The 1117277-nt window shown below is 44.9% G+C and overlaps 18 protein-coding genes, 2 long non-coding RNA genes, 47 other non-coding genes and 1 pseudogene across 73 annotated transcripts; 30 read left to right on the top strand and 38 right to left on the bottom strand.

The window, feature by feature from the left end:
- Positions 1 to 7913: 7913 nt before the first annotated feature.
- On the bottom strand, positions 7914 to 10600 carry LOC144697642 (uncharacterized). Its single transcript, XM_078569672.1, has 2 exons — positions 10509 to 10600; positions 7914 to 9087 (listed from the first exon to the last, which is right to left on the bottom strand). Exon 2 carries the CDS (start codon positions 8773 to 8775, stop codon positions 8116 to 8118), a length of 660 nt encoding a protein of 219 aa, XP_078425798.1. The 5' UTR covers positions 8776 to 9087; positions 10509 to 10600; the 3' UTR covers positions 7914 to 8115.
- Positions 10601 to 21770: 11170 nt separating this feature from the next.
- Positions 21771 to 21844, bottom strand: trnan-auu (transfer RNA asparagine (anticodon AUU)). Its single transcript has one exon. It is a non-coding gene; the product is annotated as a tRNA-Asn (tRNA).
- Positions 21845 to 25337: 3493 nt separating this feature from the next.
- On the bottom strand, positions 25338 to 25410 carry trnak-cuu (transfer RNA lysine (anticodon CUU)). The gene has a single exon. It is a non-coding gene; the product is annotated as a tRNA-Lys (tRNA).
- A 21583-nt stretch (positions 25411 to 46993) lies between these two features.
- On the bottom strand, positions 46994 to 92016 carry LOC144698030 (uncharacterized). Its single transcript, XM_078569969.1, is given in 7 exon segments — positions 46994 to 47687; positions 47739 to 47944; positions 47947 to 48238; positions 49474 to 49528; positions 52886 to 53015; positions 71805 to 72765; positions 91678 to 92016. Coding segments are annotated over 7 exon segments (2532 nt in total). The 3' UTR covers positions 46994 to 47138.
- LOC144698289 (uncharacterized) lies at positions 52365 to 57631 on the bottom strand. The gene is made up of 2 exons (XR_013580478.1): positions 57494 to 57631; positions 52365 to 53238 (listed from the first exon to the last, which is right to left on the bottom strand). It is a non-coding gene; the product is annotated as an uncharacterized LOC144698289 (long non-coding RNA).
- LOC144698282 (uncharacterized) lies at positions 64847 to 68500 on the top strand. The gene is made up of 2 exons (XM_078570253.1): positions 64847 to 65001; positions 67550 to 68500. Exon 2 carries the CDS (start codon positions 67651 to 67653, stop codon positions 68350 to 68352), a length of 702 nt encoding a protein of 233 aa, XP_078426379.1. The 5' UTR covers positions 64847 to 65001; positions 67550 to 67650; the 3' UTR covers positions 68353 to 68500.
- trnat-agu (transfer RNA threonine (anticodon AGU)) lies at positions 78579 to 78651 on the bottom strand. Its single transcript has one exon. It is a non-coding gene; the product is annotated as a tRNA-Thr (tRNA).
- A 7776-nt stretch (positions 92017 to 99792) lies between the features above and the next one.
- On the bottom strand, positions 99793 to 99864 carry trnae-uuc (transfer RNA glutamic acid (anticodon UUC)). The gene has a single exon. It is a non-coding gene; the product is annotated as a tRNA-Glu (tRNA).
- A 3698-nt stretch (positions 99865 to 103562) lies between these two features.
- Positions 103563 to 103636, top strand: trnat-ugu (transfer RNA threonine (anticodon UGU)). The gene has a single exon. It is a non-coding gene; the product is annotated as a tRNA-Thr (tRNA).
- Positions 103637 to 155120: 51484 nt separating this feature from the next.
- On the top strand, positions 155121 to 236563 carry LOC144698553 (uncharacterized). Its single transcript, XM_078570487.1, is given in 3 exon segments — positions 155121 to 155947; positions 161324 to 161674; positions 235167 to 236563. Coding segments are annotated over 3 exon segments (1863 nt in total). The 3' UTR covers positions 235852 to 236563.
- LOC144698554 (uncharacterized) lies at positions 170857 to 178220 on the bottom strand. The gene is made up of 3 exons (XM_078570488.1): positions 178146 to 178220; positions 175011 to 175619; positions 170857 to 170895 (listed from the first exon to the last, which is right to left on the bottom strand). Exons 1-3 carry the CDS (start codon positions 178218 to 178220, stop codon positions 170857 to 170859), a joined length of 723 nt encoding a protein of 240 aa, XP_078426614.1.
- trnae-cuc (transfer RNA glutamic acid (anticodon CUC)) lies at positions 195807 to 195878 on the top strand. Its single transcript has one exon. It is a non-coding gene; the product is annotated as a tRNA-Glu (tRNA).
- On the top strand, positions 200680 to 200761 carry trnal-aag (transfer RNA leucine (anticodon AAG)). The gene has a single exon. It is a non-coding gene; the product is annotated as a tRNA-Leu (tRNA).
- trnal-aag (transfer RNA leucine (anticodon AAG)) lies at positions 209980 to 210061 on the bottom strand. Its single transcript has one exon. It is a non-coding gene; the product is annotated as a tRNA-Leu (tRNA).
- On the top strand, positions 215943 to 216024 carry trnas-uga (transfer RNA serine (anticodon UGA)). Its single transcript has one exon. It is a non-coding gene; the product is annotated as a tRNA-Ser (tRNA).
- trnai-uau (transfer RNA isoleucine (anticodon UAU)) lies at positions 222300 to 222394 on the bottom strand. The gene is made up of 2 exons: positions 222357 to 222394; positions 222300 to 222335 (listed from the first exon to the last, which is right to left on the bottom strand). It is a non-coding gene; the product is annotated as a tRNA-Ile (tRNA).
- trnat-ugu (transfer RNA threonine (anticodon UGU)) lies at positions 225527 to 225599 on the bottom strand. Its single transcript has one exon. It is a non-coding gene; the product is annotated as a tRNA-Thr (tRNA).
- A 2807-nt stretch (positions 236564 to 239370) lies between the features above and the next one.
- On the bottom strand, positions 239371 to 242725 carry LOC144698281 (uncharacterized). Of its 2 annotated transcripts, none has more exons than XM_078570252.1 (2): positions 242443 to 242725; positions 239371 to 240329 (listed from the first exon to the last, which is right to left on the bottom strand). In XM_078570252.1, the coding sequence occupies exon 2, from the start codon at positions 240218 to 240220 to the stop codon at positions 239519 to 239521; it is 702 nt and encodes a 233-aa protein (XP_078426378.1). In that variant the 5' UTR covers positions 240221 to 240329; positions 242443 to 242725; the 3' UTR covers positions 239371 to 239518. The 2 variants fall into 2 exon arrangements, with proteins under 2 accessions (XP_078426378.1, XP_078426377.1); XM_078570251.1 differs by having other exon boundaries at positions 242479 to 242725.
- An 8682-nt stretch (positions 242726 to 251407) lies between these two features.
- LOC144698552 (uncharacterized) lies at positions 251408 to 260172 on the top strand. Its single transcript, XM_078570486.1, has 4 exons — positions 251408 to 251542; positions 255118 to 256031; positions 258363 to 258527; positions 259098 to 260172. Exons 1-4 carry the CDS (start codon positions 251426 to 251428, stop codon positions 260149 to 260151), a joined length of 2250 nt encoding a protein of 749 aa, XP_078426612.1. The 5' UTR covers positions 251408 to 251425; the 3' UTR covers positions 260152 to 260172.
- Positions 260173 to 290235: 30063 nt separating this feature from the next.
- trnan-guu (transfer RNA asparagine (anticodon GUU)) lies at positions 290236 to 290309 on the bottom strand. Its single transcript has one exon. It is a non-coding gene; the product is annotated as a tRNA-Asn (tRNA).
- Positions 290310 to 295470: 5161 nt separating this feature from the next.
- On the bottom strand, positions 295471 to 295553 carry trnas-aga (transfer RNA serine (anticodon AGA)). The gene has a single exon. It is a non-coding gene; the product is annotated as a tRNA-Ser (tRNA).
- A 4954-nt stretch (positions 295554 to 300507) lies between these two features.
- On the top strand, positions 300508 to 300579 carry trnae-uuc (transfer RNA glutamic acid (anticodon UUC)). The gene has a single exon. It is a non-coding gene; the product is annotated as a tRNA-Glu (tRNA).
- Positions 300580 to 349416: 48837 nt separating this feature from the next.
- Positions 349417 to 349489, bottom strand: trnav-uac (transfer RNA valine (anticodon UAC)). Its single transcript has one exon. It is a non-coding gene; the product is annotated as a tRNA-Val (tRNA).
- Positions 349490 to 379077: 29588 nt separating this feature from the next.
- Positions 379078 to 381236, top strand: LOC144698551 (uncharacterized). Its single transcript, XM_078570485.1, has 2 exons — positions 379078 to 379106; positions 379886 to 381236. Exons 1-2 carry the CDS (start codon positions 379078 to 379080, stop codon positions 381153 to 381155), a joined length of 1299 nt encoding a protein of 432 aa, XP_078426611.1. The 3' UTR covers positions 381156 to 381236.
- Positions 381237 to 385773: 4537 nt separating this feature from the next.
- On the bottom strand, positions 385774 to 879580 carry LOC144698290 (uncharacterized). 6 transcript variants are annotated; one of them, XR_013580482.1, is made up of 3 exons: positions 398632 to 398688; positions 390518 to 390589; positions 385774 to 386454 (listed from the first exon to the last, which is right to left on the bottom strand). It is a non-coding gene; the product is annotated as an uncharacterized LOC144698290 (long non-coding RNA). The 6 variants fall into 6 exon arrangements; XR_013580481.1 differs by lacking the exons at positions 390518 to 390589; positions 398632 to 398688 and adding an exon at positions 879495 to 879580; XR_013580479.1 differs by lacking the exons at positions 390518 to 390589; positions 398632 to 398688 and adding an exon at positions 415915 to 416001.
- LOC144698550 (uncharacterized) lies at positions 398489 to 401178 on the top strand. Its single transcript, XM_078570484.1, has 3 exons — positions 398489 to 398889; positions 399473 to 400581; positions 401095 to 401178. The coding sequence occupies exons 2-3, from the start codon at positions 399835 to 399837 to the stop codon at positions 401176 to 401178; spliced, it is 831 nt and encodes a 276-aa protein (XP_078426610.1). The 5' UTR covers positions 398489 to 398889; positions 399473 to 399834.
- LOC144698270 (uncharacterized) lies at positions 401549 to 410801 on the bottom strand. The gene is made up of 2 exons (XM_078570243.1): positions 409659 to 410801; positions 401549 to 405893 (listed from the first exon to the last, which is right to left on the bottom strand). Exons 1-2 carry the CDS (start codon positions 410690 to 410692, stop codon positions 405731 to 405733), a joined length of 1197 nt encoding a protein of 398 aa, XP_078426369.1. The 5' UTR covers positions 410693 to 410801; the 3' UTR covers positions 401549 to 405730.
- LOC144698269 (uncharacterized) lies at positions 427512 to 430308 on the bottom strand. The gene is made up of 2 exons (XM_078570242.1): positions 430121 to 430308; positions 427512 to 428957 (listed from the first exon to the last, which is right to left on the bottom strand). The coding sequence occupies exon 2, from the start codon at positions 428894 to 428896 to the stop codon at positions 427643 to 427645; it is 1254 nt and encodes a 417-aa protein (XP_078426368.1). The 5' UTR covers positions 428897 to 428957; positions 430121 to 430308; the 3' UTR covers positions 427512 to 427642.
- LOC144698549 (uncharacterized) lies at positions 451889 to 478896 on the bottom strand. The gene is made up of 3 exons (XM_078570482.1): positions 478430 to 478896; positions 454073 to 455044; positions 451889 to 452177 (listed from the first exon to the last, which is right to left on the bottom strand). The coding sequence occupies exons 1-3, from the start codon at positions 478894 to 478896 to the stop codon at positions 451889 to 451891; spliced, it is 1728 nt and encodes a 575-aa protein (XP_078426608.1).
- trnan-guu (transfer RNA asparagine (anticodon GUU)) lies at positions 488773 to 488846 on the top strand. The gene has a single exon. It is a non-coding gene; the product is annotated as a tRNA-Asn (tRNA).
- Positions 502233 to 574023, top strand: LOC144698548 (uncharacterized). Its single transcript, XM_078570481.1, is given in 7 exon segments — positions 502233 to 502610; positions 502692 to 503131; positions 528808 to 529333; positions 565984 to 567050; positions 568716 to 568824; positions 573405 to 573629; positions 573693 to 574023. Coding segments are annotated over 7 exon segments (2970 nt in total). The 3' UTR covers positions 573918 to 574023.
- On the bottom strand, positions 543837 to 543908 carry trnae-uuc (transfer RNA glutamic acid (anticodon UUC)). Its single transcript has one exon. It is a non-coding gene; the product is annotated as a tRNA-Glu (tRNA).
- On the top strand, positions 547090 to 547171 carry trnas-gga (transfer RNA serine (anticodon GGA)). Its single transcript has one exon. It is a non-coding gene; the product is annotated as a tRNA-Ser (tRNA).
- trnan-guu (transfer RNA asparagine (anticodon GUU)) lies at positions 552333 to 552406 on the top strand. Its single transcript has one exon. It is a non-coding gene; the product is annotated as a tRNA-Asn (tRNA).
- Positions 607369 to 610700, top strand: LOC144698284 (uncharacterized). Its single transcript, XM_078570255.1, has 3 exons — positions 607369 to 607427; positions 607791 to 607881; positions 609440 to 610700. Exon 3 carries the CDS (start codon positions 609532 to 609534, stop codon positions 610183 to 610185), a length of 654 nt encoding a protein of 217 aa, XP_078426381.1. The 5' UTR covers positions 607369 to 607427; positions 607791 to 607881; positions 609440 to 609531; the 3' UTR covers positions 610186 to 610700.
- On the bottom strand, positions 621785 to 623041 carry LOC144698271 (uncharacterized; annotated as a pseudogene).
- Positions 633943 to 641584, bottom strand: LOC144698547 (uncharacterized). Its single transcript, XM_078570480.1, has 4 exons — positions 641502 to 641584; positions 640391 to 640444; positions 638080 to 638955; positions 633943 to 634198 (listed from the first exon to the last, which is right to left on the bottom strand). The coding sequence occupies exons 1-4, from the start codon at positions 641582 to 641584 to the stop codon at positions 633943 to 633945; spliced, it is 1269 nt and encodes a 422-aa protein (XP_078426606.1).
- On the top strand, positions 685757 to 685838 carry trnas-uga (transfer RNA serine (anticodon UGA)). The gene has a single exon. It is a non-coding gene; the product is annotated as a tRNA-Ser (tRNA).
- On the bottom strand, positions 696650 to 696723 carry trnan-guu (transfer RNA asparagine (anticodon GUU)). The gene has a single exon. It is a non-coding gene; the product is annotated as a tRNA-Asn (tRNA).
- On the bottom strand, positions 717791 to 717864 carry trnat-ugu (transfer RNA threonine (anticodon UGU)). The gene has a single exon. It is a non-coding gene; the product is annotated as a tRNA-Thr (tRNA).
- trnae-uuc (transfer RNA glutamic acid (anticodon UUC)) lies at positions 720267 to 720340 on the top strand. Its single transcript has one exon. It is a non-coding gene; the product is annotated as a tRNA-Glu (tRNA).
- trnan-guu (transfer RNA asparagine (anticodon GUU)) lies at positions 724152 to 724225 on the bottom strand. The gene has a single exon. It is a non-coding gene; the product is annotated as a tRNA-Asn (tRNA).
- trnal-aag (transfer RNA leucine (anticodon AAG)) lies at positions 726251 to 726332 on the top strand. The gene has a single exon. It is a non-coding gene; the product is annotated as a tRNA-Leu (tRNA).
- On the top strand, positions 732294 to 732366 carry trnav-uac (transfer RNA valine (anticodon UAC)). The gene has a single exon. It is a non-coding gene; the product is annotated as a tRNA-Val (tRNA).
- LOC144698260 (uncharacterized) lies at positions 758862 to 783925 on the top strand. Its single transcript, XM_078570237.1, is given in 4 exon segments — positions 758862 to 759809; positions 777321 to 778028; positions 783234 to 783273; positions 783776 to 783925. Coding segments are annotated over 4 exon segments (1809 nt in total). The 5' UTR covers positions 758862 to 758898.
- On the top strand, positions 812293 to 812364 carry trnae-uuc (transfer RNA glutamic acid (anticodon UUC)). The gene has a single exon. It is a non-coding gene; the product is annotated as a tRNA-Glu (tRNA).
- Positions 817670 to 817743, top strand: trnan-guu (transfer RNA asparagine (anticodon GUU)). Its single transcript has one exon. It is a non-coding gene; the product is annotated as a tRNA-Asn (tRNA).
- Positions 826318 to 826390, top strand: trnat-agu (transfer RNA threonine (anticodon AGU)). The gene has a single exon. It is a non-coding gene; the product is annotated as a tRNA-Thr (tRNA).
- trnaf-aaa (transfer RNA phenylalanine (anticodon AAA)) lies at positions 837622 to 837703 on the bottom strand. The gene has a single exon. It is a non-coding gene; the product is annotated as a tRNA-Phe (tRNA).
- trnae-uuc (transfer RNA glutamic acid (anticodon UUC)) lies at positions 843620 to 843691 on the bottom strand. Its single transcript has one exon. It is a non-coding gene; the product is annotated as a tRNA-Glu (tRNA).
- Positions 846088 to 846161, top strand: trnat-ugu (transfer RNA threonine (anticodon UGU)). The gene has a single exon. It is a non-coding gene; the product is annotated as a tRNA-Thr (tRNA).
- Positions 879581 to 918370: 38790 nt separating the features above from the next.
- trnan-guu (transfer RNA asparagine (anticodon GUU)) lies at positions 918371 to 918444 on the bottom strand. Its single transcript has one exon. It is a non-coding gene; the product is annotated as a tRNA-Asn (tRNA).
- A 5158-nt stretch (positions 918445 to 923602) lies between these two features.
- trnas-gga (transfer RNA serine (anticodon GGA)) lies at positions 923603 to 923684 on the bottom strand. The gene has a single exon. It is a non-coding gene; the product is annotated as a tRNA-Ser (tRNA).
- Positions 923685 to 970339: 46655 nt separating this feature from the next.
- Positions 970340 to 970412, bottom strand: trnat-cgu (transfer RNA threonine (anticodon CGU)). The gene has a single exon. It is a non-coding gene; the product is annotated as a tRNA-Thr (tRNA).
- A 1682-nt stretch (positions 970413 to 972094) lies between these two features.
- trnae-cuc (transfer RNA glutamic acid (anticodon CUC)) lies at positions 972095 to 972166 on the top strand. The gene has a single exon. It is a non-coding gene; the product is annotated as a tRNA-Glu (tRNA).
- Positions 972167 to 973338: 1172 nt separating this feature from the next.
- Positions 973339 to 973411, bottom strand: trnak-cuu (transfer RNA lysine (anticodon CUU)). Its single transcript has one exon. It is a non-coding gene; the product is annotated as a tRNA-Lys (tRNA).
- A 15000-nt stretch (positions 973412 to 988411) lies between these two features.
- On the top strand, positions 988412 to 1034265 carry LOC144698029 (uncharacterized). The gene is made up of 3 exons (XM_078569968.1): positions 988412 to 989130; positions 1024009 to 1024490; positions 1034198 to 1034265. Exons 1-3 carry the CDS (start codon positions 988412 to 988414, stop codon positions 1034263 to 1034265), a joined length of 1269 nt encoding a protein of 422 aa, XP_078426094.1.
- Positions 1001856 to 1001927, bottom strand: trnae-uuc (transfer RNA glutamic acid (anticodon UUC)). Its single transcript has one exon. It is a non-coding gene; the product is annotated as a tRNA-Glu (tRNA).
- trnas-aga (transfer RNA serine (anticodon AGA)) lies at positions 1004920 to 1005001 on the top strand. The gene has a single exon. It is a non-coding gene; the product is annotated as a tRNA-Ser (tRNA).
- Positions 1015062 to 1015134, bottom strand: trnai-uau (transfer RNA isoleucine (anticodon UAU)). Its single transcript has one exon. It is a non-coding gene; the product is annotated as a tRNA-Ile (tRNA).
- A 9721-nt stretch (positions 1034266 to 1043986) lies between the features above and the next one.
- Positions 1043987 to 1055079, top strand: LOC144698028 (uncharacterized). Its single transcript, XM_078569967.1, is given in 3 exon segments — positions 1043987 to 1044847; positions 1049311 to 1050254; positions 1054875 to 1055079. Coding segments are annotated over 3 exon segments (2010 nt in total).
- Positions 1055080 to 1074840: 19761 nt separating this feature from the next.
- trnak-cuu (transfer RNA lysine (anticodon CUU)) lies at positions 1074841 to 1074913 on the top strand. Its single transcript has one exon. It is a non-coding gene; the product is annotated as a tRNA-Lys (tRNA).
- A 9544-nt stretch (positions 1074914 to 1084457) lies between these two features.
- trnal-uag (transfer RNA leucine (anticodon UAG)) lies at positions 1084458 to 1084539 on the bottom strand. Its single transcript has one exon. It is a non-coding gene; the product is annotated as a tRNA-Leu (tRNA).
- Positions 1084540 to 1090373: 5834 nt separating this feature from the next.
- trnas-uga (transfer RNA serine (anticodon UGA)) lies at positions 1090374 to 1090456 on the top strand. The gene has a single exon. It is a non-coding gene; the product is annotated as a tRNA-Ser (tRNA).
- A 6412-nt stretch (positions 1090457 to 1096868) lies between these two features.
- On the bottom strand, positions 1096869 to 1096963 carry trnai-uau (transfer RNA isoleucine (anticodon UAU)). Its single transcript has 2 exons — positions 1096926 to 1096963; positions 1096869 to 1096904 (listed from the first exon to the last, which is right to left on the bottom strand). It is a non-coding gene; the product is annotated as a tRNA-Ile (tRNA).
- A 3114-nt stretch (positions 1096964 to 1100077) lies between these two features.
- Positions 1100078 to 1100150, bottom strand: trnat-ugu (transfer RNA threonine (anticodon UGU)). Its single transcript has one exon. It is a non-coding gene; the product is annotated as a tRNA-Thr (tRNA).
- Positions 1100151 to 1108747: 8597 nt separating this feature from the next.
- On the bottom strand, positions 1108748 to 1108821 carry trnan-guu (transfer RNA asparagine (anticodon GUU)). The gene has a single exon. It is a non-coding gene; the product is annotated as a tRNA-Asn (tRNA).
- Positions 1108822 to 1114141: 5320 nt separating this feature from the next.
- On the bottom strand, positions 1114142 to 1114213 carry trnae-uuc (transfer RNA glutamic acid (anticodon UUC)). Its single transcript has one exon. It is a non-coding gene; the product is annotated as a tRNA-Glu (tRNA).
- Between the last annotated feature and the right edge of the window lie 3064 nt (positions 1114214 to 1117277).

Below are 1117277 nucleotides of genomic sequence, written 5' to 3'. Positions count from 1 at the left end.
TAAACTGTCTCTGGTTTGAGTGAACCAGCTGATGTCTCTGTAGGTGGAATGACCTAGTGAATCCCTTCCTACACTCAGAGCAGGTGTACGGTCTCTCCGCAGTGTGATCTCGCTGGTGTGTCAGCGGGTCGAATGATCGAGTGAATCCCTTGCCACATTTTGAGCAGGTGAATGGTCTCTCCCCATTGTGAATTTGCTGGTGCGTCTGCAGCTTCGTTGAAGTAATGAATCCCATCCTACGCTCAGAGCAGGTGAACGGTCTCTCCCCGGTGTGAACTCTCTGGTGTGTCAGCAGGTTGGTTGAACTAATAAATCCCTTCCCACACTCGGAGCAGGTGAACGGTCTCTCCCCAGTGTGAACTCGCTGGTGTGTCAGCAGAGTGGATGACTGAGTAAATCCCTTCCCACACTCAGGGCAGGTGAATGGCTTCTCCCCAGTGTGAATGCGTCGATGAGTTTCCAGGTCAGACGGGTAATTGAATCCCTTCCCACAGTCCCCGCACTTACACGGTTTCTCCCTCAGCGTGAGCAGTGCTTTCTGCTTCCATGTTCAAAGGCCGATATTATTCAGGTCCTGATGAATCAAGTGACTCTCTCAGGTCTTGGTGTGAGTTTCCCGAGAGCAAATCCTCCCCTTCGAATACACTGTGAAATTGATTTAAAACAGAAAAAAGGGAGTGAGAGAGAACCCACAAAAACACAAAGGCAGGTTGTGAAATTGAGCTGAATGAATCTGGGAATTTGTGGGGCCGGCACTAGGAAAAAGTGACCATGAAAACTGCTGGATTGTCATAAAAACCCAACTGGTTCACTAATGTCCTTCAGGGAAGGGAACCTGCCACCCGGTCTGGACCTACACAAGATTTGGGCTTCTAGGGGAGGAGGGAGAAAGAGCGAGAGAGAAGTGAGGAATGCAGGAGAACCCTGACAGAATCTCCCAAACCCTCAACCTCCACCCCCTAGAAGGACCAGTGTAGCAGGTGTATGTGAACACCATCACCTCCAAGTTCCCCTCCAAGTCACACACCATCCTGACTTGTCTGACATCCAGCACTGGATGAGCAGAAAATTATTCCATTTAAATAATGGGAAGATTGAAGCCATTGTCTTCAGTCCCACTACAAACTGCACTCCCCAGACACTGACTCTGCACCTCTCGCTGACAATTGTCTGAGGCTGAACCAGACTGTTCACAACCATAGTGAAATATTTCACCCCAAAATGAACTTCCAACCACATATCCACATCATCACCAAGACCGCCTATTTCCACCTCAGTAACATCGCCCGACTCCACCCCAGTATTAGTTCATCTGCTGCTGACACCTTCGTCCATTTCTTTGTTCCCTCTAGACTAACTATCCTAACACACTCCCGGCCGGTCTTCCACATTCAACCTCCCTGTAATCTTGAGGTCATCCAAAACTCTGCTGCCCGTGTGCTTACTCGCGCCAAGTCTTGTTCACCCATCACTCCTGTGTTCACTGACCTACACAGGCTCAGAAAAATCTGTTGGAATTCTTTGAGGAGGTAATGAGTAGGTTAGACAAAGGAGAGCCAATGGATGTTCTCTACTTGGACTTCCAGAAGGCCTTTGACAAGGTGCCGCACGGGAGGCTGCTCAGTAAGATAAGAGCCCATGGTGTTAGAGGCAAGGTACTAGCATGGATAGAAGATTGGCTGTCTGGCAGGAAGCAGAGAGTGGGGATAAGGGGGTCCTTCTCAGGATGGCGGCCGGTGACTAGTGGAGTTCCGCAGGGGTCAGTGTTGGGACAGCCACTTTTCATTTTATACATTAATGATCTAGATGAAGGAACTGAGGGCATCCTGGCTAACTTTGCAGATGACACAAAGATGGGTGGAGGGACAGGTAGTATTGAGGAAGCAGGGAGGCTGCAGAAGGATTTGGACAGGTTAGGAGAATGGGCAAAGAAGTGGCAGATGGAATACAATGTGCGGAAGTGTGAGGTCATGCTCTTTGGTAGGAAGAATAGAGGCATAGACTATTTTCTCAATGGGGATAGAATTCAGAAATCTGGAGTGCAAAGGAACTTGGGGGTCCTAGTCCAGGATTCTCTTAAGGTTAACTTGCAGGTTGAGTCGGTAGTTAGGAAGGCAAATGCAATGTTGGCATTTATTTCGAGAGGACTAGAATATAAAAGCAGGGATGTGCTGCTGAGGGTTTATAAGGCTCTGGTCAGACCACATTTAGAATATTATGAGCAATTTTGGGCCCGGTATCTCAGGAAGGATGTGCTGGCCCTGGAGAGGGTCCAGAGGAGGTTCACGAGAACGATCCCAGGAATGAAAGGCTTACCATATGAGGAACGTTTGAGGACTCTGGGTCTATACTCGATGGAGTTTAGAAGGATGAGGGGGGGATCTGATTGAAACTTACAGAATGCTGAAAGGCCTGGATCGAGTGGATGTGGGGAAGATGTTTCCATTAGTAGGAGAGACTAGGACCCGAGGGCACAGCCTCAGAGTTAAGGGAAGACCTTTTAGAATAGAGATGAGGAGAACCTTCTTTAGCTAGAGAATGGTGAATCTATGGAATTCATTGCCACAGAAGGCCAGGTCATTGAGTGCATTTAAGAAAGATAGATAGGTCCTTGACTGGTAAGGGGATCAAAGGTTATGGGGAGAATGGGGTTGAAAAACTTATCAGCCATGATTGAATGGCGGAGCAGACTCGATGGGCCGAATGGCCTAATTTCTGTTCCTATGTCTTATGGCTCCAGGTTAAGGAGACCCTAAATTATAAAATTCTCATCCTTATTTTAAAGGCTGTGTTTGCTGCCGTTGTGCAAGCGCAGTTGTTCTGTTTTACTCTGTCTTCATAGGGTTAATCTCTCGTCCTCATCAGACTCAAGTCACCACTGCAGACTCACTGCGACGAAACTGAGACTGACCAGGTTACAGTGTCCATCAATCAGCCAATTCAGAACTCAGTCAACAGCAGAGAGCTTTGATTGTACAGTCCTAATCTCTAATGCTTTTTATAAACGCATACTGTTCTTTGAAATGTCTTGGAAAGTTTTATTACATTAAAGGTGCTATATAAACACAAATTGCTGTTGTTGATTTGGACATATATCACTGTTCCTTCATTGTCGCCGGGTGAATAACCTGTAACTCCTTACCGAGCAGCATTGTGGGAGTACCTTCACCACACGGACTGCAGCGGTTCAAGAAGGTCAAACATCATCTTCTCCACAGGCAACTGGGGATTGGCAATATTTGCTGGTCTTGTTAGTGAAAGGGCAGGGGAGTGGGACTAGCTGACTTGCTCTTGCAGAGCGCCAGCATCTGCACAATGGGATAAATGGCCTCCGTCTGTATTGTAATCATTCAATGCTTCTATGACTTGATGAGAAAGGACCTACACTGGAGGCCAGGGACCAACTTCTGTAACTGATACCCACCCTGATACAAACCGGCTCTTAATTGGTCTGTCTGTGTTTCTAGACTCGGTTCTGTGAGCAACACCTGCAATAAAATAATAGCAAAATGCTGCAGCTGCTGGAAATCTGAAATAAAAAGAGAAAATGCTAGAAATACTCAGCAGATCAGGCAGGATCTGTGGAGAGAAAGAAACAGAGTTAACATTTCAGGGTGTGCAGAATGGATTACAGGGAATAAAAATGGTGCAGAATTTGATGGTCAATATGAGCTCAGAAGTGGATTATAGCACAGGAAAAACAATTCCTGACTGTGAGAGATACTGTGGGAAGATAAAGCTGGTAAGACAGCAGCACATGGTCTGGGGATGGACAGTGGAGGAAACCTTATTTGGACACAATCAACACAAGTAACAGTTAAATGCCACACACAGCTAAAATGCACCCAGTATTAGAGACAGAGGAAGTTAGACAATGGCATATAGGTGATAGGGCGGGCAGTGGTGAAACAGAGCAAAAGATGGACATGGATTCAGATCCACAGTAAAGGAGCCACACTAGCCCCAGAGCGATGGAACCTCTAAAAGATAACAGAGCAGAGAACTAAAAGCTCCAAATTGTAGATGAATGGTCAAAAATATTCAACTCTGAAACAATTTCAGTTTTCAACTTTAAAATCTCCTGCTTGAACCTGTAGCTAGAAAAGATATCAGAAGCACTGGAGTCAGAGAAAAATCTCCCAGTTGAGGAAATACCCATGGAGCGGGGTCATGTCACCGTGTAATTGTCGATGTGTGATGATGTCACAGCGTAATTGTCGATGTGTGATGATGTCACACACACGAACACGGAACATCTGTGTCTGATCACCACACATTATGAAGGATGGGAGGGTCCTTGAGAGGGGGCAGAGGAGATTTATCAGAATGGGTCGAGGGATGAGGGATTTTAGTTGCAAGGTTAGGTTGGAGAAACTGGGATTCTTCTCCTTGGAGCAAAGTAGATTGAGGGAAGTTTTAACAAAAGGTGCACAAAATTATGAACGGTTTACATAAAGTAGTTAAAGAAAAGTTGTTCACAGTAGCAGATCGTGAAAGGATTATGGGTCACAGATTTAAGATTTTGGGTAAGATGTACAGGAGGGATGTGAGAAAGAAATGTTTGCACAGTGAATGGTCATGACCTGAAACTCAATGCTTACACTCAGAGGCCGATAGAATCCAGGTCCTGAATTTCTATCCTGGACTGAGTGTGGCAAGTTTGGGAATCGGTTTGTACAGAGCATTAAAAAAGGAGGATCCAGGTCCTGATCAATTGAGCGACTCTGTCAGATCTCAACCGTCTGTAAATCCTCTCCTTCTAACCCCCTGTAAAAGGAGTTTCCAAAATCCATCCCTGTCAGTCCAGGATAGAAATTCACATCTCCTCCTGATTCCTAGACCAGGATGATCGCGCATGCGCCCTGCTGCACATTGCCCCCTATAAAGATGGCGGCCGTTACCCGGGCCTGGCGAAGGGAGAAATCCAGACTTTTTTGGCCCGTTCTCTGCAAACACAAGACCGGTACCTTGTTATTTGGGGTCTGCGGCCTGCATTGTGTCTTTATGAAGCCTCCCTGCCCACTCCGCTGGCTCCATTCCTCCTCACACACCCACTAACTCTGTTAGTTTGCTCCGCTCGACATTCTCTCACCTGCTCTGAGCAGCTTTAGTCACAGACCAGCACTGCGCAAGCTCATGAAACGAGCCACACTGCGCATGCTCCAAGCACACACCGTAATACGCATGTGTATGGAGCTCCTGTTGTGAGGATAGGGCACATTCTGGCCCGTGTTGAAGGCTGGGTAATCAGGCTGCCATTGAGAGGTCGTTTTTTTGAATAGAAAATGATGTTTTGTGATCCGATGACGAACGAAGCCCAAGACCAATGTATAAAATTATTCAGTCAATTGGTATGACAAACAAATTGCATGGGTCCTCTGCCATAATACTGTCCCGGGTGTAAATAACTGCTTTAAAACCTCCTACATTTAGATGTGAACTCACTGGAGTCTCAGTAGGCGGTGTGAACAATTATTTTTTCTTCCCATACACAGAACATTTAAGCGCCGTCTTGTCAGTAAGAACGTCACAATTCAGCCGGTGAACAATCCTTTCACAATGTCATTTTACCCCTAAGTTCCAGGACCATTGCGCATGGATTTGGGAGTTAAGCATGATTTTAGAGACAGAAGAGTGGTCGGAGATTGGATGAGAATTGCAAGGATGTACTCGTGGGAGGGAGAGAAGCAGCAGAGGCAGCTGATCGGATTGTCTCAATCTGATTGACAAAGAAGCTCCATGAGCTCCTCACACCTGTTGGAGGTGTGGATGCAGGAGACAGGGGAGAGGGAGAGTCCGAAACAAGGACTAACTTGTGTTAGAGATGTTTTTAAAAATTCAACATCCTCTGTGTTTGACAGAATGTTGATTTATTTGATCTTTATCCAGAATATTAACCTTATAACTGGGCTGGTGTTTATTAACATCAGCTGAAACAGACCCCAATGGGTATAGTTCATTCTTGTACATTATTAACAGCAAAATCCAATCACTGTAGTTCGTTGTGAAGTTGTTGGTGTTTCAGCAGGTGGGATGACTGAATGCGTACCTTCCCACACTCGGTGCAGGTGTACAGCTTCTCCCCAGTGTGAGAGCGCTTGTGTAGAGAGAGGTGGGATGATTGCCTGAATCCAGTCCCATAAAGAAGGCATCTGAACGGTCTCTCATCAGTATGAATACATTGCTGGTGGATCAGTTCCTGAGAACTTGTAAAGCACTTCCCACAGTCTTGAAATTTAAAAGCTCTCTTTGATGTGCAATCAGGTTGGATAAATTAATGAATCTTTTTCCATACAGCGCAGATGAATGGCCTCTCCCCAGTTTGAACTCGTTGGTGTGTCTGCAGGTGGGATAACGGAGTGAATCCCTTCTGACACTTTAAGCAGTTAATGGCCTCTCCCCAGTGTGAACGCTCCGATGAGTTTCCAATTTCGATGGGTAAATGAATCCCTTCCCAGTGTCAACATTTGCACAACTGCTTTCAGTTGTGCCTGCATTTATGTTTTGAGCAGGCCAGATGATCGGCTGAAACCTCATCCGCATGCAGAACACTGTGAATGGTGCTTTCTTTTCCCATTTTCAAAATCCCACAATTCTCTGCGGCCCAGAAACCGCTCTGTCCAATAGAGACGCCCTCTGAAGAAGGCTCGAAACTGCTGTCGGGCATCGCCAGGGCCAGGGACATAAAAGTTCATTCACAAATGTTCCAAAAACAGATACATTATAATCACCAGGAAAGGCTAAACAGCCTGAAGCTCTTTTCTCTGGAAAAGAGAAGGCTGAGAGATGACCTGATAGAAATAGGATAAAGAATGGAGTTGGTAGCTCAGGAATGAAAACAATGGCTTCAATCTTCCCAAAATTTAATTGGAGAAAATTTCTGCACATCCACAAACAGTCTGAAAATTTAACAAAAGTGGAGAAGTGGAGAGAGGTGGTGGTGAGGTAGAACTGGGCACTGTCAGTCTACACGTGATAACTGACACTGTGTTTTCAGATGATGTCGCTGTGGGGAGAATGTTGATGAGAAATAAAAGGGAACCAAGGCTGGATCCTCTGGGGACACCAAAGGTAACTGTGGGAGTGGGAAGGGAAGACATTCCAAGCGATTCTCTGACTATGATTAGATAGAGAAGAATGGAACCAGGAGAGAGCAGCTCCACCCAGCTGGACGACAGTGGAGAAGTGTTGGAGCAGAATGGTGTGGTCAACCTTGTCAAAGGCTGCAGGCAGGTCGAGAAGGGATAGTTTACCTTTATCACAGTCACATAGGATGTCATTGATGGCTTTGATCTGAGCTGTTTCAGTGCAGTGGTGGGGCAGAAAGCTGATTGGAGAGATTCAGACAGGGAGTTCTGGGAAAGATGGAGACGGATTTGGGAGGTGTGAACACTTTTCAAGAGTTCAGAGAGGAACTGGGGATTGAAGATGGGTCAATACTTTGCAAGGACAGGAGAGTTAAGTCATTGTTTTTTGAGGAAAGTGTGATGATTTGAAGGAGAGAGGGATAGTACCAGAAGAGAGAGAACTGTGAACAATATCAGTGAACATGGGGAAGTTGGGGGATCAGCAGTTTAGTGGGAATAGGGTCGATGGAGCAGGAGGTGGGTCTCATGGACAAGATGACCACTGAGAGGGCAGGAAGGGAGATGGGGGAGAAGCTAATGAAAGATGTGGGTTCACGGCTTGGACAAGGTGAAACATTAAAGAGACAGTTTGTCCCGGTGGGCTAGTGGAAGGGAGGGAAGCAGCAGAGGCAGCTGATCGGATTGTCTCAATCTTAGTGACAAAGAAGCTCCATGAGCTGCTTACACTTGTTGTTACAGGTGAGGATGGAGGAGAGAAGGGAGAGGGAGCGCCCTTCCAGAGAAACTAACTTGTATTAGAGATATTAACAAGACTCAATATGCTATATTTAACACAAATATATTTTATTTGTCCTTATCCAGAATATTAGCCCCAATAACTGAGCTAGAGTTTATTAACATCAGCAGAAACAGACTACAATGAACAAGGTTCAGTCCTGGATGTGATTAACAGCAATGTCCTGTTTGTTATTTGTGAACTCGCTGGTGTCTCATCAGTTGGGATGACCAGGTGAATCCTTTCCCACACTCAGAGCAGCATCTCCTCAGTGTGAATTCGCTGGTGCTTCAGCAGGTCAGACGATACAGCGAATCCCTTCCCACATACAGGACAGATGAACGGCCTCTCTCCAGTATGAATTCGCTGATGTCTCAGCAAGTGGGATGACTGTGTGAAGCCCTTCCCACAGTGGGAGCAGGAGAACTGTCTCTCCCCAGTGTGAATTCGCTGGTGTCTCAACAGATCGGATAAATTAACGAATCCCTTCTCACACTTGGAGCAGATAAATGGTCTCTCCCCAGTGTGAACTCGCAGGTGTGTCAGCAGGTTGGATAAATGAGTGAATCGCTTCCCACACTCGGAGCAGGTAAACGGCCTCTCACCAGTGTGAACTCGCTGGTGTGTCAGCAGGTTGGATAACTGAGTGAATCCCTTCCCACACTCGGAGCAGGTAAATGGCCTCTCCCCAGTGTGAACTCTCTGGTGTGTCAGCAGGTAGGATAACTGAATGAATCCCTTCCCACACACGGAGCAGGTAAATGGCATCCTCACAGAGTGAATTCGCTGGTGCCTCAGCAGATTGGATGCCCGAGTGAATCCCTTTCCACACTCGGAGCAGGTGAATGGCCTCTCTTCAGTGTGAATGAGCTGGTGGCTCAGGAGGGTGGATGAATCAACAAATCCCTTCATACATACAGAACAAGTGAAAGGCCTCTCCCCAGTGTGAGTGCGCTGGTGAGTATCCAGCCTGGATGGATAATTGAATCCTTTCCCACAGTCTCCGCATTTCCATGGTTTCTCCCCACTGTAACTGCATTTACGTTTTGACAGGCCAGATGATCAGCTGAAGCCTCGTCCACACACAGAACACGTGTACGGTTTCTCCCCACGGTGAACGGTGCTTTTTCCGTCCATGTTCAAAATCCAATGAAATTCAATTTACGACTAATTGTGCGACACTGTTAGATTCTGATGAAACATTGGGTTTCCCAATTGAAAATTCTAGGGAAATAGTTTAAATAGACAAAAGTGAATGAGAGAGAAACCACAATAACACAAAAACAGGTTGTGACATTGAGTTGAATGAATCTGGTAATTTTTGGGGCCGGCATTAGGAAAAAGTGACCATGAAAACTGCTGGATGGTAATATAAACCCAACTGGCTCACTAATGTCCTTCAGGGAAGGGAACCTGCCAACTGGTCAGGGACTATACAAAACACCAGCATCTACTGGGGGAAATAGAGAGGGAGATGGGAGAGGCAGGGGGTGAAGGAAAGAGACTTTATGCATCTGCAATTCTACCAACATCTCCCAAACCCTCATCCTCCATCCCCTAGAAGGACCAGGGGAGATGTATGTGAACACCATCACCTCCAAGTTCCCCTCCAAGTCACACACCATCCTGACTTGTTTAACATCCAGTGTTGGATGAACAGAAATTTCCTCCATTTAAATATTGGGAAGATTGAAGCCATTGTCTTCAGTCCCTGCTACAAACTCCACTCCCTAACCATCAATGACATCCATCTCTCTGACAACTCTGAGGCTGAGCCAGACTGTTCACAATCTTAGTGTCATATTTCACCCTAAGCTGAGCTTCTGACTACATATCACTAAGACCGCCTATTTCCACCTCAGTAACTTTGCCAATAAAATAATAGCTGCTGGAAATCTGAAATAAAAAGAGAAAATGCTGGAAATACTCAGGTCAGGCAGTATCTGTGGAGCGAGAAACACAGTTAACATTTCAGGGGGCGCAGAATGAACTACAGGGAATAAAAATGATGCAGAATCTGATGATCAATATAAGCTCAGGAGTAGAAGAGAGATGGACTATATCGCAGGAAAAACAATTCCTGACTATGAAAGACATGGTGGGAAGCTATAGCTGGTAAGCCAGCAGCATATGGTCAGGGCAGCAGTTGGCAGAAGTAACCGTAAAATGCTAAACAGAGCTAAAATACACCCACTATTAGAGACAGAGGAAGTTAGACAACAGCAGAGAGGTGATCAGGGAGGGCATAGGTGAAACAGAGCAATGGATGGACACAGAATCAGATTCACAGTAAAGGAGTCACACCAGCCGCAGAGCTGTCGGACCTCACACAGATAACAGAGGACTAAAAGCTCCAAGTTGTAGATGAATTGTCAAAACTACTCACCTGTGAAACAATTTAACTCTTTTCAGCTTTATAAACTCCTGCCGGAGACGGTAGCTGGAAAGATATCAGAAGCACTGAAGTCAGAGAAAAATCTCCCAGTTGAGGAAATACCCAGGGAGCGGGGTGATGTCACCGTGTAATTATCGGTGTGTGCTGATGTCAGTGTAATTGTCGATGTGTGCTGATGTCAGTGTAATTCTCGATGTGTGATAAAAAATTTTACACAATGAGTGATAATGACCTGAAACTCATTACTTACTCTCAAAGGCTGATGAATCGAGTGAGCCTTTCAGATCTTGATCTGATGTTTGGTTTGAGTTTCCCGTCTGCGAATCATTCCCATGTGATATCCTATGAAAAGATTATAAAACAATCAATCACTGTCAGTCAAGAACAGAAATTGAGAAATATTTCTCTTGGTTTGAGTTGGCTGTGTGTAAATCCTCCCCTTCTAACCCCCTGTAAAAGGAGTTTCCAAAATCCATCCCTGTCAGTACAGGATAGAAATGCACAATATTGTCTCCTCTTGATACCTGGACCCAGGATGACCGCGCATGCGCATTGTTGCACAGCCGCGCCGCCGGCCCGAGCAGAGAGAGAGATCCAGTCATTTCCGGTCTGTTCGCTGCAAACGCGGGGCCTGTAGTTTCTTATTAAGGCTCTGCGGGCTGCACCAAGTGTTTATGAAACCTCCCTGCCCACTCCGCTGGCTCCATTCCTCCCCCAAACCCACTAACTCTGTTATTCTGCTCCAGTCGCCATTTTCTCATCCACTCTACGGCTCCAGTCACAGGACAGCACCGCGCATGCTCAGCTAAGAGCCCGCAATGCGCAGGTGCGAATCAGACTCCGCAGTGCGCATGCGTAAGACCCTAGCGCTCTGGATAGGGCACATTCTGTCCCGCATTGAATGCTGGGTGGGAGGACGTAATTACATATCCAATAAATTGTTACGATCCGATGGTAATTGCAGCTTTATGGTCAAGATTTAAATTATACAATCAATTGATACAATAAATTGCATCGGCCTCTACCATGCTTCTGTCCTGGGTGTAATTAACAACAAAACAAACCGCTACAGTTAGATGTGGATTGACTGGATTCTTCGCAGGTGAGGTGAAGAAGTGATTTCTCCTTCCATACACCAAACATTTAAACTCCGTCTTGTCAGTAAGAATGCGCCTATTGCGGAGCAAATCCTTTGAACTTTTATAGCTGGATTGTTCACTGGTGGCCAAACTGAGTAAATGCCTCCACACGCATGAAATCTCTGAATTTTCTCCATCAGATGTGACTGCTGCTGTGTCAACTAATCAGATGATCGAGTAAACCTTTTTCCATAATTAGCTGCTGAATGAAGTTTTCACAGTGTGACTTTACCTAGGCGTGTCCAGCACAGACTTGGATCTCTAATCCTCTGGCAATGGGCTCTACATTCTATTATGAAGAAAAAAAGGAAAGCGATGCTGTAAATCTGAAATAAAAACAGAACATTTTCGAATTATAAACAGGGCTGGTAGAGTCTGTGGAGAGACATAGTTTTCATTTCAGGTCTGTGACTGGTCAGTGGAATTGTACTGAATCAGTGCACAGATCTGAAAGTATAATTCTGGTTCTCAATCCACAGAAATTCCCAGATTTTCTGAGTATTTCCATCATTTTGTGCTTTTATCTCTGATTAAAGACGTTGCTTCTGAATTGGACATTGGATTTCCTGGTGACCAACTTTTATTTATTCTTGTCTATCCGCAAGTAGAAGCATCTTCCAAACCCTTTCAGAATATTAAAGGCTTCGATCATGTCATCCATCATCCTGTTTACTAGAGAAAACATGTTTAATCAATTCAATCGTTGTTGAATGTTAAAACTTTTCAGTTCTAACATCACTCCAGTAAATCTTTATTGTACCTACTCCAGTGCTTCTAGATTCATCTTATAATATGGAGACGGAGCTAATCTGAGTATCAAACTGATAATTGCCCCCAAATGCCTAAATTGGAAGGATCAGCAATGCAGTGGGAGAGAGGAACATGGTTCCAAGCTGTTATTCACCAACCTCTATTTCGGCCATTTTCCCATCAGCAGAACTTAAAATGAAATGAACACATCCAATAAAAAGATTTAGAAAGTTGGTGTTAGTTTTGTTTGTGACACATTCCCTCGGGTATTCAGTAAATGCTGCTCGGAGGTTAGGGACCGGGATATAATCTACCTGCGTTACCTTGAGCCTGTGTTCAGTGAATTGGGAGGTTTGGCCCGGGTTGGAGTATCTTGTGTTCCAGGGATGGGCAGTAACCCGCTCATTGAAGCTGCAGTCGCTGCTTTCTGCTGACAGCGGGTGATTGGAGAGTGCGGGGCTGGAATATTGCTGCTTTTCTGCTTTTCCCTGTCTCACTCACCGTGGAGCTGAGGAAGAGAGAATAACTGATGGGTTTGTTTGAATCCAATAATTCTATAGATTTCGGATGGGCTCGATGTCGGCCTAAATGTTTTTTTCATTATATTGCAGATTAATATTCGTGAACATTGACCAGGACACATGGCTGTGAGTTCAAGCGCCTCCTCATTTTTCTCAGTCGAAATATACAATCTAATATATTTTGCTGTACAACCTGTTACAGAGATTGTTATAGAAAAGAGGGAAAGGTTTGCTACAGCTATACAAAGCCCTGGTTAGATCACACCTGGAGCACTGTGAATAGATCTAGGAGCGGCATCTTTTAAGGATCAATATTTACCTTGAAAGTTTCAGAGGAGCCGCATTGATGAGGTTGGTGGGTTTTGGAAATTGGAAGTTGTCCATCCGCAGCTTGTGGCACTATTTCACCTCACTGTTCACTTCATGTTCATGTCTAATACACTCGATGCTGTTATTGGCTGAACGAGTCTTCTGTGTTTTAACTAAACATGCTATTATTTTGTAGGAAGAACGACGAGAGACAGTGTAAATTGCAGGGTTCTGGAGAAAGGTCAGGTAATGGCAATGCTAGGACGGGCAGAAGGCCCACTTTCCCTGCTGTAACCATTCTATGATTTTAAACAAATAATATTAGCATGTTAGCAAGTTCTGTAGTTGTGGCCCAGTGTTTAAGGTGAATGGGTTTAAAATCCATTGGGGCCTCCTGACGTTGGTTTGAATCTTGCTGACTGTGCTTCTCGTTATTTCTGCTTGACTGTAGAATTAATTCTCATTCAAATAGAAGAAAAACCATCCAAACAAATCCATTTCTGTGTCAGTCTTCTGCAAGTCTCCTGTCGGATATGAAACAAAAACTGAGCCAAGTTGGTGACATCTTGTTTTCTGGGCGTTTGTCTCTCCTTAGGCCTCTGTCACACTCGGTGTATCCGTCTGTGTGTGTTCCTCTGTATGTGCCAATGTGCTTCAGTTCCCCAAGGGGTTGAACACATTTTACCAGCCCAACTTCATTTACTTTAGTTGTGCAACTTCATTTTAAAATGTTACAAGGAAAAGCTCTCAGGGTAAAAGATGAAAGAGGAGTTTGTCTATTTCTCTGTATGTTAAACTGCAACAATTTATATTTATAAAGCGCCTTTAACCTAATGAAACATCACAAAGTGTTCCCCAGGATCATTATATAACAAAGTGTGACACCGAGTCACATATTCGGTCAGATGACTAACAGCTCTGTCAAAGGCCAAGAACTGTATTAATGGAGGAAGCTATCGATTTCATGTTCCAGATAACAGCAATGGTTCTTCTCGTTGGCTCATTGTGTTCAACCTGAACAGACCATTTGGTCAGAGAAATTTATCTCTGGTGAAAGGGATCGGGAATGAAAAAATGCCAAAATCAGCCTTCATGAGCCAAATTTCCAGCCCTGTTAGCAGCTTCCCTGATGGCCGACTGGTTAGGGTTCAGCACTTTCACTGCTGCACCTCAGGTTTGATACCCTGTCAGGAAATTGAGATTTACTGCCCTTGGGCGAACTGTTAAAACCAATGTTATTGTCTTCCTGGCTGAAAGCAACACAAAACATCTCTGTCAGAGTTAGGGGAGTGAGAGTTAAAGTTTCACATCAGAGCTGGAAATGTCACACGTGCAACAAGTCAAGAAGAGATCCAGAGGGTGTGAAAATGAAAGAGAAGGGCTGTGAGGGATTACAAAGCACTGACTATAGAGCTGGTGGTGCACAGCAGAATATTATTCCTGTATTACCCATGTTACTTGCAGCTCTAATTTCCTGATTTATTACAGTGCCCAACATTGCCACTGCAGTTTGGTGACCAATAAACAACTCACACCAATGCTTGTTGCCACTTGCCCGTTTCTTAGCTCCACCAAAATTGATTCGACATCTTGATCTTTCAATCTAAGACCCTCTCTCACGAAAGTACCGATCTTGTCGTTATTTACTGTGCGACCCCGCCTCCTTTCCCTTTTTGCCCATCCTTCCTAAATTACGAATACCCTTGAATATTCAGATCAATAACACTGCTCTTTGAAAGCAGCACTCAGGGCCGAATGGCCTCTTTATTTGCTGTACCTTTCTGTCATTTTGTGATTCCTAACACCCCGGTTGCATCTCTCTAAGTTATTCTGGCATTTCATAGCTCAATCTAGCGAGATGTACATCTTGCCCTTCTATCCAACACTTTGAATTCCAGACAGTAAACAGATTAGGAACTGAATTTGAAACCAGACTAGTACAACTGCAGATATGATCTGAACCATTCACTCAAGTTTCAAACTCGCAGTGTTTGCACTTGAGCATTTACCTTCTTGTATATCTACTGAACAAAATAAGCTCATTCCGATTCTTCACATTGAAAATCAGTTCAAAATAATTTCAAAGTTTAACAACATACACAAGAATGTGGATAATTGATACTGTGCACATTCCTATGATCAGTGTCTGGGACAATCAGGTCCTGTGAACCCTTTTCGTGTCTTACATTCCCATTCCCTGATTTCCAGGGAAAGATTGGGTTCATAAACTGGATGGGTGGGTAGTCCCTGGCTAGGTCAGTCCTCTTCCAGAGAGTATATAAGAGTTATTGCTGGGACAGCAGATTTTCGTCCCTACTGCCATTAGTGATGATCACAAGATTTTTTTATTGAAAACAAATTTCACCATTTGCCATGGTGAGATTTGATCCCTAGAATCCCAAACCAGTGAAAGTACCACTGTGCCACGGCCTCCTACCAAGGTAAACGCGTTTAGAATTTGATGTGTGTCAGTTACTTTCAGTGATGAATTTCTGCCGTGTGTTCCCTTGTCAGTTTCACAGGAGCCGCAGTGATGAGGTTAGTGGGTTTTGGAAATTGAAAGTTCTACATGAGCAGCTTGAACAGCGAGTCGAACAAGTGCCAGCTGAAATCGAATTGTACGGTTTGTGTGCGGTGTTTCATTTTAACAGGAAGGACGAGGAGAGACAGATTCAAAATAAATTGCTTTGAGGAAAAAGACGAGGGTTATGGAATGAGTTAAACTGCTCTTCCAGAGAGCCGACACGGACAAGAATGTTCTCCTTCTCTCCTGTAGCCACCCATGATTTTATACTAACAACATCACCCTGTGCATTGAGTCAGTCGTGGTGACTGACTGGTGAAGGTGATGGAGTCCAAATCCATTGGGGTTTCCCGTTCTCATTATTCCTGGTTTTAACTCTGTGTTTACAGAGTTAATTATCGGTTACATTGAATCAAGTCCATCCAAACACTGGGGCGTTTTCCTATTTCTGTTCATTCACGAAAATATTCACGAAACTTCTAGTCGGAAATGGAACAAAAACGGAGCCATGTTGGTGTCAGGCTTGCTTTCTGGGTGTTTGTCTCTCCTTAGAAACAAACCCTTGTCCTCTGTCACTCTCGGTGTATATGTCTGTGTCTGTTCCTCTGTGTGTGTCAATGTGGTTCAGTTCATCATTTTTACCATCCAAACATTGTTTACGATAGTTTTGTGGCTTCAGATTAAGATGGTCCAGAGAAAACAAAAGCGCTGATTTATAAGATGCAAGAGGACATTTATTTCTGTTTCTTTTTGGGTGGAGACTGTTCAGCTACTAAATGCCCGGATGTTACAAAGCGGAGGATGATTGAAGTTTTCACATGATCTTATGAAGTAGTTGAGAATGCCCGAGGGGCCGAATGGCCTATTCCTGATTATATTTTTCCCACACTCTAATTCAGAGCCGATGCCGGTCGAGGCAATGGTTGTTTCTGCTCTAAATGTGGTACTGAGTCGCCGAATGGGCTAAGATGCTGGCCGAGGCTTTCCTGCTTTGGGCTCCAGTCCCGCGGCTGTTAAACTTTGTTGTTTGAGACGCTTCCAAAAAATCCTCCATGCGGCCAGGGGACGGCTGATCTGTGCAGTGTTGCATTTTGTTTGGGAGAATGGGGAGAGGTGGTTGGGGCAATGGCACGGACTGAAAATCTTCTTTCTCTCTTACTCCCTGTATCCATTCTATTATTTTATACAAACAATAGCGAACTTTCACTAGGTATTGTGGCGAATTGGTTAAACTGATGGACTAGGAATCGGCTGGAGTTTTCTCACGCAGGTTTGACCCCTGTCGTTTATGCTTCTTATCATTCCTGATTTTAACTGACGGTCTGTGGAATGAATTATAGGTTAAATTGAATAAAAAACATCCAAATGCCCCGTGTTCCTTATTTCTGATCATCTGCAAACATTCACTAAATTCACAATTGGAAATGGAAGAGTAACTGACCACTCCTGGTCAACCAATCATAACTGCTCTTTGACAGCAGCACACCAGGGCCAAGTGCCTCTTTCTTTGCTGTAACTTTCTATAATTTTCCAACACACCATGGATTCTTTTCCCAGTCATTCTGCCATTTTATAACCCATTCTGTCGAAATGTACTTTGTTACCTTGTGTCCTGTCCTTCTGAAGTCAAGACCCGGAGTGAATTCAGTGATAAGTTTTCTTGTCATTTCTAACATGAGATTTGGAGCCAGACCAGTTGATTGAGTTTAAATGGTGCCAACCCTTCACTGCAGCTCATTATGTTTTTGAGTGGAGATGATTTCTGTTTGTTACGAAGTGCAGGATGATCTGATGAACTGACGGAGCAGGTTTGAGGTTCCAAATGATCTATTCTTACTCTGAAACAAGAACAAAAAATGCTGGAAAAACTCAGCAGGTCTGACAGCATCTGTGGAGAGAAAGACAGAGTTAACGTTTCGAGTCCGCATGACTCTTCTTCAGAACTAAAGGGAAGTAGGACTTCATATTTCTAATTCCCTTTAGCTCTGAAGAAGAGTCATACAGACTCGAAACGTTAATTCTGCCTTTCTCTCCACAGATGCTGTCAGACCTGCTGAGTTTTTCCAGCATTTTTTGCTTTTGTTTAAGATTTCCAGCATCCGCAGTATTTTGCCTATTCCTACTCTATTTGCTTTTATTCTATTTCAGTGCCAAAACTTGTGAAGGAAATGATTTGTAAATTTCGCCCAGCACGGCTGGGCGGGCAAAGGCGTTGGTTTAAGGTATTTATGGAGTCGTGAGTTCGTGCCCCACCGCTGCTAAACATTTAGCAGCCCCATTAGCACAAGCAGGTGCCACCTCATATTGAATGCACGGTGTTGAATTTTGACAGGAAGAACGAGGAGAGTTGCTGTGGGGAAAAGGTGGGGTGTGGAATTACAGTAGTTGAGTTGCTATTCCAGAGAGACAACATGCTGAATGACCGTCTGATGTAGCCATCTGTGACTTTATACAAACTGCAATGATGTCAGTGTCAGTCTTGTGTTGATGGCGGAGTGGTTAAGGGGATGGGGATGGAATTCTGTGGGATCTCCTCACAGAGGCACAGATCCTACCGGCTCCAGTTCTCATCATTCCTGATTTTAATAAGGTACCCGTGGAATTAATTATTGGCTAAACAGAATCAAAACCACGCAAACACTCCCGTGGTTTCTTCCTTCCATTCGTCTGTGTGAGTGTCAATGTGGTTCAGTTCCCCAAGGGATTGGACACATTTTTAACAGAACAAACTTCACTCACATTAGTTGTGCAAATTCAGATCAAAAAATATCAGGGTGAAAGTTGTAAGAGAAGCTTGTCTCCTTCTCTATATGCCTCATTACAACAACAGCTTACATTTAGATAGCGCCTTTAACGTAATGAAACCTCTAAAGATGGTTGACAGGATCATTATGTAACAGAGTCTGACACTGACACACAGAAGGAGATGTTAGGCCAGATGAACAAAAGCTTGGTCAAAGAGGTAGGTTTTAAGGAGAGTCTTAAAGGGGGAAAGTGAGGTAGAGGCAGAGAGGTTTAGCGAGGGAATTCCAGAGCTTGGGGCCTCGGTAACTGAAACCACGGTCACCAATGGTGGAGCGATTCTCATAGGGAATGTACATGAGGCCAGAATTAGAGGAGCACAGATATCTCAGAGACCTGTGGGGTTCGAGGAGATTACAGAGATAGGGAGGGTCGAGAACAAGGAGAGATTTGAACACAAGGCGAAGAAAGTTTGAAGTAAATGCATTCTTTGACTGGGAGCCAATGTAGGTCAGCGAGTAGAGGGTGATAGGGGAATGGGGCTTGCTGTGAGTGAAGACACGGGCAGCAGTTTTGGATGACCTCAATTTACGGAGGGGAGAATGTCCACTTACATTCCAGAACTGACATTCTGCTGGATCAGCACTGCCCTGTTTCCAAGACCAATATTGATCCTTTATAAGGTGCCGTTCCCAGGGCTACACACAGTCCTCCAGGTGTGATCTAACCAGGGCTTTGTTTAGCTGTAGCAAACCTTTCCCTCTTTTCTATAACAGCTTCTGTAACAGGTTGCACAACAAGGTGAATTACATTGTATATATCAACTGAGAAAAATGAGGAGGTGCTTGGTCAGAATAAACTTCATTTAAATATTCATGAGGAAATCAATTGCATAAATAAATATTTCTTTTTATCCCGAAGACAACATATGAATCCCCAGTTCAACTCTCCGTGTCATTGGGTCAGGGAAACTTTGTTAATTTTCACACACTGAGCGTGGACACTGCAGAAGCTCCTGCGCCTCTTTCAATATTGTTTTTCTTAACACAGAGTTTTCAAAAAGGAATTGGGTAATTATTTGAAATGGAAAAAAAAACTGCAGGGTTATGAAGGACGAGAATGATATTGGATCTAAGTGGATAGCTCTTTGAAGAAAGCACACAGACGATGGGTCGAATGGCCTCCTTATGAGCTGTGTCAGTTTACAATTAGATCAATTTCTCTGCAACATTCCAAAATGTCCCATCCCAGTTCTATTCCTGTAAAACAGGATCTTGCAGTGCAGCAGGTCTACAAAGTTTGAAATTCTATCCAAGTCCCTTTGGCTTTTTCTCGCACATTGTTTCTGTGGTGTAGCGGTCTCGGCAGCGATGTCCATATCCTATAAATGAACAAATAAACAAGTAGCGTTTATCACATTCACTTCAGATGTGCAAGGTCACCGGTTCGAAAGCTGGCAAAAATATTATCAAAACTGAATCATCTAATTGTGAGAAGTTGTACAATTCCTGTTTCTTGCTAAACAGTAGCCGAATACATTATCTCACAGCCATGTGACACTGGCACTTCACCAGGCTTTGAATGATTTTCTCCAAAAGGCACGGTTATGAGAAAGAGACAGAAAAAGAGACGAATTACAGTAAGATAGTTCGCACGTGTGTGAAGTGTTGAATGACCTGCTGATGTGCTCTGTCATTTTATGATTCTAATGTTAGATCAATTTCTCTGCCGCATGGCTATGTTTTTCAGCCGAATTGTACTTCCACAAAACAGGGCTCGGAAGTGCAGTAAGACTGCACGGCTTGATATTCTAAGTTGGTCCCTGTGGTTCTGCCCATTGTTTCTGTAGTTGCCAATTGGTTATCACGTACATGCAAAAGGCCCCCTGTCTGGAAATGGGTAGAAACATTATTGAAATTTACACATCCAAGTGTGAGGGAAAGTTCCATAATTCACATTTGTTGTTGAATATTAACTGAATATAGTATCTCGCCGCCACATTAAATCTGCCCTTCGCCAAGCTGCAAAAAGCGTTCTCAAAACCAGGAGTGGTGAAACTGACTAGGCACAAAAAAACTAGCAGTTCCTTTCCTCAACAACAGAAATTAATGAGTTTACAAATATAAATTCACAGTTACTTACTGACTGAAAGATGACTACCAGTGTGATCCAATGACTAGTGTCATCCTAAAGACAGATGCAACTGATATTGTGATTGAACACGAGCCATTGGGAGAGATGGTACAAAATTACTTTGTATCGCGCTTCCTCATGGATCTTCATTCTTTCATGAGCATCGTTAGCCAACATATTTGGACACCCCCAAATCCCCTTGAGCTGTGTAACTTGTTAAACCATTTCAGAGGGTAGTTGAGAATCAATCACATCACCGTGGTTCTGTTCAGACCAGATAAGGACGACCGATTGAATTCCCTAAAGGACTGGTCAATCACATGGGTTTGTATGGCAGTCAGTGATAGTTTCATGGTCATCATGACTGAGAAAATACTGAGGACATGTCAGATCAGAATAAACCTCTTTTGTAAGTTCACCGTGAAATGAATTGCATAAATAACTTATGTTTATGTCGAAAACTGCAGAAAGAACCCTAGTCCAAACCTTAATTTCATTGGTTAAGGGACATATTCATTGAGGCAAACTGCATGGATTCTGCAGAAACTCCTTCATCAAAAGGGAATTTGGCGATGGATGAAATGGGGAAAATTCTGATACATGGAAAGAGAGAAGGAAATTGGGGCTAATTGGCAAGATCTTTGTAAAAAAAAATGATATAAATAAAATGGGTAGAAGGTCCTCTTACTGCGCTGCGCCATTTGATGATGACATTGTTGATCAGTCTGTCTCCAGCATTCCTAATGAGAACAGCCGAACTCCATTTCTTCAAAACAAAGACCCAAAGTGCTGCTGCATGACGTCACAGTTTAACATTCCAGACAGCTCCATTGGGATCCAGGCAGAGAAATGTTCCTGTAGCGTTGTGGTTACCCTGCTAATTTTGCATGTGCAAGTTACTCCATTCGATGCTCGGGGAAAACATTATCACCCAGCTGTGTGGAAAAGTTGCATCGCTCCCATTCTTGTTTGTTGTTGAATATGAACTGAATGCTGGATCTTGCAGCCACATTAGATTCGCTCTTCACCATTTCTGAAGATAACATTCAGCAGAATATGAAGATGTTTCCACTGGTAGCGGGTGACTGGAGAGTGCGGGGCTGGAATATTGTTACTTGTTCCTGTCTCACTCACTGTGGAGCTGAGCAAGAGCGACTAATTGATGGGCTTGTTTCAATCCAATAGCCTCGTTGATCTGTATTGATTTTGATTGGGGTACATGATCGTCCATATTTTTTGTTATATCTGAAATGATAAACAAAGCTTGGTGTGGGAGCTCAGTCGGTGAGAGCCGAGCTTGAAACTTGGGGGTGAGGGATTTTCTTGTGATTTCAGGGGCCCAGAACAAACCAGAGCGTTAATGAGTAATAGTGGAGAGAAAACAGTTATAGCTTCGTCTCTGGGTGGTTTTGAACCACCAACCTTTCGGTTAATAGCTGAATGCGCTGACCAACTGTGCCACAGAGACTTAAGGGAAGGGCCTGTTCTCTGTAAGATATCCTAAACCAACGGCTCAGCGAGTGAAAGCTTCAGATTGCCGCTACCCAAATGATAATTATCCTTTCAGTTTTACTCTTCCCAAATAAAGGCTGGGACATTCATTGTGGATACATGGAAACAGTTTTATCCCACCCACTGCAGACACATCCATGTCACTGGGAACCAGTTCTCCTACAACCGGTGCCATCTCCCTTCGAGCCTTTCGATGTTTTGTCTGTTACTGAGTATTCTGCTGATCCCGAAGCCAATAATGCTAAAGGGGTTTCTCTGTTACACATCGAGTGGTTAGGATCTGGAGTGCACTCCCAGAGAGTGTGGGGGAGGCAGATTCAATCGCGGATTTCAAAAGCGAATTGGGCAGAAAATGCAGGTCTCCGGAGAAAAGGCGGGGGAGTGGGACCAGGTCAGTTAGTTTCCAGAAGAGCAAGAGGCCTCCCTTTTCAGACGGAGATGAGCAGATTTTCTTATTCTTTCAGAGGGTCGTTAGTCTGTGGAATTATTTTCCCCAGAAAGCAGTGGAGGCTGGGTCATTGAATTTATTCAAGGCAGAATTAGACAGACTTTTGATACACAAGTGAGTCAAGAGTTATAGGTGGGGGGGTAAGGTGGAGGCAGACAGGAAAGAGGAGTTGAGACCACAGCCTGATCAGCCATGATCTAATTGAATGGTGAAGCAGGCTCAAAGGGCTGAATGGCCAACTCCTGCTTCTGAGTCCTTTGTTCCTATGAGTCGGGCCGAATGGCCGCCATCTGTGGTGTAGTCTTGGCTCTGATTCTTTGACATTATGAGGCGCTTGAGGGGAAAATGGTCTATTTCTGCTCTTATTTGTTATGTTCTAATTCAGAGCCGACACCACCCAAGGCAATGGTTAGTATACTGTTGATGGTGGCAGTCTGGCTCGCTGTGTAAAGGGGATTGGTTTAGGTTTCGTTGCTTTCATGGGTTCGAATCCCCGTTTCAGCTGTTCTGTTCTTTCAATCACTTCACCTGAGCCTGGGCTTGTGGTTGTTGACGTATTAAGATGTCCCTCCTGGCAGGGTGAACCAGGAGAGATAGTAGGAATTGCAAAGTGACTGGGAATATATGGGGCTGAATGGCCTCTTTCCCTGTTATAACCTTTCTATGATTTTATATGAACGAGATTAAAATTGATGCAAGGTCTCTAATCTTGGCTGAGTGGTTAAGATTATGGATTTGAAATCCATTGCACTCTCCCCATGCAGGCTTGAATCCTGCCGACCTCGCTGCTCCTTCCTTTATGTGCCTCATTATTAAAATTAATTACTGATTAAATGGAATAAAGACCTTCCAATCACTCTCGGGTGGTTCTCCTGCTTCCCTTCCTCCTTTCTACATTTCTGTTCATCTGCAAGCATTCACCATAATCTCCAGTCTGAAATGGAACAATAATTAGACCTGTTGCTGACATCCTTATTTTTGGGTGTTTGTTTCTCCTCAGGCTTCTGTCACTCTCGGTGTATATGTCTGTGTGTGTTCCTTTGTGTGTATCAATGTGGTTCAGTTCCCCGAGGGGGTGAACACATTTTTACTATCACAAACTTCGTTCACATTAGTTGTGCAACTTCATATTAAAATGTTGCATAGAAAAATATCAGGATGAAAGATGCAAGAGGATTTTGTCTCACTCTATGCTTGGACTACAATAACAACTTACATTTATATAGCAGCTTTAACCTAATGAAACGTCACAAGGCGTTCCCAGGAGCATTATAGAACAAAGTGTAACACTGAGTCACATATTCGGTCAGGTGACTAAAAGCTCGGTCAAAGGGGGAGGCTTTAAGAATTGTCCTAAAGGAGGAAAGTATCGATTTCATGATCAAGCTAACAGCAATGGTTCATCTCATTGGTGAAGGCGTCACTTGTGTTAAACATGAACAGCCCATTTGGCAGGAAAAAGTTGTCTCTGGTGAAAGAGATCTGGAATGAAAAGAAATGTCAAAAGTAGCATCGATAAATCAAATTTCAAGCCTTATTGGTAGTTTCCCTGATGTCCAGTGACTGGGATTCACCGCTTTCATAGGGCCCACAGTGATTAGGGTTGAGGGTTTTGGAAATTGAAAGTTGCACATGAGCAGCTTGTGGGGCGATTTCACCTCAGTGTCGATGTCATGTTCCAGCTCACAGCGAATGTTGTTCTCGATGGCTGAAGAATTGGTTTGTGTTGAGCCTAAACATGCAGTTCTGTGGTAAAAGAGTCTGAAATTTTGAAAAAAGACAAAAGCAGCGTAGATAAGCTGCACCGAAAGAAGACTTGACAGCTTTCCTGGTGGTCTAGTGGTTAGGATTTTGCGCCTCAGGTAGGGTTTGATTCTCTGTTAGGGAATGAAGATTTATTGTCCTTGTGAAAAGGTTAAAAAACGAGTCTTGCGAAGGTATTGATTGAATATATTTAACAGCTTCACCAGATTCAGTTGAGTGAGAGTTCAATTTTTGCCCCAGAGTTCAAAATGTCACATTGTGGGCCAACACAGATGCGGAGTGAAGAAATGAAAGAAGGAGAAGAGAAGGGCTGGTTGCAGAGCACTGACCACAGGGACGTTGGTGCGAGACAAAATATGGGTGGGAGAATGAAAGATTTGCTGCCTCATGTTTGCACTGACACAAATGTTACTCCTGATCGATCAATCAATCAGAATTGCTTTTTGAAAGCGGCACACAGGACCGATTGACCTCTTTCTCTGTTGTAACTTTCTATAATTTTATGTTTTCCAACACCACGGCTGCTTCTCTCACAACCATTCTGACATGTTATAACCCACTCTAGCGAAATGTACTTTCTTAACTTATATTCGGCTCTTTTGAAACCAAAACACGGAGCAAATTCAGCGAGTTTTCTTGTAATTTCCAGCACAAGATTTGTCACGAGACTAAATGAGCGACACATTAATGGTGCCAATCCTTCACTGGAACTCACCACGTCCAAAGAGCACTGTTACTATCAGCCTGTTATGTACTTTCTTGCAATAAACCTGCTGAAGAATATAAGCTTATCACAGTTCTGCTTTCTTCCCATTGAAATCCAACCTGAAAATATGAACAATTTCAAAGCTGAACAACGTGCACAAGACTGGGAGGAGAGTGTAACTGTAGATAATCAGCACTGTGCACATTCCTGTAATCAGAATCTGGGAGAATCAGGAAGATGAGATCCTGGTGTTTCTTTATCCTGTGGTCTGCAAACTTTGTGTCTTACATTCCCATGAACTGACTGTGTCTGCATAAAGCAGCTAAATGACCCGAGAGCTGGACGGGCAGAGGGAGCTGGAGGAGAGGCAGGGACAGAAGCAGGAAGAAATGCGACAAGAAAGTGATTTGAATTTTATGTGTATTGGTTGCTTTCAGTGGTTAATGTCTGCCTTGTAAGTTTCACAGCTGCCGCAGGAATTCGGTTGGCGCTTTCCCTTCAAAGCAGCAAGATTTTTTTTAAAAGTCACAGCGGCCAACGTGGGGCTCGAACCCACAACCTTAAGATTAAGAGTCTCATGCTTTACCAACTAAGCTAGCCAGCATTTGAAAAAACAAAAAAAAAAACTCCATATGCCAACATACATGGAGCCAACTGTTGTTTTCCACCTGGAGCCTCAGCTTGTTCTGAATTTCAAAGTGTAGAAGGTAATCGAACTACAAAAGCCCAAAGGTTACAAAGCATTCCTCTCAATCATCAATAACATCATTCACATCTTCCACTTCTTAGCTGCACCTCCTTCCAAAAATTGCAAACTCCTCTTGCATCTTTCATCCTGATATTTTTCTCTGTAACATTTTAATATGAAGCTGCACAACTAATGTGAATAAAGTTTGTGATGGTAAAAATGTGTTCACCCCATCGGGAAACTGAACCACATTGACATACACAGAGGAACACACACAGACATATACACCGAGAGTGGCAGAGGGCAAGGGATTGTTTCTGAGGAGAGACAAACACCCAGAAAGCAAGCATGACAATCACATTTTTTTTCCTGTCCCAGCTGCAAGTTTCGTGAATGAACAGAAAGAGGAAAACGCCCGGAGTGTTTGGATGGATTTTATTATATTTAACCAATAGTTAACTCTGTAGACACACAGTTAAAACCAGGCATAATAACAAGCTGAAAAGACCAATGGATTTGGACTCAATGCCTTAACCACTCGGCCATGATGATAGGCCCTATGGTATAAAATTATAGATGGCGACAGCAGAGGAGGAGGACATTCAGCCTATGGTGTCCGGTACGGCCAATGGAAGAGGAATTCAGCGAATTTGACAACCAGCCTTTTCTCCACAGCAATTTACATCTGCATTGTCTCTCCTCGCTCTTCCTGTTTAAGTGAAACACCGCACACACCTTCTCCATCTTTAGGCTGGCATTTCTTCGACCAATGGGAGTTCTGAAAGTGCAATTTTGGTAACTGTAAGCTTCAAACCGACGCCTCCACAGAAAGTAGAAATATGATCTAGCACCTTAGACTGCTCAGCCACACTATCAAGATCAGACTGTTACTTCCCATCGCCTTGGCTGGTATTGATACTGAAATAGAACAGAAACAAAGCAGCAACAATACGTCATAAGGCCCCACAAGCCTCCTCCGTCACTTTATAAGATCGTGGCAGGTCCCCAGTCTCAACAACAATTTCCCACCCGATCCCGATAGCCCTTCATTCCCTTAGATTCCAAAAATCACGAGATTTTTTGGACAAAAACAAACTTCTGTGGATGCTGGAAATACGAAATAAAAACAGAAAATGCTGGAAAAACTCAGCGCTCTGGCAGCATCTGTTGGATCAGGAAACGGATTCAACGTTTAGAGTCCGTATGACCCTTCTTCAGAGATAAAGAGGATTTTTGGATGCTTTCCCTTCCATTGACCCGATAGTTCTGTAGACACCTGGTTGAAATCAGCAATACTGAGAACCTCAGTTGGTATGATTTGAATATACCCGGGGAAACCCCAACGGGTTTTGAACCCATCCATTTAACCACACAGCTACGATAATTGACCAAGGATCCAATGCTTTCCACTCAATCATCAATAACATCATTCACAGCTTTCCCTTCTCAGCTGCACCTCCTTCCAAACATTGTGATCCATTTTCCTCCGGATTTGTTCCTGGATTTAATATTTACCTGCTTTGTGTCCTCATTTTGAAATGGGATTCGCTTCAATATCCAACATAAGTTGAATTGCAAACATGATGGATAAACAATGGAAAACAAATCCCATGGTGCTCATTTTCAGATTCACAACAATCCGCTTTTCAATAAAATGAAAGAAGTTTTAGGGAAAAGATTTACAAAGTTGGGATGAGTTTTATTTGTGACTCACTCACTCGGGTATTCTGTAAATGCTGCTCGGAGGTTTAGTGACCAGGATATAATCTACCTGCGTTTTCCTGAGCCTATGCTCGGTAATTTGGGAGGTTTGGCCCAGGTTGGAGTATCTTGCGTCCCAGGGATGGGAAGTCGCCCGCTTAATTGAAGCTGCAATCGCTGCCTTCTGCTGGCAGCGGCTGATTGGAGAGTGCAGGGCCGGAATATTGCTGCTTTTCTGCTTTTCCCTGTCTCACTCACTGCAGCTGAGGACGAGAGAACAATTGATGGGTTTGTCTGAATCCAGTAACGTCGTAGGTTTCAAATGGAAATCTATTTGACAAGGGTACATGGTAGGTTAAATTGTTTTCTCATTATATTTGAAAAGAATATTCATGAAAAAAAACACTGTCAGTTTGGGAATCCATTGCATAAAAGAAGAGTTGGCAATGTTTGGCTAATAGTTTCTTTCAGCCAAAGTGCCAACTGTCATCCTGGAACTCTGTGATATTGAATGATGATGGGGAGAAAACAGAAAAGGCTTCGTCCCTGATAGTCTTAAAGCACCAGCCTTTCGGTTACCTTCCAAATTCCTACCAATCATACAACAGAGGCTCACACAATAAAAAGCTGCAAGATATCTTAAACTGACTCAGCGAGTTAAAGGTTCAGATTGTCAATACCAGAATCATAATTGTTCTCTATCAGTTTCACTCTTCGAAAAGAGCAGGTGGGACATTGATTATGGAAACATGGAAACAGTCTGATCCCACCCACTGCAGACACATCCATGTCACCAGGAACTAGCTGTCATACAACAGATTCTCACTTCGATCCTTTTGGTGTCTTGTCTGATATTGTCCTAAAGCCCATTTTAGGTTTCAATTCATGAACTGTCAGATCTGTGCACTGATGTCGTACAGTCCTGATGAAAGGTTACAGACCTGAAATAAAAGCTATGTTTTTCTCTCCAGTGACGCGACCAGACATGCTGAGAATTCCAGCATTTTCTGCCTTTTTTTTATTTCAGAAAGCCAGCATCTGCAGCATTTTGATTTTCTTTAACTAATTCGTGCTAAGAATGTGGAAGCCATAAGGTTTGAGATCCATATTTCAGCTGAAAATGAGTAAATAAAGTCACGTGCACAAGCTGAAAATGCAAATGGATTCGCTCCATTGTCCCAATTACTGACACAGTAACACAGTCACATCAGTCCGAGACCATCCAGGTATTTCACATGTGCAAAGAGATTTATTCAGTTTGCAAAGCAGTAAACACACCAACTTTAAAATTCAAAGGATTTAATCCACCATCAGAGCATTCCTGTTGGCAGGGTTTAAATGATTCACGTATGGTGAAAAATAATCCATCTGCTGAGACTCCATTGAGTTCGGATCTAACTGCAGGGTATTTGTCCTGCTCTTCATAACATCCAGGAGAGAATTAAGGTGGATCCCAGAGCATTTTAGTTGCTATATCAATTGAGTCGAAGACTTTTTATCTTGTCCCGATGGCACCCATTGTATTCTGATTACTGGGCTTCAGTTTCATTCTGCAACGTTACTGTTCAATGGCGGAGCGGTCACCCAGCATTCACTGCGGTAGAGAATGTGCCCTATCCTCATTACAGCAGCTCCCGCACATGCGCATTAAGGTGTGTGCTTGGAGCATGCGCAGTGCTGGTCTGTGACTGAAGCTGCTCAGAGCGAGTAGGAGAATGTCGAGTGGAGCAAACTAACAGAGTTAGTGGGTGTGTGAGGAGGAATGGAGCCAGCAGAGTGGGTAGAGAGGCTTCATAAAGACACAGTGCAGGCCGAAGACCCCAAATAACAAGGTACCGGTCTTGTGTTTGCAGAAAACGGACCGGAAAATTCTGGATTTCTCCCTTCGCCAGGCCCGGGGTAACGGCCGCCATCTTTATAGGGGGCAATGTGCATCAGGGCGCATGCGCGTTCATCCTGGTCCAGGTAGCAGGAGGAGAGAATATTGTGAATTTTTAAGATAAAAGCAAAATACTGTGGATGCTGGAAATCTAGAGCAAAAACAAAAATACCTGGAAAAACTCAGCAGGTCTGACAGCATCTGCAGAGAGGAACACAGTTAATGTTTCGATTCTGAATGACTCTTCATCAGAACTAAGGAAAAATAGAAAACAGGTGAAGTATAAGCTGGTTTGGGGTGGGTGGGACAGGTAGAGCTGGATAGAGACCCAGCGCTAGGTGGAGATAGCCAAAAGATGGCACAGCCAAAAGGTCAAAGAGGTGTTGGTGGTGGTGATACTAGCTAAGAAATGTGATAATGGCGACATGAAGGATAGAAAACAGGATGAGCAAGGGACAGATAGCCCTAGTGGGGGTGGGGTGGGGGTAAGGGCTAAAAGGTAGAAATAAAACAACACCTGCCCCTTTACTTCCCCCCTCCTCACTGTCCAAGGGCCCAAACAATCCTTTCAAGTGAAGCAGCATTTCACTTGCACTTCCCTCAATTTAGTCTCCTGCATTCGTTGCTTCCAATGCAGTTTCCTCTACATTGGAGAGGCCAAACGCAGACTGGGTGACTGCTTTGTGGAGCACCTTTGGTCTGTCTGCAGGCATGACCCAGACCTCCCTGTCGCTTGCCATTTCACATACCACCCTGCTCTCATGCCCACATGTCCGTCCTTGGCCTGCTGCATTGTTCCAGTGAAGCTCAACGCAAACTGGAGGAACAGCACCTCATCTTCCAACTAGGCACTTTACAGCCTTCCGGGCTGAATATTGAGTTCAACAGTTTTAGATCATGAACTCTTTCCTCCATCCCCACCCCCTTTCCGATCCCCCCACCTTTTTTTTCCAATAATTTATATAGATTTTTCCTTTCCCACCTATTTCCATTATTTTTAAATGTATTTCCATCCATTGTTTTATCTCTACCTTTTAGTCTATTTCAATCCCCACCCCCACTAGGGCTATCTGATCCTTGCTCGTCCTACTTTCCACCCTTAATGTCACCTATTAGCATTTTTCTTAGCTAATATCACCACCGTCAACACCTCTTTGTTCTTTTGTCTGTGACATCTTTTGGTTATCTCCACCTATCACTGGCCCTGTATCCAGCTCTACTTGTCCCCCCACCCCACCTTAAACCAGGTTATATTTCACCTCTTTTCTATTTTCCCTTAGTTCTGATGAAGAGTCATTCGGACTCGAAATGTTAACTGTTTTCCTCTCTGCAGATGCTGTCAGACCTGCTGAGTTTTTCCAGGTATTTTTTTTTTGTTGCGAACTTCTATCCTGGACTGACAGGGATGGATTTTTGAAACTCCTTTTACAGGGGGTTAGAAGGGGAGGATTTACACACAGCAAATTCAAACCAAGGGAAATGTTTGTCTCTTCTCAGTTTCTATCCTGCACTGACAATGATGGATTTTGTAATCTCCATTTACAGGATACTAGAAGATGAGATTTTGCAGGTGGGAAATTCAAACCAATCATCACATCAGAGTTTTCAAGAATCACTCGATTCATATTATCGGTCTCTGAGTCTAAGCATTGAGTTCCAGGTCATTACCGCTCACTGTGTAAAGTTTCTTCCTCATATCCCTCTCGTAGATCTTCCCAAACTCTTTAAACTGTCACCATAACCCTTTTACGATCAGTTAGTGAAAATAGCTTTTCTTTAACTACCTCATCTAAACCTCAGGACCTTCCCATCCTTCATACGTGTGGTTAATGTGCACAGACCCAGATGTTCTGTGTCCATGTCTTTGACATCATCACACATTGACAATTACATGGTGACATCACCCCGCTCCCCAGGTATTTCCTCAACTGGGAGATTTTTCTCTGACTCCAGTGCTTCTGATATCTCTCCAGCTGCAGGCTCCAGCAGGAGAGTTTAAAATTGAAAACTGTGAAATTGTTTCAGAGATGAGTATTTTCACCATTCAGCTACAACTTATAGCATAGCTTTTAGTTCTATGCTCTGTTATCTGTGAGAGGTTCCATGGCTCTGGAGCTGGTGTGACTCCTTTCCTGTGGATCTGAATCCATGTCCATCCATTGCTGTGTTTCACCTCTGCCCTCCCTGATCACCTCTCTGCCATTGTCTAACTTCCTCTGTCTCGAATAATCAGTGTATTTTAGCTCTGTTTAGGATTTTATTGTTACTCCTGCTGACCATGTCTAAATGAAGTTTCCACTGCTGCCCATCCCCTAACCATGTGCTGCTGTCTTCCCAGCTTTATCTTCCCACAGTACCTTCCACAGTCAGAAATTGTTCTTCCTGCGCTATCGTCAATTTCTCTTCCACTTCTGAACTTACAGTGAGCATCAAATTCTGCACATTTTTATCCCCTGTAATTCATTCTGCGAACCCTGAAATGTTAATTCTGTCTCTCTCCACAGATACCAGCGCCTATTGGTAATCCCCAGTTGCCTGTGGAGAAGATGATGTTTGACCTTCTTGAACCGCTGCAGTCCGTGTGGTGAAGGTGCTCCCACAATGCTGTTAGGTAAGGAGTTACAGGTTATTCACCCAGTAATGATAACTGAACTGTGATGTATGTCCAAATCGACAACAACAATTTGTGTTTATATCGCACCTTTAATGTTATATAGTTTACCAAGACATTTCACAGAAATATTGTAAAACAAGGTTTGACACGGAGCCACATGAGGCGATATTCGGGCAGGTGACCTATAGTTTGGTCAAAGAGGACGGTTTGAAGGAGCATCTTAAAGGATGAAAATGAAGTAGAGAGGCGGAGAGGTTTAGGGAGGAAATTCCAGAGCTTGGGCCTTGGAATATGACAGAATGGCAATCAGGGATGGAGCGAATAAAATCAGGAATTCAGAATTCGAGGAGCATGGATATCTTGGGGGGGGATTGTGAGGCTGGAGGAGGTTACAGAGATAGGAATGACCACAACCATGGGGGAAAACAAGGATGAGAATGTGAAAATTTAGGTGCTTCTTAAATGGGTGCCTTTAAATCATTTCTCTAATTTGTGAACGGCTGTGGGCCAAGCACTGATCCTTGGGGTACCCCACAGCTAACAGCCTGCCATCCTGAGAATGAGACGTTTATTCCGACTCTCTGTTTCCTGTCTGTTCACCAATTGTCAATCTATAACAGTATATTACCCCAATCCCATGCACTTGAATTCTTTTTATTGACATCCTGTGCTTTGTTCACTAACTTTCTCTCTCTGTCTCTCTCTCCCAGCGCCCCCTCTCTTTTTCTGTCCGTCTGTCACATAGAATTCTCCAGCCCAGCAGGTTGTGGATGCTCCATCATTGAATATATTTCCGGCTGAGATGGAGAGATTTTTGGTCTCTCAGTGAGTCAAGGGATATGGGGAGTGGGTGGGAAAGTGGAGTTGAAGCCCAAGATCAGCCACGATCGTATTGAATGGTGGAGCAGGCTCGACGGGGTGTTAGGACTTCTCTTGTTCCTATTTCGTCTGTTCTTATAGAGGCCAGAGTCTTGTGGAGGCCCAGACCGGGTGGCAGGTTCCCTTCCCTGAGGGACATTAGTGAACCAGTTGGGTTTTTATGACAATCCAGAAGTTTTCATGGTCACTTTTTCCTCATGCCGGCCCCACAAATTCCCAGATTCATTCAGCTCAATTTCACAACCTGCCTTTGTGTTTTTGTGGGTTCTCTCTCACTCCCTTTTTTCTGTTTTAAATCAATTTCACAGAGTATTAGAAGGGGAGGATTTGCAGTTGGGAAACTGAAACCAAACATCACATCAGGATCTGACGGAGTCGCCTAATTTATCGTAACCTGAATAACGTTGGAGGGATGGAGTCGGTGTTTGGGGAGTGGAGTTTGTAGTGGGAACTGAAGACAATGGCTTCAGCTTTCACAATATTTAAATGAAGGAAATTTCTGCTCACCCAGTATTGGGTGGTGTGTGACTTTGAAGAGAACTTTGAGGTGATGGTGTTCACACACACCTGCTACCCTGGTCCTTCTAGGTGGTGGAGGTTGATGGTTTGCAAGAACCTGATATATTTCTGTTCTATTTGTATATGTCAAGATATTCTCTCTCTTTCGCTTCTCTCTCGCCCTTCCTCTCACACTCGCACTCCTCCCACAGAGGCCAGAGTCTTGTGTAGGCCCAGACCGAGTGGCAGGTTCCCTTCTCTGAAGGACATAAGTGAAACAGTTGGGTTTTTACGACAATCCAGCAGTTTTCATGGTCACTTTTTCCTCGTGCCGGCCCCACAAATTCCCAGATTCATTCAGCTCAATTTCACAACCTGCCTTTGTGTTTTTGTGGGTTCTCTCTCACTCCCTTTTTTCTGTTTTAAATCAATTTCACAGGGTATTAGAAGGGGAGGATTTTCAGTTGGGAAACTGAAACCCAAACATCACATCAGGATCTGAACCTGAATATCATCGGATTTTGAACATGGAAGGAAAAAGCACCGTTCACAGTGGGGAGAAACCGTACACATGTTGTGTGTGTGGACGAGGCTTCAGCCGATCATCTGACCTGTCAAAACATAAATGCAGTCACAATGGAGAGAAGCCGTGGAAATGTGGGGAGTGTGAGAAGGGATTCACTCGTTCATCCAAACTCCTGAAACACCAGCGAGTTCACACTGGGAAGAGACCTTTTAAATGCACAGACTGTGGGAAGTGCTATAAAAGCTCCTGGGATCTGATGTCCCATCAACGCGTTCACACTGACGAGAGACCGTTCAGCTGCTCTCAGTGTGGGACTGGGTTCAGGTGGTCATCTGAACTCACTGCACACCAGCGCACTCACACTGGGGAGAGCCCGTTCACCTGCCCTCAGTGTGGGATGAGATTCACTGATTCCTCCACCCTGTTGACACACCAGCAAGTTCATGAGTAACGACAGTGATTGGATTTTGCTGTTAATCACATCCAGGACTGAACTGTTTTCAATGGGGTTTGTTTCTGCTGATGTTAGTAAACCCCAACTCAGTTATAAGCCTTAATGATCTGGCTAAAAATCAAATAATTCAGCTTTGTGTTGAATGTACACTTTGTTGAGTCTTTTTAATATCTCTAGCACAAGTTAGTTCCTTTTGAAGGGCTCTCCCTCTCCCCTGTCTCCTCCATCCTCACCTCCAACAACAAGTGTGAGGATCTCATGGAGCTTCTTTGTCACTAAGATTGGGACAATCTGATCAGCTGCCTCTGCTGCTTCCCTCCCTTCCACTAGCCCACCGGGACAAACTTTCTCTAAAGTTCCTTCCTTGTCCGAGCCCTGAACCCACATCTTTCTCCAGATTCTCTCCCATCTCCCCTCCTGCCCTCTCAGTGCTCATCTTGTCCATGAGACCCACCTCCTGCTCCTGAAGTTAAATAAATCAGCGTTGTATTAAACACACAGTATGTTGAACATTTTTAATATTTTTAACACAAGTCAGTTCCTTTTGAAGGGCTCACCCTCTCCCCTGTCTCCTCCATCCTCACCTTCAACAACAAATGTGAGGAGCTCATGGAGCTTCTTTGTCACTAAGATTGAGACAATCCGATCAGCTGCCTCTGCTGCTTCCCTCCCTTCCACTAACCGACCGGGACAAACTGTCTCTAAATTTCCCCTTGTCAGAGCCCTGAACTCACATTTTTCCCCAATTTCTTTCCCCTCATGCCCTCTCAGTGCTCATCTTGTCTTCTGCTGTATTGACCCCATTCTCATTAAACTACTGATCACCCAGCTTCCCTATCTCAGCTGATATTGTTAATGGCTCTCTCTCTTTTTCTTCTGGTACTGTCCCTCTCACCTTTAAATCCACTGTTATCACCTGAAAAAACACTTGACCCCACCACTCTAAAATTCCACCCCATCTCCAAACTCACTTTCCTCTGCAAAGTCCTTCGACTTCGTGTCCCCCAGAGACTTCAATCTCCATGACATCACATGTCCCCACCTGACCCCAGCTCATCTGCTGCTCAAACCCTCATCCCTGCCCTTGTTACCTTGAGACTTGATGATTCCAATACATTCCTGACCAGCTTCTCCCACCCCCACGCAGAAACATGAATCATCGAAAACTCTGCTGCCCGTGTGCTTTTTCACACCATGTCCTGTTCACCCATCACCCCTTGGCTCGCTGACATATATTGGCTCCTAGTCAAGCAATGCCTCAAGTTTAAAACTCACATCCTTGTTTTCAAATCCCTCTTGTCGCCTCGTCCCTCCCTACCCCTGTAACCTCCATCACTCAACCCTCAGAGATATATGTGCCCTTCTCATTCTGGCCTCTTGAACATCCCTGCTTTTAATTACTCCACCACTGTTGGCCATGCCTGGCATGAAGTTCTGAAATTCCCTCCCTGAACTTCTCCAGCTGTCTCTCCTGATTAAAGGTCCTTGTTAAAATCTGCCTCTCCAATGAAGGTTTTGTCCATTTTCTCTAATATGCTTTGTGACTTGATGTTAAATTTCTCTTCAGGATGCTTCTCTGAAGCACCTTGGGATGTTTTGTTACATTAAACCTGTTATATAAATACAAATTGTTACTGTTTACCTGTTTGTGCACAGTAAGATTCCACAAATAGCCATCAGACCATCAATCTTTTTTTCATATTAATTCATTCTTGGGATGTAGGCATTGCCGGCTGGGCCAGCGTTTATTGCCCATCCCAGTTGCCTTTGAGAAGGTGGTGATGAGCTGCCTTCTTGAACCGCTGCAGTCCGTGTGGTGTAGGTACACCTACAGTGCTGTTAGGGAGGGAGTTTCAGGATTTTGACCCAACAGTGAAGGAATTTCCAAGTCAGGATGGTGGGTAGCTTGGAAGGGAACTTCCAGGTGGTGGCGTTCACATGTATCTATTCTCCTTGTCCTTCTAGATGGTAGTGGTCATGGGTTTGGAAGATACCATCTAAGGGGGCTAGGTGAGTTCCTGAAGTGCATCTTGTAGATGGTATGCACTGCTGCTACTATGCATCATTGGTGGAGCGAGTGAATGTTTGTGGATGGGGTGCCAATCAGCAAGCTGATTTGTCCTAGATGGTGTCAAGCTTCTTGAGAGTTGTTGGAGTTGCACTCATCCAGGCAAGTGGGGAGTATTCCATCACACTCCTGACTTGTGGCTTGTAGATGGTGGACAGGTTTTGGGGAGTCAGGAGGTGAGTTACTCGTCACAGGATTCCTAGCCTATGACCTGCTCTTGTAGCCACAGTATTTTTATGGCTGGTCCAGTTCAGTTTCTGGTCAATGGAACCCCCGAGGATATTAATAGTGGGGAATTCAGTGATGGTAATGCCATTGATTGTCAAGGGGCGATGGTTGGATTCTCTCTTGTTGGGAGATGGTAATTGCCTGGCACTTGTGTGGTGTGGATGTTACTTGCCACTTGTCAGCACAAGCCTGGATATTGTCCAGGTCTTGCTGCATTTTGACATGGACTGCTTCAGGATCTGAGGAGTCACAAATGGTGCTGAACACTGTGCAATCATCAGTGAACATCACCACTTCTGACCTTATGTTGGAAGGAAGGTCATTGATGAAGCAGCTGAAGATGGTTGGGCTTAGGACACTACCCTGAGGAACTCCTGCACCTGGATGTCCTGGAGCTGAGATGACTGACCTCCAACAACTACAACATCTTCCTTTGTGCTAGGTATGACTCCAACCAGTGGAGAGTTTCCCCCGACTCCCATTGAATCTAGTTTTGCTCGGGCTCCTTGATGCCACACTCGGTCAAAGACTGCCTTGATATCAAACCAGCCACTCTCACCTCATCTCTGGAGTTCAGCTCTTTTTTCCATGTTGAACCAAGGCTGTAACGAGGTCAGGAGCTGAGTGGCCCCAGCGGAAACCAAACTGGGCGTCAGTGAGCAGGTTATTGCTAAGCAAGTGCTGCTTGATAGCACTATTGATGACCCCTTCCATCACTTTACTGATGATCGAAAGCAGACTGATGGGGCAGTAATTGGCCGGGTTGAATTTGTCCGGCTTTTTGTGTAGAGGACATACCTGGGCAATCTTCCACATAGCCGGGTAGATGCCAGTGTTGTAGCTGTATTGGAACAGCTTGGCTAGGGGTGCGGCCAGTTCTGGAGCACAAGTCTTCAGTACTAATACTGGAATATTGTCAGGGCCCATTGACTTTGCAGTGTCCAGCGCCTTCAGCCGTTTCTAGGTATCACGTGGAGTGAATCGAATTGGCTGAAGACTGGCAGCTGTGATGCTGGGAACCTCCGGAGGAGGCCGAGATGGACCGTCCGCTCAGCACTTCTGGCTGAAGGTTGTTGCAAATGGTTCAGCCTTATATTTTGCCCTCTTGTGCTGAGCTCCTCCATCATCGAGGATGGGGATAGTTTGGGAGCCTCATCATCCAATTAGTTGCTTAATTGTCCACCACTATTCACGACTGGATGTGGCAGGACTGTTGAGCTTAGATCCGTTGACTTTGGAGAAAGGAATGGAGTTGGTAGCTCAGCAATGAAAATAATGTCTTCAGTCTTGCCAATATTGAATTGGAAGAAATTTCTGCACATCCACCACTGGATATCAGACAAACAGTCTGATAATTTAACAAAAGTGGAGAAGTGGAGAGAGGTGGTGGTGAGGTAGAGCTGGGCACTGTCAGTGTATATGTGATAACTGACACTGTGTTTTCAGATGATGTTGCTGTGGGGAGCATGTTGATGAGAAATAGGAGGAGGCCAAGGCTGGATCCTTTGGGGACACCAGAGGTAACTGTGGGAGTGGGAAGGGAAGACATTCCAAGTGATTCTCTGACTATGGTTAGATAGAGAAGAATGGAACCAGGAGAGAGCAGCCCCACCCAGCTGGATGACAGTGGAGAGGTGTTGGAGCAGAATGCTGTGGTCAAGCTTGTCAAAGGCTGCAGACAGGTCGAGAAGGGATAGTTTCCCTTTGTCACAGTCACATAGGATGTAGTTGGTGGCTTTGATCAGAGCTGTTTCAGTCCAGTGGCAGGGCAGAAACCTGACTGGAGGGATTCAAACAGGGAGTTCTGGGAAAGCTGGGCACAGATTTGGGAGGTGACAACATGTTCAAGAAGTTTGGAGAGGAGAGGGAGGTTGGAGATTGGGCAATAGTTTGCAAGGATGATGTGGTCAAGGGTTTGATTTTTGAGACAAGCGTGATGATGGCAGATTTGAGGGAGAGATCAACAGTACGTGAAGAGAGAGAACTGGGCTAGTGGAAGGGAGGGAAGCAGCAGAGGCAGCTGATCGGATTGTCTCAATCTTAGTGACAAAGAAGCTCCATGAGCTCCTCACACTTGTTGGAAGTGAGGATGGAGGAGAGAGGGGAGAGGGAGAGACCTTCAAAAGGAACTAACTTGCATTAGAAATAGTAAAAAGATTCAACGCACTGTATTTAACACAAAGCTGATTTATTTTACTTCTGTCCAAAATATGAACCACTATATCTGTCCTGGAGCTTACCTACTTCAGCAGAAACATACCCCAATGAAGATGGTTCAGTCTTCGATGTGACTGACAGTAAAATCCCATCACTGTAGTGACCTGTGAACTCGCTGATGTCTGTGTAGGTTGGATGATTGAGTGAATCCTTTCCCACAATCAGAGCAGGTGAACGGCCTCTCCCCAGTGTGAACTCGCTGGTGGACAATGAGTTCAGATGATCGCCTGAATCCAGCCCCACACTGAGAGCACCTGAACGGTCTCTCATCACTGTGAACACGTTGATGTGTAATTAGGTTCCTGGAACTTTTACAGCACTTCCCACAGTCTGGGCATTTGAAAGATCTCTTTCCTGTGTGAACTCGCTGGTGTGTCAGAAGGCTGGATGACTGAATGAATCCCTTCCCACACTCGGAGCAGGTGAACGGTCTCTCCCCAGTGTGACTGCGCTGATGCTTAGTGAGGTCAGATGATCGCCTGAACCCAGTTTCGCAGTGACAGCACCTGAATGGTCTCTCGTCAGTGTGAACACGTTGATGGGACATCAGTTCTCCGGAACTTTTAAAGTACTTTACGCAGTCTGCACATTTAAAAGGTCTCTCGTCTGTGTGACTTAGCTGGTGTTTGAGCAGGTGGGATGACTGAGCGAATCCTTTGCCACACTCAGAGCAGGTGAACGGCCTTTCCCCAGTGTGACTGCGCCGATGAATTTCCAGCTCAGATGGACACGTGAATCCCTTCCCACAGTCCCCACATTTCCACGGTTTCTCCCCAGTGTGACTGCGCTTGTGTTTTGACAAAGCGAATGATCGGCTGAAGCCTCGTCCACACACAGAACACGTGTACAGTTTCTCCCCACTATGAATGGTGCTTTTTCCTTCCATGTTCAAAATCCGATCATATTCAGGTTACGATAAATTGGGTGACTCCATCAGATCCTGATGTGATGTTTGGTTTCAGTTTCCCGACTGCAAATCCTCCCCTTCTATTCGCCTCTGAAATTGATTTAAAATGAGAGTGAGAGAGAACCCACAATAACACAAAGGCAGGTTGTGAAATTGAGCTGAATGAATCTGGGAATTTGTGGGGCCGGCACTAGGAAAAAGTGACCATGAAAACTGCTGGATTGTCATAAAAACCCAACTGGTTCACTAATGTCCTTCAGGGAAGGGAAGCCGCTATTCACTCTGTGCCCACTCAAGACTCCTCCATAAATTTGAAAGTTGAGCCTGAACACCATGGTCTGTGTCATTTATATAGGTTCAGGAGAGCAGGAGTCCTCACAGCGACTCCTGGGGATCTCCACTATAAACTTTATTCCAGTCTGAAAAAATCCATTAACCACGACTTGCTGTTTCCTATACCCAGCCAGTTTTGTATCCATGTTGCTACTGTCCCTTTTATTCCATGAGCTAACTCTGCTCATGTCTGCTGTGCGGCACATTCTCTAATTCCATTCGGAAGTCCATGTACACCACATTAACAGCAGCATCCTCATCACCCACTCTGTTACCTCTCCAAATACCTTAAGCAAGTTTATTAAACACAATTTTCCCTTAACAATTCCATGCTGGTGTTCCTGACTTAACCCACATTTGCTCACATGACTATTAATTTTGTCCCGAGTTGAGAAGGGGTAACACATGCACATGGATAGAGGATTAGTTAGCTAACAGGAAGCAGAAGAGGGAAACTGGGTTTTTTTCAGGCTGGCAAGATGTGACGAGTGGAGTTCCACAGGGGCCTCAACTATTTACAATCTATATCAATGGCTTGGATGAAGGGACTGAATGTATGGTTGCTAAATTTGCTGATGACACAAAGATTGGCAGGAAAGTGAGTTGTGAAAAGGACCTAAGGAGCCTGCAAGGGGATAGAGATGATTAAGTGAGTAGGCAAAAATTTGGCAGATGGAGTATAACGTGGGGAAATGTGAACTTGTCCACTTTGGTAGGAAGCATAGAAAAACAGCATATTATATAAATGGAGAGAGATTGCAGAACTCTTAGATACAGAGGGATCTGGGTGTCCTGGTACATGAATCAGGAAATGTTAGTATTCAGGTACAGCAAGTGATTAGGAAGTCAAATGGTGTTGTTTTATTGCCAGGGAATGGAATATAAAAGTAGATGACTGAGTGAATCCCTTCCCACACTTGGAACAGGTGAATGGTCTCTCCCCAGTGTGAACTCGCTGATGTCTCAGCAAGTCAGATGACTGACTGAATCCCTTCCCACACTTGGAGCAGGTGCACTCCAGTGTGAGCACATTGGTCTTTAGTGAGTTGGTTTCATTGACAGGTTCCACAGTGAGAGCACCTGAAAGGTCTCACGTCAGTGTGAACACATTGATGGGACATCAGCTCCCCAGAACTTTTAAAGCACTTCCTGCAGTCTGGGCATTTAAAATATCTCTTGTTAATGTGAACTCATTGATGGGACTTCAGGTCTTTGGAACTTATATAGCACTTCCTGTAGTTTGGACAACTAAACGGTCTCTCTGCCCTGTGAACTCGCTGATGCTTCAGCAGATTGGATGAGAGACTGAGTTTCTTCCCACACTGGGAGTAGATGAATGGCCTCTCCCCAGTGTAAGTGCATCGATCTGCTTCCAGCTCAAACGGGTAATTGAATCCCTTCCCACAATCCCCACATTTCGATAGTTTCTCTCGGCTGTAACTGCAGATTTGTTTTGACAGGCCAGATGATCAGCTGAAGCCTCGTCCACACACAGAACATGTGTACCGTTTCTCCCCACTGTGAACAGTGCTTTTTCCTTCCATGTTCAAAATCTGATGATATTGAGGTTACGATAAATTGGGCGGCACTGTCAGAACCTGATGTGATGTTTGGTTTCAGTTTCCCAACTGCAAATCCTCCTCTTCTAATACCCTGTGGAATTGATTTAAAACAGAAAAAAGGGAGAGAGAGAGAACCCACAAAAACACCAAGGCAGGTTGTGAAATTGTGCTGAATGAATCTGGAAATTTTGGGCCGGCAAACTGCTGGATTGTCATAAAAACCCAACTGGTTCAAAAATGTCCTTCAGGGAAGGGAACCTGACACCCGGTCTGGGTGTACACAAGACTCTGGACCTTCTGGGAGGAGGGGAAGAGAGCAAGAATGAGAGAGGTGGTAGAGGCACCCGGTAAAGCAGGGGGATTTTATATTTCTAGAACTCAACCAGAACTTGGACAGAATCTTCCGAACCCTCAACCTCCACACACTAGAAGATCTAGGGTAGCAGGTGTATGTGAACACCGTCACCTCCAAGTTACACACTGTCCTGACTTGTCTGACATCCTGGATGAACAGAAATTTCCGCCATTTAAATATTGGGAAGACTTAAGCCATTGTCTTCAGTCCTCGCTACAAACTCCACTCCCTAGCCACCGACTCCATCTCACTCCCTGACAACTGTCTGAGACTGAACCAGACTGTTCACAGCCATGGTGAAATATTTCACCCCAAGATGAGCTTCCAACCACATATCCACATCATCACCAAGACCGCCTATTTCCACCTCAGTAACATCGCCCGACTCCAGTCCAGTCTCAACTCATCTGCTGCTGAAACTCTATTCCATTCCTTTGTAATCTCCTCCAGTCTCACAGTCCCCCCCAGATATCTTCACTTTCTCTAATCCGGATTGCTGACAATTCCTAACTCTTTTTTTGTCACAGCTGCTGCCCATTGCCCCCTAAAAGGATGGCGGACGCGCATGCGCACTGCTGCCCATTGCCACTATAACGTTGGCGTCCGCGCATGCGCACAAACGCGTCCCAAAAAGATGGAGGCCATCAATCGGATCTGATATCGTGACAGACGCCGCCGTCGCCAAAACGGAGCAAACGCAGGGTCGGAAGCTTCCTATTCGCGGTTTGAGGCCTGCAGTGTATATTTCTGAAGGCGTCCCACCCGCTCGCCGGTTCCAATCGCCTTCACCTGCCCGCTGGGTCGACTCTGCTTCTGCTCTCCTCCCTGATCCGACCCGACAGCGACTCTCCTCCCTGCACCGCAACTGCGCATGCTCCGCCCACAACATGGCACTGTGCATGCTCTGGCCACAGACTGGCGCCGCGCCTGCGCAATGATCTTCCGCAGTGAAGATAGAGCATATTCTGCCTATCTGTGAATGCTGGTTAACTGCAGCGCCATTAAACCATGACATTGTTAAAAACAAAATCATATTCCGAGCTCCGATTATGATTGGCGCCAACCATATATTATTATTATTTCAATTGATACAGCCAGCAAGTGCATGGGAGTGGTTCCTGCCACCTGGTCTGTGTCCCAACCTGAGGAGAGAGAGAGGGAGACGGGACAAGGTGAAGACGAAGGATTTGAGACATCAGCAACACAACCAGAATTTTTATGGAACTTCCAAACCCTAAGGTTTACGCCACGTAGAAGGAGAAAGATAGCAGATGCTGGGGAACACCCTTATCCCCATCTTTCCATCTCAGTCACACACATTGTCTTGTGCATATTCTCACTGCTCCTTTATCGCTGAGTGAAAATGGTGGATCTCAGGATTTTACGTCATGACCTTGTGGGAGCACCTTCACTAGACAGTGGGTCAAGGAGAAGGTGGCGCATCATTTCCTGCACAAAGACTAACTGGGGATGCGCAATATATTTAATAGACTTGCTACCAATGCCCACACACCAAGAATGAAAAGCCTGTACAGAAATATTTGTTTCTAAAACAAAACTCCTTTTATATTGGTTGGGGGGGGTCGGTGTTTGTTTACTAATTTTATATTTGATGCGTGAGGGCAGGTGTTTGGGGTCGTTTCTTCAACAAACTTATTTCCCAAGAATCTAACAGAAAATGTTTGAAATACTCAGCTGCTCAGGAAACAACTGTGGAGAGAGAGAAAGAGTCAACCTTTCAGGCCTTTGTTAGGGTTCAACTGGGGGGTACGGGGAAAGAGGGGGAGTGGGATGAACTGGGTTGGTCTTTGAGCTGGTACAGACTTGATAGGCTGAATAACCTCTGTCGGTCCTGTATTCTCGGATCCTGACACTGCTGGACCTTCCACAATCTCCTGTTTTCATGTGGTTCTTGCTGCTGCCGCTCACCCGCATGGGAGGCTGGTTTGTGTATCACTCCATTTACTGAGATTGTGTTAAACTAACTGCAGCTCCTCAACCAGCTTCCTCTTTCCTGATCAGACATCGGCTGCTTTTTTCTTTTCTAAGACCACTAACTGTCAAAGCAGTATATACTTGAAAAAAATTCTATTTATCTGCCACATGGAATCTGACTCATTTTCTCCTCTTCAATTAGTTTTTGGTTTCTCTCTCTTTTATTCTCTCTCTCTCTCGCTCTATCCATCTATCCCTTTAGCCTATCACTATGTTCCTCCCTCTATGCCATCCAACTCCAAAATCTCCCATAACTAACCAAGGGCTCTCTGTGGCCATTTCTACTTCCTGTACAGACACACTCTGACCACACCATTTCTTGCTCATTCACATTTCTGTTCATTTACAGACCCTCACTGACAAGTCACATTGCTGTTCTGTTACAGACTCTCCCTGACAAGTCGCATGAGCTGCTCAGTTACAGACTCTCCCTGACAAGTCGCATTGTTGTTTATTTACAGACCCACCCTGACAAATCACGTTGTTGTTCATTAACAGACCCACCCTGACAAGTCACATTGCTGTTGAGTTCCAAACCCTCCTTGACAATTCACATTGCTGTTCATTTACAAGTCCCTCACTGACAAGTCACATTGCTGTTCATTAACAGACTCTCCTTCAAACGTCACAATTTCTCCTCCATTTACAGATGTTCTCTGACTGGTTCCAATTTCTTCTCCATTTACAGGCGCTCCATAATCAGTCAAAAATTCCCCTTGATGTTTGTGAATGGGAACAGTTTAAAGGGAGTAGAGGGCCAGAACAGTAAAGAGATGGGTAAATCAGTAGATTTGAGAGTCCAGTGTCAATAATTTTAGTACCTTTTTAAGAAACACAAGCTGAGCAGATTCTCTGTCCTCTACCGTATATTATATTGATCCATCAATCAGAGTAAATATGCATGTCCCGTGTGTCCACAGTCACTTACACGAGGTCAGCCCGCTGGATGGAACCTCGGGCACTCTGAGCTTGATCTCCGGTGTCTCCAGTCCCGACTGCCCCCTTACATCAGTGTCCCCTCACTTTTATAACCTGTGGTGATGCAGCTCTGGCCCCTGAATCTTCTTTGGCTTCTCTGCTGCGTTTTGGCAGGAAGTGAGGAAAAGACAGCTGGAATTTCTCTAATCTATGATTTACAAGGAGACATTCCCTGGTTCCCAGCAGTTACTTTTCTTCAGGAATTTTCTCATTCTCCCTAAACTACCTTGCCCACTGTTAATTCTGTTATTTCTGATAGTTACACAATTATAGGCATAAACATCACACATTATAATCTGATCTATTCTGTTCCTCACTCTGGTTTCAGTTTATATTGTGGTTAATAACAGACAAACTCTGAACTTTTCCCTGATCTGATTCGAGTTTCCAAAGAGCTGATTCTGTGCAATGGAATGTCTTATCAGTGTTGCTGTGGTGACCTGTCTGCAGTGAACAGCCTATTTGAGTTTCTAATTCAGACTAAACTTCTCTATCCCATAACACACATTATATCAGAGAATTTACCTCAAAGTATTTTAGCCATGTTACAAGGGGTTCAGATACACAGATCTTTAAGTTTGAAGGGCAAGTTTAAAATGCTGTTTGAACCTGTTACTCCACTTTTCCTTATGAAATTAACTTGTAAATCATTGGTTAAGCTGCATTTAGAATATTGAGTCAAATCCTGGGCATCTTATAACAGGAATGATGTCAAGGCCATGGAGAGGGTGCAGGGGAGATTCACAGATGACACCATGGATGAGAGCCTCCAGCTAAAAAGGGATCCATTCGGCCCATTGTGCCTTTGACAGCTCTTTGGAAGAGCGATCTGAATAGTCACTCCCCTACTGATTCCCCGTGGCCTTGTCAATGTTTTCCTTCAAGCATTTCTCCAATTCCCTTTTGAAAGATACTGTTGAACCCGCTCCCACCAAACTTTCAGACAGTGTATTCCAGATGATAACAACTGACTGTGGAATGAAATGTTTTCTCATGGTGACCTGTCTGCTGTGAAGCTCCTGCTTGAGTTTCTAACTTAATTACAATTTCTCTTTCCCAGGTGGAGAGACTGGAGAAACTGGGGGTCTTTTCATTAGAACTAAGCAAGATGAGAGAAGATGTGAGAAAGGAGTTCAAAACTGGATCAAGGACATAATCCAAAATATTCCAGACGCTCCTTGTCCTTCAGGATCTGTGTCCAGGGGGAAACTGATGGTTTTATCTCATCATCATTGAGGTCAACAACTACTGTCAGACTCAAACACTCTCCAATCAAATACAGCACGGATTAGGTACAGAGTAAACCCATCAGCCTGTCCCCCGGATACAGATACCGAGGGACAGGGAGTATCCGGGACAATGACATTTCTCACTCAGTAAGGTAGAAATTGACCCTGTATCTCTCCCCATTAATCCTGAGCTCCACACAGCTTGAATCCTCCTCCTGTTTCCCTCCCTGTAACAGCACTGAGCTAAAGCCAGCCCATAATGAGCAGGGCTCAGGGAGAATGGTTACTAGGCACTGCAGAGATGTCATAAAGCAGCATCATTCAGCCCAGCTGGTCCTCTCCCTGTCCCTTTAAAGGTAGAAAACTGGGGCATCCTGTCTCCAAACACATCCCACCCTGTTCACACTGAGAATCCCAGGGTGGAGAACTGGGACATCCTGTCTCCAAACACATCCCACCCTGTTCACACTGAGAATCCCAGGGTGGAGAACTGGGACATCCTGTCTCCAAACACATCCCACCCTGTTCACACTGAGAATCCCAGTGTTTGGGAGATGACAGCAGGTTCGAACAGTGTGGAGAGGAGAGGGAGGTTGGAGATGAGGCAGTAAGGACGGTGGGGTGAAAGGTTTGTTTTTTGAGGAGGGGGTGATGATGGCAGATTTGAAGGAGAGAGGGACAGTACCTGGAGAGAAAGAACCATTAACAATCTGATTGAACATGGGGTAGTTGGGTGATCAGCAGTTTAGTGGGAATAGGGTCAATGGAGCAGGAGGTGGGTCTCATGGACAAGATGAGCACTAAGGTGGCATGAGGGGAAATGGGGGTGGGGAAACTAAAGAAAGATGTGGGTTCAGGGCTCAGACAAGGGGGGACTTTAAATACAGTTTGTCCTGGTGGGCTAGTGGAAGGGAGGGAAGCAGCAGAGGCAGCTGATCAGATTGTGTCAATCTTAGTGACAAAGAAGCTCCATGAGCTCCTCACACTTGTTGCTGGTGGTGAGGATGGAGGAGACAGGGGAGAGGGAGAGCACTTTAAAAGAAGCTAACTTGTGTGAGAGATAATAACAGTGAGCATTCAACAAAAAGCTGATTTATTTGATTTTTAGCCAGAATATTAACCCCTATATGTGAGTGGAGCTTATTAACTTCAGCAGAAACAGACTCCAATGAATATGATTCAGTTTTGGATGTGATTAACAGCAAAATCCATTCACTGCAGTTACTTGTGAACTCGCTGGTGTCTCAGCAGGTTTGATGACCGAGTGAATCCCTTCCCACACTGGGAGCAGGTGAATGGCCTCTCCCCAGTGTGAACTCGCTGGTGTCTCAGCAGGTTGGATAACTGAGTGAATCCTTTCCCACACTCAGAGCAGGTGAACGGCCTCTCCCCAGTGTGAATTCGCTGGTGTACAGTGAGTTCAGATGATGTCTTGAACCCAGTCCCACAGTGAGAGCACCTGAATGGTCGGTCGTCAGTGTGAACACGTTGATGGGACATCAGGTTCTTGGAACTTTTAAAACACTTCCCACAGTCTGGGCATTTAAAATGTCTCTCATCATTGTGAACATGTTGATGGGACATCAGTTCACCAGAATGTTTATAGCACTTCCCACAGTCTGGGCATTTAAAAGGTCTCTCATCAGTGTGAACTCGCTGGTGTATCAGCAGGTGAGATGACTGGGTGAATCCCTTCCCACACTCGGAGCAGGTGAACGGCCTCTCCCCAGTGTGAATTCGCTGGTGTAGAATGAGTTGAGATGATCGCCTGAATCCAGTCCCGCAGTGAGAGCACCTGAACGGTCTCTCGTCAGTGTGAACACGTTGATGGGACAACAGCTCTCCAGTACTTTTGTAGCACTTCCCACAGTCTTGACATTTAAAAGGTCTCTTCCCAGTGTGAACTCGCTGATGTGACAGCAACTCGGACAACTGAGTGAATCCCTTCCCACACTCGGAGCAGGTGAATGGCTTCTCCCCAGTGTGAACTCGATGATGCCTCATCAGGTTGGAAGATTGAGTGAATCCCTTCCACACTCAGAGCAGGTAAATGGCCTCTCTCCGGTGTGAAGTCGCTGGTGTCGCATCAGGGTGGATGACTGAGTGAATGTCTTTCCACACTGGGAGCAGGTGAACGGCCTCTCCCCAGTGTGAACTCGCTGGTGTACAATGAGGTCAGATGATTGCCTGAACCCAGTCCCACAGTGAGAGCACCTGAACGGTCTCTCATCGGTGTGAATACGTTGGTGGGACATCAGATCTCCAAAACTTTTATTGCACTTCTCACAGTCTGGGCATGTAAAAGGTCTCTCTCCAGTGTGAACTCACTAGTGCCTCAGCAGGTGGGATAACTAAGTGAATCCCTTCCCACAGGTGAAGCAGGGAAACGGTCTCTCCCCAGTCTGTCAGCGCCGATGGGTTTCCAGCTCAGAGGGGGATCTGAATCCCTTCCCACAGTCTCACATTTCTGTCCTTTGTCTCCGTTGTGATCATATTTATGTTTTGACAGATCAGATGATCGGCTGAAGCCACATCCACACACAGGACACGTGTATCATTTCCCCCCCACTGTGAACAGTACAACTTCTTTCCATGTTCAAAATCCGATGATATTCAGGTTGTGATAAATTGGGCGACTCCGTCAGATCCTGATGTGATGTTTGGTTTCAGTTTCCTGACTGCAAATCATCCCCTTCTAACACCCTGTGAAATTGATTTAAAACAGAAAAAAGGGAGTGAGAGAGAACCCACAAAAACACGAAGACAGGTTGTGAAATTGAGCAGAATGAATCTGGGAATTTGTGGGGCCGGCACGAGGAAAAAGTGACCATGAAAACTGCTGGATTGTCATAAAAAACCAACTGGTTCACTAATGTCCTTCAGGGAAGGGAACCTGCCACCCGGTTTGGGCTTACATAAGACTCTGGCCTCTATGACAGCACATAGATAGAGAGAGAGAGAGAGAGAGAGGTATCTAGGAGCAGCAGGGGGTGAAGGAGAAACATTTCATATTTCTACAACGCAACCAGAACTTTGACAGAATTTCCCAAACCCTCAACCTCCTCCCCCTAGAAGAACCAGGGTAGCAGGTGTATGTGAACACGATCAACTCTAAGTTCCCCTGAGAGTCACACACTGTCCTGACTTGTCTGATATCCAGTACTGGATGAGCAGACATTTCCTCCATTTAAATATTGAGAAGACTGATGCCATTGTCTTCAGCCCCCACTACAAACTCCACTCCCTAGACACCGACTCCATCCCTCTCCCAGATAACTGTCTGAGACTGAATCAGGCTGTTCACAATCATGGTGAAATATTTCACCCCAAGATGAGCTTCCAACCACATATCCACATCATCACCAAGACCGCCTATTTCCACCTCAGTAACATCGCCCGACTCCACCCCAGTCTCAGCTCATCTGCTGCTGAAACTCTCATCCATTCCTTTGTTACCTCTAGACTTAATTATCCTAACGCACTCCCGGCCGGCCTCCCACATTCAACCTCCCTGTAATTTTGAGGTCATTCAAAACTCTGCTGCCCGTGTGCTTACTCGCACCAAGTCTTGTTCACCCAGCTCCCCTGTGCTCAGTGACCCAGAAAGGTTCCTCGTTAGGAAGCAACTAAATTTTATATTTCTCATCCTTGTTTTCCTCCATGGTTGTGATCATCCCTATGTCTGTAATCTCCTCCAGCCACACACCCCTCCGAGATCTCTAAACTCATCTAATTCCAGCCTCTTGAGCATTCCTGATTTTAATCACTTCACCATTGGTGACTGTGCTTTCATTTGCCAAGGCCACAAGTTCTGGATTTTTGTCCTTGGACTTCTCCACCTCTCTTTCTCCCCTACAAATCATTCCTTAAAACCGACCTCTTTGACCAAGCTTTTGGTCACTTGCCCCAATATCTCCTTATGTGGCTCAATATCAAATGTTACTTTGTAACATTTCTGTGAAATGCCTTGTGAAGTTTTATTATGTTAAAGTCCCAGTATAAATACGAATTATTGTCACTGACTTGGACAGATACCGTTGTTCCACCTCATTAATAAGACATTGTAACTCAAAGCATGAAGCAGTTTGATGGACAAGTTGTTCTTATTCTGTCAATTAAGATTCCAAAAAGTTGACCCCAATAAAGATGGCCGCCGCGCATGCGCCCCGCCAGGCGTTGCCCCCAATAAAGATGGCGGCCATTAACCCTGGGCCTGAAAGTGGGAGAAACCTCGGCGTAAACGAAGGGGACGGTCCAAAGTTTACCATAAGTTCTTTCTCTGTGTTTGCCGTTTACACAACATGTTTACGAAGCCAACCCGCCCACCGGCCTGATCCATCGCTCCCTTCTCCCCACCATTTCATCCACTCACCGATTGCGAAACTAAGAAAGAAGCTTCCCTTCATCGCCATTACTCACACTGCGCATGCTTCACTCCCAGCCCGGCCCCGCCCCTCATTCACTCCGATTGGTCGGAGGACCAGCCACTCCCGCTCGGTCCCCCAGTCCCGCCCCCTCTTCCTATTGGTCCAGAGCTGCCGTCAATCAGCCGGGCATTGTGACGGTTTCAGATGGTGAGAGCGGCCACAGACTCAGCCTGACTTGCTGATTCTTGGCAGCATTTTCTGTTTGGGAATTAGAGCTAGAGATGGATGGTCAGTTCCCCTCTGTCCGGGGGGGATTCACACTCATTTCCCTAGTGCACTGATTATCACCTTTACTTTACATGAGAAAGTCCCCGGTTCAATCCCGGCTGGAAGCTTTGTGTTTACAATTGTTACTGAGGAGGAATTAACAGTGAGTTTAGTTTCATGTTGAACAGGGGGACAGTTATTGTCTCATTCTGTAAAAGCTCCTTCTTCACCTCTAAACAGGGAACGATAAATCAGAGAAAACTGATCCACTGTGACCCTGAAACAAGACACTGCAGATGCGGGAAATCCGAGCTCAAAACAGAAAATGTTGGAAACATTCAGCAGGTCAACAGCTTCTCTGGAGAGGGAAACAGAGAATGTTTCAGGTCGCTGGCATTTTATAGAAAATGGAAGAATTTGGAGATGTAATAGTTTACAAACAAGTACAGAGTCAGGGAAAAGAGACGAGGAAAGGACAAACGGTCTTGTGATGGGATGGAAGGCTGGAGTGATTAAATGAGAAAGGGGATGATACAACATTGGGTGATAATGAGACAAGTAAATAAACTAATGGGACAAGAGGAGAAACAAAAGACAGGTCCAGAGGAGGGATAAATGGCAACAGCAGAACCGACTGTCTGAAAAAAATGGGAGTGGTGGCAATGATCTGAAATTGTTGAAATGAAGCTTGAGTCTAGGAGGTTGTGAAGTGTCAAATAAAAGATGAGCTGCTGTTTCCCGAGCTTCCACTGAGCTTCATTGGAACAGTGCAGGAGGCTGAGGACAGAGAGTTCAGACCAAAAGTGATTCCTAGAATTAAAACAGTAAATGAGCAGAAGCTCAGGATCACAGTTGCAGACTGAATGGTGATGTTCCGCAAAACAGTCACCCAATCGGGAATTAGTCTCCTCAGCGTAGAGGAGATCACATTGTGAGCAGTGAAAACACAATACTGAATAGCAAGAAGTACAAGTAAATGACTGTGTCATCTGGAAAGTGTGTGGAAAATGCCCTCGAATGTGGGAAGGGAGAAGGTGACAATGAATCTGTTTCAATAAGTCTGTAACAGAGCAGTGCAGTGTCGTGCTGCTGTACCTTTCATTTTAAAGGGAATTTTCAGATATTTTTTCTCACCATGTGCTTGGGTTGTGGACGAGAATGTTTTCACTCTTCTCCATTGATCTTAAGAAAGACTTGGTCTGTAAGATACCGTCACTGTGAGACTGATAATGGATCATTTTTATATCTAAGTTCAGTGAGATCTGATCACTTACTGAGTGAGTCAATCTGTGAAATTGTAACTCAAATAGCCACAGTTACTGCAGGTGATTCTCTGGCTACAATGAGATTGATAAGAAAGGAATCAAGAGCGTGCAGTCCCACCCAGCTGGACACCAGTGGACAGGCATTGGAGGAGGAAGATTTGGTCAATGGTGTCAAAGACTGCAGACAGACAGAGAAAGAAATGAGGGAGAGTTTGGGTGATCAAGAGTTCAGTAGGAATAGGCTTGATGGAGCAGGAGGTGGGTCTCAAGGACAAGATGAGCACTGAGGGGAAATGGGAGAGAAACTAGATAAAGATGTGGGTTCAGGGCTCAGACAAAGGAAAGCTTTAGAGACAGTTTGTCCCAGTGAGCTAGTGGAAGGGAGGGAAGCAGCAGAGGCAGCTGATCGAATTGTCTCAATCTTAGTGACATAGAAGCTCCATGGGTTCCTCATACTTATTATTGGAGGTGAGGATGGAGGAGCGAGGGAGAGCACTTTGAAAGGAACTAACTTGTGTCAGAGATATTGAAAAGATTCATCACACTGTAAAACACCAAGCGGATTTATTTGAATTTTATCCAGAATATTAAAACCTATAACTGGGCTGGAGTTCATTAACATCAGCAAAAACAAACCCCAATGAATATGGTTCAGTCCTGGATGTGATGAACAGCAAAATCCCATCACTGTAGTTACTTGTGAAGTCGCTGGTGTGTTATCACGTGGGATAACTGACTGAAACTTTTCCCACACTCAGAGCAAGTGAATGGTTTCTCCCCAGTGTGAACTCCCTGGTGTGTCTGCAGGTTCGATGACCGATTAAATCCCTTCCCACATTCAAAGCAGGTGAACAGCCTCTCCCCAGTGTGAATTTGCTGGTGTTCAGTGAGTTGAGATGACCATATAAACCCAGTCCCACACTGAGAGCACCTGAACGGTCTCTCATCAGTGTGAACACGTTGATGGGACATCAGTTCCCCAGAACTTTTAAAGCCCTTCCCACAGTCCAGACATTTGAAAGGTCTCTCCCCTGTGTGAACTCGCTGGTGTCTCTGCAGGTTGGGTGACTGAGTGAATCCCTCCCCACACTCGGAGCTGGTGAACGGTCTCTCGCCAGTGTGAATGCGCCGATGAGTTTCCAGTTGAACTGGGTAATTAAATCCCTTCCCACAATCCCCACATCTTCTCTGCTTTGTGACTGCATTTATGTTCCGACAGGTCAAATAATCGGCTGAAGCCTCGTCCACACACAGGACATGTGTACAGTTTCTCCCCACTGTGAACGATTTTTCCTTCCATGTTCAAAATCCGATAATGTTCAGGTTACGATAAATTGGGCGACTCGACTCCGTCAGATCCTGATGTGATGTTTGGTTTCAGTTTCCCAACCACAAGTTCTCTCCTTCTGATACCCTGTGAAACTGATTTAAAACAGAAAAAAGGGAGTGAGAGAGAACCCACAGAAACACAAAGGCAGGTTGTGAAATTGAGCTGAATGAATCTGGGAATTTGTGGGGCCGGCACGAGGAAAAAGTGACCATGAAAACTGCTGGATTGTCATAAAAACCCAACTGGTTCACTAATGTCCTTCAGGGAAGGGAACCTGTCATGCTGTCTGGATCTATACAAACTCTGGCCTCTATTGGAGCAGAGAGAGAGAGATGTGAGATGCAGGTGATAAGCAAGATTTTGTATCACTGCAACTTGACCAGAACTTTGATAGAATCTCCCAAACCATCAAACTCTTCCAACGAGAAGGACCAGGGTAGCAGGTGTATGTGAACACCATCACTTCCAAGTTCCCCTCCAAGTCACACACCGTCCTGACTTGTCTGACATCCAGTAATGGATGGGGAGAAATTTCCTCCATTTAAAAATTGGGAAGACCAAAGTCATTGTCTTCATTTCCCGCGACAAACTCCACTCCCTATCCACCGACTCCATCCCTCTCCCTGACAACTGTCTGAGACTGAAACAGACTGTTCACAACCATGGTGAAATATTTCACCCCAAGATGAGCTTCCAAACAAAAATCCACATCTTCACCAAGACCACCTATTTCCACTCAGTAACATCGCTGACTCAGCCCCCGTCTCAGCTCATCTGCCTTTTGAGGATGAGAATTCCAAAGATTCACTACCCTCTGAGAGAGAAGCATTCCCCTCATCTCTGTCTTAAATCGGCGCCCCCTTATTTTTAAACAGTGACCCCTCGTTCTGAATTCTCCCACAAGAGGAAATTTCCTCGCCACAACGACCCTGTCAAAATCCCTCAGGATCTTAAAGGTTTGATTCAAGTCATATCTTTCCCTTCTAAACTTCAGTAATACAAGCCTAACCTGTCCAATCTTTCCACATAACACAATCTGCCCATTCCTGGTATTAGTCTAGTAACCTTTTTCTAAGCTGCATCTAACACATTTACATGTTTCCTGAAATAAGGAGACCAGTACTGTACACAGTTCTCCAGATGTGATCTCACCTGTGCCCTGTACAACTGAAGCATAACCACTCTACTTTTGTTCTCAATTCCCCTCACAATAAATATTAACATTCTATTAGCGTTCCTAATTACCCGTTGTACCTGCATACTAACCTTTTGTGATTCATGCACTAGGACACCCAGATCCCCCTGAATCTCAGAGCTCTGCAATCTCTCACTATTTAGATAATTTATTTTTTATTCTTCCTGCCAAGATGAACAATTTAACTTTTGCCCACATTATACTCCATTTGCCAGATCTTTGCCACTCACTTAACCTATTTATAACCCTTTGTAGCTTCCTTCTGTCCTCTTCACAACTCACTTTCCTACCTATCTTTGTGTCATCTGCAAATTTAGCCACCATTCCCTTGGTCCCTTCATCCAAGTCATTTATATAAACTGTAAAAAGTTGAGGCTCCAGCACTAATCCCAGTGGCACACCATTTGTTACATCCCACCAACCAGAAAAACACCCATTTTTGCCAACTCTCTGTTTCCTATTAGTGAGCCAATCATCTACCCATGCCAATATGTTATCCCCTACACCATGAACTTTTATTTTCCACAAGAACCTTTGATGTGGAACCTTATCAAATGCCTTCTGGAAATCTAAGTGCAGCACATCCAGCGATTCCCCTTTATCCACAGCACATGTGACTCCTTCAAAGCACTCCAATAAATTGGTTAAACATGATTTCCCTTACACAAAACCATATTGACTCTGCCTGATTACCTTTAACTTTTCTTCATGCTCTGCCACAATGTCTTTAATAATAGCTTCTAACATTTTGCCTACAACAGACATTAAGCTCGCTGGTCTGTAATTTCCTGCCTTCTGTCTCCCTCCCTTTTTGAATAAAGGAGTTGCATTTGCTAATTTCCAACCTAATGAAACCTCCCTGAGTCTAGGGAATTTTAATAAATTAAAACGAATGCATCAACTATGTCATTAGCCACTTCTTTTAAGACCCTAGGGTGAAGTCCATCAGGACCCAGGCACTTGTCAGCCCACAGCTTCAACAATTTGCTCAGTACTACTTCACTGGTGATTGTAATTTTCTTGAGTTCCTCCCTCCCTTCCAGGTCCTGATTTACAGCTATTTTTTGGGATGTTACTTTGATCTTATTTTCTGAAGACCGATGTAAATACCTGTTTAATTCATCTGCCAGCTCCTTGTTTTCCATTATTAATTTGCAGACTCACTTTCTATAGGACCAATGTTCACTTTCATAACTCTTTTCATTTTTCAGTGTCTATAGAACTTCTTTTTTAATCTTACGAACTTCCTTTATCTTTCTAGCTGGCTTTCACTCATACTCTAATTTTTCCATTGTTATTAATCCCTTCATCATCCTTTGCAGTTTTAAAATATTCTCACCAATCTTCTGACCTGCCATCCATCTTTGCGCAATTATATGATTTTCCTTTAAGTTTGATATTATCTTTAACTTTCTGAGTTAACTACACGTGAGGGTCGTCCTCTTGAAATTTTTATCTCTTGTTTGAATGTATCTATTTATTCTGTGTATTCTGAAATATCCCCTCAAATGTCTGCCACTGCATCTCCATTGGCCCATCCCCTTACCTAATTTTCCAGTTCACTTTCGCTAGCGCTATTGGAAAAACTTACCAGGTCAGGCAGTATCCGTGGAGAGTGAAACGAAGAGTTAATGTTTCAGGATGCGCAGAATGAATTACGGGGAATAAAGATGGTGCAAAATCTGATGCGCAATATAAGCTCAGAAGTGGAAGAGAAATGGACTATAGCACAGGAAAAACAATTCCTGACTATGAAAGAAACTGTGGGAAGATAAAGCTGGGAAGCCAGCAGCACATGGTCAGGGGATGGGCATCGGTGGACACTTCATTGAGACAGTCAGAAGGAGTCACAGTAAAATCCTAAACAGAGCTAAACTACACGCAGTATTAGAGACAGAGGAAGTTAGACAATGGTAGAGAGGTGATCAGGGAGGGCAGAGGTGAAACAGAGCAATGGATGAACATGGGTTCAGATCCACAGCAAAAGGACTTACACCAGCCCCAGAGCAATGGAACCTCTCACAGAAACAGAGCACAGAACTAAAATCTCGAAATTGTAGATGAATGGTACTCTGAAACAATTTCACCATTTTTAAATTTAAACTCTCCTGCTGGAACCTGCAGCTGGAAAGATATTATAAGTACTGGAGTCAGAGAAAAATCTCCCAGTTGAGGAAGTACCTGGAGAGCGGGGTGATGTCACAGTGTAATTGTCGATCTGTGATGATGTCACAGTGCAATTGTCGATGTGTGATGATGTCACAGACACAGAACCTCTGAGTCTGTGCAAACCAGTCATCACCACACGTTATGAAGGATGTGAGGGTCCTGAGGTTTATATGAGCCAGTTAAAGGCGGTTTCCATAAACTAATCGTAAAAAGATTCAGAGACACAGTTTAAAGATTTTGGGCAAGATCTACCGGAGAGATATGAGGAAGAAATTTTACACAGTGAGTGCTAATGACCTAGAACTTATTGCTTACACTCAGAGGCCGATAATATCCAGATCCTGATGAATCGAGTGATTCTATCAGACTTTGAGGTGATGTTTGGTTTGAGTTTCCCATCTGCAAAACCTCATCTTCTAGAATCCAATAAATACAGTACTCAAAATCCATTCCTGTCAGTCTAGGGTAGAAATTGAGAAAAAAAAACATTTCTCTTGGTTTGAGTTTGCTGTGTGTAAATCCTCCCCTTCTAACCTCCTGTAAAAGGAGTTTCCAAAAACTATCCCTGTCAGTCCAGGATAGAAATTCGCAACAAAAACGAAAATACCTGGAAAAACTCAGCAGGTCTGGCAGCATCTGCGGAGAGGAACACAGTTCACGTTTCGAGTCCGAAGGACCCTTCAACTGTTGAAGGGTCATTCGGACTCGAAACGTTAACTGTGTTCCTCTCCGCAGATGCTGCCAGACCTGCTGAATTTTTCCAGGCATTTTCGTTTTTGTTTTGGATTTCCAGCATCCGCAGTTTTTTGCTTTTATTATAGAAATGCGCAACATTCTCTCCTCCTGCTATCTGGACCAGGATAACCGCGCATGCGCACTACTGCACATTGCCCCCTATAAAGATGGCGGCCGTTACCCCGGGCCTGGCGAAGGGAGAAATCCAGGATTTTTCGGCCCGTTTTCTGCAAACACAAGACCGGTACCTTTTTATTTGGGGTCTGCGACCTGCACTGTGTCTTTATGAAGCTTTCCTGCCCACTCCGCTGGCTCCATTCCTCCTCACACACCCACTAACTCTGTTAGTTTGCTCCACTCGACATTTTCTATTACCCGCGCTGAGCAGCTTCAGTTACAGGCCAGCACTGCGCATGCTCGTGAATCGGATCGTAATGCGCATGCGCCAAAGGCTAGCCGATGAGCGCATGCGCGGTGAGCTCTAGTGAGGATAGGGCATATTCTTAGCCGCAGCGAATGCTGGGTGACCTCTCCGCCATTGAATGTCGATATGTAGAATCAAAATCTCTGTCCTCTGATCAGAATACGATGGGGCCATAGGGCCAACATATAAAATTGTTGAGTGAACTGATGCAGCGACCAAATTGCACTGACATCCGCAACAATTCTCTCCTGGATGTAACTATTAACAGCAGAACAAACTCTTACAGTTAGACTTGGCCTCACTAAAGTCTCAGCAGATGGGGTGAACTGATGATATTTCTTCAATATACATGGAATATTGAAACCGTGTCTTGCCAGTAGCAATGCTTCAATTGTGAATCAAGTCCTTTGAACTTTTAAAGCTGGTGTGTTAACTGGTGGGCTAACTGAATAAATCCTTTCACATGCATGAATTATCTGAATGGTCTCTCACTACTGAGACTGTGTTGCCGTCTCAGTAAATGAGTTGATAGGGTGAATCCCTTTCCATTTCCAGCTGGTGAACAATATGTTAACATTGTGAGTTTACCTATACAGTTTCAGCTCAGACATGGATCTTGGAGTCTACTGGTCATGGATTCCACATTCTTAACACAAATCATTTAAAGAAAATCAAAATACTGCAGATGCCGGCTATATGAAATGAAACAGAAAATGCTGGAATTTTCAGCAGATCTGATAGCGTCTGTGGAGAGAGAAACATTGTTTTTATTTCAGGTCTGCAACATTTCATCAGGACTGTGCTGCATCTGAACTGTTAATTATGGCTCTCAATCCAAAGATGCTGCCAGATGTGGTCAGGGAACTCAAGAAGAAAAAGGAAGTCCCTTTTGAGGAATCGAATCCGAGGAGAATGAAGGGTGAACTGTCCAACTGAACAGAGACAGTCAAGGCACCTTTCCCTTGTTTAAGATGCTGGAACATTGACTTGTTATCAGTGAAATTAACTGACCTGAGACATTGAAAGGATTCTCGTTACTCCGCATCAGGAATTCAAACCTAATATCGGCTTCAGGACAATCAGAATACTTGGTAACAGACAAGACACTGAAACGCTCGAAGGGAGACGGCACTGGGTGTAGGAGAGCTGGTTCCCGGTGACATGGATGTGTCTGCAGTGGGTAGGATCAGACTGTTTCCATGTATCCACAATGAATGTCCCCCTTTCGGTTAACAGCCGAACGTGCTGACCAATTGTGCCACAGAGACTAATGAAAGCATCATCGGCAATTCCTAACTTTAGCAAACTGCCTTCAGAATTAATTATCAGTTAAATGAAATAAAAGCCATTCAATCATTTCTGCGTTTCTTATTTCTGTTCGTTTGCAAACATTCACTAAATTTGCAATTTGAAATTGAACAATAATTGGCCAAGTTGGTGACATCCTCGTTTTCGAGGTGTTTGCCTCTCCTTTGCCCTCTGTCACTCTTGGTGTATGTGTTTGTGTGTGTTCCTCTCTCTATGTCAATGTGGTTCAGTTCCCCGAGGGGTTGAACACATTTTTCCCATCACATACTTTATTCACATTAGTTGTGCAGTTTCATATCAAAATGTCACAAAGAAAAATATCAGGATGGAAGATGCAGGAGGAGTTTGCAATGTTTGGAAGGAGGTGCAGCAAAAAAGTGGAAGATTCAGCGAGAAATTTTCTTCCCCTTTAACACGAGAGTTGGTACTAGATCTGGGAGATATTTGTGCTGGTGTAAACAGTAAAAGCTCCGCTATTATCTCTATATTTTGCCTTGCACCATCATCCCGACAGTTGGTGCTATGAAACCTAACACAACCCTTTCCTCATTCCATATCTTCACCTCTGTATTTGGTCTTGACGGATGATATTTCTGGCGCCGATGCCATACTCCACTGATTCTGGCAGAGCTTTTATGCGTTTTGAGGTTTTATTCAGCTAAATTTTAGCAATTTGCACGAGGGCAGTAAATTACCATTCCCTGACTCGGAATCGAACCCAGGCCGCAGTGGTGCAAATGCTGATTCCTGACCACCAGAGTTACAACCTAGCCTGATGCCTGTATCTTCTAGTTTCATTTCAGGCCTCTTTCACCAGAGGCACGTTTCTCCTACAAAATGACACGTTTATGTAAAACACAAATAACATTCATTGTCACACAGTTCAGGGTGACATTGGGTCCTTAAGCGACAAAAGAAAGAAAAGAAATTGCAACCTCCTGGTTAACCAACGATTTCTAACAGTAATGATTTTTTCTGAGGATCATTTTCAAATATAATTTATATTTTTAACAACTGATCAACCTTGTACCATTGCACATTTCAAATCTATGAAGTTATTGGATTCAAATAAACCCATTAATTATTCTCTCTTCCTCAGCTCTCCAGTGAGTGAGACAGCGAAAAGCAGCAATATCCGGGCCCGCACTCACCTGCTGCCAGTTTAAAAGTATGTTTACTTTGCTGAGTGTTTATTCTGTGAAATGATGAAGAGAGAACATAACATGGTTGTCGGATACTGCGTTCAGTTAATGTTCCACAGTAAACAGGAGCAATTCAACTACTTGACAACGTTTCTTCCCCGGATTCCAACCAGGGCACCTTTATTGTGTAAAGCGAACGTGATAACCACTACACCACAGAAACACAGCAGGAGACAGCACCCCATACCCCTGATTACAATGCAGTCCTGCAGTAGCACTTTGGGTCTTTGTTTTGAAGAAATAGATTTCAGCTGTTCTCATTAGGAATGCTGGAGACAGACTGATCAACAATGTCATCATCAAATGGCACAACATGTTGGAAAATCATTCGATCATCATATCTATCCAAACCCGGGTGCGCGGCAGTAAGAGCACTGAATCCTAACCACTAAACCGACCTGTGCCAGCTTCTGTTATGAAGAGGAACCAATTAGTCTCAATTTACTTTTCTTTTTTCATAAACATGATGCTTATCCACTTCAGGTAGTTGTCCAATTCACTTTCGAAGAAGCAGTTTCTGCAGAATCCATGCACAATTTGCCATAATTAAAATAGTTTCTCTGACCCCATGACATAATGAGTTGGACTTAGGTTCCTGATACTGGTTTTGATATAATTATTGCTTATTTACACAATTGATTTCATGTTGAATTTATATAAGACGTTTATTCTGATTCAGCATGTCCTTATTCTTTCTGAGTTTATATCGACATTCTCAATACGTTTCCTCTTCAACCTGCAAACCGAGTCTGTTACAGAATAGGGATAAAAACAAAAATACCTGGAAAAACTCAGCAGGTCTGGCAGCATTTGCGGAGAGAAACACAGTTAAAGTTTCGAGTCCGTATGACTCTTTATCAGAACTCAGGGATAAATAATTGTTACAGATTTTCCCTCTTCATAGAACAGGGATAAATGATTGTTACAGATATCCAAAGGTCCGGTTCGATCACATGCTTAAACAGATAGTTTAATTGGTTTAAAATAATTTAGATCTGGGAATGGAATGTTTTACAGGATAAGCATTTATCTTGGAAACAGGAAAGCGAGTCACTGTGCAATACAAATCCAATGGTGCTCATTTGGAGATTTGGTGAATGCTAGCAGATGTACGGGAATGAAGGAACATGGAAGTCAGACAGGAAAAACACATGGGAGAGTTTGGAAGGTTTTTGACTTCGTTTCATCAATAATTTATTCTGGAGGCACCGAAAGGGAAGTAAAGGGAGCAGCACAGTCGGCAGGATTCAAACCTATTTGGGAAGATTCCCAATGGGTTTCGAATCCAACCTTAACCACTCGGCCACAGCAATGAGCCTTCAAAGAGTATTAATGCTGTTCATATAAAATCTTGGGATGGCTACAGCAGAGGAAGAGGACATTCGGCCCGATTGATTCCAGATCACCCTGAAAATTATACTGCCTTGTTCTTCCGACCAAAATAAAGCACTGCAAACGTCAGTGCACGGAAACCAATCCTGACGTATTTGCTCAGGTGAGGAACCAGCTGAAGCTTTCAATGTTGGTTTTCTCAACTCTGAGTTTCCAAATGGGAATTGGACAATAGCTTCAAAGCGAAAAAAGAAACAGGGTTAAGAAGAAAGAGAAGGAAATTGAGATTAATTAGAAAGCTCTTTGTACACAAGGGACATAGACACGATGCGTGGATGTTGGTGGATGTGCGTTGTGCTATTTGATGATACTGTGCTGTGCCATTTGATGATGACATTGTTGATCAGTCTGTCTCCAGCATTCCTAATGAGAACAGCCGAATTCCATTTCTTCAAAACAAAGACCCAAAGTGCTGCTGCATGACGTCACCGTTTAACATTCCAGACAGCTCCATTGGGATCTTTACAGCGCAGGGTTTATAGAGGCGAGTGGGGTCATATTCGCTTCACATGTGATAGTGCAGCAGTTTGAAACCTGGCAAGAGCATTATCCAAGCGTGTTTATTTAAGTGTGAGTGGAAGTGCAATCAGATAGTTTAATTGGTTTAAAATAATTTAGATCTGGGAATGGAATGTCGTACAGGATAAGTATTTATCTTGGAAACAGGAAAGCGAGTCACTGTGCAACACAAATCCCATGGTGCTCATTTTGAGATTTACAACCTTTGTTGTAAATATAAATATCCTGCTGACTAGGATTTTTGCCTTTTGTGATTGTAACCGAATTAATTATCATTTCAAAAGAAGAAAACCCATCCAAATACACAAGTATTTTCTGATTTCCATTCAGGAAATTTGCTTTTGGAAATCGATCAAAAATTGAGTCAAGTTAGTGAAATCCATGCTTTATTCGCCCCTGTCTCCCCTTAGGCCTCTGTCATGCTTGGTGAATATATCTGTGCGTGTTCCTCTGCGATTGTCAATATGTTCAGTTCCCTGAGGGGTGAAAGCGTTTTTAAAATCACAAATTTTATTTACATTAGTTGTGCAACTTCATGTTAAAAAGTTGCAGAGCGAAGCAGCAGCGTAAAAGATAAAAGAGGAGATTGGCCCTTTCTATGTGTGTCTTACAACAACAACTTATATTTATAAAGCACGTTTAACGTAATGAAACGTCACAAGGTGTTCCTCGAGATCATTATATAATAAAGTGTGACCCCGAGCCACATATCCGGACTAAAAGCTCTGTCAAAGGTGGAAGCTTTAAGAACTATCTTAAACGGGGAAAGTATCGATTTCATGTTCCAGCTAACAGCAATGGTTCTTCTTATTGGTTAAGAAGTCACTTGTGTTCAACCTAAACAGACCATTTGGTCAGAGCAAGTACCCGGTGACAATGCGGGAACTGTTGCAGCCCAAGTACCCGGTGACAATGCGGAACTGTGTGACAATGAATACTGATGGAGGGAAAACAGTAACAACTTCACCTCTAACCTTTCGATAAACAGGCAAACACGCTGACGAATTGTGCCACAGAGACTTATAAAAGGTCAGACTACATGGTATCCCAACCAGGGTGAAGGTGAGTCAAATCTTCAGGTTGCCGCTACCCAGATGAATATCACTCTCTATCAGTTTTATTCTTTCAAAATAAAGGGTGGGCACTCATTGTGGATACATGGAAACAGTCTGATCCCACCCACTGCTGACACATCCATGTCACCGGGAACCAGCTCTCCTACAACCGATGCCGTCTTCCTTAAAGCCTTCCCATGTATTGTCTTTTACCAAATATTCTGATTGTCCTGAAGCCGATATTAGGTTTGAATTCCTGATGTGCAGTAACGAGAATCCTTTCAATGTCTCAGATCAGTTAATTTCACTGATAACATCAATGTTCCAACGTCTTAAAGAAGGGAAAGATGCCTTGACTGTCTCTGGTCAGTCGGGCATTTCACCCTTCATTTTCCTCGGATTCCATTCCTCAAAGGGATTTTCTTTATCTTCTTGAGTTCCCTGACTAATCCTGGCAGCATCTTTGGATTGAGAGGCAAAATTAACCGTTCGGATGCAGTGCAGTTCTGATGAAAGGTTACAGACCTGAAATGAAAAGTATGTTTCTCTCTCCACAGACGCTAACAGATTTGCTGAGAATTCCAATATTTTCTGTTTTTATTTGAGATAGCCAGCACCTGCAGTATATTAACTCCTTAGTGAAACATATAAGATCCTGAGGGGACTTGACAGGGTTAATGTGGAGAGGATGTTGCCTCTTGTGGGAGAATCTAGAACTAGGGATTGCTGTTTAAAAATAAGGGGTCACCCATTTAAACCGGAGCTGAAGCAAAGTTTTTTCTCTCTCAGAGGGCCGTGAGTCTTTGGAACTCCCTTCCTGAAAAGATTGTGGAAGCAAAGTCTTTGAATATTTTTAAAACAGAGGTGGATATATTCTTGGTAAGCAAAGGGGTGATACATTATTGGGGGCAGGCACGATATAGATTTCGGGTTACTTTCAGATCAGCCATGATCTTATTGAATGGCACAGCAGGCTTGAGGGGCCGAATGGCCCACTCCTGCTCCTTGCTGTTATGGACGAACCCATTACCAGCAGATTTCGAGATCTATGTCTGAGCTGAAAACATATAGGTAAATTCAAACTGTAAACAAACCATTCACCAGCTGGAAATGGAAAGGGATTCACTCATCATCTCTTTTACCAACACAGCAACACAGTCTCACTGGTGCGAGGCCATTCAGATACTTCATGAGTACAAAGGGCTTTATTCAATTTGCCCATGTGCTCATACTCCAACTTGAAAAGTTCAAAGAGTTTGATCCACAGTCAGGGCATTGCTACTGGCAAGAGGCATTTAATGTTCCATGTTTGGCAGCGAAAAAAAGGCACCAGCTCACCCCAACTGCTGAGACTCCAATGAGTTCAGGTCTAGATGTAGGGCTTTGTTCGGCTGTTCATTATGTCCAGGAGAGAATTATGGTGGAGACCAGACCAATTTGGTCACTGCATCGATTAATTCAAGAATTTTATATCTTGCCCCCTTGGCATCGTATTCTGATTACAGGACATATGTTTCAGTTGCATATTATCACCTTTGAATGGCGGGGTAGTCTCCCAGCATTCACGGCGGGGCAGAATGTGCCCTATCCTCATTACAGCAGCTCCCTGCACATGCGTATTACCCTGCGTGTGTGTGTGTGTGTGTGTGTGTGTGTGTGTGTTTAGAGCATGCGCAATACGTCTGTTTCACGAGCATGCGCAGTGCTGGTCTGTGAGTGAAACTGCTCAGAGCGGGTGAATGTCGAGTGGAGCAAACTAACAGAGTTAGTGGGTGTGTGAGAAGGAATGGAGCCAGCGGAGTGGGCAGGGAGGCTTCATAAAGACACAATGCAGATCGCAGACCCCAAATAACAAGGTACCGGTCTTGTGTTTGCAGAGAACGGGCCGAAAAATTCTGGAATTCTCCCTTCGCCAGGCCCGGGGTAACGGCCGCCATCTTTATAGGGGGCAATGTGCAGCAGGGCGCATGCGCGGTCATCCTGGCCCAGGTTGCAGGAGGAGAGAATATTGTGCATTTCTATCCTGGACTGACAGGGATGGATTTTGGAAATTCCTTTTACAGGGGAGAAGGGGAGGTTTTACACATAACAAACTCAAACCAAGAGAAACGTTTGGCCGTTCAGAATTTCTGTCCTGGACTGACAGTGATGGATCTTGTGAACTCTATTTACAGGATGTTAGAAGAGTGGAGACGAGAAACTCAAACCAAACATCACATCAAAATCTGAAAGTCACTTGATTCATCAGGACCTGAATATCATCAGCCTTTGAATGTAAGCATTGAGTTCCAGGTCACTGCCAGTCACCGGGTAAAAAATCTGTCCCTCACATCCCCCTTGTGGATCTTGCCTAAAATCTTAAATCTCTGTCCCTTAATCCTTTCATAATCAGCTAATGGGAAAAGCTTTCATTTAACTACACTACCCATACCTTTCATAATCTTGTACAACTCTATCAAATCTCCCCTCAATCTCTTTCACACCAAAGAGGAAAACCCCAGTTTCTCAAACCTAACCTTACAATTAAAATCCCTCATCCCTCGAACCATTCTGGCAAATCTGCTCTGCAGCCTCTCAAGGACCCTCCCATCCTTCATGAAGTGTGTTGATCACTGGTTTGCACAGACCCAGATGTTCTGTGTTTGTGTCTGTGACATCATCGCACATCGACAATTACACGGTGACATCACCCCGCTCCCTGGGTATTTCCTCAACTGGGAGATTTTTCTTTGACTTCAGTGTTTCTGATATCTTTCCAGCTGCAGGCTGCAACAGGGGAGTTTAAAGTTGGAACAAGTGAAATAGTTTCAGAGGTTAATATTTTTGAGTATTCATCTACAATGGAGACCTTTAATGCTGTGCTGTGTTATCTGTGAGAGTTCAATGGCTGGTGTCACTCCTCCACTGTGGATCTGAATCCATGTCCACCTATTGCCCTGTTTTACCTCTGCCCTTCCTGACCACCTCTCTGCCATTGTCTAAACTCCCCTGCCTCTCATACTGGGTGTGTTTTAACTACATTTCGTACTCTACTGTAACTTCTGCCAACTCTGTCTAAATGAGGTTTCCACTGCTGCCCACCCACTGAACAAGTGCTGCTGGCTTCCCAGCTTTATCTTCCCACAGTATCTTTCATAGTCAGGAATTGTTTTTCCTGTGCTATCGTCAATTTCTCTCCCACTCTGAGCTCATATTGACTATCACATACTGTCCACCCTGAAACGTTAATTAATTAATTCTATTGTGTGACAGAACCCTCCAAGGTGTTTCACAGGAGTGATAGAAAGCAACATTTGACACCAAGCCACATGAAGAGATATCAGGGCAGATGAAAAAAGGTTTACTAAAAGAGGTAGATTTTAAGGAGTATCTTAAAGGAGGAAAGAGAGGTTTACAGGGGAAATTCCAGAGCCTGTGGCGGTGGCAGCTGAAGGGGGAGACACCAAAGGTGGAGCAGTTAAAATCAGGAATGCTGATGAGGTCGGAATTAGAGAAGTGTAGATACCTTGGAGGGTTGTGAGGCTGGAGGAGATTACAGAGGTAGGGAAGGAAAGACCTTGCACGAATTTAAACTAAGGATGAGAAATTTAAAATTGAAGTTCTCCTTAACCCAGAGCCTTTGTAAGTCAGTGAGTACAGGGGTGATGGGTGAACAAGACTTGGTGCGAGTAAGCAGAGTTCTGGATTACAGGGGTGCTGAATGTGGGAGGCCAGCCAGGAGTTGAGTCTAGAGGGAACAAAGGAATTAGCAATTACATAAAGGGATATGGGGATAGTGTGGGGAAAAAGACATTGATCGGATTGAACGGTGGAGCAGGTTTGACGGGCTGAATGGCCTACTCCTATTCCTATCAACAGTCTGGTTCAGTCTCAGTCAGTCAGGGAGAGGGATGGAGTCAGTGTCTAGGGAGTGGATTTTTTAGCTAGGACTGAAGACAATGGCTTCAGTCTTCCCAGTAATTAAATGGAGGAACTTTCTGCTCATCAAATACTGGATGACAGACAAGTCAGGATGGTGTGTGACTTGCAGGGGAACTTGGAGGTGATGGTGTTCACATACATCTACCCTGGTCCTTCCGGGGGGTGGAGGTTGAGGTTTCTGGAAATTTTGTCAAATTCTTGTTGTGTTGTAGATATACCTTCACCCCCTGCCTCTCTCACCTCTCTCCACCCTTGTAGGCCAGAGTCTTGTGTAGGCCCAGACTGGGTGGCAGGTTCCCTTCCCTGAAGGACATTAGTGAACCAGTTGGGTTTTTATGACAATCCAGCAGTTTTCATGGTCACTTTTTCCTAGTGCCGGCCTCACAAATTCCCAGATTCACTCAGCTCAATTTCACAACCTGCCTTTGTGTTTTTGTGGGTTCTCTCTCACTCCCTTTTTTCTGTTTTAAATCAATTTCACAGAAGGGGAGGATTTATCATCAGGAAACTGAAACCAAACATCACTTCAGAATTTGATGGAGTCGCCCAATTTATCGTAACCTGAATATCATTGGATTTTAAACATGGAGGGAAAAAGCACCGTTCACAGTGGGGAGAAACCGTACACGTGCTCTGTGTGTGGACAAGGCTTCAGCCGATCATCTGACCTGTCAAAACATAAACGCAGTCACAACGGGGAGAAACCGTGGAAATGTGGAGACTGTGGGAAGGGATTTAATTACCCTTCCCTGCTGGAAATACATCGGCGCAGTCACACTAGAGAGAGGCCGTTCACCTGCTCCAAGTGTTGGAAGGGATTCACTCGGTTGTCCCACCTGTTGACTCACAAGCGAGTTCACACTGGGGAGAGACCTTTCACCTGCTCTGAGTGTGGGAAGGGATTTACGGATTCATCCAACCTGCTGACACACCAGCGAGTTCACACTGAGGAGAGACCTTTTAAATGTCCAGACTGTGGGAAGTGCTACATAAGTTCTGGGAATCTGCTGTCCCATCAACGTCTTCACACTGACGAGAGACCGTTCAGGTGCTCTCAGTGCGGGACTGGGTTCAGGTGGTCATCTCACCTCACTGAACACCAGCGCAGTCACACTGGGGAGAGGCCATTCACCTGCTCAGAATGTGGGAAGGAATTCACTCAGTCATCCCATCTGCTGACACACCAGCGAGTTCACACTGGGGAGAGACCGTTCACCTGCTCTAAGTGTGGGAAGGGATTCACTCAGTCATCCCACCTGCTGAGACACCAACGGGTTCACAAGTAACTACAGTGATTGGATGTTGTTGTGAAATTCCATCCAGGACTCACCATGTTCATTTGGGGCTGTTTCTGCTGATGTTAATAAACTACAGCCCAGTTATAGGGGTTGATATTCTGGATAAAAGTCAAATAAATCAGCTTTGTGTTCAACTCACCATGTGTCAAGTCTTTTTAAGATTTCTAACACAAGTTAGTTCCTTTTGAAGGGCTCTCCCTCTCCCCGTCTCCTCCATCGTCACCTCCAACAACAAGTGTGAGGAGTTCATGGAGCTTCTTTGTCACTAAGATTGGGACAATCCGATCATCTGCCTCTGCTGCTTCCCTCCCTTCCACTATCCCACCGGGACAAACTGTCTCTAAAGTTTCCTCTTGTCTGAGCCCTGAAACCACATCTTTCTCCAGTTTCTCTCCCATCTCCCCTCATTCTTCCTAAACAAAAGATAGAGACCTATTCCTATAATATTCAATGCATTTCTGAAGGTTTTATAAGGTTATTAGACAATGATTTCTTACAGATCTCCCCACCATGAAAAGGGAAAATCCTTATTGACTTCTCACAACTGATCTCTGACTAGCCTCACTATTTCTAAGCTCCGAGCTTGTTTTCCTAATTTCTTGATGACAAACCGTAGATAACATACTAAAGCTACTAGAATGATCAGAATCAGCAACACAAACCCTTGAGCTGCCACCAAGAATAAATGTCAAAACTTTTCGACTAAAATGTGATAACTATCGACTGAGATTCATCCTCCCCACCTGCTGATCATCTCTCTCAATTCGACATTTTTGGAATGTTGTAAATACATCTGGTTCAACAAAAGTTCATGCACGGTTTTTAAAGATTCTCCAGCTCTCTGTTCACCTGCATCCACCTTTTGGATATTTTCTAAATCCAGATTCAATTTCCCTCTTCACTTTAACTTTAATCTCTCTGATAGATACGAGTGTGTTTAATTCAATGCTGATTGTTTTATAGTTAGTTTCACTATGGAATATATGTTAATGTCTTGATGATTTAAAATGTCTCCTTCAATTTTCCACAATAATCACTTCATGTTGTTCTGTTGTCAAGTAGTTGAGCATGTCTGGGACCTGTTCTTCAGTGCAGGGTCACCATGCATTTCCACATGTTAATTATGTGGACATATCACATCTGCACACTCACACCAGTATCCCAATACCATGCTACATGTGCCAACCTATGCAAGTCGCCCTTGGCCTTTCAAGTGATCTTATCAAAATATCAATGGGGCGTCTGTCTGAAGATCTTTGCTGATCTAACCCTGCCTGGTTCTGATGCCTTGGATAGTGGCCAAACTGTCGAATTCAGTTTCTGTTAAATACAGAGGCAAGGACACAAACATCACCAAGAGAAATCTCTGTTTACTGGTCTCATCTTAAAAACTTTCCTGACTTTCACTTGAATGTACATGTACATCAGATTGAACTATTCCATTGAATTATACCCAGGTGAATTATTCCATTTCCCAACTGGTGGTGTGATTTTCTCTTTTATTCTAAATGCGTCATTCCATTAATTACCATTCTATCTCATTCAGGAAAACTGGAGGAACTTTATTGTCCCATTTAATACTTATAATGTGGTGTTTGTAGATCAGAGACAGAAGTACAGATACTTGCAATCAGATTGTAGATCATTCCCATATCTCCCATTCTCAGGCACTTCGTCCTGAATGATAACAAATGGGATGAAGCCAAATCTTTAAAAAGCAAAGCCTTTTGTTTACATTGTCACTGTGCTGTCAGTGGAAAGGGTTAACTTCTCAGCTTGTTAGCAAAGGGGCTGAAGAAACATTCTCAAATGTGCACACTTGTGTCAACTTTATGTAGCTTCATTTTCAGATCAAGGATAAAGCAAATCCTATTTTAATCTTTGATTTTCCAATTCTCTTAGTATTTTTCTCAGCTTGGAGAAGATCATGTCCACTGTAGATCTGCCAGCACAAGAAACCACACTGTGCTTCTGGATACACTCGGTCTGCAAGTAGATGGAGTCTTTTAAGCCTGACCCTAGTGAAGGACGTCCCTGTGATGCTGAGGAGTGAGATGTCCCTGTAGTTGTTGTAATCTCCTCTGTCACCTTTCTTTTTGTATATTGTGATCATTATTCAATCACACACGTGTCCTGTGGAAAGGATCCTACCTCCCAACAGAGAAGGAGGAGGTCATGAAGCTGTGACAGTAGATGGGACTTTCTGGGCTTGAGCAGTTCAGCTGGAATTCCATCCTTGCAGGGTGTCTTTCTGCTTGCTAAGCAATTAATGGCCTTTTTGAGCTCAAATGATGAGGGTCCTCATCCAACTCAACCATGACAGGAAACTGCAGGAGAGAGTCAAACAGAGACTGGGAGATGTCTGTCTGATGGGAGTACAGCTCACAGTTCAGTTCAACCCAGTGGGACATCTGTTTACTACTGTCGATGAGAACTTCACCATCTGCTGATTTCAGGGGGTAACTTTGGTGATGGTCAGACCAAGCGCCCTCCTGATCCCATCATACACAGCACGTAGATTTCCATTGTCACAGGCAGTTTGGGTTTCTTGACATGGGTTGATCCAGTGTTTATTTGCACAGTATCCCCCTGGCTTTTACACAACTGTCTCAGCTACTTTCAAGTTACGCAGTGCTCTAGCTGTTGGGTTTATGTTGTAATCGGGTAGGCTTTGCTTTTTGCTTCAATGACAGATTCATCTCTGCTGAGTAGGTCTCAAACCAGTCTTTGTTGTGGGTTCCACCTTTCCCAAATGTTGTTGCTGCTGTGTCAGAAATGATTGAACTCAGCGACTTCCAAGATTCAGCAATATCAATGTTGACTGATGAAGCTTTCATCGATGAGCCTATAAAATACTTCACTATTTTGTTTATCTTCCTTGATAATTTAATTACATAACGGAGGTGTCACTGTGAGTAATGTACAAGTCAGTAAGAATTGTCAGCAAGGATTAATCAGCACTTTCTAATTGGAGATGTTAATCAGTGGAACCTCTCAGACACTGAATTGTAGAGTTCGTGCCAAAGATAAATTTAGGATAAAGTAAAAGTTAATAATTTTATTATAAATGCGTTCCTGTCATGGGTTCTTGAATTAAGGGTAATATCACAGATGGTGCTTTTAAGAGATACACTGCAGTTCAGAAAATCAGTGACAGAAACAGAATATTAAACTCCAGCCAGTTATACGGCTGTTAACATCAGCAGGAACAAACCTAATTATTGTCAGACTATCAATCCTGGACATGATTAACAGAAGCAGTCACCACAGAATCCAACTCCACAGTCATTTACGAATTCACTGGTGAGTCCGCAGGTTGGAGGACCTTGTGAATCCCTTTCCACACACGGAGCAGGTGAATGGTCTCTCCTCAATGTGAACTCGCTGGTGTACAGTCAGCTTAGATGACTGTCTGAAACTCTTTCCACAGATATTTCAGCTGAATGGGCTCTTCTCAGTGTGAATTCGCTGGTGTGACTGAAGGCTGGATAACCAAGAAAATCCCTTCCCACACGCGGAGCAGGTGAATGGTCTCTCCCCAGTGTGAATTCGCTGGTGTCTCACCAGATCAAATGACTGAGCAAATTTTTTCCCACACACAGAACAGGTGAACGGCCTCTCCCCAGTGTGAGTGCGCTGGTGTACAGTGAGGGCAGAAGAATGCTTAAACCTCTTTCCACAGGAAGTGCAGCTGAACGGCTTCTCCTCAGTGTGAATTCGCTGGTGTTCAATGAGGACAGATGACTGTCTGAAACTCTTTCCACAGCTACTGCACTTGAATGGATTCTCCTCAGTATGAATTCGCTGGTGTAACTGGAGGCTGAATAATCGAGCAAATCCCTTCCCACAAACGGAGCAGATGAATGGTCTCTCCCCAGTGTGAGTACGTTGGTGTACAGCAAGTGTGGATGAATGCCCGAAACTCTTTCCACAGGAGGTGCAGCTGAAAGGCTTCTCCTCAGTATGAATTTGCTGGTGTGACCAAAGACTGGATGACCGAGTGAAACCCTCCCCACACACAGAGCAGGTGAACGGCTTTTCCCCAGTGTGAATTCGCTGGTGATTCAGCAGGCTGGCTGACTGAGTGAATCCCTTCCCACACATGGAGCAGGTGAACGGTCGCTCCCCAGTGTGAACTCGCTGGTGTGTAGTGAGGGTGGATGAATACCTGAACCTCGTCCCACAGTAAGTGCAGCTGAAGGGCCTCTCCTCAGTGTGAATTCTCTGGTGTAACATCGGGGAGGTTTTCTGAGTGAATCCCTTCCCACACTTGGAGCAGGTGAACGGCCTCTCCCCAGTGTGACTGCGTCGATGGTATTCCAGCCGGGATGGATAAATGAATCCTTTACCACAGTCCCCACATTTCCAAGGTTTTTCCATGGTGCCAATGTCTTTGTGTTCCTACAGTTGAGCCGATCAATTGCAACTTTGTCCACACACAGAACAGCTGACAGTTTCTGTCTGCTGTGAATGGTGTGATGTTTGTCCAGGCTGTGTAACTGGTTAAAGCTCCTTCCACAGTCAGTGTGCTGAAACACTCACTTTTGTATATGTGTCTCTATGCTTGTCCAGTCACATTTATGTTTCAATTTATTTTCTTGGAGACAAAACAGACGAACATTTTCCCTTCCACCTTCAAAGGTCGACGGTATTAAGGTTCTGGATAACAATTGACTCAACCAAGATGCTTAGTTTCAGTGCGCATCTCCAAATCCTTCCCTTCTAAGATCTGTAAAGAGAGTTAACAAAAGTAATCACTAAGTACAGCATAGGAGTTCAGAGCAGACAATTCTCATTTTTATTTTCTCATTTCCCAAAGCTGCTAATCCTCGGCCCAAACACTCTCCAATTTCCTGTGCTAAATTCCAAACCGATCATACCATCTCCCCCATATGTTTCCTCCACTCCCAGTTTCTCCTTCCATCTGCTCTGGTTCAGTTCAGTTCTCAAACCCCTGTGTCCAGAGTGAGAATAAAATCAATGAATGAATCACTTTTTCTCCTGTTCACTGGGACCCTGAAGCCCCGCCTACTCTCTTGTTTCACCAGGATAGCTGGGCATGCGCAAAGCTCGCTGCTGAAGCAAGATGGCGGCCATTAAACTGGGCCTGTTCGTGGTGAAAAGCCCCAGAGCTGCAGGTTCTTATTGGGAGTTTCCTGCCTCCAGCGGGTGTTTCTGAATCCTCCTCACCCACATCCTAGGGCTTCCGCACTGCTCTTGCTCCAGCTCAAAATGACTGGGGAGTGATTGGCGGCATCTCTGGCTCCAGCTCCGGCTTCTCTGGCTGCACTGGTGAGGTGCAAAGGAGATTCACTAGGATGTTGCCTGGGGTGGAGAGTTTCAGCAATGAAGAGAGACTGGATAGGTTAGGGTTGTTTTACTTACAAAATTGTGAGGGGCAGAGATAGGGTAGAAATGAAGAAGCATTTCCCCGTAGCAGAGGTGTCAATAACCAGGGGTCATCGATTTAAGGTAAGGGGCAGGAAGTTTAGAGGGCATTTGAGGAAATCTTTTCACCCGGAGGAGGTGGTTGGAGACTGGAACTCACTGCCTGAGGGGGTGGTAGAGGCAACAACATTTAAGAAGATTTAGATGAACACCTGAAACGCCACAGCTTACAGGGTTAGGGGCCAAGTGCTGGAAAATGGGATTAGAATAGATGGGGGCTTGCGGGCCGGCACAGACACGATGGGCCGAAGGGCTTGTTTCTCTGCTGTTTCTCTCTGTGACTGACCAATAGGAAGGGGGCGGGGCTGGAGGACCGAGCGGGAGCGGCTGGTCCTCCATCCAATCGGAGTGAATGAGGGGCGGGGCTGAGCCATCTGTGTCCGCGCATGCGCTCCGCCGCACACTGACCCTTATAAAGATGGCGGCCGTTGATCCCCGGGCCTGTCAGCGGGAAAACCCTGAGCAGCTGCCGCCGGTTCAAACCCGGACCCGGGATCTTCTTACTAGGGGTTTGGGGTCTACACCGGGTGTTTGTGATCCCTCCTGTCTAACCCAGCCGCCGGCTCCATCCCTCTCCGCTCACCCGGCAGCTTCTCACCCGATAAATAACCGCCGCCCCGCTCGGTGTAACCGCGGGACCGGCAGTTTCCTTTGGGGTTAAGGACTCCACTGGGTGTTTGAGAATCTTCCCCACCCACTCGGCCATCTCCATTCCTCCTACAGTCGGCCAATTCTCTCCGGTTGTGTAGCTGAGATAACCGCATCCCATTTGTTGCTCATCCAGACTGCGCATGCGCCAACATGACCTGCGCATGCTCCCTTCTCATCCCACCACCGCGCCTGCGCGGGAGCCTCTGTGGTGAAGATAGGGCACATTCTACACCGCAGCGAATGCTGGGTAGGAACACCGCCATGGAGAAAGCGAAATCTTAAATGGATAATTTAGTTTCCAACTCCGATTACCATTGCAGCCATGGAGATAATATACAGACTTATTAACTAATTTATTCCAGCAACCAATGCGCCTAAAACCTCCACCACAGTTCTGTTCTGGGAGTAACCAACAGCAGAACAAACCCCAACGGTTGCGTGTGAACCCATTGGAGTCTCAGCAGCTGAAGTGAACGTGTGATTTTAAAAAAATAATTGTACATATTGGCCCAATGGCTTCATTGTCTTCGGATCACAAAACATAATTTTCTATTCAACCACGTGACCTTTCAATGGCGGTGATCCTACCCAGCCTTCGCTGCGGGGTAGAATGTGCCCGATCCTCACTGCAAGATTTCCCTGCGCAGGCGCAGTACCGGACTCTGCCAGGAGCATGCACATTGCGGGGTGTAACTTGAGCTGAGCAACAGAATGTCGATGCGAGTGAATTGAGCCGGTGGGTGGAGAGGAATGAAGGGGCCGAGTGGCAAGGGAGCAACGGGGAGGCGAAGTGAGTGGGGAGGGCTAAAGGCGGCCGAGTGCTTGGGGTGGAATGGAGAGGCCGAGTGGTGGGGAGGAATGGCAGCGGCTGCGTGGATGTTGAGGCGTCACGAACACTTAGTGGAGCCCCAAAACTCTCAATAAGAAACTCCCGATCCCGGGGTTGCACCAAGTAGTGCGGCGGCTCTTTATTTGGGTGAGAAACTGTCCGGGGAGCGGGAAGGGATGAAGCCAGTGGCTGGGTTAGATAGAGTGTGTGGGGGAGGCAGATTCAGTTGTGGATTTCAAAAGGGAACTGGACTAAAACCTGCAGCATGTCCAGGGAAAGGGCAGGGGAATGGGAACAGGTGAGTTAGTTTCCAGAAGAGTAACAGGTCTCCCATTTCAGACGATGATGAAGAGGTTTTTTTTCTTTTCTTAGGGGGTCGTTAGTGTGAGGAATGTTACCCAGGAAACATTGGAGGCTGGGTCATTGAATTTATTCAAGGCAGAATTAAACAGATTTTTGATAGACAAGCGAGTCTAGGACTATGGGGGGCGGGGGGCGCGGGACGGAACGGACAGACAGGGAAGTGGAGTTGAGACCACAAGATCAGCCATGATCTTATTGAATGGCGGAGCAGGATCAAAGAGCTGAAAGGCCGATGTTCCTCTGACTCGGGCTGAATGGCCTCAAGATGTGGTGTTGCCTTGGCTCTGAGTTTTTGGAACAGTGAGGGGCTCGAGCGACAAAATGGGCTATTCCTGATGCTACTTGTTATGTTCTTATTCAGCACCAATACCACTCAAGGCAATGGTTACTAACATATTGCCAGCAGTAGAGTGTATGAGTGGCCAATTTAGGCTGCAGCTTCTATTGAGTTGATAAAAACAAAAAGCTAAAAGCTACTGCGGATGCTGGAAATCCAAAACAAAATAAAAACAGAATTACCTGGAAAAACTCAGCAAGTCTGGCAGCATCGGCGGAGAAGAAATCAGTCAACGTTTCGAGCCCTCATGGCCCTTCAGCAGAACTGAAGCATAGTTTCAACAAGGGAGAAATATAAATTGAGTTGTGTGTTTGAATCTCATTACTGCCAAAGTTTCAGTTGGTTCGTCCTTTCAGACGTTTCATCAAATTCCTTAGCATAGGCTCGGGTAATTTGATATATGACTTGGTTCGTCTTGGTAGGAAGAACAAGGGAGGCTGTAGGAATTTCAGGGTGACTGCGAATAGGCGGGACTGAATGCTCTCATTCTCTACTGTAACCATTCCATGATTTTACATGAACAACATTTACACCAGTGTAAGGTCTCCAGTCATGGCTGAGCGATTAAGCCGATGGATTCTAACTCCACTGGGATCTGCCCACACTGATTCGCATCCTGCCGATTGCACTGCTCAGTGTTCCTTCCTTCTGGTGCCTCCAGAATTAATTATTGGCTAAATGGAGTCAGAACCTTCCAAACACTCCCGTCTGTTTTTCCTGTTTCACTTCTGTGATCCTTCTTTTCTGTGCATCCATAAGCATTCACAGAATTTGCAGTCAGAATTGGAACAAAGCTGAGCTATTTAGTGGCATCCTTGCTTTCTGAGAGTTTGCCAGTCCTCAGGGACAAACCCGAGCCTGCTGTCACTCTCGGTGTATATGTCTGTGTGTGTTCATATGTGTGTGTCAATGTGATTCAGTTTACTGAGGGGGTGAACTCATTTTTACCATTGCAAATTTTATTCACTTGCATCATATATCATCATGGTAAATGGTACAAAGAATAACAACAGGTTTAAAAATTGCAAGAGGAGATTGACGCTTTCTGTATTTATTTAAGTGGAGACTGCTTATTGATTCAGTCCATATGTGACACAGCGGAGGAAGATTGAAATTTTCACTGAGCAACATTTGAACAGACAGTGGATTCCATCGGTGTAATAGTGTGTTCCAGTTCGGTATATGCAATCAGAGAATCAATTTCTATTCGTTGCTTTGAACCCAATCTTTCTAATAGGTTGGATGTTATGCACATGTTTCCTCCATTCTCTCGCTTTATTTGAACTGAATATTCATAAATCTATTTGTGTGGGAACTTACTGAATAACAGCAGAAGTGGCAAAGTTTGGGCAGGATTTCCTTGTAGCCAAAGGGCACAAAGCAGAACTATGTCAGTGATATAAGTAGACGCAGGAAGAGATGGATTCTAAATTGTCTTAAATCATTAAACCTTCAGTCGGAAGCTAATTTCGTTCAAAGAATATGCTATAGAAACACCCTAGTGGTTCAGATTCGGTGCTTTCACCGCCTGGGTTCCATTCCCTGTCTCGATGTTGTGCAAAATGTCGTAACTAGGACCCAATTTATGGTTTGGAAAAGAGTCGAATTAAACTTGAAACCTTCACTCTGTTTCTCCCTTCACATTTGCTGTCAGACCTCCTGAGAACTTCCAGCACTTTCTGTTTTTATTATAACATGAATTACTGACTTTATCATACACATGATCACAAGAAATAGGAGCAGGAGTAGACCACACGGCTCATCGAACCTACTCCATCATTCAACTCAATCATGGCTGATCTTGGGCTTCAACTCCATTATCCTGCCCGTTCCCCATATCCCTTAATTCCCTGAGAGAGCAAACCTCTGTCCATCCCAGCCTTAAATGTGTTCAATGATGGAGCATCCACAACCCTTTGGGTAGAGACTTCAAAGATTCACAACCCTTGGGGTGAAGTAATTTCTCCTCATCTCAGCCCTAAATTATCGGCCCTTTATCCTGAGACAGTGCCCCAGTGTTTTAGACTCCCTGAACAGTGGATACAATCTCTGTGTCCACCCTATCAAGCCCGCTCAGAATTTTGTAGGTTTCAATGAGATTGCCTTTCATTCTTCTAAACTCCAGAGAATAGAAGCCCAATTTATTCAGCCTCTCATCATAGGACAACCACTTCATCCCAGAGACCAATTTAGTGAACCTTCTCTGTACCGTCTCCACTGCCAGTATATCCTTTTATAAATGTGGAGATGAAAACAGCACACGGGATTCTAGATGCCGTCTCACCAAAACAGACTTCTTTATTCTTGCTTTATTACAATCCCCTTGCCATCGACCTTCCTTATTGCTTGCTGTACCTGCATGCTCACTTTCTCCGTTGCTTGCACAAGTCTCTCTGAACATCAGCACTTACAAATTTCAAAAGCATTCTGCTGTTCTAATTTTTAGTAACAAGGGAACTTATTCACACACCTGCCCACATTATATTCCATCTGCCATCTTGTTGGCCACTCACATAACCTTCTGATATCCTTTTACAGTGCTCGCCTCAAAAGTGACCTTGCCACCAAATTTCATACTGTGCATGCAGGCCCCAGTGAGAATTGAACTCACAACCCCTGGTTTACTAGACCAGTGCTCTAACCACTGAGCTATGGAGCCACTTGCCATATCTTATTCACAGTAAGTCTCCTAGTGGAACGAGGAACAGGACAACGTTCCCCATCGATGAGAGATGATAGACCTGGAAATGTCTGAGATGGAGAACAGATAATTAAAAGATGCGACATGAAAACGGCAAAATTTGATGTGCTTTCAGTGATGAATGTCTGCCGTGGTTATGTGAGAGATTTTACTGCTGCCTGTTTACACTGACACAAATATCACTCCTGACCAATCAATCTCCTTGAAAGCAGCGCGCCAGGCCGAATGGCCTCTTTCTTTGCTGGAGCTGCCTATAATGTTATTTTTTCCAAGCATCATTTCCCAGTCATTCCGACATTTTATTGAACGCTTGGGGGAATGTACTTTCTTACATTCTCGCTTTTGAAGTCAAGACACTGAGCAATTTCAAATTTTTTCATTAATTTCAGTACAGGATTTGGAACCAGACCAGTTGAACGACACTTTATTGGTGCGAATCCTTCACTGCAGCTCACCCATTAAAAACAGTGCCTGTCATTGCCCGAAGATGTCATTTATGATAAAATTCTGTCGGAGAAACTTATCTCTGGTGAAAGTATCCGAAAAAGGGCAAATGGGGCGGAGATAAAGCACGTTGCAAGAGTTATAGACAGCTTTCCTCGTGGTGTCCAGGTGAGGATTCGGCCCTTTCACCGCCGTGGCCCGGACTCGATTCTCGGACAGGCAATGAAAGTTTATTGATCTGGCACAAACTGTTAAAACAGGCCTGATTTACTTATTGATTGATATCCGAAAAACGCAATAGTTCCGCCCGAATCAGTGGAGCGAGAGTTGAAGTTTCACATCAGAGCTGCAAATATCACACGTGGAACAGCTTCGAGAAGAAATACAGTTCCTAATGTCCGCGGGGTATCAGTTTGGAGTATTTGTATTTACAAATCATACTCTCAATGTGTTAATTGCCTTAACCACTCAACCATATGGGCTCGGTGTCTGTCTGTTTAAATGTTGCTCAGTGAAAATTTCAATCGCCCTCCGCTTTGTAACATACGGACACTTAATAACTGAACAGTCTCCACTCAGAAATACAGAAAGAAAATTCCTCCTGAACCTTTTAAACCTGTTTTTCTTTTCTCTCTACGAATTTAATATGAAGCCACAAAACTAAGGTCAATAAAGTGTGGATCGGTAAAAATGAGGAACTGAAGCACATTGACACACACAGGAACACACACACACACATATAAACCGAGAGTGACAGAGGGCTAAGGAGAGACAAACACTCAGAAAGAAAGAATGTCACCAAACCGGCTCAGTTTTGTTCCATTTCCAAATGCAGATTTTGCAAATCCTTGCAGATGAAAGCGCGGGAGTTTTTGTTTGATTCCATTTATCCGATAACTAATCCTGTTGGCACCTGGTTAAAATCGGGAATAACGAGAACCGCAGTCAGCAAACCAACATTGGGGAAACCCCGATGGATGTCAGTACCATCGCCCTCAACATTCGTCCGCGACTAACAGCACTTCCTGAGGGAAAACATGTTCATATCAAATCAGAGATGACTATGAAGTAAGTCGTACGGCCCGTCGTGTCTGTGCTGGCTCTCAGGAAGAGCAACTAAACCAATTCCACTCACACGCCTTTCCTCCACACCAATTTCTATTTACATTGTCTCTCCTCGTTCACCCTGTCAAAATAAAGGACCACAACCCGCCCCAACCCCCACCCCCCGTATTAAACTGGACTTGTCTCTTGCTCACCCAAATGGAATTCCTAACGTGCCCAAAAGTGGGAAGCAACTGAAAATTTGGGAGCGGTGGGATTCGGAACCACTCCTCCAGAGACTGGAACCTGAATCCAGCTCTCCCGTTTGTAGAGCAAATGGAATTAGATTGTAGATATCAGCTCAGAAATAATAATGACCTGCTTGATCAGGGTAAAGTTCTTTTGTAATTCGATATGAAATCAATTGCATAAATAAATAATGTTTGTATCAAAAACTGTATAAGAAATCCCAGTCCAACTCTTCATGTCATTGGGTCAGGGAAACTTTGTTAACTAAGGCAAAATGTGCATGGATTCTGCAGAAATTCCTTCTTCAAGCGAGAAATGGACAATGATTGAAAGGGGGAAAACTCAGGTTTAAGGAAAGAGAGAAGTAATTTGAGACGAATTGGTTAGCTCTTTAAAAATAGCTGGCACAGATACGATGGGGTGAATGGCTTCACGTTGTAGTAAAAACAGGAAATGCTGGAAAAACTCAACAGGTTTGACAACACCTGTGGAGAGAGAAGCAGAGTTAATGCTTCGAGTCGGCTTGACTCTGAAGAAGAGACATACGGACTCGAAACATTAACTCAGCTTCTCTCCCCACAGATGTTGCCAGGCCTGCTGAGTTTTTGCCAGCACTTTCTGTTTTTATTTCAGATTTCCAGCGTCTACAATATTTTGCTTCCATCTTCGGGCCTCTTACTGCGCTGTGCCATTTGATGCTGACATTGTTGATCAGTCTGTCTCCAGCATTCCTAATGAGAACAGCCGAATTCCATTTCTTCAAAACAAAGACCCAAAGTGCTGCTGCATGACGTCACCGCTTAACATTCCAGACAGCTCCATTGGGATCTTTACAGCGCAGGGATTATAGTGATGAGTGGGGTCATATTCGCTTCACAGCTGATGGAGTTGCAGTTTGAAACCTGGTAAGAGCATTATCCAAGCTTGCTCATTTAAGTGTGAGTGAATGTTCAATAATTTACATTTGTTGCTTAAGATGAACACATGGGTTCGAATCCTGCCGCCTGAGGATTTATCATTTAAATAGGAGAAAACCCACCCAAACACACCCGTATTTTCTTGTTCATTTGTCAGCATTCAGGAGATGGCGTATTGGCATTGTCACTGGGCTAAAAATCCAGAGATAAAAGCAAAATACTGTGGATGCAGGAAATCTGAAATAAAAGCAGAAAATGCTGGAAAAATTCAGTATGTCTGGCAGCATCTCTGGAGAAAGAAACAGAATTAAGGTTTCTATTGCGTATGACTCTTCTTCAGAGTTCTTTGGGCAGCACACAGGACCGAATGGCCTCTTTCTTTGCTATAACTTTCTATAATCTTATGTTTCCCAACACCACGGTTACTTCTTTCACAGTCATTCTGCCATTTTATAATCCCTCTTGCGAGTGGGTTCAAAGGTTAACAATGTGCACAAGAATGGAAGGAGCCTGCGACTGTGGATAATCGGCACTGTGCACATTCCTGTACTCAGTATTTGGAAGAATCAGGAAGATGAGATCCCAGATTATCTTTACTATGTCATCTGCAAACTCATTCTTTCTAAAATCCTTGTGTCCCACATTCCCTAACCCTGCTTTCGAAGGGAAGCTTGGGTTCATGAACTGACTGTGTCTGCATCAAGCAGCTAATTGACCTGGGAGCTGGACGGGCAGAGGGAGCTGGAGGCGAGGCAGGGACAGAAGCAGAAACAGATGCGACATGAAAGTGTTTAGAATTTGATGTGTGTCAGTTGCTTTCAGTGATGAATGTCTGCCGTGTGTTCCCTTGTCAGTTTCACAGGAGCCGCAGTAATGATGTTGGTGGGTTTTGGAAATTGACAGTTACACATGAGCAGCTTGTGGGGCTATTTCACCTCACTGTCAATTCCATGTCCCAGCTCACAGCAACTGTTGTTGTCATTGACTGAAGAATTCAGTCCATTTAAAATGGAAACATTGTTAAAAGCAGCATCGATAAACCAAACTGATAAAAGCTTCACCGCTTCCCTGGTGGTCTAGCAGTCAGAATTCAGCGCTCTTATCGCCACTGCCTGGATTCAATTCCCGGTCAGGGAATTCAGATTATTGATCTTGTTAAAATGGGTATTAAGTACTTTTTGACTGAAAATATTTCGCAGCTCCACCAGAATCTTTGGGGTGACAGTTGAAGTTTTGCCTCCGAGGTGGAAATATCACACTTGGAACAGGTCGGGAAAAAAGATAAAGGCGGAGTGAATGAATGAATGAAAGGAGGACAAGAGAAGGGCTGGGTGCAAAGCACTGACCACAGAGATGGTGGCGCGAGGCAAAATATGGATGGGGGAAGGACGAATTTTGGTCCCTACTGGTTGCACTGACAAAGATATCACTCCTGATGGGTCAATCACAACTGGCCGTTAAACGCAGCACATCAGCTCATCGAGGCCGAATGGCCTCTTTCTATGCTGTAACTTTCTGTAATTTTATGTTTCCCAACAGCACGGGAGGTTCTTTCACAGTCATTCTGCCATTTTATAACCCGCTGTAGCGAGATGTACTTTCTAACCTTCCATTCGGCTCTTTTGAAACCAAAATATGGAGCAAATTCAGCGAGTTTTCTTCTCAGTTCTAGCACGAGATTTGTCACGAGACTTATTGAACAACACATTAATGGTGCCAATCTTTCACTGGAGCTCACCGTGTCCAAAGAGCACTTTTATCATCAGCCTGTTATGTACCTTCGTGCAGTACATCTGCTGAACAATATAAGCTTATCACAGCTCTGCTTTCTTCACTTTGAAATCCAGTGCAAAAATATGAACAATTTCAAAGCTTAACAACTTAGACAAGACTGGAAGGAGAGTGTAGCGGTGGATAATTAGCACTGTGCACATTCCTGTAATCAGTACCTGGGAGAATCAGGGGAATCATGGTGTCTCTTTGTCCTGTTATCTGTAAACTGATCACGTTGTGTTTTATGTTCACACGAACTGACTGAGATTGGTTAAGTAGCTCCTGGAAGAGCAGAGAGAGCTGGAGATGAGGCAGAAAGAGATGTGACGTGAAAGTGCTTAGAAACTTTTGTGCATCAAGTACTTTCAGTGGTGAATATCCGACATGTGTAAACTTCACAGGAACCGCAGTGATGAGCTTAGTGAATTATTTGGTTGAAAGAAGCTGTGCCCGCCGTGGGGCGAACCCAAGGCCCTGGCATTACCAGCCTTCGCTCTACCGACTGAGTTAGACACAAAGTTAAAACCGGGAATAATGCGAAGAGGGAAACCCCAATGGATATTGACTCCATTGCCTTAACCATTCGGCCACGACGACTGGCTCTATGCACAGGTTAGTGTCGTTGGTATAAAATCAAAGGCAGCTACAGCAGAGGAGGAGGACATTCGGCCCATTGTGTAAATTCTGGCTCATGGAAGAGGAATTTAGCTGATTCAAAAACCCCACCTTTTCTCCACAGCCATTTATATTTTTATTGTCTTTCCTCGTTCTTCCTGTTAAAGTGAAACACCGCATACACCTGCTTTAACTGTGAGCTGGCACTTTTTCGACCAATAGGGCAATTTCAGCAGCATTGGGGTTAGAAAACACGCCTCAACAAAGAGTGAGACCTTAAATCAGCACCTACGACCGCTCAGCTGCGATACCGAGCTCAGGATGCTACTGCCCATTTCTTTGTTTGGTATTTCTACTCAAATAGAACAGAATCAAAGCAGCAGCGACATGTCACAAGGCCCCACAAGACTCCTCCGTCACTCCAGAAGATCATGGCGGATCCCCAGTCCCAAGACCCGATCCCGAGAGCCCTTCATTCCCTTCCAAAAATCAAGAGAATTTTAGGATGTTTTTTCTTCCATTGATCGGAGAGCTCTGTGGACACCTGGTTCAAATCAGCAATAATGAGAAGCACAATCGATAAGACTTTGGAAACCCCAGTGGATTTTAAAAGCATCGTTTTCACCACTCAGACACGATGATTGACCAAGGATCCAATGCTTTCCACTCAATAATCATTAACATCATTCACAGCTTCCGCTTCTCAGCTGCACCTCCTTCCAAACATTGTGATCTATTTTCCTCAGGATTTGTTCCTGGATTTAATATTTACCTGCTTTGTTACCTTATTTTGAAATCAGATTCGCTTCAATATCCAACACAAATTGAATTGCAAACCTGACGGACAAACAATGGAAAACAACTCACTCGGTAACACAAATCGCATGGTGCTCATTTTCAGATTCCCAACAGTCAGATTTTCAATAAAATGAAGGAATTTTACATTGAAAACATTTAGAAAGTTTGTGTGACTTTTATTTGTGACACACTAACTCGGGTATTGTGTAAATGCTGCTCGGAGGTTTAGTGACCGGGATATAATCTACCTGCGTTTTCCTGAGCCTGTGCTCGTTGTATTGGGAGGTTTGGCCCGAGTTGGAGTATCTTGTGTCCCAGGGATGGGCAGTAACCCGCTGATTGAAGCTGCAGTCGCTGCTTTCTGCAGGAAGTGGGTGTGGAGAGTGCGGGGCTGGAATATTGCGGCTTTGCTGCTTTTCCCTGTCTCACTCACTGTGGAGCTGAGAAAGAAAGAATAATTGATGGGCTTGGTTGAATCCAATAACTTCATAAATTTCCAATGGGTTAGATATCGGTCCATGGTAGGGCTAATTGTTGTCTCATTAAATTTGAAATGAATATTCGAAAAAAGCTGTTTGCCTGGGAACTCACTTGGATAACAGTCGAACTGGCAACATTTCAGAAATCTTGTCTTTCAGCGGAAGTACCTAATGACAGCCTGGAACTGTGTGAGAATGAATGCCGATGGGGGGGAAACAGTGTAAGCTTCGGCCCTAGGTGGTCTTGAACCACCAACTTTTCAGTTAACAGCCAAACATGCTGACCAATTGCACCACAGAGACTGATGCAGATTTAACCTAGGGTGTTAGCGAGTTAAAGCTTCAGATTTCTGCTACCAGAATAACAATTGTTCTCTATCAGCTTACCTCTTCCAAGGTAAAGTTTGGGACCTTCATTATGGCTACATGGAAACAGTCTGATCCCACCCACTGCAGGCACATCCATGTCACCGGGAACCAGCTCTCCTTCAAGCCTTTGCGTGTCTTGTCTGTTCCCAAGTATTCTGATTGTCCCGAAGCCAATATTAGGTTTGAATTCCTGATGTGCAGAATCCTTTCAATGTCTCAGATAAGTTAATTTCACTAATAACATCAGAGTCAATGTTCAGATGCTTCACGTGTGCAAATAGCTTTATTCAGTTTGCCTACATGTCAGCATTCCAACTTTAAAAGTTCAACGGATTTGATCCATAATCAGAGCATTGCTACTGGCACAACACGGTTTAAATGTTCCATGTGTAGGGGGGAAAAAGGTCACTAGCTCGTCCCATCTCCTGAGACTGCACTGAGTTCAGATCTAATTGTAGGGGTTTGTTCTGCTGTTCATAACATCCAGGAGAGAATTGTGGTGGAGCCTGGAGCAATGTGGCCGTTGCATCAATTGATTTAACATTTTTATGTCTTGCCCCTATGGCACCGATCGTATTCTGATTGCAGGTAGAAGACATTCTACAATTTGGGCTTTCAATGGCGGGGCGCTCACCCAGGATTCACTGCGGGACAGAATGTGCCCTATCCTCAGAACAGAAATTCGCAGCGCATGCGCGTTTACGGGTATACTGGGGCATGCGCATTGCTGTCTCCTTCATGAGCATGCGCAGTGCTGGTCTGTGACTGCAGCTGCTCAGAGCGGGTGAAAAAGTCGAGCGGAGCCAACTAACAGAGTTAGTGGGTATATGAGGAGGAATGGAGCCAGCGGAGTGGACAGGGAGGCTTCATAAAGACACAGTGCAGGCCTCAGACCCCAAATAACAAGGTACCGGTCTTGTGTTTGCGGAGAACGGGCCGAAATAGTCTGGATTTCTCCCTTCGCCAGGCCCGGGGTTACGGCCGCCATCTTTATAGGGGGCAACGTGCATCAGGGCGCATGCGCGGTCATCCTGGTCCAAAAAGCAGGAGGAGAAAAAATTGTGAATTTCTATCCTGGACTGACAGGGATGGATTTTGGAAACTCCTTTTACAGGCACACAGCAAACTCAAACCAAGGGAAATGTTTGTCTCTTCTCAGTTTCTAATCTTGGACTTACAGTAGTGGATTTTAAATTCCTTTTACAGCAGGGCTGTAGAACTGAACCCAGCCAGAGCAGAGGGGGATAGAAAACTGGGAGAGGAAAGAAATGGTGGAGATTGCATGATGGGGCTGAATTTCTCATCACAGGAAGGAGAGTGTGTGGGACTGTGATTTACAGCTTGGGGTGGGGGAGGGGAGACGAGAGGAAGAAATATTCCCTAGCAAGTGGAATTGTCAATCATTAATTTCCAGGCTGGACTGACAATGATTACTTTTTTTAACTCCATTTACAGGGTCTTAGAAGGGAAGGATTTTCAGATGCCAAACATCATCAAATATTAAGATTTGTAGATTGGAAACGCAAACCAAACATCACATCAACATCTGATGAGTCACTCGATTCATCAGGACCTGAATATAATCGACCTTTGAATGTGGAAGGAGAAATGCTTGACTGTTCTTTCTGTGGGAAAAGATTTCAAACATTAGTGTGACTGGGAAAGCACCGAGACACACACACACCCGAGTGAGAGTGTTCCAGTGAACTCACTGCGGAAAGAGCTTTAACCAGTTACACAGCCTGAAAAATCATCGCACCATTCAAAGTGGGGAGAAACTGTACACGTGTTGTGTGTGTGGATGAGAAAATGTGAGAATGGTGTGAAGCTATTCAGTTATCCACCCCAGCTGGAAATTCATTGACACACTCACATTGGAGCCAGCACCATGGTGAAACCGTGGAAATGTGGGGAATGTGGGAAAGGATTCAATTATCCATCTCTGCTGAGAAGCCATCGACGTATTCACACTGGAGAGAAGCCGTTCACCTGCTCCGTGTGTGGCAAGGGATTTACTCAGTCATCCACTCTGCTGACACATCAGCGAGGTCACACTGGGGAGAGGCCCTTCAGCTGCACTTACTGTGGTAAGAGGTTCAGGTCTTCATCCCACCTGAGTGGACACCAGCGATTTCACACTGGGGAGAGGCCATTCGCCTGCTCTGTGTGTGTGGAAAGGGATTCACTGTGTCCTCCAACCTACTAAAACACCAGCAAATTCACACTGAGGAGAGGCCGTTCAGTTGCAATTCCTGCGGAAAGAGGTTCAGGCATTCCTCTGAACTCACTGCACACCAGCGGGTTCACACTGGAGAGAAACCATTCACCTGCTCTATGTGCGAGAAGGGATTCACTCAGTCAGCCAGCCTTAAGTCACACCAGCGAATTCACACTGGGGAGAAGCCATTCACCTGCTCTGTGTGTGCGAAGGGATTCACTCAGTCAGCCAGCCTTAAGTCACACCAGCAAGTTCACTCTGGGGAGAAGCCATTCAGCTGCACTTCCTGTGGAAAGAGATTCAGGTCTGCATCTAATCTTAAAGTACACAAGCGAGTTCACACTGGGGAGAGGCCATTCACCTGCACTGTGTGTGGGAAGGGATTCACTCAGTCAGCCAACCTGCTGTCACACCAGCGAATTCACAAGTGACTGCAGGGATTGGATTTTGCTGTTCCTGCTGCTGTTAGTCACATCCAGGACTGATAGTCAGATAGTATTAGCTTTGATTCTGCTGATATTAACTCCCCTATAACTGGCTGGAGTTTAATTTTCTGGATCTGTCACTGATTATCTGAGCTTCAGTGTCCCTTTTTAAAAGCACCATCTGTGATCTTTCCTCTTAATTTCAGAACTCTCAACAGGAACTCGATTACAATAAAATTAAGAATTTTTACTTCAATCCTAAATTTATCTTTGGAGCAAAGTCTACAATTCAGTGTCTGAGAGGATCCACTGATTAACATCTCCAATTAGAGAGTACTGATTAATCCTTGCTGACAATTCTTACTGACATGTACATTCCACACAGAGACACCTCCATGATGAAATTAATTTATCAAGGAACATAAACAAAACAGTAAAATATTTACAGGCACATCAGTAAAAGCTTCATCAGTCAACACTGATATTGCTGAATCTTGGAAGTCGCTGAGTTCAATAATTTCTGACACAGCAGCAGCAACATTTGGGAAAGGTGGAACCCACAACAAAGACTGGTTTGAGACCTACTTAGCAGAGATGAATCTGTCATTGAAGCAAAAAGCAAAGCCAACCCGATTACAACATAAACCCAACAGCTAGAACACTGTGTAACTTGAAAGTAGCTGAGACAGTCATGTAAAAAACAGGGAGATACTGTGTAAATAAACACTGGATCAGACCAGATCATGAAATCCAAACTGCCTGTGACAATGGAAATCCACATGCTGTGTATGATGGGATCAGGAGGGCGCTTGGTCCGACCATCACCAAATGGATGTTGAAGTTCTCACCCACAGAAGAAAACAGATGTCCCACTGGGTTGAAACTGCTGTGAGCTGTACTCCTGTCAGAAGGACATCTCCTAATCTCTGTTGACTCTCTCCTGCAGCTTCCTGTCATGGTTTAATTAGATGAGGAACACTCACCACTTGAGCTCGAAAAGGCCATTGATTGTTTAGCAAGCGGAAGGACACCCGGCAAGGATGGAATTCCAGCTGAACTGCTCAAGCCCAGAAAGTCCCATCTACTGTCACAGCTTCATGACCACCTCCTTCTCTGTTGGAAGGCAGGATCCATTCCACAGGACACGTGTGATTGAAGAATGATCACAATGTACAAAAAGAAAGGTGACAGAGGAGATTGCAACAACTACAGGGACATCTCACTCCTCAGCATCACAGGGACGTCCTTCACTAGTGTCAGGCTTAAAAGACTCCATCTACTTGCAGAGCGAGTGTATCCAGAAGCACAGTGCGGTTTCTGTGCTGGCAGATCTACAGTGGACATGATCTTCTCCATACGCCAGCTACAAGAGAAGTTTACAATTGGGATTGAATCTAAAATGCTGTCAGCTTCTGTGCTGAGAAAAGTGAAAGGTTATAATTACTGAGTGAAAGTAAACCTTTAAGTATGAATCACAATGAACTTGTACAATTGTAAAAGGCATCGAAAAGTTTGATTCCCTGAAGATAAGCTTCAGCCTTGAGGTTATGATCTGGAGCTCACAAGCTGTGGGAAGCTTCACCCTCTTTAACTCTTTTCAGTCTCAGAAGGTTGAAGCTCCTTTTGCCTGTGAAAGTGAACTTTTTCAGTTTTATTTTTCTTCAGTTTTATTACCGTCATTTGGAAAGAAAGAAGAAAAAAAACATTTGTGAAAAGCTGAGAAAAATACAAAGACAATTGGAAAAACAAAGATTGAAATGGGGTTTGGTTCATCCTTGATCTGAAAATGAAGTTACATAAAGTTGACACAAGTGTGCACATTTTGAGAATATTTCTTCAGCCCCTTTGCTAACAAGCTGAGAAGTTAACCCTTTCCACTGACAGCATGGTGACAATTTAAACAAAAGGCTTTGCTTTTTAGAGATTTGGATCATCCCATTTGTTGTCATCCAAGACAAAGTGTCTGAGAATGGGAGATATGGGAGTAATCTACAATCTGATTGCAAGTATCTGTACTTGTGTCTCTGATCTACAAACCATAATATGAGAGTATTAAATGGGACAGTAAAGTTCCTCGAGCGCTCCTGAATGAGATCGAATGGTAATTCATGGAATGACGTATTTAGAATAAAAGATAGAGAAAATCACACCACCAGTTGGGAAATGGAATAATTCACTTGGGTATAATTGAATGGAATAGTTCAAATTGATATACATGTACATTCTAGTGAAAGTCAGGAAAGTGTAGATGAGACCAGTAAACAGAGATTTCTCTTGGTGATGTTTGTGTCCTTGCCTCTGTATTTAAAAGAAACTGAATTTGATAGTCTGGCCACTATCAAGGCATCAGAACCAGGCAGGGGTAGGTCAGCAAAGATCTTCAGAAGACACCTCATTGATATTTTGATAAGATCACCTGAAAGACCAAGAGTGACTTGCATAGGTTGGCACATGCAGCATGGTATTGGGTTACAGCGTGCGTGTGCAGATGTGATATGTCACATGTGTAATTAACATGTGGAAATGCATGGTGACCCTGCACTGAAGAACAGGTCCCAGACATGCTCAGCTACTTGACAACAGAACATGAAGTGATTATTGTGGAAATTTGAATGAGACATTTTAAATCATCAAGACATTAACTCACACTCCATAGTGAAACTAACTATAAAACAATCAGCATTGAATTAAACACACTGGTACCTATCAGAGGGAGTAAATTTAAAGTGAAGAGGGAAATAGAATCTGGATTTAGAAAATATCCACAAGGTGGAGGCGGGTGAACAGAGAGATGGAGAATCTTTAAAGTCCGTACATGACCTTTTGTTTGAACCAGATGTATTTACAACATTCCAAAAATGTAGAATTGTGAGAGATGATCGGCAGGTGGGGAGAATGAATCTAAGTCGATAGTTATCACATTTTAGTCAAAAAGTTTTGACATTTACTCTTGGTGGCAGCTCAAGGGTTTGTGTTGCTGATTCTGATGATTCTAGTAGCTTTAGTATGTTATCTACAGTTCGTCATCAAGAAATTAGGAAAACAAGCTCGTAGCTCAAAAATAGTGAGGTTAGTCAGAAATCAGTTGTGAGAAATCAATAAGGATATTCCCTTCTCAAGGTGGGGAGGTCTGTGAGAAATCATTGTCTAATAACGTTATAAATTCTTCAGAAATGTATTGAATATTATAGGAAGAGCTCTCTATCTGATGAGGGGAGATGGGAGAGAAACTGGAGAAAGATGTGGGTTCAGGGCTCAGACAAGAGGAAACTTAAGAGACAGTTTGTCCTGGTGGGCTAGTGGAAGGGAGGGAAGCAGCAGAGGCAGCTGATCGGATTGTCCCAATCTTAGTGACAAAGAAGCTCCATGAACTCCTCACACTTATTGTTGGAGGTGAAGATGGAGGAGACAGGGGAGAGGGAAAGCCCTTCCAAAGGAACTAACTTGTGTTAGAGATATTAAAAAGACATGACATACGGTGAGTTAAACGCAAAGCTGATTTATTTGACTTTTATCCAGAATATCAACCCCTATAACTGGGCTGTAGTTTATTAACATCAGCAGAAACAGCCCCAAATGAACATGGTTAGTCCTGGTTGCAATTTCACAACAACATGCAATCACTGTAGTTACTTGTGAACCCGCTGGTGTCTCAGCAGGTGGGATGCCTGAGTGAATCCCTTCCCACACTTGGAGCAGGTGAATGGTCTCTCCCCAGTGTGAACTTGCTGGTGTGTCAGCAGGTGGGATGACTGAGTGAATCCCTTCCCACACTCGGAGCAGGTGAAAGGTCTCTCCCCAATGTGAACCCGTTGGTGTGTCAGCAGGTGGGATGACTGAGTGAATTCTTTCCCACATTCTGAGCAGGTGAATGGCCTCTCCCCAGTGTGACTGCGCTGGTGTTCAGTGAGGTGAGATGACCACCTGAACCCATTCCCGCACTGAGAGCACCTGTACGGTCTCTCGTCAGTGTGAAGACATTGATCGGACATCAGATTCCCAGAACTTATGTAGCACTTCCCACAGTCTGGGCATTTAAAAGGTCTCTCCTCAGTGTGAACTCGCTGGTTTGTCAGCAGGTTGGATGAATCCGTAAATCCCTTCCCACACTCAGAGCAGGTGAAAGGTCTCTCCCCAGTGTGAACTCGCTTGTGAGTCAACAGGTGGGACAACCGAGTGAATCCCTTCCAACACTCGGAGCAGGTGAACGGCCTCTGTCCAGTGTGACTGCGCTGATGTATTTCCAGCAGGGAAGGGTAATTGAATCCCTTCCCACAGTCCCCACATTTCCACGGTTTCTCCCCGTTGTGACTGTGCTTGTGTCTTGACAGGCCAGATGATTCGCTGAAGCCTCGTCCACACACACAACACATGTACGGTTTCTCCCCACGGTGAATGGTGCATTTTCCTTCCATGTTCAAAATCCAATGATATTCAGGTTACGATAGAATGGGCAACACCATCAAATTCTGAAGTGATGTTTGGTTTCAGTTTCCTGAATGAAAATCCTCCCGTTCTAATTCCCTGTGAAATTGATTTAAAACAGAACAAAGGGAGTGAGAGAGAACCCACAAAAACACAAAGGCAGGTTGTGAAACTGAGCTGAATGAATCTGGGAATTTGTGGGACCAGCACTAGGAAAAAGTGACCATGAAAACTGCCGGATTGTCATAAAAACCCAACTGGTTTACTAATGTCCTTCAGGGAAGGGAACCGGTCACCCGGTCTGGGCCTACACAAGACTCTGGCCTACAAGGGTGGAGAGAGGTGGGAGGGGCAGGGGGGTGAAGGGATATCAACAACACAACAAAAACTTTGACAAAATTTCCAGAAACCTCCACCCCCTGGAAGAACCAGGGTAGCATGTGACACACCATCACCTCCAAGTTCTCCTGCAAGTCACACACCATCCTGACTTGTCCGTCATCCAGTATTTGATGAGCAGAAAGTTCCTCCATTTAATTACTGGGAAGACTGAAGCCATTGTCTTCAGTCCCAGCTAAAACCTCCACTCCCTAGACACCGACTCCATCCCTCTCCCTGACTGACTGAGACTGAACCAGACTGTTGATAGGAATAGGAGTAGGCCATTCAGCCCATCGAACCTGCTCCACCGTTCAATCCGATCAATGTATTTTTCCCCACGCTATCCCCATATCCCTTTATGTAATTGCTAAGCCTGTCATCCATTCCTTTGTTCCCTCTACACTCAACTCCTGGCCAGCTTCCCACATTCAGCACCCCTGTAATCCAGGACTCTGCTTACTCGCACCAGGTCTTGTTCACCCGTCATCCCTGTACTCATTGACTTACAAAGGCTCTGGGTTAAGGAGAACCTCAATTTTAAATTTCTCATCCTTAGTTTAAATTCATGCAAGGTCTTTCCTTCCCTATCTCTGCAATCTCCTCCAGCCTCACAATCCTCCAAGATATCTACACTTCTCTAATTCCAACCTCATCAGCATTCCTGATTTTAACTGCTCCATCTTTGGTGTCTCCCCCTTCAGCTGCCAAGGCCAGAAGCTCTGGAATTTCCCCCCTAAACCTCTCTTTCCTCCTTTAAGAGAATCTTTAAAACCTTCCTCTTTTAGTAAACTTTTGTTCATCTGCCCTGATATCTCTTCATGCGGCTGTGTCAAATGTTGCTTTCTAACACTCCCGTGAAACACCTTGGAGCGTTCTGTCACACAATAGAATTAATTAATTAACGTTTCAGGGTGGACAGTATGTGATAGTCAATATAAGCTCAGAGCGGGAGAGAAATTGACTATAACACAGGAAAAACAATTCCTGACTATGAAAGATACTGTGGGAAGGTAAAGCTGGGAAGCCAGCAGCACATGGTCAGGGGGTGGGCAGCAGTGGAAACCTCGTTTAGACAGAGTCGGCAGAAGTTACAGTAGAGTACGAAACATAGTTAAAACACACCCTGTATTAGAGGCAGGGGAGGTTAGACAATGGCAGAGAGGTGATCAGGAAGGGCAGAGGTAAAACAGGGCAATAGGTGGACATGGATTCAGATCCACAGTAAAGGAACCACACCAGCCCCAGAACCATTGAACTCTCACAGATAACACAGCACAGCACTAAAGGTCTCAATTGTAGATGAATACTCAAAAATATTAACATCTGAAACTATTTCACTCGTTTCAACTTTAAACTCTCCTGCTGGAGCCTTCGACTGGAAACATAACAGAAGCATTGGAGTCAGAGAAAAATCTCCCAGTTGAGGAAATACCCGGGAAGCGGGGTGATGTCACCGTGTAATTGTTGATGTGTGATGATGTCACAGTGTAATTGTCGATATGTGATGATGTCACAGACACAAACACAGAACATCTGGGTCTGTACAAACCAGTGATCACCACACATTATGAAAGATGTGACTGTCCTTGAGAGGGGGCAGAGGAGATTTACCAGAATGGTTCGAGGGATGAGGGATTTTAGTTGTAAGATTAGGTTGGAGAAACTGGGGTTGTTCTCCTTGGAGCAAAGAAGATTGAGGGGAGGTTTGATAGAGGGGTACAAGATCATGAGTGGTTTACATAGGTAGTTAAAGAAAAGCTGTTCCCATTCGCTGATTGTAAAAGGATTACAGACACAGATTTAAGATTTGGGACAAGATCTACAGGGGAGATGTGAGGAAGACATTTCACACGTTGAGTGGTAATGACCTCGAACTCAAAGCTTACACTCCAAGTCTGATAATATCCAGGTCCTGATGAATTGAGTGATTCTGTCAGACTTTGATATGATGTTTCAATTGAGTTTCCTATCTGACAACACCCTTCCATTATCCTGTAAAAAAAAGTTATAAAATCCATCACTGTCAGTCCAGGGTAGAAATTGAGAACACACAAACATTCCTCCTGCTTTGAATTTGCTGTGTGTAAATCCTCTCCTAACCCCTGGTAAAAGGAGTTTCCAAAATCCATCACTGTCAGTCCAGGATAGAAATGCACAACATTCTCTCCTCCTTCTACCTGGACTAGGATGACCGCGCATGCGCCCTGCTGCATATTGCCCCCTATAAAGATGGCGGCCGTTACCCCGGGCCTGGCGAAGGGACAAATCCAGACTTTTTCGGCTCGTTCTCTGCAAACACAAAACCGCTGCCTTGTTATTTGGGGTCTGCGGCCTGCACTGTGTCTTTATGAAGCCTCCTTGCCCACTCCGCTGGCTCCATTCCTCCTCACACACCCTCTAACTCTGTTAATTTTCTCCGCTCCACATTCTCTAACCCGCTCTGAGCAGCTTCAGTCACAGACCAGCACTGCGCATGCTGATAAAAAGGACCGCAATGCGCATGCGCACAGAGCCTCTATTGTGAGGATAGGGCACATTCTGTCCCGCAGTGAATGCCGCGTGGCGGATCCGCCATTGAAAGTCCGAATTGTAGAATGTCTATATCCTGCAATCAGAATAGGATCGGTGCCATAGGGGCAAGACATCAAATTGTTAAATCAATTGATGCAACAGCCACATTGCTCCAGGCTCCACCACAATACTCTCCTGGATGTTATGAACAGCAGAACAAACCCCGACAGTTAGTTCTGAATTCAATGCAGTCTCAGGAGATTGGACGAGCTAGTGAATTTTTCCGCCTACACATGGAACATTTAAACAGTGTTTTGCCAGTAGCAATGCTCTGATTATGGACCAAATCCTTTGAACTTTTAAAGTTGGAATGTTGACATGTGGGCAAACTGAATAAAGCCCTTTGCACACCTGAAGCATCTGAATGGTCTCCCAACAGTGAGACTGTGTTGCTGTGTCAGTAAATGGGATGATGGAGCGAATACCTTTCCTTTTCTAACTGGTGAACAATCTGTTTACAGTGTTAGTTTACCTCTATGTTTTCAGCTCAGACATGGATCTCGAAATCTACTGCTGATGGGACCCACATTCTTAGCACTACAAAAGAACAAGGTGCAGGAGTAGGCCATTAGGCTCCTCAAGCCTGCTCCGTAATTCAATAAGATCATGGCTGATCTGATAGTAACCTGAAACCTGTATCCCACCTATCCCCGATAACCTATCACCCCCTTGCTTGCCAAGAATATATCCACCTCTGCCTTAAAAATATTCAAAGACTCTGCTTCCACAACCCTTTCAGGAAGAGAGTTCCAAAGACTCACGACCCTCTGAGGAAAAAGAAATTCGCCTCATCTCCGTTTTAAATGAGTGACCCCTTATTTTTAAACAGCTATCATAGTTCTAGATTCTTCCACAAGGGGTAACATCCACTCCACATCCGCCCTGTCAAGTACCCTCTGAACCTCATATGTTTCACTAATCAGGTAAAGAAAAGCAAAATACTGCAGATGCTGGCTATCTGAAATAAAAACAGAAAACACTGGAATTCTCAGCAGATCTGGTAGCATCTGTGGAGAGAGAAATATGGTTTTCATCAGAACGGCACTGCATTATGCCTCTCAATCCGAAGATGCTGCCAAATGTGGTCAGGGAACTCAGGAAGAAATTTTTTGAGGAATGGAATCCAAGGAGAATGAAGGGTGAACAGTGCGACTGACAAGAGACAGTCAAGGCACCTTCCCCTTCTTTAAGACGCTGGAACATTGACTCTGATGTTATCAGTGAAATTAACTGATCTGAGACATTGAAATGATTCTGCACATCAGGAATTCAAACCTAATATTGGCTTCAAGAAAACCAGAATACTTGGCAACAGACAAGACACGCAAAGGCTCGAAGGGAGACGGCACCGGTTGTAGGAGAGCTGGTTTCCGGTGACATGGATGTGCCTGCAGTGGGTGGGATCAGACTGTTTTCATGTATCCACAATGCACGTCCCAAACTTTATCTTGGAAAAGGTAAACTGATAGAGAACAATTGTCATTCTGGTAGCAGAAATCTGAAGCTTTAACTCGCTAACACCCTGGGTTAAATCCACATCAGTCTCTGTCGTGCAATTGGTCAGTGCGTTCGGCTGTTAACTGAAAGGTTGATGGTTTGAGACCACCCAGGGATGAAGCTTTCACTGTTTTCTCCCCATCGGCGTTCATCGTCACACAGTTCCAGGCCGTCATTAGGTACTTGCGCTGAAAGGAAAGATTTCCGAAATGTTGCCAGTTCCCCTGTTATCCAAGTGAGCTTCCAGGCAAACGGCTTTTTTCGAATATTCATTTCAAATGTAATGAGACAACAATTACCCCTACCATGTACCGATATCTAACCCATTGGAAATTTATGAAGTTATTGGATTCAAACAAGCCCATCAATTATTCTCTCTTTCTCAGCTCCACAGTGAGTGAGACAGGGAAAAGCAGAAAAGCAGCAATATTCCGGCCCCACACTCTCCAATCACGCACTACCAGAAGAAAGCGGCGACTGCAGCTTCAGTCAGCGGGTTACTGCCCATCCCTGGGACACAAGATACTCCAACCCGGTTCAAACCTCCCAATTCACCGAGCACAGGCTCAGGAAAACGCAGATAGATTATATCCTAGTCACTCAACCTCCAAGCAGCATTTACAGGACACCCGAGTTAGTGAGTCACAAATAAAAGTCACACAAACTTTCTAAATGTTTTCAATGTAAAATTCCTTCATTTTATTGAAAAGCTGACTGTTGTGAATCTGAAAATGAGCACCATGGGATTTATGTTACCGAGTGACTTGTTTTCCATTGTTTGTCCGTCAGGTTTGTAATGCAATTTGTGCTGGTTATTGAATCGAATCTCATTTCAAAATGAGGACACACAGCAGGTAAATATTAAATCCAGGAGCAAACCCTGAGGAAAACGTATTACAATGTTTGGAAGGAGGTGCAGCTGAGAAGAGGAAGCTGTGAGTGGTGTTATTGATGAATGAGTGAAAAGCATTGGATCCTTGGTCAATCATCGTGGCTGAGTGGTGAAAACGATGTTTTTAAAATCCACTGGGGTTTCCCCAGGTAAGTTCACATCTTATCAATTGTGCTTCTCATTATTGCTGATTTCAACCAGGTGTCCACAGAGCTCTCCGATCAATGGAAGAAAAAACATCCTAAAATTCTCCTGATTTTTGGACTCTTACGGGAATGAAGGGCGATCGGGATCGGGTGTTGTTGCTGGGGATCCGCCATGATCTTATGGAGTGATGGAGGAGGCTTGTGGGGCCTTATGACATGTCGCTGCTGCTTTGCTTCTGTTCTATTTGAGTAGAAATAATGGACAAAGCAATGGGCTGTAGCATCCTGCGCTCGGTATCGCAGCTGAGCGGTCGTAGGTGCTGACTTAAGGTCTCACTCTTTATTGATGCGTGGTTTATAACCCAAATGCTGCTGAAATTGCCCTATTGGTCGAAAAAGTGCCAGCTCACAGTTAAAGCAGGTGTTTGCGGGGTTTCACTTTAACAGGAGGAACGAGGAGAGACAATAAAAATATAAATGGCTGTAGAGAAAAGGCGGGGCTGTTGAATTAGCTGAATTCCTCTTCCATGAGCTAGAATTTTCACAATGGGCCGAATGTCCTCCTCCTCTGCTGCAGCGGCCTATGATTTTATACCAACAACACTAATCTGTGCATAGGGCCAGTCGTCGTGGCCGACTGGTTAAGGCGATGGAGTCAATATCCATTGGGGTTTCCCGCTTCTCATTATTCCTGTTTTTAACTTTGTGTCTAGCTCAGTCGGTAGAGCGAAGGCGCGTAATGCCAGGGCCTTGGGTTTGCTCCACGGCGGGCACAGCTTCTTTCAAACAAATAATTCCCCAACCTCATCACTGCGGTTCTTGTGAAATTTGCACATGACGGATATTCACCACTGAAAGCATTTGATGCACAAAAAATTCAAAGCACTTTCACGTCACATCTCTTTCTGCCTCATTTCCAGCTCTCTCTGCTCTTCCAGGAGCTACTTAACCAAACTCAGTCAGTTCGTGTGAACATAAAACACAACGTGATCAGTTTACAGATAACAGGGCAAAGAGACACCAGGAATTTCCTGATTCTCCCAGGTACTGATTACAGGAATGTGCACAGTGCGGATTATCCACCGCTACACTCTCCTTCCACTCTTGTGTACGTTGTTCAGCTTTGAAATTGTTCATATTTTCACACTGGATTTCAATGTGCAGAAAGCAGAGCTGTTATAAGCTTATATTGTTCAGCAGATGTACTGCAAGAAGGTACATAACAGGCTGATGGTAACAGTGCTCTTTGGACAGGGTGAGCTCCAGTGAAGGATTGGCACCATTAATGTGTCGTTCAATTAGTCTCGTGACAAATCTCGTGCTAGAAATGAGAAGAAAACTCGCTGAATTTGCTCCATATTTTGGTTTCAAAAGAGCCGAATGGAAGGTTAGAAAGTACATCTCGCTAGAGTGGGTTATAAAATGGCAGAATGACTGTGAAAGAAGCACCCGTGCTGTTGGGAAACATAAAATTATAGAAAGTTACAGCATAGAAAGAGGCCATTCGACCTCGATGAGCTGATGTGCTGCGTTTAAAGAGCAATTGTGATTGACCCATCAGGAGTGATATCTTTGTCAGTGCAAACAGTAGGGACCAAAATTTGTCCTTCCCCCACCCATATTTTGCCTCACGCCACCATCTCCGTGGTCAGTGCTTTGCACCCAGCCCTTCTCTTGTCCTCCTTTCATTCATTCATTCACTCTGTCTTTATCTTTGTTCCCGACCTGTTCCAAATGTGATAGTTCCAGCTCGGAGGCGAAACTTCAACTGTCACCCCAAAGATTCAGGTGGAGCTGCGAAATGTTTTCAATCAAAAAGTAGTTAATACCCATCTTAACAAGATCAAAAATCTCAATTCCCTGACCGGGAATCGAACCCAGGCCACAGCGGTGAAAGCGCCGAATCCTGACCACTAGACCACAAGGGAAGCTGTGACTCTTTTATCAGTTTGGTTTATCGACGCTGCTTTCAAACATGTTTCCATTTTAGATGGAACGAATTTTTCAGTCAACGACAACAACAGTTGCTGTGAGCAACATGAAATTGACAGTGAGGTGAAATAGTCCCACAAACTGCTCATGTGAAAATTTCAATTTCCAAAACCCACCAACATCATCCCTGCGGCTCCTGTGAAACTGATAAGGGAACACACGGCAGACATTCATCACTAAAAGCAACTGACACATCACATTCTAAACACTTTCATGTTGCATCTTTTTCTGCTTCTGTCTCTGCCTCGCCTCCAGCTCCCTCTGCCCGTCCAGCTCCCTGGTCAATTAGCTGCTCGATGCAGACACAGTCAGTTCATGAACCCAAGCTTCCCCTAAAAAGCAGGGTCAGGGAATGTGGGACCCAAGGATTTTAGAAAGAATGAGTTTGCAAATAACATAGTAAAGATAATCTGAGATCTCATCTTCCTGATTCTCCCAAATACTGATTACAGGAATGTGCACAGTGCTGATTATCTACAGTCGCAGGCTCCTTCCATTCTTGTGCACATTGTTAACCTTTGAATCCACTCGCAAGAGGGATTATAAAATAGCAGAATGACTGTGCAAGAAGTAACCGTGGTGTTGGGAAACATAAGATTATAGAAAGTGAAAGCAAAGAGAGAGGCCATTCGGTCCTGTGTGCTGCTCAAAGAACTCTGAAGAAGAGTCATACGCAATAGAAATATTAATTCTGCTTCTTTCTCCAGAAATGCTGCCAGACATACTGAATTTTTCCAGCATTTTCTGTTTTTATTTCAGTTTTCCCGCATTCACAGTATTTTGTCTCTGGATTTTTAGCCCAGTGACAATGCCACTACGCCACCGCCTGAATGCTGACAAATGAAAAGAAAATACGGGTGTGTTTAGGTGGGTTTTCTCTTATTTGAATGATAAATCCTCAGGCGGCAGGATTCGAACCCATGTGTTCATTTTCAACAACAAATGTAAATTATTGAACATCCATGCACACTGAAATGAATAAGTTTGGATAATGCTCTTGCCCAGCTTCAAACCGCTGCTCTGCCACATGTGAAATGACCGTGACCTCCACTGCCCTGTACAAACCCTGTGCTGTAAAGATCCCAATTGAGCTGTCTGGGATGTTAATCGGTGACGTCATGCAGCAGCACTTTAGGTCTTTGTTTTGAAGAAATGGAATTCGGCTGTTCTCATTAGGAATGCTGGAGACAGACTGATCAACAATGTCATCATCAAATGGCACAGCTCAGTAAGAGGCCCTAAGATGGAAGCAAAATACTGTAGATGCTGGAAATCTGAAATAAAAACAGAAACTGCTGGGAAAAACTCAGCAGGTCTGGCAACATATGTGGAGAGAAAAGCTGAGCTAACGTTCCGAGTCCGTATGCCTCTTCTTCAGAGTCATGCCGACACGAAGCATTAACTCTGCTTCTCTCTCCACAGGTGTTGTCAGACCTGTTGAGTTTTTCCAGCATTTCCTGTTTTTACTATAACGTGAAGCCCTTCACCCCATCGTATCTGTGCCAGCTATTTTTAAAGAGCTAACCAATTCGTCTCAAATTCCTTCTCTCTTTACTTAAACCTGAGTTTTCCCCTTTTCAATCATTGTCCATTTCTCACTTGAAGAAAGAGTTTCTGCAGAATCCATGCACAGTTTGCCTTAGTTAACAAAGTTTCTCTGACCCAATGACATGAAGAGTTGGACTAGGATTCCTCAGACAGTTTTCGATACAATCATTGTTTATTTATGCAATTGATTTCATATCGAATTACGAAAGAACTTTAGTCTGATCAGGCAGGTCATCATTATTTCTGAGCTGATATCTACAATCTAATTCCATTTTCTCTACAAACTGGAGAGCTGGATTCAGGTTCCAGTCTCTGGTGGAGTGGGTCCGAATCCTACCACTCCCAAATTTTCAGCTGCTTCCCCCTTTCGGGCACATTAGGAATTCCCTTTGGGTGAGCCAGACACAAGTCCAGTTTAATACGGGGAGTGGGACAGGTTGTGGTCCTTTATCTTGACAGGGTGAACGAGGAGAGACAATGTAAATAGAAATTGGTGTGGAGGAAAGGCGGGTGTGTGGAATTGGTTTAGTTGCTCTTCCTGAGAGCCAGCACAGACATGACGGGCCGAAAGACTTACTTAAGAGCCGTCTCTGATTTGATATGAACATTTTTTCCCTGAGCAAGTCCTGTTAGTTGCGGGCGAGTGTTGAGGGCGATGTTTCTGACATCCATCGGGGTTTCCCCAATGTTGGTTTGCTGACTGCGGTTCTCGTTGTTCCTGATTTTAACCAGGTGCCAACAGGATTAGTTATCGATTAAATAGAATCAAACAAAATCTCCCGCGCTTTCTCATTTCCATTCATCTGCAAGGATTTGTGAAATCCACAGACGGAAATGGAACAAAACTGAGCCGGTTTGGTGACATCCTTTCTTTCTGGCTGTTTGTCTCTCCTTAGCCCTCTGTCTCTCTCGGTTTATGTGTGTGTGTGTGTTCCTGTGTGTGTCAATGTGCTTCACTTCCTCATTTTTACCGATCCACACTTTATTCACCTTAGTTGTGTGGCTTCATATTCAAATCGTAGAGAGAAAATAAAAACAGGTTTAAAAGATTCAAGAGGAATTTTTTTTCTGTATTTTTGAGTGGAGATTATTCAGTTAATAAGTGTCCGAATGTTACAAAGCGGAGGGCGATTGAAATTTTCACTGAGCAACATTTAAACAGACACCGAGTCCTTGTGGTCGAGTGGTTAAGGCCATGGACACATCGAGAGAATGAATTTGTAAATACAAATTGTCCAAACTGATACTCCTCGGACATTTGGGACTGTCTTTCTTCTCGAAGCTGTTCCACGTGTGATATTTGCAGCTCTGACGTGAAACTTCAACTCTCACTCCACTGATTCGGGCGGAGCTGTTGTGCGTTTTCAGTCAATAAGTAAATGAGGCCTGTTTTAACAGTTTGTACCAGGTCAATAAACCTTCATTGCCTGGCCGGGAATCGAGTCCGGGCCACGGCGGTGAAAGGGCCGAATCCTCACCTCTAAATCACGAGGAAAGCTGTCTATAACTTTTGCAACGTGCTTTATCTGGGCCACATTTGCCATTTTTCAGATACTTTCACCAGAGGTGTTTTTAAGGGGTAGCTGCAGTGAAGGATTGGCACCAATACAGTGTCGTTCAATTGGTCTGGTTCCAAATCCTGCTCAGGAATTTAAGAAAAACTTTGAGTTTGCTCAGTGCCTTGACTTCAATGGCGAGAATGTAAGAAAGTACATTCCCCCAAGTGTGTAATAAAATGTCGGAGTGACTGGGAAATGATGCTGGGAAACATAAAATTATAGACAGTTACAGCAAAGAGGCCATTCGGCCTGGCGCGCTGCTTTCAAAGAGCAGTTGTGATTGATTGGTCAGGAGTGATATTTGTGTCAGTGTAAACAGTCGGCAGTAAAATCTCTCACATCACCGCAGCAGACATTCATCACTGAAAGCAACTGACACACGTCAAATTCTGCCGCTTTCATGTCGCATCTTTAACTTCCTGTTCTCCCTTTCAGGCATTTCCATGTCTGTCAAATATCATCCATGCGGAATGTTGTCCTGTTCCTCGTTCCACGAGGAGACTTACTGTGAGTGGGACAAAATAACTGGCTCCATAGCTCAGTGGTTTAGAGCACTGGTCTTGTAAACCAGGGGTCGTGAGTTCAATTCTCACTGGGGCCTGTGATTAATGTTTATGAAATTTGGTAACAAGATAACCTTTGAGCAGAACACTGTAAAAAGATAAAAGCTGGAAATCCAAAACAAAAAAAAACCTGGAAAAACTCCACAGGTCCGACAGCATCTGCGGAGAGGAATATAGTTAACGTTTCGAGTCCGTATGGCTCGTCAACAGAACCTGTTGTAAAGATATCAGAAGGTCATGTCAGTGGCCAACAAGATGGCAGGTGGATTATAATGTAGGCAGGTGCGATTATGTTCACTTGGTTATAAAAATGAGAATAACAGAATGCTTTTAAAATGTGAGAAATTTGTAAGTGCTGATGTTCAAAGAAACTTGGGTGTGCTTGTACAAGCAATGTGGAAAGTTAGCATGCAGGATCAGCATGTTGGCCTTTATTGCAAGGGGATTGGAGAGCAAGAATAAAGAAGTCTTGCTACAGGGTTTTGGTGAGATGGCATCTGGAATCCCGTGTGCTGTTTTCATCTCCACATTTATAAAAGAATAGACTTGCATTGGGGACGGTGCAGGGGAGGTTCACTAAATTGGTCTCTGGAATGAGCTGGTTGTCTTAAGATGAAAGGCTTTTATTCTCTGGAGTTTAGAAGAATGAAAGCCAATCTGATTGAAACCTGTAAAGTTCTGAGAGGGCTTGATAGGGTGGACACAGGGATTGTTTCCGCTGGTCAGGGAGTCGAAAACACTGTGGCTCAGTCTCAGGATAAAGGGTTGATAATTTCGGGCTGAGATGAAGAGAAATTACTTCATCCAAAGGGTTGTGAATCTTTGAATTCTCTACCCAGAGGGTTGTGGATGTTCCAACATTAAATACATTTAAGGCCGGGATGGACAGATGTTTGGTCTCTCGGGGAACTAAGGGATATGGGGAACGGGCAGGATAATGGAGTTGAAGCCCAAGATCAGCCATGATTGAATTGAATGATGGGATAAGCTCGATGAGCCCTGTGATCTACTCCTGCTCCTATTTCTTGTGATCATGTATATAATAAAGACAGTAATTCATGTTATAATAAAAACAGAAAGTATTGGAAGTTCTCAGCAGGTATGACAGCAAATGTGAAGGGATAAACAGAGTGAAGGTTTCGAGTCTAATTTGACACTTTTTCAGTCCATAAATTGGCTGCTAGTTACGACATTTTTCACAACATCAAGAGAGAATTGAACCCAGGCGGTGAAAGCACCGAGGCTGAACCACTAGAGAGTTAGTTTCCAACTGTAGGTTTAATGGTTTAAGAAAACCTAGGGTCAAATAGACTCGCTCTCTTCCTGCTTCTACTCATATTACCGACATAATTCTGCTTTGTGTCCTTTGGCGACAAGGAAATGTTGTCCAAACTTTGCCAGCCCTGCTGTTATTCGGTAAGTTCTCACAAAAGTATTGCGTGTCTCCAAATATTGCGTACAGTTCTGGAATCTGCATCATAGGAAGGGTGTGATTGCACTGGAGAGAGTGCAGAGGAGATTTACCAAGATGTTGCCTGGGCTGGAGAGTTTTAGTTATGAGGAGAGATTAGATAGGCTGGGTTTATTTTCCTTGGAGCAGAGGAGATTGAGCGGGGACATGATTGAGGTGTATAAAATTATGAGGGGCATAGATAGAGTAGACAGGAAGGAACATTTCCCCTTGGTGGAGGGATCAATAACCAGGGAGCATAGATTTAAGATAAGGGGAAGGAGGTTTAGCGGGGATGTGAGGAAGAATTATTTCACCCAGAGTTAAGTGGAAATCTGGAACTCACTGCCTGAAAGGGTGGTAGGGGCAGAAACCCTCATAACATTCAAAACGTATTTGAATGTGCACTTGCAATGCCATGGCATAGAAGGCTATGGGCCTAGTGCTGGAAAATGGGATTGGAACAGTTAGGTACTTTTTTGATGGCGCAGATTCGATGGGCTGAAGGGCCTCTTTCTGTGCTGTAGACCTCTATGACTCTATGACTAAATGGATTTATGAATATTCATTTCAAATAACGCGAGAAGCTGAAACAAACATGTGCATAACATACAACCTATTAGAAAGATTGGGTTCAAAGCAACGAATAGAAATTGACTGTCAAATTGCATATATAGAACTGGAACAGACCATCACAATGAATGAATCCACTGTCTGTTAAAATGTTGCTCAGTGAAAATTTCATTCATCCTCCGCTGTGTAACATACAGGCACTGAGTCAATAAGCAGTCTCCACTCAAATAAACACAAAGGGTCAATCTCCTCTTGCAACTTTTCAACCTATTGTTATTCTCTGTGCCATTTACCATGAAGATATATAACGGAAGTGAATAAAATTTGCGATGGTAAAAAATGTGTTCGCCCCTCGGGGAACTGAACCACATTGACACACACAGAAATATACAACGTGAGTGGTAGTGAACAAGGGTTTATCTCTAAGGACAGAAAAAGTCTCAGAACGCAAGAATGGCACAAATTAGTTCAGTTTTGTATCATTTCTGACTGCAAATTCCGTGAATGCTTATGGATCAACAGAAATGAAGCAACACGGAAGTGAAGCAGGAAAACCACACGGGAGTGTTTGGAAGGTGCTGATTCCATTTAACCAATAGTTCATTCTGGAGGCAGCAAAACGAAGGAACAGCGAGAAGTACAGTCAGCAGGACTCTAACCCACGTGGGGAGACCCCAATGGATTTTAACCCCATCCCTTTAACCACTCAGTCACGGCTGCAGGCCTTATACTAGCGTCATTGTTGTTCATGTAAAATCATGGAATGGTTTCAGCAGAGAATGAGGGAATTCAGACCCACCTATTCCCAGTCACCCTGCAATTACGACAGCGTCCCTTGTTCTACCTACCAAGACGAACTACATCATATGTCAAATGCCCCGAGCCTATTCTAAGGGATTTGATGAAACGTCTGCAAGACAAACCAACTGAAACTTTGGCAATGGTGGGATTAAAATCCATGACTTAATAGGAACTAGTGTTTAAATCCTGAGCCTGAGACCACTTGCATATGCTACTGCTGGCAATATGATAGTAACCATTGCATTGATTGGTAACGGTACTGAATTGGAACATAACAAATAGCAAAAGGAATAGACCATTTTGTCTTTCGAGCCACTCACTGTACCATAAAATCAGAGCCAAAAACAACATATAGAGACCATTCAGCCGGGTCAGAGGAACAGAGGCCATTCAGCCCTTTGACCCTGCTCAACCATTCGATAAGATCAAGGTTGATCTGGTTGTGGTCTCAACTCAACTTTCCTGTCTGTCTGTCCGTCCCCACCCCCACCCTCACCGCCCCCCATAACCCTTGACTCCCTTCTCTACCAGAAATCTGTCTAAATCAGCCTTGAATAAATTCAATGACCCAGCATCCACTGCTTTCTGGAGAAAATTCCTCAGACTAACGACCCTCTGAAAAAACAAAAAAAAAACTCTTCATCTGAGTCTGAAAAGGGAGGCCTCTTACTCTTCTGGAATTAACTGACCTGGCCCCTCTCCCCTACCTTTTCCCTGGACATGTTGCAGTATTTGGTCCAATTCCCTTTTGAATTCCGCTGCTGAATCTGCCATCCCCACATTCTCTATCTAACCCAGACGCCGGATCCATCCCTCCCAGGTCGCCATGTGGAAATGCATGTGACCCTGCACTGAAGAACAGGTTCCAGACATACTCAGCTACTTGACAACAGAACAACATGAAGTGATTATTATGGAAAATTGAATGAAACATTTTAAATCATCAAGACATTGACACACTCCATAGAGAAACTGGCTTTCAAACTATCAGGATAGAATTAAACACAACAGTACCTATCAGAGGGAGTAAAATTAAAGTGAAGAGGGAAACAGAATCTAGATTTAGAAAATATCCACAAGGTGGATGAAGGTGAATAGTGAGCTAGAGAATCTTTAAAGTCCGTGCATGAACTTCTGTTTGAACCAGATGTATTTACCACATGTCAATAATTTAAAATTGTGTGAGATGATCTGCAGGTGGGGAGGATGAATCTCAGTCGATAGTTATCACATTTAGTGGATAAAGTTTTCACATTTACTCTTGGTGGCAGCTCAAGGGTTTGTGTTGCTGATTCTGATCATTCTAGTAGCTTTAGTATGTTATCCATGGTTTGTCATAAAGAAATTAGGAAAACATGCTCGTAGCTTAGAAATCTTGAGGTTAGTCAGAAATCAGTTGTGAGAAATCAATAAGGATATTCCCTTCTCAAGGTGGTGAGATCTCTAAGAAACCACTGTCTAATAACCTTATAAAATCTTCAGAAGTGTATTAAATATTGTAGGAATGGCTCTCCCTCCCCCTCTCTCTCTCGCTTAGGAACAAAGATACCTGGCTTGACAAACATAGGACAACATATCCCAATGTTACCTCATAGGGATGGACTCGAGAGTTAGGGAACGGAATTTGTACTGGTGACTGAAAACAATGGCTTTGATCTTCCCAATTCTTAAAAGGGGCAAATTTCTGCTCATCCTGTACGGAATGTTGGATAAGCAGTTTGATAATTTAGTAACAGTGGAGGAATGGAGAGGGATGGTGGTGAGGTAGAGCTGGGTGTTGTCAGTGTCCATGTGAAAACTAACACGGTGCTTTTGGATGATGTCACCCAGTGGCAGCATGTAGATAAGAAATAGGAGGGGCCAAGGATAGATTCTTTTTTTAGGATGGATGATGACGGTGGATTTAAAGGTGAGAGGGACAGTACCAGAAGAGAGGGAAAAAATCATGAACAATATCAGCCAACATGGAGAAGTTGAATGGTCAGCAGTTCAGTGGGAATAGGGTCACTGGAGCAGAAGGCGAGTCTCAGGGACAAGATGAACACTGAAAGGCAATGAAGGGAAATAGGAAACTGGAGAAAGATCAGAGTTCAGAGCTCGGACATGGGGAATCTTTAGAGACAGTTGACCCGGTGAACTAGTGGGAGGGAGGGAAGCAGCAGAGGCAACTGATCGGATTGACTCAATCTTAGTGACAAATAAGCTACATGAGCTCCTCACACTTGCTGTTGGAGGTGAGAACAGAACAGGCAGGGGAGAGAGAGAGCACTTCAAAAGGAACTAACTTCTGTAGAGAAATGAAAAAGACTCAACACACTGTGTGTTTGCCACAAAGTTAGTTTATTTGAAATTTATCCAGAATTTTAACCCCTATAACTGGGTTGGAGTTTATTAACATCAGCAGAAACAGACCCCATAGCACATGGTTCAGTCCCAAATGTGATTAACAGCAAAATGCAATCACTGTAGTTACTTGTCAACTTGAGTTAATGTTTCGAGTCCATGTGACTCTTCTGAAGAAGAGTCTATGTGGACTCAAGAAGTAAACTTTGTTTTTCTGTTCACAGATGCTGCCAGACCTGCTGAGACTTTCTACACTTTGTTTTATTTCAGATTTCCAGCATCTGCAGTATTTTGTCTTTATACTTGTGAACTGGTTGTTATTTCTGCAAATGACTTGCCACACTCGGAACGTGAGAACAGCATCTCCCCAGTGTAAATTCACTGGTGTACAGTGAGGGCAGACGATTGACTGAACCTAGGCCCATTATGAGAGCACCTCAACTTTCGTCAGTCTGAACATGTTAATAAGGCATCAGTTGCCTGGAACATTTCTAGCACTTCCCGCAGTCCGGGCATTTAAAAGGCCTCATCAGTGTGAACTCACTAGTGTGTCTGCAGATGGGATAACTGAGTGAATCCCTTTCCACAGTTGGAGCAGTTGAATGGTCTCTCGTCAGTGTGAACATGTTGATGGGAACCAATGAACATTCTCCAATCTCACAATCCGCCGCTTCCGGCTTCTCTCCGGCACCAACCTCAAGCAAAGAGGGCAGGAGACTCCGAGCATGCGCCATCCACCCGGACAACCCGCGGCAGATAGAGCGGTTTCTGAGGCGCACGGGATTGTGGGTAATCAGACCGCCATTAGAGACCGCGTCTCAATTAATCTTTGCCTGAAACTGGGAAAGCAAGGGGAAGGTTCTGTTCACATAGGGATAGAAAATAAGAAAGATCAAGTTCCAACTCCTGCCATTCGGACTAGAGATGATAGGGGACTTAGGAGGATTTACACATGGGGGCAAATGGCATAGCCGAGAGTCTAAATGAATACTTTGCAACTGCCTTTACAAAGGAAGAAAATGCTACCCAGACCATGGTGAATGAGGAGGTGATTCAGATTCAGAAGTGTTTAAAATTGAATTCGAGGAATATTAGATAGGTTATCAACACTTAAAGTTGTGAAACAAAAACAGAACATTCTGGAAAAACTCAGCCTGTCTTACAGCTTCTGTGGAATGAAAAAATAAACAATTAATGTTTCGAGTCCGTATGACTTACTGTTTTGTTCTCCCTCCACAGATGCTGTTAGACCTACTGAGTTTTTCCAGCATTTTCTGCTTTTGTTTCAGAATTCCAACATCCGCAGTATTTTGCTTTTGCTTTAAAGTTGTGAAATCACCTGAGCCAAAGGAGATGCACCCAAGGATCCTGGGAGAAATAAGAATGAAATTTACAGAGGTGCTGGACATAATATTTGATTGTGCCTTAGTCTCAGGTGCCAAAGGGCTCGAAAATTGCAAACGTTACACCCTTGTTCCAGAATAGGTGTAAGGATAAGCCCAGCAACTGCAAGCCAATTACTTTAACTTCAGTGGTGAGACACTTCTAGAAACTATAATTTGGACGAAGTTAACAGTCACATGGACAAATGCACGTTAATAAAGGAAAAACAACATGGACTTCTTAAGAGAAAATCATGTTTAACTTCCTGGATAAAAACAAAAAACTATTGCGGATGCTGGAAATCCAAAACAAAAACAGAATTACCTGGAAAAACTCAGCAGGTCTGGCAGCATCGGCGGAGAAGAAAAGAGTTGACGTTTCGAGTCCTCATGACCCTTCAGCAGAACTGAGTAAAGTTAGGAGAGGGATGAAATATAATCTGGTTTAAGGAGGGGTGGGGGGGTGGGGGGGTGGGGGGGTGGGGGGGTGGGGGTGTCGGGGTTGTGGGGGAGAGAAGTTGGGGGTGAGGTGGTTGTAGGGACAAGCAAGCAGTGATAGGAGCAGATAATCAAAAAATGTCACAGACAAAAGGAACAAAGAGGTGTTGAAGGTGGTGATATTATCTAAGAAAATGTGCTAATTATGAATGGATGGCAGGACACTCAAGGTACAGCTCTAGTGGGGATGGGGTGGAAAGACTGACAGGGCATTACAGTTATAGATTTAAAAATAATTGAAATAGGTGGGAAAAGAAAAATCTATATAAATTATTGGAACAAACAAAAGGGAGGGGGAAGAAACGGAAAGGGGGTGGGGAAGGGGGAGCGAGTTTAAGATCTAAAGTTGTTGAATTCAATATTCAGCCCGGAAGGCTGTAAAGTGCCTAGTCGGAAGATGAGGTGCTATTCCTCCAGTTTGCGTTGGGCTTCACTGGAACAATGCAGCAAGCCAAGGACAGACATGTGGGCAAGAGAGCAGGGTGGAGTGTTAAAATGGCAAGCGACAGGGAGGTTTGGGTCTTTCTTGCAGACAGACCGCAGGTGTTCCGCAAAGCGGTCGCCCAGTTTGCGTTTGGTCTCTCCAATGTAGAGGAGACCGCATTGGGAGCAACGAATGCAGTAGACTAAGTTAGGGGAAATGCAAGTGGAATGCTGCTTCACTTGAAAGGAGTGTTTGGGCCCTTAAGCCAGTTTATATTTTACCCCTCTGCTAACTTTACTCAGTTCTGCTGAAGGGTCATGAGGACTCGAAACGTCAACTATTTTCTTCCCCGCTGATGCTGCCAGATCTGCTGAGTTTTTTACAGGTAATTCTGTTTTTGTTTTAACTTCCTGGAGTTTTTTGAAGAGGTAACAGAGAGGGTTGATGAGGCCAATGCTCTTGATGTGGTATACATGGACTTTCAAAAGCCATTTGGTACAGGGCTGCACAACTGCAAAGTTTTAGCTCATGGAATAAATAGGACAGTAGCCACATGGATACCGAATTGGCTCAGCGGATGGAAACAGAAAGTAGTTAATGGATGTTTTTCAGGCTGGTGGAAGGTTTGTAATGGTGTTCCCCAGGGGTCAGTGTTGGGACTCGGGCTTTTCCTGATATATATTAATGACCTAAATCTTGATGTAAAGGGAAAAATTTCAAAAAGTTTGCAGAGGATACAAAAGGGGTTGAAGGAGAAAGGGACCTAGGTGTATATGTCCATAAGTCATTGAATGTGGCAGGAGAGTGATTGAGAGAGTGACTAATAAAATATACAGTATCCTAGGTTTTATTAATAGGGGCATAGAGTAGAAGAGCAAGGAGGTCATGTATAAGTCAATCGCTTCGCCTCAGGTGGTTTATTGCATCCATTTCTGGGCACCACACTTCAGGAAGGCTGTGAAGGCATTGGAGAGGGTGCAGAAAAGATTCACAAGCTTGATTCCAGGGAAGAAGGACAGCTCATAAGAAGATAAGTTGGAGAAATTGGACTGTTTTCACTAGAGGAAAGAAGGCTGAGAGGATATTTGGCAGAGTTATTCAAAATCAAGTGGGGGCTGCACAGAGTAGATAAGGAGAAACTGTTCCCACTCATCAAAGGATTGAGAACAGGTGGGCATAGTTTTAAAGTGATCAGTAAAAGAATCAACAATGATATGAGAAAAATCCTTTCACGCAGTATCAGTTTCGGGTCTGGAATGCTTTGTGTGGGAGTGTGGTGAAGGCAGGTCCAATTGAAGCATTCAGGCAGGAATTATGCTGTTATTTGAAAAGGAAGAATATATCGGTTTATGGGGAAAAGGCAGAAGAATAGGACTGGTTGAGTTGCTCATTCAGAGAGCCAGTGCAGACACGATGGGCCAAATGGCCTCCTTCAGCACCAAACCAAATCTAAGTAGAAATTATTGGTTCATTCTGACAGTCAATCTCTATCAATATGTTTGTAACAGAGCAACATCCCATTGTTCTCCCAGCTTTACATTCTAACAGGAAGTGCCAGGTGTTTGTAGCGCTGTGATCTTGTGGTGTGGACAATGTTATTGTCCACACCACAAGATCACACATCAGTCTTGTGGAAAGGGTCTGATACATCCAGAGTGATATGGTCTGCAAAATACAATCTGTGTGAGTCATTGGAACATGATTGTGTAATAGTTCAATGAGATCTGACCACTCACTGAGTAAGTCCGTATAAGTGTAACATAGATACACACAGCTTGTGTCATAGTTCAGTGATATCTGACTACTTAATGAGTGAGTCTGGATGAGGGTGAGATTCTGCTAACATAGACATTACAAACTAAGAATGATAAGGTCCATCTCATACCATTTGCATCCTAAAATAATGGACCTGTTGGCAAATTCTTTGTAATGAATCTGTTTCAATAAGTCTGTCACAAACTAACACCCTGTTGTTCTGCTGTGCTTTATATTTTAATGGGCATTAGCAGACATTTTTATTGCTATGAGCTTGGGTGTTGGCTATGTCTTCACTCTTCTCTGTTGATCTGATCAAGAAGGGCTGCTGCAGAAAGAAGGACTTGGTCTGTCAGACGCGGTCACTGTGAAAGTGATAATGAAACATCTGTGTGTCAAAGTTCAGTGACACCTGATCACTTACCGAGTGTGAGTCAATGAAAATGTAACTCAAATAATCTCAGCTCCTGCAGCTGATTCTCTGGCTACAATGACATAGATAAGAAAGGATTCAGGAGCATGTAGTCCCACCCAGCTGGACACCAGTGGAGAGGCATTGGAGGAGGATGGTTCAGTCAATGGTGTCAAAGACCACAGACAGGCCAAGAAGGACAATGAGGGAGAATTTACCTTTGTCACATTCACAGAGGATGTAATTTTTGACTTTGATGAGAGCTGTTTCAATATTGTGGCAGGGGCAGTTTTCTTATTGGAGGGATTGAACCATGGAGTTTCATTAAAGATTGGCATGGATTTTGGAGGTGACCAGGACTTCGGAGAGAAAAGGGTGGAGAGAAATGGGGAGATAGTTTGCAAGGGCATTGGGGTCAAGGATTGGTTTTATTGAGGAGGGAGTGATGATGGCAGATTTGAAGGAGAGGGAAAGCCCTTCAAAGGATCTAATTGTGTTCGAGATATTAAAAAGACTTAACGCACTGTGTTTAACACAAAATCGATTTATTTGATTTTTATACAGAATATTAACCAGAATCACAGGGCTGGGGTTTATTAACATCAGCAGAAACACACTCCAATGAACATGTCCTGGATGTGATTAACAGCAAGATCCAATCACTGCAGTTACTTATGAAATCACTGGTGTTTCACCCGGTTAGCTGACCGAGTGTTGGAAGGGATTCACTCAGACCAGGTGAACAATCTCTCCCCAGTGTGAGCTCACTGGTGCATCAGCAGGTGGGATGACTGAGTGAATCCTTTCCCACACTTGGAGCATCTGAACGGCCACTCCCCAGTGTGAACTTGCTGGTGTACAGCGAGTTGAGAGGATCACCTAAACCCAGTCCCACAGTGAAAGCACCTAAGCGGTGTCTCATCAGTGTGAACCAGTTGATGGGACACCAGTTCCCCAGAACTTTTAAAGCACTTCTTGCAGTCTGGACATTTAAAAGGTCTCTCATCAGTGTGAATTTATTGATGTTCCTTTAGGTGGGATGATTGAGTAAATCTCTTCCCACACTCGGAGCAGCTGAACAACTTCTCCCCAGTGTGAACTCGCTGGTGTCTCACCAGGTTGTTTGAATGGGCGAATCTTTTCCCACACTCCACACAGCTGAATGACCTCCCGTCAGTGTGAGTTTGTTCATGTCTCAGCAGCTGGATAACTGAGTGAATCCCTTCCCACACTCTGTACAGGGGAACGGTCTCTCCCGAGTGTGAATTCGCTGGTGCCTCAGCAGGGTGGATAACTGAGTGAATTCCTTCCCACACTCTGTACAGGTGAACGGTCTCTCCCCAGTGTGAATTTGCTGGTGCCTCAGCAGGGTGGATAACTGAGTGAAACCTTTCCCACCTACAGGTGAATGGCCTCTCCCCAGTGTGGTCTCGCTGCTGTATGGTGAGTTCAGATAAACGCCTGAACCCAGTCCCACAGTGAGAGCACCTGAACGGTCTCTCGTCAGTGTGAACACATTGGTGTACCAGTGGGTTGGATCAATCAGTGAATCCCCTCTCACACTCGGAGCAGGAGAATGGCTTTTCCCCAGTGTGAACACACTGGTGTATCACCAGGCTGGATGACTGATTGAATCCTTTCCCACAAATGGAGCAAGTGAACCGTCGCACCCCCGTGTGAACTCTGGTGCCTCAGCAGGTTGGATGAATTAATGAATCCCTTCCTACACTCAGGGCAGGTGAACGGTCTCTCCCCAGTGTGACTGCGCCCATGTGTTTCCAGGTCAGATGGGTAATTGAATCCTTTTCCACAGTCTCCACATTTACATGGTTTCTCCCCATTGTAACTGCATTTATGTTCTGACAGGCCAGATGATTCGCTGAAGCCTCGTCCACACACAGAACATGTGTACGGTTTCTCCCCACTGTGAACGGTGCTTTTTCCTTCCATGTGCAAATTCCGATGATATTCAGGTTACAATAAATTGGGTGACTCCATCAGATCCTGATGTGATGTTTTATTTCGCTGTCCCAAATTAAAATCCTCCCCTTCTCATACCCTGTGGAATTGATTTAAAACAGAAAAAAGGGAGTGAGAGAGAACCCACAAAAACAGGTTGTGAAATTGAGCTGAATGAATCTGGGAATTTGTGGGGCCAGCACTGGGAAAAAGTAACCATGAAAACTGCTGGATTGTCACAAAAACTCAACTGGTTCACTAATGCCCTTCAGGGAAGGGAACCTGCCACCCAGTCTGGGCCTACACAAGACTCTAGACTCCATCAGAGTAAATAGAGAGAGAGTTGGGAGAGGCACTGGATAAAGCAGAGGGATAAACTCTAAATCTCCATCCCTAGAAGGACCAGGGTAGCAGGTGTATGTGAACACCATCACCTCCAAGTTCCCCTCCAAGTTACACACCGTCCTGACTTGTCTGACATCCAGAACTGGATTAACAGAAATTTCCTCCATTTAAATATTGGGGTGATTAAAGCCATTGTCTTCAGTCCTCGCTACAAAATCCACTCCATAGTCACTGGCTGTATCCCTCTACCTTGCTGGGTGATGGAGCGGAGCGGACCTCTGGGAAATAATCAGGAGATGAGAAGCGCCTATAAATACAGGCTGGGGATTCGTGTGAGGTCTCCCTTGCTAGAGGTGAGAGCAGAGTCGACTTGCAGGAGACAATGGGGAGCTGAGGAGCACCAATAAATACAGACCGGGGATTTGAATGAGCAGCGCCAATAAACACAGAATGGGGATTTAAGGGAGGACCGTCTTTAAACACAGACCGGGGATTTGAGTGAGGAGCATCTATGAATACAGTCTGGGGATCTGAGTGAAAAGCACCAATAATTACAGACCGGTGATATGAGTGAGGATCGCCAACAAATACAGGCCAGGGATTTCAGCGAGGAATGCCTATTAATACAGACTGGGGATTTGAGTGAGGAGTGCTTATAAATACAGACTGGGGATTTGAGTGAGGAGCGTCTATAAATACAGACTGGGGATTTGAGTGAGGAGTGTCGATAAATACAGATGGGGTTTGAGTGGGGAGCGTCTATAAATAGAGACTGGGGATTTGAGTGAGGAACGTCTATAAATACAGACCGGGGAATTGAGTGAGGAGCGACTATAAATACAGACCGAGGATTTGAGTGAGGAACATCTATAAATACAGCCTGGGGATTTGAGTGAGGAGCGCCCATAAATACAGACTGGGGGTTTGAGTGAGGAGCGCCTATAAATACAAACGGAGATTTGAGTGAGGAACATCTATAAATACAGACTGAGGATTTGAGTGAGGAGCGCATATGAATACAGACTGGGAATTTGAGTGAGGAGCGTCTATATATACAGACCGGGGATTTGAGTGAGGAATGTGTATAAATACAGACCGGGGATTTGGGAGAGGAGCGTCTTTAAATACAGACCGTAGATTTGAGTAAGGAATGTGTAAAAATACAGACGGGGTATTTGAGTGAGGAACGTCTATAAACACAGACTGGGGATTTGAATGAGGAGCGTCTACAAACACAGACCAGGGATTTGAGTGAGGAATGTCTATAAATACAGACTGGGTATTTGACTGAGGAACGTCTATATATACAGACCGGGGAATTGAGTGAGAAGCGTCTATAAATACAGACCAGGGATTTGAGTGAGGAGCATCTATAAATACAGATGGGGATTTGAGTGAGGAACGTCTATAAATACAGACCGGGGATTTGAGTGAGGAGCGTCTATAAATACAGACGGGGATTTGAGTGAGGAACGCCAATAAATACAGACTGGGGATTTGAGTGAGGAACGCCTATAAATACAAACGGAGATTTGAGTGAGGAACATCTATAAATACAGACTGAGGATTTGAGTGAGGAGCGCATATGAATACAGACTGGGAATTTGAGTGAGGAGCGTCTATATATACAGACCGGGGATTTGAGTGAGGAATGTGTAAAAATACAGACGGGGTATTTGAGTGAGGAACGTCTATAAACACAGACTGGGGATTTGAATGAGGAGCGTCTACAAACACAGACCAGGGATTTGAGTGAGAAATGTCTATAAATACAGACTGGGTATTTGACTGAGGAACGTCTATATATACAGACCGGGGATTTGAGTGAGGAGCGTCTATAAATACAGACCAGGGATTTGAGTGAGGAGCATCTATAAATACAGATGGGGATTTGAGTGAGGAACGTCTATAAATACAGACCGGGGATTTGAGTGAGGAGCGTCTATAAATACAGACGGGGATTTGAGTGAGGAACGCCTATAAATACAGACTGGGGATTTGAGTGAGGAACGCCTATAAATACAGACTGGGGATTTGAGTGAGGAATATGTATAAATACAGATGGGGTATTTGAGTGAGGAATGTTTATAAATACAGACTTGGGATTTAAGTGAGGAATGTGTATAATTACAGGCAGGGGATTTGAGTGAGGAACGTCTATAAATACAGACCGAGGATTTGAGTGAGGAATGTGTATAATTAAAGACCGGGGATTTGAGTGGGGCACGTCAATAAATACAGATGGGGATTTGAGTGATGAATGTGTATAATTACAGGCCAGGGAATTGAGAAAGGAAAGTCTATATATACAGAACGAGGATTTGAGCGACGAGCGTCTTTAATTACATACTGGTGATTTGAATGAGGAATGCCTATAAATACAGACTGGGGATTTGAGTGAGGAGTGCCTATAAATACAGACTGGTGATTTGAGTGAGGAGAGTCTATAAATACAGATGGGGATTTGAGTGAGGAACATCTATAAAGACAGGCCGGGGTTTTGAGGGAGGAACGCTATAAATACAGACTGGGGATTTGAGTGAGGAGCGTCCATAAGTACAGACTGGGGATTTGAGTAGGAAACGCCGATAAATACAGACTGGGGGTTTGGGTGAGGAGCGCCTATAAATACAGACTGGGGATTTGGGTGAGGAACATCTATAAATACAGACTGAGGATTTGAGTGAGGAGCGCATATGAATACAGACTGGGAATTTGAGTGAGGAGCGTCTATATATACAGACCGGGGATTTGAGTGAGGAATGTGTATAAATACAGACGGGGTATTTGAGTGAGGAATGTGTATGAATACAGACAGGGGATTTGCGTGAGGAACGTCTGTAAATAAAGACTGGGGATTTGAGTGAGGAATATCTATAAACACAGACCGGGAATTTGAGTGAGGAATGTCTATAAATACAGACTGGGGATTTGAGTGAGGAACACCAATAAATACAGGCCGGGGATTTGAGTGAAGAACGCCTATAAATACAGACCGGGGATATGAGTGAGGAGCGTCTATAAATACAGACGGGGATTTGAGTGAGGAACGCCTATAAATACAGACTGGGAATTTGAGTGAGGAACGTCTATAAATACAGACTGGGAATTTGAATGAGGAGCGTCTATATATACAGACTGGGAATTTGAGTGAGGAGCGACTATATATGCAGACTGGGGATTTGAGTGAGGAATGTGTACGATCACAGACCGGGGATTTGAGTGAGGAGCGTCTATAAACACAGACCGGGTATTTGAGTGAGGAACGTCTATAAATACAGACCGAGGATTTGAGTGAGGAGCGTCTATAAATAAGGACTGGGGATTTGTGTGAGCAACGTCCATGAATACAGACCGGGTATTTGAGTGAAGAACGCCTATAAATACAGACCGGGGATTTGAGTGAGGAGTGCCTATAAATACAGACCGGGTATTTGAGTGAAGAACGCCTATAAATGCAGGCCAGGGATTTGAGTGAGGAGTGCCGATAAATACAGACCGGGGATTTGAGTGAGAAGTGCCTATAAATACAGGCCGCGGATTTGAGTGAGGAGTGCCTATAAATACCGACTGGGGATTTGAGTGAGGAACATCTATAAATACAGACTGAGGATTTGAGTGAGGAGCGTCTATATATACAGCCCGGGGATTTGAGTGAGGAGTGTCTATAAATACAGACCGGGGATTTGAGAGAGAAACGTCTTTAAATACAGACCAGAGATTTGAGTAAGGAATGTGTAAAAATACAGACGGGGATTTGAGTGAGCAACGTCTATAAACACAGACTGGGGATTTGAATGAGGAGCGCGTATAAATACAGACAGGGGAATTGCGTGAGGAACGTCTGTAAATAAAGACTGGGGATTTGAGTGAGGAATATCTATAAAAACAGGCCGGGGATTTGAGTGAGGAACGCCAATAAATACAGGCCGGGGATTTGAGTGAAGAACGCCTATAAATACAGCCTGGGGATTTGAGTGAGGAGCATCTATAAATACAGACGAGGATTTGAGTGAGGAACGCCTATAAATACAGACTGGGGATTTGAGTGAGGAACGCCTATAAATACAGACTGGGAATTTGAGTGAGGAACGTCTATAAATACAGACTGGGAATTTGAGTGAGGAGCGTCTATATATACAGACCGGGGATTTGAGTGAGGAATATGTATAAATACAGACAGGGGATTTGAGTGAGGAACGTCTATAAATACAGACCGAGGATTTGAGTGAGGAATGTGTATAATTACAGATCGGGAATTTCAGTGGGGCACGTATATAAATACAGACTGGGGATTTGAGTGAGGAATGTGTATAATTACAGACCAGGGATATGAGTGAGGAAAGTCCATATATACAGACCGAGGATTTGAGTGAGGAGCGTCTATAAATACATACTGGGGATTTGAATGAGGAACAACTATAAATACAGACCGGGAATTTGAGTGAGGAGTGCCTATAAATACAGACCGGTGATTTGGGTGAGGAGTGTCTATAAATACAGATGGGGATTTGAGTGAGGAACATCTATAAATACAGGCAGGGGATTTGAGTGAGGAACATCTATAAATACAGAGCGGGGATTTGAGTGAGGAATGTCTATAAATACAGACCGAGGATTTGAGTGAGGAGCGTCTATAAATAAAGACTGGGGATTTGTGTGAGGAATGTCCATGAATACAGACCGGGGATTTGAGTGAGGATTGCCTATAAATACCGACCGGGGATTTGAGACAGGAACGTCTTTAAATACAGACCGGAGATTTGAGTAAGGAATGTGTAAAAATACAGACCGGGGATTTGAGTGAGGAACGTCTATAAACACAGACTGGGGATTTGAGTGAGGAACGTCTACAAATACAGACCGGGGATTTCAGTGAGGAGTGTCTATAAATACAGACCGGGGATTTGAGTGAGGAACGTCTATAAATACAGACCGGGGATTTGAGTGAGGAATGTGTACGATTACAGACCGGGGATTTGAGTGAGGAACGTCTATAAATACAGACCGGGGAATTGAGTGAGGAATGTCTATAAATACAGACCGAGGATTTGAGTGAGGAGCGTCTATAAATACAGACCGGGGATTTGAGTGAGGAACGTCTATAAATACAGACCGAGGATTTGAGTGAGGAGCGTCTATAAATACAGACTAGGGATTTGTGTGAGGAATGTCTATAAATCCAGACTGGGGAGTTGAGTGGGGAATGTCTACAAATACAGACTGGGGATTTGAGTGAGGAACATCTATAAATACAGAGCGGGGATTTGAATGAGGAATGTCTATAAATACAGACTTGGGGTTAAAGTGAGGAACATCTATAAATACAGACTTGGGATTTGAGTGAGGAATGTCTATAAATACAGACCGGGGATTTGAGTGAGGAGTGCCTATAAATACAGACTGGGGATTTGAGTGAGGAACGTCAATAAATACAGACCGCGGAATTGAGTGAGGAACATCTATAAATACAGGCCGTGGGTTTGAGTGAGGAACGCCTATAAATACAGCCTGGGAATTTGAGTGAGGAGCGGCCATAAATACAGACTGGGGATTTGAGTAAGGAACGCCTAAAAATACAGACTGGGGGTTTGAGTGAGGAGATCCTGTAAATACAGATGGGGTTTTGAGTGAGGAACATCTATAAATACAGGCTGGGGATTTGAGTGAGGAACATCTATAAATACAGACTGAGGACTTGAGTGAGGAGCGCATATGAATACAGACTGGGAATTTGAGTTAGGAGCATCTATATATACAGACCGGGGATTTAAGAGAGGAACGTCTTTAAATACAGACCGGAGATTTGAGTAAGGAATGTGTAAAAATACAGACGTGGTATTTGAGTGAGGAATGTGTATGAATACAGACGGGGTATTTGATTGAGGAATGTCTATAAATGCAGACCCGCGATGTGAGTGAGGAACGTCTATAAATACATAGTGAGGATTTGAGAGAGGAGCGCCCATAAATACAGACAGGGGATTTGAGTGAGGAATGTCTGTCAATAAAGACTGGGTATTTGACTGAGGAACGTCGATATATACAGACCGGGGATTTGAGTGAGGAGCGTCTATAAATACAGACCGGGATGTGAGTGAGGAATGCCTATAAATACAGACTGGGGATTTGAGTGAGGAATGACGATAAATACAGACAGGGGATTTGAGTGAGGAACATCTATAAATACAGACTGGGAATTTGAGTGAGGAGCGTCTATATATACAGACCGGGGATTTGAGTGAGGAATATGTATAAATACAGATGGGGTATTTAAGTGAGGAATGTTTATAAATACAGACTTGGGATTTGAGTGAGGAATGTGTATAATTACAGACAGGGGATTTGACTGAGGAAAGTCTATAAATACAGACCGAGGATTTGAGTGAGGAATGTGTATAATTATAAAACGAGGATTTGAGTGGGGCACGTGTATAAATACAGACCGGGGCTTTGAGTGAGGAATGTCTATAATTACAGACTGGGGATTTGAGGGAGGAACATATTTAAATACAGACTGAGGATTTGAGTGAGGAGCGCATATGAATACAGACTGGGAATTTGATTGAGGAACGTCTATATATACAGACCGGGGATTTGAGTGAGGAATGTGTATAAATAGAGACCGGGGATTTGAGAGAGGAACGTCTTTAAATACAGACCGGATATTTGAGTGAGGAGCGTCTATAAATACAGACAGGGATTTGAGTGAGGAACGCCAATAAATACAGGCCGGGGATTTGAGTGAAGAACGCCTATAAATACAGCCTGGGGATTTGAGTGAGGAGCGTCTATAAATACAGACGGGGCTTTGAGTGAGGAACGCCTATAAATACAGACTGGGGATTTGAGTGAGGAATGCCTATAAATACAGACCGAGGATTTGAGTGAGGAGCGTCTATAAATACAGACCGGGGATTTGAGTGAGGACCATCTATAAATACAGACTGGGAATTTGAGTGAGGAACGTCTATAAATACAAACTGGAAATTTGAGTGAGGAGCGTCTATATATACAGACCGGGGATTTGAGTGAGGAATGTGTATAAATACAGATGGGGTATTTGAGTGAGGAATGTTTATAAATACAGACTGGGAATTTGAGTGAGGAGCATCTATATATACAGACCGGGGATTTGAGTGAGGAGCGTCTTTAAATACAGACCGGAGATTTGAGTAAGGAATATGTAAAAATACAGACAGGGTATTTGAGTGAGGAATGTGTATAATTACAGACCGGGTATTTGAGTGAGGAACGTCTATAAATACAGACCGGGGATTTGAGTGAGGAACGTGTACAATGACAGACTGGGGATTTGAGTGAGGAACGTCTATAAATACAGACTGGGGATTCGAGTGAGGAACGTCTATAAATACAGACAGAGGATTTGAGTGAGGAACATCTATAAATACAGACTGAGGAGTTGAGTGAGGAGCGCATATGAATACAGACTGGGAATTTGAGTGAGGAGCATCTATATATACAGACCGGGGATTTGAGTGAGGAGCGTCTTTAAATACAGACCGGAGATTTGAGTAAGGAATATGTAAAAATACAGACAGGGTATTTGAGTGAGGAATGTGTATGAATACAGACCGGGGATTTGACTGAGGAACGTCTATATATACAGACTGGGAATTTGAGTGAAGAACGTCTATAAATACAAACTGGGAATTTGAGTGCGGAGCGTCTATAAATACAGACGGGGATTTGAGTGAGGAACGCCTATAAATACAGCCTGGGGATTTGAGTGTGGAGCGTCTATAAATACAGACTGGGGATTTGAGTGAGGAACGCCTATAAATACAGACTGGGAATTTGAGTGAGGAACGTCTATAAATACAAACTGGGAATTTGAGTGAGGAGCGTCTATATATACAGACCGGGGATTTGAGTGAGGAATGTGTATAATTACAGACCGGGGATTTGTGTGAGGAATGTCTATAAATACAGACTGGGGAATTGAGTGAGGAATGTCTATAAATACAGACTGGGGATTTGAGTGAGGAACATCTATAAATACAGAGCGGGTATTTGAGTGAGGAATGTCTATAAATACAGACTGGGGATTTGAGTGAGGAACGTCTATAAATACAGACTGGGGATTTGAGTGAGGAACGTCTATAAATACAGACTGGGGATTTGAGTGAGGAACGTCTATAAATACAGTCCGGGGATTTGAGTGAGGAACGTCTATAAATACAGACGGGGGATTTGAGTGAGGAACGTCTATAAATACAGACCGGGGATTTGAGTGAGGAGCGTCTATAAATACAGACCGGGAATTTGAGTGAGGAGCGTCTATATATACAGACCGGAGATTTGAGTGAGGAATGTGTATAATTACAGACCGGTGATTTGTGTGAGGAAAGTCTATAAATACAGACCGGGGATTTGAGTGAGGAAAGTCTATAAATACAGACCGGGGATTTGAGTGAGGAATGTCTATAAATACAGACCGGGGATTTGAGTGAGGAGTGTCTATAAATACAGACTAGAGGTTTGAGTGAGTAACGTCTATAAATACAGACGGGGGATTTGAGTGAGGAATGTCTATAAATACCGACTGGGGATTTGAGTGAGGAATGTGTATAATTACAGACCAGGGATATGAGTGAGGAAAGTCCATATATACAGACCGAGGATTTGAGCGAGGAGCGTCTATAAATACATACTGGGGATTTGAATGAGGAACGCCTATAAATACAGACCGGGGATTTGAGTGAGGAGTTCCTATAAATACAGGCCGGGGATTTGAGTGAGGAGTGTCTATAAATACGGCCGGGCTTTGAGTGAGGAGCACCTATAAATACAGACCGGGGATTTGAGTGAGGAATATGTATAAATACAGTCAGGGGATTAGAGTGAGGAACGTCTATAAATACAGACCGAGGATTTGAGTGAGGAAGGCGTATAATTACAGAACGGTGATTTGAGTGAGGAACGTCTATAAATACAGACCGGGGATTTGAGTGAGGAATGTGTACGATCTCAGGCCGGGGATTTGAGTGAGGAGCGTATATAAATACAGACCGGGTATTTGAGTGAGGAATGTCTATATATACAGACCGAGGATTTGAGTGAGGAGCGTCTATAAATAAAGACTGGGGATTTGTGTGAGGAATGTCCATGAATACAGACCGGGGATTTGAGTGAGGAGTGTCTATAAATACAGACTGGGGATTCGAGTGAGGATTGCCTATAAATACCGACTGGGGATTTGAGTGAGGAACATCTATAAATACAGACCGGGGATTTGAGTGAGGAATGTATATAAATACAGACCGGGGATTTGAGACAGGAATGTCTTTAAATACAGACCGGATATTTGAGTGAGGAGCGTCTATAAATACAGACAGGGATTTGAGTGAGGAACGCCAATAAATACAGGCCGGGGATTTGAGTGAAGAACGCCTATAAATACAGCCTGGGGATTTGAGTGAGGAGCGTCTATAAATACAGACGGGGCTTTGAGTGAGGAATGCCTATAAATACAGACTGGGGATTTGAGTGAGGAATGCCTATAAATACAGACCGAGGATTTGAGTGAGGAGCGTCTATAAATACAGACCGGGGAATTGAGTGAGGACCATCTATAAATACAGACTGGGAATTTGAGTGAGGAACGTCTATAAATACAAACTGGAAATTTGAGTGAGGAGCGTCTATATATACAGACAGAGGATTTGAGTGAGGACTGTGTATAAATACAGATGGGGTTTTGAGTGAGAAATGTTTATAAATACAGACTGGGGATTTGAGTGAGGAATGTGTATAATTACAGACCGGGGATTTGAATGAGGAACGTCTATAAATACAGACCGGGAATTTGAGTGAGGAACGTCTATAAATACAAACTGGAAATTTGAGTGAGGAACGTCTATAAATACAGACCGGGGATTTGAGTGAGGAATGTGTATAAATACAGATGGGGTATTTGAGTGAGAAATGTTTATAAATACAGACTGGGGATTTGAGTGAGGAATGTGTATAATTACAGACCGGGGATTTGAGTGAGGAATGCCTATAAATACAGACCGAGGATTTGAGTGAGGAGCGTCTATAAATACAGACCGGGGAATTGAGTGAGGACCATCTATAAATACAGACTGGGAATTTGAGTGAGGAACGTCTATAAATACAAACTGGAAATTTGAGTGAGGAGCGTCTATATATACAGACCGGGGATTTGAGTGAGGAATGTGTATAAATACAGATGGGGTATTTGAGTGAGGAATGTTTATAAATACAGACTGGGGATTTGAGTGAGGAATGTGTATAATTACAGACCGGGGATTTGAGTGAGGAACGTCTATAAATACAGACCGGGGATTTGAGTGAGGAATGTGTACAATGACAGACTGGGGATTTGAGTGAGGAACGTCTATAAATACAGACCGGGGATTCGAGTGAGGAACGTCTATAAATACAGACAGAGGATTTGAGTGAGGAACGTCTATAAAAAGAGACGGGGGATTTGAGTGAGGAGCGTCTATAAATACAGACCGGGGATTTGAGTGAGGAATGCCTATAAATACAGACCGAGGATTTGAGTGAGGACCATCTATAAATACAGACTGGGAATTTGAGTGATGAATGTCTATAAATACAAACTGGAAATTTGAGTGAGGAGCGTCTATATATTCAGACCGGGGATTTGAGTGAGGAATGTGTATAAATACAGATGGGGTATTTGAGTGAGAAATGTTTATAAATACAGACTGGGGATTTGAGTGAGGAATGTGTACAATGACAGACTGGGGATTTGAGTGAGGAACGTCTATAAATACAGACTGGGGATTCGAGTGAGGAGCGTCTATAAATACTGACTGGTGATTTGAGTGAGGAACATCTATAAATACTGAGGGGGGATTTGAGTGAGGAATGTCTATAAATACAGACCAGGGATTTGAGTGAGGAACGCCTATAAATACAGGCCGGGGATTTGAGTGAGGAATGTCTATAAATAGAGACCGGGGGTTTGAGTGAGGAACGTCTATAAGTACAGACGAGGGATTTGAGTGAGGAACGTATATAAATACAGACCGGGGATTTGAGTGAGGAATGTTTATAAATACAGACTGGTGGTTTGAGTGAGGAACATCTGTAAATACAGACTGGGGATTTGAGTGAGGAATGTCTATAAATACAGGCTGGGGATTTGAGTGAGGAATGTGTATAATTACAGACCAGGGATATGAGTGAGGAAAGTCCATATATACAGACCGAGGATTTGAGCGAGGAGCGTCTATAAATACATACTGGGGATTTGAATGAGGAACGCCTATAAATACAGACTGGGGATTTGAGTGAGGAACATCTATAAATACAGACCGGGCATTTGAGTGAGGAGTGCCTATAAATACAGACTGGGGATTTGAGTGAGGAACATCAATAAATACAGACCGCGGATTTGAGTGAGGAACATCTATAAATCCAGGCCGGGGATTTGAGTGAGGAACGCCTATAAATACAGCCTGGGGATTTGAGTGAGGAGCGTCCATAAATACAGATTGGGGATTTGAGTAAGGAATGCCTAAAAATACAGACTGGGGGTTTGAGTGAGGAGATCCTGTAAATACAGACGGGGTTTTGAGTGAGGAACATCTATAAATACAGGCTGGGGATTTGAGTGAGGAACATCTATAAATACAGACTGAGGACTTGAGTGAGGAGCGCATATGAATACAGACTGGGGATTTGAGTGAGGAATGTGTACAATGACAGACTGGGGATTTGAGTGAGGAACGTCTATAAATACAGACTGGGGATTCGAGTGAGGAGCGTCTATAAATACTGACTGGTGATTTGAGTGAGGAACATCTATAAATACTGAGGGGGGATTTGAGTGAGGAATGTCTATAAATACAGACCAGGGATTTGAGTGAGGAACGCCTATAAATACAGGCCGGGGATTTGAGTGAGGAATGTCTATAAATAGAGACCGGGGGTTTGAGTGAGGAACGTCTATAAGTACAGACGAGGGATTTGAGTGAGGAACGTATATAAATACAGACCGGGGATTTGAGTGAGGAATGTTTATAAATACAGACTGGTGGTTTGAGTGAGGAACATCTGTAAATACAGACTGGGGATTTGAGTGAGGAATGTCTATAAATACAGGCTGGGGATTTGAGTGAGGAATGTGTATAATTACAGACCAGGGATATGAGTGAGGAAAGTCCATATATACAGACCGAGGATTTGAGCGAGGAGCGTCTATAAATACATACTGGGGATTTGAATGAGGAACGCCTATAAATACAGACTGGGGATTTGAGTGAGGAACATCTATAAATACAGACCGGGCATTTGAGTGAGGAGTGCCTATAAATACAGACTGGGGATTTGAGTGAGGAACATCAATAAATACAGACCGCGGATTTGAGTGAGGAACATCTATAAATCCAGGCCGGGGATTTGAGTGAGGAACGCCTATAAATACAGCCTGGGGATTTGAGTGAGGAGCGTCCATAAATACAGATTGGGGATTTGAGTAAGGAATGCCTAAAAATACAGACTGGGGGTTTGAGTGAGGAGATCCTGTAAATACAGACGGGGTTTTGAGTGAGGAACATCTATAAATACAGGCTGGGGATTTGAGTGAGGAACATCTATAAATACAGACTGAGGACTTGAGTGAGGAGCGCATATGAATACAGACTGGGAATTTGAGTGAGGAATGTGTATAAATACAGACCGGGGATTTGAGAGAGGAACGTCTTTAAATACAGACCGGATATTTGAGTGAGGAGCGTCTATAAATACAGACGGGGATTTGAGTGAGGAACGCCAATAAATACAGGCCGGGCATTTGAGTGAAGAACGCCTATAAATACAGCATGGGGATTTGAGTGAGGAGCGTCTATAATACAGACGGGGATTTGAGTGAGGAACGCCTATAAATACAGACTGGGGATTTGAGTGAGGAACATCTATAAATACAGAGGGGGGATTTGAGTGAGGAATGTCTATAAATACTGACTGGGGATTTGAGTGAGGAATGTGTATAAATACAGATGGGGTATTTGAGTGAGGAATATTTATAAATACAGACCGGGGATTTGAGTGAGGAATGTGTATAATTACAGACCGGGGATTTGAGTGAGGAACGTCTATAAATACAGACCGGGGATTTGAGTGAGGAATGTGTAAAATGACAGACTGGGGATTTGAGTGAGGAACGTCTATAAATACAGACCGGGGATTCGAGTGAGGAATGTCTATAAATACAGACCGAGGATTTGAGTGAGGAACGTCTATAAAAAGAGACGGGGGATTTGAGTGAGGAGCGTCTATAAATACTGACTGGGGATTTGAGTGAGGAACATCTATAAATACAGAGGGGGGATTTGAGTGAGGAATGTCTATAAATACTGACTGGGGATTTGAGTGAGGAACATCTATAAATACAGATGGGGGATTTGAGCGAGGAGCGTCTATAAATACAGACGAGGGTTTGAGTGAGGAACGTATATAAATACAGACTGGGGATTTGAGTGAGGAATGTCTATAAATACAGACTGGGGGTTTGAGTGAGGAACGTCTATAAATACAGACTGGGGATTTGAGTGAGGAATGTCTATAAATACAGGCTGGGGATTTGAGTGAGGAATGTGTATAATTACAGACCAGGGATATGAGTGAGGAAAGTCCATATATACAGACCGAGGATTTGAGCGAGGAGCGTCTATAAATACATACTGGGGATTTGAATGAGGAATGCCTATAAATACAGACCGGGGATTTGAGTGAGGAGTGCCTATAAATACAGACTGGGGATTTGAGTGAGGAGCGTCCATAAATACAGACTGGGGATTTGAGTAAGAAACGGCGATAAATACAGACTGAGGATTTGAGTGAGGAGCGCATATGAATACAGACTGGGAATTTGAGTGAGGAGCATCTATATATACAGACCGGGGATTTGAGTGAGGAATGTGTATAAATACAGACCGGGGATTTGAGAGAGGAACGTCTTTAAATACAGACCGGAGATTTGAGTAAGGAATATGTAAAAATACAGACCAGGGATTTGAGTGAGGAATGTCTATAAACACAGACTGGGGATTTGAATGAGGAGCGCCTATAAATACAGACAGGGGATTTGCGTGAGGAACGTCTGTAAATAAAGACTGGGGATTTGAGTGAGGAATATCTATAAACACAGTCCGGGGATTGGAGTGATGAATGTCTATAAATACAGACTTGGTATTTGAGTGAGGAACGCCTATAAATACAGACGGGGATTTGAGTGAAGAATGTCTATAAATACAGACCGGGGATTTGAGTGAAGAACGTCTATAAATACAGACCGGGGATTTGAGTGAGGAATGCCTATAAATACAGACTGGGAATTTGAGTGAGGAGCCTCTATATATACAAACTGGGGATTTGAGTGAGGAATGTGTATAAATACAGACCGGGGATTTGAGTGAGGAACGTCTATAAATACAGACCGAGGATTTGGGTGAGGAATGTGTATAATTACAGACCGGTGATTTGAGTGAGGAACGTCAATAAATACAGACCGGGGATTTGAGTGAGGAATGTGTACGATCACAGACCGGGGATTTGAGTGAGGAGCGTCTATAAATAAAGACCGGGGATTTGTGTTAGGAATGTCCATGAATACAGACCGGGGATTTGAGTGAGGAGTGCCTATAAATACAGGCCGGGGATTTGAGTGAGGAACGTCTATAAATACCGACTGGGGATTTGAGTGAGGAACATCTATAAATACAGACTGAGGATTTGAGTGAGGAGCGCATATGAATATAGACTGGGAATTAGAGTGAGCAGCATCTATATATACAGACTGGGGATTTGAGTGAGGAATGGGTATAAATACAGACGGGGGATTTGAGACAGGAACGTCTTTAAATACAGATCGGAGATTTGAGTAAGGAATGTGTAAAAATACAGACGGGGTATTTGAGTGAGGAATGTCTATAAATACAGACCGGGGATTTTAGTGAGGAACGTCTATAAATACAGACCGGGGATTTGAGTGAGGAGTGTCTATAAACACAGACCGGGGATTTGAGTGAGGAATGTCTATAAATACAGACTGGGTATTTGACTGAGGAACGTCTATATATACAGACCGGGGATTTGAGTGAGGAGCGTCTATAAAAACAGACGGGGATTTGAGTGAGGAACGCCAATGAATACAGGCCGGGGATTTGAGAGAAGAATGCCTATAAATACAGCCTCGGGATTTGAGTGAGGAGCGTCCATAAATACAGACCGGGGATTTGAGTGAGGAGCGTCTATAAGTACAGACGGGGATTTGAGTGAGGAACGTCTATAAATACAGACCGGGGATTTGAGTGAGGAGTGCCTATAAATACAGACCGGGGATTTGAGTGAGGAGTGCCTATAAATACAGACTGGGGATTTGAGTGAGGAACGTCAATAAATACAGACCGCGGATTTGAGTGAGGAACATCTATAAATACAGGCCGGGTATTTGAGTGAGGAACGCCTATAAATACAGCCTGGGGGTTTTAGTGAGGAGCTCCTGTAAATACAGAAGAGGTTTTGAGTGTGAAACATCTATAAATACAGGCTGGGGATTTGAGTGAGGAGCGCATATGAATACAGACTGGGAATTTGAGTGAGGAGCGTCTATATATACAGACCGGGGATGTAAGAGAGGAACGTCTTTAAATACAGACCGGAGATTTGGGTAAGGAATGTGTAAAATAAAAAGATGGGATATTTGAGTGAGGAATGTGTATGAATACAGACCGGAGATGTGAGTGAGGAACGTCTATAAACACAGACTGGGGATTTGAATGAGGAGCCTCTATAAATACAGACCGGGGATGTGAGTGAGGAACGTCTATAAATACATAGTGAGGATATGAGAGAGGAGCGCCTATAAATACAGACAGGGGATTTGAGTGATGAACGTCTGTAAATAAAGACCGGGGATTTGAGTGAGGAGCGTCTATAAACAGAGACTGGGGATTTGAGTGAGGAATGTCTATAAATACAGACTGGGTATTTGACTGAGGAACGTCTATATATACAGACTGGGGATTTGAGTGAGGAGCGTCTATAAATACAGACGGGGATGTGAGTGAGGAGCGTCTATATATACAGACCGGGGATTTGAGTGAGGAATATGTATAAATACAGATGGGGGATTTGAGTGAGGAACGTCTATAAATACAGACCGAGAATTTGAGTGAGGAATGTGTATAATTACAGAACGAGGATTTGAGTGGGGCACGTCTATAAATACAGACCGAGGATTTGAGGGAGGAGCGTCTATAACTACATACTGGAGATTTGAGTGAGGAACGCCTGTAAATACAGACCGGGGATTTGAGTGAGGAGTGCCTATAAATACACACCGGGGATTTGAGTAAGGAGTGTCTATAAATACAGACTGGGGATTTGAGTGAGGAGCGTCCATATATACAGACTGGGGATTTGAGTAAGGGACGCCTATAAATACAGACTGGGGGTTTGAGTGAGGAGCGCCTATAAATACAGACAGGGATTTGAGTGAGGAATGCCTATAAATGCAGACCGGGGATTTGAGTGAGGAATGTCTATAAATACAGACTGGGGATTTGATTGAGGAACATCTATAAATACAGACTGAGGATTTGAGTGAGGAGTGCATAGGAATACAGACTGGGAATTTGAGTGAGGACCGTCTATATATACAGACCAGAGATTTGAGTGAGGAATGTCTATAAATACAGACCGGGGATTTGAGTTAGGAACATCTATAAACACAGACTGGCGATTTGACTGAGGAACGTCTATATATACAGACCGGATATTTGAGTGAGGAGCTTTTATAAATACAGACGGGGATTTGAGTGAGGAACGCCAATAAATACAGGCCGAGGATTTGAGTGAGGAACGCCTATAAATACAGACGGGGATTTGAGTGAGGAGCGTCTATAAATACAGACGGGCATTTGAGTGAGGAGCGTCTATAAATACAGACTGGATATTGAGTGAGGAACATCTATAAATACAGACTGGGAATTTGAGTGAGGAACGTCTATAAATACAAACTGGAAATTTGAGTGAGGAGCGTCTATATATACAGACTGGGGATTTGAATGAGGAGCATCTATAAATACAGACTGGGGATTGGAGTGAGGAATGTGTATAAATACAGATGGGGTATTTGAGTGAGGAATGTGTATAAATACAGACTGGGGATTTGAGTGAGGAATGTGTATAATTACAGACCGGGGATTTGAGTAAGGGACGCCTATAAATACAGACTGGGGGTTTGAGTGAGGAGCGTCTGTAAATACAGACTGGGGATTTGAGTGAGGAACATCTATAAATACAGAGCGGGGATTTGAGTGAGGAATGTCTATAAATACAGACGGGGATTTGAGTGAGGAACGCCTATAAATACAGACCGGGGATTTGAGTGAGGAGTGCCTATAAATACGGACTGGGGATTTGAGTGAGGAACGTCAATATATACAGACCGCGGATTTGAGTGAGGAACGTCTATAAATACAGGGCGGGGATTTGAGTGAGGAACGCCTATAAATACAGCCTGGGGATTTGAGTGAGGAGCGTCCATAAATACAGACTGGGGATTTGAGTAAGGAACGCCTAAAAATACAGACTGGGGGTTTGAGTGAGGAGCTCCTGTAAATACAGACGGGGTTTTGAGTGAGGAACATCTATAAATACAGGCTGGGGATTTGAGTGAGGAACATCTATAAATACAGACTGAGGATTTGAGTGAGGAACATCTATAAATACAGACTGAGGATTTGAGTGAGGAGCGCATATGAATACAGACCGGGAATTTGAGTGAGGAGTGTCTATGTATACAGACCGGGGATCTAAGAGAGGAACGTCTTTAAATACAGACCGGAGATTTGAGTAAGGAATGTGTAAAAATACAGACGGGGTATTTGAGTGAGGAATGTGTATGAATACAGACAGGGTATTTGATTGAGGAATGTCTATAAATGCAAACCGGGGATGTGAGTGAGGAACGTCTATAAACACAGACTGGGGATTTGAATGAGGAGCGTCTATAAATACAGACTGGGGATGTGAGTGAGGAACGTCTATAAATACATAGTGAGGGTTTGAGAGAGGAGCGCCTATAAATACAGAAAGGGGATTTGAGTGAGGAACGCCAATAAATACAGGCCGGGGATTTCAGTGAGGAGCGTCTATAAATACAGACTGGGGATTTGAGCGAGGAACGTCTATAAATACAGACTGGGAATTTGAGTGAGGAGCGTCTATATATACAGACCGGGGATTTGATTGAGGAATATGTATAAATACAGATGGGGTATTTAAGTGAGGAATGTTTATAAATACAGACTTGGGATTTGAGTGAGGAATGTGTATAATTACAGGACGAGGATTTGAGTGGGGCACGTCTATAAATACAGACCGGGGATTTGGGTGAGGAATATGTATAATTACAGACTGGAGATTTCAGTGAGGAACGTCTATATATACAGACCGAGGATTTGAGCGAGGAGCGTCTATAAATACATACTGGGGATTTGAGTGAGGAACGCCTGTAAATACACACCGGGGATTTGAGTGAGGAGTGCCAATAAATACAGACCGGGGATTTGAGTGAGGAATGTGTATAATTACAGACCGGGGATTTGAGTGAGGAGCGTCTATATATACAGACCGGGGATGTAAGAGAGGAACGTCTTTAAATACAGACCGGAGATTTGGGTAAGGAATGTGTAAAATAAAAAGATGGGGTATTTGAGTGAGGAATGTGTATGAATACAGACCGGAGATGTGAGTGAGGAACGTCTATAAACACAGACTGGGGATTTGAATGAGGAGCCTCTATAAATACAGACCGGGGATGTGAGTGAGGAACGTCTATAAATACATAGTGAGGATATGAGAGAGGAGAGCCTATAAATACAGACAGGGGATTTGAGTGATGAACGTCTGTAAATAAAGACCGGGGATTTGAGTGAGGAGCGTCTATAAACAGAGACTAGGGATTTGAGTGAGGAATGTCTATAAATACAGACTGGGTATTTGACTGAGGAACGTCTATATATACAGACCGGGGATTTGAGTGAGGAACGTCTATAAATACAGACGGGGATTTGTGTGAGGAACGCCAATAAATACAGGCCGGGGATTTCAGTGAGGAGCGTCTATAAATACAGACGGGGATGTGAATGAGGAGCGTCTATATATACAGACCGGGGATTTGAGTGAGGAATATGTATAAATACAGATGGGGTATTTAAGTGAGGAATGTTTATAAATACAGACTTGGGATTTGAGTGAGGAATGTGTATAATTACAGAACGAGGATTTGAGTGGGGCACGTCTATAAATACAGACCGGGGATTTGGGTGAGGAATATGTATAATTACAGACTGGAGATTTCAGTGAGGAACGTCTATATATACAGACCGAGGATTTGAGCGAGGAGCGTCTATAAATACATACTGGGGATTTGAGTGAGGAACGCCTGTAAATACACACCGGGGATTTGAGTGAGGAGTGCCAATAAATACAGACCGGGGATTTGAGTGAGGAATGTGTATAATTACAGACCGGGGATTTGAGTGAGGAGCGTCTATATATACAGACCGGGGATGTAAGAGAGGAACGTCTTTAAATACAGACCGGAGATTTGGGTAAGGAATGTGTAAAATAAAAAGATGGGGTATTTGAGTGAGGAATGTGTATGAATACAGACCAGAGATGTGAGTGAGGAACGTCTATAAACACAGACTGGGGATTTGAATGAGGAGCCTCTATAAATACAGACCGGGGATGTGAGTGAGGAACGTCTATAAATACATAGTGAGGATATGAGAGAGGAGCGCCTATAAATACAGACAGGGGATTTGAGTGATGAACGTCTGTAAATAAAGACCGGGGATTTGAGTGAGGAGCGTCTATAAACAGAGACTAGGGATTTGAGTGAGGAATGTCTATAAATACAGACTGGGTATTTGACTGAGGAATGTCTATATATACAGACCGGGGATTTGAGTGAGGAGCGTCTATAAATACAGACGGGGATTTGTGTGAGGAACGCCAATAAATACAGGCCGGGGATTTCAGTGAGGAGCGTCTATAAATACAGACGGGGATGTGAATGAGGAGCGTCTATATATACAGACCGGGGATTTGAGTGAGGAATATGTATAAATACAGATGGGGTATTTAAGTGAGGAATGTTTATAAATACAGACCGGGGATTTGAGTGAGGAACGTCTATAAATACAGACCGAGAATTTGAGTGAGGAATGTGTATAATTACAGAACGAGGATTTGAGTGGGGCACGTCTATAAATACAGACCGGGGATTTGAGTGAGCAATGTGTATAATTACAGACTGGGGATTTCAGTGAGGAACGTCTATATATACAGACCGAGGACTTGAGGGAGGAGCGTCTATAACTACATACTGGGGATTTGAGTGAGGAACGCCTGTAAATACATACCGGGGATTTGAGTGAGGAGTGCCTATAAATACACACCGGGGATTTGAGTAAGGAGTGTCTATAAATACAGACTGGGGATTTGAGTGAGGAACGCCTATAAATACATCCTGGGGATTTGAGTGAGGAGCGTCCATATATACAGACTGGGGATTTGAGTAAGGGACGCCTATAAATACAGACTGGGGGTTTGAGTGAGGAGCGCCTATAAATACAGACGGGGATTTGAGTGAGGAACGCCTATAAATACAGACCGGGGATTTGAGTGAGGAATGTCTATAAATACAGACTGGGGATTTGATTGAGGAACATCTATAAATACAGACTGAGGATTTGAGTGAGGAGTGCATAGGAATACAGACTGGGAATTTGAGTGAGGACCGTCTATATATACAGACCAGAGATTTGAGTGAGGAATGTCTATAAATACAGACCGGGGATTTGAGTGAGGAATGTCTATAAATACAGACTGGGGATTTGATTGAGGAACATCTATAAATACAGACTGAGGATTTGAGTGAGGAGTGCATAGGAATACAGACTGGGAATTTGAGTGAGGACCGTCTATATATACAGACCAGAGATTTGAGTGAGGAATGTCTATAAATACAGACCATGGATTTGAGTTAGGAACATCTATAAACACAGACTGGCGATTTGACTGAGGAACGTCTATATATACAGACCGGATATTTGAGTGAGGAGCTTCTATAAATACAGACGGGGATTTGAGTGAGGAACACCAATAAATACAGGCCGGGGATTTGAGTGAGGAACACCAATAAATACAGGCCGGGGATTTGAGTGAGGAACGCCTATAAATACAGACGGGGATTTGAGTGAGGAGCGTCTATAAATACAGACGGGGATTTGAGTGAGGAGCGTCTATAAATACAGACTGGATATTGAGTGAGGAACATCTATAAATACAGACTGGGAATTTGAGTGAGGAACGTCTATAAATACAAACTGGAAATTTGAGTGAGGAGCGTCTATATATACAGACTGGGGATTTGAGTGAGGAGCATCTATAAATACAGACTGGGGATTGGAGTGAGGAATGTGTATAAATACAGATGGGGTATTTGAGTGAGGAATGTTTATAAATACAAACTGGAAATTTGAGTGAGGAGCGTCTATATATACAGACCGGGGATTTGAGTGAGGAATGTGTAAAATGACAGACTGGGGATTTGAGTGAGGAACGTCTATAAATACAGACCGGGGATTCGAGTGAGGAATGTCTATAAATACAGACCGAGGATTTGAGTGAGGAACGTCTATAAAAAGAGACGGGGGATTTGAGTGAGGAGCGTCTATATATACAGACCGGGGATTTGAGTGAGGAATATGTATAAATACAGATGGGGTATTTAAGTGAGGAATGTTTATAAATACAGACTTGGGATTTGAGTGAGGAATGTGTATAATTACAGAACGAGGATTTGAGTGGGGCATGTCTATAAATACAGACCGGGGATTTGGGTGAGGAATATGTATAATTACAGACTGGAGATTTCAGTGAGGAACGTCTATATATACAGACCGAGGATTTGAGCGAGGAGCGTCTATAAATACATACTGGGGATTTGAGTGAGGAACGCCTGTAAATACACACCGGGGATTTGAGTGAGGAGTGCCAATAAATACAGACCGGGGATTTGAGTGAGGAATGTGTATAATTACAGACCGGGGATTTGAGTGAGGAGCGTCTATATATACAGACCGGGGATGTAAGAGAGGAACGTCTTTAAATACAGACCGGAGATTTGGGTAAGGAATGTGTAAAATAAAAAGATGGGGTATTTGAGTGAGGAATGTGTATGAATACAGACCAGAGATGTGAGTGAGGAACGTCTATAAACACAGACTGGGGATTTGAATGAGGAGCCTCTATAAATACAGACCGGGGATGTGAGTGAGGAACGTCTATAAATACATAGTGAGGATATGAGAGAGGAGCGCCTATAAATACAGACAGGGGATTTGAGTGATGAACGTCTGTAAATAAAGACCGGGGATTTGAGTGAGGAGCGTCTATAAACAGAGACTAGGGATTTGAGTGAGGAATGTCTATAAATACAGACTGGGTATTTGACTGAGGAACGTCTATATATACAGACCGGGGATTTGAGTGAGGAGCGTCTATAAATACAGACGGGGATTTGTGTGAGGAACGCCAATAAATACAGGCCGGGGATTTCAGTGAGGAGCGTCTATAAATACAGACGGGGATGTGAATGAGGAGCGTCTATATATACAGACCGGGGATTTGAGTGAGGAATATGTATAAATACAGATGGGGTATTTAAGTGAGGAATGTTTATAAATACAGACCGGGGATTTGAGTGAGGAACGTCTATAAATACAGACCGAGAATTTGAGTGAGGAATGTGTATAATTACAGAACGAGGATTTGAGTGGGGCACGTCTATAAATACAGACCGGGGATTTGAGTGAGCAATGTGTATAATTACAGACTGGGGATTTCAGTGAGGAACGTCTATATATACAGACCGAGGACTTGAGGGAGGAGCGTCTATAACTACATACTGGGGATTTGAGTGAGGAACGCCTGTAAATACATACCGGGGATTTGAGTGAGGAGTGCCTATAAATACACACCGGGGATTTGAGTAAGGAGTGTCTATAAATACAGACTGGGGATTTGAGTGAGGAACGCCTATAAATACATCCTGGGGATTTGAGTAAGGAGCGTCCATATATACAGACTGGGGATTTGAGTAAGGGACGCCTATAAATACAGACTGGGGGTTTGAGTGAGGAGCGCCTATAAATACAGACGGGGATTTGAGTGAGGAACGCCTATAAATACAGACCGGGGATTTGAGTGAGGAATGTCTATAAATACAGACTGGGGATTTGATTGAGGAACATCTATAAATACAGACTGAGGATTTGAGTGAGGAGTGCATAGGAATACAGACTGGGAATTTGAGTGAGGACCGTCTATATATACAGACCAGAGATTTGAGTGAGGAATGTCTATAAATACAGACCGGGGATTTGAGTGAGGAATGTCTATAAATACAGACTGGGGATTTGATTGAGGAACATCTATAAATACAGACTGAGGATTTGAGTGAGGAGTGCATAGGAATACAGACTGGGAATTTGAGTGAGGACCGTCTATATATACAGACCAGAGATTTGAGTGAGGAATGTCTATAAATACAGACCAGGGATTTGAGTTAGGAACATCTATAAACACAGACTGGCGATTTGACTGAGGAACGTCTATATATACAGACCGGATATTTGAGTGAGGAGCTTCTATAAATACAGACGGGGATTTGAGTGAGGAACACCAATAAATACAGGCCGGGGATTTGAGTGAGGAACACCAATAAATACAGGCCGGGGATTTGAGTGAGGAACGCCTATAAATACAGACGGGGATTTGAGTGAGGAGCGTCTATAAATACAGACGGGGATTTGAGTGAGGAGCGTCTATAAATACAGACTGGATATTGAGTGAGGAACATCTATAAATACAGACTGGGAATTTGAGTGAGGAACGTCTATAAATACAAACGGAAATTTGAGTGAGGAGCGTCTATATATACAGACTGGGGATTTGAGTGAGGAGCATCTATAAATACAGACTGGGGATTGGAGTGAGGAATGTGTATAAATACAGATGGGGTATTTGAGTGAGGAATGTTTATAAATACAGACTGGGGATTTGAGTGAGGAATGTGTATAATTACAGACCGGGGATTTGAGTAAGGGACGCCTATAAATACAGACTGGGGGTTTGAGTGAGGAGCGTCTGTAAATAAAGACTAGGGATTTGTGTGAGGAATGTCTATAAATGCAGACTGGGGATTTGAGTGAGGAACATCTATAAATACAGAGCGGGGATTTGAGTGAGGAACATCTATAAATACAGACTGGGGATTTGAGTGAGGAATGTCTATAAATACAGACGGGGATTTGAGTGAGGAACGCCTATAAATACAGACCGGGGATTTGAGTGAGGAGTGCCTATAAATACGGACCGGGGATTTGAGTGAGGAGTGCCTATAAATACAGACTGGGGATTTGAGTGAGGAACGTCAATAAATACAGACCGCGGATTTGAGTGAGGAACGTCTATAAATACAGGGCGGGGATTTGAGTGAGGAACGCCTATAAATACAGCCTGGGGATTTGAGTGAGGAGCGTCCATAAATACAGACTGGGGATTTGAGTAAGGAACGCCTAAAAATACAGACTGGGGGTTTGAGTGAGGAGCTCCTGTAAATACAGACGGGGTTTTGAGTGAGGAACATCTATAAATACAGGCTGGGGATTTGAGTGAGGAACATCTATAAATACAGACTGAGGATTTGAGTGAGGAACATCTATAAATACAGACTGAGGATTTGAGTGAGGAGCGCATATGAATACAGACTGGGAATTTGAGTGAGGAGTGTCTATATATACAGACCGGGGATCTAAGAGAGGAACGTCTTTAAATACAGACCGGAGATTTGAGTAAGGAATGTGTAAAAATACAGACGGGGTATTTGAGTGAGGAATGTGTATGAATACAGACAGGGTATTTGATTGAGGAATGTCTATAAATGCAAACCGGGGATGTGAGTGAGGAACGTCTATAAACACAGACTGGGGATTTGAATGAGGAGCGTCTATAAATACAGACCGGGGATGTGAGTGAGGAACGTCTATAAATACATAGTGAGGGTTTGAGAGAGGAGCGCCTATAAATACAGAAAGGGGATTTGAGTGAGGAACATCTGTAAATAAAGACCAGGGATTTGAGTGAGGAGCGTCTATAAACACAGACAGGGGATTTGAGTGAGGAATGTCTATAAATACAGTCTGGGTATTTGACTGAGGAACGTCTATATATACAGACCGGTGATTTGAGTGAGGAGCGTCTATAAATACAGACGGGGATTTGAGTGAGGAACGCCAATAAATACAGGCCGGGGATTTCAGTGAGGAGCGTCTATAAATACAGACTGGGGATTTGAGCGAGGAACGTCTATAAATACAGACTGGGAATTTGAGTGAGGAGCGTCTATATATACAGACCGGGGATTTGAGTGAGGAATATGTATAAATTACAGATGGGGTATTTAAGTGAGGAATGTTTATAAATACAGACTTGGGATTTGAGTGAGGAATGTGTATAATTACAGAACGAGGATTTGAGTGGGGCACGTCTATAAATACAGACCGGGGATTTGGGTGAGGAATATGTATAATTACAGACTGGAGATTTCAGTGAGGAACGTCTATATATACAGACCGAGGATTTGAGCGAGGAGCGTCTATAAATACATACTGGGGATTTGAGTGAGGAACGCCTGTAAATACACACCGGGGATTTGAGTGAGGAGTGCCTATAAATACAGACCGGGGATTTGAGTGAGGAATGTGTATAATTACAGACCGGGGATTTGAGTGAGGAACGTCTATAAATGCAGACCGAGGATTTGAGTGAGGAATGTGTATAATTACGGACCGGGGATTTGAGTGAGGAACGTCTATAAATACAGACCGGGGATTTGAGTGAGGAATGTGTATAAATACAGAGGGGGGATTTGAGTGAGGAATGTCTATAAATACAGACGGGGGATTTGAGTGAGGAACGTCTATTAATACAGACCGGGGGTTTGAGTGAGGAGCGCCTATAAATACAGACGGGGATTTGAGTGAGGAACGCCTATAAATCAGACCGGGGATTTGAGTGAGGAACATCTATAAATACCGACTGGGGATTTGAGTGAGGAACATCTATAAATACAGACTGAGGATTTGAGTGAGGAGCGCATATGAATACAGACTGGGAATTTGAGTGAGGAGCGTCTATATATACAGACCGGGGATTTGAGTGAGGAATGTGTATAAATACTGACCGGGGATTTGAGAGAGGAACATCTTTAAATACAGACCAGAGACTTGAGTAAGGAATGTGTAAAAATACAGACGGGTTATTTGAGTGAGGAATGTCTATAAATACAGACCGGGGATTTGAGTGAGGAACGTCTATAAACACAGACTGGGGATTTGTCTGAGGAACGTCTATATATACAGACCGGATATTTGAGTGAGGAGCGTCTATAAATACAGACGGGGATTTGAGTGAGGAACGCCAATAAATACAGGCCGGGGATTTGAGTGAGGAACGCCTAAAAATACAGACTGGGGATTTGAGTGAGGAATGTCTATAAATACAGACTGGGAATTTGAGTGAGGAGTGTCTATATATACAGACCGGGGATTTGAGTGAGGAATGTATATAAATACAGATGGGGTATTTGAGTAAGCAATGTTTATAAATACAGACCGGGGATTTGAGTGAGGAATGTGTATAATTACAGACCGGGGATTTGAGTGAGGAGCGTCTATATATATACAGACCGGGGATTTGAGTGAGGAATGTATATAAATACAGATGGGGTATTTGAGTGAGGAATGTTTATAAATACAGACCGGGGATTTGAGTGAGGAACTTCTATTAATACAGACCGGGGATTTGAGTGAGGAATGTCTATAAATACAGACGGGGGATTTGAGCGAGGATCGTCTATAAATACAGACTGGGGATTTGAGTGAGGAATGTCTATAAATACAGACCAGGGATTTCAGTGAGGAACATCTATAAATACAGACTGGGGATTTGAGTGAGGATGCATATAAATACAGACCGGGGATTTGAGTGAGGAACGCATATAAATACAGACCGGGGATTTGAGTGAGGAGCGCCTATAAATACAGACCGTGGATTTGAATGAGGAACGTCTATAAATACAGATGGGGGATTTGAGTGAGGAGCGTCTATAAATACAGACCAGGGATTTGAGTGAGGAGCGTCTATAAATACAGACCGGGGATTTGAGTGAGGAGCGTCTATAAATACAGACCGGGGATTTGAGTGAGGAGTGCCTATAAATACAGACTGGGGATTTGAGTGAGGAGCACCTATAAATACAGACGGGGATTTGAGTGAGGAACGTCTGTAAATACAGACCGGGGATTTGAGTGAGGAGCGTCTATAAATACAGAGTGAGGATTTGAATGAGGAGTGTGTATAAATACAGACGGGGTATTTGAGTGAGGAACATTTATATATACAGATGAAGGATTTGAGTGAGCAACGTCTATAAATACAGACCGGGGATTTGAGTGAGGAATGGGCTGTTTCACTTTTGCAGCTGCTGTGAGGCAGCAGGAGTGGGGGGAAAGAGGCAGCTGTGATGTCACAGGAAGCTGGTACGTTGATTGGTCGGTAAGTGTTCAGTCTAAGGGACAGTGTGTGAGAAACCAGCTTAGGACAGGCGAGTTCAGGTAGATCTATAAATAAAAATAACTTTACAATAATAAACCAAAATTTGAAAGCTTTAAAATTCAAATAAAACAACAAAGATTTTAAACAGGCAATAAAATAGAGTTACTTAAATAACATCTAATACACATACCTTGTAGTTAAGAAGCATATAATCTTTAGTTGTCAGTGGTACTAGCATTCAGTAAACACAGTAAATTGTAGCATACATAGGAAGAAAGTAATTAAAGTAAATTAACTAAATAACATAAATTAGAATGGTGGGACAGGGGTTATGTTGCAGCTGTGAGATGTGGGAGCTTTTGGATGCCAAGGCGATCCATGACAAACACGTCTGCAGGAAGTGTAAACAGCTTGAGGAATTCCGGATCAGGATTATTGATCTGGAAACCGAAATGCAGACACTGCGCAACATAAGGGATGTGGAGAAATACCTGGATATTTTGTTCCAGAAGACAATCACCTTAGAAGATGGTCATCTGTTTGATCAGCAGTGAGGGACAGGAGGATGTGACTGTCAGTGAGGCAGGTAATGGGACTGAGCAGGCAGTAGTGGAGGAGTCTCAGACTTTGCAAGTGTCAAACAGGTTTGAGGTGCTCACAACCTGTGTGGATGAAAGTGAAATGTGCAAGGTGGATGAGCTGGCTGGCCATGACACTGTGGTACAGGAAGCCATTCACGCAGGGGAGCAAAAAGGAATGTAGTGGTAGTAGGGGGTAGGATAGTGAGGGCATTGACACTGTTTTCTGCAGCAAAAAGTGAGAGTGCAGACGGCTGTGTTGCCTGCCCAGTGCCAGGGTTCAGGACATCTGCTCAGGGCTGGAGAGGGACTTGCAATGGGAGGGGGAGAATCCAGTTGTCGTGGTCCATGTATGTACCAATGACAAAGGTAGAACTAGGAAAGAGGTTCTGTAAAGTGAGTATGAGGAGCTAGGTACCAAATTATGTGGCAGAAACTCAAAGGTAATAATCTCTGGATTATTACCTGAGCCACGTGCAAATTGGCATCGGGCAAATAAGATTAGCGAGACCAATGCGTGGCTCAAAGATTGGTGTGGGAGAACTGGGTTCCGGTTTGTGGGGCACTGGTATCAGTGCTGGGGAGAGTGGGGGCTGTACCGTTGGGACGGTTTACACCTGAACCGTGCTGGGATGAGTGTCCTCGCAAATCGAATAACCAGGGAAGTAGAGAGGGCTTTAAACTAAATAAGAGCGGTGAGGGATCAAGCTTGGGTAGAGGTAGCAATTCAAGGTGTAGATTCAAGACAGGAAAGCAAAATACTAATATGAGAAATGATGGTCAGAGAATGAGAGGAAAGGACTGAGAGAAAAAACCTAAGACTAAATCAACAGTCAAGACTAGATGTTACAACGGTAACAAAAAGACAAGACTGAAGGCTCTCTATCTGAATGCACATAGCATTCAAAACAAAGTAAGTGAATTGATGACCCACACAGAAGTAAATAAATATGATCTGATAGTAATTATGGAGACGTGGCTGCAGGACAACTAAGATTGGGTCCTTAATATTGAGCGGTACATGACATTCAAGGAGAATAGGAAGCTGGGGAAAGGTGTAGGGGTAGCATTGTTAATCAAAGAGGGCATTGGTGCAATAGTTAGAGATGACCTTGGATCAGGAGATCAGGATGGAGAATCGGTTTGGGTGCAGATGAGGAATAGTAGGGGAAAAATAGTCATTAGTGGGAGTGGTTGATGGGCCCCTAACAGCAGCCATAGTGTAGGACAAAGTATTCAAGAGAAAATATTGTGTGCTTGTGATAAAGGGACGGCAATAATCATGGGTGATTTTAAGCTACACATTAACTGGAAAAATCAGATTGGCAGTAATAGCCTGGATGAGGAGTTCTTAGAATGCTTTTGAGATAGTTTCTTAAGCAGCATGTTCATGAGCCAATCAGAGAGCAGGTTATATTTGACTTGGTATTGTGTAATGTAACAGGATTAATTAATGACCTCAGCGAGCACAATGTGGTTGAATTTTACATCCAGTTTGAAAGGGAGAAGAGTGGGTCAAAGACTAGTATCTTAAACTTAAATAAGGGCAACTATGTGGGGATGAAAGCTGAGCTAGCCAAAGTGAACTGGGAAACTAGCCTAGAGGATAGATGAATAGAGAAGCAGTGGCAGACACTGAAGGGGATATTTCAAAGTATTCGGAATGAGTACATCCCGACCATAAAGAAAAATTATAAGGGGAGGAACCACCATCTGTGGTTAACTAAAGAATTTAAAGAAAGCATCAGCTTAAGGAAAAAGCAGACAACTCCGCAAAGATGAGCAGCAGGACAGATGCTTGGACAGAATATAAAGAACAGTTGAAAATGGCTAAAAGGTTAATCAGGAGAAAGAAATTAGAGTGTGAGAGGAAGTTTGCTAGAAATGTAAAAATGGATAGCAAGTGTTTCTACAGGTGCTTAAAAAGGAAAAGAGTGAGCAAAGTGAGTGTTGGTCCTCTAGAGGGTGACAGTGGGGAGTTAATAGTAGATAAGGAAATGGTGGAAGAAATGAATAATATTTTGCTTCTGTGTTCAATATAGAGGATACAGAAAACATTCCAGTAATAGCTGCAAATCAGAAGGTGACAGGAGAAAGGAACTTGGTGAAATTGAAATCACTAGGGAAATGGTACTGAGCAAATTGAAGGAGCTGCTGAGTCTCTGGGGCCCAATGAACTAAATCCTAGGGTCTTAAAAGAGGCGGCTAATGCGGTAGTCGGTGCACTGGTGTTAATTTTCCTAAATTCGCTCGATTCTGGAAAGGTTCTGTCAGATTGGAAAGCAGCAAATATAACCCCTCTATTCAAGAAGGGAGGGAGGCAGAAAACAGGAAACTATAGGCCAGTTAGCTTGACGTCTGTCATGGGGAAGTGATCAGAATCAATCATTAAGGAGGTTATAGCTGGGCACTTAGAAGAGCTCAAGGCAATCGGGAAGAGTCAGCATGGTTTTATGAAAGGAAAATCATGTTTAACCAATTGATTGGAGTTTTTTTGAAGGAGTAACATGCGCAATGGATAAAGGGGAGCTTGTAGACGTACTCTACTTGGATTTCCAGAAGGCATTTGAGAAGGTGCCACATCAAAGATTATTATGGAAATTAAAAGCGCATGGTGTAGGGGGTAACTTATTAGCATGGATAGGAGATTGGCTGGCTGGCAGAAAGCAGAGAGTATGTATAAATGGGTCTTTTCCTGATTGGCAGGATGTGATGAGTGGAGTCCCACAGGGGTCTGTGCTGGGGCCTCAACTTTTTATGATTTACATCAATGACGTAGATGAGGGGAGTGAAGACATAGTCGCTAAATTGGCAGATGGCACAAAGATAGCAAGGAAAGTATGTTGTGAAGAGGACATGAGGAGGTTGCAGATGGATGTAGATAGGTTGAATGAGTGGCCAAAGATCTGGCAAATGGAGTGAAATGTGGGAAAATGTGAGGTTGATCACTTTGGCAGGAAGAACAAAAAAGCAGAGTATTGCTTAAATGGAGAATGGCTGCTTAATTCTGAGGTGCAGAGGGACCTAGGTGTTCTAGTAAATGAGTCACAAAAAGTTTGTATGCAGGTACAGCAAGTAATTAATAAGGCTAATGGAATGCTGTCCTTTGTTACGAGAGGGGTTGAACATAAAAGTAAGGATGTTATGCTTCAGTTATACAGGACCGCACCTTGAATACTGTGTGCAGTTTTGGTCTCCTTATTTAAGGAAGGATATAAATGCATTGGAGGCGGTTCAAAGGATGTTCACTAGATTGATATCTGGAATGAGCGGGCTGTCTTATGAGGAAAGGTTGGACAGACTGGGCTTGTTTCCACTGGAGTTTAGAAGAGTGAGGGGTGATTTGATTGAAGTATACAAGATCCTGAATGGCCTTGACAAGGTGGATGTGGAAAGGATGTTTCCTCTTGTGGGTGAGTCCAGAACCAGGGGGCACCGTTTCAAAATTAGGGGGCCGCCCTTTTAGGACAGAGATGAGGATAATTTTTTTCTCTCAGAGGGATGTGCGAATGGGAACTCTCTGCCTCAGAAGGCGGTGGAGGCGCGATCATTGAATATTTTTAAGACACAGGTACATAGATTCTTGTTAGGCAAGGGAATCAAAGGTTATCGAGGTTAGATGGGAATGTGGAAATTCAAACACAAGAAGATCAGCCATGATCTTATTGAATGGCACAGCAAACTTGGGAGGCCAAATGGTCTGCTCCCATTCCTATTCCATATGTTCTTATGGTCGCCCTTCGTGTGAATTCGCTGGTGTATTCGCAAGTTGGATGACTGAGTGAATCCCTTCCCACATTCGGAGCAGGTGAACGGCCTTTCCCCACTGTGAATTCGCTGTTGTGTTCACAGGTTGGTTGAGGAAGTGAATCCCTTCCCACACTCAGAGCAGGTGAATGGCTTCTTCCCACTGTGAACTCGCTGGTGTCTCAGCAGCTCAGATGACTGAGTGAATCCCTTCCCACATTCAGAGCAAGTGAATGGTCTCTCCTCAGTGTGAATTCGCTGGTGTGTTCGCAGGTTGGCTGACAGAGTGAATCCCTTCCCTCACTCGGAGCAGGTGAACGGCCTCTCCCCAGTGTGACTGCGTCGATGGATTTCCAGCTGGGATGGGTAATTGAATCCTTTCCCACAGTCCTTTCATTTCCACGGTTTCTCCATGGTTCAAGTGTCCCTGTGTCTCTCCAGGTTTGATGATCAGTTGAATCCTTGTCCACACATAGAACACGTGTACAATTTCCCCCTGCTGTGAATGGTGTGATGTTATTTCAGGCTGTGTAACTGGTTAAAGCTCTTTCCACAGTCAGTTCACTGGAACACTCTCATTCGGGTGTGTGTGTGTCTCGGTGTTTTTCCAGTCACACTGATGTTTGAAATCTTTTCCCACAGAAAGAACAAACATTTCTCCTTCCACATTCAAAGACGATAATATTCAGGTCCTGATGAATCGAGTGACTGTCAGATCTTGATGTGATGTTTGGTTTGAATTCCCTCTCTGTAAATCCTCCCCTTCCGATACCCTGTAAAAGGAGTTTACAAAAGTGATCACTGTTAGAACAGGATAGAAATTCAGAGCAGACAATTCTCATTTCTATGGAACATTATTTCCTATCTTCTTCTCCCAAAGCTGCAAATCCCTTTCCCACACACTCTCCCTCCTCCCTGTGCTGAAGCCAAACAGAGTTTTGGATAATTCTTCCTGTATCTTTTTAACAAATTTGTCCAACTGAAGATAACAATATGTTTCATCATTCACTTCAGTCATTACTCGTGACAAGTCATTAATCTGAAACCCGCTGACCGATCAGACAGAATAGCAGACGTTAACCTTGTGTCCAAAACTCACAGTGTGGAGATTTAATGAGTGATTGTGAAGGTGGTTTCTCCAATCCTCCCAGGATTTCCTTCCTTCCCTCTCTCCCTCTCAAACTAAGTTAAACATGGGATCAGTCTCATGGTCCATTCTGGTTGCTGCTTCTCTTCCTGATGACTAATTAACTCCAATTAAACACAGAAGTCTGAAGACACTGTTTTCAGTCCCTGCTCCAATCTCCATTTCCCAGATACCAACTCCATCCCTCACTCTGGGAACAGTCTGAGATTAAACCAGTCTGTTCATAACCTCGGTGTTACATTTGATCTCAAGATCAGGTTCTGACCTCATATCTGTGCCGTCACTAAGATCGCCTCTGCAACATCACCCGCCCTCACCCCGTCTCAGTGCATCAGCTGCTGAAACCCTAATCACTGCTGTTGTTACCTCCAGTCTTGAACGACTATCCCAACACACTCCTAGCTGGTCTCCCACATTCTACTCTCCGTAAACCTGAAGCCATCCAAAGGTCTGCGGTCCACGTCTTCACTCGTAGCAAGTCCTGTTCCTCTTTCACCCATTTGCTTCCTGACCCGTCTTGGATCCCGGTCAAGCAACAGCTTGATTTTAAAATTCTCATCCTTGTTTTCAAATCCCTCCATTGCCTCGCCCCTCCCTATCTCTGTAATCTCCTCCAGCCCCACAACCCTCTGAGATATCTGCACTGTTCCAATTCTGATAGCTTGTACATTCTCCATTTTAATCGCTCCAGCATTAATGACCTTGCCTTAAGTTCCCTCGTTCCCAAATTCTGAAATTCTCTTCCTACACATCTCCCTCTGTCTACCACATTTTCCTCCTTTAAGACACTTGAGTATTGCTAAAAAAAGAGACATTCTGTTGAAACCTTTTCTCTTGCACTCATCAGGACAGACGCAAGAACATCAAATTTCAAAGATTATCAGGGCTCATAATGTGGCTCACTTATGCTTGCTAGAAGCTACATTTTTTCATACACAGGGAACTGTCCACTGCAGACAGAAGGTGCATGTCCAGGGATGGGGCCGTTTGTTGAATTAAACAAAAGCATGGAGGATGATTGCTCTTTGATGCATTCTCCATGGTAATGCATTGACCAATCAGAGCTGACTGGCCGACCAGTCAACACCGTTTCCTTGTGCAGCATAAGTTGTTATTCGCTGAGAAATTTGTTTTTTTTGCATCTGTCCAGAGGAGTGCAACATGAAATATCAGCAATATGTCTCCCTTTTTCAGCAATACTTAAATTCTGTGCTGCTGAGTGACTGTGGGTTTATAATTCTATTGCTGCTGATCTAAAACTCCTGGTGAACACACATTTTATGAATGTCTTCCTCGGGCTGTTGCTCATTGACCCCGTGAGGATGGCGGCCGCGCATGAGCTCTGTAGCACATTGACCCATCAAGATGGCCGCGCATGCGCCCATCCTCACATTGCCCCTATAAAGATGGCGGCGGTTAACTCGGGCCTTTCTCCCGCAGCTCCAAGCAATCCCGGGACCGGTGGCTTCTTATTGAGGGTTTGGGGCCGACACCGTGAGTTTATGAAGCTTCCAAAATCACCCGTCAGCCCTATCTCTGTTCACGTGTTCTGCATCCGCACTCGATGTTTGTTAAACCCGAATTTTAAATCCGCTCGCTCGAGATCACTTACCTCTCCACGGACTGCGCATGTTCCGACTCCAAATGATTGGCGGCAGCTCCGGACCAATAGGAAGAATGGGCGGGGTTGGATGACCGTGCGGGAGCAGCTGGTCCTCCAGTCAATCGGAGTGAGAGGGGCGGAGCCTGCTGGGAGTGGAGCATGCGCAGTGTGAGCGGGGGACCGGGACGAAGGGGGTGGATTTTTTCCCCCAATAATTGATATAGATTTTTCTTTTCCCACCTATTTCCATTATTTTTAAATGTATTTCCATCCATTGTTTTATCTCTACCTTTTAGCCTATTTCAATTCCTTCCCCCCACCCCCACTAGGGCTATCTGTACCTTGCTCGTCCTGCTTTCTACCCTTAATTAGCACATTCCTTAGATAATATCACCACCTTCAACACCTCTTTGTTCTTTTGTCTGTGACATCTTTTGCTTATCTCCACCTATCACTGGCCCTCTATCCAGCTCTACTTGTCCCACCCCCCCCCCCCTTAAACCAGCTTATATTTCACCTCTCTTCTATTTTTACTTAGTTCTGTTGAAGAGTCATATGGACTCAAGACGTTAACTGTGTTCCTCTCCGCAGATGCTGTCAGACCTGCTGAGTTTTTCCAGGTATTTTTGTTTTTGTTGCGGTGGAATTTAAAGTCCAGCGGGTGAGAAAGGGCCGAGTGCAGGAGAGGAATGGAGCCGGAGGGTGGACTGGGAGGGTTCACAAACCCCCGGTGTAGGACTCCAAACCCGGATTAGAAACTCCCGGAGCCCAGTTTATACCGAGTGTTTGGAAACTCCTTTTACAGGGGGTTAGAAGGGGAGGATTTACACACAGCAAACTCAAACCAAGAGAAATATTTGTCTCTTTGGACTGAACTGCTGAAACACATTGAATTCACACTGGCGAGAGGCTGTTCAGTTGCTCACAGTGTGGGAAGAGCTTCAGGACATCATCCCACCTGGGACACCACATTCACACTGACAACAGACCTTTTAAATGACCAGAGTGTGAGAAGTGCTTTAAAAGGTGTGGGGAATCTTGCGGTATGTTAGAATTTCTTTTTGCTTAAATCTATGCGAACGGAATTGTATACCCTGGCACGGCACTGGAATACGGTAAAAGGGAAAGACAATATTTTACCTTGAACATCTTCAATGTAAGTGTGAGCTGCTGTTAAATCAGGCTGTATAGGTAGAACCTAAAAACAAAAGGGGGCAATCACATTGTTGGGAGCATACTATAGACCCCCAAACAGTCAGGGAGCGATAGAAGGGCAGATATGTAGGCAAATCTCAGAAGTGTCAAAATAATAGAGTAATAATAGTCGGGGATTTCAACTTCCCCAATATTAACTTGGATAGACAAAGTGTGAAAACTTTGAGGGGGCTGAATTCTTCAAATGTATCCAGGAGAGATTTTTAAGCCAGCACATAGAAAGTCCTACAAGAGAGGTGCTGGACCTTCTTTTAGAGAACAAAGCTGGGCAAGTTGTAGAAGTGTCAGTGGGGAAGCAGTTCAGTAATAATGACCATAACTCCGTAAGATTTAATTAGTTACTGAAAAGGACGAAGATGGATCGAAAATAAGGGTTTTGAATTGGGGGAAGGCCAATTTCAATATGATAAGACAGGACCTGGCCAAAGTGGACTGGGAGCAGCTACTTGTAGGAAAATCAACATCAGAGCAGTGGGAGTCATTCAAAAAGGAAATAGTGTGCAGGACCAACATTTTCCCACAAAGGACCAACAAGTCCAGAGAAACCGGGATGTTGAGGAATTGACAGGATTAGATAAGGGGGGAGAAAAGGGAAGCTTATGGTACATACCGAGGGCTCAAAACAGCAGGAGCCCTTGATGGGTAGAGAAAGTGCAGGGGGTTACTTAAAAAAGAAATTAGGAAGGCGAAGAGGGGGCATGAAAAACACAGCTGGGTGAAATAAGTTAAAATCCAAAGGCATTTTATAAGTATATTCAGGGAAAGAGGATAACCAGGGAAAGATTAGGGCCCATCAGGGACCAAAATGGCAATCTGTGTGAGGAGCTGGAAGATGTAGAATAGGTTTTAAATGAGTACTTTGCATCTGGAGTAACTATACAGAAGGATGATGTAGATATAGATATCAGGGAAGGGGACTGTGATAGACTTGAACAAATGAGTATTGAGAGGGAGGAGGTATTAGCGGTTTTATTGGGCCTTAAAAGTGTATTAATCCCCAGGCCCAGATGAAATGTATCCCAGGTGCTGTGGGAGGCAAGGGAGGAGATTGCAGGGGCCCTGACATTAATTTTCAAATCCTCTCTGGTCACAAGAGAAGTACCAGAGGACCAGAGGACAGCTAATGTGGTACCATTATTAAAGAAGAATGGTAGGGATAAACCAGGGAGCTAATAGGCCAGCGAGTCCAACATCAGTGGTAGGGAAACCTTTGGAAATGTTCTGAGGGACAGAATTAATCCCCACGTTGAGAGGCAAGAACTAATCAAGGATAGTCAGCATGGCTTTGTCAGTGAGAGATCATGTCTAACAAATTTGATTGAATTTTTCGAGAAGGTGACGAGGTGTGTAGATGCGGGTAGTTCAATTGATATAGTCCACATGGAATTCTCTAAGGCTTTTGACAAGGTCTGGCATGGGAGACAGGCCCAGAAGGTAAGAGCCCATGTGATCCAGAACAATTTGGCAAATTGGATCCAGAATTAGCTCAGTGTCAGGAGGCAGAGGGTGATGGTCAAAGGTTGGTTTTGTGACTGGAAGCCTGTATCCAGGGGCATACTGCAGGGTTGGGTGCTGGATCCCTTCTTGTTTTTAGTGGACATTAATGATGTAGACATGAATGTAGGAGGTATGATCAGTAAGTTCACAGGTAACACAAAAAAATCACTAGTGTGGTAAATAGCGAGAAGGAAACCCTTAGACTACAGGACAATATAGATGGGCTGGTCAGATGGGCAGAACACTGGAAAATGGAATTTAATCCCAAAAAGTGTGAGGTGATGCATTTCGGGAGGGCTAACTAGGCAAGGGAGTATATGATGAATGGTAGGACCCGGGAAGTCGAGACCCTCGGTGTGCATGTCCATAGATCCTTGAACATAAGAACTAGGAGCAGGAGTGGGCAATTCAGCCCCTCGAGCCTGTCCCGCCATTCATTACGATCATGGCTGATCACATTTTGGCCTCAACTCCAATTTCCCTCCCTCACCCCATAACCTTTCAACCCATTACTAATTAAGTCCGTGTGGTGAAGGTGCTCGCGCAATGCTGTTAGGTAAGGAGCTACAGGTTATTCACCCAGTGATGAGGAAGGGACATTGTTGTTGTTGATTTGGAGAAATATCAATTTGTGTTTATATCACACATTTATTGTTATATAGTTTACCAAGACATTTCACAGAAATGTTAGAAACCAAGGAGATACTCGGGCAGGTGGCCAATAATTTGGTCAAAGAGGTCGGTCTGAAGGAATATTTTAAAGGATGCAAATGAGGTAGAGAGGCAGAGAGATTTAGGAAGGCAATTCTAGAGTCTTGGAAACTGACAGAATGGCAACCAGTGATGGAATTATTAAAATCAGTAATTCTCGAATTCGGGAAGAGCAGATATCTCGGGGGGGTATTGTGAGGCTGGAGGAGGTTACAGACATAGGAACGATCACAACCATGGAGGAAAACAAGGATGAGAATGTGAAAATTTAGGTGCTGCTTAAATGAGTGCCTTCAAATCATTTGTATAGTTTGTGAATGGCTGTGGGCCAAGCACTGATCCTTGCAGTATCCCACAAATAACTGCCTGTCATCCTGAGAATGAGACATTTATTCCGACTCTCTGTTTTCTGTCTGTTCACCAATTCTCAATCTATAACAGGATATTACCCCAATCCCATGCACATGAATTCTGTTTATTGACATCCTGTGCTTTGTTTAGTAACCTTCTCTCTCTGTCTCTCCCACTCCTCTCTCTTACTCTCTCTGTCACATTGAATTCTCCAGCCCAGCGAGTTCTGGATGCTCCATCATTGAATATATTTCCGGCTGAGATGGAGAGATTTTCGATCTCTCAGGGAGTCGAGGGATATGGGAAGTGGGTGGGAAAGTGGAGTTGAAACCCAAATTCAGCCACGATTGTATTGAATGGTGGAGCAGGCTCGATGGGGTGTTAGGACTTCTCTTGTTCCTATTTCGTATGTTCTTATGGAGGCCAGAGTCTTGTGTTGGCCCAGACCGGGTGGCAGGTTCCCTCCCCTGATGGACATTAGTGAACCAGTTGGGTTTTTATCACGATCCAGCAGTTTTCATGGTCACTTTTTCCCAGTTCCGGCCCCACAAATTCCCAGATTCATTCAGCTCAGTTTCACAACCTGCCTTTGTGTTTTTGTGGGTTCTCTCTCACTCCCCTTTTTCTGTTTTAAATAAATTCCACAGGGTATTAGAAGGGGAGGATTTGCAGTTGGGAAACTGAAACCAAACATCACATCCGGATTTGATGGAGTCGCCTAATTCATCTTAAACTGAGTATCTTCAGATTTTGAACATGGAAGAAAAAAGCACTGTTCAGAATGGGGAGACACGGTACACGTGTTCTGTGTGTGGACGAGGCTTCAGCCGATCATCTGACCTGACGGAGCATAAATGCAGTCACAATGGAGAGAAACCATGGAAATGTGGGGACTGTGGGAAGAGATTCAAATCCCCATTGGAACTGGGAACTCATTGGTGCACTCACACTGGGGAGAGACCATTCACTTGCTCTGAGCATGGGAAGGGATTCACTCAATTAGCCAACCTCATGGGACACCAGCGAGTTAACACAGATGAGAGACATTTTAAATGCCTACAGTGTGAGACGTGCTTCAAAAGTTCTGTGGAACTAAAGTCCCATCAACGTGTTCACGCTGATGAAAGAACGTTCAGGTGCTCTCACCGTGGGACTGGGTTCAGACGATCATCTGAACTCATGGCACACCAGCGAGTCCACACTGGAGAGAGACCGTTCACCTGTTCCAGGTGTGGGAAGGGATTCACTCAGTCATCCAGGCTGCTGCTGCACCAGAGAGTTCACACTGGAGAGAGGCCATTTACCTGCTCTGAATGTGGGAAGGGATTCAGTTGTTCATCCAACCGGCTAAGACACCAGAGAATTCACACTGGAGAGAGGCCATTTACCTGTTCCGAATGTGGGAAGGGATTCATTCAGTCATCCAACCTGCTGCTGCACCAGAGAGTTCACACTGGAGAGAGGCCATTTACCTGCTCCGAATGTGGGAAGGGATTCAGTCAGTCATCCGACCTGCTGCTGCACCAGAGAGGTCACACTGGAGAGAGGCCATTTACCTGCTCTGAATGTGGGAAGGGATTCAGTTGTTCATCCAACCGGCTAAGACACCAGAGAATTCACACTGGAGAGAGGCCATTTACCTGTTCCGAATGTGGGAAGGGATTCATTCAGTCATCCAACCTGCTGCTGCACCAGAGAGTTCACACTGGAGAGAGGCCATTTACCTGCTCCGAATGTGGGAAGGGATTCAGTCAGTCATCCATCCTGCTGAGACACCAGAGAGTTCACACTGGAGAGAGGCCATTTACCTGCTCTGAATGTGGGAAGGGATTCAGTCAGTCATCCAGCCTGCTGAGACACCAGCAAGTTCACAAGTTACTGTCGTGATGGGATTTTGCTCTTAATAACATTCAGGACTGAAATATGTTCATTATAGTGTCTTTCTGTAGACACTAATAAACTCCAGCCCACTTAGATAAAAGTCAAATAAATCAGCATTGTGTTAAACACAATGCGTTAAACCTTTTTACTATTTTTAACAAGTTAGTTCCTTTTTGATGTTAATAAACTCCAGCCCAGTTACAGATTCTGTATAAAATTGGAATAAATCAGCTTCGTGATGAATAGTTGAGTCGTTTTGATATTTCTAGCACAAGTTAGTTCCTTTTGAAGGGCTCTCCCTCTCCCCTGTCTCCTCCATCCTCACCTCCAACAACAAGTGTGAGGAGCTCATGGAGCTTCTTTGTCACTAAGATTGAGACATTCCTATCAGCTGCCTCTGCTGCTTCCCTCCCTTCCATTAGCCCACCGGGACAAACTATCTCTAAAGATCCCCCTTGTCCGAGCCTGAACTCGTGATTAAATGACAAAGGGGATGATGGTGCAAGGCAGCATTGGGTGATAATGAGACAAGGAAATCAACTAACGGGACAAGTGGAGAAACAACAGACAGGCCCAGAGGAGAGATAAATGGTAAAAGAAGAACCATTACCAGACCCTACTGTCAGAAAAAATGGGAGCAGTGGTTATGATTTGAAATTGTCAAAATGAATGTTGAGTCCAGAAGGATGTAAAGTGTCCAATGAAAGATGGGCTGCTGTTCCTCGAGCTTCCATTGAGCTTCATTGGAACAGTGCAGGAGGCCGAGGTCAGAGTGGGAGTGGGTGGAGATTAAACTGGTAAATGACCAGGACCTCAGGGTCACACTTGGAGACTGAAAGGCGATGTTCCACACAGCAGTTACCCAATTGGGAGTTAATCTCCTCAAAGTAGAGAAAACCGCACTGTGGTCAGTGAATAGACAATACTGAATAGCAAGAAGTACCAGTAAATCACTGTGCCCCTTGGAAAGTGTTTGGGGCCCTGGAATGTGGGAAGGGAGGAGGTGGACGGGTGCTGCTGCATCTGCTGTGCTTGAATGGAAATGATTCACACTGATGTTCATAAGAACACAAGAAATAGGAGCAGGGTTGGACCAAAAGGCCCCTTGAGCCTGCTCCACCATTAAATGTTCTTCCAGCTCAACCCAACTTTCCCATCCTATCACCATATCCCTTAGTGCCCAAATATTTATGGATTTCCATCTTGTCCAACATATCAAGATGGAGAACAACAGACTCAGTGCAACTATTAATCTGGGAAATGCACAAACAAGGTGCATGTGAATTACAAATTCACCTCTTCACTGCTTGGTAATCATGTTAAATGAGCTTTACACTGGCCCCATGCTGAAATCTAGTCATTCTCTGACAGGTATTCTTAATGGTATAATTAGCAAATTTAGAATGAAAAATACCCTCTGCCTCACTGTAAGGCTGAGAGACAACTTTGTAATTGATTCATCATGTCACAGACTGGCTCATTAGATCTGCTCATTTCATCTAATCTTATTTTCAGCTTGTGGGAGAATGGCTGAAACAGGGGATGGTGAATAACAGCTCGAAACCACATTCCCTCTCCCACTGCCAGAATGATCCTGACAACATACAGGAATTTGGGACAATGTGACTTTGATGCTCAGATTAGCTCTGCCTCCATATTATAGGAAGGAGCGAAGCACTGGGGATGGTGCAAAAATTATTTACTGGAATGATGCCAGAATTGGAAAATATGTCAAATTCACAAAGATTTAACAGATTGAAAAGTTTTCCTCTGGAAAAGAAAGTGAGGGATGACTTGACTAAGGCCTTTAAGATAATGAATGGGGTTGACAGGGTAGACAAGTGGAAGAGTTTTCCACTTGTAGATGGTTGAGAATAAATATACGTTAGGCATCAATAAATCTAATGCACAATTCATATGCAACTTCTTCAATCAGAGATAAAAGCAGAAAATCATGGAAATACTCTGCACATGCAGGAGAATTTGTGAATTGAGAAATAGAGTTGAGTTTTCAAGTCTGCTCACTGATGCAGTGCAGTTCTGATGGAAAGTCACAGCCCTGAAATTTAAATACATCTTTCACTCTCCACAGACACTGCCAGATCTGCTGAAAATTCCAATAGTTTGTTTTTTTATTTCAGATTTACAGCACCACCTTTCTCTAACTGTGGTTGAGAATGTAGAGCACATTGTTAGAAGGGTTTGAGATCCCAGTGTGAGCTGAAACTCATGTTGCAAAATCACACCATGAAATCACACCAGCTGAATGTGGAAATGGATTCACCTCGTTATTCCATTTTCTGACACAGCAGCACAGTCATACCTGTGGGAGACCATTCAGATACTTCATGTGTGCAACCCTTTGCTCACTGCCCAACTGCTAACACTCCAATTTGAGGTCAAAGGATTAGATCCACAATTGCTACATTCCAACTGACAAAACAGAGTTTCAGTAGTCAGAATATGGGAAGAAAAATCACTTGTCTGCGCCGCTGCTGAGACTCCAGTGAGTTCAGATCTAACTGTCAGGGTTTGTTCTGTTGTTAATTACACCCAGGACAGAACTATGGTGGAAGGGCCGTGCACTATGGTTGCCATATCAATATTAATAATTTTATTTATTGGCCCTATGGCGCCAATCATCATCGGATCATAAAACATAATTATCTTATCAGAAAAGGCTTTTCAATGGCGGTACGTTTACCCAGGATTCAGTGGGGGGCAGAATGTGCTCTATCCTCACGACAGGCGGTCGTCGCGCAGGCGCAGTAGCTGGCAGTGACTGGTACATGCGCATTGCGATCTCTGACTGGAGCATGCGCAGTACCATGTGTACCTGGAGCTGGTGGAAGACGCTGAGAAATGGCGAACACAGGCGAGTAAAAGGAGCCGGTGAGTGGGGGAGGGATGGAGGTGGCGGAGTGGGCGGGGAGGCTTCATGAAGATCCTGTGAAGGTCTGAAATCTTGAATATGAAGCTACCGATCCTGCGGTTACACCGAATGGAGAGGAGACAATTCTGACCCGCGTCTCCTCTCGGAGACAGGCCCGAGTTAACAACCGCCATCTTCACTGGGGCAATGTGCAGCAGGGCGCATGCGCGGCCATTCTGGTCCAGGTAGCAGGAGGAGAGGATGTTGTGTATTTCTATCCTGGACTGACAGGGATGGATTTTGGAAACTCCTTTTACAGGGGGTTAGAAGGGGAGGATTTACACACAACAAACTCAAACCAAGAGAAATGTTTGTCTCTTCTCAATTTCTATCTTGGACTGATGGTTAGTGTTTTTGTAAATTTCTGATACTGGATCTTAGATGTGGAGGGTTAACAGATGGGAAACTCAAATCAAACATCAATTCAGATCTGGCAGAGTCACTCGATTTGTGAGGACCTGAATATCATCGGCCTTTAAACCTGGAAGGTAAACAGTTGGCCTGTCTGTCTGTGGGCAAAGATTACTTGTAGGAGAAAGAATAATTAACTGGGGAAAGCCAACTTCAATAGGGTGAGAATGGATCTGACCCAGTAAAGTGGAATCAAAGGTTGGCAGGAGAAACTGTAATTGAGGAATGGGCTGCCTTAAAGAGGAAACAGATCAGACATAGTAATGACATATTCTTACAAATGAGGAAGGTGTGGCTAACATATCCACAGCTCACTAAATAAGAGAAGAGATTAAGATGAAGATGAATAAATCTGCCAACAGAGACATCAGGTGGCTAATACAACTGAGAGACAGGATAAAGAAAGAATATTCAGAGAGAAATTGGAAAAAGAAAGTAAGAGAAGCAAAGAGAGAGTATGAGAAGAGACTGGCAGCTAACATGGAAGGAAATCAAAACACTTTCTCTGGCTGATACCTAGTAACAGGCCGGTAAAAGGAGACAGGGGCTGGTTAGGGATTTAAACAAAGGTGATTTACCCATTGGGACAAGGGGTATGGATGAGGTATAAATGAATATTTGGCATCTGTCTTTACCAAAGATGATGCTGCACAGGTCATGGTTAAAGAGGAGGTAGTTCAAACACTTGTGATGTTTAATATTGATAAGGAGAAGGTATTATATAGGCTGTCTGATAAAGTTGACAAGGCACCAGGATTGGATGAGATGTATCCAAGGATACTGAGGGAATTCAGAGTGGAAATTGTGGAGGCACTGACCATATTATTCCAATCTTCTTCAGACCCATGAGTGGTGACAGAGAACAGGAGAATTGCAAATCATACACCTTTGTTCAAAAAGGGTGTAATGATAAGCCCAGCAACTACCAGACCAGTCAGTTTAACCTTGCGAGTGATAATTCTGGGCAAAATTAATAGTCACTTAAGCAAATGTGGGCTAATTCAGGAAAGTCAGCACAAGTTTGTTAAGGAAAAATCATGTTAAACTAACTTGCTTAAGGATTTTCAAGAGTTAACAGTGTGGTTGATGAGGGTAATGCTGTTAATGTGGTGTACATGGTCTTCCAAATGGCATTAGGTAAAGTGCCACATAACAAACTTGTGAGCAAAGTTATAGCTCATAGAACAAAATGGGCAGCAGCAACATGGGTACAAAATTAACTGAATGACAGGAAACAGAGAGTAATGATTTTTCAGAATGGAGGAAGGTTGAAAGTGGATTTCCCCAGGAGTCAGTGTTAGGACTCCTGCTCCTATGACCTAGACCTTAGTGTTCAGGCACAAGTTTGAAATTTATGGGCACAGACTGTGTAGAAGGTCCTTTCTCTGGTGGACCTTAGTGAACCAGTTGAGTTTTTGTGACAATCCAGCATCTTTCGTGGTCACTTTTTCCTCGTGCTGGCCCCACAAATTCCCAGATTCATTCAGCTCAGTTTCACAACCTGCCTTTGTGTTTTTGTGGGTTCTCTCTCACTCCCTTTTTCCGTTTTAAATCAATTCCACAGGATATTAGAAGGAGAGGATTTTCAGTCAGGAAACTGAAACCAAACATCACATCAGGATCTGATGGAGTTGCACAGTTTATCGTAGTCTGAATATCATCGGATTTTGAACATGGAAGGAAAAAGCATCGTTCACAGTGGGGAGAAACTATACACGTGTTGTGCGTGTGGACAAGGCTTCAGCCAATCATCTAATCTGGCAGGACATAAATGCAGTCCCAACAGGGAGAAACCGTGGAAATGTGGGGACTGTGGGAAGGGATTAAATTACATGGAAAGACATCGGTGCAGTCAAACAGCAGAGAGACCGTTCATCTGCTCCGAGTGTGGGAAGGGAATCATTCGTTCATCCTACCTACTGAAACACCAGCGAGTTCACACTGACGAGAGACCTTTTAAATGCTTGGACTATTGGAAGTACTACAAAAGTTCCTGGGAACTGATGTCCCAACAACGTGTTCACACTGACGAGAGACCATTCAGCTGCTCTCACTGTGGGACTGGGTTCAGGCGGTCATCTCATCTGACTGTGCACCAACGAATTCACACTGGGGAGAAGCCATTTATCTGTTCCAACTGTGGGAAGGGATTCACTCAGTCATCCATCCTGCTGAGACACCAGCATGGTCACACTGGAGAGAGGCATTTCACCTGTTCAGAATGTGGGAAGGGATTCACTGATTCATCCCATCTGTTGACTCACCAGAGAGTTCACAGTGAGGAGAGACCTTTTCAATGTCCAGACTGTGGGAAGTGCTATAAAAGTTCCGGGGACCTGGTGTCCCATCAACCTGTTCACACTGACGAGAGACCCTTCAGGTGCTCTCACTGTGGGACTGGGTTCAGGCGTTCAGCAAATCTTATTTCACACCAGCGAGTTCACACTGGGGAGAGACCGTTCACCTGCTTTGAGTGTGGGAAAGGATTCACTCAGTCATCCAACCTGCTGAGACACCAACAGGTTCACAAGTAACTACAGTGATTGAGTTTTGCAACTGAACCATGTTTCACTGGGGTCTGTTTCTGCTGATGTTAGTAAACTCCAGCCCAGTTATAGATGTTAATGTTCTGGATAAAAATAAAATCAATTAGCTTTCTATTAAATAGATGATGTTGAATCTTTTTACTATCCCTAAGACATTAGTTCCTTTTGAAGGGCTCTCCCTCTCCCCTGTCTCCTCCATCTTCACCTCCAACAACAAGTGTGAGGAGCTCATGGAGCTTCTTTGTCACTAAGATTGAGACAATCCGATCAGCTGCCTCTGCTGCTTTCTTCCCTTCCACTAGCCCACCGGGACAAACTTTCTCTAAAGATCCCCCATGTCCGAGTTCTGAACCCACATCTTTCTCCAGTTTCTCTCCCATCTCCCCTTCCTGCCCTCTCAGAGCTCACTTTGCCATGAGACCCACCTCCTGCTCCATCGACCCTATTCCCGCTAAACTGCTGATCACCCATTTTCCCCACGTTCACTGATATTAACGGTTCTCTCTCTCCTGGTACTGCCCATCTCTCCTTCAAATCTGCCATCATCACCTGTCCTCAATAAAACCAACACTTGACCCCACGATCCTATTAAACTCCCGCTCCAGCTCCAACCTCCTTTCGCTCTCCAAAGTCCTGATCACCTCCCAAATCCATGTCCACATTTCCCAGAACTCCATGTTTAAATCCCTCCAATAAGATCTCTGTCCCTGTCACGGTATCGAAATTGCTCTTCCCAAAGTCACCAATGACACCCGATGTGAATGTGACAGAGGAAAACTCCCTCATTGTCCTTCTCGGCCTGTCTGCAGCCTCTAACAACGTGAACCAAACCGTCCTCCTCCAACGCCTCTGCACTGGTGGCCAGCTGGGTGGGACATGATGAAACAATGTACAAACAATTCAAGGGCTGACTGACTTCACGAAATAACCGGGCAGACAGGGAATGTCACCGTTACAACAAGGAGAGTCTGTGGTTTCAGTGAATGAACCGACAGAAGGGTGTTGTGGAGAATCTAAGACACTCGACGTGAGTCAGCTGTGTGATGGAAAAGCAACATTAACGACAAATATGGGGATACAGGAGAGCTCCAAAGACATCTCATCGATACAAGTTTCTCCCGTATGTTTGGAGTATTTTGTAGACATTACAGCATTGATGATGATTACAGAATGAACCGTGTGCCCTTGTTTATAATTTCGATCCTGTACGTTCATGCCTATGTAGAAATGGTCTGCACCCATAGCTGGTTCCTCTGTTATTCCCCTCCCACCCCACACCACAAGTGCACTTCCTCTGACCTCCTTGCCTTTCTAGCTCCTTCTCACTGTCTCCCTTTCCATCAAAAATCAGCAAATTGTTAAAAAAATGAATGTAAAAATAATGTCTAACCTTGTAATCCCGACATTAGCAAGAAGTCCCCTTATGTCCCCTTATAAAGATCTGTCCATTCGAACATACCCTAATCCTTCTGTTAGTCCTAAATTAATTATGTCAGACAGGCTAAGCAGAATTACTAACTTGAAGCATCTATGCGTTAATGATGCATTCCCCCCTTTCAAGGGTTAGGACAGGTTAGGAAGAAGGTTCATATTGTCATCATTCAGAACAACCCAGATTACAAAGAAACTACTGATCTCAAAGACAACCTCTTGTAGTGTGTGTGGAGGGGGTGTGCTGACTCAGGTTTAAATGGATTAAATGATATATGTTTTCTATATTAGACAATCACATTAAAATCTGGAACTCAGATGGGGATATGGATTTGTGTTAGGTGGGAAGATCGGATCAGTGTATTACTCCAGGAAGCCTGAAGATCAGCGGGACAGTATTTCAGAACTGATTCCTGTGATAGCAGCAATCCCATTGCTGTCTGTGAAAAAGACCAATGGAAATATTTAAAGTGGAAACCATTGGCATGTTGGAGGATGATGTACAAAAGGAATTTGTGAACTACCTGAGGATAATAGTGAGGGGAAAGGAATGGATCTGGAAAGCAGCAGACACTTCATGTTGCTCCAGGAGAAGTGGGGCCTGGTTGTGTAGATGTCAGGTTTTACACAGCACACGGTCAGCCTGTGGTTTCACCCTGGATGAAGGATCTCCGAATCGTACCATTCACATCACTGGATGGGATTCTCAGGAGCCATGTTGTCTGCTTGGAGAGGAAGGTTTGTGTTATAGCTAATGAGAAGCAGCACAAACAACCACACACAGAGACCCACACACACATTCTCTGTCTGTCTCACACACACTCAGACAACCTCTCCACACCCACACACATTTACACACACTTCCACACTCAGGGACACACCCGCACTCATACAAACAGACACATGAGGACACATCCTGTCCTATAAGGTGAACAACAATGACCATAGTGAGTAATACTGGGGATAAAGTATTGGTGCCTATGAAGAACTACTGTTTTGGCACATTCAAGTCAACATCACCCTCCATAGCCTGTGAGCGGTTTTGAACATCCAATCTCACCCCTTTCTCTGAACATTAAATCTACATTGAACAAAATCTGGGACAGAGGCTACAACACAATTAGAACAATGAGCTGTCTATTGCCAGCTTTGTTGACAGTGGGAGGTTGTAAAATTTCAGAACAACATCCTGGATAATTACAGCCTCTAATTTCCTCTTGGAATGACTGAAAATGTCAACTCCTCTCATGTTGATGGTCTGTTTTATGAGAGAATTCTGTGACAGGTCACATGCAAAAATAATATAATGTTATTTTGACTCTGTATCCAATATTCCCCTGTGTTTGTTCATTACTGCCCCAATGTCCTGAGACATGTTCCTATGTTCAAAAGGAACTAATTTGTGTTAGCAATATTAAAAAAGACTCAATACACCATGTGTTTAACACAAATCTGATTCATCTGATTTTTATACAGAATATAAACCCCTATAACTGGGCTGGAGTTCATTAACATTAGCAGAAACAGACCCCAATGAACATGGTTCAGACCTGGATGTGATTCACAGCAAAATCCAATCACTTGTTAATTGTGAACTCGCTGGTGTTTCAGCAGGTTAGCAACTGAGTGAATCCCTTCCCACACTCAGAGCAGCTGAATGGCCTCTCTCCAGTGTGAATTCGCTGGTGTACAGTGAGTTGAGATGACCACCTGAACCCAGTCCCACAGTGAGAGCACCTGAACTGTCTCTCGTCAGTGTGAACATGTTGATGGGACATCAGTTCACTGGAATTTTAAAGCACTTCTCGCAGTCTGGGCATTTAAAAGGCCACTCGGCAGTGTGAATTTGTTGATGTGTCTGTAGGTGGGATGACTGAGTAAATCTCTTGCCACACTCGGAGCAGCTGAACAACTTCTCTCCAGTCTGAACCTGCTGGTGTCTCACAAGGTTGTTTGAATGGGTGAATCTTTTCCCACACATGGAGCAGCTGAATGGCCTCCCCTCAGTGTGAGTTTGTTCGTGTCTCAGCAGGCTGGATAACTGAGTGAATCCCTTCCCACACTCCGTACAGGTGAATGGCCTCTCCCCAGTGTGAATGTGCTGGTGTATGGTGAGTTCTGATAAATATATGCTTTCTTTACCACCTGATCCATCTGTCCTGCCACCTTCAGGGACCTGTGGACATGGACTCCGAGGTCTCTCACTTCCTCTACCCCTCCCAATATTCTCCTGTTTATTGTGTATTCTCCAGCTTTGTTTGCCCTCCCCAAATGCATTAGCATGAATTATCTTTCTGTTTTCCAGCTGATTTAAAGTTGCAGATTTTGCTCCAAAGGTTAAATTGGGATTGATATTCAAAGTTAACTATTTAACTGCAGCAACAACTTCAACTGGGAGTCAGTGAATTAAGAGGAAAGATCCCAGACAGCGGTTCTTCGAGGTACACTGCAGGCCCGACAGCTCAATCAGCTCCACTCTCAGCTCAGGAGAGCTCAACAACTCCACATTCTGTCCACAGGGGAGATCTCCTGGTGCAGTGGGACCAACATTCGTGCTTTAACTAACACCCCACCAAAAAAAAACTGGATTAATCAGTTAGTCTGATTGCTGTTTGTGGAATCTTACTGTGCACAAACTGGCTGTCATGAAACAGAAACAACTTGTATTTATATAATACCTTTAATGTAACAAAACGTGCCAAGATCCTTCACAGGACTTTCATAAAGAAACATTTGACATCGAGTCACATGGGTCGATATTAGGGTAAATAGACAGAACCTTGATTGGAGAGGCAGATATAAACAAGCCTCTTTAATCAGGAGAGAGAGGTGGAGGGGTTTAGGGAGGAAATTCCGGAACTTAGCACCGAGGCACGGCCACCGATGGTGGAGTAATTAAAATCAGGGATGCTAAAGAGTACAGAATGAGATAGGACACACCATCTCAGTGGGTGTGCGACTGGGAGTTAGAGATAGGGAGGGACGTGGCCATGCAGGGATTTGTTAACAAGGTTACGAATTTTAAAATTGAGGCATTGCTTGAACAGGTGCCAATTTAGGTCAATGACTACAGGGGTGAAGGGTGAAGGGGACTTGGCCTGATAAAGCTCACGGACAGCAGAGTTTGGATGACCTCATGTTTTTGTGTGGGGACGGGATGAATGTGAGGGGCCAGCTAGGAATGTATTGGGATTATCAAGTTTAAAGGTAACACGGACATGGATGAGGGTTTGAGCAGCAGATGAGCTGGGGTGAGGTGGAGACAGGCGACGTTATGGAGATTGAAATATCTGGTATTAGTGATGGTGTGGATATGTGGTCAGAAACTCATCTTGGGGTCAAATAAAAGACCTAGATTGTGAACAGTGTGTTTCAGCCTCAGACAGTTCCCAGGGAGAGGGATGGACTCGGTAGTTAGGGAATGGAATTTGTAGTGGTGACCGAAGACAATGGCTTTGGTCTTCCCAATTTTTAATTGGAGGAAATTTCTGCTCATCCAGTGCTGGATGTGGGATAAGCAGTTTGATAATTTAGTAACAGTGGAGGAATGGAGAGGGATGGTGGTGAGGTAGAGCTGGATGTTGTCAGTGTACATGTGAAAACTAACACGGTGCTTTTGGATGATGTTGTCTAGTGATGGCATGGAGATGAGAAATAGGAGTGGCCAAGGATAGATCCTTGGGGGACACCAAGTACAAGGACTTTGGAGAGGAAAGGGAGGTTGGAGATGGGGCGGTAGTTTGAAAAGATGGTCAGGTCAAGCGTTTATTTTTAGGATGGGTGATGATGATAGATTTGGTGATGAGAGGGACATTACCAGAAGAGAGAGAAACATTAACAATATCAGCTAACATGGGGAAGTTGGATAATCAGCAGTTTAGTGAGAATAAGGTCAAGGGAGCAGAGGGAGGGCCTCATGGACAAGATGAGCACTGAGAGGACATGAGGGGAGATGGGAGAGAAACTGGAGAAAGATGCGAGTTCAGGGCTCAGGCAAGAAGGAACCTTAGAGACAGTTTGGCCTAGTGGGAGAGTAGAAGGGAGGGAAGCAGCAGAGGCAGAGGCTTGTCTCAATCTTAGTAACAAAGAAGCTCCATGAGCTCCTCACACTTCTTGTTGGAGGTGACAGGGGAGAAGCAGAGTATTGGAGATATTAAAAAGATTCAACACACATTGTATTTCACACCAAGTTGATTTAATTGATTTGTATCAACAATATTAGCCTCTACAACAGGGCTGGAGTTTATTAACATCAGCAGAAACAGACCCCAATGAACATGGTTCTGTCCAGGATGTGATTAACTACAGTAATTGGATTTTGCTGTTACTTGTCAACTCGCTGGTGTCTCAGCTGCACAAATGACTGAGTGAATCACTTTCCACACACAGACCAGCTGACTGGTCTCTCCCCAGTGTGAACTCGGTGGTGTTTCAGTGGGTAGGTTCAATTAATGAATCCCTTCCTACAGTCAGGGCAAGTGAGCAGCCCCTTCCCCAGTGTGAATTCGCTGGTGTCTCAGCAGGTTGGATGACTGAGTGAATCCCTTCCCACACATGGAACAGGTGAACGGCCTCTCCCCGGTGTGACTGCGCTGATGTACAATGAGGTCAGATGATCGCCTGAACCCAGTCCTGCAGTGAGAGCACCTGAACGGTCTCTCGTCAGTGTGAACACGTTGATGCAAGATCAGGTCCTGGTAACTTTTATAGCACTTCCAGCAGACTGAGCATGTAAACTGTCTCTGGTCTGAGTAAACCAGCTGATGTCTCAGTAGGTGGGATGACCTAGTGAATCCCTTCCTACACTCAGAGCAGGTGTACGGCCTCTCCCCAGTGTGAACTCGCTGGTGTGTCAGCAGGTCGAATGATCGAGTGAATCCCTTGCCACATTTTGAGCAGGTGAATGGTCTCTCCCCATTGTGAATTTGCTGGTGTGTCTGCAGGATCGTTGAAGTAATGAATCCCATCCCACACACGGAGCAGGTGTACGGTCTCTCCCTAGTGTGAACTCTCTGGTGTGTCTGCAGGTTGGTTGAACTAATAAATCCCTTCCCACACTCGGAGCAGGTGTATGGTCTCTCCCCAGTGTGAACTCGCTGGTGTGCCAGCAGAGTGGATGACTGAGTAAATCCCTTCCCACACTTAGGGCAGGTGAATGGCTTCTCCCCAGTGTGAGTGCGTCGATGAGTTTCCAGGTCAGACGGGTAATTGAATCCCTTCCCACAGTCCCCGCACTACACGGTTTCTCCCCAGCGTGAGCAGCGCTTTCTGCTTCCATGTTCAAAGGCCGATAATATTCAGGTCCTGATGAATCAAGTGACTCTCTCAGGTCTTGGTGTGAGTTTCCTGACAGCAAATCCTCCCCTTCTAATACCCTGTGAAATTGATTTAAAACAGAAAAAAGGGAGTGAGAGAGAACCCACAAAAACACAAAGGCAGGTTGTGAAATTGAGCTGAATGAATCTGGGAATTTGTGGAGCCGGCACGAGGAAAAAGTGACCATGAAAACTGCTGGATTGTCTTAAAAACCCAACTGGTTCACTAATATCCTTCAGGGAAGGGAACCTGCCACCCAGTCTGGGCCTACACAAGATTCGGGCTTCTAGGGGAGGAGGGAGAAAAAGCGAGAGAGAAGTGAGAGATGCAGGAGAACTCTGAAAGAATCTCCCCAGCCCTCAACCTCCACCCACTAGAAGGGCCAGGGTAGCCGGTGTATGTGAACACCATCACCTCCAAGTTCCCCTTCAAGTCACACACCGTCCTGACTTGTCTGACATCCAGTACTGGATGAACAGAAATTTCCGCTATTTAAATATTGAGAAGAATGAAGCCAATGTCTTCAGCCCCCGTTACAAACTCCACTCCCGAGCCACCGACTCCATCCCTCTCCCTGACAACTGTCTGAGACTGAACCAGACTGTTCACAACCATGGTGAAATATTTCACCCCAAGATGAGCTTCCAACCACATATCCACATCATCACCAAGACCGCCTATTTCCACCTCAGTAACATCGCCCAACTCCACCCCAGTCTCAGCTCATCTGCTGCTGAAACTCTCATCCATTCCTCTGTTACCTCTAGACTGAACTATCCTAACACACTTCCAGCCAACCTCCCATATTCAACCTCCCTGTAATCTTGAGGTCATCCAAATCTCTGCTGCCCATGTGCTTACTCGCACCAAGTCTTGTTAACCCATCACCCCTGAGCTCACTGACCTACAAACGCTCCGGGTTAAGGAGAACCTAAATTATAAAATTCTCATCCTTATTTTAAAGGCTGTGTTTGCTGCCGTTGTGCAAGCGCAGTTGTGCTGTTTTATTCTGTCTTCATAGGGTTAATCTCTCCTCCTCCTCAGGCTCAGGTCACCACTGCAGACTCACCGTGAGGAAACGCAGACTGACCTGGTTACAGTGTCCATCAATCAGCCAATTCAGAACTCAGTCAACAGCAGAGAGCTTTGATTGTACAGTCCTAATCTCTAATGCTTTTTTTTAAATGCATGCTGTTCTTTGAAATGCCTTGGAAAGTTTTATTAAGTTAAAGGCACCATTTAAACACAAATTGTTGTTGTTGATTTGGACATATAGCACTGTTCCTTCATCACCACTGGGTGAATAACCTGTAACTCCTTACCTAACAGCATTGTGGGAGCACCTTCAACACATGGACTGCAGCGGTTCGAGAAGGTCATACATCATCTTCTCCACAGACAACTGGGGATAGGCAATATTTGCTGGTCTGGTTAGTGAAAGGGCAGGGGAGTGGGACTGGCTAATGTGCTCTTGCAGAGAGCCAGCATGGGCACAATGAGCTGAATGGCCTCCGTCTGTATTGTAATCATTCAGTGATTCAGTGACTGGTTGAGAAAGGACCTACAGTGGAGGCCAGGGACCAACTTCTGTAACCAACACCCACCCTGATACAAACCGGCTCTTAATTGGTCTGTCTGTGTTTCTAGACTCGGTTCTGCGAGCAACGCCTGCAATAAAATAATAGCAAAATACTGCAGCTGCTGGAAATCTGAAATAAAAAGAGAAAATGCTGGAAATACTCAGCAGGTCAGGCAATATCTGTGGAGCTAACATTTCAGGGTGTGCACAATGATTTAGGGCGAATAAAAATGGTGCAGAATTTGATGGTCAATATAAGCTCAGAAGTGGAAGAGAAATGGACTATAGCACAGGAAAAACAATTCCTGACTGTGAAAGATACTGTGGGAAGACAAAGCTGGTAAGACAGCTGGTCAGGGGATGGGTAGATGTGGAAACCTTGTTTGGACACAATCAGCAGAAGTAACAGTTAAGTGCCAAACACAGCTAAAGTGCATCCAGTATTAGAGACAGAGGAAGTTAGACAAAGGCAGAGAGGTGATCAGAGAGGGCAGAGGTGAAACAGAGCAAAAGATGGACATGGATTCAGATCCACAGTAAAGGAGCCACACTAGCCCCAGAGCGATGGAACCTCTAAAAGATAACAGAGGAGAGAACTAAAAGCTCCAAAATGTAGATGAATGGTCAAAAACACTCAACTCTGAAACAATTTCAGTTTTCAACTTTAAACTCTCCTGCAGGAGCCTGCAGCTAGAAAGATATCAGAAGCACTGGAGTCAGAGAAAAATCTCCCAGTTGAGGAAATACCCGGGGAGCGGGGTGATGTCACCGTGTAATTGTCGATGTGTGATGATGTCACTGTGTAATTGTCGATGTGTGATGATGTCACACACACGAACACAGAACATCTGGGTCTGTGCAAACCAGTGATCACCACACATTGTGAAGGATGGGAGGGTCCTTGAGAGGGGGCAGAGGAGATTTACCAGAATGGGTCGAGGGATGAGGGATTTTAGTTGCAAGGTTAGATTGGAGAAACTGGGATTGTTCTCCTTGGAGAAAAGTAGATGGAGGGAAGATTTAACAAAAGGTGCACAAAATTATGAAAGGTTTACGTAAAGTAGGTAAAGAAAAGGTGTTCACAGTAGCAGATCGTGAAAGGATTATGGGTCACAGATTTAAGATTTTGGGTAAAATGTACAGGAGGTATGTGAGAAAGAAATGTTTGCACAATGAGTGGTAATGACCTGGAACTCAATGCATACAGTCAGAGGCCGATAGAATCCAGGCCCTGAATTTCTATCCTGGACTGAGTATGGCAGGTTTGGGAAACGGTTTGTACAGAGCATTAAAAAAGGATGATCCAGGTCCTGATGAATTGAGTGACTCTGTCAGATCTCAACCGTCTGTAAATGTTCCCCTTCTAACCCCCTGTAAAAGGAGTTTCCAAAATCCATCCCTGTCAGTCCAGGATAGAAATGCACAACATTCTCTCCTCTTGCTAGCTGGACCAGGATGACCGCGCATGCGCCCTGCTGCACATTGCCCCCTATAAAGATGGCGGCCGTTACCCCGGGCCTGGCGAAGGGAGAAATCCAGAATTTTTCGGCCCGTTCTCTGCAAACACAAGACCGGTACCTTGTTCTTTGGGATGTACGGCCTGCACTGTGTCTTTATGAAGCCTCCCTGCCCACTCCGCCGGCTCCATTCCTCCTCACACACCCACTAACTCTGTTAGTTTGCTCCACTCGACATTCTCTCACCCGCACTGAGTGGCTTCCGTCACAGACCAGTACTGCGCAAGCTCATGAAATGGGCCGCACTGCGCATGCTCCAAGCACACACCCTAATACGCATGTGTAGGGAGCTGCTGTTGTGAGGATAGGGCACATTCTGGCCCCTGTTGAAGGCTGGGTAATCAGGCTGCCATTGAGAGGTCGTTTTTTTGAATAGAAAATTATGTTTTGTGATCCGATGACGAACGAAGCCCAAGACCAATATATAAAATTATTCAGTCAATTGGTATGACAAACAAAGTGCATGGGTCCTCTGCCATAAAACTGTCCTGGGTGTAAATAACTGCAGTAAAATCCCCTACATTTAGATGTGAACTCACTGGAGTCTCAGTAGACGGTGTGAACAATTATTGTTTCTTCTCATACACAGAACATTTAAGCGCCGTCTTGTCAGTAAGGACATCACAAATCAGCCGGTGAACAATCCTTTCACAATGTCATTTACCCCTAAGTTCCAGGACCATTGTACATGGATTTGGGAGTTAAGCATGATTTTGGAGACGGAAGAGTGGTCGGAGATTGGATGAGAATTGCAAGGATGTCGGGGTCAAGGATGTACTCGTGGGAGGGAGAGAAGCAGCAGAGGCAGCTGATCGGATTGTCTCAATCTGAGTGACAAAGAAGCTCCATGAGCTCCTCACACTTGTTGGAGGTGTTGATGCAGTAGACAGGGGAGAGGGAGAGTCCAAAACAAGGACTAACTTGTGTTAGAGATGTTTTTAAAAATTCAACATCCTCTGTGTTTGACAGAATGTTGATTTATTTGATCTTTGTCCAGAATATTAACCTTATAACTGGGCTGGAGTTTATTAACATCAGCTGAAACAGACCCCAATGGGTATAGTTCATTCTTGTATATTATTAACAGCAAAATCCAATCACTGTAGTTCGCTGTGAACTCGTTGGTGTCTCGGCAGGTGGGATGAATGAATGCGTATCTTCCCACACTCAGTGCAGGTGTACAGCCTCTCCCCAGCGAGAGAGCGCTTGTGTAGAGAGAGGTGGGATGATTGCCTGAACCCAGTCCCATAAAGAAGGCATCTGAACGGTCTCTCATCAGTATGAATACATTGCTGGTGGATCAGTTCCTGAGAACTTGTAAAGCACTTCCCACAGTCTTGAAATTTAAAAGCTCTCTTTGATGTGCAATCAGGTTGGATAAATTAATGAATCTCTTTCCACACAGCGCAGATGAATGGCCTCTCCCCAGTGAGAATTCGCTGGTGTGTCTGCAGGTGGGATAACGGAGTGAATCCCTTCTGACACTTTAAGCAGGTCAATGGCCTCTCCCCAGTGTGAATGCTCCGATGAGTTTCCAATTTCGATGGGTAAATGAATCCCTTCCCAGTGTCAACATTTGCACAACTGCTTTCAGTTGTGACTGCATTTATGTTTTGACCAGGCCAGATGATCGGCTGAAACCTCATCCACATGCAGAACACTGTGAATGGTGCGTTCTTTTCCCATTTTCAAAATCCCACAATTCTCTGCGGCCAAGAAACCGCTCTGTCCAATAGAGACGCCCTCTGAAGAAGGGTCATACAGACTGGAAACTGCTGTCAGGCGTCGCAAGGGCCAAGGGGAATAAAAATTCATTCACAAATGTTCCAAAAAGAGATACATTATAATCGCCAGGAAAGGCTAAACACCCTGAAGCTCTTTTCTCTGGAAAAGAGAAGGCTAAGAGATGACCTGATAGAAATAGGATAAAGAATGGAGTTGGAAGCTCAGGAATGAAAACAATGGCTTCTATCTTCCCAAAATTTAATTGGAGAAAATTTCTGCACATCCACAAACAGTCTGATAATTTAACAAAAGTGGAGAAGTGGAGAGAGGTGGTGGTGAGGTAGAGCTGGGCACTGTCAGTGTACACGTGATAACTGACACTGTGTTTTCAGATGATGTCGCTGTGGGGAGAATGTTGATGAGAAATAAAAGGAAGCCAAGGCTGGGTCCTCTGGGGACACCAGAGGTAACTGTGGGAGTGGGAAGGGAAGACATTCCAAGCGATTCTTTGACTATGATTAGATAGAGAAGAATGGAACCAGGAGAGAGCAGCCCCACCCAGCTGGACGACAGTGGAGAAGTGTTGGAGCATAATGGTGTGGTCAACCTTGTCAAAGGCTGCAGGCAGGTCGAGAAGAGATAGTTTACCTTTATCACAGTCACATAGGATGTCATTGGTGGCTTTGATCTGAGCTGTTTCAGTGCAGTTGCGGGGCAGAAAGCTGATTGGAGGGATTCAGACAGGGAGTTCTGGGAAAGATGGAGACGGATTTGGGAGGTGTGAACACTTTTCAAGAGTTCAGAGAGGAACTGGGGATTGAAGATGGGTCAATACTTTGCAAGGACAGTAGAGTTAAGTAATTGTTTTTTGAGGAAAGTGTGATGATTTGAAGGAGAGAGGGATAGTACCAGAAGAATGAGTACTGTGAACAATATCAGTGAACATGGGGAAGTTGGGGGATCAGCAGTTTAGTGGGAATAGGGTCGATGGAGCAGGAGGTGTGTCTCATGGACAAGATGACCACTGAGAGGGCAGGAAGGGAGATGGGGGAGAAGCTAATGAAAGATGTGGGTTCACGGCTTGGACAAGGTGGAACATTATAGAGGCAGTTTGTCCCAGTGGGCTAGTGGAAGGGAGGGAAGCAGCAGCGGCAGCTAATCGGATTGTCTCAATCTTAGTGACAAAGAAGCTCCATGAGCTCCTTACACTTGTTGTTAGAGGTGAGGATGGAGGAGAGAGGGGAGAGGGAGAGCCCTTCCAGAGAAACTAACTTGTGTTAGAGATAATAACAAGACTCAATATGCTATATTTAACACAAATATATTTTATTTGTCCTTATCCAGAATATTAGCCCCAATAACTGGGCTAGAGTTTATTAACATCAGCAGAAACAGACTACAATGAACAAGGTTCAGTCCTGGATGTGATTAACAGCAACATCCTGTTTGTTATTTGTGAACTCGCTGGTGTCTCATCAGTTGGGATGACCAGGTGAATCCCTTCCCACACTTGGAGCAGCTGAACGGCCTCTCCTCAGTGTGAATTCGCTGGTGCTTCAGGACGTCAGAGGACACAGTGAATCCCTTCCCACATACAGGACAGATGAACGGCCTCTCTCCAGTATGAATTCGCTGATGTCTCAGCAAGTGGGATGACTGTGTGAAGCCCTTCCCACAGTGGGAGCAGGTGAACTGTCTCTCCACAGTGTGAATTCGCTGGTGTCTCAACAGATCGGATAAATTAACGAATCCCTTCTCACACTCGGAGCAGATAAATGGTCTCTCCCCAGTGTGAACTCGCAGGTGTGTCAGCAGGTTGGATAACTGAGTGAATCGCTTCCCGCACTCGGAGCAGGTGAACGGCCTCTCTCCAGAGTGAACTCTCTGGTGTATCAGCAGGTTTGATGACTGAGTGAATCTCTTCCCACACTCGGAGCAGGTGAACGGTCTCTCCCCAGAGTGAACTCTCTGGTGTTTCAGCAGGGTGGATGACTGACTGAATCCCTTCCCACACTCGGAGCAGGTAAATGGTCTCTCACCAGTGTGAACTCGCTGGTGTGTCTGCAGGTTGGATAACTGAGTGAATGCCTTCCCACACTCGGAGCAGGTAAATGGCCTCTCCCCAGTGTGAACTCTCTGGTGTGTCAGCAGGTTGGATAACTGAATGAATCCCTTCCCACACTCGGAGCAGGTAAATGGCATCCCCCCAGAGTGAATTCGCTGGTGCCTCAGCAGGCTGGATGCCCAAGTGAATCCCTTTCCACACTCGGAGCAGGTGAACGGCCTCTCTTCAGTGTGAATGAGCTGGTGTCTCAGGAGGGTGGATGAATCAATAAATCCCTTCATACATACAGAACAAGTGAAAGGCCTCTCCCCAGTGTGTGTGCGCTGGTGAGTATCCAGCCTGGATGGATAATTGAATCCTTTTCCACAGTCTCCACATTTCCATGGTTTCTCCCCACTGTAACTGCATTTATGTTTTGACAGGCCAGATAATCGGCTGAAGCCTCGTCCACACAGAGAACACATGTACGGTTTCTCCCCACGGTGAACGGTGCTTTTTCCTTCCATGTTCAAAATCCGATGAAATTCAGGTTATGACTGATTGTGCGACACCGTTAGATTCTGATGAAACATTGGGTTTCCCAATTGAAAATCCTGGGGAAATAGTTTAAATAGACAAAAGTGAATGAGAGAGAAACCACAATATCACAAAAACAGGTTGTGAAATTGAGCTGAATGAATCTGGTAATTTGTGGGGCCAGTACCAGGAAAAAGTGACCATGAAAACTGCTGGATTGTTATAAAAACCCAACTGGTTCACTAATGTCTCTCAGGGAAGGGAACCTGCCAACTGGTCAGGGACTATACAAAACACCAGCATCTACTGGGGGAAATAGAGAGGGAGATGGGAGAGGCAGGGGGTGAAGGATAGGGGTTTTATGCATCTACAATTCTACCAACATCTCCCAAACCCTAACCCTCCATCCCCTAGAAGGACCAGGGTAGATGTATGTGAACACCATCACCTCCAAGTTCCCCTCCAAGTCACACACCATCCTGACTTGTTTAACATCCAGTGTTGGATGAACAGAAATTTCCTCCATTTAAATATTGGGAAGATTGAAGCCATTGTCTTCAGTCCCTGCTACAAACTCCACTCCCTAACCATCAATGCCATCCATCTCTCTGACAACTCTGAGGCTGAGCCAAACTGTTCACAATCTTAGTGTCATATTTCACCCTAAGCTGAGCTTCTGACTACATATCACTAAGACCATCTATTTCCACCTCAGTAACTTTGCCTGCCAATAAAATAATAGCAAAATACTGCAGCTGCTGGAAATCTGAAATAAAAAGAGAAAATGCTGGAAATACACAGCAGGTCAGGCAGTATCTGTGGAGAGAGAAACAGAGTTAACATTTCAGGGGTGCAGAATGAACTACAGGGAACAAAAATGATACAGAAGCTGATGATCAATATAAGCTCAGGGGTAGAAGAGAGATGCACTATATCGCAGGAAAAACAACTCCTGACTATGAAAGACATGGTGGGAAGCTATAGCTGGTAAGCCAGCAGCACATGGTCAGGGCAGCAGTTGGCAGAAGTAACCGTAAAATCCTAAACAGAGCTAAAATACACCCACTATTAGAGACAGAGAAAGTTAGACAACAGCAGAGAGGTGATCAGGGAGGGCAGAGGTGAAACAGAGCAATGGATAGACACAGAATCAGATCCACAGTAAAGGAGTCACACCAGCCGCAGAGCTGTCGGACCTCACACGGATAACAGAGGACTAAAAGCTCCAAATTGTAGATGAATTGTCAAAACTACTCACCTGTGAAACAATTTAACTCTTTTCAGCTTTGGAAACTCCTGCCGGAGAATGTAGCTGGAAAGATATCAGAAGCACTGAAGTCAGAGAAAAATCTCCCAGTTGAGGAAATACCCTGGGAGCGGGGTGATGTCACCGCGCAATTGTCGGCGTGTGCTGATGTCACAGTGTAATTATCGATGTGTGCTGATGTCACAGTGTAATTGTCGATGTGTGATGACATCACAGACATGGACACAGAACATCTGGGTTTGTGTAAACCACTGATCACAACACATTATGAAGGATGAGAGGGTCCTTAAGAGGGTGCAGAGGAGACTTACCAGAGTGGTTCAACGGGTGAAGGATTTTAGATTAGTTTGGAAAAACTGGTGTTGTTTTCCTTGGAGCAAAGTAGATTGAGGGGAAATTTGATAGAGGTATACAAGTTAATGATTGGTTTACATAAGGTAGTTAAAGAAAAGCTGTTCACATTATCTGATCATAAAAGGGTTATGGGACACAGATTTAAGTTAAGAAGCAAGATTTACAGGAGGGGTGTGAGCAAAAATTTTACACAATGAGTGATAATGACCTGAAACTCATTACTTACTCTCAAAGGTTGATGAATCGAGTGAGTCTGTCAGATCTTGATCTGATGTTTGGTTTGAGTTTCCCGTCTGCAAATCCTTCCCATGTGATATCCTATGAAAAGATTGCAAAACAATCAATCACTGTCAGTCCAGGACAGAAATTGAGAAATATTTCTCTTGGTTTGAGTTTGTTGTGTGTAAATCCTCCCCTTCTAAACCCCTGGAAAAGGAGTTTCCAAAATCCATCCCTGTCAGTCCAGGATATTCACAACATTCTGTCCTCCTGCTACCTGGACCAGGATGACCGCGCATGCGCTCTGCTGCACAGCCGCGTCCCCGGGCCGAGCAGAGGGAGACCCAGCCATATCCGGTCTGTTCGCTGCAAACGCGGGGCCTGTAGTTTCTGATTAAGGCTCTGCGGGCTGCACCAAGTGTTTATAAAACCTCCCTGCCCACTCCGCTGGCTCCATTCCTCCCGCACACCCACTAACTCTGTTATTTTGCTCCAGTCGCCATTTTCTCACCCACTCTGCCACTCGACTCACAGGACAGCACTGCGCATGCTCAGCCAAGAGCCCGCAATGCGCAGGTGCGAATCAGACACCGCCATGCGCATGCGTACGACCCTGGCGCTCTGGATAGGGCACATTCTGTCCCGCATTGAATGCTGGGTGGGAGGACGTAATTGCATATCCAATAAATTTTTATGATCCGATGGTAATTGCAGCTTTATGGTCAAGGTTTAAATTATACAATCAATTGATACGATAAATTGTATCGGCCTCTACCATGCTTCTATCCTGGGTGTAATTAACAACAAAACAAACCCCTACAGTTAGATGTGAATTCACTGGATTCTTCGCATTTGAAGTGAAGAAGTGATTTCTCCTTCCATACACCAAACATTTAAACTCCGTCTTGTCAGTAAGAATGCGCCTATTGCGGAGCAAATCCTTTGAACTTTTATAGCTGGATTGTTCACTGGTGGCCAAACTGAGTAAATGCCTTCACACGCAAGAAATCTCTAAATTTTCTCCATCAGATGTGACTGTTGCTGTGTCAACTAATCAGATGATCGAGTAAACCTTTTTCCATAATTAGCTGCTGAATGATGTTTTCACAGTGTGACTTTACCTAGGCGTGTCCAGCACAGACTTGGATTTCTAATCCTCTGGCAATGGGCTCTACATTCTCTTCTGAAGAAAAAAATGAAAGGCGATGCTGTAAATCTGAAATAAAAACAGAACTTCGAATTATAAACAGGTCTGGTAGCGTCTGAGGAGAGACATAGTTTAATTCCCATATTTTCTGAGTATTTCCATCATTTTCTGCTTTTATATTTGATTAAAGACGTTGCTTCTGAATTGGACATTGGATTTCCTGGTGACCAACTTTTATTTATTCTTGTCTATCCGTAAGTGGAAGCATCTTCCAAACCCTTTCGGAATATTAAAGGCTTCGATCAGGTCATGCCTCACCCTGTTTTCTAGAGAAAACCTGTTTAATCAATTCAATCTTTGTTGAATGTTAAAACTTTTCAGTTCTAACATCAATCCAGTAAATCTTTATTGTTGCCGGGTCTTAAGGAGTTGAGTTACAGGGAAAGATTAAACAGATTAGGACTTTATTCCTTGGAGCGTAGAAGAATGAGGGGAGATTTGATAGAAGTTAACAAAATTGTGAGGGGAAAAGGCAGAGTAGATGCGAGTAGGCTCTTTCCACTTAGATTAGGAGAAATAAACACGAGAGGACATGGCTTTAGGTTGAAAGGGGAAAGGTTTAGGGGGAACATTAGGGGGAACTTCTTCACTCAGAGAGTGGTTAGAGTGTGGAACGAGCTACCATCTGACCTGGTAAATGCGGGCTCACTCTTAAGTTTTAAGAATAAATTAGATAGATACATAGATGGGATAGGTCTGGAGGGCTATGGACTAGGTGCAGGTCAATGGGACTAGTGGAATAATATTTCTGCACAGACTAGAAGGGTCGAATGGCCTGTTTTCTGTGCTGTAGTGTTCTATGGTTCTACCTTCTCCAGTGCTAGATTCATCTTATAATATGGAGACGGAGCTAATCTGAGTATCAAACTGATAATTGCCCCCAAATACCTGTAAATTGGAAGGATCAGCATTGCAGTGGGCGAGAGGAACATGGTTCCAAGCTGTTATTCACCAACCTCTATTTCGGCCATTTTCCCATCTACAGAACTTAAAATGAAATGAACACACCCAATAAAAAGATTTAGAAAGTTGGTGTTACTTTTGTTCGTGACTCGTTCCCTCGGGTATTCAGTAAATGCTGCTCGGAGGTTAGGGACCGGGATATAATCTACCTGCGTTTCCTTGAGCCTGTGTTCGGTGAATTGGGAAGTTTGGCCCGGGTTGGAGTATCTTGTGTTCCAGGGATGGGCAGTAACCCGCTCATTCAAGCTGCAGTTGCTGCTTTCTGCTGGCAGCGGGTGATTGGAGAGTGCGGGGCCGGAATATTGCTGCTTTTCTGCTTTTCCCTGTCTCACTCACTGTGGAGCTGAGGAAGAGAGAATAATTGATGGGTTTGTTTGAATCCAATAATTCTATAGATTTCGAATGGGCTCGATGCCGGCCTAAATGTTTTTTTCATTATATTGCGGATTAATATTCGTGAACATTGACCAGGACACATGGCTGTGAGATCAAGCACCTCCTCGTTTTTCTCAGTCGAAATATACAATCTAATATCTTTTGCTGTACAACCTGTTACAGAGATTGTTATAGAAAAGAGGGAAAGGTTTGCTACAGCTATACAAAGCCCTGGTTAGATCACACCTGGAGGACTGTGTATAGTTCTGGGAGCGGCCCCTTTTAAGGATCAATATTTCCCTTGAAAGTTCCAGAGGAGCCGCATTGATGAGGTTGGTGGGTTTTGGAAATTGGAAGTTGTACATCCGCAGCTTGTGGCAGTATTTCACCTCACTGTTCACTTCATGTTCATGTCTAACACACTCGATGCTGTTATTGGCTGAACGAGACTTCTGTGTTTTAACTAAACATGCTATTATTTTGTAGGAAGAACGACGAGAGACTGTAAATTCCAGGGTTCTAGAGAAAAGGTCAGGTAATGGCAATGATAGGATGGGCAGAAGGCCCACTTTCCCTGCTGTAACCATTCTATGATTTTAAACAAATAATATTAGCATGTTAGCAAGTTCTGTAGTTGTGGCCCAGTGTTTAAGGTGAATGGGCTTAAAATCCATTGGGGCCTCCCGATGTAGGTTTGAATCTTGCTGACTGTTCTTCTCGTTATTTCTGCTTGTCTGTAGAATTAATTCTAATTCAAATAGAAGAAAAAACATCCAAACAAATCCATTTCTGTGTCAGTCTTCTGCAAGTCTCCAGTCGGATATGAAACAAAAACTGAGCCAAGTTGGTGACATCTTGTTTTATGGGCGTTTGTTTCTCCTTAGGCCTCTGTCACACTCGATGTATCCGTCTGTGTGTGTTCCTCTGTATGTGCCAATGTGCTTCAGTTCCCCAAGGGGTTGAACACATTTTACCAGCACAAACTTTATTTAATTTAGTTGTGCAACTTCATTTTAAAATGTTACAAGGAAAAACTCTCATGGTAAAAGGTGCAAGAGGAGTTTGTCTATTTCTCTGTCTGTTAAACTGCAACAACAATTTATATTTATAAAGCGCCTTTAACCTAATGAAACGCCACAAGGTGTTCCCCAGGATCATTATATAACAAAGTGTGACACCGAGTCACATATTCGGTCAGATGACTAACAGCTCTGTCAAAGGCGAAGAACTGTATTAAAGGAGGAAGCTATCGATTTCATGTTCCAGATAACAGCAATGGTTCTTCTCGTTGGCTCATAGTGTTCAACCTGAACAGACCATTTGGTCAGAGAAATTTATCTCTGGTGAAAGGAATCGGGAATGAAAAAATGCCAAAATCAGCCTTCATGAGCCAAATTTCCAGCCCTGTTAGCATCTTCCCTGATGGCCGACTGGTTAGGGTTCAGCACTTTCACTGCTGCACCTCAGGTTTGATTCCCTGTCAGGAAATTGAGATTTACTGCCCTTGGGCGAACTGTTAAAACCAATGTTATTGTCTTCCTGGCTGAAAGCAACACAGAACATCTCTGTCAGAGTTAGGGGAGTGAGAGTTAAAGTTTCACGTCAGAGCTGGAAATGTCACACGTGCAACAAGTCAAGAACAGATGCAGAGGGCGTGAAAATGAAAGAGAAGGGCTGTGATGGGTTACAAAGCACTGATTATAGAGCTGGTGGTGCACAGCAGAATATTATTCCTGTGTTACCCATGTTACTTGCAGATCTAATTTCCTGATTTATTACAGTGCCCAACATTACCACTGCAGTTTGGTGACCAATAAACAACTCGCACCAATGTTTGCTGCCTCTTGCTGTTTCTTAGCTCCACCAAAATTGATTCTACATCTTGATCCTTCAACCTATGACCCTCTCTCTTGAATGTATCGATCTTGTCGTTATTAACTGTGCGACTCCGCCTCCTTTCTCTTTTTGCCCATCCTTCCTAAATTACGAACACCCTCGAATATTCACATCAATCACACTGCTCTTTGAAAGCAGCACACAGGGCCGAATGGCCTCTTTATTTGCTGTAACTTTCTGTCATTTTGTGTTTCCTAACACCCCGGTTGCATCTCTCTAAGTTATTATGGCATTTCATAACTCAATCTAGCGAGATGTACATCTTGTCCTTTTATCCAACACTTTGAATTCCAGACACTAAACAGATTAGGAACTGAATTTGAAACCAGACTAGTACAACTGCAGAAATGATATGAACCATTCACTTGAGTTTCAAACACGCAGTGCCTGCACATGAGCATGTACCTTCTTGTATATCTACTGAACAAAATAAGCTCATTCCGATTCTTCACATTGAAAATCAGTTCAAAATAATTTCAAAGTTTAACAACATACACAAGAATGTGGATAATTGATATTGTGCACATTCCTATAATCAGTGTCTGGGACAATCAGGTCCTGTGAACCCTTCTCGTGTCTTACATTCCCATTCCCTGCTTTCCAGGGAAAGATTGGGTTCATAAACTGGATGGGTGGGTAGTCCCTGGCTAAGTCAGCCCTCTTCCAGAGAGTATATAAGAGTTATTGCTGGGACAGCAGATTTTCGTCCCTACTGCCATTAGTGATGATCACAAGATTTTTTATTGAAAACAAATTTCACCATTTGCCATGGTGAGATTTGATCCCCAGAATCCCAAACCAGTGAAAGTACCACTGTGCCACAGCCTCCTACAAAGGTAAACGCGTGTAGAATTTGATGTGTGTCAGTCACTTTCAGTGATGAATTTCTGCCGCGTGTTCCCTTGTCAGTTTCACAGAAGCCGCAGTGATGAGGTTAGTGGGTTTTGGAAATTGAAAGTTCTACATGAGCAGCTTGAACAGCGAGTCGAACAAGTGCCAGCTCAAATCGAATTGTACGGTTTGTGTGCGGTGTTTCATTTTAACAGGAAGGACGAGGAGAGACAGATTCAAGATAAATTGCTGTGAGGAAAAAGACGGGGGTTATGGAATGAGTTAAATTGCTCTTCCAGAGAGCCGGCACGGACAAGAATGTTCTCCTTCTCTGCTGTAGCCATCCATGATTTCATACTAACAACATCACCCTGTGCATTGAGTCAGTCGTGGTGACTGAGTAGCGAAGGCGATGGAGTCCAAATCCATTGGGGTTTCCCGCTTCTCATTATTCCTGGTTTTAACTCTGTGTTTACAGAGTTAATTATCGGTTAGATTGAATCAAGTCCATCCAAACACTCGGGCGTTTTCCTATTTCCGTTCATTCACGAAAATATTCACGAAACTTACAGTCAGAAGTGGAACAAAAACGGAGCCAGGTTGGTGTCAGGTTTGCTTTCTGGGTGTTTGTCTCTCCTTAGAAACAAACCCTTGTCCTCTGTCACTCTTGGTGTCGATGTCTGTGTGTGTTCCTGTGTGTGTGTCAATGTGGTTCAGTTCATCATTTTTACCACCCAAACATTGTTTACGATAGTTTTGTGGCTTCAGATTAAGATAGTCCAGAGAAAACAAAAGCGCTGTTTTAAAAGATGCAAGAGGACATTTCTTTCTGTTTCTTTTTGGGTGGAGACTGTTCAGCTACTAAATGCCCGGATGTTACAAAGCGGATAATGATTGAAGTTTTCACATGATCTTATGAAGTAGCTGAGAATAGGCCGAATGGCCTATTCCTGATCATATTTTTCCCACACTCTAATTCAGAGCCGATGCCGGTCAAGGCAATGGTTGTTTCTGCTCTAAATGTGGTACTGAGTCACCGAGTGGGCTAAGATGCTGGCCGAGGCTTTCCTGCTTTGGGCTCCAGTCCCGCGGCTGCTAAACTTTCCAGTGCTTTGTTGTTTGAGACGCTTCCAAAAAATCCTCCGTGCGGCCAGGGGACGGCTGACCTGTGAAGTGTTGCATTTTGGTTGGGGGAATGGGGAGAGGTGGTTGGGGCAATGGCACAGACTGAAAATCTTTTTTCTCTGTTACTCCCTGTCTCCATTCTATCATTTTATACAAACAATAGCGAACTTTCACTAGGTATTGTGGCGAATTGGTTAAACTGATGGACTGGAAATTGGCTGGAGTTTTCTCACGCAGGTTTGACCCCGGTTGTTTATGCTTCTTATCATTCCTGATTTTAACTGACGGTCTGTGGAATTAATTATCGGTTAAGTTGAATAAAAAACATCCAAATACCCCGTGTGTCTTATTTCTGATCATCTGCAAACATTCACTAAATTCGCAGTGTGAAATGGAAGAGTAATTGACCACTCCTGGTCAACCAATCACAGCTGCTCTTTGACAGCAGCACGCCAGGCCGAGTGGCCTCTTTCTTTGCTGTAACTTTCTATAATTTTATGTTTCCCAACACCACGGATGCACTTTCCCAGTCATTCTGCCATTTTATAACCAATTCTGTCGAAATGTACTTTGTTACTTTGTGTCCTGTCCTTCTGAAGTCAAGACCCGGAGTGAAATCAGTGATAAGTTTTCTTGTCATTTCTAACGGGAGATTTGGACCCAGACCAGTTGAATGAGAGTTTAAATGGTGCCAACCCTTCACTGTAGCTCGTTGTGTTTTTGAGTGGAGATGATTTCTGTTACAAAGTGCAGGATGATCTGATAAACTGACAGAGCAGGTTTGAGGTTCCGAATGATCTATTCCTACTCTGAAACAAAACCAAAAAATGCTGGAAAAACTCAGCAGGTCTGACAGCATCTGTGGAGAGAAAGACAGGGTTAACGTTTCGAGTCCACATGACTCTTCTTCAGAACTAAAGGGAAGTAGGACTTCATATTTCTACTTCCCTTTAGCTCTGAAGAAGAGTCATACGGATTCGAAACGTTAATTCTGTCTTTCTCTTCACAGATGCTGTCAGACCTGCTGAGTTTTTCCAGCATTTTTTGCTTTTGTTTAAGATTTCCAGCATCCGCAGTATTTTGCCTATTCCTAATCTATAGTTTTTGTTCTATTTCAGTGCCAAAACTTGTGAAGGAAGCGGTTCATAAATTTCGTCCAGCGAGGCTGAGCGAGCCAAGGCGCTGGCTTAAAGTATGCACGAAATCGTGAGTTCGCCTCCCACCGCTGCTCAACATTTAGCAGCCCCATTAGGACAAGCAGATGCCACCTCATATTGACAGAGAGAACGAGGAGAGTTGCTGTGGGGGAAAGGTCGGGTGTGGTACTACAGTAGTTGAGTTGCTCTTCCATAGAGACGACATGCTGAATGACCGTCTGATGTAGCCGTCTGTGATTTTATACAAACAGCAGTGACGTCATTATCGGCCCTGTGTTGAAGGCTGAGTGGATATGGGGATGGAATTGGAATCCTGTGGGGTCTCCTCACAGAGGTACAAATCCTACCGTCTCCAGTTCTCATCATTCCTGATTTTAATAAGGTGCCCATGGAATTAATTATTGGATAAACGGAATCAAAACGACGCAAACATTCCCGTGGTTTCTTCTTTCCGTTGGTCTGTGTGTGTCGATGTGGTTCAGTTCCCCGAGGGAATGGGCACATTTTTAACAGAACAAACTTTATTCACATTAGTTGTGCAACTTCAGATCAAAAAAATATCGGGGTGAAAGTTGGAAGAGGAGCTTGTCTCCTTCTCTATATGCCCCATTACAACAACAGCTTATATTTAGATAGCATCTTTAACGTAATAAAACCTCCAAAGGTGGTTGACATGATCATTATGTAACAGAGTCTGACACTGACACACATATTGAGATGTTGGGCCAGGTGAACAAAAGCTTGGTCAAAGAGATAGGTTTTACGGAGCGCCTTAAAGGAGGAAAGAGAGGTCGAGGTGGAGGGAGGGAATTCCAGAGCTTGGGGCCTCGGTAACTGAAACCTCGGTCACCAATGGTGGAGCGATTCTGATTGGGAACGTACAACAGGCCAGGATTAGAGGGGCACAGATATTTCAGAGGCTTCTGGGGTTCGAGGAGATCTCAGAGATAGGGAGGGGCGAGAACAACGGGAGATTTGAACACAAGGATACACAAAGTTTGAAGTAAATGCATTCTTTGACAGGGAACCAATGTAGGTCAACGAGTAGAGGGTGATAGGGGAATGGGACTTGCTGTGAGTGAAGACACGGACAGCAGTTTTGGATTACCTCAATTTACGGAGGGGAGAATGTCCACTTACATTCCAGAACTGACATTCTGCTGGATCAGCACTGCCCTGTTTCCAAGACCAATATTGATCCTTTATAAGGTGCCGTTCCCAGAACTATACACAATCCTCCAGGTGTGATCTAACCAGGGCTTTGTATAGCTGTAGCAAAACTTTCCCTCTTTTCTATAACAGCCTCTGTAACAGGCTGTACAATAAGGGGAATTACATTGTATATATCGACTGAGATGCTTGGTCAGAATAAACTTCATTTAAATATTGAATAGGAAATCAATTGCATAAATAAATATTCCTCTTCATTTCTAAGACAACATATGAATCCCCAGTCCAACTCTCCGTGTCATTGGGTCAGGGAAACTTTGTTAATTTTCACACACTGTGCATGGACACTGCAGAAGCTCCTTTCAATATTGTTTTCCTTAACTCAGAGTTTTCAAAAAGGAATTCATAATTATTTGACATGGAAAAAAAACCTGCAGGGTTCTGAAGGAAAAGAATGATATTGGAACTAAGTGGTTAGCTCTTTGAAGAAAGCACAAACCCGATGGGTCGAATGGCCTCCTAATGCGCTGTGTCAGTTTACAATTAGATCAATTTCTCTGCAGCATTCCAAAATGCCCCGCCCCAATTTTATACCTGTGAAACAGGATCTTGCAGTGCAGCAGGTCTACACAGTTTGAAATTCTATACAAGTCCCTTTGGCATTTTCTCGCAAATTGTTTCTGTGGTGCATCGCCAGCGATGCCCACGTCCCATAAATGAATAAAAATACAAATAGTAGTTATCACATTCGCTTCACATGCACAAGGTCACTGGTTCAAAAGCTGGTAGAGACATTATCAAAACTGAATCATCTAATTGCGGGAAGTTGCACAATTCCCGTTTGTTGCTAAACAATAACTGAATATATTATGTCACAGCCATGTATCATTGGCACTTCCCCAGGCTTTGAATGATTTTCTCCAAAAGGCACAGTTATGAGAAAGAGACAAAAATGAGACGAATTACAGTGAGATAGTTCGCACATGTGTGAAGTGTTGAATGACCTGCTGATGTGCTGTGACATTTTATGATTCTAATTTCAGATCAATTTCTCTGCCGCATGGCTATGTTTTTCAGCCAAACTGGACTTCCACAAACCAGGGTTCGGGCGTGCAGTAAGACTGCAGGGTTTGATATACTAAGTCACTCTCTGTGGTTCTGTCCATTGTTTCTGTAGTGTAGTGGTTATCAAGTACATGCAAAAGGCCCACTGTCTGGAAATGGGTAGAAACATTATCGAGATTTACACATCTAAGTGTGAGGGAAAGTTCCATAATTCACATTTGTTGCTGAATATTAACTGAATATAATATCTCGGCGCCACATTAAATTTGCCCTTCACCAACTTCAAAAAGCGTTCTCAAATTCAGGAGGGATGAAACTGACTAGGCACAAAAAAAATACCAGTTTCTTTAGTCAACAACAGAAATTAATGAGTTTACAAATGCAAATTCACAGTAACTTATTGACTGAAAGATGACTACCAGTGTGATCCAAAGACTAGCATTAACCTAAAGGCAGGCACAGCTGATACTGTGATTGAACACAAGGGAATGGGAGAGATGGTTCAAAATCACTTTTCATCGCTCCTCATCATGGATCTTCATTCTTTCATAGGCACAGCTGGCCAGCATTTGTTGCCCATCCAGAATTGTCCTTGAGCTGTGTAACTTGTTAAAGTATTTCGGAGGGTAGTTGAGAATCAACCACATCATTGTGGGACTGGAGTCACAGGCAGGTCAGACCAGTTAAGGACGACTGATTGAATTCCCTAAAGGACTGGTGAATGGGTTTGTATGGCAATCAACGATAGTTTCATGGTAATCATGAGTGACAAAATACTGAGGACATGTCCGATCAGAATAAACATCTTTTGTAAATTCAATATGAAATTAATTGCACAAATAACTAATGTTTATATCAAAAACTTCAGAAGGAACCCTAGTCCAACTCTTCATTTCATTGGGTAAGGGAAATGTTCATTAAGGCAAACTGCATGGATTCTGCAGAAACTCCTTCTTCAGAAGGGAATTTGGAAATGGTTGGAAGGGAGAAATTTCTGATTCATGGAAAGAGAGAAGGAAATTGGGACTAATTGGCAAGATCTTCGTAAAAGGCTGGTTATAAATAGAATGAGTGGAAGGTCCTCTTACTGCGCTGTGCCATTTGTCGATGACATTGTTGATCTGTCTGTCTCCAGCATTCCTAATGAGAACAGCCGAATTCCATTTCTTCAAAACAAAGACCCAAAGTGCTGCTGCATGACGTCACCGCTTAACATTGCAGACAGCTCCATTGGGATCCAGGCAGGGAAATGTTCCTGTAGCGTTGTGGTTACCCCACTCATTTCACATGTGCAAGTTACTCCATTCAGTGCTCGGGGAAACATTATCACCCAGCTGTGTGGAAAAGTTGTATCGCTCCCATTCCTGTTTGTTGTTGAATGTGAACTGAATGCTGGATCTTGCAGCCACATTAGATTCGCTCTTCAGCATTTCTGAAGATAACATTCAGCAAAATAAGAAGATGTTTCCGCTGGCAGCGGGTGATTGGAGAGTGCGGGGCTGGACTATTGCGACTTGTTCCTGTATCACTCACTGTGGAGCTGAGGAAGAGCGATTAATTGATGGGCTTGTTTCAATCAAATAGCCTCACAGATCTCTATTGATTTAGATGGGGGTTCACGATCGTTCATATTCTTTGTTATGTCCGAAATGAATATCCATAAACAGAGCTTGGTGTGGGAACTCAGTGGGTGACAGCCGAGTTTTCAACGTGGGGTGTGGGATGGATTTTCTTGTAGTTTCAGGGCCCCGAAACAAATCAGAGTGTTAATGAGTAATGATGGGGCGAAAAAAGTGCCAGCTTCGTCCCTGTGTGGTCTCGAACCACCAACCTTTCAAATAACAGCCAAACGCGCTGATTAATTGCACCACAGAGACTTAATAAAAGCACTTGCACTCTGTAAGATATCCTAAACCAATGGCTCAGTGAGAGAGAGCTTCAGATTGCCGCGACTGCAATGACAATTATTCCCTATCAGTTTTACTCTTCCCAAATAAAGGGTGGGACATTCATTGTGGGCACATGGAAAAAGTCTGATCCCACCCATTGCAGACACATCCATGTCACTGGGAACCAGCTCTCCTACAACCGGTGCCGTCTCCCTTCGAGCCTTTCGGTGTTTTGTCTGTCACTGAGTATTCTGCTTGTCCCGAAGCCGATAATTCTAAAGGGGTTTCTCTGTTACACAGCGAGTGGTTAGGATCTGCAATGCACTCCCTGAGCATGTGGGAGAGGCAGATTTCAAAAGAGAATTGGACAGAAAATGCAGGTCTCCGGGGAAAAGGCGGGGTAAAGGGACCAGGTGAGTTAGTTTCCAGAAGAGTAAGACTCAGAAACCAGCGGCTGTGATATTAACAAAGCGGGATGGAGAAAGACTCAGTTTGAGCGGTGACACTGCTGGAGGGATGGGGAGTTGGGGATCACCCATCAAAGCTTCAAAAAAACGGCGGGGCCCAGCATGGGGCTCGAACCCACGATGCTGAGATTAAGAGTCTCACGCTTTACCGGATAAACTAGCCGGGAATGCACAGTTATTATTCCCTATGCAAATATTCAGGGAGATCAATGTTCCTTCCTCCCTGGAGCCTCAGCTTGTTCTGAATTTCAAAGTGTAGAAGGTAATCGGCCTACAAAATCCCCAAGGTTACAATACATTCCTCTCAATCATCAGTAACATCATTCACATCTTCCACTTCTTAGCTGCACCTCCTTCCAAACATTGCAAACTCCTCTTGCATCTTTCATCCTGATATTTTTCTCTTTGACATTTTAATACGAAGCTGCACAATTGATGTGAGTCAAGTTTATGAAGTGAATATGTGTCCATCCCCTCGGGGAGCTGAACCGCATTGACACACACAGAGGAACACACACAGACACATACACCGAGAGTGACAGAGGCCTCAGGAGAGACAAACACCCAGAAAGCAAGGATGTCACCAACTTGGTCAATTATTGTTCCATTTCAGGGGCCAAATGTAGTGAATGTTTCCAGATGAACAATAGTAAGAAACACGGGGGTGTTTGGGTGGTTTTCTTTTTCATTTGACTGATAATTTATTCTCCAGACAGTTTGGGTCAGTCAGGAATGAGAAGAAGGGGAGTTGGCAGGATTCGAACCATGTGTAAAAATGCCTTAAGCACTCGGCCAGGACAATTGGGTAAAGGCTGCAAGTTGTTTGTTTAAAATAATAGAATGAATGCAGAGAGTTCCAGTGAAAGAAGGTCTTCCAGTCCGTGCCATTGCCCCACCTTTTCCCAGTCACCCTGGGATTTACACTGTCTCTCCTCATTCTTCCAACTGAAATACAACACTGCACAGCTCAGCTCAGCTGCCCCTTCACCCCACGGAGAATTACTTGGAAGCGCCTCAAATAACAAACCACCAGAAAGTTTGGCAGCGGTGGGACTGAAGCCCAAATCACCAGGGAGATCGAAACCTGAACCAGCGGCTGAGCCCACTCGGCCTCACTACCACATTCAGATTAGACACAAACATTGTCTTCACCAACATTGACACTGAATTAGAATATTAAAAAATATGATCAGGAATTGGCCATTCGAGCGTTCTCAGCTACTTAATAAGGTCACGTGAAAACTTCAATCATCACCCAGTAACATCCGAACGTTTAGTTGCTGAACAGTTTCCATTCAAAGAAAAGAGAGAGATGTTTTAAAACTGCTCTTTTTTTCCCTGTACCACCTTGACATGAAGCCACAGAACTAACATGGCCAATGTTTGGGTGGTGAAAATGGGAAACTGAACCACATTGACACACACAGAAAATCACAAATATGCACCTTGTTAAGATTTGAAATTGTGCTTATTTTCACACTGTCAATGTGCAGAAAGTGGAGCTGTGATCAGCTTATAGCTCAGAAGATGTACAGCAAGAATGTACATAACAGGCTGATGCTAACAGTGCCTGTTTGGACTCAGTGAGCTCCATCTGACGATTGAAAACATTTAGTTGCCGCTCAACGAGTCCGGTTCCAAATTCCCTGCCATAAATGAAAAGACAACTCGCTGAATTTGCTGAATGCCTTGAATTCAAAGCATCGTATGGAAGGTAAGAAAGTTCATCTTAACCGTGGTATTAGGAAAAATAAAATGACAGAAAGTTACAGCAAAGAAAAGAGGCCATTCGGCCCTGTGTGCTGCTTTCAAAGAGCAGTGTGATTGGTTGATCTGTATACTTTTAGGAAGAATGGACAAAAAGGAAATCGAGGCGGGGTCGCGCTGTTAATAAGGAACGAGATCGGTACATTAGTGACAGAGGATCTTAGATTGAAGGATCAATATGTGGAATTAGTTTGGGTGGAGCTAAGAAACAGCAAGAGGCAGCAAACATTGGTGGGAGTTGTTTATAGGCCACCAAACTGCAGTGGGAATGTTGAGCATGGGATAAATCAGGAAATTAGAGCTGCATGTGACATGGGTAATACAGGAATAATATTCTGCCTCGCACCACCAGCTCTATAGTCAGTGCTTTGCAACGTATCACAGCTCTTCTCTTTTATTTTCACTCTGTCACTCCGATTCTGGGTTTGTTCCCGAGTTTTGCCCTTCTGACATTTCCAGCTCTGATGTGAAACTTCCACTCTCACTCCACCAATTCTATCCGAGCTTTACAGTGTTATTTTCAACCAGCAAATCAATCACATTGATTTGAACAGCTCGCCCAGGAGGAATAAGTTTCAAATCCCTAACCAGGAAACGAACGCAGGCTGTACTGATAAAGTTACCACATTCTAACCACTAACCTAGCAGTTTTACACATGCAGGCTTCTTATGGCATTTTCCCTTTCCAGATCCCTTTTACCAGGGACAACTTTCTTTGACCAAGTGGTCTGTGTCGTTTGAACACAAGTGACGTCTTCAGCCAATGAGAAGAACTATTGCTGTTCGCTGGAACATGAAATCAATACTTTCCTCCTTTAGGACAGTTCTTAAAGCCTCCCCCTTTGACCGAGATTTTAGTCATCTGACCGAATATGTGGCTCAGTGTCACACGTTGTTATATAATGATCCTGGGCAACGTCTTGTGACGTTTCATGAGGTAAAAGGAGCTTTATAAATATATGTTGTTGTTGTAGTCCATACGTAGAAAAAGACAGACTCCTGTTGTCTCTTTCATCCTGACATTTTTCACTGTAACATTGTAATGTGAAGTTGCACCACGAATGTGAATACAGTTTATGCTCGTAAAAATGTGTTCACCCCCTCAGGGAACTGAACCACATTGACCCACACAGAGGAAAACAAACAGCTGTATACACCGAGACTGACAGAGGCCTAAGGAGAAACAAATGCCAGGATGAAATCATGTCACAAAATTAGCTCATTTTTTTTCCATTTCCGACTGGAGATTTGCAGAAGGCTGACAATGAATGGACATAAGAGATCACGGATGTGTTTGGATCACTTTTCCTCAATTCAAACGACAATTAGTTCTGCCTGTGTGCAGTTAAAGTCAGAAATAACAGGAAACGTAGTCAGCAGGATTCGAAGCTGCGTGGGGTAACCCCAATGGATTTCCAATCCATCGATTTAATCACTCAGCCACGACAGCAGAAGTTGCTCCTATGCCACTATTAGTTGTATGAAATCATAAAAGTTACAGCAGAGAAAGCGGTCTTTCTGCCCGTCTTGTCATGGCCATTACCTGGCCTTTCCCCCGGATCCCTGCAATTTATGCTGCCTCTCCTCGTTCTTCCCACCAAATTGGGAATGAAAGAGTGAGAATGATGTAACCTGGCCAATTACCGCCCCATCAGTCTACTCACCATCATCAGTAAGGTAATGGAAGGGGTCATCAAGCAGCACTGACTTAGCAATAACCTGCTCACTGATGTCCAGTTTGGGTTCTGCAAGGGCCACTCAGCTCCTGACCTCATTACAGCCTTGGTTCAAACATAGACAAAAGAGCTGAACTCCAAAGATGTGGTGAGAGTGAAGACAATGGACACCATCATGGGCAAAGCAGTCTGCTTGACTGGCACCACATCCACATTCATTCTCTTCATCACTGATGCGCAGTAGCAGCAGTGTGTACCATCTACAAGATTCACTGCAGGAATTCACCAAGGCTCCTGAGACAGCAGCGTCCAAACCTACGACCATTACCAGCTAGAAGGACAAGGGCAGCAGATAGATAGGAACACCACCACCTGGAAGTTCTCCTCCAAGTCACTCACCATCCTGACTAGGAAATATATCGTCGTTCCTTCATTGTCACTGGGTCAAAATCCTGGAACTACCTTCCTAACAGCACTGTGGGTATACCTACACCACATGGACTGCAGCGGTTCAAGAAGGCATGCCGCCTTCCCAAGGGCAATTAGGAATGGGAAATAAATTCTGGCCCAGACAGCGAAGCCCACATTATGTGAATGTATTTTTTAAAAGATCCAGGTTAGCCAGCAAATTATATTGTCTTGTTCCTCTGACTAAAGTAAAGCTCTGCAAACCTCATTACAGCCTTGGTTCAAACATAGACAAAAGAGCTGAACTCCAAAGATGTGGTGAGAGTGAAGACAATGGACACCATCATGGGCAAAGCAGTCTGCTTGACTGGCACCACATCCACATCAGTCCCGGAGCAAGTCTGACGTATTTTCTCAAGTGAGGAACCAGCTGAAACTTTCAATATTGGTTTTCTTAACACCGAGTTTCCAAACGGGAATTGTGCAATGGCTTGAAAGCGAAAAAAAAAACAGGATTAAGGAGGAAGAGAAGGAAATTGTCATTAATTATAAAGCTCTTTGTACAAAACTGACATGGAGACGATGGGTGGAAGATCCTCTTATAGTTCTGTGCCATTTGATGATGACATTGTTGACCAGTCTGTCTCCAGCATTCCTAATGAGAACAGCCGAATTCCATTTCTTCAAAACAAAGACCCAAAGTGCTGCTGCATGACGTCACCGCTTAACATTCCAGACAGCTCCATTGGGCTCTTTACAGCGCAGGGTTTATAGAGGCGAGTGGGGTCATATTCGCTTCACGTATGATGGTGCTGTGGTTTGAAACCTGGTAAGAGCATTATCCAGGCTTGTTTATTCAAGTGAGTGAAAGTTCGATAAGTTACGTTTGTTGTAAATATGAACACGACGGTTGGAATCCTGCGGATTAAAGTTTTCACCATTTGTGATTTTAACCAAATTAATTATCAGTTATTTAGAAGGAAACCCATCCAAATACGTCGGTATTTTCTTATTTCCATTCATTTGTCAGCATTCAAGAAATTTGCTTTCGGAAATGGAACAAACACTGAGCCAAGTTGATGACTTCCTTGCTTTCTTGGTGTGTGTCGCTCCTTAAGCCTCTGTCACTCTCGGTGTATATCTCTCTGTGTCTGTTCCTCTGTGATTGTCAGTGAGGTTCAGTTCCCTGAGGGGGTTAAAACTTTTTTAACGTCGCAAACTTGATTCACATTAGTTCAGGTTAAAATGTCGATGAGAAAAGTATCAGCGTGAAAGATAAAAGAGGAGATTAGCCCTTTCTAAATATATCCTACAACAGCAACAACTTGTATATATAAAGCGCCTTTCACCTGTTGGAACGTCACAAGGCGTTACCCAGGATCATTATATAACAAAGTGTGACACTGATCCACATGTTCGGTCAGATGACAAAAAGCTCGGTCAAAGGGGGAGGCTTTAAGAACTGTCTTAAAGGAGTAAAGTTAAGATTACATGTTCCAGCTTAACAGCAAAGGTTCTTCTCATTGGTGAAGAAGTCACTTGTATTCAACCGAAACAGACCATTCGGTCGGAGAAACTTGTCTCTGGTGAAGGAGATCAGGAATGAAAAAAAAAGTCAAAAGTTGCCTCCATAATCCAAATGTCAAGCCTTAGTGGTAGTTTCCCTGATGTCCAGTGACTCGGGATTGGCGATTCCTTTGGACCAACAGCGAATAGGGTGGAGGGTTTTGGAAATTGAAAGTTACGCATGTGCAGCTTGTGGGACTATTTCATCTCACTGTTGGTTTCATGCTCCAGATCACAGCAACCGTTGTTTTCATTGGCTGACGAAGTCGTTTATCTTGAACCTAAACAGGCAGTTTTGTGGTGAAAGAGATCGGAACTGAAAAACAATAGGCAAAAGCAGCAAAGAAAAGCCGAATCGAAAAAAGGAACTGCAGCTTCCCTGGTGGTCTAGTGGTTAGGATTCGGCGCTCTCACCGCCGCGACCCGGGTTCGATTCCCGGTCAGGGAATGTTGATTTATTGTATTTCTTGAAACGAGTCTTGATCACTCATTGAGTAGAAGCGTTTAAAAACCCCACCATATTCAGTGGAGTGAGAGTTTAAGTTTCGCCTCAGATCTGGAAGACATCACACTCGTGAGTGGTAGTGAAGGTAAGAGGAGAGGAAAAGGGCTGTTTGCAAGGCACTGACCATAGAAATGTTGGTGTGAGGCAAAATATGGGTGGGAGCAGTGCGAATTTTGCTGCCTACTGTTTGCATTGGCACAAGTATCACTCCTGATGTTGCCGGCTCCACTATTATCCAGTGAGCTCCCAGGCAAGCGGCTTTTTTTCGAATATTCATTTCAAATGTAATGGGAAAACAATTAGGCCTACCATGTACCGATATCCAACACAATGGAAATCTGTGAAGTTATTGGATTCAAACAAATCCATCAATTCTTCCCTCTTCCTCATTTCCAAAGTGAGTGAGACAGGGAAAAGAAGAAAAGCAGCAATATCCCGGCCCCGCACTCTCCAATCACACGCTGCCAGCAGAAAGCGGCGACTGCAGCTTCAGGCAGCGGGTTACTGCCCATCCCTGGGACACAAGATTCTCCAAACCCAAAATCTTTTAAACTCTTCTGATCAATGAGTGATCAACACTCGTTTCAAGATATACAATAAACCGATATCGACCTGACCGGGAATCGAACCCGGGCTGCGGCGGTGAGTGCGCCGAATCCTAACCACTAGACCACCAGGGTAGCCACGCCAACAGTTTTCGATTCGGCTTATCTACGCTGCTTTTGCCTATTGTTTTTCAGTTCAGATCTCTTTCACCACAAACCAATCACTACTGCTCTTTGAAAGCAGCCAGCCCGGCCGAATGGCCATTTTCTGTGCTGTGACTTTCTATAATTTTATGTTTCCCAACAGCACGGGTCATTCTGCCATTTTATAACCCACTCGAGCGAGATGCACTTTCTTACCTTGTATTCGGCTCTTTTGAAACCAAAACACGGAGCAAATTCAGTGAGTTTTCTTGTCATTTGCAGCACGAGATTTGTCGAGAGACTAAGTGAGCGACACATTAATGGTGCCAATCCTTCACTGGAGCTCACCGCGTCGAAAGAGCACTGTTATCATCAGCCTGTTATACACCTTCTTGCAGTACATCTACTGAACAAATATAAGCTTATCACAGCTCTGCTTTCTTCACATTGAAACCCAGTGTGAAAATCAGTTTCAAAAGCTGAACAACTGGGAGGAAAGTGATTGTGGATAATCGGCACTGTGCACCTTCCTGTAATCAGTATCTGGGAGAACCAGGAAGGTGAGATCCAGATGTCTCTTTACCCACGAGTTTTACCCATTCCAACGAACAGACTGTGTCTGCATCAAGCAGCTAGTTGACCAGGGAGCTGGGCGGGCAGAGGGATCTGGGGGCGAGACAGGGACAGAAGCAGGAAGAGATGCGACATGAAATTACTTTCAATTTGATGTGTGTCAGTTGCTTTCATTGATGAATTTCTGTCCTGTAAGTTTCACAGGAGCCGCAGTGATTAGTTGGTGTTTTTTTGAAGTAGTAAGATGTAAAAGTAAGAAGATAAAAGCAAATTACTGCAAATGATGGAAATCTGAAACAAAAACAGAAAATGCTGGAAAAACTCAGCAGCTGGAAGGAGAAACAGGGTCAACGTTCCCAGTCCGTACGACGCCCATTCAGATTTTTAAACAGCACCCAGCTTGGTGCTCGAGCCCACGACACTGAGCTTAAGAGTCACATGCTACACCAACTAAGTTATTGGGGGGAATGTGCGAAGCTGTTTCGTATCCCAACATGCATGGATGGTTTTGTTGCTTTCCACCTGATACCTCAGCTTGGTCGGAATTTTAAAGTGTGGAGCGTAATCGGCCGACAAAAGCCCCAAGGTTGCAATACATTCCCCTCAATCATCAATAACATCATTCACATCTTCCACTTCTTAGCTGCACCTCCTTCCAAATACTGTGATCCATTTTCCTCAGGATTTTCTCCTGTATTTAATACTTAACTGCTTTGTGTCCTCATTTTGAAATTATTGGCATCAACATCCAACACAAATTGAACTGCAAACCTGACGGACAAACAATGGAAAACAAGTCACTCGGTAACACAAATCCCATGGTGCTCATTTTCAGATTCACAACAGTCAGCTTTTCAATAAAATGAAGGAATTTTACAGTGAAAAGTTTAGAAAGTTGGTGTGACTTTTATTTGTGACTCACTAACTCGGGTATTCTGTAAATACTGCTCGGAGGTTTAGTGACCGGGATATAATCTACCTGCGTTTTCCTGAGCCTGTGCTCGGTGTATTGGGAGGTTTGGCCCGGGTTGGAGTATCTTGTGTTCCAGGGATGGGCGGTAACCCGTTGATTGAAGCTGCAGTCGCCGCTTTCTGCTGGCAGCGGGTGATTGGAGAGTGCAGGGCCGGAATATTGCTGCTTTTCTGCTTTTCCCTGTCTCACTCACTTTGGACATGTGGAAGAGGGAAGAATTGATGGATTTGTTTGAATCCAATAACATCATAGGTTTCCAGTATGTTGGATATCGGTACATGGTAGGTCTAAATGTTTTCTCATTACATTCGAAATGAATATTCGAAAAAAAGCCGCTTGCCTGGGAGCTCACTGGATAACAGCGGAGCCGGAAACATTTCTGGAGTTTTGACGTTCAGTTCAATGACCCAAAGAGAACCAGGAACTGTGTGACAATGAAGGCTAATGGGGAGAAAACAGTGACAGCTTCGTCCCTGGGTGGTTTCGAACCACCAACCTTTCGGTTAACAGCAGAACGCTCTAACCGATTGCGCCACAGAGACCGATAGAAACTTGACCAGCGTGTCAGCGAGTTAAAGCTGCAGATTGCTGCGAACGGAATGACAACTGTTCTCTATCAGTTTTACTCTTCCAAAACAAAGGTTGGGACATTAATTGTGGATACATGGAAACAGTCTGATCCCACCCACTGCAGACACATCCATGTCACCGGGAACCAGCTCTCCTACAACCGGAGCCGTCTCCCTTCGAGTCTTTCGGTGCCTTGACTGTTACCAAATATTCTGATTGTCCTGAAGCCGAAATTAGGTTTGAATTCCTGATGTGCAGTAACGAGAATCCTTTCAATGTCTCAGATCAGTTAATTTCACTGAGAACATCAGAGTCAATGTTCCAGCCCCTTAAAGAAGGGAAAGGTGCCTTGACTGTCTCTGGTCAGTCGGACAGTTCGCCCTTCATTCTCCTCTGATTCCGGTTCCCAAAGAATATCTGAAGATTCACAGAGCTGGAGACTGGGTTTCCTGTTTTGGTTCTTTCACCAGTTTCCCACCTGCCAACTGACAATATTTTCCAAAATCTCGTCTCAATCCTCCGCCTTGCATCATGTCCAGAGATCAGGAAATTCAGTTTTGTGGAGAGTTTATGGAGACCGGTATTGTCCTCTATGGAGCAAAGAAGGTTCAACGGAGATTTCATGGAGCTGGTCAAAATGATGAGGGTGGGGACAGTGAGGACGGGTGCTCTTCACTGACGGGGGTCAGTAACCAGAGGACTGGGAGTTAAGATAATTAAAGAAGGACAGACTTGCATTTTAATAGCGCTATTCCCGACCAGTGGTAGTCTCAAACCACTTTCCAGCCAATTAAGTACTTTTTTGAAATAAAAAACAGAAAATGTTGGAAAACTCAGCAGGTTTCTCTCTCCACAGATGCTGTCAGACCTGTTGAGTTTTTCCTGCATTTTCTGTTTTCCTTTCCAGGTTTCCGCAGTTTTGCTTTTATTAAAGTGGAGTGTTGTCATGCAGGGAACACAGCAACCAATCACCGCTCAGGAAACAGCCAAAACCAGGCACGTCACAATGAGCAGACCATGTGCTGTTGGTTGAGGGACAAACACTGACCAGGCCACGTGGCTGCAACGTGAACCCACAGATTTTGATAATGGCTCTGCCCAGTTTAAAACCAGAGACCGTTTCACGTGTTAGGTAAGCATGGAAATCAGTGCACCACAGAAACAGGAAACAGCACAAAGGCCCAATGGGCTTCATTCAAATGTTAAACTGTGACGTCATGCAGCAGCACTTTGGGTCTTTGTTTTGAAGAAATGGAATTCGGCTGTTCTCATTAGGAATGCTGGAGACAGACTGATCAACAATGTCATCATCAAATGGCACAACACAGTAAGAGGTCTTTCGGACAATCATATATCTGTCAGTTTTGTACAAAGAGATTTCTAGTTAATCTCAATTACTTTGCCTCTTTCCATAACCTTTTTTTTCTCCCTTTCAAGTCTTTGTCCAATTCCCTATTGAAAACTCTGAGTTACGAGAAACAATATTGAAAGAGGTGCAGGAACCTCTGCAGTGCCCATGCACAGTGTGTGAAAATTAACAAAGTTTCCCTGACCCAATGACATGAAGAGTTGGCTTTTGACACATAACATTTTTCAAAATTTTTAAAACAGTTGATGTCAAATCGAATTATTAAAAAAATGTTTATCCTGACCAATCATCTCCTCATTTTTCTCAGTCAATATTTACAATTTCATTACAGTTTATCGACATTTTTACCAACATTTCACGCACAGTCACACAGGAAAAAAGAAACATCATTTGAAACATCGAAATAACGAAACATTGAAGAAGGAAGTTAGCAGTAGCGATCATTTCTGTATGTTACAAAGTGCAGGATGATCTGATTAACTGGCGGAGTTCGTTCGAGTTTCCCAATAACCTATTCATGCTCCTTTGCTTCTGTTCTATTTCATTGGCAATACCAGGGAAGAGTGTTAAGGTAGCGTGGCCGAGCGGGCTAAGGCGCTGGATTAAGGCTCCAGTCTCTATGGAGGCGTGGGTTCGAATCCCACCGCTGCCAACCGTTTAAGTTATTTGCCTTTTAGGATCTGCAGCTCTCCAATTTGAACCAACAGATACCAACTCACATTAAATCCATCGGAGCGTGTGGTGTTTAACTTTGATAGGAGGAACGAGGAGAGAAGATATAAATATGAGTTGCTGTAGTAAAATGGCGGTGTGTGGGATTACAGTCGCTGAGCTGCTGTGGCACAGAGTCAACATGTGAACGACATGCTGAATGACCGCCTGATGTAGCCGCCTATGATTTTATACAAAATACATTCATGCAAATCTGGGTCTTGGGTTCGTGACTGAATTATTACGGTGACAGGTTTTGAATGCATTGGGATCTCCCCAGGTGGGCTGGAACCCTGACAGCTACGCTTCTTCTCATTCCTTAAATTTACAGTGTACCTGCACAATTAATTGTCGATTAAGTTGAATAAAAAACACCCAAAATCTCCAGCGTTCCCTAATTTCCATTCGTCTGCAAGCATTCACAAAATTTACAGCTAGGAATGGAACAAAAACGGAGCCAGGTTGGTGTCATTCTTGCTTTCTGGGTGTTTGTCTCTCCTTAGAGACAATCCCTCGCCCTCTGTCGCTCTCGGTGTATATGTCTGTGTGTGTTCCTCTGTGTGTGTCAATGTGGTTAAGTTCTCTATTTATACCGTCCAAACATTATTCTAATGAGCCTCCAGTTTCCTTGAATTGGTGAAAGGCTCTCTTTAAATGTAAGTCTTTATTTCTCTTCTTTCTTTCCATATGTCAATCTAAAGTTAACAATCATATGGAATGGTGAAGTGTATCTGTTCCTTTCAGTGTTTACCCCACTCTCTGTCTTTATCTGTCTCTCTTTGTCCCTGTATATCTCTTCCGCTCTCTTTCACTTTCTCAGTCTCTCTGTCTGTGTCCCTACCTCTGTTCATTCTTGTGCTCTTTGTTCCCTCCATTCTCTCGCTGTCTGTGTGCAGCCAAGATTCACTGGATTGATTCCTGAGTGACAGTGAACCTGCTGAGAGGCTGTTTTCCCCTGGCTGGAGCGTCTAGAACTGAGCTCACATTCTCCGGATAATGTCTCAGCCATATAGGACTGAGGTGAGGAGACATTTCTTCACTCAAAGGCTGGTAAATCTTTGGAATTCTGTAGCCTGGAGCTCTGTGGACCCTCGGTTGATGAGTATACTGAAGGCTGAGATGAATAAACTTTTGGACTTTAAGGGAATGAAGGGCAATCGGGATCAGATGGGAAATTGGTGTTGAGGTTGGGGATCTGACATGATTTTATGAAGGGGTAGTGGTGGCTCGAGGGGGCTTATGGCCAATTCCTGTTTCATTTTTGATGTTTTTAATGTTCCGTTTCAGTGAAAATACCATCAAGGCGACGGGAAACAGCAGGTTGAGAGAGGTAGCTTAGCCGAAGGGCCTCAGACACTTGATTCAGGTTCTATTATTTGTGAAACCGCTGGCAAAGTTGTAAGTGGTTCACCTGTGGGTCACTTTGAATGCTCTCTTCTAACGAAAAAGTGCCAACTCGAAGAGAAGGCGGGCGCGTATTGGGTTTCATTTTAACTGGGAGAAGGAGAAGAGGCAATACAAATATTAGTTGCTTATGTGAGAATGCGCGGCAGTGGAAGTAGTTGAGTTGTTCTTCTAGTCAGCCAGCACGGAGAAGATGGGCCGAATGCCCGCCTTCTCTGCTGCAGCCACCTTATATACCAGCAGTAATTAACCTGTCCATAGGGAAAGTTGCCGTGGCAGACTGGTTAAGGCGATGGAGTTCAAATCCATTGGGGTTTCCCGCTGCTCATTATTCCTGGTTTTAACTCTGTGTCTACAGAGTTAATCATCGGTTAGATTCAATCAAATCCATCCAAACACTAAAACATCCAAGAGGGTTTTCCTATTTCCGTTCATTCACGAAAACATTCACGAAACTTGTAGTCCTTGTGGAACAAAAACGGAGCCAGGTTGGTGACATTCTTGCTTTCTGGGTGTTTGTTTCTCCTTAGATACAAACCCTTGCCCTTTGTCACTCTCGGTGTGTGTCTGTGTGTATCCCTCTGTGTGTGTCAATATGCTTCAGTTCCCAGAGGGGTGAACAGGTTTTTACCATCACAAACTTTATTTACAATAGTTGTGCAGTTTCATAACAAAATGTTACAGAGAAAAATATCAGGATGGAAGATGCAGGAGGAGTTTACAATGTTTGGAAGAGGGTGCGGCTAAGAAGTGGAAGATTCAGTGAGAAGTTTACTCCTCATTTAACACGAGATTTGGAAGCAGATCTGGGAAATATTTGTGTCCATATAAACATTAAAATCTCGCCTCTTAACGATTTTGCCTTACACCACCATTTCTACAGTCAGTATTTTTCAGCCTATAACAACCCTTTTCTATCTTCACCTCTGTGTTTGTTCTCGACCCGTTGCGACAGGATAACATTTCAAACTCTGACTCTGATTCACGTAGGTAATCGACATTTCTTGCTTTTAGTCACGAGATTATTCAGTTTGCACGCGGTGAAAAGTTATCACTCCCTGATCGGGAATCAAACCCGGGACACAGCAGTGAAAATGTCGAATCTTGACCACCACACCACCAGGATAGCACTAAGAGGTCATACAACTTGACTTACCTATGTTACCTATGCCTTTTATTTTCATTTCCCACCCATTTCACCAGAGACACGTTTCAACGAACAGAAGAACATAAGAAATAGGAGCAGGAGTCAACAATCAAGCCTGCCCCGCCATTCAATAAGATGATGGCTGATCTGCCCCAGGCCTCAACTTCTCTTTTGTGCCAGCTCCTCATAGCCCCCAACTCCCCGATATTTCAAGAATCTATCTGCCTCCTCTTTAAATACGCTCAGTGATCTAGCCTCCACAACTCTCTGGGATAGAGAATTCCAAACATTTACTACCCTTTGAGAGAAGAAATTCCTTCGGATCTCAATTTTAAATGAGTGCCCCCTTATTCTGTAACGATGTCCCCTAGTTCTAGAATCTCCCACTAGAGGAAACATCTCTACATTAACCTGGCAAGCCCCCTCAGAATCTTATACGTTTCAGTAAGGTCACCCCTCATTCTTCTAAACTCGAATGAATAAAGGCTTAACCTGTTCTGCCGTTCTTGATAAGGCAACCTCTTCATCCCAAAAATATGCCTACTGAACCTCTTTTGAACTGCCTCCAATGCTAGTATATATTTTCTTAAATACGGGACCAAAACTGTACACAGTACTTCAGGTGCGGCCTCACCAACACCCTGCACAGTTGTAACAGGAATTCCCTCTTGTAAACTCAAGCCCCCGAGCAATACAGGCCAAAATTCCATTTGCCTTCTTAATTATTTGCTGCACCTGCATGCTAACTTTTTGTGTTTCATGCATGGGAACACCCAGATCCCTCTGTGCTGCACTTTTTTGGAGTCTCCCTCCATTTAAATAATAGTCTGTCTTTTGATTCTTCCTGCCAATGCATATGACCTCACACTTTTCTACATTAAACTCCATCTGCCAAGTTTTTGCCCACACATTCAACCTATCTATATCACCTTGCAGATTCCTTATGTCCTCATCACAACCTGTCCTCCCACCTATTTTTGTATCGTCAGCAAATTTGGACACATTACACTCTGCTCCCTCCTCCATGCCATTAATACGGATCATAAATAATTAAGGCACCAGGACTGATACATGTGGCACTCCACTAGTTACGTCTTTCCAACCTGAATAAGACCCATTAATCCCGACTCTGTCTTCTGTGTGTGAAATTGGGCTCTTTACATTGCAGGGTCTGTGTAGGGTAATAGAGATCACGGTCTCTCACACACGGAAAGTTTCCCCGCTACATTGCAGGGTTTGTGTAGGGTAATAGGGATCACGGTCTCTCACACACGGAAAGTTTCCCCGCTACATTGCAGGGTTTGTGTAGGGTAATAGGGATCACGGTCTCTCACACACGGAAAGTTTCCCCGCTACATTGCAGGGTTTGTGTAGGGTAATAGGGATCACGGTCTCTCACACACGGAAAGTTTCCCCACTCGAAAAGGGGTAGAAGGATTAACAGAATTAAACGTGAGGAAAGGTTGCATCATTCCCATTTGTTGTTAAATAGTAACTGGATGCATCATCTCAAAACAAAGTGATATTTATACTACTCCAGGTTTTGAATGATATTCTGAAAAATGCATGGCTCGGAAATTAGAGGGAAAGATGGGGGTGGATTTGCTGTAAGGTTGTTCGCACGTGTGTGAGGTGTTGAATGAGCTGCTGATGTGCTCTGTCAACTGATGATTCTAATGTTAGATCAATTTCTCTGTCGCGTGGCTAAGATTTTCAGCCGAATTGTACTTCCACAAAACAAGGTTCTGAAGTGCAATAAGACAGCACAGTTTGATATTCCAGGTCGGTCTGCAAGGAGCTGCGTGTAGCTTTTGTAGCCTAGTGGTTATCACATTTGCTTTACACGCCGAGAATTCCCTGAATCGAAACACATTGAAGAACAGTGGAACTGGCAGCATTTGTGGAAAGTATTCTTGCTGCCATTGACAACCCGGATCTGAGTGACACTGAATGTTGATGGGGGAAAAACATTAACGGCTTCATCTCCGAACCACCAAACTTTACAGTTAACAGCCGAACGCGCTGACCAATTGTGCTGCAGAGACTGATGCAACTTTCTGTGCTCTTTGTACAGGCACAGCCAAGTCTCTTTGAACATCAGCACAACTTTCTCACCTTTTGAAACATGTCCTGCTTTGTTGTTTTTAAAAATTATTCTTACGACCAAGTGAGTAGCTTCAGACTTTGCTGCATGTTTCTCCGTCTGGTATTTTGTTAGCCAGCCACTTATATATTACAGAAACAGGAAATGCTGGGAAAACTCAGCAGGTCTAACAGACTCGGTGAAGAGGGAAACAGAGTTAAAGTTTCGAGTCCCTATGACTCTTCTTCAGAGCTGAAGAGAAGCAGAAAGTGATGGAATTTATACTGCTGAAGCCGGGCAGGGAGAGTAGAGCAGGTGATGCTGGATAGAAGGTCAGCGATAGGTAGGAGCTAAGGGGAGATTGACAAAGGTGTCATGGACACAAGGCAAATGGGCTGTTAATGGTAGTGGTCAGGGCTGAAGAAGGTGCTGATAGTGGCATAAAAGTAAGAAAGCAGAATGTGTAAATAGCAGAACAAGGGTCAGCACTTTCTGAAAAAGCGACATGGAAGGAGTAACAGATGGCCCTTTGAGGGTGGGGTAGGGGGGAAGGGCGGTGCTTGGGGGAAAAAGAATAGAAAAGGGGTTTAAAAGGGGAGATGAAATAATGAATAAATGAATAAAAATAAGAAAATAAAAATACATTTTTATAAAAGGATTTTAAAAAGGGTCAAAATGGAGGAGAGAGTTCATGGTCTGAAGTTGTTGAACTCAATGTTAAGTCCGGAAGGCTGTAAAATGCGTAGTCAGAAGATGAGGTGCTGTTCCTCCAGTTTGCGTTGAGCTTCACTGGAACAATGCAGCAGGCCAAGGATGGACATATGGGCATGAGAGCAGGGTGGTGTGTTGAAATGGCAAGCGACAGGGAGGTCTGGGTAATGCTTGCGGACAGACCGAAGGTGTTCCGCAAAGCGGTCACCCAGTCTGCGTTTGGTCTCTCCAGTGTAGAGGAGACTGCATTGGGAGCAGTGAATGCAGTAGACTAAATTGAAGGAGATGCAAGTGAAGCGGTGCGTCACCTGAAAGGAGTGTTTGGGCCCTTGGAAGGTGAGGAGAGAGGCCCCTAAAGGGCCATCTGTCAGTTGCTCTACGTTGTTCTTTCATAGTGCTGATCCTTGTTCTGTATTCACACATTCTGCTTTCTTACCTTCATGTCACAATCGGCACCTTTTTTTTAGCCCTTTCCGCTACCATTAACATTCCCTTTGTCTTGTGCCCTGCCATCATTGTCAATCCCCCCTTAGCCCCCACCTATAGCTGATCTTCCCACTTGCTCCCTCCCACCCCCTCGGAAACAGTATAACTTTCATCCCATTTCTGCTTCTCTTCTGCTCTGAAGAAGAGTTACAATGACTGGAGACATTGACTCTGTTCCTCTCTCCACAGATGCTGTCAGATGCTGAACTTTCCCAGCATTTTCTGGTTTAATACAGATTTCCAGCATCCGCAGTATTTTAACTTAAAAGCAAAATGCTTCTCCGCAGCATTTTGTTTTTTCTTCTTATGCAGTCTCTCAAATTTCCATGTTATTTGGTATTTTCAGTTGAAGGATAACCATTGACCCCAGCAAAGATTGAACGCACAACTCCTGGTTTATAAGGCCAGTAATCTAAACGCTGAGCTATGGAGACACCTACTAGCTACAAACTACGGAAAATGGACCATATTCAGTAGAACGAGGTAGAGGTTGAAGTCCCGGGTGGATGACATTTGATAGACCTGGAAATGTCTGAGAGGGAGAACAGGGAGTTAAAAGATGCGACATGAAATCGGCAGAATTTGATATGTGTCAGTTACTTTCAGTGATGAACTTCTGCCGTGTGTCGCCTTGTCAGTCTCACAGGAGCTGCAGAGATGAGGTTGACGGCACCTGATTAAAATGAGGAATATTGGGAACTGTAGTCAGCAGGATTCAAACCTACAGGGGGAAACCCCAATGGATTTCAAATCCGTCACCTTAAACATTCAGCCACGACTAACAGCAGCTTTCGAGCTCAAATGTGTTATCAAATCAGAGATGGCTGCAAAATTAGTCACTCGGCCCATCGTGTCTGTGCTAGCTCTCTGGAAGAGCAACTCAACCAATTCCACACACCCCCCTTTCCCCCCAACAATTTATATTTGCATGGCCTCTCCGCGTTTTTCCAAACAAAATAAAAGAACAAAGATCAAAGAAAAGTACAGCACAGGAACAGGCCCTTCGGCCCTCCAAGCCTGCGCCGATCATATGGCCCGTCAACTAAAATATTTTGCACTCCCGGGGTCCGTATCCCTATATTCCCATCCTATTCATGTATTTGTCAAGCTGCCTCTTAAACACCACTATCGTACCTACTTCCACCACTTACTCTGGCAGCGAATTCCAGACACTCACTACCCTCTGCGTAAAAAACTTGCCCCGCACATCTCCTCTATAGTTTTCTCCTCTCACCTTAAATCTATGTCCCCCTAGTAATTGAGTCTTCCACCCTGGGAAAAAGCTTCTGACTATCTACTCTGTCCATGCCAAACATAATTTTGTAAACTTCTATCAATTCGCCCCTCAATCTCCATCGCTCTAGTGAGAACAATCCGAGTTTCTCCAACCTCTCCTCATAGCTAATAACCTCCAGATCAGGCAGCATCCTGATAAACCTCCTCTGCACCCTCCCCAACGCCTCCATATTCTTCTGGTAATGCGGCGACCAGAATTGCACGCAATATTCCAAGTGTGGCCTAACCAAGGTTCTATACAGCTGCAGCATGACTTCCCAGCTTTTATACTCAATACCCCTGCCAATGAAGGCAGTCATGCCATATGCCTTCCTGACTACCTTATCCACCGGCGTTGCCACTTTCAGTGACCTGTAGACCTGTACACCCAGATCCCTCTGCCAGTCGATGCACTTAAGGGTTCTGCCATTTACTGTATAATTCCTGCCTGTAGTAGACCTTCAACAATGCATTACCTCGCATTTGTCCGGAATAAAATCCATCTGCCATTTCTCCACCCAAGTGTCCAACCGATTTATATCCCGTTCTATCCATTGACAATCCTCTTCACTATCTGCAACTCCTCCAACCTTAGTGTCGTCTGCAAACTGACTAATTAGCCCAGTTATATTTTCCTCCAAATCATTTATGTATACTACAAACAGCAAAGGTCCCAGCACTGAACCCTGCGGAACTCCACTAGTCACAGCTCTCCATTCAGAAAAGCACCCTTCCACTGCTACCCTTTGTCTTCTATGACCAAGCCAATTCTGTATCCATCTTGCCAGCTCACCTCTGATCCCGTGCGACTTTAGCTTCTGTATCAGTCTGCCATGAGGGACCTTGTCAAAGGCCTTACTGAAATGCATATATATAACATCCACTGCCCTTCCATCGTCGATCATCTTTGTCACTTCCTCGAAAAACTCGATCAAGTTAGTGAGACACGACTTCCCCTTGACAAAACCATGCTGCCCCTCACTAACACGCCCATTTGCTTCCAAATGTAGTAAATCCTGTCACGAAGAATCTTCTCCAATAATTTCCCTACCACTGACGTTAGGCTCACCGGCCTGTAATTTCCTGGATTATCCCTGCTACCCTTCTTAAACAGTGGAACAACATTGGCCATTCTCCAGTCCTCTGGGACCTCATCCGTAGCTAGTGAGGATACAAAGATTTCTGTCAAGGCCCCAGCAATCTCCTCCCTTTCCTCCCTCAGTACTCTGGGGTTGATCCCATCTGGCCCTGGGGACTTATCCACCTTAATATTCTTCAAGACGCCTTACACCTCCTCTTTTTTGATCTCAACATGATCCAGGCTATCTACACACTCTTCCCTAGACAAATCGACCGCTAAGTCCTTCTCTTTGGTGAATACTGATGAGAAGTATTCATTTAGTATCTCTCCCATTTCTTCTGGCTCCACACACAGATTCCTACCTCTGTCCCTGAGTGGGCCTACCTTTTCCCTGTCTACCCTCTTGCTTTTTACATATGTATAAAAGGCCTTGGGATTTTCCTTAATCCTTGTTGCCAGTGACTTTTCATGACCCCTTTTAGCCATCCTGACTCCTTGCTTAAGTTTCTTCCTACTTTCTTTGTATTCTCCACGGGCTTCTTCTGTCCCCAGCCTTCTAGCCCTTACAAATGCTTCCCTTTTCTTTTTTACTAATCTAATAATTAACTCCATAGGCACCTTATCAAAATCAGGAATGATGAGAACTGAAGCTGGTAGGCTTTGGAAGTCTGTGAGGAGACCCCACAGGATTCCAACCCCATCCCCTTATCCACTCCACCGTGAACACAGGACCTGCACTGACGTCACTGCTGTTTGTATAAAATCATAAGCGGCTCCATCAGACGGTCATTCAGCATGTCGTTCACAAGCCGAATCTCTGGAAGAGCAACTCAACTACTATAATTCCACACCCTACCTTTTCCCCACAGCAACTCATTTTTTTCGTCTCTCCTCTTTCTTCTTGACAAAATGCAGCACAGGACTCTCAATTTTCGGTGGTGTGTGTTTGTCCAAATAGGGCTGCTAAATGTTTGACAGCGGTGGGATTCGAACCCACGCCTCCGTAGAGACTGGAGCCTTAATCCAGCGCCTTAGACCGCTCGGCCACGCTACCACATCGGTGCAAATTATTAATCATCTCCTTCATCGGCATTGCCACTGAAATAGATCAAAAGCAATGAAGAAGGAATTGATCATTCGGAACCTGGATCCAGCTCCGTCAGTTAATCAGATCATCCTGCACTTTGTAACAAACAGAAATCATCTTCACTCAAAAACACAATGAGCTGCAGTGAAGGGTTGGCACCATTTAAACTGTCATTCAACTGGTCTTGTTCCAAATCTCCTGCTAGAAATGGCAAGAAAACTTCTCACTGAATTCAATCCGGGGCTGACTTCAGAAGGACAGGACACAAGGTAGCAAACTACATTTCGATGGAATGGGTTATAAAATGGCAGAATGACTGGGAAAGAGCATCCGTGGTGTTGGGAAACATAAAATTATAGAAAGTTACAGGAAAGTAAAAGGCCATTCGCCTGGCGTGCGGCTGTCAAACAGCGGTTGTGATTGGTTGATCAAGAGTGGTCAATTACTCTTCCATTTCCAATTGCGAATTTAGTGAATGTTTGCAGATGAACGGGAGTAAGAAACACGGGGGTATTTGAATGGTTTTTATTCCAAATAACCGATAAGTAATTCTGCAGACCGTCAGTTAAAATCACTTGGCCACAACTATTTAGTGAAATCGAACTGTTGTTTGTATAAAATAATAGAATGCGTACAGGGAGTAAGAGAGAAAAAGGAATTTCAGTCCCTGCTATTAACCCAACTTCGACTGCCCCTCCCCATCCTCCCAACCAAAATGCAAAACTGCACAGGTCAGCCGGCCGCACGGAGCATTTTTAGGAAGTGTCTCAAAAGCAAACCGCCGGAAAGTTTAATAACCGCGGGAGTGGAGCCCAAATCACAGGAACCTCGACCAGCAGCTCAGTCCACTCGGCCACTCAACCACAGTCAGAGCAGAAACAACCATTACGTTGGCCGGCATTGGCACTGAATGAGAATATATAATCATCCTCCGTTTTGTCACGTCCGGGCATTTAGTAGCTGAACAGCCTGCACTCAAAAAGAAACAGAAATAAATGTCCTCTTGCATCATTTAAAACAACGCTTTTGTTTTCTCTGGACCATCTTAGTATGAAGCCGCAGGAATAAGGTGAATAATGTTTGGATGGTAAAAATGAGGAACTGAACCACACACAGAGGAACACACACAGACAAAGACACCGAGAGTGACAGAGGGCAAGCGATTGTTTCTAAGGAGAGACAAAACACCCAGAAAGCAAGCCTGACACCAACCTGGCTCCGTTTTTGTTCCATTTCCGAATGCAAGATTCGTGAATGTTTTCAGGAGTGAACGGAAATAGGAAAACTCCCGAGTTTCTGGATGGACTTGATTCAATGTAACCGATAATTAACTCTGTAGAAACAGAGTTTAAGCAGGAATAATGAAACGCGGAAAAACCCAATGGGTTTGGACTCCATCGCCTTAACCACTCGGCTATGGCGAACGGCCCTATGCACAAGTTAATATGTCGGTATAAAATTATAGATGACTACAGCAGACAAGTACATTCAGCCCATCATGTCCATGCCATCTCTCTGAAGAGCCATTTAACTAATTCCAAACATTCGCCTGTTCCCCACAGCAATTTATATTGATGCTGTCTCTCCTCACCCTTCCTGTTAAAATGAAACACCGCACACAAACCCTTACATTCAATCTGAACTGGCCCTTGTTCGACCTACTGTTCAAGCTGCTCATGTACAACTTTCAATTTCCAAAACCCACCAACCTCATCACTGCGGCTCCTGTGAAGCTGACAAGGGAACACAGGGCAGAAATTCATCACTGAAAGCAACTGACACACATCAAATTCCAAACACTGTCATGTCACATCTGTTTCTGCTTCTGTCCCTGCCTCATCTCCCAAGCTCCCAAGTCAATTAGTTGCTTGATTCAACACAGTCAGTCCATGAACTCAATATTTCCCTGGGAATCAGGGACAGGGAATGAAGACACGAGGCTTTGAGAAGGGAAAGGTTTACAGGTTCTCATTTTACTAATTGTCCGAGATGCTGATAACAGGAATGTGCAGTGTGAATTATCCACAGCCACATTCTCCTTCCAGTCTTGTGCACGTTGTTAAGCTTTGAAATTGTTCATATTTTCACATTGGATTTCACTATGAAGAAAGCGGAGCTGGGATGAGCTTATGTTGTTTAGCAGATATACTGCAAGAAGCAACACAACAGGTTCATTTTGAAGGGGTGAACGGTTGAGACTATTTAATTGCCGTTGAACGAGTCCGGTGTCAAATTCAGTGCTAGACATGACAAGAAAACCCGCTGAATTTGCTCATTGTCTTGAATTCAAAGCGTCGGATAGAAGGGCAGGGATAACATCTCGATGGATTGAGTTATAAAATGGCAGTAAAACTTAGAGAGATACAACTGGGGTGTTGGGAAACACAAAATGGCAGAAAGTTACAGCAAAGAAATTGGCCAATTGGCCATGTGTTCTGCTTTGACAGAGCAGTGTGATTGGTTGATCTGAATATTCAAGAGCAATCGTCATTTAAGAAGGATGGGCAAAAAGGAAAAGGAGGTGGGTTAGTGCTGTTAATAAGGGACCAGATCCGCACATTAGTGGGAGAGGATCTTAGATTGAAGAATAAGTTTGAGTGGAGCTAATAAACAGAAAGAGGCATCAAACATTAGTGGGAGTTGTTGATATGCCACCAAACTGTAGTGGAAATGTTGGGAATGGGATAAATAAGGAAATTAGAATTGAAGGTAACATGGGTAATACAGGAATAATATTCTGCCTCGCATCACCAGCTCTATAGTCAGTGCTTTGTAACCTATCACAGCCCTTCTCTTTTATTTTCACTTCCTCACTCCGACTCTCGATTTATTCTCGACTTGTTGCACGTGAGACATTTCAGTTCTGATGTGAAACTTCAACTCTCATTACCCTGAATCTGACAGAACTGTTCTGTGTTGTTTTCAGCCAGGAAGACAATAATGTTGGCTTTAGCAGTTCGCCCAAGAGCAGAAAATCTCAATTCTTTGACAGGGAATCAAACCTGGGGTGACGCAGTGAAAGTGCTGAACCCGAACCAGTCGGCCATCAGGAAGCTGCTGGAAATTTGGCTCAAGGAGGCTACTTTTGGAATTTTTTCTTTCCCGATCTCTTTCACCAGTCAACTTTCTCCAGCTAAATGGTCCGTTCAGGTTGAACACAAGTGGCTTCTTCAGCCAATGAGAAGAACCATTGCTGTTGGATGGAACATGAAATCGATACTTTTCTCCTTTAAGACAGTTCTTAAAGCCTCCCCCTTTGACAGAGCTTTTAGTCAGCTGACCGATTATGAGGCTCAGCGTCACACTTTGTTATATAATGACCATGGCCGGACGCCTTGTGACGTTTCAACAGGTTAAAGGCGCTTTCTAGATATAAGTTGTTGTTGTATGCTGTAGCATTATAAAAACTTGCCCTTTTAAGTGAGAGAAAAGCTGCCTTGTTCCTGTTTGTTGTTGGATATTAACTGAACGCAGTATCTTACAAGCGTCTTATTCTCGCTCTTCACCATTTCACAGAATAAACACTCAGCAAAGCGACTGAATCTTTCTGCTGGCAGCGGGTGATTGGAGAGTGCGGGGCCGGAATGTTGCTGCTTTTCTGCTTTTCCCTGTCTCACTCACTATGGAGCTGAGGAAGAGAGAATAAGTAATGGGGTTATTTGAATCCAATAGCTTCATAGATTTCGAATGTGTTATTTGTAGGTGCATGGTTGGTCAGTTGTTAAATTATATTTGAAATTAATATCCAGATAAAAATATCATTGCTGTTGGGACTCGTTGGGCACAGGAGAGTTGGATTTTTTTCTCATTGTCGCTTAAGAACCCAATAACAACCTGGGACTGTGTGATAATGCATATTGATTGTGTTTTATATAAACGTGTCATTTTGGGGAGAAACGTTTCTCTCATGAAAGAAGCCTGAAATTACAATAAAAGGCACAGTTAAAATGGATTAGCCAATGCGAATATAGTTTGTGATGGTAAAAATGTATTCAACTCCTCAGGGGACTGAACCACATTGACACACACAGAGGAACACACACAGACATATACACCGAGAGTAACAGAGGCCGAAGGAGAGACAAAGGCCCAGAAAGCAAGGATGTCCCCAAATTGACCAATTATCGTTCCATTTCAGACTGCAAATTTAGTGAATGTTTGCAACTGAAATAACGTTTAGTAACACGGATAAGAAGAATTATGATCCTGAATGGAGATGAACGGAAGTAAGAAGGAAGGGGTGTTTGGTTGGTTTTAATTTTATTTAGCCGATGATTAATTCTGCATAAAAACAAAAATTCTGCAGACAGTTTGCAATTTATTCTCGGGATGTGGGGTTCGCTGGCTGGGCCAGCATTTATTGCCCATCCCTAGTTGCCCTTGAGAAGGTGGTGCTGAGCTTCCTTCTTGAAATGCAACTGTCCATGTGGTGTAGGTACACCCAAAGTGCTTTTAGGAAGGGAGTTCCAGGATATTGAACCAGCGACAGTGAAGAAACAGCGCCATATTTTCAAGTCAGAATGGTGAGTGACTTGGAGGGGAAATTCCAGGTGGTAGTGTTCCCATCTATTTGCTGCCCTTGTCTTTCCAGGTAGTAATGGTTATGGGTTTGGAAGGTGCTGTCTAAGGAGGCTTGGTGATTTCGTGCACATGTGATAACCAGTTCACTACAGAACAATACCTGACAAAGCCAGAGGCACCTGCACCTCATGTTAAACTGTGAGGTCCTGCAGCAGCACTTTGGGTCCTTGCTTTACAGAAAAGAAATTCGGTTGCAGATTTATAAATGTTGTCGTCAAATTAACCTGATAATGTCATCATAAAATGGCAGACCGCTTGAGGAGACCATTCAATCATCATGTCATTATCAGCCTTTTACATTGTTCTTTCAATTAGACTCAATTTCCTTCCCTTTCTCCATAACTCTAATTTTTTTTCTTCCTTTCAAGTCATTGTCCAATTCCCTTTTGAAAACTCTGAGTTGAGAAAAACAAAACTGAAAGAAGTGCAGGAGCTTCTGCGGTGTCCATGCTCAGTGTGTGAAAATTAACAAAGTTTCCCTGACCCAATGTCACAGAGATGTGGGCTGGGGATTCCTATACAGCTTTCGAAACAATCAAGTTCATTTCAAATGGAATTTGAAAAGGAATTTTATTCTGATGAAGCATCTCCATATTTTTCTGATTCGATCTATACAATCTAATTCCCCTTGCTGTATACCCTGTAACAGAGGCTGTTATACTAAAGAGGGAAAGGTTTTCTACAGCTATGCAAAGCCCTGGTTAGATCACACCTGGAGGACTGTGTATAGTTCTGGGAACGGTACCTTATAAAGGATCAATATTTGCCTTGAAATGTTCAGAGGAGCCGCATTGATTAGGTTGGTGGGTTTTGGAAATTGGAAGCTGTACATCTGCAGCTTGTGGCACTATTTCACCTCACTGTTCACTTCATGTTCATATCTAACACACTCGATGCTGTTATTGGCTGAACACATCTTCTGTGTTTGAACTAAACGTGCTATTATTCGGCGCTCCCACTCCTGCCGCCCGGGTTTGGTCCTCATCTGGGAATGTTGTTTTCTTGTTGCTTTGTGAACTGTCACAATGAACTGTTCCTGGAGTCTCTTTCCCCTGGGATCTCCAAAACCCATCACTTCTCTTCCTCTTTCATTCTCACTCTTTCATTCCCAGTTTGGGAGGGAGAACGAGGAGGGACAATATAAATTGCAGGGTTACGGGGAAAAGGTCGCGTTGTGACAGTGACAGGGCGGGAAGAAGACCCTCTTGTCTCTGCTGCAACTATTCTATGATTTCGTATAAATAATACAGGCCTTCCGCCAAAGTCTTTAGTCGTGGCCGAGTGGTTAAGGCGATGGATTTGAAATCCATTAGGGTTACCCCGCACAGGTTCGAATCCTGCCGACTAAGTTTTCCGTTATTTCTGATTTTAACCATTGATCTCAGAAACAGTAAATGGAATCGACATTTTCACAACACCTGCAATAGCAAAGTTTGACCAGTGGATGGCAGTGAAACCGTGATTGCTCACATCACATATGAAGCAGGCGCTGTCTCAATTATTACTGCATTTGGCACTGTCTCTGTTCATATTAAATTAGACGCCGTTTCTGTTTCTATTACACTAGGACATGTCTCTGGTCATATTAGAGAAGGTCATCTCTCAGTTGTGACTATAATTGGCTCAGCCACAGTTGTTAATGTACTGGACGAGGGCCACAATACAGTTGGCACTATCTCAGTCATGACTGCACTGAAGCAGGTCTCGGCTAAAGTTACAATAAGCCATGCCCCAGTTGGCACTGCACTAGAGCTTATCTCTGGCTATTGAAAACTAGAACATGTTTTTAGTTGCATTTCACAAGACCCTGTCTCAGCTATTACTCCAGCAGAACCTGCCACGTGTCTATCAAACTGGACCCTGTCTCAGGTGATGCTGCACCAAAACATGCCTCCATTCATATCACACAATTCCCTGTTTCTGTTGTTATTGTCCTATACCATTATTCTCATTTCTGTACTTGTCCATGTCTCTGTTTGTATTAATCTCGTGTCTTTGGCGGTATTTACTTCACCAGACACTGTGTCAGTTTATATTACAAAGAGCCATGAATTATGTGAAGCTCCACTAGACCCTGTATTAGTTTTCTTATACTGGATCCGGTCTGTGTTAATACTACACTAGGCAGGTTCGTATTACACGAGATCCTGTCTCAATTATTACTGCAATCGGCACTGCCTCACTTATGTTCCACTAGATCACGGCACTGCTTATAACACACTGAATAATGCCTGCACTTATATTCCGCTAGACCATTTCAGAACAATTTACACTAGACTCTATATTAGCCTGTATCACATTCGACTTGTGCGTCTTTTCAATTAAAATGGATCCTGTCTTTGCAAAGACTTTGTCTTTCTACCTCCGTCTCTGCTTCTATTCCACTCTCCCTGTCTCTGTTTTTGCTCCACGAGATCAGATCTGTCTCTCTTACACTGGAGGCAATCTCGTTTTTATGGCCTTAGACTCTCTGGGAAACAATTACTCTATGCATTGTGCCTGTAATAACTGCCCTATTTAACTTGATGTTGATCCAGGCCCTGTATCAGTAACTACTGTACTAGCCCCGTCTCCGATATTGCAGCAGTAGACCCTGTCTATGTTAATATAGCACTCGTCCCCATCCCTGTTATTCGTGCACTAGGTCACGTCTTTGCTTAAGTAACATTAGATGCTTTCTCTATTATTACTGCACTAGTAATGTCCCTGCTCAAATTGCACTAGTCCCTGTCTCAGTAATTACCACACCAGGCTCTGTCTCTGTTGTTACCACACTATTCTATGCCTCTATAAGGTGGACGTTGTGTTACAAATGGGCCTCTGACTTTGGCCTAAAACTAGAGGTTTAGTTTGTTTGACTGTTTGTTCCGCGCAGCTCCTGATATTCATTTTCATTACAGCCAACAGAATTACATATGAGACATCGCCTGTTGTGTGTGTGTGTGTGTGAAAAAAAATCATGCTACATCATTCCACAAAGATTTACCTTCACCAGAATGTTTCAGTTTTGTTTATTTTCTCTTATTCAAACTGTAACTACAGATCATCTAATAACGCAAATAGTTATTGATAGTATATTCTGTTGTGTGGTCTTGTTAAAAATTCATGTCATGCCAACCATTTCTTTGGTAAGACAGGCACGTTTGTCACCACATTCATTGAATGTCTGTCATCTCTCTACCTGAGACAGCGTCTAACTCACTGAAACCTATTGCTCTCTCACTCTCTCTCTCTCTCTCTGTCTCTGAGAAATTGCCCATTCATTTAAATCTCCGGTATTCTAATAACGCTTTTTTGCAAAAATAAACTTAATAAAGAATAATTCCCGACATTAACCTGAGTGATAACCTTCAGCCCATCTCCACCCTCAGGGAATGTGTTAAATCCCAAAGTGTTCCTGCATTTTAATTGCAGATAGTTTAATATTGCAACTATTTATTGATAACTATTCACTTGTTTTCCATTGTTTATAAAGTGATGTCAGACTGACCATTTCGCTTCCAAGCATCGACTTTTCTGTTCCCAAAGATCATTTGGAAAATTATTATTTATTATTTCAACGGACGTGGGCGTCGTTCGCTAGTCCAACATTTTTATGCCCATCCCTAATTGCCCTTGAGAAGTTGGTGGTGAGCTGCCTTCTTGAACCGCTGCAGTCCATGTGGTATAGGTACACCCACAGTGCTGTTAGGATGGGAGCTCCAGGATTTTGACCCAGTGACAGTGCAGGAACGGCGATACATTTATAAGTCAGGATGGTGAGTGACTTGGAGGGGAACTCCCAGGCGGTGATGTTCCCATCTTTCTGCTGTCCTTGCCCTTCTAAATGGTAGTGGTCATGGGCTTGGAAGGTGCTGTCGAAGGAGTTTTGATGAGTTCCTGCATTGCATCTTGTAGATGGAACTCACTGATGCCACTGTGCATCATTGGTGGAGGGAATGAATGATGATGGTGGTAGGTGAGGTGGCAACAAGTGGGCTACTTTGTGTTGGATGGTGTCGAGCTTCTAGTGTGTTACTGGAGCCGCGCTCACCTAAGCGAGTGGAGAGTATTCCATCACACTCCTGACTTGAGCCTTGTAGGTGGTGGGCGAGTTTGGGGGTTCAAGAGGTGAATTACTCTCCGCAGCATTTTCAGCCTCTGATCTGCTCTTGTCGCCACAGTATTTACATTGCTGGTACAGTTCAGTTTCTGCTCAATGGTAACGCCCACAACGTTGATAGTCGGGGATTCAGTGATACTAATTCCTCTTTAAATGTCAAGGGGAAGTCGTTCGATTTTCTCCTGTTGGAAATGATCATTACCGGGCATTTGTGTGGCGCGAATGTAGCTTGATACTTATCAGCCCAAGCCTGTATGTTGTCCAGGTCTTGCTGCTTTTGGACATGGTCTGTTTCAGAATGTGTGGAATCATGACTGGTGCTGAACATTGTGTAATCATCAGCGAACAACCCCACTTCTGACCTGATGATGGAGGGAAGGACATTGATGAGGAAGCTGAAGATGCTTGGGCCTCGGAACACTGCCCTGAGGAACTCAGGGATTAGAATCACATCGAGAATGACGAGCATCTTATTGGAAAATTATCACTGCAGCATCTCACAGAAACTCCTCATATTTACCTATATGTGTGATGATGTACGCAAGCGACGGAAAAAATGATCCTGTACGTTTACCTGACATGATATTCACACACCTGAAATTATCCGATTTATTATTCCAATTGTTGGAAAGGATTGAAACTCTCGTTGTTCTGTTTCTACGGTTTTTAACTGTGAGCTTTACAAATTCCACCCCGACCGTTCTAATCATTTTTGGATTGGTTTGTCTGTCTAGTTAATTTGTATAATCTATGGAATCTTATCTGAAATGACTCAGGGTCTGGCGTAGCATAAAGAGATAAACGACCTGGTGCAATATAAAAAGAGATATGGGCTAGTGCATCAATAACAGAGGCGGGCTCTACTGTAACAGTAACTGAGATATCAGCTAGTGCAGTCATAATAGAGACATTACTTGTTCAGTATTAACAGAGACATTGATCTCGTGTAATATAAATAGAGATATGGGCTAGTGAATTAATAATAGAGACAGAATTTGCTGTAATATAGCTAGAAATATGGACCAATACAGTCATAACAGTAACTGGGGCTGGTACGTTATAAACATCGATATGGGCTACTTCAGTGATTGGAGAGGCAGGACCTGCTGTAACATAAACAGAGATATGGGTTTGTGCAGCGAGGACACTAACTGTCCCTGGATTTAATATACAAATGAGATATGGGCTAGTTTGGGGAGAAGAGGGAGAGGTCCTGATGATACATTCGAAGATGCAAGTCTTTGTATCAGCAAAATGGAAAATAAATGCTTTGTATTATAAAACATGAAGAGGTCTCATTGAAGCAACTAACAACAGCAGCGTCAACTTTAGCAATAAAAAATAAAAGTTCCGATTGAAAACTGACAGGCGCAAGGTTTCCACTAATAATAACGAAAGAAGTTTCTATTAGAAATTGAATGATAGGTGCCCCCTTAATGCACCATTGCAACGATTACACCTCAAGAAACAGGATGCCAGTGTCTATTGGCTCATGATACCACCTGAAAGATACTGGGTGACATTTTCCTCAGTGCTACAGAGCCACCCATGTCGTCAAGATGGGAATATTAATTTGAAATGCGGTTTTTCCGGCGTTAGAGCAAGATGGCATATTGGCGTGTCTGTGCGTGTTCGTGTGTGTGGTTATGTGTATGTGCATGTGTCTGTGTGTGTGTCTTTGTGCGTGTGTGCATTTTTGTATGTGTGCGTCTGTGTATCTGTCTGTTTTTTTGACTGTATGTATCTGTGTGTGCATGTATGTCTGCCTATATGTATCAGTGTGTGTCTGTAAATGTATTTATATGTGTATGTGTGTGAATGTGCATGTGCGTCTGTGTGCGTTTGTGTGTGTGTTTGTGTCAGCGTCTGTGTTTGTGTGTGTGTGTATGTATGTATATGTGTGTGTGTGTCTGTCTGTTTCTGTGGGTGTATGTGCGTGTGTGTGTGTGAGAGAGTGTGTATGTGTGTGAGAGAGAGTGTGTATGTGTGTGTCGCTGTGTGTCAGTGTGTGTGGTGTGTGCGTGTGTGTCTCTGTGTGTGCATGTGTGTGTTTGTTTTTGCATGTGTGCGTTTGTGTCCGTGTGTTTGTGCTCTTGTGTGTGTTTCTTTGTGTGTCTTTCTGTGTTTCTGTGTGTGTGAGCGTGCGTTTATATGTGTGTGTCTGTGTATGTGCGTGTGTTTGTGTGTGTGTATTTGTGCATGTGTGCCTGTATGTCTGTGTGCACCTGTGTACGTCTGTGTTTGTGTGTGCATGTGTGTGTGTATCTGTGTCTGCGCGTGCGTGTTTGTCTATCTGTATGTATTGATGCGTGCTTGTGTATGTGTTTATGTGTGTGTATGTGTGTGTGTGCAAATGTGTCTCTGTGTGTCTGGCTGTGTTCGTGTGTGTGTATGTGTGTGTTTGTGTGTGAAACACGTCATATTTTTTGCAAATGAATTTCACAATGATCTTCGTCATCCTTCCATTCATGAAAGATGACGGACACACATCAAACAAATCTATTTTAGATGGGTTGTCTCCATATGCTGCACAGTTTCTGATGGCTGAGGAGGTCAATCCTTGAGGGGCAGTTTCCATCACAAGTGCCTCACATGAAGCTAAAAGCGATGTTATGGGTTGTTGTTTCTAGTCTTGGCGCCTGTTGCCAAGCCGCTGTAGCAAATGGGCATCATGGTGATGCACAACAGCTCACAGGAAGTGCCGCCATCTTCCCCTGTAGTCATCGAGTGAAATTCATGTCTGATAATCGCTAATTAGGGCCTCCATGTCACGCTTGTGAGTGTCATACAAGCAGAGCTTTGGACGTCTCACTTGCCGCCTGGCCCTTAGCTATGTGACCACCTTCCATCCTGTAAACGGGCCCGAGCCATCCAACCTCCCTCTGTTTGATGAGCCGAACAGACTTGGGAGCTCTGTCTTTGAAAGGACTGCCGCTTCCTGATTGTGTCCCGCCAGGAGATTCCCAATAACCACCGCACACAGCGCAGATGGAAATTGTGGAGCTTCTTTTCTTGATAGCTGTAAGTCGTCCATGTTTCACAGCCAGACAAGGTACTGAGGACACAGGCCTAATACACCATCAGCTTGGTGCCAAAGGTCAGCTTGATGTTATGCGCGTTTCATGAGTCAGGTGATATCTGCTTTCCCCGTGCGTGTATCAGGAACTGCATCAAGGAGCAGACTGTCTGTCACCGTGGAACTTGGGGAGCAGGATTTACTGACCACTTCCAGCCGGATGTTATCTAGTGTGATCAGTGGTGGAAATGCAACACTTTAAACATGATTTTCTTAACGTTTTTAGTCAAATAGAACAAGTTAAAACCATGCAAGAGATGGTAAATGAGTCGCTGTTGATCTTCCTGTACAACAACTCTGTGTAACAGAATTTAATAAACTAGTACGGTGGTCGAGGATGCGCTTATGCTCTGTCATTGCAATGCTGCCGGCTGAAAACCGTGCCATTAATTCAAGAATCTCGGATCCAAATGTGGTTCCACATGTAGTAGCTCCAGTAAAACCTCTGCTCCAGGTGAGGCTCGAACTCACAACCTCGGCATAGCCCGCTGATCGCACTGCTCTATAAGTACCGCGCGCTAACCGATTGCGCCACTGGAGCGCCCGCTAGTGGCTGCATTTGATCTGGTTACATTTTTCACAGATCACTGGGGTCAGGCATGATTCCTTGGTGGCAGATTGGTCAATGTGATCTCAATAAATTTTAATGATACTATATGAACTGTATTATATTTTGAATGAAATAAAATGCCGACAATGGGCCAGGGAAACGTTGCTAATTTTCACACACTGAGCATGGACACTGCTGAAGGTCCTGCGCCTTTTTCAATATTGTTTTCCTTAACTCCGAGTTTTCAAAAGGGAATTGGACAAATATTTGAAATGGAAAAGCTGCTGGGTTATGAAGAAAGAGAAAGATATTGGGACTAACTGGGCATCTCTTTGTAAAAAGCTGACGAGGGCACGATGGGTCCTAATGAGCTGTGAACTTTCACGATTCCATTGCTCGATCAATTTCTCTCCGGTGTTCCTAAATATCCCAGCCCAATCCTATTTCTGCAAAGCATAATCCAGAAATACCGCATCACAACACAGTTTGAAATTCTATACAAGTCCCTCTGGCTAACTCGCCGCGCGGGGTTTCTGTTGTGTCAGCCATGATCTTATTGAATGGCGAAGCAGCATCAAAAAGCTGAATGGTCGATGTTCCTCTGACACGGTCTGAATGGCCTCAAGATTGTTACCTTGGCTCTGATTTTATAGAACTGTGAGGGGCTCGAGCGACAAAATGGTCTATTTCTGCTGCTACTTAAGTTCTTATTCAGCACCAATACCACTCAAGGCAATAATTACTATCATATTGCCAGCAGTAGTGCGTTTGAGTGTTTGCAAGGCTTTGAATTGAGACTGCAGCCTCGAACGAGTCGTGGATTTGAATCTCATCACTGCCAAAATTTGGTTCGTCTTTTCAGACGTTTCATCAAATCCCTTAGGATAGGATCAGGGCATTTGACACATGACGTGGTTCGTCTTGGTAGGAAGAACAAGGGAGGCTGTAGAAATTGCAGGATGAGTGGGAATTGGTGGGGCTGAATGCTCTCAGTCTCTGCTGTAACCATTCCATGGTTTTACATGAACAACATTTACACCAGAGTCCGGTCTCCAGTCATGGCTGAGTGATTAAGGCGATGGATTGGAACTCCACTGGGATCTGCCCCCGCACATTCGCGTCCTGCCGATTGCGCTGCTCAGTGTTCTGTCCTTTTGGAACCTCCAGGATTAATTATTGGCTAAATGGAGTCAGAACCTTCCGAACACTCCCGTCTGTTTTTCCTGTTTCACTTCTGTGTTCCTTCTTTCCTGTTCATCCATAAGCATTCACAGAATCTGCAGTCAGAATTTGAAACAAAGCTGAGTTAAATTGGTGACATCCTTGCTTTCTGAGAGTTTGCCTCTCCTCAGAGACAAAACCTAGCCCGCTGTGACTCTCGGTGCTTCTGTCTGTGTGTGTTCATGTGTTTGTGTCAATGTGGTTCAGTTCCCCGAGGGGTGAACACATTTTTACCATCTCAAAACTTTCTTCACTTGTATTATATATCTTCATGGTAAATGGTACAGAGAATAACTACAGGTGTAAAAGTTGCAAGAGGAGATTGACGCTTTCTGTGTTTATTTAAGTGGAGACCGCTTATTGAATCAGTGTCCATATGTGACACAGCGGAGGAAGATTGAAATTTTCACTGAGCAACATTTGAACAGACAGTGGATTCACTCGGTGTGATGGTGTGTTCCAGTTCAGAGAATCAATTTCTATTCGTTGCTTTGAGCCCAATCTTTCTAATAGGTTGGATGTTATGCACATGTTTGTTCCATTTTCTAGCTTTATTTGAAATGAATATTCATAAATCTATTTGTGTGGGGACTAACTGAATAACAGCAGAAGTGGCAAAGTTTGGACAAGATTTCCTTATAGCCAAAGGGCACAAAGCAGAACTATGTCGGTAATATAAGTAGAAGCAGGAAGAGAGGGAGTCTACATGACCCGAGGTGGTTTCAAACCATTAAACCTTCAGTTGGAAGCTAATTTCGTTCAAAAGGTATGCTATAGAAACACCCTAGTGGTTCAGATTCGGTGCTTCCACCGCCTGGGTTCCATTCCCTGTCTCGATGTTGTGCAAAATGTTGTAACTAGCACCCAATTTATGGTTTGGAGAAGAGTCACATTAAACTTGAAATCTTCACTCTGTTTCTCCCTTCACATTTGCCGTCAGACCTGCTGAGAACTTCCAGCACTTTCTGTTTTTGTTAAACATGAATTATTGTCTTTATCATGCATATGAACACAAGAAATCGGAGCAGGAGTAGATCACATGGCCCATCGAACTTGTTCCATCATTCAATTCAATCATGGCTGATCTTGGGCTTCAACTCCATTATCCTGCCTCTTCCCCATATCCCTTAATTCCCCAAGAGAGCAAAAACCTGTCCATCCCAGCCTTAAATGTATTCAGTGATGGAACATCTGAGTAGAGAATTCAAAGATTCACAACTCTTTGGGTGAAGTAATTTCTCCTCATCTCAGCCCTAAATTATCGGCCCTTTACCCTGAGACAGTGCCCCAGTGATTTAGACTCCCTGACCAGTGGAAACAATCTCTGTGTCCACCCTATCAAGCCCCCTCAGAATTTTGTAGGTTTCAATGAGATGCCTTTCATTCTTCTAAACTCCAGAGAATAGAAGCTCAATTTATTCAGCCTCTCATCATAGGACAACCACTTCATCCCAGAGACCAATTTAGTGAGCCTTCTCTGTACCGTCTCCACTGACAGTATTTCCTTTTATAAATGTGGACATGAAAACAGCACACGGGATTCTCGATGCCGTCTCACCAAAACCCTTCTTTAAAGACTTCTTTATTCTTGCTCTCCAATCCCCTTGTAATAAAGCCCAATATGCCATTGGGCTTCTTAATTTCTTGCTGCCCCTGAATGCGAACTTTCTACATTGTTTGTACAGGACACCCAGGTCACTTTGAACATCAGCACTTATAACTTTCTCACATTTTAAAAGCATTCTGCTGTTCTAATTTTTACAGCCAAGTGAACATATTCGCACCTGCCGACATTAAATTCCATCTGCCATCTTGTTGCCCACTCACATGACTTTCCAATACCTTTTTGTAGTGCTCTCCTCAAAGGTTACCTTGCCACCAAATTTCATAAATTTAAGCTACAGGCTCCAGTGAGAATTGAACCCACGACCGCTGGTTTACAAGACCAGTGCTCTTGCCACTGAGCTATGGAGCCACTTGCTGAGCTCTGCCCACAATAAGCCTCCTAGTAGAATGAGGAACAGGACAAATTTCTGCATGGATGATATTTGACAGACCTGGAAATGTCTGAGATAGAGAAGAGAGGATTAAAAGATGCGATATGAAAACGGCAGAATTTGATGTGTGTCTGTTGCTTTCAGTGATGAATGTCTGCCGTGGTAATGTGGTAATGATTTTACTGCCACATGTTTACACTGACACAAATATCACTCCTGACCAATCAATCGCAACTGCTCTTTGAAAGCAACGCGCCAGGCCGAATGGCCTCTTTCTTTTCTGTAACTGTATATCATTTTATGTTTCCCAGCATTTCCCAGTCATTCCGACATTTTATTACACTCTATGGGAAACTACATTCTTACATCCTCGCTTTTGAAGTCAAAGCACTGAGCAAACTCAAAGTTTTTCTTTAATTCCAGCACAGAATTTGGAACCAGACCAGTTGAACGACACTTTTTTGGTGCCAATCCTTCACTGCAGCTCACCCCTTAAAAACAGTGGCTGTCATTGCCCGAAGATATCGTTTATGATAAAATTCTGTAGCAGAAGCTTATCTCTGGTGAAAGTATCCGAAAAAGGGCAAATGCGGCGTAGATAAAGCATATTGCAAGGGTTATAGACAGCTTTCCTCTTAATTTATCGGTGAGGACTCGATTCCCGGCCAGGCAATGAGGGTTTATTGATCTGGTACAAACTGTTAAAACAGGCCTGATTTACTTATTGATTGAAAACCGAAACGCTCAACAGCTCCGCCCGAATCAGTGGAGTGAGAGTTGAAGTTTCACATCAGAGCTGCAAATGTCACATGTGGAACAGCTTCGAGAAGAAATCCAGTTCCTAATGTCCGAGGGATATCAGTTTGGACTTTTTGCATTTACACGTTCATTCGCTCGATGTGCCCATTGCCTTAACCACTCGACCATAAGGACTCGGTGTCTGTCTGTTTAAATGTTGCTCAGTGAAAATTTCAATCACCCTCCTCTTTGAAGCGTGCAGACACTTAGTAGCTGAATAGTCTCCACCCAAAAATACAGAAAGAAAATTCCTCCTGAACCTTTTAAGCCTGTTTTTATTTTCTCTGTACGATCTTAATATGAAGCCATAAAACTAAGGTGAATAAAGTGTGGATGGTGAAAATGAGGAACTGAACCACATTGACACACACAGCGGGACACTCACAGACATATACATCGACAGTGACAGAGGCCTAAGGAGAGACAAACACCCAGAAAGAAAGGATGTCACCTAACCGGCTCAGTTTTGTTCCATTTCCGTCTGCAGATTTCGCAAATCCTTGCAGATGAATGGAAATAAGAAAGCGCGGGAGTTTTTGTTTGATTCTATTTAGCCGATAATTAATCCTGTTGGCACCTGGTTAAAATCAGGAACAACGAGAACCGCAGTCAGCAAACCAACATTGGGAAAACCCCGATGGATGTCAGAAACATCGTCCTCAACTCTCGTCCACGACTAATCGCAATTCCTTGGGTAAAACATGTTCATGTTAAACCAGAGGCGGCTATAACGTAAGTCTTTCGGCCCGTCGTATCTGTGCTGGCTCTCAGGAAGAGCAACTAAACCAATTCCACACACCCGCCTTTCCCACACACCAATTTCTATTTACATTGTCTCTCCCCGTTCACCCTGTCAAGATAAAGGACCACAACCCGCCCCACTCCCCGTATTAAACTGGACTTTTTGTCTGGTTCACCCAAAGGGAATTCCTAACATGCCCGAAAGTGGGAAGCAGCTGAAAATTTGGGTGCGCTGGGATTCAGACCCACTCCTCCAGAGACTGGAACCTGAATCCAGCTCTCCAGTTTGTAGAGTAAATGGAGTTAGATTGTATATATCAGCTCAGAAATAATGATGACCAGCTTGATCAGGGTAAAGTTCTTTTGTAATTCGATATGAAATCAATTGCATAAATAAATAATGATTGTAGCGAAAACTGTATGAGGAATCCTAGTCCAACTCTTCATGTCATTGGGTCAGGGAAACTTGGTTACCTAAGGCAAACTGTGCATGGATTCTGCAGAAACTCCTTCTTCAAGCGAGAAATGGACAACGATTGAAAGGGGGAAAACTCAGGTTTAAGGAAAGGGAAAAGGAATTTGAGACGAATTGGTTAGGTCTTTAAAAATAGCTGGCACAAATACGATGGGGTGAAGGGCTTTTTGTTAAAGTAAAAACAGAAAATGCTAGAAAAACTCAGCAGGTCTGGCAACATCTATGGAGAGAGAAGCAGAGTTAATGTTTCGAGTCGGCCTGACTCTGAAGAAGAGACATACGGATTTGAAACGTTAACTCAGCTTCTCTTCCCACAGATGTTGCCAGACCTGATGAGTTTTTCCCAGCATTTTCTGTATTTACTTCAGATTTCCAGCGTCTACAATGTTTTGCTTCCATCTTAGGTCCTCTTACTGCGCTGTGCCATTTGATGGTGACATTGTTGATCAGTCTGTCTCCAGCATTCCTAATGAGAACAGCCGAATTTCATTTCTTCAAAACAAAGACCCAAAGTGCTGCTGCATGACGTCACAGCTTAACATTCCAGACAGCTCCATTGGGATCTTTACAGCGCAGGGTTTGTGCAGGGCAGTGGGGATCACGGTCATTTCACATGTGGCAGAGCAGCGGTTTGAAACTGGGCAAAAACATTATCCAAGCTTGCTCATTTAAGTGTGAGTGAATGTTCAATAATTTACATCTGTTGTTAAAAATGAACACAAGGGTTCGAATCCTGCCGCCTGAGGATTTATCATTTAAATAGGAAAAAACCCACCCAAACACATCCGTATTTTCTAATTCATTTGTCAGCATTCAGGAGATGGCGTATTGGCATTGTCACTGGGCTAGAAATCCAGAGATAAAAGCAAAATACTGTGAATGCGGGAAATGTGAAATAAAAACAGAAAATGCTGGAAAATTTCAGTCTGTCTGGCAGCATCTCTGGAGAAAGAAATAGAATTAATGTTTCGATTCAGCGTGACTCTTCTTCAGAGTTCTTTGAAAGCAGCACAAAGGACCGAATGGCCTCTTTCTTTGCTATAACTTTCTATAATCTGATGTTTCCCAACACCACGGTTACTTCTTTCACAGTCATTCTGCCATTTTATAATCCCTCTTGCGAGTGGGTTCAAAGGTTAACAATGTGCACAAGACTGGAAGGAGCCTGCGACTGTGGATAATCGGCACTGTGCACATTCCTGCTATCAGTATTTGGGAGAATCAGGAAGATGAGATCCCAGATTATCTTTACTATGTCATCTGCAAACTCATTCTTTCTAAAATCCTGGGTTCCCACATTCCCTGACCCTGCTTTCCATGGAAAGCTTGGGTTCATGAACTGACTGTGTCTGCATCAAGCAGCTAATTGGCCTGGGAGCTGGACGGGCAGAGGGAACTGGAGGCGAGGCAGGGACAGAAGCAGAAAGAGATGCGACATGAAAGTGTTTAGAATGTCATGTGTGTCAGTTACTTTCAGTGATGAATGTCTGCTCTGTGTTGCCTTGCCAGTTTCACAGGAGCCGCAGTAATGATGTTGGTGGGTTTAGGAAATTGACAGTTACACCTGAGCAGCTTGTGGGGCCATTTCACCTCACTGTCAATTCCATGTCCCAGCTCACAGCAACCGTTGTTGTCATTGACTGAAGAATTCATTCCATTTAAAATGGAAACATTGTTAAAAGCAGCGTCGATAAACCAAACTGATAAAAGCTTCACCGCTTCCCTGGTGGTCTCGTAGTCAGAATTCAGCGCTCTTATCGCCACTGCCTGGGTTCGGTTCCTGGTCAGGGAATTCAGATTTTTGATCTTGTTAAAATGGGTATTAAGAACTTTTTGATTGAAAACATTTCGCAGCTCCACCAGAATCTTTGGGGTGACAGTTGAAGTTTTGCCTCCGAGGTGGAAATATCACACTTGGAACAGGTCGGGAACAAAGATAAAGGCGGAGTGAATGAATGAAGGAAAAGAGGACAAGAGAAGGGCTGACCACCGAGATGGTGGCGCGAGGCAAAATATGGATGGGGGAAGGACGAATTTTGAACCCTACTGTTTGCACTGACAAAGATATCACTCCTGATGGGTCAATCACAACTGCTCTTTAAACGCAGCACATCAGCTCATCGATGCCGAATGGCCTCTTTCTATGCTGTAACTTTCTATAATTTGATGTTTCCCAACAGCACGGGTGCATCTTTCACAGTCATTCTGCCATTTTATAACACGCTCTAGCGAGATGTACTTTCTAACTTTCTATTCGGCTCTTTTGAAACCAAAATACGGAGCAAATTCAGTGAGTTTTCTTCTCATTTCCAGCGCGAGATTTGTCACGAGACTAATTGAGCGACACATTAATGGTGCCAATCCTTCCCTGGAGCTCACCCTGTCCAAAGAGCACTGTTACCATCAGCCTGTTCTGTACCTTCGTGCAGTACATCTGCTGAACAATATAAGCTTATCACAGCTCTGCTTTCTTCACATTGAAATCCAGTGTGAAAATATGAACAATTTCAAAGCTTAACAACGTACACAAGACTGGAAGGAGCGTGTAGCGGTGGATAATCGGCACTGTATACATACCTGTAATCAGTACCTGGGGGAATCAGGAAATTCCTGGTGTCTCTTTGCCCTGTTATCTGTAAACTGATCACGTTGTGTTTTATGTTCACACGAACTGACTGAGTTTGGTTAAGTAGCTCCTGGAAGAGCAGAGAGAGCTGGAAATGAGGCAGAAAGAGATGTGACGTGAAAGTGCTTTGAATTTTTTGTGCATCAAATGCTTTCAGTGGTGAATATCCATCATGTGCAAATTTCACAAGAACCGCAGTGATGAGGTTGGGGAATTATTTGTTTGAAAGAAGCTGTGCCCGCCGTGGAGCAAACCCAAGGCCCTGGCATTACGCGCCTTCGCTCTACCGACTGAGCTAGACACAAAGTTAAAACCAGGAATAATGAGAAGCGGGAAACCCCAATGGATATTGACTCCATCGCCTTAACCAGTCGGCCACGACGACTGGCTCTATGCACAGATTAGTGTTGTTGGTATAAAATCAGAGGCCGCTGCAGCAGAGGAGGAGGTTATTCGGCCCATTGTGAAAATTCTAGCTCATGGAAGAGGAATTCAGCTAATTCAACAGCCCCGCCTTTTCTCTACAGCCATTTATATTTTTATTGTCTCTCCTCGTTCCTCCTGTTAAAGTGAAACCCCGCAAACACCTGCTTTAACTGTGAGCTGGCACTTTTTCGACCAATAGGGCAATTTCAGCAGCATTTGGGTTATAAACCACGCATCAATAAAGAGTGAGACCTTAAGTCAGCACCTACGACCGCTCAGCTGCGATACCGAGCGCAGGATGCTACAGCCCATTGCTTTGTCCATTATTTCTACTCAAATAGAACAGAAGCAAAGCAGCAGCGATATGTCATAAGGCCCCACAAGCCTCCTCCATCACTCCATAAGATCATGGCGGATCCCCAGCAACAACACCCGATCCCGAGAGCCCTTCATTCCCGTAAGAGTCCAAAAATCAGGAGAATTTTAGGATGTTTTTTCTTCCATTGATCGGAGAGCTCTGTGGACACCTGGTTGAAATCAGCAATAATGAGAAGCACAATTGATAAGATGTGAACTTACCTGGGGAAACCCCAGTGGATTTTAAAAACATCGTTTTCACCACTCAGCCACGATGATTGACCAAGGATCCAATGCTTTTCACTCATTCATCAATAACACCACTCACAGCTTCCTCTTCTCAGCTGCACCTCCTTCCAAACATTGTAATCCGTTTTCCTCAGGGTTTGCTCCTGGATTTAATATTTACCTGCTGTGTGTCCTCATTTTGAAATGGGATTCGATTCAATATCCAGCACAAGTTGCATTACAAACCTGTCGGACTAACAATGGAAAACAAGTCACTCGGTAACACAAATCCCATGGTGCTCATTTTCAGATTCACAACAGTCAGCTTTTCAATAAAATGAAGGGATTTTACAATGAAAATATTTAGAAAGTTTGTGTGACTTTTCTTTGTGACTCACTAACTCGGGTATCCTGTAAATGCTGCTCGGAGGTTGAGTAACTGGGATGTAATCTACCTGCGTTTTCCTGAGCCTGTGCTCGGTGTATTGGGAGGTTTGACCCGGGTTGGAGTATCTTGCGTCCCAGGGATGGGCAGTAACCCGCTGACTGAAGCTGCAGTCGCTGCTTTCTGCTGGTAGCGGGTGATTGGAGAGTGCGGGGCCGGAATATTGCTGCTTTTCTGCTTTTCCCTGTCTCGCTCACTGTGGAGCTGAGGAAGAGAGAATAATTGATGGGCTTGTTTGAATCCAATAACTTCATAAATTTCCAAAGTGTTAGATATCGGTACATGGTAGGGCTAATTGTTGTCTCATTACATTTGAAATGAATATTCGAAAAAAGCCGTTTGCCTGTGAACTCACTCGGATAACAGTGGAACTGGCAACATTTCAGAAATGTTTCTTTCCAGCACAAGTACCTAATGACAGCCTGGAACTGTGTGACGATGAACGCTGATGGGGAGAAAACAGTGAAAGCTTCATCCCTGGGTGGTCTCAAACCACCAACCTTTCAGTTAACAGCCGAATGCGCTGACCAATTGCACGACAGAGACTGATGTGGATTTAACCCAGGGTGTTAGCGAGTTAAAGCTTCAGATTTCTGCTACCTGAATGACAATTGTTTTCTATCAGTTTACCTTTTCCAAGATAATGTTTGGGACATACATTATGGCTACATGGAAACAGTCTGATCCCACCCACTGCAGGCACATCCATGTTACCGGGAACCAGCTCTCCTACAACCGGTGCCGTCTCCCTTCGAGCCTTTGCGTGTCTTGTCTGTTACCAAGTATTCTGATTGTCTTGAAGCCAATATTAGGTTTGAATTCCTGATGTGCAGAATCCTTTCAATGTCTCAGATCAGTTAATTTCACTGATAACATCAGAGTCAATGTTCCAGCGTCTTAAAGAAGGGAAAGGTGCCTTGACTGTCTCTTGTCAGTCGGACAGTTCACATTCATTCGCCTTGGATTCCATTCCTCAAAAAATTTCTTCTTGAGTTCCCTGACCACATCTGGCAGCATCTTCGGATTGAGAGGCATAATGCAGTGCCGTTCTGATGAAAACCATGTTTCTCTCTCCACAGATGCTACCAGATCAGCTGAGAATTCCAGTGTTTTCTGTTTTTATTTCAGATAGCCAGCATCTGCAGTATTTTGCTTTTCTTTACCTGATTAGTGAAATATATGAGGTTCAGAGGGTACTTGACAGGGCGGATGTGGAGTGGATGTTACCCCTTGTGGAAGAATCTAGAACTAGAGATAGCTGTTCAAAAATAAGGGGTCACCCATTGAAAACGGAGATGAGGCGAATTTCTTTTTCCTCAGAGGGTCGTGAGTCTTTGGAACTCTCTTCCTGAAAGGGTTGTGGAAACAGAGTCTTTGAATATTTTTAAGGCAGAGGTGGATATATTCTTGGTAAGCAAGGGGGTGATAGGTTATCAGGGATAGGTGGGGTACAGGTTTCAGGTTACTATCAGATCATCCATGATCTTATTGCATGTCGGAGCAGGCTTGAGGGGCCTTATGGCCTATTCCTGCTCCTTGTACTTTTGTAGTGCTAAGAATGTGGATCCCATTAGCAGTAGATTTCGAGATCCATGTCTGAGCTGAAAATGTAGAGGTAAACTAACACTGTAAACAGATTGTTCACCAGCTGGAAAAGGAAAGGGATTCGCTCTATCATTCCATTTACTGACACAGCAACACAGTCTCACTGTTGGGAGACCATTCAGATGCTTCACGTGTGCAAATAGCTTTATTCAGTTTGCCCACATGTCAACATTCCAACTTTAAAAGTTCAAAGGACTGGATCCATAATCAGAGCATTGCTACTGGCAAAACAACGTTTAAATGTTCCATGTGTAGGCGGAAAAAGTCACTAGCTCGTCCCATCTCCTGAGGCTGCACTGAGTTCAGATCTAACTGTAGGGGTTTGTTCTGCTGTTCATAACATCCAGGAGAGAATTGTGGTGGAGCCTGGAGCAATGTGGCCGTTGCATCAATTGATTTAACAATTTTACGTCTTACCCCTATGGCACCGATCGTATTATGATTGCAGGATGAAGGCATTCTACAATTTGGTCTTTCAATGGCGGGACGCTCACCCAGCTTTCACTGCGGGACAGAATGTGCCCTATCCTCACAACAGAGTTCGCTGCGTATGCGCGTCTCTGAGTATACTGGGGCATGCGCATTGCTGTCTCTTTCATGAGCATGCGCAGTGCTGGTCTGTGACTGAAGCTGCTCAGAGTGGTTGAGATAAAGTCGAGCGGAGCAAACTAACAGAGTTAGTGGGTGTGTGAGGAGGAATGGAGCCAGCGGAGTGGACAGGGAGGCTTCATTAAGACACAGTGCAGGCCGCAGACCCCAAACAATAAGGTACCGGTCTTGTGTTTGCGTAGAACGGACCGAAAACATCTGGATTTCTCCCTTTGCCGCCATCTTTATAGGGGCAATGTGCAGCAGAGGTAACGGCCGCCATCTTTATAGGGGCAATGTGCAGCAGAGCGCATGCGCCGTCATGCTGGGCTAGGTAGCAGGAGGAGAGAATATTGTGCATTTCTATCCTGGACTGACAGGGATGGATTTTGGAAACTCCTTTTACAGGCACACAGCAAACTCAAACCAAGGGAAAAGTTTGTCTCTTCTCAGTTCCTAATCTTGGACTTACAGTAGTGGATTTTAAATTCCTTTTACAGCAGGGCTGTAGAACTGAACCCAGCCAGATCAGAGGGAGATGGAAAACTGGGAGAGGAAAGAAATGGTGGAGATTGCGTGATGGGTCTGCATTTCTCATCACAGGAAGGAGAGTGTGTGTGGGACTGTGATTTACAGCTTGGGGTGGGGGAGGGGAGACGAGAGGAAGAAAAATTCAGTAGCAAGTGGAATTGTCAATTATTAATTCCCACGCTGGACTGACAATGATTACTTTTTTTTAACTCCTTTTACAGGGTCTTAGAAGGGATGGATTTTCAGATGCCAAACATCATCAAATTTGTAAATCATCAAAATTGTAGATTAGCAACGCAAACCAAACATCACATCAACATCTGACTGAGTCACTCGATTCATCAGGACCTGAATATAATCGACCTTTGAATGTGGAAGAAGAAATGTTTGACTGTTCTTTCTATGGGAAAAGATTTCAAACATCAGCGTGACTGGAAAAGCGCCGAGACACATGGACACCCGAGTGAGAGTGTTCCAGTGAACTCACTGCGGAAAGAGCTTTAACCAGTTACACAGCCTGAAAAGTCATCGCACCATTCACAGTGGGGAGAAACTGTACATGTGTTCTGTGTGCGGATGAGAAAATGTGAGAACGGTGTGAAGCTATTCAGTTATCCATCCCAGCTGGAAATTCATTGACGCACTCACACTGGGGCCAGCACCATGGTGAAACCGTGGAAATGTGGGGACTGTGGGAAAGGATTCAATTATCTATCTCTGCTGAGAAGCCATTGACGTATTCACACTGGAGAGAAGCCATTCACCTGCTCCGTGTGTGGCAAGGGATTTACTCAGTCATCCACTCTGCTGACACATCAGCGAGGTCACACTGGGGAGAGGCCCTTCAGCTGCACTTACTGTGGTAAGAGGTTCAGGTCTTCATCCCACCTGAGTGGACACCAGCGATTTCACACTGGGGAGAGGCCATTCACCTGCTCCATGTGTGGAAAGGGATTCACTGTGTCCTCCAACCTACTAAAACACCAGCAAATTCACACTGAGGAGAGGCCGTTCAGCTGCAATTCCTGCGGAAAGAGGTTCAGGCATTCTTCCGACCTCACTGCACACCAGCGAGTTCACACTGGGGAGAAACCATTCATTTTCTCTGTGTGTGCAAAGGGATTCACTCAGTCAGCCAGCCTTCAGTCACACCAGCGAATTCACACTGGGGAGAAGCCATTCACCTGCTCTGTGTGTGCGAAGGGATTCACTCAGTCAGCCAGCCTTAAGTCACACCAGCAAGTTCACACTGGGGAGAAGCCATTCAGCTGCACTTCCTGTGGAAAAAGGTTCAGGTCTTCATCTAATCTTAAAGTACACAAGCGAGTTCACACTGGGGAGAGGCCATTCACCTGCATTGTGTGTGGGAAGGGATTCACTCAGTCAGCCAACCTGCTGTCACACCAGTGAATTCACAAGTGACTGCAGGGATTGGATTTTGCTGTTATTGCTGCTGTTAGTCACATCCAGGACTGATAGTCAGATAGTATTAGCTTTGATTCTGCTGATATTAACAACCCTATAACTGGCTGGAGTTTAATTTTCTGGATCTGTCACTGATTATCTGAGCTGCAGTGTCCCTTTTTAAAAGCACCATCTGTGAACTTTCCTCTTAATTTCAGAACTCTCAACAGGAACTCGATTACAATAAAATTATGATTTTTTACTTCAATCCTAAATTTATCTTTGGAGCAAAGTCTACAATTCAATGTCTGAGAGGTTCCACTGATTAACATCTCCAATTAGAGAGTACTGATTAATCCTTGCTGACAATTCTTACTGACTTGTACATTCCACACAGAGACACCTCCATGATGAAATTAATTTATCAAGGAACATAAACAAAACAGTAAAATATTTTACAGGCACATCAGTAAAAGCTTCATCAGTCAACACTGATATTGCTGAATCTTGGAAGGCGCTGAGTTCAATCATTTCTGACACAGCAGCAGCAATATTTGGGAAAGGTGGAACCCACAACAAAGACTGGTTTGAGACCTACTCAGCAGAGATGAATCTGTCATTGAAGCAAAAAGCAAAGCCTACCCGATTACAACATAAACCCAACAGCTAGAACACTGTGTAACTTGCAAGTAGCTGAGACAGTCGTGTAAAAGTCAGGGAGATACTGTGTAAAAAAAACACTGGATCAGCTCAGATCATTTAATCCAAACTGCCTGTGACAATGGAAATCTACGTGCTGTGTATGATGGGATCAGGAGGGCGCTTGGTCCGACCATCACCAAATGGATGTTGAAGTTCTCACCCACAGAAGAAAACAGATGTCCCACTGGGTTGAAACTGCTGTGAGCTGTACTGCTGTGAGAAGGACATCTCCCAGTCTCTGTTTGACTCTCTCCTGCAGCTTCCTGTCATGGTTGAATTGGATGAGGAACCCTCACCATTTGAGCTCGAAAAGGCCATTGATTGTTTAGCAAGCGGAAAGACACCCAGCAAGGATGGAATTCCAGCTGAACTGCTCCAACCCAGAAAGTCCCATCTACTGTCACAGCTTCATGACCACCTCCCTCTCTGTTGGGAGGTAGGATCCATTCTGCAGGACACGAATGATTGAAGAATGATCACAATATACAAAAAGAAAGGTGACAGAGGAGATTGTCACATTTACAGGGACATCTCACTCCTCAGCATCACAGGGACGTCCTTCACTAGGGTCAGGCTTAAAAGACTCCATCTACTTGCAGAGCGAGTGTATCCAGAAGCACAGTGCGGTTTCTGTGCTGGCAGATCTACAGTGGACATGATCTTCTCCATACGCCAGCTACAAGAGAAGTGAACAATTGGGATTGAATCTAAAATGCTGCCAGCTTCTGTGCTGAGAAAAGTGAAAGGTTATAATTACTGAGTGAAAGTAAACCTTAAGTATGAATCACAATGAACTTGTATCATTATAAAAGGCATCGAAAAGTTGGATTCCCTAAAGATTAGCTTCAGCCTTGAGGTTATGATCTGGAGCTCACAAGCTGTGGGAAGCGCCACCCTCTTTAACTCTTTTCAGTCCCAGAAGGTTGAAGCTCCTTTTGCTTGTGAAAGTGAACTTTTTCAGTTTTACTTTTCTTCATTATTATTACCGTCATTTGCAAAGGTGCCTGAAGAAAGAAGAAAATAATAACATTTTGGAAAAGCTGAGAAAAATATCAAGAGAATTGGAAAAACAAAGATTGAAATGGGGTTTGGTTCATGCTGGATCGGAAAATGAGGTTACATAAAGTTGACACAAGTGTGCACATTTGAGAATGTTTCTTCAGCCCCTTTGCTAACAAGCTGAGAAGTTAACCCTTTCCACTGACAGCCTGGTGACAATTTAAACAAAAAGCTTTGCTTTTTAGAGATTTGGCTTCATCCCATTTGTTATCATCCAAGACAAATTGTCTGAGAATGGGAGATATGGGAGTGATCTACAATCTGATTGCAAGTATCTGTACTTGTGTCTCTGATCTACAAACACCATAATATGAGAGTATTAAATGGGGCAGTAAAGTTCCTCGAGTGCTCCTGAATGAGATCGAATGGTAATTCATGGAATGACGTATTTAGAATAAAAGATAGAGAAAATCTCACCACCAATTGGGAAATGGAATAATTCACTTGGGTATAATTCAATAGAATAGTTCAAATTGATATACATGTACATTCTAGTGAAAGTCAGGAAAGTGTAGATGAGACCAGTAAACAGATTTCTCTTGGTGATGTTTGTGTCCTTGCCTCTGTATTTAAAAGAAACTGAATTTGATAATCTGGCCACTATCCAAGGCATCAGAACCAGGCAGGGGTAGATCAGCAAAGATCTTCAGACAGACACCCCATTGATATTTTGATAAGATCACCTGAAAGACCAAGAGTGACTTGCATAGGTTGGCACATGCCGCATGGTATGGGGATACGGTGTCTGTGTGCAGATGTGATATGTCACATGTGGTGTAATTAACATGTGGAAATGCATGGTGACCCTGCACTGAAGAACAGGTCCCAGACATGCTCAGCTACTTGACAACAGAACTTAAAGTGATTATTGTGTAAAATTGAATGAGACATTTTAAATCATCAGGACATTAACATATACTCCATAGTGAAACTAACTATAAAACAATCAGCATTGAATTAAACACACTGGTACCTATCAGAGGGAGTAATGTTAAAGTGAAGAGGGAAATAGAATCTGGAGTTAGAAAATATCCACAAGGTGGACGCGGGTGAACAGAGAGGTGGAGAATCTTTAAAGTCCGTGCATGAACTTTTGTTTGAACCAGATGTATTTACAACATTCCAGAAATGTAGAATTGAGAGAGATGATCGGCAGGTGGGGAGGATGAATCTAAGTCGATAGTTATCACATTTTAGTCGAAAAGTTTTGACATTTACTCTTGGTGGCAGCTCAAGTGTTTGTGATGCTGATTCTGATCATACTAGTAGCTTTAGTATGTTATCTACAGTTTGTCATCAAGAAATTAGGAAAACAAGCTCAGAGCTTAGAAATATTGAGGTTAGTCAGAAATCAGTTGTGAGAGATCAATAAGGATATTCCCTTCTCAAGCTGGGGAGGTCTGTAAGAAATCACTGTTGAATAACCTTATAAAATCTTCAGAAATGTATTGAATATTATAGGAATAGCTCTCTATCTTTTGCTTAGGAAGAATGAGGGGAGATGGGAGAGAAACTGGAGAAAGATGTGGGTTCAGGGCTCAGACAAGAGGAAACTTTAGAGACAGTTTGTCCCGGTGGGATAGTGGAAGGGAGGGAAGCAGCAGAGGCAGATGATCGGATTGTCCCAATCTTAGTGACAAAGAGGCTCCATGAACTCCTCACACTTATTGTTGGAGGTGAGGGTGGAGGAGACAGGGGAGAGGGAGAGCCCTTCCAAAGGAACTAACTTGTGTTAGAGATATTAAAAAGACTTGACACACGGTGAGTTGAACACAAAGCTGATTTATTTGACTTTTATCCAGAATATCAACCCCTATAACTGGGCTGTAGTTTAGTAACATCAGCAGAAACAGCCCCAAATGAACATGGTTTGTCCTGGATGGAATTTCACAACAACATCCAATCGCTGTAGTTACTTGTGAACCCGCTGGTGTCTCAGCAGGTGGGATGACTGAGTGAATCTCTTCCCACACTCAGAGCAGGTGAATGGTCTCTCCCCAGTGTGAACTCGCTGGTGTGTCAGCAGGTAGGATGACTGAGTGAATTCCTTCCCACATTCTGAGCAGGTGAATGGCCTCTCCCCAGTGTGACTGCGCTGGTGTTCAGTGAGGTGAGATGACCACCTGAACCCAGTCCCACACTGAGAGCACCTGAACGGTCTCTCGTCAGTGTGAACACGTTGATGGGACATCAGATTCCCAGAACTTATGTAGCACTTCCCACAGTCTGGACATTTAAAAGGTCTCTCCTCAGTGTGAACTCGCTGGTGTGTCAGCAGGTTGGATGAATCCGTAAATCCCTTCCCACACTCAGAGCAGGTGAAAGGTCTCTCCCCAGTGTGAACTCGCTTGTGAGTCAACAGGTGGGACAACCGAGTGAATCCCTTCCAACACTCGGAGCAGGAGAACGGCCTCTCTCCAGTGTGACTGCGCCGATGAATTTCCAGTAGGGAAGGGTAATTGAATCCCTTCCCACAGTCCCCACATTTCCATGGTTTCTCCCTGTTGTGACTGTGTTTATGTTTTGACAGGCCAGATGATCGGCTGAAGCCTCGTCCACACACAGAACACGTGTACGGTTTCTCCCCACGGAGAATGGTGTTTTTTCCTTCCATGTTCAAAATCCAATGATATTCAGGTTACAATAGAATGGCCGACTCCATCAAATTCTGAAGTGATGTTTGGTTTCAGTTTCCTGACTATAAATCCTCCCCTTCTAATACCCTGTGAAATTGATATAAAACAGAAAAAAGGGAGTGAGAGAGAACCCACAAAAACACAAAGGCAGGTTATGAAATTGAGCTGAATGAATCTGGGAATTTGTGGGGCCGGCACGAGGAAAAAGTGACCATGAAAACTGCTGGATTGTCATCAAAACCCAACTGGTTCACTAATGTCCTTCAGGAGAGGTAACCTGCCACCCAGTCTGGGCCTACACAAGACTCTGGCCCACAAGGGAGGAGAGGGAGAGAGGTGGGAGGGGCAGGGGGTGAAGGGATACCTACAACACAACAAAAACTTTGACAAAATTTCCAGAAACATCAACCTCCACCCCCTGGAAGGACCAGGGTAGATATATGTGACACACCATCACCTCCAAGTTCCCCTGCAAGTCACACATCGTCCTGACTTGTCTGACATCCAGTACTAAATGAGCAGAAAGTTCCTCCATTTAATTACTGGGAAGACTGAAGCCATTGTCTTCAGTCCCAGCTAAAACCTTCACTCCCTAGACACCGACTCCATCCCTCTCCCTGGGAACTGACTGAGACTGAACCAGACTGTTCATAGGAGTAGGCCATTCAGCCCATCAAACGTGCTCCACCGTTCAATCCGATCAATGTCTTTTTCCCCACACTGTCCCCAAATCCCTTTATGTAATTGTTAAGCCTGTCATCCATTCCTTTGTTCCCTCTAGACTCAACTCCTGGCCGGCCTCCCACATTCAGCACCCCTGTAATCCAGAACTCTGCTTACTCGCACCAAGTCTTGTTCACCCATCACCCCTGAACTCACTGACTTACAAAGGCTCTGGGTTAAGGAGAACCTAGATTTTAAATTTCTCATCCTTAGTTTAAATTTGTGCAAGGTCTTTCCTTCCCTATCTCTGTAATCTCCTCCAGGCTCACAATCCTCCAAGGTATCTACACTTCTCTAATTCCGACCTCATCAGCATTCCTGATTTTAACTGCTCCACCTTTGGTGTCTCCCCCTTCAGCTGCCAAGGCCACAAGCTCTGGAATTTCCCCCTAAACCTCTCCACTTCTCTTTCCTCCTTTAAGATACTCCTTAAAACCTACCTCTTTTAGTAGACCTTTGTTCATCTGCCCTGATATCTTTTCATGTGGCTTGTTGTCAGATGTTGCTTTCTAACACTCCTATGAAACATCTTAGAGCGTTCTATCACACAACAGAATTAATTAATTAATGTTTCAGGGTGGGCAGTATGTGATGGTCAATATAAGCTCAGAACGGAAGAGAAATTGACTGAAGCACAGGAAAAACAATTCCTGACTCTGAAAGATACTGTGGGAAGATAAAGCTGGGAAGCCAGCAGCACATGCTGAGGGAGTGGGCAGCAGTGGCAACCTCATTTAGACAGAGTTGGCAGAAGTTACAGTAGAATACTAAACATAGTTAAAACACACCCGGTAGTAGAGGCAGGATAAGTTAGACAATGGCAGAGAGGTGATGAGGAAGGGCACAGGTAAAACAGAGCAATAGGTGGACATGGATTCAGATCCACAGTAAAGGAGTCACACCAGCCCCAGAGCCATTGAAATCTCACAGATAACAGAGCACAACACTAAAGGTCTCAATTGTAGATGAATATTCAAAAATATTAACCTCTGAAACTATTTCACTCATTCCAACTTTTAACTCTCCTGCTGGAGCCTGCAACGGGAAAGATATCAGAAGCACTGGAGTCAGAGAAAAATTTCCCAGTTGAGGAAATACCCGGAGAGCGGGACGATATTACCGTGTCATTGTCGATGTGTGATGATGTCACACACATCTGGGTCTGTGCAAACCAGTGATCACCACACAATATGAAGGATGTGAGGGTCCTTGAGGGAGTGCAGAGTAGATTTGCCAGAATAGTTCGAGGGATAAGGGATTTTAATTGTTAGGTTAGGTTCGAGAAACTGGGGTTTTCCCCCTTGGTGTAAAGGAGATTGAGGGGAGATTTGATAGAAGTGTACAAGATTACAAAAGGTATGTATGGGGTAGTTAAATAAAATCTTTTCCCATTAGCTGATCATGAAAGGATTAAGAGATAGAGATTTAAGATTTTAGGCAAGATCCACAAGGAGGATGTGAGGAAGAGATTTTTTACCCGGTGACTGGTAGTGACCTGGAACTCAATGCTTACATTCAAAGGCTGGTGATATTAAGGTGCTGAGGAATCAAGTGACTTTCAGATGTTGATGTGTTGTTTGGTTTGAGTTTCTCGTTTCCCTCCTCTTCTAACATCCAGTAAATAGAGTACACATGATCCATCACTGTCAGTCCAGGACAGAAATTCTGAAAGGATTCTCTTGGTTTGAGTTTGCTGTGTGTAAATCCTCCCCTTCTAATCCCCTGTAAAAGGAGTTTCCAAAATCCATCCCTGTCAGTCCAGGATAGAAATTCACAACATTGTCTTCTCCTGCTACCTGAACCAAGATGACCGCGCATGCGCCCTGCTGCATATTGCCCCCTATAAAGATGGCGGCCGTTACCCCTTGCCTGGCGAAGGGAGAAATCCAGACTTTATCGGCCCATTTTCTGCAAACACAAGACTGGAACCTTGTTATTTAGGGTCTGCGGCTTGCACTGTATCTTCATGAAGCCTCCCTGCCCACTCCGCTGGCTCCATTCCTCCTCACACACCCACTAACTCTGTTAGTTTGCTCCACTCGACATTCTCTACTCTGAGCAGCTTCAGTCACAGACCAGTACTGCGCATGCTCATGAAGCAGACGCAATGCGCATGCTCTAAACACACACACACACACACACACACACACACACACACACACACACCGCAATGCGCATGTGTAAGAGCTGCTTTAATGCCGATAGGGCACATTCTGCCCCGCAGCGAATGCTGGGTGACCATCCCATCATTCAAAGGTGATAATGTGCAACAATAACATATGCCCTGTAAGCAGAATACGATGCCAAGGGGGCAAGATATAAAATTCTTGAATCAATCGATGCAGTGACCAAATTGGTCTGGTCTCCACCATAATTCTCTCCTGGATGTAATGAACAGCAGAACATAGCCCGACAGCTAGACCTCAACTCAGTGGAGTCCCAGCAGTTGGGGTGAGCTGGGGCCTTTTTTTCGCTCCCAAACATGGAACATTAAATGCCTCTTGCTAGTAGCAATGCCCTGACTGTGGATCAAACTCTTTGAACGTTTCAAGTTGGAGTGTTAACATGTGGGCAAACTGAATAAAGCCCTTTACACTCATGAAGTATCTGAATGGCCTCGCACCAGTGAGACTGTGTTTCTGTGTTGATAAAAGAGATGATGAGTGAATCCCTTTCCATTTCCAGCTGGTGAATGGTCTGTTTACAGTTTGAGTTTACCTATATGTTTTCAGCTCAGAGATGGATCTCGAAATCTATTGGTAATAGGTTCTTCCATAACAACAAGGAGCAGGAGGAGGCCATCCGGCCCCTCAAGCCTGCTCCGCCATTAAATAAGACCATGGCTGATCTGAAAGTAACCCGAAATCTGTATCGTGCCTACCCCCGATAATCTATCACCCCCTTGCTTACCAAGAATATATCCAGCTCCGTTTTAAAAATATTCAAAGACTTTGCTTCCACAATGTTTTCAGGAAGGGAGTTCCAAAGCCTCACGGCCCTCTGAGAGAGAAAAAAAACTTTGCTTCAGCTCCATTTTAAATCGGTGACCCTTTATTTTTAAACAGCAATCCCTAGTTCTAAATTCTCCCACAAGAGGCAACATCCTCTCCACATTAATCCTGTCAAGTCCCCTCAGGATCTTATATGTTTCACTAAGGAGTTAAAGCAAGGCAAAATACTGCAGATGCTGGCTATCTCAAATAAAAACAGAAAATACTGGAATTCTCAGCAAATCTGGTAGCGTCTGTGGAGAGATAAACATACTTTTCATTTCAGGACTGTAACCTTTCATCAGAACTGCACTGCATCCGAACTGTTAATTTTGCCTCTCAATCCAAATATGCTGCCAGGTGTAGTCAGGGAACTGAAGAAGAAAAAGAAAATCCCTTTGAGGAATGGAATCAGAGGAAAATGAAGGATGAAATGCCCGACTGACCAGAGACGGTCAAGGCATCTTTCCCTTCTTTAAGACGTTGGAACATTGACTCTGATGTTATCAGTGAAATTAACTGATCTGAGACATTGAAAGGATTCTCGTTACTGCACATCAGGAATTCAAACCTAATATCAGCTTCGGGACAATCAGAATTTGGTAACACACAATACACGGGAAGGCTTTAAGGGAGACGGCACCGGTTGTAGGAGAGCTGGTTCCCGTTGACATGGATGTGTCAGCAGTGGGTGGGATCAGACTGTTTCCATGTATCCACAATGAGTGCCCCACCCTTTATTTTGAAAGAATAAAACAGATAGAGAGTGATAGTCATCTGGGTAGCGGCAACCTGAAGATTTGACTCACCTTCACCCTGGTTGGGATACCTTGTAGGCTGATCTTTCATAAGTCTCTGTGGCGCAATTGGTCAACGTGTTTGCCTGTTTATCGAAAGGTTGGTGATTCAAGACCATCCAGAGGCGAAGTTGTTACTGTTTTCCCTCCATCTGTATTCATTATCACACAGTTCCGCATTGTCACCGGGTACTTGGGCTGCAAAATAATATCCCCAAAATGGTACCAGATCTACTGTTATCCAGTGAACTCCCACACAAAAAGCAAACACACAAACACATATAATGAGAAAAGATTTGAATCTACTAAATGCCTTCATCGAATACATTAGAAATCTAGGAAATTATTGGATTCAAAGAAAGCCATCAATTAATCTCTCTTCCTCAGCTCCACAGTGAGTGAGACAGGGAAAAGCAGAAAAGCAACCCGGGCCAAACCTCCCCATACACCGAGCACAGGCTCAGGGAAACGCAGGTAGATTATATCCCGATTACTAAACCTCCGAGTAGCATTTACAGAATACCCGAGTGAGAGAGTCACAAATAAAATCACACCAACTTTCTAAAGCTTTTCACTGTATTTGTTCTCAAGTGTAAGATTTGCAGCTGAGGCAATGCTTCAACCCTCACTCCACTGATTCCGGTGGGGCTGTTAAATGTTTCCAAGAAATCGTTTTAACAACTCCACAAGATCAATAAATCTTGATTCCCTGATTGGGAACGTCGAAGAGCGTTCAATCCTAACCACTAGACCACCATACAAGCTGTCCAATGCACTTTCGGTTTGGCTTATCTACAGCTTTTGCCCTTTTTTCCATTTCAGTTGAGGTTTAGGTTCAGCAAAAAACGACTTCTTCAGACAATGAAAACAACGGTTGCTGTGAGCTGGAACATGAAATTGACAGTGAGGAGAAATAGTCCCACAAGCTGCTCATGTGCAACTTTCAATTTCCAAAACCCTCCAACCTAAATGCTGTTGGTCCAATGAAAGTACCGAATCATAGCCACTGTGCCACGAGGGAAACTACCAATAAGGCTTGAAATTTGACTTATGGAGGCTGCTGTTGACATGTTATTTTTTCATCTCAGATCTTTTCCACCAGAGACAACTTGCTCCGACCAAATGGTCTGTTTAGGTTGAACACAGGTGACTTCTTCACCAATGAGAAGAACTATTGCTGTTAGCTGGAATATGAAATCGATACTTTCCTCCTTTAAGACAGTTCTTAAAGTCTCCCCCTTTGACCAAGCTTTTAATTATCTGACCGCATATGTGGCTCGGTGTCACACTTTGTTATATAATGATCTTGGGGAACGCCTTGTGAAGTTTCATTACGTTAAACGTGCTTTATAAATATAAATTGTTGTAAGGCACACATAGAAAGGCCCAATCTCCTCTTTTACCTTTTACGCTGCTGCTTCTCTCTGCAACTTTTGACCATGAAGTTGCACAACTAATGTAAATAAAATTTGTGATTTTAAAAACGCTTCCACCCCTCAGGGAACTGAACCACATTGATAATCACAGAGGCATACACACAGAGATATGCATCGATAGTGACAGAGGCCTAAGGGGAGACAGGGGCGCAGAAAGCAAGGATGTCACTAACTTGGCACAGTTTTTGTTGAATGGAAATCAGAAAATACGTGTGTATTTGGATGGGTTTTCTTCTATTGAAATTAAAATTAATTGGGTTAAAATAACAAAAGGTAAAAACCTTAGTCAGCAGGATGTTTATATTTACAACAAAGGTAAATGATTGCTCTTCCACTCACACTTAAATAAACACGCTTGGACAATGCTCTTGCCAGGTTTTAAACTGCTGCACTATCACATGTGAAGTGTCTATGACCCCCACTCGCCTCTATAAACCCTGCGCTGTAAAGATCCCAATGGAGCTGTCTGGAATGTTAAACGGTGACGTCATGCAGCAGCACTTTGGGTCTTTGTTTTGAAGAAATGGAATTCGGCTGTTCTCATTAGGAATGCTGGAGACAGACTGATCAACAATGTCATCATCAAATGGCACAGCGCAGTAAGAGGACCTTCCACCCATCGTGTCTATGTCAGTTTTGTACAAAGAGCTTTCTAATTAATCTCAATTTCCTTCTCTTTCTTCTTAACCCTGTTTTTTTTCGCTTTCAAGCCATTGTCCAATTCCCATTTGGAAACTCAGAGTTAAGAAAATCAATATTGAAAGCTTCAGCTGGTTCCTCACCTGAGCAAATATGTCAGGCTTGGTTTTCCGGGCACTGACGTTTGCAGTGCTTTATTTTGGTCGGAAGAACAAGGCAGTATAATTTTCAGGGTGATTTGGAATCAATCGGGCCGAATGTCCTCTTCCTCTGCTGTAGCCATCCCAAGATTTTATATGAACAACATTAATACTCATTGAAGGCTCATTGCTGTGGCCGAGTGGTTAAGGTTGGATTCGAAACCCATTGGGAATCTTCCCACGTAGGTTTAAATCCTGCCGACTGCACTGTTTCCTTTTCTTCCCTTTCGGTGTCTCCAGAATAAATTACTGATCAAATGAAGTCAAAAATCTTCCAAACTCTCCCGTGTGTTTTTCCTGCCTGACTTCCATGTTCCTTCATTCCTGTACATCTGCTAGCATTCACCAAATTTCAAAATGAGCACCATTGGATTTGTATTGCACAGTGACTCGCTTTCCTGTTTCCAAGATAAATAGTTATCCTGTATGACATTCCATTCCCAGATCTAAATTATTTTAAACCAGTTAAACTATCTGTTTAAGCATGTGATCAAACCGGACCTTTGGATATCTGTAACAATCATTTATCCCTGTTCTATGAAGAGGGACAATCTGAAACAATTATTTAACCCTGAGTTCTGATAAAGAGTCATACGGACTCGAAACGTTAACTGTGTTCCTCTCCGCAGATGCTGCCAGACCTGCTGAGTTTTTCCAGGTATGTTTGTTTTTATCCCTGTTCTGTAACAGACTCGGTTGGCAGGTTAAAGAGGAAACGTATTGAGAATGTCGATATAAACTCAGAAAGAATAAGGACATGCTGAATCAGAATAAACGTCTTTTATAAATTCAATATGAAATCAATTGTGTAAATAAGTAATAATTATAACAAAACCAGTATCAGGAACCTAAGTCCAACTCACCATGTTTTTGGATCAGAGAAACTATTTTAATTGAGGCAAACTGCATGGATTCTGCAGAAACTGCTTCTTCGGAAGTGAATTGGACAGCTATTGAAATAGATAAACATCATGTTTATGAAAACAAAGAAGTAAATTGAGACTAATTGGTTCCTCTTCACAACAGAAGCTGGCACGGGTCGGTTTAGTGGTTAGGATTCAGTGCTCTTCCCGTCGTGCCCCGGGTTTGGATAGATATGATGATCGAATGATTTTCCAACATGTTGTACCATTTGATGATGACATTGTTGATCAGTCTGTCTCCAGCATTCCTAATGAGAATAGCTGAAATCCCTTTCTTCAAATCAAAGACCCAAAGTGCTACTGCAGGACTGCATTGTAATCAGGGGTATGGGGTACTGTCTCCTGCTGTGTTTCTGTGGTGTAGTGGTTATCACATTCGCCTTGCACAATAAAGGCGCCCTGGTTGGAATCCGGGGCAGAAACGTTGTCAAGTGGTTGAGTTGTACCTGTTTACTGTGGAACATTAACTGAACACAGTATCCTACAACCACGTTATGTTCTCTCTTCATAATTTCACAGAATAAACACTGAGCAAAGTAAACGTACTTTTAAACTGGCAGCAGGTGAGTGCGGGCCCAGATATTGCTGCTTTTCCCTGTCTTACTCACTGGAGAGCTGAGGAAGAGAGAATAATTAATGGGTTTATTTGAATCCAATAACTTCATAGATTTGGAATGTGCAATGGTACATGGTTGATCATTTGTTAAATTATATTTGAAATTGATCCTCAGAAAAAATCATTACTGTTGGAACTCGCTGGGTAACAGGAGAGGTTGCAATTTCTTTTTTTCTTTTGTCGCTTAAGGACCCAATGTCACCCTGAACTGTGTGACAATGAATGTTGTTTGTATTTTACATAAACGTGTCATTTTGTGGGAGAAACGTCCCTCTGGTGAAAGAGGCCTGAAATGAAAATAGAAGATACAGGCATCTTCCCTGGTGGTCTAGTGGTCAGCATTTGGCACTTTCACCGCTGCCTGGGTTCGATTCCCGGTCAGGGAACAATGATTTATCGCCCTCGTGCAAATTGCTAAAAATTTAGCTGATTAAAACCTCAAAACGCATAAAAGCTCTGCCAGAATCAGTGGAGTATTGCATCAGTGTCGTTAATGTCATCCGTGCAACAGGTCAAAACCAAATACAGAGGTGAAGATATGGAATGAGGGAAGGGTTGTGATCGGTTGCATAGCACCAACTGTCGGGATGATGGTGTAAGGCAAAATATAGAGGTAATAGGGGAGCTTTCATTGTTTACACCGGCACAAATATCTCCCAGATCTGGTTCCAACTCTCGTGTTAAAGGAGAAGAAAACTTCTCGCTGAATCTTCCACTTTTTTAACTGCATCTTCCATCCTGATATTTTTCTTTGTGACATTTTGATATGAAACTGCACAACTAATGTGAATAAAGTTTGTGATGGGACAAATGTGTTCAACCCCTCGGGGAACTGAACTATATTGACATAGACAGAGGAACACACACAAACACATACACCGAGAGTGACAGAGGGCAAAGGAGAGGCAAACACCCCGAAAACAAGGATGTCACCAACTTGGCCAATTATTGTTCAATTTCATATTGCAAATTTAGTGAGTGTTTGCAAACGAACTGAAATAAGAAACGTGGAAATGATTGAATGATTTTTATTTCATTTAACTGATAATTAATTCTGAAGGCAGTTTGCTAAAGTTAGGAATTGCCAATAATGCTTTCATTAGTCTCTGTGGCGAAATTGGTCAGCGCGTTCGGCTGTTAACCGAAAGGGGGACATTCATTGTGGATACATGGAAACAGTCTGATCCTACCCACTGCAGACACATCCATATCACTGGGAACCAGCTCTCCTACACCCAGTGCCGTCTCCCTTCGAGCATTTCGGTGTCTTGTCTGTTACCAAGTATTCTGATTGTCCTGAAGCCGATATTAGGTTTGAATTCCTGATGTGCAGTAACGGGAATCCTTTCAATGTCTCAGATCAGTTAATTTCACTGATAACATTAGAGCCAATGTTCCAGCATCTTAAAGAAGGGAAAGGTGCCTTGCCTATCTCTGTTCAGTTGGACAGTTCACCCTTCATTCTCCTCGGATTCGATTCCTCAAAAGGGACTTCCTTTTTATTCTTGAGTTCCCTGACCACATCTGGCAGCATCTTTGGATTGAGAGGCAGAATTAACAGTTCAGATGCAGCGCAGTTCTGATGAAATGTTGCAGACCTGAAATAAAAACGATGTTTCTCTCTCCAGAGACGCTATCAGATCTGCTGAGAATTGCAGCATTTTCTGTTTCATTTCATATAGCCGGCATCTGCAGTATTTTGATTTTCTTTAAATGATTTGTGTTAAGAATGTGGAATCCATGATCAGTAGACTCCAAGATCCATGTCTGAGCTGAAACCGTATAAGTAAACTCACAATGTTAACATATTGTTCACCAGCTGGAAATGGAAAGGGATTCACCCTATCAACTCATTTACTGACACCGCAACACAGTCTCAGTGGTGAGAGACCATTCAGATACTTCATGCATGTGAAAGGATTTATTCAGTTAGCCCACAAGTTAACACTCCAGCTTTAAAAGTTCAAAGGATTTGATCCACAATTGAAGCATTGCTAATGGCAAGACACGGTTTAAATATTCCATGTATATTGAAGAAATATCATCAGTTCACCCCATCTGCTGAGACTTTAGTGAGTCCAGATCTAACTGTAAGAGTTTGTTCTGCTGTTACTAGTTACATCCAGGAGAGGATTGTTGCGGATGTCAGTGCAATTTGGTCGCTGCATCAGTTTACTCAACAATTTGAAATGTTGGCCCTATGGCCCCCATCGTATTCTGATCAGAGGACATAGATTTTGATTCTATATATCGACGTTCAATGGCGGAGCGGACACCCAGCATTCGCTGCGGCTCAGAATGTGCCCTATATTCACTAGAGAAGCTCGATGCGCATGCGTTCATCGACTAGTCTTTGGAGCATGCGCATTGCGGTCTGTTTCACGAGCATGCGCAGTGCTGGTCTGTGACTGAAGGTGCTGAGAGCGTGAGTGAATGTCGAATGGAGGAAACTAACAGAGTTAGTGGATGTGTGAGGAGGAATGGAGCCAGCGGAGTGGGCAGGGAGGCTTCATAAAGAGACAGTGCAGGCCACAGATCCCAAATAACAAGGTACCGGTCTTGTATTTGCAGAGAACAGGCCGATAAAAATCTGGATTTCTCCCTTCGCCAGGCCGGGGGTAACGGCCGCCATCTTTATAGGGGGCAATGTGCAGCAGGGCGCATGCGCGGTCATCCTGGTCCCGGTAGCAGGAGGAGAGAATGTTAATTTCTGTCCAGGACTGACAGGGATGGATTTTGGAAACTCCTTTTACAGGGGGTTAGAACGGGAGGATTTACACACAGCAAACTCAGACCAGGAGAAATGTTTCTCTTCTCAATTTCTACCCTAGACTGACAGGAATGGATTTTTAGTACTCCATGTATAGGATGTTAGAAGATGAGGTTTTGCAGATAGGAAATTCAAACCAAACATCACCTCAAAGTCTGATGGAATCACTCGATTCATCAGGACCTGGATATTATCAGCCTCTGAGTGTAAGCAATATGTTCTAGGTCATTAGCACTCACTGTGTAAAATTTCTTCCTCATATCTCTCCGGTAGATCTTGCCCAAAATCTTTAAACTGTGTCCTTGCATCATTTTACGATTAGTTTATGGAAACAGCCTTTAACTGGCTCATATAAACCTCAGGATCCTCACATCCTTCATAATGTGTGGTGATCACCGGTTTGCACAGACCCAGATGTTCTGTGTGTGTGTCTGTGACATCATCACACATCGACAATTACACGGTGACATCACCCCGCCCCCCGGGTATTTCCTCAACTAGGAGACTTTTCTCTGACTCCAGTGCTTATATCTTTCCAGCTGCAGGCTCCAGCAGGAGATTTTAAATTTAAAAATGGTGAAAATGTTTCAGAAGCGAGTATTTCAAAGTACCATTCATCCACAATTTCGAGTTTTTAGTTCTGAGCTCTGTTTCTGTGAGAGGTTCCATTGCTCTGGGGCTGGTGTGAGTCCTTTCCTGTGGATCTGAACCCATGACCATCCATTGCTCTGTTTCGCCTCTGCCCTCCCTGATCACCTCTCTACCATTGTCTAACTTCCTCTGTCTCTAATATTGTGTGTAGTTTAGCTGTGTTTAGGATTTTACTGTTAATCCTGCCGACTGTCTCAATGAGGTGTCCACCACTGCCCATTCACTGACCATGTGCTGCTGGCTTCCCAGCTTTATCTTCCCACAGTATCTTTCATAGTCAGGAATTGTTTTTCCTGTGCTATAGTCCATTTCTCTTCCACTTCTGAGCTTAGATGGCCCATCAGATTTTGCACCATCTTTATTCCCCATATTTCATTCTGCACACCCTGAAATGTTAACTCTTTGTTTCACTCTCCACAGATACTGCCTGACCTGCTAAGTTTTTCCAATAGCGCTAGCGGAAGTGAACTGGCAAATTAGGTAAGGGGATGGGCCAATGGAGATGCAGTGGCAGACATTTGAGGGGATATTTCAGAATACACAGAATAAATAGATACATTCAAACAAGAGAGAAAAGTTTCAAGGGGATGACCCTCACATGTAGTTAACTCAGAAAGTTAAAGATAATATCAAACTTAAAGGAAATTGCGCAAAGATGGATGGCAGATCAGAAGATTGGTGAGAATATTTTAAAACTGCAAAGGATGATGAAGGGATTTATAATGATGGGAAAATTAGAGTATGAGTGAAAGCCAGCTAGAAAGATAAAGGCAGATAGTAAGATAAGAAAAGAAGTTCTATAGACATTGAAAAATGAAAAGAGTTATGAAAGTGAGCATTGGTCCTATAGAAAGTGAGTCTGTAAATTAATAATGGAAAATAAGGAGCTGGCAGATGAATTAAACAGGTATTTACATTGGTCTTCAGAAAATAGGATCAAAGTAACATCCCAAAAAATAGGTGTAAATCGGGACCTGGAAGGGAGGGAGGAACTCAAGAAAATTACAATCACCAGTGAAGTGGTACTGAGCAAATTGTTGAAGCTGTGGGCTGACAAGTCCCCGGTTCCTGATGGACTTCATCATAGGGTCTTAAAAGAAGTGGCTAGTGACATAGTTGATGCATTGGTTTTAATTTATTAAAATTCCCTAGACTCAGGGAGGTTCCATTAGATTGGAAATTAGCAAATGTAACTCCTTTATTCAAAAAGGGAGGGAGACAGAAAGCAGGAAATTACAGACCAGTTAGCTTAATGTCTGTTGTAGGCAAAATGTTAGAAGCTATTATTAAAGACATTGTAGCAGAGCATGAAGAAAAATTAAAGGTAATCAGGCAGAGTCAATATGGTTTTGTGAAAGGGAAATCATGTTTAACCAATTTAATGGAGTTCTTTGGAGTCATGTGTGCTGTGGATGAAGGGGAATCGCTGGATGTGCTGCATGTAGATTTCCAGAAGGCATTTGATAAAGGTTCCACATCAAAGGTTATTGTGGAAAATAAAAGCTCATGGTGTAGTGGGTAACATATCGGCATGGGTAGAAGATTGGCTAGCTAACAGGAAACAGAGTTGGCATAAATGTGTGTTTTTCTGGTTGGTGAGATGTAATGAATGGTGTGCCACTGGGATTAGTACTGGAGCCTCAACTTTTTACAGTTTATATAAAGGACTTGGATGAAGGGACCAAGGGTATGGTTGCTAAATTTGCTGATGACACAAAGGTAGGAAATTAAGCTGTGAAGAGGACATGAGGCTACAAAGGGACATAGATAGGTTAAGTGAGTGGCAAAGATCTGGCAAATGGAGTGTAATGTGGGCAAATGTGGAATTGTTCATCTTGGCAGGCAGAATAAAAAAACATATCTAAATGGTGAGAGATTGCAGAGCTCTTGAGATTCAGGGGGATCTGGGTGTCCTAGTGCATGAATCACAAAAGGTTAGTATGCAGGTACAACGGGTAATTAGGAATGCTAATAGAATGTTATCCTTCATTGTGAGGGGAATTGAGAACAAAAGTACAGTGGTTATGCTTCAGTTGGACAGGGCACTGGTGAGACCACATCTGGAGAACTGTGTACAGTACTGGTCTCCTTATTTCAGGAAACATGTAAATGTGTTAGATGCTGCTTAGAAAAAGGTTACTAGACTAATACCAGGAATGGGCGGATTGTGTTATGAGGAAAGATTGGACAGGTTAAGCTTGTATCCACTGGAGTTTAGAAGGGGAAGATGTGACTTGATTCAAACCTTTAAGATCCTGAGGGGCCTTGACAGGATTGTTGTGGCGAGGAAATTTCCTCTTGAGGGAGAATTCAGAATGGGGGGGTCACTGATTAAAAATAAGGGGGCGCACATTTAGGACAGAGATAAGGGGACTGCTTTTCTCTTAGAGGGTAGTGAATCTTTGGAACTCTCATCCTCAAAAGGCAGATGAGCTGAGACGAGGGCTGAGTCGGCGATGTTACTGAGTGAAAATAGACGGTCTTGGTGAAGATGTGGATTTTTGTTTGGAAGCTCATCTTGGGGTGAAATATTTCACCATGGTTGTGAACAGTCTGGTTCAGTCTCAGACAGTTGTCAGGGAGAGGGATGGAGTCGGTGTCAAGGGAGTGGAGTTTGTAGCGGGGAATGAAGACAATGACTTTGGTCTTCACAATTTTTAAATGGAGGAAATTTCTCCTCATCCAGTACTGGAGGTCAGACAAGTCAGCTCGGTGTGTGACTTGGAGGGGAACTTGGAAGTGATGGTGTTCACATACGCCTGTTACACTGGCCCTTCTAGGTGGAGGAGTTTGATGGTTTGGGAGATTCTATCAAAAGTTCTGGTCGAGTTGCAGTGATACAAAATCTTGCTTGCCACCTGCATCTCCCATCTCTCTCTCTCTCTCTTTCTCTACTCCAATAGAGGCCAGAATTTTGTATAGACCCAGGAAGCATGACCGGTTCCCTTCCCTGAAGGACATTAGTGAACCAGTTGGGTTTTTATGACAATCCAGCAGTTTTCATGGTCACTTTTCCCTCGTGCCGGCCCCACAAATTCCCAGATTCATTCAGCTCAATTTCACAACCTGCCTTTGTGTTTTTATGGGTTCTCTCTCACTCCCTTTTTTTTGTTTCAAATCAATTTCACAGGGTATCAGAAGGAGAGAATTTGTGGTTGGGAAACTCAAACCAAACATCACATCAGGATCTGACAGAGTCGAGTTGCCCAATTTATCGGAACCTGAACATTATCAGATTTTGAACATGGAAGGAAAAAGCACCGTTCACAGTGGGGAGAAACTGTACACATGTCCGGTGTGTGGGCGAGGCTTCAGCCAATCATCTGACCTGTCGGAACATAAATGCCATCACAAAGCAGAGAAGCTGTGGAAATGTGGAGATTGTGGGAAGGGATTTAATTACCCAGTTCAGCTGGAAACTCATCGGCGCAGTCACACTGGGGAGAGACCGTTCACCTGCTCCGAGTGTGGGAAGGGATTCACTCGGTTATACCACCTGCTGACACACCAGCGAGTTCACACTGGGGAGAGGCCATTCACCTGCTCTGAGTGTGGGGAGGGATTCACTCAGTCACCCAACCTGCTGACACACCAGCGAGTTCACACAGGGGAGAGACCTTTCAAATGTCTGGACTGCGGGAAGAGCTTTAAAAGTTCTGGGGAACTGATGTCCCATCAACGTGTTCACACTGATGAGAGACCGTTCAGGTGCTCTCAGTGTGGAACTGGGTTTATACGATCATCTCAACTCACTGAACACCAGCGAATTCACACTGGGGAGTGGCTATTCACCTGCTTTGAATGTGGGAAGGGATTTAATCGGTCATCCAACCTGCTGACACACCAGTGGGTTGACACTGGAGAGAGACCATTCACATGCTCCAAGTGTGGGACAGGATTCACTCAGTTATCCACCCTGCTGAGACACCAACAAGTTCACACTGACAAGAGACCTTTTAAATGCCCAGACTGCAGGAAGCGTTATAAAAGTTCCGGGGACCTGCTGCTCTATCAACGTGTTCACATTGATGAGAGACCGTTCAGGTGCTCTCACTGTGGGACTGGGTTCAGGCGATCAAATGACCTCACTGACTACCAGCGAGTTCACACTAGGCAGAGGCCGTTCACCTGCTCCAAGTGTGGGAAGGGATTCACTCAGTCATCGAACTTGCAGACACACCAGCGAGTTCACACTGAGGAGAAACCATTCACTTGCTCTGAGTGTAGGAAAAGTTTCAGTCAGTTACCCCACCTGACAACACACCAGCGAGTTCACAAGTAACTACAGTGATGGGATTTTGCTGTTAATCACATCCAGGACTGAACTGTATTCATTGGGGTTTGTTTTCGCTGATGTTAATGAACTCCAGCCCAGTTATAGGTTTTAATATTCTGGATAAAATTCAAATCAATCCGCTTGGTGTTTAACACAGTGTGATGAATCTTTTCAATATCTCTGACACAAGTTAGTTCCTTTTGAGGAGCTCTCCCTCTCTCCTCCATCCTCACCTCCAACAATAAGTGTGAGGAGCTCATGGAGCTTCTTTGTCACTAAGATTGAAACAATCCGATCAGCTGCCTTTGTTGCTTCCCTCCCTTTCATTAACCCACTGGGACAAACTGTCTCTAAAGTTTCCCTTTGTCTGAGCCCTGAACCCACATCTTTATCCAGTTTCTCTCCCATTTCCCCTCAGTGCTCATCTTGTCCATGAAACCCACCTCCTACTCCATCGACCCTATTCCCACTAAACTGTTGATCACCCAAACTCTCCCTCATTTCTTTCTCGGCCTGTCCGCAGTCTTTGACACCATTGACCAAACCATCCTCCTCCATTGCCTCTCCACTGGTGTCCAGCTGGGTGGGACTGCACACTCCTGATTCCTTTCTTATCGATCTCATTGTAGCCAGAGAATCACCTGCAGTAATTGTGGCTATTTGAGTTACAATTTCACAGATTGACTCAGTAAGTGATCAGATCTCACTGAACTTAGATAGAAAAATGATCCATTATCAGTCTCACAGTGACCGTGTCTTACAGACCAAGTCTTTCTTACCACAGCAGCCCTCCTGGATAAGATCAACAGAGAAGAGTGAAATATTCTCATCCACAACCCAAGCACATAGTGAGAAAAAATATCTGAAAATTCCCTTTAAAATATAAGGTACAGCAGAACGACAGTGCACTGCTCTGTTACAGACTTATTGAAACAGATTCATTGTCACCTCCTCCCTTCCCACATTCCAGGGCATTTTCCACACACTTTCCAGATGACACAGTGATTTACTTGTACTTCTTGCTATTCAGTATTGTGTTTTCACTGCTCACAATGTGATCTCCTTTACACTGAGGAGACTAATTCCCGATTGGGTGACTGTTTTGTGGAACATCACCATTCAGTCTGCAATTGTGATCCTGAGCTTCTGCTCATTTACTATTTTAATTCTAGGAATCACTTTTGGTCTGAACTCTCTGTCCTCGGCCTCCTGCACTGTTCCAATGAAGCTCAGTGGAAGCTTGGGAAACAGCAGCTCATCTTTTATTAGACGTTTCACAACCTCCTAGACTCAAGCTTCATTTCAACAATTTCAGATCATTGCCACCACTCCCATTTTTCTCAGACAGTCGGTTCTGCTGTTACCATTTATCCCTCCTCTAGACCTGTCTTTTGTTTCTCCTCTTGTCCCATTAGTTTATTTACTTGTCTCATTATCACCCAATGTTGTATCATCATCCCCTTTCTCATTTAATCACTCCAGCCTTCCATCCTATCACAAGACCGTTTGTTCTTCCCTCTTCTTTTCCCTGACTCTGTACTTGTTTGTAAACTATTACATCTCTAAATTCTTCCATTTTCTATATAAAGCCAGCGACCTGAAACATTCACTCTGTTTCCCTCTCCACAGAAGCTGTTTGACCTGCTGAGAGTTTCCCACATTTTCTGTTTTGAGGTCGGATTTCCAGCATCTGCAGGATCTTGTTTCAGGGTCACAGTGGATCAGTTTTCTCTGAATTATCGTTCCCTGTTTAAAGGTGAAGAAGGGGATTTTAAAGAATGAGACAATAACTGTCCCCCTGTTCGACATGAAACTAAACTCACTGTTAATTCCTCCTCAGTAACAATTGTAAACACAAAGCTTCCAGCCGGGATTGAACCGGGGACTTTCTCATGTAAAGTAAAGGTGATAATCAGTGCACTAGGGAAATGAGTGTGAATCCCCCCCGGACAGAGGGGAACTGACCATCCATCTCTAGCTCTAATTCCCAAACAGAAAATGCTGCCAAGGATCAGCAAGTCAGGCTGAGTCTGTGGCCGCCCTCACCATCTGAAACCGTCACAATGCCCGGCTGATTGACGGCAGCTCTGGACCAATAGGAAGAGGGGGCGGGTCTGGAGGACCGAGCAGGAGCGGCTGGTCCTCCAGCCAATCGGAGTGAATGAGAGGCGGGGCTCGCGAGCTGACGCCCCGCTCAGGCGCAGTGTCGTTATACCTGAAGCCCGGGGAGTGCGGGAGCTGAAGGAGGAAGGAGGCGGGAAAGGGTGAGTGACAGCCGAGTACAGGAGAGAAATGGAGTCAGTGTGGACTCGAAAGCTTTATAAACACCCGGTGCAGGCCTCCGGACCCGAATTAGAAACTTCCGGTCTCGCGTTTGCGCCAAAACGACAACTGAGACTCTTCAGGTCTCAGGCCCGCGGTAACGGCCGCCATCGTTATAGGGGGCAATGTGCAGCAAGGCGCATGCGCGATCATCCTAGTCCAGGTAGCAGGAGGAGAGAATATTGTGTATTTCTGTCCTGGACTGACAGGGATGGATTTTGGAAACTCCTTTTCCAGGGGGTTAGAAGGGGAGGACTTACACACAGCAAACTCAAACCAGGAGTAATGTTTGTTTCTTCTGAATATTTAATCCTGAACCTACAGTGATGATTTTTTTTTTTACAGGATTTTTGAAGATCTGGAATTTGAGGCAGGAAACACCAACCAAATCTGACAGAGTCACTTTGTTCATCAGATCCTGAACATCAATGGATTTTGAACATGGAAGGAAAAAGCAGTGTTCACAGTGGGGAGAAACCGTATATGTGTTCTGTGTGTGGACAAGGCTTCAGCCAATCATCTGGCCTGTTGAGGCATAAGCACAGTCACAGCAGGGGGAAACCGTGGAAATGTGGGGACTGTGGGAAGGGATTCAGAACCCCTTCGGAGCTGGAAATTCATCAGCGCAGTCACACCGGGGAGAGGCCATTCACCTGCTCTGAGTGTGGGAAGCGATTCATTCACTCATCCACCCTGCTGACACACCAGCGAGTTCACACTGGGGAGAGGCTGTTCACCTGCTCCAAGTGTGGGAAAGGATTCACCCGATCATCCAACCTGCTGAGACACCAGCAAGTTCACACAGGGGAGACACCATTCACCTGCTCCAAATGTGGGAAGAGATTCACTCGGTCATCCACCCTGCTGCAACACCAGCGAGTTCATGCTGGAGAGAGGCCATTTACCTGCCCTGAGTGCGGAAAGGGATTCACTACCTCATCTATCTTGTCGAAACACCAGCGAGTTCATACTGGAGAGTTCGCCTGCCCTGAGTGTGGGAATGCATTCACTGATTCATCCACCCTACAGAAACACCAGCGAGTTCACACTGGGGAGAGACCTTTTCAATGTCCGGACTGCGAAATGTGCTTTAAGAGTTCCGGAGAGCTGATATCTCATCAACGTGTTCACACTGAGGAGAGACCGTTCAGGTGCTCTCTGTGTGGGACTGGGTTCAGGTGGTCATCTCAACTCACTGTGCACCAGCGAACTCACACTGGGGAGAGACCATTCTCCTGCTCTGAGTGTGGGAAGGGATTCACCCAGTCATTTAACCTGCTGAGACACCAGCGAGTTCACACTGCTGAGAGACCTTTTAAATGCCCAGACTGCGGAAATTGCTTTAAAAGTCCTAGGGAATTGATATCCCATCGACGTGTTCACACTGACGAGAGACCATTCAAGTGCTCTCAGTGTGGGGCTGGGTTCAGGCATTCATCTCACCTCACTGTACATCTGCGTACTCACACTGGGGAGAGACCATTCACCTGCTCCGAGTGTGGGAAGGGATTCACTCAGTCATCTCACCTGCTGACACACCAGCGAGTTTACAAGCAACAACAGTAATTGGATTTTGCTCTTACTCACATCCAGAACTGAACCCCATGTTCATTGGGTTCTGCTTCGGCTGATGTTAATAAACTCCAGCACAATTATAGGTGTTAATATTATGAATAAAAATGAAATAAATAAGTTTTGTGTTCAACAGACAGTGTTGAGCCTCTTTAATATCTCTAACACAAGTTAGTTCCTTTTGAAGGGCTCTCCCTCTCGCCTGTCTCCTCCACCCTCAACAACAAGTGTGAGGAGCTCATGGAGCTTCTTTGTCACTAAGATTGAGACAATCCGATCAGCTGCTTCTGCTGCTTCCCTCCCTTCCACTAGCCCACTGAGACAAACTGTCTCTTAACTCCCCCCTTGTCTGAGCCCTGAACCCACATCTTTCTCAATCCAGCCTCCACATACTCAGCAAGTTCAGACTGCAGAGAGAGGTTTAAATGCTTAGATGTATCAAGAGCTTTAAAAACCCACATTCACTGATGTTTCACCAGTGCATTCACTCCGGTTCCACTCCATTCACCTGCTCTCACTGCGGGTAGAGGTTCAGGTGATTGTCCATCCTGCTGCAACACCAGTGAGTTCACACTGGGGAGAGGTTATCCACCTGCTCCATGTGTGGGGAGGGATTCACTGATTCATCTAACCTGTTGGCACATCAGTGAGTTCACACTCATCAAAGATCTTTTAAACGTCTGGATTGTGGGAGGTGTTATAAAGGTTCTCTGGAGCTGACGTGCTATCAACATGTTCACACTGACAAGAGACCGTTCAGGTGCTCTCGCTGTGGGACTAGGTTCAGGTGATCATGTGAACTCAGTATCTACCAGTGCACTCACACTGGGGAGAGACTGTTCACCTGTTCCGTGTGTGGGAGAGATTCACTCAGTCATCCCACTTGACTACACATCAACCTGTTCATTCTGATAAGAAACCGTTTCAAAGTTCTGCCTGTGAAAGAGATTTTAAACCAAAGTAGATGCTCTGAAACACAAGCACATTCTAACTCACCATCACCATCCCTGAGTATGTCCTGTCCCAGATGCAGGACAAACCCAGTAGAGGTGGTGGCACAGTGATATACAGTCGGGAGGGAGTTTCCCTGGGAGTCCTTAACATTGACTCCGGACCCCATGGAGTCTCATGGCATCAGGTCAAACATAACCAAGGAGACTTCCTGCTGATTCCCATGTACTGCACTCCCTCAGCTGATGAATCAGTGCTCCACCATGTTGAACACCACTTGGAGGAAGCGCTGAGGGTGGCAAGGGCACAGAATGTACTCTGGGTGGGGGACTTCAATGTCTATCACCAAGAGTGGCTCGGTAGCCCCACTACACACTGAGCTGGGTGAGTCTGAAAGGACATAGCTGCTAGACTGGCTCTGCAGCTGGTGCTGAGTGAACCAACAAGAGGGAAAAGCATACATTGTCACCAACCTGCCCGCCGCAGAGGCATCTGTCCATGACAGTACTGTTAGGAGTGACAACCACACAGCCCTTGTGGAGATGAAGTCCCATCTTCACATTGAGGATACCCTCCATCGTGTTGTGTGGCACTATCACCATGCTAAATAGAATAGATTTCAAACAGACTGGGCAGCCATGAAGTGCTGTGGGCCATCAGCAGCAGCAGCAATGTACTGAATCACAATCTGTAACCTCATGTCCTGGCGTAACCCCCTCTCTAACATTGTCATACAGCCATGGAATCAACCCTGGTTCAATGAAGAGTGCAGGAGGGCATGCCAGGAGCAGCACCAAACATACCTAAAAATGAGGTGTCAAGCTGGTGAAGCTATAACACAGGACTACTTGCATGCCAAACAGCATAAGCAGCAAGTGATAAGCAAAGCTAGGCATCCCATGATCAATGGATCAGATCAAATCTTTGCAGTCCTATCACATCCAGAAAGGGGGCGTCAATAGTGCTATCAAGTGGCACTTGCTCAGCAATAACCTGCTCATTGACGCTCAGTTTGTGTTCCGCCAGGGCCACTCAGCTCCTGTCCTCATTACAGCCTTGGGTCAAACATGGAGAAAAGAGCTGAACTCCTGAGATGAGGTGAGAGTGACTGCCCTTGACATCAATGCAGCATTTGACCGAGTGTGGCATCAAAGAGCCCTAGCAAAACTGGAGTCAATGGTTTCAGGGGGAAAACTCTCCGCTGGTTGGAGTCATACCTAGCACAAAAGAAGATGTTGTAGTTGTTGGAGGTCAGTCATCTCAGCTCCAGGACATCACTGCAAGAGTTCCTCAGGGTAATGTCCTCAGCCCAACCATCTTCAGCTGCTTCATCAATGACCTTCCATCCATCATAAGGTCAGAAGTGGGGATGTTCGCTGATGATTGCACAATGTTCAGCACCATTCGTGACTCCTCAGATACTGAAGCAGTCCATGTCCAGATGCAACAAGACCTGGACAATATCCAGGCTTGGGCTGACAAGTGGCAAGTAACATTCATGCCAGACAAGTGCTAGGCAATGACCATCTCCAACAAGAGAGAATCCAACCATCGCCCCTTGATGTTCAATGGCATTACCATCACTGAATCCACCACTATCAATATTCTGGGGGTTACCATTGACCAGAGACTGATCTGGAATAGCCAAATAAATACTGTGGCTACAAGTCCAGGTCAGAGGCTAGGAATCCTGCTACAAGTAACTCACCAGTGAGTTCACACTGAGTTCATTCAGCCATTCAGCTGCACTTCCTGTAGACAGAGGCTCAGGTATTCAGGCAACCTCAAAGCCCACCAGCAAGTTCACACTGGAGAGAGGCCATTCACTTGCACTGTGTGTGAGAAGGGATTCCATTGGTTATCCAACGAGAGTCCAGCAAGTTCACAAGTGACTGCAGAAGTTAGATTCTGCTGTTATTGCTGGTCTTAATCACATGCAGGACTGATAGTCTGACTGTATTTGGTCTGTTTGTGTTGATGTTAGCAACCCTATAACTGGTTGGAGTTTAATACTCTGGGTATGTCATTGATTTTCAGGACTGCATTTTGTCCTTTTTTGAAAGCACCATCTGTGACCTCTCCCCTTAATTCAGGAATTCTCAACAGGAACTCAATTTCAATAAAATTATGGACTTGTAATTCAATCTTAAATTGATCTTTGGTGCAAACTCTACAATTTAGTGTCTGAGAGGTTCCACTGATTAACATCTCCAATTAGAAAGTGCTGATTAATCCTTTCTGACAATTCTTACTGACTTGCACATTCTTCACAGTGACATCTCCATTATAGAGACATATAGGAACAAAAGACTTAGGAGCAGGAGGGAGGCTATTCAGCCCTTCGGGTTTGTTTCAGCATTCAATTAGACCATGGCTGATCTGGTTGTGGTATCAACTCCACTTTCCTGTCTGTCCCCCATAACCCTTGACTCTGTTGTCTATCAATAATCTGTCTAACTCAGCTCTGAATACATTCAATGACCCAACCCCCACTGCTTTATGGAGAAAATAATTCTACATAACAATGACCCCTTGAGAGAACAACATTTCTTATCAACTCCGTCTTAAATGGTAGACCACATATTCTTAAACTGTGTCCGCTCGTTCTGTCTCTCACAAGTGGAATCATCCTCCTGCTATATACCCTATCAAATCCCCTCAGGATTTGAAGAAGAGTCATACGGAGTCGAAACGTTAACTGTGTCTTTATCTCCACAGATGCTGTCAGACCTGCTGAGATTTGGCAGCATTTTTTGTTTTGTCCCCTTAGGATCTTATCTGTTTCATTATGATCACCTCTCATTTTTCTAAACTCCAATGGGTGAAGTTCAAATTTTCTTCAGAAGATAAGCCCCTCATCCCAGGAATGAGTTGAGTGAACCTTCTCTGAACTGTTTCAATGCAATTATATCTGTTTCTAATAAAGAGACCACAGCTGTACACAATATTCCAGATGTGGTCTCACCAAGGCCCTGTACAGCTGCAGTAAAACTTACCTACTGTTATATTGCATTTTATATTGGTGAAATTTAATTTTCAAGGGACATAAACAAAATAGTCAAGTGTTTTATAGGCTCATCAATGGAAGCTTCATCAATCAATGTTGATATTGCTGAATCTTGGAAGGTGCTGAGTTCAATCATTTCTGACACAGCAGCAACAACATTTGGGAAAGGTGGAACCCACAACAAAGACTGGTTTGAGACCTACTTAGCAGAGATGAATCTGTCATTGAAGCAAAAAGCAAAGCCTACCTGATTACAACATAAACCCAACAGCTAGAACACTGTGTAAATTGAAATTAGTTGACACAGTTGTTTAAAACACAGGAAGATAATGTGCAAATAAACACTGGATCAGCCCAGATCATGAAATCCAAACTGCCTGTGACAATGGAAATCTACGTGCTGTGTATGATGGGATCAGGAGGGCGCTTGGTCCGACCATCACCAAAGTTGTCCCCCTGAAATCAGTAGATGTTGAAGTTCTCACCGACAGAATTAAACCGATGTCCCGCTGGGGTGAACACGACTGTGAGCTGTACACCTGTCGGACAGACATCTCCCAGTCTCCGTTTGACTCTCTCCTGCAGCTTCCTTTCATGGTTGAGTTGGACGAGGAACCATCATCACTTGAGCTTGATAAGGCCATTGATTCCTTAGCAAGTGGCAAGACACCCAGCAAGGATAGAATTCCAGCTGAACTGCTCAAACCCAGAAAGTCTCATCCACTGTCGCACATTCGTGACCTCCTCCTCCTCTATTGAAATTTCTTTCTCTTCTGCAGCTGATTTAAAGTTGCAGATTTTGATCCAAAGATTAAGTTGGGATTGATATTCAAAGTTAACTATTTTACTGCAGAAACAACTACAGCTGGGAGTCAGTGAATTAAGAGGCAAGATCCCAGACAGCGGTTCTTCAAGGTACACTGCAGGCCCGACAGCTCAATCAGCTCCACTCTCAGCTCAGGAGAGCTCAACAACTCATCATCCTGTCCACAGGGGAGATCTCCTGGTGCAGTGGGACCAACATTCGTGCTTTAACTAACACCACCAAAAAAACACTGGATTAATCAGTTAGTCTGATTGCTGTTTGTGGAAACTTACTGTGCACAAACTGGCTGTGGTGAAACAGAAACAACTTGGATTTATGTAATACCTTTTATGTAACAAAACGTGCCAAAGTGCTTCACAGGACTTTCATAAAGAAACATTTGACATCGACTGGCATGGGTCGATATTCAGGTCAATGGACAGAACCTTGATTGGAGAGGCAGATATTAACAAGTCTCTTTAATCAGGAGAGAGAGGTGGAGAGGTTTAGGGAGGAAATTCCGGAACTTTGCACCTAGGCACGGCCACCAATGGTGGAGTAATTAAAATCAGGGATGCTAAAGAGTACAGAATGAGATAGCACAGATATCTCAGTGGGTGTGTGACCGGAAGTTACATAGATTGGGAGGGACGATGCCATGGAGGGATTTGGAAACAAAGTTCCAAATTTTAAAATTGAGGCATTGCTTGAACAGGAGCCAATTGAGGTCAATAAGCACAGGGGTGATGAGTGAATGGAACTTGGTGTGAGAAAGCACATGGACAGCAGGGTTTTGGATGATCTCACATTTTCGTGTGGGTGTTGGGTGAATGCGAGGGGCCGGCCAGGAATGTATTGGAATTGTCAAGTCTAAAGGTAACACGGACATGGATGAGGGTTTGAACAGCAGATGAGCTGGGGGTGGGGTGGAGACAGGCGACGTTATGGAGATTGAAATATCTGGTGTTAGTGATGGTGCGGATATGTGGTCAGAAACTCATCTTGGGGTCAAATAAGACATCGAGATTGTGAACAGTGTGGTTCAACCTCAGACAGTTCCCCGGGAGAGGGATGGACTCGGTAGTTAGGGAACAGAATTTGTAGTGGTGACCGAAGACAATGGCTTTGGTCTTCCCAATTTTTAATTGGAGGAAATTTCTGCTCATCCAGCATTGGATACACGAAAATCAGTTTGATAATTTAGTAACAGTGGAGGAATGGAGAGGGATGGTGGTGAGGTAGAGCTGGGCGTTGTCAGTGTACATGTGAAAACTAACACGGTGCTTTTTGATGATGTCACTGAGTGGCAGCATGTAGATGAGAAATAGGAGGGGCCAAGGATAGGTCCTTGGGGGACACCAAGTACAAGGACTTTGGAGAGGAAAGGGAGGTTGGAGATGGGCCGGTAGTTTGAAAAGATGGTCAGGTCAAGAGTTTATTCTTAGGATGGGTGATGATGATAGATTTGATGATGAGAGGGATATTACCAGGAGAGAGAGAAACATTAACAATATCAGCTAACATGGGGAAATTGGATAATCAGCAGTTTAGTAAGCATAAGGTCAAGGGAGCAGAAGGAGGGCCTCATGGACAAGATGAGCACTGAGAGGACATGAGGGGAGATGGGAGAGAAACTGGAGAAAGATGTGGGTTCAGGGCTCAGACAAGAAGGAACCTTAGAGACAGTTTGTCCCGGTGGGCTAGTGGGAGGGAGGGAAGCAGCAGAGGCAGCTGATCGGATTGTCTCAATCTTAGTAACAAAGAAGCTCCATTAACTCCTCACACTTGTTGTTGGAGATGACAGGGGGTAAGCAGAGTATTGGAGATATTAAAAAGATTCAACATACCTTGTATTTCACACCATGTTGATTTAATTGATTTGTATGAACAATATTAGCCTCTATAACAGGGCTGGAGTTTATTAACATCAGCAGAAACAGAACCCAATGAACATGGTTCCATCCAGGATGTGATTAACTACAGTAATTGGATTTTGCTGTTACTTGTCAACTCGCTGGTGTCTCAGCAGCACAAATGACTGAGTGAATCACTTTCCACACACAGACCAGCTGACTGGTCTCTCCCCAGTGTGAACTCGGTGGGATTTCTGTGGGTAGGTTCTATTAATGAATCCCTTCCTACAGTCAGGGCAAGTGAGCAGCCCCTTCCCCAGTGTGAATTCGCTGGTGTCTCAGCAGGTTGGATGACTGAGTAAATCCCTTCCCACACATGGAACAGGTGAACGGTCTCTCCCCGGTGTGACTGCGCTGATGTACATTGAGGTCAGATGATCGCCTGAACCCAGTCCTGCAGTGAGAGCACCTGAATGGTCTGTCATCAGTGTGAACACGTTGATGTAAGATCAGGTCCTGGTGACTTTCATAGCACTTCCTGCAGACTGAACATGTCAACTGTCTCTGGTCTGAGTGAACCAGCTGATTTCTCAGTAGGTGGGATGACCTAGTGAATCCCTTCCTACACTCAGAGCAGGTGTACGGTCTCTCCCCAGTGTGAACTCGCTGGTGTGTCAGCAGGTCGAATGATCGAGTGAATCCCTTGCCACATTTTGAGCAGGTGAATGGTCTCTCCCCATTGTGAATTTGCTGGTGTGTATGCAGGATCATTGAAGTAATGACTCCCATCCCACACTCAGAGCAGGTGAATGGTCTCTCCCCGGTGTGAACTCTCTGGTGTGTCAGCAGGTTGGTTGAACTAATAAATCCCTTCCCACACTCGGAGCAGGTGAACGGTCTCTCCCCAGTGTGAACTCGCTGGTGTGTCAGCAGAGTGGATGACTGAGTAAATTACTTCCCACACTCAGGGCAGGTGAATGGCTTCTCCCCAGTGTGAGTGCGTTGATGAGTTTCCAGGTCAGACGGGTAATTGAGTCCCTTCCCACAGTCCCTGCACTTACACGGTTTCTCCCCAGCGTGAGCAGCGCTTTCTGCTTCCATGTTCAAAGGCTGATAATATTCAGGTCCTGATGAATCAAGTGACTCTCTCGGGTCTTGGTGTGAGTTTCCCAACAGCAAATCCTCCCCTTCTATTACCCTGTGAAACTGATTTAAAACAGAAAAAAGGTAGTGAGAGAGAACCCACAAAAACACAAAGGCAGGTTGTGAAATTGAGCTGAATGAATCTGGGAATTTGTGGGGCCAGCGCTAGGAAAAAGTGACCATGAAAACTGCTGGATTGTCATAAAAACACAACGGTTCACTAATGTCCTTCAGGAAAGGGAACCTGCCACCCAGTCTGGGCCTGCACAAGATTGGGGCTTCTAGGGCAGGAGGGAGAAAGAGCGAGAGAGAAGTGAGAGATGCAGGAGAACCCTGACAGAATCTCCCAAACCCTCAAGCTCCACCACCTAGAAGGACCAGGATAGCAGGTGTATGTGAACACCATCACCTCCAAGTTCCCCTCCAAGTCACACACCGTCCTGACTTGTCTGACATCCAGCACTGGATGAAAAGAAATTTCCTCCATTTAAACATTGGGAAGATTGAAGCCATTTTCTTCTGTCCCTGTTACAAACTCCACTCCTTAGACACCGACTCCATCCCTCTCCCTGACAACTGTCTGAGACTGAGCCAGAATGTTCACAACCATGGTGAAATATTTCACCCCAAGATGAGCTTCCAACCACATATCCACATCATCACCAAGATCGCCTATTTCCATCTCAGTAACATCGCCCGACTCCAGCCCAGTCTCAGCTCATCTGCTGCTGAAACTCTCATCCATTCCTTTGTTCCCTCTAGACTTAACTATTCAAACACATTCCTGGTCGCCTCCCATATTCAGCCTCCATGTAATCTTGATGTCATCCAAAACTCTGCTGCCCATGTGCTTACTCGCACAAAGTCTTTTTCACCCATCACTCCTGTGGTCACTGACCGACAACGGCTCCGGGTCAAGGAGAACCTAAATTATAAAAGTCTCATCCCTATTTTAAAGGCTGTGTTTGCTGCCGTTGTGCAAGCGCAGTTGTTCTGTTATTCTCTGTCTTCATAGGGTTAATCTCTCGTCCTCCTCAGACTCAAGTCACCACTGCAGACTCACCGCGACGAAACTCAGACTGACCTGGTTACAGTGTCCATCAATCAGCCAATTCAGAACTCAGTCAACAGCAGAGAGCTTTGATTGTACATTCCTAATCTCTAATGCTTTTTCTTTAAAACACATGCTGTTCTTTGAAATGTCTTGGAAAGTTTTATTCCGTTAAAGGTGCTATATAAACACAAATTCTTGTTGTTGATTTGGACACATGCCACTGTTCCTCCATCATAGCTGGGTGAATAACCTGTAACTCCTTATCTAACAGCATTGTGGGAGCACCTTCACCACACGGACTGCAGCGGTTCAAGAAGGTCAAACATCATCTTCTCCACAGACAACTGGGGATTTACAATATTTGCTGGTCTGGTTAGTGAAAGGGCAGGGGAGTGGGACTAGCTCACTTGCTCTTGCAGAGAGCCAGCATGGGCACGATGGGCTGAATGGCCTCCATCTGTATTGTAATCATTCAATGATTCTATGACTCGATGAGGAAGGACCTACACTGGAGGCCAGGGACCAACTTCTGTAACCAACACCCACTCTCATACAAACTGGCTCTTAATTGGTCCGTCTGTGTTTCTAGACTCGGTTCTGTGAGCAACGCCTGCAATAAAATAATAGCAAAATACTGCAGCTGCTGGAAATCTGAAATAAAAAGAGAAAATGCTGGAAATACTCAGCAGATCAGGCAGTATCTGTGGAGAGAAAGAAACAGAGTTAACATTTCAGGGTGTGCAGAATGGATTACAGGGAATAAAAATGGTGCAGAATTTGATGGTCAATATAAGCTCAGAAGTGGATTATAGCACAGGAAAAACAATTCCTGACTGTGAAAGATACTGTGGGAAGATGAAGCTGGTAAGACAGCAGCACATGGTCTGGGGATGGGTAGCTGTGGAAACCTTATTTGGACACAATCAACAGAAGTAACAGTTAAATGCCAAACACAGCTAAAATGCACCCAGTATTAGAGACAGAGGAAGTTAGACAATGGCAGATAGGTGATCAGGGAGGGCAGAGGTGAAACAGAGCAAAAGATGGACATGGATTCAGATCCACAGTAAAAGAGCCACACTAGCCCCAGAGCGATGGAACCTCTAAAAGATAACAGAGCAGAGAATTAAAAGCTCCAAATTGTAGATGAATGGTCAAAAATACTCAACTCTGAAACAATTTCAGTTTTCAACTTTAAACTCTCCTGCTGGATTCTGCAGCTAGAAAGATATCAGAAGCACTGGAGTCAGAGAAAAATCTCCCAGTTGAGGAAATACCCGGGGAGCGGGATGATATCACCATGTAATTGTCGATGTGTGATGATGTCACAGAGTAATTGTCGATGTGTGATGATGTCACAGACACAGAACATCTGGGTCTCTGCAAACCAGTGATCATCACACATTATTAAGGATGGGAGGGTCCTTGAGAGGGGGCGGAGGAGATTTATCAGAATGGGTCGAGGGATGAGGAATTTTAATTGCAAGGTTAGGTTGGACAAACTGGGATTGTTCTCCTTCGAGCAAAGTAGATTGAGGGAAGTTTTAACAAAAGGTGTACAAAATTATGAAATGGTAATTAAAGTAGTTAAAGAAAAGCTGTTCACAGTAGCAGATCATGAAAGGATTATGGGTCACAGATTTAAGATTTTGGGTAAGATATACAGGAGGGATGTGAGAAAGAAATGTTTGCACAGTGAGTGGTAATGACCTGGAACTCAATGCTTACACTCAGAGGCCAATAGAATCCAGGTCCTGAATTTCTATCCTGGACTGAGTATGGCAGGTTTGGGAAACGGTTCGTACAGAGCATTAAAAAAGGAGGATCCAGGTCCTGATGAATTGAGTGACTCTGTCAGATCTCAACCGTCTGTAAATGTTCCCCTTCTAACCCCCTGTAAAAGGAGTTTCCAAAATCCATCCCTGTCAGTCCAGGATACAAAATTCACAATATTCTCTCCTCCTGCTACCTGGACCAGGATGACCGCGCATGCGCCCTGCTGCACATTGCTCCCTATAAAGATGGCGGCCGTTACCCCGGGCCTGGCGAAGGGAGAAATCCAGACTTTTTCGACTCGTTCTCTGCAAACACAAGACCTGTACCTTGTTATTTGGGGTCTGCGGCCTGCACTGTGTCTTTATGAAGCCTCCCTGTCCACTCCGCTGGCTCCATTCCTCCTCACACACCCACTAACTCTGTTAGTTTGCTCCACTCCACATTCTCTCACCCGCTCTAAGCAGCTTCAGTCATAGACCAGTCATGCGCATGCTCATGAAACGGGCCGCTCTGCGCATGCTCCCAGCACACTCCCTAATACGCATGTGTAGGGAGCTCCTGTTGTGAGGATAGGGCACATTCTGGCCCCTGTTGAAGGCTGGGTAACCAGGCTGCCATTGAGAGGTCGTTTTTTGAATAGAAAATTATGTTTTGTGATCCGATGACGAACGAAGCCCAAGACCAAAATATAAAATTATTCAGTCAATTGGTATGACAAACAAAGTGCATGGGTACTCTGCCATAATACTGTCCCGGGTGTAAATAACTGCAGTAAAACTACCTACATTTAGATGTGAACTCACAGGAGTCTCAGTCGGCGGTGTGAAAAATTATTTTTTCTTCCCATACACAGAACATTTAAACTCCATCTTGTCAGTAAGAACGTGACAATTCAGCCGGTGAACAATCCTTTCACAATGTCATTTTACCCCTAAGTTCCAGGACCATTGTGCGTGGATTTGGGAGGTAAGCATGATTTTGGAGACGGAAGACTGGTCGGAGATTGGATGCGAATTGGGAGGGAGAGAAGCAGGAGAGGCAGCTGATCTCAATTGTCTCAAGATTCTCAAGATTGTCTCAATCTTAGTGACAAATAAGCTCCATGAGCTCCTCACACTTGTTGGAGGTGTGGATGCAGGAGACAAGGGACAGGGAGAGTCCGAAACAAGGACCAACTTGTGTTAGAGATGTTTTTAACAATTCAACATCCTCTGTGTTTGACAGAATGTTGATTTATTTGACCTTTATCCAGAATATTAAACAGACCCCAATGGGTATAGTTCATTCTTGTACATTATTAACAGCAAAATCCAATCACTGTAGTTCACTGTGAACTCGTTGATGTCTCGGCAGGTGGGATGACTGAATGCATATCTTCCCACACTCGGTGCAGGTGTATGGTCTCTCCCCAGTGTGAACTCGCTGGTGTGTCAGCAGAGTGGATGACTGAGTAAATCCCTTCCCACACTCAGGGCAGGCAAATGGCTTCTCCCCAGTGTGAGTGCGTCGATGAGTTTCCAGGTCAGACGGGTAATTGAATCCCTTCCCACAGTCCCCGTACTTACACGGTTTCTCCCCAGCAAATTGTTGTTGTTGATTTGGACATATAGCACTGTTCCTTCATCATCGCTGTGTGAATAACCTGTAACTCCTTACCTAACAGCATTGTGGGAGCACCTTCACCACACGGACTGCAGCGGTTCAAGAAGGTCAAACATCATCTTCTCCACAGGCAACTGGGGATTGGCAATATTTGCTGGTCTGGTTAGTGAAAGGGCAGGGGAGTGGGACTGGCTAATGTGTTCTTGCAGAGAGCCAGCATGGGCACAATGAGCTGAATGGCCTCCGTCTGTACTGTAATCATTCAGTGATTCTATGACTTGATGAGAAAGGACCTACACTGGAGGCCAGGGACCAACTTCTGTAACTGACACCCATCCTGATACAAACCAGCTCTTAATTGGTCCGTCTGTGTTTCTAGACTCAGTTCTGTGAGCAATGCCTGCAATAAAATAATAGCAAAATACTGCAGCTGCTGGAAATCTGAAATAAAAAGAGCAAATGCTGGAAATACTCAGCAGGTCAGGCAATGTCTGTGGAGTTAACATTTCAGGGCGTGCACAATGAATTAGGGGGAATAAAAATGGTGCAGAAGTTGATGGTCAATATAAGCTCAGAAGTGGAAGAGAAATGGACTATAGCACAGGAAAAACAATTCCTGACGGTGAAAGATACTGTGGGAAGATAAAGCTGGTAAGACAGCAGCACATGGTCAGGGGATGGGTAGCAGTGGAAACCTTATTTGGACAGAATCAGCAGAAGTAAAAGTTAAATGCCAAACGCAGCTAAAATGCACCCAGTATTAGAGACAGATGAAGGTAGACAATGGCAGAGAGGTGATCAGGGAGGGCAGAGGTGAAACAGAGCAAAAGATGGACATGGATTCAGATCCACAGTAAAGGAGCCACACTTGCCCCAGAGCGATAGAACCTCTACAAGATAACAGAGGAGAGAACTAAAAGCTCCAAAATGTAGATGAATGGTCAAAAACACTCAACTCTGAAACAATTTCAGTTTTCAACTTTAAAATCTCCTGCTGGAGCCTGCAGCTGGAAAGATATCAGAAGCACTGGAGTCAGAGAAAAATCTCCCAGTTGAGGAAATACCCGGGGAGCGGGGTGATGTCACCGTGTAATTGTCGATGTGTGATGATGTCACAGTGTAATTATCAATGTGTGATGATGTCACACACACGAACACAGAACATCTGGGTCTGTGCAAACCAGTGATCACCACACATTATGAAGGATGGGAGGATCCTTGAGAGGGGGCAGAGGAGATTTACCACAATGGGTCGAGGGATGAGGGATTTTAGTTTCAATGTTGGGTTGGAGAAACTGGGATTGTTCTCCTTGGAGCAAAGTAGATTGAGGGAAGGTTTAACAAAAGGTGCACAAAATTAAGAAAGGTTTACGTAAAGTAGGTAAATTGTTCACAGTAGCAGATCATGAAAGGATTATGGGTCACAGATTTAAGATTTTGGGTAAAATGTACAGGAGGGATGTGAGAAAGAAATGTTTGCACAGTGAGTGGTCATAACCTGGTGCTCAATGCTTACACTCAGAGGCCGATAGAATCCACGTCCTGAATTTCTATCCTGGACTGTGTGTGGCAGGTTTGGGAAACGGTTTGTACAGAGCATTAAAACAAGAGCCAGGTTCGTTGTGAACTCGTTGGTGTCTCGGCAGGTGGGATGACTGAATGCGTATCTTCCCACACTCGGTGCAGGTGTACAGCTTCTCCCCAGTGTGAGAGTGCTTGTGTAGAGAGAAGTGGGATGATTGCCTGAACCCAGTCCCATAAAGAAGGCATCTGAACGGTCTCTCTTCAGTATGAATACATTGCTGGTGGATCAGTTCCTGAGAACTTGTAAAGGACTTTCCACAGTCTTGAAATTTAAAAGCTCTCGTTGATGTGCAATCAGGTTGGATAAATTAATGAATCTCTTCCAACATAGCGCAGATGAATAGCCTCTCCCCAGTGTGTACTCGCTGGTGTGTCTGCAGTTGGGATAATGGAGTGAATCCCTTCTGACACTTTAAGCAGGTTAATGGCCTCCCCCCAGTGTGAATGCTCCGATGAGTTTCCAATTTCGATGGGTAAATGAATTCCTTCCCAGTGTCAACATTTGCACAATTGCTTTCAGTTGTGACTGCATTTATGTTTTGAGCAGGCCAGATGATTGGCTGAAACCTCATCCACACACAGAACACTGTGAATGGTGCTTTCTTCTCCCATTTTCAAAATCCCACAATTCTCTGCGGCCCAGAAACCACACTGACCAATAGAGACGCCCTCTGAAGAAGGGTCATACAGACTCGAAACTGCTGTCAGGCATCGCAAGGGCCAGGGACATAAAAGTTCATTCACAAATGTTCCAAAAACAGATACATTATAATTGCCAGGAAAGGCTAAACAGCCTGAAGCTCTTTTCTCTAGAAAAGAGAAGGCTGAGAGATGACCTGATAGAAATAGGATAAAGAATGGAGTTGGTAGCTCAGGAATGAAAACAATGGCTTCAATCTTCCCAAAATTTAATTGGAGAAAATTTCTGCACATCCACAGTCTGAAAATTTAACAAAAGTGGAGAAGTGGAGAGAGGTGGTGGTGAGGTAGAGCTGGGCACTGTCAGTGTACACTTGATAACTGACACTGTGTTTTCAGATGATGTCGTTGTGGGGAGAATGTTGCTGAGAAATAAATGGAAGCCAAGGCTGGATCCTCTGGGGACACCAGAGGTAACTGTGGGAGTGGGAAGGGAAGACATTCCAAGTGATTCTCTGACTATGATTAGATAGAGAAGAATGGAACCAGGAGAGAGCAGTCCCACCCAGCTGGACGACAATGGAGAGGTGTTGGAGCAGAATGGTGTGGTCAAGCTTGTCAAAGCAGGTCAAGAAGGGATAGTTTCCCTTTGCCACTGTCACATAGGATGTCATTGGTGGATTTGATCTGAGCTGTTTCAGTGCAGTGGTAGGACAGAAACCTGATTGGATGGATTCAAGCAGGGAGTTCTGGGAAAGATGGAGACGGATTTGGGAAGTGGGAACACTTTTCAGGAGTTGAGAGAGGAACTGGGGGTTGAAGATGGGTCAATACTTTGCAAGGACAGTAGAGTTAAGTAATTGTTTTTTGAAGAAAGGGTGATGATTTGAAGGAGAGAGGGATAGTACCAGAACGGAGAGAACTGTGAACAATATCAGTGAACATGGGGAAGTTGGGTAATCAGTAGTTTAGTGGGAATAGGGTCGATGGAGCAGGAGGTGGGTCTCATGGACAAGATGACCACTGAGAGGGCAGGAAGGGAGATGGAAGAGAAGCTAATGAAAGATGTGGGTTCACGGCTTGGACAAGGTGGAACATTATAGAGACAGTTTGTCCCGGTGGGCTAGTGGAAGGGAGGGAAGCAGCAGAGGCAGCTGATCGGATTGTCTCAATCTTAGTGACAAAGAAGCTCCATGAGCTCCTCACACTTGTTGTTAGAGGTGAGGATGGAGGGGAGAGGGAGAGCCCTTCCTGAGAAACTAACTTGTGTTAGAGATATTAACAAGACTCAATATGCTATATTTAACACAAATATATTTTATTTGTCCTTATCCAGAATATTAGCCCCAATAACTGGGCTAGAGTTTATTAACATCAGCAGAAACAGACTACAATGAACAAGGTTCAGTCCTGGATGTGATTAACAGCAACATCCTGTTCGTTATTTGTGAACTCGCTGGTGTCTCATCAGTTGGGATGACCAGGTGAATCCCTTCCCACACTAGGAGCAGCTGAATGGCCTCTCTCAGTGTGAATTCGCTGGTGCTTCAGGAGGTCAGAGGACACAGTGAATCCCTTCCCACATACAGGACAGATGTACGGCCTCTCTCCAGCATGAATTCACTGATGTCTCAGCAAGTGGGATGACTGTGTGAAGCCCTTCCCACAGTGGGAGCAGGTGAACTGTCTCTCCACAGTGTGAATTCGCTGGTGTCTCAACAGATCGGATAAATTAACGAATCCCTTCTCACACTCGGAGCAGATAAATGGTCTCTCCCCAGTGTGAACTCGCAGGTGTGTCAGCAGGTTGGATAACTGAGTGAATCGCTTCCCACACTCGGAGCAGGTGAACGGCCTCTCTCCACAGTGAACTCTCTGGTGTATCAGCAGGTTTGACGACCGAGTGAATCTCTTCCCACACTTGGAGCAGGTGAACGGTCTCTCCCCAGAGTGAACTCTCTGGTGTGTCAGCAGGTGGGATGAATGACTGAATCCCTTCCCACACTCGGAGCAGGTAAATGGCCTCTCACCAGTGTGAACTCGCTGGTGTGTCAGCAGGTTGGATAACTGAGTGAATGCCTTCCCACACTCGGAGCAAGTAAATGGCCTCTCGCCAGTGTGAACTCTCTGGTGTGTCAGCAGGTAGGATAACTGAATGAATCCCTTCCCACACTCGGAGCAGGTAAATGGCATCCCCCCAGAATGAATTCGCTGGTGCCTCAGCAGGCTGGATGGCCGAGTGAATCCCTTTCCACACTCGGAGCAGGTGAACGGCCTCTCTTCAGTGTGAATGAGCTGGTGTCTCAGGAGGGTGGATGAATCAATAAATCCCTTCATACATACAGAACAAGTGAAAGGCCTCTCCCCAGTGTGTGTGCGCTGGTGAGTATCCAGCCTGGATGGATAATTGAATCCTTTTCCACAGTCTCCACATTTCCATGGTTTCTCCACACTGTAACTGCATTTATGTTTTGACAGGCCAGATAATCGGCTGAAGCCTCGTCCACACAGAGAACACATGTACGGTTTCTCCCCACGGTGAACGGTGCTTTTTCCTTCCATGTTCAAAATCCGATGAAATTCAGGTTATGACTGATTGTGCGACACCGTTAGATTCTGATGAAACATTGGGTTTCCCAATTGAAAATCCTGGGGAAATAGTTTAAATAGACAAAAGTGAATGAGAGAGAAACCACAATAACACAAAAACAGGTTGTGAAATTGAGCTGAATGAATCTGGTAATTTGTGGGGCCAGTACCAGGAAAAAGTGACCATGAAAACTGCTGGATTGTTATAAAAACCCAACTGGTTCACTAATGTCTCTCAGGGAAGGGAACCTGCCAACTGGTCAGGGACTATACAAAACACCAGCATCTACTGGGGGAAATAGAGAGGGAGATGGGAGAGACAGGGGGTGAAGGAAAGGGATTTTATGCATCTACAATTCTACCAACATCTCCCAAACCCTAACCCTCCATCCCCGAGAAGGACCAGGGTAGATGTATGTGAACACCATCACCTCCAAGTTCCCCTCCAAGTCACACACCATCCTGACTTGTTTAACATCCAGTGTTGGATGAACAGAAATTTCCTCCATTTACATATTGGGAAGATTGAAGCCATTGTCTTCAATCCCTGCTACAAACTCCACTCCCTAACCATCAATGCCATCCATCTCTCTGACAACTTTGAGGCTGAGCCAGACTTTTCACAATCTTAGTGTCATATTTCACCCTCAGCTGAGCTTCTGACTACATATCACTAAGACCGCCTATTTCCACCTCAGTAACTTTGCCTGCCAATAAAATAATAGCAAAATACTGCAGATGCTGGAAATCTGAAATAAAAAGAGAAAATGCTGGAAATACTCAGCAGGTCAGGAAGTATCTGTGGAGAGAGAAACAGAGTTAACATTTCAGGGGTGCAGAATGAACGACGGAATAAAAATGATGCAGAATCTGATGATCAATATAAGCTCAGGGGTAGAAGAGAGATGGACTATATCGCAGGAAAAACAACTCCTGACTATGAAAGACATGGTGGGAAGCTATAGCTGGTAAGCCAGCAGCACATGGTCAGGGCAGCAGTTGGCAGAAGTAACCGTAAAATCCTAAACAGAGCTAAAATACACCCACTATTAGAGACAGAGGAAGTTAGACAACAGCAGAGAGGTGATCAGGGAGGGCAGAGGTGAAACAGAGCAATGGATGGACACAGAATCAGATCCACAGTAAAGGAGTCACACCAGCTGCAGAGCTGTCGGACCTCACACAGATAACAGAGGACTAAAAGCTCCAAATTGTAGATCAATTGTCAAAACTACTCACCTGTGAAACAATTTAACTCTTTTCAGCTTTGGAAACTCCTGCCGGAGACTGTAGCTGGAAAGATATCAGAAGCACTGAAGTCAGAGAAAAATCTCCCAGTTGAGGAAATACCCTGGCAGCGGGGTGATATCACCGCGCAATTGTTGGTGTGTGCTGATGTCACAGTGTAATTATCGATGTGTGCTGATGTCACAGTGCAATTATCGATGTGTGCTGATGTCACAGTGTAATTGTCGATGTGTGCTGACATCACAGACATGGACACAAAACATCTGGGTTTGTGTAAACCACTGATCACCACACATTATGAAGGATGTGAGGGTCCTTAAGAGGGTGCGCAGGAGACTTACCAGAGTAGTTCAACGGGTGAAGGATTTTAGATTAGTTTGGAAAAACTGGTGTTGTTCTCCTTGGAGCAAAGTAGATTGAGGGGAAATTTGATAGAGGTATACAAGTTTATGATTGGTTTACATGAGGTAGTTAAAGAAAAGCTGTTCACATTATCTGATCATAAAAGGGTTATGGGACACAGATTTAAGTTATGAAGCAAGATTTACAGGAGGGGTGTGAGCAAAAATTTTACACAATGAGTGATAATGACCTGAAACTCATTACTTACTCTCAAAGGCTGATGAATCGAGTGAGCCTTTCAGATCTTGATCTGATGTTTGGTTTGAGTTTCCCGTCTGCAAATCATTCCCGTGTGATATCCTACGAAAAGATTATAAAACAATCAATCACTGTCAGTCCAGGACAGAAATTGAGAAATATTTCTCTTGGTTTGAGTTTGTTGTGTGTAAATCCTCCCCTTCTAACCCCCTGTAAAAGGAGTTTCCAAAATCCATCCCTGTCAGTCCAGTTTAGAAATTCACAACATGCTCTCCACCTGCTACTGGACCGGGATAACCGCGCATGCGCCCTGCTGCACAGCCGCGCCCCCGGGCCGAGCAGAGGGAGAGGCCCAGCCATTATCGGTCTGTTCGCTGCAAACGCGGGACCGGTAGTTTCTTATTAAGGCTCTGCGGGCTGCACCAAGTGTTTATGAAACCTCCCTGCCCACTCCGCTGGCTCCATTCCTCCCCCAAACGCACTAACTCTGTTATTCTGCTCCAGTCGCCATTTTCTTACCCACTCTGCGGCTCCAGTCACAGGACAGCACTGCGCATGCTCAGCTAAGAGCCCCCAATGCGCAGGTGCGAATCAGACTCCGCACTGCTTTGGATAGGGCACATTCTGTCCCGCATTGAATGCTGGGTGGGAGGACGTAATTGCATATCAAATAAATTTTTCTGATCCGATGGTAATTCCAGCTTTCAGGTCAAGATATAAAATTATACAATAATATACAATAAAATTATACAATAAATTACATCGGCCTCTACCATACTTCTATCCTGGGTGTAATTAACAACAGAACAAACCCCTACAGTTAGATGTGGATTCACTCGATTCTTCGCAGGTGAGTTGAAGAAGTGATTTCTCCTTCCATACACCAAACATTTAAACTCCGTCTTGTCAGTAAGAATGCCCCTATTGCGGAGCAAATCCTTTGAACTTTTATAGCTGGATTGTTCACTGGTGGTCAAACTGAGTAAATGCCTTCACACGCATGAAATCTCTGAATTTTCACCATCAGATGTGACTGCTGCTGTGTCAACTAATCAGATGATCGAGTAAACCTTTTTCCATTATTAGCTGCTGAATTATGTTTTCACAATGTTACTTTACCTAGGCGTGTCCAGCACAGACTTGGATCTCTAATCCCCTGGCAATGGGCTCTACATTCTCTTCTGAAGAAAAAAAGGAAAGCGATGCTGTAAATCTGAAATAAAAACAGAACATTTTCGAATTCTAAACAGGGCTGGTAGCGTCTGTGGAGAGACATAGTTTTCATTTCAGGTCTGTGACTTGTCAGCGGAACGGTACAGAATCAGTGCACAGATCTGAAAGTATAATTCTGGTTCTCAATCCACAGAAATTCCCAGAATTTCTGAGTATTTCCATCATTTTCTGCTTTTATCTCTGATTAAAGACGTTGCTTCTGAATTGGACATTGGATTTCCTGGTGACCAACTTTTATTTATTCTTGTCTATCCGCAAGTAGAAGCATCTTCCAAACCCTTTCGGAATATTAAAGGCTTCGATCAGGTCATCCCTCACTCTGTTTTCTAGAGAAAACCTGTTTAATCAATTCAATCGTTGTTGAATGTTAAAAGTTTTCAGTTCTAACATCACTCCAGTAAATATTTATTGTACCTTCTCCAGTGCTTCTAGATTCATCCTATAATATGGAGACGGAGCTAATCTGAGTACCAAACTCATCATTGCCCCCAAATACCTGTAAATTGGAAGGATCAGCATTGCAGTGGGAGAGAGGAACATGGTTCCAACTGTTATTCACCAACCTCTATTTCGGCCATTTTCCCATCTGCAGAACTTAAAATGAAATGAACACATCCAATAAAAAGATTTAGAAAGTTGGTGTTACTTTTGTTTGTGACTCATTCCCTCGGGTATTCAGTAAATGCTGCTCGGAGGCTAGCGACCGGGATATAATTTACCTGCATTTCCTTGAGCCTGTGTTCAGTGAATTGGGAGATTTGGCCCGGGTTGGAGTGTCTTGAGTCCCAGGGATGGGCAGTAACCCGCTGATTGAAGCTGCAGTCGTTGCTTTCTGCTGGCAGCGGGTGATTGGAGAGTGCGGGGCCGGAATATTGCCGCTTTTCTGCTTTTCCCTGTCTCACTCACCGTAGAGCTGAGGAAGAGAGAATAATTGATGGGTTTGTTTGAATCCAATAATTCTATAGATTTCGAATGGGCTCGATGTAGGCCTAAATGTTTTATTCATTATATTGCAGGTTAATATTCGTGAACATTGACCAGGACACATGGCTGTGAGATCAAGCACCTCCTCATTTTTCTCAGTCGAAATATACAATCTAATTTCTCTTGCTGTACAACCTGTTACAGAGATTGTTATAGAAAAAAGGGAAAGGTTTGCTACAGCTATGCAAAGCCCTGGTTAGATCACACCTGTAGGACTGTGCATAGATCTGGGAGCGGCCCCTTTTAAGGATCAATATTTACCTTGAAAGTTTCAGAGGAGCTGCATTGATGAGGTTGGTGGGTTTTGGAAATTGGAAGTTGTACACCCGCAGCTTGTGGCAGTATTTCACCTCACTGTTCACTTCATGTTCATGTCTAACACACTCGATGCTGTTATTGGCTGAACGAGTCTTCTGTGTTTTAACTAGACATGCTATTATTTTGTAGGAAGAACGACGAGAGACAATGTAAATTGCAGGGTTCTGGAGAAAAGGTCGGGTAATGGCAATGATAGGACGGGCAGAAGGCCCACTTTCTCTGCTGTAACCATTCTATGATTTTAAACAAATAATATTAGCATGTTAGCAAGTTCTGTACTTGTGGCCCAGTGTTTAAGGTGAATGGGTTTAAAATCCATTGGGGCCTCTCGACGTAGGTTTGAATCTTGCTGACTGTTCTTCTCGCTATTTCTGCTTGCCTGTAGAATTAATTCTCATTCAAATAGAAGAAAAAACATCCAAACAAATCCATTTCTGTGTCAGTCTTCTGCAAGTCTCCAGTCGGATATGAAACAAAAACTGAGCCAAGTTGGTGACATCTTGTTTTCTGGGCGTTTGTTTCTCCTTAGGCCTCTGTCACACTCCATGTATCCGTCTGTGTGTGTTCCTCTGTATGTGCCAATGTGCTTCAGTTCCCCAAGGGGTTGAACACATTTTACCAGCACAAACTTTATTTACTTTCGTTGTGCAACTTCATTTTAAAATGTTACAAGGAAAAACTCTCAGAGTAAAAGATGCAAGAGGGGTTTGTCTATTTCTCTGTATGTTAAACTGCAACAATTTATATTTATAAAGCGCCGTTAACCTAATGAAACATCACAAGGTGTTCCCCAATATCATTATATAACAAAGTGTGACACCGAGTCACATATTCGGTCAGATGACTAACAGCTCTGTCAAAGGCGAAGAACTGTATTAAAGGAGGAAGCTATCGATTTCATGTTCCAGATAACAGTAATGGTTCTTCTCGTTGGCTCATTGTGTTCAACCTGAACAGACCATTTGGTCGGAGAAATTTATCTCTGGTGAAAGGGATAGGGAATGAACAAATGCCAAAATCAGCCTTCATGAGCCACATTTCCAGCCCTGTTAGCAGCTTCCCTGATGGCGGACTGGTTAGGGTTCAGCACTTTCACTGCTGCACCTTAGGTTTGATTCCCTGTCAGGAAATTGAGATTTACTGCCCTTGGGCGAACTGTTAAAACCAATGTTATTGTCTTCCTGGCTGAAAGCAACACAGAACATCTCTGTCAGAGTTAGGGGAGTGAGAGTTAAAGTTTCACATCAGAGCTGGAAATGTCACACGTGCAACAAGTCAAGAACAGATCCAGAGGGCGTGAAAATGAAAGAGAAGGGCTGTGATGGGTTACAAAGCACTGACTATAGAGCTGGTGGTGCACAGCAGGATATTATTCCTGTATTACCCATGTTACTTGCAGTTCTAATTTCCTGATTTATTACAGTGCCCAACATTACCACTGCAGTTTGGTGACCAATAAACAACTCGCACCAATGTTTGTTGCCTCTTGCCCGTTTCTTAGCTCCACCAAAATTGATTCGACATCTTGATCCTTCAGTCTAAGACCCTCTCTCATGATTGTACCGATCTTGTCGTTATTGACCCCGCCTCCTTTCCCTTTTTGCCCATCCTTACTAAATTACGAACACCCTTGAATATTCAGATCAATCACACTGCTCTTTGAAAGCAGGACACAGGGCCAAATGGCCTCTTTATTCGCTGTAACTTTCTGTCATTTTGTGTTTCCTAACACCCCGGTTGCATCTCTTTAAGTTATTCTGGCATTTCATAACTCAATCTAACGAGATGTACATCTTGCCCTTCTATCCAACACTTTGAATTCCAGACACTAAACAGATTAGGAATTGAATTTGAAACTAGACGAGTACAACTGCAGAAATGATCTGAACCATTCACTTGAGTTTCAAACACTCGGTGCTTCCACATGAGCATTTACCTTCTTGTATATCTACTGAACAAAATAAGCTTATTCCGATTCTTCACATTAAAAATCAATTCAAAATAATTTCAAAGTTTAACAACATACACAAGAATATGGATAATTGATACTGTGCACATTCCTATAATCAGTGTCTGGGACAATCAGGTCCTGTGAACCCTTCTCGTGTCTTACATTCCCATTCCCTGCTTTCCAGGGAAAGATTGGGTTCATAACCTGGATGGGTGGGTAGTCCCTGGCTAGGTCAGCCCTCTTCCAGAGAGTATGTAAGAGTTATTGCTGGGACAGCAGATTTTCGTCCCTACTGCCATTAGTGATGATCACAAGATTTTTTATTGAAAACAAATTTCACCATTTGCCATGGTGAGATTTGATCCCCAGAATCCCAAACCAGTGAAAGTACCACTGTGCCACAGCCTCCTACCAAGGTAAACGCGTTTAGAATTTCATGTGTGTCAGTTACTTTCAGTGATGAATTTCTGCCGTGTGTTCCCTTGTCAGTTTCACAGGAGCCGCAGTGATGTGGTTGGTGGGTTTTGGAAATTGAAAGTTTTACATGAGCAGCTTGACCAGCGAGTCGAACAATTATCAGCTCAAATCGAATTGTACGGATTGTGTGCTGTGTTTCATTTTAACAGGAAGGACGAGGAGAGACAGATTCAAGATAAATTGCAGTGAGGAAAAAGACGGGGGTTATGGAATGAGTTAAATTGCTCTTCCAGAGACCCGGCACGGACAAGAATGTTCTCCTTCTCTGCTGTAGCCACCCATGATTTCATAGTAACAACATCACCCTGTGCATTGAGTCAGTCGTGGTGACTGAGTGGTGAAGGCGATAGAGTCCAGATCCATTGGGGTTCCCCGCTTCTCATTATTCCTGGTTTTAACTCTGTGTTTACAGAGTTAATTATCTGTTACATTGAATCAAGTCCATCCAAACACTCGGGCGTTTTCTTATTTCTGTTCATTCACAAAAATATTCGCGAAACTTTCAGTTAGAAATGGAACAAAAACGGAGCCAGGTTGGTGTCATGTTTGCTTTCTGGGTGTTTGTCTCTCCTTAGAAACAATCGCTTGTCCTCTGTCACTGTCGGTGTAAATGTCTGTGTGTGTTCCTCTGTGTGTGTCAATGTGGTTCAGTTCCTCATTTTTACCATCCAAACATTATTTACGATAGTTTTGTGGCTTCAGATTAAGATGGTCCAGAGAAAACAAAAGCGCTGTTTTAAAAGATGCAAGAGGGCATTTCTTTCTGTTTCTCTTTGGGTGGAGACTGTTCAGCTACTAAATGTCCGGATGTTACAAAGCGGATGATGATTGAAGTTTTCACATGATCTTATTAAGTAGCTGAGAATGCCCGAGGGGCCGAATGGCCTATTCCTGATCATATTTTTCCCACACTCTAATTCAGAGCCGATGCCGGTCAAGGCAATGGTTGTTTCTGCTCTAAATGTGGTACTGAGTCGCCGATTGGGCTAAGATGCTGGCCGAGGCTTTCCTGCTTTGGGCTCCAGTCCTGCGGCTGTTAAACTTTCCGGCGGTTTGTTGTTTGAGACGCTTCCAAAAAATCCTCTGTGTGGCCAGGGGACGGCTGACCTGTGCAGTGTTGCATTTTGGTTGGGGGAATGGGGAGAGGTGGTTGGGGCAATGGCACGGACTGAAAATCTCTTTTATCTGTTACTCCCTGTCTCCATTCTATTATTTTATACAAACAATAGCGAACTTTCACTAAGTATTGTGGCGAATTGGTTAAACTGATGGACTGGAAATTGGCTGGAGTTTTCTCACGCAAGTTGGAGCCCTGTAGTTTATGCTTCTTATCATTCCTGATTTTAACTGACGGTCTGTAGAATTAGTTATCGGTTAAATTGAATATAAAACATCCAAATACCCCGTGATTCTTATTTTTGTTCATCTGCAAATATTCATCAAATTCACAGTCGGAAATGGAAGAGTAATTGACCACTCCTGATCAACCAATCACAACTGCTCTTTGACAGCAGCAGCCCAGGCCGAATGGCCTCTTTCTTAGCTGGAACTTCTCATAATTTTATGTTTCCCAACAGCACGGATGATCTTTCCCAGTCATTCTGCCATTTTATAACACATTTTTATCGAAATGTACTTTGTTACTTGGTGTCCTGTCCTTCTGAAGTCAAGACCCGGAGTGAATTCAGTGAGAAGTTTTCTTGTCATTTCCAGCAGGAGATTTGGAACCAGACCAGTTCATTGAGTTTAAATGGTCCCGACTCTTCACTGCAGCTCGTTGTATTTTTGAGTGGAGATGATTTTTGTTTGTTACGAAGTGCAGGATGATCTGATTAACTGACGGAGCAGATTTGAGGTTCCGAATGATCTATTCCTACTCTGAAACAAAACCAAAACATGCTGGAAAAACTCAGCAGGTCTGACTGCATCTGTGGAGAGAAAGACAGAGATAACGTTTCGAGTCTGTATGACTCTTCTTCAGAACTAAAGGGAAGTAAGACTTCATATTTCTACTTCCCTTTAGCTCTGAAGAAGAGTCATACAGACTCGAAACGTTAATCCTGCCTTTCTCTCCACAGATGCTGTCAGACCTGCTGAGTTTTTCCAGCATTTTTTGCTTTTGTTTAAGATTTCCAGCATCCGCAGTATTTTGCCTATTCCTAATCTATAGTTTTTGTTCTATTTCAGTGCCAAAACTTGTGAAGGAAACAGTTCATAAATTTCGCCCAGCGTGGCTGAGCGAGCTAAGGCGCTGGCTTAAAGTATGTATGAAGTCGTGAGTTTGCGTCCCACCGCTGCTCAACATTTAGCAGCACCATTAGCACAAGCAAGATGCCACCTCATATTGACAGGGAGAACGAGGAGAGTTGCTGTGGGGAAAAGGCGGGGTGTGGAATTACAGTAGTTGAGTTGCTCTTCCATAGAGACGACATGCTGAATGACCGTCTGATGTAGCCGTCTCTGATTTTATACAAACAGCAGTGACGTCATTATCGGCCCTGTGTTCAAGGCGTAGTAGATAAGGGGTTGGAGTTGGAATCCTGTGGGGTCTCCTCACAGAGTTACAAATCCTACCGTCTCCAGTTCTCATCATTCCTGATTTTAATAAAGTGCCCATGGAATTAATTATTGGATAAACGGAATCAAAACCACGCAAACACTCCCGTGGTTTGTTCTTTCCGTTCGTCTGTGTGTGTGTCAATGTGGTTCAGTTCCCCAAGGGAATGGACACATTTTTAACATAACAAACTTTATTCACATTAGTTGTGCAACTTCAAATCAAAAAAATATCAGGGTGAAAGTTGGAAGAGGAGCTTGTCTCCTTCTCTATATGCCCCATTACAACAACAGCTTAGATTTAGATAGCGTCTTTAATGTAATTAAACCTCCAAAGATGGTTGACAGGATCATTATTTAACAGAGTCTGACACTGTCACACATATTGAGATGTTGGGCCAGGTGAACAAAAGCTTGGTCAAAGAGATAGGTTTTACAGAGCATCTTAAAGGAGGAAAGAGAGGTCGAGGGAATTCCAGATTTTGGGGCCTCGGTAACTGAAACCTCGGTCACCAATGGTGGAGGGATTCTGATTGGGAACGTACAACAGGCCAGGATTAGAGGGGCACAGATATCTCAGAGACGTGTGGGGTTTGAGGAGATCTCAGAGATAGGGAGGGGCGAGAACAACGGGAGATTTGAACACAAGGATAAGAAAGTTTGAAGTAAATGCATTCTTTGACCGGGAACCAATGTAGGTCAACGAGTAGAGGGTGATAGGGGAATGGGACTTACTGTGAGTGAAGACACGGACAGCAGTTTTGGATGACCTCAATTTACGGAGGGGAGAATGTCCACTTACATTCCAGAACTGACATTCTGCTGGATCAGCACTGCCCCGTTTCCAAGGCCAATATTAATCCTTTATAAGGTGCCGTTCCCAGAACTATACACAGTCCTCCAGGTGTGATCTAACTAGGGCTTTGTTTAGCTGTAACAAACCTTTCCCTCTTTTCTATAACAGCCTCTGTAACAGGCTGTACAATAAGCAGCATTACATTGTATATATCGACTGAGATGTTTGGTCAGAATAAACTTCATTTAAATATTCAATAGGAAATCAATTGCATAAATAAATATTCCTCTTTATTTCGAACACAACATATGAATCCCCAATTCAACTCTGCGTGTCATTGGGTCAGGGAAACTTTGTTAATGTTCACACACTGAGCATGGACACTGCAGAAGCTCCTGCACCTCTTTCAATATTGTTTTTATTAACTTAGAGTTTTCAAAAAGGAATTCATAATTATTTGAAATGGAAAAAAAAAACCTGCAGGGTTATGAAGGAAGAGAATGATATTGGAGCTAAGTGGTTAGCTCTTTGAAGAAAGCACAAACCTGATGGGTCGAATGGCCTCCGAATGCGCGGTGTCAGTTTACAATTAGATCAATTTCTCTGCAGAATTCCAAAATGCCCCGCCCCAATTTTATACCTGTGAAACAGGATCTTGCAGTGCAGCAGGTCTACACAGTTTGAAATTCTATACAAGTCCCTTTGGCATTTTCTCGCGAATTGTTTCTGTGGTGCATGCGATGCCCAAGTCCCATAAATGAATAAAAATACAAATAGTGGTTATTACATTCGCTTCACATGCACAAGGTCACTGGTTCAAAAGCTGGCAGAGACATTATCAAAACTGAATCATCTAATTGTGAGAAGTTGCACAAGTCCTGTTTGTTGCTAAACAATAACTGAATACATTATCTCACAGCCATGTGTCATTGGCACTTCACCAGGCTTTGAATGATTTTCTCCAAAAGGCACAGTTATGAGAAAGAGACAAAAATGAGACGAATTACAGTGAGATAGTTCGCACATGTGTGAAGTGTTGAATGACCTGCTGATGTGCTCTGTCATTTTATGATTCTAATGTCAGATCAATTTCTCTGCCGCATGGCTATGTTTTTCAGCCGAATTGTACTTCCACAAAACCAGGGTTCGGAAATGCAGTAAGACTGCACGGTTTGATATTCTAAGTCAGTCCCTGTGGTTCTGTCCATTGTTTCTGTAGTGTAGTGGTTATCAAGTACATGCAAAAAGTCCCCTGTCTGGAAATGGGTAGAAACATTATCGAGATTTACACATCTAAGTGTGAGGGAAAGTTCCATAATTCACATTTGTTGCTGAATATTAACTGAATATAGTATCTTGCCACCACATTAAATTTGACATTCGCCAACTTCAAAAAGCATTCTCAAATTCAGGAGGGATGAAACTGACTAGGCACAAAGGAAATACCAGTTTCTTTAGTCAACAACAGGAATTAATGAGTTTACAAATGCAAATTCACAGTTACTTACTGACTGAAAGATGAGTACTTGTGTTAAACAAAGACTAGCATTACCCTAAAGGCAGGCGCAACTGATACTGTGATTGAACATGAGGGAGTGGGAGAGATGGTACAAAATCACTTTTCATCGCTCCTCATCATGGATCTTCATTCTTTCATGAGCATCGCTGGCCAACATTTGTCGCCCATCCCGAATTGCCCTTCAGCTCTGTAACTTGTTAAACCATTTCGGAGGGCCGTTAAGAATCAACCACATCACTGTGGGTCTGGAGTCACATGCAACTCAGACCAGGTAAGGACGACCGATTGAATTCCGTAAAGGACTGGTGAATCACATGGGTTTGTACGGCAATCAGTGATAGTTTCATGGTCATCATGACTGAGAAAATACTGAGGACATGTCCGAACAGAATAAACGTCTTTTGTAAATTCAATATGAAATTAATTGCACAAATAACTAATGTTTATATCAAAAACTTCAGAAGGAAGCATAGTCCAACTCTTCATTTCATTGGGTAAGGGAAATGTTCATTAAGGCAAACTGCATGGATTCTGCAGAAACTCCTTCTTCAAAAGGGAATTTGGAAATGATTGAAAGGGAGAAATTTCTGATTCATGGAAAAGGAGAAGGAAACTGGGACTAATAGGCAAGATCTTTGTAAAAGGCTGGGTACAAATAGAATGGGCGGAAGGTCCTCTTACTGCGCTGTGCCATTTGATGATGACATTGTTGATCAGTCTGTCTCCAGCATTCCTAATGAGAACAGCCGAATTCCATTTCTTCAAAACAAAGACCCAAAGTGATGCTGCATGACGTCACCGCTTAACATTCCAGACAGCTCCATTGGGATCCAGGCAGGGAAATGTTCCTGTAGCGTTGTGGTTACCCAGCTCATTTCGCATATGCAAGTTACTCCATTCAATGCTCGGGGAAACATTATCACCCAGCTGTCTGGAAAAGTTACATCGTTCCCATTCCTGTTTGTTGTTGAATGTGAACTGAATGCTGGATCTTGCAGCCACATAAGATTCGCTCCTCACCATTTCTGAAGTTAACATTCAGCAAAATAAGAAGATGTTTCCGCCGGCAGCGGGTGATTGGAGAGTGCGGGGCTGGAATATTGTTACTTGTTCCTGTCTCACTCACTGTGGAGCTGAGCAAGAGCGACGAATTGATGGGCTTGTTTCAATCCAATAGCCTCATAGATCTCTATTGATTTAGATGGGGGTGCACGATCGTTCATATTCTTTGTTATATCTGAAATGAATATCCATAAACAGAGCTTGGTGTGGGAACTCAGTGGGTGACAGCCGAGTTTTCAACGTGGGGGTGGGGGATTTTCTTGTAATTTCAGGGCCCCGAAACAAATCAGAGCGTTAATGAGTAATGATGGGGCGAAAAAAGTGCCAGCTTCGTCCCTGGGTGGTCTCGAACCACCAACCTTTCGGTTAACAGCCGAACGCGCTGACCAATTGCACCACAGAGACTTGATGGAGACGCTGGCACTCTGTAAGATATCCTAAACCAATGGCTCAGCGAGAGAAAGCTTCAGATTGCCGTGACTGCAATGACAATTATTCCCTATCAGTTTTACTCTTCCCAAATAAAGGGTGGGACATTCATTGTGGGCACATGGAAACAGTCTGATCCCACCCATTGCAGACACATCCATGTCACCGGGAACCAGATCTCCTACAACCGGTGCCGTCTTCCTTCGAGCCTCTTGGTGTTTTGTCTATTACTGAGTATTCTGATTGTCCCGAAGTCGATAATTCTAAAGGGGTTTCTCTGTTACGCAGCGAGTGGTTAGGATCTGGAATGCACCACTTGAGAGTGTGGGGGAGGCAGATTCAATCGCGGATTTCAAAAGAGAATTAGACAGAAAATGCAGGTCTCCAGGGACAAACGCAGGGGAGTGGGACCAGGTCAGTTAGCTTCCAGAAGAGCAAGAGGTCTCCCTTTTCAGACAGAGTTAAGGAGATTTTTTTACTCTCAGAGGGTCATTAGCCTGTGGACTTATTTTCATCAGAGGTTTGGCCATTGAATTTACACAAGGCAGATTTAGACAGATGTTTGATAGACAAGGGGGTCAAAGGTTATGGGGGGCAGGCAGGAAGGCGGACTTGAGACCACAACCAGAATTGCCATGACCTTAATGAATGGTGAAGCAGGGTCAAAGGGCTGAATGGCTTTCTCATGCCCCTGAGTCTTTTGTTCCTACGACCCGGGCTGAATGGCCTCCATCTGTGTGTAGCCTTATCTCTGATCCTCTGACACTATGAGGCGCTGGAGAGGCAAATGGTCAATTCCTGCTTCTATTTGTTATGTTCTATTTTGGAGCCGTTACCATCCAAGGAAATGGTTAGTTTACCTTTGATAGTGGGAGCGTGGCCGGCTGGGTTAAGGTGTTTTGTTTGGGCTCTTTCTCTTCCTGGGATCAAATCAAAGTTTCAGTTGATTTGTTCTTTCAGTCACTTCACCTGAGCATTGGCTCATGGTCGTCGATGTATTAAGATCTTCATCTTGGCAGGAAGAACAAGGAGACGCGGTATGAATTGCAGGGTGACTGTGGATATGTGGGGCCGAATTCCCTCTTTCTCTGTTGTAACCTTTCTGTGATTTCATATGAACAATATTGAAATTGATGTGAGATCAGTAATTGCGGATGAGTGGTTAAGACAATGGGTTTGAAATCTATTGGGCTCTCCCCATGTAGGTTTGAATCCTCGCTATCTGCTGCTCCTTATTTTAGATGAATCCAGAATTAAATTAATTGTTGGTGAAATGGAATAAAAACTTTCCAAACACTCCCATTTGTTTCGTTTGCTTCTGTTCCACATTTCTTCATTTCTGTTCATCTGCAAGCGTTCACCAAATCTGCCGTCTGAAATGGAACAATAATTGGAGAAGCTGGTGACATCTTAACTTTCTGGGTGTTTGTGGATCCTGAGGCCTCTGTCACTCTCGGTGTATGTGTCTGTGTGTGTTCCTCTGTGTGTGTCAATGTGGCTCAGTTCCCTGTGGTGATGAACACTTTTTTACCATCACAAACTTCATTCACATTATTCGTGCAACTTCATGTTAGAATGTTATGGTCCCCCGTCTTTTCCCCGGAGACCTGTATTTTCTGTCCAATTCTCTTTTGAAATCCGCGATTGAATCTGTCTCCCTCACACTCTCAGGCCGTGCATTCCAGATCGTAACCATTCACTCTGAAAAACAGAAACCCATTCAGAATTGTACACTTTATGTGATGTTGCCTCTCCTCATTCTTTCGACCAACATGAATCACATCCATACATTAAATTTCAGGTTCGCTTTAACAGTTTACACAAGGAATTCCTGTGCATTGTGACAGTTCACACAGCGGTAAGAAAAAAGTTAGCTCCTGATCAGGAGTTGGACCTGGGCTGCGGTGGTGAAAGCACCAAATCCGAAGCACGAAGCTCTCCGACTTCCAGTGAAGCCGAGGCTGTTTTCACTCAGAAGCCAGCGGCTGTGATATTAACAAAGCGGGATGGAGAAAGACTCAGTTTGAGCGGTGACACTGCTGGAGGGATGGGGAGTTGGGGATCACCCATCAAAGCTTTAAAAAAACGGCGTCGCCCGGCATGGGGCTCGAACCCACGATGCTGAGATTAAGAGTCTCCCGCTTTAGCGAGTAAACTAGCCGGGAATGCACAGTCAATGTTCCCTATGCAAAAATTCAAGGAGATCAATGTTCCTTCCTCCCTGGAGCCTCAGCTTGTTCTGAATTTCAAAGTGTGGAAGGTAATCGACCTACAAAAGCCCCAAGGTTACAATACATTCCTCTCAATCATCAATAACATCATTCACATCTTCCACTTCTTAGCTGCACCTCCTTCCAAACATTGCAAACTCTCTCTTGCATCTTTCATCCTGATATTTTTCTCTTTGACATTTTAATATGAAGCTGCATAATTAATGTGAATCAAGTTTATGAAGTGAATATGTGTCCATCCCCTCGGGGAACTGAACCGCATTGACACACACAGAGGAACACACACAGACACATACACCGAGAGTGACAGAGGCCTGAGGAGAGACAAACACCCAGAAAGCAAGGATGTCACCAACTTGGCCAATTATTGTTCCATTTCAGGGGCCAAATGTAGTGAATGTTTTCAGATGAACAAAAGTAAGAAACACGGGGGTGTTTGGGTGGTTTTCTTTTTCATTTGACGGATAATTTATTCTGCAGACATTTTGTGTCAGTCAGGAATGAGAAGAAGGGGAGTTGGCAGGATTCGAACCATGTGTAAAAATGCCTTCAGTACTCGGCCAGTACAACTGGGTAAAGGCTGCATGTTGTTTAAAATAATAGAATGAATACAGGGAGTTCCAGTGAAAGGAGGTCTTCCAGTCCGTGTCATTGTCCCACCTTTTCCCAGTCACCCTGGGATTTACACTGTCTCTCCTCATTCTTCCAAATGAAATACAACACTGCACAGCTCAGCTGCCACTTCAATGCATGGAGAATTTTTGGAAAGCGCCTCAAATAACCAACCACCAGAAAGTTTGACAGCGGTGGGAGTGAAGCCCGAATCACGAGAGAGATTGAAACCTGAACCAGCGGCTGATCCCGCTCAGCCTCACTACCACATTCAGATTAGACACAAACATTGTCTTCACCAACATTGACACTGAATTAGAATATAAAAAAATATGATCAGGAATTGGCCATTCGGCCCCTCGAGCGTTCTCAGCTACTTAATAAGGTCATGTGAAAACTTCAATCATCACCCAGTAACATCTGGACGTTTAGTTGCTGAACAGTCTCCACTCAAAGAAAAGAGAGAAATGTTTTAAAACTGCTCTTTTTTTCCCTGTACCAGCTTAACATGAAGCCACAGAACTAACATGGACAATGTTTGGGTGGTAAAAATGGGAAACTGAGCCACATTGACACACACAGAAAATCACAAATATGCACGTTGTTAAGATTTGAAATTGTGCTTATTTTCAAACTGTCTTTCAATGTGCAGAAAGTGGAGCTGTGATCAGCTTCTCGCTCAGAAGATGTACAGCAAGAATGTACATAACAGGCTTATGCTCACTGTGCCTGTTTGGACTCGGTGAGCTGCATCTGACGATTGCGAACATTTAGTTGCCGCTCAACAAGTCCGGTTCCAAATTCCCTGCCATAAATGAAAAGAAAACTCGCTGAATTTGCTGAATGTCTTGAATTCAAAGCATCATATGGAAGGTAAGAAAGTTTATCTTAACCGTGGTATTACGAAAAATAAAATGACAGAAAGTTACAGCATAGAAAAGAGGCCATTCGACCTTGTGTGCTGCTTTCAAAGAACAGTGTGATTGGTTGACTGAATACTTTTAGGAAGAATGGACAAAAAGGAAAACGAGGCGGGGTCGCGCTGTTAATAAGGAACGAGATCGGTACATTAGTGAGAGAGGGTCTTAGATTGAAGGATCAAGATGTGGAATTAGTTTGTGTGGAGCTAAGAAACAACAAGAGGCAGAAAACATTGGTGCGAGTTGTTTATAGGCCAATAAACTGTAGTGGTAATGTTGGGCTTGGGATAAATCAGGAAATTAGAGCTGCATCTGACGTGGGTAATACAGGAATAATATTATGCCTCGCATCACCAGCTCTATAGTCAGTGCTTGGTAACCTACCACAGTCCTTCTCTTTTATTTTCACTCCCTCACTCCGACTCTGGGTTTGTTCCCGAGTTTTGCCCTTGTGACATTTCCAGCTCTGATGTGAAACTTACACTCTCACCCCATCATTTCTAGCAGAGCTTTACAGTGTTATTTTCAACCAGCAAATCAATCACATTGATTTGAACAGCTCGCCCAGGAGGAATAAGTTTCAACTCCCTAACCAGGAATCGAACGCAGGCTGTACTGATAAAATTACCGCATTCTAACCACTAATCTAGCAGTTTGACACATGCAGGCTGCTTGTGGAATTTTCCCTTTCCAGATCCCTTTTACCAGGGACAAGTTTCTTTGACCAAATGGTCTGTGTCATTTGAACACAAGTGACGTCTTCAGCCAATGAGAAAAACCATTGCTGTTTGCTGGAACATGAAATCGATACTTTCCTCCTTTAAGACAGTTCTTAAAGCCTCCCCCTTTGACGGAGCTTTTAGTCATCTGACCGAATATGAGGCTCAGCGTTGTACTTTGTTATACAATGCTCCTGGGGAACGCCTTATGACGTTTCATTAGGTAAAAGGAGCTTTATAAATATAAGTTGTTGTTGTAGTCCATACATAGAAAGAGACAGACTCCTCTTGTCTCTTTCATCCTGATATTTTTCACTGTAACATTGTAATGTGAAGTTGCACAACTAATGTGAATCCAGTTTGTTCTCGTAAAAATGTGTTCACCTCCTCAGGGAACTGAACCACATTGACCCACACAAAGGAAAACAAACAGCGGTGTACACCGAGACTGACAGAGGCCGAAAGAGAGACAAATGCCAGGATGAAATCATATCACCTAATTGGCTCATTTTTTTTTCCATTTCCGGCTGGAGATTTGCAGAAGGCTGACAATCAATGGACATAAGAGATCACGGATATATTTGGATCACTTTTCCTCGATTCAAACGACAATTAGTTCTGTCTGTGCGTGGTTAAAATCAGAAATAACAGGAAACGTAGTCAGCAGGATTCGAACCTGCACAGAGTAACCCCAATGGATTTCTAATCCATCGCCTTAACCCACTCGGCCACGACTACAGAAGTTGCTCCTATTCCACTATTAGTTGTATGAAATCATAAAAGTTACAGCAGAGAAAGCAGTCTTTCTGCCCATCTTGTCATGGCCATTACCTGGCCTTTTCCACGGAACCCTGCAATTTATCCTGTCTCTCCTCGTTCTTCCCACCAAATTGGGAATGAAAAAGTGAGAATGATCTAACCTGGCCAATTACCGCCCCATCAGTCTACTCACCATCATCGGTAAAGTAATGGAAGGGGTCATCAACAGTGCTATCAAGCGGCACTGACTGAGCAACAACCTGCTCACTGATGTCCAGTTTGGGTTCCGCAAGTGCCACTCAGCTCCTGACCTCATTACAGTCTTGGTTCAAACATAGACAAAAGAGCTGAACTCCAAAGATGTGGTGAGAGTAACTGCCTTTGACATCAAGGCAGCATTTGATCGAGTGTGGCATCAAGGAGCCCTTGCAAAACTGGAGTCAATGGGAATCAGAGGAAAACTCCCCGCTTGTTGGAGTCATACCTAGCACAAAGGGAGATGGTTGTGGTTGTTGGAGGTCAGCCATCTTAGCTCCAGGACATCACTGCAGGAGTTCCTCAGGGTAGTGTTCTAGGCCCAACCATCTTCAGCTGCTTCACCAATGACCTTCCTTTCATCATAAGATCAGAAGTGGGCATGTTCGCTGATGATTGCACAATGTTCAGCGCCATACCCGACTCTTCAGATACTGAAGCAGTTCATGTCCAAATGCAGCAAGGCCTGGATAAATCCAGGCTTGGGCTGACAAGTAGCAAGTAACATTCACACCACACAAGTCTCAGGTAATGACCATCTCCAACACGAGAGAATCCAACCATCGCCCCTTGATGTTCAATGGCATTACCATCACAAATCCCGCACTATCAACACCCTTGGGGTTAACATTGACCCGGAACTGAACTGGACTAGCCGTACAAACACTGTGGCTCCAAGAGCAGGTCAGAGGCTAGGAGTCGTGCAACGAGTAAGTCACCTCCTGACTCCCCAAAGCCTGTCCACCATCTGCAAGGCACAAGTTCGGAGTGTGATGGAATGCTCCCTGCTTGCCTGGATGAGTGCAGCTCCCGCAACACTGAAGAAAATGGACACCATCCAGGGCAAAGCAGTCTGCTTGACTGGCACTACATCCATATTCACTCTCTTCACCACCAATGCGCAGTAGCAGCAGTGTGTACCATCTACAAGGTGCACTGCAGGAATTCACCAAGGCTCCATAGACAGCAGCGTCCAAACCCACGACCGTTGCCAGCTGGAAGAACAAGGGCAGCAGTTAGATGGGAACACCACCATCTGGAAGTTCCCCTCCAAGTCACTCACCATCCTGACTAGGAAATATATCGCCGTACTTTCACTGTCACTGGGTCAAAATCCTGGAACTCCCTTCCTAACAGCACTGTGGGTGTACCTACACCACATGGACTGTAGCGGTTCAAGAAGGCAGATCACCTTCCCAAGGGCAATTTGGGATGAGCAATAAATGTTGGCCCAGACAGTGAAGCCCACATCCCGTGAATGAATTTAAAAAATCATTCATGTTAGCCTGCAAATTATATTGCCTTGTTCTTCTGGCCAAAGTAAAGCTCTGCAAACGTCAGTGCCTGGAGCAAGTCTGACGTATTTGCTCAGGTGAGGAACCAGCTGAAGCTTTCAGTATTGGCTTTCTTGACTCCGAGTTTCCAAGTGGGAATTGAACAATGGCTTGAAAGTGAAAAAGAAACAGGGCTAAGGAGAAAGAGAAGGCAATTGTCGTTAATTATAAAGCTCTGTGTGCAAAACTGACAGAGACACCATGGGTGGAAGGTCCTCTTACTGAGCTGTGCCATTTGATGATAACATTGTTGATCAGTCTGTCTCCAGCATTCCTAATGAGAACAGCCGAATTCCATTTCTTCAAAACAAAGACCCAAAGTGCTGCTGCATGACGTCACAGTTTAACATTCCAGACAGCTCCATTGGGATCTTTACAGCACAGGGTTTGTGCAGGGCAGTGGGGATCATGGTCATTTCACATGTGATGGAGCTGCGGTTTGAAACCTGGCAAGAGCATTATCCAAACTTGTTTATTTGAGTGTGAGCGAAAGTTCGATAATGTATATTTGTTGTAAATATGAACACAAGGGTTGGAATCCTGCTGACTAAAGTTTTCACCATTTTTGATTTTAACAAAATTAATTATCAGTTGATTAGAAGGAAACCTATCCAAATACGTCGGTATTTTCTGATTCCCATTCATTTGTCAGCATTCAGGAAATTTGCTTTCGGAAATGGATCAAACACTGAGCCAAGTCGGTGACATCCTTGCTTTCTGGGTGTGTGTCTCTCCTTCGGCCTTTGTCACTCTCGGTGTATATCTCTGTGTTGGTTTCTCTGTGATTGTCAATGTGATTCAGTTCCCTGAGGGGGTGAAAAAGTTGTTAACGTCGCAAATTTGATTCACATGAGTTGTGCGAATTCATGTTAAAATGTTGCGGAGGAAAGCATCAGCGTGAAAGGTAAAACTGGAGACTGAACCTTTCTATATATATCCTACACAACAACAGCTTATATTTATAAAGCGCCTTTAACCTAATGAAAAGTCAAAAGGCGTTCCCCAAGAGCATTATATTACAAAGTGTCACACCGAGACACATATTCAGTCAGATGACTAAAAGCTCGGTCAAAGGGGGAGGCTTTAAGAACTGTCTTAATGGAGGAAAGTATCGATTTCATGTTCCAGCCATCAGCAATGGTTCTTCTCATTGGGGAAGAAGTCAATTGTGTTCAACCCAAACAGACCAATTAGTCGGAGAAAGTTGTCTCTGGTGAAAGAGATCGGGAATGAAAAAGAAAATGTCATGAGTTGCCTCCATAATGCAAATGTCAAGCCTTGTTGGTAGTTTCCCTGATGTCCAGTGACTGGGAATCGGCGCTTCCATTAGACCAACAGCGAATAGGGTGGAGAGTTTTGGAAATTGAAAGTTACACATGAGCAGCTTGTGGGACTATTTCACCTCACTGTCAATTTCATGTTCCAGCTCACAGCAACCGTTGTTTTTATTGGCTGACAAAGTCGTTTATCTTGAACCTGAACAGACAGTTTTGTGGTGAAAGAGATCTGAACTGAAAAGCAATAGGCAAAAGCAGCGTAGCCAAGCCAAATCGAAAATTATTGGTGCAGCTTCCCTGGTGGTCTAGTGGTTAGGATTCGGCTCTCTCAGCGCTGCGGCCCGCATTTGATTCCCGGTCAGGGAATGTCAATTTGTTGGAACGAATGTTGATTTTTCATTGATTGGAAACGTTTAAAAGCTCCACCAGAATCAGAGAAGTGAGAGTTTAAGTTTTGCCTCAGAGCTGGAAAACATCACACTTAGTTCAAGTGGAGAGAGGGAATGAAGGAAGAAGAGAGGAGAAGGGCTGGGTGCAAAACACTGACTGTAGAAATGTTGGTGTGAGGCAAAATATGGGTGGGAGAAGTACGAATTTTGCTGCCTACTGTTTGCACTGACACAAATTTTACTCCTGATGGATCAAACAATCACTACTAATCTTTGAAAGCAGCACGCCCGGCCGAATGACCTCTTTCTGCGCTGTAACTTTCTATAATTTTATGTTTCCCAACGGCACGGGTCATTCTGCCATTTTGTAACCCACTCGAGCGAGATGCGCTTTCTTACCTTGTATTCGGCTCTTTTGAAACCTAAACACGGAACAAATTCAGGGACTTTTCTTGTCATTTCCAGTGCGAGATTTGTCACAAGACTAATTGAGCGACACATTAATGGTGCCAATCCTTCCCTGGAGCTCACCGCGTCCAAAGAGCACTGTTACCATCAGCCTGTTACGTACCTTCTTGCAGTACATCTGCTGAACAATATAAGCTTATCACAGCTCAGCTTTCTTCACATGGAAACCCAGTGTGTAAATCTGTTTCAAAGCTGAACAACTGGGAGGAGTGTGACTGTGGATAATAGGCGCTGTGCACATTCCTGTAATCAGTATCTGGGAGAATCAGGAAGATGAGATCCAGGTGTCTCTTTACCCACGAGTTTTACCCATTCCCACGAATTCACTGTGTCTGCATGAAGCACCTAATTGACCTGGGGACTGGACGGGTAGAGGGAGCTGGAGGCGAGACAGGGACAGAAGCAGAATGAGATGTGACATGAAAGTGTTTTGAATTAGATGTGTGTCAGTTGCTTTCAGTGATGGATGACAGTCTTGTAAGTTTCACAGGAGCCGCAGTGATTAGTTGGTGTTTCTTTTTATTTCAAGCAGCAAGATTTTAAAAGTAAAAAGATATAAGTCTGAACCTTTCCATATATATCCTACAACAGCTTATATTTATAAAGCACCTTTAACCTAATGAAACGTCATAAGACGTTCCCCAGGAGCATTATATATCAAAGTGTGACACCGAGACACATATTCGGTCAGATGTCTAAAAGCTCGGTCAAAGGGGGAGGCTTTAAGAACTGTCTTAAAGGAGGAAAGTATCGATTTCATGTTCCAGCCATCAGCAATGGTTCATCTCTTTGGTGAAGAAGTCACTTGTGTTCAACCCAAACAGATCAATTGTTCGGAGAAAGTTGTCTCTGGTGAAAGAGATCGGGAATGAAAAAGAAAATGTCATAAATTGCCTCCATAATGCAATTGTCAATCCTTGTTGGTAGTTTCCCTGATGTCCAGTGACTGGGAATCGGCGCTGCCATTGGACCAACAGCGAATAGGGTGGAGGGTTTTGGAAATTGAAAGTTATACATGAGCAGCTTGTGGGGCTATTTCACCTCACTGTCAATTTCATATTCCAGCTCACAGCAACCGTTGTTTTCATTGGCTGAAGAAGTCGTTTATCTTGAACCTAAACAGGCAGTTTTGTGGTGAAAGAGATCTAAACTGAAAAACAACAGGCAAAAGCAGCGCAGATAAGCCAAATCAAAAACTTCTGGTGTAGATTCACTGGTGGTCTAGTGGTTAGGATTCGACGCTTTCACCGTCGCGGCCCGGGTTCGATTCCCGGTCAGGGAATGTCGAGTTACTGAATTTGTTGGAACAAGTGTTGATTTTTGATTGATTGGAAACGTTTAAAAGCTCCACCAGAATCAGAGAAGTGAGAGTTTCAGTTTTGCCTCAGAGCTGGATAACATCACACTTGGTTCAAGTGAAGTGAGGGAATGAAGGAAGAGGAAAAGTTGCAAAGCACTGAATGTAGAAATGTTGGTGTGAGGCAAAGTTTGGGTGGGAGAAGTACGAATTTTGCCGCCTACGGTTTACACCGGCACAAATATCACTCCTGATGGATCAAACAATCACTACTGCTCTTTGAAAGCAGCACGCCCGGCCGAATGGCCTCTTTCTGTGCTGTAACTTTCTATAATTTTATAGCAACAGCACGGGTCATTCTGCCATTTTATAACCCACTGGAGCGAGATGTACTTTCTTACCTTGTATTCGGCTCTTTTGAAACCAAAACACGGAACAAATTCAACGGGTTTTCTTGTCATTTCCAGCACGAGATTTGTCACGAGACTAATTGAGCGACACATTAATGGTGTCAATCCTTCACTGGAGCTCACCACGTCCAAAGAGCACTGTTATCATCAGCCTGTTATGTAACTTCTTGCAGTACATCTGCTGAACAATATAAGCTTATCACAGCTTTGCTTTCTTCACATTGAAACCCAGTGTGAAAATCAATTAAAAAGCTGAACAATTTGGAGGGGAGTGACTGTAGATAATCGGCACTGTGCACAAGAGGTGTCAGCTGTGGCTCAGTCCATAGCACCATCGCCTTTGAATCAGAGGGTTGTGGGTTCATGTCCCACTCCCGGAAACCAAAAACTGTGACTGTACTTGAAAGAGTTGCAATCTGTGACTATTGATAACTCGAAAGAGTTTCCTGTAATCAGTATCTGGGAGAATCAGGAAGATGAGATCCAGGTGTCTCTTTCCCCACGAGTTTTACCCATTCCCACGAATTCACTGTGTCTGCATGAAGCAGCTAATTGACCTGGGAGCTGGACGGGCAGAGGGAGCTGGGGGCGAGACAGAAGCAGAAAGAGATGCGACATGAAAGTACTTTGAATTTGACGTGTGTCAGTTGCTTTCAGTGATGAATGTCTGCCATGTAAGTTCACAGGAGCCGCAGTGATCAGTTGATGTTTTATTTAAGCAGCAAGATTTCAAATTAAAAAGATAAAAGCAAATTACTGTGAATGATGGAAATCTGAAGCAAAAACAGGATATGCTGGAAAAACTCAGCAGCTGAAGTGAGGGTCAATGTTTCCAGACAGTACGACTTTTATTCAGATTTTCAAAGTATTACAGCAACAGCGAGGAGTTCGAACCCATGACCCAGAGATTAACATTCTCATGCTCTGCCGACTAAGCTAGCTAGGAACATGAAACATTGTTTTGTATCCCAATATACATGGTTAAACCTGTTGCTTTCTACCTGATACCTCAGCTTGACCGGAATTTTAAAGTGTGGAACGTAATTGGCCTACAAATGCCCCAAAGTTGCAATGCATTCCCCTCAATCATCAATCACATCATTCACATCTTCTGCTTCTTAGCTGCACCTCCTTCCAAATACTGTGATCCATTTTCCTCAGGATTTTCTCCTGCATTTAATATTTAGCTACTTCGGATCCTCATTTTGAAATCAGAATCGCTTCAATATCCAACACAATTTGAATTGCAAACCTGACGGGAAAACAATGGAAAACAAGTCACTCAGTAACACAAATCCCATGGTGCTCATTTTCAGATTCACAACAGTCAGCTTTTCAATAAAATGAAGGAATTTTACAGTGAAAAGTTTAGAAAGTTGGTGTGACTTTTATTTGTGACTCACTCACTCGAGAATTCTGTAAATGCTGCTCGGAGGTTTAGTGACCGGGATATAATCTACCTGCGTTTTCCAGAGCCTGTGCTCGGTGTATTGGGAGGTTTGGCCCGGGTTGGAGTATATCGCATCCCAGGGATGGGCAGTAACCCGCTGATTGAAGCTGCAGTCGCCGCTTTCTGCTGGCAGCGGGTGATTGGAGTGTGCGGGGCCGGAATATTGCTGCTTTTCTGCTTTTCCCTGTCTCACTCACTGTGGAGTTGAGGAAGAGAGAATAATTGAGTGGTTCGTTCGATTCCAATAATTTCATGAATTTCTGATGGGTTAGACGAAGGTACATAGTGGGTCCAAATCTTTTCTCATTGTATTTGACAGAGAACGTAATTTTAAAAAGAAGCTGTTTTTGTGGGAGCTCACTGGACAACAGAAGTCCTGCCACCGTTTGGGGATATCTTGCAGCCCAAGTACCCAATGACAACCTGGAACTGTATGACAATGAATGCTGATGAGGGGAAAAAACAGTAAAAATCTTCACCCCCTGGGTGGTCTTGAATGACCAACCTTTCAGTTAACAGGCAAACACGCTGACCAGTTGCGCCACAGACACTTACACAAACCGAACTGATGAGGTATCCAAACCAGGGTGTCAGTGAGTCTAATCTTCAGATTGCCACAACCCAGATAGCTATCACGCTCTATCAGTTTTACTCTTCCAAAATAAAGGGTGGGAAATTCATTCCAGATACTTGGAAACAGTCTGATCCCACCCACTGCAGACGCATCCATGTCACCGGGAACGAGCTCTCTTACAACCGGTGCCATCTCCCTTCGAGCCTTTCATTGTCTTGTCTGATACCAAGTATTCTGATTGTCCTGAAGCCGATATTAGGTTTGAATTCCTGATATGCAGTAACGAGAATCCTTTCAATGTCTCAAATCAGTTAATTTCACTGATAAAATTAGAGTCAATGTTCCAGCGTCTTAAAGAAGGGAAAGGTGCCTTGACTGTCTCTGGTCAGTCGGGCAGTTCACCCTTCATTTGCATTGGATTCCATTCCTCAAAGGGGATTTTCATTTCCTTCTTGAGTTCCCTTACTACATCTGGCAACATCTTTGGATTGAGAGGCATTATGAACATTTCAGATGCAGTGCAGTTCTGATGAAAGGTTACAGACCTGAAATGAAAACCATGTCTCTCTCTCCACAGTCACTACCAGATCTGCTGAGAATTCCAGCATTTTCTGTTTTTATTTCAGATAACCAGCATCTGCAGTATTTTGATTTACTTTACCTGATCAGTGAAATATATTAGGTCCTCAGGGTACTTGACAGGGCGGATTTGGAGAGGATGTTACCTCTTATGAGAGAATCTAGAACTCGGAATGGCTGTTTAAAAACAAGGGGTCACCAATTTAAAATGGAGATGAGGCGATTTTTTTTCTCTCAGAGGGTCGTGAAACTTTGGAACTCTGTTCCTGAAAAGGCTGTGGAAGCAAAGTCTTTGAATATTATTAAGGCAGAGGTCAATATATCCTTGGGAAGCAAGAGAGTGATAGGTTATCAGTGATAGGTGGGATACAGATTTCAGGTGACTATCAGGTCAGCCATGATCTTATTAAATGGCGGAGTAGGCTTGAGGGGCCGAATGGCCTACTCCTCTTCCTTTTTCTAATGTAGTGCTAAGAATGTGGAACCCATTACCAGTTGATTTTGAGATCCATGTCTGAGCTGAAAATGTGTAGATAAACTCACACTGTAAACAGATTGTTCACCAGTTAAAATTGGAAAGGGATTCACTCTCATCCCATTTACTGACACAGCAACACAGTCTTGCTGGTGGGAGACCAGTCAGATACTTCACATGTGCAAAGGGCTTTATTCAGTTTGCCCACATGTTAACACTCCAACTTTAAAAGTTCAAAAAATTTGATCCACAATCAGAGCAGAGATGCTGGCAAGACACGGTTTAAATGTTCCATGTATCGGGGGAGATGTTACTAGCTCACCCCATCTGCTGAGACTACACTGAGTTCTTATCTAACTGTCGGGGTTTGTTCTGCATCCAGGCGAGAATTGCGGTGGACTCCGGAGCAATTTGGCCGCTGTATCATTGATTCAACAATTTTATGTCTTTCCCCTATGGCACTCATCGTATTCTTATTACCTTTGTCCTACAACGTGATCTTTCAATGGCGGATCGGCCACGCAGCATTCCCTGCGGGGCAGAATATGCCCTATCTTCACAACAGCAACGCCATACGCATGCGCAGTGCTGGGAGTGGTGAGGCATGCGCATTGCGGTCGGATCCATGAGCATGCGCAGTGCTGGTCTGTGACTGAAGATGCTCAGAGCGGGTGAGAGAATGTCGAGTGGAGCAAACTAACAGAGTTAGTGAGTGTGTGAGGAGGAATGGAGCCAGCGGAGTGGGCAGGGAGGCTTCATAACGACACAGTGCAGGCCGCAGACACGAAATAACAAGGTACCGGTCGTGTGTTTGCAGAGAACGGGCCGAAAAAGTCTGGATTTCTCCCTTCGCCAGGCCCAGGGTAACGGCCGCCATCTTTATAGGGGCAATGTGCAGCAGGGCGCATGCGCGGCCATCCTGTTCCAGGTAGCAGGAGGAGAGTATACTGTGAATTTCTATCCTGGACTGAGGGATGGATTTTGGAAACTCCTTTTACAGGGGGTTAGAAGGGGAGGATTTACACACAGCAAACTCAAACCAAGAGAAATGTTTGTTCTTTCTGAATTTCAATCCTGGATTGACCGTGATGGATTTTTTGAATTCCATTTACAGGATGTTAGAAGAGGAGGAATTCAAGGGATACTTGAGGGAAATGAGAAACTGAAACCAAACATCACGACAAAATCTGAAAGTCTCTTGATTCACCAGGACCTGAATGTAAGTATTGAGGTCATTTTCAGTTACTGGGTAAAAAATCTCTTCCTCACATTGTGGATCTTACCTAAAATCTTAAATCTCTGTCCCTTAATCCTTTCATAATCAGCTAATGGGAACAGCTTTTATTTAACTATCTTTCATAATCCTGTACACCTCTATCAAATCTCCCCTCAAGCTCCTTTACTCCGAGGAGAACAACCTCAGTTTCTTGAATTTAATCTCACAATTAAAATCCCTCATCCCTCGACCCATTCTGATAAATCTCCTCTGCCCCCTCTCAAGGACCCTCACATCCTTCATAATTTTTGGTGATCACTGGTTTGCACAGACCCAGATGTTCTGTGTCTGTGACATCATCGCACATCGACAGTTACACTGTGACATCATCACACATCGACAGTTACACTGTGACATCATCGCACATTGACAATTACATGGTGACATCACCCTGCTTCCTGGGTATTTCCTCAACTGGGAGATTTTTCTCTGACTCCAGTGTTTCTGCTATCTTTTCAGCTGCAGGCTCCAGCAGGAGAGTTTAAATTTGAAAATGGTGATATTGTTTCTGAGGTGAGTATTTTTCACCATCCGTCTACAATTTAGAGCTTTTAGTGCTGTGCTCTGTTTTCTGTGAGAGGTTCCAAATCTCTGGGGCTGGTGTGACTCCTTTACTGTGGATCTGAATCCATGTCCATCCATTGCTCTGTTTCACCTCTGCCCTCCCTGATCACCTCTCTACCATTGTCCACCTTCCTCTGTCTCTAATAATGGATCTATCTGAGTTATGTTTAGTATTTTATTGTTACTTCTGCTGACCGTGTCTCAATGAGGTTTCCACTGCTGCCCATCCCCTGACCATGTGCTGCTGGTTCCCAGCTTTATCTTCCCACAGTATCTTTCATAGTCAGGAATTGTTTTTCCTGCACTATAGTCCATTTCTATTCCACTTCTGAGCTTATATTGATCATCAAATTCTGCAGCATTTTTACTCGTGTAAATCATTCTGCAAACCCTGAAACATTTACTCTGTTTCCCTCTCCACAGATACCAGCAAATATTGCCAATCCCCAGTTACCTGTGGAGAAGATGATGTTTGACCTTCTTGAAACGCTGCAGTCCGTGTGGTGAAGGTGCTCCCACAATGCTGTTAGTTAAGGAGTTACAGGTTATTCACCCAGTGATGATGAAAGAACATTGATATATGTCCAAATCAACAACTTGTATTTATAGAGCACTTTTAATGTAAGATAATGTTCCAACGCATTTCACAGAAATGTTACAAAGCAAGGTTTGACACTGAGCCACATGAGGAGATATTAGGGCAGGTGACCAAGCGTTTGGTCAAAGAAGTGGGTTTTACAGAGTAAATTAAAGGAGGAAAAAGAGGTAGTGACTGGCGGAGGTTTAGGGAGTGAATTCCAGAGCTTGGAGCCTTGGAAAGTGACAGAATGGGCACGAATGTGGAACAATAGAAATCAGGAACACTCAGTAGGCCAAATTAGAGGAGCGCAGATATCTCCGAAGGTTGTGATGCTGGAGGAGATTCCAGCAATAGGGAGCAGCCATGCAGAAATTTTAAAATAAGGGGTAGAGTCGGGCGATGTTACTGAGGTGGAAATAGTCGGTCTTGGTGATGATGTGGATATGTGGTTGGAAGCTCATCTTGGGGTGAAATATTTCACCATGGTTGTGAACAGTCTGGTTCAGTCTCAGACAGTTGTCAGGGAGAGAGATGGAGTCGGTGTCTAGGGAGTGGAGTTTGTAGTGGGGACTGAAGACAATGGCTTCAATCTTCCCAATATTTAAATGGATGAAATTTCTGTTCATCCAGTTCTGGATGTCAGACAAGTCAGGAGGGTGTGTGACTTGGAGGGGAACTTGGAGGTGATGGTGTTCACATACACCTGCTACCCTGATCCTTCTCGGGGGTAGAGGTTGAAGGTTTGGGAGATTCTGTCAAAGTTCTGGTCTATTTATAGGTCTCTGAAAAGCCCTCTCCTCACCCCTGCCTCTCCCACTCCCCTCTCTGACTTTCTCTCTCTCTCCTTTTCTCCAGCCTAGCAGGCTGTGGATGCTCCATCATTGAATATATTTCAGGCTGAGGTGGGGAGATTTTTGGTGTCTCAGAGAGTCGAGGGATATGGGGAGTGGGCGGGAAAGTGGAGTTGAAGCCTAAGAGAAGCCACAATCATGTTGAATGACGGAGCAGTCTCGAAGGGCCATGTTGTCTCCTGCTGCCCCTAATACTTGTTTTATTTTTGACACCAGAGTCTTGTGTCGGCCCAGACCGGGTGGCAGGTTCCCTTCCCTGAAGGACATTAGCGAACCAGTTGGGTTTTTATGACAATCCAGCAGTTTTCATGGTCACTCTTTCCTCGTGCCGGCCCCAAAAATTCCCAGATTCATTCAGCTCAATTTCACAACCTGCCTTTGTGTTTTTGTGGGTTCTCTCTCATTCCCTTTTTTATGTTTTAAATCAATTCAACAGGGTGTTAGAAGGGGAGGATTTACAGTCGGGAAACTCAAACCAAACATCACATCTGGATCTGACAGAGTCGCCCAAGTTATCAAATCCTGAATATCATCGGATTTTGAACATGGAAGGAAAAAGCACCATTCACAGTGGGGAGAAAACATATACGTGTTCTGTGTGCGGACGAGGCTTCAGCCGATCATCAGGCCTGTCAAAACATAAATGCAGTGAGAATGGGGACAAACCATGGAAATGCGGAGACTGTGGGAAGGGTTTCAATTACCCGTCTGAACTGGAAACTCATCGGCACAGTCACACCGGAGAGAAACCATTCACCTGCTCCATGTGTGGGAAAGGATTCACTTGTTCATCCCATCTGCTGACACACCAGCGAGTTCACACTGGGGAGAAACCATTTACCTGCTCCGTGTGTGGGAAGGGATTCACTCAGCCATTCAACTTACTGAAACATGAGCGACTTCACACTGTGGAGAGACCGTTCACCTGCTCCACGTGTGGGAAAGGATTCACTCAGACATCTGACCTGCTGGCACACACACCAGCGAGTTCACACTGGGGAGAGACCATTCACCTGCTCAGTGTGTGGGGAGGGATTCACTCATTCAACTAACCTGCTGAAACACCAGCGAATTCACACTGGGGAGAGACCGTTCAAATGCTCAGACTGCGGGAAGTGCTATAAAAGCTCCGGGGAAATGATGTCCCATCAACGTGTTCACAGTGACGAGAAACCATTCAGGTGCTCTCAATGCGGGACTGGGTTCAGGTGGTCATCTCAACTCACTGCACATCAGCGAGTTCACAGCGGAGAGAGACCGTTCACCTACTCCGCGTGTGGGAAGGGATTCAGTCAGTTACCCAACCTGTTGACACACCAGCGAGTTCACACTGGAGAGAGACCATTCACTTGCTCCGAGTGTGAGAAGGTTATCCCACCTGCTGAGACACCAGCGAATTCACAAGTGACAACAGTGAATGGATTTTGCGGTTATTCACATCCTAGACTGAACCAAGTTGACTGGGATCTGTTTCTACTAATGTTAATAAACTCCAACCCAGTTATAGCCATTATTATTCTGAATAAAGTCAAATAAATCAGCTCTGTGTTAAACATACAAATTAGGTCCTTTTGAAGTGCTCTCCCTCTCTCCCCGTCTCCTCCATCCTCACCTCCAACAACAAGTGTGAGGAGCTCATGGAGCTTCTTTGGCACTAAGATTGAAACAATCTGATCAGCTGCCTCTGCTGCTTCCCTCCCTTCCACTAGCCCACCGGGACAAACTGTCTCTAAAGATCCCCCTTGTTTGAGCCCTGAAGCCACAGCTTTCTTTAGTTTCGCTCCCATTTCCTCTCATGCCACCTTAGTGCTCATCTTGTCCATGAGACCCACCTCCTGCTCCATTGACCCTATTCCCACTAAACTGCTGGTCACCCAACTTCCCCATGTTCGCTGAGATTGTCAATGTCTCTTCAGTTACTGTCCCTCTCTCCTTCAAATCTGACATCATCAAGCCCTCGTCAATAAACAAACCTTTGGCCTTGCCCTTACAAATTGCTGTCCCATCTCCAACCTCCCTTTCCTCTCCAAACTCCTCAAACATGTTCACACCTCCCAAATCCGTGCCCATCTTTCCCAGAACTCTATGTTTGAATCCCTCCAATCAGGTTTCTGCCCTGCCACTGTACTGAAACAGCACTGATCAAAGCGCCAATCACATCTTATGTGACTGGGACAAAGGGAAACTATCCCTTCTCTACCTGTCTGTAGCCTTTGACAGGGTTGACCACACCATTCTGCTCTAACACCTTTCCACTGTCGTCCAGCTGGGTGGGGCTGTTCTCTCCTGGTTTTATTCTTCTCTATCTAACCATCGTCAGCGAATCACTTGTAATGTCTTCCCTTCCCATAGTTATCTCTGGTGTCCCCAAAGGATCCAGCCTTGGCCTCTTATTTCTCATCAACATGTTCCCCACAGCGACATCTTCTGAAAACACAATGTCAGTTATCACATGTACACTGACAGTGCCCAGCTCTACCTCACCACCACCTCTCTCCACTTCTCCACTTTTATTAAATTATCAGATTGTTTGTCTGATATTCAATGGTGGATGTGCAGAAATTTCCTCCAATTAAATATTGGGAAGACCAAAGCCATTGTTTTCATTCCCTAGATACCAACTCGATTCCTCTCCCTGGCAACTGTCTGAGACTAAACCAGACGTTTTGCACAAGTGATGTCAGGTTTGACCCCGACATATGTTCTGACTCAGGTGTATGTGTCTTGGTGAGTTTCCAGTCAAATTATGATGTGAAAATTCCCCACAGACAGAACAGACAAACACTTCTCCTTCCATAATCAAAGGCTGGTCATTTATGAATTCAGTGATTCTATAAGATCTTGTCGAGATTTTTGGTTTGAGTTTCCCCATCTGAAAATCCTCTCCCTCTAATCCCCTGTAAACATAGTTTACAAAAGTCAACACTGTCAGTACAGGATAGAAATTCAGAACAGACAATTCTAGTTTCGATGGAATATTCTTTCTCCTTTCATTTCCCCCAAATCTATAAATCCCTGTCCCACACACTCCTCCCTCTCTCTGCTCATTGTTCCAGATTCAGTGCCCAGTCACCTGCTAATTCTTTTCCCCTCTCCAGATTCTCTCTTCCTGTCCTTAAAGTGGTGGCTCAGGCTGTGGGTCAATCCCACTCCTTCACTCTAATTCTAGCAAATAATTCAGCTAAAAACAAATGCTCTTTAATGACTTGATTCGTCGTTTTGAATGTTTGGAAAGCATTCCCTATTCCCAATTGTGGAGAACAGAAATTCTAGTGGCTAATTCAAAGCTTCCTTCTCCCCAGGTCTGTTCCAACAAGCAGTGTCTATCTGAGTTACATTGATACAGACTCACTCACTCAGTTAGTGGTCAGGTCTCACTGAACAGCAAGAACAGAGGCAATACAAGTGCAGAGGCACGAGTGATAATCTTCCAGCCTTCCTCAGACACAGAAGAGGTGCCAGAGGACTGGAGACCTGTGAATGTTACACCCTTGTTCAAAAAGGGATGTAAGGATAAAGCTGGCAACTACAGGCCAGTCATTTTGACCTCAGTGGCAGGGACACTTTTGAAACAATAAGTATGGGATAAAATCAATCATCACTTAGACAAGTGCAGGACAATTAAAGAAAGCCAGCATGGATTCATCAAGGAAAAAAATCATGTTTAACTAACTTGCTGGGGTGTTTTGAGGAGGTAGCAGAAAGGGTTAATAAGGGAAACGTTGATGTGTATATGGATTTTCAAAAGGCATTTGATACGGTGCCACACAAAAGACTTTTCAGCAAAATTCTCGGCCATGGAATAAAAGGGAAAGTAGGAACTTGGATAAGAAACTAGCCGAGTGAAAGGAACCAGAGAGTAGTGGTAAATGTTTGTTTTACAGATTGGAGGAAGGTTTGTAGTGGAATTGCTCAGGGGTCAGTGTTGGGACCCCTGCCCTTCCTGATATATATTAATCACCTAGTCTGTGGTGCGCAGGGCATGATTTCAAAATTTGCGGATGATACGAAGATTGGAAATGTTGTCAACTGTGATAGGGAAAGTCATGAACTTCAAAAGGACATAGACATGTTGGTGGATTGGGCAGACAAGTGGCAGATGAAGTTCAATGCAGAGAAGTGTGAGGTGATTTGTTTTGGCAGGAAATGTATGGTGAGATAGCATAAAATAAAGGGAGACCCTCTAAAGGAGGTGCAGAAACAGAGGGACCTCGGTGTGTACGTACTTAAGTCATTGAGGATGACAGGGAATGTTGAGAGAGCAGTTAATAAAGCATTTAGTATCTTAGACTTCATTAATATGGGTATTGAGTACAAGAGTAAGGAGGTCATGTTGAACTTGTAGAAGACACTTGTTAGGCTTCACCTGGAGTACTGTGTCCAGTTCTTGGCACCATACTTGAGGAAGGATGTGAAGGCTTTGGAGAGAATCCATAGGAGATTAACAAGAATGATTCCCGGGATGAAGAACTGTAGCAATGAGGATAGATTAGAGAGGTTAGGACTGTTTTCCTTGGAGAAAGGAAGGCTGAGAGGAGATTTAATAGACGTATTCAAGATCCTGAGGGGTGGGGACAGGGTAGTGAGAAAATGTTCGCACTCAAGAGAACATCAAGAACTGGAGGGCACAGATTCAAAATAATTGAAAAAAGGAGCAATTGTGATGTGAGGGGAAAAAAATCACCCAGAGGGTGGTTGGATTCTGGAACAAACTTCCTGAAAGGGTGGTGGAGACAGGTTCGATCGAGGTATTCAATAGGGAATTGGATTGTTACATGGAGAGAGAGAATGTGCAAGGTTACGGGGATAAGGCAGGGGAGTGGGACTAGGTGGAATGTTCTTTCAGCGAGTCAGTGCAGACTCAATGGACAAATTGGCCTCCTTCTACACTGTAAAGATAATGTGATACTGTGAAGAACAACAACAACTTCTATTTATATCAAGCTTTTAACATGGTAAAATGTCCCAAGGAATTTCACAGGAGCAGGACATATTAGGCCAGATGGCCAAAAGCTTGGTCAAAGAGGTTAGTTATAAGGAGTGTCTGAAAGGGGGAAAGTGAATGAGAAAGGTGAGAGGTTTAGGGAGAAAATTTCAGAGCTTAGGGTCCAGGCAGCTGAAGGCACGGCCACCAATGGTGGAGTGATTAAAATCAGGGATGAAGGACATCTGGTAATGGTGCTCCATGTATGTGGGCCCCATAGCCCAGGCTCAAGGCCCAAATCTGAACTTTGGGACATAGTTTGACCATCCCTGGTCTCAGAGAAAAACAATTCCCCAAAAAAACATCTTGTAGGATTTTTGTTTATTGATACCATAAAAAGTTTTGACCAGTTGAGTCCTCCTGTGCACTCGATGGAGATTGACATTAACATAATTAAAATTCTCTGTATTTCAGTGTCAGAACAATATGTTTTAGCAAAGATAAAAAAATATATAAATACTGAACAGAACAAACCTGGAGAAATAAACATCAGGTCAATCACCATTGGAAAGTGATAAGTTAGTGGTCACTGTTTCAGGTGGGATTCCTTCAGAATGAACACTTCCCACCACCAGCACCAACCCCCCTCCCCCATCCCCCTCCCTGTGAACTGAACATTCCTTCACCCACTCATCCACCCATTGCCCATCCACCCAATGGCTCCCAGCCTGGATTGACATTCAGCATGAACCCAGTGAGAGGGTGAGCTGGCCCACGGGATGTCAGAATGGACAAGAGCTGGAAGTGGTTCCAATGAATACATTTTCTGTGTCCTTGTTAAAAACAGGAAACTTAATATTTTGTCAAACCCCCATGTGCACACCCTTGGTGAATTAAAATTTCTCACCCAGGCCTTTCCTCTGGTTTCAACATGGTGCATCCTGTGTGGGTTCAGCAGAGGTAGAGACGGGCTGTTCGAGAGATGGGGGCAGAGTGTCAGGAGATGGGGGCAGAGTGTCGGGAGATGGGGCAGAGTGTCAGGAGATGGGGCAGAGTGTCGGGAGATGGGGGCAGCGTGTCAGGAGATGGGGGCAGAGTGTCGGGAGATGGGGCAGAGTGTCAGGAGATGGGGCAGAGTGTCGGGAGATGGGGCAGAGTGTCGGGAGATGGGGGCAGAGTGTCGGGAGACGGGGGCTGAGTGTCGGGAGATGGGGGCAGAGTGTCGGGAGATGGGGGCAGAGTGTCGGGAGATGGGGCAGTGTGTCGGGAGATGGGGCAGTGTGTCGGGAGACGGGGGCAGAGTGTCGGGAGACGGGGGCAGAGTGTCAGGAGATGGGGGCAGAGTGTCGGGAGATGGGGGGCAGAGTGTTGGGAGATGGGGCAGTGTGTCGGGAGATGGGGCAGAGTGTCGGGAGATGGGGCAGCATGTCGGGAGTTGGGAGATGGGGGCAGAGTGTCGGGAGATTGGCGCAGTGTGTCAATAGGTGGGGGCAGAGTGTCAGGAGATGGTGGTAGGGTGTTGGGAGATGGGGGCAGTGTGTCGAGAGGTGGGGGCAGAGTGTCAGGAGATGGGATATATACTGTACGTGTTGCTCAGCTTCATAATCCACATCTATCAGTAATGGACTTGCTGCCATCTCGAACAAAACTGTTTTCACCACTAAGGCTCCGCTGGTATTTAATAGTCTTCATGACATCATCGCACTGGGACTGGATGACATCATTGCACTGGGACTGGATGACATCATAAGAGTCCATTGTTTCTTAATGACCCACATCAATAACAAGAGGAAATATTAATAAACCTGAGCACATTATCTAGGCTGACACTCCAGGGTGACACTGAGGGACTGCTGCACTGTCAGAGACAGCATCCTTCACATGGAACTTGTGGAGGCTCTGGTCACAATCTTCCAATCCTCCTTATATAGTAGTGGTGTCAAAGAACTGATAGATTGTAAATGTTACACCCCTGTTCAAAAACACAGCTATTCTAGGACAATCAGCTTCATATCAGTTGTGGGGAAAGGCTGGAGACAATAATCTGGGAGAAAATCAATTGGCACTTGGAAAAGTATCGGTTATTTCCAGCATTTTCTGTTTTTAACACTGATACTTCCCTGGATCCCAAGGCTCTCTGGGAGTTGTGGGGAGCTGGGACGTATCCATGAGAGTAACCAAAGGTCTGAGAACTGAAAGAATCTAGAGTTAAGAGAGGAGAAAAGATCCAAAAATGGAGCCATTAGGAACAGGACATCAATCAGTCTTCTCTTATCCTGGAGAAATCAAGGACTCGACATTCTGAGAGTATGAAACAAAACTGATTTATTTAACAGACTTCAAGATATTAAACTTCAGCCCAGTTACAGGGATTATGAACAGCAATAGAAACAAACCAAAACTGTCAGAATGAACACAGTTCAGTTCCGCATGTGATTAACAGCAGCAATAACAGCAGAATCCAACCTCTGCAGACACTTGTGAACTCACTGCTGTCTGAGCAGGTGGGATGACTAAGTGAATCCCTTCCTACATTCGGAGAAGGTGAACAGCATCTCCCCATTGTGAACTCGCTAGTGCCTCAACAGGTTGGATAAATGAGTGAATCCCTTTCCACACTCCGAGCAGGTGAACAGCCTGTCTCCCATGTGAATTCACTGGCGTACACTGAGGTGGAATGAAGGCTGAATCTCTTTACACAGGAAGTGCAGCGGAATGGCCTCTCCTTGTGTGAATTCGCTGGTGTTTCAGCAGGGTGGATGACTGAGTGAATCCCTTCCCACACTGGGAGCAGGTGAATGGTCTCTCTGCAGTGTGAATTCGCTGGTGTGTCAGCAGGTGGGATGACTGAGTGAATCCCTTCCCACACTCGGAGCAGGTGAAAGGCCTCTCTCCAGTGTGAATTCGCTGGTGTACTTTGAGGTTCCATGAAGTCCTGAATCTCTTTTCACAGGAAGTTCAACTGAATGGCCTCTCCTCAGTGTGAACTCGCTGGTGTGTCAGCAGGTGGGATAACAGAGTGAATTTCTTCCCACACTCAAAGCAGGTGAATGGCCTATCTCCAGTGTGAACTCGCTGGTGTGTCAGCAGGTGGGATGACCGAGTGAATCCCTTCCCACACTCGGAGCAGGTGAAAGGCCTTTCTCCAGTGTGAATTCGCTGGTGTACTTTGAGGTTCCATGAAGTCCTGAATCTCTTTCCACAGGAAGTACAACTGAATGGCCTCTCCTCAGTGTGAATTCGCTGGTGTGTCAGCAGGTGGGATAACCGCTTGAATCCCTTCCCACACTCAGAGCAGGTGAACGGTCTCTCCCCAGTGTGACTGCGTCGATGGGTTTCCAGTTCGGATGGACGATTGAATCCTTTCTCACAGTCCTTACATTTCCACCGTTTCTCCATGGTCCAGGTGTCCCTGTGTCTCTCTAAGTTTGATGATCAGTTGAAGCCTCGTCCACACAGAGAACACGTGTACAGTTTCTCCCTGCTGTGAATGGTGTGATGTTATTTCAGGCTGTGTAACTGGTTAAAGCTCTTTCCACAGTCAGTTCACAGGGATACTCTCACTCGGGTGTGTGTGTGTCTCGGTGCTTTTCCAGTCACACTGATGTTTGAAATCTTTTCCCACAGACAGAACAGACAAACGTTTCTCCGTCCACATTCAAAGGTGATGATATTCAGGTCCTGATGAATCGAGTGACTGTGTCAGATCTTGATGTGATGTTTGGTTTGAGTTTCCTGCCTGAAAATCCTCCCCTTCTAATTATCTGTAAAAGGAGTTTACAAGATCCATCACTGTAAGAACAGGATAGAAATTCAGAACAGACAATTCTATGGAACATTTTTTCCTCTCTTGTTCCCCCAAAGCTGCAAATCCCCATCCCACACACTCTCCCTCCTCCCTGTGCTGAAATCCAAACAGAGTTTTGGACAATTCTTTCTGTATATTTTTAACAAATTTCTATAATTGGAGTTGACAATATGTCTGATCATTCACCTCAGTGATTACTCGTGACAAAACATTAATCTGAAACCCCCTGACCGACCAGACAGAATAGCAGATGTTAACCTTGTGTTCAAAACTAACTGTGTGGAGATTTAATGAGCGATTATGAAGGTGGTTTCTCCCAATGTCCCAGAGTTTCCTTCCTTCCTTCTCTCCCTCTCTAACTGAGTTAAACCTGGGATCAGTCTCATGGCCCATTCTGGTTCCTGCTTCTCTTCCTGATGACTAATTAACTCCAATTAAACACTGAGAAGACTGAAGACACTGTTTTCAGTCCCTGCTCCAATCTCCATTTCCCAGATACCAACTCCATCCCTTTCCCTGGGAACGGTCTGAGATTAAACCAGTCTGTTCACAACCTCGGTGTCACATTTGATCTCGAAATGAGCTGCTGACCTCATGTCTGTGCCATTACTAAGATCGCCTGTTTCCACCTCCGTAATATCACCCGACCCCACCCCTGTCTCAGGAGTGTCTCATCTGCTGCTGAAACCCTTATCACAGCCATTTTTACCTCCAGACTTGACCATTCCAACACACTCCTGGCTGGTCTCCCACATTCTGCCCTCCGTAACCTTGAAGACATCCATATTTTTGCTGTCTGTGTCTTCACTCACAGCTAGGCCCATTCCCTGACCTTCCTTGGCTCCCGTTCAAGGAGCGACTCGATTTTAAAAATCTCATCCTTGTTTTCAAATCCCCCAATGGCCTCCTCTCTGTGGCTCCTGCAGACCCACAACCCTCTATGATATCTGCACTGCTCTAATTCTAGCATTCCCTGTTTTAATTTCTCCACCATTCGTGTCCGTGCCTTCAGTTCCCTCGACCCCAAGCTCTGAGATTCTCTCCCTCTGTCTACCACACTTTCCCCCTTTAAGACAACTTAGTATTAATAAAAAAAGACATTCTGTCAAAACATTTTATCTTGTACTCATCAGGATAGAGGGAAGAATACCAAATTTCAAAAATTATCAGTCAGGCTTGTAATGTGTCTCACTTACACTTGCTAGAAGCTACATATGTTCATCCACAGGGACCTGGCCTCTGCAGGCAGAAGGAACAAGTCCAGGCACGGGGTCTTTTGTGGAATTAAACAAAAGCAGAGGGGATGACAGCTCCTGGCTGTATTGTCCATGGCAACAACCAATCAGAGCCGACGGGCCAACCAATCAGCACCCTTTTCTCGTGCAGTATAAATTGTGGTTCCCTTTGAAATTTGGGATTCTTGCGTCTGTCCTGGTGAGTGCAACAGGAAAAGCTTTGACAGCTTGTCTCTTTTTTCAGTAATAATCAAATTCTGTACAAACAAGTGACTATTTAAGTATTTTGGTCACCTCCTGTGTCTGAATGTTATACTTTATTTTATAATTTCCCTGTGAAGCTCACTGGGATGATTTATGATGTTAATAGAAGCTGTTGTTGTTTCTGACTGTTCCCCTGATCTCCTGTTTTACAACAACCCATTGATTTCACACCAAACTCTATCTCTGATTTATTGTCCCTCCTGCGGGTCATTCATCCGGGCCTGCAGCCTCTGTAAAGATGGCGCCCACGCATGCTCCCTGTTGGACATTGCCCGCTATAAAGATGGTGACCACACATGCGCTCTGCTGCTCCTTGCCCCCTATAAAGATGGTGACAGCACATGCGCTCTGCTGCTCCTTGCCCCTATAAAGATGGTGACCGCACATGCGCTCTGCTGCTTCCTGCCCCCTATAAAGATGGTGACCGCACATGCGCTCTGCTGCTCCTTGCCCTCTATAAAGATGGTGACCGCACATACGCTCTGCTGCTCCTTACCCCCTATAAAGATGGTGACCGCACATGCGCTCTGCTGCGCCTTGCCCTCTATAAAGATGGTGACCGCACATGCGCTCTGCTGCTCCTTGCCCCCTATAAAGTTGGCGGCCGTTAACTCGGGCCTACTTCCGGAGAAATTGCCTAATCTGTGTTTGGAAGGATGGTTCCTTATTGAGGGTTTAGGACAGAGACCGTAAATTCATAAAGCCTCCCAACTCACCCGCCAGCCCTATCTATGCTCACGGGCTTTTTTTCCAGCTCTCAGTCCGCACTCGCTCTTTGTAAATCCCGCATTTTAAATCGGCTCGCTCCAGTTCTCCTCACGCCTGATTTCACGCGCTACACATGCTCCAGCTGACAATGATTGACGGTAGCTCCGGACCAATAGGGACAGGGGGCGGGCCTGGAGGACCAGCGGGAGCGGCTGTTCCTCCGGCCAATCGGAGTGAATGAGGGGCGTGGCCGGGCTTGAATTGGAGCATGCGCAGCGCGGGTGGGGATCGGGATCAAGGCGGCCGGGTTGAAAGTCCAGCGGGTGAGAATGGGCCAAGTGCAGGAGAGGAATGGAGCCGGAGGGTGGACTGGGAGGATTCACAAACACCCGGTGTAGGACTCCAAACCCGGATTACAAACTCCCGGAGCCCAGTTTACACCGAGTGTTTGGAAACTCCTTTTACAGGGGGTTAGAAGGGGAGGATTTACACACAGAAAACTCCAACCCAGAGAAATGTTTGTCTCTTAATTTCTATCCTGGACTGACAGGGATGAATTTTTTATAATCTCCTTTGTACAGGGTTTTCAATGGGACGGATTTGGAGACGGGGAAATTCAAACCAAACTTCACATCAAAATCTAACAGAGTCATTCGATTCCTCAGGACCTGAATATCATCGGACTTTGATTGTGGAAGGAAAAAAGTTTGTCTGTTCTGTTTGTGGGAAAAGCACCAACATTTTCAAAATCCTGGTTAGACTGCACCTGAACCACTGTAATAAAAATAAAAAATGCTGGAAGTACTCAGCAGGCCTGGCAGCATCTGTGGAGAGAAACAGAGTTAATGTTTCGAGTCAACATGACCTTTCATCAGGACAGGAATACTGTGTTCAGTTCTGGGCATCACACTTTTGGAAGGATAGACTATATTGGCCTTAGAGGGAGAGCAGTGCAGATGTACCTGAATAACAACTGGACTCCAAGGGTTAAATTATGAGGAGTGGTCAAACAAATGCATCAGTGTAATTACAGCACAGAAAGAGGCCATTCAGCCCATTGAATCCATGCCAGTTTTCAGTAGAGCAGTCCAGTCTGTCTCATTGCCCCGCTGTGTCTTCAACCCCCTGCATATTTATTTCTCTTAAACGCTGGTCCAATTCAATTTTAAAGCATTGATCATGTCTGCTTCCAGCCTGCTCGTAGGCAGTGAGCTGCTCGTAGGCAGTGAGTTCTGGATCAGGTTCCAGCATCTTTTCAGGTAGAATGTTCCAGATCCTGACAACTCTTTGTTGGTGCAGAGACTGCTGAACTCGATGTTGAGTGTGGAAGGTTGTAAAGTGCCGAATTGAAAGATGAGCTGTTCCTCGAGCCCCCATTGAGCTTCACTGAAACAGTGCAGGAGGCCGAGGACAGAGAGGTCAGAGTGGGAGTGGGGCAGAGAATTAAAATGACAAGTGACCGGAAGCTCAGATTCAAGCTGACAGACTGAATGGAGGTAGTTCCACAAAGTGATCACCCAATCTGTGTTTGGTCTTCCCAATGTAGAGCAGATCACATCGTGAGCAGTGAATACAGTAACTAAACTGCAAGAAGTACAAATAAATCACTGTTTGGTTTCATCTTGCACAACCTTGAGAACAGCCCGAAGAGAGATACTTTACTTGAAGAATAAAGGTTAAAATATAATTACATTGTCTATCTCAGGGTGTAATCCAAGAACAACACCTTGTATTTACAGGAAGGGTTGTGGGGCTGGAGGAGGTTACAGAGATACTGAGGATCCAGTTGACATTGTCTATCTCACCAGTGTCAAATTCATTTTCCATGGTGGCTCTGATCCAATATCCTGACACTGGGCAAGGGCCACATTCAGCAGAATCCATAAAAATGGAACTAGATACAAATAAACTATATCAGTATTTACCGACACCTCGGTTTTATTTATTGTTCCTGATGCTCCCGGTACCCGGCATCTCTTCACTTGAACCATCATATCAACACTCGGGGCAAATGACTGGGCTGAGGCCTGTCTCAGATAAAAACACGAGGACCACTTGTCACCACAGAATCTGTCGCAGAAAAACGGAGTGAACACTCAGAACCCAGAGGTTTGTCTAGGAAGTCTTTATTAAAGTCGTGATATCACGGAGAGCCGAGTCACATACAATGGAGTGAATCAGTCTCTGCCTAACACCTCTTTACACACATAGATATAGCAAAAGGTTCGTGACAGAAACTTGGGCAATTACAATAGTTTCAAATGGGTTTCAAAAGATAGCGATCAGTGTTAATGGCTTAACGATTAGACAGGACAATGTCAATGGTTTAGCAAATAGACAGGACAATGTCAATGGTTTAGCAAATAGACAGGACAATGTCAATGGTTTAGCAAATAGACAGTGATAATTGGTTACATATCCTGGGCAATGCACACACACAATAGTTTTTTTCTCTTAGATTTTGCCACCGTATCTGACATCCAGAGCCCCTTAGTCTGGGAAGGTAGCACTGGCCCTTTGATTTGCTAATTTATGTGCTGGCTGCGTGACTGTTTGGGGACAGTCTACAGTAAATTACATTATACATGTATTTTAAGTTTATTTCTCTCACAAATATAGGTGTATTTTATTTCATTCACAATTATACGTGTATTTTATTTCATTCACAATTATACGTGTATTTTATTTCATTCACATTTGTACGTGTATTTTATTTCATTCACAATTATAAGTGTATTTTATTTCATTCCCAATTACACACGTATTTTATTCCTCCACAGTCCCTCCTTGTTAATCTTTTCTTTTAGATTAACACCAGTGAGGAATAATATCTTCATCATCATACGAGGGTTCATAACCATGAGGAAAAGGCCGGTCCCTGGCGGGGTAAACTTTCTCTCCCCACCAGTGGGCTTCGCTGGGGCCAGTGTGCATCATTTGGGGAATGATTGGGGCACCCCCTAATCCAGTGGAGACACTATTGATAATCTGGGAGCAGCAAATCCATAAAGTAACACACGCACAGCACCCTATTATACATGCTACGACTATCCCAATTAAAAAGTATAGCAACCAACTTCCCCAACCGGAAAACCAACCTAGTATTGTAGACCACTGAGAATCATTTTTATAAAAATCGCTCCAACTTTCCCCAGCCTTCTTTATTTCTTGTATCTTGTCCATGACATGCTTTCCCAAGTCAGTGATATTTTCAGAGACATCGGGGACATAAGTGCAGCACTCTGAGCCTATCATAGCACAAGTGCCACCTTTTTCAGCTAGAAGGAAGTCAAGGGCCATCCTGTTTTGTAATACGGTTAGGCGTAATGCTATCATTTCAGTGGTGCTGGCTGAGATCTGCTTCTGTGTTTTAATCAGAGCATCAGCCGTTGAATTAGCGACTTTTTCAAGCGCAGCTGCCAGGTTGATAATTTCACGTGAATTACGAGCTGATCCATAAGGGGGCAAAGCAATCATCCAGAATCGTTCAGATTCCGAGATGCCACGGCGATGTAGGCGCCGATGTGGGTGCATATCTGATTTACCTATATGGCGAAGATAGGGATTTAAGTATGCTAGGTAGCAACAGCCACTCCAGGTGGGAGTGGTTTTGTTCTTTTCCGAATTTCCTACAGACATATTAGAGGAAAAGGACAGCTGAGGCATCCCAGGCAACCAGGGGTAAGCTTTATCTCCACAAACCCAATATGTACCATTAAGAGGGTCTGGTGGATGTTCAGCACCGGCGGACTTTCGGACAGATAGGCCAAAGATGTATGATACTGTAGTATGACAGGAGCTTCGTCCCAGATCATAAGTGCTGAGTGTAAGGTTGGAACACCAGCAGGTGGCGTTTACCAGCTCAAGTGGGGATCTAATTCTAATCCCATGTTCTGTATAGTTCCACCCATTGGCAGGTGGAGAGCGACGGAACTAACCCCTAAACATATTGTGCTGCGGTGTTACAATATCAAAAGTTCGAACGTCAGCATACTCAGTGTCATTTAGAGGAACAGCACGCCAATTACCCGTCTCTCTCCCATGTTGGGGAGTCTGGGCACATATCCAACAGGCACCCTGACCTACCTCTCTAGCATAGGTGCGGCATAGAGACAAAAAGGTGTTTGGGTGAGGGTCCCTTGGGCATACTCTGCAGAATATAACAAAGCACAATATCCTATACATAATGCAAGTTAAATCACTTAGTAACAGTTGCTATACTGTCAGGGGACAATGTTTTTTACGGCGGGTGACATGGATCCAGTCTTCCTTCCCTTCAACCTTCAAAGCTGTCCGAGCTGTTGGCAACACGAGGTAGGGTCCTTTCCACCTAGGAGAAAGAGACTCTTTATTTAGATTTTTTACATACACTTGATCACCTGGCTGGAAGTCGTGTATAGGAGTATCTTCTGCGGTCACCTGACCCTTTCATTGTATTCAGCTGCAGTTTTGCATAGTGCTTAGGCGTAAGCCAAAGTCTGTTCATCATTCCAAACTAAGGCTAATTTTTCGGCACATACAGGAGGCTGGGCTCCAGTAGTCATAGGACGTCCCATAAGAGCTTCATGGGGCGTTATTCCAGTGGCTCTATTTTTTCTATTTCACATAGCATAAAGCACTACTGGGAGTGCTTCTGGCCACGGGAGTTTATTATCCTGACAAACTTTAGACAGGGCGTTTTTTAATTCCCCAGTTACCCTTTCTACCATCCCTGAGGACTGTGGCTGGTAGGGAATATGCAATCTCCACTGAAATCCCATAACCTGCACGAAGTCTTTTAGTATCTTTCCGGTAAAGTGAGTCCCTCGGTCACTATTTATTCCCATAGGTATTCCGTATCTAGGTATTATTTCTTTCCACAATTTTTTCACTACCGTTTGAGCATCATCTTTTCGTGTGGGGTAAGCTTCTACCCATCGGGTGAACATGTCTACTATCACTAACATATACTTATATCCCAAGGCCGGGGGCATATGTACAAAATCAATCTGTAAATTTTCGAAGGGTATCTTGGGCATCGGGAGGCGATCATACTTGGCTGCTGGCCCTTTGTTATTCTGCTGGCAAATTGAACAAGAGCGAGTGATTTTTTGTATGGTTGGGGTTATGCCTGGCGCAAACCATTGTTGTTTAATCGCATGTTGCATCCCTCCTTTGCATGTGCCTGTGCATGTACTAGGCGATACAGGGGCAGAAACAGACTTCGGGGACAGACCACCCGTCCATCCGGATGAAACCAAAATCCTTCCTTAGTACTGCATTGTGCCCGTTCCCATGTCCGCTTTTCCTGTTGAGTAGAGTTTTGTTGCGCTATCTGTAGTTCAGAAGACTCTAAAACAGGGATGGGAGGGTGGCTGGAGACGCGGAGAGCTTGCAGGAGAGGTACTTGTGCGGCAGCTACTCCTTTGGCTGCCTGGTCAGCGCGGGCATTTCCTTTGGAGACATCATCAGTTAAATTAGTGTGTGCTTCACATTTAATAATTGCCAGGCGCTTGGGCAATTGAATTGCTTCGAGGAGGTATAATACAAGTTGGGAATGCTTGATGGACTTTCCCGCTGATGTAATAAAACCCCGATTTTTCCATATCTGTCCGAAATCATGCACAACACCAAAGGCATAGCGGGAATCGGTGTAAATATTGGCTGCCTGATCACCGGCCAGGATGCAGGCTCGGGTGAGGGCAAAAAGTTCCGCTGCCTGCGCTGAAGTGCCAGGGGGCAATGCATAGGCTTCTACAGTGCGGTGCGGGTCCACGATGGCATAACCGGCGAGGAGTAAATAGTCTCTTGGTCGATGAGAAAAGCTGTCAGTGTAAAAGATAACATCCGGATCGAGCAGGGGGTCTATCCGCAGATCCACCCTGGGGGAAGTGGACTGTTCGACCACTGTGAGGCAGTCATGCTCCACATCAGTTGGGGGCTCCGGCACAAAGGTGGCAGGATTATTGCAGGCGATCGGCGGTAAGTATAATAGGGGTGTGGTAGCAAAATTACTTCGTATCCCATACATCGTGAGGCAGTAAGATGTTGTGTAGCGGCGGAGTTTAAAAGTAACATGACAGCATGGGGTACTCGCACCTGACAAGGGTGGTCGAGGACCAACGGTAAAGACTTTTCGAACATGGCAGCGGTGGCTGCGATGTCACGGAGACAAGCAGGCATTCCCAGTACTACAGCAGGGAGAGCCGTAGAGTAGTAAACAACGGACCTCCTTCCTCCTCCATGGTCCTGTATAAGCACTCCCGTGGAGATTCCTTCCTTCTCACAGACGTGCAACTGAAAAGGGCGCGCATAGTTAGGTAGCCCCAAAGCCGGGGCTGTTGTTACAGCTGTCTTGAGGGCTCGGAATGCTGACTCCCGTTCTGGAGTCCATTGAACGAGTGCGGGTGCTTCTTTCAGAGTAGCAGCACAGAGGACAGCATCATGCAGGCGATAATCGGGTATCCATTGTCGACAATAGCCAACCATGCCTAGAAAAGAAAGGACTTCCTTTTTAGTCTTCGGAGGGGGTATTCGTAGGATAGCCTGTACTCGATCAGGTCCTATTTGCCGAGTTCCAGCCTTCAAGGTGAATCCCAGGTACTGGACTTGTGACTGGCAGAACTGTAGTTTAGACCTCGATACCCTGTGGCCTCTTGTAGCTAAGAATTGGAGCAAAGTCACTGAGTCCTCTACACCATCCACCAGGGTAGGTGAGGCCACTAAAAGGTCACCTGCATATTGTATCAGGGTAGAGTTTCCATTCAGACAGCATTCTTCCAAATCACATTTCACAGCAGCTGCATACCCAGCGGGGCTCTCTGTATACCCTTCGGGAAACCGTGTCCAGGTATATTGTCGTCCTTTATATGTAAAAGCAAACAAATACTGGCTATCCAGGGCGGAGAGGGATAGAGAAGAATGCAGAACACAAGTCAACTACAGTGTAGACCGCAGCTTCAGACGGGATAGAGGATAGAATCACATTTACATCGGGCACCACCGGGGCTATGGGAATCACAATGTTATTTACAGCTCGCAAGTCCTGCACAAAACGCCATTCATCTGGCCGTCCAACTTTAGGTATAGGCAGTGTTGGTGTGTTACAGGTGCTGACAGTAGGCTTGAGAACCCCTTGTTGGAGCAGGGAGTCTATGACTGATGCGATGCCTGCCTCAGCTTCAGGGGTCAGTCGGTACTGTCGAACGCAGGGCAGCACAACATCTTTTCGTAGTATGACACGGTGGTCCGGGGCAGTGAGCACTCGGCCTACATGAGTATTCTGCAGGGCCCACAAATCGCTATTGATTATGTCCAAGGCTGGAGGGCCAATGAGGCTGGGCTGCTCAGGGGGCTGCTGCCGCTGAAATTCAGCAAGAGGGTCGATTAACTGACAGGAAATACCAGGGAGGTATATTCTACCCTCAGCAGGTCCAAACCACTCAAAAGATCAAATGCATTCAGAGGTAGAGGCCGACTGTAACCGTTTAATCATGGGACCGATGTGCTTTGCCAGGAAGGGAGGCCGAATAGCGAGTGTCAAGTGGGCATTGAATCAAGGTCCATACGGAACAGGGGCTGCTGCTCTGTGGTTAGGTGCACCGGGACCCCTATGCCCGCTTCCCCGAAATAAATGTAGCGGTCGGGGCTGACGGAGGTTAACTGTCCTGCAAGAGCATTGGCCTTTTGGCGATACTCAGGGTGATCTTTCATTGTAATCCACGCAGTACAGTGTAAGCGAGAGTAATACTGCACCACCTGTAACAGGCTTTTCAGAGTCCGAACAGGAGTTAAAAACGGCAGCTTATCAATTTCCTGCCAAAAGCGGCACATCTTCGCCGCATAAGGGTTACCCTCAAGTTGCCAGCAGTATAAGGTCGGTTCGGGCTCAGCTTCGGGGGTAAGCAGTAGGGACATTAGCTGATGGGTCTGGGGCGAGGGTACCTCCGTATACATGCCCTGAGGGGTACAGTAGATAGTGGCTCCTAATTTGCACAGGGTCTGGCGTCCTAGCAGGGGTAAGGGAGTGGTTGCTGATACTATCAATGTCTCCTCTACACGGTTGTCTTTTAATGATAAAACAACCCGTTTCGATAGGGTCTCTGATAAAGGAACCCCAGACACTCCCACAGTCACTACCCTGTTCTGACTAAGGGGCAATCCCAGGGAGGGGGGTACAGAGCACAGGGTAGTGCCAGTGTCCACCAAGGCTCGTAAATGTGTATCTCCTATTCTAAAGGTTACCATAGGTTGTGCTTCCGAGCCTTGGGAAAGTGATATAACCTCCCCTGGGCCCCGCTAATTTTGTGGATAAGGGTTATTATAAGTAAAGGAGGGAACCGCGGTTATCGGCTGCCTGTGTGGCATAGCAGGCTCCTTGGGGGGAGTAGATGGGCAGTCCCTGGCCCAGTGCCCTTTCTTACCGCATTTACGGCAAATGTCTTGGGATTTGTCCTGTCTCAGACCCCTAGCCTGTCCCTTACATCTGCCCTGTTCCTGACGATAGAATTGGGTCTTCTGTTGTTTGGGGTCCTCCCTGGGGCTAGCAAACAGTCCCTCACGGTCCATATTGACCAAGGTAGTGGTAATTTCGGACCAGCGCATAGTTTGCCAATTTAGATTTTGCATCTTAAAGGCCTGGGCTTGTTGGGTTCAACAGTTCAGCAGCGTTTGAATAGCCAAGGGCCCATTGCCCTCCAAGGGAACACCTGCACACTCTTCCCAGGTATTACTGAATCTGGCAATAAAATCAGGGGCCCCCTCATCTTTCCTCTGCAAACACCGAGTTACTTCCCCCAGGTCCCCATGTCTCTGTGCTGCCCCCATAATTGCAATACGTCCCCTCCATCGTAACCAATGCTCTAAACTTTCATTTCCCATGTCAGCTTGATCATCATCGGACCGCCAATCCCCATTTTCCCCAGGTGGCACCGGAATGTGGCCCAGGAGCTGCCATAAGCAAATTTTAATAAGGCTTGTAAGTCGCCTGGAAGGGGTGGATAAATTGCACACATTTGCTCCAACCAATTGAGGAAGGCTGCGGGACGCTTAATGGGGTTGGGTGCCTCGGCTACCATGGCGCGAGCCTCAGCTGGGGTCCAAGGTTTAAGTCCGGCCATGTCTCCAATCATTATTTTAGGGGCCTGAAATGCATGAGAGGCAGAGTCAGCTGCTATCTGTCTAGAGAGGCTTCGTGTGATGGCTCCATTTAGCCAAGTCACTTTCTTACTTTCACTATCAGATTCCGACCCCCTGAATCGGGAAGGGTGTTTACGCTTGTCGTCAGTTGGGACGGGATTTGATGGTCCCGGACCCGCTTCTGCCTCTGCTCCAGCTTCCGCACCTGGTCTCGCCACTCTATTAGACTGTCTCCAAGCCGCTACCATCTCTATTAGTTCTTCTGTCAGGGTATCAGGTAGAGGAGGCTGACAAGGGCTGTCAGAAACGGGCGACATGAGTCTGGGGAACTGGGGATAAGGCCCCAGTAGTCCGCAGTCAGTGGGATAAGGAGGAAGGGCAGAGGGGTTTTCAGGCTCTGGAGCGGGAGTTTTCTCCTTTAGGGTGGTATCAGGGTGGTATCAGAGACCCCTCGGTTGGTCGGGGTCTCATTATCAGAAGCCAAACCCTCCTCTTTACTCTTTTGTTTGGGGGGCTACCTCCATCCATTTTTCAAAACAACCCAGCATATAATTAAAATCCCAAGTAGGATCTCCGGCCCCATTCGCAACTCCATCCCACCAGGTCTGGATGAGGGGTATTTTAAAACTGCCGCCATACGGCCATTCCCCTTGTGTCCAGCCATATAAGTCACTACTAAAAGGCACCGCATACCTGTCCTCTCCCGTTTCTGTTATAACAACGTCGGCTGGCGACCCCGGAGGGACCAGCGGATCTCCTACCTTCTGCCGAGCCCTGGTTACCATTTTCATGTGTTCTTCCGTTCTCTTGCCCATCTTCAAAGTTCCTGATTTGGGTTCTGGCTTTGGTCTGTTTTTGAATTCCCGTGGAGCCGGAGATGCGGCAGATGCCTCTCTGCTGCCACGATTTCCCATTTTATCTGGAAAGGAAACACAATTAAACAACGCAGTGCGTTTTGTCTACCTATGCGTCCACCGGTATTTAAGAATTCCTCAACAATTCTTCCAAATCCTTGGATCTTTCAAATCTTTTCGGTCGGTAGCTACCCTTTTTCAAGCACTCCCCCTTTCAGCTAGGATGCTTGTTCATCCCCCTTTCACCTCTCCAACTTAAGAGGCCACCTCTCCAACTTAAGAGGTAGCTGGGACGCTGTTTAACTGCACTCCCCCTTTCAGCTAGGATGCAGTTCGTATTCTCACCAATTTAGGAGAGTCTCTCCCTTTCTCCGCGAGGGTTCTTTTTCAAAGATCCGACGGTCCAGGTTTTCAAATACCACTCCAACTTAAGAGGCCACTGGACTTCACTCGGATCCCATCCTCGTCGCCATCTGTCGCAGAAAAATGGAGTGAACACTCAGAACCCAGAGGTTTGTCTAGGAAGTCTTTATTAAAGTCGTGATTTTTTTTTTTGCAACAATATACTTTATTCATAAAATATCTTCAAACACATTCCAAACCATTTCAAAAACACCATTACAAAGGTACAATCAGGTTCAACTTTTACAACATTTATCACCAGGTGCATCAGAACAAACAATATTACAATCATTTGCAGACATTCATTTTGAGCTGTACAGCCCGAGGGGATTTAAACAGTTCCCAGTCCCTCGGTGCGCTGTGGCAGAAAGTTCTTAGGCAGCGACCCTTCCCCATTGTGCCTTTGCGGCGGCTGCCCCAAGCTTTAGTGTGTCCCTCAGCACGTAGTCCTGGACTTTGGAATGTGCCAGTCTGCAACACTCGGTCGGGGACAACTCTTTGCGCTGGAAGACCAACAAGTTTCGGGCAGACCAAAGAGCGTCTTTCGCCGAATTGATGATCCTCCAGCTGCAGTTGATGTTTGTCTCGGTGTGTGTCCCTGGGAACAGCCCGTAGAGCACAGAGTCCTGTGTCACAGAACTGCTCGGGATGAACCTCGACAGCAACCACTGCATCTCTCTCCAGACCTTCTTTGCAAAGGCACAATCTACAAGGAGGTGAACAACGGTCTCTTCCCCACCACAGCCACCTCGAGGGCAACATGCCGAAGGGGTGAGACTCCTGGCGTGTAGGAAGGATCTGACGGGGAGGTCCTTTCTCACCACCAGCCAAGCCACGTCTTGGTGCTTGTTGGAAAGTTCTGGCGATGAGGCATTCTGCCAGATGACTTTGACAGTCTGCTCGGGGAACCATCCCACAGGATCCACCCTCTCCTTTTCCCTCAGGGCCTCTAAGACGTTACGTGCTGACCACTGCCAGATGGACTTGTGGTCAAAGGGGTTTTTCTGCATAAATTTTTCCACGAGGGACAGGTGGTACGGCACGGTCCAACTACTTGGAGCGTTCCGCGGCAGCGTGGCGAGACCCATCCTTCGCAACACCGGGGACAGGTAGAACCTCAGCACGTGGTGACACTTGGTGTTTGCGTACTGAGGGTCTACGCACCGCTTGATGCAGCCACACACAAAGGCTATCAGTATGAGGGCGATGTTGGGCACGTTTTTTCCCCCTTTATCTAGAGGCTTGTACATCGCGTCCCTGCGGACACGATCCATTTTTGACCTCCAGATAAAGCGGAAGATGGCTCGAGTGATCGCCACCACGCAGGAGTGTGGAATGGTCCAGATCTGCGCCACGTACAGCAACAGCGAGAGTGCCTCACACCTGATGACCAGTTTCTTAACCGCAATGGAGAGGGAGCGTTGCTCCCACATGCCCAGTTTCCTTTTCACCATAGACACTCGCTCCTTCCAGTTTCTAACTCATGCTCTGGTCCCTGCGAACCATATCCCCAGCACCTTCAGGCCGTCAGCCCTGACAGTGAAGGGGACAAACTCCGCCCAGTTCACAGCTCAACCTACCAGCTTGCAGCTTCCTGCACCTTGACCCCGCCCGGCGCAGGTGTGGGACAGTCCAAGGTTAGTCCTTCGTGTTACCATGATAGTGGGGGAGGGGTGACCTCCTGCCTGTGCTGTGTCCCAAATGGTTCCATCCTCCCCTCCCCCAGGGCCCACTAAACACTGCATGCAGACGGCTGATGGACCTTGGGGATCCTCACTGACCTGCACAGGTACATTATGCTGCTCCCCACCCCCGATACACTCTGTAAACAAGTTGCTTTTCTTTTTATTTCTGCTGTCCCTTCGCGTAAACATCTTGTTTCATACAAGTTTTGTTTAAGAATTGTTCAATCTTGTCTAATTGCAGAGCTATGAGGCAAAGGCAGGGACGTGGCATTAGGTAAATTCTCCCTTCAGGGGCCTAATACAGACATGACTGGCTGAACGGCCTCCTTCTTTTGCTGCAACCATTCTATGATTCTCTGACTTGTCTCTATCCCGCTGCTCGATTCAACGTGAATCCTACCTTCTGCTTTTGTCCCTGGATCCCTGTTTAACCAAGTAATTATCTCTGCCCTCATTTGTTCCTTATTTCTTTGAGTCCTAGTTTTCCTTTCTTATTTCTCTCATTTTCTTCCCATTGCATTCAGACTGTTGTTATCGTGCCATTCACCTAATCTAGAAACAGCTTTTGTGTTTTTAATAGTCCCATTACCACTCCCTTTGACCTTCCATTATGAAGCCTTTTGTCAGTTAATCTCTCTCGCCCTGCAGCCTTTCATAGACCTTCCCTTCTGTTCCTCTTCCACCTTTCAATGGCTCACAGACCTAAAACGTTAATTCTGTTTCTCTCTCTACAGATTCTTCCAGACCTGCTGAGTGTTTCCAGTTTTTAATCTTTTCATTTCATGTTTTAAGCATTGCAGAATTGTTCGTTTCTCTATTCCAAGCACTCTACCTGACATTATTAATAATTCAATTCAGTTATTCATAAATTAATTTATCTGTACTTTATGTCTTGAAAACTGATTATTTATTGAGCTATTTATCAGTTATCAGTGTCTTTAAATGTTACAATTTCACAACTCCTCACGATTTCCCCACACTTCCTGGCACTAATATTAAATCCTTAGTAATCTTAAATGGAAGGGTCAGCCCAGCATTGACAGACCAGTCAGTTTAACCTCTTGTGTGGGAAAGCATTTAGAAGCGGCAATTCAGGTCAAAATTAGGTCACTTGTACAATTTGTTCAGGACAATCGTGTTGAACTAAATTTCTTGAGTTTTTGATAAGGCAACAGAGAATGTTGATGAGTGTAACACGGTTGATGTGCACATGAACTGCTAAATGGCATTTGATACAGTGCCAAGTAACAGACATGTCAGCAGAGTTAAAATCCATGGGGCAGAGGCAGCATTGGCTGTGTGACAGGCAACAACATGCATGGTGAACGGTTGCTTATTCAAATTGAGGAAAAGTATACAGTGGGATCACAAGGGGTCGGTGGTCAGACCACTGATTTCTTGATCTATATTAATGATCTAGACTTGTGTGTGCAGGGCTGCATTTCAAAATTTGAAAACAACACCAAATTTTCAAGTTGTGTTTACAGTGGGGAGGATGGTGATAAACCTCAAGAAGACACAGACAAGATGGTAGAATGGGCAGACAGGTGGCAGATAAAATTTCGTTCAGAGAGGTGTGAAGTGATTCATTTCGGTAGGAAGAACAAGGAGAGGCAATATAAAATAAAGGATACAATTGTAAAAGGAGCAGTGTAATCTGGGGCTATATGTGCACAAATCATTGAAGATGGCGGGGCAGGCTGAGAAATTAGTGAATAAAGCATGTGGAATCCTGGGCTTTATGAATACGGGAATAAAGTACAAAATCAACCAAGTTAGAATGAACCTGAATAAAACACTGCTTTGGACCCAACTGCAGCATTGTGTCCAATTCTGAGCTTTAGGAAGAATGTGAGAGTGTGGAGGAAAGATTCACGAGAGATCGGAACTTCAATTAGGCGAGGTGAAGTTGGTTTGTTATCCTTGGAAGGGGAAGCGTTCTCTTGCATCTTTTCTGGACCCTCTGTCTTCACTTCCTTCCGAAATTGTAGCCATTCAGTGGCGGTGATGTTAAAAACTTTCTTTCATGGAATGTGGGCCAGCATTTGTTGCCCTTGAAGCAAGTGCTTGCCACACCATTTCAGAGGGCTATTAAGAGTAACCACATTTCAATGTGGATCTGGAGTCACATGTAAGACCATGTAAGGACGGCAGATTTCCTCCCCAAAAGGACATTAGTGAACCAGGTGGGATTTTATGACAATCGACAATGGCTTAATCGTCGCCCTTATTGAGACTCGCTTTCAATTCTAGATTTAATAATTGATTTTAAATCCCGCCAGCTGCTGTGGTGGGATTTGAACCCCTGTCCCCAGAGCATCAAGATGGTTTTCTGGATTATTAGTCCAGTAACATTCCCACTGTGGCACCGTCTCCCCCAATATATATTTTTATTTATTTGTAGCCAACAGTTGAGTATTTGTCAGTATTTTGTTCCATGTGGTTTCTATTCTGAGTTTCAGACAGTTTCTGTGCCAAGTGGACGAGGTGTTTAAAGTTCATTCATTTGCCCCTTTTCCATCTCCAGGTCCGGGAAAGACACAGAGAATAATGTCCCCTCATTAAGTATCTATTGACGAGACTGAGATGGACAATTCCCGCTCCCCATCTTTCCGGTGGATAATGGATGTTCTGTTACATTCAGGTTTCTCTATCATTTCATCTCTAATTTTATCGAGTTTTTTAATTTTTATCCCCGAGACCCATACCCAGGGTAACGGCCGCCATCTTTTTTCAGTAAGTAGTAGGGCGCATGCGCGGCCATCCTGTTGCGGCAACAGTGAGTGGGCGGGGCCTCACGGTCCTGTTTCCCAACAGGGTCCTTGTGCCCGGTATATAAAAATTTTGATTCGGGGACAGGGTTTTAAGCAGCTTTACCCACTCCCAGGCTGCAGGTGATGTTTGCAGCCTAGAGGAGTCCATGGGCCATGTAAATGTTCAGAGTGAGAGGCTGCAGCCCCTATGGGGCTGATTCGCAGCCTTTGGTGACCCTTCAGCCCCACAATCCTAATCTCTGGTTGCCCAGTGTAGGAGGGGTGGGGAGAGGGGCTGCTGTAAGACAGCGAATCTTTTCCTGTAACTGTTCATGGGCCTGTTTAAAACAGGAATTTGTAGATCCAGGATGGGTGACACAAATGGGGGTGGTCACATTGGCTGCCGATCTCTCTTCTGTGGTCCTGTCCATGTCTGGGTGTCCCTGGAGAGGGAACATGCGGTGTCCACCGGTATGCTTGATACCTTCCACATCCAGTGGGCACCTCAGGGTACAGAGTGTCTCACAGGCACTGGAAACAACATTCTGGTTTAGTTAGGAAGGTTCCCTTTGCTTTTATTGTGACTTTGTTGCTGATTTGAACTTCTTTCTGTTTGATTGGACCATATGTTTGGGGAAAGAATGTTCCAAAGAAACTCGAACTGTCTGTTTTGAATTTCTATCCTGTACTTACGATGGAGATTTTTGTAAACTCCTTTTACCGGGTACAAGAGGGAGATGATTTGCAGATAGGAAACTAAAACCAAATATCACATCAAGATCTGACAGTGTCACTCGATTCACCAGGAAACAAAAAAAACATAGAAAATAGGAGCAAGAGTAGGCCATTCGGCCCTTCGAGCCTGCTCCGCCATTCATTATGATCATGGCCGATCATCCAACTCAATTGCCTGCTCTCGCTTTCTCCCCATATCCTTTGATCCCTTTCACCCCAAGAGCTATATCTAACTCGTTCTTGAAAACATACAATGTTTTGGCCTCAACTACTTTCTGTGGTAACGAATTCCACAGGCTCACCACTCTTAGGGTGAAGAAATTTCTCCTCATCTCAGTCCTAAATGGTCTACCCTGTATCCTCAGGCCATGACCCCTGGTTCTGGACTCCCCCACCATCGAGAACACTTCTTCCTGCATCTACCCTGTCTAGTCCTGATAGAATTTTCTCGGTTTCCATGAGATCCCTCCTCATTCTTCTGAACTCCAGTGAATATAATCCTAAACGACTCAATCTCTCCTCATATGTCAGTCCCGCCATCCAGGAATCAGTCTGGTAAACCTTCGCTGCACTCCTTCTATAGCAAGAAAATCCTTCCTCAGACAAGAAGACCAAAACTGCACATGATATTCCAGGTGTGGTCTCACCAAGGCCCTGTATAATTGCAGCAAGACACCCCTGCTCCTGTACTCGAATCCTCTCACTATGAAGGCCAACATACCATTTGCCTCCTTTGCCGCTTGCAGCACCTGCATGCTTACCTTCAGCAACTGGTGTATGAGGACACCCAGGTCTCGTTGCACATTCCCCTCTCTCAATTTATAACCACTCAGATAATAATCTGCCTTCCTGTTTTTGCTACCAAAGTGGATAACCTCACATTTTCCACATTATACTGCATCTGCCATGCATCTGCCCACTCACTCAGATTGTTCAAATCACACTGAAGCATCTCTGCATCCTCCTCACAGCTCACCCGCCCACCCAGCTTTGTGTCAGCTACAAATTTGGAGAAATTACATTTAATTCCCTCACCAAAATCATTAATATATATTGTGAAAGCTGGGTTCCCAGCACAGATCCCTGCGGTACCCCATCAGTAACTGCCTGCCATTCGGAAAAAGACCCGTTTATTCCTACTCTTTGTTTCCTGTCTGCCAATCAGTTTTCTATCCATCTCAATACACCATCCCCAATCCCATGTGCTCTAATTTTACACGCTAATCTCTTATGTGGGATTTTGTCGAAAGCTATCTGAAAGTCCAAAGAAACCACATCCGCTGGCTCCCCCTCATCAACTCTACGAGTTACATCGTCGAAAAATTCCAGTAGATTTGTCAAGCATGATTTCCCTTTCGTAAATCCATGTGGACTCTGTCCCATTCTGCCACTGTTTTCCAAGTGTTCAGCTATTGAATCTTTTATAATGGACTCTAGAATTTTCCCTACGACCGACATCAGGCTGACTGGTCTATAATTCCCGACATTGGACTGAATAACATTGATCTTTGACTGTGGAAGGAGAAATATTTGTCTGTTCTGTCTGTGGGAAAATATTTCAAACATCAGTGTGACTGGAAAAGCACCGAGACACACATACACCCGAGTGAAAGTGCTCCAGTGAACTGACTGTAGAAGGAGCTTTAACCTGTTACACCAACTGAAAAAAAACATTTCATCATTCACAGCAGGGAGAAGTGTTCTGTCTGTGGACAAGGATTCAACTGATCGTCCAACATGGAGAGACATGGGTCACCAACACCATGGAGAGACCACGGAAATGTGGGGACTGTGGGTTAGGATTCAGATCCCCATCTGAGCTGGAAACTCATCAGCGCAGTCACACTGGGGAGAGGCCTTTCATCTGCACTGACTGTGGGAAGGGATTCACTCAGATAAGTACCCTCACTTCACATCAACTTGTTCACTCTGACAAGAGACCTTTTAAATGTTCTGTGAAAATTGCTTTAATAGCAGAAAGATTCTGCTGACATATCAGCGACTTCACACTGGGCAGAAACCATTCAACTGCTCCAAGTGTGGGAAGAGATTGACTCAACTAACCCAGCTCACTTCACATCAACGTGTTCACTCTGAAAAGAGACCTTTTAAATATGCCGACTGTGTGAAAAGCTATAAAAGCAAAATGGATCTGCTGACACACCAGCGAGTTCACACTGGAGAAAGGCCATTGACCTGGTCCGTGTGTGGGAAAGGATTCATTCACCCATCCCTCCGGCTGAAACACCAGCGAGTTCACACTGGAGAGAGACTGTTCACCTGCTCCGTGTGTGGGAAGGGATTCAGTCATTCATCCACCCTGCAGACACACCACTGTATTCACAAGTGACTCCCAGGGTTGGACTCTGCTGTTATTGCTGCTGTTAATCATATCCAGGACTGAACCATGCTGTTTCCGACAGTTGGGGTTTGTTTCTGCTGATGTTAATAATCCCTGTAACTGAGCTGGAGTTTAAAATTTTGGATAAAGGTTAAATAAATCAGCTTTGTGCCAGACATTGTCGACATATTAGTCGAGGCATTGAACGTAAGAGCAGGGACGTTATGATGGAGCAGTATAAAGCATTAGTTAGGCCACATTTGGAGTATTCTGTGCAGTTCTGTTTGCCACACTACAGGAAGGACTTGAATGCACTGGAGAGGGTGCAGAGGAGATTCACTCAGGATGTTCCCTGGGCTGGAGCATTTCAGCTATGAAGAGAGACTAGATAGGCTGGGATTGTTTTCCTCAGAGCAGAGAAGGCTGAGGGGGGACCTGATAGAGGTGCACAAAATTATGAGGGGCATAGATAGGGTGGACAGGAAGACATTTTTCTCTTTAGTGGAGGGGTCAATACTGAGGGGGTATAGATTTAAGGTAAGGGGCAGAAGGTTTAGAGGGGATTTGAGGATTTTCTTTTCACCCAGAGGGCGGGGGCTATCTGGAACCAGCCAGCAAAGCTTACATCCCATGAATGAATTTTAAAAGAAAGACAACGCTTTCATCCTAGAAATCAACTGTGTGAACCTTCCCTGAAATGCTTCTAATACAACTCTATCCATCTCAAGATTATCCCATAACTATGTTATCATAAGGTGCGAATGGTATGAGCTGGAACTTGGTCTTTGTTATTTTTCAATCCATTTGCTAACAGAATCTCCCCCTTCCTTCCCCAGATTCGGACAATGATTAACTGAGACTTGGTCTCTAATGACGGCCTTAAAAGTGGATAAATCCCCAGGCCCAGGTGAAATGTGGAACTCAGTGCCTGAGGGGGTGGTAGAGGCAGGAACCCTCACAACATTTAAGAAGTATTTAGATGAACACTTGAAACACCACAGCTTACAGGGCTACGGGCCAAGTGCTGGAAAATGGATGAGAGGAGATGGGGTTTGATGATGACCACTGCAAGAATTCACCAAGGCTCCTTCAACAGCACCGTCCAAACCCATGACCACTACCATCTAGAAGGATAAGGGCAGCAGATAGATGGGAACACCACCACCTGGAAATTCCCCTCCAAGTTGCTCACCATCCTGATATGGAAACATTTCTTCACTGTCGTTGGGTCAAAATCCTGGAACTCCCTTCCTAACAGCACTGTGGGTAAACCTACACCACATGGACTGCAGTGGTTCAAGAAAGCAGCTCACCACCACTTTCTCAAGCGCAACTAGGGATGGGCAATAAATGCTAGCCCAGCCAGCGAAGCCCATATCCCATGAATGAATAAAAAAAACAGAACATGAGTGATTATTGTGGCCAGTAGAATGAAACAATGTTTTAAATTGTCAAGACATTAACACATATTCCATATAAAAATTGTCTCTCAAACATTCAGGAAAGAATTAAACACATTGAACATATCAAAGTGAGTTGAATTAATTTGAAGAAGGAAATAGAATCTGGATTTAGAAAATATCCATGAAGTGGGTGCAGGTGAACAGAGCTGGAGAATCTTTAAAGTCTGTGCATGAACTTTTGTTTGAACCAGATGTAATTACAACATGTCAATAATTTAGAATTGTGTAAGCTGATCAGCTGATAGGGAGGATGAATATAAGTCGATAGTTATCACATTTTAGTGGAAAAGATTTGACATTTATTCTTGGTGGCGGCTAAATGGTTTGTGTTGCTGATTCTGATCATTCTAGTAGCTTTAGTATGTTATCTAAGGTTTGTCATCAAGAAATTAGGAAAACAAGCTCGGAGCTTAGAAATAGTGAAGTTAGTCAGAAATCAGTTGTGAGAAGTCAATAAGGATATTCCCTACTCAAGGTGGGGAGATCTGTGAGAAATCACTGTCTAATTAACCTTATGAAATCTTCAGAAATTTATTGAACATTACAAGAATAGCTCTCTCTCTCTCTCTCTCCCTTGTTTAGGAAGAAAGATTCCTGGCTTGATAAACATAGGACAATGTATCCCTATGATAACTCATAGGGATGGTCTCAGTAGTTACAGGATGGAATTTGTAGTAGTGATTGAAGACAATGGCTTTGGTCTTTCCAATTTTTAATTGAGGAAATTTCTGCTCATCCAGTATTGGGTGTGGGATAAGCACTTTGATACAGTACCAGGGGAGAGAGAGAAAAAACTGTGAATAATATCAGCTGACATGGAGAAGTTGGGTGATCAGTAGTTCAGTGAGAGTGGGGTCAGTACAGCAGAAAGTGGGTCTCTTGGACAAGATGAGCAGTGAGAGGGCATGAGGGAGATGGGAGAGAAACTGGAGAAAGATGTGAGTTCAGGGTTCAGACAAGGGGGAATTTTAAAGGCAGTTTGTCCCAGTGGGTTAGTGGAAGGGAGGGAAGCAGCAGAGGCAGCTGATCGGATTGTCTCAATCTCAGTGACAAGAAAGCTCCATGGGCAGAATTTTGCCCTTGGTGTGCGGGCTCGGTGGGGGCGAGTGGGGCAGTCAGGAAGCTGACCGCTGCCTGCAATCAGGCCCGGAAGGCAATTTCATGCTGGAGGCCAATTAAGGCCTGCGCTGCGTGAAACGTGAGCAGCAGTGCTCAGCGCTGCCTGTGCGGGCGGGGGGAGGAGTGCAAGCTGGGCGAGTGTGACCTTTGTACATGCACGCGAGAGCGAGCTACATAATCTCCCTGAGGCAGAGAGCTGTCTCAGGGAGATGGATTGATTTGAAAAAGAAATTAAAGATTTTATACATGTTATGAAACATGTCCCCTCATGTCACTCTGTCACATGAGCAGGGACATGTTTTTAATTAATAAGATAAAAGCAAAATACTGCAGAGCAGTACTTCTTCAAGGTCGGCATTCCTGGAAGAGAAGTGGCAGTGAATTAAATACGATAAAAGCAAAATACTGCAAAATACTTTTGCAAAGAAGCAAAACTCGGTTTGTCTCTCCAGAGATGCTGTCAGATGTGCTAAGTTTTTCCAGCATTTTCTGTTTTTGTTTCATGTTTTTAATTCAAGTGTAAAATTTGATTTGTTTCAGGCGACCTCGTCCCGCCCGTGGATGAGGTTTCCTGAAAAAGGTAAAGGCCACTTGGCCTTTTCGCCCGCCCGTCAACCATTAGGTTCGATGGGCAGCGTAAATTTGAATTTAATTAACTTCTTAGTGGCCTTACAGGCTTCTCAATTGTCGGCGAAATATTGCAGGACTGCGCGATGACGTCGGGACACTCTCCCACCGAGCGTAATTTTCTGCCCCATGAGCTCCTCACACTTGTTGTTGGAGGTGAGGATGGAGGAGACGGGGGTGAGGAAGAGCCCTTCGAAAGGAACTAACTTGTGTTTGAGAGATTAAAAATTGATACACGCTGAGTTTAACACAAAGCTTATTTATTTGACTTTTATCCAGAATATTACTCCCGATAACTGACCTGGAGTTTCTTAACATCAGCAGAAAGAGACCCCCATGAACATGGTTCAGTCCTGGATGTGATTAACAGCAAAATCCAATCACTGTATTTACTTGTGAACTTGCTGGTGTCTCTACAGATGGTATAAGCGAGTGAATCCCTTCCCACACCCGGAGCAGATGAACGGCCTCTCCCCAGTGTGAACCCGCTGGTGTATCAGCAGATGGGAGGACTGAGTGAATCCCTTTCCACACTTGGAGCATATGAACGGTCTTTCCCCAGTGTGAATTCGCTGGTGTACAGTGAGTTGAGATGATCGCCTGAACCCAGTCCCACAGTGAGAGCACCTGAACGGTCTCTCGTCAGTGTGAACACGTTGATGACGAAGCAGCTCCCCAGAACTTTTATAGCACTTCCCACAGTCCTAGCATTTAAAAGGTCTCACGTCAGAGTGAACACGTTGATGGGACATCAGATTCCCAGGACTTTTATAGCATTTCCCACAGTATGGACATTGAAAAGGCCTCTCCCCAGTGTGAACTCGCTGGTGCATCAGTAGGTTGGATGAAGTCGTGAAACGCTTCCCACATTGGGAGCTGGTGAACGGTCTCTCCCCAGTGTGAATTCGCTGGTGTACAGTGAGTTGAGATGAACGTCTGAATCCAGTCCCACAGTGAGAGCACCTGAACGGTCTCTCGTCAATGTGAACATGTTGATGACACATCAGTTCCCCAGAACTTTTACAGCACTTCCCACAGTCTGAGCATTTAAAAGGTCTCTTGTCAGTGTGAACTCGCTGGTGGGTCTTCAGGCTGGATGACTGACTGAATCCTTTCCCACACTCGGAGCTGGTGAATGGCCTCTCCCCAGTGTGAGTGCACCGATGAGTTTCCAGCTCAAACGGGTATCTGAATCCCTTCCCACAATCCCCACATTTCTGTGGTTTCTCTCCACTGTGAACGGTGCCTTTTCCTTCCATGTTCAAAATCCGATGATATTCAGTTTACGATAAATTGTGCGACTCCGTCAGGTCCTGATGTGATGTTTGATTTCAGTTTCCCGACTGCAAATCCTCCTCTTCTAATACCCTGTGGAATTGATTTAAAACAGAACAAAGGGAGTGAGAGAGAACCCACAAAAACACAAAGGCAGGTTGTGAAATTGAGCTGAATGAATCTGGGAATTTGTGAGACCGGCACGAGGAAAAAGTGACCATTCAAACTGCTGGATTGTCATAAAAACCCAACTGGTTCACTAATGTCCTTCAGGGAAGGGAACCTGCCACCCAGTCTGGGTCTACACAAGGCTCTGGCCTACAAGGAAGCAGAGGGAGAGAGAGGTGGGAGAGGCAGGGGGTGAAGGGATATCTACAATACAACAAGAACTATGACAAAGTCTCCAGAAATCTCAACCTCCACCACCTAAAGGACCAGGGTAGCAGGTGTATGTGAACACCATCACCTCCAAGATCCCGTCCTAGTCACACACTATCCTGACTTGTCTGGATGAACAGAAATTTCCTCCATTTCAATATTAGGAAGACTGAAGTCATTGTCTTCAGTCCCCGCTACAAACTCCACTCCCTGACCACCGGCTCCATCCTTCTCCCTGACAACTGAGGCTGAACCAGGCTGTTCATAGGGACATAGGAGCAGGAGTAGGCCATTCAGCCCTTTGAGCCTGCTCCAACATTCAATCTGATCAAAATATTTTTCCCACACTATCCGCGTATCCCTGTATGTAATTGCTCAATCTGTCATCCATTCCTTTGTTCCCTCTAGACGTAACTATCCTAACGCACTCCCAGCTGGCCTCCCACATTCAGCCTCCCTGTAATCCAAAACTCTGCTCACTTGCACCAAGTCTTATTCACCCCTGTACTCACTGACTTACAAGAGCTCTGGGTTAAGGAGAACCTCAATTTCAAATTTCTCATTCTTGTTTTCAAATCCCTCCATGGTCTCTCCCTCCCTACCTCTGTAATCTCCTCCAGCCTCACAGCCCTTCGAGATATATTTGCTTCTCTAATTCCGACCTGCTCAGCATTCCTGATTTTAACTGCTCCACCTTTTGTGTCTCCCCCAGCAGCTGCCAAGGCCACAAGCTCTGGAATTTCCCGCCTAAACTTCTCCACCTCACTTTCCTCCTTAAAACCTACCTCTTTGAGTAAAACTTTGTTCATCTGCCCTGATATCTCTTCATGTGGCTCAGTGTCAAATGTTGTTTTCTAACACTCCTGTACATTTAATTACACAATAGAATGAATTAATTACCATTTCAGGTTGGGCAGAATTTGATGGTTAACATAGGCGCCAAAGTGAATGAGAAATGGACTACAGCTCAGGAAAAAACAATTCCTCAAAGGTACTGTGGGAAGATAAAGCTGGTGAGCCAGCAGCACATGGTCAGGGGATGGGCAGCAGTAGAAACCTCATTTAGACACAGTTGACAGAAGGAACATTAAAATCCTAAACATAATTAAAATACACTCATAATTAGAGACAGAGAAAGTTAGACAATGGCAGAGAGGTGATCAGGAAGGGCAGAGGTGAAACAGAGCAATAGATGGACTTGGATTCAGATCCACAGTAAAGGACTCGCACCAGTCCCAGAGACATGAAACCTCTCACAGATAACAGAGCACAGCACTAAAAGCTCTAAACTGTGGATGAATAGTCAAGAATACTCAACTCTGAAACAATTTCAGTTTTTAAATATAAACTCTCCTGCTGGAGCCTGCAGCTGGAAAGATATCAGAAGCACTGGAGTCAGAGAAAAATCTCCCAGTTGAGGAAATATCCAGGGAGCGGGATGATGTCACGGTGTAATTGTCGATGTGCGATGATGTCACAGTGTAATTGTCGATGTGTGATGATGTCACAGACATGGACACAGAACATCTGGGTCTGTGCAAACCAGTGATCACCACACATTATGAAGGATGGGAGGGTCCTTGAGAGGGTGCAGAGGAGATTTACCAGATTGGGTCGAGGGATGAGGGATTTTAGTTGTAAGGTTAGTTTGGAGAAACTGGTGTTGTTCTCCTTGGAGCAAAGTAAGTTGAGGGGAGATTTTATGGAGGTGCATAAGTTTATGATAGGTTGAGATAAGGTAGATAAAGATGTTCACATTAGTTGATCATAAAAGGATTACAGACACAGGTTTAAGATTTGAGGCAAGATCAACGAGGAAAGGAATTTACACAATGCTTACAGTCAGAGGCCAATAATATTCAGATCCTGATGAATCGAGTGACACTGTTAGATCTTGATGTGATGTTTGGTTTGAGCTTTCCGTTTGCAAATCCTTCCCATTTTACATCCTGTAAAAAGAGTATTAAAAAAATCCATCACTGTCAGCCCAGGATAGAAATTGCGAAGAGACAGACATTGGTTTGAGTTTACTGTATGTAAATCCTCTCCTTCTAACCCCCTGTAAATGGAGTTTCCAAAAACCATCCCTGTCAGTCCAGGATAGAAATTCACAACATTGTCTCCTCCTGCTCCTGGACCAGTATGGCCGCGCATGCGCCCTGCTGCACAGCCGCTCCCCCGGGCCGAGCAGAGGGATATTCAGCTATTTCCGGTCTGTTTGCTGAAACGCGGGACCGGTAGTTTCCTATTAAGCGTCTGGGGCCTGTACCAAGTGTTTATGAAGCCTCCTTGCGCACTCCGCTGGCTCCATTCCTCTCGCTCACCCACCCACAACTCTGTTATTCTGCTGCAGTCGCCGTTTTTTCACCCACTCGCTGCCGCTCTGCTCACAGGATAGCACTGCGCATGCTCAGACAGGAATCCACAATGCGCAGGTGCCAACCACACCCGCAATGCGCATGCTTATCTCTCTGGGGCTCTGGATAGAGCACATTCTCTCCCGCTGTGAATGCTAGGTGACAGATCCGCCATTAGAAGCCGATACTGTTGCATATAAAATTATTTTTGATGATCCGATGATGACTAAAGATTTAGGGTCAAGATATAAAATTATTAAATCAATTGAGGCAATAAAGTACACACGCCTCTACCATACTCCTGACCTGGGTGTAATTAACAGCAGAACAAACCCCTACAGTTAGATGTCAATTCACTGGATTCTTAGCAGGTGAGGTGAAGAAGTTATTTTTCTTTCCACACACTGAACATTTAAACTCCGTCTTGCCAGTAAGAATGTGCCTATTGCGGATTAAATCTTTTGAACTTTTAAAGCCTCTGGTGACTGGTGACCAAACTTTGCACACATGAACTACCAGAATTTTCTCCATCAGATGTGACTGCTGCTGTGTCAACTCATCAGATGATCGAGTAAATCATTTCCACATTCAGCTGGTGAATGATGTTTTCAGTGTAACTTTACCCAGGAGTGTGAAGCTCAGACTTGGATCTCAAATCCTTCTTGAAATGAGTTCTACATTCTCATCCAAGGAAAAGATGCTGTAAATCTGAAATAAAAACAGGACATTTTGGAATTCGAAACAGGCCAGGTAGCGTCAATGGAGAGACACATATTTTTCCTTTCAGGCCTGTGACTTTTCAGCAGAACTGTACTGAGTCAGTGCACAGACCTGAAAACATAACTCTGACTCTCAATCCAATGAAATTTCCAGATATGCCAAGTATTTCTATCATTTTCAGCCTTTCTCTCTGGTCAAAGACGTTGCTTCTGAAATGGACATTGGATTTATTGGTGACTAAGTTATATTGATTCTTGTCTGTCTGCAAGTGGAAACATCTTCCAAACACTTTTCTAACATTAACAGCTTCGATCAAGTCATCCCTCACCCTGTTTTCCAGAGAATCTGTTGAACCTTTTGAATCGTTCTTGAAAGTTATAACTTTTCAGTTCTGGCATCACTCCAGTAAATATTTCTTGCACCTTTAACAGGGCTTCTGGATAAACATAATGGTATGGAGATGGAGCGTCCCTTTCAAAATAGGCACTTTTATCATGAGCCTGTTGTGTACCTTCTTGCAGTACATCGACTGAACAACATAAACTCATCCCAGCTCCGCTTTCTTCACATTGAAATCCAGTGTGAAAATATTAACAGTTTCAAAGCTTAACAAGGTGCACAAGATTGGAAGGAGAGTCTGGCTGTGGATAATTGACACTGTGCACATTCCTGTAATCAGTATCTCGGACAATCAGGAAAATGAGCTCCTGTCAACCCATCCCGACTCAAAGCCTCGTGTCTTACATTCCCTGTCCCTGCTTACCAGGGAAAAATTAGGTTCGTGAACTGACTTTGCCTGCATCAAGCAATTAATTGACCTGGGAGTTTAACGGGCACATGGAGCTGGAGGCGAGGCAGGGATAGAAGCAGAAACAGCTGCAGCATGGAAGCGTTTAGAATTTGACGTGCGTCAGTTACTTTCAGTGATGAATGTCAGCCGTGTGTTCCGTTGTCAGTTTCACAGGAACCGCAGTGATGAGGTTGGTGTGTTTTGGAAATTGTAAGTTGTACATGAGCAGTTTGAACAGCAGGTCGAACACCTGCCAGCTCAAATTTTATTTAGGGGTATGTATGCGGTGTTTCATTTTTACAGGAAGGACGAGGAGGGACAGGATCGATATAAATTGCTGTGGGAAAAAGGTGGGATTATGAAATTAGTTAAATTGCTCTTCCAGAGAGCCGACACGGACACGATGGACCGAATTTACTCCTTTTCTGCTGTAGGCATTTATGATTCTATGCCAACAACATTAAACTGTGCAGAGGACCAGTCATCGTGGCCAAGTGGTTAAGGCGTTAGAGTCCAAATCCATTGGGGTTTTCCGCTTCCCATTTTCCCTGGTTTTAACTCGCTGTCTACAGAGTTAATTATCATTTAAATTGAATCTAATCCAACCAAACATTCGAGAGTTTTCATATTTCCGTTCATTAACGAAAACAGTCATGAAACTAGCACTGGAAAATAGAACAAAAACAGAACCAGGTTGGTGTCATTCTTGCTTCCCTAAAGGACATTAGTGAACCAGATGAGTTCTTATGACAATCGTTCCATGGTCACCGTTAGACTTTCAATTCTATGTGGGATTCCAACCCTGGCCCCCAATGGATTACCCTGATTACTCTGGATTACTAGCCCAGTGACAATACCACTAAGCCAGCACCTTCCTGAGTCTTCATTCTTTCTCAAAATAAAATTCAGCAAAATAATAATAGTTTTAAAAGAATGTTTCTTCTGGCAGCGGCTGATTGGAGAGTGTTGGGCTGGATAATTGCTGCATTTCCCTGTCTCACTCACTGTGGAGCTGAGGAAGAGAGAAAAATTGATGTGTTCGTTTGATCCAATAACTTCATAGATTTCTATTGGGCTAGATGGAGGTACATGATCGTTTATTTTCTTTAAAATGAATATTCAGAATATTCTTTGAAATGAAAGTTCAGAAATGAAGATTGTTGTGCGAACTCAGAGGGTAAAAGTCGAGCTTGCAATGTTGGGCGATATTTTCCTGTGGTTTCAGAGCCACAGAGCCAGCCAGACCTGTGTGGGAATGAATGTTGATGGGGAGAAAACGACGACGGATTTGCCCCTGGGTGGCCTCAAACCACCGATTTTTTTTCAGTTCTCAGCTGAATGCACTGATCAATTGTGCAACAGAGACTGATGAAAGTTGACTCTTCGAGATACCCTAAAGCAGGGGGTCAGTGAGTTAAAGCTTCAGATTGCTGCTACCAGAATGACAATTGTTCTCTATCAGTTTCATTCTCCCAAAATTAAATTTGGGACACTCATCGTGGATACATGGACACCTCCATCTCACCGGGAACCAGCTCTCCTACAACAGTTGCCGTCTCCCTTTGAAACTTTCAGTGTTTTGTCTGTTAACAAATATTCTGATTGTCCCGAAGCCAATAATTCTAAAGGGGTTTCTCTGTTACACAGCGAGTGGTTAGGATCTGGAATGCACTATCTGAGAGTGTGGGGGAGGCAGGTTCAATCGTGGATTTCAAGAGAGGATTGGACAGAAAATCCAGGTCTCCGGGGAAAAGGCGAGGGAGTTGGACCAGGCGAGTTAGTTTCCAGAAGAGTAAGAGGTCTCCCTTTTCAGACGGAGATGAGAAGTTTTTTTTTTCTCTCTCGGTGGGTTGTTAGTCTGTGGAATTATTTTTCCCAGAAAGCATTGGAGGCTGAGTCATTGAATTTATTCAAGGCAGACTTAGATAGATTTTTGATAGACAAGGGAGTCAAGGGTTATGGCGGACAGACAGGAAATTGGAGTTGAGCCCACAACAAGATCAGCCATGATCTTATTGAACAGCAGAACAGACTCAAAGGGCTGAATGGCCTATTCCTGCTCCTGTTCCTGAGCCCTATGTTGCTATGACACGGGCTGAATGGCCTCTATCTGTGGGGTAACTTTGAACCTGATATATGATACTATGAGGAGCTCGGGAGGTAAAATGGACTATCTTGGTTATGTTGGTTATGTTGTAATTCAGTGCAAACACCACTCAAGGCAATGGTTAGTGTGCATTGAGTGGAGATAGCATGGCCGAGCGGTCTCAGGGGGTTGGGTTTAGACTCCAGTCTCCTGTGTGTGTTGTCCTTTCAGTCACATCATCTCAGAATTGGCTCGAAGTCGGTGTCCTTTTAAGATCTTCATTTTGGTAGGAAGAACAAGGAGAGTCAGTGTAAATTGCAGGGTGACCGGGAAGATGTGGAGCCGAATGATCTCTGTCGCTGCTAGAACCGTTCGGGGATGTTATATGAGCAACATTAAAATCACCGTAAGGCCTGTAGTTGGGGCCAAGTGTTTAAAGTAATGGGCTTGAAATCCATTGGGGTCTCCCGAAGCAGGTTTGAGTCTGGCTGACTGCACATCTTCCTTTAGATGCCTCCAGGGTTAGTTATTGGTTAAATTGGATAAAAACCTTCCAACATTCCCGTGTACTTTACCTGCTTCCCTTCCGCGTTTCTTCATTTCCATTCATCTGCAAACATTTACTCAATTTGGAGTCTGGAAAGGAACAATAATTGGCCAAGTTGGTGTCGCCCTTGCTTTCTTGGTGTTTGCCTCTCCTTCGGTCTCTGTCGCTCTCAGTGTAAATGTCTATCTGTGATCCTCTGTTTATGTCAATGTGCTTCAGTTCCCCAAGGGGATGAACACATTTTTATCATCACAAGCTTTATTCACATGAGTTAAACTCAGAACAAGCTGAGACACCAAGTGGAAATCAGGATTTCTATCCCTGTATTTTGGAATATGAACGGCTTTAAATGCTAGTCGGGTTAGCTCAATCGATAGAGCATGAAACTCTAAATTCCGGGGCCATGTATTTGAGCCCCACGCTAGGCACCATTATTCCTGAAAACTTTGCAGCTTCCATGGGTGATAGCCAGCTCTCCATTGCTCCAGCAGTATCACCGCTCAAACTGAGTCTTTCTCCGTCCCACTTTGTGAAAAATCGATTTGGTTGTTTCTGAGTTAAAATTGCCCTCTGCTTCACTGGAAGTTGTGACTGTTCAGTGCTGAGGATTTGGCGCTTTCACTGGCAATTCCCGGTCAAGGAATTCCTTTTCCTTACCACTGTGTGAACTGTCACAATGAACAGAAATTCCTGATTAAATGAAACCAGGTTTGGCAGCGTCTGTGGAGTGAGAAACAGAGTTAATCTTCCAGCTGGATGATCTTTCATCAGAGCTGGAAAAGTCAGAGATGTAACAGGTGGAAAACAAGTCCAGAGGCGAAGGGGAGTGAAAGGACAAAACGGAAGGACTGTGATAGGTTACAAGGCCTGAGACAGAAACTGACGAAAGGGATGATAGTGCAAAATGTGGGTGGGAATGGGACAGATTTATCTTCCTGCTGTTCAAACTGGCAAAAATATCACTCTTGATCAACCAATCACAACTACCCTTTCAAAGTAACTTTCTATAATTGTTTCATTTCCATCCCCACTGCTGCTGCCTTCACAGTCATTCCATCATCGTCAACCCATTCCAGCAAAATCCACCTTCTTCCCTTGTGTTCAGCTCTTCTGACGTCATGGAACTGAGTAAATTCAGTGAGAATTTTTTTGTCATTTGACACAAGATTCGGAACCAGACCTGGGAGAGGTTTGTGTCGGTGTAAACAGTGAAATCTCCCCTATTACCGCTATATTTTGCCGTGAACCACCGTCTCTATAGTCAGTGATTTGCAGCCTGCCATGCGCTTCTCTCATTCCTTATCTTCACCTCTGTATTTGCTCGCGACCTGTTGAACGGGTGACATTTCAGGCTCTGATGCAATACTCCAGCTCCCACTCCACTGATTCAGGCGGAACTGATATGCGTTTTCAGTTTTCAATCAAGAAGTAATGCATATTTATATTAATCATTCTCATGACATTTATAAGCGCCGAACCCTAACCACTAGACCCCCAGATTTGCAGCTTTACAGCCCGGCTTATCCATGCTTTCTGTGCCTTTTATTTTCATTTCAAACCTCTTTCAACAGAGACACTTTTCTCCGACAAAATGACACGTTTCTCTAGAACACAACCGACTTCTTCAGCCAATGACAACAGCGATTGCTGTTAGCTGGAGCAGCATTCATTGTCTCACAGTCCCGGATTGTCATTGGATCATTAAACAACAAAAAAAGACAGATATCGCCAACTCTCCTGTTACCCGGCGAGTTCCAACAGATAAGGCGAAAAGCAAGTGCAATACGGCTGTGAGACACTGCATTCAGCTAATATTCAACAACAAGAAGGAGCAACGCAGCTTTTCCTGTTACTTAAATGTGAAAGTTGCGGTAAAGTTTCTGCCCGGTTTCGAACCGGGGACCTTTCGCGTGTAAGGCGAACGTGATAACCACTACACTACAGAAACTCCACTGATAAGTGCATCTGACTACAATGCAGTTCCGCAATAGCATTTTTGGGTCTTTGTTTTGAAGAAATGGAATTCGGCTGTTCTCATTAGGAATGCTGGAGACAGACTGATCAACAATGTCATCATCAAATGGCACAGCAGGTTGGATGGTCATTAGATCATCTCTTCTGTGCCAGCTTCTTTTTTAAAGAGGAACCAATTCGTCTCAATATAATTCTCTCTCTCCATAAGACTAATTTTTCTCTATTTCAAGTAACTGTCTAATTCACTTTTGAAGAAGGAGTTTCTGCAGAATCCATGCACAGTTTCCCTTAATTAACAAAGTTTTCCCGACCAAGTAACATGAAGATTTGGACTTGGGTTTCTTCCAGTCCCTCGAGGGGTGGATCCGAATCCCAGCGCTGCCACAGTTTAAGTCACATTGCCACTTTGGGGAACTTTAGGAATTCCCTTTCAGAGAATAAGAGGAGATTCTAGATTACTATAGGGCGGGTTGTGAACTTTATTTTGTTTGGAAAAACGCGGAGAGTCAACACAAATATAAATTGTTGTGGGGGGAAGGCAGGTGTGTGGAATTGGTTGAGTTGTTCTTCCAGAGATCCAGCACAGGCACGACGGGCCGAGTGACTTATTTTGCAGCCATTTCTGATTGGACAAGAACACATTTGAGCTCGAAAGCTGTTGTTAGTCGTGGCTGAATGTTTAAGGTGATGGATTTCAAATCCATTGGTCCCTCCCGCTGTAGGTTTGATTCCTGCTGACTACAGTTCTCATTCCTCATTTTAACCAGGTGTCACCAACCTCATCCCTGCGGCTCCTGTGAAACTGACAAGGCGACACGCGGCAGAAATTCATCACTGAAAGTAACTGACACACATCAAATTCTGCCGCTTTCATGTCGCATCTTTTAATTTCCTGTTCTCCCTCTCAGACATTTCCAGGTCTATCAAATGTCATCCATCTGGAACTTCAGCCTCCACCTCGTTTTACTGAATATGGTCGATTTTCCGTTAGCTCAAGTTAACAGGTGACTCCATAGCTCAGTGGTTACAGTACTTGTCTTGTAAGTCAGGGGGCGCGAGTTCAATCCTTTCAGGAACCTATGGGTAACCTTCAGCTGAGATGGCAAAATTATGTGGAAAGCTGAGAGACTGCAGAACAATATAGAAGAAGCAATTTAATAAGTTAAAATACTGTGGATGCTGGAAATCTGTATTAACAACAGAAAACGCTGGAAAAATTCACCATCTGACAGCATCTGTGGAGATAGAAACAGAGTCAATGTCTCGAGTCCTTGTGACTCTTCAGAGCGAAAGAGAAGCAGAAATGTGATGCAGTTTATACTGTTATACGAGGGGTTGGCTGGAGCAGGTGGGAAGGTCAGCGCTAGGTGGGGGCTCAGGAAGGGTTGACAAAGGAGTCAGGGACACAAGACAAAGGGAGTGTTAATGACAGCGGTAAGGGCGAAAAAAGATACTGATTGTGGCATAAAGGCAAGAAAGCAGAATGTGTGAAGAGCAGAACAAGGATCAGCACTTTGTGAAAGAACAACATAGAACAACTGACAGTTGGCTCTTTAGGGGCCTTCCTCCTTACTTTCCAAGGGCCAAAACACTCCTTTCAGGTGAAGCAGCGCTTCACTTGCACCCCCTTCAATTTGGTCCACTGCATTCGCTGCTCCCAATGCGGTCTCCTCTCCACTGGAGAGACCGAACGCAGACTGGGTGACCACTTTGTGGAACAACTTCGGTCTGTCTGCAAGTATGACCCAGACCTTCCTGTCGTTTACCATTTCAACACCCCACCCTAATCTCATGCCCTTCACTGGTATTATCATCGAAATAGAACAGAAGCAAAGGAGCAGGAATAGGTCATTGGGAAAATCGAACCAACTCCGCCAGTTAATCAGATTATCCTGCACTTTGTAACATACAGAAATCATCTCCACTGCTAACTTCATTATTTCAATGTTTCACTATTTCAGTGTTTCAAATGATGTGGTTTTTTCCCCTGTGGTGACTGTGCGTGTTTGCTCAATGAAATGTTGGTAAAAGGTATCGACTGAGGAAAATGAGGAGATGATTGATCAGAATAGACATTTGTTTTCTGAAAATTCGATTTGAAATCAACTATTTTAAAAATTTGAATAATTGTAAAAGAATTCAGAGTCCAACCCTCAATGAGTCAGGGAATCTTTGTTAATTTTCACACACTGAACATGGACACGGCAGCAGCTCCTGCACCTCTTTCAATATTGTTTCTCTTAACTCAGAGTTTCCAAAAGGGAATTGGACACGGACTTGAAAGGGAGAAAAAAATCATAGTTTTGGAAAGAGACAAAGAAATTGAGATTAACTCAAAAGCTCTTTGTGGAAAACTGACATCGATACTATGGGCCTCTTGTAGAGCTGTGCCTTTTGAGGATGACATTATTGGATCAGTCTGTCTCCCAACATTCCCAAAGAGAGCAGCCGAGTTCCATTTCTTCAAAATAAAGACTCAAAGTGTTGCTGCATGACGTGACCACTTAACATTTTAGTGAGGCCTATTGAGCTTTTCTCCTCTCCCTTGTTTCTGCAGGGCAGTGGTTATCATGTTTAGCTAACATGTGAAAAGTTGCCGTGTTCGAAACTGACCAGAACCATCATCAAAATTTGCAGATTGAAGTTTGTTGAAGAAAGCAGGATATGGTCATGTGTCCTGGTCACTGTTTATCCTTCAACCAAGATTATAAGCTCTGCGCATTGTAAAGTCCCTGGCTTTGGGTGTTTGTTGAGCAGAGATTGGCAGCCGTGTTCCCTGCATGAAAACAATGACTCTCCATCAGTAAGTACTTCAATAAAAGCAAAATACTGGAAATCTGAAATAAAAACATTAAATGCAGGTAGAACTCAGCAGGTCTGAGAGTGTCTGTGGAAAGCGAAACCTGCTGAGTTTCTCCAGTATTTTCTGTTTTAATTTCAAAAAGTGCTTAATTGGCTTGAAAGTGGTTTCAGACATCCGCTGGTCAGGAAAAGCGCTGTATAAATGCAAGTCTGTCTTTCCTTAACTATCTTTAAATCCCAGTCCTCTGGTTATTGACCCCCGTCAGTGGAAACAGTTTCTCCCTATCTGCTCCATCAAGCCGCCCGTCCCCACTGCCCCCACCCACATCATTTTGAACAGCTCCATGAAATCTCCACTTAAACGTCTTTGCTCTAAACAGAACAATCCCGGTCTCTATAATCTCTCCACAAAACTGAATTTCCTCATCCCTGGACATGATGCGCCTTGCATTGAGGGATTGAGGTGAGATTTTGGAAAGTATTGTCAGTTAGCAGGTGGGAAAATGTAGAAGGAACGAAAACAGAAAACCCAGTCTCCAGCTTTGTGAATCTTTAGAAGCTCTTTGGGAACCGGAATCAGAGGAGAATGAAGGGTGAACTGTCCGACTGACCAGAGACAGTCAAGGCACCTTTCCCTTCTTTAAGTCGCTGGAACATTGACTCTGATGTTATCAATGAAATTAACTGATCTGAGACATTGAAAGGATTTTCGTTACTGCACATCAGGAATTCAAACCTAATATCGGCTTCAGGACAATCAGTATACTTGGTAACAGTCAAGGCACCGAAAGGCTCGAAGGGAGACAGCTCCGGTTGTAGGAGAGCTGGTTCCCGGTGACAGGGATGTGTCTGCAGTGGGTGGGATCAGACTGTTTCCATGTATCCACAATGAATGTCCCAACCTTTATTTTGGAAGAGTAAAACTGATAGAGAACAATTGTCATTCCGTTCGCAGCAATCTGAAGCTTTAACTCGCTGACACGCTGGTTAGAGGCTCCATCGGTCTCTGTGGCGCAGTTGGTCAGCGCGTTCGGCTGTTAACCGAAAGGTTGGTGGTTCGCGACCAGGCAGGGGTGAAATTTCCTCTTTTTTTCAGCATTCATTGTCACTCAGTTCCCGGTTGTCATTGGCTACTTGAGCTGAATGTCAAGACCCCGGAAATGTTGCCGGCTCCACTATTATCCAGTGAGCTCCCAAGTAAGCGGCTTTTTTTCGAATATTCATTTCAAATATAATGAGAAAACATTTAGACCTACCATGCACTGATATCCAACACACTGGAAATTTATGAAGTTATTGGATTCAAACAAACCCATGAATTATTCCCTCTTCCTCAGCTCCACGGTGAGTGAGACAGGGAAAAGCAGCAAAGCAGCAATATTCCGGCCCCACACTCTCCAATCACCCGCTGCCAGCAGAAAGCGGCGACTGCAGCTTCAATCAGCGGGTTACTGCCCATCCCTGGGATGCAAGATACTCCAACCTGGACCAAACCTCCCAATACACCGAGCACAGACTCAGGAAAACGCTGGTACATTATATCCCAGTCACAAAACCTCGGAACGGCATTTACAGAATACCCGAGTGAGTAAGTCACAAATAAAAGTCACCCAAACTTTCTAAATCGTTTCACTGTCAAATTCCTTCATTTTATTGAAAAGCTGACTGTTGTGAATCTGAAAATGAGCACCGTGGGATTTGTGTTACCGAGTGACTTGTTTTCCACTGATTGTCCTTCAGGTTTGCAATTCAAATTGTGTTGGATATTGAAGCGGATCTGTTTTCAAAATGAGGTCACAAAGCGGCTAAATATTGAATCCAGGAACAAATCCTGAGGAAAATGGATCACAATGTTTGGAAGGAGGTGCATCTGAGAAGCGGAAGCTGTGAATGATGTTATTGATGATTGAGTGGAAAGCATTGGGGCCTTGGTCAATCATTGTGTCCGGGTGGTGAAAGCTATGCTGTTAAAATTCACTGGGGTTTCCCCAGGAAAGTTCCAATCTTACCGACTGTGCTTCTTATTATTGCTGATTTCAACCAGGTGTCCACAGAACTCTCGGATCAATGGAAGAAAAAACATCCAAAAATTCTCCTGATTTTTGGACTCTAAGGGAATGAAGGGCGATCGGGATCGGGTGGGAAATTGGTGTTGAGGTTGGGGATCCGCCATGATCTTATTAAGTGACGGAGGAGGCTTATGGGGCCTTATGACGTATTGTTGCTGCTTTGATTCTGTTCTATGTGAGTAGCAATGCTAGGCAAGGCGATGGGCAGTAATAATGAAGCTTGGTTTCAAATACCACTTCCACTGCTGCTGACATTGTCCTATTGGTCGGAAAAGTGGCAGCTCACAGTTAAATCAGGTGTGTGTGGTGTTTCACTTTAACAGTAATACTGAGAGACAATAAAATATAAATGGCTGTGGAGAAAAGGCGGGGTTGTTGAATTAGCTGTGCAACTTGTGCAGGACAGATATTCGCCTCCAGCTGTTTCTGCCCGTCCAGGTCAATTAGCTGCTTGATGCAAACGCAGTCAGATGGTGCGCACGTAAAACAGAACGTGATCGGTTTACAGATAGCAGCTTACAGAGACCCCAGGATCTTCCTGATTCGCCCAAGTACTGATTACAGGAATGTGCACAGTGCCGATTATCCACAATCACACTTCCCTTCCAGTCTTGTCTCCGTTGTTCAGCTTTGAAAATGCTCACATTTTCACGTTGGATTTCACTGTGAAGAAAGCAGAGCTGTGATAAACTTATATTGTTCAGCAGATGTACTGCAAGAAGTTACATAACAGGCAGATGATAACAGTGCTCTTTGGACGCGGTGAGCTCCAGTGAAGGATTGGCACCATTAATGTGTCGTTCAATTAGTCTCCTGACAAATTTCATGCTGGAAATGACAAGAAATCTCGCTGAATTTGCTATGTGTTTTGGTTTCAAATGAGCCGAATACAAGGTAAGAAAGTACATCTCGCTCGAGTGGGTTATAAAATGGAAGAATGACCCGTGCTGTTGGGAAACATAAAATTATAGAAAGTTGCAGCACAGAAAGAGGCCATTCGGCCGGGCGTGCTGCTGTCAAAGAGCAGTAGTGATTGGTTGATCCATCAGGGGTGATATTTATGTCAGAGCAAACAGTAGGCAGCAAAATTTGCCCTTCTCCCACCCATATTTTTCCTGGCGCCACCATCTCTGTGGTCAGTGATTTGCACCCTGCCCTTCTCTTCTCCTTCTTTCACTCCACTTCTGTCTCTGTTCTCGACTTGTCCAAATATGACATTTCCAACTCTGCGGTGAAACTTCAACTATCACCCCACTGATTCTGGTGGAGTTGTTAAATCGTTTCCATCAATAAGTAATTAATACTCATTTTAACAAGATAAAAAAATCTACATTCCCTGATTGGGAATCGAACCCAGGCTAATGCTGATAAAGTGCCGAATCCTGACCATCGGGGAAGCTATCATCTCAATTTCTCTGTTCCTTTCACCCACTCTAACCTGTCTCTCTCTGAACTTGCTGCACACCGTTCTCTCAGGTTCAACCCTGACATTGTCATCAAACCTGCTGACAAGGGTGGTGCTGTTGTTGCCTGGCGCACTGATCTCTACCTCGCAGAGGCTGAGCGTCAACTCGTAGACACTTCCTCCTACCTGCCCCTGGACCATGACACCACCACTGAACATCAAGCCATTGTTTCCAGGACTGTCACTGACCTCATCTCCTCTGGAGACGTTCCTTCCACAGCTTCCAACCTCATAGTCTCCCAACCTCGGACGGCCCGCTTATACCTCCTGCCCAAAATCCACAAACAGGACTGTCCCGGCAGACCGATCGTGTCAGCCAGTTCCTGCCCCATGGAACTCATTTCTTGCTATCTTGACTCCATTCTCTCTCCCCTTGTCCAGTCCCTTCCCACCTACATCCGTGATTCCTCTGACACCCTACATCATATCATCAATTTCTAGTTCCCTGGCCCCAACCGCCTCCTCTTCACCATGGACGTCAATCCCTCTACACCTCCATCCCCCACTGGGATGCTCTGAGGGCTCTCCGCTTCTTCCTTGAACAGAGGCCCGAAAAATGCCCATCCACCACTACTCTCCTCCGTCTGGCTGAACTTGTTCTCACACTGAGCCATTTCTCCTTAAACTCCTCTCACTTCCTCCAAATAAAAGGTGTGGCTATGGGTACCCGCATGGGCCCCGGCTATGCTTGTCTCTTTATGGGGTATGTGGAATATTCCTTGTTCCAGTCCTACTCCGGCCCCCCCCCCACACTCTTTCTCCGGTACATCGATGATTGCTTCGGTGCTGCTTCATGCTCTCGCCTGGACCTGGAAAAATTTATTAATTTTGCTTCCAATTTCCAACCCTCCATCATTTTCACATGATTCATTCCTGACACTTCCCTTCCCTGTCCTCCCTGTCTCAATTTCTGGTGATAGACTGTCCACCAATATTCATTACAAGTCTACCGACTCCCAGAGCTACCTTGACTACAGCTCCTCACACCCCGCTTCCTGTAAGGACTCCATCCCATTCTCTCAGTTCCTTTGCCTCCGTCGCATCTGTTCTGATGACGTTACCTTCAAAAACAGTTCCTCTGACATGTCCTCCTTCTTCCTTAATCGAGGTTTTCCACCCTCGGTCGTTGACAGGGCCCTCAACCGTATCCGGCCCATCCCCCGCGCATCCGCCCTCACATCTTCTTCTCCCTCCCAGGAACATGATAGGGTGCCCCTTGTCCTCACTTATCACCCCACCAGCCTCCGCATTCAAAGGATCATCCTCCGCCATTTCCACCAACTCCAGCATGATGTCACCACCAAACACATCTTCCCTTCACCCACCCCCTGGCGGCAATCTGCAGGGTTCGTTCCCTCCGTGACACCCTGGTCCACTCCTCCATCACCACCTACACCTCAACCCCCTCCCACGGCACCTTCCCATGCAACCGCAAAAGGTGCAACACCTGCCCCTTTACTTCCCCCCTCTTCACTGTCCAAGGGCCAAAATACTCCTTTCAAGTGAAGCAGCATTTCACTTGCACTTCCCTCAATTTATTCTACTGCATTTGATGCTCCCAATGCGGTTTCCTCTACATTGGAGAGATCAAACGCAGACTGTGTGACCGCTTTGCGGAACACCTTCGGTCTGTCTGCGAGCATGACCCAGACCTCCCTGTCGCTTGCTATTTCAACACCCCACCCTGCTCTCATGTCCACATGTCCGTCCTTGGCCTGCTGCACTGTTCCAGTGAAGCTCAACGCAAACTGAAGGAACAGCACCTCATCTTCCGACTCGGCACTTTACAGCCTTCTGGACTGAATATTGAGTTCAAAAACTTTAGATCATGAACTCTCTCCTCCACCCCCACCCCCTTTCCGATCCCCCTTTTTTCCCAACAATTTATATATTTTTTTCTTTTCCCACCTATTTCCATTATTTTTAAATGTATTTCCATCCATTGTTTTATCTCTACTTTTTCGCCTATTTCGATCTCTTCCCCCCCACCCCACCCCCACTAGGGCTATCTCTACCTTGCTCGTCCTGATTTCTACCCTTATTGTCACCTATTAGCACATTTCTTAGCTAATATCACCACCGTCATCATCTCTTTGTCCTTTTGTCTATGACATCTCTTCTTTGCCTCCGCCTATCACTGCCCTTCTATCCAGCTCAACCTGCCCCACCCCCCAATACCAGCTTATATTTCACCGCATTTCTCCATTTCCTTAGTTCTGAAGAAGAGTCACACGGACTCGAAACGTCAACTGTGCTCCTCTCCACAGATGCTGTCAGGCCTGCTGGGTTTTTCCAGGTATTTTTGCTTTTGTTTTAGATTTCCAGCATCCACAGTATTTTGCTTTTATCTGAGAGAGAGAAATCAATACGTTTCAGTGAGTTAGACGTTGTCTCAGATAGAGATATGACTGACATTAAGTGATTGTGGTGACAAACGTGCCCATCTTAGCAAAGAAATGTTTAGTATGACATGAATTTCTAAACAAGAGCACACAACAGAATATACTATCAATGAATATTTACGTTATTTGACGATCTGTAGTTACAGTTTGAAAATGAGTAAATAAAATAAAATGAAACATTCTGGTGAAGATACATCTTTTATCTTTGTGGAATGACGCAGCATGATTTCTTTTCACACCGACACACAGAACAGGTGATGTCTCATATGTAATACTTTTGGCTGTAATGAAACTGAACATTAGGAGCTGCGCGGAACAAACAGTCAAAATCTGTAGTTTTAGGCCAATGTCGGAGGACCATTTCTAACTCAACGCACAACTTATAAAAGAAGATTGCAAGAGTTTTTTTTACTTATATAAAGGGTAAGAGAGAAGCAAAAGTGGACATCAGGCCGCTGGAAAATGACGCTGGAGAAGTAGTAGTGGGGAACAAAAAAATGGCGGAGGAACTGAATAGGTACTTTGCGTCAGTCTTCACAGTGGAAAACAGGAATGACATCCCCAAAGTTCAAGAGGGGGGCAGAGGTGAGTATGGTGGCAGAGGTGAGTATGGTGGCCATTACCAAGGAGAAGGTGCTAGGAAAACTGAAAGGTCTGAAGGTGGATAAAGAACCTGGACCAGATGGATTACACCCCAGAGTTCTGAAGGAGATAGGTGAAGAGATAGTGGAGGCGTTAGTGGTGATCTTTCAGGAATCACTGGAGTCAGGGAGGGTGTCAGAGGACTGGAAAATATCTAATGTAACCCCCGTGTTTAAGAAGGGAGTGAGCCTAAAGATGGGAAATTACAGGCCAATTAGCCTGACCTCAGTCGTTGGTAAGATTTTAGAGTCCATTATTAAGGATGAGATTTCAGAATACTTGGAAGTGCATGGTAAAATCAGGCAAAATCAGCATGGTTTCATCAAGGGGAGGTCATGTCTGACAAATCTGTTAGAATTCTTTGAGGAGGTAATGAGTAGGTTAGACAAAGGAGAGCCAATGGATGTTATCTACTTGGACTTCCAGAAGGCCTTTGACAAGGTGCCGCACAGGAAGCTGCTCAGTAAGATAAGAGCCCATGGTGTTAGAGGCAAGGTACTACCATGGATAGAAGATTGGCTGTCTGGCAGGAGGCAGAGAGTGGGAATAAGGGGGTCCTTCTCAGGATGGCGGCCGGTGACTAGTGGAGTTCCACAGGGGTCAGTGTTGGGACCACAACTTTTCACTTAATACATTAATGATCTAGATGAAGGAACTGAGGGCATCCTGGCTAAGTTTGCAGATGATACAAAGATAGGTGGAGGGACAGGTAGTATTGAGGAGGCGGGGAGGCTGCAGAAGGATTTGGACAGGTTAGGAGAATGGGCAAAGAAGTGGCAGATGGAATGCAACGTGGGGAAGTGTGAGGTCATGCACTTTGGTAGGAAGAATAGAGGCATAGACTATTTTTTAAATGGGGAGAGAATTCAGAAATCTGGAGTGCAAGGGGACTTGGGAGTCCTAGTCCAGGATTCTCTTAAGGTTAACTTGCAGGTTGAGTCGGTAGTTAGGAAGGCAAATGCAATGTTGGCTTTTATTTCGAGAGGACTAGAATATAAAAGCAGGGATGTGTTGCTGAGGCTTCATAAGGCTCTGGTCAGACCATATTTAGAATATTGTGAGCAATTTTAGGCCCTGTATCTCAGGAAGGATGTGCTGGCCCTGGAGAGGGTCCAGAGGAGGTTCACGAGAATGATCCCAGGAATGAAAGGCTTAACACATGAGGAACGTTTGAGGACTCTGGGTCTATACTCGATGGAGTTTAGAAGGATGAGGGGGGATCTGATTGAAACTTACAGAATACTGAAAGGCCTGGATAAAGTGGACGTGGGGAAGATGTTTCCATTAGTAGGAGAGACTAGGGCCCGAGGGCACATCCTCAGAGTAAAGGGAAGACCTTTTAGAACAGAGATGAGGAGAAACTTCTTTAGCCAGAGAGTGGTGAATCTATGGAATTCATTGCCACAGAAGGCTGTGGAGGCCAGGTCATTGAGTGTATTTGAGACCGAGATAGATAGGTTCTTGATTGGTAAGGGGATCAAAGGTCATGGGGAGAAGGCGGGAGAATGGGGTTGAGAAACTTATCAGCCATGATTGAGTGGCGGAGCAGACTCGATGGGCCGAATGGCCTAATTTCTGCTCCCATGTCTTATGGTCTTATGAACTCTCTGGTGCATCAGCAGGTGGGATGACCGATTGAATCCATTCCCACAGTCCCCACATTTCCAGGTTTTGTCCCCACTCTGAATGGTGCTTTTTACTTCGATGTTCAAAATCCGAAGATATTCAGATTATGATAAATTGGGCGATTCCGTCAGATCCTGATGTGATGTTTGGTTTGAGTTCCTTGATTGCAAGTTCTTCCCTTCTCATACCCTGTGAAATTGGTTTAAAACAGAATAAAAGGAGAGAGAAAATCCACAAAAACACAAAGGCAGGTTGTGAAATTGAGCTGAATGAATCTGGTCATTGTGGGGCCGGCATTAGGAAAAAGTGACCATGAAAACTGCAGGATTGTCATAAAAACCAAACTGGTTCACTAATGTCCTTCAGGGAAGGGAACCTGCCACTCGGTCTGGGCCTACACAAGACTCTGGCCTCTATGGGAGGGGGGAGAGAGAGAGACAAAGAGAGAGAGAGAGAGAGTGAGCGAGTGAGAGAGTGGTCGGAGCAGGAGAGAGGAAATGAGAGGGATTTTATTTGCCTAAAACCCAACCAGAGCTTTGACGAAACCTCCACCTATAGCAGGGGTGGGGAGACCACGGACTGTGGGCTGGATCTGGCCCATTGCTCAATTTTATGCGGCCCGCAGCAAGAGTTATAAGAGTAAAATTCGCTCCGATGTTTTGCGTAGGGTCTGAACACAGCATCAGATCTCTCTATTGCCGAAATGACTTTGTTTTCTTGCTGTCTCAGTCTCTATTTTTAGTGAGATCTGTACAAACTCATCATGACAGCACGGCTGCTCGTTTGTCTCTGTAACTGACCACGATGCTGTGGGAAAACAATGAAATCCCGGGTGAACTTTCAGACAGTGTTAGACTTCTGGATTGGGAAACTCGCCGTCCAATTTCGACAAAAGGATGGCACCAGGAAAGCTGAGAAACATTATGTTTGGCTGTGGTTGCTGTTCTGTGGGAAGAGCTCCAAATCAGCAGATGGCAAGTTGACAATGCAGTTCTATGTACTAAAGCTCCAGCCACAATGTTAATTTTTCTGGGTGTGTGGTCCGCAACTGATTTTGTTTATGTGTGAATGGCCCGTGATAAGAAAAAGGATCCTCACCCCTGACCTGGAAGGACCAGGGTAGCAGGTGTATATGAACACCATTAGCTCCAAGTTCCCCTCCAAGTCACACACCGTCCTAACTTGTTTGACATCCAGTACTGGATGAGCAGAAATTTCCTCCATTTAAGTATTGGGAAGACTGAAGCCATTGTCTTCAGTCCCCACTACAAAGTGCAATCCAGAACCAACGATTCCATCCCTCTCCCTGGCAACCAGACTGTTCACAACCATGGTGAAATATTTTCCCCAAGATGAGCTTCCAGCCACAAACCCACATCATCACCAAGACCGCCTATTTCCACCTCAGTAATAAAAACAGAAATTGTTGGAAATACTCAGCAGGTCAGGCAGCATCTGTGAAGACAACAAGGGTTAATGTTTCAGGTTCTGATGAACCTTCCTCAGAACTGGGGAAAGATAGAAATGTAGTAGGTTTTGAGTCAATGAAAGGGGGATTGTGAGGGAAGAACAAAAGGGAAGGTCTGTGATCGGGTGGATCCACCTCAGTAACATCGCCCGGCTTTGCCTCTGCCTCACCTCAACCATTTCTGAAACTCTCATCCATTCCGTTGTTCCCTCCAGACGTGACTCTGCTGACACTTTCCTATCCGACCTCCCACATTCAAACTCCATAAACCTGAGATCATCCAAAACTTCACTCTCTGTATAACAGTTGTTTGAGCAGTGAAGGCCATTCGTCCCTTCCTGTCTGTGCCAGCTCTCCAAATGAGCAATTCACTTAGTGCCATTCCCTCACTTTCTCCGTGTAACCCTGCACATTCTTCCTTTTCAGGTATCATCCAATTTCCTCTTGAATACCTCAATTGAAGCTGCCTTCACCACACTCTCAGACAGCACATCTTAACCACTCGCTGTGTGAAAAAGTTTCTCCTCATGTCTACATTGATTCTTTTTTCTTAAATCAGTGCTCTCTCGTTCTCGAACCTTCTACCAATTGGAACAGTTTCTGCCTTTCCACTCTGTCCAGACCCCTCAGATTTGAAGATGTATTCAAAATCATAAGTAAGTCTCACTCCCCTATCACCACTCTGCTCATTGACCTGCACAGGCTCCCAGTGAAGCAACACTTCAATTTTAAAATTCTCATCCTTGTTTTCAAATCCCTCAACAGTTTCTCCCTCTGTTTTTCCAGTCCCTGCGATGATTGAAATCATTTCCCACAGGCAGAACAGACAAACCTTATTCCTTCCACATTCAAATGCTGATGATAGTCAGTTCCTGATAAACAGAGTGAATCTTTCAGTTCTTGATGTGTTTCTTGAATTGAGTTTCCTGTCTGCTAATCCGCACCTTCTCATACCCTGTGATAGAAATTTAGAATAGCCATCACTGTCAGTCCAGAATAGAAATTGAGAAGAGACAAACATTTCTCTTGGTTTGAATTTGCTGTGTGTAAATCGTTCCCTTCTAACCCCCTGTAAAAGGAGTTTCCAAACTCCATCCCTGTCAGTCCAGGATAGAAATGCACAACATCCTCTCCTCCTGCTCTCTGGACCAGAATGAGCGCGCATGCGCCCTGCTGCACAATGTCCTCCTATAAATGCGGAAATGTGAGGGGCGGAAGAGGCCCCGCAGCTGCCGCCGAATTCGCAGCAAACGTGGGACCTGTACATTCCTACTGTGGGTTTGGGGCCTCCACTGGGTGTTCATGAACCCGCCGCCTCCATTACCTTCCTCCAGTCGGTTATTTCTCACAAGTTGCGGAGCCGAGATGATCACAAACCCTGCACTATCCGCTGCGCATGCGCCATTCAAAGCAAACCAGGGCGCATGCGTAGCCTTTTCCTGTAGTACGGATAGGGCACATTCTGTGTCGCTCCGAATGCTGGGTAATAGTCCCGCCATGGAATAATGTTTTGTGATTTGATTGCGATGGAGCCATAGGGGCAGATGTAAAATGATTAAATCCTTTGATTTATAAACCAAAGTGTACACGCCCTGCACCATAGTTCTGTCCTGAATGTAATTACCAGCAGAACAAACCACTACCGTTAGATGTGAACTCACTGGAATCTCAGCAGATCGGGTGAACATTTGATTTTTTTCCCATACATGGAACATTTAAACAGCGTCTTGCCATTAAGAATGTGCTGATTATGGATGAAACGCTTTCAATTTTTAAAGATGGATTTTTTTAACATTGTTAAAGGGCAATAATGAACCAAATAGGTTTTTCTGGCAATGCTAGTTGCCATTGCTGACACTGACTGTCAATTACAAGCTTTGATTGATTCGTTGAATTTAAATTCCACCAGCTGTGATCCTGATTCCCAATCAGAAAATTCTGGAAATACTCAGTGGTCAGGCCGAGACTGTGGAAGAGAAAAATTTAACGGCTCAGGTCACTGAACTTCCAACTAAATTGGAAAATAAGTTAGAGATACAATAGATTTTAGGAAAGAACACAAACAGGGAATGGGAGAGGGGGAAAGAACAGAAGAAAAGGCTTGTGATTGGGTGAATACAGAAGAGATTAAATAACAGAAGGGATAAGGACACAAGGCAAAAGCTGTGGTAATGGAACGAGTAAATAAACAAAAGGTGGGAGAGCCATTCTGTACCTGTCGTCTATTTCTGCTCTGATTTGAAATGTGTTGCTTCTCTGTTGACCCATATGACTTCTGACCCACACTGAAAACTCTCAATCCTTCCCCACAATTACAGAGATTTTATTGAGCAAATACACACAAATCATGCAGGAAAAGTCTCAATTTTTAAACATCGAAATACCGAAACATAGAAATATTTACGACCCAGAAGGTGGTCGTTTGATCCATCGTGTCCATGTTGACAGAAAAAGAACAATCTGAAGAAGGGTCATTCTGACTCGAAACATTAACTCTGTTTCTCCCTCCACAGAGCTTTTACAGCATTTTCTGTTTTTATTTCAGATTTCCTGGATCCACAATATTTTGATTTTATATTATTATTATTATTTATGATATAAAAGAACAATCCAGTTCAATCTCACGTTCTAGCTCTTGGTCTGAAGCTGTGTAGGTTACATCAGCTCAAATCATTTTCCAAGTTTTCTTTTCTTTAATCCAGTGGGGGGGTTGCCAACAGCTCAGTCAGTGAGCTCGAGACCCCACACATCTGAGTGAAATAAATTGCTCGACAACTCCCCACTAATCCGTCCATTAATTTTGTTAAGTTGAATTGTTGGTTTTACTGTGACTCTGTTAGTAACACTTTCTCCTCTATGTTGGAAGGTTCTGACGTCAAATCCCAATACTCAGACTTGAGCACAACAATCAGTTAACCATCCAGCAGAGTACTGAGGGAATCCTGCACTGGCGGAGGTGTTTCCTTGGGATTTTAAACTGAGGTCCCCTCTGGCCGCTCAACTGAATTTAAAATACCCCATGTCACTATTTCACAAAGAGTCCCGTGTCCTGTCTAATATTTATCCCTCAATCAACATCTCAAGAACAGATTCTCTGCTCATTATGATGTTGCTGTCTGTGGGAGTTTGCTGCATTTCCTGCTTTACAACAGTGAATGCACTTCCAAAATATCTCATTGGCTGAAAAGCATTTTGGGATTCCAGTGGTGTGGGAAGGTGCTATTTAAATGTGAGGATTTCTTTCTTTCTAAATCTATGTCCCTGCTATTGATGTCTCTGCTCACGGAAATAGCTCCTTCTTATCCACTCTATCACCGCCCCTCATAATTTTTTCCACCTCAAATAAATCTCCCTTCAGCCTCCTCTGCTCCAAAAAAGTCAAACCCATACTATCCAACGTTTCCTCACAGCTCGTTTTGATGTGAATAAGGTTCAGGAGGAGTTCCCGAATACTCTCCCACAATCTTATGCATTAGATCATTCTCATGGTGCTCATTTTCAGATTGAGAACAGTCAGCTTTTCAGCCAAGTGAAGGAATTTTACAGTGAAAAGATTTAGAAAGTTTGTGTGACTTTTATTTGTGACTCACTCACTCGGTGTTCTGTAAATGCTGCTCGGAAGTTTAGTGACCGGGATATAATTTACCTGCATTATCCTGAGCCTGTGCTCGGTGTATTGTGAGGTTTAGCCCGGGTTGGAGTATCTTGTGTCCCAGGGATGCGCAGTAACCCGCTGACTGAAGCTGCTGAGCCGCTTTCTGCTGGCAGCGGGTGATTGGAGAGTGCGGGGCCGGAATATTGCTGCTTTTCTGCTTTTCCCTGTCTCACTCACTGTGGAGCTGAGGAAGAGGGAAGAATTGATGGGTTTGTCTGAATACAATAACTTCAGAGATTTCTAATGGCTTAGAGGTAGGTACATGGTAATTATAATTGTTTTCTCATTATATTTGAAATGAATGCGTTAAATAAAACTGTTTGTGCGGGAACTCACTGGATAACAGTCGAGCTGGGAACATTTGGGAGATATTTTCTTGCAGCCCATGAACCCATTAACAATCGGAATTGTGTGAAAATGAATGCTGACGGAGAGAAATCAATGAAAGCTCCCCCCCCACACCGGATGGTCTCAACTCACCAACCTTTCAGTTAACACTCAACGTGCTAAGCAATTGCACCACAGAGACTGATGGAAGTACACTTCTGCAAGATGTTCTAATCCAGGGGGTCAGCGAGTTAAACGTTCAGATTTAGTTGTGTCAATTGTTCTCTGTACAATAATGATTGTTCAAACTGTCTGTCTGAAGTCACTGCCCCGCTCAACATCTCCTGTACCACCCACATTTTCACTCTAGGGTCACACCAAGTCGGAGGCATTACAATGGGGTCTCACTGGGAAAAGGTTTGTGAAGTGGCGCTGTATTAATAGACTCAGCATCATTATATTTAACAAAAAACTGTTTTCTTTGACTTTTGACCACAACATTAACCCCAATATCTATCTGGAATTTATAAACATCAGAAGAAACAGACCCCAATGAACATGGTTCAGTCCTGGATGTGATTAGCTGCAAAATTCAATCACTGTTCTTACTCGTGAACTCGCTGGTGTTTCAAGAGGCTCGATGACTGAATGAATCGCTTCCCACACTCAGAGCAGGGGAATGGTCTCTCTCCACTGTGAATGCCCTGATGTACAGTGAGTTTAGATGCTTGCCTGAACCCAGTCCCACAGTGAGAGCACCCAAATGGTGCTCACTTGCGTTTGAACTCACTTGCGTGTCACCAAGGTGGATACCTGAGTGAATCCATTCCCACACTCAGAACAGGTGATTGGCCTCTCCCCAGTGTGAATGTGCCAACATGTTTCGAGCCTGGAAAGGGAACTAAATCCCTTCCTACCATCTCCACTTTACCACAGTTTCTCCCTGGTGCACGTGTTTCAATAGGTCAGACGATTGGCTGAAGCCTCGTCCACACACACAACACTCATGTGATTTCTCCCCACTGTGAACGGGGCATTTTCCTTCCATGTTCAAAATCCGATGATATTCAGGTCACGATAATTTGGGCGATTCCTTCAGATCCTGATGTGATGTTTGGTTTCAGTTTCCTGACTGCAAATCCTCCCCTTCTAACACCCTGTGAGATTGATTTAAAACAGAAAAAGGGAGTGAGAGAGAACCCACAAAAACACAAAGGCAGGTTGTGAAACTGAGCTGAATGAATCTTGGAATTTGTGGGGCCGGCACTAGGAAAAAGTGACCATGAAAACTGCCGGATTGTCATAAAAACCCAACTGGTTCACTGATGTCCTTCAGGGAAGGGAACCTGCCACCCAGTCTGGGCCTACATAAGACTGGTCTATGTGGGAAGAGAGAAAGAGAGAAAGAAAGAGAGAGGCGGAGGAGGGGGCATGAGAAATGGACTGTGCATATCTGTAACTCAACCAGCACGTTGACAGAATCAACCCAACTCACAGCCCACAGCACCCAGAATACAAGGGCAGCTGGTGCATGAGAAAACCATCACCTGCAGGACACACACCAGCGAGTTCACACTGGGGAGAGGCCATTCACCTGCTCCACATGTGAGAAGGGATTTAACTGATCATCCAAACTACGAGAAACCAATGAGTTCACAACTGACTGCAGGGGTTGGATTCTGCTGTTTTTGCTGCTGTTAATCACATCCAGGACTGAACCATCTTCATTCTGACAGTTGGGCTTTGTTTCTGATGGTGTTAATAATCCCTGTAACTGGGCTGGAGTTTAATATTCTGACAATCAGTTTGCTTCACTTTGGAACCTTCATTGTTCAAATTAATTATCTGTCTTCGGGCCGTTCTCATGGTTTTGAAAGATGAAACCAAACTGATTTATTTGTACTTCTTGCAGTTTAGTTACTGTATTCACTGCTCACGATGTGATCTGCTCTACATTGGGAAGACCAAACACAGATTGGGTGATCTTTGTGGAACAACCTCCGTTCAGTCTGTCAGCTTGACCCTGAGCTTCCGGTCACTTGTCATTTTAATTCTCCGCCCCACTCCCACTCTGACCTCTCTGTCCTTGGCCTCCTGCACTGTTCCAATGAAGCTCAATGGGAGCTCAGGGAATAGCAGCTCATCTTTCGATTCGGCTCTTTACAACCTTCCACACTCAACATCGAGTTCAGCAGTTTCTGCACCAACAGAGAGTTGTCAGGCTCTGGAACATTCTACCTGGAAAGGTGCTGGAACCTGATTCTATCAGGAATTTTAAAAGGGAGTTGACAGGGATTTGGGATTGAGGAACTTACAGGGTTACAAACAGAAAGTGGGTGTGTGGGGCTAAACATGACTGCTCTTTCAAAGAGACAGCACAAGCACAAAGGGCTGAATGGCCTCCTTCTGTGCTCTAAGTTTCTTTGATTCCAGGAGTTGGCCATTTAGCCCATCGAGCCTGTCTCACCATGCAATCAGGTCATGGCTGATCTGTAACCCTTTGTCTCATGTGCCTTAATTTACACCTTGGGTTAGCAAAGATCTATCAAAGTCAGATTGAAACTGAACATTGATCAAGCATAAACTGCCAATTCAGGAAGAGAATTCCAAACTTCTCCCAACTTTACCTGAAGAAGATTTTCCTAATCTCACTCCTGAAAGGTCTGGCTCTAATTTTTGGACTATGTTCCTCAGTTCTGGATTCCCCAATCAATGGAAATTGTTCCCCTCTATCTACCACACCATGTCCAATTAATATCATGAACACTTTGAAAAAATCCTCCTCAATCTTCTAAATTCCAGGGAAGACAACCCTCAAGGTGAGATGATGAATACTGGCAGAAGGAATAGGGAGAGGCAACAGATCCTTAATGGTACAGTCCCAAAGAGAGTGCAGGGACAGGAGGAACTGGGGGTTGATGTGCACAGACGTTTGGGGGTTACAGGGCAAATTGAGAGAGCAGTTATCAAAATATATGGGATCTTGGGCTTCATCCACAAATATGTGTACAAAATCAGGAAAATAAGATGACCCTTTATAAAGCTCTGGTTAGGTCACAACAAAAGTATTGCATCCAGTTCTGGTCTCCACACTTTGGGAAAGGGGTGAGGGTCCTTGAGAGGATACGGAGGAGATTTACCAGAATGGTTCCAGTAAAAAGGGAATTCGGTTACAAAGTGAGATTGGAGAAGCTGAAGTTGTTCTTCTTGGAGTTGCAGAGTTGAGGGGAAATTTGATAGAAGTGGACAAGATTGTGACAGGTTTAGACAAGGTGGACAAAGAAAAAATTGTTTTCATTAGGCGATGGTACAAAGATTAGGGGGACACAGATTGAAAGTTATGGCCAATAGATACAGGGCAAATGCATGGTGGAACTTTTTACACAGCAAGTGGTAATAACCCGGAACTCTCTGCCTATGAGGGGGGGAAGGAAGCAGAGATGATCAATGATTTAAAACGGAGATTGGATCGGCATTTGAGGGAAATAAACTTGCAGGGCTTTGGGGATACAGCAGGGGAATGTGACAGACTGGATTGCTCTACAGAAAGTCAGCATAAACCCAATGGGCTGTATGGCCTCTTCCTGTGCTGTAATTACAGTGGTTGAGATGCGATCTAAGCAGTATTTTGAATATATTCGTGCTTTTCCAGTCACACTGATACCTGAAATCTTTTCCCACAAACAGAACAGGCAAACGTTTTTCCTTCCACGGTCAAAGTCCGATAATATTCAGGTCCTGATGAATCGAGTGACTGTTAGATCTTGATGTGACGTTTGGTTTGAGTTTCCTCGTTTGTAAATCCTACCTATTTAGTATACTGTAAAATGGAGATTATAAAAAAATTCATCACTGTCAGTCCAGTAGAGAAACTGAGAAGAGACAAACATTTCTCTTGGTTTGAGTTTGCTGTGTGTAAATCCTCCCCTTCTAACCCCCGGAAAAGGAGTTTCCAAGCACTCGGTGAAAACTCGGCTCGGGGAGTTTCTAATCCGGCTTTGGAGTCCTACACTGGGGATCCTCCCAGTCCACCCTCCGGCTCCATTCCTCTCCTGCATTCGGCCCTTTCTTACCCGCTGGACTTTCAACCCAACCGTCTTCATCCTGGACAAGATCCTGGTACTGCGCATGCTTCGCCTCAGCTGGGCCCCGCCCCTTATACACTCCAATTGGTCGGAGGACCAGCCGATCTCGCTCGGCCTTCCTCTTCCGAAACAAAAACAGAATTACCTGGAAAAACTCAGCAGGTCTGGCAGCATCGGCAGAGAAGAAAAGAGTTGACTTTTCGAGTTCTCATGACCCTTCAACAGAACTGAGTAAAATTAGGAGAGGGATGAAATATAAGCTGGTTTAAGGTGTGGGGGTGGGGTGGGGGGAGAGAAGTAGGGGGTGGGGGGAGAGAAGTAGGGGGTGGGGGGAGAGAAGTAGGGGGTGGGGGGAGAGAAGTAGGGGGTGGGGGGAGAGAAGTAGGGGGGAGAGAAGTGGGGGGGAGAGAAGTAGGGGGGTGGGGGGAGAGAAGTAGGGGGGTTGGGGGAGAGAAGTAGGGGGGTGGGGGGAGAGAAGTAGGGGGGTGGGGGGAGAGAAGTAGAGGGGTGGGGGGAGAGAAGTAGAGGGGTGGGGGGGAGAAGTAGGGGGGTGGGGGGAAAGAAGTAGGGGGGTGGGGGGAGAGAAGTGGAGGGGGAGAGAAGTAGGGGAGGGGGAGAGAAGTAGGGGTTCGGGGGGAGAGAAATAGGGGTGGGGGGGGAGAGAAGTAGGGGTGGGGGGGAGAGAAGTGGGGGTGGGAGAGAAGTGGGGGGGTGGTGGTGTGGTTGTAGGGACAAGCAAGCAGTGATAGAAGCAGATAATCAAAAGATGTCACAGACAAACGAACAAAGAGGTGTTGAAGGTGGTGATATTTGTGAGGGGCAATGTCTAACGGAGCGCATGCGTGGGCGCCATCTTTACAGAGGCTGCAGGCCCGGATGAATGATCCGCGGGAAGGACAATAAATCAGAGATAGAGTTTGGTGTGAAATCAATGGGTTGTTGTAAAACAGGAGATCAGGGTAACAGTCAGAAACAACAACAACTTCTATTAACATCATAAATCATCCCAGTGAGCTTCACAGGGAAATTATAAAACAAAGTGTGACATCTAGACACAGAAGGAGATATCAGGGCAGGTGACCAGAAAACTTGGGCAAGGAGTTTTAAGGAGAGTCTTAAATAACTGCTTGGTTGTACAGAACTTGAGTATTACTGAAAAAAGAGACAAGCTGTCAAAGATTTTCGACTTGCACTCAGGACAGATGCAAGAATCCCAAATTTCAAAGGGAGCAACAATATTTCTGCATGAAAGAAGGGTGCTGATTGGTTGGCCAGTCAGTTCTGATTGTTCATTGCCATGGAGAATACAGCAGGGAGCTATTGTCGCCCGTGCTTTTGTTTAATTCAACAAAAGACCCTATACATGGACTTGTTGGTTCTGCCTGCAGAGGACAGGTCCCTGTGTATTAATATATGAAGCTCCCCGCTAGTGTAAGTGAGATACATTACGAACCCAACTGATAACTTTGAAATTTGGTGTTCTTGCATCTGTCCTGATGAGCACAAGATAGAAAATTTTGACGGAGTGTCTCTTTTTATTAATACTCAAATGTCTTGAAGGAGGAAAGTGTGGTAGACAGAGGGAGAGGTGAAAGGAGAGAATTTCAGAGCTTGGGGATGAGAGAACTGAAGGTATGGTGGAGCCAAGGCCAGAATTAGAGCAGTGCCGATATCCCAGAGGGTTGTGGGGTTGGAGGAGATTACAGAGCTAGTGAGGAATGAGGCCTTGGCGGTATTTGAAAAGAAGAATGAAAATTTTAAAACCAAGTTGCTACTTGACCGGGTGTCAAGGCAGGTCAGGAAGCAGATGGGTGTTAGAGGAAATGGCCTCACTGTGAGTGAAGACACAGGCAGCAGATATTTGGATGGCTTCAACTTTACAGAGGGTAAAATGTGGGAGACCAACCAGGAGTGTGTTGGAATAGTCGAGTCTGGAGGTAACAACAGCAGGGATGAGTGTTTCAGCAGCAGATTCACTGAGACAGAGTGAGCTCGGGTGATAATACAGGGGTAGAAACAGGCAATCTTAGTGATGGCACAGATATGAGGTCAGAAACTCATCTCGAGATCAAGTGTAACACCGAGGTTGTAAACAGAGTTGTTTAATCTCAGACTGTTCCCAGGGAGAGGGATGGAGTTGGTATCTGGGAAATGGAGATTGGAGCAGGGACTGAAAACAGTGTCTTCAGTCTTCTCAGTGTTTAATTGGGGTTAATTAGTCATCAGGAAGAGAAGCAGGAACTGGGATGAACAATGGAACTGATCTCAGGTTTAACTTAGAGACGGAGACAAAGGAGAGAAACCCTGGGAGATTTGGAGAAACCACCTTCATGATCACGCATTAAATCTCCACACAGTAAGTTTTGGACACAAGGTTAACGTCTGCTCTTCTGTATGGTCGGTCAGGGGGTTTCAGATTAATGTTTTGTCACGAGTAATCACTGAAGTGAATGGTCAAACATGTTATTTCCAGTTGTAGAAATTTGTTTAAAAAATACAGAAAGAATTGTCCAAAGCTGTTTGGTTTCAGCACAGGGAGGAGGGAGAGTGTGTGGGACGGGGATTTGCAGATTTGGGGGGAGACAGGAAAAAAATGGTCCATAGAAACTAGAATTGTCTGTTCTGAATTTCTATCCTGTACTGACAGTGATGACTTTTGTAAACTCCTTTTACAGGGTATCGGAAGGGGAGGACTTGAAGATGGGAAACTCAAACCAAACATCACATCAAGATCTGACAGAGTCACTTGATTCATCAGGACCTGAATATCACCGGCCTTTGAATGTGTAAGGAGAAATGTTTGTCTGTTCTGCCTGTGGGAAAAGATTTCAAACATCAGTGTGACTGGAAAAGCACCGAGACACACACACACCCGAGTGGGTGTTCCAGTGAACTGACTTCTCAGTTACACAGCCTGAAATAACATTGCACCGTTCACAGCGGGGAGAGACTGTACACGTGTTCTCTGTGTGGGTGAGGCTTCAACTGATCATCCAACCTGGAGAGACACAGAGACACTTGCACCATGGAGAAACCGTGGAAATGTGGGAACTGTAGGAAAGGATTCAATTGTCCTTCCCATCGACACAGTCACACTGGGGAGAGGCTGTTCACTTGCCCCGAGTGTGGGAAGGGATTCACTCAGTTATCCAGCCTACTGCAACACCAGCCAGTTCACACTGGAAAGAGGCCATTCACCTGTCCGGAATGTGGGAAAGGATTCACTCAATCATCCCAACTTCTAACACACCAGCGGTTACACACTGGAGAGAGACCATTCACCTGTTCTGAGTGTGGGAAGCGATTCACACAGTTAACCAGCCTACTGAGACACCAGCCAGTTCACACAGGAAAGAGACCGTTCACCTGCCCTGTATGTGGGAAAGGATTCACTGGGTCCTCTGACCTGCTGAAGCTGTATTTCCTGTGGAAAGAGATTCAGGTCTTCATCCAACCTGTTGAGACACCAGCGACTTCACACTGGAGAGAGGCCGTTCACCTGCTCCTTGTGTGGGAAGAACTTCACTTAGTTATCCAACCTTCTGACACATCAGAGGGTTCACTCTGGAGAGAGACAGTTCATCTGCACAATATGTGGGAAGGAATTCACTGGGTCCTCTGACCTACAGAAACATCACCAAATTCACATAAGGAGAGGCCGTTCAGCTGTACCTCCTGTGGAAAGAGATTCAGGGCTTCATTGAACCTCAATGCACACCAGCGAATTCACACTGGGGAGAGGCCATTCACCTGTTCCGAGTGTGGGAAGGGATTCTCTCATTTACCCACCCTGTTGAGACATGAGCGAGTTCACACTGGAGAGAGACCATTTATCTGCTCCAAGTGTGGGAAGGGATTCACCCAGTTATCCCACCTGCCGATACACCAGCGAGTTCACATGGGAGAGACACCATTTATCTGCTCCAAGTGTGGGAAGGGATTCACCCAGTTATCCCACCTGCTGATACACCAGCGAGTTCACATGGGAGAGAGACCATTCACCTGCTCCAAGTGTGGGAAGGGATTCACTTAGTTATCCAACCTCCAGTCACACCAGCGAGTTCACAAGCGACTGCAGGGGTTGGATTCTGCTGTTATGGTTGCTGTTAATCACATCCAGGACTGAACCATGCTCATTCTGACAGTTGGGGTTTGTTTCTGCTGATGTTAATAATCCCTGTAACTGGGCTGGAGTTTAATATTCTGGATCTATATCTGATTGTGTTCTCGGGGCTGCAGTGTCCCTTTAAGAACCGCGGTCTCTGATCTTACCCCATAATTCAGGAACTCTCATCAGAAATTAGTTTACAACAAGATTCTGAACTTTTACTTCAATCCTAAATTGATCTTTGGTACGAGCTCTACAATTCAGTGCCTGAGAGGTTCCACTGATTAACATCTCCAATTAGAAAGTGCTGATTAATCCTTGCTGACAATTCTTACTGACTTGCACATTACTCACAGTGACACCTCCATTATCCACCAGGAAGAAGGGGAATGGGAATTGGTGGAGAATCGAGAATTCCCAAATGTTACCCCTCCCGCCGGATACAGAAATCCCCTCGGCATGGGAATGGAGACAAGTTCAATCCAAGTAATGGACTGTAAGAAATCACTGTCTAATAACCCTATAAAATGTTCAGAAGTGTATGGAATATTAGAAGAATGGATCAGTCTCTCTGTTATGAAGAAAGCTTCCATAGCAGCTTGCTGGCTGACAAACACAGAACAAGCCTGTTATCTCTGCCAAGGACATGTCTCTAGCATCGGCCCTGAAAGGATTGGATCTCATGACCCATACATAAACCAACTGTCTGTGGAAAGGTTAAAACAGGCTCTTGAGAGCACAGAGATATTGACGTGATCCACACTGGCTTCAGCCCAACAGCCACACTCTGGCTCACACCAGTTAACCGTTCACAGGAGACTGTCACCACCAGCTACAGAGACCAGCACTCACTCTGTGTCATCCGTCCATTTGTTCTCTGGGACTGGTAAACTGTTCTCACCTGTCACGGGTCGTGTGTTTTCCTGTCTATTTAGCTTACACATCATATTTAAACTTTTGCTTCTCAGTGAACTACTTTCAAATCACTTATGAGCTCGACCCTGTTTTTTGGTAATCTGTGACTCCCGAACCTAAATCTTACCAGCCAGAATGAAGAGGGCACTTCTGGTCACCATATTATAGAAAAAGATATTGAGTCACTGGATAGGGCCCAGATGAGATTTATAATGATGATACCAGAAATGTGCAGGTAAACATATCAGGAAAGGATTGACAGACTTGGTCGCTTATCTCTTGAGAAAGTAAGGCTGAGGCTAATCGAGGTCTTTAAAATGATGAGAGATTTTGATCGAGTGGATACAGAGAGAACATTTCCTCTTGTGGGGAAGAGCATAATTAGAGACCATCAATATCAGATAGTCACCAAGAAATCCAATAAGGAATTCAGGAGAAAATTCTTCACCCAAAGAGTGGTGAGAAAGTGGAACTCGCTACTGGGAGTGGTTAAAGTGAATGGTATCGTGTTTGTTTAGTTAAAAGGCACAGTGCATGGAATTGTTTTTTTTTTTGGCAAAGGACAGGACCACGTGTGTAGCTTCTAACACGTGTAACTGAGCTACACTGAGAGTCTGACTGATAATCTTAAATTCTTTGTTGATGTAATTCTTAGCACAATCAGGATTGTTTAATAAGTGTTGTCCAATCATGAAATCACATCCGATATTACTTATGGAGAAGCTCGGCAAGCACAAGAGAGAGCCGAGAATAGATGGTTACAATGATAGATTGAGATTAGGAAAGATGGGAGGAGGCTCTAGTGGAGCATAAACACAAGCATGGATTGGCTGGGCTTGTCATGTATCCTATATAATTACATTCCTGAAGGCTCTGGTTCTAACTTTTAGATTGTACCACCTATTCCTCGACTGCCTAACCAGTGGAAATAATTTCTATTTACCCACAGTTCCCCTTAATATTCTCAATTCTCCTGTTACTGTCACTGTTAATCACATCCTGAACTGAACCATGTTCATTCTGACAGTTGGGGTTTATTTCTACAGATGTTAATAATCCCTGTAACTGGGCTGGAGTTTAATATCTTGATGTCTGTTAAATAAATCAGCTTTGTTTCAAGCACACAGTATGTCGAGTCCTTGATTTCTCCAGGATAAGAGGAGACTAATTGATGTCCTGTTACTGACTGCTCCATTTTTGGATCTTTTCTCCTTTCAGTTCTCAGATCTCTGGTTACCCTCATGGACAACTCCCAGCTCCCCTCACCTCCCAGAGAGCCTCTTGGGATCCAGGGAAGTCTCGGTATTAAAAACAGAAAATGCTGGAAATAACCAATACTTTTCCAAGTGCAAATTGATTTTGTCCTGGATTATTGGCTCCAGCCTTTCCCCACCACTGATGTGAAGCTGATTGTACTGGAATTGCTGTGTTTTTGAACAGGGGTGTAACATTTACAATCTGTCAGTCCTTTGACACCACTACAGTATAAGGAGGATTGGAAGATTGTGACCAGAGCCTCCACAAGTTCCCTGTGAAGGATGCTGTCTCTGTCAATGTCACCCTGGAGTGTCAGCCTAGATAATGTGCTCAGGTTTATTAATATTTCCTCCTGTTATTGATGTGAGTCATTAAGAAACAATGGACTCTTATGATGTCATCCAGTCCCAGTGCGATGATGTCATCCAGTCCCAGTGTGATGATGTCATGAAGACTATTCAATACCAGCGGAGCCTTAGTGGTGAAAACAGTTTTGTTCGAGATGGCAGCAAGTCCATTACTGATAGATCAGCAAATGGAATTAATGGGAAAGAAAGTGAGGCAGCTCATGAACATCAGGAATAGTGTTGTGAATTATGAAGGTGAACAACGTGTACAGTATACATGCCCCGTCTCCCGACGCATTGCCCCTGTCTTCCGACACGGTGTCCCCCAATCTTTAAATCCTTCCAGTTTGGTTGATAGATCACCGACCTGAAACATTCACTCGGTTTCCCTCTCTACAGAAGCTGTTTGAACTGCTGAGTGTTTCCAACATTTTCTGTTTTGAGGTCGGATTTCCAGCATCTGCAGTATCTTGTTTCAGGGTCACAGTAGATCAGTTTTCTCTGAATTATCGTTCCCTGTTTAAAGGTGAAGAAGGAGTTTTTAAAGAATGAGACAATAACTGTCACCCTGTTCGACATGAAACTAAACTCACTGTTAATGCCTCCTCAGTAACAATTGTAAACACAAAGCTTCCAGCCGGGATTGAACTGGGGACTTTCTCATGTTAAATAAACGTGATAATCAGTGAATTAGGGAAATGAGTGTGAATCCCCCCCAGACAAAGGGGATCTGACATAGAAAATAGGAGCAGGAGTAGGCCATTCGGCCCTTCGAGCCTGCTCCACCAATCATTATGATCATGGCTGATCATCCAACTCAACAGCTTGCTCCTGCTTTTTCCCCATATCCTTTGATCCCTTTTGTCCCAAGAGCTACATCTAACTCCTTGAAAACATACAATGTTTTGGCCTCAACTACTTTCTGTGGTAACGAATTCCACAGGCTCACCACCCTCTGGATGAAGAAATTTCTCCTCATCTCAGTCCTAAATGGTCTACCCTGTATCCTCAGACTGGTGACCCCTGGTTCTGGACTCCCCCACCATTGGGAACATCCTTCCTGCATCTACCCTGCATAGTCCTGTTAGAATTTTTAAGGTTTCTATGAGATCCCCCCTCATTCTTCTGAACTCCAGCGAATATAATCCTAATCAACTCAACCTCTCCTCATATGTCAGTCCCACCATCCCAGGAATCAGTCTGGTAAACCTTCGCTGAACTCCCTCTATAGAAAGTACATCCTTCCTCAGATAAGGAGACCAAAACTGCGCACAATATTCCAAGTGTGGTCTCACCAAGAGATAATTGCAGCAAGACACCCCTGCTCCTGTACTCGAATCCTCTCACTATGAAGGCCAACATACCATTTGCCTTCTTTACCACCTGCTGCGCCTGCATGCTTACCTTCAGCAGTTGGTGTACAAGGACACCCAGGTCTCGTTGCACATTCCCCTCTCTCAATTTATAGCCATTCAGATAATAATCTGCCTTCCTGTTTTTGCTACCAAAGTGGAGAACCTCACACTTATCCACATTATACTGCATCTGCCATGCATTTGCCCACTCACTCAGCTTGTCTAAATCACACTGAAGCATCTCTGCTCCCTCCTCACCGCTCACCTTCCCACCCAGCTTTGTGTCATCTGCAAATTTGGAGATTTTACATTTAGTTCCCTCATCTAAATCATTAATATATCTTGTGAATAACTGGGGTCCCAGCACCGATCCCTGTGGTACCCCACTAGTCACTGCCTGCCATTCAGAAAAAGACCCGTTTATTCCTACTCTTTGTTTCCTGTCTGCCAACCAGTTTTCTATCCATCTCAGTACACTACCTCCAATCCCACGCGCTTTAATTTTACACGGCAATCTCTTAGGTGGGACTTTGTTGAAAGCCTTCTGAAAGTCCAAATAAACCACATCCACTGGCTCCCCCTCCTCAGCTCTACTCATTGCATCCTCGAAAAATTCCAGTAGATTTGTCAAGCATGATTTCCCTTTCAGAAATCCATGCTGACTCTGTCTGATTCTGCCACTGCTTTCCACGTGCTCAGCTATTAAATCTTTTATAATGGACCCTAGAATTTTCCCCACTACCGACGTCAGTCTGACTGGTCTATAATTCCCTGTTTTCTCTCTGTCTCCCTTTTTAAATCCATCTCTAGCTCTAATTCCCAAACAGAAAATGCTGCCAAGAATCAGCAAGTCAGGCTGAGTCTGTGCCGCTCTCACCATTTGAAACCGTCACAATGCCCGGCTGATTGACGGCAGCTCCAGACCAATAGGAAGAGGAGGCGGAAACGGAGGACCGAGCGGGAGCGGCTGGTCCTCTAACCAATCGGAGTGAATGAGGGGCGGGACCGGGCTGGGAGTGAAGCATGCGCAGTGTGAGTAATGGCGATGGAGAGACGCTTCTCGGACCCGTAATCGGTAAGGAAGTAAATAGTTGGGCGGAGGGAGCGGTCGATTGGGCGCGTGGGTGGAGCGGATTGGCCAACTTGTTGTGCAATCAGAAAACCCCAAAATTGAACTTTGCGGTCGCCCGCTTGCACGGAACGGGGGCCGCAACCCCCATAAATCCGGCCCAGTTATCGGCCACCATCTTTATTGGGAGCAATGTGCAGCAGGGCGCATGCGGGGCCGCCATCTTTGTAGGGGGCAAGGTTTTGAATGAGTGGGAGGAGCCTGCTTCCCATTGTTCAGAATGGAGAAAATTTGTCCATCAAGTTGCAATACCCTTTGAGTCCCAATGTCTTATTGATGAGGCAGAGCGGCGACAGAGAAAGAAAGAAAAGGAAGCAAATCCTGCTTCCCGAATTCTGCTACCTCGTGGCACGTCCTGCCCCCTGTGTCCAAAGATCTGTGGGTCTTTTCAGTCCTATGAAGACCCAGGGCAGAAACCTGCGCCCCTGAGGAGACATCATCCTGTCTTTGTGTTTCTGTGGGTTCTCTCTCACTCCCTTTTTCCTGTTTTAAATCAATTTCACAGGGGATTAGAAGGGGAGCATTTGCAGTCGGAAAACTCAAACCAAACATCACAACAGGATCTGATAGAATCGCCCAATTTAACGAGTTCTGAATATCATCGGTTTATGGACATGGAAGGAAAAAGCACCGTTCACAGTGGGGAGAAACCGTACACATGCTCTGTGTGTGGACGAGGCTTCAGCCGATCATCAGACCCATCAAAACATAAATGCAGTCAAAATGGGGAGAAGTCATGGAAATGTGCAGATTGTAGGAAGGGATTCACTGATACAGTTCAGCTGGAAACTCAGCGGGACAGTCACACCAGAGAGAGGCTGTTCACCTGCTCAGATTGTGGGAAGAAATTTGTTAATTCATCCAACCTGCTTACACACCAACGAGTTCACACTGGGGAGAGACCGTTCACCTGCCCTGAGTGTGGGAAGGGATTCATTAATTCATCCAATCTGCTGAGGCAGCAGAGAGTTCACACGAGTGAGAGACTGTTCACTTGCTCCAAGTGTGGGAAAGGATTCACTCAGTCATCCAGCCTGGTGATACACCAGCGGGTTCACACTGCGGAAAAGCCATTCACCTGCTCCGAGTGTGGGAGGGGATTCACTGACTCATCCAACCTGCTGGCACACCAGCGTGTTCACACTGATGAGAGACCATTCAGGTGTTCTCACTGTGGGACTGGGTTCAGGCGAGCATCTGAACTCACCATACACCAGCACACTCACACTGGGGAGAGGCCATTCACCTGTACGGAGTGTGGGAAGGGATTCACTGATTCATCCACCCTGCTGAGGCACCAGCGAATTCACACTGGGGAGAGACCGTTCACCTGTACAGAGTGTGGGAAGGAATTCACTCAGTTATCCAGCCTGCTGAGACATGAACAAACTCACACTGAGGGGAGGCCATTCAGCTGCTCTGAGTGTGGGAAAGGATTCGCCCATTCGAACAACCTGGTGAGACACCAGCGAGTTCACACTGGGGAGAAGTTGTTCACCTGCTCTGAGTGTGGGAAGAGATTTACTCAGTCATCCCACCTACAGACACATCAACGAATTCACACTGATGAGAGACCGTTTAAATGCCTAGACTGTGGGAAGTGCTTTAAAAGTTCCGGGGAACTGATGTCCCATCAACTTGTTCATACTGATGAGAGACCATTCAGGTGCTCTCACTGCGGGGCTGGGTTCAGGCGATCATCTCAACTCATTTTACACCAGCGAACTCACACTGGAGAGAGGCCATTCACCTGCTCTGAGTGTGGGAAGGGATTCATTCAGTCATCCCACCTCCAGACACACAAGCACACTCACACAGGGGAGAGGCACTTCACCTGCACCACGTGTGGGAAGGGATTCACTCAGTCATCCCACCTGCTGACACACCAGCGAGTTCACACTGGGGAGAGGCCATTCACCTGCTGCAAGTGTGGGAAGGGATTTACTCAGTCTGCTAACCTGCTGAAACACCAGCGAGTTCACAAATAACTGCAGTGATTGGATTTTGCTGTTAATCACATCCAAACTGAGCCATGTTCATTTGGGCCTGTTTCTGCTGATGTTAATAAACTCCAGCCCTGTCATCATGGTTCTCACTCCGAATAAAAATTAAATTAATCAGTTTTGTGTTAAACACACTGTGTTGAGTCTCTTTAATATCTCAAACACATAATTACTTTGAAGGGCTCTCCCTCTCCTTCAAATCTGCCATCATCGCTCTCTCCTCAATAAAACCAACCCTTGACCCCAATGTCCTTGCAAACTACCTCTCCGTTTTTTTCCACCCTTCCCTCTCCCAAACCCTTGTCACCTTCCAAATCCATGCTCATCATTCTTGGAACTCCATGTTTTAATCCGTGCAATAATATTCCTGCCCCTGTCACAGTATCGAAACAGCTCTTCTCAAAGTCACAGGTTACATCTGATGTGAATGTGACAAAGGCAAACTCTCCCTCACAGTCCTTCTCGGCCTGTCCACAGTCTTTGACACCATTGACCAAACCATCCTCCTCCAATGCCTCTCCACTGGTGCCCTGCTGGGTTGGACTGCAAGCTCCTGATTCCTTTCTTATCAATCTCATTGTAACCAGAGAATCACCTACTGGAGCTGTGATTACCTGAGTTACATTTTCACAGACTGACTCACTCGGTAAGTGATCAGATGTCACTGAACTTTGATATAAAAATGTTCCATTTTCACTCTCACAGTGACCATATCTTACAGACCAAGCCCTTCTTTCCAGAGTAGCCCTTCTGGATAAGATCAACAGAGAAGAGTGAAGACGTTCCAGTCCACAACCCAAATTCATAGAGGTAAAAAATGTTTGCCAATTCATGTTAAAAAATAGAGCACAGCAGAACAATTTTGTGTTAATGTGTGACAGACTTTATTGAAACAGATTAATTACTGAACATTGGCCAACAGCTCCATTCTTGCAGGATGCAGATGGTAGGAGTTGGATATTAATCATCCTTATTTTGAAATCCCTATGTTAGCAGAAAATCACTAATTTATACAGACTCGCTCACTCAGTCAGTGATCAGAACTCACTGGACTGTGACAAGCCGTGTTTACCTGAGTTACATTTATACAGGTTCACTCACTCAGTAAGCGATCAGGTCTCACCGAACTATGACACAATCATATTCTAATCACTCTCACACAGACTGTATCATACAGACCAAGTTATTCTACCTACATCAGCTCTTCTGCACAAGATTGACAGAGAAGACTGACTATGTTATTGAGCACACAACAAGATCACAGTGCTACAAACATTTGGAACTTCTTGTTAGAATGTAAACTGGGAGAACAATGGCCTATTGGTCTCTTACAGACATAGAGATAGAGATTGACTGTCAGGATTAACCAACAATTTTTACCACATCACACAATTGGTATGATGCAGAAGGAGGCCATTTGGTTCATCGTGTTTGCACTGGCTCTCCCAAAGAGTAACTCACCTAGGCCCATTCTCCCACCTTACCCTTTACGTCCTCCCGTTTCTGATAACAGTCTCATTCCTTCCTGAATGCTTCAGTTGAACCTGCCTCCACCACACTCTCAACCTGTGCATTCCAAAATTTAATTGCAATGCTGCATAAGAAGTTTCTCCACATATCGCTTTTGCTTCTTTGAATAACTTCTTTAAATCTGTGCCCTCTCATTCTTGATCCTTTCACGTGTCAGAACAGTTTCTTCCTATAGACTCTGTCCAGACGCCTCATGATTCTGAATGCCTCCATCAACTTTCCTCTGAGCATCCTTTCTCTCATGCCACCATGCTAACCTTTCCAATCTATCTTCATAACTCAAGTTTCTCAACCCTGGAACCATTCACGTAAACCTCTTCTATACTCTCTCCAATGCCTTCACATCCTTCCTAAAGTTCAGTGCCGAGAACTGTAAGCAATAATCCAGCTGAGGTCTAACTAGTGTCTTATACAAGATCAGCATAACCTCCTTTCTCTTGTACTCTGTGCCCCTATTCATAAAATCCAGGATACTGTATCATTTATTAACCATTCTCTCAACCTGCCCTGCTATAATGACTTAGGCACATATACATACAGGTCCCTCAGCTTCTGCACCCCCCTTTAGAGTTGTAGCCCCTAATTTATACTGTCTTTTCCTGCCAAAACTTATCATCTCACATTTCTCTGGATTGAACTTCAGCTGCCACCTCTCCGCCCATTCCACCAACTTGTCTATGTACTTTTGAAGTTCTACAATATCCTCCCCACAGTTTGTGATTTTTCTGAGTTTTGTATTATCCACAGATTTTGATAAGTTGCCTTTACACCAAGATCTAGGTCATTAATGTATGGCAGGAAAAGCAATGGTCCCATAACCATACCGCTGTGGAACTCCATTACAAACCTTCCTCCACTGCAAAAAATATCCACTAACTGCTACTCTCTGTTGCCTGTTATGCAGCCAATTCCGTAACCATGTTTCTACTGTCCCTTTTGTAACCTGAGCTTTAACTTTTCTCACAAATCTTTTGTGCAGTACTTCAACAAATGCCTTTTGGAAGTCCATGTGCACCATAGTGGCAGCATTGCCCTCATGAATCTTCTCTGTTACCTCTTCAAGAAACTCCATCAAATTAGTTAAACATGATTTTCCTTTAAGAAATCCATGCTGGCTTTCCATAATCAACCTGCATTTGTCCATGTGATGATTAACTTTGTCAAGAATTATTGTTTCTAGGAGTTAACCTGATTGGTCTGTAGTCGCTGGGCATATCTTTACGCCCTTTTTTGATCAAGAGTGTAAAGTTTGCAATTTTTAGTCCTTGGGGACTACCCCTGAGTCTACGGAAGACTGAAAAATTATGTCCAGTGCCTCCGCAATTTCAACTCACATCTTGCAGTATCCATGGATGCATCACATCTGGTCCTGGCGACTTAACAACTTTAAATACAGATAAGATATTCAATACCTCCTCTTTCCCGATTTTAAGCCCATCTAGTGTCGGATTTACTTCGCATTTTTACCATGGTCTGGGTAGCATCTTCTTCCTTGCTAAAGACAGGTGCAAAGTATTCATTTAATACCTCAGCTATATGTCTGCCCCCTTGTGTAAATTCCCTTTTTGCCCCATATCAACCCTGGAGCTTTGGAGCTCGAACATGGTATTTATTATTCTTCAGCCCCTATGCTAACAGAAACCCCATCCTCTATTCCCCAGGTTCAGATAAAGATTAACTGAGACACTGTCTCTAATGGCGGCCTGATTACCCACAATCCGGTGCGCCTCAGAAACCACTCTATCTGCTGCGGGTTGTCCGGGTGAACGGCGCATGCTCAGAGTCTCCTGCTCTCTGCTTGAGGTTGGTGCCGGAGAGAAGCCGGAAGAGAGTGAAGAATGGTCATTGGTTCACATTCGGCTCTGGGACCGCCCTCGGGATTTGTAAACCCCGCCCCCCGACACTGACCTCTCACCTGACAGCTCACAAGCCCGGCTGATTGATGGCAGCTTCGGGCCAATAGGAAGAGGGGGTGGGGCAGGATAGGCGAGTAGGAGAGGCTGGTCCTCCAACCAATCGGAGTGAACGAGGGGCGGGGCTAATCCCGGATCTCCCTCATTGATTGAAACCTTGCATCATTCTGAAAGCTAATTTCTCTCAAACTCCAGAAGAAAACAGGACCTTTCTATTTGTGACTTTAAACAGATGAAACCCTGTGGGGGTGGAGTAGACATTTCAACATTTGTTACTGAAATGTGCGAACATGATGAAACAATGTACACACAATTCAAGGGCTGACTTCAAGGCATGAATGCAGACATGGAATGACACCATTAGAACAAGAAGGTTCCCTAGTTTCAATAAATGAACCGGCAGAAGGGTTTGGACAGTTTAGGGAGAAGGTTAATGCTGTTAATCATTCAGAACAATAGATGGAAACCAAGGCCAGTGAGAGAGGGACCCACCGCAGACAGGTCGAGAAAGACCAGAATGGAAAGTTTACCTTTGTCACAGTCATATAGCTTTCAAAATAACTGTTCTGGAATTGTGGCGGGGCAGAAACCTGATTGGAGATTCAAACCTGGAGTTCAGGGAAAGATGGACACGGATTTGAGAGATTACAAAACGTTTAAGTATTTTTCAAAGCAAAGTGAGGCAGGGAATGGGGCTGCAGCATGCAAAGATGGAGAAATGAAGAGTTTGTTATTTTAACAACAGTGGTAATGATGGAAGATTTAAAGGAGAGCGGGACAGTACTTGAAAAGAGAGAACTGTTGTGAATGTCAGTAGGCATGGGGAGGTCGTTTGGTCAATAGTTTAATGGGAATAGGGTCAATGGAGCAGGTGGTGAGAGAGCACTGAGAGGGCATGACGGGAGAGAAACTCATGAAAAATGTGTGTTCAGGGCTTGGGCAAGTGGGATCTTCAGACACAGTTTGTCCCGTTGGGCCAGTGGAAGGGATGGAAGCAGCAGTGGCAGCTGATCGGATTGTCTCAATCTTAGAAACAAAGAAGCTCCATGGGATCCTCACATTGTTCCTGGAGGTGAGGATGGAGGAGACAAGCGAGAGGGAGAGCCCTTCAAAAGGAACAAACTTGTGTTCAAGATATTAAAAAGACTCAACACACTGTGTTTAATGCAAAGCTGATTTATTTGAATTTTATCCAGAATCTATAACTGGGCTGGAGATTATTAACATCAGCAGAAACACACTCCAATGAATATGCTTCAGACAACAATATCATTAGGAACTAAATCCAACCCAAGCAGTTACTTGTGAACTCGCTGGTGTCTCAGCAGGTGGGATGACCGAATGAATCCCTTCCCACACTCAAAACAGATGAACGGCCACCCCTGACTTTGAACTCGCTGGTGTTTCAGTAGGTTGGATGAATCAGCAAATCCCTTTTTACACACAGTGCTGGTAGATAGCCTCTCTCCAGTGTGAACTCACTGGTGTGTCTGCAGATGGGATGACTGAGTGAATCCCTTCCTACACTCAGAGCAGGTGAACGGCCTCTCTCCAGTGTGAGTGCGCCGATGAATTTCCAGTTGGGATGGGTAATTGAATCCCTTCCCACAGTCCCCACATTTCCATGGATTCTCTCCAGTGTGACTGTGGCTGTGGTTCGACAGGTCATTTGATTGGCTGAAGCCTCGTCCACACACAGAGCATGTATACGGTTTCTCCCCACTGTGAACAAGGCTTTTAACTTCCATGTTCAAAATTCGATCATATTTGGGTTACGATAAATTGGGCGACACCGTCAGATCCTGATGTGATGTTGGGTTTGAGATTCTGGACTGCAAGCCCTGTGAAAGTAGTTTAAAACAGGTAAAAGGGAGTGAGAGAGAACCCACAAAAACACAAAGGCAGCTTATGAAGTTGAGCTGAATGAATCTGGTAATTTGTGGGACTGGCACGAGGAAAAAGTGACAATGAAAGCTTTCAGACCCAATGGATTCATTAATGCCTATTAGGAAAGGGAACCCACCGACTGGACAGGGCCAATACAAAACTCCAAAATCTAGGGGAGGAAAGAGAGGGAGATGGGAGAGCCAGGGCGTGGAGGAGAGGGATGTTACACATCTGCAACTCTACCAGAGCTTTGGCAGAATCTCCCAAACCCGCAACATCTACCAGCTAGAAGGACCAGGGTAGCAGGTGTCTGTAAATATAATCACCTCCAAGTCACAAACTGTCCTGACCTGATAGACATTCAATATTGGATGAACAGAAAATTCCTCCATTTAAATATCGGGAAGACTGAAGCCATTGTCTTCAGTCCCAGCTACAATCTCCACTCCCTAACCATCAATGCCATCCATCTCTCTGACATCTTTGAGACTGAACCAGACTATTCAACAATCAATTTTAGATCATGAACTCACTCTTCCATCCCCACCCCCTTTCCGATCCCTCTTATATTTTCCAATAATTTATATAGATTTTTCTTTTCCCACCTATTTCCATTATTTTGAAATGTATTTCCATCCATTGTTTTATCTCTACCTTTTAGCCTATTTCGATCCCTTCCCTTCACCCCACCCCCACTAGGGCTATCTGTACCTTGCTTGTCCTGCTTTCTACCCTTAATTAGCACATTCCTTAGATAATATCACCACCTTCAACACCTCTTTGTCCTTTTGTCTGTGACATCTTTTGGTTATCTCCACCTATCACTGGCCCTCTATCCAGCTCTACCTGTCCCACTCCGCATCCCCCCCCTCTCCCCCCCCCCCCCCCCCCCCACCTCACTGCCCCATTAAACCACCTTATATTTCACCTCTTTTCTATTTTTACTTAGTTCTGTTGAAGAGTCATACGGACTCGAAACGTTAACTGTGTTCCTCTGCGCAGATGCTGCCAGACCTGCTGAGTTTTTCCAGATATTTTTATTTTTGTTTCAGACTATTCACTATCTTGGTGTCATATTTCACCCCAAGCTGAGCCTCTAACTACATATCACCAAGACCGCCTGTTTGCACCTCAGTAACTTTGCCAAACTTCACACCTGCCTCAGCTTATCTGCTGCTGAAACTCATCCTTTCCTTTGTTCCCGCTAAACTGGACTATTACGAGCTACCCACATAAAGGTGGGGTCATTTAAAACTCCATTTCCCTTATCCTTACTCGCACTAAGACTTGTTCATCCAACCCCCCTGTTCTCACTGAGCTACATCGGCTTCTCGTTAGGCAGCTCCGCTATGTTCAAATTCTAATCCTTGTTCTCAAATCCTTCAGTGACCTCACCCTCACTATCTCTATAATATCCTCCAATCTACATCCCTCCCAGATATCTGGAGTCATTTAATTCAGGCCTTCTGAGGATCCCTGATTTCAATTGATCCACCATTAGTGACCAAACCTTCAGCTGCCCAGGCCATAAACTCTGAAATATTCTCATTGGACCTCTCTGCCTCCCTCTCATCCTTTAAGACGCTCCTTATAACCTACTTCTTTGACCAAGCCACTGATCATCTGCCCTGATGCCTGCTTATGTGACTTAGTGTTAAATATTGCAACATAATATTCCTGTGAAACATATTGGAAGGTTTTATTATATCCAGGGTGCTACATAAATACAACTTGTCCTTGATGATTTGGATATATATCATCGCTGAGTGGAAATCTTGTAACTCCTTACCAAACAGCATTGTGGGAGCACCTTCACCACAGTGACTGCAGCGGTTCAGGAAGAAGGCCCACCAACACCTGACCAACAGACAACTGGGGATTGACAATATCTGCTGCTCTTGTTACTGACGCCCAAATCCCAAGAATGGAGTTAACAAAAAACCTCGGTTGTTTCTCCGCACAGCTGCTGTCAGACCAGGTGAGTTTTTTTTCCAGCATTTTCTGTTTTGATTTCAAACTTCCAGCATCCCCAATATTTTGACTTTATCCGAATTGGTCTGCCTGTGTTTCTAAACTCAGTCCTATAAAACAATGAAACGAAAGCAAAACTCTGCAATGTTGGATCTGAAATGAAAATATAAAATACTTCAAATATCCAGCTCGTCAGGCAGCATAAGCCGATTAAGAAACAGAGCTAGGGGCTCAGGTCACTGACCTGCCTGCAGACTGCACGAAAACGCTCAGCAGCAGACGATGAGTAATGGCGGCCAAAGTTCCCACAATGCTATGGGCCCAGAAACCGCTCTATCTAAAAGTTGTTAATTTTCTTATCGAAGGTCGGTTGTCGCAATCTGCAGATGGCAACAATGGCGCAGTGAGAGGTAAGAAGGTGAAGAACTGCAGCAAATTAAAGGAATACTTAAACGGACTTGCAGACTACACGGAAAATGGAAAATTAAATTCAAAATAGTGAAATGAAGGCGGGTTGGGTCCCTGCTGATGGAGATAGACCGTATTCGATCCCGCGGTGCATTCAGGGTAGGATCAGCCGCCATTATTACAGGAGAATTAAGCCGCGTTTATGCACTTGCGCACCCATACCAATGCCGAAACTAACAAAATAACTCTGAAGAAGAGTCATACGGACACGAAACGTTAACTCTGTCTTTCTCTCCACAGATGCTGATAGACTTGCTGAGTTTTTCCAGCATTTTCTGCTTTTGTTGCCAAAACTAACAACCTCCCGGCATCCAAAATCACCGGGACCTGCAGCCTGGAACTGGGAGTTGGAGAAGCGGGAAGAATGAGGAGAAACAATATAATCCAACACTCACAACAACCTCCAATCCACCTCCATTCCCGGAATAGTGAGACAGGGTTCAGAAACACTCACCAACACGACTCCAGTGAAACATCCACGAGGAAAGGGGGAGCAGTGACTGCTCTGACATAGCCCCAGACCTCTCACTCAAATCCCCAACTCCGCCCAGTTCACAGCTCAACCTATCAGCTTGCAGCTTCCTGCACCTTGACCCCCGCTCGGCCCAGGTGTGGGACAGTCCCAGGTGAGTCGTTTGTGTCACCAGGAGAGTGGGGGAGGGGTGACCTCCCGCCCTGTGCTGTGTCCAAAATGGACTCTTCCTCCCCTCCCCCAGGGCCCTATAAACACTGCATGCAGACGGCTGATGAACTTTGGGGATCCTCACTAACCTGCACAGGTACATTATCCTGCACATCCCCTCCCCAACTCCCCCCCCCACCCCCCCACCCTCATTCACCATGTCAACAAGTTTATTTTCTTTCTTTCTGCTCCCCCTTTGCGTAAACATCTTGTTTCATACAAGTTTTGTTTAAGACTTGTTTAATCTTGTTTAGTTGCAGGGCTACGAGGCAAAGGCAGGGACGTGTCATTAGGTTAATTGTTCCTTCAGGGGGCTAACACAGACACGAACAACCGAGTGGCCCCCTTTGTGCTGCAACATTCTATGATTCTCTGATGTGTCTATTCCGCTGCTCCATTCCCAGTGATTCCCACCTTCTGCTATTGTCCCTGGCACCCAACGTTTAACCAAGTAATTCCTCCCCTTTCCCCTGCTCACCCTATGCTGTGTGTGTCAGACTTCCTCCGGACACCTCCCCCCACAACCACCCCTGCCCCTTTAACCATCAGCAGATTTCTGCTTGTCTGCTTTTAGTTTAAATTTACAGAATCGCAGGATTTAGCTTCAAACTCGCCTTCACTGACTGCAGCAAATCTGATAATGTTTGCTCCTCACACCAGGATAGTTTATTTTGTATAAAGTCAGACCAAAAATGCAGCTACTGTCCTCAAGCTTCTTCTTTTCATGCTCACACGACCCGAATATAAAACAGTGAACGTTCTCCCCCTAGACTGAATACAAAACGGTGAACATTCTCCCCCCAGACCCAAATATAAAGTAAAGTAGTGAGACTGGAGTGTCATGAGGCCCAGACATTTGTTGTCGATGTGGCAAATTAATTTGGGACAATCTCTACCTTTACAAACTCTCACAGTCTACAATCCCGTCATGAAACTGAGAATGCTGGAAATCCTCAGCAGATTTGCATCTGTGGACAGAGAAACAGAGTTAACGTGACAACTCTGTGACCTTTCATCTGAACTGCGCATGGGTAGAAATGTAACAGTTCATTACCAGATCAAAAGGAGGCACTTTACAGACTTGGAGAATCAAAATTGAGTTCAACAATTTTCTGTCATAATCTCTGCCCCCATTTTGTTTCTTGTTTCTTTTCGTCCTTGTTTTCCTTTCTCATTTCTCTTATTTTCTTTACTTTGCAATCAGACGGTTGTGATGGTGCAATTCACGCCTCATATCGACACATCTTTTGTCTTTTCACTTGTCCCATTACCACTCCCTTTGACCTTGCATCATGAAACCTAATCTATCTCGCCCTGCAGCCTTTCAGAGACCTTCCCTTCTGTTCTCCCCACCTCCCCGCTTTCACTTGCTCTTACACCTGAAACGTCAATTCTGTTTCTCTCTCCAGAGATTCTTCCAGACCTGCTGAGTGTTTTCAGTTTTTACTGTTTTCATTTCATATTTTAAGCATTCAGTACTGTTCGTTTCTCCATTCCAAGCACTCTGACTGACACTTATTAATAATTTAATTCATTTAATCATACTTTAGATTTTTACCAGTATTTTATGTCTTGAAATCTGATTAATTATTGAGCTATTTATCAGTGTCTTCAAATGTAGTTACAATTTCATCACTTCTCGCTTTTTCCTCACACTTCCTCTCACTAATATTAAATCCTTACTGATCTTAAATGGAAGGATCACCCCAGCACTGACAGATCAGTCAGTTTAACCTCGACGTGGGAAAGCATTTAGAAGCGGCAATTCAGGCCAAAATTAAGTTATTTGTACAATTGTGGGTTAATTAAAGCCAGCACGGATTGGTTCAGGACAAATCGTGTTGAACTAAATTGCTTGAGTTTTATTGATGAGGCAACAGAGAATGTTGATGAGGGTAACACAATTGATGTGCACATGAACTTCTAAAAGGCATTTGATACAGTACCAAGTAACAGGCTTGTCAATAAAGTTAAAGACCATGGGGCAGAGGCAGCATTGGCTGAGCGGCAGGAAACAACACGCATAGAGAATGATTGTTTTTTCAGATTGTGGAAAAGTAGACAGTGGGATCACAAGGAGTCAATTTTAAGACCACTGATTTCTTGATATATGTTAATGACCTAGACTTGTGTCTGCAGGGCAAAATTTCAAAATTTGAAAACGAAACCAAATTTTCAAGTTGTGTTCACAGTGAGGAGGATAGTGAGAAACTTTAAGAGGATATAGAGAAGATGGTGGAATGGGCAGACAAGTAGCAAATAAAATTTAATTCAGAGAGGTGTGAAATGATTCATTTTTGGAGGAAGAACGATCAGAGACAATAGAAAATAAAGGATACAAGTGTAAAATGGTGCAGGAGCAGTTGAACCTGGGGCTTTATGTGCACAAATCATTGAAGGTAACAGGGCAGGCTGAGAAAGCAGTGAATAAATCACGCAGAATCATGGGCTTTATGAATAGTGGAATTAAGTATAAAAACAACCAAGTTAGAATAAACTTCAAAAAAACACTGACTTGGCACCAGGCACAGGTTTGGGTCCTATTCTGACCACCTCACCACAGGAAGAATGTGACGCATTAGAGAGTATGCAGAAAAGATTCACGAGAGATGAGGGATTTCAATTAGTTTAGGTGAAGTTGGGTTTGTTTTCTTTGGAAGGGGAACCGTTGTCTTGCAGATTTTCTGGACCTTCTGTCTTCACTTCCTTCTGAAATTGTAGCCATTCAGTGGCGCGGGTGTTAAAAACTTTATTTCATGGCATTTGGGCAAGGCCAACATTTGCTGCCCATCCCCAACTGCCCTTGAAGCAAGTGGCTTGCCACACCACTTCAGAGGGCCATTCAGAGTCAAACACATTTCGGTGGATCTGGAGTTGCATGTAGGCCAGACCATGTAAGGATGGCAGATTTCCTTCTCTAAAAGGCATTAGTGAATTAGATGGTTTTTTTTTTAAATGATAACCGACAATGGTTTCATTGTCACCGTTACTGAGGCTAGCTTTAAATTCCAGATTTATTAATTGAATTTAACTTGGACCAGCTGCTGTGGTGGGATTTGAACCCAAGTCCCTAGAGTATTAGCAGGCCTTCTGGGTTACTGGTTTAGTGACATCGGCACGATGCCACCGCCCCACCCCGTCCCAATATATATATATATTTTTAAATTATTTTGTAAATAGTTTAATATTTGTCATTATTTTGTTTCATGTGGTTTCGAATGAGTTTCAAACCGTTCTGTGCCAAGTGGACGAGGTGTTTAAAGGTCATTCATTTCTCCCTTTGCATGTTAATGTTCATTAAAGACATGGAGAATAATTTTTTTTTTTTTGTAAAAATATACTTTATTCATAAAAAATCTTCAATCACATTCAAAACCATTTCAAAAACAACATTACAAGGGTACAATCCAGGTTAAACTTTTACAAAATGTATCACCAGGTGCATCAGTACAAACAATATTACAATCATTTACAGCCTTTCATTTTGATCTGTACAGCCCGAGGGGCTCTAAACAGTTCCCAGTCTCTCGGTGCGCTGTGGTAGAAAGGTCTTAGACAGCGACCCTTCCCCATTGCGCCTTTGCGGCAGCTGCCCCAAGCTTTAGTGCGTCCCTCAGCACGTAGTCCTGGACTTTGGATTGTGCCAGTCCGCAACAATCGGTCGGGGACAAATCTTTGTGCTGGAAGACCAACAAGTTTCGGGCAGACCAAAGCGCGTCTTTCACCGAGTTGATGATCCTCCAGCTGCAGTTGATGTTTGTCTCGGTGTGTGTCCCTGGGAACAGCCCGTAGAGCACAGAGTCCTGTGTCACAGAACTGCTCGGGATGAACCTCGACAGCAACCACTGCATCTCTCTCCAGACTTTCTTTGCAAAGGCACAATCCACAAGGAGGTGAACAACGGTCTCTTCCCCACCACAGCCACCTCGAGGGCATCGTGCAGAGGGGGTGAGACTCCTGGCGTGTAGGAAGGATCTGACGGGGAGGGCCTTTCTCACCACCAGCCAAGCTACGTCTTGGTGCTTGTTGGAAAGTTCTGGCGATGAGGCATTCTGCCAAATGACTTTGACAGTCTGCTCGGGGAACCATCCCACAGGGTCCACCCTCTCCTTATCCCTCAGGGCCTCTAGGACGTTACGTGCTGACCACTGCCTGATGGACTTGTGGTCAAAGGTGTTTTTCTGCATAAATTTTTCCACCAGGGACAGGTGGTACGGCACGGTCCAACTACTTGGAGCGTTCCGCGGCAGCGTGGCCAGACCCATCCTTCGCAACACCGGGGACAGGTAGAACCTCAGCACGTAGTGACACTTGGTGTTTGCGTACTGAGGGTCTACGCACCGCTTGATGCAGCCGCACACAAAGGTGGCCATCAGTATGAGGGCGATGTTGGGCACGTTTTTTCCCCCTTTATCTAGAGGCTTGTACATCGCGTCCCTGCAGACACGATCCATTTTCGACCTCCAGATAAAGCGGAAGATGGCTCGAGTGATCGCCATCGCGCAGGAGTGTGGAATGGGCCAGACCTGCGCCACGTACAGCAACAGCGAGAGTACCTCACACCTGATGACCAGGTTCTTACCCGCAATGGAGAGGGAGCGTCGCTCCCACATGCCCAGTTTCCTTTTCACCATAGCCACTCGCTCCTTCCAGTTTCTAACGCATGCCCCGGTCCCTCCGAACCATATCCCCAGCACCTTCAGGCCGTCAGCCCTGACAGTGAAGGGGACAAAGGATCGGTCAGCCCACTTCCCAAAGAACATGGCCTCGCTCTTCCCACGATTTACCTTGGCTCCCGAGGCCAGTTCGAACTGGTCGCAGACGTGCATCAGTCTGCGCACCGACAGCGGATCCGAGCAGAAGACGGCGACGTCGTCCATGTACAGGGAGGCTTTTACCTGAGTGCCTCCACTGCCTGGGATCGTCACTCCTCTTATGCCCGGATCCTTCCTGATGGACTCGGCAAAGGGTTCTATGCAGCACACAAAAAGGACAGGCGAGAGAGGGCAGCCCTGCCTGACTCCAGATTTAATCGGAAAGCTATCTGTTTCCCACCCATTGATTGAGACTGCGCTACTGATGTTAGTGTAGAGCAGTTGGATCCAATTTCGAATTCCCTCCCCAAAGCCCATTTTGGAGAGCACATCCCCCATGTAGGTGTGCGATATTCTGTCAAAGGCCTTCTCCTGATCCAAGCTGATGAGGCAGGTATCCACACCCCTGTCCTGTACATAGGCAATCGTATCCCTGAGCAGCGCCAGGCTGTCAGAGATCTTCCTGCCTGGCACAGAGCAGGTCTGGTCAGGGTGAATCACCAATTCCAGAGCGGATTTGACCCGGTTGGCGATGACCTTGGACAGAATCTTATAGTCCATATTCAACAGTGAAATGGGTCGCCAATTCCTAATTTCCTCCCTTTCCCCCTTGTGCTTGTAGATGAGGGTGATGATGCCTTTCCTCATGGATTCTGACATGCTGCCGGCCAGGAGCATACTCTCGTACACTTCTAGCAGGTCTGGGCCGATCAAGTCCCACAGAGCCGAATACAACTCCGCCGGCAGGCCGTCGCTTCCGGGGGTTTTACTCTTCTCGAAGGACTCGAGGGCCTTAGTCAGTTCGTCAGGAGTTAGCGGTTTGTCTAGGCTCTCCCGCGTACTGTGGTCTAGGACCTCCGTGATAGAGGACAGGAAGGACTGGGAGGCCGTGCTGTCCGTGGGCTTCACGTCATACAGTCCGGCATAAAAGGATTTGCTGATCCTCAGAATGTCGGACCGTGATGACTTTACTGAGCCGTCTTCTTCCTTCAGGCTGCTGATCACAGAGCGCTCTCTGTGTACCTTTTGGAAGAAGAAACGTGAGCACGTCTCCTCCTGCTCCACGGAGCGGACTCTGGAACGGAAGATGATCTTGGAGGCCTCCGAGGCAAAGTGCGAGGCTTGCTGGCCCTTCACCTCTTGGAGCTCCTCCTTGACATCGACCCCCATCGACCGCAGCCGGAGCAGATTCTGCATCTTTTCCTGGAGTCGGGACATTTCCCTCTGTTCCTTTCTAGCTTTCTGGGTGCCTTTGAGGATGAAAAACCTCTTGATGCTTCCCTTGATCACTTCCCACCAGTGTGTCAGGGACTCAAAGAGGGGTTTCACGGTTCTCCAACCTTTGTAATCCCTCTTGAGCTCCTCAATGTTCTCTGGGGTCAGCAGTTGCACATTTAGCTTCCATGCCCCCCTGCCCACCCTCAGGTCTTCCTCCAAGTGGCAGTCCGCCAGTAGGAGGCAGTGGTCAGAGAAGAACACCGGCTTGACCTCGGTGGATCTGACTGTGAATGCACGGGACACAAACAGGAAGTCTATCCTGGAACGAATGGACCCGTCTGGCCGCGACCAGGTGTATCTACGCTGCGCTCCGTCTGCAGGGTTGCTGAAGACGTCGTGCAGCTTGGCATCCTTAACTGTTTCCATCAGGGATCTGGACGTAGCGTCCAATCTGCTTCCGGCCCTGCCGGATCGTCCAGCCGCATCGATGATGCAGTTGAAGTCCCCGCCCAGAATGACCGGCCTGGAGGTCGCCAGCAGCAGTGGGAGCTGCTGAAAAACCTCCAGCCGCTCAGCCCCTTGTGCCGGGCCGTACACGTTAATTAACCGGAGTGGAGCGTTCTTGTACATTACGTCTGCTACCAGGAGTCGCCCGCCCACCACCTCCTTGACCTCGGAGACGGTGAAGTTGCCTCCCCGCAGCAGAATACCCAGGCCGGAGGAACGAGAGTCGTTTCCGCCCGACCAGATCGATGGCCCGTGGGACCACCATCGTGACCATTGCCTGTAGGAGCTGAGGTGCGGTATCGCACACTCCTGCAGAAACAACAGGTCAGCTTTGACCTTGGCAAGGTAGTCCAAGGTCGCAACACATCGCGTAGTAGATTTAATGCTACGCACATTTATCGATACAATCTTTAAACCCATATTAAAGCATTTATTCTCCTACCAAACCCACTGTCTCTGAGAGTCCCAGACCTTTAGTCTGCTCCTTCATACCCGTAGTGAGCTCAAATTCCTTCACTTTGGATGGGCTGAGGTAGATCTCCTTGGCCGTGTTCTGCTCCAGTGGCATCTGGAGGTTCACGTAGTGAGCGGATTTTGAGATGACCTTTGCTGGAGAAGCTTCTCCAAAACTCACCCCCTCTGGGGGGTTGCTGTTCCCGGCTTCCTGGAGCTGGGGTGCGATGATTGCCTCACTGCTCCCAGATTCCAGGGGCTGTGGTGCACTGGCCTCCTCAGGTTGCAGGCAAAGTTGGGGTGCGTTGGTCTCCTTGTTGTCTCCAATTTTCTGGAGCTCGGGTGTCTCGTCCTCCAACGCCCTGGAGCTTTGCCGCCTCTTCTGTCGGTGCCGCTCTGGCACTTCCTCATCCGAAGAGCTGCTGCCCTTGTCATCCGTGTCGGATGGGAGACGCCTCTTGCCGCTTCTCTGGGAAACGCCTTTGCTTCTTCTTCGCTCCCTCTTACTTTTCTTGTTCTTCACCGTCCGCCACTCCCCCTGCTGCTTTTCCACTGCTGCCTCCTCCTCCATTGATTCGCTGTCCTGAGGACTGGAAGGTTCAGGGGGTGGTGCTGTTGATTGTCTCTCTGTTGCCTCAATCTCTTTCTCCACCTTGTCTCTCTCTGTGTCCTCCTTTGTCCCGTTGAGCTCCCTGGGGGCCTTGGTGGTTGGAGTGACACGGAACATTTCTTCTGCTTCCCCGTGGTCGGCTTTGGCTGCCTGTGCGTAAGTACGGCAGCGTTTGGGGCAGGTCCTGTAGAGGTGACTTGCCTCGCCACACAGGTTGCAGCACTTGGCCTGTTTGCAGTCTTTTGTCTGGTGCCCTTCCTGTTTGCAGATCTTGCAGAGGGAGGCGCTGCAGTTGGCCGCCACATGACCAGCCTTGCCGCATGAGCGACAATGCTTGGGTTGCCCAGCGTAGACCAGGTAGCCACGGTTTCCCCCGATAGCGAAACTGGAAGGAGGGTGGAAAATGGCTCCCTTACCATCGGTCTTTAGCGTGACCTTAAACAGGCGTTTGCCTGTCCAGATCCCCAAGTCGTCTCGAATCTCGGTGCCGCTCCCCACCTTATCGAAGTACCTGGTGAGGAAGGTGACCACGTCGGCGACAGGGACGAAGGGGTTGTACACATGCACCATCACCTCACGTTCCCGTTGCAACGGCAGAGAAAAGTGCGGCTCCGCCGTCAGGATCTTCATCTCCGGCAGGTCTCTCTTCTCCTCGAACACCCTCAGGAGCCGGACGCAGTCTGCCACTTGCTTGAACGTGACGTCGAAATAACCACCTTTGCGGGAGTCGTGCAGGGTGAAGATCTCCGTAGCTTGGAAGCCGCACGCCTTCAACAGGATCCTCCTGGTGAAGAAGCCCCGATCCATAGGTGATCCTCCTTCGTCGCTGTGGTTCACCGTGACTCGGACGGTGATAGGTAACCCACGGTATGAATTCGGATTGCGATTGGTTTTCGCCCTTCCATCCCGACCTTGCCATGGCAGGACCATGGTGTCGCCCCTGCAACACTACACTTGATCTTAGCCAAGAGGCCGAGAAGCGATGGGAATAATGTCCTCCTCATTAAGTATCGATGGCACTTAAATGGCCAATTCCCACTTCCCTTCTATTGGGTGCATAGGTGGTCTACACATTCAGGTTACTGTATAATTTGATTGCTAATTTTATTGAGTGCCCCAAATTTCAATTTACTGCCCCAATCTCCACATCGTAGCACAAAATGACCATTTCTCATTGGGCAAGCAATGGCGATGCCTTTTCCCAGCATTCCACGCGATGGTGAAGTGACCTATCCAGACCGCTAGCGAGCGGTGCGCAGGCGCAATGCCGGACAGTGTTTGGAGCATGCGCAGTGTCAGTGATGGCGTTGGGGAGAGAAGCTCCTCGGTCTTCTCTGCAGCCGGTGAGGATGTGGATACGCGACGGGAGCAATGGAGCCGGCGGCTGGTCGGGAAGGTTTTTAAACACCCGGTGAAGGCCTCAAACCCAGAACAGAGACCTGCAAGTCCTGGGTTTGCAGCTCCGGAGCTTTTAACCGAGACTAGACCCAGATTAACGGCCGCCATCTTGTTTCAGAGGGGAGCAGGGCGCATGGGCGCAGGGCTTGATGACGAAATAGTAGGTGGGGCTTCAGCGTGCCTGTTCCCAACCGGGTCCAAGTGCCCGGAGAGTGCATAAGCTTGGGAAACAGGTTTTTCAGCAGCTTTACCCACTTTCAGGCTGCCGGTGATGTTTGAAGCGGAGAGGAGTTCATGGGCCTTTTATATATTCAGAATGAGAGGTTTCAGCCCCTGTAAAGTTACCTGAAGGGGATGATCCTTAACCTTTGGTGACACTGCTGTCCCATTCTTTGAATCTTTGTCTGACCAGTGTGGAGGGGGAGTGGGTAAGTCAGAGAATCTTCTCCTGAAACTGTTCATGGGCCAGGTTAAAACATGAATTTGCAGATCCAGGATGGGTGACACACACGGGGTTGGTCACACTGGCTGCCGACGTCTCTTCCATGGTCTTGTCCGTGCCCGCGTGTCCCTGGAGAGGGAACATGCGGTGTCCATCGGTACGCTTGATACCTCCCACAACCAGTGGGCACCTCAGGGTACAGAGTGTCTCACAGGCACTGGAAAAAACATTCTGCTTTAGTTCGGAAGGTTCCCTTTGCTTTTATTGGGACTTTGTTGCTGATTTGAGCTTCTTTTAGTTTGATTGGACCACATGTTTGGGGAAAGAATGTCCCAAAGATACTTGAATTGTCTGTTTTAAGTTTCTATCCTGTACTTACAGTGATGGTTTTTGTAAACTCCTTTTACAGGGGAGATGAGGGAGATGATTTGCAGACGGGAAACTCAAACCAAACATCACATCAAGATCTGACCGCGTCACTCGATTCATCAAGGCCTAAATATCATTGGACATTGACTGTGAAAGGAGATATATTTGTCTGTTCTGTCTGTGGGTAAAGATTTGAAACATCAGTGTGACTGGAAAAGCACCGAGACACACACACAGTGAGTGTGTTCCAGTGAACTGACTGTAGAAGGATCTTTAACCTGTTACACCACCTGAAACAAAGATTTCACCATGCACAGCAGGGAGAAACTGTGCAAGTGTACTGTGTGTGAACAAGAATTCAACTGATTATCCAACCTGGAGAGGCACAGGAACATCGACACCATGGAGAAACCGTGGAACTGCGGGGATTGTGGGAAGAGATTCAGTTCCCCTTCTGAGCTGGAAACTCATCGACGCATTCACACTGGGGAGAGACCGTTTATCTGTTGCGATTGTGGGAAGGGATTCGCTCGACTAACTAACCTCACTTCACATCAACTTGTTCATTCAGACATGAGACCTTTTAAATGTTGTGACTGTGAGAAGAGCTTTAAAAGCAAAAAGAATCTGCTAATACACCAGCGAGTTCACACTGGGGAGAGGCCATTCAGCTGCTTTGACTGTGGGAAGGGATTCGCTCAGTTATCCAACCTGCTGCGACACCAGAGAGTTCACACTGGAGAGAGGCCGTTCATCTGCTCCAAGTGTGGGAAGGGATTCACTCAGTTAAGTACCCTCACTTCACATCAACTTGTTCACTCTGACAAGAGACCTTTTAAATGTTCTGACTGTGAAAATTGCTTTAAAAGCAGAAATATTCTGTTGATACACCAGAGAATTCACACTGGGGAGAAACCATTCACTTGCTCCAAGTGTGGGAAGGGATTCACTCAACTAACCCAGCTCACTTCACATCAGCGTGTTCACTCTGAAAAGAGACCTTTTAGATGTTCTGACTGTGTGAAAAGCTATAAAAGCAAAGTGGATCTGCTGACACACCAGCGAGTTCACACTGGAGAAAGGCCATTCACGTGTTCCATGTGTGGGAAGGGGTTCATTCACCCATCCCTCCGGCTGAAACACCAGCGAGTTCACACTGGAGAGAGACCATTCACCTGCTCCGTGTGTGGGAAGGGATTCAGTCATTCATCCACCCTGCAGACACACCAGTGTATTTACAAGTGACTGCAGGGGTTGGATTCTGCTGTTAATCACATCTAGGACTGAACCATGTTCATTCTGACAGTTGGGGTTTGTTTTTGCTGATGTTAATAATCCCGGTAACTGGGCTGGAGTTTAATATTCTGGATAAAGGTTAAATAAATCAGCTTAGTGTCCAATACACAGTGCTCGAGTCTATGATTTCTCTAAGAACAGAGGAGACTGATTGATGTTCTTTTAATGACTTTTCTGGCCTTGGTCCTTCTCTCCTTTGTTAATGGAAGATGTGCATTTATATAGCACCTTTCACAGCTTCAGGATGTTCCAAAGTGCTTTACAGCCAGTGAAGTCTTTTTGAAGTGTAGTCCCTCTGTAATGTGGGAAATGCATGTCGGACCAGCCGTGAACTTGGTCCAAATCATGGAGCCCCTCATCTTGCAGGAAATCCACCCCAGCCACAAGGACGAGGTTCTGATGGCACCGCCCCGGGTGTCTCAATGGGATCCACGAGGTCGCTGGACATAACACGTCACCCAACAGTGATTAATCGCAAACAGCAGACCCCCAACAAGGGACTGTTGAGGAGTTTCCCCTCTCACAGACCAAAATGGGACTGGCGAAGAGTTCGTGTCTCATGGTTTTGATCCCTGGAAAAGCAAAAATAAGCCGTGCGAGGCCATGAAGACCCCGACACCAACAATAAACTGGTCCTGTGTGGGTCAAGACTCCGGATACAGGGTGACAGAGAAATGCAAACAACAAACTGGTCCTGTGTGGGTCAAGACTCCGGGTACAGGGTGACAGAGAAACACAAACAACAAACTGGTCCTGTGTGGGTCATGACTCCGGGTACAGGGTGACAGAGAAACACATACAACAAACTGGTCCTGTGTGGGTCAAGACTCCGGGTACAGGGTGACAGAGAAATGCAAACAACAAACTGGTCCTGTGTGGGTCAAGACTCCGGGTACAGAGTGACAGAGAAACACAAACAACAAACTGGTCCTGTGTGGGTCAAGACTCCGGGTACAGGGTGACAGAGAAACACTAACAACAAACTGGTCCTGTGTGGGTCAAGACTCCGGGTACAGGGTGACAGAGAAATGCAAACAACAAACTGGTCCTGTGTGGGTCAAGACTCCGGATACAGGGTGACAGAGAAATGCAAATGCCAATATGGATCGTCCAGCTCACCAACCACAACACCCGGGTGGAGACCTTCACAAGAAAGAGGGGAATTGAACAATCACAAGACCCCCCAGTACAAGCCAGAAAAACAGATTCTGGAAACTTAACCACACAAAACCCATCATTACTCTGTAATCACTGGGTGGGTGAAATATTTAAACCAGAGAGAGTCGGAGCCATAGAAAAGGAGTGTCTTAATCTGAATCAAACAATTATTCACCTTGCCAAATCATTTAAACCCACCATAATACCAGAAAAGTTCCCAAACAGAGGCTACAGCTTTTACCAGTGTGAAATAACAATGTACAAACCCAGACAGACTAGTGAAATTCAACAGAAAAATCACACAAAAAGACTTTTCTGATTATTCAATTTCAGATAGGCCACCTTCACCGCACAGATCAGATTGGATTCCTCCAGAGAATGAAATGAACACTGAAATATCTAACTTCATCAAAGCAACTCAGGAATAGAGAGAATCCCTGATGTAAACGGTAAACAAAACCTCATGAGGAGAGAAAGACAAGCGATCAGAGAATTAAAAGTCAATACAGATATTGTCATAAAACCAGCAGAAAAAGGCAGTAACATAGATATGGACAGACAACAAAACCTTATTGAAGCAAACAGACAGCTCAACAAGACAATTTCTGCACCAAGTGAACTAATTCCATGTATCAACAGAGACAAAAAGAAGTTAAGAACAGACTAACAGAACTTAAAGATTCCAACTACATGAATCGAAAACAGATGGAATACCTAAAGGGACAGCAGCCACAACCAAGGTATTTTACAAAATACATAAACACCTGGACACCTGATGGTATCATGAGAAATCCTCCAAATTTCAATCATTACAGGTTGTGGCAGTGAATCATACAGAATGGCAGAACACACTGATTCATTTTTGAACCCCGCCCCCTAGCTCAATATTACCCCAATTACATTAAGGATACTTACCGCTCAGAAAAATCCCTCACCGCACCCTCCCGACAGCACACTCTTCACAATGGAAATTGAGAGTTTGGAAAGCAACATAGAAACAGAGGGATTCCAGTCATCCAAAACATCGTGAATAAATTTCCACAATCTCATAGACCAGGCAAAGGCATAATCTGATTATTATATCTGGGACTAACAAAAAACAACTTTGAATTCAGATGGAGAATACAATCTTCAAATTAAAGATATAGCCACTCGCAAAAAATTTGCACACCCCTGCCCCTCCCCCCATGTTAATATATAAATGTGTGGGGGAATGGGAAGAGAGTGTTTTCAAAGAATGTTCCAAGCTACCATTATGTTATTACAGATTTCTAGATGATACGTGAGGAGTTTGGTCCCACACAGATACAGAACTGGAGGAATCTGTACAAACAATCACTATCTGACTATCAAAATCAAAGTTACAGCAATGTTAAGAAACGTGAACTTATCTGTCTCTCTGGGATGTTTTCTGGCTGGAGACTGAGGACTTGGAGTCCCAGCATTCCCTGTGAGTTCCAGCACGTGTCCAGAGTGGGACAGGCAGTGTGGGCTGAGGAGAAGAGATTGAACCATTTGGAGGTTTGCAGTTGTTGAGGCAATCTGAGTCAGAGCAGCTTTGAGGGATGTGAGAGGCTAGATTCTTGAATGTGGAGACCCTTGTGAGGGAGACAGAGTTTTGACGAGATTGTGTGACTTCCAGTGAACACTGACATCTGGGTGGGTTGCTGAGAAATCTGTGGGATCTGTCTTGGTTGTCTGCCATTTAGTGTGCTGTGCATTATGTTTGACCACAGTTGCCTGTTACTTCATATTTTTCTCATGTTAATTCTGAATGTTAGAGTATAAGATAGACATTGCCAATTGTTTTGCTTTTCTGACTTTGTATAATAAAGTTTAACTTGTTTGTTTAAAACTGTGGAAGCTTGTAATTTTATTCTCTTAGTACTTGAGATTTCAAATATTGTCTCCTTTAAACAAAAAGTTACTGGTCCCTAACCAGATTGAAACAATAAATACAGAAATAAAATGAATTTCTTAGACACCACAGAGTTCAAACTAACACAAGAAGATAACACAAAACACATTGGCAACAAAGGTTTTCTTCAAACCAACAGACACGCACACCCTACTACATACCAAAAGACGCCATGCTAAAGACACCTTCCATGGATTAGTGAATTCACAACTGCTGCAATTCCATGGTATTTGTACAGAACAGGTAGATTTAACAGTGTAGTCAATACCTTATTCACTGCGTTGTGGCAGAGGGGATATGCAAAAAGTTTCCTTAAACATATCAAATCCAATTTTTGGAAAGAATTAGACAACTCTCCAAGATTAAATAGATTAGGCCCCAAAAATACCACTTATTATGGGATATTGCAATAAGACCCTACATGTAAAGAAAGTAATTAAAAATAATTTTGAAAACTTAAATGAAGGAATCAACTCACTAAACCAATATAATAACAGCCTTTAGAAGGAATAAAAACCGAAAGGATCTTTATGTTAGCAGCAAGATGAGCACACAAACCACAACAAATTGTGGGAATAGAAACTGTATAACATTTAAGCACTTAAAAGTCCTGAAAACAAGACAAAAATTCAACACAGGGAAAACACCCCTTTAAACCACAGAATCAAAAATGTGAACAACAATGTTGTTTATGTAATCCGATGTAAACATTGCAAAATCTGATACATGGGAGAGACAAGGAACAGATTAAGAACTAGACTCACATCGTGACATTAGACGGAAGAAAGAACAGGAAGCCATCAACAAACATTTTATTGAATATGGACCGGACCCTTTTGAAATGACAAGACTGGAAACAAATCCACATTGGTTTACATTGCAAAGGAAGAGCAAAGAGGGACAGTGGATTCCAAATTTAGTAACAATGTTACCAAAAGGCTTAAATTAAAGAAAAAAAAGTGTTGATACAAGAAAACTGTTAATATTTTCATTAACTTGAATGATTCCCATTCTGGGAGGTTTGGTGAGATGGGAAAGAGCTATTCACACCTCCAGGGAAACCACTGTCAATGAGTTTACCCTTGTGGAAACGTGCCTTAGATTTCAGATGTTGTCACATATCTGGGTAGGTCCCTTTACAATTTACTTGAAGCCTTCTAGAAGCTTGGCAAATATTGCAGTTGTAAAAGGTCAGGTGACCTTTAGCAGCTATTTTTAAGGTTCCTTGCGCCCATTTAAAAGAAATATTAGCTTGTTTTTACAAAATCTACCACATCACAACTCTACATTCATGACAAGATTCCCCCTCTTCCATTCCTTTAAGTGGGTGACTTAAGCTCTGGCTCAATCTCACACTTTGCTCTAATTCTACCAAATAACACAGCTCACAACAACAGAACATCTTTCATGATTTTATTAGTCATTTTGAATGTTCCAGATGTGAATGTGATCGTGAGGCCAAGCAGTATATGGTACTGGAGTTAGGATCTTGTCTCTTTGGAGGTGTGGGTTTGAATCCCACCACTGCTAAAGTTTTGGGTGGTTTGATCTGCTAGGTTGTTCCAGAAAGTTCTTCATGTGGGCAAGGGGCAGCTGAGCTGTGCAGTGTTTCATTCTGGTCGGGAGAATGAGGAGAGACAGAGGCAGTAAATTACAGGTGACCAGGAAAGGGTGGGGGAAGGGCACAGACTGGACAGACCGAATACCATTTCTCTGTAACACTCCAGATCCATTCTATCATCCTTCCTGAGTAGTTGTGGCCGAGTAGTTCAGGCGATGGGTTTGAAATCCAGTGGGTTCTCCTCACGCAGGTTGGAAACCTGTCAACTCCTCTTCTCATCATTACTGATTATAACCAATCGGAGAATTAATTAGCAGTTAAATGGAATAAAAACCATCCAAATTCCCTGTGTTTCTTATTTCCATTCATCCCAAACGTTCATTAAATTTGCAGTCTGAAATGGAAGAATAATTGGCCAGGTGGGCGACATCCTTGCTTTCTGGGTGTTTGTCCCCTCTTCGGCCTCTGTCACTCTCGGTGTATGTGTCTGTGTGTGTTCCTCTGTGTGGGTCAACGCGGTTCAGTTCCCTGAGGGGGTGAACACAGTTTTAGCATCACAAATTTAATTCACATTAGTTGTGTAGCTTCATAATAAAATGTCACAGAGAAAAAAAATCAGGGTGAAATGTACAAGAGGAGTTTGTCTCTTTCTATGTCTGGACTACTACAACAACAACTTATATTTATATCGCAGTTCAACATAAACATCCCACAGGAGAATTATGTAACAAAATATGACACTGACCCACACAAGGAGACATTAGGTCAGATGGCCAAAAACTTGGTCAAAGAGGTAGCTTTTAAGGGTCTTGGAGGAAAGTGAGATCGAGGCGGAGAGGTTTAGGGAGGGAATTCGAGAGCTTGGGACCTTTGTAACTGAAACCATGGTCACCAATGGTGGAGCAATTCTGATTGGAAATGTACAAGGGGCCAGAATTAGAGGTGCAGAGATATCATGGGGTTTGAGAAGGACACAGAGAAAGGGAGGGCAAGGGCATGTAGGGATTTGAACACAAGGATGAGAATTTTAAAATAAAGACATTTCTTGACTCGGAGCCAATATGGGTCAGCAAGTACGTGGGAGATAGAGGATTGGTACTTGCCATGAGTTAAGACACGGGCAGCAGTTTTGGATGAACTCAATTTATGGAGGGTAGAAAATTAGGTCAAAAACCAACAAGCAGGACTTCAAATGTAGTCATCTTCAGATTATTCCCAGTGCCACATGCAAGTAAGTACAGAAATAGGAGGATAAGACAGATGAATGTGTGGCTGGAAAGATGATGCAGGAGGGAGGGCTTTAGATTCCTGGGACACTGGGCCTGGCTCTGGTGAAAATGGCACCTGTACAAGCCAGACGGGCTGCACCTGAACAGAGCTGGGACTGAGTTCGTTGCAGGGTGTTTTGCTAGTGCCACTGGGGCGGGGGCTTTAAACTAACTTGGCAGGGGTGTGGGAACCAGGAGAGAGCATTAGAGAGGAATACCAGGGTGCACAAAATATGGGGAGAGACCGATAGCATGAGAAAATAGAATCAACAGTTAATAGTTGGAGTCGGAGTAAGAGAGAAAGTCATAATGACTAAATCAGGGTTAGTGTGCATGTATGTGAATGCATGGAATATAGTAAATAAGATTGGGGAGTTACAAGCGCAGATTGCCATGTGGAAATATAATGTTGTGGCGATAACAGAAACCTGCCTCAAGGAAGGGCAGGACAGGGTGTTAAATATTCCCGGGTATAAGATGTTCAGAAAAGACAGAAAAGGTGGAAGGGTGGCAGTATTGGTTAAAGGGAGCATTGTAATGCTGGAGGAAGAGGATGTCCCAGAGGGTTCAAGAACAGAATCAATTTGGCTAGAGCTAAGGAACAAATAAGGTGCAATTACGTTCTTCGGTGTCTATAGACCACTGGGAAGCATGCAGAGGAACAAATCTTCATGGAAATACAGACATCATAGAGTAATTATAATGGGGGACTTTAATTACCCGAATGTAGACTGGGACAATGGTCGTGTCAAGGGTGGAGAGGGCCAAGAGTTCCTAGTGTGTGTTCAGGAGAATTTTCTACAGCAGGGTGTGTCCAGTCCAACAAGAAAGGATGCACTGTTGGGCCTGATTCTTGGAAATGAGGTGGGCCTGATTCTTGGAAATGAGGTGGGCCTGATTCTTGGAAATGTGGTGGGCCAAGTAGATCAAGTGTCAGTAGGGGAACATTTAGGAGGCAGTGATCATTGTATAGTAAGCTTTAGGATGATGTGAGAAAAGGACAATGTGCAATTCAGAGTAGGAATAATTAACTGGGGGAGGGCAGACTTCAATGAGGCAAGAACGGAGCTGGGTTGGATAGACTAGAACCAAAGGTTGGTGGGAAAAACTGCAGCTGAACAATGGGCTACCTTCAAAGAAGGAATGGTTCATGCACAGTCAAGGTATAATTCTTCCAAAGGGAAAGGTAGGGAAAACAAATCTAGAGCTGACTGGATGAAAAAGGAGATAGAAATCAAGATTAAGTAGAAAAAGTGTGCTTATGACAGGTGTCATGTAAAAAATACAATAGAGAACAAAGTTGAATACAGAAGGTTCAGAGGGGAGTTGAGAAAGCAAATAAGAGAAACAAAGAGGGGTCATGAGAGAAGACTGGTAGCCAAGACAAAGGGGAATCCCAAAGTCTCCAATTGAGACAAAAATAGTAAGAGGATGGTCAAAGGAAAATAGGACTGATCAGGGACTAAAAAGGGGATTTGCACAGGGAGGCAATAGGCATGGCTGAGGAGTTAAATGAATACTTTGCATCTGTCTTTACCAAGGAAGCAGATGCTACCAAGGGCACGGTGATAGAGGAGGAAACTTTGTCACTAAAATGATTCAAAATTGATAAGGAGGAAGTGTTGGATAAACTGTCAGTACTTAAGGTTGTCAAGGCACTGGGACCGGATGAGATGCAACCAAAGATATTGAAGGAAGTAAGAGTGGAAATTACAAGGGTATTGGTCATAATCTTTCAGTCTTCCCTAGGCTCAGAGAAGGTTCCAGCGGACTGGAGAATAGCAAACATTATGCATTTATTCAAAAAAGGTTGTAAGGATAAGCCCAGCAATTACAGACCAATCAGTTTAACTTCAGTGGTTGGGAAGCTTCTAGAGATAATTATATGGGATAGAATTAGCAGTCACATAGAAAAATGTGGGTTGATGAGGCAGAGCCAGCATGGATTTCAAAAGGGGAAATCATGTTTAACTAACTTGCTGGAGTTTTTTGAAGAGGTAACAGAGAGGGCTGATGAGGTTAATGCTGTTGATGTGGTGCGTATGGACTGTCAAAAGGCATTTGATACAGTGCCACACAACAGACTTGTAAGAAAACTAATTGCTCGTGGAATAAAAGGGACAGTGGCAACGTGGATACAAAATTGGATGAGTAATAGGAAACAGAGGGTAATGGCCAATGGATATTTTTAGGGCTTGAGGAAGGTTTGTAGCATCTGTGGCTTCTGTGCCGTAATAATTCTGTGATTCTGTGATTGACACATCACCTGTCCTGCCATCCTTAATGTGTTTTAAATAATTACTCAATTATATTAATCACCTATTTATAATGCTTTCTAATATATTTATTAACTTTACCTCCAATTTGAATACTATTTTAAACCTTAAGAATAGACTAGGCCTTAACCACACACCAGTTACTCACCAAACTTTCCCTGTGGTAGAGCAAGAACCAATTCCAACAGTGTGAGAAACATAAAAAAAGGAAATGAACATCTCCTCCCTTCACTTCACCAAACTCCCTCTCTCACCAAACTCCAAGTATGCATTCGTTTGCCTTAGCTGCTCTGAAGAGGCCTGTATTTATAGCCAACTAAACAGGGGCTAGAATAACCAGATTCAACCAATTAGCGAATTAACTACTCAGCTCTCACAACAGAGAGTGAATTTACCCTGTCTAAACTGCAAGAAAACAAGAACTTAGCCTGCTTACACAGCACTTTCATGTTTCTGCTAAGGGAGTAAATGTTATCGGGGATCGGCTCCTTGTGGAGTTGAAGCCACAATCAGATCAGCCACGATCTTATTGACTGGCTGAGCAGGCTCAAGGGGTCGAATGGCCTACTCCTGCTCTTAATTAATATGTTTAATACAGTACGTTTGATACAGAGCTGAGTTATTTGACTTATAATCACAATATGAACCCCGATAACTGGGCTTGAGTTTATTATCTGCAGAAACAGACCCCAGTGAACATGATTCAGTCCTGGATGTGATTGACAGTAAAATCCAATCACTGTAGTTACTTGTGAACTCGCTGGTGTGTCAGCAGGTGGGATGACTGAGTGAATCCCTTCCCACATTTGGAGCAGGTGAATGGTCTCTCTCCAGTGTGAATTCGCTGGTGCCTCAGCAGGGTGGATGAGATAGCGAATCCCTTCCCACACTTGGAGCAGGTGAACGGCCTCTCCCCAGTGTGAACTCGCTGATGTGTCAGCAGGTAGGATGACTGAGTGAATCCCTTCCCACACTCGGAGCAGGTGAACGGTTTCTCCCCCGTGTGAACGCGCTGGTGTGTCAGCAGATGGAATGACTGAGTGAATCTCTTCCCACACTCAGAACAGGTGAACGGCCTCTCCCCAGTGTGAACTCGCTGGTGTACAGTGAGGTTAGATGATCGCCTGAACCCAACCCCACAGTGAGAACACCTGAATGGTCTCTCATCAGTGTGAACACGTTGGTGGAACATCACTTCCCCAGAACTTTTAAAACACTTCCCACAGTCTGAGCATTTAAAAGGTCTCTCGTCAGTGTGAACTCGCTGATGGGACATCAGGTCTCTGGAGCTTTTACAGCACTTCCCGCAGTCTGGACATTTAAAAGGACTCTCCCCACTGTGAGTTCGCTGATGTTTCAGCAAGTGGGATGACTGAATGAATCTCTTTCCACAATCGGAGCAGGTGAACAGCCTCTGGCTAGTGTGAATTTCCAGGTGATTCCGCAGGTTGGATGAATCAATGAATCCCTTCACACACTCAGGGCAGGTGAACGGTCTCTCCCCAGTGTGAACTCGCTGGTGTGTCAGCAGGTGGGAGGAGGTAGTGAATCCCTTCCCACACTCAGGGCAGGTGAACGGTCTCTCCCCAGTGTGACTGCGCCGATGTCTCTCCAGGTCAGATGGGTAATTGAACCCTTTTCCACAGTCTCCACATTTCCATGGTTTCTCCCCATTGTAACTGCATTTATGTTCTGACAGGCCAGATGATCGGCTGAAGCCTCGTCCACACACAGAACACGTGTACGGTTTCTCCCCACTGTGAATGGTGCTTTTTCCTTCCATGTTCAAAATCCAACGACATTCAGGTTACGATAAATTGGGCGACTGCATCAGATCCTGATGTGATGTTTGGATTGAGTTTCCCGACTGCAAATCCTCGCCTTCTAACACCCTGTGGAATTGATTTAAAACAGAAAAAAGGGAGTGAGAGAGAACCCACAAAAACACAAAGGCAGGTTGTGAAATTGAGCTGAATGAATCAGGTAATTTGTGGGGCCGGCACAGGGAAAAGGGACTGTTAAAGCTGATGGATTGTCATAAAAACCCAACTTGTTCACTAAGGTCCTTCAGGGAAGGGAACCTGCCACCCAGTCTGGGTATAAGCAAAACCCTGGCTTCTATGGGAAGAGAGAAGGAGAGAGATAGAGATGGGAGAGGTACCAGGTAAAGCAGAGGGATTTTATATATCTGGAACTCGACCAGAACTTTGACAGAATTTCCCAAACCCTCAACCTCCTCCACCTAGAAGGACCAGGGTAGCAGGTGTATGTGAACATCATCACCTCCAATTTCCCCTCCAAGTCACACACCATCCTGACTTGTCTGACATCCAGTACTAAATGAGCCGAAATTTCCTGCATTTAAATATTGGGCAGATTGAAGCCATTGTCCTCAGTCCCCGCTACAAACTCCACTCCCTAGGCACCAGCTCCATCCCGCTCCCTGACAACTGTCTGAGACTGAACCAGACTGTTCACAAACATGGTGAAATATTTCACCCCAAGATGAGCTTCCAACCACATATCCACATCATCACCAAGACCACCTATTTCCACCTCAGTAACATCGCCCGACTCCAGCCCAGTCTCAGCTCATCTGCTGCTGAAACTCTCATCCATTCCTTTGTTACCTCGAGACTTAACTATCCTAACGCACTCCCGGCTGGTCTCCCACATTCAACCTCCCTGTAATCTTGAGGTCATCCAAAACTGTGCTGCCCGTGCGCTTACTCGCACCAAGTCTTGTTCACCCATCACCCCTGTGCTCACTGACCTACAAAGGGTTGGGGCTAAGGAGAACCTAAATTATAAACTTCTGATCCTTTCAAATCCCTCCATGGTCTCACCCCTCCCTATCTCTGTAATCTGCTCCAGCCTCACAACCCTCTGAGATATCTTCACTTCCTCAAATTCCATAATCCTGACTTGAAATTTTAATTGCTCCAGATTTGATCACAACTGCTGCACATTTCCCCTAAAAGGATGGCAGACACACGTGCACACTGCTGCACATCACCCCCAGCAGGGAGGAGGTGATGGATTAATGGCATTGTCACTACACGAGTAATCCAGAGGCCCAGGTTCGAATCCCACAGCAGATGTTGGAATTTGAATTTAATAAAAACCTAATTCAAAGTCTAATGATGACCATGAAACTATTGTTGTAAAATCCCATCTGGTTCGCTAATGCCCTTTAGGGAAGGAAATCTGTTGTCCTTACCTGGTCTGGCCTAGATGTGACTCCAGAGCCACAGCAATGTGGTTGACTCTGAAATGGCCAAGTGAGACACTCAATTGTATCAAACCACCACTGAGTCACAAAAAAGGAATGAAACTGGACAGACCAGCCAGCATCGACAACGGCAAATCTCAGCCCCTGTCGACCCTGCAAAGTCCTCCTTACTAACATCTGGGGGTGAGTGCCGAAAGAGCTGTCTCACAGACTAGTCATAAAACAGCCCAACGTAGTCATCCTCACGGAATCATATCTTACAGATAATGTCCCAGACTCCACCATCGCCATCCCTGGGTATGTCCTGTCCCACCGGCAGGTCAGATCCAGCAGAGTTGGCAGCACTGTGGTATACAGTCGGGAGGGAGTTGCCCTGGGGGTCCTCAGCATCGACTCCGGACCTGATGAAGTCTCACGGCATCAGGTCAAACACGGGCAAGGAAACCTCCCCTCGATTGCCACATACTGCCCTCCCTCAGCTGATGAATCAGTGCTCCTCCATGTTGAACACTACTTGGAGGAAGCACTGAATGTGGAAAGGACACAGAAAGTACTCTGGGTGAGGGACATCAATGTTCATCACCAAGAGTGGCTCGGTAGCACCACTACTGACCGAGCTGGCTGAGTCCTAAATAACATAGGCGGTGAGGGAACCAACAAGAGGGAAAAACATACTTGACCTCATCCTCCCCAACCTGCCTGTCACAGATACATCTGTCCATGACAGCATCAGTAGGAGTGACCAAGGCACAGTAGTTGTGGGGATGAAGTCCCTCCTTCACATTGAGGATACCCTCCATTGTGCTGTGTGGCACAACCACTGTGCAAAATGAGATAGGTTTCGAACAGATCTAGCAACTTAAAACTGGGCATCCAACAGGTGCTGTGGGCCATCAGTAGCAGCAGAATTGTACTCGAACATAATCTGTGACCACATGGCCCGGCATATCCCCCACTCGACCATTATCATCAAGCCAGTGGGTCAACCCTGGTTCAATGAAGAGTGCAGGAGGGCATGCCAGGAGCAGCACCAGGCACACCTAAAACTGAGGTGTCAACCTGGTGAAGCTACAACACAGGACGACTCGCAAGCCAAACAGCATAAGTAGCAAGTGATAGGCAGCGCTAAGTGATCCCACACCAATGGATCGGATCCAGTCGTGAATGGTGGTGGATAATTAAACAACTCACTCGAGGAGCAGGCTCCACAAATATACCTATCCTCAATGATGGAGGAGCTCAGCACATCAGTGCAAAAGATAAGACTGAAGCATTTGCTACAATCTTCAGCCAGAAGTGTCGAGTGAATGATCGATTCACAAATGCCAGTCTTCAGCCAATTCGATTCACTCCACGTGATATCAAGAAATGGCTTGAAGGCACTGGGTACTGCAAAGGTTATGGGCCCTGACAATATTCCGGCAATAGTACTGAAGACTTGTGCACTGGAACCTTCCGCACACCGAGCCAAGCTGTTCCAGCACAGCTACAACGTTGTCATCTACCCTACCTGGCTATGTGAAAAATTGCCCAGGGATGAGGAGAAACTTCTTTAGCCAGAGAGTGGTGAATCTATGGAATTCATTGCCACAGAAGGCTGTGGAGGCCAGGTCATTGAGTGTATTTAAGACGGAGATAGATAGGTTCTTGATTGGTAAGGGCATAAAAGGTTTCGGGGAGAAGGCGGGAGAATGGGGTTGAGAAACTTATCAACCATGATTGAATGGTGGAGCAGACTCGATGGGCCAAATGGCCTAATTTCTGCTCCTATGTCTTATGGTCTTCTAATTCTCTGTAAAAGGAGTTACAAAAGCCATCACTCTCAGGACAGGATAGAAACTCAGAATAAACAATTCTAGATACTATGGAACATTTTTCCTCTCTTGTTCCCCCAAAGCCTCTAATCCATGTCCCACACACTCTCCCTCCTCCCTGTGCTGAAATCTAGTGAGAGTTTTGGACAACTCTTTCAGTATCTTTTTAACAAATTAGTACAACTGGAGATAACAATATTTCTGATCATTCACTTCAGTCATTACTCGTGACAAGTCATTTATCTGAAACCCCCTGACTGACCATACAGAATAGCAGACGTTAACCTTGTGTTCAAAACTCACAGTGTGGAGATTTAATGAGTGATCGTGAAGATGGTTTCTCCAAACCTCCCAGGGTTTCCTTCCTTCCTTCTCTCCCTCTCCAAACCTCCCAGGGTTTCCTTCCTTCCTTCTCTCCCTCTCTAACTAAGTTAAACCTGGGATCAGTCTCACGGCCCATTCTGGTTCCTGCTTCTCTTCCTGATGACTAATTAACTCCAATTAAACACTGAGAAGGCTGAAGGCACTGTTTTCGGTCCCTGCTCCAATCTCCATTTCCCAGATACCAACTCCATCCCTCGCCCTGGGAACAGTCTGAGATTCAACCTGTCTGTCCACAACCACATTGTTACATTTGATCTCGAGATGAGTTTCTGACCTCATAACTGTGCGATCATCGTCTGTTTTCACCTCCGTAACATCACACGACCTCACCCTGTCTCCGTGCGTTTGCTGCTGAAACCCTCATCACTGCTGTTGTTACCTCCAAACTTTATTATTCCAACACACTCCTGGCTGTTCTCCCACATTCAATGCTCCGTAAACTTGGCACCATTGCTGTCGGTGTCTTCACTGGCAGCGAGGCCCATTGCCCTAACACCCTCTGCTTCCTGACCTGCCTTGGCTCCCAGTGAAGCAACAATTTGATTTTAAAATTCTCATCCTTGTTTTCAAATCCCTCCATGGCCATGCCCCTCCCTATCTCTGTAATCTCCTCCAGCCCCACAACCCTCTGAGATATCTGCACTGCTCTAACTCTGGTCTTGTACATTCCCTATTTTAAATGTTCCACCATTAGTGTCCATGCCTTCAGTTCCCTCGACCGCAAGCTCTGAAAATCTCTTCCTCCATCTCTCCATCTGTCTACCACACCTTCCTCCTTTAAGACACTTGAGTATTGATTAAAAAATAGACATTCTGTCAAAACTTTTTAATCTTGTACACAACAGGAAATCAAGAATACCAAATTTCAGTCAGTCAGCCTCGTAATGCGTCTCACTTCCCCTTGCTGGAAGCTACATATATTCATACACGAGGACCTGTCCTCTGCAGACAGAAGGAACATGTCCAGGCTTGGGGCCTTGGGTTGAATTAAACAAAAGCACGGTGGGGGGGGGGGGGGGGGGGGGGTGATCGCTCCCTGGTGTATTCTCCATGGCAACGCCTTAACCAATCAGAGCTGACTGGCCAAACCAATCATCACCCTTTCCTCGTGCAGCATAAATTGTCGTTCACTTTGAAATTTGGTTTTCTTGCATCTGTCCAGATGAGTGCAATGTATAAACCTTCAACAGCATGTCTCTTTTTTAAGCAATGCTTAAATTCTGTACGAATGAGTGACTATGGGTTTACAATTCTATTGTTGCTGATCTACAGGTCCCGGTGACCGCACATTTGATGAATGTCTCCCTCAGGCCGTGTTGTCAGCTTATACAAAATACGCATGCGCCCTGTAGTACATTACACACCCCTCCTTGGAATGGTGCGCGCATGCGCATTGCTGCACTTGCCGCTAGAAAGATGGCGGTCGCGCATGCGCCCATCACTAAATTGACCCTATAAAGATGGCGGCCGTTAATTCAGGCCTTTCCCCCGCACCGCCGAGCAAACGCGAGACCGAAGGCTCCTTATTGAGAGTTTGGGGCCGACACCGTGAGTTTATGAAGCTTCCCAACTCACCTGCCAGCCCTCTCTATGTTCACAGGTTTGTTTTCGGCACTGAGTCCGCATTCGGTCTTTCTAAAATCCGCATTTTAAATCCGCTCCCTCGAGCTGTCTACCCGTCTCACTCCACCGGCTGCGCATGCTCCAACGCAGTGATTGACGGCTTCATCGGACCAATAGGAAGGGGGAGGCGTGACGGGCGGTGCGAGAGAGGCTGGTCCTCCAACAATCGGAGTGAACGAGGGGGCGGAGCGAAGTGAGTGTGAAGCATGCGCAGTGTGTGTGTAGGAGCCGGGATGAAGGATTGAAAATGCAGTCACTGAGAAAGATCCGAGTGCAGGAGAGGAATGGTGCCGGGGGGTGGACTGGGAGGGTTCACAAACACCCGGTGTAGGACTCCAAACCCGGATTAGAAACTCTGTCTTTCTTTCCACAGATGCTGTCCGACCTGCTGAGTTTCTCCAGCATTTTTGTTTTTGTTTCAGATTTCCAGCATCCGCAGTATTTTGCCTTTATCTTAGAAACTCCCAGAGCCGAATTTACACCGTGTGTTTGGAAACACCTTTTAAGAAAGGGAGGATTTACACACAGCAAACTCAAACCAAGAGTTATGTCTGTCTCTTAATTTCTATCCTGGACTGACCTGCTGAAACACAGTGAATTCACACTGGGGAGAGGCTGTTCATCTGCTCACAGTGTGGTAAGATGTTCAGGATGTCATCCCACTTGCTGGGATACCAGCGCATTCACACTGATGAGAGACTTTTTTAATGCCCAGAGTGTGAGAAGTGCTTTAAAAGGTGTGGGAAACTGATACCCCATCAACGTGCCCACACTGACCAGAGATTATTCAGATGTTCTTACTGTGGGACTGGGTTCAGGCAGTCAAGGGACCTTATTCGACAGGTGCAGTCACACTAGGAAGAAACCATTCACCTGCCCAAAGTGTGGAAAGAGATTCACTCAGTTGCCCCATCTGCAGACACCAGTGAGTTCACACTGATGAGGCCTTTTAAAGTCACATGGACTCAAAACATTAACTCAAGTTGACAAGTAACTACAGTGATTGGATTTAGCTGTTAATCACATTTGGGACTGAACCATGTTCAATAGCCTGTTTCTGCTGATAATAAACTCCATCCCAGTTATGGGGTTAAAATTCTGGATAAAAGTCAAACAAATCAACTTTGTGTAAAACGCACTTGTGTGTCAAGTCTTTTTCATATCTCTACAGAAGTCATTTCCTTTTGAAATGCTCTCCCTCTCCACTGTCTGTTCCATTCTCACCTCCAACAGCAAGTGTGAGGAGCTCATGGAGCTTCTTTGTCACTAAGATTGAGTCAATCCGATCAGCTGCTTCCCTCCCTTCCCCTAGTCCACCGGGTCAACTGTCTCGAAAGCTCCCCCCATGTCTGAGCTCTGAACTCAGATCTTTCTCCAGTTTCCTATTTCCCTTCATAGCCCCTCAGTGCTCATCTTGCCCATGAGACTCGCCTTCTGCTCCAGTGATCCTATTTACACTGAATTGCTGACCATTCAACTTCTCCATGTTGGCTGATATTATTCATGTTTTTTTCTCTCTCTTCTGGTACTGTTCCTTACACCTTTAAATCCACTGTCATCATCCATCCTAAAAAAAGGATCTATCCTTGATCCCTCCTATTTCTCATCTACATGCTACCACGAGGTGACATCATCCAAAAGCACCATGTTAGTTTTCACATGGACACTGACAATGCCCAGCTCTACCTCACCACCATCCCTCTCCATTCCTCCACTGTTACTAAATTATCAAACTGCTTATCCTGCATCTAGTACTGGATGAGCAGAAATTTCCTCCTTTTAAGAATTGAGAAAATCAAAACCATTGTCTTCACTCACCAGTGCAAATTCCGTTCCCTAACTCCAGAGCCCATCCCTGAGGTAACATTGGGATGTGTTGTCCTATGTTTGTCAAGCCAGTAATCTTTGTTCCTGAGAGAGAGAGAGAGGAGAGGGGGGAGGGGGAGGAGAGCCATTCCTATAAAATTCAACACATTTCTGAAGATTTTATAAGGTGACAGTGATTTCTTACAGATCTCCCAACCTTGAGAAGGGAATATTCTTATTGACTTCTCGCAACTGATTTTTGGCTAACCTCACTGTTTCTAAGCTGTGAGCTTGTTTTCCTAATTTTTTGATGGCAAACCGTGGGTAACATACTAAAGCTACTAGAATGATCAGAATCAGCAACACAATTCCTTGAGCTGCCATCAAGAATAAATGCGATAACTATCGACTGAGATTCATCCTCCCCAACTGCTGATCATTTCTCACAATCTAAATTATTGACATGTCGTAAACACACCTGGTTCAAACAAAAGTTCATGCACGAACTTTAAAGATTCTCCAGCTCTCTGTTCACCTGCATCCACCTTGTGGATATTTTCTAAATTCAGATTCTATTGCCCCCTTCACTTTAATTTTACTCCTTCTGATCGGTACCAGTGTGTTTAATTCTATCCTGATAGTTCGAAAGTCAGTTCCTCTATGGAGTGTGTGTCAATGTCTTGATTTAAAATGTCTCATTCAATTTTCCACAATAATCACTTCATGTTGTTCTGTTGTTAAGTAGCTGAGTATGCCTGGGACCTGTTCTTCAGTGCAGGGTCACCATGCATTTCCACATGGCGATCTGGGAGGGATGGATCCGACGGCTGGGTTAGATAGAGAGTGTGGGGATGGCAGATTCAGTAGTGGAATTCAAAGGGGAATTAGACCAAAAGCTGCAGCATGTCCAGGGAAAAGGTGGGGGAGTGGGACCAGGTGAGTTATTTCCAGGAGAGTAAGAGGTCTCCCTTTTCAGACGGAGATGAGGAGATTTTTGTTTTGTTTTTTCAGAGGGCCGTTAGCCTGAGGAATTTTCCCCAGAAACAAGAGGAGGCTGGGTCATTGAATTTATTCAAGGCTGATTTGGACAGATTTTTGATAGACAAGGGATTCAAGGGTTATGGGGGTGGGAGGGCTATGAGAGCATTGGGGGGACAGACAGACAGACAGGAAAGTGGAGCTGAGACCACAACTAGATCAGCCTTGATCTGATTGAATGGTGGAGCAGGGTCAAAGGGCTGAATGGCCTAAGTTCCTCTGACCCGGCTGAATGGTCTCTATATGTTGTTTTTGGCTCTGATTTTATGGTACCGTATATATACCCACATTTTGCACCATCATCCCTTTAGTCAGTTTCTTTCTCATGCCTTGTAACCTATTACAGTCCTTCCCTTTTGTCCTTTCACTCCCCTCCCTCCGCCTCTGGACTTGTTTTCCACCTGTTACATCTCTGACTTTTCCAGCTCTGATGAAAGATTATCCAGCGGGAAGATTAACTCTGTTTCTCACTCCACAGACGCTGCCAGACCTGGTTTCATTTAATCAGGAATTCCTGTTCATTGTGTCAGTTCACATAGCGGGAAGGGAAACGTTTCCCCTGTACGGGAATTAAACCTAGGCTGCAGTGGTGAAAGCACCAAATGCTCAGAATTAAATACTCTGACTTCCAGTGAAGCAGAGAGCAGTTTTCACTCAGAAACCAGTGGCTGTGATATTAGCAAAGCGGGATGGAGAAATAATCAGTTTGAGTGGTGTTACTGCTGGAGGAATGGAGAGCTGGGGTTCACCCTTGAAAGTAGTTAAGTTTAAAAAGGGAATTTCACCGAGCATAGGTCGCGAACCCAACAGACCTGGACATAAAGAGCCTCAGACGCCGTCGACTGAACTAGCCAGGCATGTAAGAAGAGTGAAGTGTTCCACACCCCAACATCCATGGAGATCATTGTTGTTTTCGACCTCAGGCCTCAGCTTGTTCTGAATTTCAAAGTGTGGAAGGTAATCGACCTCCAAAAGCCCCAAGGTTGCAATGCATTCCTCTCAATCATCAATAACATCATTCACATTTTCGCTTCTTAGCTGCACCTCCTTCCAAACATTGCAAACTCCTCTTCCATCTTTCATCTTGATATTTTTCTCGGTCGCATTTTAACATGAAACTGCACAACTAATGCGAATAAAGTTTATGATGGTGAAAATGTGTTCAGCCTCTCGGGAAACTGAAGCACATTGACACACACACAGATATACACCGAGAGTGACAGAGGACGAAGGAGAGACAAACACCCAGAAAACAAGGATGTCACCAACTTGGCCAATTATTGTTCCATTTCAGACTACAAATTTAGTGAATGTTTGCAGGTGAATGGAAATAAGAAACACGGAAATGGTTGAATGGTTTTTATTTCATTTAACTGATAATTAATTGCGAAGGCAGTTTGCTGAAGTTAGGAGTTGATTCAGGCTGTGTCACAGGAAGAGAGGAATGAGGATCAGGAGGAGGCCATTCAGCCCTTTGAACCTGTTCCGCCATTCAGTAAGATCATGGCTGATCTGATTGTGGTCTCGAGGCCACTTTGCTGTCCTCTCCTCAATATTTGGAAAATATTGTCAGTTGGCAGCTGGGAAAATGGACTGGGAACCAAAACAGAAAACTCAGTCTCCAGCTTTGTGAAGTTTAGAAACTCTTTGGGAACCGGAATCAGGGGAGAATGAAGGGTGAACTGTCCGACTGACCAGAGACAGTCAAGGCACCTTTCCCTTCTTTAAGACGCTGGAACATTGACTCTGATGTTATCAGTGAAATTAACTGATTTGAGACATTGAAATGATTCTCGTTACTGAACATCAGGAATTCAAGCCTAATATCGGCTTCGGGACAATCAGAATACTTGGTAACAGACAAGACACCGAAAGGCTGGAAGGGAGATGGCTCCAGTTGTAGGAGAGCTGGTTCCCAGTGACATGGATGTGTCTGCAGTGGGTGGGATCAGACTGTTTCCATGTATCCACAGTGAATGCCCCACACTTTACTTTGGAAGAGTAAAACTGAAAGAGACCAATGGTCATTCCGGCAGCAGCAATCTGAAGCTTTAACTCGCTGATACCCTGGTTTAGGATACCTTTCAGGTGAAGCTTGTGTGAGTCTCCGTGGCGCAATTGGTCAGCGTGTTTGGCTGTTAATCGAAAGGTTGGTGGTTCGAGACCATCCAGGGGCGAACCTTTTACTGTTTTCTCCCCATCTGCCTTCATTGTTACTCAGTTCCGGGCTGTTATTGGCTACTTGAGCTGCAAAAAAACCCCACAAATGTTGCAAACTTTACCCTTACCCAGTGAGTTCCCACAGAAATGCTTTTGTTATGAGTGTTCATTTCAAACACAATAAAAGACAATGAACGACTATGTAATTACATCGAACTCATTAGAAACTTGTGAAGTTATTGGATTCAAACAAACCCATCAATTATTCTCTCTCCCTCAGCTCCACAGTGAGTGAGACAGGGAAAAGCAGAAAAGCAGCAATATTCCGGCCCCGCACTCTCCAATCACCCGCTGCCAGCAGAAGGATTTTCTCATTTTGCTGAATGTTTATTTTGTGAAATGGTGAAGAGGAAATATATGACTGTGAGATATTACATTCACTGAACATACAACTACAAACGCGAATGATGCAAAAAGTGCCAGCTCACTGTCAAAAAAGATGCCTGCCATGCTTAATTTTAACAGGAAGAATGTGGAGAGACAATATAAATATAAATTGCAGTGGAGAAAAGGCGGGGTTATCAAATTAGCTGAATTCCTTTGCCATCAGCCGGCAGGGACACGATGGGCCGAATATCATCCTCCTCTGCTGCAGACATTTATGATTTTTTACCATCGACATTAACCTATGGACAGGACCAGTTGCCGTGGCCGATTGGCTTAGGTGATGGAGCCCAAATCCATTGGGGCTTCTCGCTTCTCATTATTCCTGGTTTTAACTCTGTGTCTACAGCGTTAAATATTGGTTAAATTGAATAAAACCCATCCAAACACTCGGGAGTTTTCCTATTTCTGTTCATTCCCGAAAATATTCACGAAACCTGCGGTTGGAACTGGAATAAAACTTAGTGTTATGTTTGCTTTCTGGGTGTTTGTCTCTCGTTAAAGACAAGCCCGTGCCCTCTGTCACTCTCGGTGTATATGTCTGTGTGTGTTCCTCTGTGTGTGTAAATGTGGTTCAGTTCCCTGAGGAGTGAACACATTTTTACCATCACAAATTTTATTCACATTAATTGTGCAGCTTCACATTAAAATGTTGCAGAGAAAAAATATCAGGATGAACGATGCAGGAGAGAATTTGCAATGTTTGGAAGGAGGTGCAGCTAAGAAGTGGAAGATGTGAATGATGTTATTGATGATTGAGAGGAATGTATTGTAACCTTGGGGCTTTTGTAGGTCGATTACCTTCCACACTTTGAAATTCAGAACAAGCTGAGGCTCCAGGTGGAAAACAACTTTTGTCTCCATATGTGTTGGGATATGGGAGTTTTGTTCTCGCATTCCCGGTTAGCTCAGTCGATAGACCATGAAATGCTGAATTTCAGGGTCGTGGATTCGCGCCCCATGCTCAGTGCTGTAGTCATTTAAAATCTTGCTGCTTTCAAACAAAAAAAACCCTCATTCCGTGGAACTTACAAGGCCGACATTCACCACTGACACACATCAAATTCAAAGCACTTTCATGTCGCATCTCTTTCTGCTTCTGTCCCCACCTCGCCTCCAGCTCTCAGGTCAATTGGCTGCTTGATGCAGACACTGTCAGTTCGTGGGAATGTAAGAAACAAGGCGATGGGTTTGCAGGCAACAGGGTAAAGAGACATCAGGATCTCATCTTCCTGATTCTCCCAGGTACTGATTACAGGAATGTGCACAGTGCCGATTATCCACACTCACACTCTCCTTCCAGTCTTGTATACGTTGTCCAGCTTTGAAATTGTTCATATTTTCACAATGTGAAGAAAGCAGAGCTGTCATAAGCTTATATTGTTCAGCAGGTGCACTGCAAGAAGGTAGATAAAAGGCCCCACAAGCCTCCTCCGTCACTTAGTAAGATCATGGTGGATCTCCAGCCTCAACACCAATTTCCCACCCGATCCCAAGGCCCTTCATTCCCTGAGAGTCCAAAAATCAGGAGAATTTTTGGATAAAAGCTAAATACTGCGAATTCTGGAAATATGAAACCGAAACAGAAAATGCTGGAAACACTCAACAAGTCTTGTAGCACCTGTGGAGAAAGAAAGGGAGCTAATATCTCGAGTGCATATGACTTTTCTTCAGAGCAAATAAGGATTTTTGTTTGTCTTTTCTTCCATTGACCCAACAGTTAGTTCTGCGGACACATGGTTGAAATCAGCAATAATGTAAATCACAGAACTTACCTGATGAAACCCCAATGAATTTTAAAACCATCTACTTAACCACACGGCCATGATGTTAAAGAAGTACCCAATGCTGTCCATTCAATCAGCAATAACTTCATTCACAGCTTCCGCTTCTCAGCTCCACATCCTTCCAAACAGTATGATCCATGTTCCTCAGGATTAATTCCTGGATTTAATGTCCTCATTTTGAAATCAGATTCACTTCAATATCCAACACAAACTGAATTGCAAACCTGACGGACAAACAATGGAAAACAAGTCACCCAGTAACACAAATCCCATGGTGCTCATTTTCAGATTCACAACAGTCAGCTTTTCAATAAAATGAAGGAATTTTACAGTGAAAATATTGAGAAAGTTGGTGTGACTTATATTTGTGACTCACTCACTCGGGTATTCTGTAAATGCTGCTCGGAGGTTTGGTGACCGGGATATAATCTACCTGTGTTTTCCTGAGCCTGTGCTCGGTGTATAGGGAGGTTTGGTCCGGGTTGGAGTACCTTGCATCCCAGGGATGGACAGTAACCCGCTGATTGAAGCTGCAATCGCTGCTTTCTGCTGGCAGCAGGTGATTGGAGAGTGCGGGGCCGGAATATTGCTGCTTTTCCCTGTCTCACTCATTGTGAAGCTGAGGAAGGGAGAATAATTTATGTGTTTGTTTGGATCTAATAATTTCATAGATTTCCAATGGGTTAGGTTTCTGTACATAGTAGGACCAAATCGTTTCTTATTATATTTGAAAGAAGAAAATAATTTCAAAAAACTGTTTGTGTGGGAAGTCACAGGGTAACAGTAGATCTGGCACCGTTTTGGGGATACTATCTTGCAGCTCAAGTCCCCAATGACAGCCCAGAACTGTGTGACAATGAATGCTGATGGTGAGAATACAGTAAACACTTCACTCCAAGATGGTCACGAACCACCAACCATTCAATGAACAAGCAAACACACCAACCAATTGCCTACAGAGAGTGATACGGACTTAAATTTACAAGGTATCCTTGCTAGCGTGTCAGTGAATCGAATCTTCAGATGTCAATCATTCTCTATCAGTTTTATTCTTCCAAAATAAAGGGTTGCATTACATCTGCTGAAGAATATAAGCTTATGACAGCTCTGCTTTCTTCAAATTGAAATCCAATGTGAAAATATGAACAATTTCAAGGCTGAACAATGGACACAAGACTGGAAGGAGAGTGTGACTGGATAATTGACACAGTTGTCATAAAGCTATTAATGTATATAATATTGTTGGAAAAAAAGATACCAGGAGGTGAGGAAGGACTTATCTCCAGAGTAGAACCCAATGGGGACATGTTTATATTTGTACAAGCTCTCCCAAAGTTTGAGGAAAAAGATATTGAAGCATTCCATATTTCATTTGAGAAGGTAGCTAGACAAATGAAATGGCCACACGAGTACTGGACATTATCACTACAGCCTCAGTTGGTGGGTAGAGTGCATGAGGTATATGCTTTGGTGTCTGAAGGAGTATCAGTGAATTGTGATATGGTCAAAAGGCTATTTTGAATGCATTTGAGTTGGTTCCTGAAGCATATAGGCAGAAATTTAGTAATATGAGAAAATAGCCTAGGCAAACTGATATTGAGTTTGAGAGAGTAAAACAAAGTAATTTTGACCAGTGGATACAGGCATTAAAAATAGAGACAACATATGCAGATCTTCGAGATGTGATTCTTTTGGAAGAATTTAATGATTCAATTCCTTTGGTGGCGGGAACCCATGTGGAGGAACAAAGGGTTCAAACTGTAAGGCAAGCAGCAGAGATAGCTGATGATTATGAGTTAGTGCATAGAGCCAAACCTTTTTTTCTGAACCAGCTTCTACAGCCCTCTGTGGTAAAGAATTCCACAGATTAAAAATTTCCCATTGCTCTGGATTACCACTAATCTTTGCCACATTGTAATTTGTTTTCAATTTGGTACTATCCTTAACTTCCTTGGTTAACCACGGTTGGTTTAGCCCCTTCCTACAATCCTTCTTTCTCACTGGGATATATCTTAGCTGAGAGTCATGAACTATTTTCTTAAACGCTTGCCATTGTTCATGAACCGTCTTTTCTGCTAAGCTCCTTTCCCAGTTCACTCCAGCCAAATCTGCCCTCATTCCTTTGTAACTACCCTTATTTAAATTTAGCATAGTTGTTTCCAACCCAAGTTTCTCACTCTCAAACTGAATGCCAAATTCTACCATGTTATGGTCACTGTTTCCTAGGGGATCTTTTACTCTGAGATCATTTATTAAGCCTGCCTCATTACACATTACCAGATCCAAAATAGCCAGACTGCTGGTTGGATCCAATGTATCATTCTAGAAAACTGCCCCGATTTCATGCTATAAATTCTTGCTCGTAACTACCTCTGCCAATTTGATTGTCCCAATCTACATGAAGATTAAAGTCACCCATGATTAATATACTGCTTTTTTTTCATGCCCTCATTATCTCCTGATTTATTCTCTGTCCTACAGTGTAGCTACTGTTAGGGGGCCTATAAACTACTCCCACCAGTGTCTTCTTCCACTTGTTATTTCTCACCTCCACCCATATGGATTCTGCATCTTCCAATCCAAGATCATTCCTTGCTATTGTACTTATTCCACCTCATACCAACAAAGCTAACACACCATCCTTTCCTTCCTGCCTGTCCTTTCGAAAAGTCACATGCCCATGAATATTTAGTTCCCAGCTTTTATCTCTTTGTAACCACATCTCCATAATAGTTATAAGATCATACCATTAACCTCTATTTGTGCCGTTAATTCATTTATTTTGTTCCGAATACTATGTGCATTTAAGAGCCATTAATTTTGCATTTTTACCATTTTTCCCCCATGACTGTACTTGCTGCTGTTTTTTTCTGTTTGTACACTCTGTCCCTTCCTGTCAGACTCTGGTATCAATACCTAAAAAGCTTCCCTGCAATGCTGCCATATCCTTTTGCTATGTTAGCCTATGTACGCCCTCTCCAGAACCCTCTGCACCCCACCCCACCCCGCTCACCATCTAGTTTAAAGCCCTCTCTACAGACCTAGTTATTAAATTCACCAGGACACTGGTCCCAGCATGGTTCAAGTGAGCCTGCCCTACCGGAAGAGCTCCCTTCTACCCCAGTTCTGGTGCCAGTGCCCCATGAACTGAAACCCATTCCTCCCACACTAATCTCTGAGCCATGCATTTAACCCCTTGCCTTTATTTACCCTATGCCAGTTTGCCTGTGGCTCAGGTAGTATTACCAAAATCATTACCTTGGAGGTTCTGCTTTTTAATTTAGCTCCTAATTGTTCAAATTCTTTCAGCAGAACCTCCTTTCTAGTCCTATCAATGTCGTTGGTACCAATGTAGATTACAACAACTGGATCCCTCCGCTCCCACTCCAAGTTCCTCTCCAACCCTGTGGAGATGTCCTTAACCCTGGCACCCTTCGGCACTCCTGCTCACGGCTGCAGTGAACAGGATCTACCCCCCTAATTATACTGTCCCCTACCACTACTAACTTCCTATTTCACATTCCCCAATTGTATGGCTCCCTGTATCACGGTGCCATGGTCAGTTTGCTTATCCTCCCTGCTCTCGTGCACACAGTTTGCAAGAAACTAGTAACTTGTTTGACATTTGCAGGGACCGTAATTGTGTGTTGCAGTTTCACCAGGTTGACACCTCATTTTTAGACATGACTGGTGCTACTCCGGCCATGCTCTCCTGCACTCTTCGTTGAACCAGGGTTGATCCCCTGACTCGGTGGCAATGGCAGAGTGGAGGATATGCCGAGTGATGAGGTTACAGATCGCGGATGGGTACAATTCTGCTGCAGCTGATGGCCCACAGCATCTCATCATTGCCCAGTCTTGAGTTGCTACATCTGTTGGAAATCTATCCCATTTAGCACGGTGGTAGTGCCACACAACATGATGGAGGGTATCCTCAATGTGAAGAGGGACAGTATCAGAACAGAGAGAGAACCGTTAACAATATTGGCTGACATGGCGAAGTTGGGTGATCAGTATTTTTTTTCTTTGGACAAGCTGAGCACTGAGAGGATGTGAGGGAAAATGGGAGAGAAACTAGAGAAAAATGTGAGTTCAGGGCTCAGACAAGAGGTAACTATAGGGACAGATTGTCCAGGTGGGCTAGTGGAAGGGAGGGAAGCAGCTGATCAAATTGTCTCAATCTTAGTGATAAAGAGGCTCCATGAGCTCCTCACACTTGTTGTTGGAGGTGAGGATGGAAGAGACAGGGGAGAGGGAGAGACCTTCAAAAGGAACGAACTTGTATTAGAGATATGAAAAAGACTTGACACACAGTCTTTCACACAAAGCTGATTTATTTGACTTTTATCCAGAAAATAAACCCCTGTAACTGACCTGGAGTTTATTGACATCAGCAGAAAGAGGCCTCAATGAACGTGATTAACAGCAAAACCCAATCACTGTAGTTACTTGTGAACTCGCTGATGTCTCAGCAGGTGGGATGACCGAGTGAATCCCTTCCCACACTCGGAGCAGGTGAACGGTCTCTCCCCAGTGTGAACTCGCTGGTGTCTCATCAGGGTGGATGACTGAATGAATCGCTTCCCACACTCAGAGCAGGTGAACGGCCTCTCCCCAGAGTGAATTCGCTGGTGGTCAGTGAGGTGAGATGACCACCTGAACCCAGTCCCACACTGAGAGCACCTGAACGGTCTCTCGTCAGTGTGAACACGTTGATGGAGCATCAGATTCCCCGAACTTATATAGCACTTCCCACAGTCTGGACATTTAAAAGGTCTCTTGTCTGTGTGAACTCGCTGGTGTATCAGCAGGGTGGATGAGGTAGTGAAGCCTTTCCCACACTCAGAACAGATGAATGGCCTCTCCTCAGTGTGAAGTCGCCGGTGTCCAGTGAGATGAGATGATTGCCTGAACCCAGTCCCACAATGAGAGCATCTGAACGGTCTCTCGTCAGTGTGAACACGTTGATGGTACATCAGGTTCCTGGAACTTTTAAAACACTTCCCGCAGTCTGGGCATTTTAAAGGCCTCTCGTCAGTGTGAACTTGCTGGTGTCTCAGGAGGCTGGATGAATCAGTGAATCCCTTCCCACATTCGGAGCAGGTGAACGGCCTCTCCCCAGTGTGAACGTGCTGGTGTCTCAGCAGGTGGGATAACTGAGTGAATCCCTTCCCACACTCAGAGCAGGTGAACGGCCTCTCCCCACTGTGAACTCGTTGGTGGTCAGTGAGGTGAGATAACCACCTGAACCCAGTCCCGCACTGAGAGCACCTGAATGGTTTCTCATCACTGTGAACACGTTGATGGGACATCAGGTTCCCCGAACATTTATAACACTTCCCACAGTCTGGACATTTAAAAGGTCGCTCCCCAGTGTGAACCCGCTGGTGTTTCAGCAGGGTGGTTGAATCAGTGAATCCCTTCCCACACTCGGAGCAGGTGAATGGCCTCTCCCCAGTGTGAACTCGCTGGTGTGTCAGCAGGGTGTTTGAATCAGTGAATCCCTTCCCACACTCGGAGCAGGTGAATGGTCTCTCCCCAGTGTGGCTGCTTCGATGAGTTTCCAGCGCAGACAGGTAATTGAATCCTTTCCCACAATCCCCACATTTCCATGGTTTCTCCACAGTGTGAACGTTGCTTTGTCCTTCCACGTTGAAAATCCAATGATATTCAGGATACTTTAAGCTGGGTGACTCCATCAGATTCTGATGTGATGTTTGGTCTGAGATTCCCGACTGTAAATCCTCCCCTTCTTATCTCCTGCGAAATTGATTTAAAACAGAAAAAAGGGAGTGAGAAAGAACCCACAAAAACACAAAGGCAGGTTGTTAAATTGAGCTGAATGAATCTGGTAATTTATGGGACCGGCATGAGGAAAAAGTGACCATGAAACCTGTTGGATTGTCATAAAGACTCAACTGGTTCACTACTGTCCATGAAGGAAGGCATGTGGGCCCAGACAAGGCTCTGGCATCTACTGGATGAGAGAGGGAGAGAGAGAAAGATAGTGAGGTGTGAGTGGTAAGAAGTGGAGAGATATTTCATATTTTTACAACTCAACTAGAAATTTGGCAGAGCCACAAAAATTACAAATGTCCACCCTCTAGAAGGACCGGGGTAGCAGGTGTCTGTGAACACCATCACCTCCAAGTTCACCTCCAAGTCACAAACCATCCTGACTTGTCTGACATCCAGTTGATGTACAGAAATTTCCTTCATTTAAATATTGGGAAGATTGAAGCCATTGCCTTCAGTCCCTGCTACAAACTCCACTCCCTATCCACTGACTCCATTTCTCTCCCTGGCAACTGTCTGAGACTGAACCAGACTGTTCACAACCATGGTGAAATATTTCACCCCAAGATGAGCTTTCAACCACATATCCACATCATCACCAAGACCGCCTATTTCCACCTCAGTAACATCGCCCGACTCCACCCCAGTCTCAGCTCATCTGCTGCTGAAACTCTCATCCATTCCTTTGTTATCTCTAGACTTAACTATCCTAACACACTCCTGGCCGACCTCCCACTTTCCATCTTCCTGTAATCTTGAAGTCATCCAATTCTCTGCTGCCCGTGTGCTTATTCGCACCAAGTCTTGTTCACCCATTACCCCTGTGCTCAATGACCTACAAAGGCTTCGGATAAAGACGGAACTAAATTTCAAATTTCTCATCCTTTTAAATTACTCCATGGTCTTGCTCCTCCCTATCTCTGCAATCTCCTCCGGTCTCACAATCCTCGGAGATATCTTCACTTCCTCTAATTCCGTTTTCCTGACAAATCCCAATTTTCATTGCTCCACCTTTGGTCACAACCACTGCCCCCTATAAAAATGGCGGTCGCACATGCACACTGCAGCACATTGCCCCTATAATGATGGCGGCCGCACATGCGCACTACAGCACATTGTACACTCACAAGATGATGGCCGTGAATCAGGTTCTGCTGTCGGGATTAACGCCGCGGTCGCCAATTCGGTCCAAACGCGGGATCGGAAACTTAATATTCACAGTTTGAGGCCTGCAGTAGATGTTTATGAAGCCTCCCCGTCCACTTGTCGGCTCCCATTCGCCCTCACCCAGCCGCATACCTGACTTCTTCTGCTCTCCGGGCTGATGCAACACATCAGCCACTCTCCTCCCAGAACCGCTATTGCGCATGCTCCTGTCAGGGAAGGCAGTGCGCATGCTCCGTTCACAGCTTTGTGCTGCGCCTGCGCGGTGATCTACCTCAGCGAGGATGGAGCATATTCTGCCCCTCGGTGAATGCTGGGTAACCGAAGCGCCATTGTAGCTTTTATATTCACCCATGGGATGTGGGATTCGCTGGCTGGCCCATCCCTAGTTGCCCTTAACAATTGGTGGTGAGCTGTTTTCTTGAACCGCTGCATTCCACTATGATGTTGTTGAATACAAAATCATTTTCTGTGCTGTTCGGACATGATTAGAGCCTAAAATATGATTTTAATGTCAATTGACGCAGCCAGCAAGTGCACGGGAGGGGAACCTGCCACCTGGTCTGTGTGCCCACGTGAGGGAGATGCGACAGGGTGAAGACGAAGGATTTTATATATTAGCAACATAACCGGAACTTTGACAGAACCTCCCAAACCAAAGGTTTACACCACATAGAAGAGAGGCAGCAGAGGAACATCCTCATCCCCAAGTTTCCATCTCAATCACACACCATCCTGCCTTGGGTATATTCTCACTGCTTCTTCATTACTGAGTGAAAATGGTGGAACTCAGAAATTTACCTCATGGCCTTGTGGGAGCACCTTCACTAGACAGTGGGTTGAGAAGAAGGTTGTCCACCATTACCTTCTCAAACGACAACTGGGGATAGGCAATACACTTGCTACCAACACCCACACGCCAAGAGTGAAAAGCCTGTTGAAAAATATTTGTTTCTAAAACAATACTCTTTTTATACTGGATTTGGGGGCGGGGGAGTGAGGATGTTTATTTAGCAAACCATTTTCCCAGGGATCAAACAGGAAATGTTGGAAACTCTCAGCTGGTCAGGGAGCATTTCTGGAGAGAGAAAGTTAACATTTCAATCATTAGGCTTTGTCAGAGTTAACAACTGCCTTAAAATGAAAGACAGAGGACTGTTACACACACACACACACACACATTAAATCTTTCTTTCATTCAGAAATATTAATTCATAGAATACTTAATACAGTTATTTTCAGACTGGAAACTTAAACCTGCCGTTTAACCTTCAGTCAGGAACAAATCACAGTTTTACACCAATGTCTGATTTGACAAAAGCAAAAAAACTGCGGATGCTGGAAATCCAAAACAAAAATACCTGGAAAAACTCAGCAGGTCTGACAGCATCTGCGGAGAGGAATACAGTTAACGTTTCGAGTCCGAATGACTCTTCATCAGAACTAAGAAAAGATAGAAAAGAGGTGAAATACAAGCTGGTTTAAGGTGGGGCGGGGGGGTGGTGGTACAGCTGGGACTCCGTTCTCTCAGGTCCAACACTGACATTGTCACCAAACCTGCTGACAAGGGTGGTGCTGTTGTTGTCTGGCACACTGACCTCCACCTCGCAGAGGCTGAGCGTCAACTCGCAGACACTTCCTCTTACCTGCCCCTGGACCATGACACCACCTCTGAACATCAAGCCATTGTTTCTAGGACTGTCACTGACATCATCACCTCTGGAGATTTTCCTTCCACAGCTTCCAACCTCATAGTCTCCCAACCTTGGACAGCCTGCTTCTACCTCCTACCCAAAATCCACAAACAGGACTGTCCTGGCAGAGCGATCATGTCAGCCTGTTCCTTTTTGCTATCTTGACTCCATTCTCTCTCCCCTTGTCCAGACTCTTCCCACCTACATCCGCGATCCCACTGACACCCTACATCATATCAACAATTTCCAGTTCCCTGGCCCCAACCACCTCCTCTTCACCATGGGCGTCCAACCCCTCTACACCTCCATCCCCCACCAGGATGGTCTGAGGGCTCACCGCTTCTTTCTCGAACAGAGGCCTGAAAAATCCCCATCCATCACTACTCTCCTCCGTCTGGCTGAACTTGTTCTCTCACTGAACAATTTCTCCTTAAACTCCTCTCACTTCCTCCAAATAAAGGGTGTGGCTATGGGTACCCACATGGGCCCCAGTTATGCTTGTATCTTTATGGGGTATGTGGAGCATTCCTTGTTCCAGTCCTACTCAGGCCCCCTCCCACAACTCTTTCTCCAGTACATCGATGACTGCTTCAGTGCTGCTTCATGCTCTTGTCTGGACCTGGAAAAATTTATTAATTTTGCTGCCAATTTCCACCCCTCCATAATTTTCACATGGTTCACTTCTGACACTTCCCTTCCCTTCCTTGACACCTCTCTCTCAATTTCTGATGATAGACTGTCCACCAATATCCATTACAAGCCTACCGACTCCCACAGCTACCTCGACTACAGCTCCTCACACCCCGCTTCCTGTAAGGACTCCAACCCATTCTCTCAGTTCCATCGCTTCCGTCGCATCTGTTATATGATGCCACTTTCACAAACAGTTCCTCTGACATTTCTTCCTTCTTCCTTAACCGAGGTTTTCAACCAACGGTGGTTGACAGGGCGCTCAACTGTGTCCGGCCCATCTCCCACGCATCTGCCCTCACACCTTCCTCTCCCTCCCAGAACCATGATGGTGTTCCCCTTATCCTCACTTATCACCCCACCAGCCTTCGCATTCAAAGGATCATCCTCCACCATTTCCGCCAACTCCAGCAAGATGCCACCACCAAACACAACTTCCCTTCACCCCCAGGGCGGCATTCCGCAGGGATTGTTCCCTCTGGGACACCCTGGTCCACTCCTCCATCACCCCCTACAACTCAACCCCCTCCCACGGCACCTTCCCACACAACCGCAGAAGGTGCAACACCTGACCCTTTACTTCCCCCCTCCTCCCCGTCAAAGGGCCTAAACATTCCTTTCAAGTGAAGCAGCATTTCACTTGCACTTCCCTCAATTTAGTTTACTGCATTTGCTGCTCCCAATGCGGTTTCCTATACACTGGAGAGACCAAACGCAGACTGGGTGACCGCTTTGCGGAACACCTACTGTCTGTCCGCAAGCATGACCCAGACCTCCCTGTCGCTTGCCATTTCAACACACCACCCTGCTCTCATGCCCACATGCCCATCCTTGGCCTGCTGCAATGTTCCAGTGAAGCTCAATGCAAACTGAAGGAACAGCACCTCATCTTCTGACTAGGCACTTTACAGCCTTCCGGACTGAATATTGAGTTCAACAACTTTAGATCATGAACTCTATCCTCCATCCCCACCCCCTTTCCGATCCCCGCTTTTCCAATAATTTATATAGGTTTTTCTTTTCCCACCTATTTTCATTATTTTAAAATATATTTCTACCCATTGTTTTATCTCTATCTTTTAGCCTATTTCGATTCCTTCCCCCCACCCCACCCCTACTAGGGCTATCTGTACCTTGCTCGTCCTGCTTTCTACCCTTAATGTCATCATTAGCACATTTCTTAGCTAATATCACCATCGTCAACACCTCTTTGACCTTTTGTCTATGACATCTTTTGGTTATCTCCACCTATCACTGGCCCTCTATCCAGCTGTACCTGTCCCCCCCAACCTTAAACCAGCTTATATTTCACCTCTTTTCTATTTTTCCTTAGTTCTGATGAAGAGTCATTCGGACTCGAAACGTTAACTGTAATCCTCTCCGCAGATGCTGTCAGACCTGCTGAGCTTTTCCGGGTATTTTTGTTTCTGATTTGACAACACTTTTCCAGCATTCACTGTTGTTCTTCCTGACTCAAAACACAGCTCTAAAGGAATCTTCTGTATCATGTCTAGGAGATCTGAACCCTGGAACAGAGCGGCCAGGACAGATTTTATACACATCTTAGGGATTAACCCACACAGAGATCTTCCTGCCAGTGAAGAGAGACAAGAATGACCAAAATGTTGTTTGTCCCTCTCAATGTGATCCTGATCCAAACAGGTGAAGTTAGGTAAGTGTATAGATGGAATGTGAAATGGGCCATACCTACTACCCAAGGGACACTGATTTGTGTTCCAAACCTCATTTGTTTTTTAATAAGCTTCTGATAAAATGCTGAGGGAATGGAGTCTCAGTACTTGTTAAATAACCTGATGGAGCTTTTTGACAAGTTTAACAGGGAGAGAGGTTGAGGCCATTGCAGTTTGTGCTGTGTTTGCAGACATTGGATCAAGTACCATTTATTAAGTTTATTAGTAAACTTGACGCCCATCTGATCAAAACATCAGCAGTAGCATGGATACAAAGATATGTAAGTGATAGCAATCAAAGAGCTAGGGTGAATGGAATTTCCTTTGGAATGAAGTGAGATTTACAGTGCAGTTCCCAGGGTTCAGCACCAGGATCTCTGCTGTTTTTTGATAAAAATGACTGACTTATGTTACAAATGTGCATAAGCTTATTTTTGGTTTGGAAATTGTAATTTTTAAATGTAGGATAAATGAAAGAGCACCTGGCCTGAAGGGAAGGTAAACAGGTCTGGGGTAATTTCAGATCAAAGTGAGGTCCCATGTTATGTCCGTGAAGACAAAATGGGAGGTGTTAAAAGTTAAACAATGGAGGTCTCGGTAACTGTCTCTTGAGGAGATGGACTGTCTGTGAGGGTTTATATTATTAATAATTTCCCCCAGATCAGAGAAAGTTGAAGGCCACTGGTAACCAAGAGATGGTTTCAAAGTATCCATATACTTTTCAGATCAAAGAAGTGGTTTAAAGTTAAAGATAAATAATTTCCATTTATTTCTAAAGACAGGCCATGTGTATCATGTGATAATGGAAATGGGTTGAGAGGGGAAAGTTCACCATATTTCTGCAGTAAATGTCAGTCTGGGGGTCCATCTGTGTCCTCAGCAGCTTGTAGAAGCAGAGAGAGAATCTACCAGCAGCCTGAATAAGGAGCAGAGCACCATCAGGAACCAGGGGTGTTTCTGATTTGAAGACAATATGCAAGGATGTGAGTGAGGCCCATGCTCAGGCTGGACAAATCCAAATTCAGTTCTATGATGACAGGATTCTCCTCCAGAAGGAATGAGGTCAGTTACGGTCTGAGAATTGAGTGACGTGTTCAGTGCTGAGGTCATAATCCAGAGATACAGAGAGGGTTAGTGCAGGGTTTTTTTTTATTCCTTTAAGGAAAGGGTTAATCATATCAGCAACAGAGTTTTAAAATTCAGTTGAAATGACCTGATGGTGTTGATCTAATAACACTGACGATTTTACTTTAAATCATCATTTGTTTAACTTTTAACCTTTGTTAAAGAGGGAAGCATGACTCTAAAACTGTAATGTTGTAATATCTTCAAGTAATTCTCATTATAGAGCTCCATAGTCACAATAAGATGGTGACCCTGAAGATTTAAACTTAGATTGACTCTCACAGCACCAGCAGCTTCGAGCAGGACATCACCATTTGAAACTGAAACTTTTCAGTGAGAGAGTTTGAGAGCTTGTGAAATAATGATAAGGAAAGGATAACTTTGAGAAACAATATCTTTCTCATTAGAGTTTACAACAAGGGTAGTGGGGCCTGAATGTCTTTGATTCTGTAACAGACTCAGAATTAAATGTTTCACTTATAGAACAATGATTAAATGACAAGCGAGGAATGAGCAATAAGATAATGAAATAGGAAGTTCCATTGAATCCATTAGCCCAAAGATAAAACATTGTATTTGTGAAGAATTCAGTTTAATTCATTGAGTTATTCTAAAGTTAGAGAGTCTCTGCAGTTTCACTTATTTGGATGAGTTGTTAACTTTTGGATCACAATGTAGTATGAGAACAAGTTGAAGATCACATTAGCTGATGATCATATATTGAGGCAAGAGGGAGGTACATGAATTGTGCTGAGAGTTTGGATTTGAAGGGTCTGATCGATCTGAACACTGAGCTGGGGACGATATCATATTAAAGTCCGCAGTCACCATCACCCAGTGCGCGGTTTTACTAATATATACACTGAATAAACCTGTGAAGCCCTGACAGTAACAATTCAAGAACCTTCCTTAATGAGGAGTCGATGGAAGTGCAGAAGAAATATGGGCAGGAGTGGCCATTCAGCCCCTCGAGCTGGCTTCCTTTTTGTCTGTAAATTAATTCTCTCTCTCTCTCGGTACAATAACAGTTTAAAGGAGTAGACGATCAGAACAGTAAAAAGGTGGAAAATTCCAGCTTAAACGTTCTCTTCATGATCAGTGGGTTTGAGAGTCCAGTATCAGCAACTTTAATACTTTATTTAGAAATATAAGCTGAGCAGATTCTCTGTCCTCTACCGTATCTTATATTGATCCATAAATCAGAGTAAACATGCAAGTCCCGTGTGTCCACAGTCACTTACATGAGGTCAACCCGCTGAATGGAACCTCAGGCACCCTGAGTTTGATTTCCGGTGTCTCCAGTCCCGACTGCCCCCTTACATCAGTATCCCCTCACTTTTATACCCTGTAGTGATCCAGCTCTGGCCCCTGGCTCTTCTTTGTCTTCTCTGCTGGGTTTTGGCAGGAAGTGAAGAAAAGACAGCTGGAATTTCTCTAATCTGTGAATAACAAGGACACATTCCCTGGTTCCCAGCAGTTACTTTTCTTCTGGAATTTTCTCATTCTCCTTAAACTCCCCTGCCCACTGATATTTCTGTTAATTCTGATAGTTTCACTATTATAGGTATGAACATCACACATTATAATCTGATCTACTCTATTCCTCACTCTGGTTTCAGTTTATATTGTGGTTAATAACAGACAAACTCTGTCCTTTTCCCTGATCTGATTCGAGTTTCCAATGAGCTGAATCTGGGCAATGGAATGTCTTATCAGTGTTGCCATGGTGACCTGTCCGCAGTGAAGAGCCTGTTTGAGTTTCGAACTCAGACTAAACTTCTCTATCCCATAATACACATTATATCAAGCATTTTACCTCAATGTCTTTTAGCCATGTTACAAGGGGTTCAGGTACACAAATCTTTAAATGTGAAGGAAAAGTTTAAAATGCTGTTTGAACCTATTACTCCAATTTTCTCTGCAAAATTAATTTGTAAATCATTGATTAGGCTGCATTTAGAATATTGAGTCACATTCTCGCATCTTACAACAGGAATGATGTCAGGGCCATGGAGAGGGTGCAGGAGAGATTCACAGAGATGATACCATGGATGAGAAGATACAGTACAAAATGAGGCCATTCACCCCATCGTGCCTTTGCCAGCTCTTTGGATGAGCTATCTGAATAGTTCTCTCCCCTGCTGTTTCCCCATGGTTCTGTCAATGTTTTCTTTCAAGCATTTCTCCAATTCCCTTTTAAAATTACTGTTGAACCTGCACCCACCAAACTTTCAGACAGTGTATTCCAGATGATAACAACAGACTGTGGAATGAAATGTTTTCTCATGGTGACCTGTCTGCTGTGAAACTCCTGCTTAAGTTTCTAACTTAATTCAACTGTTTCCATTGAGGAGAGACTGGAGAAACTGGGGGGTCTTTACAATAGAACAAAGCAGGATGAGGGGAGATGTGAGCAAGGAGTTCAAAGCTGGGTCAAGGACATGGTCCAAAATATTACAGACACTCCTTGCCCTTCAGGATCTGTGTCCAGGGAAGAAGCTGATGGGTTTATCTCATCATCATCGAGGTGAACAATCATTGTCAGAATCAAACACTCTCCAGTCAAACACAGCACGGATTAGATACAGAGTAAACCCATCAGCCTGTCCCCCGGATACAGATACTGAGGGACAGGGAGTGTCCGGGACAATGACCTTTCTCACTCAGTAAGGTAGAAATTGATCCTGTATCTCTCCCCATTAATACTGAGCTCTACACAGCTCGAATCCTCCTCCTGTTTCCCTCCCTGTAACAGCACTGAGCTAAAGCCAGCACATAATGAGCAGGGCTCAGGGAGAATGGTTACTAGGCACTGCAGTGATGTCATAAAGCAGCGTCATTCAGCCCAGCTGGTCCTCTCTCTGTCCCTTTAAAGGTGGAAAACTGGGACATCCTGTCTCCAAACACATCCCACCCTGTTCACACTGAGAATTCTAGGGTGGAGAACTGGGACATCCGGTCTCCAAACACATCCCACCCTGTTCACACTGAGAATCCCAGGGTGGAGAACTGGGATATCCTGTCTCCAAACACATCCCACCCTGTTCACACTGAGAATCCCAGGGTGGGGAACTGGGACATCCTGTCTCCAAACACATCCCACCCTGTTCACACTGAGAATCCCGCTATTTGGGAAGTGACAGCATCTTCCAACAGTTTAGAGAGGAGAGGGATTTTGGAGATGGGGCAGTAGTTTGCAAAGGACAGTGGGTACAAACGTTTGTTTTTTTGAGGAAGGGGTGATGATTGGATATTTGGAGAGGGACAGTACCTTAGAGAACGAACCGTTAACAATATTAGTGAATACGGGGAAGTTGGGTGGTCAGTCATTCAGTGAGAGTGGGGTCAGTACAGCAGAAGGTGGGTCTCATGGACAAGATGAGCACTGAGAGGGCATGATGGGAGATGGAAGGGAAAATGAGGAAAGATGTGGGTTCAGGGCTCGGACAAGGGGGAATTTTAGAGACAGTTTGTCCTGGTGGGCTTGTGGGAGGGAGGGAAGCAGCAGAGGCAGCTGATCGGATTGTCTCAATCTTAATGACAAAGAAGCTCCATGAGCTCCTCACACTTGTTGTTGGAGGTGAGGATGGAGGAGACAGGGGAGAGGGAGAGCCCTTCAAAAGGAACTAACTTGTGTTGGAGATATTAAAAAGACTCGACACACGGTGTTTAAAACAAAGTTAATGTATTTGATTTTTGGCCAGAATATTAACAGCTATAACTGGGTTGGAGTTTATTAACATCAGTAGAAACAGACCCAAATGAACATGGTTCAGTCCTGGATGTGATTAACAGCAAAATCCATTCACTGTAGTTACTTGTGAACTCGCTGGTGTCTCAGCAGGGCAGATGACCGAGTGAATCGCTTCCCACACTCGCAGCAGGTAAACGGTCTCTCCCCAGTGTGAACCCGCTGGTGTCTCAACAGATGGGATGACGTAGTGAATTCCTTCCCACACTCCAAGCAGGTGAATGGTCTCTCCCCAGTGTGAACTCGCTGGTGTTTCAACAGGGTGGATGACTCAGTGAATCTGTTCCCACACTCGGAGCAGGTAAATGGTCTCTCTCCAGTGTGAACTCGCTGATGTTTCAGCAGGTCAGATGACTGAGTGAATCCCTTCCCACACTGCAAGCAGGTGAATGGCCTCTCCCCTGTGTGACTGCGCCGATGAGTTTCCAGGTCAGATGGGTAATTGAATCCCTTCCCACAGTCCCCACATTTCCACAGCTTCTCTCCAGTGTGACTGCGTTTATATTTTGACAGGCCAGATGATTGACAGAAGCCTCGTCCACACACACAACACGTGTACGGTTTCTCCCCACTGTGAACGGTGCCTTTTACTTCCATGTTCAAAATCCAATGATATTCTGATCCAAATGAATAGAATGCATCTGTCCGGTCTTATCTGATGTTTGGTTTGAGTTTCCCGACTGCAAATCCTCCCCTTCTGATACCCTGTGAAATTGATTTAAAACAGAAAAAAGGGAGTGAGAGAGAACCCACAAAAACACAAAGGCAGGTTGTGAAATTGAGCTGAATGAATCTGGTAATTTGTGGGGCTGGCACGAGGAAAAAGTGACCATGAAAACTGCTGGATTGTCATAAAAACCCAACTGGTTCACTAATGTCCTTCAGGGAAGGGAACCTGCCACTCGGTCTGGGCCTATACAAGACTCTGTGATCTGTGAGAAGAGATAGAGAGAGAGAACATGAGAGAAGGAGAGAGAGCAATGGAGGAAAACAAGCTGGACTTCATCCAACTGCAACTCAACAAGAATGTTGACAGATTCTGCCAAACCCACACTCCTCACCACCTGGAAGGACAAGAGCAGCTGGTACATGGGAAAACCATTATCTCCAAGACATAGACCAGGGAGTTCACACTGGGGAGAGGCCACTCACCTTCTCCGTGTATGAGAAGGGATTTAATTGGTAGTCCAACTGCTGAGAAACCAGCGAGTTCACAAGTGACAGCAGGGGTGGGATTCTGCTGTTTTTGCTGCTGTTAATCACATCCAGGACTGAACCATGTTCTTTCTGACAGTTTGGGTCTGTTTCTGCTGATGTTAATAATCCTTGTAACTGGGCTGAAGTTTAATATTCTGAAAATCAGTTTGCTTTACTTTATAACTTCAAATAAAGTATTCATTTCAGGCTATTTTTGAGATGAAACCAAGCAGCCGACATCTTTATTGGGGGAAATGTGCAGTAGGGCACATGCATGGTCATCCTTGCCCAGCGGGCAGGAAGAGAGATTGCTGTGAATTTCTAACTCTGTCAGATCTTGATGTGATTTTGGTTTGAGTTTCCCGTTTCTCAATTTTCCACTCCTTGGAACTCGTAAGAGAAATTTACAAAATCCATTACTATCAGTTCAGGATGGATATTGAGAAGAGGCAAACATTCCTCTTGGTTTGAGTTTGCTGTGTGTAAATCCTCCCCTTCTAACCCCCTGTAAGAGGAGTTTCCAAAATCCATCCCTGTCAGTCCAGGATAGAAATTCACAACATTCTCTCCTCCTGCTACCTGGACCAGGATGACCGCGCATGCGCCCTGTTGCACATTGCCCTGAGAAAGATAGCGGCCGTTACCCCGGGCCTGACTCCGAGCGGAGACTCGGGCCACAGTTTTTGTCGTCGTCCCGTTCGGTGCAACCGCGGGACTGGTCGCTTCATTTCGCAGTTTCGGGCCTTCGCTGGATGTTCATGAAGCCTCCCCGCCCATTCTGCTGCCTCCATTCCTCCCCACTCACCGGCTCCACTTACTCGCTCGTGTTCGTCATTTCTCAGCCCCTTCGAACAGCTCCAGGTACAGACCGCACTGCGCATGCTCCAGTCGGAGTCTGCAAGGCGCATGTTCCAACCAATGAGCGGTACCGCGCCTGCGCGAGGCGCTCGCAGTGAGGTTAGGGCACATCCTGCCTCCCTTTGAATGCTGGGTAAGTCCGCCGCCATTGAAAACCTCCTTTGTTAAATAGAAAATTATGATTTGTGATCCGATCACGAATGGAGCCACAGGGCCAAGATATAAAATTATTATAAAAGCAAAACCTGCGGGTGCTGGAAATCCAAAACTAAAAAACAAAAATACCTGGAAAAACTCAGCAGGTCTGACAGCATCTGCGGAGAGGAACACAGTTAACGTTTCGAGTCCGTATGACTCTTCAACAAAACTAAGGAAAAATATAACAATTAGTTCTGTTGAAGAGGCATCCGGACTCGAAATGTTAACTGTGTTCCTCTCTGCAGATGCTGTCAGACCTGCTGAGTTTTTCCAGGTATTTTTGTTTTTTTTATAAAATTATTAATTCAATTCAATATGACTCCACCATAATTCTCTCCTGGATGTAATGAACAGCAGAACAAACTCCTACAGTTAGATCTTAACTCACTGGAGCCTCAGCAGGCGGTGTGAACAAATGGCTTTTCTTCCCATGCACAGAACATTTAAACTCCATACTGCCAGCAATTCAGCCGGTGAATGATCTTTTCATGGTATGATTTTGCCCATAAGTTTCTAGCTCAGACTGGGATCTCAAGCTCTTTTGATCATGAGTTCTACATTCTTAACCGACTACAGTTGGAGAAAATCTGGTGCTGTAAATCTGAAATAAAAACAGAAAATGCTGGAATTTTCATCAGATCTGATAGTGTCTGTGGAGAGCTAAACATAGGCTATGACTGTACATCACAATTGCACTGCATCAGTGAACAGACTTGAAAAGTTAATACTGTTTCTCAATTCACAGATGCTCCTAGATGTGCCGAATGGTTCTAGCATTTTCTGCTTTATTTCTGGTTAATGATGTTGCTTATGAAATGGATATTAGATTTATTTGTGACTAACATGTTTATTCTCATTCATTCGCAAGTGGAAACATCTTCCACTTGTCTACCCTGTCAAACCTTCTCATTATCTTAAAGGCCTCAGTCAGGTCATCCCTCACTCATTTTCCTCAACAAAACCTTTTTTCAACCGGTTCAATCTCTGTGGATTGACATAACTTTCCAGTTCTGGCAAAATTCCAAAAAATCTTCCTCGCACCTTCCCCAGTGCTTCTCAATCAACCTGATCATATAGAGACAGAGCAAATCTGAGCATCAAAGCCACTCTTGCCCCAAATTCCTCTATGTTGGAAGGATCAGTATCTCAGTGGGAGGGAGGACTGTGGTTTCGAGCTGTTATTCACCATCCTCTATTTCATACAAACAAGGAGCAGGAGTCGGCCATTCAGCCCCTTGAGCCTGCTCTGCCATTCAATAAGATCATGGGTGATCTGATGGTAACCTGATGTTTGCATCACACCTACCGCTGATAACCAATCACCCCCCTGTTTACCAAGAATCTACCCACCTCTGCCTTAAAAATATTCAAAGGCTCTGCTTCCACCACCCTTTTGAGGAAGAGAGTTCCAAAGATTCACAATCACCTGAGTTAAAAAAAATCGCCTCATCTCTGTTTTAAATGGGCGACCCCTTATTTTTAAACACTGACCCCTAGTTATAGATTCTCCCATATGAAGAAACATCCTCTCCACATCCACCCTGTCAAGACCCCTCAGGATCTTATATGTTTCAATCAAGTCGCCTCTTAATCTTCTAAACTGCAGCGGATACAAGCCTAGTCTGTCCGACCTCTCCGCACAAGACATCCCCCCATTCCAGGTATTAGCTTGGTAAACCTTCTCTGAACTGCTTCCAACACGTTTACATCTTTCCTTAAATAAGGTGACCAATACTCTACACAGTAATCCAAATGTGGTCTCACTAGTGCACTAGAGCATAACCTCCCTACTTTTGAATTCAATTCCCCTCGCAATAGATAATAACATTCTGTTCTGTCACATATAAATATTTGTGTACATACACTCCCAGGTCACTCTGTTTAAAATTGTACCATTTAGTTTATTCTGCTTTTCCTCTTTCTTACTTCCAAAAAATATCATTGACTGTGAATCACTTTGGGATGTTCTGAGGGTGTGAAAGATGCTAAATGAACAGAAAAAATTTCTTTCTCTTCTGCAGCCGATTTAAAGTTGTAGATTTTGCTCCAAAGGTTAAATTGGGATCAATGTTCAAAGTTAACTATTTAACTGCAGCAACAACTTCAGCTGGGAGTCAGTGAATTAAGAGGAAAGATCCCAGACAGCGGTTCTTCAAGGCACACTGCAGGCCCGACAGCTCATTCAGCTCCACTCTCAGCTCAGGAGAGCTCAACAACTCCACATCCTGTCCACAGGGGAGTTCTCCTGGTGCAGTGGGACCAACATTCGTGCTTTTAACTAACACCACCAAAAAATACTAGATTAATCAGTTAGTCTGATTGCTGTTTATGGAATCTTACTGTGCACAAACTGGCTGTTATGAAACAGAAACAACTTGTATTTATATAATACCTTTAATGTAACAAAACGTGCCAAGGTACTTAACAGGACTTTCATAAAGAAACATTTGACATCGAGTGACATGGGTCGATATTAGGGTAAATGGACAGAACCTTGATTGGAGAGGCAGATATTAACAAGCATCTTTAATCAGGAGAGAGGGCAGGACGGGTTTCGGGAGGAAATTCCGGAACTTTGCACCTCGGCACGGCCACCAGTGATGAAGTAATTAAAATCAGGGATGCTAAAGAGTACGGGATGAGATAGCACAGATATCTCAGAGGGTTGTGCGACTGGATGTTACAGAGATAGGGAGGGACGTGGCCATGGAAGGATTTGTGAAAAAGGTTACGAATTTTAAAATTGAGGCATTGCTTGAACAGGAGCCAATTTAGGTCAATGGCTACAGGGGTGAAGGGTGAACAGGACTTGGCATGAGAAAGCACATGGGGAGCAGGGTTTTGGATGATCTCACGTTTCCGTGTGGGGGTGGGGTGAATGTGAGAGGCCGGCCAGGAATGTATTGGAATTGTCAAGTCTAAAGGTAACACGTACATGGATGAGGGTTTGAGCAGCAGATGAGCAGGGGGTGGGATGGGGACAGGTGACATTATGGAGATTGAAATATCTGGTGTTAGTGATGGTGTGGATATGTGGTTAGAAACTCATCTTGGGGTCAGATAAAAGACCGAGATTGTGAACAGTGTGGTTCAGCTGCAGACAGTTCCCCGGGAGAGGGATGGACTCAGTAGTTAGGGAACAGAATTTGTAGCGGTGACCGAAGACAATGGCTATGGTATTCCCAATTTTTAATTGGAGGAAATTTCTGCTCATCCAGTACTGGATTTGGGATAAGCAGTTTGATCATTTAGTAACAGTGGAGGAATGGAGAGGGATGGTGGTGAGGTAGAGCTGGGCAATGTCAGTGTACATGTGAAAACTTACACGGTGCTTTTGGATGATGTCACCGAGTGGCAGCATGTAGATGAGAAATAGGAGGGGCCAAGGATAGATCCTTGGGGGACACCAAGTACAAGGACCTTGGAGAAGAAATGGAAGTTGGAGATGGGGCAGTAGTTTGAAAAGATGGTCAGGTCAAGAGCTATTCTTAGGATGGGTGATGATGATAGATTTGATGATAAAAGGTACATTACCAGGAGAAAGAGAAACATTAACAATATCAGCGAACATGGGGAAGTTGGATAATCAGCAGTTTATTGAGAATAAGGTCAAGGGAGCAGAAGGAGGGCCTCATGGTCAAGATGAGCACTGAGAGGGTATGAGGGGAGATGGGAGAGAAACTGGAGAAAAATGTGGGTTCAGGGCTCAGACAAGAGGGAACTTTAGAGACAGTTTGGCCTAGTGGGTTATTGGGAGGGAGGGAAGCAGCAGAGGCAGCTGATCAGATTGTCTCAATCTTAGTGACAAAGAAGCTCCATGAGCTCCTCACACTTGTTGTTGGAGGTGAGGATGGAGATGACAGGGGAGAAGCAGAGTATTGGAGATATTAAAAAGATTCAACACACCTTGTATTTCACACCAAGTTGATTTAATTGATTTGTATCAACAATATTAGTCTCTATAACAGGGCTGGAGTTTATTAACATCAGCAGAAACAGAACCCAATAAACATGGTTCCAGCCAGGATGTGATTAACTACAGTGATTGGATTTTGCTGTTACTTGTCAACTCGCTGGTGTCTCAGCAGCACAAATGACTGAGTGAATCCCTTTCCACACACAGACCAGCTGACTGGTCTCTCCCCAGTGTGAACTCGGTGGTGTTAAGGTGGGTAGGTTCAATTAATGAATCCCTTCCTACAGTCAGGGCAAATGAGCAGCCCCTTCCCCAGTGTGAATTCACTGGTATCTCAGCAGGTTGGATGACTGAGTGAATCCCTTCCCACACATGGAACAGGTGAATGGCCTCTCCCCTGTGTGACTGCGCTGATGTACAATGAGGTCAGATGATCGCCTGAACCCAGTCCTGCAGTGAGAGCACCTGAATGGTCTCTCGTCAGTGTGAACACGTTGATGTAAGATCAGGTCCTGGTAACTTTTATAGCACTTCCCGCAGACTGAGCATGTAAACTGTCTCTGGTCTGAGTAAACCAGATGATGTCTCAGTAGGTGGGATGACCTAGTGAATCCCTTCCTACACTCAGAGCGGGTGTACGGTCTCTCCCCAGTGTGAACACGCTGGTGTGTCAGCAGGTCGAATGATCGAGTGAATCCCTTGCCACATTTTGAGCAGGTGAATGGTCTCTCTCCATTGTGAATTTGCTGGTGTGTCTGCAGGTTTGTTGAAGTAATGAATCCCATCCCACAGTCAGAGCAGGTGAATGGTCTCTCCCCAGTGTGAACTCTCTGGTGTGTCAGCAGAGTGCATGACTGAGTAAATCCCTTCCCACACTCAGGGCAGGTGAATGGCTTCTCCCCAGTGTGAGTGTGTCGGTGAGTTTCCAGGTCAGATGGGTAATTGAATCCCTTCCCACAGTCCCCGCACTTACACGGTTTCTCCCCAGTGTGAGCAGCACTTTCTGCTTCCATGTTCAAAGGCTGATAATATTCAGGTCCTGATGAATCAAGTGACTCTCTCAGGTCTTGGTGTGAGTTTCCCGACAGCAAACCTTCCCCTTCTATTACCCTGTGAAATTGATTTAAAACAGAAAAAAGGGAGTGAGAGAGAACCCACAAAAACACAAAGGCAGGTTGTGAAATTGAGCTAAATGAATCTGGGAATTTGTGGGGCTGGCACGAGTTAAAAGTGACCATGAAAACTGCTGGATTGTCAGAAAAACCCAACTGGTTCACTAATTTCCTTCAGGGAAGGGAACCTGTCACCCGGTCTGGGCCTACACAAGATTCCGCCTTCTAGGGGAGGAGGGAGAAAGAGTGAGAGAGATGCAGGAGAACCCTGACAGAATCTCCCAAACCCTCAACCTCCACCCCCTAGAAGGACCAGGATAGCAGGTGTATGTGAAGACCATCACCTCCAAGTTCCCCTCCAAGTCACACACCGTCCTGACTTGTCTGACATCCAGTACTGGATGAGCAGAAAATTACTCCATTTAAATAATGGGAAGATTGAAGCCATTGTCTTCAGTCCCCACTACAAACTGCACTCCCCACACACTGACTCTGCACCTCACGCTGACAACTGTCTGAGGCTGAAACAGACTGTTCACAACCATAGTGAAATATTTCACCCCAAGATGAGCTTCCAACCACATCATCACCAAGACCGCCTATTTCCACCTCAGTAACATCGCCCGACTCCACCCCAGTCTCAGCTCATCTGCTGCTGAAACTCTCATCCATTCCTTTGTTACCTCTAGACTTAACTATCCTAACACACTCCCGGCTGGCCTCCCACATTCACCCTCCCTGTAATCTTGAGGTCATCCAAAACTCTGCTGCCCGTGTGCTTACTCACACCAAGTCTTGTTCACCCATCACTCCTGTGTTCACTGATCTACACAGGCTCAGACAAATCTGTTAGACTTCTTCGAGGAGGTAACGAGTAGGTTAGACAAAGGAGAGCCAATGGATGTTATCTACTTGGACTTCCAGAAGGCCTTTGACAAGGTGCCGCACAGGAGGCTGCTCAGTAAGATAAGAGCCCATGGTGTTAGAGGCAAGGTACTAGCATGGATAGAAGATTGGCTGTCTGGCAGGAGGCAGAGAGTAGGGATAAGGGGGTCCTTCTCAGGATGGCAGCCGGTGACTGGTGGAGTTCCGCAGGGGTCAGTGTTGGGACCACAACTTTTCACTTTATACATTAATGATCTAGATGAAGGACACCCTGGCTAAGTTTGCAGATGATACAAAGATAGGTGGAGGGACAGGTAGTATTGAGGAAGTGGGGAGGCTGCAGAAGGATTTGGACAGGTTAGGAGAATGGGCAAAGAAGTGGCAGATGGAATACAACGTGGGGAAGTGTGAGGTCATGCACTTTGGTAGGAAGAATAGAGGCATAGACTATTTTCTAAATGGGGAGAGAATTCAGAAATCTGGAGTGCAAAGGGACTTGGGAGTCCTAGTCCAGGATTCTCTGAAGGTTAACTTGCAGGTTGAGTCGGTAGTTAGGAAGGCAAATGCAATGTTGGCATTTATTTCGAGAGGACTAGAATATAAAAGCAGGGATGTGCTGCTGAGGCTTTATAAGGCTCTGGTCAGACCACATTTAGAATATTATGAGCAATTTTGGGCCCGGTATCTCAGGAAGGATGTGCTGGCTCTGGAGAGGGTCCAGAGGAGGTTCACGAGAACGATCCCAGGAATGAAAGGCTTAACATATGAGGAACGTTTGAGGACTCTGGGTCTATACTCGATGGAGTTTAGAAGGATGAGGGGGGATCTGATTGAAACTGACAGAATACTGAAAGGCCTGGATAGAGTGGACGTGGGGAAGATGTTTCCATTAGTAGGAGAGACTAGGACCCGAGGGCACAGCCTCAGAGTAAAGGGAAGACCTTTTAGAACAGAGATGAGGAGAAACTTCTTTAGCCAGAGAGTGGTGAATCTATGGAATTCATTGCCACAGAAGGCTGTGGAGGCCAGGTCATTGAGTGTATTTAAGACCGAGATAGATAGGGTCTTGATTGGGAAGGGGATCAAAGGATACGGGGAGAAGGTGGGAGAATGGGGTTGAGAAACTTATCAGCCATGATTGAATGGCGGAGCAGACTCGATGGGCCGAATGGCCTAATTTCTGCTCCTATGTCTTATGGTCTTATGGCTCCGGGTTAAGGAGAAGCTAAATTATAAAATTCTCATCCTTATTTTAAAGGCTGTGTTTGCTGCCGTTGTGCAAGCGCAGTTGTTCTGTTTTACTCTGTCTTCATAGGGTTAATCTCTCGTCCTCCTCAGACTCAAGTCACCACTGCAGACTCACCGCGAGGAAACTCAGACTGACCTGGTTACAGTGTCCATCAACCAGCCAATTCAGAACTCAGTCAACAGCAGAGAGCTTTGACTGTACATTCCTAATCACTAATGCTTTTTATAAACGCATACTGTTCTTTGAAATGCCTTGGAAAGTTTTATTACGTTAAAGGTGTTATATAAACACAAAGTGCTGTTGTTGATTTGGACATATAGCACTGTTCCTTCATCATCGCTGGGTGAATAACCTGTAACTCCTTACCTAACAGCATTGTGGGAGCACCTTCACCACACAGACTGCAGCGGTGCAAGAAGGTCAAACATCATCTTCTCCACAGGCAACTGGGGATTGGCAATATTTGCTGGTTGTGTTAGTGAAAGGGCAGTGGAGTGGGACTAGCTGACTTGCTCTTGCAGAGAGCCAGCATGTGCACAATGTGCTAAATGGCCTCCATCTGTATTGTAATCATTCAATGATTCTATGACACGATGAGAAAGGACCTACACTGGAGGCCAGGGACCAACTTCTGTAACCAACACCCACCCTGATACAAACCGGCTCTTAATTGGTCCGTCTGTGTTTCTAGACTCGGTTCTGTGAGCAACACCTGCAATAAAATAATAGCAAAATACTGCAGCTGCTGGAAATCTGAAATAAAAAGAGAAAATGCTGGAAATACTTAGCAGATCAGGCAGTATCTGTGGAGAGAGAAACAGAGTTAACATTTCAGGGTGTGCAGAATGGATTACAGGGAATAAAAATGGTGCAGAATTTGATGGTCAATATAAGCTCAGAAGTGGAAGAGAAATGGATTATAGCACAGGAAAAACAATTCCTGACTGTGAAAGATACTGTGGGAAGATAAAGCTGGTAAGAAAGCAGCACATGGTCTGGGGATGGGCAGTAGAGGAAACCTTATTTGGACACAATCAGCAGAAGTAACAGTTAAATGCCAAACACAGCTAAAATGCACCCAGTATTAGAGACAGAGGGAGTTAGACAATGGCAGAAACGTGATCAGGGAGGGCAGAGGTGAAACAGAGCAAAAGATGGACATGGATTCAGATCCACAGTAAAGGAGTCACACCAGCCCCAGAGCGATGGAACCTCTAAAAGATAACAGAGCAGAGAACTAAAAGCTCCAAAATTGTAGATGAATGGTCAAAAATACTCAACTCTGAAACAATTTCAGTTTCCAAATTTAAAATCTCCTGCTGGATCCTGCAGCTGGAAAGATATCAGGAGCACCTGGAGTCAGAGAAAAATCTCCCAGTTGAGGAAATACCCGGGGAGCTGGGTGATGTCACCATGTAATTATCGATGTGTGATGATGTCACAGTGTAATTATCGATGTGTGATGATGTCACAGTGTAATTATCGATGTGTGATGATGTCACAGTGTAATTATCGATGTGTGATGATGTCACAGTGTAATTGTTGATGTGTGATGATGTCACAGTGTAATTGTCGATGTGTGATGATGTCACAGACACGGACACAGAACATTTGGATCTGTGCAAACCAGTGATCACCACATATTATGAAGGATGGGAGGGTCCTTGAGAGGGGGCAGAGGAGATTTACCAGAATGGGTCGAGGGATGAGGGATTTTAGTTGCAAGGTTAGGTTGGAGAAACTGGGATTGTTCTCCTTGGAGCAAAGTAGATTGAGGGAGGTTTTAACAAAAGGTGCACAAAATTATGAAAGGTTTACATAAAGTAGTTAAAGAAAAGCTGTTCACAGTAGCAGATTGTGAAAGGATTACGGGTCACAGATTTAAAATTTTGGGTAAGATATACAGGGGGATGTGAGAAAGAAATGTTTGCACAGTGAGTGGTAATGACCTGGAACTCAATGCTTACACTCAGAGGCCGATAGAATCCAGGCCCTGAATTTCTATCCTGGACTGAGTATGGCAGGTTTGGGAAACGGTTTGTACAGAGCATTAAAAAAGTAGGATCCAGGTCCTGATGAATTGAGTGACTCTGTCAGATCTCAACCGTCTGTGAATGTTCCTCTTCTAACCCCCTGTAAAAGGAGTTTCCAAAGTCCATCCCAATCAGTCCAGGATAGAAATTCACAACATTCTCTCCTCCTGCTACCTGGACCAGGATTACCGCGCATGCGCCCTGCTGCACGTTGTCCCCTATAAAGATGGCGGCCGTTACCCCGGGCCTGGAGAAGGGAGAAATCCAGACTTTTTCGGTCCGTTCTCCGCAAACACAAGACCGGTACCTTGTTATTTGGGGTCTGCGGACTGCACTGTGTCTTTATGAAGCGTCCCTGCCCACTCCGCTGGCTCCATTCCTCCTCACACACCCACTAACTCTGTTAGTTTGCTCCACTCTACATCCTCTCACCCACTCTGAGCAGCTCCAGTCACAGACCAGTACTGCGCATGCTCATGAAACGGGCCGCAGTGCGCATGCTCCAAGCACACACCCTAATACGCATGTGTAGGGAGCTCCTGTTGTGAGGAGAGGGCACATTCTGGCCCCTGTTGAAGGCTGGGTAACCAGGCTGCCATTGAGAGGTCGTTTTTTTGAATAGAAACTTATGTTTTGTGATCCGATGACGAACGAAGCCCAAGACCAAAATATAAAATTATTCAGTCAATTGGTATGACAAACAAAGTGCATGGGTACTCTGCCATAATACTGTCCCAGGTGTAAATAACTGCAGTAAAACCACCTACATTTAGATGTGAACTCACTGGAGTCTCAGTAGGCGGTGTGAACAATTATTTTTTCTTCCCATACACAGAACATTTAAACTCCATCTTGTCAGTAAGAACGTGACAATTCAGCCGGTGAACAATCCTTTCACAATGTCATTTTACCCCTAAGTTCCAGGACCATTGTGCGTGGATTTGGGAGATAAGCATGATTTTGGAGACGGAAGAGTTGTCGGAGATTGGATGCGAATTGCAAGGATGTCAGGGACAAGGATGTACTCATGGGAGGGAGAGAAGCAGGAGAGGCAGCTGATCTCAATTGTCTCAAGATTCTCAAGATTGTCTCAATCTTAGTGACAAATAAGCTCCATGAGCTCCTCACACTTGTTGGAGGTGTGGATGCAGGAGACAAGGGAGAGGGAAAGTCCGAAACAAGGACTAACTTGTGTTAGAGATGTTTTTAAAAATTCAACATCCTCTGTGTTTGACAGAATGTTGATTTATTTGACCTTTATCCAGAATATTAACCTTATAACTGGGCTGGAGTTTATTAACATCAGCTGAAACAGACCCCAATGGGTATAGTTCATTCTTGTACATTATTAATAGCAAAATCCAATGACTGTAGTTCACTGTGAACTCGTTGATGTCTCAGCAGGGGGGATGACTGAATGCATATCTTCCCACACTCGGTGCAGGTGTACAGCATCTCCCCAGTATGAGAGTGCTTGTGCAGAGAGAGGTGGGATGATTGCCTGAATCCAGTCCCATAAAGAAGGCATCTGAACGGTCTCTCATCCGTATGAATACATTGCTGGCGGATCAGTTCTTGAGAACTTGTAAAGCACTTCCCACAGTCTTGAAATTTAAAAGCTCTGATGTGCAATCAGGTTGGATAAATTAATGAATCTCTTTCCACACAGCACAGATGAATGGCCTCTCCCCAGTGAGAACTCGCTGGTGTGTCTGCAGGTGGGATAACGGAGTGAATCCCTTGACACTTTAAGCAGGTCAATGGCCTCTCCTCAGTGTGAACACTCTGATGAGTTTCCAATTTCGATGGGTAAATGAATCCCTTCCCAGTGTCAATATTTGCACAACTGCTTTCAGTTGTGACTGCATTTATGTTTTGACCAGGCCAGATGATCGGCTGAAACCTCATCCACATGCAGAACACTGTGAATGGTGCTTTCTTCTCCCATTTTCAAAATCACACAATTCTCTGCGGCCCAGAAACCACTCTGTCCAATAGAGACGCCCTCTGAAGAAGTGTCATACAAACTCGAAACTGCTGTCAGGCCTTGCAAGGGCCAAGGACATAAAAGTTCATTCACAAATGTTACAGGAACGGATAGGTTATAATCGCCAGGAAAGGCTAAACAGCCTGAAGCTCTTTTCTCTTAGAAAAGAGAAGGCTGAGAGATGACCTGATAGAAATAGGATAAAGAATGGAGTTGGTAGCTCAGGAATGAAAACAATGGCTTCAATCTTCCCAAAATTTAATTGAAAATTTCTGCACATCCACAAACGGTCTGATAATTTAACAAAAGTGGAGAAGTCGAGAGAGGTGTTGCTGAGGTAGAGCTGGGCACTGTCAGTGTCCATGTGATAACTGACACTGTGTTTTCAGATGATGTCGCTGTGGGGAGAATGTTGCTGAGAAATAAATGGAAGCCAAGGCTGGATCCTCTGGGGACACCAGAGGTAACTGTGGGAGTGGAAAGGGAAGACATTCCAAGTGATTCTCTGACTGTGATTAGAGAAGAATGGAACTAGGAGAGAACAGCCCCACCCATGGACGACAGTGGAGAGGTGTTGGAGCAGAATGGTGTGGTCAACCTTGTCAAAGCAGGTTGAGAAGGGATAGTTTCCCTTTGCCACTGTCACATAGGATGTCATTGGTGGCTTTGATCTGAGCTGTTTCAGTACAGTGGCAGGGGCAGAAACCTGACTGGAGGGATTCAAGCAAGGAGTTCTGGGAAAGATGGAGACGGATTTGGGAGGTGTGAACACTTTTCAGGAGTTCAGACGGGAACTGGGGGTTAAAGATGGGTCAATACTTTGCAAGGACAGTAGAGTTAAGTAATTGTTTTTTGAGGAAAGGGTGATGATTTGAAGGATAGAGGGATATTACCAGAAGAGAGAGAGGGATATTACCAGGAGAGAACCATGAACAATCTCAGTGAACATGGGGTAGTTGGGTAATCAGCAGTTTAGTGGGAATAGGGTCGATGGAGCAAGAGGTGTGTCTCATGGACAAAGTGAGCTCTGAGAGGGCATGAGAGGAGATGGGAAAGAAGCTAATGAAAGATGGGTTCACGGCTTGAACAAGGAGGAAAATTATAGAGACAGTTTGTCCCATTGGGTTAGTGGAAGGGAGGGAAGCAGCAAAGGCAGCTGATTGGATTGTCTCAATCTTAGTGACAAAGAAGCTCCATGAGCTCCTTACACTTGTTGTTAGAGGTGAGGATGGAGGAGGGAGGGGAGAGGGAGAGCCCTTCCAGAGAAACTAACTTGTGTTAGAGATATTAACAAGACTCAATATGTGATATTTAACACAAATATATATTATTTGTACTTATCCAGAATATTAGCCCCAATAACTGGGCTAGAGTTTATTAACATCAGCAGAAACAGACTCCAATGAACAAGGTTCAGTCCTGGATGTGATTAACAGCAGAATCCTGATTGTTATTTGTGAACTCGCTGGTGTCTCATCAGTTGGGATGACCAGGTGAATCCCTACCCACACTCGGAGCAGCTGAACGGCCTCTCCTCAGTGTGAATTCGCTGGTGCTTCAGGAGGTCAGAGGACACAGTGAGTCCCTTCTCACATACAGGGCAGATGAACGGCCTCTCTCCAGTATGAATTTGCTGATGTCTCAGCAAGTGGGATGACTGTGTGAAGCCCTTCCCACAGTGGGAGCAGGTGAACTGTCTCTCCCCAGTGTGAATTCGCTGGTCTCTCAACAGATCAGATAAATTAACAAATCGCTTCCCACACTCGGAGCAGGTAAATGGTCTCTCCCCAGTGTGAACTTGCAGGTGTGTCAGCAGGTTGGAATACTGAGTGAATCGCTTCCCGCACTTGGAGCAGGTGAACGGCCGCTCCCCAGAGTGAACTCTCTGGTGTATCAGCAGGTTTGATGACCGAGTGAATCTCTTCCCACACTCGGAGCAGGTGAATGGTCTCTCCCCAGAGTGAACTCTCTGGTGTGTCAGCAGGTGGGATGAATGACTGAATCCCTTCCCACACTCGGAGCAGGTAAATGGCCTCTCACCAGTGTGAACTCGCTGGTGTGTCAGCAGGTTGGATAACTGAGTGAATGCCTTCCCACACTCGGAGCAGGTAAATGGCCTCTCCCCAGTGTGAACTCTCTGGTGTGTCAGCAGGTAGGATAACTGAATGAATCCCTTCCCACACTCGGAGCAGGTGAATGGTCTCCCCCCAGAGTGAATTCGCTGGTGCCTCAGCAGGTTGGATGCCCGAGTGAATCCCTTTCCACACTCGGAGCAGGTGAACGGCCTCTCTTCAGAGTGAATGAGCTGGTGTCTCAGGAGGGTGGATGAATCAACAAACCCTTTCTCACATACAGAACAAGTGAAAGGCCTCTCCCCAGTGTGAGTGCGCTGGTGAGTATCCAGCCTGGATGGATAATTGAATCCTTTCCCACAGTCCCCACATTTCCATCGTTTCTCTCCAGTATGACTGTGCTTGTGTTTCGACAGGTCAGATAATCGGCTGAAACCTCGTTCACACACAGAACACGTGTACGGTTTCTCCCCACGGTGAAAAGCGGTTTTATCTTTCATGCTTAAAATGCGATGAAATTCAGGTTTTGACTAATTGTGCGACACCGTCAGATTCTGATGAAATGCTGGGTTTCCCGATTGAAAATCCTGGGGAAATAGTTTAAACAGACAAAAGTGAATGAGAGAGAACCCACAATAACACAAAAACAGGTTGTGAAATTGAAGTGAATGAACCTGGGAATTTGTGGGGCCAGTACCAGGAAAAAGTGACATGAAAACAGCTGGATTGTAATATAAACCCAACTGGTTCACTAATGTCCTTCAGGGAAGGGAACCCGCCAACTGGTCAGGTACTATACAAAACACCAGCATCTACTGGGGGAAATAGAGAGGGAGATGGGAGAGGCAGGGGGTGAAGGAAAGGGATTTTATGCATCTACAATTCTACCAACATCTCCCAAACCCTAACCCTCCATCCCCTAGAAGGACCAGGGTAGATGTATGTGAACACCATCACCTCCAAGTTCCCCTCCAAGTCACACACCATCCTGACTTGTTTAACATCCAGTGTTGGATGAACAGAAATTTCCTCCATTTAAATATTGGGAAGATTGAAGCCATTGTATTCAATCCCTGCTACAAACTCCACTCCCTAACCATCAATGCCATCCATCTCGCTGACAACTTTGAGGCTGAGCCAGACTTTTCACAATCTTAGTGTCACATTTCACCCTCAGCTGAGCTTCTGACTACATATTACTAAGACCGCCTATTTCCACCTCAGTAACTTTGCCTGCCCATAAAATATTAGCAAAATACTGCAGCTGCTGGAAATCTGAAATAAAAAGAGAAAATGCTGGAAATACTCAGCAGCTCAGGAAGTATCTGTGGAGAGAGAAACAGAGTTAACATTTCAGGGGTGCAGAATGAACGACGGAATAAAAATGATGCAGAATCTGATGATCAATATAAGCTCAGGGGTAGAAGAGAGATGGACTATATCGCAGGAAAAACAACTCCTGACTATGAAAGACATGGTGGGAAGCTATAGCTGGTAAGCCAGCAGCACATGGTCAGGGCAGCAGTTGGCAGAAGTAACCATAAAATGCTAAACAGAGCTAAAATACACCCACTATTAGAGACAGAGAAAGTTAGACAACAGCAGAGAGGTGATCAGGGAGGGCAGAGGTGAAACAGAGCAATGGATGGACACAGAATCAGATCCACAGTAAAGGAGTCACACCAGCCGCAGAGCTGTCGGACCTCACACAGATAACAGAGGACTAAAAGCTCCAAATTGTGGATGAATTGTCAAAACTACTCACCTGTGAAACAATTTAACTCTTTTCAGCTTTGGAAACTCCTGCCGGAGACTGTAGCTGGAAAGATATCAGAAGCACTGAAGTCAGAGAAAAATCTCCCAGTTGAGGAAATACCCTGGAGTGCGGTGATGTCACCGCGCAATTGTCAGTGTGTGCTGATGTCACAGTGTAATTATCGATGTGTGCTGATGTCACAGTGTAATTGTCGATGTGTGATGACATCACAGACATGGACACAGAACATCTGGGTTTGTGTAAACCACTGATCACCACACATTATGAAGGATGTGAGGGTCCTTAAGAGGGTGCGGAGGAGACTTATCAGAGTGGTTCAACGGGTGAAGGATTTTAGGTTAGTTTGGAAAAACTGGTGTTGTTCTCCTTGGAGCAAAGTAGACTGAGGGGAAATTTGATAGAGGTATACAAGTTAATGATTGGTTTACATGAGGTAGTTAAAGAAAAGCTGTTCACATTATCTGATCATAAAAGGGTTATGGGACACAGATTTAAGTTATGAAGCAAGATTTACAGGAGGGGTGTGAGCAAAAATTTTACACAATGAGTGATAATGACCTGAAACTCATTACTTACTTTCAAAGGTTGATGAATCCAGTGTGTCTGTCAGATCTTGATCTTATGTTTGTTTTCCCGTCTGCAAATCCTTCCCATGTGATATCCTATGAAAAGATTATAAAACAATCAATCACTGTCAGTCCAGGGCAGAAATTGAGAAATATTTCTCTTGGTTTGAGTCTGCTGTGTGTAAATCCTCCCCTTCTAACCCCCTGTAAAAGGAGTTTCCAAAATCCATCCCTGTCAGTCCAGGATATTCACAACATTGTTTCCTCCTGCTACCTGGACCAGGATGACCGCGCATGCGCCCTGCTGCACAGCCGCGCCCCCGGGCCAAGCAGAGGGAGAGGCCCAGTCATTTCCGGTCTGTTCGCTGCAAACGCGGGGCCTGTAGTTTCTTATTAAGGGTCTGCGGCCTGCACCAAGTGTTTATAAAATCTCCCTGCCCACTCCGCTGGCTCCATTCCTCCCGCCCACCCACTAACTCTGTTATTCTGCTCCAGTCGCCATTTTCTCACCCACTTTCTGCGGCTCCAGTCACAGGACAGAACTGCGCATGCTCAGCCAAGAGCCCGCAATGCGCAGGTGCGAATCAGACTCCTCAATGCGCATGCGTAAGACCATGGCGCTCCGGATAGGGCACATTCTGTCCCGCATTGAATGCTGGGTGGGAGGATATAATTAATTATCCAATATATTTTTATGATCCGATGGTAATTGCAGATTTATGGTCATGATTTAAATTATACAATTAATTGATACAATAAATTGCATCGGCCTCTACCATACTTTTGTCCTGGGTGTAATTAACAACAGTACAAACCCCTACAGTTAGATGTGAATTCACTGGATTCTTCGCAGGTGAGGTGAAGAAGTGATTTCTCCTTCCATACACCAAACATTTAAACTCCGTCTTGTCAGTAAGAATGCGCCTATTGCGGAGCAAATCCTTTGAACTTTTATAGCTGGATTGTTCACTGGTGGCAAAACTGAGTAAATGCCTTCCCATGCATGAAATCAGTCAATTTTCTCCATCAGATGTGACAGCTGCTGTGTCAACTAATCAGATGATCGAGTAAACCTTTTTCCATAATTAGCTGCTGAATGATGTTTTCACAGTGTGACTTTACCTAGGCGTGTCCAGCACAGACTTGGACCTCTAATGCTTCTGGCAATGGGCTCTACATTCTCTTCTGAAGAAAAAAGGAAAGGCGATGCTGTAAATCTGAAATAAAAACGGAACATTTTCGAATTCTAAACAGGTCTGGTAGCGTCTGTGGACAGCCATAGTTTTCATTTCAGGTCTGTGACTTGTCAGCGGAACTGTACAGGATCAGTGGAAAGACCTGAAAATATAATTCTGGTTCTCAATTTACAGAAATTCCCAGATTTTCTGAGTATTTCCATCATTTTCTGCTTTTATCTCTGGTTAAAGACGTTGCTTCTGAATTAGGCATTGGATTTCCTGGTGACCAACTTTTATTTATTCTCACCCATTCTAATCTGTCTCTCTGAACTTACTGCACTCCATTCTCTCAGGTCCATCCCCAACATTGTCATCAAACCCGCTGACAAGGGTGGTGCTGTTGTTGTCTGGCGCACTGACCTCTATCTCGCAGAGGCTGAGTGTCAACTCGCAGACACTTCCTCCTACCTCTCCCTGGACCATGACCCCACACTGAACATCAAGCCATTGTTTCCAGGACTGTCACTGACCTCATCTCCTCTGGAGATCTTCCTCCCACAGCTTCCAACCTGATAGTCGCCCAACCTCAGACAGCCCGCTTCTACCTCCTACCCAAAATCCATAAACAGAACTGTCCCGGTAGACCAATCGTGTCAGCCTGTTCCTGCCCATGGAACTCAGTTCTCGTTATTTTGACTCCCTTCTCTCTCCCCTTGTCCAGTCCCTTCCCACCTACATCCGTGATTCCTCTGACTCCTTACGTCACATCAACAATTTCCAGTTCCCTGGCCCCAACCGCTTCCTCTTCACCATGGACGACCAATCCCTCTACACCTCCATCCCCCACCAAGATGGTTTGAGGGCCCTTAGCTTCTTCCTTGAACAGAGGCCCGAACAATCCCCATCCACCACTACTCTCCTCCGTCTGGCTGAACTTGTTCTCACACTGAATAATTTCTCCTTTAACTCCTCTCACTTCCTCCAAATAAAAGGTGTGGCTATGGGTACCCGCATGGGCCCCAGCTATGCCTGTCTCTTTATGGGGTATGTGGAACATTCCTTGTTCCAGTCCTACTCCGGCCCCCTCCCACAACTCTTTCTCCAGTACATCGATGATTACTTCGGTGCGGCTTCATGCTCTCGTCTGGACTTGGAAAAATTTATTAATTTTGCTTCCAATCTCCACCCCTCCATCATTTTCACATGGTTCATCTGTGACACTTCCCTTCCCTTCCTTGACCTCTCTGTCTCAATTTCTGATGATAGACTGTCCATCAATATCCATTACAAGCCTACCGACTCCCACAGCTACCTCGACTACAGCTCCTCACACCCCGCTTCCTGTAAGGACTCCATCCCATTCTCTCAGTTCTTTCTCCTCCGTCGCATCTGTTCTGATGATGCTACCTTCAAAAACGGTTCCTCTGACATGTCCTCCTTCTTCCTTAACCGAGGTTTACCACCCACGGTCATTGACAGGGCCCTCAACCGTGTCCGGCCCATCTCCCGCGCATCCGCCCTCACGCCTTCTCCTCCCTCCCAGAAACATGATAGGGTCCCCCTTGTCCTCACTTATCACCCCACCAGCCTCCGCATTCAAAGGATGATCCTCCGCCATTTCCCCCAACTCCAGCATGATGCCACCACCAAACACATCTTCCCTTCACCCCCCCTGGTGGCATTCCGTAGGGATCGTTCCCTCCGGGGCACCCTGGTACACTCCTCCATCACCCCCTACTCCTCAACCCCCACCTATGGCACCTCCGCATGCCCACGCAGAAGATGCAACACCTGCCCCTTCACTTCCTCTCTCCTCACCGTCCAAGGGCCCAAACACTCCTTTCAAGTGAAGCAGCATTTCACTTGCATTTCCCCTAACTTAGTCTACTGCAGTCGTTGCTCCCAATGCGGTCTCCTCTACATTGGAGAGACCAAACGCAAACTGGGCGACCGCTTTGCAGAACACCTGCGGTCTTTCCGTAAGAAAGACCCAAACCTCCCTGTCGCTTGCCATTTTAACACTCCACCCTGCTCTCTTGCCCACATGTCTGTCCTTGGCTTGCTGCATTGTTCCAGTGAAGCCCAACGCAAACTGGAGGAACAGTACCTCATCTTCCGCGTAGGCACTTTACAGCCTTCCGGGCTGAATATTGAATTCAACAACTCTAGATCTTAAACTCCCTCCCCGAATCCCAACCCCGTTTCTTCGCCCTTCCTTTTGTTTTTTTCAATAATTTATATACATTTTTCTTTTCCCACCTATTTCCATTATTTTTAAATCTACAACTAATACCTTGTCAGTCTTTCCACCCCACCCCCACTAGCGCTGTACCTTGAGTGTCCTGCCATCCATTCTTAATTAGCACTTTTCTTAGATAATATCACCACCTTCAACACCTCTTTGATCCTTTTGTCTGTGACATCTTTTGATTATCTGCTCCTATCACTGCTTGCTTGTCCCTACAACCACCCCACCTTCAACTTCTCTCCCCCCGCCCCCCCACCTTAAACCAGCTTATATTTCACCCCTCTCCTAACTACACTCAGTTCTGTTGAAGGGTCGTGTGGACTTGAAACGTCAACTCTTTTCTTCTCCACCGATGCTGCCAGACCTGCTGAGACCCTCCGTCTCACCCTGGACGCCCTCAGCCTCCCTATAGACACCCTTATTCTCCCCCTCGAACACCCTCAGTCTTCCCCTGGACACCCTCTGTCACCCCCTCGAACACCCACACTCTCCCCCTGGTCCCCCTTAGTCTCCCCTCGGACTCCATTAGTCTCCCCCTGGTCACCCTCAGTCTCCCCCTGGACACCCTCAGTCTCTCAATGGACCACCTCTGACTCTCCCCTGGACACCCTTATTCTACCCCTGGACACCCTCAGTCTCCCCATGGACACCCTCATTCTCCCCCTCGAACACCCTCAGTCTCTCCCTGGACACCCTCAGTCTCTCCCTCGAACACCCTCAGTCTCCCCCTGGTCCCCCTTAGTCTCCCCTCGGACCCCTTCAGTCTCCCCCCGGAGCCCCTCAGTCTCCCCCAGGACCACTTCAGTCTACCCCTGCAACCCTCATTCTCCTCCTCGAACACGCTCAGTCTTCCCCTGGACAACCTCATTCTCCCCCTCGAACACCCTCGATCTCCCGCTGGACACCCTCAGTCTCTCCTCGGACCCCCTCAGTCTCCCACTGGACACCCTTAGTCTCTCCCCGGAACTCCTCAGTCCCCCAGTGGACACCCTTAGTCTCGCACAGGGCACCCTCGGTCTCCCCCTCGGACACCCTCAGTCCCCCCCTGGACACCCTCAGTCTCCCCTCGGACCTCCTCAGACTCCGATAGGACCCCCTCAGTCTCCCCCTGGACACCGTCAGTCTCCCCCTGGACACACTCAATCTCCCCCTGGACACCCTCAGTCTCCCCCTGGACCCCCCACAGTCTCCCCCTGGACACCCTCAGTCTCACCCTGGATACCCTCAGGTTCCCCCTGGACACCCTCAGTCTCCCCCTGGACCTCCACGGTCTCCCCCTGGACCCCCTCAGTCTCCCCCTGGACCCCCTAGGATGCCCCCTGGACACCCTCGGTCTCCCCCTGGACACCCGCGGTCTCCCCCTGGACTTCCTCAGTCTCCCACTGGACCCCCTCAGTCACTCCCTCGGACGCCCTTAGTCTCCCACTCAGACACCCTCGGTCTCACCCTGGACCCCCTCGGTCTCCCCCTCGGACATCCATGATCTCCCCGTGGACCCCCTCGGTCTCCCCTGGACCCCCTCAGTCTCCCCCTGGACCCCCTAGGACGCCCCCTGGACACCCTCAGTCTCCCCCTGGACACCGTCAGTCTCCCCCTGGACCACCTCATTCTCCCCGCCCGACCCCCTCAGTCTACCCCTTGACACCCTCAGTCTCCGACTGGACCCCCTCTGTCTCCCTCCTGGACACCCTCAGTCTCCCCCTGGACCCCCTCAATCTCCCCACGGACCCACTCGGTCTCCCACCGGACCCCCTCAGTCTACCCCTGGACACCCTCAGTCTCCCCCTGGACCCCTTCAGTCTCCCCCTGGACCCCCTAGGACGCCCCCTGGACCCCCTCGGTCTCCCCTTGGACACCCTCAGTCACCCGCTGGACCCCCTCGGTCTCCACCTGGACCCCCTCAGTCTCTCCTCGGACCCCCTCAATCTCCCCCTGGTCACCCTCGGTCTCCCCCCGGACACCTCAGTCACCCCGTCAGACACCCTCGGTCTCCCCCTGGACCCCCTCGGTCTCCCCTCGGAAACCCTCAGTCTCCCCTCGGACTCCCTTAGTCTCCCCATGGTCACCCACAGTCTCCCCCTCAAAAACCCTCAGTCTCCCCCTGGTCCCCCTAAGTCTCCCCTCGGACCCCTTCAGTCTCCCCCCAGAGCCCCTCTGTCTCTCCCTGGACCCCATCAGTCTCCCCCAGGACACGCTCAGTCTTCCCCTGGACACCCTTAGTCTCCCCCTGGACACCATTAGTCTCCCCCTGGTGACCCTCAGTCTCCCCCTGGACACCCTCAGTCACCCTCTGGACCCCCTCACTCTCCCCCTGGAACCCCTCAGTCTCCCCCCGGAACCCCCTCGGTCTCCCCTCGGACAACCTCGGATCCCCTCGGTCTCCCCCCAGACACCCGCGGTCTCCCCCGGACACCCTCGGTCTCCCCCAGGACACACTCGGTCTCCCCCTGTCCCACTCGGACTCCCCTCAGACCCCCTCGGTCTCCCCCCGGACCCCCACGGTCTCTCCCCGGACCCCCTCCGTCTCCCCCTGGAACCCCTCGGTCTCCCCTTGGACACCTTCAGTCTCACACTGGACACCCTCAGTCTCCCCCTGGTCACCCTCAGTCTCCCCCTGGTCACCCTCAGTCTCCCCATGGACACCCTCATTCTCCCCCTCGAACACCCTTAGTCTCCCCCTGGACACCCTCGGTCTCCCCTCGGACCCCCTCGGTCTCCCCCCGGACCCACTCGGTCTCCCACCGGACGCCCTAGGTCTCCCCCTGGACCCCCTCTGTCTCCCCCCGGACCCACTCTGTCTTCCCCTGGAAACTATCAGTCTCCCGCCGGACACCCTCAGTCTCCCCTCGGACCCCCAGAATCTCCCCACGTACACCATCGGTCTCCCCCCGGACACACTCGGTCTCCCCCCGGACACCCTCAGTCTCCCCCTGGACCCCCTCGGGCTCCCCTCGGATCCCCTCGGTCTCCCCAGGGACCCCCTCGGACTTCCCCCAGACCCCCTGAGTCTCCCCCCGGACACCCTCGGTCTCCCCTGGACACACTCGGTCTCCCCCTGGACCCACTCGGTCTCCACTGGGACACCCTCGGTCTCCCCCCGAACGCCCACGGTCTCCCACTGGAAACCCTCGGTCTCACCCTGAACACGCTCGATCTCCCCCTAGACCCCCTCTGTCTCCCCCTGGACACCCTTGGTCTGCCACTGAACACCCCTCAGTCTCCCCCCGGACCTCCGCAGTCTCCCCCTGGACACGCTCAGTCTCCCCATGGACAGCCTCCGTCTCCCCCTCGTACAGCCTTACTCTCCCCCTGGACCCCCTCGGTCTCCCCTTGGACCCTCTCGGTCTCCCCCTGGACACCCTCTGTCACCCCCTGGAGTCCATCGGTCTCCTTCTGGACACCCTCTGTCTCCCGCTGGACAGCCTCATTCTCCCCATGGACACCCTCAGTCTCCCCCTGGTTCCCCTTAGTCTCCCCTCGGACCCCTTCAGTCTCCCCCGGAGCCCCTCGGTCTCTCCCTGGACCCCATTAGTCTCCCCCCGGACACCCTCCATCTGCCCCTGGACCCCCTCAGTCTCCCCCCGGACCCCTTAGTCTCCCCATGGACCCCCTCGTTCTCCTCCTCGAACACTCTCAGTCTTCCCCTGGACACCCTCAGTCTCCCCCTCGAATACCCTCAGTCTCCCCCTGGACACCATTAGTCTCCCCCTGGTGACCCTCAGATTCCCCCAGGTGACCCTCAGTCTCCCCCTGGACTTCCTCGGTCTCCCCCTGGACTCCCTCAGTCTCCCCCCGGACCCCCTCCGTCTCCCCCAGGACCCCCTCTGTCTTCCCCTGGAAACTATCAGTCTCCCCCCGGACCACCTCGGTCTCCCCTCGGATCACCTCGGTCTCTCCCCTGGACACCCTCAGTCTCCCCGCGGGACCCTTCAGTCTCCCTATGGACCCCCTCATTCTCCCCCTCGAACACCCTCAGTCTCCGCCTGGACACCCTCAGTCTCCCCCTGGACCCCCTCGGTCTCCACCTGGACACCCTCATTCTCCCCCTCGAACACCCTCAGTCTCCCACTGGACCCCCTCAGTCTCCCCTGGACACCCTCAGTTTCCCCCTGGACCCCACAGTCTCCCCTCGGACACCCTTGGTCTCCCACTGGACCACCTCGGGCTCCCCCTGAACACCATCGGTCTCCTCCTGGAACCCCTCGGTCTCCCCACGGACCCTCTCGGTCTCCCCCTGGACACCCTCTGTCACTCCCTGGAGACTATCGGTCTCCTTCTGGACACCCTCTGTCTCCCGCTGGACAACTTCAGTCTCCCCCCGGACCCCCTCTGTATCCCCCCGGACACCATCCAGCTGCCCCGGCACCCCCTTAGTCTCCCCCCAGACCCCTTAGTCTCCCCATGGACCCCCTCGTTCTCGCCCTCGAATACCCTCAGTCTCACCCTGGTCCCCCTCAGTCTCCCCCTGGACACCATTTGTCTCCCCCTGGTGACCCTCAGTCTCCCCCTGGACCCCCTCGGTCTCCCCCTGGACCCCCTCCGTCTCCCCCCAGACCCCCTCTGTCTTCCCCTGGAAACTATCAGTCTCCCCCCGGACCACCTCGTTCTCCCCTCAGATCCCCTCAGTCTCACCCCTGGACACCCTCTGTCTCCCCCTGGACACCCTCAGTCTTCCCGCGGGCCCCTTCAGTCTCCCTATGGACCCCCTCATTCTAACCCTCGAACACCCTCAGTATCCCCCTGGACACCCTCATTCTCCCCCTCGAATACCCTCAGTCTCCGCCTGGACCCCCTCAGTCTCCCACTGGACACCCTCAGTCTCCCCCGGACCCCCTCATTCTCCCCCTGGACCGCTTCGGTCTCCCCCTGGACACCCTCAGTCTCTCGTGGGACCCCCTCAGTCTCCCCCTGGACACCCTTAGTCTCCCCCTGGACACCCTCAGTCGCTCCTCGGACCCCCTCAGTCTCCCCCTGGACACGCTCAGTCTCCCACTGGACACCCTCAGTCTCCCCTCGGACACCCTCGCTCTCCCCCTCGGACCCCCTCAGTCTCCCCCTGGTCACCCTCAGTCTCCCCCTGGACACCCTCAGTCTCCCCCTGGACACCCTCAGTATCCCACTGGACACCCTCGGTCTCCCCCTCGGACACCCTCGGTCTTCCCCCCGGACACCCTCAGACTCCGCTCGGACCCTCTCAGTCTCCCCCTGGACACCCTCAGTCTCACCCTGGACCCCCATCAGTCTCCCTCTGGACACCGTTAGTCTCCCCCTGGTCACCCTCAGTCTATCCCTGGAAGCCCTCATCTCCCCATGGACAACCTCAGTCTCCCCCTGGATCCCCTCTGTCACCCCACTGGACAACCTCAGTCTCCCACTGGAACACCTCGATCACCCCATGGACACACTCAGTCTCCCCTGGACCACCTCAGTTTCCCGCTGGAACCCCTCAGTCTCACCCTGGAACCCCTCAGTCTCCCCCGGTCCCCCTTGGTGCCCCCTCGGACTCCCTCAGTCTCCCCCGGACCCCCTCGGTCTCTCCGAGGACCCCATCAGTCTCCCCTCGGAGCCCCTCCATCTCCCCCTGGACCCCTTCAGTCTCCCCCCCGGACCCCTTCCTTCTCCACCTGGCCTACCTCGGTCCCCTCCTGGACCCCTTCAGTCTCCGCTGGACACCCTCATTCTCCGCCTCGAACACCCTCAGTCTCCCCCGGGCAATCCCATTCTCCCCCTCGAACATCCTCGGTCTCCCCCTGGACCCCCTCATTCTCCACCTCGAACACCCTCGGTCTCCCCCTGGAAACCCTCAGTCTCTCCTCGAACCCCCTCAGTCTCCCCCTGGACCCCCTCGGTCTCCCCCTGGACCCCCCACTCAGTCTCCCCCTGGACCCCCTCGGTCTCCCCCTGGACACCCTCATTCTCCCCCTAGACCCCCTCAGTCTCCACCTGGTCCCCCTCAGTCTCCCCCTGGACACCCTCGGTCTCCCCAGGGATCCCCTGGTTCTCCCCGTGGACCCCCTCAGTCTCCACCTGGACCCCATCAGTCTTCCCCCGGACCCGCTCAGTGTCCCCCCGGAACCCCTCAGTGGCCCCCTGGACGCATTTAGTCTCCGCCTGGACACCACTCAGTCTCCCCCTGCACCCGCTCAGTTTCCCTTCGGACCCCCTCAGTCTCCTCCTGGACCCCCCACAGTCTCCCCCTGGACTCCCTCTTTCTCCCCCTGGGCACCCTCAGTCTCCCCCTGGACCCCCTCAGTCTCCACCTGGACCCCCTCAGTCTCCCCTCGGACACTCTCAGTCTCCCCTCGGACCCACTCAGTCTCCCCCTGGACCCCCTCTGTATCCCCCTGGACATCCACAGTCTCCGCCTGGACCCCCCTCGGTCTCCCGCTGGACCCCCCTCAGTCTTCCCCTGGACACCCTCAGTCTCCCCCTAGACACCCTCAGTCTCACCCCGGACCCCCTCAGTCCCCCTTCGGATCCCCTGAGTCACCCCGCGGACCCCTTCGGTCTCCCCCAGGACCCCCTCCGTCTGCCCTCGGACACACTCAGTCTCCCCCCGAACCCCCTCAGTATCACACTGGACCCCCTCAGTCTCCCCTCGGACACCCTCAGTCTCCCCACGGACCCACTCAGTCTCCCCCTGGAACCCCTCTGTATCCCCCTGGACACCCTCGGTCTCTCCCTGGACACCCTCGGTCTCACCCTGGACACCCTCATTCTCCCCCTGGACGCCCTCAGACTCCCCATAGACCCCGTCAGTCTCCCCCCGGACCCCCTCAGTCCCGATTGGACACCCTCAGTCTCCCCTCTGACCCCATCAGTCTCCCCCTGAACATCCTCAGTCTCCCCGCGGATCCCCTCGGTCTCCTCCTGGACACCCTCAGTCTCCCCCCGGACACCCTCAGTCTCCCCCTGGACACCCTCAGTCTCCCCTTGGACACCCTCGGTCTCCCCCTGGACAACCTCATTCTCCCCATGGACACCCTCCGTCTCCCCCTCGAACAGCCTCAGTCTCCCTTCGGACCCCCTCTGTTGACACCTGGAATCCCATCAGTCTCCTCCCAGACCCCCTCACTCTCCCCCCAGACCCGCTCGGTCTCAACCTGGACCCCCTCAGTCTTCCCCAGGACCCCCTCAGTCTCCCGCCGGACCCCCTCCGTCTCCCACTGGACCCCCTCGGTCACCCCACGGACAGCCTCAGTCTCACCTCGGACCCCCTCGGTCTCCCCCGGACACCCTCATTCTCCACCTGCACCCCCTCAGTCTCCCCCTGGACACCCTTGGTCTCCCCCCGGATCCCCTGGTTCTCCCCATGGACCCCCTCGGTCTCCCACTGGACCCCCTCAGTCTCCCCTCGGACACCCTCAGTCTCCCCACGGACCCATTCAGTCTCCCCCTGGACCCCCTCTGTATCCCCCTGGACACCCTCGGTCTCTCCCTGGACACCCTCGGTCTCACCCTGGACACCCTCATTCTCCCCCTGGACGCCCTCAGACACCCATAGACCCCCTCAGTCTCCCCCCGGACCCCCTCAGTCCCCCTTGGACACCCTCAGTCTCCCCTCTGACCCCCTCAGTCTCCACCTAGACCCCATCAGTCTCCCCCTGGACACCCTCAGTCTCCCCGCGGATCCCCTCGGTCTCCTCCTGGACACCCTCAGTCTCCACCTGGACCCCCTCCGTCTCCCACTAGTCCCCCTTAGTCTCCCCCTGGACACCCTCAGTCTCCCCCTGGACACCCTCAGTCTCCCCCTGGACACCCTCAGTATCCCACTGGACACCCTCTGTCTCCCCCTCGGACACCCTCAATCTCCCCTCAGACCTCCTCAGACTCCGCTCGGACCCCCTCAGTATCACACTGGACCCCCTCAGTCTCCCCTCGGACACCCTCAGTCTCCCCCTGGACCCCCTCAGTCTCCCCTCGGACACCCTCAGTCTCCCCCCGGACCACCTCAGTCTCCCCTCGGATCCCATGAGTCTCCCCCCGGACCCCTTCGGTCTCCCCCCGGACCCCCTCAGTGTCCCCACTGACCCCCTCGGTCTCCCCACGGACACCCACGGTCTCCCCACAGACTCCCTCAGTCTCCCCCCGGACCTCCTCAGTCCCCCCCCGAACCCCCTCCATCTCCCCCCGGATCCCCTCTGTCTTCCCCTGGACACCCTCAGCATCCACCCGGACTCCCTCATTCTCCCTTGGACCCCCTGAGTCTCCTCCCGGACCCCTTCCGTCTCCCCCTGGACACCCTCCGTCTCCCCCTGGACTCCCTTGGTCTCCCCTCGGACCCCCTCGGTCTCCCCACGGATCCCCTCAGTCTCCCCCTGGACACCCTCCGTCTCCCCCTGGACTCCCTTGGTCTCCCCTCGGACCCCCTCAGTCTCCCCACAGACAACGTCATTCTCCACCTGGTCCCACTCAGTCTCCCCCTGGAACCCCACAGTCTCCCCCTGGACACCCTCCGTCTCCCCCTCGAACACCTCAGTCTCCCCTTGGTCCCCCTCGGTCTCCCCCCAGACCCCCTCGGTCTCCCCCCAGACCCCCTCAGTCTCCTCCTGGACACCCTTGGTCTCCCCCCGGACACCCTCAATATCCCCTGGGACCCCCTCAGTCTCCCCCTGGACCCCTTCAGTCTCCCCCTGGACCCCCTCAGTCTCCCCCTGGACCCCCTCAGTCTCCCCCTGGACCCCCTCGGTCTCCCCCGGACACCCTCAGTCTCCCCCTGGACACCCTCAGTCTCCCCTGGACACCCTTGGTCTCCCCATGGACACCCTCAGTCTCTCCTCGGACCCCCTCAGTCTCCCCCTGGACACCCTCGGTCTCCACCTCGGACCCCCTTAGTCTCCCCCTCAGACACCCTCGGTCTCCCCCTGGACCCCCTCGGTTTCTCCCTTGGACACCCTTGGTCTCCCCCTGGAGACCCTTGGTCTCCCCCTCGGACAGCTCAGTCTTACCCTGGACACCCTTAGTCTCCCCCTGGACACTCTTAGTCTCCCCCTGGTCACCCTCAGTCTCTCCCTGGACCCCCTCAGTCTCCCCCTGGACACCCTTAGCCTCCCCCTGGACACCCTTAGTCTCCCCTGGACCATCTCATTCTCCCCCCGGACCCCCTCAGTCTCCCCCTGGATACCCTCATTCTCCCCCTCGAACACCCTCAGTCTCCCCCTGGATACCCTCATTCTCCCCCTCGAACACCCTCAGTCTCCCCCTGGACCCCCTCTGTCTCCCCCCTGGACCCCCTCAGTCTCCCCCTGGACACCCTTAGCCTCCCCCTGGACACCCTTAGTCTCCCCCTGGACCATCTCATTCTCCCCCCGGACCCCCTCAGTCTCCCCCTGGATACCCTCATTCTCCCCCTCGAACACCCTCAGTCTCCCCCTGGATACCCTCATTCTCCCCCTCGAACACCCTCAGTCTCCCCCTGGACCCCCTCTGTCTCCCCCCTGGACACCCTCAGTCTGCCCCTGGACACCCTCAGTCTCCCCCTGGACACCCTCAGTCTCCCCCTCGAACACCCTCATTCTCACCCTGGACCCCCTTATTCTCCCCTCGGACTCCCTCAGTCCCTCCCGGACCCCCTCAGTCTCCCCCTGGACCCCCTTAGTCTCCCCCGGACTCCCTCGGTCTCTCCCTGGACCCCATCCGACTCCTCCCGGACCCCCTACATCTCCCCCTGTACCCCCTCAGTCTCCCCCCGCACCCCTTTCTTCTCCCCCTGGACCAACTGGGTCTCACCCTGGACCCCCTCAGTCCCCCCTGGACACCCTGTGATTTTGGGAGATTTTCCGATTGAAAACAGTGAGATAGTTTCAGAGTTGAGTATTTTTCACCATTCATCTACAATTTAGAGCTTTTAGTTTTATTCTCATCTCTGTAGCTCCTTTACTGTGGATCTGAATCCATGTCCATCTATTGCTCTGTTTCACCTCTGCCCTCCCTGATCACCTCTCTGCCATTGTCTAACTCCCTCTGTCTCTAATACTGGGTGTATTTTAATTATGTTTAGGATTTTACTGTTACTCCTGCTGACCGTGACTAAATGAAGTTTCCACTGCTGCCCATCCCCTGACCATGTGCTGCTGTCTTCCCAGCTTTACCTTCGCACAGTATCTCTCATAGTCAGGAATTGTTTTTCCTGTGCTACAGTCCATTTCTATTCCACTTCTGAGCTTATTTTGACCAACAAATTCTGCACCATTTTTATTCCCCCTAATTCATTCTGCACACCCTGAAATGTTAACTCCACAGATACTGCCTGATGTGCTGAGTATTTCCAGCATTTGCTCTATTGATTTCAGATTTCCAGCAGCTGCAGTATTTTGCTATTATTTTATTGCAGGCGTTGCTGACAGAACCGAGTCTAGAAACACAGACGGACCAATTAAGAGCTGGTTTGAATCAGGGTGGGTGTTGGTTACAGAAGTTGGTCCCTGGCCTCCAGTGTAGGTCCTTTCTCATCAAGTCACTGAATCACTGAATGATTACAATACAGACGGAGGCCATTCAGTCCATTGTGCCCATGCTGGCTCTCTGCAAGAGCAAATCAGTTAGTCCCTCCCCTGTCCTTTCACTAGCAAGACCAGCAAATATTGCCAATCCCCAGTTGCCTGTGGAGAAGATGATGTTTGACCTTCTTGAACCGCTGCAGTCCGTGTGTTGAAGCTGCTCCCACAATGCTGCTCGGTAAGGAGTTACAGGTTATTCACCCAGTGATGATGAAGGGGCAGTGATATATGTCCAAATCAACAACAACACTCTGTATTTACATTGCACATTTTGTGTAATAGGAAGCTCCAAAGTGATTGATAGGAATGTTATAAAGAAACATTCGACACTGAGCCACATAACAAGACATGAGTGCAGGTGAGCGAATGTTTAATCAAAAGGTTTTAAGGAGTATCCTAAAGGAGGAAAAAGGTATTGAGAGGTTTAGGGGGAAATTACAGAGCTTATGGGCTTGGCAGCTGAAGGTGGGGGCACTGAAGGTGGGACAATTAAAATCAGGAATGCCCAGGAGCCTGGAATTTGAGGAGCGCAGATATATTGAAGGGGTGTGAGACTGGAGGAGATTCCATAGATAGGGATTTGAAAATATGGAAGAGGAATTTAACATTTTGGTGTTTCTTAACCCTGAGTCTTTGGTGGTCAGTGAGCACAGGGGTGATGAGTGAACAAGACATGGTGTGAGTAAGCACACGGGTAGCAGAGTTTTGGATGACCTCAAGATTACAGGGAGGCTGAATGTGGGAGACCGGCCAGGAGTGCATTAGGATAGTTAAGTCTAGAGGGAACAAAGGAATGGATGAGAGTTTCAGCAGCAGATGAGCTGAGACTGGGCTGGAGTCAGGCGATGTTACTGAGGTGGAAATAGGCGGTCTTGGTGATGATGTGGATATGTGGTTGGAAGCTCATGTCAGGGTCAAATGTGACACAGATTTTTCAACAGACTGGCTCGGCCTCAGACAGTTGCAGGGAGCCAGTGGATCTAGAGTGGAGTTTGTAGCGGAGACGGAAGATAATGGCTTCACTCTTCCCAGTGTTTAAATGCAGGAAATGTTGTTCATCCAGTACTGAATGTCAGACAAGTCAACTTGGAGGTGATGATGTTCACATACATCTGCTACCCTGGTCCATGTAGGTGGTGGAGGTTGAGGGTTTGGGAGATTCTATGGAAGGTCTGGTCGAGTTGTAGAAATGTAAATCCCCTCTACTTCACCAAATCCAAAACAGTGTCATACGGATTCGAAACGTTAACTCTGTTTTTCTCTCAACAGATGCTGCCAGACCTGCAGAGATTTTCCAACACTTTTTGTTTTTATCCCTCTCCTTTTCATGCTGTCTCACTCATCTCTGTCTCTCTCTCCTCTCCCTCCCACCCCCAACGCCAACCCCTGTCTGTCTCTCTCTCCTCCTGTGGGGGGCACAGTCATCTATAGGCCCAGACTGGGTGGCAGGTTCCCTTCCCTGAGGGACATTAGTAAACCAGTTGGATTTTTATGACAATCCAGCAGTTTTCATGGTCACTTTTTCCTAGTGCCAAACCCACAAATTCCCAGATTCATTCAGCTCAATTTCACAACCTGCCTTTGTGTTTTTGTGGGTTTTCTCTCACTCCCTTTTTACTGTTTTAAATCAATTTCACAGGGTATTAGAAGGGGAGGACTTGCAGTCAGGAAACTCAAACCAAACATCACATCAGGATCTGACGGAGTCGCCCAATTTATCGTAACCTGAATATCATTGGATTTTGAACATGGAAGGAAAAAGCACCATTCACAGTGGGGAGAAACCGTACACGTGTTCTGTGTGTGGACGAGGCTTCGGCGAATCATCTGGCCTGTCGAGACACAAGCGCAGTCACAACCGGGAGAAACCTTGGAAATGTGAGGACTGTGGGAAACAATTCAAATCCCCATCAGAGCTGGAAACACATCGACGCACTCACACTGGGGAGAGACCATTCACTTGCCCCATGTGCAGGAAGGGATTCACTCAGTTATCCACCCTGTTGACACACAAGCGAGTTCACACTGGGGAGAGACCATTCACCTGCTCAAAGTGTGGGAAGGGATTCATTAATTCAGCGAACCTAATGACACATCAGTGAGTTCACACTGACGAGAGATCTTTTAAATGCCCAGACTGTGGGAAGTGCTATAAAAGTTCCCAGGAACTGATGTCGCATCAACGTGTTCACACTGATGAGAGACCGTTCAGGTGCTCTCACTGTGGGGCTGGGTTCAGGCAATCTTATCAACTCACTATACACAAGCACACTCACACTGGAGAGAGACCATTCACCTGCTCCGAGTGTGGGAAGGGATTCACTCAGTCATCCACACTGCTGGGACACTAGCGAATTCACACTAGGGTGAGGCCGTTCACCTGTTCCAAATGTGGAAAGGGATTCACTCAGTCATCCACACTGCTAACACACCAGTGAGTTCACACTGGTGTGAGGCCATTCACCTGCTCTGAGTGTGGGAAGAGATTCACTCAGTTATCCACACTACAGAGACACCTACGAGTTCACACTGGGGAGAGACCATTCACCTGCTCCATCTGTGGGAACAAATTCAGTCTGTCAGCCACACTGCACAGACACCAGCGAGTTCACACTGCGGGGGGAGACCGTTCACCTGCTTCGAATGTGGAAAGAAATTCACTCAGGCACCCAACCTGCTGATGCACCAGCGAATTCATGAGTAACGACAGTAAGTGGATTTTGCTGTTAATCACATCCAGGACTGAACCATGTTCATTGCTGTATGTTTCTGCTGATGTTAATAAACTCCAGATAGATATAAGGGTTAATGTTGTGGATAAAATGCAAATAAAACAGCTTTGTGTTAAACACAAAGTGCTGAGTCTATTAATACAGCATTTCCCAAACCTTTCCCAGTGAGGCCTCATTTTAATGACTCAGACTTGGTGTGACCTTAGAGTGAAAATCTGGGGGTTACAGGAGATGTTGAGTGGGGCAGGGGGAAGGAGGCTTCAGACAGACAGTTTGGACTGCATTATTGTGCAGACAGCACTTCAAGCAGCTAAATACTTGCTCTACTTAATATAATGTAATATAATATAATGTAAAGCCTACATTGTAAATTAGACTCATGTATAATTAATTCTTAATAATTCCCTTTATAACTCTCTATAATTCTTCACTAAATAAAATCTTGAAATTCCATTTCTGCGTGTACAAGATATTTCATATAAATGACTGCCAATTACACACACAAGCAGATTTTAATAGTCACTACAATAGGGTTTCAGTTATCGACAACAGAATCTATTGATGTGATATACAGCCAGAAAGGTGTTTTCTCCTCTACAAACATTTTATGGCTCATAAAACTTTTAATAATCCTGAAAATATGCTTTTTTAAAAACTGTATATGTAGATCTCTCAAATTTAGACTGATTTACACAAGCTTCAACCTATCTGCAGTCTTTAACAATGTTGATCACACCATTCTGCTCCAACACCTCTCCACTGTCGTCCAGCTTGGTGGGGATGTTCTCTCCTGGTTTCATTCTTCTCTTCCTAATCATAGCCAGAGAATTACTTGGAATGTCTTTCCTTCCCACTCCCACAGTTACCTCTGGTGTCCCCCAGAGGATCCAGCCTTAGCCTCCTCTTATTTCTCATCAACATGTTCCCCACAACGACATCATCTGAAAACACAGTGTCAGTTATCACATGGACACTGACAGTGCCCAGCTCTACCTCACCACCACTTCTCTCCACTTCTCCACTTTTGTTAAATTATCAGACTGTTTGTCTGATGTCCAGTGGTGAATGTGCAGAAATTTCCTCCAATTAAGTATTGGGAAGACTAAAGCCATTGTTTTCATTCCCGAGCTTCCAACTCCATTCCTCTTCCTCACAACTGTCTGAATGTAAACCTGACTTTTTGCACACGTGATGTCAGGTTTGACCCCGAGATGCGATTCCAACTCGTGTGTGTGTCCCAGTGATTTTCCAGTCACACTGATGATTTAAATATTTCCCCACAGACAGAACAGACAAACATTTTTCCTTCCATAATCAGAGGCTGATCATTTATGAATTCAGTGATTCTGTAAGATCTTGCAAGATTTTTGGTTTGAGTTTCCCATCTGAAAATCCTCTCCCTCTAATCCCATGTAAACACAGTTTACAAAAGCCATCAATGTCAGTACAGGACAGAAATTCGGAACAGACTATTCTAGTTTCTATGGATTATTCTTTCTCCTTTCATTCCCCCAAATCTATAAATCCCTGTCCCACACACTCCTCCCCCTCTCTGCTCATTGTTCCAGATTCAGTACCCAGTCTCCTATTAATTCTTTTCCCCTCTCCAGATTCTCTCTCTTCCTGTCCTTAAAGTGGTGAATCAGCCTGTGGGTCAATCCCACTCCTTCACTCTAATTCTACCAAATAATTCAGCTGAAAACAACAAATCATCTTTAATGACTTGATTCGTCATTTGGATGTTTGGAAAGAATCATCTTTTTTCCCAACTGTGGAGAACAGAAAATCCAGTGATTAATTCAGAGCTTCCTTCTCCCCAGGTCTGTTCCAACAAGCTGTGTCTATCTGAGTTACATTGATACAGACTCTCTCACTCAGTAAGTGATCAGATCTCACTGAACTATAACACAAGCTGTGTCTATCTGAGTTACATTCATACAGACTCAATAAGTGATCAGGTCTGACTGAATTACAATAACAAATGCAACAACTTACATTTATATCGAGTTTCTAACGTAATACATTGTCCCAAGAAGTTTCACAGAGGCATAAGGACATATTAGGTCAGATGACCAAATGCTTGGTCAAAGAGGTCAGTTATAAGGAGTGTCTGAAAGGGGGAAAGTGAATTAGAAAGGTGGAGGGGTTTAGGGTGGAAATTCCACACCTTAGGGTCCAGGCAGCTGAAGGCCCGGCCACCAGTGGTGGAGTGATTAAAACTGGGGATGAAGGACATCCGGTAATGGTGCTCCATGTATGTGGGCCCCATAGCCCAGGCTCAAAGCCTAAATCTGAACTTTGGGTAATAGTTTGACTGCCCCGGGTCTCAGAGAAAAACAATTCCCCAAATAAACATCTTGTAGGATCTTGGTTTATTGATACCATAAGAATTTTGGACCAGTTGAGTCCTCCTGTGTACTCGATATAGATTGATTTTAACAGAGTTAAAATCCTTTGTGTTTCAGTGTCAAAACAAGAACATGTTTTAGCAAAAACAAAAATATATAAATACTGAAATACTGAACAGAACAAACCTGGAGAAATACACAGGTCAATCACCATTGGAAAGTGATAAGTTAGTGGTCACTGTTTCAGGTGGGACTCCTTCAGAGTGAACACTTCCCACCACCAGCACCAACCTCCCTCCCCCATCCCCCTCCCTGTGAACTGAACATTCCTTCAGCCACTCATCCACCCATTGCACATCCACCCAATGGCTCCCAGCCTGGATTGACATTCAGCATGAACCCAGTGAGAGGGTGAGCTGGCCCACGGGATGTCAGAATGGACAAGAGCTGGAAGTGGTTCCAATCAATGCGTTTTAAGTTTCATTGTTAAAAACAGGAAACTTAATATTTTGTTAGACCCCCATGTGCACACCCTTGGTGAATTACAATTTCTCACCCAGTCCTTTCCTCTGGTTTCAACTTGGTGCATCCTGTGTGGGTTCAGCAGAGGTAGAGACAGGCTGCTCGGGAGATGGGGGCAGTGTGTCGGGAGATGGGGGCAGAGTGTCGGGAGATGGGGCAGCATGTCGGGAGATGGGGGCAGCGTGTCAGGAGATGGGGGCAGAGGGTCGGGAGATGGGGGCAGAGTGTCGGGAGATGGGGGCAGTGTGTTGGGAGATGGGGGCAGAGTGTCAGGAGATAGGAACAGAGTGTCGGGAGATGGGGCAGAGTGTCGGGAGATGGGGGCAGAGTGTCGGGAGATGGGGGCAGAGTGTCGGAAAATAGGAGCAGAGTGTCGGGAGATGGGGGCAGTGTGTCGGGAGATGAGGGCAGAGTGTCGGGAGATGGGGCAGAGTGTCGGGAGATGGGGGCAGAGTGTCGGGAGATGGGGCAGAGTGTCGGGAGATGGGGGCAGAGTGTCGGGAGATGGGGGCAGAGTGTCGGGAGATGGGGCAGCATGTCAGGAGATAGGAGCAGAGTGTCTGGAGATGGGGCAGACTGTCGGGAGATGGGGCAGAGTGTCGGGAGATGGGGGCAGAGTGTCAGGAGATGGGGCAGAGTGTCAGGAGATGGGGCAGAGTGTCGGGAGATGGGGGCAGAATGTCGGGAGATGGGGACATATACTGTACATGTTTCTCATCCTCATAATTTACAACACTATTCCTGATGTTCATCAGCTACCTCACTTTCTTTCCCATTCACTCCATTTGCTGATCTATCAGTAATGGACTTGCTGCCATCTCGAACAAAACTGTTCTCACCACTAAGGCTCCGCTGGTATTTAATAGTCTTCATGACATCATCGCACTGGGACTGGATGACATCATCGCACTGGGACTGGATGACATCATAAGAGTCCATTGTTTCTTAATGATCCACATCAATAACAAGAGGAAATATTAATAAACCTGAGCACATTATCTAGGCTGACACTCCAGGGTGACACTGAGGGACTGCTGCACTGTCAGAGACAGCATCCTTCACATGGAACTTGTAGAGGCTCTGGTCACAATCTTCCAATCCTCCTTATATAGTAGTGGTGTCAAAGGACTGACAGATTGTAAATGTTGCACCCCTGTTCAAAAATACAGCAATTCCAGGACAATCAGCTTCACATTAATGGTGGGGAAAGGCTGGAGACAATAATCCAGGACAAAATCAATTGGCATTTGGAAAAGTATTGGTTATTTCCAGCATTTTCTGTTTTTAACACTGATACTTCCCTGGATCCCAAGGCTCTCTGGGAGGTGTGGGGAGCTGGGATGTTTCCATGAGAGTAACCAAAGGTCTGAGAATTGAAAGAATCTCGAGTTAGAGAGGAGACCAGATCCAAAATTGGAGCAGTTGGCAACAGGACATCAATCAGTCTCCTCTTATCCTGGAGAAATCAAGGACTCGACATTCTGAGAGTTTGAAACAAAACTGATTTATTTAACAGACATCAAGATATTAAACTTCAGCCCAGTTACAGGGATTATTAACATCAATAGAAACAAACCACAACTGTCAGAATGAACATGGTGCAGTTCTGGATGTGATTAACAGCAGCAATAACAGCAGAATCCAACCTCTGCAGTCACTTGTGAACTCACTGCTGTCTGAGCAGGTGGGATGACCAAGTGAATCCCTTCCTACATTCGGAGAAGGTGAACAGCATCTCCCCAGTGTGAACTCGCCAGTGTCTCAACAGGTTGGATAAATGAGTGAATCCCTTTCCACATTCAGAGCAGTTGAACGGCCTGTCTCCAATGTGAATTCACTAATGTACACTGAGGTGGAATGAAGGTTGAATCTCTTTACACAGGAAGCGCAGCTGAACGGCCTCTCCTTGTGTGAATTCGCTGGTGTTTCAGCAGGGTGGATAACTGAGTGAATCCCCTCCCACACTGGGAGCAGGTGAATGGTCTCTCCCCAGTGTGAACTCGCTGGTGTCTCAGCAGGTTGGATGAGTGAGTGAATTTCTTCCCACACACAGAGCAGGTGAATGGTCTCTCTCCAGTGTGAATTCGCTGGTGTCTCAGCAGGCTTGATGACTGAGTGAATCCCTTCCCACACTTGGAGCAGGTGAAAGGCCTCTCTCCAGTGTGAATTCGCTGGTGTCGTTTGAGGTTCGATGAAATGCTGAATCTCTTTTCACAGGAAGTACAACTGAATAGCCTCTCCTCAGTGTGAATTCGCTGGTGCTTCAGCAGGTCAGAGGACCCAGTGAATCTTTTCCCACATACCGTGCAGATGAACGGCCGCTCCCCAGTGTGACTGCGTCGATGGATTTCCAGTTTGGATGGACAATTGAATCCTTTCTCACAGTCCTTACATTTCCATGGTTTCTCCATGGTCCAGGTGTCCCTGTGTCTCTCCAAGTTTGCTAATCAGTTGAAGCCTCGTCCACACAGAGAACATGTGTACAGTTTCTCCCCACTGTGAATGGTGTGATGTTATTTCAGGCTGTGTAACTGGTTAAAGCTCTTTCCAGTCAGTGCAGTGGGACACTCTCACTCGGGTGTGTGTGTGTGTCTCGGTGCTTTTCCAGTCACACTGATGTTTGAAATCTTTCCCTACAGACAGAACAGACAAACGTTTCTCCGTCCACATTCAAAGGTGATGATATTCAAGTCCTGATGAATCGAGTGACTGTGTCAGATCTTGATGTGATGTTTGGTTTGAGTTTCCTGCCTGAAAATCTTCCCCTTCTAATTATCTGTAAAAGGAGTTTATAAAAGTCATCACTGTAAGAACAGGATATAAATTCAGAGCAGACAATTCTAGTTTCTATGGAACATTTTTTCCTCTCTTGTTCCTCCAAAGCTGCAAATCCCCGTCCCACACACTCTCCCTCCTCCCTGTGCTGAAATCCAGACAGAGTTTTGGACAATTCTTTCTGTATCTTTTTAACAAATTTCTCCAACTGGAGTTGACAATATGTCTGATCATTCAGTTCAGTGATTACTCGAAACAAAACATTAATCTGATACCCCCTGACTGATCATACAGAATAGCAGATGTTAACCTTGTGTCCAAAACTTATTGTGTGGCGATTTAATGAGCGATTATGAAGGTGGTTTCTCCCAATGTCCCAGAGTTTCCTTCCTTCCTTCTCTCCCTCTCTAACTAAGTTAAACCTGGGATCAGTCTCATGGCCCATTCTGGTTCCTGCTTCTCTTCCTGATGACTAATTAACTCCAATTAAATACTGAGAAGACTGAAGACACTGTTTTCAGTCCCTGCTCCAATCTCCATTTCCCAGATACCAACTCCATCCCTCTCCCTGGGAACAGTCTGAGATTAAACCAGTCTGTTCACAACCTCGGTGTTACATTTCATCTCGAAATGAGCTGCTGACCTCATGTCTGTGCCATCACTAAGATCGCCTGTTTCCACCTCCGTAATATCACCTGACCTCACCCCTGTCTCAGGAGTGTCTCCTCTGCTGCTGAAACCCTTATCACGGCCATGTTTACCTCCAGACCGGACCATTCCAACACACTCCTGGCTGGTCTCCCACATTCTACCCTCTGTAACCTTGAAGACATCCATATTTTTGCTGTCTGTGTCTTCACTCACAGCTAGGCCCGTTCCCTGACCTTCCTTGGCTCCTGTTTAAGGAGCAACTCGATTTTAAAAATCTCATCCTTGTTTTCAAATCCCCCAATGGCCTCCTCTCTTCTCTGTGTGTCTCCTGCAGACCCACAACCCTCTATAATATCTGCACTGCTCTAATTCTAGCAGTCCCTGTTTTAATTGCTCCACCATTAGTGTCCGTGCCTTCAGTTCCCTCGACCCCAAGCTCTGAAATTCTCTCCCTTTGTCTACCACACTTTCCCCCTTTAAGACAATTGAGTATTAATAAAAAAAGACATTCTGTCAAAACATTTTATCTTGTACTCATCAGGATAGAGGGAAGAAAACCAAATTTCAAAAGTTATCAGTCAGGCTAGTAATGTGTCTCACGTACACTTGCTAGAAGCTACGTATGTTCATCCACAGGGACCTGTCCTCTGCAGGCAGAAGGAACAAGTCCAGGCAAGGGGTGTTTTGTGGAATTAAACAAAAGCAGAGGGGATTTCAGCTCCTGGCTGTATTGCCCATGGCAACAACCAATCAGAGCCGACGGGCCAACCAATCAGCACCCTTTTCTCGTGCAGTATAAATTGTGGTTCCCTTTGAAATTTGGGATTCTTGCGTCTGTCCTGGTGAGTGCAACAGGAAAAGCTTTGACAGCTTGTCTCTTTTTTCGTTAATAATCAAATTCTGTACAAACAAGCGACTAATTAAGTATTTTGGTCACCTCCTGTGTCTGAATGTTATACTTTATTTTATGATTTCCTGTGAAGCTCACTGGGATGATGTATGATGTTAATAGAAGTTGTTGTTGTTTCTGACTGTTACCCTGATCTCCTGTTTTACAACAACCCATTGATTTCACACCAAATCTCTGATTTATTGTCACTCCTGCGGGTCATTCATCCGGGTCTGCAACCTCTGTAAAGATGGCGCCCACGCATGCGCTCTGCTGTTCCTTGCCCCCTATAAAGATGGTGACCGAACAAGCACCCTGCTGCTCCTTGCCCCTATAAAGATGGTGACCGCACATGCGCTCTGCTGCTCCTTGCCCCCCTGTTGCACATTGCCCCCTATAAAGATGGTGACCGCACATGCGCTCTGCTGCTCCTTGCCCCCTATAAAGTTGGCGGCCGTTAACTCGGGCCTACTTCCGGAGAAATGGCCTAATCTGTGGTTGGAAGGATGGTTCCTTACTGAGGGTTTAGGACAGAGACCGTGAATTCATAAAGCCTCCCAACTCACCCGCCAGCCGTATCTATTCTCACGGGTATTTTTTTCCAGCTCTCAGTCCGCACTCGGTCATTGTAAACCCCGCATTTTAAATCCGCTCGCTACAGCTCTCGTCACGCCTGATTTCACGTCTACACATGCTCCAGCTTATAATGATTGACGGCAGCTCCGGACCAATAGGGACAGGGGGCGGGACTGGAGGACCAGCGGGACCGTCTGTTCTTCAGGCCAATCGGAGTGAATGAGGGGCGTGGCCGGGTTTGAATTGGAGCATGCGCAGCGCGGGTGGGAATCGGGATGAAGGCGGTCGGATTGAAAGTCCAGCGGGTGAGAAAGGGCCGAGTGCAGGAGAGGAGTGGAGCCGGAGGGTGGACTGGGAGGATTCACAAACACCCGCTGTAGGACTCCAAACCCGGATTACAAACTCCCGGAGCCCAGTTTACACCGACTGTTTGGAAACTGCTTTTACAGGGGGTTAGAAGGGGAGGATTTACACACAGCAAACTCAAACCCAGAGAAATAATTGTGTGGGAAAAGCACCAACATTTTCAAAATCCTGGTTAGACTGCACCTGAACCACTGTAATAAAAATAAAAAATGCTGGAAGTGCTCAGCAGGCCTGGCAGCATCTGTGGAGAGAAACAGAGTTAATGTTTCGAGTCAACATGACCTTTCATCAGGACAGGAATACTGTGTTCAGTTCTGGGCATCACACTTTAGGAAGGATATACTATATTGGTCTTAGTGGGAGAGCAGTGCAGATGTACCTGAATAACAACTGGACACCAAGGGTTAAATTATGAGGAGTGGTCAAACAAATGCATCAGAGTAATTACAGCACAGAAAGAGGCCATTCAGCCCATTGAGTCCATGCCAGCTCTCTGTAGAGCTGTCCAGTCTGTCTCATTGCCCCGCTGTGTCTTCAACCCCCTGCATGTTTATTTCTCTTAAATGCTGGTCCAATTTCATTTTAAAGCATTGATCATGTCTGCTTCCAGCCTGCTCGTAGGCAATGAGTTCTGGGTTATTACCACATGTTGTGTAAAATATTCCTCCCTGCATTTGCCCTGTATCTATTGCCCATAACCTTCAATATGTGTCCCCCTAATCTTTGTACCATCACCAGATGGAAACAACATTTTATTTGTCCACCTTATCTGAACCTGTCACTATCTTGTCCACCTCTATCCAATCTCCCCTCAACTCTGTAACTCCAAGAAGAACAACTTCAGCTTCTCCAATCTCACTTTGTAACCGAATTCCCTTTTTCCTGGAACCATTCTGGTAAATCTCCTCCGCAACCTCTCAAGGACCCTCACACCTTTCCTAAAGTGTGGAGACCCGAACTGGATGCAATACTCCTGTTGTGACCTAACCGGAGCTTTATAACGGGTCAGCTTATTTTCCCTGCGTTTATACACATGAAATCTGCTTATGAAGCCCACGATCTCATTTATTTTGCGAACTGTTCTATCAATATGTCCTTTCGCCTTCAAATGTGTATCCACATCAACCCCCAGTTCCCCCAGTCCCTACACACTCTTTAGGACTGTACCATTGAGTACCCTATTCATTCTGCCAATATTCATCATCTCACTGTGAGGTTTGTATTCCCTGGAATTTAGACGATTGAGGAGGACTTTCTCGAAGTTTTCACGATATAAATTGGAAATGGTGTGGTAGATAGAGGGGAACAATTTCCATTGGTTGGGGAATCCAGGACTGAGGAACATAGTCTAAAACTTAGAGCCAGACCTTTCAGGAGTGAGATTAGGAAAATCTTCTCCAGGTAAAGTTGGGAGAAGTTTGGAATTCTCTTCCTGAATTAGCAGTTCATGCTTGATCAATGTTCAGTTTCAATCTGGCGTTGATAGATCCTTCCTAACACAAGGTATAAATCAAGGGACAGGAGACAAAGGGTCACAGATCAGCCGTGATCTGATTGCATAGTGGGACAGACTCGAGGGGCTAAATGGCCAACTCCTAGAATCATTGAAACTGAGAGCACAGAAGGAGGCCATTCAACCCTTTGTGCTTGTGCTGCCTCTTTGAAAGAGCAGTTGTGTTTAGTCCCACACACCCACTTTCTATTTGTAACCCTGTAAGTTCCTCAATCCCAAATCCCTGTCAACTCCCTTTTAAAATTCCTGATAGAATCAGGTTCCAGCACCTTTCCAGGTAGAATGTTCCCGATCCTGACAACTGTCTGTTGATGCAGAAATTGCTGAACTCGATGTTGAGTCCGGAAGGTTGTAAAGTGCCGAATTGAAAGATGAACTGCTGTTCCTCGACCTCCCATTGAGCTTCATTGAAACACTGCAGGAGGCCAAGGACAGAGAAGTCAGAGTGGGAGAGGGGTGGAGAATTAAAATGAGAAGTGACCGGAAGCTCAGGGTCAAGCTGACAGACTGAACGGAGGTTGTTCCACAAAGTGATCACCCAATCTGTGTTTGGTCTTCCCAATGTAGAGCAGATCACATCATGAGCAGTGAATACAGGAACTAAACTGCAAGAAGTACAAATAAATCACTGTTTGGTTTCATCTTGCACAACCTTGAGAACAGCCTGAATGAAGATACTTTACTTGAAGAATAAAGGTTAAAATATAATTACATTGTCTATCTCAGGGTGTAATCCAAGAACAACACCTTGTATTTACAGGAAGGGTTGTGGGGCTGGAGGAGGTTACAGAGATACTGAGGATCCGGTTGACATTGTCTATCCCACTGGTGTCAAATTCATTTTCCATTGTGGCTCTGATCCAATATCCTGACACTGGGTGAGGGCCACATTCAGCAGAATTTATAAAAATGGAACTAGATACAAATAAACTATATCAGTATTTACTGACACCTCGATTTTATTTATTGTTCCTGCTGCTCCCGGTATCCGGCATCTCTTCGCTTGAACCATCATATCGACACTTGGGGCAAATGACTGGGCTGAGGCCTGACTCAGATAAAAACACGAGGACCACTTGTCACCACAGAATCATAGAAATTATAGCACAGAGGAGGCGATTCAGCCTATCATGTCTGTACTGGCTGAAAATGAGCAAACCAGTCCAATCCCGCTTCCCAGCTCTTGGTCCATAATCCTGTAGGTTACAGCACATCCAGTGTATATCCCAGTACTTTTTAAATCTGTGTATCTCTGCCTACACCACTCTTTCAGTCAGTGAGTTCCAAGACCCACCACCCTCTGGGTAAAAGCATTATTGAACTCCCCTCTAATCCTTCCACTAATTACTTTAAATCTCTATCCTCTTGGTTCTGACCTCTGTAAATGAAATAGGTCCTTCCTATCTGGGACCCTCATAATTTTTACACCTCAATTAAATCTCCCCTCTTCCTCCCCTGTCCCATAGAAAACAATCCCAGCCTCTCCAATCTTTCCTCAGAGTTAAAATTCTCCAGTCCTGCCAACATCTCGGTCAATCTCTTCTGCGCCTGCTCTAGTGTGATCACATCCTTCCTGTAATGTGCTGACTACAACTGGACTCAGTACTCTAGCTGTGCTCTAACTAGTGTTTTTTATAGTTCTAGAATAACCGCGCTCTCACCTTCCATTAACTTCAATGTGATAAAAACTGACACCTGGAATCTGTCAGCATTTGAAATATATTTACAAATGATTCAAGGGTTTCTTCCAGATGGGATCTTTCTCTGTTCTGTCTATTCGAGGTGTTAGATAACAGACTTTCTCATGGGAATATCGAGCTGGTATTTTGGGCCGTGGTGTGTTTACTCGTTCATCTTGTTGACTCTAAATGGTGAATCTTGTGGATTCAGACACCAGATAATCAAGCTCACAACAATAGATTGTCTCACGCTGACTTTATTAACAGCACCACAGTAATACAGACAGGGTATAGTTCCCCAATCCAGAGAACAGGGATAATGTTGGGGTAGACTCCTCATTGTTCGAGGGCCCAAACTGTAAATGATTTAATCATTTCCTGTGGGTCCTCTCCTGACTGAAGAGTTCGGTGTGGGATCAACCTGGACATCCACAGAACTGACCGTTCATATTATTGTTGGTGGTGCTTGGGTTAACTTCTGCAGCTGTGCCACCTCTGACATTCCTCTGGGCACGTCGGATGTTGAGTTTGGTGTAGATGGTCTTTGAAACACGCTGAACCAAATTTCAGTGCTTGCCTCCACATATACACTCATAGACGTTCAGAACACAGAAGAAGGCCATTCGGCCCATTGTGTCCACGCTGCTCACAAAGTTCTGACTAACTAATCCCATTATCCAGCGCTTGGCCCATGGCTCTGGAGGCTAAGGCAATGCAAGTGAGTAATTAAATACTTCTTAAATATTACAAGAATTTCTGACTCAACCACCCAATCATTTACACCCTTTCAGGCAGAGAGTTCTAGACTCCCACCACCCTCTGGGTGAAAAAACAATTCTCCTGAACTCCCCTCTTAGCCTTCTACCTCTTACCTTAAATCTGTGCCCCCCGGTTATTGACCCCTCTACTAATGGAAAAAGTGCCTTCCTATCCACCCAACTATGCCCCTCATAATCTTATACACCTCTATCAGGTCCCCTTCGCTGTTCTTGGGAAAACAGCCCCAGCCTATCCAATATTTCCTCATAGCTCAGATCCTCCAGCACGGGCAGTATCCTGGTAAATCTCCTCTGCACCCTCTCCAGTGCAATCACATCCTTCCTATAATGTAGTGACCAGAACTCGGCCGGTCGACTGCAGTGTTTTCCGAGGAGAGACGGTCTGCAATTCAGAAGTTTGTGAGGCTCTTTTTTAGGGTGTCCTTGTATCGGTTGTACTGACCACCTTGATGTTGTTTGCCCTGAGACAGTTCCCCATGGAAGATCAGCTTGGGAATTCTGTGATTGTCCATGTGGGAAACATGGCCTGGCCATCTGAGCTGAATTTTCTGGAGGGTAGTCTCCAAGCTGTTGAACCCAGCGTGTTGGAGAATCTCGTTTCTGATTTTTGTCCTGCCATCTAATTCTCAGGATGGACCTCGGGTGTCTTTGCTGGAAGTGTTCCAGAGCTTTGATGTGGCTCCAAGAGCAGACCCAGGATTCTGCTCCATACAGCAGGGTGGTCAGGACAATGGCCTGGTAAAGTTTGATTTTAGTTTTCAGTTTAATGCCATGCTGCTTCCAGACAGATAATACCATGGATTTAGACTAGATTGCACAGGAGGTCACGGGATATACAGCAGAGAACCAGGCCATTCAGTCCAATCAGTCCATGCTGGTGTTTACGCTCCACTCGAGCCTCCTCCCATTTTTTCTCAGCTAAATCTATCAATGTAATCATCTATTCCCTTCTTTCTCATAGAGCTATCCATTTCCCCCTGAAATGCACCTATTTTATTCACTTCCTGATGCAAATTCTATGCAATTCACCCCTGTCCCAAGAGGATGGATCTTTGGTCCAGTGGGCTAGTGGAAGGGAGGGAAGCAGCAGAGGCAGCTGATCAGATTGTCTCAATCTTAGTGACAAAGAAGCTCCATGAGCTCCTCACACTTGTTGTTGGAGGTGTGGATGGAGGAGACAGGGGAGAAGGAGAGTCTTTCAAAAGGAAATAACTTGTGTTAAAGGTACTAAAAAGACTCAATACACTGTATTTAACACACAGCACTTCAAAAATACAAATGGCCCCCTATAACTGGGCTGGAGTTTATGAAGATCAATAGAAACCGACTCCATTGAATATAGTTCAGTCCTGGATGTGATTATCAGCAAATCCCAATCACTGTAGTTACTTGTGAACGTGTTGGTGCCTCAGCAGGTTGGATGATCGAGTCAATCCCTTCCCACACTCCATACAGGTGAACGGTCTCTCCCCAGTGTGAATTCTTTGGTGTACCATAAGGTCAGATGACCATCTGAACCCAGTCCCACAGTGAGAGCACCTGAACGGTCTCTCGTCAGTGTGAACACGTTGATGGGACATCAGGTTCCCGGAACTTTTGAAGCACTTCCCGCAGTCTGGGCATTTAAAAGTTTTCTCCCCAGTGTGAACTCGCTGGTGTTTCAGCAGGATGGATGGATCAATGAATCCCTTACCACACTCGGAGCAGCTGAATGGTCTCTCCCCAGTTTGTATTCGCTGGTGTCTCTGCAGGCTGGATAACTGAGTGAATCTCTTCCCACACTCTGAGCAGGTGAAGGGTATTTCCCCAGTGTGAGTTTGTTGGTGTCTCAGCAGGTTAGATACACTGATGAATCCCTTCCCACACTCAGAGCAGTTGAAAGGCCTCTCCCCAGTGTGAATTCGCTGATGTGTCAGGAGGTGGTGTAACTGAGTGAAGCACTTCCCACACTCGGAGCAGGTGAACGGTCTCTCCCCATGGTGAATTCGTTGATGTGTCAGGAGGTGGTGTAACTGAGTGAATCCCTTCTCACACTCGGAGCAGGTGAATGGTCTCTCCCCGTTGTGAACTCGCTGCTGTCTCAGCAGGGTGGATAACTGAGTAAATCCCTTCCCGCACTCGGAGCAGGTGAACGGTCTCTCCCCAGTGTGACTGCATCGATGAGTTTCCAGGTCACGCTCCCACTATCAAAGGTAAACTAACCATTGCCTTGGGTGGTAACTGCTCCAAATTAGAACATAACAAACAGGAGCAGGGATTGACCATTTTGCACCTCGAGCACCTCATCGTGTCAGAGAATCAGAGCTAAGGGGAGGCCATTCAGCCCGGGTCATAGGAACAAAGGACTCAGGGGCAGGAGTAGGCCATTCAGCTCCTTGACCCTGCTTCACCATTCATTGAGGTCATGGCTGATCTGGTTGTGGCCTCAACTCCACTTTCCTGTCTGCCCCCCATAACCTTCGACCCCCTTGTCTATAAAAAATCTGTCTAATTCAGCCTTGTGTAAATTCAATGACCAAACCTCTGATGAAAATAAGTCCACAGGCTAATGACCCACTGAGGAAAAAAAATCTCCTTAACTCCATCGGAAAAGGGAGATCTCTTACTCTTCTGGAAACTAACTAACCTGCATTTCCCCGCGTTTTCCCCGGAGACCTGCATTTTCTGTCCAATTCTCCTTTGAAATCCGTGATTGAATCTGCCTCCCCCCCACACTCTCAGGTAGTGCATTCCAGATCCTAACCACTCGCTGTGTAACAGAGAAACCCCTTTAGAATTATTGGCTTCGGGACAATCATAATACTTGGTAACAGAAAAACACCGAGAGGCTCGAAGGGAGACGGCAACAGTTGTAGGGGAGCTGGTTCCTGGGGACATGGATGTGTCTGCAGTGGGTGGGATCAGACTGTTTCCATGTATTCACAATGAATGTCCCACCCTTTATTTGGGAAGAGTAAAACTGATAGGGAATAATTGTCATTGCTTTTCAGCAATCTGAAGCTTTCACTCGCTGAGCCATTGCTTTAGGATACCTTACAGAGCGCAGGTACTTTTATTAAGTCTCTGTGGCGCAATTGGTCAGCGCGTTCGGCTGTTAACTGAAAGGTTGGTGGTTCGAGACCACCCAGGGACGAAACTGCCACTGTTTTCTCCCCATCATCACTCATTAACGCTCTGCTTTGTTCTGGGGCCCTGAAACCACAAAAAAAATCCCCCAGCCTCACGTTGAAAACTCGGCTGTCGCCCATTGAGTTCCCACACCAAGCTCTGTTTATGGATATTCATTTCAGATATAACAAAGAATATGAACGATAATGTACCCCCATCTAAATCAATAGAGATCTATGAGGCTATTGGTTGAAACAAACACATCAATTAATCGCCTCTTCCTTAGCTCCACGGTGAGTGAGACAGGAAAAAGTAACAATATTCCAGCCCCACACTCTCCAATCACCCGCTGCCAGTGGAAACATCTTATTTTGCTGAATGTTATCTTCAGAAATGGTGAAGAGCGAATCTAATGTGGCTGCAAGATCCAGCATTCAGTTCACATTCAACAACAAACAGGAAGGGGACCGATACAACTTCTCCACACAACTGGGAGATAATGTTTTTCCCTTGCATTGAGATAACCACTGCACTACAGAAACAATGGGCAGAACCACAGGGACTGACTTAGAATATCAAACCGTGCAGTCTTACTGCGCTTCCAAACCCTGTTTTGTGGAAGTACAATTCGGCTGAAAAACATAACCATGCGGCAGAAAAAATGACCTGACATTAGAATCATAAAATGACAGAGCACATCAGCAGGTCATTCAACACTTCACACATGTGTGAACTATCTCACTGCAATTCGTCTCATTTATTTTCTCTTTCTCATAAACGTGCCTTTTGGAGAAATTTATTCAAAGCCTGGGGAAGTGCCAATGTCACATGGCTGTGAGATAATGTATTTGGCTATTATTTGCCAACAAGCGGGAATTGTGCAGCTTCTCATAATTAGATGATCCCGTTTTGATAATATTTTTGCCAGTTTTCGAGCTGGCGACCTTGCACATGTGAAGCGAATGTGATAATCACTATTTGTTTCTTTATTCATTTATGGGATGTGGGCATTGCTGGCTAGGTCACTACACCACAGAAACAATTTGTGAGAAAAAGTCAAAGGGACTTGTATTGAATTTCAAACTGTGTAGACCTGCTGCACTGCAAAATCCTGTTTTACAGGAATAGAACTGGGATGGGACATTTTGGAATGCTGCAGAGAAATTGATCTAATTGTAAACTGACACAGCTCATCGGGTGTGTGCTTTCTTCAAAGAGCTTTCCACTTAGTTCCAATATCATTCTCTTCCTTCTTAAAGCTGCAGGGTTTTTTTCCATTTCAAATAAGTACCCAATCCCCTTTTGAAAACTCTGAGTTAAGAAAACTAATGCTGAAGGAGGTGCAGGAGCTTCTGCAGTGTCCATGCTCAGTGTGTGAAAATTAACAAAGCTTCCCTGACTCAATGACACGGAGAGTTGGACTGGGGATTCATGTGTTGTCTTCGAAATAAAAATAAATATTTATTTGTGCAATTGACATCACATTGAATATTTGAAAGAAGTTCATTCTGACCAAGCATCTCCTCATTTTTCTCAGTCAATATATACAATCTAACTCCCCGTGCTAGACAACCTGTGACAGAGGCTGTTATAGAAAAGAGGGAAAGTTTTGCTGCAGCTATACAAACCCCTGGTTAGATCACACCTGGAGGACTGTGTATAGTTCTGGGAACCGCACCTTATAAAAGGATTAATATTGGTCTTGGAAACAGGGCAGTGCTGATCCAGCAGAATGCCAGTCCTGGAATGTAAGTGGACTTTCTCCCCTCCGTAAATTGAGGTCATCCAAAACTGCTGCCCGTGTCTTCACTCACAGGAAGTCCCATTCCCCTCTCACCCCTCTGCTCGCTGACCGACATTGGCTCCCGGTCAAATAATTTATCTACTTCAAAATTTCTTATCCTTGTGTTCAATTCCCTCCTTCCTCTCGCCCCTCACTATCTCTGTGATCTCCTCGAACCCCACAAGCCTCTGAGATGCCTGTGCTCCTTTAATTCTGGCCTCTTGTACATTCTGAATCAGAATCGCTCCATCATTGGTGACCGTGGTTTCATTTAACGAGGCTCTGGAATTCCCTCCCTAAACCTCTCCGCCTCTACCTCACTTTCCTCCTTTAAGACTCTTCTTAAAACCTTCCTCTTTGACCAAGCTTTTGGTCATCTGGCCTAACATCTCCTTATGTGTGTCAGTGTCAGGCTCTGTTAGATAATGACCCTGTGAACCATCTTTGGAGGTTTCATTGAAGGCGCTATCTAAATATAAGCTGTTGTTGTAATGGGGCACACAGAGAACGAGAAAAGTTCCTCTTGTACCTTTCACCCTGATAGTTTTTGATCTGAAGTTGCACAACTAAAGTGAATAAAGTTTGTTCTGTTAAAAATGTGTCCATTCCCTTGGGTACTGAACCACATTGACACACATAGACCAACGGAAAGAAGAAACCATGGGAGTGTTTGTCTGTTTTTGATGCCATTTATCCAATAATTAATTCCACTGGCATATTATCAAAATCAGTAATGATGAGAACTGGAGCCGGTAGGATTTGTACCTCTGTGAGGAGACCCCACAGGATTCCAGCCCCATCCCCTTATCCACTCCGCCGTGAACACAGGACCGATTCTGACATCATTGCTATTTGTATAAAGTCAGAGACGGATACATTAGACGGTCATTCACTTGTCGACCCTCTGGAAGAGCAACTCAGCAACTATAATTCCACATCCCGCCTTTACCAATATTTCTTTCGTCTCCTCGTTCTTCCTGTCAGAATACAACACCGCACACTCAACGTGACGTGATATCTGTTTGTCTATCTGGGGCTGCTAAATATTTGGCAGCGGTGAGACTAGAGCCTTAATCCAGCGGCTTAGACCACTCGGCCACGCTACCACATCGCTGAAGTTTGTTAATCATTTCCTTAACTGGTGTTGAAATAGAACAAAAGCAACAGAGCAGGAATTGACCATTCGGAATCTGGAGACAGCTCCATTAGTTAATCAGATCATCCTGCACTTTGTAACAAACAGAAATTATCTCCACTCAAAAGCACAATGAGCTGCAGTGAAGGGTTGGCACCATTTAAACTGTCATTCAACTGGTCTGGTTCCAAATCTCCTGCTGCAAATGACAAGAAAACTTCTCACTGAATTCATTCCGGGTCTTGACTTCAGGAGGACAGGACACAAGGTAATAAAGTACATTTCGATAGATGGGTTATAATATGGAAGAATAACCGGGAAAGAGCATCCGTGGTATTGGGGAACATAAAGTTATATAAAGTTACAGGAAAGAAAGAGGCCATTCGGCCTGGCGTGCTGCTGTCAAAGAGCAGTTGTGATTGGTTGATCAGGAGTGGTCAATTACTCTTCCATTTCCAATTGCGAATTTAGTGAATGTTTGCTGATAACATAAATAAGAAACAGGGGGTATTTGGATAGTTTTTATTCCAACTAACCGATAATTAATTCTGCAGACCGTCAGTTAAAATCATTTGGCAACAACTGCTTAGTGAAATTGATATGTTGTTTGTATAAAATAATAGAATGGATACAGGGAGTAACAGAGAAAAAAGACTTTCAGTCCCTGCCATTAACCCAACTTAGACTGACTCTCCCCATTCTCCCAACCAAAATGCAACACAGATCAGCCGTTCCTTGGCCGCGCAGAGGATTTTTTAGAAGCGTCTCAAAAACAAACCACCGGAAAGTTTAACAACCGCGGGAGTAGAGCCCAAATCACAGGAACCTCGACCAGCACCTCAGTCCATTCGGCCACTCAACCACAGTCAGAGCAGAAACAACCATCACCTTGACCGGCATTGGCACTGAATTAGAATATACAAACCTATGATCAGCAATAGGCCATTCGGCCCCTCGAGCATTCTCAGCTACTTAATAAGATCATGTGACAACTTCAATCATCCTCCGCTTTGTAACATGCAGCATTTAGCAGGTGAACACTCTCCGCTCAAAAATAAGCAGAAAGAAATATCCTCTTGCATCTTTGAAAACTGCTCTTTTTTTTCCATCTGGACCATCTTAATATGAAGCCGCAGAACTAAGGTGAATAATGTTTGGATGGTAAAAATGAGGTGATGAACCACATTGACACACACAGAGGAACACACACAGACATATACACAGAGAGTGACAGAGGACAAGGGTTTGTCTCTAAGGAGAGTCATACACCCAGAAAGCAAGCATCACACCAACCTGGCTCCGTATTTGTTCCATTTCCAACTGCAAATTTCGTGAATGAACAGAAATTGGAAAACTCCCGAGCGTTTGCATCAATTTGATTCAATGTATCCGATAATTAACTCTGTAGACACAGAGTTAAAACCAGGAATAATGAGAAGTGGGAAACCCCAATGGATTTGGGCTCCATCGCCTTAACCACTCGGCCATGATCACTGGCCCTATGCACAGGATGATGTTGTTAGTATAAAATCATAGATGCCTACAGCAGAGAAGGAGTACATTGGGCCCATCGTGTCCGTGCCGGCTCTGTGGGAGGGCAACTTAACGAATTCCATTATCCCACCTTTTTCCTCACAGCAATTTATATTGATTCTGTCAATCTGAGCTGGCACTTGTTCGACCCGCTGTTCAAGCTGCTCATGTACAACTTTCAATTTCCAAAACCCACCAACCTCATCACTGCAGCTCCTGTGAAACTGACAAGGTGACACAGCAGAAATTCAGCACTGATGAGAGAAGATCTAATTGAGGTATATAAGATGCTATAGGGGATAGACAAACTAGATGTGGAGTGGATGTTTCTCCTTTTGGGGCATTCTAGAACGAGAGGCCATAGTTTTAGGCAAAGGGGTGGTAGATTTAACTCAGAGATGAGGAGGAATTACTTTTCTCAAAGGGCCGTGAATCTGTGGAATTCACTACCTCAGAGTGCAATGGATGCCGGGACGCTGAATAAATTTGAGGAGGTAGACAGATTTTTAATTAGTAACAGGTTGAAAGGTTATGGGGAGAGGGCGGGAAATTGGAGTTGAGGCCTAAATGAGATCAGGCATGATCGTATTTAATGGCGGGGCAGGCTCGAGGGGCTGAATTTCCTACTCCTGCTCCTAGTTCTTATTTTCGTATGTAAGGTACATAACAGGCTGATGATAACAGTGCCTGTTTAAACAGTGAGAGACAGTGAAGGACTGGCACCGATAAAAGTGTCCTTCAACTAGCCTGGTTCCAAAATCTCATTCGAGAAATGACAAGAAAACACATTGAATTTGCTCTATGTCTTGACTTCAAACGAACAGGATACAAGGTAAAAAAATATATTTCGCTGGATTGGTTTATAAAATGGCAGAATGAGCGTGAAAAAACAACCGTGCTGTTGGGAAATATAAAATTATAGAATGTTATACTTCTCGGTTTGGCGTGCTGCTTTGAAATAGTGGCTGCGATTGTTTGAGCAGGAGTGATATTTCTGCCGGTTTGAACATCAAGCAGAAAAACTTATCCCTTTACCACCCACATTTAGCCTCGCAGCATCATCCCTTTAGTCAGTTTATTCCTTGTGCCTTGCATCCTATCACTGTCCATCAGTAACAGAAACGGAATGAGGATAACTGCAATTATTGGCTACAATCCGAAACTTCGGCTTGTTAATACCAGCTTTAGGGTATCTTGCAACTCACCTTGGTACATGTTCCTGTGGTGTAATTAGTTACTACATTTAAGAATTGCATGAGAGGTTGGTAGATCGAGAACAGCCATATTATGTTCTCTTTTGACACCCTTGCATATTGAGGCTGCACAGTTCCAGGCTTTTTTATGACACATAAACTGCCAGAAAATATTCCCTAAAATTTGCCAATGCTGCTGTTATCCATTAACTCTTCAGCTAAAAAATACCTTGTTTTTTCCCCCCAAATGGGACATGGAGAAAACTTGGTTGTGACGATTCAAACCCGCGTTCAAATTCAGAAATGAGGAAGTACAGCTTAGTTCATAGACCGAAGAATCTAAGGTTGTTCTTCTGAAGGCCGAGAAGGAAAAACAGGAATTGTGATTGCACTGATTAAAATCATGAAAGGTTCAGATAGAGAAATTAAAGAGAAACTGCTTCAAATGGATGAAGGGTCGATTACCAGATTGCACCGATTCAAGGTGAGTATCGGAAGTACCAGAGGCAATAAGGTGTTTTATTTAAAATTGAAATTGATTTATTGGAAATCACTGCCTAATGGGATGATGCAAACAGAATGAATTTCAGCCTTGAAAAGGGAAGACGAGAAGGAGGAAAATCTGCAGCATTGTGGGGAAAGGGTGCGGATGTGGGTCTGGTTGCACTGCCCTTGCAGACACAGTGGGTCAAACCGCCTTCTGTATGGGGAAAGGGTGGGGATGTGGGACTGGTTGCACAGCTCTTGCAGACACAGTGGGTCAAACCATCTCCTCCTGTAGGGGGAAAGGGTGGGGAAGTGGGACTGGTTGCTCTGCCCTTGTAGGCACAGTGGGTCAAACCATCTCCTCTTGTGCTTTCCTATGACTCCGCGATTTGACTCACTTCTGAAAAGTGGATCAAACCATTTCAGAAAGTTAGAGTCAATTCACTATTAAGCTCTCGGCATAAAATTCATCTCACTTTCATCCTTCATTCACTTTCAGCTGCCGAGGCTCCAAGTGATAGAATTCACTCCCTCAAACTCTCCACCTCTGACCACTCTCTCTCCACTCCTTTAATATGCTCCTTAAAACTTACCCTTTTTACCACGTTCCTGGCCACCCATCCTCATATCTCCTTCTGGGTGGGTCACGATCAAACTTTGGGAATGCTCCTGTGAAGTGCTTTGCAGTGTTTTATTGGATTAAATGGCAATCAGTGAAAATTGTTTTTCAGCTCCACACGGTGGGATTGGAGCTGAGGAGACAGAAAGGATGCAGCTCAGTCAGTGGCATTCTGCCTCGTGTGTGGAAGTACAGCGAGGGAGAGATACTTGAACATTTGGGCTCTATTCCTGAGTTGGATGAGTTGTTTTCTCCATGGAGACTATGAAATGTATTAGCAGAGTCAATGATTGAAGCAGAGACCAGGGCAACATAGAAGAAAATGTTAAAAAGGTGATGGGAAGACACGGGGAGAAAGAGCGTGGTAGATTAGCGGGTCTGTGAGATTAAGACTAATTCTGTTGGGGAATCTAAACATCGACTTGTTGGAGGTGACAGTCTGTTTCTGTTTGGTAATATTTCTGAAACTTTTGAATGTCAAAAACGCATCAATGGATAAATGGCAGCATGAAATATTGGGTACAATAGATGAAGCTTCACTAAGAAATTAACCTCCCACTATTGTGAGAAATTTATCATTCACATGGATTGGGACAGGCTTTGGTAAACTGAGACGTCATGGGAATGTGTTAATTATTAATATCACCCATGGTGATTCCAGGTTAAATTACCACCAGGAAATCAGTTACTTAGCGCATTTTTTCTTATTCTTATTTAATTTATTTTGCTTATTTATTGTTATTTATCAGTCACATGTAGGCCAGATCAGGTGAGGATGGCAAATTTCCTTCCCTAAAGGACATGAGTGATCAGATGTGTTTTTACGAAAACTGATGATAGTCTCATTGCTTGTGATTGCAGATTTATTAATTGAATTTAAATTCCACCAGCTGCCGTGATGGGATTTGAACCTGTGTCCTCAGAGCATGAGCCACCCTCTGGATTACTCGTACGGATGTCCCGGCTTTAGAAAGACAGCTCATCCTGAAAACAGCCCCAACTTTGCATTCAAAATAAGAAAACGAACACTAGGTGGTTAGTGCACCAATCATTATAAAACAGACCAGCATTTACCTTTACAAATATGCATAAAGCATTGGAGCCAGTGTCCATAAGTTACACGTCAAACGTCACACAACAAATGTCACATGTGTTAAAAAAAACAATTCCAGCTACTGACCTGGAGCCTGATATTTACAAACAGTTACAACTATCACCTTAGTTGGATTTCTCCATTTAGAGCAGTGATATTAAACTCAGAAGCCATCTTAACAGTTAAATGTTACAAATGTGCCGCAGACTTCAGAGGACACGTGCGCAATAATTAAGATTATCCAGTTAAGATGGGATGGAAGTCACTTCCATTTAATAAAATGTCTTCCTTTGGATTGTATGAAGTCTGCTTAGCACAAAAAAAAATCACCTGATTCTGAAAGGGGGTGAATATAAAGTTCGAGTTTGCTGATTTAAATTTGATTGCTTTCTTTGCTCGACTGGAGTCTTCAAAAGATGGGTTGGAAAACACAGGTGGAGCAGCGCACACAGGTTAAAAAATCAATGAAATAGACGCGTATTATATCAGCACATGAAAAAATATCATGTTTCAGTACCTTATAAGTAACATTTTGCTTTCATTTCTCCTCTTAATATATTTGAGCCAAGTTTAATTATTGGCTCTGAAAGGTTGTATCCTAATTACAACACTGTGGGTGTACCTACACCACAAGGACTACAGCCGTTCAAGAAGGCAGCTCACTACCACCTTCTCAAGGGCAAGTAGGGATTGGCAATAAATGCTGTCTCACATTCTGTGCATGGATACACAAAACAGAAAAAATACTAATCACAAATTGAAAACAAGCCTGGGATCAATTGAAATACAGATCTATAAAAATAATAATTGCAGAAGATGAATCTTGAAATTTAAAAGTAAAAAAACAAAGCTGGAAGCACTCAGCAAAATCAGCAGCTGGGGGTGCATGATTCATCAGAACTGCTCAGAACTCCAGTTCCCAACAATGTATCAACATGAAGCAGGAAACTCTCTCCTCCCTGCTCCCACTGCTCCTTACTGAGCCTGAACTGGGTACAATATGTCAACATGAAGCAGAAAACTCTCTTCTCTCTGCTCCCACTGCCCCTCACTGAGCCTGAACTGGGTACAATATATCAACATGAAGCAGAAAACTCTCTCCTCCCTGCTCCCACTCTCCCTCACTGAGTGTGAACTGGGTACAATGTGTCAACATGAAGCAGGAAACTCTCTTCTCTCTGCTCCCACTCCTCCTCACTGAGTCTGAACTGGGTACAATGTGTCAACATGAAGCAGGAAACTCTCTTCTCCCTGCTCTTACTCCCGTCACTGAGTGTGAACTGGGTACAATGTGTCAACATGAAGCAGAAAACTCTCTTCTCTCTGCTCCCACTCCTCCTCACTGAGTCTGAACTGGGTACAATATATCAACATGAAGCAGAAAACTCTCTCCTCCCTGCTCCCACTCTCCCTCACTGAGTGTGAACTGGGTACAATGTGTCAACATGAAGCAGGAAACTCTCTTCTCTCTGCTCCCACTCCTCCTCACTGAGTCTGAACTGGGTACAATGTGTCAACATGAAGCAGGAAACTCTCTTCTCCCTGCTCTTACTCCAGTCACTGAGTCTGAACTGGGTACAATGTGTCAACATGAAGCAGAAAACTCTCTTCTCTCTGCTCCCACTGCCCCTCACTGAGTCTGAACTGGGTATAATGCACAAGGAGCCATTACTGTGTCCAGAGTTTCCTAAAATTATTATTTATAAATAACGTTCAAAGTAGTGTTACTATTAGTTATGTTAGATGGGTTAACACAACCGTTTAAACTACCCTCTGGGAAGCTTGGACACGTGCTCCTTGTAGACAGGGCATCATTTCACTTCACAAGGTATCAGAGGGAGGATTAGCATACTCCCATCCCATCAGCATTTCCTTCTCATTTCAACATTCCAGCAGATAAATAATGTTTCAATCTGCTAATATAATTTTGGAAAATAAACTATAACTGTTAAACTCAATCCCAGACGAGAGTGTGCAATGCGCTGAAATCAACTCATTTTGCTCACCACAAGTGTGAACAGTTTGCGTTTGCTAGACCACCGCTTGTCTGGGGAAACTCCATTAGCTTTGCGCAGTGGCATTATTAGAATAAATAAGGTTTAACTGAGGTGTCACTTTAATAGTTGACACAGCAGCAGTCACATCTGATGGAGAAAACTCTGCGAAGGGATTTTCTCAGTTTGGCCACCTGTTAACAATCCAGCTTTAAAAGTTCAAAGGATTTAATTCGCAACAGTCACGTTCTGAATGACAAAGCAGAGTTTAAATGCTCGGCGTATGGAAGGAAAAATCACTTCTTCACCCGGACTGCTGAGAATCCAGTGAATTCACCTTGGACTGTTGGGGTTTGTTCTGTTGTTAATTACACCCAGGACAGAACTATGGAACTTTGTACTATGGCCCGTGTACTTTGACTGTTCTATTAATCGAATTAAAAATTTTAAATTTTCTCTCCAAGCGTCCGATCATCATCGCAACATGAAACATAATTTTACATGCAAGAATATCGCTCTCGAATGGCGGACCATTCACCCAGCATTCAGAGCGGTACAGAAGGTGTTCTACCCAGAACGCCAAGGCCTTGCGCATGCGCACAGCGAAGCGTAATTGGCACCCGCGCATTGCAGTCTCCTATCTGAGCATGCGCAGTGCTGTCCCGTGACCGGAGCCAGCGACGTGATGAGAAAATGCCGACTGCAGCAGAATAACAGAGTTAGTAGGTGGGCGGGAGGAATGGAGCCAGTGGAGTGGGCAGGGAGGTTTCATAAACACTTGGTACAGGCCGCAGAGCCTTAATATAAAACTACCGGTCCCGCATTTGCGGTGAACAGACCGGAAATGTCTGGGTCTCTCCCTCTGCTCGGCCCGGGGGCAGCGGCTGTGCAGCAGGACGCATGCGCGGTCATCCTCGTCCAGGTAGCAGGAGGAGAGAATATTGTGAATCCTGGACTGACAGGGATGGATTTTGGAAACTCCTGTTACAGTTAGAAGGGGAGGATTTACACAAAGCAAACGCAAACAAAGAGAAATATTTGTCTCTTCGCAATTTCTATCCTAGACTGACAGTGACAGAGTTTTTTAATAATCTCCTTTTTACAGGATGTTCAATGGGAAGGATTTGTAGACGGGAAACTCAAACCAAACATCACATCAAGAGCTGACAGAGTCACTTGATTCATCAGGACCTGAATATTATCGGCCTCTGAGTGTAAGCACTGAGTTCCGGATCACTCAATCACTCACTGTGTAAAGTTTTTTCCTCACATCCCCCTTATAGATCTTGCCTCAAATCTTAAGTCTGTATCCGTAAACCTTTTATGATCAACTAATGTGAACATCTTCATGTTTCTTATCTCAACCTATCATAAACTTATACATCTCCATCAAATCTCCCCTCAATCCACTTTACTCCAAGGAGAACAACCCCAGTTTCTCCAAACTAACCTTACAACTAAAATCCCTCATCCCTGACCCTGGTAAATCTCCTCTGCACTTTCTCAAGGACCCTCACGTCTTTCACAATGTGTGGTGATCACTGGTTTGCACAGACCCGGATGTTCTGTGTTCGTGTCTATGACATCATCACACATCGACAATTACACTGTGACATCATCACACACCGACAATTACACTGTGACATCACCCCGCTCCCCGGGTATTTCCTCAACTGGGAGATTTTTCTCTGACTCCAGTGCTTCTGATATCTTTCCAGCTGCGGGATCCAGCAGGAGATTTTAAATTTAAAAACTAATTATTTCAGAGTTGAGTATTTTTGACTATTCATCAACAGTTTAGGGCTTTTAGTGCTGTTCTCTGTTATCTATGAGAGATTTCACGGCTCTGGGGCTGGCGTGACTCCTTTACTGTGGATCTGAATCCATGTCCATCTATTGCTCTGTTTCATCCTCTGCTCTCCCTGATCACCTCTCTGCCATTGTCTAACTTTCTCTGTCCCTAATAATGGATGTATTTTAACTATGTTTAGGATTTTAATGTTCCTTCTGCCAAATGTGTCTAAATGAGGTTTCCACTGCTGCCCATCCCCTGACCATGTGCTGCTGGCTCCCCAGCTTTATCTTCCCACAGTATCTTTCAGGAGTTGTTTATCCTGCGCTATAGTCCATCTCTCTTCCACTTTAGTGCCTATGTTGACCATCAGATTCTGCCCACCCTAAAATGGTAATGAATTAATTCTATTGTGTAATGGAACGTACCAAGGTGTTTCACAGGAGTGTTAGAAAGAAACATTTGACACTGAGCCACCTGAAGAGATATCAGGGCAGATGCACAAAAATTCACTGAAAGAGGTAGGTTTTATGGATTATCTTAAAGGAGGAAAGTGAGGTAGAGAGGTTTAAGGGGGAAATTCCAGAGCTTGTGGCCTTGGCAACTGCTGGGGGAGACACAAAAGGTGGAGCAGTTAAAATCAGGAACACTGAGCAGGTCGGAATTAGAGAAGTGTAGATATCTCGGAGGGCTGTGAGGCTGGAGGAGATTACAGAGGTAGGGAGGGAGACACCATGGAGGGATTTGAAAACGAGGATGTGAAATTTCAAATTGAGGTCCTCCTTAACCCAGAGGCTTTGTAAGTCGGTTAATACAGGTGTGATGGGTGAACAAGGCTTGATGCGAGTAAGCAGAGTTTTGTATTACAGGGAGGCTGAATGTGGGAAGCCGGCCGGGTGTGTGTTCGGAGAGTTAAGTCTAGACGGAACAAAGGAATGGATGACAGGTTGAGCAATTACATACAGGGATATATGGAGGGTGTGGAAAAGGACTTTGATCAGATTGAATGTTGGAGCAGGCTCAACGGTCTGAATGGCCTATTCCTGCTCCTATGTCCCTATAAATGTCTGATTCAGCCTCAGGCAGTTGTCAGGGCGAGGGATGGAGCCAGTGGTCAGGGAGTGGAGTTTGTAGTGGGGATTGAAGACAATGGCTTCAGTCTTCCCAATATTGAAATGGAGGAAATTTCTGTTCATCCAGACGAGTCAGGATAGTGTGTGACTTTGAGGGGATCTTGGAGGTGATGGTGTTCACAAATAACCTGCTACCCTGGTCCTTTCGGTGGTGGAGGTTGAGGTTTCTGGAGACTTTGTCAAAGTTCTTGTTGTGTTGTAGGTATTCCTTCACCCGCTACCTCTCCCACCTCTCTCTCCCTCTCCTCCCTTGTGGGCCAGAGTCTTGTGTAGGCCCAGACTGGGTGGCAGGTTCCCTTCCCTGAAGGACATTAGTGAACCAGTTGGGTTTTTATGACAATCCAGCAGTTTTCATGGTCATTTTTTCCTAGTGCCGGCCCCACAAATTCCCAGATTCATTCAGCTCAATTTCACAACCTGCCTTTGTGTTTTTGTAGGTTCTCTCTCATTCCCTTTTTTCTGTTTTAAATCAGTTTCACAGGTTTTTGGAAGAGGAGGATTTGCAGTCGGGAAACTGAAACTTAACATCACATCAGCATCTGACGGTGTCGCCCAATTTACCGTAACATGAATATCATCGGATTTTGAACATGGAAGGAAAAGGCACCGCTCAGAGTGGGGAGAAACTGTGGAAATGTGGGGATTGTGGAATGGGATTCAGATTCTCATCTGAGCTGGAAACTCATCGCCGCAGTCACACTGGGGAGAGGCCATTCATCTGCTCCCAGTGTGGGAAAGGATTCAGTCAGTCATCCAGCCTGAAGACACACCAGCGAGTTCACACTGATAAGAGGCCTTTTAAATGCTCAGACTGTGGGAAGTGCTGTGAAAGTTCTGAGGAACTAATGTGCCATCAACGTGTTCACACTGATGAGAGATCGTTCAGGTGCTCTCACTGTGAGACTGGGTTCAGACGTTCATCTCATCTCACTGTACACCAGCGAATTCACACTGGAGAGAGGCCGTTCACCTGCTCCCAGTGTGGGAAAGGCTTCATTACCTCATCCAATCTACTGATACACCAGCGAGTGCACACTGGAGAGAGCCCTTTCCAATGCCCAGAGTGTGGAAAATGCTATAAATGTTCCGGGGAACTGATGTCCCATCAGCATGTTCACACTGATGAGAGACCGTTCAGGTGCTCTCACTGTGGGGCTGGGTTCAGGCGAGCATCTCAACTCACTGAACACCAGCGGTTTCACACTGGGGAGAGACCATTCACCTGCTCTGAGTGTGGGAAGGGATTCACCACCTCATTCAACCTGCTGAGACATCAGCGAGTTCACACTGACAAGCGACCCTTTAAATGCCCAGACTGCGGGAAATGCTATAAAAGTTCCGGGGAACTGATGTCCCATCAACGTGTTCACACTGACGAGAGTCCGTTCAGGTGCTCTCACTGCGGGACTGGGTTCAGGCGATCATCTCAACTCACTGTACACCAGCGAATTCACACTGGGGAGAGACCATTCACCTGCTCTGAGTGTGGGAAGGGATTCACTCAGTCATCCCATCTGCTGAGACACCAGCGAGTTCACACTGGGGAGAGGCTGTTCACCTGTTCCAGGTGTGGGAAGGGATTCACTCGCTTATACCATTTACAGAGACACCAGCAAGTTCACAAGTAACTACACTGATTGGATGTTGTTGTGAAATCACATCCAGGACTGAACCATGTTCATTGGAGTCTCTTTCTGCTGATGTTAATAAACTCCAGGTCAGATATCGGGAGCAATATCCTGGATAAAAGTCAAATAAATCAGCTTTGTGTTAAACTCACCGTGTATCAAGTGTTTTTAATCTCTCAAACACAAGTTAGTTCCTTTTGAAGGGCTCTTCCTCACCCCTGTCTCCTCCATCCTCACCTCCAACAACAAGTGGGAGGAGCTCCTGGGGCAGAAAATTACGCTGGGTGGGCGAGCGTCCCGACGTCATCGCGCAGTCCCGCAATATTTCACCAACAATTAAGAAGCCTGTAAGGCCACTAAGAAGTTAATTAAATTCAAATTTACGCTGCCCATCGAACCTAATGGTTGGCGGGCGGGCGAAAAGGCCAAGCGGCCTTTACCTTTTTCAGGAAACCTCATCCACGGGCGAGACGAGGTCACCTGAAGCAAATCAAATTTTACACTTGAATTAAAAACATGAAACAAAAACAGAAAATGCTGGAAAAACTTAGCAGGTCTGACAGCGTCTCTGGAGAGACAAACAGAGTTTTGTTTTTTTGCAAAAGTATTTTGCAGTCTTTTGCTTTTATCTTATTTAATTCACTGCCACTTCTCTTCCAGGAATGCCGACCTTGAAGAAGTACGGCCCTGCAGTATTTTGCTTTTATTTTATTAATTAAAAACATGTCCCTGATCATGTGACAGAGTTACATGAGGGGACATGTTTCATAACCTGTATAAAATTTTTAATTTCTTTTTCAAGTCAATCCATCTCCCTGAGACAGCTCTCTGCCTCAGGGAGATTATGTAGCTCGCTCTCGCGTGCATGCACAAAGGTCACACTCGCCCAGCTCGCACTCCACCCCCCGCCTGCACAGGCAGCGCTGAGCACTGCTGCTCATGTTTCACGCAGCGCAGGCCTTAATTGGCCCCCAGTATGAAATTGCCTTCCGGGCCCGATTGCAGGCAGCGGTCAGCTTCCCAACTGCCCCACTCGCCCCACCGAGCCCGCACGCCAAGGGCAAAATTCTGCCCATGGAGCTTCTTTGTCACTAAGATTGAGAAAATCCGATCAGCTGCCTCTGCTGCTTCCCTCCCTTCCACTAGCCCACCGGGACAAACTGTCTGAACCCTGAACCCACATTTTCTCCAGTTTATCTCCCATCTCCCCTCATGCCCTCTCAGTGCTCATCTTGTCCATGAGACTCACTTTCTGCTGTACTGACCCCACTCTCACTGATCTACTGATCACCCAACTTCTCCATGTTAGCTGATATTATTCACAGATTTGTCTCTCTCTTCTGGTACTGTCCCTCTCACCTTTTAATCCACCATCCTGACCCATCCTAAAAGCAGGATCTATCTTTGCCCCCTCCTATTTCCCATCTCCATGCTACCACTAGGTGACGTCATCCAAAAGAACCGTGTTACTTTACACATGTACACTGACAACCCCCAGCTCTACCTCACCACCATCCCTCTCCATTCCTCCACTGTTACTAAATTATCAAACTGCTTATCCCACATCCAGTACTGGATGAGCAGAAATTTCCTCCAATTAAAAATTGAAGACAAAAGCCATTGTCTTCAATCACCACTACAAATTCCATCCCATAACTACTGAGACCATCCTGATGAGTTATCATAAGGGTACGTTGTCCTATGTTTATCAACCCAGGAATCTTTCTTCCTATACAAGGAAGAGAGAGAGAGAGAACTATTTCTGTAATGTTCATTAAATTTCTGAAGATTTTATAAAGTTAATTAGACAGTTATTTCTCACAGATCTCTCCACCTTGAGAAGGGAATATCTTTACTGACTTCTCACAACTGATTTATGACTAACCTCACTATTTCTAAGCTACGAGCTTGTTTTCCTAATTTCTTGATAACAAACTGTAGATAACATACTAAAGCTACTAGAATGATCAGAATCAGCAACACAAACACTTGAGCTGCCACCAAGAATAAATGTCAAAACTTTTCCGCTAAAATGTGATAACTATCGACTTAGATTCATCCTCCCCATCTGCTGATCATCCCACACAATTCTAAATTATTGACATGTTGTAATTACATCTGGTTCAAACAAAAGTTTATGCACAGACTTTAAAGATTCTTCAGCTCTCTGTTAACCTACATCCTCTTCGTGGATATTTTCTAAATCTAGATTCTATTTCCTTCTTCAAATTAATTATACTCACTTTGATATGTTCAAGGTGTTTAATTCTTTCCTGAATGTTTGAGAGACAATTTTTATCTGGAATAGGTCTTACTGTATTGATAATTTAAAACATTGTTTTATTCTACTGGCCACAATAATCACTCATGCCCTGTTTTTTCTTCTTCATTCATGGGATATGGGCTTCGCTGGCTGGGCCAGCATTTATTGCCCACCGCTAGTTCCACTTGAGAAGGTGGTGATGAGCTGCCTTCTTGAACCACTGCAGTCCATGTGGTGTAGCTACACTCACAATGCTGTTAGGAAGGGACTTCTAGGATTTTGAACCAACGACAGTGAAGGAATGGCAATATATTTCCATTTCAGGATGATGAGTGACTTGGAGGGGAATTTCCAGATGGTGGTGTTCCCATCTATCTGCTGCCCTTATCCTTCTAGATGGTAGCGATCATGGGTTTGGATGGTGCTGTCGAAGGAGCCTTGGTGAATTCCTGCAGTGGTCGTCATCAAAGCCCAACTACTCTCATCCATTTTCCACCACTTGACCCGTAGCCCTGTAAGCTGTGGTGTTTCAAGTGTTCATCTAAATACTTCTTAACTGTTGTGAGGGTTCCTGCCTCTACCACTCCCTCAGGCACTGAGTTCCACATTTCACCTGGGCCTGGGGATTTGTCCACTTTTAAGGCCGCCATTAGAGACTGAATCTCAGTTAATCATTGTCTGAATCTGGGGATGGGAGGGGCAGATTCTGTTAGCAAATGGATTGAAAAATAAAAAAGACCAAGTTCCAGCTCATACCATTCGCACCTTATGATAACATAGTTATGGGTAATCTTGAGGATGGATAGAGTTGTATTAGAAGCATTTCAGGGAAGGTTCACTCAGTTGATTTCTGGGATGAAAGCGTTGTCTTTCTTTTAAAATTCATTCACGGGATGTAGGCTTCACCGGCAGGTTCCAGATAGACCCCACCCTCTGGGTGAAAAGAAAATCCTCAAATCCCCTCTAAACCTTCTGCCCCTTAACTTAAATCTATGCCCCCCTGAGTATTAACTCTCCACTAAAGAGAAAAATGTCTTCCTATCCGCCCTATCTATGCCCCTCATAATTTTGTACACCTCTATCAGGTACCCCCTCAGCCTTCTCTGCTCCAAGGAAAAGAACCCCAGCCTATCTAGTCTCTCTTCATAGCTGAAACTCTCCAGCCCAGGCAACATCCTGAGTGAATCTCCTCTGCACCCTCTCCATTGCAATCACATCCTTCCTATAGTGTGGCAAACAGAACTGCACAGAGTACTCCAAATGTGGGCTAACTAATGCTTTATACTGCTCCATCATAACATCCCTGCTCTTGCATTCAATGCCTCGACTAATATGTCGACAATGCTTGACACAAGGCTGATTGATTTAAGCTTTCTACAGGATATTAAACTCCAGCCCAGTGACAGGGATTATTAACATCAGCAGAAACAAACCCCAACTGTCGGAAAGAGCATGGTTCAGTCCTGGATGTGATTTGCAGCAATAATAACAGCGGAATCCAACCCCGGGAGTCACTTGTGAATACATTGGTCTGTCTGCAGGGTGGATTAATAACTGAATCCCTTCCCACACACGGAGCAGGTGAATGGCCTTTCTCCAGGGTGAACTCGCTGGTGTGTCAGCCGGAGGGGTTCCTTCCCACACACGGAGCAAGAGAAAGGCCTCTCTCCAGTGTGAACTTGCTAGTGTGTCAGCAAACCCATTTTGCTTTTATAGCTTTTCACACAGTCGGCACGTTTAAAAGGTTTCTTTTCAGAGTGAACACGTTGATGTGATGTGAACTGGGTTAGTTGAGTGAATTTCTTCCCACATTTGGAGCAGTTGAATGGTTTCTGCCCAGTGTGAACTTGCTGGTGTGTCAGCAGAATCTTTCTGCTTTTGAAGCACTTTTCACAGTCAGAACATTTAAAAGGTCTCTTGTCAGAGTGAACAAGTTGATGTGAAGTGAGGGTACTTATCTGAGTGAATCCCTTCCCACAGTCAGTGCAGGTTAATGGCCTCTTCCCAGTGTGAACTCGCTGGTGTATCAGCAGATTCCTTTTGCTTTTAAAGCTCTTCTCATAGTCGCAAAATTCAAAAGGTCTCATGTCTGAGCAAACAAGTTGATGTGAAGTGAGGTGGGTTCGGAGAGTGAATCCCTTCCCACACTCGGAGCAGATGAAAGGCCTCTCCCCAGTGTGAGTGCGCTGATGAGTTTCCAGCTCAGATGGGGATCTGAATCCTAACCCACAGTCCCCACATTTCCACGGTCTCTCCATGGTGTCAGTGTCCCCGTGTCTCTCCATATTGGACGATCAGTTGAATCCTTGTCCACACACAGAAGACTTGCACAGTTTCTCCCCGCTGTGAATGGTGAGATGTTTTTTTCAGGTAGTGTAACAGATTAAAGCTCTTTCCACAGTCAGTTCACTGGAACACTCTCACTCGGGCGTGTCTGTGTCTCGGTGCATTTCCAGTCACACTGACGTTTGAAATCTTTTCCCACAGACAGAAGAGACAAATATTTCTCCTTCCACAGTCAAAGATCAATGTTATTCAGGTCCAACGTCGGGAGTTATAGACCAGTCAGCCTGACGTCAGTCGTGCGGGAAATTCTAGAGTCCATTATAAAAGATTTAATAGCTTAGTACTTGGAAAAATAAAGTGGCAGAATGGGACAGAGTCAACGTGGATTTATGAAAGGGAAATCATGCTTGACAAATCTACTGGAATGTTTCGAGGATGAAACAAGTAGAGTTGATGAGGGGGAACCAGTGGATGTGGATTATTTGGACTTTCAGAAGGCTTTCGACAAAGTCCCACATAATAGATCAGCATGTAAAATTAGAGCACATAGGATTGGAGGTAGTGTATAGAGAGATATAGAAAACTGGTTGGCAGACAGGAAACAAAGAATAGGAATAAATGGGTCTTTTTCCAAATGGCAGGCAGGCAGTGACTAGTGGGGTAGCGCAGGGATAGGTTCTGGGACCCCAGTTTTTCACAATATATATCAATGATTTAGATGAGGGAATTAAATGTAATATCTCCAAATTTGCAGATGACACAAAGCTGGGTGGGAAGGTGAGAGGTGAGGAGGGAGCAGAGATGCTTCAGTGTGATTTAGACAAGCTGAGTGAGTAGGCAAATGCATGGCAGATGCAGTATAATTTGGATAAATATGAGGTTATCCACTTTGGTAGAAAAACAAGAAGGAATATTATTATCTGAATGGCTATAAATTGAGAGAGGGAAATGTGCAACGAGACCTGGGTGTCCTCGTACACCAGTTGCTGAAGGTAAGCATACAGGTGCAGCAGGCGGTAAAGGAGGCAAATGGTATGTTGGCCTTCATAGCGAAAGCATTCAAGCACAGGATTAGGGATGTCTTGCTGCAATTATACGGGGCCTTGGTGAGACCATACCTGGAATATTGTGTGCAGTTTTAGACTCCTTATCTGAGGTAGGATGTTCTTGCTATAGAGAGAGTGCAGCGAAGGTTTACCAGACTGATTCCTGGGATGGCAGGACTGACATTAGAGGAGAGATGGAGTTAGTTAGGATTAAATTCGCTGGAGTGCAGGAGAATGAGGTGGGATCTCATAGAAATCTATAAAATTCTCACAGGACAAGGCAGGGGAGATGCAGGAAGGATGTTCCCGATGGTGGGGGTGTCCAGAACCAGGGGTCACAGTCTGAGGATACGGGGGTAGACCATTTAGGACTGAGATGAGGAGAAATTTCTTCACCCAGAGAGTAGTGAGCCTGTGAAATTCGCTACCACAGGAAGTAGTTGAGGCCAAAACCTTGAATGTTTTCAAGAAGGAGTTAGATATAGCTCTTGGGGTGAAAGCGGGAGCAGGTTATTGAGTTGGATGATCAGCCATGATCATAATGAATGGTGGAGCAGGCTCGAAGGGCCGAATGGCCTGCTCCTGCTCCTATTTTCTATGTTTCCTGCTCAATCGAGTGACTCTGTCAGACCTTGATGTGATGTTTGGTTTGAGTTTCCTATCAGCAAATCATCTCCCTCTTGTACCCCGTAAAAGGAGTTTACAAAAAATATTCAATCTAAGTACAGGATAGAAATTCAAAGCAGAAAATTCGAGTTTCTTTGGTACATTCTTCACCCAAACATGTGGTCCAATCAAACTGAATGAAATTCAAATCAGCAACAAAGTCCCAGCAAAAGCAAAGGGAACCTTCCTAACTCAACCAGGATGTTGTTTCCAGTGTCTATGAGACACTCTGTACCCTGAGGTGCTCACCGGTTGTGGGAGGTATCAAGCGACCCGGTGGATACTGCATGTTCCCTCACCAGGCACACCCGGACACGGACAAGACCATGGAAGAGAGGTCGGCAGCCAATGTGACCAGACCCATCCTAGAAATCCCTGTGTTAAACAGGCCCATGAACAGTTACAGGAGAAGATTCTCTGATTTAACAAACCCACCCACCCCTTTACACTGGGCAGCCAGAGATTAGGATTGTGGGGCTGAAGTATCATCAGAGGTTGAGGATCAGCAACTCTCACCCTGAATATGTAAATGTCCCATGGACTCACTCACTGTTACATCCACAAGAAGGCCGCGCATGCGCCCTGCTTCCTGCTGAAACAGGATGGCGGCCGTTACCCTGGGTCTGGGTCTCGGGGAAAAAAATACATAAAAACTCAATAAAATTAGTGATCAAATTATAGAGAAACCTGAATGTAACAGAACATCCATTATCCACCGGAAAGATGGGGAGTGGGAATTGTCCATCTCAGTATCATCAATAGATACTTAATGAGGGGACATTATTCTCTGTGTCTTTCCCGGACCTGGAGATGGAAAAGGGGCAAATGAATGAACTTTAAACATCTCGTCCACTTGGCACAGAAACTGTCTGAAACTCAGAATAGAAACCACATGGAACAAAATACTGACAAATACTCAACTGTTGGCTACAAATAAATAAAAATATATATTGGGGGAGACGGTGCCACAGTGGGAATGTCACTGGACTAATAATCCAGAAAACCAGCTTAATGCTCTGGGGACAGGGGTTCAAATCCCACCACCGCAGCTGGTGGGATTAAAAATCAATTATTAAATCTGGAATTGAAAGCGAGTCTCAATAAGGGCGACGATTAAGCCATTGTCGATTGTCATAAAAACCCACCTGGTTCACTAATGTCCTTTCAGGAAGGAAATCTGCCGTCCTTACCTGGTCTTACATGTGACTCCAGAGCCACACCGAAATGTGGTTACTCTTGATAACCCTCTGAAATGTTGTGGCAAGCACTTGTTTCAAGGGCAACAAATGCTGGCCCACATTCCATGAAAGAAAGTTTTTAACATCACCGCCACTGAATGGCTACAATTTCGGAAGGAAGTGAAGACAGAGGGTCCAGAAAAGATGCAAGAAAACGGTTCCCCTTCCAAGGATAACAAACCAACTTCACTGAACCTAATTGAAGTTCCGATCTCTCGTGAATCTTTCCTCCAAAATCTCACATTCTTCCTAAAGCTCAGAATTGGACACAATACTACAGTTGGGTCCAAAGCGGTGTTTTTTATTCAGGTTTATTCTAACTTGGTTGATTTTGTACTTTATTCCCGTATTCATAAAGCCCAGGATTCCACTTGCTTTATTCACTGCTTTCTCAGCCTGCCCCTCCATCTTCAATGATTTGTGCACATAAAGCCCCAGATTAAACTGCTGCACCTTTTTACACTTGTATCCTTTATCTTATATTGCCTTTCCTTCCTACCGAAATGAATCACTTCACACCTCTCTGAATGAAATTTTATCTGCCACCTGTCTGCCCATTCCACCATCGTGTCTATGTCCTCTTGAGGTTAATCATCATCCTCCCCACTGTAAACACAACTTGAAAATTTGGTGTCGTTTGCAAATTTTGAAATGCAGCCCGGCACACACAAGTCTAAATCGATAATATATGTCAAGAAATCAGTGGTCTGACAACCGACATCTTGTGATCCCACTGTACACTGTTCCTCAATTTTAAAAAGCAACCGTTCACCATGCGTGTTGTTGCCTGTCACACAGCCAATGCTGCCTCTGCCCCATGGATTTTAACTCTGCTGACATGCCTGTTACTTGGCACTGTATCAAATGCCGTTTAGCAGTTCATGTGCACATCAACCGTGTTACCCTCATCAACATTCTCTGTTGCCTTATCAAAAACTCAAGAAATTTAGTTCAACACGATTGTCCTGAACAAATTGTACAAGTGACCTAATTTTGACCTGAATTGCCGCTTCTAAATGCTTTCCCACACAAGAGGTTAAACTGACTGGTCTGTCAATGCTGGGCTGACCCTTCCATTTAAGATTGCTTTGGATTTAATATTAGTGCCAGGAAGTGTGGGGAAATCATGAGGAGTTGTGAAATTGTAACATTTAAAGACACTGATAACTGATAAATAGCTCAATAAATAATCAGTTTTCAAGACATAAAATACAGATAAATTAATTTATGAATAACTGAATTGAATTATGAATAATGTCAGGTAGAGTGCTTGGAATGGAGAAACGAAAATTACTGCAATGCTTAAAATATGAAATGAAAAGATTAAAAACTGGAAACACTCAGCAGATCTGGAAGAATCTGTAGAGAGAGAAACAGAATTAACGATTCAGGTCTGTGAGCCATTGAAAGGTGGAAGAGGAACAGAAGGGAAGGTCTATGAAAGGCTGCAGGGCGAGAGAGATTAACTGACAAAAGGCTTCATAATGCAAGGTCAAAGGGAGTGGTAATGGGACTATTAAAAACACAAAAGCTGCTTCTAGATTAGGTGTGAATGGCACGATAACAACAATCTGAATGCAATGTGAAGAAAATGAGAGAAATAACAAAGGAAAACTAGGACTCAAAAGAAATAAGGAACAAATGAGGGCAGAGATAATTACTTTGTTAAACAGGGATCCAGGGACAAAAGTAGAAGGTGGGAATCACTTTGAATGGAGCAGCGGGATAGAGACAAGTCAGAGAATCATAGAATAGTTGCAGCAAAAGAAGGAGGCCATTCAGCCAGTCGTGTCTGTATTAGGCCCCTGAAGGGACAATTTACCTAATGCCGCGTCCCTGCCTTTGCCCCATAGCCCTGCAATTAAACAAGATTGAACAAGTCTTCAACAAAACTTGTATGAAACAAGATATTTCCGCGAAGGGACAGCAGAAAAAAAAAAGAAAAGCAACTTGTTTACAGAGTGTATCGGGGGTGGGGAGCAGCATAATATACCTGTGCAGGTCAGTGAGGATCCCCAAGGTCCATCAGCCGTCTGCATGCAGTGTTTAGTGGGCCCTGGGGGAGGGGAGGATGGAACCATTTGGGACACAGCACAGGCAGGAGGTCACCCCTCCCCCACTATCATGGTAACACGAAGGACTCACCTTAGACTGTCCCACACCTGGGCCGGGCGGGGTCAAGGTGCAGGAAGCTGCAAGCTGGTAGGTTGAGCTGTGAACTGGGCGGAGTTTGTCCCCTTCACTGTCAGGGCTGACGGCCTGAAGGTGCTGGGGATATGGTTCGCAGGGACCAGAGCATGCGTTAGAAACTGGAAGGAGCGAGTGTCTATGGTGAAAAGGAAACTGGGCATGTGGGAGCGACGCTCCCTCTCCATTGCGGGTAAGAACCTGGTCATCAGGTGTGAAGCACTCTCGCTGTTGCTGTACGTGGCGCAGGTCTGGCCCATTCCACACTCCTGCGTGGTGGCGATCACTCGAGCCATCTTCCGCTTTATCTGGAGGTCAAAAATGGATCGTGTCCGCAGGGACGCGATGTACAAGCCTCTAGATAAAGGGGGAAAAAACGTGCCCAACATCGCCCTCATACTGATAGCCTTTGTGTGTGGCTGCATCAAGCGGTGCGTAGACCCTCAGTACACAAACACCAAGTGTCACCACGTGCTGAGGTTCTACCTGTCCCCGGTGTTGCGAAGGATGGGTCTGGCCACGCTGCCGCGGAACGCTCCAAGTAGTTGGACCGTGCCGTACCACCTGTCCCTCGTGGAAAAATTTATGCAGAAAAACCCCTTTGACCACAAGTCCATCTGGCAGTGGTCAGCACGTAACGTCTTAGAGGCCCTGAGGGAAAAGGAGAGGGTGGATCCTGTGGGATGGTTCCCCGAGCAGACTGTCAAAGTCATCTGGCAGAATGCCTCATCGCCAGAACTTTCCAACAAGCACCAAGACGTGGCTTGGCTGGTGGTGAGAAAGGACCTCCCCGTCAGATCCTTCCTACACGCCAGGAGTCTCACCCCTTCGGCATGTTGCCCTCGAGGTGGCTGTGGTGGGGAAGAGACCGTTGTTCACCTCCTTGTGGATTGTGCCTTTGCAAAGAAGGTCTGGAGAGAGATGCAGTGGTTGCTGTCGAGGTTCATCCCGAGCAGTTCTGTGACACAGGACTCTGTGCTCTACGGGCTGTTCCCAGGGACACACACCGAGACAAACATCAACTGCAGCTGGAGGATCATCAATTCGGCGAAAGACGCTCTTTGGTCTGCCCGAAACTTGTTGGTCTTCCAGCGCAAAGAGTTGTCCCCGACCGAGTGTTGCAGACTGGCACATTCCAAAGTCCAGGACTACGTGCTGAGGGACGCACTAAAGCTTGGGGCAGCCGCCGCAAAGGCACAATGGGGAAGAGTCGCTGCCTAAGAACTTTCTGCCACAGCGCACCGAGGGACTGGGAACTGTTTAAATCCCCTCGGGCTGTACAGCTCAAAATGAATGTCTGCAAATGATTGTAATATTGTTTGTTCTGATGCACCTGGTGATACATGTTGTAAAAGTTGAACCTGACTGTACCTTTGTAATGGTGTTTTTGAAATGGTTTGGAATGTGGTTGAAGATATTTTATGAATAAAGTATATTGTTGCAAAAAAAAAAATCACGACTTTAATAAAGACTTCCTAGACAAACCTCTGGGTTCTGAGTGTTCACTCCGTTTTTCCGCAACAGATGGCGACGAGGATGGGATCCGACTGAAGTCCAGTGGCCTCTTAAGTTGGAGAGGTATTTGAAAACCTGGACCATCGGATCTTTGAAAAAGAATCCTCGCAGGGAAAGGGAGAGACTCTCCTAAATTGGTGAGAATACGAACTGCATCCTAGCAGAAAGGGGGAGTGCAGTTAAATAGCGTCCCAGCTACCTCTTAAGTTGGAGAGGTGGCCTCTTAAGTTGGAGAGGTGAAAGGGGGATGAACAAGCATCCTAGCTGAAAGGGGGAGTGCTTGAAAAGGGGTAGCTACCGACCGAAAAGATTTGAAAGACCCAAGGATTTGGAGGTATTGTTGAGGAATTCTTAAACACCGGTGGGCGCATGGGTAGGCAAAACGCAAGGCGCTGTTTAATTGTGTTTCCATTCCAGATAAAATGGGAAATCGTGGCAGCAGAGAGGCATCTGCCGCATCTCCGGCTCCACGGGAATTCAAAAACAGACCAAAGCCAGAACCCAAATCAGGAACTTTGAAGATGGGCAAGAGAACGGAAGAACACATGAAAATGGTAACCAGGGCTCGGCAGAAGGTAGGAGATCCGCTGGTCCCTCCGGGGTCGCCAGCCGACGTTGTTATAATAGAAACGGGAGTGGACAGGTACGCGGTGCCTTTTAGTAGTGACTTATATGGCTGGACACAAGGGGAATGGCCGTATGGCGGCAGTTTTAAAATACCCCTCATCCAGACCTGGTGGGATGGAGTTGCGAATGGGGCCGGAGATCCTACCTGGGATTTTAATTATATGCTGGGTTGTTTTGAAAAATGGATGGAGGTAGCCCCCCAAACAGAACAGTAAAGAGGAGGGTTTGGCTTCTGATAATGAGACCCCGACCAACCGAGGGGTCTCTGATACCACCCTGATACCACCCTAAAGGAGAAAACTCCCGCTCCAGAGCCTGAAAACCCCTCTGCCCCTCCTCCTTATCCCACTGACTGCGGACTACTGGGGCCTTATCCCCAGTTCCCTAGACTCATGTCGCCCGTTTCTGACAGCCCTTGTCAGCCTCCTCTACCTGATACCCTGACAGGAGAACTAATAGAGATGGTAGCGGCTTGGGGACAGTGTAATAAAGTAGCGAGACCGGGTGCGGAAGCTGGAGCAGAGGCAGAAGCGGGACTGGGACCATCAAATCCAGTCCCAACTGACGACAAGTGTAAACACCCTTCCCGATTCAGGGGGTCGGAATCTGATAGTGAAAGTAAGAAAGTGACTCAGCTAAATGGAGCCATCACACGAAGCCTCTCTAGACAGATAGCAGCTGACTCTGCCTCTCATGCATTTCAGGCCCCTAAAATAATGATTGGAGACATGGCCGGACTTAAACCTTGGACCCCAGCTGAGGCTCGCGCCATGGTAGCCGAGGCACCCAACCCCATTAAGCGTCCCGCAGCCTTCCTCAATTGGTTGGAGCAAACGTGTGCAATTTATCAACCCCTTCCAGGCGACTTACAAGCCTTATTAAAATTTGCTTATGGCAGCTCCTGGGCCACATTCCGGTGCCACCTGAGGAAAATGGGGATTGGCGGTCCGATGATGATCAAGCTGACACGGGAAATGAAAGTTTAGAGCATTGGTTACGAGGGAGGGGACGTATTGCAATTATGGGGGCAGCACAGAGACATGGGGACCTGGGGGAAGTAACTCGGTGTTTGTAGAGGAAAGATGAGGGCGCCCCTGATTTTATTGCCAGATTCAGTAATACCTGGGAAGAGTGTGCAGGTGTTCCCTTGGAGGGCAACGGGCCCTTGGCTATTCAGACGCTGTTGAACTGTATGCTGCCCCAACAAGCCCAGGCCTTTAAGATGCGAAATCTAAATTGGCAAACTATGCGCTGGTCCGAAATTACCACTACCTTGGTCAACATGGACCGTGAGGGACTGTTTGCTAGCCCCCGGGAGGGCCCCAAACAACAAAAAACCCAATTCTATCGTCAAGAATAGGGCAGATGTAAGGGACAGGCTAGGGGTCTGAGACAGGACAAATCCCAAGACATTTGCTGTAAATGCGGGAAGAAAGGGCATTGGGCCAGGGACTGCCCATCTACTCCCCCCAAGGAGCCTGCTCTGCCACACAGGCAGCCGATAACCGCGGCTCCCTCCTTTACTTATAATAACCCTTTTCCACAAAATTAGCGGGGCCCAGGGGAGGTTATGGTACAGGGAGCGGTTATATCACTTTCCCAAGACTCGGAAACACAACCTATGGTAACCCTTAGAATAGGAGATACACATTTACGAGCCTTGGTGGACACTGGCGCTACCCTGTCCTCTGTACCCCCCTCCCTGGGATTGCCCCTTAGTCAGAACAGGGTAGTGACTGTGGGAGTGTCTGGGGTTCCTTTATCATAGACCCTATCGAAACGGGTTGTTTTATCATTAAAAGACAACCGTGTAGAAGAGACATTGATAGTATCAGCAACCACTCCCTTACCCCTGCTAGGACGCCAGACCCTGTGCAAATTAGGAGCCACTATCTACTGTACCCCTCAGGGCATGTATACGGAGGTACCCTCGCCCCAGACCCATCAGCTAATGTCCCTACTGCTTACCCCCGAAGCTGAGCCCGAACCGACCTTATACTGCTGGCAACTTGAGGGTAACCCTTATGCGGCGAAGATGTGCCGCTTGTGGCAGGAAATTGATAAGCTGCCGTTTTTAACTCCTGTTCGGACTCTGAAAAGCCTGTTACAGGTGGTGCAGTATTACTCTCGCTTACACTGTACTGTGTGGATTACAATGAAAGATCACCCTGAGTATCGCCAAAAGGCCAATGCTCTTGCAGGACAGTTAACCTCCGTCAGCCCCGATCGCTACATTTATTTCGGGGAAGCGGGCATAGGGGTCCCGGTGCACCTAACCACAGAGCAGCAGCCCCTGTTCCGTATGGACCTTAATTCAAGCCCCACTTGACACTCACTATTCGGCCCCCTTCCTGGCAAAGCACATAGATCCCATGATTAAACGGTTACAGTCGGCCTCTACCTCTGAATGCATTGGATCTTTTGAGTGGTTTGGACCTGCTGAGGGTAGAATATACCTCCCTGGTATTTCCTGTCAGTTAATCGACCCTCTTGCTGAATTTCAGCGGCAGCAGCCCCCTGAGCAGCCCAGCCTCATTGGCCCTCCAGCCTTGGACATAATCACTAGCGATTTGTGGGCCCTGCACAGGACTCATGTAGGCCGAGTGCTCACTGCCCCGGACCACCGTGTCATACTACGAAAGGATGTTGTGCTGCCCTGCGTTCGACAGTACCGACTGACCCCTGAAGCTGAGGCAGACATCGCATCAGTCATAGACTCCCTGCTCCAACAAGGGGTTCTCAAGCCTACTGTCAGCATCTGGAACACACCAACACTGCCTATACCTAAAGTTGGACGGCCAGATGAATGGCATTTTGTGCAGGACTTGCGAGCTGTAAATAACATGGTGATTCCCATAGCCCCGGTGGTGCCCGATGTAAATGTGATTCTATCCTCTATCCCATGTGAAGCTGCGCTTTACACTATAGTTGACTTGTGTTCTGCATTCTTTTCCATCCCTCTCCACCCTGATAGCCAGTATTTGTTTGCTTTTACATATAAAGGACGACAATATACCTGGACACGGCTTCCCCAAGCTTATACAGAGAGCCCCACTTTGTATGCAGCTGCTGTGAAATGTGATTTGGAAGAATGCTGTCTGAATGGAAACTCTACCCTGATACAATATGCAGATGACCTTTTAGTGGCCTCACCTACCCTGGTGGACTGTGTAGAGGACTCAGTGACTTTGCTCCAATTCTTAGCTACAAGAGGCCACAGGGTATCGAGGTCTAAACTACAGTTCTGCCAGTCACAAGTCCAGTACCTGGGATTCACCTTGAAGGCTGGAACTCGGCAAATAGGACCTGAGCGAGTGCAGGCTATCCTACGAAAACCCCCTCCGAAGACTAAAAAGGAAGTCCTTTCTTCTCTAGGCATGGTTGGCTATTGTCGACAATGGATACCCGATTATCGCCTGCATGATGCTGTCCTCTGTGCTGCTACTCTGAAAGAAGCACCCGCACTCGTTCAATGGTCTCCAGAACGGGAGTCAGCATTCCGAGCCCTCAAGACAGCTGTAACAACAGCCCGGGCTTTGGGGCTACCTAACTATGTGCGCCCTTTTCAGTTGCACGTCTGTGAGAAGGAAGGAATCTCCACGGGAGTGCTTACAAAGTACCATGGACGAGGAAGGAGGTCAGTTGCTTACTACTCTACGGCTCTCCCTGCTGTAGTACTGGGAATGCCTGCCTGTCTCCGTGCCATAGCAGCCACCACTGTCATGGTCGAAAAGTCTTTACCGTTGGTTCTCGACCACCCTTGTCAGGTGCGAATACCCCATGCTGTCATGTTACTTTTAAACTCCGCCGCTACACAACATTTTATTGCCTCACGACGTACAGGATACGGAGTAATTTTGCTATCACACCCCAATTACACCTACTGCCGATCACCTGCAATTAATCCTGCCACCTTTGTGCCGGAGCCCTCAACTGATGCAGAGCATGGCTGCCTCACAGTGGTCGAACAGTCCACTTCCCCCAGGGTGGATCTGCGGATAGACCCCCTGCTCGATCCGGATGTTATCTTTTACACTGACAGCTCTTCTCATCGACCAAGAGACTATTTACTCCTCACCGGTTATGCCATCGTGGACCCGCACTGCACTGTGGAAGCCTATGCATTGCCCCCTGGCACTTCAGCGCAGGCAGCGGAACTTTTTGCCCTCACCCGAGCCTGCATCCTGGCCGGTGATCAGGCAGCCAATATTTACACCGATTCCCGCTATGCCTTTGGTGTTGTGCATGATTTCGGACAGATATGGAAAAATCGGGGTTTTATTACATCAGCGGGAAAGTCCATCAAGCATTCCCAACTTGTATTAAACCTCCTCGAAGCAATTCAATTGCCCAAGCACCTGGCAATTATTAAATGTGAAGCACACACTAATTTAACTGATGATGTCTCCAAAGGAAATGCCCGCGCTGACCAGGCAGCCAAAGGAGTAGCTGCCGCACAAGTACCTCTCCTGCAAGCTCTCCGCGTCTCCAGCCACCCTCCCATCCCTGTTTTAGAGTCTTCTGAACTACAGATAGCGCAACAAAACTCTACTCAACAGGAAAAGCGGACATGGGAACGGGCACAATGCAGTACTAAGGAAGGATTTTGGTTTCATCCGGATGGACGGGTGGTCCGTCCCCGAAGTCTGTTTTTGCCCCTGTATTGCCTAGTGCATGCACAGGCACACATGGGCAAAGGAGGGATGCAACATGCGATTAACCAACAATGGTTTGCGCCAGGCATAACCCCAACCATACAAAAAATCACTCGCTCTTGTTCAATTTGCCAGCAGAATAACAAAGGGCCAGCAGCCAAGTATGATCACCTCCCGATGCTCAAGATACCCTTCGAAAATTTACAGATTGATTTTGTACATATGCCCCCGGCCTTGGGATATAAGTATATGCTAGTGATAGTAGACATGTTCACCCGATGGGTAGAAGCTTATCCCACACGAAAAGATGATGCTCGAACGGTAGTGAAAATATTGTGGAAAGAAATAATACCTAGATACGGAATACCTATGGGAATAAATAGTGACCGAGGGACTCACTTTACCGGAGAGATAGTAAAAGACTTAGCGCAGGTTATGGGATTTCAGTGGGAATTGCATATTCCCTACCAGCCAAAGTCCTCAGGGATGGTAGAAAGGGTAAATGGGGAATTTAAAAACGCCCTGTCTAAAGTTTGTCAGGATAATAAACTTTCGTGGCCAGAAGCACTCCCAGTAGTGCTTTATGCTATGCGAAATAGAAACAATAGAGCCACTGGAATAACGCCCCATGAAGCTCTTATGGGACATCCTATGACTACTGGAGCCCAGCCCCCTGTATGTGCCGAAAAATTAGCCTTAGTTTGGAACGATGAACAGACTTTGGCTTACGCCCAAGCACTATGCAAAACTGCAGCTGAATTGCATGAGAGAGTAAGGTGGGCTCAGGTGACCGCAGAAGATACTCCTATACACAACTTCCAGCCAGGTGATCAAGTGTATGTAAAAAATCTAAATAAAGACTCTCTTTCTCCTAGGTGGAAAGGACCCGACCTCGTGTTGCTAACAGCTCGGTCAGCTTTGAAGGGAAGGAAGACTGGATCCATGTCACCCGCTGTAAAAAACATTGTCTGGCGACAGTATAGCAACTGTTACTAAGTGATTTAACTTGCATTATGTATAGGATATTGTTATTTGTTATATTCCGCAGAGTATGCCCAAGGGACCCTCACCCAAACACCTTTTTGTTTCTATGCCGCACCTATGCTAGAGAAGTAGGTCAGGGTGCCTGTAGGATATGTGCCCAGACTCCCCAACATGGGAGAGAGATGGGTAATTGGTGTGCTGTTCCTCTAAATGACGCTGAGTATGCTGACGTTCGAACTTTGGATATTGTAACACCGCAGCACAATATGTTTCGGGGTTGGTTCCGTCGCTCTCCACCTGCCAATGGGTGGAACTACACAGAACATGGGATTAGAATTAGACCCCCGTTAGAGCCGGTAAACGCCACCTGCTGGTGTTCCAGCCTTACACTGAGCACTTATGATCTGGGATGAAGCTCCTGTCATACTACAGTATCATACATCTTTGACCTATCTGTCCGAAAGCCCGCCGGTGCTGAACATCCACCAGACCCTCTTAATGGTACATATTGGCTTTGTGGAGATAAAGCTTACCCCTGGTTGCCTGGGATGCCTCAGCTGTCCTTTTTCTCTAACATGTCTGTAGGAAATTCGGAAAAGAACAAAACCACTCCCACCTGGAGTGGCTGTTGCTACCTAGCATACTTAAATCCCTATCTTCGCCATATAGGTAAATCAGATATGCACCCACATTGGCGCCTACATCGCCGTGGCATCTCGGAATCTGAACGATTCTGGATGATTGCTTTGCCCCCTTATGGATCAGCTCGTAATTTACGTGAAATTATCAACCTGGCAGCTGCGCTTGAAAAAGTCGCTAATTCAACGGCTGATGCTCTGATTAAAACACAGAAGCAGATCTCAGCCAGCACCACTGAAATGATAGCATTACGCCTAACCGTATTACAAAACAGGATGGCCCTTGACTTTCTTCTAGCTGAAAAAGGTGGCACTTGTGCTATGATAGGCTCAGAGTGCTGCACTTCAGTCCCCGATGTCTCTGAAAATATCACTGACTTTGGAAAGCATGTCATGGACAAGGTACAAGAAATAAAGAAGGCTGGGGAAAGTTCGAGCGATTTTTATAAAAAAGATTCTCAGTGGTCTACAATACTAGGTTGGTTTTCTGGTTGAGGAAGTTGGTTGCTATACTTTTTAATTGGGATAGTCGTAGCATGTATCATAGGGTGCTGTGCGTGTGTTACTTTACGGATTTGCTGCTCCCAGATTATCAATAGTGTCTCCACTGGATTAGGGGGTGCCCCAATCATTCCCCAAATGATGCACACTGGCCCCAGCGAAGCCCACTGGTGGGGAGAGAAAGTTTACCCCGCCAGGGACCGGCCTTTTCCTCATGGTTATGAACCCCCGTATGATGATGAAGATATTATTCCTCACTGGTGTTAATCTAAAAGAAAAGATTAACAAGGAGGGACAGTGGAGGAATAAAATATGTGTGTAATTGGGGATGAAATAAAATACACATATAATTGTGAATGAAATAAAATACACGTATAATTGTGAATGAAATAAAATACACATACAATTGTGAATGAAATAAAATACACCTATATTTGTGAGAGAAATAAACTTAAAATACATGTATAATGTAATTTACTGTAGACTGTCCCCAAACAGTCACGCAGCCAGCACATAAATTAGCAAATCAAAGGGCCAGTGCTACCTTCCCAGACTAAGGGGCTCCGGATGTCAGATACGGTGGCAAAATCTAAGAGAAAAAAACTATTGTGAGTGTGCATTGCCCAGGATATGTAACCAATTATCACTGTCTATTTGCTAAACCATTGACATTGTCCTGTCTATTTGCTAAACCATTGACATTGTCCTGTCTATTTGCTAAACCATTGACATTGTCCTGTCCATTTGCTAAACCATTGACATTGTCCTGTCCATTTGCTAAACCATTGACATTGTCCTGTCTATTTGCTAAACCATTGACATTGTCCTGTCTAATCGTGAAACCATTAACACTGATTGCTATTTTTTGAAACCATTTGAAACTATTGTAATTGCCCAAGTTTCTGTCACGAATCTTTTGCTTTATCTATGTGTGTAAAGAGGTGCTAGGCCTGCTGAGTTTTTCCAGGTAATTCTGTTTTTGTTAGGCAGAGACTGGTTCGCTCCGTTGTATGCAACTAGGCTCTCCGTGATATCACGACTTTAATAAAGACTTCCTAGACAAACCTCCAGGTTCTGAGTGTTCACTCCGTTTTTCTGCGACAGATTCTGTGGTGACAAGTGGTCCTCGTGTTTTTATCTGAGACAGGCCTCAGCCCAGTCATTTGCCCCGAGTGTTGATGTGATGGTTCAAGCGAAGAGATGCCGGGTACCGGGAGCAGCAGGAACAATAAATAAAACGAAGGTGTCAGTAAATACTGATATAGTTTATTTGTATCTAGTTCCATTTTTATAAATTCTGCTGAATGTGGCCCTCACCCAGTGTCAGGATATTGGATCAGAGCCACCATGGAAAATGAATTTGACACTGGTGAGATAGACAATGTCAACCGGATCCTCAGTATCTCTAACCTCCTCCAGCCCCACAACCCTTCCTGTAAATACAAGGTGGTGTTCTTGGATTACACCCTGAGATAGACAATGTAATTATATTTTAACCTTTATTCTTCAAGTAAAGTATCTCTCGTCGGGCTGTTCTCAAGGTTGCGCAAGATGAAACCAAACAGTGATTTATTTGTACTTCTTGCAGTTTAGTTACTGTATTCACTGCTCATGATGTGGTCTGCTCTACATTGGGAAGACCAAACACAGATTGGGTGATCACTTTGTGGAACAACCTCCGTTCAGTCTGTGAGCTTGACCCTGAGCTTCCGGTCACTTGTCATTTTAATTCTCCGCCCCACTCCCACTCTGACCTCTCTGTCCTTGGCCTCCTGCGGTGTTTCAATGAAGCTCAATGGGGACTCGAGGAACAGCAGCTCATCTTTCAATTCGGCACTTTACAACCTTCCACACTCAACATCGAGTTCAGCAGTTTCTGCACCAACAGTGAGTTGTCAGGATCTGGAACATTCTACCTGGAAAGGTGCTGGAACCTGATTCTATCAGGAATTTTAAAAGGGAGTTGACAGGGATTTGGGATTGAGGAACTTACAGGGTTACAAATAGAAAGTGGGTGTGTGGGACGAATACAACTGCTCTTTCAAAGAGACAGCACAAGCACAAAGGGTTGAATGGCCTCCTTCTGTGCTCTAAGTTTCGATGATTCTAGGAGTTGGCCATTTAGCCCCTCGAGTCTGTCCCACTATGCAATCAGATCACGGCTGATCTGTGACCCTTTGTCTCCTGTCCCTTGATTTATACCTTGTGTTAGGAAGGATCTATCAATGCCAGATTGAAACTGAACATTGATCAAGCATGAACTGCTAATTCAGGAAGAGAATTCCAAACTTCTCCCAACTTTTTCTGAAGAAGATTTTCCTAATCTCATCCCTGAAAGTTCTGGCTCTAAGTTTTAGACTATGTTCCTCAGTCCTGGATTCCCCAACCAATGGAAATTGTTCCCTTCTATCTACCACACCATGTCCAATTTATATCATGAAAACTTCGAGAAAATCCTCCCCAAACTTCTAAATTCCAGGGAATACAAACCTCGCCGTGAGATGATGAATATTGGCAGAATGAATAGGGTACTCAATGGTACAGTCCTAAAGGGTGTGTAGGGACTGGGGGACCTGGGGTTGATGTGCATACACATTTGAAGGCGAAAGGACATATTGAGAGAGCAGTACGCAAAATATATGAGATCGTGGGCTTCATAAGCAGATTTAATGTGTATAAACACAGGGAAAATAAGCTGACCCGTCATAAAGCTCTGGTTAGGTCACAACAGGAGTATTGCATCCAGTTCTGGTCTCCACACTTTAGGAAAGGGGTGAGGGTCCTTGAGAGGATGCGGAGGAGATTTACCAGAATGGTTCCAGGAAGAAGGGAATTCGGTTACAAAGTGAGATTGGAGAATCTGAAGTTGTTCTTCTTGGAGTTACAGAGTTGAGGGGAGATTGGATAGAGGTGAACAAGATTGTGACAGGTTAAGATAAGGTGGACAAAGAAAATGTTGTTTCCATCTGGTGATGGTACAAAGATTAGGGGGACACAGATTCAAGGTTATGGGCAAAAGATACAGGGCAAATGCAGGGAGGAATATTTTACACAACATGTGGTAATAACCCAGAACTCACTGCCTACGAGCAGGCTGGAAGCAGACATGATAAATGCTTTAAAATTAAATTGGACCAGCATTTAAGAGAAATAAACATGCAGGGGGTTGAAGACACAGCGGGGCAATGAGACAGACTGGACTGCTCTACAGAGAGCTGGCATTGACTCAGTGGGCTGAATGGCCTCTATCTGTGCTGTAATTACTCTGATGCATTTGTTTGACCACTCCTCATAATTTAACCCTTGGAGTTCAGTTGTTATTCAGGTACATCTGCACTGCTCTCCCACTAAGGCCAATATGTTCTATCCTTCCTAAAGTGTGATGCCCAGAACTGAACACAGTATTCCTGTCCTGATGAAATTTCATGTTGACTCGAAACATTAACTCTGTTTCTCTCCACAGATGCTGCCAGGCCTGCTGAGTACTTCCAGCATTATTTATTTTTATTACAGTGGTTCAGGTGCAGTCTAACCAGGATTTTGAAAATGTCGGTGCTTTTCCCACAAACAGAACAAACCTTTTTCCTTCCACAGTCAAAGTCCGATGATATTCAGGACCTGAGGAATCGAGTGACTCTGTTAGATCTTGATGTGAAGTTTGGTTTGAGTTTCCCATCTGCAAATCCGTCCCATTGAAAATCCTGTACAAAGGACATTATAAAAATCCATCCCTGTCAGTCCAGGATAGAAATTAAGAGACAAACATTTCTCTGGGTTGGAGTTTGCTGTGTGTAAATCCTCCCCTTCTAACCCCCTGGAAAAGGAGTTTCCAAACACTGGGTGTAAACTGGGCTCCGGGAGTTTGTAATCCGGGTTTGGAGTCCTACACCGGGTGTTTCCGAATCCTCCCAGTCCACCCTCCGGCTCCATTCATCTCCTGCACTCGGCCCTTTCTCACCCGCTGGACTTTCAACCCGGCCGCCTTGATCCCGATCCCCACCCGCGCTGCGCATGCTCGAATTCAAGCCCGGCCACGCCCCTCATTCACTCCGATTGGCCGGAGGAACAGCCGCTCCCGCTGGTCCTCCAGGCCCGCCCCCTGTCCCTATTGGTCCGGAGCTACCGTCAATCATTGTCAGCTGGAGCATGTGTAGCGCGTGAAATCAGGCGTGAGGAGAACTGGAGCGAGCGGATTTAAAATGCGGGATTTACAAAGACCGAGTGCGGACTGAGAGCTGGAAAAAAAGCCCGTGAGCATAGATAGGGCTGGCGGGTGAGTTGGGAGGCTTTATGAATTCACGGTCTCTGTCCTAAACCCTCAATAAGGAACCATCCTTCCAAACACAGATTAGGCAATTTCTCCGGAAGTAGGCCCGAGTTAACGGCCGCCAACTTTGTAGGGGGCAAGGAGCAGCAGAGCGCATGTGCGGTCACCATCTTTATAGAGGGCAAGGCGCAGCAGAGCGCATGTGCGGTCACCATCTTTATAGGGGCAAGGCGCAGCAGTGCGCATGTGCGGTCACCATCTTTATAGGGGGTAAGGAGCAGCAGAGCGTATGTGCGGTCACCATCTTTATAGAGGGCAAGGAGCAGCAGAGCGCATGTGCGGTCACCATCTTTATAGGGGCAGGAAGCAGCAGAGCGCATGTGCGGTCACCATCTTTATAGGGGGCAAGGAGCAGCAGAGCGCATGTGTGGTCACCATCTTTATAGCGGGCAATGTCCAACAGGGAGCATGCGTGGGCGCCATCTTTACAGAGGCTGCAGGCCCGGATGAATGACCCGCAGGAGGGACAATAAATCAGAGATAGAGTTTGGTGTGAAATCAATGGGTTGTTGTAAAACAGGAGATCAGGGTAACAGTCAGAAACAACAACAGCTTCTATTAACATCATAAATCATCCCAGTGAGCTTCACAGGGAAATTATAAAATAAAGTATAACATTCAGACACAGAAGGAGGTGACCAAAATACTTAAATAGTCGCTTGTTTGTACAGAATTTGATTATTACTGAAAAAAGAGACAAGCTGTCAAAGCTTTTCCTGTTGCACTCACCAGGACAGACGCAAGAATCCCAAATTTCAAAGGGAACCACAATTTATACTGCACGAGAAAAGGGTGCTGATTGGTTGGCCCGTTGGCTCTGATTGGTTGTTGCCATGGACAATACAGCCAGGAGCTGTAATCCCCTCTGCTTTTGTTTAATTCCACAAAAGACCCCGTGCCTGGACTTGTTCCTTCTGCCTGCAGAGGCCAGGTCCCTGTGGATGAACATATGTAGCTTCTAGCAAGTGTAAGTGAGACACATTACAAGCCTGACTGATAATTTTTGAAATTTGGTATTCTTCCCTCTATCCTGATGAGTACAAGATAAAATGTTTTGACAGAATGTCTTTTTTTATTAATACTAAGTTGTCTTAAAGGGGGAAAGTGTGGTAGACAGAGGGAGAGAATCTCAGAGCTTGGGGTCGAGGGAACTGAAGGCACGGACACGAATGGTGGAGAAATTAAAACAGGGAATGCTAGAATTAGAGCAGTGCAGATATCATAGAGGGTTGTGGGTCTGCAGGAGCCACAGAGAGGAGGCCATTGGGGGATTTGAAAACAAGGATGAGATTTTTAAAATCGAGTCGCTCCTTGAACGGGAGCCAAGGAAGGTCAGGGAATGGGCCTAGCTGTGAGTGAAGACACAGACAGCAAAAATATGGATGTCTTCAAGGTTACGGAGGGCAGAATGTGGGAGACCAGCCAGGAGTGTGTTGGAATGGTCAAGTCTGGAGGTAAAAATGGCTGTGATAAGGGTTTCAGCAGCAGATGAGACACTCCTGAGACAGGGGTGGGGTCGGGTGATATTACGGAGGTGGAAACAGGCGATCTTAGTAATGGCACAGACATGAGGTCAGCAGCTCATTTCGAGATCAAATGTGACACCGAGGTTGTGAACAGACTGGTTTAATCTCAGACCGTTCCCAGGGAAAGGGATGGAGTTGGTATCTGGGAAATGGAGATTGGAGCAGGGACTGAAAACAGTGTCTTCAGTCTTCTCAGTGTTTAATTGGAGTTAATTAGTCATCAGGAAGAGAAGCAGGAACCAGAATGGGCCATGAGACTGATCCCAGGTTTAACTCAGTTAGAGAGGGAGAGAAGGAAGGAAGGAAACTCTGGGACATTGGGAGAAACCACCTTCATAATCGCTCATTAAATCTCCACACAGTTAGTTTTGAACACAAGGTTAACATCTGCTATTCTGTCTGGTCGGTCAGGGGGTTTCAGATTAATGTTTTGTCACGAGTAATCACTGAGGTGAATGATCAGACATATTGTCAACTCCAATTATAGAAATTTGTTAAAAATATACAGAAAGAATTGTCCAAAACTCTGTTTGGATTTCAGCACAGGGAGGAGGGAGAGTGTGGGGGATGGGGATTTGCAGCTTTGGGGGAACAAGAGAGGAAAAAATGTTCCATAGAATTGTCTGTTCTGAATTTCTATCCTGTTCTTACAGTGATGGATCTTGTAAACTCCTTTTACAGATAATTAGAAGGGGAGGATTTTCAGGCAGGAAACTCAAACCAAACATCACATCAAGATCTGACACAGTCACTCGATTCATCAGGACCTGAATATCATCACCTTTGAATGTGGACGGAGAAACGTTTGTCTGTTCTGTCTGTGGGAAAAGATTTCAAACATCAGTGTGACTGGAAAAGCACCGAGACACACACACACCCGAGTGAGAGTATCCCTGTGAACTGACTGTGGAAAGAGCTTTAACCAGTTACACAGCCTGAAATAACATCACACCATTCACAGCAGGGAGAAACTGTACACGTGTTCTCTGTGTGGACGAGGCTTCAACTGATCATCAAACTTAGAGAGACACAGGGACACCTGGACCACGGAGAAACCGTGGAAATGTAAGGACTGTGAGAAAGGATTCAATCGTCCATCCGAACTGGAAACCCATCGACGCAGTTACACTGGGGAGAGACCGTTCACCTGCTCTGAGTGTGGGAAGGGATTCAAGCGGTTATCCCACCTGCTGACACACCAGCGAATTCACACTGAGGAGAGGCCATTCAGTTGTACTTCCTGTGGAAAGAGATTCAGGACTTCATGGAACCTCAAAGTACACCAGCGAATTCACACTGGAGAAAGGCCTTTCACCTGCTCCGAGTGTGGGAAGGGATTCACTCGGTCATCCCACCTGCTGACACACCAGCGAGTTCACACTGGAGATAGGCCATTCACCTGCTTTGAGTGTGGGAAGAAATTCACTCTGTTATCCCACCTGCTGACACACCAGCGAGTTCACACTGAGGAGAGGCCATTCAGTTGAACTTCCTGTGAAAAGAGATTCAGGACTTCATGGAACCTCAAAGTACACCAGCGAATTCACACTGGAGAGAGGCCTTTCACCTGCTCCGAGTGTGGGAAGGGATTCACTCAGTCATCCCACCTGCTGACACACCAGCGAATTCACACTGCAGAGAGACCATTCACCTGCTCCCAGTGTGGGAAGGGATTCACTCAGTCATCCACCCTGCTGAAACACCAGCGAATTCACACAAGGAGAGGCCATTCCGCTGCACTTCCTGTGTAAAGAGATTCAGCCTTCATTCCACCTCAGTGTACGCCAGTGAATTCACATGGGAGACAGGCTGTTCACCTGCTCGGAGTGTGGAAAGGGATTCACTCATTTATCCAACCTGTTGAGGCACTAGCGAGTTCACAATGGGGAGATGCTGTTCACCTTCTCCGAATGTAGGAAGGGATTCACTTAGTCATCCCACCTGCTCAGACAGCAGTGAGTTCACAAGTGTCTGCAGAGGTTGGATTCTGCTGTTATTGCTGCTGTTAATCACATGCGGAACTGAACTGTGTTCATTCTGACAGTTTTGGTTTGTTTCTATTGCTGTTCATAATCCCTGTAACTGGGCTGAAGTTTAATATCTTGAAGTCTGTTAAATAAATCAGTTTTGTTTCATACTCTCAGAATGTCGAGTCCTTGATTTCTCCAGGATAAGAGAAGACTGATTGATGTCCTGTTCCTAATGGCTCCATTTTTGGATCTTTTCTCCTCTCTTAACTCTAGATTCTTTCAGTTCTCAGACCTTTGGTTACTCTCATGGATACGTCCCAGCTCCCCACAACTCCCAGAGAGCCTTGGGATCCAGGGAAGTATCAGTGTTAAAAACAGAAAATGCTGGAAATAACCGATACTTTTCCAAGTGCCAATTGATTTTCTCCCAGATTATTGTCTCCAGCCTTTCCCCACAACTGATATGAAGCTGATTGTCCTAGAATAGCTGTGTTTTTGAACAGGGGTGTAACATTTACAATCTATCAGTTCTTTGACACCACTACTATATAAGGAGGATTGGAAGATTGTGACCAGAGCCTCCACAAGTTCCATGTGAAGGATGCTGTCTCTGACAGTGCAGCAGTCCCTCAGTGTCACCCTGGAGTGTCAGCCTAGATAATGTGCTCAGGTTTATTAATATTTCCTCTTGTTATTGATGTGGGTCATTAAGAAACAATGGACTCTTATGATGTCATCCAGTCCCAGTGCAATGATGTCATCCAGTCCCAGTGCGATGATGTCATGAAGACTATTAAATACCAGCGGAGCCTTAGTGGTGAAAACAGTTTTGTTCGAGATGGCAGCAAGTCCATTACTGATAGATGTGGATTATGAAGCTGAGCAACACGTACAGTATATATCCCATCTCCTGACACTCTGCCCCCACCTCTCGACACACTGCCCCCATCTCCCAACACCCTACCACCATCTCCTGACACTCTGCCCCCACCTATTGACACACTGCGCCAATCTCCCGACACTCTGCCCCCATCTCCCAACTCCCGACATGCTGCCCCATCTCCCGACACTCTGCCCCATCTCCCGACACACTGCCCCATCTCCCAACACTCTGCCCCCCATCTCCCGACACTCTGCCCCCATCTCCTGACACTCTGCCCCCGTCTCCCGACACTCTGCCCCCATCTCCCGACACACTGCCCCATCTCCCGACACTCTGCCCCCATCTCCCGACACTCTGCCCCCATCTCCCGACACTCAGCCCCCGTCTCCCGACACGCTGCCCCATCTCCTGACACTCTGCCCCATCTCCCGACACTCTGCCCCCATCTCCTGACACGCTGCCCCCATCTCCCGACACTCTGCCCCATCTCCTGACACTCTGCCCCATCTCCCGACACTCTGCCCCCATCTCCTGACACTCTGCCCCCATCTCTCGAGCAGCCCGTCTCTACCTCTGCTGAACCCACACAGGATGCACCATGTTGAAACCAGAGGAAAGGCCTGGGTGAGAAATTTTAATTCACCAAGGGTGTGCACATGGGGGTTTGACAAAATATTAAGTTTCCTGTTTTTAACAAGGACACAGAAAATGTATTGATTGGGACCACTTCCAGCTCTTGTCCATTCTGACATCCCGTGGGCCAGCTCACCCTCTCACTGGGTTCATGCTGAATGTCAATCCAGGCTGGGAGCCATTGGGTGGATGGGCAATGGGTGGATGAGTGGGTGAAGGAATGTTCAGTTCACAGGGAGGGGGATGGGGGAGGGGGGGTTGGTGCTGGTGGTGGGAAGTGTTCATTCTGAAGGAATCCCACCTGAAACAGTGACCACTAACTTATCACTTTCCAATGGTGATTGACCTGATGTTTATTTATCCAGGTTTGTTCTGTTCAGTATTTATATATTTTTTTATCTTTGCTAAAACATATTGTTCTGACACTGAAATACAGAGAATTTTAATTATGTTAATGTCAATCTCCATCGAGTGCACAGGAGGACTCAACTGGTCAAAACTTTTTATGGTATCAATAAACAAAAATCCTACAAGATGTTTTTTTGGGGAATTGTTTTTCTCTGAGACCAGGGATGGTCAAACTATGTCCCAAAGTTCAGATTTGGGCCTTGAGCCTGGGCTATGGGGCCCACATACATGGAGCACCATTACCAGATGTCCTTCATCCCCGATTTTAATCACTCCACCTTTGGTGGCCGTGCCTTCAGCTGCCTGGACCCTAAGCTCTGAAATTTTCTCCCTAAACCTCTCACCTTTCTCATTCACTTTCCCCCTTTCAGACACTCCTTATAACTAACCTCTTTGACCAAGCTTTTGGCCATCTGGCCTAATATGTCCTGCTCCTGTGAAATTCCTTGGGACATTTTACCATGTTAAAAGCTTGATATAAATAGAAGTTGTTGTTGTTCTTCACAGTATCACATTATCTTTACAGTGTAGAAGGAGGCCAATTTGTCCATTGAGTCTGCACTGACTCGCTGAAAGAACATTCCACCTAGTCCCACTCCCCTGCCTTATCCCCGTAACCTTGCACATTCTCTCTCTCCATGTAACAATCCAATTCCCTATTGAATACCTCGATCGAACCTGTCTCCACCACCCTTTCAGGAAGTTTGTTCCAGAATCCAACCACCCTCTGGGTGATTTTTTTCCCCTCACATCACAATTGCTCCTTTTTTCAATTATTTTGAATCTGTGCCCTCCAGTTCTTGATGTTCTCTTGAGTGCGAACATTTTCTCACTACCCTGTCCCCACCCCTCAGGATCTTGAATACGTCTATTAAATCTCCTCTCAGCCTTCCTTTCTCCAAGGAAAACAGTCCTAACCTCTCTAATCTATCCTCATTGCTACAGTTCTTCATCCCGGGAATCATTCTTGTTAATCTCCTATGGATTCTCTCCAAAGCCTTCACATCCTTCCTCAAGTATGGTGCCAAGAACTGGACACAGTACTCCAGGTGAAGCCTAACAAGTGTCTTCTACAAGTTCAACATGACCTCCTTACTCTTGTACTCAATACCCATATTAATGAAGTCTAAGATACTAAATGCTTTATTAACTGCTCTCTCAACATTCCCTGTCATCCTCAATGACTTAAGTACGTACACACCGAGGTCCCTCTGTTTCTGCACCTCCTTTAGAGGGTCTCCCTTTATTTTATGCTATCTCACCATACATTTCCTGCCAAAACAAATCACCTCACACTTCTCTGCATTGAACTTCATCTGCCACTTGTCTGCCCAATCCACCAACATGTCTATGTCCTTTTGAAGTTCATGACTTTCCCTATCACAGTTGACAACATTTCCAATCTTCGTATCATCCGCAAATTTTGAAATCATGCCCTGCGCACCACAGACTAGGTGATTAATATATATCAGGAAGGGCAGGGGTCCCAACACTGACCCCTGAGCAATTCCACTACAAACCTTCCTCCAATCTGTAAAACAAACATTTACCACTACTCTCTGGTTCCTTTCACTCGGCTAGTTTCTTATCCAAGTTCCTACTTTCCCTTTTATTCCATGGCCGAGAATTTTGCTGAAAAGTCTTTTGTGTGGCACCGTATCAAATGCCTTTTGAAAATCCATATACACATCAACGTTTCCCTTATTAACCCTTTCTGCTACCTCCTCAAAACACCCCAGCAAGTTAGTTAAACATGATTTTTTTCCTTGATGAATCCATGCTGGCTTTCTTTAATTGTCCTGCACTTGTCTAAGTGATGATTGATTTTATCCCATACTTATTGTTTCAAAAGTGTCCCTGCCACTGAGGTCAAAATGACTGGCCTGTAGTTGCCAGCTTTATCCTTACATCCCTTTTTGAACAAGGGTGTAACATTCACAGGTCTCCAGTCCTCTGGCACCTCTTCTGTGTCTGAGGAAGGCTGGAAGATTATCACTCGTGCCTCTGCACTTGTATTGCCTCTGTTCTTGCTGTTCAGTGAGACCTGACCACTAACTGAGTGAGTGAGTCTGTATCAATGTAACTCAGATAGACACTGCTTGTTGGAACAGACCTGGGGAGAAGGAAGCTTTGAATTAGCCACTAGAATTTCTGTTCTCCACAATTGGGAATAGGGAATGCTTTCCAAACATTCAAAACGACGAATCAAGTCATTAAAGAGCATTTGTTTTTAGCTGAATTATTTGCTAGAATTAGAGTGAAGGAGTGGGATTGACCCACAGCCTGAGCCACCACTTTAAGGACAGGAAGAGAGAATCTGGAGAGGGGAAAAGAATTAGCAGGTGACTGGGCACTGAATCTGGAACAATGAGCAGAGAGAGGGAGGAGTGTGTGGGACAGGGATTTATAGATTTGGGGGAAATGAAAGGAGAAAGAATATTCCATCGAAACTAGAATTGTCTGTTCTGAATTTCTATCCTGTACTGACAGTGTTGACTTTTGTAAACTGTGTTTACAGGGGATTAGAGGGAGAGGATTTTCAGATGGGGAAACTCAAACCAAAAATCTCGACAAGATCTTATAGAATCACTGAATTCATAAATGACCAGCCTTTGATTATGGAAGGAGAAGTGTTTGTCTGTTCTGTCTGTGGGGAATTTTCACATCATAATTTGACTGGAAACTCACCAAGACACATACACCTGAGTCAGAACATATGTCGGGGTCAAACCTGACATCACTTGTGCAAAAAGTCTGGTTTAGTCTCAGACAGTTGCCAGGGAGAGGAATCGAGTTGGTATCTAGGGAATGAAAACAATGGCTTTGGTCTTCCCAATATTTAATTGGAGGAAATTTCTGCACATCCACCATTGAATATCAGACAAACAATCTGATAATTTAATAAAAGTGGAGAAGTGGAGAGAGGCGGTGGTGAGGTAGAGCTGGGCACTGTCAGTGTACATGTGATAACTGACATTGTGTTTTCAGAAGATGTCGCTGTGGGGAACATGTTGATGAGAAATAAGAGGCCAAGGCTGGATCCTTTGGGGACACCAGAGATAACTATGGGAAGGGAAGACATTACAAGTGATTCGCTGACGATGGTTAGATAGAGAAGAATAAAACCAGGAGAGAACAGCCCCACCCAGCTGGACGACAGTGGAAAGGTGTTAGAGCAGAATGGTGTGGTCAACCCTGTCAAAGGCTACAGACAGGTAGAGAAGGGATAGTTTCCCTTTGTCCCAGTCACATAAGATGTCATTGGCGCTTTGATCAGTGCTGTTTCAGTACAGTGGCAGGGCAGAAACCTGATTGGAGGGATTCAAACATAGAGTTCTGGGAAAGATGGGCACGGATTTGGGAGGTGTGAACATGTTTGAGGAGTTTGGAGAGGAAAGGGAGGTTGGAGATGGGACAGCAATTTGTAAGGGCAAGGCCAAAGGTTTGTTTATTGACGAGGGCTTGATGATGTCAGATTTGAAGGAGAGAGGGACAGTAACTGAAGAGACATTGACAATCTCAGCGAACATGGGGAAGTTGGGTGACCAGCAGTTTAGTGGGAATAGGGTCAATGGAGCAGGAGGTGGGTCTCATGGACAAGATGAGCACTAAGGTGGCATGAGAGGAAATGGGAGCGAAACTAAAGAAAGCTGTGGCTTCAGGGCTCAAACAAGGGGGATCTTTAGAGACAGTTTGTCCCGGTGGGCTAGTGGAAGGGAGGGAAGCAGCAGAGGCAGCTGATCAGATTGTTTCAATCTTAGTGCCAAAGAAGCTCCATGAGCTCCTCACACTTGTTGTTGGAGGTGAGGATGGAGGAGACGGGGAGAGAGGGAGAGCACTTCAAAAGGACCTAATTTGTATGTTTAACACAGAGCTGATTTATTTGACTTTATTCAGAATAATAATGGCTATAACTGGGTTGGAGTTTATTAACATTAGTAGAAACAGATCCCAGTCAACTTGGTTCAGTCTAGGATGTGAATAACCGCAAAATCCATTCACTGTTGTCACTTGTGAATTCGCTGGTGTCTCAGCAGGTGGGATAACCTTCTCACACTCGGAGCAAGTGAATGGTCTCTCTCCAGTGTGAACTCGCTGGTGTGTCAACAGGTTGGGTAACTGACTGAATCCCTTCCCACACGCGGAGTAGGTGAACGGTCTCTCTCCAGTGTGAACTCGCTGGTGTGTCAACAGGTTGGGTAACTGACTGAATCCCTTCCCACACGCGGAGTAGGTGAACGGTCTCTCTCCGCTGTGAACTCGCTGATGTGCAGTGAGTTGAGATGACCACCTGAACCCAGTCCCGCATTGAGAGCACCTGAATGGTTTCTCGTCACTGTGAACACGTTGATGGGACATCATTTCCCCGGAGCTTTTATAGCACTTCCCGCAGTCTGAGCATTTGAACGGTCTCTCCCCAGTGTGAATTCGCTGGTGTTTCAGCAGGTTAGTTGAATGAGTGAATCCCTCCCCACACACTGAGCAGGTGAATGGTCTCTCCCCAGTGTGAACTCGCTGGTGTGTGTGCCAGCAGGTCAGATGTCTGAGTGAATCCTTTCCCACACGTGGAGCAGGTGAACGGTCTCTCCACAGTGTGAAGTCGCTCATGTTTCAGCAAGTTGAATGGCTGAGTGAATCCCTTCCCACACACGGAGCAGGTAAATGGTTTCTCCCCAGTGTGAACTCGCTGGTGTGTCAGCAGATGGGATGAACAAGTGAATCCTTTCCCACACATGGAGCAGGTGAATGGTTTCTCTCCGGTGTGACTGTGCCGATGAGTTTCCAGTTCAGACAGGTAATTGAAACCCTTCCCACAGTCTCCGCATTTCCATGGTTTGTCCCCATTCTCACTGCATTTATGTTTTGACAGGCCTGATGATCGGCTGAAGCCTCGTCCGCACACAGAACACGTATATGTTTTCTCCCCACTGTGAATGGTGCTTTTTCCTTCCATGTTCAAAATCCGATGATATTCAGGATTTGATAACTTGGGCGACTCCGTCAGATCCAGATGTGATGTTTGGTTTGAGTTTCCCGACTGTAAATCCTCCCCTTCTAACACCCTGTTGAATTGATTTAAAACATAAAAAAGGGAATGAGAGAGAACCCACAAAAACACAAAGGCAGGTTGTGAAATTGAGCTGAATGAATCTGGGAATTTTTGGGGCCGGCACGAGGAAAGAGTGACCATGAAAACTGCTGGATTGTCATAAAAACCCAACTGGTTCGCTAATGTCCTTCAGAGAAGGGAACCTGCCACCCGGTCTGGGCCGACACAAGACTCTGGTGTCAAAAATAAAACAAGTATTAGGGGCAGCAGGAGACAACATGGCCCTTTGAGACTGCTCCGTCATTCAACATGATTGTGGCTTCTCTTAGGCTTCAACTCCACTTTCCCGCCCACTCCCCATATCCCTCGACTCTCTGAGACACCAAAAATCTCCCCACCTCAGCCTGAAATATATTCAATGATGGAGCATCCACAGCCTGCTAGGCTGGAGAAAAGGAGAGAGAGAGAAAGTCAGAGAGGGGAGTGGGAGAGGCAGGGGTGAGGAGAGGGCTTTTCAGAGACCTATAAATAGACCAGAACTTTGACAGAATCTCCCAAACCTTCAACCTCTACCCCCGAGAAGGATCAGGGTAGCAGGTGTATGTGAACACCATCACCTCCAAGTTCCCCTCCAAGTCACACACCCTCCTGACTTGTCTGACATCCAGAACTGGATGAACAGAAATTTCATCCATTTAAATATTGGGAAGATTGAAGCCATTGTCTTCAGTCCCCACTACAAACTCCACTCCCTAGACACCGACTCCATCTCTCTCCCTGACAACTGTCTGAGACTGAACCAGACTGTTCACAACCATGGTGAAATATTTCACCCCAAGATGAGCTTCCAACCACATATCCACATCATCACCAAGACCGACTATTTCCACCTCAGTAACATCGCCCGACTCCACCCCTTATTTTAAAATTTCTGCATGGCTGCTCCCTATTGCTGGAATCTCCTCCAGCATCACAACCTTCGGAGATATCTGCGCTCCTCTAATTTGGCCTACTGAGTGTTCCTGATTTCTATTGTTCCACATTCGTGCCCATTCTGTCACTTTCCAAGGCTCCAAGCTCTGGAATTCACTCCCTAAACCTCCGCCAGTCACTACCTCTTTTTCCTCCTTTAATTTACTCTGTAAAACCCACTTCTTTGACCAAACGCTTGGTCACCTGCCCTAATATCTCCTCATGTGGCTCAGTGTCAAACCTTGCTTTGTAACATTTCTGTGAAATGCGTTGGAACATTATCTTACATTAAAAGTGCTCTATAAATACAAGTTGTTGATTTGGACATATATCAATGTTCTTTCATCATCACTGGGTGAATAACCTGTAACTCCTTACCTAACAGCATTGTGGGAGCACCTTCACCACACGGACTGCAGCGTTTCAAGAAGGTCAAACATCATCTTCTCCACAGGTAACTGGGGATTGGCAATATTTGCTGGTATCTGTGGAGAGGGAAACAGAGTAAATGTTTCAGGGTTTGCAGAATGATTTACACGAGTAAAAATGCTGCAGAATTTGATGATCAATATAAGCTCAGAAGTGGAATAGAAATGGACTATAGTGCAGGAAAAACAATTCCTGACTATGAAAGATACTGTGGGAAGATAAAGCTGGGAACCAGCAGCACATGGTCAGGGGATGGGCAGCAGTGGAAACCTCATTGAGACACGGTCAGCAGAAGTAACAATAAAATACTAAACATAACTCAGATAGATCCATTATTAGAGACAGAGGAAGGTGGACAATGGTAGAGAGGTGATCAGGGAGGGCAGAGGTGAAACAAAGCAATGGATGGACATGGATTCAGATCCACAGTAAAGGAGTCACACCAGCCCCAGAGATTTGGAACCTCTCACAGAAAACAGAGCACAGCACTAAAAGCTCTAAATTGTAGACGGATGGTGAAAAATACTCACCTCAGAAACAATATCACCATTTTCAAATTTAAACTCTCCTGCTGGAGCCTGCAGCTGAAAAGATAGCAGAAACACTGGAGTCAGAGAAAAATCTCCCAGTTGAGGAAATACCCAGGAAGCAGGGTGATGTCACCATGTAATTGTCAATGTGCGATGATGTCACAGTGTAACTGTCGATGTGTGATGATGTCACAGTGTAACTGTCGATGTGCGATGATGTCACAGACACAGAACATCTGGGTCTGTGCAAACCAGTGATCACCAAAAATTATGAAGGATGTGAGGGTCCTTGAGAGGGGGCAGAGGAGATTTATCAGAATGGGTCGAGGGATGAGGGATTTTAATTGTGAGATTAAATTCAAGAAACTGAGGTTGTTCTCCTCGGAGTAAAGGAGCTTGAGGGGAGATTTGATAGAGGTGTACAGGATTATGAAAGATAGTTAAATAAAAGCTGTTCCCATTAGCTGATTATGAAAGGATTAAGGGACAGAGATTTAAGATTTTAGGTAAGATCCACAATGTGAGGAAGAGATTTTTTACCCAGTAACTGAAAATGACCTCAATACTTACATTCAGGTCCTGGTGAATCAAGAGACTTTCAGATTTTGTCGTGATGTTTGGTTTCAGTTTCTCATTTCCCTCAAGTATCCCTTGAATTCCTCCTCTTCTAACATCCTGTAAATGGAATTCAAAAAATCCATCACGGTCAATCCAGGATTGAAATTCAGAAAGAACAAACGTTTCTCTTGGTCTGAGTTTGCTGTGTGTAAATCCTCCCCTTCTAACCCCCTGTAAAAGGAGTTTCCAAAATCCATCCCTCAGTCCAGGATAGAAATTCACAGTATACTCTCCTCCTGCTACCTGGAACAGGATGGCCGCGCATGCGCCCTGCTGCACATTGCCCCTATAAAGATGGCGGCCGTTACCCTGGGCCTGGCGAAGGGAGAAATCCAGACTTTTTCGGCCCGTTCTCTGCAAACACACGACCGGTACCTTGTTATTTCGTGTCTGCGGCCTGCACTGTGTCGTTATGAAGCCTCCCTGCCCACTCCGCTGGCTCCATTCCTCCTCACACACCCACTAACTCTGTTAGTTTGCTCCACTCGACATTCTCTCACCCGCTCTGAGCATCTTCAGTCACAGACCAGCACTGCGCATGCTCATGGATCCGACCGCAATGCGCATGCCTCACCACTCCCAGCACTGCGCATGCGTATGGCGTTGCTGTTGTGAAGATAGGGCATATTCTGCCCCGCAGGGAATGCTGCGTGGCCGATCCGCCATTGAAAGATCACGTTGTAGGACAAAGGTAATAAGAATACGATGAGTGCCATAGGGGAAAGACATAAAATTGTTGAATCAATGATACAGCGGCCAAATTGCTCCGGAGTCCACCGCAATTCTCGCCTGGATGCAGAACAAACCCCGACAGTTAGATAAGAACTCAGTGTAGTCTCAGCAGATGGGGTGAGCTAGTAACATCTCCCCCGATACATGGAACATTTAAACCGTGTCTTGCCAGCATCTCTGCTCTGATTGTGGATCAAATTTTTTGAACTTTTAAAGTTGGAGTGTTAACATGTGGGCAAACTGAATAAAGCCCTTTGCACATGTGAAGTATCTGACTGGTCTCCCACCAGCAAGACTGTGTTGCTGTGTCAGTAAATGGGATGAGAGTGAATCCCTTTCCAATTTTAACTGGTGAACAATCTGTTTACAGTGTGAGTTTATCTACACATTTTCAGCTCAGACATGGATCTCAAAATCAACTGGTAATGGGTTCCACATTCTTAGCACTACATTAGAAAAAGGAAGAGGAGTAGGCCATTCGGCCCCTCAAGCCTACTCCGCCATTTAATAAGATCATGGCTGACCTGATAGTCACCTGAAATCTGTATCCCACCTATCACTGATAACCTATCACTCTCTTGCTTCCCAAGGATATATTGACCTCTGCCTTAATAATATTCAAAGACTTTGCTTCCACAGCCTTTTCAGGAACAGAGTTCCAAAGTTTCACGACCCTCTGAGAGAAAAAAAATCGCCTCATCTCCATTTTAAATGGGTGACCCCTTGTTTTTAAACAGCCATTCCGAGTTCTAGATTCTCTCATAAGAGGTAACATCCTCTCCAAATCCGCCCTGTCAAGTACCCTGAGGACCTAATATATTTCACTGATCAGGTAAAGTAAATCAAAATACTGCAGATGCTGGTTATCTGAAATAAAAACAGAAAATGCTGGAATTCTCAGCAGATCTGGTAGTGACTGTGGAGAGAGAGACATGGTTTTCATTTCAGGTCTGTAACCTTTCATCAGAACTGCACTGCATCTGAAATGTTCATAATGCCTCTCAATCCAAAGATGTTGCCAGATGTAGTAAGGGAACTCAAGAAGGAAATGAAAATCCCCTTTGAGGAATGGAATCCAATGCAAATGAAGGGTGAACTGCCCGACTGACCAGAGACAGTCAAGGCACCTTTCCCTTCTTTAAGACGCTGGAACATTGACTCTAATTTTATCAGTGAAATTAACTGATTTGAGACATTGAAAGGATTCTCGTTACTGCATATCAGGAATTCAAACCTAATATCGGCTTCAGGACAATCAGAATACTTGGTATCAGACAAGACAATGAAAGGCTCGAAGGGAGATGGCACCGGTTGTAAGAGAGCTCGTTCCCGGTGACATGGATGCGTCTGCAGTGGGTGGGATCAGACTGTTTCCAAGTATCTGGAATGAATTTCCCACCCTTTATTTTGGAAGAGTAAAACTGATAGAGCGTGATAGCTATCTGGGTTGTGGCAATCTGAAGATTAGACTCACTGACACCCTGGTTTGGATACCTCATCAGTTCGGTTTGTGTAAGTGTCTGTGGCGCAACTGGTCAGCGTGTTTGCCTGTTAACTGAAAGGTTGGTCATTCAAGACCACCCAGGGGGTGAAGATTTTTACTGTTTTTTCCCCTCATCACCATTCATTGTCATACAGTTCCAGGTTGTCATTGGGTACTTGGGCTGCAAGATATCCCCAAACGGTGGCAGGACTTCTGTTGTCCAGTGAGCTCCCACAAAAACAGCTTCTTTTTAAAATTACGTTCTCTGTCAAATACAATGAGAAAAGATTTGGACCCACTATGTACCTTCGTCTAACCCATCAGAAATTCATGAAATTATTGGAATCGAACGAACCACTCAATTATTCTCTCTTCCTCAACTCCACAGTGAGTGAGACAGGGAAAAGCAGAAAAGCAGCAATATTCCGGCCCCGCACACTCCAATCACCCGCTGCCAGCAGAAAGCGGCGACTGCAGCTTCAATCAGCGGGTTACTGCCCATCCCTGGGATGCGATATACTCCAACCCGGGCCAAACCTCCCAATACACCGAGCACAGGCTCTGGAAAACGCAGGTAGATTATATCCCGGTCACTAAACCTCCGAGCAGCATTTACAGAATTCTCGAGTGAGTGAGTCACAAATAAAAGTCACACCAACTTTCTAAACTTTTCACTGTAAAATTTCTTCATTTTATTGAAAAGCTGACTGTTGTGAATCTGAAAATGAGCACCATGGGATTTGTGTTACTGAGTGACTTGTTTTCCATTGTTTTCCCGTCAGGTTTGCAATTCAAATTGTGTTGGATATTGAAGCGATTCTGATTTCAAAATGAGGATCCGAAGTAGCTAAATATTAAATGCAGGAGAAAATCCTGAGGAAAATGGATCACAGTATTTGGAAGGAGGTGCAGCTAAGAAGCAGAAGATGTGAATGATGTGATTGATGATTGAGGGGAATGCATTGCAACTTTGGGGCATTTGTAGGCCAATTACGTTCCACACTTTAAAATTCCGGTCAAGCTGAGGTATCAGGTAGAAAGCAACAGGTTTAACCATGTATATTGGGATACAAAACAATGTTTCATGTTCCTAGCTAGCTTAGTCGGCAGAGCATGAGAATGTTAATCTCTGGGTCATGGGTTCGAACTCCTCGCTGTTGCTGTAATACTTTGAAAATCTGAATAAAAGTCGTACTGTCTGGAAACATTGACCCTCACTTCAGCTGCTGAGTTTTTCCAGCATATCCTGTTTTTGCTTCAGATTTCCATCATTCACAGTAATTTGCTTTTATCTTTTTAATTTGAAATCTTGCTGCTTAAATAAAACATCAACTGATCACTGCGGCTCCTGTGAACTTACATGGCAGACATTCATCACTGAAAGCAACTGACACACGTCAAATTCAAAGTACTTTCATGTCGCATCTCTTTCTGCTTCTGTCTCGCCCCCAGCTCCCTCTGCCCGTCCAGCTCCCAGGTCAATTAGCTGCTTCATGCAGACACAGTGAATTCGTGGGAATGGGTAAAACTCGTGGGGAAAGAGACACCTGGATCTCATCTTCCTGATTCTCCCAGATACTGATTACAGGAAACTCTTTCGAGTTATCAATAGTCACAGATTGCAACTCTTTCAAGTACAGTCACAGTTTTTGGTTTCCGGGAGTGGGACATGAACCCACAACCCTCTGATTCAAAGGCGATGGTGCTATGGACTGAGCCACAGCTGACACCTCTTGTGCACAGTGCCGATTATCTACAGTCACTCCCCTCCAAATTGTTCAGCTTTTTAATTGATTTTCACACTGGGTTTCAATGTGAAGAAAGCAAAGCTGTGATAAGCTTATATTGTTCAGCAGATGTACTGCAAGAAGTTACATAACAGGCTGATGATAACAGTGCTCTTTGGACGTGGTGAGGTCCAGTGAAGGATTGACACCATTAATGTGTCGCTCAATTAGTCTCGTGACAAATCTCGTGCTGGAAATGACAAGAAAACCCGTTGAATTTGTTCCGTGTTTTGGTTTCAAAAGAGCCGAATACAAGGTAAGAAAGTACATCTCGCTCGAGTGGGTTATAAAATGGCAGAATGACCCGTGCTGTTGCTATAAAATTATAGAAAGTTACAGCACAGAAAGAGGCCATTCGGCCGGGCGTGCTGCTTTCAAAGAGCAGTAGTGATTGTTTGATCCATCAGGAGTGATATTTGTGCCGGTGTAAACCGTAGGCGGCAAAATTCGTACTTCTCCCACCCAAACTTTGCCTCACACCAACATTTCTACATTCAGTGCTTTGCAACTTTTCCTCTTCCTTCATTCCCTCACTTCACTTGAACCAAGTGTGATGTTATCCAGCTCTGAGGCAAAACTGAAACTCTCACTTCTCTGATTCTGGTGGAGCTTTTAAACGTTTCCAATCAATCAAAAATCAACACTTGTTCCAACAAATTCAGTAACTCGACATTCCCTGACCGGGAATCGAACCCGGGCCGCGACGGTGAAAGCGTCGAATCCTAACCACTAGACCACCAGTGAATCTACACCAGAAGTTTTTGATTTGGCTTATCTGCGCTGCTTTTGCCTGTTGTTTTTCAGTTTAGATCTCTTTCACCACAAAACTGCCTGTTTAGGTTCAAGATAAACGACTTCTTCAGCCAATGAAAACAACGGTTGCTGTGAGCTGGAATATGAAATTGACAGTGAGGTGAAATAGCCCCACAAGCTGCTCATGTATAACTTTCAATTTCCAAAACCCTCCACCCTATTCGCTGTTGGTCTAATGGAAGCGCCGATTCCCAGTCACTGGACATCAGGGAAACTACCAACAAGGCTTGATATTTGCATTATGGAGGCAACTCATGACATTTTCTTTTTCATTCCCGATCTCTTTCACCAGAGACAACTTTCTCCGACTAATTGGTCTGTTTGGGTTGAACACAATTGACTTCTTCCCCAATGAGAAGAACCATTGCTGATGGCTGGAACATGAAATCGATACTTTCCTCCATTAAGACAGTTCTTAAAGCCTCCCCCTTTGACCGAGCTTTTAGTCATCTGACTGAATATGTGTCTCGGTGTCACACTTTGTAATATAATGCTCTTGGGGAACGCCTTTTGACTTTTCATTAGGTTAAAGGCGCTTTATAAATATAAGCTGTTGTTGTGTAGGATATATATAGAAAGGTTCAGTCTCCAGTTTTACCTTTCACGCTGATGCTTTCCTCCGCAACATTTTAACATGAATTCGCACAACTCATGTGAATCAAATTTGCGACGTTAACAACTTTTTCACCCCCTCAGGGAACTGAATCACATTGACAATCACAGAGAAACCAACACAGAGATATACACCGAGAGTGACAAAGGCCGAAGGAGAGACACACACCCAGAAAGCAAGGATGTCACCGACTTGGCTCAGTGTTTGATCCATTTCCGAAAGCAAATTTCCTGAATGCTGACAAATGAATGGGAATCAGAAAATACCGACGTATTTGGATAGGTTTCCTTCTAATCAACTGATAATTAATTTTGTTAAAATCAAAAATGGTGAAAACTTTAGTCAGCAGGATTCCAACCCTTGTGTTCATATTTACAACAAATATACATTATCGAACTTTCGCTCACACTCAAATAAACAAGTTTGGATAATGCTCTTGCCAGGTTTCAAACCGCAGCTCCATCACATGTGAAATGACCATGATCCCCACTGCCCTGCACAAACCCTGTGCTGTAAAGATCCCAATGGAGCTGTCTGGAATGTTAAACTGTGACGTCATGCAGCAGCACTTTGGGTCTTTGTTTTGAAGAAATGGAATTCGGCTGTTCTCATTAGGAATGCTGGAGACAGACTGATCAACAATGTTATCATCAAATGGCACAGCTCAGTAAGAGGACCTTCCACCCATGGTGTCTCTGTCAGTTTTGCACACAGAGCTTTATAATTAACGACAATTGCCTTCTCTTTCTCCTTAGCCCTGTTTCTTTTTCACTTTCAAGCCATTGTTCAATTCCCACTTGGAAACTCGGAGTCAAGAAAGCCAATACTGAAAGCTTCAGCTGGTTCCTCACCTGAGCAAATACGTCAGACTTGCTCCAGGCACTGACGTTTGCAGAGCTTTACTTTGGCCAGAAGAACAAGGCAATATAATTTGCAGGCTAACATGAATGATTTTTTAAATTCATTCACGGGATGTGGGCTTCACTGTCTGGGCCAACATTTATTGCTCATCCCAAATTGCCCTTGGGAAGGTGATCTGCCTTCTTGAACCGCTACAGTCCATGTGGTGTAGGTACACCCACAGTGCTGTTAGGAAGGGAGTTCCAGGATTTTGACCCAGTGACAGTGAAAGTACGGCGATATATTTCCTAGTCAGGATGGTGAGTGACTTGGAGGGGAACTTCCAGATGGTGGTGTTCCCATCTAACTGCTGCCCTTGTTCTTCCAGCTGGCAACGGTCGTGGGTTTGGACGCTGCTGTCTATGGAGCCTTGGTGAATTCCTGCAGTGCACCTTGTAGATGGTACACACTGCTGCTACTGCGCATTGGTGGTGAAGAGAGTGAATATGGATGTAGTGCCAGTCAAGCAGACTGCTTTGCCCTGGATGGTGTCCATTTTCTTCAGTGTTGCGGGAGCTGCACTCATCCAGGCAAGCAGGGAGCATTCCATCACACTCCGAACTTGTGCCTTGTAGATGGTGGACAGGCTTTGGGGAGTCAGGAGGTGACTTACTCGTTGCACGACTCCTAGCCTCTGACCTGCTCTTGGAGCCACAGTGTTTGTACGGCTAGTCCAGTTCAGTTCCGGGTCAATGTTAACCCCAAGGGTGTTGATAGTGCGGGATTTGTGATGGTAATGCCATTGAACATCAAGGGGCGATGGTTGGATTCTCTCGTGTTGGAGATGGTCATTACCTGAGACTTGTGTGGTGTGAATGTTACTTGCTACTTGTCAGCCCAAGCCTGGATTTTATCCAGGCCTTGCTGCATTTGGACATGAACTGCTTCAGTATCTGAAGAGTCGGGTATGGCGCTGAACATTGTGCAATCATCAGCGAACATCCCCACTTCTGATCTTATGATGGAAGGAAGGTCATTGGTGAAGCAGCTGAAGATGGTTGGGCCTAGAACACTACCCTGAGGAATTCCTGCTGTGATGTCCTGGAGCTAAGATGGCTGACCTCCAACAACCACAACCATCTCCCTTTGTGCCAGGTATGACTCCAACAAGCGGGGAGTTTTTCTCTGATTCCCATTGACTCCAGTTTTGCTAGGGCTCCTTGATGCCACACTCGATCAAATGCTGCCTTGATGTCAAAGGCAGTTACTCTCACCACATCTTTGGAGTTCAGCTCTTTTGTCTATGTTTGAACCAAGACTGTAATGAGGTCAGGAGCTGAGTGGCACTTGCGGAACCCAAACTGGACATCAGTGAGCAGGTTGTTGCTAAGTCAGTGCCGCTTGATAGTACTGTTGATGACACCTTCCATTACTTTACTGATGATGGAGAGTAGACTGATGGGGCGGTAATTGGCCAGGTTAGATCATTCTCACTCTTTCATTCCCAGATTGGTGGAAGAACGAGGAGAGACAGGATAAATTGCAGGGTTCTGGGGAAAAGGCCAGGTAATGGCCATGACAAGACGGGCAGAAAGACCGCTATCTCTGCTGGAACTTTTATGATTTCATACAACTAATAGTGTTAGAGGAGAAATTTCTGTATTCGTGGCCGAGTGGTTAAGGCAATGGATTGGAAATCTATTGGGGTTACTCTGCGCAGGTTCGAATCCTGCTGACTATATTTCCTGTTATTTCTGACTTTAACTGCACACAGACAGAACTAATTGTCGTTTGAATTGAGGAAAAGTGATCCAAACACACCCATGATTTCTTATGTCCATTCATTGTCAGCCTTCTGCAAATCTTCAGTCGGAATTGGAAAAAAAAAAGAGCCAATTTGGTGACATGTTTTCATCCTGTCATTTGCCTCTCCTTAGGCCCCTGTCACTCTCGATGTATAATCTCTGTTTGTTCTTGTGTGTGGGTCAATGTGGTTTATTTCCCCGAGGGGGTGAACACATTTTTAGGAGCACAAACTGTATTCACATTCGTGGTGCAACTTCACATTACAATGTTACAGTGAAAAATATCAGGATGAAAGAGACAACAGGAGCCTGTCTCTTTCTATGTATGGACTACAACAACAACTTATATTTATAAAGCTCCTTTTCCCTAATGAAACGTCATAAGGCGTTCCCCAGGAGCATTGTATAACAAAGTACAACGCTGAGCCTCATATTCGGTCAGATGACTAAAAGCTCCGTCAAAGGGGGAGGCTTTAAGAACTGTCTTAAAGGAGGAAAGTATCGATTTCATGTTCCAGCTCTCAGCAATGGTTTTTCTCATTGGCTGAAGACATCACTTGTGTTCAAACGACACAGACAATTTGGTCAAAGAAACTTGTCCCTAGTAAAAGGGGTCTGGAAAGGGACAATTTCATAAGCAGCCTGCATGTGTCAAACTGCTGGGTTAGTGGTTAGAATACGGTAATTTTATCAGTACAGCCTGCGTTCGATTCTTCGTTAGGGATTTGAAACTTATTCCTCCTGGGTGAGCTGTTCAAATCAATGTGATTGATTTGCTTGTTAAAAATAACACTGTAAAGCTCTGCTAGAAATTATGGAGTTAGAGTGTAAGTTTCACATCAGAGCTGGAAATGTCACAAGGGCAAAACTCGGGAACAAACCCAGAGTCGGAGTGAGGGAGTGAAAATAAAAGAGAAGGACTGTGATAGGTTACAAAGTACTGACTATAGAGCTGGTGGTGCGAGGCAGAATATTATTCCTGTATTACCCATATCACATGCAGCTCTAATTTCCTGATTTATCCCATGCCCAACATTCCCACTACAGTTTAGTGGCCTATAAACAACTCGCACCAATGTTTGCTGCCTCTTGTTGTTTCTCAGCTTCACCCAAACTAATTCCACATCTTGATCCTTCAATCTAAGATCCTCTATCACTAATGTACCGATCTCGTTCCTTATTAAGAGCGCGACCCCGTCTCGTTTTCCTTTTTGTCCATTCTTCCTAAAAGTATTCAGATCAACCAATCACACTGTTCTTTGAAAGCAGCACACAGGGCCGAATGGCCTCTTTTCTTTGCTGTAACTTTCTGTCATTTTATTTTTCCTAAAACCACGGTTAAGATGAACTTTCTTACCTTCCATATGATGCTTTGAATTCAAGACATTCAGCAAATTCAGCGAGTTTTCTTATCATTTATGGCAGGGAATTTGGAACCGGACTTGTTGAACGGCAACTAAATGTTCTCAATCGTCAGATGCAGCTCACCGAGTTCAAACAGACACCGTGAGCATCAGCCTATAATAGACATTCTTGCTGTACATCTTCTGAGCTGTAAGCTGATCACAGCTCCACTTTCTGCACATTGAAAGACAGTGTGAAAATATGGACAATTTCAAATCTTAACAACATGCATGTGTGTGATTTTCTGTGTGTGTCCATGTGGTTCAGTTTCCCATTTTTACCACCCAAACATTGGCCATGTTAATTCTGTGGCTTCATGTTAAGGTGGTACAGGGAAAAAAAGAGCAGTTTTAAAACATTTCTCTCTTTTCTTTGAGTGGAAACTGTTCAGCAACTTTACGTCCGAATGTTACTGGGTGATGATTGAAGTTTTCACATGACCTTATTAAGTAGCTGAGAATGCCCGAGGGGCCGAATGGCCAATTCCTGATCATAATTTTTTATTTTGTAATTCAGTGTCAATGTTGGTGAAGATAATGTTTGTGTCTAATCTGAATGTGATAGTGAGGCCGAGTGGGCTCAGCCGCTGGTTCAGGTTCCGATCTCTCTGGTGATTTGGGCTTTACTCTCACCGCTGCCAAACTTTCTGGTGGTTGGTTATTTGAGGCGCTTTCCAAAAATTCTCCGTGCGGTGAAGGAACAGCTGAGCTGTGCCATGTTGTATTTCAGTTGGAAGAATGAGGAGAGACAGTGTAAATCCCAGGGTGACTGGGAAAAGGTGGGACAATGACACGGACTGGAAGACCTTCTTTCACTGGAACTCCCTGTATTCATTCTATTATTTTAAACAAACAACATGCAGCCTTTACCCAGTTGTCCTGGCCGAGTGCTGAAGGCATTTTTACACATGGTTCGAATCCTGCCAACTCCCCTTCTTCTCATTCCTGATTGACACAAACTGTCTGCAGAATAAATTATCCATCAAATGAAAAAGAAAACCACCCAAACATCCCCGTGTTTATTACTTTTGTTCATCTGAAAACATTCACTACATTTGGCCCCTGAAATGGAACAATAATTGACCAAGTTGGTGACATCCTTGTTTTCTGGGTGTTTGTCTCTCCTGAGGCCTCTGTCACTCTCGGTGTATGTGTCTGTGTGTTTTCCTCTGTGTGTGTCAATGTGGTTCAGTTCCCCGAGGGGATGGACACATATTCACTTCATAAACTTGACTCACATTAATTGTGCAGCTTGATATTAAAATGTCCAAGAGAAAAATATCAGGATGAAAGATGCAAGTGGAGTTTGCAATGTTTGGAAGGAGGTGCAGCTAAGAAGTGGAAGATGTGAATGATGTTATTGGTGATTGAGAGGAATGTATTGCAACCTTGGGGCTTTTGTAGGTCGATTACCTTCCACACTTTGAAATTCAGAACAATCTGAGGCTCCAGGAAGGAAGGAACATTGATCTCCCTGAATTTTTGCATAGGGAGCAATAACTGTGCATTCCCGGCTAGTTTACCCGGTAAAGCGTGAGACTCTTAAACTCAGCATCGTGGGTTCGAGCTGGACGCTGCCATTTTTTTAAAGCATTGATGGGTGATCCCCAACTCCCCATCCCTCCAGCAGTGTCACCGCTGAAACTGAGTCTCTCTCCATCCCGCTTTGTTAATATCACAGCCGCTGGTTTCTGAGTGAAAACAGCCTCGGCTTCACTGGAAGTTGGAGAGCTTCGTGCTTCGGACTTAATACTTTCACCGCCGCAGCCCAGGTTCAACTCCTGATCAGGAGCTAACTTTTTCCTTACCGCTGTGTGAACTGTCACAATGCACAGGAATTCCTCGTATAAACTGTTAAAGCGAACCTGAAACTTAATATATGGAAGTGTGAAGTGATTCTTGTTGGTCGGAAGAATGAAGAGAGGCAACATCACATAAAGTGTACCATTCTCAAGGGGCTTCTGTGTTACAGAGCGAGTGGTTAGATCTGGAATACACGGCCTGAGAATGTGAAGGAGACAGATTCAATCGCGGATTTCAAAAGAGAATTGGACAGAAAATGCAGTTCTCCGGGGAAAAGACGGGGGACCATAACATTCTAACATGAAGTTGCACGAATAATGTGAATGAAGTTTGTGATGGTAAAAAAGTGTTCATCCCCTCAGGGAACTGAGTCACATTGACACACACAGAGGAACACACACAGACACATACACCGAGAGTGACAGAGGCCTCAGGATCCACAAACACCCAGAAAGTTAGGATGTCACCAGCTTCTCCAATTATTGTTCCATTTCAGACTGCAGATTTGGTGAATGCTTGCAGATGAACGGAAATGAAGAAATGCGGAGGAGAAGCAGGAGAAACACACAGGAGTGTTGGGAAAGTTTTTGTTCCATTTCACCAACAATTAATTTAATTCTGGGTTCACCTAAAGTAAGGAGCAGCAGACAGCGAGAATTCAAACCTACATGGGGAGAGTCCAATAGATTTCAAACCCATTGTCTTAACCACTCATCCGCAATTACAGATCTCACATCAATTTCAAACTTGTTCATATGAAATCATAGAAAGGTTATAACAGAAAGAGGGAATTCGGCCCCATATATTCCCAGTTAGCCTGGAATTCATACTGCGTCTCCTTGTTCTTCCTGCCAAGATGAAGATCTTAATACATCGACGGCCGCGAGCCCATGCTCAGGTGAAGTGACTGAAAGAACAAATCAACTGAAATTTTGATTCATACCCACGAAGAGAACAGAGCCCAAACAAAACACCTTAACCCAGCCGGCCACGCTCCCACTATCAAAAGTAAACTAACCATTGCCTTGGGTGGTAACAGCTCCAAAATAGAACATAACAAACAGGAGTTGGGATTGACCATTTGCCTCTCCAGCGCCTCATAGTGTCAGAGAAGCAGAGCTAAGGCTACACACAGATGGAGGCCATTCAGACCGGGCGTAGGAACAAAAGACTCAGGGGAAGGAGAAGGCCATTCAGCCCTTTGACCCTGCTTCACCATTCATTCAGGTCACGGCAAATCTGGTTGTGGTCTCAACTCCGCCTTCCTGCCTGTCTCCCCATAACCTTTGACCCCCTTGTCTATCAAAAATCTGTCTAATTCTGCCTTGTGTAAATTCAATGACCAAACCTCTGATGAAAATAATTCCACGGGCTAATGACTCTCTGAGAGGAAAAAATCTCCTTAACTCCGTCTGAAAAGGGAGATCTCTTACTCTTCCGGAAACTAACTCACCTGGTACCACTCCCCCTCCTTTGTCCCTGGAGACCTGCATTTTCTGACCAATTCTCTTTTGAAATCCGTGATTGAATCTGCCTCCCCCACATACTGAGGCAGTGCATTCCAGACCCTAACCACTCGCTGTGTAACAGAGAAACCCCGTTAGAATTATTGGCTTCGGGACAAGCAGAATACTCAGTAACAGACAAAACACCGAAAGGCTCGAAGGGAGACGGCACCGGTTGTAGGAGAGCTGGTTCCCAGTGACATGGATGTGTCTGTAATGGGTGGGATCAGACTTTTTCCATGTGCCCACAATGAATGTCCCAACCATTATTTGGGAAGAGTTAAACTGATAGGGAATAATTGTCATTGCAGTCACGGCAATCTGAAGCTTTCTGTCACTGAGCCATTGGTTTAGGATATCTTACAGAGTGCCAGCTGCTTCATCAAGTCTCTGTGGCGCAATTGGTCAGCGCGTTCGGCTGTTAACCGAAAGGTTGGTGGTTCGAGACCACCCAGGGACGAAGCTGGCGCTTTTTTCTCCCCATCATTACTCATTAACGCTCTGATTTGTTTCGGGGCCCTGAAACTACAAGAAAATCCATCCCACTCCCCACGTTGAAAACTCGGCTGTCACCCACTGAGTTCCCACACCAAGCTCTGTTTATGGATATTCATTTCAGATATAACAAAGAATATGAACAATCCCGTGAACCCCCATCTAAATTAATAGAGATCTATGAGGCTGTTGGATTGAAACAAGCCCATCAATTCGTCGCTCTTGCTCAGCTCCACAGTGAGTGAGACAGGAACAAGTAACAACATTCCAGCCCCGCACTCTCCAATCACCCGCTGCCAGTGGAAACATCTTATTTTGCTGAATGTTATCTTCAGAAATGGTGAAGAGCGAATCTAATGTGGCTGCAAGATCCAGCATTCAGTTCATATTCAACAACAAACAGGAATGGGAGCGATGCAACTTTTCCACACAGCTGGGTGACAATGTTTCCCCGAGCATTGAATGGAGTAACTTGCAGAAGTGAAATGAGTGGGGTAACCACAACGCTAAAGGAACATTTCCCTGCCTGGATCCCAATGGAGCTGTCTGGAATGTTAAACGGTGACGTCATGCAGCAGCACTTTGGGTCTTTGTTTTGAAGAAATGGAATTCGGCTGTTCTCATTAGGAATGCTGGAGACAGACTGATCAACAATGTCATCATCAAATGGCACAGCGCAGCAAGAGGACCTTCCACCCATTCTATTTATAACCAGCCTTTTACAAAGATCTTGCCTATTAGTCCCAGTTTCCTTCTCCCTTTCCATGAATCAGAAATTTCTCCCTTTCAACCATGTCCAAATTCCCTTTTGAAGAAGGAGTTTCTGCAGAATCCATGCAGTTTGCCTTAATGAACATTTCCCTTCCCCAATGAAATGAAGAGTTGGACTTTGGTTCCTTCTGAAGTTTTTGATATAAACATTAGTTATTTGTGCAATTAATTTCATATTGAATTTACAAAAGACGTTTATTCTGATCGGACATGTCCTCAGTATTTTCTCAGTCATGATGACCATGAAACTATCATTGATTGCCATACAAACCCATGTGATTCACCAGTCCTTTAGGGAATTCAATCGGTCGTCCTTACCTGGTCTGAGTTGCATGTGACTCCAGACCCACAGTGATGTGGTTGATTCTTAACGGCCCTCCGAAATGGTTTAACAAGTTACAGAGCTGAAGGGCAATTCAGGATGGGCAACAAATGCTGGCCAGCGATGCTCATGAAAGAATGAAGATCCATGATGAGGAGCGATGAAAAGTGATTTTGAACCATCTCTCCCATTCCCTTGTGTTCAATCACAGTATCAGTTGTGCCTGCCTTTAGGGTAATGCTAGTCTTTGTTTAACACAAGTAGTCATCTTTCAGTCAGTAAGTAACTGTGAATTTGCATTTGTAAACTCATTAATTCCTGTTGTTGACTAAAGAAACTGGTATTTTTTTTGTGCCTAGTCAGTTTCATCCCTCCTGAATTTGAGAATGCTTTTTGAAGTTGGCGAAGGGCAAATTTAATGTGGTGGCAAGGAACTATATTCAGTTAATATTCAGCAACAAATGTGAATTATGGAACTTTCCCTCACACTTAGATGTGTAAATCTCGATAATGTTTCTACCCATTTCCAGACAGGGGACTTTTTGCATGTATTTGATAACCACTAAACTACAGAAACACTGGACAGAACTACAGAGAGTGACTTAGTATATCAAACCCTGCAGTCTTACTGCACTCCCGAACCCTGGTTTGTGGAAGTCCCGTTTGGCTGAAAAACATAGCCATGCGGCAGAGAAATTGATCTGAAATTAGAATCATAAAATGACAGAGCACATCAGCAGGTCATTCAACACTTCACACATGTGCGAACTATCTCACTGTAATTCGTCTCATTTTTGTCTCTTTCTCATAACTGCGCCTTTTGGAGAAAATCATTCAAAGCCTGGAGAAGTGCCAATGACACATCACTGTGAGATAATATATTCAGTTATTGTTTAGCAACAAACGGGAATTGTGCACTTCTCACAATTAGATGATTCAGTTTTGATAATGTCTCTGCCAGCTTTTGAACCAGTGACCTTGCGCATGTGAAGCGAATGTGATAACCACTATTTGTATTTTTATTCATTTATGGGACGTGGGCATCGCTGGCGATGCACCACAGAAACAATTTGCGAGAAAATGCCAAAGGAACTTGTATAGAATTTCAAACTGTGTAGACCTGCTGCACTGCAAGATCCTGTTCTACAGGAATAAAATTGGGGCGGGGCATTTTGGAATGCTGCAGAGAAATTGATCTAATTGTAAATTGACACAGCTCATTAGGAGGCTATTCGACCCATCGCGTTTGTGCTTTCTTCAAAGAGCTAACCACTTAGCTCCAATATCATTCTCTTCCTTCATAACCCTGCAGATTGTTTTTCCATTTCAAATAATTATGAATTCCTTTTTGAAAACTCTGAGTTAAGGAAAACAATATTGAAAGAGGTGCATGAGCTTCTGCAGTGTCCATGCCCAGTGTGTGAACATTAACAAAGTTTCCCTGACCCAATGACATGGAGAGTTGATTCATATGTTGTCTTCGAAATGAAGAGGAATATTTATTTATGCAATTGATTTCCTATTGGATATTTAAATGAAGTTTATTCTGACCAAGCATCTCAGTCGATATATACAATGTAATTCCCCTTATTGTACAGCCTGTTACAGAGGCTGTTATAGAAAAGAGGGAAAGGTTTGCTACAGCTAAACAAAGCCCTGGTTCGATCACACCTGTAGGACTGTGTATAGTTCTGGGAATGGCAGCTTATAAAGGATCAATATTGGTCTTGGAAACAGGGCAGTGCTGATCCAGCAGAATGTCAGTTCTGGAATGTAAGTGGACATTCTCCCCTCCGCAAACTGAGGTCATCCAAAACTGCTGTCCATGTCTTTAATCACAGCAAGTCCCATTCCCCTATCACCCTCTATTCGCTGACCTACATTGGCTCCCGGTCAAAGAATGCATTTACTTCAAACTTTCTTATCCTTGTGTTCAAATCTCCCATTGTTCTCGCCCCTCCCCATCTCTGAGATCTCCTCGAACCCCACACGTCTCTGAGATATCTGTGCCCCTCTAATCCTGGCCTCTTGTACGTTCCCAATCATAATCGCTCCACCATTGGTGACCGAGGTTTCGGTTACAGAGGCCCCAAGCTCTGGCATTCCCTCCCTCCACCTCGACCTCTTTTTCCTCCTTTAAGATTCTCCGTAAAACCTATCTCTCTGAACAAGCTTTTGTTCACCTGGCCCCACGGCTCCATGTGTGTGTCAATGTCAGACTCTGTTACATAATGATCCTGTCAACAATCTCTGGAGGTTTCATTACGTTAAAAGCGCTATCTAAATGTAACCTGTTGTTGTAATGGAGCATATAGAGAAGGAGGCAAGTTCCTCTTCCAACTTTCACCCTGATATGTTTTGATCTGAAGTTGCACAACTAATGTGAATAAAGTTTGTTCTGTTAAAAATGTGTCCATTCCCTTGGGGAACTGAACCACATTAACACTCACACAGACCAAGAGAAAGAAGAAACCACGGGAGTGTTTGCGTGGTATTGATTCCGTTTATCCAATAATTAATTCCATGGGCACCTGATTAAAATCAGGAATGATGAGAACTGGAGACGGTAGGATTTGTACCTCTGTGAGGAGACCCCACAGGATTCCAACTCCAACCCCTTATCCACTCCACCGTGAACACAGGACTGACACTGACATCACTGCTCTTTGTATAAAATCATAGACGGCTCCATCAGACGGTCATTCAGCATGTTCTCTCTCTCGAAGAGCAACTCAACTACTGTAATTCCACACCCCACCTTTTCCCCACAGCAACTCTCCTAGTTCTCCCTGTCAATATGAGGTGGCATCTTGCTTGTGCTAATGGGGCTGCTAAATGTTGAGCGGTGGTGGGACGCAAACTCACGACTTCGTACATACTTTAAGCCAACGGCTTAGCTCGCTCAGCCACGCTGGGCGAAATTTATGAAACGTTTCCTTCACAAGTTTCGGCACTGAAATAGAACAAAAGCAATAGAGTAGGAATAGGCAAAATACTGCAGATGCTGGAAATCTTAAACAAAAGCAAAAAATGCTGGAAAAACTCAGCAGGTCTGACAGCATCTGTGGAGAGAAAGGCAGAATTAATGTTTCGAGTCCGTATGACTCTTCTTCAGAGCTAAAGGGAAGTAGAAATATGAAGTCCTACTTCCCTTTAGTTCTGAAGAAGAGTCATGTGGACTCGAAACATTAACTCTGTCTTTCTCTCCACAGATGCTGTCAAACCTGCTGAGTTTTTCCAGCAAGTTTTGTTTTTGTTTCAGAGTAGGAATAGATCATTTGGAACCTCAAACCTGCTCCGTCAGTTAATCAGATCATCCTGCACTTAGTAACAAACAGAAATCATCTCCACTCAAAAGCACAATGAGCTGCAGTGAAGGGTCGGGACCATTTGAACTCAATGAACTGGTCTGGTTCCAAATCTCCTGCTGGAAATGACAAGAAAACTTCTCACTGAATTCACTCCGGGTCTTGATTTCAGAAGGACAGGACACAAGGTAACAAAGTACATTTCGATAAAATGCGTTATAAAATGGCAGAATGACTGGGAAAGAGCATCTGTGGTGTTGGAAAACATAAAATTATAGAAAGTTACAGCAAAGAAAGAGGCCATTCGGCCTGGTCTGCTGCTGTCAAAGAGCAGTTGTGATTGGTTGATCAGGAGTGGTCAATTACTCTTCCATTTCCGACTCCGAATTTAGTGAATGTTTGCAAATGAACAGAAATAAGAATCACGGGGTATTTGGATGCTTTATATTCAATTTAACCCATAACTAATTCTACAGACCGTCAATTAAAATCAGGAATGATAGGAAGCATAAACGACCGGGGTCAAACCTGCATGAGAAAACTCCAGCCGATTTCCAGTCCATCAGTTTAACTAATTCGCCACAATACTTAGCGAAAGTTCGCTATTGATTGTATAAAATAATAGAATGGAGACAGGGAGTAACAGAGAAATAAGATTTTCAGTCTGTGCCATTGCCCCAACCACCTCTCCCCATTCTCCCAACCAAAATGCAACACTGCACAGGTCAGCCGTCCCCTGGCCGCACAGAGGATTTTTTGGAAGCGTCACAAACAACAAACCGCCGGAAAGTTTAACAGCCGCGGGACTGGAGCCCAAAGCAGGAAAGCCTCGGCCAGCATCTTAGCCCACTCGGCGACTCAGTACCACATTTAGAGCAGAAGCAACCATTGCCTTGACCGGCATCGGCTCTGAATTAGAGTGTGGGAAAATATGATCAGGAATAGGCCATTCGGCCCCTCGAGCATTCTCAGCTACTTCATAAAATCACGTGAAAACTTCAATCACCCTCCGCTTTGTAACATCCGGGCATTTAGTAGCTGAACAGCCTCCACCCAAAAAGAAACAGAAATAAATGTCCTCTTGCATCTTTTAAAACAGCGCTTTTGTTTTCTCTGCACCATCTTAATCTGAAGCCACAAAACTATCGTAAACAATGTTTGGATGGTAAAAATGAGGAACTGAACCACATTGACACACACAGAGGAACAGACACAAACACTTACACCGAGAGTGACAGAGGACAAGGGTTTGTTTCTAAGGAGAGACAAACACCCAGAAAGCAAACCTGACACCAACCTGGCTCCCTTTTTGTTCCATTTCCGACTAGAAGTTTCGTGAATATTTGCGTGAATGAACAGAAATAGGAAAACGCCCGAGTGTTTGGATGGACTTGATTCAATGTAACCGATAATTAACTCTGTAAACACAGAGTTAAAACCAGGAATAATGAGAAGCGGGAAACCCCAATGGATTTGGACTCCATCATCTTCACCATTCAGTCACCACGACTGACTCAATGCACAGGGTGATGTTGCTAGTATGAAGTCATAGGTGGCTACAGCAGAGAAGGAGAACATTCGTGTCCCTCTGGAAGAGCAATTTAACTCATCCCATAATCCTCATCATTTTCCTCGCAGCAATTTATTTTGAATCTGTCTCTCCTCGTCCTTCCTGTTAAAATTAAACACCGCACACAAACCGTACAATTCGATTTGAGCTGGCACTTGTTCAACTCGTTGTTCAAGCTGCTCATGTAGAACTTTCAATTTCCAAAACCCACTAACCTCATCACTGCGGCTCCTGTGAAACTGACAAGGGAACACGCGGCAGAAATTCATCACTGAAAGTAACTGACACACATCAAATTCTAAACGCGTTTACCTTGGTAGGAGGCTGTGGCACAGTGGTATTTTCACTGGTTTGGGATTCTGGGGATCAAATCTCACCATGACAAATGGTGAAATTTGTTTTCAATAAAAAATCTTGTGATCATCACTAATGGCAGTAGGGACGAAAATCTGCTGTCCCAGCAATAACTCTTATATACTCTCTGGAAGAGGGCTGACCTAGCCAGAGACTACCCACCCATCCAGGTTATGAACCCAATCTTTCCCTGGAAAGCAGGGAATGGGAATGTCAGACACGAGAAGGGTTCACAGGACCTGATTGTCCCAGACACTGATTATAGGAATGTGCACAGTATCAATTATCCACATTCTTGTGTATGTTGTTAAACTTTGAAATTATTTTGAACTGATTTTCAATGTGAAGAATCGGAATGAGCTTATTTTGTTCAGTAGATAGACAAGAAGGTACATGCTTATGTGCAAGCACTGTGTGTTTGAAACTCAACTGAATGGTTCAGATCATTTCTGCAGTTGTACTAGTCTGGTTTCAAATTCAGTTCCTAATCTGTTTAGTGTCTGGAATTCAAAGTGTTGGATAGAAGGGCAAGATGTACATCTCGCTAGATTGAGTTATGAAATGCCAGAATAACTTAGAGAGATGCAACCGGGGTGTTAGGAAACACAAAATGACAGAAAGTTACAGCAAACAAAGAGGCCTTTCGGCCCTGTGTGCTGCTTTCAAAGAGCAGTGTGATTGATCTGAATATTCAAGGGTGTTCGTAATTTAGGAAGGATAGACAAAAAGGGAAAGGAGGCGGGATCGCACAGTTAATAATGACAAGATCGGTATATTCATGAGAGAGGGTCTTAGATTGAAGGATCAAGATGTCGAATCAATTTTGGTGGAGCTAAGAAACGGGCAAGAGGCAACAATCATTGGTGTGAGTTGTTTATTGGTCACCAAACTGCAGTGGTAATGTTGGGCACTGTAATAAATCAGGAAATTAGAGCTGCAAGTAACATGGGTAATACAGGAATAATATTCTGCTGTGCACCACCAGCTCTATAGTCAGTACATTGTAAGCCATCACAGCCCTTTCTCTTTCATTTTCACGCCCTCTGGATCTGTTCTTGACTTGTTGCACGTGTGACATTTCCAGCTCTGATGTGAAACTTTAACTCTCACTCCCCTAACTCTGACAGAGATGTTCTGTGTTGCTTTCAGCCAGGAAGACAATAACATTGGTTTTAAAAGTTCGCCCAAGGGCAGTAAATCTCAATTTCCTGACAGGGAATCAAACCTGAGGTGCAGCAGTGAAAGTGCTGAACCCTAACCAGTACGGCCATCAGGGAAGCTGCTAACAGGGCTGGAAATTTGCCTCACGAAGGCTGATTTTGGCATTTTTTCATTCCCGATTCCTTTCAACAGAGATAAATTTCTCTGACCAAATGATATGTTCAGGTTGAACACAATGAGCCAACGAGAAGAACCATTGCTGTTATCTGGAACATGAAATCGATAGTTTCCTCCTTTAAGACAGTTCTTAAAGCCTCCCCCGTTGACCGAGCTGTTAGTCATCTGACCGAATATGTGACTCGGTGTCACACTTTGTTATATAATGATCCTGGGGAACACCTTGTGACGTTTCATTAGGTTAAAGGTGCTTTATAAATATAAATTGCTGTTGCAGTTTAACATACAGAGAAATAGACAAACTCCTCTTGCATCTTTTACCCTGAGAGTTTTTCCTTGTAACATTTTAAAATGAAGTTGCACAACTAAATTAAATAAAGTTTGTGCTGGTAAAATGTGTTCAACCCCTTGGGGAACTGAAGCACATTGGCACATACAGAGGAACACACACAGACGGATACAGCGAGTGTGACAGAGGCCTAAGGAGAAACAAACGCCCAGAAAACAAGATGTCACCAACTTGGCTCAGTTTTTGTTTCATATCTGAGTGGAGACTTGCAGAAGACTGACACAGAAATGGATTTGTTTGGATGGTTTTTCTTCTATTTGAATGAGAATTAATTCTACAGTCAAGCAGAAATAACGAGAAGAACCGTCAGCAAGATTCAAACCTACGTCGGGAGGCCCCAATAGATTTTAAACCCATTCACCTTAAACACTGGGCCACAACCACAGAACTTGCTAACATGCTAATATTATTTGTTTAAAATCATAGAATGGTTACAGCAGGGAAAGTGGGCCTTCTGCCCGTCCTATCATTGCCATTACCCGACCTTTTCTCCAGAACCCTGCAATTTACACTGTCTCTCATCGTTCTTCCTACAAAATAATAGCATGTTTAGTTAAAACACAGAAGACTGGTTCAGCCAATAACAACATCGAGTGTGTTAGACATGAACATGAAGTGAACAGTGAGGTGAAATACTGCCACAAGCTGCGGATGTACAACTTCCAATTTCCAAAACCCACCAACCTCATCAATGCGGCTCCTCTGAAACTTTCAAGGTAAATATTGATCCTTAAAAGGGGCCGTTCCCAGATCTATGCACAGTGCTCCAGGTGTGATCTAACCAGGGCTTTGTATAGCTGTAGCAAACCTTTCCCTCTTTTCTATAACAATCTCTGTAACAGGTTGTACAGCAAGAGATGTTAGATTGTATATATCGACTGAGAAAAATGAGGAGGCGCTTGATCTCACAGCCATGTGTCCTGGTCAATGTTCACGCATATTAATCCGCAATATAATGAAAAAAACATTTAGGCCGGCATCGAGCCCATCCGAAATCTATAGAATTATTGGATTCAAACAAACCCATCAATTATTCTCTCTTCCTCAGCTCCACGGCGAGTGAGACAAGGAAAAGCAGAAAAGCAGCAATATTCCGGCCCCGCACTCTCCAATCACCCACTGCCAGCAGAAAGCAGCGACTGCAGCTTCAATGAGCGGGTTACTGCCCATCCCTGGGACACAAGACACTCCAACCAGGGCCAAACCTCCCAATTCACCGAACACAGGCTCAAGGAAACGCAGGTAGTTTATTTCCCGGTCCCTAACCTCCGAGCAGCATTTACTGAATACCCGAGGGAATGAGTCACAAACAAAAGTAACACCAACTTTCTAAATCTTTTTATTGGATGTGTTCATTTCATTTTAAGTTCTGCAGATGGGAAAATGGCCGAAATAGAGGTTGGTGAATAACAGCTTGGAACCATGTTCCTCTCTCCCACTGCAATGCTGATCCTTCCAATTTACAGGTATTTGGGGGCAATTATCAGTTTGATACTCAGATTAGCTCCGTCTCCATATTATAAGATGAATCTAGAAGAACTGGAGAAGGTAGAACCATAGAACCATAGAACACTACAGCACAGAAAACAGGCAATTCGGCCCTTCTAGTCTGTGTTGAAATATTATTCCGCTAGTCCCATTGACCTGCACCTAGTCCATAACCCTCCAGACCTATCCCATCCATGTATCTATCTAATTTATTCTTAAAATTTAAGAGTGAGCCCGCATTTACCACGTCAGATGGTAGCTAGTTCCACACTCTAAACACTCTCTGAGTGAAGAAGTTCCCCCTAATGTTCCCCCAAAACCTTTCCCCTTTCACCCTAAAGCCATGTCCTCTCGTGTTTATTTCTCCTAATCTAAGTGGAAAGAGCCTACTTGCATCTACTCTGTCTATACCCCTCACAATTTTGTAAACTTCTATCAAATCTCCCCTCATTCTTCTACGCTCCAAGGAATAAAGTCCTAATCTGTTTAATCTTTCCCTGTAACTCAACTCCTTAAGACCCGGCAACAATAAAGATTTACTGGATTGATGTTAGAACTGAAAAGTTTTAACATTCAACAATTATTGAATTGATTAAACAGGTTTTCTCTAGAAAACAGGGTGAGGGATGACCTGATCGAAGCCTTTAATATTCCAAAAGGGTTTGAAAGATGCTTCCACTTATGGAAAAACAAGAATAAATAAAAGTTCGTCACCAGGAAATCCAATGTCCAATTCAGAAGCAACGTCTTTAATCAAAGATAAAAGCAGAAAATGATGGAAATACTCAGAAAATCTGGGAATTTCTGTGGATTGAGAACCAGAATTATACTTTCAGATCTGTGCACTGATTCTGTACAGTTCCGCTGACAAATCACAGACCTGAACTGAAAACTATGTCTCTCCACAGACGCTACCAGACCTGTTTAGAATTCGAAGTTCTGTTTTTATTTCAGATTTACAGCATCGCCTTTCCTTTTTTTCTTCAGAAGAGAATGTAGAGCCCATTGCCAGAGGATTAGAAATCCAAGTCTGTGTTGGACACGCCTAGGTAAAGTCACACTGTGAAAACATCATTCAGTAGCTAATTATGGAAAAAGGTTTACCCGATCATCTGAATAGTTGACACAGCAGCTGTCACATCTGATGGTGAAAATTCAGAGATTTCATGCGTGTGAAGGCTTTTACTCAGTTTGGCCACCAGTGAACAATCCAGCTATAAAAGTTCAAAGGATTTGCTCCGCAAAAGGCGCATTCTTACTGACAAGACGGAGTTTAAATGTTTGGTGTATGGAAGGAGAAATCACTTCTTCACCTCAAATGCGAAGAATCCAGTGAATTCACATCTAACTGTAGGGGTTTGTTTTGTTGTTAATTACACCCAGGACAGAAGCATGGTAGAGGCCGATACAATTTATCGTATCAATTGATTGTATAATTTAAACCTTGACCATAAAGCTGCAATTACCATCGGATCATAAAAATTTATTGGATATGCAATTACGTCCTCCCACCCAGCATTCAATGCGGGACAGAATGAGCCCTATCCAGAGCGCCAGGGTCGTACGCATGTGCATTGCGGAGTCTGATTCGCACCTGCGCATTGCGGGCTCTTGGCTGAGCATGCGCAGTGCTGTCCTGTGAGTCGAGTGGCAGAGTGGGTGAGAAAATGGCGACTGGAGCAAAATAACAGAGTTAGTGGGTGTGCGGGAGGAATGGAGCCAGCGGAGTGGGCAGGGAGGTTTTATAAACACTTGGTGCAGCCCGCAGAGCCTTAATCAGAAACTACAGGCCCCGCGTTTGCAGCGAACAGACCGGATATGGCTGGGTCTCCCTCTGCTCGGCCCAGGGACGCGGCTGTGCAGCAGAGCGCATGCGCGGTCATCCTGGTCCAGGTAGCAGGAGGACAGAATGTTGTGAATATCCTGGACTGACAGGGATGGATTTTGGAAACTCCTTTTCCAGGGGGTTAGAAGGGGAGGATTTACACACAACAAACTCAAACCAAGAGAATTATTTCTCATTTTCTGTCCTGGACTGACAGTGATTGATTGTTTTGTAATCTTTTCATAGGATATCACATGGGAAGGATTTGCAGACGGGAAACTCAAACCAAACATCAGATCAAGATCTGACAGACTCACTCGATTCATCAACCTTTGAGAGTAAGTAATGAGTTTCAGGTCATTATCACTCATTGTGCAAAATTTTTGCTCACACCCCTCCTGTAAATCTTGCTTCTTAACTTAAATCTGTGTCCCATAACCCTTTTATGATCAGATAATGTGAACAGTTTTTCTTTAACTACCTCATGTAAACCAATCATTAACTTGTATACCTCTATCAAATTTCCCCTCAATCTACTTTGCTCCAAGGAGAACAACACCAGTTTTTCCAAACTAATCTAAAATCCTTCACCCGTTGAACCACTCTGGTAAGTCTCCTCTGCACCCTCTTAAGGACCCTCTCATCCTTCATAATGTGTTGTGATCAGTGGTTTACACAAACCCAGATGTTCTGTGTCCATGTCTGTGATGTCATCACACATTGACAATTACACTGTGACATCAGCACACACCGACAATTGCGCGGTGACATCACCCCGCTCCTAGGGTATTTCCTCAACTGGGAGATTTTTCTCTGACTTCAGTGCTTCTGATATCTTTCCAGCTACAGTCTCCGGCAGGAGTTTCCAAAGCTGAAAAGAGTTAAATGGTTTCACAGGTGAGTAGTTTTGACAATTCATCTACAATTTGGAGCTTTTAGTCTCTGTTATCCGTGTGAGGTCCGACAGCTCTGCGGCTGGTGTGACTCCTTTACTGTGGATCTGATTCTGTGTCTATCCATTGCTCTGTTTCACCTCTGCCCTCCCTGATCGCCTCTCTGCTGTTGTCTAACTTTCTCTGTCTCTAATAGTGGGTGTATTTTAGCTCTGTTTAGGATTTTACGGTTACTTCTGCCAACTGCTGCCCTGACCATGTGCTGCTGGCTTACCAGTTATAGCTTCCCACCATGTCTTTCATAGTCAGGAGTTGTTTTTCCTGCGATATAGTCCATCTCGCTTCTACCCCTGAGCTTATATTGATCATCAGCTTCTGTATCATTTTTGTTCCCTGTAGTTCATTCTGCACCCCTGAAATGTTAACTCTGTTTCTCTCTCCACAGATACTGCCTGACCTGCTGTGTATTTCCAGCATTTTCTCTTTTTATTTCAGATTTCCTGCAGCTGCAGTATTTTGCTATTATTTTATTTGGCAGGCAAAGTTACTGAGGTGGAAATAGGCGGTCTTAGTGATATGTAGTCAGAAGCTCAGCTTAGGGTGAAATATGACACTAAGGTTGTGAACAGTTTGGCTCAGCCTCAGAGTTGTCAGAGAGATGGATGGCATTGATGGTTAGGGAGTGGAGTTTGTAGCAGGGACTGAAGACAATGGCTTCAATCTTCCCAATATTTAAATGGAGGATATTTCTGTTCATCCAACACTGGATGTTAAACAAGTCAGGATGGTGTGTGACTTGGAGGGGAACTTGGAGGTGATGGTGTTCACATACATCTACCCTGGTCATTCTAGGGGATGGAGGTTGAGGGTTTGGGAGATGTTGGTAGAATTGCAGATGCATAAAATTCCTTTCCTTCACCCCCTGCCTCTCCCATCTCCCTCTCTATTTCCCCCAGTAGATGCTGGTGTTTTGTATAGTCCCTGACCAGTTGGCAGGTTTTTCTTCCCTGAAGGACATTAGTGAACCAGTTGGGTTTTTATAACAATCCAGCAGTTTTCATGGTCACTTTTTCCTGGTACTGGCCCCACAAATTACCAGATTCATTCACCTCAATGTCACAACCTGTTTTTGTGATATTGTGGTTTGTCTCTCATTCACTTTTGTCTATTTAAACTATTTCCCCAGGATTTTCAACTGGGAAACCCAATGTTTCATCAGAATCTAACGGTGTCGCACAATTAGTCGTAACCTGAATTTCATCGGATTTTGAACATGGAAGGAAAAAGCACCGTTCACCGTGGGGAGAAACCGTACATGTGTTCTGTGTGTGGACGAGGCTTCAGCCGATTATCTGGCCTGTCAAAACATAAATGCAGTTACAGTGGGGAGAAACCATGGAAATGTGGAGACTGTGGAAAAGGATTCAATTATCCATCCAGGCTGGTTACTCACCAGCGCACACACAGTGGGGAGAGGCCTTTCACTTGTTCTGTATGTATGAAGGGATTTATTGATTCATCCACCCTCCTGAGACACCAGCTCATTCACACTGAAGAGAGGCCGTTCACCTGCTCCGAGTGTGGAAAGGGATTCACTTGGGCATCCAGCCTGCTGAGGCACCAGCGAATTCACTCTGGGGGGATGCCATTTACCTGCTCCGAGTGTGGGAAGGGATTCATTCAGTTATCCAACCTGCTGACACACCAGAGAGTTCACACTGGGGAGAGGCCATTTACCTGCTCCGAGTGTGGGAAGGCATTCACTCAATTATCCAACCTGCAGACATACCAGCGAGTTCACACTGGTGAGAGGCCATTTACCTGCTCGGAGTGTGGGAAGGGATTCAGTCAGTCATCCACCCTGCTGAAACACCAGAGAGTTCACTCTGGGGAGAGACCGTTCACCTGCTCCGAGTGTGGGAAGAGATTCACTCAGTCATCAAACCTGCTGATACACCAGAGAGTTCACTCTGGAGAGAGGCCGTTCACCTGCTCCGAGTGCGGGAAGCGATTCACTCAGTTATCCAACCTGCTGACACACCTGCGAGTTCACACTGGGGAGAGACCATTTATCTGCTCCGAGTGTGAGAAGGGATTCGTTAATTTATCCGATCTGTTGAGACACCAGCGAATTCACACTGTGGAGAGACAGTTCACCTGCTCCCACTGTGGGAAGGGCTTCACACAGTCATCCCACTTGCTGAGACATCAGCGAATTCATACTGGAGAGAGGCCGTTCATCTGTCCTGTTTGTGGGAAGGGATTCACTGTGTCCTCTGAAGTCCTGAAGCACCAGCGAATTCACACTGAGGAGAGGCCGTTCAGCTGCTCCAAGTGTGGGAAGGGATTCACCTGGTCATCCCAACTGATGAGACACCAGCGAGTTCACAAATAACAAACAGGATGTTGCTGTTAATCACATCCAGGACTGAACCTTGTTCATTGTAGTCTGTTTCTGCTGATGTTAATAAACTCTAGCCCAGTTATTGGGGCTAATATTCTGGATAAGGACAAATAAAATATATTTGTGTTAAATATAGCATATTGAGTCTTGTTATTATCTCTAACACAAGTTAGTTTCTCTGGAAGGGCTCTCCCTCTCCCCTCTCTCCTCCATCCTCACCTCTAACAACAAGTGTAAGGAGCTCATGGAGCTTCTTTGTCACTAAGATTGAGACAATCCGATTAGCTGCCGCTGCTGCTTCCCTCCCTTCCACTAGCCCACTGGGACAAACTGCCTCTATAATGTTCCACCTTGTCCAAGCGGTGAACCCACATCTTTCATTAGCTTCTCTCCCATCTCCCTTCCTGCCCTCTCAGTGGTCATCTTGTCCATGAGAAACACCTCCTGCTCCATCGACCCTATTCCCACTAAACTGCTGATCCCCCAACTTCCCCATGTTCACTGATATTGTTCACAGTACTCATTCTTCTGGTACTATCCCTCTCTCCTTCAAATCATCACACTTTCCTCAAAAAACAATTACTTAACTCTACTGTCCTTGCAAAGTATTGACCCATCTTCAATCCCCAGTTCCTCTCTGAACTCTTGAAAAGTGTTCACACCTCCCAAATCCGTCTCCATCTTTCCCAGAACTCCCTGTCTGAATCCCTCCAATCAGCTTTCTGGCCCGCAACTGCACTGAAACAGCTCAGATCAAAGCCACCAATGACATCCTATGTGACTGTGATAAAGGTAAACTATCCCTTCTCGACCTGCCTGCAGCCTTTGACAAGGTTGACCACACCATTATGCTCCAACACTTCTCCACTGTCGTCCAGCTGGGTGGGTCTGCTCTCTCCTGGTTCCATTCTTCTCTATCTAATCATAGTCAAAGAATCGCTTGGAATGTCTTCCCTTCCCACTCCCACAGTTACCTCTGGTGTCCCCAGAGGACCCAGCCTTGGCTTCCTTTTATTTCTCATCAACATTCTCCCCACAGCGACATCATCTGAAAACACAGTGTCAGTTATCACGTGTACACTGACAGTGCCCAGCTCTACCTCACCACCACCTCTCTCCACTTCTCCACTTTTGTTAAATTATCAGACTGTTTGTGGATGTGCAGAAATTTTCTCCAATTAAATTTTGGGAAGATAGAAGCCATTGTTTTCATTCCTGAGCTTCCAACTCCATTCTTTATCCTATTTCAATCAGGTCATCTCTTAGCCTTCTCTTTTCCAGAGAAAAGAGCTTCAGGCTGTTTAGCCTTTCCTGGCGATTATAATGTATCTCTTTTTGGAACATTTGTGAATGAATTTTTATGCCCCTGGCCCTTGCGATGCCTAACAGCAGTTTCCAGTCTGTATGACCCTTCTTCAGAGGGCGTCTCTATTGGACAGAGCGGTTTCTTGGCTGCAGAGAATTGTGGGATTTTGAAAATGGGAAAAGAACGCACCATTCACAGTGTTCTGCATGTGGATGAGGTTTCAGCCGATCATCTGGCCTGGTCAAAACATAAATGCAGTCACAACTGAAAGCAGTTGTGCAAATGCTGACACTGGGAAGGGATTCATTTACCCATCGAAATTGGAAACTCATCGGAGCATTCAAACTGGGGAGAGGCCATTGACCTGCTTAAAGTGTCAGAAGGGATTCACTCCGTTATCCCACCTGCAGACACACCAGCGAGTTCACACTGGGGAGAGGCCATTCATCTGCGCTGTGTGGAAAGAGATTCATTAATTTATCCAACCTGATTGCACATCAAAGAGAGCTTTTAAATTTCAAGACTGTGGGAAGTGCTTTACAAGTTCTCAGGAACTGATCCACCAGCAATGTATTCATACTGATGAGAGACCGTTCAGATGCCTTCTTTATGGGACTGGGTTCAGGCAATCATCCCACCTCTCTCTACACAAGCGCTCTCACGCTGGGGAGAGGCTGCACACCTGCACTGAGTGTGGGAAGATACGCATTCATTCATCCCACCTGCCGAGACACCAACGAGTTCACAGCGAACTACAGTGATTGGATTTTGCTGTTAATAATATACAAGAATGAACTATACCCATTGGGGTCTGTTTCAGCTGATGTTAATAAACTCCAGCCCAGTTATAAGGTTAATATTCTGGACAAAGATCAAATAAATCAACATTCTGTCAAACACAGAGGATGTTGAATTTTTAAAAACATCTCTAACACAAGTTAGTCCTTGTTTTGGACTCTCCCTCTCCCCTGTCTACTGCATCAACACCTCCAACAAGTGTGAGGAGCTCATGGAGCTTCTTTGTCACTCAGATTGAGACAATCCGATCAGCTGCCTCTGCTGCTTCTCTCCCTCCCACGAGTACATCCTTGACCCCGACATCCTTGCAATTCTCATCCAATCTCCGACCACTCTTCCGTCTCCAAAATCATGCTTAACTCCCAAATCCATGTACAATGGTCCTGGAACTTAGGGGTAAAATGACATTGTGAAAGGATTGTTCACTGGCTGATTTGTGACGTTCTTACTGACAAGACGGCGCTTAAATGTTCTGTGTATGAGAAGAAACAATAATTGTTCACACCGCCTACTGAGACTCCAGTGAGTTCACATCTAAATGTAGGGGATTTTACTGCAGTTATTTACACCCAGGACAGTTTTATGGCAGAGGACCCATGCACTTTGTTTGTCATACCAATTGACTGAATAATTTTATATATTGGTCTTGGGCTTCGTTCGTCATCGGATCACAAAACATAATTTTCTATTCAAAAAAACGACCTCTCAATGGCAGCCTGGTTACCCAGCCTTCAACAGGGGCCAGAATGTGCCCTATCCTCACAACAGCTGCTCCCTACACATGCGTATTAGAGTGTGCTTGGAGCATGCGCAGTGCGGCCCATTTCATGAGCTTGCGCAGTATTGGTCTGTGACGGAAGCTGCTCAGTGCGGGTGAGAGAATGTCGAGTGGAGCAAACTAACAGAGTTAGTGGGTGTGTGAAGAGAAATGGAGCCAGCGGAGTGGACAGGGAGGCTTCATAAAGACTCAGTGCAGGCCGCAGACCCCAAATAACAAGGTACCGGTCTTGTGTTTGCAGAGAACGGGCCGAAAAATTCTGGATTTCTCCCTTCGCGAGGCCCGGGGTAACGGCCGCCATCTTTATAGGGGGCAATGTGCAGCAGGGCGCATGCGCGGCCATCCTGGTCCAGCGAGCAAGAGGAGAGAATATTGTGCATTTCTATCCTGGACTGACAGGGATGGATTTTGGAAACTCCTTTTACAGGGGGTTAGAAGGGGAACATTTACAGACGGTTGAGATCTGACAGAGTCACTCAATTCATCAGGACCTGGATCATCCTTTTTTAATGCTCTGTACAAACCGTTTCCCAAACCTGCCATACTCAGTCCAGGATAGAAATTCAGGGCCTGGATTCTATCGGCCTCTGACTGTATGCATTGAGTTCCAGGTCATTACCACTCATTGTGCAAACATTTCTTTCTCACATACCTCCTGTACATTTTACCCAAAATCTTAAATCTGCGACCCATAATCCTTTCACGATCTGCTACTGTGAACTGCTTTTCTTTACCTACTTTACGTAAACCTTTCATAATTTTGTGCACCTTTTGTTAAATCTTCCCTCCATCTACTTTGCTCCAAGGAGAACAATCCCAGTTTCTCCAATCTAACCTTGCAACTAAAATCCCTCATTCCTCGACCCATTCTGGTAAATCTCCTCTGCCCCCTCTCAAGGACCCTCCCATCCTTCACAATGTGTGGTGATCACTGGTTTGCACAAACCCAGATGTTCTGTGTTCGTGTGTGTGACATCATCACACATCGACAATTACACAGTGACATCATCACACATCGACAATTACACGGTGACATCACCCCGCTCCCCGGGTATTTCCTCAACTGGGAGATTTTTCTCTGACTCCAGTGCTTCTGATATCTTTCTAGCTGCGGGATCCAGCAGGAGAGTTTAAAGTTGAAAACTGAAATTGTTTCAGAGTTGAGTGTTTTTGACCATTCATTTACATTTTGGAGCTTTTAGTTCTCTCCTCTGTTAGCTTTTAGAGGTTCCATCGCTCTGGGGCTAGTGTGGCTCCTTTACTGTGGATCTGAATCCATGTCCATCTTTTGCTCTGTTTCACCTCTGCCCTCCCTGATCACCTCTCTGCCTTTGTCTAACTTCCTCTGTCTCTAATACTGGATGCACTTTAGCTGTGTTTGGCACTTAACTGTTACTTCTGCTGATTGTGTCCAAACAAGGTTTCCACATCTACCCATCCCCTGACCAGCTGTCTTACCAGCTTTGTCTTCCCACAGTATCTTTCACAGTCAGGAATTGTTTTTCCTGTGCTATAGTCCATTTCTCTTCCACTTCTGAGCTTATATTGACCATCAAATTCTGCACCATTTTTATTCCCCCTAAATCATTCTGCACACCCTGAAATGTTAGCTCCACAGATATTGCCTGACCTGCTGAGTATTTCCAGCATTTTCTCTTTTTATTTCAGATTTCCAGCAGCTGCAGTATTTTGCTATTATTTTATTGCAGGCGTTGCTCGCAGAACCGAGTCTAGAAACACAGACAGACCAATTAAGAGCCGGTTTGTATCAGGGTGGGTGTTGGTTACAGAAGTTGGTCCCTGGCCTCCAGTGTAGGTCCTTTCTCAACCAGTCACTGAATCACTGAATGATTACAATACAGACGGAGGCCATTCAGCTCATTGTGCCCATGCTGGCTCTCTGCAAGAGCACATTAGCCAGTCCCACTCCCCTGCCCTTTCACTAACCAGACCAGCAAATATTGCCTATCCCCAGTTGCCTGTGGAGAAGAAGATGTATGACCTTCTTGAACCGCTGCAGTCCGTGTGTTGAAGGTGCTCCCACAATGCAGTTAGGTAAGGAGTTACAGGTTATTCACCCAGTGGTGATGAAGGAACAGTGCTATATGTCCAAATCAACAACAACAATTTGTGTTTAAATGGTGCCTTTAACTTAATAAAACTTTCCAAGGCATTTCAAAGAACAGCATGCGTTTAAAAAAAAGCATTAGAGATTAGGACTGTACAATCAAAGCTCTCTGCTGTTGACTGAGTTCTGAATTGGCTGATTGATGGACACTGTAACCAGGTCAGTCTGCGTTTCCTCACGGTGAGTCTGCAGTGGTGACCTGAGCCTGAGGAGGAGGAGAGATTAACCCTATGAAGACAGAATAAAACAGCACAGCTGCGCTTGCACAACGGCAGCAAACACAGCCTTTAAAATAAGGATGAGAATTTTATAATTTAGGTTCTCCTTAACCCGGAGCGTTTGTAGGTCAGTGAGCTCAGGGTGATGGGTTAACAAGACTTGGTGCGAGTAAGCACATGGGCAGCAGAGTTTTGGATGACCTCAAGATTACAGGGAGGTTGAATATGGGAGGTTGGCTGGAAGTGTGTTAGGATAGTTCAGTCTAGAGGTAACAGAGGAATGGATGAGAGTTTCAGCAGCAGATGAGCTGAGACTGGGGTGGAGTCGGGCGATGTTACTGAGGTGGAAATAGGCGGTCTTGGTGATGATGTGGATATGTGGTTGGAAGCTCATCTTGGGGTGAAATATTTCACCCTGGTTGTGAACAGTCTGGTTCAGTCTCAGACAGTTGTCAGGGAGAGGGATGGAGTCGGTGGCTCGGGAGTGGAGTTTGTAACGGGGGCTGAAGACATTGGCTTCATTCTTCTCAATATTTAAATGGCGTAATTTTCTGCTCATCCAGTACTGGATGTCAGACAAGTCAGGACGGTGTGTGACTTGAAGGGGAACTTGGAGGTGATGGTGTTCACATACACCGGCTACCCTGGCCCTTCTAGTGGGTGGAGGTTGAGGGTTTGGGAGATTCTTTCAGAGTTCTCCTGCATCTCTCACTTCTCTCTCGCTTTTTCTCCCTCCTCCCCTAGAAGCCCGAATCTTGTGTAGGCCCAGACTGGGTGGCAGGTTCCCTTCCCTGAAGGATATTAGTGAACCAGTTGGGTTTTTAAGACAATCCAGCAGTTTTCATGGTCACTTTTTCCTCGTGCCGGCCCCACAAATTCCCAGATTCATTCAGCTCAATTTCACAACCTGCCTTTGTGTTTTTGTGGGTTCTCTCTCACTCCCTTTTTTCTGTTTTAAATCAATTTCACAGGGTATTCGAAGGAGAGGATTTGCTGTCGGGAAACTCACACCAAGACCTGAGAGAGTCACTTGATTCATCAGGACCTGAATATTATCGGCCTTTGAACATGGAAGCAGAAAGCGCTGCTCACGCTGGGGAGAAACCGTGTAAGTGCGGGGACTGTGGGAAGGGATTCAATTACCCGTCTGACCTGGAAACTCATCGACGCACTCACACTGGGGAGAAGCCATTCACCTGCCCTAAGTGTGGGAAGGGATTTACTCAGTCATCCACTCTGCTGGCACACCAGCGAGTTCACACTGGGGAGAGGCCGTACACCTGCTCTGAGTGTAGGAAGGGATTCACTAGGTCATCCCACCTACTGAGACATCAGCTGGTTTACTCAGACCAGAGACAGTTTACATGCTCAGTCTGCTGGAAGTGCTATAAAAGTTACCAGGACCTGATCTTGCATCAACGTGTTCACACTGACGAGAGACCGTTCAGGTGCTCTCACTGCAGGACTGGGTTCAGGCGATCATCTGACCTCATTGTACATCAGCGCAGTCACACCGGGGAGAGGCCGTTCACCTGTTCCATGTGTGGGAAGGGATTCACTCAGTCATCCAACCTGCTGAGACACCAGCGAATTCACACTGGGGAAGGGGCTGCTCACTTGCCCTGACTGTAGGAAGGGATTCATTAATTGAACCTACCCACTGAAACACCACCGAGTTCACACTGGGGAGAGACCAGTCAGCTGGTCTGTGTGTGGAAAGTGATTCACTCAGTCATTTGTGCTGCTGAGACACCAGCGAGTTGACAAGTAACAGCAAAATCCAATTACTGTAGTTAATCACATCCTGGACAGAACCATGTTCATTGGGGTCTGTTTCTGCTGATGTTAATAAACTCCAGCCCTGTTGTAGAGGCTAATATTGTTGATACAAATCAATTAAATCAACTTGGTGTGAAATACAATGTGTGTTGAATCTTTTTAATATCTCCAATACTCTGCTTCTCCCCTGTCACCTCCAACAAGAAGTGTGAGGAGCTCATGGAGCTTCTTCGTTACTAAGATTGAGACAATCCGATCAGCTGCCTCTGCTGCTTCCCTCCCTTCTACTCTCCCACTAGGCCAAACTGTCTCTAAGGTTCCTTCTTGCCTGAGCCCTGAACTCGCATCTTTCTCCAGTTTCTCTCCCATCTCCCCTCATGTCCTCTCAGTGCTCATCTTGTCCATGAGGCCCTCCCTCTGCTCCCTTGACCTTATTCTCACTAAACTACTGATTATCCAACTTCCCCATGTTAGCTGATATTGTTAATGTCTCTCTCTCTTCTGGTAATGTCCCTCTCATCTTCAAATCTATCATCCTCACCCATCCTAAAAATAAACTCTTGACCTGACCATCTTTTCAAACTACCGCCCCATCTCCAATCTCCCTTTCCTCTCCAAAGTCCTTGTACTTGGTGTTCCCCAAGGATCTATCCTTGGCCCCTCCTATTTCTCATCTACATGCTGCCACTCGGTGACATCATCTAAAAGCACCGTGTTAGTTTTCACATGCACACTGACACCCAGCTCTACCTCACCACCATCCCTCTCTATTCCTCCACTGTTACTAAATTATCAAACTGCTTATCCCACACCCAGTACTGGATGAGCAGAAATTTCCTCCAATTAAAAATCAGGAAGACCAAAGCCAGTGTCTTCGGACACCACTACAAATTCCGTTCCCTAACTACTGAGTCCATCCCTCTCCCTGGGAACTGTCTGAGACTGAACCACACTGTTCACAATTTTGGTCTTTTATTTGACCCCAAGATGAGTTTCTGACCACATATCCGCACCATCACTAACACCTAATATTTCAGTCTCCATAACGCTGCCTGTGTCCACCTGACCTGAGCTCATCTGCTGCTCAAACCCTCATCCATGTCCGTGTTACCTTTAGACTTGACCATCCCAATACATTCCTAGCCGGCCCCTCACATTCTACCCGTCCCCACACAGAAACATGAGGTCATCCAAAACTCTGCTGTCCGTGAGCTTTATCAGGCCCAAGTCCCGTTCACCCTTCACCCCTGTAGTCATTGACCTAAATTGGTCCCTGTTCAAGCAATGCCTCAATTTTAAAATTCATAACCCTGTTAACAAATACCTGCATGGCATCGTCCCTCCCTATCTCTGTAACTTCCAGTCGCACAACCCTCTGAGATACCTGTGCTATTTCATTCCATACTCTTTAGCATCCCCGATTTTAATTACTCCACCATTGGTGGCCGTGCCTAGTTGCAAAGTTCCGGAATTTCCTCCCGAAACCCCTCCAGCTCTCTCTCCTGATTAAAGAGGCTTGTTAATATCTGCCTCTCCAATCAAGGTTCTGTCCATTGACCCGAATATCGACCCATGTGACTCGATGTCAAATGTTTCTTTATGAAAGTCCTGTGAAGGACCTTGGCACGTTTTGTTACTTTAAACGTGTTTTATAAATACAAGTTGTTTCTGTTTCACTACAGCCAGTTTGTGCACAGTAAGATTCCACAAACAGCAACCAGACTAACTGATTAATCCAGTTTTTTTTTGGTGGGGTGTTAGTTAAAGCACGAATGTTGGTCCCACTGCACCAGGAGAACTCCCCTGTGGAAAGGATGTGGAGTTGTTGAGCTCTCCTGAGCTGAGAGTGGAGCTGATTGAGCTGTCGGGCCTGCAGTGTACCTTGAAGAACCACTGGCTGGGATCTTTCCTCTTAATTCACTGACTCCCAGCTGAAGTTGTTTCTGCAGTTAAATAGTTAACTTTGAATATCAATCCCAATTTAACCTTTGGAGCAAAATCTGCAACTTTAAATCAACTGTAAAAGAGAAAGACAATTCATGCTAATGCATTTGGGGAGGGCAAACAAAGCTGGAGAATACACAATAAACAGGAGAATATTGGGAGGGGTAGAGGAAGTGAGAGACCTCGGAGTCCATGTCCACAGGTCCCTGAAGGTGGCAGGACAGGTGGATCAGGTGGTAAAGAAAGCATATATTTATCAGAACTCACCATACACCAGCACATTCGCACTGGGGAGAGGCCATTCACCTGTACGGAGTGTGGGAAGGGATTCACTCAGTTATCCACCCTGCTGAGACACAAACAAACTCACACTGAGGGGAGGCCATTCAGCTGCTCCAAGTGTGGGAAGGGATTCACTCAGTCGCTAACCTGCGGAGACACCAGCGAGTTCACAATTAACAAGTGATTGGATTTTGCTGTGAATCACATCCAGGTCTGAACCATGTTCATTGGGGTCTGTTTCTGCTGATGGTAATAAACTCCAGCCCAGTTATAGGGGTTTATATTCTGGATAACAATCAGATTTGTGTTAAACACATGGTGTATTGAATCTTTTTTAATATTGCTAACACAAAATAGTTCCTTTTGAACATAGGAACATGTCTTAGGACATTGGGGCAGCAATGAACAAACTCAGGGGAATATTGGATACAGAGTCAAAACATTATATTCTTTCTCCATGTGACCTGTCTCAGAATTCTCTCATCAAACCGACCATCAACATGAGAGGAATTGACATTTTCAGTCATTCCAAGAGGAAATTAGAGGCTGTAATTATCCAGGATGTTCTGAAATTTACACTACCTCCCACTGTCACCAAGTCTGGCAATAGACAGCTCATTTTTCTAATTGTGTTGTAGCCTCTGTCCCAGATGTTGTTCGTTGGAGACTTAATGTTCAGAGAAAGGAGTGAGATTGGATGGTCAAAACCGCTCACAGGCTATGGAGGGTGATGTTGACTTAAATGTGCCAAAAACAGTGTTCTTCACAGGCACCAATACTTTATCCCCAGTTTTAGTCACTTTGGTTGGTGTTGTCCACCTGATAGGACAGGATGTGTCCTCACGTGTCTGTTTGTATGAGTGCGGGTGTGTCCCTGAGTGTGGAAGTGTGTGTAAATGTGTGTGGGTGTGGAGAGGATTTCTGAGTGTGTGAGACAGACAGAGAATGTGTGTGTGGGTCTCTGTGTGTGGTTGTCTGTGCTGCTTCTCATTAGCTATAACACAAACCTTCCTCTCCAAGCAGACAACATGGCTCCTGAGAATCCCATCCAGTGATGTGAATGGTACGATTCGGAGATCCTTCATCCAGGGTGAAACCACAGGCTGACTGTGTGCTGTGTAAAACCTGACACCTACACAACCAGGCCCCACTTCTCCTGGAGCAACATGAAGTGTCTGCTGCTTTCCAGATCCATTCCTTTCCCCTCACTATTATCCTCAGGTAGTTCACAAATTCCTTGTGTACATCATCCTCCAACATGCCTATGGTTTCCACTTTAAATATTTCCATCGGTCTTTTTCACAGACAGCAATGGGATTGCTGCTATCACAGGAATCAGTTCTGAAATACTGTCCCTCTGATCATTAGGCTCCCTGGAGTAATACACTGATCCAGATCTTCCCACCTAACACAAATCCATATCCCCATCTGAGTTCCAGATTTTAATGTGATTGTCTAATATAGAAAACATATATCATTTAACCCATTTAAACCTGAGTCAGCACACCCCCTCCACACATACTACAAGAGGTTGTCTTTGAGATTAGTTGTTCCTTTGTAATCTGGGTTGTTCTGAATGATGACAATATGAACCTTCTTCCTAACCTGTCCTAAACCTTGAAAGGGGGGAATGCGTCATTAACACATAGATGCTTCAAGTTATTAATTCTGCTTAGCCTGTCTGACATAATTAATTTAGGACTAACAGAAGGATTAGGGTATGTTCGAATGGACAGATCTTTTTAAGGGGACATAAGGGGACTTCTTGCTAATGTCGGGATTACAAGGTTAGACATTATTTTTACATTCATTTTTTTAACAATTTGCTGATTTTTGATGGAAAGGGAGACAGTGAGAAGGAGCTAGAAAGTCGAGAAGGTCAGAGGGAGTGCACTTGTGGTGTGGGGTGGGAGGGTAATAACAGAGGAACCAGGTATGGGTGCAGACCATTTCTACATAGGCATGAACGTACAGGATCGAAATTATAAACAAAGGCACACGGTTCATTCTGTAATCATAATCAATGCTGTAATGTCTACAAAATACTCCAAATGTATGGGAGAAACTTCTATCGATGAGATGTCTTTGGGGCTCTCCTGTATCCCCATATTTGTCATTAATGTTGCTTTTCCATCACACAGCTGACTCATGTCGAATGTCTTAGATAATCCACAACACCTTCTGTCGGTTCATTCACTGAAACCACGGACTCTCCTTGTTGTAACGGTGACATTCCCTGTCTGCCCGGTTATTTCTTGAAGTCAGTCAGCCCTTGAATTGTTTGTACATTGTTTCATCATGTCCCACCCAGCTGGCCACCAGTGCAGAGGCATTGGAGGAGGACGGTTAGGTCCACGTTGTTAGAGGCTGCAGACAGGCCGAGAAGGACAATGAGGGAGTTTTCCTTTGTCACATTCACATCGGGTGTCATTGGTGACTTTGGGAAGAGCTGTTTCGATACCGTGACAGGGACAGAGATCTTATTGGAGGGATTTAAACATGGAGTTCTGGGAAATGTGGACATGGATTTGGGAGGTGATCAGGACTTTGGAGAGTGAAAGGAGGTTGGAGCTGGAGTGGGAGTTTAATAGGATCGTGGGGTCAAGTGTTGGTTTTATTGAGGACAGGTGATGATGGCAGATTTGAAGGAGAGATGGACAGTACCAGGAGAGAGAGAACCATTAATATCAGTGAACATGGGGAAATTGGGTGATCAGCAGTTTAGCGGGAATAGGGTCGATGGAGCAGGAGGTGGGTCTCACGGGCAAAGTGAGCTCTGAGAGGGCAGGAAGGGGAGATGGGAGAGAAACTGGAGAAAGATGTGGGTTCAGAGCTCGGACGTGGGGGATCTTTATAGAAAGTTTGTCCCGATGGGCTAGTGGAAGGGAGGGAAGCAGCAGAGGCAGCTGATCGGATTGTCTCAATCTTAGTGACAAAGAAGCTCCATGAGCTCCTCACACTTGTTGCTGGAGGTGAGGATGGAGGAGACAGGGGAGAGGGAGAGCCCTTCAAAAGGAACTAATGTCTTAGGGATAGTAAAAAGATTCAACATCATCTATTTAATAGAAAGCTTAATGATTTTATTTTTATCCAGGACATTAACAACTATAACTGGGCTGGAGTTTACTAACATCAGCAGAAACAGACCTCAGTGAAACATGGTTCAGTTGCAAAACTCAATCACTGTAGTTACTCATGAACCTGCTGGTGTCTCAGCAGGTTGGATGACTGAGTGAATCCTTTCCCACACTCAAAGCAGGTGAATGGTATCTCCCCAGTGTGAACTCGCTGGTGTTTCAGGAGGTTGGATGACTGAGTAAACCCCATCCCACACACGGAGCAGGTGAAAGGCCTCTCCCCAGTGTGAACTCGCTGGTGTGAAATAAGATTAGCTGATCGCCTGAACCCAGTCCCACAGTGAGAGCACCTGAACGGTCTCTCGTCAGTGTGAACACGTTGATGGGACATCAGGTCCCCGGAACTTTTATACCACTTCCCACAGTCTGGACATTGAAAAGGTCTCTCCTCACTGTGAACTCGCTGGTGCGCCAACAGATGGAATGAATCAGTGAATCCCTTCCCACATTCTGAACAGGTGAAATGCCTCTCTCCAGTGTGACCATGCTGGTGTCTCAGCAGGATGGATGACTGAGTGAATCCCTTCCCACACTTGGGACAGATAAATGGCTTCTCCCCAGTGTGAATTCGTTGGTGCACAGTCAGTTGAGATGATCGCCTGAACCCAGTCCCACAGTAAGAGCAGCTGAACAGTCTCTCGTCAGTATAAACGCGTTGATCCCAGGAACTTTTGTAGCACTTCCCACAGTCCAAGCATTTAAAAGGTCTCTCGTCAGTGTGAACTCGCTGGTGTTTCAGTAGGTAGGATGAACGAGTGAATCCCTTCCCACAGTCGGAGCAGATGAACGGTCTCTCTGCTGTTTGACTGCACCGATGTCTTTCCATGCAATTGAATCCCTTCCCACAGTCTCCACATTTCCACGGTTTCTCCCTGTTGGGACTGCATTTATGTCCTGCCAGATTAGATGATTGGCTGAAGCCTCGTCCACACACAGAACACGTACGGTTTCTCCCCACTGTGAACGGTGCTTTTTCCTTCCATGTTCAAAATCCGATGACATTCAGGTTACGATAAACTGTGCAACTCCACCAGATCCTGATGTGATGTTTGGTTTCAGTTTCCTGACTGCAAATCCTCTCCTTCTAATATCCTGTGGAATTGATTTAAAACAGAAAGAGGGAGTGAGAGAGAACCCACAAAGGCAGGTTGTGAAACTGAGCTGAATGAATCTGGGAATTTGTGGGGCCGGCACGAGGGAAAAGTGACCATGAAAGATGCTGGATTGTCACAAAAACTCAACTGGTTCACTAAGGTCCACCAGAGAAAGGACCTTCTACACAGTCTGTGCCCATAAATTTCAAAATTGTGCCTGAACACTAAGGTCTAGGTCATAGGAGCAGGAGTCCTAACACTGACTCCTGGGGAAATCCACTTTCAACCTTCCTCCATTCTGAAAAATCATTACTCTCTGTTTCCTGTCACTCAGTTAATTTTGTACCCATGTTGCTGCTGCCCATTTTGTTCTATGAGCTATAACTTTGCTCACAAGTCTGTTATGTGGCACTTTACCTAATGCCATTTGGAAGACCATGTACACCACATTAACAGCATTACCCTCATCAACCACACTGTTAACTCTTGAAAAACCTTAAGCAAGTTAGTTTAACATGATTTTCCCTTAATAAACTTGTGCTGGTTTTCCTGAATTAGCCCACATTTGCTTAAGTGACTATTAATTTTGTCCAGAAATATCACTCCCAAGGATAAACTGACTGGTCTGGTAGTTGCTGGGCTGATCATTACACCCTTTTTGAACAAAGGTGTATGATTTGCAATTCTCCTGTCCTCTCTCACCACTCATGGGTCTGAAGAAGATTGGAATAATATGTTCAGTGCCTCCATAATTTCCACTCTGAATTCCCTCAGTATCCTTGGATACAACTCATCCAATCCTGGTGCCTTGTCAACTTTATCAGACAGTCTATATAATACCTTCTCCTCATCAATATTAAACATCACAAGTGTTTGAACTACCTGCTCTTTAACCATGACCTGTGCAGCATCACCTTCTTTGGTAAAGACAGATGCCAAATATTCATTTATACCTCATCCATGCCCCCTGTCCCAATGGGTAAATCACCTTTTTTTAAATCCCTAATCAGCCCCTTTCTCCTTTTACCGGCCTGTTACTAGGTATAAGCCAGAGAAAGCGTTTTGATTTCCTTCCATGTTAGCTGCCAGTCTCTTCTCATACTCTCTCTTTGCTTCTCTTACTTTCTTTTTCCAATTTCTCTCTGAATATTCTTTCTTTATCCTGTCTCTCGGTTGTATTAGCCACCTGATATCTCTGTTAGCAGACTTATTCATCTTCATCTTAATCTCTTCTCTTATTTAGTGAGCTGTGGATATGTTAGCCACACCTTCCTCATTTGTAAGAATATGTCATTACTATGTCTGATCTATTTCCTCTTTGAGGCAGCCCATTCCTCAATTACAGTTTCTCCTGCCAACCTTTGATTCCACTTTACTGGGTCAGATCCATTCTCAACCCATTGAAGTTGGCTTTCCCCAGTTAACTATTCTTTCTCCTACAAGTAATCTTTGCCCACAGACAGACAGGCCAACTGTTTACCTTCCAGATTTAAAGGCCGATGATATTCAGGTCCTCACGAATCGAGTGACTCTGCCAGATCTGAATTGATGTTTGATTTGAGTTTCCCATCTGTCAACCCTCCACTTCTAAGATCCAGTATCAGAAATTTACAAAAACACTAACCGTCAGTCCAAGATAGAAATTGAGAAGAGACAAACATTTCTCTTGGTTTGAGTTTGCTGTGTATAAATCCTCCCCTTCTAACCCCCTGTAAAAGGAGTTTCCAAAATCCATCCCTGTCAGTCCAGGATAGAAATGCACAATATTCTCTCCTCCTGCTACCTGGACCAGGATGGCAGCGCATGCGCCCTGCTGCACATTGACCGCTGTGAAGATGGCGGTTTTTAACTCGGGCCTGTCTCCGAGAGGAGACGCGGGTCAGAGTTGTCTCCTCCCCATTCGGTGTAACCGCAGGACCGGTAGCTTCTTATTCAAGATTTCAGACCTTCACAGGGTCTTCATGAAGCCTCCCCGCCCACTCCGCCGCCTCTATCCCTCCCCCACTCACCGGCTCCTTTTACTCGCCTGTGTTCGCCATTTCTCAGCGTCTTCCACCAGCTCCAGGTACAGATGGTACTGCGCATGCTCCAGTCAGAGATCGCAATGCGCATGTACCAGTCAGTGTCAGCTACTGCGCCTGTGCGAGGATCGCCTGACGTGAGCATACAGCACATTCTGCCCCCCACTGAATCCTGGGTAAACGTACCGCCATTGAAAGGCCTTTTCTGATAAGATAATTATGTTTTATGATCCGATGATGATTGGCGCCATAGGGCCAATATATAAAATTATTAATATTTATATGGCAACCATAGTGCACGGCCCCTCCACCATAGTTCTGTCCTGGGTGTAATTAACAACAGATCAAACCATGACAGTTAGATCTGAACTCACTGGAGGCTCAGCAGCGGCGCAGACAAGTGATTTTTCTCCCCATATTCTGACAACTGCAACTCTGTCTTGTCAGTTGGAATGTAGCAATTGTGGATCTAATCCTTTGACCTTCTAAAACTGGAGTGTTAGCTGGTGGGCAGTGAGCAAAGGGTTGCACACATGAAGTATCTGAATGGTCTCCCACAGGTATGACTGTGCTGCTGTGTCAGGAAATGGAATAACGAGGTGAATCCATTTCCACATTCAGCTGGTGTGATTTCATGGTGTGATTTTGCAACAAAAGTGTTCAGCTCACACTGGGATCTCAAACCCTTCTGAGAATGTGCCGTATATTCTCAACCACAGTTAGAGCAAGGTGGTGCTGTAAATCTGAAATAAAAAAAAACAAAATATTGGAATTTTCAGCAGATCTGGCAGTGTCTGTGGAGAGTGAAAGATGTATTTAAATTTCAGGGCTGTGACTTTCCATCAGAACTGCACTGCATCAGTGAGCAGACTTGAAAACTTAACTCTATTTCTCAATTCACAGATTCTTCTGGATGTGCTGAGTATTTCCATGATTTTCTGCTTTTATCTCTGATTGATGAAGTTGCATATGAATTGTACATTAGATTTATTGATGACTAATGTACATTTATTCTCAACCATCTACAAGTGGAAAACTCTTCCACTTGTCTACCCTGTCAACCCCTTTCATTATCTTAAAGGTCTTAGTCAGGTCATCCCTCACTTTCTTTTCCTGAGAAAAACTTTTCAATCTGTTAAATCTCTGTGAATTTGACATATTTTCCAATTCTGGCATCATTCCAGTAAATCTTTTTTGCACCATCCCCAGTGATTCGCTCCTTCCTATAATATGCAGACAGAGCTAATCTGAGCATCAAAGTCACATTGTCCCAAATTCCTGTATGTTGTAAGGATCATTATGGCAGTGGGAGAGGGGACTGTGGTTTCGAGCTGTTATTCACCATCCCCTGTTTCAGCCATTCTCCCATTAGCTGAAAATAAGATTAGATGAAATGAGCAGATCTAATGAGCCGGTCTGTGACATTATGAATCAATTACAAAGTTGTCTCTCAGCCTTACAGTGAAGCGGAGGGTATTTTTCATTCTAAATTTGCTAATTATACCATTAAGAATACCTGTCAGAGAATGACTAGATTTCAGCATGGGGCCAGTGTAAAGCTCATTTAACATGATTACCAAGCAGTGAAGAGGTGAATTTGTAATTCACATGCACCTTGTTTGTGCATTTCCCAGATTAATAGTTGCACTGAGTCTGTTGTTCTCCATCTTGATATGTACAAGATGGAAATCCATAAATATTTGGGCACTAAGGGACAGGGTGATAGGATGGGAAAGTGAAGTTGAGCTGGAAGAACATTTAATGGTGGAGTAGGCTCAAGGGGCCTTTTAGTCCAACCCTGCTCCTATTTCTTGTGTTCTTATGAACATCAGTGTGAATCATTTCCATTCAAGCACAGCAGATGCAGCAGCACCCGCCCACCTCCTCCCTTCCCACATTCCAGGGCCCCAAACACTTTCCAAGGGGCACAGTGATTTACTGGTACTTCTTGCTATTCAGTATTGTCTATTCACTGACCACAGTGCGGTTTTCTCTACTTTGAGGAGATTAAATCCCAATTGGGTAACTGCTTTGTGGAACATCACCTTTCAGTCCCCAAGTGTGACCCTGAGGTTCTGGTCATTTACCAGTTTAATCTCCACCCACTCCCACTCTGACCTCGGCCTCCTGCTCTGTTCCTATGAAGCTCAATGGAAGCTCGAGGAACAGCAGCCCATCTTTCATTGGACACTTTACATCCTTCTGGACTCAACATTCATTTTGACAATTTCAGATCATAACTACTGCTCCCATTTTTTCTGACAGTAGGGTCTGGTAATGGTTCTTCTTTTACCATTTATCCCTCCTCTGGGCCTGTGTTGTTTCTCCACTTGTCCCATTAGTTGATTTCCTTGTCTCATTATCACCCAATTCTGCCTTGCACCATCATCCCCTTTGTCATTTAATCACGGGTTCAGGCTCGGACAAGGGGGATCTTTAGAGATAGTTTGTCCCGGTGGGCTAGTGGAAGGGAGGGAAGCAGCAGAGGCAGCTGATCAGATCGTCTCAATCTTAGTGACAAAGAAGCTCCATGAGCTCCTCACACTTGTTGCTGGAGGTGAGGATGGAGGAGACAGGGGAGAGGGAGAGCCCTTCAAAAGGAACTAACTTGTGCTAGAAAATCAAAACGACTCAACTGTTCATCGCAAAGCTGATTTATTCCAATTTTATACAGAATCTGTAACTGGGCTGGAGTTTATTAACGTCAGAAAGGAACTAACGTGTTAAAAATAGTAAAAAGGTTCAACACTTTGTGTTTAGCACAATGCTGATTTATTTGACTTTTATCTAAGTGGGCTGGAGTTTATTAGTGTCTACAGAAACACACTATAATGAACATACTTCAGTCCTGAATGTTATTAAGAGCAAAATCCCATCACGACAGTTACTTGTGAACTTGCTGGTGTCTTAGCCGGTTGGATGACCGACTGAATCCCTTCCCACATTTGGAACAGGTAAATGGCCTCTCTCCAGTGTGAACTCTCTGGTGTGTTAGCAGGTTGGATGACTGACTGAATCCCTTCCCACATTCGGAACAGGTGAATGGCCTCTCTCCAGTGTGAACTCTCTGGTGTCTTAGCCGGTTGGATGACCGACTGAATCCCTTCCCACATTCGGAGCAGGTAAATGGCCTCTCTCCAGTGTGAACTCTCTGGTGCCTTAGCCAGTCGGATGACTGACTGAATCCCTTCCCACATTCGGAGCAGGTAAATGGTCTCTCTCCAGTGTGAACTCTCTGGTGCAGCAGCAGCCTGGATGACTGAGTGAATCCCTTCCCACACCTGGAACAGGTGAACGGTCTCTCTCCAGTGTGGACTCGCTGGTGTGCGATGAGTTCAGATGATCGTCTGAACCCAGTCCCACAGTGAGAGCACCTGAACGGTCTTTCATCAGCGTGAACACGTTGATGGGACTTTAGTTCCACAGAACATTTGAAGCATGTCTCACACTGTGGGCATTTAAAAGGTCTCTCATCTGTGTTAACTCGCTGGTGTCCCATGAGGTTGGCTAATTGAGTGAATCTCTTCCCACGCTCAGAGCAAGTGAATGGTCTCTCCCCAGTGTGAGTGCACCAATGCGTTCCCAGTTCCAATGGGGATTTGAATCTCTTCCCACAGTCCCCACATTTCCATGGTTTCTCTCCATTGTGACTGCATTTATGCTCCGTCAGGTCAGATGATCGACTGAAGCCTCGTCCACACACAGAACACGTGTACGGTGTCTCCCCACTGTGAACGGTGCTTTTTCTTTTCATGTTCAAAATCTGAAGATACTCAGTTTAAGATGAATTAGGCGACTCCATCAGATCCTGATGTGATGTTTAGTTTCAGTTTCCCAACTGCAAATCCTCCCCTTCTAATACTCTGTGAAATTGATTTAAAACAGAAAAAGGGAGTGAGAGAGAACCCACAAAAACACAAAGGCAGGTTGTGAAATTGAGCTGAATGAATCTGGGAATTTGTGGGGCCGGCACTGGGAAAAAAGTGACCATGAAAACTGCTGGATCGTCATAAAAACCCAACTGGTTCACTAATGTCCATCAGGGGAGGGAACCTGCCACCCGGTCTGGTCCTACACAAGACTCTGGCCTCCATAAGTACATACGAAATAGGAACAAGAGAAGTCCTAACACCCCATCGAGCCTGCTCCACCATTCAATACAATCGTGGCTGAATTTGGGTTTCAACTCCACTTTCCCACCCACTTCCCATATCCCGCGACTCCCTGAGAGATTGAAAATCTCTCCATCTCAGCTGGAAATATATTCAATGATGGAGCATCCAGAACTCGCTGGGCTGGAGAACTCAATGTGACAGAGAGAGTAAGAGAGAGAGGAGTGGGAGAGACAGAGAGAGAAGGTTACTAAACAAAGCACAGGATGTCAATAAACAGAATTCAAGTGCATGGGATTGGTGTAATATCCTGTTATAGATTGAGAATTGGTGAACAGACAGAAAACAGAGAGTCGGAATAAATGTCTCATTCTCAGGATGACAGGCAGTTATTTGTGGGATACTGCAAGGAATAGTGCTTGGCCAACAGCCATTCACAAACTATACAAATGATTTTAAGGCACTCATTTAAGCAGCACCTAAATTTTCACATTCTCATCCTTGTTTTCCTCCAGGGTTGTGATCATTCTTATCTCTGTAACCTCCTCCAGCCTCACAAACCCCCCGAGATATCTGCTCTTCTCAAATTCGAGAATTACTGATTTTAATAATTCCATCACTGGTTGCCATTCTGACAGTTTCCAAGACTCTGGAATTCCCTCCCTAAACCTCTCCGCCTCACTACCTCATTTGCATCCTTTAAGATATTCCTTCAGACCGAGCTCTTTGACCAAATTATTGGCCACCTGCCCGAGTATCTCCTCGGTTTCTAACATTTCTGTGAAATGTCTTGGTAAACTATATAACAATAAATGTGTGATATAAACTCAAATTGTTGTTGATTTGTAGATATATCAATGTCCCTTCCTCATCGCTGGGTGAATAACCTGTAGCTCCTTACCTACCAGCATTGTGCGGGCATCTTCACCACACGGACTTAATTAGTAATGAGTTGAAAGGTTATGGGGAGAGGGAGGGAAATTGGAGTTGAGGCCAAAATGAGATCAGCCATGATTGTAATGAATGGCAGGGCAGGCTCGAGGGGCTGAATTGCCCACTCCTGCTGCTAGTTCTTATGTTCAAGGATCTATGGACATGCACACCAAGGGTCTGTACTTCCTCGGGTCCTACCATTCATCATGTACTCCCTTGCCTAGTTAGTCCTCCAAAAATGCATCACCTCACACTTTTTGGGATTAAATTCCATTTTCCACTGTTCTGCCCATCTGACCAGCCCGTCAATATTGTCCTGTTGTCTAAGGGTTTCCTCCTCGCTATTTACCACACTAGTGATTTTTTTGTGTTACCTGTGAACTTACTGATCATACCTCCTACATTCATGTCTACATCATTAATGTCCACTAAAAACAACAAGGGACCCAGCACCAAACCCTGCAGTACGCCACTGGACACAGGCTTCCAGTCACAAAAACAACCTTTGACCATCACCCTCTGCCTCCTGACACTGAGCTAATTCTGGATCCAATTTGCCAACTTGCCCTGGATCACATGGGCTCTTACCTTCTGGACCTGTCTCCCATGCCAGACCTTGTCAAAAGCCTTAGAGAATTCCATGTGGACTACATCAATTGAACTACCCTCATCTACACACCTCATCACCTCCTCGAAAAATTCAATCAAATTTGTTAGACATGATCTCTCACTGACAAAGCCATGCTGACTATCCTTGATTAATTCTTGCCTCTCCACGTGGGGATTAATTCTGTCCCTCAGAACGTTTCCAAAAGTTTCCCTACCACTGATGTTGGACTCACTGGCCTATTAGCTCCCTGGTTTATCCCTACCATTCTTCTTTAATAATGGTACCACATTAGCTGTCCTCCAGTCCTCTGGTACTTCTCCTGTGACCAGAGAGGATTTGAAAATTAATGTAAGGGCCCCTGCAATCTCCTCCCTTGCCTCCCACAGCACCTGGGATACATCTCATCTGGGCCTGGGGATTAATACACTTTTAAGGCCCAATAAAACCACTAATACTTCCTCCCTCTCAATACTCATTTGTTGAAGTATATCACAGTCCCCCTCCCTGATTTCTATACCTACATCGTCCTTCTGTATAGTTACTACAGATGCAAAGTACTCATTTAAAACCTCATCTACATCTTCCAAATCCTCACACAGATTGCTATTTTGGTCCCTGATGGGCCCTAATCTTTCCCTGGTTATCCTCTTGCCCTGAATATACTTATAAAATGCCTTTGGATTTTAACTTATTTCACCCAGCTGTGTTTTTCATGCCCCCTCTTTGCCTTCCTAATTTATTTTTTAAGTAACCCCTGCAATTTCTCTACCCATCAAGGGCTCCTGCTGTTTTAAGCCCTTGGTATGTACCATAAGCTTCCCTTTTTTCCCTCCTTATCTAATCCTGTCAATTCCTCAACATCCCGGTTTCTCTGGACTTGTTGGTCCTTTGTGGGAAAATGTTGGCCTGCACTCTCACTATTTCCTTTTTGAATGACTCCCACTGCTCTGATGTTGATTTTCCTACAAGTAGCTGCTCCCAGTCCACTTTGGCCAGGTCCTGTCTTATCATATTTAAATTGGCCTTCCCCCAATTCAAAACTCTTATTTTCGATCCATCTTCGACCTTTTCCATAACTACTTAAATCTTACTGAGTTATGGTCATTATCACTGAACTGCACCCCCACTGACACTTCTACAACTTGCCCCGCTTTGTTCTCTAAAAGAAGGTCCAGCACCTCTCTTGTAGGACTTTCTATGTGCTGGCTTAAAAATCTCTCCTGGATACATTTGAAGAATTCAGCCCCCTCAAAGTCTTTAACACTTTGTCTATCCCAGTTAATATTGGAGAATTTGAAATCCTTGACTATTATTACCCTATTATTTTGACACTTCTGAGATTTGCCTACATATCTGCCCTTCTATCTCTCCCTGACTGTTTGAGGGTCTATAGTATGCTCCCAACAACGTGATTGACCCCTTTTTGTTTTTACGTTCTACCCATACGGCCTGATTTAAGGAACGTTCTAAGATACCATCCCTCCTTACTGCAGAAATTGACTCCTTGATCAATATTGTGATACCACCATCTCATTTATAACCTCCGCCCCCTTCCTGTCTCACCTGAAGATTCTATATCTCGGAATATTGAGCTGCCAGTCCTGTCCCTCCCTCAGCCATGTCGCCTGGATAGCAATGATATCATATCCCCATGTGTTAATCAGCATCTGCAACTCATCTGCCTTACTCACAACACTCCTTACATTAAAATAAATGTCATCCAGCCTTGCCATGTTGCCTTGTGCCTTAACTTGACTATGTACACCCTGCCTTCCAGACTGACTTGTTTTTTCTTATATACTTGTTTGTACATCACCCCCTACTATACCTCCACTCAGTATCCCACCCCCATGCCAAATTAGTTTAAGAGCCCACCGACAGCACTAGCAAATCTCCCCGCAAGGTTCCCCACACCTTTTAAAGGACTTCTCACACTTAAATTAAAAGGTCTCTTGTCAGTGTGAATGTGCTAGTGTCCCAGCAGGTGGGATGATGTCCTGAACCTCTTACCACACTGTGAGCAACTGAACAGCCTCTCACCAGTGTGAATTCAATGTGTTTCAGCATGTCAGTCCAAAGAGACAAATGTTTCACTTGGTTTGAGTTTGCTGTGTGTAAATCCTCCCCTTCTAACCCCCTGTAAAAGGAGTTTCCAAACACTCGGTATAAACTGGGCTCCGGAAGTTTCTAATCCGGGTTTGGAGTCCTACACCGGGTGTTTGTGAACCCTCCCAGTCCACCCTCCGGCTCCATTCCTCTCCTGCACTTGGCCCTTTCTCACCCGCTGGACTTTAACTTCCACCGCAACAAAAACAAAAATACCTGGAAAAACTCAGCAGGTCTGACAGCATCTGCTGAGAGGAACACAGTTAACGTCTCGAGTCCATATGACTCTTCAACAGAACTAAGTAAAAATAGAAGAGAGGTGAAATATAATCTGGTTTAAGGGGGGGGGGTGGGACAAGTAGAGCTGGATAGAGGGCCAGTGCTGGGTGGAGATAACCAAAAGATGTCACAGACAAAAGAGCAAAGAGGTGTTGAAGGTGGTGATATTATCTAAGGAATGTGCTAATTAAGGGTAGAAAGCAGGACGAGCAAGGTACAGATAGCCCTAGTGGGGGTGGTGTGGGGGGAAGGGATTGAAATAGGCTAAAAGGTAGAGATAAAGCAATGGATGGAAATACATTTAAAAATAATGGAAATAGGCGGGAAAAGAAAAATCTATATCAATTATTGGAAAAAATATTCCACCGCCTTCGTCCCGGTCCCCCGCCCACACTGCGCATGCTCCACTCCCAGCAGGCTCCGCCCCTCTCACTCCGAATGGCTGGAGGACCATTTGCTCCCGCTCGGTCCTCCAATCCCGCCCGGTCCTCCAATCCCGCCCCTTCTTCCTATTGGTCCGGAGCTGCCGCCAATCATTTGGAGTCGGAATATGCGCAGTTCGTGGAGACAGACGAGAGCTCGAGCGAGCGGATTTAAAATGCGGGTTTTGCAAATACCGAATGCAGATCCAGAACCGAAAATAAACCCGTGAACAGAGATAGGGCCGGCGGATGAATTTGGAAGCTTCATAAACTCACGGTAACGGCCCCAATCCCTCAATAAAAAGCCACCATCCCCGGGTTTGCTCGGCGCTGCGGGAGAAATGCCCTAGTTAACGGCCGCCATCTTTATAGGGGCAATGTGGAGATTGGCGCATGCGCGGCCGCCATTTTGATTTGCCAATATGCTACAAGGCGCATGCGCGGCCGCCATCCTCACGGGGACAATGAGCAACAGCCCGAAGGAGACGTTCATAAAATGTGTGCTCACCAGGAGTTTTAGATCTGCAGCAATAGAATTATAAACCCACAGTCACTCAGTAGTACAGAATTTAAGTATTGCTGAAAAAGGGAGACATATTGCTGATATTTCATGTTGCACTCCTCTGGACAGATGCAAAAAAAACAAATTTCTCAGCGAATAACAACTTATGCTGCACAAAGAAACGGTGTTGACTGGTTGGCCAGTCAGCTCTGATTGGTCAAGGCATTGCCATGGAGAATGCATCAAAGAGCGATCATCCTCAATGCTTTTGTTTAATTCAACAAACGGCCCCATCCCTGGACATGCACCTTCGGTCTGCAGTGGACAGTTCCCTGTGTATGAAAAAATGTAGCTTCTAGCAAGCATAAGTGAGCCACATTATGAGCCCTGATAATCTTTGAAATTTGATGTTCTTGCATCTGTCCTGATGAGTGCAAGAGAAAAGGTTTCAACAGAATGTCTCTTTTTTTATCAATACTCAAGTGTCTTAAAGGGGGAAAATGTGGTAGACAGAGGGAGATGTGTAGGAAGAGAATTTCAGAATTTGGGAATGAGGGAACTTAAGGCAAGGTCATTAATGCTGGAGCGATTAAAATGGAGTATGTACAAGCTATCAGAATTGGAACAGTGCAGATATCTCAGAGGGTTGTGGGGCTGGAGGAGATTACAGAGATAGGGAGGGGCGAGGCCATGGAGGGATTTGAAAACAAGGATGAGAATTTTAAAATCAAGCTGTTGCTTGACCGGGATCCAAGACAGGTCAGGAAGCAAATGGGTGACAGAGGAACAGGACTTGCTACGAGTGAAGACGTGGATTGCAGACCTTTGGATGGCTTCAGGTTTACGGAGAGCAGAATGTGGGAGACCAGCCAGGAGTGTGTTGGGATAGTCGTTCAAGACTGGAGGTAACAACAGCAGTGATTAGGGTTTCAGCAGCAGATGCACTGAGACGGGGTGAGGGCGGGTGATGTTGCAGAGGCGATCTTAATGACGGCACAGATATGAGGTCAGAACCTGATCTTGAGATCAAATGTAACACCGAGGTTATGAACAGACTGGTTTAATCTCAGACTGTTCCCAGGGCGAGGGATGGAGTTGGTATCTGGGAAATGGAGATTGGAGGAGGGACTGAAAAGTGCCTTCAGAATTCTCAGTGTTTAATTGGAGTTAATTAGTCATCAGGAAGAGAAGCAGCAACCAGAATGGGCCATGAAACTGATCCCAGGTTTAACTTAGTTAGAGAGGGAGAGAAGGAAGGAAGGAAATCCTGGGAGGTTTGGAGAAACCACCTTCACAATCACTCATTAAATCTCCACACTTGAGTTTTGGACACAAGGTTAACATCTGCTATTCTGTCTGGTCGGTCAGCGGGTTTCAGATTAATGTTTTGTCACGAGTAATGACTGAAGTGAATGATGAAACATATTGTTATCTTCAGTTGGACAAATTTGTTAAAAAGATACAGGAAGAATTATCCAAAACTCTGCTTGGCTACAGCACAGGGAGGAGGGAGAGTGTGTGGGAAAGGGATTTGCAGCTTTGGGAGAAGACGATAGGAAATAATGTTCCATAGAAATGAGAATTGTCTGCTCTGAATTTCTATCCTGTTCTTACAGTGATCACTTTTGTAAACTCCTTTTACAGGTATCGGAAGGGGAGGATTTACAGAGAGGGAACTCAAACCAAACACCACATCAAGATCTGACAGTCACTCGATTCATCAGGATCTGAATATTATCGTCTTTGAATGTGGAAGGAGAAATGTTTGTTCTTTCTGTGGGAAAAGATTTCAAACATCAGTGTGACTGGAAAAGCACCGAGACACACACACATCCGAATGAGAGTGTTCCAGTGAACTGACTGTGGAAAGAGCTTTAACCAGTTACACAGCCTGAAATAACATCACACCATTCACAGCGGGGGGAAATTGTACACGTGTTGTATGTGTGGACAAGGATTCACCTGATCATCAAACCTGGAGAGACACAGGGACACTTGAACCATGGAGAAACCGTGGAAATGAAAGGACTGTGGGAAAGGATTCAATTACCCATCCCAGCTGGAAATCCATCGACGCAGTCACACTGGGGAGAGGCCGTTCACCTGCTCCGAGTGAGGGAAGGGATTCACTCTGTCAGCCAACCTGCGAACACACCAGCGAATTCACACTGAGGAGAGACCATTCACTTGCTCTGAATGTGGGAAGGGATTCACTCAGTCATCTGAGCTGCTGAGACACCAGCGAGTTCACAGTGGGAAGAAGCCATTCACCTGCTCTGAGTGTGGGAAGGGATTCACTTCCTCAACCAACGTGCGAACACACCAGCAAATTCACAGTGGGGAAAGGCCGTTCACCTGCTCTGAGCGTGGGAAGGGATTCACTCAGTCATTTGACCTGCTGAGACACCAGCGGGTTCACAGTGGGGAGAGGCCATTCACCTGCTCTGAATGTGGGAAGAGATTCACTCAGTTATCCAGCCTGCTGAGACACCAGCAGCTACACACTGGAGAGAGGCCGTTCACCTGCTCCGAGTGTGGGAAGGGTTTCACTCAGTCATCCCACTTGCGAATACACCAGCAAATTCACACTGGAGAGAGACCATTCACCTGCCCCGTGTGTGGGAAGGGATTCACTCAGCCATCCGACCTGCTGAGGCACCAGTGATTTCACACTGGGGAAAGACCATTCACCTGCTCCGTGTGTGGGAAGGGTTTCACTCAGTCATCCCACTTGCGAATACACCAGCGAATTCACACTGAAGAGAGACACCATAAGAACATATGGAATAGGAATGGGAGCGGACCATTTGGCCTCTAAAGTTTGCTGTGCCATTCAATAAGATCATGGCTGATCTTCTTGTGTTTGAATTTCCACATTCCCATCTAACCTCGATAACCTTTGATTCCCTTGCCTAACAAGAATCTATCTACCTGTGTCTTAAAAATATTCAATGATCGCGCCTCCACCGCCTTCTGAGGCAGAGAGTTTCCATTCGCACATCCCTCTGAGAGAAAAAAATTATCCTCATCTCTGTCCTAAAAGGGCGACCCCCTAATTTTGAAATGGTGCCCCCTGGTTCTGGACTCACCCAGAAGAGGAAACATCCTTTACACATCCACCTTGTCAAGGCCGTTCAGGATCTTGTATACTTCAATCAAATCACCCCTCACTCTTCTAAACTCCAGTGGAAACAAGCCCAGTCTGTCCAACCTTTCCTCATAAGACAGCCAACTCATTCCAGGTATCAATCTAGTGAACATCCTTTGAACCGCCTCCAATGCATTTATATCCTTCCTTAAATCAGGAGACCAAAACCACACACAGTATTCAAGGTGCAGTCCTGTATAACTGAAGCATAACATCCTTACTTTTATGTTCAACCCCTCTCGTAACAAAGGATAGCATTCCATTAGCCTTATTAATTACTTGCTGTACATGCATACAAACTTTTTATGACTCATTTACTAGAACACCTAGGTCCCTCTGCACCTCAGAATTATGCAGCCCTTCTCCATTTAAGCAATACTCTGCTTTTTTGTTCTTCCTGCCAAAGTGACCAACTTCACATTTTTCCCATGTTTCACTCCATTTGCCAGATCTTTGGCCACTCATTCAACCTATCTACATCCATCTGCAACCTCCTCATGTCCTCTTCACAACATACTTTCCTAACTATCTTTGTGCCATCTGCCAATTTAGCGACCACGTCTTCACTCCCCTCATCTAAGTCATTGATGTAAATCATAAAAAGTTGAGGCCCCAGCACAGACCCCTGTGGGACTCCATTCATCACATCCTGCCAATCAGAAAAAGACCCATTTACACATACTCTCTGCTTTCTGCCAGCCAGCCAATCTCCTATCCAGGCTAATAAGTTACCCCCTACACCATGCGCTTTTATTTTCCGTAATAATCTTTGATGTGGCACCTTCTCAAATGCCTTCTGGAAATCCAAGTCCAGTACGTCTACAGGCTCCCCTTTATCCATTGCGCATGTTACTCCTTCAAAAAAACTCCAATCAGTTGGTTAAACAGGATTTTCCTTTCACAAAACCATGCTGACTCTTCCCGATTGCCTTGAGCTCTTCTAAGTGCCCAGCTATAACCTCCTTAATGATTGATTCTGATAACTTCCCCACGACAGACGTCAAGCTAATTGGCCTATAGTTTCCTGTTTTCTGCCTCCCTCCCTTCTTGAATAGAGGGGTTATATTTGCTGCTTTCCAATCTGATGGAACCTTTCCCGAATCGAGCGAATTTTGGAAAATTAACACCAGCGCACCGACTACCGCATTAGCCGCCTCTTTTAAGACCCAACGATGTAGTTCATTGGGTCCCGGAGACTTGACATCGGCAGCTCCTTCAATTTGCTCAGTACCATTTCCCCAGTGATTTCAATTTCACCAAGTTCCTTTCTCCTGTAACCTTCTGATTTGCAGCTTTTACTGGAATGTTTTCTGTATCCTCTGTATTGAACACAGAAGCAAAATATTGTTCATTTCTTCCACCATTTCCTTATCTACTATTAACTCCCCACTGTCACCCTCTAGAGGACCAACACTCACTTTGCTCACTCTTTTCCTTTTTAAGCACCTGTAGAAACACTTGCTATCCATTTTTACATTTCTAGCAAACTTCCTCTCACACTCTAATTTCTTTCTCCTGATTAACCTTTTAGCCATTTTCGACTGTTCTTTATATTCTGTCCAATCATCTGTCCTGCTGCTCATCTTTGCGGAGTTGTCTGCTTTTTCCTTAAGCTGATGCTTTCTTTAACTTCTTTAGTTAACCACAGATGGTGGTCCTCCCCTTATAATTTTTCTTCATGGTTGGGATGTACTCATTCTGAATACTTTGAAATATCCCCTTAAATGTCTGCCACAGCTTCTCTATTCATCTATCCTCTCGGCTAGTTTCCCAGTTCACTTCAGCTAGCTCAACTTTCATCCCCACATAGTTGCCCTTATTTAAGTTTATGGTACTAGTCTTTGACCCACTCTTCTCCCTTTCAAACTGGATGTAAAATTCAACCATATTGTGCTCACTGCTACCTAGTAGTGCCCTTACTCTGAGGTCATTAATTAATCCTGTTACATTACACAATACCAAGTCAAATATAACCTGCTCTCTGATTGGCTCCTGAACATGCTGGTCTAAGAAACTATCTCAAAAGCATTCTAAGAACTCCTCATCCAGGCTATTACTGCCAATCTGATTTTTCCAGTTAATGTGTAGATTAAAATCACCCATGATTATTGCTGTCCCTTTATCACAAGCACACAATATTTTCTCTTGAATACTTTGTCCTACACTATGGCTGCTGTTAGGTGCCCGTCTACCACTCCCACTAATGACTATTTCTCCCCTACTATTCCTCATCTCCACCCAAACTGATTCTACATCCTGATCTCCTGATCCAAGGTCATCTCTAACTATTGCACCAGTGCCCTCTTTGATTAACAATGCTACCCCTCCACCTTTACCTAGCTTCCTATTCTCCTTGAATGTCATGTACCCCTCAATATTAAGGACCCAATCTTAGTTGTCCTGCAGGCACGTCTCCATAATTACTATCAGATCATATTTATTTACTTCTGTGTGGGTCATCAGTTCATTTACTTTGTTTTGAATGCTATGTGCATTCAGATAGAGAGCTTTGAGTCTTATCCTTTTGTTACCGTTGTAACATTTAGTCTTGATTGTTGATTTGTTCTTAGGTTTTTCTCTCAGTCCTTTCCTGCCATTCTCTGACCACGTTTCTCATATTACTATTTTGCTCTCCTGTCTTGACTCTACACCTTGAATTGCTACCTCTACCCAAGCTTGATCCCTCACCGCTCTTGTTTAGTTTAAAGCCCTCACTACTTCCCTGTGATTTGATTTGCGAGGACACTCATCCCAGCACGGATCAGGTGTAAACCGTCCCAACGGTACAGCCCCCACTGTCCCCAGCACTGATACCAGTGCCCCACAAACCGGAACCCACTTCTCCAACACCAATCTTTGAGCCACGCATTGGTCTCGCTAATCTTATTTGCCCGATGCCAATTTGCACGTGGCTCAGGTAATAATCCAGAGATTATTACCTTTGAGTTTCTGCTACATAATTTGGTACCTAGCTCCTCATACTCACTTTACAGAACCTCTTTCCTAGTTCTACCTTTGTCATTGGTACATACATGGACCACGACAACTGGATTCTCCCCCTCCCATTGCAAGTCCCTCTCCAGCCCTGAGCAAATGTCCGGAACCCTGGCACTGGGCAGGCAACACAGCCGTCTGGACTCTCACTTTTTGCTGCATAAAACAGTGTCAATGCCCTCACTATCCTACCCCTTACTACCACTACATTCCTTTTTGCTCCCCCTGCGTGAATGGCTTCCTGTACCACAGTGTCATGGCCAGCCAGCTCATCCACCTTGCACATTTCACTTTCATCCACACAGGTTGTGAGCACCTCAAACCTGTTTGACACTTGCAAAGTCTGAGACTCCTCCACTCCTGCCTGCTCAGTCCCATTACCTGCCTCACTGACAGTCACATCCTCCTGTCCCTCACTGCTGATCAAACAGATGACCCTCCTCTGGAACAAAGTATCCAGGTATTTCTCCCCATCCCTTATGTTGCAAAGTGTCTGCATTTCGGTTTCCAGATCAATAATCCTGATCCGGAATTCCTCAAGCTGCTTACACTTCCTGCAGACATGTTTGTCATGGATCGCCTTGGCATCCAAAAGCTCCCACATCTCACAGCTGCAACATAACCCCTGTCCTACCATTCTAACTTATGTTATTTAGTTAATTTACTTTAATTACTTTCTTCCTATGTATGCTACAATTTACTGTGTTTACTGAATGCTAGTACCACTGACTACTAAAGATTATATGCTTCTTAACTACAAGGGATGTGTATTAGATGTTTATTTAAATAACTCTATTTTACTGCTTGTTTAAAATCTTTGTTGTTTTATTTGAATTTTAAAGTTTTCAAATTTTGGTTTATTATTGTAAAGTTATTTTTATTTATAGATCTACCTGAACTCGCCTGTCCTAAGTTGGTTTCTCACACACTGTCCCTTCGACTGAACACTTACCGACCAATCAACGTACCAGCTTCCTGTGACATCACAGTTGCCTCTTTCCCCCCTCTCCTGCTGCCTCACAGCAGCTGCAACAGTGAAACAGCCCATTCCTCACTCAAATCCCCCGTCTGTGTTTATAGACGTTCCTCACTCAAATCCCCGGTCTGTATTTATAGACGTTCCTCACTCAAATCCCCAATCTGTATTTATAGGCGTTCCTCACTCAAATCCCCCAGCTGTATTTATAGACGTTCCTCACTCAAATACCCCGTCTGTATTTATAGACACTCCTCACTCAAATCCCCCATCTGTATTTACAGACGTTCCTCACTCAAATACCCCATCTGTATTTATAGGCGTTCCTCACTCAAATACCCTGTCTGTATTTATAGGCGTTCCTCACTGAAATCCTCACTCTGTATTTATACACATTCCTCTCTCAAATCCTCACCCTGTATTTATAGACGTTCCTCACTCAAATACCCCGTCTGTATTTATAGGCGTTCCTCACTCAAATTCCTGGTCTGTATTTGTAGGTGTTGCTCAGCTCCCCACTGTCTCCTGCAGGTCCGCTAAGCTCTGACTCCCAGCAAGGTAGGCCTCACTCGAATCCCCGTAATATATTTATCGGCACTTCTCAGCTCCCAAGTATCTCCCACGGGTCCGTCCACTCCAACTCCCAGCAAGGTAGAGGGATGGAGCAAGTGGCTATGGAGTGGAGTTTGTAGCGGGGACTGAAGACAATGGCTTCAGTCTTCCCAATATTTAAATAGAGGAAATTTCTGTTCATCCAGTACTGAATGTCAGACAAGTCAGGACGGTGTGTAACTTGGAGGGGAACTTGGAGGTGATGGTGTTCACATACACCTGTTACCCTGGTCCTTCCAGGGATGGAGATTTAGAGTTTATCCCTCTGCTTTATCCAGTGCCTCTCCCACCCCGCTCTCTTATTTGCTCCGATGGAGTCCAGAGTGTTGTGTAGGCCCAGACCGGGTGGCACGTTCCCTTCCCTGAAGGACATTAGTGAACCAGTTGGGTTTTTATGACAATCCAGCATTTTCATGGTCACTTTTTCCTCGTGCCGGCCCCACAAATTCCCAGATTCATTCAGCTCAATTTCACAACCTGCCTTTGTGTTTTTGTGGGTTCTCTCTCACTCCCTTTTTTCTGTTTTAAATCAATTTTACAGGGTATTAGAAGGGGAGGATTTTAATTTGGAGAAGTGAAACAAAACATCACATCAGGATCTGATGGACTCACCCAATTTGTCGTAACCCGAATATCATCGGATTTTGAACATGGAAGGACAAAGCACCGTTCACAGTGGGGAGAAACCGTACACATGTTCTGTGTGTAGAGGAGGCTTTAGTGAATCATCTGGCCTGTCAAAACATAAATACAGCCACAATGGGGAGAAGCTGTGGAAATGTGCAGATTGCAGGAAGGGATTCACTTATACAGTTCAGCTGGAAACTCATCAGGACAGTCACACTGGGGAGAGGCTGTTCACCTGCCCAGAGTGTGGGTAGGGATTCATTAATTCATCCAATCTGCTCACAGACCAATGAGTTCACACTGGTGAGAGACCATTCACTTGCTCCTTTTGTGGGAAAGGATTCACTCAGTCATCCAGCCTGGTGATACACCAGCGGGTTCACACTGGGGAAAAGCTGTTCTCCTGCTCCGAGTGTGAGACTGGATTTACTGATTGATCCAACCTGCTGGCGCACCAGCGTGTTCACACTGACGAGAGACCGTTCAGGTGCTCTCACTGTGGGACTGAGTTCAGGCGTTTATCTGAACTCACCATACACCAGCACACTCAAACTGGGGAGAGGCCATTCACCTGTACAGAGTGTGGGAAGGGATTCATTCAGTTATCCACCCTGCTGAGACACCAGCGAATTCTCATGGGGAGAAGTTGTTCAGCTGCTCTGAGTGTGGGAAGAGATTTACTCAGTCATCCCACCAACAGACACATCAACAAATTCATATTGACGAGTGGCCTTTTAAATGCCCAGACTGCGAGAAGTGCTTTAAAAGTTCTGGGTAACTGGTGTCCCACACTGATGAGGGACCGTTCAGGTGCTTTCACTGTGGGACTGGGTTCAGGCGATCATCTCAACTCACTGTACACCAGCGAGTTCACACTGGGGAGTGGTCGTTCAGATGCTCCAAGTGTGGGAAAGGATTCACTGAGTCATCCCACCTGCGACGCACCAGCGAGTTCACACTGGGGAGAGACTGTTCACCTGCTCTGAGTGAATCCCTTCCAACATTCGGTCAGCTAACCGGGTGAAACACCAGTGTTTTCATAAGTAACTGCAGTGATTGGATTTTGCTGTTAGTTACATCCAGGACATGTTCATTGGGGTCTGTTTCTGCTGATGTTAATAAATCCCAGCCCTGTCACTCTGGTTAATATTCTGTATAAAAATCAAATACATCAGTTTTGTATTAAACACAGTGCGTTGAGTCTTTTTAATATCTCGAACACAACTTAGTTCCTTTGAAGCACTTTCCCTCTCCTTCAAATCTGCCATCATCACTCCCTCCTCAATAAAACCAATCCTTGACCCAAATGCCCTTGCAAACTATCTCCCCATTTCTCTCCACCCTTTTCTCTCCGAAGTCCTGGTCACCTCCAAAATCCATGCCAATCTTTCTTGAAACTCCATGGTTCAATCCCATCAATCTCAAGGATTGAGAGTTTTCAGTGTGGGACAGAAGTGAAATGGGTCAGCAGAGGAACAACACATTTCCAATCAGAGCAGAAATAAATGACAGACACAGAATGACTCTCCCACCTTTAGTTTCTTTACTAATTCCATCACCATCGCTTTTCCCTTACATCCTCATCCCTTTTGTTATTTATTCTCTCCTGTCTTCCATTTGATCAGAAACCTTCTCTTCTGTTCTCCCCCCTTTTCCGCTTCCCTGTCTGTGAACTTTCTGAAAATCTGTAACATCTAAGTTGTTTCCAATTCTGATGAAAGTTCAGCAGCCTGAAACGTTAACTGTTTCTCCCTGCACAGACTCAGCCTGACCTGCTGAGTATTTCCAGCATTTTCTGGTTGAGAATGAGAGTGACACATGTGTGGCCATTTCCCCTCTATACAGAATGTGTGACACTGATTTCCCGAGTGCAGTGGTCATTATGTTAAAGACAAAATACTGTGGATGCTGGAAATCTGAAACAAAAACAAAAAATGCTGGAAAAACTCAGCAGGTCTGGCAGCATCTGTGGAGAGAAAGACAGTTAACGTTTCGAGTCCGTATGACTCGAAACTCAGCTCTGAGGAAGAGTCACACGGACTCGAAATGATAACTCTGTCTTTCTCTCCACAGGTGTTGTCAGACCTGCTGTGTTTTTCCAGTATTTTTTTTGTTTTTGTTGTGCTGTGGTCGTTGTGTTTGCTTGAAACGTGATATTACCCAGTTATAAGACCATAAGACATCGGAGCAGAAATTAGGCCATTCGGCCCATCGTGTCTGCTCCGCCATTCAATCATGGCTGATAAGTTTCTCAATCCCATTCTCCCGCCTTCTCCCTGTAACCTTTGATCCCCTTACCAACCAAGAACCTATCTATCTCAGTCTTAAATACACTCAATGACCTGGCCTCGACAGCCTTCTGTGGCAAATAATTCCATAGATTCAGCACTCTCTGGCTAAACAAGTTTCTCCTCATCTTTGTTCAAAAAGGTCTTCCCTTTACTCTGAGGCTGTGCCCTCGGGTCTTAGTCTCACCTACTAATGGAAACATCTTCCCACGTCCACACTATCCAGGCCTTTCAGTATTCTGTAAGTTTCAATCAGATCCCCCCTCATCCTTCTAAACTCCATCGAGTATAGACCCAGAGTCCTCAAATGTTAAGCCTTTCGTTCCTGGGATCATTCTCGTGAACCTCCTCTGGACCCTCTCCAGGGCCAGCACACCCTTCCTGAGATACGGGGCCCAAAATTGCTCACAATATTCTAAACGTGGTCTGACCAGAGCCTTATAAAGCCTCAGCAGCACATTGCTGCTCTTCTATTCTAGTCCTCTCGAAATAAATGCCAACATTGCATTTGCCTTCCTAACTACTGACTCAACCTGCAAGTTAACCTGAAGAGAATCCTGGACTAGGACTCCCAAGTCCCTTTGCACTCCAGATTTCTGAATTCTCTCCCCATTTAGAAAATAGTCTATGCCTCTATTCTTCCTACCAAAGTGCATGACCTCACACTTCCCCACATTGTATTCCATCTGCCACTTCTTTGCCCAATCTCTGAACCTGTCCAAAGCCTTCTGCAGCCTCCCCGCCTCTTCAATATTCCCTGTCCCTCCACTTATTTTTGTATCATCTGCAAACTTAGTCAGGATGCCCTCAGTTCCTTCATCTAGATCATTAATGTATAAAGTGAAAAGTTGTGGTCCTAACACTGACCCCTGCGGAACTCCACTAGTCACCGCCCGCCATCCTGAGAAGGACCCTCTTATCCCCACTCTCTGCCTCCTGTCAGACAGCCAATCTTCCATCCATGCTAGTACCTTGCCTCTAACACCATGGGCTCTTATCTTACTGAGCAGCCTCCTGTGCAGCACCTTGTCAAAGACCTTCTGGAAGTCCAAGTAGGTAACATCCATTGGCTCTCTTTTGTCTAACCTACTCGTTACCTCCTCAAAGAATTCTAACAGATTTGTTAGGCATGACCTCCCCTTGATGAAACCATGCTGACTTTGCCCTATTTTGCCATGCACTTCCAAGTATTCTGAAATCTCATCCTTAATAATGGACTCTAAAATCTTACCAACGACCGAGGTCAGGCTAATCGGCCTGTAATTTCACGTCTTTTGCCTCACTCCCTTCTTAAACAGGGGGTTTACATTAGCGATTTTCCAGTCCTCTGGGACCCTCCCTGACTCGAGTGATTCCTGAATGATCACCACTAACGCCTTCACTATCTCTTCAGCCATCTCCTTCAGAACTCTGGGGTGTAATCCATCTGGTCCAGGTGATTTATCCACGTTCAGACCTTTCAGTTTTCCTAGCACCTTCTCCTTGGTAATGGCCACCATACTCAACTCTGCCCCCCCGACTTTCTTGAACTTTGGGCATGTCACTCGTGTCTTCCATTGTGAAGACTGATGCAAAGTACCTATTCAGTTCCTCCGCCATTTCTTTGTTCCCCACTACTACTTGTCCAGTGTCATTTTCTAGCGGCCCAATGTCCACTTTTTCCTCTCTCTTACCCTTTATATATCTAAAAAAAACTCTTGCAATCTTCTTTTATATTACTGGCTAGTTTCCCCTCATATTTAATCTTCTCGCTCCTTATTTCTTTTTTAGTTGTCTACTGTTGGTCTTTGTAGGCTTCCCAATCCCCTGGTTTCCCACTGCTCTTCGCCGCGTTGTATGCTTTCTCTTTAGCTTTTATGCTGTCCCTGACTTCCCTTGTCAGCCATGGTTGCCTCGTCCTCCCTTTAGTATGCTTCTTCTTCCTGTGGATGAATTTTTGCTGTGTCTCCCAAATTACTCTCAGAAACTCCTGCCATTGCTGTTCCACTGTCTTTCCTGCTAGGCTCATCTCCCAGTAAATTCTGGCCAGCTCCTCCCTCATGCCTCTGTAGTTGCCTTTATTCAACTGTAATACCGTTACATCTGATTCCAGCTTTTTCCTCTCAAATTGCAGGGTAAATTCTATCATATTATGGTCACTTCCTCCTAAGGGTTCTTTCACCTTAAGCTCCCTTATCAAATCTGCCTCATTACACATCACTAAATCTAGAATTGCCTGTTCCCTAGTGGGCTCCACCACAAGCTGTTCGAAAAAGCCATCTCGTAGACATTCCACAAATTCCTTTTCTTGGGATCCACTACCAACCTGATTTTCCCAGTCTACCTGCATATTGAAATCCCCAATGATCACTGGAACCTTGCCTTTCTTACACACCTTTTCTATCTCCTGGTGTATCTTGTGCCCCACATCCTGACTACTGTTCGGAGGCCTGTACATAACTCCCATTATGGTTTTTTTACCTTTGGGTTCCTCAACTCTACCCACACAGATTCGACATCATCTGACCCTACGTCATTTCTTGCTATCGATTTAATTTCATTTCTTTCTAACAAAGCAACCCCACCCCCTCTGCCAACCTGCCTGTCTTTTCGATAGGATGTACATCCTTGGATATTTAGCTCCCAGTCCTGATCCCCTTGCAGCCATGTCTCCATAATGCCCACCACATCATACCTGCCAATTTCAATCTGCGCCAAAAGCTCATATACCTTATTTTGTATACTGCGTGCATTCAGATACAACACCTTCAGTCCTGTATTTCCCGTCCCCTTTCTCATTGTCGTCCCTTTATCTGATGTGCTTGAAGTTAGATTCCTAGCCCTTTCGAAACACTCAGTCCTATTTTGTGTTCTGGAGACTTTAATAGCCTCTCCTGGGCTCTCCTTTCTTTTCAGTTTTTTCATAATTTTCCATGAAGTTGAATCCACCCCCCCACATGCTAACCTGCTGCTTTGTTTCCCATTAGTCATACTTCTTGGAGTTTTACCCTTCCCTCTCTCTCTCCCCACCCCCCCCCCCCCCCACCTCACTTAGGTCTCACGTGGAAGGTTTACCCCTGAATTGTTTCGGGATGGAGGTGGTACAGTAGTAATATCAGTGAGAATTAATCCAGAGGCCCAGGCATAGGGCTTCAGATTCCACCACAAATTGAGATTTTGATTTTTCATTCTTCCATGGGATGCGGGCATCGCTGGCTCGGCCAATATATATCTTGCCCGTCATTAATTTTCCCTTGAGAAGGTGTTGGTGAGCCTCTTCTTGAGTGACTGAAGTCTATGTGGTGCAGGTATACCCACAGTGTTGTTGAGGAGGGGCTGCCAGGATTTTGACCCAGTGACAGTGGAGGAACGGCGATACAATTCCAAGTCAGTCTTGGAGGGGAATTTGCCGGTGATTGTGTTCCTATCATCCTCTTCCCTTGTCCTTCGAGGTGGTAGAGGTCACGGGTTTGGAAGATGCTGTTGAATGCACCTTGGTGAATTGGGAATTGAATTAATAAATCTGGAATTGAAAGCTACTCTCAATAATGGTGAATTGAAGCTTTCTTCGATTGTCCTGAGAACCCACCTGGTTCACTAATATCCTTTCAGGACAGAAATGTGGCGTCCTTACCCAATCATGTGACTCCAGACCCACAGCAATGCGATTGACTCTTAGCTGCCCTCTGAAATAGCTGCGCAAGTCATCCCGTTCAAGGTTAATTAGGGATGGAGAACAAATGCTGCCCTTGACAGCGACACCAACATCCCATGAAAGATTTTTTTAAAGATGAGCAATTGCCATTTTGTTTCATTTCATGTCGAACAGAGTGACAGTAACTGCTGTCTCATTATTTAAAACCTCGATCTTTTACCTATTTAACCAGGTAACGTTAAGTGAGAGAAAACTGATTCACAGTGACCAGCATACTGCAGCTGCTGGAAATCCGAACTTAAAACAGAAAATATTGGGAACACTTAGCAATATCTATGGAAGTGAAAACAGAGTGAATGTTTCAGGTCATTGAACTTGAATCCAGTTATACAGTTCTGACGAAAGGTCACAGACCTGAAATATGAACTATGATTCTGTTTCCACGTTCATTAGCAGAAGTGATGAGAATTTCTGAATGTTCTGTTTTAATTTCAGATTTATAGCATCTGCAGTATTTTGATTTTCTATCAGTGTAAAGTGTTGAGAATCTGGTATCCCTTACCAGAATGGCTAGAGATCCATGTCTGAGCTGGAAACCCATGGGTAAAATCCCATTGCGAAAAGACAGTTCACCAGCTGAAGGTGGGCAGAAATTCACTCGGTCGTCCCATTTACTGAGACAGTCAAAATTAAGAGAGAATCATTCGGCTATTTCACATGTGAGGAGGGATTTACTCGGTTTCTCCATCTGTTAACACTCCAGCCTTAAAAGTTCAAAGCATTTTATCCACAAATGGTGCATTCTGGCAAGACACAGATTAGATTTTTCATATGGGGGAAAAAAATCACTTGTTCACCCCAGTTTCTGAGATTCCAGTGAGTTCACATCGAACTGTAAGGGTTTGTTCTGCTGTTAATTACACTCAGTACAGAACTGCTCGAGGGTTCGTGCACTTTGGTTGCTGCATCAATTTATTTAATAATTTTATATATTGGTCCTATGCCGCCAATCATAATCGGATCATATAACATAGTTTTCGATTGAACGGTGCTCTTGCTCGGCATTCGTAGCGAGGCAGAATGTGTCTTATTCTCAATGCAGGAGCCTCTTGCGCAGGCGCAGTGGCATTTGTGACTCGAGCGTGCGCATTTCGCTTTTAGACTAGCACATGCGCAGTGCGAGTGCTGCGGTTGCGGGGAGGCAGACATCTCGATTCTGTGGCCGGGGAAAAACGGCCGGTTGTAGGAGGGTAAAGGAGGCGGCGGAGTGGGTGCGGAGGATTCATAAACACCCAGCGGAGGCCTCAAAACCTGAATAAGAAGTTATGAGGCCCGCGTTAGCACGCTTTGTTTGCTGCATCAATTGATTTAATAATTTTCTATCTTGGCCCTATTACTCCAATTTTCGATTGAATAATATTTCCGTTCAATGGCGGTGATGTTACCCAGAATTCGCGGCGAGATAGAATGTGCCCTGTTCTCACTCAATGCGCCGCTTGCGCAGGCGCACCGGGGATAAAGCATGGCGCATGCGCAGTTTAGTGTCCGACGGTGCATGCGCAGTGTGGGTGCTGCAGCTGTAGGGATGTGGTTATATCGACTGTGCAATCGGAGAGAACTTGCCGTGTTTTGGAGGGTAATGGAGGTGGCCAAGTGGGTGGGGAGGGTTCAAGAACATCCAGTGGAAGCCTCAAAAGCGGATTAAGTGCCTATAGAGCTCACGTTAGCACCGAACGGGCCCGTAGCAGCTATGGAGCCGCGTCCACAGTTTGGAGGCCCGAAACGATCCAGCAGGGCGCATGCGCGGTCATCGTTGTCCAGGTAGCAGGAGGAGAGTATGTTGTGGATTTCTATCCTGGACTGACAGGGATGGATTTCGGAAACTCCTTTTCCGGAGGTTAGAAGGGGAGGATTTACACACAGCAAACTGAAACCAAGAGAAGTGTTTGTCTCTTCTCAATTTCTATTCTTGGACTGACTCCGATGATTTTTTTTACAGGATATTAGAAGAACAGGATTTGAAGGCGGGAAACTGAAACCAAACATCAGATCAAAACCTGACAGAGTCACTCGATTCATCAGAACCTAACGTATGTTTCTCTGTGGTAAAATATTCAAACATCTGTGTGACTGGTAATAGGGGAGATCAAAGTCATGGAGGGGTTTGGAAAGAAGTGTGAGAATTTTAAATTGAGTTGTTATTTAACCGGGAGCCTGTGTCGGTCAGTGAGGACAGGGTGATGGGTGAGTGAATGGTACTCAGTGCAGAGGACAAAGGCAGCAGAGATTTGGATAAACTCAAGTTTATCACGGATTGAATGTGGGAGGCCAACCAGTCAAGTCTTGAGGTCATAAAGGAATAGATGAGAGTTCAGAAACATGTACTGTGACAGGGTCAAATCGAGTGAAATTACTGCAATGTGTTATGGACAGGAGGGGTGTTAATTTAAACCACACTGATTTCTCTCATCTTCTGTCCACAAACAGAAAGGTGTTTTTGATTTGCTTCTCCCTTTATAAGTATTTTCCAACCCTCAGTTTTCATATGATCTAATTTCTATTTGTAACCCCACAGCAAAGTTGAAATAGGATGAACTCAAAGGGTTAGTTTATTTGCACACAGCCAAAACTTGTATGGTGTGAATGTTACTTGCTTATTGTCAACCCAAGCCTCTGTGTGACTGGAGATAGGGGAGAGCAAAGTCATGGACTGATTTGGAAAGAAGGGTGAGAATTTTAAATTGGATTTCTGTTTAACTGGGAGCCTGTCTAGGTCAGTAAGTACAGAGTGATGTGTGAGTGACTGGAACTCAGTGCAGAGGACAGGGTGATATTTATATGTACTGTCTGAGACTGAACCAGACTGTTCACAAAAATACAAGCAGAATACTGCAGATGCTGGAAATCTGAAATAAAACAGAAAATCAGCAGGTCTGGTATCTATGGAGAGGGAAACAGTTAACGTTTCGAGTCCATATGACTCTTCTTCACATAACTGGAGAAACTGTGGTTGTTCTCCCCGGATCAAAGGAGATTGAGGGGAGATTTGATCGAGGTGTACGAGTTTATGATAGGTTTAGATAAGCTTGATAAACAAAAGCTCTTTCCATTAGCTGATCGGACATGGTACATCACTGAAACCACAATTAACCATTCCCTTGGCTGAAATGAGCGCAGAAGACGCCATCTGTGGAAGAGCTCTCTCTCCACACACTGCTAGACCAGCTGAGGCTTTCCAGTATTTTCTGTTTTTATTTCAGACTGTTCACAACTTTGGTGTTACATTTATATTTATATGTAGATATATATGTGTGTAGTTTGTAGTGGGGATTGAAGACAATGGATGGTGCGTGACTTGGAGAGGAACTTGGAGGTGTTGGTGTTCACATACACCTGCTACCCTGGTCCTAGTTTGTGGAGGTTAAAGCATTTCAGGGATTCTGTTGAAGCATCAACAAATTCCTAGTCTTGTTTTAGATATATAAAATCCCTTGCTTCACCCCTTCTCTTCCCACCTCTCTCAGTCCCACTCCCTACATAGAGGCCCCACAAATGACCAGATTCATTCAGCTCAGTTTCACAACCTGCCTTTGTGTTTATGTGGGTTCTCTCTCACTCCCTTTTTTCTGTTTTAAATCAATTTCACAGAGGATGAGAAGGGGAGGATTTGCAGTCGGGAAACTGAAACCAAACATCACTTCAGAATCTGACAGAGTTGCCCAATTTATCGTAACCTGAACATGGAAGGAAAAAGCACCGTTCACAGTGGGGAGAAACCGTACACGTGTTCTGTGTGTGGACGAAGCTTCAGCCGATTGTCTGGCCTGTCAGAGCATAAATCCAGTCACTGCAGGGAGAAGCCATGGAAATGTGGGGACTGTGGGAAAGGATTTAATTTTCCATCAAAGCTGGAAATACATCGGCGCAGTCACACTGGGGAGAGGCCGTTCACCTGCTCTGTGTGTGGGAAGGGATTCACTCGCTCATCCACCCTGCGGACATACCAGCGAGTTCACACTGGAGAGCGACCATTCATCTGTTCAGAGTGTGGGAAGAGATTCACTCAGTTATCTCATGTCATGGCACACCAGCGGGTTCACAATGATGAGAGACCTTTTCAATGTCCAGAATGTGGGAAGTGTTTTAAAAGTTCTGCTGAAGTGATGTACCATCAGCGTGTTCACACTGACGAGAGACCTTTCAGGTGCTCTCACTGTGGGGCTGAGTTCAGGCGATCATCTCAACTCACTATGCACCAGCGAGCTCACACTGGAGAGAGGCCTTTCAGCTGCTCCGAGTGTGGGAAAGGATTTGCTCGGTCATCCGACCTGCTGAGACATCAGCAAGTTCACACTGAGGAGAGACTGTTCACCTACTCCGAGTGTGGGAAGTGATTCCCTCAGTTATCTGACCTGCTGACACACCAGAGAGTTCACACTGGGATGAGGCTGTTCATCTGTCTCAAGTGTGGGAAGGGATGCACTCGATCATCCAACCTGCTGAGACACCAGCGAGGTCGCACTGATGAGAGATCTTTTAAATGCTCAGACTGTGGGAAGTGCTGGAAAAGTTCTGGAGAACTGATATCCCATCAACGTGTTCACGCTGACGAGAGACCGTTCAGGTGCTTTCACTGTGGGACTGGGTTCAAGTGGTCATCTCAACTCAGTGCACACCAACACACTCACACTGGGGAGAGGCCATTCACTTGTACTGAGTGTGGGAGGGGATTCACTCGGTCGTCCATCCTGCTGAGACACCAGCGAGTTCACAAGTAACCACAGTGATTTGATTTTGTGACTGAATTTTGGTCATTGGGTCTATTTCTGCTGATTTTATGTAACCTCTGCCGAGTCATAAGGGATAATGTTCTGGATAATATAAAAATCAAATAAATCAGAATTATGTTAAACATATGGCATGTTGAATCTTTTTAATATCTCCAACACAACATTGCTCTCTTTGAAGGGCTCTCCCTGTCTCCTCCATCCTCACCTCCAACAACAAGTGTGAGGAACTCGTCGTGCAGCCTCTTCCTATTGTCCCAGCTGCTGTCAGTCAGACCTCCATCTCCGCCCCTCATTCACTCTGATTGGTTGGAGAACCAGCCGCTCCCACTTGGTCCTTCAGTCCCGCCTCTTCTTCCTATTGGTCCGGAGCTGCTGTCAGTGACCCGGGCTTTGTGAGCTGGTGCATGCGCAATGGGGGTGATGGGCAGAATGTTGTGTGTCCGACCTCCAGGAGGTGAGGACATGGCGAAGCAGAGGCATCGTTGGGGGCAGTGAGTGGGCGGGAAGGCTTCATAAACACCCAATGTAGGCCTCAAACTCCAAGCAAGAAGCTCCCGGTCCTGCATTTGCACAGAACAGGACCATTTTTACAGAGGCTGCAAACCCAGATGAATAACCCGCAGGAGGGACAATAAATCAGAGATAGAGTTTGATGTGAAATGAATGGGTTGTTGTAAAACAGGAGATCAGGGTAACAGTCAGAAACAACAACAACTTCTCTTAACATCATAAATCATCCCAGTGAGCTTCACAGGGAAATTATAAAACAAAGTATGACACCCAGACACATAAGGAGATATTAGGACAGGTGACCAAAAGCTTGGCCAAAGTTGAGGGTTTTACGAGAGTTTTAAATGAGGAAAGTGAGGTAGAGAGATGGAGGTTTAGGGAGGGAATTCCAGGGCTTGGGGCTGATGTAACTGAAGACATGGTCACCAATGGTGGACCGATTATCAGAGGGAATGTACAAGAGGACAGAATCAGAGCAGCTCTGATAGCTCAGAGGGTTGTAGGGCTGGAGGGGATTGCAGAGATAGGGATGAGGCCATGGAGGGATTTATATGAACCTATGAATCAAGAGGAGCAGTAGGCCAGTCGGCCCCTCAAGCCTGCTCCACCTTTCAACAAGATCATGGCTGATCTGACTGTGACCTCCTGCTTACACACAATAACCTTTCACTCCCTTGTTTATCAAGAATCTATCCATCTCTGCCTTGAAAATGTTCAAAGATTCTGCTTACACCATCTTTAGAGGAAGAGAGTGCCAATAACTCACAACCCTCTGTAAGAAAACATTTCTCCTGATCTCTATCTTAAATTGGCGACCCCTTATTTTTAAACAGTGGCCTGTAGTTCTAGATTCTCCCACAAGTGGAAACATCCTTTCCACATCCACACTCGCATGACCCCTCAGGATCTCATAAGTTTCAATTAAGTCAACTATTACTCTCTCAACTCCAGCAGAGACAAAGTGTCGACCAAATCCACAAGGGAAACTTGGTTGTGCTACCAAAATGGTTTTGCAATTTGTATTTATTATGACAAGATGTGTGTACTGAATTCAGAAGTAATGAGTCCACCAAGACCATTAAAATATTAATTGAAAAAATATTTCAAGCACATACATAAGACTACAATTACTTACCACTATAATCATTCCTAAAACTCCTATTTTACCTGACTCCCAATTACACACCCATTTTAAGACAACAGTCCAAAATAGATTTTAGATTTAAACAAATCCAACAAGTTAACACGGTACCCATTTGACAGAATTCCAAATGGCTATTCCCCAACTTCAGTTCGTTACATAGCAAACTTAGGCACAAATGGCTGGAGGATTGTTGAAGGCTGTTTCACACACTCTTGTTAGGTCTTACATGGCCCTTTCCTTTCATTTTATTTTATATTTCTCTCTCTTTAATATGTAAATTCTATTGTCCCATGTGCCTTTGAAACTGTATCTTCCTCATAATATAAAAAAACGTTCATGTTGCCAATATTGTCAGCAACCTTTGGGAAAATAAACACACTCCTTAGCGTTGCTTATCTGATTGGTTGTAAACAGAATAAGATCCCTTTGAAATCCAAACAATCCCTTAATGTATCTAAAAATAACAATTCCCTCCACACCTTACATCCATGTTTACTCATTAGCATGCCAAGCACATTTCAACACTTAGCTTCTTCTGATGATTTCAAACTTGCAGTCTACTTGACTTCAAATGTAATTAAATCATACAGACAGAACCACCTGTACATACACCCATAAACCTACTTTAAAATAAACCAGAATATTATGAAAATTATTCTATTTTAGTCACATATTAGCAAGCCAATCTCCTACCCATGCCAATATGTTACCTCCGACACCATGAGCTTTTATTTTCTGCAATACCCTTTGAGGTGGGACCTTATCAAATACCTTCTGGTAGTCTAAATACAGTACATCCATCAGTTCCCATTTATCCACAGCACATTTTATTTCTTCAAACGACTCCAATAAACTAGATAAACATGATTTCCCTTTTACAAAACCATGTTGACTTTGCCTGATTACCTTGAATTTTTCTAAGTGCACTGCTATAACATCTTTAATAATCGCTTCCAACATTGTCCCAATGGCAGATGTTAAGCTAACTGGCCTGAAGTTTCTTGTTTTCTGCCTCTCTCCCTTTTTGGGTAAAGGAGTTACATTTACCACTTTTCAATCTAATGGAACCTAACCCAAACCTACGGAATTTTAGAAAATTAAAACAAATACCATCAACTCTCTCACTAGACACGTCTTTAAAGACCCGAACCTGAATTCCATCAAGACCCTGGGACATGTCAGCCGCAGCTCCAGCAATTTGCTTAGTCCCACTACCCTGGTGATTTTCCTGAGCTCCTTCCTACCTTCCAAATCCTGATTTACAGATATTTCTGGGATGTTATAGTATCCACAAGAGTGAAGACCAATGCAAAATCTCTGTTCAATTCATCTGCTATCTCCTTATTTTCCATTATCAGTTCCCCAGGCTCACTTTCTGTACGAAAAATGCTCACATTATTAACCCTTTTCTTTTATAAATATCAATAGAAACTCTTACCATATGTCTTTATATTTCTAGTTAGCTTTCTCTAGTACTCTAATTGTCCCTCCTTATTCATCTTTGGTCATTTTTGCTGTTTTTATATTCTGTCCAATCATCTGATCTGCCACTCATCTTTCCGTACATGATTTTTCTGGTTCGGGTGGTGGGGGAATCTAGAACTGGGGGACACCGTCTTAGACTAAGAGAGATGCCTTTTAGGACTGAGATGAGGAGGAATTTCTTCACTGAGAATGTTGCGAATCTTTGCAACTCTTTGCCCCGGAGGGCTGTGGAGGCTCAGTCTCTTATTATGTTCAAGACTGAGATTGATGGATTTCTACATATTAAAAACTTCGAGGAATACAGAGTGCAGGAAAATGGTATTAAAGTAGATGATCAGCCATGAGCTCAATGAATTGTGGACTGGGCTCGAAGGGCTGAATGGCCTACTCCTGCTCGCTTATATTATGTTCTTATGAAAAGAGTATTGTTTTAGAAACAAATATTTCTGTACAGGCTTTTAATTATTGGTGTGTGGGTGTTTGCAGCAAGTCTACTGAGTGTATTGCACATCCCCAGTTACCTTTGCGAAAGTAATGGTGGGCCACCTTCGTCTTGAACCACTGTCCAGCGAAGGTGCTTCCACAAGGCCATGAGGTAAAATCCTTATTTTCACCATTTTCACTCAGCGACGAAGGAACAGTAAGAATATGCCCAAAACAGGATGGTGTGTGGCTAAGATGGAAACTTGGAGATGAGGAATGAGTTTCTATGAATCTGCTACGTTCCTACTTCTATGTGGTGGAAACTTTAGGTTTGGGAGGTCCTGTCAAAATTCTGGTTGTGATGCTGATGAAAAAATCCTTCATCTTCACCCTGTCCAATCTCCCTCCCTCTCTTGTCACGTAGGCACACAGACCAGGTGGTAGGTTCTCCTCCTGTGCACTTAGTTGCAGCATCAATTGACTTCATAATTTAATAATTTCAGTTCTGCCGAAGGGTCATGAAGACTCGAAACGTTAACTGATTTCTTCTCCACCGATGCTGCCAGACCTGCTGAGTTTTTCCAGGTAATTCTGTTTTTGTCATAATTTAATATCTTATGCTCCAATCATAATCGGATCACACAATATAATTTTGCATTCAACAATAACATATTTCAATGGCGTTGTGATTACCCAGCATTCAGCGAGAGGCAGAATATGCTCTATCCTCACTGTAGGAGATTATCGCGCAGGCGCAGTGTCAGGCTGTGACTCGAGCATGCGCCCTCCGAGCACTACCAAGCGCATGCGCAGTTGCGGTGCTGGGAGGAGCGTGGTGATTGTGTCTGCTTCGGGAGGAGAGCCAAAGAGCGGAGCCAGCGGGTCAGTGATGGGGAATAGGAGCCAGCCAATCGGTGGGCCGGCTTCATAAATATCTACTGCATGCCTCAAATCGCAAATTACAAGTTTCCGGCCAGGCGTTTGCACTAACTTGGCGGCAGCGTCGTTTCTCCCTATATCAGGGCCCAGATTAACGGCCGCCATCTTTTTAGGACGCAAGGTGCAGGAGTGCGCATGTGCGATTGCCATCTTTATTGAACCAATATAAAGCAGTGCGCATGTGCGGTCGCCATCTTCATTGGGGCAATTGCAGCAGTGCGCATGTGCGGTCGCCATCTTTATAGGGGGCAATTACAGCAGTTGTGATCAAAGGTGGAGCAATTAAAATTGAGAATTGTCAGCAATCCGGAATTAGAGAAAGTGAAAATCTCTGGGAGGATTGTGAAACTGAAGGAGATGATAGAGAAAGGGTGGAGCGAGACCATGGAGGGATTTGAAAGAACGAGAAATTTAAAATTTTGTTGCATCTTGAACTTTGAATCTTTGACCTTTGTAGGTCAGTGACCACAGAGGTGATGGGTGGACAAGGCTTGGTGCGGGCAAGCACACGGGCAGCAGAGTTTATGATGACCTGGAGATTGCATGGGGTTGAATGTTAGAGGCCGGCCAGGCTTGCGTTAGGATAGTTAAGTCTCGGGGTACCAAAGGAATGGATGAGAGTTTCAGCAGCAGATGAGCTGAGACTGGGGTGGAGTCGGGCGATGTTACTGATGTGGAAATAGGCGGTCTTGGTGATTATGTGGATATGTGGTTGGAAACTCATCTTGGGGTGAAATATTTCACCATGTTTGTGAACAGCCTGCTTCAGCGGCAAGCAGTTGTCAGGGAGAGTGATGGAGTCGGTGGCTAGGGAGTGGAGTTTGTAGTGGGGACTGAAGACAGTGGATGTCAGACAAGTCAGGACGGTGTGTGACTTGGAGGGGAACTTGGAGGTGATGATGTTCAGATGCACCTGCTACCCTGGTCCTTCTAGGCCGTGGAGATTTGTAATTTTGGAGATTGTGAATTGTAAAAATATGAAATCTCTCTCCTGCACCCCTTGCCGCTCCCAACTCTCTCTCTCTCTCCCTCCCTCCTCCTATAGATGCCAGAGTCTTGTGTACAATCAGACTGAGTGGCAGGTTCCCTTCCCTGAAGGACATTAGTGAACCAGTTGGGTTTTAACGACAATCCAGCACTTTTCATGGTCACTTTTTCCTCGTGCCGGCCCCACAAATTCCCAGATTCATTCAGCTCAATTTCACAACCTGCCTTTGTGTTTTTGTAGGTTCTCTCTCACTCCCTTTTTTCTGTTTTAAATCAATTCCACAGGGTGTTAGAAGGGGAGGATTTGCAGTTGGGAAACTCAAACCAAACATCACATCAGGATCTGACCAAGTCCCCCAAATTAAGCAAGCTGAATATCATCGCATTTTGAACATGGAAGGAAAAAGCACCGTTGACGTTATGGAGAAACCATGGAAATGTCCGGATTGTGGGAAGGGATTCAGTTACCCATCTGCACTGGAAATTCATCAACGCACTCACACTGGGGAGAGACCATTCACCTGCTCCAAGTGTGGGAAGGGATTCACTGATTCATCCACCCTGCAGAAACACCAGCGAGTTCACACTGACGAGAAACCTTTTAAATGTCCAGACTGCGGGAAGCATTTTAAAAGTTCCAGAAATCTGATGTACCATCAACATGTTCACACTGATGAGAAACCGTTCAGGTGCTCTCATTGTGGGACTGGATTCAGACGATCATCTCAACTCACTGTACACCAGCGAATTCACACTGGGGAGAGACCGTTCACTTGCTCCGAGTGTGGGAAGGGATTCACTCAATCATCTGACCTGCTGACACACCAGCGAGTTCACACTGGAGAAAGGCCATTCACCTGCTCAGAGTGTGGGAAGAGATTCATTCAGTTATCCCACCTGCTGACACACCATCAACGTGTTCACACTGATGAGAGACATTTTAAATGCCCAGACTGCGGGAAAGGCTATATAAGTTCCCAGGAACTGATTTCCCATCAACGTGTTCACACTGACGAGAAACCATTCAGGTGTTCTCACTGTGGGACTGGGTTCAAGCGACCATCTGAACTCACTGTACACCAGCGAGTTCACACTGGGGAGAGACCATTCTCCTGCTCAGAGTGTGGCAAAGGATTCACTCAGTCATCGGCGTTGCGGACACACCAGCGGCTTCACACTGGAGAAAGGCCCTTTATCTGTTCTGAATGTGGGAAAGGATTTGCTGATTCATCCAATCTGCTGACACACCAGCAAGTTCACACTGGAGAGAGGCCATTTAAGTGCCCAGACTGCGGGAAGTGCTATAAAAGTACCAGGGGACTGATGCTCCATCAACATGTTCACACTGATGAGAGACCGTTCAGGTGCTCTCACTGTGGGACTGGGTTCAGGCGATCATCTCAACTCACTGAACACCAGCGCACTCACACTGGGGAGAGGCTGTTCACTTGCTCCGTATGTGGGAAGGGATTCACTTCCTCATCCAACCTACTTGCACATCAGCGAATTCACAAGAAACTACAGTGATTGGATTTTTCTGTTAATCACATCCAGGACTGAACCATGTTCACTGGGGTCTGTTTCTGCTTATGTTAATAAACTCCAGCCCAGCTGTAGGTGTTTATATTTTGGATAAAAGTCAAATAAATTAGCTTTATGTTAAACACTGTGTGTCAAGTCTTTTTAATATCTCTAACACAGGTTAGTTCCTTTCGAAGGGCTCTCCCTCACCCCTGTCTCCTCCATCCTCACCACCAGCAACAAGCGTGAGGAGCTCATGGAGCTTCTTTGTCACTAAGATTGAGACAATCCGATCAGCTGCCTCTGCTGCTTCCCTCCCTTCCACTAACCCAGCGGAACAAACTGTCTCTAAAATCCCCCCTTGTCTGAGCCCTGAACCCACATCTTTCTCCAGATTCTCTCCCATCTCCCCTCATGTCCTCTCAGTGCTCATCTTGTCCATGAGACTCGCCTTCTGCTCCAGTGACCCAATTCCCACTGAACTGCTGTCCATCCAACTTCTCCATGTTAGCTTATAATGTTAATGGTTCTCTCTCCCTTCCAGTACTGTCCCTTTCACTGTTTATCCAGTCCTCACCCATCCTAAAAAAGATCTATCCTTGGCCCATCCTATTTCTCATCTACATGCTGCCACTCGGTGACATCATCCAAAAGCACCGTGTTAGTTTTCACAGGTACACTGACAACGCCCAGCTCTACCTCCCCACCATCCCTCTCCATTCCTCCACTGTTACTAAATTATCAAACTGCTTATCCCACATCCAGTACTGGATGAACTGAAATTTCCCCCAGTTAAAAATCAGGAAGATCAAAGCCATTATTTTCAGTTCCTACTAGAAATTCTGCCCCGTAACTACCCAGTCCGTCCCTATGAGGTAACAGATACATTGTACTGTGTTTGTCAAGCCAGGAATCTTTTTTCCAATGCAAGAGAGAGAGGGAGAGAGCCATTCCTATAATATTCAATACATTTCCGAAGATTTTGTTGGGTTATCAGACAGTGATTTCCTACAGATCTCCCCTCCTTGAGAAGGGAATATCCTTATTGACTTCTCACAACTGATTTCTGACTAACCTCACTATTTCTAAGCTCCGAGCTTGTTTTCCTAATTTCTTGATGACAAACTGTAGATAACATACTAAAGCTACTAGAATGATCAGAATCAGCAACACAAACCCTTGTGCTGCTACCAAGAGTAAATGTCAAAACTTTTCCACTAAAATGTAATAACTATCGACTTAGATTCATCCTCCCCATCTGCTGATCATCTCACACAATTCTAACTTATTGACATGTTGTAAATACATCAGGTTCAAACAAAAGTTCATGCACGGACTTTAAAGATTCTCCAGCTCTCTGTTCACTTGCATCCACCTTGTGGATATTTTCTAAATCCAGATTCTATTTCCCTCTTCAAATTAATTTTGTTCACTTTGAAATGTTCAGTGTGTTTAATTCTATCCTAAGTGTTTGAAAGACAGTTTCTCCATGGATTATGTGTCAATGTCTTGATCATTTAAAACGTTGTCTCATTCTACCGGCAACAATAATCACTCATGTTCTAGTTTTTTTTTAATTCATTCATGGGACGTGGGCTTCGCTGGTTGGGCCAGCATTTATTGCCCATCCATAGTTGCCCTTGAGAAGGTGATGGTGAACTGCCTTTTTGAACCGCTGCAGTCCATGTGGTGTAGGTACACCCACAGTGCTGTTAGGAAGGGAGTTCCAGGATTTTGACCCAGCAACAGTGAAGGAACAGTGATATATTTCCAAGTCAGAATGGTGAGTGACTTGGAGGGGAACTTCCAGATGGAGATGTTCCCATCTATCTGCTGCCCTTCTAGATGGTAGTGGTGGGTTTGGAAGGTGCTGCCGAAGGAACCTTGGTGAATTCCTGCAGTGCATCTTGTAGATGGTACACACTGCTGCTGCTGTGTGTTGGCAATGGAGGGAGTGAATGTTTGTGGATGGGGTGCCAATCAAGTGGGCTGCTTTGTCCTGGATGGTGTCAAGTCTTTTGAGTGTTGTGGGAGCTGCAGTCATCCAGGCAAGTGGGGAGCATTCCATCACACTCCTGACTTGTGCCTTGTAGATGGTGGACAGACTTTGTGGAGTCAGGAGCTGAGTTACACATTGCAGGATTCCTAGCCTCTGACCTGATCTTGTAGCCACAGTATTTATATGGCTAGGCCAGTTCAGTTTCTGGACCCCCCCAGGGATGTTGATCGTGGGGGATTCAGTGATGGTAATGCCATTGAACATCAAGAGGTGATAGTTGGATTTTCTTGCTGGAGATGGTCATTGTCTGGCACTTGTGTGAGGCGAATGTTACTTGCCAGTTGTAAGCCCAAGCCTGGATATTGTCCAGGTTTTGCTGCATTTGGACATGGACTGCTTCAGTATCTGAGGAGTCGCGAATGGTGCTGAACATCGTGTAATCATCAGAGAACATCCCCACTTCTGACTTTATGATGGAAGGAAGGTCATTGATGTTTTCGAGTAGCTGAGCATGTCTGGGGCCTGTTCTTCAGTGCAGGGTCACCATGGGTTTCCACATGTTCAATGCAGCACACGTAACATATCACATCTGCACGCTCACACCAGCGTCCCAATAGCATCCCCACATACCATCTAATACAGTCTGCTCTTCAACTTTCAAGTGATCTTATCAAAAGATCAAGGTGGTGTCTATCTCAAGATCTTTGCTCACCTTCCCTACATAGTTCCAATGCCTTCAGGTAGTGGCCAGACTTATCAGATTCAGTTAATAGCAAAATACTGTGGACGCTGGAAATCTGAAACAAAAACAGAAAATGTTGGAAAAACTCGCCTCGTCCCCACTTTCCTGACTTTCCCTAGAAGCTGACAGCATTTTATATTCAATCCTAACTGTACACTTCTCTTGTAGCTGGCGTATGGAGAAGATCATGTCCCCAGTAGATCTGCCAGCACAGAAACCGCACTGTGCTTCTGGATACACTCGGTCTGCAAGTAGATGGAGTCTTTTAAGCCTGACCCTAGTGAAGGACGTCCCTGAGATGCTGAGGAGTGAGATGTCCCTGTAGTTGTTGCAATCTCCTCTGTCACCTTTCTTTTACTACATCGTTATCATTCTTCAATCATTCATGTCCTGTGGAAAGGATCCTACCTTCCAACAGAGGAGGAGCTCATGAAGCTGTGACAGTAGATGGGACTTTCTGGGCTTGAGCAGTTCAGCTGGAATTCCATCCTTGCCGGGTGTCTTTCTGCTTGCTAAACAATCAATGGCCTTTTCGAGCTCAAGTGGTGAGGGCTCCTCATCCAACTCAACCATGACAGGAAGCTGCAGGAGAGAGTCAAACGGAGACTGGGAGATGTCTGTCTCACGGGAATACAGCTCACAGTAAAGTTCAACCCAGCGGGACATCTGTTTACATCTGTCAGTGGGCGCTTCACCATCTGCTGATTTCAGGGGGTAACTTTGGTGATGGTCGGACCAAGCGCCCTCCTGATCCCATCATTCACAGCACGTAGATTTCCATTGTCACAGGCAGTTTGGATTTCATGATCTGGGCTGATCCAGTGTTTATTTACAAAGTATCTCCCTGTCTTTTATAGAACTGTCTCAGCTAATTGCAAGTTACACAGTGTTCTAGCTGTTGGATTTATGTTGTAATCGGGTTGGCTTTGCTTTTTGCTTCAATGACAGATTCATCTCTGCTGAGTAGGTCTCAAACCAGCCTTTGTTGTGGGTTCCACCTTTCTGCTGCTGTATCAGAAATGATTGAACTCAGCGCCTTCCAAGATTCATCAATATCAGTGTTGACTGATGAAGCTTTCATTGATCTGCCTGTAAAATATTTCACTATTTTGTTTTATCTTCCTTGATAATTTAGTTACATAATGGAGGTGTCACTGTGAACAATATGCAAATCACTAAGAATTGTCAGCAAGGATTAATCAGCACTTTCTAATTGGAGATGTTAATCAGTGGAACCTCTCAGACACTGAATCGTAGAGTTCGTACCAAAGATAAATTTAGGATAAAGTAAAAGTTAATAATTTTATTATAAATGTGTTCCTGTCATGGGTTCTTGAATTAAGGGAAAGATCACAGATGGTGCTTTTAAAAGATACACTGCAGACCAGAAAATCAGTGACAGATCCAGAATATTAAACTCCAGCCAGTTATAATGATTGTTAACATCAGCAGAAACAAACCAAATTATTGTCAGACTATCAATCCTGGACGTGATTAACAGAAGCAGTAACTGCAGAATCCAACTCCGCAGTCATTTATGAATTTGCTGGTGAGTCCGCAGGTTGCAGGACCTTGTGAATCCCTTTCCACACACGGAGCAGGTGAATGGTCTCTCCCCAATGTGAACTCGCTGGTGTACAGTCAGCTTAGATGACTGTCTGAAACTCTTTCCACAGATATTTCAGCTGAATGGGCTCTTCTCAGTGTGAATTCGCTGGTGTGACTGAAGGCTGGATAACCGAGCAAATCCCTTCCCACACGCGGAGCAGGTGAATGGTCTCTCCCCAGTGTGAATTCGCTGGTGTCTCACCAGATCAAATGACTGAGCAAATTTTTTCCCACACACAGAGCAGGTGAACGGCCTCTCCCCAGTGTGAGTGCGCTGGTGTACAGTGAGGGCAGAAGAATGTCTGAACCTCTTTCCACAGGAAGTGCAGCTGAACGGCTTCTCCTCAGTGTGAATTCGCTGGTGTTCAATGAGCACAGATGACTGTCTGAAACTCTTTCCACAAGTAGTGCAGCTGAATGGACTCTCCTCAGTGTGAATTCGTTGGTGTAACTGGAGGCTGAATAATCGAGCAAATCCCTTCCCACAAACGGAGCAGGTGAATGGTCTCTCCCCAGTGTGAAGCCGCTGGTGTCTAACCAGGTCAAATGACTGAGTGAATCCCTTCCCACACACAGAGCAGGTGAACGGTCTCTCCCCAGTGTGAGTACGTTGGTGTACAGCGAGTGTGGATGAATGCCCGAAACTCTTTCCACAGGAGGTGCAGCTGAAAGGCTTCTCCTCAGTATGAATTTGCTGGTGTGACCAAAGACTGGATGACCGAGTGAAACCCTGCCCACACACAGAGCAGGTGAACGGCTTTTCCCCAGTGTGAACTCGCTGGTGATTCAGCAGGCTGGCTGACTGAGTGAATCCCTTCCCACACATGGAGCAGGTGAACGGTCGCTCCCCAGTGTGAACTCGCTGGTGTGTAGTGAGGGTGGATGAATACCTGAAACTCTTCCCACAGTAAGTGCAGCTGAAGGGCCTGTCCTTAGTGTGAATTCTCTGGTGTAACATCAGGGAGGTTTTCTGAGTGAATCTCTTCCCACACTTGGAGCAGGTGAACGGCCTCTCCCCAGTGTGACTGCGTCGATGGTATTCCAGCCGGGATGGATAAATGAATCCTTTACCACAGTCCTCACATTTCCAAGGTTTTTCCATGGTGCCAATGTCTTGTGTTTCTACAGTTAAGCCGATCAATTGGAACTTTGTCCACACACAGAACAGCTGACAGTTTCTCTCTGCTGTGAATGGTGTGTTGTTTGTCCAGGCTGTGTAACTTGTTAAAGCTCCTTCCACTATTAGTGTGCTGAAACACTCTCACTCTTGTATATGTGTCTCTATGCTTGTCCAGTCACATTTATGATTCAATTATTTTCTTGGAGACAAAACAGACGAACATTTTCCCTTCCACCTTCAAAGGTCGATGGTATTCAGGTTCTGGATAACCAATTGACTCAACCAAGATGCTTAGTTTCAGTGTGCATCTCCAAATCCTTCCCTTCTAAGACCTGTAAAGAGAGTTTACAAAAGTAATCACTAAGTACAGCATAGGAATTCAGAGCAGACAATTCTAGTTTTTATTTTCTCGTTTCCCGAAGCTGCTAATCCTCGGCCCAAACACTCTACCCTTTCCTGTGCTAAATTCCAAACCGATCAAACCATCTCCCCCATACATTTCCTCCACTCCCAGTTTTCTCCCTCCATCTGCTCTGGTTCAGTTCAGTTCTCAAACCCCTGTGTGCAGAGTGAGAATAAAATCAATGAATGAATCACTTTTCTCCTGGTCACTGGGACCCTGAAGCCCCGCCTACTCTCATTTCACCAGGATAGCTGGGCATGCGCAAAGCTCGCTGCTCAAACAAAATGGCAGCCATTAACCTGGGCCTGTTCACGGTGAAAAGCCCCAGAGCTGCCACTTCTTATTGGCAGTTTCCTGCCTCCAGCGGGTGTTCCTGAATCCTCCCCAACCACGTCCTAGGGCTTCCGCACTGCTCTTGCTCCAGCTCAAAATGACTGGTGAGTGATTGGTGGCATCTCTGGCTCCAGCTCCGGCCTCTCTGGCTGCACTGGAGAGGTGCAAAGGAGATTCACCAGGATGTAGCCTGGGCTGGAGAGTTTCAGCTATGAAGAGAGACTGAATACGCTAGGGTTGTTTTACTTAGAGCAGAGAAGGCTGAAGGGGGACCTGATAGTGGTATACAAAATTATGAGGGGCAGAGATAGGGTAGAAATGAAGAAACATTTCCCCATAGCAGAGGTGTCAATAACCAGGGGTCATAGATTTAAGGTAAGGGGCAGGAAGTTTAGAGGGCATTTGAGGAAATCTTTTCACCCGGAGGAGGTGGTTGGAGACTGGAACTCACTGCCTGAGGGGGTGGTAGAGGCAACAACATTTAAGAAGATTTAGATGAACACCTGAAACGCCACAGCTTACAGGGTTACGGGCCAAGTGCTGGCAAATGGGATTAGAATAGATGGGGGCTTGCGGGCCGGCACAGACACGATGGGCCGAAGGGCCTGTTTCTCTGCTGTTTCTCTCTGTGACTCTGACCAATAGGAAGGGGGCGGGGCCGGAGGACCGAGCGGCAGCGGCTGGTCCTCCAGCCAATCGGAGTGAATGAGGGGCGGGGCTAAGCCCTCGGTGGCCGCGCATGCGCTCCGCCGCACACTGACCCCTATAAAGATGGCGGCCGTTGAACCCCGGGCCTGTCAGTGGGAAAACCCTGAGCAGCTGCCGCCGGTTCAAACCCGGACCCGGGATCTTCTTACTAGGGGTTTGGGGTCTACACCGGGTGTTTGTGATCCCTCCTGTCTAACCCAGCTGCCGGCTCCATCCCTCCCCGCTCACCCGATAAACAGCCGCCGGCTCCATCCCTCCCCGCTCACCCGGCAGCTTCTCACCCGATAAATAACCGCCGCCCCGCTCGGTGTAACCGCGGGACCGGGAGTTTCCTTTGAGGTTTGGCGGCTCCACTGGGTGTTTGTGAATCTTCCCCACCCACTCGGCCGCCTCCATTCCTCCTACAATCGGCCATTTCTCTCGAGTTGCCGAGTGGAGATAATCGCCTCCCCACAACTGCAGCATCCAGACTGCGCGTGCGCTAGCCTGGACCTTCTGCGCATGCTCCATTCCCAACCCCACCACTGCGCCTGCGCGAGGAGCCCCTGTGGTGAAGATGGGGCATATTCTATCCCGCAGCGAATGCTGGGTAATACCCCAGCCATGAAAAGTGCAATGTGTTAAATAGAGAATTATGTTTTCCACTCCGACTACAATTGGAGCCATGGAGATAATATGTAGAATTACTGAATAATTTGTTCCAGCAACCAAAGTGCATGAAACCTCCACTTCTGTTCCAGGAGTAATCAACAGCAGAATAAACCCCAACATTTGGATGTGAACCCATTGGAGTCTCAGCAGCTGAAATGAACAAGTGTCTTTCAAAAATCATTGTGTATCTTGGCCTAATGGCTTAATTGTGTTCTGATCACAATACATAATTTTCTATTCAACCGCCTGGCCTTTCAATGGCGGTGATCCTACCCAGCCTTCACTGCGGGTTAGCATGTGCCCTATCCTCACTGCAGGAATTCCCCGTGCAGGCGCAGTACCGGACTCTGCCAGGAGCATAGGCTTTGTGGGCTCTAACTTGAGCTGAGCAACAGGTTGTCGAGACGAGTGAATGGAGCCAGTGGGTGGGGAGGATTGAAGGGGCCGAGTGAGTGAGGATGACTGGAGGGGCCGAGTGCTAGGGGAGGAATGGAGGGGCCGAGTAGGTGGGGAGGAATTGCGGCGGCTGAGTGGATGGTGAGGCTTCACAAATAACCAGTGGAATCCGCAAACTCTCAATAAGAAACTCCCGGGGTCGCACCAAGTGGTGCGATGGCTGTTTATTGGGTGAGAAACTGCCCGGTGAGCGGGGAGGGATGGAGCCGGTGGCTGGGTTAGATAGAGTGTGGCAGAGGCAGATTCAGTCATGGTTTTCAAAAGGGAATTGAACCAAAACCTGCAGCATGTCCAGGGAAAAGGCGGGGAGTGGGACCAGGTGAGTTAGTTTCCAGAAGAGTAATAGGTCTCCCTTTTCAGACGGAGATGAAGAGATTTCTTTTTTCTGAGAGGGTCGTTAGTCTGAAGAATGTTCTCTGGAAGGCAGTGGAGGCTGGATTACTGAATTTATTCAAGGCAGAATTAAACAGATTTTTGATAGACAAGTGAGTCAAGGGTTATGGGGGGCAGTGTGGAGGGGGGGGGGGGGTGGGGGCGGTGGACATGGGAACGGACAGACAGGAAAGAGGAGTTGAGACCACAACCAGATCAGCCATGATCTTATTGAATTGCAGAGCAGGATCAAGGAGCTGAATGGCCGATATTCCCCTGACCTGGGCTGAATGACCTCTATATGTCGTGTTGCCTTGGTTCTGATTTTATGGTACTGTGAGGGGGATTGAGCGACAAAATGTTCTATACCTATTCCTATTTGTTTTGATCTACACAAGGCAATGGTTACTATCATATTGCCAGCAGCAGCATGTTTCAGTGGTCGAAGGCGTTGGATTTAGGCTGCAGTCTCTATTGAATCGTGGATTTGAATCTCATCACTGCCAAAATTTCAGTTGCTTTGTCATTTCAGACGTTTCATCAAATCCCTTAGGATAGCCTTGGGGCATTTGACATATGACATGGTTGTCTTGGTAATAAGAACAAGGGAGACTGTAGGGATTGCAGGATGACTGGGAATAGGTGGGGCTGAATGCTCTCATTCTCTGCTGTAACGATTCCATGATTTTACATGAACAACATTTACACCAGTGTACGGTCTCCAGTCATGGTTGGCTGATTAAAGCGGTGAATTCTAACTCCGCTGGGATCTGCCCACACAGGTTTGCATCCTGCCAACTGTTCTGCTCAGTGTTCCTTCCTTTTGGTGCCTCCAGAATTAATTATTGGCTAAATGGAGTTAAAACCTTCCAGACACTCCTGTCTGTTTTTCCTCTTTCACTTCTATGTTCCTTCGTTTCTGTTCATCCATAAGCAATAACAGAATTTGCAGTCAGAAATGGAACAAAGCTGTGCCAATTAGTGGCATCCTTGTTTTCTGAGAGTTTGCCTCTCCTTAGAGAAAAACTTGCCCGCTATCGGTGTATATGTCTGTGTGCGTTCATCTGTGTGTGTCAATGTGGTTCAGTTCACTGAGGGGTGAGCACATTGTTACCATTGCAAAATGTATTTACTTTCATTATAACGTTCATGGTAAATGGTACAGAGAATAACAACAGGTCGATAAGTTGCAAGAGGGGATTGAACCTTTCTGTGTTTATTTAATTGGAGACTGCTTATTGATTCAGTTCTCACACGTTACACAGTGGAGGAAGATCTAAGTTTACATAGAAACATAGAAAAAAGGAGCAGGAGTAGGCCATTCAGCCATTCGTTATGATCATGGCTGATCATCCAACTCAATAGCCTGCTCCCACTTTCTCCCCTTATCCTTTGATCCCTTTCGCCCCAAAAGCTATATCTAATTCCTTCTTGAAAGCATATAATGTTTTTGCCTCAACTATTTTCTGTGGTAGCGAATTCCACAGGCTCACCAATCTCTGGGTAAAGAAAATTTTCCTCATCTCAGTCCTAAATGTTCTACTCTGTATCCACACTGTAACCCCTGGTTCTGGACTCCCCCACCATTGGGAACATCCTTCCTGCATCGATCCTGTCCAGTCCTGTTAGAATTTTATAGGTTTCTATGAGATCCCCCCCTCATTCTTCTGAACTCCAGCGAATATAATCCTAACCGACTCAATCTCCCCTCATATGTCAATCCCACCACTGAGCAACATTTAAACAGACAGTGGATTCACTCGGTGTGATGGTGTGCTCCAGTTCGGTATATGCAATTAGAGAATCAATTTCTATTCGTTGCTTTGAACCCAATCTGTCTAATAGGTTGGATGTTATGCACACGTTTCCTCAATTTTCTCGCTTTTTTGAAATGAATATTCATAAATCTATTTGTGTGGAAACTTACTGAATAACAGCAGAACTGGCAAAGTTTGGGCAAGATTTCCTTGGTAGCCAAAGCACACAAAGCAGAACGATGTCGGTAACATAAGTAGAAGCAGGAAGACAGGGAGTCTACTTTACCCTTGGCGGCCTTAAACCATTAAACCTTCATTTGGAAGCTAATTTCGTTCAAAATGTATGTTATAGAAACACCCTAATGGTTCAGATTCTGTGCTTTCACAGCTTGGGTTCCATTCCCTGTCTCGATGTTGTGCAAGATGTCGTAACTAGCACTCAACTCATGGTTTGAAAATAAGTCATATTAAACTTGAAACCTTCACTCTGTTTCTCCCTTCACATTTGCTGTCAGACCTGCTGAGAACTTCCAACAGTTTCTGTTTTAGTTATAGCATGAATTACTGTCTTTATCATGCACATGAACACAAAAACTAGGAGCAGGAATAGACCACATGGCCCATCGAACCTGGTCCTTCATTCAGTTCAACCATGGCTGATCTTTGGCTTCAACTCCATTATCCTGCCCGTTCCCCATATCCCTTAGTTCCCCAAAAGACCAAACATCTGTCCATCCCGGCCTTAAATGTATTCAATGATGGAGCATCCACAACTTTCTGGGGAGAGAATTCAAAGATTCACAACCCTTTGGGTGAAGTAATTTCTCCTCATCTCAGCCCTAAATTATCGGCCCTTTACCCTGAGACTGTGCCCCAGTGTTTTAGACTCCTTGACCAGTGGAAACAATCTCTGTGTCCAACCTAACAATCCCCCTCAGATTATGTAGGTTTCAATGAGATTGCCTTTCATTCTTCTAAACTCCAGAGAATAAAAGCCCAATTTATTCAGCCTCTCATCATAGGATAACCAGCTCTTCCAGAAACCAATTTAATGAACCTTCCCTGCACCGTTTCCAATGCAAGTCTATTATTTTACGAATGTGAAAATGAAAACAGCACACGGGTTCCTCTGACATGTCTTCCTTCTTCCTTAACCGAGGTTTTCCACCCACGGTGGTTGACAGGGCCCTCAACTGTATCTGGCCCATCTCCCGTGCATCCACTCTCCCTCCCAGAACCACGATAGGGTCCCCCTTGTCCTCACTTATCACCCCACCAGCCTTCGTACTCAAAGGATCATCCTCCGCCATTTCCTCCAACTCCAGCATGACGCCACCACCAAACACATCTTACCTTCACCGCCCCCCCCCCCCCCCCCCCCCCCCACGGTGGCATTCCACAGGGATTGTTCCCTCCGGGACACCCTGGTCCACTCTTCCATCACCCCCTACACCTCAACCCCCTCCCACAGCACCTTCCCATGCAACCGCAGAAGGTGCAACACCTGCCCCTTTACTTCCCCTCTCCTCACCATCCAAGGGCCTGAACACTCCTTTCAAGTGAAGCAGCATTTCACTTGCAGTTCCCTCAATTTAGTCTACTGCATTCGCTGCTCCCAATGCAGTTTCCTTGGTGACCGCTTTGCCGGGTTTGATTGGGTTGCCGGGTTTTGCAAATTGAAAGTTACACATGAACAGCTTGTAAGACTATTTCAGCTCACAGCAACCGTTGTTTTCATTGGCTGACGAAGTCGGTTGTGTTCTATCTAAACGTGCAGTTTTTGTAGGAGAAACTTGTATCTGGTGATGGGTTGTAAGATGATGGAATGATTGTAAGGATAGCAGCAGTGGGGATGGAAATGAAACGATACAAAGCAACAGCACAGAAAGAGGCTATTCGGCCCAGCATGCTGCTTTGAAAGAACAGTTGCGATTGGTTGATCAGGAGTCATATTTGTGTCAGTTTCAACAGTAGGAAGAAAAATTTGTCCCATTCCCACCCACATTTTGCTTTGAGCCATCATTGGTTTAGTCAGTTTCTCTCTCATGCCTTGTAACTTATCATTCCTTCCCTTTTGTCCTTTTACTCCCCTCCTTACGCCTCTGGAATTGTTTTTCGCCTGTTACATCTCTGACTGTGACACAAAAACAAGATTCTGCAGGCACTGGAATCCAAACTCAAAACAGAAAATGTTGGAAACACTCAGTAGGTCAAACAGCTCCGATAGAGAGGGGAACAGAGTGAATGTTTCAGGTCGGTGATCTTTTATCCAAGCTGGAATAATTTAGAGATTTAATAATTTACAAACAAGTACAGAGTCAGGGAAAGGAGAGCGGGAGAGGAGGCAAGAACAAATAGTCTTGTGATAGGACCACCTCCCACAAAGCAGGCAAACAATCTGGATTTGGTTTTCTCGGTGTAGAGATCACATCGGGAGCAACTAGTACACAATAACAAATTTCAAGAAGTATAAGTATGTCCTGTGTCATTCAGGAAGTGAGCCCTGGAACTTGGAAAGGGAGGAGGTGAAAGGGCGGGTGCTGCAAATGCTGTGTTTGCACAGAAGTTGACTGGAATTACGCCAGAACTGGAATGTTAATTCCCATCCAGAAAGACTGAACAGGCTGAACATGGTTTCTCTGAAAAAGAGAGTGAGGGATGACTTGATCGAGGCCTTAAAGACTATGAAACGGTTTAACAGGGTAGACAAGATAGAGAAGTGTTCATGTGTGGATGGGTGGGATTAAATATAAGTCAGTCATTGATAAATCTAATGTGAAATCAGGAGCAATCAGAGATAATAACTGAAAATGCACCAAGTACTCAGCATATCTGGCAGCATCTGTAGATTGATAAACGTAAATAATATTTCAAGCCTTTTTCTTTATTCATTGAAGGGATGTGGGCGTCGTTGGCTAGGCCAGCATTGATTACCTATTGACACAGCAGCACAGTAACATCAGAGAGAGACCATTCAAATAGTTCATTTGTGCGATCGGGTTTATTCAGTTTCACCACTTGTTAACACCCCAGCTTTAAAAGTTGAAAGCATTTGATCCACAATCGGCACTTTCTTACTGGCAGGTCACAGTTTTAAAGTTCCATAAAAACAATCGCCTGTTCATCACAGCCGCTGAGATTCCAGTGAGTTCATATCTAACTATCAGGGCTTGTTCTGCTGGAAAGAAATATGGTGCTTCTGCACTTGGGTTGTTGTGTTCGTTACTTTAACAATAATTTTCTTTCTTGGCACTATGCTTCCAATCGTAATTAGATCGCAAAATATAATTGTAAATTCAACAGTATCAGGTTTCAATGGCGGGGCTCTGACCCAGCATTCGCAGCGAGACAGAATGTGCCCTATCCTCACTGCAGGAGTGCCCTGCGCAGGCGCAGTGATCGGTGGTGAACTGAGCATGCGCAGTGGAGGTTTCCGACTGGAGCATGCGCAGTGTGGGTACTGCAGCGACAGGGAAGTGGTGATCGCAGCTCCGCAAACAGGTATAAACGGCAGATTGTAGGAGGGTAATGGAGTGGGCAGAGTGGGTGAGGAAGCTTCATAAACAGGTTAGCGGCCGCCATCTCCTCCGCCGATGCTGCTGAGTTTTTCCAGGTAATTCTGGTTTTGTTTAAAAACAAAAAGCTAAAAGCTACTGCGGATGCTGGAAATCCAAAACAAAAACAGAATTACCTGGAAAAACTCAGCAGGTCTGGCAGCATCGGTGGAGATGAAATCAGTTGACGTTTCGAGTCCTCATGACCCTTCAACAGAACTGAGTATAGTTAGGAGAGAGGTGAAATATAAGCTGGTTTAAGGTGGGGGGGCGGGGGGAGAGAGAAGTTGAGGGTGGGGTGGTTGTAGGGACAAGCAAGCAGTGATAGGAGCAGATAATCAAAAGATGTCACAGACAAAAGGATCAAAGAGGTGTTGAAGGTGGTGATATTATCTAAGAAAAGTGCTAATTAAGAATGGAAGGCAGGACACTCAAGGTACAGCTCTAGTGGGGGTGGGGTGGAAAGACTAACAAGGTATTAGTTGTAGATTTAAAAATAATGGAAATAGGTGGGAAAAGAAAAATCTATATAAATTATTGAAAAAAAAACAAAAGGGAGAGGGAAGGAACGGGGTGGGGATGGGGGGAGGGAGTTTAAGATCTAAAGTTGTTGAATTCAATATTCAGCCCGGAAGGCTATAAAGTGCCTAGTCGGAAGATGAGGTGCTGTTCCTCCAGTTTGCGTTGGGCTTCACTGGAACATTGCAGCAAGCCAAGGACAGACATGTGGGCAAGAGAGCAGGGTGGAGTGTTAAAATGGCAAGCGACAGGGAGGTTTGGGTCTTTCTTGCGGACAGACCGCAGGTGTTCTGCAAAGTGGTCGCCCAGTTTGCGTTTGGTCTCTCCAATGTAGAAGAGACCGCATTGGGAGGAACGAATGCAGTAGACTAAGTTAGGGGAAATGCAAGTGAAATGCTGCTTCACTTGAAAGTAGTGTTTGGGCCCTTGGACGGTGAGGAGAGAGGAAGTGAAGGGGCAGGTGTTGCATCTTCTGCGTGGGCATGGGGAGGTGCCATAGGTGGGGGTTGAGGAGTAGGGGCTGATGGAGGAGTGGACCAGGGTGTCCCAGAGGGAACGATCCCTACGGAATGCCACCAGGGGGGGTGAAGGGAAGATGTGTTTGGTGGTGGCATCATGCTGGAGTTGGCGGAAATGGCGGAGGATGATCCTTTGAATGCGGAGGCTGGTGGGGTGATAAGTGAGGACAAGGGGGACCCTATCATGTTTCTGGGAGGGAGGAGAAGGCATGAGAGCGGATGCGCGGGAGATGAGCCGGACACAGTTGAGGGCCCTGTCAACGACCGTGGGTGGAAAACCTCGGTTAAGGAAGAAGGAGGACATGTCAGAGGAACTGTTTTTGAAGGTAGTGTCATCAGAACAGATGCGACGGAGGCGAAGGAACTGAGAAAATGGGATGGAGTCCTTACAGGAAGCGGGGTGTGAGGAGCTGTAGTCAAGGTAGCTGTGGGAGTTGGTAGGCTTGTAATGGATATTGGTGGACAGTCTATCATCAGAAATTGAGCCAGAGAGGTCAAGGAAGGGAAAAGTGTCAGTCTTTCCACCCCACCCCCACCCCCCACCTCCCACCTTAAACCAGCTTATATTTCACCTCTCTCCTAACTATACTTCAGTTCTGTTGAAGGGTCATGTGGACTCGAAACATCGACTCTTTTCTTCTCCATTGACGCTGCCAGACCTGCTGAGTTTTTCCAGGTAATTCTGTTTTTATTCTTTCACCCGCTCTGAGCAGCTTCAGTCACAGACCAGTACTACGCATGCTCATGAAACGGGCCGCACTGCGCATGCTCCAAGCACACACCCTAATACGCATGTGTAGGGAGCTCCTGTTGTGAGGATAGGGCACATTCTGGCCCCTGTTGAAGGTTGGGTAACCAGGCTGCCATTGAGAGGTGTTTTTTTGAATAGAAAATTATGTTTTGTGATCCGATGACGAATGAAGCCCAATACCAATATATAAAATTATTCAGTCAATTGGTATGACAAACAAAGTGCATGGGTCCTCTGCCATAATACTGTCCCGGGTGTAAATAACTGCAGTTAAACTACCGACATTTAGATGTGAACTCACTGGAGTCTCAGTCGGCGGTGTGAACAATTATTTTTTCTTCCCATACACAGAACATTTAAACTCTGTCTTGTCAGTAAGAACGTGACAATTCAGCCGGTGAACAATCCTTTCACAATGTCATTTTACCCCTAAGTTCCAGGACCATTGTGTGTGGATTTGGGAGGTAAGCATGATTTTGGAGACGGAAGAGTGGTCAGAGATTGGATGCGAATTGCAAGGATGTCGGGGACAAGGATGTGCTCATGGGAGGGAGAGAAGCAGAAAAGGCAGCTGATCTCAATTGTCACAGTCTTAGTGACAAATAAGCTCCATGAGCTCCTCACACTTGTTGGAGGTGTGGATGCAGGAGACAAGGGAGAGGGAGAGTCCGAAACAAAGACTAACTTGTGTTAGAGATGTTTTTAAAAATTCAACATCCTCTGTGTTTGACAGAATGTTGATTTATTTGAGCTTTATCCAGAATATTAACCTTATAACTGGGCTGGAGTTTATTAACATCAGCTGAAACAGACCCCAATGGGTATAGTTCATTCTTGTACATTATTAACAGCAAAATCCAATCACTGTAGTTCGTTGTGAAGTCGTTGATGTCTCGGCAGGTGGGATGACTGAATGCATATCTTCCCACACTCGGTGCAGGTGTACAGCATCTCCCCAGTATGAGAGCGCTTGTGTAGAGAGAGGTGGGATGATTGCCTGAATCCAGTCCCATAAAGAAGGAATCTGAACGGTCTCTCATCAGAATGAATACATTGCTGGCGGATCAGTTCCTGAGAACTTGTAAAGCACTTCCCACAGTCTTGACATTTAAAAGCTCTCTTTGATGTGCAATCAGATTGTATAAATTAATGAATCTCTTTCCACACAGCGCAGATGAATGGCCTCTCCCCATTGTGAACTCGCTGGTGTGTCTGCAGGTGGGATAACGGAGTGAATCCCTTTTGACACTTTAAGCAAGTCAATGGCCTCTCCACAGTGTGAACGGTCCAATGAGTTTCCAATTTCGATGGGTAAAAGAATCCCTTCCCATTGTCAACATTTGCACAACTGCTTTCAGTTGTGACTGCATTTATGTTTTGACCAGGTCAGATGATCGGCTGAAACCTCATCCACACGCAGAACACTGTGAATGGTGCTTTCTTCTCCCATTTTCAAAATCCCACAATAATCTGTGGCCCAGAAACCGCTCTGTCCAATAGAGACACCCTCTGAAGAAGGGTCAGACAGACTTGAAACTGCTGTCAGGCGTCGCAAAGGCCAGGGACATAAAAGTTCATTCACAAATGTTCCAAAAACAGATACATTATAATCACCAGGAAAGGCTAAACAGCCTGAAGCTATTTTCTCTAGAAAAGAGAAGGCTGAGAGATGACCTGATAGAAATAGGATAAAGAATGGAGTTGGTAGCTCAGGAATGAAAACAATGGCTTCAATCTTCCCAAAATTTAATTGGAGACAATTTCTGCACATCCACAAACAGTCTGATAATTTAACAAAAGTGGAGAAGTCGAGAAAGGTGTTGGTGAGGTAGAGCTGGGCACTGTCAGTGTCCATGTGATAACTGACTCTGTGTTTTCAGATGATGTTGCTGTGGGGAGAATGTTAACAAAGAACAAAGAATAAAGGAAAGTACGGCACAGGAACAGGCACTTCGGCCCTCCAAGCCTGCGCCAATCATATTGCCCATCAACTAAAACATGTTGCACTTCCAGGGTCCGTATCCCTCTATTCCCATCCTATTCATGTATTTGTCAAGCTGCCTCTTAAACACCACTATCGTACCTGCTTCCACCACCTCCTCTGGCAGCGAATTCCAGACACTCACTACCCTCTGCGTAAAAAACTTGCCCTGCACATCTCCTCTATAGTTTTCTCCTATCACCTTAAATCTATTTCCTCCTAGTAATTGACTCTTCCACCCTGAGAAAAAGCTTCTGACTATCTACTCTGTCCATGCCACTCAGAATTTTGTAAACTTCTATCAAGTGGCCTCTCAATCTCCGTCTCTCTAGTGAGACCAATCCGAGTTTCTCCAACCTCTCCTCATAGCTAATAACCTCCAGACCAGGCAGCATCCTGGTAAACCTCCTCTGCGCCATCTCCAATGCCTCCATATCCTTCTGGTAATGTGGTGACCTGAATTGCATGCAATATTCCAAGTGTGGCCTAACCAAGGTTCTATACAGCTGCAGCATGACTTCCCAGCTTTTATACTCAATACCCCTGCCAATGAAGGCAAGCATGCCATATGCCTTCCTGACTACCTTATCCACCTGCATTGCCACTTTCAGCGACCTGTGGACCTGTACACCCAGATCCCTCTGCCCGTCGATACACTTAAGGGTTCTGCCATTTACTGTGTAATTCCTGCCTGTATTAGACCTTCCAAAATGCATTACCTCACACTTGTCCGGATTAAACACCATCTGCATTTCTCCGCCCAAGTCTCCAACCGATCTATATCCCGTTGTATCTTTTGACAATCTTCTTCACTATCTGGAACTCCTCCAAACTTGGTGTCGTCTGCAAACTTTCTAATTAGCCCAGTTACATTTTCCTCCAAATCATTTATACCACAAACAGCAAAGATCCCAGCACTGATCCCTGCGGAACTCCACTAGTCACAGCTCTCCATTCAGAAAAGCACCCTTCCACTGCTACCCTCTGTCTTCTATGACCAAGGCAATTCTGTATCCATCCTGCCAGCTCACCTCAAATCCCGCGCAACTTTGCCTTCTTTACCAGTCTGCCATGAAGGACCTTGTCAAAGGCCTTACTGAAAACCATGTATATAACATCCACTGCCCTTCCATCGTCGACCATGCTGCCCCTCACTAACACGCCCATTTGCTTCCAAATGGTAGTAAATCCTGTCACGAAGAATCTTCTCCAATAATTTCCCTACCACTGACATAAGGCTCACCAGCCTGTAATTTCCTGGATTATCCTTGCTACCCTTCTTAAACAATGGAACAACACTGACCATTCTCCAGTCCTCTGGGACCTCACCCGTAGTCAGTGAGGATACAAAGATTTCTGTCAAGGCCCCAGCAATCTCCTCGCTTGCCTCTCTCAGTACTCTAGGGAAGATCCCATCTGGCCCTGGGGACTTATCCACCTTAATATTCTTCAAGACGCCTAACACCTCCTCTTTTTTGATCTCAACATGATCCAGGCTATCTACAAACTCTTCCCTAGACAAATCGACCGCTAAGTCATTCTCTTTGGTGAATACTGATGAGAAGTATTCATTCAGTATCTCTCCCATTTCTTCTGGCTCCACACACAGACTCCCACCTCTGTCCCTGAGTGGGCCCACCCTTTCCCTGGCTACCCTCTTGCCCTTTACATATGTATAAAAGGCCTTGGGATTTTCCTTAATCCTGGTTGCCAGTGACTTTTCATGACCCCTTTTAGCCCTCCTGACTCCTTGCTTAAGTTTCTTCCTACTTTCTTTGTATTCTCCACGGACTTCATCTGTTCCCAGCCTTCTAACCCTTATGAATGCTTCCCTTTTCTTTTTGAATAATCTCACAATATCCTTCGTTATCCAAGGTTCCTGAAACTTGCCATGCTTATCCTTCATCCTAAAAGTCTTCCTGAGAAATAAAAGGAGGCCAAAGTTGGATCCTCTGGGGACACCAGAGGTAACTGTGGGAGTGGGAAGGGAAGACATTCCAAGTGATTCTCTGACTATGATTAGATAGAGAAGAATGGAACCAGGAGAGAGCAGCCCCACCCAGCTGGATGACAGTGGAGAGGTGTTGGAGCAGAATGGTGTGGTCAACCTTGTCAAGGGCTGCAGACAGATCGAGAAGTGATAGTTTCCCTTTGTCACTGTCACATAGGATGTCATTGGTGGCTTTGATCTGAGCTGTTTCAGTACAGTGGCAGGGGCAGAAACCTGATTGGATGGATTCAAGCAGGGAGTTCTGGGAAAGATGGAGCCGGATTTGGGAGGTGTGAACACTTTTCAGGAGTTCAGAGAGGAACTGGGGGTTGAAGATGGGTCAATACTTTGCAAGGACAGTAGAATTAAGTAATTGTTTTTTGAGGAAAGTGTGATGATTTGAAGGAGAGAGGGATAGTAACAGAAGAGAGAGAACTGTGAACAATATCAGTGAACATGGGGAAGTTGGGGGATCAGCAGTTTAGTGGGAATAGGGTCGATGGAGCAGGAGGTGTGTCTCATGGACAAGATGACCACTGAGAGGGCAGGAAGGGAGATGGGGGAGAAGCTAATGAAAGATGTGGGTTCACGGCTTGGACAAGGTGGAACATTATAGAGGCAGTTTGTCCCAGTGGGCTAGTGGAAGGGAGGGAAGCAGCGGAGGCAGCTAATCGGATTGTCTCAATCTTAGTGACAAAGAACCTCCATGAGCTCCTTACACTTGTTGTTAGAGGTGAGGATGGAGGAGAGAGCCCTTCCAGAGAAACTAACTTGTGTTAGAGATATTAACAAGACTCAATATGCTATATTTAACCCAAATATATTTAATTTGTCCTTATCCAGAATATTAGCCCCAATAACTGGGCTAGAGTTTATTAACATCAGCAGAAACAGACTACAATGAACAAGGTTCAGTCCTGGATGTGATTAACAGCAACATCCTGTTCGTTATTTGTGAACTCGCTGGTGTCTCATCAGTTGGGATGACCTGGTGAATCCCTTACCACACTTGGAGCAGCTGAACGGCCTCTCCTCAGTGTGAATTCGCTGGTGCTTCAGGAGGTCAGAGGACACAGTGAATCCCTTCCCACATACAGGACAGATGAACGGCCTCTCTCCAGTATGAATTCGCTGATGTCTCAGCAAGTGGGATGACTGTGTGAAGCCCTTCCCACAGTGGGAGCAGGTGAACTGTCTCTCCACAGTGTGAATTCGCTGGTGTCTCAACAGATCGGATAAATTAACGAATCCCTTCTCACACTCGGAGCAGATAAATGGTCTCTCCCCAGTGTGAACTCGCAGGTGTGTCAGCAGGTTGGATAACTGAGTGAATCGCTTCCCGCACTCGGAGCAGGTGAACGGCCTCTCTCCAGAGTGAACTCTCTGGTGTATCAGCAGGTTTGATGACTGAGTGAATCTCTTCCCACACTCGGAGCAGGTGAACGGTCTGTCCCCAGAGTGAACTCTCTGGTGTTTCAGCAGGGTGGATGACTGACTGAATCCCTTCCCACACTCGGAGCAGGTAAATGGCCTCTCACCAGTGTGAACTCGCTGGTGTGTCAGCAGGTTGGATAACTGAGTGAATGCCTTCCCACACTCGGAGCAGGTAAATGGCCTCTCCCCAGTGTGAACTCTCTGGTGTGTCAGCAGGTTGGATAACTGAATGAATCCCTTCCCACACTCGGAGCAGGTAAATGGCATCCTCCCAGAGTGAATTCGCTGGTGCCTCAGCAGGCTGGATGCCCAAGTGAATCCCTTTCCACACTCGGAGCAGGTGAACGGCCTCTCTTCAGTGTGAATGAGCTGGTGTCTCAGGAGGGTGGATGAATCAATAAATCCCTTCATACATACAGAACAAGTGAAAGGCCTCTCCCCAGTGTGTGTGCGCTGGTGAGTATCCAGCCTGGATGGATAATTGAATCCTTTTCCACAGTCTCCACATTTCCATGGTTTCTCCCCACTGTAACTGCATTTATGTTTTGACAGGCCAGATAATCGGCTGAAGCCTCGTCCACACACAGAACACATGTACGGTTTCTCCCCACGGTGAACGGTGCTTTTTCCTTCCATGTTCAAAATCCGATGAAATTCAGTTTACGACTAATTGTGCGACACCGTTAGATTCTGATGAAACATTGGGTTTCCCAATTGAAAATTCTAGGGAAATAGTTTAAATAGACAAAAGTGAATGAGAGAGAAACCACAATAACACAAAAACAGGTTGTGAAATTGAGGTGAATGAATCTGGTAATTTTTGGGGCCGGCACTAGGAAAAAGTGACCATGAAAACTGCTGGATGGTAATATAAACCCAACTGGTTCACTAATGTCCTTCAGGGAAGGGAACTTGCCAACTGGTCAGGGACTATACAAAACACCAGCATCTACTGGGGGAAATAGAGAGGGAGATGGGAGAGGCAGGGGGTGAAGGAAAGGGACTTTATGCATCTGCAATTCTACCAACATCTCCCAAACCCTCATCCTCCACCCCCTAGAAGGACCAGGGTAGATGTATGTGAACACCATCACCTCCAAGTTCCCCTCCAAGTCACATACCATCCTAACTTGTTTAACATCCAGTGTTGGATGAACAGAAATTTCCTCCATTTAAATATTGGGAAGATTGAAGCCATTGTCTTCAGTCCCTGCTACAAACTCCACTCCCTGACCATCAATGCCATCCATCTCTCTGACAACTTTGAGGCTGAGCCAGGCTGTTCACAGTCTTAGTGTCATATTTCACCCTAAGCTGAGCTTCTGACTACATATCACTGAGATCGCCAATTTCCACCTCAGTAACTTTGCCTGCCAATAAAATAATAGCAAAATACTGCAGCTGCTGGAAATCTGAAATAAAAAGAGAAAATGCTGGAAATATTCAGCAGGTCAGGAAGTATCTGTGGAGAGAGAAACAGAGTTAACATTTCAGGGGTGCAGAATGAACTACAGGGAATAAAAATGATGCAGAATCTGATCATCAATATAAGCTCAGGGGTAGAAGTGAGATGGACTATAGCACAGGAAAAACAACTCCTGACTATGAAAGACATGGTGGGAAGCTATAACTGGTAAGTCAGCAGCACATGGTCAGGGCAGCAGTTAGCAGAAGTAACCATAAAATCCTAAACAGAGCTAAAATACACCCACTATTTGAGACAGAAAAAGTTAGAAAACAGCAGAGAGGTGATCAGGGAGGGCAGAGGTGAAACAGAGCAATGGATGGACACAGAATCAGATCCACAGTAAAGGAGTCACACCAGCTGCAGAGCTGTCAGACCTCACACAGATAACAAAGAACTAAAAGCTCCAAATTGTAGATGAGTTGTCAAAACTACTCACCTGTGAAACAATTTAACTCTTTTCAGCTTTGGAAACTCCTGTCGGAGACTGTAGCTGGAAAGATATCAGAAGCACTGAAGTCAGAGAAAAATCTACCAGTTGAGGAAATACCCTGGAGTGCGGTGATGTCACCGCACAATTGTCGGTGTGTGCTGATGTCACAGTGTAATTATCGATGTGTGCTGATGTCACAGTGTAATTGTCGATGTGTGATGACATCACAGACATGGACACAGAACATCTGGGTTTGTGTAAACCACTGATCACCACACATTATGAAGGATGTGAGGGTCCTTAAGAGGGTGCGGAGGAGACTTATCAGAGTGGTTCAACGGGTGAAGGATTTTAGATTAGTTTGGAAAAACTGGTGTAGTTCTCCTTGGAGCAAAGTAGACTGAGGGGAAATTTGATAGAGGTATACAAGTTAATGATTGGTTTACATGAGGTAGTTAAAGAAAAGCTGTTCACATTATCTGATCATAAAAGGGTTATGGGACACAGATTTAAGTTATGAAGCAAGATTTACAGGAGGGGTGTGAGCAAAAATTTTACACAATGAGTGATAATGACCTGAAACTCATTACTTACTCTCAAAGGTTGATGAATCCAGTGTGTCTGTCAGATCTTGATCTTATGTTTGGTTTCCCGTCTGCAAATCATTCCCAAGTTATATCCTATGAAAAGATTACAAAACAATCAATCACTGTCAGTCCAGGGCAGAAATTGAGAAATATTTCTCTTGGTTTGAGTCTGCTGTGTGTAAATCCTCCCCTTCTAAGCCCCTGTAAAAGGAGTTTCCAAAATCCATCCCTGTCAGTCCAGGATATTCACAACATTGTTTCCTCCTGCTACCTGGACCAGGATGACCGCGCATGCGCCCTGCTGCACAGCCGCGCCCCCGGGCCAAGCAGAGGGAGAGGCCCAGTCATTTCCGGTCTGTTCGCTGCAAACGCGGGGCCTGTAGTTTCTTATTAAGGGTCTGCGGCCTGCACCAAGTGTTTATAAAATCTCCCTGCCCACTCCGCTGGCTCCATTCCTCCCGCCCACCCACTAACTCTGTTATTCTGCTCCAGTCGCCATTTTCTCACCCACTTTCTGCGGCTCCAGTCACGGGACAGCACTGCGCATGCTCAGCCAAGAGCCCGCAATGCGCAGGTGCGAATCAGACTCCTCAATGCGCATGCGTAAGACCATGGCGCTCCGGATAGGGCACATTCTGTCCCGCATTGAATGCTGGGTGGGAGGATATAGTTAATTATCCAATATATTTTTATGATCCGATGGTAATTGCAGATTTATGGTTATGATTTAAATTATACAATTAATTGATACAATAAATTGCATCGGCCTCTACCATACTTTTGTCCTGGGTGTAATTAACAACAGAACAAACCCCTACAGTAAGATATGGATTCTTCGCAGGTGAGGTGAAGAAGTGATTTCTCCTTCCATACACCAAACATTTAAACTCCGTCTTGTCAGTAAGAATGCGCCTATTGCGGAGCAAATCCTTTGAACTTTTATAGCTGGATTGTTCGCTGCTGGCAAAACTGAGTAAATGCCTTCCCATGCATGAAATCAGTCAATTTTCTCCATCAGATGTGACTGCTGCTGTGTCAACTAATCAGATGATCGAGTAAACCTTTTTCCATAATTAGCTGCTGAATGATGTTTTCACAGTGTGACTTTACCTAGGCGTGTCCAGCACAGACTTGGACCTCTAATGCTTCTGGCAATGGGCTCTACATTCTCTTCTGAAGAAAAAAGGAAAGCGATGCTGTAAATCTGAAATAAAAACGGAACATTTTCGAATTCTAAACAGGTCTGGTAGCGTCTTTGGACAGCCATAGTTTTCATTTCAGGTCTGTGACTTGTCAGCGGAACTGTACAGGATCAGTGGAAAGACCTGAAAATATAATTCTGGTTCTCAATTTACAGAAATTCCCAGATTTTCTGAGTATTTCCATCATTTTCTGCTTTTATCTCTGGTTAAAGACGTTGCTTCTGAATTAGGCATTGGATTTCCTGGTGACCAACTTTTATTTATTCTCACCCATTCTAATCTGTCTCTCTGAACTTACTGCACTCCATTCTCTCAGGTCCATCCCCAACATTGTCATCAAACCCGCTGACAAGGGTGGTGCTGTTGTTGTCTGGCGCACTGACCTCTATCTCGCGGAGGCTGAGTGTCAACTCGCAGACACTTCCTCCTACCTCTCCCTGGACCATGACCCCACCACTGAACATCAAGCCATTGTTTCCAGGACTGTCACTGACCTCATCTCCTCTGGAGATCTTCCTCCCACAGCTTCCAACCTGATAGTCGCCCAACCTCAGACAGCCCGCTTCTACCTCCTACCCAAAATCCATAAACAGAACTGTCCCGGCAGACCAATCGTGTCAGCCTGTTCCTGCCCACGGAACTCAGTTCTCGTTATTTTGACTCCCTTCTCTCTCCCCTTGTCCAGTCCCTTCCCACCTACATCCGTGATTCCTCTGACTCCTTACGTCACATCAACAATTTCCAGTTCCCTGGCCCCAACCGCTTCCTCTTCACCATGGACGACCAATCCCTCTACACCTCCATCCCCCACCAAGATGGTTTGAGGGCCCTTAGCTTCTTCCTTGAACAGAGGCCCGAACAATCCCCATCCACCACTACTCTCCTCCGTCTGGCTGAACTTGTTCTCACACTGAATAATTTCTCCTTTAACTCCTCTCACTTCCTCCAAATAAAAGGTGTGGCTATGGGTACCCGCATGGGCCCCAGCTATGCCTGTCTCTTTATGGGGTATGTGGAACATTCCTTGTTCCAGTCCTACTCCGGCCCCCTCCCACAACTCTTTCTCCAGTACATCGATGATTACTTCGGTGCGGCTTCATGCTCTCGTCTGGACTTGGAAAAATTTATTAATTTTGCTTCCAATCTCCACCCCTCCATCATTTTCACATGGTTCATCTCTGACACTTCCCTTCCCTTCCTTGACCTCTCTGTCTCAATTTCTGATGATAGACTGTCCATCAATATCCATTACAAGCCTACCGACTCCCACAGCTACCTCGACTACAGCTCCTCACACCCCGCTTCCTGTAAGGACTCCATCCCATTCTCTCAGTTCTTTCTCCTCCGTCGCATCTGTTCTGATGATGCTACCTTCAAAAACGGTTCCTCTGACATGTCCTCCTTCTTCCTTAACCGAGGTTTACCACCCACGGTCATTGACAGGGCCCTCAACCGTGTCCGGCCCATCTCCCGCGCATCCGCCCTCACGCCTTCTCCTCCCTCCCAGAAACATGATAGTGTCCCCCTTGTCCTCACTTATCACCCCACCAGCCTCCGCATTCAAAGGATCATCCTCCGCCATTTCCCCCAACTCCAGCATGATGCCACCACCAAACACATCTTCCCTTCACCCCCCTGGTGGCATTCCGTAGGGATCGTTCCCTCCGGGGCACCCTGGTACACTCCTCCATCACCCCCTACTCCTCAACCCCCACCTATGGCACCTCCCCATGCCCACGCAGAAGATGCAACACCTGCCCCTTCACTTCCTCTCTCCTCACCGTCCAAGGGCCCAAACACTCCTTTCAAGTGAAGCAGCATTTCACTTGCATTTCCCCTAACTTAGTCTACTGCAGTCGTTGCTCCCAATGTGGTCTCCTCTACATTGGAGAGACCAAACGCAAACTGGGCGACCGCTTTGCAGAACACCTGCGGTCTTTCCGTAAGAAAGACCCAAACCTCCCTGTCGCTTGCCATTTTAACACTCCACCCTGCTCTCTTGCCCACATGTCTGTCCTTGGCTTGCTGCATTGTTCCAGTGAAGCCCAACGCAAACTGGAGGAACAGTACCTCATCTTCCGCGTAGGCACTTTACAGCCTTCCAGGCTGAATATTGAATTCAACAACTCTAGATCTTAAACTCCCTCCCCGAATCCCAACCCCGTTTCTTCGCCCTTCCTTTTGTTTTTTTCAATAATTTATATACATTTTTCTTTTCCCACCTATTTCCATTATTTTTAAATCTACAACTAATACCTTGTCAGTCTTTCCACCCCACCCCCACTAGCGCTGTACCTTGAGTGTCCTGCCATCCATTCTTAATTAGCACTTTTCTTAGATAATATCACCACCTTCAACACCTCTTTGATCCTTTTGTCTGTGACATCTTTTGATTATCTGCTCCTATCACTGCTTGCTTGTCCCTACAACCACCCCACCCTCAACTTCTCTCCCCCCGCCCCCCACCTTAAACCAGCTTATATTTCACCCCTCTCCTTACTACACTCAGTTCTGTTGAAGGGTCATGTGGACTTGAAACGTCAACTCTTTTCTTCTCCACCGATGCTGCCAGACCTGCTGAGACCCTCTGTCTCACCCTGGACACCCTCAGCCTCCCTATAGACACCCTTATTCTCCCCCTCGAACACCCTCAGTCTTCCCCTGGACACCCTCTGTCACCCCCTCGAACACCCACAGTCTCCCCCTGGTCCCCCTTAGTCTCCCCTCGGACTCCATTAGTCTCCCCCTGGTCACCCTCAGTCTCCCCCTGGACACCCTCAGTCTCTCAATGGACCACCTCTGACTCCCCCCTGGACACCCTTATTCTACCCCTGGACACCCTCAGTCTCTCCCTGGACACCCTCAGTCTCTCCCTCGAACACCCTCAGTCTCCCCCTGGTCCCCCTTAGTCTCCCCTCGGACCCCTTCAGTCTCCCCCCGGAGCCCCTCAGTCTCCCCCTGGACCACTTCAGTCTACCCCTGCAACCCTCATTCTCCTCCTCGAACACGCTCAGTCTTCCCCTGGACAACCTCATTCTCCCCCTCGAACACCCTCGATCTCCCGCTGGACACCCTCAGTCTCTCCTCGGACCCCCTCAGTCTCCCACTGGACACCCTTAGTCTCTCCCCGGAACTCCTCAGTCCCCCCCTGGACACCCTCAGTCTCCCCTCGGACCTCCTCAGACTCCGATAGGACCCCCTCAGTCTCCCCCTGGACACCGTCAGTCTCCCCCTGGACACACTCAGTCTCCCCTGGACACCCTCAGTCTCCCCCTGGACCCCCCACAGTCTCCCCCTGGACACCCTCAGTCTCACCCTGGACACCCTCAGGTTCCCCCTGGACACCCTCAGTCTCCCCCTGGACCTCCACGGTCTCCCCCTGGACCCCCTAGGATGCCCCCTGGACACCCTCGGTCTCCCCCTGGACACCCGCAGTCTCCCCCTGGACCCCCTCAGTCTCTCCCTCGGACGACCTCAGTCTCCCACTCAGACACCCTCGGTCTCACCCTGGACTCCCTCGGTCTCCCCCTCGGACATCCATGATCTCCCCCTGGACCCCCTCGGTCTCCCCTGGACCCCCTCAGTCTCCCCTGGACCCCCTATGACGCCCCCTGGACACCCTCAGTCTCCCCCTGGACACCGTCAGTCTCCCCCTGGACCACCTCATTCTCCCCGCCCGACCCCCTCAGTCTACCCCTTGACACCCTCAGTCTCCGACTGGACCCCCTCTGTCTCCCTCCTGGACACCCTCAGTCTCCCCCTGGACCCCCTCAATCTCCCCACGGACCCACTCGGTCTCCCACCGGACCCCCTCAGTCTACCCCTGGACACCCTCAGTCTCCCCCTGGACCCCTTCAGTCTCCCCCTGGACCCCCTAGGACGCCCCCTGGACCCCCTCGGTCTCCCCCTGGACACCCTCAGTCACCCGCTGGACCCCCTCGGTCTCCACCTGGACCCCCTCAGTCTCTCCTCGGACCCCCTCAGTCTCCCCCTGGTCACCCTCGGTCTCCCCCTGGACCCCCTCGGTCTCACCCTCAGACACCCTTGGTCTCCCTCTGGAGACCCTCGGTCTCCCCTCGGAAACCCTCAGTCTCCCCTCGGACTCCCTTAGTCTCCCCATGGTCACCCACAGTCTCCCCCTCAAAAACCCTCAGTCTCCCCCTGGTCCCCCTTAGTCTCCCCTCGGACCCCTTCAGTCTCCCCCCAGAGCCCCTCTGTCTCTCCCTGGACCCCATCAGTCTCCCCCAGGACACGCTCAGTCTTCCCCTGGACACCCTCAGTCTCCCCCTGGACACCATTAGTCTCCCCCTGGTGACCCTCAGTCTCCCCCTGGACACCCTCAGTCACCCTCTGGACCCCCTCAGTCTCCCCCTGGAACCCCTCAGTCTCCCCCCGGAACCCCCTCCGTCTCCCCTCGGACAACCTCGGATCCCCTCGGTCTCCCCCCAGACACCCGCGGTCTCCCCCGGACACCCTCGGTCTCCCCCAGGACACACTCGGTCTCCCCCTGTCCCACTCGGTCTCCCCTCAGACCCCCTCGGTCTCCCCCCGGACCCCCACGGTCTCTCCCCGGACCCCCTCCGTCTCCCCCTGGAACCCCTCGGTCTCCCCTTGTACACCTTCAGTCTCACACTGGACACACTTAGTCTCCCCCTGGTCACCCTCAGTCTCCCCCTGGTCACCCTCAGTCTCCCCATGGACACCCTCATTGTCCCCCTCGAACACCCTTAGTCTCCCCCTGGACACCCTCGGTCTCCCCTCGGACCCCCTCGGTCTCCCCCCGGACCCACTCGGTCTCCCACCGGACGCCCTCGGTCTCCCCCTGGACCCCCTCTGTCTCCCCCCGGACCCACTCTGTCTTCCCCTGGAAACTATCAGTCTCCCGCCGGACACCCTCAGTCTCCCCTCGGACCCCCAGAGTCTCCCCACGTACACCATCGGTCTCCCCCTGGACACACTCGGTCTCCCCCCGGACACCCTCAGTCTCCCCCTGGACCCCCTCGGGCTCCCCTTGGATCCCCTCGGTCTCCCCAGGGACCCCCTCGGACTTCCCCCAGACCCCCTGAGTCTCCCCCCGGACACCCTCGGTCTCCCCTGGACACACTCGGTCTCCCCCTGGACCCACTCGCTCTCCACTGGGACACCCTCGGTCTCCCCCCGAACGCCCACGGTCTCCCACTGGAAACCCTCAGTCTCACCCTGAACACCCTCGATCTCCCCCTAGACCCCCTCTGTCTCCCCCTGGACACCCTTGGTCTGCCACTGAACACCCCTCAGTCTCCCCCCGGACCCCCGCAGTCTCCCCCTGGACACGCTCAGTCTCCCCATGGACAGCCTCCGTCTCCCCCTCGTACAGCCTTACTCTCCCCCTGGACCCCCTCGGTCTCCCCTTGGACCCTCTCGGTCTCCCCCTGGACACCCTCTGTCACCCCCTGGAGTCCATCGGTCTCCTTCTGGACACCCTCTGTCTCCCGCTGGACAGCCTCATTCTCCCCATGGACACCCTCAGTCTCCCCCTGGTTCCCCTTAGTCTCCCCTCGGACCCCTTCAGTCTCCCCCCGGAGCCCCTCGGTCTCTCCCTGGACCCCATCAGTCTCCCCCAGGACACGCTCAGTCTTCCCCTGGACCCCTTAGTCTCCCCATGGACCCCCTCGTTCTCCTCCTCGAACACTCTCAGTCTTCCCCTGGACACCCTCAGTCTCCCCCTCGAATACCCTCAGTCTCACCCTGGTCCCCCTCAGTCTCCCCCTGGACACCATTAGTCTCCCCCTGGTGACCCTCAGATTCCCCCAGGTGACCCTCAGTCTCCCCCTGGACTTCCTCGGTCTCCCCCTGGACTCCCTCAGTCTCCCCCCGGACACACTCAATCTCCCCCTGGACCACCTCAGTCTCCCCCTGGACACCCTCAGTCTCCCCCTGGACACCCTCAGTCTCCCCCTGGACACCCTCAGTCTCCCCCTGGACACCCTCAGTCTCACCCTGGACATATTTAGTCTCCCCCTGGACACCCTCAGTCTCCCCCTGGGTACCCTCAGTCACCCACTGGATCCCCTCAGTCTCCCCCTGGACCCTCTCAGTCTCCCCTGGACACCCTCAGTCTCCCCCTGGACACCCTCGGTCTCCCCCTGGACCCCCTCAGTCTCCTCCTGGACCCTCTCAGTCTCCCCTCGGACACCCTCAGTCTCACCCTGGACCCCCTCAGCCTCCCCCTGGAACCCCTCAGTCTCCCCCTGTTCCCCCTTATTCTCCCCCTCGACCCCTTCAGTCTCCCCCCGGACCAGCTCGGTCTCTCCCTGGACCCCATCAGTCTGCCCCCGGACACGCTCAGTCTTCCCCTGGACACCCTCAGTCTCACCCTGGACACCCTCAGTCTCCCCCTGGACACCCTCAGTCTCCCCCTGGACACCCTCAGTATCCCACTGGACACCCTCGGTCTCCCCCTCGGACACCCTCAATCTCCCTTCGGACCTCCTCAGACTCCGCTCGGACCCTCTCAGTCTCCCCCTGGACACCCTCAGTCTCACCCTGGACCCCCATCAGTCTCCCTCTGGACACCGTTAGTCTCCCCCTGGTCACCCTCAGTCTATCCCTGGAAGCCCTCATCTCCCCATGGACAACCTCAGTCTCCCCCTGGATCCCCTCTGTCACCCCACTGGACAACCTCAGTCTCCCACTGGAACACCTCGGTCACCCCATGGACACACTCAGTCTCCCCTGGACCACCTCAGTTTCCCCCTGGAACCCCTCAGTCTCACCCTGGAACCCCTCAGTCTCCCCCTGGTCCCCCTTAGTGCCCCCTCGGACTCCCTCAGTCTCCCCCGGACCCCCTCGGTCTCTCCGAGGACCCCATCAGTCTCCCCTCGGAGCCCCTCCATCTCCCCCTGGACCCCTTCAGTCTCCCCCCCGGACCCCTCCCTTCTCCACCTGGCCTACCTCGGTCCCCTCCTGGACCCCTTCAGTCTCCCCTGGACACCCTCATTCTCCGCCTCGAACACCCTCAGTCTCCCCCGGGCAATCCCATTCTCCCCCTCGAACATCCTCGGTCTCCCCCTGGACCCCCTCATTCTCCACCTCGAACACCCTCGGTCTCCCCCTGGAAACCCTCAGTCTCTCCTCGAACCCCCTCAGTCTCCCCCTGGACCCCCTCGGTCTCCCCCTGGACCCCCCACTCAGTCGCCCCCTGCACCCCCTCGTTCTCCCCACGGACCCCCTCAGTCTCCCCTCGGACACCCTCAGACTCACCTCGGACCCCCTCAGTCTCCCCCTGGACCCCCTCGGTCTCCCCCTGGACACCCTCATTCTCCCCCTAGACCCCCTCACTCTCCACCTGGACCCCCTCAGTCTCCCCCTGGACACCCTCGGTCTCCCCAGGGATCCCCTGGTTCTCCCCGTGGACCCCCTCAGTCTCCACCTGGACCCCATCAGTCTTCCCCCGGACCCGCTCAGTGTCCCCCCGGAACCCCTCAGTGGCCCCCTGGACGCATTTAGTCTCCGCCTGGACACCACTCAGTCTCCCCCTGCACCCGCTCAGTTTCCCTTCGGACCCCCTCAGTCTCCTCCTGGACCCCCCACAGTCTCCCCCTGGACTCCCTCTTTCTCCCCCTGGGCACCCTCAGTCTCCCCCTGGACCCCCTCAGTCTCCACCTGGACCCCCTCAGTCTCCCCTCGGACACTCTCAGTCTCCCCTCGGACCCACTCAGTCTCCCCCTGGACCCCCTCTGTATCCCCCTGGACATCCACAGTCTCCGCCTGGACCCCCCTCGGTCTCCCGCTGGACCCCCCTCAGTCTTCCACTGGACACCTTCAGTCTCCCCCTAGACACCCTCAGTCTCACCCCGGACCCCCTCAGTCCCCCTTCGGATCCCCTGAGTCACCCCGCGGACCCCTTCGGTCTCCCCCATGACCCCCTCCGTCTGCCCTCGGACACACTCAGTCTCCCCCCGAACCCCCTCAGTATCACACTGGACCCCCTCAGTCTCCCCTCGGACACCCTCAGTCTCCCCACGGACCCACTCAGTCTCCCCCTGGAACCCCTCTGCATCCCCCTGGACACCCTCGGTCTCTCCCTGGACACCCTCGGTCTCACCCTGGACACCCTCATTCTCCCCCTGGACGCCCTCAGACTCCCCATAGACCCCCTCAGTCTCCCCCCGGACCCCCTCAGTCCCGATTGGACACCCTCAGTCTCCCCTCTGACCCCCTCAGTCTCCACCTGGACCCCATCAGTCTCCCCCTGAACATCCTCACTCTCCCCGCGGATCCCCTCGGTCTCCTCCTGGACACCCTCAGTCTCCCCCCGGACACCCTTAGTCTCCCCCTGGACACCCTCAGTCTCCCCTTGGACACCCTCGGTCTCCCCCTGGACAACCTCATTCTCCCCATGGACACCCTCCGTCTCCCCCTCGAACAGCCTCAGTCTCCCTTCGGACCCCCTCTGTTGACACCTGGAATCCCATCAGTCTCCTCCCAGACCCCCTCACTCTCCCCCCAGACCCGCTCGGTCTCAACCTGGACCCCCTCAGTCTTCCCCAGGACCCCCTCAGTCTCCCGCCGGACCCCCTCCGTCTCCCACTGGACCCCCTCGGTCACCCCACGGACAGCCTCAGTCTCACCTCGGACCCCCTCGGTCTCCCCCGGACACCCTCATTCTCCACCTGCACCCCCTCAGTCTCCCCCTGGACACCCTTGGTCTCCCCCCGGATCCCCTGGTTCTCCCCATGGACCCCCTCGGTCTCCCACTGGACCCTCTCAGTCTCCACCTGGACCCCATCAGTCTTCCCCCGGACCCGCTCAGTGTTCCCCCGGAACCCCTCAGTGACCCCCTGGACGCATTTAGTCTCCGCCTGGACCCCCCTCAGTCTCCCCCTGCACCCGCTCAGTTTCTCTTCGGACCCCCTCAGTCTCCTCCTGGACCCCCCACAGTCTCCGCCTGGACTCCCTCTTTCTCCCTCTGGGCACCCTCAGTCTCCCCCTGGACCCCCTCAGTCTCCACCTGGACCCCCTCAGTCTCCCCTCGGACACTCTCAGTCTCCCCTCGGACCCACTCAGTCTTCCCCTGGACCCCCTCTGTATCCCCCTGGACATCCACAGTCTCCGCCTGGACCCCCCTCGGTCTCCCCCTGGAACCCCCTCAGTCTTCCCCTGGACACCCTCAGTCTCCCCCTAGACACCCTCAGTCTCACCCCGGACCCCCTCAGTCCCCTTTCGGATCCCCTGAGTCACCCCGCGGACCCCTTCGGTCTCCCCCATGACCACCTCCGTCTGCCCTCGGACACACTCAGTCTCCCCCCGAACCCCCTCAGTATCACACTGGACCCCCTCAGTCTCCCCTCGGACACCCTCAGTCTCCCCACGGACCCATTCAGTCTCCCCCTGGACCCCCTCTGTATCCCCCTGGACACCCTCGGTCTCTCCCTGGACACCCTCGGTCTCACCCTGGACACCCTCATTCTCCCCCTGGACGCCCTCAGACTCCCCATAGACCCCCTCAGTCTCCCCTCTGACCCCCTCAGCCTCCACCTGGACCCCATCAGTCTCCCCCTGGACACCCTCAGTCTCCCCGCGGATCCCCTCGGTCTCCTCCTGGACACCCTCAGTCTCCACCTGGACCTCCTCCGTCTCCCACTAGTCCCCCTCAGTCTCCCCCTGGACACCCTCAGTCTCCCCCTGGACACCCTCAGTCTCCCCCTGGACACCCTCAGTATCCCACTGGACACCCTCTGTCTCCCCCTCGGACACCCTCAATCTCCCCTCAGACCTCCTCAGACTACGCTCGGACCCCCTCAGTATCACACTGGACCCCCTCAGTCTCCCCTCGGACACCCTAAGTCTCCCCCTGGACCCCCTCAGTCTCCCCTCGGACACCCTCAGTCTCCCCCCGGACCACCTCAGTCTCCCCTCGGATCCCATGAGTCTCCCCCCGGACCCCTTCGGTCTCCCCCCGGACCCCCTCAGTGTCCCCACTGACCCCCTCGGTCTCCCCACGGACACCCACGGTCTCCCCACAGACTCCCTCAGTCTCCCCCCGGACCTCCTGAGTCTCCCCCCGAACCCCCTCCATCTCCCCCCGGATCCCCTCTGTCTTCCCCTGGACACCCTCAGCATCCACCCGGACACCCTCATTCTCCCTCGGACCCCCTGAGTCTCCTCCCGGACCCCTTCCGTCTCCCCCTGGACACCCTCCGTCTCCCCCTGGACTCCCTTGGTCTCCCCTCGGACCCCCTCGGTCTCCCCACAGACAACCTCTCTCCACCTGGTCCCACTCAGTCTCCCCCTGGAACCCCACAGTCTCCCCCTGGACACCCTCCGTCTCCCCCTCGAACACCTCAGTCTCCCCTTGGTCCCCCTCGGTCTCCCCCCAGACCCCCTCGGTCTCCTCCCGGACACCCTTGGTCTCCCCCAAGACACCCTTGGTCTCCCCCCGGACACCCTCAATATCCCCTGGGACCCCCTCAGTCTCCCCCTGGACCCCTTCAGTCTCCCCCTGGACCCCCTCAGTCTCCCCCTGGACCCCCTCAGTCTCCCCCTGGACCCCCTCGGTCTCCCCCGGACACCCTCAGTCTCCCCCTGGACACCCTCAGTCTCCCCTGGACACCCTTGGTCTCCCCATGGACACCCTCAGTCTCTCCTCGGACCCCCTCAGTCTCCCCCTGGACACCCTCGGTCTCCACCTCGGACCCCCTTAGCCTCCCCCTCAGACACCCTTGGTCTTCCCCTGGACTCCCTCGGTTTCTCCCTTGGACACCCTTGGTCTCCCCCTGGAGACCCTTGGTCTCCCCCTCGGACACCTCAGTCTTACCCTGGACACCCTTAGTCTCCCCCTGGACACTCTTAGTCTCCCCCTGGTCACCCTCAGTCTCTCCCTGGACCCCCTCAGTCTCCCCCTGGACACCCTTAGCCTCCCCCTGGACACCCTTAGTCTCCCCCTGGACACCCTTAGTCTCCCCCTGGACCATCTCATTCTCCCCCCGGACCCCCTCAGTCTCCCCCTGGACACCCTCATTCTCCCCCTCGAACACCCTCAGTCTCCCCCTGGACCCCCTCTGTCTCCCCCCTGGACACCCTCAGTCTGCCCCTGGACACCCTCAGTCTCCCCCTGGACACCCTCAGCCTCCCCCTCGAACACCCTCATTCTCACCCTGGACCCCCTTATTCTCCCCTCGGACTCCCTCAGTCCCTCCCGGACCCCCTCAGTCTCCCCCTGGACCCCCTTAGTCTCCCCCGGACTCCCTCGGTCTCTCCCTGGACCCCATCCGACTCCTCCCGGACCCCCTACATCTCCCCCTGTACCCCCTCAGTCTCCCCCCGCACCCCTTTCTTCTCCCCCTGGACCAACTGGGTCTCACCCTGGACCCCCTCAGTCCCCCCTGGACACCCTGTGATTTTGGGAGATTTTCCGATTGAAAACAGTGAGATAGTTTCAGAGTTGAGTATTTTTCACCATTCATCTACAATTTAGAGCTTTTAGTTTTATTCTCATCTCTGTGGCTCCTTTCCTGTGGATCTGAATCCATGTCCATCTATTGCTCTGTTTCACCTCTGCCCTCCCTGATCACCTCTCTGCCATTGTCTAATTCCCTCTGTCTCTAATACTGGGTGTATTTTAATTATGTTTAGGATTTTACTGTTACTCCTGCTGACCGTGACTAAATGAAGTTTCCACTGCTGCCCATCCCCTGACCATGTGCTGCTGTCTTCCCAGCTTTATCTTCGCACAGTATCTCTCATAGTCAGGAATTGTTTTTCCTGTGCTACAGTCCATTTCTATTCCACTTCTGAGCTTATTTTGACCAACAAATTCTGCACCATTTTTATTCCCCCTAATTCATTCTGCACACCCTGAAATGTTAACTCCACAGATACTGCCTGATGTGCTGAGTATTTCCAGCATTTGCTCTATTGATTTCAGATTTCCAGCAGCTGCAGTATTTTGCTATTATTTTATTGCAGGCGTTGCTGACAGAACCGAGTCTAGAAACACAGACGGACCAATTAAGAGCTGGTTTGAATCAGGGTGGGTGTTGGTTACAGAAGTTGGTCCCTGGCCTCCAGTGTAGGTCCTTTCTCATCAAGTCACTGAATCACTGAATGATTACAATACAGACGGAGGCCATTCAGTCCATTGTGCCCATGCTGGCTCTCTGCAAGAGCAAATCAGTTAGTCCCTCCCCTGTCCTTTCACTAGCAAGACCAGCAAATATTGCCAATCCCCAGTTGCCTGTGGAGAAGATGATGTTTGACCTTCTTGAACCGCTGCAGTCCGTGTGTTGAAGCTGCTCCCACAATGCTGCTCGGTAAGGAGTTACAGGTTATTCACCCAGTGATGATGAAGGGGCAGTGATATATGTCCAAATCAACAACAACACTCTGTATTTACATTGCACATTTTGTGTAATAGGAAGCTCCAAAGTGATTGATAGGAATGTTATAAAGAAACATTCGACACTGAGCCACATAACAAGACATGAGCGCAGGTGAGCGAATGTTTAATCAAAAGGTTTTAAGGAGTATCCTAAAGGAGGAAAAAGGTATTGAGAGGTTTAGGGGGAAATTGCAGAGCTTATGGGCTTGGCAGCTGAAGGTGGGGGCACTGAATGTGGGACAATTAAAATCAGGAATGCCCAGGAGCCTGGAATTTGAGGAGCGCAGATATATTGAAGGGGTGTGAGACTGGAGGAGATTCCATAGATAGGGATTTGAAAATATGGAAGAGGAATTTAACATTTTGGTGTTTCTTAACCCTGAGTCTTTGGTGGTCAGTGAGCACAGGGGTGATGAGTGAACAAGACATGGTGTGAGTAAGCACACGGGTAGCAGAGTTTTGGATGACCTCAAGATTACAGGGAGGCTGAATGTGGGAGACCGGCCAGGAGTGCATTAGGATAGTTAAGTCTAGAGGGAACAAAGGAATGGATGAGAGTTTCAGCAGCAGATGAGCTGAGACTGGGCTGGAGTCGGGCGATGTTACTGAGGTGGAAATAGGCGGTCTTGGTGATGATGTGGATATGTGCTTGGAAGCTCATGTCAGGGTCAAATGTGACACAGATTTTTCAACAGACTGGCTCGGCCTCAGACAGTTGCAGGGAGCCAGTGGATCTAGAGTGGAGTTTGTAGCGGAGACGGAAGATAATGGCTTCACTCTTCCCAGTGTTTAAATGCAGGAAATGTTGTTCATCCAGTACTGAATGTCAGACAAGTCAACTTGGAGGTGATGATGTTCACATACATCTGCTACCCTGGTCCATGTAGGTGGTGGAGGTTGAGGGTTTGGGAGATTCTATGGAAGGTCTGGTCGAGTTGTAGAAATGTAAATCCCCTCTACTTCACCAAATCCAAAACAGTGTCATACGGATTCGAAACGTTAACTCTGTTTTTCTCTCAACAGATGCTGCCAGACCTGCAGAGATTTTCCAACACTTTTTGTTTTTATCCCTCTCCTTTTCATGCTGTCTCACTCATCTCTGTCTCTCTCTCCTCTCCCTCCCACCCCCAACGCCAACCCCTGTCTGTCTCTCTCTCCTCCTTTGGAGGGCACAGTCATCTATAGGCCCAGACTGGGTGGCAGGTTCCCTTCCCTGAGGGACATTAGTAAACCAGTTGGATTTTTATGACAATCCAGCAGTTTTCATGGTCACTTTTTCCTAGTGCCAAACCCACAAATTCCCAGATTCATTCAGCTCAATTTCACAACCTGCCTTTGTGTTTTTGTGGGTTCCCTCTCACTCCCTTTTTTCTGTTTTAAATCAATTTCACAGAGTATTAGAAGGGGAGGACTTGCAGTCAGGAAACTCAAACCAAACATCACATCAGGATCTGACGGAGTCGCCCAATTTATCGTAACCTGAATATCATTGGATTTTGAACATGGAAGGAAAAAGCACCATTCACAGTGGGGAGAAACCGTACACGTGTTCTGTGTGTGGACGAGGCTTCGGCGAATCATCTGGCCTGTCGAGACACAAGCGCAATCACAACCGGGAGAAACCTTGGAAATGTGAGGACTGTGGGAAACAATTCAAATCCCCATCAGAGCTGGAAACACATCGACGCACTCACACTGGGGAGAGACCATTCACTTGCCCCATGTGCAGGAAGGGATTCACTCAGTTATCCACCCTGTTGACACACAAGCGAGTTCACACTGGGGAGAGACCATTCACCTGCTCAAAGTGTGGGAAGGGATTCATTAATTCAGCGAACCTAATGACACATCAGTGAGTTCACACTGACGAGAGATCTTTTAAATGCCCAGACTGTGGGAAGTGCTGTAAAAGTTCCCAGGAACTGATGTCGCATCAACGTGTTCACACTGATGAGAGACCGTTCAGGTGCTCTCACTGTGGGGCTGGGTTCAGGCAATCTTATCAACTCACTATACACAAGCACACTCACACTGGAGAGAGACCATTCACCTGCTCCGAGTGTGGGAAGGGATTCACTCAGTCATCCACACTGCTGGGACACCAGCGAATTCACACTAGGGTGAGGCCGTTCACCTGTTCCAAATGTGGAAAGGGGTTCACTCAGTCATCCACACTGCTAACACACCAGCGAGTTCACACTGGTGTGAGGCCATTCACCTGCTCTGAGTGTGGGAAGAGATTCACTCAGTTATCCACACTACAGAGACACCTACGAGTTCACACTGGGGAGAGACCATTCACCTGCTCCATCTGTGGGAACAAATTCAGTCTGTCAGCCACACTGCACAGACACCAGCGAGTTCACACTGCGGGGGGAGACCGTTCACCTGCTTCGAATGTGGAAAGAAATTCACTCAGGCACCCAACCTGCTGATGCACCAGCGAATTCATGAGTAACGACAGTAAGTGGATTTTGCTGTTAATCACATCCAGGACTGAACCATGTTCGTTGCTGTATGTTTCTGCTGATGTTAATAAACTCCAGATAGATATAAGGGTTAATGTTGTGGATAAAATGCAAATAAAACAGCTTTGTGTTAAACACAAAGTGCTGAGTCTATTAATACAGCATTTCCCAAACCTTTCTCAGTGAGGCCTCATTTTAATGACTCAGACTTGGTGTGACCTTAGAGTGAAAATCTGGGGGTTACAGGAGATGTTGAGTGGGGCAGGGGGAAGGAGGCTTCAGACAGACAGTTTGGACAATCATTATTGTGCAGACAGCACTTCAAGCAGCTAAATACTTGCTCTAAGCTCAATGGAAACTTAATATAATGTAAAGCCTACATTGTAAATTAGACTCATGTATAATTAACTCTTAATAATTCTCTTTATAACTCTCTATAATTCTTCACTAAATAAAATCTTGAAATTCCATTTCTGCGTGTACAGGATATTTCATATAAATGACTGCCAATTACACACACAAGCAGATTTTAATAGTCACTACAATAGGGTTTCAGTTATCGACAACAGAATCTATTGATGTGATATACAGCCAGAAATGTGTTTTCTCCTCTACAAACATTTTATGGCTCATAAAACTTTTAATAATCCTGAAAATATGCTTTTTTAAAAACTGTATATGTAGATCTCTCAAATTTAGACTGATTTACACAAGCTTCAACCTATCTGCAGTCTTTAACAATGTTGATCACACCATTCTGCTCCAACACCTCTCCACTGTCGTCCAGCTTGGTGGGGCTGTTCTCTCCTGGTTTCATTCTTCTCTTCCTAATCATAGCCAGAGAATTACTTGGAATGTCTTTCCTTCCCACTCCCACAGTTATCTCTGGTGTCCCCCAGAGGATCCAGCCTTAGCCTCCTCTTATTTCTCATCAACATGTTCCCCACAACGACATCATCTGAAAACACAGTGTCAGTTATCACATGGACACTGACAGTGCCCAGCTCTACCTCACCACCACTTCTCTCCACTTCTCCACTTTTGTTAAATTATCAGACTGTTTGTCTGATGTCCAGTGGTGAATGTGCAGAAATTTCCTCCAATTAAGTATTGGGAAGACTAAAGCCATTGTTTTCATTCCCGAGCTTCCAACTCCATTCCTCTTCCTCACAACTGTCTGAATGTAAACCTGACTTTTTGCACACGTGATGTCAGGTTTGACCCCGAGATGCGATTCCAACTCGTATGTGTGTCCCAGTGATTTTCCAGTCACGCTGATGATTTAAATATTTCCCCACAGACAGAACAGACAAACATTTTTCCTTCCATAATCAGAGGCTGATCATTTATGAATTCAGTGATTCTGTAAGATCTTGCAAGATTTTTGGTTTGAGTTTCCCATCTGAAAATCCTCTCCCTCTAATCCCATGTAAACACAGTTTACAAAAGCCATCAATGTCAGTACAGGATAGAAATTCGGAACAGACTATTCTAGTTTCTATGGATTATTCTTTCTCCTTTCATTCCCCCAAATCTATAAATCCCTGTCCCACACACTCCTCCCCCTCTCTGCTCATTGTTCCAGATTCAGTGCCCAGTCTCCTACTAATTCTTTTCCCCTCTCCAGATTCTCTCTCTTCCTGTCCTTAAAGTGGTGAATCAGCCTGTGGGTCAATCCCACTCCTTCACTCTAATTCTACCAAATAATTCAGCTGAAAACAACAAATCATCTTTAATGACTTGATTCGTCATTTGGATGTTTGGAAAGAATCATCTTTTTTCCCAACTGTGGAGAACAGAAAATCCAGTGATTAATTCAGAGCCTCTTTCTCCCCAGGTCTGTTCCAACAAGCTGTGTCTATCTGAGTTACATTGATACAGACTCACTCACTCAGTAAGTGATCAGATCTCACTGAACTATAACACAAGCTGTGTCTATCTGAGTTACATTCATACAGACTCAATAAGTGATCAGGTCTGACTGAATTACAATAACAAATGCAACAACTTACATTTATATCGAGTTTCTAACGTAATACATTGTCCCAAGAAGTTTCACAGAGGCATAAGGACATATTAGGTCAGATGACCAAATGCTTGGTCAAAGAGGTCGGTTATAAGGAGTGTCTGAAAGGGGGAAAGTGAATTAGAAAGGTGGAGGGGTTTAGGGTGGAAATTCCACAGCTTAGGGTCCAGGCAGCTGAAGGCCCGGCCACCAGTGGTGGAGTGATTAAAACTGGGGATGAAGGACATCCGGTAATGGTGCTCCATGTATGTGGGCCCCATAGCCCAGGCTCAAAGCCTAAATCTGAACTTTGGGTCATAGTTTGACTGTCCCGGGTCTCAGAGAAAAACAATTCCCCAAATAAACATCTTGTAGGATCTTGGTTTATTGATACCATAAGAATTTTGGACCAGTTGAGTCCTCCTGTGTACTCGATAGAGATTGATTTTAACAGAGTTAAAATCCTTTGTGTTTCAGTGTCAGAACAAGAACATGTTTTAGCAAAAACAAAAATATATAAATACTGAAATACTGAACAGAACAAACCTGGAGAAATACACAGGTCAATCACCATTGGAAAGTGATAAGTTAGTGGTCACTGTTTCAGGTGGGACTCCTTCAGAGTGAACACTTCCCACCACCAGAACCAACCCCACTCCCCCATCCCCCTCCCTGTGAACTGAACATTACTTCAGCCACTCATCCACCCATTGCCCATCCACCCAATGGCTCCCAGCCTGGATTGACATTCAGCATGAACCCAGTGAGAGGGTGAGCTGGCTCACGGGATGTCAGAATGGACAAGAGCTGGAAGTGGTTCCAATCAATGTGTTTTAAGTTTCATTGCTAAATACAGGAAACTTAATATTTTGTTAGACCCCCATGTGCACACCCTTTGTGAATTACAATTTCTCACCCAGTCCTTTCCTCTGGTTTCAACTTGGTGCATCCTGTGTGGGTTCAGCAGAAGTAGAGACAGGCTGCTCGGGAGATGGGGGCAGTGTGTCGGGAGATGGGGGCAGAGTGTCGGGAGATGGGGCAGCGTGTCGGGAGATGGGGGCAGCGTGTCAGGAGATGGGGGCAGAGGGTCGGGAGATGGGGGCAGAGTGTCGGGAGATGGGGGCAGTGTGTTGGGAGATGGGGGCAGAGTGTTGGGAGATAGGAACAGAGTGTTGGGAGATGGGGCAGAGTGTCGGGAGATGGGGGCAGAGTGTCGGGAGATGGGGCAGCGTGTCGGGAGATGGGGGCAGCGTGTCAGGAGATGGGGGCAGAGGGTCGGGAGATGGGGGCAGAGTGTCGGGAGATGGGGGCAGTGTGTTGGGAGATGGGGGCAGAGTGTTGGGAGATAGGAACAGAGTGTTGGGAGATGGGGCAGAGTGTCGGGAGATGGGGGCAGAGTGTCGGGAGATGGGGGCAGAGTGTCGGGAGATAGGAGCAGAGTGTCGGGAGATGGGGGCAGTGTGTCGGGAGATGGGGGCAGAGTGTCGGGAGATGGGGCAGAGTGTCGGGAGATGGGGCAGAGTGTCGGGAGATGGGGGCAGAGTGTCGGGAGATGGGGCAGAGGGTCGGGAGATGGGGGCAGAGTGTCGGGAGATGGGGTCAGAGTGTCGGGAGATGGGGGCAGAGTGTCGGGAGATGGGGCAGCATGTCAGGAGATAGGAGCAGAGTGTCGGGAGATGGGGCAGACTGTCGGGAGATGGGGCAGAGTGTCGGGAGATGGGGGCAGAGTGTCAGGAGATGGGGCAGAGTGTCGGGAGATGGGGGCAGAATGTCGGGAGATGGGGACATATACTGTACATGTTTCTCATCCTCATAACTTACAACACTATTCCTGATGTTCATCAGCTACCTCACTTTCTTTCCCATTCACTCCATTTGCTGCTCTATCAGTAATGGACTTGCTGCCATCTCGAACAAAACTGTTCTCACCACTAAGGCTCCGCTGGTATTGAATAGTCTTCATGACATCATCGCACTGGGACTGGATGACATCATCGCACTGGGACTGGATGACATCATAAGAGTCCATTGTTTCTTAATGATCCACATCAATAACAAGAGGAAATATTAATAAACCTGAGCACATTATCTAGGCTGACACTCCAGGGTGACACTGAGGGACTGCTGCACTGTCAGAGACAGCATCCTTCACATGGAACTTGTGGAGGCTCTGGTCACAATCTTCCAATCCTACTTATACAGTAGTGGTGTCAAAGGACTGACAGATTGTAAATGTTACACCCCTGTTCAAAAACACAGCAATTCCAGGACAATCAGCTTCACATTAATGGAGGGGAAAGGCTGGAGACAATAATCCAGGACAAAATCAATTGGCATTTGGAAAATTATTGGTTATTTCCAGCATTTTCTGTTTTTAACACTGATACATCCCTGGATCCCAAGGCTCTCTGGGAGGTGTGGGGAGCTGGGATGTTTCCATGAGAGTAACCAAAGGTCTGAGAATTGAAAGAATCTCGAGTTAGAGAGGAGACCAGATCCAAAATTGGAGCAGTTGGCAACAGGACATCAATCAGTCTCCTCTTATCCTGGAGAAATCAAGGACTCGACTTTCTGAGAGTTTGAAACAAAACTGATTTATTTAACAGACATCAAGATATTAAACTTCAGCCCAGTTACAGGGATTATTAACATCAATAGAAACAAACCACAACTGTCAGAATGAACATGGTTCAGTTCTGGATGTGATTAACAGCAGCAATAACAGCAGAATCCAACCTCTGTGGTCACTTGTGAACTCACTGCTGTCTGAGCAGGTGGGATGACCAATTGAATCCCTTCCTACATTCTGAGAAGGTGAACAGCATCTCCCCAGTGTGAACTCGCCAGTGTCTCAACAGGTTGGATAAATGAGTGAATCCCTTTCCACACTCGGAGCAGTTGAACGGCCTGTCTCCAATGTGAATTCACTAATGTACACTGAGGTGGAATGATGGCTGAATCTCTTTACACAGGAAGTGCAGCTGAACGGCCTCTCCTTGTGTGAATTCGCTGGTGTTTCAGCAGGGTGGATAACTGAGTGGATCCCCTCCCACATTGGGAGCAGGTGAATGGTCTCTCCCCAGTGTGAACTCGCTGGTGTCTCAGCAGGTTGGATGAGTGAGTGAATTTCTTCCTACACACAGAGCAGGTGAATGGTCTCTCTCCAGTGTGAATTCGCTGGTGTCTCAGCAGGCTTGATGACTGAGTGAATCCCTTCCCACACTTGGAGCAGGTGAAAGGCCTCTCTCCAGTGTGAATTCGCTGGTGTCGTTTGAGGTTCGATGAAATGCTGAATCTCTTTTCACAGGAAGTACAACTGAATGGCCTCTCCTCAGTGTGAATTCGCTGGTGCTTCAGCAGGTCAGAGGACCCAGTGAATCCTTTCCCACATACCCTGCAGATGAACGGCCGCTCCCCAGTGTGACTGCGTCGATGGATTTCCAGTTTGGATGGACAATTGAATCCTTTCTCACAGTCCTTACATTTCCATGGTTTCTCCATGGTCCAGGTGTCCCTGTGTCTCTCCAAGTTTGCTAATCAGTTGAAGCCTCGTCCACACAGAGAACATGTGTACAGTTTCTCCCCACTGTGAATGGTGTGATGTTATTTCAGGCTGTGTAACTGGTTAAAGCTCTTTCCAGTCAGTGCAGTGGGACACTCTCACTCGGGTGTGTGTGTGTGTCTCGGTGCTTTTCCAGTCATACTGATGTTTGAAATCTTTCCCTACAGACAGAACAGACAAACGTTTCTCCGTCCACATTCAAAGGTGATGATATTCAAGTCGTGATGAATCGAGTGACTGTGTCAGATCTTGATGTGATGTTTGGTTTGAGTTTCCTGCCTGAAAATCCTCCCCTTCTAATTATCTGTAAAAGGAGTTTATAAAAGTCATCACTGTAAGAACAGGATATAAATTCAGAGCAGACAATTCTAGTTTCTATGGAACATTTTTTCCTCTCTTGTTCCTCCAAAGCTGCAAATCCCCGTCCCACACACTCTCCCTCCTCCCTGTGCTGAAATCCAGACAGAGTTTTGGACAATTCTTTCTGTATCTTTTTAACAAATTTCTCCAACTGGAGTTGACAATATGTCTGATCATTCACTTCAGTGATTACTCAAAACAAAACATTAATCTGATACCCCCTGACTGATCATACAGAATAGCAGATGTTAACCTTGTGTCCAAAACTTATTGTGTGGACATTTAATGAGTGATTATGAAGGTGGTTTCTCCCAATGTCCCAGAGTTTCCTTCCTTCCTTCTCTCCCTCTCTAACTAAGTTAAACCTGGGATCAGTCTCATGGCCCATTCTGGTTCCTGCTTCTCTTCCTGATGACTAATTAACTCCAATTAAACACTGAGAAGACTGAAGACACTGTTTTCAGTCCCTGCTCCAATCTCCATTTCCCAGATACCAACTCCATCCCTCTCCCTGGGAACAGTCTGAGATTAAACCAGTCTGTTCACAACCTCGGTGTTACATTTCATCTCGAAATGAGCTGCTGACCTCATGTCTGTGCCATCACTAAGATCGCCTGTTTCCACCTCCGTAATATCACCTGACCTCACCCTTGTCTCAGGAGTGTCTCATCTGCTGCTGAAACCCTTATCACGGCCATGTTTACCTCCAGACCGGACCATTCCAACACACTCCTGGCTGGTCTCCCACATTCTACCCTCTGTAACCTTGAAGACATCCATATTTTTGCTGTCTGTGTCTTCACTCACAGCTAGGCCCGTTCCCTGACCTTCCTTGGCTCCTGTTTAAGGAGCAACTCGATTTTAAAAATCTCATCCTTGTTTTCCCCCAATGGCCTCCTCTCTTCTCTGTGTGTCTCCTGCAGACCCACAACCCTCTATGATATCTGCACTGCTCTAATTCTAGCAGTCCCTGTTTTAATTGCTCCACCATTAGTGTCCGTGCCTTCAGTTCCCTCGACCCCAAGCTCTGAAATTCTCTCCCTTTGTCTACCACACTTTCCCCCTTTAAGACAATTGAGTATTAATAAAAAAAGACATTCTGTCAAAACATTTTATCTTGTACTCATCAGGATAGAGGGAAGAAAACCAAATTTCAAAAGTTATCAGTCAGGCTAGTAATGTGTCTCACGTACACTTGCTAGAAGCTACGTATGTTCATCCACAGGGACCTGTCCTCTGCAGGCAGAAGGAACAAGTCCAGGCAAGGGGAGTTTTGTGGAATTAAACAAAAGCAGAGGGGATTACAGCTCCTGGCTGTATTGTCCATGGCAACAACCAATCAGAGCCGACGGGCCAACCAATCAGCACCCTTTTCTCGTGCAGTATAAATTGTGGTTCCCTTTGAAATTTGGGATTCTTGTGTCTGTCCTGGTGAGTGCAACAGGAAAAGCTTTGACAGCTTGTCTCTTTTTTCGTTAATAATCAAATTCTGTACAAACAAGCGACTATTTAAGTATTTTGGTCACCTCCTTCTGTGTCTGAATGTTATACTTTATTTTATAATTTCCCTGTGAAGCTCACTGGGATGATGTATGATGTTAATAGAAGTTGTTGTTGTTTCTGACTGTTACCCTGATCTCCTGTTTTACAACAACCCATTGATTTCACACCAAATCTCTGATTTATTGTCACTCCTGCGGGTCATTCATCCGGGTCTGCAACCTCTGTAAAGATGGCGCCCACGCATGCACCCTGTTGGATATTGCCACTTACAAAGATGGTGACCGCACATGCGCTCTGCTGCTTCTTGCCCCCTATAAAGATGGTAACCACACATGCGCTCTGCTGCTCCTTGCCCCCTATAAAGATGGTGACCGAACAAGCACCCTGCTGCTCCTTGCCCCTATAAAGATGGTGACCGCACATGCGCTCTGCTGCTCCTTGCCCCCTATAAAGATGGTGACCGCACATGCTCCCTGTTGCACATTGCCCCCTATAAAGATGGTGACCGCACATGAGCTCTGCTGCTCCTTGCCCCCTATAAAGTTGGCGGCCGTTAACTCGGGCCTACTTCCGGAGAAATGGCCTAATCTGTGGTTGGAAGGATCGTTCCTTATTGAGGGTTTAGGACAGAGACCGTGAATTCATAAAGCCTCCCAACTCACCCGCCAGCCCTATCTATGCTCACGGGTCTTTTTTCCAGCTCACAGTCCGCACTCGGTCTTTGTAAATCCCGCATTTTAAATCCGCTCGCTCCAGGTCTCCTCACGCCTGATTTCACGCGCTACACATGCTCCAGCTCACAATGATTGACGGCACCTCCGGACCAATAGGGACAGGGGGCGGGCCTGGAGGACCAGTGGGAGCGGCAGTTCCTCCGGCCAATCGGAGTGAATGAGGGGCGTGGCCAGACTTGAAATGGAGCATGCGCAGCGCGGGTGGGAATCGGGATCAAGGCAGTCAGGTGAAAGTCCAGCGGGTGAGAAAGGGCCAAGTGCAGGAGAGGAATGGAGCCGGAGGGTGGACTGGGAGGATTCACAAACACCCGGTGTAGGACTCCAAACCCGGATTACAAACTCCCGGAGCCCAGTTTACACCCAGTGTTTGGAAACTCCTTTTCCAGGGGGTTAGAAGGGGAGGATTTACACACAGCAAACTCCAACCCAGAGAAATGTTTGTCTCTTAATTTCTATCCTGGACTGACAGGGATGGATTTTTTTATAATCTCCTTTGTACAGGATTTTCAATGGGACGGATTTGCAGATGAGAAACTCAAACCAAACATCACATCAAGATCTAACAGAGTCACTCGAGTCATCAGGTCCTGAATATCATCGGACTTTGATTGTGGAAGGAAAAAAGTTTGTCTGTTCTGTTTGTGGGAAAAGCACCAACATTTTCAAAATCCTGGTTAGACTGCACCTGAACCACTGTAATAAAAATAAAAAATGCTGGAAGTACTCAGCAGGCCTGGCAGCATCTGTGGAGAGAAACAGAGTTAATGTTTCGAGTCAACATGACCTTTCATCAGGACAGGAATACTGTGTTCAGTTCTGGGCATCACACTTTAGGAAGGATAGGCCATATTGGCCTTAGTGGGAGAGCAGTGCAGATGTACCTGAAAAACAACTGGACTCCAAGGGTTAAATTATGAGGAGTGGTCAAACAAATGCATCAGAGTAATTACAGCACAGAAAGAAGCCATTCAGCCCATTGAGTCAATGCCAGCTCTTTGTAGAGCAGTCCAGTCTGTCTCATTGCCCCGCTGTGTCTTCAACCCCCTGCATGTTTATTTCTCTTAACTGCTGGTCCAATTTAATTTTAAAGCATTGATCATGTCTGCTTCCAGCCTGCTCGTAGGCAGTGAATTCTGGGTTATTACCACTTGTTGTGTAAAATATTCCTCCCTGCATTTGCCCTGTATCTTTTGCCCATAACCTTCAATCTGTGTCCCCCTAATCCTTGTCCCATCACCAAATGGAAACAACATTTTCTTTGTCCACCTTTATCTGAACCTGTCACAATCTTGTTCACCTCTATCCAATCTCCCCTCAACTCTGTAACTCCAAGAAGAACAACTTCAGCTTCTCCAATCTCCCTTTGTAACCGAATTCCCTTTTTCCTGGATCCAGTCTGGTAAATCTCCTCCGCATCCTCTCAAGGACCCTCACCCCTTTCCTAAAGTGTGGAGACCAGAACTGGATGCAATACTCCTGCTGTGACCTAACCGGAGCTTTATAACGGGTCAGCTTATTTTCCCTGCGTTTATACACATGAAATCTGCTTATGAAGCCCACGATCTCATATATTTTGTGAACTGCTCTCTCAATATGTCCTTTCGCCTTCAAATGTGTATGCACATTAACCCCCAGGTCCTCCAGTCCCTACACACCCTTTAGGACTGTACCATTGAGTATCCTATTCATTCTGCCAATATTCATCATCTCACTGAAGTGAGGTTTGTATTCCCTGGAATTTGGAAGATTGAGGAGGATTTTCTCGAAGTTTTCATGATATAATTGGAAATGGCGTGGTAGATAGAGGGGAACAATTTCCATTGGTTGGGGAATCCAGGACTGAGGAACATAGTCTAAAGCTTAGAGCCAGAACTTTCAGGAGCGAGATTAGGAAAATCTTCAGGTAAAGTTGGGAGAAGTTTGGAATTCTCTTCCTGAATTAGCAGTTCATGCTTGATCAATGTTCATTTTCAATCTGGCATTGATAGATCCTTCCTAACACAAGGTATAAATCAAGGGACAGGAGACAAAGGGTCACAGATCAGCCGTGATCTGATTGCATGGTGGGAAAGACTCGAGGGGCTAAATGACCAACTCCTAGAATCATTGAAACTGAGAGCACAGGAGGAGGCCATTCAACCCTTTGTGCTTGTGCTGTCTCTTTGAAAGAGCAGTCGTGTTTAGTCCCACACACCCACTTTCTGTTTGTAACCCTGTAAGTTCCTCAATCCCAAATCCCTGTCAACTGCCTTTTAAACTTCCTGATAGAATCAGGTTCCAGCACCTTTTCAGGTAGAATGTTCCAGATCCTGACAACTCGCTGTTGATGCAGAAACTGCTGAACTCGATGTTGAGTGCGGAAGGTTGTAAAGTGCCGAATTGAAAGATGAGCTGCTGTTCCTCGACCTCCCATTGAGCTTCATTGGAACATTGCAGAAGGCCAAGGACAGAGAGGTCAGAGTGGGAGTGGGGCAGAGAATTAAAATGACAAGTGACCGGAAGCTCAGGGTCAAGCTGACAGACTGAACGGAGGTTGTTCCACAAAGTGATCACCCAATCTGTGTTTGGTCTTCCCAATGTAGAGCAGATCGCATCATGAGCAGTGAATACAGTAACTAAACTGCAAGAAGTACAAATAAATCACTGTTTGGTTTCATCTTGCACAACCTTGAGAACGGCCTGAAGAGAGATACTTTACTTGAAGAATAAAGGTTAAAATATAATTACATTGTCTATCTCAGAGTGTAATCCAAGAACAACACCTTGTATTTACAGGAAGGGTTGTGGGGCTGGAGGAGGTTACAGAGATACTGATGATCCGGTTGACATTGTCTATCTCACCGGTGTCAAATTCATTTTCCATGGTGGCTCTGATCCAATATCCTGACACTGGCTGAGGGCAACATTCAGCAGAATTTATAAAAATGGAACTAGATACAAATAAACTATATCAGTATTTAGTGACACCTCAGTTTTATTTATTGTTCCTGCTGTTCCCGGTACCCGGCGTCTCTTCGCTTGAACCATCTCATCAACACTCGGGGCAAATGACTGGGCCGAGGCCTGTCTCAGATAAAAACACGAGGACCACTTGTCACCACAGAATCATAGAAATTGTAGCACAGAGGAGGCCGTTCAGCCCATCATGTCTGTACTGGCTGAAAATGAGCAATCCAGTTTAATCCCGCTTCCCAGGTCTTGGTCCGTAATCCTGTAGGTTACAGAACATCCAGTGTATATCCCAGCACTTTTTAAATCTGTGTATTTCTGCCTCTACCACCCTTTCAGTCAGTAAGTTCCAAGACCCACCACCCTCTGGCTAAAAGCATTATTGAACTCCCCTCTCATCCTTCCACTAATTACTTTAAATCTCTATCCTCTTGGTTCTGACCTCTGTAAATTAAATAGGTCCTTCCTATCTGGGACCCTCATAATTTTTACACCTCAATTAAATCTCCCCTCTTCCTCCCCTGTCCCAAAGAAAACAGCCTCTACAATCTTTCCTCAGAGTTGAAATTCTGCAGTCCTGCCAACATCTAGGTAAATCTCTTCTGTGCCAGCCCTAGTGTGAACACATCCTTCTTGTAATGTGCTGACTACAACTGGACTCAGTACTCCAGCTGTGCTCTAACTAGTGTTTTTTTTATAGTTCTAGAATAACTGCGCTCTCACCTTCCATTAACTTCAATGTGATGGAAATCTAAGCGGCTGGAATCTGTCAGCATTTGAAATATATTTACAAATGATTCAAGGGTTTCTTACAGTTGGGATCTTTCTCTGTTCTGTCCATTTGAGGTGTCACATAACAGACTTTCTCCTGGGAATATCGAGCTGGTGTTTTGGGCCGTGCTGTGTTTCCTTGTTCATATTGTTGACTCTAAATGATGAATCTTGTGGATTCAGAGACCAGATAATCAAGCTCACAACAGATTGTCTCACGCTGTCTTTATTAACAGCACCGCAGTAATACAGACAGGGTATAGTTCCCCGATCCAGAGGACAGGGATAATGTTGGGGTAGACTCCTCGTTGTTCGAGTGCCCAAGCTGTAAATGATTTAATCATTTCCTGTGGGTCCTCTCGTGACTGAAGAGTTCGGTGTGGGTTCGACATGGACGTCCACAGAACTGACCGTTAATATTGTTGGTGGTGGTGCTTGGGTTAACTTCTGCCGCTGTGCCACCTCTGACCTTCCTCTGGGCACTTCGGATGTTGAGTTTGGTGTAGATGGTCCTCGAAACACACTGAACCAAACTTCAGTGCTTCCCACCATATATACACTCATAGAGCACAGGAGAAGGCCATTCGGCCCATTGTGTCCATGCTGCTCACAAAGTTCTGACTACACTAATCCCATTATCCAGCACTTGGCCCATAGCTCTGGAGGCTAAGGCAATGCAAGTGAATATTTAAATACTTCTAAAATGTTACAAGAGTTTCTGACTCAACCACCCTTTCAGGTAGTGAGTTCTAGACTCCCACCACCCTCTGGGTGAAAAAACAATTCTCCTGAACTCCCCTCTTAGCCTTCTACCTCTTATCTTAAATCTATGCCCCGCCTGTTATTGACCCCACTACTAATGGAAAAAGTGCCTTCCTATCCACCCAACTATGCCTCTCATAATCTTATACACCTCTATCAGGCCCCCTTCGCTGCTCTTGGGAATACAACCCCAGCCTATCCAATATTTCCTCATAGCTCAGACCCTCCAGCCCGGACAGTATCCTGGTAAATCTCCTCTGCACCCTCTCCAGTGGTATCACATCCTTCCTATAATGTAGTGACCAGAACTCGGCCGGTCGACTGCAGTGTTTTCCGAGGAGAGGCAGTCTGCAATGCAGGAGTTGGTGAGGCTCTTTTTTAAGGTGTCCTTGTATCGGTTGTACTGACCACCTTGATGTTGTTTGCCCTGAGACAGTTCCCCATGGAAGATCAGCTTGGGAATTATGTGATTGTCCACGTGGGAAACATGGCCTGGCCATCGGAGATGAATTTTCTGGAGGGTGGTCTCCAAGCTGTTGAACCCAGCGTGTTGGAGAACCTCGTTGTTTGTGATTTTTGTCCTGCCATCTAATGCTCAGGATGGACCTCGGGTGCCTTTGCTGGAAGTGTTCCAGAGCTTTGATGTGGCTCCAAGAGCAGACCCAGGATTCTGCTCCATACAGCAGGGTGCTCAGGACAATGGCCTGGTAAAGTTTGATTTTAGTTTTCAGTTTAATGCCATGCTGCTTCCAGACAGATAATACCATGGATTTAGACTAGATTGCACAGGAGGTCACGGGATGTACAGCAAAGAACCAGGCCATTCAGCCCAATCAGTCCATGCTGGTGTTTACGCTCCACTCGAGCCTCCTCCCATTTTTTCTCAGCTAAATCTACCAATGTAATCATCCATTCCCTTCTTTCTCATAGAGCTATCCATTTTCCCCTGAAATGCACCTATTATATTCACTTCCTGATGCAAATTCTATGCAATTCACCCCTGTCCCGAGAGGATGGATCTTTGGCCCAGTGGGCTAGTGGAAGGGAGGGAAGCAGCAGAGTCAGCTGATCGGATTGTCTCAATCTTAGTGACAAAAGAAGCTCCATGAGCTCCTCACACTTGTTGGAGGTGAGGATGGAGGTGACAGGGGAGAGGCAGAGTCCGTCAAAAGGAAATAACTTGTGTTAAAGGTACTAAAAGGACTCAATACACTGTATTTAACACACAGCATTTCAAAAATACAAATGGCCCCCTATAACTGGGCTGGAGTTTATGAAGATCAACAGAAACCGACCCCAATGAATATAGTTCAGTCCTGGATGTGATTATCAGCAAATCCCAATCACTGTAGTTACTTGTGAACGTGTTGGTGCCTCAGCAGGTTGGATGATCGAGTGAATCCCTTCCCACACGCCGTACAGGTGAACGGTCTCTCCCCAGTGTGAATTCTCTGGTGTACCGTAAGGTCAGATGACCATCTGAACCCAGTCCCACAGTGAGAGCACCTGAACGGTCTCTCATCAGTGTGAACACGTTGATGGGATATCAGGTTCCCGGAACTTTTGAAGCACTTCCTGCAGTCTGGGCATCTAAAAGTTTTCTCTCCAGTGTGAACCCGCTGGTGTTTCAGCAGGATGGATGGATCAATGAATCATTTACCACACTCGGAGCAGGTGAATGGTCTCTCCCCAGTGTGAATTCGCTGGTGTGTCAGCAGGCTGGATAACTGAGTGAATCCCTTCCCACACTCTGAGCAGGTGAATGATCTTTCTCCAGTGTGAGTGTGTTGGTGTCTCAGCAGGTTAGATACACTGATGAATCCCTTCCCACACTCGGAGCAGGTGAACGGTCTCTCCCCAGTGTGACTGCATCGGTGAGTTTCCAGGTCAGATGGGTCAGTCAATCGCTTCCCACAGTCCCAACATTTCCACGGTTTCTCATCGCTATGACTGCATTTACGTCTTGACAGGCTAGATGATTGGCTGAAGCCTCGTCCACACACAGAACACGAGTACGGTTTCTCCCCACTGTGAACAGTGCTTTGTCCTTCCATGTTCAAAATGCAAAGATATTCAGCTTACGATAAATTGGGCGACTCCATCAGATCCCGATGTGATGTTTGGTTTGAGTTTCCCGACTGTAAATTCTCCCCTTCTAATACCCTGTGAAATTGATTTAAAACAGAGAAAAGGGAGTGAGAGAGAAACCCACAAAAACACAAAGGCAGGTTGTGAAATTGAGCTGAATGAATCTGGGAATTTGTGGGGCCGGCACGAGGAAAAAGTGACCATGAAAACTGCTGGATTGTCATAAACACCCAACTGGTTCACTAATGTCCTTCAGGGAAGGGAACCTGCCACCCAGTCTGGGTCAACACTGGCCTCTATGGAAAGAGAGAGTGAGAGAGAGAGAGAGAAAAAGAGGTAGGTAGCGCAGGAGGTGAAGGAGATGGATTGTTTATATCTATAACATAAGCAGAACTTTGATAGAATCTTCCAATCCCTCAACCTCCACCCCCAGAAGGACCAGGGTAGCAGGTGTATATGAGCATCATTGTCTCCAAGTTCCCCTCCAAGTCACACACCATCCTGACCCGTCTGACGCACTCCCGGCCGGCCTCCCACTTTCAACCTCCCTGTAACCTTGAGGTCATCCAAAACTCTGCTGCCTGTGTGCTTACTCACACCAAGTCTTGTTCACCTATCACTCATGTGCTCACTGACCTACAAAAGCACCGGGTTAAGAAGCATCTTCATTTTAAAATTCTCATCCACTTTTTGAAATTCCATGTTGGTCTCGCTCCTCCCTATCACTGTAATCCAGCCTCACAACCCTCTGAGATGTTTGTGCTCCTTTCGTTCTGACCTGCTGAGCATTCTGTCAGTTTCCATGGCCTCAAGCTCTGGAATTTTCTCCCCAAACCTCTCTTCCTCTCTACTTCATCTTTCTCCTTTAAGACACTCCTTAAAACCTACCTCTTTGACCAAACGTTTGGTCACCTGCCCTAATATCTCCTTATTTGGCTCAGTGTCAAACCTTGCTTTTAACCTTTCTGTGAAATGCTTGGACCATTGTCTTACATTAAAAATGCCATATAAATCCAAATTGTTGTTGTTGATTTGGACATATATCACTGTTCCTTCATCATCACTGGGTGAATAACTTGTAACTCCTTACCTAACAGCATTGTGGGAGCACCTTCACCACACGGACTGCAGCGGTTCAAGAAGGTCAAACATCATCTTCCCCACAGGCAACTGGGGATCACAATAGATGCTGGTATCTGTGGAGAGAGACAGAGTTAACGTTTCAAGGTGTGCAGAATGATTTTTCTAAATTCACGTGGGCATCACTCAGGCTAGCATTCAGAGGGCAGTTAAGAGTCAACCACTGCTGTGGTCTGGAGTCACGTGCAGGCAAGATCAAGGACGGCAGATTTCCTTCCCTAAAGGGCATTAGTGAACCAGGTGGGTTTTTATGACAATCATCATTGGTCATCATTAGACTTTGAATTCTAGATTTTTGTTATGGAATTGGAATTCCACCATCTACCATGACGGGATTTGAACCTGGGTCCCCAGGATATTGCCCTGGGTCTCCGGATTACTCGTCCAGTGACAATACCATTACACCATCGCCTCCTCCCAGGGAGTACAAATGGTGCAGAATTTGATGGTCAATATAAGCTTAGAAGTGGAATAGAAATGGATTATAGGTCAGGAAAAGCAATTCCTGACTATGAAAGAGACTGTGGGAAGATAAAGCTGGGAAGCCAGCAGCACATGGTCGGGGGTTGGGCAGTGGTGGAAACTTCATTTAGACACAATCGACAGAAGAAACAGTAAAATACTAAACATAACTCAAATACATCCATTATTAGAGACAGGGGAAGTTGAAAAATTGCAGAGAAGTGATCAGGGAGGGCAGAGGTGAAACAGATCAATGGATGAACATGGATTCAGATCCACAGTAAAGGAGTCACACCAGCCCCAGAGCCATGGAGCCTCTCACAGATACAGAGCGTAGAACTAAAAGCTCTAAATTGTAGGTGGATGGTGAAAAATAGTCAACTCTGAAACAGTTTCAGTTTTCAACTTTAAACTCTCCTGCTGGATTCTGCAGCTGGAAAGATATCAGAAGAACTGGAGTCAGAGAAAAATCTCCCAGTTGAGGAAATATCCGGGGAGCGGGGTGATGTCACCGTGTAATTGTCGATGTGTGATGATGTCACTGTTTAATTGTCGATATGTGATGATGTCACAGGCACGAATACAGAACATCTGGGTCTGTGCAAACCAGTGATCACCACACCATGAAGGATGTGAGGGTATAGAGGAGATTAACCAGAATGGTTCGAGAGATGAGGGGTTTTATCTGTAAGATGAGGTTCGAGAAACTGGGGTTGTTCTCCTTGGAGTAAAGGAAATTGAGGGGAGATTTGATAGAGGTATACAGGATAATGAAAGGTAGTTAAATAAAAACTGTTGCCATTAGCTGATTATGAAACGATTAAGGGACAGACTTCTAAGATTTTGGGCAAGATCCACAAGGCGGATGCCAGGAAGAGATTTTTTTTACCCAGTGACTGGTAATGTCCTGGAACTCAATGCTTACATTCAAAGGCTGGTGATATTCAGGTCCCGGTGAAACAAGTGACTTTCAGATTTTGACGTGATGTTTGGTTTTGGTTTCTCATCTCCCTCAAGTTTCCCCTCCTCTTCTAACATCCTGTAAATAGAGTTCACAAAATCCATCAGTCAGTCCCGAACAGAAATTCAGAAAGGCCAAACGTTTCTATTGGCTTGAGTTTACTGTGTGTAAATCCTCCCCTTCTGACCCCCTGTAAAAGGAGTTTCCAAAATCCATCCCTGTCAGTCCAGGATAGAAATGCACAAGATTCTCTCCTCCTGCGACCTGGACCAGGATGACCGCGCATGCGCCCTGCTGCACATTGCCCCCTATAAAGATGGCGGCCGGGCTTGGCGAAGGGAGAAATCCAGACTTTTTCGGCCCGTTCTCTGCAAACACAAGACCGGCACCTTGTTATTTGGGGTCTACGGCCTGAAGTGTGTCTTTATGAAGCCTCCCTGCCCATTCCGCTGGCTCCATTCCTCCTCACACACTCACTAACTCTGTTAGTTGACTCCGCTCGACAATATCTCCGCCGCACTGAGTAGCTTCAGTCACAGGCCAGCACTGCGCATGCTCATGAAACAGACCGAAATGCGCATGCACCATCATACACCGCAATGCGCACGCGCAGCAAGCTGCTGGAGTGAGGATAGGGCACATTCTGTCTCGCAGTGAAACTTGGGTTTCCGCTGTGCCATTGAAAGATCATATTGTAGAACAGAAACGTCTGTCCTGTAATCAGAATACGATGGGTGACATAGGGGCAAGACATAAAATTGTTGAATCACTTGATGCAGCGGCCAAATTGCTCAGGGCTCCACCTCAATTCTCTCCTGGATATAATGATCCTACAGTTAGATCTGAACTCAGTGCAGTCTCAGCAGATTGGGTGAGCTCCTGGCTTTTCCCACTATATGTGGAACATTTAAACTGTGTCATGCTAGTATCAATTCTCTGATTGTGGATCAAATCCTTTAGGCTTTTAAAGTTGGAGTGTTAACTTGTGGGAAAACTGATTAAAGCCCTTTGTACATGAGAAGTATCTGAATGGTCTCCCACCAGCGAGACTATGTTGCTGTGTCAGTAAATGGGATGGGATTGAATCCCTTTCCAATTCCAGTTGGTGAACAATCTGTTTACAGTGTGAATTTACCTACACATTTTCAGCTCAGACATGATCTCGAAATCTACTGGTAATGGGTTCCACATTCTTAGCACTACTTAAGAAAAACGAGCAGGAGTAGGCCATTCGGCCCCTCAAGCCTGCTCCGCCGTTTAATAAGATGATGGCTGATCTGATAGTCACCTGAAATCTGTACCCCACTTAGTTCCGATAACCTGCCACCCCCTTGCTTGCCAAGAATATATCCACCTCTGCCTTAAAAATATTTAAAGACTCTGCTTCCACAGCCTTTTTAGGAAGAGAGTTCATAAGTTTCACGACCCACTGAGAGAAAAAAAAATCGCCTCATCTCCGTTTTAAATGGGTGACCCCTTATTTTTAAACAGCGATCCCGAGTTCTAGATTCTCCCAGAAGAGGTAACATCCTCTCCAAATCCGCTCTGTCAAGTACTGCTCAGGGTCTTATACGTTTCACTAATCAGGGAAAAAAAATAAAGTACTGCACATGCTGGTTATCTGAAATAATAAACAGAAAATGCTGGAATTCTCAGCAGATTTGGGAGCGTTTGTGGAGAGAGACACATAGTTTTCATTTCAGCTCTGTAGCCTTTCATTAGAACTGCGCTGCATCTGAAATGTTAATTAAGCCTCTTAATCCAAAGATGCTGCCAGATGTGATCAGGGAGCTCAAGAAGGAAATGAAAGTCCCCTTTGAGAAATGGAATCCAATGTGAATGAAGAGTGAACCAGAGACAGTCAAGGCACCTTTCCCTTCTTTAAGACGCTGGAACATTGACTCTGATGTTGTTAGTGAAATTAACTGATCTGAGACAGTGGAAGGATTCTCGTTACTGCACATCAGGAATTCAAACCTAATATCGGCTTCGGGACAATCAGAATACTTGGTAATAGACAAGACAATGAAAGGCTCGAAGGGAAGTGGTTGTGGGAAAGCTAGTTCCCAGTGACATGGATGTGTCTGCAGTGGGTGGGATAAAACTGTTTCCATGTGTCCACAATGAATGTCTCACCCTTTATTTTAGAAGAGTAAAACTGATAGAGCGCAACAGCAATCTGGGTAGTGGCAATCTGAAGATTAGACTCACTGACAGCCTGGTTGGGATACCTTGTCAGTTAGGTTTGTGTAAGTGTCTGTGACGCAATTGTTCAGCGTGTTTGCCTGATAACTGAAAGGTTGGTGATTCAAAACCACCCAGAGGGTGAAGGTGTTTATTGTTTTTCCCCCTCATCACCAATCATTGCCACACAGTTCTGGATTGTCATTGGGTACTTGGGCTGCAAGATATCTTCCCCAAACGGTGCAGGTCTTTTGTTGTCCAGTGAGGTCCCACAAAAACAGCTTCTTTTTAAAACTACGTTTTCTGTCAAATACAATGAGAAAAGATTTGGACCCACTCCGTACCTTCATCTAACCCATCAGAAATCCATGAAATTGTTGGAATCAAACGAACCCATCAATTATACTCTCTTCTTCAGCTCTGCAGTGAGTGAGACAGGGAAAAGCAGAAAAGCCGCAATATTCCGGCCCTACACTTTCCAATCACCCGCTGCCAGCAGAAAGCGGCGACTGCAGCTTCAATCAGCGAGTTACTGCCCATCCTTGGAACACAAGATTCTCCAACCCGGGCCAAACCTCCCAATACACCGAGCACAGGCTCAGGAAGATGCAGGTACATTATATCCCGGTCACTAAACCTCCGGGGAGCATTTACAGAATTCCCGAGTGAGTGAGTCACAAATAAAAGTCACACCAACTTTCTAAACTTATCACTGTAAAATTCCTTCATTTTATTGAAAAGCTGACTGTTGTGAATCTGAAAATGAGCACCATGGGATTTGTGTTACCGAGTGACTTGTTTTCCATTGTTTGTCTGTCAGGTTTGTAATTCAATTTGTGTTGGATATTGAAGCGAATCTGATTTCAAAATGAGGTCACAAAGCAGGTAAATATTAAATCCAGGAGAAAATACTGAGGAAAATGGATCACAGTATTTGGAAGGAGCTGCAGCTAAGAAGGGGAAGATGTGAATGATGTGATTGATGATTGAGGGGAATGCATTGCAACTTTGGGGCATTTGTCGGCCGATTACGTTCCACACTTTAAAATTCCGACCAAGCTGAGATATCAGGCGGAAATCAACAGGTTTATCCATGTATGTTGGGATACGAAACAGCTTTTTCACATGCCCGGCTAGGTTAGTCGGTCGAGCATTAGACTCTTAATGTCAGGGTCATGGGCGCTGTAATAGGTTAAAAATCTGACTAAGAGCCGTACGGACTGGAAGCTTTGACCCTGTTTCTCCCTCCAGCTGCTGAGTTTTTCCAGCAGTTTCTGTGTTTGTTTCAGATTTCCATCATGCGCAGTAATTTGCTTTTATCTTTTTTAATTTTAAATCTTGCTGCTTAAAAAACAAACACCAACTAATCACTGCGGCTCCCGTGAAACTTACAAGGCAGAAATTCACCACTGAAAGCAACTGACACACGTCAAATTCAAAGTACTTTCATGTTGCATCTCTTTCTGCTTCTGTCCCTGCCTCGCCTCCAGCTTCCGCTGACCGTCGAGCTCCCACATTAATTAGCTGCTCGATGCAGACACAGTAAGTTCGTGGGAATGGGTAAAACTCGTGAGTAAAGAGACACCAGGATCTCATCTTCCTGATTCTCCCAGATACTGATTACAGGAATGTGCCCAGTGCCGATTATCCAAAGCCACTCTGCTCCCAGTTGTTCAGCTTTGAAATTGATTTTCACACTGTGCAGAATGTGCAGAAAGCAGAGCTGTGATAAGCTTACATTCTTCAGCAGATGTACTGCAAGAAGTTATATAACAGGCTGATGATAACAGTGCTCTTTGGACGCGGTGAGCTCCAGTGAAGGATTGACACCATTAATGTGTTGCTCAATTAGTCTCGTGACAAATCTCGTGCTGGAAATGACAAGAAAACTCACTGAATTTGCTCCGTGTTTTGGTTTCAAAAGCGCTGAATACAAGGAAAGAAAGTACATCTCGCTCGAGTGGGTTATAAAATGGCAGAATGACCTGTGCTGTTGCGAAACATAAAATTAAAGAAATTCACAGCACAGAAAGAGGCCATTCGGCTTGACGTGCTGCTTTCAAAGAACAGTAGTGATTGGTTGATCTATCAGGAGTGATATTTGTGCCAGTGCAAACAGTAGGCAGCAAAATTTGCCCTTCTCCCACCCATATTTTGCCTCACACCAACATTTCTTTCGTCAGTGCTTTGGAACCAGCCCTCACTCCTCTCCCTTCATTCCCTCAACTTGAACCAAGTGTGATGTTTTCCAGCTCTGAGGTAAAACTTAAACCCACACTTCTCTGATTCTGGTGGAGCTTTTAAACGTTTCCAATCAATGAATAATCAACACTCGTTCCAACAGATTCAATAACTCGACATTCCCTGACCGGGAATCGAGCGCCGAATCCTGACCACTAGACCACCAGGGAAGCTAGACCAGCAGTTTTTGATTTGGCTTATCTTCGCTGCTTTTGCCTATTGTTTTTCAGTTCAGATCTCTTTCACCACAAAACTGCCTGTTTATGTTCAAGGTAAACGACTTTGTCAGTCAATGAAAACAATGGTTGCTGTGAGCTGGAACATAAAATCGACAGTGAGGTGAAATAGTCCCACAAGCTGCACATGCGCAACTTCCAATTTCCAAAACCCTCCACCCTATTCCCTGTTGGTTCAATGGAAGCACCGATCCCAAGTCACTTGAAATCAGGGAAACTACCAAGAAGGCTTGAGATTTGGATGATGGAAGCAACTTTTGACATTTTCTTTTCATTCCCGAAATCTTTCACCAGAGGAAACTTTCTCCCACCAAATGTTCTGTTTAGATTGAACACAAGCGACTTCTTAACAAATGAGAAGAACCATTGCTGTTATTTGCAACATGAAATCGATACTTTCCTCCTTTAAGACAGTTCTTAAAACCTCCCACTGTGACCGAGTTTTTAGTCATCTGACCGAACATGAGGCTCGGTGTCACACCTTGTTATATAATGGTCCTGGGGAACTCCTGTGACGTTTCCTTAGGTTAAAGGCGCTTTATAAATATATGTTGTTGTTGTTGTAGGATATATATAGAAAGGGTCAGTCTCTTGTTTTATCTTTCACGCTGATACTTTTCTCTGTGACATTTTAACATGAATTCGCACAACTAATGTGAATCAAGTTTGCGACGTTAAAAACGTTTTAACCCCCTCAGGGAACTGAACCACATTGACAATCACAGAGGAACAGACACAGGGATATATACACCGAGAGTGACAGAGGTCTAAGGCGAGACACAGGCCCAGAAAGCAAGGATGTCACGAACTTGGCTCAGTGTTTGTTCCATTTCCGAAAGCAAATTCCCTGAATGCTGACAAATGAATGGAAATCAGAAAATACGGACGTATTTGGATAGGTTTCCTTCTAATTAACTAATTTGGTTAAAATCACAAATGGTGAAAACTTCAGTCAGCAGAATTCCAACCGTCGTGTTCATATTTACATCAAACGTAAATTATCGAACTTTCACTCACTCAAATAAACAAGCCTGGATAATGATCTTGCCAGGTTTCAAACCGCAGCTCCATCACATGTGAAGCGAATATGACCCCACTCGCCTCTATAAACCCTGCGCTGTAAAGATCCCAATGGAGCTGTCTGGAATGTTAAGCGGTGACGTCATGCAGCAGCACTTTGGGTCTTTGTTTTGAAGAAATGGAATTCGGCTGTTCTCATTAGGAATGCTGGAGACAGACTGATCAACAATGTCATCATCAAATGGCACAGCACAGTAAGAGGACCTTCCACCCATGGTATCTATGTCAGTTTTGTACAAAGGACTTTATAATTATTGCCAATTTCCTTCTCTTTCTCCTTAACCCTGTTTTTATTCGCTTTCAAGCCACTGTAAAATTTCCATTTGGAAACTCAAAGTTAATAAAGCCAATATTGAAAGCTTCAGCTGGTTCCTCACCTGAGAAAATACGTCAGATTTGCTCCAGGCACTGACGTTGGCAGTGCTTTACTTTGGTCAGAAGAACAAGGCAATATTTTTTACAGGCTAACATGGATCTTTGTTTTATTCATTCATGGGATGTGGCCTTTGCTGGCTGGGCCAGCATTTATTGCCCATTCCTAGTTTCCATTGAGAAGGTGGCGGTGAGCTGCCTTCTTGAGCCGCTGCAGTCCATGTGGTGTGGGTACACCCACAGTGCTGTTAGGGAGGGAGTTCCAGGATTTTGACCCAGTGACAGTGAAGGAACGGCGATATATTTCCAAGTCAGTGTGGTGAGTGACTTGAAGGGCAGATTCCAGGTGGTGGCGTGCCTATCTACCTGCTGCCCTTGCCCTCCTAGCTGGCAACGATTGCGGGTTTGGACGCTGCTGTCTAAGGAGCCTTAGTGAATTCCTGCAGTGCATCTTGTAGATGGTGCACACTGCTGCCACTGTGCGTCGGTGGTGAAAGGCGTTAATGTGGATGTGGTGCCAGTTAAGTGGACTGCTTTGCCTTGGAATGTGTCCAGCTTCTTCACTGTTGTGGGGGCTGCACTCATCCAGTCAAGTGGGGAGTATTCCACCACACTCCTAATATGTGCTTGTAGATGTGGACAGGCTTTGGGGAGTCAGGAGGTGAGTTACTCGTTGCACGATTCCTAGCGTCTGACCTGCTCTTGTAGTCACAGTGTTTATATGGCTAGTCCAGTTCCTAGTCAATGGTAACCCCCAGGATGTTGATAGTGAGGGATTCAGGGCTGCTAATGCCATTGAACATCAAGAGGCGATGGTCGGATTCTCTCTTGTTGGAGATGGTCAATGCCTGACACTTGTGTGGTGCGAATGTTACTTGCCACTTATCAGCCCAAGCCTGGATATTGTCCAGGTCTTCCTGCATTTGGACATGGACTGCTTCAGTATCTGAGGAATCGGGTGTGGTGCTGAACTTTGTGTAATCATCTGCGAACATCTCCACTTCTGACCTTATGATGGAAGGAAGTTCATTGGTGAAGCAGCTGAAGATGGGTTGAGGAAACTACCCTGAGGAAGTCCTGCAGTGATGTCCTGGAGCTAAGATGACTGACCTCCAACAACCACAATCATCTTTCTTTGTGCGAGGCATTACTCCAACAAGCAGAGAGTTTTCCCCTGATTCCCATTGACTCCATCTGTGCTCAGGCTCCTTGATGTCACATTCGGTCAAATGCTGTCTTGATATCTCTCCTCATCTCTGGAGTTCATCTCTTATGTTTATGTTTGAACCAAGGCTGTAATGAGGTCAGAAGCTGAGTGGCCCATGTGGAACCCAAACTTGGCATCAGTGAGCAAGTTATTGCCAAGTCAGTGCCGCTTGATAGCACTGTTGATGACCACTTCCATTACTTTACTGATGATGGAGAGTAGACTGAAGGGGCGGTAATTGGCCAGGTTGGATCATTCTCATTCTTTCACTCCCAGTTTGGTAGGAAGAACGAGGAGAGACAGGATAAATTGCAGGGTACAGGGGAAAAGATCAGGTCATGGCTGTGACAGGAAGTATCGATTTCATGTTCCAGTGAACAGCTGTGGTTCATCTCATTGGCTGAAGACGTCACTTGTGTTCAACTGACACAGACTATTTGGTCAAAGAAACTTGGTGTGGTGAAAGAGATCTGGAATGAAAAAATGCCATACGCAGCCTACATGTGTCCAACTGCTGGGTGAGTGGTTAGAATGCGGCAATTTTATCAGTACCGCTTGCGTTCGATTCATGGTTAGGGAGTTGAAAAATATTACTCCTGGATGAGCTGTTCAAATCAATGTGATTGATTTTCTCGTTGAAAATAACACGGTTTAGCTCTGCTAGAACTGGTGGAGTGAGAGTGGGAGTTTCACATCAGAGATGGAAATGTCACAAGGGCAAAACTCGGGAATAAATCCAGAGTTGGAGTGAGGGGGTGAAAATAAAAGAGAAGGGCTGTGATAGGTTACAAAGCAATGACTATAGAGCTGGTGGTGCAAGGCAGAATATTATTCCTGATTTACCCATGTCACAAGCAGATCTAATTTCCTGAATTACCTCATGCTGAACATTACCACTGCAGTTTGGTGGCCTATAAACAACTCCTGCCAATGTTTGTTGCCTCTTATTGTTCCTTAGCTCCACCCAAACTGATTCTACATCTTGATTCTTCAATCTAAGATCCTCTCTCACGAATGTACCAATCTCGTTCCTTATTAACTGCGCGACCCCGCCTCGTTTTCCTTTTTGCCCATTCTTCCTAAATGGCGAATACCTTTGAATATTCAGATCAACCAATCACACTGTTCTTTGGAAGCAGCACACAGGGCCGAATGGCCTCTTTCCTTGCTGTAACTTTCTGTCATTTTCTGTTTCCTAACACCACGGTTCGGATGAACTTTCTTATCTTCCATGGGATGCTTTGAATTCAAGACAATAAGCAAATTCAGCGAGTTTTCTTTTCATTTCTAGCACAGAATTTGGTACCGGGCTCGTTAAACGACAATTAAATGGTCTCAATCGTTAGATGCAGCTCACCGAGTCCCAACAGGCACCGTGAGCATCAGCCTGTTATGTACATTCTTGCTGTGCATCTTCTGAGCTATAAGCTGATCACAGCTCCACTTTCTGCACATTGAAAGACAGTGTGAAAATAAGCACAATTTCAAATCTTAACAATGCGTATTTGTGCTTTTCTGTGTGAGTCAATGTTGTTCAGTTTCCCATTTTTACCACCCAGTCATTATCCATGTTAGTTCTCTGACTTCATATCAGCAAAAGAAAAGCTGTTAACAGGACATTTCTCTCTTTATTTTGAGTGGAGACTGTTCAGCAACTTAACTTCTGGATGTTACAAAGCGGAGGATGATTGAAGTTTTCACATGATCTTATTAAGTAGCTGAGAATGCTCGAGGGGCCGAATGGCCAATTCCTGAATTCCTGAAAATTATTTTTCATATTCTAATTCAGTGTCAATGTTGGTGAAGACAATGTTTGTGTCTAACCTGAATGTGGTAGTGAGGCCGAACGGGCTCAGCCGCTGGTTCAGGTTCCGATCTCTCTGGTGATTTGCGCTTCACTCCCACCGCTGCCAAACTTTCTGCTGCTTTGTTATTTGAGACGCTTCCAAAAAATTCTCCGTGCGGTGAAGGGGAAGCTGAGCTGTGCCGTGTTGTATTTCAGTTGGAAGAATGAGGAGAGACAGTGTAAATCCCAGGGGGACTGGGAAAAGGTGGGGCAATGGCATGGACTGGAAGATCCTCTTTCACTGGAACTCCCTGTATTCATTCTATTATTTTAAACAAACAACAATCAGCCTTTACCCAGTTGTCCTGGCCGAGTGGTTGAGGCGTTTTTCCACGTGGTTCGAATCGTCCCAACTCCCCTTCTTCTCATTCCTGATTGACACAAACTATTTGCAGAATAAATTATCAGTCAAATGAAAAAGAAAACCACCCAAATACCCCCGTGTTTCTTACTCCTGTTCATCTGCAAACATTCACTACATTTGGCCCCTGAAATGGAACAACAATTGGCCAAGTTGGTAACATCCTTGCTTTCTGGGTGTTTGTCTCTCCTTCGGCCTCTGTCACTCTCGGTGTATATGACTGTGTGTGTTCCTCTGTGTGTGTTAATGTGGTTCTGTTCCCCGACGGGCCAACATACATTCACCATCAGAAACTTAACTCACATCAGATGTGCAGCTTCATATTAAAATGTCAAAGAGAAAAATAGCAGTATGAACGATGCAAATTTCGAAGGAGGTGCAGCTAAGAAGAGGAAGATGTGAATGATGTTATTGGTGATTGAGAGGAATGTATTGTAACCTTGGGGCTTTTGTAGGTCGATTACCTTCCACACTTTGAAATTCAGAACAAGCTGAGGCTCCATGTGGAAAACAACATTGATCTCCCTGGATGTTTGCAAAGGAAGTAAGTAGTTCGCATGCCTGGCTAGCTCTGTCCGTAGCGTATGAGAATCTACATCTCAGGGTCGTGGGTTTGGGCGCTGACTGTTTTTAAAGCTCTGCTGTTTTCATGGGTGATCCCCAGTTCTCCAATCCTCCGGCAGTGTCACCGCTCAAACTGAGTCTCTATCCATCCCGCTTTGTTAATGTCACAGCCGCTGGTTTCTGAGCGAACACTGCCCTCGGCTTCATTAGAAGTCGTAGAGTTTTGTGCAGAGGGTTTGATGCTTTCACCACCGCAGCCCAGGTTCAATTCCCAGTCAGGATAAACCTTATTTCTTACCGCTGAGTGAACTGTCACAATGCACAGGAATTCCTCTAGCAAACTGTTCAAACGAACCTGGAATTTAATGTCAGGAAGCATGAAGTGATTCATGTTGGTTGAAAAAAATGAAGAGAAGCAACATCAAACAAAGTGTACAAATCTACAATACTCTATTACAGAGCGAGTGGTTAGGATGTGGAATGCACTACCTGAGAGTGTGGGGGAGGCAGATACAATCGCGGATTTCAAAGGAGAATTGGACAGAAAATGCAGGCCTCCGGGGAAAAGGCTGGGGAGCGGCACCAGGTGGGTTAGTTTCCAGAAGAGTAAGAGGTCTCCCTTTTCAGACGGAGACGAGGAGGTTTTTTCTCCCGCCGAAGGTCGTTAGTCTGTGGAATTATTTTCCCCAGAAAGCAGTGGAGGCTGGGTCACTGAATTTATTCAGGGCAGAATTAGACAGATTTTTGATCGAGAAGAGGTTATGGGGGTTGGGGGCAAACAAAAAGGTGGAGTTGAGACCACAACCTGATCAGCCATGAGCTTATTGAATGGTGGAGCAGTCGCAATGGGCCGAATGGCCTCCTCCTGCTGCTAAATCCTATATTCCAATGACACGGGCCGAATGGCCTCTATCTGTGGTGTAATATTAGCTGTCATTCTGTGATATTATGAGGGGCTCCAGGGGCAAAATGGTTCCATTCCTACTCCTATTTGTTATGGTCTAATTCAGCGCTGATACCACTCAAGGCGATGGTTACGGTGCTTCTGTTTGCTCTGTAGGTTTGTGTCCGAGAGGCCCAAACCCTCGAAATTCGGTTGTAGCGTTTCATGAAACGTGGGTTTTAGTCTCTTATGAAGTGTGGGTTCAAATCCCAATACGATCGAAATTTCAATTAGTTTTTCTTTTTCGAAAATCCATTGGGATGCGCTCGGGGCAGCTGACGCCTGCGGTGCTTTATTTTGGTAGGAAGAACGAGGAGAGGCGATAAAAATTGCAGGGTGACCGGAAGTGGGTGGGGCCAAGTGCCAGCTTTTTCCACTGGAACCGTTCTGCAATTTTAGCTCAAAAACATTCATGCTCCTTTAGTAGTCGTGGCCGAATGGTTAAGGCGATGGATTTGAAATCCATTGTGGTTTCACCACGCAGGTTCGACTCCTGCCAACTGCGCTGTTTCCCTGTTTGTCCTTTTCGTTGTCTCGACAGCTAATTGCTGGTGAAATGAAATCAGAAGCTTCCAAATACTCCCGTGTTTTTTCCCCGCTTCACTTGCGCGCTCTTTCATTTCCGTTCATCTGAAAGTATTCACCAAATCGCCAGAAATGGAAGAAAACTGAGCCAAGTTGGTGACATGGGTGTTTGTCTCTCTTTAGGCCTCTGTCCCTCTCGGTGTATATGTCCGTCTGTGCTCCTCTGTGTCTGTCAGTGTGGTTTAGTTCACCGAGGGAAGAACACATTTTTCCCAGCGCAAAATTTGTTCACTTTTGTTATGTACCTTCGTGGTAAATGGTACAGGGAAATGAACAGGTTTTAATGTTGCAAGATATGATTGCCACTTCCTGTGTTTATTTTTGAGTGCAGACTGCTTGTTGACTCAGTGCCCGAAAGTTACACAGCGGAGGATGATAGAAACTTTCACTGAGCAACATTTAAACAGACAGTGGATTGCCCTCGTGTCCTTTTCATGTAATCAGTATGTGGGAGAGCCAGGAAGAGAGATCCTGTTTTATCTATACACTGTCATTTGCAAACCCTTCTCTTCCGGAAGCTTTGGGACTTCCATTCCCTGTCTCTGATTTCCAGGGAAAGCTTCGGTTCATGAACTGACTGTGTCTGCATCAAGCAGCTAATTGACCTGGGAGCTGGACGGGCAGAGGGAGCTGGAGGAGAGGCAGTGACAGAAGCAGAAACAGATGCGACACGACAGTGTTTTGAATTGGATGTGTCTCAGTTACTTTCAGTGATGAATTTCTGCCGCGTGTTCCCTTGTCAGTTTCACAGGAACCGCAGTGATGAGGTTGGTGGGTTTTGGAAATTGAAATTTACACAGGAGCAGCTTGTGGGACTATTTCACCTCACTGTCGATTTCGTGTTCCAGCTCCCAGAAACCGTTGTCCTCATTGGCTGAACAATTGCCATTGAACAAGCCCTTCCTGTTCCAAGTAAACGCGCCATTTTGTAGGACAAAGTTATCCCTGGTGAAGCGGGTCTGAAGCGAGGAAATGGCAAAATTGGAGTGGACGAGCCATTCTGCAAGGCTTGTGGACAGCGTTCGGAACGAGGAGGTGAAGGAAAAAACACACACGGGCTGTGAAAGGTTGTTTGGTGGAGAACTGAGTAGAGGGATAGAGTGACGTGGGGCTGTAAGTACACAAATCTTCGAAGGTAGCAGGACAAGTTGATCTCTCTGCTTTCTTTAAAAATAGCTCATGTGGTCCTTGGGTTCATTAATGGAGGCTTGGAGTTCAAAAGCAAACTGATGGTGCTGAATCTTTGTAAATCATTTATTTAACCTCAGCTGAAATATTATGTTCCCACTTTGGGAAAGATGTCAAGTCTTTGGAGAGGTTACAGGCAGTATTCACATGAACAGTGTCAGGGATAAGCTATTTCAATCATCTGGAAAGGTGGCAGAATCTGGTATTATTCTGACAGGATGGAGGAAACAGAAATGGGAATTTGGTCCAACCAGTCCGCTCCGGGGTTTATCATCCACTCCACCCTCCTCCAATTTTCCTTCATTTAAATCTACAATTGTAACTATCTATTCCCTTCTCCCTTAAATTTTTGCCCAGTTTCCAGTTAAATGTATCTGTACAATTCACTTCAACCACTCCCTGTGGCATCAGGTTCCACATTCCCACCACTCTATGGGTAAAGAAGCTATTCCACTATTTCACCTCACTGTTCACTTCATGTTCATGTCTAAGACACTCGATGCTGTTATTGGCTGAACAAGTCTCCTGTGTTTGAACTAAACACGCTTCCGCTCCTGGCCCTCCGCAGGGAATGTTGTTTTCTTGTTGCTGTGTGAACTGTCACAATGAATTTTGCTTCCAATCTCCACCCCTCCATCATCTTCACATGGTCCATCTCTGACACTTCTCTTCCCTTCCTTGACCTCTCTGTCTCAATTTCTGATGATAGACTGTCCACCAATATCCATTACAAGCCTACCGACTCCCACAGCTACCTCGACTACAGCTCCTCACACCCCGCTTCCTGTAAAGACTCCATCCCATTCTCTCAGTTCCTTCGCCTCCGTCGCATCTGTTCTGATGACGCTACCTTCAAAAACAGCTCCTCTGACATGTCCTCCTTCTTCCTTAACCGAGGTTTTCCATCCACGGTCGTTGACAGGGCCCTCAACCGTGTCCGGCCCATATCCCGCGCATCCTCCCTCACGCCTTCTCCTCCTTCCCAGAAACATGATAGGGTCCCCCTTGTCCTCACTTATCACCCCACCAGCCTCCGCATTCAAAGGATCATCCTCTGCCATTTCCGCCAACTCCAGCATGATGCCACCACCAAACACATCTTCCCTTCACCCCCCTTGACGGCATTCCGTAGGGATCGTTCCCTCCGGGAGACCCTGGTCCACTCCTCCATCACCCCCTACTCCTCAACCCCCACTTATGGCACCTCCCCATGCCCACGCAGAAGATGCAACACCTGCCCCTTCAATTCCTCTCTCCTCACCGTCCAAGGGCCCAAACACTCCTTTCAAGTGAAGCAGCATTTCACTTGCATTTCCCCTAACTTAGTCTACTGCATTCGTTGCTCCCAATGCGGCTTCCTCTACATTGGAGAGACCAAACGCAAACTGGGCGACCGTTTTGCGGATCACCTGCGGTCTGTCCGCAAGAAAGACCCAAACCTCCCTGTCGCTTGCCATTTTAACACTCCACCCTGTTCTCTTGCCAACATGTCTGTCCTTGGCTTGCTGCATTGTTCCAGTGAAGCCCAACGCAAACTGGAGGAACAGCACCTCATCTTCCGACTAGGCACTTTACTGCCCTCTGGGCTGAATATTGAATTCAACAACTTTAGATCTTAAACTCCCCCTCCCCCCATCCCCACCCCGTTTCTTTTCCCCCCCACCCGCTTTTTTTTCAATAATTTATATAGATTCTTCTTTCCCCACCTATTTCCATTATTTTTAAATCTAAAACTAAAACTAAAACCCCACCCCCACTAGAGCTGTACTCTGAATATCCTGTTTTCCATTCTTAATTAGCACTTTTCTCAGACAAAGACCACCACCTTCAACACCTCTTTGACCCTTTTGGCTGTGACATCTTTTGATTATTATCTGCTCACACCACACCCTCAATGTGTCTCTTCCCCTCCCCCCCCCACCCACCTTAAACCAATGTATATTTCTCCCTTGTTGAAACTATGCTGCAGTTCTGCCGAAGGGCCATGAAGCCTCGAAACGTTGACTGATTTCTTCTCCGCCGATGCTGCCAGACTTGCTGAGTTTTTCCAGGTAATTCTGTTTTTGTTTTGTCACAATGTTCTATGATTTCATCTATGAAATATATATATTCCACTGTACAGGTCTGTAGTCGTGGCCGAGTGGTTAAGGCGATGGAGTTCAAATCCATTGGGGTTACCCCGCGCAGGTTCAAATCCTGCCGACTACGTTTTCCATTATTTCTGATTTTAACCATTGATCTCAGAAACAGGAAATGGTATCGACATTTTCACAGCACCTGCAGTAGCAAAGTTTGACCAGTGGATGGCAGTGAAACAGTGATTGCTCACATCACATGAAGCAGGCGCTGTCTCAATTATTACTGCATTTGGCACTGTCTCTGTTCATATTAAATTAGACGCCGTTTCTGTTTCAATTACACTAAAACATGTCTCTGATCATATTAGAGAAGGTCATCTCTCAGTTGTTTCTCTAATTGGCTCAGCCACAGTTGTTTATGTACTGGACTAGGGCCACAATACACTTGGCACTATCTCAGTCATGACTGCACTGAAGCAGGTCTCGGCTAAAGTTACAATAAGCCATGCCCCAGATGACACTGCACTAGAGCTTGTCTCTGGTTATAGAAAACTAGAACATGTTTTTATTTGCATTTCACAAGACTCTGTCTCAGCTATTACTCCAGTAGAACCTGCCACGTGTCTATCAAACTGAACCCTGTCTCAGTTAATTCCCGTCTTTGCTTAAGTAACATTAGATGCTGTTTCTATTATTACTGCACTAGTAATGTCTCTGCTTAAATTGCTCTACGTCCTGTCTCATTAATTACCACACCAGACTCTGTCTCTGTTGTTACTGCACTAGCCCGTGTCTCTATAAGGTGGACGTCGAGCTCGAAATGGGCCTCTGACTTTGGCCTAAAACTAGAAGTTTCCCATTGACCCTTTGTTCCGCGCAGCTCCTGATATTCATTTTCATTACAGCCAACAGGATTACAGATGAGACATCGCCTGTTTTGTGTTTGTGTGTGAAAAGAAATCACGCTGCATCATTCCACAAAGATAAAAGATTTAACTTCACCAGAATGTTTCCGTTTGTTTTTATTCTCTCTTATTCAAACTGTAACTACAGATCGCCTAATACCGAAAATATTCATTGGTAGTATATTCTGTTGTGTGCTCTTGTTTAGAAATGCATGTCTTACCAACCATTTCATTGGTAAGACGGGCACGGAGAATGCTGTGAAGAGTAATTCACCTACTGAATCCCCAAACTCGCCCAGCACCTACAAGGCTCAATTCAGGAGTCTCCACTTGCTTGGGTGAGCGCGGCTCCAGTAACACACTGTTGGCTCCAGCTCGACACCATCCAGTACAAAGTAGCCCACTTGCTGACACCTCACTTATCACCTTCACCATTCACTTCCTCCACCACCGACGCACAGTAGCAGCAGTGTGTACCGTCTACAAGATGCATTGCAGGAACTCATCCTGGCTCCTTCGACTGCACCTTCCAAACCCACGACCACTACCATTTAGAAGGTCAATGGCAGCAGATAGATGGGAACACTACCACCTGGTACATTAAGTCCCCATAAAAAATGGAAAGGGGAACAGGATAACGTTCCACGTGGATGATATTTGATCGGCATGGAGATGTCTGAGAGGGAGAACAGGAAGTTAAAAGATGCGACATGAAAGCGGCAGAACTTGATGTATGTCAGTTGCTTTCTGTGATGAATGTCTGCTGTGGTAATGTGAGAGATTTTACTGCCGACTGTTTACACTGACACAAATTTCACTCCTGGCTAATCAATCATAACTGCCCTTTGAAAGCAGCGCGCCAGGCCGAATGGCCTCTTTCTTTACTATAACTGTCTATAATTTTATCTTTTCCAGCATCACGGTTACTTCTTTCACTGTCATTCCGACATTTTATTGCACACTATTGGGAAATGTACTTTCTTACATTCTATCCGACGCTTTTGAAGTCAAGACACTGAGCAATTTCAGGGGGTTTTCTTGTTATTTCTGGCACGGGATTTAGAATCAGACCAGTTGAACGACAGTTTATTGGTGCCAATCCTCCACTGTACTCACCCCTTAAAAAGAATGGGTGTCATGAGCTGAAGATGTCGTTTGAGTTCTAGTTAAACACAAAATTCTGTAGGAAAAAATTGTCTCTGGTGAAATTGTCAGAAGAAATGGCAAATGTGGCTCAGATAAAGCACGTTGCAAGAGTTATAGACAGCTTTCCTCGTGATTTAGAGGTGAGGATTCGGCCCTTGTGCTGCCGCGGTCCAGGATCGTTTCCTGGTCAGAGAATGAAGATTTATTGATCTGGTACAAACTGTTAAAACAGGCCTGATTTACTTACTGATTGAAAACCGAAACGCACAACAGCTCCGCCCGAATCAGTGGAGTGAGAGTTGAAGTTTCACATCAGAGCTGCAAATGTCACACGTGGAACAGCTTCGAGAAGAAATACAGTTTCTAATGTCCGAGGGATATGAGTTTGGACTATTTGTATTTACAAATTATCTCTCTCCAGCGTCCATTTCCTTAAAAACTCGACCATAAGGACCCGGTGAATGTCTGTTTAAATGTTGCTCGGTGAAAATTTCAATCACCTTCCACTTTGTAATATAAGCACTTAGTAACTGAACAGTTTCCACTCAAAAAAAAATACAGAAAAAATTTCCTCTTCAATCTTTTAAATTTATTTTTATTTTCTCTCTACGATTTTAATATGAAGCCACACAACTAATGAATGAAGTATGGATTGTGAAAAATGGGGAACGGAACCACATTGACACAGACAGAGGAACACACACAGACATATACACCGAGAGTGACAGAGGCCTGAGGAGAGACAAAAACCCAGAAAGAAAGGAGTTTGTTCCATTTGTGACTGCAGATTTCGTGAATCCATACAAATTAATTTAAATAAGAAAGCGCGGGTGTTTTTGTTTTATTCTATTTACCCGATAATTAATCCTGTTGGTACCTGGTTAAAATCGGGAATAATAAGAACCACAGTCAGCAGGATTGCAATCTACATTGGGAAGACCCGATAGATGTTGAAAGCATCGTTTTAAACACGCCTCCACGACTAACAACACATCCATAGTCCAAGCGGGCTCATATCAAGTTAGAGATGGTGACAAAATAAGTCACTCGGCCCATTGTGCCTGTGCTGGCTCTCTGGAAGAGCAGTTCAACCAATTCCACACACCCGCCTTTCCCCCACAGCAATTTGTATTTGTATTGCCTCTCCCCGTTCTTCCAAACAAAATCAAGGACCGCAATCCGCACGCTTCCCCCCACCCCCGACCCCAACCCCCGCCCGGTATTATACTGGAGTTGTCTCTTTTCCACCCAAACAGAATTCCTAAAGTGCCAGAAAGGGGGAAGCATCTGAAATTTTGGCAGCCGAGGGATTCGGACCCAGTCCGCCAGAGACTGGAACCTGAATCCAGCTCTCCCATTTCTAGAGCGCATTGAATCAGGTTGTAGATATCAGCCCAGAAATAACGAGGGTGACTTGATAAGAAAAAATGTGTTGTTTTAAATTCGCTATGAAATCAATTGCATAAATCAATTATGTTTATGTGAAAAAGTATATATAGAACTGCAGCAGCGAAAGCGCCGATCCCTAATCACCTCTGCGCCAGAGAAACTGTTTGCAAACCTCACAACCGGCTGATCTGTGCTACCTGTGCCTTTTATTTTCATTCCAGACCTCGCTCACCGGAGACACGTTTCTCCCACAAAATGACACGTTTATATCGAACACAAACGACTTCCTCAGCCAATGACAAGAGCGATTGCTGTTAGCTGGAATATCATTCGTTGTCACACAGTTCCGGGCTGTCACTGGGTCCTTCAGTGGCAAACAAAATAAAATAAATAGCAAAAATTGCCACCTCTGCTGGTCACCCAGCGAGTTCCAACAGATACTTGTTTTTTTGTGAATATAGGAGTTAGTCCGAATCCCAGCGCTGCCACAGTTTCAGTCACATTCCCCCTTTCAGGCACTTTAGGAATTTCCTTTAGGTGAACAAGAGGAGATTCTGGTTTAATGCTCCTTTATTTTGACAGGAAGAACGGGGAGAGGTAATACAAATATAAATGGCTGCGGGGGAAAGTCGGGTGTGTGGAATTGGGTGAATTGTTCTTCCAAAGAGCCAGCACAGGCGCGATGGGCCGAGTGACTTTTTCGCCATCTCTGATTTTATAAGAACACCTTTGAGCTCGGAGCAGCTGTTGGTCATAACTCAATGTTTGAGGTGATGGATTTGAAATCCACTGGTGTCTCCCCCTGTCGGTTTGAATCCTGCTGACTGCAGTTCTCATTATTCCTCATTTTAACCAGGTGCCGCCAACCTCATCCCTGTGAAACTGACAAGGCGACACGCGGCAGAAATTCATCACTGAAAGTAATTGACACACATCAAATTCTGCCGCTTTCATGTCGCATCTTTTAATTCCCTGTTTTCCCTCTCAGACATTTCCAGGTCTATCAAATGTCCTCTACCTGAAATGTTATCCTGGTCCTCGTGCACTGAATATGGTCGACTTTTAGTGCAATGTACTTGGCAGTTGGCTCTGTATCTCCGTGGTTAGAACACTGGTCTTGTAAACCCGGGGTCGCGCGTTCAACTCTCGCTGGAGCCTGTGGTTTAGCTGATGAAACCAAGTTCCGTGGAAAAGTGGGCGATGGGTGGGACCATGCTGCAAAACAATATTGATACTTGAAAAGGTGCCGTTCCCAGAACTACACACAGTCCCCCAGGTGTGATCTCACCAGGGCTTCGTGTAGCTGCAGTAAGCCTCTTTTCCATAACACCCTCTGAAACAGGTTGTACAGCAAGAGGAATTAGATTGTAGATATGGAATGGGGAGTACTCTTTATTCTAATTATTTCTATTTATCTCGAAGACCATATATGAATCCCCAGCACAACTCTCCGTGTAATTGGGTCAGGGAAACTTTGCTAATTTTCACACACTGAGCATGGACACTGCAGAAGCTCCTGCACCTCTTTCAGTATTGGTTTTCTTCAATCAGAGTTTTCAAAAGGGAATTGGGCAATTATTTGAAATGGAAAATAAAACTGCAGCGTTATGAAGGAAGAAAATGATATTGGAACTAAGTGGCAGAAAGAACACACCCGATGGGTCGAATGGCCTCCTAATGAGCTGTGTCAATTTACAATTAGATCAATTTCTCTGCAGCATTCCAAAATGTCCCACTCCAATTCTATTCCTGTGAAACAGGATATTGCAGTGCAGCATGTCTACACCGTTTGACATTCCATACAAGTCCCTTTGGCTATTTCTCACGAATTGTTTCTGTAGTGTAGTGGCCTCCCAGCGATGTCCATATCCTATAAATGATTAGAGAAACAAGTAGTGGTTTCACATTCACTTCACATGTGCAAGGTCGCCGGTTCGAAAACTGACGGAAACATTATCAACATTGAGTCATTTAATTGTGAGAAGTTGCACAATTCCCGTTTTTCGCCAAATAATAGCTGAATACATTATCTCACAGCCATGTGACATTGGCACTTCCCCAGACTTTAACTGATTTTCTCCAAAAGGGATGGTTGTAAGAAAGAGACAATAAGTCAGACGAATTGCAATAAGATAGTTCACACGTGTGTGAAGTGTTGACTGACCTGCTGATGTGCTGTGTCATTTTATGATTCTAATGTCAGGTCAATTTCTCTGCCGCATGGCTATGTTTTTCAGCCGAATTGTACTTCCACAAAAAAGGTTCGGAAGTGCAGTAAGACTGCACGGTTTGATATTCTAAGTCAGTCCATGTGGTTTTGCCCATTGTTTCTGTAGTTCAGTGGTTACTACGTACACACAAAAGGTCCCCTGTCTGGAAATAGGTGGAAACATTATCCAGATTCACACATCTAAGTGTGAGAGGAAGTTCCATAATTCACCTTTGTTGTTGAATATTAATTAAATATATTATCTCACCGCCACATTAAATCTGCCCTTCGCCAAACCTCAAAAAGACCCCCCCAAAATCAAGAGGGATGAAACTGACTAGGCACAAAAAATAACAGTTTCTTAAGTTAACAACAGAAATTAATGAGTTTACAAATGCAAATTCACAGTTACTTACTGACTGAAAGATGACTACCAGTGTGATCCAAAGAGTACCGTCATCCTAAAGTTAGATGCAACTGATACTATGATTGAACATGAGGGAGTGGGAGAGATGGTAGAAAATCACTTTGTATCACTCTTCATCATAGATCTTCATTCTTTCATGAGCATCGCTGGCCAGTATTTGTTGCACATCCCGAATTGCCCTTCAACTGTGTAACTTGTTAAAGCATTTCAGAGGGCAGTTGAGAATCAACCACATCACTGTGGGTCTGGAGTCACGTGCAGGTCAGACCAGGTAAGGACGGCCAATTGAATTCCCTAAAGGACTGGTGAACCACATGAGTTTGTACGGCAATCAATGATAGTTTCATGGTCATCATGACTGAGGAAATACTGAGGACATGTCTGATCAGAATAAACATCTTTTGAAAGTTCACCTTGAAAGGAATTGCATAAATAACTTATGTTTGTATGGAAAACTGGAGAAGGAACCCTAGTCCAACCCTTAATTTCATTGGGTAAGGGAACTATTCATTAAGGCAAACTGCATAGATTCTGCAGAAACTCCTTCAACAAAGGGGAATTTGGCAATGGTTGAAAGGGAGAACATTCTGATCCATGGAAAGAGAGAAGGAATTTGGGATTAATTGGCAAGATCATTGTAAAAAGCTGGTTTGAGTAAAATGTGCGCAAGGTCCTCTTGCTGCGCTGTGTCATTTGATGATGACATTGTTGATCAGTCTGTCTCCAGCATTCCTAATGAGAACAGCCGAATTCCATTTCTTCAAAACAAAGTCCCAAAGTGCTGCTGCATAACGTCACCGTTTAACATTCCAGACAGCTCCATTGGGATCCAGGCAGGGAAATGTTCCTGTAGCGCTGTGGTTACCCCGCTCATTTCGCATGTGCAAGTTACTCCATTCGATGCTCGTGAAAAACATTGTCACCCAGCTGTGTGGAAAAGTTACATCGCTCCCATTCCTGTTTGTTGTTGAATGTGAACTGAATGCTGGATCTTGCAGCCACATTAGATTCGCTCTTCACCATTTCTGAAGACAACATTCAGCAAAATAAGAAGATGTTTCCGCTGGCAGCGGGTGATTGGAGAGTGCGGGGCTGGAATATTGCTACTTGTTCCTGTCTCAGTTACCGTGGAGCGACTAATTGATGGGTTTGTTACAATCCAATAGCCTCATAGGTCTGTATTAATTTAGATGGGGGTACATGATCGTTCATTTTCTTTGTTATATCTGAAATGAATGTCCATAAACAAAGCTTGATGTGGGAGCTCAGTGGGTGAGAGCCGAGTTTGCAACTTGGGGGTGGGGGCGTGAGGATTTTCTTGCGGTTTCAGAGGCTCGAAACAAACCAGAGCGTTAATGAGTAATGACGGGGAGAAAACAGTGACAGCTTCGTCCCTGGGTGGTTTCGAACCACCAACCTTTCAGTTAACAGCCGAACGCGCTGACCAATTGCGCCACAGAGACATGGCGAGAGTACATATCCTCTATAAGATATCCTAAACCAATGGCTCAGCGAGTGAAAGCTTCAGATTGCCGCTACTGGAGTGACAATTATTCATTCTCAGTTTTACTCTTCCCAAATAAAAGAGTGGGACATTGATTGTGGATACATGGAAACAGTCTGATCCCACCCACTGCAGACACATCCATGTCACCGGGAACCAGCTCTCCTACAACCGGTGCCGTCTCCCTTCGAGTCTTTCGCTGTCTTGTCTGTTACCAAGTATTCTGATTGCCCCGAAGCCGATATTAGGTTTGAATTCCTGATGTGCAGTAACGAGAATCCTTTCAATGTCTCAGATCAGTTAATTTCACTGAGAACATCAGAGTCAATGTTCCAACGTCTTAAAGAAGGGAAAGGTACCTTGACTGTCTCTTGTCAGTCGGGCAGTTCGCCCTTCATTCCCCCCTGATTCCGGTTCCCAAAGAGTTTCTAAAGATTCACAAAGCTGGAGACTGGGTTTTCTGGTTTGGTTCCTTCTCCATTTTCCTACCTGCCAACTGACAATATTTTCCAAAATCTCGTCTCAATCCTCCGCCTTGCATCATGTCCAGGGATGAGGAAATTCAGTTTTGTGGAGAGATTATAGAGACCGGGATTGTTCTCTTTAGAGCAATGTCGGTTAAATGGAGAATTCATGGAGCTGCTCAAAATGATGGGTGTGGGAGGCAACGGGGACGGGGCGGTTTGATGGAGCAGATAGGGAGAGACTGTTTCCACTGACGGAGGTCACTAGCCAGAGGACTGGGATTTAAGATAATTAAAGAAAGACAGACTTGCATTTAGTGTAGTGGTTATTACGTTTGCCTAACAAGTGCTTCGAAATCGGGCAGAAAAATTATCACAATCTGTTCATTCACGTTTGTTGAATATAGTACCTTACAGCCCTGCCTCCTGGTCAATGCTTATAGCGCTTTTCCCGACCAGCGGGCGTCTCAAAGCGCTTTCCAGACAATGAAGGACATTTTGAAGTGTCGCCATTGTTGAGATGTAGGAAACACGGTAGCCAATTAGCGCTCAGCAAACTCTCACAACCAGCAACGTCATAATGAGCGGATGATGTGTTTTTGTGACGTTAACTGACGTATGAACGGGACAAGTGGCTGTGAGACACTGTATTCTCTTAATATTTAGTATCAAACGTGTTATTTTGGGTATTTGCTTACCATTAAATTAACAGATTTTGATCCTGTTTCTGCCCAGTTTCAAAGTGGGGACCTTTCACATGTGATAACCACTCCAATACAGAACAATACCTGACAGAGCCAGAGGCACCTACACATCATGTTAAACTGTGAGGTCCTGCAGCAGCACTTTGGGCCTTTGATTTTAGGAAATGGAATTCAGGCGGCAGATTTAGAAATGCTGTCGTCAAATTAATCTGATAATGTCAGCATAACATGGCATAGCACGTGAGGAGACCATTCAACCCATCATATCAATAACAGCTTTTTGCAATGTTCTTTCCAATTAGCCTCAATTTCGTTTTCTTTCTACATAACCATGATGTTTGACACTTTCAATTCATTTTCGAATTCCCTTTTGAAATCTCTGATTGAAGAAAAAGAATATTGAAAGAGGTGCAGGAGCTTCTGCCGTGTCCATGCTCAGTGTGTGGACACTAACAAAGTTCCCCTGACCCAATGTCACGAAGACTTAGGCTGGGGAATCTTAAACAGCTTTAAAAAAAAAATGAAGTTCATTTGAAATGGAATTTGCAAAGGAATTTTATTCTGACCAAGCATCTCCTTATTTTCCCCTGTCGATATAGACAATCTAATTCCTCTTGCTGTTCAACCTGTTACAGAGGCTGTTATATCTGTTTTGTCGTTTATCTCACCGGCCATTTTCCCTCAAGAACCCTAAACAGACACATGGGTAAATCAGGTCCAATATAGGAAATTATGTAAGAAGTGAAAAAAGTGTACCAACAGAGGGGGATTGCATATAGGCTTACACTAAATAGAATAAAATTAACGTTGAATACACAGTTGGGGTAGTGCCTTTAAAATCAGTGCAGAAGATTTTGAAGGGAATTCAGAAGGGAATTGGATTGCTACCTGAAAGGAGAAAATGTGCACGGTTACAAGAATATTTCAGGGGAGTGGGACTAGGTGGAATGCTCTTTCAGTGAGCCAGTGCAGTTTCGAAGGGTCCAGTGCCCTCCTTCAGCACTGAAAAGATGCTGTGATACTTTAGTAAGTTCACAGCTGGTTCAGCACGAAAGGTGGGTTTGGAATCGCTGTTCTTGGCCTTAGTGATACAGAATGAAATTTCAATAGTCAAGGTGTTATCAGTTGTGCCAGGCGATAGTAGAAATTATTATGATTCAGTTAAATTTAAGGTAGCTTGTTTGTTTTGCATATATCAGTGACGGACCCATATGTTTCACTGTGTGAACATTGATGTAGAAAAAGATAAGGCAGAGGGCTGATAAAAAATATGATGTGGTTAAAGTGAAAATTCACTATGACAATGTAAAACATAATATCTTAGATGTCAGGGTTTAATGGGCGTAAAATACAGTAGAGCCAACTTGCAGAGCAAATATCTAAGTTTAAACTTTAGTTTATTGCAATTTAAGTGGCAAGAAATAGGAAGCAAAGCCTTAGTTGTGGTGAAAGGTACTTGAAGTGATAACACAATGGTACAAAGTACAACTTACAGTATTAGAAGTGTTGATGCAGGCGTTTCAAATAGAATATGATATTTTGAAGTGTTGGGACAAAGGCTTTCTGAATCGTGAAGCAGTGAGGATGCTACACCGCACCTATCCATTTTCCCCAGCACGTTTTAGATTTGTGTTCAAGACAATTTTATGACGCTTATCAAATGCCATTTGAGCCGTCATAGGAACTGCACCAATTATAGATCGCTCACGAAACCTCTCATTTAATTGTAGGTTAAAGTAATTTCACATCAGTTAGGTAAATTTTGTTGCAGCTATGTATAAATATAGTTATAACTGTGTTATATTGCATTGGAAAGTAGTCGTTTTGGTTCGAGTGCATTATGTTGCAATAATTAACATAAGCATGATAATGACTGCATTAATTTGTTTGTTCAGATGACTGTAACTAACAGCTTTGATGTTGCAAGCTAATTGCCCCTCTGGCGGTGGGCATTAGATATAAATGTGTCTGCCACGCAGCTTAAATCAGAGGGAAGAGGACACCAGAATAATACTCTCACGAAAATGCATGCTCCCGGAAATGGACCAGCATTCGCCGTTTATTATTCTGTTCTTGCTGCTTTCGGTGTTCCAGGTAAACATTTGCCGAAAATAAATAACTGGACAAATCAATCTTTAGCTGTGCCAACTAAGAGTTGCGGATTGCATAGCACAGAGTTCACGCTTTTTCTCTCAGCAGCTATATGAGCATTCTATTCCATCACTGTAGTACCATTAATCTCCACTACGTACCTTCTGCGGTCTCTTGTTGAAAGATAAATTGAACTCCGTCTCTATAATAGGGAATCCAGTTAGAATATAATTTTTCTGTGTATTATTGTAAGGACATTGTATTCTACAATATGCTGTTGTATGTCCAAGACGCATTATTGTACATCCTCGTCTACAACTGCTCTGGAATTGCATAATTTTGTTCACACCTCACAGTTCCGTGGATATTACTCTTGCTTTGACGATCTTCCAATGCCCAATTTCCTTAAGTGTGAACGGTACAAATATTTGTAGATGATGGAAATGCAAGAAGAAACATTTAATGTCATGAAATTGATATTTTTGAAAATGTAATGCACTCTGTGTATAGAGGTTTTAAACTAGGTTCGAAGTACTGTAGCAGGTTGATGTGAGTCTTTTCTTTCTATTGTTGTTTCCATCTTGAAAGAAGCTGCTTGCAACATGTTGAGCATTTTCAGCTGTTTTTGTTTGCACTCGTCATATTTGTAGTTGTTAATTTTGCCCAAGGAGCGACGTTATCTTACCATTAAAATCAATGACTTGTTCTGAAGTTCATGAATAGATTCTGATATCCCTGATTAACATTAACTGCTTCATCAACTCTACCAATAGATGTATGTTATTGCCCATGCTGTATGCGATCTTTCAGAGGCGAAGTTCACTCTACTCATACTCAGTCACTTTATTTCAGTGGAAAGATATTGTCGAATTATACTGCTGCATCAGAAGGCAGTAAGGCTGAACTCCGCTCCAGACCCCGAGTCTATAATCTAGCTCCGTACTCCCAGTGCTTTGCTGGAGAACTGCAACACCGTCAGGCCTGCCGTCCTTCTCATGAAGAGGTGAGCGTAGGTCGTTCTGCTTCTTCAAATTACAGGAACTACTGCCAATGTTAGAAGAGCAGATGTCTCTGTCTGTGAATCATAAACAACATTCCACTGGCAAGATATATCAGAAATAAATGCAGAGGAATCAATAATCTCCTTCCCTACTTTAGCAGGACCTCGCTGGCGATGACATATCCCATTAATGGATTCAGTGCACGGCAGAAGAACTGCTGATCCTCCCTGATTTCTTTCACAGGAGTAGAGGCCGAATTCAATCAATATTATTGGCGGAAGTCATATTTTTGCTCAACTTTGATCCTTAATTAAATTTATTACCAGCTTCTTATTAACCATATCTAACTTCATGTCATTAGCATCTATCTACTTTTATTACCGTTCTTCTGTAGTTCCTATTGTCATCATTTACTATGGCTTAATATGAATCAACGCATTGTAATTTATTATAATTGCTTCGAAGTTAACATTGTTATTACGTCGATGTAATGATGTTCCTTCTATTTCAGTGATAAATAAAATTTGCACGAATCTAAAAAAACGCTTAATTTTCTCTGTTCGGCATTCAGGTTTTATTTGGAACATTCATCTGTTTTGTTGGACAAAGAGTGATACATTGTTAAACCAATCAGTTTCAGTGTTGACTGGTGCAAGTTTCATACCATTCTGCCGCCAAAGTGATGTTGTAGCTGTGACACTGCTCACTAATTCCGTCCTTCTCTCTGTCTTGCAGCTAACTTGGTGACGATTGTGATCCTTTCCCGAGGAAGATGCGGTCTGTCCAGATGTATCACTTACTATCTGGTATCCATGGCGGTGACGGATCTCCTTGTCATTATCACTGCTGTGATATTAATCCGGCTTCGTGCTATCTATTTCGAAGTCAGTTTCCTTTCCACCACACCTGGCTGCAGCCTGGTTATTGTACTCAGCGGCACTTCCAGAGACAGTTCTGTTTGGTTAACTGTCGCTTTCACCTTCGATCGCTTCGTCGCCATTTGCTACCAGCAGCTGAAATTGAAATACTGCACTGAGAAAACAGCAGCTCTGGTTAGTGGAATGGTCTGTGCGCTTCTCTGTTTGAAAAACGCGCCTTTTTACTTCATATATGAACCTTTGTACGTCATCAATAACATACCGTGGCAGTGCCGCATGAGGGAAATTGTTTATGTTTCCGTCCCATGGGCAGCGTTTGCCTGGTTCGACCGTAATCTAACTCCATGTCTCCCTTTCATCCTGATTTCTCTACTCAATGTACTGACTGTCAGACATATTCTATCAGTCAGTGGATCCCGGAGGAGGCTCCGAGCCCAAAACAATGGACAGAATCACAGTGACCCAGAGATGGAGAACCGCAGAAAGTCCATCATTTTACTCTTCGCCATTTCGGGCAGCTTCCTCCTGCTTTGGTTGACATATGTTGTTAATTTCTTATTTGTGAAACTTACAGGCAATAACTATTCAATCGGTTCGAATTCCAATGACCCGAAATTTATTCTGCAGGAAAGCGGTTACATGCTTCAACTCTTGAGTTCCTGCACCAACACGTGTATATATGCAGGGACCCAGACTAAATTCAGAGGAGAGTTGAAGGGCGCAGTTAAATGCAACTTCAATCTAGTTACGAAATGGCATAAACAATGAACATAGCTGTACATATTGTTGCAGTAATTCTGTCTCTGCTTCTAATGGCAATAAAGAAAAACAGAAAGTTTATTCAACATTCGTTCGATGTGTACACTGCCAGTTCAATTGTATTATCAACCTTAATGTTCAAAAATTAACGTGTGCCTGACGGGATAGTATTGTGATCTTTTGGTATGGTACTGGGGTGGCTACGAAGAGATTCAATCGCACAGTAGGAAATTGTGAAATTGAATACAATTAAATTCTGCTTATTTTTGAGCTGACGCCGAACATATCCGTGAAGTGGCATATGAAGAACATACCCGCCTAGTTTCATACTGTCATTCAGGGAATGGAAATTTCCAATTGTCCCGATTCAAGCCTGCATTTAAATCCAACCCCACGCCTCCGTATTGATTCTGAATTCGCTCGGGGAACCTGGGCGGGGTCATTGGGAACATTTCGTTTTCACCCCGAGCTCTTGTTGGCGTTGCTGATTGACATACCATTCCAGCGGCTCAAGTTAATTTCTTTCGGTTTTGTTGGGCTGCACATTCGGTAGCTTCAATAAAGATTGAACATTGCTTTCCTCCATGATTGATCTAATGATGATGAAAAGCCTTGTCAATCACAAGTAGAGGAATTACACTGAGTAATATTTTTCATTTGATGCATTCACTTTGGGAGTGCAAGGCTGAAATGGATGACTTTTTATAACCCAGTTCCCGGGAAAGTTATATAATCCAATTTCTTCAGAGTATTGATAGTCATATCCAGTTTGGACCAAGTTTTCAGGGCTCCAGGGACACTGATGTAACTAATGACAGTCTGTTATCGTAGTCTATACTCCGCTATCAATGTCCTTTATTGCTGGCCGCATGTTACTTCATTGTGTTTAGGAATTAAACTCTTATATAACAATGATATACAGGCTTAATTGCTGGCCATAGCTACTCTCAAACTTTGCTCAGATCCTTTAATCGTTTACTTTATATATCTCATTCAAGGTGTTTCTCTCGCCATCAAATGCTCTCTCTCTCTCTCTGCCTCTTTGCATTGCCCCATTTTTTTGTTCTCCACTTCTGCTATTTCCAACTCTGTTCATTTCAAGTTGACAGGAACTTTATTGACATTTTCATTTTTTCTGAGCATCAACGTTTTCCAAAATTCTACAGATTGATTATATTTCTGGGCCATGACTTAATGTTGTTCGAGTCTGCGAGGTGAAGCAGTTCAGAGCATGGTCCAGAAGTTTAAACTGCCAGATGATAGGTGAGAGTGACTGCACTTCACATTGGCATTGATCAAAGGTGGCATCAATGGGTTCCTGCAAAAAATGGGTTAATAGGAAGCAAGGGGAAAACGCTCCGCTGGCAATAGTCATGCCTCGCACAAACGAAGATTGTTGTGATTGTTGGAGGTCAATCATCTCAGTTCCATGACATCACTGCAGGAGTCCCTTAGCATCATGTCCTCAGCTCAAACACCTTCAGCTGCTACAAGAATGAACTTCTTTCCACATTAAGATCAGAATTGGGGATGTTCGCTGATGATTGCACAATGTTAAGTACCATTGGAGACAGCTCAGATAATGATAAAGTCCGTGTCCAAATGCAGCAAGACGTGGGCAATATCCAGGCTTGAGCTGACAAGTGGCAAGCAACATTCGCGCCACACAAGTGCCAGGCAATGAACATCTTCAGCAAGAGAGAATCAAACCATCGCCTCTTCACATTCAATAACATTAGAATCACAGAATCCCCCACTAACAACATCCTGGCGGGGGGGTTAACATTGACCAGAAGCTGAACTGGACTAGCCATATAAATACTGTAGCTGCTCCAGCAGGTCAGAATATGGGAATCCTGAGGCAAATAACTCACTTATTGTCTCCCGAAAGAGTGTCCACCATCTACAATGCACAAGCCTGGGCTCTGATGGAAAGCACTCCGCTTGCCAGGTGATTACGGCTTCAAGAAAACTCAAGAGCCTATCCACCATGCAGGAGAAAGCAACCCGCTTTATTGGCACCACACCCACAGTCACTCTAGCACCGATGCACAGTGGCAGCAAAGTGTAACATCTACAAGATGCTCGACAGGAACTCAGCAATCCTCCTTATACAGCACCATCCGAACCCATGGCCAGCATCATCTAGAAGGACAAGGGCAGCCTATACACCACCGCATGGAAGTTCCCCTCCAAGCCGCTCAACATCCCGATTTGGAAATATATCGCTGTTCTATCACTGTCGCTGGGCCAAAATCCTGGAACTCCCTCTCTAACAGTACTGTGGGTGTTCGTTCACCACATGGACGGCAGTGGTTCAAGAGGGAAGCTCACTGTCACCTTCTCTAGGTCCATTATCAAGGGGCAATGAATGCTGGCCTGGGCAGCGGCGTCCCCGGGTCATAAGAGATAAAAATGAAAAGGGGCACTTATACAACAATCACCTAATAGATTCAATCTGACCTCCAATAGAGTTACCCTGCTCCTTATGACTACGATTTACGTCAAAACAGTTTTAAACTATGTATGCTCCAAAGTAACCCTGCTAAATATGCGGGCAATGGGTCCAGTGGACATTTCCCTTGTGGCTGAAATCATTCCTAACGCAATGAAATATGGCTGTTTGAGGTACTCTAACCAGCTTATTTCAAGAACATGGCTGAGGGAGTTGCTCAGAGGAGGGCCCTATATCCAACCATCTTCAGCTGCTTGATCAGTTAGTTTAATGTGGTCAGAAACGAGCACGTTTCCTGATGTTTGTGCCACGTGCAGTACCATTTGCTACGGCTCATAGATTCAAACAGACAACATTCACACGCAAGATATCCTCGACAAATGAGGCTTGACTTGATGTTTGGCAGCTGAGACGCATCAGAAAATGTCCTGCATTTGATCATCCGCAACAAGAGAGACTAACTAGTCTCCTTCGCATTCACTGACTTAATATCCCATCACCACCCCAATCCCAATCACCACTATCAATACCTGAATGCTAAATTGACAAGAAATTGAATTGGACAATGCGGCATTTGACTGCGAGTAGAAAGAAAAAACAACCAGCCTGGCTGCATCGGCTGTTTGAATTTCAATTACGTAGATAGATGCAACAATTCGGACTGTTCTCCATGGAGAAGGGAATATAAAGAGGAGATTTGATAGAGGCGTTCGAAATCTTGTTGTCAAAGTCGGCCCAAGCTTGATCCCTCACTGCTCTTGTTTAGTTTAAAGCCCTCTCTACTTCCCTGGTTATGCAATTTGCGAGGACACTCATCCCAGCATGGTTCAGGTGTAAACCGTCCCAACGGTACAGCCCCCACTGTCCCCAGCACTGATACCAGTGCCCCACAAATCGGAACCCAGTTCTCCCACACCAATCTTTGAGCCACGCATTGGTCTCTCCAGTCTTATTTGCCCGATGCCAATTTGCACGTGGCTCAGGTAATAATCCAGAGATTATTACCTTTGAGTTTCTGCTACATAATTTGGTACCTAGCTCCTTATACTGACTTTACAGAACCTCTTAGATAAAAACAAAAAGCTAAAAGCTACTGCGGATGCTGGAAATCCAAAACAAAACAAAAACAGAATTACCTGGAAAAACTCAGCAAGTCTGGCAGCATCGGCGGAGAAGAAATCAGTCAACGTTTCGAGCCTCCATGGCCCTTCGGCAGAACTGCAGCATAGTTTCAACAAGGGAGAAATATAAATTGGTTTAAGGTGGGTGGGGGGAGGGGGGGAAGAGACACATTGAGGGTGTGGTGTGAGCAGATAATCAAAAGATGTCAGAGACAAAAGGGTCAAAGAGGTGTTGAAGGTGGTGGTCTTTGTCTGAGAAAAGTGCTAATTAAGAATGGAATACAGGATATTCAAAGTACAGCTCTAGTGGGGGTGGGGTGGAAAGACTAAAGGTTTTAGTTTTAGATTTAAAAATAATGGAAATAGGTGGGGAAAGAAGAATCTATATAAATTATTGAAAAAAAGGGGGATGGGGGGGGGGGGGAAAGAAACGGGGTGGGGATGGGGGGAGGGGGAGTTTAAGATCTAAAGTTGTTGAATTCAATATTCAGCCCAGAGGGCTGTAAAGTGCCTAGTCGGAAGATGAGGTTCCTCATCTTCCGACTAGGCACTTTACAGCCCTCTGGGCTGAATATTGAATTCAACAACTTTAGATCTTAAACTCCCCCTCCCCCCATCCCCACCCCGTTTCTTTTCCCCCCCCCCACCCCCCTTTTTTCAATAATTTATATAGATTCTTCTTTCCCCACCTATTTCCATTATTTTTAAATCTAAAACTAAAACCTTTAGTCTTTCCACCCCACCCCCACTAGAGCTGTACTTTGAATATCCTGTATTCCATTCTTAATTAGCACTTTTCTCAGACAAAGACCACCACCTTCAACACCTCTTTGACCCTTTTGTCTCTGACATCTTTTGATTATCTGCTCACACCACACCCTCAATGTGTCTCTTCCCCCCCTCCCCCCACCCACCTTAAACCAATTTATATTTCTCCCTTGTTGAAACTATGCTGCAGTTCTGCCGAAGGGCCATGGAGGCTCGAAACGTTGACAGATTTCTTCTCCGCCGATGCTGCCAGACTTGCTGAGTTTTTCCAGGTAATTCTGTTTTTGTTTTGTTACAGAACCTCTTTCCGAGTTCTAGCTATGTCATTAGTACGTACATGGACCACGACAACTGGTTCCCTCCCCTGAAGGACATTAGTGAACCAGTTGGGTTTTTATGACAATCCAGCAGTTTTCATGGTCACTTTTTCCTCGTGCCGGCCCCACAAATTCCCAGATTCATTCAGCTCAATTTCACAACGTGCCTTTGTGTTTTTGTGGGTTCTCTCTCACTCCCTTTTTTCTGTTTTAAATCAATTTCACAGGGTATTAGAAGGGGAGGATTTTAATTTGGGGAAGTGAAACAAAACATCACATCAGGATCTGATGGACTCACCCAATTTATCGTAACCTGAATACCATCAGATTTTGAACATGGAAGGAAAAAGCACAGTTCACAGTGGGGAGAAACCGTACGCATGTTCTGTGTGTGGACGAGGTTTTAGCAAATCATCTGGCCTGTCAGAACATAAATACAGTCACAACAGGGAGAAGCTGTGGAAATGTGCAGATTGCAGGAAGGGATTCACTTATACAGTTCAACTGGAAACTCATCAGGACAGTCACACTGGGGAGAGGCTGTTCACCTGCCCAGAGTGTGGGAAGGGATTCATTAATTCATCCAATCTGCTCACACACCAACGAGTTCACAGTGGGGAGAGACCATTCACTTGCTCCTTTTGTAGGAAAGTATTCACTCAGTCATCCAGCCTGGTGATACACCAACGGGTTCACACTGGGGAAAAGCTGTTCTCCTGCTCCGAATGTGAGAGGGGATTCACTGATTGATCCAACCTGCTGGCGCACCAGCGTGTTCACACTGACGAGAGACCGTTCAGGTGCTCTCACTGTGGGACTGGGTTCAGGCATTTATCTGAACTCACCATGCATCAGCACACATACTGTGGAAAGGCCATTCACCTGTACGGAGTGTGGGAAGGGATTCACTCAGTTATCCACCCTGCTGAGACACCAGCGAATTCACATTGGGAAGAAGTTGTTCAGCTGCTCCGAGTGTGAGAAGAGATTTACTCAGTCATCCCACCAACAGACACATCAACAAATTCATATTGCCGAATGGCCTTTTAAATGCCCAGACTGCGAGTGGTGCTTTAAAAGTTCTGGGTAACTGGTGTCCCACACTGATGAGAGACCGTTCAGGTGCTTTCACTGTGGGTCTGGGTTCAGGCGATCATCTCAACTCACTGCACACCAGCGAGTTCACACTGGGGAGTGGCTGTTCACCTGCTCTGAGTGAATCACTTCCAACACTCGGTCGGCTAACCGGGTGAAACACCAGTGATTTCATAAGTAACTGCATTGGATTTTGCTGTTAATCACATCCAGGACATGTTCATTGGGGTCTGTTTCTGCTGATGTTAATAAACCCCAGCCCTGTCATTCCGGTTAATATTCTGTATAAAAATCAAATAAATCAATTTTGTGTTAAACACAGTGCGTTGAGTCTTTTTAATATTTCGAACACAAGTTAGTTCCTTTGAAGCAATTTCCCTCTCCTTCAAATCTGCCATCATCACTCCCTCCTCAATAAAACCAATCCTTGACCCCAATGCCCTTGCAAACTATCTCCCCATTTCTCTCCACCCTTTTCTCTCCGAAGTCCTGGTCACCTCCAAAATCCATGCCAATCTTTCATGAAACTCCATGGTTCAATCCCACCATTACGAAAACTGCCCCTGCCACCATATTGAAACAGCTCTCATCAAAGTCAAAAATTACATCCCCTGTGAATGTTCAAAGGTAAATTCTCCCTCATTGTCCTTCTTGGCCTGTCTGTGGTCTTTGACACCATTGACCGAACCATCCTCCCCCAATGCTTCTGCACTGGTGTCCAGCTGGGTGGGACTACATGCTCCTGACTCCTTTCTTATCTATGTCATTGTAGCCAGAGAATCACCTGCAGGAGCTGAGATTATTTGAGTTACATTTTCATAGATTCACACTCGGTAAGTGATCAGGTGTCACTGAACTTTGACACACAGATGTTTCATTATCACTTTCACAGTGACCGCGTCTGACAGACCAAGTCTTTCTTTCTGCAGCAGCCCTTCTTGATGAGATCAACAGAGAAGAGTGAAGACATAGCCACTACCCAAGCTCATAGCAATAAAAATGTCTGCAAATGCCCATTAAAATATAAAGCACAGCAGAACAATAGGGTGTTAGTTTGTGACAGACTTATTGAAAAAGATTCATTACAAAGAATTTGCCAACAGGTCCATTATTGCAGGATGCAAATGTTAGGAGATGGACCTTGTCACTCTTAATTTGCAATGCCTATGTTAGCAGAATCTCACCCTCATAAAGACTCACTCATTAAGTAGTCAGATCTTACTGAACTATGACACAAGCTGTGTGTATCTAAGTTACACTTATACGGACTCACTCAGTGAGTGGTCAGATCTCCTTGAACTATTACACAATCATATCCCAATGACTCACACAGATTGTATTTTGCAGACCATATCACTCTCGATGTATCAGACCCTTTCCACAAGATTGATGTGTGATCTTGCGGTATGGACAATAACATTGTCTATGTTATTGTCCACACCACAAGATCACAGCGCTGCAAACACCTAGAAATTTCTGTTAGAATGTAAAGCTGGGAGAACAATGGGATGTTGCTCTGTTACAAACGTATTGATAGAGATTGACTGTCAGAATGAACCAATAAATTCTACCACATTATAGATTTGGTTTGGGGCTGAAGGAGGCCATTTGGCCCATCGTGTCTGCACTGGCTCTCTGAATGAGCAACTCAACCAGTCCTATTCTTCTGCCTTTTCCCCATAAACCTGTATATTCTTCCTTTTCAGATAACTGCCTAATTCCTGCCTGAATGCTTCAATTGGACCTGCCTCCACCACACTCCCACACAAAGCATTCCAGACCCTAACCAGATACTGCGTGAAAGGATTTTTCTCATATCATTGTTGATTATTTTACTGTTCACTTTAAAATATGCCCTCCTGTTCTCAATCCTTTGATGAGTGGGAACAGTTTCTCCTTATCTACTCTGTGCAGCCCCCACTTGATTTTAAATAACTGTGCCAAATATCCTCTCAGCCATATTTTCTCTAATTAAAACAGTCCTACTTTCTCCAATTTATCTTCTTATGAGCTGTCCTTCCTCCCTGGAATCAAGCTTGTGAATCTTTTCTGCACCCTCTCCAATGCCTTCACATCCTTCCTGAAGTGTGGTGCCCAGAAATGGATGCAAAATACCACCTGAGGCCAAGCGAGTGACTTATACATGACCTCTTTGCTCTTCTACTCTATGCCCCTATTAATAAAACCCAGGATACTGTATATTTTATTAATCACTCTCTCAATCACTCTCCTGCCACATTCAATGACTTATGGACATATACACCCAGGTCCCTTTCTCCTTCAACCCCTTTTGTATCTTCTGCAAACTTTGAAATTTTTCCCTTTACATCAAGATTTAGGTCATTAATATATATCATTTAAAAGTCCCAACACGGACCCCTGGGGAACACCATTACAAACCTTCTACCAGCCTGAAAAACATCCATTTACTATTTTCTGTTTCCTTCCACTGAGCCAATTCCGCATCCATGTGGCTACTGTCCCATTTATTCCACGAGCCATAACTTTGCTTAAAAGTCTGTTGTGCAGCCCTGTACCAAATGCCTTTTGAAAGTCAATGTACACCACATCAAGAGCATTGCCCTCATCAACCCTCTCTGTTACCTCTTCAAAAAACTCCAGGAAGTTAAACATGATTTTCTCTTAAGAAGTCCATGTTGTTTTTCCTTTATTAACCTGCATTTGTCCATGTGACTGCTCACTTCGTCCAAATTATAGTTTCTAGAAGTTTCTCACCACTGAAGTTAAAGTAATTGGCCTGCAGTTGCTGGGCTTATCCTTACACCTATTGTGGAACAAGGGTGTAACTTATGAAATTTTCGGCACCTGAGTCCAAGGCACAATTAAATATTATGGCCACCGCCTCTGTTAATTTCACTCTTATTTCTCCCAGGATCCTTGGGTGCATCTCATTTGGCTCAGGTGATTTCACAACTTTAAAGCAAAAGCAAAATACTGTGGATGCTGGAATTCTGAAACAAAAGCAGAAAATGCTGGGAAAACTTAGTAGGTCTAACAGCATCTGTGGAGGGAGAACAAAACAGTAAGTCATACGGACTCGAAACATTAATTGTTTATTTTTTCATTCCAAATATGCTGTAAGAGCGGCTGAGTTTTTCCAGAATGCTCTGTTTTTGTTTCACAACTTTAAGTATTGATAACCTATCTAATATCTCCTCGAATTCAATTTTAAACCTTTCTGAATCTGAATCACCTCCTCTTTCACCATGTTCTGGGTAGCATTTTCTTCCTTTGTAACGGCAGTTGCAAAGTATTCATTTAGACTCTCGGCTATGCCATTTGCTCCCATGTGTAAATCCGCCTTTTCGTCCCTTATCATCTCTAGCCCGAATGGCAGGAGTTGGAACTTGATCTTTCTTATTTTCTATCCCTATGTGAACAGAACCTTCCCCTTGCTTTCCCAGTTTCAGGCAAAGATTAACTGAGACGCGGTCTCTAATGGCGGTCTGATTACCCACAATTCCGTGCGCCTCAGAAACCGCTCTATCTGCCGCGGGTTGTCCGAGTGGACGGCGCATGCTCGGAGTCTCCTGTTCTCTTTGCCTGAGGTTGGTGCCGGAGAGAAGCCGGAAGCGGCGGATTGTGAGAGTGGAGAATGTTCATTGGTTCCCATCAACATGTTCACACTGACGAGAGACCATTCAACTGCTCCAACTGTGGAAAGGGATTCACTCAGTTATCCCATCTGCAGACACACTAGTGAGTTCACACTGATGAGGCCTTTTAAATGCCCGGACTGCGGGAAGTGCTTGAAATGTTCCAGGCAACTGATGCCTTATTAACATGTTCAGACTGACGAAAGACCGTTGAGGTGCTCTCATAATGGGCCTGACTTCAGGCAATCCTCTGACCTCACTTTACACCAGTGAATTTACACTGGGGAGAGGCTGTTCTCACGCTCCGAGTGTGGCAAGTCATTTGGTTGTTCATCCACACTGCAGAGATAACAACCAGTTCACAAGTATAAAGACAAAATACTGCAGATGCTGCAAATCTGAAATAAAACAAAATGTAGAAAGACTCGGCAGGTCTGGCAGCATTTGTGAACAGAAAAACAAAGTTTACGTTTTGAGTCCACATAGACTCTGAAACATTAACTCAAGTTAACAAGTAACTACAGTCATTGGATTTTGCTGTTAATCACATTTGGGACTGAACCATGTTCTATGGGGTCTGTTTCTGCTGATGTTAATAAACTCTAACCCAGTTATAGGGGTTAAAATTCTGGATAAAAGTCAAATAAACTAGCTCTGTGTCGAACACACAGTGTGTCGAGTCTTTTTCATTTCTCTACAGAAGTTAGTTCCTTTTGAAGTGCTCTCTCTCTCCCCTGCCTGTTCTGTTCTCACCTCCAACAGCAAGTGTGAGTAGCTCATGGAGCTGCTTTGTCACTAAGATTGAGTCAATCCGATCAGTTGCCTCTGCTGCTTCCCTTCCTCCCACTAGTTCACCGGGTCAACTGTCTCTGAAGATCCCCCATGTCCGAGCTCTGAACTCAGATCTTTCTCCAGTTTCCTATTTCCCTTTACAGCCTCTCAGTGCTCACCTTGTCCATGAGACTCGCCTTCTGCTCCAGTGACCCTATTCTCACTGAACTGCTGACCATTCACCTTCTCCATGTCGGCTGATATTATTCATGTTTTTTTCTCTCTCTCTTCTGGTACTGTCCCTCTCACCTTTAAATCCACCGTCATCATCCATCCTAAACTAAATCTATCCTTGGCCCCTCCTATTTATCATCTACATGCTACCACTAGGTGACATCATCCAAAAGCACCTTGTTAGTTTTCACATGTACACTGACAACACCCAGCTCTCCCTCACCACCATCCCTCTCCATTCCTCCACTGTTACTAAATTATCAAACTGCTTATCCAACATTCCATACAGGATGAGCAGAAATTTGCTCCTTTTAAGAATTGCGAAGATCAAAGCGATTGGCTTCAGTCACCACTACAAATTCCGTTCCCTAACTCCCGAGTCTATCCCTATGAGGTAACATTGGGATATGTTGTCCTATGTTTGTCAAGCCAGGAATCTTTGTTCCTAAGCGAGAGAGAGAGGGGGAGGAAGAGCCATTCCTACAATGTTCAATACATTTTTGAAGATTTTATAAGGTTATTAGACAGTGATTTCTTAGAGATCTCCCCACCTTGAGAAGGGAATATCCTTATTGATTTCTCATAACTGATTTCTGACTAACCTCACTATTTCTAAGCTACGAGCTTGTTTTCCTAATTTCTTTCTGACAAACCGTGGATAACATACTAAAGCTACTAGAATGATCAGAATCAGCAACACAAACCCTTGAGCTGCCACCAAGAGTAAATGTGAAAACTTTATCCACTAAATGTGATAACTATCGACTGAGATTCATCCTCCGCACCTGCAGATCATCTCACACAATTTTAAATTATTGACATGTGGTAAATACATCTGGTTCAAACAGAAGTTCATGCATGGACTTTAAACATTCTCTAGCTCACTATTCACCTTCATCCACCTTGTGGATATTTTCTAAATCTAGATTCTGTTTCCCTCTTCACTTTAATTTTACTCCCTCTGATAGGTACTGGTGTGTTTAATTCTATCCTGATTGTTTGAAAGCCAGTTTCGCTAAGGTGTGTGTGTCAATATCTTGATGATTTAAAATGTTGTCTCATTCAATTTTCCACAATAGTCACTTCATGTTGTTCTGTTGTCAAGTAGCTGAGTATGCCTGGGACCTGTTCTTCAGTGCAGGGTCACCATGCATTTCCACATGGCGACCTGGGAGGGATGGATCCGGCGGCTGGGTTAGACAGAGAATGTGGGGATGGCAGATTCAGCAGCGGAATTCAAAAGGGAATTGGACCAAATACTGCAACATGTCCAGGGAAAAGGTAGGGGAGAGGGGCCAGGTGAGTTAGTTCCAGAAGAGTAAGAGGTCTCCCTTTTCAGACGCAGATGAAGTTTTTTTTTTTGTTTTTCAGAGGGTCGTTAGTCTGAGGAATTTCCTCCAGAAAGCAGTGGAGGCTGGGTCATTGAATTTATTCAAGGCTGATTTGGACAGATTTCTGGTAGAGAAGGGAGTCAAGGGTTATGGGGGGCGGTGAGGGTGGGGGTGGGGACGGACAGACAGACAGAAAAGTGGAGTTGAGACCACAACCAGATCAGCCTTGATCTTATTGAATGGTTGAGCAGGGTCAAAGGGCTGAATGGCCTCTGTTCCTCTGACCCGGCTGAATGGTCTCTATATGTTGTTTTTGGCTCTGATTTTATGGTACAGTGAGGGGCTCGAAAGACAAAATGGTGTATTCCTGTTGCTATTTGTTACATTCTAATTCAGTACCGTTACCGATCAAGGCGATGGTTACTATCATATTGCCAGCAGTAGCGTATGCGAGTGGTCTCAGGCATTGGATTTAAGCACCAGTTCCTATTAAGTCATGGATTTTAATCCCACCATTGCCAAAGTTTCAGTTGGTTTGTCTTTCAGACCTTTCATTAAATCCCTTAGAATAGGCTCGGTGTATTTGACATATGACGTGGTTCGTCTTGGTAGGTAGAACAAGGGAGGCTGTAGGAATTGCAGGGTGACTGGGAATAGGTGGGGCTGAATGTTCTCATTCTCTGCTGTAACCATTCCAGGATTTTACATGAACAACAATGACGCTGGTATAAGGCCTGCAGCCGTGTCTGAGTGGTTAAAGGGATGGATTTGAAATCCATTGGGGCCTCCCCACGTGGGTTAGAGTCCTGCTGACTGGACTTCTCGCTGTTCCTTCGTTTTGCTGCCTCCAGAATGACCTATTGGTTAAATGGAATCAGCACCTTCCAAACGTTCCCGTATGGTTTTCCTGCTTCACTTCCATGTTGCTTCATTTCTGTTGACCCAGAAGCATTCACGGAATTTGCAGTCAGAAATGATACAAAACTGAACTAATTTGTGCCATACTTGCGTTCTGAGAGTTTTTTTCTCTCCTTAGAGATAAAACCTTGCCCACTATTACTCACGCTGCATGTGTCTGTGTGTCTCAATGTGGTTCAGTTCACCGAGGAGTGAACACATTTTTTACCATCGCAAACCTTATTCACTTTCGTATTATATCTTCATGGTAAATGGTACAGAAAATAACAACAGGTTGAAAAGTTGCAAGAGGAGATTGACCCTTTGTGTTTATTTGAGTGGAGACTGCTTATTGACTCAGTGCCTGTATGTTACACAGCGGAGGATGATTGAAATTTTCACTGAGCAACATTTTAATAGACAATGGATTCATTCGTTGTGATGGTGTGTTCCAGTTCTATATATGCAATTTGACAGTCAATTTCTATTCGTTGCTTTGAACCCAATCTTTGTAATAGGTTGGATGTTATGCACATGTTTCTTTCAGTTTCTCGCGTTATTTGAAATGAATATTCATAAATCTATTTAGTCATAGGGTCATAAAGGTCTACAGCACAGAAAGAGGAACTTCAGCCCATCGAATCTGCACCGTCAAACAAGTACCTAACTGTTCTAATCCCATTTTCCAGCACTAGGCCCATAGCCTTCTATGCCATGGCATCGCAAGTGTACATTCAAATACTTTTTGAATGTTATGAGGGTTTCTGCCTCTACCACCCTTTCAGGCAGTGAGTTCCAGATTTCCACTAACCTCTGGGTGAAATAATTCTTACTTACATCCCCTCTAAACCTCCTTCCCCTTTTCTTAAATCTAGGCCCCCTTGTTATTGATCCCTCCACCTAGGGGAAATGTTCCTTCCTGTCTACTCTATCTATGCCCCTCATAATTTTATACACCTCAGTCATGTCCCCGCTCAATCTCCTCTGCTCCAAGGAAAATAACCCCTGCCTATCTAATCTCTCCTCATAATTAAAACTCTCCAGCCCAGGCAACATCTTGGTAAATCTCCTCTGCACTCTCTCCAGTGCAATCACACCCTTCCTATGATGCGGATTCCAGAACTGCACGCAATATTTGGAGACACACAATAGTTGTGTGAGAATTTACCGAATAACAGCAGGGCTGGCAAAGTTTGGACAACATTTCCTTGTAGCCAAAGGACACAAAGCAGAATTATGTCGGTAATATGAGTAGAAGCAGGAAGAGAGGGAGTCTACTTGACCCTAGGATTTCTTAAACCATTAAACCTTCAGTTGGAAACTAACTCTCTAGTGGTTCAGCCTCGGTGCTTTCACCGCCTGGGTTCAATTCTGTCTTGATGTTGTGCAAAATGTCATAACTAGCAGCCAATTTATGGTTTGAAAAAGTGTCAAATTAGACTCGAAACCTTCACTCTGTTTCTCCCTTCATATTTGTTGTCAGACCCGCTGAGAACTTCCAATAATACATTCTGTTTTTATTATAGCATGAATTACTGTCTTTATTATAGATATGATCACAAGAAATAGCAGCAGGAGTAGATCACACGGCCCATCGAGCTTGTCCCATCATTCAATTCGATCATGGCTGATCTTGGGCTTCAACTCCATTATCCTGCCCGTTCCCCATATCCCTTAGTCCCCTGAGAGACCAAACATCTATCCATCCCGGCCTTAAATGTATTCAATGATGGAACATCCACAACCCTCTGGGTAGAGAATTCAAAGATTCACAACCCTTTGGATGAAGTAATTTCTCCTCATCTCAGCCCGAAATTATCGACCCTTTACCCTGAGACTGTGCCCCAGTGTTTTAGACTCCCTGACCAGCGGAAACAATCCCTGTGTCTACCCTGTCAAGCCCTCTCAGAATTTTACAGGTTTCAATCAGATTAGTTTTCATTCTTCTAAACTCCAGAGAATAAAATCCTTTCATTTTAGGACAACCAGCACATTCCAGAGATCAATTTAGTGAACCTTCCCTGCACCGTCCCCAATGCAAGTCTATTTTTTTATAAATGTGGAGATGAAAACAGCACACGGGATTCCAGATGCCGTCTCACCGAAACCCTGTAGCAAGACTTCTTTATTCTTGCTCTCCAATCCCCTTGCAATAAAGGCCAACATGCTGATCCTGCATGCTAACTTTCTACTTTGCTTGTACAAGCACAGCCAAGTTTCTTTGAACATCAGCACTTACAGATTTCTCACATTTTAAAAGCATTCTGTTGTTCTCATTTTTATAACCAAGTGAACATAATCGCACCTGCCGACTTTATATTGCATCTGCCATCTTGTTGCCCACTGACATGACCTTCCGATACAGGTTTTGTTGAAGAGCCATACAGACTCGAAACATTAACTATATTCCTCTCCGCAGATGCTGTCGGACCTGCTGAGTTTTTCCAGGTATTTTTTGATTTTGGATTTACAGTGCTCTGCTCAAAAGTTACCTTGTTACCAAATTTCATAAAAATTAATCGCAGGCCCCAGTGAGAATTGAACTCACGACCCCTGGTTTACAAGACCAGTGCTCTAAACCACTGAGCTATGGAGCCAACTATACTATACCGCTCACAGTAAGTCTCCTAGTTGAACGAGGAACAGGACAACATTCTGCATGAATGATATTTGATAGACCTGGAAATGCCTGAAAGGGAGAACAGGAAGTTAAAGATGCGACATGAAAGCGGCAGAATTTGAAGTGTTCAGTTGCTTTCAGTGATGAATGTCTGCCACGGTGATGTGAGAGATTTTACTGCCGACTGTTTACACTGACACAAATATCACTCCTGACCAACCAATCACAACTGCTCTTTGAAAGCAGCGCGCCAGGCCGAATGGCCTCTTTCTTTGCTGTAACTGTCTATAATTTTACGTTTCCCAGCATAATTACCCAGTCATTCCGACATTTTATTACACGCTTGGGGGAATGTACTTTCTTACATCCTCGCTTTTGAAGTCAAGACACTGAGCAAACTCAAAGCTTTTCTTAAATTCCTGAGCAGGATTTGGAACCAGACCAGTTGAACGACACGATATTGGTGCCAATCCTTCACTGCAGCTACCCCTTAAAAACACCTCCGGTGAAAGTGTCTGAACAATGGCAAATGTGGCCCAGATAAAGCACGTTGCAAGAGTTCTAGACAGCTTTACTCGTGATTTAGAGGTAAGGATTCGGCCCTTTCACCGCCGTGGCCCGGACTCGATTCCCGGCCAGGCAATGAAGGTTTATTGATCTGGTACAAACTGTTAAAACAGGACTGATTTACTTATTGATTGAAAACGGAAACGCACAAGAGCTCCGCCCGAATCAGTGGAGTGAGAGTTGAAGTTTTACATCAGAGCTGCAAATGTCACACGTGGAACAGCTTCGAGAATAAATACAGTTCCTAATGTCCGAGGGGTATCAGTTTGGACTGTTTGTATTTACAAATTCATTCTCTCGATGTGTCCATTGCCTTAACCACTCGACCACAGGGACTCGGTGTCTGTTTAAATGTTGCTCAGTGAAAATTTCAATCGCCCTCCGCTTTGTAACATACGGACACTTAGTAACTGAACAGTCTCCACTCAGAAATACAGAAAGAAAATTCCTCCTGAACCTTTTAAGCCGGTTTTTATTTTCTCTGTACGATTTTAATATGAAGCCACACAAGTAAGGTGAATAAAGTGGGGATTGCTAAAAACGAGGAACTGAACCACATTGACACACACAGCGGGACACTCACAGACAAATACATCGACAGTGACAGAGGGCTAAGGAGCGACAAACATCCAGAAAGATAGGATGTCACCAAACTCGCTCAGTTTTACTCCATTTCCGTCTGCAGATTTCGCAAATCCTTGCAGATGAATGGAAATAAGAAAGCGCGGAAGTTTTTGTTTGATTCTATTTATCCGATAACTAATTCTGTTGGTCAACATCGGGAATAATAAGAACCGCAGTCAGCAAACCAACATTGGGGAAACCCCGATGGATGTCAGAACCATCGCCCTCAACACTCGTCCGCTACTAACAGCACTTCCTTCGGGAAAACATGTCCATATCATATCAGAGCATTCAGGAGATGGCGTATTGGCCTTGTCACTGGGCTAGAAACCCAGAGATAAAAGCAAAATACTGTGGATGCGGGAAATCTGAGTTAAAAAAGAAAATTCTTGAAAAATTCAGCATGTCTGGCAATATTTCTGGAGAGAGAAAAAGAATTAATGTTTCAATTCCGTGTGACTCTTCTTTGGAGTTCTTTGAAAGCAGCACACAGGGCTGAATGGCCTCTTCCTTTGCTGTAACTTTCTATAATTTGATATTTCCCAACACCACTTCTTTCACACTCATTCTGCCATTTTATAATCCACTTTTGCGAGTGGGTTCAAAGCTCAACTACGTGCACAAGACTGGAAGGAGCCTGCGACTCTGGATAATCGGCACTCTGCACATTCCTGTCATCAGTGTCTGGGAGAATCAGGAAGATGAGTTCCCAGATTATCTTTACCATGTCATCTGCAAACCCCTTCTTTCTAAAATCCTTGGGTCCCACAATCTCTGTCCCTGCTTTCCAAGGAAAGCTTGGGTTCATGAACTGACTGTGTCTGCATCAAACAGCTAATTGACCTGGGAGCTGGACGGGCAGAGGGAGCTGGAGGCGAGGCAGGGGCAGAAGCAGAAACAGATGCGACATGAAAGTGTTTAGAAGTGTGTCAGTTACTTTCAGTGATGAATGTCTGCCATGTGTTCCCTTGTCAGTTTCACAACAGCCGCAGTGATCAGGTTGGTGGGTTTAGGGAATTGACAGTTACACATGAGCAGCTTGTGGGGATATTTCACCTCACTGTCAATTTCATGTCCCAGCTCACAGAAACCGTTGTTGTAATTGACTGAAGAATTCATTGCATTTAAAATGGAAACATGGATAAAAGCAGCGTCAATAAATGAAACGGAAACGAAAATTTGCCAGTTAACCTGGTGGTCTAGTGGTCAGGATTCGGCGCTTTCACCGCCGCGGCCCGGGTTCGATTCCCGGTCAGGAAATGCAATTTTATTGATCTTGTGGAATTGTCAAAATGAGTATTAATTACTTATTGATTGAAAACATTTAGCAGCTCCACCAGAATCAATTTAAGTTTAGCCTCAGAGCTGGAAATATCACACTTAGAACAGGCCGGGAACAAAGATAGAAGCGGAGTGAAAGAAGGACAAAAGAAGGGCTGTTTGCAAAGCACTGGCCACAGGGATGGTGGTGCCAGGCAAAATATGGGTGGGAGAAGGGAAAATTCTGGTGCCTACTGTTTGCATTGACAAAAATATCACTCCTGATGGATCAACCAATCACAAGACTAATTGAACGACACATTATTGGTGCCAATCCTTCAGTGGAGCTCACCGCGACCAAAGAGCACTGTTACCATCAGCCTGTTATGTAACTTCTTGCAGTATATCTGCTGAACAATATAAGCTTATCACAGCTCTGCTTTCTTCACAATGAAATCCAGTGCGAAAATACGAGAAATTTCAAAGCTGAACAACGTAGACAAGACTGGAAGGAGAGTGTGACTGTGGATAATCGGCACTGTGCACATTCCTGTAATCAGTACCTGGGAGAATCAGGAAGATCCTGGTGTCTCTTTAGCCTGTTATCTGTAAATCGATCAAGTTGTGTATTACGTTCGCACTAACTAACTGTGTGTGGTCAAACAGCTCCTGGAAGGGCGGAGAGAGCTGGAGGTGAGATAGAAAGAGATGTGACATGGAAGTGCTTTGAATGAGTGGTGAAAATCCGTCTTGTGCCAGTTTCAAAGGAACAGAGGTTGGTGGTTATTTGTTTGAAAGAAGCTGCACTCAACGTGCGGCGAGCTCACGACCCTGAGATTTAGAGCCTTTGATCTACCAGTTGAACTAGCCGGACACACATAACATATGTATCTCATATCCCAACATACATGGAGACAACTGTTGATTTCCACCTGGAGCCTCAGCTTGTTCTGAATTTCAAAGTGTAGAATGTAATCGAACTACACAAGCCCCAAGGTTGCAATACATTCCTCTCAATCATCAATAACATCATTCATATCTTCCACTTCTTAGCTGCACCTCCTTCCAAACATTGCAAACTCCTCTTGCATCTTTCATCCTGATATTTTTCTCTGTAACATTTTCATCTGAAGCTGCACAACTAATGTGAATACAGTTTGTGATGGTAAAAATGTGTTCACCTCCTCGGGAACTGAACCACATTGACACACACAGAGGAACACGCACGGGGATAAACACCGAGACTGACAGAGGGCAAGGGTTTGTCGCTAAGGAGAGACAAACTGCCAGAAAGCAAGCATGACACCAGGTTTTGCTCCATTTCCACTGCAGGTTTCGTGAATGAACAGAAATAGGAAAACGTCCACTTGTTTTGATGGATTTTATTCAATATAACCGATAATTAACTTTGTAGTCACAGAATAAAACCAGGAATAATGAGAAGCAGGAAACTCCAATGGATTTAGACTCCATCGCCTAACCACCCGGCTACGATGACTGCCCCTCTGCAGAGGGTAATTTTGTTGGTATAAAGTTGTAGGCGGCCATAGCAGAGAAGGAGGACATTCGGCCCATCGTGTCCGTGCAATCTCACGGAAGAGGAATTCAGCAATCCCGCCTTTTCTCCGCAGCCATTTATATTTTTATTGTCTCTCCTCAGTGTTACTGTTAAAGTGAAACACGGTACACACCTGCTTTAACTGTGAGCTGGCACCTTTTCGACCAATAGGGCAATTTTAACAGCACTGGGATTTGAAACCACGCCTCAATAAAAATGAGACCTTAAACCATTAACAACCACAACAGCTGCGCTACCAAGCTCACGATGCTATTCCACATCGCCTTGACTGGGTCTGGACTCCATCACCTGAACCACTCGGCCACGATGACTGGTCCTATGGAGGGTTTAGTGTTGTTGGTATAAAATTATAGATGGTTACAACAAGGGAGGAGGAAATTCGGCCCAGTCTGTCCATGCCAGTATATGGAAGAGGAATTTAGCTAATTCGACAACCCCACATTTTCCCCACAGCCATTTATATTTTTATTGTGTCTCCTCGTTCTTCCTGTTAAAGTGAAACACCGCACACACCTGCTCTAACTGCGAGCTGGCACCTTTTCGACCAACAGCACAATTTTAGCAGAAGTGGGACCAGAAACCACGCCTCAATAAAGAATGAAACCTTAAACCAGCACCTACAACATCTCAGCTGAATTACCGAGCTCAGGATGCTATTGCCCATTGTTACTGAAACAGAACAGAATCAAAGCAGTAACAATACGTCATAAGGCCCCATAAGCCTCCTCCGTCACTTAATAAGATCATGGCGGATCCCCAACCTCAACACCAATTTCTCACCCGATCCCGATCGCCCTTCATTCCCTTAGAGTCCAAAAATCAGGAGAATTTTTGGATGCTTTTTCTTCCATTGATCCGAGAGTTCTGTGGACACCTGGTTGAAATCAACAATAATAAGAAGCACTGTTGGTAAGATTTGAACTTTCCTCGGGAAACCCCAGCGGATTTTAAAAGCATCGTTTTCACCACTCAATGAAGAGTGACATCTTCAACCACCTAGAGCGAATCTACCGAACTCAAGCTATTAGTGCCCATCACCTTGGCTGGTATTGCTACTCAAATAGAACAGGAGCAAAGAATCAGGAATACTTCATAAGGCCCCATAAGCCTCCTCCGTCACTTAACAAGATCATGGCGGATCCCCAACCTCAACACCAATTTCTCACCCAATCCCGATCGCCCTTCATTCCCTTAGAGTCCAAAAATCAGGAGAATTTTTAGATATTTTTTCTTCCATTGATCCGAGAGTTCTGTGGACACCTGGTTGAAATCAACAATAAAGGAAGAACATTCGGTAAGGTTTGAATTTACCTGCGGAGACTCCAATGGAAATTAGAACCATCCATTTAACCACTCGGCTATGGTGATTGACCAAGAAGCCAATGCTTTTCATTCATTCATCAATTACATCATTCACAGTTTCCGCTTCTCAGCTGCACCTCCTTCCAAACATTGTGATCCATTTTCCCCAGGATTTGTTTCTGGATATAATGTTTAGCTGCTTTGTGACCTCATTTTGAAATCAGGATCGCTTCAATATCCAACACAATTTGAATTACAAACCTGACGGACAAACAATGGAAAAACGTCACTCAGTAACACAAATCCCATGGTGCACATTTTCAGATTCACAACAGTTAACTTATCAATAAAATGAAGGAATTTTACAATGAAAACATTTAGAAAGTTTGTGTGACTTTTATTTGTGACTCACTAACTCGGGTATTCTGTAAATGCTGCTCGGAGGTTTAGTGACCGGGATATAATCTACCTATGCTTTCCTGAGCCTGTGCTCGGCGTTTTGGGAAGTTTGGCCCGGGTTGGAGTATCTTGCGTTCCAGGGATGGGCAGTAACCCGCTGATGGAATCTGCAGTCGCCGCTTTCTGCTGGCAGCGGGTGATTGGAGAGTGCAGGGCCGGAATATTGCTGCTTTTCTGCTTTTCCCTGTCTTACTCATTGTGGAGCTGAGGAAGAGAGAATCATTGATGGGTTTGTTTCAATCCAATGTAATAAATTTCATAAAATTCCAATGTGCTAGATATCGGTACATGGTATGTCTAATTGTTTTCTCATTATATTTGAAATTAATATTCGAAAAAAGGCACTTACCTGGGAGCTCACTTAATAACAGTGGAACTGGCAAAATTTTGGGGGTCTTTCGTTTCAGCGCAAGTAGCCAATGACAGCCCGGAACTGTGTGATAATGCCGATGGTGAGAAAACAGTAAAAGCTTAGCCTCTGAGTGGTCTCGAACCACCAACCTTTCGGTTAACATCCGAACGCGCTGACCAATTGCGCCACAGAGACTGATGAAGACTTTACCCAGGGTATCAGTGAGTTAAATCTTCAGATTGCTGCTACTGGAATGACAATTCTCTATCATTTTTACTCTTCCAAAATAAAGAGTGATGCATTCATTGTGGATAAATGGAAACAGTCTGATCCAACCCACTGCAGATACATCCATGTCACCGGGAACCAGCTCCCCTACAACTGGTGCCGTCTCCCTTCGATCCTTTGCATGTCTTAACTGTTACCAAATATTCTCATTGTCCCGAAGCCGAAATTAGGTTTGAATTCCTGATGTGCAGTAACGAGAACGCTGTCAATGTCTCAGATCAGTTCATTTCACTGATAACATCAGAGTCAATATTCCAGCGTCTTAAAGAAGGGAAAGGTGCCTTGACTGTCTCTGGTCAGTCAGACAGTTCACCCTTCATTCTCCTCTAATTCCGGTTCCCAAAGAGTTTCTAAAGATTCACAAAGCTGGAGACTGGGTTTTCTGTTTTGGTTCCTTCTCCATTTTCCCACCTGCCAACTGACAATATTTTCCAAAATCTCATCTCAATTGCCTTGCATCGTGTCCAGGAATGAGGAAATTCAGTTTTGTGGAGAGATTATAGAGACCGGGATTGTTCTCTTCAGAGCAAAGAAGTTTAAGTGGAGATTTCATGGAGCTGTTCGAAATAATGTGGGTGGGGGCAGTGGGGACGGGCGGCTGGATGTTGCAGAGAGGGAGATACTCTTTCCACTGACGGGGGTCAGTAACCAGAGGATTGGGATTTAAAGATAGTTAAGGAAAGACAGACTTGCATTTATACAGCGCTTTTCCTGACCAACGGATGTCTGAAACCACTTTCAAGCCAATTAAGCACTTTTTGAAATAAAAACAGAAAATACTGGAGAAACTCAGCAGGTTTTGCTTTCCACAGACACTCTCAGACCTGCTGAGTTCTACCTGCATTTTATGTTTTTATTTCAGATTTCCAGTATTTTGGTTTTATTGAAGTACTTTCTGAAGGAGAGTCATTGTTTTCATGCAGGGAGTACGGCAGCCAATCGCTGCTCAACAAACACCCAAAGCCAGGGACTTGACAATGTGCAGATCTTATAATCTTGATCGAAAGATAAACAGTGACCAGGACACATGACCACATCCTGCTGTCTTTAACAAACTTCAATCTGCAAGTTTTGATGATGGTTCTGGCCAGTTTCGAACGAGGCAATTCTTCACATATTAGATAAACATGATAACCACTGCCCTGCAGAAACAGGGGACAGGAGAAAAGCTCAATGGGTCTCAGTAAAATGTTAAGCGGTGTCATCATGCGGCAACACATTGAGTCTTTATTTTGAAGACATGGAATTCAGCTGCTCTCTTTCGGGATGCTGGAGACAGACTGATCCAATAATGTCATCATCAAAAGGCACAACTGTACAAGAGGCCCATAGTATCCATGTCAGTTTTCCACAAAGAGCTTTCGAGTTAATCTCAATTTATTTGTCTCTTTCCATAACCCTGAATTTTTTTCCCTTTCAAATCATTGTCCAATTCCCTTTTGAAAACTCTGAGTTAAGAGAAACAATATTGAAAGAGGCGCAGGAGCTGCTGCCGTGTCCTTGCTCAGTGTGTGAAAATTAACAAAGATTCCCTGACTCATTGAGATGAAGGGTTGGACTCTGAATTCTTTTACAATTATTCAAATTTTAAAAATAGTTGACTTCGGATCGAATTTTCTGAAAACAAATGTCTATTCTGACCAATCATCTCCTCATTTTCCTCAGTCGATACCTTTTACCAACATTTCATTGAGCAAACACACACAGTCACCACAGGGAATAAAACACATAATCTGAAACATTGAAATAGTGAAACATTGAAATAATGAAGTTAATAGTGGAGATGATTTCTGTATGTTACAAAGTGCAGGATGATCTGATTAACTGGCGGAGCTGGTTCGAGTTTCCCAATGACCTATTTCTGCTCCTTTGCTTCTGTTCTATTTCGATGATAATATCAGTGAAGGAATTAGGAGCAGCACTAGGTCACGTGGTAGTGTGGCCGAGCGGTCTAAGGCGCTGGATTAAGGTTCCAGTCTCTACGCAGGCGTGGGTTCGAATCCCACCACTGCCAAGGGTCAGGTACTGTATCGTTTGGGATCTGCAGCAGCCCCATTCAAACCAACAGGTCGACAGACACCAGCGGAGTGTGCGGTGTTTTATTTTGATGGGAAGAACGAGGAGAGGCGATATAAATATGAATTTCTGGAGGGAAAAGGCGGGGTGCGGAATTACAGTAGTTGACTTGCTCTTCCAGAGAGTCGACATGCTGAATGACCGTCAGATGTAGCCGTCTATGATTTTATACAAACATCATTAATACAAATCTGGGGCTTGGATTCGTGACTGAGTGTTTAAGGCTGCATGTTTTGAATGCATTGGGACCTCCACAGGTAGGCTGGAATCCTGCCAATTACGCTTCTTATCATTCCTGAATTTTACAGTGTATCTGCACAATTAATTGTCCGAATAAGTTGAATAAAACCATCTAAAACCTCCAGCGTTCTCGAATGTCTATTCGCCTGCAAACATTCACAAAAATTGCAGCGAGAAATGGAACAAAAACGGAACCAGGTTGGTGTCAGGCTTGATTTCTGGGTGTTTGTCTCTCCTTAGAGATAATCCCTTGCCCTTTGTCACTCTCGGTGTATATGTCTGTGTTTGTTCCTCTGTGTGTGTCAATGTGGTTCAGTTCCCCAAGGGCATGAACATATTTTTCCCATCAGAAACTTTATTCACATTGGTTGTGCAGTTTCATGTCAAAATATCACAGAGAAAAATATCAAGATGGAAGGTGCAGGGGGAGTTTGCAATGTTTGGAAGGAGGTGCAGCTAAAAAGTGGAAGCTTCAGCGAGAAGCTTTCTTCTCATTTAACACGAGATATGGAACCAAATCTGGGAGGTATATGTGTTGGTGGAAACAGTAAAGCCTCCCTTATTTCCGCTATATTTTGCCTTGCACAAACATCTCTCTGGTTAGGGCTTTGCAACCTATCACAGACCTTCTCTCATTCCCTATCTTCACCTCTATATTTGTTCTCGACCTGTTGCACGGGTGACATTTCCAGCTCTGAGGCAGAACTCCAGCTGTCACTCCACTGATTCTGGCAGTGATGAGCGTCTTCTGTTTTTCAGCAAGAAACAACCCAGACTCATTTTAACAGTTTGCCCGAGATCAGTAAATCTCCATTCCCTGACTGGGAATTAAACCCGGACTGCAGCAGTGAATGTGCTGAATCCTGACCACCAGAACACCAATAAAGCTGCCCACAAGCCTCACCACGTGGCTTATCTATGCTACCTGGGCCTTTTATTTTTGTTTCAGACCTCTTTCACTAGAGACACGTTTCATAAGAACAGAAGAGCATTAATAATAGGAGCAGGAGTCGGCCATTCGGACGTTCGGCCCCTCAAGCCTGCCCTGCTGTTCAATATTATCATGGCTACTCTGCCCCAGGCCTCAACTCCTCTTTCCTGCCAGCTCCTCATAGCCCTCAATCCCCGATATTTCAAAAATCTATCTACCTCCTCTTTAAATACTCTCAGTGAGCTACCCTCCACAACTCACTTGGGTAAAGAATTCCAAACATTCACTATCCTCTGGGAGAAGAAATTCCTTCGCATCTCAGTTTTAAATGAGTGCCCCTGGTTCTGTAACTATGTCCCCTAGTTGTAGGTTCCCCCATTAGTGGAAACATCTTCTCAACATCTACCCTGTCAACCTCCTCAGAATCTTGCACGTTTCAATAAGATCACCCCTCAGTATTCTAAACTCTAATGAATAAAGTCTTCACCTGCTTCACAGTTCTTGATTAGTCAACCTCTTCATCCCAGGAATCAGCCTAGTGAATCTCTTTTGAACTGCCTGCAATACTAATATATGCTTCCTTAAATTTGGGACCAAAACTGTACACAAGACTCCAGGTGCGGCCTCACCAACACCCTGTACAGCTGTAACAAGATTTCCCGACTTTTAAACTCCAACCACGAGCAAAACAGGCCAAAATTACTTGCTGCACCTGCATGTCATTTTTGTCTTTCATGCACAGGAACACCCAAATCCCTCTGTGCTGCACTTTTTTGGAGTCTCCCTCCATTTAAATAATATTCTGCCTTTTGATTCTTCCTAACAATGTGTATGATCTCAAACTTCCCTACATTAAACTCCATCTGCCAACTTTCGCCCACTCACTCAACCTATCTATATCCCTTTGAAGATTCCTCAGGTCCTCATCACAATTTGACCTCCCACCTATTTTGTATCGTCAGAAAATTTGGATACATTACACTCCGTCCCCTCCTCCGTGTCATTAATATAGATAGTAAATAATTGAGTCCCTGGGACTGATCCTTGTGGCACTCCACTACTTGCGGCTTTCCAATCTGAAAATTCCAGGCTCTCTGCCTTCTATGTGTTAAATTGGGCTCTTTACATTGCAGGGTTTGTGTAGGGTAATAGGGATCACCGTCTCTCACACACGGAAAGTTTCCCACTACATTGCAGGGTTTGTGTAGGGTAATAGGGATCACGGTCTCTCACACACGGAAAGTTTCCCACTACATTGCAGGGCTTGTGTAGGGTAATAGGGATCACGGTCTCTCACACACGGAAAGTTTCTCCGCTACATTGCAGGGTTTGTGTAGGGTAATAGGGATCACGGTCTCTCACACACGGAAAGTTTCCCCGCTCGAAAAGGGGTAGAAGCATTAACAGAATTAAGTGTGAGGAAAGGTTGCATCGTTCCCGTTTGTTGTTAAATAGTAACTGGATGCATCATCTCAAAACCATGTGACATTTATACTTCTCCAGGTTTCGAATGATATTCTGAAAAATGCATGGCTTGGAAGAAAGAGAGAAAGATTGGGACGGATTTGTTGTCAGGCCGTTCGTACATGTGTGAGGTGTTGAATGAGCTGCTGATGTGCTGTGTCATCTGATGATTCTAATGTTAGATCAATTTTTCTGCCGCATGGCTAAGATTTTCAGCCAAATTGTACCTCCACAAACCAAGGTTCTGAATTGCAATAAGACAGCACAGTTTGACATTCTACGTCGTTCTGCAAGGAGCTGCGTGTTGTTTTTGTCGTCTAGTAGTTATCAAATTTGCTTTGCACGCCGAAAGTTTCCTGAATCGAAACTCATTGAAGAACAGTGGAACTGGCAACATTTGTGGAAAATGTTCTTACCGCCATTGACAACCCGGATCTGAGTGACACTGAATGTTGATGGGGGAAAAATATTCACGGCTTCGCCTCTGAACCACCAAACTTTACAGTTAACAGCAGAACGCGCTGACCAATTGTTCTGCAGAGACTGATGCAACTTTCTGTGTTCTTTGTACAGGTACAGCCAAGTCTCTTTGAACATCAGCACAAGTTTCTCACCTCTTCAAACATGTTCTGCTTTGTTGTTTTTTCAAACTATTTTTACGACCAAGTGAGTAACTTCAGACTTTGCTACATTTTTCTCCGTCTGTCATCTTGTTAGCCAATCACCTCTTATATATTATAAAAACAGAAAATGCTGGCAAAACTCAGCAGGTCTGACATAATCTGTGGAGAGGGAAACCGAGTTAACGTTTCGAGTCCGTATGACTCTCCTGCAGACCTGAAAAGAAATAGAAAGTGATAGAATTTATGCTATTCAAGCTGGGCGGGGAGGGGGCGGGGAGGGGGGCGGTGTGGGGCGGGTAGAGCAGGCGAGATTGGATAGAAGGTCAGTGATAGGTGGGGGTGGAGGAGAGATTGACAAATGTGTCATGGACACAAGACAAAGGGAGTGTTAATGGCAGTGGTCAGGGCTGAAGAAGGTGCGGATAGTGGCATAAAAGTAAGGAAGCAGAATGTGTGAATAGAAGAACAAGGGTCAGCACTTTGTGAAAGAGCAACATAGAACAAGTAACAGATAGCTCTATTTTGGGCTGGGGTGGGGGGAAGTGCGGTGATTGGGGAAAAAGGATAGAAAAGGGGATAAAAGGGGGGATAAAATAATGAATAAATTAATAAATATAAGTAAATAAAAATAAAAATACATTTTTATAACGAGATTTTAAAAAGGGTGAAATTAGAGGAGAGAGTTCACAGTCTGAAATTGTTGAACTCAATATTCAGTCCGACAGGCTGTAAAGTGCCTAATCGGAAGATGTGGTGTTGTTCCTCCAGTTGGCGTTGAGCTTCACTGGAACATTGCAGCAGGCCAAGGACGGACATGTGGGCATGAGAGCAGGGTGATGTGTTGAAATGGCAAGCGACAGGAAGGTCTGGGTCATACTTACGGACAGACCAAAGGTGTTCCACAAAGTGGTCATCCAGTCTGCGTTTGGTCTCTCCAATGTCGAGGAGACCACATTGGGAACAGCGTATGCAGTGGATCAAATTAAAGGGGGTGCAAGTGAAGCACTGCTTCACCTGAAAGGAGTTTTTTGGCCCTTGGAAAGTGAGGAGGAAGGCCCCTAAAGGGCCAACTGTCAGTTGTTCTTTCACAGAGTGCTGATCCTTGTTCTGCTGTTCACACATTCTGCTTTCTTGCCTTTATGCCACAATCAGTATCTTTTTTCGCCCTTACCGCTGTCATTAACACTCCCTTTGTCTTGTGTCCCTGACTCCTTTGTCAACCCTTCCTGAGCCCCCAACTCTCACTGACCTTCCCACCTGCTCCATCCAACCCCTCATATAACAGTATTAGCACCATCACATTTCTGCTTCTCTTTCGCTCTGAAGAGTCACAAGGGCTCGAGACATTGACTCTGTTTCCCTCTTCACAGATGCTGTTAGATCGTGAGTTTTTCCAACATTTACTGTTTTTAATACAGATTTCCAACATCCGCAATGTTTTAACTTAAATGAAATTGCTTCTTTTATATTGGTCTGCAGTCTCTCAGCTTTCCACATAACTTCGCCATCTCAGCTGAAGGTTACCCATAGGTTCACAGGGAGGATTGAACTCACGCCTTCTGACTTACAAGTCAAGTGCTGTAACCACTGAGCTATGGAGCCACCTATTAACTTAAGCATACGGAAAATCGACCATATTCAGTAAAATAAGGTGGAGGCTGAAGTTCCAGGTGGATGACATTTGATAGACCTGGAAATGTCTGAGATGGAGAACAGGAAGTTAAAAGATGCGACATGAAAGTGGCAGAATTTGATGTGTGTCAGTTACTTTCAGTGATGAATTTCTGCCGTGTGTTGCCTTGTCAGTTTCACAGGGCCGCAGGGATGAAGTTGGTGGCACCTGGTTAAAATTAGGAATAATGAGAACTGTAGTCAGCAGGATTGAAACCTACAGGGGGAAACCCCAATGGATTTGAAATCCATCACCTTAAACATTCAGCCACGACTAACAGCAGCTTCCGAGCTCAATTGTGTTCTTGTCAAATCAGAGATGGCTGCAAAATAAGTCACTCGGCCCGTCGTGTCTGTGCTGGCTCTCTGGAAGAGCAGCTCAACCAATTCCACACCACCCCGTCCCGTTTCCCCCACAGCAATTTATATTTGTATTGCCTCTCCGCGTTTTTGCAAACAAAATAAAGTTCACAACCCGCCCTGTATTAAACTAGAATCTCCTCTTGTTCTCCGAAAGGGAATTCCTAAAGTTCCCCAAAGTGGGAATGTGACTTAAACTGTGGCAGTGCTGGGATTCGGATCCAATCCTCCAGGGACTTGAAGAAACCCAAGTCCAAATCTTCATGTTACTGGGTCGGGAAAACTTTGTTAATTAAGGGAAACAGTGCATGGATTCTGCAGAAACTCCTTCTTCAAAAGTGAATTAGACAGTGACTTGAAATAGAGAAAAATTAGGCTTATGGAGAGAGAGAAATATATTGAGACAAATTGGTTCCTCTTTAAAAAGGAAGCTGGCACAGAAGAGATAATCTAATGACCATCCAACCTGCTGTGCCATTTGATGATGACATTGTTGATCAGTCTGTCTCCAGCATTCCTAATGAGAACAGCCGAATTCCATTTCTTCAAAACAAAGACCCAAAAATGCTGTTGCGGAACTGCATTGTAGTCAGATGCACTTACCAATGAAGTTTCTGTAGTGCAATGGTTATCACGTTCGCCTTACACGCGAAAGGTCCCCGGTTCGAAACCGGACAGAAACTTTACCGCAACTTACACATTTAAGTAAGAGGAAAAGCTGCGTTGCTCCTTCTTGTTGTTGAATATTAGCTGAATGCAGTGTCTCACAGCCGTATTGCACTTGCTCTTCGCCTTATCTGTTGGAACTCGTCGGGTAACAGGAGAGTTGGCGATTTCTGTCTTTTTTTGTCGCTTAAGGACCCAATGACAACCCGGGACTGTGAGACAATGAATGCTGCTCCAGCTAACAGCAATCGCTGTTGTCATTGGCTGAAGAAGTCGGTTGTGTTCTAGGGAAACGTGTCATTTTGTCGGAGAAAAGTGTCTCTGTTGAAAGAAGTTTGAAATGAAAATAAAAGGCACAGAAAGCATGGATAAGCCGGGCTGTAAAGCTGCAAATCTGGGGGTCTAGTGGTTAGGGTTCGGTGCTTATAAATGTCATGAGAATGATTAATATAAATATACATTACTTCTTGATTGAAAACTGAAAACGCATATCAGTTCCGCTTGAATCAGTGGAGTGAGAGCTGGGTATTGCACCAGCGCCGGAATTGTCACCCATGCAACAGGTCGCGAACAAATACAAAGGTGAAGATAAGGAATGAGAGAAGGGCATGGCAGGCTGCAAATCACTGACTATAGAGACGGTGGTTCACGGCAAAATATAGCGGTAATTGGGGAGATTTCACTGTTTACACCGACACAAACCTCTCCCAGGTCTGGTTCCGAATCTTGTGCCAAATGACAAAAAAATTCTCACTGAATTTACTCAGTCCCATGACGTCAGAGGAGCTGAACACAAGGGAAGAAGGTGGATTTTGCTGGAATGGGTTGAAGATGATAGAATGACTGTGAAGGCAGCAGCAGTGGGGATGGAAATCAAACAATTATAGAAAGTTACTTTGAAAGGGTAGTTGTGATTGGTTGATCAAGAGTGATATTTTTGTCAGTTTGAACAGCAGGAAGATAAATCTGTCCCATTCCCACCCACATTTTGCACCATCATCCCTTTCGTCAGTTTCTGTCTCATGCCTTGTAACCTATCACAGTCCTTCCCTTTTGTCCTTTCACTCCCCTCCCTCCGCCTCTGGACTTGTTTTCCACCTGTTACATCTCTGGCTTTTCCAGCTCTGATGAAAGATCATCCAGCTGGAAGATTAACTCAGTTTCTCACTCCACAGACGCTGCCAGACCTGGTTTCATTTAATCAGGAATTTCTGTTCATTGTGACAGTTCACACAGTAGTAAGGAAAAGGATTTCCTTGACCGGGAATTGCCAGTGAAAGCACCAAATCCTCAGCACTGAACAGTAACAACTTCCAGTGAAGCAGAGGGCAATTTTAACTCAGAAACAACCAAATCGATTTTTCACAAAGTGGGACGGAGAAAGACTCAGTTTGAGCGGTGATACTGCTGGAGAAATGGAGAGCTGGGGATCACCCATGGAAGCTGAAAAGTTTTCAGGAATAATGGCGCCTAGCGTGGGGCTCAAATACATGGCCCCGGAATTTAGAGTTTCATGTTCTATCGATTGAGCTAACCGGACCAGCATTTTAAGCCGTTCATATTCCAAAATACGGGGATAGAAATCCTGATTTCCAGTTGGTGTCTCAGCTTGTTCTGAGTTTAACTCATGTGAATAAAGCTTGTGATGATAAAAATGTGTTCATCCCCTTGGGGAACTGAAGCACATTGACATAAACAGAGGATCACAGATAGACATTTACACTGAGAGCGACAGAGACCGAAGGGGAGGCAAACACCAAGAAAGCAAGGGCGACACCAGCTTGGCCAATTATTGTTCCTTTCCAGACTCCAAATTGAGTAAATGTTTGCAGATGAACAGAAATGAAGAAACGCGGAAGGGAAGCAGGTAAAGCACACGGGAGTGTTTGGAAGGTTTTTATTCAATTTAACCAATAACTAACCCTGGAGGCATCTAAAGGAAGATGTGCAGTCAGCCAGACTCAAACCTGCTTCAGGAGACCCCAATGGATTTCAAGCCCATCACTTTAAACACTTGGCCCCGACTACAGGCCTTATGGTGATTTTAATGTTGTTCATATAACATCCCAGAACGGTTCTAGCAGCGATAGAGAGTATTCGGCTCCACATCTTCCCGGTCACCCTGCAATTTACACTGACTCTCCTTGTTCTTCTTACCAAAATGAAGATCTTAAAAGGACACCGACTTCGAGCCGATTCTGAGATGATGTGACTGAAAGGGCAACACACACAGGAGACTGGAGTCTAAACCCCACCCCCTGAGACCGCTCGGCCATGCCATCTCCACTCAATGCACATTAACCATTGCCTTGAGTGGTGTTTGCACTGAACTACAACATAACCAACATAACCAAGATAGTCCATTTTACCTCTCGAGCCCCTCATAGTATCATAGTATCAGGTCCAAAGTTACCTCACAGATAGAGGCCATTCAGCCCATGTCATAGCAACATAGGGCTCGGGAACAGGAGAAGGAATAGGCCATTCAGCCCTTTGAGTCTGTTCTGCTGTTCAATAAGGTCATGGTTGATCTGGTTGTGGGCTCAACTCCAATTTCCTGTCAGCCCGCCATAACCCTTGACTCTCTTGTCTATCAAAAATCTGTCTAAGTCTGCCTTGAATAAAATCAATGACTCAGTCTCCATTGCTTTCTGGGAAAAATAATTCCACAGAGCAACGACCCCCGAGAGAGAAAAAAAACATCTCATCTCCGTCTGAAAAGGGAGACCTCTTACTCTTCTGGAAACTAACTCGCCTGGTCCCACTACCTCGCCTTTTCCCCGGAGACCTGGATTTTCTGTCCAATCCTCTCTTGAAATCCACGATTGAACCTGCCTCCCCCACACTCTCAGGTAGTGCATTCCAGATCCTAACCACTCGCTGTGTAACAGAGAAAGCCCTTTAGAATTATTGGCCTCAGGACAATCAGAATATTTGGTAACAGACAAAACACTGAAAGTTTCAAAGGGAGAAGGCAATTGTTGCAGGAGAGCTGGTTCCCGGTGACATGGATGTGTCTGCAGTGGGTGGGATCAGGCAGTTTCCATGTATCCACGATGAATGTCCCGAATTTAATTTTGGGAGAATGAAACTGATAGGGAACAATTGTCATTCTGGTAGCAGCAATCTGAAGCTTTAACTCACTGACCCCCTGCTTTAGGGTATCTCGAAGAGTCAACTTTCATCAGTCTTTGTTGTACAATTTATCAGTGCATTCAGCTGAGAACTGAAAAAAATCGGTGGTTTGAGGACACCCAGGGGCGAATCCCTCGTCGTTTTCTCCCCATCAACATTCATTACCACACAGGTCTGGCTGGCTCTGTGGATCTGAAACTACAGGAAAATATCGCCCAACGTTGCAAGCTCGACTTTTGCCCTCTGAGTTCCGACAACAACCTTCATTTCTGAACTTTCATTTCAAAGAATATTCTGAATATTCATTTTAAAGAAAATAAACGATCATGTACATCCATCTAGCCCAGTAGAAATCTATGAAGTTATTGGATCAAACAAACGCATCAATTTTTCTCTCTTCCTCAGCTCCACAGCGAGTGAGACAGGGAAATGCACCAATTATCCAGCCCAACACTCTCCAATCAGCCGCTGCCAGAAGAAACATCCTTTAAAACTATTATTATTTTGCTGAATTTTATTTTGAGAAAGAGTGAAGACTCTGGGAGGTGGTGGCTTAGTGGTATTGTCAGTGGGCTAGTAATCCAGAGACACAGGGTAATCCTTTGGGGGCCAGGGTTGGAATCCCACCTAGAATTGAAAGTCTAATGGTGACCATGGAACGACTGTCATAAGAACCCATCTGCTTCACTAATGTCATTTAGGGAAGCAAGAATGACACCAGCCTGGTTCTGTTTTTGTTCTATTTCCCAGTGCAGGTTTCGTGAATGTTTTCCTGAATGAACGGAAATTCGAAAATTCTCGAGTGTTTGGATGGATTAGATTCAATTTAACTGATAATTAACTCTGCAGACAGAGAGTTAAAACCAGGGAAAATGGGAAGCGGAAAACCCCAATGGATTTGAACTCCAAAGCCTTAACCACTCGGCCACGACAACTGACCCTCTGCACAGTTTAATGTTGTTGGTATGAAATCATAAATGCCTACAGCAGAAAAGGAGCACATTCGGCCCATCGTGTCCGTGTCGGATATCTGGAAGAGCCATTTAACTAATTACATAATCCCACCTTTTCACCCACAGCAATATATATCAATTCTGTCCCTCCACGTCCTTCCCGTTAAAATGAATGACCGCACACATACCCCAAAATAAAATTTGAGCTGGCACTTGTTCGACCTGCTGTTCAAACTGCTCATGTACAACTTTCAATTTCCAAAGCCCACAAACCTCATCACTGTGGCTCCTGTGAAGCTGACAAGGGAACACACGGCAGAAATTCATCACTGAAAGTAAGTTAAACACATCAAATTCTAAACACTTCCATGCTGCAGCTGTTTCTGCTTCTGTCCCTGCCTCGCCTCCAGCTCCCTCTGCCCGTCAAGCTCCCATGTCAATTGGTTGCTTGATGCAGGAAAAATTAGTTAGCAAATCCAATTTTTCCCTGGAAAGCAGGGACAGGAAATGTAAGACACGAGGCTTTGAGTTGGGATGGGTTTACAGGAGCTCATTTTCCTAATTGTCTGAGATACTGATTACAGTGCACAGTATCAATTATCCACAGCCACACTCTCCTTCCAGTCTTGTGCAGCTTGTTAAGCTTTGAAATTGTTAATATTTTCACACTGGATTTCAATGTGTTCAGTCGATGTACTGCAAGAAGGTACACAACAGGCTCATGATAAAAGTGCCTGTTTTGAAAAGGATGCTCCATCTCCATATCATTATGTTTATCCAGAAGCCCTGTTAAAGGTGCAAGAAATATTTACTGGAGTGATGCCAGAACTGAAAAGTTATAACTTTCAAGAACGATTGAACAGGTTCAACAGGTGCTCTCTGGAAAACAGTGTGAGGGATGACTTGATCGAAGCTGTGAATGTTAGAAAAGTGTTTGGAAGATGTTTCCACTTGCAGACAGACAAGAATCAATATAACTTAGTCATCAATAAATCCAATGTCCATTTCAGAAGCAACGTCTTTGACCAGAGAGAAAGGCTGAAAATGATAGAAATACTTGGCATATCTGGAAATTTCTTTGGATTGAGATTCAGAGTTATGTTTTCAGGTCTGTGCACTGACTCAGTACAGTTCTGCTGAAAAGTCACAGGCCTGAAAGGAAAAATATGTCTCTCTCCACTGACGCTACCAGGCCTGTTTCGAATTCCAAAATGTTCTATTTCTATTTCAGATTTACAGCATCGCTTTTCTCTTTTCCTTGGATGAGAATGTAGAACTCATTTCAAGAAGGATTTGAGATCCAAGTCTGAGCTGCACACTCCTGGGTAAAGTCACACAGTGAAAACATCATTCACCAGCTGAATGTGGAAATGATTCACTCGATCATCTGATGAGTTGACACAGCAGCAGTCAGATCTGATGGAGAAAATTCAAGTAGTTCATGTGTACAAAGTTTGGTCACCAGTCACCAGAGGCTTTAAAAGTTCAAAGATTAAATCCGCAATAGGCACATTCTTACTGGAAAGACAGAGTTTAAATGTTCAGTGTGTGGAAAGAAAAATAACTTCTTCACCTCACCTGCTAAGAATCCAGTGAATTGACATCTAACTGTAGGGGTTTGTTCTGCTGTTAATTACACCAAAGACAGAAGTACGGTACAGGCGTGTGCACCTTGTTGCCTCAATTGATTTAATAATTTTATACCTTGACACTAAATCTTTAGTCATCATCGGATCATCAAAAATAATTTTAGATGCAACAGCATCGGCTTCTAATGGCGGACCTATCACCCAGCATTCACAGCGGCAGAGAATGTGCCCTATCCAGAGCCCCAGAGATATGAGCATGCGCATTGCAGTGTGTAGTTGGCACCTGCGCATTGCTATTTATTGTCTGAGCACGCGCAGTGCTATCCTGTGACCAGAGCGGCAGTGAGTGGGTGAGAAAATGGCGACTGCAGCAGAATAACAAAGATGTGGGTGGGTGAGCAGGAGGAATGGAGCTAGTGGAGTGGGCAGGGAGGCTTCATAAACACTTGGTGCAGGCCCCAGACGCTTAATAGGAAACTACCGGTCCCGTGTTTGTAGCAAACAGACCGGAAATAGCTGAATATCCCTCTGATCGGCCCGGGGGAGCGGCTGTGCAGCAAGGCGCATGCGCGGTGATCCTGGTCCAGGTAGCAGGAGGAGAGAATATTATGCATTTCGATCCTGGATTGATAGGGATGGATTTTGGAAACTCCGTTTACAGTGGGTTAGAAGGGGAAGATTTACACACAGTAAACTCAAACCAATGTTTGTCTCTTCGCAATTTCTATCCTGGGCTGACAGTGATGGATTTTTTTAATACTCTTTTTACAGGATGTAAAATGGGAAGGATTTGCAAACGGGAAACTCAAACCAAACATCACCACAATGTCACTCGATTCATCAGGATCTGAATATTATTGGCCTCTGACTGTAAGCATTGTGTTCCAGCTCATTCAACCACTCACTCTGTAAATTCCTTTCCTCACACCCGTCCTGTTGATCTTGCCTCAAATTTTAAACCTGTGTCTGTAATCCTTTTATGATCAACTAATGTGAACATCTTTATCTACCTTATCTCAACCTATCATAAACTTATACACCTCCATAAAATCTCCCCTCAACCTACTTTGCTCCAAGGAGAACAACACCAGTTTCTCCAAACTAACCTTACAACTAAAATCCCTCATCCCTCGACCCAATCTGGTAAATCTCCTCTGCACCCTCTCAAGGACCCTCCCATCCTTCATAATGTGTGGTGATCATTGGTTTGCACAGACCCAGATGTTCTGTGGCCATGTCTGTGACATCATCACACATTGACAATTACACTGTGACATCATCACACATCGACAATTACACAGTGACATCACCCCGCTCCCTGGGTATTTCCTCAACTGGGAGATTTTTCTCTGACTCCAGTGCTTCTGATATCTTTCCAGCTGCAGGCTCCAGCAGGAGAGTTTACATTTAAAAACTGAAATTGTTTCAGAGTTGAGTATTCTTGACTATTCATCCACAGTTTAGAGCTTTTAGTGCTGTGCTCTGTTATCTGTGAGAGGTTTCATGGCTCTGGGGCTGGTGTGACTCCTTTACTGTGGATCTGAATCCATGTCCATCTATTACTCTGTTTCACCTCTGCCCTTCCTGATCACCTCTCTGCCATTGTCTAACTTTCTCTGTCTCTAATAATAGGTGTATTTTAATTATGTTTAGGATTTTAATGTTCCTTCTGCCAACTGTGTCTAAAAGAGGTTTCCACTGCTGCCCATCCCCTGACTATGTGCTGCTGGCTTCCCAGCTTTATCTTCCCACAGTATCTTTCAGGAATTGTTTTTCCTGAGCTATAGTCCATTTCTCATTCACTTTGGTGCCTATGTTGACCATCAAATTCTGCCCACCCTGAAACGGAAATTAATTAATTCTATTGTGTAATGAAATGTACAGGAGTGTTAGAAAACAACATTTGACACTGAGCCACATGAAGAGATATCAGGGCAGATGAACAAAAGTTTACTCAAAGAGGTAGGCTTTATGTATTATCTTAAAGGAGGAAAGTGAGGTGGAGCGGTTTAGGGGGGAAATCCCAGAGCTTGTGGCCTTGGCAGCTATTGGGGGAGACGCCAAAGGTGGAGCAGTTAAAATCAGGAATGCTGAGCAGGTCGGAATTAGAGAAGTGTAGATATCTCGGAGGGCTGTGAGGCTGGAGGAGATTACAGAGGTAGGGAGGGAGAGACCATGGAGAGATTTGAAAACGAGGATGAGAAATTTAAAATTGAGGTTCTCCTTAACCCAGAGCTCTTGTAAGTCGGTGAGTACAGGAGTGAATAAGACTTGGTTCAAGTGAGCAGAGTTTTGGATTACAGGGAGGCTGAATGTGGGAGGTCAGCCGGGAGTGCGTTAGGATAGTTACGTCCAGAGGGAACAAAGGAATGGAATGGATGACAGATTGAGCAATTACATACAGGGATATGCGGATAGTGTGGAAAAAATATTTTGATCAGATTGAATGTTAGAGGTGGCTCTCACTGTGGGACTGGGTTCAGACGTTCATCTCATCTCACTGTACACCAGCGAATTCACACTGGGGAGAGGCCGTTCACCTGCATTTGTGTGTGGGAAGGGTTTCACTACCTCATCCAACCTACTGATGCACCAGCGAGTTCACACTGGGGAGAGGCCTTTTCAATGTCCAGACTGTGGGAAGTGCTATAAAAGTTCTGGGGAACTGATGCACCATCAACTTGTTCACACTGATCAGAGACCGTTCAGGTGCTCTCACTGTGGGACTGGGTTCAGGGAATCATCTCAACTCACTGAACACCAGCGAATTCACACTGGGGAAAGGCCATTCATCTGCTCCAAGTGTGGAAAGGGATTCACTCAGTCATCCCGTCTGCTGACACACCAGCGGGTTCACACTGGGGAGAGGCCGTTCACCTGTTCCGTGTGTGGGAAGGGATTCACTCACTTATACCATTTACAGAGACACTAGCAAGTTCACAAGTAACTACAGTGATTGGATTTTGCTGTTAATCACATCCAGGACTGAATCATATTTATTGGGGTCTGTTTCTGCTGATGTTAAGAAACTCCAGGTCAGTTATCAGGTCAGTCCCGACGTCATCGCACAGTCCCGCAATATTTCACCAACAATTAAGGAGCCTCTAAGGCCACTAAGAAGTTAATTAAATTCAAATTTACGCTGCCCATCGAACCTAATGGTTGGTGGGCGGGCGAAAAGGCCATGCGGCCTTTACCTTTTTCAGGAAACCTCATCCACGGGCGGGATGAGGTCACCTGAAGCAAATCAAATTTTACACTTGAATTAAAAGCATGAAACAAAAACAGAAAATGCTGGAAAAACTTAGCAGGTCTGACAGCATCTCTGGAGAGACAAACAGAGTTTTGCTTCTTTGCAAAATTATTTTGCAGTATTTTGCTTTTATCGTATTTAATTCACTGCCACTTCTCTTCCAGGAATGCCTACCTTGATGCAGTACTGCCCTGCAGTATTTTGCTTTTATCTTATTTAATTCACTGCCACTTCTCTTCCAGGAATGCCGACCTTGATGCAGTACTGCCCTGCAGTATTTTGCTTTTATCTTATTTAATTCACTGCCACTTCTCTTCCAGGAATGCCGACCTTGATGCAGTACTGCCCTGCAGTATTTTGCTTTTATCTTATTTAATTCACTGCCACTTCTCTTCCAGGAGTGCCGACCTTGAAGAAGTACTGCTCTGCAGTATTTTGCTTTTATCTTATTAATTAAAAACATCTCCCTGCTCATGTGACAGAGTGACATGAGGGGACATGTTTCATAACATGTATAAAATCTTTAATATATATTTTTTCAAATCATTCCACCTCCCTGAGACAGCTCTCTGCCTCAGGGAGATTATGTAGCTCGCTCTCGCGTGCATGTACAAAGGTCACACTTGCCCAGCTCGCACTCCTCCCCCCTCCCGCACAGGCAGCGCTGAGCACTGCTGCTCACGTTTCACGTGGCGCAGGCCTTACTTGGCCCCCAGCATGAAATTGCCTTCCGGGCCTGATTGCAGGCAGTGGTCAGCTTCCCGACTGCCCCACTCGCCCCCGCCAAGCCCGCACACCAAGGGCAAAATTCTGCCCATGGAGCTTCCTTGTCACTAAGATTGAGACAATCCGATCAGCTGCCTCTGCTGCTTCCCTCCCTTCCACTAACCCACCGGGACAAACTGCCTTTAAAATTCCCCCTTGTCTGAGACCTGAACCCACATCTTTCTCCAGTTTCTCTCCCACCTCCCCTCGTGCCCTCTCACTGCTCATCTTGTCCATGAGACCCACTTTCTGCTGTACTGACCCCACTCTCACTGAACTACTGATCACCCAACTTCTCCATGTTAGCTGATATTATTCACAGTTTTGTCTTTCTCTCTTCTGGTACTGTCCCTTTCACCTTTAAATCCACTGCCCTGACCCATCCTAAAAATGGGATCTATCTTAGGCCCCTCCTATTTCTCATCTACATGCTACCACTAGGTGACATCATCCAAAAGCACCGTGTTAGTTTTCAATGTACACTGACAACACCCAGCTCTACCTCACCACCATCCCTCTCCATTCCTCCACTGTTACTAAATTATCAAACTGCTTATCCCACACCCAGTACTGGATGAGCATAAAATTCCTCCAATTAAAAATTGAAGACAAAAGCCATTGCCTTCAATAACTACTACAAATTCCATCCTGTAACAACTGAGACCATCCCTATGAGTTATCAAAGGGATACATTGTCCGATCTTTATCAAGCCAGGAATCTTTCTTCCTAAACAAGGGAGAGAGAGAGCTATTTCTGTAATGTTCAATAAATTTCTGAAGATTTTATAAGGTTATTAGACAGTGATTTCGCACAGATCTCCCCACCTTGAGAAGGAAATATTCTTATTGATTTCTCACAACTGGTTTCTGACTAACCTCACTATTTCTAAGCTACGAGCTTGTTTTCCTAATTTCTTGATGACAAACTGTAGATAACATACTAAAGCTACTAGAATGATCAGAATCAGCAACACAAACCCTTGAGCTGCCACCAAGAATAAATGTCAAAACTTTCCCACTAAAATATAATAACTATCGACTTAGATTCATCCTCCCCATCTGCTGATCATCTGACACAATTCTAAATTATAGACATGTTGTAATTACATCTGGTTCAAAGAAAAGTTCATGCACAGATTTTATAGATTCTCCAGCTCTGTTCACCTGCAACCATTTTGTGGATATTTTCTAAATCCAGATTCTATTTCCTTCTTCAAATTAATTTGACTCACTTTGATATGTTCAATGTGTTTAATTCTTTCCTGAATGTTTGAGAGACAATTTTTATCTGGAATAGGTCTTACTGTATTGATAATTTAAAGCGTTGTTTCATTCTACTGGCCACAATAATCACTCATGTTCTGTTTTTTTTTATTCATTCATGGGATATGGGCTTCGCTGGCTGGGCCAGCATTAGTTTCCCAACCCTAGTTGCACATGAGAAGGGTGTGATGAGCTGCCTTCTTGAACCGCTGCAGTCCATGTGGTGTAGGTACACCCATAGTGCTGTTAGGAAGGGACTTCCAGGATTTTGACCCAACGACAGTGAAGGAATGGCAATATATTTCCATATCAGGATGGTGAGTGACTTGGAGGAGAATTTCCAGGTGGTGGTGTTCCCATCTATCTGCTGCCCTTGTCCTTCTAGATGGTAGTGATCGTGGGTTTGGATGGTGCTGTCGAAGGAGCCTTGGTGAATTCCTGCAGTGCCTGTCATCAAGCTCCATCTCCTCTCATCCATTTTCCAGCACTTGGCCCGTAGCCCTGTAAGCTGTGGTGTTTCAACTGTTCATCTAAATACTTCATAAATGTTGTGAGGGTTCCTGCCTCTACCACTCCCTCAGGCACTGAGTCCCACATTTCACCTGGGCCTGGGGATTTATCCACTTTTAAGGCCGCCATTAGAGACTGAGTCTCAGTTAATCATTGTCTGAATCTGGGGAAGGGAGGGGCAGATTCTGTTAGCAAATGGATTGAAAAATAAGAAAGACCTAGTTCCAGCTCGTACTATTCGCACCTCATGATAACATAGTTATGGGATAATCTTGAGGATGGATAGAGTTGTATTAGAAGCATTTCAGGGAAGGTACATTCGGTTGATTTCTTGGATGAAAGCGTTGTCTTTCTTTTAAAATTCATTCACGGGATATCGGCTTTGCTGGCACTTTCCAGATAGCCCCCACCCTCTGGGTGAAAAGAAAATCCTCATATCCCCTCTAAACCTTCTGCCCCTTAACTTAAATCTATGCCCCCTGAGTATTGACCCCTCCACTAAAGAGAAAAATGTCTACTTATCCATCCTATCTATGCCCCTCATTATTTTGTGCACCTCTATCAGGTCCCCCCTCAGCCTTCTCTGCTCTGAGGAAAACAACCCCAGCCTATCTAATCTCTCTTCATAGCTGAAACTCTCCAGCCCAGGCAACATCCTGAGTGAATGTCCTCTGCACCCTCTCCAGTGCAATCACATCCTTCCTGTAGTGTGGCAAACAGAACTGCACAGAGTACTCCAAATGTGGCCTAACTAATTCTTTATACTGCTCCATCATAACGTCCCTGCTCTTGCATTCAATGCCTCGACTAATATGTCGACAATGTCTGACACTAAGCTGATATATTTAACCTTTATCCAGAATATTAAACTCCAGCTCAGTTACAGGGATAATTAACATCAGCAGAAACAAACCCCAACTCTCAGAAAGAGCATGGTTCAGTCCTGGATGTGATTAACAGCAGCAATAACAGCAGAATCCAACCCTGGGAGTCACTTGTGAATACACTGGTGGGTCTGCAGGGTGGATGAATGATTGAATCCCTTCCCACACACGGAGCAAGTGAACAGTCTCTCTCCAGTGTGAACTCGCTGGTGTTTCAGCCGGAGGGATGGGTGAATGAACCCCTTCCCACACGGAGCAGTTCAATGGTCTTTCTCCAGTGTGAACTCGCTGGTGTGTCAGCAGATCCATTTTGCTTTTATAGCTTTTCACACAGTCGGCATAATTAAAAGGTCTCTTTTCAGAGTGAACACATTGATGTGATGTGAGCTGGGTTAGTTGAGTGAATCTCTTCCCACACTTGGAGCAGTTGAATGGTTTCTACCCAGTGTGAACTCGTTGATATGTCAGCAGAATTTTTCTGCTTTTAAAGCACTTTTCACAGTCAGAACATTTAAAAGGTCTGTTGTCAGAATGAACAAGTTGATGTGAAGTGAGGGTACTTATCTGAGTGAATCCCTTCCCACAGTCAGTGCAGGTGAACGGCTTCTCCCCAGTGTGATTGCGCTGATGAGTTTCCAGCTCAGATGAGGATCTGAATCCCCCCCCACCACCACAGTCCCAGCATTTCCATGGTCTCGCCATGGTGTCAGTGTCCCCATGTCTCTCCATGTTGGATGATCAGTTGAATCCTTGTCCACACACAGAACACTTGCACAGTTTCTCCCCGTTGTGCATGGTGAGATGTTTTTTTTTCAGATGGTGTAACAGGTTAAAGCTCCTTCCACAGTCAGTTCACTGGAGCACTTTCACTTGGGTGTGTCTGTGTCTCGGTGCTTTTCCAGTCACACTGATGTTTGAAATCTTTTCCCACAGACAGAACAGACAAATACTTCTCCTTCCACAGTCAAAGATCAATGTTATTCAGGTCCCATGTCGGGAATTATAGACCAGTCAGCCTGACGTCGGTCTTAGGGAAAATTCTAGAGTCCATTATAAAAGATTTAATAGCTGAGCACTTGGAAAACAGTGGCAGAATGGGATAGAGTCCACATGGATTTACGAAAGGGAAATCATGCTTGACAAATCTACTGGAATTTTTCAAGGATGTAACTCGTAGTGTTGATGAGGGGGAGCCAGTGGATGTGGTTTATTTGTACTTTCAGATAGCTTTTGACAAAGTCCCACATAAGAGATTAGCGTGTAAAATTAGAGCACATAGGATTGGGGATGGTGTATTGAGATGGATAGAAAACTGATTGGCAGACAGGAAACAAGAGTAGGAATAAACACGTCTTTTTCCGAATGGCAGGCAGTGACTCGTGGGGTACCACAGGGTTCTGTGCTGGGGTCCCAGCTTTCACAATATATATTAATGATTTAGGTGAGGGAACTAAATGTAATATCTCCAAATTTGCTGATGACACAAAGCTGGGTGGGAGGATGAGCTGTGAGGAGGATGCAGAGATGCTTCAGTGTGATTTGGACAAGCTGGGTGAGTGGGCAGATGCATGGCAGATGCAGTATAATGTGGATAAATGTGAAGTTATCCACTTTGGCAGCAAAAACAGTAAGGCAGATTATTCTCTGGATGGCTATAAATTGAGTGAGGGGAATGTGCAACGAGACCTGGGTGTCCTTGTACACCAGTCGCTGAAGGTAAGCATGCAGGTGCTGAAGGCGGTAAAGGAGGTAAATGGTATGTTGGCCTTCAATAGTGAGAGGATTTGGTGTGGGTGTCTTGCTGCAGTTATACAGGGCCTTGGTGAGACCACACCTGGAATATTGTGTGCTGTTTTGGTCTCCTTGTCCGAGGAATGATGTTGTTACTATAGAGGGAGTGCAGTGAAGGTTTACCAGACTGATTCCTGGGATGGCGGGACTGACATATGAGGAGAGATTGAGTCGTTTAGGATTATATTCACTGGAGTTCAGAAGAATGAGGAGGGATCTCATGGAAACTTATAAAATTCTATCAGGACTAGACAGGGTAGATGCAGGAAGAAGTTGGTGGGGGAGTCCAGAATCAGGGGTCACAGCCTGAGGATACAGGATACATTTAGGACTGAGATTAGGAGAAATGTCTTCACCCAGAGAATGGTGAGCCTGTGGAATTCGGTACCACAGAACGTAGTTGAGGCCAAAACAGTGTATGTTTTCAAGAAGGAGTTCGATATAGCTCTTGGGGCGAAAGGGATCAAAGGATATGGGGAGAAAGCGGGAGCAGGCTATTGAGTTGGATGATCAGCCATGATCATAATTAATGGAGAAGCAGACTCGAAGGGCCGAATGACCTACTCCTGCTCCTATTTCTATGTTTCTATATGTCTATGTTTCCTAGTGAATCGAGTGACACTGTCAGATCTTGATGTGATATTTGGTTTTAGTTTCCTATCTGCAAATCATCTCCCTCTTGTACCCGGTAAAAGGAGTTTACAAAAATCTTCATCGTAAGTACAGGATAGAAATTCAAAACAGACAATTCGAGTTTCTTTGGAACATTCTTTCCCCAAACATGTGGTTCAATCAAACAGAAAGAAGTTCCAATCAGCAACAAGGTCCTAATAAAAGCAAAGGGAACATTCCTAACTAAACCAGAATGTTGTTTCCAGTGTCTATGAGACACTCTGTACCCTGAGATGCCCACTGGATGTGGGATGTATCAAGCGTACCGGTGGACACCACATGTTCCCTCACCAGGGACACCTGGACATGGACAGGACCACGGAAGAGAGATCAGCAGCCAGTGTGACCACCCCCATGTGTGTCACCCATACTGTATCTACAAATTCCTGTTTTAAACACGCCAATGAACAGTTACAGGAAAAGATTTGCTGTCTTACCACAGCCCCTCTCCCCACCCCTCCTACACTGGGCAACCAGAGATTAGGATTGTGGGGCTGAAGTGTCACCAAAGGCTGCGAATCAGCCCCATAGGGGCTGCAGCCTCTCACTCTGAACATATACATGGCCCACGGACTCCTCTAGGCCGCAAACATCACCTGCAGCCTGGGAGTGGGTAAAGCTGCTTAAAACCCTGTCCCCCCAAAATTGTAACTGTCCCGGGCACAAGGACCCTGTTGGGAAACGGGACCGTGAAGCCCCGCCCACTCACTGTTTCAGCAACAAGATGGCCGCGCATGCGCCCTGCTCCCTGCTGAAACAAGATGGCGGCCGTTACTCTGGGTCTGGGTCTCGGGGATAAAAATTAAAAAACTCAATAAAATTAGAGATGAAATAATAGAGAAACCTGAATGTAACAGAACATCCATTATCCACCGGAAAGATGGGGAGTGGGAATTGTCCATCTCAGTATCGTCAATAGATACTTAATGAGGGGACATTATTCTCTGTGTCTTTCCCGGACCTGGAGATGGAAAAGGGGCAAATGAATGAACTTTAAACACCTCGTCCACTTGGCACAGAAACTGTCTGAAACTCAGAATAGAAACCACATGGAACAAAATACTGACAAATACTCAACTGTTGGCTACAAATAAATAAAAATATATATTGGGGGAGACGGTGCCACTAATAATCCAGAAAACCAGCTTGATGCTCTGGGGACAGGGGTTCAAATCCCACCACAACAGCTGGTGGAATTTAAAATCAATTATTAAATCTGGAATTGAAAGCAAGTCTCAATAAGGGCGACAATTCAGCCATTGTCGATTGTCATAAAAACCCACCTGGTTCACTAATGCGGGGAGGAAATCTGCCGTCCTTACCTGGTCTGACATGTGACTCCAGATCCACATTGAAATGTGGTTACTGTTAAATACCCTCGAAATGGTGTGGCAAACACTTGCTTCAAGGGCAACAAATGCTGTCCTTGCCCACAATCCATGAAAGAAAGTTTTTAACACCACCGCCACTGAATGGCTACAATTTCGGAAGGAAGTGAAGACAGAGGGTCCAGAAAAGATGCAAGAGAATGGTTCCCCTTCCAAGGATAACAAACCAACTTCACCTCGCCTAATTGAAGTTCCGATCTCTCGTGAATCTTTCCTCCACACTCTCACATTCTTCCTAAAGCTCAGAATTGCTGCAATACTGCAGATGGGTCCAAACCAGTGTTTTATTCAGGTTTATTCTAACTTGGTTGATTTTGTACTTTATTCCCGTATTCACAAAGCCCAGGATTCCACATGCTTTATTCACTGCTTTCTCAGCCTGCCCCACCATCTTCAATGATTTGTGCACATAAAGTCCCACATTACGCTGCTCCTGCACCTTTTTACACTTGTATCCTTTATTTTATATTGCCTCTCCTTGTTCTTCCTACCAAAATGAATCACTTCACACCTCTCTGAATGAAATTTTATCTGCCACCTGTCTGCCCTTTCCACCATCGTGTCTATGTCCTCTTGAGGTTTATCACCATCCTCCCCACCGTAAAGACAACTTGAAAATTTGGTGTCGTTTGCAAATTTTGAAATGCAGCCCTGCACACACAAGTCTAAATCATTAATATATATCAAGAAATGAGTGGTCTGACGACCGACCCCTTGTGATCCCACTGTAGACTTTTCCTCAATTTTAAAATGCAACCGTTCACCATGCATGTTGTTGCCTGTCACACAGCCAATGCTGCCTCTGCCCCATGGATTTTAACTCTGCTGACACACCTGTTACTTGGCACTGTATCAAATGCCGTTTAGCAGTTCATGTGCACATCAACCGTGTTACCCTCATCAACATTCTCTGTTACCTTATCAAAAACTCAAGAAATTTAGTTCAACACGATTGTCCTGAACAAATTGTACAAGTGACCTAATTTTAACCTGAATTGCCGCTTCTAAATGCTTTCCCACACAAGAGGTTAAACTGACTGGTCTGTCAATGCTGGGCTGACCCTTCCATTTAAGATTGCTTTGGATTTAATATTAGTGCCAGGAAGTGTGGGGAAAACATGAGGAGTTGTGAAATTGTAACATTTAAAGACACTGATAACTGATAAATAGCTCAATAAATAATCAGTTTTCAAGACATAAAGTACAGATAAATTAATTTATGAATAACTGAATTGAATTATTAATAATGTCAGGTAGAATGCTTGGAATGGAGAAACGAAAATTACTGCAATGCTTAAAACATGAAATGAAAAGATTAAAAACTGGAAACACTCAGCAGGTCTGGAAGAATCTGTAGAGAGAGAAACAGAATTAACGATTCAGGTCTGTGAGCCATTGAAAGGTGGAAGAGGAACAGAAGGGAAGGTCTATGAAAGGCTGCAGGGCGAGAGAGATTAACTGACAAAAGGCTTCATAATGGAAGGTCAAATGGAGTGGTAATGGGACTATTAGAAAAAACTAAAGCTGTTTCTAGATTAGGTGTGAATGGCACGATAACAACAATCTGAATGCAATGTGAAGAAAATGAGAGAAATAAAAAAGGAAAACTAGGACTCAAAGAAATAAGGAACAAATGAGGGCAGAGATAATTACTTGGTTAAACAGGGATCCAGGGACAAAAGCAGAAGGTAGGATTCACTTTGAATGGAGCAGCGGGATAGAGACAAGTCAGATAATCATAGAATGGTTGCAGCAAAAGAAGGAGGCCGTTCAGCCAGTCGTGTCTGTATTAGGCCCCTGAAGGGACAATTTACCTAATGCCACGTCCCTGCCTTTGCGCCATAGCCCTGCAATTAAACAAGATTGAACAATTCTTAAACAAAACTTGTATGAAACAAGGTGTTTACGCGAAGGGACAGCAGAAAAAAAGAAAAGAAACTTGGCTACAGAGTGAAAACAGAATTACCTGGAAAAACTCAGCAAGTCTGGCAGCATCGGCGGAGAAGAAATCAGTCAACGTTTCGAGCCCTCATGGCCCTTCAGCAGAATTGAAGCATAGTTTCAACAAGGGAGAAATATAAATTGGTTTAAGGTGGGTGGGGGGGAAGAGACACATTGAGGGTGTGGTGTGAGCAGATAATCAAAAGATGTCAGAGACAAAAGGGTCAAAGAGGTGTTGAAGGTGGTGGTCTTTGTCTGAGAAAAGTGCTAATTAAGAATGCAAGACAGGATATTCAAAGTACAGCTCTAGTGGGGGTGGGGTGGAAAGACTAAAGGTTTTAGTTTTAGATTTAAAAATAATGGAAATAGGTGGGGAAAGAAGAATCTATATAAATTATTGAAAAAAAAGGTGGGTTGGGGGGGGGGGAAAGAAACGGGGTGGGGATGGGGGGAGGGGGGTTTAAGATCTAAAGTTGTTGAATTCAATATTCAGCCCAGAAGGCTGTAAAGTGCCTAGTCGGAAGATGAAGTGCTGTTCCTCCAGTTTGCGTTGGGCTTCACTGGAACAATGCAGCAAGCCAAGGACAGACATGTGAGCAAGAGAACAGGGTGGAGTGTTAAAATGGCAAGCAACAGGGAGGTTTGGGTCTTTCTTGCGGACAGACCGCAGGTGTTCCGCAAAACGGTCGCCCAGTTTGCGTTTGGTCTCTCCAATGTAGAGGAGACCGCATTGGGAGCAACGAATGCAGTAGACTAAGTTAGGGGAAATGCAAGTGAAATGCTGCTTCACTTGAAAGGAGTGTTTGGGCCCTTGGACGGTGAGGAGAGAGGAAGTGAAGGGGCAGGTGTTGCATCTTCTGCGTGGGCATGGGGAGGTGCCATAAGTGGGGGTTGAGGAGTAGGGGGTGATGGAGGAGTGGACCAGGGTGTCCCGGAGGGAACGATCCCTACGGAATGCCGTCAAGGGGGGTGAAGGGAAGATGTGTTTGGTGGTGGCATCATGCTGGAGTTGGCAGAAATGGCGGAGGATGATCCTTTGAATGCGGAGGCTGGTGGGGTGATAAGTGAGGACAAGGGGGACCCTATCATGTTTCTGGGAAGGAGGAGAAGGCGTGAGGGAGGATGCGCGGGATATGGGCCGGACACGGTTGAGGGCCCTGTCAACGACCGTGGATGGAAAACCTCGGTTAAGGAAGAAGGAGGACATGTCAGAGGAGCTGTTTTTGAAGGTAGCGTCATCAGAACAGATGCGACGGAGGCGAAGGAACTGAGAGAATGGGATGGAGTCTTTACAGGAAGCGGGGTGTGAGGAGCTGTAGTCGAGGTAGCTGTGGGAGTCGGTAGGCTTGTAATGGATATTGGTGGACAGTCTATCATCAGAAATTGAGACAGAGAGGTCAAGGAAGGGAAGAGAAGTGTCAGGAATGAACCATGTGAAGATGATGGAGGGGTGGAGATTGGAAGCAAAATTAATAAATTTTTCCAGGTCCCGACGAGAGCATGAAGCAGCACCGAAGTAATCATCGATGTACCGGAGAAAGATTTGTGGGAGGGGGCCGGAGTAGGACTGGAACAAGGAATGTTCCACATACCTCATAAAGAGACAGGCATAGCTGGGGCCCATGCGGGTACCCATAGCCACACCTTTTATTTGGAGGAAGTGAGAGGAGTTAAAGGAGAAATTGTTCAGTGTGAGAACAAGTTCAGCCAAACGGAGGAGAGTAGTGGTGGATGGGGATTGTTGGGGCCTCTGTTCAAGGAAGAAGCTAAGGGCCCTCAGACCATCCTGGTGGGGGATGGAGGTGTAGAGGGATTGGACATCCATGGTGAAGAGGAAGCGGTTGGGGCCAGGGAACTGGAAATTGTTGATGTGACGTAAGGTGTCAGAGGAATCACGGATGTAGGTGGGAAGGGACTGGACAAGGGAGTCAAGATAACGAGAAATGAGTTCCGTGGGGCAGGAACAGGCTGACACGATCGGTCTGCCAGGACAGTTCTGTTTGTGGATTTTGGGTAGGAGGTAGAAGCGGGCCGTCCGAGGTTGGGCGACTATCAAGTTGGAAGCTGTGGGAGGAAGATCTCCAGAGGAGATGAGGTCAGTGACAGTCCTGGAAACAATGGCTTGATGTTCTGTGGTGGGGTCATGGTCCAGGGAGAGGTAGGAGGAAACGTCTGCGAGTTGACGCTCAGCCTCCGCGAGGTAGAGGTCAATGCGCCAGACAACAACAGTATCACCCTTGTCAGCGGGTTTGATGACAATGTTGGGGTTGGACCTGAGAGAACGGAGTGCAGTGAGTTCAGAGAGAGACAGATTAGAATGGGTGAGAGGAGCAGAGAAATTGAGACGGCTAATGTCAGGCCGACAGTTCTCAATGAAAAGATCAAGAGAAGGTAAGAATCCAGAGGGAGGGGTCCAAGTGGAGGGAGAATATTGGAGGTGGGTAAAAGGATCCGTTGAACGGGGAGAGGACTCCTGCCCAAAGAAGTGAGCACGGAGACGAAGACGGCGGAAGAAGAGTTCAGCATCATGCCGAGCCCGAAATTCATTGAGATGAGGGTGTAATCGACTCCAACACCCATCGGGGACCCTCCACCCCTGCTTGTCCCTCCGTCCTCACCCCATCTTCCAATCCCAGCCCCAGCCGCGTATTCACTATACCCCCTGACCTTCCCCTCTCCGATGCTGAATGTTCAGTGCTCAGCAAAGGACTTAGTTTCATACCCTTACGCCCTCATCTCAATGAATTTCGGGCTCGGCATGATGCTGAACTCTTCTTCCGCCGTCTTCGTCTCCGTGCTCACTTCTTTGGGCAGGAGTCCTCTCCCCGTTCAACGGATCCTTTTACCCACCTCCAATATTCTCCCTCCACTTGGACCCCTCCCTCTGGATTCTTACCTTCTCTTGATCTTTTCATTGAGAACTGTCGGCCTGACATTAGCCGTCTCAATTTCTCTGCTCCTCTCACCCATTCTAATCTGTCTCTCTCTGAACTCACTGCACTCCGTTCTCTCAGGTCCAACCCCAACATTGTCATCAAACCCGCTGACAAGGGTGATACTGTTGTTGTCTGGCGCATTGACCTCTACCTCGCGGAGGCTGAGCGTCAACTCGCAGACGTTTCCTCCTACCTCTCCCTGGACCATGACCCCACCACAGAACATCAAGCCATTGTTTCCAGGACTGTCACTGACCTCATCTCCTCTGGAGATCTTCCTCCCACAGCTTCCAACTTGATAGTCGCCCAACCTCGGACGGCCCGCTTCTACCTCCTACCCAAAATCCACAAACAGAACTGTCCTGGCAGACCGATCGTGTCAGCCTGTTCCTGCCCCACGGAACTCATTTCTCGTTATCTTGACTCCCTTCTCTCTCCCCTTGTCCAGTCCCTTCCCACCTACATCCGTGATTCCTCTGACACCTTACGTCACATCAACAATTTCCAGTTCCCTGGCCCCAACCGCTTCCTCTTCACCATGGATGTCCAATCCCTCTACACCTCCATCCCCCACCAGGATGGTCTGAGGGCCCTTAGCTTCTTCCTTGAACAGAGGCCCCAACAATCCCCATCCACCACTACTCTCCTCCGTTTGGCTGAACTTGTTCTCACACTGAACAATTTCTCCTTTAACTCCTCTCACTTCCTCCAAATAAAAGGTGTGGCTATGGGTACCCGCATGGGCCCCAGCTATGCCTGTCTCTTTATGGGGTATGTGGAACATTCCTTGTTCCAGTCCTACTCCGGCCCCCTCCCACAAATCTTTCTCCGGTACATCGATGATTACTTCGGTGCTGCTTCATGCTCTCGTCGGGACCTGGAAAAATTTATTAATTTTGCTTCCAATCTCCACCCCTCCATCATCTTCACATGGTTCATTCCTGACACTTCTCTTCCCTTCCTTGACCTCTCTGTCTCAATTTCTGATGATAGACTGTCCACCAATATCCATTACAAGCCTACCGACTCCCACAGCTACCTCGACTACAGCTCCTCACACCCCGCTTCCTGTAAAGACTCCATCCCATTCTCTCAGTTCCTTCGCCTCCGTCGCATCTGTTCTGATGACGCTACCTTCAAAAACAGCTCCTCTGACATGTCCTCCTTCTTCCTTAACCGAGGTTTTCCATCCACGGTCGTTGACAGGGCCCTCAACTGTGTCCGGCCCATATCCCGCGCATCCTCCCTCACGCCTTCTCCTCCTTCCCAGAAACATGATAGGGTCCCCCTTGTCCTCACTTATCACCCCACCAGCCTCCGCATTCAAAGGATCATCCTCCGCCATTTCTGCCAACTCCAGCATGATGCCACCACCAAACACATCTTCCCTTCACCCCCCTTGACGGCATTCCGTAGGGATCGTTCCCTCCGGGACACCCTGGTCCACTCCTCCATCACCCCCTACTCCTCAACCCCCACTTATGGCACCTCCCCATGCCCACGCAGAAGATGCAACACCTGCCCCTTCACTTCCTCTCTCCTCACCGTCCAAGGGCCCAAACACTCCTTTCAAGTGAAGCAGCATTTCACTTGCATTTCCCCTAACTTAGTCTACTGCATTCGTTGCTCCCAATGCGGTCTCCTCTACATTGGAGAGACCAAACGCAAACTGGGCGACCGTTTTGCGGAACACCTGCGGTCTGTCCGCAAGAAAGACCCAAACCTCCCTGTTGCTTGCCATTTTAACACTCCACCCTGTTCTCTTGCTCACATGTCTGTCCTTGGCTTGCTGCATTGTTCCAGTGAAGCCCAACGCAAACTGGAGGAACAGCACTTCATCTTCCGACTAGGCACTTTACAGCCTTCTGGGCTGAATATTGAATTCAACAACTTTAGATCTTAAACCCCCCTCCCCCCATCCCCACCCCGTTTCTTCCCCCCCCCCCCACCCGCCTTTTTTTTCAATAATTTATATAGATTCTTCTTTCCCCACCTATTTCCATTATTTTTAAATCTAAAACTAAAACCTTTAGTCTTTCCACCCCACCCCCACTAGAGCTGTACTTTGAATATCCTGTCTTGCATTCTTAATTAGCACTTTTCTCAGACAAAGACCACCACCTTCAACACCTCTTTGACCCTTTTGTCTCTGACATCTTTTGATTATCTGCTCACACCACACCCTCAATGTGTCTCTTCCCCCCCACCCACCTTAAACCAATTTATATTTCTCCCTTGTTGAAACTATGCTTCAGTTCTGCTGAAGGGCCATGAGGGCTCGAAACGTTGACTGATTTCTTCTCCGCCGATGCTGCCAGACTTGCTGAGTTTTTCCAGGTAATTCTGTTTTTATTTTGTTTTGGATTTCCAGCATCCGCAGTAGCTTTTAGCTTTTTGTTTTTATCTTGGTTACAGAGTGTATCGGGGCTGGGGAGCAGCATAATGTACCTGTGCAGGTCAGTGAGGATCCCCAAGGTCCATCAGCTGTCTGCATGCAGTGTTTAGTGGGCCCTGGGGGAGGGGAGGATGGAACCATTTGGGACACAGCACAGGGCAGGAGGTCACCCCTCCCCCACCATCCTGGTAACACGAAGGACTCACCTTGGACTGTCCCACACCTGGGCCGGGCGGGGTCAAGGTGCAGGAAGCTGCAAGCTGGTAGGTTGAGCTGTGAATTGGGCGGAGTTGGGGGGTTTGAGTGACAGGTCTGGGGCTATATCAGTGCAGGCACAGTCACTGCTCCCTCTTTCCTCGTGGAAGTTTGACTGGAATCGTGTTGGTGAGTTTCTAAACTCTGTCTCCCGGGAATGGAGGTTGTTGTGAGTGTTGGATTATATTGTTTCTCCTCATTCTTCCCGCTTCTCCCTCTCCCAGTTCCAGGCTGCAGGTCCCGGTGATTCTGGATGCGGGACAGTTGTTAGTCCCGGCCCTGGTGTGGGTGCGCAAGCGCAGATGCGCGGCTTATTGTTCTGTAATAATGGCGGGTGATCGTCCTCCTGTATTTTGCTGCAGTTCTTCACCTCCTTGACTCTCCCGGCGCCATAGTTGCCACCTGCCGATTGCGGCAACCGACCGTCCAACAGGAAATTAACAACTTTTAGATAGAGCGGTTTCTGGAGCGCATAGCATTGTGGGAACATTGCCCGCCATTAGTCCTTGGCCGTCGCCCAGAGTTATCGTGCAGCCTGAAGGCAGGTCAGCGACCTGAGCCCCTACTTCTGTTTCTTAATCTGTTCATGCTGCCTGACCTGCTGGATATTTAAAATATTTCATGTCTTAACTCCAGTTCCAGCCTTGCAGAGATTTGCTTTCATTTTATTGTTTCATGTAGCCGAGTCTGGAAACACAGACAGACCAATTAGGAGCCAGTTTGAATTAGGGTGGGTGTTGAATGGGGGTGTTTTTTGTTGCGTCAGTTTTGAGCTGGAGTGGAATTGGAGGAGAAGCTGCTGGGGTTAACCCCGAGGACTTTGCAACCCAGTCAGGCCCAGCAATTTCCAGTGTGAGGCTGTTAAAGGAGGTAGATCCTGGGGGAGAACAGAGTGACAAACGTCCATTCAATTTAAGAGTGTTGCTTTAGTAACAAGTATTTCTACAGTGCCTTTTTTTCCGAGATTTTTTGTTAACTCCATTCTTGGTATTTGGTGTCACTAACAAGAGCAGCAGATATTGTCAATCCCCAGTTGTCTGTTGGTCAGGTGTTGGTGGGCCTTCTTCCTGAACCGCTGCAGTCACTGTGGTGAAAGTGTTCCAACAATGCTGTTTGGTAAGGAGTTACAGGATTTTCACTAAGGGATGATAAATGTCCAAATCAACAACAACAAGTTGCATTTATGTAGCACACTGATTAAAATAGAATGTTCCAAAGTATTTCACAGGTATATTATACAGGAATATTTAACATTGAAGTACATGTTGAGATATTGAGGCACATGATCAACAGCTTGGTCAAAGAGGTAAGTTTTAAGGAGAGTCTTAAAGGATGAGAAAGAGATGCCTAAATAGGGAATTCTCGAGCTTATAGCCTGAGTAGCTGAAGACACGGTCACCAACAGTGAGTCAATTAAAATCAGGGATGCTCAATCGGTCTGAATGAAATGAGTCCAGATATCTGGGAGGGAAGTAGATTGGACGATATGATCGAGATAGTGAGGGGCGTAGTCACTGAAGGAATTCAAAATGAGGATGAGAAGTTGAACATTGAGGTGCTGCTTAATGAGGAGCCTATGTAGCTCAATGAGAACAGGGGCGTTGGATGAACGAGACAAAGTGCGAGTAAAGACATGGGAAGTGGAGTTGTAAATGACTCCATTGTTTATGTGGCAGGCTAGGAACATTCCAGTTTAGAGGTAGCAAAGGAATGGATGCGTTTCAGCAGCAGCTGAGCTGAGGCAGGAATGAAATTCGGCAAAATGACTGTTGTGGAAATGGACGGCCTTAGTGGTATGTAGTCAGAAGCTCAGCTTGGGGTGAAATATGACACCAAGATTGTGAACAGTCTGGTTTTCGGCCTCAGAGTTGTCAGAAAGGCATTGAAGGTTGGGGAGTGGAGTTTGTAGCAGGGAATGAAAACAATGGCTTCAGTCTTCCCAAAATTTAAATGGAGGAAGTTTCTGTCCATCCAGAAATGGATGTCAGACAAGTCAGGGCAGAGTGTGACTTGGAGGTGATGTTGTTCACATTCACCTGCTACCCTGGTCCTTATGGAGGTTGGAGGATAAGGGATTGGGAAATTCTGTCAATGTTCTGGTAGAGTTGTGTAGGCCCAGACTGGCAGGCAGGTTCACTTCCCTGAAGGACATTAGTGAACCAGTTGGGTTTTTATGATAATCCAGCAGATTTCATGGACACTTTTTCCTAATGCCAGTCCCACACGTTGAGCTCAATTTCACACCCAGCCTTTGTGTTTTTGTGAGTTCTCCCTCACTCACCTTTGTTTGTTTTGTACTATTTTCACAGGGTTTGCAGTCCAGAATCACAAACCTGACATCACATCAGGATCTGACGGTGTCGTCCAATTTATCGTAACCCAAATACCATCGGATTTTGAATATGGGGGTTAAGAGCCCTGTTCACAGTGGGGAGAAAGCGCATGCATGTTCTGTGCGTGGGCGAGGCTTCGGCCGATCATCTGACCTGTTGAAACACAGTCAAAATGGAGATAATTCATTGAAATGTGGGGACTATGGGAAGGGATTCAATCACCCATCCCAGCTGGAAATCCATCAGTGTACAAGCACTGGAGAGAGGCCATTCACAAGTTCAGTGTGTGGAAAGGGATTTTCTGATTCATCCAACCGACTGAAAAACCAGCAAGTTCACGCTAGGGAGAGGCCATTCACCTGCTCCGAGTGTGGGAAGGGATTCACTCAGTCATTCCACCTGCTGAGACACCAGCAAGTTCACACTAGGGAGAGACTGTTTACCTGTTCTGTGTGTAAAAAGGGATTTGCTGATTCATCCTCCCTAATGAAACATAAGCGAGTTCACACTGGGGAAAGACCGTTTACCTGCACTGTGTGTAAAAAGGGATTTGCTGATTCATCCTCCCTAATGAAACATAAGCGAGTTCACACTGGGGAGAGACCATTTACCTGCACTGTGTGTAAAAAGGGATTTGCTGATTCATCCAACCGACTGAAACACCAGCGAGTTCACACTGGGGAGAGACCATTTACCTGTTCTGATTGTGGGAAGGGATTCACTCAGTCATTCCATCTGCTAAAACACCAACGAGTTCATACTGGGGAGAGACCATTTACCTGTTCTGATTGTGGGAAGGGATTCACTGATTCATGCACCCTGCTGAGACACCAGAGAGTTCATACTAGGGAAAGACCATTTACCTGTTCTGATTGTGGGAAAGGATTCACTGATTCATCCAACCTGCTGAGACACCCGAGAGTTCATACTGGAGAGAGACCGTTTACCTGCTCCACATGTGGAAAGGGATTTGCTGATCCATCCAACCTCCTGGAACACCAGCGAGTTCACACTGGGGAAAGAACATTCACCTGCTCCAAGTGTGGGAAGGGATTCACTCGGTCATTCCATCTTTCATTTCATCAGCGAGTTCACACTGGGGAGAGACCGTTCACCTGCTCCAAGTGTGGGAAGGGATTCACTCGGTCATTCCATCTACTGAGACACCAGAGAGTTCACACTGGGGAGAGGCCATTTACCTGCTCAGAGTGTGGGAAGGGATTCACTCAGTCATTCCATCTACTGACACACCAGAGAGTTCACACTGGGGAGAGGCCATTTACCTGCTCAGAGTGTGGGAAGGGATTCACTCGGTCATTCCATCTACTGAGACACCAGAGAGTTCACACTGGGGAGAGGCCATTTACCTGCTCAGAGTGTGGGAAGGGATTCACTCGGTCATTCCATCTACTGAGACACCAGAGAGTTCACAAGTAACTGCTGTGGTTGGATTTAGTTCCCAATGATATTCTTGTCTGAAGCATATTCATAAGAGTGTGTTTCTGCTGAGGTTAATAAACTCCAGCCCAGTTACAGATTCTGTATAAAATTGGAATAAATCAGCTTTGCGATAATCAGTGTGTTGAGTCGTTTTGATATCTCTAGCACAAGTTAGTTCCTTTTGAAGGGCTCTCCCTCTGCCCTGTCTCCTCCATCCTCAGCCCCAACGACAATTGTGAGGAGCTCATGGAGCTTCTTTGTCACTAAGATTGAGACAATCCGATCAGCTGCCTCTGCTGCTTCCCTCCCTTCCACTAACCCACCGGGACAAACTGTCTCTAAATTTCCCCCAATGTCTGAGCCCTGAACACATCTTTTTCCAGTTTCTCTCCCATCTCCTCTCATGCCCTCTGTGTGCACCACCTGCTCCATCGACCCTATTCCCACTAAACTATTGACCATCCAACTTCCCCATGTTTACCGTCATTGTCAATGGTTCTCTCTTTTCAGATACTATTCTGCTCTCCTTTAAACCTTCCATCATTATATATCCTTAAATAAAAACAAGCCCTTCACTCTTCCATCTTTGCATGCTGCTGCCCCATCTCCAGCCTCTCTTTCCTTTCAAAAATCCTTAAACATTTTGTAATCTCCCAAAACTGTCCATTTTTCCGAGAACTCCCTATCTGAATCCCTCCAATCAGGTTTCTGCCCTGCCTCAGTTCGAAAACAGTTCTTATCAAAGCCACAAGTGAGATCCTATGTGGCTGCGACACAGGTAAACTTTCTCTTCTGGTCCTTCCCGACGTGTCTCACCTTCTTGGAGAGGAGACAGCCAGACCTGTGAGGAACACCTCTGATCGGGCAGCGGGCTGAGTTTGAAAATAAACCCAAGGGCGACATCGCAGGAAAACTTGGTTGGTGAGAAGTTGCTGTTAGGGAGTATGTTTAAATAGCTTAAAACTAGAAAAAAAAACATAACATTTATAAAGAAGTAGCTGCCTGGATTTCAGTAAGGAACACCAGCAATAGGGAATTAACGTTAAATCAAGTCAAAGTGAAATAGAGTCATAAAGTAAACCAAAGTAAGGTAAAGTTAGGAGAAGTGTCGCAAAGTGAAGTTACTGTTAATTTATTCTTACTAGTCCTCCTTACTTTAAGTGTAAAATTAGAAGGAAGTAAAATGGGTAACAGGAAGTAGTAGTGAGGCTATAAGGCAGGCGAAACAAAGCAGAGCATTGAGTCTGCTTCGAATGCAGAATTATGTTAAAAAGGGAAAATTAAAGGCGCTCTCCCTGAATGCGCACAGCATTCGAAATCGATGATCAAAAGGTACAAATAGTAAGATATTATAGGGGTAAGATATTATTGCCATTATGGAAACATGGCTGCATGGTGACAAAAACTGGGAACTAAATATTCATGGATACTAGAAGTTTTGTAAAGGAAGAAAAGGAGGTGGAGTTGTGCTGATAATAAGGGATGAGATCAGTGCATTAGTAAAGGGGATCTCAGTTTGGAAGAACAATGTGGAATCTGTTTGGGTGGAGCTAAGAATTAGCAAAAGGCAGCAGACATTTGTTGGAGTTATTCATAGCCTACCAAATAGTAATGGTAATAGTAATGTATTAATCAGGAGATGATAGAAGATAGGGTATACATTGATCATGGATGACTTCAATCTACATGTACACCGGGTAAACCAATTGAGCACTGATGCTGTGGAAGATGAATTTCTGGAGTATGTTGGGAATGGTTTTCTGGAGCAGTATGTTGAGGAGCCGACTCGAGGACAGGCTATTTTAGATCTAGCATTATGTAATGTAAAAGGACTAATTAATAATCTTGTTGTAAAAGAACCTTGAGGGGCGAGTGAACACAATATTATAGTATTTTATACTATGTTTGAAAATGAGGTAGTTCACTCTGAAGCAAGGGGGTTAAAGTTGAATAAAGGAAATTATGAAGGCGTGTGGGAGAAATTGGCTGAGATAGAATGTGAAAATACATTAAAATGTACAGAGGCAATGGATAGTCTTCAAAGAATTATTACATAGCTTTCAGCACATACACCTTCCTTCAAGGTGCAGAACCCCCAAAAAGTCAGTCAACCGTGGCTGACAAAGGAAGTTAAGCATGGTATAAGATTTAAAGATAAGGCTTATAAAGTTGCCAGAAGTGGTAGTAAACCTGAGGAAAGGAGGCTTTTAGAACACAACAAAAGAAGACCAGGAAACTGGTAAAGAAAGGGAGAATAGCATATGAATGCAATCTAGAGAAAAGATAAAAACAGACTCTAAAAGCTGCTTTAGGCAAATGTGGGTCCATTGCATCCAGAGTCGGGGAATGGAGAAAGGGCAGAGAAGCTAAATGATAATTCTGCGTTCACCGGGGAAGATACAAGAAATCTCCCAGGTTTAGAGATCCAAGGGAGTAGGGAGAATAAGGAATTGAAGGAAATTAATATCAGTAAGAATGGGATTGAAAGTTGATAAGTCACTGGGATCTGACATATTAATTAGCAAAATAAACCTACATGGGATAGGAGGCAATACACTGACATGGATTAAGGATTGGCGAACAGGCAGAAAACAAAGAGTAGGAATAAACGGGTAATTCTCGTGTTGGTAAGCTGTTATTAGTGGGGTACCACAAGGATCAGTACTTGGGTCCCAGTTGATCACAATATATATTAACGATATGGATGTGGGGACCAAATGTAATCCTTCCAAGTTCGCAAATGATACAAAGCGAGGTGGGAATGTGTTGTGAGGTAGATGTAAAGCAGCTATGGGAGGATTTGACTTAGTGAGTGGGCAAGAACATGGCAGATGGAATATATTGTGGAAAAATGGCAGAAGGAACTAACGTTCAGAGTATTTCCTAAATGATAAGAGATGAGAAAATGTAGATGTACAAAGGGACCTGGGTGTCCTTGTCCATAAGTCGCTGAAGGCTAACATGCAGATACAGCAAGCTATTCAGAAGGCTCGTGGAATGTGAGCTTTTGCCACAAGAGGATTTGAGTACAGGAGGAGTGAAGTCTTGCTTCAATTGTTTAGAATCCTGTTTAGACCGCACCTGGAGTAGTGTGTGCAGTTTTGGTCACCTTGCCTCAGAAGGATATTATTGCCATAGAGGGAGTGCAATGTAAGTTCACAGGCTTGTTCCGGGGATGGTGGGACTGTCTTATGAAGAGAGATTGGGCAAATTCACCCCCCTTAATCAGTACATATTTCACCACATCTCCACCTCCTTTTAGATCTGAAGAAGGGTTTTACGGACTCGAAACATTGTCTCTGTCTCTCTCTCTCCGCAGATGCTTTCAGACCTGCTGTGTTTTTCTGGCATTTTTTGTTTTCGTTCCCCTGTTCCTATGTCTGCGGTGGATCCCCCTCTTCCAGGCTTGGGCTTCCATGTGATGTTCTGAATGATGACAGGATTAACCTTCTCCCTAACCTCTCCTAACCCTTCTGCCCGGTCATTTATTGAAACCAGGGATTCTACTTGTTCTAATGTGACTTTCCCTGCCTGGCGAGTCATTCCTTGAAGTGAGCCCTTGAATTATTTGTACGTTGTTTTATTCTGTTCCCACATTTCAGTAACAAATGTTGAAATGTCTGCTCCACATCTACAGGGTTTCATCTGTTTAAAGTCACAAACAGAAAGGTCCAGTTTTCTCCTGGAGTTTGAGACAAATCAGTTTTCAGAATGATGCAGAGTTTCAGCCAATGAGGGAGAACCGAGATCAGCCCCGCCCCTCATTCAGTCTGATTGGCTGGAGGAGCAGCTGCTCCCCTTCGGTCATCCAGCCCCGCCCACTCCCCCGTCCCTGATGGAAAAACTCAGCAGATCTGACATCATCTGTGGAATGAAAAGAAACAATTAATGTTTCGAGTCCGTGTGACTCACTGTTTTGTTCTCTCTCCACAGATGCTGTTAGACCTACTGAGTTTTTCCAGCATTTTCTGCTTTTGTTTCAGAATTCCAACATTCGCAGTATTTTGCTTTGACTTTAAAGTTGTGAAGTCACCTGAGCCAAATGAGATGCACCCAAGGATCCTGGGAGAACTGGATTAACAGAAATTTCCTCCATTTAAATATTGAGAAGACGAAAGCCATTGTCTTCAGTCCTCGCGACAAACTCCACTCCATAGTCACTGGCTCCATCCCTCTACCTTGCTGAGAGTTGGAGCGGAGCGGACCTGTGGGAGATACTTGGGAGATGAGAAGTGTCTATAAATACAGACTGGGGATTTGAGTGAGGAGCGTCTATAAATACAGACCGAGGATTTGAGAGAGAAGCGTCTATAAATACAGACCGAGGATTTGAGTGAGGAGTGTCTATAAATACAGAGTGAGGATTTGAGTGAGGAGTGTCTATAAATACAGACCAGGGATTTGAGTGAGGAGCGTCTATAAATACAGAGTGAGGATTTGAGTGAGGAGTGTCTATAAATACAGACCAGGGATTTGAGTGAGGAGCGTCTATAAATACAGGCCAGGGATTTGAGTGAGGAGCATCTATAAATACAGACGGGGGATTTGAGTGAGGAGCGTCTATAAATACAGACGGGGGATTTGAGTGAGGAGCGTCTATAAACACAGACGGGGGATTTGAGCGAGGAGCGTCTATAAATACAGACGGGGGATTTGAGTGAGGAATGTGTATAAATACAGACGGGGTATTTGAGTGAGGAGTGTCTATAAATACAGACCGGGGATTTGAGTGAGGAACGTCTATAAATACAGACCGGGGATTTGAGTGAGGAACGTCTATAAATACAGACGGGGGATTTGTGTGAGGAACGTCTATAAATACAGATGGGGGATTTGAGTGAGGAACGTCTATAAATACAGACGGGGGATTCGAGTGAGGAACGTCTATAAACACAGGCGGGGGATTTGAGTGAGGAACGTCTATAAATACAGATGGGGTATTTGAGTGAAGAACGCCTATAAATACAGACGGGGTATTTGAGTGAGGAACGTCTATAAATACAGACGGGGGATTTGAGTGAGGAATGTCTATAAATACAGATGGGGGATTTGAGTGAGGAACGTCTATAAATACAGACGGGGGAATTTGAGTGAGGAATGGGCTGTTTCACTGTTGCAGCTGCTGTGAGGCAGCAGGAGTGGGGGGGAAAGAGGCAACTGTGATATCACAGGAAGCTGGTACGTTGATTGGTCGGTAAGTGCTCAGTCTAAGGGACAGTGTGTGAGAAACCAGCTTAGGACAGGCGAGTTCAGATAGATCTATAAATAAAAATAACTTTACAATAATAAACAAAAATTTGAAAACTTTAAAATTCAAATAAAATAACAAGGAGTTTAAACAAGCAATAAAATAGAGTTACTTAAATAAACATCTAATACACATCCCTTGTAGTTAAGAAGCATATAATCTTTAGTTGTCAGTGGTACTAGCATTCAGTAAACACAGTAAATTGTAGCATACATAGGAAGAAAGTAACTAAAGTAAATTAACTAAATAACATAAGTTAGAATGGTAGGACAGGGGTTATGTTGCAGCTGTGAGATGTGGGAACTTTTGGATGCCAAAGCGATCCATGACAAACACGTCTGCAGGAAGTGTAAGCAGCTTGAGGAATTCCGGATCAGGATTATTGATCTGGAAACTGAAATGCAGACACTCTGCAACATAAGGGATGGGGAGAAATACCTGGATACTTTGTTCCAGAAGACAGTCACACCTCTTAGAAGAGGGTCATCTGTTTGATCAGCAGTGAAGGACAGGAGGATGTGACTGTCAGTGAGGCAGGTAATGGGACTGAGCAGGCAGTAGTGGAGGAGTCTCAGACTTTGCAAGTGTCAAACAGGTTTGAGGTGCTCACAACCTGTGTTGATGAAAGCAAAATGTGCAAGATGGATGAGCTGGCTGGCCATGATACTGTGGTACAGGAAGCCATTCACGCAGGGGGAGCAAAAAGGAATGTAGTGGTAGTAAGGGATAGTATAGTGAGGGCATTGACACTGTTTTCTGCAGCAAAAAGTGAGTCCAGACGGCTGTGTTGCCTGCCCAGTGCCAGGGTTCGGGACATCTGCTCCGGGCTGGAGAGGAACTTGCAATGGGAGGGGGAGAATCCAGTTGTCGTGGTCCATGTACGTACCAATGACATAGGTAGAACTAGGAAAGAGGTTCTGTAAAGTCAGTGTAAGGAGCTAGGCACCAAATTATGTAGCTAAAACTCAAAGGTAATAATCTCTGGATTATTACCTGAGCCACGTGCAAATTGGCATCGGGCAAATAAGATTAGCGAGACCAATGCGTGGCTCAAAGATTGGTGTGGGAGAACTGGGTTCCTGGGGACAGTGGGGGCTGTACCGTTGGGACGGTTTATACCTGAACCGTGCTGGGATGAGTGTCCGCACAAATCGCATAGCTAGGGAAGTAGAGAGGGCTTTAAACTAAACAAGAGCAGTGAGGGATCAAGCTTGGGTAGAGGTAGCAATTCAAGGTGTAGAGTCAAGATAGGAGAGGAAAATCGTAATATGAGAAATGATGGTCAGAGACTGGCAGGAAAGGACTGAGAGAAAAAACCTAAGAATAAATCAACAGTCAAGACTAGATGTTACAACGGTAGCACAAAGACAAGACTGAAGGCTCTCTATCTGAATGCACATAGCATTCAAAACAAAGTAAATGAATTGATGACCCACACAGAAGTAAATAAATATGATCTGATGGTAATTATGGAGACGTGGCTGCAGGACAACTAAGATTGGGTCCTTAATATTGTGGGGTGCATGACATTCAAGGAGAATAGGAAGCTCGGTAAAAGTGGAGGGGTTGCATTGTTAATCAAAGAGGGCATTGGTGCAATATTTAGAGATGACCTTGGATCAGGAGATCAGGATGTAGAATCGGTTTGGGTGGAGATGAGGAATAGTAGGGGAAAAATAGTCATTAGTGGGAGTGGTTGACAGGCCCCTAACAGCAGCCATAGTGTAGGGCAAAGTACTCAAGAGAAAATATTATGTGCTTGTGATAAAGGGACGGCATCTACACATTAACTGGAAAAATCAGATTGGCAGTAATAGCCTGGATGAGGAGTTCTTAGAATGCTTTTGAGATAGTTTCTTAGAGCAGCATGTTCAGGAGCCAATCAGAGAGCAGGTTATATTTGACTTGGTATTGTGTAATGTAACAGGATTAATTAATGATCTCAGAGTAAGGGCACTACTAGGTAGCAGCGAGCACAATATGGTTCAATTTTACATCCAGTTTGAAAGAGAGAAGAGTGGGTCAAAGACTAGTATCTTAAACTTAAATAAGGGCAATTATGTGGGGATGAAAGCTGAGCAACCAGAAGTGAACTGGGAAATTAGGCTAGAGGAGAGATGAATAGAGAAGCAGTGGCAGACATTTAAGAGGATATTTCAAAGTTTTCAGAATGAGTACATCCCGACCATAAAGAAAAATTATAAAGGGGAGGACCCACCATCTGTGGTTAACTAAAGAAGTTAAGGAAAGCATCAAGCTTAAGGAAAAAGCATAGAACTCTGCAAAGATGAGCAGCAGGACAGATGATTGGACAGAATATAAAGAACAGTCGAAAATGGCTAAAACGTTAATCAGGAGGAAGAAATTAGAGTGTGAGAGGAAGTTTGCTAGAAATGTAAAAATGGAGAGCAAGTATTTCTACAGGTGCTTAAAAAGGAAAAGAGTGAGCAAAGTGAGTGTTGGTCCTCTAGAAGGTGACAGTGGGGAGTTAATAGTGGATGAGGAAATGGTGGAGGAAATGAATAATATTTTGCTTCTGTGTTCAATATAGAGGATACAAAAAACATTCCAGTAATAGCTGCAAATCAGAAGGTGACAGGAGAAAGGAACTTGGTGAAATTGAAATCACTGGGGAAATGGTACTGAGCAAATTGAAGGAGCTGCCGATGTCAAATCTCTGGGACCCAATGAACTACATCCTTGGGTCTTAAAAGAGGCGGCTAATGCGGTAGTTGGTGCGCTGGTGTTAATTTTCCAACATTCGCTCGATTCTGGAAAGGTTCTGTCAGATTGGAAAGCAGCAAATATAACCCCTCTATTCAAGAAGGGAGGGAGGCAGAAAACAGGAAACTATAGGCCAGTTAGCTTGACGTCTGTCGTGGGGAAGTTATCAGAATCAATCATAAAGGAGGTTATAGCTGGGCACTTAGAAGAGCTCAAGGCAATTGGGAAGAGTCAGCATGGTTTTGTGAAAGGAAAATCCTGTTTAACCAATTGATTGGAGTTTTTTTGAAGGAGTAACATGCACAATGGATAAAGGGGAACCTGTAGACGTACTGTACTTGGATTTCCAGAAGGCATTTGAGAAGGTGCCACATCAAAGATTATTACAGAAAATAAAAGTGCATGGTGTAGGGGGTAACTTATTAGCATGGATAGGAGATTGGCTGGCTGGCAGAAAGCAGAGAGTATGTATAAATGGGTCTTTTTCTGATTGGCAGGATGTGATGAATGGAGTCCCACAGGGATCTGTGCTGGGGCATCAACTTTTTATGATTTACATCAATGACTTAGATGAGGGGAGTGAAGACGTGGTAGATAAATTGGCAGATGGCACAAAGATAGGTAGGAAAGTATGTTGTGAAGAGGACATGAGGAGGTTGCAGATGGATATAGATAGGTTGAATGAGTGTCCAAACATCTGGCAAATGGAGTGAAATGTGGGAAAATGTGAAGTTGGTCACTTTGGCAGGAAGAACAAAAAAGCAGAGTATTGCTTAAATGGAGGATGGCTGCATAATTCTGAGGTGCAGAGGGACCTAGGTGTTCTAGTAAATGAGTGTCAAAACGTTTGTATGCAGGTACAGCAAGTAATTAATAAGGCTAATGGAATGCTATCCTTTGTTACGAGAGGGGTTGAACATAAAAGTAAGGATGTTATGCTTCAGTTAAACTGGACCACACCTTGAATACTGTGTGCAGTTTTGGTCTCCTTATTTAAGGAAGGATATAAATGCATTGGAGGCGGTTCAAAGGATGTTCACTAGATTGATATCTGGAATGATCGGGCTGTCTTATGAGGAAACGTTGGACAGACTGGGCTTGGTTCCACTGGAGTTTAGAAGGGGGAGGAGTGATTTGATTGAAGTATACAAGATCCTGAATGGCCTTGACAAAGTGGACGTCGAAAGGATGTTTCCTCTTGTGGGTGAGTCCAGAACTAGGGGGCACCATTTCAAAATTAGGGGGTCGCCCTTTTAGGACAGAGACGAGGAGAATTTTTTTCTCTCAGAGGGATGTACGGCTTTGGAACTCTCTGCCTCAGAAGGCGGTGGAGGCGCGATCATTGAATATTTTTAAGACACAGGTAGATAGATTCTTGTTAGGCAAGGGAATCAAAGGTTATCAAGGTTAGATGGGAATGTGGAAATTCAAAGACAAGAAGATCAGCCATGATCTTATTGAATGGCACAGCAAGCTTGAGAGACCAAATGGTTTGCTCCCATTCCTATTCCATATGTTCTTATGGTCTCTCTCCAGTGTGAATTCGCTGGTGTATTCGCAAGTGGGATGACTGAGTGAAACCCTTCCCACACTCAGAGCAGGTGAATGGCCTCTCCCCATTGTGAAACCACTGGTGTAACAGTAGTTGGGATGACTGAGTGAAACCCTTCCCACACTCGGAGCAGGTGAACGGCCTCTCTCCAGTGTGTAGCTGCTGGTGTCTCAACAGGCTGGATAACTGGGCGAATCCCTTCCCACACTCAGAGCAGGTGAACGGCCCCTCCCCACTGTGAACTCGCTGGCGTATCAGCAGGTCAGGTGACTGAGTGAATCCCTTCCAACACTCAGAGCAGGTTAACGGCCTCTGCCCACTGTGAACCCGCTGGTTTCTCAGCAGGTCAGAACATTGAGTGAATCCCTTCCAACACTCAGAGCTGACGAATGGTCTCTCCACATTGTGAATTCACTGTTGTGTTCGCAGGTTGCTTGAGTAAGTGAATCCCTTCCCATACTCAGAGCAGGTGAATGGCTTCTTCCCACTGTGAACTCACTGGTATCTCAGCAGCTCAGATGACTGAGTGAATTCCTTCCCACATTCAGAGCAAGTGAATGGTCTCTCCTCAGTGTGAATTCGCTGGTGTGTTCGCAGGTTGGCTGACAGAGTGAATCCCTTCCCACACTCGGAGCAGGTGAACGGCCTCTCCCCAGTGTGACTGCGTTGATGGATTTCCAGCTGGGATGGGTAATTGAATCCTTTCCCACAGTCCTTACATTTCCACGGTTTCTCCATGGTTCAAGTGTCCCTGTGTCTCTCCAGGTTTGATGATCAGTTGAATCCTTGTCCACACATAGAACACGTGTACAATTTCCCCCTGCTGTGAATGGTGTGATGTTATTTCAGGCTGTGTAACTGGTTAAAGCTCTTTCCACAGTCAGTTCACTGGAACACTCTCATTCGGGTGTGTGTGTGTCTCGGTGCTTTTCCAGTCACACTGATGTTTGAAATCTTTTCCCACAGAAAGAACAAACATTTCTCCTTCCACATTCAAAGACGATAATATTCAGTTACAGATGAATCGAGTGACTCTGTCAGATCTTGATGTGATGTTTGGTTTGAGGTCCCCCTCTGTAAATCCTCCCCTTCCGATACCCTGTAAAAGGAGTTTACAAAAGTGATCACTGTAAGAAAAGGATAGAAATTCAGAGCAGACAATTCTCATTTCTATGGAACATTATTTCCTGTCTTCTTCTCCCAAAGCTGCAAATCCCTGTCCCACATACTCTCCCTCCTCCCAGTGCTGAAGCCAAACAGAGTTTTGGATAATTCTTCCTGTATCTTTTTAACAAATTTGTCCAACTGAAGATAACAATATGTTTCATCATTCACTTCAGTCATTACTCATGACAAAACATTAATCTGAAACCCCCTGACCGACTTTACAGAATAGCAGACGTTAACCTTGTGTCCAAAACTTACTGTGTGGAGATTTATTGAGTGATTGTGAAGGTGGTTTCTCCAAACCTCCCAGGATTTCCTTCCTTCTTTCTCTCCCTCTCTAACTAAGTTAAACCTGGGATCAGTCTCATGGTCTATTCTGGTTGCTGCTTCTCTTCCTGATGACTAATTAACTCCAATTAAACACTGAGAAGACTGAAGACACTCTTTTCAGTCCCTGCTCCAATCTCCATTCCCTAGATACCAACTCCATCGTTTTCCTTGGGAACAGTCTGAGATTAAACCAGTCTGTTCATAAACTCGGTGTTACATTTGATCTCGAGATCAGATTCTGACCTCATATCTGTGCCATCACTAAAATCGCCTGTTTCCACCTCTGTAACACTACCCGCCCTCACCCTGTCTCAGTGCATTTGCTGCTGAAACCCTCATCACTGCTGTTGTTACCTCCAGACTTGAACGACTATCCCAACACACTCCTGGCTGGTCTCCCACATTCTACTCTCCGTAAATGTGAAGCCATCCAAAAGTCTGCTGTCCATGTCTTCACTCGTAGCAAGTCCTGTTCCTCTGTCACCCATTTGCTTCCTGACCTGCCTTGGATCCCGGTCAAGCAGCAACTTGATTTTAAAATTCTCATCCTTGTTTTCAAATCCCTCCATGGCCTCGCCCTTCCTTATCTCTGCAATCTCCTCCAGCCCCACAACCCTCTGAGATATCTGCACTGCTCGAATTCTGGAATCTTGTACATTCTCCATTTTAATCACTCCAGCATTAATGACCTTGCCTTAAGTTCCCTCATTCCCAAACTCTGAAATTCTCGACCTGCACACTCCCTCTGTCGACCACATTTTGCCCCTTTAAGACACTTGAGTATTGCTAAAAAAAGAGACATTCTGTCAAAACCTTTTCTCTTGTACTCATCAGGACAGATGTAAGAACATCAAATTTCAAAGATTGTCAGTCGGGCTCATAATGTGGCTCACTTGTGCTTGCTAGAAGCTACATATATTCATCCACAGGGAACTGTCCACTGCAGACAGAAGGGACATGTCCAGGGATGGGGCCGTTTATTGAATTAAACAAAAGCATGGAGGATGATAGCTCTTTGGTGCATTCTCCGTGGCAATGCCTTGACCAATCAGAGCTGACTGGCCAACCAGTCAACACCCTTTCCTTGTGCAGCATAAATTGTTGTTCACTGAGAAATTTGTTTTTTTTTGCATCTGTCCAGATGAGTACAACGTGAAATATCAGCAATATGTCTCCCTTTTTCAGCAATACTTAAATTCTGTACTGCTGAGTGACTATGGGATTATAATTCTAATGCTGCTGATCTAAAACTCCTGGTGTACACACATTTTATGAACGTCTCCCGCGGGCTGTTGCTCATTGTCCCCGTGAGGATGGCGGCCGCGCATGCGCCCTGTAGCACATCGACCCATCAAGATAGCGGCCGCGCATGCGCCAATCTCCACATTGCCCCTATAAAAATGGCGGCCGATAACTCGTGCATTTTTCACGCAGCTCCGAGCAAACCCGGGACCGGTGGCTCCTGATTGAGGGTTTGGGGCCGACACCGTGAGTTTATGAAGCTTCCAAATTCACCCGTTAGCCTTATCTCTGTTCAGCCGTTCTGCATCTGCACTCGGTCTTTGTGAAACCCGCATTTTAAACCGCTTGCTCGAGCTCACTTGCCGTCTGTCCCCACGGACTGCGCATGTTCCGACTCCAAATGATTGGCGGCAGCTCCGGACCAATAGGAAGAATGGGCGGGGTTGGATGACCGAGCGGGAGCAGCTGGTCCTCCAGTCAATCGGAGTGAGAGGGGCGGAGCATGCTGGAAGTGGAGCATGCGCAGTGTGAGCGGGGGACCGGGACGAAGGGGGTGGATTTTTTCCCCCAATAATTTATATAGATTTTTCTTTTCCCACCTATTTCCATTATTTTTAAATGTATTTCCATCCATTGTTTTATCTCTACCTTTTAGCCTATTTCAATCCCTTCACCCTACCCCACCCCCACTAGGTCTATCTGTACCTTGCTCGTCCTGCTTTCTACCCTTAATTAGCACATTCCTTAGATAATATCACCACCTTCAACACCTCTTTGTTCTTTTGTCTGTGACATCTTTTGGTTATCTCCACCTATCACTGGCCCTCTATCCAGCTCTACTTGTCCCACCCCCCTTAAACCAGCTAATATTTCACTTCTCTTCTATTTTTACTTAGTGCTGTTGAAGAGTCATATGGACTCGAGACGTTAACTGTGTTCCTCTCTGCAGATGCTGTCAGACCTGCTGAGTTTTTCCAGGTGTTTTTGTTTTTGTTGCGGTGGAATTTAAAGTCCAGCGGGTGAGAAAGGGCCGAGTGCAGGAGAGGAATGGAGCCGGAGGGTGGACTGGGAGGGTTCACAAACACCCGGTGTAGAACTCCAAACCCGGATTAGAAACTCCCGGAGCCCAGTTTATACCAAGTGTTTGGAAACTCCTTTTACAGGAGGTTAGAAGGGGAGGATTTACACACAGCAAACTCAAACTAAGAGAAATATTTGTCTCTTTGGACTGACCTGCTGAAACACATTGAATTCACACTGACGAGAGGCTGTTCAGTTGCTCACAGTGTGGTAAGAGCTTCAGGACATCATCCCACCTGGGACACCACATTCACACTGACAAGAGACCTTTTAAATGACCAGAGTGTGAGAAGTGCTTTAAAAGGTGTGGGGAATCTTGCGGTATGTTAGCATTTCTTTTTGCTTAAATCTATGCGAACGGAATTGTATACCCTGGCACGGCACTGGAATACGGTAAAAGGGAAAGACAGTATTTTACCTTGAACATCTTCAGTGTAAGTGTGAGCTGCTGTTAAATCAGGCTGTATAGGTAGAACTTAAAAACAAAAAGGGGGCAATCACATTGTTCGGAGCCTACTATAGACCCCCAAACAGTCAGGGAGAGATAGAAGGGCAGATATGTAGGCAAATCTCAGAAGTGTCAAAATAATAGAATGATAATAGTCGGGGATTTCAACTTCCCCAATATTAACTGGGATAGACAAAGTGTGAAAACTTTGAGGGGGCTGAATTCTTCAAATGTATCCAGGAGAGATTTTTAAGCCAGCACATAGAAAGTCCTACAAGAGAGGTGCTGGACCTTCTTTTAAAGAACAAAGCTGGGCAAGTTGTAGAAGTGTCAGTGGGGGAGCAGTTCAGTAATAATGACCATAACTCCGTAAGATTTAAGTAGTTATGGAAAAGGACGAAGATGGATCGAAAATAAGGGTTTTGAATTGGGGGATGGCCAATTTCAATATGATAAGACAGGACCTGGCCAAAGTGGACTGGGAGCAGCTACTTGTAGGAAAATCAACATCAGAGCAGTGGGAGTCATTCAAAAAGGAAATAGTGTGCAGGACCAACATTTTCCCACAAAGGACCAACAAGTCCAGAGAAACCGGGATGTTGAGGAATTGACAGGATTAGATAAGGGGGGAAAAAAGGGAAGCTTATGGTACATACCGAGGGCTCAAAACAGCAGGAGCCCTTGATGGGTAGAGAAAGTGCAGGGGGTTACTTAAAAAAGAAATTAGGAAGCCGAAGAGGGGGCATGAAAAACACAGCTGGGTGAAATAAGTTAAAATCCAAAGGCATTTTATAAGTATATTCAGGGCAAGAGGATAACCAGGGAAAGATTAGGGCCCATCAGGGACCAAAATGGCAATCTGTGTGAGGAGCTGGAAGATGTAGATGAGGTTTTAAATGAGTACTTTGCATCTGGAGTAACTATACAGAAGGATGATGTAGATATAGAAATCAGGGAGGGGGACTGTGATATACTTGAACAAATGAATATTGAGAGGGAGGAGGTATTAGCGGTTTTATTGGGCCTTAAAAGTGTATTAATCCCCAGGCCCAGATGAAATGTATCCCAGGTGCTGTGGGAGGCAAGGGAGGAGATTGCAGGGGCCCTGACATTAATTTTCAAATCCTCTCTGGTCACAAGAGAAGTACCAGAGGACAGCTAATGTGGTACCATTATTAAAGAAGAATGGTGGGGATAAACCAGGGAGCTAATAGGCCAGTGAGTCCAACATCAGTGGTAGGGAAACCTTTGGAAACGTTCTGAGGGACAGAATTAATCCCCACGTGGAGAGGCAAGAACTAATCAAGGATAGTCAGCATGGCTTTGTCAGTGAGAGATCATGTCTAACAAATTTGATTGAATTTTTCGAGAAGGTGACGAGGTGTGTAGATGAGGGTAGTTCAATTGATATAGTCCACATGGAATTCTCTAAGGCTTTTGACAAGGTCTGGCATGGGAGACAGGTCCAGAAGGTAAGAGCCCATGTGATCCAGGGCAATTTGGCAAATTGGATCCAGAATTAGCTCAGTGTCAGGAGGCAGAGGGTGATGGTCAAAGGTTGGTTTTGTGACTGGAAGCCTGTATCCAGTGGCATACTGCAGGGTTGGGTGCTGGATCCCTTCTTGTTTTTAGTGGACATTAATGATGTAGACATGAATGTAGGAGGTATGATCAGTAAGTTCACAGGTAACACAAAAAAATCACTAGTGTGGTAAATAGCGAGGAGGAAACCCTTAGACTACAGGACAATATAGATGGGCTGGTCAGATGGGCAGTACACTGGAAAATGGAATTTAATCCCAAAAAGTGTGAGGTGATGCATTTCGGGAGGACTAACTAGGCAAGGGAGTATATGATGAATGGTAGGACCCGGGAAGTACAGACCCTCGGTGTGCATGTCCATAGATCCTTGAACATAAGAACTAGGAGCAGGAGTGGGCAATTCAGCCCCTCGAGCCTGCCCCGCCATTCATTACGATCATGGCTGATCTCATTTTGGCCTCAACTCCAATTTCCCTCCCTCACCCCATAACCTTTCAACCCATTACTAATTAAGTCTGTGTGGTGAAGGTGCTCGCACAATGCTGTTAGGTAAGGAGCTATAGGTTATTCACCCAGTGATGAGGAAGGGACATTGTTGTTGTTGATTTGGAGAAATATCAATTTGTGTTTATATCACACATTTATTGTTATATAGTTTACCAAGACATTTCACAGAAATGTTAGAAACCAAGGAGATACTCGGGCAGGTGGCCAATAATTTGGTCAAAGAGGTCGGTCTGAAAGAATATTTTAAAGGATGCAAATGAGGTAGAGAGGCAGAGAGATTTAGGAAGGCAATTCTAGAGTCTTGGAAACTGACAGAATGGCAACCAGTGATGGAATTATTAAAATCAGTAATTCTCGAATTCGAGAAGAGCAGATATCTCAGGGGGTATTGTGAGGCTGGAGGAGGTTACAGAGATAGGAATGATCACAACCATGGAGGAAAACGAGGATGAGAATGTGAAAATTTAGGTGCTGCTTAAATGAGTGCCTTCAAATCATTTGTATATTTTGTGAATGGCTGTGGGCCAAGCACTGATCCTTGCAGTATCCCACAAATAACTGCCTGTCATCCTGAGAATGAGACATTTATTCCAACTCTGTTTTCTGTCTGTTCACCAATTCTCAATCTATAACAGGATATTACCCCAATCCCATGCACTTGAATTCTGTTTATTGACATCCTGTGCTTTGTTTAGTAACCTTCTCTCTCTGTCTCTCCCACTCCTCTCTCTCTTACTCTCTCTCTCACATTGAATTCTCCAGCCCAGCGAGTTCTGGATGCTCCATCATTGAATATATTTCCGGCTGAGGAGGAGAGATTTTCGATCTCTCAGGGAGTCGAGGGATATGGGAAGTGGGTGGGAAAGTGGAGTTGAAACCCAAATTCAGCCATGATTGTATTGAATGGTGGAGCAGGCTCGATGGGGTGTTAGGACTTCTCTTGTTCCTATTTCGTATGTTTTTATGGAGGCCAGAGTCTTGTGTTGGCCCAGACCGGGTGGCAGGTTCCCTCCCCTGATGGACATTAGTGAACCAGTTGGGTTTTTATCACGATCCAGCAGTTTTCATGGTCACTTTTTCCCAGTGCCGGCCCCACAAATTACCAGATTCGTTCAGCTCAATTTCACAACCTGCCTTTATGTTTTTGTGGGTTCTCTCTCACTCCCTTTTTCTGTTTTAAATCAATTTCACAGGTTATTAGAAGGGGAGGATTTGCAGTCGGGAAACTGAAACCAAACAACACATCAGGATCTGATGGAGTCGCCTAATTCATCTTAAACTGAGTATCTTCAGATTTTGAACATGGAAGAAAAAAGCACTGTTCAGAATGGGGAGACACCGTACACGTGTTCTGTGTGTGGATGAGGCTTCAGCCGATCATCTGACCTGACAGAGCATAAATGCAGTCACAATGGAGAGAAACCATGGAAATGTGGGGACTGTGGGAAGAGATTCAAATCCCCATTGGAACTGGGAACTCATTGGTGCACTCACACTGGGGAGAGACCATTCACTTGCTCTGAGCGTGGGAAGGGATTCACTCAATTAGCCAACCTCATGGGACACCAGCGAGTTAACACAGATGAGAGACACTTTAAATGCCCACAGTGTGAGACGTGCTTCAAAAGTTCTGTGGAACTAAAGTCCCATCAACGTGTTCACGCTGACGAAAGACCGTTCAGGTGCTCTCACTGTGGGACTGGGTTCAGACGATCATCTGAACTCATCGCACACCAGCGAGTCCACACTGGAGAGAGACCGTTCACCTGTTCCAGGTGTGGGAAGGGATTCAGTCAGTCATCCAGCCTGCTGAGACACCAGAGAGTTCACACTGGAGAGAGGCCATTTACCTGCTCCGAATTTTGGAAGGGATTCAGTCAGTCATCCAGCCTGCTGAGACACCAGAGAGTTCACGCTGGAGAAAGGCCATTTACCTGCTCCGAATGTGGGAAGGGATTCAGTCAGTCATCCAGCCTGCTGAGACACCAGAGAGTTCACGCTGGAGAGAGGCCATTTACCTGCTCCGAATGTGGGAAGGGATTCAGTCAGTCATCCGGCCTGCTGCTGCACCAGAGAGTTCACACTGGAGAGAGGCCATTTACCTGCTCCGAATGTGGGAAGGGATTCAGTTGGTCATCCAACCGGCTAAGACACCAGAGAATTCACACTGGAGAGAGGCCATTTACCTGCTCTGAATGTGGGAAGGGATTCAGTGAGTCATCCAGCCTGCTGAGACACCAGAGAGTTCACACTGGAGAAAGGCCATTTACCTGCTCCGAATGTGGGAAGGGATTCAGTCAGTCATCCCACCGGCTAAGACACCAGCAAGTTCACAAGTAACTGTCGTGATGGGATTTTGCTCTTAATAACATCCAGGACTGAAGTATGTTCATTATAGTGTGTTTCAGTAGACACTAATAAACTCCAGCCCACTTAGATAAAAGTCAAATAAATCAGCATTGTGTTAAACACAATGCGTTGAACCTTTTTACTATTTTTAACAAGTTAGTTCCTTTTTGATGTTAAACTCCAGCCCAGTTACAGATTCTGTATAAAATTGGAATAAATCAGCTTCGTGATGAACAGTTGAGTCGTTTTGATATCTCTAGCACAAGTTAGTTCCTTTGGAAGGGCTCTCCCTCTCCCCTGTCTCCTCCATCCTCACCTCCAGCAACAAGTGCGAGGAGCTCATGGAGCTTCTTTGTCACTAAGATTGAGACAATCTGATAATCTGCCTCTGCTGCTTCCCTCCCTTCCACTAGCCCACCGGGACAAACTATCTCCAAAGATCCCCCTTGTCCGAGCCTGAACTCGTGATTAAATGACAAAGGGGATGATGGTGCAAGGCAGCATTGGGTGATAATGAGACAAGGAAATAAACTAATGGGACAAGTGGAGAAACAACACAGGCCCAGAGGAGGGTTAAATGGTAAAAGAAGAACCATTACCAGCACCTACTGTCAGAAAAAATGGGAGCAGTGGTTATGATCTGAAATTGTCAAAATGAATGTTGAGTCCAGAAGGATGTAAAGTGTCCAATGAAAGATGGGCTGCTGTTCCTCGAGCTTCCATTGAGCTTCATTGGAACAGTGCAGGAGGCCGAGGTCAGAGTGGGAGTAGGTGGAGATTAAACTGGTAAATGACCAGAACCTCAGGGTCACACTTGGAGACTGAAAGGTGATGTTCCACAAAGCAGTTACCCAATTGGGATTTAATCTCCTCAATGTAGAGAAAACCACACTGTGATCAGTGAATAGACAATACTGAATAGCAAGAAGTACCAGTAAATCACTGTGCCCCTTGGAAAGTGTTTTGGGCCCTGGAATGAGGGAAGGGAGGAGATGGATGGGTGCTGCTGCATCTGCTGTGCTTGAATGGAAATGATTCACACTGATGTTCATAAGAACACAAGAAATAGGAGCAGAGTTGGACTAAAAGGCCCCTTGAGCCTGCTCCACCATTCAATGTTCTTCCAGCTCAACTCCACTTTCCCATCCTATCACCATATCCCTTAGTGCCCAAATATTTATGGATTTCCCTCTTGAACATATCAAGATGGAGAACAACAGACTCAGTGCAACTATTAATCTGGGAAATGCACAAACAAGGTGCATGTGAATTACAAATTCACCTCTTCACTGCTTGGTCATCATGTTAAATGAGCTTTACACTGGCCCCATGCTGAAATGTAGTCATTCTCTGACAGGTATTCTTAATGGTATAATTAGCAAATTTAGAATGAAAAATACCCTCTGCTTCACTGTAAGGCTGAGAGACAACTTTGTAATTGATTCATTATGTCACAGACTGGCTCATTAGATCTGCTCATTTCATCTAATCTTATTTTCAGCTAATGGGAGAATGGTTGAAACAGGGGATGGTGAATAACAGCTCGAAACCACAGTCCCCTCTCCCACTGTCATAATGATCCTTACAACATACAGGAATTTGGGACAATGTGACTTTGATGCTCAGATTAGCTCTGTCTCCATATTAGAGGAAGGAGCGAAGCACTGGGGACGGTGCAAAAACATTTACTGGAATGATTCCAGAATTGGAAAATATGTCAAATTCACAGATTTAACGGATTGAAAAGTTTTTCTCTGGAAAAGAAAGTGAGGGATGACCTGACTTAGGCCTTTAAGATAATGAAAGGGGTTGACAGGGTAGACAAGTGGAAGAGTTTTCCACTTGTAGATGGTTGAGAATAAATATACGTTAGTCATCAATAAATCTAATACACAATTCATATGCAACTTCTTCAATCAGAGATAAAAGCAGAAAATCATGGAAATACTCAGCACATCCAGGAGAATCTGTGAATTGAGAAATAGAGTTAAGTTTTCAAGTCTGCTCACTGATGCAGTGTAGTTCTGATGGAAAGTCACAGCCCTGAAATTTATATAGATCTTTCACTCTCCACAGACACTGCCAGATCTGCTGAAAATTCCAATATTTTGTTTTTTTATTTCAGATTTACAGCACCACCTCTCTCTAACTGTGGTTGAGAATGTAAAGCTCATTCTCAGAAGGGTTTGAGATCCCAGTGTGAGCTGAAACTCATGTTGCAAAATCACACCATGAAATCACACCAGCTGAATGTGGAAATGGATTCACCTCGTTATTCCATTTTCTGACACAGCAGCACAGTCATACCTGTGGGAGACCATTCAGATACTTCATGTATGCAACCATTTGCTCACTGCCCACCTGCTAACACTCCAGTTTTAGAAGGTCAAAGGATTAGATCCATAATTGCTACATTCCAACTGACAAGACAGAGTTTCAGTAGTCAGAGTATGAGAAGAAAAATCACTTGTCTGCGCCGCTGCTGAGACTCCAGTGAGTTCAGATCTAACTGTCAGGGTTGGTTCTGTTGTTAATTACACCCAGGACATAACTATGATGGAGGGGCCGTGCACTATGGTTGCCATATCAATATTCATAATTTTATATATTGGCCCTATGGCGCCAATCATCATCGGATAATAAAACATAATTATCTTATCAGAAAAGGCCGTTCAATGGCGGTACGTTTACCCAGGATTCAGTGGGGGGGCAGAATGTGCTCTATCCTAACGACTGGCGGTCCTCGCGCAGGCGCAGTAGCTGGCAGTGACTGATACATGCGCATTGCGATCTCTGACTGGAGCATGCGCAGTACCATCGGTACCTGGAGCTGGTGGAAGACGCTGAGAAATGGCGAACACAGGCGAGTAAAAGGAGCCGGTGAGTGGGGGAGGGATGGAGGCGGCGGAGTGGACGGGGAGGCTTCATGAAGACCCTGTAAAGGTCTGAAATCTTGAATAAGAAGCTACCAGTCCTGCGGTTACACCGAATGGAGAGGGGACAACTCTGACCCGCATCTCCTCTCGGAGACAGGCCCGAGTTAACAACCGCCATCTTCACAGGGGCAATGTGCAGCAGGGCGCATGCGCGGCCATCCTGGTCCAGGTAGCAGGAGGAGAGAATGTTGTGATTTTTCTATCCTGGACTGACAGGGATGGATTTTGGAAACTCCTTTTACAGGGGGTTAGAAGGGGAGGATTTACACACAACAAACTCAAACCAAGAGAAATGTTTGTCTCTTCTCAATTTCTATCTTGGACTGATGGTTAGTGTTTTTGTAAATTTCTGATACTGGATCTTAGAAGTGGAGCGTTGACAGATGGGAAACTCAAATCAAACATAAATTCAGATCTGGCCTAGTCACTCGATTCGTGAGGACTTGAATATAATCGGCCTTTAAATCTGGAAGATAAACAGTTGGCCTGTCTGTCTGTGGGCAAAGGTTACTTGTAGGAGAAAGAATAATTAACTGGGGAAAGCCAACTTCATTAGGGTGAGAATGGATCTGACCCAGTAAAGTGGAATCAAAAGTTGGCAGGAGAAACTGTAATTGAGGAATGGGCTGCCTTAAAGAGGAAACAGATCAGACACAGTAATGACATATTCTTACAAATGAGGAAGGTGTGGCTAACATATCCACAGCTCACTAAATAAGAGAAGAGATTAAGATGAAGATGAATAAGTCTGCTAACAGAGATATCAGGTGGCTAATAAAACCGAGAGACAGGATAAAGAAAGAATATTCAGAGAGAAATTGGAAAAAGAAAGTAAGAGAAGCAAAGAGAGAGTATGAGAAGAAACTGGCAGCTAACATGGAAGGAAATCAAAACGCTTTCTCCGTCTTATACCTAGTAACAGGCCGGTAAAAGGAGACAGGGGCTGATTAGGGATTTAAAAAAGGTGATTTACCCATTGGGACAGGGGGCATGGATGAGGTATAAATGAATATTTGGCATCTGTCTTTACCAAAGAAGATGATGCTGCACAGGTAATGGTTAAAGAGGAGGGAGTTCAAACACTTGTAGTGTTTAATATTGATAAGGAGAAGGTATTATATAGGCTGTCTGATAAAGTTGACAAGGCACCTGAATTGGATGAGATATATCCAAGGATACTGAGGGAATTCAGTGTGGAAATTGTGGAGGCACTGACCATATTATTCCAATCTTCTTCAGACCCATGAGTGGTTACAGAGGACAGGAGAATTGGAAATCATACACTTTTGTTCAAAAAGGGTGTAATGATAAGCCCAGCAACTACCAGACCAGTCTGTTTAGCCTTGGGAGTGATAATTCTGGACAAAATTAATAGTCAATTAAGCAATTGTGGGCTAATTCAGGAAAGCCAGCACAAGTTTGTTAAGGGAAAATCATGTTAAATTAACTTGCTTAAGGTTTTTCGAGAGTTAACAGCGTGGTTGATGAGGGTAATGCTGTTAATGTGGTGTACATGGTCTTCCAAATGGCATTCGATAAAGTGCCACATAACAGACTTGTGAGCAAAGTTATAGCTCATAGAACAAAATGGGCAGCAGCAACATGGGTACAAAATTAACTGGGTGACAGGATACAGAGATAAATTATTTTTCAGAATGGAGGAAGGTTGAAAGTGGATTTCCCCAGGAGTCAGTGTTAGGACTCCTGCTCCTATGACCTAGACCTTGGTGTTCAGGCACAATTTTGAAATTTATGTGCACAGACTGTGTAGAAGGTCCTTTCTCTGGTGGACCTTAGTGAACCAGTTGAGTTTTTGTGACAATCCAGCATCTTTCGTGGTCACTTTTTCCTTGTGCCGGCCCCACAAATTCCCAGATTCATTCAGCTCAGTTTCACAACCTGCCTTTGTTGGTTCTCTCTCACTCCCTCTTTCTGTTTTAAATCAATTCCACAGGATATTAGAAGGAGAGGATTTGCAGTCAGGAAACTGAAACCAAACATCACATCAGGATTTGATGGAGTTGCACAGTCTATCGTAGCCTGAATTTCATCGGATTTTGAACATGGAAGGAAAATGCACCGTTCACAGTGGGGAGAAACCATACACGTGTTGTGTGTGTGGACAAGGCTTCAGCCAATCATCTAATCTGTTAATCACATAAATGCAGTCCCAACAGGGAGAAACCGTGGAAATGTGGGGACTGTGGGAAGGGATTCAATTGCATGGAAAGACATCGGTGCAGTCAAACAGCAGAGGGACCATTCATCTGCTCCGAGTGTGGGAAGGGATTCACTCGTTCATCCTACCTACTGAAACACCAGCGAGTTCACACTGACGAGAGACCTTTTAAATGCTTGGACTGTGGGAAGTGCTACAAAAGTTCCTGGGAACTGATGTCCCATCAACGCGTTCACACTGATGAGAGACTGTTCAGCTGCTCTTACTGTGGGACTGGGTTCAGGCGATCGTCTCATCTGACTGTGCACCAACGTATTCACACTGGGGAGAAGCCATTTATCTGTTCCAAGTGTGGGAAGGGATTCACTCAATCATCCAACCTGCTGAGACGCCAGCATGGTCACACTGGAGAGAGGCATTTCACGTGTTCAGAATGTGGGAAGGGATTCACTGATTCATCCCATCTGTTGATGCACCAGCGAGTTCACAGTGAGGAGAGACCTTTTTAATGTCCAGACTGCGGGAAGTGCTATAAAAGTTCCGGGGACCTGGTGTCCCATCAACATGTTCACACTGACGAGAGACTGTTCAGGTGCTCTCACTGTGGGACTGGGTTCAGGCGATCAGCTAATCTTATTTCACACCAGCGAGTTCACACTGGAGAGAGGCCGTTCACCTGCTCCGTGTGTGGGAAGGGATTTACTCAGTCATCCAACCTCCTGAAACACCAGCGAGTTCACACAGGGGAGAGACCGTTCACCTGCTTTGAGTGTGGGAAAGGTTTCACTCAGTCATCCAACCTGCTGAGACACCAGCAGGTTCACAAGTAACTACAGTGATTGAGTTTTGCAACTGAACCATGTTTCACTGGGGTCTGTTTCTGCTGATGTTAGTAAACTCCAGCCCAGTTATAGGTGTTAATATTCTGGATAAAAATAAAATCATTAAGCTTTCTATTAAATACATGATGTTGAATCTTTTTACTATCCCTAAGACATTATCACTGATCAGCTGCCTCTGCTGCTTTCTTCCCTTCCACTAGCCCATCGGGACAAACTGTCTCTAAAGATCCCCCATGTCCGAGCTCTGAATCCACATCTTTCTCCAGTTTCTCTCCAATCTCCCTTTCCTGCCCTCTCAGAGCTCACTTTGCTCCTGGTACTGCCCATCTCTCCTTCAAATCTGCCAACATCACCTGTCCTCAATAAAACCAACATTTGACCCCACGATCCTATTAAACTCCCGCTCCAGCTCCCACCTCCTTTCGCTCTCCAAAGTCCTGATCACCTCCCAAATCCATGTCCACATTTCCCAGAACTCCATGTTTAAATCCCTCCAATAAGATCTCTGTCCCTGTCACGGTATCGAAACAGCTCTTCCCAAAGTCACCAATGACACCCGATGTGAATGTGACAGAGGAAAACTCCCTCATTGTCCTTCTCGGCCTGTCCACAGCCTCTAACAACGTGGACCAAACCGTCCTCCTCCAATGCCTCTGCACTGGTGGCCAGCTGGGTGGGACATGATGAAACAATGTACAAACAATTCAAGGGCTGACTGACTTCAAGAAATAACCGGGCAGACAGGGAATGTCACCGTTACAACAAGGAGAGTCCGTGGTTTCAGTGAATGAACTGACAGAAGGGTGTTGTGGAGAATCTAAGACACTAGACATGAGTCAGCTGTGTGATGGAAAAGCAACATTAACGACAAATATGGGGATACAGGAGATCCCCAAAGACATCTCATCGATAGAAGTTTCTCCCATACGTTTGGAGTATTTTGTAGACATTACAGCATTGATCATGATTAAAGAATGAACCGTGTGCCTTTGTTTATAATTTCGATCCTGTACGTTCATGCCTATGTAGAAATGGTCTGTACCCATACCTGGTTCCTCTGTTATTCCCCTCCCACCCCACACCACCACCTCTAACCTTCTCGACTTTCTAGCTCCTTCTCACTGTCTCCCTTTCCATCAAAAATCAGCAAATTGTTATAAAAATCAACGTAAAAATAATGTCTAACCTTGTAATCCCGACATTAGCAAGAAGTCCCCTTATGTCCCCGTTGGACATCTGTCCATTCGACCATACCCTAATCCCTCTGTAAATTAACCATGTCAGTCAGACAAAGCAGAATTATTAACTTGAAGCATACATGTGTTAATGGCACATTACCCCCTTTCAAGGGTTAGGACAGGTTAGGAAGAAAGTTCATATTGTCATCATTCAGAACAACCCAGATTACAAAGGAACAGCTGATCTCAAAGACAACCTCTTGTAGTGTGTGTGGAGGGGGTGTGCTGACTCAGGTTTAAATGGGTTAAATGATATATGTTTTCTATATTAGACAATCACATTAAAATCTGGAACTCAGATGGGGATATGGATTTGTGTTAGGTGGAAAGATCTGGATCAGTGTATTACTCCAGGGAGCCTAATGATCAGAGGGACAGTATTTCAGAACTGATTCCTGTGCTAGCAGCAATCCCATTGCTGTCTGTGAAAAAGACCGATGGAAATATTTAAAATGGAAACCATTGGCGTGTTGGAGGATGTTGTACACAAGGAATTTGTGAACTATCTGAGGATAATAGTGAGGGGAAAGGAATGGATTTGGAAAGCAGCAGACACTTCATGTTGCTCCAGGAGAAGTGGGGCCTGGTTGTGTAGGTGTCAGGTTTTAGACAGCACACAGTCAGCCTGTGGTTTCACCCTGGATGAAGGATCTCCGAATCGTACCATTCACATCACTGGATGGGATTCTCAGGAGCCATGTTGTCTGCTTGGAGAGGAAGGTTTCTGTTATAGCTAATGAGAAGCAGTACAGACAACCACACACAGAGACCCACACACACATTCTCTCTCTGTCTCACACACTCAGACAACCTCTCCACACCCACACACATTTACACACACTTCCACACTCAGGGACACACCCGCACCCATACAAACAGACACATGAGGACACATCCTGTCCTATCAGGTGGACAACACCAACCAAAGTGACTAATACTGGGGATAAAGTATTGGTGCCTGTGAAGAACACTGTTTTTGGCACATTCAAGTCAACATCACCCTCCATAGCCCGTGAGCGGTTTTGACCATCCAGTCTCACCCCTTTCTCTGAACATTAAATCTACATTGAACAACATCTGGGACAGAGGCTACAACACAATTAGAACAATGAGCTGTCTATTGCCAGTGACAGTGGGAGGTAGTGTAAATTTCAGAACAACATCCTGGATAATTACAGCCTCTAATTTCCTCTTGGGATGACTTAAAATGTCAATTCCTCTCATGTTGATGGTCTGTTTGATGAGAGAATTCTGAGATAGGTCACATGGAGAAAGAATATAATGTTGTTTTGACTCTGTATCCAATCTTCCCCTGTGTTTGTTCATTGCTGCCCCAATGTCCTGAGACATGTTCCTATGTTCAAAAAGAACTAATTTGTATCAGCAATATTAAAAAAGACTCAATACACCATGTGTTTAACACAAATCTGATTGTTATCCAAGATATAAACCCCTATAACAGGGCTGGAGTTTATTAACATCAGCAGAAACAGACCCCAATGAACATGGTTCAAGCCTGCATGTGATTCACAGCAAAATCCAATCACTTGTTAATTGTGAACTTGCTGGTGTTTCAGCAGGTTAGTGACTGAGTGAATCCTTTCCCACACTCGGAGCTGCTGAACGGCCTCTCTCCAGTGTGAACTCGCTGGTGTACAGTGAGTTGAGATGACCACCTGAACCCAGTCCCACAGTGAGAGCACCTGAACGGTCTCTCGTCAGTGTGAACACGTTCATGGAACATCAGTTCACTGGAATTTTTAAAGCACTTCTCACAGTCTGGGCATTTAAGAGGTCTTTCATCAGTGTGAATTTGTTGATGTGTCTGTAGGTGGGATGACTGAGTAAATCGCTTCCCACACTCGGAGCAGCTGAACAACTTCTCCCCAGTGTGAACTCGCTGGTGTCTCACAAGGTTGTTCAAATGGTCGAATCTTTTCCCACACTCGGAGCAGCTGAATGGCCTCCCCTCAGTGTGAGTTTGTTCGTGCCTCAGCAGGCTGGATAACTGAGTGAATCCCTTCCCACACTCCGTACAGGTGAATGGCCTCTCCCCAGTGTGAATGTGCTGGTGTATGGTGAGTTCTGATAAATATATGCTTTCTTTACCACCTGATCCACCTGTCCTGCCACCTTCAGGGACCTGTGGACATGGACTCCGAGGTCTCTCACTTTTTCTACCCCTCCTAATATTCTCCTGTTTATTGTGTATTCTCCAGCTTTGTTTGCCCTCCCCAAATGCATTAGCATGAATTTGCTTTCTCTTTTACAGCTGATTTAAAGTTGCAGATTTTGCTCCGAAGATTAAGTTGGGATTGATATTCAAAGTTAACTATTTAACTGCAGCAACTTCAGCTGGGAGTCAGTGAATTAAGGGGAAAGATCCCAGACAGCGGCTCTGCAAGGTACACTGCAGGCCCGACAGCTCAATCAGCTCCACTCTCAGCTCAAAAGAGCTCAACAACTCCACATCCTGTCCACAGGGGAGATCTCCTGGTGCAGTGGGACCAACATTCGTGCTTTAACTAACAGCACCAAAAAAACTAGATTAATCAGTTCGTCTGATTGCTGTTTGTGGAATCTTACTGTGCACAAACTGGCTGTCATGAAACAGGAACAACTTATATAAAACATCCCAAGGTGCTTCAGAGGTGTTTCACAATGAAAAAACTGATAAGTCACATAGGGAGATATTAGGGTCAATGGACAAAGCCGTGATTGAAGTGCTAAATTTTAACCAACATCTTTAATCAGGAGAGAGAGGTGGAGGGGTGGAGAAGTTGAGGGAGCGAATTTCAAAGCTTCACACCTAGGCACGGCCATCAGTGGTGGAGTAATTAAAGTTAGGGATGCCAAAGAGGCCAGGAGGATGAGTGCTGAAATCTAGGAGGGATGTAGTACTGGAGATTAGAGAGGGATGAGGCCATGGAGGGATTTGAAACAAGTATGCAATTTTAAAGTGGAGACATTGCTTGACCAGGAGCCAATGTGGGTCAATGAGCACAGGGGTGATGGGTGAACGGGATTTGAGGTGAGAACACACAGGCACAGAGTTTTGGATGATCTCATGATTCCGTGTGGGATGGGGTGAATGTGAGAGCCCGGCCAGGAATGTATTGGAATCAACAAGTCTAAAGGTAACACAGATATGGATGAGGGTTTCAGTAGCAGATGAGCTGAGGTGGGGTGGAAACAGGCGACGTTATGGAGATTGAAATATCTGGTGTTAGTGATGGTGTGGATATGTGGTCAGAAACTCATCTTGGGGTCAAATATGAGACTAAGATTGTGAACAGTGTGGTTCAGCCTCAGACAGTTCCCGGAGGGAGGGATGGACTCGGTTAGGGAAAGGAATTTATAGTGGTGACTGAAGGCAATGGCTTTGGTCTTCCTGATTTTGATTGGAGGAAATTTCTCTCATCCAGTACTGGATGTGGGATAAGCAGTTTGATAATTTAGTAACAGTGGAGGAATGGAGAGGGATGGTGGTGAGGTAGAGCTGGGTGTTGTCAGTGTACATGTGAAAACTAACATGGTGCTTTTGGATGATGTCACCGAGTGGCAGCATGTAGATGAGAAATAGGAAGGGCCAAGGATAGATCCTTGGGGGACACCAAGTACAAGGACTTTGGAGAGGAAAGGGAGTTTGGAAATGGGGTAGCAGTTTGGAAAGTGGGGGATAAGAGATTGTTTTTTTTAGGATGGGTGATGATGATGCATTGAAAGGTGAAGAGGGACATTCCCAGGAGAGAGAGAGAACCATTAACAATATCAGCTACATGGAGAAATTGGATGATCAGCAGTTTAGTGGGAATAGGGTCGATGGGGCAGGTGGTGGGTCTCATGGACAAGATGAGCGCTGAGAGGGCAGGAGGGGAGATGGGAGAGAAAGAATAAAGAACAAAGTAAAGTACAGCACAGGAACAGGCCCTTCGGCCCTCCAAGCCTGCGCCGATCATATTGCCCATCAACTAAAACATTTTGCACTTCCGGGGTCCGTATTCCTCTATTCCCATCCTATTCATGTATTTGTCAAGCTGCCTCTGAAACACCACTATCGTACCTGCTTCCACCACCTCCTCTGGCAGTGAATTCCAGACACTCACTACCCTCTGCGTAAAAAACTTACCCCACACATCTCCTCTATAGTTTTCTCCTCTCACCTTAAATCTATGTCACCTAGTAATTGACTCTTCCACCCTGGGAAAAAGCTTCTGACTATCTACTCTGTCCATGCCACTCATAATTTTGTAAACTTCTATCAAGTCGCCCCTCAATCTCCGTCGCTCTCGTGAGAACAATCTGAGTTTCTCCAATCTCTCCTCATAGCTAATAACCTCCAGACCAGGCAACATCCTGGTAAACCTCCTCTGCACCCTCTCCAACACCTCCATAGAAACTGGAGGAAGATGTGGGTTCAGGGTTCAGACAAGGGGAACTTTAGAGACAGTTTTTCCCGGTGGGCTAGTGGGAGGGAGGGAAGCAGCAGAGGCAGCTGATCGGATTGTCTCAATTTCAGTGACAAAGAATCTCCATGAGCTCCTCACACTTGTTGTTGGATGTGAGGATGGAGGAGAGCCCTTCAAAATGAACTAACTTGTGTTAGAGCCACTAAAAAGATTCAACTCACTGTATTTCATACAAAGCTGATTTATTTGACTTTATCACATTATATATATATTTTTAATATTAACACCTATAACTGGGCTGAAATTTACTAACATCAGCAGAAACAGACCCCAGTGTACATGGTTCAGTCCTGGATGAGACTAACAGGAAAATCCACTCAATGTTCTGAGTTACTTGTGAACTTGCTGATGTCTCAGCAGGCTGGATGATCAAGTGAATCCCTTCCCACACTCGGAGCAGTTGAACGGTCTCTCCCCAGTGTGAGTTCACTGGTATAAAGTGAGCTGAGATGATTCCCTGAACCCAGTCCTGGTGTCAGCAGATGTGATAATTGAATGAATCCTATTCCCACACTCGGAGCAGGTGAATGGTCTCTCCCCTGTGTGAACTCGCTGGTGTCTCAGCAGGAAGGATGACTCAGTGAATCCCTTCCCACACTGGGAGCAGGTGAACGGTCTCTCCCCAGTGTGAAGTTGCTGGTGTTGATGCAGCCCTGATGATCGGGTGAACTCCTGCCCACACTCAGAGTAGGCGACCGGTCTCTCCCCAGTGTGGACTCAACAGGCTGGACGATCGAGTAAATCTCTTCCCACATACAAGCAGATGACCGGTCTCTCCATAGTGTGAACTCGCTGATGTGTCAGCAGGTTGAATGATCGAGCGGATCCCTTCCCACATAGGGAGCAGGTGAACGGTCTCTCCCCAGTGTGACTGCGCCGATGAGTTTCCAGCTCAGACGGGAATCTGAATCCCATTCCACAATCCCCACATTTCCACGATGTCTCCCCACTGTGAACGGTGCTTTGTCCGTCCATGTTCAATAGGGCGACTCCGTCAGATCCTGATGTGATGTTTGGTTTCAGTTTCCTGACTGTAAATCCTCCCCTTCTAATACCCGTGAAACTGATTTAAAACAGAAAAAAGGGATTGAGAGAGAACCCACAAAAACACAAAGGCAGGTTGTGAAATTGAGCTGAATGAATCTGGGAATTTGTGGGGCCGGCACGAGGAAAAAGTGACCATGAAAACTGCTGGATTGTCATAAAAACCCAAATGGTTCACTAATGTCCTTCAGGGAAGGGAACCTGCCACCCGGTCTGGGCCTACACAAGACTCTGGTCTCTTTAGGAGCATAAGTAGTGATCAAGAGAAGTCCTGACACCCCGTCGAGCCTGCTCCACCATTCAATACGATCGTGGCTGATCTTGGGCTTCAACTGCACTTTCCCGCCCACTCCCCATATCCCTCGACTCCCTGAGAGACCAAAAATCTCCCCATCTCAGCCTGAAATATATTCAATGATGGAGCATCCACAACTCGCTGGGCTGGAGAATTCTATGTGACAGAGAGAGAAAGAGAGAGAAGGGGAGTAGGAGAGGCAGAGAGAGAAGGGGAATGGGAGAGGCAGAGAGAGAAGGGGAGTGGGAGAGGCAGGGAGAGAAGGGGAGTGGGAGAGGCTGAGAGAGAAGGGGAGTGGGAGAGGCAGAGAGAGAAGGGGAGTAGGAGAGGCAGAGAGAGAAGGGGAGTGGGAGAGGCAGAGAGAGAAGGGGAGTGGGAGAGGCTGGGAGAGATGGGGAGTGGGAGAGGCAGAAAGAGAAGGGGAGTGGGAGAGGTAGGGGATGAGAAGAGGGTTGTTATAGATCTACAACTAAACCAGAACTTTGACAAAACTTCCCAAACACTCAACCTCCACCACCTAGAAGGACCAGGGTAACAGGTGTATGTGAACATTATCACCTCCAAGTTCCCCTCCAAGTCACACACCGTCCTGACTTATCTGACATCCAGTGCTGGATGTACAGAAATTTCCTCCATTTAAATATTGAGAAGAACGAAGCCATTGTCTTCAGTCCCTGCTACAAACTCCACTCCCTATCCACCGACTCCATCCCTCTCCTGACAACTGTCTGAGACTGAACCAGACTGTTCACAACCATAGTGAAATATTTCACCCCAAGATGACCTTCCAACCACATATCCACATCATCACCAAGACCGCCTATTTCCACCTCAGTAACATCGCCCGACTCCACCCCAGTCTCAGCTCATCTGCTGCTGAAACTCTCATCCATTCCTTTGTAATCTCTAGACTTAACTATCCTAACACACTCCCGGCCGGCCTCCCACATTCAGCCTCCCTGTAATCTTGAGGCCATCCAAAACTCTGCTACCCATGCGCTTACTCACACCAAGTCTCCTTCACCAATCACCCCTGTGCTCACCGACCTACAAAGGCTCCAGGATAAGAAGCAAAATTTTAAATTTCTCATCCGTTTTCTCAAATCCCTCCAGGGTCTCACCCTCCCTATCTCTGTAATCCAGCCTCACAACCCTCTGAGGTATCTCAGCTCCTCTAATTCCAGCCTCCTGAGAATTCCTGATTTTAATCGTTCTACCATTGGTGACCATTCTTTCATTTGCCTTGGCCACAAGCTCTGGAATTTCCTCCCTAAACTTCTCCACCTCACTTTCTCCCCTTTAAGATGCTCCTTAAAACGGACCCATTTGATCAAGCTTTTGGTCACCTGCCCTAATATCTCCTTATGTTGCTCAGTGTCAAACCTTGCTTTGCAACATTTCTGTGAAATGCCTTGGAATATTGTCTTACATTGAAAGTGCGACATAAATACAATAATTTGTCATATATCACTGTTCCTTCATCATCACTGGGTGAATAACCTGTAACTCCTTACCTAACATCATTGTGGGAGCACCTTCACCACACGGACTGCAGCGGTTCAAGAAGATCAAACATCATCTTCCCCACAGGCAACTGGGGATTGGCAATATTTGCTGGTATCTGTGGAGCGAGAAACAGAGTTAACATTTCAGGCCATGCAGAATGAATTAGAAAGAATAAAAATTACACAGAATTTGATGGTCAATATAAGCTCAGAAGTGGAAGAGAAATGGACTATAGTGCAGGAAAAACAATTCCTGACTATGAAAGATGGGAATGTAAAGCTGGGAAGTCATCAGCACATGGTCAGGGTTGGGGAGCAATGGAAACTTCATTTAGACACTGTCCGCAGAAGTAACAGTAAAATCTCAAATGGAGCTAAAATACACCCATTATTAGAGACAAAGGAAGTTCGACAATGGCAGAGAGGTGATCAGGGAGGGCAGAGGTAAAACAGAGGAATGGATGAACATGGATTTAGATCCACAGTAAAGAAGTCACACCAGCCCCTGAGGCATGAAACCTCTTACAGATAACAGAGCACAGCACTAAAGGTCTCGATTGTAGATGAATGGTCAAAACCATGCAGCTCTGAAATAAGTTCAGAGTTTGCAATGTTAAACTCTCCTGCTGGATCCTGCAGCTAGAATGATATCAGAAGCACTGGAGTCAGAGAAAAATCTCCCAGTTGAGGAAATACATGGGGAGCGGGGTGATGTCACTGTGTAATTGTCGATGTGTGATGATGTCACAGTGTAACTGTTGATGTGTGATGATGTCACAGAAAAACACAGAACATCTGGGTCTGTGCAAACCAGTGATCACCACACATTATGGAGGATGTGGAGGGTCCTTGAGAGGGGGCAGAGGAGATTTACCAGAATAGGTCGAGGGATGAGGGACGTTGTAAGGTTATTTTGGAGAAACTGGGGTTGTTCTCCTTGGAACAAAGTAGATTGAGGGAAGATTTGATAGAGGTGTACCAGTTTACAATTGGCTTACATAACGTAGTTAAAGCAAAGCTGTTCACAGTATCTGATTGTAAAAGGATTACAGGACTGCAGATTTAAGGGATCACAGATTTAAGATTTGGACAAGATCTACAGGGAGCATGTGAGGAAAATATTTTACACAGTGAGTGGCAATAACCTGGAACTCAATGCTTATCCTGAGAGGCCGATAACATCAAGTTCCAATGAATCAAGTCATTCTGTCAGATTTTAATGTGATATTTGGTTTCTGTTTCCAATCTGCAAATCCTTCCCATTTAATATACCAGGATGTTGCCTCGGATGAAACATTTAAGTTGTGAAGAGAGGTTGGATAGACTTGGGTTGTTTTTGTTGGAGCAGAGAAGACTGAGGGGCGACCTGATCGAGGTGAACAAGATTATGAAGGGCATGGACAGGGTGGATAGGGAGCAGCTGTTCCCCTTAGTTGAAGGGTCAGTCACCAGGGAACATAAGTTCAAAGTGAGGGGTAGGAGGTTTAGGGGGGATGTGAGGAAAAACTTTTTTACCCAGAGAGCGGTGATGGTCTGGAATGAGCTGCCTGGGAGGGTGGTGGAGGCGGGTTTCCTCACATCCTTTAAAAAGTACCTGGATGAGCAGTTGGCACGTCAGAACATTCAAGGCTATGGGCCAAGTGCTGGTAAATACGATTAGGTAGGTAGGTCAGTGCAGATTCGATGGGTCGAATGGCCTCTTCAGCACCGTGTGATTCAGTGATTCTGTGAAAAAGTAGTTTACAAACAATCCATCACTGTCAATCCAGGACATAAATTGAGAAGAGACAAACATTTCTCTTGGCTTGAGTTTGCTGTGTGTAAATCATCCCCTTCTAACCCCCTGTAAAAGAAGTTTCCAAAATCCATCCCTGTCAGTCCAGGATAGAAATTCACAACATCCTCTCCTCCTGCTACCTGGACCATGATGGCCGCGCATGCGCCCTGCTGCACATTGCCCCCTAAAAGATGGCGGCCGTTACCCCGGGCCTGGCGAAGAGACAAAGTCAGAGCTTTTTGGCCCGTTCTCTGCAACCGCAAACTCCGCACCTTGTTATTTGGGGTCTGCGGCCTGCACTGTGTCTTTATGAAGCCTCCCTGCCCACTCCGTTGGCTCCATTCCTCCTCACAACCCACTAACTCTGTTAGTTTGCTCCACTCGACATTCTCCCACCCTCTCTGAGCAGCTTCAGTCACAAACCAGCACTGCGCATGCTCCTGAAACTGACCGCATTGCGCACGCTCCAAGCACATACAACAATGCGCATGTGCGCGGAACTGTTGTTGTGAGAATAGGGCACATTCTATCCCGCAACGAATGCTGGGTGACCGCTCCGCCATTGAAGGGCTCAAATGTAGGATAGTAACCTATGTCCTGTAATCAGATACGATGGGTGCCATTGGGGCAAGGCATAAAATTGTTGAATCAATTGATACAGCGACCAAATTGCTCTGGGCTCCACCATAATTCTCTCCTGGGTGTAATGAACAGCAGAACAAGCCCCTAGAGTTAGATCTGAACTCAGCGGAATCTTAGCAGATGGGATGAGTTGGTGGCTTTCAAACTGTCTGTTGCCAGTAGCAATCCTCTAATTGTGGATCAAATCCTTTGAACCTTTAAAGATGGCGTGTTTACATGTGAGCAAACTGAATAAAGCCCTTTGCACACGTGAAGTATCTGAATGGCCTCCCACCGGTGTAATGGAGCTATTAATGTATTTAATATTTTGGAAAATACTTTTCTTTTAAAATAGATGTTTAGTCTGTGGGTTTGTCTTATTTGGATTAAGGCCAGCTAGCCTGAGTGCTTTGATGTGTGCTAGTTTTGAGATGTAAGAGGAATAATGTGCATTTACATTTTTTAATAGAGCATTCAAGAAGTAGAGTGAAAACGGACACCTACCTAGCAGCTACCAAGTAATATATTTATATTTTTAATAAAATTGGTATTATGAAAGGGCTTTCATTGTTAAAAGGTGTTCAGAGAGGCTGGTGGAAAAATGAGAATTTACATTCAATCAGTGATAGTAAGTATCCAGATAACCATTTTGAGTGTGCAGAACAGAGGCAACTGAGATCAAAAGGCAGCTGCAAAGCTCCAATTGACTCCGCAAGGAACAAATGAAAAGAACCTCAATTTGAATTCGTATGGTGAAAATGCTATGCCTGGTGTCTGGTTAAGTCTAAAGGTTGCTGTTGCCTTAATGGAGATTAGTTTGGGAATTTGTTAAAAGTTCTGAGATTTGTAGCCATGTGTATATATATTTTAATCTGTGTAAACTAATAAAATGTTTCATTTTGTTTAATGTAAAACTTCGAGAGCTGGTGGTCTGATTCCTGAATTTAGGGTCGCATCTCAAACATAGTACTTAAAATTATAGGTTGTGACAGTTGTTTAAAGTTTCCCTCTGGGAATAAATAACTCCACTTTACCAACTGCATCAGTTATAACACCAGTGAGACTGTTTTGCTATGTCAGTAATTGGGATGATAGGGCGAATCCCTTTCCATTTCTGCCTGGTGAACAATCTGTTTACAGTGTGAGCTTACCTGCACGTTTTCAGCTCAGACATGGATCTCTAAATCTACTGGTAATGGGTTCCACACCCTTAACACTACATAAAAACAAGGTGCAGGAGTACGCCATTCGGCCCCTCAAGCCTGCTCCGTCGTTTAAAAAGATCATGGCTGACCTGACAGTAACCTGAAACCTGTACCCTGTCTACCCCCGATAACCTATCAACCCCTTGCATACCAAGAATGTATCCATCTCTGCCTTTAAAATATTCAAAGACTCTGCTTCCATAGTCTTTTCAGGAAGAGAGTTCCAAAGACTCATGACTCTCTGAGAGGAAAAAAACTTTGCCTCTCTGTTTTAAATGGGTGACCGCTTATTTTTAAACAGTGACCCTTAGTTCTAGATTCTCCCACAAGAGGTAACATCCTCTCAATCTCCGCACTGCCAGGTCCCCTCAGAATCTTATATGTTTGATAATCAGGTAAAGAAAAGCAACATATTGCAGATGTTGGTCATCTGAAATAAAAATAGAAAATACTGGAATTCTCAGCAGACCTGGTAGCTTCTGTGGAGAGATAAACATAGTTTTCATTTCAGGTCTGTAACCTTTCATCGGAACTGCATGACATCTGAACTATAAATTATGCCTCTCGAATCAAAGATGCTGCCAGATGTGGTCAGGGAACTCAAGGCGAAAATGACAATCCGCCTTGAGGAATGGAATCAGTGAATGAAGGGTGAACAGTCCGACTGACCAGAGACAGTCAAGGTACCTTTCCCTTCTTTAAGGCGATGGAACATTGACTCTGATGGTATCAGTGAAATTAACTGATCTCAGACATTGAAAGGATTCTCGTTACTGCACATCAGGAATTCAAACCTAATATCGGCTTCGGGACAATCAGAATACTTGGTAACAGACAAGACACCGAGAGGCTTGAAGGGAGATGGCACCGGTTGTAGGAGAGCTGGTTCCCAGTGTTATGGATGTGCCTGCAGTGGGCGGGATCAGACTGTTTCCATGTGTTCACAATGAATGACCCAACTTTTATTTTGGAAGCGCAAGACGGATAGAGAGCCATAGTCATCTGGGTAGTAGCAATCTGAAGATTTGACTCACTGACACCCTGGTTAGGAAACCTTGTAGACTGAACTTGTATAAGTCTCTGAGGCACAATTGGTCAGTGTGTTTTCTTGTTAACTGAAAGGTTGGTGATTCAAGACCATCCAGGTGTGAAGACTTTACTGTCTTCCTCCCATCAGCATTCTTTGTCACGCTGTTCCGGGTTGTCATTGGGTACGTGGGCTACAAGATAATATCCCCAAAACGGTTCCAGATCTACCGTTGCCCAGTGAGCTCCCACACAAACAGCTTTTTGAAAAGTATTATTTTTCTGTCAAATATTGTGAGAAAAGATTTATACGAACCATGTACCTTCGTTTAACCCAGTAGAAATGTAAGAAATTATTGGTTTCAGACAAACCCATCAACGATTCCCTCATCCTCAGCTCCACCGTGAGTGAGACAGGGAAAAGCAGCAATATTCCAGCCCCGCACTCTTCAATTACCCGCTGCCAGCAGAAAGCGGCGACTGCAGCTTCAATCAGCGGGTTACTGCCCATCCCTGGGACGCGAGATACTCCAACCCGGGCCAAACCTCCAACTACACTGAGCACAGGCTCAGGAAAACGCAAGTAGATTATATCTCGGTCACTAAACCTCCGGGCAGCATTTACAGAATTCCCGAGTGAGTGAGTCACAAATAAAAATCGCACCACCTTTCCAAGTCTTTTCACTGTAAAATCCCTTCATTTCATTGAAAATCTGACTGTTGAAGATCAGAAAATGAGCACCATGGGATTTGTGTGACTGAGTTACTTGTTTTCCATTGTTTGTCCGTCAGGTTTGCAATTCAATTTGTGTGGATGTTGAAGATAATCTGATTTCAGAATGAGTTCATAAAGCAGATAAATATTAAATCCAGGAACAAATCCTGAGGAAAATGGATCACAATGTTTGGAAGGAGGTGCAACTAAGAAGTGGAAGATGTGAATGATGTTATTAATGATTGAGAGAAATGCATTTCAACCTTGGGGCTTTTGTAGGGTGATTACCTTACACACATTGATATTCGGAACAAGCTGAGGTATCAGGTTGAAAGCAACAAGTGTCTCCATGTGTGTTGGGATATGAAGCAGACCTTGATCACTTGCCCAGCTAGCTCAGTCGGTAGAACACGCAACTCTTAATTTCAGGGTCGTTGTTTTGAGCCCTACGCTGGGCGCTGTGGGACTTTTAAAATCTTGCTTCTTTCAAAAAGGGGGAAAAAAACTCCAACTAATCGCTGCAAGGCAGGCATTCACCATTGAAAGCAACTGGCAGACATCAAATTCAAAGCACTTTCATGTCGCATCTCTTTCTGCTTCTGTCCCTGTCTCGTGTCCAGCTCCCAGGTCAATTAGCTGCTGGATGCAGACAGAATCAATTCGTGGGAAAATAAGATGCAAGGCGATAAGTTTGCAGACAATCTTGCAGGGTAAAGAGACACCAGGATCTCATCTTCCTGATCCTCCCAGATTCTGATTACAGGAATGTCCACAGTGCCTATTATCCACAGTCACTCTCCTTCTAGTCCGTTTGTACGTTGTACGAGCACGTTCTAGTACGTTGTTCAGCTTTGAAATAGTTCATATTTTCACACTGGATTTCAATGTGAAGAAAGCAGAGCTGTGATAAACTTACATTGTTCAGCAGATGCACTGCAAGAAGGTACATAACAGGCTGATGGTAACAGTGCTCTTTGGACGTGGTGAGCTCCAGTGAATGATTGGCACCATTAATGTGTCGTTCAATTAGTCTCGTGACAAACCTGGTCCGAGAAATGACAAGAAAATTCGCTGAATTTTATCCGTGTTTTGGTTTGTTAAGAGCCGAATACAAGGAAGAAAGTACATCTCGCTCGAGTGGGTTAATGAATGGCAGAATGACCCGTGTTGTTGGGAAACATAAAATTATAAAAGTTAGAGCAAAGAAAGAGGCCATTCGTGCTGCTTTCAAAGAACAGGGTGATTGATTAGGAGTGATAGTTGTGACGGTACAATCAGTAGAGAGCAACATTTGTCTTTCTCCCACCCATATTTTGCCTCGCACCAACATCTCTGGTCAGTGCTTTACAACCAGCCCTACTCTTCAGCCATTCCTTCACTCCGCCTCTGTGTTCTCCACTTGTTCCAAGTGTGATTTTTCCAGCTCCGACTCGATACTCTCACTTCTGCTTCTGACAGAGCTGCTAAATATTTTCAATCAATAAGTTATCAATACTTGCTTAAAAAATTTCTCAAAATCCACAAACCTTCATTCTTTGACCGGGAATCGAACCCAGGCCGCAGCAGTAAAAGCGCTAAATTCTAACCACTGGACCATCAGGGAAGCGAGCAAACCGTTTCTCGAGCTGGCTTATCTATGCTGCTTTTGCATCTTTTTGTTCCATCTCAAATCTCTTAAACCACAAAACTGCCTGTTTATGTTCAACACAAACGACTTCTTCAGCCAATGAAAATAACAGTATGTGTGAGCTGGAACATGAAATTGACAGTGAGGTGAAATAGCCCCACAAGCTGCTCATGTGTAACTTTCAATTTCCAAAACCCTCCACCCTATTCGCTGTTGGTCCAATGGAAGCGCCAATTCCTGGTCAGTTGTCATCAGGGAAACTACCAATAAACTGGACATTTGGCTTTTTTTTCATTCCCGATCTCTTCACCAGAGAAAACTTTCTCCGACTAAATGTCTTGTTAAACTTGAACACAGGTGACTTCTTCACTAATGAGAAGCACCATTTCTGTTAGCTGGAACATGAAGTCGATACTTTCCTACTTTAAGGCAGTTCTTAAAGTCTCCCCCTTTGACCGAGCTTTTATTCATCTGACTGAATATGTGACTCAGTGTCACACTTTGTTATATAATGCTCCTGGGGAACGCCTTGTGACGTTTCATTTGGTTAAAGGCGCTTTATAAATATAAGTTGTTGTTGTAGGATATACATAGAAAGGGCCAATCTCTTATTATATCTTTCATGCTGATATTTTTCTTTGTTTTATCCATTCTCGGGATGTGGGCATCGCTGGCTAGGCCAGCATTTATTGCCCATCCCTAGTTGTCCTTGAGAAGGTAGTGGTGAACTGCCTTCTTAAACCGCTGCAGTTCGTGTAGTGTAGGTACAACCACAGTGCTGTCAGAAAAGGAGTTCCAGGATTTTGACCCAGCGACAGTGAAGGAATGGCAATATATTTGCAAGTCAGGATGGTGAGTGACTTGGAGGAGAACTTCCAGGCGTTGGCGTTCCCATCTACCTGCTGCCCCTGTCTTTATAGATGGTTACGGTCGTGGGTTTGGAAGGTGCTGCCTAAGGAGCCTTGGTGAATTCCTGCAGTGCATCTACAACGCTGCTACGGTGCGTCGGTGGTGTAGGGTGTGAATGTTTGTGGATGGGGTGCTAATCAATTGGGCTGCTTTGTCCTGGATGGTGTCAAGCTCCTTGAGTGTTGTGGGTGCTGCACTCAGCAAGGCAAGTGGAGAGTATTCCATCACACACCTGACTTGTGCCTTGTAGATGGCTTTGGGAGAGTCAGGAGATGAGTTACGCATCGCATGATTCCTAGCCCCTGACCTGTTCTTGTAGCCACAGTATTTATATGGCTAGTCCAGTTCAGTTTCTGGTCAATGGTAACAACGAGGATATTGACACTGGGGGATTCAGTGATGGTAATGCCTTGAACATCAAGGGGCGATGAATGGATTCTGTCTTGATGGAGATGGTCATTGTCTGATACTTGTGTGGCACGAATATTATCTGCCTCTTGTCATCCCAAGCCTGGATACTATCCAGGCCTTGCTGCATTTGGACATAGACTGCTTCAGTATCTGACGAGTCGCGAATGGTGCTAAACATTGTGCAATCATCAGCGAACATCCCCACTTCTGACCTTATGATGGGCGGAAAGTCATTGATGGAGTTGCTGAAGATAGTTGGGCTGAGGACACTACCCTGAGGAACTCCTGCAGTGATGTCCTGGAGCTGAGATGACTGACCTCGAACAAGCACAACGATCTTCCTTTTTTCCTGTTATGACTCCAACCAGTGGAGAGTATTCCCCCCTGATTCCTATTGACTCCAGTATTGCTAGGGTTCCTTGATGCCACACTCGGCCAAATGTTGCATTGATGTCAAGGGCAGTCACTCTCACCTCACCTCTGGAGTTCAGCTCTTTTGTCCATGTTTGAATTAAGGCTGTAATGAGATCAGGAGCTGAGTGGCCCTGACGGAACCGAAACCGGGCATCAGTGAGCAGGTTATTGCTAAGTAAGTGCTGCTTGATAGCATTGTCAGTGACCCCTTCCATTACTTTACTGATGGCAGAAAGTAGACTGATGGGGCGGTAATTGGCTGAATTAGATTTGTCCTGCTTTTTGTGTACAGGACATACCTGGGCAATTTTCCACATAGCCGAATAGATGCCAGTGTTATAGCTGTACTGGAAGAGCTTGGCTAAGGGCGCGGTAAGTTCTGGAGAACAAGTTTTCAGTACTATTGCCAGAATATTGTCAGGGTCCATAGCCTTTGAAGTACCCAGTGCCTTCAGTCGCTTCTTTATATCATGTGGGGTGAATCGAATTGGCTGAAGATTGGCATCTGTGATACTGGGGACCTCTGGGGGATGCCGAGATGGACTATCCACTCGGCACTTCTGGCTGAAGATTGTAGCAAATGCTTTATCTTTTGCACTGATGTACTGGGCTCCCCCATCATTGAGTTTGGGGACATTTGTGGAACCTCCATCTCCAGTGAGTCGTTTAATTGTCCACCACCATTCTCGACTGAATGTCACAGGACTGCAGAGCTTAGATCCGATTCATTGGTTGTGGGATCACTTAGCCCTGTCCATCATTTTCTGCTTATGCTGTTTGGCATGCAAGTAGCCCTTTGTTGTATCTTCACCAGGTTGACACCCAATGTTTAGGTATTCCTGGTCCTGCTCCTGACATGCCCTCCTGCACTCTTCACTGAATCAGGGTTGATGCCCTGGCTTGCTGGGGATGGTACAATGGGGGATATGCAGGGTCATGAGGTTACAGATTATGTTCAAGTATAATGCTGCTGTTACTGATGGCCCACAGTGTCTCATGGATGCCCAGTCTAGATCTATTCGAAATCTATCCCATTTAGCATGGTGGTAGTGCCACACAACACGATGGAGGACATTGTTAATGTGAAGACGGGACTTTGTCTCCGTAATGACTGTGCAGCAGTCACCCCTGTCAATACTGTTATGGACAGATGCATCTGAGGCAGGCAGGTTGATGAGGATGAGGTCAAGTATGTTTTTCCCTCATCACTTGCTGTAGACCCAGTCTAGCAGCTATGTTATTTAGGACTAAGCCAGCTAGGTCAGTAGTGGCACTACCGAGCCATGCTTGGCGATGGACATTGAAGTCTCCCACCCAGAATACATTGTGCGCCCTTGCCACCTCCAAGTGGTGTTCAACATGGAGGAGCACTGATTCATCAGCCGAGGGAAGATGATACGTGGTAATCAACACGAGGCTTTCCTTGCCCACATTTGACCTGTTTCCAGGAGACTTCATGGGGTCCAGAAACAATATTGAGGACTCCCAGGGCAATTCCCATCCGACTGTGCCGCCACCTCTGCTGGGCCTGTCCTCGGTGGGACAGGATATACCCAGAGATGATGGTGTCTGAGGCATTATCTGTAAGGTACGATTCCAAATGTCAGGCTGTTTGCTTGACCAGTCTGTTAGGCAGATGTTGGTAAGAAGTACTATGCAGGGTCGACAGGGCTGAGATTGCCATTGTCGCTTCCAGTACCTTGGTCAAATACTGGGTAGTCCGTTCATTCCTTTTATGTGTCTTTGTTACAATTGAGTGGTCATTTCAGGGGGTATTTTAAGAGTCAACCACAGTGCTGTGGGCCTGGGGTCACGTGTGGCCAAACGAGGTAAGATTTCCTTCCCTAAAGGGCATTAGTGAACCAGATGGGTTTTTACAGCAATCCACACTCGTTTCACCAATTACAGTGGAAATATCACAGTCGAGGACAAACACAGAGGCAGAGTGTGGGAATGAAAGAGGAAGAGAAGGGCTGTTTGGGTTTCGAACCCGCAGTGTTACCCTGGCTCCCTTGACTATTAGTCCAGCGACAATACCATTCTATTAGCTTTCCTAATTATTTGCTATGTTTGCATGCTAACCATTACATCTCAGAGCCCGGCAATCTTTCACCATTTAGATAATATGCTTTTTCATTCTTCCTGCCAAAATGGACAATTTCACATTTGCCCACATTATATTCCATTTACTAGATCTTTATCCATTCACTTAATCTATCGATATCCCTTTTCATGTCCTTATGTCAACTCCACAAATTACTTTTCCAACTGTCTTTCTGTCGTTAGCATATTTAGCATCCATTCCTTGGGCCATTCATCCAACTGATTTATACTCATTGTAAAAAGCCGAGGCCCCAGCACTGATCCCTGTGACATACCACTGATCCTGCCAACCAGAAAGTGAGCCATTTTTCTTAATCTCTGCTTCCTGTTAGCTAGCCAATCTTCTATCCATTCCAATCTGTTACCCCCTCCACTATGAACTTTTACTTTCCGCAAAAAACACTTGATGTGTCACTTTATCAAATGCCTTCTGTAAACCTAAGTACAGCACATCCACCAGTTCTCCATTATCCATAATATATGCTAGTTCAAAGAACGCTAACAAATTGGTCAACGACAATTTTCCTTTAACAAAACCATGTTGACTCTGCCTGATTACCTTGGATTTTTTAATGTGTCCTGCCATAACGTCACTAAAAATAGCACCGAACCTTTTTCTTCTGACAGATGTTAAACTGACTGCCCTGCAGTTTCGTGTTTCCTGTCTCTCTCACTTTTTGAGCCAATGTATTACATTTTTTGTTTTCCAATCTCATGGAATCTTGCCCAAATATAGGGAATTTGCAAAATTAAAACGAATACATCAAATATCTCACTCGTCACTTCTTTTAAGATGCTACAATAAAACCCATCAGGACCCGAGGGTTTGTGAAGCTGCACCTCCAACAATTTACTCGGTATCACTTCCCTGGTGATTATAATTTTCTTGAGTTTCCCTCGCTTCAATTTCCTGAGTTACAGATAAATCTGGGATGTTACTTGTCTCCTCTGAACTGCGCAGGCACCTGGATGGAATGTTAAGTGGTGACGTCATGCAGCAGCGCTTTGGGTCTTTGTTTTGAAGAAATGGAATTCGGCTGTTCTCATTAGGAATGCTGGAGACAGACTGATCAACAATGTCATCATCAAATGGCACAGCGCAGTAAGAGAGCCTCCCACTCATCCTTTCTATGCCTAAGCTTTTTACAAAGAGCCTCCTCATTCATCCGATTTTCCTTCCTTCTCTGCATAACCCCGATTTACCCCTCTCAACTCATTCTCCAATTTCACTTGGAAAATACTGATTTAATAAACATGATATTGAAAGATGAGAAGGAGCTTCTACGGTTCCCAGTCTGCTAAATTCTGCAGCGTTACCAAAGTTTCCTTGACTCAATGACACAAAGAATTGCACTTATGATTATTACATAGTTTTTGAACAAATAAAGTACTTAAACTGTTGATTTGGATTTAATTTTTTTAATGAAATTTATTCCGATCAAGCATCTCCTCATTTTCTCAGTCGATATATACAATCCAATTCCTCTTGCTCTACAACCTGTTGCAGAGGCTGTTATAGAAAAGAGGGAAAGGTTTGCTACAGCTATACAAAGCCCTGGTTAGGTCACAACTGGAGGACTGTGTATAGTTCTGGGAACGGCACCTTATAAAGGATCAATATTTGCATTGAAGGTTTCGAGAAGCTGCATTGATTAAGTTGGTGGGTTTTGGAAATAGGATGTTGTACATCTGCAACTATTACATTGAGGAGACCAAACGCAGACTGGGTGACCACTTTGCAGAATACCTTCAATCTGTCCACAAGCATGACCCAGGCATTCCTGTCGGTTACCATTGCAACACCCCATCCTGCTCTCATGCCCAAATGTCTGTCCTTGGCCTGCTGCAATGTTCCAGTGAAGCCCAACGCAAACTGAAGAAACAGCACCTCACTTTCCGCTTAGGCACTTTGCAGCCTTCTGAACTTAACATTGAGTTGAACAACTTCAGTCCATGAACTCTCTCCTCCATTTTCACACTTTTTAAAATCCCTTTATAAAAATGTATTTTATTTACTTATTTTTTATTCATTTATTCGTTATTTCATCCCCCTTTTTATCCCCTTTTTAATCCTTTTTTCCCAACTACCTCCCTCTCACCCCATCCCACCCCAACTCCAAAAGCGCCATCGGTTACTTGTTCCATGTTGTTCTTTCACAAAGTGCTGACCCTTGTCCTGCTATTCACACATTCTGCTTTCGTACTTTTATGCAACTATCAGCACCTTCTTCAGCCCTCACCACTGCCATTAACACTCCCTTTTTCTTGTGTCCATCATACGTTTGTCAGTCTCTCCTTAGCTCCCACCTCTCGCTGACCTTCTACCCAGCTTCACCTGCTCAACCCTCCCCGCCCCCTCCCCACCCTGCCCCACTTGAACAGTATAAACCCCATCACTTCTTACTTCTCTTCAGCTCTGAAGATGGGTCACATGGACTCGAAAAGTTAACTCGGTTTCCCTCCCACAGATGCTGTCAGACCAGCTGAGTTTTCCCAGCATTTTCTGTTTTTATAATATATGAGGTGCTTGGCTAACAAGACGGCAGACGGAGAAAAATGTGGCAAAGACTGAAGTAACTCACTTGGTCGTAAAAGTATTTAAAAAGCAACAAAGCAGGACACGTTTCAAAAGGTGAGAAAGTTGCGCGAGGATGTGCAAAGAGACTTGGCTGTGCTTGTACAAGGAAGACAGGAAGTTGTATCAGTTCCTGCCGCAGAATTGATTAGTGTGTTCGACCAACTGAAAGTTTAGTGGTTCAAAACCACTCAGGGACGAAACTTCCAATGTTTCTTTCCCCCATCAACACTCATTGTCATGCGGATCCGGGTTGTCAATGGCGGCAGGAAAGTTTTCCACAAATGTTTCTAGTTCTAATGTGAGTTTCCAACCATAGAATCTTCCGCGTGTAAAGGAAATGTGATAACTCCTAGGCTACGAAAGCAACATGCAGCTCCTTGCAGAATATCAAACTGTGCTGTCTTATTGCACTGCAGGACCTTGTTTTGTGGAAGTACAATTCGGCGGAAAACCTTAGCCATGCGGCAGAGAAAGTGATCTAACATTAGAATCATCAGGTGACAGAGCACATCAGCAGCTCATTCAACACCTCACACATGTGCGAACAACCCTACAGCAAATCCGCCCCCATCTTTCCCTCTAATTTCCGAGCGATGAATTTTTCAGAAGATCATTCAAAACCTGGAGAAGTATAAATGTCACTTCGTTTTGAGATGATGCATCCGGTTACTATTTAACAACAAACGAAGCCCAACGCAAACTGAAGGAACAGCACCTCACTTTCCGCTTAGGCACTTTGCAGCCTTCTGAACTTAACATTGAGTTGAACAACTTCAGTCCATGAACTCTCTCCTCCATTTTCACACTTTTTAAAATCCCTTTATAAAAATGTATTTTATTTACTTATTTTTTATTCATTTATTCGTTATTTCATCCCCCTTTTTATCCCCTTTTTAATCCTTTTTTCCCAACTACCTCCCTCTCACCCCATCCCACCCCAACTCCAAAAGCGCCATCGGTTACTTGTTCCATGTTGTTCTTTCACAAAGTGCTGACCCTTGTCCTGCTATTCACACATTCTGCTTTCGTACTTTTATGCAACTATCAGCACCTTCTTCAGCCCTCACCACTGCCATTAACACTCCCTTTTTCTTGTGTCCATCATACGTTTGTCAGTCTCTCCTTAGCTCCCACCTCTCGCTGACCTTCTACCCAGCTTCACCTGCTCAACCCTCCCCGCCCCCTCCCCACCCTGCCCCACTTGAACAGTATAAACCCCATCACTTCTTACTTCTCTTCAGCTCTGAAGATGGGTCACATGGACTCGAAAAGTTAACTCGGTTTCCCTCCCACAGATGCTGTCAGACCAGCTGAGTTTTCCCAGCATTTTCTGTTTTTATAATATATGAGGTGCTTGGCTAACAAGACGGCAGACGGAGAAAAATGTGGCAAAGACTGAAGTAACTCACTTGGTCGTAAAAGTATTTAAAAAGCAACAAAGCAGGACACGTTTCAAAAGGTGAGAAAGTTGCGCGAGGATGTGCAAAGAGACTTGGCTGTGCTTGTACAAGGAAGACAGGAAGTTGTATCAGTTCCTGCCGCAGAATTGATTAGTGTGTTCGACCAACTGAAAGTTTAGTGGTTCAAAACCACTCAGGGACGAAACTTCCAATGTTTCTTTCCCCCATCAACACTCATTGTCATGCGGATCCGGGTTGTCAATGGCGGCAGGAAAGTTTTCCACAAATGTTTCTAGTTCTAATGTGAGTTTCCAACCATAGAATCTTCCGCGTGTAAAGGAAATGTGATAACTCCTAGGCTACGAAAGCAACATGCAGCTCCTTGCAGAATATCAAACTGTGCTGTCTTATTGCACTGCAGGACCTTGTTTTGTGGAAGTACAATTCGGCGGAAAACCTTAGCCATGCGGCAGAGAAAGTGATCTAACATTAGAATCATCAGGTGACAGAGCACATCAGCAGCTCATTCAACACCTCACACATGTGCGAACAACCCTACAGCAAATCCGCCCCCATCTTTCCCTCTAATTTCCGAGCGATGAATTTTTCAGAAGATCATTCAAAACCTGGAGAAGTATAAATGTCACTTCGTTTTGAGATGATGCATCCGGTTACTATTTAACAACAAACGAAGCCCAACGCAAACTGAAGGAACAGCACCTCACTTTCCGCTTAGGCACTTTGCAGCCTTCTGAACTTAACATTGAGTTGAACAACTTCAGTCCATGAACTCTCTCCTCCATTTTCACACTTTTTAAAATCCCTTTATAAAAATGTATTTTATTTACTTATTTTTTATTCATTTATTCGTTATTTCATCCCCCTTTTTATCCCCTTTTTAATCCTTTTTTCCCAACTACCTCCCTCTCACCCCATCCCACCCCAACTCCAAAAGCGCCATCGGTTACTTGTTCCATGTTGTTCTTTCACAAAGTGCTGACCCTTGTCCTGCTATTCACACATTCTGCTTTCGTACTTTTATGCAACTATCAGCACCTTCTTCAGCCCTCACCACTGCCATTAACACTCCCTTTTTCTTGTGTCCATCATACGTTTGTCAGTCTCTCCTTAGCTCCCACCTCTCGCTGACCTTCTACCCAGCTTCACCTGCTCAACCCTCCCCGCCCCCTCCCCACCCTGCCCCACTTGAACAGTATAAACCCCATCACTTCTTACTTCTCTTCAGCTCTGAAGATGGGTCACATGGACTCGAAAAGTTAACTCGGTTTCCCTCCCACAGATGCTGTCAGACCAGCTGAGTTTTCCCAGCATTTTCTGTTTTTATAATATATGAGGTGCTTGGCTAACAAGACGGCAGACGGAGAAAAATGTGGCAAAGACTGAAGTAACTCACTTGGTCGTAAAAGTATTTAAAAAGCAACAAAGCAGGACACGTTTCAAAAGGTGAGAAAGTTGCGCGAGGATGTGCAAAGAGACTTGGCTGTGCTTGTACAAGGAAGACAGGAAGTTGTATCAGTTCCTGCCGCAGAATTGATTAGTGTGTTCGACCAACTGAAAGTTTAGTGGTTCAAAACCACTCAGGGACGAAACTTCCAATGTTTCTTTCCCCCATCAACACTCATTGTCATGCGGATCCGGGTTGTCAATGGCGGCAGGAAAGTTTTCCACAAATGTTTCTAGTTCTAATGTGAGTTTCCAACCATAGAATCTTCCGCGTGTAAAGGAAATGTGATAACTCCTAGGCTACGAAAGCAACATGCAGCTCCTTGCAGAATATCAAACTGTGCTGTCTTATTGCACTGCAGGACCTTGTTTTGTGGAAGTACAATTCGGCGGAAAACCTTAGCCATGCGGCAGAGAAAGTGATCTAACATTAGAATCATCAGGTGACAGAGCACATCAGCAGCTCATTCAACACCTCACACATGTGCGAACAACCCTACAGCAAATCCGCCCCCATCTTTCCCTCTAATTTCCGAGCGATGAATTTTTCAGAAGATCATTCAAAACCTGGAGAAGTATAAATGTCACTTCGTTTTGAGATGATGCATCCGGTTACTATTTAACAACAAACGAAGCCCAACGCAAACTGAAGGAACAGCACCTCACTTTCCGCTTAGGCACTTTGCAGCCTTCTGAACTTAACATTGAGTTGAACAACTTCAGTCCATGAACTCTCTCCTCCATTTTCACACTTTTTAAAATCCCTTTATAAAAATGTATTTTATTTACTTATTTTTTATTCATTTATTCGTTATTTCATCCCCCTTTTTATCCCCTTTTTAATCCTTTTTTCCCAACTACCTCCCTCTCACCCCATCCCACCCCAACTCCAAAAGCGCCATCGGTTACTTGTTCCATGTTGTTCTTTCACAAAGTGCTGACCCTTGTCCTGCTATTCACACATTCTGCTTTCGTACTTTTATGCAACTATCAGCACCTTCTTCAGCCCTCACCACTGCCATTAACACTCCCTTTTTCTTGTGTCCATCATACGTTTGTCAGTCTCTCCTTAGCTCCCACCTCTCGCTGACCTTCTACCCAGCTTCACCTGCTCAACCCTCCCCGCCCCCTCCCCACCCTGCCCCACTTGAACAGTATAAACCCCATCACTTCTTACTTCTCTTCAGCTCTGAAGATGGGTCACATGGACTCGAAAAGTTAACTCGGTTTCCCTCCCACAGATGCTGTCAGACCAGCTGAGTTTTCCCAGCATTTTCTGTTTTTATAATATATGAGGTGCTTGGCTAACAAGACGGCAGACGGAGAAAAATGTGGCAAAGACTGAAGTAACTCACTTGGTCGTAAAAGTATTTAAAAAGCAACAAAGCAGGACACGTTTCAAAAGGTGAGAAAGTTGCGCGAGGATGTGCAAAGAGACTTGGCTGTGCTTGTACAAGGAAGACAGGAAGTTGTATCAGTTCCTGCCGCAGAATTGATTAGTGTGTTCGACCAACTGAAAGTTTAGTGGTTCAAAACCACTCAGGGACGAAACTTCCAATGTTTCTTTCCCCCATCAACACTCATTGTCATGCGGATCCGGGTTGTCAATGGCGGCAGGAAAGTTTTCCACAAATGTTTCTAGTTCTAATGTGAGTTTCCAACCATAGAATCTTCCGCGTGTAAAGGAAATGTGATAACTCCTAGGCTACGAAAGCAACATGCAGCTCCTTGCAGAATATCAAACTGTGCTGTCTTATTGCACTGCAGGACCTTGTTTTGTGGAAGTACAATTCGGCGGAAAACCTTAGCCATGCGGCAGAGAAAGTGATCTAACATTAGAATCATCAGGTGACAGAGCACATCAGCAGCTCATTCAACACCTCACACATGTGCGAACAACCCTACAGCAAATCCGCCCCCATCTTTCCCTCTAATTTCCGAGCGATGAATTTTTCAGAAGATCATTCAAAACCTGGAGAAGTATAAATGTCACTTCGTTTTGAGATGATGCATCCGGTTACTATTTAACAACAAACGGGAATGATGCAACCTTTCCCTACATTTAATACTGTTAATGCTTCAAGCGGGGAAATTTTCCGTGTGTGAGAGACCGTGATCCCTATTACCCTACACAAACCCTGCAATGTAGCGGGGAAACTTTCCGTGTGTGAGAGACCGTGATCCCTATTACCCTACACAAACCCAGCAATGTAGCGGGGAAACTTTCCGTGTGTTAGAGACCGTGATCCCTATTACCCTACACAAACCCTGCAATGTAGCGGAGAAACTTTCCGTGTGTGAGAGACCGTGATCCCTATTACCCTACACAGACCCTGCAATGTAAAGAGCCCAATTTCACACACAGAAGACAGAGAATCAGGATTTTTCAGATTAGAAAGACGTAACTAGCGGAGTGCCACAAGGATCAATCCTAGGGCCTCAATTATTTACGATCTATATTAATAACTTGGAGGAGGGGGCAGAGTGTAATGTATCCAAATTTTCTGACGATACAAAAATAGGTGGGAGTGCATTTTGTAATGAGGACATAAGTAATCTGCAAGAGGGTATAGATAGGTTGATTGAGTGGGCAAAAAACTTGGCAGATGAGTTGAATGTAAGAAAGTGTGAGGTCATGCGCTTTGGACGGAAGAATCAAAAGGCAGTCTATTAGTTAAATGGAGAGAGACTCCAAAAAAGTGCAGCACAGAGGGATCTGGGTGTTCTTGTGCATTAAACACAATAGGTTAGCATGCAGGTGCAGCAAATCATTAAGAAGGCAAATGGAATTTTGGCCTGTTTTGCTCGTGGTTGGAGCTTAAAAATCTGGAAGTCCTGTTACAACTGTGCAGGGTGTTCGTAAGGCCGCATCTGGAGTACTGTGTACAATTTTGGCCCCCGTATTTAAGAAAGGATATACTGGCATTGGAGGCAGTTCAAAATAGATTCAGCAGGCTCATTTTTGGGATGAAGAACAACGAAACAGGTTAAGTCTTTATTCATTAGAGTTTAGAAGAATGAGGGGTGATCTTATTGAAACCTACAAGATTCTGAGGAGGCTGGACAGGTTCATGTAGAGAAGGCGTTTCCACTAGTGGGGAATCTCGAACTAGGGAACAGAATTACAGAATAAGGGAGCACTCATTTAAAACTGAGATGCGAAGGAGTTTCGTCTCTCATAGGGTAGTAAATGTCAGGAATTCTCTACCCCAGAGAGTTGTAGAGGCTAGATCACTGAAAGTATTGAAAGAGGAGGTAGATAGATTTTTGAAATATTGGGGAGTTGAGGCCTATGAGGAGCTGGCACGAAAGAAGAGTTGAGGCCTGGGCAGATCATCCATGATCTTATTGAAAGGCTTGAGGGGCCTTTCCTGCTCCTTCTTCTCATGTTCTTATGTTCGTTTGAAACGTGTCTCTGGTGAAAGGGGTCGGAAATAAAAATAAAAGGCACAGGTAACATAGATAAGTCAGGTTGTAAAACTTCCCTGTAGCTTCCCTGGTCGTCTATTGGTTAGGATTCGGCGCTTTCACCGCCGCGTCCCGGGTTCGATTCCCGGTCAGGGAATGTTAATTTGTTGACCTCGTGCAAACTATGAAAATGAGTTTGGATAGATTCATTAGACAAATGCAGGTCACCTTTGTCGGAATCAGTGGCGTGGGAGCTTGAAATTTACATCAGAGTTGGAAATGTCATCCGGTCACACCCGGTAAAGAACAAACACAGAGGTGAAGATAGGGAATGAGAGAAGGGCTGTGATCGGCTGCAAAGCGCTGACAATAGAGAGGATGGTGCACGGCAAAATATAGCGGTAAGAGCGAAGATTTTACTGTTTACGTCGACACAAATATCTCCCAGATCTGGTCCCAAATCTCGTGTTAAATGAGGAGAAAACTCCTCGCTTAATCTTCCACTTTTTAGCTGCACCTCCTTCCAAACATTGCAAACTGCTCCTGCATTTTCCATCCTGATATTTTTCTCTGTAACATTTTGATATGAAACTGCACAACTAATGTGAATAAAGTGTGTGATGGGAAAAATGTGTTCACTCCCTCGGGAACTGAACCACATTGACACACACGGAGGAACATACACAGACATATACACCGAGAGTGACAGAGGGCAAGGGTTAGTCTCTAAGGAGAGACAAACACCCAGAAAGCAAGCATGACACCAACCTGGCTCGGTTTTTGTTCCCCTACGACAAGTTTTGTGAACGTTTTCGTGAATGAACGGAAATAGGAAAACCCCCTTGGACGATTTAGTGCTTGGATGGATTTGATTGAATCTAACCGAGAATTAACTCAGTAGACACAGAGTGAAAACCAGGAATAATGAGCAGCGGGAAACCCCAATGGATTTGAACTCCATCTCCTTAACCACTCGGCCACGGCAACTGGCCCTATGAACAGGTTAATGTTGTTGGTATATAAGATGGCTGCAGCAGAGAGGCGGGCTTTCGGCCCATCTTCTCCGTGCTGGCTGTCTGGAAGAAAACTCAACTACTTCCACTGCCGTGCATTCTCACAAAAGCAATTAATATTTGTATTGCCTCTCCTCCTTCCAGTTAAAATTAAACCCAATACACGCCCGCATTCACTTTGAGCTGGCACTTTGTCATCAGAGGAGAGCATTCAAAGTTACCCACAGCTGAACCACCTATAACTTTGGCAGCGGATCCACAAATATGGACCTGAATCCAGCGCCTGAGGCCGTTCGGCCAGGCTACCTCTCTCAACCTACTGTTTTCCGTCGCCTTGATGGTGTTTCCACTGAACACTAAACATTAAAAACATCGAAAAAGGAACAGGAATTAGCCATCAGCCCCCTCGAGCCTCCGCTACCACTTAAGAAGTTCATGTCAGATCCCCAAACTCAGCACCAATTTCCCATCTGATCCCGATAGCCCTTCATTCACTTAAAGTCCAAACATTTATCCATCTCAGCCTTCAATATACTCATCGACTGAGGATCCACAGAGCTCCAGGCTACAGAATTCCAAAGATTCACAAGCCTTTGGGTGAAGAAATGTCTCCTCACCTCAGTCCTAAATGGCTGACACATTATCCGGAGAATGTGAGTCCAGTTCTAGACGCTCCAGACAGGGGAAAACAGCCTCTCAGCATGTTCACTGTCACTCAGGAATCAACCCAGTGAATCTTGGTTGCACACAGACAGCGAGTGAATGGAGGGAACAAAGAGCACAAAAGTGAACAGAGATCGAGACACAGGCAGAGAGACTGAGAGAGTGAAAGAGAGCGAGGCAGATATACAGGGACAAAAAGAGGCAGACAGAGGGAGAGAGAGTGGTAGACACTGAAAAGAACAGATACACTTCACCATTCCACATGATTGTTAACTTAGATTGACAGACAGAAAGAGAGAAATAAAGACTTACATTTAAACAGACTCTTTCACCAACCCAGGACAACGGGAAGCCCTTTAGAGTCAATGAAATCTTTTTGAAATGTAGTCACTGTTGTAATCTAAAAGCAGAGAGAGTTTGACAAAAATGCTGATTCAGTAGATGAGAAAATTCGATCTTAAGAAATCCATCTCAATGTAGAATCTTTCTTTCAATCTCCTAAACATTTCATGGTTTGTTTGATGCAGATTCAGCAGATGTAAATCTGCAGGTGAGTGAATAAATTTCACCTCGAATCCCTGACGAAACAGGGACAAAGCATCCCGTTTCTAACAGGTCCTCTCTCAGCCTTCTCTTTTCTAGAGAAAAGAGCTTCAGGCTGTTCAGCCTTTCCTGGTGATTATAACCTATCCGTTCCTGGAACATTTGTGAATCAACTTTTATATTCCTGTTCCTTCCGACACCCGACAGCAGTAGAAACAGTTCCTAATGTCCGAGTGATTTCAGTTTGGACTATCTGTATTTAAAAATTCATTCTCTCGATGTGTCCATTGCCTTAGCCACTCAACCACAAGGACTCGGTGTCTGTCTGTTTAAATGTTGCTCAGTGACAATTTCGTTCATCCTCCACTTTGTACCTAACCGACCCTCAGAAGCTGAAAAGTCTTCATTCAAAAAAAAGAAAGAAAACTCCTCTTGTATATTTTAAAACTGCTCTTTTTATTCTCTGTACCACCTTAATATGAAGCCACACAACTAACGTGAATAATGTTTGGATGGTGAAATGGGGAACTGAACCGCATTGAAACACACACAGGAATATACACTGAGACTGACAGAGGGCAAGGGTTTGTCTCTAAGGCGAGGCAAACATCCAGAAAGCAAGGCTTTGTTTTTGTCCCATTTCTAGCTGTAACTTTTCTGAACGCTTGCAGATGAATGAAAATTAGAGAACGCTGGGGGTTTTGGATGTTTTTTATTCAACTTAGTCGAAATTTAATTGTGCAGGTACACTGTAAATTTCAGGAATGATAAGAAGAGTAGTTGTCAGGATTCCAGCCCACCTGTGGAGACCCCAATAGATTCAAAACCTGTTGCCTTAGCAAGACAGTCGCGAATCCAAGCCCCAGATTTGCTTGAATGTAGTTTGTATAAAATCATAGACGGCTACATCAGACGGTCATTCAGCATATTGTTCACATGCCGACTCTCTGGAAGAGCAACTCACCGACTGCAATTCCACACCCCGCCTTTTTCCGACAGCAACTCATATTTATATTGTCTCTCCTCATTCCCCCGATCAAAGTAAAACACCGCACACTCCGCTGGGTTTAATGTGAGTTGGGATCTGTTGGTTCAAATGGGACAGCTGCATATTCTAAAAGGAAGATAACTTGAACGTTTGGCGACGGTGGGATTCGAATGGAATCTATGTTTCTATAGAGACTGGAGCCTTAATCCAGCGGCTTAGACCACTCAGCCACGCCAACAGTTTCTAAAGGGCTAGTCATAATTTACTTCACTGGTCTTGCCAACGAAAAGAACAGAAGCAAAGGAGTAGGGCGGGGGGGGGGGTCATTGGGAAACTTGAACCAGCTCCGCCAGTGCATCAGATCATCCTGCACTTTGTAACAAACAGAAATCATCTCCACTGCTAACTTCTTTTTTCAATGTTTCATTATTTCGATGTTTCAAATGATGTTTATTTTTTTCCTTTGTGACTCTGCGTGTTTACTCAATGAAATGTTGGTAATAGGTAATGAGATTGTATATATTGACTGAGAAAAATGAGGAGATGTTTGGTCAGGGTAAATATTTTTTGATAATTCGATTTGACATCAACGATTTCAAAAAATTTGAAAACTGTCAAAGGTTTCAGAATCCAACTCTTCATGTCATTGGGTCAGGAAAACTTTGTTAACTTTCAGACATTGTGCATAGACACAGCAGAGGGCCCTGCATCTCTTTCAATATTGTTTTTTCTTAACGCAGAGTTTTCAAAATGGAATTGGACAATGACTTGAAAGGGAGAAAAAGATCAGGGTTATGGAAAGAGACAAATAAATTGAGATTAACTAGAAAGCTCGTTAAACAAAACTAACATAGATTGATTGTCCGAAAGACCTCTTGCAGAGCTGTGCCATTTGATGATGATATTGTTGATCAGTCTGTCTCCAGCATTCCTAAAGAGAACAGCCAAATTCCATTTCTTCAAATCAAATATCCAATGTGCTGCTGCATGACGTCACCGCTTAACATTTTAGTGAAGCCAATTGAGCCTTTGTGCTGTTTTCTGTTTCTGTGGTGCAGTGATTTTCATGCTTGTCTAACACATGAAACGTTCTCCGGTTTAAAACTGGGCAGAGCCATAATCATAATTTGTGGGTTCACGTTGAAGCCACGTGACCTGGTCAGTGTTTATCCCTCAACCAAGAACACATGATCTGCTCATTGTGACGTGCCTGCTTTTGGCTGTTTCCTGAGCGGTGATTGGCTGCCGTGTTCCCTGCATGACAACAATGACTGCACTTCAATAAAAGCAAAACTGCGGAAATCTGGAAAGGAAAACAGAAAATACAGGAAAAACTCAGCAGGCCTGACAGCATCTTTTGAGAGAGAAACCTGCTGAGTTTTCCAACATTGTCTGTTTTTATTTCTTAATTGGCTGGAAAGTGGTTTGAGACATCCACTGGTCTGGAATAGCGCTATTAAAATGCAAGTCTGTCCTTCTTTAATTATCTTAAATCCCATTCCTCTGGTTGCTGACCCCCGTCAGTGGAAACAGTTTCTCCCCATCTGCTCCATCAAACCGCCCCGTCCCCGTTGCCCCCACCCCCATCACTTTGAGCAGCTCCGTGAAATCTCCGTTTAACCTTCTTTGCTCCATAGAGGACAATCCCGGTCTCCATAAACTCTCCACAAAACTGAATTTCCTCATCTCTGGACATGATGCAATGCGGAGGATTGAGACGAGATTTTGGAATATATTGTCAGTTGGCAGGTCGGAAAATGGAGAAAGAACCAAAACAGAACTCTCAGTCTCCAGCTTTGTGAATCTTCAGATATTCTTTGGGAACCGGAATCAGAGGAGAATGAAGGGTGAACTGTCCGACTGACCAGAGACAGTCAAGGCACCTTTCCCTTCTTTAAAACGTTGGAACATTGACCCCATGTTATCAGTGAAATTAGCTGATCTGAGACATTGAAAGGATTCTCGTTACTGCACCTCAGGAATTCAAACTTAATATCGGCTTTGGGACAATCAGAATACTTGGTAACAGACAAGACAGAGAAAGACTCGAAGGAAGACGGCACCGGTTGTAGGAGAGCTGGTTCCCGGTGACAGGGATGTGTTTGCAGTGGGTGGGATCAGACTGTTTCCATGTATCCACAATGAATGTCCCACCCTTTATTTCGGAAGAGTAAAACTGATAGAGAATAATTGTCATTCCTGGAGCAGCAATCTGAAACTTTAACTTGATGACACCATTATAAGCAGTTGCATCGGTCTCTGTGGCGCAATTGGTCAGCGCGTTCGGCTGTTAACCGAAAGGTTGGTGGTTCGAGACCACCCAGGGACGAAACTTCCCCTTTTTTTCAGCATTAATTGTCACTCAGTTCCCGGTTGTCATTGACTACTGGAGCTGAATGTCAAGACCCCGGAAAAGTTGCCGGCTCCACTATTATCCAGTGAGCTCCCAGGTAAGCAGCTTTTTTTCGAATATTCATTTCAAATATAATGAGAAAACATTTAGACCTACCATGTACCGATATCCAACACACTGGAAATTTATGAAGTTATTGGATTCAAACAAACCCATCAATTGTTCTTTCTTCCTCAGCTGCACAGTGAGTGAGACAGGGAAAAGCAGAAAAGCAGCAATATTCCGGCCCCGCACTCTCCAATCACCCGCTGCCAGCAGAAAGCGGCGACTGCAGCTTCAGTCAGCGGGTTACTGCCCATCCCTGAGACGCAAGATACCCCAACCAGGGCCAAACCTCACAACACACCGAGCACAGGCTCAGGAAAACTCAGGTAGATTATATCACCGTCACAAAACCTCGGAGCAGCATTTACAGAATACCCGAGTGAGTGAGTCACAAATAAAAGTCACACCAACTTTCTAAATCTTTTCACTGTCAAATTCCTTCATTTTATTCAAAAGCTGACTGATATGAATCTGAAAATGAGCACCATGGGATTTGAGTTACCGAGTGACTTGTTTTACAATGATTGTCCTTCAGATTTGCAATTCAATTTGTGCTGGATATTGAAGCGAATCTGTTTTCAAAATGAGGACACAAGCAGTTAAATGTTGAATCCAGAAACAGATCCAGAGGAAAATGGATCATAATGTTTGGAAGGAGTTGCAGCTGAGAAGCGGAAGCTATGAATTATGTTATTGATGATTGAGTGCAAAGCACTGGGGCCTTGGTCAATTGTCGTGTCCCAGTGGTGAAAACGATGCTTTTAAAATCCACTGGGGTTTCCCCAGGAAAGTTCCAATCTTACCGACTGTGCTTCTTATTATTGCTGATTTCAACCTGGTGTCCACAGAACTCTCGGATCAATGGAAGAAAAAATATCCAAACATTCTCCTGATTTTTGGACTCTAAGGGAATGAAGGGCGATCGGGATCGGGTGGGAATTTGGTGTTGAGGCTGGAGATCCGCCATGATCTTATAAAGTGACGGAGGAGGCTTGTGGGGCCTTATGACGTATTGTTGCTGCTTTGATTCTGTTCTATTTGAGTAGCAATGCTAGGAAAGGCGATGAGCAGTAATAATGAAGCTCGGTTTCAAATACCACTTCCACTGCTGCTGAAATTGTCCTTTTGGTCGAAAACGTGGCAGCTCACAGTTAAAGCAGGTGTGTGTGGTGTTTCACTTTAACAGAAATACTGAGAGACAATAAAATATAAATGGCTGTGGAGAAAAGGCGGGGTTGTTGAATTAGCTGTGAAACTTGTGCAGGACAGATATTCGCCTCCAGCTCTTTCTGCCCATCCAGGTCAATTAGCTGCTTGATGCAAACACAGTCAGATGGTGTGAACGTAAAACAGAACGTGATCGGTTTACAGATAGCAGCGGACAGAGACACCAGGATCTTCCTGATTCGCCCGAGTACTGATTACAGGAATGTGCACAGTGCCGATTATCCACAATCTCACTTCCCTTCCAGTCTTGTCTACGTTGTTCAGCTTTGAAAATGCTCATATTTTCACATTGGATTTCAATGTGAAGAAAGCAGAGCTGTGAAAAGCTTCTATAGTTCAGCAGATGTACTGCAAGAAGTTACATAACAGGCAGACGATAACAATGCTCTTTGGACGCGGTGAGCTCCACTGAAGGATTGACACCATTAATGTGTCGCTCAATTAGTCTTGTGACAAATCTCGTGCTGGAAATGACAATAAATCTCGCTGAATTTGCTCTGTGCTTTGATTTCAAACAAGCCGAATACAAGGTAAGAAAGTACATCTCGCTCGAGTGGGTTATAAAATGGAAGAATGACTCGTGCTGTTGGGAAACATAAAATTATAGAAAGTTGCAGCACAGAAAGAGGCCGTTCGGCCTGACGTGCAGCTGTCAATGTGCAGTAATGATTGGTTGATCCATGAGGAGTGATATTTATGTCAGTGCAAACAGTAGGCAGCAAAATTTGACCTTTTCCCACACATATTTTTTCTGGCGCCACCAGCTCTGTGGTCAGTGCTTTGCACCCAGCCCTTCTCTTGTCCTCTTTTCATTCCCTCACTCCGCTTCTGTCTTTGTTCTCGACTTGTCCAAATATGACATTTCCAACTCTGCGGCGAAAGTTCAACTATCACCCCACTGGTTCTGGTGGAGCTGTTAAATTTTTTCAATCCATAAGTAATTAATACTCATTTTAACAAGATAACAAATTTACATTCCCTGATCGGGAATCGAACCCGGGCTGCTACTGAGAAAGTGCTGAATCCTGACCACTAGACCATCAGGGAAGCTGTCATCTCAATTTCCGTGCTCCTCTCCCCCACTCTAACCTGTATCTCTCTGAACTTGCTGCACTCCGTTCTCTCAGGTCCAACCCTGACATTGTCATCAAACCCGCTGACAATGGTAGTGCTGTTGTTGTCTGGCGCACTGACCTCTACTTCGCAGAGGCTGAGCGTCAACTCGCAGACACTTCCTCCTACCTGCCCCTGGACCATGACCCCACCACAGAACATCAAGCCATTGTTTCCAGGACTGTTACTGACCTCATCTCCTCTGGAGATCTTCCTTCCACAGCTTCCAATTTCATAGTCTCCCAGCCTCGGATGGCCCGCTTCTACCTCCTACCCAAAATCAACAAACAGAACTGTCCCGGCAGACCGATCGTGTCAGCCTGTTCCTGCCCCACGGAACTCATTTCTCGTTATCTTGACTCCCTTCTCTCTCCCCTTGTCCAGTCCCTTCCCACCTACATCCGTGATTCCTCTGACACACCGACATCTTATCAACAATTTACAGTTCCCTGGCCCCAACTGCCTTTTCTTCACCATGGACGTCCAATCCCTCTACTCCTCCATCCCCCACCGGGATGGTCTGAGGGCCCTTAGCTTCTTCCTCGAACAGAGGCCAGAAAAATGCCCATACACCACTACTCCCCTCCGTCTGGCTGAACTTGTTCTCTCACTGAACAATTTCTCCTTAAACTCCTCTCACTTCCTCCAAATAAAAGGTGTGGCTATGGGTACCCGCATGGGCCCCAGTTATGCCTGTCTCTTTATGGGGTATGTGGAACATTCCCTGTTCCAGTCCTATTCCGGCCCCCTCCCACAACTCTTTCTCCGGTACATCGATGATCACTTCGGTGCTGCTTCACGCTCTCGTCGGGACCTGGAAAAATTTATTAATTTTGCTTCCAATTTCCACCCCTCCATAATTTTCACATGGTTCATTGCTGACAATGCCCTTCCCTTCCTTGACCTGCCTGTCTCAATTTCTGGTGATAGACTGTCCACCAATATTCATTACAAGCCTACCGAATCCCACGGCTACCTTGACTACAACTCCTCACACCCCGCTTCGTGTAAGGACTCCATCCCATTCTCTCAGTTCCTTCTCCTCCGTCGCATCTGTTCTGATGATGCCAATTTCAAAAACAGTTCCTCTGACATGTCTTCCTTCTTCCTTAATCGAGGTTTTCCACCCACAGTGGTTGACAGGGCCCTCAACCGTGTCCAGCCCATCTCCCGCGCATCTGCCCCCACACCTTCCTCTCCCTCCCAGAACCATGATAGGGTCCGCCTTGTCCTCACTTATCACCTCACCAGCCTCTGCATTCAAAGGATCATCCTCCGCCATTTCCACCAACTCCAGAATGATGCCACCACCAAACACATCTTCCCTTCACCCCTACCCCCGGCAGCATTCCGCAGGTATCGTTCCCTCCGGGACACCTTGGTCCTCTCCTCCATCACCCCCTACACCTCAAACCCTCCCACGGCACCTTCCCATGCAACCGCAGAAGGAGCAACACCTGCCGCTTTACTTCCCTCCTCCTCACCGTCCAAGGATCCAAATACTCCTTTCAAGTGAAGTAGCATTTCACTTGCACTTCCCTCAATTTAGTCTACTGCATTCGTTGCTCCCAATGCAGTTTCCTCTACATTGGAGAGACCAAACGCAGACTGGGTGACCACTTTGGGGAACACCTTCGGTCTGTCTGCAAGCATGATCCAGGCCTCCCTATCGCTTGCCATTTCAACACACCACCCTGCCCTCATGTCCGCATGTCCGTCTTTGGCCTGCTGCAATGTTCCAATGAAGCTCAACGCAAACTGAAGGAACAGCACCTCATCTTCCTATTAGGCACTTTACAGCATTCCAGACTGAATATTGAGTTCAACAACTTTAGATCATGAACTCTCTCCTCTATCCCCACCCCCTTTCCGATTCTCCTTTTTTACCAACAATTTATGTATTTTTTTCTTTTCCCACCTATTTCCATTATTTTTAAATGAATTTCCATCCATTGTTTTATCTCTACCTTTTAGCCTATTTCGATCCCTTCCTCCCACCCCACCCCCATTAGGGCTATCTGTACCTTGCTCGTCCTGATTTCTACCCTTAATGTCACCTATTAGCACATTTCTTAGCTAATATCACCACCGTCAACATCTCTTTGTCCTTTTGTCTATGACATCTTTTGGCAATCTCCACCTATCACTGGCCCTCTAGCCAGCTCTACCTGTCTCCCCCCAACCCCCCCACCCCCCCCGCCCCCCACCCACCCCCCCACACCCCCCCACACCCCGCCCCCCACCCACTCCCTCCCCCGCCATAAAACAGCTTATATGTCAGCTCTCTTCTTTTTTTCCTTAGTTCTGTTGAAGAGTCATACGGACTCGAAACATTAACTGTGTTCCTTTCCGCAGATGCTGTCAGACCTGCTGAGTTTTTCCAGATATTTTTTTTTCTGTTTTTGTTAGGGAAGCTGTCAAGTTGCTTTCAGTTTGGTTTATCGACGTTGCTTTTATCCATTTTTCCATTTTAGATGGAACCAATTCTTCAGTCAATGACGACAACGGTTTCTGTGAGCTGGAACAAGAAATTGACAGTGAGATGAAATAGCCCCACAAGCTGCTCAATTTCCTAAACCCATCACTGCGGCTCCTGTGAAACTGACAAGGGAACACACGGCAGACATTCATCACTGAAAGTAACTGAGACACATCAAATTCTAAACTCTTTCATGTCTCATCTCTTTCTGCTTCTGTCCCTGCCTCGCCTCCAGCTCCTTCTACCTGTCCAGCTCCCAGGTTAATTAGCTGCTTGATGCAGGTACAGTAAGTTCATGACATGGAAAGCAGGGACTGGGAATGTGGGACCCACGGATTTTAGAAATAGTGAGTTTGCAGGTGACATGGAAAAGATAAACTAGAATCTCATCTTCCTGATTCTCCCAGATACGGATTACAGGAATGTGCACAGTGCCGATTATCCACAGTCGCAGACTCCTCCCAGTCTTGTGCACGTTGTTAAGCTTTGAACCCACTCGCAAGAGTGGATTATAAAATGGCAGAATCAGTGTGAAAGAAGTAACCGTGATGTTAGGAAATATCAAATTGTAGAAAGTTATGGTAAAGAAAGAGGCAATTCGGCCCTGTGTGCTGCTTTCAAAGAACTTTAAAGAAGGGTCATACGGAAATACATTAACTCTGTTTCTCTTTCCAGACATGCTGAATTTTTCCAGCATTTTCTTTTTTTATTTAAATCCACTGTATTTTGTTTTTATCTCTGGATTTCTAGACCATGACAATGCCACTACGCCACTTCCTGAATGCCAACAAATTAATAAGAAAATACGGATGTGTTTGGATAGGTTTTTTCCTATTTAAATGATAAATCCTCAGGCGGCAGGATTCGAACTCATGTGTTCATTTTTAACAACAAATGTAAATTATTGAACATTCACTCACACTTAAATGAGCAAGTTTGGATAATGTTTTTGCCCGGCTTCAAACCGCTGCTCTGCCACATGTGAAATGACCGTGACACCCACTGCCCTGCACAAACCCTGCGCTGTAAAGAGCCCAATGGAGCTGTCTGGAATGTTAAACGGTGACGTCATGCAGCAGCACTTTGGGTCTTTGTTTTGAAGAAATGGAATTCGGCTGTTCTCATTAGGAATGCTGGAGACAGACTGATCAACAATGTCATCATCAAATAGCACAGCTCAGTAAGAGGCCCTAAGATGGAAGCAAAATACTGTAGATACTGGAAATCTGAAATAAAAACAGAAAGTGCTGGGAAAAACTCATCAGGTCTGGCAACATCTGTGGAGAGAGAAGCTGAGTTAACGTTCTGAGTCCGTATGTCTCTTCTTCAGATTCAGGCCGACTCGAAGCATTAACTCTGCTTCTCTCTCCACAGGTGTTGTCAGACCTGTTGAGTTTTTCCAGCATTTCCTGTTTTTACTACAATGTGAAGCCCTTCACCTCATCGTATCTGTGCCAGCTATTTTTAAAGAGCTAACCAATTCGTCTCAAATTCCTTCTCTCTTTCCTTAAACCTGAGTTTTCCCCCTTTCAATCATTGTCCATTTCTCGCTTGAAGAAGGAGTTTCTGCAGAATCCATGCTCAGTTTGCTTTAGTTAACAAAGTTTCCCTGACACAATGACATGAAGAGTTGGACTAGGATTCCTTTTACAGTTTTTGATACAAACATTATTTATTTATTCAATTGATTTCATATCGAATTAGAAAAGAACTTTACCCTGATCAAACAGGTCATCATTATTTCTGAGCTGATATCTACAATCTAATTCCATTTGCTCTACAAACTGGAGAGCTGGATTCAGGTTCCAGTCTCTGGAGGAGTGGGTCCGAATCCCTACGCTCCCAAATTTTCAGTTGCTTCCCACTTTCGGGCACGTTAGGAATTCCCTTTGGGTGAGCAAAAGACAACTCCAGTTTAATACGGGGAGTGGGGTGGGTTGTGGTTCTTTATTTTGGCAGGGTGAACGAGGAGAGACAATGTCAATAGAAATTGCTGTGGGAGAAAGGCGTGTGAGTGGAATTGGTTTAGTTGCTCTTCCTGAGAGCCAGCATAGACACGACGGGCCGTACGACTTACTTCATAGTCATCTCTGATTTGATATGAACATGCTTTCCCTCAGGAAGTGCTGTTAGTCGCGGACGAATGTTGAGGGCGATGGTACTGACATCCATCGGGGTTTCCCCAATGTTGGTTTGCTGACTGCGGTTCTCGTTATTCCCGATTTTAACCAGGTGCCAACAGAATTAGTTATCGGATAAATGGAAACAAACAAAAACTCCCGCGCTTCCATCTGCAAGGATTTGCAAAATCTGCATATGGAAATGGAACACAACTGAGCCGGTTTGGTGACATCCTTTCTTTCTGGCTGTTTGTCTCTCGTTAGGCCTCTGTCGCTCTCGGTTTATGTGTGTGTGTGTGTTCCTGTGTGTGTCAATGTGCTTCAGTTCCTCATTTTTACCGATCCACACTTTATTCACCTTAGTTGTGTGGCTTCATATTAAAATCGTAGAGAGAAAAGAAAAACAGGTTTAAAAGGTTCAGGAGGAATTTTCTTTCTGTATTTCTGAGTGGAGACTGTTCAGTTATTAAGTGTCCGTATGTTACAAAGCGGAGGGCGATTGAAATTTTCACTGAGCAACATTTAAACAGACAGACACCGAGCCCATATGTTTGAGTGGTTACGGCAATTAACACATCGAGAGAATGATTTGTAAATACAAATATTCCAAACTGAAATCCCTCGGGCATTAGGAACTGTATTTATTCTCGAAGCTGTTCCACGTGTGACATTTGCAGCTCTGATGTGAAACTTCAACTCTCACTCCACTGATTCGGGCGGAGCTGTTGTGCGTTTCGGTTTTCAATCAATAAGTAAATTAGGCCTGTTTTAACAGTTTGTACCAGATCACTAAACCTTCATTGCCTGGCCGGGAATCGAGTCCGGGCCACGGCGGTGAAAGGGCCGAATCCTCACCTCGAAGTCACGAGGAAAGCTGTCTATAACTCTTGCAACTTGCTTTATCTCCGCCGCATTTGCCGTTTTTCGGGTACTTTCACCAGAGATAAGTTTCTCCTACAGAACTTTATCATAAATGACAACATCGTGCAATGACAGCCACTGTTTTTAAGGGGTGAGCTGCAGTGAAGGGTTGGCACCAATAAAGTGTCGTTCAACTGGTCTGGTTCCAAATCCTGTGCTGGAATTAATGAAAAACTTTGAAATTGCTCAGTGTCTTGACTTCAAAAGCGAGAATGTAAGAAAGCACATTCCCCCAAGCGTGTAATAAAATGTCGGAATGACTGGGAAATGATGCTGGGAAAAATAACATTATAGACAGTTCCAGCAAAGAAAGAGGCCATTCGGCCTGGCGCGCTGCTTTCAAAGAGATTGATTGGTCAGGAGTGATATTTGTGTCAGTGTGAACAGGCAGCAGTAAAATCTCTCACATAACCACGGCAGACATTCATCACTGAAAGCACATCAAATTCTGCCGTTTTCATGTCGCATCTTTTAATTGTCTGTTCTCCATCTCAGACATTTCCAGGTCTATCATATATCATCAATGCGGAGTTGTCCTGTTCCTCATTCCACTAGGAGACTTACTGTGAATAAGACATGGCAAGTGGCTCCATAGCTCAGTGGTTAGAGCACTGGTCTAGTAAACCAGGGGTTGTGAGTTCAATTCTCACTGGGGCCTGCATGAGCAGTATGAAGTTTGGTGGCAAGGTCACTTTTGAGCAGAGCACTGTAAAAGGGTATCAGGAGGTTATGTGAGTGGCCAACAAAATGGCAGATAGGATATAATGTAGATAGGTGTGTGAATATGTTCACTTGGTCGTAAAAATTAGAACAGCAGAATGCTTTTGAAATTTGTAAGTGCTGATGTTCAAAGAGACTTGTGCAAGCAACGGAGAAAGCGAGCATGCAGGTACAGCAAGCAATTAGGAAGGCCGATGGCAAGGGGTTTGTAATAAAGCAAGGATAAAGAAGTCTGTTTTGGTGAGACGGCATCTAGAATCCCGTGTGCTGTCTTCATCTCCACATTTATAAAATAATATACTGGCAGTGGAGACGGTACAGAGAACGTTCACTAAATTGGTCTCTGGAATGAGCTGGTTGTCCTACGATGAGAGGCTGAATAAATTGGGCTTTTATTCTCTGGAGTTTAGAAGAATGAAAGGCAAACTCATTGAAATCTATAAAATTCTGAGGGGACTTGATAGGGTGGACACAGGGATTGTTTCCGCTGGCCAGGGAGTCTAAAACACTGAGGCACTGTCGCGGGGTAAAGGGCCAATAATTTAGGGCTGAAATGAGGAAAAATTACTTCACCCAAAAGGTTGTGAATCTTTGAATTGTCTACCCAGAGGGTTGTGGATGTTCCATCATTGAATACATTTAAGGCTGGGATGGACAGATGTTTGGTCTCTCGGGGAATTAAGGGATATGGGGAACGGATAATGGAGTTGAAGCCCAAGATCAACCATGATTGAATTGAATGATGGAACAAGCTCGATGGGCCGTGTGGTCTACTCCTATTTCTTGTGATCATGTGTATGATAAAGACAATAATTCATGTTATAATAAAAACAGAAAGTGCTGGAAGTTCTCAGCAGGTCTGACAGCAAATGTGAAAGGAGAAACAGAGTGAAGGTTTCAAGTTTAATGTGACTCTTTTCCAAACCATAAATTGGGTGCGAGTTACGACATTTTGCACAACATCGAGACAGTGAATGGATCCCAGGCGGTGAAAGCACAGAATCTGAACCACTAGGGTGTTTCTATAGCATACATTTTGAACGAAGTTAGCTTCCAACTGAAGGTTTAATGGTTTAAGACAACTTAGACTCCCTCTCTTCCTGCGTCTACTTATATCACTGACATGGTTCTGCTGTGTGCCCTTTGGCTACAAGGAAATCTTGCCCAAACTTTGCCATTTCTGCTGTTATTCAGTAAGTTCCCACACAAATGGATTTATAAATATTCATTTAAAATAAAGCGAGAAAATGGAGGAAGCATGTGAAGGAATGGCAATATATTTCCAAGTCAGGATGGTGAGTGACTTGGAGGGGTACTTCCAGGTGGTGGTGCTCCCATGTGCCTGCTGCCCTTGTCTTTCTAGATGGTGGTGGTCATGGGTTTGGAAGGTGCTGTCGAAGGATTCCTGCAGTGCATCTTGTAGATGGTGCACACTGCTGTCACTGTGCGTCGGTGGTGGAGGGAGTGAATGTTTGTGGATGGGGTGCCAATCAAGTGGGATGCTTTGGTGTCAAGCTTCTTGTGTTTGTTTTTAGGAGCTGCACAAATCCAGGCAAGGGGAGAGGACTCCATCAGAATCCTGACATGTGCCTTTAGATGGTGGACAGGCTTTGGGGAGTTAGGAGGTGAGTTACTCATCGCACAATTCCCAGCCTCTCTGATCTGCACTTGTGGCCACAGTATTTATATGGCTAGCCCAGTTTAGTTTCTGGTCAATGGTAACCTCCAGGATGCTGACAATGCATTTATGATACATGATGCAAGTATTCCAGCTGAAGAATTTTAGATAAATGAATTTATTCAGTGGCAAAGAATACCGCATGAATGAATTAAAAGGGTCAAAGCCTCGACTCAAACCCGTTTCATTGTCTTGTGATTAAAGTGATAGAACCCTACCCTCTGCTGGCACCTCACCGCCACTACAGGCGGTGCTGTTTGCCAGCCTCAGAGAAGTTCAGTTACTGCATGGCTGCATTTGAAAACATATTGACGAATTGTGAATATGGAGCAATACTGTGTGGGATTGAAGTTTGCAGCAGCGTTCGCTCTTTTAACACCTGACCCTGTACATGAACTCTCTCATCATTCCCCATTGGAGGTATTGGCTGGAGCTGGTTGTTGAAAGTTATTTCAGAGTGCAATGTGCACATTTGGTACTGTTATCAGACTCTAATCTCATTCAGAATGGGAGTAGTTAAACTTTGCTGTATTCTGTAATTCCTCTGCAATACATTGTCAATATTCAACCCGACACATTGGATCTTGTTAAAGCTTTTTTACCACTTATGTCTCCAAGATAATGTTCTCCATTTCTCACATTCTTGGTCCTAGGGGGGAAATTATACATATCAAACACAAACAATATACGGGAGATAATTTATTTTCACATCTTTACAGCCTGGTCAGAGAATCTAAAACATGGGGAACGGCCTCAGGACAAGGGGCCGAACATTTTGGTCTGATATGCAGAGAAATTACTTCACTCAAAGAGTTGTGAACCTTTGGAATTCTCTACCCCAGAGAGCTCTGGATTCTCCATCCACTTTAGTTCGGGATTGGCAGAGTTACAGTGTCTCGGGGATTTAAGGGATATGGGCAAAGTGCGGGAACATGGAGTTGAAGCACAAGTTCTGAATTACAGAGCAGATCGACGGCCATTCCGCCGACTCCTGCTCCTGTTCTTGTGTTCCTGTAAGAATCAATGTTAACGGCTTCCCTGCTTTCGAGAGTCTGCTCCATAGATCGATCACTCAGTGGAATATTAACCTGAACTTTCCAGGTCCATTAGAGGCAGGCTGGAAGGCGGCAAGGCTGGCACTAGGCCGGGGAAGGCGTCAGGAAACGTGGAGAGAGGGAATCTGTGTCCGTCCCAGGGCCTCATTTGCTTTTCTCATTGTTGAAAGATAATCAACTCTTCTCAGACAGAAACCAGTTTATTTTTTCTTTTTCTATACCGGTTTTTTTTTCTATATGTGATATTTCCTTCCTTAATTCCTTATCTAAATGTGGCAACTTTTGAATTCCTCTCTGAGGAATGTTATCCATTGCCTTTTTGCCCATTTTACACGCATTTAAATCCGCCCATAGCTTACCCTGATCAGATGTGCACTTATGATCTTCATTAGCCTTTTCCCCCACTGCAGTTTTAAGCATTGATCTTCTGGCTTCATTTATTATCATTTTAAACTAATGCGGAATGAAACAGAACAGTGTGGGATCCTAGCGTTAATATCCTTCCAGTCCGAATACAATCCCTGTAAACTTACAATCTGGAATCTGTCAATCAACTAATTCCGATTCCCTTGCAGTCCTCCATCTGATAGTGGCGATATTTCTTCCAGGGTCCCATCCTTTCCAAAGGAATTGTTTAGAAAGCCTGCAGAAATCCAAATGCATCACATCCACTGTCTATCTTGCCCCATGAATCTCCTTTTGCTCACGTTCAAAGTGATCAGTCAACTAGATAAGCAAGTCCTTTCCTTCATGGACACTTACTGGCTCCTTCTCTCCACATGCCCCATAAAAACTTTCCGTTCTTACGGGTTTACGAGGGGGAACTCATGGTCTGTGATTTCCTGGCTCACTTTTGCGAACATTTTACCGAAGAACAATAAACGATGCATTTTATTTTATCTGCTCGCCAGGCGTCTTTGCAGAATTCAATCATTTTTCACAGATTTATGACAGAACCTGCAGATTTCTCGCTTATTTCCATGAAAATCCTCGGATGCATCTTATCTGGGCCGTGGAGTGATTCACCTGAATTTCCACAGCTCTTCATCAACCATGCTGGTGCTAACGTAATAAATGTAGCAATTTATCCCTGAAAGGCCTATGATCTCATTTGCGGATCAAATGTACATATTAACTGTTCCCTCTTTCATAGAAGATTAAACAAAAATACATATTTACTACAATTATATCCCGGCTAGCATCAGTTGTGTTGCCCTCACTCGATCATATTTTCGCACTCCACCTATGTTATTTTCTTGTAACAACAACACAAATATATTAGCGTTTTCTTCCCTTGCCATACCCTGTTTGAAAGGAGATTTGTTAAAGTTGTCCTGAATCATGACATTCCGGACAGAGTAGGCAGGGAGAAAGAGTTCCCAATGGTGGAAGATTCGAGAACAAGTGGGCACAGATTTAAGATAATCAGGAAAAGAAGCAACGGCGACATTTAAAAATAAACTTTTTTTCGCGCAGTGAGTGGTTAGGATTTGGAGTGGACAGGCTGAGTGTGTGGTGGAGGCAGATTCAATTGATGCTTTCAAAAATAAATGGCATCATTTTCGGAAAAGGGAAAAAATGCTGGGGGAAAATAATGGAGCTAGGTCAATTGCTCCTTTAGATGGTTAGCACGGGCCAGACAAATGGCCTCTTACTTTTCTGTAAGAATTCTTCGATTCTATGATTGATATCAGAAACAGTAAATTAAATCAGCATTTTCACAGCATCTGCAATAGCAAGGTTTGTCCAGCAGATGGAACCGAAACCGTGATTGCTCAAATTGCGTGAGGCCGACATTTCTCAATGGTTGCTGCATTGGCCCTGTCTCCACTCATATCAAACTAGACCCCGTGCCTGTTTAAATAACACTAGGTCGTGTCATTGATTAAATTAGAGGAGGTCATGTCCCACTTATTTCTGTATTCGGCCTAATCTCTACTGTTAGCATACTCAACCAAGGCCCTCTTTCTGTTCTGTGAGACACTATCACTGATGACTGCACGGAACCATGCCTCAGCTAATATTACAAAACTTCATGTCCCAATTGTTAATGCCTTGTACAATGTCCCCCTTTGTACTAAACTGGAACATGTGCCTGTGTGCATTACACGAGGCTTTCCCTCAGTTATTACTTGAGTTGACCCTGCCATGTTCATATTAAGCCAGAGGAAGTAACAGTTAATGCTGCACAAGTCCATGCGCTGTTTATATAACACGATGTCCTGTCTCTGTTGTTATTGCTGACAGGCTGGTTAATAAAGCATATGGTATCTGAGGCTTTATAAATTGGGGCACAGAGTTCAAAAGCAAAGAGTTTTTCGAACACTGTTAAAGTCTCAGCATGAGCATTTGCGTCCAGTTCTGGGCACCACACTTTAGGAAAAGTGTGAACGTATCAGTGAGAGAGTAGGAAAGATTCACGAGAATGGTTCCAGGGATGAGGACCTCCAGTTAAACTGGTAGATTAGAGGAATTGGGAGTGCTTTCCATAGAGAAGAAAAGGTTGAGGTAGAATTTATAGATGTATTCAAAATCTAGATGTGTCTGGACAGAGTAGAAAGTAGAAAACGGTCCAATTGGTGGAAGGATGGAGAACCAAGGGGCACAGATTTAAGGTAATTGGGAAAATAAGCATCAGCGACACAAGGAAACTCTTTTTCTCATGTAGAGAGTGGATAGGACCTTGAATGGACTGCGTGAAGATGTGGTGGAGGTCGTGACAAACGAGGCATTCAAAATGGAATTGGATAATTATATGAAAAGGAGGGAAACATCTGGCCTACGGGGAGCAGACAGAGGGTGGCAGGAGATGAACTATTCCTTCACAGTACAAGAACAGTAAGAACGAACGGAAAGGCCTTTAAGTAGTGATAAAACTACGAATATTATAGGGTTTTATGTTGATATGAAATAATATTTATGTTATCTTTACAGCTCAGTTTGAGTTTCTGCTACTGAGGCTATGTAGATTTTAGGCTGGGAGCAGGAACTGGTGTTATTGCCTTAATTACTTTAAGGTACCGAGAAGCCTAGGTTCAATGAATTATATTTGTTTTATTTGAATTGTGCAGTTGAGGGATTCTTTGTCAGTTTCAAACGGATAAACAAAAAAGGTGAATTCAGCAGCTTTAACTTAACACGACACCTCATCTTAAAACTAAATGATCTATGACTTGGTTCAATTGATGAACCATATCCGTAGAGCAGAAGATCTGTATTGGAGGGCAGCCTTTGTCTTGACATAACTGTAGGAAGTGTTATTAACATTTACTAATAATGTATCGTATCACTGGTATGGTGCTAAAACAAGTGTTGACGTGGCTATATACGATAAGTTGTATTATTGATAAGAATATATAACATTGTTTGCAATAGCTCTGTATTTACAGGGGTGTGTTACTTGCTCACAATTGAATATACATCCGGGGGCCCAGGGAATAAGAGATGCAGATTTGTCTTCAGTGTTCATGGCTTTAGATACAGAGATGAAGTGACACCAAATGAGCCTCACCCCAAGCCAATGAAAGAGGTTAATTTTGATTCTTCCACAAATAAAGAAGTACTATTTGATAGCCATTGCAGACATGGCTGCAGGAGGACATCAAAGAGCATTTTGGAAGGACATGAACAGAAGAAATGGTGGAAGGATGGCTCTGCTAGTTAATGATCATTTAGCAGAATAGAGAGGGATGACCAAAACTCTTGAAAGCAGGATGGTTTGGTGGAAACGGTTTGGATAGAGATGTAAAATGGGAAAGTAGAGAAATCGCTGGTAGGAGTCGTGTGCAGGCCTTCTAATCGTAACCACATGGTAGCATAGAGGAAGAAATAATGGGAACTTGTCGGAAAGGCACGATCATAATCATGGGAGATTTTAAACTACGTATAGATGGGGAAAGTCAGATGGGCAAAGGTAGCCCAGATGAGGAGCTGATAGAATGCTTCCGGGATTGTTAGCTTTCGAGAGAGCAGGCTATATCAAACCTGGTATTGTGCAACGTGATTGGATTCATTAATGGCCTCATGGTGAAGGCGCCCCTCGGTGGCAGTGACCATCGTATGATTGAATTTTACATTCTGTTTGAGGGAGAGAGGAGAGAGTCCGAGACTGTGTTTTTAAGGCTAAATGAGGGCAATTATGAGGGCATGAAAGCAGAACTGACTAAAGTGAATTGGCAAATTAAGTTAATGGATAGGTCAATAGAGAAGTAATGGTAAACATTTTAGGGCATATATCAAGATACACAGGATAGATACATTCCAGCGAGTAAAAAAAATGTCCAGGGGACAACACACCATCCTTGGTTAACTAGAAAGGTGAATGATAGTACCAAACTTAAAGAAAACAAATATATGATTGTGCATTGATAGGTGGAATGCCAGTAGATTGGGCAGAAGAGAAGGAACAGCTTCAGATGACTAAATGTTAAATAAGGAGCGGAATAAAATAAAATACAAAAGAAAGTTAGCCACAAATATAAAAACAGATGGTAAGAGCTTCTATGAATATTTTTTCTGTAAAGAAACGAGTTACCAAAGTGATCGTTCGCACCAGAGAAAGTGAGTCTGAAGAATTGTTAATGGAAACCACGGAAATGGCAGATGAATCGAACAGGTACTTTGCATCAGTAGTTACTATAGAGGATACAATTAACATTCCAGAGGCAGCTGCAAATCAGGAAATGGAAGGTAGGGAGGAAGTCAGGAAAATTACAATCACCAGTGAAGTGGTACTGAGTAAATAGTTGGAGCTGCGGGCTGACAACTGCCCGGGTCCTGATGGACTTCACCCTGGGGTCTGAAAAGAGGTGGCTAGTGAGATAGTTGATGCATTGCTTTAATGTTTTTCCAAGCTCACTAGATTCAGCGGAGGTCCCTTTAGTTTGGGATAGAAATGGGAAGGAGACAGGAAGTGGGAAACTGCAGGCCAGTTAGGTTGACATCTGTTATGGGGAAAATATTAGAAGCTACTATGAAAAAAAGCTGTAGCAGATAACTTTGACAAGTTCAAGGTAATCAGGGAGAGCCAGCATGATTTTGAGGAAGTAACATGGCCTGTGGATAAATGGGAACCGATGGATATACTGTAGTAAGGTTAGCAGAAGGCATTGGATAAAGTGCCACATCAAAGATTATTATGGAAGACAAAAGCCCATCGTATATTGGGTAACATATTAGTATGGATAGAAGATTGGCTGGCTAACAGGAATAAATTGAATTTTCAGGTTGGCAAGGTGTAACGAGTAGTGTGCCAAAGGACTCAGTGCTAGGACCTCAACTGTTTACAATTTGTATAAATGAGTTGCATGAAGGGATGGAAGGGATGGTTGCCAAATTTGCTGATGACGCAAAGATAGGTAGGAAAGTAAGTTGTGAAGAGGACATAAGGAGGCTACAAAAAGACATGGATTGGTAAAGCGAGTGGGCAAAGATCTGGCTAACGGAGTATAATATTAGAAATTTGAAATTGTCCATTTTGGCAGGAAGAATAAAAGAGAAGCATATTATCTAAATGGTGAGAGATTGCAGAGCTCTGAGATTCAGTAATCTGGATGTCTTAGTGTGTGAATCACAAAAGGCTAGTATGCAGGTACAGCAAGTAATTAGTAAATAGAAAGTTATCATTTATTGAAAGGGGAATTGAATTAAAAAGTAGGGATGCTATGCTTCGGTTACATAAAGCACTAGTGAGACCACATCTGGAGTACTGTGTGCAGTTTTGGTCGTCTTATTTATGGAAGGATGTAAATGCGTTAGAATCAGTTCAGAGAAAGTTTACCAGACTCACACCTGGAGTGGGCAGTTTGTTTTATGAGGAAAGATTAGACAGGCTAGGCTGGAGTTTAGAAGAGTAACAGGCGACTTGGTTGAAACATGTGAGATTCTGGGGGTCCTTGACAGCGAGGATGTACAGAGGATGTTTTGTCTTATGGGAGAATCTGGAACCAGGGATCACTGTTTAAACATAAGGCGCTGCTCCTTTAAAACGTAGATGAGGCGATTTCTCTCTCTCTCTCTGGGTCGTGAGTCTTTGGAGCTCCCTTCCTGATAATATTGCTTCATAAATTTTACTTGATCCTTAAATACCACTTATTGGGAACTTTTTAGGTCAGGCACAATTAAATACTCCATTAATATAAATCAAGAATTCGGAACGTAGATATATTAACTAAAATGGTTTTATATCTCAAAATCTCCTAAGCTTTACAGGCCTCCTTCTGTGCTGCAAGCATTCCATGATTCAATGATTTATATAACAAGCATTAACTGAAATTAGCATTTACACGGCATTGACTATAGCAGCGTTTGTCCAGCAGATGGCAGTGAAGCCGAGGTTCCTTTACATTAAACAGTCATTGTGTCAATTGTTACCGGAATGGGCTTTATCTCTGTTCAAATTAAACTAGACTCCGTCTCTGATCATATCACAGGGTCATATTTCTGATCATTTTACCGCAGGTCATGTTTATTTGTTTCCTTACTCAGCCCAATCTCTGTTGATATACCGGGTCCGGGCCCTCTTTATATTGTATCAAACCTTCTCTCAGTTATGACTGCACTGAATCATCTCTCGGCTAACATGACATTAGGTCGTGTCTCAATTGTTACTGAACTTGGCCCTGTCTCTTTTAATACTAAAACAGAACATGCTCATGTTTGCATCACACGAGGCTGTGTCTCACTTTTTACTCTGCCACGTTCATACTAAACTAGACAATTTCACAGTTAATGCTGCGCATATCAATTTTTCTGTTTATATCACACAATGTCCTTTCTCTGTTACTATTGTACTATGCCAAGTCTCTCTCATTGCTGCACTTGTCCATGTTTCTATTGCTATTAATCTAGGTACTTGGTTAGGACTGATTGCACTAGGTCTTATTTTAATTTATATTGCACAAGGTCCTTTATCAAGTTAAACTGCACTAGACCCTGTGTCAGTTTCCTTACTTTAGATCCTGTCTCCTTTATTACTCCCTCAGTCCATGTCTCTGTTCAAATTACACACGCTACTGCCTCATCTGTTGCTGCACCCCGCACTTCCTTGCTTTATAATCCACGAGATCACATTTCTGTTTACGTCACACTAGATCATCTCTCTGTTCATATCAAACTAGGTCATGTCTCTGCTGACATTCCGCTGGACGTTTCCTTGCATGTGTTTATATTGAAATAGACCCTGTCTTTTTGTATTCAGTGCAGACCATGCCTGTGATTACATTACACAAGGCCACGTCTATTACTAATACGCTGGACCTTGTCTCAGTAATTATTGAACTTGACCCAGTTTCCTTTTATATTATTGAAGATGTTGTAGTAATAATTTGTGCACTCCACCCTGTCTCAGTATTACTGCACCTGACCCTGTCTCGGTTTATATCCAAATGGATCCTATCATAATATTACACCAGAATCAGTGGAGTGAGAGCTGGAGATCTGCCTCAGAGCTGGAAATGTCACCCGTGCAACAGGTCGAGAATAAATATAGAGGTGAAGATAGGGAATGAGAGAAGGGCTGTGATAGGTGGCAAAGCCCTAACCAGAGAAATGTTTGTGCAAGGCAAAATATAGCGGAAATAAGGGAGGCTTTACTGTTTACACCAACACAAATACCTCCCAGATCTGGTTCCATATCTCGTGTTAAATGAGAAGAAAACTTCTCGCTGAAGCTTCCACTTTTTAGCTGCACCTCCTTCCAAACATTGCAAACTCCCCCTGCATCTTCCATCTTGATATTTTTCTCTGTGACATTTTGATTTGAAACTGCACAACCAATGTGAATAAAGTTTGTGATGGGAAAAAGATGTTCATGCTCTTGGAGAACTGAACCACAATGACACACACACAGGAACAAACACAGACATATACACCGAGAGTGAAAAAGGGCAAGGGATTGTCTCTAAGGAGAGACAAACACCCAGAAATCAAGCCTGACACCAACCTGTTTCCGTTTTTGTTCCATTTCTCGCTGCAACTTTTGTGAATGTTTGCAGACGAATAGACATTCGAGAACGCTGGAGGTTTTAGATGGTTTTTATGCAACTTATTCGGACAATTAATTGTGCAGATACACTGTAAAATTCAGGAATGATAAGAAGCGTAATTGGCAGGATTCCAGCCTACGTGTGGAGATCCCAATGCATTCAAAACATGCCGCCTTAAACACTCAGTCACGAATCCAAGCCCCAGATTTGGATTAATGATGTTTGTATAAAATCATAGACGGCTATATCAGACGGTCATTCAGCATGTCGACTCTCTGGAAGGGCACGTCAACTCCTGCAGTTCCGCACCCCGCCTTTTCCCTACAGAAATTCATATTTATATTGCCTCTCCTCGTTCTTCCCATGAAAATAAAACACAGCACACTCCGCTGGTGTCTGTTGATTTGAATGGGGCTGCTGCAGATCCAGAAAGGTACATCACCTGAACGCTTGGCAGTGGTGGGATTCGAACCCACACCTCCGAAGAGACTGCAGCTTTAATCCATCGCCTTAGACCGCTCGGCCACACTACCACGTTACGTGTCGATGCTCCTAATTCCCTTCACTGGGATTATCATCGAAATAGAACAGAAGCAAAGGAGCAGAAATAGGTCATTGGGAAACTCGAACCAAGTCCGCCAGTTAATCAGATCAACCTGCACTTTGTAACATACAGAAATCATCTCCACTATTAACTTCATTATTTCAGTTTTTCACTATTTCAATGTTTCAAATGATGTGTTTTTTTTCCTGTGGTGACTGTGCGTGTTTGCTCAATGAAATGTTGGTAAAAGGTATCGACTGAGGAAAATGAGGAGATGATTGGTCAGAATAGACATTTGTTTTGTGAAAATTCGATCTGAAGTCAACTATTTTTAAAATTTGAATAATTGTAAAAGAATTCAGAGTCCAACCCTTCATCTCAATGAGTCAGGAAATCTTTGTTAATTTTCACACACTGAGCAAGGACACGGCAGCAGCTCCTGCGCCTCTTTCAATATTGTTGTTCTTAACTCAGAGTTTTCAAAAGGGAATTGGACAATGACTTGAAAGGGAAAAAAATTCAGGGTTATGGAAAGAGACAAATAAATTGAGATTAACTCGAAAGCTCTTTGTGGAAAACTGACATGGATACTATGGGCCTCTTGTACAGTTGTGCCTTTTGATGATGACATTATTGGATCAGTCTGTCTCCAGCATCCCCAAAGAGAGCAGCTGAATTCCATGTCTTCAAAATAAAGACTCAATGTGTTGCCGCATGATGACACCGCTTAACATTTTACTGAGACCCATTGAGCTTTTCTCCTGTCCCCTGTTTCTGCAGGGCAGTGGTTATCATGTTTATCTAATATGTGAAGAATTGCCTCGTTCGAAACTGGCCAGAACCATCATCAAAACTTGCAGATTGAAGTTTGTTAAAGACAGCAGGATGTGGTCATGTGTCCTGGTCACTGTTTATCTTTCGATCAAGATTATAAGATCTGTGCATTGTCAAGTCCCTGGCTTTGGGTGTTTGTTGAGCAGCGATTGGCTGCCGTACTCCCTGCATGAAAACAATGACTCTCCTTCAGAAAGTACTTCAATAAAACCAAAATACTGGAAATCTGAAATAAAAACATAAAACGCAGGTAGAACTCAGCAGGTCTGAGAGTGTCTGTGGAAAGCAAAACCTGCTGAGTTTCTCCAGTATTTTCTGTTTTTATTTCAAAAAGTGCTTAATTGGCTTGAAAGTGGTTTCAGACATCCGTTGGTCAGGAAAAGCGCTGTATAAATGCAAGTCTGTCTTTCCTTAACTATCTTTAAATCCCAATCCTCTGGTTACTGACCCCCGTCAGTGGAAAGAGTATCTCCCTCTCTGCAACATCCAGCCGCCCGTCCCCACTGCCCCCACCCACATTATTTCGAACAGCTCCATGAAATCTCCACTTAAACTTCTTTGCTCTGAAGAGAACAATCCCGGTCTCTATAATCTCTCCACAAAACTGAATTTCCTCATTCCTGGACACGATGCAAGGCAATTGAGATGAGATTTTGGAAAATATTGTCAGTTGGCAGGTGGGAAAATGGAGAAGGAACCAAAACAGAAAACCCAGTCTCCAGCTTTGTGAATCTTTAGAAACTCTTTGGGAACCGGAATTAGAGGAGAATGAAGGGTGAACTGTCTGACTGACCAGAGACAGTCAAGGCACCTTTCCCTTCTTCAAGACGCTGGAATATTGACTCTGATGTTATCAGTGAAATGAACTGATCTGAGACATTGACAGCGTTCTCGTTACTGCACATCAGGAATTCAAACTTAATTTCGGCTTCGGGACAATGAGAATATTTGGTAACAGTTAAGACATGCAAAGGATCGAAGGGAGACGGCACCAGTTGTAGGGGAGCTGGTTCCCGGTGACATGGATGTATCTGCAGTGGGTTGGATCAGACTGTTTCCATGTATCCACAATGAATGCCCCACTCTTTATTTTGGAAGAGTAAAAATGATAGAGACAATTGTCATTCCAGTAGCAGCAATCTGAAGATTTAACTCACTGATACCCTGGGTAAAGTCTTCATCAGTCTCTGTGGCGCAATTGGTCAGCGCGTTCGGATGTTAACCAAAAGGTTGGTGGTTCGAGACCACTCAGAGGCGAAGCTTTTACTATTTTCTCACCATCGGCATTATCACACAGTTCCGGGCTGTCATTGGCTACTTGCGCTGAAACGAAAGACCCCCAAAATGTTGCCAGTTCCACTGTTATTAAGTGAGCTCCCAGGTAAGTGCCTTTTTTCGAATATTAATTTCAAATATAATGAGAAAACAATTAGACATACCATGTACCGATATCTAGCACATTGGAATTTTATGAAATTTATTACATTGGATTGAAACAAACCCATCAATGATTCTCTCTTCCTCAGCTCCACAATGAGTAAGACAGGGAAAAGCAGAAAAGCAGCAATATTCCGGCCCTGCACTCTCCAATCACCCGCTGCCAGCAGAAAGCGGCGACTGCAGCTTCCATCAGCGGGTTACTGCCCATCCCTGGAACGCAAGATACTCCAACCCGGGCCAAACTTCCCAAAACGCCGAGCACAGGCTCAGGAAAACAGAGGTAGATTATATCCCGGTCACTAAACCTCCGAGCAGCATTTACAGAATACCCGAGTTAGTGAGTCACAAATAAAAGTCATACAAACTTTCTAAATGTTTTCATTGTAAAATTCCTTCATTTTATTGATAAGTTAACTGTTGTGAATCTGAAAATGTGCACCATGGGATTTGTGTTACTGAGTGACGTTTTTCCATTGTTTGTCCGTCAGGTTTGTAATCCAAATTGTGTTGGATATTGAAGCGATCCTGATTTCAAAATGAGGTCACAAAGCAGCTAAACATTAAATCCAGAAACAAATCCTGAGGAAAATGGATCACAATGTTTGGAAGGAGGTGCAGCTGAGAAGCGGAAACTGTGAATGATGTAATTGATGAATGAATGAAAAGCATTGGCTTCTTGGTCAATCACCATAGCCGAGTGGTTAAATGGATGGTTCTAATTTCCTTTGGAGTCTCCGCAGGTAAATTCAAACCTTACCGAATGTTCTTCTTATTATTGCTGATTTCAACCAGGTGTCCACAGAACTCCCGGATCAATGGAAGAAAAAATATCTAAAAATTCTCCTGATTTTTGGACTCTAAGGGAATGAAGGGCGATCGGGATTGGGTGAGAAATTGGTGTTGAGGTTGGGGATCCGCCATGATCTTGTTAAGTGACGGAGGAGGCTTATGGGGCCTTATGAAGTATTCCTGATTCTTTGCTCCTGTTCTATTTGAGTAACAATACCAGCCAAGGTGATGGGCACTAATAGCTTGAGTTCGGTAGATTCGCTCTAGGTGGTTGAAGGTGTCACTCTTCACTGAGTGGTGAAAACGATGTTTTTAAAATCCACTGGGGTTTCCCGAGGAAAGTTCAAATCTTACCAACAGTGCTTCTTATTATTGTTGATTTCAACCAGGTGTCCATAGAACTCTCGGATCAATGGAAGAAAAAGCATCCAAAAATTCTCCTGATTTTTGGACTCTAAGGGAATGAAGGGCGATCGGGATCGGGTGAGAAATTGGTGTTGAGGTTGGGGATCCGCCATGATCTTATTAAGTGACGGAGGAGGCTTATGGGGCCTTATGACGTATTGTTAATGCTTTGATTCTGTTCTGTTTCAGTAACAATGGGCAATAGAATCCTGGGCTCGGTAATTCAGCTGAGATGTTGTAGGTGCTGGTTTAAGGTTTCATTCTTTATTGAGGCGTGGTTTCTGGTCCCACTTCTGCTAAAATTGTGCTGTTGGTCGAAAAGGTGCCAGCTCGCAGTTAGAGCAGGTGTGTGCGGTGTTTCACTTTAACAGGAAGAACGAGGAGACACAATAAAAATATAAATGGCTGTGGGGAAAATGTGGGGTTGTCGAATTAGCTAAATTCCTCTTCCATATGCTGGCATGGACAGACTGGGCCGAATTTCCTCCTCCCTTGTTGTAACCATCTATAATTTTATACCAACAACACTAAACCCTCCATAGGACCAGTCATCATGGCCGAGTGGTTCAGGTGATGGAGTCCAGACCCAGTTAAGGCGATGTGGAATAGCATCGTGAGCTTGGTAGCGCAGCTGTAGTGGTTGTTAATGGTTTAAGGTCTCATTTTTATTGAGGCGTGGTTTCAAATCCCAGTGCTGTTAAAATTGCCCTATTGGTCGAAAAGGTGCCAGCTCACAGTTAAAGCAGGTGTGTGCCGTGTTTCACTTTAACAGTAACACTGAGGAGAGACAATAAAAATATAAATGGCTGCGGAGAAAAGGCGGGATTGCTGAATTCCTCTTCCGTGAGATTGCACGGACACGATGGGCCGAATGTCCTTCTTCTCTGCTATGGCCGCCTACAACTTTATACCAACAAAATTACCCTCTGCAGAGGGGCAGTCATCGTAGCCGGGTGGTTAGGCGATGGAGTCCAAATCCATTGGAGTTTCCTGCTTCTCATTATTCCTGGTTTTATTCTGTGACTACAAAGTTAATTATCGGTTATATTGAATAAAATCCATCAAAACAAGTGGACGTTTTCCTACTTCTGTTCATTCACGAAACCTGCAGTGGAAATGGAGCAAAACTTGGTGTCATGCTTGCTTTCTGGCAGTTTGTCTCTCCTTAGAGACAATCCCTTGCCCTCTGTCAGTCTCGGTGTTTATCCCTGTGCGTGTTCCTCTGTGTGTGTCAATGTGGTTCAGCTCCCGAGGAGGTGAACACATTTTTACCATCACAAACTGTATTCACATTAGTTGTGCAGCTTCAGATGAAAATGTTACAGAGAAAAATATCAGGATGAAAGATGCAAGAGGAGTTTGCAATGTTTGGAAGGAGGTGCAGCTAAGAAGTGGAAGATATGAATGATGTTATTGATGAATGAGAGGAATGTATTGCAACCTTGGGGCTTGTGTAGTTCGATTACATTCTACACTTTGAAATTCAGAACAAGCTGAGGCTCCAGGTGGAAAGCAACAGTTGTCTCCATGTATGTTGGGATATGAGATACATATGTTATGTGTGTCCGGCTAGTTCAACTGGTAGATCAAAGGCTCTAAATCTCAGGGTCGTGAGCTCGCCGCACGATGAGTGCAGCTTCTTTCAAACAAATAACCACCAACCTCTGTTCCTTTGAAACTGGCACAAGACGGATTTTCACCACTCATTCAAAGCACTTCCATGTCACATCTCTTTCTGTTTCACCTCCAGCTCTCTCCGCCCTTCCAGGAGCTGTTTGACCACACACAGTCAGTTAGTGCGAACGTAATACACAACTTGATCGGTTTACAGATAACAGGCTAAAGAGACACCAGGAGATTCCTGATTCTCCCAGGTACTGATTACAGGAATGTGCACAGTGCCGATTAGCCACAGTCACACTCTCCTTCCAGTCTTGTCTACGTTGTTCAGCTTTGAAATTTCTCGTATTTTCGCACTGGATTTCATTGTGAAGAAAGCAGAGTTGTGATAAGCTTATATTGTTCAGCAGATATACTGCAAGAAGTTACATAACAGGCTGATGGTAACAGTGCTCTTTGGTCGCGGTGAGCTCCACTGAAGGATTGGCACCAATAATGTGTCGTTCAATTAGTCTTGTGATTGGTTGATCCATCAGGAGTGATATTTTTGTCAATGCAAACAGTAGGCACCAGAATTTTCCCTTCTCCCACCCATATTTTGCCTGGCACCACCATCCCTCTGGCCAGTGCTTTGCAAACAGCCCTTCTCTTGTCCTTCTTTCACTCCGCTTCTATCTTTGTTCCCGGCCTGTTCTAAGTGTGATATTTCCAGCTCTGAGCCTAAACTTAAACTGATTCTGGTGGAGCTGCTAAATGTTTTCAATCAATAAGTAATTAATACTCATTTTGACAATTCCACAAGATCAATAAAACTGCATTCCCTGACCGGGAATCGAACCAGGACCGCGGCGGTGAAAGCGCCGAATCCTGACCACTAGACCACCAGGGAAACTAGAAAATTTTCGTTTCCGTTTCATTTATTGACGCTGCTTTTATCCATGTTTCCATTTTAAATGCAATGAATTCTTCAGTCAATTACAACAACAGTTTCTGTGAGCTGGGACATGAAATTGACAGTGAGGTGAAATATCCCCACAAGCTGCTCATGTGTAACTGTCAATTCCTTAAACCCACCAACCTGATCACTGCGGCTGTTGTGAAACTGACAAGGGAACACATGGCAGACATTCGTCACTGAAAGTAACTGACACACTTCTCAACACTTTCATGTCGCATCTGTTTCTGCTTCTGCCCCTGCCTCGCCTCCAGCTCCCTCTGCCCGTCCAGCTCCCAGGTCAATTAGCTGTTTGATGCAGACACAGTCAGTTCATGAACCCAAGCTTTCCTTGGAAAGCAGGGACAGAGATTGTGGGACCCAAGGATTTTAGAAAGAAGGGGTTTGCAGATGACATGGTAAAGATAATCTGGGATCTCATCTTCCTGATTCTCCCAGACACTGATGACAGGAATGTGCAGAGTGCCGATTATCCAGAGTCGCAGGCTCCTTCCAGTCTTGTGCACGTAGTTGAGCTTTGAACCCACTCGCAAAAGTGGATTATAAAATGGCAGAATGAGTGTGAAAGAAGTGGTGTTGGGAAATATCAAATTATAGAAAGTTACAGCAGAGGCCATTCGGCCCTGTGTGCTGCTTTCAAAGAACTCCAAAGAAGAGTCACACGGAATTGAAACATTAATTCTTTTTCTCTCTCCAGAAATATTGCCAGACATGCTGAATTTTTCAAGAATTTTCTTTTTTAACTCAGATTTCCCGCATCCACAGTATTTTGCTTTTATCTCTGGGTTTCTAGCCCAGTGACAATGCCAATACGCCATCTCCTGAATGCTCTGATATGATATGGACATGTTTTCCCGAAGGAAGTGCTGTTAGTAGCGGACGAGTGTTGAGGGCGATGGTTCTGACATCCATCGGGGTTTCCTCAATGTTGGTTTGCTGACTGCGGTTCTCATTATTCCCGATGTTGACCAACAGAATTAGTTATCGGGTAAATAGAATCAAACAAAAACTTCCGCGCTTTCTTATTTCCATTCATCTGCAAGGATTTGCGAAATCTGCAGACGGAAATGGAGTAAAACTGAGCGAGTTTGGTGACATCCTATCTTTCTGGATGTTTGTCTCTCCTTAGCCCTCTGTCACTGTCGATGTATTTGTCTGTGAGTGTCCCGCTGTGTGTGTCAATGTGGTTCAGTTCCTCGTTTTTAGCAATCCCCACTTTATTCACCTTACTTGTGTGGCTTCATATTAAAATCGTACAGAGAAAATAAAAACCGGTTTAAAAGGTTCAGGAGGAATTTTCTTTCTGTATTTCTGAGTGGAGACTGTTCAGTTACTAAGTGTCCGTATGTTACAAAGCGGAGGGCGATTGAAATTTTCACTGAGCAACATTTAAACAGACACCGAGTCCGTGTGGTCGAGTGGTTAAGGCAATGGACACATCGAGAGAATGAATTTGTAAATACAAACAGTCCAAAATGATACCCCTCGGACATTAGGAACTGTATTTCTTCTCGAAGCTGTTCCACGTGTGACATTTGCAGCTCTGATGTAAAACTTCAACTCTCACTCCACTGATTCGGGCGGAGCTCTTGTGCGTTTCCGTTTTCAATCAATAAGTAAATCAGGCCTGTTTTAACAGTTTGTACCAGATCAATAAACCTTCATTGCCTGGCCGGGAATCGAGTCCGGGCCACGGCGGTGAAATGGCCGAATCCTTACCTCTAAATCACGAGGAAAGCTGTCTAGAACTCTTGCAACGTGCTTTATCTGGGCCACATTTGCCATTTTTCAGACACTTTCACCAGAGGTGTTTTTAAGGGGTAGCTGCAGTGAAGGATTGGCACCAATATCGTGTCGTTCAACTGGTCTGGTTCCAAATCCTGCTCAGGAATTTAAGAAAAGCTTTGAGTTTGCTCAGTGTCTTGACTTCAAAAGCGAGAATGTAAGAAAGTACATTCCCCCAAGCGTGTAATAAAATGTCGGAATGACTGGGAAATTATGCTGGGAAACATAAAATTATAGACAGTTACAGCAAAGAAAGAGGCCATTCGGCCTGGCGCGCTGCTTTCAAAGAGCAGTTGTGATTGGTTGGTTAGGAGTGATATTTGTGTCAGTGTAAACAGTCGGCAGTAAAATCTCTCACATTACCGCGGCAGACATTCATCACTGAAAGCAATTGAACACTTCAAATTCTGCCGCTTTCATGTCGCATCTTTAACTTCCTGTTCTCCCTTTCAGGCATTTCCAGGTCTATCAAATATCATTCATGCAGAATGTTGTCCTGTTCCTCGTTCAACTAGGAGACTTACTGTGAGCGGTGTAGTGTAGTTGGCTCCATAGCTCAGTGGTTTAGAGCACTGGTCTTGTAAACCAGGGGTCGTGAGTTCAATTCTCACTGGGACCTGTAATTAACTTTTATGAAATTTGGCAACAAGGTAACTTTTGAGCAGAGCACTGTAAATCCAAAATCAAAAAATACCTGGAAAAACTCAGCAGGTCCGACAGCATCTGCGGAGAGGAATATAGTTAATGTTTCGAGTCTGTATGGCTCTTCAACAAAACCTGTATCGGAAAGTCATGTCAGTGGGCAACAAGATGGCAGATGCAATTTAAAGTAGGCAGGTGCGATTATGTTCACTTGGTTATAAAAATGAGAACAACAGAATGCTTTTAAAATGTGAGAAATCTGTAAGTGCTGATGTTCAAAGAAACTTGGCTGTGCTTGTACAAGCAAAGTAGAAAGTTAGCATGCAGGATCAGCATGTTGGCCTTTATTGCAAGGGGATTGGAGAGCAAGAATAAAGAAGGCTTGTTACAGGGTTTTGGTGAGACGGCATCTGGAATCCCGTGTGCTGTTTTCATCTCCACATTTATAAAAAAATAGACTTGCATTGGGGACGGTGCAGGGAAGGTTCACTAAATTGATCTCTGGAATGTGCTGGTTGTCCTAAAATGAAAGGATTTTATTCTCTGGAGTTTAGAAGAATGAAAACTAATCTGATTGAAACCTGTAAAATTCTGAGAGGGCTTGATAGGGTAGACACAGGGATTGTTTCCGCTGGTCAGGGAGTCTAAAACACTGGGGCACAGTCTCAGGGTAAAGGGTCAATAATTTCGGGCTGAGATGAGGAGAAATTACTTCATCCAAAGGGTTGTGAATCTTTGAATTCTCTACCCAGAGGGTTGTGGATGTTCCATCATTGAATACATTTAAGGCCGGGATGGATAGATGTTTGGTCTCTCGGGGGACTAAGGGATATGGGGAACGGGCAGGATAATGGAGTTGAAGCCCAAGATCAGCCATGATCGAATTTAATGATGGGACAAGCTCAATGGGCCGTGTGATCTACTCCTGCTCCTATTTCTTGTGATCATATCTATAATAAAGACAGTAATTCATGCTATAATAAAAACAGAATGTATTATTGGAAGTTCTCAGCGGGTCTGACAACAAATATGAAGGGAGAAACAGAGTGAAGGTTTCGAGTCTAATTTGACACTTTTTCAAACCATAAATTGGCTGCTAGTTATGACATTTTGCACAACATCAAGACAGAATTGAACCCAGGCGGTGAAAGCACCAAGGCTGAACCACTAGAGAGTTAGTTTCCAACTGAAGGTTTAATGGTTTAAGAAATCCTAGGGTCAAGTAGACTCCCTCTCTTCCTGCTTCTACTCATATTACCGACATAATTCTGCTTTGTGCCCTTTGGCTACAAGGAAATGTTGTCCAAACTTTGCCAGCGCTGCTGTTATTCGGTAAATTCTCACACAACTATTGTGTGTCTCCAAATATTGCGTGCAGTTCTGGAATCCGCATCATAGGAAGGGTGTGATTGCACTGGAGAGAGTGCAGAGGAGATTTACCAAGATGTTGCCTGGGCTGGAGAGTTTTAATTATGAGGAGAGATTAGATAGGCAGGGGTTATTTTCCTTGGAGCAGAGGAGATTGAGCGGGGACATGATTGAGGTGTATAAAATTATGAGGGGCATAGATAGAGTAGACAGGAAGGAACATTTCCCCTAGGTGGAGGGATCAATAACAAGGGGGCCTAGATTTAAGAAAAGGGGAAGGAGGTTTAGAGGGGATGTAAGTAAGAATTATTTCACCCAGAGGTTAGTGGAAATCTGGAACTCACTGCCTGAAAGGGTGGTAGAGGCAGAAACCCTCATAACATTCAAAAAGTATTTGAATGTGCACTTGCAATGCCATGGCATAGAAGGCTATGGGCCTAGTGCTGGAAAATGGGATTAGAACAGTTAGGTACTTGTTTGACGGTGCAGATTCGATGGGCTGAAGGTCCTCTTTCTGTGCTGTAGACCTTTATGACTCTATGACTAAATAGATTTATGAATATTCATTTCAAATAACGCGAGAAACTGAAAGAAACAGGTGCATAACATCCAACCTATTACAAAGATTGGGTTCAAAGCAACGAATAGAAATTGACTGTCAAATTGCATATATAGAACTGGAACACACCATCACAACGAATGAATCCATTGTCTATTAAAATGTTGCTCAGAATTTCAATCATCCTCCACTGTGTAACATACAGGCACTGAGTCAATAAGCAGTCTCCACTCAAATAAACACAAAGGGTCAATCTCCTCTTGCAACTTTTCAACCTGTTGTTATTCTCTGTACCATTTACCATGAAGATATAATACGAAAGTGAATAAGGTTTGCGATGGTAAAAAATGTGTTCATTCCTTGGTGAACTGAACCACATTGAGACACACAGACACATGCAGCGTGAGTGATAGTGGGCAAGGTTTTATCTCTAAGGAGAGAAAAAAACTCTCAGAACGCAAGTATGGCACAAATTAGTTCAGTTTTGTATCATTTCTGACTGCAAATTCCGTGAATGCTTATGGGTCAACAGAAATGAAGCAACACGGAAGTGAAGCAGGAAAACCATACGGGAGCGTTTGGAAGGTGCTGATTCCATTTAACCAATAGGTCATTCTGGAGGCAGCAAAACGAAGGAACAGCGAGAAGTCCAGTCAGCAGGACTCTAACCCACGTGGGGAGGCCCCAATGGATTTTAAATCCATCCCTTTAACCACTCAGACACGGCTGCAGGCCTTATACCAGCGTCATTGTTGTTCATGTAAAATCCTGGAATGGTTACAGCAGAGAATGAGAACATTCAGCCCCACCTATTCCCAGTCACCCTGCAATTCCTACAGCCTCCCTTGTTCTACCTACCAAGACGAACCACGTCATATGTCAAATACCCCGAGCCTATTCTAAGGGATTTGATGAAAGGTCTGAAAGACAAACCAACTGAAACTTTGGCAATGGTGGGATTAAAATCCATGACTTAATGGGAACTGGTGCTTAAATCCAGCACCTGAGACCACTCGCATACGCTACTGCTGGCAATATGATAGTAACCATTGCCTTGATTGGTAACGGTACTGAATTAGAACGTAACAAATAGCAAAAGGAATAGACCATTTTGTCTTTCCAGCCCCTCACTGTACCATAAAATCAGACCCAAAAACCACATATAGAGACCATTCAGCCGGGTCAGAGGAACATCGGCCATTCAGCCCTTTGACCCATATCAAGGCTGATCTGGTTGTGGTCTCAATTCCACTTTCCTGTCTGTCTGTCCGTACCCACCCCCACCCTCACCGCCCCCCATAACCCTTGACTCTCTTCTCTACCAAAAATCTGTCTAAATCAGCCTTGAATAAATTCAATGACCCAGCCTCCACTGCTTTCTGGAGAAAATTCCTCAGACTAACGACCCTCTGAAAAAACAAAAAAAAACTCTTCATCTGCGTCTGAAAAGGGAGGCCTCTTACTCTTCTGGAATTAACTCACCTGGCCCCTCTCCCCTACCTTTTCCCTGGACATGTTGCAGTATTTGGTCCAATTCCCTTTTGAATTCCGCTGCTGAATCTGCCATCCCCACATTCTCTATCTAACCCAGCCGCCGGATCCATCCCTCCCAGGTCGCCATGTGGAAATGCATGGTGACCCTGTACTGAAGAACAGATCCCAGACATACTCAGCTACTTGAAAACAGAACAACATGAAGTGACTCTTGTGGAAAATTGAATGAGACAACATTTTAAATCATCAAGATATTGACACACACTCCATAAAGAAACTGGCTTTCAATCAATCAGGATAGAATTAAACACACCAGTACCTATCAGAGGGAGTAAAACTAAAGTGAAGAGGGAAACAGAATCTAGATTCAGAAAATATCCACAAGGTGGATGCAGGTGAACAGAGAGCTAGAGAATCTTTAAAGTCCGTGCATGAACTTCTGTTTGAACCAGATGTATTTACCACATGACAATAATTTAAAATTGTGTGAGATGATCTGCAGGTGGGGAGGATGAATCTCAGTCGATAGTTATCACATTTAGTGGATAAAGTTTTCACATTTCCTCTTGGTGGCAGCTCAAGGGGCTGTGTTGCTGATTATGAACATTCTAGTAGCTTTAGTATGTTATCCAGGGTTTGTCATAAAGAAATTAGGAAAACAAGCTCGTAGCTTAGAAATAGTGAGGTTAGTCAGAAATCAGTTGTGAGAAATTAATAAGGATATTCCCTTCTCAAGGTGGGGAGATCTGTAAGAAATCATTGTCTAATAACCTTATAAAATCTTCAGAAGTGTATTGAATATTGTAGGAATGGCTCTCCCTCCCCGTCTCTCTCTCGCTTAGGAACAAAGATTCCTGGCTTGACAAACATAGGACAACATATCCCAATGCTACCTCATAGGGATGGACTCGAGAGTTAGGGAACAGAATTTGTAGTGGTGACTGAAGACATTGGCTTTGATCTTTCCAATTCTTAAAAGGAGCAAATTTCTGCTCATCCTGTACGGAATGTTGGATAAGCAGTTTGATAATTTAGTGACAGTGGAGGAATGGAGAGGGAAGGTGGTGAGGTTGAGCTGGGTGTTGTTAGTGTCCATGTGAAAACTAACACGGTGCTTTTGGATGATGTCACCTAGTGGCAGCATGTAGATGAGAAATAGGAGGTCTCAAGGATAGATCCTTTTTTTAGGATGGATGATGATGGTGGATTTAAAGGTGAGAGGGACAGTACCAGAATAGAGGGAAAAAAACATGAACAATATCAACCAACATGGAGAAGTTGAATGGTCAGCAGTTCAGTGGGAATAGGGTCACTGGAGCAGAAGGCGAGTCTCATGGACAAGATGAACACTGAAAGATTATGAAGGGAAATAGGAAACTGGAGAAAGATCTGAGTTCAGAGCTCGGACATGGGGGATCTTTGGAGACAGTTGACCCGGTGAACTAGTGGGAGGGAGGGAAGCAGCAGAGGCAACTGATCGGATTGACTCAATCTTAGTGGCAAAGAAGCTCCATGAGCTCCTCACACTTGCTGTTGGAGGTGAGAACAGAACAGGCAGGGTAGAGAGAGAGCACTTCAAAAGGAACTAACTTCTGTAGAGAAATGAAAAAGACTCGACACACTGTGTGTTTGCCACAAAGCTAGTTTATTTGACTTTTATCCAGAATTTTAACCCCGATAACTGGGTTGGAGTTTATTAACATCAGCAGAAACAGACCCCATAGAACATGGTTCAGTCCCAAATGTGATTAACAGCAAAATCCAATTCCTGTAGTTACTTGTCAACTTGAGTTAATATTTCGAGTCCATCTGACTCTTCTGAAGAAGAGTCTATGTGGACTCAAAACGTAAACTTTGTTTTTCTGTTCACAGATGCTGCCAGACCTGCTGAGTCTTTCTACACTTTGTTTTATTTCAGATTTCCAGCATCTGCAGTATTTTATCTTTATACTTGTGTACTGGTTGTTATCTCTGCAGTGTGGATGAACAACCAAATGACTTGCCACACTCGGAGCGTGAGAACAGCCTCTCCCCAGTGTAAATTCACTGGTGTACAGTGAGGGCAGAGGATTGCCTGAAGCCAGGCCCATTATGAGAGCACCTCAACGGTCTTTCGTCAGTCTGAACATGTTAATAAGGCATCAGTTGCCTGGAACATTTCTAGCACTTCCCGCAGTCCGGGCATTTAAAAGGCCTCATCAGTGTGAACTCACTAGTGTGTCTGCAGATGGGATAACTGAGTGAATCCCTTTCCACAGTTGGAGCAGTTGAATGGTCTCTCGTCAGTGTGAACATGTTGATGGGAACCAATGAACATTCTCCACTCTCACAATCCGCTGCTTCCGGCTTCTCTCCGGCACCAACCTCAAGCAAAGAGAGCAGGAGACTCCGAGCATGCGCCATCCACCCGGACAACCCGCGGCAGATAGAGCGTTTTCTGAGGCGCACGGGATTGTGGGTAATCAGGCCGCCATTAGAGACCGCGTCTCAGTTAATCTTTGCCTGAAACTGGGAAAGCAAGGGGAAGGTTCAATTCGCATAGGGATAGAAAATAAGAAAGATCAAGTTGCAACTCCTGCCATTCGGACTAGAGATGATAAGGGACGAAAAGGAGGATTTACACATGGGGGCAAAGGGCATAGCCGAGAGTCGAAATGAATACTTTGCAACTGCCTTTACAATGGAAGAAAATGCTACCAAGAACATGGTGAAAGAGGAGGTGATTCAGATTCAGAAAGGTTTAAAATTGAATTCGATGAGATATTAGATAGGTTATCAATACTTAAATTTGTGACACAAAAACAGAACATTCTGGAAAAACTCAGCCGGTCTAACAGCATCTGTGGAATGAAAAAATAAACAATTAATGTTTCGAGTCCGTATGACTTACTGTTTTGTTCTCCCTCCGCAGATGCTGTTAGACCTACTGAGTTTTTCCAGCATTTTCTGCTTTTGTTTCAGAATTCCAGCATCTGCAGTATTTTGCTTTTACTTTAAAGTTGTGAAATCACCTGAGCCAAAAGAGATGCACCCAAGGATCCTGGGAGAAGCAAGAGTGAAATTTACAGAGGCGGTGGCCATAATATTTAATTGTGCCTTAGACTCAGGTGCCAAAGGGCTCGAAAATTGCAAAAGTTACAACCTTGTTCCAGAATAGGTGTAAGGATAAGCCCAGCAACTGCAGGCCAATTACTTTAACTTCAGTGGTGAGAAACTTCTAGAAACTATAATTTGGACGAAGTTAGCAGTCACATGGACAAATGCAGGTTAATAAAGGAAAAACAACATGGACTTCTTAAGAGAAAATCATGTTTAACTTCCTGGAGTTTTTTGAAGAGGTAACAGAGAGGGTTGATGAGGGCAATGCTCTTGATGTGGTGTACATGGACTTTCAAAATGCATTTGGTACAGGGCTGCACAACAGACTTTTAAGCAAAGTTATAGCTCGTGGAATAAATGGGACAGTAGCCACATGGATACGGAATTGGCTCAGTGGAAGGAAACAGAAAGTAGTTAATGGATGTTTTTTAGGCTGGTGGAAGGTTTGTAATGGCGTTCCCAAGGGGTCAGTGTTGGGACTTGGGCTTTTCCTGATATATATTAATGACCTAAATCTTGATGTAAAGGGAAAAATTTCAAAGTTTGCAGAAGATACAAAAGTGGTTGAAGGAGAAAGGGACCTGGGTGTATATGTCCATAAGCCATTCAATGTGGCAGGAGAGTGGTTGAGAGAGTGATTAATAAAATATACAGTATCCTGGGTTTTATTAATAGGGGCATAGAGTAGAAGAGAAGGAGGTCATGTATAAGTCACTCGCTTGGCCTCAGGTGGTTTATTGCATCCATTTCTGGGCACCACACTTCAGGAAGGATGTGAAGGCATTGGAGAGGGTGCAGAAAAGATTCACAAGCTTGATTCCAGGGAGGAAGGACAGCACATCAGAAGATAAATTGGAAAAATTAGGACAGTTTTCATTAGAGAAAAGGAGGCTGAGAGGATATTTGGCAGAGTTATTCAAAATCAAGTGGGGGCTGCACAGAGTAGATAAGGAAAAGCTGTTCCCACTCATCAAAGGATTGAGAACAGGAGGGCATAGTTTTAAAGTGATCAGTAAAATAATCAACAATGATATGAGAAAAATCCTTTCATGCAGTATCTGGTTAGGGTCTGGAATGCTTTGTGTGGGAGTGTGGTGGAGGCAGGTCCAATTGAAGCATTCAGGCAGGAATTAGGCTGTTATCTGAAAAGGAAGAATATACAGGTTTATGGGGAAAAGGCAGAAGAATAGGACTGGTTGAGTTGCTCATTCAGAGAGCCAGTGCAGACACGATGGGCCAAATGGCCTCCTTCAGCCCCATACCAAATCTATAATGTGGTAGAAGTTATTGGTTCATTCTGACAGAAACAGACCCCAATGAACATGTCCTGGATGTGATTAACAGCAAAATCCAATCACTGCAGTTTTTGACTCGAAAAGAGTTACTCATGAAATCACTGGTGTTTCACCCGGTTAGCTGACCAAGTGTTGGAAGGGATTCACTCAGAGCAGGTGAACAGTCCCTCCCCAGTGTGAACTCGCTGGTGCGTCAGCAGGTAGGATGACTCAGTGAATCCCTTCCCACACTTGGAGCATCTGAACGGCCACTCCCCAGTGTGAACTCACTGGTGTACAGCGAGTTGAAAGGATCACCTAAACCCAGTCCCACAGTGAAAGCACCTAAGTGGTCACTCATCAGTGTGAACCAGTTGATGGGACACCAGTTCCCCAGAACTTTTAAAGCACTTCTTGCAGTCTGTACATTTAAAAGGTCTCTCATCAGTGTGAATTTATTGATGTGTCTTTAGGTGGGATGATTGAGTAAATCTCTTCCCGCACTCGGAGCAGCTGAACAACTTCTCCCCAATGTGAACTCGCTGGTGTCTCACAAGGTTGTTTGAATGGGAGAATCTTTTCCCACACTCATAGCAGCTGAATGACCTCCCCTCAGTGTGAGTTTGTTCAAGTCTCAGCAGGCTGGATAACTGAGTGAATCCCTTCCCACACTCCGTACAGGTGAATAGTCTCTCCCCAGTGTTAATTCGCTTGTGCCTCAGCAGGGTGGATAACTGAGTGAAACCTTTCCCACCTACAGGTGAATGGCCTCTCCCCAGTGTGAGTATGCTGGTGTATGGTGAGTTCAGATAAACGCCTGAAACCAATCCCACAGTGAGAGCACTTGAACGGTCTCTCGTCAGTGTGAACACGCTGGTGTGCCAGCAGGTTGGATCAATCAGTGAATCCTCTCTCACACTCGGAGCAGGAGAATGGCTTTTCCCCAGTGTGAACCCACTGGTGTATCACCAGGCTGGATTACTGAGTGAATCCTTTCCCACAGATGGAGCAAGTGAACGGTCTCTCACTCGTGTGAACTCTCTGGTGCCTCAGCAGGTTGGATGAATTAATCAATCCCTTCCCACACTCTGGGCAGGTGAACAGCCTCTTCCTGGTGTGACTGTCCCGATGAGTTTCCAGCTGAACTGTATAAGTGAATTACTTCCTACAATCTGCATGTTTCCACAGCTTCTCCCCATTTATGTTCTGCATTTATGTTCTGACAGGCCAGATGATTGGCTGAAGCCTCGTCCACACAGAGAACACGTGTACGGTTTCTCCCCACCGTGAACGGTGCTTTTTCCTTCCATGTTCAAAATCCAATGATATTCAGGTTACCACACATTTGGTGAGTCTGTCAGACCCTGATGTGATGTTTTATTTCACTTTCCCAAATTAAAATCCTCCCCTTCTAATACCTCGTGAAATTTATTTAAAACAGAAAAAGGGAGTGAGAGAAAACCCACAAAAACACAAAGGTAGGTTGTGAAATTGAGCTGAATGAATCTGGGAATTTGTGGGGCCGGCACTAGGAAAAAGTGACCATGAAAACTGCAGGATTGTCATAAAAACCCAACTGGTTCACTAATGTTCTTCAGGGAAGGGAACCTGCCACCCGGTCTGGGCCTACACAAGACTCTTGGCTCCATCGGAGCAAATAGAGAGAGAGGTTGGAGAAGCATTGGATAAAACAGAGGGATAAACTCTAAATCTCCATCCCTAGAAGGACCAGGGTAACAGGTGACACCATCACCTCCAAGTTCCCCTCCAAGTCACACACCGTCCTGACTTGTCTGACATCCAGAACTGGATTAACAGAAATTTCCTCCATTTAAATATTGAGAAGACGAAAGCCATTGTCTTCAGTCCTCGCTACAAACTCCACTCCATAGTCACTGGCTCCATCCCTCTATCTTGCTGGGAGTCAGATCAGAACGGACCTGTGGGAGATACTCGGGAGATGAGAAGCGCCAATAAATACAGACCGGGGATTTGAAAGAGGAGCACCTATAAAGACAGACCGAGGATTTGAGTGAGGAACGTCTGTAAATACAGACGGGGGATTTGAGTGAGGAGTGTCTATACATACAGACTGGGGATTTGAGTGTGGAGTGTCTATAAATACAGACCGGGGATTTGAGTGAGGAGCATCTATAAATACAGACTGGGGACTTGAGTGAGGAGTGTCTATAAATACAGACTGGGGATTTGAGTGAGGAGTGTCTATAAACACAGACTGGGGACTTGAGTGAGGAGCGTCTATAAATACAGACCGGGAATTTGAGTGAGGAACGCCTATAAATACAGAGGGGGATTTGAGAGAGGAACGTTTATAAATACAGACTGGGGATTTGAGTGAGGGACGCTTATAAATACAGACCGGGAATTTGATTGAGGAACGTCTATAAATACAGACCGGGGATTTGAGTGAGGAGTGTCTATAAATACAGACGGGGGCTTTGAGTGAGGAGTGTCTATAAATACAGACCAGGAATTTGAGTGAGGAGCGTCTATAAATACAGACCGGAGATTTGAGTGAGGAATGCCTATAAATACAGACGGGGGATTGGAGTGAGGAAAGTCTATAAATACAGACCGGGGATTTGAGTGAGGAACGTCTATAAATACAGACCGGGGATTTGACTGAGGAAAACATATAAATACAGAGTGAGGATTTGAGTGAGGAACGTCTATAAATACCGACGGGGTATTTGAGTGAGGAGTGTCTATAAATACGGACCGGAGATTTGAGTGAGGAACGTCTATAAATACAGGCTGGCGGTTTGAGTGAGGAGTGCCTAAAAATACAGACTGGGGATTTGAGTGAGAAGTATCTATAAATACAGACGGGGGATTTGAGTGAGGAATGCCTATAAATACAGGCTGGGGATTTGAGTGAGGAACGTCTATAAATACAGACCAGGGATTTGAGTGAGGAGCGTCTATAAATACAGACCGGGGATTTGAGTGAGGAATGCCTATAAATACAGACGGGGGATTGGAGTGAGGAAAGTCTATAAATACAGACCGGGGATTTGAGTGAGGAACACATATAAATACAGAGTGAGGATTTGAGTGAGGAACGTCTATAAATACAGACGGGGTATTTGAGTGAGGAGTGTCTATAAATACGGACCAGAGATTTGAGTGAGGAACGTCTATAAATACAGGCTGGGGGTTTGAGTGAGGAGTGCCTATAAATACAGAGTGGGGATTTGAGTGAGGAGCGTCTATAAATACAGACGGGGGATTTGAGTGAGGAATGCCTATAAATACAGGCTGGGGATTTGAGTGGGTCGCACCTGTAAATACAGAACGGGGATTTGAGTGAGGAACGTCTATAAATACAGACCGGGGTTTTGAGTGAAGAGCATCTAGAAATACAGGCTGGGGATTTGAGTGAGGAGTGTCTATAAATACAGATCGGGGATTTGAGTGAGGAGTGCCTATAAATACAGACCGGGGATTTGAATGAGGAGCGTCTATAAATACAGACCGGGGATTTGAGTGAGGAGTGCCTATAAATACAGACCGGGGATTTGAGTGAGGAATGTCCATAAATACAGACCGGGAATTTGAGTGAGGAATGTCTATAAATACAGACCGGGGATTTGAGTGAGGAACGTCTATAAATACAGACTGGGAGTTTGAGTGAGGAGCGCCTATAAATACAGACCGGGGATTTGAGTGAGGAACGCATATAAATACAGACTGAAGATTTGAGTGAGGGACGCCTATAAATACAGACCGGGGATTTGAGTGAGGAGTGTCAATAAATACAGACTGAAGATTTGAGTGAGGAACACCTATAAATACAGACCGGGGATTTGAGTGAGGAGTGTCTATAAATACGGACGGGGGATTTGAGTGAGAAGCGCCTATAAATACAGACCGGGGATTTGAGTGAGTAACGTCTATAAATACAGACTGGGGATTTGAGCAAGGAGCGTCTATGAATACAGACCAGGGATTTGAGTGAGGAACGTGGAAAATACAGACCGGGGATTTGAGTAAGGAGTGTCTATAAATACAGACCAGGGATTTGAGTGAGGAGCGTCTATAATTACCGACCGGGGATTTGAGTGAGGAGTGTCTAAAAAGACAGACTGGGAGTTTGAGTGAGGAACGCCTATAAATACAGACTGGGGGTTTGAGTGAGGAACGCCTATAAATACAGACTGGGGCGTTGAGTGCGGAACACATATAAATACAGAGTGAGGATTTGAGTGAGGAGCGTCTATAAATACAGACCGGGGATTTGAGTGAGGAAAGTCTATAAATATAGACGGGGTATTTGAGTGAGGAGTGTCTATAAATACAGACTGGGAATTTGAGTGAGGAACGTCTATAAATACAGGCTGGGGGTTTGAATGAGGAGCGTCGAGAAATACAGACGGGGGATTTGAGTGAGGAATGCCTATAAATACAGGCTGAGGATTTGAGTGGGTCACACCTGTAAATACAGACCGGGGATTTGAGTGAGGAGCATCTATAAATACAGACCGGGGATTTGAGTGAGGAACGCCTAATAAATACAGACCGGGGTTTTGAGTGAGGAGCATCTATAAATACAGGCTGGGGATTTGAGTGAGGAGTGGCTATAAATACAGACGGGGGATTTGAGTGAGGAGCGTCTATAAATACAGACCGGGGTTTTGAGTGAGGAGCATCTATAAATACAGGCTGGGGATTTGAGTGTGGAGTGTCGATAAATACAGACCGGGGATTTGAGTGAGGAGCATCTATAAATACAGACTGGGGACTTGAGTGAGGAGTGTCTATAAATACAGACTGGGGATTTGAGTGAGGAGTGTCTATAAACACAGACTGGGGACTTGAGTGAGGAGCGTCTATAAATACAGACCGGGGATTTGAGAGAGGAGCACCTATAAATACAGACTGAGGATTTGAGTGAGAAGTGTCTATAAATACAGACGGGGGATTTGAGTGAGGAGTGTCTATAAATACAGACCGGAGATTTGAGTGAGGAACATCTATAAATACAGGCTGGGGGTTTGAGTGAGGAGCGCCTATAAATACAGACCGCGGATTTGAATGAGGGGCGTCTATAAATACAGACCGGGGTTTTGAGTGAGGAGTGTCTATAAATACAGACCTGGAATTTGAGTGAGGAACGTCTATAAATACAGACCGGGGATTTGAGTGAGGAACGCCTATAAATACAGAGGGGGATTTGAGAGAGGAACGTTTATAAATACAGACTGGGGATTTGAGTGAGGGACGCTTATAAATACAGACCGGGAATTTGAGTGAGGAACGTCTATAAATACAGGCTGGGGGTTTGAGTGAGGAGTGCCTATAAATACAGAGTGGGGATTTGAGTGAGGAGCGTCTATAAATACAGACGGGGGATTTGAGTGAGGAATGCCTATAAATACAGGCTGGGGATTTGAGTGGGTCGCACCTGTAAATACAGAACGGGGATTTGAGTGAGGAACGTCTATAAATACAGACCGGGGTTTTGAGTGAAGAGCATCTAGAAATACAGGCTGGGGATTTGAGTGAGGAGTGTCTATAAATACAGATCGGGGATTTGAGTGAGGAGTGCCTATAAATACAGACCGGGGATTTGAATGAGGAGCGTCTATAAATACAGACCGGGGATTTGAGTGAGGAGTGCCTATAAATACAGACCGGGGATTTGAGTGAGGAATGTCCATAAATACAGACCGGGAATTTGAGTGAGGAATGTCTATAAATACAGACCGGGGATTTGAGTGAGGAACGTCTATAAATACAGACTGGGAGTTTGAGTGAGGAGCGCCTATAAATACAGACCGGGGATTTGAGTGAGGAACGCATATAAATACAGACTGAAGATTTGAGTGAGGGACGCCTATAAATACAGACCGGGGATTTGAGTGAGGAGTGTCAATAAATACAGACTGAAGATTTGAGTGAGGAACACCTATAAATACAGACCGGGGATTTGAGTGAGGAGTGTCTATAAATACGGACGGGGGATTTGAGTGAGAAGCGCCTATAAATACAGACCGGGGATTTGAGTGAGTAACGTCTATAAATACAGACTGGGGATTTGAGCAAGGAGCGTCTATGAATACAGACCAGGGATTTGAGTGAGGAACGTGGAAAATACAGACCGGGGATTTGAGTAAGGAGTGTCTATAAATACAGACCAGGGATTTGAGTGAGGAGCGTCTATAATTACCGACCGGGGATTTGAGTGAGGAGTGTCTAAAAAGACAGACTGGGAGTTTGAGTGAGGAACGCCTATAAATACAGACTGGGGGTTTGAGTGAGGAACGCCTATAAATACAGACTGGGGCGTTGAGTGCGGAACACATATAAATACAGAGTGAGGATTTGAGTGAGGAGCGTCTATAAATACAGACCGGGGATTTGAGTGAGGAAAGTCTATAAATATAGACGGGGTATTTGAGTGAGGAGTGTCTATAAATACAGACTGGGAATTTGAGTGAGGAACGTCTATAAATACAGGCTGGGGGTTTGAATGAGGAGCGTCGAGAAATACAGACGGGGGATTTGAGTGAGGAATGCCTATAAATACAGGCTGAGGATTTGAGTGGGTCACACCTGTAAATACAGACCGGGGATTTGAGTGAGGAGCATCTATAAATACAGACCGGGGATTTGAGTGAGGAACGCCTAATAAATACAGACCGGGGTTTTGAGTGAGGAGCATCTATAAATACAGGCTGGGGATTTGAGTGAGGAGTGGCTATAAATACAGACGGGGGATTTGAGTGAGGAGCGTCTATAAATACAGACCGGGGTTTTGAGTGAGGAGCATCTATAAATACAGGCTGGGGATTTGAGTGTGGAGTGTCGATAAATACAGACCGGGGATTTGAGTGAGGAGCATCTATAAATACAGACTGGGGACTTGAGTGAGGAGTGTCTATAAATACAGACTGGGGATTTGAGTGAGGAGTGTCTATAAACACAGACTGGGGACTTGAGTGAGGAGCGTCTATAAATACAGACCGGGGATTTGAGAGAGGAGCACCTATAAATACAGACTGAGGATTTGAGTGAGAAGTGTCTATAAATACAGACGGGGGATTTGAGTGAGGAGTGTCTATAAATACAGACCGGAGATTTGAGTGAGGAACATCTATAAATACAGGCTGGGGGTTTGAGTGAGGAGCGCCTATAAATACAGACCGCGGATTTGAATGAGGGGCGTCTATAAATACAGACCGGGGTTTTGAGTGAGGAGTGTCTATAAATACAGACCTGGAATTTGAGTGAGGAACGTCTATAAATACAGACCGGGGATTTGAGTGAGGAACGCCTATAAATACAGAGGGGGATTTGAGAGAGGAACGTTTATAAATACAGACTGGGGATTTGAGTGAGGGACGCTTATAAATACAGACCGGGAATTTGAGTGAGGAACGTCTATAAATACAGACCGGGGATTTGAGTGAGGAGTGTCTATAAATACAGACGGGGGCTTTGAGTGAGGAACGTCTATAAATACAGAATGGGGATTTGAGTGAGAAGCGCCTATAAATACAGACCGGGGATTTGAGTGAGGAACGTCTATAAATACAGACTGGAGATTTGAGCGAGGAGCGTCTATAAATACAGACCGGGGATTTGAGCAAGGAGCTTCTATTAATACAGACTGGGGATTTGAGTGAGGAGTGTCTATAAATACAGACCAGGTATTTGAGTGAGGAGCGTCTATAAATACAGACCGGAGATTTGAGTGAGGAATGCCTATAAATACAGACGGGGGATTGGAGTGAGGAAAGTCTATAAATACAGACCGGGGATTTGAGTGAGGAACGTCTATAAATACAGACCGGGGATTTGACTGAGGAAAACATATAAATACAGAGTGAGGATTTGAGTGAGGAACGTCTATAAATACCGACGGGGTATTTGAGTGAGGAGTGTCTATAAATACGGACCGGAGATTTGAGTGAGGAACGTCTATAAATACAGGCTGGCGGTTTGAGTGAGGAGTGCCTAAAAATACAGACTGGGGATTTGAGTGAGAAGTGTCTATAAATACAGACGGGGGATTTGAGTGAGGAATGCCTATAAATACAGGCTGGGGATTTGAGTGAGGAACGTCTATAAATACAGGCTGGCGGTTTGAGTGAGGAGTGCCTAAAAATACAGACTGGGGATTTGAGTGAGAAGTGTCTATAAATACAGATCGGGGATTTGAGGGAGGAGTGCCTATAAATACAGACCGGGGATTTGAATGAGGAGCGTCTATAAATACAGACCGGGGATTTGAGTGAGGAGTGCCTATAAATACAGACCGGGGATTTGAGTGAGGAATGTCCATAAATACAGACCGGGAATTTGAGTGAGGAATGTCTATAAATACAGACCGGGGATTTGAGTGAGGAACGTCTATAAATACAGACTGGGAGTTTGAGTGAGGAGCGCCTATAAATACAGACCGGGGATTTGAGTGAGGAACGCATATAAATACAGACTGAAGATTTGAGTGAGGGACGCCTATAAATACAGACCGGGGATTTGAGTGAGGAGTGTCAATAAATACAGACTGAAGATTTGAGTGAGGAACACCTATAAATACAGACCGGGGATTTGAGTGAGGAGTGTCTATAAATACGGACGGGGGATTTGAGTGAGAAGCGCCTATAAATACAGACCGGGGATTTGAGTGAGTAACGTCTATAAATACAGACTGGGGATTTGAGCAAGGAGCGTCTAAGAATACAGACCAGGGATTTGAGTGAGGAACGTGGAAAATACAGACCGGGGATTTGAGTAAGGAGTATCTATAAATACAGACCAGGGATTTGAGTGAGGAGCGTCTATAATTACCGACCGGGGATTTGAGTGAGGAGTGTCTAAAAAGACAGACTGGGAGTTTGAGTGAGGAACGCCTATAAATACAGACTGGGGGTTTGAGTGAGGAACGCCTATAAATACAGACTGGGGCGTTGAGTGCGGAACACATATAAATACAGAGTGAGGATTTGAGTGAGGAGCGTCTATAAATACAGACCGGGGATTTGAGTGAGGAAAGTCTATAAATATAGACGGGGTATTTGAGTGAGGAGTGTCTATAAATACAGACTGGGAATTTGAGTGAGGAACGTCTATAAATACAGGCTGGGGGTTTGAATGAGGAGCGTCGAGAAATACAGACGGGGGATTTGAGTGAGGAATGCCTATAAATACAGGCTGAGGATTTGAGTGGGTCACACCTGTAAATACAGACCGGGGATTTGAGTGAGGAGCATCTATAAATACAGACCGGGGATTTGAGTGAGGAACGCCTAATAAATACAGACCGGGGTTTTGAGTGAGGAGCATCTATAAATACAGGCTGGGGATTTGAGTGAGGAGTGGCTATAAATACAGACGGGGGATTTGAGTGAGGAGCGTCTATAAATACAGACCGGGGTTTTGAGTGAGGAGCATCTATAAATACAGGCTGGGGATTTGAGTGTGGAGTGTCGATAAATACAGACCGGGGATTTGAGTGAGGAGCATCTATAAATACAGACTGGGGACTTGAGTGAGGAGTGTCTATAAATACAGACTGGGGATTTGAGTGAGGAGTGTCTATAAACACAGACTGGGGACTTGAGTGAGGAGCATCTATAAATACAGACCGGGGATTTGAGAGAGGAGCACCTATAAATACAGACTGAGGATTTGAGTGAGAAGTGTCTATAAATACAGACGGGGGATTTGAGTGAGGAGTGTCTATAAATACAGACCGGAGATTTGAGTGAGGAACATCTATAAATACAGGCTGGGGGTTTGAGTGAGGAGCGCCAATAAATACAGACCGCGGATTTGAATGAGGGGCGTCTATAAATACAGACCGGGGTTTTGAGTGAGGAGTGTCTATAAATACAGACCTGGAATTTGAGTGAGGAACGTCTATAAATACAGACCGGGGATTTGAGTGAGGAACGCCTATAAATACAGAGGGGGATTTGAGAGAGGAACGTTTATAAATACAGACTGGGGATTTGAGTGAGGGACGCTTATAAATACAGACCGGGAATTTGAGTGAGGAACGTCTATAAATACAGACCGGGGATTTGAGTGAGGAGTGTCTATAAATACAGACGGGGGCTTTGAGTGAGGAACGTCTATAAATACAGAATGGGGATTTGAGTGAGAAGCGCCTATAAATACAGACCGGGGATTTGAGTGAGGAACGTCTATAAATACAGACTGGAGATTTGAGCGAGGAGCGTCTATAAATACAGACCGGGGATTTGAGCAAGGAGCTTCTATTAATACAGACTGGGGATTTGAGTGAGGAGTGTCTATAAATACAGACCAGGTATTTGAGTGAGGAGCGTCTATAAATACAGACCGGAGATTTGAGTGAGGAATGCCTATAAATACAGACGGGGGATTGGAGTGAGGAAAGTCTATAAATACAGACCGGGGATTTGAGTGAGGAACGTCTATAAATACAGACCGGGGATTTGACTGAGGAAAACATATAAATACAGAGTGAGGATTTGAGTGAGGAACGTCTATAAATACCGACGGGGTATTTGAGTGAGGAGTGTCTATAAATACGGACCGGAGATTTGAGTGAGGAACGTCTATAAATACAGGCTGGCGGTTTGAGTGAGGAGTGCCTAAAAATACAGACTGGGGATTTGAGTGAGAAGTGTCTATAAATACAGACGGGGGATTTGAGTGAGGAATGCCTATAAATACAGGCTGGGGATTTGAGTGAGGAACGTCTATAAATACAGACCAGGGATTTGAGTGAGGAGCGTCTATACATACAGACCGGGGATTTGAGTGAGGAATGCCTATAAATACAGACGGGGGATTTGAGTGAGAAGCGCCTATAAATACAGACCGGGGATTTGAGTGAGGAACGTCTATAAATACAGACTGGAGATTTGAGCGAGGAGCGTCTATAAATACAGACCGGGGATTTGAGCAAGGAGCTTCTATTAATACAGACTGGGGATTTGAGTGAGGAGTGTCTATAAATACAGACCAGGTATTTGAGTGAGGAGCGTCTATAAATACAGACCGGAGATTTGAGTGAGGAATGCCTATAAATACAGACGGGGGATTGGAGTGAGGAAAGTCTATAAATACAGACCGGGGATTTGAGTGAGGAACGTCTATAAATACAGATCGGGGATTTGACTGAGGAAAACATATAAATACAGAGTGAGGATTTGAGTGAGGAACGTCTATAAATACCGACGGGGTATTTGAGTGAGGAGTGTCTATAAATACGGACCGGAGATTTGAGTGAGGAACGTCTATAAATACAGGCTGGCGGTTTGAGTGAGGAGTGCCTAAAAATACAGACTGGGGATTTGAGTGAGAAGTGTCTGTAAATACAGACGGGAGATTTGAGTGAGGAATGCCTATAAATACAGGCTGGGGATTTGAGTGAGGAACGTCTATAAATACAGACCAGGGATTTGAGTGAGGAGCGTCTATAAATACAGACCGGGGATTTGAGTGAGGAATGCCTATAAATACAGACGGGGGATTGGAGTGAGGAAAGTCTATAAATACAGACCGGGGATTTGAGTGAGGAACACATATAAATACAGAGTGAGGATTTGAGTGAGGAACGTCTATAAATACAGACGGGGTATTTGAGTGAGGAGTGTCTATAAATACGGACCAGAGATTTGAGTGAGGAACGTCTATAAATACAGGCTGGGGGTTTGAGTGAGGAGTGCCTATAAATACAGAGTGGGGATTTGAGTGAGGAGCGTCTATAAATACAGACGGGGGATTTGAGTGAGGAATGCCTATAAATACAGGCTGGGGATTTGAGTGGGTCGCACCTGTAAATACAGAACGGGGATTTGAGTGAGGAACGTCTATAAATACAGACCGGGGTTTTGAGTGAAGAGCATCTAGAAATACAGGCTGGGGATTTGAGTGAGGAGTGTCTATAAATACAGATCGGGGATTTGAGTGAGGAGTGCCTATAAATACAGACCGGGGATTTGAATGAGGAGCGTCTATAAATACAGACCGGGGATTTGAGTGAGGAGTGCCTATAAATACAGACCGGGGATTTGAGTGAGGAATGTCCATAAATACAGACCGGGAATTTGAGTGAGGAATGTCTATAAATACAGACCGGGGATTTGAGTGAGGAACGTCTATAAATACAGACTGGGAGTTTGAGTGAGGAGCGCCTATAAATACAGACCGGGGATTTGAGTGAGGAACGCATATAAATACAGACTGAAGATTTGAGTGAGGGACGCCTATAAATACAGACCGGGGATTTGAGTGAGGAGTGTCAATAAATACAGACTGAAGATTTGAGTGAGGAACACCTATAAATACAGACCGGGGATTTGAGTGAGGAGTGTCTATAAATACGGACGGGGGATTTGAGTGAGAAGCGCCTATAAATACAGACCGGGGATTTGAGTGAGTAACGTCTATAAATACAGACTGGGGATTTGAGCAAGGAGCGTCTATGAATACAGACCAGGGATTTGAGTGAGGAACGTGGAAAATACAGACCGGGGATTTGAGTAAGGAGTGTCTATAAATACAGACCAGGGATTTGAGTGAGGAGCGTCTATAATTACCGACCGGGGATTTGAGTGAGGAGTGTCTAAAAAGACAGACTGGGAGTTTGAGTGAGGAACGCCTATAAATACAGACTGGGGGTTTGAGTGAGGAACGCCTATAAATACAGACTGGGGCGTTGAGTGCGGAACACATATAAATACAGAGTGAGGATTTGAGTGAGGAGCGTCTATAAATACAGACCGGGGATTTGAGTGAGGAAAGTCTATAAATATAGACGGGGTATTTGAGTGAGGAGTGTCTATAAATACAGACTGGGAATTTGAGTGAGGAACGTCTATAAATACAGGCTGGGGGTTTGAATGAGGAGCGTCGAGAAATACAGACGGGGGATTTGAGTGAGGAATGCCTATAAATACAGGCTGAGGATTTGAGTGGGTCACACCTGTAAACACAGACCGGGGATTTGAGTGAGGAGCATCTATAAATACAGACCGGGGATTTGAGTGAGGAACGCCTAATAAATACAGACCGGGGTTTTGAGTGAGGAGCATCTATAAATACAGGCTGGGGATTTGAGTGAGGAGTGGCTATAAATACAGACGGGGGATTTGAGTGAGGAGCGTCTATAAATACAGACCGGGGTTTTGAGTGAGGAGCATCTATAAATACAGGCTGGGGATTTGAGTGAGGAGTGTCTATAAATACAGACCGGGGATTTGAGTGAGGAGTGTCTATAAATACAGACCGGGGATTTGCGTGAGGAGCATCTATAAATACAGACTGGGGATTTGAGAGAGGAGTGTCTATAAATTCAGACGGGGTATTTGAGTGAGGAGTGTCTATAAAAACAGACCGGAGATTTGAGTGAGGAACGTCTATAAATACAGGCTGGGGGTATGAGTGAGGAATGCCAATAAATACAGACTGGGGATTTGAGTGGGGAGCGTCTGTAAATACAGACGGGGGATTTGAGTGAGGAACGCCTATAAATACAGACTGGGGTTTTGAGTGAGGAGCATCTATAAATACAGGCTGGGTATTTGAGTGAGGAGTGTCTATAAATACAGACCGGGGATTTGAGTGAGGAGTGTTTATAAATACAGACCGGGTATTTGAGTGAGGAGTGTCTATAAATACAGACCGGGGATTTGAGTGAGGAGCATCTATAAATACAGACTGGGGATTTGAGTGAAGAGTGTCTATAAATACAGACGGGGTATTTGAGTGCGGAGTGCCTATAAATACAGACCGGGTATTTGAGTGAGGAGTGTCTATAAATACAGACGGGGTATTTGAGTGAGGAACGTCTATAAATACAGACGGGGATTTGACTGAGGAGTGTCTATAAATACAGACTGGGGATTTGAGTGAGGAGTGTCTATAAATACAGACCGGGGATTTGAGTGAGGAGCATCTATAAATACAGACCGGGGACTTGAGTGAGGAGCGTCTATAAATACAGACTGGGGATTTGAGTGAGGGACGCTTATAAATACAGACCGGGAATTTGAGTGAGGAACGTCTATAAATACAGAATGGGGATTTGAGTGAGGAGCGCCGATAAATACAGACCGGGGATTTGAGTGAGGAGTGTCTATAAATACAGACTGAAGATTTGAGTGAGGAACGCCTATAAATACAGACCGGGGATTTGAGTGAGGAGTGTCTAAAAATACAGATGGGGGCTTTGAGTGAGGAACGTCTATAAATACAGAATGGGAATTTGAGTGAGGAACGTCTATAAATACAGAATGGGAATTTGAGTGAGGAACGTCTATAAATACAGACTGGGAGTTTGAGTGAGGAGCGCCGATAAATACAGACCGGGGATTTGAGTGAGGAACGCATATAAATACAGACTGAAGATTTGTGTGAGGGATGCCTATAAGTACAGACCGGGGATTTGAGTGAGGAGTGTCTATAAATACAGACTGGGGATTTGAGTGAGGAGTGTCTATAAATACAGACTGGGGATTTGAGTGAGGAGCGTTTATAAACACAGAAAGGGGATTTGAGTGAGAAGTGCCTATAAATACAGACCGGGAATTTGAGTGAGGAACGTCTATAAATACAGAATGGGGATTTGAGCGAGGAGCGTCTATAAATACAGGCTGGTGATTTGAGTGAGGAGTGTCTATAAATACAGACTGGGGATTTGAGTGAGGAGCGTCTATAAACACAGAAAGGGGATTTGAGTGAGAAGTGCCTATAAATACAGACCGGGGATTTGAGTGAGGAACGTCTATAAATACAGAATGGGGATTTGAGCGAGGAGCGTCTATAAATACAGGCTGGTGATTTGAGTGAGGAGTGTCTATAAATACAGATGGGGGATTTGAGTGAGGAGCGTGTATAAATACAGACGGGGGATTTGAGTGAGGAGCGTCTATAAATACAGACCGGGTATTTGAGTGAGGAGTGTCTGTAAATACAGACCGGGTATTTGAGTGAGGAGTGTCTACAAATACAGACCGGGGATTTGAGTGAGTAACGTCTATAAATACAGACGGGGGTTTTGAGTGAGGAGCGCCTATAAATACAGACGGGGGATTTGAGTGAGTAACGTCTATAAATACAGACTGCGGGATTTGAATGAGGAGCATCTATAAATACAGACCGGGGATTTGAGTGAGGAACGCCTATAAATACAGACCGGGGATTTGAGTGAGGAACGTCTATAAATACAGACGGGGGATTTGAGTGAGGAATGTCTATAAATACAGAGCGGGGATTTGAGAGAGGAGCATCTATAAATACAGACCGGGGATTTGAGTGAGGAGTGTCTATAAATACAGATTGGGGATTTGAGAGAGGAGCGTCTATAAATACAGACGGGGGATTTGAGTGAGGAACGTCTATAAATACAGACGGGGGATTTGAGTTAGGAGTGTCTATAAATACAGACCGGGGATTTGAGTGAGGAATGCCTATAAATACAGACTGAGGATTTGAGAGAGGAGCGCATATAAATACAGAGTGAGGATTTGAGTGAGGAACGTCTATAAATACAGACGTGGGATTTGAGTGAGGAGCGTCTATAAATACAGACGGGGGATTTGAGTGAGGAGCGTCTATAAATACAGACGGGGGATTTGAGTGAGGAGCGTCTATAAATACAGAGGCAGGATTTGAGTGAGGAATGCCTATAAATACAGATGGGGTATTTGAGTGAGGAACGTCTATAAATACAGACGGGGGATTTGAGTGAGGAACGTCTATAAACACAGACGGGGGATTTGAGTGAGGAACGCCTATAAATACAGATGGGGGATTTGAGTGAGAAACGCCTATAAATACAGACGGGGTATTTGAGTGAGGAGTGTTTATAAATACAGACGGGGGATTTGAGTGAGGAACGCCTATAAATACAGGCTGGGTATTTGAGTGAGGAGTGTTTATAAATACAGACGGGGTATTTGAGTGAGGAATGTGTATAAATACAGACCGGGTATTTGAGTGAGGAGTGTCTATAAATACAGACCGGGGATTTGAGTGAGGAGCATCTATAAATACAGACTGGGGATTTGAGTGAAGAGTGTCTATAAATACAGACGGGGTATTTGAGTGCGGAGTGCCTATAAATACAGACCGGGTATTTGAGTGAGGAGTGTCTATAAATACAGACGGGGTATTTGAGTGAGGAACGTCTATAAATACAGACGGGGATTTGACTGAGGAGTGTCTATAAATACAGACTGGGGATTTGAGTGAGGAGTGTCTATAAATACAGACCGGGGATTTGAGTGAGGAGCATCTATAAATACAGACCGGGGACTTGAGTGAGGAGCGTCTATAAATACAGACTGGGGATTTGAGTGAGGGACGCTTATAAATACAGACCGGGAATTTGAGTGAGGAGTGTCTATAAATACAGACTGAAGATTTGAGTGAGGAACGCCTATAAATACAGACCGGGGATTTGAGTGAGGAGTGTCTAAAAATACAGATGGGGGCTTTGAGTGAGGAACGTCTATAAATACAGAATGGGAATTTGAGTGAGGAACGTCTATAAATACAGAATGGGAATTTGAGTGAGGAACGTCTATAAATACAGACTGGGAGTTTGAGTGAGGAGCGCCGATAAATACAGACCGGGGATTTGAGTGAGGAACGCATATAAATACAGACTGAAGATTTGTGTGAGGGATGCCTATAAGTACAGACCGGGGATTTGAGTGAGGAGTGTCTATAAATACAGACTGGGGATTTGAGTGAGGAGTGTCTATAAATACAGACTGGGGATTTGAGTGAGGAGCGTTTATAAACACAGAAAGGGGATTTGAGTGAGAAGTGCCTATAAATACAGACCGGGGATTTGAGTGAGGAACGTCTATAAATACAGAATGGGGATTTGAGCGAGGAGCGTCTATAAATACAGGCTGGTGATTTGAGTGAGGAGTGTCTATAAATACAGATGGGGGATTTGAGTGAGGAGCGTGTATAAATACAGACGGGGGATTTGAGTGAGGAGCGTCTATAAATACAGACCGGGTATTTGAGTGAGGAGTGTCTGTAAATACAGACCGGGTATTTGAGTGAAGAGTGTCTATAAATACAGACCGGGGATTTGAGTGAGTAACGTCTATAAATACAGACGGGGGTTTTGAGTGAGGAGCGCCTATAAATACAGACGGGGGATTTGAGTGAGTAACGTCTATAAATACAGACTGGGGGATTTGAATGAGGAGCATCTATAAATACAGACCGGGGATTTGAGTGAGGAACGCCTATAAATACAGACCGGGGATTTGAGTGAGGAACGTCTATAAATACAGACGGGGGATTTGAGTGAGGAATGTCTATAAATACAGAGCGGGGATTTGAGAGAGGAGCATCTATAAATACAGACCGGGGATTTGAGTGAGGAGTGTCTATAAATACAGACCGAGGATTTGATTGAGGAGTGTCTATAAATACAGATTGGGGATTTGAGAGAGGAGCGTCTATAAATACAGACGGGGGATTTGAGTGAGGAACGTCTATAAATACAGACGGGGGATTTGAGTTAGGAGTGTCTATAAATACAGACCGGGGATTTGAGTGAGGAATGCCTATAAATACAGACTGAGGATTTGAGAGAGGAGCGCATATAAATACAGAGTGAGGATTTGAGTGAGGAACGTCTATAAATACAGACGTGGGATTTGAGTGAGGAGCGTCTATAAATACAGACGGGGGATTTGAGTGAGGAGCGTCTATAAATACAGACGGGGGATTTGAGTGAGGAGCGTCTATAAATACAGAGGGAGGATTTGAGTGAGGAATGCCTATAAATACAGATGGGGTATTTGAGTGAGGAACGTCTATAAATACAGACGGGGGATTTGAGTGAGGAACGTCTATAAACACAGACGGGGGATTTGAGTGAGGAACGCCTATAAATACAGATGGGGGATTTGAGTGAGAAACGCCTATAAATACAGACGGGGTATTTGAGTGAGGAGTGTTTATAAATACAGACGGGGGATTTGAGTGAGGAACGCCTATAAATACAGACGGGGTATTTGAGTGAGGAGTGTTTATAAATACAGACGGGGTATTTGAGTGAGGAATGTGTATAAATACAGACTGGGAATTTGAGTGAGGAACGTCTATAAATACAGACGGGGGGTTTGAGTGAGGAATGGGCTGTTTAACTGTTGCAGCTGCTGTGAGGCAGCAGGAGTGGGGGTAAAGAGGCAACTGTGATGTCACAGGAAGCTGGTACGTTGATTGGTCGGAAAGTGTTCAGTCTAAGGGTCAGTGTGTGAGAAACCAGCTTAGGACAGGCGAGTTCGGGTAGATCTATAAATAAAAATAACTTTACAATAATAAACCAAAATTTGAAAACTTTAAAATTCAAATAAAACAACAAAGATTTTAAACAAGCAATAAAATAGAGTTACTTAAATAAACATCTAATACACATCCCGTGTAGTTAAGAAGCATATAATCTTTAGTTGTCAGTGATACTAGCATTCAGTAAACACAGTAAATTGTAGCATACATACGAAGAAAGTAATTAAAGTAAATTAACTAAATAACATAAGTTAGAATGGTAGGACAGGGGTTATGTTGCAGCTGTGAGATGTGGGAGCTTTTGGATGCCAAGGCGATCCATGACAAACACGTTTGCAGGAAGTGTAAGCAGCCTGCGGAATTCCGGATCAGGATTATTGATCTAGAAACCGAAATGCAGACACTGTGCAACATAAGGGACGGGGAGAAAAACCTGGATACTTTGTTCCGGAAGACAGTCACACCTCTTAGAAGAGGGTCATCTGTTTGATCAGCAGTGAGGGACAGGAGGATGTGACTGTCAGTGAGGCAGGTAATGGGACTGAGCAGGCAGGAGTGGAGGAGTCTCAGACTTTGCAAGTGTCAAACAGGTTTGAGGTGCACACAACCTGTGTGGATGAAAGTGAAATGTGCAAGGTGGATGAGCTGGCTGGCCATGACACTGTGGTACAGGAAGCCATTCATGCAGGGGCAGCAAAAAGGAATGTAGTGGTAGGAAGGGATAGTATAGTGAGGGCATTGACACTGTTTTCTGCAGCAAAAAGTGAGGGTCCAGACGGCTGTGTTGCTTGCCCAGTGCCAGGGTTCAGGACATCTGCTCAGGGCTGGAGAGGGACTTGCAATGGGAGGGGGAGAATCCAGTTGTCGTGGTCCATGTACGTACCAATGACATAGCTAGAACTAGGAAAGAGGTTCTGTAAAGTCAGTATAAGAAGCTAGGTACCAAATTATGTAGCAGAAACTCAAAGGTAATAATCTCTGGATTATTACCTGAGCCACGTGCAAATTGGCATCGGGCAAATAAGATTAGCGAGACCAATACGTGGCTCAAAGATTGGTATGGGAGAACTGGGTTCCGGTTTGTGGGGCACTGGTATCAGTGCTGGGGACAGTGGGGGCTGTACCGTTGGGACGGTTTACACCTGAACCGTGCTGGGATGAGTGTCCTCGCAAATCGCATAGCTAGGGAAGTAGAGAAGGCTTTAAACTAAACAAGAGCGGTGAGGGATCAAGCTTGGGTAGAGGTAGCAATTCAAGGTGTAGAGTCAAGACAGGAGAGCAAAATAGTAATATGAGAAATGAGGTCAGAGAAAGGCAGGAAAGGACTGAGAGAAAAAGCCTAAGAAGAAATCAACAGTCAAGACTAGATGTTACAACGGTAACAAAAAGATAAGACTCAAAGCTCTCTATCTGAATGCACATAGCATTCAAAACAAAGTAAATGAATTGATGACCCACACAGAAGTAAATAAATATGATCTGATAGTAATTATGGATATGTGGCTGCAGGACAACTAAGATTGGGTCCTTAATATTGAGGGTACATGACATTCAAGGAGAATAGGAAGCTCAGTAAAGGTGTATGGGTAGCATTGTTAATCAAAGAGGGCATTGGTGCAATAGTTAGAGATGACCTTGGATCAGGAGATCAGGATGTAGAATTGGTTTGGATGGAGATGAGGAATAGTAGGGGAAAAATAGTCATTAGTGGGAGTGGTTGATGGGCCCCTAACAGCAGCCATAGTGCAGGACAAAGTATTCAAGAGAAAATATTATGTGCTTGTGATAAAGGGACGGCAATAATCATGGGTGATTTTAATCTACACATTAACTGGAAGTATCAGATTGGCAGTAATAGCCTGGGTGAGGAGTTCTTAGAATGCTTTTGAGATAGTTTCTTAGAGCAGCATGTTCAGGAGCCAATCAGAGAGCAGGTTATATTTGACTTGGTATTGTGTAATGTAACAGGATTAATTAATGACCTCAGAGTAAGGGCACTGCTAGGTAGCAGTGAGCACAATATGGTTGAATTTTACATCCAGTTTGAAAGGGAGAAGAGTGGGTCACAGACTAGTATCCTAAACTTAAATAAGGGCAACTTTGTGGGGATGAAAGCTGAGCTAGCTGAAGTGAAATGGGAAACTAGCCTAGAGGATAGATGAATAGAGAAGCAGTGGCAGGCATTTAAGGGGATATTTCAGAGTATTCAGAATGAATCCCGACCATATAGAAAAATTATAAGGGGAGGACCCACCATCTGTGGTTAACTAAAGAAGTTAAGGAAAGCTTCAAGCTTAAGGAAAAAGCATACAACTCCGCAAAGATGAGCAGCAGGACAGATGATTGGACAGAATATAAAGAACAGTCGAAAATGGCTAAAAGGTTAATCAGGAGAAAGAAATTAGAGTGTGAGAGGAAGTTTGCTAGAAATGTAAAAATGGATAGCAAGTGTTTCTACAGGTGCTTAAAAAGGAAAAGAGTGAGCAAAGTGAGTGTTGGTCCTCTAGAGGATGACAGTGGGGAGTTAATAGTAGATAAGGAAATGGTGGAAGAAATGAATAATATTTTGCTTCTGTGTTCAATATAAAGGATACAAAAAACATTCCAGTAATAGCTGCAAATCAGAAGGTGACAGGAGAAAGGAACTTGGTGAAATTGAAATCACTGGGGAAATGGTACTGAGCAAATTGAAGGAGCTGCCGATGTCAAGTCTCCGAGACCCAATAAACTACATCCAAGGGTCTTAAAAGAGGCGGCTAATGCGGTAGTTGGTGCGCTGGTGTTAATTTTCCAAAATTCGCTCGATTCTGGAAAGGTTCCATCAGATTGGAAAGTAGCAAATATAACCCCTCTATTCAAGAAGGGAGGGAGGCAGAAAACAGGAAACTATAGGCCAGTTAGCTTGACGTCTGTCGTGGGGAAGTTATCAGAATCAATCATTAAGGAGGTTATAGCTGGGCACTTAGAAGAGCTCAAGGCAATTGGGAAGAGTCAGCATGGTTTTGTGAAAGGAAAATCCTGTTTAACCAATTGATTGGAGTTTTTTTGAAGGAGTAACATGCGCAATGGATAAAGGGGAGCCTGTAGATGTACTGTACTTGGATTTCCAGAAGGCTTTTGAGAAGGTGCCACATCAAATTATTATGGAAAATAAAAGCGCATGGTGTAGGGGGTAACTTATTAGCATGGATAGGAGATTGGCTGGCTGGCAGAAAGCAGAGAGTGTATGTAAATGGGTCTTTTTCTGATTGGCAGGATGTAACAAGTGGAGTCCCACAGGGGTCTGTGCTGGGGCCTCAACTTTTTATGATTTACATCAATGACTTAGATGAGGGGAGTGAAGACATGGTCGCTAAATTGGCAGATGGCACAAAGATAGCAAGGAAAGTATGTTGTGAAGAGGACATGAGGAGGTTGCAGATGGATATAGATAGGTTGAATGAATGGCCAAAGATCTGGCAAATGGAGTAAAATGTGGGAAAATGTGAAGTTGGTCACTTTGGCAGGAAGAACAAAAAAGCAGAGTATTGCTTAAATGGAAAATGGCTGCATAATTCTGAGGTGCAGAGGGACCTAGGTGTTCTAGTAAATGAGTCACAAAAAGTTTGTATGCAGGTACAGCAAGTAATTAATAAGGCTAATGGAATGCTATCCTTTGTTAGGAGAGGGGTTGAACATAAAAGTAAGGATGTTATGCTTCAGTTGTACAGGACTGCACCTTGAATTCTGTGTGCAGTTTTGGTCTCCTTATTTAAGGAAGGATATAAATGCATTGGAGGCGGTTCAAAGGATGTTCACTAGATTGATACCTGGAATGCGTGGGCTGTCTTATGAGGAAAGGTTGGACAGACTGGGCTTGTTTCCACTGGAGTTTAGAGGAGGGAGGAGTGATTTGATTGAAGTATACAAGATCTTGAATAGCCTTGACAAGGTGGACATGGAAAGGATGTTTCCTCTTGTGGGTGAGTCCAGAACTAGGGGGCACTGTTTCAAAATTAGGGGGTTGCCCTTTTAGGACAGAGATGAGGATAATTTTTTCTCTCAGAGGGATGTGCGAATGGGAACTCTCTGCCTTAGAAGGCAGTGGAGGCGCGATCATTGAATATTTTTAAGACACAGGTAGATAGATTCTTGTTAGGCAAGGGAATCAAAGGTTATCGAGGTTAGATGGGAATGTGGAAATTCAAAGACAACAAGATCAGCCATGATCTTATTGAATGGCACAGCAAGCTTGAGAGGCCAAATGTTCTGCTCCCGTTCCTATTCCATATGTTCTTATGGTGTCTCTCCAGTGTGAATTCGCTGGTGTATTGGTAAGTGGGATGACTGAGTGAATCCCTTCCCACACATGGAGCAGGTGAATGGTCTTTCCCCAGTATGAAACCGTTGGTGTCTCAGCAGGCCAGCTGGCTGAGTGAATCCCTTCCCACACACAGAGCAGGTGAACGGTCTCTCTCCAGTGTGAATTTGCTGGTGTGTTCGGAGCCTGGATGACTGAGTGAATCCCTTCCCACACTCGGAGCAGGTGAATGGTCTCTCCCCACTGTGAACTCACCGGTGTATCAGCAGGTCAGATGACTGCGTGAATCCCTTCCCACACTCAGAGCAGGTGAACGGTCTCTCCCCAGTGTGAACCCACTGGTGTATCAGCAGGTCAGATGACTGAGTGAATCTCTTCCAACACTCAGAGCAGACGAACGGTCTCTCCCCATTGTGAATTCGCTGGTGTGTTCGCAGGTGGGATGATTGAGTGAAACCATTCCCACATTCAGAGCAAGTGAATGGTCTCTCCTCAGTGTGAATTCGCTGGTGTGTTCGCAGGTTGGCTGACAGAGTGAATCCCTTCCCACACTCGGAGCAGGTGAACGGCCTCTCCCCAGTGTGACTGCGTCGATGGATTTCCAGCTGGGATGGGTAATTGAATCCTTTCCCACAGTCCTCACATTTCCACAGTTTCTCCATGGTTCAAGTGCCCTGTGTCTCTCCAGGTTTGATGATCAGTTGAATCCTTGTCCACACATAGAACACGTGTACAATTTCCCCCTGCTGTGAATGGTTTGATGTTATTTCAGGCTGTGTAACTGGTTAAAGCTCTTTCCACAGTCAGTTCACTGGAACACTCTCACTCGGGTGTGTGTGTCTCGGTGCTTTTCCACTCACACTGATGTTTGAAATCTTTTCCCACAGAAAGAACAAACATTTCTCTTTGCACATTCGAAGACGATAATATTCAGGTCCTGATGAATCGAGTGACTCGGTCAGATCTTGATGTGATGTTTGGTTTGAGTTCCCCCTCTGTAAATCCTCCCCTTCCGATACCCTGTAAAAGGGGTTTACAAATGTGATCACTGTAAGAACAGGATAGAAATTCAGAGCAGACAATTCTCATTTCTATGGAACATTATTTCCTATCTTCTTCTCCCAAAGCTGCAAATCCCTGTCCCACACATTCTCCCTCCTCCCTGTGTTGAAGCCAAACAGAGTTTTGGATAATTCTTCCTGTATCTTTTAAACAAATTTGTCCAACTGAAGATAACAATATGTTTCATCATTCACTTCAGTCATTACTCATGACAAAACATTAATCTGAAACTCCCTGACCGACCACACAGAATAGCAGACGTTCACCTTGTGTCCAAAACTTACTATGTGGAGATTTAATGAGTGATTGTGAAGGTGGTTTCTCCAAACGTCCCAGGATTTCCTTCCTTCCTTCTCTCCCTCTCTAACTAAGTTAAACCTGGGATCAGTCTCATGGTCTATTCTGGTTACTGCTTCTCTTCCTGATGACTAATTAACTCCAATTAAATACTGAGAAGACTGAAGACACTGTTTTCAGTCCCTGCTCCAATCTCCATTCCCTAGATACCATCTCCATCCTTCTCCCTGGGAACAGTCTGAGATTAAGCCAGTCTGTTTATAAACTCGGTGTTACATTTGATCTCGAGATCAGATTCTGACCTCATATCTGTGCCATCACTAAAATCGCCTGTTTCCACCTCTGTAACATTACCCGCCCTCACCCTGTCTCAGCGCATCTGCTGCTGAAACCCTCATCACTGCCGTTGTTACCTCCAGACTTGAACGATTATCCCAACACACTCCTGGCTGGTCTCCCACATTCTGCTCTCCGTAAATGTGAAGCCATCCAAAAGTCTGCTGTCCATGTCTTCAGTCGTAGCAAGTCCTGTTCCTCTGTCACCCATTTGCTTCCTGACCAGCCTTGGATCTCGGTTAAGCAACAGCTTGATTTTAAAATTCTCATCCTTGTTTTCAAATCCCTCCATGGCCGCGCCCCTCCCTTTCTCTGTAATCTTCTCCAGCCCCACAACCCTACAAGATATCTGCACTGCTCGAATTCTGATAGCTTGTACATTGTCCATTTTAATCGCTCCAGCATTAATGACCTTGCCTTATGTTCCCTCGTTCCCAAATTCTGAAATTCTCTCCCTACACATCTCCCTCTGTCTACCACGTTTTCCCCCTTTAAGACACTTGAGTATTGCCAAAAAAAGAGACATTATATTGAAACCTTTTCTCTTGTACTCATCAGGAAAGGCGCAAGAACATCAAATTTCAAAGATTATCAGTCGGGCTCATAATGGGGCTCACTTATGCTTGCTATAAGCTGCATGTATTCATACACAGGGAACTGTCCACTGCAGACAGAAGGTGCATGTCCAGGGATGGGGCTGTTTGTTGAATTAAACAAAAGCATGGAGGATGATAGCTCTTTGGTGAATACTCCATGGTAATGCCTTGACCAATCAGAGCTAACTGGCCAAACCAGTCAACACCCATTCCTCGTGCAGCATAAATTGTTATTCGCTGAGAAATTTGTTTTTTTTGCATCTGTCCAGAGGAGTGCAACATGAAATATCAGCAATATGTCTCCCTTTTTCAGCAATACTTAAATTCTGTACTGCTGAGTGACTGTGGGTTTATAATTCTATTGCTGCTGATCTAAAACTCCTGGTGAACACACATTTTATGAACGTCTCCCTCGGGCTGTTGCTCATTGTCCCCGTGAGGATGGCGGCCGCGCATGCGCCCTGTAGCATATTGGCCAATCAAGATGGCGGCCGCGCATGCGCCAATCTCCACATACCCCCTATAAAGATGGCCACCGTTAACTCGGGCCTTTCTCCCGCAGCTCCGAGCAAACCCGGGACCGGTGGCTCCTTATTGAGGGTTTGGGGCCGACACCGTGAGTTTATGAAGCTTCCAAATTCACCCGTCAGCCCTATCTCTATTCACGGGTTTAATTTCGGTTCTGCCTCCGCACTCGTTCTTTGTTTAACCCGCATTTTAAATCCGCTCGCTCGCGTTCACTTACCGTCTGTCTCCACGGACTGCGCATGTTCCGACTCCAAATGACTGGCGGCAGCTCCGGACCAATAGGAAGAAGGGGCGGGATTGGATGACCGTGCGGGAGCAGCAGGTCCTCAGCCAATCGGAGTGAGAGGGGCGGAACCTACTGGGAACGGAGCATGCGCAGTGTGGGGGCGGGACCGGGATGAAGGCGGTGAATTTTTTTCCAATAATTGATAGATTTTTCTTTCCCCACCTATTTCCATTATTTTTAAATGTATTTCCATCCATTGTTTTATCTCTACCTTTTAGCCTATTTCAATTCCTTCCCCCCATCCCCACTATGGCTATCTGTACCTTGCTCGTCCTGCTTTCTACCCTTAGTTAGCACATTCCTTAGATAATATCACCACCTTCAACACCTCTTTGCTCTTTTGTCTGTGACATCTTTTGGTTATCTCCACCTATCACTGGCCCTCTATCCAGCTCAACTTGTCCCCCCCCACCTCCCCTTAAACCAGCTTATATTTCACCTCTTCTATTTTTACTTAGTTCTGTTGAAGGGTCATATGGACTCGAAACGTTAACTGTGTTCCTCTCCGCAGATGCTGTCAGACCTGCTGAGTTTTTCCAGGTATTTTTGTTTTTGTTGCGGTGGAATTTAAAGTCCAGCGGGTGAGAAAGGGCCGAGTGCAGGAGAGGAATGGAGCCAGAGGGTGGACTGGGAGGATTCACAAACCCCCGGTGTAGGACTCCAAACCCGGATTAGAAACTCCCGGAGCCCAGTTTACACCGAGTGTTTGGAAACTCATTTTACAGGGGGTTAGAAGGGGAGGATTTACACACAGCAAACTCAAACCCAGAGAAATGTTTGTCTCTTTGGACTGACCTGCTGAAACACATTGAATTCACACTGGGGAGAGGCTGTTCAGTTGCTCACAGTGTGGTAAGAGCTTCAGGACATCATCCCACCTGGGACACCACATTCACACTGACAAGAGATCTTTTAAATGACCAGAGTGTGAGAAGTGCTTTAAAAGGTGTGGGGAATCTTGCGGTATGTTAGAATTTCTTTTTGCATAAATCTATGTGAACGGAATTGTATACCCTGGCACGGCACTGGAATACGGTAAAAGGGAAAGACAATATTTTACCTTGAACATCTTCAGTGTAAGTGTGAGCTGCTGTTAAATCAGGCTGTATAGGTAGAACTTAAAAACAAAAAGGGGGCAATCACATTGTTGGGAGCATACTATAGACCCCCAAACAGTCAGGGAGAGATAGAAGGGCAGATATGTAGGCAAATCTCAGAAGTGTCAAAATAATAGAGTAATAATAGTCGGATTTCAACTTCCCCAATATTAACTGGGATAGACAAAGTGTGAAAACTTTGAGGGGGCTGAATTCTTCAAATGTATCCAGGAGAGATTTTTAAGCCAGCACATAGAAAGTCCTACAAGAGAGGTGCTGGACCTTCTTTTAGAGAACAAAGCTGGGCAAGTTGTAGAAGTGTCACTGGGGGAGCAGTTCAGTGATAATGACCATAACTCAGTAAGATTTAAGTAGTTATGGAAAAGGACGAAGATGGATTGAAAATAAGGGTTTTGAATTGGGGGAAGGCCAATTTCAATATGATAAGACAGGACCTGGCCAAAGTGGACTGGGAGCAGCTACTTGTAGGAAAATCAACATCAGAGCAGTGGGAGTCATTCAAAAAGGAAATAGTGTGCAGGACCAACATTTTCCCACAAAGGACCAACAAGTCCAGAGAAACCTGGATGTTGAGGAATTGACAGGATTAGATAAGGGGGGAAAAAAGGGAAGCTTATGGTACATACCGAGGGCTCAAAACAGCAGGAGCCCATGATGGGTAGAGAAAGTGCAGGGGGTTACTTAAAAAAGAAATTAGGAAGCCGAAGAGGGGGCATGAAAAACACAGCTGGGTGAAATAAGTTAAAATCCAAAGGCATTTTATAAGTATATTCAGGGCAAGAGGATAACCAGGGAAAGATTAGGGCCCATCAGGGACCAAAATGGCAATCTGTGTGAGGAGCTGGAAGATATAGATGAGGTTTTAAATGAGTACTTTGCATCTGGAGTAACTATACAGAAGGATGATGTAGATATAGAAATCAGGGAGGGGGACTGTGATATACTTGAACAAATGAATATTGAGAGGGAGGAGGTATTAGCGGTTTTATTGGGCCTTAAAAGTGTATTAATCCCCAGGCCCAGATGAAATGTATCCCAGGTGCTGTTGGAGGCAAGGGAGGAGATTGCAGGGGCCCTGACATTAATTTTCAAATCCTCTCTGGTCACAAGAGAAGTACCAGAGGACAGCTAATGTGGTACCATTATTAAAGAAGAATGGTGGGGATAAACCAGGGAGCTAATAGGCCAGTGAGTCCAACATCAGTGGTAGGGAAACCTTTGGAAACGTTCTGAGGGACAGAATTAATCCCCACGTGGAGAGGCAAGAACTAATCAAGGATAGTCAGCATGGCTTTGTCAGTGAGAGATCATGTCTAACAAATTTGATTGAATTTTTCGAGAAGGTGACGAGGTGTGTAGATGAGGGTAGTTCAATTGATATAGTCCACATGGAATTCTCTAAGGCTTTTGACAAGGTCTGGCATGGGAGACAGGTCCAGAAGGTAAGAGCCCATGTGATCCAGGGCAATTTGGCAAATTGGATCCAGAATTAGCTCAGTGTCAGGAGGCAGAGGGTGATGGTCAAAGGTTGGTTTTGTGACTGGAAGCCTGTATCCAGTGGCATACTGCAGGGTTGGGTGCTGGATCCCTTGTTGTTTTTAGTGGACATTAATGATGTAGACATGAATGTAGGAGGTATGATCAGTAAGTTCACAGGTAACACAAAAAAATCACTAGTGTGGTAAATAGCGAGGAGGAAACCCTTAGACTACAGGACGATATAGATGGGCTGGTCAGATGAGCAGAACACTGGAAAATGGAATTTAATCCCAAAAAGTGTGAGGTGATGCATTTCGGGAGGACTAACTAGGCAAGGGAGTATATGATGAATGGTAGGAACCGGGAAGTACAGACCCTCGGTGTGCATGTCCATAGATCCTTGAACATAAGAACTAGGAGCAGGAGTGGGCAATTCAGCCCCTCGAGCCTGCCCCGCCATTCATTACGATCATGGCTGATCTCATTTTGGCCACAACTCCAATTTCCCTCCCTCACCCCATAACCTTTCAACCTATTATTAATTAAGTCCGTGTGGTGAAGGTGCTCGCACAATGCTGTTAGGTAAGGAGCTACAGGTTATTCACCCAGTGATGAGGAAGGGACATTGTTGTTGTTGATTTGGAGAAATATCAATTTGTGTTTATATCACACATTTATTATTATATAGTTTACCAAGACATTTCACAGAAATGTTAGAAACCAAGGAGATACTCGGGCAGGTGGCCAATAATTTGGTCAAAGAGGTCGGTCTGAAGGAATATTTTAAAGGATGCAAATGAGGTAGAGAGGCAGAGAGATTTAGGAAGGCAATTCTAGAGTCTTGGAAACTGACAGAATGGCAACCAGTGATGGAATTATTAAAATCAGTAATTCTCGAATTCGAGAAGAGCAGATATCTCGGGGGGATTGTGAGGCTGGAGGAGGTTACAGAGATAGGAATGATCACAACCATGGAGGAAAACAAGGATGAGAATGTGAAAATTTAGGTGCTGCTTAAATGAGTGCCTTCAAATCATTTGTATAGTTTGTGAAGGGCTGTGGGCCAAGCACTGATCCTTGCAGTATCCCACAAATAACTGCCTGTCATCCTGAGAATGAGACATTTATTCCAACTCTGTTTTCTGTCTGTTCACCAATTCTCAATCTATAACAGGATATTACCCCAATCCCATGCACTTGAATTCTGTTTATTGACATCCTGTGCTTTGTTTAGTAACCTTCTCTCTCTGTCTCTCCCACTCCTCTCTCTCTTACTCTCTCTGTCACATTGAATTCTCCAGCCCAGCGAGTTCTGGATGCTCCATCATTGAATATATTTCCGGCTGAGAAGGAGAGATTTTAGATCTCTCAGGGAGTCGAGGGATATGGGAAGTGGGTGGGAAAGTGGAGTTGAAACCCAAATTCAGCCACGATTGTATTGAATGGTGGAGCAGGCTCGACGGGGTGTTATGACTTCTCTTGTTCCTATTTCGTATGTACTTATGGAGGCCAGAGTCTTTTGTTGGCTCAGACCGGGTGGCAGGTTCCCTCCCCTGATGGACATTAGTGAACCAGTTGGGTTTTTATCACGATCCAGCAGTTTTCATGGTCACTTTTTCCCCAGTGCCGGCCCCACAAATTCCCAGATTCATTCAGCTCAATTTCACAACCTGCCTTTGTGTTTTTGTGGGTTCTCTCTCACTCCCCTTTTTCTGTTTTAAATCAATTTCACAGGTTATTAGAATTTTTTTGCAGTCGGGAAACTGAAACCAAACATCACATCAGGATCTGATCGAGTCGCCTAATTCATCTTAAACTGAGTATCTTCAGATTTTGAACATGGAAGAAAAAAGCACTGTTCACAGTGGGGAGACACCGTACACGTGTTCTGTGTGTGGACGAGGCTTCAGCCGATCATCTGACCTGACGGAGCATAAATGCAGTCACAATGGAGAGAAACCATGGAAATGTGGGGACTGTGGGAAGAGATTGAAATCCCCATTGGAACTGGGATCTCATTGGTGCACTCACACTGGGGAGAGACCATTCACTTGCTCTGAGCATGGGAAGGGATTCACTCAATTAGCCAACCTCATGGGACACCAGCGAGTTAACACAGATGAGAGACCTTTTAAATGCCCACAGTGTGAGACGTGCTTCAAAAGTTCTGTGGAACTAAAGTCCCATCAACGTGTTCACGCTGATGAAAGACCGTTCAGGTGCTCTCACTGTGGGACTGGGTTCAGACAATCATCTGAACTCATCGCACACCAGCGAGTCCACACTGGAGAGAGACCGTTCACCTGCTCCGAATGTGGGAAGGGATTCACTCGGTCATCCCACCGGCTAAGACACCAGAGAGGTCACACTGGAGAGAGGCCATTTACCTGCTCCGAATGTGGGAAGGGATTCAGTCAGTCATCCAACCTGCTGCTGCACCAGAGAGTTCACACTGGAGAGAGGCCATTTACCTGCTCTGAATGTGGGAAGGGATTCAGTTGCTCATCCAACCGGCTAAGACACCAGAGAGTTCACACTGGAGAGAGGCCATTTACCTGCTCCGAATGTGGGAAGGGATTCAGTCAGTCATCCAGCCTGCTGAGACACCAGAGAGTTCACACCGGAGAGAGGCCATTTACCTGCTCCGAATGTGGGAAGGGATTCAGTCGGTCATCCCACCGGCTGAGACACCAGCAAGTTCACAAGTAACTGTCGTGATGGGACTTTGCTCTTAATAACATTCAGGACTGAAGTATGTTCATTATAGTGTGTTTCTGTAGACACTAATAAACTCCAGCCCACTTCGATAAAAGTCAAATAAATCAGCATTGTGTTAAACACAATGCGTTGAACCTTTTTACTATTTTTAACAAGTTAGTACCTTTTTGATGTTAGTAAACTCCAGCCCAGTTACAAATTCTGTATAAAATTGGAATAAATCAGCTTTGCGATGAACAGTTGAGTCGTTTTGATATTTCTAGCACAAGTTAGTTCCTTTTGAAGGGCTCTCCCTCTCCCCTGTCTCCTCCATCCTCACCTCCAGCAACAAGTGTGAGGAGCTCATGGAGCTTCTTTGTCACTAAGATTGAGACATTCCGATCAGCTGCCTCTGCTGCTTCCCTCCCTTCCACTAGCCCACCGGGACAAACTATCTCTAAAGATCCCCCTTGTCCGAGCCTGAACTCATGATTAAATGACAAAGGGGATGATGGTGTAAGGCAGCATTGGGTGATAATGAGACAAGGAAATAAACTAATGGGACAAGTGGATAAACAACAGACAGGCCCAGAGGAGAGATAAATGGTAAAAGAAGAACCATTACCAGCACCTACTGTCAGAAAAAATGGGAGCAGTGGTTATGATCTGAAATTGTCAAAATGAATGTGTCCAGAAGGATGTAAAGTGTCCAATGAAAGATGGGCTGCTGTTCCTCGAGCTTCCATTGAGCTTCATTGGAACAGTGCAGGAGGCTGAGGTCAAAGTGGGAGTGGGTGGAGAATAAACTGGTAAATGACCAGAACCTCAGGAACACACTTGGAGACTGAAAGGCAATGGTTCCACAAAGCAGTTACCCAATTGGGATTTAATCTCCTCAATGTAGAGAAAACCGCACTGTGGTCAGTGAATAGACAATACTGAATAGCAAGAAGTACCAGTAAATCACTGTGCCCCTTGGAAAGTGTTTGGGGCCCTGGAATGTGGGAAGGGAGGAGGTGGACGGGTGCTGCTGCATCTGCTGTGCTTGAATGGAAATGATACACAGTGATGTTCATAAGAACACAAGAAATAGGAGCAGGGTTGGACCAAAAGGCCCCTTGAGCCTGCTCCACCATTAAATGTTCTTACAGCTCAACTCCACTTTCCCATCCTATCACCATATCCCTTAGTGCCCAAATATTTATGGATTTCCATCTTGTCCAACATATCAAGATGGAGAACAACAGACTCAGTGCAACTATTAATCTGGGAAATGCACAAACAAGGTGCATGTGAATTACAAATTCACCTCTTCACTGCTTGGTAATCATGTTAAATGAGCTTTACACTGGCCTCATGCTGGAATCTAGTCATTCTGACAGATATTCTTAATGGTATAATTAGCAAATTTAGAATGAAAAATACCCTCCGCTTCACTCTAAGGCTGAGAGACAACTTTGTATTTGATGCATAATGTCACAGACCAGCTCAATAGATCTGCTCATTTCATCTAATCTTATTTTCAGCTAATGGGAGAATGGCTGAAACAGGGGATGATGAATAACAGCTCGAAACCACAGTTCATTCTCCCACTGCCATAATGATCCTTACAACATACAGGTTTTTGGGACAATGTGACTTTGATGCTCAGATTAGCTCTGTCTCCATATTAGAGGAAGGAGCGAAGCACTGGGGACAGTGCAAAAACATTTACTGGAATGATGCCAGAATTGGAAAATATGTCAAATTCACAGAGATTTAACGGATTGAAAAGTTTTTCTCTGGAAAAGAAAGTGAGGGATGACCTGACTAAGGCCTTTAAGATAATGAAAGGGGTTGACAGGGTAGACAAGTGGAAGAGTTTTCCACTTGTAGATGGTTGAGAATAAATATACGTTAGTCATCAATAAATCTAATGCACAATTCATATGCAACTTTTTCAATTAGAGATAAAAGCAGAAAATAGTGTAAATACTCAGCACATCCAGGAGAATCTGTGAATTGAGAAATAGAGTTAAGTTTTCAAGCCTGCTCACTGATGCAGTGCAGTTCTGATGGAAAGTCTCAGCCCTGAAATTTAAATACATCTTTCACTCTCCACAGGCACTGCCAGATCTGCTGAAAATTCCAATATTTTGTTTTTTTTATTTCTCTAACTGTGGTTGAGAATGTAGAGCTTATTCTTAGAAGGGTTTGAGATGCCAGTGTGAGCTGAAACTCATGTTGCAAAATCACACCATGAAATCAAACCAGCTAAATGTGGAAATGGATTCACCTCATTATTCCATTTACTGACACAGCAGCACAGTCACACCTGTGGGAGACGATTCAGATACTTCATGTGTGCAAAGAGATTACTCACTGCCCACCTGCTAACACTCCAGTTTTAGAAGGTCAAAGGATTGGATCCACAATTGCTACATTCTAACTGACAAGACAGAGTTTCAGTAGTCAGAGTATGGGAAGAAAAATCACTTGTCCGCGCAGCTGCTGAGACTCCAGTGAGTTTAGATCTAATTGTCAGGGTTTGTTCTGTGTTAATTACAACCAGGACAGAACTATGGTGGACTATGGTTGCCATATCAATTGACTTAATGATTTTGTAAATTGTCCCTAAGGCGCCAATCATCATCGGATCATAAAACATAATTATCTTATCAGAAAAGGGCTTTCAATGGCGGTATGTTTACCCAGCATTCAGTGGGGGATAGAATGTGCTCTATCCTCACGACAGGAGCTCCTGGCGTATGCGCAGTAGCTGGCAGTGACTGGTACATGCGCATTGCGATGTCTGACTGGAGCATGCGCGGTACCATCTCTACCTGGAGCTGGTTGAAGACGCTGAGAAATGGTGAACACCGGCGAGTGAAAGGAGCTGGTGAATGGGGGACGGATGGAGGCGGCGGAGTGGGCGGGGAGGCTTCATGAAGACTCTGTGAAGGTCTTAAATCTTGAATAAGAAGCTACCGGTCCTGCGGTTACACCGAATGGAGAGGAGACAATTCCGACCCGCTTCTCCTCTCGGAGACAGGCCCGAGTTAACAACCGCCATCTTCACAGGGGCAATGTGCAGCAGGGCGCATGCGCGGCCACCCTGGTCCAGGTAGCAGGAGGAGAGGATGTTGTGACTTTCACTCCTGGACTGACAGGGATGGATTTTGGAAACTCCTTTTCCAGGGGGTTAGAAGGGGAGGATTTACACACAGCAAACTCAAACCAAGAGAAATGTTTGTCTCTTCTCAATTTCTATCTTGGACTGATGGTTAGTGTTTTTGTAAACTTCTGATACTGGATCTTAGAAGTGGAGGGTTGACAAATGGGAAACTCAAATCAAACATCAATTCAGATCTGGCAGAGTCACTCGATTCGTGAGGACCTGAATATCATCGGCCTTTAAATCTGGAAGGTAAACAGTTGGCCTGTCTGTCTGTGGGCAAAGGTTACTTGTAGGAGAAAGAATAATTAACTGGGGAAAGCCAACTTCAGTAGGGTGAGAATGGATCTGACCCAGTAAAGTAGAGTCAAAGGTTGGCAGGAGAAACTGTAATTGAGGAATGGGCTGCCTTAAAGAGGAAATAAATCAGACATAGTAATGACATATTCTTACAAACGAGGAAGGTATGGCTAACATATCCACAGCTCACTAAATAAGAGAAGAGATTAAGATGAAGATGAATAAGTCTGCTAACAGAGATATCAGGTGGCTAATATAACCGAGAGACAGGATAAAGAAAGAATATTCAGAGAGAAATTGGAAAAAGAAAGTAAGAGAAGCAAAGAGAGAGTATGAGGAGAGACTGGCAGATAACATGGAAGGAAATCAAAACGCTTTCTCTGGCTTATACCTAGTAACAGGTTGGGAAAAGGAAAAAGGGACTGATTAGGGATTTAAAAAAAGGTGATTTACCCATTGGGACAGGGGGCATGGATGAGGTATAGATGAATATTTGGCATCTGTCTTTACCAAAGAAGATGATGCTGCACAGGTCATGGTTAAAGAGGAGGTAGTTCAAATACTTGTGGTGTTTAATATTGATAAGGAGAAGGTATATAGGCTGTCTGATAAAGTTGACAAGGCACCAGGATTGGATGAGATGTATCCAAGGATACTGAGGGAATTCAGAGTGGAAATTGTGGAGGCACTGACCATATTATTCCAATCTTCTTCAGACCCATGAGTGGTGACAGAGGACAGGAGAATTGCAAATCATACACCTTTGTTCAAAAAGGGTGTAATGATAAGCCCAGCAACTTCCAGACCAGTCAGTTTAACCTTGGGAGTGATAATTCTGGACAAAATTAATAGTCACTTAAGCAAATGTGGGCTAATTCAGGGAAGCCAGCACAAGTTTGTTAAGGGAAAATCATGTTAAACTAACTTGCTTAAGGTTTTTCAAGAGTTAACAGTGTGGTTGATGAGGGTAATGCTGTTAATGTGGTGTACATGGTCTTCCAAATGGCATTCGATAAAGTGCTACATAACAGACTTGTGAGCAAAGTTATAGCTTATAGAACAAAATGGGCAGCAGCAACATGGATACAAAATTAACTGAGTGACAGGAAACAGAGAGTAATGATTTTTCAGAATGGAGGAAGGTTGAAAGTGGATTTCCCCAGGAGTCAGTGTTAGGACTCCTGCTCCTATGACCTAGACCTTAGTGTTCAGGCAAAATTTTGAAATTTATGGGCACAGACTGTGTAGAAGGTCCTTTCTCTGGTGGACCTTAGTGAACCAGTTGAGTTTTTGTGACAATCCAGCATCTTTCATGGTCACTTTTTCCTAGTGCCGGCCCCACAAATTCCCAGATCCATTCAGCTCAGTTTCACAACCTGCCTTTGTGTTTTTGTGGGTTCTCTCTCACTCCCTCTTTCTGTTTTAAATCAATTCCACAGGATATTAGAAGGAGAGGATTTGCAGTCAAGAAACTGAAACCAAACATCACATCAGGATCTGATGGATTGCACAGTTTATCGTAGCCTGAATATCATCGGATTTTGAACATGGAAGGAAAAAGCACTGTTCAAAGTGGGGAGAAACTGTACACGTGTTGTGTTTGTGGACAAGGCTTCAGCAAATCATCTAATGTGGCAGGACATAAATGCAGTCCCAACAGGGAGAAACTGTGGAAATGTGGGGACTGTGGGAAGGGATTCAATTACATGGAAAGACATCGGTGCAGTCAAACAGCAGAGAGATCGTTCATCTGCTCCGAGTGTGGGAAGGGATTCACTCGTTCATCCTACCTACTGAAACACCAGCGAGTTCACACTGACGAAAGACCTTTTAAATGCTTGGACTGTTGGAAGTGCTACAAAAGTTCCTGGGAACTGATGACCCATCAACGTGTTCACACTGACGCGAGACCATTCAGCTGCTCTTACTGTGGGACTGGGTTCAGGTGATCATCTCATCTGACTATGCACCAACGAATTCACACTGGGGAGAAGCCATTTATCTGTTCCAAGTGTGGGAAGGGATTCACTCAGTCATCCAACCTGCTGAGACACCAGCATGGTCACACTGGAGAGAGGCATTTCACCTGTTCAGAATGTGGGAAGGGATTCACTGATTCATCCCATCTGTTGACTCACCAGCGAGTTCACAGTGAGGAGAGACCTTTTCGATGTCCAGACTGCGGGAAGTGCTATAAAAGTTCCGGGGACCTGGTGTCCCATCAACGTGTTCACACTGACGAGAGACCGTTCAGGTGCTCTCACTGTGGGACTGGATTCAGGCGATCAGCTAATCTTATTTCACACCAGCGAGTTCACACTGGGGAGAGGCCTTTCACCTGCTCCGTGTTTGGGAAGGGATTTACTCAGTCATCCAACCTCCTGAAACACCAGCGAGTTCACACTGTGGAGAGACCGTTCACCTGCTCCGAGTGTGGGAAAGGATTCACTCAGTCATCCAACCTGCTGAGACACCAGCAGGTTCACGAGTAACTACAGTGATTGAGTTTTGCAACTGAACCATGTTTCACTGGGGTCTGTTTCTGCTGTTGTTAGTAAACTCCAGCCCAGTTATAGGTGTTAATATTCTGGATAAAAATAAAATCATTAAGCTTTCAATTAAATAGATGATGTTGAATCTTTTTACTATCCCTAAGACATTAGTTCCTTTCGAAGGGCTCTGCCTCTCCCCTGTCTCCTCCATCCTCACCTTCAGCAACAAGTATGAGGAGCTCATGGAGCTTCTTTGCCACTAAGATTGAGACAATCCGATCAGCTGCCTCTGCTGCTTTCTTCCCTTCCACTAGCCCATCGGGACAAACTTTCTCTAAAGATCCCCCATGTCCGAGTTCTGAACCCACATCTTTCTCCAGTTTCTCTCCCATCTCCCCTTCCTGCCCTCTCAGAGCTCACTTTGTCCATGAGACCCACCTCCTGCTCCATCGACCCTGTTCCCGCTAAACTGCTGATCACCCATTTTCCCCATGTTCACTGATATTAACGGTTCTCTCTCTCCTGGTACTGCCCATCTCTCCTTCAAATCTGCCATCATCACCTGTCCTCAATAAAACCAACACTTGACCCCACGATCCTATTAAACTCCCGCTCCAGCTCCCACCTCCTTTTGCTCTCCAAAGTCCTGATCACCTCCCAAATCCATGTCTACATTTCCCAGAACTCCATGTTTAAATCCCTCCAATAAGATCACTGTCCCTGTCACGGTATCGAAATAGCTCTTCCCAAAGTCACCAATGACACCCCATGTGAATGTGACAAAGGAAAACTCCCTCGTTGTCCTTCTCAGCCTGTCCACAGCCTCTAACAACGTGGACCAAACCGTCCTCCTCCAATGCCTCTGCACTGGCGGCCAGCTGGGTGGGACATGATGAAACAATGTACAAACAATTCAAGGGCTGACTGACTTCAAGAAATAACCGGGCAGACAGGGAATGTCACCGTTACAACAAGGAGAGTCCGTGGTTTCAGTGAATGAACCGACAGAAGGGTGTTGTGGAGAATCTAAAACACTCAACATGAGTCAGCTGTGAGATGGAAAAGCAACATTAACGACAAGTATGGGGATACAGGAGAGCTCCAAAGACATCTCATCGCTACAAGTTTCTCCCGTACGCTTGGAGTATTTTGTGGACATTACAGCATTGATCATGATTACAGAATGAACCGTGTGCCCTTGTTTATAATTTCGATCCTGTACGTTCATGCCTATGTAGAAATGGTCTGCACCCATACCTGGTTCCTCTGTTATTCCCCTCCCACCCCACACCACAAGTGCACTTCCTCTGACCTTCTTGACTTTCTAGCTCCTTCTCACTGTCTCCCTTTCCATCAAAAATCAGCAAATTGTTAAAAAAATCAATGTAAAAATAATGTCTAACTTTGTTATCCCGACATTAGCAAGAAGTCCCCTTATGTCCCCATTGGACATATGTCCATTCGACCATACCCTAATCCTTCTGTAAATTAACCATGTCAGTCAGACAAAGCAGAATTATTAACTTGAAGCATATATTTGTTAATGGCGCATTCCCACCTTTCAAGGGTTAGGACAGGTTAGGAAGAAGGTTCATATTGTTATCATTCAGAACAACCCAGATTACAAAGGAACAACTGATCTCAAAGACAACCTCTTGTAGTGTGTGTGGAGGGGGTGTGCTGAATCAGGTTTAAATGGGTTAAATGATATATGTTTTCTACATTAGACGATCACATTAAAATCTGGAACTCAAATGGGTCTATGGATTTGTGTTAGGTGGGAAGATCGGGATCAGTGTATTACTCCAGGGAGCCTAATGATCAGAGGGACAGTATTTCAGAACTAATTCCTGTGATAGCAGCAATCCCATTGCTCTCTGTGAAAAAGACTGATGGAAATATTTAAAGTGGAAACCATAGGCGTGTTGGAGGATGATGGACACAAGGATTTTGTGAACTATTTGAGGATAATGGTGAGGGGAAAGGAATGGATCTGGAAAGCAGCAGACACTTCATGTTGCTCCAGGAGAAGTTGGGCCTGGTTGTATAGGTGTCAGGTTTTACACAGCACACAGTCAGCCTGTGGTTTCACCCTGGATGTAGGATCTCCGAATCGTACCATTCACATCACTGGATGGGATTCTCAGGAGCCATGTTGTCTGCTTGGAGAGGAAGGTTTGTGTTATAGCTAATGAGAAGCAGCACAGACAACCACACACAGAGACCCACACACACATTCTCTCTCTGTCTCACACACTCAGACATCTTCTCCACACCCACACACATTTACACACACTTCCACACTCAGGGACACACCCGCATTCATACAAACAGACACATGAGGACACATCCTGTCCTATCAGGTGGACAACACCGACCAAAGTGACCAATACTGGGTATAAAGTATTGGTGCCTATGAAGAACACTGTTTTTGGCACATTCAAGTCAACATCACCCTCCATAGCCTGTGAGCAGTTTTGACCATCCAATCTCACCCCTTTCTCTGAACATTAAATCTATATTGAACAACATCTGGGACAGAGGCTACAACACAATTAGAACAATGAGCTGTCTATTGCCAGCTTTGGTGACAGTGGGAGGTAGTGTAAATTTCAGAACAACTTCCTGGATAATTACAGCCTCTAATTTCCTCTTGGAATGACTTAAAATGTCAATTCCTCTCATGTTGATGGTCTGTTTGATGAGAGAATTCTGAGACAGGTCACATGGAGAAAGAATATCACGTTGTTTTGACTCTGTATCCAATATTACCCTGAGTTTGTTCATTGCTGTCCCAATGTCCTGAGACATGTTCCTATGTTCAAAAGGAACTATTTTGTGTTAGCAATATTAAAAAAGACTCAATAAATCATGTGTTTAACACAAATCTGATTGTTATCCAGAATATAAACCCCTATAACTGGGCTGGAGTTTATTACCATCAGCAGAAACAGACCCCAATGAACATGGTTCAGACCTGGATGTGATTCACAGCAAAATCCAATCACTTGTTAATTGTGAACTCACTGGTGTCTCAGCAGGTTAGCGACTGAGTGAATCCCTTCCCACACTCGGAAAAGCTGAACGGCCTCTCTCCAGAGTGAATTCATTGGTGTCCAGTGAGTTGAGATGACCACCTGAACCCAGTCCCACAGTGAGAGCACCTGAACGGTCTCTCGTCAGTGTGAACACGTTGATGGGACATCAGTTCACTGGAATTTTAAAGCACTTCTCACAGTCTGGGCATTTAAAAGGCCACTCGGCAGTGTGAATTTGTTGATGTGTCTGTAGGTGGGATGACTGAGTAAATCTCTTGCCACACTCGGAGCAGCTGAACAACTTCTCTCCAGTCTGAACCTGCTGGTGTCTCACAAGGCTGTTTGAAGGGGTGAATCTTTTCCCACACTCGGAGCAGCTGAATGGCCTCCCCTCAGTGTGAAAAAAACAAAAAGCTAAAAGCTACTGTGGATGCTGGAAATCCAAAACAAAAACAGAATTACCTGGAAAAACTCAGCAGGTCTGGCAGCATCGGTGGAGAAGAAATCAGTTAATGTTTCGAGTCTTCATGACCCTTCGGCAGAACTGAGTATAGTTAGGAGAAAGGCACCTCTCTGATTTCTTCTCCACCGATGCTGCCAGACCTGCTGAGTTTTTCCAGGTAATTCTGTTTTTGTTCCCCTCAGTGTGAGTTTGTTCATGTCTCAGCAGGGTGGATAACTGAGTGAATCCTTTCCCACACACTGTACAGGTGAATGGCCTCACCCCAGTGTGAGTGTTCTGGTGTATTGTGAGTTCTGATAAATATGTGCTTTCTTTACCATCTGTCCTGCCACCTTCAGGGACCTGTGGACATGGACTCCGAGGTCTCTCACTTTCTCTACCCCTCCCAATATTCTCCTGTTTATTGTGTATTCTCCAGCTTTGTTTGCCCTCCCCAAATGCATTAGCATGAATTTGCTTTCTCTTTTACAGCTGATTTAAAGTTGCAGATTTTGCACCAAAGGTTAAATTAGGATTGATATTCAAAGTTAGCTATTTAACTGCAGCAACAACTTCAGCTAGGAGTCAGTGAATTAAGAGGAAAGATCCCAGACAGCGGTTCTTCAAGGTACACTGCAGGCCTGACAGCTCAATCAGCTCCACTCTCAGCTCAGGAGAGCTCAACAACTCCACATCCTGTCCACAGGAGAGTTCTCCTGGTGCAGTGGGACCAACATTCGTGCTTTAACTAACACCCCACCAAAAAAAACTGGATTAATCAGTCTGATTGCTGTTTGTGGAATCTTACTGTGCACAAACTGGCTGTCATGAAACAGCAACAACTTGTATTCATATAATACCTTTAATGTAACAAAACGTGCCAAGGTCCTTCACAGGACTTTCATAAAGAAACATTTGACATCGAGTCACATGGGTCGATATTAGGGTAAATAGACAGAACCTTGATTGGAGAGGCAGATATTAACAAGCCTCTTTAATCAGGAGAGAGAGCAGGACGGGTTTTGGGAGGAAATTCCGGAACTTTGCGCCTCGGAACGGCCACCAATGGTGGAGTAATTAAAATCAGGGATGCTAAAGAGTACGGAATGAGATAGCACAGGTATCTCAGAGGGTTGTGCGACTGGGAGTTAGAGATTGGGAGGGACGTGACCATGCAGGGATTTGTTAACAAGGTTACGAATTTTAAAATTGAGGCATTGCTTGAACAGGGGCCAATTTAGGTCAATGACTACAGGGGTGAAGGGTGAAGGGGACTTGGCCTGATAAAGCTCACGGACAGCAGAGTTTTGGATGATCTCATGTTTCTGTGTGGGGACGGGGTAAATGTGAGAGGCCGGCTAGGAATGTATTGGGATTGTCAAGTCTAAAGGTAACACGGACATGAGGGTTTGAGCAGCAGATGAGCTGGGGGTCAGGTGGAGACAGGCGACGTTATGGAGATTGAAATATCTGGTGTTAGTGATGGTGTGGATATGTGGTCAGAAACTCATCTTGGGGTCAAATAAAAGACCAAGATTGTGAACAGCGTGGTTCAGTCTCAGTCAGTTCCCAGGGAGAGGGATGGAATCGGTAGTTGGGGAACGGAATTTGTAGTGGTGACTGAAGACAATGGCTTTGGTCTTCCCAATTTTTAATTGGAGGAAATTTCTGCTCATCCAGTACTGGATGTGGGATAAGCAGTTTGATAATTTAGTAACAGTGGAGGAATGGAGAGGGATGGTGGTGAGGTAGAGCTGGGTGTTGTCTGTGTACATGTGAAAACTAACATGGTGCTTTTGGATGATGTCACAGAAGGAGGGCCTCATGGACAAGATGAGCACTGAGAGGACATGAGGGGAGATGGGAGAGAAACTGGAGAAAGATGTAAATTCAGGGCTCAGACAAGAAGGAACCTTACAGACAGTTTGGCCTAGTGGGAGAGTGGAAGGGAGGGAAGCAGCAGAGGCAGCTGATCGGATTGTCTCAATCTTAGTGACAAAGAAGCTCCATGGGCTCCTCACACTTGTTGTTGGAGGTGACAGGGGAGAAGCAGAGTATTGGAGATATTAAAAAGATTCAACACACCTTATATTTCACACCAAGTTGATTTAATTGATAAGTATCAACAATATTAGCCTTTATAATGGGGCTGGAGATTATTAACATCAGCAGAAACAGAACCCAATGAACATGGTTCCATCCAGGATGTGATTAACTACAGTGATTGATTTTGCTGTTACTTGTCAACTCGCTGGTGTCTCAGCAGCACAAATGACTGAGTGAATCGCTTTCCACACACAGACCAGCTGACTGGTCTCTCCCCAGTGTGAACTCGATGGTATTTCAGTGGGCAGGTTGAATTAATGAATCCCTTCCTACAGTCAGGGCAAGTGAGCAGCCCCTTCTCCAGTGTGAATTCGCTGGTGTCTCAGCAGGTTGGATGACTGAGTGAATCCCTTCCCACACATGGAACAGGTGAAAGGCCTCTCCCCGGTGTGACTGCGCTGATGTACATTGAGGTCAGATGATCGCCTGAACCCAGTCTCACAGTGAGAGCACCTGAACGGTCTCTCGTCAGTGTGAACACGTTGATGCAAGATCAGGTCCTGGTAACTTTTATAGCACTTCCCGCAGACTGAGCATGTAAACTGTCTCTGGTCTGAGTGAACCAGCTGATGTCTCAGTAGATGGGATGACCTAGTGAATCCCTTCCTACACTCAGAGCAGGTGTATGGTCTCTCCCCAGTGTGATCTCGCTGGTGTGTCAGCAGGTTGGTTGAAGTAATGAATCCCATCCCACGCTCAGAGCAGGTGCATGGTCTCTCCCCGGTGTGAACTCTCTGGTGTGTCAGCAGGTTGGTTGAACTAATAAATCCCTTCCCACACTCGGAGCAGGTGAATGGTCTCTCCCCAGTGTGAACTCGCTGGTGTGTCAGCAGAGTGGATGACTGAGTAAATCCCTTCCCACACTCAGGGCAGGTGAATGGCTTCTTCCCAGTGTGAGTGTGTCAATGAGTTTCCAGGTCAGACGGGTAATTGAATCCCTTCCCACAGTCCCCGCACTTACACGGTTTCTCCCCAGCATGAGCAGCGCTTTCTGCTTCCATGTTCAAAGGCCGATAATATTCAGGTCCTGATGAATCAAGTGACTCTCTCAGGTCTTGGTGTGAGTTTCCCAACAGCAAATCTTCTCCTTCTATTACCCTGTGAAGTTGATTTAAAACAGAAAAAAGGGAGTGAGAGAGAACCCACAAAAACACAAAGGCAGGTTGTGAAATTGAGCTGAATGAATCTGGTAATTTGTGGGGTCGGCACTAGGAAAAAGTGACCATGAAAACTGCTGGATTGTCTTAAAAACCCAACTGGTTCACTAATATCCTTCAGGGAAGGGAACCTGCCACCCAGTCTGGGCCTACACAAGATTCGGGCTTCTAGGGGAGGAGGGAGAAAAAGCGAGAGAGAAGTGAGAGATGCAGGAGAACTCTGAAAGAATCTCCCCAGCCCTCAACCTCCACCCACTAGACGGGCCAGGGTAGCCGGTGTATGTGAACACCATCACCTCCAACTTCCCCTTCAAGTCACACACCGTCCTGACTTGTCTGACATCCAGTACTGGATGAACAGAAATTTCCGCTATTTAAATATTGAGAAGAATGAAGCCAATGTCTTCAGCCCCCGTTACAAACTCCACTCCCGAGCCACCGACTCCATCCCTCTCCCTGACAACTGTCTGAGACTGAACCAGACTGTTCACAACCATGGTGAAATATTTCACCCCAAGATGAGCTTCCAACCACATATCCACCTCATCACCAAGACCGCGTATTTCCACCTCAGTAACATCGCCCGACTCCACCCCAGTCTCAGCTCATCTGCTGCTGAAACTCTCATCCATTCCTCTGTTACCTCTGGACTGAACTATCCTAACACACTTCCAGCCAACCTCCCATATTCAACCTCCCTGTAATCTTGAGGTCATCCAAAACTCTGCTGCCCATGTGCTTACTCGCACCAAGTCTTGTTAACCCATCACCCCTGAGCTCACTGACCTACAAACGCTCCGGGTTAAGGAGAACCTAAATTATAAAATTTTCATCCTTATTTTAAAGGCTGTGTTTGCTGCCGTTGTGCAAGCGCAGTTGTGCTGTTTTATTCTGTCTTCATAGGGTTAATCTCTCCTCCTCCTCAGGCTCAGGTCACCACTGCAGACTCACCGTGAGGAAACGCAGACTGACCTGGTTACAGTGTCCATCAATCAGCCAATTCCGAACTCAGTCAATAGCAGAGAGCTTTGATTGTACAGTCCTAATCTCTAATGCTTTTTTTTAAACGCATGCTGTTCTTTGAAATGCCTTGGAAAGTTTTATTAAGTTAAAGGCACCATTTAAACACAAATTGTTGTTGTTGATTTGGACATATAGCACTGTTCCTTCATCACCACTGGGTGAATAACCTGTAACTCCTTACCTAACAGCATTGTGGGAGCACCTTCAACACACGGACTGCAGCGGTTCAAGAAGGTCATACATCATCTTCTCCACAGGCAACTGGGGATAGGCAATATTTGCTGGTCTGGTTAGTGAAAGGGCAGGGGAGTGGGACTGGCTAATGTGCTCTTGCAGAGAGCCAGCATGGGCACAATGAGCTGAATGGCCTCCGTCTGTATTGTAATCATTCAGTGATTCAGTGACTGGTTGAGAAAGGACCTACACTGGAGGCCAGGGACCAACTTCTGTAACCAACACCCACCCTGATACAAACCGGCTCTTAATTGGTCTGTCTGTGTTTCTAGACTCGGTTCTGCGAGCAACGCCTGCAATAAAACAATAGCAAAATACTGCAGCTGCTGGAAATCTGAAATGAAAAGAGAAAATGCTGGAAATACTCAGCAGGTCAGGCAATATCTGTGGAGCTAACATTTCAGGGTGTGCAGAATGATTTAGGGGGAATAAAAATGGTGCAGAATTTGATGGTCAATATAAGCTCAGAAGTGGAAGAGAAATGGACTATAGCACAGGAAAAAAAATTCCTGACTGTGAAAGATACTGTGGGAAGACAAAGCTGGTAAGACAGCTGGTCAGGGGATGGGTAGATGTGGAAACCTTGTTTGGACACAATCAGCAGAAGTAACAGTTAAGTGCCAAACACAGCTAAAGTGCATCCAGTATTAGAGACAGAGGAAGTTAGACAAAGGCAGAGAGGTGATCAGGGAGGGCAGAGGTGAAACAGAGCAAAAGATGGACATGGATTCAGATCCACAGTAAAGGAGCCACACTAGCCCCAGAGCGATGGAACCTCTAAAAAATAACAGAGGAGAGAACTAAAAGCTCCAAAATGTAGATGAATGGTCAAAAACACTCAACTCTGAAACAATTTCAGTTTTCAACTTTAAACTCTCCTGCAGGAGCCTGCAGCTAGAAAGATATCAGAAGCACTGGAGTCAGAGAAAAATCTCCCAGTTGAGGAAATACCCGGGGAGCGGGGTGATGTCACCGTGTAATTGTCGATGTGTGATGATGTCACTGTGTAATTGTCGATGTGTGATGATGTCACACACACGAACACAGAACATCTGGGTCTGTGCAAACCAGTGATCACCACACATTATGAAGGATGGGAGGGTCCTTGAGAGGGGGCAGAGGAGATTTACCAGAATGGGTCGAGGGATGAGGGATTTTAGTTGCAAGGTTAGATTGGAGAAACTGGGATTATTCTCCTTGGAGCAAAGTAGATGGAGGGAAGATTTAACAAAAGGTGCACAAAATTATGAAAGGTTTACGTAAAGTAGGTAAAGAAAAGCTGTTCACAGTAGCAGGTCGTGAAAGGATTATGGGTCGCAGATTTAAGATTTTGGGTAAAATGTACAGGAGGTATGTGAGAAAGAAATGTTTGCACAATGAGTGGTAATGACCTGGAACTCAATGCATACAGTCAGAGGCCGATAGAATCCAGGTCCTGAATTTCTATCCTGGACTGAGTATGGCAGGTTTGGGAAACGGTTCGTACAGAGCATTAAAAAAGGATGATCCAGGTCCTGATGAATTGAGTGACTCTGTCAGATCTCAACCGTCTGTAAATGTTCCCCTTCTAACCCCCTGTAAAAGGAGTTTCCAAAATCCATCCCTGTCAGTCCAGGATAGAAATGCACAACATTCTCTCCTCTTGCTCGCTGGACCAGGATGACCGCGCATGCGCCCTGCTGCACATTGCCCCCTATAAAGATGGCGGCCGTTACCCCGGGCCTGGCGAAGGGAGAAATCCAGAATTTTTCGGCCCGTTCTCTGCAAACACAAGACCGGTACCTTGTTATTTGGGGTCTGAGGCCTGCACTGTGTCTTTATGAAGCCTCCCTGCCCACTCCGCCGGCTCCATTCCTCCTCACACACCCACCAACTCTGTTAGTTTGCTCCACTCGACATTCTCTCACCCGCACTGAGCAGCTTCCGTCACAGACCAGTACTGCGCAAGCTCATGAAATGGGCCGCACTGCGCATGCTCCAAGCACACACCCTAATACGCATGTGTAGGGAGCTGCTGTTGTGAGGATAGGGCACATTCTGGCCCCTGTTGAAGGCTGGGTAATCAGGCTGCCATTGAGAGGTCGTTTTTTTGAATGGAAAATTATGTTTTGTGATCCGATGACGAACGAAGCCCAAGACCAATATATAAAATTATTCAGTCAATTGGTATGACAAACAAAGTGCATGGGTCCTCTGCCATAAAACTGTCCTGGGTGTAAATAACTGCAGTAAAATCCCCTACATTTAGATGTGAACTCATTGGAGTCTCAGTAGGCGGTGTGAACAATTATTGTTTCTTCTCATACACAGAACATTTAAGCGCCGTCTTGTCAGTAAGAACGTCACAAATCAGCCGGTGAACAATCCTTTCACAATGTCATTTTACCCCTAAGTTCCAGGACCATTGTACATGGATTTGGGAGTTAAGCATGATTTTGGAGACGGAAGAGTGGTCGGAGATTGGATGAGAATTGCAAGGATGTCGGGGTCAAGGGTGTACTCGTGGGAGGGAGAGAAGCAGCAGAGGCAGCTGATCGGATTGTCTCAATCTGAGTGACAAAGAAGCTCCATGAGCTCCTCACACTTGTTGGAGGTGTTGATGCAGTAGACAGGGGAGAGGGAGAGTCCAAAACAAGGACTAACTTGTGTTAGAGATGTTTTTAAAAATTCAACATCCTCTGTGTTTGACAGAATGTTGATTTATATGATCTTTGTCCAGAATATTAACCTTATCACTGGGCTGGAGTTTATTAACATCAGCTGAAACAGACCCCAATGGGTATAGTTCATTCTTGTATATTATTAACAACAAAATCCAATCACTGTAGTTCGCTGTGAACTCGTTGGTGTCTCGGCAGGTGGGATGAATGAATGCGTATCTTCCCACACTCAGTGCAGGTGTACAGCCTCTCCCCAGCGTGAGAGCGCTTGTGTAGAGAGAGGTGGGATGATTGCCTGAACCCAGTCCCATAAAGAAGGCATCTGAACGGTCTCTCATCAGTATGAATACATTGCTGGTGGATCAGTTCCTGAGAACTTGTAAAGCACTTCCCACAGTCTTGAAATTTAAAAGCTCTCTTTGATGTGCAATCAGGTTGGATAAATTAATGAATCTCTTTCCACACAGCGCAGATGAATGGCCTCTCCCCAGTGAGAATTCGCTGGTGTGTCTGCAGGTAGGATAACGGAGTGAATCCCTTCTGACACTTTAAGCAGGTCAATGGCCTCTCCCCAGTGTGAATGCTCCGATGAGTTTCCAATTTCGATGGGTAAATGAATCCCTTCCCAGTGTCAACATTTGCACAACTGCTTTCAGTTGTGACTGCATTTATGTTTTGACCAGGCCAGATGATCGGCTGAAACCTCTTCCACATGCAGAACACTGTGAATGGTGCTTTCTTTTCCCATTTTCAAAATCCCACAATTCTCTGCGGCCAAGAAACCGCTCTGTCCAATAGAGACGCCCTCTGAAGAAGGGTCATACAGACTGGAAACTGCTGTCAGGCGTCGCAAGGGCCAGGGGCATAAAAATTCATTCATAAATGTTCCAAAAAGAGATACATTATAATCGCCAGGAAAGGCTAAGCAGCCTGAAGCTCTTTTCTCTGGAAAAGAGAAGGCTAAGAGATGACCTGATTGAAATAGGATAAAGAATGGAGTTGGAAGCTCAGGAATGAAAACAATGGCTTCAATCTTCCCAAAATTTAATTGGAGAAAATTTCTGCACATCCACAAACAGTCTGATAATTTAACAAAAGTGGAGAAGTGGAGAGAGGTGGTGGTGAGGTAGAGCTGGGCACTGTCAGTGTACACGTGATAACTGACACTGTGTTTTCAGATGATGTCGCTGTGGGGAGAATGTTGATGAGAAATAAAAGGAAGCCAAGGCTGGGTCCTCTGGGGACACCAGAGGTAACTGTGGGAGTGGGAAGGGAAGACATTCCAAGCGATTCTTTGACTATGATTAGATAGAGAAGAATGGAACCAGGAGAGGGCAGACCCACCCAGCTGGACGACAGTGGAGAAGTGTTGGAGCATAATGGTGTGGTCAACCTTGATAAAAGGCTGCAGGCAGGTCGAGAAGGGATAGTTTACCTTTATCACAGTCACATAGGATGTCATTGGTGGCTTTGATCTGAGCTGTTTCAGTGCAGTTGCGGGGCAGAAAGCTGATTGGAGGGATTCAGACAGGGAGTTCTGGGAAAGATGGAGACGGATTTGGGAGGTGTGAACACTTTTCAAGAGTTCAGAGAGGAACTGGGGATTGAAGATGGGTCAATACTTTGCAAGGACAGTAGAGTTAAGTAATTGTTTTTTGAGGAAAGTGTGATGATTTGAAGGAGAGAGGGATAGTACCAGAAGAATGAGTACTGTGAACAATATCAGTGAACATGGGGAAGTTGGGGGATCAGCAGTTTAGTGGGAATAGGGTCGATGGAGCAGGAGGTGTGTCTCATGGACAAGATGACCACTGAGAGGGCAGGAAGGGAGATGGGGGAGAAGCTAATGAAAGATGTGGGTTCACGGCTTGGACAAGGTGGAACATTATAGAGGCAGTTTGTCCCAGTGGGCTAGTGGAAGGGAGGGAAGCAGCAGCGGCAGCTAATCGGATTGTCTCAATCTTAGTGACAAAGAAGCTCCATGAGCTCCTTACACTTGTTGTTAGAGGTGAGGATGGAGGAGAGAGGGGAGAGGGAGAGCCCTTCCAGAGAAACTAACTTGTGTTAGAGATAATAACAAGACTCAATATGCTATATTTAACACAAATATATTTTATTTGTCCTTATCCAGAATATTAGCCCCAATAACTGGGCTAGAGTTTATTAACATCAGCAGAAACAGACTACAATGAACAAGGTTCAGTCCTGGATGTGATTAACAGCAACATCCTGTTTGTTATTTGTGAACTCGCTGGTGTCTCATCAGTTGGGATGACCAGGTGAATCCCTTCCCACACTTGGAGCAGCTGAACGGCCTCTCCTCAGTGTGAATTCGCTGGTGCTTCAGGACGTCAGAGGACACAGTGAATCCCTTCCCACATACAGGACAGATGAACGGCCTCTCTCCAGTATGAATTCGCTGATGTCTCAGCAAGTGGGATGACTGTGTGAAGCCCTTCCCACAGTGGGAGCAGGTGAACTGTCTCTCCACAGTGTGAATTCACTGGTGTCTCAACAGATCGCATAAATTAACGAATCCCTTCTCACACTCGGAGCAGATAAATGGTCTCTCCCCAGTGTGAACTCGCAGCTGTGTCAGCAGGTTGGATAACTGAGTGAATCGCTTCCCGCACTCGGAGCAGGTGAACGGCCTCTCTCCAGAGTGAACTCTCTGGTGTATCAGCAGGTTTGATGACTGAGTGAATCTCTTCCCACACTCGGAGCAGGTGAACGGTCTCTCCCCAGAGTGAACTCTCTGGTGTTTCAGCAGGGTGGATGACTGACTGAATCCCTTCCCACACTCGGAGCAGGTAAATGGCCTCTCACCAGTGTGAACTCACTGGTGTGTCTGCAGGTTGGATAACTAAGTGAATGCCTTCCCACACTCGGAGCAGGTAAATGGCCTCTCCCCAGTGTGAACTCTCTGGTGTGTCAGCAGGTTGGATAACTGAATGAATCCCTTCCCACACTCGGAGCAGGTAAATGGCATCCCCCCAGAGTGAATTCGCTGGTGCCTCAGCAGGCTGGATGCCCAAGTGAATCCCTTTCCACACTCGGAGCAGGTGAACGGCCTCTCTTCAGTGTGAATGAGCTGGTGTCTCAGGAGGGTGGATGAATCAATAAATCCCTTCATACATACAGAACAAGTGAAAGGCCTCTCCCCAGTGTGTGTGCGCTGGTGAGTATCCAGCCTGGATGGATAATTGAATCCTTTTCCACAGTCTCCACATTTCCATGGTTTCTCCCCACTGTAACTGCATTTATGTTTTGACAGGCCAGATAATCGGCTGAAGCCTCGTCCACACAGAGAACACATGTACGGTTTCTCCCCACGGTGAACGGTGCTTTTTCCTTCCATGTTCAAAATCCGATGAAATTCAGGTTACGACTAATTGTGCGACACCCTTAGATTCTGATGAAACATTGGGTTTCCCAATTGAAAATCCTGGGGAAATAGTTTAAATAGACAAAAGTGAATGAGAGACAAACCACAATAACACAAAAACAGGTTGTGAAATTGAGGTGAATGAATCTGGTAATTTGTGGGGCCAGTACCAGGAAAAAGTGACCATGAAAACTGCTGGATTGTTATAAAAACCCAACTGGTTCACTAATGTCCTTCAGGGAAGGGAACCTGCCAACTGGTCAGGGACTATACAAAACACCAGCATCTACTGGGGGAAATAGAGAGGGAGATGGGAGAGGCAGGGGGTGAAGGAAAGGAATTTTATGCATCTGCAATTCTACCAACATCTCCCAAACCCTCACCCTCCATCCCCTAGAAAGACCAGGGTATATGTATGTGAACACCATCACCTCCAAGTTCCCCTCCAAGTCACACACCATCCTGACCTGTTTAACATCCAGTGTTGGATGAACAGAAATTTCCTCCATTTAAATATTGGGAAGATTGAAGCCATTGTCTTCAGTCCCTGCTACAAACTCCACTCCCTAACCATCAATGCCATCCATCTCTCTGACAACTCTGAGGCTGAGCCAAACTGTTCACAACCTTAGTGTCATATTTCACCCTAAGCTGAGCTTCTGACTACATATCACTAAGACCATCTATTTCCACCTCAGTAACTTTGCCTGCCAATAAAATAATAGCAAAATACTGCAGCTGCTGGAAATCTGAAATAAAAAGAGAAAATGCTGGAAATACACAGCAAGTCAGGCAGTATCTGTGGAGAGAGAAACAGAGTTAACATTTCAGGGGTGCAGAATGAACTACAGGGAACAAAAATGATACAGAAGCTGATGATCAATATAAGCTCAGGGGTAGAAGCGAGATGGACTATATCGCAGGAAAAACAACTCCTGACTATGAAAGACATGGTGGGAAGCTATAGCTGGTAAGCCAGCAGCACATGGTCAGGGCAGCAGTTGGCAGAAGTAACCGTAAAATCCTAAACAGAGCTAAAATACACCCACTATTAGAGACAGAGAAAGTTAGACAACAGCAGAGAGGCGATCAGGGAGGGCAGAGGTGAAACAGAGCAATGGATAGACACAGAATCAGATCCACAGTAAAGGAGTCACACCAGCCGCAGAGCTGTCGGACCTCACATGGATAACAGAGGACTAAAAGCTTCAAATTGTAGATGAATTGTCAAAACTACTCACCTGTGAAACAATTTAACTCTTTTCAGCTTTGGAAACTCCTGCCGGAGACTGTAGCTGGAAAGATATCAGAATCACTGAAGTCAGAGAAAAATCTCCCAGTTGAGGAAATACCCTGGGAGCGGGGTGATGTCACGCGCAATTGTCGGCGTGTGCTGATGTCACAGTGTAATTATCGATGTGTGCTGACGTCACAGTGTAATTGTCGATGTGTGATGACATCGCAGACATGGACACAGAACATCTGGGTTTGTGTAAACCACTGATCACAACACATTATGAAGGATGAGAGGGTCCTTAAGAGGGTGCAGAGGAGACTTACCAGAGTGGTTCAACGGGTGAAGGATTTTAGATTAGTTTGGAAAAACTGGTGTTGTTCTCCTTGGAGCAAAGTAGATTGAGGGGAAATTTGATAGAGGTATACAAGTTAATGATTGGTTTACATGAGGTAGTTAAAGAAAAGCTGTTCACATTATCTGATCATAAAAGGGTTATGGGACACAGATTTAAGTTAAGAAGCAAGATTTACAGGAGGGGTGTGAGCAAAAATTTTACACAATGAGTGATAATGACCTGAAACTCATTACTTACTCTCAAAGGTTGATGAATCGAGTGAGTCTGTCAGATCTTGATCTGATGTTTGGTTTGAGTTTCCCATCTGCAAATCCTTCCGATGTGATATCCTATGAAAAGATTACAAAACAATCAATCACTGTCAGTCCAGGACAGAAAATGAGAAATATTTCTCTTGGTTTGAGTTTGTTGTGTGTAAATCCTCCCCTTCTAACCCCCTGGAAAAGGAGTTTCCAAAATCCATCCCTGTCAGTCCAGGATATTCACAACATTCTGTCCTCCTGCTACCTGGACCAGGATGACCGCGCATGCGCTCTGCTGCACAGCCGCGTCCCCGGGCCGAGAAGAGGGAGACCCAGCCATATCCGGTCTGTTCGCTGCAAACGCGGGGCCTGTAGTTTCTGATTAAGGCTCTGCGGGCTGCATCAAGTGTTTATAAAACCTCCCTGCCCACTCCGCTGGCTCCATTCCTCCCGCACACCCACTAACTCTGTTATTTTGCTCCAGTCATCATTTTCTCACCCACTCTGTCACACGAGTCACAGGACAGCACTGCGCATGCTCAGCCAAGAGCCCGCAATGCGCAGGTGCGAATCAGACTCCGCAATGCGCATGCGTACGACCCTGGCGCTCTGGATAGGGCACATTCTGTCCCGCATTGAATGCTGGGTGGGAGGACGTAATTGCATATCCAATAAATTTTTATGATCCGATGGTAATTGCAGCTTTAAGGTCAAGGTTTAAATTATACAATCAATTGATACGATAAATTGTATCGGCCTCTACCATGCTTCTGTCCTGGGTGTAATTAACAACAAAACAAACCCCTACAGTTAGATGTGAATTCACTGGATTCTTCGCATTTGAGGTGAAGAAGTGATTTCTCCTTCCATACACCAAACATTTAAACTCCGTCTTGTCAGTAAGAATGCGCCTATTGCGGAGCAAATCCTTTGAACTTTTATAGCTGGATTGTTCACTGGTGGCCAAACTGAGTAAATGCCTTCACACGCAAGAAATCTCTAAATTTTCTCCATCAGATGTGACTGCTGCTGTGTCAACTAATCAGATGATCGAGTAAACCTTTTTCCATAATTAGCTGCTGAATGATGTTTTCACAGTGTGACTTTACCTAGGCGTGTCCAGAACAGACTTGGAATTCTAATCCTCTGGCAATGGGCTCTACATTCTCTTCTGAAGAAAAAAATGAAAGGCGATGCTGTAAATCTGAAATAAAAACAGAACTTCGAATTCTAAACAGGTCTGGTAGCGTCTCAGGAGAGACATAGTTTAATTCCCATATTTTCTGAGTATTTCCATCATTTTCTGCTTTTATATTTGATGAAAGACGTTGCTTCTGAATTGGACATTGGATTTCCTGGTGACCAACTTTTATTTATTCTTGTCTATCCGTAAGTGGAAGCATCTTCCAAACCCTTTCGGAATATTAAAGGCTTCGATCAGGTCATGCCTCACCCTGTTTTCTAGAGAAAACCTGTTTAATCAATTCAATCTTTGTTGAATGTTAAAACTTTTCAGTTCTAACATCAATCCAGTAAATCTTTATTGTTGCCGGGTCTTAAGGAGTTGAGTTACAGGGAAAGATTAAACAGATTAGGACTTTATTCCTTGGAGCGTAGAAGAATGAGGGGACATTTGATAGAAGTTAACAAAATTGTGAGGGGAAAAGGCAGAGTAGATGCGAGTAGGCTCTTTCCACTTAGATTAGGAGAAATAAACACGAGAGGACATGGCTTTAGGTTGAAAGGGGAAAGGTTTAGGGGGAACCTTAGGGGGAACTTCTTCACTCAGAGAGTGGTTAGAGTGTGGAACGAGCTACCATCTGACCTGGTAAATGAGGGCTCACTCTTAAGTTTTAAGAATAAATTAGATAGATACATAGATGGGATAGGTCTGGAGGGCTATGGACAAGGTGCAGGTCAATGGGACTAGTGGAATAATATTTCCGCACAGACTAGAAGGGCCGAATGGCCTGTTTTCTGTGCTGTAGTGTTCTATGGTTCTATGGTTCTACCTTCTCCAGTGCTAGATTCATCTTATAATATGGAGACGGAGCTAATCTGAGTATCAAACTGATAATTGCCCCCAAATACCTGTAAATTGGAAGGATCAGCATTGCAGTGGGCGAGAGGAACATGGTTCCAAGCTGTTATTCACCAACCTCTATTTCGGCCATTTTCCCATCTACAGAACTTAAAATCTACAGAACACATCCAATAAAAAGATTTAGAAAGTTGGTGTTACTTTTGTTTGTGACTCGTTCCCTCGGGTATTCAGTAAATGCTGCTCAGAGGTTAGGGACCGGGATATAATCTACCTGCGTTTCCTTGAGCCTGTGTTCGGTGAATTGGGAAGTTTGTCCCGGTTTGGAGTATCTTGTGTTCCAGGGATGGGCAGTAACCCGCTCATTGAAGCTGCAGTCGCTGCTTTCTGCTGGCAGCAGGTGAGCGGAGAGTGCGGGGCCGGAATATTGCTGCTTTTCTGCTTTTCCCTGTCTCACTCACTGTGGAGCTGAGGAAGAGAGAATAATTGATGGGTTTGTTTGTATCCAATAATTCTATAGATTTCGGAGGGGCTCGAAGCCGGCCTAAATGTTTTTTTCATTATATTGCAGATTAATATTCGTGAACATTGACCAGGACACATGGCTGTGAGTTCAAGCGCCTCCTCATTTTTCTCAGTCGAAATATACAATCTAATATATTTTGCTGTACAACCTGTTACAGAGATTGTTATAGAAAAGAGGGAAAGGTTTGCTACAGTTATACAAAGCCCTGATTAGATCACACCTGTGAATAGATCTGGGTGCGGCACTTTTTAAGGATCAATATTTACCTTGAAAGTTTCAGAGGAGCCGCATTGATGAGGTTAGTGGGTTTTGGAAATTGAAAGTTGTACATCCGCAGCTTGTGGCACTATTTCACCTCACTGTTCACTTCATGTTCATGTCTAACACACTCGATGCTGTTATTGGCTGAACGAGTCTTCTGTGTTTTAACTAAACATGCTATTATTTTGTAGGAAGAACGACGAGAGACAGTGTAAATTGCAGGGTTCTGGAGAAAAGGTCGGGTAATGGCAATGACAGGACGGGCAGAAGGCCCACTTTCCCTGCTCTAACCATTCTATGATTTTAAACAAATAATATTAGCATGTTAGCAATTTCTGTAGTTGTGGCCCAGTGATTAAGGTGAATGGGTTTCAAATCCATTGGGGCCTCCCGACGTAGGTTTGAATCTTGCTGACTGTGCTTCTCGTTATTTCTGCTTGTCTGTAGAATTAATCCGCATTCAAATAGAAGAAAAACCATCCAAACAAATCCATTTCTGTGTCAGTCTTCTGCAAGTCTCCAGTCGGTTATGAAACAAAAACTGAGCCAAGTTGGTGACATCTTGTTTTCTGGGCGTTTGTTTCTCCTTAGGCCTCTGTCACACTCGGTGTATCCGTCTGTGTGTGTTCCTCTGTATGTGCCAATGTGCTTCAGTTCCCCGAGGGGTTGAATACATTTTACCAGCACAAACTTTATTTAATTTAGTTGTGCAACTTCATTTTAAAATGTTACAAGGAAAAACTCTCAGGGTAAAAGATACAAGAGGAGTTTGTCTATTTCTCTGTATGTTAAACTGCAACAACAATTTATATTTATAAAGCGCCTTTAACCTAATAAAACGTCACAAGGTGTTCCCCAGGATCATTATATAACAAAGTGTGACACCGAGTCACATAGTCGGTCAGATGACTAACAGCTCTGTCAAAGGTGAAGAACTGTATTAATGGAGGAAACTATCGATTTCATGTTCCAGATAACAGCAATAGTTCTTCTCGTTGGCTCATTGTGTTCAACCTGAACAGACCATTTGGTCGGAGAAATTTATCTCTGGTGAAAGGGATCGGGAATGAAAAAATTCCAAAATCAGCCTTCATGAGCCAAATTTCCAGCCCTATTAGCAGCTTCCCTGGTGGCCGACTGGTTAGGGTTCAGTAATCTCACTGCTGCACCTCAGGTTTGATTCCCTGTCAGGAAATTGAGATTTACTGCCCTTGGGCGAACTGTTAAAACCAATGTTATTGTCTTCCTGGCTGAAAGCAACACAGAACATCTCTGTCAGAGTCAGGGGAGTGAGAGTTAAAGTTTCACATCAGAGCTGGAAATGTCTCACGTGCAACAAGTCAAGAACAGATCCAGAGGGCGTGAAAATGAAAGAGAAGGGCTGTGATGGCTTACAAAGCACTGACTATAGAGCTGGTGGTGCACAGCAGAATATTATTCCTGTATTACGCATGTTACTTGCAGCTTTAATTTCCTGATTTATTACAGTGCCCAACATTACCACTGCAGTTTGGTGACCAATAAACAACTCGCACCAATGTTTGTTGCCTCTTTCCCGTTTCTTAACTCCACCAAAATTGATTCGACATCTTGATCCTTCAATCTAAGACCCTCTCTCATGAATGTACCGATCTTGTCGTTATTAACTGTGCGACCCCGCCTCCTTTCCCTTTTTGTCTATCCTTCCTAAATTACGAATATCCTTGAATATTCAGATCAATCACACTGCTCTTTGAAAGCAGCACACAGGGCCGAATGGCCTCTTTATTTGATGTAACTTTCTGTCATTTTGTGTTTCCTAACACCCCGGTTGCATCTCTCTGAGTTATTCTGGCATTTCATAACTCAATCTAGCGAGATGTACATCTTGCCCTTCTATCCAACACTTTGAATTCCAGACACTAAACAGATTAGGAATTGAATTTGAAACCAGACTAGTACAACTGCAGAAATGATCTGAACCATTCACTTGAGTTTCAAACACGCTGTGCTTGCATTTACCTTCTTGTATATCTACTGAACAAAATAAGCTCATTCCGATTCTTCACATTGAAAATCAGTTCAAAATAATTTCAAAGTTTAACAACATACACAAGAATGTGGATAATTGATACTGTGCACATTCCTATAATCAGTGTCTGGGACAATCAGGTCCTGTGAACCCTTCTCGTGTCTTACATTCCCATTCCCTGCTTTCCAGGGAGAGATTGGGTTCATAAACTGGATGGGTGGGTAGTCCCTGGCTAAGTCAGCCCTCTTTCAGAGAGTATATAAGAGTTATTGCTGGGACAGCAGATTTTCGTCCCTAATGCCATTAGTGATGATGACAAGATTTTTTATTGAAAACAAATTTCACCATTTGAAATGGTGAGATTTGATCCCCAGAATCCCAAACCAGTGAAAGTACCACTGTGCCACAGCCTCCTACCAAGGTAAACGCGTTTAGAATTTGATGTGTGTCAGTTACTTTCAGTGATGAATTTCTGCCGTGTGTTCCCTTGTCAGTTTCACAGGAGCCGCAGTGATGAGGTTGGTGGGTTTTGGAAATTGAAAGTTCTACATGAGCAGCTTGAACAGCGAGTTGAACAAGTGCCAGCTCAAATCGAATTGTACGGTTTGTGTGCGGTGTTTCATTTTAACAGGAAGGACGAGGAGAGACAGATTCAAAATAAATTGCTTTGAGGAAAAAGACGAGGGTTATGGAATGAGTTAAATTGCTCTTCCAAAGAGCCGCCACGGACAAGAATGTTCTCCTTCTCTGCTGTAGCCACCCATGGTTTCATACTAACAACATCACCCTGTGCATTGAGTCAGTCGTGGTGACTGAGTGGCGAAGGCGATAGAGTCCAAATCCATTGGGATTCCCCGCTTCTCATTATTCCTGGTTTTAACTCTGTGTTTACAGAGTTAATTACCGGTTACATTGAATCAAGTCCATCCAAACACTGGGGCGTTTTCCTATTTCCGTTCATTCACGAAAATATTCACGAAACTTCTAGTCGGAAATGGAACAAAAACGGAGCCAGGTTGGTGTCAGGTTTGCTTTCTGGGTGTTTGACTCTCCTTAGAAACAAACCCTTGTCCTCTGTCACTCTCGGTGTCGATGTCTGTGTGTGTTCCTCTGTGTGTGTCAATGTGGTTCAGTTCATCATTTTTACCACCCAAACATTATTTACGATAGATTTGTGGCTTCAGATTAAGATGGTCCAGAGAAAACAAAAGCGCTGTTTTAAAAGATGCAAGAGGACATTTCTTTGTTTCTTTTTGGGTGGAGGCTGTTCAGCTACTAAATGCCCGGATGTTACAAAGCGGAGGATGATTGAAGTTTTCACATGATCTTATGAAGTAGCTGAGAATGCCCGAGGGGCCGAATGGCCTATTCCTGATCATATTTTTCCCACACTCTAATTCAGAGCCGATGCCGGTCCAGGCAATGGTTGTTTCTGCTCTAAATGTGGTACTGAGTCACCGAGTGGGCTAAGATGCTGGCCGAGGCTTTCCTGCTTTGGGCTCCAGTCCCGCGGCTGCTAAACTTTCCAGTGCTTTGTTGTTTGAGACGCTTCCAAAAAATCCTCCGTGCGGCCAGGGGACGGCTGACCTGTGCAGTGTTGCATTTTGGTTGGGGGAATGGGGAGAGGTGGTTGGGGCAATGGCACGGACTGAAAATCTTTTTTCCCTGTTACTCTCTGTCTCCATTCTATTATTTTATACAAACAATAGCGAACTTTCACTCAGTATTGTGGCGAATTGGTTAAACTGATGGATTGCAAATTGGCTGGAGTTTTCTCACGCAGGTTTGAGCCCTGTAGTTTATGCTTCTTATCATTCCTGATTTTAACTGACGGTCTGTAGAATTAGTTATTCGTTAAATTGAATATAAAACATCCAAATACCCCGTGATTTTTATTTCTGTTCATCTGCAAATATTCACTAAATTCACAGTCGCAAATGGAAGAGTAATTGACCACTCCTGATCAACCAATCACAACTGCTCTTTGACAGCAGCAGACCAGGCCGAATGGCCTTTTTCTTAGCTGGAACTTTCCATAATTTTATGTTTGCCAACAGCACGGATGCACTTTCCCAGTCATTCTGCCATTTTATAACACATTTTTTCGAAATGTACTTTGTTACTTTGTGTCCTGTCCTTTTGAAGTCAAGACCCGGAGTGAATTCAGTGAGAAGTTTTCTTGTCATTTCCAGCAGGAGATTTGGAGCCAGACCAGTTCATTGAGTTTAAATGGTCCCGACCCTTCACTGCAGCTCGTTGTGTTTTTGTGTGGAGATGATTTCTATTTGTTACGAAGTGCAGGATGATCTGATGAACTGACGGAGCAGGTTTGAGGTTGCGAATGATCTATTCCTACTCTGAAACAAAAACAAAACATGCTGGAAAGACTCAGCAGGTCTGACAGCATCTGTGGAGAGAAAGACAGAGTTAATGTTTCGAGTCTGTATGACTCTCCTTCAGAACTAAAGGGAAGTAGGACTTCATATTTCTTCTTCCCTTTAGCTCTGAAGAAGAGTCATACGGACTCGAAACGTTAATTCTGCCTTTCTCTCCACAGATTCTGTCAGGCCTGCTGTGTTTTTCCAGCATTTTTTGCTTTTGTTTAAGATTTCCAGCATCCGCAGTATTTTGCCTATTCCTAATCTATCGCTTTTGTTCTATTTCAGTGCCAAAACTTGTGAAGGAAATGGTTCATAAATTTCGCCCAGCGAGGCTGAGCGAGCAAAGGCAATGGCTTAAAGTATGTACGAAGTTATGAGTTCGCGTCCCACCACTGCTCAACATTTAGCAGCCCCATTAGCACAAGCAGATGCCACCTCATATTGACAGGAAGGACGAGGAGAGTTGCTGTGGGGAAAAGGTGGGGTGTGGAATTACAGTAGTTGAGTTGCTCTTCCAGAGAGACGACATGCTGAATGACCGTCTGATGTAGCCGTCTCTGATTTTATACAAACAGAAGTGACGTCATTATCGGCCCTGTGTTCAAGGCGGAGTGGATAAGGGGTTGGAGTTGGAATCCTGTGGGGTCTCCTCACAGAGGTACAAATCCTACCGTCTCCAGTTCTCATCATTCCTGATTTTAATAAGGTGCCCATGGAATTAATTACTGGATAAACGGAATCAAAACCACGCAAACACTCCCGTGGTTTCTTCTTTCCGTTGGTCTGTGAGTGTCAATGTGGTTCAGTTCCCCAAGGGAATGGACACATTTTTAACAGAACAAACTTTATTCACATTAGTTGTGCAACTTCAGATCAAAAAAAATCAGGGTGAAAGTTGGAAGAGGAGCTTGTCTCCTTCTCTATATGCCCCATTACAACAACAGCTTACATTTAGATAGCGCCTTTAACGTAATTAAACCTCCAAGGATGGTTGACAGGATCATTATGTAACAGAGTCTGACACTGACACACATATGGAGATGTTGGGCCAGATGAACAAAAGCTTGGTCAAAGAGATAGGTTTTATGGAGCGTCTTAAAGGAGGAAAGAGAGGTCGAGGTGGAGGGAACGATTCCAGAGCTTGGGGCCTCGGTAACTGAAACCTCGGTCACCAATGGTGGAGCGATTCTGATTGGGAACGTACAACAGGCCAGGATTAGAGGGGCACAGATATCTCAGAGACGTGTGGCGTTCGAGAAGATCACAGAGATAGGGAGGGGCGAGAACCACGGGAGATTTGAACACAAGGATAAGAAAGTTTGAAGTAAATGCATTCTTTGACCGGGAGCCAATGTAAGTCAACGAGTAGAGGGTGATGGGGAATGGGACTTGCTGTGAGTGAAGACACGGACAGCAGTTTTGGATGACCTCAATTTGCGGAGGGGGGAATGTCCACTTACATTCCAGAACTGACATTCTGCTGGATCAGCTCTGCCCTGTTTCCAAGACCTATATTGGTCCTTTATAAGGTGCCGTTCCCAGAACTATACACACTCCTCCAGGTGTGATCTAACCAGGGCTTTGTTTAGCTGTAGCAAACCTTTCCCTCTTTTCTATAACAGCCTCTGTAACAGGCTGTACAATAAGGGGAATTACATTGTATATATCGACTGAGATGCTTGGTCAGAATAAACGTCATTTAAATATTCAATAGGAAATCAATTGCATAAATAAATATTCCTCTTCATTTCGAAGACAACATATGAATCCCCAGTCCAACTCTCCATGTCACTGGAAAATTGTTAATTTTCACACACTGAGCATGGACACTGCAGAAGCTCCTGCACCTCTTTCAATATTGTGTTTCTTAATTCAGAGTTTTCAAAAAGGAATTCATAATTATTTGAAATGGAAAAAAAAAACCTGCAGGCTTATGAAGGAAGAGAATGATATTGGAACTAAGTGGTTAGCTCTTTGAGGAAGAAAGCACAAACCCGATGAGTCGAATAGCCTCCTTATGAGCTGTATCAATTTACAATGAGATCAATTTCTCTGCAGCATTCCAAAATGCCCCGCCCCAATCTTATTCCTGTGAAATAGGATCTTGCAGTGCAGCAGGTCTACACAGTTTCAAATTCTACACAAGTCCCTTTGGCTTTTTCTCGCAAATTGTTTCTGTGGTGCATCGCCAGCGATGCCAACGTCCCATAAATGAATAAAAATACAAATAGTGGTTATCACATTCGCTTCACATGCGCAAGGTCACTGGTTCGAAAGCTGGCAAAGATATTATCAAAACTGAATCGTCTAATTGCGGGAAGTTGCACAATTCCCGTTAGTTGCTAAACAATAACTGAATATATTATCTCACAGCCATGTGTCTTGGCACTTCACCAGGCTTTGAATGATTTTCTCCAAAAGGCACAGTTATGAGAAAGAGACAAAAATGAGACGAATTACAGTGAGATAGTTCGCACATGTGTGAAGTGTTGAATGACCTGCTGATGTGCTGTGTCATTTGATGATTCTAATTTCAGATCAATTTCTCTGCCCCATGGCTATGTTTTTCAGTCGAACTGCACTTCCACAAACCAGGGTTCGGGAGTGCAGTAAGATTGCAGGGTTTGATATTCTAAGTCACTCACTGTGGTTCTGTCCATTGTTTCTGTAGTGTAGTGGTTATCAAGTACATGCAAAAAGTCCCCTGTCTGGAAATGGGTAGAAACATTATCGAGATTTACACATCTAAGTGTGAGGGAAAGTTCCATAATTCACATTTGTTGCTGAATATTAACTGAATATAGTACCTTGCCGCCACATTAAATTTGCCCTTCGCCAGCTTTAAAAAGCATTCTCAAATTCAGGAGGGATGAAACTGACTAGGCACAAAAAAATGCCAGTTTCTTTTGTCAACAACAGAAATTAATGAGTTTACAAATGCAAATTCTCAGTAACTTATTGACTGAAAGATGACTACTTGTGTGATACAAAGACTAGCATTACCCTAAAGGCAGGCGCAACTGATACTGTGATTGAACACAAGGGAATGGGAGAGATGGTCCAAAATCACTTTTCATCGCTCCTCATCATGGATCTTCATTCTATCATGGGCACGGCTGGCCAGCATTTGTTGCCCATCCAGAATTGTCCTTGAGCTGTGTAACTTGTTAAACCATTTCGGAGGGCCGTTAAGAATCAACCTCATCACTGTTGGTCTGGAGTCGCAGGCAGGTCAGACCAGGTAAGGACGACCGATTGAATTCCCTAAAGGACTGGGGGATCACATGGGTTTGTACGGCAATCAATGTTAGTTTCATGGTCATCATGACTGAGAAAATACTGAGGACATGTGCGATCAGAATAAATGTCTTTTGTAAATTCAATATGAAATTAATTGCACAAATAACTAATGTTTATATCAAAAACTTCAGAAGGAACCATAGTCCAACTCTTCATTTCATTGGGTAAGGGAAATGTTCATTAAGGCAAACTGCATGGATTCTGCAGAAACTCTTTCTTCAAAAGGGAATTTGGAAATGGTTGAAAGGGAGAAATTTATGATTCATGGAAAGGGAGAAGGAAACTGGGACTAATAGGCAAGATCTTTGTAAAAGGCTGGTTACAAATAGAATGGGTGGAAGGTCCTCTTACTGCGCTGTGCCATTTGATGATGACATTGTTGATCAGTCTGTCTCCAGCATTCCTAATGAGAACAGCCGAATTCCATTTCTTCAAAACAAAGACCCAAAGTGCTGCTGCATGACGTCACCGCTTAACATTCCAGACAGCTCCATTGGGATCCAGGCAGGGAAATGTTCCTGTAGCGTTGTGGTTACCCAGCTCATTTCGCATGTGTAAGTTACTCCATTCAGTGCTCGGGGAAACATTATCACCCAGCTGTGTGGAAAAGTTACATCGCTCCCATTCCTGTTTGTTGTTGAATGTGAACTGAATGCTGGATCTTGCAGCCACATTAGATTCGCTCTTCACCATTTCTGAAGATAACATTCAGCAAAATAAGAAGATGTTTCCGCTGGCAGCGGGTGATTGGAGAGTGCGGGGTTGGAATATTGTTACTTGTTCCTGTCTCACTCACTGTGGAGCTGATGAAGAGCGACTAACTGATGGGCTTGTTTCAATCCAATAGCCTCATAGATCTGTATTGATTTAGATGGGGGTTCACGATCGTTCATATTCTTTGTTATGTCTGAAATGAATATCCAGAAACAGAGCTTGGTGTGGGAACTCAGTGGGTGAGAGCCGAGTTTTCAACGTGGGAGGTGGGATGGATTTTCTTGTAGTTTCAGGGCCCCGAAACAAATCAAAGCGTTAATGAGTAATGATGGGGAGAAAAAAGTGCCAGCTTCGTCCCCGGGTGGTCTCGAACCACCAACCTTTCGGTTAACAGCCGAACGCGCTGACCAACTGCGCCACAGAGACTTGATAGAAGAGCTTGCACTCTGCAAGATATCCTAAACCAATGGCTCAGTGAGAGAAAGCTTCAGATTGCCGTGACTGCAATGACAATTATTCCCTATCAGTTTTACTCTTCCCAAATAAAGGTTGGGACATTCATCGTGGACACATGGAAAAAGTCTGATCCCACCCACTGCAGACACATCCATGTCACAGGGAACCAGCTCTCCTACAACCGGTGCCGTCTCCCTTCGAGTCTTTCCGTGTTTTGTCTGTTACCAAGTATTCTGATAGTCCCGAAGCCGGTAATTCTAAAGGGGTTTCTCTGTTACACAGCGAGTGGTTAGGATCTGGAATGCACTACGTGAGAGTATGGGTGGGAGGCAGATTCAATCGCGGATTTCAAAAGAGAATTGGACAGAAAATGCAGGTCTCCAGGGACAAACGCGGGGGAGTGAGACCAGGTAAGTTAGTTTCCAGAAGAGAAAGAGATCTCCCTTTTCAGACGGAGTTAAGGAGATTTATTTCCTCTCATAGGGTCATTCGCCTGTGGAATTATTTTCATCAGAGGTTTGGTCATTGAATTTACACAAGCCAGAATTAGACAGATTTATGATAGACTAGGCGGTCAAAGGTTATGGGGAGCAGGCAGGAAGGCGGAGTTGAGACCACAACCAGATTTGTCGTGACCTCAATGAATGGTGAAGCAGGGTCAAGGGGCTGAATGTCCCACTCCTGCCCCTGAGTCTTTTGTTCCTCCGACCCAGGCTGAATGGCCTCCATCTGTGTGTAGCCTTAGCACTGATTCTCTGACACTATGAGGCGCTGGAGAGGCAAATGGCCAATTCCTGCTTCTATTTGTTATGTTCTATTTTGGAGCTGTTACCACCCAAGGCAATGGTTAGTTTACCTTTGATAGTGGGAGCGTGGCCGGCTGGGTTAAGGTGTTTTATTTGGCCTCTGTTCTCTTCGTGGGTTCGAATCAAAATTTCATTTGATTTGTTCTTTCAGTCACTTCACCTGAGCATCGGCTCGTGGCCGTGATGTACTAAGATCTTCATCTTGGCAGGAAGAACAAGGAGACGCAGTATGAATTGCAGGGTGACTAGGGATATGTGGGGCCGAACTCCCTCTTTGTCTGTTATAACCTTTCTGTGATTTCATATGAACAAGATTGAAATTGATGTGAGGTTTGTAATTGTGGATGAGTGGTTAAGACAATGGGTTTGAAATCTATTGGGCTCTCCCCGTGTAGGTTTGAATCCTCGCTGTCTGCTGCTCCTTATTTTAGATGAATCCAGAATTAAATTAATTGTTGGTGAAATGGAATAAAAACTTTCCAAAGACTCCCGTGTGTTTCTCCGGCTTCTGTTCCGCATTTCTTCATTTCCGTTCATCTGCAAGCATTCACCAAATCTGCAGTCTGAAATGGAACAATAATTGGAGAAGCTGGTGACATCCTAACTTTCTGGGTGTATGTGGATCCTGAGGCCTCTGTCACTCTCGGTGCATGTGTCTGTGTGTGTTCCTCTGTGTGTGTCAATGTGGCTCAGTTCCCTGTGGGGATGAACACTTTTTTACCATCACAAACTTCATTCACATTATTCGTGCAACTTCATGTTAGAATGTTATGGTCCCCCGTCTTTTCCCCGGAGACCTGAATTTTCTGTCCAATTCTTTTTTGAAATCCGCGATTGAATCTGTCTCCCTCACACTCTCAGGCCGTGCATTCCAGATCCTAACCACTGGCTCTGTAACACAGAAGCCCCTTCAGAATGGTACACTTTATGTGATGTTGCCTCTCTTCATTCTTCTGACCAACATGAATCACTTCACACTTCCCTACATTAAATTTCAGGTTCGCTTTAACAGTTTACACGAGGAATTCCTGTGCATTGTGACAGTTCACACAGCGGTAAGAAAAAAGTTAGCTCCTGATCAGGAGTTGAACCTGGGCTTCGGCGGTGAAAGCACCAAATCCGAAGCACGAAGCTCTCCGACTTCCAGTGAAGCCGAGGCTGTTTTCACTCAGAAACCAGCGGCTGTGATATTAACAAAGCGGGATGGAGAAAGACTCAGTTTGAGCGGTGACACTGCACATGTGAAAGCAGCAAATTTTTAAAAAACGGCAGCGCCCAGCATAGGGCTCGAACCCACGACAGAGATTAAGAGTCTCACGCTTAACAGGTAAACTAGCCAGGCAGACACAGTCATTGCTTCCTATGCAAAAATTCAGGGAGATCAATGTCTCTTCCTCCCTGGAGCCTCAGCTTGTTCTGAATTTCAAAGTATGGGAGATAATCGACCGATAAAATCCACAAGGTTGCAATGCATTCCTCTCAATCATCAGTAACATCATTCACATCTTCCATTTCTTTGCTGCACCTCCTTCCAAACATTGCAAACTCCACTTGCATCTTTCATCCTGATATTTTTCTCTTTGACATTTTAATATGAAGCTGCACAATTAATGTGAGTTAAGTTTGTGATGGTAATTATGTATCCATCACCTCGGAGAGCTGAACCACATTGACACACACAGAGGAACACACACAGGCACATACACCGAGAGTGCCAGAGGCTAAAGGAGAGACGAACACCCAGAAAGCCAGGATGTCAAAAACTTGGCCAACTGTTGTTCCATTTCAGGCTTCAAATGTTGTAGCGAATGTTTGTAGATGAACAAAAGTAAGAAACACGGGGGTGTTGGGGTGGTTTTCTTTTTCATTTGACTGATAATTTATTCTGCAGACAGTTTGTGTCAATCAGGAATGAGAAGAAGGGGAGTTGGCAGGATTGGAACCATGTGGAAAAACGCCTTAAGCACTCGGCCAGGACAACTGGGTAAAGGCTGCATGTTGTTTGTTTAAAATAATAGAATGAATACAGGGAGTACCAGTGAAAGAAGGTCTTCCAGTCCGTGCCATTGCCCCACATTTTCCCAGTCACCCTGGGATTTACACTGTCTCTCCTCATTCTTCCAAATGAAATACAACACTGCACAGCTCAGCTGCCCCTTAACCGCACGGAGAATCTTTTGGAAGCGCCTCAAATAACAAAGCACCAGAAAGTTTGACAGAGGTGGTAGTAAAGCCCAAATCACTAGAGAGATCGAAACCTGAACCAGCGGCTGATCCCGCTCGGCCTCACTACTACATTCAGATTAGACACAAACATTGTCTCCACTAACATTGTCACTGAATTAGAATATAAAAAATTATGATCAGGAATTGGCCATTCGGCCCCCCGAGCGTTCTCAGCTACTTAATAAGATCATGTGAAAACTTCAATCATCACCCAGTAACATCCGGACGTTTAGTTGCTGAACAGTCTCCACTCAAAGAAAAGGGAGAAATGTTTTAAAACTGCTCTTTTTTTCCCTGTACCACCTTAACATGAAGCCACAGAACTAACATGGCCAATGTTTGGGTGGTAAAAATGGGAAACTGAACCACATTGACACATACAGAAAATCACAAATATGCACGTTGTTAAGATTTGAAATTCTCCATATTTTCACCATGTCTTCCAATGTGCAGAAAGTGGAGCTGTGATCAGCTTATAGCTCAGAAGATGTACAGCAAGAATGTATATAACAGGCTGATGCTAACAGTGCCTGTTTGGACTCGGTGAGCTGCATCTGACGATTGAGAACATTTAATTGCCGCTCAACGAGTCCGGTTCCAAATTCCCTGCCATAAATGAAAAGAAAACTCGCTGAATTTGCTGAATGTCTTGAATTCAAAGCATCATATGGAAGGTAAGAAAGTTCATCTTAACCGTGGTATTAGGAAAAATAAAATGACGGAAAGTTACAGCATAGAAAAGAGGCCATTCGGCCCTGTGTGCTGCTTTCAAAGAACAGTGTGATTGGTTGATCTGAATACTTTTAGGAAGAATGGGAAAAAAGGAAAACGAGGCGGGGTCGCGCTGTTAATAAGGAACGAGATCGGTACATTAATGACAGAGGATCTCAGATTGAAGGATCAAGATGTGGAATAAGTTTGGGTGAAGCTAAGAAACAGCAAGAGGCAGCAAACATTGGTGGGAGTTGTTTATAGGCCACCAAACTGTAGTGGTAATGTTGGGCATGGGATAAATCAGGAAATTAGACCTGCATGTGACATGAGTAATACAGAAATAATATTCTGCCTCGCACCACCAGCTCTATAGTCAGTGCTTGGTAACCTATCACAGTCCTTCTCTTTTATTTTCACTCCCTCACTCAGACACTGGGTTTGTTCCCGAGTTTTGCCCTTGTGACATTTCCAGCTCTGATGTGAAACTTACACTCTCACTCCATCATTTCTAGCAGAGCTTTACAGTGTTATTTTCAACCAGCAAATCAATCACATTGATTTGAACAGCTCGCCCAGGAGGAATAAGTTTCAACTCCCTAACCAGGAATCGAACGCAGGCTGTACTGATAAAATTACCGCATTCTAACCACTAACCTAGCAGTTTGACACATGCAGGCTGCTTGTGGAATTTTCCCTTTCCATATCACTTTTACCAGGGACAAGTTTCTTTGACCAAATGGTCTGTGTCATTTGAACACAAGTGACGTCTTCAGCCGATGAGAAAAACCATTGCTGTTTGCTGGAACATGAAATCGATACTTTCCTCCTTTAAGACAGTTCTTAAAGCCTCCCCCTTTGACGGAGCTTTTAGTCATCTGACCGAATATGAGGCTCAGCGTTGTACTTTGTTATACAATGCTCCTGGGGAACGCCTTATGACTTTTCATTAGGTAAAAGGAGCTTTATAAATATAAGTTGTTGTTGTAGTCCATACATAGAAAGAGACAGACTCCTCTTGTCTTTTTCATCCTGATATTTTTCACTGTAACATTGTAATGTGAAGTTGCACCACGAATGTGAATGCAGTTTGTGCTCGTAAAAATGTGTTCACCTCCTCAGGGAACTAAACCACATTGACCCACACAGAGGAAAACAAACAGCGGTATACACCGAGACTGACAGAGGCCTAAGGGGAGACAAATGCCAGGATGAAATCATGCCACAAAATTGACTCATTTTTTTTTCCATTTCCGACTGGAGATTTGCAGAAGGCTGACAATGAACGGAAACAAGAGAACACGGGTGTGTTTGGATCACTTTTCCTCAATTCAAACGACAATTAGCTCTGTCTGTGTGCAGTTAAAGTCAGAAATAACAGGAAACATAGTCAGCAGGATTCGAACCTGCGCGAGGTAACCCCAATAGATTTCCAATCCATTGCCTTAACCACTCGGCCACGACTACAGAAATTGCTCCTATAATACTATTAGTTGTATGAAATCATAAAAGTTCCAGCAGAGAAAGCGGTCTTTCTGCCCATCTTGTCATGGCCATGACCTGGCCTTTTCCCCAGAACCCTGCAATTTATCCTGTCTCTCCTCGTTCTTCCCACCAATCTGGGAATGAAAGAGTGAGAATGATCTAACCTGGCCAATTACCGCCCCATCAGTCTACTCTCCATCATCAGTAAAGTAATGGAAGGTGTCATCAACAGTGCTATCAAGCGGCACTGAATTAGCAACAACCTGCTCACTGATGTCCATTTTGGGTTCCGCAAGGGCCACTCAGCTCCTGACCTCAATACAGCCTTGGTTCAAACATAGACAAAAGAGCTGAACTCCAAAGATGTGATGAGAGTGACTGCCTTTGACATCAAGGCAGCATTTGATCGAGTGTGGCATCAATGAACCCTAGCAAAACTGGAGTCAATGGGAATCAGGGGAAAACTCCCCGCTTGTTGGAGTCATACCTGGCACAAAGGGAGATGGTTGTGTTTGTTGGAGGTCAGCCATCTTAGCTCCTGGAAATCACTGCAGGAGTTCCTCAGGGTAGTGTTCTAGGCCCAACCATCTTCAGCTGCTTCACCAATGACCTTCCTTCCATCATAAGATCAGAAGTGGGGATGTTCGCTGATGATTGCGCAATGTTCAGCGCCATACCCGACTCTTCAGATACTGAAGCAGTTCATGTCCAAATGCAGCAAGGCCTGGATAATATCCAGGCTTGGGCTGACAAGTAGCAAGTAACATTCACACCACACAGTTGTCAGGTAATGACCATCTCCAACACGAGAGAATCTAACAATCGCCCCTTGATGTTCAATGGCATTACCATCACAAATCCCTCACTATCAACACCCTTGGGGTTAACATTGACCAGGAACTGAACTGGACTAGCCATACAAACACTGTGGCTCCAAGAGCAGGTCAGAGGCTAGGAGTCGTGCAACGAGTAAGTCTCCTCCTGACTCCCCAAAACCTGTCCACCATCTACAAGGCGCAAGTTTGAAGTGTGATGGAATGCTCCCTACTTGCCTGGGTGAGTGCAGCTCCCGCAACACTGAAGAAAATGGACACCATGCAGGGCAAAACAGTCTGCTTGACTGGCGCTACATCCACATTCACTCTCTTCACCACCGACGCGCAGTAGAAGCAGTGTGTACCATCTACAAGGTGCACTGCAGGAATTCACCAAGGCTCCTTAGACAACAGCGTCCAAACCCACGACCATTCCCAGCTAGAAGGACAAGGGCAGCAGATAGATAGGAACACCAGCACCTGGAAGTTCCCCTCCAAGTCACTGACTATCCTGACCAGGAAATATATCGCCGTTCCTTCACTGTCACTGGGTCAAAATCCTGGAACTTTCTTCCTAACAGCACTGTGGGTGTACCTACACCACATGGACTGCAGCAGTTCAAGAAGGCAGATCACCTTCCCAAGGGCAATTTCGGATGGGCAATAAATGTTGGCCCAGACAGATAAGCCCACATCCCATGAATGAATTTTAAAAATCATTCATGTTAGCCTGCAAATTATATTGCCTTGTTCTTCTGGCCAAAGTAAAGCTCTGCAAACGTCAGGGCCTGGAGTAAGTCTGACGTATTTGCTCAGGTGAGGAACCAGCTGAAGCTTTCAGTATTGGCTTTCTTAACTCCGAGTTTCCAAATGGGAATTGAACAATGGCTTGAAAGTGAAAAAGAAACAGGGTTAAGGAGAAAGAGAAGGAAATTGTCGTTAATTATAAAGCTCTTTGTACAAAACTTACATAGACACGATGGGTGTAAGGGCCTCTTACTGAGCTGTGCCATTTGATGATGACATTGTTGATCAGTCTGTCTCCAGCATTCCTAATGAGAACAGCCGAATTCCATTTCTTCAAAACAAAGACCCAAAGTGCTGCTGCATGACGTCACCGCTTAACATTCCAGACAGCTCCATTGGGATCTTTACAGCGCAGGGTTTATAGAGGCGAGTGGGGTCACATTCACTTCCCATATGATGGAGCTGCGGTTTGAAACCTGGCAAGAACATTATCCAAGCGTGTTTATTTCAGTGTGAGCGAAAGTTCGATAATTAACGTTTGTTGTAAATATGAACACAAGGGTTGGAATCCTGCTGACTAAAGTTTTCACCATTTTAGATTTTAACAAAATTAATTATCAGCTAATTAGAAGGAAACCCATCCAAATATGTCGGTATTTTCTGATTTCCATTCATTTGTCAACATTCAGGAAATTTGCTTTCGGAAATGGAACAAACACTGAGCCAAGTCGGTGACATCCTTGCTTTCTGGGTGTGGGTCTCTCCTTAGGCCTCTGTCACTCTCGGTGTTTTTCTCTCTGTGTTGGTTTCTCTGTGATTGTCACTGTGGTTCAGATCCCTGAGGGGGTGAAAAAGTTTTTAACATCGCAAACTTTATTCACATTAGTTGTGCGGAATGCATGTTACAATGTCACAGAGGAAAGCATCAGCGTGAAAGATAAAACTGGAGACTGATCCTTTCTACAGCTTATATTGAAAAGCGCCTTTAACCTAATGAAACGTCACAAGGCGTTCCCCAGGATCATTATATAACAAAGTGTGACACCGAGCCACATATTCGGTCAGATGACTAAAAGCTCGGTCAAAGGGGGAGGCTTTAAGAACTGTCTTAAAGGAGGAAAGTACCGATTTCATGTTCCAGCCATCAGCAATGGTTCTTCTCATTGGTGAAGAAGTCACTTGTGTTCAACCCAAACAGACCAATTGGTCAGAGAAAGTTGTCTCTGGGGAAAGAGATCGGGAATGAAAAAGAAAATATCATAAGTTGCCTCCATAATGCAAATGTCAAGCCTTGTTGGTAGTTTCCCTGATGTCCACTGACTGGGAATCGGCGCTTCCATTGGACCAACAGCGAATAGGGTGGAGGGTTTTGGAAATTGAAAGTTACACATGAGCAGCTTGTGGGACTATTTCATCTCACTGTCAATTTCATGTTCCAGCTCACAGCAACCGTTGTTTTCATTGGCTGAAGAAGTCGTTTTTCTTGAACCTAAACAGGCAGTTTTGTGGTGAAAGAGATCTGAACTGAAAAACAATAGGCAAAAGCAGCGTAGATAAGCCAAATCGAAAATTATTGGTGCAGCTTCCCTGGTGATCTCATGGTTAGGATGCGGCGCTCTCAGCGCTGCGGCCTGCATTTGATTCCCGGTCAGGGAATGTCAATTTGTTGGAACGAGTGTTGGTTATTCATTGATTGGAAACGTTTAAAAGCTCCATCAAAATCAGAGAAGTGAGAGTTTAAGTTTCGCCTCAGAGCTGGAAAACATCACACTTGGTTCAAGTGGAGTGAGGGAATGAAGGAAGAGGAAAAGTTGCAAAGTACTGACTATAGAAATGTTGGTGTGAGGCAAAGTATGGGTGGGAGAAGTACGAATTTTGCTGCCTACTGTTTGCACCGGCACAAATATCACTCTTGATGGATCAAACAATCACTACTGCTCTTTGAAAGCAGCACGCCCGGCCGAATGGCCTCTTTCTGTGCTGTAACTTTCTATAATTTTATAGCAATAGCACGGGTCGTTCTGCCATTTTATGACCCACTCGAGCGAGATGCGCTGTCTTACCTTATATTCGGCTCTTTTGAAACCTAAACACGGAGCAAATTCTGCGAGTTTTCTTGTCAGTTCCAGCACGAGATTTGTCACGAGACTAATTGAGCGACACATTAATGGTGCCAATCCTTCACTGGAGCTCACCACATCCAAAGAGCACTGTTACCATCAGCCTGTTATGTACCTTCATGCAGTGCATCTGCTGAACAATATAAGCTGATCACAGCTCTGCTTTCTTAACATTGAAACCCAGTGTGAAAATCAATCAAAAAGCTGAACTGGGAGGAGAGTGACTGTGGATAATCGGCACTGGGCACATTCCTGTAATCAGTATCTGGGAGAATCAGGAAGATGAGATCCAGGTGTCTCTTTACCCACGAGTTTTACCCATTCCCACGAATTGACTGTGTCTGCATCAAGCAGCTAATTGACCTGGGAGCTGGAAGGGCAGAGGGAGCTGGGGGCGAGACAGAAGCAGAAAGAGATGCGACATGAAAGTACTTTGAATTTGATGTGTGTCAGTTGCTTTCAGTGATGAATGTCTGCCATGTAAGTTTCACAGGAGCCGCAGTGATCAGTTGGTGTTTTATTTAAGCAGCAAGATTTCAAATTAAAAAGATAAAAGCAAATTACTGTGAATGATGGAAATCTGAAACAAAAGCAGCATATGCTGGAAAAACTCAGCAGCTGGAGCGAGGGTCAATGTTTCCAGACAGTACGACTTTTATTCAGATTTTTAAAGTATTACAGCGCCCAGTGTGGGGCTAGAAACCATGACCCAGAGATTAACATTCTCATGCTCTGCCGACTAAGTCAATCAGGAACATGAAAACATGTTTTGTATCCCAAAATACATAGTTAAACCTGTTGCTTTCTACCTGATACCTCAGCTTGACCGGAATTTTAAAATGTGGAACGTAATTGGCCTACAAATGCCCCAAAGTTGCAATGCATTCCCCTCAATCATCAATCACATCATTCACATCTTCTGCTTCTTAGCTGCACCTCCTTCCAAATACTGTGATCCATTTTCCTCAGGATTTTCTCCTGGATTTAATATTTACCTGCTTCGTGTCCTCATTTTGAAATCAGAATCGCTTCAATATCCAACACAATTTGAATTGCAAACCTGACGGGCAAACAATGGAAAACAAGTCACTTGGTAACACAAATCCCATGGTGCTCATTTTCAGATTCACAACAGTCAGATTTTCAATAAAATGAAGGAATTTTACAGTGAAAAGTTTAGAAAGTTGGTGTGACTTTTATTTGTGACTTAGTCACTCGGGTATTCTGTAAATTCTGTTCGGAGGTTTTTCCTGAGCCTGTGCTCGTTGTATTGGGAGGTTTGGCCCGGGTTGGAGTATCTTGCGTTCCAGGGATGGGCAGTAACCCGCTGACTGAAGCTGCAGTCGCTGCTTTCTGCTGGCAGTGGGTGATTGGAGAGTGCGGGGCCGGAATATTGCTGCTTTGCTGTTTTTCCCTGTCTCACTCACTGTGGAGCTGAGGAAGAGAGAATAATTGAGGGGTTCGTTTGATTCCAATAATTTCATGGATTTCTAATGGGTTAGATGAAGGTACAGAGTGGGTCCAAGTCTTTTCTCATTGTATTTGACAGAAAACGTAATTTTAAAAAGAAGCTGTTTTTGTGGGAGCTCACTGGACAACAAAAGACCTGCCACCGTTTTGGGGATGATATCCTGCAGCCCAAGTACCCAATGACAACCCGGCACTGTGTGACAATGATTAATGATGAGGGGGAAGAACAGTAAAAATCTTCACCCCCTGGGTGACCAATTGCGCCACAGACACTTACACAAACCTAACTGACAAGGTTTCCAAACCAGGGTGTCACTGAGTCTAATGTTCAGAATGCCGCTACCCAGATAGCCATCACGCTCTGTCAGTTTTACTCTTCCAAAATAAAGGGTGGGACATTCATTCCAGATACATGGAAACAGTCTGATCCCACAAACTGCAGACACATCCATGTCACCGGGAACCAGCTCTCCTACAACCGGTGCCATCTCCCTTCGAGCCTTTCATTGTCTTGTCTGATACCAAGTATTCTGATTGTCCCGAAGCCGATATTAGGTTTGAATTCCTGATGTGCAGTAACGAGAATCCTTTCAATGTCTCAAATCAGTTAATTTCACTGATAACATTAGAGTCAATGTCCCAGCGTCTTAAAGAAGGGAAAGGTGCCTTGACTTTCTCTGGTCAGTCGGGCAGTTCACCCTTCATTCGCATTGGATTCCATTCCTCAAAGTGGATTTTCATTTCCTTCTTGAGTTCCCTTACTACATCTGGCAGCATCTTTGGATTGAGAGGCATTATTAACATTTCAGAAGCAGTGCAGTTCTGATGAAAGGTTACAGACCTGAAATAAAAACCATGTCTCTCTCTCCACAGTCACTACCAGATCTGCTGAGAATTCCAGCATTTTCTGTTCTTATTTCAGATAACCAGCATTTGCAGTATTTTTGCTTTACTTTACCTGATCAGTGAAACATATAAGATCCTCAGGGGACTTGACAGGGCGGATTTGGAGAGGATGTTACCTCTTGTGAGATAATCTAGAACTCGGAATCGCTGTTTAAAAACAAGGGGTCACCCATTTAAAATGGAGATGAGGCGATTTTTCTTCTCTCAGAGGGTCGTGAAACTTTGGAACTCTGTTCCTGAAAAAGCTGTGGAAGCAAAGTCTTTGAATATTTTTAAGGCAGAGGTCGATATATACTTGCTAAGCAAAGGGGTGATAGGTTATCAGTGATAGGTGGGATACAGATTTCAGGTGACTATCAGGTCAGCCATGATCTTATTAAATGGCGGAGTAGGCTTGAGGGGCCGAATGGCCTCCTCCTCCTCCTTTTTCTTATGTAGTGCTAAGAATGTGGAACCCATTACCAGTCGATTTCGAGATCCATGTCTGAGCTGAAAATGTGTAGGTAAACTCACACTGTAAACAGATTGTTCACCAGTTAAAATTAGAAAGGGATTCACTCTCACCCCATTTACTGACACAGCAACACAGTTTTGCTGGTGGGAGACCATTCAGATACTTCAAATGTGCAAAGGGCTTTATTCAGTTTGCCCACACGTTAACACACCAACTTTAAAAGTTCAAACAATTTGATCCATAATCAGAGCAGAGATGCTGGCAAGACATGGTTTAAATGTTCCATGTATCGGGGGAAATGTTACTAGCTCACCCCATCTGCTGAGGCTGCACTGAGTTCAGATCTAACTGTCGGGGTTTGTTCTGCATCCAGGCGAGAATTGCGGTGGACCCCGGAGCAATTTGGCTGCTGTATCATTGATTCAACAATTTTATGTCTTTGCCCTATGGCACCCATCGTATTCTGATGACAGGACAGAGGTTTCTGTTCTACAACGTGATCTTTCAATGGCGGAGCGGCCACCCAGCATTCACTGCGGGGCAGAATATGCCCTATCTTCACAACAGCATGGCCATACGCATGCGCAGTGTTGAGAGTGCTGGGGCATGCGCATTGCGGTCGGATCCATGAGCATGCGCAGTGCTGGTCTGTGACTGAAGCTGCTCAGTGCGTTTGGGCGAATGTCGAGTGGAGCAAACTAACAGAGTTAGTGGGTGTGAGAGGAGGAATGGAGCCAGCGGAGTGGGAAGAGAGGCTTCATAAAGACACAGTGCAGGCCGCAGGCCCCAAATAATAAGGTACCAGTCTTGTGTTTGCAGAGAACGGGCCGAAAAATTCTGGATTTCTCCCTTCGCCAGGCACGGGGTAACGGCCGCCATCTTTATAGGGGGCAATGTGCAGCGGGGCGCATGCGCGGTCATCCTGGTCCAGGCAGCAGGAGGAGAGAATGTTGTGCATTTCTATCCTGGACTGACAGGGATGGATTTTGGAAACTCCTTTTACAGGGGGTTAGAAGGGGAAGATTTACACACAACAAACTCAAACCAAGAGAAACGTTTGTTCTTTCTGAGTTTCAATCCTGGATTGACCTTCATGGATTTTTTGAATTCCATTTACAGGATGTTAGAAGAGGAGGAACTCAAGGGATACTTGAGGGAGATGAGAAACTGAAACCAAACATCACGACAAAATCTGAAAGTCTCTTGATTCACCAGGACCTGAATAGCACCAGCCTTTGAATGTAAGCATTGAGGTCATTTTCAGTTACTGGGTAAAAAATCTCTTCCTCACATTGTGGATCTTACCTCAAATCTTAAATCTCTGTCCCTTAATCCTTTCATAATCAGCTAATGGGAACAGCTTTTATTTAACTGCCTTTTAGAATCCTGTACACCTCTATCAAATCTCCCCTGAAGCTCCTTTACTCCAAGGAGAACAACCTCAATTTCTTGAATTTAATCTTACAATTAAAATCCCTCATCCCTTGACCCATTCTGATAAATCTCCTCTGTCCCCTCTCAAGGCCCCTCACATCTTTCATAATGTGTGGTGATCACTGGTTTGCACAGACCCAGATGTTCTGTGTCTGTGACATCATCACACATCGACAATTACATTGTGACAGCATCACACATTAACAATTACACGGTGACATCACCCCGCTCCCCGGGTATTTCCTCAACTGGGAGATTTTTCTCTGACTCCAGTGCTTCTGCTATCTTTCCAGCTGCAGGCTCCAGCAGGAGAGTTTAAAGTTGAAAATGGTGATATGGTTTCAGAGGTGAGTATTTTTCACCATCCATCTACAATTTAGAGCTTTTAGTGCTGTGCTCTGTTTTCTGTGAGAGGTTCCAAGTCTCTGGGACTGGTGTGGCTCCTTTACTGAGGATCTGAATCCATGTCCATCCATTGCTCTGTTTCACCTCTGCCCTCCCTGATCACCTCTCTGCCATTGTCTAACTTCCTCTGTCTCTAATAATGGATCTATTTGAGTTATGTTTAGTATTTTATTGTTACTTCTGCTGACTGTGTCTCAATGAGGTTTCCTCCACTGCCCATCCCCTGACCATGTGCTGCTGGGTTCCCAGCTTTATCTTCCCACAGTATCTTTCATAGTCAGGAATTGTTTTTCCTGCACTCTAGTCCATTTCTATTCCACTTCTGAGCTTATATTGATCATCAAATTCTGCAGCATTTTTACTCCCTGTAAATCATTCTGCGAACCCTGAAATGTTTACTCTGTTTCCCTCTCCACAGATACCAGCAAATATTGCCAATCCCCAGTTGCCTGTGGAGAAGATGATGTTTGACCTTCTTGAACCGCTGCAGTCCGTGTGGTGAAGGTGCTCCCACAATGCTGTTAGGTAAGGAGTTACAGGTTATTCACCCAGTGATGATGAAGGAACAGTGATATTTATCCAAATCAACAACAACAATTTGTATTTATAAAGCACTTTTAATGTAAGACAATGTTCCAAGGCATTTCACAGAAATGTTACAAAGCAAGGTTTGACACTGAGCCACATGAGGAGATATTAGGGCAGGTGATCAAGCGTTTGGTCAAAGAAGTGGGTTTTACGGAGTGAATTAAAGGAGGAAAATGAGGTAGAGAATGGGAGAGGTTTAGGGAGTGAATTCCAGAGCTTGGAGCCTTGGAAAATGACAGAATCGGCACGAATGTGGAATAATAGAAATCAGGAACGCTCAGCATGCCAAATTGGAGGAGCGCAGATATTTCCGAGGGTTGTGATGCTGGAGGAGATTCCAGCAATAGGGAACAGCCGTGCAGAAATTTGAAAATAAGGGGTGGAGTCGGGCGATGTTACTGAGGTGGAAATAGGCGGCCTTGGTGATGATGTGGATATGTGGTTGGAAGCTCATCTTGGGGTGAAATATTTCACCATGGTTGTGAACAGTCTGGTTCAGTCTCAGACAGTTGTCAGGGAGAGGGATGGAGTTGGTGTCTAGGGAGTGGAGTTCGTAGTGGGGACTGAAGACAATGGCTTCAATCTTCCCAATATTTAAATGGAGGAAATTTCTGTTCATCCAGTACTGGATGTCAGACAAGTCAGGACGGTGTGTGACTTGGAGGGGAACTTGGAGGTGATGGTCTTCACATATACCTGCTACCCTGGTCCTTCTGGGTGGTGGAGGTTGAGGGTTTGGGAGATTCTGTCAATGCTCTGGTTGTGTTGCAGATGTTTGAAATCTTTCTCCTTCCACCCTGCTTCTATCTTTCTCTCTCTTTTTTTATTCGTTTGGGAGGGAGCGATGGATCCTGCAGCTGGATGGATGTGGGCTTCACTGGCTGGGCCAGCATTTCTTGCCCATCCCCAGTTGCACGTGAGAAGTTGTTGGTGAGCTGCCTTCTTGAACCACTGCAGTCCATGTGGTGTAGGTACATCCACAGTGCACTTAGGAAGGGAGTTCCAGGATTTTGACCCAGCAACAGTGAAGGAATGGTGATATGTTTCCAAGTCAGGACGGTATGTGACTTGGAGGGGAATTTGGAGGTGATGGTGTTCACATACACCTGCTACCCTGGTCCTTCTCGGGGGGAGAGATTGAAGGTTTGGGTGATTCTGTCAAAGTTCTGGTCTATTTGTAGGTCTATGAAAAGCCCTCTCCTCACCCCTGCCTCTCCCACTCCCCTCTCTGACTTTCTCTCTCCTTTTCTCCTTGTCAAGTAGAATTCTCCAGCCCAGCAGGTTGTGGATGCTCCATCATTGAATATATTTCAGGCTGCGATGGGGAGATTTTTGGTCTCTCAGGGAGTCGAGGTTATGGGGAGTGGGTGGGAAAGTGGAGTTGAAGCCCAAGATCAGCCACAATCGTATTGAATGATGGAGCAGGCTCGAAGGGCCATGTGGTCTCCTGCTGCCCCTAACACTTGTTTTATTATTGAAACCAGAGTCTTGTGTAGGCCCAGACTGGGTGGCAGGTTCCCTTCCCTGAAGGACATTAGTGAATCAGTTGGGTTTTTATGACAATCCAGCAGTTTTCATGGTCACTTTTTCCTCGTGCCGGCCCCACAAATTCCCAGATTCATTCAGCTCAATTTCACAACCTGCCTTTGTGTTTCTGTGGGTTCTCTCTCACTCCCTTTTTTCTGTTTTAAATCAATTCCACAGGGTGTTAGAAAGGGAGGATTTGCAGTCGGGAAATTCAAACCAAACATCACATCAGGATCTGACGGAGTCGCCCAATTTATCATAACCTGAATATCATTGGATTATGAACATGGAAGGAAAAAGCACCGTTCACAGTGGGGAGCAACCGTACACGTGTTGTGTGTGTGGACGAGGCTTCAGTCAATCATCTGCTCTGTCAAAACATAAATGCAGTGAGAATTGGGAGAAACCATGGAAATGCGGGGACTGTGGGAAGGGATTCAATTACCCGTCTGAACTGGAAACTCATCGGCACAGTCACACCGGAGAGAGACCATTCACCTGCTCCATGTGTGGGAAAGGATTCACTTGTTCATCCCATCTGCTGACACACCAGTGAGTTCACACTGGGGAGGAACCATTTACCTGCTCCGTGTGTGGGAAGGGATTCACTCAGCCATTCAACTTGCTGAAACATGAGCGACTTCACACTGTGGAGAGACCATTCACCTGCTCCATGTGTGGGAAAGGATTCACTCAGACATCTGACCTGCTGGCACACCAGCGAGTTCACACTGGGGAGAGACCATTCACCTGCTCAGTGTGTGGGAAGGGATTCACTCAGTCAACTAACCTGCTGAAACACCAGCGCATTCACACTGGGGAGAGACCATTCAAATGCTCAGACTGCGGGAAGTGCTATAAAAGCTCCAGGGAACTGATGTCCCATCAACGTGTTCACAGTGACGAGAAACCATTCAGGTGCTCTCAATGCAGGACTGGGTTCAGGTGGTCATCTCAACTCACAGTACACCAGCGAGTTCACAGCGGAGAGAGACCGTTCACCTGCCCCGCGTGTGGGAAGGGATTCACTCAGTTACCCAACCTGTTGACACACCAGCAAGTTCACACTGGAGAGAGACCGTTCACCTGCCCCGAGTGTGGGAAGGGATTTACTCAGTTATCCCACCTGCTGAGACACCAGCGAATTCACAAGTGACAACAGTGAATGGATTTTGCTGTTAATTGCATCCTGGACTGAACCATGTTGATTGGGGTCTGTTTCTACTCATGTTAATAAACTCCAACCCAGTTAGAGCTGTTAATATTCTGAATAAAGTCAAATAAATCAGCTCTGTGTTAAACATACAAGTTAGTTCCTTTTGAAGTGCTCTCCCTCTCTCCCCATCTCCTCCATCCTCACCTCCAACAACAAGTGTGAGGAGCTCATGGAGCTTCTTTGTCACTAAGATTGAGACAATCCGATCAGCTGCCTCTGCTGCTTCCCTCCCTCCCACTAGCCCACCGGGACAAACTGTCTCTAAAGATCCCCCTTGTCTGAACCCTGAACCCACATCTTTCTTTAGTTTCGCTCCCATCTCCTCTCATGCCACCTTAGTGCTCATCTTGTCCATGAGACCCACCTCCTGCTCCATTGACCCTATTCCCACTAAACTGCTGGTCACCCAACTTCCCCATTTTCACTGAGATTGTTAATGGTTCTCTCTCTTCAGTTACTGTCCCTCTCTCCTTCAAATCTGACATCATCAAGCCCTCGTCAATAAACAAACCTTTGGCCTTGTCCTTGCAAATAGCTGTCCCATCTTCAACCTTCCTTTCCTCTCCAAACTCCTCAAACATATTTAGACCTCCCAAATCTGTGCCCATCTTTCCCAGAACTCCCTATTTGAATCCCTCCAATCAGGTTTCTGCCCTGCCACTGGACTGAAACAGCTCTGATCAAAGCCAATAGTGACATCCTATGTGACTGGGATAAAGGTAAACTATCCCTTCTCGATGTGTCTGCAGCCTTTGACAATGTTGACCACACCATTCTGCTCCAACACCTCTCCACTGTCGTCCAGCTGGGTGGGGCTGTTCTCTCCTGGTTCTATTCTTCTCTATCTAACCATCGTCAGTGAATCACTTGTAATGTCTTCCCTTCCCATTCCCACAGTTACCTCTGGTGTCCCCAAAGGAATGAGCCTTGGCCTCCTCTTATTTCTCATCAACATGCTCCCCACAACAACATCATCTGAAAACACAGTGTCAGTTATCACATGTACACTGACAGTGCCCAGCTCTACCTCACCACCACCTCTCTCCACTTCTCCACTTTTATTAAATTATCAGATTGTTTGTCTGTTACTCAATGGTGGATGTGCAGAAATTTCCTCCAATTCAATATTGGGAAGACCGAAGCCATTGTTTTCATTCCCTAGATACCAACTCGATTCCTCTCCCTGGCAACTGTCTGAGACTAAACCAGACTTTTTGCACAAGTGATGTCAGGTTTGACCCCAACATATATTCTGACTCGGGTGTATGTGTCTTGGTGAGTTTCCAGTCAAATTATGATGTGAATCTTCCCCACAGGCAGAACAGACAAACATTTCTCCTTCCATAATCAAAGGCTAGTCATTTATGAATTTAGTGATTCCATAAGATCTTGTCGAGATTTTTGGTTTGAGTTTCCCATCTGAAAATCCTCTCCCTCTAATCCCCTGTAAACACAGTTTACAAAAGTCATCACTGTCAGTACAGGATAGAAATTCAGAACAGACAATTCTAGTTCCTATGGAATATTCTTTCTCCTTTCATTCCCCCAAATCTATAAATCCCTGTCCCACACACTCCTCCCCCTCTCTGCTAATTTTTTTCCAGATTCAGTGCCCAGTCTCCTACTAATTCTTTTCTCCTCTCCAGATTCTCTCTCTTCCTGACCTTAAAGATGTAACTCCGGCTATGGGTCAATCCCACTCCTTCACTCCAATCCATTGACTGTTTATAATACAGGTGGAGGCCATTCACCCGTCCTGCCTGTGCTGGCTCTCTGTAAGCGCAAATGAGCCAGTCCCATTTCCCTGCCCTTTCACGAAGAAGACCAGCAAATATTGTCAATCCCCAGCTGTCTGTGGAAAAGTTGACATTTGACCTTCATGAACTGTTGCACTTTGTGTGGTGAAGTTATGTTTCACCCTGTGAAATGGTCACCTCGGAAACAATTTCACTTTTCAATGATGAAATCTCCTGCTAGGGACTGCAGCTGGAAAAATATCAGAAACACTGGATTCTGAGGTTTCAAAAATCGCACCTTTGAAGAAAAATCCATTGAGTGGGGTAATGTCTCTGTGGAATTTCCAGTCAGTGATGGTGTCATCATCTCTTTGCTGCTGATTAATGGTGGTCACATTTCCCACAATCCTCCACACCCCAGAAACTGCTCTGACCAACAGAGACTCCTGCTGTTCACCATTTGTTGATTGGAGGAATGTTGTCACAATTTACAGGGTAGAGTTAAAATTGTGGAGTTCTGAACCAAAATACAATGAGGACAGGTTGAGAAATTGTCTCAGAAAACATATCGTATTGTGGGATTTATAAATAGAGGCATGGTATACAAAAGTAAGGAAATTATGTTAAACCCATTGAAAAAACAGTTTGGCCTCAACTGGAGTATTGTGTCCAGTTCTGGGCACCAGACTTTAGGAAGGATGTGACACCAGATGAGATTCACAAGAATAGTTCCAGGTTTGAGGAGCTGCACTTATGTAGATAGCTTGAAGAAGTTGGGACTGTTGTCCCTGGAGAAGAGATGGTTGAGGGGTCTGGGCAGAGTCAATAGGAAGAAACTGTTCCCATTTGTGGAAGGATCGAGAACAAGAGGGCACAGGTTCAACTTAATTGGGAAAAGAAGCAATGGTGACATGAGGAAATGTTTTTTTACACAGTGAGTGGTTTGGATCTGGAATGCACTGTCTGAGAGTGTTACAGAGACTGACCTAATCGGGACTTTCAGATCAGAGGTGGATCATTATCTGTAGAGGGAATGGTTTCAGGGTTATGGGGAAAAGGCACTGGGTAAATTATTCTTGCAGAAAGCTGGCAAAGACACATGGGCTGAATGGCCTCCTGTGATGTAAGCATTCCATAAATCTAATGGGACAGGTAGATATCAGATGAAATTAAACAAAAACATGGGGTGATGAATTTCATAAGTTATTAAAGATAAAAAGTGGGACAGATTTAGATAGCGCAGAGGAAGAGAACAGTAAAGAGATGGAAGATTCGACCAAACACCTTGCCTTATTCATTAGAAAGTTTGAGAGTCTGCTTTAAAACTTTATAAGAAATATAAACTGATCAGATTCCCTGTCCTCTATCGTATCTTATATTGATCCATCAATCAGAGTAAACATGCAAGTCCCTTATGTCCACAGTCACTTACATGAGGTCAACTTTCTGGTGATTACAGTCCTGGCTGCCCCCTTACATCAGTATCCCCTCACTTTTATACCCTGTAGTGATCCAGCTCTGGCCCCTGACTCTTCTTTGTCTTCTCTGCTGGGTTTTGGCAGGAAGTGAGGATAAGAGAGCTGGAATTTCTCTATTCTGTGATTCACAAGGACACATTCCCTGGTTCCTAACAGTTACTTTTCTTCAGGAATTTTCTCATTCTCCCTAAACTCCCCTGCCCACTGTTAATTCTGTTATTTCTGATAGTTTTGCAATTATAGGTATAAACATCACACATTATAATCTAATCTATTCCATTCCTCACTCTGGTTTCAGTTTATATTGTAGTTAGTAACAGAGAAACTCTGTCCTTTCCCCTAATCTGATTCAAGTTTCCAATGAGCCGACTCTGGGCAATGGAATGTCTTATCAGTGTTGCCATGGTGACCTGTCTGCAGTGAAGAGCCTGTTTGAGTTTGTAACTCAGGCTGAACTTCTCTATTGCATAATACACATTATATCAGACATTTCACCTCAATGTATATTTAGCCATCTTTTGTCAATATCTCAAACACTCAAAAGGTATTCAGAGACACAGACCTTTAAAAATGGGAGAGAGGGGGAGTTATTGAGTGTTTAAGAAGCACATGGGATCCTAGGTTTTACAATTCAGGGTGTAGAGTACAAAAGGTCATGTAAACCTGTACAAATCATCGGTTCAGCTGCAGATAGAATATTAGGTCAAGTTATGGGAATTTTACACCAGGAAGGATGTCGAGGCCATGGAGAGAGTGCAGAGGAGATTCACTGAGATGAATCCAGGGAAGAGAGGCTTTAATTATCAGGAGAGATTCCAGAAACTGGGGAACTTTTCATGAGAACAAAGGGTCATTGGAGATCTGAGGGAGGGGTTCAAAATCCCATCAGGTAAATGAGGAAAAACTATTTCCACTAGTTGGTGAGTCAGTAACTGGAGGAGAACAAAGTGAAACCATTACTGAAAGGCTCAGGCCCAGGGGTGAAATATTGAGCAGACAGTACAACAATATTCAGGTCACTCACTGTACCTTGGAGCTGTGGGCGGGGGATAAACTGCTGGCCTCTCTTATCTCTGGGTTAAATATTGTTCTCCAAGAGGTGAAACAAGTCAGTGCTGGAGAATGGGACATCCTGAGCATCGAGTGTCTGCTAAAATCATTCTCCAATCAAATCCTGCATGGTTTAGATACAGAGTAAAGCTCCCTCTACAATCTACACTGTCCCCATCAAACACCTACAGGACTAGTACAGCACAGGGTTAGATACAGAGTAAATCTCCCTCTACACTGTCCACATCAAACACTCCCAGGACAGGTATAGCACGGGGTTAGATGCAGAGTAAAGCTCCCTCTACACTGTCCCCATCAAACACTCCCAGGACAGGTACAGCACAGAGTTAGATACAGAGTAAATCTCCCTCTACACTGTCCACATCAAACACTCCCAGGACAGGTATAGCACGGGGTTAGATACAGAGTAAAGCTCCCGCTACACTGTCCCCATCAAACACTCCCAGGGCAGCAACAATGTGGGGTTAGTAAAAGAGTAAAGCTCCATCTATACTGTCCCCCTCAAACATCTACAGGACTAGTACAGCACGGGGTTAGATACAGAGTAAAGCTCCCTCTACACTGTCCCCCTCTAACACCTACAGGACTAGTACAGCACGGGATTAGATACAGAGTAAAGCCCCCTCTACACTGTCCCCATCAAACACTCCCAGGGCAGGTACAGCACAGGGTTAGATACAGAGTAAAGCTCCCTCTACACCGTCCCCATCAAACACTCCCAGGACAGGTACAGCACGGGTTAGATGCAGAGTAAAGCTCCCTCTACACTGTCCACATCAAACACTCCCAGGACAGGTACAGCACAGGTTAGATGCAGAGTAAAGCTCCCTCTACACTGTCCACATCAAACACTCCCAGGGCAGGTACAGCACAGAGTTAGATACAGAGTAAATCTCTCTCTGTACTGTCCAATGTTTGGCAGTCATAGATTATGCACCAATGGAGGTTATGATGTTGTTATTCTTAAGTAGATCTTGAGGTAGAAAGTTGAAATATAATATATAAACTAAACAGATAGAAAGAGCGCATGACTCCTGGAAGGTAAGAGCAGTTTACCGCTCCCAGAGGATGAACAAATGGGTGACACAGGCAGAATGTTGGTCTCTGTTGCCTATGGCTGGGAGAAGCAGCCCCTTCTGCCTCTTAACTGAAGTGTTGGGAAGTTTTTCTCCAGTCGCCTTCTGTTTGACGGAGGCTGCCCAGCGTGGATCGCTTCAAACATCTCTTTTCTGTCCCAAGTGATTGTTTTCCTCTTGAGAGCCTGTTTTTAACCTGTTCTCAGATGGTTGGGTTACGTGTGGGTCATGAGATTCTCTCAGGAATGTCTGTGCTGGAGACATGTGCTTGGCCTGTCTTGTGTTTTTCAATCTGCAAACTGCTGTCGGAATTTTCTTCAAAAGGAATATATTGAATATTAACGATCTTAAGATTTTAGACATCATTATAGAACAATTTTCTTACAGATCTCCCCAGCTTGAGTGAGGAAAAATCCTGACTGAGTTTTCACAACTGATTTCTGACTAATCTCGCTATTTCTAAGCTACAAGCTTGTTTTCCTCATTTCTTGTTGATATATCGTAGGTAACAGAATAAAGTTACCAGAATAATCTGATCGCCATCAACTTGAATTGGCATTCCTCACATACAGATCACCTCTTTCAATCATATTCCTTATCCTTTTACAGCAGTGCTCCTGATTCTAAATTATTAAATCAACAGATCCTGCATGGACTTAAAAGATTCTCCAGTTTTCCCTTCACCTGCATCCACCTTGTGGATAATTCTTATTAAGTATTATTTCTCCTTGGCCTCCAACCAACCCCACGCAAATCCCCTTTGCTTTAATGTTGCTCCTTCTGACAATTGCCAGTGTGTTTAGTTCTATCTTGATTGTTTTAAAGTTAGTTTCTCCACAGTCTATGTGTCAATACCTTAATGATTTAGAAATGTTGACTCCCTCTGCTGCCCACAGTAATCACTTTACGTTAATATAAAAGCAAAAAAACTGCGGATGCTGGAAATCCAAAACAAAAACAAAAATACCTGGAAAAACTCAGCAGGTCTGACAGCATCTGCGGAGAGGAACACAGTTAATGTTTCAAGTCCGTATGACTCTTCATCAGAACCTAACGTTGTTCTGTTGTCGAATAGCTGAGCATGTTTGGGACCCATTCTTTACTGCAGGTTCAACATGCATTTCCACATGTTAATGATTTCACACATGACAAATCTGCACACTCATACCAGTACGCCAACATCATGGCACACACTCTATCTGATAAAAGCTGTTCTCAGTCTTTCAGGCGATCTTATCAGAAGGTCAAACTGGGTCTTTGTCAAAATATCTTTACTTTACCCCCACTGCATTGGTCTGCAGTAGTGGTCAGACTATCAAATGCATCCACTAAAACAGTTCATAAACAACGATACAAATATCTCCAGAAACTACCAAGTTAAGAGCCTCCACTACACTTTCCATTCACGAGAATGGACAGTGATACCAGGTTGATATATTCCATTGAACTACACCAAAGGTGAAGGAAAATAGGGAGTGTGGGGAATTGTGAAGAGGACTGAGAGTGATTCAGTGTGAACACACAGGTTAGTAAATGGGGCAGGTAGATGTCAGATTGAATTCAACACAGCCAAATATGAACATTTTGTAAGTTACAGGAAAATGAAATATACACCATACAATGAGTACAGCAGCAGGACTGGAACATCCTGTCTCCAAACACATCCCACCCTGTTCACACTGAGAATCCCAGGGTGGGGAACTGGGACATCCTGTCACCAAACACATCCCACCCGGTTCACACTGAGAATCCCAGGGTGGAGAACTGGGACATCCTGTCTCCAAACACATCCCACCCTGTTCACACTGAGAATCCCAGGGTGGAGAACTGGGACATCCTGTCTCCAACACATCCCACCCTGTTCACACTGAGAATCCCAGGGTGGAGAACTGGGACATCCTGTCTCCAAACACATCCCACCCTGTTCACACTGAGAATCCCAGGGTGGAGAACTGGGACATCCTGTCTCCAAACACATCCCACCCTGTTCACACTGAGAATCCCAGGGTGGAGAACTGGGACATCCTGTCTCCGAACACATCCCACCCTGTTCACACTGACAATCCTAGTATTTAGGAGGTGACAGCACATTCGAACAGTGTAGGGAGGAGCGGGAGGTTGAAGATGGGGCAGTAGTTTGCAAGAATTGTGGGATCAAAGGTTCGTTGTTGAGGAGGGGGTGATGATGGCAGATTTGAGGCAAAGAACAGCACCTGAAGAGAGAGAACTGGTAACCATGTCTTCAAACATGGGGAAGTTGGGTGATCAACATTGTCGTGGGAATAGGGTCAATGGAGCAGGAGGTGGGTCTCATGGACAAGATGAGCATTGGGAGGACATCAGGGGAGATGGGAGAGAAACTAAAGATGTAGATTCAGGGCTCAAACAAGGGGAAGCTTTAGCGACAGTTTGTCCCGGTGGGCTAGTGGAAGGGAGGGAAGCAGCAGAGGCAGCTGATCAGATTGTCTCAATCTTAGTGACAAAGAAGCTCCATGAGCTCCTCACACTTGTTGCTGGAGGTGAGGAAGGAGGAGACAGGGGAGAAGGAGAGCCCTTCAAATGGAACTAACAGAGATGTTTAAAAGATTCAACACACACTGTGCTGAACAAAAAGCTGATTTATTTAACATCATCCAGAATATTAGGAGTTGATGAACATCAGCAGAAACAGACCCCGAAGAACATGGTTCAGTCTGGATGTGATTAACAACAAAATCCAATCACTACAGTTACTTGTGAACTCGCGGAGGTGTCAGCTCTGGCTCAGTTCATAGCACCCTCGCCTTTGAATCAGAAGGTTGTGGGTTCATGTCCCACTCCCGGAAACCAAGAACTGTGAATGTACTCGAAAGAGTTACATGCGATCTGTTGATAACTCGAAATAGTTACTTGTGAACTCGCTGATGTCTCAGCAGGTGGGATGAGGTAGTGAATCCCTTGCCACAATTAGAGCAGATGAATGGCCTCTCCCCAGTATGAATTTGCTGGTGTTCAGTGAGCTGAGATGATGTCTTGAACCCAGTCCCGCAGTGAGAGCACTTGAATGGTCTCTCATCAGTGTGAACATGTTGATGGCGCATCAGGTTCCCAGAACTTTTATAGCATTTCTTGCAGTCTGGGCATTTGAAAAGTCTCTCCTCAGTGTGAACTTGCTGGTGCGCCAGCAGATGGGATGACTGAGTGAACCCCTTCCCACACTGGGAGCAAGTGAACGGCCTCTCCCAAGTGTGAATTCTCAGGTGTACAGTGAGGCCGGATAATGTATTGAACCCAGTCCCACACTGAGAGCACCTGAAAGGTCTCTCATCAGTGTGAACTCGCTGATGATCATTGAGTTGAGATGATGTCTTGAACCCAGTCCCACAGTGAGAGCACCTGAACGGTCTCTCGTCAGTGTGAACACGTTGATGGAACATGAGTTCCCCAGAACTTTTATAGCACATCCCGCAGTCTGGGCATTTAAAAGGTCTTTCATCGGTGTGAACTCGCTGGTGTTTCTGCAGGTGGGATGACTGAGTGAATCCATTACCACATGTGGAGCAGGTGAACGGTCTCTCCCCAGTGTGACTGCGCTGATGCTTTTCCAGGTCAGATGGGTATTTGAATCCCTTCCCACAGTCCCCACATTTCCATGGTTTCTCCCCATTGTGACTGCATTTATGTTTTGACAGGTCAGATGATCGGCTGAAGCCTCGTCCACACACAGAACACGTGTACGGTTTCTCCCCACTGTGAATGGTGCTAATTCCTTCCATGTTCAAAATCCGATGATATTCAAGTTAAGATGAATTAGGCGACTCCATCAGATCCTGATGTGATGTTTGGTTTCAGTTTCACAACTGCAAATCCTCCCCTCCTAATCCCCTGTGAATTTGATTTAAAACAGAAAAAAGGGAGTGAGAGAGAACCCACAAAAACACAAAGGCAGGTTGTGAAATTGAGCTGAATGAATCTGGGAATTTGTGGGGTCGGCACGAGGAAAAAGTGACCATGAAAACTGCTGGATTGTCATAAAAACCCAACTGGGTCACTAATGTCCTTCAGGGAAGGGAACCTGCCACCCGGTCTGGGCCTACACAAGACTCTAGCCTCTCGGAGAGAAATTAGAGACAAAAAGAGAGAAAGAGAGAGAGGGAGGGAGAGAGAGAGAGAGAGGTGGCAGAGTCGCTCAGTAAAGCAAATGGATTTTATCACCTACAACTCAACCAGAACTTTGACAGAATCTTCCGAACCCTCAACCTCTTCACTCCAGAAGGACCAGGGTAACAGGTGTATGTGAGCAACATCACCTCCAAGTTCCCTTTCAAGTCACACACCATCCTGACTTGTCTGACATCCAGTACTGGATGAACAGAAATTTCCTCCAGTTAAATATTGGGAAGACTGAAGCCATTGTCTTCAGTTCCCGCTACAAACTCCGCTCCCTATCCACCGACTCCATCCTTCTCCCTGACAACTGTCAGAGACTGAACCAGACTGTTCACAAACATGGTGAAATATTTCACCCCAAGAGGAGCTTCCAACCACATATCCACATCATCACCAAGACCGCTTATTTCCACCTCAGTAACATCGCCCGACTCCATCCCAGTCTCAGCTCATCTGCTGCTGAAACTCTCACCCATTTCTATGTTACCTCTTGACCTAACTATCCTAACACACTCCCGGCTGGCCTCCCACATTCAATCTCCCTGTAATCTTGAGGTCATCCAAAACTCTGCTACCCGTGTGCTTACTCGCACCAAGTCTTGTTCACCCATCACCCCTGTGCTCACTGATCTACAAAGGCCCTGGGATAAGGAGAACCTAAATTTTAAAATTCTCATCCTTGTTTTCAAGTCTCTCCATGGTCTTTCCCTCCCTACCTCTCTAATCTCCTCCAGCCTCACAGCCCTCTGAGATGTCTGCGCTCCTCGAATTCCGACCTCCTGAGCATTCCCAATTTTAATTCCTCCACCTTTGGTGGCCACGCCTTCAGCTGCTAAGACCATGAACTCTGGAATTTCCTCCATAAACCTCTCCACCTCACTTTCCTCCTTTAAAATAATCCTTAAAACTTACCTTTTCAACTACACATTTGTTAATCTGCCCTGATATCTCTTCATGTGGTCGGTTCTCAAATGTTTCTTGAAACACTCCTGTGAAACACCTTGGAACATTCTGTTACACAAAAGGTGCGATACAAATACTAATAAGACTAGTATCTTAAACCTAAATAAGGGCAACTATGTGGGGATGAAAGCTCAGCTCGCTGAAGTGAACTGGGAAACTAGGCTAGAGAATAGATCAATAGAGAAGCAGTGGCAGACATTTAAGGGGATACTTCAGAGTATTCAGAATAAGTACATTGCTACAAAAAGAACAATTCTAAGGGGAGGACCCAACATCCATGGATAAGTTAAGGGAAGCATCAAACTTAAGGAAAAAGCATACCACAAAGATGAGTGGCAGGACAGATGATTGGACAGAATATAAAGAACAACAGAGAATGACTAAAAGGTTTATCAGGAGAAAGAGATTAGAGTATGAAATTTAAAAATGGATAGCAAGAGTTTCTTCAGGTACTTAAAAAGGAAAAGAGTGAGTTAAGTGAGTGTTGGTCCTCCAGAGAGTGTCAATGGGGAGTTAATAGTAGATAAGGAAATGGTGGAAGAGATGAACAAATATTTTGTTTCTGTGTTCAGTATAGAGGATACAAAAAACACTCCAGTAATAGCTGCAAATCAGGAGGTGAATAGGAGAAAGGAACTTGGTGAAATTGAAATCACTGGGGAAATGGTATTGAGCAGATTGATGGAGCTGCAGGCTGGCAAGTCTCTGGGACCCAATGAACTACATCCTGGGGTCTTAAAAGAGGCGGCTAATGCGGTAGTCGGTGTTAATTTTCCAAAATTCGCTCGATTCTGGAAAGGTTCCATCAGATTGGAAAGTACCAAAAAAAACCCTCTATTCAAGAAGGGAGGGAGGCAGAAAACAGGAAACTATAGGCCAGTTAGCTTGACTTCAGTTGTGGAGAAGTTATTACAATTGATCATTAAAGAGGTTATAGCTGAGCACTTAGAAGAGCTCAAGGCAGTCAGGAAGAGTCACCATGGTTTTGTAAAAGGAAAGTCATATTTAAACAAATTATTGGAGTTTTTTTGAAGGAATAACATGCACAGTGGATAAAGGGGAGCCTGTAGGCATACTGCACTTGGATTTCAAGAAGGCATCTGATGGAGAGTGCGAGAGGAGGACTCTTGGACAGGCAGTCAGCAGCACCGAGAGCAGAGTGCGAAAAAAAGACTCTGGGACAGGCAGCCAGCAGCACTTAGAGGAGAGAGCAATCGGCCAGTGGTCAGGGACAGGAGGGTGTGACTATGAGTGAGGCAGGTAGAGGGATCCAGGAAGTAGCACTGCAGTAGCCTCAGCCCTTGCCCTTATCCAACAGGTTTGAGATTCTTGCTCCCAGTGTGGATGAGAGCGGGGACTGTAGGGAGGATGAGCAAACTGACCATAGCACCGTGGTACAGGGAGCCATTCAAGTGGAACGAGAAAAGGAAAATGTAGTTGTTATCAGGGACAGAATAGTTAGGGGAATAGATACAGTTCTCTGTAGCCAGGATCGATAGTCCCGAAGGCTGTGTTCCCTACCTGGTGCCAGGGTTAAGGATATCTCAGCTGGACTGCAGAGGAACTTGGAGTTGGAGGGGAAAGATCCAGTTGTCGTGGTCCACGTAGGTACCAATGATATAGGTAGAACGAGGAAAGAGGTTCTGCTGAGGGAATATGAGCAGATAGGGGCTAAATTAAAAAGCAGAACCAAAAAGATAACAATCTCCGGATTACTACCTGAGCCATGAGTTAATTGGCACAGGGTCAATAAGATTAAACAGGTAAATGCGTGGCTCAAAAACTGGTGTCCGAGTTCATGGGACATTGGCACCAGTACTGGGGAAAGAGGGAGCTATTCCGTTCGGATGGGCTCCACTTGAATCAGGCTGGGAGCAGTGTCCTGGTGAATCACATAACTAGGGTTGTAGACAGGGCTTTAAACTAAATAGTGGGAGGGAGGGTTCAGTTGCATGGAAATATAAAAAATCAAAGTTTAAGGAGAGGGTAAGAGTGCAGGTTAGGGACGAGGCTGATTGCTATCAAAAAGTGAAAGGAAGGGACAGAGTGTGTGAACGCCATATTGCACCAAAGAATCATATAAGGAGTAGGGAAAATTGACAACAGGACAAACTTAAAGGCTTTGCATAGCATTTGGAATAAAACTAATGAGATAACAGCGCAAATAGAGATAAATAGGTATGATTTGGTGGCGATTACTGAGACGTGGTTACAGGGAGAACAGGTTTGGGAGTTGAACATCCAAGGGTACTCAGTGTTTCGGAAGGATAGGCAGGAAAGAAAAGGAGGTGATGTAGCTTTGTTAGTAAAGGAAGAGATCAGTGCTATAGTGAGGAATGATATAGGCACTGGAGAGCAAGACGTAGAGTCAGTCTGGGTAGAAATAAGAAATAGCAAGGGAAAGAAGTCCCTGGTGGGAGTAATCTATAGGTCCCCAAACAGTAGTTTAGCAGTAGGGCACAGTATAAACCAGGAAATATTGGGAGCATGTAAGAAAGGCACGGCAATAATCATGAGTGATTTTAATATGCATATAGACTGGACTAATCAAATTGGCAAGGGTAGCCTTGAGAGAGAGTTCAGAGAGTGTATTAGAGATTGTTTCTTGGAGCAATATGTTGTGGAACCAACCAGGGAGCAGGCTATTCTGGATTTGGTTTTGTGTAATGAGATGGGACTAATTAATGATTTCATAGTAAAGGATCCTCTAAGGAAGAGTGCTCATAGCATGATAGAATTTCAGGTTCAGTTTGAGAGAAAGAAACTTGAGACCCACACTAGTGTTCTGGAGCTAAACAAAAATAACTACATAGGCATGAGGGCAGATTTGGCCCTTGTGGACTGGGCAGGAAAATGACAAGGTAGGAGAGTTAATGAACAGTGGCAGATATCTAAGGAGATATTTAATTCCTCCCAAGTGAAATATATCCCAAATGGAAGAAAGATGGTAAGCATCCATGGCTAAGCAAGGAAGTTAAAGATAACTTAAAGGCAAAAACTAAGGCATATCAAATTGCAAAGGTCAGTGCCAGGCTGGAAGATTGGGAAATGTTTAAAGATCAACAAAGGGTTACTAAAAAATAATAAAAAGAGCAAAGGTAAATTATGAAAGAAAATTAGCGTAAAATGTAAAAACTGAGAGCAAAAGCTTCTACAAGTATATAAAAGGAAAGAGAGTAGCTAAAGTGAATGCTGGTCCTTTGGAGGACGAGACTGGGGAGTTAATAGTGGGGAACACAGAAATGGCAGAGACGCTTAATCAATATTTTGCCTCAGTTTTCACAGTGGAGGACACGAGTACCACCCAAATAGTAATAGGTAGTGCAGAGGGTATAGAGAAGGAGGAACTTAGAACAATCACCATCACTAGAGAAAAAGTATTGAGCAAACTATTGGGATTAAAGGGTGACATGTCCCCAGGACCTGATGGCCTGCATCCCAGGGTCCTAAAAGGAGTGGCAGCAGAGATAGTGGATGCATTGGCTATAACATTCCAAAATTCCCTGGATTCTGGAAAGGTTCCAGTGGATTGGAAAAATGCTAATAAAATGCCCTTATTCAAAAAGCAGGGGAGGCAGAAAGTAGGAAATTATAGACCAGTTAGTTCCATGTCTGTCGTTGGGAAATTGTTGGAATTCATTATTAAGGAGGTAGGAATGGGGCATTTGGAAAGTCAAAGCAATCCATCAGAGTCAGCATGGTTTTATGAAGAGTAAATCGTGTTTGACTAATTTGCTAGAGTTCTTTGAAGATGTGACAAGCAAAGTGGATAATGGGGATCCTGTAGATGTAGTATATCTGGACTTCCAGGCCTTTGATAAGGTGCTGCACAAAAGATTAATACACAAGATAAGATCACACAGAGTTAGGGGTAATATATTAGCTTGGATAGAGGATTGGCTAACCAACAGAAAGCAGAGAGTCGGGATAAATGGGTCTTTTTCTGGATAGCAAGCTGTAACTAGTGGGGTGCCACTGGGTTCAGTCCTTGGGCCCCAACTATTTACAATCTATATTAATGACTTGGATTCAGGGGTAGAAGGTACTATAGTTAAATTTGCAGATGACACCAAAATAGGTGAGAAAGTAAGTTGCAATGAAGAAATAAGAAATTTACAAATGGATATGGACAGGTTAGGTGAATGGGCCAAAATTTGGCAGGTGGAGTTTAATGTGGAGAAGTGTGAGGTTATCCATTTTGGTCAGAAGAATAAAAAGGTGATTTATTATTTATATGGAGAGAAACTTCAGAATGCTTCAGTGCAGAGGGATCTGGGTGTCCTCGAGCATGAATCGCTGAAAGCTAGTGTGCAGGTACAGCAGGTAATAAGGAAGGCAAATGGAATGTTGGCATTTATTGCTAAAGGAATAGAGTATAAAAATAGGGAAGTGTTGTTTTAACTGTACAAGGCATTGGTGAGACCGCACCTGGAGTACTGTGCACAGTTTTGGTCCCCTTACTTGAGGAAGGATGTAGTTGCACTGGAGGCAGTTCAGAGGAGGTTCACTAGATTGATTCCAGAGATGCGGGGCTTGTCTTATGAGGAGAGATTGAGCAGTTTAGGTCAATACTCGCTAGAGTTTAGAAGGATGAGAGGAGATCTAATTGAGGTATATAAGATGCTAAAGAGGATAGACAAAGTAGACGTGGAGCAGATGTTTCCCTTTCTGGGGCATTCTAGAATGATAGGCCATAGTTTGAGGTGGTAGATTTAACTCAGAGATGAGGAGGAATTACTTTTCTCAAAGGGTCGTGAATCTGTGGAGTTCACTACCTCAGAGTGCAGTGGATGCTGGGACACTGAATAAATTTAAGGAGGAGATAGACAAATTTTTAATTAGTAATGGGCTGAAATTGGAGTTGAGGCCAAAATGATATCAGCCATGATCGTAATGAATGGCAGGGCAGGCTCGAGGGGCTGAATTGCTTACTCCTGCTCCTAGTTCTTATGTTCTTATGATAAGGTGCCACATCAACGATTAATATGGAAAATAAAAACGCATGGTCTAGTGGGTAACATATGAGCCTAGATAGAAGATTTGCTGGCTGGCATAAAGTATGCGTAAATGGGTCTTTTTTGGATTGGCAGGATGTGACGAGCGGGGCCCCACTGGGGTCTGGACTGGGGCCTCAACTTTATATGATTTACATCAATGGCTTAGATGAGGGGAGTGAAGACATGGTAGCTAAATTTGCAGATGACACAAAGATAGGTTGGAAAGTATGTTGTGAAGAGGACATGAGGAGGTTGCAGATGGATATAGATAGGTTGAGTGAGTGGACAAAAATCTGGCAAATGGCAGGAAGAACATAAAAACAGAGTGTTACTTAAATGGAGAATGGCTGCATAATTCTGAGGTGCAAAGGGATCTAGGTGTTCTAGTGCATGAGTCACAAAAAGTTAGCATACAGCTACAGCAAATAATTAGGAAGGCTAATGGAATGCTATCCTTCATTATGAGAGGGATTGAACATAAACGTAAGGGTGTTAAACTTCAGCAACGCAGCGCATTGGTAAGACCGCACCTCGAATACCGTGTGCAGTTTTGGTCTCCATATTTAAGGAGGGATGTAAATGCATTTGAGGCGGTTCAAATGAGGTTAAGTAGATTGATACCTGGAATGAGTGGGCTGTCTTATGAGGAAAGGTTGGACAGACTGGACTTGTTTCCACTGGAGTTTAGAAGAGTGAGGGTGATTTGATTGAAGTATACAAGATCCTGAACAACCTTGACAAGGTGAACTTCAAAAGGATATTTCCCCTTGTTGGTGAGTCCAGAACTAGGGGGCACTGTTTTAAAATTAGGGGGTCGCCCTTTTAGGACAGAGATAAGGAGAAATGTTTTCTCTCAGAGAATTGTACGACTTTGGAATTCTCTGCCTCAGAAGGCGGTGGAGGCGCAATCATTGAATATTTTTAAGGCCGAGGTAGATAGATTTTTGTTAGGCAAGGGAATAAAAGGTTATCAGGGTTAGATGGGAATGTGGAAATCAAAACACAAGATCATCAGCTATGATCTTACTGAATGGCGGAGCAGGCTCAAGGGGCTGAATGGTCTACCACTGTTCCTATTTCTTATGTTCTTATGATGTCACAGACACGGACACAGAACATCTGGGTCTGTGCAAACCAGTGATCACCACACATTATGAAGGCTGGGAGGGTCCATGAGAGGGTGCAGGGGAGATTTACCAGAATGGGTCTGGGGATGAGGGGTTTAAGTTACAAGGTTAGGTTGGGGTTGTTCTCCTTGGAACAAAGGAGACCGAGGAGAGATGTAATAGATATGTAGAAGATTATGATAGGTTTAGATAAGGTAGGTAAAGAAAAGCAGTTCCTATCAACTGATTGTAAAATGGTTATGGGACAGAGATTTCAGATTTGGGCAAGAGGTATGGAGGGATGCGAGGAAGAATATGAGTGTTGATGGCCTGGAACTCAATGCTTACACTCAGAGACCAATAATATCCAGGTTCTGAATTTCTATCTTGGACTGACAGTGACAGGTTTGGGAAACAGTTTGTACAGAGCATTAGAAAAGGAGGATCCAGGTCGTGATGAATCAAGTGACTTTGTCAGATCTTAATGTGATGTTTGGCCTGACTTTCCCGTCTGTAAATCCTCCTCTTATAAACTCCTGTAAAAGGAATTTCCAAAATCCAACCCTGTCAGCCCAGGACAGATATTGAGAAGAGGCATTGGTTTGAGTTTGCTGTGTGTAAATCCTCCCCTTCTAACCCCCTGTAAAAGTAGTTTCCAAAATCCATCCCTGTCAGTCCAGGATAGAAATTCACAACATTCTCTCCTCCTGCTACCTGGACCAGGGTGACCGCGCATGCGCTCTTCTGCACATTGCCCCTATAAAGATGGCGGCCGTTACCCTGGGCCTGGCGAAGGCAGAAATCCAGACTTTTTCGGCCCGTTCTCTGCAAACACAAGACCGGTACCTTGTTATTTGGGATCTGCGGCCTGCACTGTTTCTTTATGAAGCTTTCCTGCCCACTCCGCTGGCTCCATTCCTGCTCACACATCCACTAATCTGTTAGTTCGCTCCACTCGACATTCTCTCACCCCCTCTGAGCAACTTCGGTCACAGACCAGCACTGCGCATGCTTATGAAACCGCCGCAATGCGCATGCGCTAAACGTACTCTACGATGCGCACGCGCACCGAACTGTTGTCATGAATATAGGGCACATTCTGCTCCCCTTTGAATGCTGGGTACCCCCGCCGCCATTGAAGGTTCGTATTTTTTGAACAAAAAAATTATTATTTGCGATCTGATGACAATTGGAGTCACAGGGCCACGATATAACATTATTAAGCCAATTGATATGACAAACAAAGTGCACAGGTCTGTCCCGGGTATAAATAACAGAAGAACAAACCCCTACATTTTGATGTGAACTCACTGCAGGCAGTGTGAGCAAGTGATTTTCCTTCCGATACACAGAACATCTAAATTTCATCTTGTCAGCAAACGGTAAACGATCATTTTACAGTGTAATTTCACCCATAACTTTTGAGCTAACACTGGGATCTTAACCCCTTCTGATAACAACTTCTACATTCTGAACCATCTACAGTTATCGAAAAGCAGGTGGTGTAAATCTGAAATGAAAACGGAAAATGCTGGAATTTTCAGCAGATCTGGTAGTTTCTGTGGAGAGAGGAACATAGTTTACATTTCAGGGCTATGACTTTCCATCAGAACTGCATTGCATCAGTGCACAGACTTGAAAACTTAACTCCGTTTCTCAATCTACAGATGCTCCTCTCAAGTGCTGAGTATTTACAGCACGTTCTGCATTATCTCTGGTGAATGAAATTGCTCCTGATTTACACATTCAATTTATTGTGACTAATTTATATTTATTCTCGTCCATTCACAAATGGAATCATCTTCCACTTGTCTACACTGTCAAACCATTTGTTTACCTTAAAGGCCTCGGTCTGGTCATTCCTCATTCTCATTTCCAGTCAAAGCTTTTTCAAACTGTTCAATCTTTGTTGATTGATATAACTTTCCAATTCTGGCATAATTTCAGTAAATCTTTTTTACACCTTCTCCATTGCTCCTCGATCCTTCCTATAATATGGAGACAGAGCTAATCTGCGCATCAAAGTCACTATTGCCCCAAATTCCTGTATGTTGGAAGGATCACTAAGGCAGTGGGAGAGAGGACTGTGGTTTCGAGCCATTATTCACCATCTTCTATTTGAGACATTCTCCCATTAGCTAAAATAAAATGAGATTAAATGAGCCAGTCCAATGTTCTGTGACATTATGAATCATCTAGCAAGTTGTCTCTCAACCTTGCAGTGAAGTGGAGGGCGGTTTTCATTCTAAACCCGCCACTTATACCATTAAGAATACCTGTCAAAGAATGACAAGATTTCAGCACGAGGCCAGTGGAAAGTTCAGTTAACATGATTACCAAGCAGTGAGGAGGTGAATTTGCAATTCATGTGCACCTTGTTTGTGCATTTTCCAGATTAAAACTTGAATTGAATCTAGTGTTCTCCATCTTGAATATATTCAAGTTGGAAATCCAGGAATATTTGGACACTAAGGGAATCAATGGATATAGGAATTGGGCGGGAAAGTGGAGTTGAGCTGGAAGATCATTTAATGGTGGAGCAGACTCAGGGGCGATATGGTCTACCCTGCTCCTATTTCTTGTGTTCTTATGCACATCACTGTGAATCATTTCCATGCAAGTCCAGCAGATGTAGCACCCGCCCTTTCACCTCCTCCCACCCCACATCCCCAGGCCACAAACACACTTTCCAGATGACACAGTGATTTCCTTGTACTTACTGCAAATCAGTGTCGTGTATTCACTGCTCACAATGCGCTCTCCTCGACACTGAGGAGAGTAAATCCCATTGGGTAACTACTTTGTGGAATATCAACTTTCAGTGTGATCCTGAGCTCCTGGTCATTTACCAGTTTAATTCTCCACCCACTCCCACCCTGATCTCTCTGTCCTTGACCTCCTGCACTGTTCCAATGAAGCTCAATGGAAGCTCAAGGAACAGCAGCTCATCTCTGATTAGACACTTTACAACCTTCCACACTCATCATTTATTTCAAGAATTTCAGATCATAACCATCAATCCCATTTTTTTCAGACAGTAGGTGCTGCTAATGGTTCTAATGGTACCATTTATCCCTCCTCTGGACCTGTCTTTTGTTTCCTCACTTGTCCCATTAGTTTATTTCATTGTCTCTTATCACCCAATGTTGCCTTGCACCATCATCCTCTTTGTCATTTAATCACTCCAACCTACCATCCTATCACAAGACCGTTTGTTCTTTCTTCCTGCCCCCCACCAACCACGCCCCCAACCACCTCTCTTTTTCTTGACTCTAAACTTGTTTGTAAACAATTAAATCTCTAAATTCCTTCAGTTTGGATAAAAGGTCCATTATTAAGGAAGAAATAGCAGGACGTTTAGAAAAGATTAATGCAATAAAACAGAGTCAATGTGGGTTTGTGGAAGGGAAATCATGTTTGGCAAACTTGCTCGAGTTCTTTGAGGGTATAACAAGCAGATTTGATAAAGGGGAAATGGTAGATGTAGTGTATTTGGATTTCCAGAAGGCATTCAACAAGGTGCCACATAAAAGGTTATTGCACAAGCTAGGGGCTCATGGTATTGGGGATAATGTATTAGCATGGATTGAGGATTGGTTAACACACAGAAGATAGGGGGTCGAGATTAATGAGTATTTTTCAAGTTGGAAAGATGCAACTAGTGGAGTGCCACAAGGATTAGTCCTAGGGCCTCAATAATTTCCTATCTATATTAATGACTTGGAGGAGGGTGCAGAGTGTAATGTATTTGCTGACGATACAAAAATAGGTGGGAGGGCATGTTGTGATGAGAACATAAGAAATCTGCAAATGGATAGAGACAGATTGAGTGAGAAGGCAAAAACTTGGCAGATAGAGTTTAATGTAGGAAAGTGTGAGGTCATGCACTTTAGTAGGAAAAATCAAAAGGCAGGCTGTTATTTAAATGGAGAGAGACTACAAAAAATTGCAGGATCTGGGTGTAACTGTGCACGAAACACAAAAAGTTAGCATGCATGTGCAGCAAGTTATTAAGTAGGCAAATATAATTTTGGCCTGTATTGCTAGGAGGTGGGAGTTTAAAAATAGGGAACTCTTGTAACAACTGTACAAGTTGTTGGTGAGGCCTCACCTGGAGTATCTGCACAGTTTTGGTCCCCGTAATTACGAAAGGATATACTGGCATTGAAGGCAGTTCAAAAGAGATTCATCAGTTGATTCCTGGGATGAAGGGGTTGACTTGTCAAGAACAGCGAAACAGGTTAGGCCTTTATTCATTAGAGTTAGAAGAATGAGGGGTGATTTTATTGAAACATACACGATTCTGAGGGGGCTTGACAGGGTAGATGTTGAGAAGATGTTTCCACGAGTGGGGAAATCTCGAACTAGGGGAAAAAGTTACTGAATAAGGGGACACTCATTTAAAACTAAGATGTGAAGGAATTTCTTTTTTTAGAGGGTAGTGAATGTCTACAATTCTCTACTCCAGAGAGTTGTGGAGGCTAGATCACAGATAGCATTTAAAGAGAAGGTAGATTGATTTTTTAAATATCGGAAAGTTGAGGGCTATGAGGAGCTGGCATGAAAGAAGAGTTGAGGCCTGGAGCAGATCAGCCATGATCTTATTGAATGGCAGGGCAGGCTAGACGGGCCGAATGGCCGACTCCTTCTCTTACTTCTTATGTTCTTATGAAACGTGTCTCTGGTGAAAGGGGTCTGAAATGAAAATAGAAGGCATAGGTGGCATGGATAAGCCAGGTTGTAAGGCTTGGGAACAGTTTCCCTAACAGTCTAGTGATCATGATTCGGCACTTTTACTGCTGTGGCCTGGGTTCGATTCCCGGAAGCGAATGATGCAAGCTCGTAAAATGAGCTCGAATTATTTCCTGATTAAAATTATTAGCTCTTCCAGAATCAGTGGAGCGAGAGCTTGAGTTTCACATCAGAGTTAGAAAATGTCATCCGTGCAAAAGGTCGAGAATAAACACAGAGATGAAGATAAGGAATGAGGAGAAGGGCTGTGATGGGCTGCACATCACTGACTATAGAGATGCTGGTGAAAGGAAAGATATAGCAGTAATCGGGGAGATTTTACTGTTTACACCTACACAAATATCTCCCAGATCTGGTTCCAAATCTCGTGTTAAATGAAAAGAAAACTTCTCACTCAATCTTCCAGTTCTTAGCTGCACCTCCTTCCAAACATTGCAAACTCCTCTTGCATCTGTCATCCTGATATTTCTCTGTAACATTTTGATATGAAGCTGCACAACTAATGTGAATAAAGTTTATGATGGTAAAAATGTGTTCAACCACTCAGGAACTGAAGCACATTGATACACACACACAGGCATTTACACCGAGAGTGACAGAGGGCAACCGTTTGTCTAAGGAGAGACAAACAACCTGAGAGCAAGCATTACACCAACCTGGCTCCGTTTTTGTTCCATTTCCGACTGGAAATTTTGTGAATGTTTTCATCAATGAACGGAAATAGAAAAATCCCGAGTTTCTGGATGGATTTTATTCAATGTAACCGATAATTAACTCTGTAGACACAGAGTTAAAACCAGGAATAATGAGAAGTGGAAACCCAAATGGATTTGGACTCCATCACCTTAACCACTCGGCCACAATGACTGACCCTATGGATAGGTTAAAGTTGTTGCTATATAAGCATAGATGGCTGCAGCAGAGAAGGAGGGCATTCGGCCCATTGTGTGGAAGAGCAACTCAACTACTTCCACTAATGTACATTCTCACAAAATCAATTAGTATTTGTATTGCCTCTCCTCCTTCTCCCAGTTAAAATGAAACCCAATTCACGCCCACAATCACTTTGAACTGGCACTTTTTCTGTTTCAATTTCAGATTTCCAGCATCTGCAGCATTTTGCTTTTCTTTCAATCTAGAGAGTTGAGAATCTGGAATTCCTTACCAGAATGGTTTGAGATCCATGTGTGAGCTGGTGACCCATGGGTAAATTCCCAGTGTGAGAAGACGAGCTGAAAGCGGGAAGGCATTCACTCAGTCATCCCATTTACTGAGACAGCAGCACAGTCACAATGGAGATACTTTGCGTGTGTGAAGTGAAGTGAAGTGACTCAGCCTCCGCAACTGTTAAAACTCCAGCTTTAAAAGTTCAAAGGATTTGATCCACAATTAGTGCACTCTGGCAAGACGCAGGTTAGATGTTTCGTATGTGGGGGAAAAAAATCACTTGTTCATCCCAGTTTTTGAGATTCCAGTGAGTTCAGATCTTACTGTCGGGGTTTGTTCTGATGTTAATTACACCCAGGACAGAACTACTGGAAGGTTCGTGTGCTTTTGTTGCTGCATCAATTGATTTCATAATTTTCTATCTTGGCCCTATTACTCCAATCGTAATCAGATCATATAACATAATTTTCGATTGAATAATATTTCCTTTCAATGACGGTGATCTTACCCAGGATTTGCGGCGAGACAGAATGTGCCCTGTTCGCACTCAATGAGCTCCTTGCGCAGGCGCACAGACGAATTGGGAATAGCGCGTGCGCAGTTTAGAGTCCGACGGTGCATGCGCAGTGTGGGTGCTGCAGCTGCGTGGAGGTGGTCATATGGACTGTTCAACCGGAGGGAAATGGCCAAGTTTTGGAGGTAATGGAGGTGGCCAAGTGGGTGGGGAGGCTTCATGAACAGCTAGTGGAGGCCTCAAAAGCCGAATAAGAGCCTATTGGGCTCGCGTTAGCAACGAACTGCCCGGTAACAGCTGCAGGGCGCCCGAGTTAATGCAGCAGGGCGCATGCGCAGTCATATTGGTTCAGGTTGCAGGAGGAGAGAATATTGTAAATTTCTATCCTGGACTGACAGGAATGGATTTTGGAAACTCCTTTTACAGGGGCTTAGAAGGGGAGGATTTACACACAGCAAACTCAAACCAAGAGGAATGTTTGTCCCTTCTCAATTTCTATTCTTGGACTGACAGGGATGATTTGTTTACAGGATATTAGAAGACCAGGATTTGAAAGTGGGAAACTCAAACCAACATCAGATCAAAACCTGACAGAGTCACTCAATTCATCATAACCTGAAAGTATGTCTGTCTGCGGAAAAATGTTCAAACATCTATTTGACTGGAAATAGGGGAGAGCAAAGTCACAGAGGGGTTTGAAAAGAAGGATGTGAATTTTAAATTTGAGTTGCTGTTTAACCAGGAGCCTGTGTAGGTCAGTGAGGACAGGGTGATGGGTGAATGAATAAGATTCAGTGCAGAGAACACAGGCAGCGGAGATTTGGATAAACTCCAAGTCATCAAAGGTTGAATGTGGGAGGCCAGCCAGTCAAGTTTAGAGGCCACATAGGAGTGGGTGAGAAACATGTGCTGAGACAGGACCAAGTTGAGGGATGTTACTGAGATGTGTTTGGGACAGGAGGTGAGGTAATTTAAACCACATTGATTTCTTTCACCACCCGCTCGAAAAAGGAAAGGTGTTTTTGATTTGCTTCCCTCTTTATAAGTATTCTTCAACCCTCATGTGATCTAATTTCTATTAAGAACCCCACAGCAAACTCGAGATGGGACAAACTCAAAGGGTTAGTTCATTTGCACACACCCAATGGGTGGTGATCACAATGTAGCTACTTTGCATTCGTACAGTAAATGAGGGATGGAGAAAAGAAAGATTTGCAGGGCAGAGACTGCAGAGAAAAATGGTATTTTATGTGGGTTTCAGAGTCTGGAATCTAAGTCCAGTGAGGGATTCCTTCATGGAGGTCAGCAGGTTGAAAGCTGATGCTGTATAATTCACTTTTCTGGTGGAGTAGACTTCACGCGATGAGATAACTATGCAGAGATGAATCAGTCTTGTAGGCAAAGGCACAGATGTTCCAGCAGAAACAGTGTAGATGTGGCCAGGTATTCAGTCTGGGCAGAACAACTTTTCTGTTTGCTGCTTGTAGATGTTAAAATGGCAGACTGAGGTTTATCAGTGCAACAAGGCAATATTATTGGTTACACAAGCTGGAGGTCCATGTCCCATGACTCCCGCCAATTGATATTGTCTTTGACAAGGGATGTGTATCCCTTGCCTGGGTCGCCGAGATTGTTAAATGTATTAGTCATTAAGAATTGAAAGTAAGGTGCCGGGGCCCTTTTTCTCATCAGACAATTGGACTCCTGTTGGCCAGCCTGGGTCATGAAATGCAGATGGCCTTTGTACTGCTCTCTTTGATTTTGGCCTGTGCCGCCCACAGTGGTTCATGAATGTCTCTTCAGAGATAGCGAGTTCCAAAATTTCTCCGATAATGCCAGACAGCATCTTTTGTTCAGGGGTCACAGACAGCTTCAGGCATTTTAAAAGGTCTTTGTCCAGTTTTTAAAATCTTATAAATAAAACCATGACGATATGTATATCTATTTTCTAAAAAAAACCATATAGTGTGAGATCTCAGTCCCCTCACAGATGGAAACCCACTCTTCTGATGGCAAAGATATGTGGTTGGAGGCACACCTTGGGGTGAAATATTTCACCATGGTTGTTCACAGTCTGGTTCAGTCTCAGACAGTTGTCAGGGAGAGGGATGGAACCCATGGCTAGGGATTGGAGTTTGTAGTGGGGACTGAAGACAATGGCTTCAGTTTTCCCAATATTTAAATGGAGGAAATTTCTGTTCATCCAGTACTGGATGTCAGACAAGTCAGGACAGTGTGTGACTTGGAGGGGAACTTGGAGGTGATGATGTTCCCATATACCTGCTACCCTGGTCCTTCTAGGTGGTGGAGGTTGAGGGTTTAGGAGACTCTTTCTAGTTATAGATATATAAAATCCCTGTCATTCATTCCTTCTGCTCCCATCTCTCTCAGCCCCCCTGCTCACATAGAACCCTGAGTAGACCCAGACTGGATAGCAGGTTCCCTCCCCTGAAGGACATTAGTGAACCAGTTGGGTTTTTATGACAATCCAGCAGTTTTCATGGTCACTTTTTCCTCGTGCCGGCCCCACAAATTACCAGATTCATTCAGCTCAATTTCACAACCTGCCTTTGTGTTTTTGTGGGTTCTCTCTCACTCCCTTTTTTCTGTTTTTAATAAATTTCACAGGGGATTAGAAGACGAGCATTTGCAGTTTGGAAACTCAAAGCAAACATCAGCTCAGGACCTGACGGAGTCGGCCAGTTTATCTTAACCTGAATATCATCAGTTCGTGAACATGGAAGGAAAAAGCACCATTCACAGTGGGGAGAAACCGTACGCGTGTCCTGTGTGTGGACGAGGCTTCAGCCAATCATCTGGCCTGTCAGGACATAAGTGCAGTCACAACAGGGAGAAATCGTGGAAGTGTGCGGATTGTGGGAAGGGATTCTATTACCCATCAGAGCTGGAAACTCATCGACGCAGTCACACTGGGGAGAGGCCATTCACCTGCTCCCATTGTGGGAAGGGATTCACTCAGTTATCCAACCAGCTGATACACCAGCGAGTTCTCGCTAACGAGAAACCTTTTAAATGTCCAGACTGCAGGAAGTGCTATAACAGTTCCAGTGAACTGATGTACCATCAACGTGTTCACACAGAGAAGAGGCAATTCAGGTCCTCTCAGTGCGGGAGTGGGTTCAGGTGGTCATCTGACCTCACTAAACACCAGCGAATTCACACTGGGGAGAGAACGTTCACCTGCTCCGAGTGTGGGAAGGGATTCACTCAGTCATCCAGCCTGCTGACACACCAGCGAGTTCACATTGACGAGAGACCTTTTAAATGTCCAGACTGTGGGAAGGGCTATAAAAGTTCTGGGAACCTGATGTCCCATCAACGTGTTCACACTGACGAGAGACCATTAAGGTGCTCTCACTGTGAGACTGGGTTCAAGCATTCATCTGACCTCACTGTACACCAGCGCACTCACACTGGGGAGAGACCTTTTAAATGTCCAGACTGTGGGAAGGGCTGTAAAAGTTCCTGGAACCTGATGTCCCATCAACGTGTTCACACTGACGAGAGACCATTAAGGTGCTCTCACTGTGAGACTGGGTTCAAGCATTCATCTGACCTCACTAAACACCAGCACACTCACACTAGGGAGAGACCTGCTCCGTGTGTGGAAAGGGATTCACTCAGTCATCCACCCTGTTGAAACACCAGCGAGTTCACAATGACCAGAGACATTTTAATTGCCCAGAGTGTGGGGAGTGCTTTAAGAGTTCCCGGGAACTGTTTCACACCGACAAGACACCGTTTAGGTGCTCTCACTGCGGGACTGAGGTAATCATCTCAACTCACTGTTCAGTAGCGAATCCACACTGGGGAGAGACTATTCGCCTCATCTAAGTGTGGGAAAGGATTCACTCAGTCATCCTACCTGCTAACACAGCAGTGAGTTCACAAGTAACTGCACTGATTGGATTTTACTCACTCCCAGGACTGAATGATTTTCATTGGGGTCTGTTTCTGCTGATGTTAATAAACTACAGCCCAGTTAGAGGGGTTAATATTGTGGATTAAATTGAAGTAAATTAGCTTTGTGTTAAACGCAAGTTGTGTCCAGCCTTTTTAATATCTTTCACACAATTTACACACAAATTAAAATCAGGGGTAGGCCACTCGCCCCTCAAACCTTCTCTGCCATTCAATAAGATCATGTTGATATGATTGTAACCTCGCGTCCACATTCTCAGCCAGCTCAGATAACCTTTCACCCCCTTGATTATCAAGAATAAATCTACCTCTGTCTTTAAAATATTCAGTGACTCTGCTTCCACTGCCTTTTGGGGAAGAGTCCCAAAGATTCACGACCATTTGAGAGAAAAAATTCTCCTCATCTCCGCCTTAAATGGGCGGCCCTGTCTTTTTAAACAGTGACCTCTCGTTCTAGATTCTCCCACAAGAGGAAACATCCTCTCCACATCCACCCTGACATGACCCCTCAGGATCTTATATGTTTCAATCAAGTCACCTCTTACTCTTCTAAACTCCAGCAGATACAAGCCTGACCTTTCCAACATTTCCTCATAAAACAACCCGACCTTTCCAGATATTAGTCCAGTGAACTTTCTCTGAACTGCATCTAATGCATTTACATCCTTCCTTAAATAAGGAGACCAATACTGTACACAGTACTCCCAATGTGATCTTACCAATGACATGTATAACTGAAGTATAGCCTCCCTACTTAGATTCAATTTCCCTTACAATAAAAATAACACTCTATTAGCTTTTCTAACCACTCGCTGCACCTGCACACTAACCTTTCGCAATTCCTGCTCTAGGACACACAGATCCTTTACACCTCAGAGCTCTGCAATCCCTGACCATTTAGATAAGAAGCTTCTTTTTTATTCTTCCTGCCAAAATGGACAATTTCACATTTTCCCACATTTTCTGCCATTTGCCAGATATTTACCCACTCACTTTACCCTATCTATATCCCTTTCTAGCCTCTTTATATCCTCTTCGCAACTTATTTTCCTACCTATATTTGAGTCATCAGCAAATTTAGTAATCATACCTTGGTCCCTTCAAACAAGATATTTATATAAATTGTAGAAACTTGAGGCCCCCGCACTGATCCCTGTGGCACACTACTTGTCACATCATGCCAACCAGAAAATGACCCATTTATGCCTATTCTGTTTCCTGTTAGCTCGCCGATCTTCTATCAACGCCAATATGCTGCCCACTACACCATGAACTTTTACTTTCTGCAATAATCTTTGATGTGGCACCTTATCAAATGCCTCCTGGAAATCTAAGTACAGCACATCCACAAGTTCCCCAGTATACACAGCACCTGATTTGCCTTTAACAAAACCATGTTGACTGCCAGAATACCTTGAATTTTTCTTAGTGTCTTGTTATAACACCATTCAGATTAGCGTCTAACATTTTCCCTACGACAGGTTTTAAACTAACTGGCCAGTAGTTTTCATTTATCTGTCTCCCTTCCTGAATAAAATAATTACATTTGTTATTTTCCAATCTCTTGGAGCCTTCACTGAATCTACAGAATCTTGAAAAATTAATACCCAGTCATCAACTATTTCACTAACCACTTCTTTAAAGACCCTAGGATCATGTCCGTCGGGATGTGGGGACTTGTGAGCCTGCAGCTCCAGCAATTTTCTCAGAACCTTTTCCCTGGTGATTGTAATTATCTTGAGTTCCTCCCTCCCTCCCATTTACCAATTTACAGCTATTTCTAGGATGTTACTTGAATCCTCTAAACTGAAAGGCACCCGGCTGGGATGTTAAACGGTGACGTCATGCAGCAGCACTTTGGGTCTTTGTTTTGAAGAAATGGAATTCGGCTGTTCTCATTAGGAAAGCTGGATACAGACTGATCAACAATGTCACCATCAAATGGCACAGCGCAGTAAGAGGACCTTCACCCACTGATTCATTGTCATAAGCTTTTTTACAAAAAGTTTTCGAATTCGTCCTAGTTTCCAACTCTCTCTCCAGAACCCTGATTATCCCCCTCTGAAGCCAATGTGCATTTCCGTTTTTGAAAACTTTGAGTTAAGAAAAGCAATATTAAAAGATAATCAAGAGCTTCTGCAGTGTCCAGTCTGCTAAATTCTGCAGTTTTAACAAAGTTTCCTTGACCCAATGACATGAGGAATTGTACTGAGGATTCTTATACTGTTTCTGAACCAAATAAATGTACTTAATCTGTTGATTTTTGAATTAAATTTTTAAAGTTTTTTCTGATCAAGCATCTCATCATTTTTCTCAGTCGATACACAGATTCTAATTCCTCTTGTTGTACAACCTGTTCCAGAGGCTGCTATAGAAAAGAGGGAAGGATTTGCTACAGCTATACAAAGCCCTGGTTAGATCACTCCCAGAGGACTCTGTATAATTCTGGGAACGGCACCTTATAAAGGATCAATATTTGCCTTGAAAGTTTCAGAGGAGCCGCATTGATGAGGTTGGTGGGTTTTGGAAATTGGAAGTTGTACATCCGCAGTTTGTGGCACTATTTCACCTCACTGTTCACTTCATGTTCATGTCTAACACACTCGATGCTGTTATTGGCTGAACCAGTCTCCTATGTTTTCCCTAAACATGCTATTATTCGGCACTCCCGCTCCTGCCGCCCAGGTTTGGCCCTCATCAGGGAATGTTGTTTTCTTGTTGTTGTGTGAACTGTCACAATGAACTGATCCTGAAGTCTCTTTCCCCTGGGATCTACAAAACCCGTCACTTCTCTTTTTCTTTCATTCTCGCTCTTTCATTCCCAGTTTGAGCCGAATCTCCTTTCGGACACTTCAACAAATCCATTTGGGCAGACAAGTGGCAGCTGAAATTTAATGTCGGGAAGTGTTAAGTGATTGATTTTGGTTGGAAGGATGAGGAGAGACAACATCAAGTAAAGTGCCAAAGCAAAGTTCTGCAGATGCTGGAAACCTGAAATTAAAACAGAAAATGCTGGAAAAGCTCAGGAGGTCTGGCAGTATCTATGGAGAGAGAAACAGAGTTAATGTTTTGAGTCCAATATGACTCTTCTTCAAAGAAGCATTTTCTCTCTTCCTTTCTCCACAGATGCTGCCAGACCTGTAAAGATTTTCCAGCATTTCCTGTTTTCAAATGAAACGTACAATTCAAAAGGGGTTTCTCTGTTACACGGCGAGTGGTTAGGATCTGGAATGCACCACCTGAGAGAGTGGGGGAGGCAGATTCAATCACGGATTTCAAAAGAGAAATGGACAGAAAATGCAGATCTCCGGGAAAAAGGCAGGGGAGTGGGACCAGGTGAGTTAGTTTCCAGAAGAGTAAGAGATCTCCGTTTTCGGATAGAGGTGAGGATTCTTCTCTCTCTCTCCGAGCGCAATTAGTCTGTGGAATTATATTCCCCAGAAAGCAGTGGAGGCTGGGTCACTGAATTTATTCAAGGCAGAATTAAATTTTTGATAGACAAGGGGGTCAAGTGTTATGGGGGCGGACAGGAAAGTGGAGTTGAGATCACAACCAAATCAGCTGAGATATTATTGAATGGGGGAGCAGGCTCGAAGGGCTGAATAACCTACTCCTGCTCATAAGTCCGATGTTGCTTTGAACCAGGCCGAATGGCCTCTATCTATGGCGCAACCTTGGCTCTGATTGTATAACACTATGAGGGGCTCGAGGGGAAAATGGTCTATTCCTGCTCCTATTGCAGCCCATCTGTCTCTAATTTTAGTAAAGTAGCCACACCCACAGAACAACACACACACGCAAACACACAAACAAGCTGACTTTACAATACCCCACATTAATATGATGAAAAAAAAATAATGGTTTCCTGACAGATGGAAGTGTTGACTGTCACTCCGCAGACATATTCGCATTTCTTACAGCCTGCAATAGAAATGAATGGGTTTATTGAAGCAGATTAACATATTTATTCACCATCTCACAGAGTGACTGAGAATCACCTTAAAGCTGAGGGCACCAATATTAAAATATTGAATATTAAGTCCTGAAAAAAATCCCTGAAAATGGATTTCAATATTTGGAAGGAGGTGCAGCTAAGAAAAGGAAGATGTGAATGATGTTATTGATGATTGAGAGGAATGCATTGCAACTTTGGGCTTTTTGTAGGTCAATTGCCTTCCACACTTTGAAATTCAGAACAAGCTGAGGCTCCAGTTGGAAAACAACATTTTTATCTTTGTTATTTGCCGTATGACACTTGCCACTTGCATTCCCAGCTAGTTCAGGTGGTAGAGTCTGTGACCCTTGCTTTCAGGGCAGTGAGTTCAAACCCCACGCTGGGCTCCATTGATTTTTAAACTTTGCTGCTTCGATGGGTGATCCCCAGCTCTCCATTCCTCTGGCAGTGTCACTGCTCAAACTGAGTCTTTCTCCATCTCGCTCTGTTAATATCACAGCCGCTGGTTTCTGACTGAAACTGCCCTCCCCTTCAGCGTGGGAGACAAGTTTGTAGGTGCGGCCTAATTTACAATGAATGATGACATTTTAATAGTGGCAAGTTCCACTCAAGCCCCTGCACCAACAAAACAGCGCAGCCGCAGTGGGACAGATTTTTCTTCCTGTTGTTCAAACTGGCACACATATCCCTCCTGATCAATCAGTTGGAAACGCTCTTTGAAAGCAGCACACAGGGCCGAATAGCCTCTTTCTGTGCTGTAACTTTCTATAATTGATTCATTTCCATCCCCACTGCTGCTGCCTTCACAGTCATTCTATCATCTTACAACCCATTCCAGCAAAATCTACCTTCTTCCCTTGTGTTCAGCACCTTTGACGTCATGGGACTGAGTAAATTCAGTGAGAAGTTTCCTTGTCATTTAACACGGGATTTGGAACCAGATCTGGGAGATGTTTGTGTCGGTATCAACGGTAAAATCCGCCCCATTACCATCCATATTTTGCCTTGTACCAACCAACATGTTTATCGTTACCGCTTTGCCGCCTCCTACCGTCCTTCTCCTTCCGCCTCAGTGTTTGTTCCCGACCTAATGTACACATGACGCTTCCAGCTCTGAGGCGAAACTACAATTCTCACTCCTTGCAGATTCTGGCAGAGAAGTTTTCGATCAGGAAGTCATTGATGTTTGTTTTTACACGAGTAATAACTTTTCATTTCCCGAATTGCTGGTCGCGGTTGTGAGAGAGCAGAGTCCAAACGATTGGACAACCATGGAGCTGCTTCCGAGCATTTTAACCTGGATTACCCATGATACCCTTGCCTTTTATTTTCATTTCAGGCCTTTATCACCAGAGGTAAGTTTCTTCTACAAAATGGCAGCTTGAGACAAGCGTCTTTTTCAGCCAATGAAAACAACGGTTGCTGTGAGCTGCAACATGAAACCGACAGAGAAATAGCCCCACAAGCTGCTCATGTGTAACTTTCAATTCGGCTGGCGTGCTGCTTTCAAACAGCAGTTGCGATTGGTTGATCAGGAGCGATCTCTGTGCCAGTGTCAACAGTGGGCAGTAAAATCTGTCCCATTAACTCCCAAACTTTGTCTTACACCAATATCTCTTTGATCCGTGCTGTCCAACGTATCACAGCCCTTCTCTCCTGCTTTCACACTCTCACTCTACCTCTGTGTTTGTCCTCGGTCTGTTCCACGTGTGACATTTCCAGCTCTGATGTGAAACTTCTCCTCTCACTCCACTGATTCTGGTAGAGCCGTTCTGTGTTTTCTGTGTTCAATCAATAAGTAAATCACGTTCGTTCGAACAATTTCACAAAACCGTCATTCTCTGACTGGAAACGAAAGTCGGCCACAGCAGTAAAACCACCGAATTCCTAACCACGAGACCATCAGTGAAACTGTCAACAACCCTAGCGGCTACTTTGGCCTATTTTTCCATTCCAGACCATTTTCACCAGACACAAGTTTCTCCGACAAAGGGGCGCGTTTAGGTAAAACACAAACAGCTTCTTCAGCCAATGACAACAATGATGTCATTGTAAGTTGACTGGCCGGTAAGTGCTTTGTGTAAGGCAAGTAACATTGTAAGTAACATTAGCAGGACAGGTGTAACTGCAGCGATGGAATGTAGGCCCTTTTGGACACCAAGGTGATCCAGGACAAACACGTCTGCAGAAAGTGTAACCAGCTAGAGGAATTCCGGATCAGGATTATTGATCTAGAAGCCAACCTGCAGGCACTGCGCAACATAAGGGATGGGGGAAAATACATGGGCTCTTCGTTCCAAATGTCAGTCATGCCTTTAAAGGTTGAGTCATCTATTGTGGTTAGTGGTGAGGGCCAGGAGGATGTGACTGTCAGTGAGGCAGGTAAAGGGACCGAGCAGACAGTAGTGGAGGAGCCTCAGACGTTGCAATTGTCAAACAGGTTTGAGGTGCTCACAACCTGTTTGGGTGAAAAGGAAACATGCAAGGTGGAGGAGCAAACTAGCCATGGCACCATGGTACAGGGAGCTGTTCAACTGTGGGGAGCAAACAGGAATGTAGGGGCAGTAAGGGGCCGTATGGTGAGGGGTATTGACACTCTTCTCTGCAATGAAGAGCGAGAGTCCAGACGGCTGAGTTGCATGCCTGGTGCCAGAGTTTGGGACATTTGCTCAGGGATGGAGAGGAACTTGCATTGGGAGGGGTTGGATCCAGCTATGATGGTACATGTAGTTACTAATGACATAGACAGGACAAGGAAAGAAATTCTGCATAGTAAGTATGAAGAGATAGGCACCAAATTAAGAAGCAGAGCCTCAAAGGTAATACTCTCGAGAAAGAGAGAAGGAAATGGAGACAAATCCATCAGCTCTTTTTTAAATAATGCGGACATAGACACGATGGGTGGAAGGTCCTCTTACTGAGCAGTGCCATTTGATGTTGACATTGTTGATCAGTCTGTCTCCAGCATTCCTAATGAGAACAGCCGAATTCCATTTCTTCAAAACAAAGACCCAAAGTGCTGCTGCGTGACGTCACCGTTTAACATTCCAGACAGCTCCATTGGGATCTTTACAGCGCAGGGTTTGTGCAAGGCAGTGGGGATCACGGTCACCTCATACACGAATGGTTCTCTGTTTGAAACCAGGAAGTAGCATTATCAAAATACAGAGTGGGGTTAAGTTGCATCGTTGCTGTTTTTTTGTGAAATCGTCAATGACTGTATTATCTCAAAACCATGTGACATTTATACTTCCCAGGTTTTGAACGATATTCTGAAAAATGCACTGTCCTTAAGGATTGGAGAAGGATGGGGGCCGAATTGCAATAAGATAGTTCGCACATGTTTGAGGTGTTGAATGAGCTGCTGATGTGCTGTGTTATCTGATGATTCTAACATTAGATCAATTTCTCTGCCGCATGGCTGAGGTTTTCAGCCGAATTATACTTCCACAAAGCAAGGTTCAGAAGTGCACTAAGACTGCACGGTTTGACATTCTCGGTCGTTTGCAAAGAGCTGCGCTTGTTTTTGATGTGTTGTGGTTATCACATTTGCTTTAGACACCGAGGATTCCGTGATTCGAAAATCACTGCAGAACAGCAGAACTGGCAACATTTGTGGAATTTTTTCTTGCTGGCATTGACAACCTGGGTCTGTGTGACAATGAATTTTGATGAGATGGGAGGAGGGGGAGGGGGGAGGGAAAACATTGAATGCTTCGTCTTTGAGTGCTTTTGAACCACCAAGCTTTTAGTTAACAGCCGAATGCACTGACCAATGGTACTACACAGACTGATGCAACTTCTGTGTTCCTTGTACAAAAAGTCTCTTTGAACACCAGAACATAACTTTCTCAGCTTTTGAAAAATGCGCTGCCTTGTTGGTTTTTCAAAAGATTATTTTTAAGACCAAGCGTGTAACTTCAGACTTGCCACATTTCCTGCTGTCTTGCATCCAATCACCTGACCCATCTAACTTTGCAGCCTCTCATTGTCCAGCCCATCGCCCACTTTTCCACAGAACTTGGTTTCATCAACTAAACCTTAACCACAGGCTCCAGCGAGAGTTGAACTCGCGACCCCTGGTTTACGAGACCAGTGCTCTAACCACTGAGCTATGGGGCTAACTGTCAACTACAATGCCCGGAAAGTTAACCATAATCAGTGGACGAGGACTAGGGTAAAGTTCCAAACGAATGACATTTGAACGGCCTGGAAACATCTGAGAGGGAGAACAGGAAGTTAAAAGATGCGACATGAAAGCGGCAGAATTTGACATGTGTCAGTTTCTTTCAGTGATGAATTTCTGCCGCTTGTCGCCAGTTTCACAGGAGCCGCAGGGATGAGGTTGGCGGCACCTGGTTACAATGAGGAATAATGGGAACTGTAGTCAGCAGGATTCAAACCTACAGGGGGAAAACCCAATGGATTTCAAATCCATCACCTTAAACATTGAGGTATGAGTAACAGCTGCTCCAGAGCTCAAATGTGTTCCTATCAAATCAGAGATGGCGACAAAATAAGTCATTCGGCCCATCGTGTCTGTGCTGGCTCTCTGGAAGAGCAACTCAATCAATTCCACACACCCGCCTTTCCCCCACAACAACTTATATTGGGATCTTTACAGCGCAGGGTTTATAGAGGCGAGTGGGGGTCATATTCGCTTCACATATGATGGAGCTGCGGTGTTAAACCTGGCAAGAGCATTATCCAGGCTTGTTTATTTGAGTGAGTGAAAGTTCGATAATTTCCGTTTGTTGTAAATATGAACACGAGGGTTGGAATCCTGCTGACTAAAGTTTTCACCATTTGTGATTTTAACCAAATTAATTATCAGTTAATTAGAAGGAAACCCATCCAAATAGGTCCGTATTTTCTGATTCCCATTCATTTGTCAACATTCAGGGAATTTGCTTTCGGAAATGGAACAAACACAGCCAAGTTCGTGACATCCTTGCTTTCTGGGTGTGTGTCTCTCCTTAGGCCTCTGTCACTCTCGGTGTATATCTCTCTGTGTCTGTTCCTCTGTGATTGTCAATGAGGTTCAGTTCCCTGAGGGGGTGAAAACGTTTTTAACGTCACAAACTTGATTCACATTAGTTCAGGTTAAAATGTCGGTGAGAAAAGTATCAGCGTGAAAGATAAAACAGGAGACTGGCCCTTTCTATATTTATCCTACAACAACAACAACTTGTATATATAAAGCGCCTTTAACCTAATGAAACGTCACAACGCGTTCCCCAGGAGCATTATATAACAAAGTGTGACACTGAGCCACATATTTGGTCAGATGACTAAAAGCTCGGTCAAAGGGGGAGGCTTTAAGAATTGTCTAAAAGGAGGAAAGTATCGATATCATGTTCCAGCTAACAGCAATGGTTCTTCTCATTGGTGAAGAAGTCACTTGTGTTCAACCTAAACAGACCATTTGGTCGGAGAAAGTTGTCTCTGGTGAAGGAGATCGGGAATAAAAAAAAAGTCAAAAGTTGCCTCCATAATCCAAATCTCAAGCTTTATTGGTAGTTTCCCTGATGTCCAGTGACTCGAGATTGGCGCTTCCATTGGACCAACAGCGAATAGGGTGGAGGGTTTTGGAAATTGTAAGTTGCACATGAGTAGCTTGTGGGACTATTTCACCTCACTGTCAATATCATGTTCCAGCTCACAGCAATTGTTGTTTTCATTGGCTGAAGAAGTCATTTATCTTGAACCTAAACAAGCAGTTTTGTGGTGAAAGAGATCTGAACTCAAAAACAATAGGCAAAAGCAGCGTAGATAAGCCGAATCGAAAAAAAGCTGGTGCAACTTCCTTGGTGGTCTAGTGGCTAGGATTCGGCGCTCTCACCGCCGCGGCCCGGGTTCGATTCCCGGTCAGGGAATGTCAATTTATTGAATTTGTCGAAACGAGTGTCGATCACTCATTGATTGGAAACGTTTAAAAACTCCACCAGAATCAGAGGAGTGAGAGTTTAAGTTTTGCCTCAGAGCCGGAAAACATCACACTCGTGAGTGGCAGTGAAGGAAGAGGAGAGGAGAAGGGCTGTTTGCAAAGCACTGACTATAGAAATGTTGGTGTGAGGCAAAATATGGGTGGGAGAAGTATGAATTTTGCTGCCTCCTGTTTACACTGGCACAAATATCACTCCTGATGGATCATCCAATCACTACCGCTCTTTAAAACCAGCACGCCCGGCCGAATGGCCACTTTCTGCGCTGTAACTTTCTATAATTTTATGTTTCCCAACAGCACGGGTCATTCTGCCATTTTATAACCACTCGAGCGAGATGTACTTTCTTACCTTGTATTCGGCTCTTTTGAAACCAAAACACGGAGCAAATTCAGCGAGTTTTCTTGTCATTTCCAGCACGAGATTTGTCACGAGACTAATTGAGCGACACATTAATGGTGCCAATCCTTCCCTGGAGCTCACCACGTCCAAAGAGCAATGTTATCATCAGCCTGTTATGTATCTTCTTGCATCACATCTGCTGAACAATATAAGCTTATCACAGCTCTGCTTTCTTCACATTGAAACCCAGTGTGAAAATCAGATTCAAAGCTGAACAACTGGGAGGAGAGTGACTGTGGATAATCGGCACTGGGCACATTCCTGTAATCAGTATCTGGGAGAACCAGGAAGATGAGATCCAGGTGTCTCTTTACCCACGAGTTTTACCCATTCCCACCAACTGGCTGTGTCTGCATCGAGCAGCTAATTGACCTGGGAGCTGGACGGGCAGAGGGAGCTGGAGGCGAGGCAGGGACAGGAGCAGAATGAGATGCGACAATAAAAGTGCTTTGAATTTGACGTGTGTCGGTTGCTTTCAGTGATGAATTTCTGCCTTGTAAGTTTCACAGGAGCCGCAGTGATTAGTTGGTGTTTTTTCAAGCAACAAGATTTAAAAGTAAAAAGATAAAAGCAAATTACTGCGAATGATGGAAATCTGCAACAAACACAGAAACTGCTGGAAAAAATCAGCAGCTGGAGGGAGAAACAGATCAATGTTTCCAGACCGTACGACTCTTAATCAGATTTTTAAAATATTACAGCACCCAACGTGGGGCTCGAACCCACGACCCTAAGATCAAGAGTCTTATGCTCTACCGACTGAGCTAGCCAGGGACATGTAAACACTGTTTTGTATCCCAACATACATGGATAAACCTGTTGCTTTCCAACTGATACCTCAGCTTGGTCGGAATTTTAAAGTTTGGAATGGAATCGGCCTACAAAAGCCCCAAGGCTGCCATGCATTCCTCTCAATCATCAATAACATCATTCACATCTTACACTTCTTAGCTGCACCTCCTTCCAAATACTGTGATCCATTTTCCTCAGGATTTTCTCCTGCATTTAATATTTACCTCCTTTCTGCCCTCATTTTGAAATCAGGTTCACTTCATTATCCAACACAAATTGAATTGCAAACCTGGCGGACAAACAATGGAGAACAAGTCACTCGGTAACACAAATCCCATGGTGCTCATTTTCAGATTCACAACAGTCAGCTTTTCAATAAAATGAAGGAATTTTACAGTGAAAGGAATTAGAACGTTTGGGTGACTTTTATTTGTGACTCACTCACTCGGGTATTCTGTAAATGCTGCTAGGAGGTTTAGTGACCGGGATATATTGTACCTGCGCTTTCCTGAGCCTGTGCTCGGTGTATTGGGAGGTTTGGCCCGGGTTGGAGTATCTCGCGTCCCAGGGATGGGCAGTAACCCGCTGATTGAAGCTGCAGTCGCCGCTTTCTGCTGGCAGCGGGTGATTGGAGAGTGCGGGGCCGGAATATTGCTGCTTTTTTGCTTTTCCCTGTCTCACTCACTGTGGAGCTGAGGAAGAGAGAATAATTGATGGGTTCGTGTGATTGCAACAATTTCATGGATTTCTGATGGGTTAGATGAAGGTACAGAGTGGGTCCAAATCTTTTCTCATTGTATTTGACAGAAAACGTAATTTTAAAAAGAAGCTGTTTTTGTGGGAGCTCACTGGACAACAAAAGACCTGCCACCGTTTGGGGAAGATATCTTGTAGCCCAAGTACCCAATGACAATCCAGAACTGTGTGGCAATGATTGGTGATGTGGGGGAGAAACGGTAAAAACCTTCACCCTCTGGGTGGTTTTGAATCACCAACTTTTCAGTTAACAGGCAAACACGCTGACCAATTGCGCCACAGACACTTACACAAACCTAACTGATAACGTATCCTAACCAGGGTGTCAGTGAGTCCAATCTTCAGATTGCCACTACCGAGAAAGCTATCCCGCTCTATCAGTTTTACTCTTCAAAAATAAAGAGTGAGACGTTCATTGTGGACACATGGTAACAGTTTGATCCCACCCACTTTAGACACATCCATGTCACCAGGAACCAGCTCTCCTACAACCGGTGCCATTTCCCTTCGAGCCTTTCATTGTCTTGTCTGTTACCAAGTATTCTGATTGTCCCAAAGCCAATATTAGGTTTGAATTCCTGCTGTGCAGTAACGAGAATCCTTTCACTGTCGCAGATCAGTTAATTTCATTGATAACATCAGAGTCAATGTTCCAGCGTCTTAAAGAAGGGAAAGATGCCTTGACTTTCTCTGGTTCACCCTTCATTCGCATTGGATTCTATTCCTCAAAGGGGATTTTCTTTTCCTTCTTGAGCTCCCTGACCACATCTGGCAACATCTTTGGATTGAGAGGCTTAATTAACATTTCAGATGCGGTGCAGTTCTAATGAAAGGCTACTGACCTGAAATGAAAACGATGTCTCTCTCTCCACAGACGCTACCAGATCTGCTGAGAATTCCTGCATTTTCTGTTTTTATTTCAGATAACCAGCATCTGCAGTGCTTTGCTTTTCTTTTCCTGATTAGTGAAACATATAAGACCCTGAGCAGTACTTGACAGGGCGGATTTGGAGAGGATGTTACCTCTTGTGGGAGAATCTAGAACTCGGGATCGCTGTTTAAAAATAAGGGGTCACCCATTTAAAACGGAGATGAGGCGATTTTATTTCTCTTAGTTGGTCGTGAAACTTATGAACTCTCTTCCTGAAAAGGCTGCGGAAGCAGAGTCGTTAAATATTTTTAAGGCAGAGGTGGATATATTCTTGGCAAGCAAGGGTGTGACAGGTTATCGGAGATCGGCGGGGTGCAGATTTCAGGTGACTATCAGATCAGCCATGATCTTAATAAATGGCGGAGTAGGCTTGAGGGGCCGAATGGCCTACTCCTGCTCCTTTTTCTTATGTAGTGCTAAGAATGTGGAACCCATTACCAGTAGATTTCAAGATCATGTCTGAGCTGAAAATGTGTAGGTAAATTCACACTGTAAACAGATTGTTCGCCAACTGGAATTGGAAAGGGATTCACTCTCATCCCATTTACTGACACAGCAACACAGTCTTGCTGGTGGGAGACCATTCAGATACTTCACGTGTGCAAAGGGCTTTATTCAGTTTTCCCACAAGTTAACACTCCAGCTTTAAAAGTTCAAAGGATTTGATCCACAGTCAGAGAATTGATACTAACATGACACGGTTGAAATGTTCCACGTATAGGGGGAAAAGTCAGGAGCTCACCCCATCTGCTGAGACTACACTGAGTTCAGATCTAACTGTAGGATCATTACATCCAGGAGAGAATTGTGGTTGAGCCCTGAGCAATTTGGCCGCTGCATCAAGTGATTCAACAATTTTATGTCTTGCCCCTATGTCACCCATCGTATTCTGATTACAGGACATAGGTTTCTGTTCTACAGTATGATTTTTCAATGGCGGAGCGGAGACCCAGGTTTCACTGCGAGAAAGAATATGCCCTCTCCCCACTCCAGCAGCTTCTTGCGCGTGCGCATTGCTGCGTGTGGTGGGGCATGCGCATTTCGTCTGTTTCATGAGCATGCGTAGTGCTGGTTTGTGACTGAAGCTGCTCAGAGCGGGTGAGACAATGTCGAGTGGAGCAAACTAACAGATTTAGTGGGTGTGTGAGGAGGAATGGAGCCAGCGGAGTGGGAAGGGAGGCTTCATAAAGACACAGTTCAGGCTGCAGACTCAAATAACAAGGTACCGGTCTTGGGTTTGCCGAGAACGGACCGAAAAAGTCTGGATTTCTCCCTTCGCCAGGCCCGGGGTACCGGCCGCCATCTTTATAGGGGGCAATGTGCAGAAGGGCGCATGCGCGGTAATCCTGGTCCAGATAGCAGGAGGAGAGAATGTTGTGCATTTCTATCCTGGACTGACGGATGGATTTTGGAAACTCCTTTCCCAGGGGGTTAGAAAGGGAGGATTTACACACAGCAAACTCAAACCAAGAGAAACGTTTGGCCTTTCTGAATTTATGTTCGGGATTGACAGTGATGGATTTTGTGAACTCTATTTACAGGATGCTAGAAGAGGAGGGCAAACTCGAGGGAGCTGAGAAACCAAAACCAGACATCACGCCAAAATCTGAAAGTCACTTGATTCATCAGGACCTGAATATTATCAGCCTTTGAATGTAAGCATTGAGTTCCAGGTCATTACCAGTCACTGGGTAAAAAAAATCTCTTCCTGGCATGCAATTCCCATTCCCAAAATCTTAAAACTCTGTCCCTTAATCCTTTCATAATCAGCTAATGGGAACGGCTTTCATTTAACTACCTTTCATAATCCTGTACACCTCTATCAAATCTTCCCTCAATCTCCTTTACTCCAAGGAGAACAACCCCAGTTTCTCCAACCTCATCTTACAGTTAAATCCCCTCATCTATCGAACCATTCTGGTTAATCTCCTCTGTACCCTTACATCCTTCACAATGTCTGGTGATCACTGGTTTGCACAGATCCAGATGTTCTGTTTTCGTGCCTGTGACATCATGGCACATCGACAATTACACGGTGACATTATCACATATCGACAATTACACGGTGACATCATCACATATCGACAATTACACGGTGACATTATCCGCTCCCCGGGTATTTCCTCATTGGAAGATTTTTCTCTGACTCCAGTGCTTCTGATATCTTTCCAGCTGCAGAATCCAGCAGGAGAGTTTAAAGTTGAAAACTGAAACTGTTTCAGAGTTGACTATTTTTCACCATCTACCTACAATTTAGAGGTTTTAGTTCTATGCTCTGTATCTGTGAGAGGCTCCATGGCTCTGGGGCTGGTGTGGCTCCTTTACTGTGGATCTGAATCCATGTTCATCCATTGATCTGTTTCACCTCTGCCCTCCCTGATCACTTCTCTGCCAGCTTTTAACTTCCCCTGTCTCTAATAATGGATCTATTTGAGTTATGTTTAGTATTTTACTGTTACTTCTGTCGATTGTGTCTAAATGAAGTTTCCACCACTGTCCATGTTCAAAACCCAATGATATTCTGTTTCTGATAAATTGGGCGGCGCAGTCAGATCCTGATGTGATGTTTGGTTTTCAACATCCGACCATGTGCTGCTGGCTTCCCAGCTTTATCTTCCCACAGTATCTTTCATAGTCAGGAATTGCTTTTCCTGACCTTTAGTCAATTTCTATTCCACTTCTGAGCTTATAGTGACCATCAAATTCTGCACCATTTTAACTCCCTGGGAGGAGGCGATGGTGTAATGTTATTGTCACTGGACGAGTAATCCAGAGACCCAGGACAATACCCTGGGGACCCGGATTCAAATCCCGTCATGGCAGATGGTGGAATTCCAATTCCATAAAAAAAATCTAGAATTAAAAGTCTAATGATGACCAATGATTATTGTCATAAAAAACCCACCTGGTTCCCTAATGCCCTTTAGGGAAGGAAATCTGCCGTCCTTACTCTTGGCCTACACGTGCCTCCAGACCACAGCAGTGGTTGACTCTTAACTGCCCTCTGAATGCTGGCCTAGCCAGTGATGCCCACATGAATTTAGAAAAATCATTCTGCACACCTTGAAACGTTAACTCTGTCTCTCTCCACAGATACCAGCATCTATTGTGATCCCCAGTTACCTGTGGAGAAGATGATGTTTGACCTTCTTGAACCGCTGCAGTCCGTGTGGTGAAGGTGCTCCCGCAATGCTGTTAGGTAAGGAGTTACAGGTTATTCACCCAGCGATGATGAAGGAACAGTGATATATGTCCAAATCAACAACAACAATTTGGATTTATATGGCACTTTCAATGTAAGACAATGTTCCAAGCATTTCACAGAAAGGTTAAAAGCAAGGTTTGACACTGAGCCAAATAAGGAGATATTAGGGCAGGTGACTAAACGTTTGGTCAAAGAGGTAGGTTTTAAGCAATGTCTTAAAGAAGAAAAATGAAGTAGAGAGGAAGAGAGGTTTGGGGAGAAAATTCCAGAGCTTGGGGCCATGGAAACTGACAGAATGCTCAGCAGGTCAGAACGAAAGGAGCACAAACATCTCAGAGGGTTGTGAGGCTGGATTACAGTGATAGGGAGGGGTGAGACCAACATGGAATTTCAAAAAGTGGATGAGAGTTTTAAAATGAAGGTGCTTCTTAACCCGGTGCTTTTGTAGGTCAGTGAGCACAGGGGTGATGGGTGAACAAGACTTGGTGTGAGTAAGCACACAGGCAGCAGAGTTTTGGATGACCTCAAGGTTACAGGGAGGTTGAAAGTGGGAGGCCGGCTAGGAGTGCGTCAGACAGGTCAGGACGGTGTGTGACTTGGAGGGGAACTTGGAGGCGATGATGCTCACATACACCTGCTACCCTGGTCCTTCTGGGGGTGGAGGTTGAGGGATTGGAAGATTCTGTCAAAGTTCTGCTTATGTTATAGATATAAACAATCCATCTCCTACGCCTCCTGCGCTACCTACCTCTTTTTCTCTCTCTCTCTCACACTCTCTCTTTCCATAGAGGCCAGTGTAGATCCAGACCGGGTGGCAGGTTCCACTTCCTGAAGGACATTAGTGAACCAGTTGGGTTTTTATGACAATCCACCAGCTTTCATGGTCACTTTTTCCTCGTGCCGGCCCCACAAATTCCCAGATTCATTCAGCTCAATACACAACCTGCCTTTGTGTTTTTGTGGGTTCTCTCTCACTCTCTTTTCTGTTTAAAATCAATTTCACAGGGTACTAGAAGGGGAGGATTTGCAGTCAGGAAATTGAAATCCAAACATCACATCAGGAGCTGACTGCGCCGCCCAATTTATCGGAAACTGAATATCTTTGGATTTTGAACATGGAAGGAAAAAGCATCGTTCACAGTGGGTAGAAACCATACACGTGTTCTGTGTGTGGACGAGGCTTTAGGCGATCATCTGACCTGTCAAAACATAAATGCAGTCATAGCAATGAGAAACTGTGGAAATGTTGGGACTGTGGGAAGGGATTCACTTACCCATCTGACCTGGAAACTCATCGACGCAGTCACACTGGGGAGAGACCGGTCACCTGCACCGAGTGTGGGAAGGGATTCACTCAGTTACACCACCTCCTGACACACCAGCGAGTTCACAACGGGGGAGAGGCCGTTCAACTGCTCTGAGTGTGGGAAGGGATTCATTAGTGTATCTAACCTGCTGAGACACCAGCAAATTCACCCTAGGGAGAGACAATTCAGCTGCTCCGAGTGTGGTAAGGGATTCATTGATCCATCCATCCTGCTGAAATACCAGCGGGTTCACACTGGAGAGAAAACTTTTAAATGCCCAGACTGCGGGAAGTGCTTTAAAAGTTCTGGAAACCTAATGTCCCATCAACGTGTTCACACTGGCGAGAGACCATTCAGGTTCTCTCACAGTGAAACTGGGTTCAGATGGTCTTCTGACCTTACGGTACACAAGAGAATTCACACTGGGGAGAGACTGTTCACCTGTATGGAGTGTGGGATGGGATTCACTCGATCATCCAACCTGCTGAGGCACCAACGCGTTCACAAGTAACGACAGTGATTGGGATTTGCTGATAACCACATCCAGGACTGAACTATGTTCATTGGGGTTCATAAACCCCAGCCCAGTTATAGGGAGCCATTTGTATTTTTGAAGTGCTGTGTGTTAAATACAGTGTATTGAGTCTTTTTAGTACCTTTAGCACAAGTTAGTTCCTTTTGAAGGACTCTGCCTCTCCCCTGTCACCTCCATCCTCACCTCCAACAACAAGTGTGAGGAGCTCATGGAGCTTCTTTGTCACTAAGATTGAGACAATCTGATCAGCTGCCTCTGCTGCTTCCCTCCCTTCCACTAGCCCACCGGGCCAAAGATCCATCCTCTCGGGACAGGGGTGAATTGCATAGAATTTGCATCAGGAAGTGAGTAAAATAGGTGCATTTCAGGGGAAAATGGATAGCTCTATGAGAAAGAAGGGAATAGATGATTACATTGGTAGATTTAGCTGAGAAAAAATGGGAGGAGGCTCGAGTGGAGCGTAAACACCAGCATGGACTGATTGGGCTGAATGGCCTGGTTCTCTGCTGTATATCCCGTGACCTCCTGTGCAATCTAATCTAAATCCATGGTATTATCTGTCTGAAAGCAGCATGGCATTAAACTGAAAACTAAAATCAAACTTTACCAGGCCATTGTCCTGACCACCCTGCTGTATGGAGCAGAATCCTGGGTCTGCTCTTGGAGCCACATCAAAGCTGTGGAACACTTCCAGCAAAGACACCCGAGGTCCATCCTGAGAATTAGATGGCAGGACAAAAATCACAAATAACGAGATTCTCCATCACGCTGGGTTCAACAGCTTGGAGACCACCCTCCAGAAAATTCAGCTCCGATGGCCAGGCCATGTTTCCCACATGGACAATCACAGAATTCCCAAGCTGATCTTCCATGGGGAACTGTCTCAAGGCAAACAACATCAAGGTGGTCAGTACAACCGATACAAGGACACCCTAAAAATGACCCTCACAACCTTCTGCATTGCAGACCGCCTCTCCTCGGAAAACACTGCAGTCTACCGGCCGAGTTCTGTTCATTACTTAAAAGGAAGGATGTGATAGCACTGGAGAGGGTGCAGAGGAGATTTACCAGGATACTGCCCGGGCTGGAGGTTTTGAGCTATGAGGAAATATTGGATAGGCTGGGGTTGTTTTCCCAAGAGCAGCGAAGGGGACCTGATAGTGGTGTATAAGGTTATGAGGGGCATAGTTGGGTGGGTAGGAAGGCACTTTTTCCATTAGTAGAGGGGTCAATAACCGGGGGGCATAGATTTAAGGTAAGAGGTAGAAGGCTAAGAGGGGAGTTCAGGAGCATTGTTTTTTCACCCAGAGGGTGGTGGGAGTCTAGAACTCACTGCCTGAAAGGGTGTAAATGATTTGGGTGGTTGAGTCAGAAACTCTTGTAACATTTTAGAAGTATTTAAATATTCACTTGCATTGCCTTAGCCTCCAGGGCTATGGGCCAAGCGCTGGGTAATGGGATTAGCGCATCAGAACTTTGTGAGCAGTGTGGACACAATGGGCCGAATGGCCTTCTTCTGTGCTCTATGAGTGTATATGTGGAGGCAAGCACTGAAATTTGCTTCAGCGTGTTTCGAGGACCATCTTCACCAAACTCAACATCCAACGAGCCCACAGGAAGGTCAGAAATGGCACAGCTGCAGAAGTTAACCCAAGCACCACCAACAACAATATGAACGGTCAGTTCTGTGGATTTGCATTTTGATCCCACACCGAACTCTTCAGTCAGGAGCGGACCCACAGGAAATGATTGAATCATTTACAGTTTGGGCACTCGAACAACGAGGAGTCTACCCCAACATTATCCCTGTTCTCTGGATCGGGGAACTATACCCTGTCTGTATTACTGTGGTGCTGTTAATAAGGTCAGCGTGAGACAATCTGTTGTTGTGAGCTTGATTATCTGGTGTCTGAATCCACAAGATTCACCATTTAGAGTCAACAAGATGAACAAGGAAACATATCACGGCCCAAAACTCCAGCTTGATATTCCCAGGAGAAAGTCTGTTATCTAACACCTCGAATGGACAGAACAGAGAAAGATCCCAACTGTAAGAAACCCTTGAATCATTTGTAAATATATTTCAAATGCTGACAGATTCCAGCTGTCAGTTTTTATCACATTGAAGTCAATGGAAGGTGAGAGCGCGGTTAACCTAGAACTATAAAAAACACTAGTTAGAGCACAGCTAGATTACTGAGTCCAGTTGTAGTCAGCACACTACAGGAAGGATGTGATCACACTGGAGCAGGCGCAGAAGACATTTACCTGGATGTTGGCAGGACTGGAGAATTTTAACTCTGAGGAAAGATTGGAGAGGCTGGGGTTGTTTTCTTTGGGACAGAGGAGGAAGAGGGGAGATTTAACGGAGGTGTAAAAATTATGAGGGTCCCAGATAGGAAGGACCTATTTCATTTACAGAGGTCAGAACCAAGAGGATAGAGATTTAAAGTAATTAGTGGAAGGATTAGAGGGGAGTTCAATAATGCTTTTACCCAGAGGGTGGTGGGTCTTGGAACTCACTGACTGAAAGGGTGGTGGAGGCAGAAATACACAGATTTAAAAAGTGCTGGGATATACACTGGATGTTCTGTAACCTACAGGATTACGGACCAAGAGCTGGGAAGCGGGATTAGACTGGATTGCTCATTTTCAGCCAGTACAGACATGATGGGCTGAATCGCCTCCTCTGTGCTATAATTTCTATGATTCTGTGGTGACAAGTGGTCCTCGTGTTTTTATCTGAGACAGGCCTCAGCCCAGTCATTTGCCCCGAGTGTTGATGTGATGGTTCAAGCCAAGAGATGCCGGGTACCGGGAGCAGCAGGAACAATAAATAAAACCGAGGTGTCAGTAAATACTGATATAGTTTATTTGTATCTAGTTCCATTTTTATAAATTCTGCTGAATGTGGCCCTCACCCAGTGTCAGGATATTGGATCAGAGCCACCATGGAAAATGAATTTGACACCGGTAAGATAGACAATGTCAACCGGATCCTCAGTATCTCTGTAACCTCCTCCAGCCCCACAACCCTTCCTGTAAATACAAGGTGTTGTTCTTGGATTACACCCTGAGATAGGCAATATAATTATATTTTAACCTTTATTCTTCAAGTAAAGTATCTCTCTTCAGGCTGTTCCCAAGGTTGTGCAAGATGAAACCAAACAGTGATTTATTTGTACTTCTAGCAGTTTAGTTACTGTATTCACTGCTCACGATGCGATCTGCTCTACATTGGGAAGACCAAACACAGATTGGGTGACCACTTTGTGGAACAACCTCCGTTCAGTCTGTCAGCTTAACCCTGAGCTTCCGGTCACTTGTCATTTTAATTCTCTGCCCCACTCCCACTCTGACCTCTCTGTCCTTGGCCTCCTGCAATGTTACAATGAAGCTCAATGGGAGGTCGAGGAACAGCAGCTCATCTTTCAATTCGGCACTTTACAACCTTCAGCACTCAACATCGAGTTCAGCAGTTTCTGCACCAACAGAGAGTTGTCAGGATCTGGAACATTCTACCTGAAAAGGTGCTGGAACCTGATTCTATCAGGGATTTTAAAAGGGAGTTGACAGGGATTTGAGATCGAGGAACTGACAGGGATTTGAGATTGAGGAATTTACAGGGTTACAAACAGAAAGTGGGCGTGTGGGACTAAACACGACAGCTCTTTCAAAGAGACAGCACAAGCACAAAGGGTTGAATGGCGTTCTGTGCTCTAAGTTTCAATGATTCTAAGAGTTGGCCATTTAGCCCCTCGAGTCTGTCCCACCATGCAATCAGATCACGGCTGTTCTGTGACCCTTTGTCTCGTGTCCCTTGATTTATACCTTGTGTTAGGAAGGATCTATCAATGCCAGACTGAAACTGAACATTGATCAAGCATGAACTGCTAATTCAGGAGGAGAATTCCAAACTTCTCCCAACTGTACCTGAAGAAGATTTTCCTAATCTCACCCCTGAAAGTTCTGGCTCTAAGTTTTAGACTATGTTCCTCAGTCCTGGATTCGCCAACCAATGGAAATAGTTCCCCTCTATCTACCACACCATTTCTAATTAATATCATGAAAACTTCGAGAAAATCCTCCTCAATCTTCTAAATTCCAGGGAATACAAACCTCACAGTGAGATGATGAATATTGGCAGAATGAAGAGGGTACTCAATGGTACAGTCCTAAAGAGTGTGTAGGGACTGGGGGACCTGGGGGTTGATGTGCATACACATTTGAAGGCAAAAGGACATATTGAGAGAGCAGTTCGCAAAGTACATGAGATCGTGGGCTTCATAAGCAGATTTAATGTGTATAAACGCAGGGAAAATAAGCTGACCCGTCATAAAGCTCTGGTTAGGTCACAACAGGAGTATTGCATCCAGTGCTGGTCTCCACACTTTAGGAAAGGGGTGAGCGTCCTTGAGAGGATGCGGGGGAGATTTACCAGAATGGTTCCAGGAAAAAGGGAATTCGGTTACAAAGTGAGATTGGAGAAGCTGAAGTTGTTCTTCTTGGAGTTACAGAGTTGAGGGGAGATTGGACAGAGGTGAACAAGATTGTGACAGGTTAAGATAAGGTGGACAAAGAAAATGTTGTTTCCATCTGGTGATGGTAGAAAGATTAGGAGGACACATATTGAAGGTTATGGGCAATAGATACAGGGCAAATGCAGGGAGGAACATTTTACACAACAAGTGGTAATAACCCAGAACTCACTGCCTACAAGCAGGCTGGAAGCAGACATGATCAATGCTTTAAAATTAAATTGGACCAGCATTTAAGAGAAATAAACATGCAGGGGGGTTGAAGACACAGTGGGGCAATGAGACAGACTGGACAGCTCTACAGAGAGCTGGCATGGACTCAATGGGCTGAATGGCCTCTTTCTGTGCTGTAATTACTCTGATGCATTTGTTTGACCACTCCTCATAATTTATCCCTTGGAGTCCAGTTGTTATTCAGGTACATCTGCACTGCTCTCCAACTAAGGCCAATATAGTCTATCCTTCCTAAAGTGTGATGCCCAGAACTGAACACAGTATTCCTGTCCTGATGAAAGGTCATGTTGACTCGAAATATTAACTCTGTTTCGCTGCACATATGCTTCCAGGCCTGCTGAGTACTTCCAGCATTTTTTTATTGTTATTACAGTGGTTCAGGTGCAGTCTAACCAGGATTTTGAAAATGTCGGTGCTTTTCCCACAAACAGAACAGACAAACTTTTTTCCTTCCACAATCAAAGTCCGATGATATTCAGGTCCTGAGGAATCGAATGACTCTGTTAGATTTTGATGTGAAGTTTGGTTTGAATTTCCCCGTCTCCAAATCCGTCCCATTGAAAACCCTGTACAAAGGAGACTATAAAAAATCCATCCCTGTCAGTCCAGGATAGAAATTAAGAGACAAACATTTCTCTGGGTTGGAGTTTGCTGTGTGTAAATCCTCCCCTTCTAACCCCCTGGAAAAGGAGTTTCCAAACACTGGGTGTAAACTGGGCTCCGGGAGTTTGTAATCCGGGTTTGGAGTCCTACACCGGGTGTTTGTGAATCCTCCCAGTCCACCCTCCGGCTCCATTCCTCTCCTGCACTCGGCCCTTTCTCACCCGCTGGACTTTCAACCCGACCGCCTTGATCCCGATCCCCACACGCGCTGCGCATGCTCCAATTCAAGCCCGGCCACGCCCCTCATTCACTGCGATTGGCCGGAGGAACAGCCGCTCCCGCTGGTCCTCCAGTCCCGCCCCCTCTCCCTATTGGTCTGGAGCTGCCGTCAATCATTGTGAGCTGGAGCATGCGTAGAGCGTGAAATCAGGCGTGAAGAGAGCTGGAGCGAGCGGATTTAAAATGCGGGATGTACAAAGACCGAGCGCGGGATTTACAAAGACCGAGCGCGGACTGAGAGCTGGAAAAAAAAACCCGTGACCATAGATAGGGCTGGCGGGTGAGTTGGGAGGCTTTATGAATTCACGGTCTCTGTCCTAAACCCTCAATAAGGAACCATCCTTCCAAACACAGATTAGGTAATTTCTCCGGAAGTAGGCCCGAGTTAACGGCCGCCAACTTTATAGGGGGCAAGGAGCAGCAGAGCGCATGTGCGGTCACCATCTTTATAGGGGGCAATGTGCAACAGGGAGCATGCGTGGGCGCCATCTTTACAGAGGCTGCAGGCCCGGATGAATGACCCGCAGGAAGGACAATAAATCAGAGATAGAGTTTGGTGTGAAATCAATGGGTTGTTGTAAAACAGGAGATCAGGGGAACAGTCAGAAACAACAACAACTTCTATTAACATCATAAATCATCCCAGTGAGCTTCACAGGGAAATTATAAAATAAAGTATAACATTCAGACACAGAAGGAGGTGACCAAAATACTTAAATAGTCACTTGTTTGTACGGAATTTGATTATTAACGAAAAAAGAGACAAGCTGTCAAAGCTTTTCCTGTTGCACTCACCAGGACAGACACAAGAATCCCAAATTTCAAAGGGAACCACAATTTATACTGCACGAGAAAAGGGTGCTGATTGGTTGGCCCGTCAGCTTTGATTGGTTGTTGCCATGGACAATACAGCCAGGAGCTGTAATCCCCTCTGCTTTTGTTTAATTCCACAATAGGCCCCGTGCCTGGACTTGTTCCTTCTGTCTGCAGAGGACAGGTCCCTGTGGATGAACATACGTAGCTTCTAGCAAGTGTAAGTCAGCCACATTAAAAGCCTGACTGATAATTTTTGAAATTTGGTATTCTTCCCTCTATCCTGATGAGTACAAGATAAAGGGGGAAAGTGTGGTAGACAGAGGGAGAGAATCTCAGAGCTTGGGGTCGAGGGAACTGAAGGCACGGACACTAATGGTGGAGCAAATAAAACAGGGTACGCTAGAATTAGAGCAGTGCAGATATCATAGAGGGTTGTGGGTCTGCAGGAGCCACAGAGAGGAGGCCATTGGGGGATTTGAAAACAAGGATGAGAATTTTAAAATTGAGTTGCTCCTTGAACGGGAGCCAAGGAAGGTCAGGGAACGGGACTCGCTGTGAGTGAAGACACAGACAGCAAAAATATGGATGTCTTCAAGGTTACAGAGGGTAGAATGTGGGAGACCAGCCAGGAGTGTGTTGGAATGGTCGAGTCTGGAGATAAAAATGGCAGTGATAAGGGTTTCAGCAGCAGATGAGACACTCCTGAGACAGGGGTGAGGTCGGGTGATATTACGGAGGTAGAAACAGGCGATCTTAGTGATGGCACAGACATGAGGTCAGCAGCTCCTTTCGAGATCAAATTTAACACCGAGGTTGTGAACAGACTGGTTTAATCTCAGACTGTTCCCAGGGAGAGGGATGGAGTTGGTACCTGGGAAATGGAGATTGGAGCAGGGACTGAAAACAGTGTCTTCAGTCTTCTCAGTGTTTAACTGGAGGAAATTAGTCATCACGAAGAGAAGCAGGAACCAGAATGGGGCATAAGACTGATCCCAGTTTTAACTCAGTTAGAGAGGGAGAGAAGGAAAGAAGGAAACCCTGGGAGGTTTGGAGAAACCACCTTCACAATCACTCATGAAACCTCCAGTACGTTTTGGACACAAGGTTAACATCTGCTATTCTGTATGGTCGGTCAGGGGGTTTCAGATTAATGTTTTGTCACGAGTAATGACTGAAGTGAATGATGAAACATATTGTTATCTTCAGTTGTAGAAATCTGTTGAAAAGATACAAAAATAATTGTCCAAAACTCTGTTTGGATTTCAGCACCTGGAAGAGGGAGAGTGTGTAGGACGGGGATTTGCAGCTTTGAGGGAACAAGGGAGGAAAAAATGTTCCACAGAAACGAGAATTGTCTGTTCTGAATTTCTATCCTGTACTGACAGTGATGACTTTTGTAAACTCCTTTTACAGGGTATCGGAAGGAGAGGATTTACAGAGGGGGATCTTCAAACCAAACATCACTTCAAGATCTGACAGTCACTCGATTCAGCAGAACCTGAATATCATCAGTCTTTGAATGTGGAGGGAGAAATGTTTGTCAGTTCTGTCTGTGGGAAAAGATTTCAAACATCAGTGTGACTGGAAAAGCACCAAGACACACACACACCCGAATGAGAGTGTTCCAGTGAACTGACTGTGGAAAGAGCTTCAACCAGTTACACAGCCTGAAAAAACATCACACCTTTCACAGTGGGGAGAAACTGTACACGTGTTCTTTGTGTGGACTAGGCTTCAACTGATCATCGAACAGAGAGAGACACAGGGACACCTGGACCATGGAGAAACCGTGGAAATGTGGTGATTGTGGGAAGGGATTCAATCGTCCATCTGAACTGGAAATCCATCAACGCAGTCACACTGGGGAGAGGCCGTTCACCTGCTCCGAGTGTGGGAAGGGATTCACTCAGTTATCCACCCTGCTGAATCACCAGCGAATTCACACTGGGGAGAGACCATTCTCCTGCTCCGAGTGTGGGAAGGGATTCATTCAGTCATCAAACCTGTTGAAATACCAGCAAGTTCACAGTGGAGAGAGACCATTTACCTGCACGGTGTGTGGGAAAGGATTCACTGCATCCTCTGACCTGCTGACGCACCAGCGAATTCACACTGGGGAGAGGCCGTTCACCTGCTCCGAGTGTGGGAAGAAATTCACTCAGTCATCCAACCTGCTGAAACACCAGCGAATTCACACTGGAGAGAGACCATTCACCTGCTCCGAGTGTGGGAAGAAATTCACTCAGTCATCCAACCTGCTGAGACACCAGCGAATTCACACTGGAGAGAGGCCATTCACCTGCTCCGAGTGTGGGAAGAAATTTACTCGGTCATCCTATCTGCTGACACACCAGCGAATTCACACTTGGGAGAGGCCATTCACCTGCTCCAAGTGTGGGAAGGGATTCATTCAGCTATCCCACCTGCTAAGACACCAGCGAGTTCACACTGGGGAGAGACCATTCACCTGCTCCCAGTGTGGGAAGGGATTCACTCAGTTATCCACCCTGCTGAAACACCAGCGAATTCACAAAAGGAGAGGCCATTCCGCTGTACTTCCTGTGTAAAGAGATTCAGCCTTCATTCCACCTCAGTGTACGCCAGTGAATTCACATTGGAGAGAAAGTGTTCACCTGCTCCGAGTGTGGAAAGGGGTTCACTCATTTATCCAACCTGTTGACACACTAGCGAGTTCACACTGGGGAGATGCTGTTCACCTTCTCCGAATGTGGGTAGGGATTCACTTGGTCATCCCACCTGCTCAGACAGCAATGAGTTCACAAGTGACAGCAGGGGTTGGATTCTGTTGTTATTGCTGCTGTTAATCACATCCAGAACTGAACCATGTTCATTCTGACAGTTTTGGTTTGTTTCTATTGATGTTAACAATCCCTGTAACTGGGCTGAAGTTTAATATCTTGATGTCTGTTCAATAAATCAGTTTTGTTTCAAACTCTCAGAATGTCGAGTCCTTGATTTCTCCAGGATAAGAGGAGACTGATTAATGTCCTGTTCCCAACTGCTCCATTTTTGGATCTTGTCTCCTTTCTAACCCTAGATTTTTTCAGTTCTCAGACCTTTGGTTACTCTCATGTATAAGTTCCAGCTCCCCACACCTCCCAGAGAGCCTTGGGATCCAGGGAAGTATCAGTGTTAAAAACAGAAAATGCTGGAACTAACCAATACTTTTCCAAATGCCAATTGATTTTCTCCTGGATCATTGGCTCCAGCTTTTCCCCAACATTGATGTGAAGCTGATCGTCCTGGAATTGCTGTGTTTTTGAACAGGGGTGTAACATTTACAATCTGTCAGTCCTTTGACACCACCACTATATAAGGAGGATTGGAAGATTGTGACCAGAGCCTCCACAGGATGCTGTCTCTGACAGTGCAGCAGTCCCTCAATGTCACCCTGGGGTGTCAGCCTAGATAATGTGCTCAGGTTTATTAATATTTCCTCTTGTTATTGATGTGGGTCATTAAGAAACAATGGACTCTTATGATGTCATCCAGTCCCAGTGCGATGATGTCATCCAGTCCCAGTGCGATGATGTCATGAAGACTATTAAATACCAGCGGAGCCTTAGTGGTGAAAACAGTTTTCGAGATGGCAGCAAGTCCATTACTGATAGATCAGCAAATGGAATTAATGGGAAAGAAAGTGAGGCAGCTCATGAACATTAGGAATAGTGTTGTAAATTATGAAGATGAGAAACATGTACAGTATATGTCCCATCTCTCGACACTCTGCCCCATCTCCCGATGCTCTGCCCCATCTCCCGACACTCTGCCCCCGTCTCCCGAGCAGCCTGTCTCTACCTCTGCTGAACCCACACAGGATGCACCATGTTGAAACCAGAGGAAAGGACTGGGTGAGAAATTGTAAATCACCAAGGGTGTGCACATGGGGGTTTGACAAAATATTAAGTTTCCTGTTTTTAACAATGAAACTTAAAACGCATTGATTGGAACCACTTCCAGCTCTTGTCCATTCTGACATCCCGTGGGCCAGCTCACCCTCTCACTGGGTTCATGCTGAATGTCAATCCAGGCTGGGAGCCATTGGGTGGATGTGCAATGGGTGGATGAGTGGCTGAAGGAATGTTCAGTTCACAGGGAGGGGATTGGGTGAGGGAGATTGGTGCTGGTGGTGGGAAGTGTTCATTCTGAAGGAGTCCCACCTGAAACAGTGACCACTAACTTATCACTTTCTAATGGTGATTGACCTGCGGTGTATTTCCCCAGATTTGTTCTGTGCAGTATTTCAATGTTTATGTATTTTTTATCTTTGCGAAAACATGTTCTTGTTCTGACACTGAAATCCAGCGGATTTTAACTCTTGTTAAGTTCAATCTCCATCGAGTGCACAGGAGGACTCAACTGGTCCAAACTTTTTCTGGTATCAATAAACAAAAATCCTACAAGATGTTTATTTGGGGATTTGTTTTTCTCTGAGACGGTCAAACTATGACCCAAAGTTCAGATTTGGGCTTTGAGCCCGGGCTATGGGGCCCACATACATGGAGCACCATTACCGGATGTCCTTCATCCCCGATTTTAATCACCCCATCATTGGTGCCCGGGCCTTCAGCTGCCTGGACCCTGAGCTGTGGAATTTCCACCCTAAACCTCTCCACCTTTCTCATTCACTTTCCCCCTTTCAGACACTCCTTATAACTGACCTCCTTGACCAAGCAGTTGGTCATCTGACCTAATACGTCCTTATGCCCCTGTGAAACTTCTTGGGACAATTAGAAGCTCGATATAAATATAATTTGTTGCACTTGTTGATGTAATTCAGTCAGACCTGATCACTTATTGAGTCTGTATGAATGTAACTCAGATAGACACAGCTTGTGTCATAGTTCAGTGAGACCTGATCACTTACTGAATGAGTCTGTATCAATGTAACTCGTATAGACACAGCTTGTGTCATAGTTCATTGAGATCTGATCCCTTAATGAGTGAGTGAGTCTGTATCAATGTAACACGTATAGACACAGCTTGTGTCATAGTTCAGTGAGATCTGATCACTCACTGAGTGAGAAAGTCTGTATCAATGTAACTCGTATAGACACAGCTTGTGTCATAGTTCAGTGAGATCTGATCCCTTAATGAGTGAGTGAGTCTGTATTAATGTAACTCAGATAGACACAGCTTGTGTCATGGTTCAGTGAGATCTGATCACTCACTGAGTGAGAGAGTCTGTATCAATGTAACTCAGATAGACACAGCTTGTTGGAACAGACCTGGGGAGAAAGAGGCTCTGAATTAATCACTGGATTTTCTGTTCTCCACAGTTGGGAAAAAGGTGATTCTTTCCAAACATCCAAATGACAAATGAAGTCATTAAAGATGATTTGTTGTTTTGAGCTGAATTATTTGGTAGAATTAGAGTGAAGGAGTGGGATTGACCCACAGGCTGAGTCACCACTTTAAGGACAGGAAGAGAGAGAATCTGGAGAGGGGAAAAGAATTAGTGAATTAGTAGGTGACTGGGCACTGAATCTGGAACAATGAGCAGAGAGGGGGAGGAGTGTGTGGGACAGGGATTTATAGATTTGGGGGAATGAAAGGAGAACGAATATTCCATAGAAACTAGAATTGTCTGTTCTGAGTTTCTAACCGGTACTGACAGTGTTGACTTTTGTAAACTGTGTTTACAGGGGATTAGAGGGAGAGGATTTTCAGATGGGGAAACTCAAACCAAAAATCTCAATAAGATCTTATAGAATCACTGAATGCATACATGACCAGCCTTTGAGTATGGAAGGAGAAATGTTTGTCTGTTCTGCCTGTGGGGAAGATTCACATCACAATTTGACTGAAAACTCACGAACACACAGATACCCGAGTCAGAACATATGTCAGGGTCAAACCTGACATCACTTCTGCAAAAAGTCTGGTTTAGTCTCAGACAGTTGCCAGGGAGAGGAATGGAGTTGGTATCTAGGGATTGAAAACAATGGCTTCGGTCTTCCCAATATTTAATTGGAGGAAATTTCTGCACATCCACCATTGAATATCAGACAAACAGTCTGATAATTTAATAAAAGTGGAGAAGTGGAGAGAGGTGGTGGTGAGGTAGAGCTGGGCACTGTCAGTGTACATGTGATAACTGACACTGTGTTTTCAGATGATGTCGCTGTGGGGAGAATGTTGATGAGAAATAAGAGGATGCCAAGGCTGGATCCTTTGGGGACACCAGAGACAACTGTGGGAGTGGGAAGGGAAGACATTACAAGTGATTCACTGACGATGGTTAGAAAGAGAAGAATGGAACCAGGAGGGAGCAGCCCCACCCAGCTAGATGACAGTGGAGAGGTGTTGGAGCAGAATGGTGTGGTCAACCTTGTCAAAGGCTGCAGACACATCGAGAAGGATGAGAAGGGATAGTTTGCCTTTGTCTCAGTCACATAGGATGTCACTATTGGCTTTGATCAGAGCTGTTTCAGTACAGTGGCAGGGGCAGAAACCTGATTGGAGGGATTCAGACAGGGAGTTCTGGGAAAGATGGGCACGGATTTGGGAGGTGTGAACATGTTTGAGGAGTTTGGAGAGGCAAGGAAGGTTGGAGATGGGACAGCAGTTTGCAAGGACAAAGCCAAAGGTTTGTTTATTGACGAGGGCTTGATGATGTCAGATTTGAAGGAGAGAGGGACAGTAACTGAAGAGAGAGAACCATTAACAATCTCAGTGGACATGGGGAAGTTGGGTGACCAGCAGTTTAGTGGGAATAGGGTCAATGGAGCAGGAGGTGGGTCTCATGGACAAGATGAGCACCGAGGTGGCATGAGAGGAAATGGGAGCGAAACTAAAGAAAGATGTGGGTTCAGGGCTCAGACAAGGGGGAACTTTAGAGACAGTTTGTCCCGGTGGGTTAGTGGAACGGAGGGAAGCAGCAGAGGCAGCTGATCGGATTGTTTCAATCTTAGTGACAAAGAAGCTCCATGAGCTCCACGCACTTGTTGTTGGAGGTGAGGATGGAGGAGACAGGGGGAGAGGGAGAGCCCTTCAAAAGGAACTAATTTGTATGTTTAACACGGAGCTGATTTATTTGACTTTATTCAGAATATTAACAGCTATAACTGGGTTGGAGTTTATTAACATTAGTAGAAAAAGACCCCAATCAACATGGTTCAGTCCAGGACGTGATCAACAGCAAAATCCATTCACTGTTGTCACTTGTGAATTCGCTGGTGTCTCAGCAGGTGGGATAACTGAGTAAATCCCTTCCCACACTCGGGGCAGGTGAACGGTCTCTCCCCAGTGTGAACTCACTGGTGTGTCAACAGGTTGGGTAACTGAGTGAATCCCTTCCCACACACGGGGCAGGTGAATGGTCTCTCTCCGCTGTGAACTCGCTGGTGTACTGTGAGTTGAGATGACCACCTGAACCCAGTCCCGCATTGAGAACACCTGAATGCTTTTATAGCACTTCCCGCAGTCTGAGCATTTGAATGGTCTCTCCCCAGTGTAAATTCGCTGGTGTTTCAGCAGGTTAGTTGACTGAGTGAATCCCTTCCCACACACTGAGCAGACGAATGGTCTCTCCCCAGTGTGAACTTGCTGGTGTGCCAGCAGGTCAGATGTCGGAGTGAATCCTTTCCCACACGTGGAGCAGGTGAACGGTCTCTCCACAGTGTGAAGTCACTCATGTTTCAGCAAGTTGAATAGCTGAGTGAATCCCTTCCCACACATGGAGCAGGTAAATGGTTTCTCCCCAGTGTGAACTTGCTGGTGTGTCAGCAGATGGGATGAATAAGTGAATCCTTTCCCACACATGGAGCAGGTGAATGGTCTCTCTCCGGTGTGACTGTGCCGATGAGTTTCCAGTTCAGACGGGTAATTGAATCCCTTCCCACAGTCCCCGCATTTCCATGGTTTCTCCCAATTCTCACTGCATTTATGTTTTGACAGAGTAGATGATTGACTGAAGCCTCGTCCACACACAGAACACGTGTACGGTTTCTCCCCACTGTGAACGGTGATTTTTCCTTCCATGTTCAAAATCCGATGATATTCGGGTTATGATAAATTGGGCGACTCCGTCAGATCCTGATGTGATGTTTGGTTTCAGTTTCCTGACTGCAAATCCTCCCCTTCTAACACCCTGTGGAATTGATTTAAAACAGAAAAAAGGGAGTGAGAGAGAACCCACAAAAACACAAAGGCAGGTTGTGAAATTGAGCTGAATGAATCTGGGAATTTGTGGGGCCGGCACGAGGAAAAAGTGACCATGAAAACTGCTGGATTGTCATAAAAACCCAACTGGTTCACTAATGTCCTTCAGGGAAGGGAACCTGCCACCCGGTCTGGGCCTACACAAGACTCTGGGGTCAATAATAAAACAAGTGTTAGGGGCAGCAGGAGACCACATGGCCCTTCAAGTCTGCTCCATCATTCAATACGATTGTGGCTTCTCTTGGGCTTCAACTACACTTTCCCGCCCACTCCCCATATCCCTCGACTCCCAGAGAGACCAAAAATCTCCCCATCTCAGCCTGAAATATATTCAATGATGGAGCATCCACAACTTGCTGGGCTGGAGAATTCTATGTGACAGAAGAAGAAAAGGAGAGAGAGAGAAAGTCAGAGAGAGGAGTGGGAGAGGCAGGGGGTGAGGACAGGGCTTTTCATAGGCCTACAAATAAACCAGAACTTTGACAGAATCTCCCAAACCTTCAACCTCTACGCCCGAGAAGGACCAGGGTAGCAGGTGTTTGTGAACACCATCACCTCCAAGTTCCCCTCCAAGTCACACACCGTCCTGACTTGTCTGACATCCAGTACTGGATGAACAGAAATTTCCTCCATTTAAATATTTGGAAGATTGAAGCCATTGTCTTCAGTCCTCACTGCAAAATCTACTCCCTAGACAGCGACTCCATCCCTCTCCCTGACAACTGTCTGAGACTGAACCAGACTGTTCACAATCATGGTGAAATATTTCACCCCAAGATGAGCTTCCAACCACATATCCACATCATCACCAAGACCGCCTATTTCCACCTCAGTAACATCGCCCGACTCCACCCCTTATTTTTAAATTCCTGTATGGCTGCTCCCTGTTGCTGAAATCTCCTCCAGCATCACAACACTTGAAGATATCTGTGCTCCTCTAATTTGGCATACTGAGTGTTCCTGATTTCTATTGTTCCACATTCGTGCACATTCTGTCACTTTCCAAGGCTCCAAGCTCTGGAATTCACTCCCTAAACCCCTCCCATTCTCTACCTCATTTTCCTCCTTTAAGATACTCCGTAAAACCCACTTCTTTGACCAAACGCTTGGTCACCTGCCCTAATATCTCCTCATGTGGCTCAGTGTCAAACCTTGCTTTGTAACATTTCTGTGAAATGCCTTGGAACATTGTCTTACATTAAAAGTGCGATATAAATACAAATTTTTGTTGTTGATTTTGGACAGAAATCACTGGTCCTTCATCATCACTGGGTGAATAACCTGTAACTCCTTACCTAACAGCATTGTGGGAGCACCTTCACCACACGGACTGCAGCGGTTCAAGAAGGTCAAACATCATCTTCTCCACAGGCAACTGGGGACTGGCAATATTTGCTGGTATCTGTGGAGAGGGAAACAGAGTAAACATTTCAGGATTTGCAGAATGATTTACTGGGAGTAAAAATGCTGCAGAATTTGATGATCAATATAAGCTCAGAAGTGGAATAGAAATGGACTATAGCGCAGGAAAAACAATTCCTGACTATGAAAGATACTGTGGGAAGATAAAGCTGGGAAGCCAGCAGCACATGGTCAGGGGATGGGCAGCAGTGGAAATCTCATTGAGACACAGTCAGCAGAAGTAACAATAAAATACTAACATAACTCAAATAGATCCATTATTAGAGACAGAGGAAGGTGGACTATGGTAGAGAGGTGATCAGGGAGGGCAGAGGTGAAACAGAGCAATGGATGGACATGGATTCAGATCCTCAGTAAAGGAGCCGCACCAGTCCCTGAGACTTGGAACCTCTCACCGAAAACAGAGCACAGCACTAAAAGCTCTAAATTGTGGATGGATGGTGAAAAATACTCACCTCTGAAAGAATATCACCATTTTCAAAGTTAAACTCTCCTGCTGGAGCCTGCAGCTGAAAAGATAGCAGAAGCACTGGAGTCAGAGAAAAATCTCCCAGTTGAGGAAATACCCAGGGAGTGGGATGATGTCACCGTGTAATTGTCGATGTGTGATGATGTCACAGTGTAATTGTCGATGTGTGATGATGTCACAGACACAGAACATCTGGGTCTGTGCAAACCAGTGATCACCACATATTACGAAGGATGTAACGGTCCTTCAGAGGGGGCAGAGGAGATTTATCAGAATGGGTCGAGGGATGAGGGATTTTAATTGTAAGATTAAATTCAAGAAACTGAGGTTGTTCTCCTCGGAGTTAAGGAGCTTGAGGGGAGATTTGATAGAGGTGTACTGGATTATGAAAGGTAGTTAAATTAAAGCTGTTTCCATTAGCTGATTATGAAAGGATTAAGGGACAGAGATTTAAGATTTTAGGTAAGATCCACAATGTGAGGAAGAGATTTTTTTACCCAGTAACTGAAAATGACCTCAATGTTTACATTCAAAAGCTGGTGCTATTCAGGTCCTGGTGAATCAAGAGACTTTCAGATTTTGTCGTAATGTTTGGTTTCAGTTTCTCATCTCCCTCAAGTATCCCTTGAGTTCCTCCTCTTCTAACATCCTGTAAATGCAATTCAAAAAATCCATCACGGTCAATCCAGGATTGAAATTCAGAAAGAACATACGTTTCTATTGGTTTGAGTTTGCTGTGTCTAAATCCTCCCCTTCTGACCCCCTGTAAAAGGAGTTTCCAAAATCCCTCCCTGTCAGTCCAGGATAGAATTGCGCAACATTCTCTTCTCCTGCTACCTGCACCAGGATGACCGCGCATGCGCCATGCTGCACATTGCCCTCTATAAAGATGGCGGCCGTTACCCCGGGCCTGGCGAAGGGAGAAATCCAGAATTTTTCGGCCCGTTCTCTGCAAACACAAGACCGGTACCTTGTTATTTGGGGTCTGCGGCCTGCACTGTCTCTTTATGAAGCCTCCCTGCCCACACCGCTGGCTCCATTCCTCCTCACACACCCACTAACTCTGTTAGTTTGCTCCACTCGACATTCTCTAATCCGCTCTGAGCAGCTTCAGTCACAGACCAGCACTGCGCATGCTCATGGTCCGACCGCAATGCGCATGCCCCACCTCTATCACATGCGTATGGTGCTGCTGTTGTGAAGATAGGGCACATTCTGCCCCGCAGCGAATGCTGGGTGGTCGCTCTGCCATTGAAAGATCACGTTGCAGAACAAAAACCTCTGTCCTGTAATCAGAATACGATGGGTGCAATAGGGGCAAGACATAAAATTGTTGAATCAATGATACAGCGGCCAAATTGCTCCAGGGTCCACCGCAATTCTCGCCTGGATGCAGAACAAACCCAGACAGTTAGATCTGAACTCAGTGTCGTCTCAGCAGAAGGGGTGAGCTAGTAACATTTCCCCCCTTACATGGAACATTTACACCATGTCTTGCCAGCATCTCTGCTCTGATTGTGGATCAAATCTTTTGAACTTTTAAAGTTGGAGTGTTAACGTGTGGGCAAACTGAATAAAGCCCTTTGCACAAGTGAAGTATCTGAATGGTCTCCCACCACCAAGACTGGGTTGCTGTGTCAGTAAATGGGATGAGAGTGAATCCCTTTCCAATTTTAACTGGTGAACAATCTGTTTACAGTGTGAGTTTACCTACACATTTTCAGCTCAGACATGGGTTTCGAAATCGACTGGTAATGGGTTCCACATTCTTAGCACCACATAAGAAAAAGGAACAGGAGTAGGCCATTCGGCCCCTCAAGCCTACTCCGCCATTTAATAAGATCATGGCTAACCTGATAGTCACCTGAAATCTGTATCCCACCTATCATTGATAACCTATCATCCCCTTGCTTCCCAAGGATATATCGACCTCTGCCTTAATAATATTCAATGACTTTGCTTCCACAGCCTTTTCAGGAACAGAGTTCCAAAGTTTCACGACCCTCTGAGAGAAAAAAAATCGCCTCATCTCCATTTCAAATGGGTGACCCCTTGTTTTTAAACAGCGATTCCGAGTTCTAGATTCTCTCACAAGAGGTAACATCCTCTCCAAATGCGCCCTGTCAAGTACCCTGAGGATTTTTCTGTTTCACTGATCAGGTAAAGTAAAGCAAAATACTGCAGATGCTGGTTATCTGAAATAAAAACTGAAAATGCTGGAATTCTCAGCAGATCTGGTAGTGACTGTGGAGAGAGAGACACGGTTTTCATTTCAGGTCTGTAACCTTTCATCAGAACTGCACTGCATCTAAAATGTTAATCATGCCTCTCAATCCAAAGATGCTGCCAGTTGTAGTAAGGGAACTCAAGAAGGAAATGAAAATCCCCTTTGAGGAATGGAATCCAATGCGAATGAAGGGTGAACTGCCCGACTGACCAGAGACAGTCAAGGCACCTTTCCCTTCTTTAAGACGCTGGAACAGTGACTCTAATGTTAACAGTGAAATTAACTGATTTGAGACATTGAAAGGATTCTCGTTACTGCACATCAGGAATTCAAAACTAATATCGGCTTCGGGACAATCAGAATGCTTGGTATCAGACAAGACAATGAAAGGCTCGAAGGGAGATGGCACCGGTTGTAGGGGAGCTGGTTCCCGGTGACATGGATGTGTCTACAGTGGGTGGGATCAGACTGTTTCCATGTATCCACAATGAATGTCCCACCCTTTATTTTGGAAGAGTAAAACTGATAGAGCGCAACAACAATCTGGGTAGTGGCAATCTGAAGATTAGACTCACTGACACCCCGGTTGGGATACCTTGTCAGTTAGGTTTGTGTAAGTGTCTGTGGCGCAATTGGTCAGCGTGTTTGCCTGTTAACTGAAAGGTTGGTTATTCAAAACCACCCGGGGGGGTGAAGATTTTTACTGTTTTTCCCCCTCATCACCAATCATTGCCACACAGTTCCGGGTTGTCATTGGGTATTTGGGCTGCAAGATATCCCCAAACGGTGGCAGGTCTTTTGTTGTCCAGTGAGCTCCCACAAAAACAGCTTCTTTTTAAAATTACTTTTTCTGTCAAATACAATGAGAAAAGATTTGGACCCATTATGTACCTTCATCTAACCCATTAGAAATCCATGAAATTGTTGGATTCAAACAAACCCATCAATTATTCTCTCTTCCTCAGCTCCACAGTGAGTGAGACAGGGAAAAGCAGCAAAGCAGCAATATTCCGGCCCCGCACTCTCCCATCGCCCGCTACTAGCAGAAAGCGGCGACTGCACCGTCAGTCAGCGGGTTACTACCCATCCCTGGAACGCGAGAACCTCCAATCCGGGCCAAACCTCCCAATACACCGAGCACAGACTCAGGAAAACGCAGGTAGATTATATCCCGGTCACTAAACCTCCGAGCAGCATTTACAGAATACCCGAGTGAGTGAGTCACAAATAAAAGTCACACAAACTTTCTAAACTTTTCACTGTAAAATTCCTTCATTTTATTGAAAAGCTGACTGTTGTGAATCTGAAAATGAGCTCGATAGGATTTGTGTTACCAAGTGACTTGTTTTCCATTGTTTGTCCATCAGGTTTGGATTTCAATTTGTGTTGGATGTTGATGCGAATCTGATTTCAAAATGAGGACACAAAGCAGCCAAATATTAAAGGCAGGAGAAAGTGCTGAGGAAAATCGATCACAGTTCTTGGAAGGAGGTGCAGCTAAGAAGTGGAAGATGTGAATGATGTTATTGATGATTGAGGGGAATGCATTGCAACTTTGGGGCATTTGTAGGCCGATTGTGTTCCACACTTTTAAATTCCGACCAAGCTGAGGTATCAGGTAGAAAGCAGCAGGTTTAGCCATGTATGTTGAGATACGAAACAATTCTTTTCCTTCCTGGCTAGCTCAGTCGGTTGAGCGTGTGACTTTTAATGTCGGGTTTGTGGGTTCGATTTCCATGCTGGTGCTGTAATACTTTAACGATCTGAATAAGAGCCGTACGGACTGGAAACATTGGCCCTGTTCATCGCTTCAGCTGCTGATTTTTCCAGCATATTTTGCTTTTGTTTCAGATTTCCATCATTCGCAGTAATTTGCTTTTATCTTTTTACTTTGAAATCTTGCTGCTTAAATAAAACAACAACTAATCACTGCGGCTCCTGTGAAACTTACAAGGCAGACATTCATCACTGAAAGCAACTGACACACATCAAATTCAAAGTACTTTCATGTCGCATCTCTTTCTGCTTCTGTCTCGCCCCCAGCTCCCTCTGCCCGTCCAGCTCCCAAGTCAATTCGCTGCTTGATGCAGACACAGTCGATTCGTAGGAATTGGTAAAACTCGTGGGTAAAGAGACACCTGGATCTCACCTTCCTGGTTCTCCCAGATACTAATTACAGGAATGTGCACAGTGCCGATTATCCACAGTCACTCTCCTCCCAGTTGTTCAGCTGTTTAAATGATTTTCACACTGGCTTTCAATGTGAAGAAAGCAGAGCTGTGATCAGTTGATATTGTTCAGCAGATGTACTGCAGGAAGGTACATGACAGGCCGATGGTAACAGTGTTCTTTGGATGCGGTGAGCTCCAGTGAAGGATTGGCACCATTAATGTGTCGCTCAATTAGTCTCGTGATAAATCTCGTGCTGGAAATTACAAGAAAACTCGCTGAATTTGCTCCGTGTTTTAGTTTCAAAACAGCCGAAAACAAGGTAAGAAAGTACATCTCGCTAGAGTCAGTTATAAAATGGCAGAATGACCCGTGCTGTTGGGAAACATAAAATTATAGAAAGTCACAGCACAGAAAGAGGCCATTCGGCCGGGCGTGCTGCTTTCAAAGAGCAGTAGTGATTGTTTGATCTATCAGGATTGATATTTGTGCCAGTGCAAACAGTAGGCAGCAAAATTCGTTCTTCTCCCACCCATATTTTGCGTCACACCAACATTTCTATAATCAGTGCTTTGCAACCAGCCCTTCTCCTCCTCTTCCTTCATTCCCTCACTCCACTTGAACCAAGTGTGATGTTTTCCAGCTCTTGAGGTGCCCTTAAACCCTCACTCCTCTGATTCTGGTGGGGCTTTTAAACGTTTACAAACAATGAATAATCAACACTCGTTCCAAAAAACGAAATAACTCGACATTCCCTGACCGGGAATCGAACCCGGGCCGCGGCGGTGAAAGCGCCGAATCCTGACCACTAGACCACCAGGGAAGTTGGGCTGATATTTTTCGATTTGGCTTATCTATGCTGCTTTTGCCTATTGTTTTCCAGTTCAGATTTCTTTCACCTCAAAACTGCCTGTTTCGGTTCAAGATAAACGACTTCTTCAGCCAATGAAAACAACGGTTGCTGTGATCTGGAACATGAAATCGACAGTGAGGTGAAATAGCCCCACAAGCTGCACATGCGCAACTTTCAATTTCCAAAACTCGCTGTTGGTCCAATGGAAGCGCCGATTCCCAGTCACTGGACATCAGGGAAACGACCAATAAGGCTTGACATTTGGATTAGGGAGGCAACTTTTGACATTTATTTTTCATTCCCGACCTCCTTCAGAGACAACTTTCTCCGACTAATTGGTCTGTTTAGGTTGAACACAAGCGACTTCTTCACCAATGAGAAAAACAATTGCTGTTAGCTGGAACATGAAATACTTTCCTCCTTTAAGACAGCTGTTATAACCTCCCCCTTTGAACGAGCTTTTAGTCATCTGACCGAATATGTGGCTCAGTTTTACACTTTGTAATATAATGATTCTGGGGAACGCCTTGTGACGTTTCATTAGGTTAAGGCGCTTTATAAATATAAGTTGTTGTTGTAGGATATATATATAGAGAGGGCCACTCTCCTGTTTTATCGTTCACGCTGATACTTTTCTCAGCGACATTTTAACATGAATTCACACAACTAATGTGAATCAAGTTTGCGACGTTAAAAACGTTTTAACCCCCTCAGGGAACTGAACCACATTGACAATCGCAGAGGAGCAGACACAGAGAGATATACACCGAGAGTGACAGAGGCCTAAGGAGAGACACACACCCAGAAAGCAAGGGTGTTATCAACTTGGCTCAGTGTTTGTTCCATTTCCGAAAGCAAATTCCCTGAATGCTGACAAATGAATGGGAATCAGAAAATACGGACGTATTTTGATGGGTTTCCTTCTAATTAACTGATAATTCGTTTGGTTAAAATCAACAATGGTGAAAACTTTAGTCAGCAAGATTCCAACCCTTGTGCTCATGTTTACAAAAATTTAAATTATCGTGATTTCGCTCACACTCATCTAAACAAGCTTGGATAATGCTCTGGTCAGGTTTCAAACCGCAGCTCCATCATATGTGAAGTGAATATGACCCCCACTCGCCTCTATAAACCCTGCGCTGTAAAGATCCCAATGGAGCTGTCTGGATTGTTAAACTGTGACGTCATGCAGCAGCACTTTGGGTCTTTGTTTTGAAGAAATGGAATTCGGCTGTTCTCATTAGGAATGCTGGAGACAGACTGATCAACAATGTCATCATCAAATGGCACAGCGCAGTAAGAGGACCTTCCATCCATCGTGTCTATGTCAGTTTTGTACAAAGAGCTTTATAATTTATGACAATTTCCTTCTCTTTCTCCTTAGCCCTGCACAATTCCCATTTGGAAACTCCATGTTAAGAAAACCAATATTGAAAGCTTCAGCTCGTTCCTCACCTGAGCCAATACGTACTACTTGCTTCAGGCACTGACGTTTGCAGTGAAGGAGAACAAAGCAATATAATTTACAGGCTAGCCTGGATCTTTTTTTATTCATTCACGGGATGTGAGATCCGCTGTCTAGGTCAGCATTTGTTTCCCATCCTTATTTGCCCTTGGGAAGGTGGTCTGCCTTCTTGAACCGTTGCAGTCCATGTGGTGTAGGTACACCAACAGTGCTGTTAGGAAGGGAGTTCCAGGATTTTGACCCAGCAACAGTGAGGGAACGATGATATATTTCCAAGTCAGGATGGTGAGTTACTTGAAGGGGAACTTCCAGGTGGTGGTGTTCCCATGTGTCTTCTGTCCTTGTCCATCTGGCTGGTAATGGTCGTGGGTTTGGACACTGGTGTCTCAGGAGCCTTGGTGAATCCCTGCAGTGCATCTTGTAGAAGGCACACACTGCCGCTACTGTGCGTCAGTGGTGAAGGGAGTGAATGTGGATGTGGTGCCAGTCAAGTGGACTGTTTTGCCCAGCCTCTTCAGTGTTGCAGGGGCTGCCCTTATCCAGGCAAGTGGGGAGAATTCCATCACACTCCTGACTTGTGCCTTGCAGATGGTGGACAGGCTTTGGGGAGTCAGGAGGTGAGTTACACGTTGCACGATTCCTAGTGTCTGACCTGATCTTGTAGTCACAGTGTTTATATGGCCCGTCCAGTTCAGTTCCTGGTCAATGGTAACCCCCAGGATGTTGATAGTGAGGGATTCAGATATGGTAATGCCATTAAACATCAAGAGCGATGGTTGGATTATCTCATGTTGGAGATGGCCATTGCCTGACACTTGTATGGTGCGAATGTTACATGCCGCTTGTCAGCCCAAGCCTGGATATTTCCCACGCCTTGCTGCATTTGGACATGGATTGCTGCAGTATCTGAGGAGTGGGGCATGGCTGAACATTGTGCAATCATCGGCAAACTTCCCCACTGACTGACCTTTAACAACAACTATCATCTTCCTTTGTGCTAGGTATGACTCCAACAAGTGGAGAGTTTCCCCTGATTCCCATTGACTCCAGTTTTGCTAGGGCTCCTTGATGCCACACTTGGTCAAATGCTGCCTTGATGTCAAGGGCTGTCACTCTCACCCCATCTCTGGAGTTCTGCTCTCTTGTCTATGTTTGAACCAAAGCTGTAATGAGGTCAGGAGCTGAGTGGTCCTTACGGAACCCAAAAGGGGCATCAGTGAGCAGGTTATTGCTAAGTCAGTGCCGCTTGATAACACTGTTGATGACCCCTTCCATTACTTTACTGGTGATGGAGAGTAGACTGATGGGGCGGTTATAGGCTGGGGTGGATCATTCTCACTCTTTCATTCCCAGTTTGGTAGAAAGAACGAGGAGAGACATGATAAATTGCAGGGTTTCGGGGAAAAGGTTGACAAGATGGGCAGAAAGACCGCTTTCACTGCTGTAACCATTGTATGAATTCATATAAATAATGCGATAATCAGGGCAACTTCTGTAGTCGTGGCCGAGTGGTTAAGGTGATGTACTAGAAATCCAGTGGGGTTACCCCACGCAGGTTCGAATCCTGCTGACTACGTTTTCCATTACTTCCGATTTTGACCGTGCGAATTAATGATCGATGAATCGAGGAAAAGAGATCCAAACACATCCGTGGTCTCTTATTTCCATTCATTTCTCGGCCTTCTGCAAATCTCCAGTCAGAACTGGAAAAAAAAATTAGCCAATTTGGTGACATGATTTCATTCTGGCATGTGTCTCTCCTTAGGCCCGTCAGTCTCGGTGTATACCTGTTTGTGTTCCTCTGTGTGGGTCAATGTGGTTCAGTTCCCTTAGGAGGTGAAAACATTTTTATGAACACAAATTGTATTCACATTAGCTATGCAAATTCACATTACAATGTTATAGTGAAAAATATCAGGATGAAAGGTGCAAGAGGAGTTTGTCTCTTTCTATATATGGACTACAACAACAAATTATATTTATAAAGCTCCTTTTACCTAATGAAACGTCACAAGGCGTTCCCCAGGAGCATTATATAACAAAGTGTGACACCGAGCCACATACTCGGTCAGATGACTAAAAGCTCGGTCAAAGGGGGAGGCTCTAAGAACTGTCTTAAAGGAGGAAAGTATCGATTTCATGTTCCAGCGAACAGCAATGGTTCTTTCATTGGCTGAATACGTCACTTGTATTCAACCGACATAGACCATTTGGTCAAAGAAACTTGTCCTTGGTGAAGTTTGTAAAAGTAAACTCCACTACAATTTGGCGGCCTATAAACAGCGCCCACCAATGTTTGCTGCCTCTCGCTGTTTCTTAGCTCCACCCAAACTGATTCTACATCTTGATCCTTCAATCTAAGATCCTCTTTCACTAATGTACTGATCTCGTTCCTTGTTTACAGCGCGACCCCGCCTCGTTTTCCTTTTTGCCCATTCTTCCTAAATGACGAATATTTTTGAATATTCAGATCAACCAATCACACTGCTCTTTGAAAGCAGCACACAGGGCCGAATGGCCTCTTTCTTTGCTGTAACTTTCTGTCATTTTATGTTTTCTAACACCACGGTTAAGATGAACTTTCTTATCTTCCATGTGATGCTTTGAATTCAAGACAATTAGCAAATTCAGCGAGTTTTCTTATCATTTTGAGCACAGAATTTGGAACTGGACTCGTTGAACGACATTTAAATGGTCTCAATCGTAAGAAGCAGCTCACTGACTCCAAACAGGCACCGTGAGCGTCAGCCTGTTGTGTGCATTCTTGCTGTACATCTTCTGAGCTATAAGCTAATCACAGCTCCACTTTCTGCACATTGAATGACAGTGTGAAAATAAGCACAATTTCAAATCTTAACTATGCATATTAGTGATTTTCTTTGTGTGCCAATGTGGTTCAGTTTCCCACTTTCACCAACCAAACATTATCCACGTTAGTTCTCTGACTTCATATCAGCAAAAAAAAAAGCAGTTAACAGGACATTTCTCTCTTTATTTTGAGTGGAGACTGTTCAGCAACTAAACTTCTGGATGTTACAAAGCAGAGGATGATTGAAGTTTTCACATGATCTCATTAAGTAGCTGAGAATGCTCGAGGGGCCGAATGGCTAATTCCTGATCATTTTTTTAATATTCTAATTCAGTGTCAATGTTGGTGAAGACAATGTTTGTGTCTAATCTGAATGTGGTAGTGAGGCCGAGCGAGCTCAGCCGCTGGTTCAGGTTTCGATCTCTCTGGTGATTTGGGTTTTACTCCCACTGCTGCCAAACTTTCTGGTGGTTTGTTATTTGAGGCGCTTCCCAAAAACTCTCCGTGCGGTGAAGGAGCAGCTGAGCTGTGCCGTGTTGTATTTCAGTTGGAAGAATAAGGAGAGACAGTGTAAATCCCAGGGTGACTGGGAAAAGGTGGGGCAATGGCACGGACTGGAAGACCTTCTTTCACTGGAACTCGCTGTTTTCATTCTATTATTTTAAACCAACAACATGCAGCCTTTACCCAGTTGTCCTGGCCGAGTGTTTGAGGCGTTTTTCCACGTGGTTCCAATCCTGCCAACTCCCCTTCTTCTCATTCCTGATTGACACAAACTGTCAGCAGAATAAATTATCAGTCAAATGAAAAAGAAAACCACCCAAACACCCCCGTGTTTCTGGCTTCAGTTCATCTGCAAACATTCACTACATTTGGAGTCTGAAATGGAACAATAATTGGCCAAGTTGGTGACATCCTTGCTTTCTGGGTGTTTGTCTCCCCTTCGGCCTCTGTCACTCTCGGTGTATGTGTCGGTGTGTGTTTCTCTGTGTGTGTCAATGCGGTTCAGTTCCCCGAGGGGATGGACACATATTCACCATCACAAACTTGATTAACATTGGTTGTGCAACTTCATATTAAAATGGCAAAGAGAAAAATATCAGGATGAACGATGCAAGTGGAGTTTACAATGTTTGAAAGGAGGTGCAGCAAAGAAGCGGAAGATGTGAATGATGTTATTGATGATTGAGAGGAATGCATTATTACCTTGTGGATTTTGTAGGTCGATTACCTTCCACAGCTGAAATTCAGAACAAGCTGAGACTCCAGGAGGAAACCTCCCTGAATTTTCACATAGGAAATAATGCGCGTGCATGCCCGGCTCGGCTGTGACAGAGACAGGGCGGGCAGAAGACCCTCTTTGTCTGCTGTAACCATTCTATGAATTCATATAAATAATACAGGCTTACTGCCAAGATCTGTAGTCGTGGCCGAATGGTTAAGGCGATGCACTTCAAATCTATTGGGGTTACCCCGCGCAGGTTCAAATCCTGCCGTCTATGTTTTCCATTATTTCTGATTTCAACCATTGATCTCAGAAACAGTAAATGGAATCGACATTTTCACAACACCTGCAGTAGCAAAGTTTGACCAGTGGATGGCAGTGAAACCGTGATTGCTCACATCACATGAAGCAGGCGCTGTCTCAATTATTACTGCATTTGGCACTGTCTCTGTTCATGTTAAATTAGACGCCGTTTCTGTTTCTATTGCACTAGGACATGTCTCTGATCATATTAGAGAAGGTCATCTCTCAGTTGTTTCTGTAATTGGCTCAATCTCAGTTGTTTATGTACTGGGCTAGGGCCACAATACAGTTGGCACTATCTCAGTCATGACTGCACTGAAGCAGGTCTCGACTAGAGTTACAATAGGCCATGCCCCAGTTGGCACTGCACTAGAGCTTGTCTCTGGTTATAGAAAACTAGAACATGTTTTTATTTGCATTTCACAAGACTCTGTCTCAGCTATTACTCCAGGAGAACCTGCCACGTGTCTATCAAACTGGACCCTGTCTCAGTTAATGCTGCACCAATACATGCCTCCATTCATATCACACAATTCCCTGTTTCTGTTGTTATTGTCCTTTATCATGACTTTGTTATTTCTGGACTTGTTCATGTCTCTGTTCTTATTGATCTTGTACATTTGCTGGTATTTACTTCACCAGGCACTGCGTCAGCTGATATTAAAAAGAGCCCTGAATTATGTGAAGCTCCACTAGACCCTGTATCAGTTTTCTTCAATTGGATCCGGTCTGTGTTATTACTACGCTAGGCAGGTTCGTATTACACAAGATCCTGTCTCAATTATTACTGCACTTGGCACTGCCTGACTTATGTTTCACTAGGTCGGGGCCCTGCTTATAACGCACTCAATCATGTCCGCACTTATATTCCGCTATTTCAGAACAAGTTACACGAGACTCTGTATCACACTCGAGCTTGTCTGTCTTTTTAATTAAGATGGATCCTGTCTTTGCAGAGACTTTGTCTTTGTACCTCTGTCTCTGCTTCTATTCCACTCTCCCTTTCCCTGTTTTTACTCCACGAGATCAGATCTGTCTCTCTTACACTGGCGGCAGTCTCCGTTATTACGACTTAGACTCTCTCTGGGAAGCAATTACCCTGAGCCCTGTGCCTGTAATAACTGCCCTATTTCACTTGATGTTGATCCAGGCCCTGTATCAGTAAATATTGCACTCGCCCCGTCTCCACTATTACAGCAGTAGAGCCTGTCTATATTAATATAGCACTGGTCCTTGTCCCTGTTATTCGTGCACTAGGTCACGTCTTTGCTTAAGTAACATTAGATGCTTTCTCTATTATTACTGCACTGGTAATGTCTCTGCTTAAATTGCACCAGGCCCTGTCTCAGTAATTACCACACCAGGCTCTGTCTCTGTTGTTGCTGCACTATTCTATGTTTCTATAAGGTGGACGTTGAGTTGCAAATGGGCCTCTGACTTTGGCCTAAAACTTCAGATTTCTCATTGTCTGTTTGTTCTGCGCAGCTCCAGATATTCATTTTCATTACAGCCAACAGTGTTACATATGAGACATCGCCTGTTCTGTGTGTCTATATGAAAAGAAATCATGTTGCACAATTCCACAAAGATAAAAGATTTATCCTCACCAGAATGTTTCATTTTATTTTATTTTCTCTTATTCAAACTGTAACTACAGATCGTCTAATAACGTAAATATTCATTGGTAGTATATTCTGTTGTGTGCTCTTGTTTAGAAATTCCTGTCATACCAACCATTTCTTTGCTAAGACCATACTCACTGAATGTCTGTCATCTCTCTACCTGAGCGTCTAACTCACTGAAACTTATTGTTCTCTCTCTCAGATAAAAGCAAAATACTGCGGATGCTGGAAATCTGAAACAAAAACAAAAATACCTGAAAAAACTCAGGTCTGACAACATCTGTGGAGAGGAATAGAGTTGACGTTTCGAGTCCGTATGACTCTTCATCAGAACTAAGGAAATGGAGAAATGCGGTGAAATATAAGCTGGTAGTCGAGGGTGAGACAGGTAGAGCTGGATAAAGGGCCAGTGATGGAGGCAAAGAAGAGTTGTCATAGACAAAAGGACAAAGGGGTGTTGATGGTGGTGATATTGTCTAAGGAATGTGCTAATGGGGACATTAAGAGTAGCAAGCAGGACAAGCTAGTGACAGATGGCCCTAGTGGGTGTGGGGTAGGGGAAAGGGATCGAAATGGGTTAAAATGTGGAGATAAAACAATAGATCGAAATAAATTTTAAAATAGGTATGAAAAGAAAAAATACATTTAAAAATATATATATAAATTATTGGAAAAAGGGGGATCGGAAAGGGGGTGGGGATGGAGGAAAGAGTTCATGATCTAAAATTGTTGAACTCAATATTAAGTCTGGAAGGCTGTAAAGTCGGAAGATGAGGTGCTGTTTCTCCAGTTTGCGTTGAGCTTTACTGGGACATTGCAGCAGGCCAAGGACGGACACGTGGGCATTCTCTGCGTCAGTGTGTGTGTGTGTGTATACATTTGCATATGTGAGTGTGCGCCTGTGTGTGTGTCGGTGGTGTGTGTGTGTCAGTGTGTGTGGTGTGTGTCTCTGTGTATCTTCGTGTGTATATGTGTGTGTGTGTGTCTGTGTCGGTGTGTGCGTGTCTGTGTGTTTTGTATCTGTTCGTGTGTCTGTGTGTGTTTCTGTATGTGTCCGCGTGTTTGTGTGTGTGTGTGTGTGTGTGTCTTTGTGTGCTTCTCTGTCTGTGTATGAGCGTGTGTTTCTGTGTGTTTATGCGTATTTGCGTGTGTTTGTGTGTGTGTGTCTTTGTGCATGTATGCATGTATGTCTGTGTGCACCTGTGTACGTCTGTGTCTTTGTATGTGTGTGTGCCTGTGTGCATGTTTGTCTGTATGTATGTATTGGTGTGTGCCTGTTTATGTGTGCGCATGTGCGTCTGTGTGTGTCTGCCTCTTTGTGTGTGTGTGTGTGTGTGTGTGTTTGTGTGTGAGACACGTCATATTGTTTGCAATTGAATTTCACAATGATCTTCATCATCCTTGCATTCATGAAAGATGACGGACATGCAACAAACGAATCTATTCAGATGGGTTGTCTCCAGGTGCTGCACAGTTTCTGATGGCTGAGCTTAATCCTTGAGGGGCAGTTTCTGTCACAGGTGACTCACGTGAAGCTACAAATGATGTTCTGGGTTGTTGTTTCCAGTCTTGCCGTCTGTTGCCAAGCCGCTGTAGCCATTGAGATGCACAGCAGTCCACAGGAAGTATCGCCATCTTCCTCCGTCATCATCTAGTGAAATTCATGTAAGATAATCGCTAATTAGGGCCTCCAAGTCACGCTTGTGAGTGTCATACAAGCAGAGCTTTGGGCGTCTCACTGTCCGCCTGGCCCTTAGCAATGTGGCCACCTTCCATCCTGTAAACAGGCCCGAGCCATCCAACCTCCCTCTGTTTGCTGAGCCTAACAGACTTGGGAGCTCTGTCTTTGTGAGGACTGCCGCTTCCTGATTGTGTCCCGACAGGAGATACCCAATAACCACCGCACACAGTGCAGATGGAAGTTGCAGAGTTTCTTTCCATGATTGGTGTAAGTCCTCCTTGTTTCACAGCCAGACAAGGTACTGAGGACACAGCCCAAATACACCATCAGCTTGGCCCCAAGGGTCAGCTTGATGTTAATTCATGTACGTTTCATGAGCCAGGTGATATCTGTTTACCCCGTGTGTGTATCAGGAACTGCATCAAGGAGCAGACTGTCTGTCACTGTGGAACTTGGGGAGCAGTATTAACCAACCACTTCCAGCCGGGTGTTATCTAGTGTGATCAGTGGTGGAAGTGCAACACCTTTCCCTTTAAACATGGTTTTCTAGAAATTTTTCGTCAAATAGAACAAGTTACAAGCATGGGAGAGATGGTAAATGAGTCGCTGTTGGTTTTGCACATTTCTTGTGCACCCCAGTGCGGGGGGTAGGGGTGCGCTTATGCTCTGTCGTTGTCGGCCTATTTCATTGAAAAACGCGCTATTAATTCCAGAATCTACGATCCAAATGTGGTTCCACATGTTGTAGCTCCAGTAAAACCTCTGCTCCAGGTGAGGTTCGAACTCACAACCTCAGAATAGCCGCTGACTGCACTGCTATATAAGTACCGCGCACTAACCAATTGCACCACTGGCGTGCTCACACGGCTCCCCATTTGACCTAGTTACATTTTTCAAGGATCACTGGGGTCAGACATGATTCCTTGATGGTAGATTAGTCAATGTGATCTCAATAAATTTTAATGATATTACATGAACTGCAATATATTTTGAATGAAATAAAATGCCGACAATGGGTCAGGGAAACTTTGTTAATTTTCACACACTGAGCATGGACACTGCCGGAGCTCCTGCGCCTTTTTCAATATTGTTTTCCTTAACTCCGAGTTTTCAAAAAGGAATTGGACAAATATTTGAAATGGAGAAGCTGCTGGGTTATGAAGAAAGAGAAAGATTTTGGGACTAACTGGGCAGCTCTTTGTAAAAACCTGGCGAGGGCACGATGGGTCCTAATGAGCTGTGAACTTTTACGATTCCATTTCTCGATCAATTTCTCTTCAGCATTCCTAAATATCCCAGCCCAATCCTATTTCTGCAAAGCATAATCCAGAACTACCGCATCACGACACAGTTTGAAATTCTATACACGTCCCTCTGGCTAACTCGCTGTGCGGGGTTTCTGTTGTGTCAGCCATGATCTTATTGAATGGCGGAGCAGCATCAAAAAGCTGAATGGCCGCAGATCCTCTGACCCGGGCTGAATGGCCTCAAGATTGTTACCTTGGCTCTGATTTTATGGAACTGTGAGGGGCTCGAGCGACAAAATGGTCTGTTCCTGCTGCTGTTTGTTATGTTCTTATTCAGCACCAATACCACTCAAGGCAACGGTTACTATCATATTGCCAGCAGTAGTGTGTTTGAGTGGTCCAAGGCGCTGGATTTAAACTGCAGCCTCGATCGAGTCGTGGATTTGAATCTCATCACTGCCAAAGTTTCAGTTGGTTTGTCCTTTCAAGACGTTTCATCAAATCCCTTAGGATAAGCTCGGGGCATTTGACACATGACGTGGTTCGTCTTGCTTGGAAGAACAAGGGAGGATGTAGGAATTGCAGGATGAGTGGGAATTGGTGGGGCTGAATGCTCTCAGTCTCTGCTGTAACCATTCCATTGTTTTACATGAATAACATTTACACCACAGTACGGTCTCCAGTCATGGCTGAGTGATTAAGGCGACGGATTGGAGCTCCACTGGGATCTGCCCCCACAGGTTCGCGTCCTGCCGATGCACTGCTCAGTGTTCTGTCCTTTTGGAGCCTCCAGGATTAGTTATTGGCTAAATGGAGTCAGAACCTTCCAAACGCTCCCGTCTGTTTTTCCTGTTTCACTTCTGTGATCCTTCTTTCCTGTTCATCTATAAGCATTCACAGAATCTGCAGTCAGAAATGAAATAAATCTGAGTTAAATTGGTGACATCCTTGCTTTCTGAGAGTTTGCCTCTCCTCAGAGACAAAACCTAGCCCTCTGTCACTCTCGGTGTTCATGTGTGTGTGTCAATGTGGTTCAGTTCCCCGAGGGGTGAACACATTTTTACCATCGCAAAACTTTCTTCACTTGTATTATATATCTTCATGGTAAATGGTACAGAGAATAACAACAGGTGTAAAAGTTGCAAGAGGAGATTGACGCTTTCTGTGTTTATTTAAGTGGAGGCTGCTTATTGATTCAGTGTCCATACGCTACACAGCGGAGGAAGATTTAAATTTTCACTGAGCAACATTTGAACAGACAGTGGATTCACTCGATGTGATGGTGTGTTCCAGTTCGGTATATGCAATCAGAGAATCAATTTCTATTCGTTGCTTTGAACCCAATCTTTCTAATAGGTTGGATGTTATGCACATGTTTCCCCCATTTTCTCGCTTTATTTGAAATGAATATTCATAAATCTATTTGCGTGGGAACTAACTGATTAACAGCAGAAGTGGCAAAGTTTGGACAAGATTTCCTTCAAGCCAAAGGGCACAAAGCAGAACTACGTCAGTGATATAAGTAGAAGCAGGAAGAGAGGGAATCTATTTGACCCGACGTGGTTTCAAACCATTAAACCTTCAGTTGGAAGCTAATTTCGTTCAAAAAGTATGCTATAAAAACACCCCAATGGTTCAGATTCGGTCATTTCACCTCCTGGCTTCCATTCCCTGTCTCGATGTTGTGCAAAATGTCGTAACCAGCATCCAATTTATGGTTTGGAAAAGAGTAATATTAAACTTGAAACCTTCATTCTGTTTCTCCTTTCACATTTGCTGTCAGGCCTGCTGAGAAATTCCAGCACTTTCTGTTTTTATTATAACATGAATTACTGTCTTATCATGCACATGATCACAAGAAATAGGAGCAGGAGTAGACAACATGGCCCATCGAACCTGCTCCATCATTCAGTTCAATCATGGCTGATCTTGGGCTTCAACTTCATTATCCTGCCCGTTCCCCATATCCTTTAATTCCCCGAGAGAGCAGAAACCTGTCCATCCCAGCCTTAAATGTATTCAATGATGGAGCATCCACAACTCTCTGGGTAGAGAATTCAAAGATTCACAACCCTTTAGGTGAAGTAATTACTCCTCATCTCAGCCCTAAATTATCGGCCCTTTACCCCGAGACTGTGCCCCAGTGTTTTAGACTCCCTGACCAGTGGAAACAATCTCTGTGTCCACCCGATCAAGCCCCCTCAGAATTTTGTAGGTTTCAATGAGATTGCCTTTCATTCTTCTAAGCTCCAGAGAATAGAAGCCCAATTTATTCAGCCTCTCATCATAGGACAACCATTTCATCCCAGAGACCAATTTAGTGAACCTTCTCTGTACCGTCTCCACTGACAGTATATCCTTTTATAAATGTGGATATGAAAACAGCACACGGGATTCTCGATGCCGTCTCACCAAAACCCTTCGTTAAAGACTTCTTTATTCTTGCTCTCCAATCCCCTTGTAATAAAGGCCAATATGCCATTGGGCTTCGTAACTTCTTGCTGCCCCTGCATGCTAACTTTCTATATTTCTTGTACAAGCACACTCTTTGAACATCAGCACATTCACTTTCTCACATTTTAAAAGCATTCTGCTGTTCTAATGTTTACAACAAAGTGAACATATTCGCACCTGCCTACATTATATTCCAGCTGCCATCTTGTTGCCCACTCAAATCACTTTGCGATATCTTTTTGCAGTGCTCTCCTCTAAGGTTACCTTGCCACCAAGTTTCATAAATCTTAGCTACAGGCCCCAGTGAGAATTGAACTCACGACCACTGCTTTATAAGACCAGTGCTCGAACCACTGAGCTATGGAGCCACTTGCTGCGTCATACCGACAGTAAACCTCCTAGTGGAACGAGGAACAGGACAAAGTTCTGCATGGATGATATTTGATAGACCTGGAAATGTCTAAGATGGAGAACAGAGAATTAAAAGATGCGAAATGAAAACGGCAGAATTTGATGTGTGTCAGTTGCTTTCAGTGATGAATGTCTGCCGTGGTAATGTGGTAATGATTTTACTGCCACATGTTTACACTGACACAAATATCACTCCTGACCAATCAATCGCAACTGCTCTTTGAAAGCAGCACGCCAGGCCGAATGGCCTTTTTCTTTGCTGTAACTGTCTATAATTTTATGTCTCCCAGCATCATTTCCCAGTCATTCCGACATTTTATTACATTCTATGGGAACGTACTTTCTTACATCCTCGCTTTTGAAGTCAAGGCACTGAGCAAACTCAAAGTTTTTCTTTAATTCCAGCACAGGGTTTGGGACCAGACCAGTTGAACGACACTTTATTGGTGCCAACCCTTCACTGCAGCTCACCCCTTAAAAACAGTGGCTGTCATTGCCCGAAGATGTCGTTTATGATAAAATTCTGTAGCAGAAACTTATCTCTGGTGAAAGTATCTGAAAAAGGGCAAATGCAGCGTAGATAAAGCATGTTGCAAGAGTTATAGACAGCTTTCCTCTTAATTTAGAGGTGAGGATTCGGCCCTTTCACTGTGGACTCGATTCCCGGCCAGGAGATGAAGGTTTATTGATCTGATACAAACTGTTAAAACAGGCCTGATTTACTTATTGATTGAAAACCGAAAGACACAACAGCTCCGCCCGAATCAGTGGAGTGAGAGTTGAAGTTTCACATCAGAGCTGCAAATGTCACACGTGGAACAGCTTCGAGAAGAAATCCAGTTCCTAATGTCCGAGAGATATCAGTTTGGACTTCTTGCATTTACACATTCATTCTCTCGATGTGTCCATTGACTTAACCACTCGGCCACATGGACTCGGTGTCTGTCTGTTTAAATGTTGCTCAGTGAAAATTTCAATCACCCTCCTCTTTGTAGCGTGCAGACACTTAGTAGCTGAATAGTCTCCACCCAAAAATGCAGAAACAAAATTCCTCTTGAACCTTTTAAACCTGTTTTTATTTTCTCTCTACGATTTTAATATGAAGCCAAAAAACTAAGGTGAATAAAGTGTGGATGGTGAAAATGAGGAACTGAAGCACATTGACACACACAGCGGAACACACACTGACATGCACACCAAGAGTGAAAGAGGCCTAAGGAGAGACAAACACCGAGAAAGAAAGGATGTCACCAAACCGGCTCAGTTTTGTTCCATTTCTGTCTGCAGATTTCGTAAATCCTTGCAGATGAATGGAAATATGAAAGTGCGGGAGTTTTTGTTTGATTCTATTTAATCGATAACTAATCCTGTTGGCACCTGGTTAAAATCAGGAACAACGAGAACCGCAGTCAGCAAACCAACATTGGGAAAACCCCGATGGATGTCAGAAACATCGTCCTCAACTCTCGTCCACTACTAATAGCAATTCCTTGGCTAAAACATGTTCATATTAAACCAGAGGCGGCTATAAAGTAAGTCTTTCGGCCTGTCTTATCTGTGCTGGCTCTCAGGAAGAGTAACTAAACCAATTCCACACACCCGCCTTTCCTCCACACCAATTTCTATTTACATTGTCTCTCCTCGTTCACCCTGTCAAGATAAAGGACCACAACCCGCCCCACTCCCCGTATTAAACTGGACTTGTGTCTGGCTCACCCAAAGGGTGCCCAAAAGTGGGAAGCAGCTGAAAATTTGGGTGCGTTGGGATTCAGACCCACTCCTCCAGAGACTGGAACCTGAATCCAGCTCTCCAGTTTGTGGAGAAAATGGAGTTAGATTGTATATATCAGCTCAGAAATAATGATGACCTGCCTGATCAGACTAAAGTTCTTTTGTAATTCGATATGAAATCAATTGCATAAATAAATAATGATTGTATCGAAAACTGTATGAGGAATCCTAGTCCAACTCTTCATGTCATTGGGTCAGGGAAACTTGGTTAACTAAGGCAAACTGTGCATGGATTCTGCAGAAACTCCTTCTTCAAGCGAGAAATGGACAATGATTGAAAGGGGGAAAATTCAGGTTTAAGGAAAGGGAGAAGGAATTTGAGACGAATTGGTTAGCTCTTTAAAAATAGCTGGCACAGATACAATGGGGTGAAGGGCTTTTTGTTAAAGTAAAAACAGAAAATGCTGGAAAAACTCAACAGGTCTGGCAACATCTGTGGAGAGAGAAGCAGAGTTAATGTTTCGAGTCGGCCTGACTCTGAAGAAGAGACATACGGACTTGAAACGTTAACTCAACTTCTCTCTCCACAGATGTTGCCAAACCTGATGAGTTTTTCCCAGCATTTTCTGTTTTTACTTCAGATTTCCAGCATCTACAATGTTTTGCTTCCATCTTAGGTCCTCTTACTGAGCTGTGCCATTTGATGATGACATTGTTGATCAGTCTGTCTCCAGCATTCCTAATGAGAACAGCCGAATTCCATTTCTTCCAAACAAAGACCCAAAGTGCTGCTGCATGACGTCACAGCTTAACATTCCAGACAGCTCCATTGGGATCTTTACAGCACAGGGTTTGTGCAGGGCAGTGGGGATCACGGTCATTTCACATGTGGCAGAGCAGCGGTTTGAAACTGGGCAAAAACATTATCCAAGCTTGCTCATTTAAGTGTGAGTGAATGTTCAATAATTTACATCTGTTGTTAAAAATGAACACAAGGGTTCGAATCCTGCCGCCTGAGGATTTAACATTTTAAATAGGAGAAAACCCACCCAAACACATCCGTATTTTCTAATTCATTTGTCAGCATTCAGGAGATGGCGTATTGGCATTGTCACTGGGCTAGAAATCCAGAGATAAAAGCAAAATACTGTGAATGCGGGAAATGTGAAATAAAAACAGAAAATGCTGGAAAATTTCAGTATGTCTGGCAGCATCTCTGGAGAAAGAAATAGAATTAATGTTTCTATTCCGTATGACTCTTCTTCAGAGTTCTTCGAAAGCAGCACAAAGGACCGAATGGCCTCTTTCTTTGCTATAACTTTCTATAATCTGATGTTTCCCAAAACCACGGTTACTTCTTTCACAGTCATTCTGCCATTTTATAATCCCTCTTGCGAGTGGGTTCAAGGGTTAACAATGTGCACAAGACTGGAAGGAGTCTGCGACTGTGGATAATCGGCACTGTGCACATTCCTGCTATCAGTATTTGGGAGAATCAGGAAGATGAGATCCCAGATTATCTTTACTATGTCATCTGCAAACTCATTCTTTCTAAAATCCTGGGTTCCCACATTCCCTGACCCTGCTTTCCATGGAAAGCTTGGGTTCATGAACTGACTGTGTCTGCATCGAGCAGCTAATTGACCTGGGAGCTGGAGGGGCAGAGGGAGCTGGAGGCGAGGCAGGGACAGAAGCAGAAAGAGATGCGACATGAAAGTGTTTAGAATGTCATGTGTGTCAGTTACTTTCAGTGATGAATGTCTGCTCTGTGTTGCCTTGCCAGTTTCACAGGAGCCGCAGTAATGATGTTGGTGGGTTTTGGAAATTGACAGTTACACATGAGCAGCTTGTGGGGCCATTTCACCTCACTGTCAATTCCATGTCCCAGCTCACAGCAACCGTTGTTGTCATTGACTGAAGAATTCATTCCATTTAAAATGGAAACATTGTTAAAAGCAGCGTCGATAAACCAAACTGATAAAAGCTTCACCGCTTCCCTGGTGGTCTCGTAGTCAGAATTCAGCGCTCTTATCGCCACTGCCTGGGTTCGGTTCCTGGTCAGGGAATTCAGATTTTTGATCTTGTTAAAATGGGTATTAAGAACTTTTTGATTGAAAACATTTCGCAGCTCCACCAGAATCTTTGGGGTGACAGTTGAAGTTTTGCCTCCGAGGTGGAAATATCACACTTGGAACAGGTCGGGAACAAAGATAAAGGCAGAGTGAATGAATGAAGGAAAAGAGGACAAGAGAAGGGCTGGGTGCAAAGCACTGACCACCGAGATGGTGGCGCGAGGCAAAATATGGATGGGGGAAGGACGAATTTTGGACCCTACTGTTTGCACTGACAAAGATATCACTCCTGATGGGTCAATCACAACTGCTCTTTAAACGCAGCACATCAGCTCATCGAGGCCGAATGGCCTCTTTCTATGCTGTAACTTTCTATAATTTGATGTTTCCCAACAGCACGGGTGCATCTTTCACAGTCATTCTGCCATTTTATAACACGCTCTAGCGAGATGTACTTTCTAACTTTCTATTCGGCTCTTTTGAAACCAAAATACGGAGCAAATTCAGTGAGTTTTCTTCTCATTTCCAGCACGAGATTTGTCACGAGACTAATTGAGCGACACATTAATGGTGCCAATCCTTCCCTGGAGCTCACCCTGTCCAAAGAGCACTGTTACCATCAGCCTGTTCTGTACCTTCGTGCAGTACATCTGCTGAACAATATAAGCTTATCACAGTTCTGCTTTCTTCACATTGAAATCCAGTGTGAAAATATGAACAATTTCAAAGCTTATCAACGTACACAAGACAGGAAGGAGCGTGTAGCGGTGGATAATCGGCACTGTATACATACCTGTAATCAGTAGCTGGGGGAATCAGGAAGATCCTGGTGTCTCTTTGCCCTGTTATCTGTAAACTGATCACGTTGTGTTTTATGTTCACACGAACTGACTGAGTTTGGTAAAGTAGCTCCTGGAAGAGCAGAGGGAGCTAGAGATGAGGCAGAAAGATCTGTGATGTGAAAGTGCTTTGAAATTTTTGTGCATCAAATGCTTTCAGTGGTGAATATCCATCATGTGTCAATTTCACAAGAACCGCAGTGATGAGGTTGGTGAATTATTTGTTTGAAAGAAGCTGCGCCCGCCGTGGGGCGAACCCAAGGCCCTGGCATTACGCGCCTTCGCTCTACCGACTGAGTTAGACACAAAGTTAAAACCCGGAATAATGAGAAGCGGGAAACCCCAATGGATTTTGATTCCATCGGCTTAACCACTCGGCCACGACGACTGGCTCTATGCACAGGTTAGTGTCGTTGGTATAAAATCATAGGTGGCTATAGCAGAAGAGCAGGATATTCGGCCAATGGGCCAACGTGTAAATTCTGGCCCATGGAAGAGGAATTTAGCTAATTCAAAAACCCCACCTTTTCTCCACAGCCTTTTATATTTTTATTGTCTCTCCTCGTTCTTCCTGTTAAAGTGAAACAACGCATGCATCTGCTTTAAGTGTGAGCTTGCACTTTTTCGACCAATAGGGCAAATTCAGCAGCACTGGGGTTAGAAACCACGCCTCAACAAAGAGTGAGACCTTAAATCAGCACCTACGACCGCTCAGCTGCGATACCGAGCTTAGGATGCTACTGCCCATTGCATTGTCTGGTATTTCTACTCAAATAGAACAGACTCAAAGCAGCAGCGACATGTCACAAGGACCCACAAGCCTCCTCCGTCAATCCATAAGATCATGGCGGATCCCCAGTCCCAAGACCCGATCCCGAGAGCCCTTCATTCCCTTAAGAGTCAAAAAATCAGGAGAATTTTAGGATGTTTTTTCTTCCATTGATCGGAGAGCTCTGTGGACACCTGGTTGAAATCAGCAATAATGAGAAGCACAATCGGTAAGGCTGGGGAAACCCCAGTGGATTTTAAAAGCATCATTTTCACCACTCGGACACAATAATTGACCAAGGATCCAATGCTTACCACACAATCATCAATAACATCATTCACAGCTTCCGCTTCTCAGCTGCACCTCCTTCCAGACATTGTGATCCATTTTCTTCAGGATTTGTTCCTGGATTTAATATTTACCTGCTTTGTTACCACATTTTGAAATCAGCTTCGCTTCAATATCCAACACAAATTGAATTGCAAACCTGACGTACAAACAATGGAAAACAACTCACTCGGTAACACAAATCCCATGATGCTCATTTTCAGATTCCCAACAGTCAGATTTTCAATAAAATGAAGGAATTTTACATTGAAAACATTTGGAAAGTTTGTGTGACTTTTATTTGTGACTCACTAACTTGGGTATTGTGTAAATGCTGCTCGGAGGTTTAGTGACTGGGATATAATCTACCAGTGTTTTCCTGAGCCTGTGCTCCGTGTACTGGGAGGTTTGGTCCGGGTTGGAGTAGCTTGTGTCCCAGGGATGGGCAGTAACCCGCTGATTGAAGCTGCAGTCGCTGCTTTCTGCTGGCAGCTGGTGATTGGAGAGTGTGGGGCTAGAATATTGCTGCTTTTCTGCTTTTCCCTGTCTCGCTCACTGTGGAGCTGAGGAAAAGAGAATAATTGATGGGCTTGGTTGAATCCAATAACTTCATAAATTTCCAATGGGTTAGATATCGGTACATGGTAGGGCTAATTGTTGTCTCATTACATTTGAAATGAATATTCGAAAAAAGCCATTTGCCTGGGAACTCACTTGGATAACAGTGGAACTGGCAACATTTCAGAAATCTTTCCTTTCAGCGCAAGTACCTAATGACAGCCTGGAACTGTGTGACGATGAATGCCGATGGTGGGAAAACAGTGCAAGCTTCATCCCTGGGTGGTCTCAAACCACCAACCATTTGATTAACAGCCACACGCGCTGACCAATTGCACCACAGAGACTGATGCGGATTTAACTTAGGGTGTTAGCGAGTTAAAGCTTCAGATTTCTGCTACCGGAATGACAATTGTTCTCTATCAGTTTACCTCTTCCAAGATAAAGTTTGGGACATACATTATGGCTACATGGAAACAGTCTGATCTCACCCACTGCAGGCACATCCATGTCACCGGGAACCAGCTCTCCTTCGAGCCTTTGCGTGTCTTGTCTGTTCCCAAGTATTCTGATTGTCCCGAAGTCAATATTAGGTTTGAATTCCTGATGTGCAGAATCCTTTCAATGTCTCAGATCAGTTAATTTCACTGATAACATCAGAGTCAATGTTCAGATGCTTCACGTGTGCAAATAGCTTTATTCAGTTTGCCCACATGTCAACATTCCAACTTTAAAAGTTCAAAGGATTTGATCCATAATAAGAGCATTGCTACTGGCACAACACGGTTTAAATGTTCCATGTGTAGGGGGAAAAATTCACTAGCTCGTCCCATCTCCTGAGACTGCACTGAGTTCAGATCTAACTGTAGGGGTTTGTTCTGCTGTTCATAACATCCAGGAGAGAATTGTGGTGGAGCCTGGAGCAATGTGGCCGTTGCATCAATTGATTTAACAATTTTATATCTTGCCCCTATGGCACCGATCGTATTTTGATTGCAGGATGAAGATATTCTACAATTTGGTCTTTCAATGGCGGGGCGCTCACCCAGCTTTCACTGCGGGACAGAATGTGCCCTAGCCTCACAACAGAAATTCTCTGCGCATGCGCATTCCAGAGTGTACTGGGCATGCGCATTGCCGTCTGTTTCATGAGCATGCGCAGTGCTGGTCTGTGACTGAAGCTGTTCAGAGCGGGTGAGGGAAAGTCGAATGGAGCAAACTAACAGAGTTAGTGGGTGTGTGAGGAGGAATGGAGCCAGCGGAGTGGACAGGGAGGCTTCATAAGAACACAGTGCAAGCCGCAGACCCCAAATAACAAGGTACCGGTCTTGTGTTTGCGGAGAACGGGCCGAAAAAGTCTGGATTTCTCCCTTCGCCAGGCCCCGGGTAACGGCCGCCATCTTTATAGGGGGCAATGTGCAGCAGGGCGCATGCGCGGTCATCCTGGTCCAGACAGCAGGAGGAGAGAATATTGTGCATTTCTATCCTGGACTGACAGGGATGGATTTTGGAAACTCCTTTTACAGGGTGTTAGAAGGGGAGGATTTACACGCAGCAAACTCAGACCAAGATAAGCGTTTGTCTCTTCTCAGTTTCTAATCTTGGACTTACAGTAGTGGATTTTAAATTCCTTTTACAGCAGGGCTGTAGAACTGAACTCAGCCAGAGCAGAGGGACATAGAAAACTGGGAGAGGAAAGAAATGGTGGAGATTTCATGATGGGTCTGGATTTCTCACCACAGGAAGGAGTGTGTGTGTGGGCCTGTGATTTACAGCTTGTGGTGGGGGAGGGGAGATGAGAGGAAGAAATATTCCGTAGCAAGTGGAATTGTCAATTATTAATTTCCAGGCTGGACTGACAATGATTACTTTTTTAAACTCCTTTTACAGGGTCTTAGAAGGGAAGGATTTTCAGATGCCAAACATCATCAAATATTAAGATTTGTAGATTGGAAACGCAAACCAAACATCACATCAACATCTGACTGAGCCACTCGATTCATCAGGACCTGAATATAATCAACCTTTGAATGTGGAAGGAGAAATGTTTGACTGTTCTTTCTATGGGAAAAGATTTCAAACATCAGTGTGACTGGAAAAGCACTGAGACACACACACCCGAGTGAGAGTGTTCCAGTGAACTCACTGTGGAAAGAGCTTTAACCAGTTACGCAGCCTGAAAAATCATCGCACCATTCACAGTGGGGAGAAACTGTATACGTGTTCTGTGTGTGGATGAGAAAATGTGAGAATGGTGTGAAGCTATTCAGTTATCCATCCCAGCTGGAAATTCATTGACACACTCACATTGGGGCCAGCACCATGGTGAAACCGTGGAAATGTGGGGACTGTGGGAAAGGATTCAATTATCCATCTCTGCTGAGAAGCCATCGACGTATTCACACTGGAGAGAAGCCGTTCACCTGCTCCCTATGTGGGAAGGGATTTACTCAGTCATCCACTCTGCTGACACATCAGCGAGGTCACACTGGGGAGAGGCCCCTTCAGCTGCACTTACTGTGGTAAGAGGTTCAGGTCTTCATCCCACCTGAGTGGACACCAGCGATTTCACACTGGGGAGAGGCCATTCATCTGCTCCGTGTGTGGAAAGGGATTCACTGTGTCCTCCAACCTACTAAAACACCAGCAAATTCACACTGAGGAGAGGCCGTTCAATTGCAATTCCTGCGGAAAGAGGTTCAGGCATTCCTCCGACCTCACTGCACACCAGCGAGTTCACACTGGGGAGAAACCATTCATCTGCTCTGTGTGTGCAAAGGGATTCACTCAGTCAGCCAGCCTTCAGTCACACCAGCGAATTCACACTGGGGAGAAACCATTCACCTGCTCTGTGTGTGCGAAGGGATTCACTCAGTCAGCCAGCCTTAAGTCACACCAGCAAGTTCACTCTGGGGAGAAGCCTTTCAGCTGCACTTCCTGTGGAAAGAGGTTCAGGTCTTCATCTAATCTTAAAGTACACAAGCGAGTTCACACTGGGGAGGCCATTCACCTGCATTGTGTGTGGGAAGGGATTCACTCAGTCAGCCAACCTGCTGTCATACCAGCGAATTCACAAGTGACTGCAGGGATTGGATTTTGCTTTTATTGCTGCTGTTAGTCACATCCAGGACTGATCGTCAGATAGTATTAGCTTTGATTCTGCTGATATTAACAACCCTATAACTGGCTGGAGTTTAATTTTCTGGATCTGTCACTGATTATCTGAGCTGCAGTGTCCCTTTTTAAAAGCACCATCTGTGAACTTTCCTCTTAATTTCAGAACTCTCAACAGGAACTCGATTACAATAAAATTATGAATTTTTACTTCAATCCTAAATTAATCTTTGGAGCAAAGTCTACAATTCAGTGTCTGACAGGTTCCACTGATTAACATCTCCAATTAGAGAGTACTGATTAATCCTTGCTGACAATTCTTACTGACTTGTACATTCCACACAGAGACACCTCCATGATGCAATTAATTTATCAAGGAACATGAACAAAACAGTAAAATATTTTACAGGCACATCAGTAAAAGCTTCATCAGTCAACACTGATATTGCTGAATCTTAGAAGGCGCTGAGTTCAATCATTTCTGACACAGCAGCAGCAACATTTGGGAAAGGTGGAACCCACAACAAAGACTGGCTTGAGACCTACTCAGCAGAGATGAATCTGTCATTGAAGCAAAAAGCAAAGCCTACCCGATTACAACATAAACCCAACAGCTAGAACACTGTAACTTGCAAGTAGCTGGGACAGTTATGTGAAAGGCAGGGAGATACTGTGTAAATAAACACTGGATCAGCCCAGATCATGAAATCCAAACTGCCTGTGACAATGGAAATCTACGTGCTGTGTCTGATAGGATCAGGAGGGCGCTTGGTCCGACCATCACCAAATGGATGGTGAAGTTCTCACCCACAGAAGAAAACAGATGTCCCATTGGGTTGAACTTTACTGTGAGCTGTACTCCTGTGAGAAGGACATCTCCCAGTCTCTGTTTGACTCTCTCCTGCAGCTTTCTGTCATGGTTGAATTGGATGAGGAACTCTCATCACCTGAGCTCGAAAAGGTCATTGATTGTTTCACAAGCAGAAAGACACCCAGCAAGGATGGAATTCCAGCTGAACTGCTCAAGCCCAGAAGGTCCCATCTCCTGTCACAGCTTCATGAGCTTCTCCTTCACTGTTGGGAGGGAGGATCCATTCCACAGGACATGTGTGATTGAAGAATGATCACAATATACTAAAAGAAAGGTGACAGAGGAGATTGCAACAACTACAGGGACATCTCACTCCTCAGCATCACAGGGACGTCCTTCACTAGGGTCAGGCTTAAAAGACTCCATCTACTTGCAGAGCGAGTGTATCCAGAAGCACAGAGCGGTTTCTGTGCTGGCAGATCTACAGTGGACATGATCTTCTCCATACGCCAGCTACAAGAGAAGTGTACAATTGGGATTGAATCTAAAATGCTGCCAGCTTCTGTGCTGAGAAAAGTGAAAGGTTATAATTACTGAGTGAAAGTAAATCTTTAAGTATGAATCACAATGAACTTGTATCATTATAAAAGGCATCGAAAAGTTGGATTCCCTAAATATAAGCTTCAGCCTTGAGGTTATGATCTGGAGCTCACAAGCTGTGGGAAGCTCCACCCTCTTTAACTCTTTTTAGTCTCAGAAAGTTGAAGCTCCTTTTGCCTGTGAAAGTGAACTTTCTGTTTTACTTTTCTTCATTATTATTACCGTCATTTGGAAAGGTGCCTGAAGAAAGAAGAAAATAATAACATTTTTGAAAAGCTGAGAAAAATATCAAGACAATTGGAAAAGCAAAGATTGAAATGGGGTTTGGTTCATCCTTGATCTGAAAATGAAGTTGCATAAAGTTGACACAAGTGTGCACATTTGAGAATGTTTCTTCAGCCCCTTTGCTAACAAGCTGAGAAGTTAACCCTTTCCACTGACAGCCTGGTGACAATTTAAACAAAAGGCTTTGCTTTTTAAAGATTTGGCTTCATCCCGTTTGTTATCATCCAAGACAAAGTGTCTGAGAATGGGAGATATGGGAGTGATCTGCAATCTGATTGCAAGTATCTGTACTTGTGTCTCTGATCTACAAACACCATACTATGAGAGTATTAAATGGGACAGTAAAGTTCCTCGAGTGCTCCTGAATGAGATCAAATGGTAATTCATGGAATGACGTATTTAGAATATAAGATAAGAGAAAATCACACCACCAATTGGGAAATGGAATAATTCACTTGGGTATAATTGAATGGAATAGTTCAAATTGATGTACATGTACATTCTAGTGAAAGTCAGGAAAGTGTAGATGAGACCAGTAAACAGAGATTTCTCTTGGTGATGTTTGTGTCCTTGCCTCTGTATTTAAAAGAAACTGAATTTGATAATCTGGCCACTATCCAAGGCATCAGAACCAGGCAGGGGTAGATCAGCAAAGATCTTCAGACAGATACCTCATTGATATTTTGATAAGATCACCTGAAAGACCAAGAGTGACTTGCATAGGTTGGCACATACAGCATGGTATTGGGATATGGTGTGAGTGTGCAGATGTGATATGTCACATGTTGTGTAATTAACATGTGGAAATGCATGGTGACCCTGCACTGAAGAACAGGTCCCAGACATGCTCAGCTACTTGACAACGGAACATGAAGTGATTATTGTGGAAAATTGAATGTGACATTTTAAATCATCAAGACATTAACTCACACTCCATAGTGAAACTAATTATAAAACAATCAGCATTGAATTAAACACACTGGTACCTATCAGAGGGAGTAAAGTTAAAGTGAAGAGGGAAGTAGAATCTGGAATTAGAAAATATCCACAAGGTGGAGGCGGGTGAACAGAGAGATGGAGAATCTTTAAAGTCCGTGCATGAACTTTTGTTTGAACCAGATGTATTTACATCATTCCAAAAATGTAGAATTGTGAGAGATGATGGACAGGTGGGGAGGATGAATCTAAGTCGATAGTTATCACATTTTAGTCAAAAAGTTTTGACATTTATTCTTGGTGGCAGCTCAAGGGTTTGTGTTGCTGATTCTGATCATTCTAGTAGCTTTAGTATGTTATCTACTGTTTGTCATCAAGAAATTAGGAAAACAAGCTCAGAACTTAGAAATAGTGAGGTTAGTCAGAAATCAGTTGTGAGAAGTCAGTAAGGATATTCCCTTCTCAAGGTGGGGAGGTCTGTAAGAAATCACTGTCTAATAACCTTATAAAATCTTCAGAAATGTATTGAATATTATAGGAATAGCTCTCTATCTTTTGCTTAGGAAGAATGAGGGGAGATGGGAGAGAAACTGGAGAAAGATGTGGGTTCAGGACACAGATAAGAGGAAACATTAGAGATAGTTTGTTCCGGTGGGCTAGTGGAAGGGAGGGAAGCAGCAGAGGCAGATGATCGGATTGTCCCAATCTTAGTGACAAAAAAGCTCCATGAACTCCTCACACTTATTGTTGGAGGTGAGGATGGAGGAGACAGGGGAGAGGGAGAGCCTTTCCAAAGGAACTAACTTGTGTTAGAGATATTAAAAAGACTTGACACACAGTGAGTTGAACACAAAGCTGATTTATTTGACTTTTATCCAGAATATCAACCCCTATAACTGGGCTGTAGTTTATAAACATCAGCAGAAACAGCCTCAAATGAACATGGTTAGTCCTGGATGGAATTTCACAACATCCAATCACTGTTATTACTTGTGAACCCGCTGGTGTCTCAGCAGGTGGGATAACTGAGTGAATCCCTTCCCACACTTGGAGCAGGTGAATGGTCTCTCCCCAGTGTGAACTCGCTGGTGTGTCAGCAGGTGGGATGACTGAGTGAATTCCTTCCCACATTCTGAGCAGGTGAATGGCCTCTCCCCAGTGTGACTGCGCTGGTGTTCAGTGAGGTGAGATGACCACCTGAACCCAGTCCCGCACTGAGAGCACCTGAACGGCCTCTCGTCAGTGTGAAGACGTTGATGCGACATCAGATTCCCAGAACTTATGTAGCACTTCCCACAGTCTGGACATTTAAAAGGTCTCTCCTCAGTGTGAACTCGCTGGTGTGTCAGCAGGTTGGATGGATCCGTAAATCCCTTCCCACACTCAGAGCAGGTGAAAGGTCTCTCCCCAGTGTGAACTCGCTTGTGAGTCAACAGGTGGGACAACCGAGTGAATCCCTTCCAACACTCGGAGCAGGTGAACGGCCTCTCTCCAGTGTGACTGCGCCGATGAATTTCCAGCAGGGAAGGGTAATTGAATCCCTTCCCACAGTCCCCACATTTCCACAGTTTCTCCCCGTTGTGACTGCGTTTACGTTTTGACAGGCCAGATGATCGGCTGAAGCCTCGTCCACACACTGAACACATGTACGGTTTCTCCCCACGGTGAACGTTGCTTTTTCCCTCCATATTCAAAATCCAATGATATTCAGATTCCGATAGAATGGGCGACTCCATCAAATTCTGAAGTGATGTTTGGTTTCAGTTTCCTGACTATAAATCCTCCCCTTCTAATACCCTGTGAAATTGATTTAAAACAGAACAAAGGGAGTGAGAGAGAACCCACAAAAACACAAAGGCAGGTTGTGAAACTGAGCTGAATGAATCTGGGAATTTGTGGGGCCGGCACGAGGGAAAAGTGACCATGAAAACTGCTGGATTGTCATAAAAACCCAACTGGTTCACTAATGTCCTTCAGGGAAGTGGACCTGCCACCCGGTCTGGGCCTACACAAGACTCTGGCCCACAAGGGAGGAGAGGGAGAGAGAGGTGAGAGAGGCAGGGGGTGAAGGGATATCTATAACACAACAAGAACTTTGACAAAATTTCCAGAAACCTCAACCTCCACCCCCTGGAAGGACCAGGGTAGATGTATGTGAACACCATCACCTCCAAGTTCCCCTGCAAGTCACACACCATCCTGACTTGTCTGACATCCAGTATTTGATGAGCAGAAAGTTCCTCCATTTAATTACTGGAAAGACTGAAGCCATTGTCTTCAGTCCCAGCTAAAAACTCCACTCCCTAGACACCGACTCCATCCCTCTCCCTGACTGAATGAGACTGAACCAGACTGTTGATAGGAATAGGAGTAGGCCATTCAGCCCATCGAACCTGCTCCACCATTCAATCCGATCAATGTCTTTTTCCCCACACTATCCCCATATCCCTTTATGTAATTGCTAAGCCTGTCATCCATTCCTTTGTTTCCTCTACACTCAACTCCTGGCCGGCTTCCCACATTCAGCACCCCTGTAATCCAGAACTCTGCTTACTCTCACCAGGTCTTGTTCACCCATCACCCCTGTACTCACTGACTTACAAAGGCTCTGGGTTAAGGAGAACTCAATTTTAAATTTCTCATCATTAGTTTAAATTCATACAAGGTCTTTCCTTCCCTATCTCTGTAATCTCCTCCAGCCTCACAATCCTCCAATTCTCTAATTCCGACCTCATCAGCATTCCTGATTTTAACTGCTCCACCTTTGGTGTCTCCCCCTTCGGCTGCCAAGGCCACAAGCTCTGGAATTTACCCCCTAAACCTCTCTTTCCTCCTTTAATATAATCCTTAAAACCTTCCTCTTTTAGTAAACCTTTGTTCATCTGCCCTGATATCTCTTCATGTGGCTCACTGTCAAATGTTGCTTTCTAACACTCCCGTGAAACACCTTGGAGCGTTCTGTCACACAATAGAATTAATTAATTAACGTTTCAGGGTGGACAGTATGTGATAGTCAATATAAGCTCAGAGCGGGAGAGAAATTGACTTTAGCACAGGAAAAACAATTCCTGACTATGAAAGATACTGTGGGAAGATAAAGCTGGGAAGCCAGCAGCACATGTTCAGTGGGTGGGCAGCAGTGGAAACCTCACTTAGACAGAGTTGGCAGAAGTTACAGTAGAGTACGAAACATAGTTAAAACACACCCAGTATTAGAGGCAGGGGAGTTTAGACAATGGCAGAGAGGTGGTCAGGAAGGGCAGAGGTAAAACAGGGCAATAGGTGGACATGGATTCAGATCCACAGTGGAGGAGTGACACCAGCCATTGAACTCTCACAGATAACACAGCACAGCACTAAAGGTCTCAATTGTAGATGAATACTCAAAAATATTAACCTCTGAAACTATTTCACTCATTCCAGCTTTAAACTCCCCTGTTGCAGCCTGCAGCTGGAAAGATATCAAAAGCACTGGAGTCAGAGAAAAATCTTCCAGTTGAGGAAATACCCGGGGAGCGGGATGATGTCACCGTGTAATTGTCGATGCGTGATGATGTCACAGACACAAACACAGAACATCTGGGTCTGTGCAAACCAGTGATCACCACACATTATGAAGGATGGGAGAGGCTGCAGAGCAGATTTGCCAGAATGGTTCGAGGGATGAGGGATTTTAATTGTCAGGTGAGGTTCGAGAAACTGGGGTTTTCCTCTTTGGTGTAAAGGAGATTGAGGGGAGATTTGATAGAGTTGTACAAGATTATGAAAGGTATGGATAGGGTAGTTAAATGAAAGCTTTTCCCATTAGCTGATTATGAAAGGATTAAGGGACAGAGATTTAAGATTTTAGGCAAGATCCACAAGGGAGAGATTTTTTACCCAGTGACTGGTAGTGACATGGAACTCTATGCATACATTCAAAGGCTGATGATATTCAGGTCCTGATGAATCAAGTGACTTTCAGATTTTGATGTGATGTTTGGTTTGTGTTTCTCGTCTCCCCTCCTCTTCTAACATCCTGTAAATAGAGTTCACAAGATCCATCACTGTCAGTCCAGGACAGAAATTCTGAAAGGTTAAACGTTTCTCTTGGTTTGAGTTTGCTGTGTGTACACCTCCCCTTCTCCCCAGTAAAAGGAATTTCTAAAATCCATCCCTGTCAGTCCAGGATAGAAATTCACCACATTCTCTCCTCCTGCTACCTGGACCAGGATGACCGCGCATGCGCCCTGCTGCACATTGCCCCCTATAAAAATGGCTGCCGTAACCCCGGGCCTGGAGAAGGGAGAAATCCAGACTTTTTCGGCCCGTTCTCTGCAAACACAAGAACGGTACCTTGTTATTTGGGGTCTGCGACCTGCACTATGTCTTTATGAAGCCTCCCTGCCCACTCCGCTGGCTCCATTCCTCCTCACACACCCACTAACTCTGTTAGTTTGCTCCACTCGACATTCTCTTACCCGCTCTGAGCAGCTTCAGTCACAGATCAGCACTGCGCATGCTCCACACACACACACACACACACACACACACACACATATACACACACATATGCAGAGAATTGCGCATGTGCATGGAGCTGCTGTAAAGAGGATAGCGCACATTCTGCCCCGCAGTGAATGCTGGGTGACCACCCCGCCATTCGAAGGTGATAATGTGCAACAGAAACATGTAATCAGAATACGACGCCAAAGGGGCAAGATATAAAATTCTTGAATTAATCTATGCAGTGACCAAATTGGTCTGGTCTCCACCATAATTCTCTCCTGGACATAATGAACAACAGAACAAAGCCCTACAGCTAGACCTGAACTCACTGGAGTCTCAGCAGTTGGGGTGAGCTGGTGCCTTTTTTTCGCTGCAAAACATGGAACATTAAATGCCTCTTGCCAGTAACAATGCCTTGACTGTGGATCAAACTCTTTGAACTTTTCAAGTTGGAGTATCAACATGTGGGCAAACTGAATAAAGCCCTTTGCACTCATGAAGTATCTGAATGGCCTCGCACCAGTGAGACTGTGTTGATGTGACGGTAAAAGAGATGATGAGTGAATCCCTTTCCATTTCCAGCTGGTGAATGGTCTGTTTACAGATTGAGTTTACCTATATGTTTTCAGCTCAGACATGGATCTCGAAATCTGCTGGTAATGGGTTCGTCCATAAGAACAAGGAGCAGGAGTAGGCCATTCGGCCCCTCAAGCCTGCTCCGCCATTCAATAAGATCATGGCTGATCTGTAAGTAACCCGAAATCTATATCGTGCCTACCCCCGATAATGTATCACCCCCTTGCTTACCAAGAATATATCCACCACTGTTTTAAAAATATTCAAAGACTTTGCTTCCACAATTTTTTCAGGAAGGGAGTTCCAAAGACTCACGGCCCTCTGAGAGAAAAAAAAACTTTGCTTCAGCTCCGTTTTAAATCGGTGACCCTTTAAACAGCAATCCCTAGTTCTAGATTCTCCCACAAGAGTCCTGTCCATATTAACCCTGTCAAGTCCCCTCAGGATCTTATATGTTTCACTAAGGAGTTAAAGAAACGCAAAATACTGCAGGTGCTGGGCTATCTCAAATAAAAACAGAAAATATTGAAATTCTCAGCAAATCTGTTAGCGTCTGTGGAGAGAGAAACATATTTTCATTTCAGACCTGTAACCTTTCATCAGAACTGCACTGCATCTGAACTGTTAATTTTGCCTCTCAATCCAAAGATGCTGCCAGGTGTAGTCAGAGAACTCAAGAAGAAAAAGAAAATCCCTTTGAGGAATGGAATCCAAGGAAAATGAAGGGTGAAATGCCCGACTGACCAGAAAAGTCAAGGCATCTTTCCCTTCTTTAAGACGTTGGAACATTGACTCTGATGTTATCAGTGAAATTAACTGATCTGAGACATTGAAAGGATTCTCGTTACTGCACATCAGGAATTCAAACCTAATATCAGCTTCGGGACAATCAGAATATTTGGTAAAAGACAATACATGAGAAGGCTTTAAGGGAGATGGCATCGGTTGTAGGAGAGCTGGTTCCCGGTGACATGGATGTGTCAGCAGTGGGTGGGATCAGACTGTTTCCATGTATCCACAATGAGTGCCCCACCCTTTATTTTGAAATAATAAAACTGATAGAGAGTGATAGTCATCTGGGTAGCGGCAACCTGAAGATTTGACTCACCTTCATCCTGGTTGGGATACCATGTAGGCTGACCTTTTATAAGTCTCTGTGGCGCAATTGGTCAGCGGGTTTGCCTGTTTATCGAAAGGTTAGTGATTCAAGACCATCCAGAGGCGAAGATGTTACTGTTTTCCCTCCATCTGTATTCATTATCACACAGTTCCACATTGTCACCAGGTACTTGGGCTGCAAAATAATATCCCCAAAATGGTGCCAGATCTACTGTTATCCAGTGAACTCCCACACAAAAAGCAAACACACAAACACATATAATGAGAAAAGATTTGAACCTACTAAATAGCTTCATCGAACCCATTAGAAATCTAGGAAATTATTGGATTCAAGCAAAGCCATCAATTAATCTCTCTTCCTCAGCTCCACAGTGAGTGAGACAGGGAAAAGCAGAAAATCAACCCGGGCCAAACCTCCCAATACACCGAGCACAGGCTCAGGGAAACCCAGGTAGATTATATCCCGGTCACTAAACCTCCGAGCAGCATTTACAGAATACCCAAGTTAGTGAGTCACAAATAAAAGTCACACCAACTTTCTAAAGCTTTTCACCGTATTTGTTCTCAAGTGTAAGATTTGCAGCGGAGGCAAAGCTTCAACCCTCACTCCACTGATTCCAATAAATGTTTCCAAGAAATCGTTTTAACAACTTCACAAGATCAATACATTTTCATTCCCTGACTGGGAATTGAATCATGAGAGCGTCGAATCCTAACCAATAGACTACCATACTAGCTGTCCAACGCACTTTCGGTTTGGCTTATCCACAGCTTTTGCCCTTTTTTTAATTTCAGTTGAGATTCAGATTCAACAAAAAACGACTTATTCAGCCAATGAAAACAACGATTGCTGTGAGCTGTAACATGAAATTGACAATGAGGTGATAGTCCCACAAGCTGCTCATGTGCAACTTTCAATTTCCAAAAACCTCCAACCTAAATGCTGTTGGTCCAATGAAAGTGCCGAATCATAGTCTCTGTGCCACGAGGGAAACTACCAATAAGGCTTGAAATTTGACTTATGGAGGCTACTGTTTACATGTTTTTTTTCCATTTCAGATCTTTTCCACCAGAGACAACTTGCTCCGACCAAATGGTCTGTTTAGGTTGAACACAAGTGACTTCTTAACCAATGAGAAGAACCAATGCTGTTAGCTGGAACATGTAATCGATACTTTCCCCCTTTAAGACAGTTCTTAAAGCTTACACCTTTGACGGAGCTTTTAGTCCGGATATGTGGCTCAGTGTCACACTTTATTATATAATGATCTCGAGGAACGCCTTGTGACGTTTCATTACGTTAAACGTGTTTTATAAATATAAGTTGTTGTTGTAAGACACACATAGAAAGGGCCAATCTCCTCTTCTATCTTTTACGCTGCTGCTTCTCTCTGCAACTTTCTAACATGAAGTTGCATAACTAATGTAAATAAAATTTGTGATTTTAGAAACGCTTTCACCCCTCAGGGAACTGAACCACATTGACAATCGCAGAGGAACACACACAGATATATACACCGAGAGTGACAGAGGCCTAAGGGGAGATAGGGGCGAAAAAAGCATGGATTTCACTAACTTGACTCAGTTTTTGTTTGATTTCCAAAAGCAAATTTCCTGAATGGAAATCAGAAAATACGTGTGTATTTGGATGGGTTTTCTTCTATTGAAATGATAATTAATTCGGTTAAAATCACAAAAGGTAAAAATCTTAGTCAGCAGGATGTTTATATTTACAACAAAGGTAAATGATTGCACTTCCACTCACACTTAAATAAACACGCTTGGATAATGCTCTTGCCAGGTTTCAAACTGCTGCGCTATCACATGTGAAGCGAATATGACCCCACTCGCCTCTATAAACCCTGCGCTGTAAAGATCCCAATGGAGCTGTCTGGAATGTTAAACGGTGACGTCATGCAGCAGCACTTTGGGTCTTTGTTTTGAAGAAATGGAATTCGGCTGTTCTCATTAGGAATGCTGGAGACAGACTGATCAACAATGTCATCATCAAATGGCACAGCTCAGTATCATCAAATAGCACAACGTACATCCACCAACATCCACACATCGTGTCTATGTCCCTTTTGTACAAAGAGCTTTCTAATTAATCTCAATTTCCTTCTCTTTCTTCTTAACCCTGTTTTTTTTTCGCTTTGAATCTATTGTCCAATTCCTATTTGGAAACTCAGAGTTGAGAAAACCAATATTGAAAGCTTCAGCTGGTTCCTCACCTGAGCAAATGCGTCAGGGTTGGTTTTCCGGGCACTGACGTTTGCAGTGCTTTATTTTGGTCGGAAGAACAAGGCAGTATAATTTTCAGGGTGATCTGGAATCAATCGGGCCGAATGTCCTCTTCCTCTGCTGTAGCCATCCCAAGATTTTATATGAACAACATTAATACTCATTGAAGGCTCATTGCTGTGGCCGAGTGGTCAAGGTTGGATTCGAAACCCATTGGAAATCTCTCCTCATAGGCTTGAATCCTGCCGACTGCGCGGCTTCCTTTTTTTCCCTTTCGGTGCCGCCAGAACAAATTATTGATGAAATGAAGTCAAAAACCTTCCAAACTCTCCCGTGTGTTTTTCCTGCCTGACTTCCATGTTCCTTCATTCCTGTACAACTACTAGCATTCACCAAATCTCAAAATGAGCACCGTGGTATTTGTATTGCACAGTGACTCGCTTTCCTGTTTCCAAGATAAATACTTATCCTGTATAACATTCCATTCCCAGATCTAAATTATTTTAAACCAATTAAACTATCTGTTTAAACATGTGATCGAACCGGACCTTTGGATATCTGTAACAATCATTAATCCCTGTTCTATGAAGAGGGATAATCTGTAACAATTATTTATCCCTGAGTTCTGATGTAGAGTCATACGGACTCGAAACATTAACTGTGTTCCTCTCCGCAGATGCTGCCAGACATGCTGAGTTTTTCCAGGTATTTTTGTTTTTATCCCTGTTCTGTAACAGACTCGGTTGGCAGGTTGAAGAGGAAACGTATTGAGAATGTAGATATAAACTCAGAAAGAATAAGGACATGCTGAATCAGAATAAACGTCTTTTATAAATTCAATATGATATCAATTGTGTAAATAAGTAAAAATTATATCAAAGCCAGTATCAGGAACCTAAGTCCAACTCACCATGTCATTGGGTCAGAGAAACTATTTTAATTAAGGCAAATTGTGCATGGATTCTGCAGAAACTGCTTCTTTGAAAGTGAATTGGACAACTACCTGAAGTGGATAAACATCATGTTTATGAAAAGAGAGAAGTAAATTGAGACTAATTGGTTCCTCTCCACAACAGAAGCTGGCACAGGTCGGTTTAGTGGTTAGGATTCAGTGCTCTTACCGCCGCGCCCCGGGTTTGGATAGATATGATGATCGAATGATTTTCCAACATGTTGTGCCATTTGATGATGACATCATTGATCAGTCTGTCTCCAGCATTCCTAATGAGAACAGCTGAAATCCCTTTCTTCAAATCAAAGACCCAAAGTGCTACTGCAGGACTGCATTGCAATCAGGGGTATTGGGTACTGTCTCCTGCTGTGTTTCTGTGGTGTAGTGGTTATCATATTTGCCTTGCACAATAAAAGCGCCCTGGTTAGAATCCGGGGCAGAAACGTTGTCAAATAGTTGAATTGTTCTTGTTTACTGTGGAACATTAACTGAACGCAGTATCCGACAACCACGTTATGTTCTCTCTTCATCATTTCACAGAATAAACACTCAGCAAAGTAAACATACTTTTAAACTGGCAGCAGGTGAGTGCGGGCCCGGATATTGCTGCATTTCCCTGTCTCACTCACTGGAGAGCTGAGGAAGAGAGAATAATTAATGGGTTTATTTGAATCCAATAACTTCATAGATTTGAAATGTGCGATGGTACATGGTTGATCAGTTGTTAAAAGTATAAATTATATTTGAAAATGATCCTCAGAAAAAATCATTACTGTTAGAAATCGTTGGGTAACAGGAAAGGTTGCAATTTCTTTTCTTTCTTTTGTCGCTTAAGGACCCAATGTCACCCTGAACTGTGAGAATGAATGTTGTTTGTATTTTACATAAACGTGTCATTTTGTGGGAGAAACGTGCCTCTGGTGAAAGAGGCCTGAAATGAAAGTAGAAGATACAGGCATCAGGCTAGGTGGTAACCCTGGTGGTCTAGTGGGCAGGAATCAGCGCTTTCACCACCGTGGTCTGGTTTCGATTCCCAGTCAGGGAATGGTAATTTACTGCCCTCGTGCAAATTGCTAAAATTTAGCTGATTAAAAGCTCAAAACGCATAAAAGCTCTGCCAGAATCAGTGGAGTATGGCATCGGCGCCAGAAATATCATCCGTCAAGACCAAATACAGAGGTGAAGATATAGAATGAGGAAAGGGTTGTGTTAGGTTGCATAGCACCAACTGTCGGGATGATGGTGCAAGGCAAAATATAGAGATAATAGCGGAGCTTTTACTGTTTACACCAGCACAAATATCTCCCAGATCTGGTTCCAACTCTCGTGTTAAAGGGGAAGAAAACTTCTCGCTGAATCTTCCACTTTTTTGCTGCACCTCCTTCCAAACATTGCAAACTCCTCCTGCATCTTCCATCCTGATATTTTTATTTGTGACATTTTGATATGAAACTGCACAACTAATGTGAATAAAGTATGTGATGGGAAAAATGTGTTCAACCCCTCGGGGAACTGAACCACATTGACATAGACAGAGGAACACACACAAACACATACACCAAGAGTGACAGAGGGCAAAGGAGAGGCAAACACCCCGAAAACAAGGATGTCACCAACTTGGCTAATTATTGTTCAATTTCATATTGCAAATTTAGTGAATGTTTGCAAACGAACAGAAATAAGAAACGCAGAAATGATTGAATGGTTTTTATTTCATTTAACTGATAATTAATTCTGAAGGCATTTTGCTAAAGTTAGGAATTGCCGATGATGCTTTCATTAGTCTCTGTGGCACAATTGGTCAGCACGTTCGGCTGTTAACCGAAAGGGGGACATTCATTGTGGATACATGGAAACAGTCTGATCCTACCCACTGCAGACACATCCATGTCACCGGGAACCAGCTCTCCTACACACAGTGCCATCTCCCTTCGAGCGTTTCAGTTTCTTGCCTGTTACCAAGTATTCTGATTGTCCTGAAGCCGACATTAGGTTTGAATTCCTGATGTGGAGTAACGAGAATCCTTTCAATGTCTCAGGTCAGTTAATTTCACTGATAACATTAGAGTCAATGTTCCAGAATCTTAAAGAAGGGGAAGGTGCCTTGACTGTCTCTGTTCAGTTGGACAGTTCACCCTTCATTCTCCTCGGATTCGATTCCTCAAAAGGGACTTCTTTTTTCTTCTTGAGTTCCCTGACCACATCTGGCAGCATCTTTGGATTGAGAGCCATAATTAACAGTTCAGATGCAGCACAGTCCTGATGAAATGTTGCAGACCTGAAATAAAAACAATGTTTCTCTCTCCATAGACGCTATCAGATCTGCTGAAAATTCCAGCATTTTCTGTTGCATTTCATTTAGCCGGCATCTGCAGTATTTTGATTTTCTTTAAATGATTTGTGTTAAGAATGTGGAATCCATGATCAGTAGACTCCGAGATCCATGTCTGAGCTGAAACCGTATAGGTAAACTCACAATGTTAAAATATTGTTCACCAGCTGGAAATGGAAAGGGATTCACCCTATCAACTCATTTACTGACACGGCAACACAGTCTCAGTGGTGAGAAACCATTCAGGTACTTCATGCATGTGAAAGGATTTATTCAGTTAGCCCACAAGTTAACACTCCAGCTTTAAAAGTTCAAAGGATTTAATCCACAATTGAAGCATTGCTACTGGCAAGACACGGTTTAAATATTCCATGTATATTGAAGAAATATCATCAGTTCACCCCATCTGCTGTGACTTTAGTGAGTCCAGATTTAACTGTAAGAGTTTGTTCTGCTGTTACTAGTTACATCCAGGAGAGAATTGTCGTGGATGTCAGTGAAATTTGGTCGCTGCATCAGTTCACTCAACAATTTTATATGTTGGCCCTATGGCCCCCATCGTATTCTGATCAGAGGACATAGATTATGATTCTATATATCGACGTTCAATGGCGGAGCGGTCACCCAGCATTCGCTGCGGCTCAGAATGTGCCCTATCCTCACTAGAGAAGCTCGATGCGCATGCGCTCATGGACTAGTCTTTAGAGCATGCGCATTGCGGTCTGTTTCACGAGCATGCGCAGTGCTGGTCTGTGACTGAAGCTGCTCGGAGCTGGTGAGTGAATGTCAAATGGAGGAAACTAACAGAGTTAGTGGGTGTGTGAGGAGGAATGGAGCCAGCGGAGTGGACAGGGAGGCTTCGTAAAGACACAGTGCAGGCCGCAGACCCCAAATAACAAGGTACCGGTCTTGTGTTTGCAGAGAACAGGCCGAAAAAAGTCTGGATTTCTCCCTTCGCCAGGCCCGGGGTAACGGCCGCCATCTTTATAGGGGGCAATGTGCAGCAGGGCGCATGCGCGGTCATCCTTGTCCAGGTAGCAGGAGGAGAGATTGTTGTGAATTTCTGTCCAGGACTCACAGGGATGGATTTTGGAAACTCCTTTTACATGGGGTTAGAAAGGGAGGATTTACACACAGCAAACTCAGACCAGGAGAAATGTTTCTCTTCTCAATTTCTACCCTAGACTGACAAGAATGGATTTTTAGTACTCCATGTATAGGATGCTAGAAGATGAGGTTTTGCAGATGGGAAATTGAAACCAAACATCACCTCAAAGTCTGATAGAATCACTCGATTCATCAGGACCTGGATATTATCGGCCTCTGAGTGTAAGCAATATGTTCTAGGTCATTAGCACTCACTGTATAACATTTCTTCCTCATATCTCTCCAGTAGATCTTGCCCAAAATCTTTAAACTGTGTCCCTGCATAATTTTATGATTAGTTTATGGAAACAGCCTTTAACTGGCTCATATAAACCTCAGGATCCTCACATCCTTCATAATGTGTGGTGATCACTGGTTTGCACAGACCCAGATGTGTGTGTGTGTGTCTGTGACATCATCACACGTCGACAATTACACTGTTTCAACATCACACGTCGACAATTACACGGTGACATCACCCCCCCCCCCCCCCCCCCCCCGGGGTATTTCCTCAACTAAGCAGATTTTTCTCTGACTCCAGTGCTTATGATATCTTTCCAGCTGCAGGCTCCAGCAGGAGATTTTAAATTTAAAAATGGTGAAATTGTTTCAGAGATGAGTATTTCAAAATACCATTCATCGACAATTTCAAGTTTTTCGTTCTGTGCTCTCTTTCTGTGAGAGGTTCCATTGCTTTGGGGCTGATGTGAGTCCTTTCCTGTGGATTTGAACCCATGTCCATCCATTGCTCTGTTTTGCCTCTGTCCTCCCTGATCACCTCTCTACCATTGTCTAACTTCCTCTGTCTCTAATACTGCGTGTAGTTTAGCTCTGTTTAGGATATTACTGTTACTTTTGCTGACTGTCTCAATGAGGTGTCCACCACTGCCCATTCCCTGACCATGTGCTGCTGGCTTCCCAGCTTTATCTTCCCACAGTATCTTTCATTGTCAGGAATTGCTTTTCCTGTGCCATAGTCCATTTCTCTTCCACTTCTGAGCTTATATTGCCCATCAGATTTTGCACCATCCTTATTCCCCATAATTCATTCTGCACACCCTGAAATGTTAACTCTTTGTTTCACTCTCCACAGATACTGCCTGACCTGGTAAGTTTTACCAATAGCGCTAGCGGAAGTGAACTGGCAAATTAGGTAAGGGGATGGGCCAATGGAGATGCAGTGGCAGACATTTGAGGGGATATTTCAGAATACACAGAATAAATAGATACATTCAAACAAGAGAGAAAAATTTCAAGGGGATAACCCTCACGTGTAGTTAACTCAGAAACTTAAAGATAATATCAAACTTAAAGGAAAATCATATAATTGCGCAAAGATGGATGGCAGGTCAGAAGATTGGTGAGAATATTTTAAAACAGCAAAGGATGATGAAGGGATTAATAATGATGGAAAAATTAGAGTATGAGTGAAAGCCAGCTAGAAAGATAAAGGCCGTTAGTAAGATAAGAAAAGAAGTTCTATAGACATTGAAAAATGAAAAGAGTTATGAAAGTGAGCATTGGTCCTATAGAAAGTGAGTCTGCAAATTAATAATGGAAAATAAGGAGCTGGCAGATGAATTAAACAGGGTATTTACATCGGTCTTCAGAAAATAGGATCAAAGTAACATCCCAAAAAATAGCTGTAAATCAGGACCTGGAAGGGAGGGAGGAACTCAAGAAAATTACAATCACCAGTGAAATGGTACTAAGCAAAATGTTGAAGCTGTGGCCTGACAAGTCCCCGGTTCCTGATGGACTTCACCCTAGGGTCTTAAAAGAAGTGGCTAGTGACGTAGTTGATGCATTGGTTTTAATTTATTAACATTCCCTAGACTCAGGGAGGTTCCATTAGATTGGAAATTAGCAATTGTAACTCCTTTATTCAAGGAGGGAGACAGAAAGCAGGAAATTACAGACCAGTTAGCTTAACATCTGTCGTAGGTAAAATGTTAGAAGCTATTATTAAAGACATTGTAGCAGAGCATGAAGTAAAATTAAAGGTAATCAGGCAGAGTCAATATGGTTTTGTGAAAGGGAAATCATGTTTAACCAATTTATTGGAGTGCTTTGAAGGAGTCACATGTGCTGTAGATGAAGGGGAATCGCTGGATGTGCTGCACTTAGATTTCCAGAAGGCATTTGATAAGGTTCCATATCAAAGGTTCTTGTGGAAAATAAAAGTTCATGGTGTAGGGGATAACACATCGGCATGGGTAGAAGATTGGCTAGCTAAAAGGAAACAGAGTTGGCATAAATGGGTGTTTTTCAGGTTGGCGGGATGTAACGAATGGTGTGCCACTGGGATCAGTGCTGGAGCCTCACCTTTTTACAGTTTATATAAATGACTTGGATGAAGGGACCAAGGGTATGGTGGCTAAATTTGCTGATGGCACAAAGATAGGTAGGAAAGTAAGTTGTGAAGAGGACATGAGGCTACAAAGGGTCATAGATAGGTTAAGTGAGTGGCAAACATCTGGCAAATGGAGTATAATGTGGGCAAAAGTGAAATTGTTCATCTTGGCAGGAAGAAGTTTTTTAAAATATCTAAATGGTGAGAGATTGCAGAGCTCTGAGATTCAGGGGGATCTGGGTGTCCTAGTGCATGAGTCACAAAGGTTAGTATGCAGGTACAACGGGTAATTAGGAAGGTTAATGGAATGTTATCATTTATTGTGAGGGGAATTGAGAACAACAGTTGGGAGGTTATGCTTCAGTTGGACAGGGCACAGGTGAGACCACATCTGGAGAACTGTGTACAGTACTGGTCTCCTTATTTCAGGAAAATATGTAAATGTGTTAGATGCAGCTTAGAAAAAGGTTACTAGACTAATACCAGGAATGGGAAGATTGTGTTATGAGGAAAGATTGGACAGATTAGGCTTGTATCCGCTGGAATTTAGATTTGACTTGATTCAAACCTTTAAGATCTTGAGGGGTCTTGACAGGATTGTTGTAGCGAGGAAAGTTCCTCTTGTGGGAGAATTCAGAATGAGGGGTCACTGATTAAAAATAAGGGGGCGCCCATTTAAGACAGAGATGAGGGGAATGCTTTTCTCTCAGAGGGTAATGAATCTTTGGAACTCTCATCCTCAAAAGGCAGATGAGCTGAGACGAGGGCTGAGTCGGCGATGTTACTAGTGAAAATAGACGGTCTTGGTGAAGATGTGGATATGTGGTTGGAAGCTCATCTTGGGGTGAAATATTTCACACCATGGTTGTGAACAGTCTGGTTCAGTCTCAGACAGTTGTCAGGGAGAGGGATGGAGTCGGTGTCAAGGGAGTGGAGTTTGTCGCGGGAAATGAAGACAATGACTTTGGTCTTCCCAATTTTTAAATGGAGGAAATTTCTCCTCATCCAGTACTGGATGTCAGACAAGTCAGGACGGTGTGTGACTTGGAGGGGAACTTGGAAGTGATGGTGTTCACATACACCTGCTACCCTGGCCCTTCTAGGTGGGGGAGTTTGATGGTTTGGGAGATTCTATCAAAAGTTCTGGTCGAGTTGCAGTGATACAAAATCTTGCTTACCACCTGCATCTCCCATCTCTCTCTCTCTCTCTCTCTGCTCCAATAGAGGCCAGAATTTTGTATAGACCCAGGAAGCATGACCGGTTCCCTTCCCTGAAGGACATTAGTGAACCAGTTGGGTTTTTATGACAATCCAGCAGTTTTCATGGTCACTTTTCCCTCGTGCTGGCCCCACAAATTCCCAGATTCATTCAGCTCAATTGCACAACCTGCCTTTGTGTTTTTGTGGGTTCTCTCTCACTCCCTTTTTTCTGTTTTAAATCAATTTCACAGGGTATCAGAAGGAGAGAATTTGTGGTTGGGAACCTCAAACCAAACATCACATCAGGATCTGATGGAGTCACCCAATTTATCGTAACCTGAACATTATCAGATTTTGAACATGGAAGGAAAAAGCACTGTTCACAGTGGTGGTGAGCAACTGTACACATGTCCAGTGTGTGGACGAGGCTTCAGCCGATCATCTGACCTGTCGGAACATAAATGCCATCACAAAGCAGAGAAGCAGTGGAAATGTGGGGATTGTGGGAAGGGATTTAATTACCCAGTTCAGCTGGAAACTCATCGGCGCAGTCACACTGGGGAGAGACCATTCACCTGCTCCGAGTGTGGGAAGGGATTCATTCGATTATACAACCTGCTGACACACCAGCGAGTTCACACTGGAGAGAGGCCGTTCACCTGCTCTGAGTGTGGGGAGGGATTCACTCAGTCACCCAACCTGCAGAGACACCAGCGAGTTCACACAGGGGAGAGACCTTTCAAATGTCTGGACTGCGGGAAGGGCTTTAAAAGTTCTGGGGAACTGATGTCCCATCAACGTGTTCACACTGATGAGAGACCGTTCAGGTGCTCTCAGTGTGGAACTGGGTTTATACGATCATCTCAACTCACTGAACACCAGCGAATTCACACTGGGGAGTGGCTATTCACCTGCTTTGAATGTGGGAAGGGATTTAATCGGTCATCCAACCTGCTGACACACCAGTGGGTTGACACTGGGGAGAGATCATTCACATGCTCCAAGTGTGGGACAGGATTCACTCAGTTATCCACCCTGCTGTGACACCAACAAGTTCACACTGACGAGAGACATTTTAAATGCCCAGACTGCAGGAAGCGTTATAAAAGTTTCAGGGACCTGCTGCACCATCAACGTGTTCATATTGATGAGAGACCGTTCAGGTGCTCTCACTGTGGGACTGGGTTCAGGCGATCAAATGACCTCACTGACCACCAGCGAGTTCACACTAGGCAGAGGCCGTTCACCTGCTCCAAGTGTGGGAAGGAATTCACTCAGTCATCGAACTTGCAGACACACCAGCGAGTTCACACTGGGGAGAAACCATTCACTTGCTCTGAGTGTAGGAAAAGTTTCAATGAGTTACCCCACCTGACAACACACCAGCGAGTTCACAAGTAACAACAGTGATGGGATTTTGCTGTTAATCACATCCAGGACTGAACCGTATTCATTGGGGTTTGTTTTTGCTGATGTTAATGAACTCCAGCCCAGTTATAGGTTTTAATATTCTGGATAAAATTCAAATCAATCCGCTTGGTGTTTAACACAGTGTGATGAATCTTTTCAATATCTCTGACACAAGTTAGTTCCTTTTGAGGAGCTCCCCCTCTCTCCTCCATCCTCACCTCCAACAATAAGTGTGAGGAGCTCATGAAGCTTCTTTGTCACTAAGATTGAAACAATCCGATCAGCTGCCTTTGTTGCTTCCCTCCCTTTCATTAACCCATTGGGACAAACTGTCTCTAAAGTTTCCCTTTGTCTGAGCCCTGAACCCACATCTTTATCCAGTTTCTCTCCCATTTCCTCTCAGTGTTCATCTTGTCCATGAAACCCACCTCCTACTCCATCAACCCTATTCCCACCAAACCGTTGATCACCCAAACTCTCCCTCATTTCTTTCTCGGCCTGTCTGCAGTCTTTGACACCATTGACCAAACCATCTTCCTCCAATGCCTCTCCACTGGTGTCCAGCTGGGTGGGACTGCACGCTCCTGATTCCTTTCTTATCTATGTCATTGTAGCCAGAGAATCACCTGCAGTAACTGTGGCTATTTGAGTTACAATTTCACAGATTGACTCACTCAGTAAGTGATCAGATCTCACTGAACTTAGATCGAAAAATGATCCATTATCAGTCTCACAGCGACTGTATCTTACATACCAAGTCTTTCTCACCACAGCAGCCCTCCTGGATAAGAATAGCAGAGAAGAGTGAAAATATTCTCTCACAACCCAAGCTCTTAGTGAGAAAAATATCTGAAAATTCCCTTTAAAATATAAGGTACAGCAGAACGACAGTGCACTGCTCTGTTACAGACTTATTGAAACAGATTCATTGTCACCTCCTCCCTTCCCAAATTCCAGGGCATTTTCCACACACTTTCCATATGACACAGTCATTTACTTGTACTTCTTGCTATTCAGCGTTGTGTTTTCACTGCTCACAATGTGATCCCCTCTACACTGAGGAGACTAATTCCCGATTGGGTGACTGTTTTGTGGAACATCACCATTCAGTCTGCAAGTGTGATCCTGAGCTTCTGCTCATTTACTGTTTTAATTCTAGGAATCACTTTTGGTCTGAACTCTCTGTCCTCAGCCTCCTGCACTGTTCCAATGAAGCTCAATGGAAGCTCGGGAAACAGCAGCTCATCTTTTATTTGACACTTCACAACCTCCTAGACTCAAGCTTCATTTCAACAATTTCAGATCATTGCCACCACTCCCATTTTTTTCAGACAATCGGTTCTGCTGTTACCATTTATCCCTCCTCTGGACCTGTCTTTTGTTTCTCCTATTGTCCTATTAGTTTATTTACTTGTCTCATTATCACCCAATGTTGTATCATCCCCTTTCTCATTTAATCACTCCAGCCTTCCATCCCATCACAAGACCGTTTGTTCTTTCTTCCTCTCTTTTCCCTGACTCTGTACTTGTTTGTAAACTATTACATCTCCAAATTCTTCCATTTTCTATAAAAAGCCAGCGACCTGAAACATTCACTCTGTTTCCATCTCCAGAGAAGCTGTTGACCTGCTGAATGTTTCCAACATTTTCTGTTTTGAGCTCGGATTTCCAGCATCTGCAGTATCTTGTTTCAGGGTCACAGTGGATCAGTTTTCTCCGACTTATCGTTCCCTGTTTAAAGGTGAAGAAGGGGATTTTAAAGAATGAGACAATAACTGTCCCCCTGTTCGACATGAAACTAAACTCACTGTTAATTCCTCCTCAGTAACAATTGTAAACACAAAGCTTCCAGCCGGGATTGAACCGGGGACTTTCTCATGTAAAGTAAAGGTGATAATCAGTGCACTAGGGAAATGAGTGTGAATCCCCCCCGGACAGAGCGGAACTGACCATCCATCTCTAGCTCTAATTCCCAAACAGAAAATGCTGCCAAGAATCAGCAAGTCAGGCTGAGTCTGTGGCCGCTCTCACCATCTGAAACCGTCACAATGCCCGGCTGATTGACGGCAGCTCCGGACCAATAGGAAGAGGGGGCGGGACTGGGGGACCGAGCGGGTGTGGCTGGCCCTCCAACCAATCGGAGTGAATGAGGGGCGGGGCCGGGCTGGGAGTGAAGCATGCGCAGTGTGAGTAATGGCGATGAAGGGAAGCTTGTTTCTTAGTTCCGCAATCGGTGAGTGGATAAAATGGTGGGGAGAAGGGAGCGATGGATCAGGCCGGTGGGCGGGTTGGCTTCGTAAACATGTTGTGTAAACGGCAAACCCAGAGAAAGAACTTATGGTAAACTTTGGACCGTCCCCTTCGTTTACGCCGAGGTTTCTCCCACTTTCAGGCCCAGGGTTAACGGCCGCCATCTTTATTGGGGGCAACGCCCGGCGGGGCGCATGCGCGGCGGCCATCTTTATTGGGGTCAACTTTTTGGAATCTTAATTGACAGAATAAGAACAACTTGTCCATCAAACTGCTTCATGCTTTGAGTTACAATGTCTTATTAATGAGGTGGAACAACGGTATCTGTCCAAGTCAGTGACAATAATTCGTATTTATACTGGGACTTTAACATAATAAAACTTCACAAGGCATTTCACAGAAATGTTACAAAGTAACATTTGATATTGAGCCACATAAGGAGATATTGGGGCAAGTGACCAAAAGCTTGGTCAAAGAGGTCGGTTTTAAGGAATGATTTGTAGGGGAAAAAGAGAGGTGGAGAAGTCCAAGGACAAAAATCCAGAACTTGTGGCCTTGGCAAATGAAAGCACAGTCACCAATGGTGAAGTGATTAAAATCAGGAATGCTCAAGAGGCTGGAATTAGATGAGTTTAGAGATCTCGGAGGGGTGTGTGGCTGGAGGAGATTACAGACATAGGGATGATCACAACCATGGAGGAAAACAAGGATGAGAAATATAAAATTTAGTTGCTTCCTAACGAGGAACCTTTCTGGGTCACTGAGCACAGGGGAGCTGGGTGAACAAGACTTGGTGCGAGTAAGCACACGGGCAGCAGAGTTTTGAATGACCTCAAAATTACAGGGAGGTTGAATGTGGGAGGCCGGTCGGGAGTGCGTTAGGATAATTAAGTCTAGAGGTAACAAAGGAATGGATGAGAGTTTCAGCAGCAGATGAGCTGAGACTGGGGTGGAGTCGGGCGATGTTACTGAGGTGGAAATAGGCGGTCTTGGTGATGATGTGGATATGTGGTTGGAAGCTCATCTTGGGGTGAAATATTTCACCATGATTGTGAACAGCCTGATTCAGTCTCAGACAGTTATCAGGGAGAGGGATGGAGTCGGTGTCTAGGGAGTGGAGTTTGTAGTGGGGGCTGAAGACAATGGCATCAGTCTTCTCAATATTTAAATGGAGGAAATGTCTGCTCATCCAGTACTGGATATCAGACAAGTCAGGACAGTGTGTGACTCTCAGGGGAACTTAGAGTTGATCGTGTTCACATACACCTGCTACCCTGGTCCTTCTAGGGGGAGGAGGTTGAGGGTTTGGGAAATTCTGTCGAAGTTCTGGTTGCGTTGTAGAAATATGAAATGTTTCTCCTTCACCCCCTGCTGCTCCTAGATACCTCTCTCTCTCTCTCTCTCTCTATCTATGTGCTCTCATAGAGGCCAGAGTCTTATGTAAGCCCAAACCAGGTGGCAGGTTCCCTTCCCTGAAGGACATTAGTGAACCAGTTGGTTTTTTATGACAATCCAGCAGTTTTCATGGTCACTTTTTCCTAGTGCCGGCCCCACAAATTCCCAGATTCATTCAGCTCAATTTCACAACCTGTCTTTGTGTTTTTGTGGGTTGTCTCACTCCCTTTTTTCTGTTTTAAATCAATTTCACAGGGTGTTAGAAGGGGATGATTTGCAGTCGGGAAACTGAAACCAAACATCACATCAGGATCTGACGGAGTCGCCCAATTTATCACAACCTGAATATCATCGGATTTTGAACATGGAAAGAAGTTGTACTGTTCACAGTGGGGGAAATGATACATGTGTCCTGTCTGTGGATGTGGCTTCAGCCGATCATCTGATCTGTCAAAACATAAATGTGATCACAACGGAGACAAAGCACAGAAATGTGAGACTGTGGGAAGGGATTCAGATCCTCCTCTGAGCTGGAAACCCATTGGCGCTGTCAGACTGGGGAGAGACCGTTTACCTGCTTCACCTGTGTGTAGGGATTCACTTAGTTATCCCACCTGCTGAGGCACCAGCGAGTTCACACTGGGGAGAGGCCTTTTACATGCCCAGACTGTGAGAAGTGCAATAAAAGTTTTGGAGATCTGATGTCCCACCAATATATTCACACCGATGAGAGACCGTTCAGGTGCTCTCACTGTGGGACTGGGTTCAGGCAATCATCTGACCTCACTGTACACCAGCGAGTTCACACTGGGGAGAGGCCGTTCACCTGCTCCCAGTGTGGAAAGACATTCACTCAGTCATCCACCCTGATGCGACACCAGCGACTTCACACCGGGGAGAGGCCATTCACCTGCTCTGAGTGTGGGAAGGGATTCACTCAGTCTTCCAACCTGATGAGGCACCATCGAGTTCACACTGGGGAGAAGCCATTCACCTGCTCCGAGTGTGGGAAGGGATTCACTCAGTTGTCCGAGCTGCTGTCACATCAGCGAGTTCACACTGGGGAGAGACCTTTTAAATGTCAAGACTGTGGGAAGTGCTACAAAAGTACTGGAGAGCTGTTGTCCCATCAACGTGTTCACACTGATGAGAGACCGTTCAGGTGCTCTCACTGCGGGACTGGATTCAGGCGATCATCTCAACTCACTCTACACCAGCGAATTCACACTGGGGAGAGGCCATTCACCTGCTCCGAGTGTGGGAAGGGATTCACTCAGTCATCTCACCTGCTGATACACCAGCGAGTTCACACTGATGAGAGACCTTTTAAATGCCCAGACTGTGGGAAGTGCTATAAACATTCTGGTGAACTGATGTCCCATCAACATGTTCACAATGATGAGAGACATTTTAAATGCCCAGACTGTGGGAAGTGTTTTAAAAGTTCCAAGAACCTGATGTCCCATCAACGTGTTCACACTGACGACCGACCTTTCAGGTGCTCTCACTGTGGGACTGGGTTCAAGACATCATCTCAACTCACTGTACACCAGCGAATTCACACTGGGGAGAGGCCGTTCACCTGCTCTGAGTGTGAGAAAGGATTCACTCAGTTATCCAACCTGCTGAGACACCAGCGAGTTCACACTGGGGAGAGGCCATTCACCTGCTCCCAGTGTGGGAAGGGATTCACTCGGTCATCAAACCTGCTGAGACACCAGCGAGTTCACAAGTAACTGCAGTGAATGGATTTTGCTGTTAATCACATCCAAAACTGAATCATATTCATTGGAGTCTGTTTCTGCTGAAGTTAATAAGCTCCACTCACATATAGGGGTTAATATTCTGGCTAAAAATCAAATAAATCAGCTTTTTGTTGAATGCTCACTGTTATTATCTCTCACACAAGTTAGCTTCTTTTAAAGTGCTCTCCCTCTCCCCTGTCTCCTCCATCCTCACCACCAGCAACAAGTGTGAGGAGCTCATGGAGCTTCTTTGTCACTAAGATTGACACAATCTGATCAGCTGCCTCTGCTGCTTCCCTCCCTTCCACTAGCCCACCAGGACAAACTGTATTTAAAGTCCCCCCTTGTCTGAGCCCTGAACCCACATCTTTCTTTAGTTTCCCCACCCCCATTTCCCCTCATGCCACCTTAGTGCTCATCTTGTCCATGAGACCCACCTCCTGCTCCATTGACCCTATTCCCACTAAACTGCTGATCACCCAACTACCCCATGTTCAATCAGATTGTTAATGGTTCTTTCTCTCCAGGTACTGTCCCTCTCTCCTTCAAATCTGCCATCATCACCCCCTCCTCAAAAAACAAACCTTTCACCCCACCGTCCTTACTGCCTCATCTCCAACCTCCCTCTCCTCTCCACACTGTTCGAACCTGCTGTCATCTCCCAAACACTGGGATTCTCAGTGTGAACAGGGTGGGATGTGTTTGGAGACAGGATGTCCCAGTTCTCCACCCTGGGATTCTCAGTGTGAACAGGGTGGGATGTGTTTGGAGACAGGATGTCCCAGTTCTCCACCCTGGGATTCTCAGTGTGAACAGGGTGGGATGTGTTTGGAGACAGGATGCCCCAGTTTTCTACCTTTAAAGGGACAGGGAGAGGACCAGCTGGGCTGAATGATGCTGCTTTATGACATCTCTGCAGTGCCTAGTAACCATTCTCCCTGAGCCCTGCTCATTATGGGCTGGCTTTAGCTCAGTGCTGTTACAGGGAGGGAAACAGGAGGAGGATTCAAGCTGTGTGGAGCTCAGGATTAATGGGGAGAGATACAGGGTCAATTTCTACCTTACTGAGTGAGAAATGTCATTGTCCCGGATACTCCCTGTCCCTCGGTATCTGTATCCGGGGGACAGGCTGATGGGTTTACTCTGTACCTAATCCGTGCTGTATTTGATTGGAGAGTGTTTGAGTCTGACAGTAGTTGTTGACCTCAATGATGATGAGATAAAACCATCAGTTTCCCCCTGGACACAGATCCTGAAGGACAAGGAGCGTCTGGAATATTTTGGATTATGTCCTTGATCCAGTTTTGAACTCCTTTCTCACATCTTCTCTCATCCTGCTTAGTTCTAATGAAAAGACCCCCAGTTTCTCCAGTCTCTCCACCTGGGAAAGAGAAATTGTAATTAAGTTAGAAACTCAAACAGGAGCTTCACAGCAGACAGGTCACCATGAGAAAACATTTCATTCCACAGTCAGTTGTTATCATCTGGAATACACTGTCTGAAAGTTTGGTGGGAGCGGGTTCAACAGTATCTTTCAAAAGGGAATTGGAGAAATGCTTGAAGGAAAACATTGACAGGGCCATGGGGAATCAGTAGGGGAGTGACTATTCAGATCGCTCTTCAAAAGAGCTGTCAAAGGCACAATGGGCCGAATGGACCCCTTTTTAGCTGGAGCCTCTCATCCGTGGTGTCATCTGTGAATCTTCCCTGCACCCTCTCCATGGCCCTGACATCATTCCTGTTATAAGATGCCCAGGATTTGACTCAATATTCTAAATGCAGCTTAACCAATGATTTACAAGTTAATTTCATAAGGAAAAGTGGAGTAACAGGTTCAAACAGCATTTTAAACTTGCCCTTCAAACTTAAAGATCCGTGTATCTGAACCCCTTGTAACATGGCTAAAATACTTTGAGGTAAATTCTCTGATATAATGTGTGTTATGGGATAGAGAAGTTTAGTCTGAATTAGAAACTCAAATAGGCTGTTCAATGCAGACAGGTCACCACGGCAATACTGATAAGACATTCCATTGCACAGAATCAGCTCGTGGAAACTCGAATCAGATCAGGGAAAAGTTCAGAGTTTGCCTGTTATTAACCACAATATAAACTGAAACCAGAGTGAGGAACAGAATAGATCAGATTATAATGTGTGATGTTTATGCCTATAATTGTGTAACTATCATAAATAACAGAATTAACAATGGGCAAGGGAGTTTAGAGAGAATGAGAAAATTCCTGAAGAAAAGTAACTGCTGGGAACCAGGGAATGTCTCCTTTTAAATCACAGGTTAGAGAAATTCCAGCTGTCTTTTCCTCACTTCCTGTCAAAACCCAGCAGAGAATCCAAAGAAGATTCAGGGGCCAGAGCTGCATCACCACAGGTTATAAAAGTGAGGGGACACTGATGTAAGGGGGCAGTCTGGACTGGAGGCACCGGAGATCAAGCTCAGAGTGCCCGAGGTTCCATCCAGCGGGCTGACCTCGTGTAAGTGACTGTGGACACATGGGAAATGCATATTTACTCTGATTGATGGATCAATATAATATACGGTAGAGGACAGACAATCTGCTCAGCTTGTGTTTCTTAAAAAGGTACTAAAATTATTGACACTGGACTCTCAAATCTACTGATTTACCCATCTCTTTACTGTTCTGGCCCTCTACTCCCTTTAAACTGTTCCCATTCACAAAACATCAAGGGGAATTTTTGACTGATTATGGAGCGCCTGTAAATGGAGAAGAAATTGGAACCAGTCAGAGAACATCTATAAATGGAGGAGAAATTGTGACGTTTGAAGGAGAGTCTGTTAATGAACAGCAATGTGACTTGTCAGTGAGGGACTTGTAAATGAACAGCAATGTGAATTGTCAAGGAGGGTTTGGAACTCAACAGCAATGTGACTTGTCAGGGTGGGTCTGTAAATGAACAGCAACGTGACTTGTCAGGGTGGGTCTGTTAATGAACAACAACGTGATTTGTCAGGGTGGGTCTGTAAATGAACAACAATGCGACTTGTCAGGGAGAGTCTGTAACTGAGCAGCTCATGCGACTTGTCAGGGAGAGTCTGTAACAGAACAGCAATGTGACTTGTCAGTGAAGGTCTGTAAATGAACAGAAATGTGAATGAGCAAGAAATGGTGTGGTCGGAGTGTGTCTGTACAGGAAGTAGAAATGGTCAGAGAGAGCCCTTGGTTAGTTATGGGAGATTTTGGAGTTGGATGGCATAGAGGGAGGAACATAGTGATAGGCTAAAGGGATAGATGGATCGAGAGAGAGAATAAAAGAGAGAGAGACCAAAAACTAATTGAAGAGGAGAAAATGAGTCAGATTCCATGTGGCAGATAAACAGAATTTTTTTTAAGTATATACTGCTTTGACAGTTAGTGGTCTTAGAAAAGAAAAAAGCAGCCGATGTCTGATCAGGAAGGAGGAAGCTGGTTGAGGGGCTGCAGTTAGTTTAACACAATCTCAGTAAATGGAGTGATACACAGACCAGCCTCCCATGCGGGTGAGCGGCAGCAGCAAGAACCACATGAAAACAGGAGATTGTGGAAGGTCCAGCAGTGTCAGGATCCGAGAATACAGGACCGACAGAGGTTATTCAGCCTATCAAGTCTGTACCAGCTCAAAGACCAACCCAGTTCATCCCACTCCCCCTCTTTCCCCGTACCCCCCAGTTGTTAACCCTAACAAAGGCCTGAAAGGTTGACTCTTTCTCCACAGATGTTGCCTGAGCAGCTGAGTATTTCAAACATTTTCTGTTAGATTCTTGGGAAATAAGTTTGTTGAAGAAACAACCCCAACCACCTGCCCTCACGCATCAAATCTAAAATTAGTAAGCAAACACCGACCCCCCCAACTAATATAAAAGGAGTTTTGTTTTAGAAACAAATATTTCTGTACAGGCTTTTCATTCTTGGTGTATGGGCATTGGTAGCAAGTCTATTAATTATATTGCGCATCACCAATTAGTCTTTGTGCAGGAAATGATGCGCCACCTTCTCCTTGACCCACTGTCTAGTGAAGGTGCTCCCACAAGGTCATGACGTAAAATCCTGAGATCCACCATTTTCACTCAGCGATAAAGGAGCAGTGAGAATATGCACAAGACAAGGTGTGTGACTGAGATGGAAAGATGGGGATAAGGGTGTTCCCCAGCATCTGCTATCTTTCTCCTTCTACGTGGCATAAACCTTAGGGTTTGGAGGTTCCATAAAAATTCCGGTTGTGTTGCTGATGTCTCAAATCCTTCGTCTTCACCTTGTCCCGTCTCCCTCTCTCTCTTCTCAGGTAGGGACAAAGACCAGGTGGCAGGTTCCACTCCCGTGCTCTTGCTGGTTGTAACAATTGAAATAATAATAATATATGGTTGGCGCCAATCATAATCGGAGCTCGGAATATGATTTTGTATCTAACAATGTTATGGTTTAATGGCGCTGCAGTTACCCAGCATTCAAAGAGAGGCAGAATATGCTCTATCTTCGCTGCGGGAGATCATCGCGCAAGCGCGGCGCCAGTCTGTGGTCAGAGCATGCGCAGCGTCAGGTTGTGGCTGGAGCATGCGCAGTTGCGGTGCTGGAAGGAGAGTCGCGGTCGAGTCGGATCAGGGAGGAGAGCAGAAGAAGAGTGCAGCAAGCGGGCAGATGAAGGCGAATGGAACTGGCAAGTGGGTGGGACGCCTTCAGAAATACACACTGCAGGCCTCAAACCGCGAATAGGAAGCTTCCGACCCCGCGTTTGCTCCGTTTTGGCGATGGCGGCGTTTGTCACGATATCAGGTCCGATTGATGGCCGCCATCTTTTTGGGACAGGGTAGCAGTGCGCATGTGGATCCGCCATATTCATAGGGGGCAATAGGCAGCAGTGCGCATGCGCGGCCGCCATCCTTTTAGGGGGCAATGGGCAGCAGCTGTGACAAAAAAAGAATTGTCAGCAATCCAGAATTAAAGTGAAGATATCTGGGGGGGACTGTGAGACTGGAGGAGATTACAAAGGAATGGATGAGAGTTTCAGCAGCAGATGAGCTGAGACTGGGCTGGAGTCGGGCGATGTTACTGAGGTGGAAATAGGTGGTCTTGGTGAAGATGTGGATATGCGGTTGGAAGCTCATCTTACAGTGAAATATTTCTCCATGATTGTGAACAGTCTGGTTCAGTCTCAGACAGTTGGCAGGCAGAGGGATGGAGTCGGTGGATAGAGAGTGGAGTTTGTAGCAGGGACTAAAGACAATGACTTCAGTCTTCCCAATATTTAAATGGCGGAAATTTCTGTTCATCCAGTACTGGATGTTAGACAAGTCAGGACGGTGTGTGACTTGGAGGGGAACTTTAATCACATCTTAGTTTGATGTTTGTAAGGTTCCTTTAAAGTTTTTCCTTGATTTTACAGCTGACCTGACATAGGGGCTGTGCTTGATTTCTCCCTTGTTTTTGTTAATTTAGTTTATTGTTTTGACTCAAAAGAGTTACACCTGCTACCCTAGATCTTCTAGCGCGTGGAGGTTGAGGGTTCGGAAGATTCTGTCCAAGTTCTGGTTGAGTTCTAGAAATATAAATTCCCCCTGCTTTATCGGGTGCCTCTACCACCTATCTCATTCTTGCTCTCTTCCCCTCCTCCCAGAGGGTCCAGTGTCTTGTGTACACCCAGACCGGGTGGCAGGTTCCCTTCCCTGAAGGACATTTTTGAACCAGTTGGGTTTTTATGACAATCCAGCAGTTTTCATGGTCACTTTTTCCTCGTGCCGGCCCCACAAATTACCAGATTCATTCAGCTCAGTTTCACAACCTGCCTTGGTGTTTTTGTGGGTTCTCTCTCTCTCCCTTTTTTCTGTTTTAAATCAATTCCACAGGGTATTAGAAGAGGAGGATTTGCAGTTGGGAAACTGAAACCAAACATCACATCAGGTTCTGACAGTGCCACCCAATTTATTGTAACCTCAATATCATCAGATTTTGAACATGGAAGGAAAAAGCACCATTCACAGTGGGGAAACACCGTACACGTGTTCTGTGTGTGGACGAGGCTTTGTCTGATCATCTGGCCTGTCAGAACATAAATCCTGTTACAGCCGAGAGAAACTCGAAATGTGGGGATTGTGGGAAGGGGTTCAATTACCTGTTTGAGCTGGAAGCTCATCGACGCACTCACACTGCGGAGAGACTGTTCATCTACTCCCAGTGTGGGAAGAGACTCAGTCTCTCATCCAATCTGCTGAAGCATCAGCGAGTTCACAGGGCAGAGAGACCATTTAGTTGTCCAGACTACAGGAAGTGCTATATAAGTTCCAGAGACCTGATGTCCCATCAGTGAGCTCACTCTAACAAGAGACATTTTAAATGCCCAGACTGCAGGAAGTGCTTTAAAAGTTCTGGGGAGCTGATGTCCCATCAACGTGTTCACACTGACGTGAGACCTTTCAGGTGCTCTCACTGTGCGACTGGGTTCAAGACAGTAAATCACCTCACAGTACACCAACGAATTCACACTGGGGAGAGACCGTTCACCTGCTCCAAGTGTGGGAAGGGATTCACTCAGTTATCCAACCTGCTGACACACCAGCGTGTTCACAAATAACTACAGTGATTGTATTTTGCTGTTAATCACATCCAGGACTGAACCATGTTCATTGGGATCTGTTTCTGCTGATGTTAATAAACCCCAGCCCAGCTATTGTGGTTAATATCTGGATAAAGTCAACAAATCAGCTTTGAATTAAAAGCCTGATTTGAACAGGCGAGATTGGAGCAGGAGGAGGCCATTCAGCCCTTCAAGCCTGCTCCACCATTTAATAAGATCATGGCTGATCTGATTGTGGCCTCAACTCTGGATCCAACTACCCCCAATAACCTTTAACTCTCTTGTTAGTTAAGAATCTATCTACCTTTGCCTGAATGATAACCGATGACCCTGCCTCCACCCCTCTCTGGAAAAGAGAGCTCCAAAGACCAACAACCCTCAGAGAAAAAAAATCTCCTCATCTGTCTTAAATGGGAGACCCCTTATTTTTAAACTGTGTCCCCTAGTTCTAGTCTTTCCCACAAGGGGAAACATCCTTTCAGCATCCACCCTGTTGAGCCCCCTCAGAATCTTATATGTTTCAATAAGATCACCTCTCATTCTTTTAAGCTACAATGGGTACAGGTCCAGCCTGTCCAACCCTTCCTCATAAGATAAGCCCCTCATCTCAGGTATCAGTCGAGTGAACCTTCTCCGAACTACGAACACACTTATATCTTTTCTGAAATAAGGAGACCCAAAACTGTACACAGTACTTCAGATGCTCATCAACACCCTGAACAACTGTAGCAAAGCACCCCTACTTTTATATTCCATTCCCCTTGCAATAAAACAACACCATTTGACTTCCTAATCACTTGCTGTACCTGAATACTAACATTTCCTGATTCATGTAGCAGGACACCCAGATCCCTCTGTATCTCAGAGTTCTGCAATCTCTCTCCATTTATATAATTTGCTGTTTTTCTATGCTTCCTGCCAAAGTGGACAAGTTCACATTTCCCCACATTATACTCAATCTGCCAAATTTCTGCCCACTCACTTAACCATCTATATCCCCTTGCAGGCTCCTTAGGTCCTCTTCACAACTCACTTTCCTGCCAATCTTTGTGTCATCAGCAAATTTAACAACCATACATTCAGTCCCTTCATCCAAGCCATTGCTATAGATTGTAAATAGTTGAGGCCCCAGTATTGATCCCTGTGGAACTCCACTCGTCACATCTTGCCAGCCTGAAAAAGACCCAGTTTCCCTCTTCTGCTTTCTGTTAGCTAACTAATCCTAGCTAACTATCTATCCATGTGGATGTGTTACCCCTTCTCAACTCAGGACAAAATTAATAGTCATGTGAGCAAATGTGGGTTAATTCAGGAACACCAGCATGGAATTGTTAAGGGAAAATTGTGTTTAATAAACTTGCTTAAGGGATTTGGAGAGGTAACAGAGTGGGTGATGAGGATGCTGCTGTTAATGTGGTGTACATGGACTTCCGAATGGAATTAGAGATTGTGCCGCACAACAGACATGAGCAGAGTTAGCTCATGGAATAAAAGGGACAGTAGCAACATGGATACAAAACTGGCTGGGTATAGGAAACAGCGAGTCATGGTTAATGGATTTTTTCAGACTGGAATAAGGTTTATAATGGAGATCCCCAGGAGTCACTGTGAGGACTCCTGCTCTCCTGAACATATATAAATGACACAGACCTTGGTGTTCAGGCTCAATTTTCAAATTTGTGGACAGAGTCTTGAGTGGGCACAGAGTGAATAGCGGCTTCCCTTCCCTGAAGGACATTAGTTGAACCAGTTGGGTTTTTATGACAATCCAGCGGTTTTCATGGTCACTTTTTCCTCGTGCCGGCCCCACAAATTCCCAGATTCATTCAGTTCAATTTCACAACCTGTCTTTGTGTTTTTGTGGGTTCTCTCTCACTCTCGTTTTAAATCAATTTCAGAGGCGAATAGAGGATTTGCAGTCGGGAAACTGAAACCAAACATCACATCAGGATCGGACGAAGTCGCCCAATTTATCATAACCTGAATATGATCGAATTTTGAACATGGAAGGAAAAAGCACCGTTCACAGTGGGGAGAAACCGTACACGTGTTCTGTGTGTGGACGAGGCTTCAGCCGATCATTCGCTCTGTCAAAACACAAGCGCAGTCACACTGGGGAGAAACCGTGGAAATGTGGGGACTGTGGGAAGCGATTCACGTGTCCATCTGAGCTGGAAATTCATCGGCGCAGTCACACTGGGGAAAGGCCGTTCACCTGCTCTGAGTGTGGCAAAGGATTCGCTCAGTCATCCCACCTGCTCAAACACCAGCTAAGTCACACAGACGAGAGACCTTTTAAATGTGCAGACTGCGTAAAGTGCTTTAAAAGTTCCGGAGAACTGATATCCCATCAACGTGTTCACACTGACGAGAGACCATTCAGGTGCTCTCAGTGCGGGACTGGGTTCAGGCGATCATCTGACCTCACTAAACATCAGCGCAGTCACACTGGGGAGAGACCTTTCACCTGCTCCGAGTGTGGGAAGGGATTCACTCAGTCATCTAGCCTTCTGACACACCAGCGAGTTCACACAGGAAAGAGATCTTTCAAATGCCCAGACTGTGGGAAGTGCTGTAAAAGTTCCAGGAACCTAATTACACATCAACATGTTCACACTGATGAGAGACCGTTCAGGTGCTCTCAGTGTGGGGCTGGGTTCAGGCGATCATCTGAACTCACTGTACACCAGCGAGTTCACACTGGGGAGAGGCCGTTCACCTGCTCTGATTGTGGGAAAGGATTCACTCAGTCATCCAACCTACACAGACATCAGCGAGTTCACAGGTCACTACAGTGATGGGATTTTGCTGTCAGTCACATCGAAGACTGAACCATGTCCATTGGGGTATGTTTCTGCTGAAGTTGGTAAGCTCCAGGACAGATATAGTGGTTCATATTTTGGATAGAAGTAAAATAAATCAGCTTTGTGTTAAATACAGTGTTGAATCTTTTTACTATTTCTAATGCAAGTTAGTTCCTTTTGAAGGTCTCTCCCTCTTCCCTGTCTCCTCCATCCTCACCTCCAACAAGTGTGAGGAGCTCATGGAGCTTCTTTGTCACTAAGATTGAGACAATCCGATCAGCTGCCTCTGCTGCTTCCCTCCCTTCCACTAACCCAGTTCTCTCTCTTCACGTACTGTTGATCTCTCCCTCAAATCTGCCATCGTCACGCCCGTCTCAAAAATCAAACCCTTGACCACATCATCCTTGCAAACTATTGCCCAATCTCCAACCTCCCTCTCCTCTCCAAACTTCTTGAACATGTTGTCACCTCCCAAATCTGTGCCCAGCTTTCCCAGAACTCCCTGTTTGAATCCCTCCAATCAGGTTTCTGCCCCTGCCACTGGACTGAAACAGCTCTGATCAAAGCCACCAACTACATCCTATGTGACTGTGACAAAGGGAAACTATCCCTTCTCAACCTGTCTGCAGCCTTTGACAAGGTTGACCACACCATTCTGCTCCAACACCTCTCCACTGTCGTCCAGCTGGGTGGGGCTGCTCTCTCCTCGTTCCATTCTTCTCTATCTAATCATAGCCAGAGAATCACTTGGAATGTCTTCCCTTCCCACTCCCACAGTTACCACTGGTGTCCCCAAAGGATCCAGCCTTGGCCTCTTATTTCTCATCAACATTCTCCCCACAGTGACATCATCTGAAAACACAGTGTCAGTTATCACATGTACACTGATAGTGCCCAGCTCTACCTCACCACCTCTCTCCACTTCTCCACTGTGGTTAAATTATCAGACTGTTTGTTTGATATCCAGTGGTGGATGTGCAGAAATTTCTTCCAATTCAATATTGGCAAGACTGAAGACATTATTTTCATTCCCAAGCTACCAACTCCATTCCTTTCTCCAAAGCCAAAGGATCTAAGCTCAACAGTCCTGCCACATCCAGTCGTGAATAGTGGTGAACAATTAAGCAACTAATTGGATGATGAGGCTCCCCAACTATCCCCATCCTCGATGATGGAGGAGCCCAGCACAAGAGGGTAAAATATAAGGCTGAACCATTTGCAACAACCTTCAGCCAGAAGTGCTGAGCGGACGGTCCATCTCGGCCTCCTCCGGAGGTCCCCAGCATCACAGATGCCAGTCTTCAGCCAATTCGATTCACTCCACGTGATACCAATAAACGGCTGAAGGTGCTGGATACTGCAAAGTCAATGGGCCCTGACAATATTCCAGCAAAAGTACTGAAGACTTGTGCTCCAGAACTGGCTGCACCCCTAGCCAAGCTGTTCCAATACAGCTACAACACTGGCATCTACCCGGCTATGTGGAAAAATGCCCAGGTATGTCCTCTACACAAAAAGCAGGACAAATCCAACCCGGCTAATTACCGCCTCATTAGTCTGCTCTCGATCATCAGTAAATTAATGGAAGGGGTCATCAACAGTGCTATCAAGCGTCACTTGCTTAGCAATAGCCCACTCACTGACACCCAGTTTGGTTTCCACTAGGGCCACTCAGCTCCTGACCTCATTACAGCCTTGGTTCAAACATGGACAAAAGAGCTGAACTCCAGAGATGAGGTTAGAGTGACTGCCTTTGATATCAAGGCAGTCTTTGACTGAGTGGCATTGAGGAGCCCTAGCAAAACTAGATTCAATGGGAGTCAGGGGGAAACTCTCCACTGGTTGGAGTCATACCTAGCACAAAGGAAGATGTTTTAGTTGTTGGAGGTCAGTCATCTCAGCTCCAGGACATCACTGCAGAAGTTCCTCAGGGTAGTGTCCTTGGCCCAACCATCTTCAGCTGCTTCATCAATGACCTTCCTTCCAATATGAGGGCAGAAGTGGGGATGTTTGCTGATGATTGCACAATGTTCAGCAGCATTTGTGACTCCTCAGATAATGAAGCAGTCCATGTCCAAATCCAGAAAGACCTGGCGAATAGCCAGGCTTGGGCTGACAAGTGGCAAGTAACATCCACACCACACAAGTGCCAGGCAATTACCATCTCCCAACAAGAGAGTATCCAACTATCATCCCTAGACAATCGATGGCATTACCATCACTAATTCCCCCACTATTAATATCCTCGGGGGTTCCATTGACCAGAAACTGAACTGGACTAGCCATAAAAATGCTGTGGCTACAAGAGCAGGTCAGATGCTAGGAATCCTGCGACGAGTAGTTCACCTCCTGACTCCCCAAAGCCTGTCCACCATCGAGAAGCCACAAGTCAGGAGTGTGATGGAAAACGCCCCATTTGCCTGGATGAGTGCAGCTCCAACAACTCTCAAGAAGCTTGACACCATCTAGGACAAATCAGCTTGCTTGATTGGCACCCCATCCACAAACATTCATTCGCTCCACCGATGATGCATAGTAGCCGCAGTGCATACCATCTACAAGATGCACTGCAGGAACTCACCAAGCCCCCTTAGACGGTATCTTCCAAACCCATGACCACTACCATCTAGAAGGACAAGGGCAATAGACACATGTGAACATCACCACCTGGAAGTTCCCCTCCAAGCCGCCCACCATTCTGACTTGGAAATTCCTTCACTGTTGTTGGGTCAAAATCCTGAAACTCCCTCCCTAACAGCACTGTAGGTGTACCTAAACCACATGGACTGCAGCGGTTCAAGAAAGCAGCTCATCACCACCTTCTCAAAGGCAATTAGGATGGGCAATAAACGCTGGCCCAGCCGGCAACGCCTACATCCCAAGAATGAATTAATATGAAAAAAAGATTGATGGTCTTATGGCTATTTGTGGAATCTTACTGTGCACAAACAGGTAAACAGTAACAATTTGTATTTATATAACACATTTAATGTAATAAAACATCCCAAGGTGCTTCAGAGAAGCATCCTCAAGAGAAATTTAACATCAAGTCACATAGCATATTAGAGAAAATGGACTAAACCTTCACTGGAGAGGCAGATTTTAACAAGGACCTTGAATCAGGAGAGAGAGCTGGAGAAGTTCAGGGAGGGAATTTCAGAACTTCATGCCAGGCATGGCCAACAGTGGTGGAGTAATTAAAAGCAGGGATGTTCAAGAGGCCAGAATGAGAAGGGCACATATATCCCTGAGGGTTGAGTGATGGAGTTTGCAGGGGTAGGGAGAGACGAGGTGACAGAGGGATTTGAAAACGAGGATGTGAGTTCTAAAATTGAGGCATTGCTTGACTAGGAGCCAATGTATGTCAGCGAGGCAAGGGGTGATGGGTGAACAGGACATGGTGTGAAAAAGCACACGGGCAGCAGAGTTTTCGATGATTTATATTTCTGCGTGGGGGTGGGGTGAATGTGAGAAGCTGGTCAGGAATGTATTGGAATCAACAAGTCCAAAGGTAACAAGGGCAGGGATGAGGGTTTGAGCAGCAGATGAGCTGGGGACATGTGATGTCATGGAGATTGAAGTCCCTGGGGGACACTGAGTCGCAGGACTGTGCAGAGGAAAGTGAGTTTGGAGATGGGGTGGAATTTTAGGGTGCTGGGGTCAAGTGTTTTTTCAGGTGATAACAGTGGATTTAATGGTGAGAGGGACAGTACCAGAAGAAAGAGATAGAGCCATCTCTCTCAATATCAGCTGAGATAGGGAAGCTGGGTGATTAGTAGTTTAATGAGAATGGGGTCAATACAGCAGAAGACAAGATGAGCACTGACAGGACATGAGGGGAGAGAAACTGGGGAAAAATGTGAGTTCAGGGCTCTGACAAGGGGAACTTTAAAGACAGTTTGTCCCGGTGCACTAGTGAAAGGGAGGGAAGCAGCAAAGGCAGCTGATCGGATTGTCTCAATCTTAGTGACAAAGAAGCTCCATGAGCTCCTCACACTTGTTGTTGGAGGTGAGGATGGAGGAGACAGGGGAGAGAGAGAGCCCTTCAAAAGGAACTGACTTGTGTTAAAAATATTAAAAATGTTGAACATATTGTGTGTTTAATACAAAGCTGATTTATTTAACTTCATCCAGAATATTTAGCACCTCAAACATGGTTGGAGCTTTTCAACATCAGCAAAAACCGACTCCGATGAAATTTGTTCAGTCCTGGATGTGATCAACAACATAATCCAATCACTGTAGTTACTTGTGAATTTGCTGGTGTGTTAGCAGGTGGGATGACTGAGTGAATCCCTTTCTACACTCAGAGCAGGAGAACAGCCTTTCCCCAGTGTGAATGCGCTGGTGTACTGTGAGGCGAGATGAGTGCCTGAATCCGGTCCCACAGTGAGAGCACCTGAACAGTCTCTCATCGGTGTGAACACGTTGATGGCACAACAGTTCCCCAGAACTTTTAAAGCACTTCCCGCAGTCCGAACATTTAAAATGCTTCTCATCAGTTTTGAATCGCTGGCGTGTCAGCAGGTTGGATAATTGAGTGAATCCCTTTCCACACTCGGAGCAGGTGAACGGTCTCTCCCCAGTGTGAAATCGCTGATGAGTTTCGAGCTGAGATGGGGAATTTAATCTCTTCCCACAGTCCTCACATTTCCACAGTTTCTCCTCAGTGTAAACACTGCTTTTTCCTTCTATTATTGAGCTTGATGGATCGAGTGACTGTCAGATCCTGACGTGATGTTTGGTTTCAGTATTCCGACCTCAAATCCTCCTCTTCTAATAACCTGTGAAATTGATTTAAAACAGAAAAAAGGGAGTGAGAGAGAACCCACAAAAACACAAAGGCAGGTTGTGAAATTGAGTTGAATGAATCTGGGAATTTGTGGGGCCGGCACGAGGAAAAAGTGACCATGAAAACTGCTGGATTGTCATAAAAACCCAACTGGTTCACTAATGTCCATCAGCAGAGGGAACCTGCCACCCGGTCTGGGCCTACACAAGACTCTGGCCTCTGTGGGAGGAGCGCGAGTGTGAGAGGAAGGGCAAGAGAGAAGCGAAGGAGAGAGAATATCTTGACATATACAAATAGAACAGAAATACATCAGGTTCTTGCAAACCATCAACCTCCACTACCTAGAAGGACCAGGGTAGCAGGTTTGAGTGAACACCATTACCTCAAAGTTCTCATCAAAGTTACACACCGTCCAATACTGGGTGAGCAGAAATTTCCTTCATTTAAATATTGGGAAGACTGAAGCCATTGTCTTCAGTCCCTGCTACAAACTCCACTCCCCAGACACCGACTCCATCCCTCTCCCTGTAACTATTCTCACATCCTCTGAGATTTGTAGATATATTTTATTTCTCTACTTTCTCTCATTGTCTATCTTTTGTCATTATAACTTCACTCATTCATCACTTCCTGTTTCCCCCTCAATTTTACATGTCATTCATTTGCTTTCTTTCTGTATTCTCTCTCTCTCTCTCTCAGAATCTGTGGCTTTGAGAGTCCAGTGTCAGCAACTTCAATACCTCATTAAGAAACATAAGCTGAGTAGATTCTCTGTTCTCTACTGTATCGTATATTGATCCATAAATCAGAATAAACATGCAAGTCCCATGTGTCCACAGTCACTTACACGAGGTCAGCCCACTGGATGGAACCTCGGGCACCCTGAGCTTGATCTCCGGTGTCTCCAGTCCTGGCTGCCCCCTTCCATCAGTATCTCCTCACTTTTATACCCTGTAGTGATCCAGCTCTGGCCCTTGGCTCTTTGTCTTCTCTGCTGGGTTTTGGCAGGAAGTGAGGATAAGACAGCTGGAATTTCTCTAATCTGTGATTTACAAGGACACATTCCCTGGTTCCCAGCAGTTACTTTTCTTCAGGAATGTTCTCATTCTCCCTAAACTCCCCTGCCCACTGTTAATTCTGTTATTTCTGATAGTTTCACAATTATAGGTATAAACATCACACATTATAATCTGATCTATTCTATTCCTCTCTGGTTTCAGTTTATATTGTGGTTAATAACAGACAAACTCTGTCCTTTTCCCTGATCTGATTCGAGTTTCCAATCAGCTGATTCTGTACAATGGAATGTCTTATCAGTGTTGCCCTGGTGACCTGTCTGCAGTGAAGAGCCTGTTTGAATTTCTAAACTAAACTTCTCTATCCCATAATACACATTATATCAGACATTTTACCTCAATGTCTTTTAGCCATGTTACAAGGGGTTCAGATACACAAATCTTTAAATGTGAAGGACAAGTCTGAAATGCTGTTTGAACCTGTTACTCCACTTTTCTTTATAAAATTAATTTGTAAATCATTGGTTCGGCTGCATTTAGAATATTGAGTCTAATTCTGGGCATCTTAAAACAGGAATGATGTCAGGGCCATGGAGAGGGTGCAGGGGAGATTCACAGAGGTGATACCATGGATGAGAGGCGACAGCAAAAAAGGAGGCCACTCGGCCCATCGTGCCTTTGCCAGCTCTTTGGAGGTGCTACCTGAATAGTCCTCTCCCCTGCTGTTTCCCATGGCCCGGTCAATGTTTTCCTTCAAGCATTTCTCCAATTCCCTTTTGAAAATTACTGTTGAACCTGCTCCCACCAAACTTTCAGACAGTGTATTCCAGATGATAACAACTGACTGTGGAATGATATATTTTCTAATGGTGACCTTTCTGCAGTGAAACTCCTGTTTGTGTTTCGAACTTAATTACAATTTCTCTTTCCCATGAGGAGAGACTGGAGAAACTGGGGGTCTTTTCATTCGAACAAAGCAGGATGAGAGGAGATGTGAGCAAGGAGTTCAAAACTGGGTTAAGTACATGGTACAAAATATTCCAGACACTCCTTGTCCTTCAGGATCGGTGTCCAGGGGAGAAGTTGATGGGTTTATCTCATCATCGTTGAGGTGAACGGCTTCTGTCAGAATCAAATACTCTCCAGTCAAATACAGCACGGATTAGATACAGAGTAAACCCATCAGCCTGTCCCCCGGATACAGATACTGAGGGACAGGGACTGTCTGGGACAATGACATTTCTCATTCAGTCAGGTAGAAATTGATCCAGTATCTCGCCCCATTAATCCTGAGCTCCACACGGCTCAAATCCTCCTCCTGTTTCCCTCCCTGTAACAGCACTGAGCTAAAGCCAGCCCATAATGAGCAGGGCTCAGGGAGAATGGTTACTAGGCACTGCAGTGATGTCATAAAGCAGCATCATTCAGCCCAACTGGTCCTCTCCCTGTCCCTTTAAAGGTGGAAAACTGGGGCATCCTGTCTCCAAACACATCCCACCCTGTTCACACTGAGAATCCCAGGGTGAAGAACTGGGACATCCTGTCTCCAAACACATCCCACCCTGTTCACACTGAGAATCCCAGGGTGGAGAACTAGGACATCCTGTCTCCAAACACATCCCACCCTGTTCACACTGAGAATCCCAGGGTGGAGAACTGGGACATCCTGTTTCCAAACACATCCCACCCTGTTCACACTGAGAGTCCCAGTATTTGGGAGGGGACAGCATGTTGAAACAGTGTGGAGAGGAGAGGGAGGTTGGAGGTGGGACAGTAATTTGCAAGGACCGTGGGGGTGAAAGGTTTGTTTTTTGGTGGTGGGGGGTGATAATCACAGATTTGAAGGAGAGAGGAACAGTACCTGAGAGAAAGAACTGTTTAAAATCTCAGTGAACATGGGGTAGTTGGGTGATCAGCAGTTTAGTGGGAATAGGGTTGATGAAGCAGGAGGTGGGTCTCATGGACAAGGTGAGCACTGAGAGGGCATGAGGGGAGATGGGAGAGAAACTGGAGAAAGATGTGGGTTCAGGGCTCAGACAAGGGGAGGCTTTAGAGACAGTTTGTCCTGGTGGGCTAGTGGAAGGGAGGGAACCAGCAGAGGCAGCTGATCGGATTGTCTCAATCTTAGTGACAAAGAAGCTCCATGAGCTCTTCACACTTGTTGTTGGAGGTGAGGGTGGAGGAGACAGGGGAGAGGGGGAGCCCTTCAAAAGGAACTAACTTGTATTAGAGATATTAGAAAGACTCAAGAAAGTGTGCATTCAACACAAAGCTGATTGATTTGATTTTTAGCCAGGTGATTAAGGCTTATAACCGAGTTGGGGTTTACTAACATCAGCAGAAACAAACCTGTCTGAACACAGTTCAGTCCTGGATGTGATGAACAGCAAAATCCCATTACTGTCGTTACTCATGAACTTGCTGGTGTGTCAGCAGGGTGGAGGAATCAGTGAATCTTACCCCACACTGAGGGCAGGTGAACGGCCTCTCCCCAGTGTGAGTGCGCTGGTGTGCAGTGAGTTGAGATGACACCTGAACCCAGTCCCACACTGAGAGCAGCTGAATGGCCTCTCATCAGTGTGAACACGCTGATGGGTCATCAGATCCCAGCAGATTTTACAGCACTTCCCACAGTCTGGGCATTTAAAAGGTCTCTCCCCAGCGTGAACTCGCTGGTGTTTCAGGAGTTTGGATGAATGAGTGAATCCCTTCCCACACTCGGAGCAGGTGAACGGCCTCTCCCCAGTGTGACTGCGCCGATGAGTTTCCAGCTCAGACGGGGTTCTGAATCCCTTCCCACAATCCCCACATTTCCACGGACTCTCCCCGCTGTGACTGTGCTTGTGTCTCGACAGGCCAGATGATCGGCTGAAGCCTCGTCCACACAAACACGTGTACGGTTTCTCCCCACTGTGAACGGTGCTTTTTCCTTCCATGTTCAAAATCCGATGATATTCAGGTTACGATAAATTGGGCGACTGTGTCAGTTCCTGATGTGATGTTTGGTTTCAGTTTCCCGACTGCAAATCCTCTCTTTCTAACACCCTGTGAAATTGATTTAAAACAGAAAAAGGGAGTGAGAGAGAACCCACAAAAACACAAAGGCAGGTTGTGAAATTGAGCTGAATGAATCTGGGAATTTGTGGGGCCGGCACGAGGAAAAAATGACCATGAAAACTGTGGGATTGTCGTAAAAACCCAACTGGTTCACTAATGTCCTTCAGGGAAGGGAACCTGCCACCCGGTCTGGGCTACATAAGACTCTGGCCTCTATAAGAACTAAAGAAATAAGAACAAGAGAAGACCTAACACCCCATCGAGCCTGCTCCACCATTCAATACGATCATGGCTGATCTTGGGCTTCAACTCCACTTTCCCACCCACTCCCCATATCCCTCAACTCCCTGAGAGACCAAAAATCTCTCCATCTCAGCCAGAAATATATTCAATGATGGAGCATGAACAACTCGCTGGGCTAGAGAATTCTATGTGACAGAGAGAGAGAGAGAAAAAGAGAGAAGGGAGTGGGAGAGGCAGATGGAGGAGGTTAGTGAACAAAGCACAGGATGTCAGTAAACAGAATTCAAGCACATGGGATTGGGGTAATATACTGCTATAGATTGAGAATTGGTGAACAGACAGGAAACAGAGAGTAGGAATAAACAGGTCATTCTCAGGATGACAGGCTGTTACTTGTGGGGTATCCCAAGGATCAGTGCTTGGCCCACAACCATTCACAAACTAGAGAAATGATTTGAAGGCACCCATTTAAGAAGCACCTAAATTTTCACGTTCTCATCCTTGTTTTCCCCCACAGTTGTGATCATTCCTCCTCCTCCAGCCTCACAACCCCCCGAGATATCCACGCTCCTCGAATTCCGAATTCCTGAGGATTCCTGATTTTAATCACTCTATCCCTGATTGCCATTCTGTCATATTTCAAGGCCCAAGCCCTGGAATTCCCTCCCTAAACCTCTCCGCCTCTCTACTTCATTTTCATCCTTTAAGATGCTCCTTCAAACCGACCTCTCTGACCAAATTACTGGCCACCTGCCCGAACATCTCCTCATGTGGCTCAGGGTCAAACCTTGTTTTGCAACATCTCCGTGAAATATCGCAGAAAACTGTATAGCATTAAATGTGCGATATAAACACAAATTGTTGTTGTTGATTTGGAACATATATCACTGTTCCTTCATCATCACTGGGTGAATAACCTGTAACTCATTACCTAACAGCATTGTGGGAGCACCTTCACCACACGGACTGCAGCGGTTCAAGAAGGTCAAACATCATCTTCCCCACAGGCAACTGGGGATTGGCAAGATATTGTAGCATCTGTGGAGAGAGAAACAAAGTTAATGTTTCAGGGTGTGCAGAATGAATTACAGGGAATAAACATGCTGCAGAATTTGATGGTTAACTTAAGCTCAGAAGTGGAAGAGAAATGGACCATAGCACAGAAAAGACAATTCCTGACTATGAAAGATACTGTGGGAAGATAAAGCTGGTAAGACAGCAGCACGTGGTCGGGGGATGGACAGCGGAGGAAACCTCATTGAGACACAGTTGGTAGAAGTAGCAGTAAAACCCTAAACAGAGCTAAAATACACCCAGTATTAGGGATAGAGGGAGTTAGACAATGGCAGAGAGGTGATCAGAGAGAACAGAGGTGAAACAGAGCAATGGATGGACATGGGTTCTGATCCACAGTAAAGGAGTCACACCACTCCAGAGCCATGGAACCCCTCACAGATACAGAGCGGAGAACTAAAACCTAAACTAAAAGTTGTAGCTGAATGGTGAAAAATACTCACCTCTTAAACAATTTCAGTTTTCAATTTTAAAATCTCCTGCTAGAGCCTGCAGCTGGAAAGACATCAGAAGCACTGGAATCAGAGAAAAATCTCCCAGTTGAGGAAATACCCAGGGAGCGGGGTGATGTCACCGTGTAATTGTCGATTTGTGATGATGTCACACACATGGACACAGAACATCTGGGTCTGTACAAACCAGTGATCACCACACATTATGAAGGATGGAAGGGTCCTGAGGTTTATATGAGGTAGATAAAGAAAAACTATTTTCGTTAACTGATCGTAAAAGGGTTACGGGAGACAGTTTAAAGATTTTGTGAAGATCTACAAGGGGGATATGAGGAAAAAAGTTCACACAGTGAGCGATGACCTGGAAGTCAATGCTTATACTCAGAGACCGATAATATCCAGGTCCGGATGAATGAAGTGATTCTGCAGACTCTGATGTGATGATTGATTTGAATTTCCAATCTGCAAAACCTCATCTTCTGGTATCCTGTAAATGGAATTTACAAAATCCATCACTGTCAGTGCAGGATAGAAATTGAGAAGAGACAAACGTTTCTCTTGGTTTGAGTTTGCTGTGTATAAATCCTCCCCTTCTAACCCCCTGTAAAAGGAGTTTCCAAAATCCATCCCTGTCAGTTCAGGATAGAATTGCACAACATTCTTTCCTCCTGCTACCTGGACCAGGATGACCGCGCATGCGCCCTGCTGCACATTGCCCCCTATAAAGATGGCGGCCGTTACCCCGGGCCTGGCGAAGGGAGAAATCCAGACTTTTTCGGCCCGTTCTCTGCAAACACAAGACTGGTACCTTGTTATTTGGGGTCTGCGGCCTGCACTGTATCTTTATGAAGCCTCCCTGCCCACTCCGCTGGCTCCATTCCTCCTCAGACACCCACTAACTCTGTTAGTTTGCTCCACTCGACATTCTCTCACCCTCTCCGGGCAGCTTTAGTCACTGACCAGCACTGCGCATGCTCATGAAAGAGACAGCAATACACATGCTCCAAGCACACATCGCAATGCGCACGTGCGGAGTTGCTGCTGTAATGAGGATAGGGCACATTCTGTCCCGCAGCGAATGCTGGGTGTCTACTCCTCCATTGAACCGTAAAATTGTAAAATCGAAACCCAAGTTCAGTCATCAGAATATGATGGGTGTCATAGGGGCCAGGATATAAAATTGTCGAATCAATTGATACAGCAATTAAAATGCTCTGTATCCGCCATAATTCTCTCCTGGATGTAATGAACAGCAGAACAAACCCCTGTACTTAGATCTGAACTCAATGGAGTCTCAGCAGATGGGGTATTTATCACCATACATGGAACATTTAAACCGTGTCTTGCCAGTAGGAATGCTGTGACTGTGGATTAAATCCTTTGAATTTTAAAGTTGGTGTGTTTACTGCTTTGCAAACTAAATAAATTCCTTTGCACACATAAAGTATCTGGATGGTCTCACACTGGCGCGACTGTGTTGCTGTGTCAGTACTGGGGCAATAGAGTTCCATTTTCAGCTTGTGCACACGAGTTTACTTACACATTTTCAGCTGAAAATTGGGTCTCAAACTCTTCTCGTCATGGGTTCCACATTCTTTGCACTAATTAGTTAATGAAAATCAAAATGCTGCAGATGTTGGCTTTCTGAAATGAAAGAAACCAGAAAATTCTGGAATTCTAAGCAGATCTGATAGCATCTGTGGCGAGAAAAACATATATTTTTTTTCAAGTCTGTAACCTTTCAACACAACTGCACTACATCTGTGCACAAATCTGGCAGAACAGGAATGAAAACCAATAACAGGCAAGGCACCAAAAAACTCGAAGGGAGACCCAGCTGTATGACATGGATGTGTCTGCAGTGGGTGGGATCAAACTGTTTCCATGTTTCAACAATCAATGTCTCACCTGTTCTTTGAGAAGAGTGAAACTGATAGAGAACAATTGTCATTTCAGTGTTGGCAATTTGAAGCTTTAACTCGCTGCCTCAGTTTAAGATATCTTGCAGGTTTTGCTTGTGTGAGTCTCTGTTGTATGATTGGTAGGCATTTGGTAGGAAACCGGAAGGTTAGCAGTTTAAGACCATCAGGAACGAAGTCTTTGATGTTTTCTCCCCATCATCATTCATTCCCACACAGTTCTGGGGTGACAATGGGCACTTTAGCTGCAGGTAAATGTTCGCCAAACGTTGCCAACTCAACTTTTATGCAATGGATTCCCAAACTGACATGTTTTATCATGAATATTCAATTCAAATATAATGAGAAAACATTTAGACCTACCATGTACCTACGTCATTTGCAATCTATGAAGTTAATAGATTCAAACAAACCCATCAATAATTCTCTTCCTCAGCTCCACAGTGAGGGAAACAGGGAAAAGCAGAAAAGCAGCAATATTCCGGCCCTGCACTTTCCAATCGCCCGCTGCCAGCAGAAAGCAGCGACTGCAGCTTCAATCAGCGGGTTACTGCCCATTACTGGGACACAAGATAGTCCAACCAGGGCCAAACCTCCCAATATACCGAGCACAGGCTCAGGAAAACACAGGTAGATTATATCCCGATCACTAAGCCTCCGAGCAGCATTTACAGAATACCCAAGTGAGTGAGCCACAAATAAAAGTCAGACCAACTTTCTAAATCTTTTCATTGTAAAATTCCTTCTTTTTATTGAAAAGCTGACTGTTGTGAATCTGAGAATGAGCACCATAGGATTAGTGTTACCGAGTGACTTGTTTTCCATTGTTTATCCAACAGGTTTGCAATTCAATTTGTGTTGGATACTGAAGCGAATCTGATTTCAAAATGAGGTCACAAAGCAGCTAAATATTAAATCCAGGAACAGATCCTGAGGAAAATGGATCACAGTGTCTGGAAGGAGATGCAGCTGAGAAGCGAAAACTGTGAATAATGTTATTGATGATAGAGTGGAAAGCAGTGGGCCCTTGGTCAGTTTCATGGCCGAGTGGTTAAATGAATGGTTTCATAATCAGTTGGGGTTTCCCCAGGGAGAGTCAAATCTTACCGACTGTGGTTCTCATTATTGCTGATTTCAACCAGGTGTCTACAGATCTATCGGATCAATGGGAGGAAAAGCATTCTAAAATCCACTTTCGCTCTGAAGCCATACGGACTCGAATCGTTAACTCAGTTTCTTTCTCCACAGGAGCTGCGAGACCAGCTGAGTTTTTCCAGAATTTTCTGTGTTTATGTCATATTTTCAGCATCCACAGCATTTTGTTTTTATCCAAAAATTCTCGTGGTTTTTAGGCTCTAAGGGAATGAAGGGCCATCGGAATTGGGTGGCAAATTGCTGTTGGGGCTGGAGATCCGCCATAATCTTATAAAGTGACCGAGGAGGCTTGTGGGGCCTTATGACGTATTGTTGCTGCTTTGCTTCTGTTCTATTTCAGTATCAATACCAGCCAAGGCGATGGGGAGTAACAGCCTGAGCTTGATAGTGTGGCCGAGCAGTCTAAGGTGCTAGATTGTACTTCTACTTTCTGTAGAGGGATCGGTTTGAAGCTTACATTGGCCAAAATTGCACTTTCAGAACTCCCATTAATCGAAGTGCCAGCCTAAAGTTGAAGCAGGCGTGTGCAGTGTTTCACTTAAACAGGAAGAGCGAGGAGAGACAATACAAGAATAAATTGCTGTGGAGAAAAGGCGGGTTGTCAAAGTCGCTGAATTCCTCTTCCATCGGCCACCAGAGGCCGCATGACCTCCTCCTCTGCTTTCCCCATCTATGCTTGTATACCATAAGGCCAGTCGTCATCGCCGAGTGGTTAAAGCCATTGAGTCCAAATACATTGCTCTTTCCCGTTTTTTACTATGCCTGGTTTTAACTGTATCTACAGAGTTAATTATCGGTTAAATTGAATAAAATCCATCCAAACACTCGGGAGTTTTCCTATTTCTGTTCATTCACGAAACTTGCAGTTGGAACTGGCAAAAAAATGTTATTGTCATGCTTGCTGTCTGGGTGTTTGTCTCTCCTTAGAAACAATCCCTTGCCCTCTGTCACACTCGGTGTATATGTCTGTTTGTGTTCCTCCGTGTGTGTCAATGTGCTTCAGTTCCCGAGGGGGTGAGCCCATTTTTACCAGCATAAACCTTATTCACAATAGTTGTGCAGCTTCATCTTAAAATGTTACAGGGAAAAATATCAGGATGAAAGATGTAAGAGGAATTTGCAATGTTTGGAAGGAGGTGCAGCTAAGAAGTGGAAGATGTGAACGATGTTATTGATGATTGAGAGGAATGCATTGCAACCTTGGGGCTTTTGCTGGTCGATCACCTTCTACACTTTGAAATTCAGAACAAGCTGAAGCTCCAGGTGGAAAGCAACAGTTGTTTACATGTACGTTGGCATATGGAGCTTTTTCTTCCGCATGCCCGGCTAGCTCAGTTGGTAGAGCATGAGACTCTTAATCTCAGGGTTGTGGGTTCGAGCCCTACCTTGGGCGCTGTGACATTTTTTAAAATCTTGCTGCTTTTAAGGGAAAACACCAACCGAATCCCTGCGGCAGCTGTGAAACTTACAAGGCAGACATTAACCAGTAAAAGCAACCGATGCATATAAAATTCAAAGCAATTTCATGTTGTATCTCTTTCTGCTTCTGTCCCTGCCTCTCGTCCAGCTCCCTCTGTCCTTTCAGCTTCCGGGTCAATTAGTTGCTTGATGCAGAGACAGTCAGTACATGGGAATGTAAGACACAATAAGATAGGTTTGCAGACCATAGAGTAAAAAGACATCAGGATCTCATCTTCTCCTAGATGCTGATTACAGGAATGTGCACAGTGCCCATTACCGACAGTCACACTCTCCTTCCAGTCTTGTGTAGGTTGTTCAGCTTTCAAATTGTTCATATTTTCACACTGCGTTTCAATGTGAAGAAAGCAGAGCTGTGATAAGCCTATATTGATCAGCAGATGTCCTGCAAGAAGGTACATACAGGATGATGGTAACAGTGCTCTTTGGACGCGGTGAGCTCCAGTGAACGATTGGCACCATTAATGTGTCGCTCAATTAGTCTTGTGACAAATCTCGTGCTGGAAGTGACAAGGAAACTCATTGAATTTGCTCCGTGTTTTGGTTTCAAAAGAGCCGAATACAAGGTAAGATATTACATCTCGCTGGTCTGGACTATAAAATGGCAGAATTATTGTGAAAGCAGCCGTGGTGTTGGAAAACATAAAATTATACAAAGTTACAACATAGAAGGAGGTCTTTAGGCCCTGTGTACTGCTTTTAAAAAGCAGTTCTGATTGTTTGATCGATCAGGAGTAATATTTGTGCCAGTGCAAACAGGAGGCAGCAAAGTATATCCTTCTCCAACCCATATTTTTCCTCGCACCAACATCACTATGTAAACTGCTCTGCAACCAGCCCTTCTCTTGTCTTTCTTTCATTTCTTCACTCCACGTCTGTGTTTGTTCTCGTACTGTTCCCAATGTGACATTTTGAGCTCTGAGGCAAAAATTCAACTCCCCCTCCACTGACTCTGGTGCAGCTGTTAAATGTTTTCAATCAATAAGTTCGCAACACTCGTTTTTAAACATTTCACAAAATCAATAAACTTTCATTCCTTGACCCAGAACCAAACCCCACCTGAGGCGCTAAAAGCACCGAATCGTAACCACTGGACCACCAGAAAAGCTGTCAAGTTTTCTTCCGGAGTGGCTTATCTACGCTGCTTTTACCATTTAAAAAAATACTTCAGACCTCCTTTACCACAAAACTGAATATTTAGACTTAACACAAACCAATTCTTCAGCCAACAAGAACATTTGCTGTGAGCTGGAACATGACATCGACAATGAGGTGAAATAGTCCGACAAGCTGCTCATGTTCAACATACAACTTCTAAAACCCTCCAGCCTAACCACTGTGGGCCCAATGAAAGCTGTAAATCCGAGTCACGGGACACCAGAGGAACTACCAATAAGGCTTGAAATTTGGATTATGGAGCTACTTTTGACATTTTTTTTTCATTTTAGATCTCTTTCACCAGAGACAACTTTCTCCTGCCAAATGATCTGTTTGGGTTGAACACAAGTGACTTCTTCACCAATGAGAAGAACCATTGCTGTTAGCTGGAACATGAAATCGATACTTTCCCCCTTCAAGACAGTTCTTAAAGCCTCCCCCTTTGACCGAGCTTTTAGTCACCTGACTGAATATGTGACTTGGTGTCACACTTTGTTCTACAATGATCCTGGGGAACGCTTTGTGACGTTTCATTAGGTTAAAGGTGCTTTTTAAGTTGTTGTTGTAGTCCATACATAGAAAGAGACAAACTCCTCTTGCATCTTTCATCCTGATATTTTTCTCTGTAACATTTTAATATGAAGTTGCACAACTAAAGTGAATAAAGTTTGTGATGGTTAAAAATGTGTTCACCCCCTTGGGGAACTGAACCACATCGACACACACAGAGGAACACACACAAACATATACACCGAGAGTGACAGAGGCCTGAGGAGAAACAAACACCCAGAAAACAAGGATGTCACCAACAGGTCTAATTATTGTTCTATTTCAGACAGAGATTATGGTGAATGCTTGCAGATGAACGGAAATGAAGAAACGAGGAAGGGAAGCAGGAGAACCACCCGAGAGTGGTTGGAAGGTTTTTATGCCATTTCCCCAATAATTAATTTTAATCTGGAGGCACCTAAAGGAAGGAGCAGCGAGGTCGGCAGGATTCAAGCCTTCATGGGGAGAGCGCAATGGATTTTAAATCCATTGTCTTCACCACTCAGCCATGATTACAGACCTTATATCGATTTTAACCTTTTTCATATAAAATCATAGACAGGTTTAACAGAGAGAGAGGACATTCGGCCCCACACATTCCCAGTCACCCTGCAATTCCTACTATCTCTCCTGGTTCATCCTGCCAGGAGGGACATCTTAATACGGCAACAACCACAAGCCCGGGCTCAGGTGAAGTGACTGAAAGAACAAAACAGCTGAAACGTTGATGGCTTGAGGATTCGAACCCATGAAAACAACGAAACCCAAGCCAATCTCGTTAAAACGTGGAGCCACGCTGCCACCATCAACAGTAGACCAACCATTGCCTTGGGTGGTGTCGGCTCTGAATTAGAACATAACAAATAGGAGCAGAAATAGACCATTTTTCCCCTCAAGCACCTCATAGTGTCAGAGAATCAGAGCCAAGGCTACACCACAGATAGAGGCCATTCGGCCCGACTCATAGGAACAAAGGACTCAGGGACAGGAGTTGGCCATTCAGTCCTTTGAGCCTGCTTCACCATCCAATAAGATCATGGCTGATCAGGCTGTGGTCTCAACTCCTCTTTGCTGTCTGTCCCCACCTCACCCCCATAACTCTTGACCCACTTGTGTATCAAAAATCTGTCTAATTCTGCCTTGAATAAATTCAATGACCCTGCCTCCACTGCTTTCTGGGGAAAATAATTCCACAGACTAACGACCTCTGAGAGAATAAGAAAATCTGCTCATCTCCGTCTGAAAAGGGAGGCCTCTTACTCTTCTGGAAACTAACTCACCTGGTCCCACTCCCCCACCTTTTCCCCGGAGATCTGCATTTTCTGTACAATTCTCTGTTGAAATCCGCGATTGAATCTGCCTCCCTCACACTCTCAGGTGGTGCAATCCAGATCCTAACCACTCCCTGTGAAACAGAGAAACTCCTTTAGAATTATTGGTTTTGGGACAAGCGGAATACTTGGTAACAGACAAGGCACCAAAAGGCTCGAAGGGAGACGGCACCAGTTGTAGGGGATCTGGTTCCCAGTGACATGGATGTGTCTGCAGTGGGTGGGATCAGACTGTTTCCATGTATCCACAATGAATGTCTCACCCTTTATTTGGGAAGAGTAAAACTGAGAGGATAATTATCATTCGGGTAGCGGCAATCTGAAGCTTTCACTCGCTGAGCCATTGCTTTAGGATATCCTACAGCGTGCAGGCATTTTCCTTAAGTCCCTGTGGCGCAATTGGTCAGCCTGTTCGGCTGTGAGCAAAAAGGTTGGTGGTTCGAAACCACCCAGAGGCTAAGTTATAGCCATTCCCCCCCCCCCCCCCATCATTACTCATTAATTCTCTGGCTTGTTCTGGGACCCTGAAACCACAAGAAAACCCCCCACGTTGAAAACTCACCGTCGCCCACTGAGCTCCCACACGAAGCTTTGTTTATGGATATTCATTTCGGATATAACAAAGAATATGGACGATCATGAACCCCCATCTAAATCAATACAGATCAACGAGGCTATTGGATTGAAACAAGCCCATCAATTAATCGCTCTTTCTCAGCTCCACGGTGAGTGAGACAGGAAAAGGTAACAATATTCCAGCCCCGCACTCTCCAATCACCCACTGCCAGCGGAAACATCTTCTTATTTTGCTGAATGTTATCTTCAGAAATGGTGAAGAGCGAATCTAATGTGGCTGCAAGATCCAGCATTCAGTTCATATTCAACAACAAACAGGAATGGGAGCGATGCAACTTTTCCACACAGTTGGGTGATAATGTTTCCCCGAGCATCGAATGGAATAACTTACACATGCGAAATGAGCAGGGTAACTACAACGCTACAGGAACATTTCCCTGCCTGGATCCCAATGGAGCTGTCTGGAATGTTAAAAGGTGACGTCATGCTGCAGTACTTTGGGTCTTTGTTTTGAAGAAATGGAATTCGGCTGTTCTCATTAGGAATGCTGGAGACAGACTGATCAACAATGTCATCGTCAAGTGGCACAGCGCAGTAAGAGGTCCTTCCACCCATTATATTTATATCAGTTTTTTTTTACAAAGATCTTGCCAATTAGTCCCAATTTCCTTCTCTCTTTCCATTTATCAGTATTTTCTCCCTTTCAACCATTGCCAAATTCCTTTTCAAAGAAGTAGTTTCTGTAGAATCCATGAAGTTTGCCTTAATGAACATTTCCTTTACACAATGAAATTAAGAGTTGGAGTAGGGTTCTTTCTGCAGTTTTCGATATTAACATAAGTTATTTATGCAAATCATTTCATGGTGAACTTACAAAAGGTGTTTATTCTGATCAGACATGTCCTCAGTATTTTCTCAGTCATGATGACCATGAAACTATCACTGATATTGCCATATAAACCCATGTGATTCACCAGTCCTTCAGGGAATTCAATCGGTCGTCCTTACCTGGTCTGACTTGCATGTGACACCAGACCCACAGTGATGTGGTTGATTCTCAACTAACCTTTGAAATGGTTTAACAAGTTACACAGCTCAAGGGGATTTGGGGATGTGCAAAAATGCTGGCCAACGATGCTCATGAAAGAATTAAGAACCATGATGAAGTGCGATACAAAGTAATTTTGGACCATCTCTCCCAATGTCTCGTGTTCAATCACAGTATCAATTGCGTCTGTCTTTACGATGAAGCTAGTCTTTGGATCACACTGGTAGTCATCTTTCAGTCAGTAAGTAACTGTGAATTTGTATTTGTAAACTCATTAATTTCTGTTGTTGATGAAAGGAACTGCTAGTTTTTTGTGCCTAGTCAGTTTCACCCTTCCTCGTTTTGAGAATGCTTTTTACAGCTTTGCGAAGGGCAAATTTACTGTAGCAGCGAGATACTATATTCAGTTAATATTCAACAACAAATGTGAATTATGGAACTTTCTCTCACACTTGAATGTGTAAATTTCAATAATGTTTCTATCCATTTCCAGACAGGGGACCTTTGCATGTACGTGATAACCAATTGGTAACTACAGAAACAATGGGCAGAACCACAGGGACCGACTTAAAATATCAAACTGTGCAGCCTTACTGCACTTCCAAACCCTGTTTTATGGAAGTACAATTCGGCTGAAAAACATAGCCATGCGGCAGAGAAATTGATCTGACATTGGAATCATAAAATGACAGAGCGCATCAGCAGGTCATTCAACACTTCACACATGCACAAACTATCTTACTGTAATTCGTCTCATTTTTTGTCTCTTTCTCATTACCGTGCCTTTTGGAGAAAATCATTCAAAGCCTGGTGAAGTGCCAATGTCACATGGCTGTGAGATAATGTATTCGGCTATTGTTTAGCAAGAAACAGGAATTGTACAACTTCTCACAATTAGATGATTCAGTTTTCAAAATATTTTTGCCAGCTTTCGAACCGGTGACCTTGCGCATCTGAATTGAATGTGATAAACACTACTTGTTTATTTGTTAACTTATGGTATGTTGACATCGCTACACTACAGAAACAATGTGCAAGAAAAAGCCAAAGGGACTTGTATAGAATTTCAAACTGTGTAGACCCACTGCGCTGCAAGATCCTGTTTACCGGAATAGAACTGGGGTGTGACACATTGGAAAGCTGCAGAGAAATTAATCTAATTGTAAACTGACACAGCTCATTAGGTGGGCATTCGACCCATCGGGTGTGCGCTTTCTTCAAAGAGCTATCAACTTAGTTCCAATATCATTCTCTTCCTTCATAACCCTGCAGTTTTTTTTCCCATTTCAAATAATCGCCCAATTCCCTTATGAAAACTCTGAGTTAAGAAAAACAATATTGGAAGAGGTGCAGGAGCTTCTGCAGTGTCCACGCTCAGTGTGTGAACATTAACAAAGTTACCCTGACCCAATGGCATGGAGAGTTGAACTGGGGATTCACATGTTGTCTTCGAAATAAAGAGGAATATTTATTTAAGCAATTGATTTCCTATTGAATATTTGAAAGAAGTTTATTCTGACCAAACATCTCCTCATTTTTCTCAGTCGATTTATACAATCGATTCCTCTTGCTGTACAAGCTGTTACAGACGCTGTTATAGAAAAGAGGGAAAGGTTTGCTACAGCTAAACAAAGGCCTGGTTAGATCACACCTGGAGGACTGTGTGTAGTTCTGGGAACCGCACCTTATAAAGGATCAATATTGGTCTTGGAAACAGGGCAGTGCTGATCCAGCAGAATGTCAGTTCTGGAATGTAAGTGGACATTCTCCCACCCGCAAATTGAGGTCATCCAAAACTGCTGCCTGTGTCTTCACTCACAGGAAGTCCCATTCTCCTATCACCCTCTACCCACTGACTTACATTAGCTCCCGTTCAAAGAATGTATCTACTTCAAAATTTCTTAACCTTGTTTTCAAATCCCTCCTTGTTCTCGCCTCTCCCAATCTCTGTGATGTCCTCTAACCCCACAAGTCTCTGAGATATCTGTGTTCCTCTAATTCTGGCCTCTTGTACATTCCCAAACAGAATAGCTCCACCATTGGTGACCGTGGTTTCAGTTACCGAGGCCCCAATCTCTGGAATTCCCTCCCTAAACCTCTCCGCCATGATCTCACTTTCCTCCTTTAAGACTCTTCTTAAAACCTACCTCTCCGACCAAGCTTTTGGTCACGTGGCCTAACATCTCCTTATGTGTGTCAGTGTCAGACTCTGTTATATAATGATCCTGTGAACTATCTTTGGCGGTTGAATTACGTTAAAGGCGCTATCTAAATATAAGCTGTTGTTGCAATGGGGCACACAGAGAAGGAGACAGACTCTTTTTGTACCTTTCACCCTGATAATTTTTGATCTGAAGATGCACAACTAACGTGAATAAAGTTTGTTCTGTTAAAAATGTGTCCTTTCCTTTGGGGAACTGAACCACATTGACAATCACACAGACGAACGGAAAGAAGAAACTATGGGAATGGTTTTGATTCCGTTTATAGAACAAAGAACAAAGAAAAGTACAGCACAGGAACAGGCCCTTCGGCCCTCCAAGCCTGCGCCGATCATATGGCCCGTCAACTAAAATATTTTGCACTTCCGGGGTCCATATCCCTCTATTCCCATCCTATTCATGTATTTGTCAAGCTGCCTCTTGAACACCACTATCGTACCTGCTTCCACCACCTCCTCTGGCAGCAAATTCCAGACACTCACTACCCTCTGCGTAAAAAACTTACCCCGCACATCTCCTCTAAAGTTTTCTCCTCTCACCTTTAATCTATGTACCCCTAGTAATTGACTCTTCCACCCTGGGAAAAAGCTTCTGACTATCTACTCTGTCCATGCCACTCATAATTTTGTAAACTTCTATCAAATCGCCCCTCAATCTCCGTCGCTCTAGTGAGAACAATCCGAGTTTCTCCAACCTCTCCTCATAACTAATAACCTCCAGACCAGGCAGCATCCTGGTAAACCTCCTCTGCACCCTCCCCAACGCCTCCATATCCTTCTGGTAATGTGGCGACCAGAATTGCATGCAATATTCCAAGTGTGGCCTAATCAAGGTTCTATACAGCTGCAGCATGACTTCCCAGCTTTTATACTCAATACCCCTGCCATTGAAGGCAAGCATGCCATATGCCTTCCTGACTACCTTATCCACCTGCGTTGCCACTTTCAGTGACCTGTGGACCTGTACACCCAGATCCCTCTGCCAGTCGATGCACTTAAGGGTTCTGCCATTTACTGTATAATTCCTGTCTGTATTAGACCTTCAAAAATGCATTACCTCGCATTTGTCCGGATTAAAATCCATCTGCCATTTCTCCGCCCAAGTCTCCAACCGATCTATACCCCGTTGTAACCTTTGACAATCCTCTTCACTATCTGCAGCTCCTCCAACCTTAGTGTCGTCTGCAAACTGACTAATTAGCCCAGTTACATTTTCCTCCAAATCATTTATGTATACCACAAACAGCAAAGGTCCCAGCACTGATCCCTGCAGAACTCCACTAGTCACAGCTCTCCATTCAGAAAAGCACCCTTCCACTGCTATCCTTTGTCTTCTATGACCAAGCCAATTCTGTATCCATCTTGCCAGCTCACCTCTGATCCCGTGTGACTTTACCTTCTGTACCAGTCTGCCATGAGGGACCTTGTCAAAGGCCTTACTGAAAACCATGTATATAACATCCACTGTCCTTCCATCGTCGATCATCTTTGTCACTTCCTCGAAAAACTCGATCAAGTTAGTGAGACACGACTTCCCCTTGACAAAACCATGCTGCCCCTCATTTCCCTACCACTGACATAAGGCTCACCGGCCTGTAATTTCCTGGATTATCCCTGCTACCCTTCTTAAACAGTGGAACAACATTGGCCATTCTCCAGTCCTCTGGGACCTCATCCGTAGCCAGTGAGGATACAAAGATTTCTGTCAAGGCCTCAGCAATCTCCTCCCTTGCCTCCCTCAGTACTCTGGGGTAGATCCCATCTGGCCCTGGAGACTTATCCGCCTTAATATTCTTCAAGACGCCTAACACCTCCTCTCTGTTGATCTCAACATGATCCAGGCTATCTACACACTCTTCCCTAGACAAATCTACCGCTAAGTCCTTCTCTTTGGTGAATACTGATGAGAAGTATACATTTAGTATCTCTCCCATTTCTTCTGGCTCCACACACAAATTCCTACCTCTATCCCTGAGTGGGCCTACCTTTTCCCTGTCTACCCTCTTGCCCTTTACATATGTATAAAAGGCCTTGGGATTTTCCTTAATCCTTGTTGCCAGTGACTTTTCATGACCCCTTTTAGCCATCCTGACTCCTTGCTTAAGTTTCTTCCTACTTTCTTTGTATTCTCCACGGGCTTCTTCTGTCCCCAGCCTTCTAGCCCTTACAAATGCTTCCATTTTCTTTTTGACTAATCTAATAATTAACTCCATAGGCACCTTATCAAAATCAGGAATAATGAGAACTGGAGCTGGTAGGATTTGGAAGTCTGTGAGGAGACCCCACAGGATTCCAACCCCATCCCCTTATCCACTCCACCGTGAACACAGGACCTGCACTGACGTCACTGATGTTTGTATAAAATCAGAAGCGGCTACATCAGACGGTCATTCAGCATGTCGTTCACAAGCCGACTCTCTGGAAGAGGAACTCAACTACTATAATTCCACACCCTACCTTTTCCGCACAGCAACTCATATTTGTATTGTCTCTCCTCTTTCTTCTTGACAAAATGCAGCACAGGACGCTCAATTTTCGGTGGTGTGTGTTTGTCCAAATGGGGCTGCTAAATGTTTGGCAGCGGTGGGATTCGAACCCACGCCTCCGTAGAGACTGGAGCCTAAATCCAGCGCCTTAGACCGCTCGGCCACGCTACCACATCGGTGCAAATTATTAATCATCTCCTTCATTAGCATTGCCACTGAAATAGAACAAAAGCAATGAAGTAGGAATTGACCATTCGGAATCGGGATCCAGCTCCGTCAGTTAATCAGATCATCCTGCACTTTGTAACAAATAGAAATCATCTCCACTCAAAAACACAGTGAGCCGCAGTGAAGGGTTGGCACCATTTAAACTGTCATTCAACTGGTCTGGTTCCGAATCTCCTGCTAGAAATGGCAAGAAAACCTCTCACTGAATTCATTCCGGGTCTTGACTTCAGAAGGACAGGACACAAGGTAACAAAGTACATTTCGGTAAATTGAGTTATAATATGGCAGAATCACCTGGAAAGAGCATCCGTGGTATTGGGAAACATAAAATTATAGAAAGTTACGGCAAGTAAGAGGCCATTCGGCCTGGCGTGCTGCTGTCAAAGAGCAGTTGTGATTGGTTGATCAGGAGTGGTCAATTACGCTTCCATTTCCAATTGCGAATTTAGGGAATGTTTGCAGATGAACGGGAATAAGAAACACGGGGGTATTTGGACGGTTGTTATTCCAATTAACCGACAAGTAATTCTACAGACCGTCAGTTAAAATCACTTGGCCACAACTATTTAGTGAAATCGAACTGTTGTTTGTATAAAATAATAGAATGGATACAGGGAGTAACAGAGAAAAAGGATTTTCAGTCCCTGCTATTAACCCAACTTCGACTGCCCCTCCCCATCCTCCCAACCAAAATGCAACACTGCACAGATCAGCCGGCCGCACGGAGCATTTTTAGGAAGTGTCTCAAAAGAAAACCACCGGAAAGTTTAATAACCGCGGGAGTGGAGCCCAAATCACAGGAACCTTGACCAGCAGCTCAGTGTACTCGGCCACTCAACCACAGTCAGAGCAGAAACAACCATTACGTTGGCCGGCATTGGCACTGAATGAGAATATATAATCATCCTCCGTTTTGTCACGTCCGGGCATTTAGTAGCTGAACAGCCTGCACTCAAAAAGAAACAGAAATAAATGTCCTCTTGCATCATTTAAAACAGCGCTTTTGTTTTCTCTGGACCATCTTAATATGAAGCCGCAGGAATAAGGTGAACAATGTTTGGATGGTAAAAATGAGGAACTGAACCACACACAGAGGAACACACACAGACAAAGACACCGAGAGTGACAGAGGGCAAGCGGTTGTTTCTAAGAAGAGACAAAACACCCAGAAAGCAAGCCTGACACCAACCTGGCTCCGTTTCTGTTCCATTTCCGAATGCAAGATTCGTGAATGTTTTCAGGAGTGAACGGAAATAGGATAACTCCCGAGTTTCTGGATGGACTTGATTCAATGTAACCGATAATTAACTCTGTAGAAACAGAGTTTAAGCAGGAATAATGAAAAGCGGAAAAACCCAATGGGTTTGGACTCCATCGCCTTACCCACTCGGCTATGGCGAACGGCCCTATGCACAAGTTAATATGGTCGGCATAAAATTATAGATGATTACAGCAGAGAAGTACATTCAGCCCATCATGTCCATGCCATCTCTCTGAAGAGCCATTTAACTAATTCCAAAATATCGCCTGTTCCCCACAGCAATTTATATTGATGCTGTCTCTCCTCACCCTTCCTGTTAAAATGAAACACCGCACACAAACCCAAACATTCAATCTGAACTGGCACTTGTTCGACCTGCTGTTCAAGCTGCTCATGTGCAACTTTCAATTTCCAAAACCCACCAACCTCATCACTGCGGCTCCTGTGAAACTGACAAGGGAACACAGGGCAGAAATTCATCAGTGAAAGTAACTGAAACACATCAAATTCTAAACACTGTCATGTCACATCTGTTTCTGCTTCTGTCCCTGCCTCACCTCCCAAGCTCCCAAGTCAATTAGTTGCTTGATGCAGACACAGTAAGTCCATGAACTCAATATTTCCCTGGGAAGCAGGGACAGGGAAGGAAGACACGAGAATTTGAGAAGGGAAGGGTTTACAGGATCTCATTTTCCTGATTGTCCGAGATGCTGATAACAGGAATGTGCACAGTGTGAATTATCCACAGCCACATTCTCCTTCCAGTCTTGTGCACGTTGTTAAGCTTTGAAATTGTTCATATTTTCACACTGGATTTCACTATGAAGAAAGATGAGCTGGGATGAGCTTATGTTGTTTAGCAGATGCACTGCAAGAAGCAACACAACAGGTTCATTTTGAAGGGGTGAACGGTTGAGACTACTTAATTGCCGTTGAACGAGTCAGGTGTCAAATTCAGTGATAGAAATGACAAGAAAACCCACTGAATTTGCTCATTGTCTTGAATTCAAAGCGTCGGATAGAAGGGCAGGGATTACATCTCGATGGATTGAGTTAGAAAATGGCAGTAAAATTTAGAGAGATACAACTGGGGTGTTGGGAAACACAAAATGGCAGAAAGTTACAGCAAAGAAATTGGCCAATCGGCCATGTGTTCTGCTTTGACAGAGCAGTGTGATTGGTTGATCTGAATATTCAAGAGCAATCGTCATTTAAGAAGGATGGGCAAAAAGGAAAAGGAGGTGGGTTAGTGCTGTTAATAAGGGACCAGATCCGCACATTAGTGGGAGAGGATCTTAGATTGAAGAATAAGTTTGGGTGGAGCTAATAAATAGTAAGAGGCATCAAACATTAGTGGGAGTTGTTTATATACCACCAAACTGCAGTGGGAATGTTGGGAATGGGATAAATAAGGAAATTAGAATTGAAGGTAACATGGGTAATACAGGAATAATATTTTGCCTCGCATCACCAGCTCTACAGTCAGTGCTTTGTTACCTATCACAGCCCTTCTCTTTTATTTTCACTTCCTCACTCCGACTCTGGATTTATTCTCGACTTGTTGCACGTGAGACATTTCAGTTCTGATGTGAAACTTCAACTCTCATTGCCCTGAATGTGACAGAACTGTGCTGTGTTGTTTTCAGCCAGGAAGACAATAATGTTGGCTTTAGCAGTTCGCCCAAGAGCAGAAAATCTCAATTCCCTGACAGGGAATCAAACCCGGGGTGATGCAGTGAAAGTGCTGAATCCGAACCAGTCGGCCATCAGGAAGCTGCTAACCAGTTTGGAAATTCGGCTCATGGAGGCTACTTTTGGAATTTTTTCTTTCCCGATCTCTTTCACCAGTCAACTTTCTCCGGCTCAATGGTCTGTTCAGGTTGAACACAAGTGGCTTCTTCAGCCAATGAGAACAACCATTGCTGTTGGCTGGAACATGAAATCGATACTTTCCTCCTTTAAGAAAGTTCTTAAAGCCTCCCCCTTTGACAGAGCTTTTAGTCAGCTGACCGATTATGAGGCTCAGCGTCACACTTTGTTATATAATGACCATGGGCGTCGCCTTGTGACGTTTCAACAGGTTAAAGGCGCTTTCTAAATGTAAGTTGTTGTAGTATGCTGTAGTATTATAAAAACTTGCCCTTTTAAATGAGAGAAAAGCTGCCTTGTTCCTGTTTGTTGTTGGATATTAACTGAACGCATTATCTTACAAGCTTCTTATATTCGCTCTTCACCATTTCACAAAATAAACACTCAGCAAAGCGACTGTATCTTTCTGCTGGCAGCGGGTGATTGGAGAGTGCGGGGCCAGAATGTTGCTGCTACTCTGCTTTTCCCTGTCTCACTCACTGTGGAGCTGAAGAAGAGAGAATAAGTAATGGGGTTATTTGAATCCAATAGCTTCATAGATTTCGAATGTGTTATTTGGAGGTGCATGGTTGGTCAGATTATAAATTATATTTGAAATTAATATTCAGATAAAAATATCATTACTGTTGGGACTCGTTGGGCACAGGAGAGTTGGATTTTTTTCTCATTGTCGCTTAAGAACCCAATAACAACCCGTGGCTGTGTGACAATGGATGTTGATTGTGTTTTATATAAACGTGTCATTTTGGGGAGAAACGTTTCTCTAATGAAAGAGGCCTGAAATTACAATAAAAGGCACAGGTAATATGGATTAGCCAATGCGAATAAAGTTTGTGATGGTAAAAATGTATTCAACTCCTCAGGGGACTGAACCACATTGACACACACAGACATATGCACCGAGAGTAACAGAGGCCGAAGGAGAGACAAAGACCCAGAAAGCAAGGATGTCACCAACTTGACCAATTATCGTTCCTTTTCAGACTGCAAATTTATGAATGTTTGCAACTGAAATAACGTTTAGTAACACGGATAAGAAGAATTATGATCCTGAATGGAGATGAACGGGAGTAAGAAGGAAGGGGGTGTTTGGTTGGTTTTAATTTTATTTAGCCAATGATTAATTCTGCAGACGGTTTGCAATTTATTCTCGGGATGTGGGGTTCGCTGGCTGGGCCAGCATTTATTGCCTATCCCTAGTTGCCCTTGAGAAGGTGGTGCTGAGCTGCCTTCTTGAAATGCAACTGTCCATGTGGTGTAGGTACACCCAAAGTGCTTTTAGGAAGGGAATTCCAGGATATTGAACCAGCGACAGTGAAGAAACAGCGACATATTTCCAAGTCAGAATGGTGAGTGACTTGGAGGGGAAATTCCAGGTGGCAGTGTTCCCATCTATTTGCTGCCCTTGTCTTTCCAGATAGTAATGGTTATGGTTTTGGAAGGTGGTGTCTAAGGAGGCTTGGTGATTTCGTGCACATGTGATAACCAGTTCACTACAGAACAATACCTAACAAAGCCAGAGGCACCTGCACCTCATGTTAAACTGTGAGGTCCTGCAGCAGCACTTTGGGTCCTTGTTTTACAGAAATAAGATTCGGGTGGCAGATTTAGAAATGCTGTCGTCAAATTAACCTGGTAATGTCATCATAAAACGGCAGACCGCTTGAGGAGACCATTCAATCATCATATCATTATCAGCTTTTTACAATTTTCTTTCAATTAGACTCAATTTCCTTTCCTTTCTCCATAACTCTGATTTTTTTCTTCCTTCCAAGTCATTGTCCAATTCCCTTTTGAAAACTCTGAGTTAAGAAAAACAAAACTGAAAGAGATGCAGGAGCTTCTGCCGTGTCCATGCTCAGTGTGTGAAAATTAACAAAGTTTCCCTGACCCGATGACACAGAGATGTGGGCTGGGGATTCTTATACAGGTTTCGAAACAATCAAGTTCATTTCAAATGGAATTTGAAAAGGAATTTTATTCTGAAGAAGCATCTCCATATTTTTCTTATTCGATCTATACAATCTAATTCCCCTTGCTGTATACCCTGTAACAGAGGCTGTTATAGTAAAGAGGGAAAGGTTTGCTACAGCTATGCAAAGCCCTGGTTAGATCACACCTGGAGGACTGTGTATAGTTCTGGGAACGGCACCTTATAAAGGATCAATATTTGCCTCGAAATGTTCAGAGGAGCTGCATTGATGAGGTTGGTGGGTTTTGGAAATTGGGAGCTGTACATCCGCAGCTTGTAGCACTATTTCACCTCGCTGTTCACTTCATGTTCATGTCTAACACACTCGATGCTGTTATTGACTGAACAAGTCTTCTGTGTTTGAACTAAACACACTCCCACTCTTGGCCCTCCTCAGGGAATGTTGTTTTCTTGTTGCTATGTGAACTGTCACAATGAACTGTTCCTGGAGTCTCTTTCCCCTGGGATCTACAAATCCCGTCACTTCTCTTCCTCTTCCATTCTCACGCTTTCATTCCCAGTTTGGGAGGGAGAACGAGGAGGGACAATATAAATTGCAGGGTTCCGGGGAAAAGGTCGGGTTGTGACAGTGACAAAGCGGGCAGAAGACCCTCTTTCTCTGCTGTAACTATTGAATGATTTCATATAAATAATACAGGCCTTCCACCAAAGTCTTTAGTCGTGGCCGAGTGGTTAAGGCGATGGATTTGAAATCCATTGGGTGTTACCCCGCACAGCTTCGAATCTTGCCGACTAAGTTTTCCATTATTTCTGATTTTAACCAGTGATCTCAGAAACAGTAAATGGAATCGACATTTTCACAACACCTGCAATAGCGAAGTTTGACCAGTGGTTGGCAGTGAAATCGTGATTGCTCACATCACATGAAACAGGCGGTGTCTGAATTATTACTGCATTTGGCACTGTCTCTGTTCAAATTAAATTAGAGGTGTCAGTTGTGGCTCAGTTCATAGCACCCTCGCCTTTGAATCAGAGGGTTGTGGGTTCATGTCCCACTCCCGGAAACCAAGAACTGTGATTGTACTCGAAAAGAGTTGCAATCTGTGACTGTTGATAACTCGAAAGAGTTTCATATTAAATTAGACGCTGTTTCTATTACACTAGGATACGACTCTGGTCATATTAGAGAAGGTCATCTCTCAATTGTGCCTGTAATTGGCTCAGTCACAGTTGTTTATGTACTGGACTAGGGCCACAATACACTTGGCACTATCTCAGTCATGACTGCACTGAAGCAGGTTTTGGCTAAAGTTACATTAAGCCATGCCCCAGTTGGCACTGCACTAGAGCTTGTCTCTGGTTATAGAAAACTAGAACATGTTTTTAGTTGCATTTCACAAGACCCTGTCTCAGCAATTACTCCAGTAGAACCTGCCACGTGTCTATGAAACTAGGCCCTGTCTCAGGTAATGCTACACCAAAACACCATTCATCTCACACAATTTCCTGTTTCTGTTGTTATTGTCCTAAGCCATTATTCTCATTTCTGTACTTGTCCATGTCTCTGTTTGTATTAATCTCGTGTCTTTGGCGGTATTTAAATCACCAGACACTGCGTCAGTTTATTACAAAGAGACCTGAATTATGTGAAGCTCCACTAGACCCTGTATCAGTTTACTTATAATGGATCCAGTCTGTGTTATTACTACACTAGGCAGGTTCGTATTACACGAGGTCCTGTCTCAATTATTACTGCACTCGGCACTGCCTCACTTATGTTCCACTAGATCACGGCACTGCTTATAACACAGTGAATAATGTCTGCACTTATATTCCGCTAGACCATTTCAGAACAATTTACACTAGACTCTATATTAGCCTGTATCACGTTGGACTTGTCCGTCTTTTCAATTAAAATGGATCCTGTCTTTGCAGAGGCTTTGTCTTTCTACCTCTGTCTCTGCTTCTATTCAACTCTCCCTGTCTCTGTTTTTACTCCACGAGATCATGTCTGTCTCTCTTACACTGGAGGCAATCTCCGTTATTACGGCCTTAGACACTCTGGGAAACAATTACTCTATGCATTGTGCCTGTAATAACTGCCCTATTTCACTTGATGTTGATCCAGGCCCTGTATCAATAACTACTGTACTAGCCCCGTCTCCCATATTGCAGCAGTAGACCCTGTCTATGTTAATATAGCACTCGTCCCCATCCCTGTTATTCGTGCACTAGGTCACGTCTTTGCTTAAGTAAGATTAGATGCTTTCTCTATTATTACTGCACTAGTAATTTCCCTGCTTAAATTGCACTAGGCCCTGTCTCAGTAATTACCACGCCAGGCTCTGTCTCTGTTGTTACTACACTATTCTATGTCTCTTTAAGGTGGACGTTTAGTTACAAATGGGCCTCTGACTTTGGCCTAAAACTAGAGGTTTTGTTTGTTTGACTGTTTGTTCCGCAGAGCTCCTGATATTCATTTTCATTACAGCCAACATAATTACATAAGAGACATCGCCTGTTCTGTGTGTGTGTGTGTGAAAAAAAATCATGCTTCATCATTCCACAAAGATTTACCTTCAGCAGAATGTTTCAGCTTTGTTTATTTTCTCTTAAACTACAGATCGTCTAATAACGCAAATATTTATTGATAGTATATTCTGTTGTGTGGTCTTGTTAAAAATTCATGTCATGCCAACCATTTCTTTGGTAAGACGGGCACGTTTGTCGCCACATTCATTGAACGTCTGTCATCTCTCCACCTGAGACAGCGTCTAACTCACTGAAACTTATTGCTCTCTCACTCTCTCTCTCTCTCTGTCTCTGAGAAATTGCCCATTCATTTAAATCTCCGGTTTTCTAATAACGCTTTTTTGCAAAAATGAACTTAATAAAGAATAATCCCCGACATTAACCTGAATGATAACCTTCAGCCCATCTCCACCCTCAGGGAATGTGTTAAATCCCAAACAGTTCCTGCATTTTAATTGCAAATAGTTTAATATTGCCACTATTTATTGATAACTATTCGGTTGTTTTCCATTGTTTATAAAGTGATGTAAGACTGACCATTTCACTTCCAAGAATCGACTTTTCTGTTCCCAAGGATCATTTGGAAAAATATTATTTATTATTTCACGGGACGTGGGCGTCGTTGGTTAGTCCAACATTTTTATGCCCATCCCTAATTGCCCTTGAGAAGTTGGTGGTGAGCTGCCTTCTTGAACCGCTGCAGTCCATGTGGTGTAGGTACACCCACAGTGCTGTTAGGAAGGGAGCTCCAGGATTTTGACCCAGTGACAGTGGAGGAACGGCGATACATTTATAAGTCAGGATGGTGAGTGACTTGGATGGGAACTCCCAGTTGGTGGTGCTTCCATCTTTCTGCTGTCCTTGCCCTTTTAACTGGTAGTGGTCATGGGCTTGGAACGTGCTGTCGAAGGAGTTTTGATGAGTTCCTGCAGTGCATCTTGTAGATGGAACACACTGATGCCACTGGGCATCATTGGTGGAGGGAGTGAATGGTGAAGGTGGTAGGTGAGGTGTCAACAAGTGGGCTACTTTGTGCTGGATGGTGTCGAGCTTCTAGTGTGTTACTGACGCCGCGCTCAGCCAAGCGAGTGGAGAGTATTCCATCACACTCCTGACTTGAGCCTTGTAGGTGCTGGGCGAGTTTGGGGGTTCAAGAGGTGAATTACTCTCCGCAGCATTCTCAGCCTCTGATCTGCTCTTGTCGTCACAGTATTTACATTGCTGGTGCAGTTCAGTTTCTGCTCAATGGTAACGCCCACAACGTTGATAGTCGGGGATTCAGTGATACTAATTCCTCTTTAAATGTCAAGGGGAAGTGGTTCAATTTTCTCTTGTTGGAAATGATCATTACCGGGCATTTGTGTGGCGCGAATGTAGCTTGATACTTATCAGCCCAAGCCTGTATGTTGTCCAAGTCTTGCTGCTTTTGGACATGGTCTGTTTCAGAATGTGTGGAATCATGACTGGTGCTGAACATTGTGTAATCATCAATGAACAATCCCTCTTCTGACCTGATGATGGAGGGAAGGACATTGATGAAGCAGCGGAAGATGCTTGGGCCTCGGACACAATCCTGAGGAACTCAGGGATTAGAATCATATCGAGAATGACGAGCATCTTAATGGAAAATGATCACTGCCGCATCTCACAGAAACTCCTGATATTTACCTCAAATGTCTGATGATGTACGCAAGCGACGGAAAAAATGATCCTGTACGTTTACCTGACATGATATTCACACACCTGAAATTATCCGATTTATTATTCCAATTGTTGGAAAGGATTGAAACTCTCGTTGTTCTCTTTCTACGGTTTTTAACTGTGAGCTTTAAAATTTCCACCCCGACCGTTGTAATCATTTTTGGATTGGTTTGTCTGTCTAGTTAATTTGTATAATCTATGGAATCTTACCTGAAATGACTCAGGGTCTGGTGTAGCATAAAAGGATAAACGACCTGGTGCAATATAAAGAGACATATGGGCTAGTGCAGCAATAACGGAGGCGGGCTCTACTGTAACAGTAACTGAGATATCAGCTAGTGCAGTCATAATAGAGACATTACTTGTTAAGTATTAACAGAGACATTGATCTCGTGTAATATAAATAGAGATATGGGCTAGTGAATTAATAATAGAGACAGGATTTGATGTAATATAGATAGAAATATGGACCAGTACAGTCATACCAGTAACTGGGGCTGGTACGTTATTAACATAGATATGGGCTACTTCGGTGATTGGAGAGGCAGGACCTGCTGTAACACAAACAGAGGTATGGGTTTGTGCAGCGAGGACACTAACTGTCCCTGGATTTAATATACAAATGTGATATGGGCTAGTTTGGGGAGAAGAGGGACAGGTCCTGATGATACATTCAAAGATGCAAGTCTTTGTATCAGCAAAATGGAAAATAATTGCTTTGTATTATAAAACATGAAGAGCCCTCATTGAAGCAACTAACAGCAGCAGCGTCAACTTCAGCAATAAAAGATAAAAGTTCCTATTGAAAACTGACAGGCGCAAGGTTTCCACTAATAATAACGATAGAAGTTTCCATTAGAAATTGAATGATAGGTGGCCCCTTAATGCAACCATTGCAACGATTACACCTCAAGAAACAGGATGCCAGTGTCTATTGGCTCATGATACCACCTGAAAGATACTGGGTGACATTTTCCTCAGTGCTACAGAGCCACCCAGGTCGTCAAGATGGGAATATTAATTTGAAATGCGGTTTTTCCGGCGTTAGAGCAAGATGGCATATTGGCGTGTGTGTGCGTGTTCGTGTGTGTGGTTATGTGTATGTGCATGTGTCTGCGTGTGTGTCTTTGTGCGTGTGTGCATTTTTGTATGTGTGCGTCTGTGTATCTGTGTCTGTTTTTTTGACTGTATGTATCTGTGTGTGCATGTATGTCTGCCTATATGTATCAGTGTGTGTCTGTAAATGTATTTATATGTGTATGTGTGTGAATGTGCATGTGCGTCTGTGTGCGTTTGTGTGTGTGTTTGTGTCAGCGTCTGTGTTTGTGTGTGTGTGTATGTATGTGTGTGTGTGTGTGTCTGTTTCTGTGGGTGTATGTGTGTGTGTGTGTGTGTGAGAGAGTGTGTATGTGTGTGAGAGAGAGTGTGTATGTGTGTGTGTGTGTCACTGTGTGTCAGTGTGTGTGGTGTGTGCGTGTGTGTCTCTGTGTGTGCATGTGTGTGTGTGTTTTTGCATGTGTGCGTTTGTGTCCGTGTGTTTGTGCTCTTGTGTGTCTTTCTTTATGTGTCTTTCTGTGTTTCTGTGTGTGAGCGTGCGTTTATATGTGTGTGTCTGTGTATGTGCGTGTGTTTGTGTGTGTGTATTTGTGCATGTGTGCCTGTATGTCTGTGTGCACCTGTGTACGTCTGTGTTTGTGTGTGCATGTGTGTGTGTGTCTGTGTCTGCGCGTGCGTGTTTGTCTATCTATATGTATTGATGCGTGCTTGTGTATGTGTTTATGTGTGTGTATGTGTGTGTGTGCAAATGTATCTCTGTGTGTCTGGCTGTGTTCGTGTGTGTGTATGTGTGTGTCTGTGTGTGAAACACGTCATATTTTTTGCAAATGAATTTCACAATGATCTTCGTCATCCTTCCATTCATGAAAGATGACGGACACACATCAAACAAATCTATTTCAGATGGGTTGTCTCCATATGCTGCACAGTTTCTGATGGCTGAGGAGGTCAATCCTTGAGGGGCAGTTTCCATCACAAGTGCCTCACATGAAGCTAAAAGCGATGTTATGGGTTGTTGTTTCTAGTCTTGGCGCCTGTTGCCAAGCCGCTGTAGCAAATGGGCATCATGGTGATGCACAACAGCTCACAGGAAGTGCCGCCATCTTCCCCTGTAGTCATCGAGTGAAATTCATGTCTGATAATCGCTAATTAGGGCCTCCATGTCACGCTTGTGAGTGTCATACAAGCAGAGCGTTGGACGTCTCACTTGCCGACTGGCCCTTAGCTATGTGACCACCTTCCATCCTGTAAACGGGCCCGAGCCATCCAACCTCCCTCTGTTTGAGGAGCCTAACAGACTTGGGAGCTCTGTCTTTGAGAGGGCTGCCGCTTCCTGATTGTGTCCCGCCAGGAGATTCCCAATAACCACCGCACACAGCACAGATGGAAATTGTGGAGCTTCTTTTCTTGATAGCTGTAAGTCGTCCATGTTTCACAGCCAGACAACAAGGTACTGAGGACACAGGCCTAATACACCATCAGCTTGGTGCCAAAGGTCAGCTTGATGTTATGCGCGTTTCATGAGTCAGGTGATATCTGCTTTCCCCGTGCGTGTATCAGGAACTGCATCAAGGAGCAGACTGTCTGTCACCGTGGAACTTGGGGAGTAGGATTTACTGACCACTTCCAGCCGGATGTTATCTAGTGTGATCAGTGGTGGAAATGCAACACTTTAAACATGATTTTCTTAACGTTTTTAGTCAAATAGAACAAGTTAAAACCATGCAAGAGATGGTAAATGAGTCGCTGTTGATCTTCCTGTACAACAACTCTGTGTAACAGAATTTAATAAACTAGTACGGTGGTCGAGGATGCGCTTATGCTCTGTCATTGCAATGCTGCCGGCTGAAAACCGTGCCATTAATTCAAGAATCTCGGATCCAAATGTGGTTCCACATGTAGTAGCTCCAGTAAAACCTCTGCTCCAGGTGAGGGTCGAACTCACAACCTCGGCATAGCCCGCTGACCGCACTGCTCTATAAGTACCGCGCGCTAACCGATTGCGCCACTGGAGCGCCCGCTAGTGGCTGCATTTGATCTGGTTACATTTTTCACAGATCACTGGGGTCAGACATGATTCCTTGGTGGCAGGTTGGTCAATGTGATCTCAATAAATTTTAATGATACTATATGAACTGTATTATATTTTGAATGAAATAAAATGCCGACAATGGGCCAGGGAAACGTTGCTAATTTTCACACACTGAGCATGGACACTGCTGAAGGTCCTGCGCCTTTTTCAATATTGTTTTCCTTAACTCCGAGTTTTCAAAAGGGAATTGGACAAATATTTGAAATGGAAAAGCTGCTGGGTTATGAAGAAAGAGAAAGATATTGGGACTAACTGGGCATCTCTTTGTAAAAAGCTGACGAGGGCACGATGGGTCCTAATGAGCTGTGAACTTTCACGATTCCATTGCTCGATCAATTTCTCTCCGGTGTTCCTAAATATCCCAGCCCAATCCTATTTCTGCAAAGCATAATCCAGAAATACCGCATCACGACACAGTTTGAAATTCTATACAAGTCCCTCTGGCTAACTCGCCGCGCGGGGTTTCTGTTGTGTCAGCCATGATCTTATTGAATGGCGAAGCAGCATCAAAAAGCTGAATGGTCGATGTTCCTCTGACACGGTCTGAATGGCCTCAAGATTGTTACCTTGGCTCTGATTTTATAGAACTGTGAGGGGCTCGAGCGACAAAATGGTCTATTTCTGCTGCTACTTAAGTTCTTATTCAGCACCAATACCACTCAAGGCAATAGTTACTATCATATTGCCAGCAGTAGTGCGTTTGAGTGTTTGCAAGGCTTTGAATTGAGACTGCAGCCTCGAACGAGTCGTGGATTTGAATCTCATCACTGCCAAAATTTGGTTCGTCTTTTCAGACGTTTCATCAAATCCCTTAGGATAGGATCAGGGCATTTGACACATGACGTGGTTCGTCTTGGTAGGAAGAACAAGGGAGGCTGTAGAAATTGCAGGATGAGTGGGAATTGGTGGGGCTGAATGCTCTCAGTCTCTGCTGTAACCATTCCATGGTTTTACATGAACAACATTTACACCAGAGTCCGGTCTCCAGTCATGGCTGAGTGATTAAGGCGATGGATTGGAACTCCACTGGGATCTGCCCCCGCACATTCGCGTCCTGCCGGTTGCACTGCTCAGTGTTCTGTCCTTTTGGAACCTCCAGGATTAATTATTGGCTAACTGGAGTCAGAACCTTCCGAACACTCCCGTCTGTTTTTCCTGTTTCACTTCTGTGTTCCTTCTTTCCTGTTCATCCATAATCATTCACAGAATCTGCAGTCAGAAATGTAACAAAGCTGAGTTAAATTGGTGACATCCTTGCTTTCTGAGAGTTTGCCTCTCCTCAGAGACAAAACCTAGCCCTCTGTCACTCGCGGTGTTTCTGTCTATGTGTGTTCATGTGTGTGTGTCAATGTGGTTCAGTTCCCCGAGAGATGAACACATTTTTACCATCGCAAAACTTTATTCACTTGTATTATATATCTTCATGGTAAATGGTATAGAGAATAACAACAGCTATAAAAGTTGCAAGAGGAGATTGACGCTTTCTGTGTTTATTTAAGTGGAGACTGTTTTTTGATTCAGAGTCCATATGCGACACAGTGGAGGAAGATTGAAATGTTGACTGAGCAACATTTGAACAGACAGAGGATTCACTCGGTGTGATGGTGTGTTCCAGTTCGGTATATGCAATCAGAGAATCAATTTCTATTCGTTGCTTTGAACCCAATCTTTCTAATAGGATGGATGTTATGCACATGTTGTTAGATTTTCTCTCTTTATTTGAAATGAATATTCATAAATCTATTTGTGTGGAAACTAACTGAATAACAGCAGAACTGGAAAACTTTGGACAAGATTTCCTAGCAGCCAAAGGACACAAAGCAGAATTATGTAGGTACTATAAGTAGAAGCAGGAAGAGAGGGAGTCTACTTGACCCTCGGTGGTCTTAAACCATTAAACCTTCAGTTGGAAGCTAATTTCGTTCAAAGGTATGCTATAGAAACACCCTAATGGTTCAGATTCGATGCTTTCACCGCCTGGGTTCCATTCCCTGTCTCAGTGTTGTGCAAAATGTCGTAACTAGCACCCAACTGATGGTTTGGAAAAGAGTCATATTAAACTTGAAACCTTAACTCTGCTTCTCCCTTCACATTTGCTGTCAGGCTTGCTGAGAACTTCCAGCACTTTCTGTTTTTATTATAACATGAATTACTGTCTTTATCATACACATGATCACAAGAAATTTGAGCAAGAGTAGATCACACGGCCCATCGAACCTTCTCCATCATTCAATTCAATCATGGCTGATCTTGGGCTTCAACTCCATTATCCTGCCCATTCCCCATATCCGTTAGTTCCCCAAGAGAGCAAAAACTTGTCCATCCCAGCCTTAAATGTATTCAATAATGGAGCATCCACAACACCTCTGGGTAGAGAATTGAAAGATTCATAACCCCTTGGATGAAGTAATTTCTCCTCATCTCAGCCCGAAATTATCGACCCTTTACCCTGAGACAGTGCCGCAGTGTTTTAGACTCCCTGACCAGCGGAAACAATCTCTGTGTCCGCCCTATCAAGACCCCTCAGAATTTTGTAGGTTTCAATGAGATTGCCTTTCATTCTTCTAAACTCCAGAGAATAGAAGCCCAATTTATTCAGCCTCTCGTCATTGGACAACTAGCTCATTCCAGTGACCAATTTAGTGAACCTTCTCTGTACCGTCTCCACTGACAGTATATCCTTTTATAAATATGGAGATGAAAACAGCACACGGCATTCTCGATGCCGTCTCACCAAAACCCTTCTTCATTCTTGCTCTCCAATCCCCTTGTAATAAAGGCCATTGAGCTTCTTAATTTCTTGCTGCCCCTACATGCGAACTTTCGACATTGCTTGTCCAAGGACACCCAGGTCTCTTGAACATCAGTACATTCACTTTCTCACATTTTACTGTTTGAACTTTTACAACCAAGTGAACATATTCGCACCTGCCGACATGATATTCCATCTGCCATCTTGCTGCCCACTCACATGACCTTTCAATATACTTTTAAGGTGCTCTCCTCAAAGGCTACCTTGCCACCAAATTTCAGCTACAGGCCCCAGTGAGAATTGAACTCACGACCACTGGTTCACAAGACCAGTACTCTAACCACTGAGCTATGGAGCCACTTGCTATGTCCTGTTCACAGTAAGTCCCCTCGTGGAACGAGGAACAGGGCAAAGTTCTGCATGGATGATATTTGATAGACCTGGAAATGTCTGAGATGGAGAACAGAGAATTAAAAGATGAGACATGAAAGCGGCAGAATTTGATGTGTGTCAGTTGCTTTCAGTGATGAAAGTCTGCCGTGGTAATGTGGTAATGATTTTACTGCCGCATGTTTACACTGACACAAATATCACTCCTGACCAATCAATCGCAACTGCTCTTTGAAAGCAGCGCGCCAGGCCGAATGGCCTCTTTGTTTGCTGTAACTGTCTATAATTTTATGTCTCCCAGCATCATTTCCCAGTCATTCCGACATTTTATTACATTCTATGGGAACGTACTTTCTTACATCCTCGCTTTTGAAGTCAAGACACTGAGCAAACTCAAAGTTTTTCTTTAATTCCAGCACAGGGTTTGGAACCAGACCAGTTGAACGACACTTTATTGGTGCCAACCCTTCACTGCAGCTCACCACTTAAAAACAGTGGCTGTCATTGCCCGAAGATGTCATTTATGATAAAATTCTGTAGCAGAAACTTATCTCTGGAGAAAGTATCTGAAAAAGGGCAAATGCGGCGTAGATAAAGCACGTTGCAAGGATTATAGATAACTTTCCTCTTAATTTAGAGGTGAGGATTCGGCCCTTTCGCCGTGGAAACGATTCCCGGCCAGGCAATGAAGGTTTATTGATCTGGCATAAACTGTTAAAACAGGCCTGATTTACTTATTGATTGAAAACCGAAACGCACAACCACTTCGACCGAACCAATGGAGTGAGAGTTGAAATTTCACATCAGAGCTGCAAATGGCACACGTGGAACAGCTTCGAGAAGAAATACATTTCCTAATGTCTGATGGATATCAGTTTGGACTATTTGTATTTACAAATTCATTCTCGCGAAGTGTCCATTGCCTTAACCACTCGACCACAAGGACTAGGTGTCTGTTTAAATGTTGCTCAGTGAAAATTTCAATCATTCTCCACTTTGTAGCATATGGACAACTCAGCAGCTGAACAGTCTCCACTCAGAAATACAGAAAGAAAATCCCTTTTAAATCTTTTGAACCTGTTTTTATTTTCCCACTATGATTTTAATATGAAGCCACACAACTAAGGTGAATAAAGTGTGGATGGTAAAAATGAGGAACTGAACTACATTGACACACACAGCGAAACACACACACACATATACACCTAGAGTGACAAACGTCGAAGGAGAGGCAAATACTCAGAAAGAAAGGATGTCACCAAACTGGTTCAGTTTTGCTCCATTTCCATCTCTGGATTAAACAAATCCTTGCAGATGAATGGAAATAGGAAAGCACGGGAGTTTCTGTTTGATTCTATTTACCCGATAACTAATCCTGTTGGCACCTGGTTAAAATAGGGAACAACGAGAACTGCAGTCAGCAAACCAACATTGGGGAAACCCCGATGGATGTCAGGAACATCGCCCTCAACACTCGCCAGCGACGAACAGCACTTCCTTAGGGAAAACATGTTCATATCAAATCAGAGACGGCTATAAAGTAAGTCTTTCGGCCCGTCGTGTCTGTGCTGGCTCTCAGGAAGAGCAACTAAACCAATTCCACACACCCGCCTTTCCTCCACACCAGTTTCTATCGACATTGTCTCTCCTCGTTCACCCTGTCAAGATAAAGGACCACAACCCGCCCCACTCCCCGTATTAAACTGGAGTTGTCTCTTGCTCACCCAAAGTGAATTCCTAACGTGCCCAAAAGTGGGAAGCAACTGAAAATTTGGGAGCAGTGGGTTTTGGAACCACTCCTCCAGAGACTGGAACCTGAATCCAGCTCTCCAGTTTGGAGAGAAAATGGAAATAGATTGTAGATATCAGCTCAGAAATAATGATGACCTGCTTGATCAGGATAAAGTTCTTTTGTAATTCGATATGAAATCAATTGTATAAATAAATAATGTTTGTATCGAAAACTGTCTGAGGAATCCTAGTCCAACTCTTCATGTCATTGTGTCAGGGAAACTTTGTTAACTAAGGCAAACTGTGCATGGATTCTGCAGAAACTCCTTCTTCAAGTGAGAAATGGACAATGATTGAAAGGGGGAAAACTCAGGTTTAAGGAAAGAGAGAAGGAATTTGAGACCACTTGGTTAGCTCGTTAAAAATAGCTGGCACAGATACGATGGGGTGAAAGGCTTCACGTTGTAGTAAAAACAGAAAATGCTGGAAAAACTCAACAGGTCTGACAACACCTGTGGAGAGAGAAGCAGAGTTAATGCTTCGAGTCGGCCTGAATCTGAAGAAGAGACATACGGACTCAGAACGTTAACTCAGCTTCTCTCTCCACAGATGTTGCCAGACCTGATGAGTTTTTCCCAGCACTTTCTGTTTTTATTTCAGATTTCCAGTATCTACAGTATTTTGCTTCCATCTTAGGGCCTCTTACTGAGCTGTGCAATTTGATGATGACATTGTTGATCAGTCTGTCTCCAGCATTCCTAATGAGAACAGCCGAATTCCATTTCTTCAAAACAAAGACCCAAAGTGCTGCTGCATGACGTCACCGTTTAACATTCCAGACAGCTCCATTGGGATCTTTACAGCGCAGGGTTTGTGCAGGGCAATGGGGGTCACGGTCATTTCACATGTGGCAGAGCAACGGTTTGAAACCGGGTAAGAGCATGATCCAAACTTGCTCATTTAAGTGTGAGTGAATGTTCAATAATTTACATTTGTTGTTAAAAATGAACACATGAGTTCGAATCCTGCTGCCTGAGGATTTATCATTTAAATAGGAAAAAACCTATCCAAACACATTCGTATTTTATTATTAATTTGTTGGCATTCAGGAGGTGGCGTAGTGGCATTGTCATGGTCTGGAAATCCAGAGATAAAAACAAAATACTGTGGATTTAAATAAAAAAAGAAAATGCTGGAAAAATTCAGCATGTCTGGAAAGAGAAACAAAGTTAATGTATTTCCGTATGACCCTTCTTTAAAGTTCTTTGAAAGCAGCACACAGGGCCGAATTGCCTCTTTCTTTACCATAACTTTCTACAATTTGATATTTCCTAACATCACGGTTACTTCTTTCACACTGATTCTGCCATTTTATAATCCACTCTTGCGAGTGGGTTCAAAGCTTAACAACGTGCACAAGACTGGGAGGAGTCTGCGACTGTGGATAATCGGCACTGTGCACATTCCTGTAATCCGTATCTGGGAGAATCAGGAAGATGAGATTCTAGTTTATCTTTTCCATGTCACCTGCAAACTCACTATTTCTAAAATCCGTGGGTCCCACATTCCCAGTCCCTGCTTTCCATGTCATGAACTTACTGTACCTGCATCAAGCAGCTAATTAACCTGGGAGCTGGACAGGTAGAAGGAGCTGGAGGCGAGGCAGGGACAGAAGCAGAAAGAGATGAGACATGAAAGAGTTTAGAATTTGATGTGTCTCAGTTACTTTCAGTGATGAATATCTGCCGTGTGTTCCCTTGTCAGTTTCACAGGAGCCGCAGTGATGGGTTTAGGAAATTGAGCAGCTTGTGGGGCTATTTCATCTCACTGTCAATTTCATGTTCCAGCTCACAGAAACCGTTGTCGTCATTGACTGAAGAATTGGTTCCATCTAAAATGGAAAAATGGATAAAAGCAACGTCGATAAACCAAACTGAAAGCAACTTGACAGCTTCCCTAACAAAAACAGAAAAAAAAATATCTGGAAAAACTCAGCAGGTCTGACAGCATCTGCGGAAAGGAATACAGTTAATGTTTCGAGTCCGTATGACTCTTCAACAGAACTAAGGAAAAAAAGAAGAGAGCTGAAATATAAGCTGTTTTATGGCGGGGGAGGGAGTGGGTGGGGGGCGGGGTGTGGGGGGGTGTGGGGGGGTGGGTGGGGGGCGGGGGGGGTGGGGGGGTTGGGGGGAGACAGGTAGAGCTGGCTAGAGGGCCAGTGATAGGTGGAGATTGCCAAAAGATGTCATAGACAAAAGGACAAAGAGATGTTGACGGTGGTGATATTAGCTAAGAAATGTGCTAATAGGTGACATTAAGTGTAGAAATCAGGACGAGCAAGGTACAGATAGCCCTAATGGGGGTGGGGTGGGGGGAAGGGATCGAAATAGGCTAAAAGGTAGAGCTAAAACAATGGATGGAAATTCATTTAAAAATAATGGAAATAGGTGGGAAAAGAAAAAAATACATAAATTGTTGGTAAAAAAGGGGGATCGGAAAGGGGGTGGGGATAGAGGAGAGAGTTCATGATCTAAAGTTGTTGAACTCAATATTCAGTCTGGAATGCTGTAAAGTGCCTAACAGGAAGATGAGGTGCTGTTCCTTCAGTTTGCGTTGAGCTTCATTGGAACATTGCAGCAGGCCAAAGACGGACATGCAGACATGAGGGCAGGGTGGTATGTTGAAATGGCAAGCGATAGGGAGGCCTGGATCATGCTTGCAGACAGACCGAAGGTGTTCCCCAAAGTGGTCACCCAGTCTGCGTTTGGTCTCTCCAATGTAGAGGAAACTGCATTGGGAGCAACGAATGCAGTAGACTAAATTGAGGGAAGTGCAAGTGAAATGCTACTTCACTTGAAAGGAGTATTTGGATCCTTGGACGGTGAGGAGGAGGGAAGTAAAGCGGCAGGTGTTGCTCCTTCTGCGGTTGCATGGGAAGGTGCCGTGGGAGGGTTTGAGGTGTAGGGGGTGATGGAGGAGAGGACCAAGGTGTCCCGGAGGGAACGATACCTGCGGAATGCTGCCGGGGGTAGGGGTGAAGGGAAGATGTGTTTGGTGGTGGCATCATTCTGGAGTTGGTGGAAATGGCGGAGGATGATCCTTTGAATGCAGAGGCTGGTGAGGTGATAAGTGAGGACAAGGCGGACCCTATCATGGTTCTGGGAGGGAGAGGAAGGTGTGGGGGCAGATGCACGGGAGATGGGCTGGACACGGTTGAGGGCCCTGTCAACCACTGTGGGTGGAAAACCTCGATTAAGGAAGAAGGAAGACATGTCAGAGGAACTGTTTTTGAAATTGGCATCATCAGAACAGATGCAACGGAGGAGAAGGAACTGAGAGAATGGGATGGAGTCCTTACAGGAAGCGGGGTGTGAGGAGTTGTAGTCAAGGTAGCCGTGGGATTCGGTAGGCTTGTAATGAATATTGGTGGACAGTCTATCACCAGAAATTGAGACAGGCAGGTCAAGGAAGGGAAGGGCATTGTCAGCAATGAACCATGTGAAAATTATGGAGGGGTGGAAATTGGAAGCAAAATTAATACATTTTTCCAGGTCCCGACGAGAGCGTGAAGCAGCACCGAAGTGATCATCGATGTACCGGAGAAAGAGTTGTGGGAGGGGGCCGGAGTAGGACTGGAACAAGGAATGTTCCACATACCCCATAAAGAGACAGGCATAACTGGGGCCCATGCGGGTACCCATAGCCACACCTTTTATTTGGAGGAAGTGAGAGGAGTTTAAGGAGAAATTGTTCAGTGAGAGAACAAGTTCAGCCAGACGGAGGGGAGTAGTGGTGGATGGGCATTTTTCTGGCCTCTGTTCGAGGAAGAAGCTAAGGGCCCTCAGACCATCCCGGTGGGGGATGGAGGTGTAGAGGGATTGGACGTCCATGGTGAAGAAGAGGCAGTTGGGGCCAGGGAACTGTAAATTGTTGATAAGATGTCGGTGTGTCAGAGGAATCACGGATGTAGGTGGGAAGGGACTGGACAAGGGGAGAGAGAAGGGAGTCAAGATAGCAAGAAATGAGTTCCGTGGGGCAGGAACAGGCTGACACGATCGGTCTGCCGGGACAGTTCTGTTTGTTGATTTTGGGTAGGAGGTAGAAGCGGGCCATCCGAGGCTGGGAGACTATGAAATTGGAAGCTGTGGAAGGAAGATCTCCAGAGGAGATGAGGTCAGTAACAGTCCTGGAAACAATGGCTTGATGTTCTGTGGTGGGGTCATGGTCCAGGGGCAGGTAGGAGGAAGTGTCTGCGAGTTGACGCTCAGCCTCTGCGAAGTAGAGGTCAGTGCGCCAGACAACAACAGCACTACCATTGTCAGCGGGTTTGATGACAATGTCAGGGTTGGACCTGAGAGAACGGAGTGCAGCAAGTTCAGAGAGATACAGGTTAGAGTGGGGGAGAGGAGCACGGAAATTGAGATGACAGCTTCCCTGATGGTCTAGTGGTCAGGATTCAGCACTTTCTCAGTAGCAGCCCGGGTTCGATTCCCGATCAGGGAATGTAAATTTGTTATCTTGTTAAAATGAGTATTAATTACTTATGGATTGAAAAAATTTAACAGCTCCACCAGAACCAGTGGGGTGATAGTTGAACTTTCGCCGCAGAGTTGGAAATGTCATATTTGGACAAGTCGAGAACAAAGACAGAAGCGGAGTGAGGGAATGAAAAGAGGACAAGAGAAGGGCTGGGTGCAAAGCACTGACCACAGAGCTGGTGGCGCCAGAAAAAATATGTGTGGGAAAAGGTCAAATTTTGCTGCCTACTGTTTGCACTGACATAAATATCACTCCTGATGGATCAACCAATCATTACTGCACATTGACAGCTGCACGCCAGGCCGAACGGCCTCTTTCTGTGCTGCAACTTTCTATAATTTTATGTTTCCCAACAGCACGAGTCATTCTTCCATTTTATAACCCACTCGAGCGAGATGTACTTTCTTACCTTGTATTCGGCTTGTTTGAAATCAAAGCACAGAGCAAATTCAGCGAGATTTATTGTCATTTCCAGCACGAGATTTGTCACAAGACTAATTGAGCGACACATTAATGGTGTCAATCCTTCACTGGAGCTCACCGCGTCCAAAGAGCATTGTTATCGCCTGCCTGTTATGTAACTTCTTGCAGTACATCTGCTGAACTATATAAGCTTTTCACAACTCTGCTTTCTTCACATTGAAATCCAATGTGAAAATATGAGCATTTTCAAAGCTGAACAACGTAGACAAGACTGGAAGGGAAGTGAGATTGTGGATAATCGGCACTGTGCACATTCCTGTAATCAGTACTCGGGCGAATCAGGAAGATCCTGGTGTCTCTGTCCGCTGCTATCTGTAAACCGATCACGTTCTGTTTTACGTTCACACCATCTGACTGTGTTTGCATCAAGCAGCTAATTGACCTGGATGGGCAGAAAGAGCTGGAGGCGAATATCTGTCCTGCACAAGTTTCACAGCTAATTCAACAACCCCGCCTTTTCTCCACAGCCATTTATATTTTATTGTCTCTCAGTATTTCTGTTAAAGTGAAACACCACACACACCTGCTTTAACTGTGAGCTGCCACTTTTTCGACCAAAAGGACAATTTCAGCAGCAGTGGAAGTGGTATTTGAAACCGAGCTAAATTATTACTGCTCATCGCCTTTCCTAGCATTGCTACTCAAATAGAACAGAATCAAAGCAGCAACAATACGTCATAAGGCCCCACAAGCCTCCTCCGTCACTTTATAAGATCATGGCGGATCTCCAGCCTCAACACCAAATTCCCACCCGATCCCGATCGCCCTTCATTCCCTTAGAGTCCAAAAATCAGGAGAATGTTTGGATATTTTTTCTTCCATTGATCCGAGAGTTCTGTGGACACCAGGTTGAAATCAACAATAATAAGAAGCACAGTCGGTAAGATTGGAACTTTCCTGGGGAAACCCCAGTGGATTTTAAAAGCATCGTTTTCACCACTGGGACACGACGATTGACCAAGGCCCCAGTGCTTTGCACTCAATCATCAATAACATAATTCATAGCTTCCGCTTCTCAGCTGCAACTCCTTCCAAACATTATGATCCATTTTCCTCTGGATCTGTTTCTGGATTCAACATTTAACTGCTTGTGTCCTCATTTTGAAAACAGATTCGCTTCAATATCCAGCACAAATTGAATTGCAAATCTGAAGGACAATCATTGTAAAACAAGTCACTCGGTAACTCAAATCCCATGGTGCTCAGTTTCAGATTCATATCAGTCAGCTTTTGAATAAAATGAAGGAATTTGACAGTGAAAAGATTTAGAAAGTTGGTGTGACTTTTATTTGTGACTCACTCACTCGGGTATTTTGTAAATGCTGCTCCGAGGTTTTGTGACCGTGATATAATCTACCTGAGTTTTCCTGAGCCTGTGCTCGGTGTGTTGTGAGGTTTGGCCCTGGTTGGGGTATCTTGCGTCTCAGGGATGGGCAGTAACCCGCTGATTGAAGCTGCAGTCGCCGCTTTCTGCTGGCAGCGGGTGATTGGAGAGTGCGGGGCCGGAATATTGCTGCTTTTCTGCTTTTCCCTGTCTCACTCACTGTGCAGCTGAGGAAGAAAGAACAATTGATGGGTTTGTTTGAATCCAATAACTTCATAAATTTCCAGTGTGTTGGATATCGGTACATGGTAGGTCTAAATGTTTTCTCATTATATTTGAAATGAATATTCGAAAAAAAGCTGCTTACCTGGGAGCTCACTGGATAATAGTGGAGCCGGCAACTTTTCCAGGGTCTTGACATTCAGCTCCAGTAGTCAATGACAACCGGGAACTGAGTGACAATTAATGCTGAAAAAAAGGGGAAGTTTCGTCCCTGGGTGGTCTCGAACCACCAACCTTTCGGTTAACAGCCGAACGCGCTGACCAATTGCGCCACAGAGACCGATGCAACTGCTTATAATGGTGTCATCAAGTTAAAGTTTCAGATTGCTGCTCCAGGAATGACAATTATTCTCTATCAGTTTTACTCTTCCAAAATAAAGGGTGGGACATTCATTGTGGATACATGGAAACAGTCTGATCCCACCCACTGCAAACACATCCCTGTCACCGGGAACCAGCTCTCCTACAACCGGTGCCGTCTTCCTTCGAGTCTTTCTCTGTCTTGTCTGTTACCAAGTATTCTGATTGTCCCAAAGCCGATATTAAGTTTGAATTCCTGAGGTGCAGTAACGAGAATCCTTTCAATGTCTCAGATCAGCTAATTTCACTGATAACATGGGGTCAATGTTCCAACGTCTTAAAGAAGGGAAAGGTGCCTTGACTGTCTCTGGTCAGTCGGACAGTTCACCCTTCATTCTCCTCTGATTCCGGTTCCCAAAGAATATCTGAAGATTCACAAAGCTGGAGACTGAGAGTTCTGTTTTGGTTCTTTCTCCATTTTCCGACCTGCCAACTGACAATATATTCCAAAATCTCGTCTCAATCCTCCGCATTGCATCATGTCCAGAGATGAGGAAATTCAGTTTTGTGGAGAGTTTATGGAGACCGGGATTGTCCTCTATGGAGCAAAGTAGGTTAAACGGAGATTTCACGGAGCTGCTCAAAGTGATGGGGGTGGGGGCAACGGGTTTGATGGAGCAGATGGGGAGAAACTGTTTCCACTGACGGGGGTCAGCAACCAGAGGAATGGGATTTAAGATAATTAAAGAAGGACAGACTTGCATTTTAATAGCGCTATTCCAGACCAGTGGATGTCTCAAACCACTTTCCAGCCAATTAAGAAATAAAAACAGACAATGTTGGAAAACTCAGCAGGTTTCTCTCTCAAAAGATGCTGTCAGGCCTGCTGAGTTTTTCCTGTATTTTCTGTTTTCCTTTACAGATTTCCGCAGTTTTGCTTTTATTGAAGTGGAGTCATTGTTGTCATGCAGGGAACACGGCAGCCAATCACCGCTCAGGAAACAGCCAAAAGCAGGCACGTCACAATGAGCAGATCATGTGCTCTTGGTTGAGGGATAAACACTGACCAGGCCACGTGGCTTCAACGTGAACCCACAAATTATGATTATGGCTCTGCCCAGTTTTAAACCGGAGAACGTTTCATGTGTTAGGCAAGCATGAAAATCACTGCACCACAGAAACAGAAAACAGCACAAAGGCTCAATTGGCTTCACTAAAATGTTAAGCGGTGACGTCATGCAGCAGCACATTGGATATTTGATTTGAAGAAATGGAATTTGGCTGTTCTCTTTAGGAATGCTGGAGACAGACTGATCAACATTATCATCATCAAATGGCACAGCTCTACAAGAGGTCTTTCGGACAATCAATCTATGTTAGTTTTGTTTAACGAGCTTTCTAGTTAATCTCAATTTATTTGTCTCTTTCCATAACCCTGATCTTTTTCTCCCTTTCAAGTCATTGTCCAATTCCATTTTGAAAACTCTGCGTTAAGAAAAAACAATATTGAAAGAGATGCAGGGCCCTCTGCTGTGTCTATGCACAATGTCTGAAAGTTAACAAAGTTTTCCTGACCCAATGACATGAAGAGTTGGATTCTGAAACCTTTGACAGTTTTCAAATTTTTTGAAATCGTTGATGTCAAATCGAATTATCAAAAAATATTTACCCTGACCAAACATCTCCTCATTTTTCTCAGTCAATATATACAATCTCATTACCTATTACCAACATTTCATTGAGTAAACACGCAGAGTCACAAAGGAAAAAAATAAACATCATTTGAAACATCGAAATAATGAAACATTGAAAAAAGAAGTTAGCAGTGGAGATGATTTCTGTTTGTTACAAAGTGCAGGATGATCTGATTCACTGGCGGAACTGGTTCGAGTTTCCCAATGACCACCCCCCACCCCCCCACCCCCCCCCCCCCCACCCCGCCCTACTCCTTTGCTTCTGTTCTTTTCGTTGGCAAGACCAGTGAAGTAAATTATGACTAGCCCTTTAGAAACTGTTGGCGTGGCTGAGTGGTCTAAGCCGCTGGATTAAGGCTCCAGTCTCTATAGAAACATAGATTCCATTCGAATCCCACCGTCGCCAAACGTTCAAGTTATCTTCCTTTTAGAATATGCAGCTGTCCCATTTGAACCAACAGATCCCAACTCACATTAAACCCAGCGGAGTGTGCGGTGTTTTACTTTGATCGGGGGAATGAGGAGAGACAATATAAATATGAGTTGCTGTCGGAAAAAGGCGGGGTGTTGAATTGCAGTTGGTGAGTTGCTCTTCCAGAGAGTCGGCATGTGAACAATATGCTGAATGACCGTCTGATGTAGCCGTCTATGATTTTATACAAACTACATTCAAGCAAATCTGGGGCTTGGATTCGCGACTGTCTTGCTAAGGCAACAGGTTTTGAATCTATTGGGGTCTCCACAGGTGGGCTGGAATCCTGACAACTACTCTTCTTATCATTCCTGAAATTTACAGTGTACCTGCACAATTAAATTTCGACTAAGTTGAATAAAAAACATCCAAAACCCCCAGCGTTCTCTAATTTCCATTCATCTGCAAGCGTTCAGAAAAGTTACAGCTAGAAATGGGACAAAAACAAAGCCTTGCTTTCTGGATGTTTGCCTCGCCTTAGAGACAAACCCTTGTCCTCTGTCAGTCTCAGTGTATATTCCTGTGTGTGTTTCAATGCGGTTCAGTTCCCCATTTCACCATCCAAACATTATTCACGTTAGTTGTGTGGCTTCATATTAAGGTGGTACAGAGAATAAAAAGAGCAGTTTTAAAATATACAAGAGGAGTTTCTTTCTTTTTTTTGAATGAAGACTTTTCAGCTTCTGAGGGTCGGTTAGGTACAAAGTGGAGGATGAACGAAATTGTCACTGAGCAACATTTAAACAGACAGACACCGAGTCCTTGTGGTTGAGTGGCTAAGGCAATGGACACATCGAGAGAATGAATTTTTAAATACAGATAGTCCAAACTGAAATCACTCGGACATTAGGAACTGTTTCTACTGCTGTCGGGTGTCGGAAGGAACAGGAATATAAAAGTTGATTCACATATGTTCCAGGAACGGATAGGTTATAATCACCAGGAAAGGCTGAACAGCCTGAAGCTCTTTTCTCTAGAAAAGAGAAGGCTGAGAGAGGACCTGTTAGAAACGGGATGCTTTGTCCCTGTTTCGTCAGGGATTCGAGGTGAAATTTATTCACTCACCTGCAGATTTACATCTGCTGAATCTGCATCAAACAAACCATGAAATGTTTAGGAGATTGAAAGAAAGATTCTACATTGAGATGGATTTCTTAAGATCGAATTTTCTCATCTACTGAATCAGCATTTTTGTCAAACTCTCTCTGCTTTTAGATTACAACAGTGACTACATTTCAAAAAGATTTCATTGACTCTAAAGGGCTTCCCGTTGTCCTGGGTTGGTGAAAGGGTCTGTTTAAATGTAAGTCTTTATTTCTCTCTTTCTGTCTGTCAATCTAAGTTAACAATCATGTGGAATGGTGAAGTGTATCTGTTCTTTTCAGTGTCTACCACTCTCTCTCCCTCTGTCTGCCTCTTTTTGTCCCTGTATATCTGCCTCGCTCTCTTTCACTCTCTCAGTCTCTCTGCCTGTGTCTCGATCTCTGTTCACTTTTGTGCTCTTTGTTCCCTCCATTCACTCGCTGTCTGTGTGCAACCAAGATTCACTGGGTTGATTCCTGAGTGACAGTGAACATGCTGAGAGGCTGTTTTCCCCTGTCTGGAGCGTCTAGAACTGGACTCACATTCTCCGGATAATGTGTCAGCCATTTAGGACTGAGGTGAGGAGACATTTCTTCACCCAAAGGCTTGTGAATCTTTGGAATTCTGTAGCCTGGAGCTCTGTGGATCCTCAGTCGATGAGTATATTGGAGGCTGAGATGGATAAATGTTTGGACTTTAAGTGAATGAAGGGCTATCGGGATCAGATGGGAAATTGGTGCTGAGTTTGGGGATCTGACATGAACTTCTTAAGTGGTAGCGGAGGCTCGAGGGGGCTGATGGCTAATTCCTGTTCCTTTTTCGATGTTTTTAATGTTTAGTGTTCAGTGGAAACACCATCAAGGCGACGGAAAACAGTAGGTTGAGAGAGGTAGCCTGGCCGAACGGCCTCAGGCGCTGGATTCAGGTCCATATTTGGGGATCCGTTGCCAAAGTTATAGGTGGTTCAGCTGTGGGTAACTTTGAATGCTCTCCTCTGATGACAAAGTGCCAGCTCAAAGTGAATGCGGGCGTGTATTGGGTTTAATTTTAACTGGAAGGAGGAGAGGCAATACAAATATTAATTGCTTTTGTGAGAATGCACGGCAGTGGAAGTAGTTGAGTTTTCTTCCAGACAGCCAGCACGGAGAAGATGGGCCGAAAGCCCGCCTCTCTGCTGCAGCCATCTTATATACCAACAACATTAACCTGTTCATAGGGCCAGTTGCCGTGGCCGAGTGGTTAAGGAGATGGAGTTCAAATCCATTGGGGTTTCCCGCTGCTCATTATTCCTGGTTTTCACTCTGTGTCTACTGAGTTAATTCTCGGTTAGATTCAATCAAATCCATCCAAGCACTAAATCGTCCAAGGGGGTTTTCCTATTTCCGTTCATTCACGAAAACGTTCACAAAACTTGTCGTAGGGGAACAAAAACCGAGCCAGGTTGGTGACATACTTGCTTTCTGGGTGTTTGTCTCTCCTTAGAGACTAACCCTTGCCCTCTGTCACTCTCGGTGTATATGTCTGTGTATGTTCCTCCGTGTGTGTCAATGTGGTTCAGTTCCCGAGGGGGTGAACACATTTTTCCCATCACACACTTTATTCACATTAGTTGTGCAGTTTCATATCAAAATGTTACAGAGAAAAATATCAGGATGGAAGATGCAGGAGCAGTTTGCAATGTTTGGAAGGAGGTGCAGCTAAAAAGTGGAAGATTAAGCGAGGAGTTTTCTCCTCTTTTAACACGAGATTTGGGACCAGATCTGGGAGATATTTGTGTCGACGTAAACAGTAAAATCTTCGCTCTTACCGCTATATTTTGCCGTGCACCATCCTCTCTATTGTCAGCGCTTTGCAGCCGATCACAGCCCTTCTCTCATTCCCTATCTTCACCTCTGTGTTTGTTCTTTACCGGGTGTGACCGGATGACATTTCCAACTCTGATGTAAATTTCAAGCTCCCACGCCACTGATTCCGACAAAGGTGACCTGCATTTGTCTAATGAAACTATCCAAACTCATTTTCATAGTTTGCACGAGGTCAACAAATTAACATTCCCTGACCGGGAATCGAACCCGGGACGCGGCGGTGAAAGCGCCGAATCCTAACCAATAGACCACCAGGGAAGCTACAGGGAAGTTTTACAACCTGACTTATCTATGTTACCTGTGCCTTTTATTTTTATTTCCGACCCCTTTCACCAGAGACACGTTTCAAACGAACATAAGAACATGAGAAGAAGGAGCAGGAAAGGCCCCTCAAGCCTTTCAATAAGATCATGGATGATCTGCCCAGGCCTCAACTCTTCTTTCGTGCCAGCTCCTCATAGGCCTCAACTCCCCAATATTTCAAAAATCTATCTACCTCCTCTTTCAATACTTTCAGTGATCTAGCCTCTACAACTCTCTGGGGTAGAGAATTCCTGACATTTACTACCCTATGAGAGACGAAACTCCTTCGCATCTCAGTTTTAAATGAGTGCTCCCTTATTCTGTAATTCTGTTCCCTAGTTCGAGATTCCCCACTAATGGAAACGCCTTCTCTACATGAACCTGTCCAGCCTCCTCAGAATCTTGTAGGTTTCAATAAGATCACCCCTCATTCTTCTAAACTCTAATGAATAAAGGCTTAACCTGTTTCGTTGTTCTTCATCCCAAAAATGAGCCTGCTGAATCTATTTTGAACTGCCTCCAATGCCAGTATATCCTTTCTTAAATACGGGGGCCAAAATTGCACACAGTACTCCAGATGCGGCCTTACGAACACCCTGCACAGCTGTAACAGGACTTCCAGATTTTTAAGCTCCAACCACGAGCAAAACAGGCCAAAATTCCATTTGCCTTCTTAATGACTTGCTGCACCTGCATGCTAACCTATTGTGTTTAATGCACAAGAACACCCAGATCCCTCTGTGCTGCACTTTTTTGGAGTCTCTCTCCATTTAACTAATAGACTGCCTTTTGATTCTTCCGTCCAAAGCGCATGACCTCACACTTTCCTACATTCAACTCATCTGCCAAGTTTTTTGCCCACTCAATCAACCTATCTATACCCTCTTGCAGATTACTTATGTCCTCATTACAAAATGCACTCCCACCTATTTTTGTATCGTCAGAAAATTTGGATACATTACACTCTGCCCCCTCCTCCAAGTTATTAATATAGATCGTAAATAATTGAGGCCCTAGGATTGATCCTTGTGGCACTCCGCTAGTTACGTCTTTCTAATCTGAAAAATCCTGATTCTCTGTCTTCTGTGTGTGAAATTGGGCTCTTTACATTGCAGGGTCTGTGTAGGGTAATAGGGATCACGGTCTCTCACACACGGAAAGTTTCCCCGCTACATTGCAGGGTTTGTGTAGGGTAATAGGGATCACGGTCTCTAACACACGGAAAGTTTCCCCGCTACATTGCTGGGTTTGTGTAGGGTAATAGGGATCACGGTCTCTCACACACGGAAAGTTTCCCCGCTACATTGCAGGGTTTGTGTAGGGTAATAGGGATCACGGTCTCTCACACACGGAAAATTTCCCCGCTTGAAGCATTAACAGTATTAAATGTAGGGAAAGGTTGCATCATTCCCGTTTGTTGTTAAATAGTAACCGGATGCATCATCTCAAAACGAAGTGACATTTATACTTCTCCAGGTTTTGAATGATCTTCTGAAAAATTCATCGCTCGGAAATTAGAGGGAAAGATGGGGGCGGATTTGCTGTAGGGTTGTTCGCACATGTGTGAGGTGTTGAATGAGCTGCTGATGTGCTCTGTCACCTGATGATTCTAATGTTAGATCACTTTCTCTGCCGCATGGCTAAGGTTTTCCGCCGAATTGTACTTCCACAAAACAAGGTCCTGCAGTGCAATAAGACAGCACAGTTTGATATTCTGCAAGGAGCTGCATGTTGCTTTCGTAGCCTAGGAGTTATCACATTTCCTTTACACGTGGAAGATTCTCTGGTTGGAAACTCACATTAGAACTAGAAACATTTGTGGAAAACTTTCCTGCCGCCATTGACAACCCGGATCCGCATGACAATGAGTGTTGATGGGGGAAAGAAACATTGGAAGTTTCGTCCCTGAGTGGTTTTGAACCACTAAACTTTCAGTTGGTCGAACACACTAATCAATTCTGCGGCAGGAACTGATACAACTTCCTGTCTTCCTTGTACAAGCACAGCCAAGTCTCTTTGCACATCCTCGCACAACTTTCTCACCTTTTGAAACGTGTCCTGCTTTGTTGCTTTTTAAATACTTTTACGACCAAGTGAGTTACTTCAGTCTTTGCCACATTTTTCTCCGTCTGCCGTCTTGTTAGCCAAGCACCTCATATATTATAAAAACAGAAAATGCTGGGAAAACTCAGCTGGTCTGACAGCATCTGTGGGAGGGAAACCGAGTTAACTTTTCGAGTCCATGTGACCCATCTTCAGAGCTGAAGAGAAGTAAAAAGTGATGGGGTTTATACTGTTCAAGCGGGGCAGGGTGGGGAGGGGGAGGGGAGGGTAGAGCAGGTGAAGCTGGGCCGAAGGTCTACGAGAGGTGGGAACTAAGGAGAGACTGACAAACGTATGATGGACACAAGAAAAAGGGAGTGTTAATGGCAGTGGTGAGGGCTGAAGAAGGTGCTGATAGTTGCATAAAAGTACGAAAGCAGAATGTGTGAATAGCAGGACAAGGGTCAGCACTTTGTGAAAGAACAACATGGAACAAGTAACCGATGGCGCTTTTGGAGTTGGGGTGGGATGGGGTGAGAGGGAGGTAGTTGGGAAAAAAGGATTAAAAAGGGGATAAAAAGGGGGATGAAATAACGAATAAATGAATAAAAAATAAGTAAATAAAATACATTTTTATAAAGGGATTTTAAAAAGTGTGAAAATGGAGGAGAGAGTTCATGGACTGAAGTTGTTCAACTCAATGTTAAGTTCAGAAGGCTGCAAAGTGCCTAAGCGGAAAGTGACGTGCTGTTCCTTCAGTTTGCGTTGGGCTTCACTGGAACATTGCAGCAGGCCAAGGACAGACATTTGGGCATGAGAGCATGATGGGGTGTTGCAATGGTAACCGACAGGAATGCCTGGGTCATGCTTGTGGACAGATTGAAGGTATTCTGCAAAGTGGTCACCCAGTCTGCGTTTGGTCTCCTCAATGTAATAGTTGCAGATGTACAACATCCTATTTCCAAAACCCACCGAC

The sequence above is a fragment of the Cetorhinus maximus genome, chromosome 23, assembly GCF_964194155.1.
Source record: "Cetorhinus maximus chromosome 23, sCetMax3.hap1.1, whole genome shotgun sequence".
Taxonomy (NCBI): Eukaryota; Metazoa; Chordata; class Chondrichthyes; order Lamniformes; family Cetorhinidae; genus Cetorhinus; species Cetorhinus maximus.
This window is presented reverse-complemented; position numbering and strand designations above follow the sequence as displayed.

Coding starts and splice junctions, on each gene's coding strand:
- LOC144698281 (XM_078570252.1), bottom strand. CDS start 240,220: ATGGAAGGAAAAAACACCATTCTCCGTGGGGAGAAACCGTACACGTGT.
- LOC144698550 (XM_078570484.1), top strand. CDS start 399,835: ATGGAGAAACCGTGGAACTGCGGGGATTGTGGGAAGAGATTCAGTTCC. Junction 400,582..401,094: donor TCCGGCTGAAACACCAGCGA/GTTCACACTGGA, acceptor CTCATCTTGCAG/GAAATCCACCCCAGCCACAA.
- LOC144698547 (XM_078570480.1), bottom strand. CDS start 641,584: ATGGTCTTACGCATGCGCATTGAGGAGTCTGATTCGCACCTGCGCATT. Junction 640,445..641,501: donor AGCATGCGCAGTGCTGTCCC/GTGACTGGAGCC, acceptor ATATCTTTCCAG/CTACAGTCTCCGACAGGAGT. Junction 638,956..640,390: donor AGAGTTAAATTGTTTCACAG/GTGAGTAGTTTT, acceptor TTATCCATCCAG/GCTGGATACTCACCAGCGCA.
- LOC144697642 (XM_078569672.1), bottom strand. CDS start 8,775: ATGAAGGGATTTGTTGATTCATCCACCCTCCTGAGCCACCAGCTCATT.
- LOC144698552 (XM_078570486.1), top strand. CDS start 251,426: ATGTATAGGATGTTAGAAGATGAGGTTTTGCAGATAGGAAATTCAAAC. Junction 251,543..255,117: donor GATATTATCAGCCTCTGAGT/GTAAGCAATATG, acceptor TCAATTTCACAG/GGTATCAGAAGGAGAGAATT. Junction 256,032..258,362: donor ATTGATGAGAGACCGTTCAG/GTGCTCTCACTG, acceptor CTGGACCAATAG/GAAGAGGGGGCGGGTCTGGA.
- LOC144698549 (XM_078570482.1), bottom strand. CDS start 478,896: ATGGAGAAACCATGGAAATGTAAGGACTGTGAGAAAGGATTCAATTGT. Junction 455,045..478,429: donor TGTGGGAGGGGATTCACTCA/GTTATCCACCCT, acceptor ACGAGGTTTCAG/CCGATTATCTGACCTGTCGA. Junction 452,178..454,072: donor CGAATTCACACTGAGGAGAG/GCCGTTCAGCTG, acceptor ATTGCACATCAG/AGCTTTTAAATTTCAAGACT.
- LOC144698282 (XM_078570253.1), top strand. CDS start 67,651: ATGGAGGGAAAAAGCACCGTTCACAGTGGGGAGAAACCGTACACGTGC.
- LOC144698269 (XM_078570242.1), bottom strand. CDS start 428,896: ATGGAGTCACCCAGCTTAAAGTATCCTGAATATCATTGGATTTTCAAC.
- LOC144698551 (XM_078570485.1), top strand. CDS start 379,078: ATGGCGATGGAGAGACGCTTCTCGGACCC. Junction 379,107..379,885: donor GAGAGACGCTTCTCGGACCC/GTAATCGGTAAG, acceptor ACATAAATGCAG/TCAAAATGGGGAGAAGTCAT.
- LOC144698270 (XM_078570243.1), bottom strand. CDS start 410,692: ATGGAAGGAAAAAGCACCATTCACAGTGGGGAGAAACCGTACACGTGT. Junction 405,894..409,658: donor ACACACCAGCGAGTTCACAA/GTAACTACAGTG, acceptor TCACCCCCTCAG/GGAACTGAACCGCGTTGACC.
- LOC144698554 (XM_078570488.1), bottom strand. CDS start 178,220: ATGGCTGGGTCTCCCTCTGCTCGGCCCGGGGACGCGGCTGTGCAGCAG. Junction 175,620..178,145: donor GCGCGGTCATCCTGGTCCAG/GTAGCAGGAGGA, acceptor GAGTGTGGGAAG/GGATTCATTCAGTTATCCAA. Junction 170,896..175,010: donor GATTCACTGTGTCCTCTGAC/GTCCTGAAGCAC, acceptor ATATCTTTCTAG/CTGCAGGCTCCTGCAGGAGA.
- LOC144698029 (XM_078569968.1), top strand. CDS start 988,412: ATGGAGAAACCGTGGAAATGTGGTGATTGTGGGAAGGGATTCAATCGT. Junction 989,131..1,024,008: donor TGTGGGAAGGGATTCACTCA/GTTATCCACCCT, acceptor TAAGAGGTTCAG/GTCTTCATCCCACCTGAGTG. Junction 1,024,491..1,034,197: donor GGAGGCCATTCACCTGCATT/GTGTGTGGGAAG, acceptor TTTTAATTTCAG/TTGAGATTCAGATTCAACAA.
- LOC144698284 (XM_078570255.1), top strand. CDS start 609,532: ATGGAAGGAAAAAGCACCGTTCACAGTGGGGAGAAACCGTACACGTGT.